Source organism: Aythya ferina, assembly GCF_964211825.1.
Source record: "Aythya ferina genome assembly, chromosome: 1".
Taxonomy (NCBI): Eukaryota; Metazoa; Chordata; class Aves; order Anseriformes; family Anatidae; genus Aythya; species Aythya ferina.
In genome coordinates, this window is record NC_140296.1 from 38767594 (window position 1) to 39921026 (window position 1153433).

Sequence of the window (1153433 nt, forward strand, 5' to 3'; positions counted from 1 at the left end):
ATAGTTTATATCATAGAATTATGCAATGGTTTGGATTGATAAGGACCTTAAAGTTCATCTAATTCCAACCGCCCTGCCATGGGCGGGGACACCTCCCACTAGACCAGGTTGCCCAAAGCCTCATCCAGTCTGGTCTTGAACACCTCCAGGGATGGGACATGCACAACTTCTCTGTGCAACCTGTTCCACTCCCTTACCACCATCATGGTAAAGAATTTATTCTAATATCTAAGCTAAATCTACTCTCTTTCAGTTTACACTCCCTGACAAATAGTCCCTCCCCAGCTTTTCCGTAGTCCCCATTTAGGTATTGGAAGTCTGCAAGAAGGTCTCCCCGGAGCCTCCTCTTCAGGTTGAACAACACCAGCTCTCTTATCCTGTCTTCACAGGACAGAAGTTCCAGCCCTTTGATCATCTTTGTAACCCTCTGGACTCATTCTAACAGGTCCATGTCCTTCTTGTGCTGGGGACCACCCGAGCTGAACACTGTACTCCAGGTGGGGTCTCAGGAGGGCAGAGTAGAATCACCTCTCTTGACCTGCTGGATACACTTCTTTTGATGCAGTTAACTTTCTGGGCTGAAAACAAACATTGCCAGCTCATGCTGTGCTTCTTATCAACCAACACCCCCAGGTCCTTCTCCTTAGGGCGGCTCTCAATTCATTCTCTGTCCAGCTTGTGTTTATGCTTAATATCACCCTGGCCCAGGCACAGGACCTTGCACTTGGCCTTGTTGAACTTCATGAGGTTCTCACAGGCCTATCTATTAGACCTGTCCCGGTCCCTCTATATGACATCCCTTCCCTCCAGAGTGTTAATTCACCACTCAGTTTGGTGTCATTGCCAGACTTGCTGAGGGTACACTTAACTACATAGTCTGTGTCACCGACAAAGATGTTAAACAGCACCGGTCCCAGTACTGACCCCTGAGCAACATCACTCCTTACTGATCTCCATGTGGACATTGAACCGTTGACCGCAACCCTGTGATCATCCATCCAGTTCCTTACTCACCAGCTGGTCCATCCATCAAATCCATGTCTCTCCAATTTAGAGACAAGGATATCATTGTGGACAGTGTCAAAAATTTTTCACAAGTCCAGGTAGATGATGTCAGTTGCTCTTCACCTCTCCACCTATGGTGCAACCCCGTCATTGAAGGATGTCAGATTTGTCAGGCATGATCTGCCCTGGAGATGAAGTCATGTTGACTGTCACCCATCACCTCCTTATTTTTCTACATGCTTTAACAGGAGTATCTTTTTCCAGGAGTATCTTCTCCATGATCTTGGCAGGCACAAAGGTGAGTGGCCTATAATTCTCCATGTCTTCCTTTTTTCCCTTTTTAAAATAGGGATTATGTTTCCCCCCTTCCAGTCAGCAGGAACTTCACCAGACTGCCACAGTTTCTCAAATATTATGCATAGTGGTTTAGCAACTATATCTGCTGGTTTCTTCAGGACCCATGGACATATCTCATCAGGTCCCATGCACCTTTATGTTCCTTAGCTGGTCTCAAACCTGATCTCCTACAGTGGGTGGTTCCTCATTCTCACAGTCTCTGCCTTTGCCTTCTATGGCCTGACTATGTGTCTAGAGGGATATGAATCCCTCTCTGACTCAACATCAAGGTTGCTTTCCAAGAAAGGTCACAGGAAGGAAGAAGATGCATACTTTATGTTGACATGAGTCAAGGTGCAGAATTCTGACAGTACAGGACACCTATCCTACAGATGCGTGTAACTAGACTGGCTGTAAAATTTTATGTTGTCTGAAAATAGTTCATATATTCAATTTTCTACCCATACATGACCTGATTTCATGTTGTTTGCCTATAAATCATTGAAAATAAATACATTTGGGGGAAATTCATATATAAAATGCAGTATGAATTCCAAATAGAAAAATCATACAGACCATTTTCATAAATATGTAAACATTTTAAATTGCTTCATTTATACAATGAAGTCATCTCAATCAGTAGAGTTTTGTTAAACTTCTCAGTGAAGAGAAAATTGCAGGAAGATTATTATTATTATTATTATTTATTTATTTCATGTAATTTGGATAAAAATTGCACTAACTCTTTTATCATTGCTATTTTATTTCAGTTTAGAAGGAAAATATTTTGACCTACAATGAAGATCTTCTTGGTATTTTGTCAAATTTATTTTATGCCAGCAGCAGTCACTGATTTTAATTGAATGGAAACAACAGTTCTCATCTTCTGTGTCACACTGCTGGATTTTGTATCATTGAATTTCAAGCTGGTTTCACTGGGACCTGTCGGCTGTAGCTTCAGCCAACCTCTGAGTCTCCTTGCTACGCTCCTTTCCAGAGCAGCATTATTTGCCTTTTGTCTGCTCTCTGATTAAATTGACATCATTTTACCTTTTGTGACTCCTGTGTCATTTTCTGTTGACAGCATCTAGTAATGGTAACAGACCAGTGTCCTTGTGGAAGGGGCATAAACCATTGATTGGCTGGGTGTATTAATACAGACTCTTTAAAAGTCATACAGACGTGTCTTTGTGCTAACTGGCAGCTGAATGCGAGCTAGAGAGATGTTATTAACCACAGATAAGAGTCAGCACCCTCCATTCACTAGCAATGTCACTTTGTACCATTTGAGGAACAGTCCATAGTGAAATTTGCTCACACAATTCTTCCCTTACCTTTATACATCCTGGACTGAAGCTATTTAAAGCAGAAAAGTGGAGACTGCTCTGATTAGACTGATGTTCGTTGGATACTTACGTAATTTCCAGAGAGCTAAATCACTTTTAATAAAACCCATCTGCACTTCACAGCTAAAATCACTTCAGAACAACAAGATAGGCACTGCTGGCATGAGAGGTTAAATGTTTTCCATGGACAGGGAATTTGTAATTGCCTTTTCAGAAATGAACGATTAAGAGTGGTTACAAGAAGTACTGTATAAGTCTTATCCATAACACAAAAGGGAGGTATAATAATTATGTCAAATCCTTTCATTCTGATCATTTTAAACAGTATAGAGAAATATGAATACCAAAGCCTTAAAATTATGAGCTTTACGAAAAAATGCATTTAAAAATAAAATGTCTGAGTAGTGCAGAATGGTCTTTGTGCAAGCTTATATGCTGAATGTGAAGTACCTATTCAATCCCACCTCTGTTCAGCAATACAGTGAAAGAAAGACTTACTAAATAATAAATTAAATAAATAAATAAATAAATAAATAAATAAGTTTTTTTTTTTTTTTTTCCAAAATTAACATGTACGTTTCAGTTGGTGTTTTTAGATTTTATTATTATTATTTGAAATTAAGAAATTTGGCAAGAATTAAAGTATAAACTGCAGTTGGAATTTACCCTTCTTTCTGCTAAGTTGACATTAACACAAATAGCATGAAATAACTAATATAATCTGAATTTTCATCAGCATTCTGAAAACATAATCATCCTTGTATTCTCCTCAGAAATGAAGTATTTTATCCTGATTCTAAGTTATGCTGTGATACTTTCCTTATAAGAACAAATTAAAATGGTGATAATAGGTCAGTATTTCAAATATAAAATATTCTGGATTATAGGGTATGCTAGCTCATACCCTATAATGGTATATAGGGTATGCTAGCTCATACCCTATAATGGTCTCACACTGGAGCTCTCTCACATCCAGCCACCTTCAAGCACTACTAGGATAAATTCAGTCTGCCTGCTGAATTTAAACATTTAACACCCATTTGAACATTTCTGAATTATTGGGTGATGCTGTAGAAGTTGAAGAGAAGTGCAAATCTTCATTGATTCATGTAATACCAGTAGAATCCACATATATATAAACATGACCCACAAATATGTACTGTCGTATGATTAAGCCAAAAAGATGGCATATTTAGAAGCATAGAAGCATAGAATATCCTGAGTTGGAAGGGACCCTTAAGGATCATCAAGTCCAACTCTTGACACCGCACAGGTCTACCCAAAAGTTCAGACCATGTGCCTAAGTGCACAGTCCAATCTCTTCTTAAATTCAGACAGGCTCGGTGCAGTGACCACTTCCCTGGGGAGCCTGTTCCAGTGTGCAACCACCCTCTCTGTGAAGAACCCCCTCCTGACGTCCAGCCTAAATTTCCCCTGCCTCAGCTTAACCCCGTTCCCGCGGGTCCTGTCACTGGTGTTAATGGAGAAAAGGTCTCCTGCCTCTTGACACCCCCTTACGAGGAAATTGTAGACTGTGATGAGGTCTCCCCTCAGCCTCCTCTTCTCAAGGCTGAACAGGCCCAGTGACCTCAGCCGTTCTTCGTACGTCTTCCCCTCAAGGCCTTTCACCATCTTCGTAGCCCTCTTCTGGACACTTTCCAACAGTTTCATGTCCTTTTTATACTGTGGTGCCCAGAACTGCACACAGTACTCGAGGTGAGGCTGCACCAGCGCAGAGTAGAGCGGGACAATCACCTCCCTTGACCTACTAGCGATGCCGTGCTTGATGCACCCCAAGACACGATTGGCCCTCCTGGCTGCCAGGGCACACTGCTGGCTCATATTCAACTTACTGTCTACCACGACCCCCAGATCCCTCTCTTCTAGGCTGCTCTCCAGCGTCTCATCGCCCAGTCTGTACATGCAGCCAGGGTTTCCCCGTCCCAGGTGCAGGACCCGGCACTTGCTCTTATTGAACTTCATGCGGTTGGTTATCGCCCAGCTCTCCAACCTGTCCAGATCCCTCTGTAAGGCCTTTACGCCCTCATTTGAGTCCACAACTCCTCCAAGTTTGGTGTCATCCATCTTTAATATTACTTTGAGGAAAATTAAAATGACACCTGTTATGACAATACACATGTACTATTCCATAAAATCAGTAGACTGATATTTACTTTATTGAGTGTTTTTCTTCACAATATTTATGATAAATATTTTCTTCACAATATTTATGATATTTATGATACACTGTGGAGCAGTGTTGCCTACTTATGCTAATATTCACTACTTATGTTTTTTTTGTTGTTGTTGTTTGTTTTTGTTTTTGTTTTCAAAAATAATTTCAATTATAAAGAGTGACATTACTTTCCATTTCATTATTAGATTTTTTTTATTATTATTACTATTATTTTTAGTAGCAGAGTTATCACAGGAGTAGGAAAAAAAAAAAAAAAAAAAACAGAAAGAATGTTATGTTATTTTTATTCATATTCACCATAATAAATTTATCCCAGTTCTTATAGAATTTTTTGCACTTTATCAGAAAAATATGTAGCAATGTACATAAATACTGTATAATGAATATAGACTATTATTAAACTTGATATAACACTATTGCAGAAGAGTTGTTCACTTGAGATGAAGCATCTCAACAGTATGCATCCATCTCAAAGGAGAATTTACTGGTGTGTATATTGCCTCTGTATATATGTCAAAAAGCAAGTTTTCAGAGCATTATTTTAAGTAAAGTAAATCATTAATTAATCTTTGCATATTCTCCTTATTTTGGTACTGTATTTGAAATACGCCATTAGATAAGTAAAAATGTCCCTACAATAAGGATATGGCAACATTTGTGGATTTTTGGGTAACAGTTGAAATAGCATCTGGCTGCAATCATAACTGATATAGATGTGTCTAACTAGTTCCTGATGGATATTTTTCTTTGTGTCTCCATCTTTGAGAGAACAGTGATGTCTATGACACTCAGAGGTTGCTTAATTAAACTGTGCATCTGTGCATAAGATTTAATATTTTCAAGAATATAATGTTTTCAGTGTTTGTATCTCTTTGGCTTGCTAAGAGGCACATTATCTTGTGTCTCAAGAGCAGTTTATAAGGAAATTTCCTTCAGAATATTTAATGGAAACAGAAGACAGCAGCTGTTCACAGTATTTAAAGGTTCTTTTTTTTTTTTTTTTTTCTTTATAAGAGGTAGTGAAAATTTATGAGAGGTAGTGAAAATTTTTGTTTGTTTCTTTCTTTCTTTTTGTTTTGCCTTTCTCTGCTGTTAAATATTCTATAGCTATGAAATGTGCACGCAGTGAAGCTACACTAGGGCCAGAGGGGAAAAACAAACAAACAAGCAAACAAACAAATAATACAAAAAGGCAGGGAGAAAAAGAAATTGACCAATTAAGTCCCATTTTGCTTTTGGCATGAGAATTCACATCAAGAAAGTTGTATTACTTTCAACAGTTGTAGCGAAAGGTGTTTGGCAGATATATATGAAACCCTCAGTTGATGGAAAATGCTGTTAAACCTCAAGTAGTACTGTACAAATTCAAAACAATTGTCAATGAGCCTATCAATGAAAAATTAAAACTCAAGACTTGGAAACTACTGGGAAAAAAAAAAAAAAGTTTTCTCTGACAGAAAACATAGTATCAATATTCAATGCTATCAATATAAGATGTTGTACTACAAAATATCTGCCTGAGCTTACTGTCTACATAACTGACTTCAACTCTCTTGGTATCTCATTCAGCTGTACTTTCATCATCCTAGGTCAATTGAGTCATGCAGAGTACAGATATAACACTACACAGCAAGCTGAACATGAGCCAGAATTGAGCCTTGGTATCCAGGAGGGCTAACCACATCTGGGGGTGCATCACAAATGCATTGAGTTGGGGTATCCTGGGGTGCATCACTAGCCAGTCAAGGGAAGTAATTGTCCTGCTCTGCTCTGATGTGACCTCACCTTGAGTACCGTGTGCAGTTTTGGGCACCACAGTATAACAAATATATAAAACTGTTAGAGCATATCTGAAGGAGGGCAACAAAGATTGTACAAAGTCTAGAGGGAAAGACTTATGAGGAGCATCTGAAGTCTGGATTGTTCAGCCTGGAGGAGACTGAGGGGAGGCCTCATTGTGGTCTATAACTTTCTCATGAGGAAAAGAGGGGCAGGAATTGATCTCTTCTCTCTGGTGACCAGCAATAGGACCCAAGGAAATGGTTTGAAACTGTGTGAGGAGAGGTTCAGGCTGGATGTCAGGAAACATTATTCACCAAGAGGGTGCTCAGGCACTGGAACAGGCTCCGCAAGGAATCGGTCACTCATGGAGTTCAAGAAGCATTTGGATAATGACTTTTTTTTTTTAATATATATATTTTTTTGGGGGGGGTGGTCCTTTGGGACCCAGGAGTTGGACTTGATGATCCTTGTAAGTCTCTTCCAACTCGGATATTCTATGATTCTATGAGTATGGTTTAGTGTCTTACAAATAAAAGTGAGAAGTTCTTGGTTTCTGTTGAAACCACTTGCCAAGTATTTCTGTTTCAAAATTATTTTTCACCAAGTATATTTTAAATACTTCCATTCATGAAGGAATAATCAAATGTGAGGTGGTCTGTTCTTGCTGAGGTGATCAGCTCCAGGGCAGATGTGTTCTGCAGAAGAGCGGGGGATTGAGACAGGCAGGGTGGTTTTTTTTGGCACCAAGGCCACTCGAAGCAGCCAAGGGAGCCACCAGGACCCTGCAGCCCTTGTGAGAGAGGCTGATGAGGCATAGGCAGAGCCAGCATCGGCAGCGGTGGGCCATTTAAATCAGGCGCTGCCACCATTTTGCAGCCACTTGCCGAGGCGATCAGCTCCAGGGCAGATGAGGTCTGCAGGGGAGCAGGGGATGGAGACAGGCAGGGCTTTTTTTTCGGCATCGAGGCCACTCGATGCAGCCAAGGGAGCCACCAGGACCCAGCAGCCCTCGCAAGGGAGGCTGATGAGGTGTAGGCGGAGCCAGCAGTGCCCCCTCCCCAGCCTTTCAAAAGCAGCCCCTAGGGAGCGCAAGCGAATAGGAGCACAGCGAACAGGGCAGGGTGCATCGGAAGGGCGTGGCATGGCAGTTCACACAGGCAGGGAGAGCAGGAAGGGCCCCTCACTGCTGTTTTGCAGCAGTTTTTCCCTTTGGTACTGGTACTGGTAGCCTGCTTGCACGAAACCTGTCCATGGTATCAGTCAGGAAGAAAACCGTGGCCTCAGCATCTCTTGTGGCCTCTCCAGCCACAGTCACTGATATGACTACTCAGACAGAGAGCTTGGGGAAACAAACCGCCATCCAGGTCTTGGGCCTCAGGTTGTGCCCGAGTCTTCTCTCCATATCCGACAGCAGCAGCAAAGGGTATGCCTGTGGGAGGTGTGCCCAGGTTGAAGAGCTGTTCAAACAGGTAGCGGAGCTTCAGGAGGAGGTGAGCAGGCTCAGGAGCATCAGGGAGTCAGAGAGGGAAATTGACTGGTGGAGGTGTACTCTACCCTCTCTGAGACAGACTCAGGAGCCTGCCTCAGCACAGGTGCCTCCTGCTGCACAGAAGACAAAAGTCCCCTCATCCCACCAGGCAGTAAGAGGGGACCTATGCCACAGGGGGGAATGGAGTCAGGTTCATGTTCAGGGTGGTAGGCGAGCCCTGTCCCTGTCCACCTCACCTTCCCATCTACCTTATTTAACAGGTACAAGGCTCTAGAACACCATAGTCAGAACAATGAAGTAGGCAAAAGCCCGTCCCAGTTGGAGAGGGTGCATAAGGCAAGGCAACCTAGCCCCCGCATTATTACATCATCTGTCAAGAAAGACAGAAGGGTTATTGTCATGGGAGACTCCCTTTTGAAAGAGACAGAGGGCCCGATATGCCGACCGGGCCCAACCGACAGGGAAGTCTGTTGTTTCCCCGGGACTCAGGTGAGAGACTTCGCTAAGAAAGTCAAGCACTTGGTACAGCCCACTGACTGCTACCCACTACTGGTCTTTCAGACTGGTAATGATGAGGTAGCAATGATAAGTCTGAGAGTGATCAAAAGGGACTTTAGGGCTTTGGGGCGACTACTTAAAGGATCAGGGGCACAGGTTGTGCTTGCCTCTGTCCTTCCAATAGGGGGGATCGATGCTGATAAGCGGGCTCACCACATTAACACGTGGCTTCGGGACTGGTGCAACTGACGGAACTTCGGGTTTTTTGATCATGGGAAGGTCTGCATGATGCCAGGCCTGCTGGCACCAGATGGGATGCGCCTCTCTCAGAGAGGGGTAAGGATTTTGACTCAGGAGTTGGCAGGGCTGATAGGGCTTTAAACTAGAGTTGAAGAGGAAAGGGGATAAAACTAGGCACGCCGCTGATGAGCTAAAGAATGGTGTGCTAGAATCAGAGGGACTGTGTGCCAGAGAGGTTGTTCGGTCAGCTCCATAAGGTGCTGTGTGTAGGGAAGTGCATTTGAAGTGCTTCTACACAAACAATTCTAAGTATTATCTCAGAAAGGCACTGCTTGCCTGAATATTCATGTTTGTAATTTGTTATTTGACAGTAATCACAACTGTGATTTTTTTGGAAGCCTATGAAGATTTCTTTCAGTTCACTAGCCTTTTCATCCTAATTTCTGTGTGCTCAGTGGCATTTCAAACTGTCTGTTTTTTAATATTGCAACTACTTTTGAGTTCCTCAGAAGCTGCAATTCTGTACAGCAGCTAGTATCATCATTTATCTGCCAACAGCTCTTGTAGTCTTGTGCAGTTGTCCACCTCCAACATAAGATTCAATAAAGGTAAGGAGGAAGTAATGGAAAAGAAAATTTTTATTGGAAGTCTGGGAGCTACAGCCATCAACTTTGACGTTCTCTATTTTCCTGTGAATAGAAAGCCACACAGCTAATGAGACACCAGAATTTACAAAGCAATATGTACAATAAATTAGGAACTGAAAATTACATCCCTAACATTTAAATATGATGATTAAAGATAAGTGGTTCTTGGAAAGAAAAAAAAAAAAAGTTAAATATTCATAAACAGCCCATAGGTTGAATAGTCTATGTCAATTCACAGCAACTAAATCAAACCTTTATCATGTTTTCTCCTCAGATTTTAGGAAAGCTTATTCTAGTGAAATCTCACTAGTTATTCTGCACTACATTTGACCAAGTTTTTAATACTCTCTGTAAAATCTTATAACATTTTTTTTTTCCAGGTATATTCTATTGAAGTAAATCAGTAGAATGTGTAGGAAATGAAAACACAAACAAACAAACAAAGGTTCAGTTTGGTCCTCAGAATATTTTGAATTAATTAAATGACTTCATGACATGACAAGAGGTAAGGCAGGTGAGTCAAAAAGCAGCAGAGATAACAAAGAAATTGAGAACCACAAAATCAGGCTTCCACTTCTTATGCGTACTCATAAACTGACACTTTATAAAAGTATTTCACTCTGTTTAGAAAGGACCTCAAAAGATAGACTATAGTCCAACAAGTAGATGTAGTCACTGCTGAAATATATTTGTCTGCCCTTCAGTTAAGGAGTTCTAAAGATTAAGATAATCGTGCTTGCTTTGGATTTTTGTTTGGACTAGTTTGGTCTAGTTTGGACTAGTTGATATTCAGAGGTCTATTCCAACCTCAACCATTCTGCTGTGATTCTGTGATTCCTAAATCCCTGAAATAATCCATTCCAGGTTTTATTATTTTATTGTTTTGTTTTGTTTTGTTTTGTTTTATTTTATTTTATTTTATTTTATTTTATTTTATTTTATTTTATTTTATTTTATTTTATTTTATTTTATTTTATTTTATTTTATTTTTACCCACTATCCAATTTTCCTCGATTCAATTAAACTTTATTACTTCTTGGTCTATGCTGCTTGGAATAAAGAATGGAAAAATACTGTGTTCTTTCTTACAGATGCTTTTTATGCATATGAATCTGGTTTCTATATTCAGTCTTCAGCTTTCCTTTTTATGTTTTTAAACTGCATATACTAATTTACTCATTTGATCCCATGTATCAAACAAAAGACATTTAATTATTCTCTTAAATATTTCTTGGCTATTCCCAGTTGCCTGAATATTTCTAGAAATATGATGCCCAAAACTGCAAGCAGTATTCCTACTGAAATTCTAGGAGCTCTGAGAAGAGTAGAAATTTTTTTTTCATTTACCTTGAAGTCTATACATTCTGGTTATGTGTCCTTCTATTATGCTAGCATTTTCATAACCTTACCAAATTGGTTAAGACTGCTAAAGTGGATATACTTGATACCTTTATTACTCCTCTGTTTACAATTCTACTATCATTTTATAAATAAAAACTATTTCTAAATAAATCTATATTGGCTGTAATTCATTTCCTTTTCTTCTTAGAAGTGCTTCCAATTATTTCTTTCAGTATTTGTTCTGGGTGTCAAAGTTCAAATGACAGAAATATAACTCCCCTTGTTTTTGACAAACTGCATTAACCACCTGATGATAGAAGACCTTCTGTTAAAACTTATTCATATTGGTTTTATTACTAATACTAACTTGAGAGTAAGCCTGTTTCACAGCAAAGTATAAACACCTTATCTTAATCTTCCACTTGCTACTGAGGTGCTTACAGCATTCTTTCTGCTTATCCTTGCCACTGCTTGACAGGTTTTTATTGATTTATTTATTTATATATATTTTTTATTTTCCCCACAACTTTCAAGCCATTTTTATGATTCTAAATTAAATAAAGCATGGGTCACCTATAGATGATATTGATATTTGTTTGCACATCATTTGACAATGTTTTGACTTACTACATCTCATACTGCATGAGGCAATATGGAGGCAAAATTCAGTAATTCAAACAAGTCTATAACAGATCTGTTTTCCTTGGGTTTCTACTGTCCTGCAAAACCACTGCAGTCAGCTATACGTTGTCCAACTCCACTACATGCCTTTATGTCATACCCTCTGGCCAACAGTGCATATCTTCAGGCTATGTCTATGCAAGTAAATTCAATTACGCTTAGGAAAAGTCTCAGGCACTGGAAGGCACTGCATTTGGGCAGGTTTTTGGCACATTCCAGCTAGCACTAGCCCCTGGCAATTCTTACCACAGTTTGGGAGTTATAACTATTCTGTAGCCATGCCCAATAGAGAATTTGCAAGCTATAAATTATGTGGTGCAAGTTAGCATCAGCACAAGAAAACTTTATGGGACATACTTACTTTGCCTCAGTTTCCCAGTAGAGTGAACTCTAACATGTGAATGTAAGTTTTATATACTGTTTATGTGGCCAACTCACTAATATAAACCAGACAATTCTTACTTCATATTAGTTAGCAGTATCTCTTATTTCATGTATTTTGTTTTTGTTCTGTGTCTCCATGATTATTCTTTAATCAACATGACTAATTCCATTTTCTAAATGTTTTGTTCTTTTGTTAGAGATCGATGAAAATCATGCAGCTCAGCCAGCTTTATTTCTCATAATACTTCCAACCTTTTTTTCACAAGGTGACACGGCTTCCAGGAAGTCTTTCATACAAAATCCTATTTCTCTTCAAGTCCATCTTCCAATTGCACTTCCTCTTCTAAGGAAGTTCCTCCTTTTCTAAGGACAATGACTGTCATTATCTCATGTTTAATCTACCTATGCCCCACCTCAATATTCCCAATCACGTCTTCTCTATTTATTATTAAAAAAATATATATGTATATATATATCTATTAATTACAATCACATCCTTTAGATATTACATTTTCTGTAAAACTAGATTGTTGTTAAAGCCTTGCAAGAATTTGTGGATCAGTATGGCCATGGGATTCGTCTCAACCAGCTGTTTAAATCAGCGATGCAGGCTGAGAAATCTGACTGTCATCAAAGATTTGATTATAGTCGGTAGAGAAAAAGAAGCACCTGTAGGGCTTTATCTACCTGCTGCATATCAAATGATAGCTACTGTCACTCAACAATCATGCCAACTAACTGATTGATCCACTTACTAATTGGATATTAAAAGAATTACAATTTTCGTCATCAAAGGATTTGTGGAACGATGTTCCACTATATAAGTAACTGCAGATTACTCATTGGAAAGCTATGAAACAATTTAGACTTTTCATCCTAACCTTTCATATAAAACTTTGATTTACCTGGTTTCTCTGTGTCAATGCATAGTGACACCGATCATAATCAACTTAGTTCAACTTTATATATTCACCTACAATTTTAAAACTGATGGAGACTGTTATTTTTATATTAGTTCTGACTTGCAGTACACCTGAAAGTTAAAAATATTCTATATGTAACATTTCTGGAAATAGATACTGTTACTACATTTGTAAATCACTGAATATTTCTGTTGTCCTAGAAATCTGTGTTTGAAGGGAGTACTTCATTTTCATTTGAGAAAATGCCAACTACAAAAGCAGACAATCTGAGCAATTAGCTAAAGGGATCCTGACTTTTATTTTTAACTGTCTGTCAGTGAATTTACCACCCACAGCTTTCTCTGTGAATATATGTACAGATTATCCTCCAGGGCTCCTCACATTCTGCTACTAAGATAGCAAGGAAATCATGTTTTCCATTTGATTATTCATTTATTCTCCTGATCTATCCAAGAAAAATTCTGTACAGAATTTAAAAAAAACCTATATCTGCTGAGATTAGGAATTCTAGAATGGCATGGGAGCAATGTGTTGTCTTTTTATTAAATGAAGATTTGTGCTCCTACAGTTGTGTGTACTTTATTTTAACAGGATAAGAAATTTTGTGAATTTAGTAGTTTTGACAGTTTTTCTTCAAATGGTGATAGTTCTGCACTCCTCATCCTTTCAAGATTTACTATATACATTTGGCTTATTATAAACTATATTATGCACAGTTACCATACTCTAATAGATAAAATACTACATATAATGAGTTTTAGTAGATGAATATCACTCTAGTATTTCAAGGTCCACAATACCGTAGTAAGCACTGGCATTTTCATAGTTACAGTTTTAATGCCAGACTAAATCAAGCACCAGTGTCTGATTGGTGGAAAAGACATACGAATAGACATTGCTCTTTTTTATTTGTCACATTGTCAAGGGACTACGAGAAAGAGTAATAGGACACTAGCAACATATAGGCAGACACCTCTGAGGCATCAGAAAACTAATCATGCAAGAATAATAAAAAGGAATTCTGATATGTGATGATTAAATGGTCAATTTCCAAAACCTTTAAATTTCACCAGCTGATATTTATTTCTAACTAAAACAAAAGTTACCCTACAAACACTAAAAAGCCAATTCTAGACCTAAATCAAAAGAAGCCAAGATAGGACTCTTTGACTAAAGGTTAATCACAGAAATCCGAGTGATAACCCATGTTATATTAGAGGTCTGATTAAATAACCATAATATTTTCTGAATTGACAAAGAATAGATGTTGTTGCCTTTTACAGAATACATCAGTAAAATATTTTCTTTTGCACAGTCTATCTTTGAGGTTACACTAAAAGCTCTTTCTCTTCAGAACATAGGAAAGAGATTGTACTTTTCCTTATACCTTCTATCTTTGGTTATGTCATCACTTTGAAGTAACAGAAGGGCAATGTGTGACTTCATGTACTAGACTATTGATTTGGCCACCCTAATTCAGCACTGTTGTAAGTAATGTTAGCTGTCTGCCAGCTGCTCACCCATCTGCTCTCTTACTCCTCTGCTTCACCAGGACGAGGGTAAAAACAGTAAAAATGCTCATAGATTGAGAGGACAAGGAGATAATTTACCAATTACTGTCACAGTCAAAACAGATACTGATTTGGGGAATATTCTTGTTAATTAAAAATAGAGTAAGATGGTGAAACACAAAGACAAGAACTAAGACACCTTCCCTCACACTTTTCTTCCCAGGCTCAACTTCAGTCTTTCATTCTTGACTCCTCTTCCGCTCCTTGATGAATAGTGCAGGGGAGATGGACAATGAATGGGATGTTGTGGCAACACAACAATAAAGTTGTTCTAGAATGACCTGATTCTAATGACAGATGAGACTTCAGATGCCTCTAGGACTCAGAAAAAACAAAACAAAACACCATTTCTTGTTCCTCGTTTATAGGGACATTTATAGCATTATCATTATAAATTTCTCTTTCAGTGCCATGGCTTTTCAGCCCCATTTTGTTCTTACGACCACTAACTGAAGGTGATACAGATTACTCAAACAGACCTCCTGAGGACCGAAAGAGCTCCCGTTCTATGATTAATAACATGCATTCTTGTACACTATCCTTGCATTTAAATAAATTGAAAATTAAATGGGAATAAAGAATTGTAGTGGACTGCCTAACATAATAAGATAGTGCTTCTGTTAATCCTGAACCATTAGGTCACTTCTTGAAACCAACATTAATATTAACTAGCAATGGTTTTATCTGAGAAATCTTTTGAACGTAGAAAAGTGCCAATAAGCAGGTTTTTTTTTTTTTTTTTTTTTTTTTGTTTTTTTGTTTTTTTGTTTTTGTTTTTTTTTTTTTCCCTTTATTTTTAAGATATCCATGTCTGGAAGGTTTGAAGTTTTGCAGTCTAAAGAAGGCTGGACTTGTAGCAAAATTAACTGAAAATAAGAATAAGAATAAGAATAAGAATAAGAATAAATAATAATAATAATAATAATAATAATAATAAATAAACATAAAAACTATAGAAAAATCTTATCCTCTGTATAAGGAAAAAAAAAAAAAGGATTTTTTTTTCTTATCAGATCAGTCAGAAACTTTTCACAGAGATCTAATTTTTCATTTTCTTTTTTTTTTTTTTTTTTTTTTATAATCTTATCACATATGTAAATTGAGTGGTGTAAACAGTATCACTATAGTTTTATGGCAATTTCCTTTGTTTAGGTACTGACATGAATGTCTCCCTGTAGAACAAAACTATGCATCAGCTTTACTTATAATTCATACAAACTGTTCTAAGTTTCTGTCTCACTATACCTGCAAGATAGAATACTTTTCTTCTTTTGCCTAAATACATAATTTGTTCTTACATGATTTTTTAAACTGCACATTTTCATTGTATACCAGGATTTGGAGCAAGTTAGACCACAGCATGTGCCAACAGGTTTAAAAACAATTCTGTCGGGGATACCATATTGTCAGCCAGTGCCAGAATAGTCAGACTCCAAGTTGCTGGTATGGCTAAAACTCTGTGGTAATATTGCAGAGAAAGAGAAGTTTTCATCAGACCATCAAAAAGGTACAAGCTGCGAGCTGTGCTCACTGTCCTAGAGTGTGCACTATATAGCAACACATTCTTATGCATCAAAGAATTTGAAAGAGAAAGATTATCTATCAGTTCTGCGATCATCATCATGAGGCCATTGTATTTTAACTACAATAATTTATAAAATTAATACTGTTTTGAACTGAATCAGAAATATATATATATATATATGTATATATATAAAAGTCTTTTTTAATTTTTTTCTTCCTGAAATTAATTCAAAATAAACCTTCAGGCTTAATTACCATCTGACTCCTGTCTTGTTAAACTGAACAGCCTAAATAATTACTTTAAAAATTGATGGTCAGAGATACAGGACAGTTGTTCACATCTGCAAATGGCTGCTTTGTTTCTATTGAATGCAGAACTAGTGTAAACTAGTTATAGATTTTAATTGTAGACTGTTAAAGTAGGATGAGAAAAATATCATTTACTATCTTAAAATGTACACAGTAGAAAAGGACAAGAAGGGAAAGATTTTTCATCACTGACTTAAAAACATGCCATACATTGGTGGAGTAATCACCTGCCAATTTTCTGAAATTCATAACTGTATTTTTGCAGATTCAAAGAAGAGATTTATGCCAAACAGTTCTACTTTCCAGGAAAGTATTTTAGCTAACAGCTCATGACTTCATGACTTGGCCTCTCCAATACCACTGCCATATAAAATACTTAGATCAATCTTTGTTTAAAAATATTATTATTTTTTTTTTCTATAGGAATGAAACAAACAAAAACAAAAGAAAAGAAAAATAAATAAATAAATAAATAAAAATAAAATAAAATAATAAAATAAAATAAAATAAAATAAAATAAAATAAAATAAAATAAAATAAAATAAAATAATAAAATCACACCACCACCACTACCACCACCACCACCACCCCCGCAATACAAAACAAAACAAACAAAAAACAACAACAAAAAGCAACCAACCAACCAAAGAAAAACAACTGGCTGTTACTGGAGGTTATCATGTGGGTTAGCTGTTGTTTTGTGTTTTTCTTTTTGTTTTCTTTTTTTTGTTTGTTTGTTTGTTTGTTTTTTTGCCAATATATCAATGGTTTTGCTACTATGCTATAATCTTAAACAACTCATCCCATCTGTTACTTCTTTGTCTTTCCTTTCCTTTTCTTTTCATGCCTGTGAAAGTCAGGTTGTAACTCCTAGCACTTTGAAGAATATTGTAGTTCTTTGATGTGGTTCTCAGCCACTGAATTTGCACTACATAGTGAACTGAAGCAAAGTGCAGCTTTACCTTTAAGTTAGTAAAATCACAAAAGTAAAAATGAACTCTATTCTCCCATTAGGCTGACGTTGTGGTCGAATGGAAAAAACAGTGTCTATTTTATAACTACTTTATAAGGCCTAATAAGGTGCTCACTATATAAGAAATAGTTCTAGGAGTAAGAACATATCTGAACTGAAAATACTTATCACAATCTGATTTCTATTTTCTGTGTGAAACTGGTATTTCTTTCAGTGAGTCTCGTGAGTCTCTATTATTTTCTCCCTATGGAATTTCTACTTTTCTTGGATCATAAATCCATATGATTGCACAGATCATCTGGATGCCTTGGCAAGTCTGATACTGAAAAAAATGGGTTAGCCTGCTTTACTTAGGCTGATATAAAAAGTATGTGAATCTTTTCAGAGATAGCGGTGAACAGTTCGAATATCATAAGCCTACAATCAGTTTCTCAGCTTAAAGTTATTTTTAAAGTAACTTTGGACTCCCTTGGATTCACTTTTTGCTATTAGACTTTTTCATATTTTTGATATTTTAGTTTGTCAGCAGCTCACACTAATATATGAAGGTTTGAAAATGCAGTCCCTGGACACAGATAACAGATTATTACTCTGAGTTTGAAAGCACAACATGACATTTTCCTAGATTACATAGGAATGATCCTATATTATTGGACAAATCTTTCACAGTCTCCTGTGCTAAACAGAAATTTAGAAACACATTATTATTGTTGCAGGACATCATCAGCATGTTGAAGGTATAGGTATTGAAACACCTATTTTTCAGTTACAGTCAGCAATTTTACCTTTTCTAAATATGAGGAGAATTATCCATTTAAATTAATCAGAAAATAATCACGACTCTTATACATATCTCTGTATGTTTCTGTTATGAATATAAAGGACCTACTTCTATAAATGAGAAGAATATGAAATCATTGCACTATTTCTCCAGCATAATTATCATCCCATTGAATTCAGGTAATATACGCTTTCATATATTCAGTACTCCTAAGTAATCCATTCTTCTTTCAGATAGGCTCCATAGGTGGGCAACATAAATGCATAGTATTAACATTTTGTGATGACAATAAATTATTTGGAAGATGCAGCGTTTACAGTAGATACCAAGGCTAAACAACTTATGAAAATCTCTGAAAAGCAGGTTTATAAAGTGTACAATGTTGTCTTCTAAACTACTTGTCCTTTTGCTAACCCTTGAAATATTAGGTGTTGATGCAATATACATGTACTTGGGAGACTGAGGTGTCCTTCTCTCAATTTCTGCTCAAGAGTTTCAGATGAATTTATGTAAAGGAATCTTATATAATCAGTAGATCATCAATATATATTGCTTTCTTTAAGCTGTAGGTATTTTTTTCCATGGATGTCTGTATTGTAATTTAGGCTGGAATTACATATGATATTGTCCTGGTTTCGGTTAGGATAGAGTTAATTTTCCTCCTAGAACCCGGTATGGTGCCATGTTTTGGATTTAAGATGAGAATAATATTGATAATGTGCTGATGTGTTTGTCTGTGTGGTTTTTTTTTTTTTTTTTTTTTTTTTAATTGTTTCAGAGTAATGCTTACACTAAGCCAAGGACTTTTCAGCTTCTCACACTGACTTGCCAGTGAGGAGGCTGGGGATGCACAAGGAGCTGGGAGGGGACAAAACCAGGACAGCTAACCCAAAGCCAAAGATATATTCCATACCAGCAAATGTGAGCAATTGTGTTGTGCATCACTTGTTTTGTACGTTATTATTATTATTATTATTATTATTATTATTATTATTATTATTATTATTATTATTATTATTATTATTATATTGTTATTATATTTCTCTTCCTTTTCAGTCCCGTTAAACTGTCTTTATCTCAACCCACAAGTTTTTACTTTGTTTTTTTTCTAATTCTCTCCCCCATCCCATTAGGTGGAGAGTGTTACTGAATGGCTGTGCAGTGCCAGCTGAGCTAAGCTGGGTGAAGAAATTATTCATTTCCTATAGATCTGATTTGTTATATGAAAAATAAACAAACAAAAAAACAAAACAAACAAAAAAAAACCAAGCAAGTAGTTGCTTGAATATTGCTATATCGTGGATTTTGAAAAGGTTGGTTGATGAGCATTATTTTTCCTCCTGATGTTTTGTTTGTTTGTTGTATTGCTAAACATGAAACAACTTATTCTGTATTGCATAAGGCTTAGAGTGCGTAATTACGTATTTATTAGTAAAAAAAAAAAAAAAACACATTAGCATTATGTCCTCTTGTATCATTCTCTTTCTCATTAGTCTTTTTCCTCTTCTCCTTTCTTTCCTATATGGTTTATAATCTTATGCAGGGGTGGAATTCAGACTGACACACATTCAGAAGGATTTAGTTCAGCTGCTTATACACCAGATACAAATGCTATTTTTGTGTTGGGTGCTTTTCTGTCTGTCTTTCAGTTTCTGTTTCAAGACTTTGTAGGTCTTCTGAAAGCCTTGTGGCCTAAGTACCATCCCTGTGAGATGGATTGTCTACTCTAGGGCAAGTCAAATTGCAGTAGGTGCCCACATATAAAGCAAGTAATTACAGAATCACAGAATCACAGAATCGTCTAGGTTGGAAGAGACCTCAAGATCATCAAGTCCAACCTCTGACCTAACACTAACAAGGCCTCCACTAAACCATATCACTAAGCTTTATATCTAAATGTCGTTTAAAGACCTCCAGGGATGGTGACTCCACCACTTCCCTGGGCAGCCCATTCCAATGACTAACAACCCTCTTGGTAAAGAAGTTCTTCCTAATACCCAACCTAAAACATCCCTGGCACAACCTCAGCCCATTCCCCCTCATCCTGTCACCAGGCACATGGGAGAATAGACCAACCCCCACCTCACTACAGCCTTCTTTAATGTACTTATAGAGTGTGATAAGGTCACCCCTGAGCCTCCTCTTCTCCAGGCTGAACAAGGCCAGCTCCCTCAGCTGCTCCTCATAAGACTTGTTCTCCAGATCCCTCACCAGCTCTTCTCTGGACTCACTTGAGCACCTCGATGTCTTTCCTGTAGTGACAGGCCCAAAATTGAACACAGTACTTGAGGTGCTGCCACACCAGAGCCAAGTACAGGGGAAGTACTACTTCCTTAGACCTGCTGGCCACACTGCTTCTTATACAAGCCAGGATGCTGTTGGCCTTCTTGGCCAACTGCACTGCTGGCTCATATTCAGCCGACTATCAACCAATACTCCCAGGTCCTTCTCCTCCAGGCAGCTTTCCAGCCACTCCTCTCCCAGCCTGTAGCTCTGATTGGGGTTATTGTGCCCCAGGTGCAGGACTCGTTACTTGGCCTTGTTGAACATCATGCAGTTGACCTCAGCCCATTGATCCAGCCTATCCAGATCCTTCTGCAGAGCTTTCCTACCCTTGAGCAGATCAACACACGCACCTAACTTGGTGTCGTGTGCAAACTTACTGAGGGTGCACTTGATCCCCTCATCCAGATCATCAATAAAGATACTGAAGAGGACTGGCCCCAGTACCGAGCCCTGGGGAACGCCACTAGTGACTGGCCTCCAACTGGATTTGACTCCATTCACCACAACTCTTTGGGCCCGGCTATTCAGACAGTTTTTAACCCAATGAAGCGTACGCCAGTCCAAGCCACGGACTTGGACATAATTGTATTTATGATCAATATAATCACTGAGACTCAAACAGTTCACTTAAATATATGCATCTCACACCATTTGTGACTCTAGCTGCTATTCCAAGAACATATAGGTCTGCTTTTTCATCCCTCTGACTTCTGTGTGAATGTCCTGGATGTCCTGGAAATTCTAGCGTATCTCAAATGGAGATTGAGACCAAGGAATTAGGCCTATACAGGCTAGGAAACTGTTCAGGGGACTATATTAAGTGTCTCCAAAACTTAACTGAGTAATTCCTTCAATCTCATCTGCTCCACTTCAATAGAGAATTGATTCATTTTTCCAAATTAGGTAAACAAATCATTTGGAATGCTGTGTGTCATATTGCTACACTCCAAATCCCAGTACAGGAAGATACAGGTATCCTGTGCAGGTCCGTTGTCATATCTGGTAAGCATCTATAGTGAAGTGGCAATAGATGGATGGCAATAGATGAAGTGGCAAGGAGATTCCTGAAGCACCTTGATGATAACTTCTTGGTACAGGTACTGAGAGAGCCAAGTAGGAAAAGTGACGTCCTGGGCCTGTTGCTTGTAAACAGGGTTTTGTGAAGTGGTGGTAGGTGACTGCCTTGGCTATAGTGAACACGAGGCAGTCAAATTCAAAGTCTTTGGTGACAGGATGAAAAATGCCACCAAAACTTCAACCCTGGATTTGGGGAGAACAGATTTATGACTGCTCAGGGAACTAGTTAGTAAGGTCACAGAATCACAGAATTACAGAATTACAGAATTGTAGGGATTGGAAGGGACCTCAAAAGATCATCGGGTCCAACCCCACTGCCAAAACAGGTTCCTTAGAGCAGGCTACCCAGGTAGGCATCCAGACAGACTTAAATATCTCCAGAGAAGGAGACTCCACAACCTCCCTAGGCAGCCTGTTCCAGTGCTCTGTCACCCTCACTGCGAAGAAGTTCTTTGGCATGTTGGTGTGGAACTTCCTGTAAGCCATTTTGTGGCCATTACCCCTTGTCCTGTCCCCTCAAAACACTGAAAAGAGGTTGGCCAAATCCCTCTGTCTCCCACACCTCAGGTATTTATATACACTGAGGAGATCCCCTCTCAGTCTTCTCTTCTCCAGGCTGAACAGACCCAGGTCCCTCAGTCTTTCCTCATAAGGAAGATGCTCCAGGCCCCGTATCATCTTTGTGGCCCTCTGCTGGACTCGTTCCAGGAGATCCCTGTCTTTTTTGTACTGGGGAGCCCAGAACTGGACACAGTACTCCAGGTGAGGCCTGACCAGGGCAGAGTAAAGGGGGAGGATCACCTCCCTTGACCTGCTGGCCACGCTCCTTTTAACGCACGCCAGGATCCTATTTGGATCCCACAAGGGCACACCACTGGTTCATGGTCAACATGTTATCCACCAGGACCCCCAGGTCATTCTCCTAAGAGCTTCTCCCCAGCAGGTCAACCCCCAGCCTGTACTGATACATGCAGATCTTCCTTCCCAGGTGCAGGACTCTATACTTGCTCTTGTTAAATCTCATTTGGGTTCTTCCTGCCCAGCTCTCCAGCCTGTCCAGGTCTCACTGCATGGCAGCAGAGCCTTCTGGCATGTCAGTCACTCCTCCCAGCTTTGTATCATCAGTGTACTTGCTGAGGGAGGACACTATTCCCTCATCAAGGTCATCACTGAAGATGTTGAGCAAGACCGGACCCAGTATCAACCCCTGGGGAACACCGCTAGTCACAGCCAGACTCTGCTCTGCTGATCACCACCCTCTGAGCTCAGCCAGTCAGCCAGTTCTTAACCCACTTTACTGTCCACTCGTCTAGCCCATACTTTCTCAGCTTTGCTAGCAGGAAGTATTGGGAGACAGTATCAAAAGTCTTGTGCAAATCAAGGTAGATGACATTCACTGCTCTCCCCCCATCAACGCAGCTACTGATGCCATAATAGAAGGCAAAAAATTTGGCGGAGCACGACTTTCCCAGGTACCCTGGGAAACTGCTTTTAAAGACATTGGGGCCCATCAGTGCTGGTCGGATTTTAAGCACCACTTCTGGAGAGCAGAAGAACAGAGGCAGAGCACGAATCTTCTTCAAGAACTCAGGCAGAAAAAGAAAGTGTTTGGCCACTGGAAGCAAGGTCAGGCAACATGGGAGGACTACAGGTATGCTGCTCACCTTTGTAGAGAGAGAATCTGGGAGGCCAAAGCCCAGTTATAATTGAAGCTGTCCAGCAGGGTGGGGAATAATTTTTTTTTTTTTTTTTTTTAAGTATGTTTACAGGAAAAAGGAGGACCAGAGCAAACATTGGTCTGATACTTGATGAGGATGGTCACCTCACAAACAGGGACATAGACAAAGTAGAGACATTCAATGCATTTTTTTGCCTCTTTATCCAATACCAGTGATGGTCTCTAGGAGCCCAGATGCCTTCAGTTGGAGATGCGTGACTGCAGGAATGATAAACTCCTAGTTTACCCTGAACTTGTGTGGGATTTTTTGCTCTACCTGCATGCATACAAGTCCATTGGCCTGATGGGATTCATCCCAAAGTAATCAGGGAGCTGTCTGATTTCATCGCAGGACACCTGACAATTATTTTTCAATGGTCTTGGAAATATAGAGAGGTCCCAGTTGACTGGAAGCTAGCAAATTTGGTGCCAGTTTTCAAGAAATGCAAGAGAGAAGATCCTGGCAGCTACAGATTTCTCAGTCTCACTTCAGTGACTGGTAAAATTATGGAGAAGATTACTCTGGGAGTTATTGAAATATACCTGAAGAACAACGCAAGCATTGGTCAGAGTAAACATGGGTTGACAGTGGAAGATATGTCTAACAAACTTAATTTCCTTCTACAACAAGATGCACAATGTGCTCTGGGTGATCATGTTAAGGAGGGGGGTTAGACTAGATGATCTTCAGAGGTCCCTTCCAACCTCAACCATTCTGTGAATCTGTGATCACCCAGTTACACATGGGTGTATACATGGGTGTATAAACAACGATATTGACACATGGAAACCAGTCAGTATAATCTTTCTGGATTTCAGTAAAGCTTTCTATACTGTTCCTCTTAGATTCTTTCTGGGAAAAAAAAAAAAAAAAAAAAAACAGTTAGATTAAAGAATAATAAGATGCGTGAACAACTGTCTGATGGGTTGAGCCCAGAGGGTTCTTGTAGATGGGGTTACATCAGGTTGGTGGCCTGTCACTACTGGGATTCCCCAGGGCTTGATTTTAGGAACAATCCTTTTCAATGTTTCCATACACAATTTGGATGAAGGATTTGAAGGCTTTTTGAGCAAGTTTGTGGATGGTACCAAATTGGGTGGAGCTGTTGACTCCAGCAAGGGTGGTGAGGCTTTGCAGAGAGATCTGGACAAGCTACAGAGCTGGGCAATCACAGAATCACAGAATTGTAGGGGTTGGAAGGGACCTCAAGAGATCATCGGATCCAACATCACCAACAATATGGAGTTTAACGAGAGCAAGTGTCAGATTCTGCACCTGGGAAGGGGCAACCCTGGTTATATGTACTGACCTGGGGACGAGATCCTGGAGATCAGCTCCACAGAAAGGGATCTGGGGGTTTTGTTTGTCAGCAAGATGAGCATGAGCCGTCAGTGTGCCTTGGCAACCAGGAGGGCCAGTCATATCCTGGGGTGCATCAAGAATGGCATTGCTAGCCAGTCAAGGGAAGTGATTTTCCCACTCCACTCTGTGCTTGTGTGGCCTCACCTCGAGTACTGTGTGCAGTTTTGGGCAGAATAGTATAAGAAAGATACAAAACTGTTAGACAGGGTCCAAAGGAGGGCAACAAAGATGGTAAAGGACCTAGAAAGAAAGACGTATGAGGCATGTCTGAAGTCATTTGGATTGTTCAGTCTGGAGAAGAGGAGGCTGAGGTGAGACCTTGTTGTGGTCTATAACTTCCTCACAAGGGCAAGCGGAGAAGCAAGCGCTGATCTCCTCTCTCTCTCTGGTGACTCCACGTAACAGCTTGAAGCTGTGACAGGAGAGATATCTGATGACTTCCTGGATATCAGGAAGTTTTTTCACGAAGAGGGTGCTCGGGCACAGGAACTGGTTCCCCAGGGAAATGTTCACAGCACAGAGCCTGCTGGAGTTCAAGACACATTTGGACAACACACAACACTCTCAGACACATGCTCTGATTTATTTTTTGGTGGTCCTTGGTCCTTTGGAGATCCAGGAGTTGGACTCAATGATCCTTGTGGATCCCTTCCCACTCAGACATTCTATGATTCTCTGATATGTAACTGTCTATACATATTTACATATATGCATGTGAGCAGTTACATAGCACTATGTAAGTGTTGAAATTATGTGCATTCCTAACATTTAAATTATTTTCCAAATATTTGCAGAAATATTTTTTTTTTGTCCTATCGTTGTTATTGTTAATTTCATTAATGGTTTTTATGGTTCTGTTCATATTGGAATTTTATTTTCTGTACTCTTTTGTCTTTCTTTTAGTATGTTTGTCAGCTGTTGAAGGTCATTTCTTTTAAAGTGTACACATGGAACTGTGAGTGGTATATTCCTATACCAAGAAAGACAATTTCATGATAAACTTATGAAAATTAATAAGAAAACTAATCATTTTAATAACTCCAAAGTTATCAGCGACAGAAAAGAGGTAACTGTGTCACAAATGTACTGATTACTTGATTAGATTGCACCATTCTGGGGTATAATTAATAAAGGATTTCTAAAAAAAAATAAAAGGAAATATTTGAAGGAACAGACACAGACACACACACACAAAAAAAAAAAAAAAAAAAAAAAGAGAAAGAGAGAGACTGATTTGGAGCAAAAGAATGAATCTAACATACTTAACTCTTAAAAGACAGGCTGTTTACACTCCATTAGTAACTAACACGAAAAAAAAAAAAATCTAAGATAGACATTTTTCAACAAAATAAGCAAAAGATAGAAGACCTAACAGGCAATTTTTTAATATCTGTTTATTAATCATTAAAACAATATGCTCTTGGATATGCAGAATTCCTTGACATTCAAAGTCTTTAACTAAAGCATGTTTTTTGCTGAAACCTTCTATGTCTCAGGACAAATCTATGAACTTGATGGAGCAATTTGTAGGTGAAATTCCAATGGGCTTGAATGTACAAGAAAGCAGAACAGATAACAACAGTCACAAAATCACAGTCACAAAATCTGTGAGTATGAACCCTACTAAATTCTATAACCATTCTCAGATTCACAGAATCACAGAATCACAGAATTTTCTAGGTTGGAAGAGACCTCAAGATCATCGAGTCCAACCTCTGACCTAACGCTAACAGTCCCCACTAAACCATTTCCCTAAGCTCTACATCTAAACGTCTTTTGAAGACTTCCAGGGATGGTGACTCCACCACTTCCCTGGGCAGCCTGTTCCAGTGCCTCACAACCCTTTCAGTGAAGAAGTTCTTCCTAACATCTAACCTAAAACTCCCCTGGCTCAACTTAAGCCCATTCCCCCTCGTCCTGTCACCAGGCACGTGGGAGAACAGGCCAACCCCCACCTCGCTACAGCCTCCCTTGAGGTACCCATAGAGAGCCTCCTCTTCTCCAGGCTGAACAAGCCCAGCTCCCTCAGCCGCTCCTCGTAGGACTTGTTCTCCAGGCCCCTCACCAGCTTCGTCGCCCTTCTCTGCACCCGCTCAAGCATCTCCATGTCCTTCTTGTAGCGAGGGGCCCAAAACTGAACACAGTACTCGAGGTGCGGCCTCACCAGAGCTAAGTACAGGGGGACGATCACCTCCCTAGCCCTGCTGGTCACACTGTTCCTGATACAAGCCAGGATGCCGTTGGCCTTCTTGGCCACCTGAGCACACTGCTGGCTCATATTCAGCCAACTATCCACCATCACTCCCAGGTCCTTCTCTGCCTGGCAACTCTCCAACCATTCCTCTCCCAGCCTGTAGCTCTGCTTGGGGTTATTGCGCCCCAGGTGCAGGACCCGGCACTTGGCCTTGTTGAACTTCATACAGTTGACCTCAGCCCATCGGTGCAGCCTATCCAGATCCTCCTGCAGAGCTTTTCTACCCTCAAGCAGATCAACACACGCACCTAACTTGGTGTCATCTGCGAACTTACTGAGGGTGCACTCGATGCCCTCGTCCAGATCATTGATGAAGATATTAAAGAGGACCGGCCCCAGCACCGAGCCCTGGGGAACGCCACTAGTGACTGGCCTCCAACTGGACTTGACTCCATTCACCACGACTCTTTGGGCCCGGCTATCCAGCCAGTTTCTAACCTAACGAAGCATGCGCCAGTCCAGGCCAAGAGCAGCCAGTTTCTTGAGGAGAATGCTGTGGGAGATGGTGTCAAAAGCCTTGCTGAAGTCAAGGTAGACCACATCCACAGCCTTTCCCTTGTCCACCCAGTGCGTCACTTTGTCATAGAAGGAGATCAGGTTCGTCAGGCATGATCTGCCTTTCATAAAGCCATGCTGACTGGGCCCGATCGCCTGCTTCCCCTGATTAAATCTCTCCTTGGAAAAGGAAAGTGGTATATTAAACTAGTGGATGCTACTTAGTGTCTTTAAAGAAAGAAGCCTTGGGTCCCTTACCAAGGTTAGTGTCTTGGTAAGAATGTGAGTCTGTCTTAAGAAACTGGCAGAAACTGGTCCTGCAGATCGACAAGAGCCAAAGAGCAACTGAGTCTGCACAAAGACAAGAGGTCAACTAGCAGTGATGAGGAAGAGTCATCAATCTTCATCCCCATGACCCCCAGCAACCACCACCAGTAGACATTGCGTAAGTGCAGATGGAGCTTATGGAAGTGACTTCTTGAACGAATTTTAATATGAAGTGGGGACAGGTTATGCACATGTATAGGTGCATTGTGAAATTTCATGCATACATGTATGTAACTCTTTACTGCATATAACCATGGCAAGTTTCCGTGTTGTGTGTGCATGATTTTGGTGGGACTACCCCTGTGCTGCTCAGCACTGAATAAACATACCTACCTTAAAATTGTGGAGTCTGTTTTCTGCAAGTCAGTGGAGTGAGAGAGCATCTGTGGTAGAGCTCAGCTGCCCACACGAGTAAAACCACCACAGTTTGTTTTGTAGCTTAACACAGTGTTGAATGTACATGATAACCTTCAAATAGCAAAATTTAATGGCAATATCTATCACAATTCTTTATGTTTAAACCTTTAAAATATAAATCCCCCCTTCTGCCTTCCATACCCAGCCATCTATTTCAGGCTTTACAAATTCCTATTTCCTTGATGCGTTGTTATATATTCCTTCACAAACTTCCATCTATTGGTGTGTGATGGAGACTTCTGAAAGGTTCTGATTTCTTATTGTAATCAGTTGCTGTATCAGACAGATGTTTCAATTAATGTGATTATATTTATATAGGTAGACGTGCCACGTCTAGGAATATAGCACAAAATTTCTCACACTGAATAAGATCGAATTACCAGCAGGTATGCCTCAAAGTAAAATGAATTTCTTTCAGTCTGTAATAGTTAAGGACTGCTTTATCAATGTTATTGGTAATATGCAAAGCTAAAGCTAGCAGAGTTAATTTGCTAATGCAACACTTCACGTGGAGAATATACAGATAGAAGAGCACAGAATCTGAAATAGCTTAAATGTTTTATTTCGGTGTAATCCAACTTGTCCTGATCACTTTCATTTTCAGCCAGATGCTTATTATATTATATTTTACATTTTATAAACCTGTTACTAAATTGGAGGACAAGGTTTGTGTAGTTTCAAAAATGTCCATATATTTTCCTGTTTTCCTGTTATAGAAAATTAATGGAGGCTATTTAAAAATACCTAAAAGGAATTTAGCATGAATGTTATTGCAAACTAAAATATTTATTACAAGGAAATTGTACTAGTGGTAAGCTAGATATTTTTTCAATAAGTTACTATCTATTATTTATAATTATTATTAATAAATCTAAATCTGTATTTAGATTATATATTTAGATGTTGTGTGTGTTTTCTATTAAACATCAAAGCCTTCATTTAACAAAGGAGGTAACAATTCTGAAAATTGGATTATGGAGTGTCTAACCTTATTCTGCAGTGGAATGCACATCTCTGGTTTAGGTGCTTAGAATCCTATGCAGAATACCAGGAGAGAAAGGCACTTGAAAATGGGAAAACAGGAACAGGATCTGGAAAACAGCATTCAGTGTTTTACTTAACTGAGGGAAAAAAAAAAAAAAAAAAAAAAAGATGGGGCAGAGGTACATCATTTCCTAAATTGCTGCAAACAGGACTGCCATTTAGAATGAATTAACAGCAATACTCTTAAATAATAATAACAATAAAATAATAATAACAACAACAATAATAATAATAATAAATACACACACATTAAAAAAAAAAACACTCTTCTATTAGGATGTTTTTAAAACTTGAAATTCTGATTGCTGTTCAAAGGTCTGTTGGTAAATTGTAACCATTTTAGTTATAGCCTTTCTAAGATTATCAAGGATCAGACTTGAGTATGAGATCTCATCTTAAATGGTAACTGTGACCATGAAATAGCAAGAGCTTTCTTCTCTGTCTCCATAGTGTATTTACTCTTTAAATATTTCATGTATTTCAACAAGAGAGATAACTCTTGTCATTTTTTCCCAGTGGGGTACATGTTTTTGGTGAAAAAAAAAAAAAAAAGACTAAGAGGCAATGTGTATTTTAAACCATCTGAGAGAAAATTTAACCTGTATTAAATCTGCTCACTGGGAAAATGCCCTAGCTTGTGGCTATAACAGTCATTGAAATTTTCTCCTTTTGGTCAATTGTTGCTATGTAATTTGTAAGTTCTGAGTAGTATTAACCTTTGACCTATTTGTACTTGCAAATCTGTTTGTGATATATACAGAGCGATAGCTCTAAGAGTGGGATGACCAACAATGCTAAAAAATAAAGTACAGATTGGGTGACTTTGCATTAAAGTGACAGATACTCAGGAACTAACAATTTAGCCTGTGATGTCTACATCCTGCCAAATTCCCACTCCAGGTACTGTGGTTGCTTGTAGCCTCTAACTTACACTGTACTTTCATCTGTTATGAATACTGTCACTTTGTTTCTAAGAATTGGAGATTAGTTTGTGTAACTTCAAAAAAGAAAACAAACTATTACTTTTCAATGTAAATAATAAATAAAGACATTAAAATGTATATTTTAAAGTACAGAATATATTAGAAACTAATTGCATTTCTTTGGGGTATCACTAGCCACAATTAATCATTACTGCAAAATGTAGATTGACATTTTTCTGCCTGTATAAGAGTTCAGACTTCTTGGATACCCTTTGTTCTCCATAACCAAGATTTCATATTTACAATATTTTTGGATAACATACTTTTTTTTTTTCATGGTATTTAATGTTTAAGGGGAAAAGCCTTAGGCATGAGTATTGTAATGCTGATACCATGGTTTCTAATGACAGTTTTTCAGTCTGACCTTTTTAGTCATTTCTTGTTCATTATCTTGTTTGTGACCTTCAAACATTCTGGAAGGAGATACTGAAATGATACCACTTTTACTCTTCTATTTTTAGTATCATAGAATCATATAATATCCTGAGTTACTCACAAGGGTCATTCAGTCCAACTCATGGGTCCACACAGGACCACCCAAAAATCAAACCATGGGTCTGAGAGCACTGTCAAAGTGTTTCCTGAACTCCAGCAGGTTTTGAGCTATGACCACTTCACTTGGAAGCCTGTAGCAGTGCCCTACCATCACAGTGATGAACCTTTTCCTAACCTACATCCTCTCCCTCCCCTGTCACAGCTCCATGCCATTTCTTTGGGTCCTGTTGGTGTCACCAAGGAGAAGAGATCAGCACATGCCCCTCCACTCCCCCTTATGAGGATGCTGTAGGTCACGACAAGGTCTTCCTTCAGGCTCCTGTTCTCTAGGCTGAACAAACCAAGTGAACACAGCTGCTCCAGTGTATGACTAAAGTATGCATGCTCATTTCTCTAAATGGAGGTGAAGAAAATAAGAAGGAATTAGTATTTGTTTATCTTATCAGGTATGATGATCCCCTCCCCCCTTCCATAACTCTGTTTTAAAATAATATTTTTCTATTTTCTCTTGATATCTCTTTTATCCTGTATCTAGGTATGATATGAGGAAAATCTTGTCAGAATAGGAGCTTAGAAAGGATGGATAAACTGAAATGAAAGGCAACAGTGACGTTTCAGTACGGCTCGCCACTGAGATGGATTTAACTAGACATTGACAAAACTGGGCTGCAGGAATTTTTGCAGGTTATTTCAGCTCACCATCACCAATAGCTGTTGTATTAGCTGTGAACACTAATTAGGTTAAACAAATGCTGAAAAGATCACTAGAAAAATGTGATTAGACTGACTTTGGATGACTTCCTGTAAAAAAGTCATACAAAAAACTTTCAAAGCAAATGATTATTAATCCTTAGCTAGGAAACTGGAAATGGAAGAAATATTATTCCAGAAATAGGATGATATTCCACACCACCGCCCTTTTGCCTAGGTATGAGCATGAACACATACACACTGTATTATGTCAGTATAGCATACACTCTTTGCCATTGACCTTACATGGATAACATGCCTAACCAGCTGATATTTAATAAATTCACTTTTTGTTTATTTTTTACTACCAGAGTAAAGCTCCTATCTTTCATGCTTGTAGAAAAATAAATAACAAAATTTATATATAAATCCATTTCAGTAATAAATGTAGGCTATGTATTTTGATAAAAATCACAGAACAGAATTACAGAATGGCAGAGGTTGGAAGGGATCTCTGAAGATCATCTAGTCCAACCCCCCTGCTGGATCACCTAGAGTATGTTGTGCAAGATGGCATACAAGCAGGTTTGGAATATCTCCAGAGAAGGAGACTCCACAACCTCTCTGAGCAACCTGTTCTAGTGCTCTGTCACCCTCACAGAGCCAGAACCTCCTTGAGCCAAAATCTCCTGTGGTTGTTTGTGCCCACTGCCTCTCTTGTGTTGCTGAGCACAACTGAAAAGAGACTAGCTCCATCCTCTCAACACCCTCCCCTCAGATATTGTTGTGGCTTAACCCAGCCTGCAGCTGAGTACCACACAGCCATTTGCTCACCCTCCCCTCTCCCTCTCTGGGATGGGGCAGAGAAACATGAAAGTGAAGCCTGTGGGTTGAGATAGAGACAGTTTATTAAGACAGAAATTAATAATAATAATGATAATAATGATAATAATGATAATGATGATGATGATGATGATGATGATGATAATAATAATAATAATAATAATAATAATAATAATAATAATGTGTACGAAACAAGTGATGCACAATGTAACTGCTCACCACCCACTGACCAATGTCCAGCCTGGCCCAAGCAGCCAGCCCCCGCACCCAAGCTAGCCACCCCTATATATTGTTTAGCATGACGTCAGATGGTATGGAATACCCCTTTGGCCAGTTTGGGTCACTGTCCTGGGTCTGTCCCCTCCCAGCTCCTGCTGCACCCTGAGCTTGCCCACTGGCAGGACAGAGCAAGAAGCTGAAAAGTCGTTGGCTTAGTGTAAACACTCCTTTGCAACAAGTAAAACATCAGCATGTTATCAACAGTCTTCTCATCTTAATACACATAGCACCCTACCAGCTACTAGAAGGAAAATTAACTCTATCCCAGCTGAAACCAGGACATATATTTATATACATTGGCAAGGTCTCCCCTCAGTCTTCTCTTTTCCAGGTTAATCAGGCCCAGTTCCTTCAGCCTGTTCTTGTACAACAGGTACTCCAGTCCTCTAGTCATCTTTATAGCCTTCCTGTGAATTCGTTCCAGTAGTTCTATGTCCCTCTTGTACTGGGGAGCCTAGAACTGGACACAATATTCCAGGTGAGGCCTCACCAGGGCTGAGCAGAGGGGGAGGATCACCTCCCTTGACCTGCTGGCAACACTCTCCCGAATGCAGCCCAGGATACCATTGGTCTTCTTGATCACAAGGGCACATTGCTGACTCCTGGTCAGCCTGCTGTCCACCAAGACTCCCAGGTCCTCTGCAGAGCTGCTCTCCATCAGGTCAGCCCTCAGCCTATACTGGTGCTTGGGGTTATTTATCCCTAGGTTCAGGACCTTGCACTTACCTTTTTTGAACTTCATGAGGTTGCTCTCAACCCAACCCTCCAGGCTGTCGAGGTCCCTCTGAATGGCAGTAGAGCCCTCTGGGGTATTAGTCACTCCTCTGAGCTTTGTGTCATCAGCAAACTTGCTGAGGGTGCACTCTGTTCCATCGTCCAGGTCATTCATGAATAAATTGAACTGCACTGGACCCAGTACTGACACCACTTGCTACAGACCTCCAACTAGATTGCACACCACTAAGCACAACCCTCTGAACTCTGTTGTTCAGCCAATTGCCAATGCATCTCAATGTTCACTCATCTAGGCCTTACTTCCTGAGCTGTTTTATGAGGATGTTTAGGAGACAGTGTCAAAACCCTTGCTGAAGTCAAGGTAGACCACATCCACCACTCTCCACTCATCTACCCAGCCAGTCATCTCATCATACGAGGATATCAGATTGGTCAGACATGACTTGTCCTTAGTGAATCCACGCTGTTCAGAAACACTGAATTCATCATGGCATTTGAAGAACAAGATAGCTATTCCTTCATGTATTATACCAACCAAAAGTCTGAAAGTATCAACTGTCTTATCCAAGGGAATAACACCCTTTTTCAGACAAATGTATACTTGTAACAAAGATCTATAAAGTATCCTGCTGTTTCAGTATTTGAAAATTATTATTTTTTGATGGTTTAACTCTGTGTTCAAGATGAGAAATACAAGCATTCTGATGAGATTAATTTTACTTGTCTGATCACAGAGTAAAAGTTATGCTTTAAAAAGTTACACCTTTGGTACAGGTACATGCTGGATATGTATCTATAGACTCCACTATCAAAAATGCCAGTAAGCAACCTTTCACAATGTAGATATGAATAACTAATGCTTATAATTGTAAAATGTGATCTGACCTCAGATATTGAGGAAATTAAAATAATTATTTCCTCATTTCCAGATATTTTAAATTTAATAATTACAATGAGTGGTAGCTGTAACATCTAGACCTGAGTGTTGTCCTGCTCCCAGTCAGACGTCTCAGAAAATCAATGTCTCGTCCAGAGAAGGGCGATGAAGCTGGTGAGGGGCCTGGAGAACAAGTCCTACGAGGAGCGGCTGAGGGAGCTGGGCTTGTTCAGCCTGGAGAAAAGGAGGCTCAGGGGCGACCTTATCGCTCTCTACAGATACCTTAAAGGAGGCTGTAGCGAGGTGGGGGTTGGTCTGTTCTCCCACGTGCCTGGTGACAGGATGAGGGGGAATGGGCTTAAGTTGCGCCAGGGGAGTTTTAGGCTTAAAGTTAGGAAGAACTTCTTTACCGAAAGGGTTGTTAGACATTGGAACAGGCTGCCCAGGGAAGTGGTAGAGTCACCATCCCTGGAAGTCTTTAAAAGATGTTTAGATGTAGAGCTTAGGGAAATGGTTTTGTGGGGACTGTTAGCATTAGGTCAGAGGTTGGACTCGATGATCTTGAGGTCTCTTTCAACCTAGAAAATTCTGTGATTCTGTGTCTTCAGTATCAGCAGTAAGGGAAGAAACTATTGTATTTATAGGCTGAAATTTATTCAAAAAATTCAATTATTTATGTAATTTGTGTTATATCAAAAGGATATAAATTTAATTATATAATAATCTTAATGATTAAATATTTGTTGTATTCTTGATAGAATACAGGAATTTCACTGTTGAAAGTCTAAAGATACATTATGTTAGATAGCAGGCAGCTTCTACAAGATGTTTGAGAAATATCTTTATCTTTCAAATTTGAAAATCTTCCATCTGGAGTTTTATTCTCACTTTTTGCTGAGTAACACTCTCTTGGCTGAGAAGCAAAGTCATATGTTCTTTTTGGGATAGTTCATTTATGTACTCTTGAGCTTCCCTTCACCAAGTAATTTTCAGTGCTAGTCAATCTTCCAAGAACAGGGATTTGAAGAGGCAAATCACCACAGAGATTGGAAGGCTTTTTATCTGGAATGGTCTGGGGATAATACCTCTTCATAGCCCGTTAATCTGCCATCTTTTCTTTTTCAAAGTTTTTTTTTTTTTTTTTTTTCCTTTCTGTATTTCATATATACTGATAGAAAGAATGAACTGAATGTGGCTGGAACCACAGTCCTGTGTGCAAACTAGCATCATATAGCAAGATTTTAGACTGATCACACATCCAATCACTGCTTTCTATTTGTATCATTGCTAAAATACATACTCTTGAAAAAAAGTATGGTTTCACAGATGCAACATACTAACATACTGGAAAACACCTATTTTTAGGCAAGTGGATATACTAATATAGGAATAGCAAATCTTAAAAGTACAACTTGATTAGCATTCACTAGTAGCACTCACTATTAGAGCACAGTCCAAGTTAAAGCACAAAAAATATTTTTTAACCTCAAAGGGCTTTGGAGATTTGTAAGGTGCACATAGTTTTCATCTTATTTTCTTTAAATCAAGAGATGCTCCATTTTTAGACTTATGAGTAAGTCCAGAAATAAGAAGAAAATCATTTCTGTAGTCCTGGCATTAGCAAAGTTGCATGCATCTGGCAGTACGGAATAGATATTTTGGAAGCAAAAAAATATTGTTTACTTTGTTTATGCCAGGAAAGATGTTTAGCCCACAGCTATTTCATGGCACTATTCATGTCCAAGATCTGAGAGCAATAGAATAGATCTTGCTTGCCTGCGGACCTTCGTTGTTATTTTTGAATTAAAAAATAACAACAAGAACAAAGTGTAAAAAGTCATCCTATTAGAACGTTCAGGTCATTTCAAGAATGACACTAAGTATAATGATTTACTATATATTACAGCAGATAAGCACCTTTAAAATTCCTCTTCACCTCCACAACATTTTCACTCGGCCTCTTTGTCTTTAAGTAACAGTGATGCAGTGGAATCCAGCAGAGCATAAGCTCAACTGATATCTATCTCAATTGATTAGCTGTCTAGCAGATTTGATTTTCAGAATAGATACTTGTGAGAGCTTCAATTTATTAATGGTTGTCCACATGTGATTAGAAACTGTAGGATGTCTAACCCCCTCTTTTAATTGATCCAATTTCATATTCCTTGTGGTCATTAAGTGTCTTAATGGTAACTTAGCACCTGCATTAAGAAAAAAACTTAACAACATCTTATAAATGACTTTAAGTCAGCAGGTGCCAAAGTTACAGGGGAAAGAAAAAAAAAAAAAAAGAAAAAGAAAAAAAGACATGATTGCTGCTGTAATGTTACTGCAGGATGGATACAGAGTAATAAAATGTTACAGTTGTTTAATCCATCACTATCAAGCAGTTATCATTTGATGATGACATGATTGCTACATTATTACTATCTTTTGTTACTGATTGCCCCTTCTTCACTCAAGGGTATCATTCCTGTTTTATGATAATAACTACACATTCATATATTCTACTTTGTAAGGAAGTAAAGCTTCCTACTTTCTTCACTGGAATGAGCTTGCAGATAGCCAGCTGTATTAGTAATAGGTTGTGCCAGGAAGGAATACTGATTTTTTATGCTTGTGCTGTGTTTATACAGACATTTTGCTTGAGAAATCTTTCTGTAAATCGTATGAAAACTCTCACTCTAAAAACCTATTTCTAATGTTTTCTGATTCCAGAAGGGTTGGCTGTACTATAAAAGTAAATTCTGAATACTACATAATCCATTTTTTTAATTAATATTGCAGAATTTCCCATCATCATTTTTAATGAGAAATGTGAGATTTAAAATTTTGATTTATAAAGGCTGTCTAAAGCTTTATCTATTCTTTCCCCCAAATATATGCACTCACCTGATACTTAAATTTTGGGATAACGCTAAGTTCCACATATACATGTTCCTATAATTTTACCCCTCCCCATGTCAAAGCCTACCCCATTCTGAGTAGCCAGATGCCTAAGCTCTGTTGTTTTTCATTAATTATCTGGAGAAATATCTGTGTTCCCTAAAGGATTTAATCTGTGAAGCATTTTAAGAATGGTGCATTTAGCATGCACCTATTAGATTAGGTTGTCATATAAAACGGAACTACTCTAGTCTCTGTTATTGCACAATAGAGTAACTGACAGTAATTTCCCATAATAACTGAGGAAACAAAGAGAGCTTTAAGAGAGAAAACAGAAAGATATCTATCTGAAGCCACTACACTAGTTATGCCATACAGTTAAAAAAAAAAAAAGAAAAGAAAATGCCCAAAAGAGAACTATTCCTGGAAATTTTTGATAGCATTTAAAATAATTTATACCCACAAGGGTCAGTACTGAAATCAGTGCTGTTTAACACCTTTGTCAGTGACAAGACAGCAGGATTGACCTCTGTCCCCTCCTTCCCCCAGCATGTTTGCTGATGACATCAAACTGAGTGGTGTGGGCAACACTCTGGAGGGTAGGGATGCCATCCAGAAGGACCAGGACAGGCTCAACGGATGGGCCTGTGTGAACATCATGAATTTCAACAAGACCAGTGCTGCATGTGGGCCAGGGCGATCATAAGGACAAATACAGGCTGGGCAGAGAATGGATTGAGAGAAACCCTGAGGAGAAGGAGATTGGCTCTTGCTGAGGTGGTCGGCCCCAGGGCAGACACGTTCTGCAGCACAGCGGGGGATTGGGACAGGCAGGGCTTTTTTTCTGGCATTGAGGCCACTCGAGGCAGCCGAGGGAGCCACCAGGACCCTGCAGCCCTTGCGAGGGAGGATGACGAGATGCAGGCGGAGCCAGCAGTGCCCCCTCTACCCTGACGTTCAAAAGCAGCCCCTACGGAGCGCATGCAACCAGGAGCACAGCGACCAGGACAGGCAAACAGGGCGGGGCACAGCTGTTCACGCAGGGAGGGTGCACTCAGGCAGGACAGAGCGTCCCTCCCTGCTCAGGAAAATAGCTCGTCTGTCAACTGTCTGCCTGTAGCTAAACCACCATGGTCTGCACTAGGCACAAGGCTCTTTCCAGAAAGTCTGTGATATCCCAGACTGAGCACCCGCTCAAAAATGAGGCAGTTCAGGTCTCTGGATGCAGGGAGTGTCTGAGCCTGTTGCTATCCTCAGAGGGCGGCAGAGACACCGTGTGTGTGAGGTGCAAGCAGGTGGATGACCTGGTCAGCCTGGTGGCAGAGCTCAAGGAGGAGGTGGAGAGGTTGAAGGCTATCAGGGAGTGTGAGCAGGAGATAGACTGGTGGAGCAACTCCCTGACAGGCCTGAAGGAGAGGTACCAGAGTGAGACACCCCAAATGGGGTTGGACCTCCTGCCCTGTCGCAGTCGGGCAAAAGGAGGGGACCTGGGAGTTGAGGAGGAATGGAGACAGGTCCCTGCTTGACCTCGTAGACATTGCCCCCCCCCCCCCCCACTGGCCCTACATTCCCAGGTGCCCTTACACAACACGTTTGAGGCCCTGGAGCCTCAAAGAAAAAGAGTTTTCTTCTTGCATCCCTCCAGGGGTAACTGTGCCTGCTGCTTCCCTAATGTGCTTGTATACCAATGTGCAGAGCATGGGAAATAAACAGGATGAGCTCGAGATGATCTGTGTTCGGTCACAGGGCCACGATCTCATTGCAATCACAGAGGTGCGGTGGGACAGCTTGCACCACTGGAACACCATCATGGAGGGCTATGTCCTTTTTAGGAAAGACAGGCTGGGGAAGCAAGGGCTTGGGGTTGCCCTTTATGTGAGGGAGCAATTAGAGTGTACCCAGCTCCACCTGGGGGAGGGGTGATGGACAAGTGGAGAGCTTGTGGGTGAGAATTAAGGGGTGGGCTGGTATGGGGGACACTGTTGTGGGGGTATACTAAAGGTCACCAGATCAGGAGGAGGAAGGTTGATGAGGCCTTCTACAAGCAGCTGGTAGTAGCCTCACAATCACAGGCATCACCGGCACTGATTCTCATGGGGGACTTCATTTTCTGGACATCCATTGGGTAAGCAACTCGGCCAGGCACACACAGTCCAAACAGTTCCTACAATGCATTGAAGAAAATTTTCTGACACAGGTGGTGGCGGAGCTGACAAGGAAGGGGGTGCTCCTGGACCTTGTCCTTACCAACAGGGATGGGCTTGTAAGGGATGTGAAGGTCAGGGGCAGCTTGGGATACAGCAACCATGAGATGGTGGAGTTCAGATGGAACTTGGTGGAACAAGTAAGGCTAAAAGCAGGATTGCAACTGTGGACTTTCAGAGAGCCACCTTCAACCTCTTCTGGGACCTGCTTGGGAGTATCTCATTGGCTAGGTTGCTAGAAGGCAAGGGTGCATGTGAGAGCTGGGTTACATTTAAACAGCACTTCTTTCAAGTTGAGGATTGGTGCATCCCTAAGAGTAGGAAATCAGGCAAGGGGGCAGGAAACCTGCATGGATGAGCAAGGAGTTCATCAATAAGCTCAAAAGGAAGAGGAAGGTCTATGAAATGTGGAAAAGGGGCCTGTCCTCTTGGGAGGAGTATAGAAGCGTTGTCAGGGCCTGCAGGGATGTGACAAGGAAGGCTAAAGCTCATCAAGAGATGAGGCTTGCAAAAGAGATAACAGATAATAAGAAGGTTTTTTTTAGGTATGTAAACAGTAAAAGGAAGACTAGGGATAATATGGGTCTCTTGCTGAATGAGGGGTTGTCCTGGTAACGGGAGACGCTGGGAAGGTGGAGATACTGAATGATTTATTTGCTTCAGTCTTTGCTTCAAGGACTTCCCCCCCGGGACTCCTCGACCCTGGAGGGAAAAGAGTCTGGGAGGAGAAAGAGTCTGGGAAGTGGAGATCTCCCTCCTTGGTGAGTGGTTTGGGAGCATCTGAGTGGGCTCAAAGCACACAAATCCATGTATCCCGCTGGGATGCATCCACATGTGCTAAAGGAGTTGGCAGAGGTGATTGCCAAACCACTATCACCTCTGAAAGGTCCTGGAGAACAGGAGAGGTGCCTGAAGATTGGAGGAGAGCCAATGTCACTCTGCTCTTCAAGAAGGGCAATAAGGAGGATCTGGGAAACTACAGGCCAGCTAGTCTCACCTCCAACACCAACAAGGTGTTGGAACGGCTTGTTCTGGATGCCATCTCCAAGCAATTGGAAGAGAAGAAGGTTATGAGGAGTAGTCAGCATGGATTCACCAAGGTGAAGTCGTGCTTGACCAACGTCGTTGCCTTCTATGATGGCATCAACAGCTGGGTAGATGAGGGGAGAGCAGTAGATATCACCTACCTTGACTTTAGCAAGGCTTTTGATACTGTCTCTCATGACATCCTGCTAGCAAAGCTGAGAAAGTGTGGGATAGACAAGTGGACGGCAAGGTGGGTTGAGAACTGGCTGACTGGCCGAGCTCAGAGGGTGGTGATCGGCAGAGCAGAGTCTGGCTGGAGGCCTGTGACTAGCAGTGTTCCCCTGGGGTCAGTGCTGGGCCCAGTCTTGTTCAACATCTTCATCGACGACCTTGATGAGGGAATAGTGTCCACCCTCAGCAAGTACGCCGATGACACAAAGCTGGGAGGAGTGGCTGACATGCCAGAAGGCTGTGCTGCCATTCATTGAGACCTGGACCGGCTGGAGAGATGGGCAGGAAGAATCCAAATGAGATTTAATAAGAGCAAGTGTAGAGTCCTGCACCAGGGAAGGAACAACCGCATGTATCAGTACAGGCTGGGGGATGACCTGCTGGAGAGGAGTTCTGAGGAGAAGGACCTGGGGGCCCTGGTGGATGACAAGTTGACCATGAGCCAGCAGTGTGCCCTTGTGGCCAAGAGAGCCCTGGTGGATCCTGGTGTGCATTAAAAGGAGCGTGGCCAGCAGGTCAAGGGAGGTGATCCTCCCCCTCTACTCTGCCCTGGTCAGGCCTCACCTGGAGTACTGTGTCCAGTTCTGGGCTCCCCAGTACAAAAAAGACAGGGATCTCCTGGAACGAGTCCAGCAGAGGGCCACAAAGATGATACGGGGCCTGGAGCATCTTCCTTATGAGGAAAGACTGAGGGACCTGGGTCTGTTCAGCCTGGAGAAGAGAAGACTGAGAGGGGATCTCCTCAGTGTATATAAATACCTGAGGTGTGGGAGACAGAGGGATTTGGCCAACCTCTTTTCAGTGTTTTGAGGGGACAGGACAAGGGGTAATGGCCACAAAATGGCTTACAGGAAGTTCCACACCAACATGCCAAAGAACTTCTTCGCAGTGAGGGTGACAGAGCACTGGAACAGGCTGCCTAGGGAGATTCTTGAGTCTCCTTCTCTGGAGATATTTAAGTCTGTCTGGACACCTACCTGGGCAGCCTGCTCTAAGGAACCTTCTTTGGCAGTGGGGTTGGACCCAATGATCCTTCAAGGTCCCTTCCAACCCCTTCAATTCTGTGATTCTGTGATTCTATGAAACCCCGAGGAAAAGGTGCTTGGGTTGTAGGTTGATGAGAATCTCAGTATGAGCTGGCAATGTGTGCTTGCAGCCTAGAAAGCTGACTGTATTCTGGGATGCATCAAAATAAACATGGACAGCAGGTCAAGGGAGGTGATTCTCCCCCTGTACTCTGCTCTCATGAGACCCCACCTGGAGTATTGTGTTCAGCATTGGGGTCCCCAACACAAGAATGACATGGACCTATTTCAAGGTCAGAGGAGGACCAAAGATGATCAGAGGGTTGGAGCACTTCTCCTGTGAAGACAGGCAGAGAGAGCTGGGCTTCTTCTCACTGAGGTGATTGGCTCCGGGGCAGACACTTTCTGCAGTGGCACGGGGGATCAAGGCGGGCAGGACTGTGTTGTTGTTGTTTTTCCAACATGAAGGCCACTTGAGGCAGCTGAGGGCTCCCAAGGTCCCCCAAGGCTCCATTTTAGGACCAGCTCCCTTGAATGTCTTTATAAATTATTTGGATGTAGGACTAGAAGGTGTTTCGAGCAAATTTGCCAACGACACTAAACTTGGAGTAGTTGTGGACTCTGTTGAGGGTGGAAAAGCCTTGCAGAGAGGTCTGGGCAGATTGGAAAGCTGGGCAATCACCAACCACATGAAGTTTAACAAGAGCAAGTGCCGGGTCCTGCACCTGGGATGGGCAACCCTGGCTATACACACAGACTGGGCAACAAGACACTCGAAAGCAGCCACAGAGAGTGATCTGGGGATTGTGGTTGATAGCAAGTTGAATATGAGCCAGAAGCGTGCCCTGGCAGCCAGGAGGGCCAACCAAATCCTAGAGTGCATCAAGCATGTCATTGCTAGCTGGTCAAGGGAAGTGATTGTCCCACTCTATTCTGCACTGGTGTGAGTTCACCTTGAGTACTGTGTGCAGTTCTGGGCATCACAGTATAAAAAGGACGTGAAACTCTTGGAGAGTGTCCAGAGAAGGGCTACAAAGATAGTGAATGGCTTAGAGGGGAAGATGTATGAGGGGCGGCTGAGGTCACTTGGTTTATTCAGCCTGGAGAAGAGGAGGCTGAGGGGAGACCTCATTTCAGTCTACAGCTTCCTTGTGAGGGGGAGTAGAGTGGCAGGTGCTGATCTGTTCTCTTTAGTGGCAAGTGATAGTGTCATGGCAATAGTGTCAAGCTGCGGCAGGGGAGGTTCAGGCTGGATATCAGAAAGAGTTTCTTCTCTGAGAGGGCTTTTGCACACTGGAACTGGCTCCCCAGGGATGTAGTCATGGCACCAAGCCTGTCGGAGTTCAAGGAGTGTTTGAACTGTGCACTTAGTCACATGGTCTGAATTTTTGGGTAGAACTGTGTGGAGCCAGGAGTTGCACTTGATGGTCCTTATGGGTCCCTTCCAATTTAGGATATTCTATCATTCTATTAATCTATGATTCTTCAGTCTGGAGAAGAGAAGACTCTGGAGATACCTTACAGCATCCTTCTGGTACTTAAAGGGCACCTGCAAGAAAGCTGGAGAGGGACGTTTTACAAAGAAATGTAGTGATAAAATACCTTTAGCGGAAGGAAAATATAAAATAAAATAAAAATAAAAATAAAATAAAATAAAATAAAATAAAATAAAATAAAATAAAATAAAATAAAATAAAAAATAAAAAGTGTAATGGCTTTAAACTGAAAGAATAGATTTAGATTAGATATAAGAAATAAATTCTTTACTATGAGTGTGGTGAGGCACTGGAACAGGTCGCCCAGAGAAGTTGTGGATGCCCCAGCCTTGGAGATGTTCAAGGCCAGGTTGGATGGGGCTTTATGCAACCCCATGGCAGGGGGGGTGGAATTAGATTATATTTAAGGTCCCTTATAACACATGCCATTCTATGATTTTATAATATAAAAGAATGGGGAAGATACAGGTGAAGGAGAAGAAAAGGAAAGAGAAAATGAGAAGGACGGAAAATGACAGAAAAGAACAGTTGCCTTTAGGAAAGGCAACTGTAGGAAATGCAACTGGCAGGATAACAGAGAAATGTCATCCTCTCAAAAATGTATGAAATTTCTAAAAGTTCAAATGCTGTGGAAAATCAGTGATGTTGGCTTCTGGGAGCAGTCATAACACGGAAGTAAAAGAAATATAAAATTTAAAACAGATGATCTTCAGAAAAGAAAAGAAGTACTAATTTGAAAAAAAGATGTACAGGTACAGAAAAGTATTTATCCTGTCTATTAACATTATTAATACATAATAATAAGAATAAAACCACAAGCAACCAGCCAAAATAAATCATATTTTGGTTTATTTTTGTAATAAACCAATGCACATGCATTGTGCCACTGACTATAAAATTGCTAGAACCTAAATATATCCCAGATGTTTCCTTGAAACTTTGGAACATGCAGTGTCAAAGAAGAACCATCAGAAAATACTAAGGTGTTTTATGGTAACAGAAACACCTCTGAGAAAATAACAGGGTTGCCTGATTGCTATCAACTGCTATTTCCTAGATGAACGTAGAGCTCTATTGCCAGAAGGTAACACCTCTTTCTTCTTTTCCTGGAAAGCACCAAGCACTTATCTGGGTTGTGACAGCTTTTTGCTGTTACCTTGGAGGAATGGAAGGGAATGGAAGGAAAGAGGTTTGTTTCGACAGCTGGACTCCACACTTGTTTGCAAAGTGGCAGCTGACACATAGTTCTGACACTTCTTGAGAGAGACTGAGGCTGCCTATTTCAGAGAGAATGAAGTGAGCTCTTTGGGTGTTTAGCACAAACCAGAAGCTTCTGGTCGTTTTACCATATGGGGATAGTGTTTCCTATGAAACACCTTTTGATTACTAATTTCTCTGGAGTCAGAAATCTTTGTGTGCTTAGCTTTAAAGGGAACAATTAATAAAAATGGTCTAATATAAACATTTACATATATGTTTGTATGTATATGTTTATATAATGACAATAAATTTATTTAATTAGTGCAACTGTGCTAACAGATTGTCATGGGTGACATAATGATATACAATCAGCAAGCTGCTGTGTCAAATCCGAGCATTCAAACCTAGTATTCAAGGAAAATGTAGTACTCTTCTTGTATATGCTTAATGTAACAACATTTTTCTCTTCGAAACAGAAAATATGAATATAGTTGTTTCAAGAAGGTGTAAAATATGACGGTATTAATATAACTTAACACAAGCTATGCAAGTTTGTATTATTCTTATATTCTCATGTATCATATCTTGATTCAGAACAAAAATGTTGTGAGATATTCTCCAGTTAGGTAGTTAAAGGAAAAAATAAAAATGGAACCATATATAAAACCCCACTGAAAAAAAAAAAAATGTTTTTATGCTTTTTAACAACAGTCCAAGAATACAACCATAACTCAAGAAAAATGTAGCAACAGGTAGCAATCTGAGGAGAATAATGTGATCATGAGTTCAGTGATAGTGATTGGGCCAGTAGGTGGGCATTTGGTTTCAAGCTAGTAATGACAATGTTGTGGTTTAATCCAGCAGGCAGTGAAGCACCACACAGCCATTCACATACTCTCCCACGCAGTGGAAAGGGAAAGAGAATAAAGTAAAAAAAAAAAAAAAAAAGTTTAAAAAGTAAAAAATAAAAAAAAAAAAATGGGTTGAGATAAAGACAGTTTAATAGGACAGAGAAAGAAGGGGAAAATAATAATAATTACGATAAAGGAACAAGTGACGCACAACGCAATTGTTCACCAACCCCCAGCCAAACCCTGAGTTTCTGAATAAACCTTTAGTCAGTATGGGTCAGCTGTCCTGGTTCTGTCTTCCCAGCTTCTTGTGCACCCCCAACCTTCTTGCTGGCAGGGCAGTATAAGAAGCTGGAAAGTCCTTGACTTACTGTAGCAATTTAGTCTCTGAAACAATTAAAACATCAGTGTATTATCTGCATTATTCTCATCCTAAATCCAGACCACAGCTCCATACTAGGAAGAAAATCCCCAGCCAAAACCAGGATACAGACAAAAGGAAATGATACAAGTCAAGGCCTAAAACCTTTCATAAAACCTTTCATAAGCTTATAAGAGAATGGCTAAGTAAAACTCTCCAAAATGTCTTTTTTTTTGCTTCATGGTTTCTTTGTGCTTTTTGATCTTCTTGCAAATTCACAGAGGCTAAAGTGGTAGAAATTATTAATAATTATCCTGTATAATAATTAGCCTTTAGGAAAATCTAAATCTATTGAAACTTTTCATTACTGTTTCCCTGCTTGTCTCTGTATTTCTTTATGAATTTCCCATGGGGGAAGAATCATTAACTGACTAATGAATACCTGGGTCATAAATATAAATTATGCAGATTATGTAGACAACTATTAGGCACAATTTGAACCATTTAATTCTTCATTAACTTCTTAGAGTGAATGCTCTGTTGTCAAGTGTTGTTTTTATTAGTATTTTTAATTTGATGCTTATATTTCTAATAGAATATCAAAGCAGTTATATATATATAAAATAAACAAACAAAAACAGTTACATAAATAGCCTGTGATAACAGTTTGCACAGAATTACAGACAAATTCTCAATTAGTTTAAATTGATTTTCCTCTAATAAAGTTAATTATAAGATGCCAGTTTATAGAAGTTGAGGTCTTGGCTCTTAATATCAAAGAAGCAGTATCTGTTTTGGGATCCTATCTGACATTACATTTTCAAGTTGCTACAAGCCCAATATGTTGTCATCCTGCTGTAGAAAACTCAGACTGGGAAATATTTTTATTTCAGTGCAAAATAAGAAATGTAGTCTATACTGAGAGATCACAGAACTGCACAATTATAATTAGAGCTATATAATGTATGAATGATTAGAGATGTACAATAACTTCAGCTGACATAGTTGAAATAAATAAATTTAAAAAAGTTTTTTTTTTTAAGTATTGAGAAATTCTTTATACATGAAAATTGATACACGACTATAACTGTACTGCATATTGTGGAAAACACTCATAGGTTACAGTTTAAATACCTATTTATCCAATATGTTACTAGAATAGTTATGATGATGAGCTGTGGATAAATTGGCAAACTGTCTACACCTTGTTACAGGACTTTGAGTCATCTGAAATGCTCTACAGGTGATGAAGTGTACCTTTGCATGTATTTGGGTTTGCTGAGCTCACTTAATATTGGAGAGTGCTCTGAATCTCAGGGAATCTAGTGAACAGGATATGTGACATAAGAATATGCACATTTGTCAGCACATACAGAGACAAGAAAGTTAATGTGTTTTAATCTTCTACTGTATCCTACCACTACAGTTCTTTGGCAAAATTTACCCTTAACACAGCAGTTTGCTTGCCTAGACAGGATTCTGAAATCATGTGGCTTCTAAATCCCCTGAAGAACTGTGGTGGTTTTACTGTGCTGGGCAGCTAAACCCCACAACCGCTCTCTCACTCCCCCTCTTTTAGATGAGGAGGGGGAGAAGTAAAGCAAAGAACAACTCACGGGTTGAGATAAGGATAATTTAATTAAAGGGAAATAATAATAATAATTAAATAAAGATTATTATGAACTAAATAATTTAACTAAGGGGAAATAAGGGAAAGGGGAAAAGGGAGGGGGAAAGGGAAAAATAAAAAAGAAGGGAGGAAAACAAACAAACAAAATAAATGAAGGCTATATGGAAGTGCAGAGGAAAGAAATTACTCTCTACTTCCCACAAATGAGCGATGATTGACCACGTCCTTGAAGCAAGGCCTCAACGCACACAGCCGGTGTTCGAGAGGAGGACTGACGTTTTCCCAACGAGAGCCCACCCCTCCCCTCTTCTTCCTGTTTCCACCTTTTATTGTTGAGTGTGACATCACATGGTATGGAATATCCCTTTGATTGGTTTAGGTCAGCTGCCCTAGTGATGTTTCTCTCCTCACTTTTTGCCCACCCCCTAGGAGGGTTAGAGAAAGGCCTAATGCTGTGCCACTGCTGCTCAGCAGTAGACACAACACTGGTGTGATAACACTGCTGTTCCAGCTACAAGTGCAAAGTATGGCACTGTATGGGCTGCTGCCGGGAAAGTTAACATTCCAGCCAGACCCAGTACAAGAACTTAGTCTAAAAGACATTTTAAGGACAAATCTACCAGAAAGACTGAGTCTTTCACAGCATACAGCTATAACTTTTCCTTTAAGTGTTTTGAAGAGTAGTTCACTTTTTTACGTACTTCATAGCTTGAGCCCTCATAACTCTTCTCAGAACAACCACATCTATGCTATTCTGCATAACCAGATTCTCTTTTCATACAATTTCATTTTTTTGGTTGAAGTCATTTGGAGCAGAATCAGGTGTTGTATGCACACTTCAGGAATGAGAGCATTTTATCCTGTTCGGAGAATGTGGTTATTCTTTAGGTGTAAATACAGTATGATATGGTTATTACTGTTCATCCAAATGCTTTATTGATAACAATACTTCAAATGATTACATGGTGTTGGGGGAATGTGATTTTAAATTATATAGTATTTGTCTTCTTTATGAATATTGCAATTAAAATTTGTAACTACAAATATCACTTTATGTATCTGCCAGACTCATACTTTTTGTCTTAATTTGGCAAATACTTAAGTAATTTTCAGACACAGTACTCATTTATCTGTAGTTTAGGGACATATGCTTCTATTTCAGAGTTCCTTTTTCCTTCTTTCTATTTCTTTAAATTAAAAGAAAAAAAAAAAGGAATTGGGTCATTGGATCCTTTGTCTGAATTTTGTTTGTGTTAACCTGCTTTATTGAAAGCTTCATACTTAGTAACTTGTAACTTGTACATACTTTTAAAAAATGACTGAAGGTGTAGAAATTCTTGCTGAAGCAGTTTGACCACAAGAAAAGATTTAAATGTTCAGTGTGGAACTGATTGGAACCCAAGCCTCCACTTGAGCATAGGAGTGTAGCGCTTTATATAAATAAATATAAATATATATATATAAAAACCATGCTTTCTTTCTGGTCCTATCTCATAGGATCATAAAATAATTCAGGTTGGGAAGGACCTCAGTAGATCTCTACACCAGCCTAGCAAAGCAGGGGCAGGAATGGGGCAGGTTGCTTAGGGCTTTTTGCAGTCTGGTCTTGGAAACCTCCACAATCTCTCCGGGAAAACTACTCCACTGCTTCCTTATCAAGAAAAAACAAAAAAACAAACAAACAAACAAAAACAAACAAACAAACAAGCAACAACAACAAAAAAAAACTTATAGCAAATCAGATCCTCTCTTTTTTTATTTTTTATTTTTATTTTATTTTTTCTATTGCATTACATATTGTGCTTGTATGACGTGTTGGTGTGCATGTGTTTAGGAGCAATTATTTTAGTGATTTCATACATTTCTCTTAGAGAACTGTCAGACAATCAGACTAGCAGACCTGAAAGGTAATATCAGTCTCCTGATCATGGCACAATAGAGTAGGAAATTTCTTATGCTGGCTCTGTCACAAACTAAGCCTCAGACGTTTTTATGAATACAGCCACACATACATATATCAACGTGCCTTTACACTGGTCATTCCTAATGGCACCTTTAGATATCATTTACCTTTTTACCTACCCCTAATTTTTCAACAAAATGCCAGACATTCTTTTTAAAAACAATAACAACAACACAACAACCTTATTTATTTATTTAAATAAACTTGTTTTATATCCTTAAGTTATATAGTTCCTCTTGTCCCATGCTCTTCCATCTGTTAGGATTTTAAACCTGAAGTACAGGAGAATCCTTTCTTTATACTTTTCCATTCACAAAGAAACACATCAAATAGAAAATATAAATTACATATAATCATCACTGCCCTGAAAGCTAAAATACAGTCCTAGTCTTCACAGTCACTCTAGTTATGCCAAAGATGAAGAGATTTTGCTAAGATTCTTGTTATACTAGGTGACATCCACTCCTGCAGAGTTGATTGTGCTCTATCTGGTAATGTTCTGTTTACTTAAGAGATGTTTTGTTGTTGTTATTGTTTGTTTGTTTATGGGTTTGTTTGTTTTTTCTTTTAATGTCTTACACCCTTTTATGTCTTATAAAATTACTTACAATTTACTGGGTCTTCTAATTGAAGCGAAGGGTACTTTTTTGCACTTAAAAATAACTTTCAGTGAATTTCTGGTATACTGGTAATAGAAGAACCATTTTTAGTTATCAGCACCCCAAGATAAACCTATGGTTAATATCTTATTCACAGAAACTAAAGACTTTTGTATCTGTGTTTGGTGACCTTGAAGCTGCATTGTGTTCAATGCCCTTTTTATATCCTTAATTACCAGGGAATACAGAGCTTTAAAGAAAGACTAACATTTCACTTTAACACCCACAATAATCTATTATAAAGCCAGCTAAGCTAGTCCCCAAATACAGAGAAATGTTATTACATACTCAGCTAGCTGTCAAGGGGCCATGAGTCAGTGGCTTACAGTTATCAAAAGTAACAAGGTTGTTCTGAATTTCCTCCAACAAAGCCAGCCAGCTTATGAAGGGATTAAGCTCTCTTTGATTAGAACAACTGGAACATATCCTTCCCATTCAATTAACATTCCCTCTCACTTGGTTTAGGCTGGTGATTTGACTCTCATACTAGCCAATGCATGAAAAGACTTGTGTTTTTGGCCTATCCTTGAGTATTATAGCAGTAGTATATAGCCATGAACTAGTTAAAAAGTGAACAATCTTACAGATCATGTTCAAAGGCCTAAGAAAATCCCAAGGGCACAATGTCAATAGATACAGTGGAATAATATGTGAATGCTGTGTGACAGGAGACTCTGTGAGCCTTTAGGCAAAGTTTATCACCCCAAGGCCATAATATTTTTACCTTCTATCCTAGACAACCCAAAAGGTATTATGTCAGCTTTATTGGTATTTTAGAAGTTTACATTTAATTTTTTGTCTTAAGTCAGTCATAGTAACCTCTGTTTGCACTGGTGAAGAAATGAATGAAAAATATGTTCAAAAAATGAAGTGTTGATATCAAGACAGATTACTGTGGAAACATCATCCTTGTCATGTTGAAAAGAAAGAGAAAAAGATATTTTGTTAGAACACAATCACTAGTATCTTGAATATGAATTGCCTGCCCTTCCCTTATACTCCCTCTTTCTGCCCCGAACTCTCATTGCTGATTAGCATCTGATAAAGAATAAAGAAAGAAACTACAGATCACAGAATCGTTTAAGTTGGAAGACACCCTTTAAGATCATCTAGTCCACCCCACGGTCATGGGCAGGAACATCTTTCATTATGTCATGTTGCTCAAAGCCCCATTCAACCTGGTCTTGAACACTTCCAGTGATAGGACATTCAAAATTTCTCTGGGAAACCTGTTCCAGTGTCTCACCACCCTCACCATGAAAAAATCTTTCAATTTGTTATATCCAATTTGAATCTATCCTCTTTCTGTAATGCCTGTAATAAGGTCTCCCCAGAGCTCTGCTCTTCTCTTCTCTTCTCTTCTCTTCTCTTCTCTTCTCTTCTCTTCTCTTCTCTTCTCTTCTCTTCTCTTCTCTTCTCTTCTCTTCTCTTCTCTTCTCTTCTCTTCTCTTCTCTTCTCTTCTCTTCTCTTCTCTTCTCTTCTCTTCTCTTCTCTTCTCTTCTCTTCTCTTCTCTTCTCTTCTCTTCTCTTCTCTTCTCTTCTCTTCTCTTCTCTTCTCTTCTCTTCTCTTCTCTCTCTCTCTCCTCTCCTCTCCTCTCCTCTCCTCTCCTCTCCTCTCCTCTCCTCTCCTCTCCTCTCCTCTCCTCTCCTCTCCTCTCCTCTCCTCTCCTCTCCTCTCCTCTCCTCTCCTCTCCTCTCCTCTCCTCTCCTCTCCTCTCCTCTCCTCTCCTCTCCTCTCCTCTCCTCTCCTCTCCTCTCCTCTCCTCTCCTCTCCTCTCCTCTCCTCTCCTCTCCTCTCCTCTCCTCTCCTCTCCTCTCCTCTCCTCTCCTCTCCTCTTCAGTTGTTTATTCAAATGTATAAGTGTTGTACTGAACAATTACCATGTTAGCTGTTTGTCATATTTTGCAAGTTACCTGCTTTCTCTGTGTCTTGGTTTCAGTTACAACAGAATTAATTTTCTTCCTAGTAGCTGGTGGAATGCTGTGTTTTGGCTTAGGATGAGAAGAGTGCTGATAACACCCCGATGTTTTAATTGTTGCAGAGCGGTGCTTATACCAAGCCAAGGACATCTCAGCCTTTCGCTCTGTCCTGCCAACAGGCAGGCTGGGGGTGCAGTAAGAGCTGGGAGGGGACAGACCCAGGACAGGTGACCCAAACTAGCCAAAGGAGTATTCCATACCATCTGACGTCATGCTAAACAATATATAGGGGTGGCTAGCCAGGGAGAGGGGGCCGAACTGCTCGGGGTTAGGCTGGGCATCAGTCAGCGGGTGGTGAGCAATTGCATTGTGCATCACTTGTTTGTACATATTATTATTACTTTCCTATTATCACCATTGTATTATTATTACTATTATTGTTATTATTATTTTTGTTATTATTATTTTTGTTATTATTATTTTCCTGTCTTATTAAACTGTCTTTATCTCAACTCACAGGCTTCACTTTCCATTTCTCTCCCCCATCCTGGAGAGGGAGGGGGGAGGGTGAGCGAACGGCTGCGTGGTGTTTAGCTGCCGGCTGGGTTAAACCACGACACTCTGGTACATTTAATTGAAGTGGATTTTAAATAAGTCTCACTGTATGCTTCTCCTCATTTTCTCAGATCTATGGTTTAAACATATATTTGAGAGTATCATCCTAATGTCCCTTGCTTCCTACATTTCCTTCCTTTCTCTTTTCCTTTCTGTATATCATATACAAATAAATAAATAAATAAATAATCAGTTTTGTTTAGCACAAAAGACAGTCTGATAAAGCTGTCTCATATGTTTCAAGAGCAGCTTTTCATCTACTCTTCATCTACCAAATATTACCCCACTTCATATCTTCCCTGCAATATGCTTATGTAATTACTCCTTAACTCAGTTCAACCAAAAGAGTCTGTGGTAGAGAAGTTCTAATTTTTAAAGGTTTTGAGCTAACCAAGTTCCTGAAATAAAATTAGGTGTATTTTATAAATTAATTTATTTAGAAAATGAGAAATTGAATTCAATAAAACATTCACATTTTACTTTCATTTTCTTTATTTTTTCTTCCTAAAAGTACAAAAATAACATAGGATTTCATTTATTATATAATCTCCTGCTAGAACACTAAGCAACTAATTTGACAAATGTAGAACTTTGGGTATGTGGTTTTGTTCTTTGTGTTTGTCTGTTTCATTTTTTCAAAAGTAAAATACCTGAAACATCTGTCTTTTACAGATCGGTTGGAATTAGAGCTTCTAAAGCTAATACTTTGTCTTCTGTCATCTATTCTCTGTCCTTAAGTGGAGAATTGAATTAGAAAATATGGTCTATATTTTTGTACATATTTAGACCTTCATTTTCAGTTCATGCTGGGATTTGGGGCTTGCTAGAAACATATAAGGAATCTTAGTTACCACTCCTCTCAAATTTTGCAATCTGGCACTTTTTTTTTCTAAGAGTCTATGGTTATTTGTCTCATAGCAGCATTAGATTTATGAAAGAATGCTGGGTATTACATAGAGTAGCCTACGTAATGGTATCCTACTAGTATCCTACATAGTAGGATTTATCCATGGGCCTTTTATTGTTTCAGCTCTTATTGGATTATTCAGCTGACTATGGGCAGGAAGCAGTAGAATTTACTGTAAAAAAGCAGTGGCTGAAACTGCTCCTGCCTCAGGGCAGCTCTTGCCCCTTGCCTCAGTCTGTACTTTTGTATGACTCAATCCATTCTACTTGACAGAAACATTCAAAGAACATTCTTGAAGTTGGGTTTTAAGGCCTCTACTATGACTTAAGCCATTTTATAATCTAAATTGTGCATGTTTAAAAAGTCTACATTCTATTTTTCAGAGAAAGCATTAAAAAAAAAAAAAAAAGGATTTTTTTTTTTCCCCTTGAGAATGAATAACCTTCAGAGAAGTGATCAGTGTAGTTTTTTGATTTAAGAAGAATGTCTCTTTTTTTTTTTTTTTTTTTCAGATTACCTGTCAAAAATAAGATCCGTTAGGATGATGTATGAAATACCACTACAATGACTTTTTTTCTCCTTGATTTATATTTTTAAAGATGATTAGCGTGTCTTGGTTTGGGCATAGTAATTTAAGTTACCTACATCACTGCAGTCTCTTTGTAATTTGATTTCCTTTTTCTTGTTTCTTAGACATTTGAGTTCTTTCATACATTGAGTCTGCACACAGAGAAATGCAGATAAAAATACTATTTGTTTGCTGCATTTTGTGTGCCATGAACACCTAATAAGGAATTAATTACACAGAAAGGAAGGGCAAATTTGTTGTTTGTTGGCATGACTAGGATAACACTGATTTCATTTCTAAATCTACAAATATCAGGTTTTAAAAAGACAGAGTACCTCACAGTAAACAAATTAGGTGGAAATAAATTAAATGCTAGAATACTTTCTTTGTGTTTTCCTCCCTTGCCAACACACACATCGATGCATAGTGCACAAGAAAACACACATGTATTTGTGCATGCATATATAAGAACACACACACACACACACATACTGGAGAGGAGAAAATAAGGAACATAAGAAGGAGAAAATAAAGAAAATAAAGTAGGAATGTTTGTGTACCTTGCCAGATACCTACTCACACACAGCTATCCATAACTGTTATTTGCCTCACTGATGGGAACAATGTGATTTCAAGATAAATCAATAAAAAAGTTGTTGTTGTTTGTTTATATTAGCAACTTATAGCTGAATTTCAACTACAAGAGAAGAGAAAATATCCTCTATCAGTCTGTGACCATATAGTTTGCCCTACCTCCTTGCCTTTATAAAGGCAAGGAGGTAGGGCAAACTATATGATCACAGACCACATATTCCCCTTTTCCTTGCCTCTGAAGGGGAAAAAATTGAAAACATATGTGATTTTGGTTGGTTGGATTTGTTTGTTTTTATTTTTCCTATAAACAGTTCTGAAACTCAAAGTCTACTTTTTCCAGATGTGAGTATATACTTTTCTGACAGTTATAGTCTATAGGAAGTCTGACTATGTTTTTGTCAATTAAGGTTATTAGAGATAAGCTTCTGCTATAATGTAAACATACACTACAAATCTCTGGGGTGTGTGAATATGATGGAAAAGAAAAGGGCTGTCTTTAATAATGACTGCTGAATTATGGAAAAGGCTTTGATCCAAAAACAAAACAATGCTGCTTAGTTCCAAATGTATAATACAAATTATTTAAATTATTTTCAATACAGTTCAGAATGTATTATTAGATGTTTGATGTACTCATTTACTGAGTGCATGCTTGTTGTTCTTAACATTTACAATAAGTAATGCCAATTAAATTATCCTTTTTTTTTTTTTTTTTTTTTCCTCCCTGATCAAATTAACTTGAGCTGAGAGAGAGGGAACTCGGACTTTCTTAAAGGACCACTATGAAATCTCTTCAGAGAAAGTTGGGTTTATTTGTTTGTTTTAATTCATTGGTAATAGAGGAGGACTTATATCAGGAAAAGTTCAAAAGAAAATTTATCACAAAAAATGGATCCTTCCACTTGTTTTAAAAGATATTGATATTACTAAAGGGTATAAAAATAAAAATTGAATGTGTAACAGATGTTGCTGAACATCTTCCATGGAAGGATGGATGCCTAAAAAGAGAGGAGATGGGAAGCATTTTTTGTGAGAGCCTTAATTTAGAAGTAGTGAGAAGGATAACTTCACATCTAATTTTAGACATATCGTTTAGTTTCAGGCACAGTTGGTAGTAGTATGTATAACTTCAAATTGAGCAGTTTGCTATCACATTTAATATGTATTGAATTCTTATTGAATATACATAGAATTCTTATTGAACATACATTTTGTCTGCAATTGACTACAGAGACACATTAAACAGAAGTAGAAAATTTGGTCCAGAAGACAGATATTTTGGATAAACCTTTCTTATTACACATCTCTACTTTTCATCACTTATCTAAACTGAAAATTCTCCATCCATTATTACTTGTTATATTATTCAAAAGCCATTTATTATTGTTATTATCACTTTTCTTAGAGAGACTTTTATTTGTAGAAGCAGTTGCAACCTTGTATTCATGATTGCAAGTCACAGTATATAGAAATATTGCATGCAATAATAAAATGTATGAAAAAAGGTAAAATTACAGCTCTTAAGTTTCTCTTTTCTAGATTCAGTTCTCCAACAGAATCATTTTTCTTCTGTCTATTGAAGGCACAACACATCCTACTGACATGCAAACAAGCATCTTTTCGCCAAAGATTATGCATTAGATTTGAAACAGACTGTAATCAAATTCAGTCTCATTGTTGTGGAGAGATGAGAACTACATCTACCTTAGCACAATACTACAATAGACAATAGGACAAAGGGTCTGGGAAATGGAGGGCTCCCCCCTGGTGGACGAGGGAGTGGTTCGTGAGTGTCTGAGTGGGCTTAATGCACACAAATCCATGGGTCCCGATGGGATGCATCCACATGTGCTACAGGAGCTGGCAGATGTGATCGTCGAACCGCTCTCTGTCATCTTTGAAAGGTCCTGGAGAACGGGTGAGGTGCCTGAAGATTGGAGGAGAGCCAGTATCATTCCAGTCTTCAAGGGCAGGAAGGAGGATCTGGGAAACTACAGGCCAGTCAGCCTCACCTCTGTCCCTGGAAAGGTATTGGAGCAGCTTGTTCTGGATGCCATCTCCAAGCAATTGGAAGAGAAGAAGGTTATGAGGAGTAGTCAGCATGGATTCACCAAGGTGAAGTCGTGCTCGACCAACGTCGTTGCCTTCTATGATGGCATCAACAGCTGGGTAGATGAGGGGAGAGCAGTAGATATCACCTACCTTGACTTTAGCAAGGTTTTTGATACTGTCTCTCATGACATCCTGCTAGCAAAGCTGAGAAAGTGTGGGATAGACAAGTGGACGGCAAGGTGGGTTGAGAACTGGCTGACTGGCCGAGCTCAGAGGGTGGTGATCGGCAGAGCAGAGTCTGGCTGGAGGCCTGTGACTAGCAGTGTTCCCCTGGGGTCGGTGCTGGGCCCAGTCTTGTTCAACATCTTCATCGACGACCTTGATGAGGGAATAGTGTCCACCCTCAGCAAGTACGCCGATGACACAAAGCTGGGAGGAGTGGCTGACATGCCAGAAGGCTGTGCTGCCATTCATTGAGACCTGGACCGGCTGGAGAGATGGGCAGGAAGAATCCAAATGAGATTTAATAAGAGCAAGTGTAGAGTCCTGCACCAGGGAAGGAACAACCGCATGTATCAGTACAGGCTGGGGGATGACCTGCTGGAGAGGAGTTCTGAGGAGAAGGACCTGGGGGCCCTGGTGGATGACAAGTTGACCATGAGCCAGCAGTGTGCCCTTGTGGCCAAGAGAGCCCTGGTGGATCCTGGTGTGCATTAAAAGGAGCGTGGCCAGCAGGTCAAGGGAGGTGATCCTCCCCCTCTACTCTGCCCTGGTCAGGCCTCACCTGGAGTACTGTGTCCAGTTCTGGGCTCCCCAGTACAAAAAAGACAGGGATCTCCTGGAACGAGTCCAGCAGAGGGCCACAAAGATGATACGGGGCCTGGAGCATCTTCCTTATGAGGAAAGGCTGAGGGACCTGGGTCTGTTCAGCCTGGAGAAGAGAAGACTGAGAGGGGATCTCCTCAGTGTATATAAATATCTGAGGGGTGGGGGACAGAAGGATGTAGCCAACCTCTTCTCAGTGTTTTCTAGGGATAGGACAAGGGGCAATGGCTGCAAGTTAGAGCACAGGAAGTTCCGCACTGACATGCAAAGGAACTTCACGGTGAGTGTGACGGAGCATTGGAACAGGTTGCCTAGGGAGATTGTTGAGTCTCCTTCTCTGGAGATATTCAAGGCCTGTGTGGACGCCCACCTGGGCAGCCTGCTCTGAGGTACCTGCTTTGGCAGGGGGGTTGGACCTGATGATCTTTCGAGGTCCCTTTCAACCCCTACAGTTCTGTGATTCTGTGAAATAAGAAAGGGGTGTTCATTGTTGAAGAGGCCAAATGGCATGGAAAAAAAATTTCACCCATACAGCTAAGCTTGCCTCCTTTGCAAAATAGAATTGAATTGAAATAAATAGGAATAAATATCTTAGCAATAGCGCTTGCTTGTGCTAGCTCTTAGAAATACCTGAGTTTTGTATGCAGAAGTACTGCTTAGCTTGGACTAAAACTGTGCTAACAATTGAATGTGTTGAATACATCAGCATTTTAAGTAATGGCAGGGATAACTGGTCTCCGGTCCATACAAACATATGCTACACAGTGAAAAAAGCAGGCAAGATTTCTTTAGAAACCTCACTACAATCCATTTATATGGCAATGTTTTTCATGGTTCTGAATGATTCTGCTCCTTGCTACTATAAAAAAAGTAAAATTTTTATATCTGCTTGGCGAGTGCTCTTTTGCTTTTCCTTAATAAGCCTGTCTGACCAGTAAAGACACCATATAAATGAGTCAGTTTAAGTTCATATATATTTCCTCAATTAAATAATATATATGTTCATGAAACATTTACATCCTAATCTTAACATTTCTGTTTTCTTTTCCTCTCTCTTAAAAGTCTTAGTTGATCTTTTGTGACTTTGGAAAGAAAACATTTTTTCTTTAGTGTTTCAGTCTTTTACGATGTTCTATGAAAATCCTAAACTTAAGCAAGAATTATATTGATTTGTTGATAGACTGTGCACCAGATGAAGTCCACACCGGTTCTCTTACTTGTTCCAAAAGAGTAGTGTTGGGAAACTGTGAAGCAGGATTGTTGGCTGTCAGTGAATGTCTTCTTTACTGTATCATGGACAATTAGTGTTACCTAAAATAGCTCTGGTATTTTCAAGAAGCATTTTCATTCTTCAGTTGTCAGAAGTATGATTAATAAACATGGGGCCTCCTTTATTCCTGGCAGCTTTTCAGCAACAGAAGGCTAATTTCTTCCTCAGCTAAGTGTCAAATGCATGTCTCCTTTAGTATTAGTTATTTAGGTTCATACATCAAAATGTGTTATAAAATGGGAGGAAAATAATTTATAAAGGGCTGTCCACAAAAGACTTCTAAAATCTGTAGCTGTTTCAAATTTTCAGTATTTCTTTAATATTTTTGAGGCAGATTAATACTATAAAAAATGAAAGAAAGTGCTATTTTAAATAAGTAAAATTAAAGTTACCAAAAATATCTTTTTTTTTTTTTTCCTGTTATTGTGAATTCCAAATTTCACATGAGCCTCTGAAAGAGCATTCTTTCACATGTTTAAGAAAATTGAGAAACATAATTATATGATGGTACTGGCCGTTACATTTTTAAATGTTCCTTTTCGTTCTTCAAATTGAATGTTATAAATTTAAAATGCTTGGGGATTACGCTGCTCTAAAGAACTTCTTCACTTTGCAAGTAACCTGATTGTACTAATCAATCATTAAAAGTCTGGGTAGGAGACAGTAGACATAAATGTTGATTGTAGGAAAAGAAAAATAAAAAAAAAAAATGAAAAGAAAAAAAAAAAAAGCTTTTTACTTCTGGATACAGCTAGGTACATTCCTTTTATTCTGCCATTGATATTCACTGTGACACTGATATTCATTGTGATATGTGGGAATTGTTTCAAAGGAAGAATTGCCAAAAAAGGGATTAAAGATGCAAGTTCATTACATGTGTAGAAAATAGGTTATCTGGTAATTGGATTTAGGGAAACTTTCAGATACGAGGTTCATTCCCTGAGTGAGGCTGCGCCAAAACATATTGTGTCAATGACTGATCTCATGACTTTGTGTCAGATTAACTAGGGACAGAGATTTTTTCTTTGTTTTTTATTTTTGTTTGTTTGTTTGTTTTTTGTCTCTCTCCTGTGCATCCCCAAAAGATTTGGGAAACCAAATCATTTACACAGAGTGATTATACTATTTACATGTATGTTTACATTTAAATGAAGGTTCTCTAGATCTCCGTGAAACAAAAGATGACTTTTGTTATGAATAGGGTAGGTATGTGGGCTCTGGTTAAAGCCCAAATCCATTCAAACAAAATAATAACTCTTTTTCAGGTATTAATGAAAAGGGTAAATTTAATGGAAGAACTGCTGTGACCGTTACATGTTGAATAACCATCATGTCTCAAAGGTTTTTTGTTGTGATAGAAGGTAGGTCACTAGTGACCATGAAGTTCAGAAAAAATGCACCAAATGCAAAAGAACAGGTGACAATACACGTAGGATGTTTTCTGCTTAAGGAAAATAAATAAAATTTGAACAAATACCCTCGGAAAAAAAAAAAAAAAAAGAGAGAGAGAAGGAGGGAAAGAGAAAGAGAAAGAGAAAGAGAAAGAGAAAGAGAAAGAGAAAGAGAAAGAGAAAGAGAAAGAGAAAGAGAAAGAGAAAGAGAAAGAGAAAGAGAAAGAGAAAGAGAAAGAGAAAGAGAAAGAGAAAGAGAAAGAGAAAGAGAAAGAGAGAGAGAGAGAGAGAGAAAGAAAGAAAGAAAGAAAGAAAGAAAGAAAGAAAGAAAGAAAGAAAGAAAGAAAGAAAGAAAGAAAGAAAAGAAAGAAAGAAAAAGAAAGAAAGAAAGAGAAGAAGAGAGGAAGGAAGGAAGGAAGGAAGGAAGGAAGGAAGGAAGGAAGGAAGGAAGGAAGGAAGGAAGGAAGGAAGGAAGGAAGGAAGGAAGGAAGGAAGGAAGGAAGGAAGGAAGGAAGGAAGGAAGGAAGGAAGGATAATAATAATAATAATAAAGTAAAATACATAGGAACCTAACGTGCTCCCTCCAACATAACTTAATATTTTAAATAGAATAAAATAAAATAATATAGAATTATCAATTCACAGAATCAAAGAATCACAGAATCACTGAATCATAGAATCAGAGAATATCTTGGGTTGGAAGACCTTAAAGATCATCTAATTCCAACTCTAGTTGAATGCCCCCCACTATATCAGGTTGGCCAAGGCCTCATCCAGCCTGGCCTTGAACACCTCCAGGGATGGGGCATCCACTGCTTCTCTGGGCAACATGTGCCAGTGCCTAACTAGCTTTACAGTGAAGAATTTCCTCCTAATGTCTAGTCTAAAGCTATCCTCTTTTACTTTAAGTCTATTCTTCCTTGTCCTATCATTATCTACCCAAGTAAACAGTCCTTCTTCATCTTTTTTATTGAAGTACATCTTTTTTAATTGAAGCATTTAAGTACTGAAAGGTTGCAATGAGGCCTCCTCCAGGCTGAACATCTCCAGCTCTCAGCCTTGAGAGGTGCTCCAGCCCCTTGATCATCTTTGTGACACTTCTCTGGATTAACATTAACAGTTCCATATCTTTTTTGTTCTGGGAGCCCCAGACCTGAATGCAGTACTCTAAGTGGGGCCTCACAAGGGCAGAGTAGAGGGGGAGAGTCACTTCCCTTGACCTGCTGGTCACACTTCTTTTGATGCAGCCCACAATGCAATTGGTCTTCTGTGCTGCAAGTGAGCACTACAAGCTCATGTCAAGCTTTTCATCCCCCAGAACCCCCAAGTCCTTCTCTGCAGGGCTGCTCTCAACGAATTCTTCTCCAATAGAAAAATCCATTCCAAAATTTGAAAATGCTGCCCTATCATTCCACCCTTACTATCATCTATTTCAGTTATGCCATTCCTACTTCTAGGGTCAGTGGCATCCTCCTGATACTGTTTCTGTCTTTGGTGTCCCTTACTCTCCCCGTTTTCCTTTTGCCACTGACCAAGTACCGCAAATGGATGGGATACATGATTGGCAACTACTAAAGAGAGTGGAAGTTCTGCTATATGTCTGCAAGCTGCACCAGCTGCAACCTTAGAAGCTATGTGTGAAAGGGCCTGCCATTGCTCATTCATCAGTGTAATCTCTTGCTCTGCACTCCTGCCCCGCAATAAAGGTGGTAATAGAGCCAAGTCATCATTAGTAATCCCCACAACATGCCTAACCCACTGGATATTACCCAGAAATGTTTGGACATCTGTTAAATTATGTAACGCAGTAGATATATCAATTTTCCATCCTAAGTATAGCCATGGCTGTTTCCATTGAACTTTCTCTGGAGCTATCTTCAGCCTTTTTGCTTCCAGCATATTCTGAATAAACTGGAGATCTGAATCCTCAAAACATTCTGGTATACAAAACAGAATGTCATCTATGTAATGGTAAATAATTACATCACACCATGTCGTTCGAACTGGTTCCAATGCCCAGGCTACATATAGTTGACATAACATAGGGAAATTTTTCATACCCCACGGAAGCACTAGCTATTCATAGCATTTTGCCAGGACCTGTTTTTTAATGGCGAATCTTTGGCAGTCCTTGTCTGCTAGGGGAATTGTAAAAAAGCAGTCTTTTAAATCTATGATCAATAGGGACCAGTGTTCAGGCAGCATGGTTGGGAATGGTAAACCAGGCTGTAAAGCTCCCATAGCTTGCATTTGGTCATTTACTTTCCTTAGATCTTGCAGGAGTCACCACTTTCCTGATTTTTTGCAAATTATGAAAATTGGCATATTCCAAGGACTTGTGGATGGCCATATGTGTCCTGCCTGGAGCTGTTCTTGAACTAATTTCTCTGCTTGTTGCAACCTGTCTGTTGTCAATGGCCACTGCTCCACCCAGATAGGTCGATCAGAATGCCATGTTAAGGCCAGGGTGGGCGGTTGCTCAGCAGTGGCCACTAGGGAAAATCCTTTTTGTCAGTAGTAATCACTGCTCTGATCTGAGAAAGAACATCCCTCCCGATTAGCATTGGAAGGTTTGCAGGCAGTGCCATCACATGCAGCCTAGTAGAGACCGTTTTTTCTCGTAATTTCAATGTCACAACTTGTGCACTGAGATATGTTGCTGAGCTGCCACCGACGCTGGTAATTCCAGTGGCTGGAGATGTTAGAAGCCAATGTTTCGGCCTTACTATGGAGCTACAGATAGTAACATCTGCACCAGAATCAATCATACAGATGACAGCAATTTGTTGTGATCCTATGGATAATACCACGTTCATCATAGGTCGGGAGGTCAATGATCTGGTAAAACAGACAACCTGGCCCGTGGAGCCAAAACCGCCCTCTTGTTTTACCTGTGCCCCTGCACATGGTTGATAATTTTGGAGTGCAATAAGTTGGGCTATTTTGGTACCTTGTGGGATAAACAATGGCGGGTTGATCGTGTATGCCATAACTCTGATTTCCCCTACGTGATCAATGTCAATAATCCCTGGTATAACAATTAATCCCTTAAATCCCACAGAGGATCTGCCTAATAACAATCTGCCTAATGGTGTGTTTGACAGTGGGCCTTGGGTTCCCATAGGAATTACTACCACAGACTTATCGGGGAGTGTTACGCTTACTGCTGTTGCCAAATCCACTTCGAGGCTTCCTCTGGTGGCTGGGGCATTGTTGTTGAGGAATCTGCCTTGTCTGTCCACACTGCAGCTACTGTTGTCCTTGCACGGCCGATCGTGCTCCTCTTGGAGTTTCCCTGCCACCTGCACATTACTGTAGCATGTGTGTTAGATTGGCAATTACCACACCAGAGAGTAGTCATGCAGTGGTTTTTCATATGACAAGGCCTCCCACATCTATAACATAGCATCTGATTCCAGGGGGTACGTCTTGGAGTGCTACTATTGGCTCACGTTGCTATAGCAGTTGAGGGATCACCAATGGCTGTCATGACAGCCTGTGCCATCACAGCTGCTTGCCTGGACTGATTGACTCATTTGACTCTCTCCAAAATCTCTCCTACAGGTGCGGTTCTTGGTAACGTGGCTAAGATGTTTTGGGTTTTTGCGTTCGCATTGTCGAAAGCAAGCATTCTAAACATGCTCTTTTTTGACTCTGATGTTAAATCCAAATGATCTATGATTGCTGCTCACAACTGATCGGTAAATTTTGCATAAGGTTCGCCATGGGCCTGCTGAACTGATGCAAAGGGAGGTGCTTTCTTTTCCCCTGGAAGACTAAGAAGAGCCCGCAGTGCAAGCTGTGCAGCTGTTTGGTGAATAATTGGAGGGAACTACAGCTGAACTTGGGTATTGAGGTATGGACCCATCCCCGTTAACATTTCTGCAGTAATGCCATACAGAGGTTCCCCGGTTGGCGCAGTCGACTTGCATCCCTCTGCGCTAACCGTAGCCATTCCCTTTCAAAGAGCAACAATTGGGAAGGAATTAACAATAAACGCACCAAGTTTTGACAGTCAAGTGGACACATTAAATCTGCCTGGAAAATCCATTGAACTATCTGTTGCGCCACCTGGGACTGTAAGCCATAGTCCGTAACTGTTTTTCGAGCTTGTAAAATCTTCCAATCATGCAGTTGCCACAACCTGGTGCCTTGCACAGGGTCGATAACAACTGGGCAGGCCAAAGATGCGGCATGGCAATCTCCCTCTATGATGGCATCACGTATGACCCCAGACCACCTATGCGGTATCGGTGCCGGTGGAGTTGGGGCAGTGGATAATGAGGGCGTCGGCTGTGGTGGGGTTGACAGGGGAGGGGGTTCTTCCGGATCCTTAATTCTCAAGTCTTCTAATTTGTCGAAGAGTTCTTGAAACAAGTCCTCTACTGAAAGTTGATTTTGAGAAGGTGCTGCTGCACCTCCCATTGGAGAAGCATCTTGGGTGGATTTATTGCTTCCCAGCAGCAGCACGGATGCTGGGGGCACAGCATCATCAAGATTTTCTGGCGTGGGAGGCAGGGAGGGCAATTCTCAGTCTGCATCAGCACTGTGCTCAGATAGGCCCTTAGTTATGGCTGCCGCTGATTCCTTTATTGAAGAGGTCATACCCCAAACTGGGGTGGGTGCAGGAACCGATGAAAACAATTTTGGCAGACGTGGTCCTGAGTTGTTGGATTTTGTAGTTGATGTTTTGTCAGCCCCAGACAGTGCTGACAAAGCTTGCGCTGCCGCCATCGCCACCTGCTGTTTGACCTTCATATTGCACAGCGCATTAAGCACTGCACACCAGGTCGTACATAGATCTTTATCCAACTTTCCACTTGTGATGGTTGTATCCCATAAGCGATCTCCTACAAGCCGCCACTCATCTAGGCTAAAAATTAGAGGGATTTCCTTTAGAAAACCCTCCTTCTGGGCCCAGTGTACCAAGGATTTGATCTTTTTTACATTGCAAGATACTCTTCTCTTAGAGAGAATGCTAGAGAGAAGCTGCACAGCTGCTTCCTCCTCCATGGTTACATCAGACAGGCTGCAGGGTCCTGATCTCTGCCCTTCTGCTATGTGCCAACTCGCCATACAGTGGTGGTCATCTGTTGTTGTCCACTGATGCCTCCGATCTCCTGTAGCAACTCGATCCCAGATGTCCCACATCTCACCATGATACGTCACTTTCCCGCGTCTCACCACGATTCTTCTGTGTCCGCATCTCACCGCGATATCTCTCCATGTCTCACCATGATTCTCTGTGTCCGGGTCGGTGCTTGGAGTTTCTCGGTGTCTCTCAGGTCTTTCGGCTTCTGTCAGGTCCCTCTGTGTCTCTCAGGTCTCTCCGTGTCTCTGAAGTCTCTCCGTGTCTCTCAGCGTCTCTCAGCGTCTCTCAGCGTCTGCAGGTCTCAGCCCGTTTGGGTGCTGTATGTTGCAGGAAGAACGGCCAAAAATAGGACAGACACTAGTATGGTCAGATCATGCTCTGCCTTTATTACCCGAATAGCCTGACTTTTATATCAAAATTAACAGGGGTGGATAGTGTCTCACTCAAGATTATTGGTCAAAAGCACTCAGACAAACAACTGCAAGAAAACAACCCCACCTGCAAGAAAACAACCCCCTTGTGATTAACAGTCATGTAGAACTTGTCCTTGAAGCCAGTTGCTGGCAACAATATTTTTAATTCCTCAATCGTGCGTGTGGGAACGTAGATCATGGGAACTTCTCATACTTGTCCTGGCAGCTTGGTTTGCTCAGAGGAAGCAAGTCATGGCCTCCTTGCTGTCTCAAGAATCCCTCAACAGTGAAGGATGCTATCAAACACTGTACTAAAATCCAGAAAGATTACACCCACTTCATCCACCAAGTGGGTGACTTTCTTCTAGAAAGATACAAAATTACTAAGACAGGATTTTCCCTCAATGAACCCTTATTGGCTATACCCTATAATTGTTTTGTTCTTCAAATGCCTTTCAATAGCGCTCAGAATAATATTCTCTATAACTTTTCCGGGTTAGACTAACAGGTCTGTAGTTCCTTCATGCCCTTCCTGTAGATTTGGGTAACATTGTCTAGCTTCCAGTTTGCAGAGATCTTACCAGACTCCCACAGTCTGGTAAATTGTTGAGAGGAGATCAACTACAACATTCGTTAACTCCTTCAGTACTCTGGCTTGAACCCTGTCAGGCCCCATGGATTTATGAACATTCAGCTGATATAACTGTTCCCTTTACTATTAAAAATTGATACAAAATTTAAGTTATTAAATGCCTCTGTTTTCCTTAGGCCCCCTCTTGCTGTTGACATACTTCAAAAAGAAAAAAAGAAAAAAAAGTTTTTTTGATGTCTGACACCACACTGGCCAGTGTTAATTCAGGTTGAGCATTGGCTTTTCTTGATTGCACCTACAGGTGCAAACTGCAGCTCTGCACTCTCCCTGAAAAGCCAGATCTTGTTTCCAAAGATATTTTATATTCTTCTGCTGCCTTAGCTCCAGGAGAAATTCCCAGTTCAGCTAAACTCTCTTTCTGCCCTGCTTGCTTGACTTGTGATACAATAGGATTACCTGCTTCTGGGTTTTTCAAGAGTGGTTCTTGAAAAGTGACCAACTCTCATAGACCCCTGAACCCGCTAGTAGAGCAGACTCCCAGGGAACACTGCTAATGAGCTCCCCGAGAAGCTTACAGTTTGCTCTTTTAAGAGTCCAGGGTAGAAAATCTTCTGACCTCTTTTCTCATTGTATCAAAAATTTTGAACTCAACTATTTTATGAGCTCTGTGGCCAAGATAGACACCTTCAATGAACTCTTCCCCATGGCCTTCTCTATTCTCAAACAGATCTAGAAGGGCACCTTTGCTAGTTGGCTTACTTGTCATGGAACTATGATAATCCTTGTTTATTTCTGGAAAGTTGAAATATCTCATAAGGATGAGGGCAACTGATCCAGAGATTTGCCTATAGAATTAGCCATGCTGTTGTCCTGAATGGGTGATTAATAGCAGACAATCACAATGACATCTGATTTTCTGTCCATCCCCTGAATCCTCATCCAGAGGCTCTCTACCACATCATCCCTAACTGTAAAATACATGTATACACAGTCTAATCCCTCCTTTATATACAGCACAACACCTCCACCTCACCTGTGCTGCTTATTCATCCTGAGCAGCCAATAGCTGCTCCAAGCTACACCAAGTTTTCAGTCTTGGGACTCATCCTACCAAGTCTCAATAATAACAGTGATATCATAATTCTGTGAAAGTACTGAAGCTTCTGGTTTGTTCTGTTTGTTCCTCATATTGTATGCATTTGTATACAAGCATTTCAGATGTGATCCTGAACCCTCAGTGCTCCCTGGAGCAATGTAGATCACAGAATCATATGATCATTAAGGTTGGAAAATACCTACAAGACAGCCATCACCCTACTATCAATGTCACCCACTAAACCATGTCGCTAAGTGCCAGGTCCATCCCATTAGCTTTGTCACTCTCAGATGATGTTGCACTATCCCTTGGATTGACCTCAGTGTTCCTACCAGTATTCCTTTCCCCCATTTATCCTAGTTTAAAACTCTGTCAGTCAGAATACAAGCCAAGAAATATTTCCCTGATTAAGACAGGTGGGTCCCATGAGGTCCAAGCAGACCCCTCATCTCAAAGACTCTTTCATGATTATAAAACCAAAATTCTGTCTTAGGCACCAGTCTTAGAGCCAGGCATTGATGACCTGGACTCACCTTCTCTCCATGTCTCTCCCCATTACTGGGAGGATTGAGCAAAATACTATCTGTACTCCTGAATCCTTTAGTCTTCCTATAATCCCTCTTTTGATAAACCTCAGGCTTCTTGTTGTGACATTGTTGGTACTCACATGAAAGAGCAGGAGTGGATATTAATCTGACAGCTGTACTGAGTTCAAAAGTTTACTGGTGATGTCCCTGATCCTAGCCCAAGGAAGGCAACAAACTTCTCTGTTGAGAGGGTCTAGTGTGCAGATGAGAGCCTCTGTTCCCTTCAGGAGGGTGTCTACTATGACTAAAATTTGCCACTGCTTCTTCATGGTGCTGGTCTTGATGCTACGCTTGCTACAAGGGGTTGGCGAATCTGACCTTAGTGAGAAAACTTGCACAGTACCTCTTCTTCCATCTTTTCACATTTTTCTTCATCTAGCATACACAAGGCCTCATGCCTATTCTGTAATGGAATCTGAGAGGACAGACAGGAACTCCTCTTATGTCTTCATGTAGTAACTTGCTTCCACTCCTCAGTGTGCCTCAGGTTTCTGCCTTTATCTTGCTGCAGATCAGACACTGGGCCTGTCTCAGTAGTGGTCATGCTAGGTTGGCACGGGGTATACTAGAGAGGGCAGAGCACAGCTGCATTGATCGATCACTTTCTTGGACTCCCAGATGCTTTTCAGTCTTCCCACCTGTGAGAAACGATCTGCAGTCAATAATATAGCCTTAGAAGAGTATCTCAGTGAAGTAGCATTTTTATTCATGATTGCAATAGCAGGCATCCTGCAAGCAGGAGCTCACGGCAAAGTTTATCATAACCTATTATATTTCCTATTACCTGACAGTGGATTCCTCCCCTGTCTCCTCACTGGCTGAGTACTACAGGTTCACAAACTACTTGACATTTATTACTATATAATATATATACAGTTTTATTTGGCCAACTATTAATTTCTCATTTTCCTTTTTTTTTTTTTTTTTATATATATTATTTCTTTCCTTCTTCTCTAATGACTACAGAGGTCATGAGTTTTTGATTTTATTGATTTTGCACCACTCATCTTATTTTTCTTAGCTATCCTTTTTATGTGGGACCTTCCCCTTATCTGCTTAATATACTCGTCATTGTTATGCCACTGCTGTGCCTGCACAATCACTTTTGAATATGCAAGATTAGTGGAATTTTCCACTGCACAAACAAAACTTTATTTCTCACAAACCTATTAATTTGATCGCATTGATTCCATTGATTGAGTAACAATCAATATGAAGTTTATTAATAATTAACATCTTGAACTTTGTGAAGATAATAACATTTTATAATAAACTGAGAGAGGAAAAAAAAAAGCTTATCTTCAGGAGATCATCGTAATCATGGGAGGATACCACTGCTGTGACTGGAATGTAAAAGAGGACTACCTACTCATTCAGACACAACTGAGTAAAATACAGGAATCTGCTCCCATCTGTCAATGCTGGAGGTGAAGTTAAATCTTATTTACAGAGACTTACAGATTTAATATAAAATTTGTAGAAAGCCAGTAACTCAATGATTTAATGGAGTCTCAAAAATAAGTCTTCCAGTGATCAGTGATATTCACCAAAAGTCAGAAGAATACATTTTTTTTTCTTTTTTCATTTTTTTTTTTGTTGGTATTGAAATATAGATGACAGTAATTATATGAGAGGGTGTTTTTTATAATACACCTAATCACAAGTATAAGGTTGCTAGGATAAGAAAGCAGGAATGATTTTTTTTGGGGGGGTGGGATTATTTTTTTTTACTTTTCATTGTGAAACAAAGAGGGAAAAGAAGACAGGGAGGCACAAAATCCAGTGCTCTGGTCTTTCCTTTGCATTTTCCCACCAACAATATAATGTTTTCAGGTCAAGACAGACTCAAGAGGGTGTTCTGTCTGTATATAAATATATATTAAAGAAAAATGTTGGTCTGAGTGCCTTACCTTTCTGTAAGTTGCCCATGAGAAGAACAGAAAGAAAAAATTCATCAGTTTTCTTCTGGCAGCATTGTGCATGGGAATGAAGGGTCACACTTCGAAAAGTCCTTTTCAGGACTGGGTTTACAATATAGGATTCAGGAATTGTAGGCCAATTGAATAATTTTACTCATAATGGACCTGTGAAGGTCACCTGATTTAGGTTCCTCCTTAGCTAGATTTGACTCTGTAGTTTCAGCATGTCTCTCAAGATCTTGTCCAGTTGAGTTCTGAGTATTTGGAAAAATGAATATTCGTCACACTTTTTCAGTAATGTGTTCCAGATTTTGACAGCTCTTACTGTAATTTTTTTTTTCCTAATATGTATCTTGCTGCAGCTTTGTCCACTGTTTCCTGTTTTTTTGCTGTACAGCTCTGAAGACTGATTCTATTTTCTCTGTAATTGCTTTTCAAGCAATCAAGGACACCAGTTGGATCCCCTATAAGTCTTCTCTTCTATCCTCATATGTCATATGCTTCAGGATACTAATTGTCGTGGTGTATCTGTATTGGGTTCACTGTTCTAGATATGTTTTCGCAGATGCCAAACAGAGAAAAACAATCACTTATTGGACTTACTGGTAACACTCTAATACATACCAGTGCGTCCTTGGCCTTCTTTGCTACATCAATACACTGTTTCCTCATGCCCAGCTTACTGCCTATCACAACCTGCAACACTGCTTTCTAGAAAGGTGGTGCCCAGCTTGTACTGTTTCATATCCATCCCAAAGGACACAGCACTCGCATTTGTTGAACTTCATGAGGTTTCTCTTCACAGTATCATCAGCCTGTTGAGATCCCTTTGAATAGCAGCTTAGCCTCCATGATATCAGCAAATCTCAGTTTTTCCTCATCTATATTATCAGATGAGATTGTTTTTTTTTCCTTAATACAGGTATCTACGAGTGATTGTCACATCCTGGAGTAGTCAAGATATCCCATTAGACTGATAGATATCACAGAATCACAGAATCATCTAGGTTGGAAGAGACCTCCAAGATCACTGAATCCAACCTCTGACCTAACATGAACAAGGCCTCCACTAACGCATATCCCTAAGCTTTACATCTAAACATCTTTTAAAGACCTCCAGTGATGGTGACTCCACCACTTCCTTGGTCAGCCCATTCCAATGCCTAACAACCCTTTCGGTAAATAAGTTCTTCCTAATATCCAACCTAAACCTCCCCTGGTACAACTTTAGACAATTCCCCCTCATCCTGTCACCAGGCACATGGGAGAATAGACCAACCCCCACCTCGCTACAGACTCCTTTAAGGTACCTGGAGAGTGCGATAAGGTGGCCCCTGAGCCTCCTCTTCTCCAGACTGAACAATCCCAGCTCCCTCAGACACTCCTCATAAGACTTGTTCTCCAGACTCCTCACCAGTTTTGTTGTCATTCTCTGGACTCGCTCGAGCACCTCGATGTCTTTCTTGCAGAGAGAGACCCAAAACTGAACACAGTACTCGAGGTGCGGCCTCACCAGAGCCAAGTACAAGGGGACAATCACTTCCCTAGCCCTGCTGGCCACACTGTTTTTTATGCAAGTCAGGATGCTGTTGGCCTTGGCCACCTGAGTATATGTCACAAGAACTTCTGAAACCTATGTACAATTCATCACCAGTAAACTGGGAACACAATGGAGTCCTTTTGCAATCCAGACACTTATATCTAAGCAACTGAAGTGAGCCACTAAACTAAAGCAGTCTACATGCATACATTGACATGTGAGCTTTCTGTTCTGTCATCATAGTCTGTGGGGATCTGGAACTTCCTTCACTTGCCACATACAGGTGTTTATTATGGGATGAGACCTTTACTGATGTCCAAGAAGTCTGTATAGAATCATAGAATCGTAGGATGTCTGAGTTGGAAAGGACCCACAAGAATAAACAAGCCCAACTCCTGGGTTCCCAAATGACCACAAAATAACAATAACAATAACAATAACAACAATAACACATAACAATATAATAATAATAATAATAATAATAATAATAATAATAATAATATATAATCAGATCATATGTCTGAGTTGGAAGGGATCCACAAGGATCATTGAGTCCAATTCCTGAGGCTCCAAAGGACCACCAAAAAATAAAAATAAAAAAAAAAACATTAACGAATAGTTCATCAGTGTCATCATCATGTCTGAGTGGTCTATAGTAGACTCCAACAACAAAATCCCCTTTATTTCCTTGTCCCTTGGTCCTTACCCAGAGGCTCTCAACTGCATGGTCAGCAAATGCAAGTTCGGTATAGTCCAGTGTCTCTGTTACATAGAACACCACCCCCCTGCTTCCCCTGTCCTGCCTGTCCCTTCTGAAGTAACTGCGGCCTGTAACTGACCATTGGAACACATCAGCCACAGACCTCTTCCCACCAAGTCTCACTTATGCCAGTGGTGTCATAACTCTGGACTGGACCAAGGCTCTTAACTCCTCTAGCTTGTTTCTCATGCTGCATGATTGTATAGAAGTATTTCAGATGTGCTTCACTGAACACAGCCCCTCATGGGGCAGATTAAAGGGTCTCGCTAGCACACAGTCCCTCAATTTTTGGTGTGCAGTCCCACAGCTTATCAGTGGTGGGCCTGTTTTTGTCTCTTTTCCCCTTCCAATCTAGTTTAAACCCCAAACAATCAGCCCTGCTAACTCCTGGGCAAAAATCCTTTCCCGTCTCTGAGAAAGGTGTTACCCATCAGGAGCCAGTAGTCTTGGTGTCATGTAGACCTTCCCATGATCAAGAAACTCAAAGCTACATTGGTGGCACCAGACTCGGAGCTATGTATTGATCTGCTGGGTCTGCCTGTTTCTTTCAGTATTGATCCCTGCTATTGGAAGGATGGAGGAAAACACTACCTGTGCATCTGATCCTTCAACCAATCACCCCAAAGTCCTAAATTTTCTTTTGATTGCTCTTGGACTTCTCTTTGTTATCTCATCATTGCCAACATGAAAAAATAATAAAGGGTAATAATCAGAGGGGCGCACCAGGCGAGTGACTTTCTGAGTGATGTCTCTTGCCCAAGCTCCAGGGAGACAGCACAGTTCCCTATGGGTCAGGTCTGGATGTCAAATTGGGCTCTCTTTTCCCTTCACAAGGGAGTCCCCTATGACAGTAACCCTACTTTTTTGTTGGTGGGAGTTGTTGCGCTGTGGGCCATAGGTTGACCTGCCCTGGGCAACTGCCTTGGGCAGTGTGGGTGGTGTTTTGTCCACATCATCATTTGCTTGCCCATCAAGTTCCAGAGCCTCATGTCTGTTGTGTAGGGGCACCTGGGAAGGTGAGTTAGGCAGTGGAGGGGTTCATCTGCTGCACTGAACAGGAACGTGCTTACACTGCCCCCTGTCTCTTAAGTCCCCTCCCTCTGCCTGATGGCGAGTAGATAGGGGAACTTCTGTTTCTTGTGTAGTGGCTGGCTGAGAAGCCTGTCTCAGGGATGGCAGAATACTACCCCACCAGTCAATTTCCTTCTCTGACTGTCTAATGCTCCTCAGCTGGCCCACCTCCTCCTGAAGCTCTCCCACCAGGCTAAGTAGTTCTTCAACCTAGGCACACTTCACACAACTGTGCTCTCTACTGCCATCCAGTACTGGCTTAAGAGTAGGGCACATCCATCAGGCTGATACCTGGGTTGCAGCATGTTCCCCCAGACCTCTGTCTGGGAGCCTGCAACAGCTGTTATGGGTGCTGAGCTCCGAGAGTCAGTGGCCTTCTGCTGGGTGGATACCACTGCTCCCTGGATGAGATGGCCAAGCTTCAGCAACCCCCTCCCCCCGCCCCACTCACCCTCCCTGTGTGCACAGCTGCATGAACTGCTTTATCATGCCCTGACTTACACACCACACCCTGACTTTCACGACATGCCCTGTTTGCTCCCTCTGCAGTGCTCCTGGTCACTCCCCAGGGGCTGTGTTTGTTATATATATATACATACATACATATATATGTATGTAGGTGTATATATATATATACATATATATATATATATATACACCATTTACTATATATATATATTTATATATATATATACTTACTATATATATATAAATATATAGTATATTTATATATATACTATATATAATAATATATATATACACTATATATAATATATATATATTATATATATAAAATATATATACAGTAATATATATATAATAATATATATATATAGTAATATATATATATATTTTATATATATATATAGTAAATGGTAAAGTTTTAGTGCTATGGAATCTTATACTATCATTTAACATGAGTTAATACATACTGAAACTTGCAGAGGCATATTCCAAAAGTTTTATGAATGATTCAGTTTCCAGATGTACTTCCTCCATGTGTCAGTAGATTCCTAGTGCTGTGCTGACAAAATCTAGAAGATTGCGTTAAACACTCCAACTGAAGCTTTAACACAAGATAGAAAGCTTATCTAACCTGACAGCACTCTAGAAATAATCATACTGACTTGTCAAAGATGGTACTTGCCAGGACCTTTAAATTATTTAGAAATGAAGGAAGCTGGGGGGGAAAGGGAGATGGAGAAAGGGAAGAAGGAGGGAAGGAGGGAAGGAGGGAAGGAGGGGAGGAGGGAAGGAAGGAAGGAGGGAAGGAGGGAAGGAGGGAAGGAGGGAAGGAGGGAAGGAGGGAAGGAAGGAAGGAAGGAAGGAAGGAAGGAAGGAAGGAAGGAAGGAAGGAAGGAAGGAAGGAAGGAAGGAAGGAAGGAAGGAAGGAAGGAAGGAAGGAAGGAAGGAAGGAAGGAAGGAAGGAAGGAAGGAAGGAAGGAAGGAAAAATTCAGCCAAAATCATGGGACTTTTATTGATAAAGTCTTTTTCCAAGGACAAATTAACTATTTCTTATTTCTGCAATGGATAAGGAAATGCATAAATTTAAAAGAACATATGGCATACACTTTTTGAAGGTCATCTGATGTAATAAACATATTGATTCATTCATTAATCTATTTCTTTAGAATATTTTTATTACTAGAAAGGAAAACTGAGAGTTTAATATTAGAGTATTTCAGTAGGCCCAGGATTTCCCTCAAAATCTCATTTTTAATAGGAAAAAAAAATGAATGCAGTGGTTAAGTAAAGGAATGATTGGGCTTTTTGAACAGTATGACAGTATAGGAAAGATTTTTGTAAGGTCAATTTTATACATGCAAGCTGGTACATCCAGTTCCTTGATTGATTCATGACTGTTCTGTAATGGTTTTGATTTTTTTCAGAGCAGCTCATCTTTCAAGAGATGATATGCAGCCTCCCTCATCAGCAATCTGCAAAGCCAATTTAATGAAGGTGAAAGTATGTACGTTGCAGTTGAGCAAGCTTTTTAATACTGATGGGAAAAAAAATGGAGAAAAAATTTAAAAAGTCTGTGCCTTTTTTTTTTCAAAACAATAGTCAGAGTAACAAGAAAATCAGCATCTGTTATGTGTTTTTCCTTTGTTACTTCTAATTGGTCCAGCAAATCTTGGCCAAATATTTGCACAGTGTACCATAGAAATGTCACTTGTCACTTGAGGGTGACAAGAGTGTCACTTCATAAGTAAATGTCATTTTTCAAGTAAATACCATTGAGTAGGGTGAAAAGAAAAAAAAAAAAAAAAAAAAAACACTAAGAAAAGGAGCTCAGTGGGTAAATGACTGATGATACAAACAAGAAACAGAACATGTCATGAAGATTCCAGTTTATTTGTACTCACTTTGTATATTGTCCTAACAACAGCAGATGGTAATGGAGGTGATAAGCATAAGTGTCCAAACTATCTCAACACTGAAACTTTGATTCAACAAACATCTCCAACAAGCAATTCTACCTTTACCAGTCATGACATCTGAAATCTGTTTCCTTTTCAATTCTATCTTTTTTCTTTCATTAAATCTTGGGTTTTGTAGAGATATTAAATAACCTGTGTCTCTTGTCCTATGCTCACCTCTCCTTTTGTTCACTTCACCTCTGGATCCTCTTTACAACTCACTTTAACTACCATAAATACTGAAGTACAGCAATTAATTCTATCCAGCTGCATTATCTTTGAATATTCCAACAGCTCTAATATGACATTATTTCTATTTCCATCTCAGAATCTTGATGATTTCTCCACTTGTTTTCTGTATTCACCTTCAAAGAGGCAAAGGTGGAAAGGTAAGGCTTGTCAGACAGAATTCTTATCCTATGCACTCAGTAGACACGGATATCCTTTATGCTTTGCAATTTATAGATTATTGTTTAACACTATGTATGTAAAAGCTATTTGGCAAAGTATGTGCAAAACTTATGTTCAATTAAACTATTGACAAGAAGAATGAGTGTTCATATTTGATTTAGTTTTAGGATAGAAATCAGATAAATAATAACACAACCTGAAATTGTTTGTGTATATTGCTAAAGAAGAATGTAAACTTCATTCTTTCAAACCTACACTAATTTTTGCAAGCTTTAAGAACATATTAGTTCTCAAAGTGGACTTGTAGTCAGTATTATTCTCAAAAATAACAAGTAAATAAATAAATACATCTGAAAAGGTGCTTGTAACACGAAGAAAGAAATGGTTAGTATAATATTTAAGGCAAATTTAATCTACAACTATACTTTGGGAAAAAATGTGTATCTCCACCACTTATAGTGACATGAAAATGTGGCATGTCTACCTTCACACCTTCTCTTCCTTAAGAATTTCATTACTCTACCTAGTAATTTCCACATAAACACCAAAATCAATGTCTTGTTATTTGTTTTCTGGTATCAAGCCTTCCAATCAGTTCTACACATTTATCTGTTCTTTTATCTCCCACTTAAACCTTTCTCTCTTAAAAATTCACCTCTGCTTTGCATTGCTTAAAATTCTGGAGCATAATTTTCCACACCCTGGGAGTGTAATCATTAGTCATCCAAATTCCTCTTACTTTCCCTCCACCTGGAATAATAAATAAATAAATAAATAAATAAATAAATAAATAAATAAATAAATAAAGAGAGAGAGTTGGAAAAGTTCTTGCAGTGTGGTGGTTTTACGTGGCAAGGTTTGGTTATCGGAGGGCTGTAGGGGTGGCTTCTGTGAGAAGAATCCAGAAGCTGCCCCATGTTAGAAAAGGAGTCCACTGCTGGCCAGAGCTGAGCCAATAAGCAATGTTGTTTGCACCTCTTCGAGAGCAGATTTAAAAAAGGGAAAAAATAAATAAATGTTGGAGAACAGCAGCTGTGAGACAGAGGGAGATGAGAAATAGCCTTACAGACACCAAGGTCAGTGAAGACGGAGGGGGAGGAGTTGCTCCAGGTGCTGGAACAGAAGTTCCCCTGTGGCCTGTTGAGAGGCCCATGGCAGAGCAGGCTGTCCCCCTACAGCCCAAGGTGTACCATGGAGGAGTGGAGGTGTACCATGCTGCAGCCCATGGAGGAGACAACAGTGGAGCATGTGGACCTGCACAGAAGAAGGCTGCAGCCTGTAGAGAACCTGTGCCAGAGCAGATTCTGAGACCATGGAGAGGAGACCACTCAGGAGCAGCTGACCTGGCATGAGCTACTGCCCATGGGGGACCCAGATTGGACCCCGTCGTCCATACTGGAGCAGTTCATAGTATCATAGAATATCCTGAGTTGGAAGGGACCCACAAGGATCATCTAGTTCAATTCCTGGCACCACACAGGTCTACCCAAAAATTCAGACCATATGATTAAGAGCATGGTCCATTTCTTGAACAGCTGCTGCCTGTGGGAAGCCCACAGTATCAGTTCAGGAAGGACTGCATACTATGGGAGGAATCCCATGTTGGAGCAGGGGAAGAGAATGACTGAGAAGAAGTGGTGGAGACAAAGTGCTACAGACTGACCTCAACCCCCGTTTCCTCATTCCCTTGCACCACTTCGGGGGGAGGAGGTGGAAGACAGTAGATGGGGGAAGGTGTTTTTAGTTTCTGTCCTTTGTTTCTCACTTCTCTAGCTAGTAATAGGCAATAAACCTCTCCAGCTAGTAATAGGCAATAAACCTTACTGTCTCTACTCCCTACTCTGATTCTGTTTTGCCTGTCATGATAATTGTTGAGCTGTCCTTATCTCAGACTTTGAGCCCTTTCCATCATATTTTCTCCCCCTTTCCATTTGAGGAGGGGGGTGAGAGAATGGTTATAGTTGAGCTTGGCTGTCCACCCAAATAAAACCACCGCACACTGACAGGAAAGATGGAAGGATTTTTTAAGGTCTTTTTGCTTCAAACATTTTTTTCTTTCTTTCTTTGATGAAATATACTAGCAAAAGTTAGAAGCAACGTTCCAAAAGCAGAAAGCTTAGAGGGCTTGGCTTTTTTTTTCTTTTTCTTTTTCTTTTTCTTTTTCTTTTTCTTTTTCTTTTTCTTTTTCTTTTTCTTTTTCTTTTTCTTTTTCTTTTTCTTTTTCTTTTTCTTTTTCTTTTTCTTTTTCTTTTTCTTTTTCTTCTTCTTCTTCTTCTTCTTCTTCTTCTTCTTTTTCTTTTTCTTTTTCTTTTTCTTTTTCTTTTTCTTTTTCTTTTTCTTTTTCTTTTTCTTTTTCTTTTTCTTTTTCTTTTTCTTTTTCTCCATGTCATCTTTGCAGTGTATTAATAATACATGTATACTTACATAGACAATTTTGCTTTCTATAAATTTTATTTCTATTTGGCTCACATTAACCAGCATTCAAGTGATAAAGTATCTGTTTGCTCGAAGGGTAAACCATATAATTGGCAAATGATTTTAGAAGCAGAGGCCAGGAAAACTGTAGGTTTCTACATAAACTGTGTGCCAAAACAAAACATACTCAGTATTTAGGTTTAGTGACATTCCCAAATTACACATTTGCTCTTTTGATTTACATTCAGGAGACCAGGCTGCAGATGGAAAAGAAAGTGAGAGATTCAAAAGAAGAACATTCTCCCTTCTAAAGCTACTAAAATCCTGACTACTGACACAGAATATCATTTTTTATGAGTAAACATTGAATGTAATACAGGGCTGCTTAGGCACGTAGTACTGCCAATATATCTCTGGGTAATTTGAAGTCCAAATCAGTACAGCTGTAAGTTATTTTTTGTTTGTTTGTTTGTTTGTTTGTTTGTTTTTTAATTCTGCTACAAGATATTTTTTATATTGTTCTGATAATTCTGTAAACTTGCACAGTAATCCATTTAAACATTTAGAGAGAGGGAGCTAAGATGGGCCACATGCCAGAAAACAAAACAAAACAAAACAAAAATGACAACAAAACAATAACAACAAAAAGAAGTGTGATATAGTAAACACATTTAAAAATGTTTTTTAAACAATTTACTGAGTGTTGAGTAGCTTTTTTTTTTTATTCAACCAGATCCTATTTTTGTCCTAAGTTTATGTTTTACCATTTTATGTTTCATCCATTAAACATAAGAATGTGATCCTCCACTACTGATGATGGTGAAAATCTTAGTTATTCATCTTCAATATAACTTGAAGATTTCAGCTAGGTCTGCAAGCAAATGACCTGGCCCTAGGGGATGACACATTTCATCTTTATTTCTGATAGAGACATCTCAAAAGCAATAATTTTATCCTGTTTCCAGGATTGAGTTCATCCTGGTTTCTTAATGAGGTCCAAAATGTTGATTATATTTTGAATATTTACTACTTTAATTAATACTTTTCAGATGTGGGCTTTTAACTTCACAGCCTTCTTCAATTTCAGGAATGTGAGCCATATGAACCTTAATTTCAGAAAAGGAACATTTTAAATATATAGCAAAGAATTCATTTTTTAAAGATTATTGTAATTTGCACTGGAAAAATGAAAATTAGAGTTTTAAATGTGCTAGAAATTTGGTATCATTTGTTGTAATGCTTCTTTTTACTGTCAACAAGTGGCATTTAACTTAAACAGATATCACAGAAATAGAATGGATTTTAAGAAAAGGAATAGTTAGCATGTATATTGAACATGTTCAGGCAAGAAATTTATTTGAAATAGATGTACTGGTTAATTTTAATCTTTCTGTAGATAACTATTAATACTTTTTATAGATAGAAAATAGTGAACATGTGGTATTTGTCATCAAGTTTTCTTTTCAGTGTGTTTCAGTGTAAAAACTGCATTTAGTAAATAATACTACCTCACTGCAATAAACTCTAGAACTCTTTTATTCAGACTTTGTGCCTCAGACACATGACACTTAAAAGCCCATTTGACACATTATCCTAGTGTGGAAGACCAGAGCAGTTTATATAGTTAATTTATTTGTCTTTTTAGTTAATGTGTTGAGTATCTGAGGCTCCATAGAAAATAATAATAATAACAACAACAATAATAATAATGCAGTGCAAAGATACCAATGAAAAGAAGCCAAGCCAGCACCTACAGTTCTAAAGTGAGGTAACTGGTCCAAATGGAGTGCTTGAGATGAGATTGATCAACCTGTGTCAAAGTCTTTTAATATTTTTCGGAATTCAAGCTTATCTTTGGAAATATCTTATGACAGAATGATAATCCATTTGTACATAATTGCAAGTGACTGAATAGTACATTTTTCCTTTGGTACCTGCTTTATGCTGTTAATGAAATTCATGCTTCAGTAATTGATATGTAAGTATCTGTAGAAACTTTCCTTGGTAAATATACAATAGTTCATTTCTTCTAACAAAACTTCCAATTTATTTCAAAATTATATTGTATACACCTGTGATATATATGTGTGTGTGTATCTGCTTGATAGCACATCTAGTGGCTAGAGTTTATAAATTCTATTAAAAAAAAAAAAAAACTATAAATATAAAAACTCTAATATAGTTTTCTAAAGAGGAATGCAAGGTTAAAGATGGAGTTTACTCAGGTTTTGTTGTTGCTTTTTTTTTTTTCTGACAAGGAATTCTACTACTAATTTAGTAATTCTCTAAAAAGAACTGAATAAACATGATAGAGTACTTAAGCCACTTTATCCCTACAATCCATGCAGATGATAATAGAGTTTGTTTGTAGGTAGGAAGGCCATGGAAATCATAGAATCATTCAGGCTGGAAAAGACCTCTAAGATCATCAAATCTAATCACTAATCTAACATTGCTAAATCATTGAAAATTAAACAATTTGTTAGATTTTAGGGGGTGTTGTGAGTAACTCCAGTAAGAAGCTAAGCAGTTTATTACCCCCTAGCTGGATGGAGGAGAGATTCAGAACAAAAGTGAGAAAACACAAGTTGAGATAAAGACAGGTTAATAAGTGAAGCAAAGCTGCCCATGCAAGCAGAGGAATTGATTCGCTACTTTCCATCTGAAGGCAGTTGTTTAGCTACACCTCATTTGGGAAGTACAATTACATGGGAGGACAAACACTGTAACTCTAAGCATTCTCTCCCTCTGTCTTTTCCCCAGCTGTTATTACTAAACACACTGTTGTATGGTATGGAATATTCATTTGGTCAGTTGGGGTTATCTGTCCTTGCTGTGTCCCCTCCTAATTTTTTCTGCACCCCCTGGACTACTTGTTGGTGCGACAGCATGAGAAACAAAGCAGGCCTTGATGTAAGAACTTGAGTTCTTACTTGAGTAAGAACTGTTCAGCAATAAGTAGAACATTGGTTTGTTACCAACTGTTTTAGACCCAAGTGCAAAACAGCACCATAGAGATTGCTGTGAAGAGAATTAACCCCATCCCAGCCAAAACCAGTATAGGGGTTAAGGATGGTTTTATGCATATATTTTATATTTTTTGTTGTTGCTTGTTTGTTTCTCACTGAATTTGTTAAGTATATACCTCAGTATAAGGAAACAGACTAGAAACTGAGTTGGGTGGATTCACCCTTTGTTCGTTTGTTTGTTTGTTTTTCTTTTTCCTGTAAAAAGACAATAGAGTAAAATAAAATCAATATGTCATCTAATAGAATAGTAGCAGAACTCAGTTGAAAACTAAGGACTTAATCCTTACCTTCTCTTGACTGGTCCTAATTAACTTTCATAATAGAGATATACAACATGTAGTTTTATCTTATTTTATCAATAAACTATACTTAATAATTTCTGTTTCCAAATGGAGGAGGTTTAACAAATGTAATTTTACTATAAGGACGATATTGATGTCATCTAATTTTAATCCTTAAATCTACGATCAAATGCATAATATAATCCATATGAAATAATTATCTAATTTCCTTCTTCTAGTAGACAGAGAAAAATATGGACTCAGGAGAGTGATTCATGCTATCATCAGAGAAATATCATAGGGGAGGATTTTTCTTGTCTGAGTTAAGCTCTCTTTAGAATTAATGTAAAGAAACCTCCACAAATAATTCATCATTGTACCTTAAGATAAGTACCTGAGATAGCTGGAGTATCTTATACTCTGACAGCTATTATATCTCTGTATTTTTTATAACTTGAGATGACGCAGTTACCTAAGATTTCAACATATCTCAATGTTGAAATATCTCAATGAGATATGTTGAAGCAAGGAAAACCACCATAATTGTTTTTATTACCAAGACTACCAATACTATGACCACACACATACAAAATTAACAGTTGAAATATAATTCTACATAACATCCATTTCTCTAAATACACAACATCTATGTTGTATTTCTCTAATATATAGCACCATAATCCAAATAAATCTTTGTTCTAATGGTATGTTTTGATTGTATATTCACCTAGATGAAGATCTGAGTTCTTGCACTGCCTCTCCTGATAAATGGTCTTTTTTAAGTGATATTTCTATCCTTACTATTCTTACTGTAGCTATTCTTACTGCAGCTTCTTTGAGACTACAGCCATATCCCTCCTACTTCTTTCTGTACTATAATGCTTCATTTCTTTTTCTACATTGCATCAACTTCTTTATAACATGTGTCTTCAGAGGCCTACTGGGAAAGCTTTTTCACAATTATCAGTCTTTTGAGAATTCATCAATAATCAGCTTGCAGCAGTGAGAATATTCTCACAAGGAACACCCTGCAACTGAAAAGCTCTCCTCACAATAAAAAATACAATATAATTCCCTTTTGCTTTGTTCCACCTAGTGATGTTGAAATGCTCAGTCAACATGGAGTCTACAATTATCATTCAATAACAAAACAAAACAAAACAAAACCTGCAACTGCTGAAATGCTTAACCTGCTTAATATCTTCCATAATATTGCAAATAAGGTTCCCATTCTAATTCTCCCATGTTACTTTATAACCCTGTAATCATTTTAATGTTCTCTTTAAAAGACTTCACTCATCTTTAGTTATAATATTATTTAATATTTTTATAAATGAAATCATCTACACCTCTGCTACTTATTTCATTAATACCAGATAAAAAATCTACTGCTCATGTGCTTGTACAGAGCTTGTTGTTTTATATTATGATATATTGCCTCTGTGGTACATATTGGTAATGTAAAGTAGAAGTACAGAATACTGGAACGTTTAACATTTTATTTAATCTTTCATCTACAAACAATATGATAAAACTACAAAAGATACATTTCTTCAATGTGCAGCATAGGGCTTACCTGTTTACAGTGTTTGCAGGATGATATTGTATTATCTTGTCATCTTGATCATCAAAAGCTAGGATGTTCTTACAAAAGAAACCAATTATAAAAATAGTTTTATGAATGTAATTATTCACCAAAAGCAACATACTTAACAGAGTATCTTTTGGATTAATATATTTGTAGAGAGAATACATTATCTTTATTCTAAACAAAAACATGCATAATCGTACAAAGAAGACTCTTTATCAAACCTAATTGAGGATAAACCTGTCACATTAAAGTGTGTTCTTGGCAATAAGGTTATGCACAAAACCTTTCTGTGATTAATCTAGAAGTTTAAGCTAAAGAAGTACTGTATAATTGCTTATTACTATGAGCTTCTTACAAAATCTTAAGGGAGAATATAATTTGCACAAGCATATGCTCCTTCTTACATTACTAAATATTTCTTAGGGGAAAATGGTTAGAACATTAATGAATAATAACAACAGATAAGTTCATTATATTTAACACAGACATAAACATTTGTTTCTGTATCAGAAATGTTAATTGCCACAATATATGAGAGACAGTAATTTAGAAATGTTTTTTTATCTCCTGTGCTTTAGCATTTATTTAATCTGGTAAAAATGTAGTACAAAACATCAGATTGATTTCTTTCTTTTTAAGATTTTTTTTTATTATTCACGTGTATACAGGCAAAATAAATGGCACTGTTATAAAAATAAATTATTGCATGACACATAGGTTTCATATTAAAATGTTACTAAAAAGTATGTAATTAATTTTAAAACTGCACAATTTAATAAAATGTAAATCTTCAGAGGGATAAGGAGAAAGAAAGATAAAGAAACATTCCTTGAAGTTAAAGGGATAGAAAGTGTATGTGCAATTTATATTTTTTATTTTATTTTTTCATTAGGAAAAATAACTTTTATTTCCCAGTCATATTTCCTACTTTTTCAGCTAGTAGAACTGAATAAATAAAAGCATTGGAAATTAATTACTTGAAGTAAATCATGTCACACTGCATCATCAATATTTATTTCTGTATTTATTTATTTTTGATAGTAAAAGGTAACCTATAAGTGATTTGATAACATGTATTTGTTGTTTTTTTCAATGAGTCAGCAATTTTCTAGTTAGCATATCATCCAGATTTAGCAATTGTCTACACACTAGGAGAAGTCAGCAATATCAGAAACAGTCTCTATGTCAATGACCAAGCTTTTTTTTTTTTTTTTTTAATATCATTTATTACTGAATAATAGCAGATTCTAAATTATATTTAAAAGAAGCCTTTCTCTTTTGTTTAAAATGCACTGCAAACACAAATGGATTACCAATCAGTTAGGCTGATTCAGTCTAATTTTAACATTCCTTTTAAAATGGAATATTTTATAATTTACTAATGTAATAATGGAACAGAATTGCAAAGGTATTATTAGGATTTCCCAGAAAATTAGTCTTCCACTTCCTTAAAAGTCTAGATACTTAGCGATGTTGCCTTACACCCTTCTGATTAGAATTCTTCCTTGGGATATGAGACAGATGAAAATCTTCACTGTGTCTAAATCTAGGCTCCTTCTGTTGGTCTTTCTAGAAAAATAAACTATCTTTGACCTTAAAAGTGTCTTAAGTGTATGTGTATTTGTCATTGTTATTATTAATGATGTTCTTGTTAAATTAACATGTTTTCCCTCTTTCTCTCTATTTTTGAGAATGTATTCTATCTTGTATTTATTACCATTTCCAGAATTTTCACTGAAAAAAAAAAAAAAAGAGGTTAAAATAATAATAAATCAATTTTATCTTTCTGAAATAAACATTAAAAAAATATAATCCTGAAAATCTTCTCTCTTAATATGCTCTAGTATTAAGACATGTACATCAGTGGGAGATAAATATTAATTTGGAATTACAAATTCTGCAGTCTATCAGAACTCCAGGCAATAAATAGTGCTGTATGAGCCCTTATTGTGCTTTATTCTGCCAAGTTGCCAAATACTCCTTGTTTCCTTATTTAAACTGGTTTCTTATTCATGAAATTCAACACAATTCTGTATTGTAGCTTTAAACTTCATGAAACTTGTAACTTTAAATTTGGTGATACTTTGGGACACCACCCTCATCAGTGAAGTCACTAGTTAATCCTGCACTTTGGTCACCCTCATGTACTAGTTTTGTCATCCTTTGAACAGCAGCCCCTCTCTTGTTGCTCATTAACAGTAAGTTCCAGTCCTTGTTCTAATGTCTAGTTCAGTGTATTATATTAGTTATTAGTTATTTAATTTATCAAAGTCAGTGTTTGGGATGATATACTAGATGAATTTTTAAAATAAATATTTTTTGTTATTTTTAGATAGTCGTGCAGAGTCATGTGCTCACCAAATTCAGGCTATGGACATGTTCTATCTCTAGATAAAATTATAAGATGGGACATATCTCAGCCAAAAGAGTTTAACTTTTATATAGATGAGGTAGGCAAAATACAGGGAAACAGCATTATCTCATTTTGCAGTCAGATAAATGAAGCACAGACCCCTTAATTTATTTATGTAGTGTATGCCATGATAGCAGACCCTGATGTCAAGGGTCTTAAAGATCAGAGTGCTTTGACTGTATGACTATTCTTCTTTGTGAAAGACATTTGTGTATATCAGATTTGTGTATATCAGATTTGTGTATATCAGGCCATATGTAAACATAATGAAAATACTTATTTTTTTCAATCTCATGAGTACACCAAACCTATGCATATTGTTACAGTCCAATTCCATAGCAAGCTTCAGTTATTGTACTAAAATCTCTTGGTAAATACTTGTCATTGTTCAAAGCTAATCCTTTTTTCTTTTAATTCTTACAAATATATTATCTCTTTTCCTTTTTATTTTATTTATTTATTTTTTTTAACATACAAAATTAAACATCAAGCAGTAGAAAGACTCCAGAGAACTCATGACTCTGAATGCCCTACTACACCACAAAAATTTTCATGTATAAAATTGCTACTCTGGCTCAGATAAAACATTGCTTTGGTCTTCAAAAAGAAAGTATCTCTTGAATGACAAAATATCTGTAGAATATCTGTGGCACTTACAGCAAATGTAAAGCAAAAATCTGTAAGCACTTCATTCCTAGGAGAGAACTGTCTGTATTTCAGTGCTCATTAGTTTGCTAATTTGCTCATTTACTTTCTTGAGTTTTGCTCATTTACTTTCTTGAGTCAACATAAATCAGTAAAGATTTTAAAGATTCTGTAGGCTTTGATATTACTACTTTTCAGCAAGATAAAAAAAGAGCTCTTAAACTTTATAGTAAGGAAATTAATTTATTCCCTCTCTTATTCTCTCTCTTTCTGTACAATACTCTGTGGCAGAGCTAATGTTCATGAATAATGTGCCTGGATTATGATAATTATGTTGCAAAATGGGGATTTGTATACTGATATAGATCTCTGTGAGGAACTCAGTTCTGTTCACTTGTTACTTGTAAATAACAATGGCCCAGTCTCACCTCTCTTCATATCCGTTTATGGATATGCATAACCTTGTGCAAGTGTTTTTGGTAGACCAAAAACAGTCTACCAAACTGTTAACCTTTTATGTACATCAAGTAAATTTTAGAACTGTATATATATCACAGCCCTTTTAAATCAATCAATAGTAGGTAGATTGTCATGATAATATTTTGTTTCAATATATTATCAAGCAATCTATATTAGACTGCAATTTACTTTGTCTTGGGTTATAGCACCTACTACTTCTTATTTAACTATGATTAGAAAAATGTAATAAAAAATATATGTAATGAACAATTTCTTTGTGTACTTGTTTCTTTACAAAAAGGCATTATTTCAAAAATGCAGGTAAAATAAGTGTACTGTGGACTGTGGATATTTTTTTTTATTGTCAACCAGTATTTCAATAATTTAACACTATTGCCTTAGACACTGGCTAAAATTCAATCCGGAGTAGTCCGAAACTACTCTTTGTTGTGCTGTTAACACAGTGGTTTAAGGAAGCAATCATTTACTAAATCCTAAACCTTTCAATTTTTTCTCCATTCTACAGCAGGCCACTGAGATTTCCCAATTAACACCAAGAGGTTGAAATAGGTTGGAATCAAATCATCCATAAATAGTCTTATTAACCTAGCTTTCCCCCTCCTTATCCCTTATCTTTTCATACAAGTTTTCATTTCTGTTTCTTTTTCCTGTTGTTGGGTGTTCATTGTACAGTATTCCTGTCTTATTATCACTCTAATACTCCTATGTATAAACTAGCTTATTTTCTGAAAATATCAATTCATTTCTTCATGTGCTTCTTTTTCTCTAAATAATACAAGAGATCCTGAGAAAAAGTCATCCTTCTTGTGAAACTTTCTGAAACTTTAGAGAACACTCTAATGACTGTTAGCTTTTGGCTAAAAACTATTGCTTCTAGAACTAATCTAAGAAATCATGCTTGTCTAAGTTTTCTGTGAAAGTGTTTAGCTTGCTTTTATTTCTTCTTAACACTGATATTTTGATGCCACTGTGCTGAATCTTCATTATATTGGTCCCCGTTCAGAATGAATATCTAATAATTAACCATGGCTTTTGTTTCAGGGAAGAAGAAATAATTTCTCATAAGAGTTTTATGACCCATGACCTTCTCCAACCCATGAACTGAGCAGAGCTCTAAACCTTCTGAAACTCACAGTTACAACTGCATTGAACATTCTCTAAACAAAAATGACTTCTATGTGTAATTCATTTATTTTGGAGAATAGTTTGTTGTTGTTGATGATTTTCTTTATTTCCTTGCAAACAGAAAGCGCAGTGCTACAAATATTTTTAAATAAAATACAGAATATATATATAAGCCGATAGCTAATTTTGACCTCCACTATGATATGACACAAGTACAAGAAATACTGATTTATTGTAAAAAAAATTTTGGACTGTTCCATCAAAAATCTGCAACTATTTTAATATCTTCTTTAGTGCCTAAGCACTAATTTCATGTTCTTTTTCAGCATTTGGAACAAAGTTCAGTGACCTTTCCAGATACAACAAAAGAAGCACAGTTCAAAATGGATTGAAGAAGGCATAGCAAGAGAGCATAGACATAGATTATGCCTATAATCCTCTATCTTCTTTTATTCTGACCTCTCTTTATTTTTATGAATTCTACAATGGTAAAGAAGGGTTAAATCCGCTCAATGTGCTAAATACAGTTCCCACTGTAGTTTATCTGAAGGAAGAAATCAGGCAAAAATTTCTTACAGTAGAATCTCTTCAAATTTATTATAGCACAACTTCGCAGGTCTTATTTGTTAAATTCAAACATATATATATACATACATATAATATACATATACATATATATTTAACATGTCTTATTTTATCTTTTCACATGAATGTCTTGACCCTGGCACTTTGTCCTTATCTAATTCTGTTATACTCATTGCCCCTTCATTTCCAATTTCTGTGTAATTGGTTTCTTTTAATCTGTGCCTTCACTTTCTAGACTGCTCTGCTTTTCCTTGTTTTCTTTCCAACTGTCCTGGAAGTCCCCAGTACATTTGTCAAAGCTTCCATTTGTGGAATAACAACAAGTGTCTAAATTTTTCTGCTATGTGAATTTTAATTAACAATGTTTCTGGTTGCTTTAGAACTGAAAATTAAACTTTGCTGTGCTTAGGAACTGAAAAATTTATGTTATATTACCATTTTGTTCTCCGTAATATGTAGTTAAAGTATTTTGAGAACTATAATAATAATAATATATGTTTAAAAATAGACTGAAATGAAACTTGTAAAAATATATATTTTTACTCCTAATAAACTCCTTTCACATAGTACTTCCTAAGCTCTTATGGTACCACTAATTAATTGCTGTATAATGGCAATAACAATGTTCCATAATTATTTATTGAGCATTAAAAATTTTATTTATTTGTTTGTTTTCTGCTGCAGTCTTTCTTTTTTTTTTTTTTTTTTTTTTTTTTTTTTTTTCTTTATGGCTTAGAGGTGACAGATAAAGAAGAGAGAGAAGATGGTTCAGAATTCTGGTATAGTAATTTCAAAGACGTATTTTTTTTTTTAGTAGACAACACTTGCTGTAATTGTTGCTTCATCCATTACAACAACTCAATTTCTCAGACAACAGATAATTAGCAAGACTCTACTTCCTGATGATTATTTCTATCTTCCAATAAATTTCATGCTATAATGGGCAAAATGTCGTGAATAATGAGGAATTATGACGGTGAAAATTACATCACTAAACCTAAAAGTGTATTGTACCATGTGTTCTGAGAGATAGGAAAGAGACATTTTTCCATTATTTGTTTCAGTTTTGGATCATCTCTTCCTTGAGAGATAATGCTAACACTACCTAGAAAACTAACACCTGAATCACAGAATCAGAGAATCACAGAATTTCTAGGTTGCAAGAGACCTCAAGATCATCGAGTCCAACCTCTGATCGAACACGAACAAGTCCTCCACTAAACCATATCACTAAGCTCTACATCTAAACGTCTTTTAAAGACCTCCAGGGATGGTGACTCCACCACTTCCCTGGGCACCCTGTTCCAATGACTAACAACCTTTTCAGTAAAGAAGTTCTTCCTAACATCCAACTTAAAACTCCCCTGGCGCAACTTTAGCCCATTCCCCCTCATCCTGTCACCAGGCACGTGGGAGAACAGACCAAGCAACACCTCGCTACAGCCTCCTTTAAGGTACCTGTAGAGAGCAATAAGGTCACCCCTGAGCCTGCTCTTCTCCAGGCTGAACAAGCCCAGCTCCCTCAGCCGCTCCTCATAGGACTTGTTCTCCAGACCCCTCACCAGCTTCGTCGCCCTTCTCTGGACTCGCTCAAGCACTTCCATGTCCTTCTTGTAGCGAGGGGCCCAAAACTGAACACAGTACTCAAGGTATGGCCTCACCAGAGTCAAGTACAAGGGGACGATCACTTCCTTAGCCCTGCTGGCCACACTGCTTCTTATACAAGCCAGGATGCCGTTGGCCTTCTTGGCCACCTGAGCACACTGCTGGCTCATATTCAGCCAACTACCAACCATCACTCCCAGGTCCTCTGCCTTGCAGCTTTCCAACCACTCATCTCTCAGCCTGTAGCTCTGCTTGGGGTTATTGCGCCCCAGGTGCAGGACCTGGCATTTGGCCTTGTTGAACTTCATACAGTTGACCTCAGCCCATCGATCCAGCCTATCCAGATCCTCCTGCAGAGCCTTCCTACCCTCGAGCAGATCGACACACGCACCTAACTTGGTGTCACCTGTGAACTTACTGAGTGTGTAGTCGATCCCCTCATCCAGATCATCGATAAAGATATTAAAGAGGTCCAGCCCCAGCATCGAGCCCTGGGGAGCGCCACTAGTGACTGGCCTCCAACTGGATTTGACTCCATTCACCATGACTCTTTGGGCCCGGCTATCCAGCCAGTTTCTAACCCAACGAAGCATACGCCAGTCCAAGCCAAGAGCAGCCAGTTTCTTGAGGAGAATGCTGTGGGAGATGGTGTCAAAAGCCTTGCTGAAGTCAAGGTAGACCACATCCACAGCCTTTCCCTCATACATCAAGCTCGTCACTTGGTCATAGAAGGAGATCAGGTTCGTCAAGCAGGACCTGCCTTTCATAAACCCATGCTGACTGGGCCTGATCACCTGCTTGCCCTGCAAGTACCTCATGATGACTCTCAAGATAATCTGCTCCATGAGCTTCCCTGGCACTGAGGTCAAACTGACAGGCCTGTAGTTCCCCGAGTCTGCCCTCCGGCCCTTCTTGTAGATGGGCGTCACGTTTGCTAGCCGCCAGTCAGCTGGGACCTCCCCCGGTAGCCAGGACTGCTCATAAATGATGGTATGTGGCTCGGCCAGCTCCTCCGCCAGTTCTCTCAGTACCCTCTGGTGGATCCCATCTAGCCCCATCGATTTGCGCACATCCAAGTGCTGTAGCAGGTCGCCAACCATTTCTTCACGAATAGTGAAGGCCACATTATGCTCCCCTTCCCATTCCGCCAGCTCCGGGTACTGGGTATCCAGAGAACAACTGGTTTTGCCGCCAAAGACTGAGACAAAGAAGGTATTAAGCACCTCAGCGTTTTCCTCATCTTTTTTAACAAGGTTTCCCCCCGCATCCAGTAGAGGATGGAGATTCTCCTTAGTTCTCCGTTTTGCGCTGATGTATTTGTAAAAAGATTTTTTGTTGTCTTTAACGGCAGTAGCCAGATTGAGCTCCAGATGAGCTTTGGCTGTTCTAATTTTGTCCCTGCACAGCCTCACAACATCCTTATAGTCCTCCTCAGTGGCCCGCCCTTTTTTCCAAAGATTATAAACCCTCTTTTTTCTCCTAAGCTCAAGTTGCAACTCTCTGTTGAGCCAGGATGGTCTTCTTCCCTGCCGGCTCATCTTTGGGCATGTGGGGACAGACCGCTCCTGTGCCATTAGGATTTCCTTCTTGAAGAGCACCCAGCCTTCTTGGACTCCTCTGCCCTTCAGAACTGCCTCCCAGGGGACTCTACCAATCCGTGCCCTGAGCAGCTCAAAGTCAGTCCTCCGGAAGTCCAATACAGCAGTTTTACTGGTCCCCTTCCTGGCCTCGTGAAGAACAGAGAACTCTACCATTTCGTGGTCACTCTGCCCAAGACAGCTTCCGACCACCACATCTCCCACCCGTCCTTCTCTGTTTGTCAAGAGAAGGTCTAGCGGGGCACCACCCCTCGTAGGCTCACTAACCAGCTGTGTCAGGAAGCTATCTTCCACGCTCTCCAGAAACTTCCTTGACTGCTTTCTCTGGGCTGTGTTGTGCTTCCAGGATATGTCAGGGAAGTTGAAGTCCCCCACAAGAACAAGCGCTGACGATTCTGCAACTTCTGTCAGCTGCCTGTAGAACTCCTCATCTGTCTCCTCATTCTGGTTTGGCGATCTATAACAGACCCCGACCAGGACGCTAGCCTTGTTGGCCTTCCCGCCGATCCTAACCCAAAGGGACTCAACCTTGTCATTCCCAGCCTTGAGTTCCACAACATCAAAACACTCTCTAATATAGAGAGCCACACCACCACCCCTTCTGTGCTGCCTGTCCCTTCTGAAGAGTCTATAGCCAGTCATTGCAGCACTCCAGTCATGAGAGTGGTCCCACCACATCTCTGATGGCAACCAAGTCATAGCCTGCCTGCCGCACGATGGCTTCCAGCTCCTCCTGTTTGTTACCCATGCTGCGTGCATTGGTGTAGATGCACTTCAGCTGGGCCATTGCCTTATCCCCCGGCCATGCCGTTGTTCCCCCTGGCACAGCTCCAACAAGCCTTGTTTCAGACCAATCCCCCATCTTACTTAGTTTAAATCCCTCTCAATGAGCCCCGCCAGCTCCTGGCCCAGGATCCATTTTCCCCTTAGAGATAGGGACCCATCTGCGGCCATCAGGCCGGGTGCCGAGTAAAGCGCCCCATGGTCAAAAACCTCAAGATTTCTGTGCTGGCACCAGCCTCTGAGCCATGTGTTTATCAGGTGGGCTTTTCGTGTCCTCTCTGTACCCCTCCCTGCCACCATAGGGATAGACGAAAACACCACCTTTTCTGCCAGTACAGTAAATATCTCAAATGAAGAAAAAGTACATGTATTCTAAAATGAATATTGCAGATGTGGATGACTTCAGTAAGTTAAATGTTATAGGCATTGTCATCATCCATATTAACAGTTCTTTTGGAGTAGTTTCTTTTGTAAAATATCAATTTAGATTAAAAATAATGTGTTTTGTACATGGAGCCTTCTTAAAGCAATGCTTCATTGCCAGAAGACTTTATTTATAATTAAATTAATTATGAAAAAGTTATGTAAATTCACAGCAGCTATTTTATTAATGTTTAAGTTAATCTGCATTAATTTTCTTCAAATTTTGTAACAGATTCTAAAATTAGGTCACAAAGCTTTTTAAATGCCTTCTTTAACTCTTTTGTTGATATTGACATCCTTAAACCTACTACTGAGCTATCATATCAGTAGCTAAACCTACTACTGGACTAGTCAGTATCTAAAATTCTTCATTAACCAAGTTGTTATTCTACTATATCTATATTGTTGACGGCCAAATGTCAGATATGTTCCTTGTCTTTCCACAAGCTAGAGGACTTTAATCAAATCATTGTCATCAGAAGTAATTTGTGATTTAAATCACACCAGATCCTAATCCACCTAGTTTAAATTGTGAATCAGTCTCACACCATTCAGGTACTCTCTTGAAAAATATATTGCAATACTAGGTGATGCATGCATAGTTCAGACTGATTCAAACTATGTTACCACATACAAAGATTTAGAGTGCTGGAGCATTATTCTGTTTTAAGATTAAAGGCATCCTTATTTCATGAGATGCATAAAGAAATTAAAATATTTATCACAGAATCCAAAACAGGGTACAGCCAAATTGCAAAGGTGATAGAAAGAAATTTAAAAATATGCATAGTTTTCTTAAAGTAAGATACAATCCCAAATCTTTTTCTTCCCTTCTCCACACACAACTGTTGAATTGTGGATGCTTACCCAAATCAGTTATGCAAATTCTCCTAGTTGCAATTACAGATTACTGGCAAATCACACTTCCTTCTGAACTGCATCCATTTTTTGAGGTTCTTCTAATATTTTCCCGTCTTCAAAATTTGTCTGTTGTCTTTGATATCATCTCAGGTTTTGTATTCTCCTAATCTCTAGAAATTCTAAAAACCCTCTGGCAGACTAACCACCATGTCTTAAATTTAACCAATAAGAAGTCATTATCCGTGGAAAAATAAACACTTTCCTCTCTGGAGAAGCAAAGATCTAATCTTATTATAAAGACTTTCTGTACACAAAATTCTGCAGGAACATGTGAGTTGACAAATATACTTGACTTAAACATGAAAATGGAGTTCATGCTTACTAATACTAAATCCTGATTGAGCTCAAAGAAAAAGACTATGTCTATATTGCATAATAAAAGAAGGTCAGTGACCAATTCCTTGCTCAGACCTCATGCAGCTATGCCTACTTTTCATCAACAATGTCTAGAGGACGTTTTCACTGAACTAAGACAAACCAGATGCATTAGCACTTGTAAGATTCAGCCTGGGTCTCTTCTGGATTCCATCCGAAGCCCACACATCCATAAGACATTATTATGTGCACGTTTTTTCTTGTAAAATGTTTATGATGATCTGAGAATACTGTTGCAATTCAAGAGAGTGTTATTTTTATGGTATAAAACTGAAATTAAATGCTACATTCAAAATCTAAAGAGAGTTTTAGAAGACTGTTCTCCACTAAGGAAGTCAAACACTATTCCAATCATATTTCCCCTTGAAATTTTTCCCTTGCAGTTAATAACCCCTGACTGGGGCTTTGGCAGTGCTTCTGAGAGTTCTTGTTGACAAGAGCAAAATTGTGCAAGGCAATTAAGTTAACATTAGCTGAGTACTGCGCTTGAACTTCCACCATGACTTTCTCAAAAGTATAGTTGCAGCCAGTAACAGTATATCATTTTTTACTTTTAATTTTTATAATGTGTTTGTGGAGATCAAGGAGATCAAGCTCTGAAGGACCTCTTCATTTCATCATATGTTGCTAATTAGTGATGTCCTGCCTACCTTAATAGATGAGCGATGAACATGACTCCTTAAATAGCAACATCTTCAGAACATATTTATGACAGATGCATTTTCCATACCACACAACTGAACAAGGTGTTTTTATTTATTTATTTATTATTTATTTATTTAGGTGTTGAATATCCTTAGGAATACATAAGTGTTTAAACATTTCACTGTCCAGAGCCATTTATTGAGATTTACGAAGTATTCAGACTCAGTTGGATGTGTTAGCCATTAAACACTCCAATGAGTGTTCTGTAGCAGATGTTTCTGATCAATTTCTCTTTGAAGTCTGACACATGAAAAACATAAATATCAACTGAGTAGATCTTCTTTGTTTCAGTGCTAATTTCTACTACTACCACCCATTTTAGGCTAGTCTGATAGCCACTGAACTGTAAAATGAAAGTGGGAATCCGTCCATATACTCCTATCTGCATTGGGATATATATGCCTAGCTCTGCCTAACCATCTGAAGGACATCCAAACTACAATAAGAGAGATTAGATATAGATATATGTCATCCTTTGGTAGTCAAGCCTAAATATATGTATAACGTAAAGAGGCAAGCAGCTAACTAAGATGTCCTGGATTTCTCTTTGAAGGTATACAGAATTCATATATATATCTTGATTAGCTTTACTAAAAATTTAGACACTTTAGTTGGCCTTGATTCTGCCAAATTAGGTGCACTAGATTTTAGTCTTGATATGTTGCTAATACTAAGGAGAAGAGAAGGCTAATGTTGCTTTCTCTCTGGAATCAAAATCTAAAAGTGGTCTGGCTCGCTTTTTGCAAACTTTTTTTTGCAAACTGACCCTTAATACTAAACTTAAATCTGATAACCTTATTCACAATCAGCTTTGATTAGTATGAAAAAGCAATAAGGAGATACCCACATTCTTAATTTAATGTTTTGTTTTGTTTTGTTTTAAAGTTTTGGTGCTGATATAGCATAGCCTACTGTTAAAAATGTTTCAGGAAAATGACAAAATGTGATGTCCAATCCCTACAATAGAATGTTTTATTAGTCACTATTGAAAACAGTTATTAATTCTCAACAAAGCCTCATCTTGCAGTCTTGCATGAAGAGAAAAAAAGAGAAAGAGAAGGAGAAGGAGAAGGAGAAGGAGAAGGAGAAGGAGAAGGAGAAGGAGAAGGAGAAGGAGAAGGAGAAGGAGAAGAAGAAGGAATACAAGAAAATACTAGTCCACTTGAAATCCACATCTTTAATATATTAAAATATATTTTACATTTTATTAACAAATTAAGTAGGATGCAACTGATGAAAGATAACTTCAGAAATACAGACCAAAGAAAACTGGAAGGAATAAGAGAAAAATACAAACAAAGAGATCTTTTAGGTCTGTTTCACGATATGAAATCAAATAGGCTGTTCAACAACCAGAGATAGATAAATGTTGTATATACTAATTAAGATCAGTGGCACCTTGAGTGTCCTATTTATGTACATTTACAATACACAGCACAATATAGATTTTCACAGCTGTTACCAAAAGTCAGTTTTAGTCCATTACTTTAACTAATCTATGCTCATTATCAGCACTACAGTCTTTCTGTGAACAGAAAGTCAAAGGAGATGTATCATTAGTGAAGTTTTTAGAGTAATTTTCAGGAAACTGAGACATTAAATATTTCCTACCCTTAGTGAAGTTCTTTGATCAGTAACAATAAAAATGACATCTTTAAAGACAACATTGAAATAAATCTTGAGGGCTTGCAAGTTTGGTGTATAACAGAAAATGTCATTCACACTAACCAGCTGCTTTTCATTTCTTTGTAAATTAAGGGGTGTTATGTTGAGCATATGGCTTTATGATGATCTAAATATTCTTTCAAGATTATGAAAAAATACCTGCTGGTAGAAAACAAACGTGTAATTACAGCAACTTGCTAGGGGAAGAACAAAAAATAAAGAAGAAAAGAGATTTATACAGATGTTGGTTGAAATCCGTGCATTCTGTTGAAGATAACGTGAACAGCCTACTTGATCTGCAATTCTCTCATTCTTTCTCTCCCTCTTACTCTCTCTTTGTATGTTTTATAGATATATAAGATATATAACATGAAAATATATTCTATATAAAAACCTGTTCTCTTATAGGAAAAAAGATTTTCTTACAAGGAAAATATTTTCTCTACTTTTATTCTACCAAAAAGTTAAGTACACAACTGAAAACTGTATTAAATCTGATTAAAAGTAAAAATGTAACATACAACCAAGATTAAATTTGTAACATTACATTTGTAACATTAAATATTTAGTAATCATAAACACTTAAACACATATATTACATGTCCAGAAAATTAGTTTTAGATGTTTCACTTACTACTACCACTGCTGCTACTACTTTTTAAACCTATTGGTATCCTCCTCTGAAGCAACAAAGGATGATTATAACCCTCCAATAACAAAATATTTCTGAGAAATACATTCTGAAATATTTAAATTATCTGCCAGTTAAGAAAGAAAAATGAAAAGCAAAGAAAACAGGAAAACACAAAAACTACAAAATTCAACAGAACCACATGATGTAATGGGAAGGTATTACCATATTTTTTGTTAATCATTAAAAAAAAAAAAAAAAGAAAAACAACAACAAAAAAAAAAAACACAACTTTCTTCAACTCATTTATTGCCTATTAACAGAACAATGAATACAAGCTTTGAGAGTTTTGTTTTTCTTACTTTTTTTTTTTTCCAAATACATCAATAGTATGCACCTGTCAAACCCTATGTCTTTTCCGTAGACAGTTGAAAAGAGTTAAAAAATGGAGAAGAAAACCATTAGAATTGGGTCTATGTAAAGTCTCAAATTGTTATGGGGAAAGATAATGCTTTTTTCAATGGGATTCATTCTAGGATTGGATTAACTGATCTGTTAAATGTCGTCACATATTTAATACATTTATTTGGACTTGGAAAGATAGATACTGAAATTGTAACAAAATCAGTCATTAATAATTTGGAGCTGGCAATGTATGCTACTGGTAATACTGTTAAAATGTTTTAGGGGATAAATAACCAGGGATAAATAAAAATAATAATGATGATAATTATTATTATTTTAAGATCAAGAGCTGTCAATCTAATCAACACGAACAATCTAATCGTTTTGAAATAATAGTAGCTATAGTCATTATGAAATTTGCATAAACCCATAGAGTAGAGAAGGGCCAAAACAATAGTAATTATAGAATCATAGAATATCCCGAGTTGGAAGGGACCCATAAGGATCACAGAATCACAAAGAATCACAGAATCACAGAACTGTAGGGGTTGGAAGGGACCTCGAAAAATCATCGGGTCCAACCCCCCTGCCAAAGCAGGTTCCTTAGAGCAGGCTGCCCAGGTAGGTGTCCAGACAGGCCTTGAATATCTCCAGAGAAGGAGACTCCGCAACCTCCCTAGGCAGCCTGTTCCAATGCTGCATCACCCCCGTGTGAAGTTCTTTTGCATGTTAGTGCAGAACTTCCTGTGTTCTAACTTGCAGCCATTGCCATTGCACTTGATGATAAGGATCATCATGTCCAACTCCTGGCACCGCACAGGTCTGCCCAAAGGTTTAGACCATGTAACTAAGCGCTTAAATTCAGACAGGCTTGGTGCAGTGACTACATCCCTGGGGAGCCTGTTCCGGTGTGCAACCACCCTCTCAGTGAAGAACCTCTTCAAGAACCTCTGATGTCCAGCCTAAACTTCCCCTGCCTCAGCTTAACACCATTCCCGCAGGTCCTATCACTAGTGTTTACAGAGAGTAGGTCACCTGCCTTTCCACTCCTCCTTGTGAGGAAGTTGTAGACTGCGATGAGGTCCCCACTCAGCCTCCTCTTTTCCAGGCTGAACAAGCCCAGTGACCTCAGCTGCTCCTTTTTTCCTCAGGTTAATGTCCTTCTTGTACTGTGGTGCCCAGAACTGCACACAGTACTCGAGGTGAGGCTGCACCAGCGCAGAGTAGAGCGGGACAATCACCTCCCTTGACCTACTAGCGATGCCGTGCTTGATGCACCCCAAGACACGATTGGCCCTCCTGGCTGCCAGGGCACACTGCTGGCTCATATTCAACTTGCTGTCAACCACAACCCCCAGATCCCTCTCTGTGGGGCTGCTCTCCAGCGTCTCATCGCCCAGTCTGTACATATAGCCAGGGTTGCCCCGTCCCAAGTTCAGGACCTGGCACTTGCTCTTGTTAAACTTCATGTGGTTAGTGATCGCCCAGCTCTCCAATCTGTCCAGATCCCTCTGCAAGGCCTTTCCACCCTCAGCAGAGTCCACAACTCCTCCAAGTTTGGTGTTGTTGGAAAATTTGCTCAAAACACCTTCTAGTCCTACATCCAAATCATTTATAGAGATATTGAAGAGGACTGGCCCTAAAATGGAGCCTTGAAGGACCCCACTAGTGACCGTCCACCAGATGTGGCCCCATTTACCACAACCCTTTGAGCCCTGCCCATCAGCCAATTGCTCACCCATCATATGATGTTTTTGTTAAGTTGTATACTGGGCTTTTTGTCCAGCAGGATACTGTGGGAAACCGTGTCAAAAGCCTTGCTAAAGTCCAGAAAAATCACATCAGCTGGTTTCCCTCGGTCAACTAGATGGGTGATCTTATCATAAAAGGAAATCAAATTTGTTAGGCAGGACCTACCCCTCATGAACCCATGTTGGCTGGGACCATGACTGCATTGTCCCCCAGGTGCACCTCAATAACTTCATGAATCATCTTCATAATTTTACCAGGCACTGACATGAGACTGACAGGCCTGTAATTGCTAGGGTCTTCTTTCTTACCCTTCTTGAAAATTGTCAATGAAATGAAAAATAATGTTGCTATTATGAATTATCCTGTAGACATGTGTCACATACAGGAAAACAAACAAACAAAAAACAAACAAACAAACAAACCAACATGAAAAGTAATTGGGTTATGGAAAGGTTTTTGGAAAGCTTTTATTTTTATTATTTTTTTTTTTTTTACAGAAAGGACCGTTGGCATTAAATTCTTATAGGAAACACATTAAATTGCATGCCCCATCATCAATTTGTTACAGTGACTAGTTTTTAAATTGCCACTGAACATTTGATTATTCCAGTATTCCTCATGTCTTTAAAATAACTTAACCTAATAGTGCATAGTTTAAAGAAAATAATGGATAAATCAAATGCTCCTGTTGACTTGGTCACTGCTCAGATCACAGATTAAATGTGTTTGGTGGTTGTTTTTGTTGTTGTTTGTTTATTTGTCTGTTTTTAGTTTAGGACGTAAATAGTGTTGCATTCCAGTAAATATGATTTTACTGTGACTAAGAGTAGGCTATTGACTTTGCAGTGATGTGACACTGCAGGTGTCTGACTTGTCTGGTTTTAGCTCACCAGTACAGCCAGCAGATTTCAGAGAACAATTAATCTCATTATAAAGTAGACATTTATATTTGACCTACCAATTCTCAATTGCTTTAATTATATTATTGCAGATTTCTCCCAAGCACTGTAGATGTGCCCTATTGCTTCCTTTCTTGATTTGGCATCCTGCCTCTGTCAACTGTCCTTGTGGCAATGTAACATAACCAGTGCTGGGAGACAGAATGAATCAAAATCCTTCCAAGGCAGACCTTGATGTTTCCTAATAGAAGGACAGAGATAAGTTACAGCATGAACATAATCTGAGCCCAAACTACCTAAAAAGACAATATAAAATAAGGTCAATATAAAATGAGGTCTGGCAAAATTTTCTTTACTTTTACGCTCTTAGGTTTTACCAATTACAATATGATCAAAAGGAATAGGAACACTTGCCTGAGCATGGTGCTTGTATACGTTGTAAAAAGTATCTTTGAGATATGCTGTCTTTTTGCTATTTAACATGTCACTTTCCACACAATTTTGTAATAAATGGCTAAGTCCCAAATAGGATTACAATCAAAGTTTTAGAATTTATTAAACGAATAATCACAGAATTTCTAGGTTGCAAGAGACCTCAAGATCATTGAGTCCAACCTCTGACCTAACGCTAACAGTCCCCACTAAACCATATCTCTAAGCTCTACATCTAAACGTCTTTTAAAGACTTCCAGGGATGGTGACTTAAACACTTCCCTGGGCACCCTGTTCCAATGCCTAACAACCTTTTCAGTAAAGAAGTTCTTCCTAACATCTAACCTAAAACTCCCCTGGCGCAACTTTAGCCCATTCCCCCTCATCCTGTCACCAGGCACGTGGGAGAACAGACCAAGCAACACCTCGCTACAGCCTCCTTTAAGGTACCTGTAGAGAGCAATAAGGTCACCCCTGAGCCTGCTCTTCTCCAGGCTGAACAAGCCCAGCTCCCTCAGCCGCTCCTCATAGGACTGGTTCTCCAGACCCCTCACCAGCTTCATCGCCCTTCTCTGGACTCGCTCAAGCATCTCCATGTCCTTCTTGTAGCGAGGGGCCCAAAACTGAACACAGTACTCGAGGTGCGGCCTCACCAGAGCTGAGTACAGGGGGACGATCAGCTCCCTAGCCCTGCTGGCCACACTGTTTCTGATACAAGCCAGGATGCCGTTGGCCTTCTTGGCCACCTGAGCACACTGCTGGCTCATATTCAGCTGACTATCCACCATCACTCCCAGGTCCTTGGATGTGCCGGGAGTCTCTGCTCCACCAAGATGCACACAAGTTACATCAGGCGGCTGTTTTTTATGCTCCTAGGCTCCTACATATTCATTATTACTTCTAGAAAAGGCAGGGTTATTATAATTAGTTCCTGGAATCCGAACCCTCCTATTGGCGCATGTGTATCAGTCTCCAGTGGTCCATCTGGGGGTATCTCATGCTGAAGGCTTGTAGTCTTCCTCCCAGGCCTTTTTTCTTGTCCTTCTACTTTGTCTATCTTGGCTGGATGTCAGAGACTTGTGCAGCATCCCCTGCAAGCTTTGTCTTTTAGTCATCCTTCAGCTTTCCCCTTCTCTTTAATTTCTTGGCCAGATATCATAGTGTCCCATGCAATAGTCATAATAGTTAGCAGTTATTCTGAAACCCCTTTGTTCTCTTATCCCCTGTTGACACAAATTGCTGGACCATTCCGTTGCAAGATACACGAACTATATACATTAACCACTCTGTTTTTCTTAGACTTGTGGTTATACAAGGGTATGTAAGACAGAAGGTCACATTCATCATACCATTGTTCCATATTGACACGAATCAGATAAACACATTTCACAATTCTATTCTCTACAATTGTTTACATTTTGAGAGAAATAAATAAATAAATAAATTATATATATATATATTTCAAGCCTTTAGATTCTTACCTAGAAAGGGAAATAAAAAGATAAAAGTGAAGTCATCTGCAATAACTCAAGGAGAAGCATAAAAAATATTAAGAACTGATAACAATTTTTGGGTTGGTACAGATTTTATATACATATATTTAGAAAGTTATAAACAGATTTTGTGTATACCAGTCACAACTCTGGATTCAGATATGTACTTGTTATGTTTGTTAACATTGTCTCTTTGATAAAACATAGCTCTGAGCTAACTAAAAATGAAAAACCAGCAAACAGCAAAAAAACACTTTTATACAAAAGTTAATTATTCAAAGGTGCCATATTAATTGTAGAGAGGAATAAGGTCTCCCCTTAGCCTCCACTTCTCCAGACTAAACATTCCCAGTTCCCTTAGCCACTCCTCATAGGATCTGTGTTCCAGGCTCTTCACCAGCTTCGTAGTCTTTCTCTGGATATGTTCCAGGGACAAAAACATCTTTCCTTTAGTGAGGGTCCCAGCCCAAAATTGAACACAGTACTCAAGGTGCAGCCTCACCATTGCTGAGTACAGGGGAATGATCACCTCCTGGTCCTGCTGGCTACATAATTCCTGATGCAAGCAAGGATGCAGTTGGCCTTCTTGGCCACCTGGGTATACTGCTAGCTCATGTTCAGGCTAGCATCAATCAGCACCCACAGATCCTTTTCCTTTGCACAGGTTTCAGGCCACTCTGCCCCAAGCCTGTGATGTTGTATGGGGTTGTTTTTGTCAAAGTGCAGGACCCAACACTTATGTTGAACCTCTGTCCATTGTCCACTGCCCATTGACCCACTCTGTCCAGGTCCTTCTGCAGGGCCTTCCTACTCTCTGGCAGATTGACACTTCTCCCGAACTTGGTGTCATCTGCAAATTTACTCAATTCCCTCATCCAAACCATCAGTAAAGATACTAAAGAGGATGGGTCACAACATGGATCCCTGGAGAATACCACTGGTGACCAGTTACCAGCTGTATTTCACTCCATTCACCAATATTCTCTGGGTCCGGCCATCCAGCTAGTTTTTAACCCATCAGAGTGTACCTGTCCAAGCCATGGGCTATCAGCTTCTCCAGGAGAATACTGTGGGACACCATGTCAAAAGCCTTGCTGGAGTCTAGGTAGACTACATTAACAGCCTTTCCCTCAACCACCAGGTGGTTCACCCTGTCATAGAAGGAGATGATGAGGTTGGTCAGGCAGGACTTGCCTTTTGTGAACCCATGTTGACCAGGCCTGAATCGACCGTTGTGCCACATATGCTGTGTGAAATCTCAGATACTCAACAAACTATAATTTTGGAGTAATCTCTATGGAATACTAGTGCTTCAGGGATCTATCTTGTGCATATCACATGCTTAGGTTCTTAGTTTGGTTTTAATTTTGGTATAGTATCGTAAACGTTGTTAGGAGGGGAGTAGACACATAAGGAGGAACTGTGAATAGACAGAAGGAAAAAGGCAAAAATGTGCAGTAGTCTGCAAGTTTTTAACGAGAAAGATATTGGAGTGAACTTTAGACAATATAATTTATTTACTTTGACACATCACCATGTATTTATTGTATTATTGATTTACATTCCTCTTATAGGTTGAAGTAATTAACTTTTGGCTACCTACCCATTTGTCACTTGTGAGCAATGCACTGTTTGGGGCATAAAAGAAGGATCATGCCAGTTGAGTTTCATTTTTTCTCCATCATCCCATGGACAGGAATCAAGTGGCCAACCATGAAGTGGCTAGTTCACTGATACCACCCTTATCCTGCTGGTTTGCATTTTTACCTAAGTAATTTTGTCACTTTTTTTTTTTTTTTTTCTCAATTTTGTTGGTTTACTTAACAATGTTGGAGAATCTGAACAGCATGCATTTTCATAATATTCAACTGCTAAGTTGAACATTACTCATTTTAACAAAATAGTCCTGGGTCTACGGTAGCGTCAGGACACTGATGGAACAATCATCCTCCTCATCTCTTCCCAGCCCCTGGGGCTCCCCCCCAATAACTGCCCAAGGCCTAGGACCCCATTTCAGCTCTGGTGACCGTCAGCTCTGCTCCAGAGATGCTGCAGCAGGACTGGTCTCCAGCTTCCCACAGTCCTGTCCAGCTACGGGCCATGTTGAGATGCACACTACATGCCCCACTCCTATCCCTGCCTTTAGCATACCCCAAAGAAAATTTAGCATATTCCAAAGCAAATTTAAGAGCTTGTATTGTACTAATCAACGTTTGGATGTACCTATAGTTCTGTATAATATCTAAGCTTTTAGCCAAGGTGAGTCAGTTAATAAGACATAGTGAGAAAATTATCTTTCTCATTTTCTCTGAAACCCTCATGGGCATGGAAACTGTCTTATATATACCTAAGTGCTGTATGATTCCATGGGGTCCTGTTATCTGTATTTCATACACAAACTCCTTTACAGAACACTGGTTTCTTATCAGGTGCTGAAATGCATCAACATGAATAAGAACATATCAGAGAATGAAGTGAAAGTCAAGAGGAGTTTCCAGCAGTAAATGTCTGTCTCACTGGCTTCCCCTTGAGTCTTCAAGATTGCAAGTAGTTCAATGTAAAAGCCATGAATCACATGGTGACAAGAACTTAACAGACTGAAATTCTGATTATTGCCACCAGCTTAGCTTCATCTTCTGCTTGCTCAGTGGTATCAATTTCTGTGGAAAGTTCTTCAAACATAAATATATTCCTAGTGTTTTCTAGTTCAGAAGACAAAGAGACAGTGTATGTGAATTCCACCTTCACTGTTCTGTGTCTAAAACACAGTGATTCAGGAAACATTGTACTGTACAGACACCGTGCAGCATGAAGGCACTTATATCTGTTTTTTAAGTATCTCACATAAAACTGATGATAAAAGAGCATTATATATATTGTGAGAATAAACACAATAGGCAGCACTTGATAAATTATATATTTTAGAAAACTGATGTAATATCCTAAGATAATTATATGAGTTTGAGTCACAACTTTATAATGTGTCATTTCAGAAGCAAGAAATCTTCATGCATAACTAAATAACAAACTTTGAGCATATTAAAGATTATTAAAATTATATCACTCCTTTTGTTTTCATTTCTTCACCAGATGTAAGATGAACTTTGTATAGCCTTACTTTAGCCTCAAGGCTATCAAACAGGACTTTAGGGGGCTGGGGCAATTAGTGGAGGGAGCGGGAGTACAGGTGGTGTTTTCATCTATCCCTATGGTGGCAGGGAGGGGTACAGAGAGGACACGAAAAGCCCACCTGATAAACACATGGCTCAGAGGCTGGTGCCAGCACAGAAATCTTGAGGTTTTTGACCATGGGGCGCTTTACTTGGCACCCGGCCTGATGGCCGCAGATGGGTCCCTATCTCTAAGGGGAAAATGGATCCTGGGCCAGGAGCTGGCGGGGCTCATTGAGAGGGATTTAAACTAAGTAAGATGGGGGATTGGTCTGAAACAAGGCTTGTTGGAGCTGTGCCAGGGGGAACAACGGCATGGCCGGGGGATAAGGCAATGGCCCAGCTGAAGTGCATCTACACCAATGCACGCAGCATGGGTAACAAACAGGAGGAGCTGGAAGCCATCGTGCGGCAGGCAGGCTATGACTTGGTTGCCATCAGAGATGTGGTGGGACCACTCTCATGACTGGAGTGCTGCAATGACTGGCTATAGACTCTTCAGAAGGGACAGGCAGCACAGAAGGGGTGGTGGTGTGACTCTCTATATTAGAGAGTGTTTTGATGTTGTGGAACTCAAGGCTGGGAATGACAAGGTTGAGTCCCTTTGGGTTAGGATCGGCGGGAAGGCCAACAAGGCTAGCGTCCTGGTCGGGGTCTGTTATAGATCGCCAAACCAGAATGAGGAGACAGATGAGGAGTTCTACAGGCAGCTGACAGAAGTTGCAGAATCGTCAGCGCTTGTTCTTGTGGGGGACTTCAACTTCCCTGACATATCCTGGAAGCACAACACAGCCCAGAGAAAGCAGTCAAGGAGGTTTCTGGAGAGCGTGGAAGATAGCTTCCTGACACAGCTGGTTAGTGAGCCTACGAGGGGTGGTGCCCCGCTAGACCTTCTCTTGACAAACAGAGAAGGACGGGTGGGAGATGTGGTGGTCGGAAGCTGTCTTGGGCAGAGTGACCACGAAATGGTAGAGTTCTCTGTTCTTCACGAGGCCAGGAAGGGGACCAGTAAAACTGCTGTATTGGACTTCCGGAGGACTGACTTTGAGCTGCTCAGGGCACGGATTGGTAGAGTCCCCTGGGAGGCAGTTCTGAAGGGCAGAGGAGTCCAAGAAGGCTGGGTGCTCTTCAAGAAGGAAATCCTAATGGCACAGGAGCGGTCTGTCCCCACATGCCCAAAGATGAGCCGGCAGGGAAGAAGACCATCCTGGCTCAACAGAGAGTTGCAACTTGAGCTTAGGAGAAAAAAGAGGGTTTATAATCTTTGGAAAAAAGGGCGGGCCACTGAGGAGGACTATAAGGATGTTGTGAGGCTGTGCAGGGACAAAATTAGAACAGCCAAAGCTCATCTGGAGCTCAATCTGGCTACTGCCGTTAAAGACAACAAAAAATCTTTTTACAAATACATCAGCGCAAAACGGAGAACTAAGGAGAATCTCCATCCTCTACTGGATGCGGGGGGAAACCTTGTTAAAAAAGATGAGGAAAACGCTGAGGTGCTTAATACCTTCTTTGTCTCAGTCTTTGGCGGCAAAACCAGTTGTTCTCTGGATACCCAGTACCCGGAGCTGGCGGAATGGGAAGGGGAGCATAATGTGGCCTTCACTATTCGTGAAGAAATGGTTGGCGACCTGCTACAGCACTTGGATGTGCGCAAATCGATGGGGCTAGATGGGATCCACCAGAGGGTACTGAGAGAACTGGCGGAGGAGCTGGCCGAGCCACATACCATCATTTATGAGCAGTCCTGGCTACCGGGGGAGGTCCCAGCTGACTGGCGGCTAGCAAACGTGACGCCCATCTACAAGAAGGGCCGGAGGGCAGACTCGGGGAACTACAGGCCTGTCAGTTTGACCTCAGTGCCAGGGAAGCTCATGGAGCAGATTATCTTGAGAGTCATCATGAGGTACTTGCAGGGCAAGCAGGTGATCAGGCCCAGTCAGCATGGGTTTATGAAAGGCAGGTCCTGCTTGACGAACCTGATCTCCTTCTATGACCAAGTGACGAGCTTGATGTATGAGGGAAAGGCTGTGGATGTGGTCTACCTTGACTTCAGCAAGGCTTTTGACACCATCTCCCACAGCATTCTCCTCAAGAAACTGGCTGCTCTTGGCTTGGACTGGCGTACGCTTCATTGGGTTAGAAACTGGCTGGATAGCCGGGCCCAAAGAGTCATGGTGAATGGAGTCAAATCCAGTTGGAGGCCAGTCACTAGTGGCGCTCCCCAGGGCTCGATGCTGGGGCTGGACCTCTTTAATATCTTTATCGATGATCTGGATGAGGGGATCGACTACACACTCAGTAAGTTCACAGGTGACACCAAGTTAGGTGCGTGTGTCGATCTGCTCGAGGGTAGGAAGGCTCTGCAGGAGGATCTGGATAGGCTGGATCGATGGGCTGAGGTCAACTGTATGAAGTTCAACAAGGCCAAATGCCAGGTCCTGCACCTGGGGCGCAATAACCCCAAGCAGAGCTACAGGCTGAGAGATGAGTGGTTGGAAAGCTGCAAGGCAGAGGACCTGGGAGTGATGGTTGGTAGTTGGCTGAATATGAGCCAGCAGTGTGCTCAGGTGGCCAAGAAGGCCAACGGCATCCTGGCTTGTATAAGAAGCAGTGTGGCCAGCAGGGCTAAGGAAGTGATCGTCCCCTTGTACTTGACTCTGGTGAGGCCATACCTTGAGTACTGTGTTCAGTTTTGGGCCCCTCGCTACAAGAAGGACATGGAAGTGCTTGAGCGAGTCCAGAGAAGGGCGACGAAGCTGGTGAGGGGTCTGGAGAACAAGTCCTATGAGGAGCGGCTGAGGGAGCTGGGCTTGTTCAGCCTGGAGAAGAGCAGGCTCAGGGGTGACCTTATTGCTCTTTACAGGTACCTTAAAGGAGGCTGTAGCGAGGTGTTGCTTGGTATGTTCTCCCACGTGCCTGGTGACAGGATGAGGGGGAATGGGCTAAAGTTGCGCCAGGGGAGTTTTAAGTTGGATGTTAGGAAGAACTTCTTTACTGAAAAGGTTGTTAGTCATTGGAACAGGGTGCCCAGGGAAGTGGTGGAGTCACCATCCCTGGAGGTCTTTAAAAGACTTTTAGATGTAGAGCTTAGTGATATGGTTTAGTGGAGGACTTGTTCGTGTTCGATCAGAGGTTGGACTCGATGATCTTGAGGTCTCTTCCAACCTAGAAATTCTGTGATTCTGTGGAAAAAAAAAAAGAAAAAAAAGAAAAAAAAAAAAAGAAAAAAAAAATCTGAGTACTTTGAATGTATGTACAAAACAGTGCTGGGAATATGCCAGAAGTTACGAAGACTGTTTTGATAGTAAAAATACACTTGAAGTGCAAAATGTTGAGAGAATGTTGGAAAGAGATTTGGAGTTCATAACAGAAATGGAGCTGTATATCATAAAATGTACATAAAACATATTATGTATCTTCTATGTACAAAATACTCTAGCAACACCAAACATTCTGAGATTATTTTTGCCTCCCAGAATCAATCTACTTTCATTTTTATTGCATTATAATGAGTTTGTTGCTTGTTTCCCCTTACAGGGAAAGACTGCATCTTCATTATTCTTCATTTTGTTAATTCCCAGTGACTGTTGATCAAGTTACTGGAGTACTGAGACACCTTTAGTGTGACTTGAAGACTATATATCCTCTTTGAACTCATCCATGTACAAAGGTTTACTTTGAAACATGTAGATTTGTCATGTACCTGTACTGCTGTATAAAAATGTAAATAAATTTGTGCTTCAAAAAAATGAATTAAAATTAATTTAGAGTACGAGGTCAAAGTTTTATAAACACAAAAGTCAAATAGCCAAATAAACATAAAATATGAATTTTTAAATTCATTTGATTTTAAAAAGTGATTTTCTAGCAAACCATTTTTCACAGTATGGATCAGAAAATTTTTGGAATGATGAGATAGATCACATCACTGATTTAAGTAGGTGTCATAATACCTAATTAGGATAAATAAAAATGCTGAAATCAGCTTCAGTAAGCTAATGGCACAATACATTAGCACATTCAGCTTTAACCAAAAGGTTGGTGCTTCAATCCCATCCAGGGACGTAGGTGTTTGTACAAGGTTGTGGTAGTCTTTTGAGGTCCCTTACGATCTGTGTTTTTCTATGATATCTGCTTAGATAATCTCTTTCTTCTGATTTATAGAAAAAAATTGCCATGTGCAATGTTTCAAGAAATATTGGGTGTTACATACTGTGTTTCTAAAATACAGAATGCAGTCTGTCAAGTATAAATATTATAGCAGATTCACCTTATAATTTAAATTTATGTTATTTCATCGTATTGCTTAAACAAGTTCATCCATGAACCCAGTGATTAACCAAAAGAAGTATCCTATGCATTTGAAGCACTGATCAAGCATTTCGCCAGACTGATACATTTATGGTACATTCAAGGTCTTGTTAAGAGCAAAAATTGAACTTATATATGGATTAATTATGAGCCTTATCAAAATCTTACTCATGCAACCAAAGTACAGCAAATGGTTACCAGGTGCACAAAATAATAACCTTAAATTTGTTATAGAAGAAAACTTTTATCTACTCCTTTTCTCTATTGTTATGCTCACCATTCCAGTGCCTGAGTCCTAAGGTTGACACTTCTGTTTGAGAGGTGATAGGTACCACAATCAGTAAAGGCATCCAGAGCTCTAGATGGGATATTAATGCTGCTGATGGATGGGGGTCACCGCTTTCTCAGTGATGCGTCTGCCTATTGCCATCCTTATATTTTTTCTGTTGCCAACTGCCTCCTACTCATGTTATCCCAGAAGATTGAAAGTTGCCCAGCAGCAATTGACCTTGGATAACACATTACTCTGTGCTGAATGCCTCAACGTGCCTCTATGTTGAATGTGTTGAGTACCCCCTCACAGCTAGGAAAAGCTCAGAGAAGCCCTGACACCCTGCAGGATCACTATAGCCTATGGCCTTCTCCTGGTAATGGAAAACATCACATTTACTGAGCTACATTCAGGTCTCCATCTCTTTCCCTTTTTCTCTCCTTCCCCCTCTTCCTCTCTTTTGCTTGCTGTCTCCTTCACTCTTCCTTCTTCCCTCTTTCCCTTCTCCTCCATCTCCTTCTCCTACTCCTTCTTTCTTTTTCTTTGACATCTTTCTTGTTGTGGTGGTGGTGGTGGTGGGTTTTGTTGTTCCTCTTCTTCCTCTTCCCTTTTACTCCTTCTTTCTCTTAATTGCATACTGATTCGAGAAACCCGGTCTAGTGGAAGGTATCACTGCCCATGGCAGGGAGGTTGGAATTACATGACCTTTAAGGTCCCTTCCAACCCAAACCATTCTATGGATGTATGTTTTTTTAATTCTCTGTTGTCAAATAGGAATTTATGTCAACATACAGCCTTTCTAGAAATTGTGGTTATAGAGAGCACTTCTAACACCTCCTTTCTGCTGGATAATCTATTTTCCTAATTATCTTTGAAAGTGCTACCATCCTAGTAAATATGGCTGATCATAGACTTTTAGGTTAAAAGCTCACTGGAGAGGGACAGACAGACAGGTGTATGTGTAAACACATCTGTACTTAAATTACACATGCTGCATTATGCTTTAGTAAGTCTCACTATCCTAGAGACCCATCTGAGGAAAAAAAAATCTGATACAGTGACCTTTAATAAATGCTAAGAGACAACTCATTTACTTACACCTTGTACAGCAGGTTTTATATTAAACATTTAAACAATTAAACTTTGTTAAAAATACTCTTGAAAGTTCAAATTTTGAAAGTTTACCTTAAAATTAAGGTGCCTGTTAAAGCACATACGTTTGGTGTGTGTGCGTTTATTATTATTATTATATGTACCATGTCTCACCATAAAGGATTATCTTTGGAAAGCCTTGTCTTAAAAATAGCATCATCCTAAATTTACCAGTCTTTATAATATCTTTAACAAGATTGATATATGAAATCATAATAAATAGCATTACTGAGCGCAACGTAACAACTTATTTAACCATACTGTTATATACATTATACTTGGCTATTTGTAGCCATTTTTAGTATGCTTACCAGTCATGCTTTGTATGACTAATTTAATCTCTCAACATTGAAATCTTAGGGTACTTTACTTTGAGGAAATGCGGTGGCTTTTCATCTGATATATTGTATAGTAGCTCCAGATGAAAAGGCAATGTTGCACTTACACTCCTTTATATCACCTGTAGAAAGTCTGGAACTGCTTCATGGAGATCTCTGCAGGATGATTTCAGTTTTCCCTTTGATGAATTTCAAGGATTTTTTTCTTCAAAAAGAATATTCCACTATTCTTGTGACACTTTCTCTATGAGAGCAATACAACACAGCAGAGGACACTTAGGACTTACACATGATGTACTATATTGCTACTATAGAGTTTATTCTTTCTGTATTTTCCAACACTTAAAAAAAAATGTCTAAGAACTCATTACTGGAACTTTCCACGTGGTGCTGTAAAAGTCTTGCTCCAATATAATTGAGGTTCAATAGCACTTTGATCTTAAACAGAGAAAAAGATATATGAAAGTTTAATTTCATAAGCTCTTATTGTACTCAGTGTAACCATGCTATATTTCAAAGATATTTTACCTTTATATTTTTTTCTGATTCTCTCACCCATCCTACTGTGTGCTTGGGCAGTGGAGGAGACAGGGAGGAGGAGAAATGTGTGTGCAAATGACTGTGTGATGCATAGCTGCCTGCCAGGTTAAAACACAAGTTATTTAGTGGAATATCATGCTTTGCAGGAAGATGAGAAATTTATCTTTACTGCTCAGTTTCTTCCATAACTAAAGGAAGAGAAAAAATAAATAAGTAAATAAATAAAATAACCACAGTAGGTTTCAGTTTTTATTTCTTTAGGTACTGTGGAGTTGACTTATTGGCTTTGCTGAGTATATTAAGAGAGAACTGTTATAGTAAACAATGACTTTCTGCTTGTCTTGGACTACTGGAGTTGTAGAAATAAGGTCCCAGTCAGCCAAATTTTCTTGCCCTAAGTACAGTTTTGACAATGTATTGAGCCAACAATCTATTCAGGATGGTCTGTAGTTTTGGCTCAGGACTTTAAATTGCTACAGAATTGACATGTTAACTCACATGTATTATGAAGAAACAGAATCTCATATAGGAAATCAATGGCCATTACATTTAAGTACGTACATAACAGAATTATCTACATACTGCATTTTTACAATCAGCTTGTTCTCTTCTCACTTTGCTGGGAAACTTGGATACAACAAAGTATAAAAAAACAGTGATCACAATGAACTACGTATCGGAAATGCCCACCAACTGCTTCAGAATAAGAGAATTTTATAAGCATTTGAAACTTTCCAGCTCCCAAATATAATTTCCAGGTTAGTGACCTTTTCTAACTGAATTTTGGGATCTGAATTCCATGTCTTAATTGTATGTCTATCTGTTACTATTATACAAGTGAAATCCCTATATATTTGTCCAGATTTGTCTTCTAAAGAATACAATATAATTGATCATATTCTACTATTCATTTTCCTTTTGTAGAGATCACATTTCAAATTCCAGAAGCATTAAAGAGGTGAGAGTCTTACACACTTACAGAAACTTTTTTGTGGGAATTGATAAAAGATGTTATTGGGAAGAAAAGACAAAAAAAAAAAAAAATCAAAATGTATTAAAATAACCTAGATCAAGAGTAATAAGAATAGATAGAGAGTAATAAGAATATTCTTAATTGTTTTTATAGTTTACTTTATTTAAAAAATATATATTTTTCTTAAGGAAAAAATATAAGTTCTAAAGACCTTCTGTCCTGGTTTAAGTTAGAACAGAATTAATTTTCTTCCTAGTAGCTGGTGGAATGCTGTGTTTTGGCTTAGGATGAGAAGAGTGCTGATAACACCCCGATGTTTTAATAGTTGCAGAGCAGTGCTTATACCAAGCCAAGGACGTCTCAGCTTCTTGCTCTGTCCTGCCAACAGGCAGGCTGGGGGTGCAGTAAGAGCTGGGAGGGGACAGACCCAGGACAGGTGACCCAAACTAGCCAAAGGGGTATTCCATACCATCTGACGTCATGCTAAACAATATATAGGAGTGGCTAGCCGGGGGGAGGGGGCCGGACTGCTCGGGGTTAGGCTGGGGATCGGTCAGCGGTTGGTGAGCAATTGCATTGTGCATCACTTGTTTGTACATATTATTAGTAGTAGTACTATTATCATCATTGTATTATTATTATTATTATTATTATTGTTATTGTTATTATTATTTTCCTGTCTTATTAAACTGTCTTTATCTCAACTCATGGGCTTCACTTTCCATTTCTCTCCCCCGTCCCAGAGAGGGAGGGGGGAGGGTGAGCGAACAGCTGTGTGGTGTTTAGCTTCCGGCCGGGTTAAACCATGATATGGATCAAGCACAAGACTTTACTTAAACTAAACTCATAAAATAGAGATTAATTTTCTGGAGTTGCTCTTTCTGAGGAAAATGCATTACAAAACAACATTCTGTAGGTCAGATATAAAAGCATTAATATTACTTAGTACTTGAACTACTGAGAGGCATAACAAGTATTGAAAACAATACTTGAAACGAATCATAAAAAATAAAATCCCTACTTGATTTCTTTAGAGGAAGGTCTTCCACAGTTTTATTATTTGGGATTAATCCAAAGCTGACTGGAATCTGTTTTCAGCTTCTGTATTTACAAAGGTAAAAAACAAAGTACCATAATAATATATATATAATAATAATATAATAATATAAATAAATATAAATATAAATATAGATATAAATAAAATAAATATAATAATAATAATCCATAATAATAACATTTTAATCCAGAATAGCTTCAGGATATTAGAAATTCTTTTTAAGATTCTAGACACTGTGGTTAAGCTGTTGTGACAGCTGTTTTGAAAACCTTGGCACATCTGAATTCTATCCTTGATCTGGCCTTGAATCCAAGCTCTAATTTAAACATAAACTGCATTCTAACATCATATTGACCCATCTTTTGACATGCCTGACTTCAGCTCAGTTTTGTTTTGTAACCACATTTGTTTAAAATTCACAGGGCTTTTAAATAAGAATTTAGTAATGACACTGGCTGTAGTAAAGGATGCACCATCTGGCTATGGTATTTTGACCATACCTATGAAAAATATTTCCATGCCTTCAGCAAAATCATAATAACACACTCTCCTTTTTAAAGCTTACACATTTTTTTTTACTGTATGCCACAGAAATATTGCAATATTCAAATATCCTGTGTATATGCAATATTCACCAACCTTTTGGTTAACAGCTGAATGCGCTAACCCATTGCACCACAGAGACCTTTCTGAAGGTAAAAAATCTATTTTTATAAATGCAACATTTCTGGGGATAAAATAATGTACATATATATATATACCCATACACATTAAAAAAAAATATATATATATATATAATTGTACAGGTAAAAATAACATTAGGAAAATACAAAATGTATATGGACACAAAACACAGAATTAATAACTCGTATACTTACATGCCATCACATACTGTAAACTATCAGGAAATATATTTAAAGGATATCTGACTTCTAAAACTAACTTCTAAAGCCATTTGTTCTGATTTTCATTTCCTTTGGGATAATTGAAAGGAAGAACCCCAAACTAATATATATAGATAGTCTCATATACTCTTATATATATCTTATAGCAGATAATCTTCTACAACCTCTCTAGATATGAAACCAAGAGAAGACAGACATAGACAGGCATGCCTATGTTGAATTTTCTGTCTAAATGACATGAGTAGGAATGTGTCAATTTGTATCACAACTGATGTGGAACAGTGAGACAAACCTTTACCTGCTAAAGTGCTGCAGAGAAAGAACCACTGCATTTTCTATACTCAGATAAGCTTGGCAGCTGATAAATACAACAAATACAGGGGAGTTTTTCTTCCTCTGAACCATTCTTAGTCATTCAAAGAGCAATATAGCCTTGAGTAAAGTTCTTATTAATATTTTCATTGATTGTTATTTTGCACTACAACTCACAAAGCAAAGAATAATACCGTAAGGTAATACCGTAAAATGGTAATAACATAAATTAATTATTTTTCCCCATCTCTCTCATATCTGTATATTCATTGTGAGGAATGTTTTAACAATTCGTGTCCATAAAGAACAATTCTGTTTGAATCCTGTCTGCCTCTGGGCCCTGCACTGGCAATTTAATTCTTGAACCACAGATGCAGTGTGTCCCAGTCTCCCCCTCATTCTAGTCAAGTTATCACTTCTTAAATTTATGAACCTGTTTGCTTTTGTTATTCCGGACTTCTATTTCTAACACTGCTATAGATGTGTCTGTGAATGGCTGGGGAAGAATGTTTTAATTACTCGTGTGTCTGGGAGTTTCAGAACAACTGATAACAACTAGTGACTGTTATGGGATACTATGTGGATCTTTGGTATCTGGTTAGGGGGGGCCAAGAGATAAAGAGGAAGGAGAAAGAAGCTGAAGGGCGGCTGGGAGACAAGACTTGAAGAAGATGTTCCGTAAACTTGGTATGGTGCCCAGTAAGTACAAAGGTGGAGAGGAAGACTATGAGCCTTCAGCATGAAAGACCCCTAGAGACCCCCAGAAGAGACCTCAGAGGAGACTGCGCATGCTCCAGTAGGAGGGACTGCACCCCGGAAGCTAATTTTAATAATCTATTTTTTTTAGAAGTAGTAATGAATATGTATTAGTCTAGGAGCATAAAAATCAGCTGCTTGATGTAACTGGTGTGCGTCCTGGTGGAGCGGAGACTCCCGGTGCACCCAGCGCTGTTTGCTTACCTCTATTCCTTTATATTCTTTCAATAAATCCTATTTTTTTATTTAATCCTAATTTGAATCCTGAGCCATTTATAACATTTATGATTCAGAGGTTTCAAAGGGCAGTAAATCCAAATCTGGAATGCCTTATCTCTTTGAGTAGGTCTATCAAAACAAAGAAATAAATAAGATGTCACTGTCAAGCTATAGCTGAATAGCTATAGCTATTCAGATCTCCCTAATTTCATTAGTTGTTTGTGAACACAATTTCACTGTTTCTTATATGAGGAAATTAAAGAGATATGGGACAAAAATAGAATAATATATTTTTTTTTTTAATAGTTTAGATTAGTTAAATTTACTTTCTTATCTACTTATTATTTTTATAATCTTTTTCTTGGTATATAATTCTTAATACTGCACTTTTACTGCAGATAATTTCATTGGAAATTTCAGTTACATAAAATGAAAGAAAAATAGCTTTTGATCCAATGCATTTCAGAGTATTATATTTCATGAGTTCCTTTTGTTTCATTATTTGCCTGGGATTTTACTTTATTTTTATTTATTTTATTTTATTTTATTTTATTTTATTTTATTTTATTTTATTTTATTTTATTATTTTATTTTATATTTTATTTTATTTTTTCAGGTTTCTTCATTATGCCTCAAGCATGTCCTTGTTTCCAATGTTTGCTATGTACCTTTAATATCCCTCACCACAGTAGGACAGGTCCAGGAGTCTGATGTTGTATTTACTGTATGAGCAACAACTTAATTAAGTGGTGCTTTAGAAATATCATCGGTGTTTTGTTGCTACTAGTACACTTGGGCATGTATCACATTGTTCTGACAAACATGTTGGGAGAATTGTTTTATAGTTTGTCTTGTTTCTGGAACTATACTGACACTGTAACAAATCGTTTCTATTACACAACTGGGGATAATACTCTTGGTTCCAAAAATGAGTCAGGATGAGGACCAAAATTCTTTCAAGACAGTACACAATCCAAATCAGAATTAGACCTCTTCAATTTTGTTGCTATCTCATAAGCCTGCAATAGGAGATTATATATATATATTTTTTTTTTTCTCCCTACTTTGATAACACAGAAAAGCTAGGACAAAATTCCTTCTTCCAATTCTCTTCATTTATATAGCTAGGAAAGGAAAGAAAACAGAGGAGAAAGTACTTCATTATGCATTCTGTTAAAGCTGGGCTGACATTTTCTGTTCTATTTAATTGTCTTGCATTCTGTGGTATATTCATTTAGAATCATAGAATCACAGAATATCCTGGATTGGAAGGGACTCACGAGGATCATCAAGTGTAACTCCTAGCTCCACACAGAATTATCCAAAAATCAAACCATATTTATGAGAGTGTTGTCCAAACACTTCTTGAACTCCAGAAGGCTCACTGCCCAGACTGCTTCACTAGAGATCCTATTACAGTGCCCAACTACGTTCTTCATGAAGAACCTTTTCCTGATACTCAATCTGAACCTTCCCTGACAGTGCTTCATGCCATTTCCTTGGATCCCACTGGTGGTCACCAGAACTTCTAGATCCCTTTCCACAGGGCTCTTGACCTCCATTCTGAACACATAGTCATGCGGCTGCACCTTTCCAGGTGCAGAATTTGACACTTGCACTTGTTAAACTTCTTATTGCTGGAGATTGGCATCCCTCTAATTTGTCAAGATGTCTCTGCAAGGCCTCTCTACCCTTGTTGATAGAACTTTTTGATGGAATCAACAGCTTCTCTCAATTTAGTATCATCTGCAAATGTACTCAAAACATCTTCTAGCTTTACATCCAATTCATTTATGAAAATGCTGAAGAGAAGTGGTCCTAAAATGGAGCCCTGGGGAACCCCATTAATGACTGGCTGCCAGCCTAGTGTAACCCCATTTACTATAACCCTTTGAGTCTATACTTGCATGCTTGCATTATCCATGTACATAAAAAAAAAAAATAAACATATAAATAAATAAATAAGTAAATTGGGCTTGATTCTCAATTACTTTTCAGCAAGTGTAATTATTTATATATATGTGAACCTCAGAGGAGGCTCAGACTGGATATCAGGAAAAGGTTTTTCACCGAGACGGTGCTTGGGCACTGGAACAGGCTCCCCAGGGAACTGGTCAAAGCACTGAGCCTGCCAGAATTCAAGAAGAGTTTTGAACACTCTAAGACACATGATCTGTTTTATTTATTTATTTGTTTGTTTGTTTGTTAGGGGGTGGTCATTTGGGGACCCAGGTGGTCATCTGGGGATCCCTGTGGGTTCCTTGCAACTCTGATATTCTATAATTCTGTGATTCTATAAGTAAGTACAAGGTATATGTTAACTAAGATAGAAAAGGGTTGAAGACATTTTCACAATTACTTAGCTTAGATGACGTGAACGGAGTGCAGTACTAGGAGGATCAAAGTTGTAGAGCCCCAGATAAGCAAGGCTAAAGCCATTGTTCAGAGATTATTTAATTCCAGAAAAAAATGAATGCTGTAATAACTATATGTGTAAATTTGTGGATATTGGAAACTAAAGGAACTGAACTCAAAACTACTAAGTTGCTAGTATTGTAAACCCACAACATTTAACAGCGCATTGAGCAATAAAGGGTTGCACAAGTTTAAACCAGATGTTGTCATCTTCAGAACAAATTTTGTGCAGTTCTTATTTCTTCATATGTAATGAAATAATGAATTATTTGAAAACTGAAAAGTTCTGGTCTAAAGTCTCTTAATGTGTTTGATGTCCCTTTACATGTTACTGTTCTGATTGGAATAATAGAATCATCTATATATTTTTTTCCCTTCTGCCCTTAAGTAGGTATCTCCTCAGTTTCTGACCACCAGACTTTATAAATGCAGACATAAAATTACCCTTATATCTAATCTTTTTTTTGTTCCTTGGAATAATGTATCTGCAATTATATGTGGAAGGAGTGTCTGTTCCTTTAACGATCAAAGACTTTTTCTACTAGCCAGAGCATTTATCCTCTGGGTACTCATCCTTCTGACCAAGAAGTCTAGGATCAGGAGCAGAACTCCCCCATAGTTCAGGTGGAAACAGAGACCTGCTGCTCCACGTGGACTGTCACAAGTCCATGGGGCTAGATGGGATCTACCCAAGGGTGATGAGGGTGTTGGTGAATGTATTACTGGGACGCTTTCCATCATCTATTAGAGGTCATGGTCATCTAAAGAGATCCTGGATGACCGGAGACTTGCTAATGTGACACCCATCTATAAGAAGTAAGGCGGACATGGAGAACTACAGGTCTATCAGCTTGACCTTGGTGCCAGGAAAGGTGACACAACAGGTCATCTTGAATGCAATCACACAATGTATGTGGGACAACCGGGGATGAGACCCAGTCAGCGTGGGTTCATGAAAGGCAAGACCTGCCTGACCAACCTCATCTCCTTCTACAACAGGGTCAACTGCATGGTGGATGAGGGAAAGGCTGTTGTTGTACCTAGACTTCAGCAAGACCTTTGACATGGTCTCCCATAGTATTCTCCTGGAGAAGCTGGCAGCCCATGGCTTGGACAGGTACACTCTTTGACGGGTTAAAAACTGTCTGGATGGTCAGGCCCAGAGAGTGGTGGTGAACAGAATAAAATCCATCTGGCAACTGGTCACCAGTGGTGTTCCCCAGGGGTTGATGTTGGGCCCATCTTTTTTAATATCATTATTGATCACTTGAGTGCACCTTCAGTAAGTTTGCAAATTACACCAATCTGGGGGGAATTGCCAATCTTCTGGAGGGTAGGAAGGCCCCGCAGAGGGATCTGGACAGGATGGATCGATGGGCAGAGGGTTTGATGGAATGAGGTTCAACATGGGTCCTGCACTTTGACCAAAACAACCCTATGTAGCCCTACAGGCCTGGAGGGAGAGTGGCTGGAAAGCTGTGCAGAGGAAAAGGATCTGGGGGTGTTGGTTGATGCTTGGCTGAACATGAGCTGGCATTGTGCCCAGGTGGCCAAGAAGGCCAATGGCATCCTGGCTCGTATCAGGAATAGTTTAACCAGCAGGACTAGAGAGGTGATCATTTCCCTATACTCAGCACTAGGGAGGCCGCACCTCGAGTACTGTGTTTAGTTTTGGGCCACTCACTACAAGAAAGACATTGAGGCCCTGGAACACATCCAGAGAAGGGCTATGAAGCTGGTGAAGAGCCTGGAACACAAGTCCTATGAGGAGCAGCTGAGAGAACTGGGGTTGTTTAGCCTAGAGGAGGCTCAGGGGAGATCTTATTCCTCTCTACAACTACCTGAAAGGAAGGTGTGGGGAGCTGGGAGTCAGCCTCTTCTTTCAGATAACTAGTGATAGGACTAGAAAGAATGGCCTCAAGTTGTAGCTGGGGAGGTTCAGGTTAGAAATTAGGAGACATTAATTCTCAGAAAGAGTAGTCAGACATTGTAACGAGTTGGCTAGGGAAGTGGTGGAGTCACCGTCCCTAGGGGTGTTTAAGGAAAGGTAGGACCTGGTGCTTAGGGGTTTAGAGGGCAACATTGTTAGTAGGGTGATGTTTGGGCCAGATGATCTTGAAGGTTTTTTCCAACCTTAATGATTCTATGATCTATGAAAACTGGCATAATAAGAAAATGACATGAAGATGTTCTGTGTGTCTGCACCAGAGACAGTCTGTCTTTGCCAGGCCAAAGGGAGAAGGGGACTGGGCTGTCTGTGCTGGTATGGTGTGAGCCCTGCATGTGGGTGCTGCTGAAGGCAGTCTGTGGACCAGCCCTGTCAGAATCCTCCATCTGTGTGTGTTCATCTGTTTGTGTGTGTCTCTGGGATAGGTGCTCAGCTTTATCCCTAGTCAAACCTGCGAAGGGGAAATTGGCTGCTGTATCTCCCAGCCTGAGCAGAGATCGTGAATACTGGGATAGACCCTAGCAGCTGAGCAGGAGCAGTCACAGGGTGGAGAAAGTGACAGTGCCTAACTTGTCTTAACCATCTGCATCAAATCTGGCTGAGTTCTGGCACTGGTACTTCTTTCCCTGGTGACACTATGACCAAACAAAAAAAATATTGTCCCTAGTTACATAATTCCCTGACTACCACCACCACTCCTCCCACTCCCCAATTGCTTTAAATTAAAACACAGTCTTTCTTTCTGTCAGAAGGCTGAGACTTGGGAGACACACTGGATTAAAAACAAAATAGTAATAATAAAAAAAAATCATTCCTAAATCAAAAGACACTCCAGTTTTCACAGTGACCAATGACTCATGTTTATACATCTGTGACACAGATGCCAAAAGTATAAACAAACCATGGTACAATGATCTGAGTCCAGGTTCTTTTCTTTCTATTAACATGCTTTCAGCAGCAAACCAAAGAGTTATATTGTTTTCGCCCATGTTGCTTCTATCCAGTACCTGAACTTCAACAGGAGAGGCAAATAAATATTTTCTTGAGATTGTCAGTTATCTTATATTTAGGACAAGTACCTGATGAACAAGACATGCAAACAACTTCAAGGTAAAGCTGTTGAAGAGGAACTCGAACATTTTCCAAACTGTGAGCAACTGCTAAAATCACTACATAGATTAGTAGTTTGTCAGAAGACTAACTGCAATAAAATGACTGTACTCTCCTTTGTAAAGGGTCCATCTTTCCTCATAGACTCTCTGTAATTATACTATTGTTTTTTCTCTTAACGTGGAGAAATATTACATTAGATTATTGTACACCTAATATTTAGATGGTGAAGAACTGGCAGCTAATGACAACAATCTAATCCAAATGTTTTGAATCTATAGTAGTTAAAGATAACTGCTCTGCAGTTTGGTACATAGAGTTTGTAGAGTTTGTAGAGTTTGTTGGTATGTAAGTGTGATCATAGAACCATAGAATGGTTTGAGTTGAAAAGGACCTTCAAGTTCCAAATCTCCTGCCAAAGGCAGGGACACCTTTCACCAGACCAGGTTGTTCAAAACCCCATTCAGCACCTTCAACCACCTTAAACACCTCCAAGGATGGGGCATCCACAACCTCTCTGGGTACCCTGTTCCATTTCCTCACTACCCTCAGAGTAAAGACTTTCTTCCTAATGTCAAATCTAAATCTAAATATTTCAGTTCAAAACCTTTGCCTTTTGTCCAATCTCTATGCTCCCTGATAAAGACTCTCTCCTTATCTTTCTTGTAAGACTCCTTTAAGTACTAGAAGGTGACTATAAGATCCCCCCAGAGCCTTCGCTTCTCTAGGCTGAACAACCCCAACTCTCTTCATAGGAGAGGTACCCCAACCTTCTGATCATCTTCATGGCCCTCATTCTTGGGATTGTCCCAACACAGATGCAGGACCTTGAACATGGTTTTGTTGAACTTAGTGAGGTTTACACAGGCCCATCCCTGTCTCCCTAGAATCTATGAAAAAGGCTAAAAATCTTGTATAATCACACCTCATTTGTCCAATGCCTCAATAGTCAGGTAAACGCACAAGGGTCTTGTTACTAGTGAATAATTTAAACTGTCTCAGATAGCATTTTTTGTTATACAGCATGTTACAAGACAAAGACTTATTCATTAAGGTCTACTTTTTTTTTTTTTCTTTTTTTAATGTCTTGAATATCACCTTGCCACATTCTGATGCTTCAATTTACAGCAAATGTTGCATCTGTTCTTATCTGTTCTTTTGTGGTACCTTTTATTTTTCAACACATAACATTTGTATTTATGGTTAATTAACAGTAGACCATCTTTCAAATTGACTCATAACAAGGTCATATTTTGGGAATGTGGGTCCCATGTAAATTAGATCTCCTTACTGATTTTTGATGAACATTCTGCAATCTATCACAACAGGTATAAAACCATAGCTATATCAGTTAAAATCCTGCAGAAACTGTATACCAAAGATGACATTTTCTCTGTTAGCATATTTACACAATTTTCCCATGCAAGATATACTTGACACTTCAGACATTTTGCTCCAACATGACTATACGAGCAAAATTATATAGTGTGCTCCAGGTCTCAGTTTATTATTTTGATTATAACAGCTGTTTTATATGAAAGGCATGATATAAAATATTAAAAGACATGTAAGTAACAACGTTACAGGATAATATTTCTTCCTTAATCTTACTAGGTCTTCTGGTTTTAGAAACTCTGGACATTTTTGATTTCTTAGCCATAAAGTAGTGTTAAAGGTACTGTTGGATATTTTGAAGAATTAGTTGTTATGAAATAAATTAGCAGTTATTAAAGTTGTGTGTTTTTCTGTTTTATGCTTTTTTTTTTTTTCTTTTTCTTTTAAGCTGTCTCGACAGATCTCATGGATGAGTTCAAATATACACCAGGGAATGTTTGTAGAGCTTTTATGGTATACTTAAAGCAGCTACATATTTTTGATTTTGAGATAGAGCTTTGCCCTGGAGGAGAAATCTGTCAGAGATAAGGAGAGAAGGAACACAAGGATCAGGGAAAAAAAAAAAAAAAAAAAAAAAGTTCTAAGGTTCTGAAAATGCAGATAGTGATTAGTACAAAGGAAGGTGGAGGAGACATCTGTTGATTAAATGATTTTTAGAGGTAATTAAGTGCATTCTTCCAGAAATAACAAATATTACACATTGTCTGCTGTTGCAGGAAGCACGGCCGAAAGCGCAACACCAGTAGAGTCAGATCATACTCCATTTTATTGCCCGAATAGCCTAACTTTTATAGTGAACTTAACAGGGGCGGATAGTGTCTCACACAAGATTATTGGTCAAAAGCACTCAGACAAAAAACTACAAGAAAACAACCCCACCTGCAAGAAAACAACCCCCTTGTGATTAGCAGTCACGTAGACCTTGTCCTTGAAGCCAGCTACTGGTAACAATATTTTTCTAAATTCCTCAATTGGGTGATGTGGGAACACTGTCATGGGAACTTCTCATAGTTGCCCTGGTAGCTTGGTTTGCTCAGCTACAGCAAGCCATGGGATTTTTGCTGTTTCAAAAATCCCTCAACAGTCTGCAGGCACACATGATTTTCTTGAAAGTAAGAGAGAATTAAACAGAACCTATAAACTAATCAGCAGCTTGGGGCCAGACAAAATTGTGTCATTGGGATGACCTTCCAGATTGTGTACAAGCAATTTTATGAAGCATTAGTGTCAACCAGGTGCTGAGTGCTAAATTAGAAGTGTCTAAATATAGACGTAGGAGGTAAATGCCAATCATTCTCAAAAGTATTCAACGTTTCATTTCTCAAATAATCAATTAATCGCAATTAAATAATTAAATAATTATAAGTTAATATTAAATAAAATTAATATAATATAAATAAATATAAAATATAAAATATAAAAAATATATAAAATTAAATAATATAAATAAATATAAAATATAAAATATAAAATATAAATATAAAATTAAATAATTATATAAGTTAAATAATTCCATTTATGTAAAATAAAATAAATAAATTCTGTTTATTTATTCCATTTATCTCACCTGTAGAAAGTCATTTCTGTTTTCAAAAATTGGTTAGGTATTTTTATAAAGAATTAATCCTGCTGAGAAATAAAAAATAAATCAAGGACATCATCTTAGAACATCTCAGAGCAGTGATGTTCTATGAACTGCAGTTAGGTCTACTATTTACCCTAAAGAGGAAAGAAAGAACAGTAAACCATGATAGTATGATTTGGTTATTTATTTATTTATTTATTTTGCCACCTTCATAGCTTCTTCATTTCTACTTGAAATATTTGTGATTAGTACTATATTTAATATCTATTTGTACTGGCATTTCACTTAAGTAGTCAAAAGTTGTTACTTCTGTCTTCGAGTGAAAGGACTTCTGGTAACAAATTCATGTTTAAGAGTTAGTACATGGAAAAGAATTGATCTGCTATTTGCAGGTATTCGAAAATTGTTAATGTCAGGTTGTTACAGAACACAAATTGTTTTGTAAGTTACTCAGGTTTTATATGCAATGCTAGTTTGGGACTGAGACACTATTGTGTTTTGACTGAAATACTGGCTGTGGAAATGTGTGACTAAGGCAGACATGGTGCACGTTTTCCTCTTTGACTCTTTTCCTGAGTGGCAATTTATGACATGAAAAAACACAGACTGGTGTAAGGAGATGAACTTACGATCCAGGCCAACCCTGGTTCTAGAGGTGACTATAACTTGAGGAATTAACAACCCCTACAGAAACTCTTTTTCAGGGGTACTGATCTTATTGATACACAGCAATAACCTACAAAGAAACTTTTCTTATAGGGTTCAATCGGTCAGAATTTAATCAGGTTTTCATCAGTTTATTTGCTTATTTAGTTTAAACTTGTCCATTTCAAAACAAGAAATAGAACTACTGATAGTGAGGAAGATTTCTACCTTATTGGTACAAATTACAGAAAATCCCTGAAGACAGCATCCAGTGCAGCCAAAGTACTTGAAGAATAAAAGATATAGAAGGAAAGTGCTGATATTCAAAAGATTACCAAATGATCCTACAAATTCCAGGCTTGCAGGGCTTGAACTTCAGGAAAGGATATAAATTGGACCAGATGTTAAATAGACTGAGATAATTCTTTGCACAAACCAGTTCTTACATGGACCAAAGGATTTTGTTTTCATCCACCTACGACTAATATGAATGCTCCTCTTCCCTAAGATTTGTCTCATCTGTGTGTGCATATGGATATTTTCAAATGACCATATTTTCTCCTGACACAGAAACACAGAAAGCCAATTCCTATGGGGCCTAAGAACATGCAGCCCAAGGTCCTGAGGGAATTGGCTGGTGTATCACCAAGCAATTCTCCTACATATTTGAAAAATCATGGCAGTCAGAAGAAGTCCCTGGTAAGTGGAAAAAGGGAAACATCACTCCCATTTTTAAAAGAGTAGAAAGGAAGATACGGAGTACTGCTGAGTCTTACCTCTGTGCTTAGCAAGATCATGGAACGAATCCTCCTGGGGGCAATGCTAAAGCACATGCAGGACAAGGACATCTGGGACAACCAGCATGGCTTCACCAAGGGTAAATAGTTCCTGACCAATCTAGTGGCCTTCTATGATGGAGTGACTGCACCAGTCAACAAGTGAAGACCAACTGATGTAATCTGCTTGGACTTCTGACACAGTACCACAAAACTTCCTGATCTCTAAATTGGAAAGATAAGGATTTGTAGGGTAGACCATCCAATGGACAAGTAATTGGCTCGATGGCTGCACACAGAGAATAGTGGTCAATTGTTCTATGTCTAGGTGGAGACCAGTGATAAGCGGTGTCCCTCAGGGGTCTGCCTTGGGACTGGTACTGTTCAATATCTTCATCAATGACGTAGATGATGGGATTGAGTATAACCTCAGCAAGTTTGCAGATGACACCAGACTGAGTGGTACAGTTAATACTAAAGAAGGAAGAGATGCCATTTCAAGGGACTTAGACAGGCTGGAGAAGTGGGCCCATGGGAATTGCATGAGGTTCAACACGTGCAAGGTGTTGTACCTGGGTCAGGAGAAACCCAGACAGGAGAACAGGCTGGGAGAACAACTTACTGAGAACAGCCCTGCAAAGAAGGATTTGGGGGTTCTGGTGGACAAAAGGCTCAACTTGAGCCAGCAGTGCACACTTGCAGCCCAAAAGGCCAACTGCCCTCTGGGCTGCTTCAAAAGAGGTATGACAAGAAGGTCAAGGGAGGTGATTGTCCCCCTCTACTCTGCCCTTGTGAGGCCCCACCCTTGAGTACTGAATCCAAGTTTGGGGACCCCAGCACAAGAAAGATGTGGAAAAGTTAGAGTCCAGAGGAGGACTGTAAAAATGATCAGAGGGCTGGAGCACCTCTTCTATACAGAACAGCTGAAAGAGCTGGAGATGTTCAACCTAGAGAAGAGAAGTCTCTGGGGAGACCTCATTGAGGCCTTTCAATACTTAAAGTGGATGGAGAAGGACTCTTTACTTGGGTGGATAATGATAAGATGAGGGGAATGGTCTTAAATGAAAAGAGGATAAGATTTAGACTACACATTAGGATGAAATTGTTCACTATCAGGGTAGTGAGGCACTGGAACAGGTTGCCAAGAGAAGTTGTGGGTGCCTGGAAGTGTTCAAGACCAGACTGGATGAAGCCCTGGGCAACCTGGCCTAGGGTTGGAACTAGACGATCTTTAAGGTCCCTTCCAACCCAAAACATTCTATGATTCTCTGATGAGAAGGAAAAATGAAATATAAACAGGATTTTTGAAAACAAACAATAACAACAAAACCACAATATTCTGTTAACAAATAAATAACAAAAAAAAAGATTAAAGGTTTTACACTTTTCATACAAATTTAATTCTTTGGTGACAGGTAAAAGTTGACATTTGCAAATGGAGAGGGTCCAAATACTATAATACACAGGCAGCCAGGATGGCAGATTCACCCCAAAAGGATGAACACTTGGACAGACTTTATGGCACACAAGAGCATATCTATCAGTTTGTACCCATCTTCAGCATGGCATGGAACTCGTCTACCTTCTCAACTGATGAAGCTACTGCCATGAAGAATGTTATCTCATCTAATCTTACTTCTTCAAAATTAGCATTTTTTTCCCAGCTATGCATTTAATTTTAACGGAATCATCTAACAGATAAAAATTCCACAGAGGATTCAAATGAAGCTTCTAAATTTGATTAGATTACTTAATGGGATTGAAGTACAGTCAGCATTCAAATATTTGGATTAATATTAATTTTTCGCATGATTTTTTTCGTTATATAGATCTTTATTTTGTTGCTTTTCATGTATATGTATATGTATATTCCCAAAGAATGGTGATGGATGGTGACAATAAAATATTTATAAAGTCTCCCATAGTCACAATCATTTTGTGTCAAAAGAAAAGGACAGAACTGAAACAGGTTGCCCAGAGAAGTTGTGGATGCCCCATCCCTCGAGGTGCTGAAGTCTGTGTTGGATAGAGCCTTGGCCAACCTGACCTAGTGAGTGGCATCCCTGCCTCTGGTAGAAGGGTCAGAGTTAAATGATCCTTAAGGTCTCTTCCAACCCAAGCCATTCTACAATTCTACAATTCTATGATTCTATGAAGATTCTAAGATTCTGTGAAATGTATGCTAAGTAGAAAGTGTCCTTTCTTTAAAAAAACAAATGCAATGTACTGCTGTTTTCCTTACATACTGAAGGCAATATCATAGAATCACAAAATCGTTTAGGTTGGAAAAGAAACTTAACATCATCAAGTCCAACCATCAACCTAACATTACCAAGCCCACCACTCAACAATGTCCCTAAGCATCCACACATCTCTTAAATACGTCCATGGATACCTTCTTTGGGCAACCTGTTCCAATGCCTAACCACCCTTTCTGCAAAGAAATTCCCCCTAATCTAAACCTCCCCTGGCACAACTTGATGCCATTTTATATGGTATGTTATCATAGCTGAGCAAACTGTTATCATAATCTTTGCTGATCAAGAAGGATCAGAATGAGATTAAAGAAAACTGAATAGATTGAAATAAAGGATTTAGGAAAAAAAAAAAAAAGTATAAAAAAAAAGTATAAAAACTGTCCTTTCACAGATTTCAGGAAAGAAAAAATCAGTAGGAAAAAAAATGCAAAAGACTGAGGCCAAATAGGAGAATTTCTTTTTATATTTTCTATTCTCTTTCTCTGCTACATTAGTTATCCCATATATTTTATTCTTTTCTTTTCAGTTGTATGTTACCTTTATTTTGTTTATTTTTAACACAGACTAAATTCTTCTTCCACGTTTTAGAAAGGTGAATTTATTTGCTCTTTTGCTGAATGTAAACAAAATTCATATGTAATGAAGCACAGATATTTTTAAGAAAAAATGAAATGAAGGGAAGGGAAGGGAAGGGAAGGGAAGGGAAGGGAAGGGAAGGGAAGGGAAGGGAAGGGAAGGGAAGGGAAGGGAAGGGAAGGGAAGGGAAGGGAAGGGAAGGGAAGGGAAGGGAAGGGAAGGGAAGGGAAGGGAAGGGAAGGGAAGGGAAGGGAAGGGAAGGGAAGGGAAGGGAAGGGAAGGGAAGGGAAGGGAAGGGAAGGGAAGGGAAGGGAAGGGAAGGGAAGGGAAGGGAAGGGAAGGGAAGGGAAGGGAAGGGAAGGGAAGGGAAGGGAAGGGAAGATTACCATGGTTTTTATAATCTCTCTACGTTTAGTCCTATCCCTACATGTGATCCCTAACTGCTATATGAGATTGGTTTGCATTCTTCCTAACTTTATTACACTTTCATCCATGACTGCATAGTGATCTAGCCTCAGAAATGCAGGATCTCCTGCTGAGGATACTCCACAGATTGGTTGTCACAGCAGTCTCCTAGGAGATGTAAGTTCAAAGTCTTCCAGTCTGACAGGGTCAAAAAATCAAGCTTACAAATTCTTACTTTATGCTTACGCTACATCACAGCTATCAAATGAGACATGACATTTATGCACAAACTTGACAGTGGCAAATCACATTTATGTTTTGGGGTTTCTCAGTGCTCTTAAATCATGGATATGAGTCACATCTAAGCTCTAACCTGAATTGAAGTACCTGTTCCTTCAAAACAGTCACTTCTGAGAAGGCATGAAAAATTAACTGTCATTAGCACTCACACTAAGAAGAAAAGAAACTAATGAATTTCAAGGTAAAGCAGTTCTGGAAAGAAAGCAAAGTGAGTCACTGTGTGGCACTATGGAGGGTTATATGTGACTAAATCCCAGCTGATGGAGATTTTTGCATATTGAATACCATGACACTAACAATTTTGTCCTCTTATTTATAAACTCAAGACAATCCAAGCACTATATATCTCTTACTTGATTCGGCCTTTGCAAACACTTTGACTTTATTCTTTCTTCATTTTGAGTATATATCATTAAATCAACAAATGGGAACATGGAATTTGTTTTTATTTATTTACTTATTTATTTATTTTTTCCTACCTATCTTACCTGGACATAGTTATTCCACACTTTTATGCTTTCTCCAACTTGATTTTAATAGTCCCACTGGCAGAGCTTTTTACCACCACAAATAAAGTACAATAGATTAGATCTCAGGTTAGAAAATTTCTAATCTTCACACTAATTTTGAGTGCTTTAATTGAATCATACTCTCTTCCAACTTCCAACATACATTTTTTTTTTTACTTTTTTTTTTTTTTGTAGTACTTTCCCTTTCTATCTTTAGTATGCAAATTTTCGAGGGATAGTCAGGGCATTATGATGGAGCATCTTTTGCTGTCTCTTAGAAAAGAAACATTCATTTACATTCTTTTAATCACTTCTTATCTTAAGTCAACCAATTTATTCCCTTGAACACTTCTGTTTCTTAATTCTTTTTAATAAATCAATATACTTCTTGTAAGGAGCTGGTCAAAAATGAATGCAGACGAATCTGAAGAAATTGAATTTGGCTACAAAAAGGGAAGGATAAATTTTAGACTTAGGAACAGATACTCCTCAACAGAAGCAGCTGAATCGAACTTGATGTCTTCCAACACCATTATCCTATACAAGTTGAGGGAGGACTTTAGCTGTAAACCCTAATCAGTTTCAGAAAACATGAAACTGTACATTCCATATATTTTGCAACTTAAACAAAAAACACACAAAAAGGAATAAAATCACTACAGGTGTCATGAGTACTTCTATAGTACCATTTTGCCATCTGAGATGCTCAGGAAGTTAATTTCTCACTGAAAATAAAGGTAATTGATCAGCTTATGAAAAAGACCTTATTAGATCACTGTCTTCCTTTTGCCACCCCTGCATATAATTCAAAAGATATGAATACCTTATCTATTATGCAAGAATTTAATTCCAAAAGAGGGTTTCTCACACCTCCAGATGTTCCTCTTCCTTTCAAAAAGAAAAAAAAAGAAAGAAAAAAAAGGTTTTAAGTTTATTTGTCTTCTGATGGAAAATATTTGCATGTATATATATATTCTTGCAGAAAACAAGTGGGCTTATCTGTTTCTACCAGGCTAAGTTTTCCGCTCATCCATCAATAATTCATAGATTTCAGAAGTATTCAAAATCAGTGATTTTTCTCAGGTATCACCCTCATACCTATACAGCAAGTGATATATTTACAAGCTAATATATTATTTTTCCAATCTTCATGCTAGAACCAGAAGCCTATCAGCCTGTTTTTTTTTACTGGAATTGCACATATACACATGCATGAATATACACATATATAAATATATATAAGCATATGCATATATATTTAATATATAATTTATATCTCATATAAATAAAATTATATTTTTATTAATATTTCAAAAAGAACATGAAAAATAAGTAATTTATTCCCTTTTTGTTAAAAGTTGAGACAGTCTGTGACAAGTATCGCAGAATCACAGAATCACAGAACCAAAGAATGGTTAAGGTTCGAAAGGACCTCTGGAGGTCATCTTGTCCAACACCCTGCTAAAGAGGGCACCTACAGAAGATTGCCTTGGACCATCTCCAGATGTTTTTTGAAGATCTTCGAGGAGGGAGACTCTTCTAACTCTCTGGGCAATCTATTCCAGAGTTCAGTCACCCACACAATAAAGTGCTTCCTGATGTTTAGATAGAACCACTTGTGTTCCAGTTTGTGCCCATTGCCTATTGTCTTGTCACTGGACATCATTGAAAAGAAACTGTACCCATCGTCTTTGCACTCTTCCTTCCAGTATTTATGTACATTGATAAGATCCCACCCTGATCCTCCCCTTCTCCAGGCTGAACAGTCCCAGCTCTCTCAGATTCTCCTCATAGGAGAGGTACTCTTCATAGGAGAGATTATTACTAAACATCTCTTTCCTGAACTGTCATTTTTTACATTTTAACAGGTTTGTCTTAGGTTCTCTCTGGGTAGATATGTAGGAACTTGTGCTGGTTTTACCCAGCTGGGCAGCTGAGCTCCACTACAACCACTCTTTCATTTCCCTTCTCAAAGGGAAAGGGGGAGAAAACACAATGAAAGGGTATGAAGGGTTGAGATAAAGACAGGGGGATCAGCCAGCAATTATCATCATGGACAAAACTGATTCAGGGAGATTAGAGAAATGTATTATGTATTACTAAATGAGAAATACCAACAACAACAAACTAAAAACACCTTCCCCCAACCACCCTCTTCTACCTTCTCCCCCCAGGTGGTGCAGGGGAATACATAGGGAATGGGGGCTGCGGTCAGTCCATATTACTGTGTCTCTGCTGCTCTTCCATGGTCACTCTCTGTCCCTGCTCCAGTGGGTGCCTCCCACAAGATGCAATCCTTCCCAACATGATCCTATACGGGCTTCCCACAGGCAGCAGCTCTTCAAGAACAGCTCCCATACGGTCTATACCACAGGGTCCATACATCAGGAGCAAACTGCTCCAAATTATGTCCCCTACAGGTGGCAGCTTCCTCCACATCTTCTGCTCCTGAGTGGTCTCCATGAGTCTGTTCTGGCAGGGGTTCTCCACAAGCCGCAGCCTCCTCCAGGCCACATCCACCTGCTCCACCAGGGGCTCCTCCACAGGCTGCAGCATGGAGATCTGCTCCATGTGGGACCCATGGGCTACAGGGGGATAACCTGCTCACCAAGGACCTCTCCACAGGCTGTAGGGTAACTTCAGCACCTGGAGTACCATCTCCCTCTCCTTCTTCACTGACCTTGGTGCCTGCAGGGCTCTTTCTCACTCCTCACTTTCCCAACTGCTGTTGTGCAGCATTTTTGTTTGTTTGTTTGTTTGTTTTCCTTTCTTAACTATTCTCTCATAGAGACACAAACAGCATTGCTTATTGTCTCAGCTTTGGACAGCAGCGGCTTCTTTTGGAGCTGAAACTGGCCCTTATCTAACATGGGGCAGCTTCTGTCTTCTGAATTTAATGGCTCTATGTGTTTGTAAAGAGCAGATATGGTGCTTTAGTGCTGAGCAAGAGATGAGTTTTCTCATCATACTCCTAGTCAGTAACCAGTAACCTGGGAAACTGATAATCCACTTCAGTTCATCAAAACCCTTTCTTACAACCCTAGAGAATGTCTTGGTGCTCACTTGCAGAACCAGGTATATGGGATATAACAGTTATGGTAGAGTCACCTCCAAATAAAGTAGACTCTAGAATCAGTCAAATGTATCTTCCTTCCATCTAAGAACTATTAAATTTGTATAAAAAAATGAAGGAGACAGAGAGAGCAGATAGACTTCCCTGTAATTTGCTGGCCAGATACAGCAAGAATGCTCTAACCCTGATTTTTTACATGGTGGGTACATGCTCTGTAAGATAATTTGAAAGAACATCTTTGTTGTTGTTGTTTTTATTGTTGTTGTTTTGGTTTGGTTTGGTTTCAGTTTACTCTTTTATTTATTTTATTGGTGAGAGCATGGACTAAAATGCTTTTCATCATTAGAGAGATTATAGCTGTGGGAATATGTGGGGAGGTAGAGAGCATTTATCTGGTCAGAGTTTACTTACACATCAGGAAGAAAGTATGTGACACTGACGCAATAATTTTGTTGTTAATAATATACAATTTAAATTTGCGTTATTTCCACAAGTGAAATAATTTAATTGCTTCACAAATAACAAAATAATTTATTAATAAATGTTATATTAAAAAATAAGGAACAAAATCAAGGGATTGGACAGTAATGTGAAATAAAATATCATAAGATCCAGAGCAGTAACAGCAATGTACAAGAGTGTCACCAAAAGAAAAGATGACAGATTGATAAAGACAGTTCTGGAATGGTTGTCAAAAACTGGGAATCCCAGCAGAAGAGACTAAACAGAACTGCAGAGAGACAGAACCTGGAAAATAATTGAGAACAGCAGGGGTAAGGACTAAGCAGATAATTCAGAAGACATAGGACACAGGGAGTCCTGTGTCCAGCAGTGGATTGATAGTAGCAGATATACTAAAAATATGTTATATTTGTATTACTAATGCAGTTTCATGATGCTCGCATATTTGATTAAGCTGCTTCTTACTGAGTCTGTCTCACATATTCAAATGTTATGTGCTTGTATATGATACACTATAAAGAGACATTTAAAAAAAAAAAAGTGTTGTTTTTCTTTTGTTTTTCTTTTTTTTTTTTTTTCCAGATGGACTTACTGACACTTTGGATAACAAGCATTTATTTCTAAGTGCCTTATGAAAGACTGTAAGCTAATGTAATTAATATGAAATACATTCAATTGCGCTAATAACTCTGGTCCAAGTCACTTTCTTTTTTATCTAGGTCTTGGTCATGTATATATTGAGCCTCCTGGGAATGAAAGCTGTAAAAGCAGGCTCCTATGGTGACTGAAGTCAGTGGGAAGTTTTCCAATGAACTTAATGGAATTTAGATCAGGCCTTCAAGAGAAAAGACCATTAGGTGCTTCAGCTGTTATGTATGCACATGTTACAAGAACCCTCAGTCTCAATAAGGTACTCAGATTCACTTCTTAGTTCATATAGTCATCTCTTGTCATATTATTGCAAATAAGTTGTGATGCAGAGCACTTAAATGAGCAATGAAATACCTATTTTTCATTGTTATGCAGGTCTAGAAAGCTTGATCACTGTTATCCTTCAACTTAGTTAAATATCTTTAACAAGTTATTGGAGCTTCAAGGTGTTTCAAGGGGTTCATTGGCTCCCAGTTGAACACACTACTGTAGTGTCAGTGAATGAGAAAACAGATATCTCATTCCTCCAAATATGTATATGTAGACATTGCTGCTAGCTGTAGTAATACTTTTTTTCACTTGAAGGAGGTACTTACCTCCCATGGACTTTGATGGGACTCAAATTAAGTAATCAATCTGAAGCACTTGCTTATAAGCCTCACCAAATAAAGTCATTAACTAAGTGCCATTTTAAGATCTGTTTTTTGTTTGTTTGTTTGTTTGTTCATTTTTCTTTTTTTCATTCTCGAAGATCAAATTACTCTTAACTTTCAACTTCACATAAAGAAATAAATTGCAACTTCTTAATAAACAAATGAACAAACAAACAAACATAAAACCAAAGAAATATCATGTCCAAAGAAATATCAGTGAAACATAATGTGTTTACCAAATTGGACTTCAAATTCAGACTTATAGTTCCAAAGTAAAAGCTTAAAATTTCACAAAATGTGGCTATGTAAGACATACAAGTTGTTGTTGTTGTTGTTGATGATGATGATGATGATGAAGATACTTAAAAGTATTCCAAGTCAGGACTCCTACAAAAACAAACAACCGTCATCAACACCACCAACAAAAACCCACAGAACTGTAAAATCAACTGACAGCAAATAATATTTTAGAGTTTATCACAAACAGTTTTAACTAGTCTCTTCAGTTTTAGAAAGTAAAGGTTAAAAATTACAACTAAGCTAGCACAAGGCACCTAATAAATTTCTCAGCCCATCTCCTTGCCTCTATAAAAGATTAGAGGAAAACACCCTGCTGATACAGAGATTTAATTTGAAGTAAGATGCATAAACTTTGATACTTCCTCATGGGTTTCTTAATACTGACACAGATCTGCTATACACTGCATACTGTATAAACACAGTTCTGAGGGTAATTCTCACAGTAAAATTAGAATAGAAAAAAAAAAAAAAAGCATAATAACATGCATATTTAATACCTCCCTGAAGTGTTTTACTTCAGCTATAAAGCACTGCAGCAAAGTAAGAAAAAACTTTCAGTTGCTTTCCCAAGCTCTGTGCCTGAAAGGTATCACATTTGGCATTTGTTTTATTATGTAGAAGTGTATTCATTAGAATAGAGATGATTTTTTTTCCATACACTTTTCTATTTATAAATGTGAAACAAACAAACAAATATGTCAGCAATTCTACAATTTTAAGTAGAGTATACATGTTTTATCAAGCCTTCCATTTGCAAAGCAAAAGTGAAAATTTGTAGGTGGTTATCTTACTAGTTAGTATAATATTTCAGCTAATGAATTTGATGTAAAGTTGAAGATGTCCGTACATCATACATCATTTATTAATTATAATTTTCTGGACCTTTTAATGAACTTTCAATTTGTAATGTTATAATAAGACCACAATGCAGTGATATACTCTTCCTTACTATCATATTTTCATCATGAAATTACACCTAGCCCTAGCACAAGGGTACTTACCCGTGTTATTTCTTACACCAGAAAAATAAAATAATATGAAGATTCAGTAATCTTGCAATTTTGCCCCTGAACTGGCTGTTGCAAGTGCCAACTTCCATTATTAAAAATATGTAATGACTATTCTATTCAGTGTCACAGAAAACATTTTATCTTATTCTATATAATGTCAGTAGCAAAGGTACATTGTATATTGGAAAAATATAACATGAGTAGCAACAAAAGGAAACTGAAAGAGAATTGCAAATACTGTGTTCTTACTAAATGTTAGTTCAGAATCTAAGTACAACTCTTTAATTTGTTTGCACTTTAGAAAAGTACATTCTGAAGTGTTATAGACAAGTAAAAATATAGTATATTGTTCTTCCTAGTTATTATCAACGACCTTGATGAAAGAATAGTGTCTGCCCTCAGCAAGTACGCTGATGATACAAAGCTGGGAAGACTGGCTGACATGCCAGAAGGCTCTTTTGCCATTCAGCAAGACCTGGACTGGCTGGAGAGATGGGCAGGAAGAAACCAAATGAGATTTAATAAGAGCAAGTGTAGAGTCCTGCACCTGGGAAGCAACAACCGCATGTATCAGTACAGGTTGGGGGATGACCTGCTGGAGAGGAGTTCTGAGGAGAAGGACCTGGGGGCCCTGGTGGATGACAGGTTGACCATGAGCTAGCACTGTGCCCTTGTGGCAAAGAGGGCTAATGGGACCCTGGTGTGCATTAAAAGGAACGTGGCCAGCAGGTCAAGGGAGGTGATCCTCCCCCTCTACTCTGCCCTGGTCAGGCCTCACCTGGAGTACTGTGTCCAGTTCTGGGCTCCCCAGTACAAAAAAGACAGGAATCTCCTGGATCCAGCAGAGGGCCACAAAGATGATACGGGGCCTGGAGCATCTTCCTTATGAGGAAAGGCTGAGAGACCTGGGTCTGTTCAGCCTGGAGAAGAGAAGACTGAGAGGGGATCTCCTCAGTGTATATAAATATCTGAGGGGTGGGGGACAGAAGGATGTAGCCAACCTCTTCTCAGTGGTTTGTGGGGATAGGACAAGGGGCAATGGCTGCAAGTTAGAGCACAGGAAGTTCCGCACTGACATGCAAAGAACTTCTTTACGGTGAGGGTGACGGAGCATTGGAACAGGCTGCCTAGGGAGGTTGTGGAGTCTCCTTCTCTGGAGATATTCAAGGCCTGTCTGGATGCCTACCTGGGCAGCCTTCTCTGAGGAACCTGCTTTGGCAGGGGGGTTGGACCTGATCATCTTTCGAGGTCCCTTCCAACCCCTACAGTTCTGTGATTCTGTGATTCTGTGATTCTGTGATTCTGTGATTCTGTGATTCTGTGATTATTTTTTGTCTTAGCTAGTCAAACTATAAAAGTTAGAATTATGCTAAATTAACAACAACAATAATATTAACAAAAATACTGCAGCATTTTATTCCAGTATGGAAAAGATTTTGACAAAACAAGAGAAGTAAATCAAGGGATGGACTTAAAATAACAGATTGTTTAAAATAGATAAATAAATAAATAGATGTGTAGGCATGTATAAGACCTGTTATTTTCATTCTATTGCCCTGGACAGTCAAGACATATCAAAGCAACATATGTTATTTTATAAATATGCCAGGTTCAGGCAGTGCCTTCTGATCTTCCAGCAAAACAAGAGATCCCTGCTGAAGGGACAGTAACCACAGTGCCAAGATACAACTGTGAAGAAAGTGACAGCATCACACAGCAGTACTTCTGCCCTTAGTAGAGGTCAACAAACACAATCAACATTGAGAAAGGAAGTTCAGCTTCATTTGCTTCTTGCAATTTAAACAAATGAATGTTCAAGAGGCATGCTACAGTAAGATCTGTAATTAGTTCACCCTTCACCATACAGATTATAAGATTTTCTCTTCTTTATAGGGAAAAAAAAATATATATATATATATATATATATGTATATAACAGTATTTGTACCCTTTTTGACATTTAACATGCTAACATTTATTCAGAGTAATTTGTCTTAAAGAATAATGATGAAGGAAAGAAGTGTGCAATTCTCAAATGGCAATTGTGCTTTCTGTATCCAACACTACAACAAAAATAAGCTACGCCTATGTAACTTTTTTAGGTGTATTTAATCATCTGGCTTTATCTGTGTAACTAAGCTCATATTTTGCCTTTTATAATCCAATAAATTTAGCAGAACACGACAGATATGTCCTGAACTACATTTGCAAAACAGTTAAATAACATCACTAAACTACAAATTTTATTTATTTATTTATTTATTTATTTATTTATTTGATGGTGATCAGGAGAAAGCAGAGACTGACTTAAGGTGTTTTTAGTTTAGTTTGTTTGTTTCTTTATTATTATTATTATTATTATTATAGATTTTTAAGTTACATATGTGATTTGTTCAACTTCATTTCAAATTAATTTTATTTTCCAGAAATCTTGCCCAACTACTCAAGCCAATGTGAAGAAAACTAGTATCTTATTATTGACTTTTTTTGCTACTATTGGAAACTGCTCTCTTTTCATTTAGCTTTCAGACAATGAGGTCTTTTCTTCTTTTGACCTACATCTTTTGACTATCAGTTGTCTAGACAAAATGACAACAACAACACAATATTTATGATTTTAAAAATAATATTCCAGTTAGGATAACATATTTTTAAAATTTAAGGTCAGTCTCAGTATAGGTTTCTAGGGATGATGAGTTTAAGGGTCAAATTCTCAGGAGTCTATTTATGTTAATCAAACCAGGATCTTCCAGTAATTTACCTAGACAGTGAGGGAGTTGGGAACAGAGTCCGATCCTTTCCTTTTTGAACCTCATGAGCTAGCACTAGCAAAGAGTTTTACCTTTCTCACTACTATCTATCAGCTAAACAGACTTTATAATTTTAAAACTTTAGGATCCAGATAAACTGAGGAATATACAAATAATACTTTTCCTGGAACCTGCCTTTCTAGACAATGTCAATTACATGTTTCTGTTGAGACACACTTTCCCTCTCTCTCTCTCTCTTTTTATTAAGTAATAATAATTATTCTTCACACTAGTCCAAAATGATAAAAGAGAAAACTTCTATCTGAAGTATACTTGCACTTTTCCCTTGCTTGATTGATACAGTCAGTATTTTTTCTTTAACAGAAGCCATACTAACATGCTGTTCTTCCTATTTTATTATTATTATTATTATTGTTGTTGTTGTTATTGTTATTGTTATTGTTATTGTTATTGTTATTGTTATTGTTATTGTTATTGTTATTGTTATTGTTATTGTTATTGTTATTGTTATTGTTATTATTTCTTTCTGATTTATTCAGTTAGGTGTTTATTTGACAATTATTCTGATTCTTACACATCTTTTTCAATCAATTCAATCATTCAATCACATCTAACATGATAAATATATATATCTGGGACTGCTCATGATGCTCATATCAATTAAACTCACAGTGCCACAAGTGTTTCAAGGATTTCTTCCTACATATTGAAAAGATAAAACAGAGATAGTTTTTAAGAGGTTTGTACAAATAAAAACTCTGCGGTACAAAGGATATCAAATGACAGCTTTGTCTGTAACCTCATGAGAGTAAGCAGAGCACAGTTGTCTGTTTACACAGTGAAGAAAAACAGTTCTAAAGCAATATTCATCTTATCTTAATGTAGATGTCTAAAAGAGGCTGTTTTACTGGCTCTGGGAAAGTGTTTATTTGTTTCAATTGACAACAAAGTATTGAAGTTACTAGCTCAGATTAGGCTGTTTATGCTACAGAAATATAAGGATACATTAAATTAATTCCTAAGCAAAGTACTCTACTTATTCCAAACATTCATTTATGCATGTATTTGCCTTCGCTTCCTCAAAATTTTGAAGGGTATATGTTATATAGTATAAATGGTATTGCACTTACATATCATTAACCAATCAACTTGTTGAAGTTTGTCTTTTGTATAGGCACATTTCTCCTGGACAACATTCTCATCTTCTGTACATTATTTGGTTTTAAATCTCTTTATAAAATATTTTAGAAAGATTCTAGGAAGTCAGTAGCTCATGGCTATTGCTACACACTGCCTTTTCTTTTCTGCTGGTTCTAGCATTGCTTGTCCAGAAACTCAGCCATCAATATTATTTATTTTTCTTCACAGCTCAAAAATTAAGGGCTCGATTCATGTGCTTAAACATAGAATAAAGACAGCCACTGTCTTTTGAAATCATAGAATCATAGAATGTTTTGAGTTGGAAGGTGTCTTAAAGATCATTAAATTCCCACCCTCATTCCACTGACAGGGACACCTTCCACTAGACCAGGTTACTCTAAGCCCCATCTAACCTGGACTAAAATAATTCCAGGGATGGGAATCCACAGAAGCTCTGGGCAACCTGTTCCAGTGCCTCACCACCCTCAGAGTAAAGAATTTCTTCCAAATCTATTCTCTTTTAGTTTAAAAACATTACTTCTTGACCTATTACTACACTATACTCTAGGTTATCTGAGATATCTCCACAGGAATAACAAGTATGGAATTCTATCACAAGAAAGTCATACCCTCTGTATGGCATTGGAAATCAGTAGGTTGTGTAGGGCAATTAAAATGTCATTATTTACTGATGTCTAGGTAAGTGAACTGAAATCTGTGTAACAGTTCATTGGTTTAATACCTAGATTAGATTTGATAAAATTATTATTTTTTTCTTCTGTCACTTGGTTTTCTCCATCAATATGGTTTCTTCAAACTCTTGTGAAATATCTGCTATAGGAGATGGAATTCTGCTTCTTATTAAGAAACCTTAATGCAGACTATGCCTACATATTGGAACTATAAATTCACATTAGACTTAATAAGATCAGTTGAAGTGTCTGTCCACATATTTCTATCTACTGTTATTAGAGTTTCTGTAAGAATACTTTGCCTAGCATCTATTGCCATTTCAGATGGATGCAAGGTCCTGTGTGATATGTGTAGATCCATTTGAAACTTCTTATGAAGTTAATAAGCATCTATGTTTATGTAATTAAGTTAAACCCCAAGCTGAACTGCTTTCTAGGCTCCACAGACAATAATGGAAGCTCCAGCACTTGTTCTGCATAACAGGCTCATAGAAACCTGAATGTGGGTGTTTGGAGCTTAGGGGCAGTCTTTATTTCATTATGATCTTCATTGCCACAGAGTTTATATCAGATGCTATTATGATACTTTTATACACCTAGAATAATGTGCTAGCACCTGCAGGTGATGATACAAATACACTGAGGACAAGAAAAAACACCAACAGCAAAAATAATCAGAAAGGTATAGTTTTCTTTCTCAGAAAAGTTATGTGCAGAGTCACTACAATGGAGCAATGACAATACTGCTCTTAGCATGACAATGAAAACTATCGTGCTGTTTCATATAAAGCTAAAAAAAAAAAAAAAAAAAAAAAAAAAAAAAAAAAGAGTGAATTGATTTCGGATTCTTCTAGTTTTCTTAGACATGATTAAATTTAAAACACACAGAAGACATATGCAATCCAGTGAAAGCTAGACAAATTTGTACACTTCAACACTTCTATTCTAGTTATAACTATTGTGTGGAGTCAGAACTACATACCTCATTCACCACTGCAAGGCCCTACAGCAGCTATGGAGGAGTGAAGAAGCCCTTTGTTACCAAGGGTCCAGTCTGAAATCAGGAAAGTGGCATTGTAAGTAGTTTCACTATAGTTATAGAACCTGCTTAACGGACACCAATAATGTTTTCAATTTACCTTATTTCAAATATGTTTTATGATTATTTCTCTGAACAGTAATTGTCTTGGTTAAGCACCACTCTCTGCTAAATCATCTCGAGCCATAGACCAGTGTTGACTACACAAATGCTGAGGTGAACAAGTCACTTCCCTTACTGTACCTCCATCTCTCACCAATAATAGTGCAAATTATGACTTCTACCTCCTCTTCACAGAGATCCAAGAATGATTAAGAAAAATTGTATGAAATAAATATCTACTATTACCATTATTAAAGAGCGTGAGAAGAATGTTCTCCCTTCTGGATATCAAATGATGATCTTTAAGCACCTCTGTGGTGGTGTTTTTCAGAATTACTTGAATAGTGAGATTTTCAAATCAGATCAGCTGATTTGAAATCATACTCAGCTCAGATCTAGGTATGATTTCATTGACATCAATGGGACAACTCCCACTAACTTGTTGTTCTTTAATAATTACTGCTGCAGTTTAAAAAATAAAAATGGAATAGCAGAGGACCAGTAAGACACCTGGCTTTGGTATCCAATAGATATCCAGAAAAGATTTTTTATTATTATTATTTTATTTTATTTTATTTTGTTTTGTTTTATTTTACTTTTTTATTTTATTTTATTTTATTTTATTTTATTTTAACTGTTAAATAAATTAATTTAGCACTTGAAAACCAAGTCAATTGTACGGTATTTTAAATAATCATCACCATAAATATTCAGAGGTCTGTACAAATATACTACATATGCAAATAAGGATGTAAAACTAGAGCTTAATGATTCAGTTACTGACCTCATTGAAGCAGATAGAGGGAATCTTTGGTCTTCCATGCAGTGATTTACCGTTTTATTTCAATGAACCTGAAACCTTTAAGACTCAGCCCATATTGTTCTAGCATTTCAGGTCCTATTTTAGGAACTTTCTGGAGAGAAGAATTCATTCAGGTTCATTGGAAAGAAGTATATCCGTTGTAGTGTTGTTTTATTGTTGCCTTTTATCCAATTAGTTTAAAGAGCTTGTGAATGTACCAACATTCACAATCACTTGTTTTTACAGAGCTAGATGAACCCAGATATTTTGAGACTTAGTGGAAAATGTAATCAAGCAAACAAAACCACCACCACCAAAATATAAAGTAGATAAGAGAATGAATAGTAATTATAATAAAATGATCATGATCTAATTTCCAGAACAGGCAAGACTACGGATAACTTGAAAAATAATAATAATAATAATGTGATAACAAAACAAAAAAAAGACAAAAGATGACAAATCAAAGGCCTCTGAGTACAGAAAATGCTCCTACATAATATCTTGGATAAAAAGTACAGAAGAAATATTATCAAAATATTATGCATAAGAAGAATATGACACTTTTCTGTTTTTACCTTATTCACTACTGGCCCCCAAAAAGATGGACGGTGTCCTCATTATCATTTGTAATATTCCTGTTAAGAGGCAGTATTAGACATTAATGTGTTTGGTTCTCCTTTAATTTATGATTCACTCCCCACTTTAATGAGATCTGCTCTACAGCCCATAAAATAATTGTTATGGTAAACTGACTTTTTAAAATTAGCTACACACCAGTTGGTCCAGAAACCTATTCCTCCAGACTATTCATGCACAAAATACCTTTGTGTGAAGCTCTTTCCAAATGTGCAATGACTGGAGTAAGTCCAGAAGTTTGCCTGCAGAGTCTCTCTGCATGATTGCTGCTGCAAGAAGTCTTACAGTTTCTTTTCCCAACAAAGTTACCGTCAGGGTTACTACAATGTAGAAATGCTGACACTGCTTTCAACCTAACAATGGAAATCATGGATCTATTTTGTATAAAGTTAAAACAGTTTCCGATTAAAAAAGATGTTCAAAGCTCCCTGTTCTGCACTGCTATGTTACAATTTTTTGTTCGAGAATTTTTACAACAAATCTCAGAAGGGAGAAAAATGAGATTTCTTGGTTCACCCTATAGTCTCATTAAGTTATTTCAGTTTAATACAGCATGGCTGTTTGCACCCAGACCATACATCCCTCTGAGATAGTTGGTCTATGCCAATGATTTCCTGCAGGGAGTGTCAGTTTAGGTCACAAACACTGTTTGCAAACAATACATTCTAATCAGCCTAGGGTTTTCTGTTTCTAGAAAATAGTGGGTGGGGTACGGAAGGGGGTAGGGGAGGGGGGGGGAGGCACACAACAACAACAACAAAACCTGGGGCAAATGAACTGTATCATATTTTAGGAGCTATACAAAACACAGATACTGAAGAACATTTAATGATAAAGGTATGCCAGTAGGTAAACATCATCCAATATGGATGCTACATAAAAGCATACTTTCGTCACTTGTCAAAATATGAACATTTGTCTTTGTGAGAAGCTTAACAAAAATAAAATGGAGAATTGGTTTTCTTACACTTTCCACTGTAGCTTGTACTTTTGTCTCTTCTTACCTTTCATAATAATTACTGTAGAAGACACTGGATGCAGACAAACAGGGAACAAACATGGTAGAGACCTTAAGAGTCTTCCTAAACGGCTGAGAATGTTGACTTAACTGCCTGACAGCTCCACTTTTCTCTGTCAGCAGAGGAATTTTTAGATATGAGTTCTGATTGGGACATCATGGTATTGGAAAAATCTGTTAATATTTCTAGAGCTTAGGTATTTGTAGGGTTCTCAGCTGAACAAGATTTAGGTCTTAGCATTATTTTTCTTGTTTTAGTGTTATAAAGGTAAGGAGTGTATGTTTGAATTAAGCAAGTCTTAATCTTCTGTAATAATCCACTTGGAAAAGAATCATATCTAATATCTATGTCTTTTGTCTGTACCCTGAACTGTAGGGCTCAGATACTGGCTCATAGGTTGCAAAATTTTGTGAAATGACTGCAGAATGTAAAATTCAAATTATAATACCTCAAATTCATTTTGACTGAGGTATTTCTACATCTGGAAGCGGACAGAGAAACTAAGGTCCCACTCCCACCAAGTGCATTAAATATTAGAATATCAGAATATCACAACACTAAATTGGGAGGAGCTGTTTACATGGGTACAAAGGTCTTTCAGAGAGATCTTGACAAATTAGAAGGATGGACAATCACCAAATATATGAAGTTTAACAAGAGCAAGTGTTGGATTCTACACCTGGGAATGATATGTACATACTGAAGGACAAGAGAAGGACAAGAGAAGAGAAGGACAAGAGAAGGACAAGAGCAGCCACAAAGTAAGGGATCTGGGGGGGGTTGGTCAATGACTAGTTGAGCATGAGCCAGCGCTGTGCCCTGGTAACCAAAAGGTCTTACTGTTTCTTGGAGTGCATCAAGCACAGCATTACTAGCTGGTCAAAGAAAGTGATTGTCCCTCACAACTCTGTTCTGATGTGGTCTCTCTACCACGTGTAGTTTTGGGAACTTTTGGTTTATTCAGGCTAGAGAGGAGAAGACTGAGAGGCATCACGGTTGCCTACAGGGAGTGAAGGGGCAGACACTTATCTCTTCTCACTGGTGACAGCAACAGTTCCTGAAGAAATGGCATGAAACATGTCGGGGAAGATTCAGGTTAGTTATCAGGAAAAGGTTCTTCATGAAGAACTTAGCTGGGCCCTGGGACAGGCTCCCCAGGGAAGGGATCACTGCACCGAGCCTGCCAGAGTTCAAGTATTTGGACAACACCCTCAGACATATGGTTGGATTTTGGGGTGGTCCTGTGTGGAAATATGAGTTGGACTGAATGATCCTTGTGGGTTCCTTCACACTTAGGATATTCTATGTTTCTATGATTCTATAATTCTATGAATTTAGAGCTGTAGTTCATTTCATACTGCACCTGGCATCTGGCATCTCAAATCAGTCTGTATATCTTTACAAGATGAACAGCAAGGAGAGATAAAAGCATCCAATCTGCCAAATATGGCACTATCCCTAGCTTCTCTGTCTTTCAGTAATATAAGTCTGAATGCATGCTTTAGTTTTAAGTCCATTCCTGCCAAAGAGGAAATGATAGAAGAGTGAAATGTGTTATTGAAACAGAGACATATAGGTCATGGTTCTCCTTTGTGCGCCCTCTTTTTTGGTGCACATAGCTCCTTGTTCCTACACTGCATTATGTGCAGGTGTCCAGGTCTTGACAGCAGAGGACTTGCAGGGCAGTCTTTCCAGGGAGAGGCCGGGGTTACCCTGTTGTGGAGTATTTGCCCAAAGTAACTAGGAAAATTAAACTAATATTCACATTTCAAAGAAAATGTACACTGAAGAAGCTTTCAGGGTAGGGCATAGCTGCATTACCTGAGCATTCCTTAGGCTTCCAACCTTAGATGTTATTGCTCTAAGGAAACCTGGTGTGCTGATTCTAAGGAACACTACAGGGTGTAGAGTGGAGTGGAGGCACCGCAGCTAGTCTCTGTGACAAGAGGGAGACTCAATTGATCTTGTGCACACTGAGACCGATAAGCTGCACTTTTGCTACCCTGAGCCAATGACCTGTCATATTTTTGACAAAATGCTGTACTCTAGTGAACTTTTGCTCATTATTATATCATTATAATACCAAAACACACCTCCATCAAAAAGCTACCCACATCCAAGATGTGACCACCCCTAACTGAGCATACACTCTGAATTTCTTGGAGCCTATACCTTTAAACAAAAGTCAGAAAACATTTTACTAATCATAACCAATCATCCTGATAACAAAAGCTGAGAAAGATAGAGGAGTGGACAGTAAGGTGGGTTGAGAACTGGCTGACTGGCTGAGCTCAGAGGGTGGTGCTTGGTGGCGAAGAGTCCGGCTGGAGACCTGTGACTAGTGGTGTTCCTCAGGGGTCTGTGCTGGGTCCAGTCTTGTTCAACATCTTCAGTGATGACCTTGATGAGGGAATAGTGGCCCTTTTAAAGGAGCGTGGCCAGCGGGTCAAAGGAGGTGATCCTCCCCCTCTACTCTGCCCTGGTCAGGCCTCACCTGGAATACTGTGTCCAGTTCTGGGCTCCCCAGTACAAAAAAGACAGGGATCTCCTGGAAAGAGTCCAGCAGAGGGCCACGAAGATGATACGGGGCCTGGAGCATCTTCCTTATAAGGAAAGGCTGAGAGACCTGGGTCTGTTCAGCCTGGAGAAGAGAAGACCAAGAGGGGATCTCATCAATGTGTATAAATACCTGAGGTGTGGGAGACAGAGGGATTTGGCCAACCACTTTTCAGTGGTTTGTGGGGATAGGACAAGGGGTAGTGGTCACAAGATGGCTCACAGGAAGTTCTACACCAACACTTGAAAGAACTTGTTCACAGTGAGGGTGACGGAGCACTGGAAGAGGCTGCCCAGGGAGGTTGTGGAGTCTCCTTCTCTGGAGATATTCAAGACCTGTCTGCTTGCCTACCTGGAGAATCTGTTCTAGGGAACCTGCAGGGGGGTTGGACCCAATGATCTTTCAAGGTCCCTTCCAACCCCTTCAATTCTGTGATCCTGTGATTCTGTGATGGCTTATTGGCTCAGTTCTAGCCAGTGACACTTCCTTTTTGGATCCAGCTGGTACTTGCTCTGATCTGACATGCGGCTGGTTTGGTATTTTTCTCACAGAGGCCATCCCTGTAGCCCTCCGTTACCAAAATTTTGCCATGTAAATTCAATACACTACTATAAGGTCTCCCCAGAACCTTCTTTTCTCTAGGTTGAACAACCACTGCATGTCTTCACAGCAGACCTGGTTCAGTCCTTATTGAAAGTACTCATACATCCATCATACAAAGTAAACTGCCCTGTGTCCATATACTGTTGGCACTGGGACAACACCTCCAGCAGTTTTACTCCCATTGGTCCTCATTGTTTTCTAGTGTAGACACAGCTAATGCTTATGCCTTCTTCGCTTTCTCCTTTTGTATCTGTCATGAGCCAACTTCAATCTCTAGGCCTAGTCATATCAATTTACACATCCACTCATCTTTCATGAACTGCCATCAAGTCCTAAAGCTGTTCTTTGGCAGACTAGTCTAACAGAGAAATAGAGTGTTCTTTACTATTTCCAAGCAGTTTAATTATCATTAAAAAAAAATAAAAATCTATACTTCCCCAAGTGTTTTAGTGTGACTGAATGGTGACTTTTATGTGTTTAAATCCTGAATCTGTAGCCCAAAGATCAGAGGAGATTTTGTAAGAAGATCCAGACCAGCTCTCTTTATATGGTGCATTGGCTCTGGACAGCAGCTAAACTACCACCCAGGTACTTTCTCACTGCCCATCCCTCTAAATGGGAAAAGGAGGAAATATGAAGAACAGAAGTGATAAAATATGTGGGTCAAGATAAAAATATGGAGATCACTTACTAGGTACTCTCCTGGACAAAACAGACTTGACTTGGGGAAATTTATTGTGATTAGTATATATATATATATACTAATATATATATATATATATATATGCAAAAGAAATGATTTGTGTATTAGGAAAAAAAAAAGGGGGGGGGGGGGGAAGAAGGGGGAAAGAAACAAAAATTAAAACACTTGTGGGAAACACACCTTTCTCAGGCTTGACTTTACTCCGGACTCCTCTCTTCCCCCTTATTATTGCCAGAAGTAACACGGTCCCATCTGTGAGGCAACAAATGTCACAAGGAGCTGCTGCAGTGAGTACATATCTGTTTCTCTCTGCCACTCCACCCTCCTCATATTCTTCCTCTGCTCTGTGCGCTCACTTTTTTCATAGAATCATAGAATCATTAAGGTTGGAAAAGACCCCGAAGTTCATCTGGCCCATCCCCCTATTACCAGTATCACCCACTAAATCATGTCCCTAAATATGACATCCAACATTTCCTTAAACACCCCCAGGGATGGTGACTCTACCACATCCCCTGGACAGGCTGTTCCAATGCTTAACCACTCTTTCTGAAGAGAAATATCTTCTAATTTGTAACCTGAACCTCCCCTGGTGCAACTTGAGGCCATTCCCTCTAGTCCTATCACTAGTTATCTATGACAACAGGTTAACCCCCAGTCTCCTCTGAGCCTCCTCTTCTCCAGACTAAACAACTCCAGCTCCCTCAGCTGCTCCTCATAGGACTTGTGTTCCAGGCTCTTCACCAGCATTGTAGACTTTCTCTGAACATACTCCAGGGCCTCAATGTCTTTCTTGCACTGAAAGCCCAGAACTGAACACAGTACTTGGGATGCAGCCTCACCAGAGCTGAGAAGAGGGGGAGGATCACCTCCCTGGTCATGCTGGCTACACTATTCCTGATAAAAGTCAGGATACCATTTTGTTTCCTTCTCCTCTGTCTGTGTGTCACTTTTTACCCTTCCTTAAATATATATTCTGCAAGGTGCCATCATCTTGGCTTCGGGCTCATCTGTGCACTACAGTGGAGCTGATTAACTGTTATGGGTCCTGTGGAATTCAGGGTACTAAACTATCATGGTCATAGATTCCCCAACAACTTAACACACCCTCACTCTTGTTGCATTCAATGAGAAATATCACAGTTAGGAACAATGTAATTAAGTGTAATTTATTACAGCAACAGGTACACAGGTTCTTTGGATTTCTGGTGATAAATTCACTGTTTGCAAAAGCAAGCTAGCATGTATTAAATGCACAGGTACACAGACTGGCTATTAACATGTTAAAATGCACAAAGACTATAGAGGTTTCTAAGTTTCCATGGAGACAGCGGGTATAACCAAGTGTTCAAGTCTTACCCCATGACATCCCAATGGTGGGAAGAGAGATTCAGACCATTGACTGACCCCAGAAGTTAGAAGGTATCCCTCATGAGTCTATCTTCCCTGACATTCCCTTTCTCTTAAGCCTATTTATATTATCCACCTTTTAGTTGGAGCTTGAGTGACTCTAGTCAAGCAAATCTTGGTTATCACAGAATCACAGAATTGAAGGGGTTGGAAGGGACTTTGAAAGATCATCGGGTCCAACCCCCCTGCCAAAGCAGGTTCCTCAGAGCAGGCTGCCCAGGTAGGCTTCCAGACGGGCCTTAAATATCTCCAGAGAAGGAGACTCCACAACCTCCCTAGGCAGCCTGTTCCAGTGCTCCGTCACCCTCACCATGAACTAGTTCTTTCACATGTTGGTGTGGAACTTCCTGTGAGCCATCTTGTGACCACTACCCCTTGTCCTATCCCCTCAAACCACTGAAAAGATGTTGGCCAACCAACACCTTTCCAGGGACAGAGGTGAGACTTACTGGTTTGTAGTTTCCCAGATTGTTCTTTTTGAAGACCAGAGTGACATTGGCTATCCTCCAATCTTAAGGCACCTCTCCTGCTCTCCAAGACCTTTCAAAGATGATAGAGAGCAGTTCGGTTATCACCTCCGCTAACTCCCTTAGCACACATGGATGCATCCCACCGGGACCCATGGATTTGTGTGTGTTGATCCCAGTCAGATGCTCCCGAACCACTCCCTTGTCAACCAGGAGGGGAGATCTCCATTTCCCATACTCTTTCTCCTCCCTCTGGGGTCCAGGAGTCCCAGGGGGGAGTCTCTGAAGCAAAGACCAAAGCAAAGAAGGCATTCAGTATCTCTGCCTGCTCAGTGTCCCCCATTACCAGGACACCCACCTCATTCAGCAGGGGACTCACATTATCTCTAGTCTTCCTTTTACTCTTTGCATATTTTAAAAAACAAACAAACAAACAACAATAACAAAATCTTCTTATTATCCTTTATCTCTTTTGCAAGCTTTATCTCCAGATGTTGTTTGCATGTCTGTTACAGCATATTTAAGGAAAGGAAAAAAAAAGCTGCACAACAGCAGCTAGAAGAGAGGAGTCAGAAACAGTCCTACAGACTCCAAGGTCAGTGAAGAAGGTGGGGGAGGATGTGTTGCATGAACCAGAGCAGAAGTTCACCTGTGGCCTGTGGAGAAGACCATGGTGGAGCAGATTTCCACATAGCAGCCCACAGAGGACTGCATGCAGGAGTAGACTCCAAGCCAGACCTGCAGCCTGTGGAGAGGAACCCACACAGAAGCAAGTGAACTGGTGGGAGCTGCTGCCCATGGAGGATTCATGTTGGAGCAGTTTGATCATGAAGGATGGATGCCATGGTACAAACCCATATTTGGAGCAGTTCTTGAGCTGCTGCCTGTGGGAAGACCATGTAGGATCAGTTCAGGAAGGATGGCATCCCATGGGAGGGACCCCATAGCAGAGCAGGGGAAGAGAGTGAAAAAGATGAAGCATTATGGGCAACCCCCATTTCCTGGTTCCCTACACCACTTGGGGTGAGGACAGAGAAGAGGTTAGGTGGGGGGAAGATGTTTTTAGTTTGCTTTAAGTTTCTTATAGTTCTACTCTGCTAGTGATAGTAATTAACTTATATTAATCTCCTTATGATGAGTCTGTTTTGCCTGTCATGATAATTGTTGAGTGATATCCTTGTCCTTATTTCAACCTTTGAGCCCTTTCCATTGTATTTTCTCCCCCTTTTCTTTTGATAAGGGGAAGTGAAAGAGTGGCTATGGTGGAGTTCAGCTGCCCAGCAGTGTATAACCACCACAAGCATTCTTTCAATACCTATAGGATTCCTACAGGAAAGAGAGGGAAGGACTCTTTATCAGGGAATGTAATGATAGGACAAGAGGTGATGGCTTTAAACAAAAATGAGGGCAGATTTAGATTAGACATTTATTAGGAGTAAATTCTTTACTCAGAGGGTGGTAATGCACTTGAACATTTTGCCCAGATAAACTATGGATGCCCCATCCCTGGAAGTGTTCAAGGCCGGTTTGAATGGGACTTTGGGCAACCTGGTCTACTGAAAGATATCCCTGTCCATGGAAGGCAGGTTGGAATTAGATGATATTTAAGTTTTTTTTCCAATCCAAATAATTCTATGATTCTATGAACTAAATCTGATTTTGAGACTGAATATCCATTAGATGCCAGAGTGCTTTAAGTATATTTCCTCTATAATAAATCTGGCAGTTATATTTCATTTGAAAGGCATCTATTCTGTGCAGCCCACCTGTTCCATGAGAACCAATGCAGAGCAAATGGGAACGATCAAGAAATTTGCTTCTAAATTGTGTTTTTAATTACAAAGCTAATGCATACTATTCCAACCTGAAATTGCAATTTTTAGAATATAGGATGCAGCAGGAGACATTACAGAAGGTAACAAAAGGGGAATTTGAACCTTCATAATTCAGGGATTGTTGTATCTATTTTGATGCTTTGGAGGAGTGTGTTTCAGACACATTAACTTGAAGAACAGGCCCAGGTAGATCCAGATATTTCTTGTTGAATCATTCAGTAGAGAGAGGGATAAGTATGAACTTTTTCACACCACTGTAGCAATGTGATCTATGGGAAACAAAAAGTTTCATGCATTTCTTGAACTATGAGCAGGCTATTACAGCAACTTCATTTTCTTCTTACCTCTATAGGCATTATGCATTTTCCACCAATCAGTGCAAGCAATAGTCACTCAAGTGAAAACTTGACTCTCACTAAGCAATGGAAGTTTCCTCTAATTTTTTTCTCTCAAAAAAATAAACAATCTGTTTACATCATAGTAGAAATGCACTCATGTTTAGCTTTTCAGTTATACTCTGTTTTTCTGTGAATCTGCTTCTCAGTCTGCTTCTCTGCAAAAGAGCAGACAGTTATAAACAAAGTAAAAGTATTTTCAGAAATTAAACAGTTTAAAAATAAATAAGTTATTCAATACTTAAAGGAGAAAAAAAAAAAAAAAAAAAAAAAAAAAGCTATCATGGCAAAACAAACAAGAAACTATTTGGAAATGCTTTCCCAGTAGGATGAAGATTAAAAAACTACATGCCAGAAGCCCTAGAGGAACCTCCAGTTACTGGTAAATATTCAGCAAACATACAAAAAAAAAAAAAAAAAAAAAAAAAGCATTATAAGATTACTTAATTTGTCAATAAGCATAAACATGTAGCACTCTCACTCAGCAAAACACAAACCACATCACTAAACCTCTAGAAACACCATGCATGACAGTTAATCTGTCATCAGAGTTTTAAAAACTGCTTTGAAAAAAGAAACTCAAGTGAGTCAGAATTTTTTGTCATCTACAGGCAATGAGAGAATCAGCAAACTGATGCAATGAGACAATTGAATTTATTTTTTAAGTGTACAGACAATCTGCCTTGTCTCTGAGAATATTAAAATCAAAACATTATGATGGGAAGAAAAGGGCGTCTTCAGTTCATTTATGGCTATTAAGATCTGTAAAATATATTAAGTATTAACTTATAAATAAGCTAATTTAAATTGGAAGTACTCCTCTCATCTCTGTTTGAGGCAAAAAACTTATCTTTTTAGCTTTATAAAGCTGGCTGATCTGTCAAGTCTTCAGCATAGTCAGTCAGCAGATTTTTTTTTTCCATATGTGCTGTCTCTTGTTCCATAGGTCTGTTATAGCAGATACATGAATTTTCAATGACTCCATTCCTCATGAAACAATTGTTTCATTTTCCAAAATTCAAGTTTTCTTGGTTTCTGGTGGGAAAATAAGCCTTTGATATCTGAAGTGTATATTATCTGAAAAGTACACAGAATGCATCTGTGTTAAGTTTGCTGCAGTATAAATAATATATATATATATAAATGTATGGTATAAGTAGAACTACAGTGACTGTGACTTTTGAAAAACTATATTGTTTTAACTCTCAAAACTTAATCTTTGCTCTAAAACAGAAACTTAGAAAATTTTGTTTTGGAAAGAAGAGTCAGTTAAAATGCCCCAAAGCAGCATCAGCTAGACCTTTGTTTATGTCTACATAGATATTCCATTAAATGATTAACCTCCAACTTTTTCTTGGCAAAGATCAAGCATCAAAAATGTATGTTACACCCATGCAGGATGGCCTGTGTTACTCTGTGTTAGCAGTACAGTTTCCCTGTAGCACATGCTATTTATGCTGTTTTTTTTTATATATATATATCAATTGAGCATATTTTTTTTAATTATAAATAAACAAATACATACTGCGAATTTTTAAATAATAAACCCTTAGAGAGAAAAACAGGTTTGTTGTATACTTAGAGGAAGGGTTTCAATTCATTTGAAATAGTTACATTTGGACATCCTTTCACTCACTGCTAGTTTTGATTTTATGAGGATAGAGGGGAAAAGAAAGGAAATGTTATTTACAAACATTTTTGCTCATTACTTATGAGCAACTGACTCACCACTGTATAATAGCAATATTTAATGGGAGTAGAATACAGAGGGTAGAATTTAGTTTTGTTTTTTGTAGCCACATTTTTCCAAAGGTGAAAAAGCCTGAAAGATGATGCAGACTCTGTTGGAGTAAGGAGTTAAAGTTTATTTTATGTTTCAGGAAGCTCTTTATTTGTTTCTTCTCTTAACTCACTTTAAATTTCGTGGAGAGTATAAAGTGAGTCAAATATTTCCATCCATGCCAACAAAATAATAAAGGCAAACTACTATATAAAGTTCCTTCAGGGTTTCAAGATATCATTTTTGTGAGGGAAATTTTATGAAGCCTTTAAGGACACTTATAATGAGGATGAGGATTAAAGACTACCATGAGTAAAGTGGAATTTAGGAGATAGCAGATATTTTACCCTCAGAGTAGGAAAAAAAATGGTCTATTGACAGGCTAGAAATAGTCTTACACTGGGCATTATTAGCACTAGCATTCTGGACAAAAAGATAAAAGATCTGATGATAAAATCTGAGGCACACATACAAACTGCTAAGGCAGTCATATTCAAGGAAAGAACTGGAAGCAATATATTAACTGACAAATAAACCAGACAAGTGTAATAAGCAACAGGAACCTACCTGACCCCATATACTATTTAAGCCAATTTAATAAACTGAATTGAGTTGTATGCTTGCTTCCTTAGAGAAGACTTAAAAAGACAAGGGCTTCAATGGGAGCTAATAAATGCAGCTGAGGAAGAGATTAAGACAGGTACATTATAGGCAACATTAATAGTAAGAAATAATTTGAGTTGGATTACTCATATATATTTTTGGGTTCTAAATGATCTGTAGTCAATGAGGTTAAACACAGGGGAACCTTGCTGAAAATAAGGTGGGTGGGTGATTTAGAAATTAATTAATTAAATAAATAAATAACAGAAAGAAAACTTAAAATGAAATATAAAATATTGCAAAAGAAAAAAATACAGTGTACGCAGCATGTGATTTAATATTGCCGTCACCTAAAACATGGGTCAGAGCTCTTCACTCACTGTTTTACAGATTTTAACCACAAACATAAACTTCAATCCCGAAGAAGACAACACAGCCACCCAGAAGAATTTTTCCATATTCAAATTTAAATGCCAAATGTCAAATGTTTAAATGCCAATGTCAAATTTAAATTATGTAATAGGCATGGAGGAAAAAAGTGCTGTCTTATACAATTAATGGTAATAATTTATACCATTAATGGTATAAATGGTATAAATTTATACCATTAATGGTATAAATTGTATTGCCTAATTTGAATTTGGGAGCCCTCTTTTACTCTCTTCTGTAAAACAGATAAAGAATTAATTTCATCAAAATTAAAACTAAGGAAGAATATTTTAGACAGATAGGACTTTCTGCCATTTTCTGTCCTAGAACACTGACAAGAAAGAAAAGAAAAATTAAAAAAAAAAAAAATAAAAAATAAAAATTAAAAAATTAACACTTCATTCCAACTGGCTATAAAAAGACTGAGACAGAACTTCCAGTCTTCCAGAGGTTTTTTTTTTTTGTTGTTGTGTGTTTGTTTTGTTTTGTGTTTTTTGTTTTGGTTTGCTTTATTTTTATTTTTTTTTTCAGGATGGTGCATCCACACACAAAAAATTACTGCAGAATTGAAGTTCATTGCAGAAGTAACTTCTTTTCATCCATCTAGCTAGCAGAGGAGTTACCACTTCTGCAACACTGAAACCAGAACAGTGATAATGAAATAAAAGTTTTAGACTCTAGCCCAAAAATGATCTCAGGCTTTTGCTGGTTACCCTTTCAAAGGCAAGGGAATGGATGGAAGGCAACCACTAAGATGGAGCTTTCCCGTTAAGGCATAAACGAAGATGGTAAATCTCCTGAGCTGGCTTTTTAATATATATATATATATATATATATCCTTTTTCTTTTTCATTGTGATATGAAAATAATCAATCATTTCATTGTGATATGAAAATGATATGAACATGTCAGATAAGTCCTATAACCTTAGTTATATTTAGCACTTGTTATTCATAAGCAAAGGTTTTCTGTCAGTGTCAGCCTACTTGTTTATCTATATGGTCAAATTCATATGACATTTAACTCCCTGCTGCCTGCTGTGATCAAAATCTAGCCCTTACATGAGGCATTTACCAGTTTATAGCAACAGATAAAACAAATGCCCCGTATATGCTAAATACCAATCCATAACAGATATGTGAAGTTGGCATTGGAACACTACCTATTTTAATAAAGGAAGCCAGACCAAAAAAAATAATAAATAAATAAAATAAATAACTAGAAGAAAGCAATACTATTCTCTTCATTACTATTCTCCTCATTTTATTATTAATGTTTTTTCTTCAAAAAAGCCCAGGAAAAAGAAGAAGAACAACAGCAACAACACTTCTTGTATCACACCATGAGGTTCAAGATGCAGGTTACTTTAAGGTCAAACAGCACAGCTCAGTGTTCAATGGTAGATCACACTAGGAGTCTACAAAACAGCACTTTTATCCAGTTTGCTGAATGATTTGAAGACATGGATTAGTGACAATATATATGACTCCTAGACAAATGTCATCTGCACCATCTGTGGACCATATTGTGAATCAAATGGCAGGATAAAATTTGCAATAGGAAAGTTTCAGAGCAGATCTATGTTCTGTAGCCATGATCATAGCTGCACTGGGCTGGTCACACATCTGGGGAAGACAACAGTATCCTGAAGCAGCCAGTGAGCTGTGTACTTGAAGAAGAACGCAACCATGATGGTCTTATGAACCACTTCAAGGACACACTGAAATACACTTCAAGAAATAAAAATCAGTGTCAATCACTAAGACAGTGTGACAGTTCAACGCAGTTCTGGTTGAAGAGATTCAGTTGAACTTACTAGCAGAATCATGAATAGTCTTGCTAACCAGTTGTCAAGGAGACGTTTTCCAGCTAATTGGACACTACTGTTCCACGCTAACCTATGAATTAGGTTCCATACAGGGTGGCTTAAAACCTCATTTGGAGGTTAATATGACTAGATATGTTTCCTGTATGGAGGCCAAAAGCAAACCTCAACCAGGCAACTCAGAGGTGCTCATGATACTAGTGATCCTACTCATATTGTATCTTTAGTAAGAAAGGAGAAATCAAAGAAAAAAATATCACCAGAAACCATTACTTCTACACATTAAACCAATGGAAAGAAGGACATCCCAGTAATGCAATGTTTTTCTTTTATATCATTTTGTGTTTCTTTTCCCACAACATTGCATTCATTCTGGACAAAAAAAAAAAAAAATAAAAAAGTATTTTTTAGAAATGGTTCCCTTTGTGAAAATCACCTAGTAGGTATTGTCTCTCGTTTAAGTAGATGAGAAACTAGGTCTTAAGTGCCCACACTAATTGCAGTTGAAGCAAGACAAACTAAATGTTTAGATAATAATTTCAAAGCCTAGCTTTAGTTAGTGAAACTAATTTCAAATGACATTTTAAAATATTCCAATTAACTAATAAAAAAATGTTTTTGATTTCAAAAGAATGATAGAAAAGGTTTAATTAGTCTTTTGACTAAAAATCAGAAGAATAAAGAACAAGCCCATATTATTTTCTAGTTTAATGCCTTCTTTGCCTCTGTCTTCAACACAGATGACGGGCTTTGGGACCCTGGGTGCCCTGAGCTGGAGAACCACAACGGTGGGAATGATAAACTCCCAACCGACCCTGAACATGTGTGGGATTTGCTGCTCCACCTGGACCCATACAAGTCCATGGTCCAGATGAAATCCATCCCAGGGTGCTTAGAGAGCTGGCTAATGTCATCGTGGGACCTCTCTCAATTATTTTTCACTAGTCTTGGGAATCTAGGAATCTAGGTCCCAGTTGACAGGAAGCTGGCAAAAATTGTGCCAATTTTAGAGAAGGGCAAGAAAGAAGAACCTGGTAACTACAGGCTTGTCAATCTCATGTCAGTGTCTGGTAAGATTATGGAGAAGATTATCTTCGTAGTTATTGAAATGCACCTGGGGGAAAATGCAGTCATTGGTCCCAGCCAACATGGGTTTATGAGGGTTAAGTCCTGTTTAACAAATTTGATTTCCTTTTATAATAAGATCACCCATCTAGTCGATCAAGGGAAGCCAGTCGATGTGATCTTTTTGGATTTCAGTAAAGCTTACGATACAGTTTCTCACGGGATCCTACTGGACAAAAAGTCCAGTATACAGCTAGGTAGAAACATCATAGAGCGGGTGAACAATTGGCTGATGGGTAGGGCTCAAATGATTATGGTAAATGGGGTTATATCAGGCTGGCAGTCAGTCATCAGTGGCGTCCCCCAGGGCTCGATTTTAGGTCCAGTTCTTTTCAATGTTTTCATAAATGCTTTGGATGTAGGACTAGAAGGTGTTTTGAGTAAATTTGCTGATGATACTAAGCTGGGAGGAGTTGTTGACTATGTTGAGGGTGGAAAGGCCTTGCAGAGAGATCTGGACAAATTGGACAACTGGGCAATCACCAACCGCATGAAGTTTAACAAGAGCAAGTGCCAGGTCCTGCACCTGGGACGGGCAACATACAGACTGGGTGATGAGACACTGGAGAGAAGCCCCAGAGAGTGTGATCTGGGAGTTTTGGCTGATAGCAAGTTGAATATGAGACAGCAGTGTGCTCTGTCAGCCAGAAGGGCCAACCGTATCCTGGGGTGCATCAAGAACGACATTGCTAGATGGTCAAGGGAAGTGATTGTCCCGCTCTACTCTGCACTGGTTTAGCCTCATCTTGAGTACCATGTTCCATTCTGGGCACCACAGTACAAAGAGGGCGTGAAACTATTGGAGAGTGTCCAGAGAAGGACTACTAAGATGATGAAGGGCTTAGAGGAGAAGACATACGAAGAGCGGCTGAGGTCACTTGCTCTGTTCAGCCTGGAAAAGAGGAGGCTGAGGGGAGACCTAATCGCAGTCTAGAGCTTCCTTGTGAGGGAGAGTGGAGGGGCAGATGCCAATCTCTTCTCTCTGGTGACCAAGGGAATGGAGTCTAGCTGTGACAGGCGAGGTTCAGGTTGAATAGGAAAAGGTTCTTCACCAAGAGGGCAGTCATGCACTGGAGCAGTCTCTCCAGGGATGTAGTCACAGCACCAAGCCTGTCAGAGTTTAAGAAGCATTTGGATTATGTTGTCAGTCATATGGTCTGAATTTTTGGGTAGACCTGTGTGGAACCAGGAGGTGGACTTAATGATTGTTGTGGGTCCCTTCCAACTCAGTATATTTTATGATTCTTTCTGAATAATAGTTACAATGGTCACAATAGGTGAGATTCATCTAAATAAAAGTAAATATTCTACAGTGTTGTAGATATTCTAGTACTTGTCAGAGATGTAACAACTGTTCCTTCCTAACATTCAAGTGCACACAGTCAAAAATATATCTATATGCAGAATGCATCTCCAGATAGAAATTCAGACTTAAAATATCAAAACTGTCTCTATCAAATCTGTAATTCAGCCATCTCACATATATTGATATTAACATCCCATTTCTAGGTGTATTCACAAAATATTTTCTTTGGCTACATGCCTGTTATTTAAGTTTTGTTAGGGCTGTGAGAGCAAATCAAGACTGTTCAAAATGAAGCCTCTGAGTAGACACTTGTTTTCTGCTTTTACCAAGTATGCATTCATGTATGCCTATACCAATATTTAAATTATATTGATATACATGCATCTTAACAAACAGAACACAGGTTTTGTGCGAACTGGAGTGATTGGTATAGAGAAGTACAGAGTAGTACACATCAGACCATATGCTGGATCCATGAAAGCCAAAAAGTGGACTGCACTGTCCTTCTTCTTTGGAAATATTTTCCTACATGTACCCATTATTTCTGGGAAATGTTAACAATGTCTGTACCAACATATGTAAAGTCTAGTACTACTAAATCTTCTTCATGCATAACAGTCTCAGACATTAGAGAGAGGTGTTCCTAGAGAAGACATCCATCTCCTGATCTTGGCTAAAAAAAGTGTAAAGCATAAGTTTTCTATTCTCTCTTTTATTTTTTCTTTCATTACAGTCACATCATTCATCCCATCCTGCCTTGGCTTCTTTCTCCTCCTTTCAAAAATCCTCAGAAAGCAACAGTTTTGCACAAGTATCTACAAGTATACACCCTGCGACACCTTTGTAAAGCATGTTATTCCTATCAAAATAGAAAAGTACTGCCTGCACTTGTGTCAGGCTGATCTCCAGCAAGTGTCAAAGCAGAGCAAAGCTTTGTTTTGCAGAACTTGAATTTTGTGTACAATCTGTGTTGCCTAAGCATCTAAAGGATGGAAAGGAACACTCTTGCCACTAAGACTGCAAAGACTTAGAGAGGGGTATGTCCTGTAGGATTAGGAGGGCTATGGTTTGCTGAAATGTGTCACTTATCCTAGATAAGTTAAGAGATTTTGCAGTAGAGAAGAAATAGCTGATTTTTTTTTTTTTTTAATTATTTTTTTCTCTTTTCTGACAGGGTTCATTCTGGTCCCTTTAGACTAATTCATTTAAAAAAAAAAAAATTATTCCGACGACCAGTATGAGCCATTCCATTTAGATTGCTCTTTACAGTACAATTTACAGTCAAAATTTCTCTGTTTATCTTCTCTTTGAGGAATGCTGTCCTTTGCTCTGAAGTTCCTCATTACCAGTTATTACAGCTAGTGCTACACAATCCTCCATCATGGTCTTTCTCTGTCACAAACTAAATAGAGAATCCCACCATCAAGTATGTACTTGTTTTAATTCTGTTCTCTGTTGTGTTGAACAGTAACTTTTGCTTTTCATCAGGCTCAAAGTCTTTTCCTGTAAGAAATGCCATAGTGAATGGCCTGATGCCAAGAAAAATAGCCTTTCAAAATGGGAGAGGATTAACACTGCTTATCAGACCCCACTATGTCTACATGAAAGAACCTGGTGTTTCTTGATCAGCAAAAGAAAGTTCATTACCAGTCAGCAGTTTCCTTTTGGATGTCTTACTGTCATGTTGCACTCACCTAATCCAAATTGCTGATAAAGTTTATATACTTCTTCCTTGTATTGTGCTAGTTCTACTTTCCATAATGTAGTAGTATCTGACACTGTGGGAACCCCAGGCAGTGCCAGTATCACCATCTGTAGTGCAAAGGGTTTGAGAAAGGATTGTTTGGATGGCACTTCTATAGGAAACCCCTAAATCTAAAGGCTTTGGGAGTGAATGAACTGAAGACTTATCGGATGATGCAGGGAAGGATAACAGCAGTTACCTAAGCTAATTTTAAAGAACTTCTGTAGTGTTAAATATTTATATTGTAAGCCAAGTTCTGTGAGAGCTCTAGGCTGGATATCTCGTGTCGTACTTCTCCACTCCACCTACTTCTTAGTTTAACTGTGTTGACTTGCATCTTTCCTGGAGATATCTATCTTTCATGACTGCATGAGACATATTAAAAAGAGATGAGGTAGACATATCACTCCAATTGAGTCCATGAACACTTGCTGGATGGGTGTGTTAAACCTCTGCATAGTGGCAGAATTGATATTAAAAACAGGTATCTGTTTCAGGATGGTATCTGTTTGGTTGAATTGGTTGCATACAGTAAAACACTGCAGAATTTATGTTGTAAATTTGTCAAGTTTTAACATCATGATGTATAAATTTAACACTTGTATCTAAATTGCACTGTTACTGCCTGGTTATTTAGAATATTTAGAATTAATAAGATGACTGGCAGAAAACTGGAGGTAAATGCAGTCTAGCTTTGGGTTTAAAACATAAAAACAAAGATTCTCTGGTCAGAAACAAAACAAAACAAAAAAAGAACAAACAGATCAGATAAATCAAGTGCTTGGAATTTACACAGCCAGTGAGCAACAATATAGAATGTATTTATCCTCTACAAGTGTGTTATATAAAGCTGGATAATATACAACAGCACTTGTAGGGTTGTGATTTAGCTCTCACAGTTCTCTGTCTCAGAAAGGAAAGATTCCACACTTGCAATTCAGGATTCAATGTTCTGTTTTGAGGATAAGAATATAACTGATTATAGCCAATGAACATCTCAATGAATCAGTATTTCTTTAAGTCCATGAGCAGCTTGTTGGATACAGCAAAACTTATGAACAAGTGCAGAACCTAATTCTGTAAATACTAAAAAAAAAATACATTAAAACTCGTGGAGGTCAACGGGAAGATGTAGTGATGATGTACAGTTCAGCACTGTCTGGGAGATCTGCAGCTACATGCTATAAATTAGATGATCTTTCTAAGACTATTATTCCCCTTTACTTCTGACAGGAAAACTGCTGCTTGAGCTAATCTGTCTCCCACTGAAATCAAAGGGAGTCTTTAATACGGGGACCTTTGCAGAATACAAAAATCTTAAGGAATAAAAAATACAGTTACACAAAGTATTACGAATTCCTTTGTAGACAGAACTGCCAACTATTTATTTTGGCAAAATACTAGCTTCACAACCTCAGGATCTGATCAGTTGCTGTCTATCAAAAAAAAAAATAAAAATAAAAAGAAGGGCAGTGAATTCAGAATAGCTTCTCTGCACCCATGACCTATTCTTCTCATGTTTATTCTAGCATAATCACAATGCCATAAATGACAGCTTTATATATTCAACAGATTCAACACCAACCAGTCCATAGTAAAGCCAGCCACACTATCAGAAACTAGCCAGAAAATAATATTTTGGTAGTCATGTATCCTGAAAAATGCAATGTTCTTGTTTGTTTTGTTTTCATTTTTTAATGTTTCTTTTGGTTTGCAGTGGGTTGATTTATTGGTTCAAAAACCCCAAATCATCAGTGGGAGTTAAACAGAATTTCTGCAATTTTGGAAATGTACAGACTGAGACCTCATTAAATCAGTAGTGTCCCTTTGAAATCATCCATGCCTACTCACAGTGCTAATGTAGTTCAATTAGTAATTATGCAATTGTTCGGACTAAAGAATTACAGAATCTGTGACTGCAAGCTTGTTATAAACAATAATCATGCATTTGATATTCTAAAAAATGCAGAGAAATTCAATTTAATACAAGAACCATATATTAACTGCATGTATATTTATATAGAATTATTGCCTATAAGTTTATTGAGTTTGGCCTTTAGCATGGTATTTGAACCATACATATTAGGGCATCCAAAGATAATGCAGTTTTAGCAATGTGTTTCCCTGCAACTACATTTCACACTTGAAAACATCTTTCCCTAGTCCTTCCACAAAATTTCTTTCTGTGGGTTATTTATTGATTTATTTATTTATCTTGACCATGGGGTGTGATGCACATATGAGTTCCAATCTCTTTCACAATTACTTTTCTCTTTTTTAAAAAAAAGCTTTTTTTTTTTTTTTCCACATTTTCAGTACTAGTGAAGTTTAATTTGACATGGTAAAGTATCCAGAGACAGCTGTTAGCTGCAAAGTTTGCAATAGGTTCTGCTCCCTGATTCTCCATAAAGCAGAGATCTAGTGTTTCTAAATTTTGGAATAACAGTTTTCTTTCTGGAGCTTTAAACATAGCAGTTTACAATTTAGGGAACTCGAGGTTATTTTAAAGATTGCTCCACAGTGCACTGTTCAAATAAGGGTGTGGAGACTCACCTAAGACTGTATTCCCTCCCCCCATTCCATATATCCATAGTCTCCTCATGTTTCCAATAGCTTTCAGAATTAGGTTTAGACCCACCATGAGGCATAACTGTTCATGATTTCATTCAACGTGGTTCCTAAAGAAGGAAACAAGCAGTGTATTGCAGAATAAGTGAACATCAGCATGTAGTTCTGGCTAAATGAATAAACCATTGTTCATTTTGCTTTCAAAACACAGTACAGGGTTTGTGTGTGAGAGTGTAAATAAAACAATTGTCTTTATGTGGCTGCTTCCTTTTTTTTTTTTTTCTCCTGGAAGTTTAACACCACATGGTGGACAGTAATTATGCATGATCTCTATCAATAATGTAGAAGTAACTTCATATCGAAGATAGCATAAACGTCCTAGGAGTATAAGATCATTCAATAAAAACACAGTAAGCACAGTCTTATGCCATTCCCTGTGGTAAATAATACTGAAAAAAGTTCTAAAAAAAAAAAAATAAATAAAAATCAGAAGTACATAAATTGTAAACAGAATTCAAACTTACTCACTCTCCCCCAAAGAAAACAAACTATAAAACTGTAATATAAAATATTCAAGGTAATATGTATAAACCTGAAGAATACTCTCTAAAAAATTTTGTAACCCAGGACTAACAAGGATATAGTGCTTGTTACACGGCAATTAAAGAGTGACTAGCAACTAAAACAAAACAAATAATTATTTTTCCTCTTAATATGATACTGGGTTTTTGTTTTCACATGACTAAAGTTCTTTAATTTCAGTTTGAATTAATTTAAATATCAGATGAAAGCACAGATATTTTCACAACCCAGAGCTTTCTGCATGTCGCATATGAAAATAAATCCATTGATCATTTTATGTCATTACAGTTATATATACTTATCAGCTATGCCCTTCTGAGGGGAAGAGGGCAGAAGTGTTCATTAGAAACACAATCATTTGTGTATTGTTTTTGTTTTGTTTTGTTTTGTTTTAATTCATCTGGGCCTATGGATCATTTGCAAGATACCTGCAAATAATGATTTTATAAGCATTTGATACTCACGGTTCATTAGTATCAGTTACTGAAATAACTTGTTTCTGTTTTTTGTATACATGTGGCAGGTTATTGCCACATTTTTTTTTTTAATGTACACATTTGAGAGCTGTGTATACATGTCACATAAAATCAGAATTTCTCTGAAAGCATATGAATACAAAACAAAAGAAATGCAGCAGAATCATGGCACAGTCTTGCCACAACTCGATACAACTTTTTTCCACAAGCAAATAGTGTTAAACAGGCTGCATGTACATAAACCTATTCAAAGCAGGGTTGTGTTTTACAATATTGCAGAGATATGAGGATGTAAGTCATATTACTAAGGTCCTTCATTCAAATTTCCTTCATCACATTCAAACTAACTCTTTTAATTACTGTCATAGTTTACTCCTTCCTTAGCATATACAATCTTCTTTCCCTTTCCTTCCCTTCCCTTTCTTTCAATTTCACTTTCTTTCCTCCTTTCCATTGTGAAAACAAGAGGGTCAACAGCTTGCTCTTCAATTAGCACCCATATTACAAGATGTCAAAAATATCTACATAGCTGCAGGACCTCACATATCCCATTTTAATTTTCTACCTGAAAGTAGAAAGAAAAAAAAAAAAAAAAACTGTAATATCCTAGGAAGAAAGTGGTACAGGTAAATATAACATAACAACAGATTTAGCTTAGTGATGAAATCTTTGAGGAGTACAGGTAGGCTCTCAAGCTATCTGAGAAAAAGAAAATTGTAGGAGGGACCCTTAGGAGATGGTTGGTGGAAATAATGTTCATACAGCGTTCCCTAAGAGGCTACCAAAGGACTTAAAAGAACCATTCAGTTTGGGTAGGCACAAGGAATCCACAACTGCCTCAAGTTCAGTCTACCATTTTATGGCACTGTAGCACTTACCTCTCCATATGTAACCAGGATATCCAAGGCAATGGGAAAGAAAGGGAAAGGCAGAAACTGTCTATGGAATATTGTATTGAATGTAAAGAAGACAGAAGATGAGTTTTCTTCAAGCAAACACGCATTTAAATATTAGTAAAATTTTAGCTTTCCAAAGTAAAATAAATAAATGAATAAATAAATAAATGTATAAATAATCACATCATTGTAACTAAGAGTCAACAAAAATGGTTTTCAGTTTCATCAGTAAAAAATGCTTGAGATCCTAAAAGAAGCAAACATTCTAGCTGATCCTCTCTAATATACAAAAATGAAATTAGACTGTGAAATGAAAAAAACACTCTTTAGTGCACCAGATTTCTCTCTTGTCTGTTAAATAAGACCTTCTATACATTACTCTCTGAGTACAGGTCCTACCCCTCCCCCATCTGAGGCTTAATTTATCTTATCTTAAAAAATGTGGAATGCTTGTTCACTTGTAATAAGAAAAACTCTAAGTTTTGTATTATGCATTTATTTTAGTGGACATTTGAAGCACACATTTCATCCTAATTTCACTTGTGAAGAAGGGCAAACACTTTCAAAAGCCATCAGGGTATTCACCATTACAGGAGGAAAAGTTATCTTAGTTTTCCTTTAAATTTGGACTATGTGGAAGGAGGTAGTAAACACATAAAAAGACACGTACTTAAAACTCAGATCACTAATAAATATTGTTATAAGTATATATTTAGACAAGAGAAGAAACAGTTATAACTCCCGTACAGTACTTACCCATTTTAACATTATCACATGGTTGTACAAACAGGATTATAAGCAAAAGAAAGCACTTTATTTAATGAATAAATAATCAAAAGCATTGGTGAGGGTAATCTTAAGAATATGCTGCTTCATACAGTTTAAAGTACATCAAACAACAAAATCCATAGTCCCAAAATTCCATTAAATAATACTGAGTAATTATGTGATTGATAATAGTTAAGTATATATATATAATATATATATATATATGTGTATATAATCATATCATTATGAGTAATTAAGGTATCTATTTACATGCCATGCAATATTAGAATGTGTTGCAATACCTAGGCACAACAGGTTGGTTAAAGAATGGCTGTGGTCAAAAAACAAAACAACAACAAAACAAACAAACAAACAAAAATTGTATTTAAGATGAGGGATATTACTTTCTTTCAGTTCTTTCTTTTTGTAATATACAATCAGAAATGGAGATTCTTTCTGAAAGTTAAAAACATACTTTTACAGACAATTAGGTAACAGTATAAACTTAAAGATGCAGGTAGAGCCATGAGGTGTTGCTGTTAGAGAAAGCATTCATGCTTCAAAACTTAACATACGGCATGCATGTGTGTAATATTCTTCTCACTGTGGACCCAGTCCTGTGAAAAGCTGAGCTTCTCCTACAAGATTATGGATGCTGCTGTGTTTTAGAGAAATTGAATGCACTCAGTGTCTGAAAAGAGTTGCACAGTATTTTTCAGGATAAGGATACATATCAAGCACATAAGTTCTATTAGTCCTGAATGAAGTCATGTGTCTATATAAAACAACAACAACAGCAATAACAACAACAAAATAACCATATATTTCTGCATTTGTTAGCATTAATTTCAGTTTCTGAATAAACTACATTGTGTTTTTTTTTAAACCTGGAGATTACAAATTTGCTTCTTCTCAAACATTTGCTAGTCCAATGCATGCTAAAATACTTGCTATTTTGGTTAGTAATTGTGGGCCAGGTCCTGACATTTTGGTTCACATAAGCCTGAAAAGTCAGGATCTGTTTCTTTATGTTATGATCTTACAGTGCTCAACTGGTTGAAAATAAAATATAAAATGGGACCTCACAAGAAATTTAGATGAACAGCTGTGTTATATAAGATATTATTTTTCAGAGAAGCCAAACTGACTAAGTAAATCAATCCACTCAGGCAATGTGTGTGGGGAAAAATAAAAATAAATTAATTAAAAGATGACTTTAATTTGAAAAGGAGGCATCTACAAATAACTGTTTTCTAGAATGAGAGGAAGAGTGATAGGAAGTTTTGGATTATGGGATGATTGCATTTGATGGATGTATCTAATAAGGTGATCATCAGTGAAAGTTTTTTTTTTTTAAATAAAATAAAACACCTAATGTTAGTTTACTTAGAGTTTGACTGTCCATGATGTATTGAACGGATTCACAGTTCTAGCTGATATTATATCATATTTTTACAGAGTAAAACAGACTGCACTGCTCCAGAATTCATTTCCACTTTGAAGATTTTCTTCACAGTAGAAAGCAAGCATATACATTAAATAAAATTGAGGTTTTTAAACACAATTATGCTTAGCATATTAAGCAGGAAAGAACTGAGGATTTAGAGATGATGTTGTGAGTACTTAGTTGCTTTCACTATCTGAATTGGCACACATGAGTACATATGCTGTAGAGAACTCTTACTGCTTATTTTATTTTAGGTCAATAGTACATGTCAACCTAATACATATAGAAAGATTAACATCTGAATCAGGTAAATATTTTGTGGTCACAGCAAATCAGACTCATTGCAGACTACTTGTTGTTCTGTCTGATCTAGATATGATACCACTGAATCACTCTCATGTCATTAGTTTGTAACCTGTTTTTGAGGTATCAGATACTACTGCCTAAGGCTGTTAGACACTACACATATATTTTTTATCATACCATGGGTCCCACATCTCACCTATTTCCATGTGCCATGATTCTCACTGCATCCTTCTATTTTGAAAAGCTACTAGTACACTCCCTTTTTCAAAACTTCCCAAGATAAAACTTATCTCCATTGTGCACCTCTATTCTGTATTTCTCTGTTTTCTCATGTCAGCTTTGACAGTCTTCATCAATGCAGTACTTTACTCTCAGACAGATATGCATTTCTTCTTTATGTCATTTATAGATTCAAAGCTTCCTAATTTTCTTCATTAGATTACTTTCAAGTCCAAATAATTCTTTCTGATCATGATTCATATTTATAACTTGCTAAAAAATAATCGTCACATTGGATGAGTAATGTAAATATCGTTGTCTTTTTATCTGTTAAAATTGACTTGTATTACTGCATCCTCCTTAATTCTGCTCCATGTGTCTTTCTGTCTGCCTTCAGACAGTTGCTTGGGAAATCATCCTGACTACTCTGCCTTTATAAAGAGTTTGGTACAGATTAAGTAACACTAAACAAATTTAATCTATACCTGTTTTCTATTTTCTATTTGGACAAAGAATTGGTGATAATAAAAATAAAGGACAATTAAAAAAAAGCAAACAAACAAACAAAAAAAACCTTTGGTTTAATTTTTATTAGTCTTTTCAAACTGAAAAATAATAATAAATAAATGGTACCCAATCTTCATAGTTGAACAAAAAAAAAAAATAGAACTGGAATGAGGAAGGTGTCCATATCATTCCATGTTACCAATAATTTTAAGTTATGTTTAGCTTCAGAGATACAGAGATAGTAAACTTAAATAACGTTCAGCTGCCTTCTCATTTTGTGCAGTGGTGTTGTTTTTATTTGTCAATATTTTTTATTATTTTTTGGGGGGTGCTTGTGTGAGTTTTACACAGAAGTTCACACTATTACAGATTGAACAAAATAGTTGTGAATTAAAAATGTGTATTTTTACTGAGTAGAGGTTTAAACCTGTAGAGGTTTAGGGCCAAATCCAGATTATATGGAAAAATATCCCTTTGGATTGAGGTATAATCCTCAGTGTTACAGGTATTTATTTCCTGGTGTTTTTTTTTTTTTTTTTTTTTTTTTTTCCTGTTTTTTTTTTGTTGTTGTTGTTGTTTTGTTTTGTTTTGTTTTTGTTCTTTTGTCTGTTTTTCATGGGTTTTGTTTGCTTGTTTGTTTCTTTGTTTTGTTATAATAAGTGTTTAAATGTTGGATAAGGCTTTAAGCATCTAGAACTATAGTTAAAAAAAAAAAAAAAAAGAGAGAGAAAAATTTCACCTGCCATGAATTTAAATCATATTTGCTTGTACTCCTGCACAGGTTGACATTCAAATGGCAGCACATTTGAATTGAGGAAACTGAATGAGGAAACAGAAACTGCCATTTCTGTAGTAATAGTCACATCATTGTGATTATTCTTATTTATAAGGAAGGAATTTTCTGTCTTTGATAGGATATTTTTTTTCAAACATAGTCTATTTAAAAAGGAACATATAATTTAAAATAGTTGGTTTTATTGGGTTTGTAAATAACTATTCTATTTCTGTTTTTAATATGGAACCCAGTGCTCTGAACTGTTGATACCTCTACTACCTCTACTTTGAAAATCAGCATGTTCAAAAATAGGTTATTTTTTGTTGTTACTTCTTTTTTCAGGGTTGCTGGTTTCCTTTCCTTTCCTTTCCTTTCCTTTCCTTTCCTTTCCTTTCCTTTCCTTTCCTTTCCTTTCCTTTCCTTTCCTTTCCTTTCCTTTCCTTTCCTTTCCTTTCCTTTCCTTTCCTTCCCTTCCCTTCCCTTCCCTTCCCTTCCCTTCCCTTCCCTTCCCTTCCCTTCCCTTCCCTTCCCTTCCCTTCCCTTCCCTTCCCTTCCCTTCCCTTCCCTTCCCTTCCCTTCCCTTCCCTTCCCTTCCCTTCCCTTCCCTTCCCTTCCCTTCCCTTCCCTTCCCTTCCCTTCCCTTCCCTTCCCTTCCCTTCCCTTCCCTTCCCTTCCCTTCCCTTCCCTTCCCTTCCCTTCCCTTCCCTTCCCCTCTCCTCTCCTCTCCTCTCCTCTCCTCTCCTCTCCTCTCCTCTCCTCTCCTCTCCTCTCCTCTCCTCTCCTCTCCTCTCCTCTCCTCTCCTCTCCTCTCCCCTTTTTTCTCCACTGTACCACAACAAAAACTGTTGTATATCCATATTTTTTATTTTCTTGTAAGAAAATATTTTCCATGCTTTGATAAGACTTTTTTTTCTATTCTCAAAAGAAGGACTGAGGTAAGTGCTAAACTTTCTATATGCTATAGCTGTAGTATTACAAAGACTCATGACAGTATGCTTATTATATATGTTGAAGTATGTCCAATGAATCTGAGCTAGATTCTTTCACATTTGTGGTAAGTAACACTTAATACTACTCAAAGAACTTCTTTTAAATAAGCTCCTCCATAGGAATGACAGAATATGGCCCTCAGCATTTATCATTTCTTGTATATTCCATTCTTATATATATCTATATGAACCAAATGGACCATGATATGCTTGTAAAAATAACTAGAAATTCAGAATGAAACAAAAAAAACAAATGAACCAACAACAAAAGAAAGGAGAAATTAACAGGAATAAAGTCCCTGTGGCATCTCCTGAAGAACTAACACAACACAACCATGAATTCAGAACATTTATTGCAGGAGCTGAATAACTAAATAATGCTGAAGTGGCAAAACAGTAACAAGGATAACTGGTTAGATATTTATTCTGTCAAAGTTATCAAACACCCCTCACAAACTGACATAAGTACTGCAATAAGCAATGTGTCCCTAGCCCATTTTATGCCTTTTATATCGTGGAAGGAAAAAAAAAAAAAAGTGAGCTGCTATATACAAAAGAATAAGGAAGAACAAAGAAAACATTTATGTTTTTGGTATGAATAAAATCACCTTCAGATCATCTAACTGTTTTTTTGTTTGTTTGTTTGTTTGTTTGTTGTGTTTAAGACTGATATTTCAGTGTGGCATAAGTAACTTTTGCTTTATTTCTGTAAGGACTTTTATTTATATTTTTTTTTCCGCATGCTATTTATTTGTGTAAATTATCTGTCATGCCTTAACAAAAACCATCTAGGAATGCTTGGATTTGGATTTGCTTTGCGTGCAACTTAGATCTTATTAACATTAGGAGTCACTCTGCTAGTTTGATGGAGGTGACATGATACTGGTACCTGCCAGGCATTGACCAACTATGATAACAAACAGTTAAACAGCAATAATTAGAGATTTAACCCTTTAGTTCCCCCAACTAGCCTACCAGGAGAATGCTCTGTTACATCATGAAGGCACAACACATTAAATATTCTGTGGTTATGGTCTAAAAACACTTGTGTTACTACAACATTAATTCAGATGAAGATCAACACAAATGCTGCTGTTTCAGTAATACAAACTGTCTTAGGTATAGACACACACTTGCCCAATTAGAAAAACATGATTATTGTATTTTGTTCATGTATAATTTCCTCCATATATTCCATCTGAGATCAATGGCAGCTACCACTCGTTAAATGCTAGACTGCAGCTAACTTGATCAAGGATTTCAAATTAACATCTTTCCCCCATACCTGTTCCACCAACAAAGATCTAAATATTCTCTCTTTTGCAGTCTCCCTGTTTTATGAAACAAAATGGAAGTTAAATAATAATAATAATAGTAATTTGCTAACATTTTAAGCCCTTTCAGGTACCCTTTCATTGCTTAATATTTCAGGAGGAAAAAAAAAAATTAAAAAAATAAGGCCGGCATCACTTGCTACTACATAGAAAGAAAAACTTTTTTTTCTTTTCTTTCCTTTTCTTTTTTTTTTTTTTTTCTTCATTTCCTTTCTACCAACAGCCTTCTCTCCCACCTCATCAATCCTTTTTTGCATTTTAACACAAGTTCTTTGAGCTCCTTGGAACGTAGTGTGTCAGAGAGAATACTAACACAGAAACACCATCACTGAAAATGAAAGCAAAACAACAGGAAGCAAATGAAAGAAAGTAAAAAGCAATTGTGAAACACCGAAATATGCTACCATATCTTTTCAAGTGAATGTTATAAGTACACGAAATTTGTAAGTAGTAATTGTTTCTATTTACAAGTATTTGAACACTGATTGACTTATAAGTGTCCACTAACATTGTTAATAGCACAATAGGTTTAATGTTTACAGTTTCAGTTGTTTTGTTTGCAATATGATCTCGAGTATAATGGTCCCAGCATAGTTCAATGACAACAAAAGCACAATTTTCTAACTGGATATTCTTTTTAATCATTGCAATACACTGAACTTTCTTGCACTCTCACTCTCCAAATGCATCTTCCGTTGTTCATAGCAGCAGTCCAGGGTCAAAACAAATAAACAAACAAAAAGAATATTTGTAAACTGGAGAGATCGCTGCAGATTTTAATCAGGTCTATTTAACAAAATCACACAACTAGTAGAAACACTCTTTCCTGTTTCAGGACATCATACCTTCTACGGTGCTAACATAAAGATATGCATATCTCTAGTAGGTGAAGCATAGTTCTAGAGTTCTACCTAGGACATAAAGCTCTGACACACACACACACAGTATTAGGAAGTCTAAGTAGGCTAAAGTCATTGGTCCAAAGTAATCCTTTCTTATAGCTGGTGCTCCTTTGGACTCTCAACAGCTCCCGAGGCCTGTTTATAAGACTTCAAATTGGCCAGAGGAATGTCAGTCATGTGATTACCAGTGTTGAAGTGGCCCTCACTGGAACCATACTGCTTTCGGTCACTGAACTGGTTTCTGTTGCTATCTTCTTTCCAGGTCCTGGTCAATGTGTGTCCATTAACTAGTTTGTCCTTCTTAACCCATTCTTTCTGAGGTGCAAAGGTAGAGAGAGGAGACTTTGGCTGTTGGTACGATCCCAAGCTGGGAGGCATCCAACAGTTATCTGAGTGACCCAAAACCAGGCATTCTTGCGTGCACATCTCCGTAGCTTCAGCTAATCCTCGTGGCCCTAGAGGCCCATCTGTAGAAGACAAAAAAAAAAAAAAAAAAAAAAAGGGGGGGGGGGGGGGAAGGGGGAGGAAGAGGGCGGAGGGAGAAGAGAGTAAGAGAGGAGAGGAGAAAGAAAGGGAAAAAAAGACATAATATTAGATTGTGATATTTTTTATTACATGTGTACATAAACGTCATAAGAAAATTAATGAGTTTGAAACAAAATACTGCTCTCTTTCAGAAAAATCTGTTAATGTTCATGGTAAATTTTAGATAAATTTTCATCGCATTGGGATGGCTGCTTTGTGGGGCATGTGTTCTCTATATATACAGTCCCTGAATGTAGGCATATACATAGTATATGTATGCATATACAGTTTTCAAAAGTGGAAATACAGTTCTATTAGCCCTAAGTTATCAGTCTCAAGTCCTACTTTGAATAAATATAACTCCTCTATTCATTCATACTTACTGAAAACATAGATCTAGGTGGGTGAATATGTCAGTGGAAGTAAGTATAGCCTTGCAGATTTTGAGTGAGAATTTATGTTCCTAATAAAATTCTATAGTCTTCTTTAATGTTCTGCTCTGCTTTCAGCTCATCTTATGCCTGTAATGCCTTGGCAAACTAACAGCCTACTTCAGTCTGAGAAACACTTTTGTTATCCAAAAATGGGCTGCCCAAAGGAATTCTCTGAAAAATTGTAGCTTCTACTATTTTACTAATTCAGATCAGGGTGCATAATTCTAGATAGCTACCCATAAAGCTCTGATGTACACTCCCCAAAAGTGGGAGCCAAATTAAACTGTGCTGGATTTGATATGAAACCATGAAACACTACAAAGATTGTAATAGAAAACAGAGTAAAAACTGTGATTCTTCTGGCTATTAACACACGTCTCAGCAAAAATAAAATTAAAGGGATAAGAAAAAAAAAAAAAAAAAGTATGTAAATCTTGTTCATGATAAAGAACTTTTCTCATAATTCTCTGTAAATGAGGAATAAGAGACCACAGGAGGCAGAAATGAAGACTGCTAATGCACTATGAATATTAAATATCCACATCATTTTTCACAACTACTGAGGACACAGTTGGCCAGTTGCAAACATCTTGCAATCTAGCAGGTCAACCATGTCTTCAGCAGCACTAAATTCTTCTAAGTCTTACTGCATTCCAAAATGACTGAACTTTCTCATCTGACTAGAATGGGTTTATAAGGAAGGACAAGCCAGTAAAAAGGTAGAGAAACCACTTTGTGTGTCTTTGTGAGATATTTCTCAATATCTGAGATAGATATGCTTTGTCATGATTTGGTAACTGTATTGTAATTTTGAGCAAGAATTTTGAGACCTCTTCCTGTCTTTAGAGTAAATCAACTGGCTAATGTTGTAGATATTTGAAGAGTTAAGGAGACATTTTTCCTTGATTAAACATCCCAGTGACAGGAAGGAAATTACAGATTGATTTTTGAGAAAGAATTTTAGCAGGTAGGAATGAATAGTGAAGTTATAAAGCATCTTTAAAAGCAGTACTAATCAAGAAAAATGTCAGTGGTGTATCAGCAAAAGTGTCTTTACAATAATATAATTGAGATGCAAAATGATAAGTGAGGACACTTTAACAAAGATTTCTGTTTTACAATGCTAAAGAATATTTCATTCTCTTGTACCCCACGCGTGTACATTAAATTACTCTTAGTAATATGCCTTTTTCTGATTAATCAAATTATCCCAATTAATTTAAAGGAAATTACTATTCTTTCACAGTTTTTGTTTGTTTTTTAAATTGTAACATAACAACACATGGTAGTCATTTCCATAGATTATCAATACACTGCTTTTACACACATATTGAGAATGTAATAAAATATATTTCTGCATGTTCAAATATAACTTGTTGTGTTATTTCTGAATAGCTCCTCTTTTTGAATATCTGAAGAATACAGTGTTGAAGTGACAAAACGCAATCAGCCGTAAAAAAAAAAAAAAAAAAAAAAAAAAAAAAAAAAGTTGCTTCTTCATTCCCTGTATAATACACTGTCCTACTGGTTTTGATTAAAACATAAAAAAATGTACAGAATTAATACCCGTTTTCATTTAGGTCAATGCAAGATGAAATAATTAAGAATGACCAGGAAAGAAGAGAGGAGAGGGGAGGGGTGGGGGGGGGACGGGAGGGAAGGCAGGAAAAAATAAAATAAAATAAAATAAAATAAAATAAAATAAAATAAAATAAAATAAAATAAAATAAAATAAAATAAAATAAAATAAAATAAAAATAAAATAGCAACTGTAAAGAAGAAAGTTATCAGAGATTTCAAGGAGAACCAAGAACTTTGATACTAAAATGAGGACTGTGATAATTCCCTGTGAGAATAACACTATTTTCTTCTATAAAAATTAAAAAAAAAAAAAAAAAAAGTAAATGAAATAAAACATATGTGTCCCTCTAAACTACATTAAACGCTTTTTTGGGGAAGATCTACTTCATGTATTTTGCTTTCTTCTTTAACAGTTTTAGGCTGTTGATGCCGTTAAGCTAAGAATGGGCTTAAATATACTTTGCCTTAGTCATATTTAAGCTGTTAAATTTTCTGGAGAGCTCTGAAATATTAAGATATCTATTACTGTGAACAACAGAGAATAGGAATGGGATGACAATGCTGAGATGATCACCTAACCAGGAGGAACAGTTCCTTTTTCCGTGGTCATTGTTTTTGTTTTTGTTTGTTTGTTTCCAAAGGTTTGGTTTGGCTTGGTTTAACAAAGAACTGCTGTCCCACTTGGACTGGTGCACACATCCTCAACCATTCAAAACTCCTTATGCAGAGATTTCAGCTAAAGCCAAGACCATCATAGCCCCTCTAGGGGATGAATTATAGTTTTTGTATGAGTGTAGATCACACCAAAAAACAGCTGTAAGCAGAGTGAGACCTCTGCTCTTAGAAGGGGACTAGGAAAACCAGAGTAATACTTGCACACTTGTTTTAGCAGTATAATCATTCAGATCGCTGTGAGGTATGGTGCAAGTTTGCACACACCTCTACTTATGCTTGTACATAGAAATCTGTGAATGAAATACATATTCAGACTTGGGAACAGGTTTACACTCCTACTCATGTCAGTGTGAATATTTTCAAATACTCTGACTCATGCTATCCAATCTGTAAAATACAAGGAAGATTTACTTGCTTTATTAAAATATTGTGAAGTTTAAGTTTCTAGAAGGCCTTGGAAGGGTTCATCTAATACATAATTAGAGCTAAATTACTTTAATTACTTTTGTTTTAAACCATCACAAGAGAAAAAGAATTCCACAAAGTTTTTTTGTTGTTGTTGTTTATAAACATAGATTTCTTTAAGCAATCTATTTTACTATTGAGCTGCTACAAGGAATGATCATTCTGTCTGGTTCAGGAGTAAGGCAGCTTCATTCATTATGTGTGTGATGCCTGTCATATCTGATTTCCAGTTAAGTCCCTTAGGTACAAGCACGATGTTTTTGTAAATGTTTTTGATAATAATGTGGATTATGAGAATTTAAGGAACTCTACAGGTATCCTACTGTGAGATTCTGGAAGAAGAAAATAAACAGATTTGGGTAAATTGTTTTTTTTTTTTTTTTTTTTTTTAAAGGACCACACACACACACACAAAAAATAATATTTTCTTCAAGGAATAATAATCATATATACAAAAAAAAAAAAAAAAAGATATCTGGGTTTTCTTTAGCTTCTGTTTTGTGTAATTATGTTCTCAAGTATAAACATATTCTTTTCTCAGACTCTCATTCAGATTGCTATTCAATAGCATGAAGTGAAACAATCATGAGCAGTATGATAGGAGAGAGATCTTCCATGGGTAGCTTGCACTGAAGAGTCAGCTGTTTTGTATAGAGAAAGCACAATGTTGACTTAATAGTAATTATCTTTCTCCACCAGCACAGCTGAACAATAGCTTTCACCCAATTTTCTAAAGTTGTTTCATTATCACATACAATGACACCGCTTAAAAACCTGTTCTTGCTGCTTTAATTTTATAATTGAATTAATTTGTTTTCTTTCTCTCCATAAAAATGTCACTGAATTTTCTGTATCAAGTCTTTCCACACTGAAGTACTTATTGATATGTTTTTTTCAAAGTATTTGTTCTTTGAACAATCCGTATTACATGAAGCTGGTTATCAGTCTTGGCTGCTTGAATATATAATGACACAAGTGCTGATAAAACTGTACAAGCCATCTGTCTCTGGAGTTAAATGTTTTGAAAACAACCACAAAAGTGCATAACAAACACTCCCTTAAATTGTCTTTGTAAATATTTATATCAGGTCTTACCCCAAAATGTTTGTTTATTCTTTTAATAGCTGTCAAGCAGATGTATGACTTGCTTCCTCAAAAGCAGACAGGTGTAAGAAGGAAAATAATGTATGCCACTAAGGAGCTAGTCATATCCTAATGGTGGAATTTCTGTGTGGTCTTTTATCTCTGTTTATTATACTCTGAAGCTAAATTGCTGTTTCATTGATTAACTTACTGCTGCAATTGACAACTAGCTTCTGGTGTGTTGACCAGCTGCTTTTCAACCTGTTTCTTTAAAACTCTCTTCCTTAAAGCTGGAAATTAGAAAATTGTCATCAATGCTGAAGGAGTCAAGACTGTGAGATAAGTTAAATTCATTGAGACAGTTTGACTTTTTTTTTTTTTTTTTTTTTTTTAGTGTTTTCTTTTTGGAGATGTTATCATTAAGTACATTTGAAAAATAGCTGTGTTTCAGGCAATCATACTTACTTAACTTTTTGTATTACTTTTTTTTTTTTAAAAAAAAAAAAAAGCAACAATGGTAGCAATGACATTTTTAGCTCTATTTAACCTCAAATACAGAAAATTGTGGCTTTTTTTTTTTTTTTTTTCCCTTTAAGCTTTCATGGACTACTTTATACTTTACTAAATGACCTTTTCTGAAACTGCATGTCTTTTACAGACTTTTCCACATATATTGGATTTGAAATGACATTTCTGCATTTCATGGAGATTTTACAACTGCTATATGTAATAAATACAAAAACTGGAAACCAGTTTATAATAAATACGTTATTTTCACACTTTTTTTCCTCTTAAGTATTAGTGAAATAAATGAGAACCTGTTCTTTATTTCTAGCCTGGTTAAATGTTAAAAAAAACTATTTTCTTAATAGACATGAAAAAAAAAAAAAATCTATACAATTATGTGAAATACTTAAGTGATCCAAATATTTTCCACTGAACTGTAGATGTCTATGATTCAAACTATAATTCCAAAAATTGTACATGATGACTTCTTTGACTCTATCAGATTAATTTTGCATTGGGAGATTATTCAAGTACATGAAATCCTGCTTCTGCACAGAATTGCCTCAGTCTTCTGATGACGGAAATGTTTCATGCATAAATCTAATCAGGGTTAAGAAAGTAAGTGTTCCCTTACTTTTATATACTGAATATCTCAATGTGGTTGGGATTTTAAAAGCACAACGAACGTAAAAACAGGTTGTAATTTTGAACAATAGAGCAATAAAAGCTAGTTTTTCTTCCTCTAGTTTATACTGATAGGCAGATTACAGAAAGGTCTTCTGCCTTTTTGATGGTTTGTTTTGTTTTTCAGAAATCACTTGTATTTAGAACACTTCTGGAAATGTGTGAGGCATAGCTCCAGTTCCCTTTTCTTTCTGATAGATTCAGATCCCTCTCTCCCACAGATGTACAAAATCAATGTCAATCTTGCTAACAAAAGCTTTTCTGTATTCCTTTCTGCAGAGATACTATGATACAAAGGGAATACTGAAATTAGTAATCTACTGTTGAAGAAGTGTTTTTTAACACCATGATTGCTATTAGAAATTATTATGAATTTTCTGTCTCGAGTTCCATTCACCTATAGTTACTCCACTTCAAAAGCTACAACGAAAGAAACCATCTCTAAGCTTATTATTTTTGTTTGTTTTACTTCCTGGATAATTAATTCTACTACTGTTTACAAGCTACATCTCCCTCAGTAATAGCTTTGTTGTCATTGTGTTATTTTTAACTTGCCTAACTTTCTGTGACCATCTCCGATTACTTTTTTTTTCTGAATACATACATGTATATACACATCTATGCATTTCCATTTGTGCATGTTCATGAAGTACTTATGTACCATAGAATCCACACTTTGAAACACAGGCAGGCTGGACTCATTTTCAGTTCCTTGCTTTTTCAAAGGCAAAACAACTTCCATCACTTGATCTTTAAAAGTTTAGCTTGTTATATGGTATTTTGGAGACTAAAGCATTTGGCTTCCTAGACCTGCTTACTTAGATGTTCCTTAGAAGGAATTCTGTGGCCTGTTTTGGCAGACTTGAACAAAAATGCTGCTTTATCCACTCCACTGTTCAACCAGATGCAGAGCAGGTGACAGAAGGCTGTTTGTGCACTGCTACATCTAAGCAAGTACACTTAGAGAAAGCATATAAGGAATTTCAGCAGTGTTTAGTAGTTTAGATTTATTTATAATACAACAAAGTGTTCTAAACCAACGTTTCTAAAAATAGTAAGTTCAGTTTATGAGTAAGTCTTTCCACCTCTGCCATCAAACACACTTTTGAAATTAGTTCAGTTGCATGTTATTACCTTACTGTTTTAGTTCTAGTTCTCTTACACCAGAAATTCTTTAATACTGAATTTATGTGGGACTCAATACTCTGAGATATCTCTGAGTAAGAACGTACTTCTTTATGGTATCTCAGTTTGGTAGCTTGAAAAGTCACAGTGATTTAACCAAACTCTAGGGCTCATTTGTCCATATAAGATAACATGCAGCCCATTTCCCAACTCAGTGGAATACATCTTATCTGATTGTAGAATTTGTGAATGGTTTTCCAATAAAAGGGGTGGAGTAACCATCCCTGGGGGTGTTTAAGGAAAGGTTGGACCTGGTGTTTAAGGATATGGTTTAGTGGGTGACATTGGTAGTAGGGGGATGGCTGTACCAGACGATCTTGAAGGTATTTTCAAACCTTTATGATTCTGTGATTTTTAATAGAGGTCAAGCTTGCTTAGGGTTGTCTTGATTTTATTAATAGATAGATGAACTGACAAAGGTGACATTTGGGACCATTCTGCAGGCAAGTCAAAACTCTCTAAAATCAAAGGGGCATGGTCCATGCAATCAAGGGTATAGGAATATGCCACAGGAGGTGCTCTAAAGCAGTCATGGTCTGGAATGGAGCTGAGCTGCGTAGTGATTAGCTCAAACCTGTATAATTCTATGCTCCTCACTGGTCATAATAATCTAGCTCTGTTATTTATCACAGACTGCACACTGCCTATGTTCAGATCTATATGCCATCTTATTTTTTATGATTTAACTGGATGAAAGCTTGTATTAAAAAAGGAAAAATACCTTTAATGGGTAATTTCCTAGTTCTTTCTGTTATTAAAATTCTATGTATCATCAAATATAAAAATAAAAATGTGTTCTGTATAAATTTTTACTGAAGAATGTAGCCAATTGTATCACACTTCAGAAATACAGAATATAAAATAATCTGCTTTATTACTCTGGTTTAATGCACACTGTCATTAAAAACAAACAAATAAACAAACAAAATTTGTTTTCCACACTGATATTAGGGGTGCAGATAGTAATGTTATAGAATGAGGATGCCAATACCATCTACTTGGACTTCTGTAAGGCTTTTGACACAGTCCCACATGACAACCTAATCTCTAAATTAGAAAGATATGGATTTGAACAGTGGACCATCCGGTGGATAAGGAATTTTCTCAGTGGTCGCATCCAAAGAGTAGTGGTCAATGGTTCTATGTTCAGGTGGAGGCCAGTGGTGAGTGAGACCAGTGCTTTTCAATGTTCTCATCAATGACATAGACAACGGGACTGAGTACACCCTCAGTCAGTTTGCTGGTGACATCAGGCTGAGTGATACACTTGATACCAAAGAAGGAAGAGATGACATTCAAAGAGACCTGGGCAGGCTGGAGAAGTGGGCCCATGTAAATCGCATGAGGTTCAACAAGTCCAAGGGTACTGCACCTGAGTCAGGGCAACCCCATACGTGAGTACAGACTGGGAGAACAATATATTGAGAGCAGCCCTGTGGAGAAGGAATTGGGGGTTTTGGTGGACAAAAGGCTTGACTTGACCCAGCAGTGCACTTGCAGTTCAGAAAACCAACTGCACCCAGAGATGCATCAAAAGAGGTGTGACCAGCAGATCGAGGGAAGCGATTGTCTTCCTCTTCTCTGCCCGTGTGAGGTCCCACCTAGAGTACTGCATCCAAGCTTGGGGGCCCCATCACAAGAAAGATACGGACCTGTTAGAGTCCAGAAGAGGGCCACAAAGATGATCAAAGGACTGGAGCACCTCTCCTCTGATGAACAGCTGAAAGAACTGGAGATGTTCAGCCTAGAGAAGAGAAAAGAACTGGAGATGTTCAGCCTAGAGAACAGAACGCTCTGGGGAGACCTCATTGAGGCCTTTGAATACTTAAAGTGGTCTTATAAAAAAGGATGGAGAAGGACTATTTACTTGGGTAGATAATGACTGGACGAAGGGGAATAGTTTTAAACTACAAGAGGTTAGATTTAGTCTAAAACATTAGGATGAAATTGTTCACTATCAGGGTAGTGAGGCACTGGCACAGGTTGTCAAGAGAAGTTGTGGTTGCCCCACCCCTGGAAGTGTTCAAGACCAAGTTGGATGAGGCCCTGGGCAGCCTGACCTAGGGATGGAACTAGATGATTCTTAGGGTCCCTTCCAACCCAAGACATTCTACAATTCTCTGATGAGAAGCAAAAAAGAAATATAAATAGGATTTTTGAAAACTAACAACAACAATAACACAATGGCTTTTTAACATTAACAATAATAATAATAAAAAGATTAAATGAAGCTACTGCCATGAAGAATGTTATCTCATCTAATCTTATTTCCTCAAAATTAACATTGTTTCCCGGATCTTTAATCTTAACAGGATCATCTCATCTAACAAATACAAATACCTAGGAGGATTCAAATGAAGCTTATAATTTTGATTAGATTACTTAATGGATTTGAAGTACAGTCAGCATTCAAAGATTTAGATTAATATTCATTTTTAGCATTTTTTTCCTTATGTGGCTGTTTATTTTGCTGCTTATATATATGTATATATTCCCAAAGAATGGTGATGGATGGTGACAATAAAGTGGTCACAAACATTTTGTGTCAAAAGAAAAGGCAACCATGTCCAAAGAGGGGCAAGAAAGATGGTGAAGGGTCTAGAGAACAAGTCTTGTGCGAAGCAGCTGAGGGAGCTGGATTTGTTTATCTTTGAGAAAAGAAGGCTCACAGAAAACCTTATTGTGCTTTACAGAGGAAATAGCCTTAAACTGCATTGGGGGGGGTTAGGTTGAATACTTGGAGAAATTTCTTTACTGAAAGGATTGCGTGGCATTGGGAAGTGGTTGAATCATCATCCCTGGAGGTCTTCAAGAAATGTGTAGATGTAGAACTTCATAGAACAATTTAGTGGTGGACTTGTCAGTCCTATGGTCAAGGTTGGAATAGATGACCTTAGAGGTCTTTTCCAACCTGAATGATTCTATGATTTATTATCTTTTGTCTCTCACACCTCTGTATTTGTGGCACTTGATCAAAATATTTTGTTGATTTGATTTACAGGTAACCTGCTGAGACAGCAACACTTTTCACATGGTCACATTTTCTGATCTATTAATAGAATATGCTGTCAGTCAAAACAAACCTTAAGTCTCCATTTGAGAGATTCTGTCAACTGTTTATTATAAAATCAAATTTGGGCAAGTAATTCATCCACGTTGTGTATGAAAAAAAAATATAGGATTCAATATTAATAAAGGTAGTATCCAATATGAGAACATCTGGCAGAATGCTGGAAAACTACTGCCACCAAGATAGCTGTGTAATATCTATTTCTCTACTATACAGTTTTTAAACTTTTTATGCAGCTACAATATGCCTTACCATTAGTTTATATACAGAAAAGGTTAAACCAGTCAACTTGCTTTTAATTTGAATTTTACGATTTTAAAAAGAAATCTAAATAAAATGGTTGCTTTTCTTGGTTGCTCTCTATCCCCTAATAGAAGCCTGATCTTCTTATGTGTAATAAATACATATCATGCCTTGAGGCCAGGAGTGGCCTCAGGTACCTGATGATTTTATCCTAGTAAGGATATTGGCTTTACTAATCCATAACTGAATAAAAACACAAGTCATTATCATCATATACATGTATATATATATCCATATGATGAAAGTGCTACATGTTCAGATATGTATATATTTATGTATTTAGTTTGTATGTACATTACATATATTTTATGTATTCTATTATATATGTATTATATATATATGTATATGTATTTTATTCAACTTAAAAAAAATATTTTAATAGCAGAAATTAATAAATAATATGCCATATATTCATAAAATCACAGAATGGTTCAAGCTGGAAGGGTTCTTTAAAGATCATCTAGTCCAATGCCCCTGCAAGTGAAGGAATCACTTAAGAAATGAGCAACTTAATTGGTACCAAGTCAGTTATGCAGTCATCCTAGCTTCCTATTGTCAAGATAGAGAGGAACATTTACACAGATTGATTCAGTGTTCTGAAGACCTAATTCACTTTCTGGAGCTGCAAATTTCTGTCCATTGATAAAAAGAAAATTCATTAATAAAAAGTGAATCCATAGACAGCAATTACCCATCTAGCTCTATATGTTTAAAACGGGTGTCATGAGTCTAGGATTTTGTTGCCATTCTAGAGAATGTAATAATAACTTCGAATCTGTCCTTTTCTAAATCCAATTAAATAAAGATTTTCTATTATAAACAACATGGTACAGCAGCCAGTAAATAAACCATCAGACAGCTACACAAAATACCCAATGGCAGTAACAATGATACTCAGGAAGAAGGATTCTATAAAGCCTGTAAAATACTTGTTGGAGGTGCTAGCCATAGTGAAATTATCTTTCAGAAAATAAATACTTCAAAATGATTTGAGTTCTTCACACTTTGAAATAGGTGGAGAACTCTGAAATGTTGCTATTTATGAGAGAAGACTGATATTTGAGGTTTCCTGAAGTCCTTATAGTAGGACAGGTCATACAGTTAAAAGCTTTGAGAATATAAAACTGTGAAAAAGTGAAGATGCTTATATTCCGTGGTTGAGATTTAAAATGGTATCTTTGTCAGCTATTTACTGCACCATAAACCCATGTGGGCTTTAAACTAGGAAAAACTTTATATTCATCCAGAGACACGTATAGTTTTATTTGCTGTAATCTCTCTAGGATATTCAAAGTGCATATAAAGAGTTAATGAAATCCAAGCCAAGTGTTAGGTTTCAGTAGTTTTGTTGGTTTATATACATCTTAGCTGATAAGTCATTCAGTAGTTGTCCCAAATATCTCCAGCTCCCCTGGAGATATTTGTAGTCCACCTTGTAATCCCCATGTATCTCCAGTTTCCCTGTAATCTTGAAATATTACTAGTAATAATATCTGGCCACTAGTCTAATACATACAGGATAACTTAAGAACAAAAGTTTATTTTTCTTATTTCAATAATTTTTTTTGATATGAGGTATTGTATTCTAATAAAATTTAACTTTCTCTTAAAAAGAACACAGCATGTTTTAAAGTGACATAAAACTTTGTTCTTTCAAGCAAGTTCTAGAAATAGCAGTAGGCCAAGTATCTAGCATAACTTGACGAAAAAAACAGAGAACTACAGAGTCTCCAAAACAGAAGTTAACTATAATACACCACAGATACCACAGAGGCATATAAACAGGACACCAGGATAGGAGCCAGCAATAATTATCTTATTAATCACAGATATTGATAGTTTCATTCGATCTAGCTTTTATGGAAAAGGATATTTTGCCTTTGTCATACAAAGTTTCCATACTTCCAGGAAAGTCCAAGTTTTCACTACATTTCTGCATTCTTATATCAAGCAAACTGCAGTTTTATGAGATACTCCTGGCTGCGGCTTTCAGTTTATTTCTCTCCAAAAGTAACAAGACTGGATTTTTAATCTTGGGACAAAGATGATCATAACATAACCCCCATTTTTAAAAACAGAGGTAAGGGAAGACCTATAGAACTACAGGTCAGTCAGTCTCACCTCTGTGTCTGGCAAGATCATGGAGCAGACCCTCCCGGAAACTATGCTAAAGTATATGGAAAATAAGAGGGTGATTGGTGACAGCCAACATGGCTTCACTAAGGGCAGATTGTACCTGACAAATCTTGTGGCCTTCTTGTGGATAGGGGAAGAACAACTGACATCATCTGCCTGAACCTGTTCAAAGCATTTGACACTGTCCCCATGATACCCTTGTCTCTAAATTGGAGAGACATGGATTTGAGGGATGGACCACTGGGTAAGGAACTGACTGGATGGTTACACTCAAAGACTTGTGGTCAATGGCTCAATGTCCAAGTAGAGATCAGTGACAAATGGTGTTCCTCAGGGGTCATTATTGAGACCAGTTCTGTTTAATATCTTTGACAGTGATATGGGTGGTGGGATTGAGTAAACCCTCAACAAGTTTTCTGATGACATCAAGCTGTGTGTTGTGTGGGAAGGGATGTCTCCCTCTGGAGGGAAGGGATGTCGTCCACAGGGACCTGAACAGGTTTGAGAGATGGACAAACCTCATGGAGTTCACCAAGACCAAGTTCAAGGTGCTGCACCTGGGACAGAGCAATCACAAGCACAAATACAGGACTGGCAGAGAATGGATTGAGAGCAGCCCTGAGGAGAAGGACCTGAGGGTGTTGGTTGATGAGAAGCTCAGCATGAGCTGGCAATGTGTGCTTGCAGCCCAGAAAGCCAGATGTAACCTGGGCTGCATCAAAAGAAGCATAGCCAGCAGGTCAAGGGCAGTGATTCTCCCTCTTTGCTCTGCTCTTGTGAAACCCTACCTGGAGTACTGCATTCAGCTCTGGGGTCCTCAGCATGAGAAGGGCACGAACCTATTAGAATTCCAGAGAAGGACCACAAAGGGCTGGAGCATCTCTCTTATGAAGACAGGTTGAGGAAGTCGGGATTAAGCCTGGAGAAGAGAAGCCTGGAGAAGAGAAGGCTCCAAGGAGACTTTATAGTGTCCTTCCTCTACCTAAAGGAGGACTACAGGAAAGATAGGGAGAGACTCTTTTTCAAGGAGCCTAGTGACAGGACAAGAAGTAAAGAAAGGACAAGGTGTAAAAAAGGGTAGACTTAGATTAGATGTTAGAAAAAATATATTTTCTATGAAGGTGGTGAGGGTTCCTTCACTGGAACACAATGCCCAAAGAAGCTGTGGATCCCTGGAGGTGTTCAAGGCCAGATTGGATTGACTTTGGGCAACCTGATTAGCTAGCTGGGAGGTATCCCCGCCCGTGGCAGGGGGGTTGGAATTAGCTGATCTTTAAGGTCCCTATCAATCCAAACCATTTTGTGATTCTATGAAAAGTGCCAAGTTAATAGTTTTGGGAACTTTAGCAAATTTTTAACATAAAGATGTTATTGGTGTAACAATCAGTTACAAGATCAGTGTAGTTTCAGCTTAAATTCTATTACTTAGCTGTATTTATAAACATTCAATACTATTTCCTAGGTATAATTTTTAATTTTTTAGCAGTAGATTAACCTGTGTATAGCAGCAAGTGCCAAAGTAAACATTTTTCTCATGATTGTATGAATTAAAAATAATAATTATTATTATTATAACTATTATTAAAAAATAAAAATCAGTTGCTTACTTGAAAGACTACATGAAAAATGGGAGCAGGAAAGACAACATCAAAAAGTTGCAGATCTTGTACTCCAGAGAGCAGATCATCTAGCAGCAAAATGAAAATACGTACATATACTACAGTGTTTAAAAATATAGTTCAGGCTATCTTTATTTTATTTTGCACACAGATATGAAATATGTAAATAAATCTAAGTTAAAATCCATCTTTTTTTTTTTTTAATGAAGCTTTGTAGACTTTTTGCCACTTGACTATTTTCCTGGTTATCTTCAGCACAATTCAGACTAAAATCAAACTTAGGTTAAACACAATTTGTTGCAAATCTGTGTCAGATGCCTTATGTGTAAATTCTATTCTGTAAATAAGTAGCTTAACTGAGTTGAAAGGATCTTTTGAAGTATACTTCTCTTTGTAGAATTAGGACCTAAAACTGCAAACTTAAGCTACATGAATCTGAATAACTGAAGTATCAGTAGAAAGTGCCTAAATTAGGTGCATAGAAAGCTTGATTATACTGTTATTTTTGTTTTCCATTCTACACAAGATATATGCTTGATAATTTTCACAGGACACAGATGTCAGAGATGCCATTAAACTAATCCAGAGATGAAAGAACCATTTCCTAATTCTGCTTGTATAACCATATCTCATTTAGTTTAATGTGTAAAATTCAGTTCAGTGCCAGTAGAATTGTTAGAATTGCAGGTATATTGCATGAATACTAGAAAAGGCTTTATTTCCTTACATTTGACTCCTGCCCATGCTACAGTTTCTTCAGTTTCTTTAAAAACTGTGTTCACTTGCAATGTGTTTTGTTGTTGGCAGTGGTGGTGGTTTGTTTGTTTTGTTTTGTTTTATTTTCAGGAGATATCTGTGTCTTTTAATGAGCTTATATAATCTACAATAAAGCTGCCATTAAACAAATAGTCCTGAGACAAAACATAATAATATGCTTCAAAATGAATTTGTATATCTTACATATAATATGCTGAATATTAATGTGGAAGCTATATCAGCATACTGTTTTCCAACTAAATGTGGTTAGTCACACAGTCCTGTTATAATTCTTAGCAAGAGCTATACTGAAGAAAAAAATCTTCATGATACTAAAGAGGAAATCAAATTATACTTCACGAGAATAGTGAATCCACATTTAATGGAGATTGAAAAGTTTCTTTCATCTTCTTCCTATTTAATGAAAAATCTCAACAAACTAAGCTTTCCAAAACTCTTAAACTTGCTTCTTTCCTTCTCCTTCTCCTTCTCCTTCTCCTTCTCCTTCTCCTTCTCCTTCTCCTTCTCCTTCTCCTTCTCCTTCTCCTTCTCCTTCTCCTTCTCCTTCTCCTTCTCCTTCTCCTTCTCCTTCTCCTTCTCCTTCTCCTTCTCCTTCTCCTTCTCCTTCTCCTTCTCCTTCTCCTTCTTCCTTCTCCTTCTCCTTTTGTTCTTCTCCTTTTCTTCTTCTTTTTTTTTTTATTGTATTACATTTATTCTTGCAAATAATTCTAAAAATACAGGCCACTTCAATTTGCATCCAAACCTAAGGACACACTGTAAAGATTGTCTGAAATCTGTGCATAAAGTGTACATATGGTATGTCCCTACCAACACATTTAGAGGAATATCCTGGCTGGTGTCTCCAGGTATCTGAACTTGTTTAAGACAACAAATATTTTTAGAGAGAGAGAGAAAGAGAAAAATGAACTAAGATGTATTTAGGAAAGAATCTGTGCATGTATGAACAGACCATGTATGTAAACATTTAAAATGTTCTTTATTTTCTCCTTTGTGTTTGTACATTGCTTGATTTCTAAGTAATTAAAAAAATCTCAAGTAATTAAAAAAATCATTTGGCAGTTTAGGAAACTTGGTTTATGTGTAAAAATAGTGTAATATTGTAGTGTAATAGTGTAATATTGTAAAAATATGTGTAAAAACAGTTTGGGGCAGGAGCATATCAAGACAAATTGTTGTTTTCCTTGAACCATTGTTTTTGTACAATATCAAAAGACATGATTTAAGACTTGCTTATCACCTTAGAATTCATTTCATGTGTTTAGAAACTTATCTTCCTTGCTGAGTCATATAAAAATCTGACTATTTATACAAATCTGACAAAATAAAGGTTATGAATATTTGGAAGTTCTGTCAAGGTTGTTTTTTTTTTTTCTTGTTTGTTTTTGTTCTTTTTTTGTTGTTGTTGTTCTTTGTGATTTTGTTGTTGTTGTTGTTGTTTTTCCAATTTGAGACATAAAGTTAATTTCAAATTTCTGAACTCATTGTTTTTATTTTCTGTTTTGTAGTACAACACAGAATATATTTTGGCAGTTTATTGGAGAATAAAAAACTGTACACCAACTCAGTTTAGGAACTTAAAATTGTATTTTTCTTCCTGTGTTAAAAAAATATATATATATATAAAGTAGCTGATTTACTAATACGTGAAAAGTAAATGAAAAATTGCAGTTGCCCAGTTTAGTTTGCTTAATGTTTCACTGCTTCCCCTCTCTTTCATGAACTGCAGTTCAGGTGTTAATTAACATTTATAAAAAGCTTTGTCAAACACCTAAGAATTATTGTTCAGTTAATGCCTTTGTCCTGTGCTTGGGTTCAATGACTGATTTGAACTGAAGAATGATGAAAAGGATCACTAGTTAATTTTTTTCCTGTAACCTTCAGCCAACAGTGTTGCTTTCGAAGGAGAACTGTTATAAAATTTTAGTTATGATGATATTAACAGTCATATTTGAGAAGATTATTACCCTTTCATCAAGTGAGTTAATTTATTAAATGCTAACTTCAGAGGTAGCGTGCAATTTAAAGGCAATAGCAAACACTTAAAAGCACAATAATATACCTGAGATGTGAGAATACTTTACTAGTATTCTAAAAAAAGAAGTATTCCAGAACCATTTATTCAGTGGGATAACAGAGACAGATATATGTGTCTCTACAGGTTCTGTGGATATGTATTTCTCCTTTGAAATAGGATGGAATTTTATGAATGCCTTCATTGGGTACAAAACTGTGTTTTTTGTCTCTGCAAAACGTCAAATGAATTCCACTGGAAAACTTGATTTAGGAAGTCACTCACTGAAGGAAACAGATCAATTCTCTAGTGAACTACAGGTCATTCCTTCAGTATTTAGTTTCTCTATATAACACACCAATTCTTAACAAGTTCTTCAGCTCATGACTCTACTTTTCCCAAGCTGTCTAAATATAGTTCTGTTTTCTCTCTTTTTGGCACATTTTCAACTCAGGTCTCATCAACATTCCTGTTTATTTTCCACAAAACTATTTACTCTCACCGTCTTCACAGCTGCCTGCATGATAAGCCCTTCACATTTATATCACTGAATTTAGTCACCAGATTTCCCTTATAAAAAGTGAAGGGCTTCTTTTTGTATTGAATTTAAGTATAAAACTTAAGATAATTTAAATGCAGACCCATTTAGGATTCACCTACCTTAGTGTTCTGCTCTAAAGTCATCTGAATGGATTATGAAGGTTTTCCTTTTTTATTTTCACAACTTAAAGACAAAAGTGATGAAGTGTTAAAGAGAAGCTGTAGGACTAAACTGTAGGACTAAGATTCAGCTTCAGCTTCAAAATTTAGATGGCTACAATGTATGTATCTACATGGGAACCATGGATTTTCTAAATTTTCACTTTAATTAACACAGATCCTGTCAATTCTATAGTCCCAGTCATAGAATCATAGAGTGGTTCAACACAATACAACACAACTGAAATGTACAGAAGTGAATCTCAATAGCTCTTTATATTACTCTACTGACAGTACTGATTACATCTCCATTAACTATAAAGACAAATCAAGTCATATAACTCCTAGGTACACACCTTCATTGTAGACAACTAAATATAGTGTTTGAATCTGGAGCTATATCCATAGCTTTGCCATAGTCAAGGGTAGGATAGTCATCACTTAGATCTCTTTAGATCTCACACACATTAGGAAACCTTCCCTTATAAAAATAATCAATTATTTAAAAACAATTGCTATATCAAACCATTTATATATACACCCTATATACATATATATTTCCTTACAGAATTAAACTCGTTGAAACTTTTTTTTTTTCCTGAGCTCTTTTAATTGTGATCTCTCCAATTACATCTGAGATCAGTGTCCCCACTCTAGAAAAACTTACAGATAGTCTGAAATCACATGCTGAAGTGTTTCGGAACAATTTTTCTAGAACAACCTTTCAGTTTTTCTTCACTGTGACATGAAAATAGAATTGAACTTCATAGAGGTATCAGGAATATAATTCACTTTCACAGTATACTGATTTTTCTCACCATGAAAACATGAATTTCTGTAGTATTAAAGGACCAAAGCTGTAGCTGTAGGACAGTGGGAAAGGTCAACTAGACTGAAGAATAATTATTTACTAGAGACAACTGAAAATTTCACTAATTTTAATGCCCTAGTGAAATATAAAGTGAGATGATGAATATTTCAAAAAGTTTGAAAATATGGATCGTACTGTATGTTTTATTTAGTCCCCCATTCAAGCATAAAGCACTAGTAGCATTTTTAATTAAAATGGAAAAATGTTCTCTGTTTGTGGGGAGAAAAACGGAACTGAAAGCAGAAAACACATGGCAGACACTTTGACTGTGAATTTTTTTATTAAGTACTCACAGTCACTTTGCAACTTCTTGGTAGTCTGACTTTAAAAGGAATTTTACACTCCATCAGTTTCTATATCTATGTAGTCAAAGAACATGGGAATGGCACACAAACATTTTGGTAATCTGTTCACTGCATATTCCTTCCGCAGTGCTCTTTTTCTTGAAGGTTTTATTATGAACACTCCTTGTCTTAATGCTTATACATCAACAGTGTATTCTCTGGGTCTATATTAGCTTACTAAGTAAACCTTCAGGGATCTATGTTTTCACAAGTAGAAGACAGAAGTAGTAAGATTTCCTTGTTGACAAGTCTGATTAAATAAGACCGAGAAGTTCTTGTCTGCAAAAATGCATAGCTCAGCATAGCCCGCAGTGTCACAGAATCTACTAGAAATACTTGTTTAAATTTCACGCTGTGTTACATTTCTCCTGAAGTTCTTGGTCCATACTTGGTATGCTTTGTTTCTGATGCCTACTGTTTACTGTGAAGGCATCTACTAGTGATGATACAAACAAGATGGCACAATCAGAGGAAAAATCCAAATTCAACATAAAGCAATTTTATAAATGTACAAAGTATGAGATAGTGCTACCTGATGGGGATGTCATAAGTGTACAGACAAATTTAAAGGAGAGATATGTGAACATATATAACCCCAAATCTATAAGAAATTATTTAAATGAATTAAAGAGAATCAAAAAGGAAAATAAAATACCATTACAAAAAAAAAAAAAAAAAAAAAAAAAAAAAAAAAAACAGAAGGACTGACAAATCATTTTTTTTTTAAATGATAGATAATGTTAGATTACCATGGTAAATTACTTTGCTTTTGTAAACAAATAAAAATGCATAAATCTTATCTCTCTGAACTTCAGTAAAGCATGTGAAGTGCCATACATGGAATTATTTTAGTTTAACCAAAATATAAGCTAATAAAACCTGAAGGTTGATTAAATAGTGTATATACATTGCTGGAAAGGGGCTGGAGAGAGGTTTCTCATAATTCAATATTAGAACTAAACTTGAATAATATTTTCAGTAACAACCTTTATATGAATAGATGAGAAAGGCTGATACAATCTGCTCCTGACCCACAAAAGTGAGAATTAACATCAGTAAAGATCAAACTACCTTATCAATAGAACTAGAAGACATTAAGTATCACTAATGATAAGAATCCTGAGCAAGAAGGTAAGCTTTTTTAGTAATAATTCTGTCAAGTATTCACATACTTCTGAAAATCTCAACAGTAAAAGAAGGTACTAGAAGTAAGATGATCCAAATAAACACTGGCATTTGTAATTGATGAATACCATTCAGCTAATCATCTAGATTCTTCAAACAGGTTCTTTTACAATTTCATTCATCTGAAATCCTTGAAATTTTACTTTAAGATGTGATGAATTGTACCCTTCTTCTCCATGCTAACCACTAAATTACCCAAAACACCTAGCTCACTTGTATGAGTGAGATCTTTAACTTCTACAACAGAAGGAACAAAAGACAGTTCTTTCAAAATATTTAATTAATCAAAAATAATATGAGTGACCTTAAATATGTCATTTAGTCCTGTGCCTTTACTGCTCATCTATAAACTTAAGATAATAGAATCTCCATATCTTACAAGGCAACATATTGGGTTGACGATTACACAGCTGTGAAATACTATGGCAATGGAAGCCTCTTTATGGACTGTTGCATGAGGAAACCAGGAAGAAAAGAGAATTAAATTCACAAACCAATTTATTTTCAAAGACGGCCATTTGACATCTCTCTGAAGCAAAGTGCCATTGAAAGACAGTGTTCCTGTAAAGCATGCTATGATTAATCATAACAATAACAGTGATGCTTCTGAAATAGGGAGTATCCCTCTCTTCTGAATAAGAGAATTCAGACAGGATATGTTTTTCACTTTTGTTACAAGCTGTTCCATTTGTCTCATGATTCAAGTAAACAATTGCTGCAGTAATGAAAGAATTGTCTGTGTTCATTGCCCACTGATATATGACACATCCTCTTATAATTTACTTTGACCTCTTTTTAAGACAACAGTCAGGGAAATGTTTACCAGTGTTTGAGTCTTTATTGAAAAATTAATCACAAGACAATTGTAGCATTATACTGTGACTATTCTAATAAAATATGTGCTTGTTTCATACATGCAAAGGCTGATTTTGATCTCATTTACACCGATACTAATTAACTTTATCTGAATTACTCCTGATTTCATCTAGAACCTCTGTCAGAATGATCCTTATATTTCAGCCAAAGCTTGAATATCTCCAGCAGGAAAGTGCCTTTTTATTGTAAGGCTAAATTGGCATTCATCCAGAATTCCCTGGGAGAAAGGATTTTAACTGCATTGATTTAGAGAAATATAGAAGACTAATATATTTAAAATAAATAAAAGTTATAAATATTTTAACAGCAGCAGCAGCCATAAAGAGAAAGCAACTATTCAAAGTCGCTACAGATAATAAATAAAAAAAATAAATAAATAGTATCATATTAAGCTGTTTAGAGCTAATAGCAGATGATAGAATTTGAAGAGTGCAAGGAAATAAGTACAAAGGTGGTCTTGTCAATAATAACACCAGTACTATATTTACGATTGGATGTTTAAAGCCAAAATAGAAATTATTTCCCGTTTGATCTTAGGAATTTATCTGTAGCTTACAGGCCCAAATTTGAGTTTCCTTACATCTCTCAAAAGAAGTACTGAGATAAGCGTGCTAGAGATGACAGAGTAGTAACACCCTCCAGCAAGTCAGACCTGTGAGGAGGTGTCACGTTTTCTTCACCTGTGCTGAAAGCACCCTATCTATTTAGAAATGTTCTCTTTTGTTCTCCTATAGTGACTGAAATTTATATTAAAAAAAATAATCATAGAATAAGAGAAAATAATACTTGCTCAAAAACCTTCAAGTCCTTCATCCAAATCATTTATGAAAACATTGAAGAGGACTGGTCCTAAAATGGAGTTGTGACTCCACTACTGACAGGTCGCCGTCCTGATGTAACCCCATTTATAAGAACACTCTGGGCATAGCTCATCACCCATCTTATCATGCTTTTATCTAACTGCATTCTGGTAATTTTGTCCAGAAGGATACTGTGAGAGACAATGTCAAAAGCTTTTCTGAAACCCAGAAAGATTACATTGACTGGCTTCCTTTGGTCAACTGGCTGGGTGATTTTGTCATAGAAGGAAATTAAGTTTGTTAGACATGACCATGGACTAGTCAGCCCATGTTGGCTCTGACCAATGACTGAGTTGTCCTTCAGGTGTTTTTCAGTAACTCCCAGAATAATCTTCTCCATAATTTTACCAGTCGCTAAAGTGAGACTGAGAGGCTAGTAGCTGCTAGGATCTTTGTTCTTGCCTTTCTTGAAAAATGGGACCAAATTTGCCAGCTTCCAGTCAACTGGGACCTCTCTGGATTCCAAGACCATTGAAAAATGATTGTGAGAGGTCCTGCAATGAAATCAGACAGCTCCCTGATTACTTTGGGATGAATCCCATCAGGCCCCATGGACTTGTATGCATCCAGGTAGAGCAAAAAATCCCACACAAGTTCAGGGTAAACTAGGAGTTTATCATTCCTGCAGTCACGGTCCTCCAACTCAGGGCAGCTGGACTACCAGAGCCTATCACTGGTGTTGAATACAGAGGCAAAAATGCATTGAATGTCTCTGCTTTGTCTATGTCCCAGTTTGTGAGGTGACCATCCCTATCAAGTATCAGCAATATTTCTTCTGGTCCTCCTTTTCCTGTAAACATACTTTAAAAAAGACTTTTTTTTATTGTTCCCCACACTGCTGGACAGCTTCAATTGTAATTGGGCTTTGGTCTTCCAGACTCTCTCTCTATAAAGGCGAGCAGCATACCTGTAGTCCTCCCTTGTTGCCTGACCTTGCTTCCAGCAGCCAAACACTTGAAGAGTTCTTGAAGATTCATGTTCAGCCAAGTCAGCATTCTGCCTCTGTTCCTCTGCTCTTCAGAGGTGGTGCTTAAAGTCTGACCAGCACTGATGGACCCCAATGTCTTTAAAAGCAGTTTCTCAGGGTACCTTACTAACTAGTTCCCTGAGCAGTCATAAGTCTGTTCTTCCCAAATCCAGGGTTAAAGTTTTGGTGACAGATTTCCTTCTGTCACCAATGATTTTGAATTTGACTACCTCAAGGTCACTGTGGCCAAGGAGGCCACCTATTGCAACTTCACCCACAAGACCCTCCCTGTTTACAAGCAACAGTCCCAGAAGGACACCTTTCCTACTTGGCTCTCTTAGTACCCGTACCAAGAAGTTATCAATAAGGTGCTTCAGTAATCTCCTGAACTTGCTTGTCTCAGCTCTATGATTTCCCATTTGACATCTGACAGGTTGAAGTCACCCATAAGGATAAGGGCAGCTGATCTTGAAGTAACCTTTGGTTCTTTAAAGAATAGTTCATCAGTGTCATCATCATGGTTTGGCGGTCTATAGTAGACTCCAACAACAAAATCCCCTTTATTTGCTTGTCCCTTGGTCCTTACTCAGAGGCTCTCAACTACATGGTCATCAACTGCAAGCTCTGTATAGTCCAGTGCCTCTGTTACATAGAACACCACCCCCCTGCCTCCCCTGCCCTTCCTGTCCCTTCTAAAGAGCCTGTAACTGACCATTGGAACACGTCAGCCACAGGCCTCTTCCCACCAAGTTTTGCTTATGCCAATGGTGTCATAATTCTGAGACTGAGCCAAGGCTTCTAGCTCTTCTTGCTTGCTTCCAATGCTGTGTGTGTTTGTATAGAAACATTTCAGATGTGCTTTATTGAACACAGCCCCTTATGGGACAGACTGAAGGGTCTCACTAGCACTCAGTCCCTCAATTTTTGGTGTGCAGTCCCACAGCTTATCAGTGGCAGGCCTATTTTTGTCCCTTTCCCCCTTCAAAACTAGTTTAAAGCCTATCAATAAGCCCCATGTGAATATATTAAAATAAGAAAAGTTGAAATTCATCTCATAGAAAAAAATGGTCTCTTCAATTTCCATAGAAAAAAAGAATCACAAAACGAATGTAAATCTTCTTTTTATTATTTATTTACTTGTGTATTTATTTGTGTGTGTGGTTTCGTCAAGACAAAAGAGTTCACTGAAAGGATAAAATAGATTCCTAGCTGTTATAGCGCTACTGAAGACAGAGAGGATACCCATTATACTATCTGTCTCTGTATGGGAGATACAAGAATACAATACTATTTAAATGTGAATACTTAAATAACAGTGATATTATGGTAGATCATTTTTAACTATAAATTTGCAACATAATTTATCAGTAACCTGACAACTGCCAGAACAAGAAACAATAACTGGTAACTTATTGAGCTTTTCATAGAAAGATTGTCTTTCTCTCTAAGTGAATGTACAGTGTTGTTTGTTTGTTTGTTTTTCTTGCCATAACAAAGTATTACCCTAAATAAAAGATAGCAAGTGGAGAAATATTAAAGGTTAAAGAGAGAGAAAATTTTGGGAGATAATGCTCATATATCTAGAGAAACCACATCTTGAAAGACTAAAAACAGATCTCTGAAACTTGAGATCCAATAAAGTAGCTAAGTGAAAAGAATCCAGAACTATTTCACTTTGGAAATTCTATTATCTAAAAGCAAAATTTCCATGAGACCATATTCCTAAAACTTGCATATATACATGTATATATATATATAATATATGCTTCCATCAAAGAATATTTTAAAACTATCAGTTTTAAAGTAAAAGTTTCCTAGTTTTAATCATCAATAATCAGTCTATGATTTCCTTACCAACGGTGTTCATTTACAACTGCAAAGATTATTCAATGTTTTATTGGCAAGATCTTAATAACATATAATTTCAATTTTTAAAATAATGCCTATACTTTTTGCTCATTTAACAGAGGACTAAGGAGCTTCTATGCTCCATTCAACCCATATGACTTCATTTCTTGCCCCCTCTCAGGAATTCATTTACCACAAAATTTTCAAAACCCATATGCTTGTGCTGAAGTTTTCATTCCGTTGACCTTCTCTACTGCCCACAAGCTAATAATACAAGCAAACTTTTCAAAACCAAGTCCACTCATAGATGAATGTTAGCCAGAACAGGCATTATGCATGCATAGCAGTGTACACACAGAACTTGTTTACACATGTAGGTGGGAAACCAGAAACCTGTGCAAGAGCTCCCTTCAGGGGATCCTCCGTCAGAGCTTGGTTTAGAAAAAGACAATTATAGTCTCTTGATGGCAGATTTTCATATGGCTTTGCTTGATTCTGATTTGGCTACGTGTAAGGTTTGGAATCTGAGAGGAAAAAGAACAGATGTCTTTAATACCTTTAAAGAAAACACTTTTAAAGCTAAAAGACTTTCAAACTGTTGTTGCAGAAGTAACAGTAAAGTAAGTACTTTACTACATGGGCAGTGATCAGGTGCTTTCTCAACTAGCAAGCGACAAACATTAATGACTTTGTTAATTATTTCCCTTCTCAAACATCCTATTCTTGGGTGACTGAAAAAGTAGCCAAGTGAAAATGGTTTCCGCCCAGTCTACACAACAGTGATTTTATTGATATTAGCAATGCTACAAGCTTTTAGTGTTGACTAATTATAGCAGAGCAAAATAAAAAGAATATGAGACAAAAGACATAAGAACCCTCACATACAATCCTTACAAGTACATGTAAAGATACTGCACATCAGATAAAAGCAGTAAGTGTCTTTCAACTCTGATAAAGCAAATGTTGTTTCTTAGGCATTGCTGCACTGTAAGCCTATCAGAGTTCCCTTTGTGTTCATAAATCATTCCCAAACCCTTGACATTCAGACCTTGTTAATTCTCTAAAGAACAAGTAATTCCTTTTTTCATCTTTATTATTATTATTATTATTATTATTATTATTATTATTATTATTACTATTCTTTTTCTTAAGCAACAGAGTATTTACACAACCTGGGGACACTTTTCTCTTTCTTAATAATTCCTTTGCATGTTTTTACAGAATGTTTACTTAGAATCTAATCCTGATTTACTGAAAATAATTGAACCCGTCACCTTTAAAACTCTGGACAAAATAATAAAAAACAACAGATGAACAACATCAACAAAAATGTGTCCTTAAAAGCTCTTCTACCAATATATTTATTTATTTTTTTAATTTAAAACATAGAAGTTCGCAGAGAAGGACCTGGGAGTGATGGTGGATAGTCGGCTGAATATGAGCCAGCAGTGTGCTCAGGTGGCCAAGAAGGCCAACGGCATCCTGGCTTGTATCAGGAACAGTGTGACCAGCAGGGCTAGGGAGGTAATCGTCCCCCTGTACTCAGCTCTGGTGAGGCCGTACCTCGAGTACTGTGTTCAGTTTTGGGCCCCTTGCTACAAGAAGGACATCGAGGTGCTTGAGCGGGTGCAGAGAAGGGCGACGAAGCTGGTGAGGGGCCTGGAGAACAAGTCCTATGAGGAGCGGCTGAGGGAGCTGGGCTTGTTCAGCCTGGAGAAGAGGAGACTCAGGGGCGACCTTATCGCTCTCTATAAGTACCTCAAGGGAGGCTGTAGCGAGGTGGGGGTTGGTCTGTTCTCCCACGTGCCTGGTGACAGGACGAGGGGGAATGGGCTTAAGTTGAGCCAGGGGAGTTTTAGGTTAGATGTCAGGAAGAACTTCTTCACTGAAAGGGTTGTTAGACACTGGAACAGGCTGCCCAGGGAAGTGGTGGAGTCACCATCCCTGGAAGTCTTCAAAAGACGTTTAGATGTAGAGCTTAGGGATATGGTTTAGTGGGGACTGCTAGCGTTAGGTCAGAGGTTGGACTCGATGATCTTGAGGTCTCTTCCAACCTAGAAATTCTGTGATTCTGTGATTCTGTGAAGTAACTGCAACCAAAGAAATAAATTAGGCATGGCTTTTTTAATTATCTTTCTTTTGTCTATATCAGGAAGTGTTTAACACACAAACATGTTGAACACCATTGTACTAAAATTGTACACCATTGTACTAGAAGAGTGTAATACTTGCTTTCTTGAAAGACTTTCTTTCTGGATAAGTAATACCTTAACTAGAAATACTGTATGACTTCATCCAGGAGAACGGGCATGAATAAAGGGATTCTCAGTACAATCCAAATGCAAGAAGAGAAACACTGACTGAAAGTATAAGGAATACAAAGACTTTTGTTACACTAGTTTCTAGACCATAGTCCTGGATAAGCTTTTGGGGCATAAGAAATACAACATATTATTTTCAAGTCAGCAGATACAAAGGATTCAAGACACTCCAGTGTACTCTTCAGAGTATACATTTTATGTGAGATTAACATAGTAAAGAAATCAGATCACAGATAAATGTGCAAAAATGTGCCAAATATGTCACTCGGATAATTCACTAACAGTAAGCTGATTAACACATTGTATTTTATTTCAGAATGAAATTCAAAGCCTGTTATGGCAAAACAATTTGTGCTTACAGGATTGTATTGAGCAATGCTATGCTGGAGCCATTTTTATTTCAGCAGCACTGGGGAAGAAAACATGAAATCATTAGTAATTATATAAATGTTAAGGCCACACAACTGGCTCTATTACTGTTTTCAAATGGTAGCATCTGCAAACTCAGCCTGTAATAAACACTAATGCATCTAGAGAGAGGAATGCTGACACATGAATGGGATGCTTTGTCAGACTTGCATAAAAATGTAGATGAACTGTAAGGAAAGCAAACCAAAGAATTCAAAGGTTTTCTTGATTGCCCTCTTTAAAATGCCAAGAACTTAAGCTGGCCTTTCTTATCTTTCTCTGTATACATGTGACACTTTAGGAGGTCTTTCTTATTGTACTATAATTCAGTAATTGTTCCAGCTCTGTGCACCATGCCTTCCTTCCAAAGGGTAGCATGAGATATATAATTCTGGTAGTGAACAGCTGCATAATTTAAGGGTCAAAAAAGCAGGACATTGTTTCTTATTTGTGTTTTCTTAGCAGTTGCCAAGATATTCCAAGCCTATTTAGGAATGCAATCTTTTGACTGTCTTATTTCTCATAGATTATATATGTTGAGACTTGGTCATGTTCCAGAAAGCAGATTTTATCAGCAGAAATGCCACAGCAAGCTTTTATTTCATTTTGCTTCAAAGGACAACAGTACAGAGTTATAATGAGTTTTTTTGTTTTGTTTTGTTTTGTTTTTCCCAAACATGAATGTTCTCTGTTCTGTCATGCAGACTTGTTCAAACCTGGTACCATCCCCCTTTCCACAGCATGGTAGACTTAATCAGAGAGCTATCAAAGGCATTTCTATACAACATTTCTCTCACCAAGGCTAATCTTCCAGATGTTAAAAAAGTCCAGTCAGTGAAGCCCTTCAAGATGAAACCTCCATGCTGATCGACTGTTTGTTTTTTTTTTTTTTATTCTATCCCAGCAAATGTTCCATATTTGCAAATACAAGGTTTGCCCTGTATTTTCTGTAAAATCAGTAGCATAAGGCTGCTTTGGACCAAGCTCATAAAGAAACAAAGCCTTCTGCTGCTGTCTCCACAGGGGCAGGTTGTTTGTTCTATCGTAAATATACTTTCAGGTGTCCTGGTGAGAATGAGCTAATCTAACACAAACATAATTCCAACTTGAGAAAATTATGTGGCAACCTCGGAGTTGCCTGCTTATTAATTACATTCTTTGGCTTCCAGCAGCACTTGTTGCTTGCTTGAGGAGACCTGTCTGGAGTTTGTGTCATTGCAGAAGTTCAGGTTGGTTTATGATGTGTGACAAAATGTAACACAAGTCCTCACAGAGACACTCTCATATTAAAGACAAATACATTCATTTATGTCTCAAAGTGCTGGCTCTCTATTCAGATGGTAAATAGGTAGTGTGAAAGAGATGTGACAGACCCAAGTAAACTAGAAATTGTCTGCAAACTGGCAGCCACTGTAGTTCACCGACAGCCTGAATAACTTTCAGGCAGTCTGGCACATCTCCATTTGTCACACTTAAAAGCTTGAGCCAAAGATGCCCAATTAATACGGAACACGGTATTTCTCCTTTCTTGAAGTGGGAACAAAAATGCAAATGTTTAAGATTCACAGTGTGTATCATGTCACCTTCACATTATTAAAGGACATAAAATAGTTATAAGTAAAGGATACATAACTTAAGTTGTGTAACACTCTCTTGGCCACTACTGATCTGTTTTATACTGTACTGTGCATACCACCACTATACTATATATTCCAGATAATGATATCTTAAGTAGACTGAATTCCTTCTGCTGGAAATCATGCAAACAACTAACACAAAGAGTTCGTGGGTATAAAAAGTATCAGGTAATGAGCTTCTGAAATATTTATATAGACCAAGAAAATGAAACTATTTTCTCCCTCTCCTCTTCCCCCCATCAAATTTTGAAGGTCAAGGTCAAGGTTGCTTATTTTGAAAGTTTGAGAACCTTCATGAATCAATATCAGTTTTTGTTATTATTATATAAAACCATCCATCACTGCACAGTAATAACAGTTTTATCTTTGGCTATGACCTAATACCAGTTTATATTTAATGTGATTTGAATTATTGGTAACATAGTCATGAGAGTCAGGTTTACATAGCACTTGCATAGACAGATTTTTTGTTGAGTTATGGGAAAATCTTATTGGAAAATTTTCACAGATCCTAAGTAAGTTTGCAAAAGTCCTCTTTTAGCTAGATGAGTTTCTGATGTTCAAAGAAGAGAAAAAAAAATACAACAAATCTGCATACTATAAACTTAAAACAAAAAGACTTGTGAGATGCTCCTTTAGATTCATTAGATTCCAATATTAGATACATAAAATTGACTCACAGAAGGCTACATTACCAGCAGTCTCTAATTACAAGTACTGATCTTAGTATTCTTTTCACCAGTGGTGGCCTTCCAAACATTTGGAACTGGAATAATAATAATAAGGGTCAATAATAATCAATAAAGAATAAGAATGCCACTTTAACTATTTTCTGTTGTATGAAGAAAGCTCCTGTTGGCCCCTTCTATTTGTTTACCCCTCTTGATGCATCTGTGAATAGTGTTTTAAAGAAAAAAGCTTTCAGATGTATTTTCTGAGTTACTAACTATTCACACCCAATACCTAATATTGAACTGAAACTGATAAGAACTCCACTAGTATTATTTCAAAATCAGTGGTGTAAATAATATCAGGATCCCTGATTTTAATCATCCACGAATGGCATCTTTTACCAATATTTTTCTAGCTTAATGTTAGGGGTTAGGGTGTTTTTGACTACAAAGTCCAATAATTAAAATAAATAAATAAATAATCAGTATAACAAAAGGAAAATGTATTAGGCAAGACATTTGTGAACAAATTAAAACACCAACTCTGACATATATTCAGTTTTCACATATTTACATGCTGAAATTTTCATGTATAATTTCCTCTGAAACATGTCACCTTTTAGCATATATGGTATTCAAAAAGAAAATCTGATGATAAATACTAAGTAAGAAGAAATGTTTACAGAGGATAACTTCTTAAAGTCATGAACCCATTATAAAGAAAAAAAAAAAAAAATTGATGCATATTTTTGCTTATGTAGTAAGCATAATAACTAGCCTTGTAAATACTCCAAAATTTATTTCACAACTTGATATCAGAAAGTGAAGTACAAAATATCATGTACAGGTTTAAAGGGTAAAAAACAAGAAATATTTTTTTTGTTGATTTGTGAGTTTTGACATAAGTGGGCTCAGTATACAGTATTTCTCCTCCTCTTTAGTGGAACAACATCTTTCAGGCATGTGTAGGGGTTGAGAACTGGCATGGATTGCTTCCAGCATCCAACCTTCTCTGGAGACTAGCAGTGCTTGCTCACACAGATATGGTCTATCTGGTTTGTCTCATTGCCTTGACACAGTCACAGGCATATTTATTGTATAGATAATCTCTGTAGTCAAAGCAATGAAATACTTCAAAATTCTTTGTTACAATTTTTGTAGGTTTGAGTGAATAAAAAAAGGAATAAAATTTTGGTTGGTTGTAACTATATACATGATGAAACCATTAAAAATGTTTAGTTAATCAAACCCTAAACAATGTGGGCTAAGGGCAAGGACAAGGATTTCTTGCAGAGCTTTTTGGTCTGCATTTAAAAACCCATATAAGCACAAATATTCTTGTTGCAAATAACACCCTGATCCATGTAATCCTTGACATTACTGCTTACATTTTTAAGATTTTTTCCAGAAATCCTTTTTTTTTTTTTTTTTTTTTTTTTAGGGAAAAAAGTATGCCTTTCAACTCAAAAAAAAAAAAAAAAAGTTTGAGGCAACTTCCAAAAGAAAACACTGTAATGAACTACCGTGTCACAGGTACCTAGAGGAACTGAAAAATGAAACCAGAAGATGATTCATTACACTTGTCTGCTTACAGATGATGGTTTGAAAGGTCACCTGGAAGAAACATGTCTTCCAAATGAAAAAATAGTTTATCTAGTAAAGAAAAAGACATTTGTAGGACAAAACATTGAAACTTTTATTACTTATGATAAGAAAATAAGTTTTTAACTTTTTAAATACTCAGATTTCACTATTAAAACATGCTGTTTTTCCAGTGAGAAAAAATCCAAGTAGAAATCTTTCAGTAACTTCCCAACAAAGAAAATAAGGCTCTCTGTTGTAAATCATTTTTGATTTAAGACAACATATTTTTCCATATAAATCTACACAATATCATTGTGAACACTGAGTATGGTGTGAATCTACAATCTCCCCCTAACAGCCTTGAGTAATCAGCTGTCTTTAAAGCTTTCTCTATTTGTCTCACATGCCTTGCAATGTTCCATTACGCCCATTCTTTGCTTTAAATGCCGTCTCCCTATGTTTCCAATGAAAAATAATTTCATTAAAAGATGCAGCATGCTCTCTTAGCTCAGAAGAACATTTTCTTCAGGTAAAACCTTGTTACATAGACTGAGAAGTAATAATATTAAGAGTATTTAATTGAAATTATCTGGAAAATCGAGACCAAGCTTCTGCTCTTCCAACTTAGAGAAACTGTTTGTGAAATATGAAGTACTTTAAGCTAATGTAATATCTATAAATAATAGAAAGAATTCCCTCAATTAGTTACTCCTGCATGAGAATGTGCTGTAGGGTATGCTCTAAATTCATAACTGAAAAAAAAAAAAAAAAAAAAAAAAAAAAAGAAAGAAAGAAACTGCAGAGGATTTATATGAACAAATTGTACAGTGTCTCAAAACCAGAAATATTCAGCATGCTATTTTTCTTTTAAATACTGTATGTATGCTTCTTCTGTCCTAAATATGTCATGTTAACAGTTATGTGTTTATTTTATGCACTGCAGCACTAAATTTCTCCTCAGCTGAAGTCATCATTGTTGCATACCAGCATATAAGAGCCAAAAGGCTGTTTAATGATAATAGAAATGTTTTACTGAATGATTTGTATGGTAATACAAGGACACACAATTTCTATAATTATTTTTTTTAGGATTTCTATACTTGATTATAACATTACTAAAATACTATTGAAGCTGGAGGTAGAGGAATTAGTAAGTAGATGAATTACTGTTGACGGCTATAAAAAGACATAATTTAAGAATTCTTTGGGGAAAGTATCTCTAACTACTAAATATCTGCTGTCGGTAGCTGACAATAAACAGTCCACCTGTAATAAAAGTCCAAAATTTTAGCAATGGTAAAATTAGAACTAGAAAAAGGAAGAGTATGAAATGGATTCAAATAGAAAAAGAAAGTAAAAAAAAAAAAAAAAGTAAAAAGAAAAAGAAGTATTGACAGCCCTCTCGTTGAACTCTATCAAATTTCACAGTTTGCAAGTCCTTCCTACTTCAACTTCAATCTTTCCAGTTTGATGGCACTGCTTTACAAATTATCTTATAATGCTACAGCTTCAGTATCTTTCGGTTCTGGAAAGAGCTGTAGTTTTGTACCACTCTTTGAACATGTGGCAATTTATTACAAGATAACAGTGTTCGAGTAAATTCTCCCAATTGAACTACTCATTACATCGTAATCATGATCAAGCACATAGCACATAGCATGATCAATAAAAAGGTACATAATTACGGTAAAACAGCTCTCTACTAACCCGGGTAAGTAATCCACCATTTTAAAGACTTGAATAACCAAACAATTAAATATTGGATAAGGTCAAATATTATTGACTGTAGATTCCTTTCGTTGCTTTTCCTTCTTTTGATTTTCCTTGTAATCCAAGTATGATTTCCATTAAAAAAAAAAAAAAAAAATCAGTATCTGCACTTACATATCAATAGGATATGAGTGGTCTCACAGAACAACAAAATAATGCATTGACTTGAAGATCAATATTGCTACAAAACCTTGGAGACAGAAAAAAAAAAAAAAGATTTTTTTTTCTGTTTTTCAAAATTCACTAATGGCCTAGCTTCTACAGCTTTTAAACAGCAGGGTTTGAAAATCCTGTGAACTTTTCTAAATGATACCACATAGATATATTTTGGTAACTGGGGCATATTAACAAAAGCTAATTTCAGGTTTCTTCCACAGACAGTGGAGAGAGAGTCTAAAACAGTATTTCAGTATTTGGAGCAAGAGCAAGGTACTCCTAATGAATACCTTTCTGTGTTTTGAACATATTAATGCTCAGTTAATCAGTTATTAACAGTCCAGTCCCATTCTTCCCATATACACAAAACTCCAAGGTATCAACTATAGGTTAAGTATGCTATGTGTTGTTTTTTTTGCTCTTTTTTGGCTATAAAACCTACAGTGAGAAAAAGTGGCTTTCATAGTTTAGAAACAGAAATAATAAATATTAAAAATATATATAGATGCAAAACTGTTTGCAATTAAAGCATCATTCACAGTTCATTATTTTTCTAAGCCTTTGATTCTTGGCCAAATTCACTTGGACAATTTTTTATGAATCATTTTTTCTTACACACTTTTCTGGCACATCTTGTCTTAAAAATATTTGAGATCTTTTGTCTTCCATTTCAAAACCTTTTAATATCAGCAGCATTTGACTCCCCTTTTAGAACTCTTGGAGGGGAAAAAAAAAAAAAAAAAAAAAAAGAGAATAGAAATAGTCCATCCTAGTTGGTAAGGAGATCACCTCCAAGTCATTTTCTCCTAAGACTCTTTTTGTCTGAGCACAAAGTCCTTTTGATGAAGTCTCACAGTGGCCAAATATGACCTACATCAAGTTCCTGAATTGGAGTCTCCAGCACACAAAAGGAAGCAGAAAACCTTGATTTATTTGCCTTCCTACAGTTCTGTGTGGGAGACCTACCTTTGAAGTTCCACACTGGTAGGGACTAAATGAATACTACAGCAAACTTCCTTGGTTCTCCAATTCAAAATCTTCAAGATTTTGTCAATCTGTCAATCTGATGATCATCTAGTGTCTTTTCTACTTCAAGAAGCTGATTGTAATGCAATAGTTATTTAAAGTTCATTATAGGCAAATATGAACACTGGTAATAAGGGAGTTTAAAATTATTTATTTTATGCTTTAACAACGCAGTGATTTATTTTATTTCATATAGATGAAACCTTCTATTTTTCACATTTTCCTTTTCCAAGCACATTTAACCTTTTATTTATTTTATTTTATTTTATTTTATTTTATTTTATTTTATTTTATTTTATTTTATTTTATTTTATTTTATTTTATTATTTTATTTTGTTTGCATTTGAATCTACCCATTTCATTTACCCTAATATCATTAATATCATTAAATTCTTGCTATCTATTGCATTTCTAGGCTATTAAATTAGTCTTGGTCTCATATGCATTCTTATCTCTCCACAGGTAGAATGATATGCTGATGTATTTTTATCTGTCTGTCTCCAGAAAGTTGTGAATAGAGACCTGGAAATATCACAAATTTGGAGAAATGCCATCTGGCACAAATCAGTTACTTGATGGCTGAAGATTGTGTGGAGAAACAACTGGCTAAACAGAAAATCCACACATTAGAATTCAGTAGTGCATCTAATTTTCACATTTAAGAGTGAAACAAAATATTGTCTTAGTTTATGGCTTTTATGTTGTTTAATATTTTGCCTGTCTCAGTAATGCAAACTTCTAGAACTTGTCTGATGATATTTTACTTCTTTGTTTTCTTACCAAACCTGGAGCAAAATAAGTTACATTATATTTTTATTAAACAGGGAACTTGTGATTTTTGTGGAACTGCACAAATAATCTCATATAATCCTTTTACACATAAAATACTTTTAAAATTTACTTTAAGCTTGGCATAAAAAAGACATCACAGCTTCTCAAATACACTGGTGTCCTTTAGTGTCAGCTGTTCCTGTGCCATACACATTCTAACTGTCTATGTACCTGTATCTGTATTTGCCAGACTTTCCTACAGGTCAGGAGGAAACAGAAGTAAGAAACCAATTACCTGAGTTACCATGAAGAAATCATAAATTTTGTAACAGATGTGCTCAGACTAATTGAAAAGTTCCCATTAAAAAATGTGGGAGTTTTTCCTATTGAAAGCAGAATTTTTCATGATGCAACTGTCCATTTCTAAAAGGGAAGAAAGGTTATTGCAGATGTGTATTCAGTTAGGAAGGTCAAACCACAAAAACAAAAGCATACAGAATCTGCATTGCAGATCTTCTGAGGTACTAGCATGTATATCTGAATTAAATTACCTGAACTTTGGCACCTTGGCTAGAAAATATTTGGTTTGGAATTTTTGGGAAAAAAAAAAAAAAAAAAAAAAAAAAAAAGAAAAAGAAAAAGAAAAAAAAAAGTTAGGGTTAGATTTAGATTTCCAGGCATCTCATTTCACATGTTTCTGAGATATAATTTGAACTGAGTGTAAAAGTCCAGTGACTTCCAATATGTACCATTCTCCTGCTTCTCTTACATGGAAGAATATAAAAGAGGAAAATGAGACTAGGACCAAGAGACTTTGCCTGCAACCAGAACAAGCATTATGTTAGAGGTTTTACAGCAGGTGACACTTGGCAACATCATATGTGAAAAATCCTGCTGAAATCCTATTCTCTCCATCACCCCCTCACCATGCTTAATTCAATGCTAAAACATGCAGCAGGCTAGTCCAGTTTGGCAACATTAATACAGGGTCTATGGTATTAGTTTAACTTGTTGCTTTTACTTTATAATAGTACTTTCTCCTGACACTCATCAAATCATTGCCTGATTGCAATGTAAATGTCAGTGAGTTCATATCTCAAACAAGCAAAAAAATGTCATAATTCTTTTCTGCAAATTTCCTCATATAAAAATCAACCTTATCATGTATTCTAACTACATTGTCACTTTTCAAAATGATTACAAAACTGACTCATTCTGTAGAGAATGACAGAGAAAAGGGGAAAAGTATAGGAAAAGTATATAAAAAGGCAAAGTATAACCTTGATATAGGTTGCTTGAAGTACCACAGTCATTAAAAGGAAATTATTTTTAAAAGTACCTTCTAACTTATAAAGATTTAATTAGATTGAATAATTTCCCCCCTCAAAAAAAAAAAAAAAATTAAGAATCTTTAGAATATTCTTATTAATGCAATTTCAGTACAATTGTACAATTTTTACATCATTACATCATTATCATTATTATTATGGCACCTACTGCAGACTGTTATTGTTTACAGGGATTAGGAACATCATAACTTACAAGATGTAATTATTCCTATTAGACACATAGTTTAATAACAGTTAATTCTTCAGAAAGACCACCTGTATCTTTCTGCCAATGACAACATAAACAGTTCCATAAGACACTTAATTTTATCCCAAAACAATTCCAGTTCTCACAGCTACTCTTAATTATTTATTTTAATTATTTATTTCCTTCAGAGCAATGCATGAATGCAAAAGAAAGTTTATTCCTTTGCTACACTGCACAGCCCTGTGTCCAGTTAAACAGTCCTCAGTGACCCAAAACTGGCTTTGTCAATGTAATCAAATATATCATTGGTAAGATAATTCCGAGAGAAACCTGGCTAGAATTATAGAAAATAAACACAGAAAAGCAAATTTAAGATTCACAAACTGTATAATAGTAATCCTTGAATAAAACTGTAATCTGCAGCGATTTATAGCAGCAGAGAATGTGGTTTGGTGATTCAACCCATGAGAAAAAAAAAAAAAATCTCTGCAGAAATGTTTCTCCTTGGCTTAGCTCACTGGGCACATTGCTTCATATATTGCTGTAAACAAAGAAAAACTGCCTGTGCTCTATGTACAATCCTGAAACTCCATTTGATTTCAGCAATTTCATGGTTCATGCACTAGTTGAAAGAAAATTTCTCCCAAGAAGACTATGTGCATGAAGCTCTACAAATATAAATCTTTTAGAATCCTGAGTAGAGGACCAAAATTCATCCTAGGTTAAATAAATAAATAAATAAAATAAAATAACAATTAAAAAAAAAAAGTGTTTTCTTGTTGTTTTGTTTTTGTTTTCTTTCTGTTGTCAAAATAACTTTTCACTTCCAAGGAATTCCAATTTATTCTTCAAGTCACAAGCACAAGGCATTTTATTTAGTTTTTATTTATTTTTGTAATAAAACCTCATTATGCATATATGTTAAGCGTATGACCATAAATCTGGACTTTAAAGAAAAAAATGCTCCAGTCACAAGAGCTGCAACTCTAAAGAAATTGAACTGCTCATCTCCTATAGAAAATTCCCAGAAATAGGTACTGGAAATTTTTCAATAATTTTAGATAAAAATAAATAAATATTTTTTCTGCATTATTCTACCATTTTATGTGCCTTGACCTGAATTCAGATCATCTAACTTTTCTTGATATTTTCTTAGTTCTTTCTTGCACAGGGAATAAAACAGAGAACTTCTGAGCAAAATGACAATGGAAGTGGCTTGCAATTCTTTCACACAATGCTGTGTAATTGTACACTCTCTTCCCCATGCTATTGTTGATTTATGCCTTTCTTGTACTTGGATATCGTGAAATATGGATATAGTGAAGTATGTCAGTGAAGTATAGTGAAGTATTGATATAGTGAAGTATGTCACTATTTTAATATTTCACTATTTAATATTTCTGTAGCACTGTATATATAAATATACATGTACTTGTAGTAAAATACTTTTACTTGTAGTAAAGTACTTAAATTGAAAAGGCTGGGAGTCTTCATTTAGTGTAATAATAACAAGGTGATGATGGACAGAAATCCATTGCTTCTAAACTCACTGAAAAATTATTAATCATCAGTATTGTCAGTGTTTTCATATTTAAAGTCTAATTAATCCTCTAATGCTATCCTATGTGTATATAATGCTATCCTATGTGTATAACATTATAATTTTTTTATAAAAATTATAGTTTTAATTTGAACATTAAGAAATGACAATGTAGCTTCTCAATTCTAAACTCTCCTTTAAAACGTTGAGTTGGGGTAATTACTGAAGAACTTTAATTTTGAAGAATTGATGATTAATGAAAACAAAGATATTTTTATTAATTTAGTTTGTAAATAGCCCCACAGATTTTAATTCAAAATCTTCAGCTTTTTTGTAGTTTATCCTAGTTTGCACTTAAAGGGTGCACATGCTAACATATCCTGTAGAACCAAAACAAATAAAATAATGTTCATAAGCAAACATTTGGAGATAAATAATACTGAATTACAAATCCACAATAAGTGATCTTAGTTCATAAGAATTATTTTCTACTTCACTAGTACAAATAAAAAGAGAAATAAATCAAATATATCTACTACTACATATCAATGATAACATTAAATTCATTACATTGATAAGACACCATCGAAGCCTGCACTTTTCCAGTAGGAGTATTAAATGAAGAGATGATTGAAAAAGCTTTAAGTATCAGAATGAAGGCTGGGTATAGAAATTGACTTACAGTTCAGAACACTTTATTAGTAAACTGAATTATCATAGTAAAAATAGAATCACTGTGGAATCAAATCTCTCAAGAGAAGAGAGCTAAGACAATGCTGAAGATAATAACATCAGATGCTTTAATAAGTATATGTATAAGATGATATAGTATTAAATGCATTATGTATGAAATGCTATTCATAGGCAAGATTTCAAGCGTAAAATCCATGAGCTCATGATCTTTTATGTGTGGGAATACAGCATCCTGACAACCTCTCAGTGGATGATCTTACACACCAAATGAATGGTTACAGAAGTCAATGTTTTTTTTAAAGAGACAAATTTCCCTGAACCGTCCTCCAAAATAGGATAGAAGAAACCTCCAGAGGTCACTCAGTCTATTCCTTTCGACGTGTAAAATCAGCTATATTTATCACATTCTTGACAGACATCTGCCTCACCTTCTCTTACAGTCCACTAGCAACAGACACTTTGTAACCTACACAGAAATTCTTTCAGCTTGCTTCCCTCTCTGTAGTGCTAGATTTTGTTATCCTATTGTCTAATATAAATCCTTGCTGTATTATTGTTTTCTTACTCACTGACTACATGGAGAACAGACTTTGCAGCAATCTGTTATGTATTTTAAAATGTTCATCTCCCACTCTTACCTCTCCTTCATGACAACTCTAATTTCTACAGTCTTTACAAGCAGATCATTGTTTTGAAATCTCTTCTTCATCTCTTCCGTACTCTTTCCAAATGGTTCACATCCTTCAAGTTAGGGTTCTGTTCAGAATCAACTGCAAGAGCTTATTTCTTTCCATGGACTATTAAGGGAGCCTAGGGTTATTAGCCTCCCAAGGATAAAGTTAATCTTTGTGAAGCACTGAAGTAAATAAATTGTATTTTGTAGTTTCTTGCTAGATGTCTGCAATGTAAGGACCATTGCTCCTAAAATAGCTCCCTGACTGTTATTGTATGGTAAATGATGTGAATGACTTGTTGCTATATTCACAATACAGATGGCCTCAGAATCCACAACTATGAGGCTTTATTATGTGACTAGGTTCTGAAGTGTGCTACTCAGCTATTTTATTAAACTTACCATGTGGAATACTTCAATTCAGCAGATGGAAATCTTTAAGTCATGTTATGAATCAGAAGGCACTCACTGGGTACAAACTATTCGGAGAGTATAAAATAAAAGCTTCACTGAGAAATAATCAGGCCCTGTATCTCAAAACATCTATCCATCTCATGCTGTGTTCTGTTGCTCATTGTTATATCACTGAGAGTGCTTCTAAAAATATTTTGTTGTTATTGTGCTTTTTATTGTTGTTTTTTGTTTTTTTTTGTTTGTTTGTTTGTTTTGTTTTGTTTTGTTTTGTTTTTTGACTACATCACGTTGTCTAAAGCAAGGTCATTTTTGGCCTTTCAGAATATTATTTTTATACCATCAGGATACAAATCCTAAAGCGTTCTCACCATTGGCTCCTGAGAAACATTTCTTATTATATCTCATATCTTATATATCTTATCTTAACATATCTTATTATATCCTATAATATCTCTCTCTAAAGCTATTTATTGCTTCGGGAAAAAAAAAAAAATAATAAAAAGAAAATTGAAATCCAAAGATAGAAGAAAATATGATGCCGCTCACAGCTCAAAATTTCCTCAGTGTTGCCTGTAGCTCAGCTACATGTAGGTCAGCTAATTTTGGAGGATCACAGATCTTCCAAAACTCCTCTAAAGATTTTATGACTGCCACCTAAGAAACACTGTACACATACAATGGATATCATTCCTGTCCTTCTCTAGGACAATTTGAAAGGCAATACGATACACAACACAATACTACAATAAATCAAAAGACTTAGGCAATCCATGAAAATATATGACAGTTACAATTTTTCCACTTGTACAGCGAAGTCATCATTCATAATAGTGAAAGCACACAGTATGTCCCTAAAAAATAAAAATAAATAAATAAATAAATAGAAATACCCTTAGGAGTCTTTTCTGAACAACAATAAAAATATCTCTGGCTACAAAATTGGTGAGTAGGTTCCAATGAAGATGAATTGCATTCAAAAGGAAATATCCAGAAAACTCAGTGTGCAGGCATATGAACTCAGAAACCCAACATGCACAATACTGAGAAGCTACTAGTCTACAGTCTGGAGATGTCTATTGCAATAGGTTACATGTGATGACAATCTGTGTAATGTTGGGTAAAGGTTAGGCATTCCATGAATTCAATATGAATATTTTGGCTGACATCAACTGCTATTATATTTGTCTCTAGAAAAAAAAAAAAAAAAAAGAGTTTGTATGAGTGCATCATTCAGATGGCTTACATTTTACTAGGTTAGTAGAAACAACACTGAGAGGTAAAAATCTATATACTTTTATAGAGAAAGAGAGGTAGAAACATATATATATGTTATATATAGAGAGAGGTAGAAACAACAAGTAAAGATGCTTTTTTGATATATAAAGTGGTAAAATTATACAGATAAAGTAAAAAAAAAAAAAAAAAAAAAAAAAAAAAAAAAAAAAAAAAAAAAAAGCTAGGTGTGTTATTTCCTTCTATCTGGCATTAATGGATTCAGAAACACACAGTTCTGTTTTGGCACCTCAATCAAGGTCATCTTATGCAAAATGGAGCTCTCACTCCAGATGCTGGAACCAGGAGAGTGTTTATTAATCTCAAGATGTGGTGCTCATAAGGGGTTATCACCTACATGACAGCCATACAGCGGATCCCTCAGATCTCTTTAACTTTATGATGAGCAAAAGTTCATTTCAGAAACAGATGTGTTGTCTTTGGATTTACTTTGATTTATTTTGTAAAGTTTTGTTTCCACATAGAGAACTCACAAATCTAAACCAGTAAGGAATAAGTGCAAAGTCAAACGCTAATTCATTTAAAATATATATTTCAAATTAACAGTCTTAGATAATCTGAAAATACACTGAAAACAGCCTTAACTCAAGTAGCTGAATAGTACTTGAATGTACATAGGAAGAATTCAAGGTAAAATTTATTAATATGAATTGTAGAATTTGTTATCACCTTACTCTCTAATTACTACCATAGAAATGTGTTGGGTTTTTTTTTTCAGGAACCTTGATCCTGACAACACTTCAACCAACTATCCCAGCTCTATCAGTTATTTCTTTTTTTCTTGCAATTTGAAAATCCTTATTTGTAACAATTCTAACTCAAAGACAAACCAATTCTTTGATACAACCTCAGTGCTCTGAGAGGGTCATTGAGAGCAAGCTGAAGACAATTATTTTAAATGGGACTTCCACTCTACTTTCTCAAATACTCATGTTAAGATCTTCTATATTCTTATATTGTCTAACTGATGAGATAATCTGCATAATAACGTACTCGTGTTGTGTGTTTCTACTGAATCAACAAAACTCTCAATCTACACTAAAGCACCACCAGGATACACTAAACAGATAGAAACTGCACTACCAGAATGAGTTTCTAAACTGATGTGAAGAGTTGTGCTCTAATCTCATAATTTCACAGTCCTCCATTTGTTCTAAATTTTGCATTTTACCAGTAAAAGTATGTAATTCAAAACTGTCTTTCTTCTGCATACATTGAAATGAATTACATTGGAATATAATGTCTTTAATATAATAGATGGATGACAATTGTGTAAATTATTTTTCCATTATAGAATATGTGCTTTTCATTTTACTTATTAAAAAATCACTTCATAATCCTAGATTTTAGAAGATATCTACTTAGAATTTAAAATTCCTACTCATACACACCCTTAGGCTGTGTTACTAAACATAGCTCTGTGCTCAGATATGATATTAGAACATTGGGATTGACTACTATAGTAGCCCCTTTCCCTGGAAAACTTGCATTTCTTCAAAAAAAAAAAAAAAATATATATATATATATAGTTAGTTACATATATGTATTTATATATATGTAAACTTGGACTAGATGCTTTAAAGTCTTTTAGGCTGAATTTTCACTAAAGTGAAAATAGAAGTTTCAATCCTTTCACAGCCAAGCTTATTTTGTCATAATGGATAGGATAACTTCTTTTCAGCTTCCAGAGTCCACTCTGTTACTGCTGGTTATGCCCACAATAGCAAGTAGCTTGGAGCAACAACTGTGGTGTAGTAAATCAAATTAATTGGTACTAAGATCCTTACATCACAAGCAAAAACTGCTGGGTCAGAGAGGACTGAGCTTCCAGACCAGTTCCCTCTGAAAAAAAGTCCACTTTGCAACAGGAATTTATGCACCAATACTGCTCTTTAAATTGAAACAATGCAAGAAAAAAAAAAAAAAAAAAAAAAAGAGGATTTGCTACGGTACCATTGATACAAACCAAAATACTAATGGAGGCACATTCATCGAAGACTCACTGTTATATTTCTTCTTCATCCATGTAAAAATAAATAATAAATAAATAAATAAATAGAAAACATTAACAATGACCTTGACAGAGAAGTGACTGTAGGCCATTTCTCAGCTGAAGTTCCTAATGTTTTTCCATGTGGGTGCTAATGACACCAAGTGTAAATTAAAAACTATCAAGCAGGACTTTAGAGCTCTGTGCATGGTGGTCAAGGGTCTGGGAGCTCAGGTCATTTTTTCATCGATACTTCCAGTGAGGGGGAAGGATGGGAGGAGGAGACGATAGATATTCCAAGTTAACAACTGGCTACTCTGCTGATGTTGGCAACAGGGATTTGGCTTCTACAACCCTGGAACATTGTTTGAAGATCAAGAACTGATGGGGAAAGATGGGATCCACCTCACTAGGAGGGGCACACATGTCCTTGCTAACAACTTGGCCAACCTGTAAAGAAGGGCTTTCAACCAGGAATGACAGAGGAAGGGGAGAATTACAGGGAAAGGGTATGCAGAAATAAGTGGCTCAAGTTGGGATGCCTCCAGAGTGCAAGAGTGCAAGACATGACAACAAGATGCCTCCAGAGTGCAACACAGAGTGTGACTGCAAGACATGGCTACAAAGGATCCTCTTTCACTCCTACTAGGAAACCTGTAGGCTTGATCACCTCCCTGAAATGCTTGTATAGCTTATCCTGAATCTGGTTTGCTCACAACAGTGATCAGTAAGTGATCTCCCTGTACATATCTTAACCCACAGTTTTTTTCATTATATTTTCTCCCCTGTCCTGAAGAGGGGGAGTATGAGTGCAGTGTGGTGGAGCTTAGCTGCCCACCCGAGTGACACCACCATACCATATGGTCAATTTCTGTTCTTTCCCACCCTAACACTTACTCAAACTCATGTTTTGGTTTTCCAAACTCCATGGTTGTGTTTTTGTTGTTGTTGTTGTTATGGTTTTGGTTTTGTTTTTAAATTAGATTAGTGCAATTAGATTAATGCATGTCTTATGCAAAGACATGATGTTGTAAGAATATTCTGAAGTCATATAAATGAGTATGGTTTAAACAGAACAGAATCAAACAACTTAAATGACAAAAATTAACAGGAGAAAAGTCCTTACTTTTCTTTTACTTAGATATTAGGACAAAAGTACTTACTTGAGGGTGATGAGGCACTGGAAAAGATTGCCCAGAGGAGTGGTGAATGCCCCATCCCTTGAAGTGTTCAAGACCTGATTGGATGGGTCTTAGAGCAATTTTGAGTATTAGTTGATATGAACATTATCTGGAATCTTAATACCTCTCTACTTGTAAGAAATTTAACACAGATGGTAAAGGGAATATCTTTAAGTCTTCTATGACAGTAATAATGGTTTTGTTCACAGAACAGACTGAAATAGAATCTTGTCTTCAGTAGGATTTATATATATATATATATATGTATATATATATATATATATATATATATATAATGTTCATAGCTGAAATAACATATTTGGGTTATATGGGAAATAATTAAGAATAGCTATTTTCTGCCCAGCACATTTAATTGCTAAATTTTCTGGCAGACAGAACTGAATTACTAGTGTACACAGAAGTGAACCATTTGGGAAGGAAAGCACTATTGCAAAATAAAGGATTAAAATGAAAAGGAAAAATAAAGCTCTGTCGGGGAAAAAAAAATGCATGAAAGAAGACTGAATGGCAATATGTTTTTATAGTCTTAGAATGTGCAATTTGCAGATTGATTTCCCTGCTCTCTTTAGATCATAGATGTAAAGATTATGCTGAAATCTAGGAAAAATTGATTGTACATGTGCCAAAGCATATTGAGAACTTGAGTCAAATGCCTGCCCTTGTTCTAACAAATTCAGAATGAGGAAATAGCTCTACAAGGCATTTCTTTGCAGATTTATCCAAGTAATTTTCCAGCTATGCATTTTAAAAAAGTATAGGCATCCAGGATGAATCTTCCTCACTAATTCAGTTTGTTCTTGTAAAAGGACTAAATTTGTTCAGCTTTAGCCTTCTGTGAAAAGCAAGAATCTACTAATATTTATTTTCTCTGTGCTACACCTTTTATTTTCTTTCTTTCATTTTTGTTTCTTTATTTTCCTTCCTTCCTTCCTTCCTTCCTTGCTTCCTTCCTTCCTTTCTTCCTTCCCTCTTTCCTTCCTTCCTTCCTTCCTTCCTTCCTTCCTTCCTTCCTTCCTTCCTTCCTTCCTTCCTTCCTTCCTTCCTTCCTTCCTTCCTTCCTTCCTTCCTTCCTTCCTTCCTTCCTTCCTTCCTTCCGTTTTCTTCCTTTCATTTTCTTCCTTTCATTTTCTTCCTTTTGTTTCTTTCGTTTTCTTCCTTTTGTTTTCTTCCTTTTGTTTTCTTCCTTCCTTCCTTTCTTCCTCCCTTCCTATCTCCCTCCCTCCCTCCCTCCCTCCCTCCCTCCCTCCCTTTCTTTCTTTTTCTTTCTTTCTTTCTTTCTTTCTCTTTCTTTCTTTCTTTCTTTCTTTCTTTCTTTCTTTCTTTCTTTCTTTCTTTCTTTCTTTCTTTCTCTCTTTCTTTCTCTCTTTCTTTCTTTCTCTCTTTCTTTCTCTCTTTCTTTCTCTCTTTCTTTCTTTCTCTCTTTCTTTCTCTCTTTCTTTCTCTCTCTCTTTCTTTCTTTCTTTCTTTCTTTCTTTCTTTCTTTCTTTCTTTCTTTCTTTCTTTCTTTCTTTCTTTCTTTCTATACTATATTGTTTCTATTTCTGGCTCATGTTTGGTAAGCCTGTGGCAGTTTCTGCAGCAGAAGGTAGAATTACTGAAAACCCTATCCCTCAACAAGAAACATTTCTCAAATACTACCAATAGTCTGCTTAACTGATGGAAGTACTACTTCTGGAGCAAAATTTGCTGCTGCTATTCTTTAGTCATCAATGTTTATTTGGTGCAGTTGGCTTTCTCTCTTAAAATACTTTTCAACATTTCCGGACGATGTTTTAACTGGCACCCTGTCAGCTGACCTATCTGAAGCAGGAAGGCTGACTAGTTGTGAAAGATGTGATTCCCAATCCCAGAAAGACTCCAAGTACTGGAAATTGAAACAAACCCTTTAAAAGCATATGTTACCCTACTTACAATGAATTTTTTTGTGACATCCTTTTAATTGCAACCATATGACACTTGCTTGTAAGCCAGAGGCACTGAATATGAGTGAAAAGTCTCATGTGAAGTACTGAGCTTTGAGTTTTCAAAGGTACGTTCTAAATAAATGAGCAGCTTCATTTACAACATGGAAACAAACAAAACACCAAAAGCTTTTTTATAAAATACTTTTGACTATGCAGTACTAGAGAAGGGTTATATATACAAGTCATTCCTGGAAGTAACTTAAAAAATACTGGCCAACAACCAGATTTTTAAAAAGACAGTATTGACAGAGTATATTTTTTTGTGAATGGCTTGGGTTGATGGGAGCAGAGTTGAGCATACTCTCAATTTGGACAGATTTGGACAGAAGGAGGCAATGTGTTCAATTACTTTAAATAGCTGTTCCAAGGATTTTAAAATGCTTTGACTACAATGATAACATTAGCTGTGTATATGTTAAAGTAGTATTCCTTGGATACGAATGACGTTAGTCCATATTTCATCTAGAATAAATGAAATTATAATTTCACAGACCAGAATGGTTGAGGTTGGAAGGAAGGCCATCTACCTCTGGAGGTCATCTGGTCAACCAGGGACACAGAGTAGGTATCTAGACTCAATAATTTTTTCATGTTTTCCTTTTCATTAAAATATCCAACAGAAATCTCAATGAAAGCATACTAGCAAAGAATGTTTTGTTTTCTTTTTTTTTGTTCTGTTTTGTTTTGTTTAGTTTTCCCCACCATCTCCATTCCTCTCTCCACTTATTTCTACATACAATCTGCTACTTCTACTACCGACCACCTAATTGTTCCTGCAGTCTGCAAGAATGCTTAATTTAGGTCCAGAGGAAAAACACACTTTAAAAGACACAGATAAAATTTATCTACCTGATTTATCTGATAGTAAGGAAATTTTTAATGAATCTTCAGAGTGGTTTCCATTAGCACATCCTGTTTAGATTGTGTGAGGTAGAAATGAAAGACAGCTTTACACGATAGTGTTATGAGAAATCAGAAAGTGAGATGACAAGCTGAGATATGTAGTTTCAGGAAAGTGTCGTTAAAAAGGGGAGGGGGGGGGATTTCAAACTGGTGCAGTCTTAATTTTAAATGAGCATAACTATAAAAGTTTTAAATGGAAAATGTTAAGGGAACAGCAGCTGAAATAAAAACAAAATAAAATTTGAAGCTGAGTGTGCTATTATCACTAATGTTACTTTTTAGTCCTGGATATAATTTGGTCACTTAGTCAGGAAAGCACTTAAGCATGTTTAAATCTACATCTATTTAGAGAAGTACTTTATCACAGGCTCATCTTCCAGCATGCACTTTAAGAGCTATTGACTTTTGTGAAACTTAAATACTAGCTTACAAATGTATTCATGTCATTAAAGCTTTATATTGAAAGAGATGCATCTCTGAAATGGGGCCTTTGTCATGTATCTGAGGGATGATAGTGAGAACTAGAAAAGAGAGAATACAATATAAATGGTATTGGATAGTAGATGCCTAAAAAACAAAATAAGGAAAGGAAAGGAAAGGAAAGGAAAGGAAAGGAAAGGAAAGGAAAGGAAAGGAAAGGAAAGGAAAGGAAAGGAAAGGAAAGGAAAGGAAAGGAAAGGAAAGGAAAGGAAAGGAAAGGAAAGGAAAGGAAAGGAAAGGAAAGGAAAGGAAAGGAAAGGAAAGGAAAGGAAAGGAAAGGAAAGGAAAGGAAAGGAAAGGAAAGGAAAGGAAAGGAAAGGAAAGGAAAGGAAAGGAAAGGAAAGGAAAGGAAAGGAAAGGAAAGGAAAGGAAAGGAAAGGAACTGTGGTTTCTGATCGCTCTCAGGAAAGAAAGAACCTGGCAAAACTATTTTCTTTGTCGTTTAGCAAACCCTGCAAAATATGTTTAGCCTCCTATCTCTCAGCGATCCCCTGAAATTTCCAGCCTAAGATAACAAAAAGAGGTGGAAAACTATGAAAGGAATATGCACTGGCTTTGAGAGTAGATAAGGTACTTAAGAAACATTAACAGTACATGAGCAGCATTAGCCAGTTCTGACCTGTATTTTTGTTTTGGGTCTGATACTGACAATAGCAGAAGACCCTAAGTCTATCACTATAATGGAGTTGTATATGAAATCTGAAGGAGGCAAATTTATCCTCTGCACAGTAGAAGGAAATGAACTGCCAAAATGAACCCAAATGATGTATCCAAAGTGGTACTGGAAAGCTGTGTGAAGAGGGAAAATAAATATACATCAACAAAATCCAAGGTTAGCTGCAAAGATTAAACTATTTTTCTGGGGAAGAAATCTGCCTTTTAAGCCTAAGATAAAGATAAACATAAATCCAAGTGTTATATATGGAGTGGTAATTCGTGTCGAGAAAATGGTTGATATTAATAAAGAAGGGGGAGATTTGGGAATGTGGCCATGGGGATTGGAAAGCCCCGTGGTTGAGATAACATTAGACTCTTAACGATGAGGTCATCAGGAATATAAAAGAGTTTAGAGGGAACAAAGAAGGGTGATTCAGGAGACTCCATGTAGTCTCCAGTTTCTTGTTTTCCAGGTGGTTTCTTGTTCTCCAACCATTAAGGCATGGATGTTTCTAGGTGTTTGCTGTTGTTGTTATATGCAAAGTTGTTTGACCAATTAAAAGTTGTTTTGAAAAGAACTGCTGTGGAGAGAAGGGTATAAGAGGGGAGCCTGCACTCAAGAAAAAAAAAAAAAAAAAAAAAAAAAAAAAAGAGGAAGGCAACATGATGTTATGAAGTTATGATCAATAAAGAAGCAGGAAAAAGGAGTGAAGAGGAACAGGCTAGCAGAATAGAGACCAGGACAGGAACAGGCACATTGATCGCCTCATGAAGATAGGTTCGGCCAAACTCAGGAAACTGCTCAAAGAAGCTTGTACAGAAAGTCACTGGAAATGAGAGCACCGGAGCTGGGAAGAAGCTCAAGCTGAGAGAAGCGGACCTGCACACACAACTGCCCATCGCTGGTAAGCAGCTGCACATTATGGGGAATCATGCGTCCTTAGAAACAAAGACTGTCCTGGTAAACTTACAGCTTATTCTCCTTATTAACATTCGGACAGTTTATGATCCTGAAACATGGGACCAAACTGAGGTCAAGGTGTGGGACTCTGCAACTAAAAACGACAAGGTTACAGTGGGATTGCTCGGCACGTGGCGAGCAATCTCTGAGGCCTTAAAGAGCCATGTGGGACCAGAGTCAGAAACGTGTGGTTTGCCAGATAGTGAGGGAGCTGTGGGCTCATTTACTGATCCGACTGCTATGCCATGGGCACCTCTGCTGCTACAGCCATCAAAGGCTTTTGCTGTTATGCCCCCTGTTGACCTAGACGTGCCTTTTGACCCAGGCCTATTGGCCTTGAAAACGAGATGGATATGCTTTACTTCGATCTGGGAAGAACAGGACGCATAAGGGCTGAAGACCAAGTTGCTTGACTACTTAAAGCGAGACATATTGTTCAAAAGGAATGGCAAATGGAGACTGTTAAGTCATGGAACTTAAAGGATTGTTTATTACCTTTCCTGACCGTACGTATGTATAGGCATACTCAGGTTATTATGTAAAGCAATGTTCTGTGTATTTAGAAAGTTTGATGTTCGTGTGTGCATGTTGGTGGAGCGTAGACTCCCTGCACACCCAGTGCTGTTTACTTGCCTTTTATACCTTTTAGAAATATTTGTTTTATAAATATTACAAAATTCAGATTGAGTTGAGACCTCATTTATAACAAAATCATACATTAAAGAAAAAATAGACATCAAACTTTTTACTATATAACTAAAATAAATTAATACTTCTGTATACACATGCAAATATTGGAAACCAAATGCAAAGGCAAAGTTAAACAAACAAACAAACAAAAAGAGAGAGAGACAGGGAAAGGGAAATAAAAAATAAACTTGGTTAAAAATAAGATTTTTACACAATAATGGGAAAAAAAAAAAAAAATCCCAAATATAGATGTCCACTCTGCTGAGTGATCTGAACAGTTTAGAAAATAAATTGTGTGCACACTTTCTGGAAATCTCTTTTGAAATACATTTAAAAAATGATAAGGCTGAATGTCAGAAAACATAATTACAACTTCGTATTTATAAAATAAAATAAATGCAGAAAATCAATCTTTGGGAAGAAATTATCAGGCAGCGTTAAACTGCCAAACATGAACATTCTACTCATGAGCTACTGTAGATGGATTAATACAAGTGGGTATGTCTAACAGCATAATAATTCAGCAAATCATATTTTTACATATCAATGGGACTCATCTCACCTAACCTTAGGTGTGTAACAATGACATCAGCTAGGGGGCAGCCACTGCAGGGCAACCTTCAAATGGCAATTCCTTTCTAAAATGATTTTCAAAGACAGGTAAGATCAGTTTCTCCTGGAGATGTTTATTTCTTTCTTTTGATAATAGAAGGAGCCTGACTAGGCTAAACTTAGATAATAAACATTTACATGACTAGAGTTAAGTGAACTAATAAATCTGACACTGGCCAATGACCTAACAAAACCTAACAGGTTTTGAAATTTTTTTCCACTGTAAACAGTCATTTAATTGAGTGATTTAGGCCAGATCATAGCTAATGACTAGGGCTCAACTAAGTACTTGGTATATTTGGTCAGGAAGGCAGAATAAAACATCTAGACAGCAATACCTCTCTGTCTAGACAAATGTTTTTTCAATATGAAAACAGCTAAGAAATCTGATTTAATTGCAGAAATTGATATTGTTACTGTTATTCCCTGTCCAGAATCTGGGGACTAGCACTTCAAACAATGGAGGGATCTAGGACCAAGAATAGTCAAAGGTGTGCATGTTCTCAGTTAGTTCTGCATAATTGAAATCTGAATCTCTGCTGGTACTATCTGCTGTAACAATACAGAAAGCAAGCAGGTAACAGACTTTCAGTGAGGGCAACTGACAATGTATCAAGTAACAGGATGAGTTTAAGCCTAATTACATAGACAACACTACCTGTAGACAACTCCTAATCCACTAAGAGGTACACTGAAAATAGACTAATCAGGAACTTAATTTTCCTTCACTAAAAATTATAGTTCTTCAGGACCTCATTCCTTGATTAAATGAGAATATACTTTTTCAGTGTTGTCTTGTATGAGCTGCTGCTTCAAAACTTGTTTTCCATAAACATTTGTGTAAGGAAGGAGAGATTTTTCATTAGAATCTCATAAAAAGCTCACTGTGCCCTCAAAATTGGATTCATTTAAAACTCAGATATATTTTTTTCCCCTTATGTTTCACCTGAATTCTAAATCTTATAGTTGCAAATGTTTTCTCACCTCAGGCTTTGTCTGCAAATTGAGTCAAATCTGAAAATCCATGGTGGAAATCAGAAACATAACAGCTTTACTGAATGAGAGCAGAATGCTGAACTGCATTATCTATTTCATACCCACTTGCTATGACTGTGGGGATGAATCATGTGCAAAGGCTTCAGATTGGACATTTTCCTATTTTAACAGCAGAATTTTGTTAAAGCAGAAATGGGGTAAGAAAACCAGTTACTTCAGAAGGTTTATCTGGAGTATTTAATCAAAAAGAACACTTTCTAACTTCAAAGATAGACAAATCTTACTACGAAATATGTGAGAGATGAAGATCATATTTAAAGAAAGGCTTGTGATATTTCTAATTTTCTCAAAGACATCATTTGGAACTATTGTAATTTACTGTCGGTATTCACAAATTACCTCCATTGCATTTTACTACTGTGCTCATCATCTTTTCATCATAACAAAAGGATCATAAGCACCCATTTGTTGTCTTCCACTGAAATCAACATTTTCACAATGGAAAACAAGGTTTTACAGTTTGTTTTTCTTTTTATTATTATTATTCCTGCACACAGTAGAGACATGGCCTAAAGCATCACGTAGATTAAAGTAGTCTTAATTAGCTTAGTTTTGAATTCAGTTAATTGTTAGCTTTCAGCTTAATAAGCTGTTTAAATAACAGACTCTTAGCTATCAAATTAGTTAAATATCTGTCTGCAATGTATTATTGGTAAATTCTGGTATGTGTACTCAGAAGTTTGAAGTATATATAGAATGTGCTTAGCTTTCTGGCAGAAAGCTGAACCTTGACTGTTATCCATGCCTACCTTGTGTGTACTCAAACACAAAAGTAAATGAAGAGCACAAATTGAGAATTTTCTGATAAACTGAACTCAGGATTGGAGAAGGAATCAATCTTTAATTACTAAAACCTTTAAACTAGACTTTATTACTAAAACAGAGGACAGAAAAGAATTAACCCCATCACCAAATACTTTTACTCCTAAAAATTCTTAGGAAAATACCAACTACATTATCTCTTTTCACTGTGTTTCTGAAGAACTCATCAAAAAAGTTAACACTGACACTAAGCAATCTATAATGCGTTCATTATCACACATATTCCTTACTGCGCTGCTTTCTAATCTGCATTTTTTAATTATTTTCACCCTTTTGCTCTCAAATTTCTCTCCTCCTAAAATCTCCTCTGGCTACAAATAGCATTTCACATAGAACACTAAAACTATGTGACTTAATGAAGAAGCTGTCCTTCAGTAGTTAATTAGCTTTAGCATTGGAATTTCACTTAAGGTTAAATATTTTACCTATGATGAAACACAAGTAAAAAAGAGTGGAAAGGAACTTCCACATTCCCCTGTTGGAGAATGTCATTGAAGACCTACAGAGCATTTACAATGTGTAGAGCATTTACAATTAGTTCTAGTTAGAACTAATCTATACTTTTGAGTCAAGCAGGCTTTGTTAACAAAACCTTGCATTCATGGACTTCTACTGCTTAGAAATTTTGATACAAAACATTTCTGTATTTGGTAATACATATGTCCATTCACAGAAAAATTGTAAAATTCCTCATCAACAATCTCTGATTCACAAGAATTTAAATTTCATAACACTTTTAAAGAAAAATAAAAGCTGTCAGAAAGAAAAATAAAAATTTGTCAGGTCTGTTTTATAACTAAAAAGCAAAATGGTGAAAATCTATCTGCAACACATTATTGGCAAAATTTTACAACTTATAACTATGTGTAACAATAGATAAACTGTAACATCAGTTAAGATTATGAGATCAGTGAGAGCATAGCAGATATTTTGAAGAATTCCCCATTGAATTTTTCTCCTAACATCTCTCTGAATTTGGTATTGTTGTTTTTGTTGTTGTTATTGTTATTTATGAGAAACTAATTTGTGGTTTTGCAGTAGAAAACTAACCTTCTGTACTCAAAGGTAATTGTGTAGTCACAACAAGGAGAAATGCTACGTAGATAAGTGAACAGTAGAAAGTCTCATTGTTCCAAAATAAGGTAGAAGCTTGAGAAAAACTGGATGAGCAGTGTGAGAACAGTAAAACAAAGATCACAAGTTCTTAAAACTTAAGAAAGGAGAAAAAAAAAGAAAAAGGAAAAAAAAAAGGAGAAAAAAAAAAGAGAAATTAAAAGGTTAATTAAAAAAAAAAAAAAGTGTATATATGGTATAGAGGAGCATCAAGTAGCTTGTGAACCTGTAGTACTCAGCCAATGAGGAAACAGGGGAGGTGATCAGGCGCCGGGTAATAGGGAATAAGAGGTTATGATATGTTTACTATAAAGCGCTCCTAATTGGCAGGACGCCCACCATTGCAATCGCAAATAAAATAGCTTCATGGAAAATCCTGTCGGAAGAAAATTATTGAGATTTTTCTCACATTGTTTGTTTGTTTGTTTGTTTTGGCAAATCTGAACACTTATAGCAACCTCCTATTCACTGCAGGTGACATCCATCATGTATTGTTTGCTTTGGCAACATGATTCTTCTGCACCATATGCCCTTGTTCGTAACATTAATTCTACTGTTTTGTCTGGTCATAGATTAGACAGTTAATGCTTTAGGGCAGAAATCGCATGTGTTTGAATGATTCTTATAATGAGACCTCTGAGCACTCCTTTTGCCAATTGAACAATCTTTTGAATGTTCATGGAAGCAACTTTTTAAAGTATCACATATAACTGCATTCTTCACTGCTTATTATGCATTTTTTCTAGTCCCCCCTATAAGGAAAAGAAAAAAACAAAAAAAAAAAAACAAACAAAAAAAAAAAAGTCTCTTAGAGTATACCTATTACTGCAGATGTCTGAAATAAACAGCAACCGTGACTAGGATTCTAAAGGTCTATATGTTAAAGTAGAAATTTATCTAAAAATATTCATGTTTTACATTATATCTACATTTACATTAAACATGTCAACAGTAACAGATTGATCAATATGGAAATCATTATAACAGACCATCAATTCAACAGTACTTCAGAAAAGCAAACACCTAGTGAAAAATTGGTAGATTCCTCAGAGATCTCAGAAGTAGTGACTGTTTTTGCAGTAAGGTGCAATGAGATGTCAGGGAAAATCTCCAACAAATCAGAATTCATAACAAATTAGATTTAAAAAACAGTGTATGAACACTGTTCTCAATATCATCCTAAAGCCAATGTATGAAATTATGATATTATTATGTATTTATTAATAATTATTTATAAAGAATCAGTTATTTATCTAAAAATTGGAGGGGGGTGGAGAGTGTGGAAAATAGTCTGCATTAATCCAATATTATATCACTCCAGTTTTACACAGGATTAATTCATGACAAACTTATAGAAAAAAAAAAAAAAAAAAGAAAGAAAAAAAAAAGATTAATTAATAGCAACTGGATCTTACAGTTTTTCAGAAGACTTACATCATATAAAACTCCTTCTTCCTCCAGATACTCTCAAGTGCTTCAGAAGTTGTTTCAAAGAATATTAATAGTTCTGTGAGTAATTGCTGCTTGAGGGAGACTGAAAATGGACCTTTCTGGGAACAAAACTATAAATGATGTTACATTCTTTCACTCTGTATAATCAAAAGGGGTTAGATATTAAAAATATACTTCCCAAGAAAAGCTGAATTACACAGAAATAGAAATACTCATTCAAAATGTATTTCTGGGCTACATTTCTAGCTCTTCTTTATAGGAATGATTATGGAAATAACTTTGTTGAAAAGCCCCAAGGAGAAAGTAGAGCACAAAGCTGTGTGTTTAAATGAAAATGAATTTAAACATGAAATATTGGAGCTGTTGTCATTCAACACTTTGGCAATAAAATAATATTTTATAAAAGCTTTTCAGATCTTCCAATAAAGGAATAATATGTCTCTGATTCACATAACGGTTGTTAGCTCATAAAGATCAGATGTAAGTGTACTAAGTTCTTTTCCTCTCTTACTTCCACCACAAAGAAACAATATAATTATATACAGCTTTAAGATCTGATCAGTGTGCAAACCCTGTTTATTCTTTGCCAAATAACTTTCCTACATCTCATGTATCCATCTTCTCCTGTAATTAATCTAAATATATTCAAATAAATAAGAAAGCAAAAGAAAATAGAACTTGCATATTAGGAATAAATCACATTGTCTGTCTTTTACCTACTTTATTTTGTGGTATTAAAACTCCTGCTGTGTATGTACTTTACTGCCATAGTTTTACCACATGGTGTTATACAGCCGTGGTACATCAGTATTTCACTCATTTGCCAGTATCTGCCTGCTACTTGATTAAGGACATAAATTATCAGAGTAATGACTGGAAGTTTTTGTTTGTTTGTTTGTTTGATTGGTTTTTTGTTCATGCAAAACACCTGGAGAGTAGTATTCCTAGAATAAAATAGCTCATAAAACTCAAAACGAAACACATTACAGCAAGGAAAAAATAAAAATAAAAATAAAAATAAAAATAAAAATAAAAATAAAAATAAAAATAAATAAAAATAAAAATAAAAATAAAAATAAAAATAAAAATAAAAATAAAAATAAAAATAAAAATAAAAATAAAAATAAAAATAAAAATAAAAATAAAAATAAATTGAATGGCTTATATCTAGAAAATACTTGATACAGAAGAGACTCAGGAAAAACAGAAAACAAGCATGTGCAAATAAATAAATAAATAAATAAATAAATAAATTAGTTTTGGGAAAGAACTTCCTGCAAAATACCTCATCGATAACATATCAATAATTCGATTTATTTGACATTACCCAGTAAAAGCATCTCAAAATGGTGAAAACAAATGATCAAAACCCCAAAAGACCTCTAATGTAATGAACAAATCAAATTACAAATAAACAAAAATGAAGGAATAAAAGTCTTCACCTGAAAGTTTTTGATACTGAAATGACAGCAAAACAGACCTCTAAGGCTAAGACTGAACTCCTAACTTAAATATCCTGGGACTGTTTTCTGACAAGCAGATCAACCAACATGGAACAGGTTGTGTTGTTGCTATTAATTCTTTGCTCTCCAAAATAATCAGGTCAGGCCAAGGCACATCTGAACTGCCTGCTGGGTCTTTGATTTGCAGTAACTGGACTGAACTACTTGGAAGAGTCTTATCTGACCTGGGCCAGAACCATGTGAGGGACAAATCTAACCTTTTAACAATATAGACACATCAGATCCAGTGGCTGGAAACATTCCCTGTTTTAGTTAGTATAAACATAGCCCATATTGTCACTAGAGATTTGCTATTGATAGCCAAGTTATGAGGAAGGAATTTCAGTGAAATGCTTATGAATAGAGCTTTAATATAAAAGATAGATCTCTTAGGAAAGCATTGAACAAATTTCAAGTCTTATGAACCAAAAACTCTTTACAGAATATGATAAGGAAATGACACCTGAAGTCTCTAGCAAAAGAAAATGCACAAAATAAACATTCTTAGGTTTATAAAATTTTACAGATAAAATATTTATTTATTTAAGTCATTAAGTAATTTCTTAATGAAGAATATAAATATAAAAAATGAAAGTATTGATCATATATTTACATTAAAATAATCAAATTTAATTTATTAAAAAAAAAAAAAAAAAAGCATTTACAAAAATTTCTGAAGCCAAGATACCCTAAGCTATATGCTGACCCTTTATGCTGACTTTAAATTTTTAAACAAACAAAAATATGCTCCAACTTCTGTGGCAGCTATTTAAGATATAAAGTGGCATGCTGACGGTAGTATTACCAAACATAGCAAGCATTACCAACATCACAAAGCATACCAACTTATCTGTGCTAATAGGCTTGTCTACAGACTTGTCAAATATATACAAAGTAAAATTCATTATACAAAGTTCAAATTTTATCTATAATTATATATTAAAATGTACTTCTATTTATAGGAGATTTTTGCATCAAATAACACTTTATATATTGGAATGTATTGGAATACAATACTGATATGATTTTTATTTTTTTTTAATAAATAAAATTCTAAGTTCATCAAAAATCAGAAGTAAAATGTGTTAAAAGTAACACACTCAACATTGTAAAAAATCTTCAGGAGGCCCTTTACAAATCAATAAGATCAATTTAAAAAGGTAAGTTGATTACTTATGGCATGTCATTATAGCCAGCAAATATCATTTAGAAAAAAAAATAATAATAATAATAAAATTAAATTAAATTAAAATTAAAATTAAAATTAAAATTAAAATTAAAATTAAAATTAAAATGTTTGCCTGTTTATGTCCAAAGAAATGGTTCCACAAACAATAACTTCAATTTTTCTTCTTCCCTTATAGTAAAATAAAACAATATAGACTACTTCTATGTAAGTATTTAGTTCTTCCCTTTGAATAAATAAATAAGTAAAAAAAAAATATTCCATCTATTTTATATTTAAAATGTGAAAGAAACCTTCCTTCATGTTTACACAATAAGGAAAAGTAACAAGTCCTTGGCCAAGTTATTTTCTTGCTGTAGGACATGCAGAAATTCCATTTTGACCTCTTTTAACTTCCAGAACAAAAATGGGACAGCACATGTTCAATCAAAGTGATTACATTACCTGAGGCTTCCCTCTCAAATCTGCAGCTGCTAGCTGAAAGCAGTGAAATGAGGTCATGAGGATAAATACAATGACTTCCAGAGCTACAGAAGCACTCCTGGATGTTCTCCCACTGACAAACTCTCAACTGGCAAATATTTCATTTTGATCAGATGTTTCAATACCAGCAGATAAAATTTGTTTTTCCTATAATAAGCTTCACCTGCTCTGGCCATTCAAGTTATAGTTTAAAGGAGGTTGAGTACAGCACATGTGCCACACAAAAGAATTGCACAATCAAAGTTCAGGTTGGTAGGGATCTCAGCAGGTCTCTACTACCCTTGCACTCAAAGCAGCATCCACTATGATTAGTCAAGGTTGCTCAGGTCTTGACCCAGTCACAACCTCCGGGGATGGGACTGCACTTCAAGAAACCTGTGCTTGACTATCTTCTTGGTGAAAAGATTTCTCCTTCTATACTATATACTATATGCAGATATGCCTACATTTTTCGCTTGGTAAATCTAGCTTCACATATGGAGACAAACTGTATATCATATGAACTTCATATGTGGTCTCACATTAGGTTGCTGTGCACTTGCAGCTGGACATTACTGTCCAGGCTCCATGCACTCATGTCTTAGATCTTAGCCATGAAAAAAATAATCCCTTGTTGAGGGCTAAGAGTATTTGAAAATGTATAACATATACTATGATTAAAATGCTAGACAACTTTTATCATCTATATCATTAGTTTCAGAATAACAGGAGGCATTTCACTTCATAATTTGTGAATACATAAGGGTGTTAAGGCATGATTACACAAGATAGATTCCTCTGGAATCTACATTTAAAAGCAACTTAACATTTTCCAGCTATTAAAAGTTATTCTTATAAAGACAACATGGTTGTTCAGTTGTAATTCTTAAGTTCTTTGCAGATGATGGAAAGACTCTGTTAGAAACTAAAATTTACTTTTGAGTATTTTAGAATGTATTATAACTTTATATAGCTCCTAAATTAGAGAAGTGTATGTGCTCAGATTTCTAGCATCAGTGAAAGACTACCTGATGGCAAAGAAACGCTGACAATTAATTTGGTTATAAAAATAACTTTTAGCTAAAAACAGCCCAAGGCAAGGCAGAGGAGAAATGAAAAAGGAATATAAAGACACAAATATATTCAATTAACTGACTTCAAAACTTGCTTTTGGGAAATAAAATTAATATGTCCTGATCCAGTTATATCCATGGATAAACAAACAAACAAACAAACAAAAACCACCACACCCTTAAAGATTTGTAAGCTCTTCAGGAATTGCAGTTTGGCAAAAATGAAAATGGTTTAATTGTCTGAGAAGTATCACCTAGATCAAAAGTATTGGATTGTGTGTTTGAATGTTTTAGAAATCTTTTTAGGAAAATGTCTACTGTTTTATCTTAAAATCCCAGCTTTTTGAATTTTTAAAAAACTTATTGAATTTACTTAGTCCATTTCCATCAAATGGAAAAAATTTCCATCAAATGGAAAAAATATTTTCCTTGTGCAAACAGACTTGGGCAGTTTATAGAAACCCATTAAATACCATTTCTGCTTAAGGCTGAGATTTAAATTAATTTCAGTTATATGCATAAAGATTTATGGACTGAAGTTCAGAGAGCAAAGATGTATTGAAATGTATTGAAACTGATAATATGCACCACTTCCAACACTAAGTCAAAGTTAAAAATAATTGAGAGCAATGAGAATTTTGAGAACAGTGGAAATTTCTATTTCAGAGAAAAATGGTATGGGAAATGGTGACATTTTGTTGTTGTTGTTGTTTTTTTTTTTTTTCCCGGTATTCCTTAGAACATTGTTCCATAGTCCCTGATGTTGGTGTTAAAAATTTGGTTATCAAGAGCTTCCGTAAAAAGAAAGACAAAATTAATATTGATTGATTATTATAAACCATTTTTAAAAGGAGAAAGCAGTACAGTAACATTCACCACAAGATTACATAACAAGTTATACACTCTTGTGTATACACTCTATCATTAAAAAGATTTGCAAAGCCTGTCTGAGCACTATCACCAGCCAAATATCAAGAGGTGATCACTGAAAGATTAAAAGCATACTTTTTTGTTTGTTTGTTTGTTTTCCAGGCAAGCATAGCAAGGGTGACAACTGAAGACTGAAAAAAAAGGAATTTTTTTTTTGTTCCCCACCTCCCCAGCTACACTGTCAGCACACAGTCATAACACAAATCTGTCTTTTCTCTGAACTTCTGTGGAAGGGTTCTGAACTCTGAGCCCTTCCACAGCTCCAGCCAGTATCGTTGTTCAAGACATTGGTATGCCAGTTACAGAATATTATAGAGAATGTATAATGCGATATAAAAACATGAAATGTGCTGGTCTGCCCTTCAGATTTTCTCTAGACTCACCACTTTTCTGAGGAAAAGCATAAAAAGGGGCCCATATTCCTCCACTGTATGAATGAATATATTCATTGCTATGCTGAGAGATATTGAAACACCCAGTTATATAAAATACATGGAAACAAACTAATTTGAAAACCTCCATAGTCTGTATTAACACATTTCCATGGTCTTTGGGATGTCATCTTACCTTCTTTCTTCTCTGACAGAAGCATTTAGCTTTGATGAAGTCTGGGAAACATTTCCATGCTTGACTTCTACCAGGGAAAACTGGAAATAAACTTTGTTTTGTTGCCAAAACTGCCAATACCATTCACTTTAGAAACCAACAATCCAATAAGAGGTCAACTGTGTGAAACACTCTTCTATATAAAAATAAATAAATGATTGAGAAAACAATGTGAAAGACCACTAAATGAAGCAACTTGCCAGCCATATGTTCTTAGCTAAAGATGTATTGGCGTGGCATATTCCAGCTCAAAATCAACTCTTCATTTCCAGACAGCAGGGATTTATTTTTATTTTTTTTTTGACTGTGCTGAATATTTTTAGAGTTGGAAATAATCCTGTTACAGGGACAATGTTCTTAAAACTGTGAAGTACGTTATTATTCACTGATTTTAAATGGAGGCACTCACCCAATAGCAGAGTACAGAATTCTGACTCTGTGTTAGGGTACAAGTATATTCTGTTATCCCATTCTTGGTTTGTAAAGAGAAATGGAGAACTTGTAATTCATTTAAGCCACAGAACAAGTAATCAAAATTCCTGGAGATATCTGACTTCCTGGGAAGATTTACATACAGGAGGAAAAAGATCTTTAACAATAAACACTGAAATTATCCCCTTCAATCTGGATATATAACTGGCATAGGTTAATAGAGTTTACAGTGTGACAAATTACAATATTTTCAAATTCACTTGTATTGAGAGACTGGAAAAGAGAGCCTTATTATTTTAAATAATAGTAGTAATATTTTAAATAGAAGGAAATGCTTTATATAAGTTGTCTTTATATAAGACAACTGGAATTGAATTAATTATGCTAAAATTAAATGTCTACATCTGAGCTAATTGTTTTAGGTACTTTTTATACTGAAAGAAAAATGTGTTTATATAGCACATAATTCATTTCAACCTTGGAAGCCATCTGGAATAGGTCAAATGAATTATGCCCTAAAATGGCATCTTTCTGTTAAATGTAAAGGGTGGCAATTTCTGATACTTGTGCATACAACATAAATATCTATAGGTATGCAAAATGAATTCTGTTCAAAATGACAAAACAAACAAGACCCCATTAGATCATATATAACAGTGTTATTTAACATATATAACCATAACTGTTGTAACAATATGATATACTGAAACAATTTGGTCTGATTACTGTTAGGTACATCCACTGGTGATTAAAATAAATGAATAAATAAAAAAAATGCCCTTATTCCCCTCTCCTTGCCTTCAGAATGAAATTGTGCTACACAAATCTTTGACTAGGTGTCTTATGTGCCAGTATTTTAAAACTACTGAAGCTCCCAACTATTGCTAGCTTCCACTTTAAAATTGCAGTAAATTAATTAAAATTGCAGTTCTTAAGCTGTCTTTAAGCAGCTATAATTAAATCTTCATTCCTAGTGGTGCTGTCCATTCCAGGGACAAATTCTATATGGTAAGAGGTGTTAGAAAGGAGAATTATAACAAAATCCTATGACTTGGCACACAGCCATATGTAAAGGGCATACATTAACACTTCAACAGTTTCAGCAGGAGTTTTTGGAAAAGAGTCAGACTGGAGAGGATATAGATGAGACACAGCAAAAGATATAACCATCTTTTTTTTTTCTTTTTTCTTTTTCCTTTTTTCTTTTTTCTCTTTTTTTTTTTTCTTTTTTATTTTTTCTTTTTTCTATGTTCCCACATCCCTCAAACTGTTTTTTATCTTGAAAATTAATTTTTGTTTTGTCAGAGGAAGATCAGCCAAATACTGCTTTTTCTAACACGTTCTCAGACAAACTTTAGCAAAACTGTAATCAGAGAATTACAAAGGTATTTTCAGGAAGAAAAAAAAAAAAAAAAAAAAAAAAGTTAGTTTGAACAGAATAAAAAGAATGACAATTTGTAACCGGGGAGACACCTTGGAATGTAAAAGAAGTAACAAAGCAGCACTCTGACCCCAACATAATACTGACAGAAGTCATTGTACCATCATCTCAACCTCCACTTGGGCCTGATGGAGTCCTCTCTCCATGTTAGGGTGTGAGCAGCTGCACTCCAGTGCAGCTGGAGTGCACTACACTACAGGGTGCCACACACCTAGGAGTACCTGTGTGAGCCCATGGAGTCTCTCTCACAGACGTACAGGTTGTAAGGAGCAGAATGGGTACAGGATACATAAAGCAGGAACACCTGCAGTCCCAATAGGAGTTTTGTACTAATGTGTGAACCCACACTCACAGAAGTGGGGGCACAGGCTTGTGCATATGCAGTTAGAGCTTCCTGGGATTACTGGAGGGATGTTAGAACTGTGTAGATGTGAGTTCACATTTAATAGATATCCAGTATTTTGCTTTATCAGGTATACTGCTGATATTGATCCTGAATGTATAGTTCTCCAATTGTCCCATGAATAACATATAATTCAAAAATTGATAAGCCACTCTGATCCAGACTTGGTTTCACAGAATCACAGAATGGTTGAGATTGGAAGGGATCTCTGAAGGTCATCTGGTCCAACCCTACTGCTCAAGCAGCGACACCTACAGCAGGTTGTCCAGGACAATGTCTTTTGAAGATCTCCAAGGAGGGAGACTCCACCACCTCTCTGGGCAATCTGTTCAAGTGCTCAATCAACCACACAGAAAGAATTGCTTCCTGATGTTTAGACAGAACCTCTTGCATTCTAGTTTGTGTCCATTGCCTCCCTTACTTGGCACCACTCAAAAGATCCTGGCTTTATCCACATTGCATCCTCCTTTCAGCTATTTATACATATTGATAGGATCCTACCTGAGCTAGAGAAACTTTTCTAGGCTAAACAGTCCCAGTTTATGGGTTTAACATACATGAATGGAGCAATTCTTTCCTGCCATGGTTGTCACATTTAAGATTAAAATTACAGCTCCGATAAAAACCTTTCATTAATTCCCACCCACCATCTAACTATTGCCCAGGAAGATCACACAAGACTGAAGACCTGTAAACTAGGTCATCTCTTAGGAAGATTAATGTGGAGCTTGATGAGCATTTAATCTAGTAAATAATTCAAAACTGTGCCAAGAAACCATGATGACATCTACAAGACAGCAGTACTGAATGAGTAATAAACTAAGTGCAGCATAAAAATATTTTTGTTTCAATCTTTTCTAGTAAACTTTAAGATAAATAATTTCACTTATGTTATAATGAATTATTGTTCTCACTCAAAATTTGCCTCGGCCATTTGCCGAGGCGATCGGCTCCGGGGCAGACGCGTTCTGCAGCGGAACGGGGGATCGGGCCAGGCAGGGCTAATTTTTTTCCGGCATCGAGCCTACTTGAGGGAGCCGCCAGGACCCGGCAGCCCTCGTGAGGGAGGCTGACGAGGCGAAGGCGGAGCCAGCAGCGCCCCCTCCCCAGCCGTTCAAAAGCAGCCCCTAGGGAGCGCGAGCGACCAGGAGCGCGGCGACCAGGGCGGGCAAACAGGGCATGGCGCGTCACAAGGGAGTGGCGCGGCAGTTTGCGCGGCAGTTCGCGCAGGCAGGGCGCGCAGGAAGGGCAGAGCGCTCCCCCTACACACAAACAACACCTCGTTAACAACAGCCGTAACTAGGCGATAATGGTCGCCACCAGGCACGGCGCGCTCTCCAGAAAGTCGGTACACACGCAGACCGACTACCCGTTAAAAAATGCCGCAGTTCAGGTCACCGGATGCAAGGAGTGTCTGAGCCTGTTGCTGCCATCGGCGGGAGGCAGAGAAACTGCGTGCGTGAGGTGCGAGCAGGTGGATGATCTGGTCCGCATGGTGGCAGAGCTCAAGGAGGAGGTGGAGAGGTTGAGGGCCATCAGGGAGTGTGAGCGGGAGATAGACTTCTGGAGTAACTCCCTGCAGGGCCTCAAGGGGAGGTGCCGAGGTGAGACTCCTCAAATGGGGGCGGACCCCCCGCCCTGTCCCTGTCGGGCAGAGGGAGGGGATCTGGGAGCTGAGGAGGAATGGAAACAGGTCCCTGCTCGACATTGCAGGCGATGCTCTCCCCTTCCGGCCCCACCTTCCCTGGTGCCCTTACGCAACAGGTTTGAGGCCCTAGAGATTGAGAGGCCGGTGTGTGAGGAAGAGGTAGCAAATGTTCCCAGGAGGATGCCTGGGGCGAGGAGGTCGACTCCGCGCCTCAGGACTGCCTCCACCAAGAAAGACAGGAGGGTTATTGTTGTTGGAGACTCGATTCTTAGGGGAACAGAGGGCCCTATTTGTCGGCCTGACCCTACCCGTAGGGAAGTCTGCTGTCTCCCTGGGGCCAGGGTCAGGGACGTTGCCAGGAAGCTTCCTAACCTGGTACGCCCCTCTGACTATTACCCCCTTTTGATAGTCCAGGCGGGCAGTGATAACATCGAAGAGAGAAGCCTCAAGGCTATCAAAAGGGACTTTAGGGGGCTGGGTCGGTTAGTGGATGGAGCGGGAGTGCAGGTGGTGTTTTCGTCCATCCCTACGGTGGCAGGGAGGGGTTCAGAGAGGACACGGAAAGCCCACCTGTTAAACACGTGGCTCCGGGGCTGGTGCCAACGCAGAAATCTTCGGTTTTTTGATCATGGGGCACTTTACTCAGCACCTGGCCTGATGGCCGCAGACAGGTCCCTATCTTTTAGGGGAAAAAGGATCCTGGGCCAGGAACTGGCAGGGCTCATTGAGAGGGCTTTAAACTAGGTAGGAAGGGGGATGGGGCTGAGGCTAGGATTGTTGGGGCTGTGCCAGGGGGAACAATGGCAAGGCCGGAGGATAAGGCAATGGCCCAGCTGAAGTGCATCTACACCAATGCACGCAGCATGGGTAACAAACAGGAGGAGCTGGAAGCCATCGTGCAGCAGGCAGGCTACGACTTGGTTGCCATCACGGAGACGTGGTGGGACCAGTCTTATGACTGGAGTGCTGCAATGCCTGGCTATAAGCTCTATAGAAGGGACAGGCAGCATAGAAGGGGTGGTGGTGTGGCTCTCTATATTAGAGAGTCTTTCGAGGTTGTAGAACTCGAGGTTGGGAATGACAAGGTCGAGTCCCTTTGGGTTAGGATCGGCAGGGACAACAAGGCAAGTGTCCTGGTCGGGGTCTGCTATAGACCGCCGAACCAGGATGAGGAGACGGATGAGGAATTCTACAGGCAGCTGACAGAGGTTGCAAAATCATCAGCTGTTGTACTCATGGGGGACTTCAACTTCCCTGACATATCCTGGAAGCACAACACAGCCCTGAGAAAGCAGTCTAGGAGGTTTCTGGAGAGCGTGGAAGATAGCTTCCTGACGCAGCTGGTTAGTGAACCTACCAGGGGTGGTGCCCCGCTAGACCTTCTCTTCACAAACAGAGAAGGACTGGTGGAGGACGTGATCGTCGGGAGCTGTCTTGGGCAGAGTGACCACGCAATGGTGGAGTTCACTATTCTTGGCGAGGCCAGGAAGAGGACCAGTAAAACCGCTGTATTGGACTTTCGGAGGGCTGACTTTGAGCTGCTCAGGACACTAGTTGGTGGAGTCCCTTGGGAGGTGGTTCTGAAGGGCAGAGGGGTCCAGGAAGGCTGGGCGCTCTTCAAGAGGGAAGTCTTAATGGCGCAGGAACGGTCTGTCCCCACGTGCCCAAAGACGAGCTGGCGGGGAAGAAGACCGGCCTGGCTCAACAGAGAATTGTGGCTTGATCTTAGGAGGAAAAAGAGGGTTTATAAGCTTTGGAAAAGTGGGCAGGCCACTAAGGAGGACTTTAAAGAAGTAGCAGGGCTGTGCAGGGACAAAATTAGGAAGGCCAAAGCTCATCTGGAGCTCAATCTGGCTACTGCCGTTAAAGATAACAAAAAACGTTTCTATAAATACATCAACACAAAAAGGAGGACTAAGGAGAATCTCCATCCTTTACTGGATGCGGGGGGAAACTTAGTTACAAGAGATGAGGAAAAGGTGGAGGTGCTCAATGCCTTCTTTGCCTCAGTCTTTAGCGGCAATACCGGATGTTCTCTGGATACTCAGTACACTGAGCTGGTGGAAGGGGATGGGGAACAGGATGTGGCCCTCATTATCCATGAAGAACTGGTTGGTGACCTGCTACGGCACTTAGATGTGCACAAGTCGATGGGGCCGGATGGGATCCACCCAAGGGTACTGAGGGAACTGGCAGAGGAGCTGGCCAAGCCACTGTCCATCATTTATCAACAGTCCTGGCTATCAGGGGAGGTCCCAATCGACTGGCGGCTAGCAAACGTGACGCCCATCTACAAGAAGGGCCGGAGGGCAGACCCGGGAAACTACAGGCCTGTCAGTTTGACCTCAGTGCCAGGGAAGCTCATGGAGCAGATCCTCCTGAGAGTCATCACGCAACACTTGCAGGGGAAGCAGGCGATCAGGCCCAGTCAGCATGGCTTTATGAAAGGCAGGTCATGCCTGACGAACCTGATCTCCTTCTATGACAGAGTGACGCGCTGGGTGGATGAGGGAAAGGCTGTGGATGTGGTCTACCTTGACTTCAGCAAGGCTTTTGACACCGTCTCCCACAGCATTCTCCTCAAGAAACTGGCTGCTCTTGGCTTGGACTGGCGCACGCTTCGTTGGGTTAGAAACTGGCTGGATAGCCGGGCCCAAAGAGTCGTGGTGAATGGAGCCAAGTCCAGTTGGAGGCCAGTCACTAGTGGCGTCCCCCAGGGCTCGGTGCTGGGGCCGGTCCTCTTTAATATCTTCATCGATGATCTGGACGAGGGCATCAAGTGCACCCTCAGTAAGTTCGCAGATGACACCAAGTTAGGTGCGTGTGTCGATCTGCTTGAGGGTAGGAAAGCTCTGCAGGAGGATCTGGATAGGCTGCACCGATGGGCTGAGGTCAACTGCATGAAGTTCAACAAGGCCAAGTGCCGGGTCCTGCACCTGGGGCGCAATAACCCCAAGCAGAGCTACAGGCTGGGAGAGGAATGGTTGGAAAGCTGCCAGGCAGAGAAGGACCTGGGAGTGATGGTGGATAGTCGGCTGAATATGAGCCAGCAGTGTGCTCAGGTGGCCAAGAAGGCCAATGGCATCCTGGCTTGTATCAGGAACAGCGTGACCAGCAGGGCTAGGGAGGTGATCGTCCCCCTGTACTCAGCTCTGGTGAGGCCGCACCTCGCGTACTGTGTTCAGTTTTGGGCCCCTCGCTACAAGAAGGACATCGAGGTGCTTGAGCGGGTGCAGAGAAGGGCGACGAAGCTGGTGAGGGGCCTGGAGAACAAGTCCTACGAGGAGCGGCTGAGGGAGCTGGGCTTGTTCAGCCTGGAGAAGAGGAGGCTCAGGGGTGACCTTATCGCTCTTTTTAGGTACCTCAAGGGAGGCTGTAGCGAGGTGGGGGTTGGCCTGTTCTCCCACATGCCTGGTGACAGGACGAGGGGGAATGGGCTTAAGTTGAGCCAGGGGAGTTTTAGGTTAGATGTTAGGAAGAACTTCTTCACTGAAAGGGTTGTTAGACACTGGAACAGGCTGCCCAGGGAAGTGGTGGAGTCACCATCCCTGGAAGTCTTCAAAAGACGCTTAGATGTAGAGCTTAGGGATATGGTTTAGTGGAGGGCTGTTAGTGTTAGGTTGGAGGTTGGACTCGATGACCTTGAGGTCTCTTCCAACCTACAAATTCTGTGATTCTGTGATTCTGTGAAAATTTGGCGATACCAGGAGCATACATCATAGCAAAAATCATTGCTGTGGAAGCCAATTCAAACATGTAACAGTGATGCTCCTCATCTTTAAATTCTACAAATGATTGAACTGATTAATTGATGAGACAACTTTTTTTTTTTTTTCCTTGTATGAACCTTATATTTATGCCAAAGTATTTATGAACTGCAATCGTGATGGTGATTTCTATAATGGCAATTTCTATGATGGCATTTCATCTAAACCCTCGGTCTGATGATATGGAGATACGATTATAAAGATAAAAAGTGACTTTTATCATTCAATTTATCAAATGTAAGTGATATCTCACATTTATTATTAATATAATTTTATATTAATTTTAATTAATATAAATAATTTTATTATTAAAGTAATATTAATTTATATTATATCATAATTCATAAACAGTAACAATATTGTCATCAATTAGACATGCAAAAACATTGTCTTTTTCTTCCATCAGACAAAAAAAAGTTTCCCTTCCAAAGTTTTTCTTGCTTAATATCTAATAAAAATGTAATGTTGCTTCATAGATCATTTTATTTCATATGTTGGCACAAATTAAATTAGATTGTATAGAAAAATAAAAACAACATAATTATTATACATGCTGTTTATACATATAATATCAAACATTATTATACATGTTTAAATATTTCAGACTTTTTTTTTTCCTTACAAAATAAACAAACAAAAATAATTGTTTGTTTTCTGATTTTTTTCCCCATAGAAGATTCTGTCAAAATCAGTCTGATGTTGATAAAAACTGTTTAGCTGAGATGTCAGATTTTGAATTTGGCTTCTTTTGTCTCTTGAGCAGAAGGTGTAGAAATATGATGTTATATTAAATGATTACTTCTCTTTTGCTCATGTATAGACATTTGCCTGTGATAAGATGCTTTGGGGAACCACTGCAATGTAAATTTGGACAATGTTTCTTCAAAACCTCTGCCAATTTATCCTTCAATATCTGACATTGAAGTCAGAGTTTATTCTGAATGCAGAAGTTACTCTACTGATTTGACCATCATATATTTCAGGTGAATTAATCACTACACATATCAGTACATGGAGCAGTAAATGATCCTTTCTATAACTTATGCCTTGCGATGTTTTGCAGTTTTAAAGTGTTTTATTTTTACTTGAGAAGTAAATGATTTTCCTTAGTGGAACTTGAATCTGCCTCGTGGGTGAAAGGAAGCCCTGTTAAGGTAGAAACTGAGTGAGTAAATAACACAACTGCAACTCTGGGAGTTATATTAATGCAGCACTGCTATTTATTTTAATTATTTTTAAATGTCTACACATACTTTTATAATTGTTTTAAGAGGTAGTTGACTGGATGGTTTAATCAAATATTTTAGAGAAGATTGAGTGGAGTTAATGAAATTAATATATATCTATAAACAGAGAAGTTGTTATTTCACTTGCTTTTCTTCTACTAGCTATTTTCAAATCTGCATTTGACTTTCTAACACAAATTGGAGTACTGACTGGCCATATAAATACTTGCCCTCATTATTCTACTCTCACAGATTAACTAGTGAGTGCTTCCAGTTATCTAAATAAGGAGTTGATTGATTGTATAGAAATAATTAATCAAGCTAGAGCTGATATGATCTCCAGCCATGTCAGAACTTTCTTTTCTCATTATGCTTACCTAGAGCAGGATTTAAATGTACAGCAAAAGGTAATGTATTTTGAGAGGTTTCTACAAGTCAAATTACAAGGAGGAAGTCAGATTTCATTGTAATAAGACTTTAAATGAGTCCAATTACATTTTAGTTCAAACAGTCTTGTTTCAAATATTGTTCTGCCTGTCTGGCAGTATTTAATAGAAGCCAACATTGAATTTAGAGCACTGGGAAATAATATGCCAACTTACCTGTCTTGAATCAGTAGAAATAGGCACTCTTAGTGGACAGGCACTTAAATGCATGTAATGCAGAAGCCAAAATGCTGTTACAACTGTATTTCTCTTTAACAACAAGTAGACATAGCAAGCAATATAATGCATTTTGCTGCAGCAACTCATTAATCATGAACAAGCTTACTGTCCTTCACTCTTCACAATCCCCAGGTACACACACACTTAAAACAAAACAAAAAAAAAAAAAAAAAAAAAAAAAAAGACCTTTTTAACTGCAAAAGCATGAGTTACAACACAGCGTTTCTTTGTTCTTTGTTCAACAAAATATATTATACTCACTGTAATTGTATAAAGTCCCCAGACTTTTGCACAGCACCTTAGTTAGGAAAAGTAAAACAGAAGGGATGTTCTAAACCATCAAATTCAGCCTACTTGCCTTTCTTGACACACATTCTTGGTCCTAGCTGGCACTTCAACACAGATGTTATTATAAAGAACTTGAATTATCTAGCTTCTCCTCTCGACATGCTAGAAATGAAACATGAAGAGAAAGCCTTTAACAGGGCCATCATAAACTTGTGACAACACAGAAACTGAGCTAACCCAGCTACTTCTGAAATGTAGATGAGTGCCTGCTTTCATCAATAATTATGTAAGAAGTCTATAAGCATGAGATCCTGACCTTAACACGTTAATTAGGTGCCTAACATTAGATGTTAACCCAAATGTTAAAGAATTTCCAATGCATCAAGAAATACACCACTACTGCTGAAAACAAAACATTAAAAAAAAAAAGTTTTTGATTAATAATTAAGAGTAGTTACTATATTTGCATGCTTCAGCAAAATTTCCATAGGTAAGTTTGATGCCTTGAGAATGTTACAGCGTGTAGGTGGCAGAAACAAAGGATTTTTTAATTGCATATCAATCAGCTTTAAGCTGATTCTTAATTTGTTAAAAGAATAAAAGTAACAGCTTTCCTCCAGCATACAACAGAGAACTTGTGCTTTTCCCCTTTGAAAACGCTAAGCATGTATTTGTAGTAAAGAGGAAAGATCTGGATTCTGTACTTCACATACAGGTGAATATATCTGCAAAGTGTTTAACAATAAAACATAATTGTAACAAGGAATGTCACAGAGGCTGTTTGAAAGCAATGCTCTTTGTGATGACATGTCTTTAAGAACTATTTAAGATTTACATCAAAAGGAATATCACACAAATCTGGAACATTGCCCAACTGGGAATATAAATGGTCATCTTGTTTCACCCATAGAAGATCACCGTTGGCAGTAGAGAAATGTATAACCTTATTTCCAGTGATACACCATTATCAAATATAACCAGATGCTCATTTGAATTGCCAATGTCATATTTGAAGACTCTAGTGATGATGGCTAGTTTCCTACTTAAAGAAAAAATAGGTTTTATTCACCACTAAGTTGCTTATTCTAGGGTGTACTCCAATTTTACATAGTGGTCCATTTCCACTCTAAGTGCAGAATTTCTTCAAACTAGAACACAACTTACTGGAGGACTTAGAATCATAGAATCATAGAATCATAAAATATCCTGAGTTGGAAGGCACCCATAAGGATCATCAAGTCCAACTCCTGGCACTGCACAGGTCTACCCAAAAGCTACCAGAGAAAATTGGTCTGGTAGTTCTCTATAGCTTAATTCCTAAGACAAAAGTAAATACAGGTGGTCAGTTCCAAAGCAGGCACGTTCTGCAGTGGACCAGGGGATGGCGGCAAACAGGCGCTTTTCTGCATTGAGGCCACTCTAGGCAGGCAAGGGAGCCGCCAGGACCTGGCAGCCCTCCAAGAGTGGCTGACAAGGTTTGGGTGGAGCCAACAGCACCCCCTCTGTACAAAGGCAGCCCCTAGGAAGCATGAGTGTTCAGGGCATGGAGCGGCAGTCTGCGCAGCAGTTTGTGCAGGGAGGGCGGAGGAACCCTCTCACCTACCGGCTACCTCCCAGACACCAAACCCAGCCTTGGTCACCACCAGGCAGCAAGCGCTTGCCAAAGCACTCACCAAAAAGACTGTGGCAACTCAGACTAAGTGCCTGCCCAAAGATAAGGCTGTTCAGGTCTCTGGCTGCAGTGAGTGCCTGAGCTTGTTGCTATGGTGGGTGACAGAGATACTACCTGTGTGAGGTGAGAGCAGGTGGAGGATCTCATCACCCTGGTGGCAGAGTTCAAGGAGGAGGTGGAGATATTAAGAACCATCAGGGAGTGTGAGCAGGAGTTACACTGGAGTCACTCCCTGCAATGCCTGAGAGAAAGGCACCAAGGAAATACACCCCAAATAGTGATGGACCCCCTCCCCTGTCACTGTCAGGCAGAGAGATGGGACCTGAGAGATAGAGAGGAATGGAAACAGGCCCCTGCTTGGTGTCACAGGTGAGCCCCCTCTCTACCCGCCTTGTCTTCCCAAGTGCCCTTACTCAATAGGTTTGAGACCTTGGAGCTCAAGGGACAGGGTGGTGAGGAAGTGGGGGAAAGTCCACACAGGATGTTGTCTAGGACAAGGAAGTCAACTCCATGCCTCAAGACTTCCTCAGCCAAGAAGGAAAGAAGGGTAATGGTCATAGGCAACTCTCTTCTGAAGAGAACAAAAGGCCCCATATGTCAGCCAAACCCTACACGTAGGAAAGTCTGCTGTCTACCAGGGCCCAGGTCAGGGACATTACCAGGAAACTTCCTGACCTTGTTTGCCCCTCCGATTATTATGCCTTAGTGATGATTCAGGCTGGCAGCAATGAAGTTGCTGAGAAATGCCTGAAGGCTATCAAAAGGAACTTCAGGGGAGTGGGGAGGTTACTGGGTGGGATGGGTGTGCAGGTGGTGTTTTCCTCTATCCCTTCAGTGGTAGGGAGGGATACTGAGTTGACCTGGAAGTCCCAGTTATCAATACACAGCTGAGAGGCTGCTGCCATCACAGGATTTTATTTATTTATTGATTGATTGATTGATTGATCATGGGGAGGTTTAGTTGGCACCTGGCCTGATGGCTGCCAATGAGTCCCCAGGAGCTGTCAGGGCTCATCAAGAGGACTTTAAACTAGGCATGAAGGAGGATGGGGGGGAAATGAGGCTCAATAGAGATGAGCCTGGAGGAGCAGTCCCAGGGTTGGGAATTAGGGCAATGGGGTGACTGAAGTGCATCTACACCAATACACGCATCATGGGCAACAAACAGGAGCTGGAAGCCATTGTGTGACAGGCAAACTATGTCACCATCACTGAAACATCGTGGGACCACTCCCACGACTGGAGTGCTGCAATGGATGGCTACGAACTCTTAAAAAGGGACAGGCAACAAAGGAGGGGCAGTGATGTGGCTGTCCATATTAGAGAGTGTTTCAATGCTGTTGAACTTGGGGTTAGGAAGGATAAGATAGAGTCCTTCTGGATAAGGATCAGGGGGTTGGCCAACAAGGTGGACATCCTGGTGAGGGCCTGTTATAGACTGCCAAACCAGGATGAAGAGACGGATGAGGCATTCTATAAACAGATGGTAGAGGTCACTCGATTGCCAGTGCTTGTTCTCATGGGGGACTTTAACTTCCTGGACATATGCGGGAAATATAATACAGCCCCGAGGAAGCAGTCTAGAATGTTCCTGGAATGCATGGAAGATAGCTTCCTGACTCAGCTGGTTAGTGAGCATTCCAGAAAGGGTTCCCCGCTAGACCTGTTGTTCACCAACAGAGAAGGACTGGTGGGATATGAGGTAGTAAGGAGTAGTCTTGTGCAGAGTGACCATGAGTAGATTTCTCTATCCTTGGTGAAGTCAGGAGTCGGGTCAGTAAAACTGCTACCTTGGACTTCCAGAGGGCTGACTTTGAATAATTCAGGATGCTGGTAGGGAGGTTCCCTTGGAATTCTGTCCTGAAGGGTGGAGGGGTCCAGGAAGGCTGAACAGTCCTCAGGAAGGAAGTTAAAGTTGCAGGAACAGGCTGTCCCCATGTACTGTAAAATGAGCCGGCAGAGAAGAAAATCAGCTTGTCTGAACAGGAAACTTTTGTTGAGTGTCTGGGTGAAAAATACAGTTTATGCCTAGTGGAATAAGAGACAGGTAATTCGGGGAAAGTACAAGGAAGTTGCCATCATACGCAGAGAGAAAATCAGGAAGGCCAAAGTCCAGTACAAGCTCAACCTGGCTATGGTTGAGGATAACAAAAAAAATGTTTTATAAGTATATTAATGGCAAGAGGAGGGCCAAGGACAATCTCAATTCTTTAATGGATACAGGGGGGAACATGACTCCTGAGGATAAGGAAAAAGCTGAGGTTCTTAATGCCTTCTTTGCATCTGTCTTTACTAGCCAGACCACTTATCCTTGGGGTACTCAGCCTCCCAACCTGGAAGTCTGGGGCGGGGAGTAGAAGAAATCCCCCACAGTTCGTTCAGGTGGAAAAAGTTGTTAATGTGACACCCATCTATAAGAAGGGCCACAAGGAGGACCCAGGAAACTACAGGCCTGTCAGCCGTGTCCTCGGAGCCAGGAAAGGGGATGGAACAGGTCATCTTGAATGCAATCACACAGCATATGCAGCACCACTGGGGATCAGGACCAGTCAGCATGGGTTCATGAAAGGCAAGTCCTGCCTGACCAACCTCATCTCCTTCTATGACCCACCTGGTGGATGAGGGAAAGCCCGCTGCAATAGTCTACCTAGACTTCAGCAAGGCCTTTGGTACTGTCTCCCACAGTATTCCCCTGGAGAAGCTGGGAGCCCATAGCTTGGAAAGATACACTCTTTGCTGGGTTAAAAACTGGCTGGATGGCCAGGCCCGGTGAGTACTGGTTGAATGGAGTGAAATCCATCTGGCAACTGATCATCTGTGGTGTTCCCCGGGGGTTGGTGTTGGGTCACTTCCCTTTGATATCTTTACTGATTATATGAATGAGGGAACTGAGTGTACCCTCAATAAGTTTGATGATGACACCAAGTTGGGGGGAAGTGTCAATCTGCCAGAGAGTAGGAAGGCCGTGTAGAGGGACCTGGACAGGGTGGGTCAATGGGCAGAGGCTAATGGGATGAGGTTCAATACGTCTAAGTGACGGGTCCTGCACTTTGACCAAAACAACCCCATGCAACATTACAGGCTTGGGGCAGAGTAGCTCAAAAGCTGTGCAGAGGAAAAGGATCTGGGGATGCTGACTGATGTTCACCTGAACTTGAGCCGGCAGTGTGCCCAGGTGGCCAAGAAGGCCAAAGGCATCCTGGCTTGTATCGGGAATAGTGTAACCAGCAGGACCATGGACGTGATCATCCCCCTGTACTCAGCTCTGGTGAGGCTGCACCTCAAATACTGTGTTCAGTTTTGGACCCCTCAGGTCTATGAAGCTGGTGAAGAGCCTGGAACACAAGTCCTACGCGGAATGTCTGAGGTTGTTTAGTCTAGAGGAGGCTCAGGGGAGACCTTATTGCTCTCTACAGTTACCTGAAAGGAAGGTGTGGGGAGGTGTGGGTCAGCTTCTTCTCTCAGATAACTAGTGATAGGACTAGAGGGAATGACCTCAAGTTGCACCAGGGGAGGTTCAGGTTAGAAATTAGGAGACATTTCTTCTCAGAAAGAGTAATCAGGCATTAGAACAGGTTGCCCAGGGAAGTGGTAGAGTCACCATCCCTGGAGGTGTTTAAGGAAAGGTTAGACGTAGTGTTTAGGGACATGGTTGAGTGGGTGAGATTTTTAGTAGGGGGATTGTACATAAAGTACAACCTTGTTATGCTAGAAGTATTGAGCTCAACAATAACTTATTCAATTACTTTTAACTACTAATTTCTAGTCTGCATAAATAACTGTGGAGAATAAGCAAGAATTTCTCTAATATGATTGTCAGCCACCTGAATACTAGATTTCTATGCAATTGGATATGAGTAGCACCTATACTTATGAGAATATATTTATTTTTGTCCCGCTTTGCATTTAGAACGTCACCCATAACCAACTTGAAAAACACATCTCAGTGGACAAAAATTTGTTGTTTTACTTCTTTCTTTTTTTTTTTTTTCTTTTAACTGAAATTGGTATCACAGAAGCATAATTTGCTACAGAAGGAGAAGAGTTTTTATAGTCTACCTGCTTGTTCTGATAGATATTTCAGATATTTATCTTATTGTTATTAAAAACTCCAGTGAATGTTATGTTTTAGTGTCCCTAAGTCTTTCTAAGGCTTAGAAACCTTAATAATTAAAGAGCAAATGTTCATATGCAAATAAATCTCATTGCTTCTTGTTTTACCATAGGTGGACATGATATAACAGTTAATTATGCTATTGCACAGCTACCAGATTAAAGTGGATTTTGCACCTGCACTGCAAAGGCATACATATATACAAATTAATAATAATAATATTTTCAACATTTTTTTACAGGCGCAAGAGTACAGGTAACTTTCCTGAATATACGGTTCTATCCTGTCTTTCTAAGAGCATATTCAAATTTGATATGTTACATATTCCCGGTTTATTTTAAATCAATAGCTTTGAACCCATTTTGAAACAGAAAATGGCTTTTTCAGTTGTAGGGACATATTTAGCTTGTCTAAGTTCAACCTAAATCTTTTACTCAGTTAATGGAAATAAATTCTTTGAAAAACTATATAAACCAATAAGAAGGCTTAAAAAACTGTTTAGTAGGAAGTTGCCTATGCCCTGTCAATGTTGTGTACACAGACCCAAAGAAAAATTAGGTTCTTTAAATAAGGCCCATGGTGTTTGAGACAGGGAGGCTAGTTGCATGCATCATTAAGAGACACTCATGGTTTCTATATGTGCACTATACATTAAGGCTTCTAGATATTGAAAGGCTTTAATATTGAAGATACAGGAAGTAAGCATACAGTTAACCTATATGACATATTAAATAGTTTACAATAAAATATTGTACTTTATGGTGAAAAAAGTGTGACAGATTATTTAGGATTCAATTACATTCTTTAGGAAAAAAAAAAATGCTAGAAGAAGAGAATATGTGTAATAAATATATGATAATTTCAGAAGGTTGTGCTCAGTAATGCAGAGTCTAGTTGGAGGCCTGTAGCCAGCAGTTTACCACAGGGCTCAGTACTGGGTCCAGTGCTGTGCAGCTAATCGCTGTGCAGCTAATCCATCAATGACATGGACAATGGAACAGGGTGCACCCTCAGAAAGTTTGCTGATGACATAAAGCTTGGAGGAGTGGTTCATACCCCAGAGGTCTGTGCTGCCATTCAGAGGGACCTTGACAGGCTGGAGGGATGGGCCAAGAGCAACCTCATGAAGCTCAACAAGGGTCATAAAACTAGGGAGGAACAACCCCAAACACCAGCACAGGCTGGGGGCTGACCTGCTGGAGTGCAGGTCTGCAGAGAGGGACGTGGGAGTCCTGGTGGACAGCAGGCTGACCAGGAGTCATCAATGTGCCCTTGTGGCCAAGAAGGCCAATGGTATCCTGGGCTGCATTCGGAAGAGTGTTGCCAGCAGTTGGAGGGAGGTGATCCTCCCCCTCTACTCAGCCCTTGTGAGGTCACACCTGGAGTATTGTGTCCAGTTTCAGGCTCCCAAGTGCAAGAGGGACATAGAACTAGTGGAGTGAGTCCAGAGGAGGGTCTCTAAGATGATCAAAGGACTGGAGTAACACCTGTTTTACAAGGAGAGGCTGAGAAAGCTGTGTGTGTTTAGCTTGGAAAAAAGAAGGCTGAGGAGAGACCTCATTAAATCACAGAATCACAGAACTGTAGGGTGTATACAAATATCTGAGGTGAGCGTGTCACGAGGATGGAACTAGACTCTTTTCAGTTTCCTTCCAACCTCAACCAGTCTGTGATTCTCTGATTCTGTGACGATATATTTTAGTCATGATAAAGAATTTTAATCAAGTACGCATGTTTATGGAGAATGAGTAAACAATAACAAAACTTTGAATCTGTAAACAATATTTATGTATTTATTTGGAACAAACTTACTCTGAGAGTATATCTATTTTTATATTCACTCATGTATATATATTTATATACATACAATAATGTAGGCATTCTTTATATGCTATAGTCTTAATTTATGGCTTTGATTTAAAAGCAGATAATCCATTTTAGCCTCTGTTTGCAATTTGCATGGCCTTTAAAACCAGGCTTGACTCCAATAAAAATGCCTAACATTTGAAAACTGCAGTGAATAGCTGTGCTTATCTAAGTGGATCAAGCCATGAGTCAGAATGTTGAAAGACCATTTGGTATCATAAATAATTAAAGGATTGCCATGGAATACTTTATTACAAATGCATTGTTAAAAGGGAGTCACTAAGTGCATATGAGTTTCTTGCTAGGAGATTGCTCTACTTCAATCACTGACTTCAAATACCATTATTGAGATCCTGCTGGAAGAGAAACATAGGTGCTTTTTGGATGGCCTGCTTGCTCACTTCTGTCTCTGTTTTTGCTATACAAGTATTCTTTGCTCTGTAGAAAAATGTGTGACTACTTGAAAAGTTGCTAAAATAACGGATCTGAAAAGGTTTGCTAAAGTCATATTCCAAATCAGAGAACAAAACACTTTATCTGTGTTGAATGTATTTATTATAGGATACACATTAAACATTCATTTATAATTAATATACATATGAAGCCTAAATCCAAGACTACTAATAGATATTTTGATAAATATGCCTCAAATAAAACTGACTTGCTGCACTTACATAGAGCATGGACTTTTTAAATTTTACAGATCCCTCTCCTTCCCATGCACAGTACAGCCCAGTGCCACCTCTCTTAGCAGATTTACAGGCAGATAAGAATGACTCCTACTTTGAGTATAAAAGCCATGTATTATATCTATGCTGCTCACCATATTTTAATCAAGGGTTTGCCAGCACTTCCATTCTTTTCATGACATTATTACTCATAAAAAGTCACACTGGGCTAGGCATAGCACTTAGTATTTCATCACTGACTAACATATATTTATAGCATTTAAAATAAAAATCTCTTCAAGAATTTGTAAGATCTAAGTTGACCAAAGAAAGGAAATATGGTTAGTTTAAAACTTCATTTTCTTCTGCAGTAACAGCTCACAAATTTGGCCATGTATGATTTCTTCAAACCACTATGCTTTATTTTAATAATTTTCCTGGATCTGGCTAAAGTGCATGAAGAAATCAGTGTCATCACTCATTTATTATGTGAACAAAGTAAATGTTTCAAGCACATCAATAACACCAAGAATTGACAGTTACAGTCATGTGTTTCAAGTTAGTGTTTTGTGGTCAGAAGTTTATGTGTATTCTTTTGTCAGAATTTGTGAGTGTTTTGCATTCGAATGACCATACTCATGACTTCGTGAGTTGCTTACAGCAACCTAAAAACAACAGAATTAATCTGCAGAATAATTCACCTTATACTGTGTAGAGATGTATTTAGGAGTCCAGTCTTGCCAATGAGATTCCAGCATGCATACAAATATTCTTGCTTCAAGTCCCATGATATTTGCAGAATTGTTTGTGAGAACACACAACTAGACTGGACATTCAGAAAACATATTTTTTTGTTTTAGCTGGGAAGTACAGAGCCTCTTTAAGCTATCTAGATACAAGCCATATTACATTCATCAGATCTTCTTTTAAATCACAGTATTTTATTTGTTTTCATAGCATTTCTATAAGCATTTTCTTGCTTACTATGTTGGGTTGTTTTGGCTTGGGACATACAGGGAAAAGAAGATCATTGGTTATGTGTCTGAAGATAGCCAACCACAGAACTATGCTATGGTGCCTGTATTTCTGTCAGATTCATTTGATTTAATTTTATTCATTTATTCATTCATTCATTTATTTATTTTTGCCAGAAACTCGTTGACCAGGATTATGTATGAATAATTAAAAAAAATGTGTTTAAGGACAGCCTGTGGAAGCCACTTGGACAGAGTTTCTGCTAAAATAAAAACATAGAAAATTCATATAAAAGGTTGTTCACTAATGCCCTAAAGATAATGCTACTGTGACATATGGGCAAATCAGAATAGGGATGGGAATGAAAGGAAAATGTCTTCTATTGGTCAATCCTATCAGTACATTCAAACATACAGAGTATAAAATAAAAATAAAAAATAGAACCATGTTTTGGATTTGAAATATTGTACAATATTATGTTTGCATTCAGAAGTAGGTAATACAGCAGCTCAGGGAAAACGCAATTCATTATTATGATATATGTATAATACAGGGTCTGTAGGAGAGGGATTAAAACTGAAAACGATGATACTAAATAAATAAGCTTTATTTGCTTTACCCTGGCTAAAGCATATGTGGTACATAAGTTAAAGTTAGGTAACTAGCAAATGTGGTGATAAGATGATGCAAGTATCTACACTGAAACACTAACAGTATTGTATTGCTCACTGAATATTTATATAAGGTCATTACATAACCAAACATATCAAAATATTGATTACCTAAATATTCATATAATTAATTATATATGTCTACATAAAACTAACTTTTTCCACTTGCCAGATCTGTTCTATATATGATTTGATTGAGTTAGTTTATATTTTTATTTTACCCTGTTTTAGAGAAAGTAGCAAAAAATCATTAACTCATAATTACATTGATTAAAAAAAAAATAATGAAAATGTTAATGAAACCTACACTAGCAAAAAAAAAAAAAAAAAAAAAAAAAATTGTAGAAGATAGAAGAAGAAGATAGAAGTTAGACAAAACCCATTCAGTTTAGAGAATACAACAGAAACATTTGACAAAATAATAACACATCTGTAATTTATTGCAGAGGAAATGATGACAAATTTATTAACAGATTGAGTACATGATGTGGATGCTAAAAGCTGTTTGAAAATAAGCTTCAAATATAAGCTTGAAATAAACTTCAAATAACTCTTTGGCAAAATATAACGAAACATTAGAGTATGTTAATACTATTTACTTTAAAGGATGCTATATAGTATTGTTTGGGAAAAAAAAAAAAAAAAAAGTTTTGTGTGAAATCCAAACTGGAAATGGTTTTGAAGCAACAAAGTTGAGACAAAATTATAACACGTTTTCAAAATAAGGTTAGAACTGAAACGGAACTGGAAAGATTATAAAAATAGACTAGTTGAAATAAGTATTGAACTGAATCACAGGAGTCATGCTAAAACTACAGCAGCACTGAAGCAAGAGAAGATACATGTCAAAAAGCAGCATGGACTTCAAACTAAAGTCTGGAGGAACTGGGTAATTTTTGTATTAATCTGAAGTTGTGCCAGGGACTTTCACTTCTAACCTAGTATTAGATCCATCTACACAAATCAAAATCTAGATATGGATAAATATCTAGGAGGATGTAAAATTACTTGTCACCAGATGAGACCTCTATTCTTTTATTAATAATTAAAAAATATTCTCCAGAAAGGTAGCACCTGAATTATTTTTTTCCTCCAAAGGTACAAAACCTTGTCTTGAAAATGTATCTCAACCTCACACAGCATCAATTTCATGTTGTTTGGATAAACTTAAGCCTGGTATTTTTTAATGTTTGAGTTAAAATTATTTTAATTTTCACATTTTGTAGCTTTATTTATTTTAATCATTGGATATGTAAAGAGTCATATGCATATTTTCTTTTGTGGTTCTGTGACATCATAATCCATTTGTGTAAATATATGTTTATTATTAACTTTTTTAAAAAGATGTTAAGTGTATCCACTCTAAATTGTGACCAAAGCACTTTGTATATTTCTTTTCTATGAACCACATAGATTCTTCATCTTGTTTCTATGTGAATACAAATATTTTTCAATTGGCTAGCCTCTCTTGCCAACTCATCAGCTAAATTCCTTGTTAGTCAAAGGTTCCAACTATCTTATACAAAAGACTACTAAATCCTAACATTTTACAGACCCTTTTCACACTTACACTACTCATTTAATGCCCATCCACAAACAGAATAACCAATAAAAAAATAGATTAGTAAATCTGTACATGAAAGGAGTAGTGACTTACATTCCTTCCAGAGGAGAAAAAGCTGCATGTGCTAAAGAAATAAAGCTGTTGGGGCAACAACAGATGTTCTTTAGAATAATAATTTGTCATCAGTTGGTCTCAAACATAGGTACTGTATATTTTATTTGCAATACCTTCAACGTTAATTAAATGTTTAAGGGTCCAACAGAAGAGTTTATATTAGAAAGTGAACATGCTATTTAATTTCTATTTTCAGACATACAATTCCAACCTATTGCTACAGAAAAGATAGCGTAAGATATAACTTTATTTCAAGGTCTTTCATTGTAGAGTAGCTTTGTGTCCTCTAACTGTTCAGATGGGTTCAAGTTTCTGTGCTACAGGAACTTATTTCTGTACTAGGGCTGCAGGAATATACAGTCTATCCCTGCAGCCAGTGCCAGCTGTCACCAGCTGTCTAAATAAAGGTCTGATTTAGGCAAAAGATCACTTTCCTCTTGTATGTGTAGTTGTTGCTTCGGATTTGCATCTCTGCCAAAAACCAAATCATCTCTTAAATCACTATGATCTCAATGGGCAACCCATACTGACCATCAGTGCCAGTCTGTATCTTACTGATTGATATGCATTTTCTATTCCAGGACAAGGGACATTTAAAATTTGAATACACTTTTTGAAGTTGAAGATATTTTTTTTTTTTTTTTCTGCTGAAGAGCAGAAAAGTAAGCTTATATATATAATTCGGGTACATGAAAACTGTCTATTTATTTCTCATTTAAAACATACTGAATTTAATTAATTTTAGTGAAGTCTTTCTATATAGAAAGTAAAGGAAAACATAAAAAGACATATACAATTAAATAATTTATTCTTGCTTGCTACATATGGGAAAACTACATCATCTGAGAAGCAATTTTCTGAATTGCTAATTTCTATATTTGCTAATTTTCTAAAAATTGCATTCCTAAAAAATTCTCTGAAGAACAAAATTGTGAAAGGTAAATAGGACAAAGAGAGCAATAGTATTTACTCACCATTCTAGCTTTCTTTTAATTAAAAAACAAATAATAATAAAAAATAAAAAATTCCAATACTATGAATCTTTAAAAATGCTTGCAGATTTTTTTTTCTGTTGTGTCTTGCATTAATGTACTACACATGTCAATGCAATTTGATTTAACTATTAGTATTCATTCCCCTAATTTATGTAACTGATAGTTAAAATTATTTGCAGTATTGTTGTTGATTGACCTGGAAGTTTGATTTATTAAATATTCTTAATGGATAGTGCACAAATGTCACTATTCATGCTGTTATAAACTAGAGCTCCTATTAACGTTGACATGGTGTGAAAAATGTTTATATGTTAAATTCACCTACGCAAAAATGCTTAATTCCTAACAATTTAAATTAGTTTCATTTGTATTTAACTATACAAAACACACTCTAAACATTAGAACACCAAAACTTAAAGAAAAAGCAATTTGACACTATTAATATCTTGTCAACAAAATAAATTATAAGAAACTAAGTAAAAAAAGTTTTTAACTACATTATTTTTATTTACTTTCCAAATCTTCATGATTTTGCATCATCAAAATCATGCCATTTTGATGTAACTAGGATAGAGAAGATGATTTATAGACAGACAATTTATAGGTATGCTTTACAAGTACTATTATAAAATGTACCTGTATCTATTCAAGACACTTGAATTGACAGCTAATAGATCAGAATAATAGGAAGAAATGATTTATCCTTTTCTATGCTTATTAGTTATTGGGTTTTATATGTATCTCGTGAATGAAAATTATCTTACAAGGTGCACCAGGAACATTAAATATGCAGTTGGAAGGTCAAACCAGTGTCAAGGGGAAATATGGATCTTATCGATTGCTATTTCTGTCTCTCACACTCATTTTTTCTTTAGAAAAGTGAGTTTGCCACTATGATTTTTCACACACAAGAAAATGAGCATGATTTCCTTTAAATAAAATCATCAACAAAGATTTTAAATAGGTTTCAAGCACAAAGTATATGCCATCAGAAAACACACTAGCTTGCTGCTCTGACTCTGGTCTAATTTTGCAGACCTGGTATTTGAGAGTGGGGAAAACAAGAACAAAAAGAAACTGAGACCATCTGACAAAAAGTGAAGAAAACAAATGCAAAACGCCATACTATCACTTTATTGTCACTTTATATCTCAGGTCTACTAATATGTTCTTTACTGTTCCAAAATTTCAACAATGCTCCTTTCATAAAGGCACTCATACTGAAAAGTGCTCAGACCCCTTATTCAAATAAATTCAAGCTAAGACTTCCAATGAAATTTTCTCACTGCAACTCATGCGACCTGCACATACTGATTAGAAATATATATATATATATATATATATATCCAACAAAAGAAAAACAAAACAAAACAATGTCCTTCAAAAGCACACCATCTATTCAAGTAAAAAGTTAAATGCACAGTACAGGTATAAATGAATAGACCACATTTAAAGAATACTAGAGGGTAAAACCTTTCCACTAAAACAATGCCATGCTACCAGGTAACCTTCATACTCTCACCTCTAGTGTAAGGTGTTATTATGCACATTACAGTGTGTGAAGCACTTACAGAACTAACAAAGAAGAGGAAAAGGAGCAATTAGTATGTTCAGACAGAGCATTGGAAAAGACAAGAAGATCAAAACAAACAAACAAAAAAACTTTATGAAGTTATGTAAGACTACTGTTACAGCTCACTCTACCTTCGTTCCCTCTCACAATGTTCTTTCAATATGCCCCTGCATATTAAAGACTGGGTTCAATAAGGGACACAGCTTTTTGGATTCTTTAATGGAGAAGCATCCTTTTTTCCATTTCAAGTACATTATATAACTGTATAAGTGATAGAAGCCAATTCCACTACCATGCCCTCAAGCACCTTTCATCTAAAGCAAACAGCCAAGAAGAAATCTACTGCTCCCTTACATGTGATTTCAATCACAGGGAAAATATAATTCAAGACATCACTGTTAACCGTTTTTTTATGATTTACTAATCTCATGGGGGGAAAAAAAAAAAAAGTTTATTTTAATTGTGCTTCATACCAAAGTAATCAAGTAAACTCTCTACAGTCATAGGTGATCTGTTGTATGTAGATGATTTCTTGTATGAAAGGTTTAGATCGACTTATTGCAGGTGATCAGATTTGCTTGAATCCCTAATAAGATTCACATTGACTTCTAAAAATAAAACAGAATTTTACATGGCTTTCATTTATCATTATCAGAAATGAAATTTGTTTATTGAAAACTGTTGACCACCTACTAGTCTATATATTAAATTTTCCATATATATATATAATATATATATTGCTGCAGGACAGTGAGCAATGTATTGCTAAATAAAATAAAATAAAATAAAATAAAATAAAATAAAATAAAATAAAATAAAATAAAATAAAATAAGAAAATAAGAAAAAGCAACAAGAACGTAAACACAAAAGAACAATAATAACAGCAACAAAAAAGCACCAACAAAACAAAACAAAAAAAAAGATTAAATATACTTTCAAGTATTGCATCAGAGAGCAAATACAAAGTTGCAAGGAGTAGATTTTTAAGTAGCAACTCTTCTTCATAGGGCATGTTTGTCCATGGACAAGCTTTTTAATGTTGGAAATCCTATCAACTCTGTTAGCCTTGAGAAAAAGGAAAGAAGGGAGGAAAGGAAAGAAGGAATAGAAAGAAGGAAAGAAGGAAAAGAAAGAGAAAAGAGGAAAGAGGAAAGAGGAAGGGGGAAGGGGGAAGGGGAAAGGGGGAAGGAGGAAGGGGCAAAGGGGAATGGGGAAAGGGGGAATGGGGAAAGAGGGAATGGGGAAAGGGGGAAGGGAAGGGAAGGGAAGGGAAGGGAAGGGAAGGGAAGGGAAGGGAAGGGAAGGGAAGGGAAGGGAAGGGAAGGGAAGGGAAGGGAAGGGAAGGGAAGGGAAGGGAAGGGAAGGGAAGGGAAGGGAAGGGAAGGGAAGGGAAGGGAAGGGAAGGGAAGGGAAGGGAAGGGAAGGGAAGGGAAGGGAAGGGAAGGGAAGGGAAGGGAAGGGAAGGGAAGGGAAGGGAAGGGAAGGGAAGGGGGAAGGGGAAAGAAAAAAAATAAAAACACAGAGCCTGGACTACTATTTAATTTTAGATTCTTATCTCTGGCAACTAAATTAGAAAGACCTGTTACCTAGGCACGCTTCCTATGCATTGAAAAACAAACTAGCATAGTGCCATACTTTAGTGACCAGATAAAGATTTGCTTAGTTAAATGCTTACACTTAGGTAAGATGCTTCTGTAACCTGGAGAACTGAGAGAATGTGAGAGCAAGTGTGGAGTTTTGAAAAGAAATGTAACGGAATAACAGAGGAAGAGAAAATTTGTTTGAAATGCGGAAAAATATAATGAGGTGTTGATAGTCTGCGGAAACAAAAACACCCTTAAGAACTTGATAAATGAACTACTGTGATATTTTTTTCTCAACAGGTGGCTATGAGGAAAAATACATGTTAAGATGGTAAATTGAAAGCAAGAACACCAGCTCAGAGTTCATGAAATGCTGAAGAAAAACATTAAATTACACTGTTCTTTAGGGTTTTCTAATAAACCTTCTCTTCTTTCTTTTGCTGGAAACCTGTGAGAAACAAGACCAGCAGTTTTTATACTCATTCCCAGATATTGCCACATGTTGTCTTCTCTCTGCAACCTAAAATAAAAGCAGTACCTCCACAATAAATAAACAAACAAATAAATAAATAAATAAATTTTATTATTTTTTTAGATAATGTTCAGATTGCTATGAATACAGTCCTTGGGATGGTTCTATGAGCAATGAAATTGAAATTCATCATTATGCACCACAACCTGGCCCACTTCCCTAGAAAGAGATAATAGTATTCCACTGTGAAGCATTTCAAAAGGATTATGTTTCTATTTATTTAAAAATTAAAATAATAAACAATTATTGGTGTAAAATGAGAGTGTAAGGATATACATAAAACACTTTGTTTCTACCTTCACATCACTGCACAAGAAATACCAAATCATAGTTTAGAAAAGAAGAAAAGAGAAGAATGAGAATATTACACAACTGATAAATTAATCTTCATACCTTAAAACCTGTATTGAATGAATGATTAAATAATAAAACATTATGTAATTGGTGTTTGTATTGTGTGTGATGAGGAGGTGTAAGTGAAGGACAAGTGCACTAAAACTTTTGGTGGAAAACAGAAGGAATTAAAATATATGTATCTCCATCCTTTGTCCCAATCACAATAATATGTTATCAAATAACAAAAATAAAAAGTAACTTCTTTGCTGCAAGATTCACTATGTGGTGCAGACATGTAATAAGACGTAATAATTTCAATATTGAAACCTCATTGAATGACCTTAACCTTAAATTTCATTGTGAATTTCAAGGAAGAGCCTTTAGGCTTGATCAGCCTTCAAATGTTTTCACACTTCACTCATAGTAACCTCAAGAGATTTGCTTAGGTATCTTTAACAGAAGACTTGGTTCCTCGAAACCATTTCCAGAAATGGATTAAAATAATCATATGCACTTTTAAAAAGCAACATATAAGGAATATAAACCTGAAATAACCAAAATATCTTAGTGAATATTCCACTGTTAATTACTGAAAACTTCTGCAAACATGTTTACATACATGATACAATACCATTGGAGGTATTCTAGGAAACGGCATCCTGTTTTGGCATTTTAGTCTTCATCACTTTAAAGTGATAAATGTATATCACCTTAAAATGTGTAATATATGCAAATATATTATATGCAAATGCAAATGATAAATGTATATCACTTTAAAGTAATAAAGTGATATACATTTTAAGATCATGGTCTTATAAAATATACTATATACAAACAGACTTAACGTTCTGTTTTTATAGCCTAACTATCTGTATTTTTTTTCCAAGCACAATTCAGTGACAATAAATTGATACAATTGTTAAATGTCTCAAATATAACCTGCAAGATTGTCTCTGAACTTTGTCTGTAAGTAACATTCTGTCAACCACATGGCACAGTGCAATGTGGTTCAACTATCCATAAAATAAGCAGAAGTCTAATGAAAACCAGTTCCTGGAAGATTTCCAGAGCTATTTTCTGATCAAGTTAGAAAGTTCAAGAAGAGTATATAATACATGACTTTTGGTAAATCTGATTCCCTTCACAGGTTATCTTTTGAAGTAAAGAAGCAGATCACAGTGTATAGTAAGTGGAAAATAATAATAATAATAAAATAAAAAAAAAAAACCTGGCCACTATTTAAATTGCAAAACAGTTAATTCCATGTGCCAGTAGAAGTGAAGCTTTGAGATCAGTCTGACTTCATTCAGAAAGGTGTTTTTTTGTTTGTATGTTTTTGTTTTTTTTCTCCTTAGTGTCACATAATTCAAATCAAATTCTATGTGACATAAAAAATAGTAGATGATATGACAGGAAATATTCAATTTCTATTCAAAATCAATATTAAGAAACAACTTAACAGCACAAAACAATACTAATCTGCAGTACCACCTGATCAGATACTCAGATACTACATATGATTTTAGAAGAATGGTCTTAGATTGCAAAATTCACAGGCAGCAGATTTGCTGTTCATTTACAAGTCTCAGATAGTTTTGTATTGACTTCATTGGGAATACATTTGTATTCTTGTCTATGTTTATTTTAATGAATAAATTAATTTTGAAATTACACGAAACCACTTAAAGAAAGTAAATTGTGAATATATGTGCATAGTGCATCTCCCTTTATCTTGTAAATACTTGAAACTGTTTAAAGAATTCCTCCCTCCACCTAGACAAGTTGAATGTGAAGAAGTTTAAGGCAAAGAATAAACTGTTGAAGTGGATATAGTTGTGTTGCCTTTAGTCAGCTTTTGTAATTAGGTCTCTCAATATATTAAAAACTAAGAAGGTAACCTTGACTTACTGTTTGTGACTAAAGTACTATGTATATTTACAGTTCTGTAATTATGATTTCCTTTGGTGTTTAAAACTTCTGATAAGGACAGATGTAACTCTCATGAGTTAATGGAATATTTATTTCAGAGATGACTTTCACATTGTTTTATTTATTTTACACTGCTGCCTTATCTCTTGGGTGTAGAACCTCTATAATTCCTTTGAAATAAAACCATAGATTTACTGGCTGAAAGTATAGATATATCAGCATAGATGTGGCAAGCTTCTTATGCTTACAGTTGTTCTTCTGTTGTTTTTGGTTGGTTGGTTGGTTGTTGTTGTTGTTGCTTTAAGAAAACAAAACAACAAAAAAAAAAAACACAAGCCATCTTGTTAAGCTGCTTAGAATGCACTGATGTGAAAAATCCTTCAGAATTCAAGCAAAAGAGAGAGAGACATTCACAAGTGTTAAAGCACTATTGAATCAGTATTTTCACTGCAGGCTTTTTATGGTTAAGGAAGCATAGAAGTTATAATCACAATTTCCCAAGTGGGACGTAGGAACGCATGGGTGACAAAAACAACCAACGAGGCAGACATGGCCTGTTTCCTGTAACTTGTTATCTTCATGCTTTGTTCAAACCTCACAAAGAAAGGGTGAATCTGGCTTTCACTGTCAATTTCTTCTGTCAATTGAAAATTTTGCCATTTTCTTAAAAGATTCAGAGTTACATATCTTATTTCTACTCTTTTTGATTGTAATAGAACATCTCCAGTTAAGAAGTAAAGCCTTTCTTCTTGCATCTGAAGATTGCATTAAGCAATAAGTCAAAGATAAGAGATCTATATGACTCATTAATGTATTGGATCTGTTGATATATCAGTCGATATATCAGCCAAGTTAAATCTTTAAAGTGGGCATTGTTTCTGACAATACATAAGAGCAATAAGTTGCTATATGGAGGAAGAAAGATGGCTTTCAGTGAGAAAGAAAGAAAGAAAGAAAGAAAGAAAGAAAGAAAGAAAGAAAGAAAGAAAGAAAGAAAGAAAGAAAGAAAGAAAGAAAGGAAGGAAGGAAGGAAGGAAGAAAGAAAAAGAAAAAAAAAAAAGGATAGAGTGAAAAAAATATAATAGAAGAAAAATTAAGCCCAATAATTTAGTTTCAAAGACAGTTTATTTTTAACTGGGTTATATTAAAGCTAACAATCTTTTTCTTTCCAATCTTCCCAATATTTTCCTAGAATTTAGTGGGACTGTTAAAATGTTCATTTTACAGTGATTTTCCAGAAGTGATCATATTCATTATGAATACTAAAAATAAGCAAATTTAATAAATCCAAGGACGCATTCTTTCTGTGAAGTGAAATCCAAGGACATACTCTTTCTGTGACGGAAGATACAAGTCTTCCACTGGTAACATTGACTGCTCCTTTTTTTTTTTTTTTTTTTTTTCTCCTGAGGGATATATCTCTGCATCATCCTAAATTTATGCACAATTCTCAGGCCATGATTGAACTGATATTGATGTGTATGTAGAATTGATATCTCTACTACTGGGCAATGAGATAATAAATGAACTTCGTAATAGCTACATGCAAAAAGCATCTAAAGCTAGGCTTTAGAGACATAAAAAATGTCTTCTGATCATTAGAAACAAATTTTCAGCACCTATTTTAAAATACAGCCATATAAAAATGTGCAGCACTTTTCTGTTGGAAGTCAGCCTGACTCTGCATTCATCCGCAAATCTTTTCTTCTGACAGATTGTACTGCAGTGATTCTTGAAAGAATAACTGCTGCAGAACCTTGTACCTTTGCCTCAGGTATGTTTCATGGTCCAGAAGAGCCCACAAAATTTGGAAAATTGTTTAGCATAACAATGTTTGAGGTCATCTTTTGTCTTTGTTATTTTCAACTTTTTATCATACCTGAAAATTTTAGAATAAGTTTTATTACAGGAAGTTTGTTTAGACACTGGATGAGTGTTCACTGTGCAAATAAGCACAGACAGAAATATTCTAAAAATATGAGATTCACTTTACTCTTGTTATGACTCTTACAGTGAAATAAAAGATATATATTTAAAATATCATTCTCTACAGACAATCTCAACAAGAACTTCAAAATCTCAATACATATTCCTTTCAGCACACAATAAAAAACAATAAATAATATTGTTCTCCTCACAGACGATGACGTAGGCAAAGCAGAGACGCTTAACGCCTTCTTTGCCTCTGTCTTCAATGCCGATGATGGGCTTCGGGACCCAGGGTGCCCTGAGCTGGAGGACCGGGATGGTGGGGATGACAAACTCCCAACTGACCCTGAACGTGTGCGGGATTTGCTACTCCACCTGGATCCCTACAAGTCCATGGGTCCGGATGGGATTCATCCCCGGGTGCTGAAAGAGCTGGCGGATGTCATCGCGGAACCTCTATCAATTATTTTTCAATGATCCTGGGAATTTGGAGAGGTCCCGGTAGACTGGAAGCTGGCAAATGTTGTGCCGATTTTCAAGAAGGGTCAGAAAGAAGACCCTAGCAATTACAGGCCTGTCAGTCTCACGTCAGTGCCTGGTAAAATCATGGAGAAGTTGGTTCTCGGACTTATTGAGGCGCACCTGGGGGACAAAGCAGTCCTTGGTCCCAGCCAGCATGGGTTTGTGAAGGGTAGGTCCTGCCTAACTAACCTGATTTCCTTTTATGATAAGATCACCCGTATGGTGGACCAAGGGAAACCAGCTGATGTGATTTTTTTGGACTTCAGCAAGGCTTTTGACACGGTTTCCCATAGGATCCTACTGGACAAAATGTCCACCATACAGCTAAATAAAAACATCATACGATGGGTGAGCAATTGGCTAACGGGCAGGGCCCAAAGGGTTATGGTAAATGGAGCTGCATCAGGCTGGCGGGCGGTCACCAGTGGGGTCCCTCAAGGCTCCATTTTAGGGCCGGTACTTTTCAATATTTTTATAAATGATCTGGATGTAGGAATAGAGGGTATTTTGAGCAAGTTTGCTGATGACAGCAAACTTGGAGGAGTTGTGGACTCAAATGAGGGCGTAAAGGCCTTGCAGAGGGATCTGGACAGGTTGGAGAGCTGGGCGATCACCAACCGCATGAAGTTCAATAAGAGCAAGTGCCGGGTCCTGCACCTGGGACGGGGAAACCCTGGCTGCACGTACAGACTGGGCGATGAGACGCTGGAGAGCAGCCTAGAAGAGAGGGATCTGGGGGTCGTGGTAGACAGCAAGTTGAATATGAGCCAGCAGTGTGCCCTGGCAGCCAGGAGGGCCAATCGTATCCTGGGGTGCATCAAGAATGGCATCGCTAGTAGGTCAAGGGAGGTGATTGTCCCGTTCTACTCTGCGCTGGTGCGGCCTCACCTCGAGTACTGTGTGCAGTTCTGGGCACCACAGTATAAAAAGGACATGAAGCTGTTGGAAAGTGTCCAGAGGAGGGCTACGAAGATGGTGAAAGGCCTGGAGGGGAAGACGTACGAGGAACGGCTGAGGTCACTGGGCCTGTTCAGCCTGGAGAAGAGGAGGCTGAGGGGAGACCTCATCGCAGTCTACAACTTCCTCGTAAGGGGTTGTCAAGAGGCAGGAGACCTTTTCTCCATTAACACTAGTGACAGGACCCGCGGGAACGGGGTTAAGCTGAGGCAGGGGAAATTTAGGCTGGACGTCAGGAGGGGGTTCTTCACAGAGAGGGTGGTTGCACACTGGAACAGGCTCCCCAGGGAAGTGGTCACTGCACCGAGCCTGTCTGAATTTAAGAAGAGATTGGACTGTGAACTTAGGCACATGGTCTGAACTTTTGGGTAGACCTGTGCGGTGTCGAGAGTTGGACTTGATGATCCTTAAGGGTCCCTTCCAACTCAGGATATTCTATGATTCTATGATTCTATATTTACAGGTCATTGTAACATTTGAACAGTTGCACTAGAACGCAGTTTTGTTACATATATTGCAAGTAGGAGGCAAAGGAATGATTCAAGATAAACCATACATAAGTAAACAGCTAAAGATTCATTAAGAGACATTGCGGCATCAACTTAATTAATTATTCCTAATACTGATCTCTAAAACTGACTTAAAATCTGCACACAAATAATTTGAATAATAAATACAAATGCAAGAACTGTGGTGGGATCAATGGTATATCTTGGGTTTTGTTTGTCTTTTTTTGTTTGTTCATTTGTTTTGTTTTGTTAATTTCTTTGTGGGTTTCTGTTTGTATGTTTTTGTTGTTGTTGTTTTGTTTTGTTTTGTTTTGTTGAGAATAGTCATTCTTTAGAAGAACCAAGATGACAAACTGGAGTAGGAAGAAGCATATCTGAAATTGCCTGAGTTGTCATAAAGGGTGATAGATGTTGAGTGAGGTACACTCACACATAGATAATTTTGCTGTTTAAAATATTGTTTTTTCTCTGGCATTTTGTATCTCTTGTTAAAGCAATTGATATTTTGTTTGATCAAGGCTGTTTGATCATTAAGTGTTGCTGCTCACAGATACCCAGGGGAAAATGCATTGTTTCCTTATATACAAAATAATATTCTGCAGTCCAAACAACAAATGAGAAAACTTTGGAATACATTTATGAGAAATAAAGAACTAGTTGTTTAAACCACCCTCAACAAATACTTTCCTGTAAGTCAAATAGCTGTTGCCCAGCTCTCTCCCAGTACCTTATTCCCTAATTTTCCATGCTACACAAATCTTAGTTTATTCTCAACTTTCTTGAATGAACCTACTAATTGCCTCCAAAACTAAATCTGGGTAGTATTCTGAGGATAGTTTGCACCAGGGATTGCTTCCAATAAATGGTGCAGAAGACCACATCAGACTTGCTTACTTTGCCCTACACAGCTTCTGTACCTGCAAGTGGTCCCATCTGCTACATCTAAGGACAAGTTGCCCTCACATCTCATTTTTTGCTTTAAAATTGACTGCAGCATACCCTTTGTTTTATTTCAGACACCCTGATCAAAGAAAGCACACAATAAATAAGTGATTTGTCTTGGGGTGAGATAGGCATTAGAGCCAGAACCATATGCTATGTTGTATGCATACAAAATCTGGTCTGAGGTGGGGTGGACCTGAGTCATGCTATGCACATGAGCACTTTTGTACCACTTGGAATGGGATCGGCCCCTTGGGGGTTGTACAAATGCAGCCAACTGCTAAAAAATGAACCTTAGGTGAAAGCAGTACTGGAAAGCATGACATCTTACATCAGATTTCTGCTACCTGCTCTCTTCATAATTCTACTATGAAAGTCTTAAATCTTCCTTGAAATTCTGGAGATTATTTTCCATTTAGATGTAAGTATTCACACTTGTACACAACAACATTGCAGGCAATTCCTCAGCTTCATGGACTTAGAGAAACAAAACAAAAAAAGCATACAAAAAGCAATGTCTACTTCATTGCACTACAGCTGAGATTTATATGACACACTGGAGGTAATTTCACCACTGTCTATATTCAGATGGTATGTGAGGAGAGTGTGTCACATACATACACAGACAAATACAGCATAAACTTAGCTATCTCATCCTCCAGACACCAATAAAGCTATCAGCTGAGGGGGGCATGAAGTATATCAGGCCCAGTTTCTCACATTCAGCCCATTCACTTTGAGAAGTGAGTGTCTCATCACTGAGGGAATGTTAAGATGTGACATGCTGCAAAAAGACCCAAATTCATACCCCTATAAACAGCCCAGGTAGAAATTATTATCCTGCCCTTCCATGAGGGTGTGTTTGATTAGGTTCATTGGTAGCTCTAATGGAAGAGTATTGTGACAGAATAAAAAAGAAGATGAAAACTTACAAAGTTTGTGTCTGACACTATTCCGGATCCATAAACAACAATTGATTTATGTTTTATAGTGAGAACATCTTGATAGAATCTTTTCCCCACCATTCCTCAGTTATCCTGTGCCATCCAAGGTTTCATCCCTTGGTGTAGACCATAGCAAAGCTCAGAAAACTATTCCCAAAGTTTAAATGGAGGCTTAAGTGTTACTTGGCATTGTGCCTTTCCTTTCCATAGGAATTATGTTACATAGTATACCCCACAGAATAGCCTCTTACAATACCAGCACCCTGAGGACAGTGACCAGTTTTAGCAGTAACAGAAGCATGTTTACTACTCTGCTTCAGGCTGGGACGCTTTATATCTTGACTGAGAGTCTGAATGCTGCCAGAATCTGCAATGCTGTTTCTCACAAATGAGTCACATAGAATAAACTGAAGGAATAAAAGGATCAATATCAAAACTGAAGCACAGTAAAGAGAAAATAAACCACATGGAGGCAGACTAAATGATCCAGTGTCATCTACCAAACTGGGAATTTTAGGGACATGATCAGTCTCTTTAAATATCTTCAGGGTAATCATGTATAAAAGAAAGGGATATTTTTTTTAGTCTAAAAAATGGTAAGGACAGGGGGCATTGCCTAGAAGCAAAGAACAAAAAAGTGGTGGCACCAAATAAGAAAAAGGTCTTAATATGAGGATCAGTTGGTTGCAGAAATAAGTTCCTTAAGGAAATTTGGTCAAGGCAATGTCATTGCAGATGATACAGCAAAGGCTAGATAAATCTTTAGCTGGAATGATGTGACGTGGTTCTGCAAGAGACTGAGTAGCTGCCCAGTCTGATGGTTTTGAGCATTATTATTGCACAAGCATCTTACATCCAGTTCATTTGCCCCTAGGTTTCACGTTTTCATTATAATGCTGGTCTAAAAAGATCAAAGATGGGAGACAGACTATTAATTTCATTGTCCAGTTGCCCATGTTTTGAACATCTTCAGCAGTAATCTTTATGTCTTTTAGCATGTGATTCACATACTGCTGAGAGTCTAATTTTACACCAGTTTCATATGCATGAAATTCAAAATAGTTGCCAGCACTAGCTGCTAAGTCACAAATCTCATTGTTTAAAAGCATTTTTGTGGAATGTATTTTTCTTAACATGCTACTATCTTTGCTAGAATTTTATTTTCATTTTTTTCAGGTACTTTTAAGAGATGTGTCAAAGAATGAATGTAGAAAGTATTATAACATGTTAAGAAGCAGTCATTAAGAAAGAATCTTTTTTCTTTATTATAGTGGGTTTACGTGGCAAGGTTTTGGTAGCAGGGGGCCATAGGGGTGGCTTCTGTGAGAAGGATCTAGAAGTTGCCCCATGTTTGGTAAGGGCCCCACTGCTGACCAGAGTCGAGCCAATAAGTGATGTTGTTTTGCGCCTCTGTGAGAGCATATTTAAGACAGGAAAAAAACACTGCACCACACAGCAGCTGGGAGAGTGAGAGGAGTGAGGAACAACCTTGCAGGCTCCAAGGTCAGTGCAGAAGGAGGGGGAGAGGTGCTCCAGGCGCCGGAGCAGAAATCCCCTGCGGCCTGTGGTAAGGATCATGGTGAAGCAGGCTGTCCCCCTGCAGCCCATGGAGTACCACGATGGAGCAGGGTTCCATGCTGCAGCCCATGGAGGAGACCACGGTGGAGCAGGTGGACCTGCACCGACGGAGGCTGCTGCCTGTGGAAGACCCCTGCTGGAGCAGATTCCGGGCCGGACCTGTAGCCCTTGGAGAGGAGACCATGCAGGAGCAGGTGACCTGGCAGGAGCTGCTGCCCATGGGGGACCCAGGTTGGAGCAGTTTTCTCCTGAGGGATGGACCCCGTGGTACGGACCCATATCTGGAGCAGTTCTGGAGGAGCTGCTGCCTGTGGGAAGCCCACACCAGATCAGTTCATCAAGGACTGCATCCCATGGGAGGGACCCCACAGCACAGGGGACAAGAGTGACCGAGAAGGAGCGGCAGAGAAGAAGCGCTGTAGACTGACCATAACCCCATTCCCCTGCGCTGCTCGGGGGGAGGAGGTGGAAGAGGGTGGATGGGGGGGAAGGTGCTTTTGGTTTCTTTCCTTTGTTTCTCACTTCTCTAGCTTGTTAGTAATAAGCAACAAATCTTACTATCTCCTTATGCCAAGTCTGTTTTGCCCATTACAATAATTACTGCATGATCTCCTTGTCCTTATCTCAACCTTTGAGCCCTTTTCATTGTATTTTCTCCCCATTCTTCTTTGAGGAGGGGGAGTGAGAGAGCAGTTGTGGTGGAGCTTGGCTGCCCACTCAATAGGAACCACCACATTTATTAATGAAGAAAAAAAAAAAAAAAAGGAGATGAATTTATTTAAGGAATAATTTCTTATGTGTAACAAAGTGAAGGAAAATCTGAATCCACAGAATTCCTGAATATCTTCTTCCAATTCCTTATTTAAACAAAGATAATAGCAAAATTCCTTTGACAAGACCAAGAATTCATTAAATTTTGCAGATATCAGGTCCCACAAGCACACAGATTAAAATGATATAATTAAATAAACAAAAACTAGATTGTGTAATACTGTGAATTTCTTCTCCTAGTAACAACTAAACCAATTATGTCTGATAAGCTATTAAATAGATCTAACCAACATTTAAGTACTATTCCTTTTAACAGAAAGAAAGTATACTTTCAAATTCACTTACTTGTTTACAGTGAAAGGAAATTACATGGAATAGAGATCAAATGAAAGCATCTATATACAAAGATATTATCACACAGCAATAAAGGTAACACAACTGCCTGCATTATAACTGTATTGTCTGAGAGCAAAGTTTATTTCCAGGCTCCAGAGAGACAAAGGCTGACACCAGAAGATAATAACTAAGTACGATATTGCGGTACAACTAGGCTAGCTAGGATCACTGAAAAGGACCATGTCTGGATTTTTTTGTGAAGATGATAGATGAGGTTTACTGTCTTTCTACTAGATGCAGAATTTCACTGTCTTCAAAGCAATATTTTCAATACTGCTGTTTGTACTAAGCAGTGTCCAGAATACAGCATGAACAATATTTATACCTCTCAAATATTAAATTAAGATCACTTTTTAATAGCAAGATCATTTAGGAAGACCTCAGCAATAATTTTCCCCAAACTTGATGTTCTAGTACTGATTATATTACATACAGCTTATTATAGGAAAAACATTTTTCTTCACCTTCTTTGTGCAGAGGTTGCAAACAAATAACCTACTCTTTAATCTTGCATCAGAATCAATTCGAATTTTTGTCTTTATATGATCCAGATACTTTGTTACAGGCATAAAACATTAAGCTCTTTCTCATGTGAGATTTGTTGCAATGTTTTCCTAAGTATATTTCAGAAACTGCATACCATCTAGATACTGAAAATAAGTAATATATGCTGGATGTGGTAAACTTTTTACTTTATACTGATAATTCTGTAAAATTAAAAATTATATTAAATAAGTAATTTTAACTGCTCTTGTTTCCATTCCTCAGGGAGCCAGGGAGGGGGGAAGGTGGATTAAATTAAAATTAATTGTACTTTAAAAATGAGTTACTATTGTTGATCCAAGTTAATGATTAATTGCGTTTGTTTATTTATTTATTTATTTATTTACTATTTATTTCTATACTCCTCCCAGTACAGCACCCGGGGGGGAAAAAAAAAAAAAACAAAACAAAAAAAACACTTGCATACACTAGAAGTACTGTAGCATGTTATGTGCTTTTTAATACTGGGGGCTATGATTGGCTTCTACCATCTCTTATCAACTTTCTGTTGCCTCCAACAAGTTCACAGCTCTCGCCACCACTGGGGAAATTCAGTACTGAAATTGTTATTCATACCATTGAGCAATTTGGACAGAAATACACCAAACACAATACTAGCCAAGAGAGTATGTAGCCCATTGGCTTTTACATTAACTAGTTCAAGGAACATGCTGTGTCTACTGTATCTACATTAAACATGTGAAAGTCTGAAATCTGAAGACAAAAGTTCATGGTGTCTTTAGAAGCAACAAGATTTTGAAATATTGACTACATGTTTGGTTTCTTTCACCAGCCTGGCAAGGAGCCTCAAGTATTTCATAGCTACTTCATTCAATTAAATGTCAAATACTAGTAAAATTCAACTAAACCTTCACCATCTCAAATGTCTGGGATTTGGAGTTTGGATTTCAGAATTCTCACAATGATTAGAGCAAATTTATATGATATAGGTTAGTTTATAATTCATTTTCCAAAACTGCTTTATTTTAGTTAAAGATTTTTTCTTTTAATTTTTTAAATTGATCTCAATATTTATTGGACACATTTTTAGTATTATTATTATTCTCTGTAACAACTAATGACGTATTAAATATTTTACTCTTTATCTCTTTAATCATGGTGATCCAACCAGACTTGAATATAGAGCCACAAGAAAATAAATAAAGGATGCAATACATAATATTAAAAGTTCATAACTGAATTAATTTAAAGAAGAGCATATTCCTTGCATCATAAGCACAGTTGCTCTTTTAAATAGGGATTTCAAGGCTCTATTTTGAAAATTTTCAGAGTTTAAAACTATTGAACTCAAGCTCAATCCTTTTTGTGAGGTGCTGGGAGGCAAAGAGAAACCTTTAGACACAGAAAAAACTGTGGAAAACGTAAGTTTTTAAGTGAAGTTTTTACAGATTAATAAATCACTGAAAGTATTGCAGTCTAATATTTCAGTCTGAGCAATCAGGCCCTTTATGACAGCTCCAAACTATGCACACAATGACGTACTTATTTAAAATGTTCTCTGACATTGTACTACATAAAATATCAACTTAAGTTGATAACTGTCATACACTTAAAGATAAAGCACCATATATTTCAATTAATGTATTTATTAAATGAAAAATAACAGACTATCAATGAAATTAAAATTCTAACCTGCAATTATCATAGTTTATTGCCATTAAATGGCAAGTTAAATGTCTAAGAATTGATTAAATGCTTAATTCCTTAATATAAGAGGAATTTCAGTTCTTTTTTTTATTATTTGTAGTTCCTTAATTACACAACAAGTAATTTTACTTTGCTTTTCAATAATGTTCACATGAAAATTAAATTAAATTAATATATAATAAAAGAAGGATTAAATGAACTTTTGTCATTGAAGAGCACATATATGGCTTCCAAGATGATGAATTATAAGAGTAATAGCCAAGGGCAGCGTAGAAACTGATTATTGCTAAACAGAACAGTGTTAAGCAATGAAAAAACTAACAAAATGCAATTTATTTGTTTTTGAGTGAAATTCATCTAGAATATTTCCATCAACACTGATCTGTGTCTTAGATAACAGACCCATGGAAATTTCTATCAGAAACTACACTTTACGTGATGCAGTATCATGCACTTTTGTGTGAGCGGTTAAATCAAACCCTAAGCCGAGGTCACAATTTACTGTGCCTAGGTCTCCACTGACTATAAATAGGGTTTTCACTACTGCTTTCTCAGATGCAGTCACCAAATTTAAAGTCCTGAATGTTTTGGGGTTTTTTGGTGGTGGTGGTTTGTTGTTTTTTTTGTTTGTTTGTTTGTTTGTTCGTTTGTTTATGTATGCATATATACCTTTAGAGGTTTCTATCTAGGAATTATAATTTTTGGTTTTGCCCCTCAAAATTGTTTCCCAAATTCATCTGACAGCAGCAACCTCATTCAGGTCCACTCAGAGATGGGAGTGAGAATTGTATGGAACATCACCATTCCTTGCTTGACTCTTGTTCTTGGTCATTATATAGTTAAGATAGACAAAATTAAGCTTATTCCCTTAGAAACACGAAATTCCTGATTCCTATCCTGAATGTTCTTTACTCTAACTTCGTACATGAGGACATGACACAGGAGCATTAACTACATGAAAAATAATAATTTTAACAATTACTACAAAAATAATAAATTTCCTAGGAATCACAAAAGTTGGTGATGGAAAACATTTGGAGAGATCGGTCACTAAGACATTATCATTTTTTTCTTATATTGTTCTCTTTTTATCAGCCTCAACTAGTGCCCTTATACGCATACGTTTACAAGTATATATATGTGTATGTATAAATAAATAAAATCCACTTGATACTTATAAATTAAGACTACTGGGAAATGCAGCAAGGTAAACAACTTAGAGGTCATCCTGGAATATGGAAATATTACAGCAATCAAAATTACATTGCTGAATAATACTAGATCACTAGTTTGTGAGCTAAATAAATGTGTACATTTATCAAGGAAATGCTTCTTTAAAGAAATAAGAATCCTAGAATCATTTAGATTAGAAAAGACCTCTAAGATCACCTAGTTCAACCATTAACCTAACACAGCCAAGTCTATCACTAGACCATGTCCCTAGGCGCTACATCTACATGTTTTTTGAATACTTCCCTAGATGGTGACTCAACCACTTCCCTGGGCATCCTGTTCCAATGTTGCACAACCCTTTCAGTGAAGAAATTTTTCCTGATACCTGACCTAAACTTCCCCTGACACAACTTGAGGCCATTTCCTCTTGTCCCACCATTTGTTGCTTGGGAGAAGAGGCAAATCTCCATTTCACTACAACCTCTTTGAGGTACCTGTAGAAAGCAATAAGGTCTCCTTGAGCTTCCTCTTCCCTAGGCTAAATAACCCCAGTTCCCTCAGCTGCTCCTCATAAGACTTGTTCTCTAGATCCTTCAGCAACTTCTTTGTGCTTCTTTGGACATATTCCAGTACCTTGCTGTCCTTCTTGTAGTGAGGGGCCCAAAACTGATTGCAATATTTGAGGTGCAGCCTCACCAGAGACAAGTACAGGGGAAAAATCACTTCCCTAGTCTTTCTGACCACACAATTTCTGACACAAGCCAAAATGTTGTTGGCCTTCTCATCCACCTGAGCACACTGATGGCTCATATTCAGATGGCTATCAGCCAATACCCCCAGGTCCCTTTCTTCTGGGCAGCTTTCCAGACACTCTTCCCCCATTCTGTAGCATTACATGGGGTTGGCCCCAAATGCAGAACCTACCACTTAGCCTTGTTGAACCTTATACGGTTTTCCTCAGTCTATTAATTTTGCCTATCCAGATCCCTATGTAGAGCATTCCTACCCTCAAACAGATCAACACTTATACCTAACTGGGCATCATCTGCAAATTTACTGCATTCGATCCCCTTCTCAAAGATAAAGAAATTAAAGGGTACAGTACTGAGCTCATTTCAACTGGACTCCAATGGATTTAACTCCATTCACCACAACACTTTGGGTCTGGCCACCCAGCCAGTTTATTACCCAGTGAATCTTATACACAGCCAAGCTATGAGCAGCCAGTTTCTCCAGGAGAAGGATGTGAGAAATGGTGTCAAAAGCTTTACTGAAGTGTAGGTAGACAACAGCCACAGCTTTTCCATCATCTATTAAGCAGGTGACCTTGTCATAGAAGGACATAAGGTTAGTCAAAAAGGACCTGCCTTTCATAAATGCATGCTGACCGGGCCTGATCACCCAGTTGTCCTGTACATGCCATGTGACAGCACTCAGGGTGATCTGCTCCATAACCTTCCCCAACAATGAAGTCAGACAGACAGGCCTCTAGTTTCCTGGGTCCTCCTTCCACCCAATCTGTTAGCTGCCAGTCAAATAGGACCACCTCAGATAGCCAGGACTGCTGATAAATGATGGAAGGTAGCCTAATGAGTACTTCAGCCGGCTCCCTCAGTACCCTTGTGTGCATCCCATCTGGCCCCATAAATGTGTGCGTCTAAGTGGTGTGGCATGTCACTAACAATTTCACCTTGGATTACAAGGGCTTCATTCTGCTGCCCATATCCAGCTTAGGGGTCTGGGTACCCATAGAACTAACTGGTTTTACTGCTAAGGACTGAGGCAAAGAAAGCATTAAGTACCTTTTCTTCATCTTTTGTGATTATGTTTCCCCCCACATCTAGTAAAGGATAGACATTCTCCTTAGCCCTCCTTTTGTTGCTAATATACTTTTAGAAGCATTTCTTTTATTGTCTTTAATGACAATAGCCAGATTATGCTCCAGTTATATTTTGGCCCTTCTAATTTTCTCCCTGTATGCCCTCACGACATCTCTGCAGTCCTCTTGAGTGGCTTGCTCCTTCTTCCAAAGGTCATAAACTGTCTTTTTCTTCCGGAGTTCTAGCCAAAGCTCTTTTTTCAGCCAGGTTGGTCTTCTTTCTCACCAGCTCATCTTTTGACATGTGAGGATAGCCTCCCCCTATGCCTTTAAGAGTTCCTTCTTGAAGAGTATCCAGCTTTCCTGGACTCCTTTGCCCTTCAGGACTGCCTCCCAAAAGTCTCTGTCAACCAGTCTCCTTAACACCCAAAGTCTGCCCTCCAGAAGTTCAAGGTGGCAGATTCTACTAACTCCTTGTTTTTTCAAAAATCAAAAGCTCTATTAATTCATAATAATTAGACCAATCCCCACTCACTACAGTACCTTAAAGGAGGCTGTAGCGAGGTGGGGATTGGTCTATTCTCCCACGTGCCAGGTCACAGGATGAGGGGGAATGAGCTAAAGTTGCACCAGGGGAGGTTTAAGTTGGATATTAGGGAAAACTTCTTTACTGAAAGGGTTGTTAGGCATCGGAATAGGCTGCCCAGGAAAGTGGTTGAGTTACCTTCCCTGGAGGTCTTTAAAGGATGTTTAGATGTAGAGCTTAGTGATATGGTTTAGTGGAGGACTTGTTAGTGTTAAGTCAGAGGTTGGACTAGGTCATCTGGGAGGTCTCTTCCAACCTACATGATTCTGTGATTCTGTGATTAATTCATGATTGCTATGCCCAAGACAGCCTCAAACTGTCACGTCACCCACAAGTTCTTCTCTGTTCACAAGCAAAATGTTCAGTGGGCTGCCTTCCCTATTTAGCCATCTCACCAGTAGTGTCAGGAAGATAAAAAAAAAAAAAAAAAAAAAAAAAAAAAAAGTGATTTTGAAGATCCAGAAGAAGATCATCTAGATGCATGTTTCACATTTTGCAATTTTGATATGAAAACAGCCAGATATTTTTGATTATTTGAGAGGTCCCTCTCATAGTATTTATAAAAATAATATAAATGAAAAGTACATAATACTGAATTAGTTTGTCATTTACAGAGAGAAAGAATGTCATCCTGTTTACTGTATTCTCCATTTTTTTCTTAAAGATTAAAAGAGATCAGTATCTCAGGATGAGCCTTCATGACCCTGGATAAATAAATAGAACAGCAAAAAGCTGTATTCACAACCTTTAGATTCCTGAATTTATGCATCATTGAAACACGCTTTGCCAGAGGATTTAAACTAGAAACTGCCTCTTAAGGAAGGGATGGAGAAAACCATCAAGTCTCGGCTGGATTTCTTGGTGTTTCAGGGAACGTCAACAAATTAGCTTTTATTATTTGTACTTAATACAATTACAAGCTAAGTCATGTTTAGAATAGAACCTAGTGAACTGAAAATGCAAATCACAAAAGAACAATTTAAAAGAAAATATTTAAGGTAGTGTAATTAAAATAGAATTTAAATACACATAGCAATGTCTTCACCTCAAGGCTCCTTGAGTGTAGCATCTGTTGCAGAAAGAGCAACTCCATCTCATTTGTGAGGAGGGGAGAAGTAAGAAAAGAAACATTGGTGGAGGTTTTAATTCTTAACTTTATAAAAGCAAATGAAGTTTTAAATACTTCCTTCTGGAAAGCAATTCACAAAATTGTTAACTAAAATTATGATTAGTTTTCTTTTATCATTGTCACCCAGTTTTTAAATCTTGCATTTGTCTTTCCCACCAGTTTTAAAATTGTCAGCTGTGTCTTCTGAATTGAAGCTGAGAACATATTTGAACATGTCTTAGAAGGCAGCATCTGCTAGTCATAATCCCTTCTGGCATAGAGTGCCAAACATATGATCACAAAAAAATTAAAGAAAATGCACATTGTATATCAAAAGAGTAATTTTATTTTTTTTATTTTTTTTTCCCATTAGTTCTAGACTTTCCATTTTTCATTTCTCTTTAATGTCTTGCCTACCTGTGGTACAAGATAGGAAGAATCAAGCTTACTTGGATTCACTTGTTCTGCACTGCTTGTTTCCTCTAATTTATTTTTATTGTATTCCTCTTTAACTATATCTTATTAAAATATTCCACTTTGTTTTTCAATGCAGCCATTAAAATATTTGCCTTAATGCAAAAAATTCTGAAAAGGAAATATACATATTGTAGTTTCATAGTGACAAAACATGACAAACTTCTGGAGATCCCAGATAAAATTATGGTCCAAAATTACAAATGTCTGTCAAAACAGTCTCAAACTTGCTTGAAAGTAGGATTTATTACATGCTTTAAAGGTAGCCAGGGGAGTTTTAGGTTAGATGTTAGGAAGAACTTCTTCACTGAAAGGGTTGTGAGGCATTGGAACAGGCTGCCCAGGAAAGTGGTGGAGTCACCATCCCTGGAAGTCTTTAAAAGACGTTTAGATGTAGAGCTTAGGGATATGGTTTAGTGGGGACTGCTAGCGTTAGGTCAGAGGTTGGACTCGATGATCTTGAGGTCTCTTCCAACCTAGAAATTCTGTGATTCTGTGATTCTGTACAGGGCTCCACTAGGACAACAATATATGCGGAATGCAATATCTGGAATAATATACAATGGATGAACAATTGGCTGCTGTGTTGGGCTCAAAGGACCGCAATAGAAGAGGTTATATCAGGCTGTCAGCCAGTCACCAGTATGGTTCCCCAGTGCCCGTTCTCATTAATGTTTTCATAAATGACTTGGATGTAGGACTAGAAGGTGTTATGAGTAAGTTTGCAGATTATACCAAATTGTGAAGAGCTGTTGATTCCCTCAGAGGTCTTGCAGAGAGATATTAAAAAATTAGGGGTCTGGGCACTTACCAATATGAAGTTTAACAAGAGCAAGCGTCAGATTCTGCACTTGGGTAGGGGCAACCTGAACTATACATACAGACTGGGGGTATGAGAGTCTGGAGAGCAGCCCTGCAGGAAGGGGCCTGGGTGTTCTGGTTGACAAGAAGTTAAATGTAAGTGAACAGTGAGATCAGGCAGCCAGAAGAGGTGCATCATATCCTATACATCAAGCACAACATTGCTAGCTGGTCTAGGGGAGTGATAGTCCTACTATACTCTGCTGATGTAGTCTCACATTGAGTACTCTGTGCAGTTTTGGGAACCACAGTATAAAAAAGACATAAAGCTAATTGAGAGTGTCCAAAGAAGGGCTACAAAGATGGTGAAGGGTCTAGAGGAAAAAATGTACAAGGAGTGGCTGAAGTCAATTGGATTGTTCAGCCTAGAGAAGAGGAGAGTGAGAGTAGACCTCGTGGGAACTTACAGCTTCCTCACAATGGGGAGTGGAGGGGTATGTGCTGATCTCCTCTCTGGTGAGCAATGATAGAACGCAAGGAATGTCATGAAGCTACAAAAAAAGAGGTTTAGAGTGGATGTTAGGAAAAGGTTGGGACCAAGTATGGTTGAGCATAGGAACAGTCTACCCAGGAGAGTGGTCACAGCACCGAGCAAGACAGAGTTCAAAAAGTGTTTGGACAATGCTGTCAGACTTATGGTCTGATTTTCGGGCAGTCTTGTGTGGATAGAGCAGTTGGACTCAGCGATCCGTGTATGTCTCTTCCAACTCAGGATATTTCATGATTCTATTCCATGATTCCATGAAAAGCATGGGATCAGTTACTTCTTTCAATACAGTTAATTTATTTTTTTTTCTCATATATGGGGGGTGACAATTATAATATTTAAGTAGTCACACAGAAAATAAAAGAAGGAATAAAATTTTAAAGTGAATACTTCAAATAAAATGAAAAAAAAATCTCAGTTATACACGAGTTTTAGTAGTTCACTGGAAATTGACATATTGTAAGAGAAAGAGAGAATCTAATGTTTTCCATGCTGTTACTTCATCCTTGATAATGATACAAGCTTTTATAGAGCAGTAAATAAATCCCCATGTTCTTCTATGTTGGATGTTAAATAAATAAATAAAAAATCACAATTGCAGTGAACAAGTTTTGAATTACTGTTCCTATGGCTTTATCAAAGGCAGCAATATTCGAAACAAAGGTCTTATCATATGCTTGCTTCTGTATCATATTAATTGGTTTCTTATCACATTAGCCAACTCCCCTTTCTGTAATAACATACAAAAAAAAAAAAAAAAAAAAAACAACACTAATATGTTAAAACATTGATAATACTTTAAGACTTATTAACAACTTTCATGAGATTATCTTCTTCATTTTCATTAACACAGTAAAGCTCTCAGATCATGTACTGTCACATACCTTTCATATCAAATTAGTTTAAATTAAATCATTAAGACAAAAGGAAAGCCAACATTACAATATAAAAGTCTCCCTGCTTAAGTAACTTCCTAAGTACACAGGCTTATATTTTATTGCACTAGATCACAGAAAGCATTTCTATTGGCAATATTGCCCTTGTATCTTGTGTATGATGATAGATGATTACACTCCATATGGCAGTCAGATAAAAGGTAGCCTTAGCTTCCTCTCATCACAGTGCAGGCACTACATTGACTCAGATTCGTAGGAAATGTTCATTGATATATGAGTCTTGTATTAAAGGGAGATCATGTCTTCAGTCCTTTCATTCAATATCTTCATTAAAGAGCTGTTTTGTTATCTTTTTAGAAAGGGTAGAAAGGAGGATCCAGGGAAATACAGACTGGTAAGCCTCACCTCTGTGCCTGTCAAGATCATGGAAAAGATCCTTCTGGAAGCAATGTCAAGGCACATGCAAGACAAAGAGGTGGTCCAAGGTAGCCAGCATGGCTTCACCAAGGGTAAACCGTGACTGACCAATCTGATGGCCTTCTATGATGGACTGACTGCATCAGTTGACAAGGGAAGACTGACCACTGTCACCCACCTGGTCTTCTGCAATGCTTTTGACATGATCTCACATGACATTCTGGTCTCCAGATTGGAGAGAGATAGATTTGATGGGTGGACCATTCAGTGGATAAGGAGTTAGCTAGAAGGTAACACACAGAGTGCTGGACACTGGCTCTATGTTCAAGTGGAGGCCAGTGACAAGTGGTGTCCCTCAGGAATCTGTCCTCTGACTGGTACTGTATAATATCTATCTTATCAATGACATAGATAGTGGGATCAAGTGCACCCTCAGTAAGTTTGCTGATGACACCAGGCTGAGTGGTACACTTGATACCAAAGAAGGAAAAGATGACGTTCAAAGGGACCTGGACAGGCTGGAGAAGCGGGCCCATGTAAATTGCATGAGGTTCAACAAGTACAAGTGCAAGGTACTGCACCTGGGCCGGGGCAACCCCAGACAAGATTACAGACTGGGATAACAACTTATTGAGAGCAGCCCTGTGGAGAAGGACTTGGGGGTTCTGGTGGATGAAAGGCTTAACATGAGCCGGCAGTGTGTGCTTGCAGTCCAGAAGGCCAACTGCATCCCGGAGGTGATTGTCAAGGGAGGTGATTGATCCCCTCTACTCTGCCCTTGTAAGGCCCCACCTGGGGGGGTCTGAGCACAAGAAGAATTTTGATCTCTTAGAGTAGGTCCAGAAAAGGGCCACAAAGATGACCAAGGAGCTGGAGCACCTCTCCTGTGAAGAAAGGCTAAGAGAGGTGGGGCTGTTCAGCCTAGAGAAGAGAAGACTCCAGGGGGAACTCATTGCAGATTTTCAGTACTTAAAGAAGACATACAAAAGATAGAAAGCAACTCTTTTTTTCAAGATAATGACAGAATAAAGGGGAATGGTTTTAAACTAAAAGAAGGGAGATCTCAGGGTACTGAGAGAACTGGCAGAGGAGCTGGCCAAACAGCTTTCCTTCATTTATCAACAGTCCTGGCTATAGGGGGAGGTCCCAGTTGACTGGCGTCTAGCAAACACGATGTCTATCTATGAGAAGGGCTGGAGGGTAGACCTGGGGAAGTATAGGCCTGTCCGTTTGACTTCAGTGCCAGGGAAGCTCATGGAGCAGATTATCTTGAGTGTCATCACACGGCACTTGCAGGGCAAGCAGGCAAACAGGCCCAGTCAGCATGGGTTTATGAAAGGCAGGTCCTGCTTGACGAACCTGATCTCCTTCTATGACCAAGTGACGTGCTTGGTGGATGAGGGAAAGGCTGTGGATGTGGTCTACCTTGACTTCAGCAACGCTTTTGACACCGTTTCCCACAACATTCTCCTCAAGAAACTGGCTGCTCATGGCTTGGACTGGCATATGCTTCGTTGGGTTAGAAACTGGCTGGATAGCCGGGCCCAGAGGCATGGTCAAATCCAGTTGGAGGCCAGTCACTAGTGGCGTCCCCCAGGGCTCGGTACTGGGGACAGTCCTCTTTAATATCTTCATCGATGATCTGGATGAGGGCATTGAGTGCACCCTCAGTAAGTTTGTAGATTTCACCAAATTAGGTGCATGTGTCGATCTGCTCGAGGGTAGGAAGGCTCTGCAGGAGGATCTGGATAGGCTGCACCGATGGGCTGAGGTCAACTGCATGAAGTTCAACAAGGCCAAGTGCCGGGTCCTGCACCTGGGGTGCAACAACCCTAGGCAGAGCTACAGGCTGGGAGATGAGTGGTTGGAAAGCTGCCTGGCGGAGATGTACCTGTGAGTGATGGTGGATAGTTGGCTGAATATGAGCCAGCAGTGTGCTCAGGTGGCCAAGAAGGCCAATGGCATCCTGGCTTGTATCAGGAAGAGTGTGGCCAGCAGGGCTAGGGAGGTGATTGTCCCCCTGTACTCAGCTCTGGTGAGGCCGCACCTCGAGTACTGTTTTTGGCCCTTTATTAGAAGAAGGACATGGAGGTGCTCGAGTGAGTCCAGAGAAGGGTGACCAAGCTGGTGAGGGGTCTGGAGGAGAGGTCTTATGAGGAGCAGCTGAGGAAGCTGGGCTTGTTCAGCCTGGAGAAGAGGAGGCTCAGGGGTGACCTTATTGCTCTCTACAGATACCTTAAAGGAGGCTGTAGCGAGGTGGGGGTTGGTCTGTTCTCCCACGTGCCTGGTGACAGGATGAGGGGGAATGGGCTAAAGTTGCACCAGGGGAGTTTTAGGTTGGATGTTAGGAAGAACTTCTTTACTGAAAGGGTTGTTAGGCATTGGAATGGGCTGCCCAGGGAAGTGGTGGAGTCACCATCCCTGGAAGTCTTTAAAAGACATTTAGATGTAGAGCTTAGCGATATGGTTTAGTGGAGGACTGATAGTGTTAGGTTAGAGGTTGGACTCGATGATCTTGAGGTCTCTTCCAACCTAGAAATTCTGTGATTCTGTGATTTAGAATAGAGGTTAGGAAGAAATTCTTCACTCAGGGTGTAGTGAGGCACTAGAACAGGTTGCTTAGAGAGGTTGTGGTTGCCCCATCCCTGGAGGTGTTCAAGACTAGGTTAAATGAGGCCCTGAGCAACCTGATGTTGTGGCATCAGGTGGGTGGCATCCCTGCCCATGGCAGGGGATTGGAACGAGATGATTTTTGAGGTCCCTTCCAACCCAAGCCATTCTATGATTCTCTGGCAAATTATAAAAACCTGGCTTTACAGTTGTGGCTTGCTCATTTGAATAAGATGAATATTCCAAGTCAAATTTTAAATTAAATTTAAAATGAAACAGCATTTTTAAGGGATGATAGCTGTTAAATATCTGTGCCCAAACACATCCATATTCATTAAGGAAGTTTAGACAAAATTTAAAAATAATAGTTCTTCTCATCGCTGAAGATGCAGACCTATTGCCATTATGTAATACAAATAGTTCCTAATGTAAATGGCAGCCCATTCTCCTTGAGAAAAAGTGGTGCCGTCAGCCTCAGGATCTAGCAGAGCATTGGAGGATGAACATAACATCAGGAAAAGCAGGTGGATCTAGGAAAGTTTGTATGCAACACTGCAAACATGGTCATTGTGTTATTACTGGGAATTAGCAGTATTTGCATAGAATTGTTTATAGGAGTAAAAAAAAAAAAAAAAAAAAAAAAAAAAAAACACATTGTAACTAGACTAAAAATAACTTTGTTTTTATTTTGATTAAAAAATCAGTAAATTCCTGGTTCCTCATAAGGTGCATTTCCTCAGTGAACATAAATTTCACAGGGGACAGCAAAAGAAGTTCCACAGGAAAATCATGTATAGAATATCTCTTACAATTAACATGTACACTGAATTTATTTAACTAAGCATAAACTCTTCTAAGCAAAGCTAAAATCATCTAATCTAAGCTAAGAAGTATAAACTCATCAGCTAAGTGTAAGATCTCCGTGGGCTGCAACATTTTGTGATGTAATCAGGGTATTTACTCAACTGACACCCTGGAATGGCTAATGTAGATTAGCTATCACAGGAAACGGAAAGGAAAGGAAAGGAAAGGAAAGGAAAGGAAAGGAAAGGAAAGGAAAGGAAAGGAAAGGAAAGGAAAGGAAAGGAAAGGAAAGGAAAGGAAAGGAAAGGAAAGGAAAGGAAAGGAAAGGAAAGGAAAGGAAAGGAAAGGAAAGGAAAGGAAAGGAAAAGAAAAGAAAAGAAAAGAAAAGAAAAGAAAAGAAAAGAAAAGAAAAGAAAAGAAAAGAAAAGAAAAGAAAAGAAAAGAAAAGAAAAGAAAAGAAAAGAAAAGAAAAGAAAAGAAAAGAAAAGAAAAGAAAAGAAAAGAAAAGAAAAGAAAAGAAAAGAAAAGAAAAGAAAAGAAAAGAAAAGAAAAGAAAAGAAAAGAAAAGAAAAGAAAAGAAAAGAAAAGAAAAGAAAAGAAAAAAGAAAAGAAAAGAAAAAAGAAAAGAAAAGAAAAGAAAAGAAAAGAAAAGAAAAGAAAAGAAAAGAAAAGAAAAGAAAAGAAAAGAAAAGAAAAGAAAAGAAAAAAGAGAGAGAGACATCAGATATCCACAACAAGCATAGCGTACTTTCCTTTAGGAAACAAAGGTAGAAATAATAACTTTTCAGAAGCATAATCTGGTCTCTTCTTTTCCTCCTAAACAGCAATAATTGCACCTTTTTTTTTTTTTTCTAGAGGAAAAATTTCACTGCATTATACAGTATGTCTTCACCAGAAGCTGTGTTAGATGTATAATGTTGCAGATAAAACTACAGTACTGAAAAATGTGGCAGTGACACATTATATAAAGTTTCACTCCTACATTTTTTTCTTTTTTTTAGTTAACTCTGTTAATAGTAGCATTCTTCTCTGTAGCATTCCACCCTCTGGACCATTGTTATAATAGGACAGATAAATCTTAAAAAGTAATAAACCACCTATGATTCTCTCCCTTACGAATATATAATATTTGCATATGCATGAAAGCAGAACTGTACCTCAATACACATTCTAGGCATGACTAACATTATAATGCCCCAGATTTCCTGTTTTTAAAAACTTTATAGTGTCGCTATTTTCTCCAGTTAGACAATGTTAATTTGGGGTTTAACAAGTATTCTCCTAAGAGAAATACCTTAAAATAGCAAATGGAACAGATACTATATTATATTATTCCCTATCAGTAACCTGGAAAGCAATGGATTAAAGAAACAGAACATAAAGAGACATAGGAAAAACAACAAGAAAAGAAAAAAAAATTCTAATATATATTGGTAGAGACATATTTATAAATTGAAATGAAGATTAAAATAATATAGTTATGAAAAATAAGCATGTAACTTGGAATTTTTCTTCTGAGATAACAGAACATATATCTTGACTGTTTCTATAAGCCTTGTTTCTAAGAAAGGAATATAACAGATATACAAATACATACCTATGCCTACGTTTGAATAGATATGCCTGTGTATTGTGTAGATGCATATATACACTGACAAATACTTTAATGCAAGCATTCTATTAATTTCAGCAGTTTATTCTGATAATGTCAAAGGACATTATCATTATCAGGGCATATATGACACCTCAAATACTATTTCTGTAATGTGATCACCTTAAAATTGAAAGGAATGAAGGTACATAAAGAACAAAAATTAACCAACTTTAACTTCTTTTTTTATTTATGCAAATTTGATAAGAAAATGGAAGGAATGGTTAAGAGAGCAAATGATTAAATAGCATAATTTTAGCCCTTGAAATATGTTCAAGAATTACTTGTATTTCACAAAGAGAAAAAGGCACAGTGTTTTCCTAAGGTGTAGTCTAAACATACTTTCAGTACTGCATCTTGCTCAAATTAGTTAACTTTACTACCTGAGCCATTTTCTACTTCTGACTTAACCTGCCTAAAAGTACCGACATCATTTTTTGGTCCTATTACAGTCTCAGAGGAGTATGGGTCTCCCCATCTGTTTCCAGATGGATAGTCAAAACATTAGACCATAGAGACATGGGTATAATTAATCTTACCTACTTTAGCAAAACTGCAGTGTAGGCAACAGAGCTTATCATTCTAGTTTCCTTTATAATCAATGGGCACAAATAGATGCTGTTAGCATGAAATTTAATTGATTTCCTAGATGTCTGCTTTGGGATAAGAAAAATTACACCTAGAACTACCTTTTTCTTCTAGACACTGTATTTGGAGAGTAGATAGGTAGTTCAGACATAGATACTCCCTGTAAGATAAAGACCATCCCTTTTTGCTCTCTAAGTGTACCTAATTCATTTTTTATTTTTATTTTTATTTTTATTTTTTATCATATCGATTTCCATAAAATGAAAGATTTAGAGTACTCACTCCTGATAAAGAATAGCTGCAATCAAGATTCTGTTATACTGTGTATTTAATAAAAAGTTCAAAGAGAGACAATCACAATGAGTCTGAGAGAAACCCAGCCCCAAAGACTCAATAAATGGATTTCTTTAACTCACTCTAAAGTACTAGCTCCAAACCTCTGCTTTGCCTGATTCACAATTTTGAAAAACTTCTATCACCAGGTATCACCCATTCTCTGAAGTATAACAACCAGCAGGAAAATGTCTGTTCCAAGGTAGATATTAGATAGAGGTATTATATAGATATAGGTATTGCTTTCTCCTTGAGGAGTTTCAAAAATCTTAGTGGTTTTGAAATAGAGATCATAAAATTTAAAAATCTTGGAAGACTTCATGATTAAAAAAAAAAAAGGTTTTAAGAAAACAAGAGCATTGCGCCAGTGGGTATATCTTTACCATTTAAGAGTGAATTTCTCTTCATTATGCTTAACTTCTTGAGCAGTACCTGTGATAGAAACATACCGAGGTCTTGGCTAGTCCCTTTGAGCAAGATGGAAGTCAAAGCATTGGAAGTAACTATATAAGGGAAAAAAGTTAATTATATTTAAGTTGACTTTGACTGCCAAGGAAAAAAAAAAAAAACATCTCACTCTGGCTCTGCCTTAGTGTCAAATGTGAACAGAGCCAACTCAGTCACAGGTGTTGAACTATAAATTTAATTTAAGCTTTCATTATACTCCTCACAACACTGTGGTTAAAAGAGTAGACCTCCCATATCTTCATCTGGAACCTAAAAGGCCCTTAATTGGCCACTAAGTGTGAAGACAATAAGAAATAAGTCCTTTTATTTCCCATTGGAAGATTATAAAATACAAGTTCCAGAGTTCCTCCAAGATTTTGGCTTCCAATATATCAGTACTTTTTCTCATCTTCCAAATCATTTAACTAGAAAAAAAAAATGTTTCCTTAATCTTTTTTATTATTATTATTTTTATAAAATCAATGAAAATAAATATAATTTAGAGCCAACAACAACAACAACAAAAGCAAGCAAGCAAACAACCCTCCTGTTAGAAATAATTTAGTATGTTACTATACCAGAAGTGTTCTTGACAGCTTTCTATCCTGGTCTAAAATTGATCTTGAAATCAGTTCTACAGAGAAAAATGATAAGCAGTAGAACACTTAAACGAGCATGGCCTGAGTTCTTCAAAAGTCGCTGTGGCAATATCAGGCAAGGAGAAACATTTAGTTACCAAGTCACTTCATCATTTGTGAAGATCTTCAAAGGAAAGACTTGTGAACCTAGCTTAGTCTTCTAGAAAAAAATCGTATAATCTGAACGTATGATCCATTCTGCCTTGGAGTCAAAGGAAATAAATAGACACTTTGAAATATAGGTTAACTACTACATTTTAAGATAGAGTTAAATTATTTTCTCAAGGTACCCATCGCCATTGTTAACACAGATAGCCTAGAAGAATAGCATGACTGAGACAAATAATTGCTAAATATCTATGTATTGAATAGTAACTGAGTTCACTGGGAACTACATGCCTAATTGGTGCTTGTGCCATTAAATGATGGCGAAAAGAATCTTACTTTTTGTCAATATACGAGATACAAAAGAGCAACATTGTTAAAATTATTTTACATATGAATTCCTCAGACATTCTGTTTCCTCACTCCAGCTTTGTGATGTTTGCTGCCTTCTTAGATCATCCATTTTAGCCTTTCTAGAATGTGAAGGATGGGAAATTTGGAATTGTGCATTTCTAATGTATTTCTGTAAAATATTTAGATTTCAGTGTTTATTACAAACTGCCTCTGTATATCAAACAGGTATACAAAACAAACAAAAAGAAAAAAAAATCCTTTCTAACTGGTTAAATATTGTATTTTGGAAAAATAGTAATGTACCTGTCTGAAAGCTAATTTATGTACAATATTCTTGTTGTTGGTTTTTTTGTTTGTTTGTTTTGTTTGTTTGTTTGTTTGTTGTTGTTGTTTTTGTTTTTGTTTTTCTGCATTAGGTTTTAAGTTAGCACTTGGCTGTCCTTAAAGTAAACAATAATTTTCTTATGTCAGGTTTTCTTGCAGTTCCTTACAATCCAGAAAACAACCTTTATGTTCAGTTCCTGGATGGTGCATGGTTGATCTTGTAATCTGTTACCATCTGATTTTTGAACAGTCAGTTGTACTTTCTTCTGACAATAAAATACTTTTGCTCTCTAACACATTTAAAATTAATATTTACCCTTCCTGAACCTTTCAGCTTGTACCTGAAACTTTAACATAAGCTGTCCAAATCTTCATCCGCCCTTGGCTGGGAAGATTAATAATAATTCTTTTTGATGAGAATTACTCTGTTGGCCAGTAATGGCTTCCATGGTAATCATGTGGTAGACAGAGCTGAAGCAGATTTCATCAGTTGTAAAACAGTATTAGAATTATCCTACACTTGTAATTATATCTTAGTAGAACTTTTATATGCTGTGGCTCAGAGGCATACAAAAATGACAGCTTTAAATACTGGAAAGCTTCCACAAGGAAAGAAATAACAGTGCCTGCTTCTAATAGCTTTTTTTTTTTTTTTTTTTTTTTTTTGGGGGGGGGGATAGAGGAAGGTACAATAGTATTAAGAATTAGATGATTTTTATAAAAGGAATGAAGTATGAGGAACTACAGTTAAGATACACCTGCTATATAAAATGAGACTATTAGTCAGTGTTTCATGTGCTAATGGGAGCAATTCAAACTGCTGCAGGTCTTGTGAATTTCATGCCAGAATAAATCACATATCTTCAAAAAGAGTAGGTTTAAAAGTGAGGATAGGTGTTTCCAGTAGCAAGGACAAACACATTTTCCAACCTCATGTTGTAAATATCTGTTTGTTTGTTTGTTTTCCTGATTATTTCTGTTTCTTTAAATATAAATCCCTGGGGGGGGAGGGGGGAGACACTGAGAGGGGGGAAGATTTTTTATTCCACAGTCCTGCTGGTTCTCTTGGCATAGCAAAATAGCCAATGTATGATAAGCAAGCCAAACAAATACTTATCTGTATTTTAGTGGCAAACTCAAGAGCTGTTTGTTGCATGTTTAGAATATGAATTAAACTTGAAAAGAAGGAAGATGAAAATTACTGTATATATCCATATTTTCCATGGCATGGCTTAATTCAAAGGGTAGTGGTACAGTTAAAATAATTATTCCTCTAAGCTCTAGATAAATTCAGGAGTGAGAGAAGGGGGGAAAGGAAGGGAATAGCCAAGAGCTCATTAAATATAATTTATTTTTCAGGTGAGAAGGACTGTAGGATATGACTGAATTGAAAGAAAATGCATATTCACTGAGATTCTAGGATCACAGATTTGGCAGCTCCATCCCAAATGTGAATTTTCAGACGATAGGCCTTGTGTATACATCTGATTGCTGGCATTTTTATCATATGAAAGCTATAGCTGTACATCTCCAAAATCAGAGACTCATTTCTGAAATTATGACCTTCTAAGTAAGGCATATAGTTAATAACAGGAAGTTACATGAAGAAATGATAATGCAAATTTTTCCTGACTGCAGAAGTTGCTATGAAAAGAAAGAAGAAAGACCTCAAAATACTGCAGTGTTTCAAGTTTAAGACTACTACGCTGCATGACAAAGGTAATGGAGCAGGCCAGAATGCAGTCATAGAATCATAGAATGGCCTGGGTTGAGATCATCTAGTTTCTACCCCCCTGCTCTGGGCAGGGTTGAGCAGGCTGCCCAGAGCCGCATCCAGCAGCTTGAATGCTTCCAGGGATGGGGCATCCACAACCTCTCTGGGCAACCTCTTCCAGTGCCTCACCACCCTCAGAGTGAAAAAAATTCCTCCTATCTAACCTAAATCTCCCATCTTAGTTTAAAACCATTCCCACTTGTCTTATCACTATCAAGACAGGTAAACAGGAGTTCCCCCTCCTGTTTATACACTCCCTTCAAGTACTGGAAGGCCTCAATGAGGTCTCCCTGGAGCCATCTCTTCTCCAAGCTAAACAAGACTAGTTCCCTCAACCTTTCTGCATAGGAGAGGTACTCCAGCCCTCTGATTATCTTAGTGGCCCTCAACAGGAACAGTTAGACTCTGGCAATCTCTACCTGTAAACACTGTAATTTTCTGTGAGCATTTTTCAACAGGATTCTCACAGAATAAGAGAATTGTCTAGGTTGGAAGAGACCTCCAAGATCACCGAGTCCAACCTCTGACCTAACACTAACAAGTCCTCCATAAACCATATCACTAAGCTCTACATCTAAACATCCTTTAAAGACCTCCAGGGATGGTGACTCCACCAGTTCCCTGGGCAGCCCATTCCAATGCCTAACAGAATCACAGAATCACAGAATTTCTAGGTTGGAAGAGACCTCAAGATCATCGAGTCCAACCTCTGACCTAATGCTAGCAGTCCCCACTAAACCATATCCCTAAGCTCTACATCTAAACGTCTTTTAAAGACTTCCAGGGATGGTGACTCCACCACTTCCCTGAGCAGCCTGTTCCAGTGTCTAACAACCCTTTCAGTGAAGAAGTTCTTCCTAACATCTAACTTAAAACTCCCCTGGCAAAACTTTAGCCCATTCCCCCTTGTCCTGTCACCAGGCATGTGGGAGAACAGACCAACCCCCACCTCGCTACAGCCTCCTTTAAGGTATCTGTAGAGAGCAATAAGGTCTCCCCTGAGCCTCCTTTTCTCCAGGCTGAACAAGCCCAGCTCCCTAAGCCGCTCCTTGTAGGACTTGTTCTCCAGGCCCCTCACCAGCTTCGTCGCCCTTCTCTGGACTCGCTCGAGCACCTCCATGTCCTTCTTGTAGCGAGGGGCCCAAAACTGAACACAGTACTCGAGGTGCGGCCTCACCAGAGCTGAGTACAGGGGGACAATCACCTCCCTAGCCCTGCTGGCCACACTCTTCCTGATACAAGCCAGGATGCCGTTGGCCTTCTTGGCCACCTGAGCACACTGCTGGCTCATATTCAGCCGACTATCCACCATCACTCCCAGGTCCTTCTCTGCCTGGCAGCTCTCCAACCATTCCTCTCCCAGACTGTAGCTCTGCCTAGGGTTATTGCGCCCCAGGTGCAGGACCCGGCACTTGGCCTTGTTGAACTTCATGCAGTTGACCTTAGCCCATCGGTGCAGCCTATCCAGATCCTCCTGCAGAGCTTTCCTACCCTCAAGCAGATCGACACACGCACCTAACTTGGTGTCATCTGCAAACTTACTGAGGGTGCACTCAATGCCCTCATCCAGATCATCGATGAAGATATTAAAAAGGACCGGCCCCAGCACCAAGCCCTGGGGGACGCCACTAGTGACTGGCCTCCAACTGGACTTGACTCCATTTACCACGACTCTTTGGGCCCGGCTATCCAGCCAGTTTCTAACCCAACGAAGCATATGCCAGTCCAAGCCATGAGCAGCCAGTTTCTTGAGGAGAATGCTGTGGGAAACGGTGTCAAAAGCGTTGCTGAAGTCAAGGTAGACCACATCCACAGCCTTTCCCTCATCCACCCAGCGCGTCACTTGGTCATAGAAGGAGATCAGGTTCGTCAAGCAGGACCTGCCTTTCATAAACCCATGCTGACTGGGCCTGATCGCCTGCTTGCCCTGCAAGTGCTGAGTGATGACTGTCAAGAGGATCTGCTCCATGAGCTTCCCTGGCACTGAGGTCAGACTGACAGGCCTGTAGTTTCCCAGGTCTGCCCTCTGGCCCTTCTTGTAGATGGGCGTCACATTTGCTAGCCACCAGTCAACTGGGACCTCCCCTGATAGCCAGGACTGTTGATAAATGATGGAAAGCGGCTTGGCCAGCTCCTCTGCCAGTTCTTTCAGTACCCTTGGGTGGATCCCATCCAGCCCCATCGACTTGTGCACATCCAAGTGCCGTAGCAGGTCACAAACCAGTTCTTCGTGGATGGTGAGGGCCACATCCTGCTCCCCATCCCCTTCCACCAGCTCAGGGTACTGGGTATGCAGAGAACATCCGGTATTGCCGCTAAAGACTGAGGCAAAGAAGGCATTGAGCACCTCCACCTTTTCCTCATCTCTTGTAACTAAGTTTCCCCCCGCATCCAGTAAAGGATGGAGATTCTCCTTAGTCCTCCTTTTTGTGTTGATGTATTTATAGAAACGTTTTTTGTTATCTTTAACAGCAGTAGCCAGATTGAGCTCCAGATGAGCTTTGGCCTTCCTAATTTTGTCCCTGCACAGCCTCACAACATCCTTATAGCCCTCCCTAGTGGCCTGCCCACTTTTCCAAAGATTATAAACCCTCTTTTTTCTCCTAAGATCAAGCCACAATTCTCTGTTGAGCCAGGCTGGTCTTCTTCCCCGCTAGCTCATCTTAGGGCACGTGGGGACAGACCGCTCCTTTGCCATTAAGATTTCCTTCTTGAAGAGTGCCCAGCCTTCCTGGACCCCTCTGCCCTTCAGAACCACCTCCCAAGGGACTCCACCAACCAGTGTCCTGCGCAGCTCAAAGTCAGCCCTCCGAAAGTCCAATACAGCGGTTTTACTGGTCCTCTTCCTGGCCTCGCCAAGAATAGTGAACTCTACCATTTCGTGGTCACTCTGCCCAAGACAGCTCCCGACAATCACATCCTCCACCAGTCCTTCTCTGTTTGTCAAGAGAAGGTCTAGCGGGGCACTACCCCTGGTAGGTTCACTAACCAGCTGCATCAGGAAGCTATCTTCCACGCTCTCCAGAAACCTCCTAGACTGCTTTCTCTGGGCTGTGTTGTGCTTCCAGGATATGTCAGGGAAGTTGAAGTCCCCCACAAGTACAAGCGCTGAAGATTTCGCAACTTCTGTCAGCTGCCTGTAGAACTCCTCATCCGTCTCCTCATCCTGGTTCGGCGGTCTATAGCAGACCCCGACCAGGACGCTGGCCTTGTTGTCCCTTCCAATCCTAACCCAAAGGGACTCGACCTTGTCATTCCCAGCCTTGAGTTCTACAACATCGAAAGACTCTCTAATATAGAGAGCCACACCACCACCCCTTCTGTGCTGCCTGTCCCTTCTGAAGGGCTTATAGCCAGGCATTGCAGCACTCCAGTCATGAGACTGGTCCCACCACGTCTCCGTGATGGCAACCAAGTCATAGCCTGCATGCTGCACGATGGCTTCCAGCTCCTCCTGTTTGTTACCCTCCTGTTTGTTAACAACCCTTTTAGTAAAGAAGTTCTTCCTAACATCCAAACTAAAACTCCCTTGGCACAACTTTAGCCCATTCCCCCTCATCCTGTCACCAGGCACGTGGGAGAACAGACCAACCCCCACCTCGCTACAGCCTTCTTTAATGTACTTATAGAAAGGTATAAGGTCACCCCCGAGCCTCCTCTTCTCCAGGCTGAACAAGCCCAGCTCCCTCAGCCGCTCCTCATAAGACTTCTCCTCCAGACCCCTCACCAATTTCGTTGCCCTTCTCTGGACTCACTCGAGCACCTCCATGTCCTTCTTGTAATAAAGGGCCCAAAACTGAACACAGTACTCGAGGTGCGGCCTCACCAGAGCCGAGTACAGGGGGACAATCACCTCCCTAGCCCTGCTGGCCACACTGCTTCTTATACAAGCCAGTATGCTGTTGGCCTTCTTGGCCACCTGAGCACACTGCTGCCTCATATTCAGCCAACTATCAACCAACACTCCTCTGGACTTGTTCCAAGAACTCCACATCCTTCTTGTGCATGGGGCCCCAGGCCTGCACAAGATATTCCACTTGGGGTTTCACAAGAGCAGAGTATCAATGACCTCTCTCGCCCTGCCACATTTTTAATGCAGCCCAGGATAAAGTTGGCCTTCCAGGCTGCAAACGTGCACTGCTGGCTCATGTCCAGCTTCTCATCCAGCAGGACCTTCAAGTCCTTCTCCGCAGGGCTGCTCTCAAGTTCTTCTTCTCCCATTATATATAAATTCCTTTGGATTGCCCTATCCCAACTGCAACACCTTGTACTTGGACTTCATTAGGTACTCATGGGCCTGTTTCTCCAGCCTGTCCAGGGTTCTCTGGATAGCATCCCTTCCCTCTATTGTATCAACTGCACTGTTCAGCTTGGTGTCATCTGCAAACTTGCTGAGGGTGCACTCGATTCCAACGTCTATGTCATTCATAAAGATGTTGAAGACCACCAGTCCCAAGACTGACACCTGAGGGACACCACTTGTGACTGGCTTCCACCCAGACATAGAACCATTGACCACAACCTTTTTGGCTGTGACCATCCAACCTTTATCCACCTAACAGTCCATCCTTCAAATCTATACTTCTCTAATTTAGAGAGAAGAATGTGGTGAGGAATCATATCAAAGACTTTGAAGTCAGGAGTGGATTTTCTAAAAAATATTACCAGAAACATAAACATGATTGTAGTTCATAGAGCATAAGTGATCAGAGGGTGCACACCATGAACATGCTGTGCTGCCTGAAGAGATGAGGTGATGGACAAAGATCTGAGCTGAGGAGCTGTAGGCAGATGCCGGCAGGTGGAAGACCCCACAGTAGGATTCCTCAAGTTCCTGAGTCATGGGTCCAGGGCTGTCAGGTCCTCATTCCAATGCTTGGAATATGGAGCCCAAAATCCTTGGCTTAAATCATGCTCCTCAACATTGTGGTTAGAGCTTCAGGGAACCTTGCTGCAGGGAAAGGACTCCAAACCTGAAAATCGTCCAAAAGCATTCTGAGACCTGAACCTCCAAAATGATGCATTAGGCTATGAACAGTTAATTATTCTGATGCTTTTGAAGAAGCAATCACTGTTACCTCCATTTTTCAGGTCTAACCTTGCATAGAGATGAAGTAGTTATATGCTATTACCTTTGGTTTGATGCCCAAGAGACCTGGTCAGATTTGAGGATCTAAATCATAGAATCATAGAATCATAGAATATCCTGAGTTGGAAGGGACCCTTAAGGATCATCAAGTCCAACTCCTGACACCGCACAGGTCTACCCAAAAGTTCAGACCATGTGACTAAGTGCATAGTCCAATCTCTTCTTAAATTCAGACAGGCTCGGTGCAGTGACCACTTCCCTGGGGAGCCTGTTCCAGTGTGCAACCACCCTCTCTGTGAAGAACCCCCTCCTGATGTCAAGCCTAAATTTCCCCTGCCTCAGCTTAACCCCGTTCCCGCGGGTCCTGTCACTAGTGTTAATGGAGAAAAGGTCTCCTGCCTCTCGACACCCCCTTACGAGGAAGTTGTAGACTGTGATGAGGTCTCCCCTCAGCCTCCTCTTCTCCAGGCTGAACAGGCCCAGTGACCTCAGCCGTTCTTCATACGTTTTCCCCTGTAGGCCTTTCACCATCTTCGTAGCCCTCCTCTGGACACTCTCCAACAGTTTCATGTCCTTTTTATACTGTGGTGCCCAGAACTGCACACAGTACTCGAGGTGAGGCCGCACCAGCGCAGAGTAGAGTGGGACAATCACCTCCCTTGACCTACTAGCGATGCCATGCTTGATGCACCCCAGGACACGGTTGGCCCTCCTGGCTGCCAGGGCACACTGCTGGCTCATATTCAACCTACTGTCTACCACGACCCCCAGATCCCTCTCTTCTAGGCTGCTCTCCAGCGTCTCATCGCCCAGTCTGTACGTGCAGCCAGGGTTTCCCCGTCCCAGGTGCAGGACCCGGCACTTGCTCTTATTGAACTTCATGCGGTTGGTGATCGCCCAGCTCTCCAACCTATCCAGATCCCTCTGCAAGGCCTTTCCACACTCAGCAGAGTCCACAACTCCTCCAAGTTTGCTGTCATCAGCAAACTTGCTCAAAATACCTTCTATTCCTACATCCAGATCGTTTATAAAAATATTGAAAAGTACCGGCCCTAAAATGGAGCCTTGAGGGACCCCACTGGTGACCGCCCACCAGCCTGATGCAGCCCCATTTACCATAACCCTTTGGGCCCTGCCCGTTAGCCAATTGCTCACCCATCGTATGATGTTTTTATTTAGCTGTATGGTGGACATTTTGTCCAGTAGGATCCTATGGGAAACTGTGTCAAAAGCCTTGCTGAAGTCCAAAAAAATCACATCAGCTGGTTTCCCTTGGTCCACCATACGGGTGATCTTATCATAAAAGGAAATCAGGTTAGTTAGGCAGGACCTACCCTTCACAAACCCATGCTGGCTGGGACCAAGGACTGCTTTGTCCCCCAGGTGCGCCTCAATAAGTTCGAGAACCATCTTCTCCATGATTTTACCAGGCACTGACGTGAGACTGACAGGCCTGTAATTGCTAGGGTCTTCTTTCTGACCCTTCTTGAAAATCGGCACAACATTTGCCAGCTTCCAGTCTACCGGGACCTCTCCAAATTCCCAGGATCGTTGAAAAATAATTGATAGAGGTTCCGCGATGACATCCGCCAGCTCTTTCAGCACCCGGGGATGAATCCCATCCGGACCCATGGACTTGTAGGGATCCAGGTGGAGTAGCAAATCCCGCACACGTTCAGGGTCGGTTGGGAGTTTGTCATCCCCACCGTCCCGGTCCTCCAGCTCAGGGCACCCTGGGTCCCGAAGCCCATCATCGGCATTGAAGACAGAGGCAAAGAAGGCGTTAAGCGTCTCTGCTTTGCCTATGTCATTGTCTGTGAGGAGACCTTCCCTATCAAGGAGCGGCCCTATGTATTCTTTAGTTCTCCTTTTTCCATTCACATATCTAAAAAAAACCTTTTTATTTTCTCTCACAGACACAGCCAGCTTCAACTCTAGCTGTGCTTTGGCCACACGAACTTTCTCCCTACAAACACGAACAGCATCCCTGTATTCTTTCCATGACACCTGGCCCTCCTTCCAGTAGCGAAACACTCTCTTTTTCCGCCTAATCTCCATTAGAATGTTCCTGGTCAGCCACGCCGGCCTCCTGCCCCGCCTGCCTGACTTGCGATATTTAGGAATTGCCTGATCTTGTGCTTCTAGGAGGCATCGCTTAAAGAATGACCAGCACTGGTGGACATCGAGGCCTTCAAGAGCAGTTTCCCAGGGGACCTTGCTGACTAGTTCCCTGAGCAGCCTGAGTCCACTTTCCCCATATCTAGGGATGAGGTTTTGGTGGCACTTTTCCTTCTGTCACCGTAAATTTTGAACTCAACCACTTCATGGTCGCTATGACCGAGGCGGCCACCAATCACCACATCTCCCACCAGACCCTCTCTGTTTTCTAGCAACAGGTCTAGGAGGGCACCTTTCCTAGTTGGCTCCGTTAGCACCTGCACCAAGAAGTTATCATCTAGATGCTTCATGAACCTCCTGGACTTGCTTGTGTCAGCCGTGTGGCACTCCCAGTTAACGTCTGGCAAGTTGAAGTCCCCCAAAAGGACAAGGGGAGTTAATCTCGAGGCCTCTCTTAGTTCTGTAAAGAATAATTTATCGGCGCTATCGTCCTGGCCAAGCGGTCTGTAATAGACTCCCACAACGACATCCCTTTTATTCGTTCGTCCCTTGATCCTTACCCAGAGGCTCTCAACTTTGCCATTGCCGACCTGAAGTTCCACACAGTCCAGCCCCTGCTTCACATACACCGCCACCCCACCACCTCGCCTACCCTGCCTGTCCCTCCTGAAGAGCCTGTAACCATCTATCGCAACACCCCAGTCACAGGACTCATCCCACCAGGTTTTGCTTATGCTGATGATGTCGTAGTTGCGGGACTGGGCCAGGACTTCTAGCTCATCCATTTTACTCCTCATACTGCGTGCGTTCGTGTAGAAGCACTTCAGGTGCATCTCCTTACACTCAGCACCTTGTGGATCTGACCGAAGGACCTCACTGGCACACAGCCCCTCTGATTCTAGCATACCATCCCTTAGGTCTTCAGCGGCATGCCTGGTTTTAGCCCCTTCCCCCTTAAATGTACCTGATACAGTACAACCATTGAATAAATAAACAATGTGAAAAACAGGGCTTTTGGACAAGATTTAGAACACAGTTAAAAATGAACATTATACAAAACAATGTCAAGAGAGGGAAAAAAAAAAAAAATCAAGGAAATTGAAATAAAACATCCCATGTTACTGAAGGATACAAAGACTGGTAAAAGAACTATGATCTTTAAACTTTTCTGACTGATCCAGTTCATTAGTATGTCCAAATTAAACATCATTACTAATTGATGTCTATTCAGTTGCTTATGAAAAATTCTATAGTCTCAGTTCACTTCCTCTTGGACAGAATTCACTTCCTCTTGCACTAAACAACTCAGTTTACTTCCTCTTGCACTAAAAAAGACATTCTTGTTCAAAGTATCAAGAAGAAGGCCATGATCAGACACTGCGAAAACCTGTAAAGAGATTTTGATTGTTTGCACAAAATAGTTTGGTTAGGTTTTTCAGCATAGGACTTTGAAAAAATTTTCAAAAGATATATTTAGTAGCTAATCCAGGATTGATGATAGTTCTTTCCTCAGTAGAAAGGTGGTGCTTAGTAATATTTCAGAAAGTACGCAGGATGGAATTCTGCATTTATACCACTTTCATTATTCAAACTTATGTTTTTAGATGTACCATTTTTGCAAGAGGTAAAGGGCTGTTTACCAGTATTCACAGTATTTGATAAATGTTCTTATATTTTTAATAGAATATTCTGAAAGTAGTCCCTACTACCAATGGTAGTTACAGACTAACCTAGCCTTCATCATGAGCAGTCTCATAAAATTAACTATTCCTAACAAAGTTGTAACCTTAAATGTCTATCTGAATCAGAACAAAAGTAAAGTAATTTGTTTAAGGTAAACTGACAAGACTATAACAGGGACCACTGTACACTATACTTTAATAAAGGACACAAAGTTTAGCAAAAAAATAGTCAGATGCTTATCACACCATGTGTTTAAGAGAGAGAACGTGGAGCAAGCAGGGAAGGAAATAAAATGAATTCCAGATTTGCCTCGTAATTTGCAAATGTTGGGTAATTAACAAATTAAGTTTAATGTTGCAAGAGAAAGCACAGAAGGACAAAAGTGCAACATAATTAGAATCACATTAAAGTAAAAAGGCTGAAGACCTGATTTTGCATTCACTGAAGGTAATAGAAAAGGCAACAGCAAAAATTCCATTCAAGATTTGATCCTTTAAAAAACTGACATATTTCTAAAATACCTATACAATGGTTAGCAGCAGCAAACAGAAACAGATTGTTCAGATGGTACCAATAGAACACAGAACTGGAAGGAAACTGAATCATGTATTAGTGCAGGGCACAATGTACAGAATCCTCAAGGACCTCTGGACTGGAATATCTTAAAGTGAAAAAAAAATTTAGATTTTTACTTTCTTTTATTTACTTTACAATAACTGAGTTGTAAAAGTAGTATTCTGGGGAAATTAAAGGGAATTTTTTCTATGTGGGATTCATCTCACTAAATCTAACACTTAGACAGTTCCTTAAGTTCCTTATACTCAGTAAAAGAACTAGTATTTAAAAATAATAATAATCTGATATCACTAGCAGATACCTGTTTGTTATAAATTACTTGAATTATATCCTAGAAAAGCCTACTTCACTGCAGTAACTGAAGAGGGAATCCAGATGACAAGGCAAAGATAGATCATATAAATATCATTAAGGACATGTAACCAGTGCAAAAAAAAAGCTGGGTACATCAGCAGGTTTACAGCATGAGGACTATTCTTTCATAGGGTTGGCTAATCCCTACTGAAGTTCCTTGAATGGCAACAAGAGACTTAAAGAAACTATAGCATCTATCATGATCTGTATCATACCTAATATCGACAGAGATTTGACAAGAAATTCTATTGCCAGTATGTTCATGGATAAAATGACCTATAACCAAAGGACTTTATTTCCTCTGCTCTTTGCACAGAAGAACAATCTTTTCCACAATTTCACCTACAACAAAGCTTCAGAGCAGCCATTTGCATCATGACAAGAAACATGCTAATCACTGATTTCACTTTTAGGGGATGCCTGACCTATTTGATCCCTTCCATGATATGGCATACTTTGATGTGGCAAGGCACTTGTCACAGTCTCCAACAGTATATCCAAATTGATGAGCTATGGACTGAATAAGTGGACAATCAGGTGGATGACAAATTGGCTGGACTGTTGACCTCAAAGACTCGCATTGCTCAGAGTCAACTAGCAATATTATTGATACAAATACTGTTTAATGACTTTATTAACAACCAGGATGAGGAGAGAAAGAACAGTCTCTGCACATTTACAGATGATAGAAAATTGGGAGGAACAGATGATATAAAACTGTGAGGAACAGATTATATGCTTGAAGGCAGGACTGCTGCTCAGAGGGACCTGGATGGGTGTGAGGAATGGGCTGACAACAACCTCATGAGTTTCAGTGAAGTGTAAAATCCCGCATCTCTAGGTAATAACCCCATGCAGGGTGTTAGTAAGATAGAAAGAAGGAAAAGAATCAGAAGATTCTGGTGGACCAATTAAATGTGTCAACAGTGCACACATGCAGCAAAAAGAGTCAACCACATCCTGGTCTAAGGTAGTGGAAGTATAATCAGCAGATCCGGGAAAGCAATCCTTCTTTATGATGCAGGTATTAAGCGAGACCACATCTAGAGTGTTATGTCCAGTTTTGGACTTCCCAGCACAAGACACTGACACACTGAGGGAGACTATGTTGTGGTTTAAGCCCAGTAGGCAGCTAAGCACTACACAGACATTTGCCCACTTCCCTCTGCTTAACTGGATGGGGGAAAGAGAATTGCAAAGGCAAAAGTTAGAAAACATGAGTTGATATAAAAGCCATTAAACAAGAATAAATATATAAATAAACACACCCAACGGGAAAAAAACAAGCGATGCAAAACACAGTTTCTCACTACCAGCTGACCAGTCCCTGAGTGATGGCAGCCTTCCCATCCCTCAGCCAACTCCCCTCAGTTTTATTGTTGAGTGTGACATCATACTCATCATATTATTCCAGTTACTGAGCATACTCAATACATAGTATTCCTTTAGCCAGATTGGGTCAGCTGTCTTGGCTGTGTCCTCTCCCAGCTTCTTGTGCACCTCCAGCCAACTCCCTAGCAGGCAGCTTGAGAAACAGAAAAGACCATCACTCACTGTAAACACTGCTCAAACATCAGTGTATTATCAGCACTATTCTCACTACAAATCTGAAACATAGCAGCATGCAAGCTACTATGAAGAAAATATATCCCAACCAAACCAGGACAGTATAGAAGAGGCCACCAAGCTGGTGTTGGGGATAGGACACGCAGTGTACAAGGAGAGGCTAGAAGAGACTACACAGTCTTTTCAACCTTTAGAGGGGAAAGCTTGGGGGGATCCTCATTGCTGTCTTCACATACATAGTGGCAAAGCACAAAGAAGATGGAAACAGTCTTCTTGAAGGTACATAGTGATTGCTGCTCTCGAGAGATTTTGCTGCAATGGACACAAGTTCAAAGAATTATAGAATATCCCAAGTAGAGCAGTGGTTCAGACAGAAGACCTCCAGAAGTCCTTGCCAGCCAAGAAGATTTTCTGACTCCGTGATTCCATTAAAAAGGTAGAAACTTTTCTTTGATACTTGCCACATGATTTTGTTTGGATTCTCAAGATATTTGATAATAACCATTAAATGAAGCGCAGGATACAGTTATTAACAAATAGCTTGAGAATAATAATGTGACCAGTAGGTCAAGGGAGGTAATTCTCCCCCTCTACTCTGCTCTTGTGAGACCCCACCTGGAGTACGGCATTCAGCTCTGGGGTTCCCAGCACAGGACAGGATAGAATCCAGAGGAGAGCCACAAGGATGACCAAGGGGCTGGAGCTCCTCTCCTACAAAGACAGGTTGAGAGAGCTGGTGCTGTTCAGACTGAAGAAGAGAAGGCCCCAGGGAGACTTTATAGTGGCATTCTAGTACCTAAAGGGGGCCTTACAGAAAAGCTGAGGAGGGATTCATTTGTCAGGGAGTGTAGTGATAGGACAAGGAGTATTGGCTTTAAACTAAAAGAGGTTAGATTTACATTTGATATTAGGAAAAAATTCTTTCCCCCTAGCATGGTGAGGCACCAGAACAGGTTGCTCAGAGAAGCTGTGTATGCCCCGTTCCTGGCAGTGTTCAAGGCCAGGTTTGATGGGGTTTTGAGAAACCTGATTTAGTGGGAGGTGTCCCTACCCATGACAGGGGTGATTGGAATTAGATAATTTTTAAGGTCCCTTCCAACTCAACACATTCTATGATTCTATGATCACTACCCTTGTTCTTTCCTCTGATTCACTTTGCCCTCAAAGAAAATATTTAGTTATTAAAATTTTAATACATTTTTCCTCCACCTATCTCAGTAGAGTGCATGTATGACAGGAAGAATGCAACCTAGATTTCAGGTTCACTAAAAAATAAGAAAAAAAAAAAACTTTGCTATGAATTCAAGAAAGTTAGCCTCTCCCATTGCAACTGAAAGATATTTTTTTCTTTAAAGGGTGTGTTATTTTAGCCTTTTTCTAGATTCTGAGTGTTTATTACCTTCTCTTTAAACTTCTCTCTACAAACCTTAAAGCCACAAATTTAAAATATATATATATATAATAATAATGAGATTCATCATGAGGGCTCTTGATGAGAAAACAATTAATGGTTTAAGAGAAAGTCTGTCACTACAAAGGTAGGATAAAATGTCTGCTAATCCAGATATCTCACAGAACTTTGACCAAAAAGCAGCTACAGTTTTATTTTAGTTGGACTAGGGTGTACACTCTTTAATAAAAATAAAATATACAAAAATCAATACATAAAAAACACACAGCTATATAGCATTTGCCATAGATATCTGTTTCCTGTGAGCACTGTGTGCTCTGATGATAATGTACTGTCCTTCTTCTGAAGGCAGAGAAAACAATGAAAGCTTTTGCTGTTTACAACATCTAGTAGAGGTAAAACCACAAGAAAAAATTCCAGTCAAGTCTGTCCCTGGATTAATAGCTGAGTTATACAGACAGTCTAAAATCCTTAAAGTTAAGAAATAAAAAAAGGAAATGTTATATATTCTGGCTTTCAGCAATGTAGGCAAATTTATATTCAGTGCAGATAAGAGCACTTATCTGAAAGGAGTTAAAGAGGCGTACAAGGGCATGAAGAAAAATAAACTTGACCCAGACTTAAGGAACCAATAGAGCATCATAACCAGAGGGAAATAAGCTTTTAGAAACAGGTCTATGACAAAATATTTATTCAGGAATGTATGAATCACAGAATCACAGAATCGTCTAGGTTGGAAGAGACCTCCAAGATCATGGAGTCCAACCTCTGACCTAACACTAACAAGTCCTCCACTAAACCTTATTACTAAGTTCAACATCTAAACATCTTTTAAAGACCTCCAGAGATGGTGACTCCACCACTTCCCTGGGCAGCCCATTCCAATGCCTAACAACCCTTTTAGTAAGGAAGTTCTTCCTAATATCCAAACTAAAACTCCCCTGGCACAACTTTAGCCCATTCCCCCTCATCCTGTCACCAGGCACGTGGGAGAACAGACCAACCCCCACCTCGCTACAGCCTTCTTTAATGTACTTATAGAAAGGTATAAGGTCACCCCTGAGCCTCCTCTTCTCCAGGCTGAACAAGCCCAGCTCCCTCAGCCGCTCCTCATAAGACTTCTCCTCCAGACCCCTCACCAGTTTCGTTGCCCTTCTCTGGACTCACTTGAGCACCTCCATGTCCTTCTTGTAATAAAGGGCCCAAAACTGAACACAGTACTCGAGGTGCGGCCTCACCAGAGCCGAGTACAGGGGGACAATCACCTCCCTAGCCCTGCTGGCCACACTGCTTCTTATACAAGCCAGGATGCTGTTGGCCTTCTTGGCCACCTGAGCACACTGCTGCCTCATATTCAGCCAACTACCAACCATCACTCCCAGGTCCTTCTCCGCCAGGCAGCTCTCCAACCACTCATTTCCCAGCCTGTAGCTCTGCTCGGGGTTGTTGCACCCCAGGTGCAGGACCCGGCACTTGGCCTTGTTGAACTTCATACAGTTGGCCTCAGCTCATCAGTCCAGCCTATCCAGATCCTCCTGCAGAGCCTTCCTAACCTCAAGCAGATCGACACATGCACCTAACTTGGTGTCATCTGCAAACTTACTGAGGGTGTACTCTATCCCCTCATCCAGATCATCAATAAAGATATTAAAGAGGACTGGCCCCAGTACCGAGCCCTGGGGGACGCCACTAGTGACTGGCCTCCAACTAGATTTGACTCCATTCGCCATGCCTCTGGGCCCGGCTATCCAGCCAGTTTCTAACCCAACGAAGCATATGCCAGTCCAAGCCATGAGCAGCCAGTTTCTTGAGGAGAATGTTGTGGGAAACGGTGTCAAAAGCGTTGCTGAAGTCAAGGTAGACCACATCCACAGCCTTTCCTTCATCCACCAAGCACATCACTTGGTCATAGAAGGAGATCAGGTTCGTCAAGCAGGACCTGCCTTTCATAAACCCATGCTGACTGGGCCTGTTTGCCTGCTTGCCCTGCAAGTGCTGAGTGATGACTGTCAAGAGGATCTGCTCCATGAGCTTCCCTGGCACTGAGGTCAAACGGACAGGCCTATACTTCCCCAGGTCTACCCTCCAGCCCTTCTCATAGATAGATATCGTGTTTGCTAGACGCCAGTCAACTGGGACCTCCCCCTATAGCCAGGACTGTTGATAAATGAAGGAAAGCTGTTTAGCCAGCTCCTCCGCCAGTTCTCTCAGTATCCTCGGGTGGATCCCATCTGGCCCCATCGACTTGCATACATCCATAGCAGGTCACCAACCATTTCCTCATGGATAATGAGGGCCACATTCTGTTCCCCATCTCCTTCCACCACCTCAGGGTACTGGATATCCAGAGAACTACTGGTTTTGGCGCTAAAGACTGAGGCAAAGAAGGCATTAAGCACCTCAGCTTTTTTCTCATCTCTTGTAACTAAGTTTCCCCCCGCATCCAGTAAAGGATGGAGATTCTCCTTAGTCCTCCATTTTGTGTTGATGTATATGTAAAAACATTTTTTTTTGTCTTTATTGGCAGTAGCCAGATTGAGCTCCAGATGAGGTTTGGCCTTTGGCCTCTGTAGCAGAAAGATACATGGAAAAGTATATTTGTAGAGCCAGCAATGTATTACAAAAGATGAATTCCTATGTGATCTTGTTTACATCGGTTGTCTATTGCAAATAAGCTAACAGATTTCATCTACAGTACAGTAGAGTAAGGTAGCACTGTTTAAACAAAAATACTTTTAAAATCTTGACTTGCAAACTGCCACAGAAACACTTTTGGTTGTTTAGTCTATCAAACCAGCCTTTGTGCCTAATACAAAGAAATTAGACAGTGAAGACAATCCCTTTACTGCACCTCAGAAATAATTCTGTGTTTCTATATTAGGGATAAACTGGAAGAGTATCTGTTCCTCTCAGTAAAGTCTCCTAAACGTGGTTTACATACGAAAAGGTATAGTAGGTATTTGAATAGGAATACAGTCTGCTTTTCTAAGAACAATCACAGGGATAGCTGCTGAACTAAATGATTTCAAAGAAGAAAACTGTTTTTTGGAGCTATTGAATAGTCAAAAGAACCTGAAAATAGTAAAGATTGTAACAGTTTTATAATTCAGTCCTTTAAACAATGGAAGTTACAGTTTCAAGATTTATATAGTTTTGTATAACTTAGAATAGATAACAAAGATATGCTTTCTCAAAACCAGATTTCTTTTCTTCCTTGAAATCATAATCTTGAAGTAGCTGCTAATAACCAGTGTAACTAACTGCCTCCTTAAAATTTATTTATTTTTTTTACATTCAATTTAATACGATACTGGTGCAACACCTGTATAATTTAGCATTAAGAGCATCAGAAATTATCATGTCTTTTCTTCTTATTTTTCTAGTTCTTTTCTTCCCCCATCCCTTCCCTTGTTTTTTCCTTGTCCTTTCTTTTATAAAAATAGTATCTGCAACATGCTGTGATTTGCACTCCTTTTTTTCTCAGTAATACAGCATTATGTATCATATTCCACTTCTCTTCTGCATGCTAATACTGAATAGAATGTCTCTTTTAGGTCTCCTGATTTTTTTTTTCATGAACACACATTCCTATAGGAATAATATAAGATCAGTTCAAAAGTACTTGTATACAGTTTATCACTCTAATCTTTCCTGAAGAGCTTGCAAATATGAACAAGAACATTTTTTGTTGTTGTTTTGTTGTTGTTGTTGTTGTTGTTTTGTTTGTTTGTTTTGTAAAATAACAACATAAACTGGAAAGTAGTTCACTGAGAACTGGCCTTTGGTCCTGCAAAGAAATTTGATAATATATGTATACGTATTTTAATTTTTGCAAAGGTACTGAATCAAAACAAAAAAATGTTGCATTCGTAATTGCTTCTGCAAAAAAATCAAGTCCTCAAATCAGCATCCTTCAGTTATGTCACTCAAAGAAAGTCATCACTTGGGAGTCACATGCATATTTTGCTATCCTTTTAATTCATCTGAAAAGAGAGATAAATCACAGCAAAACAGAAATGCTTCCTTTTAACCAAGTATGATAAGTTAACAAATAGCTGACCTCTGTCATTACAGATCCAGATTTCTTTACATTCTTTAATAATTTTGTCCTTTCAAAATATTTGTTATTAATATTTGCATTTTGATGATGGTAAATTTAAGCAAAGATAGACTGAACAGTGCACAAAGTCCATTGCAAACAGAATATAATTTCAAGATGGAAGACCATAAAAATCTGATTAATATCCAAGTACTGCAAGGTTTTGCCCAGAAAGCTTTATATCTGTCTCAAGTTCTGCTATTGCTCAGACCCAGGAACTGTTCAGGGAGGCTTCTTTAGTTAATCTGAGCATTTCAGTATCTTTTTTCACCCTTGAAGTCCATTTGAAAGTCAGAAATTGATCATCTGAAATCCCTAAGGGACTGATAGGCATGTCTGATACATAGACAACATTGAGTTTCTTGCAGAGGCAGCTTCTGGACAATGCTTTTTTATAAAAAAGTAAAGGAAAGTTCAGGCAAGGGTAAGAAGCCAGGCAACCTTTTCCAAGAAGAGAGAGAATCAACAGGAAGAAAAGAAAAAGGAAAAATCAAGATATAACTAAATAACCATGGTTTAATGAGTTACCACTAAGCAGCAGAGCATGGCAAATTGATGCATCTAAAAGATTCCTGTAACCAGTAATTAAACTAAGAAATGGTTATACTGAATTAAACAAATAAACAAACAAACAAACAAACAAAAAGGCTTAGAAATTATGAAATTTGAGGAATAATTAGAAGAAAAGAAACTGCAACCTTCTACCCCACCCTTCCTTGATGCTGAGCACATGCTGGTATGATGAATTTGCAACTTTCACATAACACTCAAACATATTTACAGCAAGTAATAATCATTCAATAAGATATACTAGATAAGTTAGCAGAGATAAGGAGTATATTTTCTGCAGCATATCTAAGCACAAATAATACTAAAGCTAGCTAGCATTAAAAGTAAATTAGGTAATTATTTCTTTAAAAGAAATGTTCTTTACTGAAAGCAAGTTTTCATTCTTTAAATGGTTTGTTGGCTTGTCTGAAGTTTCAGAGACCTATTTCAATGTTGATCCCATGAAATTTTAAGGCAAGGCATAAGAAAGCAAATCAAGAAAACAGCAGGGAATTATTTTTGCATTCCCCTGTCACTTTGTCAGCTCTGATAAGCACATAAACTTATGCTAAAAGCAGTTCAAAATCCATAAGGTGTGAGTTCACTGACAAGAAATCAGGAAATTCAAAAAATAATACACATAATTTTTTTGGTGTCTATCATCCTTCCTGGTAGTAATGGTCTTTCAGCTCTGAACAGTGCAAGAGTCTGAGCAATGACACTTCAGGACCAGCTTATGGCATCCTTATTCCAAGAGACATGGAGCAGATGTTTCCAGCTACTACCAGAAATATGTGTAGTAATGGTTCATTTAGCCCATAGTACACTTAACGTTTAGAAAGCAGCAGCTTTCTCTTTCACACATAAAAACTCCAAAATCCATGAGCTATAAACTATGAATTGTCTTTGTTGCTAAATTTGATCAACTCCAAACACCCTGTACATATTGCATTCATGCAATCATATCAAAAAGGAAGTCTATATCTAACCTCTTCACAATTGTAGTACAGAGCATATTTTCAATGGACAGGCATTTTTACAGTCCTGTTGGTCCGTGTTTACAGCGTGTAACACCATTACTTCAATTATAATAGCTCTGGCTCTTTGTGACCTGCCTCCCTGAGGCTTAGCAGTCACAGGAGGTTAATCTGGTTTTCTGAATTTTGATTTACTCCAAGTTCCAGTATCTTTACTTTTATGCAAGTTTCCTAGGGGCTGTGCACTGGAGTGGATACATGCACAACCTCTCATCCTCTATTAATTCATGCATAAACTCAGACCAAAATAAAACCTTAGCCTTTACAAAGCTCAGTTACTACAGGAAAATTATGATAAAATTCCAAAGTCATTAAAACTATACCAAATCTGGAAAACAAAAATCCCCTGTGATTTTCAAAGAGACATAATTTGGCAACTATGAGCCTCTGGGATTGAAACCCAGCCCACCAACTTCCCTCCAAATATTTGCTGAAAGGAGGAAACAAATTCAAAAATCAAAATTCAATCAAATTCAAAAATTTGTTTGGGAGGATGGAAAATGCGAGATATCTCACTCTCCATTAACATTACTATAATCTCAGTGAGGAAAGAAATAGTTCCTCTACCTTGAGAAAAAAGCTCTAGGTAAAAGCCTGAGCTATTTCACTCACAGCTCACAATAAAATAAAATAAAATAAAATAAAATAAAATAAAATAAAATAAAATAAAATAAAATAAAATAAAATAAAATAAAATAAAATAAAATAAAATAAAATAAAATTAGAATAGAATAGAATAGAATAATAATAATACTATATGCTATTATACATTCGAGTATTCCCAGCACCTCTATTACAACAAATGTATTGCTTTAATTGTTCAAAGACAATAAAAATAATGTAAAATCCTATTAATAGTTTGAGACTAAACTTGGGATACACTGTATGTGCATATGTATTTAAAAGAGGTGTATTATCTTAAGTGCCATTAGGATCATATTTTAAGTCTCACAGACCCACTTAAATGGATGGATATACATGTATATCCAATAGGAAGGCTGAAGTCATTCTTACTTTACATAAACTACAATCCAGTTGGATTGTCTGCAGGCATGATTTAGCTGGTGATAGAATCAGTTGCAAATAAAATGGTCCATCTAGTATCTCATTAGATGATCCCTTTAGTTATACCCAGGGATAATTTTTTTAATTCTTGACTAAGATAAATGAAAAAGAAAAAAATAAATATAACTAGTTACTTCTGTAAATTTGGCATTTTCATGATAGTGATTACAATGATGAAAGCTTCTTTTAAGTGAGTGTCACTTGTGCTAATGTGATTTTTTTTCCTTATGTAGTGATCATCCACTCATCTTCCTATAACCTCCACTTTTAAAGCCTTCTCATTACTCCTTTGATTCTTTATGTATCTCTTCTGTTCTATACAAAATGCAATTTTATGCACCATATACTTAGGTATTTTAATAACATTCTGCAAAGCCAAGAAAATTATTAGTGGCTCAGACAAATGCATGCATTATGCATTGTATTTGTTTCTCGTGCAAGTCCTCTAAAACAAATTTTAGACAATCCTCTTTCTTCAGTAACAGTAAACTAAGCTAGTCCAATTAGTGTCACTGGGTATCACTATGGTATTAATTTCCATTACCTACTCTTGCATGAGATGATATGGTGATGATACAAAAATAGTATTACAGAAAAATGTGTTGTCTAGCTGAAAATTCTGTTGAATGTAATACTATTGCCACTGGGGAAAAGTTTATTGAATACTGCTATGGTAATTATTTTAGTCAAAGGCAATATAATTGTTATTTAAATATATATATATGATGATTAATTTATTTTCCATATCTTCCTCTCCCACAGTTCATTTGCATGGGTTTTTCTTAAAGAAAAATAAGTATCTACTCCAAAATGAGACTCAGTAATAACAGAGACAGACAGAGCAAATACATTCTAATACATGTGAAAATGAACATACTCCATTACCCTTAAGAAAAGGCATCTTAAGTACCATGTACACAGAGATTCATCACAAAGTTAATATTAAGACCCTTTTCTCAAAAAAAAAAATATATATATATATAATATAATGATATATATATAATATAATATAATATAATATAATATAATATAATATAATATAATATAATATAATGATGATGATGATGATAATAATAATAATAATAGTAATAATAACAACATGAAAAGTTTAATACTATTTTAAAATAAATACAAACATTTAAAAGTTATAATTTCAAAGAATTTCAAAGAGTTTGATTTAACTTAAATTTCATATGTAATCAGTGGGCTGACAAGTACTAATTAAAGATACAGATAAGCAGCTCTAGGAAAAGAGAGTCAAAATGCATCAATACAAGCCTTTGTAAATAATCGTTTGTAAGAAAATAAAGGGAAGGGAAGGGAAGGGAAGGGAAGGGAAGGGAAGGGAAGGGAAGGGAAGGGAAGGGAAGGGAAGGGAAGGGAAGGGAAGGGAAGGGAAGGGAAGGGAAGGGAAGGGAAGGGAAGGGAAGGGAAGGGAAGGGAAGGGAAGGGAAGGGGAGGGGAGGGGAGGGGAGGGGAGGGGAGGGGAGGGGAGGGGAGGGGAGGGGAGGGGAGGGGAGGGGAGGGGAGGGGAGGGGAGGGGAGGGGAGGGGAGGGGAGGGGAGGGGAGGGGAGGGGAGGGGAGGGGAGGGGAGGGGAGGGGAGGGGAGGGGAGGGGAGGGGAGGGGAGGGGAGGGGAGGGGAGGGGAGGGGAGGGGAGGGGAGGGGAGGGGAGGGGAGGGGAGGGGAGGGGAGGGGAGGGGAGGGGAGGGGAGGGGAGGGGAGGGGAGGGGAGGGGAGGGGAGGGAAAAGAAAAGACATATTTAGAAAACAAATAACTGACAATGTATTTTGTTCCCCTTTCCTTTCCTTTCCTTTCCTTTCCTTTCCTTTCCTTTCCTTTCCTTTCCTTTCCTTTCCTTTCCTTTCCTTTCCTTTCCTTTCCTTTCCTTTCCTTTCCTTTCCTTTCCTTTCCTTTCCTTTCCTTTCCTTTCCTTTCCTTTCCTTTCCTTTCCTTTCCTTTCCTTTCCTTTCCTTTCCTTTTTCATGAATTTTCATATGTTTCTACAGCTGACTTAAAAATGAAGAACTTTTGTTGATGCATCTGGATTTATTCTTTTGGGATTCAGTGGCAGAGTGCTTCAATTTCCCTAGCTAATGAAGTAATTTCCTTCTCCTTGGTCAACAGCAGCCTGTGTATTATGTTTTAAGGAACAGAAAAAATTATTCTGTCTCTGATTATTGGTTATTTTGAATAACTTTAGCTGAAGGTCTTATCATTTTGCAATGCAAAAAGTCCTCAGCAAAACTAAGTATATTAGCAAGGACTATGTTAGTGAATCTTTTTAATGCAGGCACTCTACCTAAGTGTTCTCAAGGTAGCATGTACCTTACTTTAAATATTCAGTACAAATAATAGTAATGAAATGGATAACAGCATGCATTTCTTCCTTTATAATAATTCTGCTATTCTGCTGCCTCTTATACAAGGAATACTTTTATTTTAAAAAGTTGTGTTGCTTTTTTGTTTTTGTTTTTGTTTGTTTGTGTTGGTTTTTTTTTTGTGTGTGTGTGTGTGGTTGTGTTGTTGTTTTTTTTTTAAGTATTTCAGTATTTTAGAAAAGTTAAGGCCAAATTATAAATACAAGGTGTTCATTTTCCTCAAAATATATTCTGTACTAGATTAAGAAATCCTGTAAATGAACCTTCATACCATGACATCACTAGCAATGTAGTACTTTATTCTCCTAAAGAATTTGGATATTGAAAGAATTAATACTGCATCTGGTTTATGAGTCCTATGTTAAGTATTTCAAGATCATACATTCATGAAAAAGAATGCTATTCTTCCCCTTTGATTATTAACAGACATAGATATACTATAGCTTGTACATAATTAGATCAATAGTATCAATAGATACAGAAAACAAATCATAAGTGTTGCTTATTAGAGAGAAGTAACTACTATATGCAAAATGCCAATAAAAAACACAGGCATACCTCTGAAGAGGGGAAAAAAATAACTTTTAGATATTTTTTGTGTCTCTTTCAGAAAACACTCACTGAATTGTTAATCTCCCATCCTGGTAATCTGCTGACAGTGCCCTTGGAAGAATGTGTTGGAGAATTACTATTATTATTGTTAATATTAATATTAATAATAATATTAATTTTTTAACTTCTCTACTTAACCTTCACAGCATTTGCTTATGACATCGTACATGTATGTAAACACAGGTCTTAAATAAGATGTGTTGCTGCAAGGATAGTTAAGTGCAGTATTAAGAATTTTCCTCAATCTCTGATAAAGTGCAGGTGGGAGTGAGTGGACAAAGAGCTATATTTTTCAAGCACACACACACACAGACGCAAAAATAAATCTTGAGCAGAAATTACAGATAATTAGCTGTCAGGCAGAAAGAAGTCTCTTGTTTTGATGTTAATTTTTCCGAGCGTGTTCTAAATCTAATTTATTTGATGTCATAAAAAATAAACAATTGCCATCTATCAAGTTTTCTGTAGATTTGATTTATTATTTCTTTGTATGATGGTACAGAGTACTCTCCAGAGTTTCTAAGTAAGACCACGTATCCAAGATATTTTGCAAATTTATGAGGAGACATGCCAAGGAGATATTACGTACATACACAAAACAGAGAAGGAATATAAAATAGGTGGTAACAATTTAAACAAATTGTTTAAAGTCTTATAATGGGTCAGTGGCAGAATTATTAAGATAATTCAGGATTGCTTAGCCCTACCTCAAAGGTTTCCATCTTTTCACTGGATAAAATTGTGGGCAAAGACATGAGGGGTCTGTAGCCCTTGTTTTAGTGAGAATGGGAGTTTTAGTCTAGTAAGAACTGCAGGACCAAGAGAAAACCATAACTATTGAAGCTGCACTATGGTGCTCACAAACTCATTTATCCTGTTGATGAAGGAGTTGCAAACCCAATTTAAATTACCAGGCATTTGAAGAGAAATTGGTCATTCAAAAATTTTTGATTATTCTTTAGATTGTTGAAACAACTGATTTACTGAAAGATAAATAGTTTAGAGTCAGAAAATCAAATGCCTTTGCAACAACCCCTTACACAAGGGTTCACTCAAATGTGGAGACCAATAATATTTTTTACTTCAATTTACAAAATATTGACAAATTTTTATTTGCATTGGCTAACATTGCAGAAGAGTCCTGTTTAGTTGCACAGCCATGGAAGCATCAAAATACAGTTATATGCCTTTAGTGAAATTCAGTGAGGGATTCAGAAGCTTGCAGGCTTATAGGAAAAACTAATTTGGGCTCATCTACCAGAGAGACAGGAAGATGAAAATACACTTTTATGGCATTTACCTGTTTTAAAATGTTATTCTGTTGGGAGATAATAAAGTACTCAACACCTTTTTTTTTTTTTTTTTTTTTTTTTTTTCATTTAATCTTAATTAACTCAGCTGTAAGGGTATATATTTTCTGTTTTCCTAGCTATTTGTGATACTGACTACTAGGCCATATTTATTTATGGCACATAAGAAGATGCAGGAATTCCAAAATATCCACCATTCTCAATACAAAATGAGCGCTTCAGCTCTGACATCTTCCTACCATTCTAATGAGATTTTAGAAAAAAAATAATGCAGACATGTAATTGGATTTTAACTAGTTCCTGCAACATTACTTACTCTTTTCATACTGATTACCACACGTAATATACTATTAAGTATACATTACTAAGCAACAACAAGATAATTAAACAATCTGTAATATAGAGGAAAAAGAGCATCATTACTTGTTATCCTGCTTTCATGCCTCTGAAGGACAGATGTAAACATAAGTGTATTAATTTTAGACTGACTAGTTTCTTTATAATTTGCAATAGAAAATGCACTAAATTTATGTGCCTTGTCTACCATTTTCTCTTTTTTGTCTACCTTTGTTTCTTTCCACTGCACTTCTGAATACAGTCAGTTAGAGAGTAATTTTCATATATTTATTTCATTTTAATTTAAAAGACATTTGAACACAATAAAACCACATCAAGAGAAAAATATGGTAAAATTTTTATTTACTCTGAAATGCCATCTGAAGACTGCTCTACTGAAAAAAATCATGACTCGCCAGAGTCACAAAATTATCAAATTTCTGTAGCTAATTATTCAATTATTTAATTATTCAATTTCTGTAGCTAATGATTTAGGAGTAGCAGGAGAACATCCCGATCTTCACACTTTTTTTTTTTCTTTCTGGACAATATTATATGCTTAGTATTTATATTTAGTACAAATTTATGATCCTGCTGTATACTGGATAGAAGTGAATCAGTCTCCTTTAAGGGGCTGCCTGCATGAATGAACTGACCTACAGCAATATGTTCCATCCAGCTGATTAACACAATAATGCAAATGCTCAGAGGGTTCTACTCTAGGGAAGGCTGCTTGCCACACCACTAAGTACAACCGTCTGCAAGTACTTAAGTGCAGAGCAGAATAGGTAAAAAGGAAAATCAAATAATTATTGGTATTTTGTATGAATTGAAGACAAAATATATGGCTTTTTGGTGATACCTCCGTAACTATTCATACTGGTAGATTCTGACATTATCAAAAACCCTGTATTTTAAAATGGCAGGAAAAATCTAAGATGTCTTTATTCAGCTATTCTTGTAGTTTTTACAGCTACTCTCCTCAATATGAAAGTCTGGAATTAGCTCAATGAGACTATTAAATAGACTGCTATTTACAGTAATATTAGTATATGGATGCTTAAATGCTTAAAACATTTTAAATTAATTTACTGTCACTATCCAGCACATTCAGTACAAGTTCATGTTTCTCCTTTTCATCATAATATTATCATCAATATCATTCAGATATTCAGGTATCTAATATTGCAGCAATTACTAAGTATAATCCCACTGCACTTCAATTCAAAATTCAGTATTACACAGCAACAAATTATGATATCTGCAGATATTAAAAAATCACATAAATACAGGAAAGAATAAAAGGAATAAATAGGAATAAAAGGAATACATGTTCTTATCTGTGGTGGGTGTTTGTTCGTTTGTTATCTAATATATCTGCATTCTGAATCTGACTTTAAATTGTCCTGAAAGTCTCTTGGCTACAAATATGTTACAGTTTTGTCAGAAGCCAAACAGTAAATAAAAAAAAAAAAATGTTTAGATTAGATATTCAAGCATTTTTCAATTAAAATCACTTCCTTATGTTTTTTGTTTGTTGTTGTTGTTGTTGTTGCTGTAGTTGTTTTTTTGTTTGTTTATTGGATTCCCTATGCATAGAATTCTAAATTTCATGAGACCGTAAAGTATATATTGTATGCATTACCCTCAAATGCATATTTCTTTAATATTTATACTGGAGATCCATACCTCAAAATAAACAATGACAGAACTGTCACAGACTACGAACAAGAAAAGTTTAGGTTGCCTATGAGCCTGTATAAAGAAACTAGAGATAATATGGAGAAAGAGACAGAGAAAGATGGATTGCAACATAGAAAATTTACTGGCAGAAGCCAGTTACTGAGACATTTTTTCCTAATTGTTAGGAATACCTGAAAGATCGGTCCTCTTTAATATCTTCATCGATGATCTGGACGAGGGCATTGAGTGCACCCTCAGTAAGTTTGCAGATGACACCAAGTCAGGTGCGTGTGTCAATCTGCTTGAGGGTAGGAAAGCTCTGCAGGAGGATCTGGATAGGCTGCACTGATGAGCTGAGGTCAACTACATGAAGTTTAACAAGGCCAAGTGCCGGGTCCTGCACCTGGGGTGCAACAACCCCAAGCAGAGCTACAGGCTGGGAGATGAGTGGTTGGAAAGCTGCCAGGCAGAGAAGGACCTGGGAGTGATGGTGGATAGTCGGCTGAATATGAGCCAGCAGTGTGCTCAGGTGGCCAAGAAGGCCAACGGCATCCTGGCTTGTATCAGGAAGAGTGTGGCCAGCAGGGCTAGGGAGGTGATTGTCCCCCTGTACTCAGCTCTGGTGAGGCCGCACCTCGAGTACTGTGTTCAGTTTTGGGCCCCTCGCTACAAGAAGGACATCGAGGTGCTTGAGCAAGTCCAGAGAAGGGCGATGAAGCTGCTGAGGGGCCTGGAGAACAAGTCCTACAAGGTGCGGCTGAGGGAGCTGGGCTTGTTCAGCCTGGAGAAAAGGAGGCTCAGGGGCGACCTTATTGCTCTCTACAGGTACCCCAAAGGAGGCTGTAGCGAGGTGGGGGTTGGTCTGTTCTCCCACGTGCCTGGTGACAGGACGAGGGGGAATGGGCTAAAGTTGCGCCAGGGGAGTTTTAGGTTGGATGTTAGAAAGAACTTCTTTACTGAAAGGGTTATTGGACACTGGAACAGGCTGCCCAGGGAAGTGGTGGAGTCACCATCCCTGGAAGTCTTTAAAAGACGTTTAGACGTAGAGCTTAGGGATATGGTTTAGTGGGGATTGTTAGCGTTAGGTAGAGGTTGGACTCAATGATCTTGAGGTCTCTTCCAACCTAGAAATTCTGTGATTCTGTGATTCTGTGACCTGTCTGTAGCAATGCTAACTCAATGCAGTCATTGACCTATAGTTTTCAAATACAGACTGATTGACAATGTACCCTTCTAAAGTAGTGACTAAGAGAGAGGATAGTAGGCAGAGTAAGGAAAACAAGTTCAGGAAATATTAAATTTATACTCTGATAGCTAATCTGAGATTCCGAATGAGGAATTGTCATGTTACATTTATTATTTTTAGTGCTGTTGATTTAAAAAGGAAAGCTAGCATCACCTGCTTCTTCAACCCCATTTTTCTCTCTGCACTCCAACCACAACATACTCCTCCTGGAAGCTCTTATTACTCTCATGTCTTCATTTTCATCCCATTTAAAACTTTTTTTACTGTCAAGGTTACCAACCTTGATATTTTCTTTGCTTGACTGATAGCCCTCAAGGCATGCAGAAGCAACATGTAAATGCAGTGTTCTCATACTAGGATCTGCTTTACTAATCAGTTTCAACCTGAAATAACACAGTAGCTACAGAGACCTAGACTCCACTTTCACACAGTTACACTCATAGTAAGAATGATCATTACTGTCATTTAATAACAAGTGGTTAATGCAGGGGCTCATAATTTTCCATGAGCCAGTGTACTATGTCTATGAATACACAGTATGCTGAGGTGAACAGTTAATGTGAAAACATGCAATGGTCCAAATTAAGTACACAAGTGTATACTTATATATTCTATATATATATATATGTATTCTTAAAGCGAATCTTCAGCTGGTAATTCCAGGTAATTCCAGCAGAGTAATTCCATCAGCTAGAAAATAAATGCAAGCTTGATCAAGAAAATAATAAATAAATAAATAAATAAATGGTAGGTAAGAAATGCTAATCTAATGTAATGTTTATGACAGGACTGAAAATGTCGTCCTTTGTCAAATCCTGGAATAACCCACCTTACATCAACAGCTCCACTTTCAGTTCTGTAACTGCCTATACTTCTAAGCTAGTTCATGTGCTGAAGTAGGAGGCCCTACCATGGAACACTTGCTGTTGATTTAGGCCTTTCTTCCACACTGAGAAGTCCATATTTGCAGCCTAAGAATATTGACTACAGTAATTTTGTGTTGTGAAACGCCGCAAAGGGACAGAAGAAGCAGGCCATGGTCTTGCAGGGGAAGATGAAATTCTGCTTTCAAATATCTGCCATCACAGACAAGATAAATAGCTTGACAGAGTTTTTCGGGGATCTCCAGATTGTGTATTTTAACATTCTTGACACAGCTTCCAGGAGTGTTTACACAATTTATAGAAATAATAATAAATGATAATAATAATAATTTAAAAAAAAAAAAAAACACTGACTTCAGAAACTCAGTCCTGGTATCTGGAACTGGAATCACCTGTTTCTGTTTTGCCATCTTTGTAGTTCTTCTGCCTTTCTATCTCTGAAGTGATCCATTTTCCAGTGGAAAAGAAAAAAGATTTTAAGCCAAATACTCCATCTTCCTGGAGAACTCTTCAGCCTTTAATTATGAAATAAGAGCCTGTTTCATTTCTTTTCCATTCCAAAGAATATTTAAATAGTTCATAGAAGTTCAGCAGAGAAAGATACTCTATGAAATAAGAAAAGAGATTGACCCTAGTCAAAGTATATCTGTTGTCAAGTACTTGATACGTTCTTACAGGAAATGTGCATTCAAGTTTAGTCAAGCACTGAAAGGATCTAAAGTTTCTCATATGATTTTTTTTAATTATTATTTTTCATCAGTGAACAGTAATAAAAAATGTGCAGAACTTTTTTTGTTCTCTATTTTCCTAACATGAGGGGAGGGGAGGGGAGGGGAGGGGAGGGGAGGGGAGGGGAGGGGAGGGGAGGGGAGGGGAGGGGAGGGGAGGGGAGGGGAGGGGAGGGGAGGGGAGGGGAGGGGAGGGGAGGGGAGGACCACAGATTTGAGACACTGAGGTCAGCCTTCCAGTATTCATTACGATCAGTTTTATGCTAGTTTAGATGAAAAATAATAGAACTAATTGATTTTTGTGGTGTTTTGTTTTGATTTGGACAGTTCTGTTAGTAAGCAATGCTGTCAACCTTATGGGTTTATATTAGTGTTTTTCAATATACGTAAAAACTGTACAATCTCCTGAAATATTTTGTACTTACTGCATTATTCCCTTTGTAATCTACTGATTCTGATGATACTTGCTACAAAACAGACTACTTCAACACATTTTTCTATTATATATCCCCTTAAAAATATGTGAAAGAAATCATATGTGGGAAGGTGAATTTTCTCTGTTTTCCATGTTACCTAATATCAGTTAACTTCCAACACGGGGAAAAGTTGACAAAATATCTTTATGCAAAACATGTTAAGGAAGAAAAATAAACACAAGTATTGTTTATTCAAATATACGACTAGATGAATTAAAAAAAAAAAAAAAAAAGTAAAGATTTTGTGGAATTACAGCTCTGCTAATAATTAGGATGCAATCTACTCAGTAAACTGTAGTGGCCCAAGGTAAACTTTTAATCCTGCTTCATTTTCATACAGTGGAAATGCAGATCAGAGAAATTTTAAAGCACATGTGGTTTTTCATAATGTCTTAGGAAAATCTGAGTACAATATGAACACACAAATACGAACAGTCATTATGCAGTTTTGATATGTGATAGCGTATATATATGTATATATATGTATATATATGTGTATATATATATATATATATATGTGATAGCATATATAAATGCTAGTAGAAATTAGATAGCTGTGCTGCTGAGAAGCTGCAGTGGGATTGCTTTAGAAAGGGCTCTCTGTGCTTAATAGCAATGGCAGAATGGATCCCCTATGACAATTAGAAGCATACAAGCCTTCCAAGGTAAATTTTCTAATGGTTACAAAACTGAATAATTTTGAAATAAAATCTAACTCTACACAAAGACATGATTAACAGGAGGACCGATTATGAGGTTCACACAGCCATTCTCTAGGGTTTATTTTACTCATACACAAACTCCATGAAATTGGAAAGGGACAATGTTCCAGCTCTACCTCATTAATGAGGAATAAATAATCACCATGATATCTATTCTTTTTAGTTCGATATAAAGTACAGCTTTATTGACACTCAAAGTGTTGACTGTGCTCCAGGCTCTCTCTTTCATGTTTCTCTTCCATTCTGAAGGATGTACTTATTTTATTTTGAGCCTTTATTAACAAAACATATGATCTTTTCTTTGCTCTTGGGAAGAAAGACTCCTTGAAGTTAGAATCAACAATAAAGACAAACCAGTTTTAGGAATAACTTCTGATATTTTAAATAGAGTTTTACAAACAGTTAGGGTGTTAAATATAACCAGACTTTTGTCACAATGTTTCATTACCAAAATTTTTAAATAAAGTTATTATTATTATTATTTTTCCTAGAAGATGGCTTCGCTAGTTAATCTTGAAGGTCAAGGCAGCTCAAGATACTCCCACAAGCTTTGTTTTGAATAAACTCATATGATTTATTTTTTTCCTAGACTTAAAATCTTACTGAAGTTAAGCCTCAGTCTTAACTGCCAAAACCTATTTATCACTAATCTACTTTCAGAAAATTTTATCTGGCATTTTATAAAACCCCAGATAACCCTAAACAAGTTGATGTATGCATCCAAATTAAACAGTTCTGGTGCAGATGTTGGCATTTTTATTGGCTTGGTAAAATCCTACTATTCATTGAACTGAAGTTAATTCCTTGATGTTTCCTTTTTCTCTCAAAATGGAGTTGTCTTAGTTAACTTCCTTGTGGCTAAGTCTGTCCTTCTTATAAAATATCTAGAAGAACTGTGACATTTCTTGGCAGTCTGAGCAGTAGTGTCAAGCAATGAATGAGCAAGCATTCAGTGCTTAGCCACGCATAGCCATGGCCTCATGCACAGCCATGGCCTCAGGATTGTTGCACACAGGCTTGTTACTGTGAAGAAACTTACATTGCCATTTCCCTTTTAAAATTAAATCTCTAAATCTGCCCATCCGGTCACTTTGCTTGGGGATGAAGGCTTGGTTTATCCAGCTTTACTTCAAGTAATGACTGGAAACACAGTAGGTTCACATAGACTTCAACAAAGAGACACATACCCCTTCCAGAGGATAAATGATTCATCTTCTGGAAATGTCTATTTTTTTCATGAAGAAAAAGTAGGTAATCGTGGCCCTAATTTCAGTGCTCTTAATTGAAGTAACTGCTTTAAGCAGACGGATAAATCCTGGCATAATTTTACACTAGAAGTATAGTATTGGTGCTCCTGTTAGAGAGGCATAGCATTAGGACAAGAAGCAAAAAATGATGTTGGTACTGTATTGTTCAGACCATGTAAGATATAAACTACAGGAGAGGGAGACATAGTAGTAAATCATGTGGGAAAGTATTTTAAAGAAGTACTGTGAATATTTAAAGTGTTACAGCATTCACTGAACAATTTTTTTACCAAACGGCATATTTCCGTTTGCAAGTGGTTGCTCTGTTTTACTACACAAACTAAATAAGATTTCTGCCTTTATAAAATACCAAGGGAACACTGCCCACTCCTATATTACAGTGGGGAAAAAAAGCACGGAAGAAAGACACTCAGAAAATCTCAGTTGATGATGTAAGTTCTGAGTCTCAGAAATATTCCTAATGTTAACTGAGCCAATTGCAATATGTCAAACTCAATGTCATTTGAACAAAAGTGGAGATAATTTAGATTTTAAAATATTTAGTATCCATGAAAATATTTAGGAATGGATTTTTATTCTTCCTCTTTTTAATTTAAAAAGCCCAGCCATAATACGATAAGAAAGTAATTCTTGCACCCTCTGTTTATTCAGATTCATTGCTAAGGGTCATTTTTTTTCTTCTGATACACACCTAAAGGACAATTTACTTTCCAGAGACTTGCAAGAGAATAGTCTCTGACTCATCAATTTTCTTCTAACCCTAACCTACTTCCCAAAGGTACTGCTGTCTTCTGATAGATTTACAGAGAGATTTCTGTCTCCAGATGGTACGCAAAGTCACCATTAACCCTAAATATGTGACAATATCAAAGAAAAATACACCATGAAACACTTCAGTGTCTTTCATTACATATTACAAAGCAAGTCTGAAAATAGCATGTTTCTCAGCTTAACTTCTATCAAGAAAAAGTTTATGATCACATATGGCAAGAACCTTGTTATTTTCTACCTGACAGTTGTTCTTCAACACTGCTGTATGCATCTGTTTTCTCAGTCTATCCTCTCAGAGATCATGCAGGAGACCAAAATATATTCTTTTAACCTAGAAACACTGGTTAACTTATGATGGAACCTAACAAGTAGGAGCAAATAGCTCTGATTTCATTGCCAAATAGTCACAACATGACTCGAGCATGTAGCCTTGAAAGAGAAGTTTCTGGTAAATCTAGAAATCTCCCTGTGCAAACTTCATAGGTTCTCTTGCATTGCTCAGCAAATAAAGATAGGGACTCAAATCTTTCCATGACACAGGTGATATCTGCTGAAAAAGCAGTAAAACTCTCTGATGAAGATTTATTAAGTAAATTCATCAATCACAGAATTACAGAATGGGAGGGGTTGGAAGGGACCTCTGAAGATCATCTAGTTCAATCCCCCTGCCGAGCAGGATCACCAAGATCACATTTCATAGGTGTGGCTTTGAATATCTCCAGAAAAGGCTTTGAATGTCTCCAGAAAAGGAGACTCCATAACCTCTCTGGGCAACTTGACTCAGGGCTCTCTCACCCTCACAGTAAAGTGCTCCCTCATATTGGACCAGAATCTCCGGTGCCTCAGTTTGTGCTCATTGCCTCTCACTTGTCGCTGGGCACAACTGAAAAGAGACTGGCCCCATCCTCTCAACACCTCCTCAGATATTTATAAACATTAATAAGGTCTCCCCTCAGTCTTCTTTTATTTATTTATTTATTTATTTATTTATTGTTTTTTATTCCAGTCTAAACAAACACAGTTCTTTTAGCCTGTCCTTGTACAACAGATGCTCCAGTCCTCTAATCATCTTAGTAGCTCTCCTCTGAACTTGCTGTGTTCTATGTCCTAGAATTCTAGTTCTATGTTCTAGAAGTTCTATCAATGCTTCTGAGATTCTCAAGTAGGAGGATAGAGTGCCTCAAAAGCAGATATTTCAGACCAGAAGAACTCAAAATTAATTCTCCAGTTCATGGTGGTAGATAGAAAATATGTAAGTCTAGAAGAAAATGAAAAAGAAAGTGAGCAGCTATTAAACTTTGTGCATTCTTGCAACTACAGGTATGTTTATATATGAAAAATATTTAATGTATTAAAGTTAGCAAGGACATAAATAGATTTCCTGAATTCCTTGTAGACACACTAAATTTCTGATAAAGACACTGTTGAAATACTACATTGAGCTGTCACTCTCTGATTTTTAGGTAGTCTTGAAAGCACTTATTTATCAAGATTTGTTCTGCTACAACCTGAAAGGACTGAGCTCCCCATCCCTCAATTTTCTACATTTTATAGCATTGTTAGCATTATTCCAATCACATTTTCTTTGATCTTAATGCAAGAATTCTGAAAAGTATTAAAGATGTTTTATTTCATGTATGTCAATGAATAATTCACTATGAAGTCACTCACAGCTCACTTATAGATCACCTTTAGCTGGGTTGAAGTAAACTTTTAAAATCATAAAGAAATCATAAAGATTTTTTAAGTATTTTATTAAATATATATATTATTAATATGTATATGCTTTACTACATGAAAGAGAAAGATAATGAGAATTAATGTTGATTAGTATTAATGCTGAAATTATAGTGCCCTCAACATATCCATGAGCCAAGTATTCTCTGTAAGAAAAATCTGCAATATCATATTTTGTTCTCCCTCTTGCCTTCCATTTCATTTTAATATAATTCAGTGAGCATGAGCTCTGTTAGGATTCTCCCTGTGTGCCATAAATTGAGAACACTACAAGTGTTCAGATCAGAGAATGCAAGTACAACCCTCAAAATGGAATATGGATGTGAGTAGATTTATAAGAATCTCACCAAAAATTATTTTTGACTTTTTTACACCTAATCATTGACTGATACTTACAGTCTATGGCACAAGGACTCTAGAATGTATACTATGGCTATTAAATATGATGCTGAAGCAGATCCATAATTAGAAAACTGGTCTTCCATTTCTAATTCATTGCTTTCCAACTGTGATAGGTAAAAAATATTAGACATTCCTTGAGTCTATCATTTTATCAAACCCATCTATAGGTTTCCTTTTACATCCGGAAATCTGTAGACATCTAATGATGTTACAGCACAGAGTTACAATGGTTTCATAAATCTCTTTTCTCAGTTTACTTCACAGAAAATGTCATTTGGATGTGATCAGCACTGTCCAGAAAACTACGGAAATAAATGAAATTGTGATTTCAGTTTTGTTTTTGTTTTCTGTTTTTCAGCCTTCCTCCTGGTTAAATTAAAAAAAGAAACAAAACAAACAAACAAACAACAAAAACACCCACCATTTTCCTGTGGATCCATTAAGAGCTTACGCACATTTTACTGAAAAAGCCTGGAAGTGTAGTTGTGTCACTGAAGAATTGGTGGGGCAACAAAAGTAACAGTTCTATTTTATTATTATTATTGTCCACTTCTGAAATGCTAGATTTAATCCTCAGATTATTTTAGCATTATCTAGTAAAAGAGGAATGACTTGAACTCTCCATTACTTTTGGCTCTCAAACTGTTGAGCTACAGTTAAGCTATTCTAATAGCTTTTTCAGTCTTTTCAAACATGTACTTGAGTGCACTCAAGTTGATAAATTTAAATTACCCTGACTCTGAAAACATCAGTTCAAAATGAAACAAAATTGTTTTGAAAACTAGTAATTTAATAAAAAATGACCATATTACAAAGTAATAAATGCTTATATATTTGAGTATATAAGCCCCATCTAATGCCATTCATTATACACTCTGAGAACCTGTGAAAAATTAACATTCTATACATCTTTTCCTTAGGAAACGCTATTAAATATATTATCCCACAAAAGGAGAGAAAATGTGTTAAGTAAACCTACACAATCTGATGTTTTGTTTCCCACATTACTCCCACATGGCAACAGAAGCATATTATATATGTTTCAATAGGTACTGTCCCTTTCATCCTTTGTCACACAACTGTCACACAATCAAAATGTATAAGGACCCCAAAGGACCCCAAATCACTTTCAAATTCCAAATTATGCTGAATACATAAAGCACTCAGTTAATTTTAAAGGCATCCATTTAAGTTCCTCTGCCTTCCCTGTATAATCACTACAGAGCAAAAAATACACCTTAAAGGTATTTCAGAAGTGAAATTTGTACAGCCTCTTGGACAGTTTGTCTGTCATCACTGTCTGGTCATCGGCACTGATAAAATAATAATAATAATAATAAGAAGAAGAACAACAACAACAACAACAACAATAACAACAACAACAACAACAAGAATTTCAATTCCCTTAGGACTCACCGAGGCTGTTCTCAAAGATCAGCTTACATGTGATACTACGTACACAGCAACTCAGCAACTGACACACTGTCATCATCACCTGGTAAATTCACTATCCACTTCTGTCTGATTTTGCAACACTGTAACAGTCAGTCTGGCATAAAACCTGGCAGCACAGACAGTTTCTTTAATATTGCTGCATTTTCTTCCATTTTAAATAACACAAGCAACAGGTCTTCCACCTCCTTCCCTGCAAGGCTATTAAGTTTTCCTCATATGCTCCTTTGTATTGCTAATTCACATATTTTATTAGGATCATCAATAATATGCATTGCTGTAATAGTGGATGTGAAATGTGTTCATCTGATTCGTGTCAGTATGGAACAAGGCTAGGGCTACATGGTATGATGAATGCGACTTTCTGTCTTACATACCCTTGTATAACCACAAGTCTAAGAAAAACAGAGGGGTTAATGTAGATAGTTCTTGTATCTTGCAAAGGAATGTTTTAGCAATTCGTGTCAATAGAGAGCTTGAAGGGAAATGTATTTGTAGGCTTTTCCTTGAAGTCTCTGATATCTGGGGGTTTCAGAATAATTGACTATTATGACTATTGCATGGGACACTATGCAAGTCTCTGATATCTGGCCAGGAGATTAAGGAGAAGGGGAAAGCTGAAGAATGACTAAAAGACAAAGCTTGCAGGGGACGCTGCACAAGTCTCTGACATACAGCCAAGTTGGACAAAGGAGAAGGACAAGAGGGAGGAAGACTATGAGCTTTCAGCATGAGAGACCCCCAGAGAGACCACCAGAGACTGATACGTATGCTCCAGTAGGAGGGTTTGGATTCCGGAAACTAATTATAATAACCCTGTTTTTTTTAGAAGTAGTAATGAATATGTATTAGCCTAGGAGCATAAAAATCAGCTGCTTGATGTAACTGGTGTGCGTCCTGGTGGAGCAGAGACTCCTGGCGCACCCAGCACTGTTTGCTTACCTATATTCCTTTCATAAATTGTAAACTTTGATTATAGTCCTATTTTAAAGACTGAGCCATTTATTACAATGGATAATTATCCAATATTTCCTTAAAATTTTATTTTATTTTTTTTTTGTCATGAGCATTTAGTTATTAATGCTTTAGAGACTTTATTAGAAGCACAGTATCAAAAGTGGGTATTTCTTCACTGTAGCTTGACTATAGTTTTCTGGTATTAATTTAGTCCTTCCTATATACTTCTTCACAATAATTATTGTCTTGGTTTTGCTGGATTATTCTTCTTACTGACATTATAACTGCTATCATATGTAGCAATTTGTTTATAAATAAACATGTGGGTGAACAGCAGAAAACAAGCCACCAAAATAATGTAATGAAGAGCAATTTACATTTAATAGAATAGCACAAGATTGCACAAATTAACATTTTTTTTTTTTTCATATTTGATCCACAACTTCAAGCTTATTTTCTAAAGAGTTCAAGGCTTATTGATCAGTTAGTAAACTATGATCTGAGATAGGGACATACTATTAACTATTATGGTAAAACAGACTTGAACATGAAAAAATGCTGTCCATGGCATCATTTTCCCATAAATATTTACTTTACTTTTATAATTTTTCTCCTACCACAACTGAATAAGCAAAGGCCTTTCAAAGTTTCTCAACAGTACAGCTACATCCAGATTGAGAAACAATGGTGAGAATGGGCGAGGAGATGTGTATCCCAGGCTTATCTTCAAGTCCATTAAATCAATGAGGAAAAACAGGGCATGAACTTTTCTCAGCTTTTCACAGTGAATACCAGTTAATGCATGTTGGTCTTTCTTTTTCTTCCTTTTTTGAAAATGATCAATGTATGTGGGAAATATTCCTTAGGACAATTTTCATTGGAAATGGCAAAACAAACTTCAAGATTTTGATGAGTTGGTGTTTTCCAACAAATAACTCTTTCTGGAAAAAACAGATCTTACAATTATAACTACTAAGAACGAAGTGAGAACTGATGCAGGTGAAGTGTCCACCCTCAAGAGACTTTGCTATAACACAGAGAACAATTAAGCCAAGAAAATACTGTCTTTACACATATATGTCAATATTTCAATATTCAACATATTCAACGTCAAGATTTCAATATTCAACATATACTGACGTATATATTTGAATATTGAAATCCTGGAAAGCAGAATTTTACTCGGAGTTATATTTTCCATCACCATTTCTTCTATTATTTTCCATCACCATTCTTCTTGGAAAAAGCCAAAAAGAATTAAACAATTAGAAATATTTTTGACAATAAATTGACAATTTAATTTGTTTTAATAAGGGCAGAAATATACCTGTTTTCAGCACAAAGAAACATTATTCTTTGATAAAAGTTTATCATATTGTTTCAGAATGAAAGTGCTGCAGAAACAACTATTGAGAGTATAATCATAATTTCTAGACTCATTTTGTTCATGAATATTAAACACCAGAGGTTGTTGGGGCACAGTACTCTTTTACTTAAAGGTTCATTACAGAGAAGGATCATAAAAGTTTCAGACATATTCCTCCCCCTATTAATCTACTTTCAGCAACTGTGAAAGTGACAGTAATCTTTAATTCTTTTTTTTTTCTGTTTTTTTTTGTTTGTTTGTTTGTTTGTTTTATTTTTTTTTCTTTTTTCTTTCTTCACAATTTTAATAGTGGCAAAATGTTAGAGAATAAGAAAAATGGTATCTGCAATTGGCTCCCACTAGAGCCTGTTTTTTGTTGTTGTTTGTTGTTGTTGTTGTTGTTGGTTGGTTGTTTTTACCGGGCAAGGCCAGGCCAAATGCAGGGCTGGATCCTTCACATATAGACATCTTACACAAGTCCAAGAATTCATCAGGACTGCAATTAATATGTGTTGGAGAAACATATGACATGATATATAAAATAAACTCATCTGAAACCAGATTTACAATCTACTAAATTGCACTGGTAAATCTTAGATTACAGGTATCTCCATTTCTACTTCTATGGAAAGAACATGAATTAAGTGAGCTCCTGAATATGGGATACTCAAAAATTTTACTACTGTGCTTAAAAAACAGTTTTCTCGTGTAGTATATTTCCGAAATTGTGGTCTCAAACCCCATGTTCAATATTAAAACACTATATTTTTTCCTGATATTTCCCAAATGTTTATGATATAGTATATGGGATTTGAAACTGAAATCTAAGCAAATTTGCACTGTTGCTTTTAGCCAATTACAGAGAAGAGCTGGGAAGTGCTGAGAAGGCAGAGAAACACCTGCTTCTTCACTAGTCTCTGCAGCTGGAAAATGAATCTTCTGGACAAAACAGCATCTCAGTAGACCTTCACCTGGCCAGCAGCAACACGAGGATGAGAGCACCAGCTGGGCATCACCCCCTCTTTAAGAAGGGACCCTTGCTGACTTCAAAGCCATATAAAAGCCTTGTCTCTTCAAAGCCAGAGACAGGGGAGATCAGTGAGCAGCTGAATTAGCTATTTCAGCATTTTCATATGTCCCAAAGCAGATTAAACATCACATAGAGCATGATCTACATGTATGTGCTTACACTGCCTACTACTGCTACACTGTCATGAGATATCAGTAAACAGTGAAGCTTTGAAAAGATTTGTACAGTTTAAACAGTGAGAAAGCAAAAGGCATCGTAAATTGACAGAATATAAACAGTTCAATTTTGAGATTTTCCCAATTCTCAGTTTCCCAGTCCATACAGACAGAAATAGAATTTATAAACAAAATTAGGAGGAAATATGCTGACTCTGTCTTGCTGACAATTAAATTTCTAACAGTAATTTTTTGTTGGCCAGAGACTGGTATGCAGTCTAAAAGAAGAAATGACATCTTCCATGGCCATCTGAAAAAATATAATTTCAAAATACTCTTAAAAAGAAAAGAATATAAATATATAATATATATTATATATATTGTATATATATATTATATATATAATATTTGTATATAAAATATGTATATATTATATACACACACATATATATAATATATTATAGATAGATAGATAGATAGATAGATAGATAGATAGATAGATATAGATAGTTCCAGAAGGGTAAAAATGCATAGAAATTTCAAAATCATCAGCAATGAGTTAACTAAACAAGATTTAGTTAACAGTAAAGAGGACTTTGTAACTTCCAGTGGAGCCCAAGTGCAAGTACAATGGTACAAAGTCCTGCACTGTTAAGTAAAGAGATTATATGTAAAGATGGAAAGTAGAATTTAGTGCATCCCATTAAACCTCAGAAAAATGTCACACTTTCTGAGGATTTCCCATTTCAGAATCATAGTCATGGAATGATTGTCCGAAGATCTAACCATTGCTCACCAACCCATAGTCCTATATCACTGTAGAATATAAGATTATTTCTTCCCGTCCCTCACAATAAATTCTGGAACTTGATTTTTGTTTGCATAGCATAGAAAAGTCTTCTTAACCTAACTTTTATATAATCTTCAGAACACTGGTAATCTTATTACATAAATATATATATATTTATTTATTTATTCCAACACTAAGCTACACAGCTGCTTATTTCAACCAGTATAACTGTTTTGCTGGTTTTGTTCTGTCTTTCTTCACTCTGTCTCCCTTACAAAGTGACCTTAAGAAATATATTTTGCTTCTTAGTGTATGAATAATTCCCAAAGATACACAATAAAGCAAAACTTGAATTGCTTTAAAATTAAGTCCACCAATAACTCTTGAATAATGCATTTATTGGCCTTCATATAATATAACCTATAATTTAATGTACAGTATGTGATAAATGACAAAAGATGAACTCTTCAGAATATTTTGGAATTTCATTTGGTATTCACTTCACATGTTCTCTCATACAAAATACCTTATAATAGTTACCATCCTTCCGAAAGAAGTCCTAGCTCTTGTTATTAATATCTTTATTTAAATGCAGATCTTGATTTTACCTGGAGACTGGAATGCTACAGCACTAATCTATCAGGTGAAAAGTACAATTTGAGTCATGTTATCCACAAGGAGAGGACTTTTCCATATGTTTTTTTTTTTTTTTTTTTCCTTTTTCTGTGTGTGCTTGCAATCTATAATTGTATGTGTTTACTTTTAATACAATGACGTACTTTCAGCCACAGAATGCTACACAAAGCAATTGCCTTCATACCATGAATCAGTATGCAGATTACAATCTATGAGTTACAGTAACAGGGATGATAATAATGCCTGCCTCTCCTACACCGTTTTTTTACAACAAAAGTCAGTGTTCCAAATGGAAATATAATTATCATGGTTTTATGGATGGGAAAACTGAGGCTGATTACTGAAGTAACCTAAAGACTGGATTTCAAACTGTGCAAAACAGGTTATTAAATGTTCTTTCTTTATAACTTCTTTATTGCAGGGGAGTCTGACTGTTTAATTGAAATAAAAGCATTGCAAAGGCCCATAGTGATGTAGTGTGATTTCTGATCACTGTTCAGGTAGTTGACTTAAAACTGGTGCAGAACAGGAAAATATAAATTTTACAAACACATTTAAATATTTAGCTTTTTCATTTTCTCCCACAAATGATTTTTTTAACATAAATATATCTTTGTCAAGAGATTTGAAATGAAGTCTTGGGTACTTTTCCTTACTATGCTATTTGAGTAATAACTCAATAATAACCACTCTTTAAACACACCATAAGCTTTAATTTATTCACAGGGAAAAAAAATAAAAATAAAACTAAAACTAAAGATAAAACTAAAGATATAAAAATAAAAATAAAATAAAAATAATAAAAATAAAAATAAATAAAAATAAAAATAATGTTCTTCGCAACCCTGAAAAAATATTACAACAAAGTAGATAGACATTTATATTTTTTGTGTGTGTGATTTAAGTGTAAAATCAGAATAACCTTGGTGTGGTAACATGTGAATAACATGGGCTTGCAATTATATTTAAGATATGAAGCTGGTGACTGTTTAAAGAAAGGAGATAAAAGAAACATGATATACAGAACACTTTCTATTGGGAACAGAAAACAAAATTTCTGAAAGAGGAAGGTACATTTTCTAGGTATAGTTATTTTCTTCATACTGCACTAGTCAGCATTGAAACAGAGGATAAAAGAGGTTTTGATCCTCTATTTTTAATTCTTTTTTGAAGTCAGAGGAATATTTCTTTGTACAAAGAGTTGTCCATGTTTGAAAAAAATAAAATTAGTTGTCCGCAGCAATCAGGTTTAGTGGGTGTCTTCTATTAATAAAACAGAATTCCAAAGGCGGAAAATTTGATAATCTGATTTAACAATTATATTCACTTCACAATGAACAAAGAAAATGAATGAAAACCAGAGGAAGAGGGCGTCAACTTATCCCTACATGTTAGAAGGCATGGAAATAGATGAGAAGAGGGAGATGAGAATGAAGATGTTGTGAGAAACACACGTTTAGTGGTCTGGGAAAAATTCCATATGTGATGGAAGTCCTCCTATATGAAATAAATCTAGTTTTGTGGGAAGGAACAGAAAACAACTGAAAACAGCTGCCAGGCTAGTCTGGTGGGATAAAAATGGCTGCTCACAAATAGAAAGAACTTATAGAAAGACAGAAAAAGAACTTATAGAAAGACAGAAGAAAATATTTTTGAAGGACTCATTACTGAAGACAGAAAGAATATCATTCATTAACAGACAGATAACAGGATTGTATTTTATTTTCTTTGGGTGGGATTAAGTTGCCTTCATTGAGTCAGCAGTGTGCTGAAGTGTCTAAGGAATTAAAAAAATAATCATTTCCAGAAGACAACATTAACTATTCATTAAATGAGTCCTAACTTTGAACATAAGAGATGATATTCCAGTTAGCAAGGCTTTATCCATGTTGTTTTTTCCACCAGCAAAGACATCCACCAGTAAAGACACAGCAAAGACATATGACTATTTATTCAATTTTTAGAGCATCTCTAAATTTGGAGAACAGAGATACTTTTCTCTACTATAGAGCAAGCCTATAGAGCAGCTTAGACTAGATATCTGACTTACATTACTAAAATGAATATTATCCACAGTATAAATACAATATTATTTATGCATTTTGTCATTTTGCAAGAATTTAATGGTGATGTTCCATGTTAACACAAGTGTCCATCTGAACTCAGAGAACTTGTGGGGAATCAGCTGACTCAGCCAGTCAAGGACATTAAACTAAAAACTACCAAGGAGGGCATAAAGGAGAAACAAATAAACACTCATTTAGTATGAAATCAAGATGTCTAGAATAAAATTAATCAAGGCACCAAGAAGCTTTAACAGAAATGCTTTAGTTGCCTATATATGAATGCTAGAAGCCTGGGTAATAAAAAAGAGAAATTGGAATTGGAATTGCTCTTTTATGATCTAACCAGTGTTACTGAGACCTGGTAGGAAGATTTGCATGAGTAGAATGTTAAAATCACTGAAATGCTATATTTAGGCAGGATCTAGTGGGCAAAATTGAACAGAGGTACTGTATGTCACAAAAGGGTAGTGCCTCCTCCTGAGTTCATTGATAACTCAGAAGAAAATGATTTTGTATGTTCATAGATCCATGCTCTAACAAAACAAACAAACAAACAAGCAAAAAGCTTAAATGACACACTAGTTGGTTTCTGTAACAGACCATCAATTTACTTTAGAGAAAAGGATGGCTGATCTGTAAAGCACTGATTTCTGTTGTGTAAGTGGAAAAAATGCATCACAAAATATGACTTCACTTCGAATGACATACGCTGGATGTTTCATGGATGGTCTTTGAGATTTCAAAAAACTAACAAGAAAATATATATATATTTAATAAGATAAATATTTCATCTTAAAGGTTGTGTTTTTCATATTTACCTCAAACAACCAAGGAATTCTAAACACATATGCAAACTCAAACACACACAAATATGTATACTCTTCTACAGGTTTCTTTTTTTTTTCCGCAGATGATCAGGACTTAATTACATCTGCCATGGGTAAATGGCTCATACATGTAACGTATGTATTATGATCAAGTTTGTGGGTGACACCAAACTGGGTGGAGCAATCAGTATTTTGGAGTGTATAACTATCAGTCAAAAGGATTTCTACAGGCTGGAAGAATAAGCATCCAGGAATCACACAAAATTTAAAAATGACAAAGGCTAAGACCTACATCTAACTGTACCTACATCTAACTGTATCTACTAACTGTATGAAGTTCAGCAATGCCAAGTGCCGGGTCCTGCACCTGGGGTGCAACAACCCCAAGCAGAGCTACAGGCTGGGAGATGAGTGGTTGGAAAGCTGCCAGTCAGAGAAGGACATGGGAGTATTGGTTGATAGTTGGCTGAATATGAGCCAGCAGTGTGCTCAGGTGGCCAAGAAGGCCAACAGCATTCTGGCTTGTATAAGAAGCAGTGTGGCCAGCAGGGCTAGGGAGGTGATCGTCCCCCTGTACTCGGCTCTGGTGAGGCCACACCAGTACAGTGTTCAGTTTTGGGCTCCTCGCTACAAGAAGGACATGGAGGTGCTTGAGCGAGTCCAGAGAAGGGTGATGAAGCTGGTGAGGGGTCTGGAGGAGAAGTCTTACGAAGAGCAGCTGAGGGAGCTGGGACTGTTCAGCCTGGAAAAGAGGAGGCTATGGGGTGACCTTATACCTTTCTATAAGTACATTAAAGAAGGCTGTAGCGAGGTGGGGGTTGGTCTATTCTCCCATGTGCCTGGTGACAGGATGAGGGGGAATGGGCTAAAGTTGCACCAGGGGTGTTTTAGGTTGGATATTAGGGAAAACTACTGAAAGGGTTGTTAGGCATTGGAATGGGCTGCCCAGGGAAGTGGTGGAGTCACCATCCCTGGAGGTCTTTAAAAGATGTTTAGATGTTGAACTTAGTAATAAGGTTTAGTGGAGGACTTGTTAGTGTTAGGTTAGAGGTTGGACTTGATGATCTTGAGGTCTCTTCCAACTTGGACAATTCTGTGATTCTGTGATCTACATCAGCATAACTTCAATTTCTTTTGTGGAGGGTCTGGGCTGGTAGCAGCTCTGCTGAAAATGACCTGGAAATCTTGATTAACAGGAGACTAAGCTTCCTCTAGAAGATATTTATTATTCTTCCTGACTATTTCACTGCAGCACTCTGAACGACCCCAGTTAAGACCTGAATCCTACTTATTATTCTAATATGGCATTTTAACCACCAAAAACAAAGTTCAAACTGATTTTTAAAGCCATAAAAGTAGGAAATATACATGTATACATATTTATCACTTAGAAATTAAGCAAAATTCATGAGTTCACTAAAAATATATACATGGACCTTAGCATAGTACTTTTAAAGCCAGTCCTTAGAACATAAACATGCTTTATTACTATTTTTCTTTTCCATTCTGAAGTACATACTCAAAATGACATACTACTAAGATTTAGAAACTGTCCACCTTGAAGGAAGAAAAAATGCTGTCCTTAACTGGCAAACTAGTATGAAACAGGTTAAATAAAATGAGAGTGAAACATTTAAAGTAAACTGTGTTTCAAAGATTAGAAGAAAACTAAGCCAATGGCAAAGTTCAGTGTTATGATGCATAATACTCATTCATAGGTCATTATCACATAGAATTAACCTCTTTTTTTTTTAATTGCTGCATAAAGAATTCAGCAAAATATTTACTAGGCAGTACTGTGAACGTGCTATTAAAATATACCATTTGTGTTTTTTAATCAATGTCTATGTCAGGCTTATTTATTTATTAATTTGTTTGTTTATTGTTTTTCCTTAGGGACTGATGTTTAATATGCATACGTTATGTGTACTTTTACAAAACTGGGAGGCTGTGTGAGAGATTACACGTAAATGACTGAACTGTGAAAAACTGGAGGTAGAATGGAAAAAGAGGAATACTCTGGAAGATTTGAAAATTGATTTTTATGTAGGTGATATCATACATATGATATAATTTACTGTTTTGAATTAGAATGCTTTGTTTTTTGCAAGATGGAAAGAAATTCCAGCAGGTTCTTGTAATTATTTTTAACGTAATGTTTCTTCCAGTGGGCTTTTGAAACTTAATTTTAAATTCATGGATTTTTATGGAACCTAACTTAAGTTGCAATAGGAAAATAAATAGATTTTTTTTGGATTAATACATATTCTTGTGTTCTTTCTGTAGTTTCAGTCAATTTAAAGTTGTCTTAGGTATTCTCCAGCATGCATTTAGTAACTCTTCTAACTATACTGAGATTCCTCCAGTATTAAATCTTTATTCACTGACTATTTTATAAATTTGAAGTTTCAGTAATATTATTCCATGCTATTAAAAAAATAAAAAATCTTATCCTACATGGTCTGCATAGAAATGGTGAGTACATGAAAAAAAATTAAGATTACCTTCACAGCTTCAGTTTCTGAAATGCTTGGCTTTGTAGCCTCCTGTGTTCTGCTATGTGAGTTAAACAGTACCAGAGAGTAACAGTAATTGTCAGTTGACCTTTTGGTTAGACCTAGTCCTATTGAATGTTATGAGAGTAATGAATTGTTACTAAACAATGAGCAAAACAAGTAAACAGAATTATTTAATTAAATTATTTTTTACTTAGCTTACCCATAACAGAATTTTAAAGCAAAATAATTCCCCATAAAAGATGTCTAGTAAAGGCAAAATCACAATAGATCTAGCTACATTCCTAAAAAAAAGCTTCTGTATTTTCCTGTGTAACCCTTCCTCTTCCATCATCCTTTCCCCTCCTATCCCAGCAGGGCTCATCAAATACCAAGGCTTAGTAGAAAACAGGGAGCAAAAGAACTGCACATGGCTCACTGCATAAGTGTTTCTTGCATAAGGACACTTTTCATGATGGAACTAGTTGTACAGTGATGTAAATAGTGACTTCCTTTACAGACATGGTAGAGGGTTTGACTTGATAGCTTTAATTCTTGGAAAAGTGTCTAAAGTAAAGGCAAAAAATCCTTTCTTAATATTTATATATGACTGTGTACTACATTTAGTTATTTCATTAGTTATTTTTCTCACAGCACATTCAATTGTCAATTAATTTTTACAGACCTAAGGCTAGCTATTTTTATTGTAGAGTGCTCCATTCACTGTTCATCTGAGATAGAGAATGTTTTGTTTCACAGTTCCCTAGTTCTGAAGCAGCACTACTCACCTTTTAAAACAAAAGTGGTTCCCCTCCAGTTTCAATAACAAAATAAATTGATGGTACAGCATATACAAACCTATTTCAGCTTCAGAGGCTTGTTTACTGTCTTTCATATTCAGACAAATGATAATTCACTCTGATTTTATGAATTGTCTCCTGACTATCACAGGGGAGTGATAGTTAAGCAGTTCTGAATGAAAGCTTCTAAGGCAGGTTGAGAATGACTGCAGTATATATCTAAAGATTCTAAAGATAGATGAGTAGGCAGGTAATGTTATAAATTACCATCAGATGTCATTCACAGACAATAGGAGCTCCTGCATGACAGTCATTGATCTGATGCAGAACTAAGATGCAACCTTTGATGACACTCCTTGAGGATAAAAGGTTATGCTTCACATTTAGTTATGAATAATAAGGTCATGTTTTAATTAAAGTAGTGTCTCAGTGGAATCTTAGGGCAGCGAAAATGTACAAATTAGTATGACTTGTATAACAATTGTTGCTGGAAAACAGCCTAGTGCTGAAGATAATAATGCAGAATAGCAATGCAATTACATTAATGGGGCAAATAACCCACCTCATTAAAAGTACTTGAAGTACCCAGACCCCAAATTAAAAATAATAATAATTAAAAAAAAAAAAATCTGTTTTCTGAGTTTGCATTTCACACTAAAGAAAAAAAAAAAGTAATATTCAGGCTAAAACTAAGTTTGAGATTGATTGTTTACAGAGGTTTCTGAGTCTTTTCTAGGCAACTCAAGGGTCTATTCACAATTTTATTTCATTTGTATAGTTCCAACAACATGTCTGGCCAAGTTTTCAGAGAATAAAACTAGACATATAAAATATATATTGACAAACTGTAATTAAATGAAGGTTTGCAGCAAATAAAATTCACAAACATTTGTGACATTTATATTACATTATATTATATCAATAACTATTTGTGTTGCTAACCTGAAAAACATTTAAGCTTGTGTTTAAACTTAAATGTAAGTCATCTAACAGCAATTTTAGAAACTTAATTATAGGGTGGGATGTAGCTACTGCACAGTCTACCCAATAGTCAGTGAATAGTACACCTGATACTCCAGGAGGTGATTTAGGTCACTCAAGACTCATGAATTTACCTGTCACTTGCAAGTCCTATAAAAGATCAGGCATGAAGACTTAACATGAAAGTACCATTGCTACCTTATGCATTCTGTCATCATGGCAAACTTTATTTATTTATTTATTCTGACATGATGCAATGGATGTACTATCAAGCCTGTCTTTCTTCCCACCCACAGCTGTTCCAGCTTATGGTGTCTTCAATCCATTCTAAATGTTCATTTTGCAATTACTCTGCTGTCAAATGATAAGTGAAATATAGGATATATACACAGTAAGTACTTAATAGCTTTAAAAGTATACTTTCCATCATAACGTCACCAGTTGCTTTCCAGAATTCATACGTTTTAAAATGTTTAGTGTTCAAACTAGCAGAACATGTCCAGATCAGAAACGAGGGATAGTGACTCTCAGCAGGAAGCTGGCTATGCAAATGCTTCGGAAACATAAATTGCTCTGAAAAGGCAGAAAATAGAAGATCAGATTGGGAGGTCAAGAGATTATGGAAATGAGCTGTCCACCTCCCATGGTGCACAATAGATTTTCATTTCTTCTGGTTTTCCCAACATGACCGGCCAACTATAAAGTCAAACATAATTACAACAAATACAACCCTGCTTACTGTGGGACTGTTTTTAAGTCTGAATGTTTACAGAAGTGCAAAACCTCAAGGCAACTATAGGACCAGGCCTGATACTTTGCACTTCAGAACTGGTTTTAAATCAACCAGTCTGGGATAGAGGCTGTGATGAATTTGTTCACAGCTGTCCTACATACATAATGCACACATACACGATTTTTTCAGTTAGACAAGAAATCAGTGACATTCCGCACGAAAAAATGTAAAGCTACTGAATTTTGCATATATTGCATATGCTCTATACTGTTGTTGATGTCAGACTGCAGGTAAAACTGCTAAATTAACACATAAAAAGGTCTCAGAACCTTCTTCAGAAAGATAAATAAAATTCTCCAGAATCCTTATCTAAGATTTAAAATCATCATATTTTTCCCCTAATTTTTAATTCTAATCAGTTTCACGACACCAGATGCATATGAAATTAAGAACATTAAAAATTTAAATTTAAGAATATTAGCTCTTTACTAATGTGGTAAATGTGGTTTTAATGTGGTATTGATTTTTATTGCTTCCAGTTTTAGAGAGGAAATGCACATTCCTTGCTTGAACATAAATAAATAAACAAGTAAAAATGACTAGGGAAAAAAAAATATATATATATATTATTTTTATTTCACGGTCTTTTTTGAAAATGCTACTTAATCACAGTACCTTCCAGATTAGAGACTATTCAGGATAATTGCAGGTGTACTTGTGAATGTGGTGGAAACATAAAACAAAAACTAGTTACAGTTGATACTTTGATATGCATATATAGAGAGAGATATATGCATATTGCTATGCATATATATAGAGAGAGAATACAGACATGCAATATGTAGCTATCCCGTGTATTTCCTGGACAGAAAAAAAAAAATAAAATTAAAGACTACCTAAAGTACTAAAAAGTACTGCTTTCTAACAATGATCCCATCTGCATATGCTTTTTCTTTCTGCTTATTTCTTATGCAGATTTGCTGCTTTTATCCATTCCTTCTTTTTCAAAATTACAGATCAAAACAAGAATCATGGTCAGAATTCTTCAGCTGAATGTGGTGGGAATTACAGCAACAGTTGTAATGGGATGAGATTGGGATCAATATCTGGATGATATTTGCACTGCTAATTTGTTTATGAAATTTGTTCAGCAATTGCAGTTTCTGACCCAGATACAATGTACTGAACACTGGGGCACAACAGCGTTCTATCAGTAAAAGCTCAGGACAAACTATCATAAACACTAAGGTTAAAAAAAAAAAATCACATGCAGAAGTCCACCTTTTACCTACAAATCCACAGTCTCTGAAATGGTGAAAATTTATCTGACATGGACACAACTTGAATTTGATTCCCATATACTTCAAGGCAGAAATGGCTCAAAAGCCATTTTCAAGCAATCCAAGGCAAATATTGAGGAAATGAAAACATATTTTTATGTTTTTGAATACTCTAACATGCATGTAGAGAAGTCATAGACACCTGACTACAGAATGAAAAGAATAAGCTGGAAAAATAAAGAAAATTAAATAAATTAAAAATTAAAAGGCAGTAGTAAATACTTTGTAATCTGAAGGCCATGGAGACTTGAATGGTGAATTTCCAGTTGCAACAGCATGCTCCCAACAAATGCTTATATTTAAAAAAAAAATGCTGATAGCAAAAATGTCTGAAGGTACAAAATATTGTTTGAAACTCCTTTTAGTTATGCCTCAGTAGAAGAAAATGTGCAGAAACATATTAAAGATCAAAAATCTAAATAATTATCTGTACTGGGTCTGGCTGGAATGTTAACTTTCCCGGCAGCAGCCCATACAGTGCCGTATTCTGCACTTGTAGCTGGAACAGCAGTGTTATCACACTAGTGTTGCGTCTACTGCTGAGCAGCAGTGGCACAGCATCGGGCCTTTCTCTAACCCTCCTAGGGGGTGGGCAAAAAGTGAGGAGAGAAACATCACTAGGGCAGCTGACCTAAACCAATCAAAGGGATATTCTATACCATGTGATGTCACACTCAGCAATAAAAAGTGGAAACAGGAAGAAGAGGGGAGGGGTGGGCTCTCATTGGGAAAACGTCAGTCCTCCTTTTGAATACCGGCTACGTGCGTTGAGGCCCTGCTTCAAGGACGTGGTCAATCATCGCTCATTTGTGGGAAGCAGAGAGTAATTTCTTTCCTCTGGACTTCCATATAGCCTTCATTTATTTTATTTGTTTGTTTTCCTCCCTTCTTTTTATTTTTCCCTTTTCCCCTCCCTTTTCCCCTTTCCCTTTTTATTTCCCCTTAGTTAAATTGTTTAGTTCATGGTAGTCTTTATTTAATTATTATTATTATTTCCCTTTAATTAAATTATCCTTATCTCAACCCGTGAGTTGTTCTTTGCTTTACTTCTCCCTCTCCTCATCTAAAAGAGGGGGAGTGAGAGAGCGGTTGTGGGGTTTAGCTGCCCAGCACAGTAAAACCACCACATTATCTTTTTCACTGATTCATTCTAAAATTATATTTTACCAATGTACCTACAGTACTTATTTCAAGGATATTTTACCAATATTTTAATTTTACAAAAACTGTATACCTTTTATGAAATATGCCTTTTATGAAACCAGATGGAGTTAAGCAGGCACTCAGTGAGATTCTATCCTGAATCTATTTTAAAAATGAATTTCTAAATCAAATTTAAAAATAAAATTTATAAAGCTCATCAGAGAAGTGAATCAAATTTTCAACAATCTTATTTTTCAACAATTCACAGCTCATTAACTATGTGTTTATTAAACACATCACAATTATTTATGCTACTTCGTTTTGTGTTTTTTTTTTCAGGACATACTGAATCATTGATTGCTACTGAGTAACTAAGAGCTCATATAATTGTTTTTCCATAATTTGCCAGTGCCACATTTATGTCATGCATCATCTGGACATAGCTTTGTCTCTTATTTTTATCACAATAAAACATTGCAAACCGATGCAAAGTCTTAAAATTACAGTTACATTCTGACCTTGCTTCAATTCAATCTTATTTATTGTCATTTCTCTTTTTTGCCTGGAGTCACAAGCCCCTTTCCTTTACAGAACCCTTTTCTAGATCTTGGACACAGACACAGCTACTACAGAAGTTCAGCCTATTAGGACAGAAGCGAAGATCAGAGTATGGGCAACAGGTTCCACTATAGTAATTGCAACAATATTGTGGTCTATCATGTTCTGACTCTAGCCCTAAAAGAGGTAAAGACATACTCTGAAGAAAATTCATTTGGGGTTGAGATAAATGAGAGTAGTTCTGACCACAAATATGAAAGTCCTAAAAAGATATCACAGGGCCTTCAGGATCTGCGTCTGTATGGCAGCCTGAAATAGTACTGCTCTGAATCATTTATAGAGAAAAAGCCATAATCTGTAAACCCAGGAAAATGTAAGGAATGCATTTCTACATTATCCTCAGGCATTTACTCTTTGTATGATTTTTACATATGCCGCTTGTTATGATGATATTGATTAGTAAGTCAACAGAAGCTTTCATAGGGGACTAGAGGTCTCTTTACTACTGCTCTGTAATATTAAAATGTCATTACCGAGTCACCAACTTTTTGCCCTGCTGTAATGTTATTCCCTGATGATTGCCTGCCTGAGTCGAAATTTAAAACTGTCACCCACAGATTCATAGAAGTGATTCAACCTCACTCATAAGGAAAGTGAAATTAAATATTCATCTCTGGACTGCATTTCAGGTTCAAACTGACTGAAGTTCCTCAAGGCAAGATGTACTTAAGTTGCAGAAGACCTTCAGGTTTAAAAAATTCAGGATGTCTATTTATCAAGTCTGGACAGTCAAATAATCATTTATCTGGAATTTCAGTGTATAGATATATATATGTAATTTTCCAGTTTTGCAGCATGCATTTTATTGTTTTGGCTAGGTTAACTCCTAGGTAACTCCTTCTTCAACATGAATTACATTTAGTATACTGAACATCCAGACTACCACTGTCAACATGTAGCTATTCTGATAAAATAACACCAAATTGTGGCAGATTTTTGGACTGTCTAAACTTATTCACAGTGGTAAGCTTTTCTGCAGTTACCAGCCTCTGAAATTAGAGAGAATTAGTTTTGCAAATAAGTAATTACAGTAATGACTAAGGTCCAGTTAAGTCCTCAGACATATGTAATGACTTGAGACTTAACTTCCAATTTACAGATCGACTTCAGGGTTCATCCACACTGGAACCAAAAAAATAAAAATAAAAATAAAAATAAAAATAAAAATAAAAATAAAAATAAAAATAAAAAATCTGAGTAAATAAAGACCAAATTTTCTCAATACACAAGAACTAGGAAAAATCATTGATCCAGCACCTAAAAGCAGAGGATTTGTCCTCACAAGATTTGAAATTTGATTAATTTATGGTGCTTAAATGGAGGAAACACTTTTTTTTTTTCTTGTTTTATTCTCACTATTCTTGCTGTAACTCTGGAAATGTAATAAGGGATTTGGTTGTTTGTAATGCCATATTAACTAATTGTACTCAGAATATATTTTATTAGATAAAAATAGATTACATTTTTTGAGTATCCTAAATCCATTTGCAGTCACACAAAAAAACAGTGAGCAAGACACTGGCCCAACATGTCCCAAGCTGTCAAGCAACTTTATAAACCACTAAGTGTCAGAAAGTCTCAGACCAAACATATCCAGGCAGCTGAAAAGAGGGACAGCAAAGGGTTTCAGGGAAATGTTCCATTCATGGCTGTTCCCCCATAACCACTCTCAAATGGCATGGATAAATTAACAGAAATGCATGTATTTAATATCTGACCTTCCTTCATTACTATCATCATGAAGTAGTCTAAAAACTAGTAAAGAAATACAAGATTTATAAAATTGTGAAATTAAGTAAATTAAGTAAATTAAAAAAAAAAAAAAAAAGTGACACAAGCAAATAAAATTGTACATGCCATATGCATACATTCACATATTCTTATAAAAATTACAGTCATCACAGAAATCCAACTTTGAATCTGTGTAAGGGCTTTCTCCTTTAAAATTCATTAGCCTAGCATCTTTTATCTGACTCTGTAAGATAACAATATGTTTTACGCTAAAGATATGTATGGATATATTTTACTGTGTTCCTCCTTACTGTGTTCCTCCTTATCACAAATCAGGTGTAAAGGTTGAGGCAGGATGCAATATAATTGCCAGTAGAAAGACAGTAGAAGTGGAAACTTTTTCTTTTTTTTTTTTTTGAAAATCAGCAAAATATATGAGATATCCAAGGCTCTGGCTGCTACTGGATTTAAATAAGAGTTTTAACTATAACGAATTGTTGTTGCCCCTTGTGAGTATTGCTCCCTTTATTGCTAAAGTAAAATCCAAAGTTACAATTGCAAAAATACGTATCAAGAACACATCAGCTAATAGGCTGACCAAGAAGATTAAGAAAAGCACTGAAAACTAGTCTGAGTGTCTTTGGGTCAACTTGTCGTGTGTTAAGGGATTTTTCTTCACTTTTATGGAAGGACTCAGGACTATTACGTAGCATTCAATTTCCAGGTAAAATACCAAGCATAATCAAGATATTTCTTGTACGTTACACTCCTATTTTTAAGGGAATTTTCAACTTCTTTTAAATTAATTATCTGCTTTGTCTTTAATGCATACCATACACAAAAGCCCTACTTTTCTAAGATTTTAAAATGCCTTACAGCCTTATGTTTAAATCTATGATATTCATGTTTATCGTCTTTGTATGATGTAACACTATTTCTCTCCCTAGGCTTTTCTTCTATATGAAAGAATGTCTTGGCCTAATGCTTTTCCTCTACTGTGTAGAAAAATTATTTCTAGATTAAACTTGGCTTCTGTCTAAGCAGGTGTCAGAACCAAATTATGAAAGGACAAACTCAAACTACTAATTGCAGAAAACACAATTTTTATCTCTGGTTCTTTTTGATGAACAACACAGCTAGAAATATTTAATTATTGTTTAATTATGTTTACCAGAAGTACATACTAAAACTATAATCTTCCAGGGATGAATTCTGGGAAAGAAGTTTTAATCAGTGCTGTAGATGTGGAGAATGCAATACAAAAACTTATCTGTCATTAGAGATTTTTTTTCTACTAATTTATATTCAAAACAAGAACAAAGAAACTGTCTATGGTTCTTTATGGATCAAAATTCCTACTTAAAAGAAAGGGAAGCTACTTGAAGAGGACAAAAGTATCAGTACTATAATTGAATTCTTTATCCCCTGGCATCATGAATTGTCCCTGAGTAATGGCTAAGGACTTGGCCCTGAATAATTAGTGCATTCTCTTAGATTGCATATCCCAATAGACTATTCAATCCCAAGAGACTATTCAACTCCAAGGTGGGATGAGAAAAGCAACACTATCTAGCTATTAAATGCCCATTTCACATGCCAGGCATTAATCCTCTCATTCTGGCACTAAGCCTAAAGTACCTGATTACGGATACTTGGAGGAAAAATTGTTTATCATACCACTACTTATAATTTCCTTCCAAAATTCAGTACATGATCATACCTTACCAACAAATTTGACCATACGATGAAGGAGAAGGAGAAGGAGAAGGAGAAGGAGAAGGAGAAGGAGAAGGAGAAGGAGAAGGAGAAGGAGAAGGAGAAGGAGAAGGAGAAGGAGAAGGAGAAGGAGAAGGAGAAGGAGAAGGAGAAGGAGAAGGAGAAGGAGAAGGAGAAGGAGAAGGAGAAGGAGAAGGAGAAGGAGAAGGAAAGTATTAGAATTTCATAAAACATAAAATGATTCAGGGTTTCTGAATTTCATAAATGGTCTTTCATAACTGACAGGCTTTCCTGGTTTTGTTTTTCCATTTCCAAAATTTTACATGCCCTGTAAAAGATACTAAAAATACTCATTTTATCAGTTGTAATTAATCAGTATACCTTTCTCATATCTAGAGCAACACTAAAAGAAATTTTGAAGGCCCCAGCAAGTTCCTTCACACACACACACACACACACACATAATAAAAAACGGGGTGTAAGAAGAAATAAGTTTTTGTTGAGTTCTATATCAGGAAACTTTTTTTTGGTGGTGGTGGGTTTTTTGCTTTTGTTTTTATTATGTTGTGTTTTTGTTTGTTTGTTTTTTTCACACTGAAGTGATGTAAAAATTAAACATATACTTAGACATTTTTAGTAAACTTTCCACGAAGATGTAATAAAATTTAGGTTCTACTTCTAGTCCTCCAATAAAATTTCTATGACAATGGTAACTTTATTGAAGACCTGTATATATTTGTTTTCAAATGTATTTTCCACTTATCAATTCAGTTCTCTCTATGTACATTGTGTAATAGAACCTTCTGTGTCAAAGTTTGTGCTAATTCACATCATAAAACTCCAAAAAAAACCACCCTGCAGTCAAGAAGACTTTATTCTTTTCTGAAAACTGTGACATAGCCTCATTTCAGAAGATAATCTATGTGCAGTTTAATTTTTACTGAGGAGTATTGCAGAAGAAAATCAACCAATTACCATATTGGATTAAAAAAAAAAATCACACAGAAAAACAAACAGGCAAACAAAAACAACAACACACACACACACACAAATCAGTTACCATATTAAGCAACTTCTTTTACTACTTCTTTGTACTTTACCCTAAAATATACAATATATTGGATTGTTTTATTTTGGAAACACCTTTTCAGATACCTGTCCAGATTTTCCATTGAGCCAAAAAGAAATATAACGTATAGAGAGAGCCATACACAAGATGAATACTGAAAATGATTTCTCAATCTTCTTATTTAGTCAGCTGGAAAAAAAATAAATAAATAGATGCATACAAACATAAGAAATAAAAATAAAAATACAAATACAAAGCTAAATATGTCTATCTTTTCAGTTTGAAGAAATCTTCACAAACATGTGAATCTATCTATCTACTAAAATATTAGTTACTTTCATTACTCAAATGATCTAAAAGGTTCCTGACTTTAACTAAGGTGTCAAGAATATAATTTCAGTTTCCTGAAGTTTGCAAATTCCTCACTGATACAACTCCTGTAAAATGATTGTTTTTTACTATGCATAGCATTGTAATTATGGACACTATTTTTAATCTATGCTAAAAAGAGACAGTTACTTAAGCCATTTATGAAATAATCTATTATAATTGACATTACAAAGTAGTGACTTCCTCATACTCATTTGACAAAACATGAACCTCTCAAAATATAACAAGTTTGCAAATACTAAAAATACATTAGGACATTTTTATTCATAATGAAATTTATTATAATACAGTTGATGTTGTATGTATGTATCTAGTGTACAATGGGACTAATAGCTATAGTATTTTCCTTAAAATGCATAACTCAGATTATTTTTAGGTTTCTACTTACAACGTAAAGATATTGCTGCACAGCACAGATCAATGACAGATGAATTCATGGTTTAGTGCCTACATACCACTATGCACATACTATTAAGACATATATAAGGTCATAAGTAAAGTAGAGATTCAGAGTCCTCTTATCAGAATAATCTCTTCTCTGTTCATCATCTTTCCTTATCTCCTTCATCCTTTTCTTTTTCAGGTACCCACCTGGAACACAACTTATGAAACTTAATTCTCACTGGTGGAATAGGGTATACTTAGGGCTCAAACATATGATTGAACAAATGAGGCTTAACACCAGTGTATCAACCCATCTGTGTTGCAAGTAACCATCTGCATTTTCTCAGCCTACAGAAAATGCAGTTGAATCCATAAGTTTAAAGGTCATTGTCAGTTCCCACAGTGTAACTGATGCATTATGTGTTCTGGCTGTAATAGCTTCATTCTGCATCTAGCTTAATTGATCTCAGTTAATTTCCAATATGTTCCACAGGAAAATGTTTTTTGTTTTATTTTGTTTTGTCATGTTTTTCCACTTGAAGTAAATGAGGATGAAAACTCCAATGTGAAGTTCTTTGCCTCACCTGCTAAGATGATTAGCAATAGGTGCCATATATATCAGCACTTGTGAACATAATTGTCAGAGGAAAACTAAATATTAATTGTATATTTGGGGCTCTGATAGGTGAGTCAGAATACCATTTTTCTTTTAATGTTATCTCCCTCCATAATTTAGTTTAAACAAAAAGTGTTTATCAGCAAACAGAACCTTTTTGATAACTATAGTAAATATCACTGTAGCACGTTCCTATGCTGTTTTCTATAAATATATTTTATCCTCAAATAATAATTTCACTTAATAGAAATACATTAGCTATTTTGTTGTTTTAGTTCTCCAAACAAAATAACTTTCTCCCTTCCTATCAGGAATTTGGCACAAATCAAAAGTACAAGATTTTATTACTTTATTTTATTTTATTTTATTTTATTTTATTTTATTTTATTTTATTTTATTTTATTTTATTTTATTTATTTTATTTTATTTTATTTTATTTTATTTTATTTTATTTTATTTTATTTTACTTTCTACAAAAGAATATTATTCTCACAATTTAGACTTTTAAAAATGTGAGATAAATTACACTGTCATTTACCTGTACATTGACAATGGGATGGGTGAACTGTCTATGAAATTTAAATGACATCTTAATGTAGAACATATTTTGCTGTCAACTCAATTTAGACATCTTCAACAGTATCTTACACAGCAGTGATGTCATTTTGCAACCCCAATAATAGTGATATGCACAATATTGTTATTTTAGGCAACACACCTACCGATATGAGTAAATATGACTCTTTTATTGCAGTTTCTGTATTTGGGATTTTATGCTAGGTTTTTAAGGGGATTTTTTAATTATCTTTTTGCTAGTATTCACAGATATACTGCCACCGTAATCAAATTATCTAGAATATCTTATATTTGGTGATTGTGAATAAAAAAGAAATTTTTATATTTGGTGATTGAGTATAAAATATATATATATATTATATATATATTTTATATATATATATATTTTTTTCAAATTTGTTAGCCCCAAGCTTTGCTTAACATTTTAACTTTATATCCCTTACACAGTAATTTGCAAATCACTAATATATATGTGTATATATATATATATATACACACTGTTTTTCTCTGTAGACATTTTATATTCAGGGATACCTATTCCTGTACCTGGATGTCTTTTACATAAATCTATGTCTTTTACATAAATCTATTCTCCAGTAAAATTCCATTGCCCTTGTTCAAAAATAAATAAATAAATAAATAAATAAAGCCTATAAGATCCAGGCATATCAATCAAAAACAACAGAGTCAGCACTAAGTGTAATAATGAAAACCATGATTTCATAAATCATCTTCCACAGGTTGGGGTCATCTTTTAAAATTTTCTTATCAGGTGCAGCTCAAGATTTCTCAGACTCTCATTCTTCTTTCTTTAATGAAAACAATAAGATGTCAGCATACAAATGATGTGACCCTCTTTAGCTTAAAAATATCCTGAAAATGAAAAGATTATGCCTTGCTTTGTCCTTGAAACTGTGAAAGTCAGTATTTACACCACCCCTCTTTCAAAGTTCAATTAAAAAGTCTCTCTCACAGCTCTGTAATGAAACAAAAATTTCTAGTCATACATGGACTTAATTTAATAAACTTTCCAGCATATAACAACTTACAATTTAAAAAAAAATAAAAATAAAATTGAAAAAACAAAGTAAGCTTTTCAAATCTATTTCAGTACTTTTGGAAGCACACAGTCTGACATAGCAATGACTTGCAAATTTCTATTTTGAAATTTTTGCAAAGATTTAATCTGCTCTCTCATGAAATGATTCATTTTCTCCTAGTAGAATAACTGAGAAAAATTGAAGACAGATGAGCAGGAAAAACATAAATACATAAAATTTACCAGTTTCTATCTAGAACTGAATGAAAAATATTCCTCAAATGAGACAGTTTTAAAGAAGCCTTGCAAAAAACACTTTTCCCTTCCCTTCCCTTCCCTTCCCTTCCCTTCCCTTCCCTTCCCTTCCCTTCCCTTCCCTTCCCTTCCCTTCCCTTCCCTTCCCTTCCCTTCCCTTCCCTTCCCTTCCCTTCCCTTCCCTTCCCTTCCCTTCCCTTCCCTTCCCTTCCCTTCCCTTCCCTTCCCTTCCCTTCCCTTCCCTTCCCTTCCCTTCCCTCCCCTTCCCTTCCCTTCCCTCTCAACAAAAGATGCAATATAATTAGTATGAAACTTACAAAAGTTGAAGAGAAGGAATTTCTGGGAAATGTTAACAAGCAATAAGTGGCAATGACCCCTGAAAGGTCCCAACTACTGTATTTACAGATCTAGCTTACATCAGACCTTGCCTTGACCTGGCAATGTCAACTTCTAAAGCACTTCTGGTTTCTTTTGTTATTTTGCAAAAGAAATTGCTAGTTCCTATTGCTAGGGATTTAGTTCGCTCAGCAGCACAGCTTCACTGCTGGTATATGTGAAATTCAGAATTTGAACATCTCAATTGTTAAATGCTGGTAAACTCTCTTCTAAAGTTTCTGTAGAAGTCTTCTGAGTGTGTTGCTTCAGGCAGATGTTATTATCAATATTATAAAGGAAATTCTTTTTTCCTTAAGTGAGTTTGAGATGCTACACTGGAAAGTGAACAGTTCATATACAAGCAGACCATATGACTTACTAATGAAAATAATTTGACTTTCAGAATTTAGTCATTTATTGTGGTTAAAATCTTGAGAAAATATGTTTTAGTAAGATCTCATTTTTTTTTCCTATTTCATTTGTCAGAATTTCATAGTATATTTGTTTCTAAACTGCTTTGAACTCACTAGCAGTATTATCCTCACTGAACAGACTCTGGGGCCTGTCAACGCTCCCATATACTATCTGTAATGTAACATGAAATATCAAAGTAAACACTAAACTTATTTAAAATAAAGTGAATCTTACTTCACCAATTCAATGATTAATAACCTGTGGTGAGTAAAATAATACAAAATATTTCTAAAACCAAGGGAACAAATAGATTTTGAAGTTGTTCAATAAGCTTCTAATGACACAAAAACTCAGAAGTCTCTTTAGAAGGGCAAGAATTGTCTGTGAAGGTGATGGCGAAAGTGATCAGTGAGTTGCTGCTACAGAGATGTTGAGTAGCCTTGTAACTTCAATGTCAAGAATAGTGGAGCATATCTAAAATCTCAATAGTGCCTATAAGACAACTGAAATATCTTTCATAGTTACTACACTGAGTTTAAACAAATGCCTGAAACCTCTGAATCACAGTAAGATGGAAAATGATGAAAAGTACATACAGAGAAGGTCCATAACAAAGGCTGGCAATAAATATTTCAGCACTTTATGCTAAAAAAAAAAAAAAATGCAGTTAGGAACCAATATACTTGACTCCTTCCTAAAATGAAATATAGACATTTAAAATGCAAGTTCCAGGAAAAGATACCGTCCATCACCATCCAGTACTAACTAAATAGACAGACATCTAACCTCACAAGAAGACTTTTTTTTTTTTTTTGTCTTGAAAGCTTTTCTGTGCCAATATACTAGCATCAGTTCTAACTCAGAACACTGTGCATAGAAAAGTAGACACTTAAGTCCTCTCTTGAGGACATTTTTAAAGAGTTCTTGGTTAATCAGAGGTAAATTACATTATTTAGAATAATTTATTCCTGCACTTTGTGGAGCTAGTACTGCTAAGTTGAATGTAATATATGACAAACCAGGATAGTATTAACAGAAATTAACTGATCCTTGGTAAGGATGAGAAAATACCTTTTTAATATTTTGAGAATTTCTTACATGTTACGTTAATAAGATTTGAATCCTCCTGTTTTAAAAGGAATTATTGTACCAGCAAAGATTACTTTTCTTTTTTTCCTCATTTATTAATAACCAAAGAAGGTATGTAATAATTCAATTTAATTTATATTTCCCTGAAGTACACTTCAATAGGTAATACAGGTGGAGTTTCTATATTAATAACACCTAGCTGGTGGCAGTAGAACACATATAGTACATAGTGGTTAAAATTAAGTAGGATGACCAGAGACAAGCATTCATATTGGTAGCTTTGTACTGCTTAGGAAAGTAATGGACCCTGAGGCAAAGCTGAGGGACTTCTTTATCTGGTATGATTAAAACTATCGGTAATTTCCAAAGTGGTAGCTTCAGCCGCTGTTCTACATTTTATTACCTAAGATATTAACAGGAAAACAGAAACACTGCCTGTTCTATTTAGTTAATAACCAAAGGTCACTTTCCTTTTGCCATTTCATTACAATTAATCTATGTTATTATTGTTGATTTCAGCTTTTAAGAAAAGTTCCTTGGCATTGCCCATCTTCTGCATGGGTACAATAGTATTCCTGGTAGGCCAGGTTTTTTATGATAACTGAAGAATCACTTTATTGTGACTGGTTCTAAATTTTCACCTATTTCTACTCATCAATATTTTGATATTAATGAGAGTACTATCTACATCAGAATATAATTTGTGATTTAGATTAATATGTTGCTTCCTAAATAATGTATTTCAATATTTTGACAAATAATCAATGTTCAGTATGGCAGAGGAATAGCCACCAAAAAGAGTGATAAAATATTCTTCCCCATAATCATTAAACTGAAAGGACGCTTGACACTGATCTCCAGTCTACACAGACATTGTTAACACTAAGAATTTTCTTTTCAAGTGGGAGGAACAATGAAATATACTTTCTAAGCAGCAGCATATCAGAAAAACAGGGATTACGATGTAAGACAAAAGAAAAGGCACAGTCAGAAGCAAAGCAATGAGAGATTAAGCACTGATTATGGAAACAGAGGATGAGACAGAGTCTGTCAAGCTGTGGTGTCTGACAGTGAGAAACAGTCATGACAGTAACTGTAGTGTGTCTGTCTGGGACACAAGATACAACAGATAGGCAGAGAAGGAGACAGAACTGAGTGTGAATTTGGAATATGGAACTCAGAAATTCACTTCTGATAGGCAACAACACAGTACTTGTTTAAAAACTACATCTAACTGTTTGTCATTACTTTGTCTCCCTATGCTCATGAGGCTTTAAAAATGTAAATTGCTACATTGAAGCCTTTGACCCTCTAGCTTTCCCATGTTAATGCTTCTAATTTTATCTTCAGAAAGACTTTTGACTGATATCCTTTGTTTTTCTTCAATACTGTCTTGGATTCCCCTTTTAATATCTTTTTGTTGTTGTTGTTGTTGTTTGTTTGTTTGTGTGTGTGCCTGTTTTCTTGTTTTTGTCTTTTTTCTTTTCTTTTTATATATAAAAAAATAGAAGAACCTATGGGTTTATGTATATCTGAAAATATACATGATAATATTTGAAAATAACATGAAAAGTAATTCATGTTTTAATTTCAAATAAGTCTTTGAGCAAGAGTTCTCATATTTAATTAAGGCCATATGGATATACCAGCATAATGATATAATTCACTGGGTGAAGTTGTCACATGTAACTTCTACATGTTCATAGTATACGATCTTTGGAAAAAAACTTTTCAATGGGAACATAGCAAGTGATGCAGTCCTTTGGAGATTCTAGGTGAAAGAACAGGCACCCAAAGATGTGAACTCTTGGCCATCCTATTATTTCCATTATATCTCTGGGCTGGAAAAGTTATACTATTTAAAGGTCTTACAATTTTTTCATATGTATGTATAAGTATTACTGCATACATTTATTCTGACAGTCATGGGTAACAGCATATTTTTGCTGTGGGAGCAGTTGTGGAGAAGGATCTGGCAGGTCTGCTGGAAGATATTTAGAAAGCAAGACAGACCTCTCAAGATTTATTTTTCTGAATCAGGGAAAGTCATTCAGATTAGAAGAACTGAAAGATAAGAGGCTAAATATGGTAGGAACATAATAAGGCTAGAAGAAGACTATTGGGAATGAAACAGGATGAGATAGTAGTTTATCTGTTTCTAACAGCTACAAGAGTATCAGCAGCTAGCTTGTAAGCCATGCCACTTGAACAAATGCACCTACACTGTCAGATTTGCCTCTTATTCATACATTTCTCACCTTTCTTCAGAACCTGGACACAGTGAGGGAAATGACTGCAACATGATACCTCACTAGATTAAGCATGGATAAATATTTCCCACAGAAAATTCCAGTTACAATGGGAATACGTTTCCAGGAAGATTTTTTGTTGTTGTTTTCACTAAAATAACCCTTACAGAAATACAAATTTGTCAACGGAAAACAGATGTTCATAGCATATGAAAATATGCATTTTAAACTGTATACTACGACTATACAGACAGAAAAAGAAAAAGAAAAAAAAAAATCCATGACTGCAAAGTTTCACCTATACATACAATTTTGCTGTCTTCTATTTACAAAGAATATAGAATGACTCTTACTTATTTTCAAAAAGATTTTTTTTTATTGCATAATTGATAGAAATAAAATGATAAACACAAATTCATTTCTATATTTTTAATATATATCAAATGGTATAGATTGCCAATATTAAGCCTCATTGCAGAAGTCATAGATCTATTCATGATGTAATAGTAAATAAAATTCCATACATATCTTGAAAGTACCTGATACAATTATTCTGCTTTATGCCCTTGTTGAATATTCCTTCCTTTACAGTGTTTTGTGCTAGAACAATAGGGCTCAAAACAGCTAAAACTCTTTTAATGTTGACTTGATTTCGTGATAGAACATTTGCTTTAATTTGTCTGACCAATATTAGAAGTTTTGGTGATATGGCTTTAGGCAGCAGCGATAGCTCACATTTGTGTGTCTGCAAGACAGAAAGACTAACATGTTTAAGCCACACAATGTACGCTTTTTATTTGACAGATCAGTGGCAGTCCCATTAAAATAAGATACATGCTTTTACATTAGCCTGACAAGGGATTACACTAAATAAAATGTTTTTGACTGGCATGAGTTTCCTATTACTCAACTTGTCCTTTGCTGCCAGAATAGGGATATAAAAAGGAACATAACATGAAAAGCCCTTGTCCTCAGGCTCCCTGAAAGTATTTGGAAGCCAGCAGTCCTGAAAACACACATATTTTTATTTAGGCTTTAATAGTATGCTACTTTGCAATCATGATAATACTAACATTTAAATGCACATATTTCTCAAAAATAAATACCATTCTCATTGGTAATTCACTAAGAACAGCTTTATGTTGACATTTTTGCATCTCAGATACCCATCTAAAAGTAGTATTTTTGTCGTTCAACACATGGTATACTATTTTATACTATTTTTCCTGTTGAATTTTATTTCTCTGCCTAGTCAGAAAGTAAAAGCTGATGAACTTAGACTGTTGCATTACACTTTTAAACTAAAAAAGTGGTACTGAAGTAAGATCTCAAGTAGAACTGATCAGTTAGTGGCACTGATCTGAGATGGTCTGGTTTCTAATGTGATTGACATCATTCAACATTTTACGTGACCTTCCAAGAATTCAGTCTTTTTCACTCAAACTAAATAAGATTCTCAGTAAGCACTGAAGGAATTATATGGGTCACCAAATAGCCTATGTTTTTTTTTTTTTTTTTAAGTTAGCCAAAAGAAAGGTTCCCATCTGCTTGAGCAAATGTACAATGTGTGTCCTGATTAGAAATCACACTTCTCAGTCCTTTTCCTGCTTAGTGGAAAGGACATATCAGAGTTCATCATTTCACTGTATGATATAGCCACCAGGAAAGGCCAAAAGCCAAAATAGGTTTAACCACCTCACAGAATCTTTCAGTCTGTAGCTAGAAAGTATTATGTCTTTACCCTGCAGAAGAGAAAAATCAATTTTTTTTGGTTCAGAGAAGGCACAATACTTCATTATTAAATTTAGTCTTTGCACATCTTGTTTGGTTCTGAATCAGCAGCTCAAGCAGTTCCTCAGTGTTTCCATGGAGTCAGAGGTTTCTGACTCACCAAATGAAACCTGAGAAACAATTATGTTTTACATCTAACAACTCAAGTGGGATTACCACCCGCTTGCAGACACTGAATGTCTGAATTCTTTGGTCCAACTGTACTAGCTCATTAGACAATATTTTCTCGGTAATTTTGTGTATGTAAACACTGAACAAAAGGCTAAATATTGTACCAAATAAGAACTGAATACTGCACAGCAAGGTTTGATGCTGGCAGCCAACTGTCTCCCCTGCAGCTGGAAAACAGTTTAGGTAACTATATTAAAGATTAATGAGCAATTAGTTCTAAATTAAACCAAGACCTCACATCCTTTATAATTCTGAATATGAGCCAACAACGTAAAAAAAAAAGTGTCATTGGGTGCTTTACAGTGGCTAAGTAAACAATAAGTTATCTGTTTCTATGTAGCCTCTGTGGCCACATCTCTACCTCTGTATCAGTTCAGTTTCTGAGTAATCATACTCATCTATACACATATATAGAGTTAGGTGCACAAGCATACAAGCATGTAGCAGTGAAGTATCAGCACTGAAGTATTATTTATATTGGACTAGTAAAGGTCTTGAGGGGTAATACACTGTAAACATTACAACTTTTAGATATGCTTTTAGATAGATGAAAGAACTAACAGCAATTCATTTCTTACACATTTCTGTTTATTCTATATTCTTTATATTACATAAAAAGCAAAAACACTCATGAGATTTTTGTTGCAATTAAATCTCCTAATTCTCCTAATCTCCCTTTTAATTTAAATCTTTTAATCTCCTAACACTCTAAATATGTTGAGATTAAGGTACAATCTATTTAGTCCAGGTACTAATTTCATTGAGTAAAATACAGATTATGAAGTGAAGTGATACCGGCCACCTTGATACTGAATAATACTCATGTCATGTGCCACCCTGAAATACAGAACTGGATTTTTCCTTCTCACTTTCCAGTATATGTCAAGAAAAAGTGACGTACTATGTTTGCTATACTGTTTATATGACTAAGTGAATAAAAAGTCAGTCTTATTTCATTCTTAATATATTTGCACTTTCTTTCATAGAAAAGGTTAATTGTAAGATGTAGAAGATACTTTTAAAAAGGTACTACATCTAAAGAGACTTCCAAAAAAACTCATTCTATTCAATGAAAAAAAAGGTAGGGAAAAAAAAAAAAAAAAAAAAAAAAAAGTGAAAATTACCACAGACCACAGCTGTATTACAATAAAGCTTTTACAAGTCAACCTAGTTATATAGTTAGATAAAATAGAATATCTATTGCAGAGTTCAACCTCTATCTAAAAGTATACTCTCAAGGCTTGTGAAATAGATAAAAGGAAATACTTCTGTGTTAGTGGGAAATATACTAAATGATTTAATATATTTTGTACTGACAATGTGCTTGATATTACACAAAATACAGACATACCATATGAAATGCCTATTACTAGTACTTTACAAGATTTTACAAGATATTACAGAGTTTTCAGAGATGAACTCTGTTTCTCTCCTATTTTGTAATTAAAGGTTTGACACAATTGGTTAACACAAGTTGAACCTAAGTGTTCAACTACCTGTCTGTCCCCTTGTAGCTTCCATGCAGCAACAGGTGCTGTCCTGCTTTACCCAGATCTTTCTTAACACCGATTTATCTCATCTGTCTGTGAATGGCTCACTCTGAAGGGCAGATCAGCCAGAAGTTCCCAGAGAAGGCACAGAGGAAAGACACACACAAACACATAACAATAAAATAAAATAAAATAAAACAAAACAAAACAAAACAAAACAAAACAAAACAAAACAAAACAAAAAGATAGGGACACTGTTAAAGGAAAGGAGACAGAAAGACTGAGAAGAAGAGATTGGGAGAAAAATGTGTAAGAAAAGATTAATTAGAAGAGATGAGGTATACAAGTATAAGGCATAATAGCGTAATATTGGGAAATTTCATGTAAAAGCTAGAGACAGAGAGACAGAGAGAGAAAAAATGAAGAAAGGGACAGAAGAACAGGATGAGCAAAGCCTTTCAAAGTATATTAGAATTATCCTAGACTAAAAGTTTAAAATAAAATAAAATAAAATAAAATAAAATAAAATAAATAAAATAAAAAATAAAATAAAATAAAATAAAATAAAATAAAATAAAATAAAATAAAATAAAATAAAATAAAATAAATAAAATAAAATAAAATAAAATAAAATAAAATAAAATAAAATAAAATAAAATAAAATAAAATGATGGACATCATCAAAAAGGGAAGGGAAAAATAGGTGCAAAGCACAAGGAAGAGAGGAACTGGTAATGAAATGCTGAATGAGGAATTTATGCAAAAATGTAAATGGCCTGGTTAAATACATTGGCTGGAGTTTTATTATATACCAATAGAGTAGGATGCCACCTCCAAAATGCAATTCCAATGTCACTTGCAATAAGGACCAAATTACATCATTTTACCCAGAGAAGGTAAAGTCCAGTTTCCCTACATTACTGAGGAGCTTGATCAGAGCCTACATTCACATATTTTAATAAATATACTTAAAATCCATAGGTTTAATTATTTATATTTTACATATAGTTACATGTATGCTGAGTGTCAGTTTATTAGCATGGCCCAGGAACTAACTTCTTTTCTAAAGTTTAGGGTCTGATTGTTGAAACCCAGGTTACTTACCTGAAAATTAAACACTTTGTGAACATTAGCTGAAATTTAGACTTCAATTCTCATGAGAGCTTATAAGAAATTTGGAAATCTATAGTTAACAGAAAGGTTAATCAAAGGTTAATGGTTCTTATGACTGAGCAGAGTGGAGAGAACGTAGGGACACTTTAGTAAGTTTTTCACGTGTTAACTCATTTCTACTGTAAATTTCCGAGGGTTGTAAAGTGCTACCTCCTACCTCTGTTTCTCAGATGAAAAAAGTCTAGGGGCATACCAGGCCATTAGTGTCTAATCAATTTGACATCAGTTGAGGAAAAAGTGCAAAAAGCTATATTTAGGAAATCAAAAGCAATCTATGTAAAAAGTATTATAGTTTAATCTTCAAAACAGATGTTGAAATTGAGTAATCAACCCTGGAAATATCAGGCCAAATTCTTTCCCTGAGAAAGTAAACCAAACCACTGGATATTCTAGCAATTGTAGATACACTGATATTTTAAGCAGAATGATAGAAGTCAGAATAGAGTATGCAGAAAACAAAACAACAAAAAAAAAAATCTTAAAAAAAATGTGCATGCCTGTGTTAATGAAACATGCAATATGTTTTATACTCTGACATAAAATCCTAAAATGTTTGTAAAATTAAATGTTTGCATGGGAAACATTTACAAAAAGCAGAATAAATTAAGGAACAAATCACAGCATTTTCAAAAATGACAAAAGAGAGAGGACCAGGATTACAAATAGTCCAATCTTAAGAGAACACAGGCTTGACTTCTTTGCCTGAGGGCATATGACTCTATTCACAAAATGACGTCAAGAATATTTCTGGGAGGTCCTGTCAATCTGCCTCATATACATGTAAATAAATAAAAATTCACTAGACTAGAAACAGAAATCCATGTTTGTCTCCTGGGTGGTTGCTCTAATCATCAAGCAATAGCAACATTTTTCATTCTTGGGTCCTATAAGTATTGGAATACCTTTCTGTATTGAGCAGAGAATCTACAACATGATGTACTGAGTAAAATCCAAGTCTAAAATCCTTATGCTCTAATATCCAGGGACGAGTAGTGAAAAATAAAAAAATACTCATGTAAAGTCCCTCAGGTACAGAATGGATCTAGCTTTCTGTTCTTCTGGAAAAGTTTAGCCTCTGAAGCTTTGGATAAAAGGGAAGTCAGCATCCTTTTCAGCTTAAGATGATCATTAAATGCTATCTGAACTTCATAAATAACTCCATGAAAAAGGAAATACAAGATTTGAACATATCAAACATTGAGACACTGTTCTTCAGCTCTGGAAAAGACAATGTGAGACAATACAAAGGAACAGAAAAATCTTAGATTAAGCTCTTCAGTTATCCTAAAGCAAATGCTGCATTGGTAATGGAATAAAGGTGATTTAGAATGCATTTGTTTGTAGGAATAATGGAGTTGCACTATGTTCCTCATGAAGGAATACAGATCCATTAATATCAGGACTCTGACATGACAACACCCTCACAATCAGTATTGCTGGGTGTTCTTTGATGCTTCTTTAATGTGCACTAAGGACACTGGTAACCAATCACCCATCACAAAGCCAGTCAAGGATCACAAAGGACAGAAAACAAATGCACCTTATATCTTTCTTCCCACCACAGCTGCACACAACTCCACTGGAAGTAAAGGGGACATAAAAACGAACAACATAATTAAGAAAATAATAACTATGGAAGATAACTAGCCTCTTAAAGAAGACACAAGGTTTGTTGTTATTGTTGTTTGTTTGTTGTTTTCTGGACCTGATGGATTTTTTTTTTCCTAGAGGTGGAAGATATTTCTTTTGATTAGCTTCTGATTTCTGAAAAAATCACAGAATCACAGAATCACAGAATTTCTAGGTTGGAAGAGACCTCAAGATCATTGAGTCCAACCTCTGACCTAACGCTAGCAGTCCCCACTAAACCATATCCCTAAGCTCTACATCTAAACCTCTTTTGAAGACTTCCAGGGATGGTGACTCCACCACTTCCCTGGGCAGCCTGTTCCAATGCCTCACAACCCTTTCAGTAAAGAAGTTCTTCCTAACATCTAACCTAAAACTCCCCTGGCGCAACTTTAGCCCATTCCCCCTCGTCCTGTCACCAGGCACGTGGGAGAACAGACCAACCCCCACCTCGCTACAGCCTCCCTTGAGGTACCTATAGAGAGCGATAAGGTCGTCCCTGAGCCTCCTCTTCTCCAGGCTGAACAAGCCCTGCTCCCTCAGCCGCTCCTCGTAGGACTTGTTCTCCAGGCCCCTCACCAGCTTTGTCGCCCTTCTCTGCACCCGCTCAAGCACCTCGATGTCCTTCTTGTAGCGAGGGGCCCAAAACTGAACACAGTACTCGAGGTGCGGCCTCACCAGAGCTGAGTACAGGGGGACGATCACCTCCCTAGCCCTGCTGGTCACACTGTTCCTGATACAAGCCAGGATGCCGTTGGCCTTCTTGGCCACCTGAGCACACTGCTGGCTCATATTCAGCCGACTATCCACCATAAATGCTACTAAGTAGCTAAAGCTACTGAATCGATTATGATTAACAGGCTGCCCAGGGAAGTGGTGGAGTCACCATCCCTGGAAGTCTTTAAAAGACGTTTAGATGTAGAGCTTAGGGATATGGTTTAGTGGGGACTGTTAGCGTTAGGTCAGAGGTTGGACTCAATGATCTTGAGGTCTCTTCCAACCTAGAAATTCTGTGATTCTGTGAAATATTAGAAACACACAGTTCAAACCTGATCTAATAGAAAACCTATGTCCAGTTCTGTCTCTGATAAGCACATTTATTATGAGTATTTTATGTCATCTGCCAGAACACTAATCAGTCTTTCGTTATAAGTGTGGGCATCTAAATGATTCCTGTATCAGATCAAATTGGGTAAACTCAGAAGATCAGCCAAAAATTGGCATCATTTTTAAGACATCCTGACTAAAGTTAGGGGTGGATTTAAAGATAGAGCACCTCCAGCAAAGCTGACTTGGGCCTACATTAATCAGTATCATTTGAGTTCTAGGACTGCTTTTCTTTTCTCTCAGTGAATATGCAAAAAAAAAAAAAAAAAAAAAAAAAAAAAAAACAGTATTTACTAAACTGCTAGGATGATACTGCAGCTACTGTAACCACATGAGAAAACTGTGGCAACCATAACTGTTATCACACAACCACAACTACTGATCAATGTTGATTGTTAAAACGATTTGGAGAGACAACATTCTTTTTTTCTCTTATGGACATTTTTGAAACCTTTCAATGGCAGTATATAGGCAAAGTGTTCTACACACATGTCACAATTCAGTATCTGAAGACATTTTACTGTCTTTCACTACTAATCCCCAAAATTAGTTTTCTTCCTGTGTTCTCCTGTACAGGAAAAATTGAAAAGTTCTAAAATTAGAAGAAAAGGGTACATTTGCACTTTAATCACTTGTCTGGATTTGCTGAACATAAATCAGACATTCAAACCCCATCAGCATACCATAATTTTAGAGTCTTACTGACATCACCTAGCAATCTTATATGTTATGTGCTTTATGTCACAGCAATTTGTGTTGTGGTTTGTGTTTTTTTTTTTTCCTTTTTTTCTTTCTTTGTTTCTTTTTAAGTTTGGAGTTAGACTAAAAGAAAGAGGGAAAAAAATGAATTTTAACATTGTGATTTATTTGAAATATATATATATATACTCATCTAATTATAAAAACAAAACCCTTCAATGAAAAAAAAATACTGTACAATATTACTAAATATTACAACAAAAACCGATACAAGAAATAGAGCTATATACTTAAAATGACACATACACTCACTGGACTGTAGATATGCATAAGATTTATTCAGTCCAAGACAGGACTGCTTCATGTCTGCATGCCAGCACTGACACTTACTGATCTTCCACAAAGCTTTTCTGACAAAATTGCTTCACGTTATTGGCAAACCTTCAGGAAAAATATGATTACTCAAAACTTCTGTTGTGTAATTCTGTGAATCTGGTACAAGTTGTAATCACTCCCAGAGCACTGTAAGTCAGTGTTACTGAGAGATTCAGTTGGTCATCCTGTATAGGTAGCTATACAAATGGAAGAAAAACACTACAATTACTGGTTATTTCTCCATGATTTGGGGGTTTCATTTATTTATTTATTTTTAATTAATCTTAGTAAACTGAGTTGTCCTTTGTGTTTGGAATATAAGCCAGTTAAATACTAGAAATTGAGGCATTATCTGTTTCACTATCATATTTTCTTACCGTACCTTTAAAATTGGTACAAATATATTTCTCATTTCTTACAGACAACAATGAGCTTCTGTGGTATAATCAATTTATATGCAAACACTAAGCTTTTTGTGTATCACAAATACCATGTGATAGCAAAAATTCTTCTCAGTGCAGTGACATCTCTTTATACACTGACATTGATTAGAATTAGGAAGTTGATAGAATTAAAGTAAAAATATTAAGTATGTTCCAAAGTAGAGCAAAATAAAACCACACAGCAAATTATCTTCATTACCTTTGAAAAGCTAATAAGCATCCACCATCATAATCTAATACTTGTGACTAGTTGATCATAAAAGGAATATTGAGAGACAAACTAGACAGCATAATCTTAGCAGATAAGGATCATCCAAATACACTGATTTTAAAGCTACATAGTATTATTTTGGTCACTTATTTGATCTCATAAGCAAAAGCAGAAGAGATTCACTTAGCAATTGTTTTATCATAGTTAATGCTGTATGTAAAAGTACATATAACTTTTACTTAAGAAATAATAATCCGTTAACCCTTCATAGATTTTAAGAGTGCATAATGTGTCATGCATATTTTTAATGACATTAGCCATGCGCTTATGGTTGAATACCTTCCTCTTCAGAAGTGACATTTACCTTCTTATATTTGTCATTTTATTTCCAATGTTCGTATTTGAAACTCTCAGTCTTAAAGCAATTTAAACAAAATAAAACAACTAATAGAAAAAAAATAATCATCATTATCAACACTGGTAATTTTTAAATAAATGAAAAGTGTTCCTAAAAAGTGTTCCTAAAAAAGATATTCCTAAACAACTGATTTTTTCTTTTTTAGAGAATGAAATATCTGATTATATTGAAGTTAAGATTTATCAGAATTTAACCTTATATATATATATACATACATTGTATACATATATATATACATACATAAATATATATACATACATACATATAAATACATTATTGGCTCATGCTTCTTGCTAAAAGTCTCTCCATGCTTTTGGATTTTGAGGGGGAAAAAAAATAGTCTCATTATTCCCTGTCATTCTAGCATAACTATTTTGAAACCACTATTTAAAAAGCCATTAACCCAGAACACTGAGTGTAAATAATACCTGTCTGAAAAGATGACAGTCTACATTTTTTCCCCTAGTACACTGTAACTACGCTGGCAGATAGCTTCTGAAACTGCTTACAACTTTTATTGAAAAAGAAGTACTTTTTTTTTTTTTTTCCCCAAAAATCATATTCTTTACACATTTGCATTGTTTCCACAATATGCTGGCTCCTATATCTAGGTAGGGATTAAAATCTGCCTGGCAGTCACTCATATTAATGCCACAGAGGAATGGCAAAGTCAAATAGTCAAATGCCACTGCCAAGTCATGAATGGCACTGCTCCCACTCAGACAGCAACCCTGGGGACTGGACTGCTACCACAGCAGCGGAGAATCTCCCTGCTAATCTCCTCTAACCGTTGTTGACCTACCTCTACTATCCCCTCCCCAGTATACAATAAATCATGCACATTTTACATGAAAAATGAAGTAATTACTCGGTGAATCCAAAGGCTAATTGCACACAGAAGCCTCTGGGAGTCGTGGGACAAATCCATGTCAGATTTCAAAAGGCTGAGAAAAAGCAAACTAACTTAATAACTCCTCAAATGCTGACAGACCGAGAGGGACTGAAATGCACCATTTCTTCAGACAATATGATACCCTGCTGATGGGAATGGAAAATTCTAGTGATATAGTTTAGCTTTTAAGGGATTTTGAGAAAACACTGTACCAGAAGCAACCGGTTTCTGAAGACAAATGTCACAGGGTTGCAGTTTCTTGTTTCAGTAATCATTATTGCACACTATTTAAAGTAATCTTCTCTTCCTTTTTACTCTCTTTGCTTTCCACTTGCTCTGCCACTATGTACTACTGAGTCTCATTCTACTCCTTTTCCTCCCCTTTCTCCATGATTTCCAGTGTTTAATTCCTCCTTCAATTAAATTCAGTTCACTCACTGCCTCTTTTTGCAGCTTCTCTCTTTATTGTTCCTTATCCAGCCAAAACCTCCCCAAGCTCCTATTACCAGTGCATCGCTCTGGCTGCTCAGATGCCTTGTGCCTGAGGTAGCACAGCTGTGAAGGAGAGAAGAAAAGGGACTGGGACGGGATAAAAGAAAGTGAAAAAGAGACCAATTCTATTGCCCCCATTTTAGTGTGCAGACAGTCTTTGTTCCAAACAAATCACATCGGGTGTGTTCAGCTTCACCAGTGTAGCTCTGACCTGAATAAAGTTTTTTTGTCAAGTTTGAGCATAGTGTCTCATCATCTGGGTGGTACTAGGAACTGGAAGAGATCAAAACATGTTCAGTATTATTGTTAGAGGTAATAGCAGTGAAGTACTGGTACCTACTGAACATATGTGCTTTTTCAACTTGAATAAACTTGCTTGAATTACTACAGGATAGAAAAAGAAACATTCATGACACAAATGCCACTCTGCCAAAATTCAAGGTCACTTATTATTTAGCATTAAAAAAACCAACACATTTCTCTCCAACCTAGCTGTTGGAAGCAGATGAACCATTTTGGTGTTTTTTTCCAAGTCTTCTTCCTGAGGTGCCTAGCCAGCATGGAAAATTTTAGCCTGAATAGTTAAGAATCCACCAAGCCTCATATTATTAATGTAAGGCATACATTTTCACTCATTTCCTATGTGGCAAACATGGCAGTTACCTTGATCTCACATAGCTACAGGGCAGTGTTGAGGTCTTTCCCACAGTTCAAGAAACTGTCTTCAGGAAACAGATAATCAGTTGATGTTTCTTTTTTGTTGTTGTTTTGGTTTTGTTTTTAGAGAAAGAAAAAAAAAAAAAAGCACAAGATCAAAAGCTTTTTAGTCAGTTCTTTAAAAACATGAACATTAAAAATTTGCAGTGACTCATGGAAACTAAATTTGGACGCCTTTATTTCTCTTTATTGGCTAGACTTCTCTGTGGGACTACAAGCCCAGTTACATCAGGGAAGGTACCATGAGATTTGGGGGTGGAAATCTCTGACCTACAGTTTCATTAGCTACCAGATATAAAGCATATTTATACTCAAAGGTTTGGATTAAAAATTTTGTTCAGCCATGGAACTTCAACTTTTTTTTATTATTATTTTATTTTATTTTTTTAAGAGGACACATTTGACCAAGTGTCCTAATGTTTTAAAACAGAAAAATAAAAATGTTCTCAGGTATTGGAGTATCTGAGGTAACTGAATTTGATCAGATAGAGGAAGACAATTATTTAAATAACAAACAAACAAAATCCACAGAGAAAGTATAATCTTCCTTTTGTGATATCTTAGAGACAATTGGACATCAAAACTTTACTTTTATATAGACATGTTTAATTGTCTTCTTTGGTTTAATGGGGATGAGTTGGAGGTACTCAGAAATTAAAATTTCATTCTACAGTCTATGTTTGCTTAAGTCTTAGAAAAGTTTTACTTTGTTAGTCTAATATACTTGCTAATATAAAGTGAATACAATTTATTTTTTTCATTAGCAAAACTACAGTGTCATGATGTAACATGATGGATGATATAGGTAGTGTTACAGATATGAAAACAAAGATGTTTAACTGAAAGTTTGCACCAATCAAGACTACAAGGTGAACAGATACATTGTTACAGTCAGTACAGTAACACATTATAACATACATATAAGAGCCTTTATATTACTCTTCGCCCTTATAACAACTATTTTTTCAAAAATATCTGTGATTTTAGTTGTTTTGGCTTTGAAAAACTCTACTTCTGTCATCTTAGAGCACCTGAATGTCACTGTCTATGCTTCAGACTGGAAGAGGAAAGACAGGAGTAACCTAATTTCACAGGATCAGAAAATCACGGCATCATCTAGGTTGGAAGAGATCACTGAGTCCAACCTCTGACCTAACACTAACAAGTCCTCCACTAAACCATATCATCAAGCTCTACATCTAAATATCTTTTAAAGACCTCCAGGGATGGTGACTCCACCACTTCCCTGGGCAGCCCATTCCAATGCCTAACAACCCTTTCAGTAAAGAAATTCTTCCTCATATCCAACCTAAAACTCCCCTGGCACAACTTTAGCCCATTCCCCCTCATCCTGTCACCAGCCACATGGAAGAATAGATCAATCCCCACCTCATTACAGCCTCCTTTAAAGTTCCTGGAGAGTGTGGTAAGGTCGCCCCTGAGTCTTCTCTTCTCCAGGCTGAACAATCCCAGCTCCCTCAGCTGCTCCTCATAAGACTTGTTCTCCAGACTCCTCACCAGCTTCATTGCCCTTCTCTGGACTCTCTTGAGCACCTCCTTGTCCTTCTTGTAATAAAAAGCTCTGCCAGGCAGCTTTCTAACCACTCATCTCCTAGTCTGTAGCTCTGCTTGGGGTTGTTGTGCCCCAGATGCAGGACTTGGCACTTGACCTTGTTGAACTTCATACAGTTGGCCTCAGCCCATCGGTCCAGCCTTTCCAAATCCTTCTGCAGAGCCTTCTTACCCTCGAGCAGATTGACACACACACCTAACTTGGTGTTGTCTGCAAACTTACTGAGGGTGCACTCGATCCCCTCATCCAGATCATTGATAAAGATATTAAAGAGAACTGGCCCCAGTACTGAGCCCTGGGGGACTCCACTAGTGACCGGCCTCCAACTGGATATGTATTCATCCTCATGGGTTCTATGACAGAAAATGTATTACTGTGGTACTGACTGACAAAGGAAGGACACTCAAAGAAAAAAGGTAAACGATTTTTGCTCTGAGGTTTGTGCTGACATGACAAGCACTTAAATTAGCTTGATTATGTGTATACCAGCCTGAAATACAAAAACAACACAGGGAGTCGGTGGCAATATATTACTGATACTTAAAAACTACCTGTGGGGTAAAAGAAAGTAATTTCTAATTTCTGCTGAAAAAATGAAAGTCTTCAGAAAAATGAAAATCTTAACTATAGTCCATTTTTATCTCAAGTGCCCCAGTTTAAAACCTCTGAGAGCCATAATTTCTGCTTTATTGTATTAAAGATGGACAGCTACACAATTTATATGGTTGAAGTTCAGCACTGCCATATTAAATCATAGATACGTTTTCATATTTTTGTATTTAAACCATTTTTATGTCCAAATATCTTGCCAGGAAGTAAATGCAAATGAGTTCAGCAGGCATCTCAAATACCACCCTTTTGAGGAGAAAATGAACAACTGGGAATAAGAAAAGGAAAAAGAAAAAAAAAAGAAAGAAAGAAAAAAAAAGAAATTTGTCTGTTTCCAGAAATGTGTATGTATCCTGAATTTGACCATAAGTGTCATATCATACATAAAAAGTGTATGATTGCTGTTTGTTTGCTGCTTTGTTTGTTTGTTTGTTTAATTTGACATACATTTTTATTATTTTCTCAATGACATCCCAGAAAAGACTTTGCATTTCTATTAAGTGAAATAGCATGATCTTGGTACTGTTTTCTTGCACTATAATCCAAAGGAGCTTATACTGTGTAGAAAGTGTTAAATGTGTTTTCTAAGATAAACATGTTTTCTAAGATAAAAGTATAAAGTATACTTTTCTAAGTATAAAGATCTCTGATTTTTAGAAGTTTTTTTTGTTTTCTTCTCTCTCGCATCCAGTACTTCCATACTTCCTGTAAAAGAAGAACTGATTTTCTCTTTTTAACTTCACATTTGTTTTCTAAACACTTATTACTATGTTTTATTTAATCCCCACAGAGGGCAACCTTAAATCACTACAGAAAAAAAAATATATGCACTATATATGAACTAAATGTTCAACCTCTGAACCTCTGGCAAGTCAATTCTTAGTGTATTCTTGATATGAGACTAGGCAGTGATAAGGCAGTGAGTTTGATGATAAAGCACTGAATCTGACACACTAAAGATAAATGACAATTACTGATACTGATGCTCCACTTTTGCCTTCACTGTATGGGAAGGTGGGTTCATTTCCATATGCCTGTCAGGTACCTGAAAACAAGGGGACTTATCCCTCCTTAATCTCAATGGGTTACCCTCATAAGCTCTTTAAAAGTTATATATGGAAGCTGAAGTAAGCCGATTAGCAATGGTTGTTTGCAATCGGACATCAGCAATGTATATAATTATACTGGGACTTTTCTGAGAATACAGGATGAAGATAGTACCGGTGGGAAGATGTAACAATGGCATTTAAGACATGGTCACATAAAACTCAGGGGGTAGCTACGTACATTTAAAATACTCTCCCAACCTGAAACAGCCATTCATTAGGCATTTACTCTTTCTCAAATTTTGACTTTCTGAAGTTCTAAGACAGCAATTGGTAACACTCATTTATGTCTACTAGCTGTATTTTACTGAAATACTAGCTATATGCCTAATGTTCTCCAAAGTATTTTTGTGGTTTATTATTATCTTTATTATCTTTATTATTATTATTATTAATGCAGCTTTGGAAAGAAAAAAAAAAATCACACCAGCATTTTGTACTGGAATATTCCCTTGCTAATATTTGTGCTGTGACTATATTTCAGATATGATATATATCTTCTCTATCTAATGTGGCAGCAAAAACAATGCTGAGCAAACTGTGATGCCCCTTTTGAACAGATTTTAGCCTGCCTTGCATCCTTTAAAATGGTATCTGTGTCATGTTCTCCCATTTTTCAGTCCTGAATAACACTGAAAATTAAGGGAGCACAGAAAAAAAGAGGGAGTTGATTAAAAGTAAAAGTAAGACAGAACAGCATATACATTAGCTAAAGTTCTGTATGATTCTCCTCTGAGATTACACAACCTTTTGATTTAATTTTTCCTGACAGTTCAGTATAATATCATAATAGACAGATTGTCCTTGGTTATTAGTTTTGCTTCCTCTCTGTGTTTGTCCTTGTCTAGTGCAGATGCTTTGTCTGTACCACATTAGTTTTTAGACAAAGCAAATAAAGCATATTTTTATTTTTTTTTTAAACCTGCAGTTTTAGGTGCAAGTACTATCAATGGCATATCCAGGATTTTTGTTGCAAATCTAAGTATTGAATTGCTTCTCTTCATTTAATGTACAACATCATGAATGGGGAACTAAGACATCTGTGACCTGCCAATAGTGAAATGAGCATACATACCAACTTTCAAGACTAGACTTACCCTTTATTTACATTAGAAACTCCCAAGGATATATTCAGATATCTACATAGACCAAGCTCCTATATATTCTCAGCATGTTAGCATGTTCCTGTAATTTTTTCAATCAAGTATGACCACAGCCATGTTCATAACAGAATAGTTCAGGTTATACAATAATTCCTAAGTGTCATGGGGGTGCTTTGAGCCTTTGCTACAGCTGTGGTATAGAAAAATACATGGTCAGAAATACTGGGTGCATGGGTTGGTGAGGCCTCCTCTTCACCTTGTAACATAGATATAGCCGGAGATGTTATCATAGTCACTTGAAGGTATAGAGGTATCTAAACTTAGGTTGTGGTTAATGTCTCAAAATAAAAGGGAGGTTCATGACAATTAAATGCTAACACTCAGATCCTGAAACAGGTTCTAAAGACTAATTCAAAGTAACACATGAAGCTTGGAGTGGATTAGGTCCTACATCATATTCCTCTAATTGAAATTAATTCCTAATGCCTAAATTATTATAGCATTTGTTACACAATTTCTCTTGAGTCCTACCTCCAGAAGGAGAGAGTGTGCATATATTTTGGGCTGAAAACTAGCACATGATCTCCAAGTACAACAATGGTTAAAATAGGAATGTTAGTTTTGATTATGTTTAGCCCATACAATTTAGTCTATACAGAATGCTAAATATTTCCCCAGGAATGTCAGGAAATAATAAAAGTTATATTAAGTGCTACATATCACACTATCATTAAAACTGTAATATCCTTAAATTTCAACTTGTAACAAAGATACTATAAGAATTAGATATTTTTTTCATAAAATAAAACAGATTTTTTATCTTGTCATCCATAAATCCCTGGTGATGCATTACTGCAGTCACTGAATCACAGAATTGTAGGGGTTGGAAGGGACCTCAAAAGATCATCGGGTCTAACCCCCCTGCCAAAGCAGGCTCCCTAGAGCAGGCTGCCCAGGTAGGTGTCCATACGGGTCTTGAATATCTCCAGAGAAGGAGACTCCACAACCTCCCTGGGCAGCCTCTTCCAGTGCTCCGTCACCCTCACTATGAAGTTCTTTTGCATGCTGTTTTGGAACTTCCTGCGCTCTATCTTGCGGCCATTACCCTTTGTTCTGTCCTCACAAAACACTGAAACGTGGTTGGCCAAATCCCTCTGTCTCCCACACCTCAGGTATTTATACACATTGATGAGATCCCCTCTCAGTCTTCTTTTCTCCAGGCTGAACAGAACCAGGTCTCTCAGCCTTTCTTCATAGGGAAAATGTTCCAGGCCCCAGATCATCTTTGTGGCCCTCCACTGGACTCTTTCCAGGAGATCCCTGTCTTTTTTGTACCGGGGAGCCCAGAACTGGACACAGTACTCCAGGTGAGGCCTGACCAGGGCAGAGTAGAGGGGGAGGATCACCCACCAGGGCACACTGCTGGCTCATGGTCAACCTGTCATCCACCAGGACTCCCAGGTCCTTCTCTACAGAGCTCCTCTCCAGCAGGTCATCCCCAGCCTGTACCGATACATGTGGTTGTTTTACTGATACATGCAGTCATTTTACCCTTGGGAAAACAAGACAGTGACAGGTGACATCTCTTTTCCAAAAAAAATGCCAATAATAATAATAATAATAATAATAATAAAGACTTCAGTTTGTATGACCCTAGATCTAGTCACCTTCTTTCCTTTGCATTCTTTGCATATTCAAATTATAGATAGATGGCAATGCCGTATTGAAAATAGGGTTGATAAATCCATTCCACTTAAACAGAAAGTGACTATAGTTTTTATAAGAATATTCAACTGTTCTTTTGCAATTATTGTTCCACAACCTACAACAAATATTTCTAGGCCTCCAATCATAATCTGATTTTTCAGACTGGGAGTTGCACTTCTACCCAGAAAGGCTCAATATCCTGCTGTTGATAGTTCACATGCCTCATTACCTGTCATTTCTTCATTGTAATAACTGCAGAGGTTTTAAAAGGTCAAAGAAAGAAGAAAAAAAAATGATATAGTTAGAGTGGCATAATTTTTCTGAGGGCTATAAAAAGTAGAACAGGGACAACAGGGGCAATCTAGCTTTGAATAGAGATAGGAATGGGTGGAAAATACTTGCTCTTCCCTTTCATGTAAGATGTACAAGAAATGCTGTGAGAACGAAAAATTTGCTGCAGTTTAAGCCACCAGTAAAAATCTCTCAAGAATACACCTTTAAGATGTTTTAAACTAGGCTGACATCCAAATCCCTCTGAGGTGGCAGCTTTTTATATTTACTCCTTTACTGTTTCTGTCCCATTTGAAAACTAATCTTTCTACCAACTAGTTAGATGTACAGAAAATCTGAGAATAAATGGCAAAGCAAAGAATGTGTAAAACTCTCTGTAGGATGTAAAGAAAATCCTTTTGTTTAATTTAAATTCAGGATAAGTACTACAGCAGGCAGTGCAACTAAGACCTGCCTAAAATCTGATTGCACATTTGTTTCTGTAGCAATGAAAGTAAGTGGAAATCTTCGTGAATTTCCCAATATCCTTCTAAATCTATGGCTCCCTACTGAATCAATTTACATATCCAAAGAACAGGATAGTTACTTTCTCATTTCTACCCAATTCCACACATTCACATTAGCTCTTGTGAATGTAGATATATACAAAAATATATATATAAACAGTGGTAGCTCACTAGAAAAACAAATCCCCTCTTCCATTTTAATGCAAAGGGATGGCCAATTGTCTTTCACTTCAGTAAAAGAGATTCTTGTTTCTTTCAAATTATGGTAAGAATGGTTAATTAATTACATAGACGGTAACAGACCAATACAAGCAATGACTGACCTGCTGTCACTACCAACAAAATATTGCAGTCCAAGTATCAAGCTGCTGCCCTTAGCATTGAAAATCACTGTGGCGTTATACTTAATTTTTCTCACCATCTGCATTTATCTAAAATGTGATAAATAATGAAAACAGAAGTTTTTGAAGTTGCTAAAATGATGTGCTCTGACTGATCTTCATTAATAGCTGGTTCCCATGCATCCTGGACGGTTTTGTTCTTATTTTGATTTTTGGTTTTATTTTGATTTTTAAAGGCAAAACATGAACACATATATGGTTGATTTGCATTACAAAATGCAGATAAAATGTAACTGTGAGTCTACAGGAAGGGAGTCTAGAATGACAAGAAATTAAAAAACAAACAAACACACATACACACACACACAAAAAAAAAATCCAATCACACAACTGTTATCACACAACTGTTCACTAGTCCACTTTTATTGTACCCATATTTGGGGACAAAATCAAACAGGAATAAGATCAGACAGTTTTAACAAGATATTTAATGGAATGACCCAGTCCTCCACCCTCACCCTCTGTACAAACAATTATTCTCTCCAATCCTTTAAAACAAACAAACAAACAACAACAACAACAAACTACCAAGTTTTCAGGCAGTGATTTAGAACACCCCAGAAGATAAACTGTGTGAAATCCTCTGATATAAGGATGTAGTGTTCTTTATCTTTATATATATATTGGCCATGTGTGAAGCAGCATAATGTAGAGTAACCATAGCAACAATACAATTGAGTACATTGAGTAAATCAGCTTGAAAACTGTTGAGTGTATTAGATATGCGGGGCACAGAGGTTCTTATCCTGCAGTTGGATCAGGCCCATAGTAGTTCTTTATATTAATCAGCCCTGTTATAAATAAAAAGTCCCTAAACCTTCCCAAATTAAGCAAGAATGAATTCAGTCTCTAAAAATGATTGTACACTTGAATAAAGTTAGGAGAATGCTATATTTGTAGAATGCTTTAAAGATAAATCCTAAAGCCAATCTTTTGATCTACATAGGCAGTAAAATAAAGTGCAGGCCTGCAAAAACTTGTATCAGAGAAAATTTTGAGCAATATCTAGTGGGCAATTTTCAGGAAAACACTATTGAAAGTAGATGGTCAACACAGGGTTCAAAGAAATAAAAAAAAAGATAACAAAACCATATTCTTTTAAAATAAATTACAGAAATCAATAGAAATTCTGTGATCTAAAACTATAATTATTTTCTATTTGTCTTCCTTCAAATAATGACCTAGGTATCTTTTAACAGCTGAAATTCTGCACTGAACATTGAGAAATTTGAAAGGAAAACTACATTTGAAGTAATTTTGAAGCTAAAATGAATGTTATCTAATTCCCAGGACTTGATCATGTGGGATTAGGTTTTGAATGTGTTCATAAAAACAAAGGAATAGCTACATTCCCATGAGACTGTGTTCATTATTAATTGTATTAATTTCTGCAGTTCTTAATGTAATTTTTACGATAAAAGCATTATAAGAACAGAAGACCATATATCTTCTTAATTACAATTAAGTAAACAGGTACTTAATTCCCATTTATTTTTGCCATCTCTATTCTATCATTAAGATTTTCATTTTCATTCTGTTTACACAAAAAAAGTTGAAACATTTCTTAAATATGAATATGTGAGTGGAAGGTAAATGTTCAGTAAACTAAATAAACCAGGTGAGGCTACAGAGTTTTCCTATCAGATCCAAAATAAATCACTCTGAGCTCTTAGAGGCAGGAAAACCTGCAGTTAGTTTCAGATTTCAGTTGTCATATTTTAACTTCTTAAATGTAATTGATATGAAGTCCAATCCTGCTGTATTCATTCTTGGGGGGAACAACTGTTTTTATGTGCCTTTCCTTCATATCTACAACCCATTTAGTTGTAGGCAGTGTTATGGAACAGCAATAGCCACAGCACTTTACGGAGATGGCAGAACACATCAGCACTCACAGACTGTGGGGTGTTATTATAAATGCACAAAGGTAATCTGTTTTAAGAGTTATGGAAATGCATCACAAATTTAAACATGTTTTTTGTTAGGAGTGACAAAGGATATAGTCATTAACACCAAGCACTGTTTTTCTTTCTGTGGTGTTTGCAAAAGAGATGCTCAGAAATATATATATATATTTCTAAATTCTTTCCCATTATGACTTCTCTCCCTATGACGTACATAAACCAGCTGTTTAAAAACACAGTTTTTATACAAATATATATATACACACATATATTACTAAACCATGCCTATATATTTTTTTTTCAAATAACAGATGGACAAGGTATGTCAAAATCTTCTGACTAAATTTCGGTTGCCAGTTATTATGCCTCCATACCCCGTCAGCTGTTATATGGTATATGCGATGACTGAGAAAGCAACCTCTGACCCACTGGCTTTTTCATGCTCTAACTAGTAAGTAGGAAACAACAGGGGTTGAGGGGAGCTCTATGAAAGAGTGCTTGTCAGAGCGTGACAAATTGGAAGATGGGCTCTTCTGTATTCTGTAATGACAAGAATATTTAGTAGGCTACGTAGGGGGTACATTAAAAAAGATGTTAGCTAGCCTGAAAGTACACTCCTGGGGTGATGTCCTAGTCCCACTGAAATCAGTTGCAAAAAGTTCCATCAGATTGAATGGGGCCATAATTTCACTCCTAATGTACACTCAAGGGAAAATGTCTATTTAATTTTAAAATAGATACAAATTCTACTGCATTCTTTTAGATTCTACACAAAACACCAAAAATATGTGTTTTGGTAAAATGACATAGTCAAGCCTTACTGCTTATGATGCCTAAAATAAACCAATTTAATTTTGTCTTCCTACTTCACCATTCTCTAAACAAGGGTCTGCCTTTAAGTGTGCAGTGGTCAATTACGTCACATGTATTTTTTTATCTGACAATTCAGCAGGGTGCAGAACACCATAAAATAGGTTACTGAAAAATGTCTTGCAAGAGTACAAAATAAAATTTATCTAAGCAGGCTTTTTCACCCCTCTCAGCTCATAACTCCAATATTAGTAATTTTGTTCCTACTGACATTTATAAGAATTGTGACTGCCCAAAGACTGAAAAGAATACTGTAAATAAGTGATTCAAGGTTTGGGGCATAAGGCTAGGATATGGGTAAAAGTCCTTTCTCTTTCAGTAATATCTTGGCAATTCACTTTGGACTTCATTTTTGAAGGTGTTAGGGTTCAAGAAAGTTAAACAAGCACCAGATTAGATTTTCAAAAAGCATTTAAGGCAACTCTTTTTTTCTTCTATTATGACTTTACAGACTGGGGGGGAAGGTACAGATTTCTAAGATGGCCATAACAGAACCTCACAGATAAATATACTGAACGCTGTGAAATCTTTACATGCATATTACTCACAGACGTTTAATAAGTCATAAGGAGAGAAAAACAGAGACAGTAAGGTCCATAATTATGCTATCTTTCCTTAAAATGCCTAATAATTTATTGCTTAATCTTATTTATATAAACAGACATACTGGGTGGTAAGTTATAACATATGAATAAAGATAGAAGACAGCCTGAAAATGATTTTGTTTTCACATGCAACATTAATTACCATTAGGATTAGACTAATGTACCACTTATCACTTGGAAGTGGTATACAGGGAAAGGTGGAACAGAAGCAACCGTAGTGTAATTATTATTCTTTCTGAGTGAATCAGTATGCTTCACATGTCTGTTTTCTTTAATCTACTAGTGTAAGAATCCCTTTTTGCAAACTGCTGAAGAGTCCATTTCATTAATCCTTTAGGAAGAGTTTCTATCAGATGTTTTAACTAATGGCTCTTAGCCTCTGGATGAGTTTGAAAGGAAACTATTACTTGGATCAATAATTAAACACCTGAGTTTTGGATTTCTTAAAAAAAAAAAAAAAAAGAAAGGAACTATATTATTATTCTTGTCAACCTTGCTTGGCATTGAATAGTGGCCTTTGAAATCTTGTTATAAGACAAATCTTTTATTTGTCATTGACCATTCCCTTTAGGTTTAAATGTCCTAAACATTCTGCTTTGGAGAACAGACCTACAAAGTGCTCTTTAATCACTGGTATATTAACTGCTGTCAGTACCAGCTGCTTCCATGAATGTTTAATCCTGGGATGACTGATATTTTACTAAAGTTTGTATTAACCATCGGTAAGTAAACAATTACAATCCAGAAAATCTATGAATAAAAACCATAATGCAGACACTGCAACAGCTTTTTTTTTTTTTTTTTCTTTTTCAGTGTGAAAAAAAGTCATATATTAATTTTGGTCTGCAAATGAGTCCATCAATTATGGATCTTGAACACTGTTATTATGACTTTAAGATAGATTTTCATATTCTTACTCATACTGGCTAGCACTTCATTGCAAAGCAGTCTCATTATTGATTTTAATAGCACTATTTATTAAGTTAAGTAGTGTTCAATATGAGTCAAGTTTTAACTATTAAGTATCTATTTACATAGCCTAATTAGATATTTTAAGTAGACTGAATCTACATTAGCATTTTAGTTTTGATCAGGAGTGCACTTTTAAAGGAAATCTCTCAAGCTTCCCCCTTACTGTTCTCTGGCTCAGAGCGTACTGAATCCTTGGAGCACACAAACAGATTTTTTCTTTGGTGAAACTTAAGACACAAAAGGCACTCTGCATGCCATTATTACCACTAATGGGCACTCAGCTGACAGAATCAGACCAGATCTACTCTCTAGAGTCTACACACACACACTAAAACATGTACAGTGAGGACACAGAGTCCTCAACACCACCTGTTTCATTCCAATACATCTGCTCCTGCTGGGCCATACCACTTCCTGTAAACATATTTCTAATGCATTCCAATCACTAATAAGAACTTAATAAAAAAGGTCAAAATAAAACTAGTCCAAAATAAAACCTCTCAAATATACACTGTACAAACACTCTGCCCTTTACTAATTTATTGCTGTCAGTCAATGCTATGTGTTAGTTAGAAAATAAAATTAGGATCCTAAGTTCCCTATATGATTAATGGAGATAGGAGGCATCTCTAGAGTCATGATTCAGAATGACAAGCTAGTGATATAAGGAAGACCATGTTAGTACACCTCTGTGACTTCTTAATTCCTTTCTCTTTCATGTGTGGGTGGCCAATTTTACATTTTAAGATTAACAGTGCAAAATAATGTAGATAAACTGCTACAAGAAGGACCTCACGCAGAACAGTTCCAGGATGCTGTGGCATAAAATGTTTAAGCAGAGAAATGAACACCAAGCAGTCAATGGGAGCTGTAAAAACATAAGCATCTCCCTGTTGTATTTTCATGACTTATAAGCACTTTATCTCTCATTATCATTTTAAGAGATTGATACTCCATTTCTATCTACTTATGTTTGTGTGCCCAGCCACTGGGCTACTGCTCACTACTAGAGATTTAAATGCTGATTCAGCAGTTGGCCTACCTGATGGGGCAAAAACCTTAAGTGGGGAGGGAGGGAGAAAAGAAAGGGAAACAAGACGAAAAAGTCATGAAAAGGTAAGCTTGATTTGCTCCTGACAGAAAGATGTAATGCTTTTAGAATATTCCTGTCCTTCCTTTATATATGGTTCCTATACCCATTATTTATTCTAATCTGCTTATTATATCACAGTATATTATAGAAAAAAATAACATTGCTATATTCTTACTCTGGTTATTTTTAGGTTTTAAGACTTTTAGTGCATTTGTACATTTTTGTTGTTGTTGTTGTTGTTTCCTTGTTTGTTTGGTTGTTTGTTTTCTACCACCTACTGTGACAAAACTACAAGACAGAGTTAAACCACTGTAGCAGAGAAGCAAATATAAATACTATTTCACAGCTATGTTCTGTGTAGGAATAAGCACAGTGAGACAGAAAGTTTGTCACAAAGAAAAACTTCTTTGTTTCAATTAGCTGAAAAGAAACTCGGTTTATCTCTACCATAAAACTCTACTGAAGTAAATCCAAGCTATATGTACTTTGGCTGTGACTGAATTAACCTCAACGCAGTGTCAAAGTAACAGTGGCACTTCAGATATGTAATCTAAGCAGAAAATCATTACTTACACTTTTGCTCTTAAGAAGAAAATATTCACTTTCACTTAAAATGAGACTATAGAAATGTGGGGGTTGAAGAGGGTGAATGTATGGATCTATAAAAAAAAAAAAAAAAGGAAAAAAAAAATAAAAAAAAGGGGGGGGATTTCAGAAAACCAGGGGAAGTTTACTCCAGGTTAAGATTCTTGGATACATCTTTCTCCTACAAACCCCATTACTACATTACTACAAATAATGTTTGCTGCTTTGACCTTGATTTTATATAATATATATATATATATATATATATAGTTTAGTGTTTTAACAACCTTTTTTTTTTTTTTTTGTCAGGAAAGACACACACTACAAACAAAGTATTATGTCAAAGAGCATTTTCTTTCTGAAGAAAGGAGAAAAAATAGTCAATCTTTGTTAAAAAACAACAACAACAAACATTAACATAAGACAATAAAACAATACTGTCTTCAACTAAGTCACTATGGCATTTGCATTTTAGCAAACATTTATGACTTATGGCTGGTTCTTGGATTTAGAATTGGCTTAATACTTATCTCAAGTCTGTGTTCTAATTCAGTGAATGAACATACTTTTAAATCTCTAGTTCCAGACTATAGATTTCATCTCTTCATACTCACCAGATTTCCCAGGCATAAAGGAAAACCTTCTGAGTTCCAATATGTCAAATAGACAGAACAGCAAGTTACAGGCAGCAGCCATTGGAAATCTACTTGTAGCCATTTCACCTTGCAATTGCTGCTTCACAGCTGAGACCAGAGCCTGAGCATATGAGTGTTCCTGCTTCACTTCATACATCCAAGGTGACAGAAAAAAGTACCATTTCCCAGATGAGCCTGATGCCCAACTGCACGGCTTCCTGAGATGCATGCATGCACCTTGGTGGGATGCAGGTCTCAGATGCGAACCACTGCTGTTAACTGATCATGAATACTATGCTAATGCTGCTTTCCCTACAAGATGGAATCACATTGACTCTCAGAGGAGATTTGGTCTGCTGGTTCCTGTCAACTGAACAGAAGAAACCTTCCACAGTGGTGGTGGTAGTTTCAGTCACTACTTTCCCACCAAAAGAATCACCACCCTAAATTGTACTTTGCTCTGCACAGTAATAAGCTGTCATTTGGACACACCAGATAAATTGTTAGTCTTGCCTAATCAAAGCTAATAATTTAACACTAGGACACTTAACAGCACATTACTTTAAACATACAACCTAAGTTAGGTTCCTAAAGAAGCCAGGCAGTATCACTTATCATTCTCAAATCTAATTGCTAATCCTGAGGTTGGCTCTGAGATGAGAATGGTGTAAGAGTTGGTAGAAAATAGAAAAGAATATGCACAGTCATCAGTCCTTTATTATTAAGCAATAGGTTGAATATTTAGATGATGTTCAAACTGCTGAGCAAGCTGAGCAGCTCATCTCTCATTGTAAGGAAGACAGTTAATTATTCTGCAATTTTAAAAGGTCAGGTAATTTAAATTAAATACAAATAATTTGCAGGACATGACAAATAGCAAATAAAATAGACCAAGGATCAATATACCACAGACTTGTTTCTGATTGGAATAAATTAATTGGACTATCACGTAAAGCCTGCCTTTGCATGCTTCTCGGTAGGCGGGGGGAAGGGGGGCAGGGGGAAGGAAGGCGAGAAGCATGCAAAGCTCAAAGCAGGTATAAATCAGAGTGCTTAGTACCATTTCTCATTGTCATACTTTCAACTGCAGTACCATTGTGTTCAACTACCTGGCCAATTGCCAGAAACTCACCTCTCAGTAAATGACCAATGCTGTTATTACAAATGAAATGAGGCAAAAATTGGTTGCTTCTAAAAACTCTGGTCCTTATGCATCAAATCACAGTGCCCCTGGAGACTGATTCCACTATGCCTTTCTCTGTAACTTTATAAGTTTACCAATTATTCCTTTGTTAGATATACATACTGTAAGGATTAAACCTGTAACAGATAGGAGTAGGGTTTTTTTAATTAGAATAAATGAGTGTTTTAGCCTGGATAGCTTTGATCATTGTCATGTTAACAAACTGAGTAACAATGAAGACTTTGAACAGCAGGCTCTGTTGGGATTTTTGCAACATACAGTGTCCAACTACAGCTAAACCTAGTAAGCCAATGCTTTCATTTCTTTATGCAGTTTCATCTTAAAGGTAAATTTATCCAGTACAGTTATACATTAAACACCATCAATGGCTGTTATGTCTTTTACAGGGAATTGTCACTGTCAAAGGGCTAATCTGCTTTCCTTTTTATCATTTTTTTTCTGCCTGACAAAAGGCACAGACAGGGTTTATATGGATACAAAAAATGGATGCTTACACTCATTAGACTTATCCTACTTGTTTAAGTAAGAGACAAAGGTACACTTAAATAAAGCTTTCCATCCTAATGACACATAAGTAGACAATGCAAACATTCTAGTTGTGCTTTTTATTAATTTAGCTCACTTTTGTGTCCTTACTTTCCCATCTACCTTCAAAGACATAAAATAGAAAAAGACAGAAGAGAACAGTTATATAAGCTCGCATACATTTTAATGTTCCACCACTGGTAGCACTTTATTCTGTCTTGAAAATACTGATATTTTCATAGCAGACATTTCAGATTATAAGATGAACTGTTTGTTCTTTCAGTCCCCAAGTACTGCTCATCTCTGTGTGTTCTATTTGATTTAGAACAGGCAAAAACATGTGACAACAAGACTCCTTGTCAAATAAGACCAGTAATTTAAAGAAGCTTTAATAACTTTAAATAAATAAATAAATAAGAAACTATTGTCCTTCAAAACCCCTGTAGGTTTTACGAAGTGTTGGAAAAAAGAGTGACTTGCAGTGAGCAGGTGCTCACTACATCAGACAGAGGAGTTCACAAGATATAATAAAATTCCCTAGCTAATAATGAAAAGAATATTTATCCTTGATTGTGATATAGAATGGTTAAAACAAAGAACAATTTGATTTTGTAGGGTAACCCAGAACTGTAAATGTGCAGAGTGACGTTCTTGACACTGTTTCAACATCATCATCATCTTTTTGTCGTTCTCTCAAGTTCTCTGGTTAGACACTGTTTCAAAACATAGACATATTCTGCCACAACACTACACTAAAACTACTGAGCATCTTTCTTAGAGCCTCCACTTGACAAGATGGGCCACATGTTTTCAAATGCCCCCCAAATTAAAAGAGCTACAGAGGAATATGTGGCAAAATTACTCCTCCCACTGTTAATACAATCTTTACTGAAATATAAAAGGAAGGAGGATGGATTTCTCCCCTTTACTTACTTCCCATATTACCAGTTTTGTGCTCCCGACTCAAGTCCTGCAGTGGTCCTGCAGAGAGGGTTTGTAAGTCCAACACTATTTGTGTGTTTTTTATTAGTAGTTTGCTGGATGATTTTTACTAGTGAAATTTACAGATGACATGAAGATTGATGGAGTAATAAATACTAAGGACAAGTTACTCTTACAGAATGATGTGGATGACTAAGCTCAAAGGCCCTGCAGAACAAAATGTATTTTAATAGAACAAATAAAAGTGAACGCACATGAGAATTAACAATGCAAACTGTACTTACAACTTGGAAGCCTTAGAAAGTAGAAGCTTAGAAAAGGATTTTCAGGGCCCTATGGACCCTCACAGGTCTTACAGGGGCAGGCCTTACAGGACTTACATGCTCCTGGGACAAGGGAGAAAACAGAGACCGTGTCCTCAGGCTCAGCACTTCTTGGCACCTGCTGCCAAGAAGGTGCCTGATGTCTGGGGTGGCCTCTGTACCCCCGGCTGTTCTGTTGCTGGCTGGAGTGGTGAGATGGGCTAACAGAACAGCTCTCTACTCAGCATAATGAGCAGCAGAAAGGTTTTAAGATTTGCAGACTTGATATAGAATAGAAACACAGCCTGGTATGCGCACCTCAGGAACCACATATGGCTCTTGCTATGGAGGCTGAATCAGTTCTGAAGGTGGTGTAAATCACAGAGGTTTATGCTAACTTACACTAGCTGAACATCTAATATGTGAAGTCCACAAGATACAGAAGACTAAACACGTTTAAATGATTTACTGAATCAAGATTATAATGTAATTCACTTACTTTTTAAATGCCTTCTCATTGTCAGGTGGAAAAAAATAATACTAATAATCTTACCTAAAAAGTATGCATACCTGATTTTAAACACGGAGACAAGAAAAACTTGCAGATTCTTTAGTGAATGAGCTAAAGAGAAGCAGGTGAATGGCAAATCATAAAGTGTGAGGATACGGAACAGTTATTGGACACAGAAATACACATAAAGATCTCCCCTGATGAATGAGAACTAACATGTTGAGACATAAAGAACATACAAATAAATCTGTGTTTTTGTTTTTGTGTTTCGTTTTTTTTTTTTTTGATTGCTTGTTTTGTTTGTTTATTTTTAAGGCACAATCTCATATTTTGATATTTTGCTGATGTTTTCTGAGCTGTGTGATAGAGTTTTCTTCCCTTTCATGTTTCCTCTTTGGCTATTCCGTTAGTATACCAGATAATCCTGTTGCCATAGCTAACTAGGTGCTTATCAATGGTCCCTCAGAAGTCTTTTTTTTTTTTTTTTTTTTGGCACTTTACTCATAGAGACAGCAGCCCTTCAAAAGATCGAACTGATTGCAGGAAAGGACAACTTTATCAGTTTCTTTAAATGTCTGTTAGTCTAGAAAGCTGCAGTCTAGTCAAACTAAGTCCATGATATTAATCTTTCTCTGCAGCAGTGAAGGGGAGAAGTGTTCTTGTGAGCTTAAAAACTCTTCACTGGCACTGTGAGAGACTATGAAAAACTCACAGGACACATTCTCCCTCTCAGGAATTTAAAACTCTAAAAGAAAACCTTCTTCCCATTTAAAACTAAACAAAACTGAAGAACAAAATAAACATAAGAAAAAGAATTCAAAACTTGATGATCAATCTTCTCATGCTCATAGCAGGAGATAACAACAAGATTCAGAAACAAAATTTCTAAATCCCCTAATATTGAAAAACATCTGGTACATTATGATAACACTTTTGATACAGCTGTGCCAGTTTTGCTAACTTAGTCATTTCCTCAGTAAATTAATTTTGACCTGAACCATGTATCAAACTGTCACTTCCATTAACCCCAATGAAATACAACTTATGCCGTCTCAACAGTGTGAACAGCAAATTAGTTACTAAATATTTCTTATGCAGTATCTCAAGTTTAAAGTTCTCTGAGAAACTCTTGAGCTTGGTCTTACATGTGATGGCACTGAAGACACAACTAAAAGTGTATGTACACTTACACTGCTGACAGTCATCAAAAATAAATAAATAAATAAATAAATAAAAGGAAAAGCTCTGAAAACTTGAATTACTTTGTTGCTCTGTAAGAGCAAATAGTCCATATTCCCAAAGGAACTTCTGAAAGAAGGAAAGAAACTAAGGATTCCCTTTGGAGAGGATAGTAACTGTAGGAGGCATTAACTATTCAAGCAGCCATTAGGCATGATTAAAGATTAATTCTGTGTCATAGACAGGACCTGGGATCATTACAGGTCATGACTTTCACCTTAATTATTTGGTTTACTGTTTTCATTTAATTAGCTTGGCTTAATAAGTCTTTGCTTATAGATGTCTAGCACACTGGATTATGGTGTGCCATCTATTAAGTAAAACGCTCAGATATTTAACTTATTCTTAGCAGGTAACTTTCATTTTCTCAGCAATAAAATTCTGGATAAAACCAGAGTGGATTCTGAGTACAGACATTATGTTAAAATCTTATTTGCCTCTCCAAAATCAGTGTTAGAAGTTCTACTGAAATTGGTGGGATGTGTAAACTCATAATTTGATGGTAATATTTGAACTTTAATCTTTCAGACTTAACTTCTTCAGTGCTGCCCATTCTATTAATTATATGGGTAAAACTCTCTGCAAGGCAAGTCTGGTAATTCTCATAAGGCATCATAAACTGTACACACCATGTCAGAGAATTTCAAGTCTTCATGTTGTCTACAGTTGTTTAATAATATATTGAGTCAGAACATAAAAGGATTATGCTAAAATTAAACAAAATCATAGTTTTAATCTAAACTGCAATAGATATTTCCATAACGGAATATGACCAAGACATTCACATACTTTTCAAATAGAAAACATTTTCTTATGCAACTTTTGTTATTTAAGATTTTTATTCTTATTTAAAGGCTTATCTTTTCTCCCTTTTAAAACCATTAAAAACAGCTAATGTAACTCATATTTTTACATTGAACGTGAATTTCATGAAATCTACAGAATATTAGAATAAGTTTGCAGCATATCTGTTGTACAGATTAGCCAGATATACTACTATGGTAGTAGGTAGCCTGGTACAGACTATTGAGAAACTTTAAGGACACTAGGAATACCAATTCATTTAATATTTCCACTGAGGATTTGTTGACAGATGATGCTAAGGGATACAGGTAGACAACAGAAAGAAAATGATTGCCCTAAACTCATGTAACTTTTTTTTTTTTTTTTTTTTTTTTAAGTAGTGGCACAAGTTAAAGTTTTACTAACTTTTCTGGTGTTTTCAGGCCTCAAAAGTTTCTGTTAGAGACAGCAGGAATGTGGAGAAATGGTTAAGTGAAGTAGGTCATGTGAATGTTGAGCAATTAGGAGGTCGCGAGCTAACAAAGTATCGAACGCAGCTCATATGAGTCTGAGAAAGTACGTAACGTCTGGGAGCTAATCAGGCACAAGGACACGATATCCGTTGGAGGTTTAGGAAAGCACTAACTGTGTTATTTCGGTTGATGGGAGTGAGAAACTAGCTGATAAAATAGAGAAATGCACTAACCAATCATGAGCTTAGCTTTTGCAATATGTATGAGCTAATTATATTGAATTAGATAAAAGACGACTGAGCTATCCAATAAATCGAAGTTCACTGATCACTCATATTGAGCATCTGTGTCTTCCTTCCGTCGACAACAAATGTCCTCGCAACAAATGGCGCCCGAACAGGGACCATCTGAACGGGAACAGGGACTTCGCTGGAGTTGAACCTGCGAGCCACGGTTGGACGGAATACGGGGACCGGTCCTGCAACGCAGCTCAGGAGGTGAAAAGGATTATAAATTGCTGAATCCCCGCATCCGAGTTCTGAAAGGTGAATGGACGAAAACTTGGAACCCCTGCACCCGCAGCTCGGAAAGGAGTCCTCGCACCCGGGATGAGCCTATAGAGGGTCCAGCCGGAAAGCGCCGCCGAGGTCTTTGCAAAGGCTGCAACGGTACCGACATATATAAAGGTATGGAGAGACAAGCGGCATATGATTTGCTCAAAGGCTTTTTAGAAAAGCGGAGCACGCAGCTTATAGACTGCAAAAAGGATTTACCAGGATTATTAGCATATGGGGTAGCTAAGGGTTGTTTTATCAATCCTGATACAGTTTTTGAACAAACAGTGTGGCGTAAATTTGGGGACAAATTGTTTGATGAAAATAAGGCTGCTAAAAAATTATTGAAGCCTTGGAGAGCAGTCACTAACGCCTTAGTTATACATCAGGCTGAGCAGAGAGTTGCTGCTGCCGCTACAGAGCGACTGGGATTGCCGGGAAGTGCTGGAGCTGGGGATTGCCCACTGCTGCCTTCAGTGAGAACGATAACGCTGCCTCAGGGGGCTACAGGGCAATGGGAGCCTCCCCCCCCCTCAGTCACCGCCACGAGCAGCGCTGCGCTTGGAGCTCACCGTGAGGCGAGTCGGCACAGAGCAGAGGGACGGACATCAGGACCCTGCAGCCTGTCTGATGGAAGCAGCGGTAGCTGTGCTGCTTCTCTCTGGCATTCTTTTTATAAGAGGTTTACCTTGCAATGCAAAAGGGATACTAACTGGAGTGTTAATAATTGTATGTGTTATTCTTAAATGTCCAGGTATTTTGTGTTGAAAGTATTTGTGTAAGGGTAAAGTTTTAAAACAAAGTGTTGCAAGTCACTTCAGGAGGAACACAATGAGAGACAATACTTGTTTGTTTGGTTATGATTCTAAATTATATTGGCCGCACGTATTGTTTGCTTATCATTCTAAATTATATTCTTGTGGTATGATTGAGGTTGTGGTATGATTGAGAGTGAGATGTGCCAGAGGCCTCTGAGTGTACAATTGTGCTCTGAGTGTACAATTTTGCTCTGGGTGTACAAGTGTGCTCTGGATGTACAAGTGTGCTGTGTACTGTGTTAGTGAGAGCCCATTTATTGCCATAGTACAGGCTGAAATCATAGGAAATTAGTACTGGTCGAGCAAAATCATGTTTCACAAGTATGGAGTCATTGTGTGAAGTAGCCACTTGGAGAAACTTAAGGGAACGTACTGTTTAAAACTTTTTGATCATAATGAGTCAATTCACAAATCCATTGCTTTCTTGAAAGAGCACATGAGAAAGAGTCAATATGGTATCAATCCTTTCAATCAATGGTTCACTGATTTGTTTGAAACAATGCATAGATGGTTACTGGGATTAGTCAAAGGGGGATTAAAGATTCTGTTCGCTGTGGTGTCAATCATCATTGCATGTAGTACTGTGATAAATGTGGTTAAAGGGTTACTTGCAAAAATGCTATAAAATGTTATAGAGATTTTGAAATGGTGCCGGAAACAGGTACCCAGTGGATCACTGCGAAGTGGACTGAAGCAGCTTTAGAATCTGCACACGCCGAAGACGACCAGGAAGAGGTTCCTGATAATTATTCTGACAATGACGTGGGTTGTGACACCTCGACAACTGTCAAGAACAGCCTTCGATCACCATCAAGTGATTAGGTTTAAGTGTGTTACTATTAAGTTGTGTTACTTACTATTAATTGTGTTACCATTAAGTGCTTACAATAATTGTAGTGTTATTAGGGTTAAGTTGTATAGTTGTGTTATGTTATATATCCTTTCAGAACATGCTTATTTGGGGTCCCAATAGGGGATCCAAAGGCACTGAGTGAAATGTTAGCACCATATTCTGCCAGTATTACTCTACTCAGTAGATCCCTTTCTGCAAACGTTTCGGATGGAGTAGTTGCTGCCCTGCAAGCTCTTAATAACTCACTGCCATGGGACCCTCAAGAACTGGATCTCCTGGGGTCTGTGGTAGTAGGGAATAGCAGTAGTAACTGGACACAAACATGCTTTGTACTCAATGAAGGGAAACAAAATAAAACGCACTGGACCAACATAACATCGAGGACCCTTGGATTTGAGGCCAATGGACATTACTGTGGATGGAACAACACCGGTAACATTAGTGTACCATTTGGGGCATATGGAATAGGTGACACCAATTCGATCTGGTTTCAAAGTCAGGCCAAAGCTTTGCCACCTGGCATGTTTTTAATCTGTGGGGACCGTGCATGGCAAGGAATACCAGCCAGTGCTTTTGGAGGTCCGTGTTACCTAGGACGACTCACACTTTTCGCTCCAGATTTGCACTCGTGGCAGAACTCGACAGGGAGCAGAAGAATTAAACGAGAACTAAAAACTTTGGGTTCTGACTGTAATGATGGTGTACAATTGTGGGGTCCAGCAGGAAGATTCTTTGCTTCTTTGGTGCCTGGTGTGCGAACTGCACATGCTTTGACTAACATTAATAAGCTTGCTTGTTGGGCTGTTAAACAATCAAATGTAACAACACAAGTTCTTTCTGAAATGTCGCAAGATATGGAGAGCATAAGACATGCTGTATTACAAAATAGGGCCGCTATTGATTTCTTGTTATTAGCTCAAGGACATGGGTGTGAAGATGTAGAAGGAATGTGTTGCTTTAATCTCTCTGATCATGGGCAATCAATTCACAATCAATTGAAATGGTTAAGGGATCATACACAAAAAATTACGATACAGAATAATTGGTTTGATGATTGGCTTAAATCTGTCTTTGGAAATGTAGGGGGATGGGTTTTTTACTTAATCAAAGAGGGACTTCGCCTTTTGCTTATAATTGTATTGATTATAATTGCTGCACGGGTAGTCTTTAGCTGCTTATCTAGGAAACTAGAACAACTCACAGAGAAGGTGTTTGTAGCCCAAAATAAAAACGGGGGAATTGTGGAGGAATGGTTAAGTGAAGTAGGTCATGTGAATGTTGAGCAATTAGGAGGTCGCGAGCTAACAAAGTATCGAACGCAGCTCATATGAGTCTGAGAAAGTACGTAACGTCTGGGAGCTAATCAGGCACAAGGACACGATATCCGTTGGAGGTTTAGGAAAGCACTAACTGTGTTATTTCGGTTGATGGGAGTGAGAAACTAGCTGATAAAATAGAGAAATGCACTAACCAATCATGAGCTTAGCTTTTGCAATATGTATGAGCTAATTATATTGAATTAGATAAAAGACGACTGAGCTATCCAATAAATCGAAGCTCACTGATCACTCATATTGAGCGTCTGTGTCTTCCTTCCGTCAACAACAAATGTCCTCGCAACACAGGAATGTCACTATGAGCACAATGGAAAGGACAAATATTTTGCCTATGCAAAGAAAGCTTTCCTTATGTTGGACTATTTCAAGATGGATCAAAAGAAGGGAAAGCATTTCCTTGTATGAGGCCTGCTAAGACAATGGAAGACTAACAACTTTTGGTACGAATTTTGGTATTGGTACAGCAAAAATAGGATGGATGTTCTTGGCCACTGATCCCTGTAATCACGTTATTACAATACTTATATCCAGAAAGAAAGTTAATGATTTAATGTGTTCTTAATGGTTAATGATTTAATGGACTCTTTTATCCACTGAGCACCAAACAGGCAGCCAAGTCAGTTGCAAGTTCTTAACTGTGCATGAAAGCTGAAGCCATTCTCTTGTTATGAAGCTAGTGTCTCTTCAGCACACACTGATGGCTAAGCAACAGGCAGATTAGCTTCTAATTGTTTACCTTGACAGTGACCGAGAGGCTCACACCAGAATAAATCTAAAAATTAAAATTCAGAGGACACAGAATTCAATAGCATTGATTAGCACTGTGATTAGATTGGTTGATTAGAAATGTTTACGAAAGTTTTGCAGACTAAGAGTTTGTGGCAGATTCAAAATAAAAAATATTTTTTTCAAAAAGCGCCTGGAACAATCTGAACTATAAAGCTGCCAAGACAGTATCTTCTGCAAATGTGGCAATTACACAGAGGTCTACTTAAAACATCAGATAGTTAAACTACTTAGCAATGACAAATTCTACCAGCTGAACAGTGTGAACTTGGGGACTGACCTGGGCAAAACTACTTACACTATTTACAGGGTTCAAGCAAGCTAATTTTTGATACAATGGCAAATACTGGTAACATATTGGCAAAAAAAGTGACCTTGAATATGGGGCCAGGAATCAGCTTTGAACATAATGTTGCCACAGACTGAGTCCCTGACTTAATACTCTCTTTTCTTCATATGGAAGGAAACAGAAGATTCAAACCTGAAAGTGTCTTAACCTAGTTATTACATATTCAAATGAAGACCAGATCAACTTAAATTGAAGTTGAATTTACCATACTGTGCCTCTACCAGAGCTTGCTTATGCTGATAAATTCCATATAAATAACATCAACATCTTTTCCTCTATCACTTACATTCTGTTGTAAATAATTTCCCTGTTTTCATTTCCACCTCTTTTCACTTTTAAATTTCTGAAGTAAGGACCATGTCTCACTCCTCGCTACAGGGAATGTGCATTTACTTTTATATTAATTGAGCTTTACATTAAACAGATGGTGCACTGAGCACAAAGAGAGAAGTGATACTCTGGAATGGATCCAATATCTATTTAGTTCAATATCCCATCTCTGACAGAGGAAGAAAGAATCAGTCAGATCCAGGGTTTTAAATCTAAAAGACAGAGAACACTTTAAGTTTGAAATATTCATTTCAAAACAGTGGCCTACCATTTTTTAAAAGACAAGTTCTAATTTTATTTTCATTATGATTTCTTAAAAAGAAATAAAACAGTATTCTACCTAAACCATATCCTGTCCTAATGAGCTCCCCAATTTATATGCATGTGAAGACCAATACTAAATCTATAATCACAGAATCATAGAGTTGCTTGGGTTGGAATGAGGCTCCAGGGTCTCATCCAATATGGGCTTGAACGCCTCCAGGGATGGGGCATCCACAGCTCATAGACAACCTGTTCCAGTGCCTCACCACCCTTACAGTAAAAATTTCCTCCTAAAATCTTATCTAAATCTGTTTTATTTTAATATCATTCTCCCTTGTCCTGTCATTATCTGACTGAGCAAAACATTGTTCTCCATCTTTTTTATAAGCTTCCATTAAGTATTGAAAAGCTGCAAGTCAGCCTGGAGCCTTCTCTTCAGACTGATTAGCCCCAGCTCTTTCAGCCTTTCTTCATGGCAGAGGTGCTCCAACCCTCTGATATTTTTTTGTAGCCATCCTCTGTACATGCTTTAACAGGCCCACGTAATTCTTGTTCTAGGGGCCCCAGACATGGATGCAGCAAGGCATCACAAGGGCAGAGCAGAGGGTCACAATCACCTCCCTTGACCTGCTGGCCATTCTTTTATAGTCTATTTTTCCTACAATTTGAATGCATTGTATTAAGTTTCATTCACTACTTGTTTCAGCTCCTTTAGATATCTAAAATTCTCTTGATTTCTTTGAACAGACATTTCTTTGATGTTAAATATGTCATCTGCAAATATATCTACATCATTACTTTCTATATTTCCAGGCTGTTAATATGGATACTTAACAATGAGAATTAAAAGACCAAATACAAAACCTGAACTAAGCCTCGCAGCTTAAGTATTTCCATGAGAAAATAATAATAATAATAATAATAATAATAATAATAATTCTTAATCCTTTTCTTTTTAGTATCTTGTTTTATCCAATATTTGATCTGTGACTCACTCCACTCTGCATAATCACTTAGTTCTTTTACTGAACTGTAAGAACAATAAGAACTGCTATGTTATAAGGCAATATAATTTATAATTTAATTATAAATTTATAATTAAAAAATGAAAGGAAATTTATTGATATTGGAATATAGGTGGGTCATCAGAATATTCTCTCATTTACAATTCCATTTTCTCAAAGAGATTCAGCCTGGAGAAGAGGAGGCTCCAGGGAGACCTTATAGTGGCCTTACAGTACCTAAGGAGGACCTACAGCGAAGCTGTGGGGGAACTTTTTGTCGGGGAGTGTAGTGATAGGAGGAGGAGTAATGGATTTAAACTAAAAGAGGGTAGATTTAAGTTTAGAAGTGGGGAAGAAATTATTTACTGTGATGGCAGTGAGGCACTGGAACAGGTTGCCCAGAGAAGTTGTGGATGCCCCATCCCTGGAAGTGTTTAAGGCCAGGTTGGATTGATCTTTGAACAACCTGGTTTAGTGGGAGGTATCCCTTCCCATGGCAGGGGGGTTGGAATCAGATGATCTTTAAGGTCTTTTTGAACCCAAAGCATTTTATGATTCTATTCTGTTCTATTTTATTATGATTCTGTGATTCAGAACTAAATGTCTTTCAAATATTTCTTAATGTCATGTTATTTTATTAAAACAATAATGCTTTCTTTTTTAATTCATTCTGTTTGGGAAACATAGAAGAACATGTGAAAATAAAACCTTAAAAACTGCCATCACAACTCTCATTAGCAAAAAAGCATAGTCCAAGGATAATGAAACAACAGCATGATAATGGAAATGGTCTCTGTTTTAGTTGGCAAATAGATAGGGAAAAAAAAAAAAAAAAAAGTGGCTAAGTTGTGCATTTATTTATTGAATATTTGGTTTCTTGTATGTTGTATTGGTAGCTTATCTTGAATACATTCCTGAACATAGAATCGAATCATAGAATATCCTGAGTTGGAACGGATCCATGAGGATCATCAAGTCCAACTCCAACATAAACAATAGAAAAAGTTGATTTTCCATGTCAAAGAAGAGAGTATGTTGAAAGGTAATGGAAGCCTTTTATAGTCAGCAACTCGTTTAGTGAAGTGCTATAAACAATTCATATGACTGAGTTTTCAGGAGGGAAAAAAAAAATTCCCCCTTTCTATTTTCTCATTTTACATAATGCTTTTCCTAAGGGAATGGCACGAGGGAATGCAGAAATCAATGGTACATCAAATTATAGAAACACTGACACATTCTTCTAGATCACTAAAGTTATCAGGCAGTATGTGAAAAGTGTATATAATTTGTCCATCAGAATTTGTCAAAATAGCATATGACAAGTCATTAACCCATAAAAATTCTAATCACATCTGGCACTAAAATTTTGTATCTGTCTTGCTAACAAAACCTCACCAAGCCTAATTTCTAGAGAGATAAAAATAGTTCAACATAAGTAAAAAACTAGTTTTACTGAAAAAAAAAAAAGAAAAAGAAAAAGAAAAAGAAAAAAAAAAGTTTAGCACTGCAGTTATAAATTCACTGTACTTTTTTTTTTTTTTTTTCCTGAACTTCATGGTGGTTATTTAAGGTTAATGAAGGAAATGTAGTCCTGCAAAAGATGTAGTCTACATAGATTGAAAAAAGGATGATATGAAATAGAAAAAGTAATGAAGTGGTAATAACTGAACAAGGAATTGGTTCCTTGGAAGAAGATGTATCTCAGCATAACTACATAGTCTGTAAAATGATAAAAATACAGACTGTATACAGACAAATAAGTAAGCTGAAGAAAACAAGAAAAGTAAAGATGAATAAGCTGAATTCAGTGTACTGCTACCAACAAGGCTCAATTATATGTTTTTTATGTATAATGATGGTTTCAGTAGGAAGTCAAGTTCAGCCTGAACTGAAACAGAAAATTTCAATTTCAATTAGAAATAAGCCTCCTATTTACCATAATTTGGTTATTTTTTCCATAGAATTTTAATCATCATTTGTAATGCTTTATTTTCTATTTAAAACTCAGAATCTTCCTGTTTTGCTGGCAAAATACAGCATCTTACATACTTTATTTATTTTTTTATTGTCTGTCATTTTTCTATGCACCAAAAATCAAAAAGATCATTTTCAATAATACAGATCAATTTCAATAATCCTCCCCCTATTCATAGAAAACTATGTTTACATCTATCATTTTTCTGAAGAAATATTATTACTGCATAAGCAATTCTCATATTATGATTTAGAAAAATAAATAATGTGGTACTAATTTCCAGAGTAGTCAGTTTCTGTTCTTTCTATTTCCGGAATTCTTTACTAGGCAAAAACAATTAAATGAAAATGTTTTGTCATTGGATTTTGAACTGGGCAAGTCCATAGCACTCGTGCTTTGATCTGAAAGCAAAAAGCAATAAAATAATAATAATAAAAATAAAAATAAAAATAATAATAATAATAATAATAATAATAATAATAATAAAATACTTCTATACTTACTTCAGTCAGTTTTTGGATTTGCATTATCCATGAGCAATGAAACTTTCCTGATGTTTCATATATGAAACTAGTATTGCCTGGACCTGTTTTATTCATGAGTACCAGATGAGGATCAAAGCTTGAAATTAGAGTTTGTAGCTTGTGAGAGGAAGGTGGAAAGGAGAGGATATAGGGAAATCCTATTGCCTATTAATGAGAAGAGCAGCCAAATTCCTCATACTCAGAAACTTGCACTTGATGTTTACATTCTTCCTCAGATTTATTAAAAATAAATAAATAAAAAGTTTATCTTAGAGCTCATAGGTGTAGAACTAGTACGTGAGACTTGATGGGATTCACTTGAGTATATTGAAATATATCATTTTGGTCAACTCTCTGAAACATTTTCCTTTAGCCTTACCTAAGTCTTTAAAATCAGGTAAGTTCTAAGTTCTCTATACAACGGAATCTGAGGAACAAAAGTGAAACTGGTTCAGTTTGTGATTTGACCTACTGTCATTACTATGACAAAAATGCCCTTTTTTGTTTATTACATATAAAGCAACTTTTTTTTTGATGGCAAAGTGCATTGCTTTCATGTGTAATTATCTTAATTACTTTTTATACTCCACATTATTTGGAATGCTATTTGCTTAGGCATAACAAAATGAGTATATTGCACAAAACACAAATACAAGCCCCTAGGTTAGAAGAAAGCAAAGGCCCATCTATATAATGAAAACTTTGGATGCAGTTATGCAGTCTTTATGAAAGTCACCAATTGTGGTAGCACAATGCTTGTATATGAAAAGTTAAGGTCATTTTACCAGATCTAACTCTGAAATTAGGTGTTTTTTCATTTGTTTGTTTGAATGTGATTTTTTTGTTTGTTTTGTTTGGTGGGTTTTGTTTGTTTGTTTGTTTGTTTTGAAGAGGAAAGGCTAGATGACCTCTAGAGATTACCTCATACCCAAATTATTCTGTTAGTCTACTACTACATGAAAAAAAAAAAAAAAATCATGATGAAGGAAAATAAATGAGAAATATTTCTAAAACTCACAAATTTTGCCTCACGGTGAAAAATTATCCTGATCATAAGTCACATACAAGAGAAACCTAGGTAATACAGAAAAAAAAAAAGGGGGGGGGGTAGGGGGGAAGCATTTAAGACTTTTTTTTTCATAAGTAAAGTATCTTTAAATCACTCAAATGTCAACAGACAAGCCAGTGAAAGAATGAGTGATGTTACTGCCCTGTCACCATCAGGCAGAGGGAGGGGACCTGGGAGTTTAGGAGGAATGGATACAGGTCCCTGCTCCGCATGGCAGGCGACGCCCTCCCCTTCCAGCCCCGCCTTCCCAGGTGCCGTTATGCAACAGGTTTGAGGCCCTGAAGCTTGAGAGACCGGTGGGTGAGGATGAGGTAGAAAGTCTACCCAGGAAGATGCCTAGAGCGAGGAAGTCAACTCCACGCCTCAAGACTGCCTCCACCAAGAAAGAAAGAAGGGTGAATGTTGTGGGAGACTCTCTTCTCAGGGGAACAGAGGGCCCTATTTGTCGGCCTGACCCTACCCGTAGGGAAGTCTGCTGCCTCCCTGGGGCCAGGGTCAGGGACATTGCCAGGAGGCTTCCCAACCTGGTTCACCCCTCTGACTATTATCTATCCTCTTTTGATAGTCCAGGCGGGCAGTGACAACATTGAAGAGAGAAGCCTGAAGGCTATCAAACGGGACTTTAGGGGGCTGGGACGGTTAGTGGAGGGAGTGGGAGTACAGGTGGTGTTTTTGTCTATCCCTACGGTGGCAGGGAGGGGTACAGACAGGACACGGAAAGCCCACCTGATAAACACATGGCTCAGAGGCTGGTGCCAGCACAGAAATCTTGAGGTTTTTGACCATGGGGCGCTTTACTCGGCACCCGGCCTGACGGCCGCAGACGGGTCCCTATCTCTAAGGGGAAAACGGATCCTGGGCCAGGAGCTGGCGGGGCTCATTGAGAGGGCTTTAAACTAGGTAAGATGGGGCATGGGGCTGAAACAAGGCTTGTTGGAGCTGTGCCAGGGGGAACAATGGCATGGCCGGCGGATAAGGCAATGGCCCAGCTGAAGTGCATCTACACTAATGTACGAAGCATGGGTAACAAACAGGAGGAGCTGGAAGCCATCGTGCAGCAGGCAGGCTATGACTTGGTTGTCATCACGGAGACGTGGTGGGACCAGTCTCATGACTGGAGTGCTGCAATGCCTGGCTATAAGCTCTTCAGAAGGGACAGGCAGCACAGAAAGGGTGGTGGTGTGGCTCTCTGTATTAGAGAATCTTTTGATGTTGTGGAACTCGAGGCTGGGAAAGACAAGGTTGAGTCCCTGTGGGTTAGGATCAGTGGGAAGGCCAACAAGGCTATCATCCTGGTCAGGGTCCGCCGAACAAGGATGAGGAGATGGATGAGAAGTTCTACAGGCAGCTGACAGAAGTTGCGAAATCATCGGCACTTGTTCTCGTGGGGGATTTCAACTTCCCTGACATATCCTGGAAGCACAACACAGCCCAGAGAAAGCAGTCTAGGAGGTTTCTGGAGAGCGTGGAAGATAGCTTCCTGATGCAGCTGGTTAGTGAGCCTACCAGGGGTGGTGCCCTGCTAGACCTTCTCTTCACAAACAGAGAAGGACTGGTGGGAGATGTGGTGGTTGGAAGCTGTCTTGAGCAGAGTGACCATGAAATGGTGGAGTTCTCAATTCTTGGTGAGGACAGGAAGGGGACCAGTAAAATTGCTGTATTGGACTTCCGGAGGGCTGACTTTGAGCTGCGCAGGACATGGGTTGGTAGAGTTCCTTAGGAGGTGGTTCTGAAGGGCAGAGGGGTCCAGGAAGGCTGGGCACTCTTCAAGAAGGAAATCTTAATGGTGCAGGAGCGGTCTGTCCCCACGTGCCCAAAGACAAGCCGGCGTGGAAGACCAGCCTGGCTCAACAGAGAGTTGCAGCTTGAGCTTAGGAGAAAAAAGAGGGTTTATAATCTTTGGAAAAAAGGGCGGGCCACTGAGGAGGACTATAAGGATGTTGCGAGGCTGTGCAGAGACAAAATTAGAAAGGTCAAAGCTCATCTGGAGCTCAATCTGGCTACTGCCGTTAAAGACAAAAAAAAATCTTTTTACAAGTACATCAATGCAAAACAGAGGACTAAGGAGAATCTCCATCCTTTACTGGATGCGGGGGGAAACTTAGTTACAAAAGATTAGGAAAAGGCTGACGTGCTTAATGCCTTCTTTGCCTCAGTCTTTAGCGGCAATACCGGTTGGTCTCTGGATACTCAGTACCCTGAGCTGGTGGAAGGGGATGGGGAGCAGGATGTGGCCCTCACTATCCATGAAGAACTGGTTGGTGACCTGCTACGGCACTTGGATGTGCGCAAGTCGATGGGGCCGGATGGGATCCACCCGAGGGTACTGAGAGAACTGGCGGAGGAGCTGGCCAAGCCGCTTTCCATCATTTATCAGCAGTCCTGGCTATCGGTGGAGGTTCCAGTTGACTGGTGGCTAGCAAACGTGACGCCCATCTACAAGAAGGGCCGGAGGGCAGACCAGGGGAACTATAGGCCTGTCAGTTTGACCTCAGTGCCAGGGAAGCTCATGGAGCAGATTATCTTGAGTGTCATCACACAGCACTTGCAGGGCAAGCAGGCGATCAGGCCCAGTCAGCATGGGTTTATGAAAGGCAGGTCCTGCTTGACGAACCTGATCTCCTTCTATGACCAAGTGACGAGCTTGGTGGATGAGGGAAAGGCTGTGGATGTGGTCTACCTTGACTTCAGCAAGGCTTTTGACACCGTTTCCCACAGCATTCTCCTCAAGAAACTGTCTGCTCATGGCTTGGACTGGCGTATGCTTCATTGGGTTAAAAACTGGCTGGATGGCTGGGCCCAAAGAGTCATGGTGAATGGAGTCAAATCCAGTTGGAGGCCAGTCACTAGTGGCATTCCCCAGGGCTCCGTGCTGGGGCCAGTCCTCTTTATTATCTTCATGGATGATCTGGATGAGGGCATTGAGTGCACCCTCAGTAAGTTCGCAGATGACACCACGTTAGGTGCGTGTGTCAATCTGCTCGAGGGTAGGAAGGCTCTGCAGGAGGATCTGGATAGGCTGCACCGATGGGCTGAGGTCAACTGTATGAAGTTCAACAAGGCCAAGTGCCGGGTCCTGCACCTGGGGCACAACAACCCCAAGCAGAGCTACAGACTGAAAGAGGATTGGTTGGAAAGCGGCCTGGCGGAGAAGGACATGGGAGTATTGGTTGATAGTCGGCTGAATATGAGCCAGCAGTGTGCTCAGGTGGCCAAGAAGGCTAACGGCATCCTGGCTTGTATAAGAAGTAGTGTGGCCAGCAGGGCTAAGGAAGTGATCGTCCCCCTGTACTCGGCTCTGGTGAGGCCGCACCTCGAGCACTGTGTTCAGTTTTGGACACCTTGCTACAAGAAGATAACTTTGAGGTGCTTGAGCGAGTCCAGAGAAGGGTGATGAAGCTGGTGAGGGGTCTGGAGAACAAGTCCTACAAGGAGCGGCTGAGGGAGCTGGGCTTGTTCAGCCTGGAGAAGAGGAGGCTCGGGGATGACCTTATCACTCTCTACAGATACCTTAAAGGAGGCTGTAGCGAGGTGGGGGTTGGTCTGTTCTCCCACATGCCTGGTGACAGGATGAGGGGGAACAGGCTAAAGTTGCGCCAGGGGAGTTTTAGGTTGGATGTTAGGAAGAACTTCCTTACCGAAAGGGTTGTTAGGCATTGGAACAGGCTGCCCAGGGAAGTGGTGGAGTCACCACCCCTGGAGGTCTTTAAAGGATGTTTAGATGTAGAGCTTGATGATATGGTTTAGTGGAGGACTTGTTAGTGTTATGTCAGAGGTTGGACTCGATGATCTTGAGGTCTCTTCCAACCTAGAAATTCTGTGATTCTGTGATCCTGATTCTGTGATTCTGTGGTTCTTAATGGAGATGGAAATGTGTTGTAGTGTGGTAGGCTGAGCTAATGACACAGCTTTATTCTGAACCCAAAGTGTCTTTGGTATAGTGGGTTGAAGTCAAACCTTTAATGTGAGCAAAAAGGGGCTTTCATGCTTGAACCGTAAGTGAGGATTCACAAACACACAAATGCATCCTTGACATTTATGAAAATCTTTTCTTCCCTTCATATCTGATACTTGCCTTCACATACCATTATGTTAACTCAGGTGCTCTAGTGCTACATGATGGATATAATCTAATGTGACAGGTTACAATATAGTATATTATTAGGAAAATTGGGAAAAAGGCAGTTGTTATCAAATTGGCTGTTAAAGATGTCTCAGGTTTGCTTGTATATATATACACGTATATATATGTATATATATATATACACGTATATATATATATACAAAATTTATAACCCATGCAGAAGAGAACCCTAAACTAGCAGGTTATATTTTAAAAAGCATTATTTATCTCTAAAGTGAGAGCTGTGAATTTCTCCACATGAAGTAGATGTTTAAAAGGTGTAAACAATTAGAGATGGGATCACTAAGCACACATTTCTTCTAATGAACCAACAAAAGGAAAACTTGTTCATGTTGTAGTGATAGTGCTTTCTTCCCTCACACAGAAACTCCAGCTAGGCTAAAGTACATACCTGTATTACAGACACCTGTTAAATCTAAAGTGTAATCTCAGGTTTGAGCAACATCATCTCAAAAATAGCATCTCAAAAACAGAGCAAAGAATACTTGAAATTTCTGAAGGAAAACTTTAACTGCTGGAATGCAGAAGAAGTATTTTGTAAAGCAATGCAACTGAAAGGAATATAGATTTTCAAGTACTGTGAAAGAAACTTCTTTGACATAGCAGTTTTATACAATGTTATCCCACCATTTGGGGGAAAACTACTCACTTTATTAGATATTACTTCTATGATTATTCAAAAAAAATATATAAACAGCCAACTTAAGAATTTTATCATAATCTGTCCTAAATTTCTATCATGGTTTAATATGCATTCAAGCATCACAGTAGGGAAAGTGCATTATTACAGCCGTGAATCTTAGATGGCATTTTGCAATGGTTCATCCATTATTACTTTCGATTAACACCCAAATAACCCAGTACAATTAGCTCTGCATGTCCCTTCAAGAATTATTTAAAATTCAGTCTTCTGGTATTATCTAAAGCTCTAATAAGTTGGGTAAGAAACAAACAAACAAACAAAAAAAATCTGAAATTACGAAAAAAAAAAATGCTACCACGTTTTATTTTGGATTTAATTATTTTTAAATTTATTAATACTTATAGTTATCAGAGATTACATGTTCCTAAAGCTACATTTCTTCAAAGAGATACCCAAAACTCAGGAGTCTGTATTACTTTTGTATCTAATTGTATCAGGGCATTTTATATTTAGAGGAGAGGCTCATGCACATACACCTTTGGAAAAGCATAGCTGAATGCAATGCTTTCAACCTCGTACAAATTGAAAGCCTCTCAAATGGTGATGGTGGGGGAGGGGGGATATATTTTCAGAATTACCCAGTAGATTCTGGAAGTTTTCCCATAACAAAGCACCAGTTAAATAAATAATTCCAAACTTTTATATTTAAAAATCCTAATCCTTGTAGTAGATTCCTTAGGAGATATTGAAAAATCTTTTAGAAACAAATAAGGAAGGATTTATACCTGAGACATCAGACTGACATTTCATAGTAGAATAATCTTTCTTTATATTTTAGGTCATTCACGAGCTCACTGGAAAGATGTGGAATAATGTAGCAGCATGAATGTTTATATCTCTGTGAAAGACACTCACTACTGACTAACACCCCTGCATTTTCTATTACATGATGTCTAATTAAGCCCCATGATGCCACTCTCAAATCTGACAAAGCAGAGATAATTCTTGACATTTTGAAAAACTTGGCTTATGTTCCCCTTCTTTTTACAGTGACACAAGCTGGGGTTTCAAACTGATAATAACATTGCAGCAAGTTTTTTTTGTTTGTTTGTTTGTTTTGTTTTGTTTTGTTGGGTTTTTTTTTCAGTCTTTTTCACACAGTAGTTTACTCACAAGGAAGGGAATCACACAGACCTTTATTTGCCTTTGCAATCTTCAAGCACAAAATAACGGCAGCCAAAAGACCAAATTTTGCCCTTACTTGCCTGTGTTCAACTGCTACCAAAATCAATGAAAATTATGCGTTATGCTACCCAGAGAGCGATTGGGTCCATAGCACACAGAGAGAACTGCCACAGTACATACGAGGTGATAGGTCACATCACTTCAATTGTCCTTATCTTCTTTCTGCACTAGACAAACATCAGAAGAGACAAACATAAAACAGTAAAATAGCAATAGCTATACTCGGTATCCTGGTGCTGTCTCTGTCACTGCTGCTCTTCCAGTCCAGCCACAATGTAGAATTTTCTCTACCACACATGGTGCCTCACATCTACCTTTCTTGGGCATCAGCAGGAGACAATCCAGCAATATTTGGAGGCTGTCTTTAAGATTCATGTCTTTAACATGAAATTGTGGCTTTTCAGATAGAAGAATAAGGGTGAAAATGGTTCTGCATATGCTTTCTGAAATTTTAAAAATTAACAGACAGGAATATTCCCTCCTTTTGAATAAGTAGATAGATAGATAGGTAGATGATAGACAGATAGATAGATCATTCAATTGATTGATTGATCAGGTATTTACATTGCTTTCTTCACATTATTTAAAGGATACAAATTCCCCCTTCCTTGACCTGGTAATATCACACTTATTTATGTTATTGTGTTCACTGTAGCACTAGAAAGAGACTACACATTATTTTCTCCATTAAAGGAAACAATAAGAACTAGTAATGACTTACACAAATGATTAAGAGCTGGTTTACAGATCTTAGGGGACACAATAATAAAACTCATCTAAAACTACATAAACCTATACAAATCACATTAGTATATTGCTTCAGAAGGCACAATTTGTCTTTTTTTTTCTCAGTCAAAAGGACTAAATCTCCTAGAGTTGAGACTAATGCAAAAATTGCTAATACTTTTGACTGTAAACTCCTGAGATCTATGCACCAACAGCAAAATATCTTGCTTTTTCAGTTTCATCTAGAAATTGCTTTAATACAATTTTACAAGAAACGTCATTTGCTCAGGTTGTGTCCCAATTCACCCTGCAAACACAGGCAACAAAACTAATTATTTTCAACCTCAACCTTTACTCAACTATATCTTTTGAAGGCAGACACCAAATTGGTGGAAAATTACATCTTACATTGCATTTCATGCTTATCACAATTTTTATCTTTCTTTCTATCTATTTGATTAAATCATTTCACATCTTTCAGAAGTCACAAGATGGAAAAGAAAGAAAAAAAGAAAAAAAATCACTATAGAAAGACTTAATGTGTATAAAGAATATGCCCATTACAGTTGTGGACTTAGTCATCTTAGCTGTCAAGTTGCAGTGTGCAGAGTAATCCAACTCACACCTGAGTGACAGTAGGTTTTCATGGTCTGTGCTTTCCAGGCATAATCTTCTCTATTCCAAAATAAACTTAAAGACTAGAAGTTAAAGCTAGGAAATTATATTATTATTATTATTATACTATTAGAGTTGTAGCAAATGCAAGCACTGGGCAAATGCAAAGTAAGAAAAGTTCAAACTGATCAAATTGATATATATTTGAACTAGAAAAATCAGGCAGAAAGGTTAAGAAAAAAAATAGAGAGAGAGAGGAAAGATTACATGTCCAAGACCACGGAGTAGGTTAGTAGTAAATACACGTAACTGATTACAGGCATTCAAATTTTCATTTCACCTTCTTAGTAAGGAGGATACATTGTTCCAAATAACTAAGCTCAAATGTATTTCTCTTTTTACATTTAAGTGTCTAAGAACTCTCACAAAAATCAAAAGCAGTTGGGAAAATAAATGCAGAATCTAAAGTAATGTTGCTGATGGATAAATATGAGTGAAACAAAAAGGTAAAAATGCATTTTTTCATATTTTTACTTTTCTATTTTTAAATGAACTATTAAGTCTTGCAAAATTCTCTGTGCTATAATAAATACCATTCATTAAGATTTAATTTGATTATAGTATTTTTACTACTGTTAAGAATTTGCGCAGTTCACTTTATTAGAAGGAAAACATAAAGAAGCTCCAGAGGAGAACTTTTTTTTTTTTATATTTCATACAAATCAATAAGGTGCAGTAACCTGAGGGAGGGTTCTGAAGTCTGATGAGTTAGAAAAGATATTGTACTCACAGGATGGAGTAAAGAACAGTTTTTCTTTGAACCTTTTAACAGGTTTCTGCACCACCAGCTAGTCTCATGGCTGTCCTGACTATTCATTTGTTACATACAGCTCTTAAGTACATTCAGGTAACCTGCACATTTTGCAAGGAATTTCAAAATTTTAAGAAAAAAAAAAAATAAGAAAAAGACTTTAAGAAAAGAACTTACTCTGCAGCTTCTACCAAGGTACCCTCTAAGGGAAGTTTGAATTTCCTGGATCTAGCCCACAGCTGGGGAGTCTCCCTCTGGAGATTTTCAAAAGCTGTCTGGACATGGTCCTGGGCTACCTGCTGTAGGTGGCCCTGTTTGAGCAGGGGGATTGGACCAGATGACCTCCAGATGTCCTCCAACTTCAGTCATTCTGTGATTCTGTGCTTGTTAATGAAAAGATACACCCATCTTTGGTAGCATTTCATACTATGCTACCATACTATCATACTATCATACTATATTTTTCTGCTTGTAAGACAATTCTTGGTTCAAAAAAGATGAAAGACTTATTTTCACTGTTTTCTTCTGTCTTTACGTTGTGCACCCAACCCTCTCATATTCATCTGGCCAAAAACATTCCCCATAGGGCACTCACAAGCTGATGTGACAGTGATTTATACCCTCTTATAAGGACACTGTGTAAACCCTTGCTATCACTCATAAGTTTAAGGCAGTACAATATCCAACTCATATTAACCAGAACATGCATATCTATTTACGCGTATTTCTAGACTCTGTTTAATTCTATGCGGTAATGCAAAATACTGTCCTCCATATTACTTCAAACAGAACACAGGAACTACAGGCCTGAAAACTGTCATTCACTAAACTAAAGTCAAGAGGACACACGTGAGTAGTTTTATAAATACACTGATACATCTGATTCTGCTTTCACCAAAGATGCAAGCATTCTGTGCAAGCTGTCCAACATCAGGACTGAAGATATGGTTTTCTCAAGAAATTTTACAGGACTAGTTTCATGGCAATATGCGAATCCAGGTTTGATGCATGTCCGCATTGTTGCATATATATTTATGCTTGCTTTGTTGTGTTTTTTTTGTTTGTTTGTTTTGGTTGGTTGGTTTGATTTTTGTTGTTGTTGTTGTTTGTTTGTTTGTTTTCAGATTAAACAATTGGTAGAAAATGTACTATTGTATTCTGAACAGGCTACAATGAACTGCTTATTTGAGCCTTTCTTGAGTAACCCTAATAATGACTAGCTTGATTTGACAGTTCATTGGTTCTTAGGTAAAGCTGGATGAGTCACCTAGAAAAGCATTTCATTAGTTTTTCATTATCTGTGTCTTTGTTTATCAGATATTTTCCCAATTACTCTGCCTCAGTACTCAGTTTAGTTTGTCACCATATGATGTGAAGTGGGCAACATGTTCAAGTTACTGCTAAGTTCCTTCAACATTTTACAGCACTTTCTTTTATCACTTTAGTTTGATCATCTATAAAGTACAATATTTCTTCACTGAGGAAATTCTTCGCTGTAAGGGTAGTGAGGCACTGGAACAGGCTACCCAGAGAACTGTGGATGCCCCATCCCTGGAGGTGTTCTAGGCCAAGTTGGGCCTTGGCCAACCTGATCTCTAGTGGGTGGCATCCCTGCCTATGGCAGGGGGTTTGGAGTTAGATGATCTTTAAGGTCCCTTCCAACCCGAGCCGTTCTGTTTCTATGATTCTATGATTCTAATTTGGGCTTCCTTTCAAAATACTTTCAAAGTGCTTTCAAAAAGCTTTGCAAATTTCTAGAAAACTGAGTTGCATTAAATGAATAGGAAATATAAATGAATAGGTTGAAGAGAGGGGGCAGGAGGAAAAACGAAGTGATTAAAACAAATTTCAAAAGATCCCTAGGGGCATTTTTCATACTTAAGTCACAATGGACTGTGAATATCTGGCAATTATGGCATATGTTGTGGCACGTTCTACCTTAAAACTGAAAGGTAATGCCACTATAGTAATAAAGACATTGTAGTACACCACCAAGTAAAAATGTGTTTGCAAAAAGAATCATTAAATAGTCAAATAATATCTTCAGAAGACAGGATGAGGATGACCACGTTACCCATTAAGTCAGAAACAACACTAAGTATTATTTTGGAATAAGCTTTTGAAAATAAGTGTTACCTTAATAGTCACTTAAAACTCAAGTGCAATCCCAGAAAAGCACTAACGCACTTGGTGTTTGTGAAGCTGTTTTTTTCATCATGGCGTGTAGATACAGTCTGAGTTAGCACAGCTGATCAGCTCTTGAAACAAGTACATGTTCCTACTACAATCACTTGGAAAATGGTATATTATTTCACATAAAGCACATTTCCTACCCTCAGGTAGGAAAGGTTAATTTGGATGGACTTAATTCCAGGTAATGCAGCTTTTTAGTGTGGATTGGATTTTTTTTTTTTATTACTATTTTTTTTTGGCAAGTGAACCTGTTTATCTAGTTAATTTTATGTTCTATGGTTGGTCAAGTGCCTCCCAACATGTTTGGCAAGCAGGAATTAATTTACTTAGCTATTTTCTGATGCATTGCATTATGGAGTAATATTTATTTGTCTGGAAAAGTTAATCTTCTACCCTATATATCATAAATAGCACATTTACAAGTTTTATTCTGAATGAAAATTCATTTAGGTTAAGTAAAAAGATAAAAAAAAAAAAAATAGATCTTTCTTTCCTTACAACAAAATGAAGATATAAGAACTTTTTAATTAGCAATAATATACAGTACAATAATAATATGCACAGTTCTGATGAGAAAATGACATTATTTTTACAAATAGGAACAATGCATATATAAATATGTACATAAGAAATGTGGCTATTCTGTTACCATTTCTACATTTACTTGTAAAAATCTAGATGTTGAAGTATGCTTTTCTAATCCAAACTTCTTCATGCAGACTGTGTCACATAGTGCACTGAAGTTAAGAAATAGCAGAAATAAAATGCTATGCTTTGCCATAGCATTTCTTTGCTTGCTCAGCTAGAAGAGTACATTTTAGTGGCTGGTTGTGCAAAGTCTTGGAAACAATTTACTGAGACTGGATCAATTATACTACCAGGAGACTACAACTGCTTATTTCTAGAGAACTTGTATTAAAAACTACCACTATAACTTTCAGTGAAATTGCAGTTTATCTTTTTGCAACTCCTAATTTTCTAAACTAATGTAATCCAGAAGAAGCCACAGGAATTGGAAACCTCCTTTGGGACCTTTCCACAGACCAACCAATGCCACCCAGATTCCTGTCCCCCCACCTCCCACCCGGTTTCCTTATCCACTGCACTTCAGCCTCTGACAACCACCAGGCAATGCAGAAGTCTTGCTTGATTCAGATCCAGGCACAAGACTGGTCCAACCACACTGCTCTAAGTCACTACTAAAATGTGTCTAAATAAGACCCTAAAATTCTATTTTTGTTGAAACAGCCAGAAACTGTCATGACAGGTATATTCAGTTTGATATACAGAATAGAAGGGTTAGCATCAATCTTAGTGAAAAGAGATTTAAGCTCACAATATAGACCGCTCACAATATAGACCTTCTGCTCTAATTTTAATACAAGTTCCCTTGAGTCACTTCTTTATTTAGAATAACTCTTAAAGCATTTTATGACAATCAATTTTATTAGAATACAAGTGACAAATATGAGTAGATTATCTAGGATATCACTTATGCAAAAACGAGTGTATTCTTGGTTCAGTGCAAGGATACATTTTCTGAAAATATAAAATAGCCACACAAGGAAAGAAAGAAACATGTACTTTCCATCCCTTGCTGTCACTTGGTTATTATATAGTGAAGCTGCAGAAAAAAAAAAAATGGCTATAGAATCCAATTCTCTAATATTTTCTTGATGAAAAAGCTCTCAACTTTCATTTGAGGAGAAAGACAGCAGTCCCTACATCTGGATAATTCCCCTTCACCCTATCCCCCATTCAACTAATTAAATGTTCTTTAGAATTTGAAATCACTAAGTGTAACAAAGCTCCAGAGAATCATAAGCAAAGTCAGGAGGACATTTCAAACACAGGAATGCCTGGTATAGGACAGCCTAGGGAGTACATGATGCTTTCAGTATCATTTTGTACTGTACTTTAGGGCTTTAATAACCCCTCTAGCAATGCTGCACCAACTGCTAATCAATACCAATTATTTTTCTCACCAGAAAAACAATGCTTAGTTAACCCCTTGAGTGCCTTATTCTGAAATAAACAGACAACATATTTTTACACAGATAAAGAAAGCAGTCCATCCACCACAAGGAAATGTAACAAAAGTGGGTCTGCTTCCAAATGTTGGGCAAACATATAATCATTCACAAAATTTGTCAGGTCCATCAGTTTAAGGCCACAAATTTTAAATTATATATTTAAATAAACAAACCATACACTGTATGCTATCACACTATTCCTTACCATCAGAGAAGGAGGAAACAACTCCTACCATTGCGTCTTTTGTATCGGTTGTTTCAGTTATAGCCCTGCAGGCACAAGGGTTTTCCCACTGAAATTTCTGTAGAGCAAGTACACAACTAATGAAACCAATAAAAAAGTTTTCTGTTGTTTGTTTGTTTCTAATTCACTGCCTTTTTGGAATTACATTCAGCTCAGCATAAGTTAGAACAGAGGTAAGTTAAAATGTTTATTTTACTGCTAAATTATATCTTTTATTGCAGAAACTGGGTGGAGAGCAGAACACCTCAAAATAACTTTCTGTGTATCTCAGTAGGCAACATTCTCTTACATATATACATATATACATATGTATTTGTGATAAAAGCTTGGATAATCACTGACATAAATACTTTTTATTTATTTATTTGTTTGTTTGTTTTAAATCTGTGTACTAGACATAAGTTATCATACCAAAAATTAATGCAGGTTAGTCAAGATGGATTTTTGGTTGGTTGGTTGGTTGGTTGGTTCGTGGTTTTGTTGTTTTTTTCTATAATTAGGCAAAGAAACAGTAATTATTGAACTACCTAAATACATCAAAACTCTAATATTACTATTCAAGTCATGAATTTCAAGTAAATAATTTAAATGCAAAATATAAGTATGGGTATTGGAAACTAAAAGCAGCTTTACAGCTTTATTGTTTCCGTACATTATCACTGTCTTTGTGGTAATGGAAATCTAGTTTGTCCTGGAATGCAAATCTGCTAAGTTTCCATTAAATTCATGTGAATCTGTCTGTCTATCTAAGTATATATGGAATGTTCAATTCTTATAGACCATCATATCTTTTTATATATATGCATCCTTAACAATATGTCATCAAATGGGAATAAATTAGAACAGAAAATAGTTGAATTTAATAGAAGACAACGTAAAAGTCTTTAAGATCAAAATAGCGCAACTGCTTCGATAAGACTTCACAAAAATGACAACTCTAATAGGACTAAGAGATAGAGAAAAAAATAACCTGTACCATGGAAAACTCTTGTGATTTATCATACATATAAACAATTGGCTTTACAGTCTTTGTTTACGCTACTTAAGCTAAGTGGTCATTTTAGAAAGTTAACCTGTCCATGATCATATAAAACTACATAACTATGCAGAATATACTGCAATATTCCTTCTGTCTCAGTACACCAGATGGGATTATCTGAAATGTTTTTCTCAACCTAATTTAACTGAGAGTAAAGAAAACAAGGTGCTAACAAGCTATCGCCCTCTGGAGCTGCAACTGTTCTCTGCATAGGGTTGAAACACTATTTTCATCGTAAATCTTTTCTGGGTTTCATAACCATCACCCACATTACTACTATAGTTCATCATATCTCATTGGGGCCTATAAACTGTTCTAATGAAGTATGTTTTCAAGTGATATGAAACTTTGTTTCAGGTGTTCTAGAAAAGTTTTCCTAAGTAGAGTAAATTTCTGCTGGTGAAAGGAATATAACCTGAACTTGTGCAACTGGAATGCTTTGCAAAAAAAGTAAGCTAAGGACCACTGACAAAGAGAAGGTGAATCCCACTGAAATTTTTTAATAACAATTTCTGTGAAATTCTTTTTTCAACGTTTTCATCTTTCCACTGCAGTTTCTAAGTAGTACTAGAAGGATGACTCAGAATTTTATGGCTTTTTGAAACACCAAAAATAATAATGTTATAATACACAAGATGTAACTTCCTTTTATTACTTGTTCAATCCACAGCAACTGGAGGTAATAACATAAAACATGCCTCAAAATTAAAAAAAAAAAATAATAATAAATAAAAATAAATTTCATCATTATGGTTGTCCTTTGCTTTACTAAAATGCAGTCTTAATTTTGATGCCATACAAAAATAATGCTATATACTTAAGAATGGAGCATACTCCTGTACTTGAGAATACAAAAATACTCATACCTGGCAGCAAACGTGACCAACTTGTCTTTAATCCTTCTTTTGACACTAATAACAAGAAAGAACACTGAATTAAATTTCCTTTCCATACAGAAAGCTTTTCTTCCTTTATCCAAGTTGAAGTGATGACTAACCATCAAAACTTCCACAGAGGCATGTAGTTTAATTATTAGGTTGACATTGCTATCACATATCTAAGCAGCAATGCTTCCCCTTTTAAAGACTGATATCAAAATATTGGTAGATATTTAGAAATAGAATTGTGGGCCTACCTGCATCTTTTTTTTTATTATTTAAAAGATAAGTGTTGAGTAGAGAGGAGGGGAAAAAAACAAGGATGGATGGATGGGTGGATGGATTGGTTGATTAATTGATTTCACAAGGGAAAAGCTTTTAATCCAAAATTTGAGGCTGAGGGATCATTGGATACAAATTACAGGCAATTGGGAATAATTGCAGCCTTTGCTGGATCTAATACTTGCTCTATTCAGTTTTATCATTATCTATATCAGAAACTGAGAGGCTAAGAGGGAACAAAAGCCACAGCAAAACATATGAATCTGGTAAGATTTTACACTAGGAGAATGAGTGTTTAGAATCTACGTATAGCTTTTTAAAATACTTTACAGAAAGTATTTACAGAAAGTAAAGTATTCAGAAGCTCAACTTCTTTTCTGAACTAAGCATCAAACAAAATGTAAAATACTGGGAGACTTTTTCTGCTGGACTACATCAGCTTCATTTAGGCAGTTTATTGAATTAAACTCACTATATTACTCTAAACACCTTTTATAAATTGGAAGTGGTAGAATGGTTTGGTGACATACCAGACAGAATGGGAGAAAATCCCAGTGAGACAAAAAGCTTCCATCTGGATTTCATTAAGCAGTCATGTTCTTATAATTTAACATTTTAAATCATGAGAGTCATTAGATGTATTATTGGTGATTCTCAGAGATTATATTTTGTTTTACTCAAGCATTTATTTTATTGTTGCTGGGACTAATATTTCATAACTGAATTATCTGAACAAGAACAACAAAAAAGCCGTATTCCAATTTAAACAACAACAACAAAAGTTATTCAGTAATGGTGTTCTGCTCTGGATTTCTTAGAAGTTTCACCCGGACTGAATCAATCACTGATATAAAGGCTGATATTTGCTCAAATGTTAGTGGCCATAATTGTATATACTTGTCTGTACACAAATAGAATATGCCACAGCCAACAAACATACATGGTGTGTATTTAAAGAAAACCTTATTGCATGTAATGCATTATGAAAAATAAGTTAATATTTAAAAGTATGAGTCAGTTCTGAGAATATTTATTAGAGCTGCAAAAACACAGTTTTACCGTAAGCAAAAGGGCAGCAGGCAGGAAGGTTCTTTTTTGCTTGTTTGTTGTTTTACTTGTGAAAATAAATTTCTTTTACTTGTAAAAGAAACATTAAGAAACTGCATCTTGCATTTTTAGCAATGGTATTATCCTACTACTGCAAATATCTTAGAGAATGAAAAGAATTTTAAATAATCCGTACTTCTCTGTTTTGTCTTTTTGCTATATTGGCATCTCCAAATGACAAACTAGCTAGGACTGACTTGCTCGACCACCTTCAAATTCATGAAGCTTGGATGCCACAAAATGCTGTATTCTCTTGAGAGGCTGTTCCTTTGTACAGCAGAAATAACTGTTCCAGAAACATCTGTGTCGACCTTTCTGCAGCATAGGTCTGGCTGTTCACGTTTCAGAGCTTGCAAAGTGTCACATATTGAATCACTTTTTTTCTACCTTGGATGCATCCCCCATTCTTGACTTTTACATAGTACAAATATGGATATACAGAGGTTAATCAGAGAGCACAGAGTGCCTAACACTTACATAGGGTTAAAATCAGTAAAAACATTGCTGGAAAAATGTATTTAATGCGTTAAAACCAGTGAAGAAACAGTTTAATGCTGCTCTTAAAAATTAGAAATTTAAGACAGTTTTCTATGAGAAAAATACAAGGTACTTTGACGATGGGCTAACTAGTTCATGTGGATTTCTAAGAGAATTCAGACTGTGTTTAACAGAAGTTTTTGACTGGCAGCAGAGATGATATTGTGAAGTTCTTTCTGTATTGTTTCCTAGATAAAAGACTCTGATAATTAGAATTTACGAATTTTATATATTGTAGCTACTATAGTAGCAGAAGCCTCTTTCAGTGTTGTGAATCAAGAGGTTTTCCTCATTCTCTCCCATGTATTGGGCTTATGTGGCAAGGCTTTGTAAAGAGGGGTGTTGCAGGGGTGGCCTCTATGAGAAGAGCTCAGAAGCTGCCCCAAGTTAGACAAGAGCCAGCTTCAGCCGGCTCCAAAAGCTGGGACTTGCTGCTGGCTGGAGCTAAGCCTGTTAGCCACACTGGTTACACCTTTGTGAGAACATATTTTAAAATGGGCAAAAATGGTTGTGCAACAGCAGCTCAAAGAGAAGACAGAAAATGTAGAGAGAACCAGTCCTGCAGACACCAAGGTCAGTGCAGAAGGAGGGCAAAAGGTGCTTCAGTCACGCAGCAGAAGTTCCCCTGCAGCCTGTGGAGAGGCCCCTGGTGGAGCAGGCTGTCCCCCTGCAGCCCATGGGTCCCCCAGGGAGCAGATCTCCATGTCACAGCCCATGGAGGAGTCCCCTGTGGAGGACGGTGGATGTGGCCTGGAGGAGGCTGCAGCCCATAGAGAGCCCCCACAGGAGCAGGCCCCAGGCCAGAGCTGCAGCCCATGGAGAGGAGCCCACGCAGTAGCAGAGGGTCTGGGCAGAGCTGCTGCCCATGGGGGACCTGTGCTGGAGCAGTTTGCTCCTGACAGATGGACCCCATGTGGGAGCAGTTCTTGAAGAGCTGCTGCCTGCAGGCAGCCCCTGCAGGATCAATCTGGGAAGGACGGCGTGGGAGGGACCTCACATGGAACAGGGGCAGAGAGTGACTGAGCAGTAGCGGTGGAGACAAAAAGCATTAGGGACTGACTGCAGCCCCCATTCTCCATTTCCCCTGTGCTGCTTGGGGAGAGGAGGTAGAAGAGGGTAGAAGGAGAGGAAAGTGTTTTGGGTTTGCTTTTAGTTTCCCAGAGCTCTAACCTGTTAGTAATAGGTAATAAATTACATTAATCTCCCGTATGCTGAATCTTTTTTGTCTGTGTCAGTAACTAGTGAGTGATCTCCCTGTCCCTATCTCAGCTCTTGAGCCCTTTTTCCCCTCTTTGAGGGGGAGTGAGAAAGCAGCGTGGTTGAGTTTAGCTAGCTAGCTATCAGTGTGAAAACCACCACACCCAGAATTAATTAAATACTAGAAAGACATTAGCTAAGGAGTTACCACATTATAAATTAAAATTGCCTAGCTACCTTCTCAGTTTAATGTTGAAAAAGTTTCAACATTCACAAAAAAAAAAAAAAAAAAGTGTTGGTTGAAGTACTTAGGAATTTTTGTATTGTTATAAAGGAAGGGTGAATTGAGTGCTTAACACTTGTTTCAGTTTACAGGTCGATTTTAATTTTGTGTTAGGGATTACAGAGAAATCTGTCAATAAGACAGTGGTACAGAAAACACCTGAAGGCAGTGGAAAGGAGCTCTTACTATTTAATGTAAAAGTCCCCATGTAAATTATAATGTTGAAAGACAAACTTATACATAGTGCAAACAGTCCATCTGTTTTTTCCATGCTCTTAGAGGCATCAGGCCTCTGACTGAATCAAATACCTGATTTTCAGATGTCTTAAAGTAACAGAAAAGATAATTCAAGTAACCACTACATAAGATCAGACATCTGCAAAAGTCTTTCCTCAGCAAACAAACAAATTAACAAAAAATAGTGCCAACAGAAGTATTTAGACTTAATATAACTTGGTAATGCTTCTCATTTTACTCTAAAATCACCTTTTCTGAGGCAACTACCATGAGACATTTCTGGTACATACACATTGACAGGACCGGTTACTTAGCAGGTAGTTGTGTTCCTCTGCATCCTCTGGGTTTTAAGGGGAGCCACTTCTGAGTAGACTGAAACTTCTCACCACCTCTAAGCGCACTGTCACTCACAGCCCCTTTGTGTGCCCCCAGCAAAAGGACAGAGTAGTAGTATTAACTTCTAAATTCCTTTTAGTAATTGTTCCAAAGTAAATTAACTGCAGTGCACACTACTAGATTTCTTAAATAAATTAGGCATTTAATATTAGTTGGCATTCCAAGAAAGGAACTGTACAGAGAGTAAAAATAGAATTAAATCAGAGTTTATTATGGCTTATTTTACTAGTTGTGCATAGATCCTTTTCATTTTTGTTATACCTCAAGAACAGAAAGATATAATCTACTATTCAAGTACATTGGCATGTTAGTTATGGAATGCTTACAAGGGCAGTAACAATAAAAATGCAATTGTGTTGCAATTATGTTACCAATTACATTATTTTAGAGAGATAACGGTAGAAGGAACTGTCTGAAAATGCAAAGTGTGATACAAACTTCAGGTGTTTTTTGGGGGAAGGGTAATAGTAATGGAGATCCCTAGCAAGATAATGTAAAAATCTTGAGCAGGGTAACTGAGCACTCAGAGGAAGTATAAGCTGTAAATGGTTTATAAAGCAGTAGTTCTACAAGAAAAATCTTGATAGCTTTCTGGTCAAAAATTAAGAATTTTAGAGGAATCCAATCCATCCAATACAACATGATATTTTAAACCAGAAATGTGTATTTCTTAAGAAAAGGTTATAAAACCTTTTAATAAGTATCCATAATGTGATCACACAGTTATTTGAATACTGATAGTTGTTCTCTCTTTGAAAAGATTGAGCACTGCTGATGAAAACTGTATTGAAGTACATTTTCTTCCCAGATTTAAATTTCACTTGTATCATCTCATGAAGATAATATAAATTTCCTTCAAATATGGTTGTATTCTATGTGAGAAATAACATCCTTTAAAATCGATTATTATTAACATTGTATTTGAGGTCATTATCCTATTGGCCTAATTCCTATTGTCTATTTTTCTGCAAATAGCCTTAATGTAACTTTTTCTTCCTAATCAAATGAAATACCCCGTTCTTAAAACATTAGAATATGTCATTTCTTTCAAAAAGCAGGGAAAATGGAGTAGGGAACTTTAAGACAACATATGAAAGATATACATAAATATGGTATTTTAAAAGACCTGGGAAGGAGATATAGTACATTTTATTAAAGTGAACTTACAATTTATATCTGAATATTCACAGTGATACACTTCCTAGCGAGTAATATGGCTACCAAGTAACAGAACTACAGGCTTTGATATGCTACATGAATCAAGGCATTACCAAAGAAACAAACATAATACGATGTTTATTGTACTTTATTTAAAAAACCTAAGTGTTTGCTTTAAACAGAAAAACAAAAATCAAATTTGGCAACATATTATTAGATCTGTACTTTAAAAGGGTATTTTTCTCAATTTTCTTGACTCTCAAAATCATTCTGTCTTCAGTGTATATGAAATTATATTCATATAAATGAAGACTAGTGAGTTGCATGGACAAGGAAAATGTAACAAATTAAACACAATATGAGATTTCTAAAAGTGCTTATGGAATATTAAGAAACAGAAAACATTTTTATTCAAGCAAAGAGCACTGTAATATCCAGTAAAACTGAATTGTTAGCATGATTCTTTTAATTACTAGAAAGCCACTAGGGAAAAAAAAAAAAAAAAAAAAGACTGGTTCTAATATTTTTACTTATACATCAAAACAACCTATTCCATAAATAAAACTAATTATTTAACAGGAAATAATAACAGTACATTTTTTTAGCCTTCATAAAGATTCATTCCATTAAAATGTAGCACAGATGCTTTTCATCTCTGTTATTATTGTTATAACAGTATGTTATTACTGTTTGATATCAGTGGCAGCAGGCCTGAAATCATCCTCTACTCTTCTGAGTATCATAGGAAATTGTAGGGTATGAAGAACTGTAAAACTCTTATGAGGTATTATCAAATTAGTAAAATCTATGAAAGGTACAGTATTGTCTTCAAATGGTAATTTAAAACATGAAATTGAAAACCATAAACACTTGAGCATTTATTCATGTGAATTTATTGAGATAGAAGGTGACGGTTTGCTTGGTTTTAATGTAGGTTAGTCAAATGAGAGTTGGATATGCCTAGCAGAATTCCATTTGCAGTCTACCCCCCTCTGATGGACTTCCCTTGAGCATATTCTGCTAACCAGCTGTTTGCTATCTGAATCTGTTGCTTGTCAAGTTGCCTAAAGACAGCCTAAAGTTGGCCTCATTGAGTTTGTGAGTCAATCTCAATGAGGCCAAAACACAAATATAAACCAAACTCTTTGAAGGTCTTAATGACATATATTCTTGTTTTTTGAAGTGTGTGACTGATACTTGTCATTGGTATTCAATTTATGCAGTCAGTAATAGCAGAAATTTTCCTCCTATAAGAAGCTTTTGAATTCCTTATGTTAAAAGTGGCGGTTCAGTTGGAGGAGGTTAGGGGAGGAGATTAAGAGATTATATCTGAGCCACCTGCTGTATTAGGGTGAACCTATACTAATTACATTGATAGAAAAAGGAAAAAAAAAAAAAGAAAAAAAAAAAAAAAAGTGTGTATAATTGCCCCTCACTGTTATTTGTAAAATAAACTGGTTTGATAGAAAGCCCACAGACTCATATAAACTATCACAGAGCAATACTAGGAACCTTTAACAACTTCACTAACACTCAGTATAATCATTTTAACAGATAATTTGTCTGTGCTGGGATTAAAGAGATCCAGTCTGGCCCATGAAGCTGAACAGCTGATAGATCAGTAACAAATGAGAAAGCATGAACATTTTCCATGTTGTTTGAGGAGCTGTTAAAAATACATTAATAAAAGAGTTATTACCTTAACTCATCCCCTATGAGGGAATTTGCACTGGTACTCATAATCCATACTAATGTTAAGCCATCATAAAACTGTAAAAAAATCAATTACAATCTGTAACAGAAAATGCTTTGATGTGACAAAAATGTCATCTGCAGACAGTTATTTAGCCAGTCTGCCTGGGAAGATATTTCCACAACTATTAAAGAAAAACAAACAAAAAGTATGTAAAAAATACACCATTGCTTTGCAAATTTATTGAGAGCAATCAAAATTAAGATTCCAGTTCTTTTAGATTGCATTAGTTAGGGCATCTTTAAAGATCTTTAAAGGTTTCTTGTTTCAGATTGTTGAACTGATTTAAACAAGTATAGTCCCAGTCCCGAGGGATTTTTTTTTATTATTTTTTTTTTTTTAAGTACTAATGGGACAATCCCTTTTATCAGCCTTGGGTGCTTCTATCCCATTCTGCATGGTTGAAGCCACACTATTACTGTGGATTAATCTGTTGTGCTTTGGAATCATAATTACATATTGACAAGTAAAACTATGAGACCTAAATAAAGGGGATTTGAGCTATTATCTGAGCATTCTCATGGGACAAACCTAAAGGGACATCAATTATTTTGCCACAGGCTAACTTATTTTCAATTTTCCTTTCTTGAGTGGCATGAAGTACTTGGAGAAAAAGAACTATAGAAATAAAAAATAAAAATAAAAATGCAGGGCAAATGTAGCATGGTTATCAGAAAGACTTACTACATGTAAATAAAATAAAAATAGATAGTCTTTATTAGGAAAATATTCAACATAAAGCACTTTATTAATACAAAGTCTATTTTTGCTTCTTAATTATTTTTCTTTGTTCAGGCTTTCCTCATCTTAGATAGCTTTGATTACATTTCTAAATACTTACCCACAATGTCAGAGAAAGATCTAATTTACTGAATAGTACTACTGCTAAATTATTAGTCAGAGTGTTTTCAAATCATCCACTAGTTGATAAAAACTAGTTGATATGGTTAACAAAAACATATAGAGAATAAATGAATCATTCAAAGATGTATTTCTTATAAGCTTACATAAGATGGCAAAATTCTAATTTGAATTACATTTAAATATATAAAGCACATGTTCAGGAACAACTAAACCATTCCCACTTGACATACTGTAAAATCACTCTTTAGGAAACATTTTTTTATGTTTGAAAACGATGCACATCCTCCCTATTTTCATATTCCATTTAGTCTTTACCCATATTTTCAAGAACATGGCTATACGGAAGTAATAAATACCAACTATGTTACGTCTAGCATTTGCATCCTTCAAAAAATCTTTCTACCAATCTTTTGGCTTAAATTAATAACCAAAATTCAAAGCAAAATATCAAGTCAAAAAGATTCAACAAAATGAAATCAAGCAGAAAAAAATATACATCCACATAAGTACTTGCAAAATAAAAAAAATAAAAAAAATCTTTACATTTATGAAGAAAAGGAAAACTTCAATGGAAACTTGCTATAACATGAAGAATATGAAGAATGACTGGAAAATTTGCATCTAATCATATAAATAATATAAAAGCACATAATTATGCATGCTTGCATCATTTGTTCTTAAATATTTGATCTTCTGCAAATAAGTCTCACTATGAAACACTGTAAGCACTGTTTGGATTGGTTTCACTGAATTCGTATTAAATTTATTTTAAAATCATAAAAGTATATTGCCCATGGTAAGAAAATTCAATGCGACTACTTTTTTAAGGTTAACTTTCATTTTTGCTTGAAGGTTAGGGTTTGCAAATATTTATCATCCATATATACCACACATATCCATATATCACACATATACCATCCAGCAAATATATGTCATCCTTCTATACATGTTTCATTGAGTTGGGGTCCCTAGTCTCTCTCAACAATACATATGAAGTGCAGTATGTCATAGCTCAAGTCAGCATTGTGGTTACTTGTAAAGCTCCATAGCAACCAAAATAGAAGCAGCCTATTCTGGCAATAGGAGATTGCTTTCATATTTTACTAAGATTGGGTGTTCCACTTGAGTTGTAGAGTAGTGAGTGCCTTACTGTTAGAAAAAAAAAAAAAAAAAAAAAAATACAGAGTAAGAGTTTTGGCTCTTTAAAAACATTTATATAATTGTCAGTAACTTTTGCTGATGTTTAGTAAGGTATCAGTTTAGGGGCAATTCATCAAAAGATTATATGATTATATATCAAATGAATAAGCTTTACAAATTTTATTTAATTAAATGGAGAAGAACAAGTATGAATCTAAACCAGAGAAAAGTAACATAAAAATCAAAACAAATAAACAAACTAAGGAGGAGCAGAATGACACAACTATAACGTGATGGCTTAATAATTTTGACCATTCCCAAGGGAAGGTATGCAAAATCAAGTAAATGAATGAAAGCCTAAAGGTTTCCCATGTGAAATTTTTATCAAATTGTTCGTTAATGAGATTGTAGTTTGATGACTCTTTTCTTCTCTCTCCAACTATAAACAACCAAAAAAGGGTGTTGGATGATTCCAAATTCGACTCCTGACCTCTTTGGCAGGTTTCTATGCTGACCGCAAAGGTTTCTTTTTGTTTTTCCTATAAAATATGTTTACAAAGGGCATAATGAACATCCACAGTCTCTTGCATCCTCACTGGTGCTCTTCAATGTAGTGAAGCCCACAGAGGAGTATAATGTGGCTAGAACTGTTGAAGCAGCCAAGAAGGCAGTGCAATTCCGTATATCCAAACTGTTTTGCAGTTGGCCACCTAACAAGTGATTGTCTGCCTGCAGACACAAGAGTGGAAGGAACAATCATTCCCCAGGGAGATGGTACCCAAACGCCACACACATAGGATACTCGCTGTATGCCTTATGAACAGTTGTATGCATCCAAGTGACAGCTACATAAGCATGTTTTAAAGCTGTACACTGCTTTGTAATTTTCTGCCTACTGAGTGAGGTCTTGGTTCTCATTTTTGGTTCTGAACCCTGTCTCTTCAGTTTGCATCTTTGATTTGTGCAATTTTATACTTAATTCCTATCTCTAGCTAGTTCATACAGGTTCTAAGGTGTACTTTTCCATACTTAGTCCAGATTCTCCTGGTTATGTGAACTCTGAAATTATTTGATTTTTCTTTGTCCCTTTGGATTGGTGTATATGTATTCTCTTACACATACGTGGACTCTATGGCCTAGTGATCATGGTTTCTAGAAATCATGGTTTCTAGAAATCATGGTTTCAAAGTAATCACAGTATTCATTGTGTTTTGGGTTTCTTCTTTCTACTGACTAGTGCCATCATGTTTACTTTATCACTCTCCATCATGCACCAAACCTTTCTACAGGCTGAATTCAGCCCAAGGCTAATACTAAGCTTGATCAGCCATATGTCATAGACTGGAACTGCTGCCAATGGGTTGCCCCATTTATGATCCAAGCTGATACACTACATAAAGCCTTTTCTACAATTGCTGCATCTTCTGTGCACTCAGGGAAGGTTCTCCTCACTTATTACTTGGTTGAAAAGCATTTGTACTCTGCTACATATTGCTAGTTCCTTCTATTACTCTTCCTCTCTACTTTGCTTTCCAGATTTCTAGACATAGTGAAAACCATTAATACAGGAAAATACTCCAAGAGTAGGAAAAGGATAGGCTGATACTTTTCTTAAATCTTTTATTTTATGTAAAAGATATTATATTATATTATATTATATTATATTATATTATATTATATTATATATTATATTATATTATATTATATTATATTATATTATAATAATAATAACCTATTGTTATAATAATAATATATTGTTATTGTATATTATAATATTATATATAATATTATATTATTATATAAGGTTATACATAACTGTAGAGATATAATGTATCAAATGATACATTTAGATAGAGATATAATGTATCGAGTACTGTGTTCAGTTTTGGGCCCCTCGCTACAAGAACGACATCGAGGTGCTTGAGCGGGTGCAGAGAAGGGCGACGAAGCTGGTGAGGGGCCTGGAGAACAAGTCCTACGAGGAGCGGCTGAGGGAGCTGGGATTGTTCAGCCTGGAGAAGAGGAGGCTCAGGGGTGACCTTATTGCTCTTTACAGATACCTTAAAGGAGGCTGTAGAGAGGTGGGGGTTGGCCTGTTCTCCCACGTGCCTGGTGACAGGACGAGGGGGAATGGGCTTAAGTTGAGCCAGGGGAGTTTTAGGTTAGATGTTAGGAAGAACTTCTTTACAGAAAGGGTTGTGAGACATTGGAACAGGCTGCCCAGGGAAGTGGTGGAGTCACCATCCCTGGAAGTCTTCAAAAGACGCTTAGATGTACAGCTTAGGGATATGGTTTAGTGGAGGGCTGTTAGCGTTAGGTTGGAGGTTGGACTCGATGACCTTGAGGTCTCTTCCAACCTAATAAGGTTATACATAACTGTAGAGATATAATGTATCAAATGATCTTTCTAGCACAGAATGGAGTGACAGTTTCTTGTGGTAGGACAAGACTCCAGGATCCCACCTCTTTCAGGGAAATCTTTCAATGCTTATCTCTCTTGGGTGGTGATGCTCCATTAAATAGGCTATTAAGGAAAATAAAACATTCCTTATTTTCTTTTCCCAGAATTGTTAATGCCTCAGATACTTACTCAGGTCCACAGAAGCTATTTAAATTTATAAACATAAATTTATATTTATATTTGTATTTATATTTATATAAACATAAATTTATATTTATATTTATGTTTAAATATATTTACATTTATATTAGAACTGGATTTTTAATTGTGAATTGCAGCATCAATTTAGAAATTTAATCCGAATCACAAATGGACAGTTAAGTCTAGTGACATATCAAATCTTTTTTCTGACCATTTCTAATTCTTTATCTTAGGCATTCTTTTTCTCAGCATGCTGAATGCTTGAATACTGTTCTTTGGTAGTAGGAACTAATACTAAAGAAACTAATTTTCTAAATTTTAAGCTTCCAGCCATCAAGTGTATCCCTCAGCTGTTGCCTAACTCCTCAGCAGGGCATTTGCTGTATTAACTAATAGCTAGCCACATAAATGACTTTATAATATACAAGACAGGTGAAAGTGAACTGTGGAACAATCCAGCTGGTGTCTACATCAAAACCTGGGAAAACCATACTGTAAATGGCATGATCAGGTACCTTTTCAACAAATACAGCTGTCTAAATTCTTTGTTGTTGTTGTTGTTAATTTATTCCTAAAAATGTTTCTAAACATAACCATTCAAAAAGATGTGGTGTCTGATTCTTGTAAACTTCTTACAGCATGAGCTATGTCTTAAACTGTTCACAAGAGTAACAACTTTTATTCAGAATGTGAATCATGGAGTTTTAAAGTTTCATTAAGCCATTAATGAGCATGTCCAACTGCAGAGAACTTCAGTACATGCTGGACTACTGTAAATTAGGACAAAACATATTCCTTAAATAATTAATTGCAAGTCATATCCATAATAAATACTGTAATTTAAAGTTTCCTTTACAGCTATTAATTGTCAATATCATGCTTCCTTGGAAGAAAGAGATATTATGTTATTATTAATAACATATTGATATTGCTATTCTTTACGTTCAGTAATCACAGTTTAACAAAATCCATAAATGGCAATGGACTCAATTGGTCTTACCAGACATTTTTATTCAAACTCTGAAAATACAAAGTAAAAATCTCTCTTGCTGATACAGAGATGCTGTAATAGGGACAATTTACTCTAGGTTTAATGTAAACTTTAGACTGAAGCACAAAGCTTCCATAGTATTTTAGCATGCAAATCTATGGTTTCAAGTTAGGCAGAAATAATTTTGAGTGATGTCTCCTCTTAACATCAGGGGAGTGCTTACCTCCCTCACTTTACTTTGTACATGGCAGGCCTCCAAAACTCCTACTGTTAAATCTGAATTAAGTAGCCTTAATATGTATAATATTTAACATTTTCAGAAGCTATGCATTAAATCTGTAGCCTAAAACTTCTAGTTAAGGAATGAATCCAGCACTTCAGGGCTTTACATACATTTCTCTAATTCCCCTTGCCAAGTGGATGTTTAAGTGCAAACTGTAGTAAAGTTCACATCACCTGGATCTGTTCCTGAAAGATTAGTGGAATAACATCTTAGTCTGAAAATGGTCTTTTTCTTCCACAGCTTTTTAGTCTCTACTCTAAGGCTTGTATAAAATATGAAATAGGAATAATGAGTTTTAATTTTTAAAGACATTAAATACCTTGAACAAGCTGGTTAAGAATTGTAGAGTGACTTTGTCACCAAAAAGGAGCTTAGCAAATCTAGTAAAGTACTATATTAGTTTTCTGTATGCATGATTATATAAATTTGCTTTGTTATCAGTTTCTGAGAACATAAGCATTTCTTGAAACTGAATTTCTCCTGAACAATGTTGGATAATAAGTGAGTGAATTAAGTCCTGTCTATTATGCCCTGTCCCTGGAAGTGTTCAATGCCAGGTTGGATGGGTCTTTTGCCACCTTGGTCTAGTGGGAGGTGTCCCTGCCCATGGCAGGGCAGTTGGAATTAGATGATCTTTAAGGCCCCTTCTAATGCAAAACACTCTGGTTCTATTGGTTCTATTCTATAATTCTGTTGATATCTCCTTTTTTTTTTTTTTTTGTCGAATGGTGTTAACATTTTAGGGAGGGAGGGAGGGAGGAAGGAAAGAAGGGAGGGAGGGAGGAGAGAGGACAAAAAAAAAGGAAAAAACAAAAGGAAAGAGGGAGAGAGAGAGAACAAGAGAAGGGGGAGGGTGGAAGAAAGAAAGAGAAAGAAAGAGATAAAGAGAAAGAGAAAGAAAGAGAAAAAGAGAAAGAGAAAGAAAAGAGAAAGAGAGGAAAAAGAGAGAGAAAGAAAGAGAAGAAAGAGAGAGGAAGAGGAAGAGGAGGAGAAGGAGGAGGAGAAAGAAGAGGAAGAGGAGGAGGAAGAGAAGGAGGAGGAGGAGGAGGAGGAGGAGAAGGAGGAGGAGGAGGAGGGGAAAGACAGAGGGAGGGAGGGAGGGAGGGAGGGAGAGGAGAGAGAAGTGCGGGGAGAGAATGCTTAGTATATACTTATACAAGTATTCACAAGGTAAACAGCAATCTTAGAATCACACTCTAAAACTGTACACATAATCTGCTCTAAAGAAAATGTTTTTTGTTCAAGTAGGCCAAAGACAAAAAATAGGAAGAGCTTTTTACTCTGCTTTAAATCAAAACTGATGGAGAAGGGTAGACAAAAGCTAAGTGGACTGATGAAACATGCAATCCCATGGGTCATTTTAAAGGGATCATACTCATAAGAATACCATATAAGAAATCACAACTGCATTTTCATAGGGTCCAGAATAAGGATGATGAATAAAATAAAATAAAATAAAATAAAATAAAATAAAATAAAATAAAATAAAATAAAATAAAATAAAATAAAATAAAATAAATCCTAGTGCATGGTAACAGCAAGATAAGTAAGACCTTGTAATCTGTGGGCCGCATGGCTGTTAATGACAGTTCAAAGGAAACTGAAAGGTCACATGTCAACTCTCTTATAAATATCCAAGCTTTGACTGTAGTAGCTGCAAGGATATTTATGAGATAACAAATAATATACGAAGTGGTGAAGACCTAGAAGAGAGTTTCTGTATTAAACTGACGTTCACTGTATGAGCAAAATGTTAAGTTCCTCCCACTACAATTTATTGTGCCCCTGTACTATACGCTAAAAGATAAACTTAAAATGGCATTTCACTATTTATTCTCAAATAGGATTACAACATAGATCACACTACCTGCTATTCTCTGTAAGCAATACCTAAGGCAAACTGAAAGCAAAATACTTTTGATGCTGAAGACTATCTTAATACCCATTTTCCATGTAACTGCTGTCATCCCAACAACATATTTCCAACTGTGAGAACACAGATAGCTTCCTGCAGAGCTTCTAATCTCAGGGCCATTTTGCAGAGCAGCCAGGAGGATGTGCTAGTGTAATGAGAAAACTGGTAACTACTGCCTAGAGATGTAACACTTCATGTCTGCTCACTTCTCAAGCTCTGTTGGCTTGAAACAGGGATCCTAGTTTGTCTGCTTGGCTCGTAAATCTTTTCTTCCCTAGACTGCAGCATATTATTCTCACACCAGATAGCTTAACTTACTGGCTGCTTACAGAACTCATGAGATCTCTTTTAATTATATACAAAACTAACACACGAGTTTCATAAAATACTTTCAAGTCAGTCAAGACTGCTAAATATTTGGATTTGAAGTAAACGTGATTATTTTTGGATTAAAATGGTACATTTACACTGCAAGTAAACAAGAAGTATACCAAAAATCAAGGCTGACTAGTATGTACGAAGTTGCACAATGGACTTTAGAGTCCCAGATTTACTTAATTTAAAAGACAACATAGGGTTATTTTGGGGAAAAGACTCTGAAGTAGGCAAAGAAAAGACACAATTTCAGTCCTTTCCCCCCTGCCCTCCCAATAAGTTTAAAAAAATCTTTTACTTGACATAATTTCCCTGTGGCATTGTGCCACCTGCACATAACCATCCATAACTCTTCTCCTGCTTGAAACAATCTTCAACATGCCACTCTCGTTAATGACTGAGATACCCCCTGATGGTGCTTAACATTTAATAGTGCTAGAGCTCCACGTTTGCCCAAACAACCTTTTCCATTTACCTTACCTCAAAGGCGTTCTAATTTTTCTTCAGAGACAGAAATCCTTTAAGCCCATTGTATCCTTAGGCTACAAATTTACTGAGATTTAGGTTTCCAATAAGAGCACCGAGATGAATGCCACCTTCTCATTTATGAATCAATTTTTGCCCATCGGCTTTTCAGTGTTATTACTTTTTATTTTATTTTACACTCAAAGGGGAGAACCTCAGGAATACATACACAGAAACACACACACACACAATATTTGGGGAAAAAATAAAGAGGACATATTTGAAATCAGAACTGAATAAAACTTATAGCATATTCTCCTCAACATATCCTTAATATCTCACATAACGTAGTCACAGATGAAGTATCTTTTTCATCTTAAAGACTCTTATTTTGATCATCAACACATACCACAAAGGAAAGCATGCTGTTTCTTAGCATCATGAGGTATTATTTTTTTGTATAATTCTTGTGAGTGGTTAAAGAAACACTTTTTCATGCACCATAATTTGGCTGACACTCTCATCCATCTTCATGTTTCTGATCTCAATGCAGACAACATTGTACTTTTCAAAATTCTGTAAAGGAGCAGCACATGAAATATATATATATATATTTGCCTGAACTACAAATCCAGTGTTCATCTTTTTCAGCTAAATTTCAAACAGATCAAGAAATAAACTAAATGGTTTCGAAAGTTTAGGTAAAGAACCATAATTTTCAAATTACTGACTTCCAAATTCTGCTTTATTTCATTTTAATCATGTTTTGACAGAAATGAATAATGAACTTCATGTAAAGTCTAACAGACTAAATAGTTCTAATTAGAGAATTATGTGGTCATGGTCATGTAGGTCATAGTCTATATAAACTAAAATCCAGTTTTAACTACTTGCTGGGAGTCACATACTATCCTTGAAGCATGGCTCAGGATTCATCCCATTTGAGGGACAACATAAAGATCAAAAGCTTGTATTGATCTTCTGTCTAAAGTTAAACTGCCACAGCAGAACTCTCCTTCATTGCAGAAACACCCTGTGTAAAAACAGAACTGCCATACTACCAGGTGACCAGGTGATGTTTGCCAAATCCTGATGGCATAAGATTAGGATTTTAACTGCAATTACAACAGTTGTAACCTTGCTTTTAGTTACATAATTAGGTCATATGAATTTGTTATTATTTTTTTTAAAGGAATAGGTTCAGCAAATTATCTCAAGAGTTCATAATCTACCTGGAAAGCTCAAACAACTGAGCAGAATCTCTATGAAGTGTAGCATTTGGGAATTTACCTGTAAAGATTTTTCTGGACAGACAGAAAACTTTCAGGTTAGCTCAACCATAATAATAATAAAAACATTGCCACTGAGTTCAGTATTGTCTACATACATGCCTAAAGGGTACTCCTGATCAGTGGGTGACTAGGTCCCAAGAGACTATGTAAAAACAGAGACACTGACCCATAGGGTGTACTATAACATAATGAGTCAAGATTGTTTAACTCCACAAAGCAGACTGCTCCATTTATTTCACTCTTTTTTTTTTCTTTTTTTTTTTTTTTTTTTTTTCCATGTCCTTATTCTGCTAATGTATTTTACATCTGGATTTCCAGTTGTAAAGACAGAAGGTAGAAGTGGTGTAAGCAATTGTGGTTTTATTCTCCTAAATATGCCTTGTACTCAGATGAGGAGGAAAAAAAAAAGGAGTAAATACCAAACAAAACCAAAATAAAACAAACAAAAAAACCCTTTCAAGACTGCTGTTGCTTGCATTTGGAGAGTAGGTCTTGCATAACAAACATCAGGAAAAGCCATTTTCAAAGGTTATCTGAACTCATGTTAAATAGTTGCCTATTCAACCAAGCGAAAAATAGATCCAAAGGATGAAATAATAAAACACCAGGGACAAAAGATCTACACACTATTTAGCAGAGAATGAGGCTCTCTATAATGGAAACATAAGCAGAGTCTCTTACAGTACTTTCAAAAAAATGATTGCAAGCAAAGTCTTGTGAAACATTAACGTATTCTGTGACAGCTGTTTGCAGTTTTTCCTTTTAAGCTGTTCACAGTTGTATGTCAGGGCAGTAATTTTAAGAAAATATAAAGATCTGAATACTTTTCCAGATTCAGGCATGCAGTAAACATATACTCACCTGGAAATAAAATATAGCGGTACTGCTGGGTTAAAAAAAAAAAAAAAAAATGTTTTGTGTTGTGTGAATGATTCTAGCCCTTGAATTTTCTAAAATGCATTTTTCAGGTTTAGATATGCATTATTTAACATTCAGAATTAATTTTCATAGTTACTGGATAAGCCATTATGAATGGCAATGTATTATAGTTAAGAGGGGAAGGAAGAATGGAGAACATGGTACAAAGCATCTGAAGCATTTCATGCACTGCTTCAAAAAAAAAAAAAAAAAAAAGTAAATAAATGTTTCTTGTTTTGCTGAAGCAAGAAGGTGAGATTTTGTCCTGGTTTCAGTTAGAACAGAATTAATTTTCTTCCTAGTAGCTGGTGGAATGCTGTGTTTTGGCTTAGGATGAGAAGAGTGCTGATAAAACCCCGATGTTTTAATAGTTGCAGAGCAGTGCTTATACCAAGCCAAGGACATCTCAGCCTTTTGCTCTGTCCTGCCAACAGGCAGGCTGGGGGTGCAGTAAGAGCTGGGAGGGGACAGACCCAGGACAGGTGACCCAAACTAGCCAAAGGGGTATTCCATACCATCTGACGTCATGCTAAACAATATATAGGGGTGGCTAGCCGGGGGGAGGGGGCCGGACTGCTCGGGGTTAGGCTGGGCATCGGTCAGCGGGTGGTGAGCAATTGCATTGTGCATCACTTGTTTGTACATATTATTATTACTTTCCTATTATCACCATTGTAACATTATTATTATTATTGTTATTATTATTTTGTTATTATTATTTTCCTGTCTTATTAAACTGTCTTTATCTCAACTCATGGGCTTCACTTTCCATTTCTCTCCCCCGTCCCAGAGAGGGAGGGGGGAGGGTGAGCGAACGGCTGCGTGGTATTTAGCTGCCAGCCGGGTTAAACCACGACAGATTTTTACAAAAATGTGTTTCAGATAATGCAGACACCCATCCAAAAAGTTGCATTATTATATATTTTCAATATCTTTAGGAGCCCTCATCTTAATTTTGGTTTATGATGGTAATGAAGGACTTCTATTTTTATTTAAAGTATGTTTGTTTCTTTGTTTGTTTGTTTAACAACTAAAAGGAAAAATTTCCTTTAAAAAATTAACACAGATATTGCTAAGCACTGTTGTTATACTCTGACTGTATAACCTACTCTCCAAACAATCTCTGAGAGGCAGTATAAATGAGGTGAATGATACACATAGGTCACTTGGAAGCTGTAAGAGCTTCTATTGAGCAACCCAGATTGGCAAATGTGATGATTTTTCTTCCCAGTCTCCCTTTTACTCATATGGAAAGCAAAGCCCTGTACTATTGAAGTGGGTTGTTTGGTATGGTTACATCCTTTGTAAGAAGACATGCTGAAATGGCAGACTGACATAGCTTCTCTATAGCTTCTTCACATAAGAAAACAGGAAAATGAACTGTGTTTAATATATTCTAGTTTCTTGCAGCCACCTCTTCTCACTGACCCCAATACAGGTGAGACACAGATTATCTCTGGCTTTATGCCTCCAGTAATGTTCTCATATGTCACTAAGGAAGCTTACCTTCCTTGGTAGGAAACACTTATAGAATAATGCAGCTCTTTTAAGAGAAAGCTTGCTATTTTGCACAGAAAGATTTTGCTGAGGAAGCAACAGCTTGAACAAAATTTGGATGGCAGCAGGGGAAGAAAAGTAGTTCTTTCAGCATAGTTCCTATTCTGAAAATGTATACTCATGGGAATAACCTTAGTGACATGGCTGGATCCTTGTCTGAAACACAAATATATATACATTCCAAACATTATTTTCTCAGAAGTTCATTATGTAAAATTAAGATGAGTTTTGATATCCTTTGCCAAAACTTCTCAAATATGCCAATGACAATGCCACAGAGTCAGTACTTGACAAATTTCTCTTACATGCATCAGTAGGGACTGGATGGATAAAGCATCCTCAGGCAGTTATAATGGAAACCAAGACAGTAGAAAGCTAGAAATTATAAGAATATAGGATAGTTTGAAAACATTATGTTTTAACCTCACTGGTAACTTCACTGGTAAGGAGTAGGATTTATTGAATAATATTTTTCTCAAAACTCCGAGGCTGTTTTCTTAGGCAACAGTTTTTAAATAATATATATCAGTTGTGGTGGGTTGACCTTGGCAGGCTGACAGGCCCCACCATGCTGCTCTCCCACTACCTCTCCTCAATAGGACAGGGGAGACAGTAAGAAGGAAAAGCTCGTTGGCCATTGGCCAAAGACAGAGCGATCACTTACCATTTACCATCACACACTAAATAGACTAAACTTTGAGTAAAATAATATAATTTATTGACAGTTAGGAAAACACAGTAGAATGGTGAGAAAGAAAAAAAAAAAAAAAGAGAGAAAAAAATTCTAAAAATCTTTCCTCCCATGTCCCTTTCTTCCCAAGCTCAACTTGTCCTTCATTCCTGACTCTGTCTACTCCCACCTCAGCCCTGTGGCACAGCACAATGGGGAATGAGTGCCACAGTTGATCCATAACAGCTTCACTCTGCTTCTCCTTCCTCCTCACACTTTTTCCCAGTTCTGGCATCAGTCCCATGAAGAGGACCCATGACATCAACTGGAGCTCTCCAGGTTCCTTCAGAGTACATTCACCTGTTCTAGCATGGGATCCTCTGTGCGCTGCAGTGTGGATGGAAAATATCTGCTCCAGTGTGATCATCTCCACAGGCTACAGGGAAATTACCTACTCCACTCTGGTATCATCCACAGGCTGCAGGGGAATCTCTACCCTAACATGACTGGAGCACCTCCTGCCCTTCACTGACCTTGGTGTTCACACCCTTGTTTCTCACACTTACTTCCTTACTACTTACACTTCTGTGGAGCATTTTGCCCTTTTGTAAATATATCTTGGCTGCTGGGTATGGGCCAGAGGCCTAATTCTGCCATGCAGTGGAGCCGTTAGAGCTGGCTGGAACCAGCCATGTCCAGCATGGGGCAGCCCTTGACTCTCGTCACAGCGAAACCTGCAGAATCCCACTGCCAGCACCTGGGCACCTGTACCCAATACAGCAGTGTATAATTCTGGAAAACATATCCAACTTTTTTTTTTTTTTTTTTTTTTTTTTTAAGGAGAGAAAATATTAAGTGAAAGAGGCTGGAAAATAACAATATTTAGCAAACTGAAAATATATGCACATGTTTAATAGTATAGAGACAGATTGAGCGAAGAGATAGAGACTCTATGTAGTTGTAGAGAAGTTTTCATATATTGTTCTGATTTATAGTCAAGATTAAACATGAAAAATGAAACATTTATCTTTTTAAAATCTAGTTGAAGCACTTGAGCCAGAAAGGTTAAAAAAAGTTCAAGGAACAATCACACAAACAATTTAAGGCCATGATTTATGTAGCAGGTTCAGTGTGATAATGAGGAAAACTGCTAATCAGTGCCCACAAATATTAGATAATAAATTCAATAGGTTGAAATGGATATTTTTAGTGCAGCAAACATTAGTCTGATGACTGAATTAATCTTCACACAGAGAAATTCTTGCATGCCAAATTTTTTTTTAGGACATGACATGCTAATGAAGTGTTATTTGGGAAGCTGAAAGGGAATTAAGTGGCAAAGTTTTGAAAAGAAACTCATGAAAACATTTGAGCAAACTGGAAAAGGTAATAGGTAAGGGACTCATTCTTTATTACACTTCATATGGCTGAATATAAATGGTTCGATTAGTACAGTGTATCAGAGAACTTGCTATGCAAGACAGAACTAGAAATAATCAAAATGCTTTATAATTAGCAGATCTTGCTGGCACATTTGCTGGATAAGGAGGAAAAGCCATGTACGCCTGTGCCCACATGGCTGGAAGTTTAGATCTCTGTGCTAATTAACTTTTTATTCCTGATCATCAAACAAATGTGCTTACAGTGATAGCTAAGGATTTCTTTCCTCAAATATCTTGACTGAAGGCAGCAACCTTGAAAAATAAAACAAAACAAAAGAAGAACAAAAAAAAACACAACAGCAACAACAACAAAAACAATGAAAACCATTGCTTTTCTTCCCTTTAAAAATGTCTAGTTTCTATTATGGGGCACAACTAACTTACGGTAGAAAGAATTATTTTCAAGTTGCTTTCAGTTTTGCCCTTTAATACACAGATCAATGGCCTAGTCTGACAAACCTCTCAGAAGGCAGATTATCTGCAAAATTGATCCTTAACTACAGAAAGAAGTTCAAGATTATTTCCAATTATTTAATTTTATTTTCTTTTTCCATTTTTAACTAGTCATCTGCCAAGGGTTTTAAACTGGAACTTTGCTGAACTATCATCCAGAGACATACAACTAGCTAAACAATTTGACCTGTTTTGATTCTGAGTGGCTCATTCAAATGATCATAGCTGTGCAATAAATTCCATCAAAACTAAAAACACTGTTCATTACTTAGGTAGATACTAAGCCCAAGTATATAGATATTAATTATATCTTCCACTGGAAAAAGAGATTTGTTTTGTTTGGTTTGGTTTATGTGTTTGTTTGTTTTTATGGTGGTAGTATTAAAGCATTTAAAGGTCAAAGTATTTAATCTGGGTTAAGAAGTAATACATGCCAAATTTATTTGAGTAAACAGTATTCTGTCCATAATATCTTTGTCATATTTCCCTAAGAATGCAGATACCACTCTGTGTGCCTCTCACATTAAGCAGATTCATTTACATATGACTTACACTTTCACTTCAGATGCACTGAATAGAACGTATATAAATTACACTTATTTGTGGAAGTAATACTACATATGATACAAAAAGACAAATAAAGCCAAACCTGTTCATATAGTATTAGCATGAGTGGAGACGTGCCATATGCAAATACTTCCTCTATACATTTCAGAGGTCAGTGCTATCTGTTCTTAGGCATTACATCTGGCACCAAGACAATGTAACACCATTATACAGATTTTAATGGACAACCTAAGCAGAAAATTAGAGTACTGCTGTAAATGAACTGCCAGATTTATGAGATACTGTATACCTTAGACAAAGCAGAATACAACATGGAGTAGGCTGGCATCTTGTGATGGGCAGACATCTGACAAGACCATAAAGGAAAGAAGCTGAATTAAACAACATGATATTCATTTTTTCACCAAACTAAGCACCCTCTTTCTTGATTTGGGTTGTTTTCCAGTTTTCTCAGCAATTTTGCAGGCTTCTAAGAAAAAGTGTTCTTCCCTTCATGTTTGTTGAGTTGGCAGAATGATTCGTGGACATTTTTGTGACATAAATAAAACACTTTTCTGACTTCTGAGCAGCACAGAGCAGTTCTAAAATGTTTCAATGTACATGGAAGATTTACCTATACCCATGTCAGTTCCTCAGCACTCTATTTTTCATGTACCATGTCTACACTGTTGTGTATAATCAATCCACCTGGCAATTTTACTGACACCTTCCAAGCCCCAAAACATTCTTTTTTCTGCCTCTCCAGTCTAATCTTCTTTTCTTTCCCTGAACTTGTGCAACAGATTAAGCAATATCAACAGTCACTCCTAAATCTACCTCACTGAAAAATACACTCTATCTTTTCACCAGCCCAAGCATATTGATTTCTGAATTAAAGACATGAAATATAGACAGATATTAACATACACTGCTACCAGGATTTATTGTGTTAGTGTGTGAAGACACAGACCTACAGTGGTTGAATATGAGTATCAGCATACTTCTTTCTATTTTTCCTATTTTACATGGATTGATTGATTGATTGATTTTTTCTGGAGAGAAAATATTAGAAAAAATAGAATCTTAGAATAAATCAGGTTGGAAGAAGTCCTGAGATATCTATTCAGATCTCTTGCTTAAAGCAGGATACAAAATCAGTTTGGACTAAGTTGCAGAAGAATGATAGACCTGAAAAAAAAAAAAAAAAAAAAAAAAAAAAAAAAAAAAACACGTAGAAGAAACTAATTGAATGCTGTGTTACTGGCTACAGAAACAGGGAATAAGTAGTACATCAAAATACATGTATATTTTGGCTGATACTTTGTTAAAAGTTTGTTAAACAATTAAGATTTTGAAAACGGGGAATATTTTCATTAAAAACAAACCAATCATTTTTTCTGTCTGTTTCAATGAAAGCTCCACCAGCTTATACTAGTGGTCTAACAATTTTAGAGTTTCTGTTGTTAGCTAACCTGTAGCTGAAAATTGTGAAGGTTAGTGACAACCACATGGTTTTTGTACTTCTCAAGTTTATACTCTGCTTTAAGAAAAGTTTAAAAAATACATTCATGAACATCAGCCAATTAAAATACCAAATATATTTTCTTGTAATGATCATTAAAAGACAAAGTAAGTGATTACAGACATTTTAACACAGTTCTTTTGGTCCTATTTTCTATGCTGCTTTGGGCAGCATAGAAAAGCTGTTCTGAAACTAAAGTGATGTAACATATGAATCTCAGTTTGCATGCTAAATTAATATATTTGAAAATATTTTCTTAAATTCACTTTTATGCCTTAGCTTTCAACTAAAGTTTTCATTGAAAGTTCTCTAAATTAGAGGGAAGAGTAGAATATCCTTTTAGTCAAGCACTCAAGCAAGAGAGAGAGAGACATAAAAAGTCTCAGAAAATGTTCCTCTAAAACTGAAAGGCTGTGGCCCATGAGTCTCTTTTGTACTAAAATATCTTCCAAGGGACCAAAACGTTATTTCTTAAATGTTCTTTACTGTTCTTTTATAAAGATTCTTTTTACTTATTCATGCATGTTCTTGTGGAACCATCTGCTTACCCTTCAGCCCAAAAGTGAATAAACATGCAAAGCAACTTATTATTTGGCTATTCTAGCATTCTTCATTATTGATTAATCAGACTTATTTCAAAGTGAAACTCTTTCATAATATTGTTTTCTTTGTTTGCAAAATGACTTGGATAAACTCACAAGTGCCTCTAAAGTCACAATTTTCATCCCATTTGTCTTGTTTTGACATGAATTCTTCCTTAATTTATGCAGAAAGTAGCTCAAAAATGCTGGCTGACTTTGAAGATAGAAAGTGAATATCAATATGTATTTTTTTTAATACTAAAATATTTTGATTTGGGGGGAAGATTAATATGAGGAGGCTTTAATATAGGCTAGGAGGCTTAATTTTGCATAATGTATGATAGGGTTTGAAAAGACTATTTTTGTTAAGTTTCTCAACGATTATCTGAACAGGCACTCTATGCCCAACACAGCAGTCTGTATATTCAGAAGCAGAGTTTGTGAGCCTAGGCTTCTAGCTCAAATCTCTAGAAAATGTCACCCTACCACTCTGATTAGAAAAAAAAAAAAAGTATCAACCAGATTGTAACCACTGGTGCATCAGGTTCTTTTTAACTATGTCTACCTTATAGATCAGTCATGTTATCTATTTAAATGCTAAAGGAAAGTTAGATAGCCAAAGGTCAATATCATTAGTAAAAATCTAGATTTTCTGAATAGCTCTGTACCCTAGCTGAATGGGTTATACCAATGAACATCATTATGCTTAGATATGCATAGTTATCTTTTACAGTTGGCACGGTGACCTATATTCATCTATAACGTTAGATATTTTCACTCTTCTTAAAAATGTATCATGAATATTTCTCCAAACAATGTAGTTACTCATAAAAATAGACATATTTATATACAACCGTCTATTTACAATTGAAAATGCATGATGTGTATTCAAAATCAAGCAGTAGTGAAGAACATGCATGTATGATATTAAAAAACAAACAAAAAACACTCAAACACATTGAACCTGGAGTAATGGCACAAAGCAATTACCTCATACTATCCCCTCATTTTGCAGGAAGAGAAATATATAAACTGTGAAACAACAAATCCACAGTGGTGTGGATGATTATTTTTGAGTCATTTGGTTCCTCCAATGAATGATCTACGGAATCTTCAGTTAAATCAACTGAAGAAAAAATCAGTAGTGCAGGGAAACTTTTGATTACACTTTTAATTTCACAAGCTAACCTACAAATCACTTTAAAATTGCTGGTAATTCTACACTATTATTAACCATCTACACATTTTTACTGAAAGACTGTACATACAATCCATTAGTTAATGACAACACTGTGCTTGCCAGAACACATTCACACTCACAACAACTAATAAGTATCTGGGTTTCAAGACGGCAACAACCAAACAAAATACCACTCAATTTGTATTGGCATCTCTACAGAAAATAAAATCTATTCTGTATGCATTCTCTCTGTTACATTGAAGTCTTTCTTAATATTGAAACGTGCTTGCATATTTTAAGTACATTTTAAATTGCAACAACATATGAGTTTTAACTAATAAGTTGCTTTCCTTTAAATTCAGTAATTGACAACTCTTCTTTAAAATACGAAGTATTTTGCATTGATATTTAGTAAAAGGTAAGCATTAAAACTGGTCAAGCATTCTATCACAGTCTAATGTATAGTAATATAGTAATATATTTTTACGTAAGCATAAATGAAGGATATCTAATGTGGCAAACATGCACATCAGGAGATTTTTTTATATTTTTTATTAATAAATACATAATGATTATACAGTTAATATGGTTTTCATATTATTCAGTCACTTTAGATGAATGAATCATTTATAACTATAGTTTTTACTAAATATAAATGTAAGATTTCAATAGCTATCATGGAGAATAGTCAGACTTGTTAACATCACTAATAAGCACTGGATTTTGGCAAAGGGAAGTTGAGCAGCTTGTTCTTGTTACGCTCTTATACAAATTTTGTGGATGGAGGTATGAGAAGTTGCTGAAGGAGAAAATGTTGTGTTGGCAGGATGGCCATGTTTTGGTGGCAGAACAAAAAAATCTTCGAGGTGACGGTGCCTAAGTGAAACTATTTGCTTCATTATGTTTAAAATGAACATTATGGTTCACACACCTGAATATGATAATGAGCTTAATGAAGTACAAGGTAAATATATAATTATAATACTCAACTCTCCACATAAGTTATGGAAGGGAAAGGGAAAGGGAAAGGGAAAGGGAAAGGGAAAGGGAAAGGGAAAGGGAAAGGGAAAGGGAAAGGGAAAGGGAAAGGGAAAGGGAAAGGGAAAGGGAAAGGGAAAGGGAAAGGGAAATTAGAGGAGAAGAGAAAAGAAGGAAGAGGAAGAGGGAGAGAGGAAGGGAGAGGGGAAGGAGGAGGGGGATGGGGAAGGGGAGGAGGAGGAGGGGAGGGAGGGGAAAGAGGAGGAGGAGGAAGCAGGAGGAGGAAGGAGGAAGGACCAAAAATGACAAAACAAGAAAGAAGTTAGTGTTAGGATCAAAAGAGTGAAGTAAAAAGAGCTGGGGGGTGGGTGGAGGGGGGGGGGGGAGGAAGGAGAAGTAATTTGAAACCTACTAAAGTCTGTTGACAGTCTGTGCCCTTTCTCCTCCACCAAGACAGGGGTGCCTTCTTGGAAGCCTTCACAGTTTGGTAAGGAATGCCCAGCATAGCATTTTGCTATCACTATTATATTATTTATATAATATATTTATATCACTATTATATTATTATATAATAGTGATAGCAAAATAGTGATTATCATATAACTACTGCAGTGAGTTTATTTATCAGTGGCAATTCCAAATCTGCTATATCTGTTGCATTATTAAAAACATTCAACTTTGTGAAATTGTCTCTGTGAAAGGCTTTGGCAGGGCTTTGAAACAGGCAAATGTCGCACTCTGATAAGTCCACTTTAATTTGATGCTGTCCCCCTGACATTTTTACATAAATGTAGCTATGTATTGAATGTTGTCAGTACTATTCAGTAAAGATGAAGAAAAAAAAAAAAAAAAAAAAGGTTATTCAACCTGTCCCAATGCAAAACAATTTCTTTAGATCTTTAGATTTTGAAGACAATGCAGATCTAATCTAAATTAATTTTGTATATAAGCGAGATAGGATCCCTTTCCAAAATGGTAGGCACATTTGAAAATGACTTTTTGTGGGGTTTTTTTTGTGTTTTTTTTTTTTTTTTTCAGGGTGAACAATTCTAAAACTGCTATAGATATGGAGGGAATATTTAAGCATAATATTTAAGCATAATATTTAAGCATATCTTGGTGATAGTCCAGTAATGGAAATTTCTTTAAAATGAGTTGACCCATGGAAAAAGAAGTATTTGTTCTTAAACGGTATGTCTCCATTGACTTTCAGATGTCTGTTTCTGACGTGAATCCCCTAGTCATCTCCGTTTGACACAACAAGGAATGAATAGCTTTTTGTTTCTTTTTTTTATTATTTATTTATTCACTTTTTTTTTAGTGGTGATGTTGCATGTTTTTATATTTGAAAAAAAAAAAAAGTTTTTGTTTGTTTTGTTTTCTGTTTAATTTATGCAAATGTGAAGGAATAGGTTTCAGGTCAGGCTTGGTAAAGAAGATTTTGTACATATTTTTTTTTCTTGCCAAAGGTGAATATGCTCTAAGTTTGGAAGCTTGATATTGTTACATCTGGATGATTTCTATCTGGAAGGTATGACTTCTCCTTGGCACCAAAGAATAAACAAATATAGCATGCTGTACACGCTGAACACAGCAAACATTCTAGGATTATTTTCATTCTCCCTACTTATTTCTTTTAACAGGTATTTACCTGGATCAGTATGAAACACTATAAAGCTTTAGACTAGTAAAAGATTCAACTGTGATTCCTACCTCTAGAATGTTTATTTATTTATGGTTTGGACTGCAAATATAGTTCCTTATTTGTTTTCAATCTACTTCATACATATCTCCTCTACCTTCTCATTTTGTTTAAGACAAGCAGATCAAGTTTATGCACAGAAACATAAAACATTCTTTCAGAAATCAAATATTTGAAAGAAAAGAAAGTATTTGTTGTCTGTATAACAGGTAACACTCAAATCTAATTCTAGGAACCTCCCTTCATATGCATGGATTTCTCCTTAGAGTTAAAGAAGCAAACATAAAATCTGACAAAAGACAAAGACATAAAATAAGCACAGTAAACAAAATTAACTCCCAGTCTCTGGACCAGACTAGGTCAAATCTCTAGGCACTGATATATGAGGGAATTTCTTAAGATGAGACACTTTTTCCATGAAAGATTTCCTTCTTGGAAAGCAAAAGCTTATCAAACAATTTCCTTGAGGAAGGGATTCAATGTTCTGTGACTGGATTCCTTGAACTGGAGGAACCAGAACTGGTCAAAGAAAAATACTTTTTTCTTTTTACTTTTTTTTACTTTGTTTTTCTTTTCTTTAAAAATAAATCTTTTTTTCAGAACAATGCTATAAAATACAGGATATTTTAATGTCAGTTATACCCACCCCCCCCCCCAAAAAAGAAAAATACTTTTTTCTTTTTACTTTTTTTTACTTTGTTTTTCTTTTCTTTAAAAATAAATCTTTTTTTCAGAACAATGCTATAAAATACAGGATATTTTAATGTCAGTTATACCCACCCCCCCCCCCCCAAAAAAAAAAAAGGAAAGGTATGAAAAATGATATATGTATTCAATTAGTATAGTAAAAAATGAAGCAGGAAATCAGCAATTGCCCTTTTACTTTGAAAAATGTGCAGGTAAGAAAGACTGTTACATGTCCCAAAATATAAGATTATTCCCTTAGCAACAAGAACAGACAGATTCAACTCATGAAGGGTTGGAGTTTGGAATCAACTAAATTTCAGTATCTAAACTTCTCCTATACACAATAGCAATCTAGTCAGGATAGTCTTGAAAACTGTGCCTCTCACATTAAAGTAAATTAAACACTTCTGGTAATTGAATAGGTGTCTACACTCAATTACTACACTCACTAGGTCTCTGATGGAAGCTCACATTATCTAACTCATATCTGGATGTGTTATAGATATATGGAAAGGTTACATATATAACACCTATATTCCTGTAAGTAGTAACCTAAATGTAATAACTCCTTTTGGAATGAATCTTAACCTAAAGTTCACTTCTCCTGCTTTACCGTTAACATGCAATGCCAGTCCAGAAATATCCCAGGGTACTTAAGATATTTGCATGTGGATGTCAAACATGAAAGAAGGCAGTGCAGCTAAAAAAAGGTAGGGCACCTCAGGGTTTTTCAAGTACCACTGGATGCCTAGTATAACAAAAGATTTGGGCCATATACATCTACATTCTGGAACTAAATTCCATTCCAAATGTCTACACGTGATCTTGACATTTGAGCTCCTATTACACTCAGTAGAAATATGGTAAATGGACTCTAGAGAGAAATTTATCCAACCTGTACTTTAGGGTGAAATGAAAGCTGTAGCACTCAACAAATTAAAAAGGGAGCTTATATATTTAGCATAAAGTTTTAGATCTCCACATGTAAGCATCCATATTTAGGAGTCTATAATATGGAGCTGAGTTCCATTTTTAACGTTTCAAACTAACACACCACACATACCTCTTCTTTAGTTAGTGTAGTCATCTTTCTTAATCAATGGTGAGATATGGGTACTTGTCTATGAAATTTACTTGACCAATTTCAGACATCTATATTAGGAGCTGAAGTGCTTTCCATACATTGTTTCTTCTACTGCTCACACAAATTACTGGGCTAGACAGATTATTGGTCTTACTCATTTATTATATACTTAGAATTCATTTACCTTACAGAAAAAATATATATTTTTTTTCTTTATTTCCTTCTTCAGATCTGTATTTTACAGTTTATATAAGACAAATTCATAGAATTGCAAAATCACAGAATAGTTGAGGTTGGAAAGGACCTTTGTAGATTGTTTTGAATAGTCTCCCAGGAGCAACTGGAGACATGTTGAATAGGATTTTTAAAATGTCCAAATGTGGAGACTTTACAACCTCTCTGGGTAACTTGTAGAGTTCTATCAGCCTGGCCTTAAGAAAGTGGTGTTTGTTGCTTGTTTGTTTGGTTGGTTCTTATGTGTAAACAGAATTTCTTTGTATGTTAGTTTGTGACCGTTGCCCCTTCTTTCATTTGGCATACCACTGACAAGAGTCTGATCTCTACACCTCCCCTTCCCCACCAGGTATCTACACATATTTTATTTCTGTAGTGGGAAGTCTGTACTGAATTCAGCACCTAGATGTGTCTCACCTGTGCTGGTCATCTTCCCTCAGCATTGCCTAATGCGGTCCAGGAGGTTTTTGGCTTTCTTTTCTTCAAAGCCACACTGCTTTGAAAAAAACACAAAGCCATCAGGACCCCAAGCTGCAAAGCTACTGCAAAGCTGCTTTCTAGTTGGTCAGACCCTAGCCTGTACTGGTGCAATCAATGGGTTTATTCTTGCTGCTTGGGATTACTCCTCACTTCAGAGCCATCAATAATTCTAATTCCATTTATAATTTGTAACCACTTGAAATTAACAATTCCATGCTAAACTAAACACCTTTATTCTCACATCTATAATCTTTCTTTTAAACAAGTGTTTGCCATTGGGAATAGGAGTTGCACTGCTAAGACTCCATTAGAACCAGAATGTGAAATAACGGAAAATGAATCTCAGTATCAGTGTAACAAAAAGTAATAGCTGGTAGTGACAGCTTTCACTGAATTTCAGAAAAGAAACCTCAAAATTCTCAAACACTATTACTTCTTTTTTTGCTTTGTTGTGTTTTTTTAAAGTACAATGTCTTGAGTATAGTTATCCGATGGAACATCTAGAATGCTAATAAAGCTCTTCTATTTTTCTTAACCACGATTAAAGATATATCTATTCATTTTTGCTTTTTACTTTTATTTCCTGTGGAAAGTCTTTAAAAGATAGAAAAATTCATTGCTGTTCTACTGCTGAAAAGCGTTGTTCAATAGCATGCTCATGAGGTATGGAAGAATACCCAATCAGGTCAAAGCAAGGAATTACCTAGACACAAACTGATATAAAATAATAATAATAATAATAATTAATAATAATAATAATAATAATAATAATAATAAAAGTCTCTGTTTTAGAAGAGTTATGTGTTGTGTTTTGTTTGTTTGGTTGGTTTTTGGTGAATTGAACTTGAAACTCTTGATTATTTGTTTATCTGTAAATGTGTTAGAAAGGACTGAATGATTTACTATTATTTTATGTTCTGGACAGATACGGGACTGATACATTATTTTTCAATTGCTGGAGAACAAAAAATTGCAAACTTTTGCAAAATGCTAGAAAAAAAAATAACCAATTTATTACAGATCCAAGATGACATGGGCACCGTGTTGTTATCCATAGGTTCATGCCCAGTGCACCCCACCAATAAGCACACAGAATCGGTATCCACACAAGGGTCTTTTAATTAATTAATTAATTATATACTTCTGCAGAGTCAGGTGCTTGGTGATCTTCCACAAACCAAACACACCTCTGGCTTGAACCACCATTATTTATACACAGCAAACTTGTGAAACTCTCTCTCTCTACTGAGTTTGTGCATTACAGAGGCCTTGGGGGAGTGGAGAGGGGAGGACACCAAATCCTATATTAGCATACATTAACATTTTGATGGGTATGATTTTTAATTTGTTAATGACCCTTAATGAGCAAAAAGTTACCATAGGGCAGTATGGAATCTTCCTGCAGCTGTTTTTCTCTTTGTTTTTTACCTTTCATCCCTTACCTCCCATGCTTCTTCTAGATCAAAGCTACTGTTCTACCTATTTTCTTTAAGGTTTCCTTATTTTCTCAGCTTAAGACAGCACAAGGCTACCAGCCTCCCTATTTTATTCAAGGTTTCCTTGTTTTCCCCATCTTAAGACTACTGTGTCTTGACTATGGACACCAAGCATCTAGTTTATCAAATGAAAAGTTAAAAGGTGATTCAATCAAAGTCAGTAAACATCCAAATAGTTTATTATGTCAACAGAAATTATTAAATCAACAAATCATTCTGAAACATAAGCTATAGATATAACCTGAAGGTACGGAATTTTGTAGAAGTTACTGGGTAGGATTTTTGACCTGTATTATGCAGGAAGCTGTACTAGTCAAAGTAGTCCCCAGGGCCTTAGAAATCTATGCACTGGTGGAAGTGAAAGACTTCCACTGACAAAGGGCTCTACAGTCTCAAAGACAGGAGCTAGACAATGACGCTAAATGTATTCAGACATTATGTATACAGTATACAGTTTTATCAGCAAGGGAAACGAGCCACTGGACTATTTTAAAATACAGGCTTGATTTAAGAAATTTTGTGTGAAATCATATGCACTGTGCTATGTCAGAGGTTTGACTAGGTAATGATAATGCTTTAAAACTTCAAAAACCTATGAATCTCTGCAGCAAGCTGAGGTTTACTGTGATAGGAACAAAAGCCTTGTGAGAAGATAACTTACCGATCTGAAATAAGTAACTCTGCACAATTCCTTAAATCATCTTTTGCTTTAGCCTGTACCACTGGCAAAAGTATCTGTGGGTCTAAACAGGAGTGGGTGTCAGCAGCAATGACAGTCATAGGCACCAGCTTTCACCTAGTATGCAACCTTCCCATTCTTTTAATCCTCAAAGCTTTCAAACTTTTTATTGCAAGTCTGAACAGTCCCCATACCCCATCTAGCCTTTTGAACTCACTGCTGAAGACCTGGACTTTATTGTCTTCGATGGCAGCAGAAGCTAGCAAGTTCAGACACACTAGGTGTTCATCTCAGAGCACCAATAGGACCAGTTTCCCACTCACTGACCATGCAATGGCTCTACCATCTTGATTTACTCTCCAATTAGCTTTGGTGTATGGGGAAAAGAGAGGAGAACAGGTCAGATGTCAGATGTGGCTTTTCTAAACCAAGATAGTTTTAAAATCCTCAGTGTAAGGAGGTACCAAAGAGATGTAGAGATAGCAATCTCTTGTATACCACTCAGCTGTTATTTTATTTTTTTAAAGAAATAAATGCATGGGAGTAATACTGAATTTAGATTTCAGACTATTTTATAGCTCTTCAGAAGGCTAATTCACCAACTTGACTCCAGTTTTTCTTACTCCTACTTGCCTGTAGCTAAATTTGACAGTGTAAGATTCTGTGTGAGGTATGGACTTGTGTTTAATGAAATGGAGGAAATGACTCAAAGGCAAATGTTCCTATTTTAGTTCACACAGAGTCTCATATTATGAAAACACAAGGATAGTTATGGACAGTGATTTATCTAGAGTGAAAACATTAATAGAAACACTTCTTCCTACATTTAGGATGTTCAGCTACGGACTCCAATATTGCCAAGTATGACAAGCAACTTTTGAGACAGCAAAATGAAAGGCAGGATTAAGCAAAGGGTATGCCTGCAAGGTTAAACCATTATCACCTATTGGGTGTAATGATAGTGACACTATAAAACCAAAGCTCTTTGCTTGAATGGCTTAGCTTCTCCACATGGGATCTTATCATATGACCAAGTGTAATACGAGACCATCTTGCCATTACTCTGAACTTTAATCATAATTAAACCACTGCCACAGAGCTATTTCTACTTATTACTGGAATTATAGTATGATTTAATACCCCTGACACCATTTGGCTAAAGCACTCTAGTATTAGCTTTATTAAAATGTGAGAACGTGAGAACTCAGGTATTTACCATGCAGACTTACCCATATAATATTAATATACTGAAAGACAAACAACAACAATAAAAACTATTCTCAAACATTATTGTTTGTAGACAGCATTATGCCATTACTTCAAGAATATAGAGTTCCTTTGGAATTTTAAAGTAATATGATAGTGCATAATAGAATATTTTACTTAATTTGAAGGTCATTCTTTTTACTTCATGAAAAGTAAAAAGCTTAATTTACAGAAGTAAAAGGGATGACTTTCAAAACACAGTGACTGTATTATGTTTTTTTTTCTACATCTCATTGTGTTACATAACACAAATTGATACTGTTTATTAATGAGGTGTAAAAATTAGGCAAGCATTTACTTAGCTTCCTAAACATACATCAGATAACATAAATATTATATTTCTGTCTGATTTTAAACCATTGGAATTATTGCATAGATTCATCCACAGTGTATTGCAGACTTTCTCCCCAGAGCAGTTCTAACGTTCCACTAAATATATGCTATTCCTTTTTATCTTTCTGAGGAAAAATGAATCACATCCACAGCTTGCAGCTATCAAAATGTGATTTATCAAGCATTTTCATAAAAGTGCATATTTCCCTTTCTTTACACTAGGAGGCACATTTTTCCTTCATACAGTTCTAACTCAGAGCTCTGCTGCATGAAATCCTTAGATACATTAACAATTCCAATCTAAATTTGAGTCCTTAACAACCTTTACTAAACCACAGTGAAAAGGGAATTCTTCACTAACAAGGTTTTGTTTGATGCTGATGAAAACCACACTTATAGTAGTGAAAAATAACATTCTGTGCCTGACTGCTGACAAACAAAAACACAGCTTTCTTTAGACTGACTACCAAAGAAATCAATTCACATCAAAATACATGACACCTGTACATTTTTAACATAACTGATGATAAAAGATGTTTGTGTCAACAGTGCATTTCATGATATACACATTGAAAACCATTAAAAAAAAAAAAAGGTATTTTGTAATGAAAGATGCCATAAATTCATAGCATTAAGTACATTTTACAGCATTAAGTGATTTTATTTTGCTTTTTTTTTTTTTTTTTTTTTTTTTTTTTTGAGGTCCTAATGAAAGTTCACATTTTCTAAATTCTTGTCTGCTATGGTAAAGAACTTTCAGCAAATGATTGACCTTTGGAATATCTTCCTTCAATAGGATGTGTAATATATACACTCTCCAAGTGCAAAAGGTAGTGTTTATATGGAGAACATGTGAGATGTGTGGTCAGCATTTCACACACCAAGTACAGCTCTTCAAATATGCATGTGTCTATGTAAATATATACATATATATATATACACATGTGTATATATATATGTAAATATATATACATATATATATAATACATATATATATATGTATTTATTTACATATATATACACATATATATACACATATATTAATTCAGATTATTCAAAAATATTAGTTTCCAAGAAAATACAGATTCTCCTCTTTTGGCATGTGCTTTTGCTTTATTACAGACTGCAAGCAGTGTAATATGTACAGTCTTTCCCTTTTGTTTGTCATCATGGTGACAAAAAATGTTGGCAGGTAATACGCTGCTTTCCGTTTCTCTTGGCCCATACTTGAAAAGTCACAGTCGGCAAGGCAAGGTTAAGGTTCTTAATCACTGCATTGAAACAGTTCAGCATTATTACAGTTCAGTAAAACATTGTAACATACACAGTGCTTGCCTTACAAATCAATATTATATGCAAAATTAAATCATTGCAACCACGACTCTTGAATAATGGGACTTCCTGTAGTAAATCTGAATTACTTGCAAATTTTTGAATTACAAGTAAATTTGAATCACTTAATAATGCATAATGTACCACAGTGCTGGTGTCACTCTGTAGTGATATGTTGTTTTTAAACAAGATAAATTGTGCAAATGAAATAAAGGTGGAATTAAATAATTGCAACCAAGAGGTTATCATAGCTCTTTGACAATTGGTTAACGCTGATCAGGCAAATGCTGAAATGATAAAAAATACCTTAGTGAACTGAAAATGACTCATGACTCAGGGAAAAAAAAAAAAAAAAAGTTTCAGTTTTTACTTCATATTTCTCTCTATGTTGCTTCCTCATAACCACAGTGACAGTGTGTGGCTGACAGTGCTACCAGTGCTACTGTTTTCAGTCTCTTTTCATTTCAGTTTCTCCCAGTGAAAGAGATTGCTGTTTTAAGATTAGCCAGATGAATGTATTCTCACAATGTATGTGTTTTTTTTTTCTTTAAATTTCTAATTGTAGCTCTTGTGCCTCTGTACAAGTTAATGATAGCGAGAAAATATGACAATAATGTTTCTTATACTTTTGTGTAATAATTTATTAAGACTTTTAACTACCCTCCCTCGGCCCTCTCCCCTTTTCCCCCCCTCTGCCCCATTCCCTCATTCCCTTCAGATTTTGGTCACTGTTCAAAATATAATTAAAATAGCAACATACTAATATTGAGAAACAATGGCTGCATTTTTATTTACACAATTTCACAGTATACAATAACAAACCACATAACTCACTGAGTATTAAAGCCATTAACCAAAATTGCTCTCACCATGAGGCAACAACTTTACTATCAAGACTAACATCATATTCCCATAAATTGTGACAAACCTTTACTGAATAATCTTTCATAAAAGTACTGTGGGACAAGCCTGTATTTTTTTGTGCTGATTTTTTTCTTGAAGATATTAGAAAACACTCCCATAACTACTTCTTTTTCTTTTCAGTTGAAACAGATAGAATAAGATACCGTTTATCAACATTTATCACCTAAAGCAGGCAGCAATACATGTAGATAGGGATATTTCTACACTCTACTAAGATATTTTCCATCATTTTATCATGTCTTTTAACTCAGAATACCCCAAGATTTTTCATAAACAGTAATCTCTTAAATGGCCACCAAAATGTTTAATACAACTAGTTTAACATTTCACTGCAATAGGACTAGAAATTCAGATTAAAAGTGTCAAGGAATACAATGTCAAGATGATAATGCACCAGGAATTTCAACCATAAACATATTTAAATATCCACAAAGTAGTTTTGCCCAATTGCCAACTAACATTTCCCTCTTCTGAAAATGGCCAAAGGATTGTCAATAGCCATAAACTGCTTTAAACTCCGTATCTCATCCAAAAACTTGTGCCTCCAGTACCAAAAAAACTTCTGACACAATGCCGAGACAATAACTTTATACTGAATAAGTCAAATCCATATAATGGGCAGTCTCACTCCTTCCTTGCCTAGGGTTTTCCTAGGATGATTTCTGTCATATTAATGATTATATCATTCATTCCTTTGGTGGTCTGTGAGATTTGGTGAGATACAGAATGTACTGTTTCAATGTCCATTTCTACTGTGTTTAAATGGCAAACTTTTGGTAGCAGAGGGGTACAGGGTGGCCACTGTGAGAAGAGCCCAGAAGCTACCCCATGTTAGATAAAGGCCAGTTCTGGATGTCTCCAAAAGTGACCCACTGCTGGCCAGAGCTGAGCCAGTGACCAATATTGGTGGGGCCTCTGTGAGAGCAGACTTAAGAAAGAGAGAAAAAAAAAAAGAAAAAAAAAGGCTTTGTGCAACAGCAGCTGGGAGAGTGAGGAGTGAGAACCAGCCCTGAAGACACCAAGGTCAGTGTAGAATGAGGGCAGGAGGTTCTCCAGGCACTGGAGCAGTTCCTCTGTGGCCTGTGGAGAGGCCCTGGTGGAGCAGGCTGTCCCCCTGCAGCTCATGGTCCCACAGGGAGCAGATCTCCACACTGCAGCCCATGGAGGAGCCCCCGGTGGAGCAGGTGGATGTGGCCTGGAGGATGCTGCAGCCCATGGAGAGCCCCCACAGGAACAGGCCCCTGGCCAGAGCTGCAGCCCATGTAGAGGGCGCCTGCAGCAGCAGGGGGCCCGGAGAGGGGCTGCCGCCTGTGGGAGAGTTGTGCTGGAGCAGGTTGCTCCTGACAGATGGATTTTGCGGTACAGACCCATACTGGAGCAGTTCTTGAAGATCTGCTGCCTGTGGGAAGCCCACGCAGGATCAGTTCTGGAAGGACAGTACCCCATGGGAGGGACACCATGGTGGTGCAGGGGAAGAGAGTGACCATGAAGGAGTAGCAGGTGACAAAATCTTACGGACTGATCACAACCCCCAGTCCCCATTCCCATGTACTGCTCTGGGGGAGGAGAAGAGGGTGGATGAGGGGGAATGCGTTTTTGATTTGCTTTTAGTTTCTCACTGCTGTAGTCTGTTGATAATCAACAGTCAATTATATTAATCTTCCTTACGCTAAGTCTTTTTTTCCCATAACAGTAATTGGTGAGGGAATCTTCCTGGCCTTATCTGAACCCTTGAGCCCTTTTCCATCATATGTTCTCCTCCTCTTCCTTTTGAGGCAGGGAAGTGAGAGAGCTGGGTGGAATGTGGCTGTCCATCAGGGTGAAACCACGACACCGCTCTAATTCAGTTTGACAAAACGCAAAAGGCCTATACCTCAATACTTCACCAAACATCAGTACAGATTGATTGTTGGTTAGATTTTTGTAAATTTGACATAAATTTAACATCCCCAAGACTAAAACAGGGGTAACTACAGACTATATAAAAACTTTTCGTGTAGCATTTAAGAACACTCAGACACTCTGATTTTCTATTACTGTCTGTATTAGGAATGAATATATTGCTGATAATTAAAATACTACATTCGCACAACATTCTTGACAGAAAGATTTGTAAAATCATGCTTTTAGTAGCTTGATACAAAGTTTACTGAGCATGTTTTTCTGAACTCTTCTGGAGATTTTTATGTCACATTCTGAAGAGTTGTGCAATTCAGAGTCTGTGAAGCAATGCAACAATGCCAACATGCAATGATGCCTTAAAACTCCTCTCTGATCTTGTTAAATGTTTCACACATCTCATACATGGTCAGAGAATTAACAGGATAATTCTGCTTAAGAATTAACTTGCTTAAACAAATGTACATTCTTGTTTCAAAGTCATTCATAGTTGCTAGTCCAGTATAGTTATTTGCATTTCTACATATTGTATAATATTGTAGCTTCACGAACATTTTTTTTTGGGGGGGGGGGCAGGGGGGAAGGAAAAAGTAAATATCCAGGAAAAAAAAGGGGGGGGGGGAAGAGAGGGGGAAGGAAACTAGAACAAAGCTTTGAGAAAGGATTCTCTTTTTCTTTTTCTTTTTCTTTTTCTTTTTTTTTTTTTTTTTTTTTTCTTTTTCTTTTTCTTTTTCTTTTTCTTTTCCTTTTCCTTTTTCTTTTTCTTTTTCTTTTCCTTTTCCTTTTTTTCAGAGAGTTTTACCCAACATAACCTCTCTGACCTTCCATGAAAGGTATAAGAAAAATGCTACTAAAGCCAATATTCCACAGTTTACATTCTCATCAACCATGATTTAAATGTCATAATTCAGATCCAGCTCTGCCTAAATGAGAACGTGGACCTGAATATTGTGCAGCAGATCCCAGGGCCACCTTCTTTCCTGGTTGTACAGGTCCAGTGAAAATTTACTCATCTATACAAAAGGGAGAAATGTCAGAAAGAAACTAACTCTTTTTTTTGTACTCCTGAGATGCAGGAGAATGCAAGTTCAATTACCTTCCAAGAAGGTATTGTCTCCACATTCCAAACAGAAAACAGAAAGCTTAAGGACCCTCTCCCAGTTTTCAGTATGTATAAGTCTCCATCTTCCAATGCCAAAATACTAGACATAGCATTGGTTAAGACTGCACTTTTTTTTTTTTTTTTTTTGTACTGACTGTCACAAATACTTCAATCATGTACATTTATTATACAGAAGGAAAGGAAGAATTTCCAAAAGTAGGCACATACGTTAAAATACACATCCAGCAGTTCCAAAAAGCAAAACATCAATGCCATTCCAACCCAACAAAGAAACTCTATGTTTCTTTCTGTTAGAAGAGGAAATAATAGGTGTGTTATATAAATTTGGAATTGCATTTTTTAATGCTTCACTGATTTACTAGTCTAACAGATCACTCAACCACCATATCCTTGCTCTTTTAATGTGTATTTGGAATGGGTGTCCTAAAACAAAAGCCCAACGCTAAATGACAGCAGCACTGCAATTACCAAGGAAAGCTCACTACCTTGTAGTATTTTCAGCTATTCTCACTGTGCAACTGTTTGGAGATGTGTTTTTTTTTTCTTACTGGGCATGTTTTCGTTTCTATAAATTACAATATGAGGCACTTCAGGCAAACTACACTATTTCCTACCAACCGTTATGAGCTAAAATCATATCCCTCATGCACTTAAAAACATCTCTACCATTACAAAGCTCAAAGGGATAGAAAAGAATTACCAAAGCAACAGAGAGAAGCCAAAGCAATGAGGGTGACTCACCCGAGTTGGGGTCAGAGTTGCCATCAGCTTCAGTCCTCTTGTCCGGTGAGGCCTGGTCGTAGAATTCATCCTGCGGCTGAACCAGAGGGAGAGGGTGTGAGATCAGGGTTCCACCACCCACCGGTTCGTGGTCTCCCAAACCACTGTCACTGCAGCTTTCCTGGGAGCCATCGGGGAGGTGAAATGTAACACGGCGCTGGGACTACAAAGAAGAGCACAGGACACACTGATTAGTGCTCTTCTTTTTTGTTCTCCTGACATTTATTTATTTATTTATTTTAACTTTTGAAATACAAATACTGGCAATGCTTATAAGGCAATTATTACTTTCGGGTTTACTGGTTGTTTTTGTTTTTTTTGTTGTTTTTGTTTTGTTTGTTTTGTTTGTTTGTTTGTTTGTTTTTTCCTTTTTGCTTACTTTTGGAGCAACCCAGGGAAGATGGCAGGCAGGGGAGACAAATTTTAAAGGTCTGCACACGATCTGTGCAGTAATCTTTTCATAATAAAGTAATCAGTATACCTTTAGGTATGTTTCTCATCATTTTAAAGCTATTTCTGAGAAGCAGAAGCCTTTGTGAACTGCTTTATGAAAAGCAAACAGTATCAGAAAATGTAATAAGCATATTTCTGAGATAAAACCCTGTATTATCACTGTTCATACTGTAAGATTTGAAAAGGAGTGGAGAGGAGAGGAGAGGAGAGGAGAGGAGAGGAGAGGAGAGGAGAGGAGAGGAGAGGAGAGGAGAGGAGAGGAGAGGAGAGGAGAGGAGAGGAGAGGAGAGGAGAGGAGAGGAGAGGAGAGGAGAGGAGAGGAGAGGAGAGGAGAGGAGAGGAGAGGAGAGGAGAGGAGAGGAAAAGAAAAAAGAAAAGAAAAAAAGAAAAGAAAAAAGAAAAGAAAAAAGGAGAAGGAGAAGGAGAAGGGGAAGGGGAAGGGGAAGGGGAAGGGGAAGGGGAAGGGGAAGGGGAAGGGGAAGGGGAAGGGGAAGGGGAAGGGGAAGGGGAAGGGGAAGGGGAAGGGGAAGGGGAAGGGGAAGGGGAAGGGGAAGGGGAAGGGGAAGGGGAAGGGGAAGGGGAAGGGGAAGGGGAAGGAGAGGGAAGGGGAAGGAGAGGGAAGGGAAGGGAAGGGAAGGGAAGGGAAGGGAAGGGAAGGGAAGGGAAGGGAAGGGAAGGGAAGGGAAGGGAAGGGAAGGGAAGGGAAGGGAAGGGAAGGGAAGGGAAGGGAAGGGAAGGGAAGGGAAGGGAAGGGAAGGGAAGGGAAGGGAAGGGAAGGGAAGGGAAGGGAAGGGAAGGGAAGGGAAGGGAAGGGAAGGGAAGGGAAGGAAAGGAAAGGAAAGGAAAGGAAAGGAAAGGAAAGGAAAGGAAAGGAAAGGAAAGGAAAGGAATAAGCTCACCAAGAAAGCCAAGTTAAACAGAAAAATCACTGTTTTCTTTGTCATTTTTCAAGAACTGAAGGATGTACACTTAACTGATATCAACTATATAACTAAAATGGATATTTAGCATTGATAATGCAACTGTGAAACCACAGTGGTCAGCAAAGAATTGTAGAATGCAATGAAGGAATATGAAATTATCACTTCTGTACGGGAAATAATAAATAAATGACATTTTTGCTCAAAGCAACGCAGTGAAGGACAGCCAGAATTACAACTTTTCCTGAACTTCTTAGGAAAAAGAGAAAAAAAAAGTCATTTCAAAGGTAAAAAATAAAATCCACATTGTACGTTTGGTTTAGTTAGCCATTATTGATTCTGAACCTCTTTTATCTGGAGAAATAACCTGACTTTGTGAGTTTTAGCCACTGAATGATACAGTAATTCCCCAAGAGCTCTAGAGCCGATAGCACTGCTGTGAATTGTTTAGCAAGAGCAACTGTGGGATTCATGAAAAGAGTATTACAGGTCTTCATAGATCAGAATGCTGCATTTCTGAAGCATCAGAAACAACTAGTTCAAGATCATCTCAAGAGGGTGGTTAAATTCAGTTAAGCACATCTTCCCTCAAAAATTAGTTTCAACATCAGGGAGCCAAGAGTGATCTGGAAGTGATTCAAAAAACTTACATTAATCTTAACTGATTTATATATTTATTTACTAACTGAGAAAAACCTCAAGTTAATAGTATTAACTGTGTATTTGCTTATTAAAACTATTTGTTAATGGTAATTGCTGCCATTTTACATGATGATCAGTGTTTTCTAGCAGGCTTCTTTTTTTCATCTCCCTTGGGTGGGAGTTGATACATACATAGTTGATTAAGTCAATTTTGGATTACTGTGTAAATCAGTATAGAAATAAATGTAATACTATTTGCTCATGGCTGTGATTTTATAATTAGTGTTTTACTTTTAAGTTCCTTTCCTAGCTCTAGGATTAGAATGCAGCTGTAGGGAAAAAAAAAAAAAAAAGTGAACAGATCCTCTGAGACATTGAGCTGTATTAGTTTCAACAGAGGACCTAGTGATATTCTATCACTAAGTGATTTTTTACTTCACACTTTGTTATTTTATCTTATATTTCCACTCTGGAATTGTCGTGCTGAAGAATTTTTTGAATCATTAGCAGACTCTTTGCTTTGAATATGATCAAAATAGAAATATACTTAACCACACAGCTTAAAATCTTCTCTTCCCACAGTTATTTTCAGTAACACAAATTTAGAGATCTGTTTTTCTGAAGTTAGAAATTATGTCACTAGTAAAAACAGTAAGCAGCAGAAGAAAAGGAGATTACATTCTTTTTTAAAAATAAACTAAAAGATTGTATGGGAAAATATGAATGATGATGAAAATAAATCCTTAAAGTAAGGGGGAAGATGACCGTTTTAATTTAAGATTTTGCAAAATAATTAACATGCTGCAGTTAATTACTACCCAAATATAGGATTAAAAAAAAAAAAAAAAAAAAAAAAAAAAACAGAAGAGGGAAGGAAAAAAAAAAGCATGATTGTACAAATGGCCAGTTTCATTGTTATGTAGCAAAAAACATTGATCTAGTTTAACAAAAAGCTCCTTATACTAGCCAAAATCTGCTCCAACTCTAAATTGACAGTCATAAAATGGCAGAGGTCAAACACTAATTCTGGCAAACCCTTAGCTGATAGTTCTTTTAAGTCCATACTCTGAATTATAAGAAAAAAATATATAGTCTTGGCTGTATGGTTTTCTGAGACTCTCACTAAGGACCCTACAAACCATAAAGAATTACAAAAGATCTGAAGGTCATGTAAGCAGTGATCCAGTTCCAGAGGTGATGAAAGGACAGTATGTAGTCAATGAGGAAAGTTTAAGACTAAACCCTGCCACCACAACAATGAGGGGAAAAACCTTCCATAAAGAGAGATTCAAAGCCAATGCTTAAGCTTAGGCATATCATGTCACTTGCAGGGGAAGACTGTCACTCAATTTACTGGAAGCATATAATTATGCTAAGGGATGTAAGCCTGCTCCAGCAGCCCCAGCTTAGCATTGTTCTTGAAGTCCAGTCCCCTCCCCTCAGGCTGGCACAGACAGCAGCTCCCTCGTGCAGACACACACACACCCCTCTGGCCACACCAGCATACATGTACATGTATACACACTCACACTCACAGGTGCTCCAAGCACCAGCACAGCCCCTCTGCCCACCCAGCAATGTCCCTTTTTCACCTGCCCCATGGGTCACCTACTCACCGGCTGCTCCAGTGTGGGGTTTGCCAGTGCACACACACACCCCATGCACTCCCAGTTTGGGGCAGACACAGACGCTGCCCTCAGTAGCCAGCACTGGGCACATGGGCTGTGACCCGTGGCCCTGCTTCAGCTGCCAGCACAGAGCTCCTCTCTCGCCTCACTCATCCCTGTCCCCCAGAAGGAGGACTGGGGACACACACCACTCCCACCCTGCTGTCTGGAGGCTGAAGACCCTCACTTGCTCCAGGAGCCAATGCTGAGACCCCACTGGCTGCAGCAGCTGCCACCACAGGGCAGGGCACCCAGGCACCAGCCTGACACCAGGAGTTGGCACCAAATTTCACTGAGACACAGAGGTCTCACCAGGAGCTGGCACTGAGTCCTTGAAGTGCTGACACATAGGGGACAGAGGTGATATCAGGCAGAGAGAGAGAGTGAGGAGATGATTAAATGACAACACAGGCCAGACTGTAGTAATCAGGCACAGAGCTCAGCCAAAGCATGCTGACTAGCCCTATTTTATATCCCTTTCTGTCTGTTTCTCCTTTGTTCCTTCCTGATCTTCTTCCCCTAAAACCTCTTTTATAAACTTTGTACCGTTGTTACACTTTGCAATATAATCAAGTTATTCTAAGGAATGATAACAAGTAATTATGATTTTAATTATGCTACATATGCAGGAGTACATACAGCATGAGGTGGGGTTATTATTGAGGTCCACATCACATGTCCAAAATTCAAATCTAAAATCTGTGACATGGTTAATCATATACCATCATTTTTAGGGGAAAAATATAATATATGGGTTTTCTTTAGGTCCTGAATGTTTATCCACTCTTTATTTTTAAACAGGAAATACCACATCTTTGTTATGTGAAACTCAAACTAAAAGGAGTATTCAGTTCCAAATATAATTTATATCAGTTGAAAAAAATACTTTGTATCAAAGCAATTTCAATATATAATTTAGGACATTTTGACTCAATATGGTTTTGAACCTGAGCTGAGTTTACAAATCAGAAAAACAACTGGTAGTAGATACACTGAAACATTGTTCTATTAGTCACCTACTACGGCAGATTCCATAAAGCTTATCTAGGTGAAGCATAACTTCACACCCACAAGAGATACAGATAAAAATTAATTCTGTATCTTAGATGGTGACAAAGGATAGAAAACTGTGGTGTTGATAAAGGACAGTTCAAGCATGATAGGAACAGTTTTGTTTTGTTTTTTGTTTGTTTGTTTGTTTTTCCTGTTTTCAGACCAGGTAGTCAGCCAGTCGATACTTTCTTTTAATCACAGTACCGACCAAAAGTATATAAAATCAACCACACATGAAACTGGTCTAGCTGCTCCTTTCTTAAATAACCTTAAAATATGTCTAGTACTTTCTAAAAATTGTGATTTGCAAAATTACTGGATATATGTAATAGCTGTGGTACTTGAAAATGCAAATAAAAATATCAAGAAAATCTCTTGGAGGACAGGGAGGAATGGAAGGGAGATGATGGGGGTATTCCTGTTCTTGTTGGCACAGTCACAGAAAAGTAGAACCCGTGCTTGGCATAGTATACCATGTTTTACTTCATTAAAATATTTTATTTTAAGACACCGAAAACCTTTTAAAAATACTTCTTAGTTGCAGCTTTTTTTTTTTTTCTTATATTCTTCTGTCATATTTTTCTCACTTCTGTTGTCTTGATGTGAAGAATTCTAATTGAAAATAAAAAAATAAAAATAAAAAAACTAGAAATATCTGGAGCATTTTCATAGTTTTCCAGTGCTGCATACTAGTTTGAAAATATATGTTGTATCAAAGTACTTTATTTCTGACAATCCTAGCTTTATAAAATGCATTCTGATACCACAGTTTGTAATTTTACTCCATAAATAAATAAATAAATAGTTTTGGAAAGTACTATCATGCATTAAAGACACAGTCCTAAAATCATATATCATATAGACTCATATAGAACAGCTTGGGTTGGAAGACACCTTACAGATCATCTAATTCCAACCCCCCTGCCATGGGCAGGGACACCTCCCACCAGACCAAGTTGCTCAAAACCCCATCCAACCTGGCCTTGAACACCTCCAGGGATGGGGCATCCACAGCTTCTTTGAGCAACCCATTCCAGTGCCTCACTACCCTTGCAGTAAAGAATTTCCTCGTAAAATCTTATCTAAATATACCCTCTTTTAGTTTAAAACCATTCTCCCTTGTTCTATAATTGTCTGCCCATGTAAAAAGTTGCTCCTCATCTTTTTTATAAGGTCCCTTTAAGAACTGAAAGATTGCAATGAGGTCTCTGTGGAACCTTCTTTTCTTCAGACTGAACATCCTCATCTCTCTCAGCCTTTCTTCATGGTAGTGGTGCTCCAGCACCTTGATCATCTTTGTGGCCCTACTCTGGACCTGCTCTAACAGATCCACATCCTGCTGGGGCCCCAGACCTGGACACTGTACTCCAAGTGGGGCCTCACAAGAGCAGAGCAGAGGGGCACAATCATCTCCCTTGATCTGCTGGCCTCTCTGTTGATGCAGCCCAGGATGCAGATCCTTACTAAAGCAAAAGAATTAGTAGGTACTGTACTTCAGAATGGATATCTAGAATAGGTGAGCCAATATTTTGGCATTCCTTGTGAGACTAAGTTTTTCCCACTGTCTTATTTTCCCAGAAACTGTCAAACACTGGCAGAAAAATAGTTTTTTAGTTGACCTGAATGCTGAAAATCTGAAGTAAACACCATGCCATGTGATATTGACTGCTTGAAATGTCCTATAGGAGATGAGTTACAAGCTGTGTTGTAAACAGAACTTTAACATAAGAAATATAAGCACAAGTTTTAAAAATTTTTCAGTATTTCCCATTTTATTCTAAAATAAATTTTATTCTAAAATACATTGAAAATAGCTTCTGATATACATTTTTCTTCCAATTATGTACATGAATCAAACAGAAAGTTATAGAAATCAGCATTAAGAGCAGCTTTTCCATGGTAAGATTACTTTATTCTGAAAATCAGATTTTCTAGCTTTGTACAACTATTGTATTGTTTTTGCTAATCAGGGATCCTAGAAATAATTACACTATTGTTTCCATTGTTGAATGTCTCACAGTGACAGATTTGGCACAAGATACTATCCACTATTATAAAACAAGGTGCAATTTAAAAAAACATTTATACATTATATTGTTGCAAATAGAACCTGCTGAATTTAAACCAGCTAAACTGGCTTCTGAGTTTACAAAGCAGGTACTTAAAATGGCCATTTCTTCACTCTATATAGTTGTAAGTTAAGACTCTTGATATCTGGCTTTCCAGACAAGCAGAAATCATCAAAACATCTGATTCACAAATTCACACCAAGTCAAATTAAGCTGTACAGAATGGGCCATATGTTTGCATATCAGAATATTTTTTCAAGCATGACACATCTTCAATTGTATGTGAGATCTTTATTTCAGATGAGGAGAACATTTGCATCTACAAAAACTCATTCGCTTTCCTTTCCAAACTATTATGCCATACTTTGTGTTAAGAAAACAAAGAACATTATAAAAGAAAATCAATGAGGAAAAAAAAAAAAAACAATCTGGGAATATTTTCCTTAAGGTAAAAATATTTATACTATGGAGGCTCATAAGAGAAACTTGAAAAAGCAAGTTCTTTTCCTTTATGGAAAAGAAACAGAAGAATCTATACAATACATACTTTACTGAAACTTAAATTCCATTCTTGGATAAAGAAGTCAGAGAAGAAACATTTGAAAAGAAAATCAAAAGAAAACTGTTAAAATCCTAGAAAATTATAATGAAGGAAGTGAAATTGTTTGTGCACAACTTTAAGAAAATGCTGTGAGGATGCAAGAAATAACTATACTTATTTGGAAGTCCTCTGTGGAAAATGTGAGTTTGTTCCTCTCAGGATCAAAACAAAGAGTCCTGGTTTATGTACTAAAACATGGAAAAAAAAAAAAAAATATATATATATATATGTATATATGATATCAAGCCTGTAGAAATAAAGTTACCCAAACCAAGCTAATAACAAGTTCAGAGTGGAGGAAAAAAGATGTGCTTTATATCACCACATTTTAAAATACAGTGTTTTAAAAAGAAAAGAAAAAATAAAAAACTATAGTTTAAATCTTCTTTTCCTAAAATTTCTCTTCCCTTAAGTGCCTATATTGAAAGAAGATGCAGTGCACATTTTAATGTACAAAGAAAGTGATCTGGGATAAGCAGACGTCTTTTTTTTTTTTTTTTTTTTTTTTTTTACTAAGCTACAACAACAAACTTGCACACACATATCTATGTTTGTATTTGCTCCAGAAAGAATTGGCAAGGATTCTGAATTAACATATGGTTGCTGTTTGTTTTATAAACAAGCAGTGTTTTCCTTTGTTGGTTTGATATTTATTATTTTCAGTTCTGATTGACTTAATAAAAGCCTCCTAAAATCTATAGTCTACCTTCTAATTTCCAAACAGGAAAGATGAATCTCAAATATTTCTGATCTGTGGCCTTCTCTGAAAGTGTATAGTGTATCATGAAGGAAGGCCACAAAGTGATTCTGTGATTCTGTGAAAGGCCCTCAAATAAGGTTTCGTATAGTTCAGCCTTGTGATCACTTGAACATACCTTCTTCCTTCATGTTTCACTCAACTTTATGAAAGAATATGACTGTAAGGTAAAATCATTCTACTTTCTTACTAAAAAGCCACCCTTGCTTCACCCAAATAGTTTTGGCTTAATTTTGCATTATGTGCAAATTGTGCAGCATATACCTGCAATTTGCTAGGAGAGACAGCATTCTTTTTTTCTTGACTACATCTAAACTAAGCTTGCTAGTGAAGTCTCTACAGCAGTCATTATTGAGGGAACCAACTTGGATCATGGGATAGCCCATTCTTCATTCCCATCTTGATATCTCTTCCAGAGAACCAAGATGACAGAGGTTTCCATCAATATCTCAGGCTAAGAAAAGGACAAAAAATGGAATGACAATTTATTCTGCATCTTCATGCTACGTTTTCATACTGTGTTGCATATATAAGTAGCTTGAGTGGTATTCACTTGTTTTTTCTTCCTATGGTGACAATGTTGACATTGATTCCAGAAGGCACATTGTTTTTGTGTCAGATAGTCATTTGATTTCTCTTACTCAATATCACAGAAATCAATAAATTATGCTGTAATATATTAAAAAGAAGCATATAATCACCTGTTCTACCTTTGTTAAACTACTTAGGCTGCAGATAACTGTGAACCCTTTCTTCAGTGTGAAAAAGAGGAGTCAGACTGTCTCAATTGCAGTCTGCCCTCAGACTGGGGAGAAAACGAGTGCTTGATGGCACACATTTAATCATGGGGAACAAAGAGCCCCATTGTTTGGGCAGTTGTTTTATTTTTACAGTGACAGCAAATGAAGAAAGGTCTGCCATCAAATCCTGTGGTTTCAGTCATGTTTTGTGGTACTATCACTGTCCCTTTTTTAAGTTGTGACATTACTTCATTTTATTTCATGAAACTACAGTCTTTGTGCTATAAATTCTTCCTGATTTTTGGTTTGGTTTGGTGTTTTTGTTGTTTTTTGTTTGTTTCTGGATTTTGTAGTGGTTTTGTTTGTTTGTTTTACTGGACACCCAAGGCCACCATCTATTTTATTTTAAGTTTTACCTTCCTAATTAGAAGGCAAATGCTCCTTTTCCTAATAGACAGTTATCTATCTAAAATCATCTTGTCTGCAAGGTAAATTTGAACTAACATGAAAGCTGAGTAGTACGATTTAATCTAGGCTAAATCAGAGTATTACCTTGTTCAATTTGGGAGTCTGCTAAAATACTAATAAATCGTCAGCATTTTCTGTCTTAGTCCCTTTCCCTGAATTAATTGTCTGAGACTCAGGAAATCACTTCTAAGCCCACAATTATGCAAATTAATATCTCAGATGCACAGAAAGGCAAGAGGGGAGGGGGCAGGGGGAGGGAGGTGGGGGTGGAAAAGAAACTGCTGTATGCAATAAAACTTAAAAGAAAATAGCTAAGTGTGCTACTGGTAGACAACTAAGCTAAATCATTAAAAATGTTCAGAAATATATTTCACCCAAATGGCTACAGTAAATTACAGTTTGGTGTATTTTTAAATTATTTCTTACCAGAAACTCCCAGGAAAATAATCCTGAGAAAGGATTAATTAGAAAAGTAACTTTGCAGTAACTTTGTAGATACCTATTAAAAATTAGCTTTGTGACTTCGGTAATATTCTAAACATGTGTAGTTAGTTAAGGGAGAAAGAGAGAGGTAGCTTTAGTGACATTCACGGCATCCTAAAAAAAAAGAATTTTAAAATAACAGTAAAATGCCTTTTTGAGGTGTTTGTACTCAGTCATTGACTACAGATGACTGAGTACAAATATAGGACATTTAACTACTAGAAGACTTTAGACAGACTTATCCTTTTCTCAACTCTGTTGTTATACTCCATGACTGTAGAGCAACATGAAATCCAGAGTTTTCAAATTTAAATACCCAATGTTAAACTGCCAGTAAGTACAGGTAGATCTTGCACTATGTTCATACTGATTTAGGGACATGACTTTAGATATTCAAAACTTGAAATTTTAGCTGCCATTAATGAAGAAATGGATCTCATAGACAAAAGATACTGCACTGACTATGAATTGACTTATTTCTTTCTCTGGCACATTTTATAAGAACTTGTTTGTGTTACAGCATGCAAAGAAAATCACAGATAAACAATTTGGTTGTAATAGAATTATATTTCATGTGATCTTTAGTAATTTAAAGACTTCAGTGATCTTCAATTTATTTGTTTAGTTTGATTTTGCTGATGAGTTCCTCCTAGAAAAACAGATAAAGCACATTACAAGTGTACTCAATTGAAGAAGTATTGTAGAAGCACTGTAGCAATTATAACAATAGCCAGCATAACTTCTCTATGCTCTCAGAAGTTTTATGTTAATAAAAGCATGTATTGATCAATAATGTATATGAACTATTAAAATGTAAAAACAGTTGTTGCTGAAATTCTACAAGTTTAGTTATAATAATGAATTTGTCCTGATTTACATTTTGTAAAACTCATCTGGCTTCAGTAATGTTAACAGGGTAAAAATAAAAATAAAATAAAAATAATAAAAATAAAAATCTGAGGACTTTCTTTTAACTATAAATTACAGTTCCAAATTTGAGGGGAAAAAAAAAAAAAAAAAAAAAAAAAAGCATATATCCCATCTGAGGAATATATATTGTCAAGGCTTCTTATAAAAGAAAAACTATTATTGTCTTACCTGAATGACAAAGTAGTAAAAATATTGACTGCTATAAATTGTATTTATATCTATTTAACGGGTTACAGAAGTACTCCATCAATAATGGCTTATTTATTGTATTGACTAAATTGATTCACGTGGTATCACATCAACAATCATTTTTGATATTGCATCTTTTTGATAAAAGCTGATAATGACTGTTACAATAGTGATATGTATTTATACTTTTATCACTTTCAGTCACAACAACAGATTTATGCAGTATCAGGAAGCAGGAAACTTCCAATTGATCTTTAAGAAAAAGAATGATGTGATAAAAACTTGCTTAGTATTCTGTCCAATTAATAATCTTTAGTATAGCATGTAACTGTGGAAATGAAGTAGTCCATGGCTCTTATGTATAGGTAGCAATTGTTTTTCCTGAGATGATTCTATGTTATAATTAGCTTCCTCCAAATTCAACCACTTTGTTTTTAACTGTGTATAAACAAAGAAGAAAAACATGCTACAAAATCCACCAATTTAACAGCAAATAGCCAACTGTCCAATAGGAGGTTTTGTGCCATAGGACTTTAAAGGTAGTCATATTAACACCGTTTTAAATGAGACAGAGAGAAAGAATGCATGTTTGAAGGTCTTTAAACAACCAAACTCTAAAACAATTGGTGCAATAGGTGCAACAATCAGACAACCTCATGTTGATCTTATCTTCTCTTTCTATGAGCTTGAAAAAATGCAATTAAATAGTTCATTTTTCTCCTGGATGTGTGGAAAGAACTTGAATTCTCATAGATTCCTGTATTAGCATGAAGGCTGGAGGAGCAAAAGGAAGGATGTTCCCTCTCAATCCTCCATTCCTCTCAATTTAGGGATGTTGTAGGGGGAATAGTACGTTATAAGATTGCCTTATGAACTAGTACTAGTGTGTGTAACAGGTATCTGTCACTGACAGCTCACTGGGTTACAATTAATTCTGAGTCATCAGTCATGTCTTCTCCTGCAAGCACAGAAAGCAGAAATAGAAGCAGCATTGCCCTTTGAGGATAAGACCTTTTACATGCTATGATTCTAGAAAGCAGCTGTACATCTATTAACACAACGGACACTATAGCTGTCAAATTAGATAAGTGGACCACATCGGAAAAGCTGAAAGTGGAAGTGATTGTCAAGGATAATACAGTTACATTGTTGCATGCTGGGAAAGATTCAATTTGTACAATATTTTAATTTTGAAACTAATAATCCCAATTGATTGCACACACTATAAGTTAATTAAAACTCCACAAATAAAATATATCTACATCTCTACTAGAAAAGGAGACAGACTATAATGTATTTGCACCATGAAAACCTATGTTTTCTTTTTTTTACATATGACAGGATAACTATAAGAACTTTCTTAAGAACAGATTTTTATTTTATTTTATTTTATTTTATTTTATTTTATTTTATTTTATTTTATTTTATTTTATTTTATTTTATTTTATTTTATTCCAAACTTAAAACTCAGAGCTTCGGAGTTTTCATTTTACATATGTAAACACATGTTGCAGAAAAATTAAATTCTTCAGAAATTCTTCACAGAACAATACATGTCCATATTGCAACAAATACTTGCTACAAATTCTTTCTCCACCACATGTAACACATATGTACATTTGATTGCTAATATCTTGTGATGTCAAAGGTTGAAAATCTTAATCCACAGAGAAGATTAGGTCTTTCAGTGGTTGAATGGGCCTTTTTGGTTTGATAATGGATCTTTCATTCCTGTGCCATGCTGACTATTGAGTTTAAAAGGCACATCTTTGGTTGGTACATGAAATTATAGTGCCAAATGAAAGAGTAGCCACATTAAGGTGTTTTCACACAGTTTCTAGAAAATTCTAAAATACACTTCAGTAGTATAAGAAAGATAAAACTTTAGTAACAAAGACAATGAAAGAAGAAAGAGGGAAAAATAAGGTCTTTTTATGTGGAAATCATCTACACAAAAAATACAGCAGTACTACTGTGTTATCAAAAGAGCAGATACTCTCACTGGCATCTTATTGTATCAGTAAGACAGTACAAGAAATGTATTTTCTGCTGTCCCCAAGTAGAAAAAAAAAACGAGAGTTGACAAGAATCATTATTATTATTCACACTTCACCCAATTTTCAATATTTTCCACAAATTACCTATGGCATGATCATGACATATTAAAATTTATAGGGAAAACAAGAACTCTGACTATCTGAACAGTTTTAGAAATGCTGCTAACACCACAGATCCCCTTAGAATAGGTTGAAAGATGGCTTTGATAGTTTGTATTCATGTTCTGGTGTTGATGATCTCAACTAATTTGTGCCAGCTGAGCTTAGTAACTCACACTAGTCAATTTCTTTCTTCTAGTGACCTAATGGAATAACTTTGCAGTAATTTTTGAAATTTCATTAACTGATGTTTATAACTAATTCCTTCTGCTTAGCTTTTACTGGAAATATTTGCTAAGTCACTTATGCAAAAGTACAGACCTTCTTATGATCTTGGCCTAACAGTGAATTCTCCAATGTTACATGTCCACAAAATTGGAGAAAAGAGGACGTGGAACATTTAGTTTGGGTATAAAACATGTAGTGATTGGTGCATTTTTTTTTTTTTTCTAATTTACATACCAGCAAGTTTCTCATTTCGCAGAATTTGTTGGATGTCATCACCTTTAATCCCATCAAGTTTAAACTGATGGATTTATTTGTATACTCTCCACCTAGAGCACATGACCGTGTCTATTAATACAGATAGCCAAAGACTGCTGACTTTTGAGCCCAACATTTACTAACATTTCAAGGGTAATTTACATGTATTTTGAAAATGCTAGCTTTTCATCAGGCAAAATGACTGGCACAAACCTGTTTTACATTTAATTATATACAGCAATATTATTTTAAATAAAAGCATGAAAAACATGGAGGCAAATAGGAATAAAATTGCACTTCACATGAGTACTACAGAAGCACAAGTATACGTGTCTTTGTTTTCCAGAGAAAGAAATAATAGTAGTAATAATTTTTAAAAGTCCAAAGAGTTTGTATCTAAATCTAAGCCAATGGTTTAAGAATATTGCTGTTATGATATGTTCTATTACCAGATAGATCTGTAGAGAGAACACATTTCTGAGTGATAATTCATCATTAGAACAAATATTAAATAAAAATATATCTCACTATGGGCAAATTGAACTGAGTTGTGTTATTGTTTGCATATCAGTTTCTCGCGTAGTAGATCAGTATCCTTTCTGATATGTACTACTACAGTAGATGGAAGAAAATGCATGGTAGTACCTTGGGATTTTAGTTATCAGAGCGCAGAATACATCACAGAGCTCAGTACCTGTGGAAGCTACCTTATCTCAGTCAGGTTGACAAGATACATAAATATACCCAAACCCCATGATTTACCCTTTACTGTTGACAGATCACAGATATGAAAGTCTGAGAGATTTCACAGGAACTGCTGTTAGGATGATAACTGGTCAAAAATGTTGGATGGCCACACCTACTTGAGAGAAAATCTGAAACTGGAACCTTTTTATTTAGTAGGAGAATGGGCAGAGGAATAGGATGCTATTATTACTTCACTGCTACTAGAAAAATGAACATGCAGTGAAAAGAGCAGCCAAAACAAAATCAAGACTGAGAAAATTCTCTGCAATGGAGACAATATTTGCTGACATAATTTCAACTTTAAGTTTTTTAAAGTAATAAACACAAGCCTAACCTAGTAAAGCCACTGGAATATGTTCCTCTGACTTAAATGGGATTAGGGTTAGTATATCAACATTTTCACTTGCACTAAAGCCAATAAAATTTCAAGCTTTTATTGTCAGCTATCAGTAAACGTTTTGAATGTTTCTGATTTTACCTTTTTTTTTTGACTGGAATTCTGTTACTCACACATATCATCTTTTGTATTGAAGGCACTCAACAAACATACTCAGCTTTTTTGCCTTGCTGTATTGGATTTTTTTTTCCAGTGTGTGCTACTAAGTTGTTCTTTGGATATAAAAATTTAAATCTGATTATGGCTTCTTAAACAAGCTTTAACTATATAAATAATCACTCAAATTAGACGTTAAACATTTACCGTGTCTGTGTGCAGAATTCTGTGTTTGAACTTCTTAGCAACAGTTAAACATGTTTTCTTTTAATAGCCTACCACTCTATTTTCTAAGTGGTGATCCACTTAGTTATTAGAATTATTAGATTAAATTAGTTATGGCTAATTACTGAACTATGTAAAAAACATGCCCTCAAATTTTGAATTACACAATGGCCATAAAAAAAAAAAAAAAAAAAAAAAAAAAAAAATTTGCAGGTAGGGCAATTAGTGTTTTTTGTTTGTTTGTTTGTTTGAAGACTTCCTAATTGGAACTAGGGAAAAATGTAGCTAAAACTACATTTGTGTAAGTTCTTACCATAAATTTTCCTTTTCCATAGAAGTAGTCATAGATAATATTTACTGCAACTGGTTTTATTGAAAGGAATAAAATCTAAATGATTAAAAATTAATTCTGTATCTAATGTAATCATGAGCCTAAAATATGTACATACAACAGATTAAAGAAACGTGCACTTTGCAAAATACCAGTAGGTATGCGTTTTACTCTGAGATAGGCAAAGTTAGTTATTGTTATTTCTTAGGAATGTAAACAGTTAAAAATCTCTAGAATTGAAACTAGAAAGTCTGGACAATATATTTTGAATAGCAGTCTTAATAACAGAAGTAAAGTTGACAAAAATAACTCAACATCAAACTGTACATAGTTAAATTAATAATGAGGAAGCCAAATGCTTCCCACAATATGAAAAAAAAAAATGATATGGTACATGCCCTGGGTTGACAGATGGAAGGAAAAGAAAGACAGATGTGCTCTAATTTCTTGAGTCGTCTTTTTTTTTTTTTTTTTTTTTTTTTCATAAGAAACTGCTAATTCCATAACATTGGCTTCAGATATTCACCAGAGCAATAATTCCAAATATCCTTTAGGATATTGCCTACTGGTATCATCTTGAATGATATTCAGTAACAAGAAAAATCACTAACAGCTGGCACTTTTCTTCGAAATGGCTAAACATCAACCAGGTCCACTTTGTCAGCCCTTGTAAAGGGGACCATCTGGAATCTTAACAATTAAAATCAGGGGCCAGGTCATACAAGTAACATTTTAAAGAATTTATGATACTGAGTTTCTAAACTAAACAGAAAATGACAGATAAGCTAATGTGTGAGAGGATATAAGCAGCCATTCCAAACTAGGGGATGGAGGGCAATCATGTGGATGAAGTTAGAAGATGGGCTTTGTGACAGATTTCATGAGTTATTAGTTACTGTGTGAGTCTCTGTAATCAACAGAAAAATTCTTATTAGACTCAGAATCATATAGCCAAAATCAATTTCCAGGTACTGAGTACGAGGGGCCAACTGCCCTCAGATATCAGTGATGTTAAGCACTCAATATTTTTGCTTAATAATAAGTGGGAAATATTGTCTTTTTTCATCTGGGCACGATTCCTAAAAAAGCTAACATGATATTTACAAATTAATTTAAGAGGTCTGGTAGCAAATGCTATCCAAAGAATAAATATTTTATTACTGTATCATTTGAGGTAGAAGAAATATGTTTATAATTTCTATCTACTTAATTGTAAAAGGCTTTACACAGAGCAGGGGAAGGGTAGGGGAGAAAATAGAAGAGTGGCACTGCGAAAAATAATACTCAAGCAACACAGAAAAGTATGCTGTTCGCCCACAAAATTTACAATCTGATTGAAGACTGGGTGAAATAAAGACAACAAGAGAGCCATGGGGAAATAAAGGTAGCAGTAAACAGCTCCATATGACTACTGTGTGTAACAGCTCCATATGATTACTATGTGTACTGCTATGTGTACTGCTTGATGGATCTAAATCATTATGCTTTCTGGTTGCATCTGGGGACATTTTCCTTCTCAAAAAATAAACAAAACCAAACATAAACAACGTAAATAAAAACCACAACAGATCTTTCTCTGATTTTTTTTTTCACAACCTATGTTAATTTAATCTCCTAATTCCACTTATATGATGACAAATTTTACTTTAAGGTATTCCTCTTTGTACTTCAATTTTTAAAACAATAATAAAGAGTAATTACATAAATTCCTTCCCCTCTAGATATTTATACACACTCCATGATATATACATTATTTGATACTTATATTAATAGGCATTATCTATGATAATATTTATATAATAATAGAAATATTGCTTGCAGAAATAATATTGTTTATAATATATAATTTGTAATTTGTAATGTACATATTACTATTCTTTAACATTTTTTTAATATTAATAATGGTGTGGGCCTCCTTTGAATCAGCAACACAAAAATCTTCTTTATTCAATCCTGTTTGCTGTCTAATCTCAAACACGAAAAACATGTGTTGTGCCAGTCTACAGAATAAATGTTTCAAATGGTACCAATGCCAATTTAATTGGCATCTAGCACAAAGACCCTCTATGTTTACATGTGAATGTGTTTAATTTCATATTGAAATGATTAATCAGAGCAAATGTCTTTATTTTCTGCTGTTTTAACTTCAAGAAATGATCTCTTCTGTTTTTATCCTATTATAAGGATCGTTACAAAAATGGGAAACAATTAACACTGGGTTTAATGCGTGAATGCCATAGAGCTGAAGTAATTGCACTCAAGGTCTGCTAACTTTTTAATCAGGCATTTGGTTGCAAGCTGCTCACGATTGATTCTGAGAGAAGAATTAACACAATCTAGGCTGCAAAAACAGGTGTGCCAAAAAAGCAGACATATTGGCAAAACCAATGAAAGAGTCTAGAGGGTAAAAGAAGCAAAAACTAATAGAAAATTTTTCTTAAAAGAATTTTGCTTGGTGTCCAATCATAATTGAGTGAAATTAATTGCAACAAATGAGCACAGAGAGAGTTTTTTGACCAAAATAATTAAGAAATATGAACAGCAAAACCACAAATGCTGTTTAGAGAAGACTTGCCAGTCAGAATCTTAGTGAGCAGAATTAATTAGACTGGGGAGTTGAAATTTTCATATGTGTTTTGCTAAATAAATAAATAAATGAAAAATGCCATGAGAGGTTTCTGGAATTACAATAAGAACACTTGCTATTCTCAGCATTTATGCTTTATTTTTGAGGAAAAAAAATATATATATATATCATTTTATTTTCTATCCAGTAAAAATAAGTATTTTTTTCCTTTCCCTAATATCTATTGTATCTATTCTCCATGCTTAAAAGTGTCCTGAATTCAAAAGTGCTTGTTCAGCAAATCATTTGGTGCACATATAAATTCCATGTGTTGATGAACACATGGCTGCACACACATATATCTATAGGATCACAATTATGTCAAAGAAGAAACTATCCACTTGCAAGGATAAGTGAAAATTGCAAGCTCAGATCAAAGAGTGAACTATTCATGTGAGCACTCCCATCTGAAAAATACACTTTCTTGGTTCATACTATAGAATTAAAATATATTCCTTTCAGAATTGCCTTTAAATAAAATGTGATTTTTATATAAGACATATATGCTTGCCTAAGCTTTTACATCTATTTGTTTGTTTCTTTGTTTGCTTGATCCATTTTCTTTAATTGAATCATCTATGTACCTAATTCTAACAATTTTGTCATACAACTAAAATTCTATACAAAGGAATAGTTTATATAACCTTATATAACAGTTCTGTATCAGGATCTTGACCAAAGTCCCCAAAACATCTAGATTAGAAATAGAAAATATTATTACCAAACTACATTGATAATAAGCTTCTGACAATTATTAATGCAAGTCAGGAAAAATTTCACTTATGATAAATTTCACTTTAAACACCATCTAGGGGAAAAAAAAAAAAAAAAAGCACAAAACAAAACAACACAAGGGGTTGAAGATGGTTTACCTCATAGATATCTCTGAAAACACTGCACAAAGAACACTTTTTAAAAGAAATGGCAAAGAACTGACTGATATGCCACCTTCCATTCTTTGCTATTTCTGGGACAAAGCAGGAAAAGCTGCCTTAGAATCTGACTAATATGCTCTGTTGAAAATAAACATATCTAAACATTGTTCTAAACTTTTGCTATTCCTTTTTTTTTCTCTCTCTCTTTTCCCAAACAACTGAATTTACCAAGTACAAAATGTATTAATTAACTTAGATCAAGTATTGCAGTATACAGATGCCCACATCTAAACAAAGGTACCCAAAAGCATAATATCAAATCCTTTTAGAGCTGACTGAATACAGGAGGAGGTAGGGTATCAGAAGCTTTAATTGTTGCCCTGTTTGCTTTAATCAAGAGCATCATCTACTCTCCAGTTGCTTACAAATGCTTGAAAACAGAAAGTTGCAGCTGTTTGGGCACCAGCAGAGCTAAATAGAGAGGATGGATTCTAACAGATGACCTGAGATGCCCAAAAGTTTTCCTGTTTTCAAACAAGGTGTCTAAATGACAGAAATTATGTGAAACAATACCCAATTCAATGGCCACTATCTCACCTTGGATAAGTCTGGAAGAATAGTCACATATTTGTGAATCTGCCAATGCTCTGATTTTTTTTTTTATTTTTTTCCCTGTCTTTCACCTTCTTTCTAACAGCTATCACTCAGTCACTCTACTCTCTGTCATCTGCAGGTGAAGGGTTTTACAGAAATGAAAGGCAGTGGTCTGGCACAGGGCCACCCACACACTCTCACAGAGTCCCTTTCACACCTCTCTGATCTGGGAACAATTCAGCATAGATGCCAGAAGGAAAAAGAACAAAGAAAATGTCATTTGAAAATTCCCTTAGTGGCTTAATAATACTGCTGAGATGGCTTTTGCCAGATTAAACAGATATGCTCCTTTGGACTCTAAATATTGCTCTGAAACCAATTCCCCAGCCATTGTCCAGAGTTTAACAGGGGTTGGGATACCAACAACCAAACTTTGAAGTGATTCTTCGAATTCCAGTGGAGTTGGCTGTGGAGACAGCTAGAATACTCAGGTCTTTCCAGGCCAAGGAGAGAGAGGGCAGTTTGATTTCTTTGTAATTGTTGTCTCTAAAGGACTTGGACAAAGCAATTACCACAAAACAACTTATTTCAAAAATGCTTAAAAGTAAAGAATTTGGGGGGGGGGGGGGGGGGGGGGTAGTGAACTAGCTGATATTTTTGAATGGTGCCTACATTCAGCACTGCATTCTGACACTTTGGTAGAACACTACAGAAGCTGCAATATATTAGTGAAACTTGACAGGATAAGGATCTTCCTTCACTTGTCATTTTGTTTTGAAGTGACAAGAAAGCTACAGGCAATAGAGGATTTCAAGATGAGGATTCTATCTGATACTCACATGAAGCATCACTGAATGCAATCCTTTAAGTGATGTCAACAATACAACCCATAAGTATATATAGGCAGAAAAAGTCTTTTAAAAATCTTAAAGAATCATATTTTGAAAGTAAATCATACTTTAGTTTCCTACGTGCCAATACTCACCTACATAATTCCTCTGAGACACACTCAAATATTAAAAGAGACCACTACATTCATTCAGTTGAACACTCAGCAGGATCACTTTCTTGTGATGTTTCTAGTACTTGGGTTAATTTCATTACACTCTCTGAGATATTCATCATAAAGAAATATCAGGATATCAAAATGCAATGTAATACTTAATTCCAGTCCACTTATATGGATGAATCAAATTACTGTCAATCTGGAAATTTGCTCTGAGTTATTAGTGAATATATTCACTCCTTCCAGGTCCTTATCAGCTTCTACAGAATCTAAGCTTTTAGAAAACTTTGTAAAGAAGGTCTCAAAACTATAAACTGAATAAAACCAATGCAGTGCTTGATTTCTAAATCAGCAGACAGACAGCTGGAGTGCCACTGCTGTAACCCAAAGATTTGACAGGCTACAGCAGAGTTAAAACTGACGAGTCCTTTGTCATATTTTCCTGCTGCTATTCAAAACACTCTGAGCAATAGGAGACTGACGAGAAGGAGGGTAATGTTGTTCTGCAGCAGTTTAGACTGTGCAAGACTGAAGAAAGTAAACACTATAGGAATGTTTCATTTCTGTAAATTGCAACACGTGATTTGGTGGGGATATATTATCAAGCTAGCTACTCATTTCAGCCAGACTTCATAATGCCTTTAAAAGTTATTGTTGTGTTTTTTGTTGCTGTTGTTGTTTTGTTTGTTTGTTTCATTCCTTGATTACTCTCAATTTAACTATAAAAATCCAGGGGGGGAAAAAAAAAAAAAAAAAAAAAAAAAGCCTGAATGTCTGCTTTAGTGCATTACATCTTTCCAGAATACTGTCATCCATAGAGCAATATTACTTTCTTTTGCTGTTTGAAGTCAGATGGAAGAAGCAATAATTAGACTGCCATCAGAACATAATCCATAATCTAGATTTCTGCAGAGGATGCAAGGGACACTGTGACCAGGTAACTGGCAATGAAGTTGAATGTAGATATAAATTTAATAAATAAATAAATAGATAGATAAATAAATAAAGGAAAGAGGATTGAAACTGGACAGAAAGAAGATGACTGTGGCCAGGGAAACAGCCTGAAATTTGTAGGTAGGAAAGAATGAAATGAAAGGCAACACAAAGATAGTGAATAAGACCAAGACTCTATGACAAGCCAAGGACAAATAAAAAGAGATATTCATTCCTATTTACCAATGGAAGAAGAGGAAGGCGATGAAAGAAAGGAGATTTTAAAAGAAATTGAGAGAAAAGCCTCTAGCAGGCCTGCACAGATATAGGACTAATAACGGGTTAGAGAAGACAATTGAGAAAAAGAAAAGAAGATTTTCTCTTCATTTGAAGAGAAAATGACCACTGATTGTCCAATTTGTGATTGGACAAACCTCTTCTGGGAATGAACCAAGACTGACTAGTTAATGGTACTGTTGTAAGCAGAAATGGATCACTTGTTTCAAATGTAAGTATTAAGAGATATAGGGACAGACAAGGGATACAAAATAATCCACTGGCAAAGAGTGATGAATGAATCCTACTCTGAATTAGATTTTGTCTCTGCCTTCACCATACAAAATGTTTATATGGTACCAGAAAAGTTGTTACACTTTGTACAAATGACCAGTTAGCATGAAAATAACAGGTTACTTCTCAAGTCAGTGGAGAGAAATGGGCATTTGCCAAATATGTTCTTTGTAAGATATCATCTTTAAGATAGGTGGAATCACGTCCTGTCACTGCCATTTGCTTTCCATTGACTAAAAACAATGTCTACATGGCTTCCTCTAAAGTAACATGAAATAATACTGAAGTTAGGTAATTTCACCTTTAGTTTCTGTTCTTTACTTCCTGAATGGTTTATTTATGGCCCAAAAGTTGAGATTGAGTATGCAACAGTGGCTTATGCTCTATTTCTCCAAAGCTGCAGAGGATGCTAATATCCTTTTGATTCTGAACTGAAGAATAAATATATTAATATTTGTGAAGAATTCAGATACAGTAGTGATAAATTTCATAACAAATTCCATTAGAAAACTAATAGTTCTGTCTTCAGAACAGGATATGAACACTGTAACAAATAACATCAACTTATAGTGAACAAGGAGAACAAATATTGAGGTTAGCTCATTAACTTGGACTGCCTATTTTGTGCACTGAATACAATCATGATTCTCTGGAAACAATGATCAATATATGATTAGGTAATTAAAAACTTTACTGTAATTCCTACACATAGTGGGGTTGAACTGAGTTTCCAGTAATAGCATGAATACTGGCTTCTAGATGCTGGATTCTGCAACATTAAAATGATGATTAAACATTCTTTGTTCTTAGTGGATATACCACTGCAACTTGGAAATAGGTAGGGAAAGAGGATGTCTTGCTAAGGCATTCACACTAGAAGTATGAGATATAGTTCTGCCAAGGGAAGAATATCAAATTAATTGGAAACAAAATCTATGTTTTCCATACAACTTTTTATATATATATAAAAAAAACTTTTTCATCTTTGCCAAGTCTTTAAATCTTTCAGAAATGTGGTTCAGTTTTCTCCTGTTTGTTTTATTTATATCCTCTTTATCCTAGCCCAGGAGTTTTAATTGCTTTTCTTCCTTATGAATTAAAACAAACTGACATTACAAAATATATTCAAGTTTTTGTTTTTTATTCTGTCTGCTAAAGCCATCACTGGGTAACATTATTTTTGACAATACGTCCATTAAATGAAATGCATATTTGTTTGATATTCCCTCACATTTTTCAGCATTCACTGTTTAGTTTTTATTTATAAACCTCACGGATTTCAGACTGAAATGTTTCCACAAAGGCATACTTGGCTCAATTTGTATGCAAGTCTAACTGGCAAGAAACAACAAAAGTGTTCAGGACTGACTCTCTCCTTTCTTTGGAAAGAAAGATGCTGTGAAAAGTGAACCTATGCACACAGTCATTGAGAAATCTGAAAGTGCTGTGATTGGAAGTGACAATATGGCTTGCTTAGTGAGGATTTGTTTTGAATCTGCAGCTTCAGAATTATTTACTAATTAAAAATGTTTTACCATGGAGGAACCCGTTGAGATTTGCCTCTTGTTTCCTAGGGTGCAGGAGCATGAAATCATGGATGAATGAGCTATAGCACCATAATTTGCTTCTGTCAGTTTAAATGAAAAGGTCTGAAATGAACTGGTGAAATTAGTTCACAACATTTTACCCGCCAGTAAATGCAATTTAATTTAATGGTAAACTGTAAAAGTATACCCAGCTTTCATGAACTTCTAATTTTACACCAGACAGCAGAGTTCTTTCCTCTATACCCTACTCCATGCCCTCTTCAGATTGAGGAAATTAAGGTATAACCAATTGACATTGAATTACTGACATCCAGCGCTGAGAAGAGAATGTTTCTTGCACATGATTAAGGCTGAAAAATACACCTATGTACTCCAGATCTCCCCTCTGCTTCCTCCCCTATGTGTAGTTAACTTAGGCTGTTTTATTCTGGTATTTACTGTGCTGAAATAAACAGCTAGAAAGAAAGACTTTTAACTATTGGGGTGGAAGAAAGAAAGGATACTTCCTGGCAGTAACAGATATTGATGTGATTATAGGGACTAGTATCACTCTTAGTAGATTTACATTTAGTAGAATAAAGTCACTTATCTGTGAAATTACTCATAATTAGGATGACCTCATTCAAAACCCAGTTAAAGGTAAGCAAATCAAAATAATATTTTCTTCAAAGACCGATAGTATACAGTATCCATCTGTTAAGAATAACTACTTGTTTTATCAACTCACTACATTGCCTCAAGTATTAAGCAGGAAAGACCCCTGTGCAAGAGGACCTTCTTGGAGGGTGAGTAATTGCTCTCTGCTACTCCGTGTCTCATCCTAGCAAGGAAAGAACAGGACAACTCCAGAACTTCATTTATCCTGTCAGACTCAATGTCTACCTCTTGATTAACAATATAGGAGGCAGAAAACAAATATAACACAGTCTATAAAAAACATGGTTTGTCTCTTGTTATCAACACAGGGTCGTTAGTTTCTGTATCATGCCCAGAAGTAAATCTAATGAAGAATCACTGTGTTCCTCGAAGCTAAGGTTACATTTTACGTGCCCAAGCTCATCATCATTTCAAAGTGCCCAATTACCAGCATGTGTGAGTTCTGTCAAAAGCTAGTAATAGAATTACATCCATAGCAAGTGGATGGCAATATATGCATGCTTATACAAACTACAAGTTTCAGTGTATAAAAAGTTACACTCTATGATTCACACTCTACCCCTATAGCTGGAAACAAGTATCTTCATATTGGGTTAACTATTTATTTGTAGTCAGCAGTCATCAGAAGGAGCCCTAGTATCTAGGCAGACAATGGCAAAAGACTATTAGTAAAAGTATAATTATTTTTAGGGGGAACAAAAGGATAACTCTGATTTTTGATTTACACTTATAGAATGACTCAGTGATGTTTAAATCTTATAAATATAATGTGGGATTGGATATAAAAGTCACATACAACCCCAAATCTGTTCAGTGTAGAGGCAATTAAGTGACCTAAAGCTGATATAAGTGAATCCCAACCACATAGGTGAGAAGTGATTTTGTAGCCTGATGCCTGTTTAATACAAATAGTGAGAAAAACCTCTCATCATCAAAATCACTGACAGGAAAATCACTTTTCCTGGAATCTAAAAAGTAGTGTGCCAGGCTGGGTAAGTTCTGCAAATTCATGGTAAAACTGACTTACTGCATTGATGGTGTTAGGGAGGGACATAGCCATTGACATTGACATTGCCAGAGTAACCCTAAAACATACTAGGCATGCTTAATATTCAATAGAGCTAAAAAGCAAAAATGTGTCTTTCAACAATATTCATTCTCTTTAGCTGGAGAAAGATAAACTTCCTAGGTAAAAATGTTTTGTTTTGTTTTGTTTTGTTTTCCTATTCAATTTTTATGTGATTTTTTTTAAATAGTGACAAATATGAATGATGTTGTATTGCACAGAGAGGTGTAGGGAATCTTTCACAGCAATGTCATTTTTCTTTTAAATCAAACATTCGTAATAGTCCCACATGATTATACAGTGAGCATTTTTATACCATAGAAGCCAATTTCAATGTGCTGTTTCAATTATCCAATTCCAGTATAGCCAGAAGGTACATTAGCACCTCCAGCCAAATTTCAAGACTTGCAGAGTAACAAGGAGATCACAAATGATACAGATCTCCTGCACCACAGCTAGAAAGGAGGAGGCTGTAGGATATTGAATCAGGACTTAAAGAATTTCCTTTGTGTAACAAGGTATGTGTGTGTTCTCCAACTGTTGCCACTCACAGTCTAAATATAGGTGTTCAAGGACAGTTTTGCATTTTTGAAAGATATACACCTGTGTTTCATAACATAAATTTTTCTTGGATTTCCTTCTTTGACTTTATTTTGGCTACAACAACATTCTTTTTTAATCTTTAGTTCTTAAGAATATTATAATCTCCACTGGAAGAATTTTGTGGATGTAGAATTTGGGTTTACATGTATGAACTTACTTTTTGGGGAAGGAGGGAATGTTAAGAAATTAACTTGCCAGTTGCTTGTTTTGCATTTTTCTGTTGTTGTTGTTGTTTTCTTTATTTTAATTGTGTCAATTACAATAATGATATTTAAGTAATATTTTCTCTTTAGATTCCTTTATCTAGGTCTTTCTATCCAGATCCTGCCTAAACCTTCAGAACTCTTTCTTTATGACATTTGAAAAGACATTTGTCAGCTATGCTTGCATAAGCAAAATCCACATATTTTAATCTCATACTTTGATTATAGCAACACCTCTTCCTTACATTTTATATTTATATATAAAGAAGTCCTGTTTTATTTATTTCCATTCAGAATCATATCACAAAGATCAGCCAACTATTCCTACCTATGTTTTAATGATAGTATATAAAGATCTTATTTAAAAAGAGAAGGAGAAATTAATGCTTATCTACAAAATTCTTCTCCCTTAAATGCACGCTTGTTGATTTTCAAAAGGCATTAGTCACTTCTTACTGCATAAGGGCAGGAGAGCTAGCAATACAGCATCTTTAAGCAGGTAGCATAAGACATACCTGCTGAGCAAACCTTCAAAGCAATAGCAGAAGCAGTCATACTGCTCAGTGAAGTAGAAGGCATGGAGAAAAGTATGACAACAGTTGGAGTGAAGCGCAGCCTCTGTACGTATCTCAGGAGCTAGATCTGGTTTTCATTTATCTTCATCTTGCCACATCTGAGAGTGGCGTTTGGAATATGTATACAGAAAGCAGACCTATTTCCATGCAATCAAAATTATTCCCCCTCTGAAGCATTTTCTAATTAGCTTCTATTCCTCAGTAGTTTTCCAGAAAATTTCAATGGACCCTCCACTTCCAGACTACAGTGAATAAAACATACTGCTCAACTCATCAAGGAGATCAACCATTTTCTCAAGCAGCATTTTTTACTGGTACATATAGAGTGCAGGGTAATATGAAAAGAGGTTCAGATTATTTTTTAGAAACTCACTTATATTCTGGTTTACAGGATTTCCTCAACTCAGTGGCCATAAAGGATTTAGTCGTTTGAGACTTGAGACACAGTAATAACCGTTTTAAGAGAAAAAAGAACATATCCTGTTCACAGTGTTCATAGCTAAACCAAAAGACTCTGAAAGAGAAACAATGTACTCAACATATAACAAATCTAATTGCTGAGAAGAAAAAAATTGAGATTTTCATATAAGCCCACCACACCCTCAAATGTACTGTTTAGCATACTTCTTGGTATGAGATCACATTTACTTTTTAGCATACTTCTTTCAAGTATGAGTTTACATTTTGACTTTTTTTTTTTTCTTTCATAAAATGTGCTGTCCATTATATTAAGTGCAGCTATTTCAGGTTCCTTAGCTGGAGAAGGATAAACTTTCTGTATCTGCACTCTGGAGCACTTATACAGATAGAAATCAGTGGCAAGCTGAGCCCCTTCACAGCACTGGGATGCTCATAGTCTTGTTCTCAGACTGCAGCTAAGCAGAAGGTTTAGCTCAAAATTTATCACTGTGATCTGTGATAATGGTATTACCTTTATCATATTCCAGGAGCCTACATAGTTTCATAGGGTTTAAGGTGAGAGGGGGCTATCAGATCATCTGCTCTGACCTTCCATATATCATAAACCATTAAGCTTCACCCACAAGCTCCTAAATTAAGCCTAAATACTTTAGTTAGCAGTTCAGTTCTCACAAAACTATGCTTTTTGCCAAAGGCAGACAGAAAATGAGAAAAACAGATGCTACCAATCCAAACTCCTCTGCAATGGCAAGCAATTGATTAAATGAGATAAGTGATTTATATACATCTTGCCTTGTGTTAAGAAGGCATTTGCAGTGGTGGCTAAGAGTTGAGGAGCATGAATTTTATACCTTGCTTTGCCAGTAGCCTGTCTGTTAACTTCAAACAAGCCTCTTCCCATTTGTATGCCCCAGATTGTCATTTTCTAGAATAATTGTACTTAAAATTTCCTCCCTAAAACCTTATTATTATGTTGTTTGTGGGAGAGACTTAAGTACAGCCATGTACATTTTGTCGTTCCTAAAGTTATGCTTAGTTAGGAAAATTCTGAGTGTTGCAGTCCACAGTTTACTATCACATTTCTTAATTCAAACCCTAGTTATGCTAGTAAAGCTTTGCCTGGAACAAGGGGCAGTAAGTTCACAGCCTTCAGGTTCTGCACCCTGCATTTTTCTGTCTGCTAATGTCACAATTCACCAATAACTGCTACCATGAATAAGATGGTCCATTCATTCAATAAAAATTAAAACTCCATAGTAAGGGAAAGAAACACAGAGGCAGAGGATTGCTATAGGATTACTGAGATAAAATAAGAGCCATTCAACTTTAGCAGCAGTTTCACATTCTAGTAATTAATGCTGATGAAAAAAGCCCACACAAACTGGAAGTATTATTCTATACACACAATGCTTACAAAATGACAGTGTAATTACTTGTACAAGCTATTTTTTTTTTAAAGCTGTATTAAACATGTAGAGTATTTTGAAGAAAAGAAAATGTAGGAAGCATTTTCTACTGTAACAGTGAAACAGTTCACAGACTGTGGCAATTTTGCTGAAATTTTGTTTCAAGGAAGCAAAAAGCTGACGATGTGGACTGTCTTTAATCCTTTCTTCTGAAATTACTATTCATAGAATTGAAAGAGATCTACCAGGGTAGCAAATCCAAAACCATGCTGTCACAGGCAGCCATTACTTGTCATCCTGTTCTATTTTCTATTTATATTATTCTGTGTATTACATTGCAAAATAGAATTTAAATAAAATTAATCTGAAATTATTATTATTTTTAAAACTCTTCATATGAATTTTCAGATTTAGTTGCAATTCACTAGGAAGACATTTCAAAAGCTTGAAAAAATAAATAAATAAAAGGTCTTCAAAGAGCTCTAATAATAAACACTTCCTATAAATGGCAGCCTTCTTATAACATTATTTTTCCACTGCTCCAAAATTTCTTTCAAATAAATATGACAAGGCAGCAAACATGAGAAAAAATTGGTACCAAATAGTAAGTGCAGATCCCACTGTTCATCTGAGAAGAGAAACCAGCAGAGAAACACTATGTAAGTCTGGTATGAGCACTGCAATAAAAGCACAAAAGTCAACTCAGCAGGGTACGCTACCATCTCAATTCATGCCTAGGTTGGTTTCATGCAGAAATCCCTGCACACTGAAGTTAGAACATACTTCCTTCTCTGTAACCATACTGTGCATCTGACAGTTTCTGCTAGGCACACATTTTAGACTACAAGCTGTTCTTTTATGCTAAACTGCAACTCAATACAGACAAGTGTTAAAAAAAAAAAAAAAAATGAAAACACCTCACTGATTTTTTTTTATAAACCAAACTTCCTTCTAAGCCAGAGGGAATGCTTAATGGATGCCTAAGCTTCTAAGATGTGGAACTCACATCTGGAGGAAATATGCAGTATTGATCCTTATTTTGTTATTCTGTCCTAATTTTATACTTTTTTACATTCGCAGTTGAAAAAAAAAAAAATTATATTGCAAAAATAATGAGTCACATATGAAGAAGAAAGTTTGATCAGGTGTAAAATTTATTTTTTTTTTGTTGGTTCACAACAATGTTTTGCATGAATAAAATGCCTTTTTCCTTGAAAAAAAAAAAATCAGAATTCTAGCATTTAGAATTAAAATTCTTGGTAAAGAAAAAAAAAAAATGCAATTACAGAGTCTAAGTCACAATTTTACCAGTCTTAAATTCTGAAGTTGTTTGATATCAAAGGTATGAATTATACATCATGAGACATTTTCATGTCAGTGTTAAACTAACACACCCCAATCTGTTTTGTTTCCTAAAGTACTTTGCAATAAGTAACTTTGTCTTCAATTATATATTCAGATGGGAATCTCATTTTACATTTTATTCATAAACAAAAGAGATAGAAGCAGTTAGAAAATACTTGATAGCAGAGTTTTATTGCAGTAGTAAATCATACCTCTGCTATAAAAGTTGAGGGAAGCATTATGTGAGGTTGTGCTACACTCCACGATTTTATAGCTCTGAAAAAAAAAATCAGCAATAAATTTGAATAAGGCTAAAGAGGAGAGCAGCTGGAGATGCAAAAGAGAAGCGATACCTTTATACTGTACACCTACTCCCTGTTTATCTGTCATTTTTACTTCCACATCTTAAGATTAGAAATCTCTTTTTTTTTTTTTTTCAAAGATAAAATGTGACAACTTCTTATTTCAGCACCTTAGGCTGTTGATGACACTTTGTTTTAATAACTTTCAAATAATGTCTAAGTCTGATTCTTACTTGGAAGAGAAGGAAGATGAAAGCTAAAAGTATTTGTAGCTGAAATCCTCTATCCATGTTTTTTTTTTTTTCTTCCCTCAGATAATTAAAACGAGTGCAGATTAAAAGAATAACAAAAAGCTTGGAATTGTTTCTTACAAATAAATCAGATAAATATGGGTTAATAAAATAAAGTATTTATGTCTAAAAATAGAATCAATAGTTGTATATATACATATTTTAGTTAGAGCAAATTCCCCTAGAAATAAAGATACTAAAATCTGAGGATAATACCAAGTTTGATATTAAGTACTTGTTTTGTTTGTGGGGGGTTGCAAAACCCATAAGATAATGCTAGTAAATCACTTTAAAATCTAATTCCGAGCCAAACTTTGGTTATAATCCTCAATAGTTTCAGAGTCCCTAATGGAGGTCTCTTCCAGCCTAGATGATTCTGTGATTCTGTAATGCCGACAGTGAATTTAATAAAAGACTCTGTAGCTAAGGGTCAGTAAGTGTTTCTTTTCTAAATTCCTAATTTCACAGGTTTATAATTTACAAATCCTCTGAGCTAAAGATATCCTTACAGATGTATTTTTTTTTATTGTTATTATTTTATTTCTTTACAGTCCTAGAAAATTTGTGGTATGACAAAAAGCCTTTACACTGTCTTAAGTTACTTTTGAAAATAAATTCAACAAATTATTGCAACAAATTAAATTGATGTCTTTTTTTAAACACTTAAAGCAAATTGAACTTGAAGATCCATTGTGAATATTATTGGAGACAGATTTTTTTTAATCTGTTTTGGGGAAAATAAAATCCCATTTGTTATGCACAGAAAAATCCCAATCTCACAAATATTTCTACAGGCATCTTTATTGTATATCTGGGACTTCTACATACAATAATATTCTGTTACTGTTTTTCCTGTATGTGTATATGTATATGGTGATGTATTAAAAAAAAAACAAACAAAAAAACAAACAAACAAACAAAAAAAACCATTGTCTGTGGATTTTGTGTAATTTTTTTTTTTTATTTTGTGGAATTTGTGTAATTTTTCTGTCAGCTTAATGTTCAGAACGATTCATGGGCTATCATTAGACACAATTTTACCTCCAATTTTATAAATAACAAATAACAATAAGGTCATGTTTTAGGATGTTGGTTAAGAAAAGAAATTAGAGACAGTCCAAACTGCAAGTGGAGCAAAGAAAACTTTCTTTTGCTCCTTATGAATTTGAAAATATTGAATACTAGTTTGCATATGAGTTATGCCTGGCAATTTTAAACTTGCATAAATAGCAACTGCTGTGTACATGAAAGGAAAGCACTTTCTGTGTTCTACCAGTCCCCATTCTGCACCTGTGATCCTAAGAGGTTTCACAGGTGTAGCATTAATGTAACTGTGACAGTAACACATAATTCATGTAAGATGTTCATGGATAATATATGTTCCCCATAAGCAAGTGAACAAAAGCAAGAATATCATACAAATACTTTTAAACCATAAGTAGTATAACTAGACTTTATTTAAGGTTTATGTTTTGCTGTATTTCCAAAAAAAATAAAATATTTTTCAAATTAGTTAGCTTTCATTTATAACTTCAGACAAAAATCTGGCCTAAAATACACTTGACAAAATACTTCACAGTTTTAGTGAAAATATATCTGTGTCTGCACAACAGGTCTGTGTATTTATATATATCTCTCTGAAAGCATTTGGATAGGTAGGTGCACAGATAGATAGAACACATTCTACAAATGATCAAAAGATTTTATATTATACAAAATCCTGGAGATCTATAATTGCATCTGATTATCCAGAAAAAAACTACTGAAGCAACAGTTTTGGATTCTGCAAAAAGAGGGAAAAATGGTCAGTCAGTATTATTTTAATATACTTATAGCTAGCCAAATATTTTTTGTTGGATATTTTTTTTTAATAACTTTGGTTTTGATTAAGAAAATAAACACTGTTTATCTTGGCCCAGCATCTCACAAAACAAGGGATTCAGTAAACTTGAAATGACAAACACAAAAATCTATTTGTGATGGAAAGTAGCATAACATAGTATTCAATTAGAATAAAAATCTACTCTGTCTTTTCTTTCTGCACTGTATCATTTCCTACTATAAAAGTGAAATTTAATCAATTTTGGGAGTAATTAATGAACAAATATGGTGTAGCTGGATATTGAAATTACCTGTGATGAACTTTAGAGTTCATGAACTTTATCAGGTTATTAAAATGAAAGCAAATCTGTGTTTTGTTTTCTTCCAGCCATATAGTGGTGGTTTAAGTCTGGTCAGAGGAAATCTTTCAGAGTCGTCATCATCATCAGTAAGGAATCCATTGAGAATTTCAGATTTTATGTTGCATTTCAGTATAGAGATTGATGAATATTTTGTGGAACTAATGAAATGCTACAACTATGTTTATGATATATTTGTATTTAAATACAGATATGTCTCAAATGGGTGAGATTAAGTGGCTTGTGGTGGTGTCTCTCTTTCCGTTTCATCAGACAATTGTAAGGTGCACAATTTTTTAGACAGTTGAAAAGCTAACCCTCTGCCAACAGTGTTCTTAGTGCAAATAAGAATAAAATTACATAATGTAATTTTATTGATAACTTGATAGTTTTTCTAATGTTTTCTTAAAATCAAATTTACTAATACTTTTTCAATTTTGACATCACAGTGAATCACTGTTTCAAAAGACTGTGAAATCTCAAGAATAAGAAATTTTTTCAATCTTGAGAAAAAAAAGTTCACAAGTTGTCAATCTTCTGTTTGTTTATATTTTACAGCACATCATGGATTTTCTAAATGAATTTATTTCTCTGAACATGTGTCTACTGATTTTGTCAAAACTTGTATACAAGTTAATTCAGTCCTCAGAGATCTTTGCTCTGATACTGTAAAGGTTTAACTCTTTCAGAAAAGCAAGCTAGGAACACATGTACTTTCTCTAATGAGCTGACCTCTTAATAAAAAAAATGGGGAAAAAAAAAAAGCTGAAAGAAGGCAAGAAAAGGGAGGGTGACATGGTTCTCTAGCCTTCTTTCAGTGAACTCGGGGTGGGGGAGGGAGGGAGTAGGTCTGCTCTTCTTTCCAAACCACTGAAGATGTGAAGCAGTGGTGAGAGCAGTGAAAAACGTTTCTGCTTCTTTAGATTAAAAATTCACTTAACATATATGTATAGTTCTTTATTATGTTAAAATTAATTTGAGTTCAAATATGTTCTTAATGTCTGGTTTTGGATGTGCTGTTTATGAAAATGGAGATATAAAATTGCATGCAAAACTATGATATATATCAGTGAGCTAAGAGAATAACTTTTATGTTTTTTATTTAAAAATAGATAGTACGTATTTTTCTCAAGAAAATATTTAAGGATTGATGTTTTCAAACCTCCCAGAGAAGGCTCTGTTTATCCTATGAAAAAAAATCCTTTGCTGGTATTCAGCATTTATGAATTTATAGGACTTTAACTGACATCCATTATGATCAACACATCATGGAGATCAGGGAGAACACATCATGGTAGTTAGTTGACTATGGTAATTTCTGTTGTTCAGTTTCATTTGTTTTTTTAATACTGTCCTGTGTACAATGGGTCACGAGTTGAGGGCATGCCTCATTTTTCTTCTAACATTTGAGTATTAAAAGCCAATGGCAAAAAATAATAATAATAATAATAATAATAATAATAATAATAATAATAATAATAATAATAAAGTTATTTTAGTCAGCTTATCAGTTATTTTAGTCAGCTGATGTAAAGCAGACATTACTTATTGGTAAATCTTCAACAGTTCTGACATTCTGGGTGAAATCCAGTTCTAGTGAGTTTTTTACTATAGGTACTTTAATATTCTGATTAATTCTACCCTGCAACTTGGATCACACAAGTCAAATCTAATCTAGTAGTCTGTTTAATCTATACTATCGACTTGGATGCTTCAATTAACTGTCAGAAATAAAGGCACGGACCTTCAATTTGCGTTAACAACAATCCAGATTTATCTTATTGTATGACAGTATTAATGGAACATATTATCCCCATAAGATCAAGCATGCACGCACCTTGGATTTTGGTTCTTAGGGAATTCTCTGAGTCTCTTGTGAATAGTGTAGAATTATTATTCCAAAATTTACAACTTTGACTTTTGTTATCTTCTTTGAAAAGAAAAAAAAAAAATAAATAAAAATAAAAAAGACCAAAAAAAAATAAATAAAAGGGATGTGGTGTTGGATTCTTTGGATTATATACATTATCTATACAGCTATAATTTTTTTTCAGTAGCCTTAGAGAACCAGTTATAAATATCTTCAGTAAAAATTAGGCTCACTATGTACACCTACATACACCCTTTATATATGGATAATAAAATGATACCACACTATTAATTATAACTTCCTTTTCATTTTAATGGCATTTGAAAATCTTTTGTAGCTCACTAAATGAGCTGCTTGGACTCCTTTTCTGCCTGGTTAGTGACTACCAGGAAGAAACAGTGTACAGCAGGGATGGTCTAATTACTGCCAAAACCAAAGGTCACCTAATTCCAGGCAATGCAAATAGACTAATCATATCATTTCTTAAGGAGTCTTTCAGACATGTGTCAATCAGAAAAAATTGCAAATAGCAGAATAAGAAATCCTGTACTAGCATAAATTCCACATAGAATGTGGAATTTAGAATTATTCCATTTAGAATAATGCAATAAAATGACACCATATTAAATTGGTTAATATGAAATTTAATTAGTGTGCTTTATAAAAAGGAAACCATAGGATATTTAAAACTCTTTCAGTGACCGTTAAGTAATTAGCATTCCCTAATTATTTACACACACTATGTGGTTATTTAAAAATTGGGGGGGGGGGGGGGGAGAGATCACACATTAGTTATTTTCATTTTTATTCTAAATAAGGAAATAACTTTTTGTATCAATATTTTTCTTTGTTAATTTGGAAGGAAAGAAAACAGCAAAGCTCCCACATAAATTAAATTTTACAGAATTCTGACTTTTATGATTACTTGAATTCTACATGTAGATACTTTTTTTTTTTTTCAATTTGTACATGTATTTAATATCTCTTGACAAATAGCTCCAAGTGAGTATCAGAATGTTTCAGTGTTCATCACAACATTACAAATAGAACCTCCCACTAGAACAGTTGTAGTTTAAAGCCACCACCATTCCCAATTTGAAAATCATCTCCAAAAAATAGAAAGAATTCAGTGCCAGCAGACCATACTAATGCTGTAATATTCTTATAGGTAACATGGTCATTAACAGCTAGTATTTAAAATTATAATGCAGGACCATGTTGAACAAGCAGTCAAGCCTGTGAATGCTACACCTTATGTGAAATTCAGCTACTGTCTATCACACTAACTAAAAGTATTCTGCTTCCACATATATGCCTGAGTAACAAACCACCCGCTGGCTCCTGTGGATGATAATGAAAATTAGTCAGCTCTGTGCTACTTCCTAAATCCTCCAACATGAATTATATCTGAAAGAGTACTGAAATTTCCTAATATACTACATGTGTTTTAATTTTACCTTTCAAAGTTACTTAGCAATGCCATCTTTACTTAGGCATGAGGGTTACAAAGGCTTTGAAGCTGCTGATAGGTAGTATGCAAGGGTTCACAGTAGCAGCAAAACCTGTTTCAGAGTGTTGGAAAAGTTAAATCCTGAAACACTGAGACAGAATCACAGAGCATATAAGGTTGCAGTCATCCTGTCTCAAGGACTGACAAGTGGAAGCTTAAAAGAAAATAAAAATAAATTAATCTAAACTAAAACAGCCAGTTGACAACTCCTGGTCTTCTCTAGTCTGTTAGTGTGTAGACTGTTTAGAAACAATACGATAGAAAAACATGAGCAAAACCCATACAAAACCCATGTGAGAACTGTTAATTTAGTTCAATCTGCATTGGCAATTGTCATTTAAACTAGGTGTTAGGACATGTTAGGGTACAGGAGAGGGATATCTGCAAAGCCCACCATCAAGAAAGCTTCAATTTTAATGGCAAGCCTGTAAGACATTTGCACTTTTTTGGCCCAGTGGGCAGTCACAAGCTACTGGAGTAGCACCTGTTTAACAAGGACACACTGCCAATTTACACAGTTTAATCAGCAAATCTGGCTTCTCACCATTCATTGTTTAAAAAATTACAAAATACCCCATCTGATACAAGGACAGGTAGGGAAGAGAAAAAAAAAAAAAAAAAAAAATCTACAGCCACACATTCAGTATTGTCTTCCCTAATTCTCAAGGTAGATCAAAAAATACACACAGTATGATGTCACATCCTATAAACCGTCATCACAAAGTAATGTAATCACTGAGTCATTAGTTTGTATTACGTGAGTTCATTATTCATTGCTTATCATATTGTGCTGATTGTCAGATTCATGTATTCACATTCTAATAGTGATTTCATTGATACATATTTGTATGTGTGTAAGTTCAAAGTAGTGAAAAATGTATTTGTGTTTATACATGTTTTCCATTCCAATTAGCTAAAATTTCAGAAAGAACAGAAGCAAGCTTTCAAATGGTAAACTGTCTACTACAATGTTTAAATGAATTATTTACTATCCAAATTGACTGCAGCAATCATCTAAATTTAGAGAGATCAGACTTTCAGCAGATGGTACACTACAGACCAGTAACTTTTGGTCAAAAGTGCTTCTGGAATATGCAATTCACTATGGTAAACCAGTCCATCAAATCAATCTAGCATTCTGCCTCTGGGAAAGGGTAATACTTAATCTTCTATAGAAAGATGAACTTCTCCCATAATACACTTGGTCAATTGTGCAATGCCATGCATTCTTGAGAGGAAGAAAAAAAAAAATGGTATGCTTTCAGGTAGGTAGAATTTGTTATGGTATGAACTGGAAGATAGCCAATATCCAAATAAATTACATTATATATTAAGGGTATGACCCCATATCCACTAATCTTATTAACTTTAAAGGAAACTCTCTACACACAGTATTTTCAGGAGAAGACAACAAATTAACACATATTTTAACAGATAGGATACAGAAAGGAAATTAAAAGAAACAGAAAGCGTGCACAGTTTCTATTTTAGGTTAATGCACTTCTAAGGACAGGAAATACTGTTGTGGTTATTTGACTTCCTGTATGTTATAGATACTACACTTGAATTATTTTTGCTTCAAAGTCAATATTTAAGGTTGATTTAGACTGTATCTTTAAAAGAAGAAAATGAATAAAGGTCACATTTTTATTTCCAGTGACAGAAAATCCATCAATCGCATCAGAAAGTAGTTTCCAAGATTAGTTAAAATATCCATCTTATTTTTAGTTTGATTTGGTCTATATTTTGCTTTTAACAATTACACTTTTATATATTCTTGCCTACAGACTTACTAGACCTGTATCATCAATTTTTGTTATTCATGTAGGTATTTATAGCTTCTAATCAAATCTCAGCTCTTTTTTTTTTCTTTTTTTTTTTTTTTTAGACTAACTTCAGCTTTTCATTACACAGCATGTGTTTCAGTCCTTTCAATCATTTCTTTGTTTTCTTTGACATTCAGCGTTTTATTTATCTAACTGATGGCACCAGAATAAAACACAGTGTTCATAAAGTAGTCACGGTAATGCCAAGAGCGGGGTAAATATAATCTGTTGAGTCTTAGTATTTGCATAGTTACCTTTTTCACTTTAGTGCACTCACATTCCACTGATTATCTACTCTTTCTGTCTCTCTGCAAAGTTTTCTGGGTAACTCTTCTCCTGAATAGTTATATTTTACAGTGATCACAGTGGAATTCAAATCACTTTACCAAGTTTAATAACAATTAGCCATTTGTTTCTTTATTACTAACCCCTTACCAACTTATGTATCATATTTACAAATCGGCTCTCACTTTATTTGTGCAATCAAATATAAAACAGCTTGGTCATACTATTCACACTTGATGCTGAGAAACTTGCTATATATTCTGCTAAATTAATACAAGATAAAAAATAACTGGTACCATAAAATATCTTTTTACCTCCAGTTCTTCAAGGACAGATCAGCAATGCACTAATGTTACAAAGAGCTTAAGATCATACAGAATGGTTGGTTCACAGGATATTAAGCACTGCTTGATGCAAAGCAAAAATATTATAATGACATAAGCTCTGATGATCCTTAATCAGGTGATTAGTGGGGTTCCAAGTTCCCTATAAACATTACATATGCAACATTACATATGCATTCACCATTAAACCAGAACAAAATATTGTGCAACCCTGAACTACATTGTCTCCAAATTTCCTCTAGCTGCTATAATAGCACAATTTTGTTATACATTTTTAACTTATTTTCTGTACAGTTTAACAATTATGTATCCCACTTCGTTGAGATTTACAGAATTTTGCTAAGAAAATTAAAAAAAAAATAAATAAATAAATAAAAAGGATAGTGCTGCCTCTTATTTTATGCTTTCAACTCTTGAAGATTTTTTTTCCACTTGCCCAGATTATCTATTCTCCTCTTGCAACAATAACCCTATCAACACTGTATTTTGACAACTGAAAACACTAGCAAAAGCTTTGCTATTCTTCTCTAATTTGAAACAAAATCCATTCAATTATAATTCACATTAATATATATTTTTATGTGTCTATATATAGTTAATAAGATGCCTGAGTAAAAGACACCAAAAATATTGCAGTCTAGATGCTGCATTCTTTACTTCCTATTTCATAATGTCATGTAATGTCGATACACGTTGCTATCAACAACTGCCATGGTCTTCTCCATAGCTATTTGCATTTCATTATGATGTAAAATGTCTTCACAATACTATAAGCATGGGTTGACTGAGTTCATAAAACATACTAGGACCTCTTATGAAAGGTGCTATGAAAATGGTCCATGGTTCATATGTCCTGAGCTAACTAAGCAAATAATAATGTTGCAATTTCCAAAACTGCATGGATGCATAAAATTAAATGCAACAATAAAGTGATAGGAGTGGATTAAAAAATGCATCTAAAATGAAGGGTTGATGCAAACAGCAGAATCTGAAGATATGCACTTACACTGTTCATATATCATGTTATGAAAAAGTCTTAAAACCTGTTTGAAATTGAAGAGTTATTTTTTAGTTCTATATCTCTGAATGCGAGGGGGGTTGTTTCCAGGAAATAAAACAAAATAAAATAAACCAAAACAGCTCTGCTTATATTGCACACTTACAACTGACAACACTGTAAAGACTATAAAGTTGTTAAGATCAAAAAAAAAAAAAATGTAGAAATGATTCTTTTGCTTCTGACTTCCTCCAACATTATTCAAGATCTCCAGGGAATTGTATTACAATTTCTTCACCCTTCCCAAAAATGCAATAGCAAAGACAATGCCAAGTAAACGTGGTTTTGGATGTAAGTAACTTCTTTCTACGTGAAATTGAAGTGTACTGAGCAGTATTGCACCCCTCTGAGTGCAACCTTACTTGACCTTACAACACCCAAATTGGTGAGGATAGTTTTCTTCTTTTAATACATTTTCTTCTTATATTTAATAAAATTTTCTTCTTATATTTATGTTATGGATATGTCATCAAATTCTAGCATTTGCAAATATGTTTTTATCAAATAGCTGATCTGGCTACTGATACAAGTTCTGCATTAGGTTGCACCTTAAATCATCCTAGAAACAATCTGGTATAGGAAGGTGGCATTCTGCTTGATATGCTTTGTATCCCTTTATGAGTATTTGACATCTGCTCTCCAAATCTGCTCTAGCTGCCTATTGTTTTTCAAGTGGAGTCTGAAGTGCTGTTTTTGACCTATAAAGCCTAAAATGACTTGAAGCTTGCTTTTTTGAGAGACTGACTCACTCCCCATGTGTTAAGATTACTGACAGCACTGTCAGTACTTTACTTTAGAGTAAAAGATAGGGAACTAATGACAAGGTATATGAGTTCTCTTTCACTGAAGAATTTACTTCCACATCTATCTGAAGTGATCTAAATTTGTTAATCTTTAGAATATACCAAAACCCCATCCATCTCTACAGACAGGTAGGTAGGACTTCTGTCATGAACAGTGAGAATAGGAAGGGAAGGTTTTGTGTGTACTGTTTTTTGAGACATGGGAATGACTGTTGCCTACTGACTAATGTTCTTGTCCATTGTGAATGGCATTTGAACTTCTCCAGGGCACCAAGAGGTCAAAAAAATATATCTGATTGTGTTCTGAAGACAACAGAGTTTTAACACTATATACAGAGACTTTACCATTAGAACAGCCTAAATTCATGAAAGTGAACCAGTAAAAAAAAAAAAAAAAAAAAATGCTATTAATTAAAGTGTGAAATAAAGTAAAGAAGAGATTACTTATTCTGACTGATCCTATAAAATAATGGCAATTACTAGGTTATTAAAAGTTAGGGCATACAAAGATACAGATCATCGTAACTGCAGTCATAACTAAACTCATTGCATTCTGCTAATTTAAAGACATTTCAAACTAGTGTTTGAAGTTTGTTTAGGATGTGCATTTACACCTCCTGCCTTACACTAGCACTTCCACTTTTCCGCGGGTGGGAGGAGGGGGAGAGAGAGGAGGAAGGAGAAAACTCTGTCACTTGTAGGTGTTGAGAAAAGACTTATACAGCCCTCTAGTGTTGCCACAATACAGGCCCTTGCTAAAAATAGACCAAAGCCATGCTAACTTCTTCTCCACACCCTGAAGACAACCCTGCTGACTTTGCCACTGCTGGACAGACAAGTTATTCAAACAACTCAAATCACAGCACTGGCAGAATGAGTTACTCCGCTCTCATTCTCAGATCACAACAGAGATGGTACCAAGTCCCCAACAGCTTAGAATCAGCCTTTGTAAATAAATGCATACTCACAGAAATCATTTCTCTCGCAGAAAAAAAAAAAAAAAAAAAAAAAAAAAAAAAAAAAAAAAAGTTAAATTGCTGTGTATGTATTTAAACAGCTGACTGGAGAGTTTATTATGCCTGATTGCAGGCCTTCAGCAGCAATGATAGCTCCTTTCTCCTTTCTCTCCCTCCCTGCCTCTTTCACAGTGAGTTTGCGTTGACAGAGCCTACGGCTATACTCTCAGAAATCATATAAAACCTGACAGTGCCAAAATTCCAACCGCAAAAAGGTGTTTTAAGGTGTTGCCTTTCAAATCTAATTTTAACAGACAACTGTGTTCAGCAAGCACATCCCAGGATAGCAGTGTGCAGCTCTCGGCTGCCCATGGGCTGCAGATGGAGCTGTTGACAAAACAGTTCAACTCACTGGAGATGAGCTGGGCTGGCACTGACTGCTGCAGCAGCAGTGACCTTTTATTATTATTGCTATTATTATTAATATTGTCATTCTTCTTCTTACTGTTATCTTTAAGTGTCTCTGCACAACTTAAGAGCATCATGTGTTTCAAACCTCCTAACCGTAGAAAACCAGAGCAAGGCTCCCTGGCCAACCTTCACGATATCTTACAGGAAAAATATAAAAGCACACTGCCAAATCTAGACAGATGAATAAAAGTTCAAATCAGAAACCGTGTAAGGAAGACAGAGAAATACACAACTTCAGTGATTTTGTTACAAGCATTAATTCCTATTTGGAAAGAAGTTTACAAAGTGTTGGTTTCTACACTAGGAAAACATTTTATGCTACACATTCCCCCTAAAGCTATAAAAAGTAAAAGTTTGTGCATCAGAACTTTGGAAATGTGCAAGCATTATTGTTAGGAGAGGTGCAACAGGATCAAATTCACACTGTGTAACTATATATTGCCACTTACTACATCTGTACACATATCACGGTGCAAACTGACTGTTGTAGCACAACAGTTTATTTTGCACTTGAAATTTCTGATAAATATTGCCTGGAGATCTCTGCAGGGAACTAACAGAATCCCAGCTGTTATATTTACTAGGAAGGAGGTTAATTCAGCCTTCCCTTGGACAATTCAAATTAAAGCACTGGGTCATAATTATGCATCAAGCAAGAATGATAACATAGATGATACTCATGTTCTCACATGCTATTGAAAAAACTACCTTGCAATTAGTGTTGCAAACATGATAATGTGTTGCTACAGCTTTGAAGCTCCTCATACTTTAATTTAAGCAAAATAAATTATTGCTTAATCTGAATCAAAGTCTTGAATTCAAATTCACAGGTCTGGAGATTAAGTTTTTCTTATTTAATTAGTGAGATTGCTGTAGATATGCAGTCAAATTCTATTCTCACTTATGGTAAGTTTTCTTTAGTATACAAGAGAAAGTGTGGTTTGTTAAAATTCCTGACTACTACTTCATTGCTGCATGATGCAAATGCCAGAGTGCCAGTGCCTGTTTATGATCACTTTTTAAAATCACAGTCAAGTATATGATACCATTTTTCAAAAACACTGAGCACAAACATCATCTCCAAAAACTTAAGTTTTGTACATCGTATGTTACACATTGTAGTCAGACAGGGTTAAAAAAAAAAAAAAAAAAAAAAAAAAAAAAGTAGCAAAAGACTGTTTATATATGTCATTATACTAGAACAACTTAATGTCTGACAGTAAACATAATCTCTTATTCCCGTCTTTTTTCCATTTATTCTAATTTGTATTCCTGTAACTTCATAGACTGTGCATTTTTACCTGTTTGCTTGTTTGTCTTTTGTTAAGTACTTTGCAAAACTACATTAAGAGTCTCTAGTATGTTTGAGCAAGATTTAATTCATTTTTGCTCATAAAAAGTTTTGAATTCCTTTATGAAAGGCACATGACAAAATGCCATTTTATATTACTATGCTGTATTTTATAACTTCCATCCAGGACAAAAATAAATAAATAAATAAAAATTAAAAAAAAAAAAAAAAAAAAAAAAAAAAGTAGTTCTGAAACATAATAAAACAAAGCTTGAAGAGAACACTAATAATACAAAAAGTACCTTTAATTTTGCCCTTAGAGTTCCTTGCAGGATTTTACAAGGAAAATTCACAACAGGCACCATTTAGTATCTATTTATTTATTTATTTATTTTAATCATTTTGTCTCTTCAAGAGAAATCTGCTGTACAGAGGGGGATAGTTTTATAACATTCAGACAATTATTCTGAGTCATGATGATCATCTGGCCCTGTGGGTTTTTTTAGCAATAGAGTCTTAAATTCACCACTGGTCTGGAATTCCTGGACACTCTTTATAGTTTACGGTGCACATGCTCAGGGTGAGAGTTAAAGACATAGCATAGATGTTTACAGAACAGTACTGTATAAAGAAAAAAATAACCACGTTTATAATAAATAATAAATATAATAAAAAATAATTATTTCTATTTCTTAAGTCTTATAACAGCATTCAAACACCTTATAAATGACCCCAACTCAGTGGAATCTAATTAGCAGTGATGAAGGATTAAGGCTCACCAGTGTCCATTTAATTGTGCTAAGAGGTTGTGCTACATATCTGTGTATATAATATCATAATTTTTCAGTAGATTGACATGGAAGTCCACCAAAAATGCATGGAGTCAATATCACTTTAGGCAAACAAGATCTGATCAAGGTAGTCAAATTTTAAAATATAGGTGGGTAGGAAAATTTTGCAATGAATGTCTCTTCTCACTTCTAGGTTCTCATATTCCTATTCGTCTTCACTAATGCCTGGCTTCAATAAGTCTATACATGTGTACTGTGGCTAAAGTGGGCTCAAATGTGAAAATATAAACAAATTAATTTTAATTGGGAAAACATAATGTTTTTGTTTGGGTCCATCAAAAGCAACTACTCAACTGCCAACAATATACAATTCTTAATTGTGTTGGACATTGTAGTAAGACAACAGGTTATATTTTTTTAATTTCACTTCTAATATTTGTCTCTGTTTTCCATTTATTTTATTGAAAGTAGGAAAATTATATTAATACAATATGAATAGTATTTTTGTCAGATTCTTTCCACATAAAATCTTAATTAGAAAATTAAATTTAAAAATCAAAGAACAGATCAAATCAGAAATGATTATCAAGCATTATTTTTGTGTATTAGATATATTTGGTGTATAATTAATGACTGTTGTAATAATTACTGATATAGGTTGCTAATAATTACACTAAATACATACACATCAAAGAAGCAGACACAACCATCTTTGCACAGTCAGAATATGTTCTGACATAATTTGAAAGGAACATGTATCAAATTGAACACAGAAAAGTAATTTGAGGTGTATGAGACACCTATTAACGTGTAATGTTAACCAGTTGAATATGGGACAGGAATTTTAAAAGTTCATAATAAAGGGAATGTGGTAGCTGAGGAAGAAGCTGATGTTCTCTGAGCCACAAACTCAAACACACACAGAAACATCATATCTTCAGGGATCTCAAGAGCCATTCAACGTGCCATTTAGAATAGCAGCATTTCTCCACCAATCTCCCCATCCTACCTCCTTTCATTTTTTTTCTTTTTTTCCTTTTTTTTTTTCTTTTTTCCTTTTTTTCTTTTTTTCCTTTTTTTTTTTTTTAGTGCTAACTTGTATAAAATTATTTTGGAAAGAATCTTACACCAGCTTGTCTCTAGTATTTTTTTTTACGTCAGTGTACTGGAAGTGGAATAAAAAAAAAAAAAGAAAGAAAAAAGAAAAAGAGAAAGAAAAAGAGAAAGAAAAAAAAAAAAGCCATACACCAAAAAAAAAAAAAAAAAAAAAAAAAAAAAAAAAAAAAACTTATTTCTCAACCAGATGAGATAATGGACCAAAAAGTGAGAAACCTGTAATAGGAAGTTGATGGGAAGACAAATGTCTAATATGAATTCTGTTGAAGTTGGTATGAATGTTGATTCATAATTTTTAAAGGATTTAATGTGAACTATAAAATCTTTTGTTTCCATTTACTTAACCATGCCTGTGTTTACATAGCCATAGTCAACTGCTAACAAACCAAAAAGAACATCACTCTACTTTTGTTCAATAATAAAACAATTAAATAAGTCAAGTCACTAAGTACATGAGCAAAGAAATGAGCCATAAACGTTGAAATTGTGAGAAGAACTATTCAGCATTGTCTTAGGGGCTCAGGGGAAGGAAAAGTCATATCTGATTTTTAAATAAATTTCTACAATGACAAACTACCTATTTGTATAGTAATATTGTTTCCATTTCACGTCTACCTATCATGCCTGTGTTTACTAGAATAACAAAATAAAACATTAAACAAAAAGGGATGGCAGATTTCGTAGTTGTTCTAACCCTATCAATTTTATAAGCTATGGTAAAACCATGTATCAGCTCCTGCTGTGCAATGGCTGTTTTATACAATTTGACTATGTGATGAAAGAAACTAGTTGACATGCACTTACAGTATTAAGCCCTGGCACCTGCATTGCAGGCACTAATCAAAGTGCTCCTTCAGAGGGGTGAAAGAATCGCTATTTGTAACACAATAATTAGGCTGGGTAGAAGGGCCTGAAAAGTAAATCAATCTCTTCTGCTCTCTAAATCTGACACCATTCTCTAGGCAGATTGTTAACATAATGAGACAGAAGCCAACAAGAGGTCCCATAAAAGACCTATGTCTTCTTTTTTATTTTTTTTCCTCTTCTTTCTTTATACTTGCAATGTTACTAAGAGCATAATTACAGACAATCCTACCCTAAGTCACTGGCATAAAAGCAGCTATTCCTAAGAAATTCATCAAAAATAAGTTGGCAGAACAGACAGGCTATATAACACAGCAGCAGGCTGACTCTATTTGTCCAACTGGGTTAAGATTATTTTAACCTATTCCCCACTCAAATTACCATGATAATGTCTTCTAGGGAAAAATAATAAGTTCTTATAACATGGTAAGAAAATAATTTTGGTGAATTAATCTGATTCTCTGCTCTTTCTGGGCCAATGAATAACAATTTCACCAAAATCAATGTTATTATTAAATTATCAATCGTGTGAGAAAAGAATCATCCAAAGTGGTTATTGGGACTTCTAAAAAGGAAACTAGTAAGAGAATAGCAACTCTAACAATAAAGCTTTTAAACAGAAAACTTTTTCTTGAACAGCCTAATTTTGACAGCATAATCTTATTAGTGGCCAAAAACAGCAAATCCATTTTCCTTGGTAAGACTGTTGCATTCATAGATTATGCTTTTTTTTTTTGTAACATGAGAGGCTTAGAAGCCTTCATTATTGACAAATTATTGTATATACTTATGCCAAAAAATAGTAACATATGAGAAGATATAAAAATAAAAATAATCTATGCTGCACATGTGTGGTGGTTTTACCATGCTAGGCAGCTGAACTGCATCACAACCACTCTCTCACTCCCCCTCCTTAGAAGAGGTGGGGAAGAAATAAAGGAAAGAACAACTCACGGGTTGAGACAAGGATCATTTAATTAAAGGGAAAAATAATTATTAAGGAAAGATTATTATTAATTAAACAACTTAACTAAAGGGAAAAAAAGGGGGAAAGGGAGGAGACAAGGGGAGAAAAAAAAAAAGCACAACAAAACAAAACAAGCAAAGGCTGCGTGGAAGTGCAGAGGGAAGAAATTACTCTCTACTTCTCACAAATGAGTGATGCTTGACCACGTCTTTGAAGCAGGGCCTCAATGCACATAGATGGTATTAGGGAGGCCAGATGTTTTCACAACGAGAGCCCACCCCTTCCCTCTTCTTTCTTTTTCCACCTTTTATTGCTGAGTGTGACATCATATGGTACAGAATATCCCTTTGATTGGTTTAGGTCAGCTGCCCTGGTGATGTTACTTTTTCACTTTTTGTGCACACCCTAGGAGGGTTAGAGAGAGTCCTGATGCTGTGTTAGCACTGCTCAGCAGCATACACAACATTGTTGTGGTACCAGTGCTGTTCTAGCTACAAGTGCAGAGCACAGCACTGTATGGGCTGCTGCACGGAAAGTTAACATCCCAGCCAGACCCAGTACAATATGGTGGAATGTAGCATGTAGACACTTCCGTAATGCAAACAGATGAATGGGATGTCTGTTTTCTTTCACAGGCAGATATGCACCAGTCATTACTTTCCATTATTTACTACCATTTTTCTTAATCCCTTCCATGAACATGTTGTAACTATGTAACCCTGTAATGCAGTATTACCTTTGGAAATAACAGGCTATATGCTCTGTACTAAATTTTTAAGGTGTCTAGAGTGAGTCTTACCTCATCTATTCGGTCTGAGCTTTTGTGGATCTGCAGCTTTGTTTTACTTGGTTTAGTTGCAACAGCAGTTCCTTTAGTTGGCCAGGTAGCAATAGCAAATCTGTTACTAATTTATTTATTTTTTTTTTTAATCTTTGTGTGGTAGAAGCATACTTTCACATAGATAGCAGTAACAAGCAATTATTCTATGTGGAATGAGAGATTTATGACTAGCATAATGAAGTAGTGTAGAGAATTACTGTCTCAAACAATAGCAGAGGTCTTAAGAAGTAGGGACATGATATGTGGCACACAGGAGTGCAGGTATAGCACAGGGCAGAGGCTAGCACTGCATACTTCACAGCTGTGAACAGCTCACCCACAGACAGTTAGAAAAGCATAAGTTTGGAGTAGGACTGTATTAATTTATACCAACAAGAAATTCTTGGTTTACTGACTTATAAGCTGTCATTACTCTTTGCCCACAAATAATACCTTGAGTGTAAATATCTTGAGATATAAAGGATATGGATAGAATTTATCCAGTGATGAATTTAGAAAGGTGTGTCCTGAAATTTGATGGCATAACTTCTAAACTATACTACATGGTAAATGGCATGCTTCCTAGTGATTGTGGATTTTTAACTGTATATCATACTGGTTCTTCCAAATAGCCTTAAAATTCCAGATAATCAGTGTGATCAATAAAGAGCATCTAATAATTACTATTTTTTTAAACAAATTTCTCATATTTCATATATACCTACATTATCTGAAGACTTTGATATAACTCATCACACTTCACTTTAGATGTCCAGAACATGTCTCAGCTTGAGCTAGTTATCTTGTCTTTTTCTGCAGTTTGTTTGACCTATTTGACTGATCATAGAATTAGAATGATCTTAGAACTGTGGCTGGCAGGTACCAACTTCTTTGCATGGATATGGTCATTGGCTCTCAACTGGTTGTCTGACTGGTTGGTAAGGAAATTTAGTAAGAAAAGAACAAAAGAAAAGTGTAAAGGTGTCAAATTTTCAGCAATATTTTAATAAATTTACAACTTTTTTGGGAAGTTTACTTGTGTAGAGGACACATAAAACAAACATTTCAATCAAAATATCACAAAGACTATCTACAGTGTTTAAATTCCATTGTTCAAAGTTCATTTTCAATACAATTTCTTTTCTGTTTCTTTTACAGTATTAAATCTTCATATTCTACACTGTTTTTTATTCAGTAATTCTGATTGCCCTGCAAACTGAAAATACTAAACATAGAAAGAGAGGAAACCAACTACTGTTGAAATGGTTGCACAGCACATGACAGCTATTAACAGCACACAGAAGCAGTATACAATCAGTCACTATGACAGGAAAAATTGAATTGAAAACTGACTGCAATCTGAAACCTAAATAAATAGAGTTTGGCTAGAACAACACAGATCCAGTGCTGAAAGCCAACAGAATTGACTACATTAAATCAAGATTTTAGAACTACATGTATGCTTTGCGGAAGAGAAGAGTAAGTTTCTCTATTCCAATACCATTATGAATGTTTGGTAATGGTTTATCTAAACGACTAATACATACAGAATTGCTTTTATATTTGTAACATTTATCAAAACTCATTGTCTCAATTACATTAAGTAACAGCAGATTTGACAAAGTTAGGTATCCTACTATTTCTTTACAAGTCAAGATTTAGATAATGTAAGTTTTTTTGTTAGTTTTGTTAGTTTTGTTAGTTTGTTTGTTTTGATGGAGTCTTTTTTTAAACAGAGTTTTGCGATGAACAGCATTTAATATTCCACAGCATTAAAATTATGCTTTAAAATATTTATTATACATTTTTTAGTTTTTAATATTTTGTTCATAGCTTTCTTGTTGAAAAGAATGTTCATTTTTCCCTGACAGATTATTTATTTTTTTAAAGCCTCCTTATTGACAAAATAATTTATAAACATGACACCATTTTTATTTAAAAATATATAAAACAACTATCAGAATTTTGCTAGGTGGCTATAACCTTCATTGTAGCACACACCTGTACTTCAGTAAAAGAGAACCCAATTCTCAAAATGTCTATGATGAGTACGAGACATTTTCTAATGCTGCTTTTCTGTAACCTTCAAAATATTTACCTACAATTTTGTATATATATGCACACAGAACATTCATGGTTTACTGACTACTTCAAATGAATTTAAGTTTGCAACTTAGGCTGAGGTTGTGTTTTCATAATAATATACAAAACAATTTTTATGCATTTTGCAAGAACCTTAAGCTGAATTACCAAAGAAAAAAAAATCTGGTTTATTTCTTAAAGAAAAAAAATATATATTTCAATAGAACTAATATGAGCATAAAAAGTCTATAAGCAAAACAGCAACCAAAATTCATTGCATCCTAGAAGAGCACTTTTCTCCTTTATGGATGTCTGGCAGATAAAAATCTAAGCATGCCAAAAGGAGTCAATAGCTCTTTAGAAATCACAAAAAAATATATATATAATTAAGGTAAAAATCTCTTCCTTGATGCTGCTGCAAAGCTCTCATCTGCAGTGCAGATCTTTATCGTACTTTTCGTGTTCCTTTCTGCATGACTGAGAGCAGGTTATGCAATATATGCAAAACACAAGAAAAAAACACATTGCCATGCTTGCACATATTACCCAAGCTACACTGGCTGAACAGTAGCATCTAACTAGAGCAATCTCAGCAGTTCTCAGGATTTTAGTTGAAATTTGATTTTTCTTTCCCATGACAGACAAATATTTTACTCATTGTAACAAAAGGGGCATGGGCAAACCTGTAAGGAAAAGCCAGGAGGAAAACAGATCTGTCTTACTGCCACCACTGAGTGAGGGTAGTGAAAACGGCTAGTAGGAGAAGCCTGACATCCATCACACACCCCCTCTGATGTGCACAAAAGACCTCTTTCAGCAGCAGCTACAGCCAGTCTGGTTTCCAAATTCTTACAATGAGCAAAGTAGTACAGCTATGTTACCCTCTGTTCACACCTGCAGTTTCAGAGAGCAACAGAAGCAAGATCATTTTACAGTACTTTTTTTATTATTATTATTTGAACCTGATTTTTTCCTTAACTGCAATACAGATGAAGTTCTAGTATTTAAGAAAAGAGACCAACTGCTTATATTTTCATGATTTAAAAGAGAAAGTTGCAGATTTTTCTGACAATTCCAATTCAATATTTTCTTTTTTTCCCTGATGAATCGAAAGAGGACTGATGTTCCAAAGGTTTACTAAAAACATTAATGAGATATGCCCATTTTAATTGTTTTGGAGTAGCAATTTCTCTTGTAGCTTGAAGGGTGTTAAGAATACAAAAATAAATAAATAAGTAAATAAAGAATAACAACCATAACAAAATCCAGTTAGATGCTAAATTCCATCACTTTACTGAAAACTGTTAATATAGAATAATTCTTCTGATAGCAGCCTAGCTATTCATAATTTACATTTATGTAACTAACTGCAGATAGGATGTTGACAATTTCTTTCAAAAAACTTTGAAAAAAAATGCCCTAGCTAATGCTAAGCACAATCAAGAAAACAAGACTTGTTCTACACAGCAAAAGATCTGTACTACTTTTTTCCCCCCCCCCAGTTTTTCAATTGAAAACATGGCCCTGAAAAAATACAGCCTCTGAAAAACATGACCCTGAATACAGATGTGTCTTATTTTGTAGTCAGTATTTGAATAGCAGTTCTTGGTTATTCACAGGCCAAGCAGTTCTGTGGTTAGCTTAAGGAACTATAAATAGACTGTTTTCAATAGCATTTTTAGATTAAAAAGACTGATTAGAGTACATTGGAGCCTACTACATACTGAAAGACCTCTATAACAACTCAATGGCCTAAAAAGTATTAGATCTATTAGTCTGAAGACTCCACTTAACTATTACATGCGTGTATTAGACATAATCTTCCCAAAAATTTCAAGTGACAGCCTAAGCTCCTGGCTTTGACAAAAGGACTGAGCAAGGTATGTTAGACTCTCTTTTTCCTACTAAGTCTTATTGACATTATTAACTTCTCACTTGTGATTTCTGTGAAGAGACAGCCTAAATCAAAAAGGCGTGGCAATCTGAGAAACACCATAATCTGCTGGAAAGATTGTTAGCCAAAAGCTGGTAAATTGAGAGGAATCATCAGAGTCTATGAACTGCATTTACATTTTATAACTCAAAGCTCGGCTTCAAAGAATAAGAAAGAAAAAGAAGTGTATTACAACAAGAACTCTCTTCACAGTTCACAAGCACATTCTTAGCAAATAAAAAGCAGACCTTCAGATACCCACCAAATATGCCTGATAGCTGTCATAACAAAAGACTATAAGGGCTATGGGCCTGTACTACATCCCTGATACATTGCTTCTCTAACCAGCATGGACTTAGTTATCTTTGACTTTTGTTAAAACTATGAAATTTCATGGAATTTGTCACCTTGGAGATGAGTCCCTCACTTTTACATGCTAATATGCTCCTTGAAGTTTTCCCTGTTCTTTTTTCTGGGCTTCAGTAAATCTTCTATCAGTGCTGTTTTTAATTAATAAAACAAAGAGGCCATCAAGGCAAAAACTGACCATCAACAAAAATTTAATCAAAGGCAGCTAATAAATTTGATGACCTTCAAATTGTAAATTAACCCCTGACTCACCCACATGATAATCAGCTTAGCTTTGAAACTACTTAATTCTTTCCACAGCTGTAAAGAAGAAATGGCCATCACTCTTCTTAACTACAATTTGCTTCAATCTGAGAATACAATAGGAAGACTGTGGGTCCAGTAAAGTAAACAACAATAATAAACCCACCTTAATTGCTTCAATTAGATCATCTGCAGGGAATCATTTCACACAACCTCTTCAAGAAACACTACAATTACACAAGGATGAACAGCTACCAAGAAACAGAAGTCACTATCTCACACTTTTTCTTACTTTCTCTCAGGGCAGTTTTCTCAGTTACTCTCTGTGCTCATCTATGGGGGAAAAATAAAAAAAAATAAATAAAAAAATAATTCTTAAAGGCATCGAAATATAAATACCTAGCTAAGTCTGAGGCAGATTTCTCTAAAGGCTATATGCTGGACATCTCTGAGGATCACAAAAGAAAATATAGTCTCAGACTGATGAGCACAAGAGCAGGTGTTTAGTATTTTGACACTGGCTATACTCAGCTTATATGCCTTGCCCTTTTCAAATTGCATTCTCCTTGTCTTTTTTCAGAGGTGTTTATTTGAGAGTCAAACAAGAGTCAAACAGTGTAAGCACAGAAAACCAAAGAGATTCAATGTTCATGGAAAGCAAATACAGTGAAAGTATTTTTTAATGAACAAATATTTGAACTATTTGAAACTTTATTTGATCAGTAATATGAACATGATATCTTTAAGTACTTATATTGGCAATGAAACTTCAGGAAACAAGAAAGAGAGTAAAGAGTGCTTCTTGTGTGGGAATTTATACATGTGGGTATACACACATGAATGATTGTATGTATCAAAGAATATATGCATACACAGGAACGGAATAACAAAAAATGTAGTTAAAACGGCAGATACCCTAGGGATAGCAAACTAATTTAGCATTATGCTTTGGGCACCAAATCCGAGTGGAAAGGATGCAATCTCCTGAACACAGAAAACTCTGCCTTGCAGCTAAAACTCTGACATCTGCCTGCTGTAGTGAAACCATGCTTCAACTCCACATGCTTCAGTGAAACTAAGCTTGTAGACTGAAACTTGCCCCCAACTAAATTTATGGTGGTTGGGTTGAGGAGTCAATTATAATTCCACAAAGCAACAAAGTAGAAGTAGTCTCATCACAACTTAAGAGGTCACAGTACATTCTGGGATGTGATCAAAAGTGAGACAGAAGATTTTAGCCATAAGAAAATCCCCAGGGGGTTTTAATTTTGCCATAAGGCTGGATGAGTTGGTTGATTATAGAATTTGACAACTTCTATGCCTTTTCATGAAAAGAAAGCTTACTCCGAAGCAATAGATTGGTGACAAAAGCCTTCTAAGAAATTCTGGTTGCAAATGATACAACTGCTCTTTAACAGTACCTCAGTCACAAACTCTTAGCATGTAAAATAGCTTTGGGTCTTTTTCCTCCACTGTTTTTTTGCTACATGGGACCTTTACTACATGCCACTCACCTAGTAGTTTCCAGACAAGCTGAAGTTGCAAACAAACAAAATCCCCACACTGTTTCTTTCCTTTCCTAACCAATATTAAATGAAGTAGCAAAACTAGGAAAAATGTCTTTCTGATAATATGGCCTTTTTACCACTGGCTGGAGCAAAAGGGCATAAGATGTTAAATAACCCGAAATTTCTACAGGAATATAGAATACACATTTCACAAAATTGATGATGCATGCTATTCCATGGTGCAACTAAGACTACATTTAATGTCTATTTTCAACCCTTATTCTCTGGACATTGATATGAGGAAGTATGAAGTGTTTTGAACCTACTCCTTTCAATAGCAATGACTTTGTTGTGTGGCCTACATATTGTAAATTCATGGCTGATTGAATATGAACATGAAAACATATAAGAAACATATCATGTTTCTTCATTTCAGATTTTTGTTCCTTAAAGTTGTTTCTAATGACAAGAGCACTTGGAAAGGAACCTTTCAATACTTCAGAATAAATATACTACAATAAATAGAATACATATATCGGACCCCAAGCAAACCATATAAAAAGGCAAGTCTAAAACATAAGGAAATATTCCTTATTTAATGTATTTTATTAAAGGAATAAAAATTGTTTTCTTGTACATCAGCATACAGTTTTTCTCAGTACTTTTTCCCATTGTGCCTTTTTTTTTTTAATCATTATTATTAAACAATGGTTATGCTTTGATTTTATTTTGAGGGGGGGAGGGTTACATAAGGATATCAGATTCACTGCGTTAGCTTTACTCTGAAGATTGTCTGACCTTGTTTCTAAACAAACAAACAAACAAACAAAAAAAGACAACATGACAAGAATGCATTTTTTGCCATGTACAAAATTTCACTCTTGGTGTGAAATAGACACATCTCCATCTGCAAAGATGGGTGCCATGCCCTTCACCTTTAAAGGGCATAAAACTATATCCACTGCTTATTTATATCCTCTTCAACTACCTATGAGATTAAAGTCATTAAATTTGTATATTTAATGGGTTATATGTATTATCATGAAAGAGAAAATATTACTAAGGAAATGAAAAAAAAAAAATCCAAAAAAGCGTTGAACATATAGAAGAAATATTTAAGTAGGTTAGCTTACTTGGATGCTTGGAGCTAGAAGTATGACTGAATGAATTCATATTCAACAACTACAGGGGTGAGAGGAATTTTCATTCTCTTCAAAGAAAAAATCTCTAGTCTAACTTACAGAAAGCATACAAAATAAGTATTTAGATTTTCTGCTAAAGAGTCTTCAGCAACTGTTCAGATTTTGTTTGTTTGTTTGGTTGGTTGGTTGGTTTTGGTTTGGTTTATTTTTTTGGTGGCAGGGAAATCAATATTAGTTGTCAAAACTAACACTTCAGTGGTTATGTGCAGACCTACAACAGCATGTGGTACCTGCCACAAACTGCTTACAGCATACATACAGGATTGTGACATTTGCTGAGCATTTACACAGAGGAATAATGGAGCATAAGGTTAGGTTGCTGTCATGCTGAGACCACTGCCCATCATGCTGACCAATACTGTCTCATAGTTCCTTTGTGATCCCCCATGGCCTGGACATATTTATTATGTCTCATCTCAGACTGTGCAGAGACATTTTAAATGAGTCACAGTAGCAGGTGGCCCTCTTAGGATGTGAAAGCTGCTAGAATGCTTATAAAGAGAGAGGAAACCAGAAGGTGGGACAAGAAATGTCCTATGTGGGAATGCCTGAAAACAATTAAATTTGGAAGTGAAATATATTTTGGTATCACTTGAATAAAAAAAAAAGTACAGTCCAAGAAAAAGACAACTTTGGGTGATAATAGATAGATACACTCTCTGTCAGAAACAGGGCAGGGATTTATAACATTTTGTAGTGTACTTGTAAAAAGGGAACAAAAATCACAGATTACCTTATTGTAATTAAAAAAAAAAATACTACAAAGAAAGCTAAAAATATGGGAGATAACAGATCTGGTTGATAACTACAGCTGGATTAAAATAAATCTAAACACTGACCTTTAACAGAAATTAAAAAAAAAAAAAAAAAAAAAAAATAGCAGTGATGTTGAGAAATGCTTTCCAACAGAGGCAAACTGGCCATATGTTTTCCAAGGCAAGCTTACAGTCCAGTAGCAAAAGCACCATGGAATAAAAAGGAAATGCTCTCTTTTCTATTCTATTTTACTGTGACTATAGCTCAGTAATATCCTCAGTAATACCAGTTCACCATCCTTTTATTGAAAGGAAGTTCAGAGAACAGCAACAGATATGCCAGTAGGATAGAGATATATAAACTACATAGAATTTAAAACAACTAAAACCAAAGAGCTAGAGAAATTATTACAGAAATGCAACATGAAACATTTCTGTAAGTACAGGTAAAGATTATGAAAGAAAAATCATACTAAGAAATTAATCACTGGCATTAATTTGTTACTGGAACAACCTTGCAAGAATAGTGAAAGAACTTCATTGCCTGGCACAAAACATCAGAACATGTTCAGTAAATGGCAGCAGGAGGGGCGTGAGTGATACACTTCATCTTTTCCATTTGTAAATTCTTATTTCTTGTGTTGGCCATGCCACCATCCAGTATTAAACACATACAGAAATATAAAACCAAAACAAACAAACAAAAGACAAATAAACAAAACTCCACACCTTACTTGGGACTCTCAGGGCACTGAACTGTGGCACTCCCAGGGTTTGAGCGTTCTATAAAAATGTTCATAGAATCTCTACATTTTTTCCCACTGCCCTAAAAATTAGTTCATAAAGAGAACAGATATTTACAGATATGAATACACACATTCACACACATATACCCTTATATATCCATGTAAGTGTAATGTACTAAAAAACATCAGTGGAAAATATGTTTCAGATATTATTTTCAGTGGATAGAAATTCCACAAAATAGAAAAACACTTTAAGTGCTTCCAAATTCATGGAGTGCTTCCAGTAAGCTATTTCTTTTATTCCTCCAATTAAAAAGAACTCATTTTACTCACTGGGGTGTTACTTATACCATCCAGTTTTAATAACAATGTAAGTTTTAAGGACAGTTTTAGTGTACAGAAATAATAGTTGATTAACAATTATTGTTGCTGTGAGAGTATAAGTATATTGTACATACATTTGTATAAGTATACAAAAATTACTTTATATATTTACATATATGTGTGAATAATTATGTCATATATATTTATATAAATGTCTGCCTTAACACAGAGGAATTCAGTAACAGAAGACAGAGAGAAACAATAATATATAATGCATTTGGTTATACTTACTGAAAGGCCTTACTAAAAATACTTTTGGCATGTGTTTATTAATATTATTATTATTATTTATTTATTTATTTATTTACAAATACATCACCTTTATACATAAAAGGCAATGCTGCTGTATAGGAGAGGATGAAGTTCAGGGCTCACAGAACACAATTACAGTTCCACAACAGCAACGAGAAAATGAAGGACAATTGAAAGCACAGATAATTTTCATCTTTGAAGGAAGTCAACACCAAAATACTTGTCACACACTAGAATTTTAACTCTGCTCACTTCTCAAGCAAGCTAAGTCGCCAGACCTCCTCTGTACAATCTTCTATGCAGTTATTAGAATAAACCAAACTAGTAAACAAACAAACTGAAAAGTCACACTTACTCTTGAATTAAGGTTATATTGTGTACCAGTTCAGGTTATTACACATTAAAATAACAAAGCTATGTGGTATTTGAAGTGCTGTCATTTTCTAGAATGCCTACTAGGAAGCAGGCATTCACATACTTTCAGCACTATATATATATATATGTGTGTATATTAAAACAAGAAGTAAAAATGTAAGACTAATCTATCTGAAGTAAATAAATAAATAAAAATCCTCAGTACAGCATACCTGGCAAAAGAACTCAAAGGAGACGAATCATAAAAAGACAATAAGGACTTGCAGAATTTCCCTAAAAACTAAATACGATTGTGGGGAAATTTTCTGCTTCTTAGATTTCTCAAGTGAAAAAGCCTCAGTTATTAATACACATAGTACTGATATGTGTATACTGATAATGTTAACACATAGTACTGGTTTATCTAGAATTGTTATTTCAAATAAATGTGTTATTTCAAATAAATGTCTGAAATAAATGTCTATTCAAATGAAGTACACAAGTCCCTTTCACTCTCAATAATTATGGAAACCTGGACATACACACAAATCAAAACTATAATTAATTTTTATCAAAAGAACACTACTTTACTTGCAATGTCTTTAAGAATCTTTAGAGTCCTCTTATGTGTGCTTCTGGTTTGAAATGTCTGAAGTTATTACAGAAAGTTGACTGCAATATTTGTTGTTATTGATTATTTCACAAGTTGGAATAGGCTCTTAACCTCTGCTTGTGAACAGCTAGATATGTGTGAGATTTGATCCAAACTAACAAAGCAACAGCTTTATTTTATCTTTATACCTATTTCTTAGCTCCCAGTTTTCACGATTCCTTTCCAGCTCATGAAACAACTATTTTTTTCTTTATAATCTCCTTCACGGGTTACAGAACATGAGCAATGGTAAAAACCTTCAGTCATGAATTGGAATTTTATTGTTTAAACAATTATAGTTCTGAAGTATTAAGGCAGAAATAAAACTTCAGCTGTCCTAAATGGAAATCCAGAACTAATTTTAACTTCAGACTGGTCTGCTCCTGCTTAGTTCTCAGTCTTACTTTTCATTCCTATTCCATGTTCATCTTCCAAAAGTGATTGGATTGTTTTTAGATTATTAGTAAAGTAATTCAAGAAAATCTTATCATGCTGATTAGCTAGAGTAAATGCTGGATGGTTTCAGTCTAAAAGTTAGTTTTACAAATCCTACGAAGAGTGGCTGAGGGAGCTGGAATTGTTCAGCCTGGAGAAAAGGAGGCTCAGGTGTGACCCTATTGCTCTCTACAGGTACCTTAAAAGAGACTGTAGCGAGTTGTGGATTGGTCTATTCTCCCACATGCCTGGTGACAGGATGAGGGGGAACGGGCTAAAGTTGTGTCAGGGGAGGTTTAGGTTGGATATGAGGAAGAACTTCTTTACTGAAAGGGTTGTGAGGCATTGGAATGGGCTGCCCAGGGAAGTGGTGGAGTCACCATCCCTGGAGGTCTTTAAAAGACGTTTAGATGTAGAGTTTAGTGATATGGTTTAGTGGAGGACTGGTTAGTGTTAGGTCAGAGGTTGGACTTGATGATTTTGAGGTCTCTTCCAACCTAGATGATTCTGTGTGATTCTGTAATCTGGGGTTCCAATCCCAAGAAGAAGAAAAAAAAAAAAAAAAAAAAAAGGCTGGCATACAATTTAAAAAAAAAAAAATGTTGGCCTCAGCTCACCTTTAGTTTGAAATAATGTTTTCTCAATGTAGAGAGCATTTGCTTGGTTCTTTCTGGGGTTAATACCTTTCTTGCTTTAAATCATTGCCAGAGTAGATGTGCAACATAGTATTCACTTGGCAAGTGAGTCAGGTTTTCCTACAAAACTGGGAAAATGTATTGGGAAATGTACTGGGAAATGAAAAACTCCCCTCCAAACCTACTATCCTTTCATGGGCTGCTATGCATTATGTATTTCCTGACCTTTAGTAACTTGGGTCTCATATTCTGATCTTAAGCAATGAAATCCAGGATATATTTATTTTACAATCTAAAAATTAGTAATGTTGCATTACAAGCATAAATGGAAAAAAACTCCACTTATAATAATAAAAATTGAAGCATTATCCAGTTTTCCGAAGTCTGTTTTAGAGATACAAGTCTGTTTTAGAGATATAAGAAAGAAAGAGATTTTAGAGATATAGCTCAGGCTATTCTTGAGATAGCTCAAATATAGATACTGTTACTTTTGTTATTATGTTTACAGTATCAGACGGTTAGGGGAAAAAAAATAAAAAGAAAAAAAAACATAGTTCATTCAATTCCTGTTATTGGTAACAGAAGCAAAAACAAATAAACAAACAAACAAAAATGCTGGAATAGAAAACATATATCTGCGGCCTTAAAAGGAGCCAGGTTGGTCCTCCTAGGCTTCCTCGATGGTCTGTAATGACAGGTAAGTATTCTGATAAGTCAATTCAGTCCCCAGTCACACTGACCGCTGAAACCTGAAACACCTGTGCTTGTGTCTTAGCTGTCTCAGTGAAATACCTCATACAGGATATATCATACTAGGATTTGAGCCCCAGGTGTCCTCTTTCTGTTCTGTGAGTGGACAAGTTCATAGCTTCTAAAAACTCTATGCATGTGTGTGGATTACTTAACTGTTATAGTTACTCAGGAGATAACACGGTAGCTACTTGTAGGAAGAAATAAAAGCATCCCACAGAGAATTCTTCTATGCACAATGTTATATAAGTCAGTCACTACTGCTTGTATACTAAGGGAAATGTTTTCTCAATATTATTAGAAGAGAACACTTTTCATTTTGTTTCATAAGATCAGGCATGATTTTAGAAAGGTTAGCTAGGAAAGGTAAAATGCCTCGATTGTTTTCCATGTCTTCCTCTATTGTTTTTTCAATCCATCTGGCTGTCCATCTGAAATAACTTGCACAAACTATGAAGAAAAAAAATCACAAAACTAGGGGAATAATCTACATTTAAATACTACTTATCCTTTGCAAGGACTGTCTGGTCACTGCCTTAATTACATAGTCTTGCAACAGGGAGATATTTTAAGATTTAGACAAAGGTTTCTTATACCATCAATGATTAAACCCTTTCTAAGATGTGCCACCAATGATGTTAATACCAGCTCTAATCATGTTATTAACTGTATCATAATCTTGACCAAGTCAGTCTGGAAAAGACTTGTATTTTTAAGATGTACCATTATAAATGTTAACTGCGCACATGAGTCACCTCCCTTAAAAATATATAATTTTGCTAGGCTTGCTTCCAGAAGCATGGAAAAAGACAAGACAAGGAGATTTCTTTTCTCTTGTTTTTAAGATGCATGGCAGAGAATGGCTTCTTCTTTGACTATTAGATTCATAAATATCTGTTTAACAGCACAAAGTCTAAATAAGAAAAACTTCTTCCCCCCCCTCCCCGCCCCCTCCCCCCCCCGCAATACACTAACAAAACCCCATGCACTGTTCAAACCATTATTCTTCTGTAAAAGACAATAGTTAAGAGGGTTGCAATTAAGTGTTAAATCCCAGTCAGGTTAGCAAATGTAAATTATGTAATTTTCCTTATTTATACAGTCAGAACTACTGCTCCCTCTCCCTCTCTTTCTGTCTCTATCCCTCTCTTTCTCCCTCTATCTCTTAGCTGTTATTGGAGAGGGATGTTGGGGGCAGTTTTACTGTGTTTAAATGAGACTGAGGAATTCTATAACTTTCTAAATAAATGATCAGGCAGTATGAATGCCAGTCAATGTGCTGGTTAATATATGGCTCTACAGAGCAGACACAAAACTTGGCAATTAAAAATACTCATTGACTATTACAAAAACTGCAATTACTTCAACATTTCTTTTAGCAATGGAGTGAAAAATGACTTACAGGGATCAGAGGCTTTCATTCACTGCATACACAGAAAAAACTATCTAAAACAGAAAAAAAAGAAAATCTAAACTCACATCTTTCTGGTGAAAGGGTGATTTTTTAGCCTGACAATTCAACAGGACTGAATTCTAAATTCATGCTGTAAATACATTACAAAATGTACACTGGCTTTATTTCAACATCACTCTAAAGCCTTTGTTCATGCCAGGAAAGGTCCATTTGTTACTTCGAGGAAGTCTCACAGAAAGGTTCTTTCAAAACTTTCTGAATAATTAAGGTAGTTATGCACAGCAGGATTTTTATTGCAGACATATCTGGTACAGGTATCCAGATGCTGGCAGTGGGGTTCTGCAGGGCTCATCTGTGAGAAGAGGCCGGGGCTGCCCCATGCCAGACACAGCTGGTTTCAGCTGGCTCCAACGGCCCCACCACAGGGCTCACTTCAGGGAAAGCCTATTTAGGAAAGAGCAAAACACTGCGTGGCAGTTTGAGCATTGAGGGGAAAAAGTGCGAGAAACAGCCCTGTGTACAGCAAAGTCAGAGAAGGAGTGGAAGAGCTGCTCCATGCACTGGAGCAGAGATTCCTTTGCAGCTGGTGGAGGAGACTATGGTGGAGCAGATTTATCCTGAAGGCCTATAGGCCATGGGAAGGAGTTCATGCTGGAATAAAGGAGAAGTGAGAAGGGGAAGGAGTGGCAGAGAGGAACTGTTGCAGACTTACTGCATCATCCATTCCCCATCGCTTTTGAGAGTGAGGTTTGAGGAAACAGCAGCAAAGGAGTGAAGGTGAGCATGGGAAATGGGGGAGGTAGGGTGTTGTATTAAAATTTATCTTTGTTTCTTAATAACTGAATCTATTTTAATTGCCAATACTTTATTTATTTATTTATTTTCCTCAAGTCCCTGTGACAGATGCTGGTGAGCAATCTTCCAGTCTTTTTCCTGAACCAGAGCTTTATCAGCTTATTTTCTTATTCTGTTGCACAGAGGAAGAGGAGTGAGTGAGTGGCTGGGCAGGAGTTTGTCCCCTAGCGAGGGCTAATCCACCACAACAAGGAAATTAAATAAAGGTGTATGACTCATATTGTGCTATAGTAATTGTAAAATGAGACGTGGTTTACCCCTTTGGCAGTGTCTTTAATTTTCTTGTACATCCCACTTTTGCCAAATACTATCAGTATATTTTACAATCAGTAATTATTTTTTTTTTGCTTTGCTTTATTTTTAGCAATAAAATACACCTAAACCTGTGTGAAAGCAGATGACTGAACATGAAATTAATTCCAGAAGGCTTAAGTATCGTACTTCCATTGTTCACAAATCAGCTGTATGAGTACTGTACATAATAGAAACAAGGTGAGACCTGTGTACCCAAAAGCTGTTTCTTTTTACCAGCTACAGGAGGTAGCCTAATAAACACATAAAACAACATAAGCTTGTGTTGCTTTTAATTAATAATCAGTATGCAACAGGATATTACCTTTATGGAGTTTGTGTCTCAAGTATTTTCTTCATCATTAAACCTGTATTTTTTCAAATTTTCCTCAGTGAAAGCTATGAATGCTTTCTATAGTGTTAAATGTTTTTGTGACAGCAGTATGCAAGTTCTATATGACGAAGGTACTAGAATCCATTAGTTATGCTTTCTAATAGGCAAAACTGATATGAAAGATCTGAAGAGACTTCTGCGATCAAACAAATCAGAAAACAGATATTCCCAATGTAAGAATATGATTTCCAGAGGTCAGAGGTACAGATACAACAGCAACAGGGAAACACAAGGAAAGAGATACCAAAATTACCTCTGAACATGGTGGAGAACTTCTTAGAGATAGATTAGAAAGGAAAGAAAAATACTTAACGTTTTCTCCATTAGACATTCTTAAACACATTCTTAAATCCTGTAATCCATCTGCAAAATAATACTGAATTCCCATACCTATTTAACTCATGATAAATATCTTAAGTATGAGACACTATATAAGCAGCAAGAGATGTATAAATATATTGCCAAGGAAGTATTTCAGGCTTACTGATCTAATATTAGTCATCTAAGTCTGTTTAGAGGCTTCTTTTTTACAAAGACTTCCTCCAAAAATTCTCACTACTCTAAGACGCACCTATTTTTGCAGGATATTAATCACTTGATGTCAATTTCTTTCCACCAACCATAGGAGGAGCTACATTTCCAGTTTACAATTTGGCAACAATTAGACAACTGAGCAGATTGAGATAATTCCTTTTCAAGTTAATCAGAGGCAACCAATTTCTGGAAAAATAGCATCTTCTCTTTGCCAAAGGGAAGCTAATGCAGTCAGCTTTGTAATGTATATTGTAATGTATAAAATGTAAATTTCCTTGCTTTAACTATGTCTTCTTTATCTTTAATAACTTTGATTTAAACCCCATCACAAAACTAGTTCCACAGCCCTCCAAAAGAAAAAAAACACAGACTAAGCACCAACACAAAGTTTGGAAGGTTTACCAGGATTTTAAAAGCCAATCTTTGCAGAAAATTGTTAGGCTACAGGCATCACTACAAACACTAAAACAAGCTGTTTTTTCTTTCCTTTCCTTTCCTTTCCTTTCCTTTCCTTTCCTTTCCTTTCCTTTCCTTTCCTTTCCTTTCCTTTCCTTTCCTTTCCTTTCCTTTCCTTTCCTTTCCTTTCCTTTCCTTTCCTTTCCTTTCCTTTCCTTTCCTTTCCTTTCCTTTCCTTTCCTTTCCTTTCCTTTCCTTTCCTTTCCTTTCCTTTCCTTTCCTTTCCTTTCCTTTTCTCTTTTCTTTTCTTTTCTTTTCTTTTCTTTTCTTTTCTTTTCTTTTCTTTTCTTTTCTTTTCTTTTCTTTTCTTTTCTTTTCTTTTCTTTTCTTTTCTTTTCTTTTCTTTTCTTTTCTTTTCTTTTCTTTTCTTTTCTTTTCTTTTCTTTGAGGGGATATTCTGGTTAATGGGTAGATTTTGAGACTGCAGGTTAAATTCATTCATTACTTCAACCAGTTTAACTCTAGAGGGAATGCAAAGAGTGGCGTAAGTGGTGAATGGATGACATCTATTCATTAATTCTGTTGCAGAGTAGAAACAAAACTATTTTTAAATATAAACAGCATGAACACTGAACTTTTAAATCAGAACTCAGAAAACGATCTCCCATTGAACAGACTACAGCATATTATCTCATTTCATAGCAGTAAAGAATAATTTCACAGTCCACCAAAGCAATGAGGAACTGCAGTGAAAATGTGAAAATGAGCAATAAAACACCAGGGTGTTTAGATATAGTGTAAAACATCCTAACAAAATTTTCACCTTGCATCTTTGACCACCCAGGAAGTAGCTTTAATTAATACAAATTGAAGCCTCATGTAATGGAGGAAAAAACTGTATATTTTGGAAAAGATACTACACTGTGAAAATTTTCCTCCTATTTATTGCAGTTTTTAATCATATGTGACTATGAGAAAAATTGTTTATACAACAGTAGCCTGGAAAAAAAAATAATAATTGGAAAACATTTGCAATTAAAAGTTTTGTTTTGTTTTTTACTTATTAAATTCTGACACGTATGTTAAAAAAAAAAAAAAAAAGTCAATCTTGATTCTTGAAAGTAGTCTTCTTAAGAAGTGAATTGTATGAAAGACTTGATCCTCTGTGGTCTTTTACCTTGAGTAATCATTTAGACTCTTGCAAAGGCAATGTAAATCACTGCTAAGTCAGATTATCCACTCAAAGAAGACAGCAGTCAAGTAAGACAGCAACTATTATCATAGTTCCTGTGAAGTCAATAGGACTGTGACAATTCATATGAGTAGATCTGCTCCTGAGACTACTTCAGCCACTTTGCACAAGTGTAAACAACTTCATAGAGCAGAGAGGAATCTGATGGCAAACAGGCAGATTGTGACTGGCAGTAACAGAAATACACAGAAAGGCTGCTCAGTTAGAGCACTTCAACACATCTGACTATAGAATGATTTTGCAGAAGGGGAAATTCATATTTGTTCATTCTGTGTCAAGTGCTAATGTCAAAATCTGCCCATCATGATACACCCTATTTCTACAATCTACAGCTTTCTACTATCTTCATGAGAGTTACCACAAGGGTATATGGAAAAATGGAAAATGTTTAGTTCTGAATGATTTTTATTTTTTTTTTTATGCAAAACTGAATCTTTCCAAAGAAACAATGAATAACTTATTAGTTGTTTTCATTCATATGTCTCTGGATTGTGAATAAAATATATTAAACAATCGGGTTTAATACAAAACAGGCTGGAATCTACTTCATAAATGATACAGGGTTTTTGATAGCAGGAGATTATATTTGTCTTTTCAGAAGCAAGAAAAAAGCATGAGTCCCTTTATTTATTTGCTTTTCAAACTGATGTATAAATAATGTAATGGTCATAAGACTTTGTTCCACAACACATATGAACAATTTGAAGTTTTATAAACTGTTCCTAAGTAAACTTACTGTTAACTGTGCATTACATGCATTATACTAAGGCAGGTCTTTTACTTTTCTTTTCTTTTCTTTTCTTTTCTTTTCTTTTCTTTTCTTTTCTTTTCTTTTCTTTTCTTTTCTTTTCTTTTCTTTTCTTTTCTTTTCTTTTCTTTTCTTTTCTTTTCTTTTCTTTTCTCTTCTCTTCTCTTCTCTTCTCTTCTCTTCTCTTCTCTTCTCTTCTCTTCTCTTCTCTTTTCTTTTCTTTTCTTTTCTGGTCATATTTTATTTGTCATGTCATATGATCTGCTCTTTTTTCTCCTTTGAGTTTTCTCTTAAATTGACAAGTTTTTAACATTTAAAATGAGCCCTCTTCCTTTTTTTCTTTTTTTTTTTTTTATCTTTTTTTTCTTTTGCTTTTTTTTTTTTTTTCCTTTAATAACCAGAAAAATCCCTTTTTGGTCTTTGAGATTCCACCAAGTAATTTAGTCATAAATAAATGATGGCAAAATAAGCACATGTAATAAAGACAGCTATAGATAGTGTCTGGATCAATATGAACATTATAGCTTTCACAGCCTTTTTAACTCAAAGGAAACCCTTGCCAGTCATACAGAAAATCGTTGAGCTTCTACTCCACCAACATCTTCTCATTAAGAAATTGTCACACAATGTAATGAGAAGACTCTCCTCAGAACTTCAAAGGGAAATTGTATCATGCTGACACATCTTAAGACAAAGTCTTTCATTTTAGAAACATAATGAGGCTTTAAATATCATTATGAGGAAGATGCAAGGGGAAAAATACAATGGAAGAGAAGCTTTTATACACTTCTTAATCAGGAAATTTAATAATTACTTATTTGTATGGGTTGGATTTTTAGTTTATTTGTTTGTTGGTTTTGTTTTAAATCCCCCTTAAAACACTATTCACCATGCTATCTCAAATGACCTCCTCTTTTTTAAGCTATTTTGAGTCCAAAGTAGTGTGTTTTCCTAAAAACTGTTGTGAAAGAACTTCTCAAATACATAGCAGTAGAGGCATCAGCATTATCCAGTTTGTCCTTTGTCTCTGGAATAAACACATTTCTGTTTTTTTTGTTTTGTTTTTGTTTTTGTTTTATGACCTCAATAATAAATCTCCTAATAGCTTTTAAAAAGCTACATTTCTATTTTCCGTACTTCTTTGATCCTAAAATGATGTGGAAGCCAACTACTTCGGCAAAGGAAATCAGTACGTTTTAAATGGAGTACCTATTTAAATTACATAGAATACAAGGCTTACACAATTCACTTTCATCAAATACAAGAGCTGAAAACTTCCCAGTATTCTCTAGTCCCACAATAAATTATTGTGGGACACAACTAAACACTCAGTGAAACAAACAACAACAACAAAAAAAAGCAAACACAAAATAAAATCAAACTAGTTAGGTAGAGGTAGATAGCTTTTTTCGTATTAGGAAATTTTGTTCGCTGGTAAAAGACAATAATAAAACATATGAAATATGTAATAGAGATTTTATTTTCCATGCTTTTGAGACATCTATGTACCAAACTCAGAAATGTAATCTATCAGGAATATAACCTGAAAATTGAAAACAGGTGTGATGAGAAGAACAGATCTCTTTTAAAAGAAGTCAACCACCTAATCCTGCTCTGTCAACAGCTGGTAGGTTCATGCCAACTTCCATTCACTTCCAGGACTCAATTTTGTTTATTTTGCAATGATAAGCAGTCAAGCTATTTTAAGATATACTTTAGGATGGAAAAGCCTCAGATCTTATAGATGAACTGTCAGTTTGAGGCTGAGAAGGACAAATACTGTATGTGGGCTCATTCTACAAAAACAAAGAGATTAGAATTCTAAGTCTTGAGTAAGAGAACTGTGAGAAGACATCTCTGTTACTGTGTTTTCGTCTTGCTTCCAGATTTAAACTAAATATTGTAACTTATCTGGAGTGTTCATAAAGCTGTAAAGTAAAAGAAATTACAACAGCAGAGCATTGTTAAAATTAGGACAAAGGGCTGCTATGTCAATATTAAAAATAATAATAATAAAATAACTTCTTGTTTTCAATATAAAACTACATAATCCCTACCACAGAGCACCCTTGATGAAAGTACTTCATTGATTAAGAAGAATCAATTCCTCACTTACATCACCAAAACTATCATCTCAACAACTGAAAAGAATAAGATACTGTAATTGCACTAGATGGATTTGTGTCTTATAGAAGCAAAAGTTGTTTTTATTTCAGGAATTCTCTGTAGTCTGAATCATCAATGATTTTCATGTTTATATATATTCTTTTTTTTTTCTTTACATTATTTAGTAGACTTGTAATCCTGACAGTTTGTGTCCAAGATCACAACTGGTGTATAGGAAAAAATCTCTAATATTTTTGATGCAGACAAGAAACTGCACTTATAATTTTCAAGTGCACTGCTGTAAAGGACAGAAATGTCTCAGTAAGTATCCTTGGCCTCTAAAAAAAACAACAAAAAATATCTTCCAGAGTGATATAGCAAAGGCATTGAGTTGTCTCAAAATGTTCAGAAAATAGTTTAAATTTGGTATGTGGGGTGCAGAAGCTCACTGTCATTCTCACCTTCAGTTGATTTGGGATTAAGAAAAAGTTTTGGAGGGGCTTTAATACCTGTGAGTGTATTGCCAAATACTAATGATAAATGTATTACAAGTGACTGTTGATTTCTGTAATTATGAATGTATATTCTACTTCAATCATGGATAATATTTTATAATATTTTGATGGAGTAAAGTTACTTCTCACTTTCAGGAAGAAAGTAGTACAAGAGATTTTATTACAGAGACAATATCCATATAAATTACAAAAAGCACACCTTTGATTTTTTCTGTATTTTTAACTTTCCTGAGGCATAATTCTGAATCTCATACATAACAAAAAACACAATATGGTTCATAAAGATCAGTCAGTAGAAAGGTGAACACTGCTGTACAGTAAAGCTACTGCTAACTTTATACTGGTAAGCATGCCATAACAATACTGTATACTTTGATACAATACTGTACCAAAGGCCTGACTTTTATTTTGATTCACTCAGCTTTCACTAGCACACTACATTGATTAATTTTAGCTATTCTTAACTCTTATTAAACTCCTCAAAATGTATACAACAGAATAAGAATGTTCAAAGTTTACTCCAGTTACTCTTCCTGCCCTAGACAGTTCCTCCCTTGAGAGAACATTAAGAAACCTATATCCGGCAAATTGAACTATAAGAAATGGTACTGTGATATCACTCATTACAGTTTCAAACTTTTTTTTTTTTTTTCTTAATGGGTTTTATTTTCCCAGAAAAACTTTTAATGTTATATCACCCAGTACTCAAATTCTTTCAGCACTCGACTTCTATTTGGGCTCATGAATTTGTTTCTTTAAAAATAATGGAAGTTCCTAACATTCTTTTCTCCCATTGTTTCAAATACTTTAAGTCCTCTGCCTTAGTTCCTGATCATCTCCAGAAAAGATTTTGTATCCTATTTACAATTTTTCTTCATGTCTAGTCTCTTCTGATTCCCCATATACTACTAAATGAACTAATTTGTATTCACTCTTTATTCCATTGAACAGACACTACCATATATGTCTTAATTAGCTCAATATTAATTTCAGCATTTATGCATAATGAATATATCAACATTTGTTTCTGTAGGCTATCAGATTTTCTTTTTCCATCAGCATGCTTTTTTATATATTTTATATATATATTACATATATTATATACATATGTTGTATAAAACTTAAACAGAATTATTCAGGGATTAGACATAGTCATTTAACTCAATAATCGATTAGTCTGACTGTCAATACTAGCAAGGTAGGGATGACGTGAAATAGGACAAATGTCTTTGTGGAAGCATAATTTCCTTACTGTTTCAAAAATACTATTAGCTGAAAAGAGAGGCAGATTTTATGTTATTTTTATTTTATTTTATAAAAGAAAAAAAAAAAAGGCAAAGTAAATATAAAGATTATGGATTGCAAATTGTTTAGAGAGACTTCCCATCCTTCCTATGATAAAATCCAAAAGGATGAAGTGGAGTTCTGCAAAAAGACCAGTGTCCAAAAAAGGCTGCTTGTCTTTCCATCCCTTTAAAAAAGCCCTTCCCACACAACCCCCAGAAAAAATAAATAAATAAATAAAATAAAATAAAATAAAATAAAATAAAATAAAATAAAATAAAATAAAATAAAAGAGAGAGAAAATAAAAAGGATGCCTCTAAAAATCCAATTCTGTGGTATAAAAAATGAATATTCAGAGTCTGCTGAGTGTGAAAATAAAACACTCAATAAGGTTAAAGAACATTGAATTCTGGGAAACCTATAGAATATAAGCTACAGCACAGATAATCATTAGGCAATGAGAAAGATCTGGCAAGATTTCTGTAACAAAATTAATGCTGATAACTGCATCCTCAGTTTAGAAGTACAAGTGGGATTCAGGATAAAAAAAGAACTATGTCCTGCTTAAGTACTGACAGAATATAATACTGTATGTTGAAAAGGACACTATTAATAGGCCAATCTTTTCTGCAAGTTGGAGAAATTATTTTAATTTATATAAGATATATGACTATTCAATTCAAAGGATAAAACTTTGTACCCTATAAAAACATTAAAGGAATCATTCTGATTTGTAAAATTAAGCCTTAAGGCTAGGAATATGATTTCTTAAAACAACAAACTAAAACTCCATGACTTGGTCCAAATTATATCAGTCTGGATTTGTCAGCCTGGAGAAAAGGAGGCTTAGGAGTGACCTTATCGCTCTTTATAAGTACATTAAAGGAGGCTGTAGTGAGGTGGGGGTTGGTCTATTTTCCCACATGCCTGGTGACAGGACGAGGGGGAACGGGCTAAAGTTGTGTCAGGGGAGTTTTAGGTTGGATATTAGGAAGAACTTCTTTACTGAAAGGGTTGTGAGGCATTGGAATGGGCTGCCCAGGGAAGTGGTGGAGTCACCATCCCTGGAGGTCTTTAAAAGACGTTTAGATGTAGAGTTTAGTGATATGGTTTAGTGGAGGACTGGTTAGTGTTAGGTCAGAGGTTGGACTCGATGATCTTGAGGTCTCTTCCAACCTAGAAATTCTGTGATTCTGTGATATTTTCTGATAATCTTTTATCTTTCCACCTACTGAGGTGTCACTCCATGCTTTCACATAATCTCATTTTTGTAGCGGGTTTGTTTTCTGTGATCACTTGGCCACTTGGGACAGTTTTCCTCTGTGTCTTGAAAAGTCTCCTCTATCTGCTTTCTTGCTGTTCAGACTCTATACAAAAATAAATACCTACCACATTTAGAGTGCTTGAGTTTTTCCAGCTTCTGCAGTTGTGCAACTTTATACCTGTGTCAATTAACTGAATTAAATAGGTACTTACATTATTTACTAATCACTTATAAACTTGCATGCAATGATGATGCAATTTCACATCTTGATTTAAATCTCTAGAATAGCTGTCTTAAACCAAATAAAAACAGACATGCAACACTAATACAGAATATTATTTCACTAGGAAAAATGCTGACATCAGCAAAAGGAGTAAAAAACATTAAACAGTGCTAAAAATCACTAAGTTATCAGTTCCAAAACCTATCAGACCACTGTTAGTCCATTGTCAAAACAGTATTTACAGTCTTTCCTCTGTTTTGAGCCCTTTAGCCTTCCTGTATTCTTCTCAGTTTCTAAGAACTCTCTCCAAGGCTCCTTGTTTATGATAATTCTTCCTGATTCAGCAGTAGCCTGATTCTAATCCACACTACATATAAACCATAACCCTTCACACAACATTTTTTCTAGGAATCATTTTAGGAACAGGAAAGAGAAAAGCAACAATCCTTCTGCTGCTTCATGTTCCTCATCCTTAGTGTACCATATCTTTCAACTGTTTAGATCCAACTGAACTGTCCATACTTAAGTCTGTCTCTGTCCACAAGGAGTTTCCAGGGAATTCTGCTGCAAAGCATCATTACATTTGTTCTATTTTTCCAAAATATCAAGAAAACTTCAGTCACATCTGCATTTTCATACCTAATCAGCTCAAATGTCCATACATTATTTTCATGTATATTTCATTATCATGTACATTTTCATGCACCCAGAGGAAAAAATAAAAATACAGGAAATCAGCTTGTAACTTATTTCCTCTAATTATAAGAAAATGCTGCAAGGAAATCATAATAGTATAGCTAGTATAGCTATAGTAGCAGCAGTAGTAGAAGCATAGTATAGCTACCTGCTTCTGAAATTTATTTTAAAAATGAAAAATTCATTAGGGCAGAAAACAACAACTTAGTCTATTCACTTCCCCAAAATCATTTTAAAGAGTAACAATTCTGACCAGTCTTCCATTTGCAAATGGCATGAGGTGACAATAGACAAATATATTGATTTTTTTCTTTGTAAAAGCACTAAAGAAAACATTTTTCTCCCTCTTGCAAAAAAAATTTTTTGAAAAAAAAAATCCCTGTACTTAAGTCAGAAGACTGAAAGCAATCGTGAATAGACCCAGAGTCATGAAAGAAAAATCATGAAAGAAAAACTCATGAAAGAAAAAGGACATTAGAGTTCAAAAGATTGCATTTTCTATCCATTTTCCACAATACAGAAATAACTACACTTGTTTCTATCCTAGCTGATAATCAGTCTAATTTCAAAAACTTGCATCAGTGAACTTTTCAAAACTTTATTCAACACCTCTAACCCAGTGCTTAGGTATCCTTACTGTTTCAAGGTATTTTCTAATGTCTAATTTAAATCTTGCTTTCTGATTTAAGTTTTTATTTGTTATGACCTCAGAAGTTTTGTATTGTATAGATTATCAACCACAGTTCTTTATATCTTTCCCCACAAATTTCTTCATATATCTGGTCATTCTTACAGCACTCCTATAGGGAACTCTTCTCACTTGGTGCTCATCTTTCTATTTCGGATTCTCAACAGCTGAGCTATATCCTTGCAGTTACCTAATACCAGAAATCAAATAAAATGGTCAGCATTTCCCTTAAAGGTTAGACTTAAAAAAAGAAAATACATGTCTACCTGTAGCACAAACAATCCAGGTTATTATTGCAGACTGATGTATTGCAGCCTACGAGGACCCAGGTCTTGATCATGTTAATTATGGTACAACAGCAACACTGTTATTTACTGAAGTTACAACAATTAGTCGGAGGTTCCAGTGTATTCCCTTTCTTAAAAACACAAAAATATTTTGTGATTTTTGAAATTAACAGATAGAGAATCCTGGAACACAGAGGTGTGTGTGTGTGTGTGTGTGTATGCATATATATATATATATATATATCTTCACATATATACATACTTTGAATACTTACTGGGTAGGCTAATTTGAGATTACAAATCAATTTCACCTGAAGAAAAAGAAAGACAACAAAGAAGAAGGGAAAAAAAAATCTATGTAATTTTTTATGATGTGTGTTGGTGGGTTTTGGTTTTTGTTTTTGTTTTTGATGTATACATATTTACACATATGCATGTATGAACACATTTAAACATTTAAATGTATGAATTAGATTTTTAATAACTCCAGTTTTACAAATTAACATTTTGAGTTTCATTCATGTTAATACTGCCATCACTGGAAATTCTCTGGCAGTACAATCATAATTTGCAGCGTCATATGTTACATGCATACATAAATACGGGTTCTTTCTCAAGGAAAGATTTTTAATTATTCACTGATGGTCCTCATATTATGACACCTTTTGCATGGTTGACCCTGAGGCAATTCTGGGGAGACATGTATTCTTCAACGAAAGGCGTCATTGCAGTTTGCAGGAGCTATATACATGGGACTGCATGTGCACTGCAGCTTGCACAGCTGTGCTTTGCCAATTATACCTAGCTAGCTCACATACGGTGGTAACAGGGAATCTAGCATAAGCAAGTATTTTGCAAGGTTCTGCAGCTCTTCTCACATCCAGTGCTGAATGAATTGACAGTTTGGTTGAGTATGTCTACAGGAGTTGTCCCTTTGACCGCAGTTCTGACATACCCATGTGAATAACTCTGCGAACTACTTCTTAGCTCTGGAACATGCATCTTCACAGATGCAAAGGGCTCATGGAAATATATTAATAGAATCATAGAATGGCTTAGGTTGGAAGGGACCTTAAAGATCATCTTATTCCAACCCCACTGCCATAGGCAAGGATACCACCCACTAATTAAGGTTGGCCATGGCCCCACCCAGCCTGGCCTTGAACACCTCCAGGGATGGGGCATCCACAGTTTCTCTTGGTAACTTGTGCCAGTGCCTCACTACCCTTACAGTGAAGAATTTTCTCCTAATGTCTAGTCTAAATAAATCTTCTTTTAGTTTAAGACCATTTCCCCCTGTCCTTATCTACATGAGTAAAGAGCCCTTCTCCATCTTTTTTATAAGACCCCTTTAAGTACTAAAAGGCCACAATGAGGTATCCCCAGAGCCTTCTCTCCTCTAGGCTGAACATTGTGAGCTCTCTCAGCCTGTCTTCGTAGGAGAGGTGCTCCAGCCCTCTAATCATCTTTGTGGCCCTCCTCTAGACTCACTCTAACAGGTCCACATCTTTCTTGTGCTGGGGGCTCCAAACCTGGATGCTGTACTCCAGGTGGGGGCCTTACAAGGACAGAGTAGAGGGGGACAATAACCTCCCTCGACCTGCTGGTCACACCTGTGTTGATGCTGCCCAGGATGCAGTTGGCCTTCTGGGCTGCAAGTGTGCACTGCTGGCTCACATCAAGCCTTTCATCTACCAGAACCCCCAAGTCCTTCTCCACAGGGCTGCTCTCAATAAGTTCTTCTCCCAGACCATACTCTTGTCTGGTCTTGCCCTTGAGTCAGGGCAACCTGACCTTGCCCTGCGCCTTGCACATGGACTTGTTGAACCTCATTTGGTTCACATGGTCCCACTTCTCCAGCCTGTCCAGGTCCTTTTGAATAGCATCTCTTCCTTCTTTGGTATCAACCACCCCATATTAATTAACGATATTAATTACTTCTATCCAAGAATTAAATAGACAAATATAAATAAAATGTATTTCTCACTGTGTCAGTAAATACAGTAAATTATGAAGCACACACTTTGGAGATTCCATCATGTTCACAGTTTACTTCAGTCCAACTAGACAATGAAATGTCAACATTTCTGTTCATCACAAATATGTTGTTGTTTCTTATTTTAGAAGAAAACTTTGCAGTTTTCTCAGTCTCCAGAACTGCAGAAAATCATCAATATTTTTGCATTTCCCAATCTCCAAAGTCAGCCTACTGACTGGAAATATGCTTTATATGATACTTTATCTATATGATTTTCAGTTTCCTATGCTTCAGAATTTTTCTCTATTTTAAATATAATGTACAATTCTGTATATATCTGTTTTACAGCTCTGAAACTTCTATAATTTCAGAGGTTTCCATTTATGTAACAATAAAAGGTAAAGAAAGTACCTGATATATTTCCTGCACAATATATATAATTCCCTTGCCCGCAAGATCTTAAAGTACTTAACAAGTCTCCATATCATTAGTTTAAAAAAAAGTTAAGAATTTTCCCTATTTGTGTGTGAGCGCACAAGCATGTGTTTAATGTATGACTTCCTAAAGAAGATGGCCATCTTAATGAACTTAGGCAAGATACAGATAGATAGATAGTTATCGATATGTATGTATATATCCATATAAACCTATCTACATGTCTCTACATATGATTATATTATATATCCATAGATATAGATGTATATGTATATATATATAATATATATTTTTATATATACATATATATAAGTATATACATGCATATATATATCTGTATACAAAAATATATGCATATGTATCTTTACATACACATGCGCACAGGCACACATATCCCTTATTGAATAAAGACTCAACAGTTCAAAGCACCATACATTCAAAGCAGTCTCATGATACATTACAGCATAATATATTTAATATATTTCTTATTAAAGATTATGACAAGTTTACAATATTTCCAATGTAAATTAATTTTTTCCTCTTTTTTAACTACTTGACAATTGTGCTGTTTCATTTTACATGAATCAGAGTTAAAGGAATCACAGAATCACAGAATTGTCTAGGTTGGAAGAGACCTCCCAGATTACCTAGTCCAACCTCTGACCTAACACTAACCAGTCCTCCACTAAACCATATCACTAAACTCTACATCTAAACGTCTTTTAAAGACCTCCAGGGATGGTGACTCCACCACTTCCCTGGGCAGCCCATTCCAATGCCTCACAACCCTTTCAGTAAAGAAGTTCTTCCTCATATCCAACCTAAACCTCCCCTGACGCAACTTTAGCCCGTTCCCCCTCATCCTGTCACCAGGCATGTGGGAGAATAGACCAACACCCCACCTCACTACAGCCTCCTTTAAGGTATCTGTAGAGAGCAATAGGGTCACCCCTGAGCCTTCTCTTCTCCAGGCTGAACAATCCCAGCTCCCTCAGCCACTCCTCTAAGACTTGTTCTCCAGACCCCTCACCAGCTTCGTTGCCCTTCTCTGGATTCTCTCGAGCACCTCCATGTTCTTCTTGTAGTGAGGGGCCCAAAACTGAACACAGTCCTTGAGGTGCGGCCTCACCAGAGCTGAGTACAGGGGGACAATCACTTCCCTAATCCTGCTGGCCACGCTGCTTCTTATGCAAGCCAGGATGCTGTCGGCCTTCTTGGCCACCTGAGCACACTGCTGGCTCATATTCAGCCAACTACCAATACTCCCAGGTCCTTCTCCGCCAGGCAGCTTTCTAACCACTCAGCCTGTAGTGCTGCTTGGGGTTGTTGTGCCCCAGGTGTAGGACCCAATGTCTGGGGAGAAATAATAATGCCCATATAGAATGATATATGCATGAAAAAATACGTAATAAATACATACACACATGTGTATGTGTATGAATATTGAAGGAATGATTCCTCCATGAGATATTCCTTGGTACTCAATTATTTTTTTATATATTTTTTTTATTTTTTTTTTATTTTTATATATATATTTTTTTTCAGGACATTACAGTATTTAAGGGATCAAAACCTGTAAATGGATACAAACTTAGAATGGACTTAGTATGGACAGAGTCACATCAGGCGTTAAAAGGATGCTTGGCATTTTGTTCTTTTTTTTTTCTTTTTTCTTTTTTTTTTTTTTTTTCCTACCACCATGTCTGGAAGAAAACTGCAAAGCCATTGTCTTGCTTAAAATGCAGTGAACATAAATACCTATTTTATTTTCTTATTACTATTATCTATATGTAGCTATAGGTTATTTACAGCATATTTTTGGCATTCTCATTATCTTTAGTTGTGTACTATGACAGAAGGAATCCTGTTCACAGTCCCCATGTTGCCTTTCTGTTGTACCTATATATACCTCACTTGGCCTTTCAATTTAATCCTGTACTAATGTTTCCTTTCCAATTCTGATTTTAAATGAGCTTGGGAAAAGTTGTTTCTGAAACAGCGATTTAGCTCATTTTCTGGGCCTAGAGGAATATAACTAACCGATTTATTGCCCAATGGATATTGTAATTGTTGCAAAACATGATGTATTCCCAGAACAGTGATAACAGTATGGCATTTTGAAAATATGCCTCCCAGCATTCCATTGAAATTAATGAAGCATCATTAAATAGTTGCAGTTCTTAAGCATGTTGTATGTTCTAGCACACAAAGTATTATTGACAAACTTCTAGATGTCAGGAGGTAATATTTGTCAAGTCAATGCCAAATAAAGTAATAGCTTTAGAAGAGGTATTTTAATAATATTCCAAGCTTCATCTCTTTAACATGCACATTAAGAATATGTAATGGAGAATGAGAAATGGTTGAGTTGACTTCAAGCATGCAAATAATTTTTAAGTCACCATACAAAGATTAAAAATTATCAGGAAGAACACCCAAAGCAGTAGGAAAACATACCTAACTAAGACTACTGCTTTCAAAAGACTTCCTTGATAAGAAACAAACAAAACAGAAAAATAAATACTAGCCCTTCTCTAATAACTGTATATGAGATTATTTGGGAATATATATACTCAATTAGAAATAGGATGTCCCTGCTGTAATTTGAAATTCCCCAACAAAATTAGAAGATAGGACACTTTTCTAGATCAGGTAGCAAGCATTTTCAGTTTTCTTTAAAATTCAGATGTGACACACTGGAAGGAAGGGATGCCATTCTGAGGGACCTTGATAAACTTGAGAAGTGGACCTGTGCAAACCTTTTGAAGTCCAACAAGGCAAGGTGCCAGGTCCTGCATCTAGGTCAGGGCAATCCCAACCACAAATACAGGCTGTGCAGAGAACGGATTGAGAACAGCCTTGAGGAGAAGGAGCCGGGAGCTGGTTAATGAGAAGCTCAACATGAGCTGGCATTGTGTGCTTGCAGCCCAGAAAGCCAACCATGTCCTGGGCTGCATTAAAAGCAGCATAGCCAGCAGGTTGAGGGAGATGATTCTGCCCCTCCATCTGCTCTTGTGAGACCCCCACCTGGAGTATTGTGCTCACCTCTAGGATCCCCAGATGGACATAGAGCTATTAGAATGAATCCAGAGGAAGGCCACAACAACAATCAAAGGACTGGAGCATGTCTCATATGAAGACAAGCTGAGGGAGATGGGATTGTTCAGGTAGGTACAATAAAGAAGAGGAGCTCTTTATCAGGAATGTAGTGATACGACAAGGAGTAATGGCTTTAAACTAAAAGAGGTTAGAATTAGATTAGATATAAGGAAGAAATTCACTCAGAGGGTGGTGAGACACTGGAACACGTTGCCAGAGAAGCTGGGGATGCCCCATCCCTGGAAGTGTTCAAGGTCAGACTGGCTGGGGCTTTGAGCAACCTGGTCTAGTGGAAGGTGCCCATGGCAGGGGGTTTGTAATAAGATGATCTTTAAGGTTCCCTCCAACCCAAACCATTCTATGATTCTGTCATGTAGATTTTTACATTAAACAATGGGTGTTAGAGATACTGAATAGCTCCTATTGGAATATAATTTTGAAACTTAAGGCACAAGAAATACATCTTCAAAAGCTAGTAAAACTAAACCAGTTGAAAACTACACTCAGGTTTGGGATTCTAATTTTCTACCATATGTTAGATGATATTCTTGTAATGTAATGTTAGATGAGGACTCAATTCACACTTCAGCCAAAGCTCATCTGCTGTCCAAAATGCCATGTACTGTTCTATAATCTGGCTTGATTATTAAGTCTGCAGATTCTTCAAGGAAAATCAGAAACAGGGAGATTCATGTCATTTTGAACTCAGTCATACATTATGACAGAATTTAGGAAACCAAGGCTCAAGGTTTCCTTTAAAAGGAATATCTAGCTTCCTAATCATGAAAATGCTATCCTAGACACGTAATTTTGTTTTTGCCATCTAAATTAAGCACTTCTAAGCAGAGTTTAAAATATTCACATTACAGCACAGGTTTTATGAAAATACCTGTTTTATCTCATATGACACACACTTGCCCTTATAACATGAAAAGCTTTCTTTAAGTGGTCCTTTTTTGGTATTGGTTGCTGATGCTCTGGATTTTGCTAGTAATGCAAAAAATAATTACTATTTATGGTCTTCATTTTCTGAAACAGTTTATTTAAGCAGTGCATGGAAGGAGTATCCTCAAGTTTTCATGTTAATAGGCCAACATTCCATTATTGTCATGTTTTTGTTTATAAGGTACTTACTAGTCTCCATCTGGCTGGTGTTCTAAGCAATAGTGAAAGTCTATCTTTACTCATGCTAGACAAATGGCTTGGAATTTATTGATTAAGACTTTTTTTTTTTTTATTTCATATAATGGTCTGTCAATCAAAATTCAAGCAGATATTCTATTTTATTCACCAAATACTACATTAATGTTTCATTTTATGTACTGTTATTAAACTGCTAAATCGGTTAACAAAAAACCTTAAATGGCCATAAACAGAAATAGGACATGCAAGAAATACTAGCAATGAAAAATATTAGAGGTAATTATATATTGGAGGCAAAACATATATATATAAAATTTAGATACACATTGCTAAATATTTTCATTCACTTTTCTAATTGGGGATATTTATAATAGCAAGGTTTAACTTGCTCTTTTAAGCATGTCATTAAAGCAATATTTTAATTTCTATAATGCTTTCCCAATCCTACTTGTCTGCATAAACAGTTCACTGTCACTCTACTACATGTAACTGTTTAAGCAGGCATCATCCACCTGAAAGAGTCAAAATTTCATGGATTCTGTACTGATCATGTCACCAATAACATGTGATTGACTCCATGAGTTGAAATGTTAAATGAGAAGTATAAATATCTGTATGCCATTTGCTCCATGCTATCAAAAAAAAGAAAGGCAGAACAATGTGTTGCACCTAACCTGAGAATGCAAACAATTCCTGTGAGAATGCAAACAAAATCATCACCTTGGCAATATACCCTACTTAGATAAAAGCACAGATGTCAGCTATATGACAACTTAAATTGACAGCATCTTTTTTCTTTCTTTTTTTTTTTTAATAAGTAAAACAATAACAAACAAATAAATAAATAAACAAAGCCTTATTGCTTCTAATTATTTAGTAACCAAAGGGTTCCAAATCTTGCTGCTACACAAAATCATGTCAGAATAGTGATAAAATATAACAATTTAGAGACCCATCATTTTGAGATATATATTTTTATACATTTTCATAATAACTATTATTTTACTTTAACTCAGTGTTTCATGACAACAATAAAGCAAAATAAAACAAAACCACATAATGTCTTCATAGTTTCTTGTGCAAGGTACACTCATTATAATGTTACGTACGAGTCCAAAATGCCACTTGAGACAGGTTATGAGACAGGTTGTCAGAACTTGGAAATGTAAAGCTTGATGATCTTTATTTAATAAAATTCTACAAATAATACAAGATTAAGTTCTTCAGAAATATTGTCCTACGAATATACAAATGGAACGTAATACTGAAAACCTGTATCTTAAAAAATTAACCCGGGGCAGGGGGGAGGGTCTTTCCACAAGCAATATAAACCTTTTGTGAGCATGGAGCATGGTAAGCTTTCTAATTATCTCAAACAAGGAGAGTGCTATTTTTCAGCTAGAAGATGCTCATACACCAGCGTGGTAGACAGGAGTCTAGAGTAAATACATTAGCTTAGATTTAATGTTTGCCTTGTCAATTGAAAGTCTAAGTCTTTGTGAAAAGGAAAAGACTTGGTCCCATAATATTCATATCATCAAGTGGTTATTCAGCATCTGGCAGACATCAAAAGAAAGTAACAAGCGATCATCTTCACTGGGGACCAAAGCAAGAAAAATTAATAATAATATTCTGATAAAAACAGCAGGGAAAAGGTAGTGTAATTTTGAGATGCTAGAATAATATGAAAATCCTTGATTTTTATCATACATAATATCAGCTTAGAGAGCTGTTTACAAATGGTATAAAGGAGTTTGCACTGTTTAGTTTACTCTTGAGTCTCACTAGTTTGGAAACCTCCTGCCTCATTTGCAAAGTGAAAAAAATAGCACTGAACTTTGACCAGGACCAACCCATTTACCTAGTGAAATCTTAACTAACTGAAAGCATAAGGGTCTTCAAGTGTAATTTGACTTTAGAATTCAGACAAGCAAGAATGACATGTGTCCATCACCTCAGCAAAATGATAGCAATTTCCTATGTTGAATTAATAGCACTGAAACGTGCCTGATTTCAGCAGCTGTTGGAAGCAGCAGGGTTGCTTCAGTCGGAATAAAGAAAGACTTCCACCTCCCCAGATAAATGCATTCATATCAAACAGTGCATGCCAACAGTCGGCAGTACCCTGCTCTTATGTTAACAGTGATTAATCACGCTGCTGATTGGTTCTCAACTATATTCACTTCTGTGCTCACTGTCGACAAGATCACTGAGCTGCATGTGAAAAGCTCTGTATGAGCTGCAGAAGGAAAGGACAGCAATCCCTGAAGAATTATTAAAGTCAGTATGAGGACTTTTCAGCACTTTATATAAGCTTAACTGAGGTCAGGTGTCAGTGATTCACCACTGTCCCCCTGAGACCAATACTATTTTGCACCCCGCTACTGACAATACTGGCCAAGTAGCAAAATTCAGTTGTATTGGTGGAACATTGGTGGAATTACAGCATGGGGAAAGAAGAAGACAATCAACTTCATATACTTAATAAGTGATCTGCAAGTGCAGTAATAAATGAATATAGGAAAATTGATAGGAAATGGATACATAGTTATACAGTGGCACTAACTTGATAATTTGTCACAGGCATATTATTATTTAACCCTTCTTCCACTGCCTGTTATTTTAGCCTTACACAAGTTATACATCTAATCTAATCGTTCAATTCACCTCTAAAGATAAAAGAGAAAGATCCTCCAAAGAACAATTTCCACAACATAAATTAGATGCCCTGGACACTCTCTTGATTCACTCTCTTGAGACTGTTTTTTCCATACTGTCCATAGAAATGACCTGGGATTACGAGTTTTGACCTAGCACCTAACTTTAAGATTGCTAACTTTTGTGAGAGAAAACAAGTTTGTCCAAAAACAAATTCTGCTTTCACTCACTAGGTTCTTTCATCCTGTTGATGAATCTATTTCTATCTCTGATTCTTTGTCTACAGGCTTTGGTTAGATTGTTGAAAGTATTTGGAATATGATTGGGCATTACAGCAAACCGATCTTATCTCTCCAGTGTAGCACTGTCCTTAAAGAGTATCCTTAAAGAGTATTCTAGTATCATTGGTATCTCATCTCTGTTGGATTTGTATAGAGCCTGTATTGACTGAAATAAAAGGACCTGTATTGACTGAAATAATTTACTATTCAGTGTTCTTACAAATCACCTTCTTCCCCTCTGTTTCTGCTCTTTGATCTGGTGCTTGTATTGATAACTCTTAAATTTGGCTCTGTTTGAGCTCATCCACTGCTGCAAGAAAAATGGTTTTTGAAAAATGAAAACTCAGACTACGTACAAAGTGCTGTGGAGGTCACCTCATTAAAGTTTTGCTGTAGGTTACTGAACAGTAGCAAAACAGACAGTTTTAAAGGCATCTGTTACTTAGCCACACATCCTTGTGGATTTTGGTCTCTGTAACTCCTGACAGCTGCTTAAGTCATTACCATATCCTCATCAATGTAATCAGTACCCTAAGGCTGCCCTACCTCTCAAATTCACAATCTGCAATGCTGCTCACTTCAGTGCTTTGGGGCATATTAGCAACTCAAGCTTTTTCTGCTTTGATGTGCATGTTCTGTACTACTGACCCCAAAATATGCAGGTCTAATGAATTGGCTTTAATAGTTTTCTTACCCACTTAAATGTTTTTGTTTTAATTGGCTATACTACCATGTGTCCTGAACTACACTGAAAAGTTCAGAGCATAGATGCTAATGGAGCCTTTCTAATTACTGCATAATAAACAAAGGTCTATCAGAGCAATTTCAGAGGTTAGATTTCACAATTAGTAACCCCTTTAATAAAAATCAACTAAAAATTTCACACACAATGAAAGTAATCTACACCAAAAATATTTTCAAATATCTATTATTTTTTCTGAAGCATTTATATAAATTCTTTCAGCCACAATAAAATTATTATTTTCTGCATTCCCTTTTAATCTACCTGCAAACAGCTGCAACCTCAGCTTTATCACAATGTCCCTGAAGTGTACTTAACTTTCATGGATCACCACTCTGGGCCTGAACTTGATTTCTCTTTTCATTTACTTGAAGAAGCACTGATAAGTGAGGGACAGGGTCATGCCATCTACTGGCAAGTTTTATATTCTGGCTTGAATGGATCAGAATCTGATGATTTGTCTTAGTAAACTCCAACATGTTTTCAAACTAAGTCTTTCTTTTTTTTGTTGATATTATATTTTCTATTACATAGTTGTCAGTAAAAGTATTATTTCTAATGAAGACAGGAAGTGGAGCAGCTGGTCTTATTTTTAGCCCTGTGCCACCTGCCTTGTACATCAATAACACCAGCTAAACACACCTCCATCATTGCTAGCATGTTTACCTGTGATCACGATAACATGGTGAAAGTTAACAATTATGGTAGGTCACCCTGTGATGTCAATAAACTGCGGGTTAGGCTTGAGCAAGGTCATAGAACATATATATACATTATAACTTTAGTTGTCTGCTTCCTTTATTCTCTCCAGAATATTTATCTGTCTATGTTGCATACACTAACTATAATTAAAACAACACCTGATATTAAGATAGTGAGCATGGTTACACATTTAAATATTCAGTTGCTAGAAAATGTAAATAACTTCAAGTAAAAATATTGAGACATTTCACTGCCATTTCCACTTACACATTTAGATAACATTTCTCAGCAATGCAGTGTGATATCACACTTTTCTTCCTAAAAATATAGCTACAACAACATCCAATTTTCTCCACAGTTCCACCTGGCCTCAAACGTTGTATTTTTAAATTTCAAATGTTTATTGAAAAATATTCCCTTAGTAAATAAAAGTTCACATTAATTGCAGAGTCTGCAAAAAGACAAAAAGACCTTTTAATAAACAGGCACAAAGTAATCCAGTATTTTTATTTTCTTTTCCTAAAAGAAGAAAAAAAAAAAAAGAGAGAGAGATTACTTCAATGCTGCACTATACTGCTGCCACCGATTACTGTAGAAAATATATTAGAGCCTCTTCTCTCTAAAACAATTATTTCCATTCTAGCCTATATATAGGTTTTGTACTTTAGTTGTAATTCCCATTCCAGCTTATATAGCCTACGTAATTTACTCAAAATGCATGTTTTTGTAGACATAAATGTAATCTATGAAAAATAATAATGTTTTTATTTTGGTTATTATTTTCATTCTTGTCTTACCGAATGAAATTTGCTTGATTTATTTGTCTTACATCAATGAAATTTACTAATTACACATAAGGAACACTAAACCTGGTTTATACAATTCCCGATCTTGAATTGATTATGAGGTAATTCTTAATAGCGAATTCTTAATGGACAGTTATTTAACTATCTGTAAAACTAATGCAAAAATAAGCAATTACCAATATGGTAGAGGAAAAAAAGGAGAAAGAGAAGGGGCAGGGGCGGGGCGGGGCAGGGCAGGGCAGGGCAGGGCAGGGCAGGGCAGGGCAGGGCAGGGCAGGGAAGGGAAGGGCAGGGAAGGGAAGGGAAGGGAAGGGAAGGGAAGGGAAGGGAAGGGAAGGGAAGGGAAGGGAAGGGAAGGGAAGGGAAGGGAAGGGAAGGGAAGGGAAGGGAAGGGAAGGGAAGGGAAGGGAAGGGAAGGGAAGGGAAGGGAAGGGAAGGGAAGGGAAGGGAAGGGAAGGGAAGGGAAGGGAAGGGAAGGGAAGGGAAGGGAAGGGAAGGGAAGGGAAGGAAGAACTTACACAACATGGTGGGAACAAACCATTTAAGTCAGTGAAAATATAAGCATCAAATAGATTTTTATACCTTGTCTGGCTAAATTCAATAGTTAAGAATGCCACAGCTGATCACTTTTTTTTCTAGAAGTGCGTCACTGTTCCAGTGGGTAAACTGATTTTTGATGGAATACAGCAAGGGAATATCACTGAGACACAATAGACGAAACAGACATGCAGAGTTGAAGCACAAATTGAGGAATAATTGAAATTCCAACAATCTTTGGATAATATTTCACTTGCTGGGTGTTTTTGTGATTGATTAATAAAGCTTCTCTTCCTGACTGCAGATCTCTGTTATATGAAAAGAGGATTTTTTCACAGGTGAAAATGAGGAGGTAAATATGACTATACATCCAACTTTCTCATTTATGCATTCCTTTATGACATCTCTTAAATATATGCATTAATATTTTTTAATAAAATGTTAATGCAGAATGTGTACAGAATTACCTCGATTTCAATTTTTGTGAGATTAGGCCTTAACATTAAAAAAAAAGAAGAAAAAAATAGAACAAAAAACTTTGAATAATTGCTTTAGAATAAAGCAAGTATGCACTCTCTCATTCAGTACATATTTATATTTACATTTAATTTCCATGCTTAAAGGGCTTGTATTCCAATTTCCAAACTGAACTTTAATGCAAGCTGTGGGTAAAGAATATCATCTTCATTAAGCATCAACCAGCAATCAAACAAATAAGAACATTTCAAAGTAGTATTCCCACCCTGCAGGGTTCCAGTGAAGGAAATAATAAAGTGAAATATGAAAAATAAAACTGTTCTTCAAGAAGAACAGATCTAATTAAAAGGAAGACCTAACAACTTCATGGATTAATTGGGAACCAACTGAGATAATTAGACCTCTGGGAGTAAGATTACACCCATCATAAATGCTTTTTTCACAACTACAGGTTAAGTGCTTAAAGCTTTAATTGGGGGCAGCACTAAAAGGAAAGTGGAACTTGCACAGAAGAATTAATATTTGGTGAAGCAATATCCTGAAGTACTTTGGCATCGTTAAAAAACACATTATTTTTCCCCCAAGTGCGTGGGATTCTTGGAGCCAAATTGACAACAGTGGTTACAATTTGTACCAATCAAAAAATGCTCACACTATTATACTTTGACCTATAAACCACATGTAGCTACTCTGTACATTGGTAGTTCAAATACAGTTTCACCCTCTGTGATTACAGTTTAAATGAGCTGTTATTCTAACACATACATACATCATGATAGTTTCTACTGTCAAACCATGTCTTTCAAAAGAAATCTACCCTGAGAATACTATGATAAATTAAAAAAAAAAAAAAAAAAAAAAAAGAATCTGAGGACCTAGCAAGCCACTGCTTGTGAGAATAACTGCTTCTCAGAATTGCTCCAAGGGCTAACTTCAGCTAAGCCATTTGAAACAGAAACAATTTAATACTGTAATACAGGTGTCATGGAAACTTTGGTATCCAGCTGATTAATTTTGTGTCCATCAGTCAACTTGGAAATCACAGCAGGAAAGCTTTACTAATACAACACAAAAGATGGTAAAGGTTCTTGCTTTAATCACTCACTTTTGTGGTAGGAAAACATCTGCAGAAGAAATAAATTCTTATTATAACTTATTATATGTTCCATAGGAATCCAGAGAATTATGTCTGTAATTAATCACTGCTAAAAACTTAGAAAAGTTTGAAGCATGTTCTTGAGATATGTGTTTTAAATGTGTTACAGGTTTCTACTCTAAATATGCATGCTGTGTCCTGTGGCTATGTGTTCAATTTATTAAAATATTTGTAAGAGGTCTCAAGCCGTTCTTGGATTAAAATGGGGGGGGGGGGGGGGGGGGGAAATGTCCAAGATTCTCCATTCATTTCATCTTGTCACAGTCTTTGTCAAACTGTCAAGCTCCAGCTGCCAGGCTCTACCTGCATAATTAATCTGTAGTTATCCATTTAGACATGATGAGTTTTTTGAAGACTAGTAACTATCCTACAAGCCTGATATGGTTACCTCAGCTATCAAGTATCTTAGGGAATTCATCCACTGCTCTTTGTTTGAGATGCTGCTTAGATGTGCCTTGGTTGCTGCCTGTTTTCCCCCAGCTCCTCTCCATTTTCCTCTACTCTGCAGCCACAGCTCAGTATCCTCCCTTTACTGCATTTAGATTGGATCTAGCAAAATGAATTTAAGACAAAGATGAAGCACGAATGGAATAAATTGTTCAGACCAATGGCATCCCATCATTGTCTCCTACAGGCTGGCAGATTTCTTCATTCCTCCAGTTCTCTGATAATTATTCTGGACTTTAACCATGCTTATAGTTTGCTCTTTGTATTGGTATACTTTACAGCTTTTCTTGTTCATGATTTTTTCTAGCTCAAAAATTTTCTCTAGTCTCATCCTAGTAGAACCAAGAGATACATTAACTGACATGACTGTAGATGTCAGTTTCAGTCAATGAAATTGTGTGATAAATTTGGTATAACACCATGACTTAGTAAGATAACAATAAACATCTCATTAATAAGTGCCATTTAATTTGTAACTTGGTGTGAAAAATAAAAATACCATCATAAAGTAGACATATGAGAAATCTTAACAATATAATCTTCAATCATCTCTCAAAGCACTGGCAAATAAATATATATATATATATATATAATGTTAAACCATTTATCAGTGCATCACTTCTGAAGCGAAGATTGTCAGTTGATTCTATTTCTATATGCCTTCTGGATTCAGACACTAATAAACCAATAGCTCTCAGTATGACTTTTGCTGAAATACTGTTATGTTAATGACTTTGGATCAGATGCTTAAACAGTTTGGCTGAAAAAGATGTCTGCTTAGAAAATATGTTGGGGCAGGGGAGGTGAATATTAATGTTAAATTTTAGCCCCTTAAATTTATTTGATTACAAACATGATCTTTGGAACCTTTTTACTTTCATCTTGATTAGATACTGCACTGAATAAATTAGTATGTATATAAAACTACCATGGTTATTGTCAGGTAAAAACTCTGGGACAAACTCTTTATTATACAATTCATAAGCCAAATGATATCCTATGTTACATCCATGTAAACCACTGGTGAATTTGTCATTATCATATAGAAGTCAGCATTATTCAAACCTAAAAGTTATTCCCTCAGTTGTGCTACACTTCTATATTATCCCATCTTATACTGACACAAACTCCAGTGGGGTCACATATCCCTAGAATTAACATTCTGGTGTGAAAAGGCAATGGGGATTTGTGTATAATATTGCTTAAATTAATTCTTTCTGTTGTCTTCAGTACAGTACTTCCCTGGAGCACCTTTAGTCATTGGTCCACATGGAATGAGAAAACTCTCTGTATATTAGTCTATTAAAGAAACCAGAATATGAGTCACCAGTCAGGTATCTTGACTTTAAGGAAACCCTCTTCACATAATGATAATGACTGGATTACACCCAAAATATTCACTTTGTGCACCTTTTTTAGGTGCTGAAGATGATACACCTGAAGCAGATGGCTCAGCACTGTGTAGACTAGTGTATTTGAAACAGGGAGGGAGGAAGGACCAGGGAGGGGAAAAAAATCATCAATAATATTCTTTTCACTTGCACTTTGCTAAATATTAAAATGAATTGCTATGAAATACACTCAAGCCAGTGTAACTGGAAAACATGAGACCGAAATTCCAAACACAGTATTTAAAAAATATTTTAGTGACACATGTCCTATACAGGAAGCAGCTGTATTTATTGTGTTTAAGTCAGACACCAGCATTTGGGATTTGTTCAGCTTCAGGATCATAAATTTCTTAAGGGAATTCACAATCCACCAAATGACGTATTGTTATTATCACCAAAAGGGAGTCATATTTAACAAAACAATACTCAGTTGGCAGCAGTTCTGTAGTGTATAATTACAGTTGTCTTTTCCCATCCTCAGATTAAATGTTTTCACTTTTCAATAAAAATAAATAAATAAATAAATACATTGTACCTTTCTCCATCCTTAAACAGCTAAATGTAATTTAAATATAAATTTATAAATATAAATGTATATAAATTATGTAAATATATATATATAAATTTTATGTATTTATATATTATTTCTATATATATATTTATAATTATATATATTTATATAATTTATATAAATATGAATTTATTATTGTCCTGGTTTCAGTTAGAACAGAATTAATTTTCTTCCTAGTAGCTGGTGGAATGCTGTGTTTTGGCTTAGGATGAGAAGAGTGCTGATAACACCCCGATGTTTTAATTGTTGCAGAGCAGTGCTTATACCAAGCCAAGGACATCTCAGACTTTCGCTCTGTCCTGCCAACAGGCAGGCTGGGGGTGCAGTAAGAGCTGGGAGGGGACAGACCCAGGACAGGTGACCCGAACTAGCCAAAGGGGTATTCCATACCATCTGACGTCATGCTAAACAATATATAGGGGTGGCTAGCTGGGGGAGGGGGCCGGACTGCTCAGTTAGGCTGGGCATCGGTCAGCGGGTGGTGAGCAATTGCATTGTGCATCACTTGTTTGTACATATTATTAGTAGTAGTACTATTATCATCATTGTATTATTATTATTATTATTATTATTATTATTATTATTATTTTCCTGTCTTATTAAACTGTCTTTATCTCAACTCACGGGCTTCACTTTCCATTTCTCTCCCCTGTCCCAGAGAGGGAGGGGGGAGGGTGAGCGAACGGCTGCGTGGTGTTTAGCTGCCAGCCGGGTTAAACCACAACAATTATAAATTTAATACAAATATTAATTGTATATTTAAAGAATTCTTTATCTTGGTTCAATGAATAAATCCCTTCTATCCTATTCTTTCATTGGAAATCTGGATTTTCCTTCATTTCTAGCAATATTCCGGGATTTTTATTTTTACTTTTACTTTTAGTATATGACACTGCTATTGAATATAATTATCAGCAATGCCTACTTTATAATTAAGGTCTTGGTTTTCTGTTGATTACCGTAAATCACCTGACAAAAGCAAAAGAAAATCATATATACTTTTAGCAGTATAAAAGACAGTGCTGCTCCATTTTGTGAGTTATGGCAGTTTATGCAGTATTGTTGGTACCTTTAGGCATCTAAAACCTCCATATTTTGCATGTAAAAACCTAAGGTTATGTTCCATTTTAAGTTACAGTTCCGTAAATTCAGAAAAATTCTTTCAGTCTACAGACTTTGAAAGTCCTTCTGAAGGGCTTCCAAATAATTGAATGGATAGCAGTCCTGTATTTGTATTGAAATAAAGGGCAATAAACCTAACTCATAGCTCAGGAAGTTTCAGGTGTTGTTTCATGTAGAAGACCACATGATATTCTGTAATGGTGCTAATATTAATGGATTTTGAAGTACATTGAACTTCAAATAATGAATAATATTTTATTGCTAAATTGAACCTCCTGTTATTTACAAAGCCCCAGTAAGCATGTCCATACCATGCAAGTGACCATGTGACATATCCCTGAGCAAGCGATGTCTGAAATACCTTTGGAATAAAAGCAACATAGCCACATTCATGCAATGCTAAGGAACAATTGGGCATTGCACTAATAAAATGTGATCTAGTATGACCTAGTACATTTCCATGGTGATATGGCATCTCATGAAGATTTATTTGCTTGCATAAACATTAACTTGCAGACCCACATAACAGATCCTATGTTAATATGTTACTCATATCCTGTTTTAGTATGGTAATCAAAGATTCTCACCCTGTCTCTTATGCTCTTCCCATACCTTCTCTTCCTCTTCATTATTCTTTTCAATATACCCATGTGACTAATTATGAAAAGATAATATACTTGCTATCTACACATTTTCATCTTTACTTTTTAGTAACTTATATGGCTTGGTTAGTTTTTGCTGTTCTTTTTTGTTTTTCGAAAGATAAGATGTTGCCTGCGACCTTTTGAAGATGCAGCTTTGCATTCATAAAACCTCCAGCAGTGGCAGAGCAATTATGAATGGAAATATGAGAGATTGTATCTTTGAATACTAAATGCACTTGGAAATCAAGTAGTCAGAGGCAGTTACTCTACTGACCCAGTCTGTAGATAGAAGAATTATGCATCTGTTCTTCCATGTCTCCAAAAACATGCATGCTACTGAAGACTGCCTACCACACCAAGAAAAACCACATATGAAAGAAATTCACTCTAAAAATAAATTTAAGAATGTTTCTCTAAGAGTAAGAAGGGTATATGTGAAGTTGCTAGCTTCCTGGATTCACCTTGTTTAAAATGACAGCAGTTCTAGAGTTGCTTCATGCTTCTCAGATCTCAGGTTTCTGCAGACTTGAACTCTGCAGCCTTTCTGATTGGTCATGCTTGTCACACTTAATTTGTTCTGATTTTATTTTAAATAATTATTAAATACAAATGAAAACACCAAAAGCTATTTTGCTCCATTAGCCTTGTGCATTCCATTCTATACTCAGACCCTACATTAACAACTGCTGCAGCAATACTGTTTCTTTCAGGATCAAGACAAAACATGGACTACATCCAATTTTTAATCAGCTGTACAGATGGGTTTATTTCACAAATGCACTAGGCTGCACAGATGGAAGTTCCTGAATGCCTGACAAGGTGTTAAAATGGTTACCGAGATTACAAAGGAATAAAAAAGCAGCACTGGAAATTATAATTAGCAGGGACTCTCTCTCTTAAGGGCTTATTAGTTCAGAACTTAAATTTTGTCCTTGGTGTGTGGAAAACGGTTTGCAGAGGGCAAAAAGGTAAACACATATCACATTAGCTATGATAACTGCTTTCTGTCCTTTGGGAATACATGCAATCTTGCAAATATCTAACTCAACTGTTATACCTGATACAATACCCACTGAAACCAGCCAAAAGCATGACATAATATTTTTGACCAACCAAAGGCAGAATAAATAGAGCAGCAGCTTGTGCTCAGTGGCACACTAGGCAGCAGTTAAAAAATCTTACAGGTATCAGTGGAGAAAAATAGTTTTATATACACTAAATGATATTATGGTTTTGAGCAGTTTTATTTTAAATTCACAAATTTTATGCCTAAAACAGTAAACTAAATTATCATACTTGACTGAACAGGTTACAGAATTTATCACCTCGCAAAGTACTATGCCAATTTACTATTATGATGCCAAATGTTCTAAACTGTATTTTGGAAATAACACAGTAATAAAAGAGGTCATGAATAACCATGATCATTACATGATCGTTTTCTTGCTCCTGTTCACAAGAACTGAGGGCTGCAAAGACAATGCCATCTGTATGCTAAGAGCACTAACCTTTTCTCCATCTTTAATGGGGTAAGCTTGGGGCCATTCAGGGAAGAAATAAGGTGTCATAAGTGCCTCTGCCATCTCTTAATCTATATTGAGTTGGGACAATCATGTATGGGAGAATCAGGAAATATTTGTACTTGATGCTGCACCTTAATTTAATGCAGAGCTTTGTTCTGAATATTTTATTTAGACTATGCTCTTGTTAAGGTCTCTGATCTTTCAGTGCTATGAATAAGAGATGTTTATTGTCCAAAACTCTGGTTTGTCTTGTTAAAGACACAGGTCTGTGATGAACATAACACCTAACCAGATAAGCACATCAGTTTTTACTATTATTAAATTACCTATGACAATATGTAAAGAGGTGCTTATGTGACACCATATAGACAGTAAGTATCTTTGAAAGGATCAGATTCAGACAAGGAGAAAAAGTTTTACTAGATCCCAAAGGATACAATGATCAAGAAAGACAGTAGTACTCATCTTAAAATGTAGCTTAGAACCAAAGGGAAAATGTCTTTTAGAAGCAGACATTAAATTCAAAAGAATCATGGCGTGACTGGCATGATGTAATAATCAAAGATGACACAGATGAAACATAATCCATAAAAAGTGCTGGGTTTTTTTGTTGTGTGTTTCTTTGTTTGTTTGTTTGTTTGTGTTTTGATTGTTTTTCCGGAAGATGATGTAAAAGGTCATAGAAGTCAACTTCATTCTGATTCTGAGCAAAGTGATACATATCTGTAGGGACTTAGATACAAAAAAATAAGGCAAACACAAGTAGGAAATAAGACAATATAGGTTCATGAAAAAGAAATTCAATCAAACTAATACAATTCTATTTGACACAATTAATCACTGTATGACAAAAATGATAGTAATGTGACCTTGATTTCTATTTCAAAAATAAAAGTAAAAATCTGACTCTCCACAGCATTTTACTACTGAAACTAGACATTAATTCAATATTATAAGTAAATAAATAAATAAAACGTGGTTGATTATTAAGTGTCAAAATGTAAACAGAGAATCGTGTTCAAGTGGGTTTACTTCTAGTATCCTTCAGGGACCAAATCTTGGCACTGTAATTTAAGATTTTTATGAATGGATGGAACAAAGTAATTAGAGATGAAATCTGCAGATGTCATAAGGATTAGGAGAGTAGTGAATAAATAAAACAAGTTAATGATTAGGAAGAATTTTGGATCACACTGTAATCTGGACCAAGCAAACTATGTATTGTAATATGACCAGATGTAAAAAATATAAAGGGAGAATGGAGATGGTGGTGGACAATGAACAAAAAACCTTGCAGATCATGTTTACGCAGCTGGGGAAGTAATTACATTCACGAGGATTTAAGGACCATTATGAATAATCAGTTGAGCATGAACTCCAAATACAAGACAGCAAACGAGGCTGACATGGTTCTTATATGCATTATATTCTAAAGACTCATATAATTAATACAGAATGTCATATTAAAATATGGCCAATGCATTACTTTTGTAATATGAGGTGACCATTGCTAGATTATGGTGTTCATCTTTGCATCAGGGAAAAAAAAAAAAAAAAAAACAAACTGTGAGTGAGATCAGAAAACTAGAAGACTGTTTCAACGCTCAAGAAATGCACCTGGGAGATTCTCACCAAAGAATAACCTTCAACTATATCTAAATATTTTCTGAAATAAGACACTTTCAACTGGCAGAAAAAAGTACAGCAACATTAAACGGCTAAAAACTTAAAATAAACATACTTAGAATAAAACTCATTTACATTATTCTAACAATCAAAGTAAAAACCAAAAATATTTTTGTTTGTTTTTAAAGTTCCTGGACATTCACAGTCAATGAACATTGTTAAAGCAAAAATGTTTTCTTTCAAAAGAAAGATTCAAATAAAAGAATAAAAAGAATAAAAGGAAATCCTAGAGCATTTGTAATGCATAAATTCACATCAGACTATCACACATTCCCTCCTGTCTTTATAAACAAGAAATGACAAGAAAGAATATCATCCATACATACATTCACTTGGTGAAATATTGAACTAGATAAAGCCCACATAATCTATGTGCACATGGCAGGGTCTACATTCCATGACAGGTAATATTGACACACAAGTGTCATTCCTTTGTTTAAATAAATGGAAGTTAACATTTTAGTCAATATATGTAATAGCTTCATACTACTCTACAGAGTAATTCAATGTAATGCAATTAGAGTTTTTAGTTTCTGAGGTTTATTTCAGCATAAACTTATTTGTAAATCATTTATAATGGGTAATCAGTATGAAATTATTAAATAAATTTATAAAAATTCATGACTTCATTAAGGAGTACAAAAGGTAGAATAACAGTCTCATCAACACCAGATTCAACACACAACATTTAAAGAGAATATATTTTATCCACATAAATTAAATCAAATATCAAATTATACACCATGCAGATCAGCACATACTAGGATGCAAGACTGTCACCCATCCAGGAGAGTCTACCACTTTGTTTAAAAGAAATTTGCAGGGTGATGTTGTGCTGGTGACAGATACAGGAGTATAATGTTAATGTCCCAGCTCTCAAATAAGATAGAAAATCTAGGTTCACATCACTGGAGATTATTTAAAATCTCATTAAATACTTCATAATATAAAGATATTATCATTGTTAGAGATATTATATATTGTTAAAGATATCACTGTTAGATTACGTGTACTTCGCAAACTTCAATAATTTAAGCTTGGCCAACTCAAATAGGCATTTAACTTGTCAGATATAATATATAGTACAATCAATCTATTGCTTATTGCAATATTGCTTATTGCCATAGTAGCTGGTCATTAATTCACAAAATTAATACAAATAATAACTTATATAAACTTGCTTCTATTGCTGCTGCCTACAGAACCATTAGAAAATGTCCTTTAATGTCTAGAATGTAGAAGGACAGAAGTCAATCAAATGACATACATTAGTGACATCTAATTCCAATTTATGATTTATTTCACCTAATTTTAGATGTCATAACTTAAGCACCTATTGTAAACTACCTGGCTAATCTCCCTAACTAGATTTTGGAGAAAAACACACACTTCCAGAAGTATACAAGCACCTAACATGTTTGGCTATCCTCAGATTCAACTGTATCATTTCATTCAACTGTAGTTTCAGGTTTAACATATATGTTTTTTCCAGAAGTAAGAATCTTCTGTTATTTTATACACTCAAGATGGAGTTCTTGATGACTGGAAATAACCTACATGTATTTATCCATGGCAAAGTACTCCTGACCAATCTGATTGGCATCTGTGATGAGATGGCTGCCTTGGTGGAAAAGGTGTCCCTTGTCGCTAGCAAGGCTTTTGACACTGTCACCATTAGTATCCTTACACTGGTGAGATATGGTTTTGATTAGTAGCCTCTCAGGTGGATGGAAAATTGCTTGGCCTGACAGGTTCAAAGAGTTGTGACAAGAAGTATACAGGCCAACTAGTGGTCCTCCTCAGGGATGGATAATGTGGCAATGCTGCCTTTACATCAGATGTCTTTCTTAGTGACCTGGATCATGAGGCAGAATGCATCCTCTGCAAGTGCACAGATGACACGAAGCTGGAGGCATGTACTTTGCATTCTGGAAGGCAGGGTTCCTATTCAGAGGGAGCTAAGCAGGTGAGATAAATGGGCATCATAAACCTTTAGAAGTTCATCAAATGACAAACACAGGAGTCCTCCTCTTGGAGGACTGGAGGAATGAAACCATGCAACAGTGTACACTGGGGGCCATCTTCAACCAAAAGAGATCTAACAATGCTGACTGCATACTGCACTGTTTTAGCAAAACATAACCAGCCTGTAAAGGGCAATGACCATTTCCCTGTCCAGTTTTGAGCTGGGTATTGGACCTTCAGTGATCCCTTTCAGAATAAATTATTTCATGATTCAATGACTGCTACTTCTGCACATCACTGCCAGCTCTGTGAAGGACACAAGCCAGAAAGATTTTCATACTTTAAAGCCAACATATTCAGTTAAAGTCTTAGAAAACTGTAGTCCTATAGACAATGTGACTTTTCACATAAATGAAGGACTTGATTTTACCTGAAGCCTGTAGTCTCTCAGGTAACAAGCATGTTCCCTGAGAGCTGGGTATTCCAAGTCAAAGTGGGTGAAGTACAGAAGTCAGATCAAAAAGTATTCTATTGTTCTTTCAGGTCAAAGTAAAAACTCACATTTTGAAAAGCTGAAGTTCCCTATAGTTAGCCTTGGAATAACATGAATGATAATATGGGTAAAAATCTGCAACTAGTGAAAAAGAACTAGGATAACAGAATGCTTCAAGTTTGATACTAACCCAAAAGACATCCATATGCACATTTCAGCTTACAAGAGATGATGGATGAGAAACAAGTCTCTTTTTCCAAGCTGTTGTTAGCAAAAGTTATCAGACGTGAGATGGAAATGACTTTTTCATGAGTAATACTATAGTGGTTTTTTTGTTTGTTTGTTTGTGTTGTTTTGTTTGTTTGTTTTAACCTTACTGACTGGAGAGCTATTAGGAAATAAATCATCTGCTTGAGAGATAAAAGGAGGTGATCTATCAAATATATCAATGTATTATGCAGCCCTTGAAGAAGCAAGAAAAACAAACAAATCCTAATTAAAACATACATTCTGGGATGAATTTGGGTAATATATGGTGCTTCAAAACACAATAAAGAAATTATTCTGGGTAACAGAAGTGCAGAAATAGGAAAGAAAAGGGTGTGAAATCTAATCAGGAAGAGACTCATTGATATTAGTAATGGTAGCAAAAGCAGATTATTTTTGCCATATCTCAACTTCTGATTGTAAAAATAACAGTGTCTTAATGTAAGCATTCACTTGGATTTCAGTGGATGTGATGTAGTAAGTTACAGGCACCCCTAGAAAAATTCAACTTTTGCTGTTTAAATATGGCTACTGGAAAATGGAGGTGGTTATGGATAGCTTTAGCGCAGTAATTACATGCTTATAACAGTTACTCACGAAACAGTAAATCTGGTCCTCCCAATCTATACTGATGTCCCAATCACCAGGCTGGAATATATCTGGAATTCTCTGCTCTTCCTATAGAAACCAGTCTCATTTACAACTATGAATGCAGAATTTATGGTAATTAAAGAAAAAAAACTAACAGAACAAGCACAAACTCATGAGAGGGGAAGTACCTGAGTCCAGTCCATTCTCTCGAAGATTTTAACCATTATTTTTATGAAATAATCTTGAAAAAATTTCCTCCTTCTGAGTTTTAGTATTCCCAACAGATGACTGACTATGGAGTCATGCTTTCTCTTGTGCTGTCTGCTTTTGGACCTATATTTTTTCTTTAAATGGCATTTTTCTATCATATCTACATTGAATGGCCAATATGAGAAATACTGTAAAGAAATGTCTTCTGAATTATTTTGATGTGCAAATGGTCACCAATGTACCATCCGTGTGTTGTTTGGTACCTCCCAATTAAATAGCAGTACCCTCTAATCATACTTTTATTTAATTCTCATAGCATAATAAAACACATTGCTAAAGTGTCCTGGCTACCAATGACACATAGTGGCTGAGCACAAGTTTTTGACTGTGATAATAAATTATCCAGAACTCTAAATGTACAAGAAAACTATTTGCCAAGAAGAGAACTACTCTGACTAAAAGAAGCAAACAGATAAGGGTGAAGTATAAAACGATATTCTGAAACTGATTGTTTTAGAAGACCCTAGTGATCACTGTACTTGTTGAAAATAAGTAACAGACTACTGGATGCATAAAAGCCTTGCCATACAAATGCAAACAAAGTTTGCAACTAGTGGATGCAATTCAGTTGATTTCACAGCAAGAAAGAGAAGACTTTTCCACTTATTTTTTTATTGAATTCTCTCTTTCTCTCTCTCTTTTGCTCCCTCATAAGATGGTCTCCAGTGGATTTTATTTTGGTGAATATCTGAGACAGTTTTTATTGCTTAACAGATTCCTTGCTTCCTTTCATCCATAAATATATAAAGGTGTTTTAAATTTGAAAGCAGAAAAAAAAAATCTCAGAGAAATAATTGCATAGCAGATTTTACCATCTGGATTTACTCTATTACTGAAGCTTTATTTTCACTGGTTTCTGAAAAATACTACTACATTCAAGCAAGTAGATTAAACACTATTAGCTTTAGTACCTTTTCAACAAAGTAATCTGTTGAAGTGATAACAGATTTTAAAATAAGTATACTCATTAAATCAGTTCTCACCCCATTGTGGTTTCTCTATAGGCCACAAGAATCTCTAAACCTGACATTGCTTATTGCAATTATAATATGTGGTATGTAAGTACTTGATTAACTTCATACTATATTTAAGGCAGACATAAAGGTAATCGAAGAATTCTACCACCAAACTGGATGTAATAAAAGTAGCTCAAAAATTCTGCTTGCCATTTCATTCACTAGGAAATGAGCTGCAAAAAGATTTCCAGAGCAAAGCTATATATTCAAGCCTTAAAAATTGAAGTTTTATTTCAAAGGCAATCAGCTAATTCTACAGGTATGAGACAGGCACTAGAACTAGTCAAAAATTTATCGATGGGAAAGGTCTGAAGCTGTCGCGCTTCTACATGTATTCCCCAATTTAGATTTTTAGTTACTTTTACTTGAAAAATTGGCTCTGACTCTCCACATGGCTTGAGGCATAGTTTCAATACTACTTTTTTTGTGTGTCAAAAACACCTGTCTTTTTACTTTAGTGCCAGAAGGGTTTAGCATCTTGTCAGTGAAGTAACACAGCCTGCACATTTATAGGTGTCACTCACTTTACCATCTGTTTTTTAGGATAACAGTCACCGCTATCACCCAGCCTCTCCAGAGGCTCTAACAATCTTTATGGATTAAGGTTTAGATCTATGCTGAAGAACAGCTAGTGGTATCCTACCATTTCCATCTCATCCTAGGTGTCCGTAACCTTAAATCTGTGAATACCTGATTCTACATGAATTCAGTAACTCTCTCTGATACTAAATATTCTGTCAAAACCTTTCTACCACTTCTTTAAAGTGTTACAGAAAATAATTTTCTAAAAAATATCTGCTTGTTGTACACTGAGACAAAACTGCACGCTTATATACACCAGCCCTTGCACTGTTTCCAAACCTATACCACAGGACTTACTTCTAATCTCAAGAGATAGGAGTAACATCATTAGTAATCCTAAATTACTTTTCATTGATGAAGTTATTGATCACATAATTTTCCAAATGGTTTATTAATAAATCCATATTCTATGAAAATTCAGGCTTAATTTATCTATTAGTGAACAAATAGGGTTTTAATTTAAAGACAGTAGGCTTTTCCGTTTTGTTTTGTTGTTGTTGTTGTTGTTTGTTTTTGCAGAAAGTACAATTTATTAATCCTTCTCATTAAAATAAACAAATACCTAAATAAATATGGACCACATTACATCCCATCTACAAACCAGTGTTGCCAAGATTTTATTAGAGAGATACAGAACTAAAATTTGAAGAGAGATAGGTTTCTGATGTACAGGTGACATCTCAGTACTGCTGTGAGAAAATGTATAGTAACTAATGGAATTTAATTTAGAGTAGCAGACTTTAAGTTAGAGAGGCAGGGAGAAAAGGATTTTAATTAGAATTGCATTTAAAGCATGCTCAAATGTTTGCCTCAGCTGGGGACCTATATAATCCTAAAATATGAGACAGGTCCAAGTCTTGCAGCTGGACCAAATGGAAGAGAAAATACCAAGCAAGTACCGTTGTGTGATCTGACATCTATATTCTTTCAGAAACAAAAAGACCTCACCAATCCTTTGCCACATAAACATTATTTTATACATTCTTGGATGTTAAGGTACTAATTAAGAAACATTTATGTCACTATGATTTGTCCTTGGCCTGGAAGTAGCACTTTATCAATTCTATAACCAGGGAGGGCCAAATGAACTCTACAAACACATTTCCATGTTAAAATCCCAGATTCTAATGATCATGTTTTGGTTGTTAAAAGCTTAATGTCGTCAGGTCTAAAGAACACAATGAGAACAGATTACATAGGTAAATTTTCTGCTAGCTATCTTCCTGATAGGTATCTAAATGTAATACCCTGTCCAAATTACCTGGAATAACATAACCTCCTCTTTTTCTGATCTCATGCATCATAATATGCCACTCACACCTTCTTATCCTCTTCATTACTTTTCTTAGAACACAACATGTGTAAGGGTGGACAATGATCACTGAGACTGCCCAGATTGGCTATAACATTTCAGATGAAATCTCCTTTCCTTTTACAAAGCAGTCAGACAGATGCAGCTGCTGTCCCACATTTCTCCATAGCTGAACTGCCTGTCTGCCAAGTTAGAGAAATGAAAGCAACAGTAAACATGCTCATGTTGACAAAATGAATTTCTAAGCCACAGTATACTGTAGAATGCAGAAAAAAATATTTTATAATAAATCTGGGCATAGGTTCTCTCCCCCTGCTACCTTGCAGTGAGTTCCTTCAGCTTTCTGAAAGAAACATGTTCATTTCTCTGATGGGATATTGTGGCTACTGTCCAGTCTTTCACTTGTGGGTTGCATGTACAATAAACCCACTGGTGTGGTTTCTTCCTCTGTTCCCAGTGAATTTGACATGCTTGTTGTTTACTTGTGAAACAATGTCTCTGTCACCAATGTAGCATATTTTCTAAAGTAACTTATGCAATCACATTAATACGGCATCACTATCACTCTGTAATTATTGTGGTCTGCATGGGGACATTTTTCTAGTTTTCATTAGATGTTGGTTAAGCAGTGCTCCTGGCATTCAGCTGCAGCTGGCCAGTGTTTTTCCACTAGGCCCAATTTTCTCCCCATTTTGAATTGGAAAAGCAGCAGCCTGGAATTCCTCAGCCAAGCCAGCTTGTTCACTACATTATGACATTTAGGCTGTGTGGGTGGAGGGGGCTGAGAGTGGTACTGTCTTGTCATCCCTGTAAAACATTTTAGTCTCTCACAGAGCAACACAGCAGTGTCAAAGTGATGCTCTCATTACTGTGGAAATATTACATGTAGCCATTAGTCTTCTCCCTTCAATTAGCAACAGTCAGTTAAACCATGCCCTCAGCTTGCTTTAGCTGTTGGCAACCTTGCCAAATCAAACTCGTCTCCCACTTGGAAAGCAAACTGGGAAAACCTATTGCTCAACAGCAACACTGCTTGGCTGGGAAAAGGAGAAGAGGATGTGAAAGTAGTTTTGTTTAAAAACACTGTGTAATTAATTCACAGGTAAGGAAATAGCACTGGAAAAGATTAAGGAAGAGATCTTCATGATACATGGGAAACAGTGCTAATATGATGAAACTTCTGGAGTTCACAGAGACCCTTCTATTTTATCTTAATCCTTTATTTATTTATTTATCTCACACACACGCACACACACATACACACACTGGTTTGAAAGGTCAGCTGTAAAAAGACTTTTTTTTTCTTTTGCTGCAGTGGAAATCCAAATCCAATTGGCAGAAAACAGAATTCTCTAGCTTGAGTGATAAATGAAACAGAAAACTGAAATTCTTCTGATAGATCCTGTGAAGCAAAATGACTACCAATATCTTAGCTTAACCGATGTCTAATGCAATATCATTTATTGATAGAAACTAAGATTTGGGTGCTATATCTGTGCAAGAGATCTCTTAAACAGCTGGTGCTGCTATGATCAGAGAAGATCAGTTTGCCTATGTCTTAAATCAACATGAGATTCTAGACACAGAATATTCTAGAAACCTTAGAATGTTCAAAATAATGGCTCAGAGCAGCACTTCTGCCATCTTGAATTCATAATCAAAAAGGTTGAAGACAGATAACAGCGAAAACTTACTGTAGCCTTATTCTTCGGCTCTGAAAATATGTTTTTAATCTGTATTTATGTTGTAATTGTTTTTCTGATGTTTTTTGTTTCTTTGTGTGATTGATTGATAATTTTTTTTCCAAAGAAAACCAAAAGCTCATGTCTGTTAACCACCCCAGTGCACATAAATCCATCACTCTTCCATTGTTCTAAAAAAGCCTACCTTCTTTTGATCAGTTCTCTCTAAATGAGCTACTCCTATTAACCATAACTTGAGTGCTGAAACCTTCACAAGCTGCTAAGGAACTACATTTTGTAACAGTTCTGTGAATGAAATTTCCTTTGCTAGATATCTTTACATGAAAATAAACTTTGAACCTATCATTACATTTCTTTATGGCTTCAAAAACACTATTCTTAGTTTGCCAAGTCTGGCAGCCCAGTTAACTGCTCCAACATGAAACATCATTTTCAAACAAGACTTTTTTAGGTAATCCTTTCATGTAAAAATACTGTATGCAATTTTTTTTTACTACTAAAGGTCAGGTAACAGAGCACTTGGATTGAATAACAAGCAGGGATCAACATACTGCAAGTAGTCTGCTACCAAAAGCATTCTGCTAAATGACAGATGGCTGGCAAGCTGTAATGAACCAACATTAAGACACTTTAAAAGAAGAAAAGAAAAAAAATGAAAAGAAAAAAAAAAAAAAAAAGGAGGAGGAGGGGATAACAACCCTAACAAACAGAAGGAAAATATATTAGCAAGAGCCATGCATTAACATATCCATATTGGTCAGTCACCTGTGGGCATTTGACCTACTTCCATGATGTCCTCCTACAGTGATACAAGCTTTTCTTCTTCTCAGCAGGTAGTAATCTGCCAGGAAGAACTGCTGAGAACTGCAGGTATCCCTTCTTGCTGATCTCCCAAATTGTTTTTGGTGATATGGGCATTTCTGCAGTGCGTATATACCTTTTGCTCTCTCTTAATTTCCCATTCACAATCCAGAAACAACATTGGAGAATAAGATTATAAAGTCTGAGAAAAAGGTTGGTAACAGCTGCAGTGAAAATGTTCTGTGCACCTTTAATATACAGCATGTTCTCCATTATTTTTTCACATTTTATAGTCATACAATATAGGTCATTAATAGCTTGTTAGAAGAAGAAATATTTTGGGCATCATGTTTGATTTATGTTAGGTTACTGTTCCTTTACATCATGTATTTCCCACTGAACTGTCTATTAAAAGTCAAGAAATCCATATTGTCACACAACTGTGAGTTTCACTTGCTTACTGCCACTTATAAAGTGTGTTAGGTTAAATTTAACTCTGATATAAGTAGATGTTGCCAACTGCATATGTACAGTTCCATTCATTTTCATCTGTATAGGTGCATAACAAAAAGAATTAGCCTATCTGTTTAAAACCAAATAAATACATTTTACATTCATAGTCCAGTAAAGATGGAAAAAATGAACAAATGTTGCTCTGAAAATTTATCTCAAAATTATCTTACTTATGTCCTGTAGTTCTCTCCTGCTCCCTTTTTCCGTATTTCTAATAGAAATAGAAAGGAAAATCCTGCTGAATTCATTACCCAAGTAACAAATTATGAAGATAACAAAGTCTTCGTAAAATAGCCAAATTGCTTCTTAATGTATTTGTTAAGCAGGATGTTATGGATACTAGAAAACACATTCTCTGACACATTTACTGTTTCGTATTGGTCCACTGTAGGTCAAAAATAAAAGAATATATGTTTCAAACTCAAATACACTTTGGGACTGATTAATACAATTATACATAGTTATAATTGCATCGCAACAAATTTCCATCTAAAGGCAAAATGAAGTTTACAATTGCTCTAGGCTCTGCACAAATTAACACTTCATCGAATATTAATGAATTACTCTTTGTGACCAATTGCTATGCAAGAAATACTTGTGTCAGAACTTATAATTACATTTATTTCAAGATAAAATACGTGAACATTTCCATAAAAAAGGCTTCCACAGTAAAGTGTAAATCAATTAAGACTCATGCCACCGTTTTACTAAACTAATGGTTTTGTTGCTGATTTTGCAGAATGAGGTAACATTATTTTTTCATACTTCTTTCTAATGATTATGAAGACTTCATAGTATTCTTGAAATATAGCACTATAAACTTAATTTGAATTTTGTTTGGAATCAAACACAATTCTTATTACTTATTTCATACATCATTCCAATTTATCAGTTAAAACAAACACATACTGAAATTTTTGGTTACTTTCATTATACATTTATATCACCATCTTTTATAAACTTAATATCGTACAATAGTAGGGGGAAGCTACATCATTTCTTGCATCTTTTTTCCAGGAATGAGTTTGTTGTTGGTGGTGGTTGGTTGTTTGTTTATTAACTCTTTATGTGATACTTATAAAAGTAGCTTGCAGGATCAATGGCTGAATGTCTTAATTCTTCCAATACAGCACTGGAAGAAAAAAAAGAGCTATAAAAACATTACAACACTGAATAACCAGTGTCGGTTCTACAAAAGTATATTTTATTTTTTTCTTCTTGGATTGCAGGATTATTTGAACATGCTCCTAAAATACAAGTCTGTCAAATAACAGAGATTTTTTTCATAATATAGGCCTTATAAAAGGTGGCTGAAGTATGTCTTCGGTAATATAGGCCTTATAAAAGGTGGCTGAAGTATGTCTTAGGTTTTTCTGTTTCTCTGTGAGAAAACCTGGATTAAATATTTGTGTTTTCCAAGATCATGTGAAATGGAGAGAGAAATAATTTTATTCTAACTTTCCCTTTTTGCAAGAATAAACCATACAAGAGGCAAAGATAAGACAAAGCAAATTGCTAAGAGGTCAGAGATGAAACTAACATATTAGCAGCAATAATACAAATTCCATAGATCTTTTTTCTTCTTTTTTTTTTCACTTTTTTTTTTTTTCTGAATTCACCTCTGTACTGTGGAGACTGCACTAACAGAAAGCACTTTAATTTAACAAGATAGTCATAAAGTATAGATGCTTTTACTAATCTCATGGCATACTGCTGGTGTTCAGGTTATTAAAGTGAATTATATAGTTTTACAAATGGGATCAACTCAGAGTATACAGTAAAGTCAGGAGTGAATTTCACTGCGATGAAACAAATGGATATAATTAATTATGGTGTCAACCACTCTATGAGAGGGCATCATTCCAGCAGAAGACCAAACACGGATGTGTTGTTTTCTATCTTTTGGCGTAATGGCAATTGTTTCCTAGTGTTCTTTTTCTCCTTTCACTTTCAAACAGATGTGTGATTGCCAGGACAAGAAATAATTTTAAAAGCCATCAAATTCAGAAAATTTAATGTATATTGCTATTGTTTTGCATTCTTGCTGGTACAGTGGGGAGCTACTGTTAAACACCTACCACACAAAACTATATTCATGATCTTTATTGTCCAAATATTCTTGTCCAGAACAAATTTATGATAACTATCACTCTAATTTCACATCACTGCAATTTCAAAATATTCTGAGATAGGAAAGTTTCATCTCCCAGCTCTACAGAGTTAATGCTGAGCTATTAGCCATGCATTAGAGGAGAGACTGGAAGTCCCACCAGCAACTTAATGCAGCCACTGTAGCCAGAGCCATGCATTCAGTGAAGCAGTACTTTTCCTTTTGCTGTCAATCTTCTGTACCAGAGCAGCAGGGTTTTATTTTATCTTTCCTTTTTTCCCATTTCACAAGGGTATTTAAAATTTGATCACAACAATGGTTCAGTTCATATGCATATTACAAACTGCTTTGGGGACCGCTCAGTGCAAAATGGGTGGATAATGTTACAGATTAACTTGACTCTGGAGTGTGAACTGTCAGCTATATCCTTTAGCTGGGGAAAAGATTTTAAACACTACCTGGAAAATTGTGAGGCCTAATCTTTCTGCTGTGCTGGCTTGCAGTATAATCCGCATAATGTGAATGTGCTTTCCATCTGACTGAGACAGGCATGCTGTTAAGTGATTTGAGCGATTTGCCTGGTATAATAACCAGTTTTCTCTGTCTCACTGGATGCCAGGAACTTCCTGAAAATCTTTGCCTATGGCTTGACACAGACTGCTGAGTAGCCACAAAACTGTTTGATAAAAGCACCAGTTTTGTCCAGTATAAATCAATAGAATCCCGCTGCAATAGCTGTATTTGACTACAGCACTCAGCTGTTATCAAGTAGGGGACCTGCTCTGACTATTTTAACTTCAGAGTATGTATCTTTTTCCCAGCTTGTCTTCAACACAGCAGGGATGGCTGTGGTGTGTGCTCAGTATTTTCGCCAAAGAATGTTCAAAATTCACAGCAGTCCACTGGCCTCCAGACAAAGATTAACTGAAAATGCATTTCAATGCAGATATCAAATAGTTTTCTAGAAAGAAAAAAAAAAAAAAAAAAAAAGTACATAAAGTATGATTCCTCAAATGTGAGCTCATAAATCTGAACTGGAAAAAAATTTCCAGTAATTTCTCCTGGTTTTTTGTACCTGACAATAGGCTATTTTTCTAGGACACCTTCACAAGTAATTATAAAACTTGAAATTAGTTGAAAGAATTTATTGCTCATGGAAGGAAGCTGGAAAAACTCTCCTAACACCAATGTTCAAAACATTATTGTCTTTACCTACTCTGTAATGTACTTTTGCTCACTAAAACAGTTTTTAGGTAACAAGAAACAATATGGTTTCTGGATAGCATCATGGCATAGTACGAATAATTAGCTTAATTCTCCCTAAAATTGAAATTACTTGTGGAGAAAAAGCACTACACTAGTAAAGCTAATAATAATAAAATAAAAAAAATAAATGCCACAAGTTAATTATTTATAGTAGTTTTTCTTAATTCTTTCTTTTCTTTTCTTTTTTTCCTTTTCTTTTTCTCTCTCAAAACACAGAGATTTACCTAAAGCACGTGCAATCCCAATAAGCTGGTCTGACAAAAGGATAAATATTCTGGTGATATCAAATTGAAAATGGTGATTGAAATTTCACTTAAAACATAGAGCTGATAATGTTGTATAAACCCTGCTTATGCTGAAGTTTTTGAGCTTTACTCCAATGAAGCCAGTTCTCCAACACATAGCAGACTTCTATGATACAAGAATATTTATATTTTTCTCTGGTATAAATGTGTTATAACACTTATTGATGGTCAAGTAGGCATGTTCCCCAGGCCAGTATGCCACTTTTAATAAATATGATTCCAAGCACTCATTAACACATTTTTCAAGGTTTTCCAATACTTCCATGTGGGCATCTCAGTGTTCCACAGAAATTAATTATGAGTCTAAGTTTTTATTTTACATATCTGCAAACTGAGGTTGAAAGAGATTAAATTATTTGTAGCCTGCAACAGTGAAAAAGAACAGCAGGAAAATTCTCCAAGGGTTTCTGTCATTTCACTGGCTATTAAAAAAAAAAAAAAAAAAATTGTCTTGGACTGGGCTTCCCTTGATAAGCAATATTACCAGTATGGGATGTAGCAGTAGAGTATAACAAACCAGGAGATGGTTGGCAGTTCAAGCATTCATTGGATACTGAACAGACTCTGCTTTTGGATGCAAAATATTCAGAGAAATCTGGAAAAGTTTTCTAAAATACCTCTAGCTTCTTCTAACTTGATTTGCAGATGATGTGCAAATTTCAATTTCCATAATTTGGAACCAACAATATTTTTTTTTCTCTCAATTAGGATGTACGGCATTGTTGGCTGCTCACTTTGACCTGAGTTCCTGTGAAATCCCTTGTAAGTTATCTATCTCTATCCTATAAAAGTGAAAAGATAAAACTATACATATCTGCCATATTGGAGGAGGAAGAAGTGGTGGAGGAGGAGGAGGAGGGGAAGGAAGGGAGGGAAGGGATATGAGAAAGGAAGTCCGTGTATGCCCAATGGCAAATTGTAATATATATATATATGTGTATATATATATATTAGCTTGAACATCTGTGTGCAAATATGGTAATATAGCCAAACACAGTAACAGACAAGGGGATCTACCGCTTAGCTCCCTTGAATGATTTATAGTAAAATTGTCTCCTAAGCACACCCTAAGCACACACAGTTAACTTACACATACAGTTTCTCTAAAGTTTTTGAAAATGCAACACCACGTTCAGTACCACAAGGTGTTCATTGTTCCAATGACAATTCTTTTTCTGAGTCTCTCCCTTTTCAAGTATATTCTGTGGAAGACTGAAAAATATTTTGCATTTTTTCTCCTTTAGGTGAATGGATATTAAGAAGAAACATACAGGAAAAAAAAGTGTTACCAGTTTTCATATATGTTTTTGGAATAGCTTTGTGATTGTCCAAATTCCTCCTACTTTATATATGTGATTAAGGCAGACTGATAATTTTGCTCAGGCACAGCAGGTTCTGAAATCACTGATTGCCAGCTAGATCCCATGCTCTATCATGATGAAAAAGTTTGTATCTGCCTAACTTTTCAGAACATTAATATCTACTTATTCTCTTGTAAGAGTGATTCAGTCTGTGTCTGCTAAATACCCAGTCTAGGTTGCATTTAAATTTGGTTAGTTATAGTGAGATACTCTTTTATAAATTATAAATTGAATTTTCTCAGAATTTCACCAGAGATTTAAACTTCAGTTGACTCTTGTATTGGACTGATTTTTAACACGTTAAAATATCCTTGTCTCCAATCTACTATATGTTTTTATTGCATTAATTAGATGCACACTAAGCAACAAAATTAATATTTGCTTGCCCTGAACAGAGATTTAAACACATAAAAGCAGCACAACCAGGTACAGTATATAAGCATATTTTAACATTAAAAAATCATTAGTAGCATTTTATAATGCTGCTCAGCTTTAATATTAATAACAGACAACTGCAAAAGAACAGATGGATACTTCTTAGTTGCACAAACAAGGTGCATGAAAAATATGCTAGTATTAAAATCTGCAAGATAAGAATGGAGGATGCAGAGTAGGCAGGAGTGATGTCTGGTAAAACCAAAATAATCCTGCAGAGCAGGCAAGCAGGTAGGGTGTCTGATGGAACCAGAATAATCCTGCAGAATATGCAAAACCAGAACAAGCCATGATCCCAAAAATACATGTCAAGAGCAGCTGAGATCACCCGATTTTCTTCTGGGGAGGAAGCAGAGGAGCATAGAACACCAGGGGAATTTTATGGAAGATGAGGAAAAATGAAAGCAGCAGATGTCTGTTCTGACTTCCCTCCTCAAATTGTTCCGTGGACAATTTATAGCTATCAATACAAACTAAAATGGCTTCAGTTCAGTGGTATTGTACACTTCTAACTAATTTAAGACAAGTTTTTTATGGACTATTGATAGTGATTAAGAACTAAGCAATATATCAATCTACTCAAAAGTAATTTTGAAACTTGAAGCTGGATGGTTTTGGAGTCTTCTAAATATTCCCATCTATCTCTAAACTTTGCATAGATATTCAATTGCAACATTATGTCTACATTCTACATTTTCATGTGACTTTAAAGCTACGAGTGACATGAACCACATGCAACTTTTCCACGTTATTTTCTTACAAGACAATGTAGTCTTTAGGAAGTTCCATGATTTTGTATCGTTTTTTCTTCACCTTTCTGTACAAAGTGGTTAATGAACTAATCACCTTGGGAAAACACAAACAGCAAAGTTAAGACTGCCTATTGTTCTGGCCTATAAGAGGATGCTATATTTGTGTGCACATGAATAAATATATGCAGCAGATACAGGGAGACTTAGGATTAATCTCTTTATCAAGGCCTGAGATGACTTCTTAGTGTATGAACAATCACTTGTGGTATGTTAAATTTATTGTATGTGAATACACATACATATTATATATTGTGTAGATACATAGCTGCTGTGTAACAGGGAGAAAGAAAGAGAGAATATGGTACTCATCTCTCTCATATTCTCAAATCAAATCATTCTTAAGTGGCCATCTTACAGAATAGATTGGTTTCTATATAGATAGTTCGTCTCCCCCCATCATCTTTTCTTTTTGGACATTTCTGAGATCATATAGTAGCACTTCTATGAGACAGGCTTGCAGTTAACTCTAACTGCATACAAAGCAAAAACAGAACACTAAAAATCCCATATTTTATAATTTTGAAAATCTATACTCCATTTGCTTTAGCAGGAAACTTTACAGTGTATGAAAAGAAAAACAATATATAGAGAGAGATGACTACTATATTTTCTCCTTATTCAGTGACATAGTGTCTGATATTTAAATCTACGTCACTGGAATAGTTTATGGAAATAATGATGATAATAGTGAGGGTATTGGTGGGCTTGTTAATTTGTAGTGGCTATTTCTCCCGACCTAATTTCCTTTCCTGCTTGAAAACTGTTTGAAATTTCATCTGACTCCAATCAGGTTTATTGGAAATATTAATGTATGTGTTTCCCTATAAGCCACCAGCAGAGTAATTGACCTGAAAGATGAATTACAACATCTGCATTAACAGAATATAGAGTTGTAGTGTGGAGTCTGGCTCTTTGTCCTTTACTGCCCTCTATTCCGTCATTCTGAATGTGATTATGACAATTGAGAACTTTCATTTTTTCAAGAGAGGCAGCCCTGCGAGAGCATCATTAATAAAACACATTACACGCCGTGGTTTATAATAGAAGGTTGTTTATCCAAAGACTGGGGAATGATTCCGGAAATTTACTTAGTCTCTGAAACAAACTGGAATTGCTGTGAACTAAAAAGCCCTTCATAGCATTCGTGGGTGTGTGATACAAGCATAATTTACTAACCTGATTTATTAACCTTATTTTCTTGAAAACTAAAATCTAAAAGAAAAAAAAAAGAAAAAAGACGGGGGGGGGGGGGGGGGGGGCAGAACGTTCTCAAACTGCTCTGTGAGCATTCTTCTAGTGAGAAATGACTGAGGAAAAAAAAATGTGATTTTTGTATGTAAAACCGTTTTGAGGTCTGTCTCTGTCTTACTTACAACAGTGCTTAAGGATGCAAAAATCAAGCACACAATGAGACACTGAAGGCAACCTGGAAACAATATGGCAAGAATCTGTGGTTCCTCCAATGTAATACCCATGGTATCTTTAACCTTGACACTAACCTTTACCTTGATGCTGATGTATGTACAACTTCCTATGACAAGATGAAATTTTTTTAAAAAATTTCAGTATAAAAATACAATGCTGATGACATTTCAACATTTTCTGTAATTCCGTAAAGAGTTTAATATAAAAACTAAAAGGAAAGTCAAGAGAAAGACATTTTGGTTTTCATGATTTACATCTGTAAGTAATGTCGTTTCTTCCTCTAAAACCATTTTGTGATCACCTCTTACCAGTATTTCTGTACTTGCCTTCAGGATAACATATGGACAACAAGATTCAGGGGAAGGAGGCAGTAGAAAAAAGCAATTTATTATCTCTAACAGAACTGCTTCAGATAAATCTCTCACTATGTCCATCTTCATAGAAAAACAGAGGATGAAAATACAATAAGTGTTCATTGATAAATGGCTGAGATACCCAATGAAAATAAAATTATAAATAAATAATAATAAAAAGAAAGCAGCTACTTGTTTTGCACTTAGTGAAGTAACCAAGCAATTGATTAGCCAGATTAACGAACCAAATTAGTCTGAAAGTTTTCCAGACACAAAGCCTAGGCAACTGACTAGAAAACCAGTGCAGCACTCATGTCATCATCTATCCTAACAATAAAAGTGAAACAGTATTAGCAAGTTTCTGTGTTGACTTCTTCACTCCAGCTCCTTCTATGACCTCCAAAACATTCTCAACCCATATGCTGCTCTTAAACCTTTTGGATCATTTTCTGATACTTGTCTCATATTGGTGTGAAAAGATACCAAGTTTTCTTTCTTCAGAAATAGGAGATTTCTAATTTCTGAAGTATTTGTTTATTTATTGCTTGCAGTATATTTTCCTATTTCTCTCTCACACTTAAGTCATGCTTAAAATGATCAAATTTATAAGATCACCAAGTGGTAAGATGAGGGGAAACGGCCTCAAGTTGTGCCAGGGGAGGATTAGGTTGGATATTATGAGAAATTTCTTTACGGAAAGGGTTGTGCAGAATTGGAATAGGCTGCCCAAGGAAGTGGTTGAGTCACCATCCCTGGATGTCTTCAAGAAGCATGTAGATGTTCTTAGAGGTTTTTTCCAAACTGGATAATTCTTTGATTCTAACATTTAATAGCAACAAAAGCACTTCCTCTTGTTTCTCCCATGCCATAAAACTGAATTTTCAATCCATAATGCTTAGTTAATAAAATGCATTTGATATATAGTTTATACAAATCACAGACCTTTATACTATTTCTTTTAAGTAATTAAAAAATTCCTTCCTACATTCTTCCCACACCCCAAAAAAAATGGAAAATATTAGGAAATCATTATAACAAAAAAACAGTATTTCTCTTGGTGACAAGTAAAACCATTCAGAATATCTGTCCTTGGACTTTGACTTTTATGAAAACGTATTTATTGTACTTTTGTTGACCTTAATTTCACTTCAGTCAATATAACCTTTTGGGTTAATAATTCCTGATGCTCACCGCTACAAAAGTCAGTATCACAAAAAGCATACAAGAGAAACTCTACAAGTTTTCATCAGTTACTCCCATCAGTAAGATGAGATTCTTCTGAATACCATTTAGAATGCATATGTATCAATTCTTCAGAAGTAGAAAGTCCTCTAAAACTATAAAGTTCTAGGCTATAAACAGAGATTAAAACACATCTTCAAGAGAGTTTAAAACTTTCTTCACAATCTACACAATCCTCAGTTTTTCGGTGTTGTTTTGTCTAATAGAATATCAAATTCCCATTTCACAAAACATTTCTTAATACTCCAGATTAATGCTGAAGGAAGTGATTATTATTTCATCACTATCATATATGCTCAGGAGTGGAATTTCAGGAATCTCTGTTTTTTTGTGGTGTTTTGTTTGTTTGTTTCTCCTGGTGTCTGCATGATGGACCATCACAGCCAGATGCTTCCTTCAAGTTGAATAAAATGAAGATTTTTGCCACTTTAAAATACTTTTTAAAAACTTTGCTTTGTTCTTATGCAATTTTTTTTAGCAACAGAGATCTTGCAGGGTCTCTCAAGTTGGTGATTAAACTGTAAGCAGCAAGTGGTACTTATAATTATTTTTGTAAGAGAAATAGAAGAATTCTAAAGGAAAAGGGAATTACATGCAAGAGAGAGCCCATTTGAACTTTAAAGTGCAATTTAAATGGCACTTCTCATCCTTGAAGTCTGCCCCTCCCCTTATCAACTACAGTTAGTAATATTAAAAATAAATGGACAACTGTACTTCTCTGTTCAGCAAGATAGAAATGTAATGCTAGTGCTATTCAAAACAACAGAATAAAATCCATGCTATTACTGACTTCAACACAACTTTACATTTAAGTCTAAATCCCCCAAAACTTATTATGGGGAAAAAGGAAATTTTCTACTGGCAAAAACATACCCTACAGACACAGCATGCATTCATGGCAATGATAATTGATTTCAATTAGGATTTACTAGCTCTCTTGTGCCTCATTTTTACAAGGAAAATAAAATCGAGAAAGGCATCACTGTGATTAGCTCCTACAGCCACCTTTTCTGAGTAGTCTGAAGTGACAGCCACAGGGGTAAAAATGATTGTACTAAAATGTCTACTAATGAGGCCCCTGTAGTACTGCTCCAAGAAGGACCATTATATGCTACATTTGTCAATTTCATCTCTTTGGCTTTCTTTTTATCATCTGGAAAAATACTGATTAAGAAAGGTGTGGGGTTTTTTTAAGGCATTATTCTTGTTTAACCTTCATAATAATTCTCATTGCATTCCTGTGCAACTAAAATGTTCCAAACCAAAACATTGTAATATTCCACACTTCCTATTGACTTTTGCTTAGTTTCTTGAGACTAATATATAGTTTATGATAACAATGCACAAACTTCTGCTCCTAGTAGAAAGGGAAGCATGAAAAATGCCTCAAAATATCCTTATAAATGCAAAGCAGTAAGTTAAATGGAAAATAATAAAATATTCTGTTCTTGAGGAAGATGACACAAGTCCTAATATCCCTGAGATGATCAAGTAAAGAAAATAAAGGAATAAGATTTAAGAAAAAAAAAAAAAAAAAAGTTATAATTAAAATGTAATTAGAAAAGAAAAAAAATATCAGAATGGGAGAATAGCCAGCAGCTGTTTAAGCAAGTACAGAGGAAGAAGAAAGAAAATTGATTTCTAAACATGAACAATTAAAGAAATTGACAGTGGGACCTCTTACTGCCATCATTCTGAACTGTATATTTGGAAAATAGATATTAAAAAAAATTACTGCACATATGGCTCCTAAGAAGCATGACTAGTACGGAACTTGCACACAAAATACATGGCTATTGCATTCTAGGATAAAGGCAAAATTCTGCAGGAACAGGTAGTTTTTCTTTCTGTTCCTAACTGTAATATTAAGGAGCAACTGCTAGACAAAACTGGAACTCAGTAAGGGACCAGATATATAACACAAGCTTAGATTAAAAAAAAAAAAAAAAAAAAAAAAAAAAGTATACACTCAATATTGAATTTTGATTTGTTCCTGTCATATAACAATAAAGGACCACTTTTAGTAACCATAAAGAACTACAACAGATTCACATTTTTTTTCTTTAATATAACAAATAAAAGTATCATTAAGTCTCTAAAAAGTGGAATTTAAAATATAAAAAAAAGTTTGTGTGTGTGTGTACTTGTTCATATAAATATATATTTACACATATATACACATTTTTAAGAAACCTTGGGAGTTCAAGCATGTGGTCATTATTAATTGCAATATTTTAGAATGCCCTCTAGACTAATTCAATCTTTGCAGAAATATTTTTGATGGATTGCAAAGAGCTAGCTGAAATGAGTGCACATTGGTCTTGACTAATTCTGCTGTTCTGTCAACTTTTGAAGGATGTGTGTGTTTTAGAGACATGCAGATTGGAATGGGAAGTCTAGAGTCTTGATAAAAGCGAGTGCTTACTTTCATCTTCCAGTAGAGAAATACTTTAAATTATAGTTAGTGTTTTTTATTTCTACATTCAAGATATTAAAAATTTCATGGCATTTCAAACCAGTAATGCCAATTAGAGATTAACTGTCTTAGTTTTTCCTTTGGTTCTCACACTCGTTCTCTAGGCAACAGCTTACTTCTTTTCCTGACAAAATTACTTCATACACCTGATTAGTCAGTGGTTTGCAGACTTACCATGTAATGATTAGACTTTGCATTTTACTCAAGTACATTTTCAGTTACTTTTTGTTCTGGTTATAGTAATATGATCATTGTATATGCCAAATGTAATATTCTACAGAGAGGAAGACTAAGCTGTTAATACCACTTGGCTTTGTCTCACCACATGAATGTCTTAGATTTCTGTACATCATTTGTATTTGAAAGAACTTCAAACATTGAATATACCTCACCAAGGATTACTTTATACATTAAATATATATATTTGTAGACTATATTGAGGTCCACTGTCTTGACAATGGAAAGTAAATACCATTCCCTTATTATGCTTTATCAAAACCAGTTTAACACTGAATTATTCCATTTTTCCAGAATTTTAACAGCAAATGTATTCAAGGGTATGTGTTAGGCATCATGGGAATGAGCATAATACAGCCTCTAGTACTGATACTTCCCTACCAATTTAAATGAATGCAATGAGTTTAGATTTTAATGTCTGTTAACTCTTTTGGTCTCTAGGGATATGCTTAGGGTACTTTTTATTTTCTTTATTAGGTGAAGGCTGCAATGGTACTTTTAATCTGCCAGTTTCCAATTATTAAAATTGCAGTGATTTATTTCATCCCTAATATTAAGCCATTGCTTACGAAAATTTAGTTCTTCCACTAAAATGAAAGTCCCATTTGTTCTGGGTGAAATAAAGATCTAAATCCTTAAATCAGCTTCTTTCTCCTTCTGTCTTTTCCGTCTGTGAAAATGTAATCAGTTACTGAAGATATATGGTAATCCTTTAGATGTATTATCTGATTAGTTAAAACATTACTTCTTTTTTTATCATGCTTCGTCCAAACTCTTTCAAAATCTTACTTGTCTCTTTCCCATGTGAGACACAGACAAAATATTTTGTCCCTTTGTTTTAGTAGTCCTTCCATACAGCCCCCATTTTTATACTGGCTTATTGAAAGGCCAACAGTTCCCATATTAGCAACTGTAAATCCCAGAACTATCTGTTTCTAAAATAAATCAGGAACAAAGACAGGGCATATCTATAATCCTTTTTAAACAATTCAGCATGCCTTCTAATAAATGTATCCTACAGAAGAGTTCAAATGTTTCTGTTCTGCTGTTAAACAAGATTTTAACAGGTTTGGTTGATACTGGCATTACAGTAATATTTTGACTTCTCTGTATAACTTACAGCTCTGCATACCAACCAATTCAGCCCCGTCTTACCTATAATTAATTAGTGTGACTTTATATCTTATCATAGCATGTAATCCCAGGACTGCATACTAATTTCATTTTCATCTGCAGTACTGTATGTACCACCCTTCCTACAATTTCTTCCATCTTTCTCTCTCCCCCCCCCCAACAGTTTAATAAGCATTAAATAGTTAAGAACTTTCCTTTAGATCTTTTACATCCTTTTATAAATGATCTTCTGACCAGTAACTATACAATTGTCTCTTATTATACTAAATAGTAAATAAAATCCTATAAAATCCTATTTCTTCGAAACTTGCTAGATATTCTCTAACTTGCATAACTTTTCATATTGATGTCATAGTCCGGCTTTTCTGGTTAACGATAGTTATTTTCTTTGAATATAAACTGGTTGTTAGACTATTAAGCCAAGGGCTGGGAAAAAAAAAAGGGGGGGGGGGGAAGGGGGTTCTAACAGACATATTAATTGATCAAGGGGAGTGTGATTCAATACATTATAATTTGTTTTCTTTCTTTGCTTTCTTGCATGTCAAATACTAGTTGAACAGTTCCTTTTCACTGAAATGCTTTCCCTTTTTTTCTTCATTTAGTTCACAGCACAACTGTAGAATTTCTTCTAATTTATGTAAATCACATTCAAATATTTATGAGTTAGAATGTTTATAGTGATAAGCTGTTGTGAAAAATGTTTAGAACACTATTTGAGTAATTTTATTTTGAAGTATGACTGCAAAAAAAAGCAGGTCAGTACTGAACACTAAAAATACTGGTTGAAGAGTAGAAAAGTCAGGAGAATGACAACACTGAAAGCCAGATTATGATTTTATTTCTTTCATTTTAAAATCTTCCGATAATTTTTCTGTATCCAAGTTTGAACTTTTTACTGTTTTTAGCAAATTGCCCTGGCAATATTACATTCTCTCTGAATAGTTCTGTGTTTTTTATCGTTTCACACTGCTGAGTGGAAAGGATTTGCCAGCTTGGGAAAATGCCAGAATTTGCATTTTAATAAAGATATGTCAAACAATAAACTTGCTTAACATCCTGTGACGGATCTGGTGAAACTGTGTTTTGTAAGTGTGTATTACTGCACTCACTACACTTTTCTGCAGTCGTTGTTTTAAGAGAGACAGAGCTAAGAACAAATTCATGCATTAACTTCTTTTTCAGCGATAAACTGTAAAATCTGTTACTGGTTTATCATAACTCATCTGGAACTGCAGTGTTCCTGAGGAAATTTCTCCCATATTCAACACCTAGTGTAAAAAAAAAAAAAAAAACATTTTGGAGTCAAGATGAAGGCCTGAGTTTCACCTACATCATGAAGAAACAAAGCTGTTCAGGAAGGCAGCTGAATCTAGGAAGTGTTGAGAAAACCAAACACCTAGCAATGATGACATGATGACAAGGTATAGTGTGTAGGCAACAGCTTAGAACTTTTCCCCTTAGGTGTTACCTTTACCATTTTACTGACTGCTGATTTATCTGTTTTGTTGTAAATGCAGTATACAAATATTGTGGGCCAATGCCCTTTATTTTTTAATATGCTTAGTATAGCTATTCACTTTCATACAGACTGTAAGAAGAGATACATAAAGCTCGATAGGATCTACTTGCCCTGATGCTTTTGACATCCAAAAAGAGCAGTTATATCTATCTATCTGTGAAAATATAAATTTGAGTGTCCATGGTCACTCAAAAATAGAAACAGGATTAAAAATCAAAAATCAACAATTAAAATTAAACCCATAAATTACTTTAGAAAATATGACCCTATCAATGCTATACATTACTAAAAATGCAATGGCAACAGTGAACATTTTTAGAAAATGACTAAGAGTTATCATAATCATTTGGCATAACATAAACAGAGCAAAGCAGCTACTTTTGGCTTCAATACATTAAAACTGGAACTATTAAGTCAATAAATATATTACTGACTCATTCCTTTTTATTATCATTATTGTCACATGTGGTTAAAAAAAAAAAAAAAAAAAAAAAAAAAAAGAATCCTTGCATTTGGGGTATCTTACTCCAGATAAAATCTCTGGGACTTAACTATTGCCTATAGGAGTTGTTAATGCCATATGAAGCAAGTGCTCAGTTAAGGAAGTGCTGCAGAGGCCAAGCAAAGCAAAAGATATTTTATAGCTCATCAACTTTTCAAATCGAGCATAGAGGTGATGAAGAACATTTATTTGATCTCTGCCTCCATAGATGCAGAAAATGTAACAAGCTTACAAGATATTTTGTTTCACTGAAGTGCAAAAGAGTAAATCAGAAGCTCTTCCCTTCTGGGGGAAAAACAATAACAAAAACAACAAACAAACAAAAACCTGGCAAGGCAACCTGAACCCAGTAATTCACCAAAGCAGTGAACATTACATTTTTCATAAGATTTCTAGGTCTAGTCATAGAAAACTTCCAGGGAAAGAAATATAAGATTACTTCTTTGCTTTCATTCCTTTGTTTGCTGGACAATAATGAAGCCACTCAGGCATGGATAGACATACTGGAGCAAACTACTCCCTAGTAGTTGGCTCTGCCAACTTTCAGTCATAACTGCAGCTAATTTGTGCCAGCTTTAAAATACTATCTTTCCTCACAAAAAGTCCTGCTTTCCACCCTAAACAGCATTCTTTGCAAATAGCATGAAGAAAGCTACAATTAGTTAGGTACAGTGTGCTTTATGATAAGATAACACTTTAGAGAAAGTCTGTTATAACTCCTTATTCAAATGCAGTTATAATTCAGTGCTGAAATGTCACCATCTTTAAAAGGCAACATTTCTGGCAATGACAGATACTTAATTACCTTTATATAAAGATAGATGATGGATGAAATTTAAGTACACCATAAACAGAAATGTAAAAGCACCAAAACTATTCTGCTTAAAAAAAAAAAAAAAAAAAAAAAAAAAAAGTGTCATTACATTTGATAGAGATGTCTATAAGTTTATTTTAATAATGCGTAAATATACACAATTAAAAATAAAGACTAAATTTAAAATTATTTTATGGGTCTAAACTGAGAATAGCAAAACTTCCTGACACTCATTGTTCACTCACATTTTCTTGGTAAATAGTACCCTTTAGGGTATAGACAACCATTTCCTATGGGAAATGTTACCTTAGAAATATAGACTTTGCTATGTAAGTGTTATAAGTGTATTAATTAATAAGAAAAAATCTTTAATACCCACACAGCTGATTTATTTGTTTGTGTGTGTGATGTGTATTACTTTTATACTTTTATAACTTTTAAATTTGTCATTGATTTTCGGACACTGAAAGCCTTACTCTTACTTTCTATTAAACAGTCTTCATTTCCAGAGCCTTCAATCTAAGAAGAGTCTATTCCAAATTTGTTGTTTAGGACACAAGTTCTTAGAATAAATCATGCTAAGCAGGATGAGCAGGATGAGCAGGAGAGACAAGACAGAGTAGTATCCTTGTAGCTGTCTTTTTTATTATTATTATTAATATTTGTTTATTTTGTTTTGACTAAATATATTCTGTCACATTTCAAATCCTTTAAAGATTTCCCATCCCTCCCTCCCTCCCTTCCTTCCTTCCCTTCTTCTCTCCCTCTTAGTGCATAGAACAGGAACTTCAAGCTTCCCCTCAGAGCCTTCAACAAAAATCAGTAAGTAGTAGAATTGGAATATTTTTTGACAGATGCTCTTGCAAACTTCAGCATGCCAGCTAAGCCATAGTTGGCTACACTTTTAAAATTGCTTGGAACATGAAATTGTCCTTTTTCTAAATATACCACCTTCCAAGAGCTCTGGGGGGATGTAAGGGTACTGAAAAGATACAGGAGGTGCAAGGTGGGGGGAAGGAGGAAGGGAGTAGGTGGTAGCCTTATGAGCTGGCAAACTCTACTGGAAAAGGACCAGCATTACATTTGCCAATACATGAGGCAAGCACTGACTGCTAGATAGGGGACTACAATCTGCAGCTATAGTGAGGGAATCAGACAAATATATTTATATGTTCTGTTTAGCAACTAGTGTTTGAAGTAAGTTTTTCCTATAAGGTGCTGAAAACATTACTGCATACAAGTTAATCCACTTCTAACTTCAAAAATTAATTTCTCCATATAGTCAGGGAAATGAGTCACATTTCTGTTCTGTATAAGAGAATAGTCTGTGCTATGAGAGAAAATTTTGAAGGAAAAAAAAAATTACTAGTTTCTGGATTCAGTCTTTTTTACTTAGGGTAGATGTCTAGTGGCCTAAGTCTTCTCTACAGTTAATGGTCAGACATAACTACCTCTGGAAGGCCGAAATTCCTTCTGGATGTACCTGTCTCCTCCTGCTGGAGGAGACAGGTACATTAAATTTCATTTAATGGAGACAGGTACATTAAATTTCATTTATTACATGAAATTACATTTCATGTAATAAATGAAATTAAATGTATAGGTGCTGAGTACTATATCCTTCCCACAATATAGTAAATTCATACCTGATACAAAAAGGTCCAAAATAAAGAACTGGCAAATGGAAATTGCTAAAGCCTTAACCTATAGTTAATTTTGCTTTTGTAAACCAGAGTTCAATATAGCTGTTACTCAAGAATTTATATGTTGTAAAACAACGTATTTGTATGTCAGAAGGTAAACTACTTTTCTGAGTAAAAGCAATCTTTAACTATACTTCTGATCATTCCCATTGACATATTACCTCTTGGATCTCTTCTAGGCAGTTTCAACAAGCTTTCTACAAGCAAATCTGCCATGGAAGGCTTCAAGCGTAAGTGCTGTTGACATTCAATGTCAGAGCCAGACCCATGACTATCTTTCACATAACATAACAGGCATGGTCAGTGTGTCTAAAGGACAATTCTAAATTGAAATGAAAATAATAATCCATTATTTTATTTTATTTTATTTTATTTTATTTTATTTTATTTTATTTTATTTTATTTTTTTCTGAAATAATTTAAGTAAAAAATCAGTTAGACTATTGTCCAGCTGGACTCTATGTGATGGCTTCAGCCCCAGGCTACACCTAAGAACAGTCATAGTTTTCCTATTGTACAAAATGTGCAGCTCAGTTGTTAAGGGGAGGTGGTTACAAAGATTAAATTGTGCTGAGCACTAGACCAGCACAAAGAGTAATTGAGGCTGTTGATTTTAATCTCTGAGGACCTGAACAGCTTAGATCTTCTCATCCTTAGAAGGTATTTCTTTATTTGTGTCAGATGCAATAATAGGGATTTGAAGAAATCTTACTAATAGGGTCTTGATTCAGAGCTGGAAAAGACAGAACATTTAAATACTATGCATAGGTAACTCTTTAGAACTTCACAAAGTTTGTTTTATCACATAAAATGACACCATGACAACAGTTTCAAAAGTATAGCTACTACTTCTCTGAATCTCAGTCAAAACATTACTATAGAAATCACAGAGAAAAATTTGGACACACTGTAAGAAACAGATATGCCTTACAGACATTTAACTGTATGCCACATTTAGCCTAACAGACTTGAAAGGACATACATGACAATATTTACCAATGTGAAAGAAGACAGTAATTTCCCATTCAATAAATTATGGAAATTCTCTTCTTTTTTTTTTTTTTTTTCTATGCAAACACTTAGTGTCTGAAGAAACACAATACGTAGTGCTTTGGCAGCCAACATAACAAAAGGATGATCAGAGATGAACCGAGTAAAAACCCTAAATTGCTATATAAGGGACAGTTAATATGCTGAGCTGAAATTAAATACGGTGTTTTTTTTAGGACTTCTCACAGCAGTTTCACTTCTTGGCTGAGATTCACGTATAAAAGACAGATATTCACCACAGAATAATAAACAAATAAAGATAGCTAAATAGCTCTTCTTCCCAGAGTAAGCTATTTCCCACAAGACATTCTCAAGAACTTTGTGTAATCTAGTTTCAAATATCTGAAGAACTGATACTTTCATTATTTTTTTTCTGCAGTCATCTACATAACGCATTGTAAAAATATCAATAGTCACTGTGTTGATACTTTCAGTGAAATTCTTTTAAAAACCCTTCTATGTATAAATTACTACATAAATACCCCTCTGTGCAAAAGTCAAACAATTCCATCTTTCAAAAATATACCAAAAAGCTTTTCAGGGGCTATATTTTGCATATCCATTTAGCACAAGCTACTTACAGTTATTTATATTGATCTTTCCTTTAATGTCAGAACTTTTTTCCCCCTACTTTCCTCAGCATATCTGATATGTCAATATCTTTCAGGTATTGAAGAGCCTATACTGGGAGCAGATTTTACAAATTTTGCTGACAAATACATTTTCATGATTGACAAATTAGAAACCTGAATAAATAACGCCTATGACTTCAGAAATACTACAGTATAATCATGAGGACTACATCTTACCAAACCATATGTTTGTTTTCTTTTAAGACAGGCTTATAGGTGGGTATTTGATTCGGTTCAATTCTTTTGCTGCTTCCATAACTAGCTCTCATGTTGCCAACAAAACCAGCAACTCTGTTGCTGTTAAAATCATCTATGCTGCATTTACCATTTATGATTTAAAATTATTCTTTTCAGGCTAAGAGTCAGCTGATCTGACTTTAGACATTCAAAAGCTGGACTTCTTTATGCTGGTACACCTCTGGAGCACCTCACTTCAGTTATCTTTGAGAACTTCCTGAGTAGGAAAAAGAAACTTTCTCTGAAGATTTAGACCTACTATTGAGAAAGCCTGTAAGTAAGTTTGGTTCATGATTGGTCACATGATAGATCAAGTGAATTGGCCTCCTTTTCCAGATCCTATGCCGAGACCAGAATAAGTAGATCAAACATCCAGATCAACATTCTTGAAATGGGTTCTGAAGGACAAAGATATATCTGAGTCCCTGAATTTATCACTTAACCTAGCAGAGTTTGCCAATACAAAGGGCCAGTTAAGTAAGAACATCTTATTTTCTGGGACCTGAAATGAGATCAGCTCATTTAATATAAAATTTCAGAAGTATCAAATGGTGATTGCAATTCAGTGATCACAATTCTTTAAGAGGAAGAGGTTAAATATACTTTTTTTTTTCTTTGCAACTCATATCATATTTACAGATTTTGGCATTTATTTGGTATAATTGATGTACAAATATAAATTTTGTAAATGAAAATTTTCAGGAAAATTGGTCATGAATTCCTTTCCTTCAAAATTAGAGATGTTCACTGTTCTTCTCATATGTCATCTTCATTGATATAGCCTAAAAAGAGAGACTTCTAACAATGTTCTTTTACTGTATGGACGCTCATGCACTAACTTGAAAACATAATTTCATTATTTTATAATCTTCAGGTGGAGTTAAAATAAAAATCAATCTTACTGCTGTACTCCAAAACAAAATTTGACCTTGAAATTCGTCCGTTCGTACAGTGTTTATGAGTTACATCTGTCCATCTTTCTTCAGGCATAATTTGACATTGTAAGAAAATTACTGTAAAGCCTCCATGGATTTCATGCTAGCATTCAGGGTTCCAATAACTTCTTTCAGTGAGCCCAGGCAGCAGTACATCTTTTGAAATATCCTGTCAGTGTTGTAAAACTAAAATAGTTAAAGCTTTCAGTTCAGAAAGCATTTTATGAGGGGTGTTGAGCTGTATTTTATCTTCACAATAAACTAATTTATATTTTCCTCACAGAAACAAAGACAACAGAATCTTTGTGGATTACACAGCATGACCTGTATAAATAGACCAAGGAAGCACTTGGTTCCAAGGAAAAGGATCATGAAGCTTCACATGATAACAAAATAAAACAAAATATAAGTAGAAATGAAGTTGTGCACCCTGAGTATCTTTACATCAGATGTGAAAAATTGCTATGGACCTAATAGAAGTTGCGCACAATCTAGATGCTGTAGTATTACAATAAAGATTTGTAATTTTCAATCAATTGTATGTCTCAGTCTAGTCACTACAATAGAGCTGTAAAACAATCTTTAGAATGATTTCGTTTTTATTTCAACTTTTTATCAAAATAAGTATTACTTATTCCCTGAGAAGTAAATGCTGGGGAGGTGGAGGGGCGAGGGAGAGAGGGAAGCTTAAGTTCTTTGCAGGTTATCTTAGACTGCACAATACATGTGTCTCTCATTTTTTGTTTGATTTTGTGCAAAAGCTTTTTAATGCCATATTACCCCATCTTTCACTAACATTGCAAGATAAATCTGTAACCTGCCAAATGAGAAATTGTTTTCTAGATATGCCATGGATCTCTTTAAGAACCCTTTAAGGATGTTAGGTGCCCTGGTTCATACTCTTAAGGAGGATTTCATGAAGAAGCTGTACACCTAAAATCTGTAGTATCTTGAGCTCCTTCAAATGGAATTCATAACTGATTGCTGAAGCAGCAGAAAATTATAGTAATGGAGAAGAAACAGATCAACAGGAAACACCCAACATATGCATCATTCTCTCCTGGACTGGATAATAGCTGGATCATAGAATCATAGAATTACTAAGGTTGGAAAAGACCTTCAAGATCATCAGGTCCGACCATCCCCCTACTGCCAATGTCACCCACTAAACCATGTGCCTAAGCACCATGTCCAACCTTTCCTTAAACACTCCCAGGGATGGTGACTCCACCATCTCCCTGCACAACCCATTCCAATGCCTGACTATTCTTTCTGAGAAGAAATGTCTCCTAATTTTCAGTCTAAACCTCCTCCAGTGCAACTTGAGGCCATCCCCTCTAGTCATCTCTGAGAAGAGGCTGACCTCCAGATCCCCACAACTTCCATTCATGCAGTTATAAAGAACAATAAGGTCTCCCCTGAGCCTCTTCTTCTGCATAGTGAACAACCCCAGTTCCCTCAGCCGCTCCTCACAGGACCTGTGTTCCAGGCATCATAGCCAGCATCATAGCCCTTCTCTGGATATGCTCCAGGGCCTTGATGTCCTTCTTGTACTGAGGGGCCCAAAACTGAACATGGTACTCAAAGTGCAGCCTCACCAGAGCAGAGTACAAGAGATCCTTGACATAAATGTCTCAGTGAGACTACAATTCAAAACTTAATTTCCTCTTCTCCTTTAAATTCTGTTATTTGTATGCTCTGTTGTCACAGGGGAAAAAAAAAAAAAAAAATGTAGTACGTAATTTTAAATGACATGGTGATTTAAAAAATAAATAAATAAATAAAAGTACTCCCTCTAGCTGAAGGAAGACACCCCAAAGAATCAAATAAAATTTAAGGAAGAAATCCCCTAGGTCAGTTGGAGGTTTGTCTATAATGTCTATGAAAGGAAAAGAAATAAGGAAAAAGAAAAAAAAAAAAAGAAAAGAAAAGAAAAGAAAAAAAAAATCTTCTTACAGATACTGTACATAATTTCAACTGAAATACCTCATATGACAACAATATGGAAAAGAGACTACCAGCTATGTAATCACAGACAGGGATGGATAATCTCTATATTAATACAATTAACTTCACTTCTTAGGGTTTTCATAATTATCCTTTGCATTCTTCTTCAAAACAGTGAGTCACTAGCAGTTTGTTTGTCATGATTTGAAAACCAGAATTTGAACTTCAATTCTGAGATTAATGTTGAGGTAGTATTTAAAAAACTGTAAGAAAATTGGAAAGACGATCTAATTTACTGCCTCTGGCTTTTCATTTCATTAAATTCCAAACTTACAGTGAATAATAGCATGACAAAGCAATCTGTGGTTGCTTAACAAATGCCTGGCAAAAAGAAAGAATTGAACTTTCACGTTCTGAGTTCCCATTTCACACTGGAAATATTCTAAATGTGCTGGAAGGATTTACATTTTTCTCTCTATAGACTGAACTTGCACCGTTAAGCTCAAAACCAATTTTGCATTGACTTTAATCAAAGCAAGATCAAACACTTATTTTTCTTCAGACTTACTTCCATCAGGAAAGATTCAGCCAACTAGAATAAAATAAAATCGTGATATAAGATGTTCCCCAGAAGAACCTTCAATGTTAGTTGTACTTGTAATGGAACAGTGCTATCAAAAGATGCTTTCCTGTGACAGAAAGCTACAGTTCTTAAACAGAGGCTGCAATGACTATTGTGCAACATGTATGTCAGAGGCCTTCATGCAAGTAAAGTCTTTGGTACCAGCAGGTACCAGTCACTCTCATCTTCTCCCAACATCATGGATTCTAATTTTGTTTTGTTTTGTTTTGTTTTGCTTTTTGTCACTGTAATGCTACCAAAAGTCATTCTGCTATATAGTGTTTAGAGTGTCTTGTGTTATGTACCACAGCTGTTCCAAGGCTCAATTTACACAGTAAAATGGATATGGACATTGCAAGGCTCACAGAAATTATGTGTTCTGCTGTCAGGTGTGTGGGTGACTTGCCATGATACTTTTTTAATTTCCTATCTGACCTCTGCATATCAGCTTTTACATGAGTACTAATATGTATATAATAACAACATAGAAACAAGGCTATATGTAGATAAAAATATAGCTGAGAACTGTATTTATTTGCTTTGTTCCCTCCCTGCTCTCCTTGATATACACTTAAATCCATTAGTAAGATCAGAAAAGGAAATTTCCATTAACTGCATTTACTTAATCACTAACATTCAGTTTAACTGCCATATTTATTTATTTAGTCATCAAGAACATTTTTTGTTGTTTTAAATACCATATATATATTTATTGTTTGTGTGTGTGTGTGTGTGTGTGTGTGTGTAAAACATTTAGCAAGTAGTGAGCATGAACAATGTATCTTTTATATGCATGATTTTGTGTTGTATAAATACATCTTTGGTCTTTTTCCTTCCACCAATGATATGATTTAATCATTAGGCTGATTTAAATCAGTGAAAGGTGTCAGAGCAACAGGCATACCAGCTGATACCTTGTCAGAAATTATGTTAAATATCTGTTGCTGCTCTCTATATTGTTTCATTTGATATTTTTGACTTAAAATTACAATATAAGTTAAGAGGCAATGTTTCATTAAGCATACTAATCTCTCTTCCCACCATCAAAGTTTGATATAATAATATTATGGCAAAAGGCTGGAGAATGAAGAATACGTGAAAGAGAAAAACTGAACCTAGATGTCAGTTTGGCATGCAATCAAAGCTGTCAACTTCTAACCACTGCAGCTGCCTAGGCTTTGGTTAACCTCTCATTGATTTCCCCAAATAGGATTTAATCTAAAGCACAAAATTAAAAACTGAGGGCCAGTTCTGTAAATGGAAAAGTGTACAAATGAATTGCTAGCAAATATATTTGGCAGCATTCATCTTCGTAAAGCCTCAGATTCTGACTCTAACAAAACTTGGTAGAGGTCAGATTGTTTTTTGGGGAAGAAGAGAAACAGAAAGACTATGTAGCAAAATGTAATGATTCATGTTACCCTACTTTAAAGAAGTTTATAGTGAAGGGTAGTAATGGATTTGTTGTTTCTGACAAAGAACAGTATAACGAAAAAATCATAGTGGAGATCATATGGAAAAGAAAAGCAAACAAACAAACAAACAAAACCCTCTTGTAATAAGTCCCTGTGATCTGCAGTACATTGTCACACTGAAGAACATGCAGTATCAGCCATTTCACTTTGTGCTATTTCCTGATTGTTACATTCATCTACTCAAGATATATATGCAATCTTCTATGGATGCTAAAGGAAGGTTCAAGCTGTGCGGGTTTACTATATATTGTATTAAATCCAGATAATATATTCTAAAGAATCAGCACTGTCTAAACATTTCGTAATAAAATACCTTCCATTCCTTTCCTACAAAGAGCATAGATTGTCTATGCTCTTAGACTGTCCATGAAGCCCCATTAATCCCAAACCAGAAACAATTAGTCTTACATATGCATGCAAAAATTGAAACTTATTCATATTTTGGATCCCCGTAGACTACTAAATTCACTATGGATATTTGATCCTACTCTGCTTCAAACAGGTGAATCATCATAAATGAGGGGGAAAAAAATGAAACTATAAAGTAACATCTGTGTATCTCACCTTGAAGAGGGAATAGTAACAAGCTTTTACCCAGAACAGACTAAATTTCTGCATATGAGAGAAATCACCAACATATACTTGGCCAACTTCCATTTCAGTCAAATAGCATGGGTAAAACCTATGAACATTATGAAGGTCCACTGGCTTCAATCAGGATAAAGGTATCCTTATCTACACTTAAGTCATTGACAAAGATGGTGCTGAAGTATGTTTTATATATCAGTTCTGTTTATCCCCACAAGATTATCTTGTTAGCCTATACTTACTTTTCTTGTTCTTATTCAATTTCTGCATTTTCTAAAGCTTATCAAATTATACACTCAGTGACAACTCTGAGGGCTGGATTTTTATAGGTCTAGCTGAGTACAAAATCTAATGCCACATGATATAAAAAAAGAGGAACAAAAATGTTAAGCATCCATACGCCACTTTAATCTCTGCATGCACTGTTTATCCAAGGTTCTTCAACCAATTCACTGAGTATGACAAAAACAAACAAGCAAACAAACAAACAAAACACAATCAGCATAAACTTGAAGGCTGTTTCATCTCCAGACACCTAAAGTTAGGTATGCACAATACAGGTGTTTAAGCTCCATTTATGATCAGTAAAGTACTAAGATTTCAGTCCATTGTCTAAACACTGAGTCTACCACCACTTGAGATACTCTAAAGTGTGCTTTATACTCTCAAATACAATCAACTATCTTTTAGGAAGCATATGACAGGATATCCAGAAAACAACATCTCAGAATTAGGTAAAAATCAATAGGGAAAAAAAATTACCCTTTCTGCAACATTATAATCTTCCATCCAAGGAAATACACAGACACCAAAAATGGGGTAAAATTATATTCATAGAATCATAGAATCATTCAGGTTGGAAAAGAATTCTAAGAGCACCTTCCAACCTTTAACCTAAGGGTTCCAACCTTTAACCAAGTACTGACAAGTCCATCACTAAACCACGCTACTAAGTTCCACATCTACATGTTTCCTGAAGACCTCCAGGGATGGTGACTCAACCACTTCCCTGGGCAGCCTATTCCAATGCCACACAATCCTTTCAGTAAAGAAATTTCTACTAATATCCAGCATAAACCTCCCCATGGCACAACATGAGACCATTTCCCCTTGTCTTGTTAGTCAGTGCTTGCAAGAAGAGCCAGATCCCCATCTCACTACAACCTCCTTTAAGGTAATTGTAAAGTACAGTAAGGTCTTCCCTGAACTATTTTCCAAGCTATACAACCCCGGTTCCCTCAGCTTCTTCTCACAAGACTTGTTCTCTACACCCTTCACCAGTTTCATTTCCTTTCTTTGGACTCAAAATACTGTGAACGACACTTGTAAGCATTTTTCAGTCTTCCTCTGCCTTTACATTTAACACCAGATCATAAAACCTTTGAACTATGGAGCATAATGTTCTTTTTAATTCCTTCCCCCACCCCCAAATGCATCCAAAAGCATTTCCTTCACTATGGAAAGAAAATTTATTTTAGTAGGGACAGGGATAGGACAGATCAAGAAAACTTGAGAACAGTTCTCATGCATAGTTCCTCTTCTCTTCCACCTACAATGATAATTACTGGTTTAAGAAAATATAACATAAAATAATGGTATACAAACAGGAATGACCAAGAGACTTCTTATCGTATGAATATGTGATCAAAAGAAACGACTTACATAACCTCTGTCACACCCTCCCTCCAACTTAGTAGCACCCTCCCTGGCAACTTAGTAACATTATGTTATATATATTAATATATTTACCTTCTTTAAAATATTTAGATATGTGAAAACAATTTCTTCCCCCTAGAGGAAAACATAGCTTCTAAAAAAAATGAATAAATCCATGGGAGTATTATAAAATACCTTTTTGATAGCATAATTCAGTGCTATTGCTCAAATGCATTTACAGTACTGCATGTTGATAATTATTATTATTATTATTATTTCATGTATAATTATATCTCTGGAAGAAAAGAACATAGCAGTTGTATCTCTTTAACTCCTGTGTTTTGAATCCCTATACAGGACCAGCCTTTCCAAAACATCTCAACACCATCTCTACCAAAATAAATAAATAAATCAATAAATAAATAAACCAACACCATCAAATTGCCAGGCATATACATGACTGCTTTCTGGTTTTTGCTTCAGAGATGTTCACAAAGAAACAAAAACATCTTGTACCATTTGAAAAATCAGACTGGAAGATAACAGTACCAGAAAAGCACACAGAAGATGAAGAATTGACGACAATACTCCCAAAACAAAAAGAACTATGCCGTTCCTTTTTTACATTCTCCTCTTTCTCTTCCTGTGCACTAATGCATAATCATATACCCAGTGTTCTCTTCATAAGTCTGCATGCATTATATACTCATGGAGAGACACTAAATAAATGCAAAAAATATTTTGTATTTACATATTAAAAAAATATATACATGTATATATCAAAATATTTCTGTCATGGTATGTTTAATCAAGTGGGGCAAGACCCAGCCTTCCAAAGAGACTTGCTAATCTAGTGAAGGAGATTGTGACCAAAAATGAGAGAATTAAGGAAGAAAGCAAGGAAGTGCTCAGTGAACAGCACAGCAGCCAAGGAACATCCCCTATAAATACAGCATAGCTGGAGGTTTCACCTGAGATGCCTGTACACGAACACACGAATAGTGAAAAATTGCAGGAGAACAATACAGGTTCCTCTATAAAACCCAGGAGAGATTGTACTTCATGCAGCAGTTTGAATGCGTGGAGCTTTGCACTGGAGCAGGGCATGAGCCAATCAAGACCTGATAGGTAAAGATCTGGGTGGATGTGGTGGTGAGTGTCTGCTACAGTCTGATTGACCAAGAAGATGAAATGAAGACGACTTCAGAAAAGTGGAGAAAGCATCACAATCACAGGAGTGGTTCTCATGTACAAATGAAACATCTCAATGTCTTCTGAAAGGGCAAAATGGTGGACCACAAATATGTCAAGAATACTTCTGTCAAGCATAAAGAACTATTATTTTGATACAGGTGAATGACAAACTGACCAAAGGAGACACCCAGTTTGACTTATTATTTAAAATAAAGTACAATAAAGTACAATAAAATTAAATACATGAAATAAATAAATAAAATTACAAGTATAGACTTTAGAAAAGCAGTTTTAAACTTGTTTCCGGATCTGTTTTTCAGGGTCTAATATGAGACTGCCCTGGAGGGCAAAGGAGCCCAAAGCTGTCAGGACAACCTCCTTGAAACCCGAGAAAAGTCCAGAGTGATACCTTAGGTCAACCAATGCTTAAGGTCAGCATTGATAACAGTGAACTCCTGAATAAGTTCAGATGAATTTAAAACATCAATATTTTCTTAGAGTTGATACTAGTGATGACTGTGAAGCATAAAATGAAAGTTATATCATAAACAAATAGAAGACAAAGGAAAATGGGGGACTGCTACTTAAAGTCATAGGAAACCTACTGACAAAGGACATGAGAAAAGCTGAGTCACTACTGATAAGGACTGTCTCAAGCTTGCCAGCTTCCCTGAGCCTGTGTCAGGAAGTAGAGGATAGAAACCAATTCATTAATGGGGATGTAGGGCAAGATGGATTGCCTCTGATGGTGCTGAGGAGGTCAGATAACATAATTGCAATGCCATATCTTACAATTGTTTTGGTGATCAAGGTAGTTTCCTGAAGACTGAAAGAAGGCATACCATCTGACCATTTTCAAGGAGAAGGAGGAGAAGGATCTAGGAACTGAAGGCTGGTCAGCCTAACCTCATTACTCAGCAATTCATCCTGGATGCCATATCCAGGCACATCCAAGAGGAGAAGGAAACTGGAAATAGCCTACATGTATTTATCTGTGGAAAAGTGGGACTGCCCAGGTGAAAAAGTTATAATTTGATGCTAGTAAGGCTTTTTTTTTTCCTCCTTACTGACAAATTAGTTACATAAGGTTTTGATGGGTGGTCTCTCAGGTGGATGGAAAATTGTTTGGCCTGCCAGGTTCAAAGAGGGCACAGACCAGATCAGAGGTACACAGACCAACTGGCAGTTCTTTCCTAGAGGTACTCCTCAGGGATGGATAATGAGGCAATGCTGCCTTTGCATCTGATGTCTTTCTTAGTGACCTGGATCATGAGGCAGAGTGCTTCCTCTGCAAGTGCACAGGTGACACCAAGGTGGGGGCAAGTGCTTTGCATGCTGGAAGGTGGGGATCCTACTGAGAGAGAGCTTGGCAGGTGGGATAAATGGGCAACAGGAACCTCTTGAAGTTCATCAAATGACAAACACAGGAGTCCTGCCCCTGGGAAAGACTAACACCATGCCACAATGCAGGCTGGGGGCCAACTGGATAGAAACCAGTTTTGCAGCAAAAGACCTGTTGGTCCTCAAGGACAAGTTCAGCCTGAATCAGCAGTTTGTCCCTGAGCAAAGAGAACCAAGTGTATATCAAGCTTCATTAGTAAAAATGCATCCAACAGGCTCAGGGAGTGTGATTCTTCTGTTGTATTCAGCTATGAGACCACATGTCAAGTAATGTGTCTTGTTTGGGGTTCTCCAGTACCAGAAACACACTTACACTGGAGTGAGCAAGGAGCTTATTGATAAGGTCAAAAATAGGAGAAAGGTTTATGAAATGTGGAAAAAGGGCCTGTCCTCTTGGGAGGAGTATAGAAGTGTTGTCAGGGCCTGCAGGAACGTGACCACGAAGGCTAAAGCCCACCTAGAGATGAGGCTTGCAAAAGAGATAAAAGATAATAAGAAGGTTTTTTTTAAGTATGTAAACAGTAAAAGGAAGACTAGGGATAATGTGGGTCCCTTGCTGAATGACGGGGTTGTCCTGGTAACGGGAGACGCCGAGAAGGCAGAGATACTTAATGCTTTCTTTGCTTCAGTCTTTGCTTCAAGGACTCCCCCCGCCCCCGCCCTGGGACTCCTCGACCTTGGAGGGAGGAGAAAGAGTCTGGGAAGTGGAGATCTCCCCCCTTATTGACAAGGGAGTGGCTCGGGAGCATCTGAGTGGGCTCGACGCACACAAATCCATTGTCCCGATGGGACGCATCCACGTATGCTACAGTAGTTGGCAGAGGTGATAGCCGAACCACTCTCTATCATCTTTGAAAGGTCCTGGAGAACAGGAGAGGTGCCTGAAGATTGGAGGATAGCCAATGTCACTCTGGTCTTCAAGAAGGGCAAGAAGGAGGATCTGGGAAACTACAGGCCAGTCAGTCTCACCTTTGTCCCTGAAAAGGTGTTGTAACAGCTTATTCTGGATGCCATCTCCAAGCAATTGGAAGAGAAGGTTATGAGTAGTCAGCATGGATTCACCAAGGGGAAGTCATGCTCGACCAACCTCGTTGCCTTCTATGATGGCATCACCGGCTGGGTAGATGCAGGGAGAGCAAGGCTTTTGATACTGTCTCCCATGGCATCCTACTAGCAAAGCTGAGAAAGTGTGGGATAGAGGAGTTGACAGTAAGGTGGGTTGAGAACTGGCTGACTGTCTGAGCTCAGAGGGTGGTGATCGGAGACACAGAGTCTGGCTGGAGACCTGTGACTAGCGGTGATCCCCAGGGGTTGGTGCTGGGTCCAGTCTTGTTCAACATCTTCATCGACGACCTTGATGTGGGAATAGTGTCTGCCCTCAGCAAGTATGCTGATGACACAAAGCTGGGAGGAGTGGCTGACACGCCAGAAGACTGTGCTGCCATTCAGCGAGACCAGGACCGGCTGGAGAGATGGGCAGGAAGAAACCAAATGAGGTTTAATAAGAGCAAGTGTAGAGTCCTGCACCAGGGAAAGATCAACCGGGTGTGTAAGTACAGGCTGGGGGGGAGCTCTGAGGAGAAGGACCTGGGGGTCCTGGTGGACAACAGGTTGACCATGAGCCAGCACTGTGCCCTCATGGCCAAGAAGGCCAACGGGATCCTGGTGTGCATTAAAATGGGTGTGTGGTCAAGGGAGGTGATCCTCCCCCTCTACTCTGCCCTGGTCAGGCCTCACCTAGAGTACTGTGTCCAGTTCTGGGCTCCACTGTACAAAAAAGACAGGGATCTCCTGGAAAGAGTCCAGCAGAGGGCCACAAAGATGATACAGGCCCTGGAGCATCTTCCCTATGAAGAAAAGCTGAGAGATCTGGGTCTGTTCAGCCTGGAGAAAAGAAGACTGAGAGGGGATCTCATCAATGTGTATAAATACCTGAGGTGTGGGAGACAGAGGGATTTGGCCAACTTCTTTTCAGTGTTTTGCGGGGACAGGACAAGGGGCAATGGTCACAAGATAGAGCACAGGAAGTTCTGCACCAACATGTGAAAGAACTTCATAGTGAGGGTGACGGAGCACTGGAAGAGGCTGCCCAGGGAGGTTGTGGAGTCTCCTTCTCTGGAGATATTCAAGGCCCGTCTGGATGCCTACCTGGGCAGCCTGCTCTAGGGAACCTGCTTTGGCAGGGGGGTTGGACCCGATGATCTTTTGAGGTCCCTTCCAACCCCTACAATTCTGTGATTCTGTGATCCCAACAAAGTGTCACCAAACTGGTTTGGGCCTGAAGTGTACATGTATAAGGAGCTTTGGATGCTCTGGCGGCTTTATGTGTTTAACCTCAAGAAGGTCAGTGGAAGGCCTTACTGTAATTTTAGCTATTTTATTGGAGGACTTGGAAAATACAAAGCCAGACACTTCTTGCAGACGCATCTGAAAAGCAATGGAGACAAGCTGAAACATGGAAAATTCCAAGCTGATATGAAGGAAACTTTTTTCATAAGGGTGATCAAACTCTGGAATGGATTGAGGCCTTTTGAGGCTGTAGCAAGCCTTGGAGATTCTCAAAACTTACTTGGGCAAGACCCTGAACAACTTCAACTAAGTTAGAACTCTGACTTTGCATTGCATTGCAGCAAATAACCTCTGAAGTTTCCTTCCAACACGCCTAGACAATATATTTAGAACTTTCATCCTTAAATAAAATTTTGGTGGATAATAGATCTTTTTGTCTTTTTTTCTTGTGTAATATATCAAAGTTAGTCTGCTTAAACATTTTAATATTGGAATTATTTTTTAGCTGCCTAAAGTATTCTTCTGATACTATTAGAAATAGTTTCAGATAAATAACCTGAATGAGGCAGTATCAAATGAGATGATACTGTAATAACACTAACAACATGTGAAAAATGTGCTACTTTGTACAATATGAGATTCATCATTAAAAAAAAAAAAAAAAAAAGAAAAAAAAAAAACAACAAAAACAGCAAAATACAACAACTTTTCCCTCTTCTGTCACTTGTATTGGTTCAATTAAAGTCACTCAGAAAGTAGAGCTACTCTCTTCAGATCATTCTTTCGGGATAGAGGGATGATAGACTTGGAAGCTAATCGTTTGTGGGAATCAATTCACATCCCCAAATTAACCTGTGTGTCATATAACAGGATCACTGAGTTACAGAAAATTTATGGAATTTTCAGAAAGAGTAGAAAGGTTAGGAAACTTGATTCAAAACTATATTTTACTCTCCCTTCTTCCTGCAGAGTGAAAATACTTGAGTGAAAGATATTTTCAGAACACTTATTGGGAAACCCCAATAAAATTTGATTGCAAGGATGTTTCTTCTAATTGTAGTTATGACATTTAAATTTATGCCAACTGTTTAATTACTCATCTCTTTCCCTCCTCCATAATGGATAAATATTTAATGAGAATAATCTCCACTGTGATTGTGAACAGTGTAAAGAAGTTAATTTCACCTCTATTTTTCCTCAGGTCCCTGAGAAACCAGGTATAATCTGAGGAGTTACAGAATAACTACCTTTCCTACAAATCTCTTTATAAGTATTCACCAGAATGCTAATATTTATTTAGATATACCTAAAGGAACCTTGCCACCCCAGGAGAAATCCTGCTGAACTTTACACAGGGTAACTACAGTTAGAGTCAGGAACAGTACAGAATAAGTGCAGTATTTGACTTTAAGCTAGATGTTCAGTTTTAGTTACAGATGCAATTGCTCAAAGCCTTAGTCTGCCTGATTCAGATATACTGATGACCTCTTGTTACCAGCAGCACTTGAAGGAACACATGAGCCTCCTTTCAAAATCAGATATGAAGAAATCCACACAGGGGACTATTACATTATTTCTGTTAAGAAAACATGCCTTAAAATATCTCAAGAAATCCATCAGCCAATGAAGTTATTATTACCCTATAACGTCCCTTTAGATCTGTATTTAATTGTGGTATATTGGGTCATGAAAAGAAGCTAGAGGTAGAAGACTGCTATTAAAACTGCATAGCCTTTTTAGTGTAGGAACTACAGTAGATGCCCAACAGTTCAAAAACTACATATTTACAAATAATTAAATATTACTTATATTTGACAATTCACGACTGATGTTTTCTCTCTGTATATATGAAGAGACAGGGAGAGAGATAAGCTAAAAGAACTTCTTATTTTATTCACTAAGACTGGAAGCATTACAGTTTAAGAAAAACAGGAGTACATGTATATTGAAATACTGACAGACAACAGCATCCTGCTACCAATGGCAGATTCCTAGGAAATGTCTTCACCAAGAGAAAAAAGATGCACTCTTTATAAAGGATTATGATTTTCACTAGATGCCAAAACAAGGATGAGATAATGTCTACATTTACATTCCCATATGAGACATTAGAACTGTCATAGCAGTGCTCAAACAGACACTAGAATATTTTTCCTTAACATCACAAGAGAAAGAAGCAGGCAAAGAGAATAATATAGAATCATAGTATCATAGAATCATCTAGTTTGGAAAAGACCTTCAGGATCATCAACTTAACTGTCAACGTGACCTACTGAGACCCATCACCAAACTGCATCCCTTAGAGCCACAATGTAAAATATATAAGACCAGTCTGGAGGTACAGTTCTTCATGAGGTCAGATAGACTTGGCCTAACCATTTTCATTAATATATTGCATATATACATATTAATATATTTTATTTTTATATATATATATATATATATAATTATAATTTTCATTAATATATTGCATATATACACATACATTTTACAAAGTTAGGGGTGTGATATGAGTTATCAAGTATTGGAATATTGTATTGGAATATTGTAAAACAGAACAAGAACGAATCTGTCTTTACCCTAGTAGGGCACTTGGCTTTCCATATGGCACTTCATCTGGTACTGGTGTACATCTGTCTCACAGAAAACATTAGATGGTTAGATTCACTAACAATTACAGGCTGCAACAAGTTTGATTTCAATTACAGCAGAAGAGGAAAACAGCTGGGATCCCCAAGAGGAGGAGCAGGCACCATGGGGGTGAATCAAAAATCAGAATGGTACATTGTATGCTACTAATTAAGAAGAAATTAAACCAAGAGATACATGTAAACTTTTATTTATATAAATACTGAAGTTGGTCAGTTTCACTAACACCACATTTGAGACAGAAAAATAGTACCTAATTGACTAGCATGTATTTTAATTCATTCTAAACTAAAGCTAAATTCTAAACTAAAAAAGGAGCTTACCTTTGAAAACAGTCAAAATAAAATCCAAACACAAAGAATATCAGTGTTTGTCCAACATCTCAGAATTACACCCAAGTTAAGAGACTTATTTTAGTTGGTAGTCAATAGTCAATTAGTCATTAGTCAGTAAGAGGCACAAAGACTTATGAACAGAAACAAAATATAAAATAAAAACTTCTGCCATGTTTAATAACAATATCTACTCTTGCAGACTCCAAAATAAAATGAATACAATAAAATAAAATAGCATAAAATAGCATAAAATAATAAAATAAAAAAATAAAATATAAAATGTACAGAGCATTCAACTTCTCAGAATCCTGACTCATGCAATTACCATCTAACTTGAACAGCAGAGAAAAAGCTTCACCTTTTGTTACTTCTTCTGTGGGAAAAAAAAATGGTTCCTATATGACCTATTAATTGGAAACCAAGCCATTTATAGGTACCATACTCAAATGAGATGCCTTAATAGATTGTATCCTTTAACTTACACCATTATTTACAGCTCAGTGTCTCTTTGGTCTCTCAGAGAAAGATTATGTTATTTTAGGACAAGCTCAGTCGTAAGCTTTGTGCTCTTAATTTCTCCCTTGTATATATGCAAACTGTCTGATATGTGTGGAGCAGGGAGAGTTTTCTTCCCAAAATGAACAGATGTTATCAATGCCAAAGGACCATTATATTCCTAGAAGGGATCATTTCAATCATGTGTCATGTGTCTATTAAAAAGCATTGGTCAGATAAATGGCACCATGACTACATCTGCCACTTTACAAATAACTAACCTGTGGCTGGAAGACAAAGCTGAGATAGCTGAACTCCATCATATAATTGTTGCTGATTTTGCACATCTGTAACACAGATGGGTTGGAGACCAGAGAATGATAGAAACCACAGTGACAACTGCTAGCTGGCCTTACATATGGATGACATAAAGGAGACTGGCCTGAGGCTATGTGACTAGTAAGGCCGCATGGCTCACTAGCTTGGCTTGTGGCATGTGCCAACAACATGATTTAGAAAGCAATAAACAGTTAAGACAATAACCCCTCATGAGTGAGCACATCCATGAGCACCCAGCATCACATAGGAGTCTGAGCCTGAACTGCTGTATAGAGGGTACCAGCTGCCAAACATGACCCTGTTGCACAGTTGTAGTCAGTGTCCTGGTCCCCTCCCTCCATGCTGGTCCGTACTAGAATGAAAGAAATGCATCTGCCTTGATTGGTATAGGTATGGGTGTGCATGTATATTGTAGAACAGATTTCATAGAAGCAAAATTGCTATCCACTTGCTACCATCCATCTCACACCTTAAATACGTTTTTGATTATTTATCACTGAGTGCTTCTTTTCCATTCCTACATCTATCCCACCCCATGCTCGTTCCCCCATAAAATCATGCAATCTGAACTGCCACATAAACAGGTACACCAGACTCTCACCTAAAATCTTCTGCATCTAATCTTTGGGTCCAGGTACTAATTAACATTAAAATCAATTATTAAAATCTAACTTCAAGAAATAGAAAATCTAGTAGCAGATTTTCACATGTAGTGGATTTTCACAACAGTGTGCAACTTGTTTTAGAAGTGTTTTTGTTCTTTTTTTAAAAAAAAAAAATTTGTTTGTTTCAAATTGTATTATAAACAATGTTAATGAAGATTTATTTGCTTTGCCAAGAAGCCTTCAGAAAAAGACTGTGTAATTGCTATTTAAATGGACAAAATAATCACAGGTTATTCAACATTATTTTTTTAAAAGCGATACCATACTTTTTCTTTTCTTCATATTAATTAATACATTGCAAAATGATCAGTCCTCATTTACTGTACAAACCATCAACGTTATTTGCTAATTGGTCAGACTGTGAATATATATCAGTATGAAAATTAAATAATAATAATAATAATAAGTTTAAAACACTTAAAGGTACTTATAGTGGTTTCAATAAATTAAGAGTTGGAAGAATTTTTCAAAGTCATGCATTTGCACTGATGGGAATGAAGCTTTAGTTAAAGCCATTGCTTTACGACAGCCATAGCAGGTTGCTGTCAAACTAGAAAATAAAAAAAAATAAATAAAAATTAAAAATCCACACCAAATATCAGCTAACAGAGCAAAGAGAATATACATGTATCTTCACTTTTTTTTTTTTTAATCTAAAACAAGCAGAAGAAATTGTCTATTCATTTGTTTAACTCTCTTGACATATTAAACCTAGCTGAAAAGATTTATCTGACAAGGAGCATGAAATCAAAGGGAAAAGCTAAGAGAAATCTTCTGGAAATTAGCTTAAAAGTTTAGAACTTTCTTCCTACTTTAGTAGCTTTAGAACCTCGTTTCTACATATTAGCATCCAACTTCTATTGAAATGATTTTCTGGACAGCTCTAATTGAAAGATCAGTTTTTAAAAGATAATGTATAGATATATATATGATATATGTAGTATACATATATATATACATATGTATGTATAGATACATGTATAATATACTTTCTCTCAAAAAAAAAAAAAAATGGTCTTGACCATGAACCATTACATATATACTGCTGTTAGTATTTGGAATAAAACTACATTAGGACTCTTCATTCTGTAATTAATATCCACTGAAATAAAATATTGTAAGTGACAACTGCTAAAACAGTACAGTCTAGTACGTATACAAAAAGACATACAAAAACTGAGCTAGAAGCTTAGGTGCATGTTCTGTCATTACTCCACTGCTTCAGTACTTCAGTATGTTATAACTAGGTATCCATTCTCCATCACTTTAATAGGAATTTATATATATCTATCTATGCATAGGCACCTACAATTCTAGTATATGGAGCTCGATGCTGCTTATTAGTGTGTTCATTTTATATTGCTTGTCCCAACGATGTACGATTGCCTTTTTCCCTTCAAAGTTTCCTTCAGATTCCATGTTATTGAATCAATATATAACCACAGCATTCTTTATCAATAGAGAAGAGAAAGATAAGATAGATATCTAGATCTCTGTATTGGTTTTATAGTATATGAATAGAGATTCCACAAAGCTCATTCAGAATATTTTACAGTAGAAAATGAAAGCAATTAACTTACCTCTGAAATGCCTATATTGAGGATAAAATAGTCTACTATTGAGGATAAAAAGCTGAATAGCAGAAGTTAGAAAATAACTAATGTTTTAAGTTTAATGTTTGATACTGGAAGCTTGCCATTTCCTAGCCTTTTTTTTTTTTTTTCCTGATGTAGCTTAAAACAACTGCCACAGAGTGCTTAGTTTTGGTGGAAGAGGGCTAAATTACAAAAGAAAATAATCTTCTTACTGTATTCTTGTAGTTTTAATAAATGTAGTTGAACAAATGTAATTAAATGTATCAAAAGATGTGAACAAATTCAGACTGCAATTATTATTTTTAAACGTGATAGTTCTGAACTTCAACATGGAGCCTTGTAATATAAATTAATTTCGACAAATTCTCTTTTAAAAGCACAGTTAGTGGAGAGATATTGAAAATTCTATCTATCCAGATTCTACAGTACTTCATTTCACAAACAAATAAATAAATACCACCACCAACCCAAAAACAGACAAAACCAAAACCACCACCACCAACAACAAATAACAAAAATAAAACAAAACAAAAAATACACCAGCATGGAAACTGATGGACTAGATTGCAGTTCTGTACAGAGCAGAAACTGTGCATCTAGGTAAACCATAGGTGCTCTTGTTGTAGAGCTTTAGAAATCACAACTCTGAACCCTGGTTATTCTCTGATTACTGACTCTGAAAGTGGAAGACAGCCAGCATCTGCTGGACTCATTTTCTGAGAAGCCCACATGGTGTTTAAAAGGAGATCGTTATTTTCCTTGGCTTACTGGGTTGGTGTCCAGAGTGAGTGTTATACAGTACTAACAAGAGGATGTCTGGAGAAAGGTACTATTCAGGCCTACCTGTGAACCATTATTTGTTCTGATGGCAACAGCTAGTCTTCATAAAGATAACAGAAAATGTTGCTTATTAGTTTTACAACTTTCCGATGAGCAATTCACTCTTCCCCTTGTCAGATGGTAGTTCTACTTCACTACAGCCATTACTTCAACAGCATGAAAATATTGGAAAAAAAAAAAAAAAAAAAAAAGGAAATATCATTTTATAAAGTTGCAGTAATGCACCTTGAGTACTGCAGGAGGTTTGCCCATTGAATTCAGTGACAGCAGGGCTCAAAATACCTGACTTAAAATTAAATGCTTATTTTATTTATTTCAGTGGATCTGATATCTTACCACCCATGGTTTGTCAGGTACCCAAATCTCCCACAAGTACTTCGGCATATCTCCAAAATTCAGTGCCTAAAAAGCAATAATATTTAGATAAAAAAGATGTGTCATTCTTACTACAGATCTTACTACCGATAAGCCACCGCCCCAAAAGCCCAATATTGGCAATATATAAAGCAAAATGGGTGAAAATTTCTGTCGAAGGAAGATAAATAACCTTTAATGAGGGCTCACAAACTTCAGATGACGTAGCCTAGTGTAACCAAACATATGCATGGTAATATTTAAAGTGCTACATCAAACATCAGTTTGGGTTTTGAAGGCTTATTGTATAACACTCTGCTGCAACCAGACAACAGATTTTCAGACAGCAGGGCAGGTTTTTATTGTTCTGTTTAGTGAACTACCAACTGAAATTGCTGTCTCATAACGAGATTTTTTTTTTTAATTTAATGCACTATTAAGCTTTTTATTAAGATATTATTAATCAACCATGAGACTCTAAAAAGCAAAAACAGCAGATCTTTAAAGCTGCAATTAAAGCTGTGTTTAATGCGGGAGCATTAATGGATGTTCATGCTCTGTTACTAACTGCTGAATATAAATAGCACTACGTACATCAGGTTCCCTCCTGAGTATAATACTAAGACACCCCAAAATACCATGTCTTCAAGGTCTCAAATCATTATGACTCTATGTGACTATAAAATAACTGTGGAGGGAAAGTTCAGTAGGCTACCAAGTTTGAAGAACCTTCAAAACTACGTATTCCTATAGGAACTGAATTGGTTATCCAATGTGAAAAAAGAATACTACCACAATAATTCTGAACAATGTAAGCCAAAAAAAAAAAAAAAAAAAAAAAAAAAAAAAAAAAAAACACGTGCATTTGGAAGGATAGTCTGAAATGCAAGTATCAACCCAGCACCAGGCCTTTTTGCTGTTCTATTTTATTGGAGAAAAGAATGCTCCCCAGAGAGAGAATGTTACATTAAGAGTAATGTATCTGGAAAGTCAGACAATTTCAAATCCATTCTCTGTAGAGTAACATGACCAAATTGTAAACAAGTATTCTGTGCACCATATTCAGACAGAACATTAGCATTCTGTACAGAATTGTTTATCCACTCCTATAACATCATATAGTGAGCAAAATCCTCAAAAAACTTTACATCAAATAGTACTTTTATTCACAGTGGAAAACACATGTCTCTTCCAAAGTACTCCCAACAGATACCTCAGATATTTCACACAAGTTCTGTGTTCTTGGAGAATTATATCACAGTTCTAAAAGCTTTTTTCAAGAACTCCCCTTGAAAGCAAAAAGTCATTGTACATATTTGTATCAACAAAAAGTATTCTCCTCTGATATCTGAAGTTACATTTCCAACTGACTTCAGGAGGTCCCTTCTTTGTCGTATAAAATTTCATTTAAAATAAAAGAAGAAAATGCTTTACACAAGCAGAAATGTTATTTGGTCTTATACTCTGAATCAAAAGGTACTTATACAATCCAAGGAGATTAAATAAGCATATTTTAAAAGAAAGGTAAAAGCCACTGAGAATGCCTCATTCTAAAATCTGCCTGTACCTCCTCTGATATTTTGTTTTCCTCATTTACTTGAGTACAAATGACGTGCAATTCACCCAAAGGCAACAGAATTAAACCATTGAAAAAGCAGACAGGGAGTCCCTGTGGATCAAGTTCTCTTTTTAGAGTGTATATTGCACAGTTTTATCTACTTTGATAAAGTGATGAGTTTTTGAAGGCTGACTGTGTGACATTTTATCAAATACTTTCTTACTTGATAGAAAGTCACCTTTACATAAATAAATCACCTTTACAGAAATTATAAGTATTGTTTCCCAATAACAATTGGAAAGTAATCACAAGAGTAATTTCAGTAACAGCCAATAATGAGTTTTTTCACTATCCCCTAAGCTTTCAACTGGCTTAGTGAGACAATCAAAATAAAACAAGAATGGACAGGAATAAAATTCCATTCATATAGAAATTACCAACTAAAAAAAAACAAATGCATGGCATCATTGAGTACGAGAGCATTTTTCTACATAGCAACTTCCCCAAAAAGCAGACTGCTGCTGCATAAGAAATAAAATGTCTTCACTTTTATATTGCTTTTGGTAATAATTAAGATCATTACATGTGGCAGGGTCAGCAAAGAGAGCAGCTTGCCTTGATCCCCATCTTTCTGCAGCTTCTCTATTCCCACCAACAAGCAGACAGAAGAAAGAAGTGAAATGGCTCCTGCTCTGTCTTGCAAGCGACTATTCTAACTAGAATTAAACCTGGACCTTACTCTTCACCCAAATAAATTACAGCTGGAGACTGAAAGAAGGAAGGTTTTGACACAGACAAATATATATATTTGAATATATATATGGATATATATATACATGTACACATAAGGAAAGAGTAACATGAAACATATTTTTAAAGTATTACAACGAATGATTTAATGTTTCAATAGGAGATGAGTTCCTTGTCCCTGAGGTCAGTGCAGAATGTACTCCCATTATTTGTTGACCTAAATTCATGATTTCTGAAAGGGTTCATGACTACCTTACATTTCAATTTCAGGGTTGGATTCAAGAGGTCTTAAGAATATATAGCTTCTTCATCAAAAGGTGTTGAAAAGTCAACATAATTTAAGGTATCATAAAACATGCAAGATTTGTTTCTGTAAAAGTTAGTACAGTTTTATCTTTTTCTTTCCAACTGTTCTTCTATTTCATGAGCTGACATCAGCAAAAACCTTCAACCAAAATGCACACAGGCTTTTTATTTCATCTATCATCTACCACTTACAAACAAAAAGGTTGTGAGAATATCTTGAGCTAAACAGTTTGGATGGAAGAGGGAAATGACAAAGTCAGCATCACAGATTTGATTGTAATCCATAGCAAGGAAGAACACACAAGCACACACAACTTGGCAGTTGCTTTTTCCCAGTAAAATGAAAAAATAGAACCACAGACCTGCTAAGAGTCTGAAAACAACCTACTGTGTCATCATTTTATGGAAGAAAGAAAGAGAGAGAGATTAGCCTAAACTCCTACAATAATATGGATTTTTCAGCTGACAAAAGCAATACTACATAAAATCTTTTCTGTGCTTTATTTCTAATTACTTTCTATCCTTTAATGAACAAGAAAGTACTTGATCTTGAAAGTCCTTGTGCAGTCAAAACTCCCACTAAAATTAATGGGACATTTTTTCCAGTCTAAAAGCTCTGAGATCAGGCCTCAAACTTAGCTTTCTAAGCTCCCATTAATCAAACTTTTAGGTTTCGTTTGTTTTTGTTTTTGTTTTTCTTGTTTGTTTGTTTATTTGTTTTTGTTTTTCCTTTTCCACTAGGATCATATATTCAGAAATACAGATGTAATACAGAAATCATAGTCTTTTCTGAGGAAGGAAGAGTGCTGTACTTTGTTATCATCAAAATTTTAATTCAATTTCACAAGTGAAACACTGATTTTGAAGAACATATTACCTGGACACCAAATTCTTAATTTTTCTTCTTCAAATACTTTATAGAGATGTCACAGATCACCTGTAGAAGTTATGGCGTCTGATTTGTACAAGTGAAATGTGTACATAAACTTTCTTATTAAGCAAACTTCTCTGAAACTAATGGACAAAACCGAGAGATTCTGAACATCCTTGTCTCCCATTCCCAATAAAAGGACTTCTCTCTTTCCAGAAGTTGGAGGAAAGTTGGTTTGGAAACGGGTGTGGGGAAAATACAGAGTTAACATACTAAGTTAAATAAGTTAAACATGAAAAAAGTTCATTTTTCCTGTGGAGCCCCACACAACTCACAATGTATGTCTGAACATTACAGTGCATAAAAGAAAAAAATAAATCCTTATTTGGATGCCTACTAGCAAGAAAGTTCTGAATTCAAAAGAATGTACAGTATTTTTGGCTGTAAGACACTAGCATCATTACACCAGCATAGTTCTCTGTTTTCTCTGAATTACTACAGGAGGCTCTTGCACAGAAGTAAAATTAAAATACACTATAACTTATCAAATCAGGCAGTACTAACAGCAGTGTAGAAAAGAAAAGCCATGAGACTTGTTTATGTTTGATCATTAATAAGCCTTAGCAGGGATAATTTCTTTTGTTCATTTTTTACACTTAGGTGTCAAAGTAGCATGTATATAAGAGAGAACTGAAAGGAGAGCACTGCATTTAATTGCTCACTTAGAGGGCCTGTGTACTGGATGTATTACATCTGGATGTATACCATCTGGATATGATGGATATGGTTCCGCATGGATCCTTACATAGGACTTTTCTGTGAAGACACCTGTGGAAGTTCTGTAACATCTCCTCCATTTATTAAGAACTCAGCAATAACGAACTACTGCTCTTTTAATTTTATTTGAGAAATAAAAGACCCAGCAGATAACAGAAAGAAGGAGAAATAAGGATGATAAGCTCATTTGCATTTTGACACATTGACGCACACACATGCAAAATACTTCCACAATAAACATCAAATTGAAGAATAAGCACCAGATAAGTCCTTGCCAATTTACTGGGTTCTTGTGTTTGCCAGCTGGCATGTTTTAAATTGACTTCAGTATTCTTTTGCCTACAGCTTGCCTTTAAAGGCTGTAATTTAAAAGACTTGAAAAATCACATAAAAATATTAAATAAATAATACCTAATGGTGACGGCTGCTTCTCCTGAGAGAGGAAATAAATAAAAAGAGAAGCAGAAAGTAAAAGCAACAACTACAGCAGTTGTAGACATAAGTAATTTTGCATGTTTTCAGAAAAAGAAAAAAAAAGGAAAAAAAAAAAAAAGGAAAAAATAGGTAAAGTCACTTCTAAAGGATCTTTTTCTAAAGTAAAACCTTAAAAAGCAAATTACAATTTATTAAACAGAATTAAAGTAAAAATATAAAGTCAGTGTTAGAACTGAAAGGTTCACAAGACATGCAGTTATTTTCCTTTGTAAGCAATTAAATATGTTTTTAGAAAGACAAATTAAAATCTTCTTAGGTAAAGAAATTAAGCACATTTTTCACTGCTCATTCTTTTAAACCTATTCTAAAATCTATCTGTATTGATATTAGCAATGAACATAGAATGAAGAAAATCTAGTGAGAGAAATGTCTTCTATATCACACAGAAATTCTGCCCCACCAGAAGAAAACAAAAAGAAACTTCATACTGAAAGTTTGATTTTCAAACCATGTGTGTTCCCCTATACAACTTGAAACACAGTACTCTGTATACTATCAATATCACAGAATCACAGAATTTTCTAGGTTGGAAGAGACCTCAAGGTCATCGAGTCCAACCTCCAACCTAACGCTAACAGCCCTCCACTAAACCATATCCCTAAGCTCTACATCTAAACGTCTTTTGAAGACTTCCAAGGATGGTGACTCCACCACTTCCCTGGGCAGCCTGTTCCAGTGCCTCACAACCCTTTCAGTGAAGAAGTTCTTCCTAACATCTAGCCTAAAACTCCCCTGGCTCAACTTAAACCCATTCCCCCTCGTCCTGTCACCAGGCACGTGGGAGAACAGGCCAACCCCCACCTCGCTACAGCAATTTTTTTTTTTCTTTCTCTTCCCCTTCATAAATCCATTCTGACTACTCCTGATCAAATATTATCCTTCATGTGTTTTGAAATGCATTGCTGGAGGATTTCCACTTCTAACTTCCAAGGAACTGAAGTGATGCTGACTGGCCTGTAGTCCCCTGGATCCTCTTTCATGCCCTCTTTCAAGGCTGAAGTACTCAATGACGTAAACTGACTTTGGGGTATACCACTTATTGAAGTCTAACTAGAAAATTAAATTGACGTTTGTTACTATTAATTGTATATGTTACTCAAATGCATAAATCAAATCACCATAAAACTGCAATCACTATGCATATAAGCAATTCTCCTAGCTCTCACTGCATTCTTATGAAGTTTATATTTTCTTAATCACTTTCTTATTTCTGAACACCTATGCTGTAAAGAGTATTTTTTTAACAATAATTTCACATATCACTGTATAGTATTTTTTTTTTCCCTTGGAAGAAGACAGAAACAGAATTGGAAGACACTTAATCTCTTTTCACTGTTTTACAGAAAAACAAACAAATAGACAAAAACAACCTGCATGAGAATAGGTTCACAGGTCTAGCACTCCTTGAAACAATATTTTACTGTTAAAGTCACATCTTGTATTTACCATTGTTTCACGGATCTCTATCTCCTGCTTTTGTCCCAGACTCTTTTTTAAATAAATCTGTTAATCAACTAATAGCTGTTAAAATGAAAGGAAATAATGCTGCAAAGACATTGCAAACCAAACAGTAAGTTCACCTTTTTACTCTGCAGTGAATTAGTTCTCATCTATTTATTGTCTATGTAATGTCTAATTAAAACTGATATCTTGGTATTAGACCATTTGACAGGTATAAAATTTTATAACTTGTGAGATGGCGAATATGCAATTTCAGTAGAATAGTTTGCTTGTTTTGAACACAGACATCTAGATGTAACACACACATAAAGGGAACATAACACAATCATTAACCAAGGACAGAACTGTCTTGGCATTTCTAATTCAGTACAATTCTTTATGGCTGAAAGGGATCTGGACTGACTGTTAAAGATAACAGTTTAAAACTGGACTCTGCCATAGAAGATTATATCATCATCCTGCAAATAACAAATTATTGTTTGTTTGTTTTTTTCCTCTTATTGTTCCCTAATATTATGAACTGTGAAAACTTCCATCCTTATCTCAAGAGCAAAGACATGGTCATATACAACAAAGAATAACATGTGGTTCTTGAGAATAGATGACCATTACTTAGGTCCATGTGGGTTATCCCCACATGAAATAAATTGGTGGTTTCAATTTAGCTCAAAGTAGATGTGATTTATCTATGATATACCACAAACAGACTACTTATTGGAAATTCTAAGGTCAAAGAGTTCAAAGATTCAAACCACTACCTGACCAAGAGTGAATGGCTCTGTACTGCTGTTCACTGCAGTGCATCTCTTATATGGATAAACTATGAAAACAGTAAATGCTAAAGGTTTACAACCTTTCTTGGTTGTGAAACTCTCTTAAAGTAAAGCTGCAAAAGTCTCAATTATATGAAAAATAGCAACATCCATGGGATAGATCATTTCAGTAGCTGCACCATTAAGCTAGAAAACTACTTGCAATGGGAAAAAGAAAACAGTTTATTGCTGATAACATGTACTCTCCAGATATTTCTAAATATCTGCATATTAGTGGTGGCATGTTTTAAAAGGAAAAAAAAAAAGGGGGGGGGGGGGGGGGAGGAGAGATAGTATCTCTCTTTAAAAGCAGTAAAATGTCTCTCACGTTTTCTCTTTCTCTCAGAGGCAGCATATTGTGAAGGACAATCCTTTACAGCTCAGAAGAGGATTCTAGTCTGGTGGGAAGATTCTCAGGGATGCAAAGTTACATTTTACTGAAATCCCAAAGGTAATGGTTATTCAGCTTTGAAACTGGCACTATGATTCAATGTACTATTTTTTTCTCCCAGTTCTATGTGTTGATTCCAATCCTGTGAATTCTGTAAGCTAGAATTCATGCTGGGAATGAACACTGAGACTTTCTTGTAATCATTTACACAGGTGGCACAGCAATTCTGTTATGAAGTGAACAAATTATAAAGTGAGCAGCAGCCTTCTGGTTGAGGAGGAGGGGTAGTTAATTACTGTTACCATTGAAAGAAAAGAAATGTAAACTTCCAACAATAGTCTAAAGAAAATCATGTGGAATTTATTGTGATCAGTTTATTTTTCTCCCAATAAAGAATAGCAATAAAGCAATCCTAATGAAGACCATCAGAATATCAAAGAAACAAAGCAATGCTCACAAAGAAACTCCAGAAATCACCCTGATTACAATGACTAGAAAGTGATTGACTGAGCCCTTTGTTAGCAACTTTTCTCTTTCACAAACTGAAAAAGAAATATTTTGTCAAGATTTGCATAAAGAACCTACATTGTTACAGGCATTCCTATTCAATTACTCATATAGCTTGTTTCTAGTAAGTCTAATCTTATTTTCTTTTCTGTCTGAATGTCACAAATTTTATCTCAGTACTTACACTGAAGTTAGTATTAGAAGGAGCAGGAAGGGGCTGTGCTGAGGTTTAAAACATTTCATACTTAGTAATACAATTATCACAGCTGCCTGCCTAATTTGTCAAAGGTTGATGCATACATCAAGAAATCTTAACTGATCTGTGTTGATCCTATTGCCACACATTCTCTCTCTCTCTCTCTCTCTAAAATAATATAAAATAAAATAAATAAATAAGGCACATTTCATGCTTTCATGTTATGAATGAGGCTTCTTCATAAACATCACTACCTTCTTAAATAGTCTTCATTAGTGTTCTCTCTAAAAATGTTACAATTTTATGAAAGATAAGCCTGAAGTGGAAACAGAGGTCACTAAATACATGATAAACACATGCTGTCTTTACTGTATTTTGGATACCAAACATATTTCACTCATTTTAAAGAACAAGATAACAAACATTTTTCAATAAGATAATGTCAAAAGGTCTAAAAGCTTTGCTTGTTATACCATCCCACACTAATCCTGACATTGCCAGCAGTTGATTTGTATCAGTATTACAATATAATGTAATTAGTAATGGTAATATTACCACAAATCGTATAAACAGCACTACTCTACTGCCTTTGAATTAGTTTTGTAAGCATGTTAATAACATACCATCAAACATCAATATGAAACCTTGACAGCTTCTTGAAAAAAGGCTGTGCATGTCTAAGCAATTTTCTCATACACAGGTTTTCTTTAGAAAACATATTGTCACTATTTCATTAGCTCAGAAGGGAGTGTATGCATAAAAGAATCTCTGTTAAAAAAGTCTGATTGCTAGCCAAGAAAGCATATGTTCAATAGTCTGTATTAACTGCTGGCTAGGATAGGGTTGTAGGTACTACAGCATCAAGTGAATTTCTTCTTTAAAAGATGTCTAAAAAAAAAAAAGATGTTTAAAAGTGAAGTGAAGTGAATGTTTTCTATTTTCATTCTTTTTCAAAGGGGGAACCCTTTGAATGGCACAAAATGTCATTTTGACAGTATTTCAACAAGGACTGTTAGAATGAAAACAGTGCAAACATCTTAGGTCTACTCCAAAGTCTCTGAAGTCCAGCAGAGTTGTGGATTGTGTGACCTAACCTGGTCACTTTCCTTAAACTGTTTTTAAAAAATAATAATAATAAAAATAATAGAGAATGTCTCCAAAATGATATTTGTGTATTTCTGCTGCATATTTTACTGCAATCTGAGAATAATCAAATCCCAACGTTCAACATTACTGGCAAAGGCAGAAAGTCTGCAACTCAGTTTTCCAACTTGTGTTATGCTGTTACTGCAATCAGGTCTGTGACCTGCTCTCTGGACACGCCACTCCTTTTACTATAGATGGAGTCTAACATCAAGGTTTGCAATTCAATATTCATTTTGCTGTCAAAAGTTCAGCAAGAGGGATTTTATCATCACTATTTTCCATACTATCAGGCAGTTGCCTGATCTGATTAGCTTTCCATTTTATATAGAACTGCTAACTTAATAAGGCATTTAGAATGCCAATAGATACCCTTAACATTATAAGATGATGCATACAAGGGTATAGAAAAGTCTCTTTTATCAAGTTAAATTATATAGAGATGGAAAACAGAATTTTCTCTAATCTTGTGTGTTTGTTTTTTTTGTTTTGTTTTGTTTTTTAGAAACAGTAGAACCATTTTAATTCAGTATTCTTCAAAAGATTTTATATCTATAGTAGATATCCCTCACATAATATCTTAGTCCAAATCTTTACAGTTTGGTTACTGCAAGTAAAAATATAATGGAAGGGGTTTTTGATTGGTTGTTTGGTTGTCTTGTGCTTGTTTGCTTGTTTGAAAGCACCAACAATCTTAAACATGGCTATATTGATAGAAATTTACAAAATTTACAATCACAGGTAAACTTTCACAGTTTCTCTGAAGGAAATTTAATGTTATGTAACTGTATTTTTCTGTGTTTCCACTTGCCAACCTGAAAACCTCTGAGATTCCATATGTCTTTAATTATATAACACCAACTCTCTAATTTTTTTTTTTTTTTTAGTCTTGCAGAGGGGGAAAGGGAGAGTGAGGAACAGCATTTTTCTTCTTTCACCAGGGAAACATTGGGAAACATTTTTTACAATCTAGGAGATTCAGGTGTTTTAGAAGGTCTTTGACAAACTTGAGACATTAGATAAAATGGTCTAAACTTAATTTTCAGGAAAAAAAAAAATGTTAAGAATCTGAATCCATTTGAAAGTGTAGACAGCCTCTTTATTTTAAATTTTATCTCTTGCTTGGGAAACAAAAAAAAAAAAACGGAGATGGGTTAATCATCCTAAACAGAATCCTTCCCTTCCCCCCCACATCCCTGGTTTCCTTGCCCTTATTTAGATGGATCCGTTCTCCTCTCCATTTCAGCTTCCAGGGTTTATCTGAAATTTTACTACTGCTTGCTCTGTTTTGATTTCTTTTAATATTTTTAAAATTTAAGTGGATTTTGTTTAACCGTAATACTTTTTCTTTACCTATGCTTAGTTGTTGTGGTTTAACCCGGCCGGCAGCTAAACACCACACAGCCGTTCGCTCACCCTCCCCCCTCCCTCTCTGGGACGGGGGAGAGAAACGGGAAAGTGAAGCTCGTGAGTTGAGATAAACACAGCTTATTAAGACAGGAAAATAATAATAACAATAATGATGATAATAGTACTACTAATAATAATGTGTACAAACAAGTGATGCACAACGCAACTGCTCACCACCGACCGATGCCCAGCCTAACCCCGAGCAGTCCGGTCCCACTCCCTCGGCTAACCACCCCCATATATTGTTTAGCATGACATCAGATGGTATGGAATACCCCTTTGGCCAGTTTGGGTCACCTGTCCTGGGTCTGTCCCCTCCCAGCTCTTGCTGCACCCCCAGCCTGCCCTCTGGCAGGACTGAGTGTGAAGCTGAAACGTCCTTGGTGTAAGCTTGGTGTAAGCATTGCTCTGCAACAATTGTTATCAGCACTCTTCTCATCCTAAGCCAAAACATAGCATTCTACCATCTACTAGGAAGAAAATTAACTCTGCCCTAACTGAAACCAGGACATTAGGGTAGAGAACAAAGATGTGATTTGTTCAATTAAGCAAAAATAAGCAACTATTTTTAACATTTGAATGTAGGGTCATTATGAAGTCATCCTTCCTGTATTGAGGTATTCTAATTAGAGAAGAGGGGGAAAAATCTCTAAGATTCCCATCATCTAAGGATTGTTTAATCCATGAAAATTAGAGATCTATTATATTTTTAATTTCTATGGTAGCTGGCACAAAAATACAAAGAAGCAAAACACAACTCTTTCTTTCCCTCCTATTGCTTGACAATCACAAAGATCTAGGACTGATCAGAATAATACTGTTCCATGACTCAGATTCAGTTTATGTAGCCAAGAAGAGCCTCTTCATTACTCTTAAACTCCTGATAAAATATAAAAATCATTCCTTTGATTAGTCTTTTATATTAACAACTTTCACAAATATCAGTTGTGCAGGTTTTATATTACACTGACATTTAATGTCCCATTGAAAATCCAGTATTCCCTGATGTGATAATCTTCTAATATAATATAGCAGTTGATAATACAGCAACAAAATTTAAAGCTTTTATTAACTCTGAAATCCAACATAACTTTTCCATTATGTTCATAAAATTTAATATTACCTTAAGAAAATATTAGCACATCAATTAATTCAGAATCTGTTTTACCATGATAATTACTTATATCAGATTTTGGAAAGGTAAGTTGCATTTAGTGCTGTGATACAACTCCTATATTTATTTACAAAACTCCTATATTTAATTACAAAGACTCTTCTAAATTTTGAATTTAGAAAACAGAGCTTTACAAACAAATAAACAAAAACTCTCAAGCTAAAATACAAATGACCGGTTTTGTGCCAAAAGAAATAATTTTATAAAGTCTACAAGCAACTCTGAAAATTATGTTAAAAGTTAGACAAAGAAGGGAAATTTGTCTATTGTTAACTTTCTAAATTACATAAATTTTGCAGAGTATGTTTCACCAAATAGCATTTGCTTCAGTAGTATTGCACAAAGATCTTCAATTAATAATATTAACTGTTCCTTTAATATTTTTTTATTCTCAAAACAAACTCTAATCATCAATTTTATTACAAATCTTTTCTCCCCACACTAAATCCACAATCTTTTTTCCCCACAGCTTTAATTTAAAGTGTTACGTAAAGCAGGTCACCCTATGTTCCATGTCAAGGCTCACTATCCTGTAACCAACCATCTTGACTATATTTTGAAATTACCTCAGTACAAATTCAAGACAAACACTCAGTAATCTGCATCTACAGTGGACTTATCCCTTTACAGGAAGGAATTTATTGTAATTATTTTAGAATAAATATTTATTTAGAATATTTATTTCAGAATAAATGTGCAATTTCTTGTGAGCATACATTATGCAGAATTGGTCATTGTTCTAGAGAAACAGTTATTTATTTCAGAAAAATGACCCTAAATTAAAATTAACAATAAACAATTCACACTGTCCCAAAGAAAAGCCAGAAATGACCAAAAATAGATCAACTTTTCTCACAGCTTCAGATTATTTGAAAATCAACCTAACAGCTATTTAGAAACTCGCACCTTTTTTCAATATTTCATAACTATTTTCTTTGACAACTGATATAAGTCATCAGAAAAAGAAAGAAGGAAATTAGGTAAAGCTGAAATGGAGGCTTTAAGCTGTGGGGTTTTTTGCTTAGTTGTTTTTTGTCTAATTTTGTCTTTAGCGACAGCTACACAGACTTCAGATATTCCGGACTCCACCATTAATCTTTCAGCATTCAGTAACAGGAGGAAAGCAAAACAAAACAAAACAACAAAACATAATTATAAGAAGGCCAATTTATACAATATTAACAACATATTAATTTAGTATTCTGTTCATGCAGTGATAGTCTCACTACTCTCGCTATTACAGAATTCAACAGAAAGATGCTACAGTATGTCTTTAGCTCAAAAACCACCACATTTCTCATCATGTCTCCCTTGACAACCAGGCTCTTCTGAAAACAAACTGTTCCACCAGAAGGCATCAAGAGAAGTAGAAGGAATTTCCATGCTTCCTTCCATTTATCTCACCAGAAAAACTGAGCTTCAGCACTTTCAGAACTAAATGTGAAATCTTAATTATTTTTTTCTTGCAAATTCCTACATAAAAATGAATCAATAGTTGTAGCAGCATACACTGATAAATATAAATAAAACCAAATGTGACTACCTAATTCACTTCTTCTAACAGAAATCTTCAGATATCACCAAAGATATCACCAAAATTGAAAACACAAAAACAGACCAGACCAACAGAATTAAGCAGTTGACTAAACTGAATGTGTGCTAAACTCAAGAGTTGAGCACACATTCACAAACCCCAGACAAAGATTTTATTATTATTATTATTATTTTATGTTTTCCCCCACTTCATAAACTTTTAAATGATCTCACACTGTGCTGCCACCAGAAAGACAGCCCTCATTTGTGTCCCTCTTTCTCTGGGCACACCCTTTGCTATGTCGATACTTAAATCACGTAGCTCACCGGTTATGTCAGCTCCTTGAACTGAATAAAGAGTAGACCTGCCTCCCCAAGTTATTATTTTTCCTGAACTGCTGAACATTCACTGGTGCTGACACAACAGAGGTGGCAGGAACAGACAGCTGGAGGCAGGGAAAAGAGTACGACTTGCCTTTTTGTCAGTAGCGTGGTCAAAACCGATGCTGAGAGATCAAAGAGAAAGACAGAATATTATATGACAGGAGCTGTATCTCATTCTGTATTCTTCTCTTGAACTGGAAGAGCATGAGATGAACATGAATTCCCATTAGAAATAGTTTTATTATACAGCCAGCTACCACCAGTTCTTTTCCACTATCTGGAACAATGATCTGATGATTAATGGTATTGCAAGTTAGGCTATCATTCCACAAGGGACACATTGAGCAGTATCTTGACTTTTCAAAACTTAGGAAAACAAGTTCCTTAAAAGAACCAGCAGCGACAGAACCAGAGAATTTGGTCAGCAGCATATGCCAAAGTAGTTATTTTGCTGTTCCTTGGGAGCTATTAGAGAAAATGTTCATTAGACGTACACCACAATAGAGCCTATAAAAGGTAGAAAGGAATGAGAGACAAAACAAAATGTTCATAATAAACCAGAACTGCTTGCTCTTTGAACCTCTCAGATAACGTCAATATTCACAGTAATGGGAGAGAAATTACAAAAACTAAAATGAAAATAAAATTATATAAATTAAACAGGTAAGCCATTTAATACTAATGCTGATTCAGACAAAATGGCAAAAAAAATATCTTCAAGAAAAAAAGGTAATGATTTTTCCTATCAGTGGTCCACCCCTAATCAATATTGTGAGTACATGTATTTTAGAAAATTTGTCTAGCTGAAACATTGCAGACTTTAACTGTTCGCCTAGAATATTTTCTGAAATGTATCAGGAGATACTTTTTTGAGAAAGTGTCTGGACTTGGAGACACTATGCTCTTTCTTTACAGAAAGTGCAATTTGGAACAAAACAATCTTTCAACTATACTTTCAGGGTAAGTATATAATAAGTATTATAAAACTTAAGTCTAAATTTCAGATTGCACCTGAAAGCTGCAAGCAAAACTTGTGATTTAAACCTTTTTTTAAACCTTTTTTGTGAAATATTCATATTGTACTAGACTAAGGACTATTTAGGTGAAGACTGAAAAACTGATACTTTTCAAGATGTATTTCAATCTCATTGGTATTCATTCTCCCTAATTCAGTGTCAATCTTATTATATTCAACCTTTGAGGTCCCTTCCAACCCAAGCCATTCTATGATTCTGTGGTTCTATGATAGTCACTAAACTGTTTTCATAAATGCCATAATGACAAATATTTAATATACCCTAGAAAGACTAATGTATAGTGAAATAATGTAATATTTAACATAATGTATATCTGAAAAAGAAAGCATTTAAGGAATGGCTTCACATTTCTAGAAATCCACATAGATCTTTTCTCTCATTTAAAATAGTGCTGTTTTGTTGTTGTTGTTTTCCAAAAACAACTGTGAAAATAACTTGCCAAATAGAATGTACATGTAGGTCCTTAGAACAAGGGTTAAAAGAATGGGGGAGCCATGACATCATGAGCAGCCTGTGATGTTACATTAATAACCTACAAACTCCATACATCAGTAGCTGTTCCTAAACATTGTGTAAACTATGCATATGTTTATAAATGTAAATTTTCAGCCACTGAAAGAGCCATTATTTAAAACCAGTGAAAGAGGCAGTATGGATGTAAATAGAGTCCTTAGTTTAATTTTAAGCCCAACTAATTTTTTATCTTAAGACATTTTAAGGTGCCAGAGCCCTAAAAAAAATCATTTTTGCTGAGTTTGTTTTACTGTGTGAAATGAGAGCTAAATTAAACTCCTCCATTTGATGAGCTGTACCAATCTGATCTTAGAGCTTCTGCTGTACAAATGCCCAGTTCCCTTGTTCTGATCCTTTCTAATCTCTGCCATATGCTGAAACTAGCCTCAAAGGAGAAAGTATGCCTCTATGGCAGTTCTAGGATGAGTGACACCATTGCTAGTCATTAGTAAGCCCTCACATATTCAATCTCTTCCAAGTCAGTGAATTTAAAAAGAGGGTTCACTGTTTGATATTTTGCACTTGAATGTGTGCCAACTCACCTTGCAGCCCCATTGGTTACTAAGGTAAAAAGAGTTCCACCATATTTGTTCATTTTTCTGAAGAGGGAAGGTTATTTCTCAGACTCTAACAACCTTCCCACATTGATACCACTGGAAAGTCTAGCGTTCCTTTCAATTAAAATGCTGTGGTTTTCAAACTGAGTGAGAAATTTGATAATGTGGAGAGCACATGTAAAGCCTGTGGCTTGCAAATGACTGAGAACTTGCAATCCATCTTCTAAAACAAAACCCATAAGAACTGTCCTAACATGAAAAATATCTTTCACAGAACTATTATCCATTGGCATCCTGCACCATTTCACACTGCTACACTGAGAAAATATGAAAGAGCTGTTCGGAGAATACAAATGCATCTGGTTTTTGATTAATTGCATTAAAACCACAAATGTGAAACCTCCACACAGAGAAGTGGGTGAATAGGACACTTTTTTCCTCTTTTATTTTTGTCTTGCTATAAAAATATCACAATTTTCTCTTTTGGGAAAGATGCCAGCAAGGCTGAAACACAATGAAAATGTCCAAGTGTTGGCCAGAAGGAGAGTTTTGTCATGACTGACAAGGGTTCCTATAAAGGACACTAGAGGGAAGGGGGCAAAGAAAGGATGAACCTATGAGATTATCAGTGCAATTTTGTTTGATGTATAGTATTATATACTAAATTTCTTCTTGTTGTTTTAGGTTCTAACCTCTCCCATGCCCCCAGTATATCATTTTCCTACTTTTCCCATTGAAATTAACCTATTTTTCAATTTTTAATTTCTCCTCATATTACTTTTTGTCTCTTCAGACATCTTGGAAATCTGCTTATTGTACCTATGCCAGACACGAAATCTGACTGCCTTGCAAATCAATTATATTTTGCTAGCAGTAAGAAAAGCAACTGAGGGTGAGTAATGCCAAAGCCAAAATCAGCACCTTGATTTTCCTCTGTCCACATTGTATAATTGAATGATAATAAATGACTAAGAAAATTTAAAAAGATATTGAAAGATCTTATTGACATCTATGACCATTTAATTAACTTTGTATGGGTGGCACTCAGTAGTTTTCTGGTCTTGCATGTCTTGAAGGCCACTTACAATGGGAGGAATCATGTAGTTTGTCTGTATTATCCTAAGCGAGATAGTAAAAGTACAGCTGGCAAAAATGCATTTTTTTCTCTAACTATAAATTCAGGTATCTAGACAGACAGCTTACCATAAACTAGCTTCATTGTAAACTAAAACAAACTTTGCAAAGCCTTTGAAAAGAGACAACTTACCATAAACTATTAACTGTGTCAACTAAATTTTACTTATGATAATGAAATGCTTGCTAATTTACACTTTGGGCAAGACCTTCAAAAGGGCTCAAAGTTCAAATGTCCAAGTTTCTGAAATTTTTTATTTTTTTTTTTTTCTGAGCAATTATCAGAATTCGAAGCTGCTTTTTATATATATATATATATTTATTATTATTATTATTTAATGCACTGCCATATGTTTGTATATCTGTAAGGAAAAAGATGTACCTTGTAGCATATATGTGAAAGAGTGCTACAGAATAACCAAGTTTGCCATTTTACTGACAGAAAATAGAAGAAATAGGGGACTATGGAAATTGAGTTTTCAGGAAATATATATTGTTTTTGAACCATGACCTAATAGTCATTCTATCAACCAGCAGTGCTCTTCTGCCCAGCCTCAAGGTCTCAGCTTAGACTGAAGTTTCAGTGCTACCAACAGGGTGACAACAATAGTCTTGAGAGAAAACGGGGCAAGAAACAAAATAAAGAAGCAGTATAACAGACAGAGAACCTAGACAAGAAGAAATTCAAAACTAGGTTATAGAGACAGTTACCTAAACCCAGAACATTAGCCACAATATCATCAAAGACATGTTTTCTCTTGATTGCTAAAATCAAATTACTTTAAAAAAATTAGTTGTATCAATTTAAAGAAGGGGGAGACATTACGGTACTAATAGGTAAGAAACGATGCATTATTCACACACACACATCAGAGAAAAAAAAAAAAAAGTTTATGGACAATATTGACAAGTTGGATTTACCCAAACCCTGACAGGATTTTCCTAAGGGCACTGTAAAGGTTGACTGATGTGACTGTAGTCCACTGTATATAATTTATATGGCAATTAAATGGGGTTCCTGATGACTGTGAAGAGGCTATTGTTTCACTCATCCTTAAAAAGGTAAGATTCATTGAATTATGGTATGGTTAGCCTCATCTCAGTCCCCAGGAATAGAAATATCATGGAATATGTCTCCCCAGAATCCATTTTCAGGTACTTGAGAGTGAGAAAATAATCCAGAATATGAAATATGGATTTATCAATAGTAAATCATGCTCAGCCAGCCTCACACCTCTGATGAAATGACTGGCTACAAAGAGCAGAGAATGTAATCCATCTCCACATTTGTAAGCCTTTAGCTGCTACATCTTACAGTTTCCTTATTTGGAAACTAAAGAGGCATGGGATAGAAAAAAGAATTTTTAGGGTGGGATGAAAGTTGGCTGGATTAGCCATGAATCCAAAGTCTAGTCATCTGGCTAACAGCTGATAAAAAGCAGAGTACACCAATGACTGATACTGTTCTCATACTGTTTGGGATATATGATACTGTTCCCATACTGTTGGAATTTACAATCTGGACTATGACACAGATTGAACCCTCAAGAAGTTTGAAGATGGCATTAAATTTGGAGAAATGCTTGACAGAACAAATGGAAGAGACTTGATCCAGAAGAATCTAGATAAACTTGAGAACTGGACCAACAGAAAACTCATGAGACTCAGTAAGGAAAAATGCAAAATTAAACATCCCCATAAAGACTGGAAAGTGGTCTGTTAAAATATCTGCTGGGAAAAAAAAAAAAAAAAGGCATGAGGTTTATGGTTTATGTCAGGCTGAATATGCATCTTATTGCAAATAAAGCAAATTGCACACTAGGCTGTATTATGAGCAGTGTAGCTACACGTTACTATTCACCTTTATTAAGCATTGCTGAGTTTGCACCTCAAATACTGTATCTCATTGTTGTCTCTCAGTTCAGGAGAGATGTTGAAAAAGCAAGAGATTGCAGCAGGTAATGTCAACACCAATTTATTTGGATTACTATATACTATACCATACTATACATTTATATATAATATTATTGCTACACTTTTTTAAAAGGAGATTATTTCAAAAGGGCAAAAATTGGTAACTGAACTTCCATCATTGTAGTATGATATATAGATATCAATTATATTATTTCAAGTCACATTCCAGGCCCAAGGAAAAAGCCTGTTCTGTCTGTATGGTCACTCACCATCTAACACTACTACCAGTATTTTGCACCACTGTTTTAAAAACTCCAGGATATGGGTGCTATAAGGATGGTAACTGAAAACACTACATAACCATACTGACAATTTGTATGCCTACCATATTGTAGTTCATATACTAGAGTTTGTACCTCTGTGGGATCTTTTTTGGTCAGAGGAGACTGAAGGAAATGGAAGCAGGAGTAAGGGAGCATAAAATGCTTCCACTGCTAATGTCTGACAACTGTTTAGGGCTTATGCCTTTTTTTTTTTTTTTTTAGAGTTTGGGGAAGAAAGAGAAAGAAAGGCCAACATCTTCCAAGTTTTCAAATAAAATATGGGTGGCTGATACTCTGCAAAATTTGGTTTCCCACCATCCATTTTACTTTGTTTCCATAGCTTCATATTTCTTTGTCACAAATCAAAGAGCTTTCATTGGAAGTGAACAAGTACTGCATTTGGAGACTGGCAAGACAGCTTCATTTGGCTAATGGTGTACCATTCCAGGAAATAATACTTCCTGATAACTCATCAAACGACACTGATGAGAGTAGCAATGAGTAGAATGACAAATTAGCAAAGGCACTTGCCGGGTAGCTTTAAATATTTAAAAAGAGCAAATGCAAAATTATATCACTACAAGACAATGCAAAAAGGAGAAACAGAAATTGTTCTAAAAAAATGTAATTGCAGGTATTGCTTTTCTTTGTATACATACTTATTAGAATTATAACATCAATAAAATAAAAGATTACAGTAAGAAAACAGGAGGAACCATAAGATAATTGTGAGAAATGTAGATAACTGAGATACATTTAAGTGCTTTGGGTTGAACACCAGTCAGTGCAAATTAAAACAAAAAACTTCTGAGACCAAAGACACAGTGGAAGCATATAGAAATTGAAAAGATGCTTTGGGTTGCACAACATAAGGAGGTGTACAATCCATGATGGTCATGAGACAATTTCTCATATCCATTTGGCATATTGGACGTGAATATTTAGCATATTCTTCCATTGAGCTCACTTGAAGAACAAAGAATGGGACAACTAGCACAGATGCCTATAAAAAGCTTTGCACTCTGAAAGTCACGGAGAAGAGCATCACTTAGGATAGCAATAAACTTGGAATATTTGTAAGAATTATGAATCTGCTGAAGTGTCACCTTACTCTGTCATGCAACAGATTTAATTTGCCTTGGTGAAAATTATAAAAATAACAGAAGTGTGAAATTCTAGAAGCCAGATTCTCAGACAACTCCATAGCCTTCTTAATGGAAGCACAGCATTGTATAAGGTGAATGCAAGGCCTGAACTGGCTTTAAAACTAATGGTAACTCTGGGAAGCAATATATATGATTTTAATAAAAATAAAATAATTAATTAAAAAAAAAAAAAAAACACTTTTTACTTTTTATAATTAAAACTTTTAAGGGGAGAGCACAGTAAAACTGGAGCTTAACTTTTCAGACTAAACCTGTTCTTATCACTGTTTTTGAACTTTATGCACTTCTTTTTACATGGATAAACTTTGTTGTAGTAAGATTTAGTTCATAGGAACATTATGAATCATACTGATGCAATACTTAAACAATTGGGTTGTTTTAGTTTTGTGTTTTGTGGTTGTTTTTGTTGTTGTTGTTGTTGTTTGTTTTTCATATCACAAAAGAAACAGCCTTTAAGGTTTTGTTGCCTCTTCTTTTGAAGTGATTTGGCCAAGAAGCTGAAATCTGTTAACGAGCTAAGATGCAGAGGGAGAGTAGCAATTCCGATGGTTACTGCACTTGAATTTATTGGTTGAATAGCTTGCAAGAATTAAAAAAAAAAAAAAAAAAAAAAAAAAAAAAAAAAAAAACCACCTTTTAATTTGCATTACAGTTGGGAGGGAGTTTGAAGTCTGCTATTTTCCGAAGTATGCAAGCTCCTATAAATGAAATTCTGACTGCATACCTAAAGAAAGAAACACTGTTAGTGTTTGCTTTGAGTAATGAAATTAAAAGGCTTGAAATGAGCTGCAGGAAGTTGCTTCCTAGTTGTTCCTTTCTTGCTTCCTGCTCTAGGACAAAACAAACTCCATTTATGCTTCTTATAACAGATAGTTGTCAATTCTGTCTTTCCAGTGATAAGTCTTCCATCTCTCCAAGTAATCTATTTTCAGATGACAATTCTTTACTACTATTATAAGAAGAAAGTTTTAACCTAAGTTTTCAATGCTGAAGTTTAAGCCGATTACTTCTTGCTATGTCCATGATGGACACAGAGAACAGAGTACTCCTCCTCTATTCACAGTAGCCTTTTTCATATTAAACTTTCTGCGCAGAGATAGATATGATCCAGTCACATAGAGCCTGATCTAATGTCTGATAAACTCAATGCATAGATGCTGTTCTGATCATTTATTATATGATGTGTCTTTGAGCCACTGCTGCATTTTTCCTAGCAAGAAAACAGGGTGGAGAAAAATCCATATTGCTATTTTTACCTGTATAAAACAAGTTTCTGAAGTGATGAAAACCATCTTAGAACTTAGGTAGGTTCCTTACTTTCTTTCAACAATAATTAGGGCAACTTCCAAGACTTGCAATGAAAGCTGCTATTTCCTGGCACCTTCCCAAAGCAACCCATAAAAATGCCACCTCCATCAGGCTGTTCAATATGCATGAGATAAGCTATACCATTTAATCTAGAAAAAAAAAAAAAAAAAAAAAAAAAAAACAGTACCCTATATAACAAAAATTGAAGTAAAATTAACAATTAAAATATTATTTAAAGAAAATGATTAATGTTCTATACATATGTTGACACAGAAATGCCTTTCAGTTTGATTTTTCTTCTTTACTTTGGAGTGTAATCAATGATGATATTAAGACTTTGCAGATAACACAGAAAAGCCTAGTCATATTTTCAGGCCTTATGTAACAATTAGCTTACTTTCTCACACTGCAGGGTTGTTTTGTTTCAATACAAAATCCAGGTATACCTACTGATTTTCTAATCATCACTGCTTATCAATCCTCTCTCCTTCACAGGCAAAAACATTTTATTTTTAACATTAAAAATCAGAAAGTCCAGACAGAGGAACAGGATGCATTTCCTCATAATAGATGAGAAGGTGAAAAAGAAGCAACTGTATATGTTTTATATAATCTTTAGGATCTTGAAGCATTCTTGTTTCTTACTTACTCCCCATATGGTTACATGCCCAGGGAGTTTCTCGTATAATTATAATCACTACATTATTGCTCCCTAGATTCTTGCTTTACAAGCTTCAAAACTAACTTAGTGAAGGAGTTCACTAAGTTAGTTTTGTTGAACAAGTATCACTTGTTCAAGTTTTCCTAAATCACATCGTTTCTGTGATTATGGTCTTCCATAATCACATATGATTATCACACAAGAATCACATATGATTCTTCCCTGCTAGACCACTCTGTTAGGCAAAACTTAAATAGCTTACTAGTTTAAAACCACTTTCCCAACAATGAACCATATTGTAGCATTATATAAGAACAGAATTCATTATTAATACAATTAGGATTTCTTCAGCTACTCTAGAGTCTTCTCTTCTGAAACTAATTACCCTGTAACCAGCCCCGGGGTTGTCATACCTCAAGAGTTCTCAAAGAAGCACCTTTCTCCCTCTTACCATTGAAGATGTTACTACAGTTACCCTGAGCGCTGCTTAGAAAGAATAAGACAAAATTCCTTTCCATTCCTTTCCTATTCCTTTTCCAGAATAAGACAAAATTATAATCTGTTCCCTCTGTTTGTTAACCCTATCTTTCCTCTTGTCTGTTGCTGACTACTTAGATAGCACCTGATAATGCAAAGGATTTAGTTTTCTCTTGGTCCTGAACCCCAAGAACTTTTCATTAAAAATGTTATTGTATACTAAAGCTTACTTCTGCTTTTGATCCTTTACCCATTACTGTCATCTGAAACTGGTTAAATTTTGTTGATTATTTTATTATTTTAGCTGAAGGTTTCTTCCAACTGAATTATTCTATTCTATTGGAAATAACATCTACAATTATTTTTTTTTTATATAAAACTTTTTATTTCCCTGTCAGTACTCTATAAAGATCAAATGCTTGTGTAAAACTGTTGGAGAAACTGGGAATGAGGTCTTCAATTTAATAGTATTTCTCTGGCATATGTTATTAGTTTGGGGAGGAAATCTTTGGGAGACTGTCACAAATCCTGAAGAGGTTTGTCTATTGTTCCCCTTACTCATGCTGTAACTGTTTTCCCACTTTCAGTACGTACAGGAGATAGCCTGAAGGATAATTACCAGACTAGCTAAACTGTAGATTTATTTTTACTTATAGATTTCTAAAAAATTGTTTTCACAACTGTCAAGCACAAGTTATATTTGCAGAGCAAAAGAGAACAGGGAGGGGATCAAAGAAAGAAGGTAGAAAATGCTATCCTGCCATGTAGATGCTGTTGATAAAATTTATAGCTAAAAATTTAATATGTTTAGGGCCATGATGAAATGCTTATCATCACCTTGCATTGCCTGTATTTCTTGCTGATTCCAGCCTGCTCAGTGCATCTTGGTAATGAAATGAAATGGCACGGGCCCAGTGCCTGCAAAATAAAATTCATTTCATTACAGTTCAGGAGGTTTTCTTTTTCTTTTCTTTCTTAAAGACAAGACTGGACTCAGGAAGATAATAGGCCTTTATGGGATTATTTTTTTTTCTGTGTTTTTTCTCTGTTACTAAAACAATAAACAAAAGTTTAAATTTAAATTTACTGGCATTGACTCCAGTACACCTTCATTTAACCATAGCACATGGCTTCATGAAATTCCATTCAAAATAAATTTCACTGTTGGTTAGATAATTTATTGCCTCCTTTTTTTCAGTTCCTCGTTATGTACTCATTTGTCCTTACTCTTCTACTTACTCTTATTCATCCCATAGGAATTGGGAACAACTCCTCTAAAAAGGTAATGTGGCCCATAGCCCAGCTGAAGTGCCTCTACACCAATGTACACTGCATGGGGAGTACACTAGCAAGAAGAGTTGGAAGTCATGGTGCAATTAGAAAACTATGATCTAATTGCTATCACAGAGATGTGGTGGGACAAATCACACAAGTGGAACACTGGAATGGAGGGCTACAAGCTTTATAGGAGAAATAGGCAGGGAAGGAAGGGTGGGGGTGTTGCCCTCTATGTTAAGTGGATAGACTGTGAAGAGTTGCCACTGAGAAACAGCCACGAGCAGGTTGAGAGCTTATGGGTAAAAATTAAGCATCAGACCAATAAAGGGCAGGAGTCTACTCCTGCAGTAGGAGTCTACTATGTTGTTGGAGTCTACTACAGGCTGTCTGATCAAGGGGAGCCTTTTGATGAAGCCTTCTTGCTCCATCTACAAGAACCATCACACTCACAGCCTCTCATCCTGCTGTGGGATTTCACTCAGATGTCTGCTGGGAAAGCTAAATGGCAGGTAATAAGCAATCCAGGAGATTCCTGGAGTGCATTGAGGACAAATTCCTCATCTAGGCATTAGACAAACCAGCCAGAGGAGAAGCATTTCTGGACCTGGTGCTCACCAATGTGGATGACCTCATTAAAGAGGTTAAGATTGGAGGTAGTCTGGGTTACAGTGACCATGGTTGAGTTCGTGATCTTGAGGGATGTGTGCCTGGCAAAGAGCAAAGTCAGGACGCTCAACTTTAGAAGAGCAAACTTCCAGTTATTCAAAGAATTAGTGCATGAAGAAGAATTCAAAGATTACTGTCCCTTGGGACACTGTCCTTAGGGAAAAATTTTCTGATCAGAGCTGGTAACTCTTTAAGGATATCTTAGAGCACAAGAGCTGTCTACTCCCATGTGCAATAAACCAAGCAGGGAAGGCAGGAAACTGGTATGGCTGAGCAATGACCTTCTGGTCAAACTTGGGCAAAAGAACTGCACAGGCAGTGGAAACAGGGCCGTGTGCCCTGGGAAGAGTATAGAAACTCTGTCTGGATATGCAGGGATGGGATCAGGAAAGCCAAGGCACTGATAGAGCTAAACTTGGTGAGGAATGCAAAAAATAACAAGAAGGGATTCTACACGTACATTGGCCAGAAAAAAAAATAAAATAAATAAATAAATAAATAAATAAATAAATAAAGTGTACCGCCTCTGAAAAATGTAGATTGAGAACTGGTAACAACAGATATGGAGAAGGCTGAGGTACTTAACAACCTCTTTGCCTCAGCCTTCAATGGCAATCAGGCTTGTCCCCAGACCTCTAGGCAGGGGCTGGGGAAGCAGAGTCCCTCCCACTGTAAGCGAAGAGCAGTTTCAGGACCTCCTGATGCAGCTGAACAGCTACAAGTCTATTGGGCCTGATGACATGCATTTCAGGGTTCTGAGAGAATTGGCTAATGTAGCTGCCAAGCCAATCTCCATCATATTTGAAAAGTCCTGGCAGTCAGACAAAGTCCCCAGTGACAGGAAAATGGGAAACATCACTCCCATTTTTAAAAAGCGTATAAAGGAAGATCTGGAGAACTACAGACCGGTGAACCTCACCTCTGTGCCTGGCAAGATCATGGAACAGATCCTCCTGGAAGCAATGTTAAGGCACATACATGACAAAGAGGTGATCCAAAGCAGCCAGCATGGCTTCACCAAGGTCAAATCATGCCTGACCAATCTGGTGGCCTTCTATTATGGAGTAACTGCATCAGTTGACAAAGGAAGACCAACCAATGTCATCTACCTGGACTTCTGTAAGGCTTTTCACACAGTCCCACGTGACATCCTGATTTCTAAATTGGAGAGATACGGATTTGAAGGGTGGACCATTCAGTGGATAAGGAACTGGCTTGTTGGACACACCCAGAGAGTAGTGGTCAATGACTCTATGTCCAGCTGGAGGCCGGTGATAAGTGGTCTCCCTCAGGGGTCTGTCTTGGGACCAGTGTTTTCCAATATCTTCATCAATGACATAGATGGTGGGATCAAGAACACCCTCAGCAAGTTTGCAGATGACACCACGCTGAGTTGTGCATTTGATACAACAAGAGGAAGGGATGCCATCCAAAGGGACCTGAATAAGCTTGAGAAGTGGGCCCACACGAACCACATGAGGTTCAACAAGTTCAAGTGCAGGGTGCTGCAACTGGGCTGGGGCAATCCCAGGCATGAGTTCAGACTGGGAGAATTTATTGAGAGCAGCCCCGCGGAGGGGGATTTGGGGGTTCTGGTAGATGAGAAGCTTGACCATGAGCCAGCAGTGTGCACATGCTGCCCAGAAGGCCAACCATGTCCTGGGCTGCATCAAGAGAGGCATAGTCAGCAAGGTCAAGGGAGGTGATTGTCCCCCTCTACTCTGCCCTCATGAGGCCCCACCTGGAGTACTGCATCCAGGTTTGGAGCCCCCAACACAAGAAAGATGTGGAGCTGTTAGAACAAGTCCAGAGGAGGGCCACAAAGATGATCAGAGGGCTAGAGCTTCTCTCCTATGAATAAAGGCTGACAGAGCTGGGGATGTTCAGCCTGGAGAAGAGAAGGCTGTGGGGAGACCTCATTGTGGCCCTTCAACACTTAAAGGGTCATTATAAAAATGATGGAAAGGGACTCTTTACTCATGTAGATAATGAGGGAATGCACATAATGAGGGACAAGGGGAGATGGTTTTAAACTGATTTAGATTGGATGTTAGGAAGAAATTCTTTACTCAGAGGGTGGTGAGGCACTGGAAGAATGTTACCCAGAGAGGTTGTAGACGCCCCATCTGTGGAGGTGTTCAAGGCCAGGCTGGATGGGATACTTGAACTAGTGGGTGAAGTCCCTGCCTATGATAAGGGGGGTGGAACTACATGATCTTTAAGGTCCCTTCCAACCCAAGCCATTCTCTGATTCTCTGATTCTATGATCTATGGTAACTCCAGCTTAATAATTATTTAAAGGTTACAAAACACCAGTGAGGATCCATTGTCACTGGACTTTTTGCTAGGGGAAAAAAAATAAAAACACAAAATCTGAATTCTGATACAACACAACAAGCATGTTTTTGTTTGCTTTGGTCTCATTTTGCCACATATTGAAGGTTTTCCACAGTTATATAGCTATGGAGAAGCATGAATTACTCACAAAATTAAATTATAACTAAAACACCACATTCCAAACAAATGTTGCATCAGTACGACTCATAATGTTCCTATCAACTAAATCTTACTACTACGAAGTAGTAAGTTTTGGGGGATGACCTTCTGGAGAGGAGCTCTGAGGAGAAGGACCTGGGGGTCCTGGTGGACAACAGGTTGACCATGAGCCAGCAGTGTGCCCTCGTGGCCAAGAAGGCCAACGGGATCCTGGTGTGCATTAAAATGGGTGTGTGGTCAAGGGAGGTGATCCTCCCCCTCTACTCTGCCCTGGTCAGGCCTCACCTGGAGTACTGTGTCCAGTTCTGGGCTCCACTGTACAAAAAAGACAGGGATCTCCTGGAAAGAGTCCAGCAGAGGGCCACAAAGATGATACAGGGCCTGGAGCATCTTCCCTATGAAGAAAAGCTGAGAGATCTGGGTCTGTTCAGCCTGGAGAAAAGAAGACTGAGAGGGGATCTCATCAATGTGTATAAATACCTGAGGTGTGGGAGACAGAGGGATTTGGCCAACTTCTTTTCAGTGTTTTGCGGGGACAGGACAAGGGGTAATGGTCACAAGATAGAGCACAGGAAGTTCTGCACCAACATGCGAAAGAACTTCATAGTGAGGGTGACGGAGCACTGGAAGAGGCTGCCCAGGGAGGTTGTGGAGTCTCCTTCTCTGGAGATATTCAAGGCCCGTCTGGATGCCTACCTGGGCAGCCTGCTCTAGGGAACCTGCTTTGGCAGGGGGGTTGGACCCGATGATCTTTTGTGGTCCCTTCCGACCCCTACAATTCTGTGATTCTGGGATAAAGTTCAAAAGCAGTGATAAGAACAAGTTTAGTCTGCAAAGTTAAGCTCCAGTTTTACTGAGCTCTCCCCTTAAAACTTTTAATTATAAAGAAGTGTCTTGTTTTGTTTTGGTTTTGCTTTTATTTTTATTAAAATCGTATGTAATGCTTCCCAGAGTTACTGTTAGTTTTAAAGCCAGGTCAGGTCTTGCATTCACCCTATAAAATACTGTGTTTCCATTAAATAGGCTATACAGTTGTCCAAGAATCTGGCTTCTAGAATTTCTTGCCTTAAACGATAAATTGAATGAGCCAAATGGGTCTTTTTTTTTTTTTTTTTTTTTTTGGAATATGAAGATAATTTTAAGAAGAAATACATATTCTGTACTAAAAATGTGCTAACCTTTCTTTTGCAGGATAAACCAAGTAACTCTGAAAGCTTTTGGCATTGATAATACAAAGAACCTATTATTTAATTTGTATTAAACCCAGGAGCTGCAGAAACTATCCACTGAGGTGTATTGCTATTTTATGAGAAAAATGACTTTTAAAAGCAGAAGATGAAAATAGTTGCATTAATAATCTTCTTCCAAAGGATGGATAGGTACAGTGATTAAAGTGTTATCTGAGGGCTTTAATGACCTAGGTTCAAGTCTCTGTTCTATTTTCCTTATCTCTTTGAGACACAAAGCTACATGACTTGTGTTCCCAAACTAATAAAAATACCCAAATGCTCATGTTTCCCTGTCCTTGAAAATACTTTTAAAAGTATTTAACTAGTTTTGGTAGACACTGACTTGATCTACATCAAATAAATGAATTCCAAGTGGACAACATTGCACCATGATATCCAGTTTAAAAAACAGTCTCCTTGCAACTGCAGAAGCTCTTTAATGGCTTTCTGGTATTGTTGGGTAAAATATCTTAATTTGAAATATCTTCTGGATAGAAAGCTATAGTCTTGCTTTCTATACTTCTGAATAGTTACTCACATTTAATAGAGCATAGCACCTAGTAAATGCAATACATACATGTACTTAATGGCTTACCCTAAACTATTTCTACACTTTTGTTTTGTTTTGTTACTTCAGACTAATCTATAATCCCACTTGTCTGTCATTTTCTATAGGCAGACCCACTCTGAAGGCCCTCATTAGAGCAAATGAGGGGATGAGTGGGCAGCAAAGTAGCACAGTGCCAATTTGGCTTTATCTGAATGAAAAATGCAGCTAAATCAGCTGGGGGAGAGGAGCCTAACACTTTCAGAACAGAAGTACATTCAACAAGGTGCTGAAGGAATTAGTTGTACTACAGGACTGGGTTACTAACTTCATTAAAAGCCCTAGGAACAATCAACTTTCTGTTGTTTGTTTTTTTTGTTTGTTTGTTTGTTTGTTTGTTTGTTTTTTCCCTGATGTGTATTTGCTGTCCTCTGATAGAACATCTCTTGTTGGCAAATTCAACACAGATCTCTTGGAATGGTAACAGGCTGCTTTCTCCAGTTATTTTCTAGGACCTTATAGTGATTGTCATTCACTCCTCCTTAAACTGGATTATATTTCTCTAAATTATTTCAAGCTCTCCATAAGGTAATGTTTTATTTTTTTCTGATTTGCGATTATGGCACTCTAAAACATCAGACATATACTGGATTATGTCTGCTACAAGGGAGATCTGGGCATTTTACCAGTAAATCTGACCAGCTTCAACATCATTAGAAGATGATGACATTTTACTGCCTGCTTCCCCAAACACATGCCACCTCCTTTCATTTAGCCTTTCCTAGCACTGATACTGAGCTTAATGAACCAAAATACCTGCTCCAGCACTGGAAAGTGCAGTCTGTAGTGAGAAAAAGTGTAGTCTCCAAACTTATTTAGAATAGACATCTTTTGTCCAGAACAAGAAAGAAAGTTGGAAGTGAAATAGTTTTCTAATCTCTGGCAATGGGATTAGAAAACCAGGCTCATGGCCCGTATAGATTTGAATGCAATGACAATAATGGAGAACAAGCATTACTGACCTCTGATGTTTATTTGGCAGTCTGTATTTCAACAGTCACTACTTTCTTTATTGAGCTATGAAGAAGAGGAATCTGAGTACAGGAACAGGAGTATCAGTGGTTTTCCTGGCTGAAATATGTTACAGCAATTGCTATTGCTAGGGGCCTAACATGGAAGAAATACAGATATATTGATAAGGATCATGAATGGACTAGAAAAAAATGGAATGGGTAGGAATCAGTAATGAAAATACCAATCTGCATTCTGAAGGAAACACAGAATGAATAATGTGGCAAAATATATCTTTCTCTTGACAGACATTGTTTACTGCTAAGACTAGACACACATTGGTGGGTGCAAGAAAATGCATCCTTTCTCTTATAGTGCACTAGCTACATAGATACATAACAGATATTTAAAGACTGCTGACTCCAACTGCTTGTATATATAAAAAAAATACAATCTCTGAAGAAATAATAATAAAATAATATAAAAAATCTGCTGAAAATGTATCTACAGCCAGACTGTAAGTTGCTGCAGTTATTAATCTAGCACTTATGATTAATAATAATCTCAGGACTGAGTTAATGTGCTGCAGATTTCAGAATGAGTCGAGTCAATCCAGGTTAAGTGATTCACTCTACTGATTACTTTCCTTCAACAGGAATTTGATGAAATATGCTATCTCAGGAATCTGTTATCAATAACTGCTACAACCTCCAGACACAGTTGAGGACTCAGAGCCATAAAGTACTGCAGTACTGCACAAAAAAAGTACTGTAAACACTGAAGTGAGTTTTATTGAAGAAGTCTTGATTACCATGACAGTAAACTCCTCTAACCACATCCAGTACACTGAAAGGTACTTACAGAATTTATCGAATCTTGTTCAAACCAAATATATAACTACTCTCACTCTTCATTTTTATTTTTCTTCGTCATCCAGAAGAACATATTTTTTTGGTTTATCACAAACCTTCTGTCTGTTCTGTCCTCTAAGTCATTTGTCACACTCCTCAAGGTCACAGGGGAGCCTCAGTGGGAAAGCATGTGTGTTGATTGATTGGTGCTGTGATGCCTATGTGTACCAGGGCTGCTAAATGAGCTTCTTTCCCCTCTCCCCCTTCTCTCTTGCCTCCAAGCAATGATGTGATTGAAGGCAGGAAGGGGGTGGGGGTGTTGTTAAAGGGGGGTGGAGGTGGGGGGATGAGGGGATGACACCATAAGGGGAAAAAAAATCTCTCCTGAGAATCCAGTTAACAAGGTTCATAAAGCAGTATTAACCCTGGTGATTGAACTATCTTGTATCACTAATCCCTGGTCACTTTCTGAGTAACAAAAAGGACTTTTTTTTTCTTTTTTTTTTTTTTTCCTAGAAAAAATAAGGTAGCATAAATTTGAGATAAATGAGAGAGTTAGAGAGTGAGGGGTGTGGTTGGAAGGAGAGAGAGAGATGACAGAAAAGAAGATGAGGTGAGAAGGCAAAATAGCAAGAGGGCAAGAGAGGAGGAGGGAGAGAACAAAGGACAGCAACGAAGCAACCACAAGAAAGCAAGCAGGAGTGACAGTGAATGAGCAAATGGAAGTGTGTGAGAGTGCAAAAGGGAAAGAGTGAGCATGAGAGAGAGTGAGCATGATAGTAGGAGAGCAAGGGAGCAAGAGATAGAAAGAGCATGGATGAGAGCAAATGAACCTGTGAGTGACTGATAGCAAGTGAGCAAGAAAACAGGCATGCAAGGTGGTGGGAGCACACACAAGACCAGACAGAAGAGACAGAGCTTGAAAAAGAATGTGAGGAAGAGCACACATGTGACAGTGTGTGACAGTGCACAACAGTGTGTGATGGGAAGAGCACAGAGCACATGAAAGAACATATGAGAGTGAGGAAGAGCACATGAAAGACAAGGGAAAATAAACAAGGATAAACCAATCATGAAAATTCCCTGGAAAAATAATGCTGAAACTTCCCTCTATGGCTTATTACTACTTATAACATTACTTAGGAAAAACAAACAAACAAATAAAAACTTTAATCATACTGGTAACTGCATTCTTAATATAGTTCTATTAACTACATAGAAAATACATTATTTTGAAATGTACACTGACACTATCTGATACATTAGATGAAGATCTGTGCTTCTCTGAACAACACCTTCCCGTTCATCTCTTAGAAACTCATAAAAACATAGACATGCCATCAAACAGATTGTATCTGCAGCATCCAGAGGCATCATTTCAATTTCAGAGAGAGAAGAAATCTGATAGATTATGACTTCAGTAAGCATCAGTGCCTTGTGTATTATCATAATATCTCCAATAAAAGCATTCCAGATTAAAACAGAATTCACAACCATAGAAATGTAAAATAAATTAAAAAAAAAATCTGATATATTTGCTCTTGATAAGTATGTGTAATAGCTAGGATCTGTTGGGTGTTCTGCTGCTACTCTTCAGTCACATCAGCAGTGAAGGACCATCAGATATTAGTAGGGAGAACAGAAAGGAAAAAAAAAATGTCATCCTCCTTTCACCTCACTGATTTGGCATTTAGGCAGTATAACAAGGCTAAAAATTCCCACCATCCTTTTTGCCACCCAGCTCATATTCTCCTGCAGTAGCACTATTAAACACATTAACCCTTGAAGGGTTACCCTTTCTAAGTCATCTCTTCATGACTGGCAAATTGTGTATATCTGCGATTTTCATTAACACTTTTTTTTTTTTTAAGGGTATCTAACATTCCCAGCTTCTAAATCTCTTCAATACCAAAAACATTGACAGTTTACAAGGTATGTCAAGATACAATCTTAACGACATATCATTTCAGTCTTGACCTGTGCATAACCTAAGTAAAGATAAAAGATGTTATTATCTCATCTATAAGAATTACCTGTTAAGAAAATTAATTTTATTTTTTAATACAGCATAGTGTGCAAAGACTCAGCTGTGGCCATCTGTGCTTAAGAAACAAAAAACTGCACTATATTGCTAATTGAAAAATATATGAATATATAACAATTTTCCCACTGATGAAAATATAGCCATAGTGAAAATAATCAGAGCTAAAATTAGTCAACTTTTACTGAACTAAACATATAATAAAAAATTACAAAACTATTCATTACATGAAAGTAGCAATTTACATTGTAATGGCAAGCTCTCACATAATTCCAAGGACAGGAAAAATACTATCATAGTACATGAAACCTCAAAAACCTTCTTACTGCTGAAACTAGAAAATGTGTAAAAACATACATTTACTTGACTTGCACTGTGAACACTTCAATAAGTTGTGAATGGTTATTATACTATTGAAATGATTAAGCTAAGTGATTGATTAAATAGAAAAGATATCAAAACCTAAACACACAAAAACTACTAATCTTGTAAAATTTTGAGAAATACTTGAGAAACAGAAAAGAGACAGTCATTTGGTAGTCAATGGTAGGCTGAATTGATAGGAAGGAAGGAAGGAAGGAAGGAAGGAAGGAAGGAAGGAAGGAAGGAAGGAAGGAAGGAAGGAAGGAAGGAAGGAAGGAAGGAAAGGAAGGAAGGAAGGAAGGAAGGAAGGAAGGAAGGAAGGAAGGAAGGAAGGAAGGAAGGAAGGAAGGAAGGAAGGAAGGAAGGAAGGAAGGAAGGAAGGAAGGAAGGAAGGAAGGAAGGAAGGAAGGAAGGAAGGAAGGAAATCTGAATTATTTTGTAAACCATTTAGAGTGAAAACTTCAGCTAGTTCTTTCATTGAACACTTTCGCTAAAAATACATTTTGCAATTGTCATTAGATTTGTAGGAAATCTGAAAGATTTCTGCTGCTCAGAATATGTGACTTCAGTTCACATATTTATGAAAAATATCTAAAGTTTTCAGTAAGATTACCTCACAAGTCAGGAGTTAAAATAAAGTGTCGTCAGAAGGGATTACCTGTCTCTCTAAATGTAGTACAGGATACACTACAGACAGACAAATAAAAGCAATAAGATTAGTCCCACTAAAACGCAGAACAAGGAACTGTTTGTTGTTTGTTTTTTGATCGGAAAAGTCCCCGAAGTCCAAGTTCAACTTTTTTGAGTATTTTGGATTTTTTTAATATACTTATAAATAGGGAAAATCACCTCTGATACAGGCTTTAGTTCTATATAATATATATTGGGGAGGCAACTCAAGATGACTCAGGATAGAAGTTAACAGCAAATATGGTAGTAAATGTATAAACAAAGCATTGGTTGTGTGTATAAGCATGTGTGTGGTTTCTTTGCTATAACAATAGAAACATCTGCTTTGGGACATTTTTGGCTACTGATTGCAGCATACTGTTAGTTATTTTGTCTATATGTCAGCAGAGAAAGGAGAAGTTGGATGTAGTAAAACCCATAGGTAATCAGCAATAAAAAGCAAGAACCTTTAAAATAATTAGTTTGCAGCAACATCCCAAATCTCAATGCTATCACAAACTAATCCACTCAGTTGTAAAATTATACTGGATGCTTTTTGCAAGCAAGCTTTCCCAGACAATGTAACACTCTCTAACGCTAATCTTACCATTGCTTAGGACAGAAATATGGTAAGGAAAACATTTGTCTTAATATTTCTGCTTCTAGGAAACACGGAGGAAAACCAATTAATGTTGTAACAACTTTTTTTTCAGCATTTAAGTGTTCAGTCTGAGTCCTAGGGAAGGAAATATTAGTGTCATTCTTATTTCTCTTATTTCATCTAAACTCTTTATTACCTAAATGAGATCAACTTTTTGAAAATATATATAAACTCTTTTAAAGTATTCATGGAATTTTGTATTCTGTTTTCCTTAGGTTATGTTATAAAATGACAAGTGTTGATTTTCTGTAGATTGTATGTTAAAACCCTAAGTGAATCCCTCAGCCTGCATTAATCACAAGTGCATACTGCTCCAGTTGTAGAAAGCCCGCATGGGGCAGGCCTGTTTCCTTTCTCTCACTCCTCCTTGTTTCACGCCTAACCTACACTCCCATTTTATAAATTTAAAATCCCATCTTCTCTCTTCTCCATTCCAGTTGTTTACTATAGCTCGGGAGGGCTTCAATGCAAGATACCGGAGCTGTCACTTGTTCTAAATCCTCCTCCGCCTCCCTCCCTCCGCCTCCATGCTCAATTCACTCCACGAACAGCTGCATCACAGCTGTCAGGGTGAACGGCAAAGATGTCCTTTTCCGATAAGACTGTGCCTGTGGCACACAGAGTTCCTTCGAACAGCTAATTAGCAGGAGATAGGCCACGGTGAGGTTTGGTGCTGTCCATCAAGTCTGCTGCCAATGTCAACACCATCAGCTAAGCTGTCACGTTTGGTTCCTCATTTAGGGGGACTGGCAAAGCCTCTTTTCATGGCTAGGAAAAGATGGTGGAGTAGGGGCTTTACAGAGAAAGTGGAGAGTCAGTGTATGTCAGTTTTCAATAAGAAATGTCTCATACCTACTAGAGTTCTTTCTACACATATAATTTTATATTTTTTTCCACTTAGCTCTTCTACTAACAACTCAGAACTATGAGGGCAAACCAAAATGCAAAATGAAAAGGTGGGATAGATTAATTATTTTGTAAAAATAAAAGTTAACAAACACCATTGTGTCTGTGATTTGTAGTTTTGTTTTCTTTTTTAAAAGCTATCCTCTAATTTTTATCTTCTCCATAAAAATATTATTTTTAATAAATAACAACCAGGAGCATTCAATTTCTTTTTTCTTTTCTTTTTTTTTTTTTTCTCTTTCCATGACAAAACTTACTATGTACATACCAAGCACTACAAGCACTTGTAGCTGAATCCAAACTCCAGTCAAAATGACAACCTTTGGTCTGCAGAATGGTTTTTGATGAGAAGATGAAAATGTAGAAGGGTATGAGAAAGAAAAGTATATCTGTAATTATGTTACCATAGAGCAAAATGTTTGGGATCGTCTGTGAGGAGCTGCCATATTTAATTTCAGTTATTTTCAGACATCTGAACTGTCAAAGCTAAAGCATATTTATCCATGGCTGTGAGTGTGGGCATGGTGATGGGGCATCAGGAAAGCGTGATCTGAGTACAGACATTATACCTAATTTTAAAACAATGCAGCTTTGCACTGTAAAATAATTAAGTCAAAAGGGAACTCAGAAAACCATCTAGTTCAGCCTTCTCAGAGCAGAAGAAAACTTCAGGGCAAAACCAGATTGCTCAGGGTTTTGTCTGGTCAAGTTTTGGAAATTTCCAAGGATGAAGATTCCCCATTGTCAGTTTTAGCTTCAGCTGAGTACAAAATGGTTCTTTAATTCTCTCAAATCACACCTGGGAAAAGACCGTGCCTGTGGCATGCAGAGTTCTTTCAAAATCTCATTACCTCTAAAGGCTTTGTACTTCATAAAAGATAGGCACAGTTGTTGCACATGAGTACATAAGAAAGGCATACCTTTATCACAAACTTCTGAAGAAATCAGAAGGCTATATATTTTCAATGCAATACCTATTTAAAAAAATAAAGTAAAAGGACGAAAAAAAATAGAATATTAAAAGGACCAATCTCCTACTTGATTAGACCATAAAACGTGCTCCCAGAAAAGTTTTTTTATTGCAGTAGATTTTTTTTTTTTTTTAACTGATTTCCTTCATTTGTTTCTCAAGTGAAGTTTTATTTCAGAGTAAATAAGAGAAAGAGGCAAATACCAGGTTTAGCATTAGTAGCTATGGAACTCCACTGTTGTGATGAATAAGTTTCCCACTGATTCTTTTCTGTAATTTTATTTTCATTTGATACTGTTACATGAAAAAAAGAGCAACTACATTTATTTTCATTTTAATGATTTGGCCATCAAAATTAGAATCATAGAATCATAGAATATCCTGAGTTGGAAGGGACCCTTAAGGATCATCAAGTCCAACTCTTGACACCGCACAGGTCTACCCAAAAGTTCAGACCATGTGACTAAGTGCACAGTCCAATCTCTTCTTAAATTCAGACAGGCTCGGTGCAGTGACCACTTCCCTGGGGAGCCTGTTCCAGTGTGCAACCACCCTCTCTGTGAAGAACCCCCTCCTGATGTCAAGCCTAAACTTCTACTGCCTCAGCCTAACCCCGTTCCCGTGGGTCCTGTCACTGGTGTTAATGGAGAAAAGGTCTCCTGCCTCTCGACATCCCCTTACGAGGAAGTTGTAGACTGATTAGCTAATAGCTAATTAGCTATTTAAGTGCCAATATCGAATGTATGACACAAGCATACAATTTTTAGCAGAGAAAAAGAGGACTGGGTTAAACAGTAAAATATCATAATACAACTATTAGAAAAATATATATTTAAATAAAAATATGAAGGAAGCAGTGCTATCAATTAATATGTTTTCATTTCCATATAGCTGTAATTGATCACAGACAATATTTTGTGCTGTGCTGAAAAAAAAAATGGGCAACAACATTCCCCCATCTCCAATAAGTGTTTGGGCCTTGTTTGCGTTTTCTACCTTAATCTATCTTTCTACCTTAATCTTTTGGCTGGTGTCTTCAGTAACCCTGTTTCTGCCTTTTTTTTATTTTTTCCTTAAGTTTAAATTAGAAAAAAAAATGACTACTTGAATAGAAGCAATTAAGTTTTATGCTTCTTATTACAGAGAGGTAATTGGAATGTGGTTATCAACAAGCTTCACAAAGGTACAGGTATATACTTCATTTCTTCAAATTTTGAGTTACATTTCCAGTTGAAATATGGAAAAATATTTCTGTATCTCCATCAAAATGTTACTCATGATTTTCAATTAAACTTTTTCTAATATGTCTGTTTTAAAATACCTGTCAGACATCTGCACACAGGAATTTCACACTAGCCCCTTCTGACAAATTAATGATTGGAAAGGATTGAAATTCACACTCATTAAAATCTCTTTCCATCAGTCCTTCAAACTTTGAGAACTTTCATTTCCATCTGATTGATTTTTGGAATTCATCCCTGCAAGGAACAAGTCTTATGAGAAACACTTACCACTGCACACTGGATGCCTTGGTAAAACTACAGCTGAAGCATCAAAGACAGTGATGGGAAACCTCTGCTTGCATTGAAACACAGCCTAATGTAACTTCCAGTAGGACTTTAATTAAGATCACAGCATTTGGGAAAAAAAAAAAAAAAAAAAAAAAAAAAAAAAGAGTAATTTACTTAATTCTGATTTTGACACTTGAAGTTTAAAACATCTGCCTAAAATGGACAGCATCAAATTATTCTCTGCTTTGTCTTCTATTTCAAAACAGTTATAAAGTGGGCCTCATTTAAAATCTTTGCCAAAATGTTACTATATGACCAGTTAAATACATTTCTCGTTTTTTAATTCATTATAGTATCTAGTAAAACAAATGAAGCGAAGGTATTTCACCTCCCAGAGGAAAATTAACAATTCAAAACTATAGAAAGTAGCAATTTAAAACTATTCAAGTGTTGTGACCCAAGTCTTGCACTTGGGTCACAACAACCCCTAGCAGCGCTACAGGATGGGTGATGAGTAGTTAGAAAGCTGCCTAACAGAGAAGGACCTGGGAGTATTGGTTGATAGTTGGCTGAATATGAGCCAGCAGTGTGCTCAGGTGGCCAAGAAGGCCAACAGCATCCTGGCTTGCATAAGAAGTGGTGTGGCCAGTAGGTCTAGGGAAGTGATTGTCCCCCCCTGTACTCAGCTCTGGTGAGGCTGCACCTTGAGGACTGTGTTCAGTTTTGGGCCCCTCACTACAAGAAGGACATTGAGGTGCTCAAGAGAGTCCAGAGAAGGACAATGAAGCTGGTGAGGAGTCTGGAGAACAAGTCTTTAGACAGAACAAGGTTTAGGTTGGATGTTAGGAAGAACTTCTTTACTGAGAGCATTGGAATGGGCTGCCCAGGGAAATGGTTGAGTCATCATCCCTGGAGGTCTTTAAAAGATGTTTAGATGTAGAGCTTAGGGATATGGTTTAGTGGAGGACTTGTGTTAGGTCACAGGTTGGACTAGGTGATCTGGGAGGTCTCTTCCAACCTAGGTGATTCTGTGAGAAATAAGAAAGAGACTACTTTATCTCAGCTGTCAGTTTCTTTCAATGAAAGATAAAATAAAATTTGTTATGTCTAAATGTTCAGAAAAAAAAAAAAACTTTTTCACATATAGCTACATAATGGAAGTCCATCAAGGTGTATTGAATACGAACACAAAATCCAATACCTGATCTAGCAGGCCCTTAAAACAAATTTTCCAACAACATAAACAAACAAAAACCAAACACATCAAAAAGGTCATAGAGAAACAACATCTTTGCCCCATTCTTCTTTTTTTTTTTTTCTTAGTACTGATGGCCAAGCAATGGGGTAGGTCAACTCTTGGCTGGTGTGCAGTAGGACCATTCTTATGTATGCTAATTGATTAAACAAAAGAATACTGAGATTAATTAAAATCTTTTAGTTAACACAAACAAAATCACTCATTAATTCGTACCTTCAATGAAAAAATGTTGTGATGGAAAGAAGTAATTAATTTACCCAATGAATATCTAAGAAGAGGCTTTAGAAACCTCCATGAGAGAGAGAGAGAGAAAGAGAGAAAGAAAGAGAGAGAATTACTTGAAAGTGGTTAGAGGGACTGGAATAGTAATTTTTCCCCCATTTTCTAACCAGTTCTAAAGTACACTCAAATTCCATTTATTCTGAGACGTAAGGCAAACTACATTAATTTTCCACCTGCTTTCACACACCATTAAGCTTCCTGAAAATAAGCATTATTCTGTAAATCTGCAAGGATTTCTATTTTTGAACACTTGTGATTCACTCAGTTACTACAGTGATGTGACCCCTAATTAAAAGTTATCTATCTAATAGATAAAGAGCAGACCACCTGACATTACAAAGAGACTTAAAACACTTCTGAAGTTCACAGGATGAATTCTGAATCATTTTGATGCTGGATTTTTAATCTTATGATCTCTACATTTGGTTTGACTTGCCTGTCTATGTCCTATTATGACAAACGTTTACATATGTGCTTAACCTTAGATTCAGCTTCCCCTCTGATTATAATGATCTGGTTTCAGTTCCTCTGAATTGTGTCTCTTGTGCCTTTCGGTAATAAAGAATTGATTTGACAAAATTGACTATGACAAAGTGACGCGCTGGGTGGATGAGGGAAAGGCTGTGGACGTGGTCTACCTTGACTTCAGCAAGGCTTTTGACACCGTCTCCCAGAGCATTCTCCTCAAGAAACTGGCTGCCCTAGGCTTGGACTGGCGCATGCTTCATTGGGTTAGAAACTGGCTGGATAGCTGGGCCCAAAGAGTCGTGGTGAATGGAGCCAAGTCCAGTTGGAGGCCAGTCACTAGTGGCGTCCCCCAGGGCTCGGTGCTGGGGCCGGTCCTCTTTAATATCTTCATCGATGATCTGGACGAGGGCATTGAATGCACCCTCAGTAAGTTTGCAGATGACACCAAGCTATGCGCATGTGTCGATCTGCTTGAGGGTAGGAAAGCTCTGCAGGAGGATCTGGATAGGCTGCACCGATGGGCTGAGGTCAACTGCATAAAGTTTAACAAGGCCAAGTGCCGGGTCCTGCACCTGGGGCGCAATAACCCCAAGCAAAGCTATAGGCTGGGAGAGGAATGGTTGGAGAGCTGCCAGGCAGAGAAGGACCTGGGAGTGATGGTGGATAGTTGGCTGAATATGAGCCAGCAGTGTGCTCAGGTGGCCAAGAAGGCCAACGGCATCCTGGCTTATATCAGGAACAGTGTGACCAGCAGGGCTAGGGAGGTGATCGTCCCCCTGTACTCAGCTCTGGTGAGGCCACACCTCGAGTACTGTGTTCAGTTTTGGGCCCCTCGCTACAAGAAGGACATCGAGGTGCTTGAGCGGGTCCAGAGAAGGGCGACGAAGCTGGTGAGGGGTCTGGAGAACAAGTCCTACAAGGAGCGGCTGAGGGAGCTGGGCTTGTTCAGCCTGGAGAAGAGGAGGCTCAGGGGCGACCTTATCGCTCTCTATAGGTACCTCAAGGGAGGCTGTAGTGAGGTGGGGGTTGGCCTGTTCTCCCACGTGCCTGGTGACAGGACGAGGGGGAAGGGGCTAAAGTTGCCCCAGGGGAGTTTTAGGTTAGATGTTAGGAAGAACTTCTTTACCGAAAGGGTTGTTAGACATTGGAACAGGCTGACCAGGGAAGTGGTGGAGTCACCATCCCTGGAAGTCTTTAAAAGATGTTTAGATGTAGAGCTTAGGGATATGGTTTAGTGGGGACTGTTAGCGTTAGGTCAGAGGTTGGACTTGATGATCTTGAGGACTCTTCCAACCTAGAAATTCTGTGATTCTGTGATGCAACTGACACAGTTAAACTGTTATCTACTTGACCAGGCATGTGCATTTGCTGGAATCGCACCTTTGGACTGCATCATAAGATCAGAGATGGTTGGATAGTTGTTTTATTCTTCTTTCATTGGGGGGAGGGGGGGGAAGGGGGGGAAGGACAGGCTTCTCTACCTCCAGTTTGTGCCCTTACTCTTGTAACTGCAGCAGTAACAGACAAAACCAATCCCCAAATTCATCTGTAGTCTAGGAGCTTCTCCTGTAGTTTAGGAGCCCAAATTAGCCCAGGGGAATCAGAGGATATATTGCAAATTTCAGCCTTGTGCTGGAATTTTACAGCTTCAAGTTTCCAGCCTTTCATGGTCAAATGTCTTTTGTGCACCAAAATGGCCACATAAAAGAAACAAAAAAACAAAAATCTTCTGTGGAAATACATGGTTAAGAACAACAAATCCAAAAATGCTCAATGATAAACTAAGGCTAAACTACTCAATTAAATTAAAAGAAGTGCAAAACCAAGGAGGTAAATTGTTTCTGACAACAATTTTAAAGTTTGGGAAATTACAGGTAAGCGTGACCTGGTTTTAACCTTTTATCAGCTACATTGATCAAGTACCAGGGGAGGGGAGGGGCAGGGCAAGGGACAGGACCAGGACGAGATGAGGGGAGGGGAGAGAAGGGGAAGGGAGGGGAGGGGACGGGAGGTTCTGTCTTGTCTTAAATAAGTAAGTTCTGACTGAGAGTTGGAAGCACTTAAAATTCAAAGACCTAATCAAATGAGATGACAACACCAGAAAGAGATAATCACAATATTTTATGAAATGATCACTGAGTTTGATACTACTGGTATATCTGCTTATATTGGCAGGTCTTATGAAAGTCTTGCATTGCACGTGCTGATAAACTACATACACTAAGTAAACATTTCAAATTACTGTGTAAATGAAGAATATCTCACCCGTCCAATGACACATACTGTGAGCCAAATATGCCTGCAGTACATTGCTGATTTTGGAACATAGAGTTGATAGGGGAATGCTCAATGGTCATTTGTCAGAGTATTCTGGAAATCAGATTACTCAATAAAAACAAACAAACAAAAAAGCTACGGAAACTAATAAGTTTAGTCAGTTCTTTGAACTGCTTAACTGAAAAGCAGTATTTCTGCAGCCCTTTTTTAGGACCATTTTACCTCATTGCATTAAAATAAAAATACTTTTCACTTCTTTAGTTTTATATAACCAGTACTAACATATGAATAGTGTATGGAAAATATCATAAATAACAATTATAATAATTAAAAAAACACATGGTTTAAAGTGGCAACAAAGGAAACAGCAACATAAAAGAGAACCCTCCAAGTGATCAAGGAGAAAGTCAGTGACACAAACATAAAGACTCCCTAGAAACATACCTCATAATGTCTTTTTCCAGTCTTCTGCAAATGAGAAATTATCACTTGGGGATTGCACAGTTGTGAGAAGAATACTGTCAATTTTGCTAGGCTGAGTTGCACTGAATTTGACTGCCAAATGATGGTGAAAAACTAGTCAGTTACTTACAGCTCAAGATGATTACCAATAACAAGCTTCACTACAGAAAAAATAACATCAAGTGTTCTAAACAAAGCAAGCCACAAAAATCACTGAAAAAGTCTAAGTTATAGAGTCCTAAAAAGTTACATGGGAAAGCTGAATTTTTCATAAAAATTCATCTCCAAACTATGGATCTCCGTGTAGAGTCCTGCTTAGTCCTGATTTATTTATTTTTTTAAACACTTCAGCTAAATTAGTTATTTACCATTTATATTGCTATATGTCAAGATACTTAAGCTATACAAAATGTGACTGTACAATTCCTGACTCAATAATAAATGAATACATAAACCCAAGAATCTTATACATTTTGTTCCTTCCTATTTCTGTTTGGCTAGAAAGTCAAAGCCTTGATCTCAGTCCAAAGGCCCTTTTACATCAGTCATTGATCCCTATTCAGACAGTAGCAGTCTTTAAACCACAAATAAGACAAATTTCAGAAAGATGAAAGGTAATACGTTGTTGGGTCATGAGCTGTCATAACAGACAGGCCACAAGGCCCATCAGTTTTGATCCTACTTTGGTTCAAATTGTTGACAGACCAAAACTCAGCATGCATCAACAGAAGAGTAACTAACTCAGCATTTGAAGAGATCAGTTAGGACTGATCAATTACTGCCCATCATTTTGTGGCAATTTGTAAACAATTCCTGTTCACAGCTAATGACTACAATGTGAACTTTGGCGATGGAAAGAGAGGACACCTTCCTCATTCAGAATAAAAGAGCTCTTAACACAGGCCATACTTTTTATAGGACAGTATCATGATCCCCAGTCTGCCTACAAAATTTAAAATTTTTACAAGTTTTTCAGTATTGTCTTGGGCTGGGGAAATTAGACTACTGATAAATAGGCTAAAATATTTCATAATTATAAATATATATAATATAATGCTAGAAAAGGGTTTATCAACTTCATCAGGTATTGCTTTGCATTGAAGGACACTGAATAGGACCCTTAAGTTCTATTTTCTTACCAGTGAACAATACATTCTTACAGTAGTATTGTAAAATTTAAAATGTTTTCTTTTGAAATGCTGCTTCTTTTCCATCTTGTGAAAGAGACAGAATGAATTCAGAGGCCTCAACAGTATAAGCAAGTATGCTTGCCTGTTATAACTGCTGATTTTCCTGAAGAGAATGTAATTCCTCTGTAGGATCAGCTAAATTGTAACAAACTATTTCTGAAAAGTCACAGTAAAACATGGGGTTTTAAAATCCCATTAGACAGTGCTGGGAACTTGTCAGATCCCACACAATTCATTCCCTCATCCAGTGACGCGTGATATTTGGCACATAATGCATTTATGCTTTTTGCTTGCAAAACAAAGATATTTTTTCCTCCTATTCTCCTGACCTTTATTCTTATTATCAAATACTTTTTCCAATTTCATTGAGTTATGTAAAACTACCCCTGTGAGTAATGTCAGAATGATTTTGTCTGTCTCTTGGAATGAGATATTTGACACAGTTTCTGCAGTAAGACTGTGTTTCCAAACTCTACTTAAATCAAACATATTAGATTCAAAAATAATGCAAAGTCAGAAAAAAAATACAGAGCTTTGAGTTTTTTATCTCAGAATTAGTTGTTTTATCTAATCAGTAATCAGAAACAGCTTAATACAAAGAATAGTTTCTCTAAGCAAGTTCAGAGAGTTCCTTGCCAGTTCCAGAACTGAGTACTTGTGGGGAAAAAAAGTGCTCATAGAGACTCAAAGAAATGTAAAATAGTTTAAATTTGATTGTAGTTTATCATCCTTGTTACCACTTCTTTTTTTTTTTTTTTTTTTTTTTTTTGCAGTGGTGTATCTAACTTTGAAATATCATTGTTATTTTAAGTTCACTAATTAGTTTCCTTATAAAAAAGTCATTAAATCCAGGAAGGCACTTCTTTCATTTTAATTATGTAATGACTATTTTCAGTGATTGGCAAAAGTTCTTCTAAATGCTATATTCAATCTGTATTCAATCAGGGACAATCTGTACTGCCTACATAGCATTACCTCATCTCACTAGTTTTTACAGCAGCTACATGTTATCTATTGAGATTTTAGGATGTAATTTCCTGTGAATGACAGAAGCTGATAACAGTCCAAGTCATGAAATTGAGAACTATACTCACTCACTTTTTAGAATATTGAAAATACATGCTACATCAACTGCACAAATAACTGAATATTTCTGTTTAAGAAGCACTTCAGTATTACCACCCTGCTGGAAAGCCATAGAAGTGTTAGCTCTTATTTAGTTGCTCCACCTACCATTCCTACAAGATCAACATTTTTCACAAAAAATCAATAGAACCATTATAAAATACGTTCACTATAATTAAGGAGGCAGAAGTTTTACATTTATGCTGCAGGCTACATTGAAATACCAACAGACATCAGGACTGAGTTAGCACTCTCAGCTATACTAGCTATTCCTCACTAAACCATAGTGTGTATTTGTTTGTTTGTTTCTTTAATTTATTTGCTTCAAGTACCACCAATTTCTACTCGCTCATTAAGAACCCCATGCTCTAAATTTAAAATCCCTAAAGGGAATTTATTTCTTGATGTCTTTTGCTGCGGAAACAGAATTAAAAGAATGTGGAGTGGAGGAAATAGGTAAGGATTATACCCCAAGTTCCTTATAAAATGAAGTGGAAAATTTCTTCAAAATTAAGTACAGATGAAATATAGGGATTTCTTCTGGGGGTAGGAAGAGGATCATACAATAGTTTAGGTATGTGCATAGATGTGTAAATACATACATCTGATATGCATATGTAGTTTTACACCTATGGATGGTCTCACTACAAATAGCCATTTTATGCTCACAAAGCACATAATGGACTTCTTACATCTTTGTAGGACTGAAACCTTAAGATGGAAGACTGATCTCCATTTTGCTTATTCAACAACTTTTGTCAGTAACAGTCCTTTCAAAGTTCTCAAATTACGTGTTTATCAGAAGGATGTAGAAGCTTATTCACTATGCCTGATGCACACTCAGTCAAGTTTGGTTCATGTTAAATATTCTAGAAATACATCCCAACCAAGTTGATCAAGCACACTATTTCTCAGACAAAAATGGAAGTATACCACAAAAGGCTATTAGACCATAACAGCAAATAAAAAATAGAAATAAACATACACTGCAGATATCAAAGCATAGTAGTAGGCCAAGAGACAGAAGATTTACAAAGCTGTTTCTAGCATCATATACTAGCAGTATAAGTATCTGCACATATAACGTGTAGAATATTTCCATATTCAGAATTGGTATCAATGACTATTAAATCTGAGAAGCATTAGGTGTGCACATACACATTCATAAATCCTTAAGGCTCTGAGATTTTTATTAGGTGAAAGGCAAATATATATATAAATATATATATATTTGTTGCAACTATGTAAAACACGATGATGATTTGAGGAAATCATCAGAAGTTCTTCTACATAATGTTCATCTACATGTCTACACAAGACCAACAGAAATTGAAATTTCATTTTTTTTTTCAGGTCTGAAGAAACACACAGTGTTTGTTGGCAGTTTCTTTTTAGTAGTAGTAGTACAGTGTTTGTTAAGTCACAGTTTTGAAAGATATTAACACTGTGTTAAAAACAGTGTTCCAAGTTTTTCTTAAAGCTGGAAGGATGGACTATAAAAGCAGACATAGGATGAAGCATAGAAGAATACCACACATTTTCCTTACAATTAAGCCTGTCAAACTTGCATCTGTACCTGCTGCCAAAAGAACTTATTCCACTCTGCCAAATGACTGGTGTTTTTTAAACACAGTATCAGTGAGGGACATTTAAAACTAAGTAGCTAAGTAGTATATCTGTTAGGGAAAGGATCTGGAAGAATTTATCACCAAAGTGAAATGAAGTCAAACAGCCAAGTGTCAGTAAAGGTTTGCCTTTTCTTTTAAGTCTGAGACAATTCCACCAGCCGAATCACATCCCAAATAAAAACATTTACTATGTCATAAAATCATGCAATGAAATATTGCACAATTTTATACAGTTATGCAATATGGTATCGCTCCAATATAAAAAAGTCTGTTTTCCAGAGGTGGAAGCAAGTACAAGTTACAACAGGGGAAATCTAGAAACATGGGAATCTAGGGCATGAAGGGCTGGAGAGCAAAAGCTTAAAGTTGACACTTGCAATGAACATTGAGAGCAACAAAACAAAATACTACTACTACTTCTGTGACAGAAAAAGGGTGAAAAAGGAAAATGTGTAACTGTAATTGATTAGGGTGGATATTTTAGTGACAGAAAGTACAGGTAACACTGAGGTACTCAATGCTTTCTTTGCCTGAGTCTTCACCAACAAGGGCTTCCAGACCTCTGGGCTAAGGGACAGTATTTACAAAGGTCTACCAGCAGTGGACAAAGATTGAGTTAGGGATATATGTCATGACATAATTCAGTTCTTTTAACTCTGAAATTGTGATAGTAAAACTGAACTGAGACATGAAGATATAAAATATTGATAATAATTTTCCACTACACTTTGTATTCTAATTAGAGACATTTAAAACCCTGGCATATGTTCAGAATTAAACACACTTAAAAGTATCAAAGAAAATGACTGTTAAATTAGATCAATTTTCAAGCATCTTATTTTAAAGTGAACAAGATGAAAAAAAAAGGAGAAAAAAATAAACTAGTATTACTTTAATACTTAAATTAGAAGTGACTCAAGTTTGACAGTGTATTTGTTTCATGCTACAGCCATCATACTATGAAAATGCAAAATAAAACACTATTTCAGTTACACATTAAAAATAATTTAGCAAAGGTTTGCAAATAATATATTAAATGTACCATTACAATGGAATTGTTGATGATTTAATTAAGAACTGAAGAACAGCACCCTTTTTGCAAGTAACCCAGCAGGTTCCTAGTAAATGATCTGTAATATACAAGCTAGACTAGTTCAGCTAAAAGCCAACAAAGCATTAAGTGTTCCAAGGAAAAGGAAATGCAGGGGAAGGGATGACTGGAGAATGGTAAGCAAAACCTTGCACTTAGGAGAACAATGTTGCATGTCAAAATCCAACTGCAAAGACTATCCACATTCAATTACTATCCATCTCTCGATCTTATTATATCCAAACCAGATTCAATTTCAAGTCACTATTCACAAAGCAGAAGGAATGCAGAAACACTTTGGTATGGATCACACTTTTTGTAGATGTCATGTGCCTGTTACTAATCTCAAGTTTAAATGGTTCATGACCACTATCTTTGAATTTTATACTCACTCTGACCAAGTTACCATGGGTATACGTTTCAACAAAATTCTTATCAAAATATACTTCGAATAACGATGGGATCTGCCTTGTTCTTTCCCCACATATAGTTATTGTCTTGCCAAAAAATTATTTTACAGAAGGAAAATGTAATGAAGTTTTAAATTACAATAGGCTAACATGCTGGACTGGCTGTACAGATCTGCATTACAGGCCACTGCGATTTAACAGTGGCCTGTAATGTAACTGCACCTTAACAATATCCTTTAAATAAATTGAGACAAGAAATGTAGGCATTTGTAACTTTACAATCAGCTGAATACAAATGCCATTTTGGTGCAAAGACTGCCTTAGGAAGAATATGTCAGGCGTTTTCATTAATAGCTAAAGGAATTCATTCCATTTGCTGCCTAGTAGACTGACTCTATTGAAGAACTCAAGCGTTAGAAGCATAGTGAACATACAAATCATATTGTACAATTTTATGAGCTTTTCTTTACACTACAGAATTAACTCCTTTTACGTATTTAATATGGAATATGACCTTACAGCAGTGATAAAAAATAAAATAAAATTAATAATAATAATAATAATAATAATAATAATAATATGTTTTATTATTAATAATTAATAATATTTATTGTTGTTTTTGTTATTATTTTTAAAACATGCCTTCTGTGCAGTATATTTCAAGATAAATTTATTTCTGAAACAAGTGAAGTACAACACTGTAATACTGGTATCTGAGTGATTGCCAACCTAAATATGGAAACTAGTTGTATTCTAGTTCACAGTTCAAATTTACCTGTCATTATAAAAACTGTAATGCAATTCTAATGGAAGATGCCTTTTTAAGCACCTGTCATGACCCAACCAAAAGCAGATGCATTTCAGCAGCTGTTATAGATGTGGTTGGACATGAAAGCAAACAGTTCAAGCAACTGTATCACTTCAGATATGTTTAGAAATTTATTGGAATAGAAAGCTAACAGAAATATGATTTATTTTAATAGATTTTAATAAGGTATTGGTGTCTTAAAAGTAAGGAGATTTTGAACATGAAAAAAAAAAAAATCTGTGCAATTGACACTGTCTGCATCTGTACAGGACACAATTTCATTTTTCCTATTCTACGGAAGTAAAAATTCAAATCCACCAAGTCTGCTGACAGGTTTACAGATTTCACTTCAGTATCATTAATAATGATAATCACCCAAAGGAAATAAAATAATCAGTGACAAGATCCCAAATCAAAGGTACTACCTGAAAATACGAGTTATTCCATAGACAAAGCTAAACAGCTTCTGACTTTTACCAAGTGTGATGCCTCTGATCTCCTAAAATAAAAATATCAACTCACATCTAAGGAAAGACAAATTATAATTCTGTTTGGTGAAAATAAGCTTCCTAGTTAATTTTTCTGTTCTTCTTACGAATCCTATGACTGAAGAGAAATAAGGAAGTTACACACTGGATTCATCTTTCACTGTGAGCCAGAATCAAGAACTGAAGCAGTGTCACCTAACACAAAACTTCCCCTTACGCTCCCACTGAGCATAAGGGGGAGGTTTGGGTGAGGAATGAATGCAGAATCATGTCCTCGGGCTTTACTCACCTCTTATTTGGAGCTTTAGTGTGATTGTAACTGACATAAAAAAGGCCAAAAAACCTGCTCCTGAAGCAGTGCTTTGACTGCAGAGCTTCTTGTTCATGCTCTTCAAAATCATATTAATGCCAGTGTCTTTTCAAAGGGAGATTGAAATCTTCCTTCAATTCCACCATTCATAGGGTCCTCCCACATGACCCTCTTCAGTTCTCTTTTAAAAGGAGCAGTAATGGCTCAACTATGTCTTTGATCCTGCCACCATATTTTTTTTTTTTATTCTAGTAGTATAGAATTGATATAGTTTCAGGGGCTGCTTTGAGAGTCTTTTTGTAGTCAGGAGCTCAATAATTCCTGCATTTAGGCTTCAGGAGGATCAAACCACAGAAATCTTTCAGGCAAAATCCTTATCTTGATACAGGTATAGTCTAACTCTGTCCACGAACTCATAATAAAGTGTAATACTCAGTCTTTCATCTAATTCTCCTATAAAAGCTTGATATCCTAAATATATGGGAGCCACATTTCTTTGCACATTCACTGAAAACTGATCTCACAAGCCTAGGCAGAGGAACTTCTGAATGAGAGAGTTATTATATGAGGAAGAATCTATAAACTCAGCCACAGAGGAAAAAAATTCTCTTTGAAATCCTTTCTTTGTTTTAGGCACAAAACCTGTACAACCTCTGCACAGCAATTTTAGAGTTTATTCTTTAAATCCAAGGTCGTGCAGCCAGAGCAGTAAGTTCATGCTCAGAGGGGAGGTAATCATCCTCTGTTCTTCTCAGCAAGCACTCTTTGCTGAGGTCAAAGAAATGGGGCAGTGTAACACTGGAATCCATTACAAATTAGCATAATGTCATCACCTCTCTCTGTGACATTTAAAATGAGCACAGATGAAGGACAGCATGGAAAACAATGCAATTACAAGTATATGGATCCAACAGTAGTTCTGGGAACAAACAAAGAACCGGTACTGCACATAATGAATCCTTTAACAAGCTCAAATGTTCATTATTTTATCTTCTTTCTCTGTCATCGTTATTGAACAAATAATAAATAAATAAATAAATAAATAAATAGATAAATAAATAAATAAATAAATAAATAAGAAATCCCAATCAGACACTCACTTCTGAAAGCAGGAAACCTAAACAAAGCATCACAAGCTTTCATCTTGTACAAATACAGAAAGAGAACATACACCTAAAGGTGAGAAGAACATCATCTCAGCACCAAAATGCAGCACTGCTGTGAGGCAATCTGTGAAGATGAGATCTCTCTCTGTATCTACACTGAAGTCTCATCAGACTTTAACATTTCTGAAAATTAACAAACAAACAAACAAATAAAGTAAATAAAAAAGGCACAGAATATAAAGAAAAAATAAATAAATAAACATACAAAACCCAGAAACTAAAATGTGCTATCTTGTCCGGTAGTAATTTTACCATATTTTTAAATCAGCCATGCTCAAAAATACATGGAAGAAACAGAAGTACTGATCTTGATATAGCAGGACAGAGTGAGAAACAACTCAGCTCCTTTTCATTGAAAACAAACTTCTATTTCCTCCCACGTGATCTAAGTTTTCTGAATAATAATAATAATAATAATAATAATAAAGTAGCTAAAACTTCAGTCTCAAAATATTCTGAAAACATTTTTAACTTTATGTCTTTTGTGAGACATGATAGCTAATTAGTTATTTGATTATCATAATCAGAAACACTAATCATTGCAGTCTTGATGAAAATTCAGTGATTATCCCAAGAGGGTTGCGGTCCAGTAAGTGTGCTGACAGGCTATTTGTTATTGTAATGGCGATGCATCAAGATAACATATAACAGAAAACAAAAGACAAATACAGATTAATGCTATCCATGATACTTCAATACAAGAGAAAATCTATTGTGACCTCCAGGTCAAATTATGTGGTTCTACTTATGCAAAATTTCTTATAACATCAGTTTTATGTTCAGAAGACTGTAGGCTCCTACTGAATGAAGCTTTAAAAAGCATTAGCATAACCAGCAACCAGTGCCAAAACACATCAGAGAATCTGTTTAAAATTACCACACATTTAACTGAAAAGTTACAGAAAGTCATTTTATTGTTTAGGAGCACAGTCAAAGTATGGCAAATACAAATAAAATGTGAAGCAGTATCTTTCCCTTTCATAACATTACTTCTTTAAATCCTTCAAAAACCTAAAGTTTATTTATCTTATATAACCAGTATTACCTATTTTTTATCTTTATAAGAAAATAACATCCCCTTTGAGAAATACCAGTACCAGACCTTCTCCTATGAAAATTACAACACAAAGATGACATTAAGTAAACTAATTTTCCCCAAGAAGTTGCATTTTGCCAGCCCACTTGAGGATTTATTTTTAACCCTATTCCTTCAGCCTGTAATTTCTTATTTAAACTTTCAATTTAACAAGCTTAAAGTAGAACTGTTCAGTGATGAAATACTCAGGAAGTTGCTTTAAAATACTACATTACTATTATCTGCTCCATGAGTTGGAACCCTTTTCTCACCTTCTCATTCGTACCTTTTTAGTTTTATTATTTTCAGCAGGTAATATTAAATGTCACCCAAGCTCTACAAAAATACCAATGCCATTACTTTTTCTTTTTTTCCTCTTTCCCCTTCAAGACTAACAGCTGCCAGAATTGTGGATGTCAAAACTGGCAGCTGGGATCTTTTCCCATACTTGCCAAAAGTTTGATTGGAGATATGTAAATACACTTCTACAAAAATTGTCCAAGGGGTCCCAAGAGGCACAACTGAGGTTAGATACTTCCTTCATAACTCTGCGAAGCCACTGTATCTCCCGAACTCCCAGAAATAGAACGCAAGAATTCAAGACAAAGACATGTCATTTTCACAATGACTTCATAGAGTAGCTGTCTATCACTACAGTACAAACGTATATGGCTTCCGTTGTCACCGTATCCAAGCAGTCACAATTTTTCATGTACTCCCACCATGACTACCAAATGTAAAAAAATTATTATTGTATTTTGACACTAAGAAACTTAAGCACAAAAATACAAAATAAAACTGGTAAAACAAACATAAATTTAATGGAATCATATTAATGACTGTAAAATAAGATCTCAACAGAATATCTACTTCAGCTACATAAAAGGAAGAAAAGCAATTATACTTGACTCATTTGTCAAACATTTGGCAAATTTGTAGAAAACTCCAAGAAAGAAAATATCGATGGGTAATTTATCCCAGTATTTTACTGCCTGATAAACTTGCTTTTTTTTTTTTTTTCACCTAATCTAAATCCGCAGATTAACCCAACGTATTCCTCATTTTCAGTTGGTGATCAATAAAAACAGTTGATCGTTGTCCTATTTACAACAAATTCTTGCATAAAATAAACCTCATATTTTCTCTGAGTCTTCTCTTGTCTAGATTAAACAAAACAAATTCTATCACCATTTCTTTGTAGGTCAAGTCTTCTAAAGCCCTCATCATTCTTAATCTTCTCCTTCATGTTGCTTGCTCAACTCTTCTTTAAACCATGATGACCAAACCTAAACAATACACTAGATATGGTCTCAGAAGCACTATTTGACCTGAATAATTATTTTCTACATTTTCTTTCTGTTCTACTATCATCTGATTAGGCAGATATCTTCTGCTTGGTGCATTTGATTTCTCCTTCCCAAGTGTAACAAAATATATATCAACTTGTTGCTTTAAAGCTGCTGTCCAAAATTTTGAATGCTGATCTCCAAGAAGAATTTAAATAAGACCTAGATAATTTCTGCATGTTTTTGATCATACATTAGCATAACATTAAAATTATTTATGAAGACACTAAACAGAACACTCTATCTAGAACATGCAGGAGTCTGTTGACATGCCTTCTCCCTCATGAAGTGATGCTAACAGTAACTGATTGATTCTTAGACATCATGACACTGATTAAATGGAATCCAAGTTTGCTTACAGGAGTGTCATATGAGACAGGATGAAAAATCCTACTAAACTCAAGGTGCATTAAATCTGCAGATTTCTATATAGATCAAAAACATTCTAGAGTTAAATTCACTTCTTGTAGAACTTAACATTTTGCTCTAGACTCTTAAATGATTTAGTCAGAGTGCCTACAACATCCTGTCTCTTTTTATTATTTGGAAGCCCAATAATATTTTTACTTTCCTCTAACACTTCAGGCTCCCAAAACCTCCACAAGTTCTCAAAATATAGAAGATTTAGATAAAGCGCTTATTCATGAATTTTGTCTTTTATTATTATTTTATAAGGTTTTTCTTCTATGCAGGCACACTTCAGCATGTTACCTCAGCATGCACACTATGTACTCATTAAAACATTTCTGTTGTGTATCTGGTCAAATAATTCTGTATGATAGTGCACAAACACTGAAGCAAAGAACAGCACTGATTTTTTCTGCTTTCTTTTTCATATTTGATAATGGAAATATATTGTCTATTTTCTTCTTATTTTTATACATCTGTGAGAAGCACCACTGCCTAGATAACATATAGTTTTCACTTTGCACTACTTTATTTTATTTTTTTCAGGTTATTTCTCTATACTGGTACTGAAGCACGTATGTCTTTCTTCCACTTTTGGATGATTTCTTTCTGGTTCAAGTTATCAAAGAGCTTCTGATGCAACCATAATGGTATTTTGTGGTGCTTCCTGTCCCTTTTGCATCTCTCAAAAGGATTTGCAGTTGTACTTCTAGCAGAGACTCCAGTTCTGCTAACACAATATACCTCAGGTGATCTTCCTCGAGGAATCTATTTATCTGTTCTCTAAATTTGTCAGTTCATTAGCATAATTCTACTGTTCTTGCATCTTCCTCTCCCTGAGGAAGAAGAGTAAAATATAGGTTCCAAGCAAGATTCTCAAAATTACCCAGAAACTCTTTATCACAGCTGAACCAAAAAAAATGTTATTTATTCAAACATGTTCAATATCTGAGTTGTAGTGATCTCTATAGGGTCACAAACAATAGTTGTGGTGCTCAGAGAAATACATGTAGACTTAGTTCTTCAGAATGTCAAGGTGATACCCTGTGTACTGTCCCACGCTTTTTTCTGTTTTCTTTCAAAAAAAAAAAAAAAAAAAAAAAAAAAAAAAAGTATTTTTTCAGGAAATCTCACGTGTCTCTCAGAACAACCTTCTCTCCTGTAAGTACTACTGGAGACAATACTACACCATTCAAAAACCTGACTAGTATATATACTAGTACTATATTATCTAGAGGAAAAAGCATTTTACAAGTAAACATGGTTAGTATTCTATTCTGTGATCACCATCTTGAAGAAGCTTCACTTTCAACTTAAGCTCAGGGGTCTTAGAAACCACTGTTTTTAATATTTTCTATCAACTGGGAAAAAAATATTATTTTTTTTTTAACCTTAAAACTACAGAGAATAGATATATGAAACAAGATGAATATTAATACAATTATACAGAAGACTAACTTGGATACCAGATGAAGTATGAAATGTCTTAAAATGCAACTACGTAAAAAGCAAATATATTTAAAAGAAAACAACAACAACAAAAAGTATAAGCATAACATAAATCTTGCATTGTTAGAAAACATGTAATTTGTCTGATAAGCTGCAATTTCACTTTGCCACAATTTACATCTTGTTAGATACTTCACACTAACCACCTGCAAATATATTCTTCCTCCTTAGCAAGCAGGAGAAGGATAAACACATTCTGTGGGGTCACTGCACACTCAACTGCATGTCAGCATACTGTGGCTGACATTTGGCAAGCCTAAACCTTGCATCATGTCAGGGAAACCATTTTTGTCGACATCATCAAAACCAGTTCTCATCAGTCCCCAGCCTTACTGTTAGGATAGACTCAAAATATTTTGCTTAAAACATTAATTCCCTTAATTTTTTTTACAGTGATTTGTACATGCTTAAACAAGACTGGAGCAATTAATTTTCCTGTCCAGCAGAGGTGGTTTACCTCAGTGAATAATTTCTCACATTAATAACATTTCTTACAGGAGATGAGTGACCTTGAATAAATATATTTGCTCTTTCTATCAGAATTAAAGTATGTACCATGATTTGACAATTCATCAATTTCCTTGCTATAAAATAATGGAAAGAAGGTGCAAATCCCAACAGAAAGGTTTTCTGTTGCCTATCTACCACAAAATTCCAAGAATATATTTCCATAGGTTCCTATTGGCTTTTTAACAGATGAGGTATTTCCCACTGGGAAGCAGTTAAAAATAAAGACAAACAATGGTTCCTACCCAACCACAGCCTTAATTCAACAAGAAACACAAAATAAACCCACAAAGATGACATTGCTTTATAAAACAGAAGAACTTTTTAAAACTTTTCCTTGAAGTACTGGAATTGGGTCATGGAGGGTGTATGGTGCATTTAGTAAAGAGGGGCCTATAACATCAGGGGCCTGTAACTGTAGCAAAGACACTGTTATAATACAAAGTCATCTGATATGGCTGAAACTCCATACATTACAATGAAATGGGATGGCTTTGAGGCTTTAACATGTTCAAATACCAGATATCATATTTGATATATTTGAACATAACCCCAGATATTTGTTGGCAATACCTACTCTTAAATAAGAGAAAAAGAAGAAAGTATCAAATGAATTCCTGCAATCTAAAAACTACTGAATAATGTCAGCATTGCTTTGTAAAAGCCTGTACATGTCTGCTGAAAAACACTAAACTGACCCAAATGTTTAAAGCTAGTAAGATGAAAAATTGGGTTTCCAAAACCAGTTCTAGTATGTAAAATAAAGAATCACACACAGCATTAAGCAAGGTAGGTATCTTACTAATTTCAGTCAATAATAGCAGGATCAGCCTTTATTTTTTACTTTTTTTTTTTTTTGAGTGTACCTAAAATGAAAGCTGCTGTGAAAAAAGGAAAAAAAAAAAAATCCCCAAAGATTAATGAAGTTGAATTTAAAAGAAAATATTTATTTTCTTTAATTTATTTTCTTTATTTTCTTTTAAGAAAAATAAAATATTTAAAAGAAAAAAAATGTGATTTGAATAGTTTTTTATGCTATTGAGATTAAATCACTACTCTTGATCTTAACAAATATTCCTAACACAAACTTGCTTTTATATTTATAATAATACAATGGTAATAACTTTCACAGAATCACAGAATCACAGAATTTTCTAGGTTGGAAGAGACCTCAAGATCATCGAGTCCAACCTCTGACCTAAAATTTCAATTTCAAGTAATCAAAAACATCATTTGAAATCTAGTATTTTATTCATGGCATTATTGAAATATATGTTTGTAAACATAATCAAGTCCTTCTGGCTTAATTCATTCTCAGAATATCACTGACAGCTACTAATGTTGACATACTCCTTTGGAATAAGCATACAATAAAACTCAGTATGTGAAACGTGTGAAAGCAAATATAAAATTATCTAGGTCAATAGGACTTATTTATGGCTACCAGATAATGTAAGTCCAAAAAATTTCAGAACAAGCATACAGAAAATCTTTTTCATAGTACCTGAGCTGTCAAGAAGCATTACAACTAAACAAGCAAGCTAACACCACTGTTTTTTAATAGGGTGTGGATATAGAACATAATCCCCCACAAAACGGATTCCGTCCTAAGTTTAGTATTCATTATTTTAATACAGGGTTCAAGAGTGTTTCATAAAAACCCAAAAGAGACTGAGGAGACAGATAAATAAAAATATGATTTACAGTCAGAATTGTACAAAGGACTTAGTAAAACTGAAAATATATGAAAATATGCTAAATTTTAGCTAGCCAAAGAAATTCATGCTTCAGACCAGACCCAATTAAACATCTACTAAAACAAAAGCAGACAACTGCACAACTACATAATTGATATGGTAGGTAGGACACAGGACTATTAGGATACTCACTCCATGTCAGGGCATCCCAAACTGTCTGAGAAAACTATGTTCAGGCACATGAATTGCACACAAACTATACAAATTTTTATTCTTTCAGACATTAACTAAGAGTTATTTAGTATTTCTAGACATGTAAAATTGGACACATACTTGTGCAATATGCACAAGTCTTTCTGCTCTATCCATTCTACTAATTTATTAGCACTTTAAAATAATACCCGAGTAACAATTTATTTTCATGTTCATTGTGACCATAGCGTGAATAGTTTCATAACTATGGTACCTACATGGTTTTTGTCCTGCATTCTCAGTATGATTTAACCCACCTAAGATCTGAATTACCCTCTGCAGTTACCTCTGTCATCTTTTTAACTATCCAAGAAGTGTTGCATATCAGCTGGCAATTTAACGTTACAATGACCCACAGATCAATCCTGAATTTTGGCTAAAATTCGGAAGAGATGTGCGGTAACTGTAACAAGCTGGCTCTTCATTTTTATGCTCTTCTCATCCAAGATATGCCAAGGACTGGGTGGCTAATGACAAAAATTACTTGGAGGTTTAGGACTGGAATTGAGAATGAATTACAGGCATTATAATTGTAGTCAGCTGACTGGGATGTAATGGAGATAGTGGTTCCCAGAGCACAAAGGGGAGCTCTTGCAGGAGGAAGACCTCAGACCTTTTTTCTTTTTTCTCAGACCCCAGTCTTTTTTCTCATTAAAAATAAATTATTTACTCTGCAGAACAGCAACACAGCTGTCCACCTTAACTCTTTACCCAATTCAGTGTTAGAGGAATTCATTGCTTTGTTGCATGACAGTTTTCTCAAATCATTGCAAAAATATTAAGAATCCTAATACAGAGCCTCTGGAGGTTTATAGACTTTCTTCCCAATAAATGACCTCCCCCCACACACATACAGGTGTGTGGATATCAGAACAATTCTCACAGAGTGTGATGCAGTGTTACTGCTTGAGGGCTTCCTACACTTTTGGAAAAAGGAGATTATCATATGGAGCATTCTTCCTTCATCCACATTGTAGTAAAACTACAAACCTTCCTCTCAGGGTCTGCAGATTTTGCTCTCACTTTGCTCATGCTAGTGGCCTAGCCATAAGGTACAACCATTGTAAATTCCAGTGGAGAAAAAATTGCATTCAGTTCTGAGGGTTCAACACAATTCTCGGAGTTCGTACAATAAAATCACTGTTAAATGACTGTGCAAGACTTTCCTCTCAAGGTGTGTTTTTTTGTTGTTGTTTTGTTTTGTTTTGCTTTAAACAATCTTTTGATCTTTTTTAGTATTTATCTAATTAAAATCACATTAGCCATTACAGGAGTCACTGGATCTCCAAAATATAAAACTACTTACTCTGAATAACTCTTAATTACTGAAGGATACAAACTAAAACATACTTCAAAGTGAAACAAACAAACAAAAGAATGAGGGAAGGGGGGCAAATGCTGGGAACTCAGAGGGGAGCTAGAAGCCTTGTGAAAGCAGAAGTGGTAATGAAGCAGAGATGACTGGAAAGTTGACATTACTGGAGGGCTCTCACAGAAAACAAGCAAATGTGGGTTTAGTGCAGTGGAAGAAAGGCAGAATAGGTTTAAGGATATAACTTCATAACAAACCAAGCTTCTCCTCTCTACCCTTCATGGAATATGTTTTTGCTGAAATTCTTTTTTTTTTTTTTTTTTTTTTTTTAAATGCGAACCTTTCAAATGCCCAAGAAATAATTCTTATGCACCCACACTGTGTTTTCTGGCTTGAATAAGTTTGTTAGTAGATAAACACTGCTGCTGCCTCATGCTTGAAAAGTTTTGAATGTAATTGACTGTCAATGATATGATGATTTATAATGCAATCTGCTGCTACTTCTGCTGCTGCAAATAACTCTAATTTGCCTCTATTGTATTAGAGATGATGAACTTGACAATCATTTTCAATTTTCTTATTTGGCTTTCATTCAGGTTGATGTGGCCAGTAACAGTGAATTTTCATTGTTCTCCCCTGAATGCAATAAAGGAACAGGAGCTTGTTTTATATAAAGCAGTTGGCTGTTTCCAAAAGACTCGTTTATTGTGTAACGAAGCTTCTGCCAAGCAAAATATTTAGAGAAAATACGGACTGAACGTTTTATTTTAAATCTTTATGCTTTGTTCAATCAAATACTGGCCCCATTGTGCTACATGGGAAAGAAGATAGGTGATAGGATAACCCAAATTCCAACCTCTCAACTGTATTTTCTCTCCTTATAAATGAAAAATACTGACTTCTGCACTTGTTCTAACTTTCTTTGGTTTGCACAGGCAAAATGTCTGATGTAAAAAAGGCACATTTCCAGTCCATACAACAGTTTCTATTTATTGAGTTACACCAGTTTCTTCATCTAGCAGTTTTCATAATTAGTCATAATGCAGTTGTAATATCACCACAGCTATTGCATGGAAGAGGGAGGTGGATTTTATTCTGCCTCATCCACCACCAAAAAGAGCTGGCAGCTAAGTTTCAAAAAGTAAACTCTGTTGTGTGGGTAAGAACTAAGAGACAGATTTGAGATCTCAGTTTCATTTAGAACAGCTGGCAGTTTGATTTGTTTGTTGTTTTTTGTTTTTTGTTTTTTTACTTGTGAGCTTATGCAAAGGCATTTAATAAGAAATTGTTGAGAAAGAATAAATATGAAACTCCACAATGTCATTTGCACTGAGTTACCTTTCTGACTGTTAACTGCATTTCAAGAATGACATGATTTACACAGTCATGCTTCCAGTGTATGAGCATTAATCTCATTATCATTCATCGACAATAAACTAGGGTGCTGTAAAGATTGCTTGAGTTTCCAAATAATATGAGGGAATTTTTAAAAACAAACTTTTTAACGCTTAAGTCTAGGCCAAGTTTAGAGGAAAATCAACTGTTTCTCTCCTTTTCCCCAATTCAGATATGAGTAGCAATCATGCTTTACGTTTCTTCTTACAGTATAAAATAACACTTATCACAGCATAAAGAATGTAGTTATAGGATTCATATTTGTACATGGAAATTATAAAAATAAAGGTTGAAAATAACTGATATTGTTTGCTGATATTGTTATAACAAATTAGGAATTTGAAAAAAAAAAATGAGAATCTATAACTAGACCTTAGTTTAAACATGTTACATGTTGAGGAAAAAAAAATATATTAGTTGAATAATACACAATTCTTGTCTGAAAGGCATAGAAATTTGGGGGGCAATATTTTGTTCATAAAACATGTAGGATTAAAGAAAAAAAAAAAAAAAGTAGCTAGCCTTGATTGACTTTGGGATGAAGAAAAAAAAAAAAGAAAAAAAAAAAAAAAAAAGCAGCAAGCAATTCCATAAAGTTTATTCCACAATATGAATTTGTATTGTATAATTAATATATAATCACACATCATTGAAGCAAGCTACATCATTTCACGTTAATGGATTGAATTACCGAAGACAAGATTTCAACTGAAGACAAATGTGAAACTTTGATTACATATTATTAGAATATGAATGGGAATCAGCTAGAACAACAAAGGGAATGTTAGGATGTAGAAAAATATCTTCAGTTAAATACAAATAGGGCATGAGTCAAAAAATTAACAAGATTTTTTTTTTTACATGGGACCTATCTTTCAAACAGAATTTTACTGTTACTCTCCAAGTAGAATTTCAAAAATGGTCTATCACCTCTGCTTCATTGATATGGAGTGACATTTACGGATAGAAACTTAGCAGTGATGTGTGGCTATACACCATGACATACTATAAAGATTTAATTTCTCTACACCAGTTAAAAAATGTGCTGTGAGTACATATGCACAACATTTTCTCAGTCTTGAATCTCAGTCAGCAACTTAAACTGCAACTGGTGAAGTGAGCAACTGGAGAAAAGGAGGCTCAGGAGCGACCTTATTGCTCTTTATAAGTACATTGAAGGAGGCTGTAGCGAGGTGGGGGTTGGTCTATTCTCCCGTGTGCCTGGTGACACGATGAGGAGGAATGGGCTAAAGTTGCGCCAGGGGTGTTTTAGGTTGAATATTAGGAAGAACTTCTTTACTGAGAGGGTTGTGAGGCATTGGCATGGGCTGCCCAGGGAACTGGTGGAGTCACCATCCCTGGAGGTCTTTAAGAGACATTTAGATGTTGAACTTAGCGATATGGTTTAGTGGAGGACTTGTTAGTGTTAGGTCAGAGGTTGGACTTGATGTTCTTGAGGTCTCTTCCAACCTAGACAATTCTGTGATTCTGTGATTAAATGCAAAAACATCCACTGACTTCAACAGCACTTGGAGACAAAAGAGACAGAACTGCAATGGCAACTACAGAACTGTGACCAGGTGTAAAAGTACAAGCTTTTACAATTCATTTTTTTTCCAGTGATAGAAAGAAAAGCTCTGTCTCCTTCAGTAATCAAAATTTAAATGCCCTTCAGACCCAGAAAGCAGAGGAACATTTGATGAGAACTGAAATGTAAAATTGCAATGTACGGATGCAAGAATTTAGCAAAAGTTACATTTTTCTACAGCTTTGATATTATATATGTATTTGATATTTTCTTTACAAGTTTTCAGATGATACCCTATTTATAGGTTAGCAAAGCTGGAAAAAGTACTCCTGAGATACATATTGGTTATGGTTGACATACTGAATGGCAATTTATCTCCTTCTGTTTACCGTTTCATTTGTAGAGAGATGAAGAAAAAATAAAGGCAAGCTTTTTTTTTTGGTTGCTTGTTTAATCTGCTGAAACCTATTTGAGGTAATCCCTGCTCCACAGTAGCTCCCAGTGGGAGATGTAAGCTGGCAGCAATACAAGCATTCCCCCAAAAAACTGCAACTGAGACATCTCTTTTAAAATATGCTGTAAGAGAAGGAAGCTGGAAGGAAAAAAAAAAAAAAAAAAAGTACTTTTCTACATGAAGTTGCCTGTATGGCACCTCCAGTTAACACCAGATGAAAAATTGAACAATCCCCTGTGTCTTTAAGTGAAAACATTTTAAAATCACATTGAAATTAAAATATGTCTTGAAAAAAGAACCACCACATATACATATATATGAGCCGAGCACATGGTTCCTCTCTGGATTTGGCCACTGGGGTTTAAATATTGTAACAATTATAGCTATATATGCAAAATCTCAGCCTTCTATACTCTAAGCACTGGATTAAGTTTTCAGGAGGTCTGTGTATCTTCATAACAACAGCTACATGCAGTTACATATGCTTAATGTTTTACTTTCCACATCATGCCAGCTAGATTTATGAATATAAATTTCCAGACAAAAAAAAATATATATATTTAGTCTTTACTCTTCAAACCATAAACCCTTTGAAACTTGGTGCCTCTATTCACTGTTCTATCAAACAAAAACAAAAAGCACAAAGCACACACAAAAAAGTGCCTAAATGTGTCACAATATATACAGCTCCTGTGAACTATGGTGAGCACTGCCTGAATCCTGCCTTCAGTGTGTATAGAGCTCAAAAAATGAAGTTATTATTAGAGCTTTTAGGAACACATAAAAGCAACAGAGTGCTGAAGGAAGAACTTCCAAACATTTTACAAGGTGGCTTTGCTACTGAAGCAGCAGCATGTAAAGAATTCAGTTTTTTTTCTAAAGAGATGCTTACACATTTCCACATGCACACTTCGATGTGAACATCATAAATGTACTCTAAAAAAAAAAAAAAAAAAAAGTTCTTGCAATTTTTCCTTAGTGTAATCCTTTCCTTCTCCCCTTCATTGCTACAGAACATACAGACCACCATTTTCAAACCTGACACTTAAACGCTTAGCTCCTGAATCCATATATTTATATGGGGTATAATCCATATATACATATATGGGGTATATTTAACTGCAATTTTTATTCAATTCACTATGGGTGCAGACACTTAGCTTTACACACCAGATCTGAAAGCACTGAACTATTAGTTCAGACAAAATTGTATCACTGGATGAGAAACAGTAACATCAGAACTGGTGAAAGACTGCATTACTTTTACATTGTACTACACAGCAGAAATAGAAGAAATATTTTAAAGGATCTGAAAGAGAGGATTTCTTTTTCTTTTCTTTTTTGAAACTGAACTAAGAGTGAGAGAGAAAAGGAGTGAGAGATGCAAAGAGCTGGACTGCCAGCCTTGAAGACAGTTTTCACTAAGAACTGCAAGAAGCAAATAATACTAGAATGCTTATTGTCATTGAATATCATAATTTACCTTTAAAAGTACCTCTGGGAATGAAAAGAAAGTCAATATAGCTGTGACAACTGAACTGATCCCTCTTTAGATGAGAGAGGAAAACATGTATAGGGGACTCAGAATCTAAATCTTCAGTGTATGTTGCAGAGGTTTCTTGTCTAACTTAAGCATTTATAGTCATTTCGTTGCAGAACATTTTATTATGAATAATCACCAACAAATGCATTTCATGATCTAAACATTTGGAGGGTGTTCTTCATGTTTCAGTTCTCAGACTTCAAATACTTCAAATATCAGTGGCAGCAACAATCCCCCAAATATGTATTTTGGCAAAATGGCATTTAACCGAAAGTAAGTTTCCCATAATTCTAAATCTCGTGGTCTACAGAACTTCACTGTCCCTTTGGCAGCCCTGTTCTGAAAACCACTGGAGCTGGGGATCATCTCACTTATAGTTTTCTTGGCGTAGAGACAAAAAAAAAAAGGTCCAAATGCTTATAGAAATATTGTGCCTGTTAAGTACGCCTTAGGAACCAGATTTAACAAATTATCATACAAATTAACATCCAGTCAGGGTGTGCACCCACACTTCCTTTCTCTAGGAAGAAAGGGATTAAAAAGGGAGAAGTCCTGGAATATGAAGGTCTTGCATTAGTTTCAGAATCAGAATGCAAGTAAATCCGGTCCTACGGCTTCAGGTAGCTAAAGCTTCAGTCTCATTTCCAGGACGTGAACTTGGTCTGTGGTTTCTGAGGCCAGTTTTCTAATATGATGCAAGAATACCAACTTAAAATACAAAATGGATTTAAGAGCAAAATGTGTCCGGTATAAAGAGGCATTCTAAGAATTGTTTGGCTTTCATTTCATTTTTCCACCCATGCAAAATACTCAGTTTTCCTGCTCAGTAGCCTGAATTTCAAAATAGTAGCCTAAAAGGTAAGACTTTTGATCAAATCGTTCAAACTTGTCAATGGCTCTGAACTTTATAAATGGCATCATTAAAAAAAAAAAAAAGAGAGAGATCTTTTCACATCACATGCTATTCTGGTATATGAAATATTCAAGAATATTAAAGAATATTATTTATTAATACCAGTAAACATCACGATAAACAGAGATAACACTACAATGCTGCCACATATCTCATTACAGAAGTTAACACCTGATAGTAATGGGCTTGTGTCAATTTGTGGGGAATAATGGCAAAATGAACAAAAGTTTAGGTGCTTATTCATGAGGGACAGTAGAAAAAGACTGCACAGGTGCAGTTTCACCCTCCACCTAATTGCTGCCTGCCACTGAAAACGATAATCCTAGGTCCTAGTCCTCTTCATTTCTTAGCACTCCTGCAGCCAGGAGATAGTTGGTTCTTACCGATTAATGGAAAATAACTTCTTTTTTTTTTTTTTTCTCTTTTAAGGGACACAAGATAAGCAACAGGATACACAAGGGCACAAGAGCTGGGAGCATCCTTGTTGGCAGCAGCCTGTAATTACATCAGATTAGGTATAATGTGATACTGTGCCCAAGGCTGTCTGAAGTTTTAGTACTGTCCAATAAATTTTAGTAGGCAGGGATAAGAGGAAGGGAAAGCTCAGCTGTTTACAAGAATGTCTGAACTACATATCTAGATGGAATTGGAAATTATGGATTCCATTTGCTAAAGAAGAAAGTCAAAGTTCCACAAATTCCCCTGTCAACTCAGGTCATGCCTAATATTAGCAGTATCATAAGGAAAATTGACACTTAGCAAGCTAAAGTTTATTTAAACCCCACATTTTCTAGTGTGAAGGTACATGTACCCTGTGAATAAATTAGAATTACTCTCCAGTGTATCTCATCTAACAAGCAGACACTGCCACTCTTTGTGCTGCAGTAAAAGTGAGATTTCAGGACCATTACCATGAATTGTTTCTTTCCATTGATTATTCTGAGGCCAGGTCTACCATTCTGACCTTGAAAATACATAGCCCCCTGTTGCAGGTTACAGGTTGTACTTGACCACTGCTGGTTTAAATCAGAAGCTACAATATAACCACACCAGGCTTTGTCTTCACTATTCTACGTGATCCATTTTGTTTGTCCAAACACATCTGTTTATAGTTTTCCTTCTTCCAGTGAGGAGGTCACAGATGATACTGGAAAATTCTTCCAGGACACTGATAGTAACAGAGGGAGACAGGCAAAAAAAAAAAAAAAAAAAAAAAAAAAAACTTTTTTCTCTGTTTCCCCAACACCCAAAACTTTTGGGGTTATTTTTTGGTACCATAAGCTGTCATATCTACAGACTGACATTGGTACTGTTACACTAACTCCTACATTCATTCATCCATTCTCCTTTGGATTAAATGACAAAGTAAGCTCTGTCCATCTCTTTCAAAAAAAAAATAAAAATAAACAAAATAAAGGCAGAGGGAAATATTTGAATGCACAGATTTGCTAGGTCCCACTGAAGATTGTTGTGAGTTTTTTTTGGACTGCAGTAGACTGACAGATCTTTCAAGGATTTAGCATCTTGCAGACTAGTAAAGTGACAATAGTAAAAGTCTGGCAGGGAAAGAGGGTGAGAATGCGACTGGGTAAGGTAAAGAAAAAGGAAAAACAATGATTCTTCCACAATACCTAAAAACTTTTGTTTTTCCTTAGAACCAAATCTATTCAGTGCATCAGTTTCTATGTGGAGGCTATAAATCTAAGTTATGTAGCTACATACCAAATGCACCAAGGGAAAGCACTTCTCTTTTTCCTTGATAAGGTGTCCCCTTCTGCCACTACAAGATGAGTAAATTACTCCACCTGTCTAACTGATCCCCAGTATTCAGCCTGACACTGACAATGGCAGCGCACCTGTTAGTGTGATGGACAAGTGATTGGCAGTGTGGCATTTACAGCTTTCTATAATAAGTTGGTTATTATACAATGATGTTGACAATCTAGAGAGTCTGCAAACATTAAAGTGTAACTAGGTATGAGCTTGGGAAAAAAAGAAAAAAAAACAGGCTATGGGTGAAATGTGACCCTGCATAAATTTTATGCCAAAGGCTTCTTTCATTTTGAAAAGAAAAATATTAAATTTTAAGTATGTCACTTTTTCCTGGGAGCAAATTATTCTATTTATGTGTAGCCATAAAATGTCAGTTCTGAGCTCTCCCATAAACTAAGCACAAGATTGCAAGTCAGTGCCTTGATCAGCTTTTCAGGTACATAGCATCTACACATGCAAAAAGCGTAAGCAACTACAGCTACAGTCTATGTAATATGCCTTCTGCAGCCATAATAAAGTGCAACTTAGATGCAGCTATTCCACTTTCTTCCCCTTGGTCCTAGTATGTTTATCCCTTCTGTACAAGCACCAATCTGTATACGAGTGTCACAGCAGTCTGAGGGTGGACAAAAGCCTTATCAGCTATTAGCAGCTGGAAATGGCCCTTGTATTTAACAGTTACCTAGGATGTCAATCTGTATGCTAAGAAAATTTGGTGGTTCACCTGGGAAACCAGAATACAGTGCAATTTAGCAACTGATAAGAAAATCTCAGACAAATTAATGTTTTGTTTAAATACAGTGTCTCCAGCTGTTAGTGGTATCAGGCAGAATAAACTGATTGTACCAGTTTGGCACCTCTGAGTTCATCTCATGCCTATCGTATTTTCATCCACATTTTTAAATATTTCCAATTAATTAAAGCCTGGAAATGGTGATTTTTATCCCTGATAATATTCTTCTTAGCATTACTTGTTCAAAAGTTTGATAGCCTTGATCTTCACTTAAATGTCTACAAACTTGCTAGGTGTATGTGTTTTTTATTATGGCGGACTGTAAAACATGACAGTGCCAAATTGTTACTCTATTCCATGAGAGCATTTCACCCTGGAGCATGTTACTGTGATTAAACAAGGCAAGTCATGCAAATTGTAAAACCTGAAGATTATGATGTGACACCCCAAAAGCCTTAGTATTCTAATTATACTGTCTACACACACACACTACTTGACATTCTTTTTCCTTTAACTGTGATATAATAGATATATAATGATATAGGTTCTGTTCAGCAAATGACATAGTATATGAATTTTACATGCTGTTCTGATTAAATTGCTAATCTTGGTCCCAATGGCTATGTTTGTCGTAGTGATCTGGACAGCACCAGATCACAGCCTTGAACTCTGGCACATGTGTATCCACAGGGTCAAATTGTTCGCTAGCCTGTGAACTTCTTACAATTCCCTAACATGGTTAAAGTTGTCAGTCTGTCAGTATTGCTTGAGGCTGTTCTCCCAGAAGGCAATTTTTAATTTTTTTCCTGGGTGAAGGAGCAGAGGGAGCAGATAGACAAACAGGGATGGTGGACAATAAATGTTTAGATATATGCGTGGGATCACTGCTGTGACACCGGAAGAACATAATTTTTGAAATAATTTTGTTAACTTCTGATCAGACCCATCAAACTTTATCTTTAGGGAAATGGACAGCAAATGGAAATACACAAGTCAAATGTTTAAGCCTTAGTTGTCCTCATCATACCTAGATGGTTTAAAAAAAAAAAAAAAAAGAATAAATGCATCATGCAAGAATATTTATGAAGTTCCACATCTGATTTTGAAGTGAACAGATTGACTTTTTTTCTTCAAACAGAAGGCTAATCACAGATTCATCATTTTAGTATTAGAAAAAAAATCTTCCAGATTCTAACTATAAGATCTGAAATATACAGTAAAGCTTAGAAATGAAATCATCATATCATGTTCACGACACCATTAAAAATTCATTTATTTATTAAAGGCTGATAAATTAATAATGTCTTAATAAATTTGTAATCCGCAGAAATTGATTATCCACAAATCTTAGAACTCAGCAAGGCTGGTTCATAACCATTGGTTTTAGCCACACACTGCAACTGCTACAAATCTGCTTCCAGCCATATATAACACAGTATTCATAACTGCAACATGCTCAAAAATGCATTAAAACAAATTCTAACTCTTTTTAAATGTTAGGAGGTATTTCACATATCTATTTTTGATATAGTTGTTGCTAACACATGCATTCACACACACAGACACATAAATACATCCATACATACAGAAATACATTTCCGTTCTAAGTTTAGTGGAGTAAAAGTCATAAAATTAAAAGAATGCTAAAACAAGCAGCTTCATACTCTAAATGACGGCTGCAATGCTAAATCCAGTCTCACAAAACTTGTATAGTGACTTGAAATCTATCATTTTTTTCACAATCCAAATGCTATTTTTCAATTCAGTGGGCCTCTAGTTTTTCAACAAACTGGATCAATTTGAAGCTACTCATTCAAAAGGCTCCTTAAATGTCAGTTTGAGAATTCAACATGACAGAAGAGACAAAGAGTCATCTTCATTTCCAGTCACAATCAGTTGTGCGCACAGCTCCATTTCAGAGTAGCACCACTGGATTGTGCTATCAGTGCAAGCTTCCCTGGAAAGAGCAAACAAGCCTTCCAGCTTTTGTTTCATTTTGTTTTCCAAACTTGAACTGTGTAAAAAAAAAAAAAAAAAAAAAAAAAAAAAAAAAAAAAGTAACTTAAATAAATTAATAACTTTTTAGAATAAAAAGTGGTATTTTTAAAAATATCTTCCTTCAGGCGACTCAAACTATTTTACCAAGATAGAAATGGAAGAAGCAATAGAGCAAATTCATAGTGAACCCTTCCCATATTACTCACTTTCAGTGACTTTATTTGGTAAGTGCAAATATAAGTATTTTAACCAGCGTAAACTCTAATCATACTCAATTGCAATCATCCAGCATGAGCATATGCCAGAGGTCTTATACCAGAGATCTGGTTACTGTTAAGGAAAAAATGCAGTCTCTGATGGCTGTATGAAATTACTGCTATGACACCATGATTGTGAAGGGGGAGGTGATAAATGAAAGTTCAAAAGACTCTGGAGCAGCTGCTCTGTCTCCAATGTACACCTTTACCCATGTAACCTAACTCTTTGATCTCACATAGAAATTTGGCTGCCTTATGTTGTTTGCAAGCAGAAGGTACGTCATTGCAGACCAATTTATATGCAGCTGATTTGTTTCTATACAAATGTTTTAGAAAGAGAAAAAGAAGTTGTGCTGGTGGTACATAAAGAAAGAACCAAGTGTAGGAAGCACAGCTCATGTTTCAATAAAGGCCACAGAAACACAAACCTATATTAGAATATTAATAGGAATGCTAACAAAAAAAAAATCAAAAGAAAAAAATTGAATGAAATTCTAGGATATTTAGAGGACTGAAAAAATCCAAAATAGTACAGAAGAAAGTTGGTTTGTACATGTACACACAGAAAGTATAAGACCAGACTGAGCAGAACAATGGAAAAAATAAAGGTATATTTGAAAACTTTTCCCACCTCTAAAACCTGTCAATACAAAGATTTGAGGGATAAGTATGCACAATGGGAATACTTATGTGTTTTTTTTTTTGTTTGTTTGTTTTTTGTTTGTTTGTTTGTTTTCTGTTTTTAAACCAGACTCTGCTGGATACTTTAACTTTGCTTCCTAGCCTTATTTAGTTAGTTAGTTCCATCATTTTCTTATTTGATATAAAACAAGTAAGCAGCAGAAGCGGTACGTCAACCAGACAGAGTGCCCCACTTTCAATTCTTATCTCCTTTGAGTGCCAGCAGGATGCTCCCTCTCATGAAGTGTCACCCTTCCATCCAGGTTTTTGAAGTGCTAAGCTACCCCAGCCAAGCAGACAGCATCCTGGCACATCTCTTAGAGAAGGTTTTCAGCTCTCCTATGACACCACAGCATCTGAATCGTGGAAGGTTAACCATATGAAAATTTTATTAAATATTTTCATTTCTACAGAAAGGAAAGATACTTTAAGCTGGAGTCAAAATTAATTCTGTTCTCACATTTAGCTGCTGGTTTTTGAACTGTGTCACATGCTAAATTAACATTCCTGAAAACAGTGCGCCTGTCTTGCCCTTTTGAAGCTCAGTTGCATCCAAACAAATGAGGGCATTCTGATAGGTGTTCTTTTCACAATACATAAAAGGCCATAGGTTTTGTTCTCAGTCTCTGTTCTGCTGTTTTTTTGTGTGTGCTTTTTGTTCTTTTCCCTTTTTACAATGTTTCTGATTGATAGTTCTATCAAATCTGAGGTAGTAATCAACTGGCAAACAATGTTCCAGTGGAAAAATACAACAGAATTTAATACAGATAAAAACAGAGATCTACTGAAGTTTTTGCCCAAAATGCACAAAACATCCATGATTTGTGGTTATTGTTTAAATCTACCTACTTAATTTTTCTAGAAGGATTTTATAGCAAGTCAATACACTGGAAGTGTCTAAGTATGTTACTCAGCTCTAATTTCTACTAACAGGTGTTCAATTCAACAGAGCAAGTCACTGAAATTATTATTTGCATATTAGTTTGCATACAAGGCAAAAATTGCATCCTAACAACTCCTAATAAAAAATGATTTTTATTTTGGAAGGCGACCCCAAATGTCACAATACTGGGGAAGACTGAGGTTTCAACTAATTTCTTTATCCTCTGTTCATATTGAACATGTGATGGTTACCTGTGAAAGCTACCAGCTGTGTATGTCCCAGTATGTATTTTGTGAAACGGTATCATTATTTGCCAGAGAAGATAGGATATAGTAGAGTTATTTTCTTATAGACATCCTCATATCACATTCTTTTTCCCCTCACAGTTTGTATTACACACTCAGGTACAAACCAGGTTACATTGGTAATTTGATAGACCCAGTATCCATCAAGATTTCTGTCAAGAAATCTGTTAAATCTATTGAAAATGAATTTTTTAACAAGTTATACTGTACTACTAGTAATGGTTCTATTCCAATAATAGGTCTCTTAGCACCTACGATTGCAAAATCATTAAGATACAGTCCCTTTTCTTTAAAGAAAAAAAAAAAAAAAAGTCAGAAAAAACTTTCCTAGTAAGGTACAAAATACTATTGACTGAGTTCCAAACAAAAGCATGCTGTACCAAATTCATATTCCACAGTTGGGATAGGTCCTCCTACTGTCTAATGCGATAATGTACAGCAGAGAATTGGACTTAGCCTATCCTAAATCCACATACTCTTTTATTTGCCCTGTATCAAAAGAATAATCTTATTTTTTCCTCTTCAGTGAAAATCTCAAAGCCTGTACTAATTAACTGTAAGCTACAGTAGCTGCTAGAATCCTAGCAATCTCTTCTTGCATTAAAGGTTCTCTACATATTTTTGAAGTATGGATGTAGGGGCTTTAATTTCAATCCTAGAAGCAGCATTAAAATCTGAGCATATCAATTTAAAAAATCTCCTGAAACAAGAAGAAAGATTTTGTTGTTGTTTGTTTGTTTTAATTCCACTTGATTTTGAAACTGGACCTTGTTAAGTGGTACAAGATAATGTGACCAATGGAAGTAACATTGCATGAAGTTCTAAAAAATGTATTATTCAAAACCCTTATCTGTACAGGAGCTATTTTGAGCTTTTCCATGAAGCCCAGAAGAGGTTTGGGTAGAGAGCATAGTAAAATCAACTCTTAAATATTTTCTTTATACTTTAAGAGAAGTTAAAGAAATGTCCTACCTTGTTGTACAGGATCTTCAAGCAAACATGTAACAATCTCCCCAAACCTTAAAATCCTGAATTTAGGATTATTTAGTGAAGTGTACTATGATACCATATTGACATCAGTTTGTAGTAACTAATTGCTTGTGAAGCCTCATTCACACATCCCCACTCAAAACAAACTTTTAAGTGGATTAAATCTGCAATATTATGAACACTTTTTCTAATTATGAGCAAATATTAAACCTCAAAAAATCCTAAAAATAAATAAACACGAGAAAGAAAAAGGAAGAGACAAGATTTCTAAATGTTCCTTAGTGGTGTCAGTCCTGCTGTTTTTTCCCTTCAGCTGCACGTATCTACTGCCTAGGGGGAAAAAAAAAAAAAAAAGAAAAAAAAAAGTGAAGCAACGGATTTTGCATTCAGAAGCATAGATACACTGTGTTCTTTTACTTTACTCATAAATGCCTACAATGATGCAGAGAAAGAATGACAAGGGAAGGCTTATCATTAATTGCGGGCATTGTGCCAGTTGACTCCCTCAATACAATGCCTTCTCAGAATCTGAAGAAAATGAAATATGTAAAAGAGAGGATCTGAAAGCCTAGAGAATCTTTATGCAAGTATTAAAATGAGAGGCAAATCAGATGAGTGTGTGCATGCATGTGTTTTAGAAATTCTACCCACACAAAGAATAGGAAATTAATTAATTGCACAAGAAATACTGTATGCATACATTACTTTTTGCTTCCACTATCAAAAGAAATACAGACACAAACATTTTTATATTGCAAATATACTTCATAGGTCAAGTTAAGTCTTCATAAGAAACCCTGATCCTCAACACTGCTAAATAATAATAATAATAATTATAAGTCATATTCAGATATTTCCACTTAAAGCCACGCAGTTTGTTGTCTGTTGTACATATGAAAGTACTACATCAAAGTACCTGTTTTTTAGCACTGTTAACTTTTAACAGTGCTAAAAACACTTAGCTTTCAACACTGCTCAGAATGCTAGTAAAAATAGAAACTGACATTTCTAAAAATAATAACAACAAAAAAGGCCCACAAAAAAAAAAAAAAATAACACAAAGTCACACTGAATTGATTTTGTTTAAATATTTGAGGATATCATTATTTAGCTAAACAACATTTTTTATCCAGTAAGCTCTCCCTGCACAGTTTAAATGAGCAGCTCACTGTGACAGGAAACACAACATTCAGAATAAGTCATTCATATGTGACAATAGAAATGATTCCTCCCAATGCGTGGATAAAAAACACATTTCTATTTGCTGAGGTATCACACATCATAGTAGAGAATCCTTTAGACTGAGTCCATTCATCAAAACAGAAAGACTATGTTAGCAGACAAATTACTAGAACACTATACAGTTCTTTTTTTCAATACCAAAACTGACTATGTTCAGAGGTTAAAATGTAAATAGTAAAAATTGAACTTTTTGACATGAATTTGCAATATGACATGCATTGCAATATGAAAGCAAAAAGGCAATAAATGAATAATCATGCAGCTTTTCTTATAAATGTGCTCCTATTGAAAGTTCCCAAAAAAACTTCAGAGTAGCAAAACTTATCTCACATCTGTTTATATTGACTAGCTTCCCAGCTGAATCTGACAGATTTTTAAGAGAAAGTTAGAATTGAGGATTTTGGACAAAATCTGTCTTTCTTTCTTTTAAACTTTGACTTAATATTAGGCACAATTTAATCCTTACAATTTACAAGTCTTACAATTTAAATGTAAGACTTTCACAATCCCTTCAAAAAAAAAAAAATTGTAAAGAGAAATAAACTCCAAATGCTAACAGCTGTATGCACATTTAATTTTCAGTAAAGCATGTGTTCTGAGAATCATGCTTGTTTTTAAAACATCTGTAGGCATTTTATAGAAAATTACATTCCTCAAAACACAACATATTGCAATCATACTTCATACACATTTGTATTCTCATTTTATGCAAGCCATAACAATACTTCATCTAGTACCAATATAATGACAGCATACACCATCTACAAGTTATTAATGTAATTAGAACACTTTTTTTTTTCACTTGACAACACTTTTGTTTGTAAGAAATTATTTTTTTAACTAAATCCTTATATCACATATTATTTTTTAATTGTAATTGGTAACAGAAAATAAAAAAACATAATTCCCATTTAAAGCACATAATTCCCATTTAAAATGAAGGTGAGGATGATGTGTATTTACAAGAAAGTATCTGTTAAAGAGATTACTTCTTTCTTTTTCTGTCTTAACTTCAGTTTATCAGTTCTTAATGCATGTGGCATATACACCTATCAACTGATCAATGCCTATTGAATTACACAGCCAAGTCTGTGAAAAACATGTGATAATCAAATCTCTCTGTTTAAAGGTATGTTTGAAGCTTTCTACTATGATCTGAACCCTTATGTTCTTTGGCGTTCAGCTTAATTACACAGATGTTTTCACAGATGAATACTGACTCTACCAGCTTCCATGGAGAGCCAGGCTGCTGACAGGTGGCTGTGCCATACCTTCATTCTTACAGAGTAAAAACACAATGTATTTCATGTGCTGGAAAGTTAGCAATGCAAATCCCTCTCTTGCTCTCCTCTGTGACATTTTGCCAACTACAGTAACACTGCTTGCAAACCAGCCATTTTTACATGATTCCCACGGACTCACAACAGCAGGTGGCTCAACTCTTTTCACCTGGATATGTTGGAAGTGGGAGGGGCAGCAGGAATGGAGGTCTGCAATGGGAAGGGTCTGCAGTGGAGAGGAATTAACAGCATCACTTAAGGCAAGGTAGTTATTTTTGCTGTTTCAGTTCCCAAGGTGGTCAAATACCAAAACCCAGGCTCTTTCCTTACACGTAAAGTAGGTCACACAGATCTTGCCTAGTAGCAAGTGATCTAATACTTCTGTACCTCCCTCAGATAAACTGTCTCTTTACTATACTTCAGAACAAACCAGAGTTAAGATACGCCTACTTGTACTGCAGACCTGTAAACTGAGGCACAAAAAGATTAAAGCATAGATTTTAAGAATGTTTTGAGCATTCAGAAATCCAAATATTTTATCTTCAAATATATGCTCCTACAGGTGAACTCAGGCCCAAGAGAAGTACCCACATTTCTTAGGCCTTCTCAGGTGTAAAATAACTTATTTCCAGATTAGAGACATCTTTTAAATTGGGATAGGAGACAGTGCAAAAAGCCTTCAGTGCCAAAGTCAATTTCATCTCCACATAAAGTGTTAATTCAGTACCCTCCCTAAGATAAAAGAACTGGCTTTCTACTCCAAAAGTTGTCTACCAGATTTTCAAAAATTTCTGTTCAGATGGGTTAGTCTAAGAATTTTGCGTCCATGCTGGCTATCAGTCCTGACTATAAAGATGTTATTTTTTTTTTCCTGCAGTAGAAATTAAATACAACACACACTAAGCAACAAGGTCATGTTTTGTGAAAAGAAGAGAACAAACATACACAATATCTAGATTCCCAGCTGTTGTGAACAGACACAAGTGGTTCAGAGATAAGTCTGAAACAAGTCCCTTTTCTATTACTGTTGAAAAACAGATTTCCATTATTTCAGTAAAACAGAATAAATACCTGGATGGTATATAACAATTTTGCTCACTAAATCCTTCATCTTTACTGTCTAATCAGCAAAATGTATGCAACTCCTCAAGCAGCCATACTGTAAATATGTTGCTTGATGACTATACAGGCAAGTTATGAAATCAAATCAGAAATTTAATGTAAGATGGGTTACTTTTTTGTTTCAATACCTTCAACTGTCATTTAGTATGTACAGAGCAACCATGCTGGTCAAAATACAAGAGCTGAGTTTGAATTTCATACAAAATAAGAGGATGAATTTCTGCTTCATACCCAAAGTACAAACAACATCACTCACCAAAAGTTATAAATAATAATAAATATAATAACTGCCCAGTGGTATAGATTCATTGCCCAAAGTCACTACATCTGTTGTGTGACTGCCTTGAGCTTTGTTTTGCAGTTGCACAGCCAGATTGAGCATGCCCAGCAATATGTTCAGCAAGCGATGTATTTCAGCTGTTTCTTGTCTTTGTGTATATACCTGTTTTGACAATGCTCTAATATGAAGAACATTGCTGTCAGAAGCAATCTTTTTGCACCTATAATGCATAGCCTTTCATAAAACCATGCAAAAAGGCTAAGGAAATTACTGGATTTAGGAAACACTGTCTTAAGCTGTTTAATCAAATCCTTACCTGTGTTTACCACGCTAAGCAACAAATGCTTCCAAGCCAGCATTTCCCATTTACTGCTTAATGTGTAAAGGGAAAAAACAAGTTTATATAGCTGGTCATTTGCTTTATTAGAAACTACTGCTGACAGCCTCTCAGGAACATTAATACCTGGTGGTTATTTTCTGCTTTTTAATATTAAAATGAATACCTAAGTCTTTATAGGGCAACAATGTTGTTATTATTGCAAAAGCAGATTTTATTATTCAGACTTTACATTGTTTCCACAGTAGGTCTGCTTACATGACTTCTAATTGTCTTCAGCAGGAAAAAATAAAAATAAAAAATAAAATCTTAAGAATAATGAATTTCTAATGCACAGTGGTTTCTTCTTTGAAACTAATATACAAAGAAGATGTAGAAGATAATGTGCCCTCTTCCAAAAAGAAAAGAATTACTTTTCACAAAATTTATTACAATAAAAATTTTTTTATTCGTGTAAGAGGTCTTACTGGCTAACAAAATGAGGTCTCACAAGCTTTTCATCTGTTAAAACAGCAGATGAATTTCTTGGAAAGCAACTAACAGCTAAAGAGGCAAATGGATATTTTAGATAAAAATTAATCAGAACATTCAGTTCCTCTCCAGAAGCAGTCAGAACTAAGGCTATATCCCAGCAATACCTCATTCACTGACATTGTGTTCTGCAAGGAATCAAGGTGACTATCTGCAACTCCTCAACCAAAGCACACAACGTTGTTAAGGAACAGCTTAACAATCCTGTTGGGTTTTGTTTTGGTTGTTTTCTGCTGTCTGAAAAATTCTCTTTACTCCTCCACCTCTTACCTATACAAATTTGATTGAAGATTTGATTGATTAAAGATTTGGCTTAAGATTTAAGATTGAAGTTTGTATGTTCCTAAAACAATCTACATTGAAACATCTCAAGCTACCAAATGTAAATTTCTAGAAATAAATTGTTCTGACATCCAGCCCTAAATACTTTGGAGGGTAACAGATGAAGTAGCATGACAATATATATAATTTTCTCATTTTTCCTACCTTGAATTTATCGCTTTCCTACCCTCTGTTACTTGGGCTCCTTTTTTACAAGTATTTCCCTGATGGAACCATTTACATGCATATTTATTGTCACCTTTTTTTTGTCACTAGATTCTTGTGTCAGGAACAGGATTGTGGACAAGGAAAAAAAGGTGTTACCTTTTATTGTTTTTGTTTGTTTTGTTTTTGCTTTTAAAACATTATAAATGAAACAGTTACCAACTGTTGCTATAAAAGGAAGTTGGAGAGTGTAGGATGTATTTTGAGAATTTTAATCACAATACTGAATGAATCTTCCTCTCATCAAAGGCAACTGAGCAGTTTAGAACTTTTGCCATATTCCTGTTTCTTCATAAATCTTATGCTAAACTCATCATCTAATGATGACGCAAGTCAGTCTATAACAGTATATTTTAATTTTGTTGATGTGAGATTTACACAATAGAGTCTAAGTGGTACTTAAAGTAGGAGACAGGTGTAGTCTGCTGTTCAATGCTGTAGATCTCATTGCTCATTTATATCTATACACATACATATATACATATATGTATATAGTGGCAACTGTGGCTGTTTAACCACTTATGTTTAAACTCTACAAGGGAAAACAGAAGCTGACATGAGCTTGCAAGCAAGGCAGCTTTCTACTTTTATCAAATCAAATAAAAAATGAATCTTTAAAGATACTTTAAAGCTCCAGTTTCAAAATGAATTGTTGCTCTCTTTTGTACCACTGTTAGAATAAAAGAGAAACAGATTCTATACGATATTCATCCTGACTAGATTTAAAAGTTGAAATTCCAGATAGGCCTATCTTCATTTAACCTATAAATATAAATCTGTTTCATTTCATGTAAAATCTAACTGTGATCCAGAAGGGAGAATAAATATGTCAAATAGGAATTTAGTAAGCAGAGGAGCAGGAACAGTACCCTGTTTTTTAAAGAAAGTTTCTGTTTGTCAAGACAGAGGCAGCACACTTGTAAGGGCTGTAAACAACATATATCATATATTTTCTGCTGCACTTCCATAGTAGAGAATTTAATTTATCCTCTGAGAAATAAGTTGATGTATATTTAAAGAAAAAGCCTGCTTCAACTAGGCCCTATTTTACAATTTTTGAACTCCTTATCTTAAAAACATACAATTTTCCTTACAACCAGCACCTCAAATAACCTACTTATTAAAAATAAATCAATCAGAGCAAAAGGGGTCAATGCAGCACAGGGAGCAGACTATGGAGGATCAGAGGCAGGAGACTACTTGCAAAAAGCACATTCTGGGATAAGCTTCTTCTCATATCCTACGAAGATGTTTTTAACGCTTACCTTCCACAGATTCTGAGTTTTACTGCTGTGGATGTTTTATCTATGCACACCATGTGAAAATATCATAATTAGTTTTTTTTTCTTTGACAGGATGTTAATCATCATATGCTTTCAGAATCCAGATACTTAATTTAACTCCTTGGACTAAAATTCTGTCAACATGTTCGGATATTTGGCATGAGAGAATGACCAGGAATGTTCTTTGTGCAGTAAAACTCACATACTGCTTTACTAAGTGGCACTCACAATGAGTTCTGGGTAACGGATATCAGCTTCTATAATTTTGCAAATACAGTAACAACTGAGACTCCCATAACCAAAGAGAAAAAAAAAAAAAAAAATATATATATATATATAAGTGTATATATCAATTTCCAATTTAAGTTTAAACTTCCTAGACCTGTAGAGTAAGAGATAAATTCATTGTTTTTTCTTTATGTGCATTTTTTCCTATAAGTTAGCTGAAATGTTTAGATTATATCTCTTCCTCCAACCTCAATGAAAGTGTGAGATTTTCATATTAACTAATTAACAGATATTTGAGTACATCTTTCATGCAAGCAATCCAAAGAACAAATGAAATAGTTTTTGTTCTAATTCAAAAAATGTTTGAGATACTCATTAAATACAAACCAACGTGAATACGTTTGAGAGTCAAAATCTGATGAAAAATTATCTTTAAAGTGTGAAATTAAAAAGTTAAAAATATTATTCTGAAATATACTGAATATACTGAAACATGCTGAAATAGTGATATACTGAAATATACTTTTTAAGATTTAGGAATAGATTTTAATGGACATATTAATGAAAAATATTGTGCATTATACCTGTTTGTTCAAAAATAATTATGCATGTGAGAAAGAGAAAAAATAAAGAAGGTTGAGAGGTTAGAGAAAACTACTTTACAGCTCTGGAACATTTATCTATTTATTCTGTTTTTAATTCATTTGACTAACTTCTTTCTGTCTGGTCCATTTGGCATACAGTTTTTGTCTGACCTTACTGTCTGGAGATCATCTCAAAATGACAACTGAAAACACAGCATGATACGCAGCATGCATTTCCTAGCTTACTACCCTTAGAAGAAAACAAGAAAATAAATAAATAAATACTGAATAAATACCTGGAGGCAAGATCCATGTACAATCTCTTTTAAAGTATAAAAGAATAAAATTGTGGAATTCCATGTGTTTCGTTAGAGAAGCCCATATATAAAAAAAGATATTTACTTGTGTCACATACATAACTGACTACTTCACTTCTTGTTAAATGAACTGCATACCTAAGGATAGGACTCTCCACCAGCAACATACATAGACCATTACACCTCCACAAAGCCGAAGAAGCTTTCTGGAGAAAAATAAAAAAAATAACATATACACACTACAATTACACTAATACATATTTAGCTGTAGACATATTAATGATAGATTGAAATAGTTACACTGACATCAATTTATAATCCCCTTCCAACTGTCAGACAATATATATACATATACACACACACACACACACCTTCCATCATTAGTATTACAGAAAAGTTTATTTTTTTATCAGTAGAAAGTTGATACATCATTAGTGTTGGAAAAAAAAAATAGATATTTGTGCCTGTTTTACTGCTGTCTGTATTTGCCATTTGCTTTACTTAAGGCTGAAAAAAAAAAAAAAAAAAAAAAGATTTCTGTTGTACAGCAAGCAAGATGCTGTTCTTACCTAGGAACTGCAAACCATGTAGCACACTGCTTAGAAAAGAGCTGTGTATTTCAACAGCAAACCAGAAGAAAATTATATCTTGTTTAAAGATTGCTGAGGCTTGAGTAAGGGCAGGTTACTGTGTTTTGTTTAGCTTTGCAATTTTAATAGCAAGTCCTGTATCTATTTATAAATTATCTCACCTTTAAATAACTGACCCCATTTCTTCTTTTAAGTGGTTATTTTTTGAAACAGACATACTGGTTATATTAAATACATATGTTTTCATATTGTTAAAAAAATAAGTAAAATTAATCTGGGTCACATCTGTTAGACACTCTTAAAAAGAAAAAGGAATCAAAGAGAAATAATTTTCTTATGTATTAGTATAATATGACTTGGCCATACACCATTGGAATACAGATCCTATGTGTACACAGATACATCTTAATTGGTCTAGCAGATTCCCCAACTGTTCCTTTATGGCTGTAGAAGAAACAAAATAAGTCAAAAAGCTGTATCTGAACAACTAGAGTAGGTTTTCCCTGTCTGTTCTGCTTCCTATTTTGAGTTATTTTCTTCCTTAGGTCTGATATTTCCAGCCTGAGAGCTCAGAGATATTCATTAAACATGGCACAGGTGATTTCTAAAACATCCCTGTAGCTACTGACAACCATTTTCCATCCAATAACTTCTCATTCTCCAAAATTTCCTCAGGAGCACATTTTCATAATCAACCCTCACATCTCTATTTAAACTTGCCATCTCACTATCACTAAAAAAACTGTGCAATTCCAACCCAGGCAGTAATACTGGGGTACAGAGAAGTGAAAATAGGAAGCCAGTCTCCTCTCATACACAGACAGAAAGCTTCACTGATCACCTCAGGATCCAACTCTGACTTTAACTGGTTAATCTGCTATCCCTTACAGGTTGGCATTCCATGAAATATCTTTAAATATTGCATTGTACCCTCTGTAAGCACTGCATTGCAGAGATTTGTGCTCCATAAAAAGACTTTTTTTCTTCCGCTTTTTCTCTATGCTAATATTCACAACAGGTCATTTTGACATACGCAGCTTTTCAAAGACACTAAAAAACATGCCTGCAAGTGCAACCTTTTTCTTTCAACAATTTTCTCCAAAATATCCATACAGAGTATGGGCAACTGGGCACATGAAGACTCTTGAGGAAACAGTGTATGTCTTACTACAATAGCTAAGAGACCTTTATAAAAAACTACGCCTATCCATTTATACAAATAACTGATAAGGCTATATCACTGGATATCATACAAAAGCAAGATTTCAAAAAGCAGAAAACCACAACAGCTCTTTTGGAAACCACCCGAGCACAATTTGGCTAAGATTAAAGTTATTCTATAGCTAAGCCAGAGATCACAGACATGAAAGCACTTTTATTCTGATCAATACTGTTATGGTTCACTGAATCACAGCAAAAAGCAGTCAACCAGAGCCAACTATTGGCCAAAGAAACCTGACCTCCAGGGCTGGGATCCCATCATGTCTGAGATCCAGTCCCAACCGAATGAAATATTGTTCACACACAAATTAAACACTGTATTCTCAGAGCTGCCGTCTAAGGAAAGGGGTGAATGAATTAGCAAGCAAACTAACTTCAAAGGGTCCTTTACAGAGAAGACATGTAAATATCAGAGCTTTGATCAATGCTGTCCGTCAGCTGTCTTTCTCCCAACACAGTTCTAGTATTTGTCATAAAAAATATACACAATCAATTATAGAATAGACATCTGCTCTAAATATTGACTATTGAGTTGAAATACACCTGGCAAGCTTTTGAAATTTTGCATTCCCTAAAGAATGCAATGCTACTTTAGGTTGAGACACAGTTTGTCTTTTACAGCTACTTATGCTGAATGAGCTTTGTGGGAATTAACCCCCCTAAATTTTTAAAATCCCAGATGCTATTAATAATCTTACTAAAGAATTAAAGCTTCATGTCATTGGTTACTTTGTTCATATCTGAAGCCATCTCTTCATGGTTTAAAAAAAAAAATACATGTTGACAATGTTCTAATCAGAAAACAAAATGTACATTGAAAAACTGGTTTATTTTCTAAACTGCTAACTCTGTAGCCTTTCAACTCTCTGTGTTTCTTTCTAGCAATGCTACTGGGAGTCCAATCAGACTTAAGGATTCCAGCAGATATGAAAATACATTTAGTTTAATCCCACAACAACATGCAATGTGGCATGCAACAAAGGTGACACAGAGGCCTTGCCTCTTCTGTCAGGCTGTACTTTCAGAGACGTTTCACCCGAAGAAGAGGGCCTTGAGCTCTGCAGCAACGGAAAGCACAGGCTTACAGTTCAACATAAACAAGCACATAAACCCTCACCTAGCCCCTGTGTCCACCAGGTACAGCACACAGCTATGAGTAGGCACTAAATTAGATTCACAACCAGTGCTATGATACGGGCACCATTAGCTCAAAGGTTATGCAGTATTCTACTGCTCCACCTTCAAGATGAGGTCTCATACCATCACTGAAGCAGACTGTACAGAAAGAGTGAAGCTGCTGTCTGATTGCTTAGCAACTTCACAGGAGAAATGTCTTCCCACAGGAAGAAGGTTTCTCAGTGGAATTCCTCCTGCGGCACAGCAACCCATTAACAACCTGTCCAGCATGGGGATTCTATATCTGCCCTGAGAGCTTGATTTGCCACTGTTTAGATCATTGTGTAGTGATGTATACATGGATAAAATGAGCATAAAATGCTGTTATCTTTTAGCTCAGCCACATTTTTACACTCCCTTTACACCACAGTAAATGATTACACACATTACAAAGCAGTGAAAGTCAGGTTTGAAAGGCGTTACTTTTTACCTGTTCTTTGCCATTTCTCGGTAGCACACAAGTATAAAAATATTGCTAACAGCCTCCAGTAAGAGCGATTTTTTTTCCCCCCTGAGAGTTTCAAAGAATTTTACAAACAAGCAATCAATTTCCACCACACCCACATGAAACAACAACTTTAATATATATATATAAATACAGGCAAACAAATCAAGCTACAAAGAAAGTTACCTAAGATCAAGGACAAGTTAATTGAAAAAACTCATATGTCTCCCAGGAGACCAAATTCTCAATCCTCTGCCTTAACCCTTAAGTCACACCAAACCTTTGTAATAGCATTATCAGTATGGGCCCTCATTTCATTTTCTATGTATTGCAGTTCCTCCATCCCTTCTTTTTCTTTTCCCCAGGCACTAGAAGAGACATTAGTTCTCCTCTGATATCAATGTCTGTTTTTCTGACATATGTGGTTTTGCACCTCTTCTTCTTTTTCCCTCCCATTAGGTAAAGCCGAAGGTGTCTTTATGTTGAATAAAAGGATAAACAGAAAAGCAGAAAGAAGTAAGAAAGATGAAAAAGAGCATGATAAGCAACAGCAAACGGTTCCACAATTCTTCCACAACAGATGACGTTGTGCTGTGACAAATCAGGCTTGTATAGATTCTGTCATAAGCTAACAAAAAGACAGTAAAACTTTCAATGGCTATTGCTGTTTTCAAAACATTGCATTAAAACAAGATGTTGCCTTTAATTTTTTGGCCAAAAACTATGTACTTTTTCCCTTTTTTTGCATGCTGACAGGAGTCAAGAGCTTGTGAAATGCTGTTACCAGTTAAAGAATTTTAAGGGCACCTAAATTCCATAGAAAACACAAATACCAGCAAAATAGCAGCAGTACTTCTGTGCCATTTTATCTAACACAGGGGTCAATTGGACCATGTTTTTGTCAACGAAACCAGAAGAAATCCCCAATCCTTTTCAGTGAAAAGGTCAGCTTTCAGACATACTTATATTCAGTTCCATGTGAATTAAGAACTTACCGATATATAATTACCCTTCTCATAAGTGCCTTCCAAGCAGGTGCTTCTTTTTAAATCCCATTAGTTATTAGGGCAAACTGTGGCACTAGCTAATCATATCACATAGGTTATATAATTTTGCCATAAGAGTCCTCTCTAACATCATTATACATGCCCATAAGTAATTTTAAATGCAATTCCAATGTTCTAGCTGTAAATGCAGACTAGGACAGGTTTAAGTATTTTCTGTATGTTCCTCGTGAACTCATCTTAGAATTATCTGCTAAAGTCATTTAGAAGGGGAAATTCTTTCTCTTTCTTCAATGCCCCCCCCCCCCCCCCCCTTTTTTTTTCTTCAGTAAACTAGCACTTGTTTATCTGGACCATTACAAGTGCATAATGAAGACTTGTGATTATCAATGTCCTTTATGTCCCTCTGTTTCTTCTTCCACCAACCTGCCAGTATCAGGAAACTTCCAGCATAACAATTACAGCATTTAGCACCAAAAGCATGTTGTTATGATCCTACTATTTTCTTCAGATACAGTGAATATTTACAAGTCAACACTTTTCAAGACAGAAAGCTGAACTGGATCTCTACGTGGTATTAAAAACTGCCACGTTATGATGCATGTGCAATCAACCATTCAGGGACTTAAACTAAAAGTGGTCTTATTATGCAAACACTAGTCTCTGGTATGCAAATAAATACAAACAAAGCAAAACACAGAACTCTCAAATAATATCAGCTGCTACTGGCAGTCAAATCATTTCATATAATCACCTCAAAAACAAACAAAAACTATTTTAAGCATGATTGTCATTATATACAACTAATAGGATCACATGTATGGCAGGAATATATTTAAAATCCGGATGCCTACACCTATTTCTTGAACAAACAGTGGCTCTCCACAAGCAGACCTTCTAATTAATCTATCTTGCAACTGAGCCATTACCACCAGCAGAATTTAATTGGATAAGCCTATTTACAAAAGCACAGTAATCTAACGCACACAAGTAAAGTTTAAGCAGAAGACAAAGGCAAAGGACAGACAAAAGCTTCAGGTTTTGGAGCATTATTAACGTCCATCTAATTGTCCCACACGCATCCCATTCTAAAATAAAGAAGACAAGAAGAAAAGGAAAAATGTACATAGTTCTGAGAACAGCCAGGAGCTAGTACTGCAGTAGAGACTCCCCAAAGCCTTTTGTTTTAGAGTTCTAGCAGTAGCTATACTGAATCTGCATTACAATGCTTTGCCTCTGGGCAGCAGCAATACCATAGTATACTACATTAACTATAAATGTTTAATCACTGCCTATGATCTCAGCACAGTCCACCAGTTTCATTTTGTGAGCATGGGCCAAGCTGTGCAGAAATATCCTAAATCAAGGTTTAACAGCATCAGTTAGAAATTGCTCTGGCTGTGAATCCTCTTATCTCCTCTTATTCATACAACCCAGCTCTGAAGGCAGACTGCCTTTCCAGCGCAACTGTTAAACCTAAAGATGCACCCCACAATGCAGAGCACGTAGACAAGCAAATTAACTCCCAGTCACATTAATGTTATCTAGACCTTAGTGATATCCACACTCCTACAAGCTACAAAGCCAGCTGTCTGTTCTCTGTGAAGCTGAAAAGTCATAGTAGGACCCAGAAATAGTGAGAAAATGAGATTGATCAAGTTCATTTCAGTAATGCTGTTTTGCATAAAATTAGGCTTCTTGGTAGTTAACTCAAGAAAAGATTTCTTTCTTCAGTTGAAGAAAAAGAAATAGAGAAAGAAGTCAGGTTATAATAATAAGGTCCATAATATGATATATTAAACTGAATTTTCAGCACCCCCCCACCCATATAAATAGTCTAAAAACGTAACAAAATGGCATTCAACATTCTGTAGGCTAATTATGAGCAACAGCACTAGTAATCCTGAATTCTTCACCTTCATCATTGACAGAAATGCACTGGTGTAACCTGACTTTAATAGTGAACTGGTATCTCCAACATTGTTGTTTAATGAGTTCTGATTTGATATTAGTAACAGCTTGCCCCACGTTAGTGTACTGGTGATGGCCTCCTACAGTTCCCTTTGAAATGAAATTAAATTAGGATCACAGAACAACAGACATTGTAAACTCTAGTGAATAACCTAAAAGATATATAGCGATCTATAACAAGGATACAGGGTACTAACACAAAGATAATTTTGTGGCTCAAAAGTTAAATAATCAAGTATGTGCCTGTGAAATGTGTGCCAGGTATTAACATGTGTCTACATTTTAGAAACTTAATTACACGTGTAAATAAATAATTATCTCCGCATGTAGATACCTTCGCTTTGCAAAACTGCATAGTCCTTCAGTAGGTAATATTTGGTTTTTATTTCAGTGTATGATTCTACTATGCTTACGTGCATTTTGTGAACTCCTTTTAGTAGTCATTTAGTTGTTTTACCTGAGTTTGCAGGATATACCATTGTGCAATTACTGCACAATAACATATGGAACATTAATGCATCGTAAAACCCCACTGAGATTAAAATGTACTTTTCACAAGTCTCTACTTAAATGAAGGACCAGCATTGTTCCCTTAGATAAGTACCACAGACAGTCATGCTCAGCTGCTGCCAGGTGGATTGCTGTTTTCTAAAGATCGTTTTATGATCTTTTGGCTATATATTTTTTGCAATCTAAAAAAATGGAGTTGCAGGAAGTTGTCTTGGTAGAGAGCAGAAGGATCCTCTTTCTAAACCATGCAGAGTATCCACCCAGATACCCCATAAGTAGAATTACTATCTTTAAATAAAGATCTCTTCTGTACTCTGCAGGCCCTGTATTGGTCTACTTCACTCATTTTTATCTGGCATGCCACAAAACAGTTTGGAGATTTGTACATTTCCCTTTGCCTGTTGCTTTAGTAATATGCATTTTCCCTTCAAAATTATACAAAACTGTTTAGATACTGACCTTCTTACATCTCTTTCATTTTCAAAGAATAAATATATATACATATATATCTCTGGGGAGCCTGTAAGAAAACCCTACAGTGTTTGTCAGCTTTCAAACATTATCTGTCTTACATTACAGGTCAAGCTTTTAACTTACTTTTGCTCTCTGCTCACTGTAACACACCAAAAAGATAGGGGCTCAGAACCCAGCTGCAAAAACACAGGATGTGTTTTAGAAGCCTCCTCTTCTCAGCGGTTCCCTCCACTGAAAGCAAGGGGTATGCCTATTTTGATATTGTTCTCGTGAAGTGCTCATTAAATTATTGTTCATAGCAGGGGGCAAGGATACTTTTGACTAAATCTGTTAGCCAGACTCCTGCAGTGAATCTCCTCTGGATTCCCCAGCAGGCGTCTCTTTGAAGTGCTTATAATAAATGGAATACAACTGGGAGAAATCAGAAAGGGCAATGTTGACAACTGTCATAGTAGTTTACAGCTTGAATGGCAACTGAGCAGAAGGTCTCTCTCTCTCTCTGTCTCTCTCATACCTCAGATCTCCTTAGCATCATTTCTGGTAGGCATCCAACCTCCATTAGCAAGAATTTCTGGAAAACTGCATTTCTCCCTAAATTCTTTCTCTCTGTTGTAAAAGTAATGCACTGTTTCAGGCCACCAGGTCTTGTAAATTAAATGGTTTTGCAGCTGTAGCAATATATCCACTATGATAGGCAAAGTTCCAAGATATAATTGGTGATACATAATAGAAATTACAAGTTATATTAATGGTGGATATATTTCAAGGAAAAATCCATTTTCTTTCCGAAAGCATTTTTATGCCATTAGATAAAGGGCAGCAAAGTTAATTCCACTAAATATGGTATAATTCCTGATGAACTGTTTTTATCTGATGAATGCTATATATTTATGCTGTACCACAAGTTGCCTCATCAATTATCTCATATCATCAGCACCAGAAACTTCAAAACATACAACTTTAAAATACCTACTAATAGCTGATAGCTTTACATACTTCTTAATATATGGTGAAAGCACACATGTTTTTGAAATAAAACATTTTTATGTACTAAAATATACACACATAATACTTCAGTTGGTAATAATAACTGTAAGTTTCCCTGAAGTCTGGAAAATTATATCTCACCACTGTTCCAAGTGTTCCAATATCTAATAATGTTTTCAGCTCTTGTTAATACTAGCTTTGCAATACCAACCTCTAAGACAAGGGCTTAAAACCCCAAGAAAAAGTTAAGATACCTAACAAAAGCTGTTAGAAGGTTAAACATAACAATCAAGGAAAACAAAGAAACAAAGGTTTAAAAAAAAAAAAAATCACATACAAAAATACGTGGTCTAGTATGGCAACAGAAGCTGTATGATTTTGAGATTTCACTATTTTGAATCAATCTAGAACATTCCCATTATTGCAGAGGCAAATACTACACAATTTAATAGCCTTTTACAAATCTTAATTTCTCTGGTTCTACAAAATATGCCCACTGACCTGGTGAGAATTAAAGTACCTCTAACTGAAGGATGCTAAAATATAAGCTAACACTCAGCAACAGCAAGTCATTGTGTTCTTGCTCTGAATGATAATTTGGTGCATGTGTGAGACAAGCCTGAGGCCTAACCAGGACTTCCTACAGAGAGAGGAGGAACAGGCAGCACGGTATGAGCCCCAAAGCACCACTTTCAAGTGTTATATTTCAAAAACAAGTTTAAGACTATGCATGGTAGGGACAGAAGCATTAATTAACTGCCCAAACCACAACTCCGTGTTTTGACTTTTCAAAATTTTTCTGAAATCTGTCATTTATAAACTAACTGAAGAATAATAATAAAGTTGATTGGTAAACAAAAAAGAGTAGTGATGATAGCAGAGCACTGCTAAACTGTGTAAGAGACCATGCCAAGTTTGAAGAGAAATAGCTGTTCCATTAGTTTCCATGAGAATAAAGAACGAGAAACTAGTTTTCATAAGAATGAATAACAAGAAACTATCTGGGGACTCAAATTTTAGTCAACATATGCAAACACAAAGAAAATGATCTTGGACACTGAGGAAATTACTTGAAATAAGATGTCACATATTCCCTCAAGTCACTCCTCCTAATACTACACTGGGCTACTGTCACTGTCCTTAAAGCTAGCTTTCATATAATTGTTTAATTGCAAATTCCAGGTTAACCTATGTTTTCCTATCAGGCCCTCCCTGTCCATAAAACCAGCAAAACAGCTATTTTAAGGTTGGCCCTGTGTGGGAGATTACTGATGCTGAAAAAAATCACATCACTGAAATATTTGACTAATTAGTTCTGAAAACAGATTGAAACTTAACACAAAACAAAAAGTACAACTATACAGTTATAAAGTACTGTCACTTCTAATCTTGGCTAGGAACCAGGGATACTGTAACTTGTAAACTCAGTAAGCACAAACACCTCCTTCCTTTATGCCCACTACTTTATTCACCAGTTATCTATACTGGGGGCAGTTACTAACCTACACACTTGGGAGACCAGGACTTGGAAAAACATTCCAGAATTTCCCACTTGCTTTTGATGAAATGCAATGTTATCTCAAACATTGCCAAAGATAAAAGACTCAGTACTCAAATACATATAAGTTACTCTAAGAGAGAGAACTTGAAAGACAGAAGGACTCTGATTTTTTCTGTAGGTGATATTGGACTCATATAAAATCATCTTTCCCAAATCTGAGTCAACACAATTGCCTTCAGCAGCTTAGAGCAACCATTTCTCTACATACACAACAAAAAAATTCCATAAACATCACTATGAAAAATGGTTGAAAAAAGACTTAGATGATTTACACCAGCAAGATGCTAGTTAGGTTAGATGTTCACCATCAATACTTTCTCTGTATGTGGTCACGAAAAGTTCTACAAGCAAACAGTAGGATGTGAAATCTGTTGACTGCTATTTGTTTTATAAGCAGCTTCTTAATTATCTTGTTTCATTCCAAAATGTTTGCCCAAAGAAAACATGATATTCCTTCTACTTTTAGCCACTAAGATCATACTAAGACATAGCTGATCCCAACGCCTAAAAAGTTGGATGAATCCAGCTATTCATGTATTTTCTTGTTCCAGACCAAAAAAAGATATATATATATATATTAGTAACAGCTCTTCAAATATCATCAGAAGAAATGTATATGTTCCACTGAAGTACAACAGTGCAATGTGAAATGAGTTACCGAGAAAAACTTATCTGAATAATCATGTTATGTATTAGGATGTCTCTTTGAAATATGTATAAGGGAAATTAAAATCAGCTTTACAGAAAGAATAGCTTTAAAAAGACTCACATGATTACCTGTTTTCTTGTATTGAAAGCTTTTTGCATTGCAAAAGTACAGACACAACCCCTTTAGTAAGACCTTCAGTGGTTTAAGACATCAGCATCTCACAGAAGTGCTAGTATAAGGGATTGTGAAAGTATTTCTTAATCTATTAAGTGAAAACCCTTCCAATACATCTCACCTGATCACTGAAATTAAACGGGCTGGCTGTGTACTGAAGTGCTAAGAATAACAGAAATTCCTGTGGGTAGAAGGAACGACTTTCAGCATATACATGTTAAAAAAGACCAAAAAAGAAGGTAAGGAGAGAGAGAGGAAGGAGTAGAAAAGTATGGTTAATTTTACTGCAGCGATAATTTGGAAGGCTGTAACACACATGAAAATCAAAATATGTGCTTTAGTGAAAACAAACTTTAGTGAATCTTTATAACAGCATGCACCAAAAAATATTTTGGTGTCTTTAACTGAGTAACTAAACTCCTAACATGATCTGTGCAATATAAACAAACTCAGTTGTTGGATTCCCTTTTCCAATTAGCCTGAAACTGTTTGTGTAATCAGTTTAACAAGGGGAATTGCAAAGTCCTGCACCTGGGGAGGAAAAATGCCAAGCACCAGTACATGCTGGGGGCTACCCACATAGAAAGAAGTCTGACAGAAAAGGATACCAAGTAGAACATGAGCCAGCAATGTGCACTTGCCACAAAGAAGGCTAATGGTATCCTGGGCTGCATTAAGCAAAGTATTGCCAGTGGTGGCGGGAGGTGATTCTTCTGCTCTATTCAGCATAGGTGAGGCTACATCTGGTCCAGTTTTAGGCTCCCCTATGTGAGAGAGACATGGACATACTGCAAAGACTCCCACAGAGTGCCACAGAGATGAACAAGGGTCTGGAGCATCTCTCCCCTAAGGAAAGACTGAGATAGTTGGGAATGTCCAGCACAGAGGAAAGGTCACATCCTATCAATGTGTAAAAATACCTGAAGGAAGGTTTAAAAAAGGATGGAGGCAGTCTCTTTTCAGTGGTGACCAGTGCCAGGACAAGAGGCAATAGGCACAAACTGAAACACAGAAGGTCCCATCTCCTGTCATCAGAAAACACATCATTATTGTGAGGGTGACTGGCACAGATTTCCCAAAGAGAGGTGGTGAAGTTACTATCCACAGATATCTTCAAAAGCTGTCTGTACACAGTCTTGTGCAAGTGGTTCAAGGTGGCTCTTCTTGAGCAGGGATTTGGACTAGATAACTTCCAGAGGTACCATCCAACCCCAGCCACTCTGTGATTCTGCAATTTGATATGCCAACTGGTAGCTATTGGTGATGTTTTGAATTTTGATTTGGTACGAAATACATGGGTTGCAAACACTATATAGATGATCTCCATCATTTTCTGAATAGTTATCTCCTTAATAAAGATTTTACCTATTTTAAGTAGTTATCCAGTTGCTTCAGCAACATCCTGAATTATATCAGGGAGATAATGTTTATTTTAAAATAATAGTAGCATTAATAATCATTATTGCCATCACAGCAGTAATGATGTTGACCACTGAGTACACAGAATAGGTGCTTATCATAGAAGATTATCAAACTCCAATTCTGCATGCAGCAAGATTAAGAAATTGAAGCATATACATATGCTATTAACAAATAGGATAAAAATCCGAGAAATTTTAGCTCTAGCATTTTTATTTGGTTCTCAGACTAATATCCAGAAACTATATAATAATCTAAATTCTGATTTGGGATTCTTCCAGTATTTAAAGGAACTGAGAAAACATTTGTTCAGACACACTGAATATTCAGAGATAAAATGAAGTATACATCAGAAAGAAAATGTTTATTTGCAGGCTATGCTGGAAGCTGAATTGGTTTTTATACCTTAATAGCTACAGAAAATATATTTTTATGGTAAAAGTTGGGTGTTCTTGTACAAAACTGCAGTTTAAAAACATCTTTCCAGATGCTGTGAAACCCTGGAAGTGACCAATTTACATAACTGTGGCTGAGCCTTTCTTTTAGACATCTGTGATTACTCCCAGATCTTACCCCGCCATTTCATTATGGACTTACTTGCTAGGTTTAGGGACAACTTACTAAAATTTTGCTTTTCTCTTACTCTTTACTAAACTGACTGAATACTCATCTAAGTCAGAATACGTACCAAGACCAAAATACAATGCACTGTTTTATATCAAGTCCTGTCAAGACAAACAAATTTAAGGACAACCCTGCTGCTCTGAAAAGTACATCATTGTTCATTGTGTGTTTAGGTTTTTATTTTTTTTTTTCACCACGCTGCTTTTAGATATTTATTTTTTTTCACCACACTTAAGAGATTGAATCATACACTGGATGAAACAGCACATGAGTCTCATAGTAAGGAGAGCTACAAAAATAATATACACTAGAATTTGACTGCAAGACATTAAAAATGTATATGTTGTTCTATATAATGCAAATACACATTAATCTTAGCCATCATGATCCTTTTATATGTAAAACCAAACTGATCAGTGAGATACAAATGGAAAAATAATTTTTGACTTTGGAAAAGAAAAAATAAATAAGAAGGATTTGTCCTCATACTGATCAAAGAATAAATTTCTCTCTCTAAAAAATAATAATAATAATAATAATGCTTATAATGCTTCCTACTTGTATTATACTTTAAAAGACCATATTTCTCCTTTCAGATTTCACAACAGTAAAAAGGGACTAATTCTTATTTTTAATATTCTCATTTGACTAAATTAGAGGATTATCTGAAAAACCCAGATAAGATACAGCAAGTTCAATTCATTCAATAGAAACATGTTTAAAAAATCTTTCTCTCATAAATCTTAATAGTGAAATATATAAGGAAGGAAAAAAAAAAAGCAAGAACCCTTTTTACTTTATAGATGTGAAATTAATTAAAGAGATAAGTGAGTTACCAAGGGTTATTCAAAATCTTTAAAGAAGTTCTAGACTGAACATCACATCTCGGGCCAGTGCTTTTCATGACATATCTTTTTCATGACTTGCAGCACAACAGATCTATTATACTATTAAAAATACATACTTACAGACTTCTCTAAATATGCAACCTGTTCTGTTGAAAAACAAACCAAAACAAACAAAACAAAATAAATAACAGGAGAAAGAAGAATAATTTTCTTTATAAAACATGAACATAATCTTTCTTCTCTTCAGAGGATACTGAAGAGCACAATTTTGACCACAGAAGCAGACATGGATGTTCTTGCAGTTGAAGTACTATTTAAGAAATTCTTGCTTATTCAAAATACTCGATGTAAGATCTCACAGAGCTTATGGGATGTATTTTAGACAATGGGATTAAAAACAAAATTTAACTGGAACTGGTTATACAACAAGGAAGTACTACACCAGGCAACAGCATATATATTCATAAGACCTAATAGATCACAAGGCCTCCTTGGCACACAAGGGAGCTAGAAGCATATGTAATTCTCCATCACCTTAACAAGATGCAGATGCCTTACTGATCTCCATTACTGGACACAGATTTCCTTGGTTGTCTACGACAGGTCTTCTGCTTTCAGCGCTACTGTGCATTTCATCTCAATTCCATAATGAATAACAAAAGATCATGCTAAACTATGGAAACAATGTCAGTGATTACTTTTATTTGAGATTTTCTATGTGTGTACATTCTCTACACCCACCAGCTGCATAGCAACAGGATTTGCTTCCAGGCAGATCAAGGGCTAAAATATCAGTTGTGCTCCAAGATCCCTGTTGATTGGGATCAAATCCATAGGTCAAGGTAAAGCAATTTTGGATGTTCAGAGGCATTTTGGGTAAGTGTGCTGTTCCTGAGAGAACTATGTCTGGCATGCTTATAGAAAGCAAAGCCTAGTGAAGTATTATGGTTCAGCTACAGTTAAGTTCTCTTTCAAGCAAAAATATGATTAAAACAAACATACAAATCCAAACATAAACATTCCCCATAATGCTAAAACTGGACTTGCATTAAGCGGACAAAAATAGTTTTACCTAACTTGTGCAGGTTTTCCTTTGCCATGTGCAAACCTGCACAGGAGCCTGGTGCAGGCTTTTCTGGGTAGATTTCATCTTTTGAATAGAGTTTCTGCATTTTCAATTACAGGAATTCAGTATATGATAAAGGGAAAATCATTAATAAATTACAGAAGGAAAGATTCCACTTAATAACATCTACTCCAAAACACAAAGAACAAGTTGTAGTCTTGAACTTAAGTCTTCCATGTGGAATCATGCTACCCTATCATTGAATCACCAGCTTAGTTCCCTTGTAATGAATTAGATTCTGAGACTCTCAGAATAAAGCTACATACACTGTTATGTCTTTTATAAAAAAGAAAAAAAAAAAAGACCTTGCTTCCATTTTAATTATATTTTTCTCAAACAGCAGGAAGAAATAAGAAATAGCAAGAGCAAATCCAAGTATTCTTTAACCCCAAATTAAGAGTTCAAAATCCAGGGAAAACATTTTAGTCTTGCTTAGTGATCTACTGCAACAGCAACTGCAAATTGCCTTCACAAACACTTAGGGGAAAAAAAAAATAGACAGTATCTAAGATACACCTAAAGAATACTAAAGTAGAATAAAATAAAGTGCTAGGGAAAAACCTATTTGTTTATCCACTTCAGGTCTTTTTAAAACTAATTTGTCCATATTATCAAGAGGAATACCTTCTAACATAAATCCATGCAATGCTTTCATTAGTACTGTAGTACAGGTAATGGCTAAAGCATTAGAAATTAGTAGAAATCCAGTAGCAGAGAGCTTTGCATGTTAAGAATGGGTACATCTTTGTTGTGAGGGAGAATAATGCTGAAGGAAAAAAGAAAAATAACTGCACAGATCTCGGTGCACTTTAAGGTGAAAATCCCCAGGAGATATATTACAACTGTAGTGTAAACTGTACCACAGTTGCTAGCCATCACATTTTTACATAATAGTGTATCTATTACACCAGTCCATTACAGACTGCCCCATCTAGCAGGTGCTGAGTAAGCACTTCAGCAAGTAGCTCCCACTGTGCTGCCTTTGGCAGCATTGCTAGGAAAAGCAAAGCTAGCTCACTTCAAGCTAATTGGGGATTTCTACTTAAGCTGCAGTATCACCAAGGAAGTGGCCCACCACAGTACACATTTGCTAGACAAGCACGAAGTGGACAGACAGATCTGGGATCTGACCCAGTTACTAAAATAAAATAAAATTAAATCAAATTATTATATTATTTTTTTTTAAGGAGAGAGTAATACATTGGGTCTGGAAAGAACAGAGAGATAGTCACACTAGTACAAATGCCAGATACCTAACACTGCAGTCTGATTTCTCCAACAATCCCTTAAAGCTGCAAGTTTTATGATCAACTTATTCCACCAACTACCTGTGTGGAAGCCAACCACAAATGGAAAACATAATCTGGAAAATCTTACACTGAACAAGTATTTTGAAGCATTCCCTGCCTCCCCCCAGCTCTCACTTGCTTCCATGAATATAGCAGAAAGGTACAAGAGGGGAGGACTACAGTCCTGTCACTGAAAGGGTAAATGATAGATTCGTCAAATTGGGTAGCATGAACTTACCGGACCATGAGCAGTTGCTTTTATCATTTCATATATGAAGAGATTATTCTCTGCTTTTCAGAAGGAGCATGTGCTTTACAGACACTGTCAGCCTACCTAGCTCTGTAAAAATGAATAAAGTTTCATTGAAGCCAATGAACATCCCACTTAGCAGAAACTTCAGTTTCTACCACCTTCCTGGAACATTTTCATCTTGAGATGCCAAGTGTGGAGAACCCAGTCCCACCACTGACTCAGCCGGGGATGAGAGACAGTGTCAGGACATATCCTGTAACAGATGGCTTCTGACTGCTTTGGGGAAAAAAAAAAAAGAAAGAAAAAAAAAAAAAAAAGTGCTTCCATAGCTGTTTGTCTTCTTTTCTCTTTCAGGCTGCGTGGATGTAAAAGCTGCAGAAGGAAGTGGCAAGATGTCATCACTGTACCAATACCATGCAGAGGGAAAGCAGAAAATACAACTTTTTGGTATACTCGTCAGCTTGAATGAAATGCTGCACATTATTTATGAGACGTGTGAGAAACAATCCATTGTACAGAACAACGATAGTCAATCCTAGATATAAATTCTCTGCTGGTCGATAACCACTATACCCATTCCCTTAGCCATGAAAATGACCTGACAGAGCCATAAATTCACACATGGTCCATTTTTCAAAGACAAGCTCCCCCACAGACAGTCTGCAGTGCACCAGCCATGACATCGGTGTAAACATTTACTCATTTATTATTTTACGCTGACTGCTTTTCAGCTTCTCGACACAGACAAGCAAGTAGCCATGGTAATGTAACCTGGGCCAGGTTCAAGTCCCAAGTGCAGACTGAATACAGGTTTCAGAGATGGCACTATCACTTGTTCTCCCATTAGTACACTGGAACTCACGAAATATGGATTTTCCTGTAACACAAAAACTTCCATAAATCCATACGACTTCAGTCTATACATGCACAGGACTGGATCTCTACCTACTAGTTTGTGTTTTGTTTTTTTTTTTTCAGAGAACCAAACAAAAAAGTCAGTCTAAACTTACTGAAAATCTTCATAACACCTGGCAGTGACCCAAAATCTTTCCAAAGAGCCTGACTGATAATTAGTGTGTTTTCAATGTTTTGCCCCTTTTGGGGCCCATGTTCTAATGGGTTTTAGTGCTAGCAAATTGGTGTTAAGATTTGTTCTGTGCATTAACGTGCTCTGAGTGTTAAGTTACTTATTTGTAATGATACTGTTCCTGTAGGAAAGCCTGCCTTGATTGTTAATGATACTTGAGGCTCTTAATCTGAAAACGAAGGGGGAGAGAAACTGCAGGGTGTGGCATAGTCTGCTACACAGCTTGTCATTTACTGAAAATAAAAACCTCATTTAATTCCATTGATAGCACTCATGATATTATAATAGCCATTTAATTTCCTAAACAAATTGTGTTATAAGAAGCTGGAGCAAGTTCTAAAATTACAGTATTTTAATTGTTTATGCTTGTTTGTGGTTTTACTTTAAGCTAGGAACTGTTCAAAAGTTTCAAAATTGTTTATTTGAAAACAGTAATTTCAAGAAACTTACTGTTCCCTTACTCTCACATTAAATGCATTTTTAAATCAGCACTACAATAAAAAAAGTACAGTACTGTCTTAAAAAAAAAAAGTAAAAAAATAAGATCCCTAACATGCACAATGTCAGATTTCTGAGCATCAGAAACTATACTAAAAGTAAATTGGAAGGAAAAAGTCTGTAACAATTATTCATACGTTGTTATGGTCAAAACATGTTATGACATCCAGAAAAGAAAGCATGAAATCTAGGATGACTGGCAAAGAATCATAAAATAATGTTATGCCAGATTTTCCTGATGCTGTCAACCTTCTAAAAATTTTGTTTGTGTTTTCCAAAAATATTTTAAAAATATAAATTGCAGGGGAAACAAACAAACAAACAAAAACCCACACTTCCCTTTTGTGTTTTAACCCTGGCAGGCATCTAAACACCATATAGCCACTCATTCTCCCCAGATGGGATGAGGGAGGGAACTGGGAAGGTCAAAGTGCAAGAACTCATGGGCTGAGATTAAGACATTTTACTAGGTAAAGGAAAAGCTGTGCATGCAGTCAAAGCAAAACAAGGAACTTATTCGTTACTTTACATCGGCAGGCAGGTGTTCAGCCACTTCCAGGAAAGTAGTGTTCATTATGTGTTTCTTGGGAAGACAAACACCATCTCTCTAAATCATAGAATCATAAAATAATGCAACGATTTGGGTTGGAAGGGACCTTAAGGATCATTGGTGGTAGGGGGATGGTTGGACCAGATGATCTTGGAGGTCTCTTCCAACCTTAATGATTCTATGATTCTATGATTCTATCTAATTCCAACCTCTCTGCCACGGGCAGGGACACCTGCCACCAGACCAAGCTGCTCAAAACCCCATCCAGCCTGGCCTTGAACACGTCCAGGGATGGGATATCCACAGCACTTCTGGGCAACCTGTTCCAGTGCCTCACCACCCTCACATTAAAAAATTTCTTCCTTATGTCTAAGCTAAACCTACCATCTTTTAGTTTAAAACCATTCCCCCTTCTCCTGTCATTATCTGCCCATGTAAAAAGTTGTTCTCATCTTTTTTTTAAGCCCCCTTTAGTTCCTGAAAGGATGCAACAAAAGCCTTCTCTTTTCCAGGCTGAACATCCCCAGCTCTCTCTATCTGTCTTCATAGGAGAGGTGTTCCTGTCCTCTGATCATCTTTGTGACCCTCCTCTAACAGCTCCACATCTTTCTTGCACATAAATGTAAATCAGGTAAATAACTAAGGTAAACAACCCTGCTACTTCAAATAGCTCACAGAGTAGCCTGTCCTTAAGACGCTGCTGAGGTGCACAGGGGAGGTGGAAGGAGTTTTGAATTTTTTGTTCTCTTTAACCTTAAAAATGCCAGTTTCAGTGAGCAGATAATTTTGAGGAAACTTCCCTAAATCCAGCATTTATGAAATTATGAAAAGACAGACATCCACATGCATTCTGACTCTACAGTGCTATTCTTATAATATTCATCTGTCTATACAGTGGAATAAACTCAGATTTCTTCAGAAACAGTCCTGGACCCAGTAACTTACCTATAGTTGTCATTACGCTAAACATTTCCTTTCCTATTGAGTGGCTATACAGTCACTTTTCCCAAACTGCATTATATATACTATTAATGAAATTACTTCAAAACTGTTGCATGAATACTACATGCTGAAAAAAAAAAAAAAAATGAAGTTATTATGCTCGTTGTTGTTTTCTGTCTCGTTACCTCTGATTTCCTCATGCACTGTACATAGCACCAAACTACCTATCACAGGATTTGGATTTTTGAGGATAAGCACCAAAATAAATATAAAAAGAAGTGAGAAACAAAGGAAAGAAACGAAGAACACCTTCTCCAAATCCACCCTCTTCACCTCCTGCCCCAGAGCAGCGGAGGGGAACTGGGAATGGGGGCTGTGGTCAGTCCCTAATGCTTTGTCTCCACCACTCCTTTGTGGTCACTCTCTGCCCCTGTTCCACATGGGGTCCCTCCCACGGGATGCCATCCTTCCAGAACTGAGCCTCTGGGGGCTGCCCACAGGCAGCAGCTCTTCAAGAACTGCTCCCACATGGCTCCATACCATAGGGTCCATCCCCCAGGAGCAAACTGCAACATCACAGGCCCCCCACGGGTGGGCAGCAGCTCCCCATAGACCCCCTGCTCCTGCATGGGCTCCTCTCCACGGGCTGCAGCTCCGGCCCAGGGCCTGCTCCTGCAGGGGCTCTCCATGGGCCGCAGCCTCCTCCAGGCCACATCCACCTGCTCCATCGGGGGCTCCTCCACCGACTGCATTGTGGAGATCTGCTCCGTGTGGGACCCATGGGCTGCAGGGGGACAGCCTGCTCCACCAGGGACCTCTCCACAGGCTGCAGGGGAACTTCTGCTGCGTGCCTGGGGCACCTCCTGCCCTCCTTCTGCACTGACCTTGGTGGCTGCACGGCTGGTTCTCACTCCTTACTCTCCCAGCTGCTGTTCCCCAGCAGTTGTTTTATTTACCTCTGTTTCCTGCATTGCTCAGCAAACTCCAGGTCATATCCTTCATCTTCCTTTCCCTCTCCTCTGTCTCTTCCTACCACTCACAATTCACTCCAAGCAAAAGGGTAAACACCTTTTCCCTCCAGATATTCCAGCTGACTTCAAGCGCAGAGTCCAACCAAAGTAAGAGTCTTCTTCTCAACTGCCCAGTTGCCATATTTTTATAGGAATATACTGTGACAATTTGTATTAAACACTTTATCAAAAGGACTGTTTCGTTGAAACTTAGTCAGTTTAAGGACTCTTGCAGATTTTATTTATTTATTTATTTATTTATTGGTACTTTTTATGTCACTATTTCCTGTAGTGATGGCATCATATAAGTTGTTCTATATTCATGAACATGTTCTGGATTAGAATCCATGTTCTAGTACCATGTTATTGGTATTGAATTCACAGATCAACAAGATTGCAAGATTACATTCTATTAACTTGAAGAGTCAGTGATGATTTTATTTTTTTTTTAACCTAATTTTCTTCTTTAGGGTTTCTGACTTCTTATACTATTTTTATCAGATGTCCTTAGCTGCATTTGGAGCACATGTTTTGTACAAGCTAATTAAATCAAAGTAATCGGAAACAAATTGGACCAAGTGTCTAAGATTTTTCATATCTGATCCAAATAAATTGTTGGTATTTTTCACTATGGAAGACTTTACCATATAGAAATTACCGTGGATCAGTTGCAGCTCTATAAACTTCTATATAAATTGCACAGTATAATCTACAGATAGAATTACGTCCACAGACAGAAGGCTTTGTGCCAGGTGATTTTCACTTAGTAAAATACTGCAGCAAGTAAACAGATTCCAAAACTTAGATTTCACTTTCCAAATTATTATTTCTATATGTGTGTGCTCTTTCAGAAATTATGCAATTCATTCTCTATTTTTTCTAGTAGTGACCGCATCTTTCCAATAATAGAAATAGCACTTCATAAAATTAACCCATAGCCCTCCAAAGCCCCTTCACAATGCCACTTTCCTAAATACTTAGATGATCTTATCTTCACTGGTGCAGCTTTCTCAGGAATACTGAACCAGCGAACACGTACGCCATTACATATACCTAAAATTTGGTTAGAATTTACATTTTCCATACATGTGACATTGCCCTATATCAAACTCTTGATTTATAGAACTTCGTTCTGATCCTTGGCCTGCTATTAGATAGACAGATAGATAAAGCAGTTATACATTAAATATTTTAGCCTATTTACTGTATGGATACTGTATTTAGTGTTACTACTACTTCATCTCCAAACTTCAAACAGCTGAAAACTGTTCCCCTGTAGAAGATCCAGTATTTTCCTAGAAAGAATAATATTGTTTTCCAGCAAAACATCTCACATAAATTGTTGCTGTTGTTTCAAAATAATTCATTTTAATAAATAAAGCATCTCTCATTCACAATATGCTATATTGATCAAGAAAATAAGGACATGGTGTTTTGGAAAGAAAACAAGCTTGATAAGTTTTATTTTTCTGTCTTAACAGTCAATTCTGTATACATTGTCTTGCAAAGATTTGATGGTACCTGAACCAAATTTAGTAAACGTCCAAAAAAGAGACTACAGAGACTTTCAAAGCTAGGCAGGAAAAAAAAAAAAAAAAAAAAAAAAAAAAAAAAAAAAAAAAGGCTAGAAACATTTAAAAACATTTGTCAGAAAAATGTTAATTTTCATCCTTCTCTGGAGAAAGGGAAACTTTGATGAATCTATATAAATCAGATTGAGTTTAGGGAATGAACACCAAATACTTAAACATGCTATCTTCTCTATCAATTATCAGGAACCAGATTTCAGAAGATTAAAAAAAGCACTCCCTTCTTTTTTTTTCAGGTCTCAGATACAAACACACATGACATCATTATTATTATTTATATTATGTTTGCACTCCTCTAGTAACTGTTTGAAGCAAGTAAAAATCTCTAGGTAAAAACAGTAACACAGAATTTCAAGTACTTCTGGAGCTTAAGTTACACTTCACAGCTCATCAAAATTCAGAACTTTTGCAGGTAAAGCTGGTGTTCACCTACAGTATAATCCTGTTCTGTAAATGACACTCATAAACAGCACTTTTGCATTTTCAGTACGTTAAAGGATTCACAATCACATTTTCTGAATTTACAAGTCAATAGACAGCCTTTCAATCTATCTAGTCCTTGCAGACTCAGCATGCTATTTGTAAACCAGGATGTCCTTCTGGCTTTGTACATTGCTTCCTGCATTACAGGTTTGGCAGACAAAATTCCTCTCTCAGTAGACACAACACAGTGGACTGGGGTGGTGTGGACACTCCCAAATTATCAGAGACTTCAGGCAGCAATTTAGTGCAGCTCCATGCTGAAGCAAAATGCACCACCAAGTCAAATTACTAATGGTAGTAGACTGGTGTTGCGTTACTCAATGCTACTAATTCTTGCTTCATAGACAGTATATATGGGTCCCATGGCCTTTACAAAAATATTTTTGGAAATAGAACATCATTAACATCCTGGAAGATTAATGAACTGGAAGATAATCCACTTTATTCTTTCATAGCTACCCCAGATTTACAGGGTTAACAATGGCATTAAGGAAAAAAAGAGAGAAAAAAAGAAAAAAAAAGAACAAAAGCCTACCAAACAAAAAGACTTTTAATATACAATTCTTTTCTTTCAAATGACACATGTAAAAGCTATCATGAAAGAAACCAGAGGGCAGCATGTGATAAAAGTTCCATCAATCTGTTTTCAGAATAAAGCTGTTCTTAAAATATCACTCTCCCTCAACTAACTACTTTGTTTCTAAGAAAAAAAAATGAATGGGATGATATGATGTCATTGCCTGTAACAGTAAGGAACTGAACACAGCAACTCCAGAAGGTCTTCTCCAGAGTTAAGTTCCCCACATGCTGTAAATATGCCTGTTGTCTTTTCTCAATATTCTGTTCTAAACTTGCCCCACGAACCAACTGTCTTTCCCGATGCCTGTAGCTCTGTTACCAGGAGAAAACACCAACGTTATCACTAAGGATTTGCTACTGGATCAGTTCTGTAGGTGTTGTAAATCATCACAGCACAGCTAACGGATGATGATTTACCATGCCCTGAGGATCTGGCCCTGTGTCCTTATTACTTCATTAATCTGCATATTCTGCAATGTTCACCAATCTTTTTTTCTAAATTACTGTTACTTCTACCCACCTGTTATAAGTCTGATGTGGATTCGCACACAGTTCATACCATATTTTCTTACTTATTTTTGAAGAACATCTCCCTGACTCTCTCCATGGTCCATCAATGATCTATATGGCAGACTGAATCAAGCCTGAGCTGGTAGCTGTCAGCCCATATGAATTCAATTTTGCAAGACCAATCCATTAGTATCTAAACACTATTAATTTAGAGGAGAGGGAGAAACACATTTTTTTCTATCCCAGGGAATAAAAGGCTGGATGCTGTGGTAGGAAGGTGTTTGATCAGATCAGCTGGAGCCAGAGGACCGTGGCAAATACCTTCTCATAATAATGAGTAGCTCATTCCCAAGAAAAGAGAAGGTCAGCGTCATGAAACATGTTTTGTTATATTCCTTCAAGATATCACCAAAGCTAAGAGCTCAGCAGAATTCAAAGGAGGCTTAGATATTTATATGACTAACAAGACTATCAGCTGCTACACTGGACAGTATACTTTTTTTTTTTTTTTCAAGAAAATAAACTGTCATGTTTCAGTGCTTAACCCTTTCACTAGAAATGCTAGATAGAAAGAAACTCAGTGTAAATGTTGATAAGTTTCCCTTTTGGAGCTTCTGTAATTTCTTTAATTTCCTTTTTACACTGCCTACTGTTAAAAAAAGGACCCTGAGGGAATACTATTCTGATGTTCTGTGGCATGGCCTGAAAATCAAGGAACCCATTCAGTCAATGAAAAACTAACTTTACATTTTATTTGCAATTTTTATTTTTATTTTTTAAATAAAGTGTTGTGTTGATCCCACGTTTAAAGTGAGTCACCAATAACTCACGTCAAATTTATTATGTGGGCATTTAAACACCTCCAGAGTCCTCTAAGTAACATTAACATGGAAGAAATAACTTAGATAGAATTAGAAGAGGCATTTCTTCAGCCTAAAACCTGATGTTTTCCAGAAAGTAAATGTTCTCAGAGCATTCTCTGCAGAAATATGCAATGGTTATCTTTAACAAGTCAGCATTTTTCAAATGTTACAAAGCTGTAGGTCTGAAATGGTATTTTTCATAAACTTAAAATAGAATGAACTGAGACCTAAAATTCTGTACTTTATTAAAAAGCACAGGCTTTCACATAGCATGTCCAACCATAAGAGATATTTAAGGAGGGAAATAAGATTCCATACCCTAGATGAATATTAACATCAACTTGAAGGTTACAATTATGTCAGACTAAAAGCAACCAGGAAAAAAGGAAAAGTATTTTGGATAGGCTAAAGAAGGACTCTCACTCAGTAGTAGCAGAGGTTTGCTGCACAGAACTTTTATCTAAGTGTTCAGCAGAGTGACAGAAAAGGGATTTGTCACTCTCAGGTTCACTGAAATAACTACATCCAAGAGAAGGAGAGTTAAAGTTACATATCTAGGGAATGGGAATCAATTGAATGCACAATTTATATAAAATTCACACTTTACAAATTTGTTAAGAGTTATTTCATCACAGTTATAACAAGTAAGGAGACACAACTTCTTAGTCATCCCCTCTTCAAAATTTATTTTGGACAACAAAAGATTATCTTACTTATCAAGTAAAACTCTCTTCCGTAATAAGGAATCTCATAACAAATGCTTGTCTTCCTTCCCTAGGATCACGAGAAATGTTAAAAGGCCAGTAGTTCATGCAAACATATGCACGTATCATTCTGCATCAATGCTGTGCTATTGCTAACCACATATATTGGATTTAAAAAAAAAAAAAAAATCAAACATATTAATATGCTCTCCCATTTGCCTATCAGTATTTTATTATTTTTAATAAATATTCCTATTTTTATGATGAGAGAATAGTTGCTATATATTCATATTTTCAACTAAATGTCTTCAGCTTGATAGGTTTGCTGTTGCAGTTCTTTTTGTGTTTTTACTGTACATCAAGAAGTCTTGCTATCATGTCTATTCCAAATGCTTAACTTCAGACAAACCACCCACTATCTCTCCTTCAGAAAATAGCACCTCTTAGGGATTTTTTGACTGTTCTATATACACATATGTACTGAGTTTGAATCTCCCACTTTGTTTCAGGAATGACTTCATTGAAATATTATGTGGATTTCAGTTATAGGATTATAGACATTTGTTAGACTAAATGAGAGTACACAAGGCAAATGAATGGATGACCACTTAGAATTTCAGCATAATACTTCCACACTGAAATTCCTCTTACTTTATTCCCTCCTCTTATTTCAAAATCTTAAGTAGCTTATTTGTTACATCCTTAGTCTTATAAATATATACATACATGTATATTTATATATGTACTGATACCTGATTCCCTTCCAGCTGCCATAGTCCCATTTTTCCACTCAGCTACCTCCTCAGACCCAGGCTTCTTACCTGAAGTCAGTACATACTCCAGTAGTAAACTATCACTGTTCATCACCTGCTGTGAATCACAAAGTCACCACAGAACCGTCTTGCCCCAAGATAAACCTACAACGAATATGCCCCTCTAGTGAGCTGCTATGCAGGAAGTGCAATTTGCATTCACTGGTCAGTGCCACTTGTTTCTCAAAGGTGACAGGCCACCACTAGGAGAAAAAGGTCACTGCCTGCCACTGAGTGGCAGCTACTATTTGTGGAAATGGATCAGCAATGATCTCTTACCACAGGATAAGTAGTCATTGCGAGTCCAAATTTGAAAATGGCAAATACAACAATCAGTTCCCCTGAGCAGGCAGCACTGATGGTTTGCAGCATGACAAATCCAGTTTGCAGCACCTGATCTGCTTATAGTAAAGAAATACAAATTTTGTCAGTATAATCATTATTGTTCACAGTATTAATGAGCTACTGCCAACATCAGAAACAGGATAGTACCAGTTATTGATAAGTAGTACCTGTTCTAAATACACAGAGTCCCCATCTGCTGAGGCTACATAATTCAATCCTTCAGCAACAGGGGTTTGTGAGCCCTTCACCTCTTTTTATCATCTTATGAAACCCTGAGTTTTTTCTCTTACATTTTTCTACAATGTCCTCCCATCTTATTTCTACTCAGCAATGGTGCAACGTATTTTTTCATCTGCAAGTCTTTCTATCTTCTATAACCACAAGAGCTTAATTTCCCAAACCCTTAACTTCTTTTCTCCACCCACATGTGGGTACCCAGAATATAATATTTCTAGAAGTTGTTCAGCAGATAGACAGGAGCAGCAGCCACAGCTAACTGCTGCCTGGGCAATGATTACTTGCTACCACACTGTCTTTTCCTTACCTGCAAGCTTGAGAAGCAGTATCCTTGGTTTATGGCAGAAATGAGGAAGGCTAAAGAAATGCCTTGATGTGTAATGTGAAGTATAGATTGCCAGGGGCTGGTTTAGATACACAGCCTTTCCTAAGGTTGGTTTCTTTAGAATCTAGATAATAAGAGAAGTTACATTTTTCCCCTCTGCTTTTCAGGGTATATCACAGAGGTTTTTTTGCAAGGTCCTGTATCAGCAGACTTATATTAAAAAAAGAACCAGTACAGACTCAGATGCTGAAGTTCTAGAAAAATGAATGCCCCAATTTCCAACTGTTTTGCATCTCATATAATAAACTCTTATCCAGCATTTTTAATGCAGACATCTTACTGAGGTCATTAGCTTGATTTATATTTTACAGATGTAGTAAATGGATAAATAGTGGAGTGAATGGATGCTCAGTACAATAGTTGCAGAGCCAGGAATGAATCACTGTGCTTTGAATCCCTTTCCACCGTACTGTGTGTGCAGTAATAAAGAGCTGTGGAAATGGCTATGAAACCACAAAATCACCTTGTTTGCACCAGTTTGAGTGATTATACAGAGAAGTTTGAAAAGAAGTGGAAAATGAGGCCCTGAATGAGATACTAGGCAAGAAGACAAACCAAATGTACCTTCCTCTTTTATTAACTTTCTTAATGAGGTTATCCCTGACTATCAGGAACTCTAATGAGACTACAAACACCTATTTTAAATGCCAAGCAAATTCCTGGTAAGCAACAGACTCCCTCTTCGTAGAGCTGATTCTCTTGAATCCTAATAGTAACTGACAAGACTTCCCCATCTGGACTCTATTTTTTTTTTTTTTTTACTTTGCATTTTGAGTATGTGACAAAGCTCTGTACAAGGGATTGCCTTTACAAGGAGAACTGTATGTTTTTTAAAATGGGTGAGCAGCATTGTAATAACATATGTGGAAAGATCAAAATGCAATTTCTTTTTATTATTCCTATTACTGCATACCCCTACACAAATGGCAACCTCTTCAGAGACATCATCTGCAACATAATATTGATTCAATGCACAACTTTGTATGCCTGCCACGTCCTCAGATTAAAGATTTAAATTAATATGACAAGTGAAACATTAAGAAATTCAACAATTCACCAGATAGGCTTATACACACAGGGTACACTTTATAGTAAAAACAACACAAAACCAGCCACAGCTTAGGCCTAGGCCAACTTTAATTTGCTTGATTGATCTTAAGATCTTTGATCACAAATTCATTATTCTCTTATTAACTATTAGAATTATTGGCATTTATAAGGAACCTATAAACCTGTTAAACTAGTCTTAAATGTTGCAATCTATTTATTGAACATGCGAGCAATGAAAAATTAATTATTAAACAACCACCACAGGAAAACATCAGTGGCCTTGTCACCTCGGAGCTAGATTGATAGCATGTTACCTTCTGGAGTGTGGGGCCCTGCAACTCTCAAATATAAACCTTGGAACGGTAATGTTAAACATGTCACAGCATAAGTCACATTTCTAATTTAATGTTTTATTAAATGTTAGATAGAATAAATTTATCCAGGCCTCACAGACTCTGTCTTAATAAATGAATTGGCACTCTTTCAGATGTAAAAAATGGTCACAGCTTCTCAAGGGCATCAGAAACCCTGAAGCATATGACACCAGTAAATACAAAAAGCAAAGGCAGCATGGACAGTGATATATTTGCAAGCACTGCGGGTGAGCCAACACTTTCAAAGTGCTGAGGCTAACAAAACAAGGGCAGTGAACTCCCAAAATGGGAAAAGCACCTGCAGTAAGAATCTGTGCTTGAGTGCTGTTGCATGAATGTGTCCACTACTGAAAAAAAAAGGAAAGGGTGTGGGTTTATCACCCTCCTTCTACTATATTTCAGGATATGTTTGTATCTTTAAAATTTCATGAGCACTGTTAATAATTTATTTTTCTCCTGTCTTTTAATTTTTTAAGGCTAGACCTTGAAAACAAAAGGCAGGCAGGCAGACAATATATTGTCTCCTTCTACTGCAATATCTACTGCACCTTCACTTGTGTTTCCTTACAAAACTGCTGTCATTAGTAATATATAATTTCACTAGGAAAAATGGTAACAAGCCCCTTAGTCAAAACCAGTATAATCCTGCCCTGGTGCATCCCTCCAGAGACACTGTAAGGCTTCTGTAAGTAGCTCTATTTCAAAAACATTTGGCTTACATAAGGCTCAACGCTACCACTCAAGCAATGAAAGGCTTTCACAGCACAATTGAGCTCTTCTGTATATTTCCACCAACACTAAACTAAATGATTGTAAATGACAGTTAAAACTGCCAGAAAATTCCCCTTCCCCCATCAGTGATTAAAAAATTAAATACTTAGCACAATTTTGTTCCAGAACTCTAAAGTGTTCAATAGCTATTCATCTCACATTGCCACACGTTATACTGTTAGCCAGAATAAGAACAACAAGTTTCAATAAGCAATGCACAAAAACAGAGAGCAGAGAGATGCCCTAAAAACTTCTCATGCAGTCTGTGCATCTTGACTTCATGCATCTGGCATCCCACCAAATGCGCAAGAATGTTTAAATGAGAAGGTAAAAGGGAAGAGGTCTCTGAAACTTCCTTTGAAACTAACATTTTTCAAGGAAATCAGGAAGCAAATTCATAGCATATAAACAATCTAAAAGAAAGTAAAAAACAAAAAAAAAAAAAAAAAAACAAAAAAAAGAAAAAAAAAAAAGAAAAAAAAACACAGTTGTGCTGAGCTTCTATATACATGTATACAAAATTCGCAATCTAACTAAATGACACTTGCCACTCCACTTATTAGTCCTAAGGCAGATGTGAAAGGAAATTAGAAGGTCTTTATTAATCAAAAAAAAAAAAAAAAAAAAAAAAAAACAACCTTCATTTAGACATTGGTGCTGCATGAAAATATAAGTAGTGAAATGAACTTGCTACCAGTAAGAATGACAAAAAACATTGTTGACCTAAACTACATTTAATCCTGTCTTTAAATGACCTGAGGAAATATAATCTGAGATGGACAGTCACACATCATAATAGAAACTGCATATTTATATGGATTTTTTTCTGCATTCAAAAAGCAAGGAAAAGGTATAAAATACAAATATCTTTTTTTTTTTTTCTTTCTTTCTTTCTCTTTTATTCTGTATAAGTAATATATTTGATATTAATGGGCTCTCCTTAATGGTACAGCACTGTACCCCAGAACAGAAATTGGTCCAAACATTTTAAACTATTACACAGCTTTATGTGACAAATACATGAGCTTAACAAGTAAATAGGATAAATAAATAGGATTGATAGTATCTTTAGTTTAGTTTTTAATTACACTGGTAACAGAACAAGTGTTTTTTTGTTGTTGTTGTTTGTTTCTTTGCTTAACAATGACTGCTTTCAATTCATGTGTTTTTTTTTTTCTCATTTTTTTTCCTTTTTTTTTTTTTTTAAAGAGAAATTTTTTTAGCCCCAATTTTCTTTTAGCCCCAGTTTCAATTACAAAGAGAAACCAGCTGGTTTAGTATTTTCTAAGAAGCTACTGCAGAGTGTCTTCATTTTTGAGGTACAGTGGTTTGTTATTCAGGCATATAAAAATGCTAACACTTTTAAACTAGAGTAAGATTGTACATAGGCAAGTAAATAAACATGCTTATAATATGAGACATCAGAAAATGAAGAACAGCATAAGTAGCTCAAAATGCTCTGGCTGCATCTAAGCTTACACTTTTGGAACATGGCTGCATCTTCTGCCCAGTCTGTGTTCCCTATTTTTCTTTACAGGATTAGTAGGACACCAAGAAGAGGCTATGGCAGATGACCTCCTGTTGCCAAAATATGGAATTTGGATCCTGTTGGATCCCTGTTGTGCTCCCTGGCTCGGACATTTACAGTGCTATTATGTCCAGTAATACAGAAATATGAATAGCTCCTGTTCCAGAGCAAAGAGAAATCTAATAGTGATGAAATGAGATAAGCATAAGAATAGAGATAAGCATTTTCGCTTATCTCTACTCCAGAAGAAAGAAATAGTGACCCACTGCTGCAGTTGTTATCCAGGGATGCACTATCAATCCAATGTGCTCAATTGTACCTTAATACTCTATCCCTTAAAATGACAAAATACATACAGAAGTTAGGTCAGGGAAGACTGTAAAGTTGTTACAAAAAGTTACAATAATAAATAAATCTTTATTTTCTACTACTTAAGCATTTGCTTTTTTATTTTCCTTTATTTTAGGATAAAAATCCTAATATTTACTAGTTATCAAGTTCCAATTTGCTAAATATGTTACACTGAAACATGAGCTAGTTCACTTCCTCTCTATTAAGAGGCAACATTTATAAGTCTGTCTACAGAAAACTATAGTCATCAGATATCAAATATAACCTGTATATTTTTTTTTTCTGCAACCAATCAAAAGATCACTTATTCTTTCTGAGCAGAACAAATATACATATAAATTTATTTCAGTATTTTCAGGCAGAAGATAGTTTGCCTTTTTTTTTTTTTCTTGCCTGTTACAAAATAAAAGAATGCGAGCTGAAATTTGCCTTTCGATGGTAACAAATGGGAATCTATCTAAAGTCTTCTGTGCAGTAAAATCAAACAGATTTATAATGTCATAGGATGACCACCTTTATCCACAATATAATATAAATAGTACCATTATGCCTACAACAGCTGGCCCAGGCCAAACCTAAAAATAAATCTAAAATACGATTCAGTTTGGGAAACCCTATCAAGAATGCATTGCTTTACTTCAATATCACAGAATCACAGAATCATCTAGGTTGGAAGAGACCTCCAAGATCATTGAGTCCAACCTCTGACCTAACACTAACAAGTCCTCCACTAAACTATATCACTAAGCTCTACATCTTTTAAACATCTTTTAAAGACCTCCAGGGATGGTGACTCAACCACTTCCCCGGGCAGCCTATTCCAATGCCTAACAACCCTTCTGGTAAAGAAGTTCTTCCTAATATCCAACCTAAAACTCCCGAGGCTCAAGTTTAGCTCATTCCCCCTCATCCTATCACTGGACTTGTGGAAGAGTAGACCAAGCCCCACCTCACTACAGCCTCCTTTAAGGTAGTGCGATAAGGTCGCCTCTGAGCCTTGTCTTCTCCAGACTGAACAATCCAGCTCCCTCAGCCACTCCTCGTAAGACTTGTTCTCCAGACCCCTCACCAGCTTCATCGCCCTTCCCTGGACTCGCTCAAGCACCTCGATGTCCTTCTTGTAGCAAGGGGCCCAAAACTGAACATAGTACTCAAGGTGCGGCCTCACAAGAGCCGAGTACAGGGGGACAAGCACTTCCCTAGACCTGCTGGCCACACTGCTTCTTATACAAGCCAGGATGTTGTTGGCCTTCTTGGCCACCCGAGCACACAGCTGGCTCATATTCAGCCGACTATCAACCAATACTCTCAGGTCCTTCTCTGCCAGGCAGCTTTCTAGCCACTCATCTCCCAGCCTGTAGTGCTGCTTGGGGTTGTTGCGCCCCAGGTGCAGGACCCGGCACTTGGCCTTGTTGAACTTCATACAGTTGGCCTCAGCCCATCAGTCCAGCCCATCCAGATCCTCCTGCATAGCCTTCCTACCCGTGAGCATATCGACACACACCTAACTTGGTGTCGTCTCCAAACTTACTGAGGGTGCACTCAATGTGTTCAATATGATTTACTTCTGCAAAACTAGTCACTGGATGCAGGTTGATATCAGTCTATCCAGAAGTTGTGGCTGCCCCATCCCTAGAAGTGTTCAAGGCCAGGCTGGATAGGGCTTTGGGCAACCTTGTCTAGTGGAAGGTGTCCCTGCCCATGGCAGGGGGATTGGAACTAGATAATCTTTACGGTGCCTTCCAACCCAAACTATTCTATGATTCTATTCACAAAATGGAAATTCTGGGTTACAACCTATGACTCACAAACTAGCATTACAAAAAGCTAAAGATATTAATTTTCAAAACTTTCTCAACTGAGCTAAATTACAGTGAGTCAGCAAAGTGAAAGTCCATTAAAGAGAACTGCAAATGAAATAATGGCTCCACCAATTTTAACAGACAGATTTTCATTTGCTTCCTATTTCACTTTAGTGTTTGTTCCTCCAGACCACAATACGTTTTTTTTTTTTTTTTTTTTATAAGACACAATAATGTGTCTTATAAGACACTTGTCTTATATTTATAAGGCACTATAATTACACTGTCTAATGGAAAAATTCTCAGTGATAAAGGGATCACAATAGTTGGTTACATATTAATTAATTAATTTATTTTTTTATCCTACACAGTATACAATAACAGATGGTAAGTAGGTAAATGGATGGATAAAAAGCATTACTATGTGTGTTCTACTACAAGTCCATGCATGACAAGAAAGCTCCTTGACACTCCCATTAAATGCTGGAAAGACTTCTTAACAAATATTAAATATAAATTAAAAATCAAAGTCTGTGACATGTAGGATGTTTGTCTTTAGTAATCTTTGGTTTTAAGGATTAAAAATTGAGATTTGCCAGCCACTTTTACAGTGACTAATAAGCTAATAAATTTACAGACAGGTGAATGCAGAATTCTGGAATTCTCTTTAAAAAGATGCTTACAATCTAAATAAATTATTTTAATCAAAAACAGAACAGCCATTAATACTGTAAAGGGACCACCTTTTCCAGAGCTTTATGCAATCCGTGTGAGCATAAATAACTGTTCATTGTGGTACCATTACTTGTGGGTATAAATATTTGCTCTTTTACTAAAGACAAACATTTTTTAAACAAATTAATTCCCCAAAGTTGTGTGTATTAGAAATGTTTTCATACATGCAAATCATGGGGATTAGAGGTTACAGTTCCTGTTATACTACAGAAGAATTATTACCCTTGGTGCCTTTGGCCAGGACATTTCATTCTTTTTCCTGTTTGTGTTCCTACTCTTCTCTTATGAATTATGATTTGTTTGAAAGCTTTTTCAAACAGGAGTGATTTATATATGTATACCATTCTTCTAGTATTGACTGTGGACTCCAGGAACTACAGCTGTAGTTTGTGTTGTTTGTAGCTGTGTTTGTATAGATATTCATACTTGAAGGTGTCATACCTACACTATTGTTATTGTTATAAATGAACCCTCAACTCAATCTGAGTTTAGTAATATTTATAGAAGACAAGTAAACAGCGCTGGGTGCATGGGGAGTCTACGCTCCACCAACACGCACACATGAACATCAAACTTTCTAAATATACAGAACACTGCCTTTACATACTAAACCCAAGTACACCTATACATATGTACAATCAGAAAAGGTAACAAACAATCCTTTAAGTTCCATGACTTAACAGTCTCCATTTTCCGTTCCTTTTCTTGATTACAAGCAACTCTCCATTTTCCATTCCTTTTGAACAATATGTCTTGCTTTAAGTTGTCAAGCAACTCGGCCTTCGCGCCTTATGTATCCTGTTCTTCCCGTATCGAAGAAAAGCATATCCATCTCCTTTTCAAGGCCAATAGGGCCTGGGTCAAAAGGCACGTCCAGGTCACCAGGAGGCGTAACAGCAAAAGCCTTCGATGGCTGTAGCAGCAGAGGGGCCGATGGTGTAGCAGTGGCATCAGCAAAGGAGCCCGCAGTTCCCTCACTGTGTGGCAAAACCACACGTTTCTGACCCTGGTCCCACATGGCTCTTTAAGGCCTCAGAGATTGCTCGCCAGGTGCTGAGCAATCCCACTGCAACCGTGTCGTTTTTAGTTGCAGAGTCCCACGCCTTGACCTCAATTTGGTCCCGTGTTTCAGGATCATAAACCGTCTGATTGTTAAGAAGGAGAATAAGCTGTAAGGTTACCAGGACAGTCTTTGTTTCTAAGGACGTATGATTCCCCATAATGCGCAACTGCTTACCAGCGAGGGGCAGTTGTGTGCGCGGGTCCGCTTCTCTCAGCTTGAGCTTCTTCCCAACTCTGGTGCGCCTGTTTCCACCGACTTTCTCTATGAGCTTCTTTGAGCGGTTTGCTGAGTTTGGCCGAACCTTTCTTCATGAGGTGATCAATGTGCCTGTTCCCGTCCTGGTCTCCATTCTGCTAGCCTGTTCCTTTTCATTCCTTCTTTCTGCTTCTTTATTGATGACATAACTTCATCGTGTTGCCCTTTTTTTTAAAATCTTGAGAACAGGCTCCCCTCTTATACCCTTCGCCCCACAGCAGTCCTTTTCAAAAACAACTTTTCATTGGTCAAACAACTTTGCATATAACAGCAACGGCAACTTATATAACACCCAGCAACTTCCATGCCTTAATGGCTGAAGAACAAGCAACCTGAGATTGCATGGAGTCTCCTGAATCACCCTTCTTTGTTCCCTTTAAACTCTTTTACATTCCTGATGACCTCATTGTTTAGAGTGTGATGTTATCATCAACCACGGGGCTTACCGACCCCCATGGCCACCCTCCCAAATCTCCCCCTTCTTTATTAACATCAACCATCTTCTCGACATGAATTACCACTCCATATATAAATTATCACAGAATCACAGAATCACAGAATTTTCTAGGTTGGAAGAGACCTCAAGGTCATCGAGTCCAACCTCCAACCTAACGCTAACAGCCCTCCACTAAACCATATCACTAAGCTCTACATCTAAACGTCTTTGGAAGACTTCCAGGGATGGTGACTCCACCACTTCCCTGGGCAGCCTGTTCCAGTGCCTCACAACCCTTTCAGTGAAGAAGTTCTTCCTAACATCTAACCTAAAACTCCCCTGGCTCAACTTAAGCCCATTCCCCCTCGTCCTGTCACCAGGCACGTGGGAGAACAGGCCAACCCCCACCTCAATACAGCCTCCCTTGAGGTACCTAAAAAGAGCGATAAGGTCACCCCTGAGCCTCCTCTTCTCCAGGCTGAACAAGCCCAGCTCCCTCAGCCGCTCCTCGTAGGACTTGTTCTCCAGGCCCCTCACCAGCTTCGTCGCCCTTCTCTGCACCCGCTCAAGCACCTCGATGTCCTTCTTGTAGCGAGGGGCCCAAAACTGAACACAGTACTCGAGGTGCGGCCTCACCAGAGCTGAGTACAGGGGGACGATCACCTCCCTAGCCCTGCTGGTCACGCTGTTTCTGATACAAGCCAGGATGCCGTTGGCCTTCTTGGCCACCTGAGCACACTGCTGGCTCATATTCAGCCGACTATCCACCATCACTCCCAGGTCCTTCTCTGCCTGGCAGCTTTCCAACCATTCCTCTCCCAGCCTGTAGCTCTGCTTGGGGTTATTGCGCCCCAGGTGCAGGACCCGGCACTTGGGCTTGTTGAACTTCATGCAGTTGACCTCAGCCCATCGGTGCAGCCTATCCAGATCCTCCTGCAGAGCTTTCCTACCCTCAAGCAGATCGACACACGCACCTAACTTGGTGTCATCTGCGAACTTACTGAGGGTGCACTCGATGCCCTCGTCCAGATCATTGATGAAGATATTAAAGAGGACCGGCCCCAGCACCGAGCCCTGGGGGACGCCACTAGTGACTGGCCTCCAACTGGACTTGGCTCCATTCACCATTATAACCATAATGGTGAATGGAGCCATTCAACATTATGGTTACCTATCAAGATGCTACTTGGTTTGGAGCATGTGCTATACCAAACATACTGATCTCCCTTTTGAGAACAAATAAATAATAAATAAAAATAAAAGTAAAAGTAAAAAAGCCCTCCACCCATTTCAAGCAGATTCTAAAGTTCACTATAGCCTTACTTCATTTATAGTACTTATCACTCTGTGCTCATCTCTTTCTCCCTTCACTTGTCTCCTTTCTGTCCCTCTGCAACATATTGCTACTGTGGGAGGCATTCACACTGTCTAACTTTAGTCAACTAATTTAGGGCTCTGAATCATCCTCTAGGAGTGCCTGCCTCATAGAATTTGACTATATATGGAACAGACATTTTTTAAACTTAGGTGTTCTAATATGTACTTTCTTCAAATACCCAACGTATTTTGGCCTAGCTAGTTAATGGCCTAGCTAGCTAGCTAATGCTTCTTTGTATTCTTTCCTATACTTCTGTAAAAAAAAGTGAGCGAACTCGTGAAGTGTTTCAGATTTTTTTTCACTATTTTACCACCACTTTCACTTTCTCTCTACTATACTTAATGCAGTAAGCACACTATTTGTAGGAAAGCATTAAAAAAAAAAAAAATTACAAAAGGAAAAAAAAGATCAAATAGATATGGTATTTAGCCACTGAATTTTGCTAAAACGACAGTAGAATCTAAAAAGTACATCTGCTCAATAAATTGCAGCATTCAGCCAAGGAGGTTACAGATGTAAGCAAGACAGTCCATCAGTACATTGCCTAGCCATGCCTTGACCTTTCTTCTGAGACTGTCAACAAAGGTGCCAATTAGAGCCATGATTAAAGCAACACATTTTGTGTTGTGCTAAACACAACTGTTACAAAGATCATCCCTTTTGCTTAACACTGGATTCCTGATTGGTTCAACATAGATTTTCCACTGACGACTACTTTGGTATGTCTCCAGACAAAGAAAAATTAAGTGTACCATTCACATACTTTCCTTTTGATCTCTTGGGCCACAGAGAAGCTTAGGCTTATGCTGTTAACGTCTGAATGATTTTCTGGTACATCTTTGACTTTATTTAGTTTGTAATCTCTCTCAGAAATTAAGTGATCCAAGACTTTATTAAGTTCCTTTTATATCAGGATTTAATGTTAAATCTACCTGTTTCCACATACCACAACTAATTCTGTCAGCCATAAATTATGCATCCTAATTCAACATATTGAGATCTGCAACCCAGATATTCAAGAGCCGCTTCTGAAAGCCTTCCCTTCAACAAAGCCATAAGAAAAGACTTGATCAATATATGTATCAAATATCAATTTATTTAAAGAATGTGATAAGGTGATGAGAGGTGGGTAAGGAAGGCAATGATTTTTTTTCTATCTCAGTTACACAATGCACACATGTAATTTATAGAAAATTTATGCAGACAAGATGAAAAGAATATATAGTTGAATATGGACTGTATGCTGCATGAAAAAAAGACATGTTGTGTATTAATGGTAGGGAAAATATTATGGGATTATATTATAACATTAAGCATTATCTTGGAGTTTGATTAATAGGGCCTGTGTTGGTTATCTCACAAGCAATATAACATGTTATAAAGATTTTAAACAGAATAAGGCATTTCTCTCCAGGGTTATTTAAAGTTACAGAAATGTACATCTAGCAGTTACTATTAATTACTATTTATTTCATCAAAAGTTTATTTAAAATGACTGTTTCTATAATAGTAAAAAATAAAGAAATCATCAGTAAGAGCAGCAACAATACATTGCCCCAGTTCCTGATTAAATGTAGTGTAGCTGAGTGGGAAACTTGGAAACTTTTTTATACCTGTGAATTTCAGAAGAAAAAATATATCTAAAATTCAGAAGAGTTATCTTCTGTATCTCATAATTCTATTAGTTTGCTAAGACTAAATTAAAAAATAATCACTTTATTTGTTTTTATTTTTATTTTTTGAAATGAAGAGGTACTAAAAAACACCAGTGAAGCCTACTCCAAATTGTCATAAAAACTCCAATGAGATGACAGGTTTCTTCTCACAAATTTAAGGATATGAAACAGGATCTTCCAAACAAAGAGTTGTATTAGCAATATAATCCATCACAGTTTACTCCCACTGTATTCTTTCACTTACTATTTTGTACATTGAAATTATAAACATTGATACCACTCTCCAGGAAGAAGTTATTACTAGAGACTAACAGGATGGAGGGATGGAAGGTATTAAAACACTTCATTTGAAAACTGCAGCATCTCTCATGGGTTTCAATATCTTACAAAGATCTGGGGATCAAAGAGGAATATGCAACCTTCTCAGGAAAGGAGACAACAATGAAATGTGCCTGACAAGTACTGTTAAATCTTTTCTATGTTCACGTTAATTTTTACACAAGTTCTGGAGGAAAAGAAAAAAAAAAAAAAGTGAAAAACGTGTAGATTCTGCAATGGAATATTCTCAGGATATGGATTTATTTCAGACACTTTAATGTTTATTTATTGATGCATTTTATCCGTGTTTACATAAAAAATAGTGGAATAGGGGTTCCATTTAATAAGTGACAGCCTTCTAGAAATGTTGAAAAATATTTAGTGATATTGTCCCAAATGGCAGTGTACCATTAGAAAGGCATATATTAATCTCTTATACTACCTGAATACACATACATTTCAAGAGATACATTAATCCATAGCAAATGCAAAGTATGGATATTTTCAGTACAAAGCCAGCAGCAGTTACAATATTCACACTGTTTTCATATGCATTGTTTCTGCAAAACTCAGCCTTCAATCACTTAATGTTAAGTCATTTTCTTAGGTTTGGATGGAAAACTGTAAACACTTATATAACTTTTTCTTAGGTTAGCTTTGCAAATATATTGTGAAAAGCATTTAGTTTTTATTTATTCACTGAAGTGAGCTCATGTGTTTGGTACACATTTTTTTTTTCCCTATATTAACTAAATGGCACATAGTACAGCTTCTTTTCTTATATTTGATGCAAAGGCATCATTAATGTTATATTATGTTCATTAATAGATATGACTGTACAATGTATGTTCTATGTCTGTCAGTTTCTTATGCTGCACAAACACTGTGGTATTTCAAAAAAAAAAGTGAAGAGCACCAAATCTTCTTTCTCTTCCTCCTTCAAACAAGAAACTCTACTTATATTTTTGATTGTGCTATATTATACTGATTTGTTTGTGTATTGCTATGCAGAAAAATAAAGGTCAAAGTGGTTTTACTGTTATACTCTTTTAAGTCAGCATCCTGTATTTGACTATATCAAAATAACTTCCTCAGCAAAAATGAATATACACATACCTGCGCACACGTGTGCATGCATATATATATATGTATGCATAATTGGTCCCTAGATAGCCAAGACTGCATTCCATATTCAACCTTAAAATCTTATTAGACTCCAGTTCTAACTATAGAGATGTTGCTACCATTTTAATAAGCTTGTTCAGAAAAAAAAAGAAATTTGATACCTGTTGTCAACCTCCATTCCACCCAAAATTGTTTTAGGGTTGGATGGATTATTGTATGGAAAATACTGCATTTCCTTCAGACAAATCTTTGGAAATATCAGAAATTCTAGTTGTCCTTATTCCCTTTACCAAACAGGTAGGGTCTAAGTTGCAGGTGACTGATCACATTTCCAACAAAATGTTCAGGATTTCGTTAAGTGTCCCTTCTGAATTCAAGGCAGAAGCATGATTCTGTGCAAGGTGTCCCAAGCAGTTTGAGAAGCCTTCTGTGCAAGCAATATTCTTCGTGAAGAAAGGTGGTGGAGCTTGTTGCACACTGTAGGCAGTCAGGGTTGATGAAGCAGATATTGACTCTCTCAGGGAGAGGATGGGGAGCACTTGAGAGAAAGAGAAAGAGATACCAGGAAATAAGCAGGCCTAGGGGATGATATGACATATAAAGCATCAAAATAGCTTTGCCTTTCCCTTTTTCCAGGACAATTTGGAGGATTAGAAATCTTAAGATATCTAGGTTCATATCAGATTCTGGAAGAAAGTCTGGAAAAATAACAGTTGCCTAAAACTTTACCACTAGATTTCTATTTATTTATTTATTTGTTTTATTTTCACATGAGGTTTTCTTCACACAAAGGCATAAGAAATAGGCTCTATACTCTACAGGCTCCCTGCCTATTTAGACTGATAATATTTCTGCTAGCTAGGATTATCACCAAGACAGGGTTAAGAACTATTACTTGCAGCTTGTTCCGATCTTAATTTTGCATGCGTCTGCCTAACATACTGAACGAATTAACTACTTTTCCATCCTCTGTCTTTAATTTCCGTACTTGTGGTCACAAAGAGCATAGCTATCTCATGAACATTTAGATTTAATTGTGAAGGTAACCGGTCCTTAACCTTGTTAGATTCACTACATAAATGTGGCAAGAAAAGGTTCCTCTCAAGAGACTAACTCCCTCACCATCTCAGTCAGAGATTAAGTCATTCTGGGATAGGATGCAAAATGAAGCAAAACCTCTCTAAAAGATTTTTTGGGAAAAAAAAAAAAAAAAAAAAAAAAAAACATATATTGACATTTTACATTATAGCAAAAAGTTAACAGCAGGGTGCTTCAAGGTGCCATAAAAGAACCAGGTGCTCAAAATATATTAATTAACATGAAAAAAATGAATGAGCAGCAATGTAGCAAAACTTGCAGATTGCACAAAAAAAGACTGTTAACCAAGTATAAAGAAGACAGGAAACTTCAGAGGTAACTGACCAAGCTAGATGGATGGGCAGTCATAAAAGAGGTGAAAATCATTTATTTAAATGCAAAGTAAAGCATATTGGTGAGAAAAACTGTAAGGAATCATTCACTTTACCAGACATCTCAATTAATAGCACCAACTTAGGAAAAACACCTGTGCCCCACTACAGACAGCTCAATGAAAAGCCCTGTTCAATGTGCAGCTGCAGTCAAAAAAGCAAGTAAAATGTTAAGATGCATAAGAAATGAGCTGGGGAATAAGAAAGAAAATATAATGTCATTATATGAATCAATAATTTTCCCTCCTCTGGAATAGTGTAATGTACTGGTCACCCCATCACAAAAAGGATATTACTGAATTAGAAGGTATTCAGAGAAGAGTGATTGTGATAATTAGGCATATAGAGAAGCCTTCATATGAAAAGACTGGAAAAAAATGGAATTGTTAACCTTAGGAAAAAAAAAAAAAAAAGATGAATAAGAAGGGATACGATGAAAGTATAAAAACGGTAAGTGGCAAAGAGAAAATAGATCAGGAGCTTCTGCAGTCCTGCATCTCATAATTCAAGAACAAAAGGACACTAAGTGAAAGTGAAAAGCAGCAGCTTCAAATCTGATAAAAGGACATACTTTTTAATGCAGCACATAATTAGATTATGGAACTCAATGCCACAGGATGTCACTGATGTCAAGACCTTACCAAGATTCAAAGAAGGACTCGGCACTTACAACTCTTGATGTTATTGGGAATCTTACACAGACTAACCATTAAAAAGTTTTGAAAAAGAGGTTATGTGCCATGTTTCATGATTTAAAAAATACTTCTAAAAAGAATTTGGAGAAAGGATCCCTAGAAATGGATTTTTCCGTCTCCAGCTATTTGATTATTTTGTTCTTTGCTTTGTTTTGTTTGCATTTTGTCTTGAGACATATATTGAAGAGAGGCTGTAACAATGAATCACTACTCTGATCCACTTACTGAAATCCTACTAGTAGAACTTTGGTCCTCCCTTTCACAGAATATTTATCCTATTCTTTATTGTAATTCACTCTATGCCATTCCAGTTAGCTGACTGGATTAGTGCCTCATCTATTGTCAATTAGCATAATCGTTGCCATAAGCAATATACCACTGCGCATGTATTTGGAGCAGCTGTGAAATTTCTAGATGCAGAAACACATAAATTTTCACTGTGGCAGCTATGCAATTCATTCCATGTGTCCCAATTGTCTTAAAGCCCTACCTTAACCTCCAGCTATGCTCTTGACATCTTGTTTCACATCCTGCAGCTGGAAGACATATGCAATATCTCCAAACAAGAGACACTTTTCTTCATAAGCCTCCAATTCTCCACAGTTTCTTTACCACATTTTTTTCTCCTTTCTAACTCTCTCGGAGAGATTAAGGTATTATTCTCCCACCTTTTGTTCTTAAACCATTTATTTTCTCATTCATTGGCTTTCCTTTCCCTAGTTCTTTCCTATATGAAGATTTTCCGTGCAAGTAAATAATGGCAGACACAAGCATAATAGAGCTTTTCCCCAAATTAGATATGTTAACCGAAAAAGTGAATCAAAAAGAGAGTGTGAAATATACTTGGTGGAATCAAGATTGTTAATTTTGACCAGTATTCCCAAATAATTCTTCCTTCCACTGTTATTAATTTCATTACATTCTCAGAGGGAAAGGGAAGAAAAAGTCTTTAAGTATTATAAGTATAAAGGTTTTGGAGGGAAATGGTAGTAGTCTATTTATTATTAGTAGTAGTATACTAAAAGCCAATTTAATTATATAGCATTAAAACCACCTACAATTTTCTAAGATTCAGATTCAACTGAATCTTGTCACAAGCCTCATTCAACAGAAGCTATTAACTAGATAGCAGGGAGATAAACCATACAGGTACCTTTATACAGGTTCTATTTACTGGTCCTATTGCTTTCATTTGACACCTACCCAGCACAAAACCTGCTAAATTCTCGGGGGTGGGGTAGCTATAAAGTAAGTGAAAATATTGGGAGCAGGCGAATGTTAAGCAGCTGAGTTTGTAGGGCTAGCTGGGTAAAGAAAATGCTGTAACTGCCCTGGAGAAAATTTGGTTTTGGACAGTGCTCAGGAGATGGCCACTGCACAGAAACCCTGAGATAGCTGACCTTGGGATTATGTTTGAGAGAAGATGGCAGACACAAATAAACTACGGTGTAACTAGAAAGGAAAGATGTTGTGTACTTTGTCTCCTCTCCTGCCCCGGTGATTGTTTTTGCTTTTGTGCTATTTACTTTTCTGTGCTTCCAGGTGCATGTGTCACACATGTCAATCAGGCATGGTCCTAATTGTATTCTTCTTTAGGCTCTTCTTCTTTAGGAAAAATATTACAGTAGCATAAAGAGTTTATGTTCTACCCTTCCTGGCTTGAGCTGGTACATCCTACGAAATGCTGTAAAAAACAGGTGGATTAATGACTTGTGTCAGTGCTGTTTTCTGAAATATCCATGCTGCACTCATCATGTGGTTTAGATATGCCTGTAGATTTACAGGTAGTCTGCAAGACTGTTTTTAGGCTGAATTTAGTACATAGGACATGCATTTAAAACACTCTGGTGTAACTATGCTACTGTTGTGCAACAGTCAATTGCAGAAGAGAAAGACCTAATTAGCAACAACAAGGAATTTAATGTTAAAAAGCTAGAAAAAATGGATCCTATATTATGTGGGATAATAAAAAGTATGAATACTGCTGGTATTCTAAGAATACATGCCTTTGAATTCCAGCCTATGACTATTTACAAATATGAGCTCAAATAACAATTCCACAATCATGAAACAAACAAACAAACAAACAAACAAAAACCTTTCATTTGAAAGCCACCTACTGGGAAAAGAGTAAATTGCATTTTTACCTCATTAAATGCTGCACAAATGGAAACAATGGATTCTAATGCTGACTAAATACAGTATTAACAGCTGTAATTTTTAAGTTAGCTTCTATATCTTTGTATTTCATATAGTGGAAAGGTAGCAAGATATCAGGAGAGCAGATTTAGCTCATGAAAAAAAATGTTGCGAAATAGTGATCAACTATGTAAATACACCATCCTACCTCTTCAGGTTCTTCAGCCTATATTTCAAGTCAAGTCCTGTGTTGTAAATGTTGTCATCAGTTAAAAAGTATGGTATAAAGTCAAATATTATTTTCATATGAAAAATCTATACAATTAATAAAAACTATTTCAACTAATTTACTTTCCCTTTCTTAGCAAAGAAGCATAAATGTCAGCTAACTATTAAAATAAATGATAAAATATTTATGGTTGTGCAAAACTAGGTTTCCCAGAGTAATATTACCTCATCCATGTTACACATGTATGCTCTCATCTTGTTTTGCATATTAAATCTAAATAACATAGTATGGTGTTGTTTTTTTTGTTTTGTTTTGTTTTTTCCTATACTTTGCATTGGATAAGTATGTTCCCTTACCATGAAAATAATCTTTTCATGTTAGAAGTTTAGATCCAATTAGATTAAGTAAAAGTGTGCATGAAAAGATCTATGGATGGATAGACTTCAGCATAAGAAAAGGCATGCTTTTGTATGGTGTCACTGTATACTGAAAACTAGTTTTTGGAAGAAGTAACAATGAGAAGACATTTGTTCTCATTATGGAAAAATGTCTTCTGAAAACAGAAAAGTGAATTAATGTATATTTTAAATGATAAAAGAGTGAATGTGCAGGTAAGATAGCACCCAGCACTTCTTCAAAGTGAACCTTCCAAATCTAAAAACATTATTTACCCAATTACAAGTTGGGCTTTAGTGGCAAGGGTGAAACTGCGATGATCTTGAGTGTATTGAAACAAAGGCCTACTAAATTTTATGCTCTATTAGAACTTTATATAATATACAGAATCATATTAAATTCCATGCAGAACTTTTTCATTTGCTCATAGCTTTCCCTATACATTATTTGGGATTTGGTATATACTATGTTTTATCCTCAATCCAAAAACAATTTATTTTTTTTTTCCCATCAGTACAAGAAATTGAGCTATACTTAATGGTTCTGAATTGGTTTTCCTAAAGATGAAAAGCTCCTTTTTCTTTGGCATTTCATCAGGAATAGTGTGATTGGAAGACAAAAATGGTAAAGGAAAGCTTTTTTTGTTTTGCAGATCTCATCAAGACATAAGCCACATTTCCATGAAATTGGTTAAGCAATTGAAAAAGCTTGACCACATTTAATACAAGTATAAGCATAACTAACACTTAAATATAAATATAACATATTTAACAAAAAAATATATGCTTTATGCATATCAGCTTTTTTCTTTGCCTTTTTTTTTAAACACTAAAATAAACCATGACATTCTAGCAATAACAAAGATAATTTTTCTGCTTCTACTGCTGTCTCAGCATAAGCCTAATTCTGAATATTACTTCCTAAAATATATCTTTGTTCAGATATGCTGTCTGATATGGAATGAACTTTAAAATTGTCCAATACTAAAACACAGGTAATATCGGACAAGATTTGCAATGGCTTTAACAAAGCTACTCACATCTTAGAATCAGCCTCAGCCTCTACTCAAGACTCTGAATTGTCCAAGGGCCAAGATGTGCAGCTACTATAATTAATCCCATGATATTCACTACCTACATGTGTAAGGTATCTGTAGGATAAGACCTGAAATCATGATTTTGCTCTTAGCCAGTAGTTATTTCAACCAGGAAGGTCAATTTTCTAAGCCCTAAATTTATAAAGGGCATTAAAGAGATATTCAGCAAACAGTTAGCACATACAGTTCATTTTGTTTGTTTGATTTTGCTTTTAATTATCATTGATAGTAAGATAGATGATGAAAAAGCAAAGCAATCTGTGGAGTAATATGACTTTTTCTGTTGAACCACTGCTAAGATAGACATTTGAGATCAATCTTTCACTTAGTTTATGATACTGAGTTTTCAGTTCATGGTAAACAGCTCTCTCTTGAACTGTTCTTCATTTCTGTTCCCCTAATCTCCAAAACAGTCCACATTCAAACATAAGAACAGTATTTTTAGCTTACTCATTTCTTCCAAAAGGTCTTTAAGTAGAAAGCAGCCAGTTATCTCACAAGATGAGGGTGCTAGTGGACAACATTATCACAAGGACTTTCTGCCACTTTCCACTGCAATTCCTGAAACATGATAAAGGAGAATAGATGGGGAAAGTCCTAAGCACATTACAGTCTGAGTTTTTCAACATCTAGATGATGATGCCAGGCACCTAGGGGTTATGGACATTCTGTCCTATACCCAATCTCATAAAGGACTGGGACTAACTTTCTAATAGCCATAAACTCTTCAAGGGAATTAGACTGGTACATTAATAGTTATTTGTATGAAATTCTAACTAGTTATTTAATTCTGCAATGCCCAAGTGACAAGATTTGGGGCTAACACAGGCTACAGTTGCAATGTAGCATGTCAAAATCCAAAGGATAAACTAAACTGTAAAGGAGAGGATGATGCTGAAGAACTGAAAGTAGGCACTTGACCAAATCAAAAGATTTGTATAGAACAAATGGGATGAAGAAATAATGTTAATCAGCACTGGATAGATTTTGAAAAAGATAAAGATGTTGCTCTTTTCAACTTTAATATTATCTTTCATTTTTCTTAGTTTCTCTGGCCAAATTAGAAGCAATGTCTATTCCTGAACTGTCTATGCCAAGCATAATCCAACAAAGTTAACTCTGAATAATGAACCACTTACAAAGCAATGATTATGTCATGGCTTTGAATGTTTTAGTACATTTTTTTTCTACAAGAATAGTTACAACTATGATTCTTTGTGATTGTATAGATTGAAGTGAATTTGACTCCAATCAAGGAGTCAGGAAGTAAGATCCAGGGAATTACAGACCTGGCAGCCTGACATTGGTCCCAGAGGAGATTATGGAGCAGATCATCTTGAGTGCCATCACACAGCACATATGGGACAATTGAGTGACCAGAAACAGCCAACATGGGTTTATGAAGGACAGGTTCTGCCTGACTAACCTGATTTCCTTTTATGACAAGATGACCCACTTAGTAGATGTTATCTTCAAGAAACTAAGGTATCTGAAATAGTAGTTTGGTTTCAATATTCACAAAGAATTGCATGTTAGCATCCTCTCATAGCTCGTCCAAGCTACTTCTCACATGTCCTAATACGTAGTACTTTAGACTTTCCAACAGTGACTGTCCTGTTTAGACTATAATTAGTAATCATCTGAAAAAGGTAAGACTTTCCTAAGAACCATGTTCGTTCCCTGTGAAGCACCTATGTCCACTATTAGTTCAGGAGGACTAAATAAAACACTATAGCAGTTTTCCTTTAAGAAAACTTTGTAGTTGAGAATGTTTTTGTTTGTTTTGTGGGTGTTGTTTGTTTTTGTTTTTGTTTTTTTTTCCATTTGTTCTTTGTTCTTTGTTTTTCATGTTTTCACTAACACTTAATTTGGATGATTCTGTCATATTTTTATATTTGGAATTATAGCCTATTGGTAAGGAGAAATTAACCAGTACAATTTCTCAAGGATCTGAAGTAGACAGAACAAGTCTCTTAGTGAAAACACAGAAAGGTTAATGAAATACATACATCATAAAAGGCAGAGTGCAAGAAGGGAAACCTATTAGAAATTCATTCTGTTGTTTGAAAAAATATATTTTTTCTCTATTAACCTATAAACAAGGTATTACTGATACATAAAACCTCTGATACAACAAATTTTAAATACCAGAATATTTAACTATGAGGAGGGATTTATTACGCATCAGAAGTACAATTTGAAGATTGTTTGGGAAGGTCATTATTTGCCATTTTTAAGAACAGTTTTATTATATCCAAATATCTATGACATTATATTAAACATTCCCCAAGTGACATTGTATGCACTCAATCTGTCATTCTCAAGGTACTCTGCTGCCCTCAAAGGAAGTGTAATAGATAGCATTTTAATAAATGAGTGAGCTACAAAATCACATTTCACTTTGAGGAGACTTTTCTACTCAAAACATTTTCACTCTCAACATAGAAGTGGCAGATACCTTCACCTTAGGGCCATTTTCTATGTGCTTATAGACCAAAGGGTAGTATTTGAAAACTCAGCAAGAGTTCTCCTTCTGCCCCTTCTCATTTAACAGAAAGTTTGTACTATGTAACCTTCCACAGGGTAGAGTGAATCCTCTCAGCTCAAGCCTGTAAAACTCTTTGTTATAACCATGAGAGAAATCTCATTTTCCAAGCATACTCTGTTGCAGAATACACAAGGTTTAAATGCAGATGAAGTCAAAATCTCATTAATGACTCAGATCAACAGCTGCCATTGATCGTTAAAACATAAATGTGGTGACTTCTAAATCTTAAAATGACACAGCAGCTGTGCATTTTGGGAAATGAGAGAAACTGTGAATATAATGTAACAATTGATGAATATCATCTTCCTGCTACATAGATATTGCTGAGAATTTTCTGGTTAAAATGAAAAGAATAACATAGCCTTTATCTGACATTTTCAAACTATCTCATGAACTCACACACACACACAAAAAATATTCCAGGTTTTTCTTGATGCTTATTTGGTTTGCTTTCATTCTGCAAAGAGTTGCATGAAAAGCAACTGGGAAAGATTCTCTCTTTATTTTTAAAGCATCAAATGCTGTAAATCCCTACATTCTCAAACATGGCATATCTTACTGGCCTATACATTTTGAAATAGAATGTCATTGTTATACAAATGAAACTAATGATGATACCAGATGGGAATGCAAACTGGGCATGACTTGCAGGTAATTGCCACTAGTGGGACCCACTGCCCTCATTAGTTATGTATTGTTGCAAATAATGTTATCTGTCAATTAAAAACTTAGATTAAAATAAAAATACAAATTAAAATAACGTAACATAAAAAACACCTGGTGACCTCAGATTCCTAACATGCATAAACAAGTAGCTCATCTCCATTTCTCAATTTATATTAAAACCTATGTATTTAACAGGAATTAAGAAAGATCCTAACAAAGCAAATTAAAAAAAAAAAAAAAAAAATCCCATTAAAAAAAAAAGCAGTCACAGATAGCAAAGGTTAAAAATACGTTAGATCTAAATTTAACTCAATAAAAATGCAGTTTGTAACAGGTGTTTATGAAGTCTTTTCAGTTTGCAGCCACATGCAATACATGATCTGATTGAAACAAAATAATAACCAATCAAATCACTGTCAAGTACCTAAAATGACTGTGTCTTGCAAATGAGTTCTCAGTGAAGTCAAGGATAAGTACTGGATGACTCTACCCCAAAATGTCTGTGAAGAAGAACGTACAACTACAGTTTTGCACAGCAGTATGTTTAATTGGCCAGAATGTAAAGGAAGTCCAACAGCTGCAGCCAATCCTTGTCCCAAATTGAAAATAAATAAATAAATGATAAAATTAAAAAATGGGAGAAAGCAAGCAACACATCTCTCACACAGGTGGAAGTCATCCACACAGAAAGCTCACCAACTCATCTGTCCCACTTGTTACAATGTAACAATGTTACAATGCCCTCAACAGCTTTACTCCTGAAGAAAATGTCCTCAAGCACCACAAGTCTCTGTAAAAACTGATGCAGTTGTTATCATTTGACAGGGTTCGTGAGCAAACTCCTCACAAATTACTGCTTTTTATCTATTTTTATGCACTTCGGATATGTAACTACTACCATTTTGGTCTGTATCAATACAACTCTGTGATAACTAACGTGTACAGAAAGCCAATAGCAAATCTGGCCTCTTGAAAATTTCTTCCTTGAAAATTCCCTATGAAATACATGGCTTTACTTGGTTTAAAGTAAAAAACAACACATCTAGGGTAACACCCGGGAAACAAATTCAAACAAACAAAATCTTTGTGAAGAACAAGTAAATGCAAGTTCATGAAAAATCACTACAAATTAGAAAATTCTTCCTCTTCCATTCACCTCAGCCTGAATCACAGTCATTATTTCAATATACTTGCAAGAACAAGTAGTGTGGGTATGCTCCAGGGCTCTGTACTGGAAGACTTAAGAAAAACACTGACAACAACCTGCAGACTTACAAGGCATGAATGAAGCAAATAATCGTCACATGGCAGAAAAAGCAGCTTGCTTCTAACTGCTAGACTTGTTTTGCTGTTATTCATTATTTATCCTTTCCCTCACAAGCAAGAAAAACAGAAACAGCCTTGAACATCCTCTCAATTTCTTCTCAACTCGTAGGTCTTTACCTACCTATCAAGAAGCCACAGCCTCTGCAAGCTGTCTGTCTCTGTACACAGAGGAATATTTGCATGACTAGCATAGTAATTCTGTTTCGGGCATTTGGCTTTTATTGTTTAACTGTCTCCATCACAAACATTGAATAATGGCACTGGATAACATATACAGAGTTCTGTTAACTGATCAAGAAATAGCCGAGTAGGAATGACCTATGATCATGCTTATTGGCATTTAATTGAAAACCTCTTCTGAATCATCATTTACATCTTCTGTCTGAACTGCTTTGTTCTGTAAGCCAATGCTTCTTCTTTTCTTGTTTGAAAAACAAGAAGAAATCAAAACTCAGAACCTTATACCTCCACTGAAAAGCCTAACAGTCAATAAAGATGTGTAGAAAAAAATTCCTCACCTTCATTAACATGATTGAAAAGAATGAAGCTCCCCAAAAGTAGAGAAAGACAGGGATGGACTGTTGCCCATCCACCAAGAACACAGATACAGTAAAACAACAGAAGCTGGCAGCACACACTGGCACCAGGGAACCAAATGCCTTTTGGCTAAAGTGCCTTATACAGTGCTATAAATGAACATAGATTTGACATAAATGTAGGCAAACCTTTCTATGCATGGTATGGCAAGTGCTGCATACCTATGGCATTTTTGACAAAACGATGTATTAAAAATGGTGTAAGAAAAGATCGTATTTCTGAAGCATGATACAAGTACAGCAAACCATCTAGTTTTTAATATACTGCAATAATTAATGCAGTCGTACATATTTTACCTTGAATGTTTTGCAATTACTGGAGAACTTGATGCTTCTGTTAGTAGAAAATAAGGAGTCCTCAAATATTTCCTTTACACAATCCCATTTACTTACTGTAAATGTCAGGACACCTGACTTTGTCTGAAAAGTGGACACAAAATACAGATTTCATGCTCAGAAACAAACATTATCAGCAAAAAAAAAATCCCAGAACTCAGAAAAAAAAAGTGGGTTTTTTGTTTGTTTGTTTTGTTTGGTTGTTTTTGTTTTGAGGTTTGGGTCTTGGCATCCTTACAGCTGAATGGCCTTGACTACTCCTCTTACTTTTAGCCTCCCACCTTCAGTGCTGCAGCCAATAAATCCACTGGCCTCTGAACTCCCATTTCAAAAATCTCTTTTATTTCTTCAGGTAGGTAGGTACAAGTTCTGCCATTCAGCCAAGCACTTTATGGCACAGCTTCTGATGTTTCCAGCAGCGGCCGTATAAAAGAGTGTTTAATTGTTCCTTCTGTGTAGCCTGAAGGAAGTATGGTGAGCCAGCACACCCACCAATTTAACTAGTGAACAAAGTTAAAGATCTAGGTTAAAGAGCTTAATTTAACCCAGGTTAATGGACTGGTCAACGACCTGCTGTCAACGGTCTTCCAAAATAAAATCCTATTTTTGTACTGCCTTCTGGATTTCATCAAAGACATTCATCCACCACTGGAAACAAAGCTGTATTTTTTGTTTGTTTTTGATGGCTCGTTGGTGTTTGTTTAACAGATGCAAAGCTGTACTTTTTGTATTAAATTACAAATTTAAAATAATAATTTTCTCTAACATCTTGGGTATTATTGAGACTTTTGACTTATGATGTGAAGGTCTCACATTAGATGAAGGGCAAAACATGTTCTTTAAACAACAATGCTCAATTATATATAGTCCAAATTCATACTAGACTTCCAACCACAAACTGTCACTCCTATTTGTATAAGGAAGGAAGCCTTTCTGACAATCATCAAAAACTGAGCATCATGACACCAAATTTCCCTCCGGTATAAAAGAATTACATATTGAAGAAGGCTACAACAATTCAAAATAAAAGATTTTGAGCTCACATGGTGAAAATATTTGTTACCAAGAGTAAGCAGAATTGCACTTCCTTTAGATGGTATTTCAGTCTTGGAATTTGCCTGAAACCATTAACAATAATTAAGAAAGATGCTCATGTTCACTCTCTTTTAATATTGGCTTAAGTGTCCAGAGAAAAATGGCAATGTTTAATATTTAAATATCAAACATTTTGATTAAACATTCAAGTGTTAATTTAACTAATGTTAAGGAAGTCTGAAAATGAGTTTTTGGAACCTTCCGTAGGTCTTTTGGGTTGCAACTGCCAAAAATGCTTTTTGAAATTTGTCGCAACTGCATTTCTTCAAAAAGTAGCCTGACCCCAAGATCACAAATGTCAATTGTAGTTAATACGCAACATTTCAAAGTTTGTATTTAGTACTGGACTGAGAAAAAAAAGAAAAAAAAAAAAAAAAAAAAAAAAAAGACCTTAATTAAAAAAAAAAAAAGCCAAGATTTTGACTAAAATCAAGTGTAGCTACTAATAACTATAATCAAGTGTAGCTACTCAAATAACATCAGTTGCCTCTTGCAAATGTAAAAGACTCCACATTTATCCATTTTACATTATAGCTGCAAATTATCAAAATGCAATTTATACTGTATTAAGGAGACAGTACGCTACTCTCCTAGCTTCTGGTCACATTTTAAAAAGAGAAAATCTTCTGCTGAATGGACAGTACCTCTTGCCTATTTTTAAAGTAATCCATTCAAAATAGTAAAATATTACATATATTTATTAAAAGTGGTTTTGTTTTGGTTTTGTTTTTTAGAAAATATCCCCAGGAAACATTACTCTCTTTTTTTCTTGTATATGGAATAAAATTGCAAACACTGTAAGGTTAGTGTTTGGGCCTTTTTGGCTTTAATTATTGACAACAGTGAAGATTGTTTAAGACTAGCTGTGTCAGAGTTTTGGATACCAAGTGTGACAGGCTCTGCAGGTGTACACTGCTTTGCCTATTGATACAAATTGAATCTGAACATAGCAATTTATTCAGCAAATCAAACCAATCACTGCACTGCAGTTTTCTCTTTCAGCTCTCATTTCCCAACCAACTACTCTTAACCACTTTGCTACTTCTGCTTTACAGGAAGCTGCTATTAGGGGGTGTTTTATGAAGAAGGTATGTGGATTTACAAAATTTTAAAGACAGTTCCACTCTTCCACTGCTGCCATTAGGTGCTACGTCATTCACAGATGTTTTATACTAGCCATCTGTCTCCAAAAGACTTTATCATTATATATATTTGCCTACACCTTACCCTAGCAAAAAATAATCACTGTTACATCATGCAAAGCATTTAAACATATCAAAGATCAGAACAGCTTGCAAGTGAAATTTGCTCTGATTGACTATGAATATAGTTGTCCAAAGAACAAGATTACTTCAAATCCTTCTTTTTCACTACAAAACAGACAAACTGAGAAAGAGGTTCTTTAAATCAATTATGTTTTAACCTATTTAAGCTAGAAAGACATTTCAGCTAACCAGTCCTACAAAATAACCAACATGAAAAGATCAGAGTGAAAATTAACAACAGATTGCCCAGTAGATAAGCGTGGAAAGAAAAGTAACCAACTCAGGAAAATCTGATTGGCAGTCAGCTAAAGGGGGGAAAAATAGAGCAATCTTACAGTGTTGAGCCAATATATAACCCTGGATTAATAGCTAGCCTTGGCAAGACTCAAATGTGAAGATGCTCACATCGGGCATCCCAGGCTTGCTGCTTCCAAAGGTTGTTGCTATGGTAACTAGTGACAGTCAGCCAACAGTAAAATGAATTTAGAAAAGATACTTAGGAAGTATTGAAAGGAAGAAAGGAAAAGAAAGGGAGGGAAGAAGTTTGATGTCTGTAAGAATATGCATAGTTCCATTATCTGCCGTTTGTTCTACAACAGCAGAGAAATCAGGCACTGAAATGGAGCAGGATTTCCATTTTATCTCTGTGATATTTGAAAGATATTCCTGCCTGCATGAGCTTCTAATTGAAAGAAATTATTGTCTCTTTCACGCGACAGCTTGTCAGTGACTCAGCAATCCAGCAAATTCAGCCTCCTCTGAAAACTGCATGGAACTGTTAGCACATTGTTCTCATCTAAACTGTTTACAGGAAGCATGGAGTGGCCCATTTCTGTCTTTTGCCTTTAAATCATCCTGGGGAAGGTCCCACCCTGACACGTAAAAGGGCTCAATGGAAGAAGTATTTGTCGTTGTAACAAAAGGCTTTGGGACTTTACAAATCTGGTGGAAAACTCAGTTGATTTTTTCAAAGAAAGAACAAAACACCGACTGGTTTCTTTAAAAGAAAAAATTTGTTTCAAAGGAGGATAGCTGGAACTGTGGTCAGTGGACCATAAATCACAGTGCCCATGCCCAGCTGTGTAGCACAGCATGGAAGAAAAGGTTTCAGATGGCAGTGTCCCTCAGCGATAGCTGTGGATGTGTATGCCAGAAAGGTAGTTATTGTTGTTTACTTGCTGTGCTATCAACATGGTATGCTAGAAAGCACACTTTTTAGGAATCAGTGTGTGTGCACTATATTATCTTATCTGCAGCAAAACATTGTCCCAGTCCCCCAGAAAACTCCTGCTAGAGTACTGGCAGAAAGAGATAAAAATGAAGTACTACTTCTGGTAAAACTGAAGTGCTGAACTAGACTCCCTTACAAGCACCTTTTCCTAAGATTGACTGTATGCCACGATCAGGAGGATGAATAAGAAAACCTCATACTCAGCCCTAGAAATACTCAGCGGTTGATTCACGTGAATGCATCTTTCAAGTCTAGAAATGGCATAGAGAAGGGTAGAGGCAAAAAAACCTGAGATAGTGCAAGCATGGATGAAGTTGTTGTTTTCAGAGAATAAATGTTTAGAGAGGCTTTTACACAAAAAATGTGCTTTTACAGAAACGGCAGACATAGCCACATTTAAGAAAATGACCAAGTTTGTCTCCCCTTCCAGCTCTGGGACGAGGAGGGCCTTCACTTGCCCTTCTGAGGTCGTGACTCGGGAAAGTCACTTAATCGCATTCTGCTTCATTTCCTCCATAAGTAAAATGGAAAAATACAAACCCACTCAGCCTTTTAAAAGTGCATTCATGTTTAAAGAAATGAAAAGTGCTAAGCAAGTGATAAATATTGTTTGAATAGATTAATACATGGTTGATCAATATACATTATGAGACAGCTCTTACTCATCATGTTTCCCACAGCTAAGGGAATGCAAGAAATAATAATAATGATGATGATTATAGCTGGTACAAATGCCCCTAGTGAAGGCTGCCAAGTTTCCTAGAATGTAAAGCCATGTTCTCATTTACTTAACTTTAGTGAAACTTTTACTGTATGAAGCCAAAATTATACCTGCCATCTGCATCAGACTGACTCAAGATTTTTACTAATTGATGTTTGTGTTGATTTGATTTTACCAAATATTGCACTGAAATAGATTTTATTTGTTTTGAAAATGGAACAAATTAAAAACAGGTCATTAAGTTAATACTGATAATTTTTCTAGCTAATTATTTGCAAATCTTTATGAAGGCTTAAGACTAAAGTGATATTAAGCAAAGCAAGAGTACTGAGATCACATAGTTCCTTTTGCTAGATCCACGAAAACATGTCCAAATGGATTTCATGAATTTACAGATTTCAAAAAGTTATATGCATTCTAAAAAGGATAAGGATGCAGACTTTAGCTGCAAGTATGTAAAACATTCCTACAAGCACAAGCAAGAAAAACAATGTTCTAAATATCTGGAGAATGACAGTGCCAAAATATTTTCAAATTTTAGATATAAAGCACTCGATAGCAACCCTGTCAACAAATACTAATCAAAGATCAGAAGTGTCGTTATCTAGCTGATTTTTTATAGAAAATAGGCATATGGTAGAATTTTTGGTAGTTTCTTCATATTTAGAAATCGTAGCAGATTATTATTTTTTTTTAACAGATAAGAGAAATCTGTTATTTTTCAGTAGTTGACCCATATTATTCACCTAGATGATTATTATCCCTATAAAAAGCTAGATCATCCAGAGGATAATAAAAGACAAAAAGCAAACAGAAATCTCCTATGCACAATCTCTGGTTCATTTCTTTCTAATGTGTTTGAACCCATTGCAACAAACAATTGCAAGACTTGCAATGTGTCTCCAAGAATGGCATCTAAAGCTTTTCAAACTCACTGCTCCACTTGCCACCTTTCTTTCACAGGGGGACTGTGTTGTAGAAGACAAAGGTGGAAAAGATGAAGGTATGGGGATTGCCACACTGGAAGGGACAGTTCCTCCTCTCTACATAATCCTTTTGCCATTCTAGTGCAAGTTCTCTCTTGCACATGCAGAATAGCTCACTTCTAAAAAAGCAGAAATAATTATATATAAAAAAAAAAAAATGCAGCTGAAAATAGAAAGTTGTTCTGAAATGACACATAGTTTTCTGAACATCAGTGTATCTTTGTCTGTAGTTTCAGGAGATTTTCTCAGTATAGTGCCTGAGTAAAACTGTTGCTTAAGTTATTAAAAAAAAAAAGTGGGGCAAGCTAACATAACAAAATATTTTTATTTAGACAAAGCTAGCCTGACACGGAAAGGAACAAAGGTGCACTCATTTATAAAATAAAATAAAATAAAATAAAATAAAATAAAATAAAATAAAATAAAATAAAATAAAATAAAATAAAATAAAATAAAATAGCAGAAAAAAATGAAGCACTTTTAACTCCTAAATGAAATAAAATCACTGCGACAATATACACACATACAAAGATAAAAACCTTTTAGTTAACCATCTGATCTAAATCCATTGTTACATTAGAGAGTAAGAAGAAATCCTGAAGAAACATTCATGAGCAACACGCTGTTGTTAAATCCAGTGATAAACATTATTCCTCAATAAGAAAACACAATATTGTTTTGCTCTTTAATTTCATTAAATAATGAAAACACTTGTGCTTCTTTTAAGTACCTCTGAAGTGTTTGGCATTAGTCCTAATTCTTTACAGAAAAAGGTACCCTTTTTAGCTTTTAAAGCAAGAACAGTTACAAGAACAGCTAGATGCCAGTCTTCTACTTCTGCCCACAGGATAACTGGGGTTTGCCTTTCCTGAATTCATTAATCATTGAAGTCCACCTAAACTGAAATAGTTTGTGTATGAATGAAATATGAGAATAGAAATACCTTTTACTTGCAATAGATCTGCTTTTATCTTCATATTTATTCACTTAACAAAGAAGTATGTTTTATTTATCTGAGTACAGGTCAGAAACTTTTGTCTATGGACCTTAACACTTTTCACTAGTGTGAGCCTGAAGTTTGCAAATGGGCTACGGATTTAAGGTATTATAGTTTGAGTACTCATTTTTCGAGAACTAGACCCTGGTATAAGAGGTGATGAAAATCTTAAACTCCCTTTGTCTTCAGAGGCAGATAGGTATAATTTCTGTTTGTCATAGAATCATGGCATCATTAAGGTTGAAAAAGACCTCCAAGATTATCTGGTAGTTATCTTGAAATACACAGTCAGGTTGTGATGCACAGAGAATGGGTTATCACCATGGAAAATTCAGCTGAAATGCACCTTTTCAAGTATTTTCTAGTCATTCCAGAATAAGCATTTCCTAAACATTTCGTAGATATTTAACAAGTAATTAATTCTATAATGTTCTAATTTCTTTTTAATTGGAACTAGAAAGGAAAGCCTACATACACAACCAAGTTATTAAGAATAAAAAAGAATCTCAGTATAAACACAAGCAGGCCAAACTCCTTTCATTTGATCCTTTGCTAAAAACAAATTGAAAGAGTTTGGCCAATAATGGCTAGGGGTGTTTTTGTTGTTGTTGTCTTCCTAGTTGAAACTTCCTAATTGTCTTACCTGTGGAATACTCTGCTTAATTAGCTTTCTGCCAGTTTTTATCTGCATCTGTGCTAGGAAACATCACAAATGGCCTAGTCTCTAAACCTACTAATCTGACAGACTGACCCCTGATAAATCACTGTTATAATCCATAGCTTGCTGCCTTCCACTTCAGCTGTCTGTGGCATGCTTTGATTAATAGCTGCCTTGCAGGAGAAACATATGAAAATTATATCATGTGCAACTGGTTTGAACTATTGTGCAACCATGGGACACTGAGCCACTCTGGGGAAAAAGTTAAAATGAACTACAGTAGATAAATGTCAATTTCAGGGGTTTGATGTTATATTATATTTAAATTAAAGGGAATGTTATTCTGGTTCCTTCTTGCTCTGAACCTGCAGTTTTTTCTCTTTCAGAAGATTCTGATAAAATATGTGATCATCCTCTGCCAAAGCTCTCAATTCCTCTTCGGCCCAGACGGCAGGGTTTATATGATAAAATTTTAATGACCATGGACCCGCATAACGATGTGAGGCACCAACACATTTTCAATAACACTGTGCGTCTGTGAGGACTGGCATCAGGTGATATTCCTACTGCTGAATTCTGCATGTCCTAAGAGGCAGGCTTAGTGCCTCTTACAGGCAGCACCAGAGAAAGCTCCATTATCATGCAGCCGTTGTACAGATGAAATGGAGATTTATGAATCCCTGACAAAAAAAAAAAAAAAAAAAAAAAAAAACAACTATATTATGGACTGTAAATTAAAATTGGGGCTTAACACATACTGAACTACATGCTAGAAAGGCTGATTTCCAGCTTATCCTGTCTATTCAGGCCCAGGCACCTGTAGAGACCACCCCTTGTGAAGCAGTCCTGAGCTCTCCATGAAACCCAAACATGCTAGACTTTGCAAAGCAAGTGCCAAAGCTTTTATGGCCATGGAAATAAATAAATACATAAATAAATAAATAAATAAATAAATAAATAAATAAAAGATCCTCAGCTATTTCAGCAGGCATTTACTTGCAGCATGCTTTTGTAGTATGGTGCCTGGGACCCAGTGGGTTCGTTCTCAGAAGTAGTTCCATTGCCTTCATGGAGAGACTTCTATTTTATTCTTCTCTAAGCAATAGTGTGTTGCAAGCTCAAAGGACCAGAATTTGGTTTCTGAATTACTACCTGCTGTTCATGAATCACAGTCTTATCAGATCTGCCACTGCACACCTCCACCTGAATCGCTAAATCCAAATAATTCGAATTGTTTACTATTCAAGCATCTTCTAGAAAATCCCTTAGGGAAAAATAATTTTTTGAATGGAAAGAACTAGATGGTAAGATAGTGAAAAAGGTTTTTAAAAACTCTCAGGGACAACAAACCTGTAAGGCAAAGGGATTAATTCTGTATTGAACTGCCTCTCTACATATGCCAGTGTTTCAAATCCAGTGCAAGTGATACAAGCTGGAAGATTCATCTTGGAATATATTCAAATATGCATCCACTGGTATGTCCAATGATTAAGACTTTCCCCAGGAAAAAGAAATGAATAACACCTTTTCTGATATTCTTTTTCCACCCCAGACAATGAACATAATACAATCATTTCCTTTTCTCTTTCTACCCATCTGAACAAAAAGCACCACATAAACAAACACAAAATAAATTTACTCATTACACATTCCAACTCAACTGTGAGAAACTAAGGCTTACTTTCCCCCATTCTTTATAACATCTTATATTTCTTTGGAAATTGGGTTACATCTTTAAGAAAAGATAATTGGTCTTAGCCTTCCTCCACTTCCCCCAAAAAATAGAAAAAAAGGAGCAGAGAAAAAGTGCAAACTCCCCACACACACACTGCCCTGAAAACAGAAAAAGAATACAAATTAACTTTCTTTTCTGATTATTTGTACAATTAAAAAAAAAAAAAAAAGACTAAATTCACTTTACACTTCAGACCTCTACAAGGAGACTGCCTCAAGTGAAAGTAGTTCCACATGGACCATTTTGTGCTTGTCTAATGTGTAAATGTGCTGTTTTATGTTGAAGTAAGTATAAGCAACTATACAGTGCGTGTACAGTAACTTTAGCCCCACAAGTGCCATGCCCTAAGGCATGCTTACAGGCCATGTTTCATAAGGCAAGCAAAGTTTTTTCAGTGGACTATCTGAAGTTGCACAGCATATAATAGAATATATTCTAGACCCGGTGAAGCAATACGTTCCAGAAAATATGTTGGTTTTTTGTTTGTTTGTTTGTTTGTTTTCTGGAAGGCACAAGGGTAATATCACCTTATTATGTTTTAGACATGTTCACAAGCCCAACCTGGCCTCTAGAAAGCTGAAATAAGGCAGTATAAGGCAAATTTAAGACCTTTTCTAGTGCTGTTGGGTAGATCTGATCTTTGATTCATTTTCACTTTTCTGTGAACACATTTCTTTTAGCTTTCCTAGAACAGGAATACTAAAAACAGCAAGAATACCACCATCTTCCCACAACTGGTGAAATAATGCTGGCAAAGCACGTATGTATATAACTCTATGAATATGAGTCTTTGTAGTAAAGATCTTCCCAGCTCTGCAATGACTAGTACCAGGCAGCACATAGTAATATGCACATGTAATATGCAGTATGACAGACAATGATAGTCTGAACTTCATGTCCTCAAGCAAAAGCAACAGAATAACAACCGACTTCAGGAGGTACCACAATGTAAGACTGGTACCTGGAACCAGTTGTCCCAATATTTCTTTTAATCACCTATGATTGCAGCTTCAGATGGCTAACAGCAATATGAGCACGTCTGCACATGCAAGAAAGGATGTACGAGCTCAGCACATGTTGTTATCACACAAGAGCATGTTATCACTCATCACTTCCACTTGCATCAGCAGCCCTACCTGTGCCCAGGCCTCACCCTGCTGGTCCAGCCAGGAGCCTTACACTCTCTCTGACCTCAGTATGTCCCCTGGGAGGTGCCCAATGTCTGGGGCTGGGGCTGCCTCTGGCTATCCTGCTCCTAACCCTGCCCCACCACCCCTATGCAGACACCCCCTGTTCCCAGACCCAAGGGAGCTGCCAGCCCATATGGCACCTGGCTGGGCAGCAACCAATTGCAGAATCCTAGAGATGGGGTGACCACAAATACCTATTTAACAAGGAAAATAGATTGCCATGGTTTTGGCGATAAACCCCAAAGTTCTTTTTATTCTATGCCAAATTTCTTTTACCTAGTTTTTGCTAGCCAAATGCCCAGAGTAAAGCTAGGTAAATCCAAATGTGATTTTATTTTTTCTTTTCTTCCTGCTTTTTTTTTTTTTTTTTTAATTGCTCTGGATGACATACTTGGCATACCAAGGCTCCTCACTGAGTTAAAGGCTCCTTGTACACAAGCACTTACACCATGCATCTGTAATCATACCCTGTAAAATGGCATAAGCAAAAGAAAGAAGTGACATTTTTTCCTCTTGATCACAACAGAATAAACAACATTTTAAAGGTTAAATTATTCAAATTCTACAGTTACCTGTTAAAAAAAAACGACATCTCTGCTGTACCTTCAGATTTTTTACTTCCAATTATTTTGATTTTTTTTTTCCTATCCCACTTTTCCTGACTACTGCTACTTACGGGGAAAAAAAAAAAAAAAAAAAAAAAGTGTTGTAACTAGTGGCAACTCATTTACTTCCACTGATAGCTACAGCTCCAAAACATGGCTTTCAGCTCAACTCAGAGAAGTTAGATGAACAAGCTACAGCAAGTTAGTGAAATAGAAGCAGGCAACACCTAAAAGCATATCACAGTGTCTTGTGCACTAAGAAAATCTGGGTGTCAGCTTTAACTTTTTTAAGGTCAGACAAGTGTGACAAGAGGTCATGGGAAGAAAAACACAATATTATTCTCTGCACATATTAAGACAAAATAAAATAAATAAGACTAGGAAGTTCAGTCTGAAAAATCCAATTTTAATTGATGTAAATCTCTTCAGTCCCCTTGGTGCCAATTCTATCAGTCACTACATGAGGTTGATGGAACCATACTGAATTACACCAGCAGAAAATCTGTCACTTCAATGACAGAAGAGACTACATGGTATTCAAAAAACATCATCCTTTTTTCTAAGGGTTTACTGATTATTCATTTTATGATTCTGGGGTTATCTATAAAAAATAAAACAAAATGAAACAAGGGATTCTACTATGTTTCTATGTGTGATAGCGCAAGGAAATTTAATCCATAAACCCCCTTGCTTATTATCTTTCCTGTTAATCCTATACAACCTGCTTTGTCTCCCAGGAACACCCCTCATGCTCATGCCTCTGCCTCTATCTTTCATTATACACAGGTTATCCAAAATGCAGGTTTATGCATGAAGATCTACTGTTCTTTAACTTAAAAAATATAGCCATGTGAGAACTGAAAAGCAGTGGGGTAGGACAATCCCAATAATTTTTTCTATTCCTTATCAATCCATGAAATCAGTATCTTTGCACCCAGGCTCTTTGATCCAGACCAGACCCTTTACCCTATTTTCTGATTCTGTTCCACTTCTCAGGATGTAACACAATTAATTCTTCCACATGGTTACAAAAATAAATAAATAAATAACTACAAGGAATCAGGGAAAACAGCCATACAACACTGTATAAAATAGCATTATGAGTGAGCTCATAGAAAGAGATGCTGACTGAAGAATTTAAAGTTTTTTCAAAACTTTTGATCTTGTTTATACATGTGAAGGTTTGATGTGAAAGCCTGATGTCAACTGTAAAGAGAAACATCTCTCAAGACAAAAATAAAAAACAGACCTCCTGTTGAAACGTACCCAATGATAACCAACAAGTTTCTGATCTTGAAGAGAACATCACCTGAGTGTCTTGCATTTAATATTATTTTATGCCAAGCAGCCCTACTTTTTCTTCTCATTATATTTTCTTCATGGATAAGTGTTTGGTTTCACACTTCTGGTAAAATAGAAAGTTGCTGGAGTAGATGTTCAGTAAGCCTTATTAGAATAACTACCCTGTTGCCTGCTATAACATGCTATTTTATGAGGACCCATGTACAAAGTAAACATAACAATTATTCTTTTCATCTATAATAATAACAATTATTAGTAAGTAGAATAGTAATAACATCTTTGTATTTAACACTGAGCTCTAACCCTGCTGAGGAAAAACTGAGCCTTTCGTTTCAAATATTTCTAGATTGTATTTGCTTTCTGTATGTTTTACTGTTAACTTTGATTGCAAAATATCAGTAAAAAAAACAATTAAATATTTAAGCATTATATACACAAAAGGATCTTAGTGGAAATTGGTAGATTTTTTTCCATCTTGAGATCACAGAATCACAGAATCACAGAATTTCTAGGTTGGAAGAGACCTCAAGATCATCGAGTCCAACCTCTGACCTAACGCTAACAGCCCTCCACTAAACCATAACACTAAGCTATACATCTAAACGTCTTTTAAAGACCTCCAGGGATGGTGACTCCACCACTTCCCTGGGCAGCCCATTCCAATGCCTAACAACCCTCTCAGTAAAGAAGTTCTTCCTAACATCCAACCTAAAACTCCCCTGGCGCAACTTTAGCCCATTCCCCCTCATCCTGTCACCAGGCATGTGGGAGAACAGACCAACCCCCACCTCGCTACAGCCTCCTTTAAGGTACCTATAAAGAGCAATAAGGTTGCCCCTGAGCCTCGTCTTCTCCAGGCTGAACAAGCCCAGCTCCCTCAGCCGCTCCTCATAGGACTTGTTCTCCAGGCCCCTCACCAGCTTCGTCGCCCTTCTCTGCACCCGCTCAAGCACCTCGATGTCCTTCTTGTAGCGAGGGGCCCAAAACTGGACACAGTACTCGAGGTGCGGCCTCACCAGAGCTGAGTACAGGGGGACAAGCACTTCCCTAGACCTGCTGGCCACACTGCTTCTTATACAAGCCAGGATGCTGTTGGCCTTCTTGGCCACCCGAGCACACAGCTGGCTTATATTCAGCCGACTATCAACCAATACTCTCAGGTCCTTCTCTGCCAAGCAGCTTTCCAACCACTCATCTCCCAGCCTGTAGTGCTTCTTAGTGTTGTTGTGCCCCAGGTGCAGGACCCGGCACTTGGGCTTGTTGAACTTCATACAGTTGGCTTCAGCCCATCAGTCCAGCCCATCGAGATCCTCCTGCAGAGCCTTCCTACCCTTGAGCATATCGACACACGCACCTAACTTGGTGTCATCTGCGAACTTACTGAGGGTGCACTTGATCACAGAATCACAGAATCACAGAATTTTCTAGGTTGGAAGAGACCTCAAGGTCATCGAGTCCAACCTCCAACCTAACGCTAACAGCCCTCCACTAAACCATAACACTAAGCTCTACATCTAAACGTCTTTTGAAGACTTCCAAGGATGGTGACTCCACCACTTCCCTGGGCAGCCTGTTCCAATGCCTCACAACCCTTTCAGTGAAGAAGTTCTTCCTAACATCTAGCCTAAAACTCCCCTGGCTCAACTTAAACCCATTCCCCCTCGTCCTGTCACCAGGCACGTGGGAGAACAGGCCAACCCCCACCTCGCTACAGCCTCCCTTGAGGTACCTAAAAAGAGCGATAAGGTCGCCCCTGAGCCTCCTCTTCTCCAGGCTGAACAAGCCCAGCTCCCTCAGCCGCTCCTCGTAGGACTTGTTCTCCAGGCCCCTCACCAGCTTCGTCGCCCTTCTCTGCACCCGCTCAAGCACCTCGATGTCCTTCTTGTAGTGAGGGGCCCAAAACTGAACACAGTACTCGAGGTGCGGCCTCACCAGAGCTGAGTACAGGGGGACGATCACCTCCCTAGCCCTGCTGGTCACGCTGTTCCTAATACAAGCCAGGATGCCGTTGGCCTTCTTGGCCACCTGAGCACACTGCTGGCTCATATTCAGCCGACTATCCACCATCACTCCCAGGTCCTTCTCTGCCTGGCAGCTTTCCAACCATTCCTCTCCCAGCCTGTAGCTCTGCTTGGGGTTATTGCGCCCCAGGTGCAGGACCCGGCACTTGGCCTTGTTAAACTTCATGCAGTTGACCTCAGCCCATCGGTGCAGCCTATCCAGATCCTCCTGCAGAGCTTTCCTACCCTCAAGCAGATCGACACACGCACCTAACTTGGTGTCATCTGCGAACTTACTGAGGGTGCACTCGATGCCCTCATCCAGATCATCCATGAAGATACTAAAGAGGACTGGCACCAGCACGGAGCCCTGGTGAACGCCACTAGTGACCGGCCTCCAACTGGACTTGTCTCCATTCACCACAACTCTTTGGGCCCGGCTATCAAGCCAGTTTCTAAGCCAGCAAAGCGTACACCAGTCCAAGCCATGAGAAGCCAGTTTCTTGAGGAGAATGCTGTGGGAGACGGTGTCAAAAGCCTTGCTGAAGTCAGGGTAGACCACATGCACAGCCTTTCCCTCATCCACCAAGTGCATCACTTTGTAATAGAAGGAGATCAGGTTCATCAAGCAGGACCTGCCTTTCATAAACCCATGCTGACTGGGCCTGATCGCCTGCTTGCCCTGCAAGTGCTGTGTGATGACTCTTAAGATAATCTGCTCCATGAGCTTCCCTGGCACTGAGGTCAGACTGACAGGCCTATACTTCCCCAGGCCTGCCCTCTGGCCCTTCTTGTAGATGGGCGTCACATTTGCTAGCCACCAGTCGACTGGGACCTCCCCCGATAACCAGGACTGCTGATAAATGATGGAAAGCGGCTTGGCCAGCTCCTCCGCCAGTTCCCTCAGTACCCTCGGGTGGATCCCATCTGGTCCCATCGACTTGCGCACATCCAAGTGCCGTAGCAGGTCGCCAACCATTTCCTCATGGATAGTGAAGGCCACATTCTGCTCCCCATCCCCTTCCACCAGCTCAGGGTACTGGGTATCCAGAGAACAACCGGTATTGCCGCTAAAGACTGAGGCAAAGAAGGCATTAAGCACGTCAGCCTTTTCCTAATCTTTTGTAACTAAGTTTCCCCCCACATCCAGTAAAGGCAGGAGATTCTCCTTAGTCCTCCATTTTGCACTGATGTATTTGTAAAAAGATTTTTTGTTGTCTTTAATGGCAGTAGCCAGATTGAGCTCCAGATGAGCTTTGGCCTTTCTAATTTTGTCCCTGCACAGTCTCGCAACATCCTTATAGTCCTCCTCAGTGGCCTGCCCTTTTTTCCAAAGATTATAAACCCTCTTTTTTCTCCTAAGCCGAAGCTGCAACTCTCTGTTGAGCCAGGCCGGTCTTCTTCCACGCCGGCTCGTCATTGGGCACGTGGGGATGGACCGCTCCTGTGCCATTAAGATGGTATCACAAGCTATAAATCAACATTTAACATCCAATTGAATTTGTTAAAAAGTAAACCAATTTTTTGATGATATAATTCTGGTGATAACAAACAAATGATATCTGAAATATTTTATCATTAAAAGGATGCTGGTGGCATTTGATTCTAACAAAATAATCATTATTTTTATGTAACATTATTGAAAATATAATATTGACTCTATATGACACAAGAATGTCATGTCTATTTACTTTTAGTGGTTACCCAAACTGCTTTGGAAATTACATTATTATGAAAATGTTTGGGGTTTGTTTGTTTGGTTGTTGTTGTTTTGAAAGGGGAAGAAGAAGAGAGGTTGCTCTTGTTTTTAAAGAAAAATTCAGAAACAGCCTAAATACGCCACATGTGAACAAAAATTGCTGTTCAAATGTCACTTGTGACCTGACAGAGACAGGGAAACGTTGAAAGATACTTTAAAGCATGCAGAAAGGATAGAAAGAAATATTTTACTTCCAACTAGTTTATTTGTATTTTCTATATTCAGAGAGGTCTAAAATGCATTCCCATCCACCTGTCAGTGTTCTTCTAATGAACTTATTGGCAATATTCATAGAAGGTAATGAAAAAGGTTCATTATACTTGCATGGAGCACATAAAACAAATGTTCACAAATCAGAAAAGATTATAGGACAATTTATTAAAGCTTGCAATGTTAACGTATTTTACTGCTAGCCTTGGTCAGATGTTCAGGTAAATTTGTTCACACTAAAAATAAGATTGCTTGATAAAAACAAAGTATCACAGTACATCATCAGCAGGGTTATTTTTAAGCATAACATACAACGCATTTCTATATATTTCTATATATGCTGATATATTAACCCCATGTGTCAATGCAAGGAAAAAAGGTCAGGAACCTTGCATAAAAAGTTCAAATTGTTAGTGAAAACAAACCAAATGCAGAAGCTCAGTAACAACAATGAACAGAAAAACTGGGGAATGCAAAGAAAGTGGCATATGGGAAAAATGCAAGGGAAATAAGAACATACACAAATATTCTGGAAAAACACAGTTATCCAATGAAAGTGATTAACTATGTTGTATACTTGCCAAGTATATTATTTGCATTTCAAATTTTTGAAGTCAATGGGTTCTCCCCAAAGGCTCAATAAAAGGAATGAGTTTTAAAGAGTTATTTGAATGAAGACAAAAGATGGTGATTTAAGTCATGAATAGCAGTGTACAAAAGTTAGATACAGAAGAAAAGCCCAGAAAGAGAAAGGTACTGGGACAAAACAGAGAACAAGAGAGCAGTAAGAAATACTCAGTAGTAAAGAGAATTAGAGAAAAAGTAATCTCTAAAAATTAAATGGCTACAGGTCTGGGAAGAGCTTTGAGGTAGGTTTTCAGTATAATATAGTCTATTTGCATTAACAGAAGTCTTTTCACTGACTACAGAGGATTTCTAATCATACCATGTAAATTTCACCTTAATGATCTCAAGGCATCTTGAACAACAAAAAAAGGCATTTTTTCTTTAATGGCACAAGCTAAGGTAACAAGAATACAGTCTATGTAAAAATATCATCATAACTCTAATTAATGTAAAATGTGTCTGTTACTTTGTTATCCAACCTACAGTCCGTTGTATGACTTTCCATCAAAGGTTGTACAAAGTGAATGAATGCCCTAATAACTGTAAAACTAATGCCAACTAGCACTGCTCTGATCTTTTCCAAAGACAGACCAGCAAGCAGAGCTTGCTAAAAGTTACTGGGGATGTTGCTATTTCAGTTTTCCAATGTTGCCTTACTGAAATTCAGTGGATTACAATTTAATACAAAGAACAAGGACTCTGCATGTAATCCAGTCTGTATTTTCTGTGTTTATGTATAGTTAAATCCTACATAAATTGACATCATTTTTGGTTAAGGTGCACAGCATCTTACTGTCAAATAAAATGTCCATATACGTAAAAGCAAATGCAATTCTTCCTGAAATTGAGAGTTGTGTAGGCAGTATCCAATCCAAATTTAGGTTGGGTGTACTAGAATTCTAATAACAGGTAATCTGAAGTGCTCATTAGAGATATGCAAGTAATTCATTACTTAAGTGTGTCTAACTTAACCATATTTTCCCCTTCAATGAAGCCTGCCCTAGTGGAAATTAGTGATCCAGCCCACACACTTCCAATTCTGTCAGTACTTTCAGTTTACATTTGCCTTTTTTTTTTTTCAGATTTCTAAAAATGACTTTCTCTGTCTTCTTCTCTCTGATCTCCACTGGGTATTTATACACAGCAAGTATAATTATGCTTTTGGCAAGCTAGTGAAAATTAAACCCTTACAAGCAAGGGGAATGAGAAAGGAGAGTGAGGAAACAGAGAAGAGGAAGAAAATACTGTTTAAAGTGAAGTTATCACAGGCTTAAGCAGAAGGCAGCTACATATTGTAATTTTACAGCACACTTCTAGGAGATGGTGACATTTGGCTAATACTTAATGAAAGCTTAAGATGGGTGCTTTATTGATTTGAGGGAGTCTATCTACTGGAAGATACTAAAGTAATGAAACTGGCAAGTTGTTGTCTTTTAAATGTCAACAGATCTGCTCCCAAAAATCCAATCTCACTGACAAGCAGATGAATATCTTGTATGGTAGGTCTTGCAGCACTACATACAGTATACATGCTGAGCTCTGATGTTCATATTCATCAGTTTTGCTATTTTTTCCCCCAGTAACAAAATAACAACTCCTGCTAGTATACCACCCTGCTGTCTATTTTAATTGAAAACTTTCCCAGGCCTTGTTCTTTAAAAAGCTGTAAAAACTTAAAGTTAAGCAAATACTAGATGAGATATTTAGAGGAATTCAGCAGTGTAACACTTTTGTTCCTTCTTCATACAGCCTAGCATCTTCACAGTACCTGGCAGTCTAAGAGTTACCAAATCCTACCATACATTGTACAGAGGCATTACTTCCAGGAAGGAAAGGACCTTTTCCCTCAAACCTCAGAAAAGCATTGAAAAGAATCCTATTCCCTATAACAAGTAAACACAGCATATAGAGTAGATCTGGACAACCATCATGACTGTCTCTACAGGGCTGCCAAAGGTAGTCCTGACTGTTAAGCTTACAGGGCAAAAAAAGCTATAACACATAAAACTAGTTTTTGAAGAAAACTTCATGGAACTACCCTGCCTTTGCTGGCTGGGCAGATCTACACCAACAATCCATCCTGTGCCAGCATGTCTTTAGAAGCAATCACGAAATTGAACAGGATCTCAGAATGGTTGAGGTTGGAAGGGAGCTTTGAATGTCATCTCATTCAACCCCCCTGCTCAAGGAGGGATGCCTACAGCAGGTTTCCCAGGACCACCTCCAGGATGTTTTTTGAAGATCTCTAGGACAGGAGACTCCACAGCCTCTCTGGGAAACCTATTGCAGTGCTCAGTTACACACACAGAAAAGAAGGAGGTTTCTTCTGTTCAAATGGAATCTCCTGTGTTTCAGTTTGTGCTCATTGCCTCTTTCCCTGGTACTGGGCATCACTGAAAATAGTCCTCTTTTTTTTTTTTTTTTTTTTTTTTTTTTTTGCATTGGAAAAGGTTGCCCAGGGAGGTGGTAGAGTCACCATCCCTGGGGGGGTGTTTAAGGAAAGGTTGGACATGGTGGACATGGTTTAGCGTGTGATATTGGTGGTAGGGGGTGGTTGGACCAGATGATCTTGGAAGTCTTTTCCAACCTTAATAATTCTATGATTCTATGATTTTCTTCACATATTCCCTTCAAAGTATTTATAGACATTAATAAGATCTCCCCTCAACTTCCTCTTCTCCAGTGGAACAGTCCCAACTCTCTTAGCTTCTCCTCAGAGGAGAAGTGCTCCAGTCCTTTGATCATCTTTGCCCTGTTGGACACTCTCCAGTATGTCCATGTCTGACCTGCACCAAGGAGCCCAGAATTGGACATGGGCTCCAATACTCCGTGTGCAGCCTTACCAATCCTCACACTCTCAAACACAACCTCAACCATTCACATAGCAGCAAGTTTTTCTTTGATGTGCCTTTCACAGCTAATTCCTCTTGGAGAAGGAACTACCATAAATCTCATAGAAATTTCTCTCTGCAGAAAAAGCTGACAGTCTCAGCTGCCTAATTAGAGCAAAGAAAGGCCACTTTCAGTGGCTGAAATGTCAGCAGTATAATTCCACAACAGTTTTAGCAGACAAAAGTATTCTGTATGTGTGAAACCATCTGAATCTGGTTTGCAGTATGTGTGAGCTATGGATTTGTTCAGCACAATATATATTGAAATGTGTACACCATAGATTAGAAAAATAACAGTCACAAACAGTTAATGGATTGCTATGTATATTGATATTCTTTTGTCATTATAGTTTATTTCTGCCTACAATAGTGGTCAAAGGTAATTTGCATTCTCTTGTAAGAGAAACTACGAAGAGAATTAGCCATCATGGTACTTCTCTTCAAATCCACTTGCCCCTGAAACGAAACAAACAAAATCTGAATCACTGCAAATGTGTGTTTTGCACACAGAAGCCATAGAAAGTAGCATTACTACAAGCCTGCTGGGAAAGTACAATAAAAATAAATCAAAATGAAAGGAAGTGCTGTGGCTAATACATAAAGATGGAAAGCCAGAATGAATGGTTAAGAAGTGGGTGCTTAATGGTTATTGGCCTATTGTATTTTAGGAACCTGATCTTCATTTTGCTGAAGTAAATGTAGCGCCAAGTAAAAATATATTCATATTTCTAGCCTTACTGTTTACATTGGAATATGTTGGGTATTATTCAAATTGCAGAACAATCCTTAAAATAACAACAAATACTTCAAAAAATATTGTGTAAAGTAAAGGTTAAATTCAGTTATGTATTTAGAAAGTCCTCAGTTGTCAATGGGTCATGCAGTCATGCACCACAGACCTAAGTGGAGGGAGGGTGGAAAACTGTTACATAGATTTGATCATGTATTGTGATAAGAGAAACATGGGATTAGAAATTAGAAAATGATTGATTAAGAATGAATAATATCTTTATTATCTTAATAATATCTTTAATATCTTCATCGATGATCTGGACGAGGGCATCGAGTGCACCCTCAGTAAGTTCGCAGATGACACCAAGTTAGGTGCGTGTGTCGATCTGCTTGAGGGTAGGAAAGCTCTGCAGGAGGATCTGGATAGGCTGCACCGATGGGCTGAGGTCAACTGCATGAAGTTTAACAAGGCCAAGTGCCGGGTCCTGCACCTGGGGCGCAATAACCCCAAGCAGAGCTACAGGCTGGGAGAGGAATGGTTGGAAAGCTGCCAGGCAGAGAAGGACCTGGGAGTGATGGTGGACAGTCGGCTGAATATGAGCCAGCAGTGTGCTCAGGTGGCCAAGAAGGCCAACGGCATCCTGGCTTGTATTAGGAACAGCGTGACCAGCAGGGCTAGGGAGGTGATCGTCCCCCTGTACTCAGCTCTGGTGAGGCCGCACCTCGAGTACTGTGTTCAGTTTTGGGCCCCTCGCTACAAGAAGGACATCGAGGTGCTTGAGCGGGTGCAGAGAAGGGCGACGAAGCTGGTGAGGGGCCTGGAGAACAAGTCCTACGAGGAGCGGCTGAGGGAGCTGGGCTTGTTCAGCCTGGAGAAGAGGAGGCTCAGGGGCGACCTTATTGCTCTTTACAGATACCTTAAAGGAGGCTGTAGAGAGGTGGGGGTTGGCCTGTTCTCCCACGTGCCTGGTGACAGGACGAGGGGGAATGGGCTTAAGTTGAGCCAGGGGAGTTTTAGGTTAGATGTTAGGAAGAACTTCTTTACAGAAAGGGTTGTGAGGCATTGGAACAGGCTGCCCAGGGAAGTGGTGGAGTCACCATCCCTGGAAGTCTTCAAAAGACGCTTAGATGTAGAGCTTAGGGATATGGTTTAGTGGAGGGCTGTTAGCGTTAGGTTGGAGGTTGGACTCGATGACCTTGAGGTCTCTTCCAACCTAGAAAATTCTGTGATTCTGTGATTCTGTGAATATGTAGGCAACACTCATTGCTTGATATGTGCTACATTTGCGATGTGCCTATGCTGCGCTTAGGCCTCCAGATAACAGGAGCCCCTGGGACCCCGAGAACCAGATCAAACCAACCTTATGGTTCGGACTGTGACCAAGGGCTCAGAGATAAGGGGCACTGTTCTTAAAAAGGGACGTCAAACATGCAAGGACTTGAGATAACAGGGGCCCCTCAGATCCAGAGTATTGGACCAAACCAACCTTATGGCCCAGATAGTGACCAAGGGCTCAGAGAGCATGCACAAGGAGACGAGATGAAAAGTTCAACCCTGATGAAGACATCTTACTTCATCCTCACGACCCTCAGCGCCCACCACCAGAAGGCACAGAGGGGAGCACAGAGGGGAGGAGTTTATGGAAATCACAGAATCACAGAATTTCTAGGTTGGAAGAGACCTCAAGATCATCGAGTCCAACCTCTGACCTAACACTAACAAGTCCTCCAGTAAACCATAACACTAAGCTATACATCTAAACGTCTTTTAAAGACCTCCAGGGATGGTGACTCCACCACTTCCCTGGGCAGCCTGTTCCAATGCCTAACAACCCTCTCAGTAAAGAAGTTCTTCCTAACATCCAACCTAAAACTCCCCTGGCGCAACTTTAGCCCATTCCCCCTCATCCTGTCACCAGGCATGTGGGAGAACAGACCAACCCCCACCTCGCTACAGCCTCCTTTAAGGTACCTATAAAGAGCAATAAGGTTGCCCCTGAGCCTCGTCTTCTCCAGGCTGAACAAGCCCAGCTCCCTCAGCCGCTCCTCGTAAGACTTGTTCTCCAGACACCTCACCAGCTTCATCGCCCTTCCCTGGACTCGCTCAAGCACCTTGATGTCCTTCTTGTAGTGAGGGGCCCAAAACTGGACACAGTACTTGAGGTGCGGCCTCACCAGAGCTGAGTACAGGGGGACAAGCACTTCCCTAGACCTGCTGGCCACACTGCTTCTTATACAAGCCAGGATGTTGTTGGCCTTCTTGGCCACCCGAGCACACAGCTGGCTTATATTCAGCCAATCAGAGTATCAACCTAAGAGTATCAACCAATACTCTTAGGTCCTTCTCTGCCTGGCAGCTTTCCAGCCACTCATCTCCCCGTCTGTAGCTCTGCTTGGGGTTGTTGCGCCCCAGGTGCAGGACCCGGCACTTGGCCTTGTTGAACTTCATACAGTTGGCTTCCGCCCATCAGTCCAGCCTATCCAGATTCTTCTGCAGAGCCTTCCTACCCTCGAGCAGATTGACACACGCACCTAACTTGGTGTCATGTGTGAACTCACTGAGGGTGCACTTGATCTCCTCATCCAGATCATCGATAAAGATATTAAAGAGGACTGGCCCCAGTACCGAGCCCTGGGGGACGCCACTAGTGACCGGAAATGACTTCTTGGAGCTAATTTTAATACTAAGTGCAGAAGGGAGGAGTATATGGAAAATACTTATTGGAGCTAATTTTAATAGCAAGTGGGGACAGGTTATGAATATGTATAGGCATACTGAGAAACCTTATGAATATGTAAATCTTTACTGCATAAAAGCAGAGCAAGTTGCCATGTTAGGGGCGCACTACTTTGGTGGGACTACCCCCGTGCCGCCCAGCGCTGAATAAACATACCTACTTTACAATCTTACTGATTTTGGAGTCAGCTTTCCGTGAGTCATTTGGAATAGATAAATCACGTAACTGCTTATTGAGGGAGGAGAGTGTAACCTTTCAACAGTAAAAACAGTAAATTAGTATCTGAGTTGCAAGTCTTTTGAGAAGCATGGAAAGCATCTTGAGAAGCATGGAAATTTGCAGACAGAAAAGCTGTCTTGCCAAGAATATAAAACAAGAAACAACAAACAAACAAACAAAAAAGAGGAAGAAGACACAAAACATCATGGCCAGATATTTATTTTTTTTTTTTAAACTCAATAAACTCTGGATTTGGCAGTCAAAAATGTTTTATTATAAATTAAAGTTTGAATAGTCTTGGATTTCATGGTAAGCTTTGTCAAGGGAAGCTAAGAAGACAGTACTGTAAAACAAACAAAAAAAAAATGACAGGGACGTCACTGAAAAGTGACATTTTCCTTATTACTGCAAGTTCTATTCAGCTTCCCTGTTATATATGGAGTAGTAATTTGTGTCGAGACGATGGTTGATATTAATAAAGAAGGGGGAGATTTGGGAGTGTGGCCACGGGGGTCGGCAAGCCCCATGGTTAATTAGACTCTTAACGATGAGGCCATCAGGAATGTAAAAGAGTTTAGAGGGAACAAAGGATGATTCAGGAGACTACCCAGTCTTGGGTTTCTTGTTCTTCGGCCATTAAGGCATGGAAGTTTCTGTGTGTTTGCCGTTGCTGTTATATGCAAAGTTGTTTAACCAATGAAAAGTTGTTTTGAAAAGCACTGCTGTGGGGTGAAGGGTATAAGAGGGGAGCCTGTTCTCGAGATAAAAAAAAAAAAGGCAACACAATGAAGTTATGTCATCAATAAAGAAGCAGAAAGAAGGAATGAAAAGGAACAGGCTAGCAGAACGGAGACCAGGACGGGAACAGGCACATTGATCGCCTCATGAAGATAGGTTCGGCTAGACTCAGCAAACCACTCAAAGAAGCTCATAGAGAAAGTCGGTGGAAACAGGCGCACCAGAGCTGGGAAGAAGCTCAAGCTGAGAGAAGCGGACCCGCGCACACAACTGCCCCTCGCTGGTAAGCAGTTGCGGATTATGGGGAATCATACGTCCTTAGAAACAAAGACTGTCCTGGTAACCTTACAGCTTATTCTCCTTCTTAACAATCAGACGGTTTATGATCCTGAAACATGGGACCAAATTGAGGTCAAGGCGTGGGACTCTGCAACTAAAAACGACACGGTTGCAGTGGGATTGCTCAGCACCTGGCGAGCAATCTCTGAGGCCTTAAAGAGCCATGTGGGACCAGGGTCAGAAACGTGTGGTTTTGCCACACAGTGAGGGAACTGCGGGCTCCTTTGCTGATGCCACTGCTACGCCATCGGCCCCTCTGCTGCTACAGCCATCGAAGGCTTTTGCTGTTACGCCCCCTGGTGACCTGGACGTGCCTTTTGACCCAGGCCCTATTGGCCTTGAAAAGGAGATGGATATGCTTTTCTTCAATCCGGGAAGAACAGGATACATAAGGCCCGAAGGCCGAGTTGCTTGACAACTTAAAGCAAGACATGTTGTTCAAGAGGAACGGAAAATGGAGAGTTGCTTGTAATCAAGAAAAGGAACGGAAAATGGAGACTGTTAAGTCATGGAACTTAAAGGATTGTTTGTTACCTTTTCTGATTGTACAGGCATACTAGAGTTTAGCATGTAAAAGCAATGTTCTGTATATTTAGAAAGTTTGGTGTTCGTGTGTGCGTGTTGGTGGAGACTCCCCACGCACCCAGCGCTGTTTACTTACCTTTTATACCTTTTTTTAATATTCCTTTTATGAATATTTCTAAATTCAGATTGGGTTGAGACTTCATTTATAACATTTGCTGAGGAGTTCCTCTGACTGTATATTCATTGATCCCAAACAATTTGCGGGTCAAAATTTGGGTCCATGATTGTTGGAGTTGTTGAACTTCTGATGAATCCAAAAGAGAATTTTAAGGACTCCCATCAGGGCAATTAATCATGCAGGGTGTTCTGTGAAGGAGCCCGGAGGCCAAAACAGCTGGTATGTCCAATTCTCACTGCATTTATCTCCAATTCTGCAACTGGGACAACCTCATGAAACCCCATTCCTATGAGAACCATAGAACCTAAAACCGAAACTATCCGATCACTAAACTGAAGTTGCTGGTCTGTCAAGAATGTCAGCTTCACTGAGCAACTGCAGGGAGCCTATTTAAATCCAAAACAGTATGTGCCAACAGTCTTGTAATTTCTCCTTTCTTTAAAAAAAAAAAAAAAAAAAAAAAAAGATTCAGCAAGTTTTAAAAGAATTTATTTTTCACACAGTTTAGACAGCTTTTTTTTTTCTTTTTTTTCTTTTTTTTTATGATAGCGTTCTCAAATCTGGGGTCCATTCTCTAATAGTTCCCAGTGGTAAAGGCTATTTAAATCAAAGGATTAAGGTTTTAGCTTTACCTTTTGTAGTTTTGATGTTTTTCTTCAGATATTTAGCCATTCTTTGTTGTATGTCATTTGCATTATTAGCTCCTAGTTGTTTTTTTTGTTTTTGTTTTTTTTCTTCCCATTTGCCATAAAAAAACAAATCAGTTATGTCATTTGGAAGCAAAATTTAGAATAACAGTTGGTTGTTTGTTAGTTTTTATACAACACATGCAGCTCCGTGAGCAGCTTAACCTATGAAGCCCAGTTTAATATGGTTTTATGTCTGGTGTTTCAATTATCCTATGTGATCTCTGTTTTCCAAAGCTTAGGGAATTCAACAGCTCTCGCTTGTGAGGACTCTCTGATGTCTAAAAGTACAGTTGAAAATACATATAACCTCTGACAAATTTGTCATATTTATTAGAAGACGGACAAAACATGTTCAATGACTAGGAGATGAGTAGATTAGTAATTGCAAAAATTTACAAAGATCTTCTTTATAGAATGCTAAATACTTTTTTTTTTTTTTTTTTTTCCCTTTAATAAATCCTTACCATACAATTGCATTCCTGAAGCCTGAATCCTCTGCAAGTTCCCATATCTGTCTTTGTGCCTGTTTTCCTGTACAGTACCAAGTTTTAGCCTAAATTCTTGAAGCCACACTGGTTTCTGCTTTTTGTCTCAGTGAAGCTTTCACCTTTCTTTCACAGCTATAAATGATCACCTTTGATTGTATTAAAATGCATTTTATATATTTTTCAGGCAGGTTTATTGGTTATAATATTAATATGCACCTCTAGTTCCATAGGTCACTTTTTAAAAAAAGAAGCAGTTTTCTCTTTTAGTCATTTGAATTTATCAAGAATGATGTGAGGTAATATACCTAATGGGGAATAACCAGAGAAAAGAAAATCTGTGAGACTTTAGTTATCTGTTAACATAGCTTTAACTTTGCAAAAAATCTTTGTTTATTTTTCTGAATTTATGTTTTTATTAACTTTAGAAGTCGTGTAATGTTCAATGTGCAAGGCATTAAAAGACATATACCAATCCCAAACAATGTTTTGGAAACAAACAAACACGCACACACATACATAACTGCCTTCAGTTATGTGAGCTGTGATATCCATCCTGAGCAATTTAATCATCTATCAAAGGACATTGTGCATCTTTTATTTGTCAGAAAAATTATATGAAAGTCTATTTTGCACCATGTTGGAAGCAACAAATCCAACAAAGAAATAACAGCAGGTAAATATTTTTGTCTGACCATAAAATAAGAGAAGACAACAACAACAAAAGCATACAGACTTGTTATTTCTTCTGCAAGTTGGAAAAACGTGAATCTACTATACAGCACACATACAACAGATAGTGAAAATCTGCAGTGATGACTAGCAAACCGATGTGTTTCTTACACACTACGCATGAATGTTCCCTGTCTTACTGCAATGACCTTATGATCTCTGGTGCCAAGTGTTCAAGTCCCAGCTGTGGATTTAAACTCAATCTCATTTTGTGTTTCCATTCTGTTGGCAGCGGAGTCATTCTTCACTGTGCTGCTCAAGCCAGAAAAGGCTTCTTGACTCAGAGGCAGACACTGATAAGCAATAGCTATAAGAGAAGTTGTAATTGCACAAGCTCTTTCTTTCCCCCAACAGGTATTACTACAAATGAGCATCATTGAAAATTCTTCTGAGTTTTAACGGGGTAGATAACCTTGTAGACAATTCTGAATTTAACAATGTGTCCAGATTAACAAAGGAGACAAAAAAAAAAAAAAAAAAAAAAAAAAAAAAAAAAAAAGGGCTGCTGTGCTTCTGTTCTTTAACTCCTTCCCAGTATGTATGCTTTTTCATGGTTGCCTTTTTTTTCTTTCCCCCTCTAAGAAAATTTTCTGAAATAAGGAAGATGAGTAGGTAGTCTGAGCAATGGTAAGCTGCACTGCTGAAATAGTACAGCAGAACATTAACACCACAAAATCAGGTAATGAGAAATTTTGATATCCTGAGCAATTTAATCATCTATCATGGGACATTGTGTATACTTGTGCTTTTCCCTTCTCTGCACTGTCAGGTGACATTAGCCATTTCTTCTCATTGATTGAATAGATTAAGCATTCACAGCAAGAAATGATTTTATGTATTTTTCAGGCAGGTTGTAAAATAGCAGTTATTCTATACTTTATCCTCAGTATTCAGTGAATGCACCATGCACTCTTTCCAGCATGCTGTTCAAATCATGACTTGATACCAAAATATTAACTTCCTCAAGGGTTCTTGGTGCTCCCATTATAGCATTTTTGTTCTTTCTAAATATTCACAGATTTATCCACACAACATCACTGTGCAGTACAGTAGCACTGCTGGGCATATTTTATGAGGGAAAGTTGATGTGCATCTGATGAAACCGAAAATGCAGAAGTGTGAAATAAACTTCAGAGCTCCAGGGACCTGCTTTTTCCATGGCTGGCACTGTGCAGCCTTCCACATGCCCAGAACAGAATCCCCACTGGTCTCAGCTGCAATAATGAGTGCAGGAAATCCTGTAAGTCAGAATCTGTGCATCACAGCCTGTCACAGAGATCAGAAGATACACACAGTGAGCAAGCCTTCACATAAATGAGAACTTCATTTAAGTCTCATCACCAGGCTAACTTCAAGCATAAGAAAGTTCTCCTTTATAAATTCCCTTTCCAGACAATGAAAAGGGTGACTTTGCATATCTAGCACAGACAGCTGATCAGAGTTTCTCAACACTGGTATCAGAGCAAACCTACATAAGTAAGTTTCTAGGCTTCCAATTAGCCCTTGTGAATATTCTCCAACTCTTTCCAACTCTAAGCTTCTCACCAACTTGTCTACCTACACTTTCCTCAGACTATTCATCTCCAGTCTCTGCTACGGATCTCCCTGATTCATATCCCCTATTTTTCTTGCCAATATCATTCTTTCCTCTGTGCTCTTCCAGTTTGCACATTCATGCCTAGCTGAAACATCAGACATTGGAAACATCACCAATCTGCCTTGTGCCCCTCAGGTAGACCCTGCCATCTCTTACTCCTGCTAACCAAGGTATCTCCTTCTTCCAGCCCCCCCATACTCCATGCCTGTTTCTCACCTCACTGCAACGAAGCTGCACTTTAATTCTCAGTTCTGTTTGGTCATCAAGTAGACAAATACTGAAAACAAAGAAGAAAACATCACTGTGGAGACAAAGAACCCTCCGTGAGGAGCATTGTCAAAGAAAAGAGCTGCTCACCCAATATGCATAGATATAGCTATTTATGGTTGATTCATGTGCAGTCAGATCACACCAATGATTTCTGAGAGATATAGCAAGCTCAATTCAGACACAAATCACAGACTTTAGCTGCCAAATGCTAGTGCCGTTACTGAGCCAGGGCCAACTGAGGTATTTTCAGTGTTTATGAGTGGACTAAATGTGGGTGCTTTTCCCAGAGGAAGAGCAAAAAATACATTCTCACCAATTACAAGTTCATTTTCTAAAGAACAGAGGGACTAAATTTCCTCCAGTAAACAGAAGCTTTTAAAATTATTATTATTTTAATGCAGAGATAGGTTCAAAAATATTTTGCCTCTATCTCACTCTTCTCCAGACATTTTCCAAAATTTGAGCCTAGGCAGATCTTGATGAGGGAAAATGTTAGCTAACTTAATTTTGGCAAAATTTTAAGGAAATGAAGACAGTTTCCTAGCGGAAGGTTACTTATTCAAAAAATTGTTACCACTTCACCTATGAGAGATTGCTCATAGGGGTCAATTTTCTGGATTTGCTTAACAAAAATGAATACATATGCTAATGCATTGACAAGTTCTGAAATATTTCAAGCAATCTGTGCAGCCAAAAATAGTGAACTTGATGGGCCTCACTCAAGATTCACAATACATACACATTTCTGTTTCACTTCAGCATAGTTTAGCCAAGCAAACTGTAAACTCTTGTTCATTGTTCCAACAGAGGATTAGTTAAACCTCGCAGGCTAGCGGTCCATCTGCTTTGCCAGCTAATGCTATTGTCCCAGAGACTCCACCTCCTTCATTGTTCCATTGAACAATCCATGCCAGCTCTTTTCTCAGCTGACACTGACAAGTACATGTCAACCCTTCTGCGTTCTCCCGCACACATCTGTGACACTGAATATAGCCTTTCATGGTTTCAGGCAATTTAAAGCCTAGGAAGAATGAGGAAATATGATATTATAAAAATAAGAATATACTCAAGTTTTAATTGCAATACATTATCTACTCAATGCAGTGTCCAGATTTGAGTATTTTGGTTCCTTCTATGCTTCCCTTCTTAAGGAATTACTAGTTAGCGTTGCAATGTAAAATATGTTGCTTTAAAGCACTCAGCAAATGTAAAATACATTTCCACGTGAAGAAAATCTGATTCCCTACCATAAAACGTTTCAGTAATTTTTAAAGTAGATTTGTGTGGCATATCAGTGAAGACTGCTTTTTTGGTTGAATCCACAAAATGGAAGGACCAAAATAAGGAAATCAATTCGTGCCAGCAGGTTCCTGAAAAGCTCCAGCTAAATGAACTGATGCAATCTCAGTACAGGACTTATAGACAGCAATGACAACAAAATTCTCATTACTCCCAGCATCTCAAGGCAAAAGAAAGAGATGCAACAATCTATAGTTGTTGCAGGTGGAAAAATCTAAGATCATTGATAAGACATGGATGAAATTCAGTGCTCTGTCCCTTACCATGTATAGCACTGTTTCATTCAAACCTCATGTGAACTTTATATCATGCAAAACAATGCAGTCTTATTTGCCGGTGCCAATTAGTCAATAACAGAACAGAAAACAGTGTAGATGGGTAAAGTCATTATGCTTTAAAACAGCAAGCTTGCATTGCAGTTGTTGCCTACAGCACATATATATTTAAGGACAGAGGAAAAAAATATATATACTCATTGGCACAATACCTGTGTAAGGTAATAAAATATAAAAAACATCTACTTTTGCTGATTCATCAGGCTCTGAGGGAGTGTTATTTACTGAATATTCTGTAAAGGAGCCAAGCCTCCAAACCAGGGAAACAGTGTCTCTCAGTCATGCCAGACCACGTTGTCCTTCAAATGGCTCTTACAGTACCAGCCCGATACAGAACCACAATGACCACAGCTCCTGGACCACACAATAGCTGATAGATACTAGCTTTAAAACTGGGTAATAAGGGGGAAACCCAATAAATTCCCTACAGATAGCATGCAGTCCTTGAAAATCTTAATTTCATTTATGTCAATGTAAACCCATCTCTAGAGATTTCTCTCAAGTGATTTCTGCCTCCAAATAGAAGGCATCTGAAAATTATCCACCAGTCTTCCAGTTTAACTAAATTGGTTTTATATTGTAGCAACTTGTTATATGAAAGGAGGAGCTGGAGGGGGGTGTAGTTTTGCCTGAGACATGATTAGATTTAAGTATTGAAAGGGAAGGTCCCATCCTCTGGACACAGTCTGTCAGACCCATACAGCTGCTTTCTATTCCTCCCCTCCCCCACACCACCTTTTTTTTATGTCACCAAGCACAGCAAGGTGACATATAATCAAGTGTTCCCAAACTGATGCATTAAAATGCTGGTCTGCAAACTCCTGCCCTGCATCTATGATGTAAGAATTCTCCTTCATTATTCTTTTTTATTATTTTCCCATGCAGATCACAGTGACCCATACAGATCTTTGCAAACCTGTATGGTAATCAAAAGTCCCTTCCATAACAATCTTTTTCCCTTAACATATAAAAGGTTTTTTCATTAAACATCCAAACAGAAAACATTTCTCAGTGGGGATACTAGTTCTCTGATTCATCTTTAATAACCCAAAAAACAGTACTAAAAAAGGTGCTAGGAAGCCAGTGAATCAACAATATTACCTTCTTCCAACAAGAGCCTCTAGTAACTGGATGTCAGGGAAGAGGGAAAGAAGTAGGGAAATTTTCCCATGAATTATTCTATAAAATACACCATCTGAACTTTTCTTTGTCTGCATTCTCTGCATGGATGGCTAACAGAAACTCTGGTGTTAACCTAAGAAAACAGATCCATCTGGTCCTGTCTGTTGAAGTGCAGGAGACCTCTCTTCAACAGGAACCAACTTCTAAATTGCGAAGCATTCCAACTCCCCTAGATTAGAAAACAGTAGACTGGAAAATTGCAGGAGATTGGTTTCTACAGACTCTCTGTTTACAACTGCAGTCTGTAACAAGACAGCTATGACTCGTTCTGCAAAGGAGTTTGCCTGCAGCAGTGCCCAGGAGGCAAGCGAGGATCTTCTGTTTGTTTCAATAGCAGATCTCTAGCAAAAATCAGTGTGATAAATCTAGAATTTTGTCTTCCTCATTTTCCTTCTCCAATTTTTATTATTATTATTTTAGCTCCAGAAATCAGCCTAAATATCATTAAGGAGACTAGAATCTTGGATGGATTTAATCAAAATATTATGCAGAGAAAAATATATCCAAGAAGTAATGAAATAACAAGGAATTACTATTAAAAAAAAAAAAAAAAAAAAAAAAACAACAACACAAAAACTCATAATCAGATACTGCTTTTATCACATCATATGCATTAAACTTCTCTGAACTGATGTCCTTTTCATCCTAATGTACTAAATTAAATATCTGTTCCTTGTAGAATTTGATTCATCTAAACTAGATTAAAATCAAATCATGAACAAAATCAATTTCACTTAAAGTACAATAATCCCAGCCCACTGAGGCCCCCTTCTAGTAATCACAATAAATGCTGTCTCTACCACCATTGCCGTCCCTTATTTTTCCCTGTAGTCTTTCATTGGATGCATAATTTTCATATAATATTATAAATTAGAACCTTGTATATCTTTTTCATATCTTATTAGAGCATGTTGGCCAAGAAGCCAGAGGCAAGACAACCTCATTCAAACATTCCTCCAGGGTTTTCAGGTCAAGTCATTTTTTAAATTGGGATTGGTATAAACCTCAAGGGATTTCTTGATTTAAGAAAGAAGTACAAATATTTAAGCTGTCTTGGGGGGATTATGCTGACATTGGATCGTGGGATTACCTCCCACATAAGACTCAAGGGATTTGGACTGGTTTGGCATCTCGTCAGAAAACTGGACAAAAATGCGTCTTACGTGATGTTAATCAGATATTCAATCATTCCTTACTGTAAGCGCGTCAAAAGGTATCAAACAAAGGAGAGAGAAGCAATTTATTCTAGATGTATAGGAAACAAAAGCAATGCTCTGACGTGATGGTGTTTTGGCTTTTTTATAAGGCAGAAATCATCATAGTGAAAACAGGCTAAAATCCTTCAAAATTAGTTATATTGCAACCATTTCGGGGCTTGCCCCATGGATTTGCAGATGGATTCCCCCACTGCCAGCAAGGTGGTATCTAATTAAATATTTTTGCTAATAATCAGTAACAATTCAGACTTCCACAACAGACCTCCATTTGTCTCGGGGCATTTTAATCACCAAAATCAACAGCTATCTTCCAAAAGATACTATTTTATGTGAGAAAGTTTTAAGCAAAACCACCTCTGTCCTAGTCAAATTCAGGCTCTTACTCAGATCTGAGACCAGGCTTGAACTGCAATTGAATCTGTCCTGTCAAGAACAGCACTCTAATAAATTCTTTGACCATCAGAAGTGTGAAAAATGTCATTCTCCTTTTTTTTTTTTTTTCCCTCTTTCTCCTAGAGCAGAAGTTAGAGGGGGAAAATGACAGGAGTTAAAGTCATTCACCACTGGCACAATAAAAGGAACAATAGCAAGCAACAGCAAGAAATAAAATGGTTACTTGAAAACTGTATCTGCTTGGTTCCGTCGAATGTAAAGGGTCAATGCCAGACCATCATACTGAGAAAAATATTGCAAAGGAAAATGGATTTATTTTTTTTTTTACAGAAGGAATGTTGAAAGGAAATTAGAAGTCACTCTTAGAGAAGGGTAATAATGTGTTGTCAAACATGGATCCAATCCCCTCAACTACATATATATATGTATTTGTAAACATATTCAAAAATTTAAAAACAAACAAACAAAAACCACACAACCCTAAGCTCACATTCATTAATCATAAAGTAAATAAATGTCCAGTGTGGAAAGCATGTTTCCTTGTGCTGTTTCACTGGTGAATCATTCTTCTAAAAGCATATTTATTCTTTCATCCAGACACATCAGACACATCTCTACTCTGTCTTTCACATGCGTAGCCTCACATATCACCTGTACAACATATTGTGCAAAGACACAATCACAGTTTCAAACTGCAAAGGTAGAAGATAAGGAGACTAGACTGATGGGAAAGTCAATCATAAGTCTGCACTTTTTAAAGGTCCCTGACAGGACTCACTGTTGGATAAATCTATTCTCATGATGCATAGAAAGTTCTTATGTGACAACTCCATTGAACCAAAATTTAGCTGTAATAGTCTCTCTGTTGAAACACAGGCTTTCTTCTTTGTGTCTTTAAGGTAGCACAGGAATCACACTATATATAACAACACAGATTGCATATGCTGGAGAAAATAAAATAAAAATAAATAAAAAAAGAAGAAAGAAAAAAACAATCCTAACTAAACTTGACAGGAAACTACTTTCCACTCACTCGTGAAGAGATTCCAGCATCACTGACAACAAGCCCTGCTGATTGGGGTCAGTCACTTTTCAAGCCCAAGGGGACCATCTTTTCCAACTTCAATCACAGTCTCATAACTCCTGTATAAATAAACATACCAAGGAACAAAAAAAGTATGGAGAACCAGCACTCACAATCCACATACAACAGTGGCACCCATTAAATTGTAGTAATAATGTTTGTCTGCTAGGAAGTCTGGAGATGAAAGAATCAGTCTCCTTCACACAGATGAAACAAGTTTTATTTGAACTGTGTTAATAACTTTGAATGGTTTGGTAATTTTACAAGCACATCTGCCCAGACAAATGCATTATAAACAGTAAACACCATCTGAGAAGCTTCTAACTTTTTATGCTCACAAAAGAAAAACTGCTGTGGAATGTGTCAGATGTTTAACTAACACAAAAATGAAAGATAATTTTTAATGCTGATTTCAGATATGATTCCAAAGGCCTTTTTTTTTTCTTTGAATTTGTAAGGAGTTTTCAAGTGATGTTTCTGCAAAACAGAATTAATGATAGTGCTCACGTTTAACCAAAAAGTCTAATATATCTTATATTAGTGGTGTCCTGAAACACTAATAAATGTACAGGAGTGAGAAACACTTCTTAAATTCCTAGCATTTTGTATCCTGAAACCATCCTATGTGAAAGCCTGAGGGGAAGGTGGGGAGAGAAGGCAAACAGAAAAAGGGACAAGAAATTAACATTAAGGGATTTCAATTTATGGATCAGAAGCAGTTATATTAAGTATATAGGAAATCAAATGTTTATATAACTTTTGCTTGTAAATAATTTTTTTATTTTTTTTAAATGATCATTCCATCATTATAAGATTTTTTTTTTTGTGAATAGAAAATATTTCTTTGAGCAGTTTTAAGCTATTAAAGACAAATATACATATGTGTTTCTAAATTTACTTTTTGATATTTAAAAATTACTCTGCATCCATGGGTATAGATGAGTTTCTAGATAAACAACAAATCTCAGGATCAAAATTTCCAAAGGGATCTTTTGTTACATCAGTATTCCTGAGATCAAAAATTATTTTTTCTCTATTATAGAAGTCCATGTCAGTGAACACACATACCCCATCCACCACCCACCTCTCCCCCAAAAAGGAATTGCTTACTCAATACAATAGAGACTTGGAAATTATTTTCCACACATGCCATAACTTTCTGCAAAGAAGTATTCTAAAATTATAGTACTATTGAAAGCTGATGACATCTGCAGGATATCAACTTGGCCATCTCCCTAATGTGAGGCAGGATTAAGTATTCATAATAGATATCTTCCTAACCTATACCTAAAAATTTGCAGAAATTGAGTTTTCACAGCCTCTTAAGTAACCCATCTCAATGCCTGGATAGTCTTTTTCATTACAAATATGGTATGATACTATACTTTGTCTACCATCTGTGCAGGTGACTAGCTAATTAAGTTCTGTGTTCAGAACAGAACTTAGCTATTCCTTCAGTGTTAGCCTTGTGTGCAGGTTGTATGGCATTTGCAACGGGCTCTCATTGTGGTTATAATACTAAACACAGGGGCTCAAGCACTGGCACACAAATGTGTTCAGTGTTTGAAATACACTGGAACTCTTTAACTGCTAACTCTCTCCTATAGTTTTCAACCATGCCAAATAGCATCTGCCAGTTAGTGCCTGAGTACTGCATGAGAAACAGAAGGAACCAGTACTGGTTTCCAACTGGCAACACAAATCAGGCCATTCTGTTTTGGAGGAGGGTTAAAGAACAAGTGAGACTTTAGCCATATGGATGAAAACTGTGTTGCATAATCTGAGGGCCAGAGAGTGGTCATAGATGTTTTCTTTACTAATATGGTCCTAGCCAAAGGGAAAAACATGTTTCTGCTAGAAAATATTTCAAACTAATTAATGCTATTCTACTTTTCTGCCAACATATAAGCATAAAATTAGCATTCTGTAAATATTTAAGATGAGACTACATTTCCTCTGTGAAATTATGTTTCTATTCTTTTCCAAACAAAAGTACATGCCAAGTCCTTGAAAGAAGAAAAATCTTCACCCTGTTGAGCACCTGACTTATTAATGAAAAGAGAACCCCCAAATTAACGTTACTGCATATGAAACCTAAGCCTTTTCCTAGTGCTGTTTTTTTGTAAGACTCCCATGTGCCAAGCTTGAGAAGGTTTAACAATTTCCCTTATACCTGGAGAGCTATACAAGGCAGCTGCCGCAACAGATCCCATTCAGCGCTTTCTCAGCAGGTTCACTATCTGATCTAACATTGCCAGAACAACAGGCAATGCTGTTCCATGAAAAGGGACACTGCTTTTTTATCACATGCCAGTAAAAGCTGTCTTTTTCACAGGAGGCTTAATGGTAGAGGATATACTTTCTCTGGTTATATTGGTCTAACTCCATCACTGGTAAAAGCAGTGCAAGTCATGGCCTGCAGCCACTCTTCTAATCATAGTGCTAATTAGTTCAGGATTAAAGAAAGAGGGACTAAGCCTTTGCAATACTCAGTGGTGACATGTCTGTCTGGCACCCAGTTGCAAAGAAGGATTCAGTAGATCCCTGTTACGTTGTCAGGCTCTCCTTGCATTTTAAGTGCTTAAGAATAGCTTTGCAAAAGCTACCAGCCTGAACAAGGAGATGCAGAAAATAGTCAGAAGGGAGAAGAGATGGAGATGTGTAAAACCCACATCTGAGTATGTCACCTAAGTTCAGGTTGTAGTGCCACGATTATCTCTAGCACACTTCCTCCCACTTCTGGAGTCAAGTGCTCCAAAAAGAGTAGGAGTCATGTCATGCCATGTCACGTCTTCCATTCTCCAGCAAATTTAAAGAATGGTGAATGTCATCTCTACTTGCAACTTCTCCCTCTCCATACAGATATACCCAGCATGAGACTGTAATTACAGACTCTCTGGGCAGATGAGCTGAGGTTCAGGCCATCTTCTTAAAGTGAGAAAGCAAGTGGGAAGGTGGCCCAAGAGGAAGAGTATCTGCTTTGAAAATATGCAAAAGGCACAGTTTTTAACAACCCAAAAGCCTCATTACATGCACAGCTGTATGCATATATTGACGCAGGAGCGTTGCAGGTTTTATCAGCAGATATTTTGGCACACAAGGACTTCAGCACAATGGTAGCTAACAAGAGTTCTGAGGATTTCATCCCACCTAAGTGCTGAATATACCCACATAATCTATGATATGTGATTAAAGTCCTTCAGCCCAAAACGATGGATGTGTTTGTATTTAAACTCTGGCTCAGAGAACTGCCAAAGCCAGAGGAATTCAGTTGTTTGGAAAAGCTCATAAGAATATTCAGAAATTCACTTGTGTATGGTATGATTCAAACTACTCTGATGACATTTGGAAATACAGTAATCATTTCCCAGCACTGGCAAAGTAACAGATTAGTAGCTACTCTGAAATTCTGCTGGGTGTTTGAAAGGTGATATTTTCTATCATGTCAAAGCATCTGACATTTCATATTTTCTTACCAACTCATCCCAATTTATTAAAGTCACCAAAGCAAGTGTTCTGACTTGATTTTAATGAAAACATCTCTTTAAAAGAATTTTCAAATAAATTCTAATCATCTACAGTACAACCTTCAGTTAATTTTCCAAATATTTTTTTTTAACATTTTACAGTTGTAGGTTTCTTTGATGTCTCCTTTTTATGAGCTTACATCATACAAAACTGCAGGTTTCACACGTTATAGTCACTTTTAATGCACATAATCATGTTAACTGGTAGTTAATTTGTTTTTGATTGTTAGAATTACACTTTCAAAGACCTTTTAATCATTTTGGCAATGTTTTCTCCAGCCTGTTTACGAGGCAAACAGTTTGATCTCTGCAGTGAGAGATTTTTTAAATAAAACTGTTATCCCATTTAAAGGTGGTGACTTTTCCTGTCACAAGCTGTAATACAAAAACACAAATCAGGAATAAGTTTAACATCATGCATATGGAAAATCATAGCTGTATTAAAGATAAATTTGTAAACACAAATACAAATAGATTCTCTCACAGTAACAACGTTGTGGAATTAAAAGAACTTAATCCAATCATCTGCTTTCAGTTTCTTGCAAAAATCACTTACATTAACTGTGTTTTCAAGTAGAAAATTCAATTTTGAAGATCCAACTTCTTTTGAAGACTGGGGGCTAGCAAGCAAGAATACAGGCAGGTGCAACTTAAGACTCGTCCCATCTATTTGTGTTAGGTAAAGTCTGAGTCATTAGGTCAGTCATTACCAAACGATACACCTACTCTTCCTGCCTGTCATTTCACAGGAATCACAGAATTTCTAGGTTGGAAGAGACCTCAAGGTCATCGAGTCCAACCTCCAACCTAACGCTAACAGCTTTAGATAGAAGTTCTCCATCTCATCAAATAATATATGTTTGATTATTTTGTAACCAGCCTTATGGAAAGGCTATGATAATGTGTTTTTATTTGCACTGTTAGGGTATTATTCTAACTTGGCATTTTTAAGCACAGCAACAAATATCCAGTGCACCCTCTCTGGCTGCTATTACTGCCTGAGTCTTTCTCTGACCCTGCTGCCCTTCTCCAACCAGGCACAGCTGCTGCATGGATGACAGCAGCCACTTTAATAAGCAGGAAAAGTAGAAGCAACCAGGCAAAGAAACATCAGCTTGCAGTCTTGCCAGGCTTGCTCCTTTGCCTTATTCCCTTTTGCTTTTCTCATACTGGAGGAAACTCATAACTAATGGAGCCTGCAGGGAAATGAGGAGCGCTGGGAAGGAGGGGCACACTCAGGCCACCAGCTACTACTCCGTTTAAAAAAAAATAAAAATTAAAAAATCTGCACTGATGTTAAAATGGATCATAACTCATAAATGAAATCCCCAAATTAACTGCGTTTCTGCTATCTACTGGTACTGCATGAGACATCAAGTCTGAAGCAATTATGTGCTTAAAGAAAACAAGACATAAGCTGTAGCTTTAATAGTAACTCAGATTTGTTCCTACCTTAGGATTCTCAGATGTGAAGTTAAGACTCTCCTCAAATTCCCTGTAAAAACTAGAGAATAACTCCACATCTGACCTCAACAATGTCTCTGAAAAAAAAAAAAAAAAAAAAAAAAAGCTCTAAAGTAAAGGGCTGTCCATAGGCTGCCATTAAGTGTAAGGCAGTGTCTTCGTTTGCCTTCATGCATCAGCAGTTAACTCATTTTTCTTTACAGCTTTTGAGAAATTCCTCATATATAGAAAGAAATAAAAAAGTGAAAAGTGTAAATCTACCTCATTATGCAGCTGTGCTAGCAGTTCTCCATCACTTAAAAAGAAGCATCATTGACAGGCTTTTAGAGGCAGCTGCATCCTGTCCTCTCAGCCTTAGTTTGTTGCATGGGAAAAATGATTTTGGAGCACTGTGTTAAGTCTTAAAATTGGACTTCTCAGGGAAACTTGGTTTGCTACCTAATGAAGCATCTGGTTATTTCAAATGGTGAAAAAAATGCTTTGTTTTAAATTACAGTTTAGTTCATGGACCTTTTCTTTTAAAATCCATCTTTTTGTAGGAGTAAATAGAAATAAAAGCCTACCAATTAATATATTTAACCTCTACCTGTTGCTAAGTGTTTCTGTGCATGTAGTAACTTGTGAACATTTATGCTGAAAAAATGTCTCTATTTCAACCATCATCTAAGAGTTGTCATTAAGCTCTTGAAATTGGTAACCTTGCTACTGATATATTCATACAAGATGGCCTTTTATTTGTAGGTGAGTCTGGCATCAAATCATTGAATTATAGATAAAACTGTCTGATGTTTCTAACCTTTTTCCAACCCTTTTAGGCTAGATTTATTTCAGATACTATTATAATGTTACATTCTTTGTTTATAGTAATTGAACTGAGCAATCAACACAAAAACAATGTGTTAGAGAGCTTCTCCACTTGTGTTACAGTAGTCATCTATTGAATTACACACAGATGTCATTCAGCTCTTTAAAAGGACTGCCCTCAGGTTCAAGCCTGTATTTCACTTATACATTGAAATTCTATTATGAATCTTTCAGCCCTTTTTATTTCCTCTTACAAAACCAAAATGAATTTTCAGCTTTCCATGTTTCAGTAGAATGAATGTGTTCTTTTTTGGGGTGGGGACTGGAGTGGCAGAACTGAATCATGAATATAAAGAAAAAAAAAAAAAACAAAAAAAAAAACTTCTAGTTCAAAACCAGTTATGGAACTAGATATCATATTCTCTTGGGTTGTTGTTTGTTTGTTATTTTCTTCCTTCTACCACTTTAGTTATTATCACTGGCATAATTATAATACTAAATTTACTTTCTGACAGATACAAGTATTTTGTCCTTACAGTATCACCTACCCAAAACAAGAAACAAAACTGAACAGAGATACCCAGACCATAGCTACTTTGATGCAGAAGTAAATTAAGAAAATCAAACTCAAAGACTTTCCCTTTCTCACTTTTCAGCTACCAGCAATCTGTGTCAGTTAATTTTCATAAAATAAAAAGAAATTCCATGAGTATAAGAAAGAATTGCTTGGTCAAGAAGCTCCAGAACCATGAAGAAACTGTTTTAGTAAAGCCACAGCTTTGCAAAACCTTCTGGAAACCTCCTGCTGTGTTTTTGAAGTTCACTGGTGATCACACATACAGCCACAGGACTTCTGGACTTCTGTGATTTTGTGACTTCAGAGGTATTTCTTTTAATTCTGAGTTCTACTTGCCTTGTAGGATTCATTTTGTGACAAATAAAAATAGTTAATAACCAAACCTGTCATACCATAATCTTTTTAAATGGTCATTATGTAGAACAAGATAGTTCATGACAGTAGTAGAACCCCTACGAATAAACCAGACAGAAGTATCTTGAAATTGCTTGAAATTGGTAATGCTGTATAGGCAGTCTTTTTTTTTTTAAATTATTTTTAAATATGTTTTTTTTTTTTTTTTTTCCTTAAGTCTATCATGAAGTTCTGGTTAGACTCTGAATTACAGAGTTTGGACAACCTGATTCACACAGAGTAATAAGACTCTACTAATCCCGAATACTGTACTAGGTGCATACTGGAGCTTTGAAGGGATATTTCTTACCTTTGGATATTCCCTCTGCTAGCTGGAGGTAGTAAGAGGACAGACACAGTGTAGCAATATATAATGGGCCAACTGGACCATCAAACCAGCCAACAGTAGAGAAGACTCCTCTGAAAACAGTAATTATCAGCCTTCTGCTCCTTGTAAGAATTAGCAAAATAAATAAATAAAATAAAGCTACACCTGTGAGAGCTGAGAAAGGTTAGCACTTGTTGTATATGGAGTGGTAATTCGTGTCGAGAAGATGGTTGATATTAATAAAGAAGGGGGAGATTTGGGAGTGTGGCCACGGGGGTCGGCAAGCCCCATGGTTAATTAGACTCTTAACGATGAGGCCATCAGGAATGTAAAAGAGTTTAGAGGGAACAAAGAAGGGTGATTCGGGAGACTCTACGCAGTCTTGGGTTTCTTGTTCTTCGGCCATTAAGGCATGGAAGTTTCTGTGTGTTTGCCGTTGCTGTTATATGCAAAGTTGTTTAACCAATGAAAAGTTGTTTTTGAAAAGCACTGCTGTGGGGTGAAGGGTATAAGAGGGGAGCCTGAGATTAAAAAAAAAAAAAAAAAAAAAAAAAAAAAAAAAAGGCAACACGATTGTTACATATGGAGTGGTAATTCGTGTCAGAAAAATGGTTAATATTAATAAAGAAGGGGGAGATTTGGGAATGTGGCAATGGGGGTCGGAAAGCCTCGTGGTTGGTGATAACATCAAACTCTTTAACGATGAGGTCATCAGGAATGTAAAGAGTTTAGAGGAAATAAAGAAGGGTGATTGAGGCGACGCCCTGGCATCTAGGATTGCTTGTTTTCCCCTCTGTTAAGGCACGGAAGTTGTGGGGGCGGGGGGGTTGCTGGTTAGAACTGTTAACATTTATTGTTTAGTGTGGTTTCAAGTGTTAACGAAATGCGGGAAAAGCAATCACGTTTTGTTGCTTTCGGGAACCTTGTGGTGGGCAGAGCATGTGTAGAAGAAGAGGGAGAAAGTCGAAGCCGCTCCTGCAGTCTGGAACAAAAGGTTGCTAACGGTGATGGGGAAACCGTGAGGCCTTCACCCACAACGACCACCACAAAGAATTATAATATGAAGCGGGGATAGGATATCCATATGTATAGGCGTACTCGGGTTTCTTATAAATATGTAACAACAATGTCCTATATATATTTGGAAAGTTCGACGGTTGCGTGTGCGTGTTGGTAGAGCATAGACTCCCCGCGCACCCAGCGCTGTTTACTTGCCTTTTATAAATATTATTTTATGTTACTAAATTCAGAGTTGAGACTTCATTTATAAAACGATGAAGTTATGTCATCAATAAAGAAGCAGAAAGAAGGAATGAAAAGGAACAGGCTAGCAGAACGGAGACCAGGACGGGAACAGGCACATTGATCGCCTCATGAAGATAGGTTCGGCTAGACTCAGCAAACCACTCAAAGAAGCTCATAGAGAAAGTCGGTGGAAACAGGCGCACCAGAGCTGGGAAGAAGCTCAAGCTGAGAGAAGCGGACCCGCGCACACAACTGCCCCTCGCTGGTAAGCAGTTGCGCATTATGGGGAATCATACGTCCTTAGAAACAAAGACTGTCCTGGTAACCTTACAGCTTATTCTCCTTCTTAACAATCAGACGGTTTATGATCCTGAAACATGGGACCAAATTGAGGTCAAGGCGTGGGACTCTGCAACTAAAAACGACACGGTTGCAGTGGGATTGCTCAGCACCTGGCGAGCAATCTCTGAGGCCTTAAAGAGCCATGTGGGACCAGGGTCAGAAACGTGTGGTTTTGCCACACAGTGAGGGAACTGCGGGCTCCTTTGCTGATGCCACTGCTACGCCATCGGCCCCTCTGCTGCTACAGCCATCGAAGGCTTTTGCTGTTACGCCCCCTGGTGACCTGGACGTGCCTTTTGACCCAGGCCCTATTGGCCTTGAAAAGGAGATGGATATGCTTTTCTTCGATCCGGGAAGAACAGGATACATAAGGCCCGAAGGCCGAGTTGCTTGACAACTTAAAGCAAGACATGTTGTTCAAGAGGAACGGAAAATGGAGAGTTGCTTGTAATCAAGAAAAGGAACGGAAAATGGAGACTGTTAAGTCATGGAACTTAAAGGATTGTTTGTTACCTTTTCTGATTGTACATATGTATAGGTGTACTTGGGTTTAGTATGTAAAGGCAATGTTCTGTATATTTAGAAAGTTTGGTGTTCATGTGTGCGTGTTGGTGGAGCGTAGGCTCCCCGCACACCCAGTGCTGTTTACTTGCCTTTTATACTTTTTATAAATATTCCTTTTATGAATATTACTAAATTCAGATTGAGTTGAGACTTCATTTATAACACACTCAAACCCATTTCTATGGCTCAGATATCAGTGGTTTTCAGGCCTTTGAATTGCATGCTACCTGTGGATCAATGGTAGTCTTGAGAATTAAATCCCTGGTGACTTTTAATGGCTAAAAACATCAAATAACTGGATTTTATCCAGTTTTTATTAAAAATAAATAAATAAAAAAGTCTTCCACTATCCCCTTATGCTCTTGAGGAAAGATAGTTGAACTGGGTTACTGGGTAAACACAAAAGGAAGGCTCATTTTTCCCTAGGTATTGAGGGACCTGTGGAGCTTGTCTCTCCTTGGGTGTCAGCAGCACTGCAACATCCCTCTGGGGATTACTAAACAGCCTGAGTTACTGCGTGAGCATGCAAACACTTATCAGGAGAAGAGAAAGCACTGCCAGTGCATAAGGACCCCCCATCTTGGGATATTATGCCTATTCCAAGCTTAAGTAATCAAAAAACCTTCAGCAACATGTCCACCACTCTCCCTCCCATAAGGATTTAAAAGACATTAAATGAGTCTTTTTTTTTTGGTAAACTAAAGTGTATGAATAGCCTATGATTAGGCTGTATACTCAATAGTGGATAAAAGTCAAGATATGTTCTCTTTAGCTAGATTAAATTTAAATTTCATTCTTTTTCACTGTAGTAAGTTATGCAACTTTAGATATGTAACAATTGTTATGGATGCTGCACAAGGTATTCAGCCATTTAAAAATAATGCAACATTTCCAGTTTGCAGACACAACATACTTTGTCCTAACACTATGATTTAAAAGCCAGGCCTTAATTGTCTTCTAGCCGTTACTGTTAAATGAAGAAACCTTTCTTTCTCACACACATTAACAGTCTCTTTTTTTTTCACTTTCTTTAGTGATAGTATTCTAGTGCCTCAGGTAATAGTTTATTCAGAATGGAGCTGCTACTCTGGCAAACAAAAACAAAAGTTATAACACATTAAAAATGAGGCTTCAAAGAGGAGGAAAAAATGCATTCACTTATTATTCAATTTTTAATATCAACAGGCCTGCAAATTCCTAAGCTTAAATGCCTGCTCTGTGTCCCATACTAGGAGGTATACGCACTGCCAGTCTGACTAGCCAGAGCTGTCATGTACCTCAGTAGTACATGCCATAGCAAGCGATGCTTAGTGGAAATTCAGTTATCCTTCCGTCCCCTCTAGGAAATCTATACCTGCACACAATAACCACCTTGATCTTAGGAAAATCAGTTTTATGAAAGAGGTATTCCTAATTTACTTGGTTTGACTTGAGAGGAGGCAACAAGGCAGAACTATACAGGCCATTGTGACACACAGTCTCTTCAATGACAGCTGGAAAGACTGTGGTACCTCAGCAGGCCTTAGTACCTAACGTTTTTGCAAGGAATCAGCTTTCACTTCATTGCCACTTGCATTTCAGCTCTTCCAACTACCTGTCTTCCAGACAAGTACAGCTCCTTGTCTCAAACTGTAAGCGTAGTTGCACTATCAATACCATATTCCCCATGGTCTTTTTCAGTCCTTGTATTTCAGGCACACATTGAATCTGCCCCAGGGCATATGGAGAGGAAGAAAAGTAGATTTCTGGTATTTCCCGACTGGCATACTAGTGTAATGTTTAAACCACTCTATTCCTAAGTCTACCAATGCTGCACAGAGGGAACATAAAGCTTAATTAATTTATGTTTGTAGAGTGAGAGCTTCTCAAATGAAAGACATGGTGTAAGTAGAAATTAATCCTATTAAATCAAGTATTGGGGGAAATGATCATTGTGGACTGAAGCTTGCTTGTCTGTTCTTTAAATAGAGACAACGCAGGTAGCAACGTCAATGGAGACTGCATACCTCATCATACATTAGTTCATTCATAAAGTTCATGCCCAAACAAATTCTCCTGGCACCTGTTCTGGCACTTCATGTTGCAAACCTGAGCTGGGGACAGGATCCTCTCTTTGTAAGTGCAGACATTTTGTAGGTACTATCTGTGGTCTCTGTGGGGGATGAATCAGTTGTCATGGGTACTTTCAGTTTACAATCCCACAGACTGGAACTGGCGCCTGCTACAAAAAGACAGTGTCTTGTTGAAAGCAAAGTACTTAGGAGCAGATCCTGGTAAGGGGAATGAAAGAGCTTGGGAGGGGTTAGGGGTGGGAGTGGAGCACACACCAAAGAGAATGAAGAGAAGGAATCAGAAAAAGAAATCTCTATATTAGCAGAAGGAGAATTAAAACTTTTACATAGAGAAGTGAGTTGCTTATGTAAACAATTCTAAAATCAGTTATTAGAGCCTGGCAATTTTTACCAGTTGCCAAATATGCACAGTTATTTTTCGTGTTACAATGTTATTTCAAGTAAACTAACTAGAAAAGCCAAGTCTATGAATCATTGATCATAATCACTGATTTCTTGTTTGAGCTGAAGTAAGTTACTTAACCTTCCTTTCTCCACCAACACAATGAGAAATAATAAGATATGTCTATTCAGAATGATGTTATGAGAATTACCTGTTATTTTGCGGTGCTTTAGCAAAAGTCATTGCTCTTCAAATATGATACTTCCACAGAAAGCTTAAAGGTGAGATACTAAGTGCAAGTCTTATTAGTTACACTGTTAATGGTGTGAAAGTGCAGTGAGGATAAGCAGAGGGCAATGATCACTTTGTGCTTTGTCACAGTGCTACTTTATGTATCATCACTTTCTTTATCAGAACACATCTTATTCATGAAAGGGGGTTCCAAGCAAATATGGAAGATAACAAGGAAGAACTAAAAATGAAAGCAGAATGTTACTCCATTTTTTCCTTTCATAGCTGCTAGCACCTCTCAGAATAACATTCAGCTCACTTCAGCATTATATTGTCAGTGTTGTTTTTTTTTTTCCCCCTTCCTCTTTCATTCCAGACTTCGTATGTAACTTGGGCCTGAGTTGTAATGCCTTGGCATACTGTCAAAGTATTAGTATGAGGAAACCACAGAGCAGTAACTTCACTCATACAGCATTTTTATTTTCTCATTAGACAGACTCTTGTGTGTTTTTACATGTGATGATGATGCGCAGCCAAAAATACCTGTGCCCGAACCAGCCACATAAAGCGTGGAAGCCACAGATGTTACTGCAAAAGAAAGCTAGCTGGCTACAAAGTGGGGAGAGAATGCAAAAACCACCCCAAAGCCTCATTCCTTAATTTCATGTCCCATATATGACATCTTCTATCAAAGCTTTAACTCATAAAGTTTATGCTGCTGCTCCATATTGTTATATATGGAATGGTAATTTGTGTCGAGACGATGGTTGATATTAATAAAGAAGGGGGAGATTTGGGAGTGTGGCCACGGGGGTCGGCAAGCCCCATGGTTAATTAGACTCTTAACGATGAGGCCATCAGGAATGTAAAAGAGTTTAGAGGGAACAAAGGATGATTCAGGAGACTACCCAGTCTTGGGTTTCTTGTTCTTCGGCCATTAAGGCATGGAAGTTTCTGTGTGTTTGCCGTTGCTGTTATATGCAAAGTTGTTTAACCAATGAAAAGTTGTTTTGAAAAGCACTGCTGTGGGGTGAAGGGTATAAGAGGGGAGCCTGTTCTCGAGATAAAAAAAAAAAAGGCAACACAATGAAGTTATGTCATCAATAAAGAAGCAGAAAGAAGGAATGAAAAGGAACAGGCTAGCAGAACGGAGACCAGGACGGGAACAGGCACATTGATCGCCTCATGAAGATAGGTTCGGCTAGACTCAGCAAACCACTCAAAGAAGCTCATAGAGAAAGTCGGTGGAAACAGGCGCACCAGAGCTGGGAAGAAGCTCAAGCTGAGAGAAGCGGACCCGCGCACACAACTGCCCCTCGCTGGTAAGCAGTTGCGCATTATGGGGAATCATACGTCCTTAGAAACAAAGACTGTCCTGGTAACCTTACAGCTTATTCTCCTTCTTAACAATCAGACGGTTTATGATCCTGAAACATGGGACCAAATTGAGGTCAAGGCGTGGGACTCTGCAACTAAAAACGACACGGTTGCAGTGGGATTGCTCAGCACCTGGCGAGCAATCTCTGAGGCCTTAAAGAGCCATGTGGGACCAGGGTCAGAAACGTGTGGTTTTGCCACACAGTGAGGGAACTGCGGGCTCCTTTGCTGATGCCACTGCTACGCCATCGGCCCCTCTGCTGCTACAGCCATCGAAGGCTTTTGCTGTTACGCCCCCTGGTGACCTGGACGTGCCTTTTGACCCAGGCCCTATTGGCCTTGAAAAGGAGATGGATATGCTTTTCTTCGATCCGGGAAGAACAGGATACATAAGGCCCGAAGGCCGAGTTGCTTGACAACTTAAAGCAAGACATGTTGTTCAAGAGGAACGGAAAATGGAGAGTTGCTTGTAATCAAGAAAAGGAACGGAAAATGGAGACTGTTAAGTCATGGAACTTAAAGGATTGTTTGTTACCTTTTCTGATTGTACATATGTATAGGTGTACTTGGGTTTAGTATGTAAAGGCAGTGTTCTGTATATTTAGAAAGTTTGGTGTTCATGTGTGCGTGTTGGTGGAGCGTAGGCTCCCCGCACACCCAGTGCTGTTTACTTGCCTTTTATACTTTTTATAAATATTCCTTTTATGAATATTACTAAATTCAGATTGAGTTGAGACTTCATTTATAACATTATGAATCAAGTATCAGATCATTCAGACCAGTGCTAAATGTAGAAAGTCCATCAAACTTTGGTTCTTCTATCTTCAAAAAGAAATTTTAATTAGTCTCTTCAGCTCCTGTAGTTTTCTTTTGTTTTGTTTTTCAGCATAATTATTCAAACAAATCTTAAGGAGTTGCCACAGAACTTGCCTTGAAAGTGGATTTTCAAAAGATTTATCAACATTTTGCTGTCTTGAGATATAACTGGAACATTTTCTATTTGGAATTAGAAAGAGGTTTGCTTGAGACACATATTGTTTTCCACTGATGTACACATGCTGTACTGGTAACAGAAAACATGGAGAAGGCTGATGTACTCAACAAGATGACTGACTGATGTAATCTACTTGGACTTCTGTAAGGCTTTTGACATGGTCCCACACAACATCCAGATATCGAAATTGGAGAGATATGGTCTTGATGGGTGTACCATCCATTGGATAAGGAATAGACCTGGAGGTTGCACCCAGAGAGTTATGGTCAAGAGCTCTATGTCCAGGTAGAGACCTGGGACAAGTGGTGTGCCTCAGGGACCTGTCTTGGGGGCAGTATTAGGTGTCTTTATTAGGTATCTTTATCAACAACATAGACAGTGGGATCGAGTGCACCATGAGCAAGTTTGCAGATGACACTAAAATGAGTGGTGCTGTTGATGCAAAAGAAGGAAGGGGTGCCATCCAAAGGGACCTGGACAAACTGGAGAAATGGGCCCACATGAACCTAATGAGGTTTAACAAGTCTAAATGGTGCTGCACCTGGGTCAGGGCAGTCCCAGACATGATTATAGACTGGGAGAAGAACTAATTGAGAGCAGCCCTGCAGAGAAGGACCTGGGGATTCTGGTGGACAAAAAGCTTGATGTAAGCTGGCAAAGGGGAGATTTAGATTAAAGGTTAGGAGGAAATTCTTCACTCAGAGGGTGTTGAAACACTGTAACAGGTTGCCCAGGGATGGATGCCCCATCCCAGGAGGTACTGGATGGAGGTGAAAGAGGACCAGGTTGAATGAGGCCCTGGGCAACCTGATCTAGTGGATGGCATCCCTGCCAAGGCAGAGGGGGTTGGAACTAGATGATCTTTAAGGTTCCTTCCAGACAAAGTCATTCTTGAACAGTTCTTTGTAACAGTTACATAGAACTGGTATAATTGAAGGAAATTTACAGAATCCTGGAACCAAATGTCTGTTATAAAGCCCCAGTGAAATGGCTCCAATTTCTTCTCCCCAATGAATAAATCCCCTGAAAATGTCAGGGTTTTTTTCTTTACAGCTCATCAACCTTGATGGATGAATGCAGTGTAATCAATAACTTAAAGAAAAACTGTGAGGGGCTCTAATTACAAATATAAACCCTACCAAAGTAGGCACAAATAAAGAGATAGTTTAAACAAATAAAGCATCTATGTATCAGAGCAGGAATTATCTTTTGATATTGTTTGCCTTTTTGTGCTCTGTCAGCTACACCATCATTAACGTATTTGGAGAAGTTAAGAAAACCTTGTGCTTTAAACAGAAGGATTTGCATGAATTTATGAAAATAAAGCACTGCCAGAGCACCACTGTAAGCTAATTGAATGAATGCACTGTTGCTATATAAGGTTATATATATAAGGTTAACAAACAGCAGGACACGATTCTTAGAGAAATGTTGTGGTATCTTGTTTTTGGAGTATAATTATTTACTACTTTCCCTACCAAAAAGGAAAGGAAAAGAATAAAGGAAAAAAAATCCAAACAGCTAATGCAGAAACACTTCTACTGAACTGCCCTAAAGCAGCCAAAGCATTCAGCAGCCAGCCAGATCATTTCATTTCCTTTCACAGAAATCACTCCAGGGTTTTACAAAACAAAGCAAACAGTGAATATATAATTATGCAACATTGTTTTAAAATGAAAGAAATTCAACAGTACAACAGTTGAGTGGTTACAACATCAGCACATTTTTTTTTTTCAGCTTTTTTTTCTTTATTTTTTTTTTTTTTGTTCTCTCATTTGTGATCTGGTATTCACTTTTATTCATGTGTTTTCATCTCAGTTACTAGAAGAGGTCTACACTGCAACTAACAGAGTGTTTCTAGAAAGGAAGGTTACCACAGTTTCAAGGAAAAATGGTAGAGATGTTTACTGAGTCTTTTAATGAAAGTGGTGGAAAGGTTTGCAAATAGTAATGAAAGAAGGAACAGATTCACTTTTTGATATACTCAATAGTCAAGCTTTTCCATACTTAAGACCATTAACAATTTTCAAATATTTCAACAGTTGCTATAAAAGGGAAGGCAAAGGACTTGGAAAGAAGAGAGACAGATGTGCAGAAGGCAACATGGACTTGGAGCAAAGAAAATGCAGGTTAGACACTACAAAAACAATTTTCCAAGAGTATGGATAGTGATGAACTGAAATGATTATAGAAAAAGAGACTTAATTTCACCACTGGAATTGTTTTTAAAAATATGTGTATTTATCAGGAAGGGCTTATATACAGGTGAATCCCTCTTTTGGCAGACAGCTTGCTTTCTTAACTGAGTGATCTTCTCTGTCTTCTTTCAAAGAAAACTAAGAAGGTCTGAAAATGCAGGAAACAAGATACAGGAAGAGAGAAAGCCATTTTAGTCTAATATAAATCCATATATTGTTCTGACCCACTAACTTTAGGGTTGTCTTGTCCATGTTGCATGACTCCAACCATCACTGATTCAGAGCCTTCTTTGGACAGAAACTTAATTTAGGAAAAAATTAAACCTGTGTGCTCAACCACTAGTGAACAATGAACAGAGCTTTAATGTGGGATTCAAGACATCTACATTGTCACCCTGATTCTGATTAATGACCTAAAATGTGATTCTGTCCATTACACTGCACTCGACTCCGTTTCACTTCCACAGTCCATAAGATAATATTTACTTTCTTGTTTATGTGCTTTCAGATCTACTCGTGCAAATCCCAAGCCAGGGCTACATATTATTCTTCTTAATAATTATTATATTGTTGTTGCTGTATTATTGATATTACTAATATTAATTATTTCAATAATAATTTGTCCTGGCTGACACAACTTTTAGACCAAGCTAATCACACAACTTTTAAAACTGTACACCCATTCTGAAATTTTCTATTTGTCCTTATTCAATATTAAGTCAATGAGAAAATACAACCATATGTAGATGAAAGTTGGAGGATTTTACATGTTTTAAACAGATCTATCTGACTTCCTTTGCATACAAAATTAGAACATATCTAAAAACTCTCAGCCATAAGTTATAAATAAAGTTATAGATATGCCATTTAATGGTGGAACTAAAATCTGGAATGAAATTTATCTTTGTACAACTCTACCTTCTGGGCATTCACTTAACAAGACTACCACTACCAGTAAAACAACAAATACTAGGGAACATAGCAAGGGACTAAAGCTCGGTCACCTGTTAGACTGCACAAACACTCCCTGGTCATCTAGGCCTCTCCAAAACTATCTTCTAGACAAGCTTTAGGAGTTAACAGGATTCTACTCTGGCAATCTGCAACCACCTGCTGTTGTAGACTAGCAGATTTTAATAGTATGGATGTGTGTCACTCCATGACAGTTGACCTCACCGTTGGGAACATTCCCAGGCACATTTAATTTCCTACTGCAAATCTTGCCAAGTGGCTCTTATATTAAATAAATTTATTTTATCCTAGCTTGAGAAAAAAAAAAAAAAAAAAGTGAATGGTGTATTTTAAAAGTTTGCTGCAGCTAATTTGCTGTAATTGTACTTTATCTATTTGCTCTGTCCTTTAACTAAATGACACCTTTATGTGCAAGGCTTTCGGAACCTGTTGCATTATTACTAAATAGGTGTAACTTCCTCACATGTGTGTACTTTACAAGACCTAATGTTTTTAAATACCCATTTCTACAATATTTTTCATAAATTCATCAAAATATAGCTTCCCTTCAGTACAAAATCTGCCTTGCAGCAGTACAATGGAATACAGAATAAAAAGTCAGAGCTGCTCTTATTTTCTCCAGGAAGGTGTCTCTCTTCTAATGTCCATAAATTCAACCACTTATCTTGATGAAATGTTGGCTGCACATGGCCCAGCCTGGTGACCAATCTGTTTATTATGCTACTGCCATATCTCACTGTCAGTTAAAATTTTAGCTTCATAATACAGATGTGTTGGCAACTCAGAAGCACTCATCTCTACCGCAAGGTGACCTTTAAAAAAAGCTTGTCCTTCCACAGTAGTGAGATGTACGTGGACTTAAAAATTCCACTAATGGAATGGTCTTCATGAACTGAAGATGTAGTAGTTTGCATCTCATTCAAGCAACAAGTATAGAGATTAATAACTAATATATTATTAATATGTATTTATTTCCTCTGCTGTATCCAGTTTTATATCAGGATGCATAATTAATGCACTACTTTAATCATGCTATAATAATGAAAGTCTCACAAAGGCAACATGCAACTTGGTTTCATGTAGTCAGCGATGTCTAGTGGGAAGCATTTTCATGTCAACTATAAATAAATAATTAGATAAACAAAAAGCATGTCACTGGCATTATTAAGGCAAAAGGTCTTTCTATAGTTTTGTTAAATAGCAACAAGAGACACAATAAGGTTTTCTTTCTGTTGTTTGTTTTCAAACAAGCCACTTGAAAGAGAATGAATTGGAAAAACTCAGCCACTGAATTACTGATCTGGCCTTCTTATAAGGTTTGATGTGCCTTTGGTTTATTTCTCATAAGCTGCTCAACCAGCAATGGGGAACACAAACTGACAAGAAAAATAGTGGGCAGTGAGAAATAAAGGGTAGGAGGACAGGAAGCATTGATTTCTCTAAAAGGAGAATGCAAGTCTATGTGTGCTCTAACAACAAAATGCACAGGTGAAAAGGAAAAATCACTAGCCCCATAACTGGCAGTCTACTGTAACTTATGATAAAAGAAATGCATGGGATTTGGCATCTCTCTCTGAAGACTGTTATGCTTCTCCCATTGTAGCTGAACACTTTTGTGAAGATCAGCCCTGAAGTTTAGTTACATGATTCTAAACTAAAATGCTGCACAGCTTTCAAATATTACTCCCTTCTGTCTACAGTTAACATCTAAATGCTATAAAATAATAATGACTAAGTTACATACATAAATCTACTTAGTATCAACTATGTCAATACTGTATCATAAGAAACCCATCTACTATCTGCAGAAGATTTTAATTTTCTGATCTTAATTGTATAGGTTGTTATTACGAAAAGTTATTATCCTAATACACTAAAATGAAGACTCTTTGAAATCTAAAATCAGTAATAACAACGAGCAAAACATTTGTTCTTCATAGATCTGGTAACTCTTGCAATGAGAAAATATTCCATTTACTTTCTATGTGAGACATTGATGTTTCTGTTTCTTACTCTACTTTATCACCATGATGTCTGTACTTCCATTTACATAAGTGTTATAATCAGTATAACAATACATCATTGGAACCTACTACCCTGCAGGTTGAAATTGACCACCTTTCCATGAAATTTTATGGATAATGACAGGAGAAAAAGAAAAGGAAAAAGGAAAAAGGAAAAAGGAAAAAGGAAAAGGAAAAGGAAAAGGAAAAGGAAAAGGAAAAGGAAAAGGAAAAGGAAAAGGAAAAGGAAAAGGAAAAGGAAAAGGAAAAGGAAAAGGAAAAGGAAAAGGAAAAGGAAAAGGAAAAGGAAAAGGAAAAGGAAAAGGAAAAGGAAAAGGAAAAGGAAAAGAAAGAGAAAGAAAGAGAAAGAGAAAGAGAAAGAGAAAGAGAAAGAGAAAGAGAAAGAAAAAGAAAAAGAAAAAGAAAAAGAAAAAGAAAAAGAAAAAGAAAAAGAAAAAGAAAAAGAAAAAGAAAAAGAAAAAGAAAGTGAACGCAAGCCACTGCTTGGAAGCCACCGATATCAGTGTGTTATTAAAGAAAAAAAAAAAAAAAAAAAAAAGATCTAAATCTGATTATTAAAATTCTAATCCAAACTTTGTTAATTCCAGCAAACAGAAGTATCAGAACTCATGCCTATGATGCAGCTTTATCAATGCTGAAAAGATTGTAGAATTCTTATGTTAATGAGTGAGAATAAATTTCTATTAATTATAGAGTATAAGATATCAGATGGTTTATCTGGCAGTTTTATATAAATATAATTTATAATTACTCTTTATGTAGAGTCGATATTTATCAATGTGGGACAATAAAGGGACAACCAAGAAGCAAACCTGACCCCCACACACACACACACATTAGTAAAGCTTGAGGAAACACCACAGACATAGAGAGCTATTCTTTTGGGAACAAGCTGAACGGAGTAACAGGATGTACTACAGCTTTCAGGTATCACACCTTCCTTTACCAGAGGCTGTGTCAAACACACAACGATTGAATCACAGAATCACAGAATCATTTAGGTTGGAAGAGACCTCCCAGATCACCTAGTCCAACCTCTGACCTAACACTAACAAGTTCTCCACTAAACCATATCACTAAGCTCTACATCTAAACATCTTTCAAAGACCTTCAGGGATGGTGACTCAACCACTTCCCCAGGCAGCCCATTCCAATGCCTAACAACCCTTTTAGTAAAGAATTACTTCCTAATATCCAACCTAAACCTCCCCTGGCTCAAGTTTAGCCCATTCCCCCTCACTGGGCACCTGGGAGAATAGACCAATCCCCACCTCTCTACAGCCTCCTTTAAGGTACCTATAGACAGCCTCTGAGCCTCCCCTTCTCCAGGCTGAACAAGCCCAGCTCCCTCGGCCGCTCCTTGTAAGACTTGTTCTCCAGACCCCTCACCAGCTTCATCACCCTTCTCTGGACTCTCTCAAGCACCTCCATGTCCTTGTAGTGAGGGGCCCAAAACTGAACACAGTACTTGAGGTGCAACCACACCATAGCAGAGTACAGGGGGACAATCACTTCCCTAGGCCTGCTGGCCACACTGCTTCTTATACAAGCCAGAATGCCATTGGCCATCTTGGCCACCCGATCACACAGCTGGCTCATATTCAGCCGACTATCAACCAATACTTCCAGGTCCTTCTCTGCCAGGCAGCTTTCTAACCACTCCTCTCCCAGCCTGTAGTGCTGCTTGGGGTTGTTGCACCCCAGGTGCAGGACCCGGCACTTGGCCTTGTTGAACATTATGCAGTTGGCCTCAGCCCATTGGTGCAGCCTATCCAGATCCTCCTGCAGAGCCTTCCTACCCTCGAGCAGATCGACACCTGCATCTAACTTGGTGTCATCTGCAAACTTCTGAGGGTGCACTCAATCCCCTCATCATTGATAAAGATATTAAAGAGAACTGGCCCTAGTACTGAGCCCTGAGGGACTCCACTAGTGACCGGTCTCCAGCTGGATTTAACTCCATTCACCATGACTCTTTGGGCCCAGCTAACCAGCCAGTTTCAAACCCAAAGAAGCGTACGCCAGTCCAAGCCATGAGCAGACAGTTTCTTGAGGAGAATGCTGTGGGAAATGGTCTGCTTATAATCATCAGGTTTGATTTCAGACATCCAGTTTCTGTGGGCAGGTATGCTATGCTGTTTACTATCCCACTCTTTCTTTTGCTGTTCTCTGTGATTTTCCATTGCGTCCATCATTCATGACCTTAAGCTTAACAGTTCCCCTCAAGCTGTTAACCACCACACGTAAATACAAAGTTATTTTTAGTTTATATATTTAGTATGGTAAAATAGTTTCTCACTCAGATGGCCATGCCTGCTGCCTAAGCAGTTCACTGTAAAATGAAGGTAACTATGATTTTGTTTTGTTTTTAGTAATAATGTTATTGGGTTATAGAAAAATAGAAGGATATAAACATTTAAAGAGCAGGTCTGATTACAACTGAAGGCTTCCAGAGACATACTTTTGTGAAAAACTGATATCACTTAGGAGTGCCTGCTGTTGGGAAGGTTAAGATGAAAAAACTAAAGCTATGAAGTTAATGTAGAGAAATTAAATCACATTAAACTCTGTAGATACTCTCTGAATTAAAATGCCTTTTTTTTTTTTTTTTTTTTTTTTGAGTTTAATCCTCCCTTAAGCACTGTACTTCTCAATAAGAGTTTACATACAGAGGCTTAATGGTCCTTAATTTAGCTGCATTAACTTCAGACTTTTAGTTGTTCTCCCACATGGACTTGTCATAAGATACCTAACTACTGCATTTGCTTTGTGATTGCATAGTTAGGAACACACAAGGCCTGTCTAAGTGGTGCCATTTATAACAGCATTTATTTGAACCTCAAAACTATTAATGCAGAACTATTAATGTAAAACTATGGGTGCTTCAAAGCTTCTCTTAAAATGTGTACATCTTTTTAAACATCTCTCTTCAACAGATCTCAAATAACTCCGCAAAATATGCAAATATTATTGTTCCAAAGAAGTGAAGCAACAAAATTTAGGGTGAAACTCATAATGGAACTTAGCATCATTCAGGTTCTCCAAAATCTGTTGCTTCCTGGGCAAATGCTCTGACAGGAAGAAAGCACTACTTTATATTCTAAACATGTTTTGAATGAAAGTGGCTGTGGTCATGACTACTTGCTGCTAAACTCACTGCTGTCAGTGTGTGTTAAGTTCCTTCACAGACCAGCTATCTAGACCAGACCCCCGTGGGATTTAGGTACAGGGATGCCTATGTTTTAAGTATAAATAAGGTAAAGTGCAAGTTGGACTGCTCTTCCAAGATACCAATGCTTCTGGGAAAATTCTAAAAAAAAATAAATTTTGGCTGAAGAAATTTGAGAAATGAAAACCTAGACTGTCAAATGTCTAATTAAAATGAAAATCATGAAGTATGCTAACAACTGTGAGTAAAATGAGCTGGTGAGTACTGGATAAGTTGATAGTGGCATAGATATGCTTTCCAGGCTTATTGAAAACCCATCCAGGTTGGAAGAACAGTGCATTCTTGCATAATTAGAGATCTCTTAGGTTGTCTTTTGGGAAAAAGAAAAAAAAGACTTCAGTTCTACAACCCAATGGGACAATGTCTGCTTTATGACAAAAAATACATATGACTAACAGGTAGAACTATTAGTGTCATGTGGGATTTTAGCCCCATGGGCTAGCTGATAAGGGAATTATGAGACAGAGATGAGAAAGGAGAAAATTTAGTCTGAAAAAACAAACAAACAAACAAAAAGGGCTTCTGGCAGCAAAAACATTGAAGGAAATGAGGGAAATGTGGATTTATTATTTTTTTAGACGAAAAAATAAAAAGAAAAAGATACAGTTTGTCTTAGATATGCAGAGGGAAGCAAAAAGAACAAAGATTATACTAAGGTTATGGTCCCAGGAGGCAGGAGGGATAGTGAAGTTGTAAATGGAGACAGAAGGAAGGCAGAGAAGAGGAACTGAGGGGAGAGATAAGAAATGGTTTATGTTACAACAAGTCTAAATGTCATGCACTTCTCTTCCCCCCTTTCAGCTTAACAAGTGTTCTGAACCACAAGGAACATGGATGGTATCAGGAAAGTAGGGTATTCCCAGGGGACTACTGTCATGGTAGGATTATTTCTTTTTACCTCCCCAACACTGACAAGTGCACTTTTATAAACAATGTTCTGCTCTTAAAGAATCTAATTTATGCCTTAATAATTCAGAGGTTTCAGAAAATATTTAACAGAGCAGTATCTACTACAGATGCTAATCTATTTCTATTACTTCAAATGTTTTGCGTGGCTCTGTAAGAACAATATATATATTTGTACCTATACAGACAACAAACATTTTCATATTTCCACCTGAACTCTATGTTCAGGCTGAAAGTGTTCTAAACTGCCCTTTGCCCTTTCAAGGAGTATTTTCCCACTCCTTTCCAGCAGGATTATCTGACTCATCAGGAAGCATATTTTCAGAATGTGCTTTTTTTTCTTTAATCAGAAGAAAATAACTTTGTTTTAGTAGGGTTTGTTTTCTGTGGACACAGTGAGTTGCAACAGCTCACAGAGCAAAAGATGAAGACATGCACCTGTGGGTGAGGGAGGAGCTGCCTCAACAGGACTGATTTTGTTGGTTAAAACTGCTATAGAAACTTATTTTCTAAAGCAGTCAAGTTACACAGTTTAACTGTGTTTTTCCTTGTTAGAATTTCTTCACTTACCCTAGAGTGCATATGTGCAGAGAAGTATATTTATGCACAAGTGCTAGATTTCATTACTGTTGTGTGGTTTATTTCACATAAAATGTGAAAAATATTACCAGGTAGCTCTCAAAATCATTCTGTTGTTTCATTCCCTTAGTATTTTGGTTTTCCTTCATATTCCTTCAAAATCCAATAGTACAATCAGTATGTAAAGTTAGTACTGTTAGTACTGTTGCAACGTGTAGGTCTTCTCATTACACTGATTGGAAGTTTGTTGTCTGCTGATGCTTGTTACTAAGCAAGCAAAGAGAAACAAGAACAGCTTTTAAACCATTCCATGTAATTGAAGAGAACAATATTGCTGCTGCTGTTTTGAAAATTAAATCACCTTTATCAGTAATCATTGTTTCTTTACCGTATATGCAGAACTATCAGTCTTTCTGTTAAGTAACAGTAACTTGCTTTTGCACAATAGTTTCAGCTCACAGTGATTCTAATAACATTCTCAATATGGTTGACTTACAGAAGTATCATTCATTCTGTTGCTTTAAGTAAAGGGAGATAATTTATAGAATCATAGAATCATAGAATATCCTGAGTTGGAAGGGACCCTTAAGGATCATCAAGTCCAACTCTTGACACCGCACAGATCTATCAGACCATGTGACTAAGTGCACAGTCCAATCTCTTCTTAAATTCAGACAGGCTTGGTGCAGTGACCACTTCCCTGGGGAGCCTGTTCCAGTGTGCAACCACCCTCTCTGTGAAGAACCCCCTCCTGACGTCAAGCCTAAATTTCCCCTGCCTCAGCTTAACCCCGTTCCCGTGGGTCCTGTCACTAGTGTTAATGGAGAAAAGGTCTCCTGCCTCTCGATACCCCCTTACGAGGAAGTTGTAGACTGTGATGAGGTCTCCCCTCAGCCTCCTCTTCTCCAGGCTGAACAGGCCCAGTGACCTCAGCCGTTCTTCGTACGTCTTCCCCTCCAGGCCTTTCACAATCTTCGTAGCCCTCCTCTGGACACTCTCCAACAGTTTCATGTCCTTTTTATACTGTGGTGCCCAGAACTGCACACAGTACTTGAGATGAGGCCGCACCAGCGCAGAGTAGAGCGGGACAATCACCTCCCTTGACCTACTAGCGATGCCGTGCTTGATGCACCCCAGCACACGGTTGGCCCTCCTGGCTGCCAGGGCACACTGCTGGCTCATATTCAACTTGCTGTCTACCACGACCCCCAGATCCCTCTCTTCTAGGCTGCTCTCCAGCGTCTCATCGCCCAGTCTGTACATGCAGCCAGGGTTTCCCCGTCCCAGGTGCAGGACCCGGCACTTGCTCTTATTGAACTTCATGCGGTTGGTGATCGCCCAGCTCTCCAACCTGTCCAGATCCCTCTGCAAGGCCTTTACGCCCTCATTTGAGTCCACAACTCCTCCAAGTTTGGTGTCATCAGCAAACTTGCTCAAAATACCTTCTATTCCTACATCCAGTTCGTTTATAAAAATATTGAAAAGTACCGGCCCTAAAATGGAGCCTTGGACCGCCCGCCAGCCTGACGCAGCCCCATTTACCATAACCCTTTGGGCCCTGCCCGTTAGCCAATTGCTCACCCATCGTATGATGTTTTTATTTAGCTGTATGGTGGACATTTTGTCCAGTAGGATCCTATGGGAAACCGTGTCAAAAGCCTTGCTGAAGTCCAAAAAAATCACATCAGCTGGTTTCCCTTGGTCCACCATACGGGTGATCTTATCATAAAAGGAAATCAGGTTAGTTAGGTAGGACCTACCCTTCACAAACCCATGCTGGCTGGGACCAATGACTGCTTTGTCCCCCAGGTGTGCCTCAATAAGTTCGAGAACCAACTTCTCCATGATTTTACCAGGCACTGACGTGAGACTGACAGGCCTGTAATTGCTAGGGTCTTCTTTCTGACCCTTCTTGAAAATCGGCACAACATTTGCCAGCTTCCAGTCTACCGGGACCTCTCCAAATTCCCAGGATCGTTGAAAAATAATTGAAAGAGGTACCGCGATGACGTCCGCCAGCTCTTTCAGCACCCGGGGATGAATCCCATCCGGACCCATGGACTTGTAGGGATCCAGGTGGAGTAGCAAATCCCGCACACGTTCAGGGTCAGTTGGGAGTTTGTCATCCCCACCGTCCCGGTCCTCCAGCTCAGGGCACCCTGGGTCCCGAAGCCCATCATCGGCATTGAAGACAGAGGCAAAGAAGGCGTTAAGCGTCTCTGCTTTGCCTATGTCATTGTCTGTGAGGAGACCTTCCCTATCAAGGAGCGGCCCTATGTATTCTTTAGTTCTCCTTTTTCCATTCACATATCTAAAAAAAACCTTTTTATTTTCTCTCACAGACACAGCCAACTTCAACTCTAGCTGTGCTTTGGCCACACGAACTTTCTCCCTACAAACACGAACAGCATCCCTGTATTCTTTCCATGACACCTGGCCCTCCTTCCAGTAGCGAAACACCTCAGATTTACCTCTGATCAAAGCCTATTATTTCCAAATTATGCCAGTTCCTTAGTCCCTTATGAAAGAAAATATTCCACTACAACAGAAAGGATTGTATTATAATCATGCGACATCTTGCACAACTGGCAAAGTAAAGATCGGAAGAAATTACCTACAATGATCCAAAAGGGTCAACAAGATCACCATTACAAAAAACTGCTGTTATCATTTGCACTGTACATCTCTACTGCCCATGAGGGCCTTTAATTTTATTAATTAAGAAGCCAATTCCTGGAACAGGTCTTTTCAAAATTCATTTTGACCGTTCCTCTACATTCCTCCAAGCTTTCATATTAATTCAAGCACAAACCAGCTATGGCAAAAAGTGGGGTTATTTTTCTTCATGAATCTGTCTGTCCTTTCACCTGATCAAAATATTTATCATCCAGAAACTGTGGTATATGACTACATTCTAAAATTTTGGAAAAAATGCTTATCTTAAAAAAAAATAACACAGAAAGCGATATACTCTATTGGTAATTCAGGATTATTGCCACTGTGCATTCAAACAGGAATCTCGGCACAAAGAACCTATCATGTTCTAAACAGATGACAGATAATTATGATAATTATGAGCAGAGCTCCATCCTCCTACAGAAGATGACTCTATCCAATCTATTCCTTCTCTGAGGAAATCATGTTCACTCAACAAAATTTATCATGAGAGCTGAAGACCAAACTTTCCCTGCAGTTACTGGAAGTAGGCACCATCTGAAGATATTCCTTCCCTCATATCATAACTTTCTATCTGTTAGACAGCTTATTTGCTGCATTCTGTCATTTCATGAGAGATCATTTCAGAATTCAGAGTGATCTTTGAATCAGAATTCAGAGTGATCTTCACAGTGACCTTTTACAAGACTTTGGACTACCTTTGAAATTCAGTTAATGTCTACACCTATATTAACATCTGGGAAAGGGTCAGACAGACAGATTTTCTTCCATACCTTGTCTACACAGAGACATGCAAGAAAATCATTCTGCATTTAATTTTTAAAGTAGATTATTTAAACTACATTAAATCTCTGGTAATCGTAATTCATTTGGAAGGGAGTTAAGTTAAACCAAATCAAGGCAATTTTTATTCTGAATGAACATCTATGCAGGGACTTAATTAGGTTTAACTAATCCACTTTAAATTCATTTTTACAGATTAATTTTCCTGAAAGTCTCTATATAAATTAACTTTTAGTAAACTAAATTTTTATTCTGTTTCAAACACGGATTGTGTTTTGGCATGTATTTTCTTGTTAAAATTTGACTATGAGAATATATCACAGAGACAACTTGGCAGTAATCCATTTAAATGTCACCAGTAAACTGTTTTTTTTTTTTTTTTTTTTTTTTTTTTTAATGACATGGGAACATTTTTAATGACATGAACATTTTTAAGGGTAGTTATTAACAACAATGTTTTAGAGGTACTGCCACATCAAAAGAGGTGTGTATATTTTTGTAGACGATTTTAAAACAGCTATTTATTATATATATATATATAATGCTGTAAAATGGTGTCTAGACAATAATAATAATAAAAAAAGCTACATTGTCAGATAGTCCTGCTTGTCAAAGACTTTATTCCAATTCATCTTTACCCTGTTAAGTAGTAAAAAAATACCCCAGACGCAAACAAAATAACTGAAAAAAAAAATTATTTTCCAGTACAGATATTTTAAGCATAAACATTTAATTAGAATTTACTTAAATTATTTTAATTTAAACTGAGAGTGTTAATATTTAGAGAAATTCATAAAGGCATAATCATACAATTTTTCTTTGATAAAATAGCCTGCAGTTAATTTCCTTAGAAATAGACAAGGATACTGTATCCTACTGACAAATGAAATTAAGGAATGAGATGTGGTTTAAAATGTCTTCTCATACATTTAAAAAAGTGTTTCTTCTTTCTTTATCTGCATGGGAACATAATAACCTCAATTTTTTGGAAGCAGAAGAGGGTAATGAGTGCTAGGAGATGTGGCTTCTGTCCCCACTTCTTTTTTAGCTTTCATAGTTTAATTTGGGGCAAGTCATTTCCCTTCTTGCACCTCACTTTCCTGATATGTAAACTGGGGGTAATAATATCGAACTCCTTTGCAGAGTACTCTCAGATCTATGGTTGAAAACATTATGACAAGAAGAATACTGGGTTACTGTTACTACTATTACTACAACGTAATCAATAGATATTAATTAGATGTGTTCAAACTGTTTGCAGAAAATAGTGTACCATGACAGAAAGGACAAACAGATGCATTTACAATAGAAGCCTAAAATCCTAAAGCCACATATCTGTCTGAAAAGCAATGAGCCTAATACTTCCACTAGATTTCAACAAAATGCATTTGACCAGAGCTTAAAAGGAGTGGGGGTGGAGTGGGGAGTTACGTTCAGGTCACATGAATTGATGATAAATATATTAATACTACAGCATTCACCTCCAACTGACTGCTTGGAAACTGATGAAACATTATAAACGCAAAGGTCATTGCAGCCAAGAAATGAGCTGGATTCCCAAGATGGAGTCAATAAACACAGAAAACCCTCAGTAGTAAAATAACGAGCTGTAACATAAAAGTTCTCTCAGAATAATTGTCTTTGTTGCTGAGTTGGCTTTACTCATACAAAACTATGGGCAGAATTATGTGTATGGTGTATGGCTAGGACACTTAACAACATCAGCTTCTGTGAGGAGAGAGTTCAACACCTTCCATCCTTTACCAACCCAAAACAACTTTCAGACAAAGAAAATAAAATAAGTACTCTGAACAGTACAGTACAAATTCAAATGAAGAAGTTATCAGTAGTAAAATGTTAATTATCACATTACTTAGTGTTATCTAAAGCATTTTCGATGCTTTCTAATGTCAAACTCATACAAAAATCTTACTTATTTACTTTACTTTACTTTACTTTAATTTAATTTATTTTTTTTTTCCAGAAGACAGAAGAGGTCTCCTTCCCTTGAAATTAATGGATTTTTGCATCCATTTTTGGATCCGTTTTTGGATTTTTTCCTCAAAGCTGCTAAAAGATGTTTTCCTGCTATTTTTCCCCACATTATTTTCTCTGCCTTTTTTGTTTGTTTGTTTGTTTGTTTTGTTTGTAAGAGACACTAACATGCTTACATTAATACCTTACTGTGACACTAATATCTTACTGTGAACCACAGATTTCTCAGGAAAGAGAGGAAAGACTATTAACACTGTGAATCATTCTCCATCAACCTCTGTTATTACTTTTCACATTATTTGTTGACTGCAGAATGTGTGTAGCAAGGGATGCAGGGGGGTAGAGGAAGACAATACATAGTTCTTATTCTATTTCAAAGCTAATTTCCCTGTTCTCTTGGCTCACCGTCCAAGCAGCTTCTCTAGAGCAGCTTGATTTAGCCTGGTTTACTGTCCATCTGACCCCTGCAAAGAGTTTATATCTGAGCTGAGTTATGAAAAATCTTTAGCAACATTGCAAATGCTAACATACAGCCACAATAATGCCTTTGTTATAGAAGAATATTTTGTCATTTTCTTTACCCTGCAATATTTGACTTCGCTGTCTGTCTGATCTATGACCTACCTGTGCATGTTAAAAATAAAAATACAATCCAGTCTTGTCCATTTTTAGTGTCACTCAAAAGTGAAATTTTTAATTATTTTTTAAACATCTTTTCCCCTAAGCAGGAATTATGTTGAAGTTATCTGACACAACATATAGGACGTCATACAAAACACAGGGAAAAGCATGACAGGGAAAACAGGTCTCAGTGGAACACTGTGTAAGGGACTGACACTTCAAAGTGCATAACATTCCTTTTCACTAGTTGCAAACAGGGGGAATGAGATGGTTGCAAGATAATAACTTAAAATACACACACCCTTCATCTAGCTTATTCTAAGACCAAAGGTTAAAAGTAAGTATGACACCCTGCTCTGTTGCCTGTTCTTACCCTCAGGTAATAAAAGAGCAAATGAAATATAGTAATAGGTCCCTCTGCTCCACGACACTGTACCACATCTGTTACATACCTCAGGAATATCGGACATACTCTAACACATAGTTTAATAGTTATTAATATTTTACACTCATTTTGTATGAGAGTAAATGACTAAAGAACAAACAAACAAACAAAACCAAAAGAATCTCTGTAAGTAGTTCATACAGGATTTGATGTGAGCTAAGTTTGACTTGACTCTCTGATAATGATTTAAACAGAGCTATGGCTATCAGTTAGTACTGATAGCCTTCCCTTTAAAATTTTCAATACTATAATGCAATGAAAAATTAAGTGTTTATTTATTTGAAATAGATGCACATAACAATTCCTGTATGAATTAATGAGAGAGAGTAAGAAATCACAATTTTATATTTAGAGTTTTGCTTAGAGTGGTGTATAAATACCTTGAATAAAGCTGCAAAATCCATATGTAAGAAAATAGGCATTTTTATTCCCAGATTACAGTAGGAAAATGGGCACTGCAAGATTAGTTTGTGGAGTTTAACATGAAGGTTTCACTTCAGAAAGGTATTACTACAAGTAGTGGGATTAACCACATGCCAAAAATTTAACATATTGCCTAAACTTTTTCCTGATTCAGGCCTAGTTGCCTGTCAGTGACAGAGCTGTAACACAAAACTTTGGCTGCCAGTCTCATCCTCCTAGTCATTTGTGCAATAAGGTAAAGAGTTAGCTAAATGTCCACATATTCTAAGCAGACATATTGTTCAGCATGCAGTAAAAAGCAAGAAAGGATAAAGCATGGCTTATAAGGTAAGTACTGTAGCTTCTTCTTGGTTTTGAAAAATATTAATTCTTCCAAAATCATGTTCTGTCTCTGTTCTACATTCAACTCCCTATTCTTTCCTTTTTCTTTCAATCTCTTTAAAAGCTGCTAACATCAGCTGCTTCTTTGTGGATTTTCCTTTTTGCTTCGTTGCCTACAAATTGCTGTAAGCTCTTCATTCCCTATGAACCTGTTCAGCTGGAGCAGAACAGCTGTACAGCAGGCTGTTCCTAGAACACCTCTGGAAAATGTATAGGAAAATGATAACAAGCCATACAGACGAAAGATTTTTTTTTTGTCTTTTGAATATTTAAAAGGGAATATATATTTATATATTTTTAAACCTACATGCATATAAGCAAATGTAGAGTTGGAAAAGTTAGATAATCATTAAAATACTGTGTACATTTCTCCAGAGAGTAAAATGTCTGCAATTTTCAGTCCCTGATTTATATCCCTCAGGGTGTCAGAGGATGTTTAACCATGTCAACTGGAGTGGAAAAACACTGCATGTCAGCACAAGAAGGCCTGATTGCTATAAAACAAATGTTTTTTTAATCCTTAACCCCCTTCCCCATACAAAAAAAAAAAAACGTTCACTCAGCTGACTCTTGATCTTTAACTTCTTTCTTAGGTTCAAAATATTATGAACTCCACCACTAGTCATTTTACTTCAAATGATAAATATATTTTCAGAAAACAAAACAAAACAAAACACAAAATCAAACAACAACAACAAAAAAACACCATGGTTATTTTGTTTTCCTGGTTTCAGAACCTGTAATCAAAAACGGTAAGATGAGAAACTTGAATAAAAGTCTCGAATAAAAGACAGACTTCTGCCAGATAGGAGACAGAATGTGTGAAGAGGAATAGTTTTGAGTCTTGTTTGAAATTCTCCAAAAGGATGCTTCTAGCTGAAGAAAATCGACCCTGAGTTTCTGATCAAAAGCTTAAAGAAGAAGATGGAAGGATTGCTACTGACTTCTAAGTGTTATGTCTAAAGGACCTAGTTTAATCCAGGAGTAACTTCAGTTTCTTCTGGCACAGGCCTGCTAGTTCAAACACATTACACGGTCAAGACAAATCATCATTTTAATGATGATGTTCCTGCTGTGCTTTCTGGGTCTGAATGAGCAGATTGCATAAATCAAGCTATAGTAATGTTGTATCACCAGTGACTCTAGCGGTGTTCTTAGTTAGCCTTACAGGAAGAGGGGGTCACTTTTGCCAGATGTTTAAATATTTTGTCATGTACTTCTTTACTGGAAGATTTTGTTAGAGCACTAGTCTTATTCAGTAGAAAGGATACCTCCCCCTTTCCCTTTTTTTTTTTTTTTTTTTTTTTTTTAAGTATTTCTGGCTTTCTCAGAAGGAAAAACAAATAGGAAAGTAGTATCAATGACTGAATCCAAATGATACAAACATTGTTTGATTCTAATACTTCAGTTTTTTTGCTTTTCTGTTTTGTTTTGTTTTGTTTGTGCCCTTTACTTTCCCTTCTCCTTGTTATCCATTTGCTTCTCTGGATTTATTTGAAGCAGTGGTTTCTGGCTGGCCCCTCCAGTTTTGTCCCAAAGACAAGGGGAAGGGGAGGCAACTAGCTTTTCTTCCCATAGTGACTGGTTGCCCTTCATCCTGACAACAAAATAACCACAACAGCGCAGAACTGAGACAAGCAAGGGACAAAATGTGACCTTATGGGTCCTGAAGGGAAGGAAAGGGAAGATGAAGCAGTATTTATGTTATGGGTAGATAACGAAAATATTTAGATGTCCCAGTATATCTGGCAGAACCTAGTGCTACAGTACTACACCATGGCCAAAGTTTCCTTGAATCTCCAAACAGCTTCACAGATCCCTACTGACTCTTATCTGAAATGCTAAATGGTGTTGGGATACTTGGGGTATCACAAAAGTCTCAAATAACATTAAAAGATTTGAATGGTATAGCCCATCTGTACTGGAAAACAGCATTTCTAGACCTGGTGTCATTCAGCACACACACACAGGACATCACATTACAATCTGAAAATCAAATAAAAGCCCAGAGCAAACTCCTGATAAAACACAAAATAATAACTATGGGATGGCTCATTAACTTCCAGAGTTCCTAAGAGGTTGAAGATCTCTGAAATGTCTGTACCTCTGTAGTGCCTGCAAGCCTGATATGAGATTTAATGAGTCCTCTGTATCAACACAGAAAGAAAGAAATGTTCTATTGTTTCCAATTCAGTTAGCTGTCTTTTTACCTCCATAAAAATACAATCATGCCAGAAATTTAACTGCAATTTCTTTTTGAACACAGTGTCTGTTTAACTAATATGGATCAGAAGACCAGCTTTTTAACAGTTAAAAATGGATGCTTTTATGCAGCAGAGAAAAAAACACCTGTAAATTAAATTTATTCTAGAATCCATTTTTATTACTATTTTTCTCCAAGAAAAATAAAATCAATAATAGGAAAGATTTTTCAATAAGACTAGTAGGTCTTACTGCTTCACCATTCAAAGTGCTGAAGTTTACTTCACTAAATTCTAGCCCTTGACAGTAACATCTTCTTAAGATGATGACCTATGCACTGATAATTCCAAACATGCCACGTTCAATATCTACTGTAATTGTACATACAATCTTGTTTATTTTATTTCTTACTCAGAATTACCTTGGAAAGTTACAATATCGAACCAAGACTAAAGAAATGCAAAAGCTTCCCGAAGCAGTCAAGAGAACAAACTATGTTAAACAACAAAAAAAATATAATCCATTGTAAAACAACTACTGCGGGGATATACATTAAGTGAACAGCTCCTGGACTGTAGGTGGAGGAAGGCGCAATCTTTTCAGTCCTTTAAAAAATCCCAAATAAATATTGTGGACCAGGTACTATGGATTAAATGGATTCTTGTTAATTTCCAGACTCCTGGTAAACCACTAAGACACCTCTCCAAAAATGACCGAACAACCAGCGGGTCTTATCTCATCTTCTTTGTAATGATCTGGCCATGAAAATTGTGTTTTTCACTGCATTATCAAGAAAAAAATACTGCATAAAATCAAATGGGAGTTTGGGGAGAAGGGTTGGGGGTTTAGTCTTATCTTCAACCGCTTTCTTTTTAAAAGGGAAAAAATCAATATTTTATCTTGTTTGAGGTCACTCAATACATTTGTGCATACAATATTATCATTACTATTACAAATAATATTAATAATTACCTAATACCTAGTGCTTAACATTGATAAACTGAATAGATACAGTAGAACAGGAAAAAATATTATGGAAGAAAGCAGGTTATTAAAATTAATGTGTACCTGAATCAGAGAACAATGTTTACACACATGCTGTGCTACATACTGAATAGTTACTTAGCCCTAGAAAATCTTAGTTTTTATTTTGATTGCCAAGTAATTTATTTTGATTGCCAATGCATGCTGTCTTCTGCAGGTTTCATCATTAGCTAAACTTTACTTAACATTTGCACAAACCTACAATTTAATCAACATATGAATGCACAAGAGTTTTACTGGTAATGAAATTCAGTCTAATAAAGACAGAAGCAAGGTTTAAGAAACCTAGAAGATTTGTAAAAAGTCTTGTAATGCCACACTGCCTCCATATAAACAACAAAATCCGAGACCTTGCTTACATATGGTGGACTGTTTCCAGTCATCACAAGGCTGATGGGACTGTTACTTCCATTCATTTCTTAGATTTAGTAGAAAAGATAAAAAAAATCTGGAAGATGGTAAAGGAATGTTATAATAATGACTAGAATGGATAGATTAATGCAATGTGTTTTCTGAAATACAAAGCCATGAAGAGAAATTATTTTTTGTTGTTGTACCACTAAATTTGCTTTGTTTGCCTACAATGTTGTGCAAATACTGTAAAGTATTCAAAATGGCATTTGGTAAACAGAGTGATGAAAGCTACAACATATATATTCTAGCATACATTGTCTACTCTTTCAGTTTTAGCTGAGAGAGACTGATTGTATCCTTGTGATATGTATGGCTGTGATAAATTAGCATCATCCACACTCAGAATTACCTGTACAATGTTTACAAAGAGAATTGATGTTAGTTGCCCAAAGCATTTAACTCATTTAGGTCTCTGTGCTGCCTACAGCAAGTTAGCACCTGACATACCTAACCAAGCAACAATAAGCAGTTCATGGGATCCAAAAACAACAGAAAGCCCCACCCTTGTGACAACAACAAATAAACATAATGCTATCTAAATATGGCTGAATTAAAAATATTTCTCCCCTCTAAGGCTAGATTTACTGTCAGTGCAAAATGGAATCTTATTTTTTCAATTATTTAGAAAATATTGTAGCTGTGTTTTAGGCTGTTAAAATCTCACAAATAATTTAGACATCCTTGGCATGAAGTTTAGTTATCACAGCTTCAGTAAATTGCCTGTAAGTGCTTATGGTACATTATCAGCCCGGGCATCACTGACAACCTGTATTATAAAAAAGGGCAAGATTTTCTTCCAAGTTGTCTACTTACAAGAAAACATCCTGAAATCTCCAAAGATCCCATAGCAGAGCATTTCACATGGGTAACTGATGCAGTACATCCTATTACTTATATGTCCAATAAAAAGCTCTCAAGTTATTCATCCTGAAGAACATATATTGTAAGCAAAAAAATCAGCTTTTGAGCACATTCTTCCACAGAGGTTTTGTCATATACACAAAAAGACAAATCTCTTCTATAATTGTGGAGTCTTTCTCTAAGTTCCCAAGGCAGATTTCATGCATTTTCAGCACTGTAAATCCCAGTCTTCACTGGTCAGGGAGCACCCCTTCCAGTAACTAATAGTAAATATGAATAGCTACAAAGTCCATAACTTCAAATTCAATGCTCTTGTCCCATCTGAAAACAAAGGCAACCAGGAGTATATTGTCCTAGTTGTCAGCTTTCCCATTCTTCACTTTACAGGCCGTCTGCAAATTGCACTTCTAAATGCAATGCTAAAACCACATTTTGCTTCAGGCAGTAGAGAAATTTTTAAAGGACTTGCTTCATAAAAATGGCCTAAGTATCCTCATTTGACGGTTTTAAACTACCTTTAGCCATCTTGTAGTGGTGGCACCATGCCACACAGAACAGTTGTTTATAGAAAGTCAAACAGATACTACTGAAATGTTACAGAAATTATTGTCATAGGTATTACCAAAACCAATTTTTATTCTATTTCACTTAGTTTTTTAAATTTTATTTGTGAGATTTTCATGTAATCTTAAAAATGGTTGAGATGATTCTGCTTGAGTGACAGAGTGAGAAAGAGATGGAGTGAGAAAGAGGAACGTATTTGCAGTAATTTACGTGTAGAAAGCCTTGCATTAATTCAACTATAGAAAGTCTGTATACCATGGTCTGTATACCTGAGAAGAGGAGATCATTCCTGATGAATATATTTTTAAACAATATCAGGAGTATATTAACAAATATTAAAAAACTATATTAATAAATTTTGAAATTTAAACAAGAGGGCAAGGACAATTCGATTCAAGTTCATTCTGAGAGATAAAATGGTGATTTGTTGTTGTTGTTGTTCCTTTTTAACACTTTTGTGTTTCTAGTGATTGATATCTTCATCTATCCCAGTAGAACAGTTATAATTGAAGATACCTGGATCTGTTAAAAACAATTCCAGAATAGAAAGGTCCTCTGTAGTAAATTAGAGAATCAGGAATGTTGACAACATCAAATCCTCTGACTGACTGATCATGCCAAAGTAATTTCCAGTTGCTGTTCAGTTTTGTGTGAATAACAATGTGAATAACGTGCCACAAGACAAACAAAACTGTCAAGCTTCTGGACTTCAACCTTTCCTAGCTTTTTTTTTTTTTTTTTTTTTTTTTCTTTTTTTTTTTTTTTTATTTCTTTCTTATAATATGCATGATATGCATGATTAGTTGTATAAAACATTTCAGGAATACCAGAAATTTGAATTTGGAACATACATGAACACAGTAAGGTCAATAGAAAGTTCCCTTCAATGGAAATGTAAACTGACCTACTGGGAGAATAAAACATAATTACAAAAATCCCCATCCTGCACTGATCAAACTGAATCTATTCAAACTAAGTGAATGACAAAGGAAAGTGGTGTTCTGTTGTCCAACAGAGAAAAGTTACTGACAGCTGACACTATGAAGACCAAAGTGTTTTATGCCTTTTTTTCATTAGTTCTAATATAAAAATATAAAGGGTCAACAATGAGGGGTTGACTAACATAATTAACACACACACACACACACACACAAAAAAAAAAAAAAAAAAAAAAAAAAAAAAGGAATTATTTCAATTCAAAATACAGGCAGAAAAGGTTGAAGAGTACTCAAGTAAATTATTTTTCAGAACAGATGTGCCTGATGAACTTCCTCCTGAGTATTTCAACAACTGGTAAAGCCGTCTCAAAACTGTTACAATTAAAAAAGTAGTCTGTGAAGGATACATAAGGTATCAATAAAATGGAAAAATAAAAACATAATATCTTTAACAAAAAAGAAAGAAAAGAAAGCATGAGTTTAGGAGTAATAAAACTGACAGCTATTAAGTCTCTCAAAAATTCTGGAACAAATGAACAGTGTGCTTTATAAGTTATTGGAAATAATGAAATGGAGGTAAGAAAAATCAATTAGTTAACAATTAGTCAATCATATAAGTACAAATCATGTCAAATTTCTTTCCCCAAAATGGTAACAGACCTTATGGATAGATGAGTTGCAATCCATTTACATCCACTTACACGGCCTCAAGGTTCTTGCCTCACAGAAAATTCTCAAACATACAAAAAAGAGAAAAAGAAAAATTGCTTACGTAGCTAATGTAGTGTGCATACAAAATGGATTAGATAACTTTGTAGAGAGAGAGCAATCAAGATTAGTCTATTAATTATTATTAAAAATAAATAAATAAATAAATAAATAAATAAATAAATAAAACACAAACTTTTAATAATACTGCATATTGCATTAAAGAAGGCACATACATAGGCCTCCCAGTGCGTTGGAAGGCAGGTTAAAATGCAGATTCTAAAAGGAAAAAATCTGTGCAGTTAAGTAGAGGCTTTTCAAGGAAGGATCTGGAGATCTGAAAGGATCCAATCTGAAAATAAATCATCCTTGGATATTAAAAATTTTACCTTAAAACTAACTGCAGGATATACAAGATAAAATTTCTGCTTTGCTCTAGTTTTGGTAAAACATGAAATGAATTGCTTCTGTCCTATTTTGGGCAGCTCAAGAGATACAAACCAACAATGGACTGCAATAAAGTCCAAAGGAGAACTACCAGGAATCTGACCAACAAGGAAAGATCTGAGATCGAACAATCTGAGATTCCTAAATCTAAACAAGAGGAAGCTGAAGATAAAGATGATATTTTAATGTATAAAAGATAGCTTTAAAGAGGAATGTGTTGGCCATGATGAAGCAATGAAATTAAATTGTAGCAAGATGCTGAAAATCTTTCTAGCACTAAGGAAGGATACTGAAACACTGAAATAGACTGCTAAGTGACCTTTGGAGTTCCCATAGCTGGGTGACTTTAAGAAATAAATATCAGTGATGACTTAAGTAGAGTTTTTGTGTGTGTGTATGATTTGTTTTCATTTCTATTTAGAGGAGGAAAAAAAAAAAAACACACAACAAAAAACACTTTTTAAAGAAAATCTAAAAAACATATATGTATAAGAACCACTGTAAATAATTACTGCAGAGTCAAGCCCTCATGATTGTAATGCTAGCTATCTAGATCTGAAATTACAGGGAACTCTGTAATTCTTTGCTATTTTTCTCAACTATTACTTAATCAGATCATTTGTTTTTGGGTTGGAGAATAAATCAGGTTCAGACAGATTCAAATTTCACTGAAAAATTGAGAGTGATTTGAATATGGTATTTTAAAGCTCATACATATAGTTTGAATATAAAACTCAGAAATGAGTATAGGAAATTCAACTATGGAACTAGAAACAGCTACAAAAGTTGATGCGATAAAAATACTTGCACACACAGAATGATGTGATAATGAGCCGTACATCAGAAAAAAAACTATACCAGACAATATGTAGAGAAAGCATACTTAAATTCAAAAGGACACCTGTGCCAGCATTAAAAATGATTTATTGCATGAATTGCAGGTCAAAGCAGACAACATGTGCCTACAAGAATAAACCAAGAAAGGGCCTCCCTCCATTCAAAACTGGACTATTACATGCATTTCTAAATCAGTGTATCATCTGGTGTAGTAAAATTAACTCTAATTAGCATACTATAAACAGCGCAATTAAGAAATTTAAAGGCTTTGACTAAATGAAAAAAAATTCAGTTAAAGTCATCACACAAATCTTAATTAAGGCTGCTGCCTTTGCAGTACAAAACAGAAACACAGCCCTCTTGGACAAGTTGCTGCTATGTCATGTGGGTCAATCAAAAAATATAATGTAGTTCTGTTGGCAACTAGTAAGTCAGCACTTACACCACCCAGGTCAACTTTTTTGGTGTGTGTGTGTATCCTAACCTCTCTGGCTTCACTGTCATTGTAACTCCTGTATTATAATAACTGTGTAAGTAATAAGTAGATATATACATATATAACCATGCATTCTTAATATTTAAGAAGCACATAGTGTATATTTTCAATATATTTCAATCATTTAACATACAGTACACAATATTTTATCAATATGCTCCATAAAAATTATTAAATGTTCTCCTGGGAAAGAATGGCTCAAAAAAAGACCATTTTGTGTCTTGTAATCTTCCATCTTCTTATTTTTATATAAATGAAGCATTCACTGGAGAATATTGTGGAAACATTACTTCTAAGAAACATATTGTGGCAAGAAAATGAAATTAGACTAAAATAGCTTAGTCATGTCTATACACATTGCTAGTGTAGTCATGACCCCCAGATTAGAAGGGATTGTTCAGAAAAAAATAACCATAAATCCTATGAATGGAGACTGATGAAATAAATAAAGACATACACTGGATTCCATATTTCTCATTCTCCCCAGATTCCCTATCCAGTTCATCAAGCCATGAAGAAGAATCAACATATCAGGGAAGGCGGGGAAAATGCCAGGAATGCCATGTTCTCCTGAACATGGAGAAATGGATAGACTGCAACTCAGATAAAAGAGAATTTCATGTCACATTTAAGGAATTTTTCACTCAAGATTGGAGACCCTGTGGTGGCTAAGGATTTAACAAGGTCCCTAATGCTCATAGAGTTGCATATTTGGCAAAATTAAAGTACCTAATATGGACCATGGGGACTGCAGACTGCTAACCTATTCTCTCTGTTTGGCCAGTTACAGACTCTTCTGGGACTTTTGTTGAAACCATTTTCTTTACAGTTTTAAGAACTGAAGCTTCTCTGAAGAAGAAAACAAGTGAAGGAAGAATGTGTTTGTAAACTGGAGTTATGTTGTATAGAAGAACTGGTCTTGCTGAAGCTAGATCACAGAATATGAAAATACGCTCTAAAACATATTCACATTTTAATGTTCTGACATAGAAAAATGAAAAACTGAAATGAAAGCATAGAAAAACTCCTCTTGTAACCTTGACTCAGGTCAAATGAGAGGACAGGAAATCATGAGCAATTTCCTGTGTTACGGTGGTTTCATATAAACAAAATTTTCCTGTATTTATGTATAAATTATTAATTAATAATACCTTTATTTAGAAATTACCATTTCATAAGAAAGACAACTACAAAAAGATTGAATTCAACAGGTGGCAAACCCTATTAAGGAAAATGCCTGATATTTAAAATACAGAGATAATCAGTTCTGCTGTACAGGCAAGCCCATGAAATTCAGCACATTTCGTTCTGCACTGATTTATATCAATATAATGTTACACTGAGTTCCTCCTAGTCAAATATCTGATAAATGAATCAGTTACAAGAAGCAATTGAGTATAAAGCAAGTCTCTGAACAGGTTTCCATTGCATTTGTCACTGCAATAAGGGAATAAATCTTTCAAATCACTACTTCTAGTGCATTTCCACAAACCCTCATCATGAGACCTGAATTACAGCATTTTGAGATATAGAAGGTTGCTTCTTGACAAACAACAAGCATGTTAATTGTCTTGTTTTGCCTTTCATCCTTAGTAATTACTTTTGTTCCATATGGTAACAAGCTAAGTGCTTTTTATTTGCCTGTAAAAAGCAGACCGATTTGATACCAAAACTGCCCACATTTCATGTCATGCAAGAAGCTGGATTTACAAGTCAAGTACAGTTGTGTGGGCTTGGCAACATCATGACAACTTCTGCTAAAATTTCCCTCTGTCACTTTTACAGTTGAGCCCAGTAGAGATAAAAATAGTGGGAAGAACAGTTTTAAAGAAATGCTTCATATCACTTTACAGCATTACTGGGATTCTTAATTCTCTGTACCCAACTTAGAACAATGGGCACTAGTCATTTTTCAACCAATTTTGACTCTTATCTGTGGAGATGGAAGATGAAAAGGCAAGAGCAAAAAGAGCAGGAATGCCTGGTTGTTCATCTCATAAGCCAACATCTGACAGGCCCAAGTACAAGGTCCTGGACCTGGGTTGGGGCAATCCCAAGCACAAATACAGGCTGGGTGGAGGTTGGATGGAGATCAGCCCCAAGGAAAAGGACTTGGAGGTGCTGGTGGATGAAAACCTCAACAAAAGCCAGCAATGTGCATTTGCAGCCCAGAAAGCCAACCGTATCTTGGGCTGCATCAAATGAAGTGTGTCCAGCAGGAGGGAGGTGATTCTCCCTCTCTACTTTGCTCTCATGAGATCCCACCTGGAACACTGCATTCAGCTTTGGGGCCCCCAGCGCAAGGACCTATTAGAACCAGTCCAGAGGAGGGCCACAAAGATGATCAGGGGGTTGGAGCACCTCTCCTATGAAAAAAAACAACAACTGAGAGAGATGGGGATGTTCAGTCTAGAGGAGATCATGCTCTGGGAGACCTTATAACAGCCTTCCAGTACCTACAGGGGGCCTGCAAGAAAGCTGGAGAGGGACTCTTTCTCAGGGAGTGTACTGATAGGGCAAGGTGAAATGGCTTTAAACTGAAAGAGGGTAGATTTAGCTTACCTATTAGAAAGAAATTCTTCACCATGACAGTCATGAGGCACTGGAACAGGTTGCCAAGAGAAATTGTGAATGCCCCATCCCATCAAGGCCAGTTGAACGGGACTTTGAGTGAACTGGTCTAGTGGAAGGTGTCCCAGCTCATGGCAGGAGGTTTTGGAACTAGATGATCTTTAAGGTTCCTTCCAACCCAAACTATTATATTTCTATCATAATGTTAAGTCAGTTGACAGTAAAACAACATGCCCCCTACTCCTTCAGGCCTTCAAGCTTCACCCTGTGCTTTATGCACTTAAAGCCCGTGTTTCTTGCTGTTAGCAAACATGGAGCTAAAACAGTGAGAACAAGAAAATTTGAAAAATAAAAATCCTCCTTCATACGATAACCTATGAAAAGCCTTTTTTTTTTTTTTTTTAAATTTTTTTCTTTTTTTGATTGCTGTGGTGAATTATAATCAAAGGGAAGAAATTCCCACTTTTTGGTGTGTCTGTCAGGAAATTAAAACATTTAAAGCCTTAAACACTCTCATTTTAAGAGCTGAAGGATGGTCAGTATCTATTGAGCTAATTCCTAAAGCAAATAAATTCCACATAAATTATTTACTGCAAGTTTGAAATACAGACAGACTTTCCCTAGGGTTAATTTAACTTTCTCAAATTTAACTTGCTTTCTAAAACCTACACAACTTTGAACAAGAAACTCAGGAAACAAATTGCTAAAGTATGCAATAGCTTTATTCATTTTTGTAATCATGGCCAGCAGTTAGTTAGAAAGAGCATTCAGGAATATATCAATGAATTGCAGTTAAGATAAGGTAAAATTAGTAAACTTGAAAAAACAGTTCATATTATGTTTCTTTAAGATAAAACCAAAACCTTTAGTAATCATATTTTTCCAGTAATCATATTATTGATTATTGTTTTGAATTAAAAGCTTAGATATAAACATATGCTTGTGAGATGAACAACCAAAATAATATGAGATTGATCTGAAGTAGACACCTAGTGAGTTAAAATAACATATATGTTTCTTGATAAACGAACAGGTCTTAAAGAGTAAACATATGGTGAAATATTGAAGATAGCAAATGTAATGCTTTACATTCTTTGTAATGCAACAACCTAAGGAGTAGGAGTAGGAGTATGTAAGGAAGGTTACATACTTTGGCTAGTATGTCATTTTAAAATAACACAGATTTCAAGCTCACTCTATACGTCAGTTTACCAATACTAGTATTTTTATATCAGCTTTCCCTTAAGTTAACCCTGAGCACATTTTTCACCTTGCAATACAGATATAGCCTATAATTATTGTTTTCTGTTACCCACTATCCTCTCCCCCATTTGAATGTGTAGCTCACACACACAGAAATCTTCTTTGGATTTGGAAATAAGGCAAAGATCAGATTGTTCCTCTGATGTTTTGAGACCCTCATAGCAAATTTATAGTTAACTAAAAAAGCAAACAGAAGATTATTTGAAAACAACAGCAGGGAATGAAGAAAAAATATATTCCTTTTTTTTTTTTTTTTCCCTTCCCCCCCCCCTCCCCCTGCAATTTTTCTTGTAAAATTGCATTATTCAATTACAACTACAAGAAAAAGAGATATTTACCTAAAATGAGACCATTGACAGGGTTTAACAGGACTCTTGAAAATCATACAGGAGTCTCAAATTCATCACAGGCTTCTCCAAAACAAAGCGTGTAACTGAAGCTGCCATTTCTGAACTTAGTGCTAATGGTTTTCATCTTTTACACTTCAGGGCTGAACTGAATATTTTATAGTGAATCAGTGTAGGATGCTCTTGAGGGAAAGTAGCCTAAGAGATTCTTATGAGTCAACGTTTTCTTATGTATATTTATTTTTCCTCACAATGCACTCAAAAATGGCTTTTTTTTTTTTTTTTTTTTTTTTTTCCTTAAATTAAAGCTTCTCTTCTTTCCCTTACATAAAAGGCCAAGCAAGAACAGATTGTGAAGCCATTATATTCATGAAGAGAAAAAGAGAGGTTAATTCAAAATTCTATGGTCTATTGAACCCAATATCCACACGTTCCCCAAAGCAACAACAAATGCACCACGGAAACTCAATCAAGGCATCAAATCCACTCCAGCAAATGTGTTGTGCCAACCCATTATTAATGTTGCCTCTCAGGGAAATTCTATATCAGCATGAACTTGCTGAAAATATTGTTCACAAATTCACATTATACTATTTCCTTGACATTAGATGTCAAAGAAGGCAAATCAGGAGAGTCCAAGAGAGAGAGAAGAGATTCAAAGATTAGTTCTGTACACAGACCTGATCTGCCAAACAAGTTGTATGAATATGTTCAGGAACAGTTTAATATACTGATGTTAGCTGTTGGTGAATTTGACAGGTTATAGATAAGCAAGTTGTCCCTGTGAAGAGAGATTCTGTGATTTAACTTCCCTGTGTTCCATTCCATGCCAATCACAGCAACAGGAGTGAAATATTGGTGAACGAGCATAGCTGAATTAAGCCATTCAATGCAAGAGTATGGAGCTTAATTGTATTCCCTTGCATCTTTTCTTACTGCCAAATAAAAACACCATTGTCCTTGCTAAAGGATTCCCTTTCACATCTCAAGGATCTTTGCCAACTTAATTGTGAGAGTCACACTGTGTGGCCAAGTGAAAGTGAGGGGATCACAAGTCTTCAAATTTATCCCTTCACCCTCTTTTTGGCAATACAATTTGAATGTAGTAAGTACTGCTGTACACACCAAAGAATTTCATGTAGTAGGTGCTTGCACCAAAAAAAAAAAAAAAGTCATTTTATAATTTGGATGCAAGCTACATTAAAAGGTTTGTACGAATGTTGCTTAAATATACATGCTAAATACATGCTAACTGCATCACAGACTCACAGAAAAGAAATCTGATCAGAGATGATAATGCAAATGTCCACTTCCGTAGATGAATAGCTGCAGTAGGTGAGAGGGGGAGGAAGAAGGGAAATACTTTCTAATATGACCTAATTAAAATTGTAGGTAACAAAGTAAATTGATGGCAAAAAAAAAAAAAAAAAAAAAAAAAAAAAAAAAAAAAACAGATATTAAACACGTATTTTTAAACATTAAAAATCATATTGAGATGTGAGTACTTATTAGAAGGCTCTCTGAGACCAGGGTGCATTAGAAGAAATTGCACAGGAATTTTCTGTACTGCTAGTGAGTGAACCACTCCAGAATCCCACATTTTATTTATTTATTTTTAAATAATGACATTTGATAAAACAACAGCACAGCGGCAGCAATGAAACAGGTCACATCTTAAGTCATTATGGCTATTATCTGAGTAGCTCTAATGCAATAAGTCTATTAGACAGAAATATCTATTTGTTATCAAAGTTTACTTGATTTTGTTTAGAAAATCAAATTGAGCTTTACATTGGCTGTTATTTTGTTCCTTAACGGACTACTTATTAAAAGAAAAAGTGATGTGCAAAAGCATTTTCACTGAGGTGAAAGTGAAAAGTGTCTTTGCCAAAATATTAAATTGCACATAGAAATATGAAAAACACAATAAAGATAATTCATTCAGAAAGAGAACAAATATAACTTTGTATGCATTTGTTTAAATGTCTGCACTGAAAAATCAGCTCTTGGCATTTCATGCAGCTGGGACAAAACCAGTCTGTAATTTCATTCCGTGCTCCAGTTGGATTTGATTTCCTAACACCTACTTCAATAAGGACAAACTGTTGTTTTTGCAGAAGTCTGGGCAACTAACCCTACAGAAAACCTCTAAAAACACACTGGCTGTGAATGGAGAAAACTGTGAAATGCACAAGCCAACAGTTTTATTTGGTAATAAATTCAGTCTTTTGTTATAATTGCCATATGGCACATGAATTTTTTTATTTTTATTTTTTTTTTATGTTTAGCAGTTTTTCATTAGGAATTGATGGTTTTCTTCTGTTAAAAAAAAAATATATATATATCATTTTCTTGAGGCAAACATGCTTTTCTTGCTTCCTTAAATCTGAGGGTCTGTCAAAGGTATATTCAAAATACCATGCTAGCTGGATGTCCATTTTGTTCTAAATCTTTTTAAGAATAAAGCAATATCCAGATGAAGATGGACCAGAACCGGGACTGTAAATTAAATCAAACACATAAAAAATGAGATTTATAGCACATTTGCTCGTTCAATCTACAGCTCATTTATTCTAAATACCTTTTCCTAATTAGTAATTTTCTGGATGTCACCACAATTTACTAGGGTCAGCCTCCAAGTGTAGTACAAGCAACATATTTAAATTAGTTTATTTGGTCAGGAAAGAGCAATATAACCTGGCATATATCAATAAATTATTAATTTGTCTGTACTCAGGGACAAAAACATTGCTGCTGTAATAGAGGAGCAGCAAGCTGCAAGTAAATTATCCTTTTTGCTTGCATAAATTTGATTCCTGAAAAGGTGCTGAATAAATACGGATCTAGTTTAATATCTTCCAATGAGGATATTAGGGTTCCAGCTGCCAACTGTGAGAAACATGAACCAAGATCCAAGCTAATCTGCATACACAGGCCCTGAAGATAAAAATCCTGCTCCTCAATTCTTACTTCCTTTTTGCATCCAAGGTGCACAAGACCCTTTATCAATTGATTTCCATGTGGTTGTAAGAGGGAGAATAAAGACAGTAGTGAGAGGATGGTTTTATTTTCTGTTTCTCCCCTCCTACAGACCAAAATCAGAAAAAGTACCCCAGGCTTAATACTGTTCCTTTTGTTGTTGGTTTCTACATCATCTGTTATGAGAGTAATTTTTGTGGGGTCTAGGTTTTTCCTGCACTGGAGAGAAAGGGAGATTAAAAATCTTTTAAGAGCTATCTAGATCATGTTAAAAAGGATAAATTGTTATAGCCTACTGAATTGACAGAAAACATTACATGATTTCATAGGTCTGCATTTTCCTAATCATGGCATTGTGCAGTATATTAACAATAAGGAAGATTTTTCTTTAAAAGAAAGCATGAAATACTTTAGCTAAAATCATAACTATCTTAATTTCTCAATTCAGTGGGAGTTTTGGTATGTGCTAAACTTGCAGTAAAAATGAGTTATGAAAATAGCTGTCATACAGGCCATTTTCAAAACATGAATAATTCAAACAAATTCCTATTTTTTCCTCCAAAAATATTAAGCTCTGTAACTTGTACAATTAATGCAGCTTGAACAGTAAGACCTTAAAAGCAACTACTTATTCTATACTACAACATTTCATTAGATTTTTTATTGTGTTTATTTTCATGGACCTTAATAGACAATATATCCTGTGCAAGGAAAAAATGTAATCCATTTTACCAACAGTGCACAGTCAAAAGAGAGATGGAGAGTTTGCACTTTGCATGTTGTGAATGAAAATTGAGAATATACATAATAAGCATCTCTAAACTGTAATGAGTTATTGAGCTGTGTGTCTCCTAGTGTGTCAGCGATTCTTTTTAATTTATTTTCTAGTTTCTATAGAACTTTTCTGTAGGAAAATAAATCTCAAATGAAATTAAAGTGAAAATATACAGTGAAGTAAAATTAATAAAGAGCACATGCTGTTGAAATTAAGACTATTTGCCACACAGTACATTCATGTCTAGAATCATGCAAGGAGTGACTGTGGCAATGACACTCCACCCAGAACTGGGACTTCCACAAGGAAGTGGAAGTGAATAGCATCCTCACAGCTATTTTCTCCAGAGGCACATGTGTATAAAGATGCAGGAATGACAGCTACAGCTTATAATACAGAAAATATACTTTCTCCTACATTTTTTAAACATTGAAGGCAAATAATTTTATTAAGTTTGAAGATTTTATGAAGACATATCTTGTCTTCATTGTTCTTTGTGCAACCACAATTTTAGAAAATCTAGCCTAGCTCAGAATTTGCATAGGAAAAGTCTAATTAACAAATAGAACTCAGAAGGAACTATGTGTATATAGGATAGAAACATAAATATTGTCAGAGAGATTAACAAAAGAAAAGATCATAAACAAAAACTGTGGACTAAATATTCTGTTCAAATGAACAACAGGATTTGAGAAACCAAGACTAGGTACCCTCCTCAAATACAGACTGTTGATAAAACTGCTGCTAAATGGCTTAGGGCAAGCAAGTTTTTTTTTATTTTTATTTTTATTTTTTTTATTTTTATTTTTATTTTTATTTTTTAAATCCTAGCACTGGAAGTTGCCTCCACTCATAAGAAAGCAATTCTTCCTATCTGTAATACGCTCGTGTCTTCCAGATCTGCAGTGACAGCAGTATCACAAAACTGACGTTTAACTATCTTTGCCACTGAAAAGTTTTTCTAAACATCTAATGTAAATAGCCCATCCTTCTGTTACAAATCACTACTTTTTGCTTATCTAAGTTGTCTTAGACACATACTCAAATGACCGTGGTACAGAGACATACCGCACATGAACTGAGCTACATCAATGGATCATGTCTAATTACACTTTAATTACCACTGACTAGGAGTACTCATACAGTCAGCTACTGCAGTGCAGAGGATGTGAAGCAACCATAAAGCTTGTGAAACTCAGTCACATGTCTAATCTGAGCATTAAATCCATTCTTCTACTTTCTCAGAAATGCATGCCTCCTTCTCTACTCCATCTAAATCTATAAAGGGGGCTTGACAGGGTTTTGATAATCAGCACTTCTGGATCACACCTGATAAATCTGGCACTGCACTCAAATAGTTGTTGTTGCTCCATCTATCAGGGTAGTGCACATACCTGGGACAAATTGGGCTGAACCCATTTTGCTTGATGGGAATCAAAATTATGAGTGTTTCCCACCTTTTCAGGGAGACATTCATGTATGATGTTTATACCCTATACAGTGAAGCAAAGTGGAATTAAACTAAGAAAATCTAAACTTAATAGTAACACTAATATTTCACCACTGCAGCATGGCTATATTCAGAAGAGAAGGACAAACAGGAGGTCTTTAAGAACGTAGGTGAGTGTTCCAGAGCCACCAACTCAGAGATAATATCCAGTGGTCAAAGAGCACTTGAATACAGTCATGAATAGAATATAGAATAGCTAAAACAAAAATAAAATAATTATTTCTATCCACTCATTTCCAAAGTCCAAAGGAAGTGTTTGTTGTCATTATCCCAGAAAGACATACCACCTTGCCACTGCTTGCGTGTTGCACGGTTCAACAGTTCCATAGATAAAAGCTTCAGTAGAGCCCTGCTGGCAAAATATTAGGGAGGACTTCCTAATGACACTAAGTCTGTTAGATTATGAAGAAGATCTCCCAACAGGGATGGCTGAAACACAGTCATTTAGTATATATGGTAGATTCAGTCAGTCTGGTAGAAAGTAGAGAGCTACAAAGAACAAAAAGTACTGGCTGCCTGCTAACATCTTTCTTCTATTCATCTTGAAATTCACTAAATCTCCTGGTGAAATTGTGTAATTCTAAGAGGTTGGTGCCCTAGCAAATTTTGACTCATAAAAAGTGCAAATTTTTATTCCCACTCAAAGATGAATACAGAAATCTAGTCTTTCCTTTAGCTTTTTCCCTGCTTAGTATTCACTGCATATTTGTCTACACTAGGTAAACGTAATCCATATACCCTTAGCACTCAGCCTGTCTAACTTAATAACTTATTTATACCTATATCATGAGTATTTGGCAAAGCAAACTTTCTAAATTATGTTAAGTTGCTTTTATGAGCAACTTAGCTAAACAATGAAGAGAAGTTACACACCTTCACAGACTCAAGGAGAGATCCTGCCTGCTTAATTTTACCCACCTTAAACCTTGTCAGTAACTGGATAAAAATACAGGCAGTGAGATCAGGAGAAATAGTTCAGTAGACATCTAATATTAAAGCACACATTAGACTCATACATTAGAAAATTGATTCTGAACACCTCTTTTAGATAACTAAAAGACTTTCCACAGCCATTTATTGTGATAATATACAGAGCTCTGCAGTTAGACAATGACCCCCTGGTGTGATATCTCAAGTCATGTCACAGCTTTCTGTCTTTTTGCTCATGATTGTCCACTGGGAAATACGATTTTTTTTTTCTTTCGTCTCTGCTAGATTTCAAGACAGGTGAATGAAGAATGAAGTCAGTATCACATGGAGTTTCAGTACGTTTTAAAAAGTTCTCTTCTTGAGCATATTAGCTCCAATCACTAGGGTGGCCATTATGTTGCCATTGGCAGAATAATATTATACATATTATACTATATATATCGTACATATATATATGTACACATATACACTTCTTTTGCACTAGTGTTATATGCAATATATTATATACAAATAAATGAATAAAAAGAAACTACTAACAAGGTATTAGAAACCTCTACCTTTGAGGAAAACATGCTAACACTCTCAAAATTATTTGAAGAGGTATCAGAGTGTTAAAAATTATGTGCAACTACTAATTGAAATGAAATAAAAAAAAATCATAATAGTTAAAATTATTACTAGCATAAAAATTATTACTAGCAAAAGCAACTAGTTTTTTAGAAATGCATCCATCTGTTTTTCACAGCCAATGGACTAATGTATACATGTACTCATTAGATTTTCATAGATCAGCTTCCATTTTCTTTATGTTTGGGGCTCCAATGACCCCACCACAGGACACAACTAGGCCCAGCAGCCAGCACCTTGGTGAAAGCATGTTTAAGAATGTGCAAAACACCAGACAAGGCGGGGGGGGGGGGGGGGGGGGGGGGGAGAGAAAAGTGTGAGAAACAGACCTGCAAACCCTAAAGTCAGCAGAAGGAGAAGGAAAAAGGGGGGGGTGGGGGAGGGGAAAAGGAGGAGGAGGAGAAGGATGAGGACAAGGACGAGGATGAGGAGGAGGAGGAAGACTAGGAGGAGAAGGAGGAAGAGAAGGAGGAGGAGGAGGTACTCTATCCAACCCCAAGCCCCTGTTCCCCATCCCCATCCCCTCCTGCACTGTTTGGGCATGGGAGAAAGCTTGTGTTTTAATTTTTTTTTGCACCATCCAACTTTATTTTAATTGACAGTAAATTAATTTTCTCCAAGTCTTATTTGGCCTTGAAAATGATTGGTAAGTGATCTTGCTAGCTTTGCCTCCACACACAATATTTTTCATCTTATTTTCTCCCCTGACCTGTTGAGGAGGGGGAGTGAGAGAGCTGGATGGGCATCTGGCAATGACAAGGTCAGACACTCTGCACTTCGTACTAAAGATTTTCACACATCTAAGGTCCTGCCTCTGCACACATATCGAAAAGTCTAAGTCGCAACAGAGATGAAGAGTTTCATACCTAGAGCAGACTTAAGCCACATCAGGATCAGTAAGCTAGATGTTCTTCTGCCTCTTTTTCCTGAGGGCTTGATCTTATAGGCACTCTTGTGCACCTGTAGCAAATTGAGGTTTCTACAAAGTACCACTGTAAGTACCACTTTAAAAAAAAACTGTCTGCTGAAAGAACCACAGGTCCCACTCATCCAGTAGTTCAAGCACTCATGTAACTTTTGAGAGGATTAAGTTCAATTGCTTTTCAAGAGTATTCCAACTCCCATTGCCAAGTGCTGTAGCCATGAGACTATGAGCTATGATTTTTTTTTTATTTTGTTGTTTTTGTTTTTTATTCCTACTGATGTAAATGTATAAGATGATTGACAACATGTGCTGATTCCCTTTTCACTGCTATTACCTTACTTAAGTAGCTCTCTCCTCATCACAGTAGATTTTGTGGATTCCACCCCAGAGTATTTCCCCTTTGCAATAAATGGGTGGCTAAAGATCTAACCAAGTTTCATGATTCAGCCTCGCAGATAGACACACATGCAAAAGTTTGGCATGACAATGCTCAGGATACAGCCCTTGGTTCTTTATTCACATCTCAGCATGACTGCTTCCCCTATGGTTTACAGTAGAAAAATAAGTTCTGTTGTGAATTTAATGATGTCTTTGCTTTTCACTGACTACAGATTATGCCTATTAAAGAAGTTTCTGTTTGCTGTTGTTTTGTATCTGGTTTCCAGCAGTAACTGTTTTTTTGTATACTGCTTTCCATTCAGCTGAGCAAGAAAGCTATAGTAGTAGCTAAAACAAACAAACAAACAAACAAAAAGCACAAAACAAAACAAAACAAACCAACAACACTTATTAATTTTCCTCTACTGCCTGGGAACCAGATTTATGAAATGCCATGAAACAAATATGAACTATTTTATATTACAGTTTTCCTGTCCTCCGCCATGGACCCTGAATTTTCTGTTAGCACTGGAAGGGGGTAAGTCTGTTATGTGAACTAGGGCACTCCTAAAAACAAGATTATAAACCTCAAGTGGATACAGCAGAAAATATTTATTTTGTTTAAAATAAACGGAGCAACTCTTGCATTATAACTGGAGTCACATGTTATAAATCAGCTTATTGAATAACACAGCCTTGGAACAATCACTGTTCTGGGACACAGCATTCTACTACATAGTGAAACTTCCACAAAAGCAGCTACAGTCTATGTTGCTAATAATAAACACTAGAAAACTAGATTTATTTTTCCCCTTCTTTCTGGCCCTTTTTTAAGAGCTTTGAACCTAACCCTTACGAATTACACAAGACAGACATAAAATAAAACTATCTACCTTGAACCAATAGGAATTTCTTTTATGTCCTTTTCTGAACTTGTATTTTCTCTGTTATCATTAACGTATTATCTTCCATTAGTAAAGCTTACACTTTTCATGCTGTGTAAACCTGTGCTAAGTTGCTATATCTGCAGGACAGGATTCTTCTGTGTTTGTTAATACAAAAGACAAAAATAATAAAAAAGAAACTCAATAACAAATCTTATTATCTTCAGAAGGGCAAGAGTCTCAAGAATTAAAAAATAACAATAATTAAAAAAAAATGGAGGGTCCTCATTGACAAAACAGGGGCAGTTAGATACCCTGAATTTTTCCACCACTCCAGACATGTCAATCAAAGATAACACAATGCAAGAATATCTGAGTGACACTCCAAGCTGCATTCATAAGCAACCTGTCTCATTCAAAGTCAATGAAGAGACAGGACTTACAAGCCCACACTGAAAAGTTATTGAAATGTGACTGACATCTCAAAGGAAAAATGTCAACTGGATAGCATGACCCCGTGCTGAAACACTGCAAGGTTAATCAAAGTTATGGCAGTCGGGAGGTAGAAAGGCCCTACCTTAGATTGAATTTTTGTACTCATAGCACTGACTGGGCCACAGTCTCATATTCACTTCCTCTCCCACTGACATTTGCATCCTGAGTTTGTATCATTTGTCCACTCTTCTTTTGGTTTCATTTTAGAAAGATACTGATAGATGTTGCTGTGAGTAGATCTTCTGCATCTGAGTAACAATAGGTCTCCCTTCTCCTCCTTTGGGACTCATTGTGCCTTTAACCTATGAACTAAGATAGTAAATATACCATTGTGAGATTAAAAGAAAATGCTACAGGTTGTAGAGTTATTGCTCAAAAAAGCCTGAGTTAATGGATTAGAATTCCTTGTCTGTCCATAGAGGAATAAAGGGAGTCTCAAAATAGGTAAAAATATTCAGACTGTTTCTTAAAGTTTCCTATCTCCCCATGTTCAGAGAGTTCCTGACAATTCATTTGCCAATATCATATTAGGAAATATCATATTAGGAAATATCACACAGACATATCTCCTGCTCTCATTTCCCTCCCCCATTTTATAGGACTATAAAAGGTCTATAAAGACTATTTATTTCTTCCCATTATATTTTTAAAATATGTTAGTAACTATTATTTTTGCTTAGTGCTATTACATTTATAATGTTGACCCCAAATATCCATTTAGCCCCAACATATTCAACAAAGTAACAAAGCTAGAAATAAAAAGAATACATACTGCCAATGCAATAATTATGTTCATATCATTCATAGTTACAGAATGGAAACCTTAAGTAATTTAAGCAAGCATGACTTACTTTTTTATACATACATATATATATATATATATATATAAGTAGTTCTCTGGTATATATTTTCTTCCTTGATGGCATATTTTCACTTTGTTGAGTTTACTTCATATTTTTTCCTGTTTTCTTATTCTGTCAGCTGATAGTAATATCCCACAGATACAAATAGCACCTTCTTGATGTTGCATATAATCAGCTAAAAATGCTAGTGGCCCCATTCTGTTGGCTTCATTCCCCGCTCCTCCTACTTTTCTAGAAGGCAAACAGCCTAGAAAGTAAATATGCTTCTTCCCCAGAGCCTATGGGCCTAGAAACCCTTTTTTCTCCACAGACTCACGGTCTCATTTCTAAATCAGTGGCCGTACTGAATGTCATACATTTCCATTATGCAATCAGTCCTCCAGTCAATTATTTAATTAAAAGAAGATTTACCAAATAATACCCCTTCTGCTCCAGTAAAAAGATAGGACCGATATGATAACAAAATATTTATGTCTTTATTATTAATTATTTTTAAACCAATGATGGTGAAAATTCAGATAGGGGGAAGATCACCTTAGGAATAAATTATATTAAACATGACCATCAAGGACTTTTCTTTTAGGAAGATTAATGGTTTAATGTTTAATTAATCCTATCCATTTCTGCATTTATGGGGAGGCAGAGAAGTCTACTTTATAATGTGAAAAATTAAATATTAAAAACTTTGTGCCTATTTGACTTTACATTTTCTTGTTATGAATGGGTATTTTCACTTTATTTCACTTTCTTCAAGCTACAAGAGACAGAAGCAATTACTGCAGCTCTGTTGAACAAAGATATTCTCAATGTACCTCTGATACTGCCTTGCCAATCCCAAAACAAAACAAAAAATTAAAAACTATTTGAAGTATTAATGGAACCTTTAAAACTTACAGTCAAAATGACACAGGTTACTCAAGATTAGAGAAGGCCAGGGGGAACTTCAGAAAAGCTGAACAAAGTTATGTGTTTAAGAAGCTCAACAGATAAAATTCAGTGTAGACAAGAGGCAATGTACATTGTATGAAATAGGGTGAATTACCCCTATCTATAAACGGGTTCTAAATTAAGTACACCTATTCAAAGAAAAAGATGTGGGAAGTATTTTGGACAGTTCAACAAAACGACTTGTTCAGTGTACAACAGTAGTCAAAAAGCCCAACAATATTATTAAGGTCTGAAGAATTCAGAGTACTAAAAGAGAACAATAATGTAAATAGTGCTTTTAAATATAGTGACCTTAAATACTGTATATACTTGTCTTGTTTCAAAAAGCAGATTTAAAAAAATTTTTAAATGGTCCATCCAGAGGAAAGCAGCAAAGTAATGAAGATGGTTTGAACTATGACAGCAACTGAGCTGCAAGAAACAGCACAGCACAGGTATGGATGGACACCCTGAATGGCTCACATAGCAGCCAGTTTCTGTTTTCTTTCCACTTCTGGGTTGTACCTCTGAGAACTGCCCCAGCATCCCACTGCTACGAGAGCCCTGCCTCACTGCCACTCCCGCACAGAGCACACACTGAGCCCAAATCCCTGCATGGTTCATAGACCTGCCATGGCTGCAGCTCCCGGTGCCTGGCTTGCAGCATGGGGCAAACTAATGTCTCAGTCCCACAAAAAAGATTTCTTTAGGCAAAATATACTACCTTCTGTATCTTGCTACACTAGCATATGAAGGGCACATGAGGGGTACATGAGCAAGAGACAAGATGGGGAGAAGAAGGAACCTGGCTTAGATACTGCTGGGTGGAAAACTTTTGAAAGACAATTCCTTCCACGTCTGCCCTAGCACAAAATGGTCCTCTCTTTCCCTTGTGCTATCCTTCCTCTTCTTTATACTTTCTAATACCCTAGTCATTTTCTTTCATTTCCTATTTTGACCTAGTTATCCTTCCTTTCCCATCTATCTTTGTTCATTCCTTTCTGACTTTCTGTGCCTCTTGTCTTCATAAAGGTCCTGGAGGTTAAGCGGAGACTAAATTGAATACAGTTTTAAGACTTCCATAGCAAATTATATTTCTCTCCCTTTTGCTTCTGGGTACTTGATCTTCCTCTTGAGAGATGCAGCCCAGCAATTGGCTGTGTGCTGTGTTGTGCCTGATACTCTGAATGTGACTTGTTTCAAGAACCCAGTCTGACTACAAGATTAACATCTAATATTTTATCCCATCTGATAGCATTCACTTTTGTACTGCCCAGTTTGGGGGCAGGAGTGTCCTGATATGCTCTCTTCATTCTCAAAACAATGACTGAACTTAAATTGAACACTGATTTGGATGAAGTCTGCTGGAAAACAGTGAATGTGGAGACCTCCCTCTTTCATATTAGAATTAGTCAGGGGTGTCATATAGTCTCATTAGGAAAATATTAGTCACCACATTTTCTTCTATGCTGATTTTTAAGTCTTTAATGCTTAACAAAGTGAGAACAAGAGCCTGAATCTTCTACCCAAATGTCGTTGCCATAACCACTATTTCTACCTATTTCCCATGATTTAGTGTTACTGCTATTATAATATGCACCTAGAACAAATTGTGACACCTGAGTGTAAAAGTCAAAGGACACAAACCTCTGTAAATCTATGACCCTAATAATATCTCATCCAGAACAGGCATTGAGACAACTTTCATTTTATGTTATTGACTGTAAGTGGGATCTAGATAGTACTGACAGGAAGCCTGGAGGCCTGAATTTCTAAATGCAACTTTACTATTTACTTCTTCAGTGAAGTAAAGTTGCTTCCTTCCCCTCCCATCTGTAAAATACAGCTAGTCAAGTTTACAACCTTGAAAAAGTTTTTAAGTCTACTTGAACAAATGCCAAAGTAAGAACTAGGTATTTCTCATATTTTAATCACTGAGAGATTTTAAATAAGCCATTCTCACAGAGACAACCTCAAGGTTGACTTCTGCTGATTAATTGCTATTTTATAGGTATGTATAGAAGTTATTTTGTGTAAATATATTGTTTTTATTTATTTATTTATTTGTGTGTGTATGTGTGCCTGTGTGGTGTGTGTGTGTTTCTCACAGATGTTTTCGATAAGAAGATAGATGTTTGATTGGAATTCAAGACTCCTGAAGCAGATGAAAAGGATATTTTAGAGAGGCTAGCCCAGTATTAAATTTAGAAAATGGGCTTGTCTGGCAAGGAAATAATTATTACAGAAATCTGGAAAGAAAAAGGGCTTCAGATCCAGGCCTGATATTGTGGCCAATAAACTGAAGATCTGAAACAGGCAAGAAGTTGGCCTCCCTTCTAATGAAAGTCCATTAGGGATGCAGATAGACTGTGACTGCTTTTCTTACTGACTTTATTAATTAGGACCCTCAGGAAATTCAAAAGTAAAAAAAAAAAAAAAAAAAGATGTTGAGAGGGAACGTTTCCAGAATTGCTGCAGAATGTGTCAGACCTCCTCACTTTTAAGACATGTACACAAACCAGAAACATTCTATCCATTCCAGCACAACTGAACTCAGTGGGAAAATTCCACTCAGTTCAGTTCACATATCAATTTACACTTAAGGGTAAAGTGGTTAACTGTCTTCTCTAATTTAATTGTTTTTATTATGGGTTCTGGTTTGCCTAAACAACATGGCATTCAGTACATTAAAGATGCCATGCACCGGTTGGGTGGCTCAAACTTAATTTTGTTGGAAGTTATAAAAAGGAGAAAATAATTTAATGTTGTTTTTTCCTTTCTTCTTTCTTTCTTTCTTTCTTTCTTTCTTTCTTTCTTTCTTTCTTTCTTTCTTTCTTTCTTTCTTCCTTCCTTCCTTCCTTCCTTCCTTCCTTCCTTCCTTCCTTCCTTCCTTCCTTCCTTCCTTCCTTCCTTCCTTCCTTCCTTCCTTCCTTCCTTCCTTCTTTTACTGGTTATTTTTACAATTACAGAATCATATTAAAGTCTTCAAGATGCTATTGCTAACAGACAAAAAGTGCAACACCTTGCATGCTAACTAGTTTTTTTTTTGTTGTTGTTGTTGTATATATATATTTTATTTTATTTTATTTTATTTTATTTTATTTTATTTTATTTTATTTTATTTTATTTTTTCGAAAGTCTAAACAGGTAAAAGCAAAAGAGAGATGGAGGAAGAAAACAGAAGAGAAAAATTAAGGGCAAAGTCTGTGCCATTCTTTATTTATATTTGCCAACTCCTAGAGTTCAATGATTACAGAATCCTTTTTTTACTTTTTTTTTTTTTTTTAATCGTGTAATTCAGGGAGGCTGTTTAAGAAAATAAATATTCTTTTCTGCTCTGAAGAAATTCAATCTGTTGTGACAAGAGCCAAAGATTACCAGACCTTTGAAGTAAAGTACTCCCTCTACTTATAACGAAAAGGTACGCCCTTTCATTAGAGAGAGTACCCAAAAAACTCCAACAGGTTTTAAAATGGTAAAGCAAGCTTGTATTTGAACTAAAACTAGACCAAATATTTTTAATAGAAAAAACAGAATGTGTATTTCTCTGAAACAACAGAAATAAAGTGGAATTATAAAGTATGTTCCTTTCAGCTCTCATATATTTGAAAGCAACTCCTTCTTTCTGGGCTTGGTTTCAGATCAAGTGGATCTGTGTTGCAGCACACTCTGGGAAGTCCTCTCTAGATCCCTCAAAAGCTCTCTTTTCATCACATCTGCACTTCTGCCGCATGTCTGCTTCCTGCACTTTTCACTAGTTCCCTGCCCTCTGCCCATGCTTCAGGCTCCTGTGTAGATGGACCACACTGCGTACCCTCTGCTCAGGGATCTCTCCTCCAAACCAACAACAAAAACAGAACTACCTATCTGCTGCCCACTCACTCTATTCTTAGAGAAACAAAGAAATGAAAATAAATGTCATCCATCACAAATGTACATTCGGGAACCAGCACTGTTCTCTGTTCTTCTCACAAAACATCAATGCAGGCAGGAGAGCTTCACGACAATAATTGGGAGAACCATAGTCGAACATACATCACTGTCTGCATCTGGTGCTATTTCATACACTCTGCACAAGGATCTGAAAGGATGACATTCCAGTGGACAAACGGTGTTTCAAAATAATACTAATTTATTCTGCAGCCTTGCACAATCTGCACTGAGAGCTAATGGCAACAGATTGAGCAGTACTACAGATCTCTCCAGCACAGACTCTTCTCCTACAAATGCAGAATTAAGTATTCATGAAGAGATTTCAAAGGTCTAAAATGACTGTAGAGCTTTCAAGACGCAACACTCTGAACTAAGACACACTGTCAAATAACAAGTCATAACTGGAAAGGCAAAATTTATCTCCTGAATGTAAGAGCTATTATAATTATTTTTCCCTATCTTTGCTTTCACAAATTAATTGAACTAAATTTCCAAACACGAACAGAAATAACTGACAAAAAAGGAATTACCAGAAGGAAACATAAGTATAAATGATTGGCACTAAATGGAACAGTTTTCTCTCTCTCCAGGCTTTTTATTTTTCTCTAAGAGTATAACAAAATGGCTGCTAGTTACGCATTTCTGATCAAGAAAACACAGAATTGTCATAAAAAAAAAAAAAAAAGAAGAAAACAAAACAAAATAATAATCCCCTTGAAGCTTTTGAAGCTCAGATTGATCCTTTATAATATTTTTTGTTTTAATAGAGAATACAATTTGTATTTCATACTAATTTTCAGCACTGACAATGACTTCAAAAAACCAGAAATTTACAACAACAAAAAGCCTCTATGCGTTTTGCTCTACTTGCATGCACCAAATTCCACCAAAAGTTTCCTTAGAAAGAGCAATATGGAAATAATATGACTGAGCTAATGTAAAACACTTCCAGCACAGCTGTACATATGCCATTAAGAACACCTGAAGAGCCAGGTTGAACTCACAGTTAAGTATATTCATTAGGGTGGCACTAATGTGCTTTATTTTACAGGAATAAAGCAGATGGAAATTTGATTTGGCAATACAAAGTCACAAACCACCTCTGCTTAAATTCTTCCTTGCCAGGAATAATAAAGTCCAAGGGACAGATGTCCCAGGATGTTGTCAGAGTGCTGGACTCTGCAATAGTCTCCACTACAGAAATTTTGAAATTGAATTTTTGAAATTTTGAAATTTCTCCACATTGAAAGAAAAAGCTCCTTTTGCACCTCTGGTGAAATTCAAGAAATACTCTGCAGTGAGTAGTCAATGGGTATGCTGTTCACCAGTGGGTGACTGGACCCTGTTGTACAGATTGTGCACCAATGTCTGCACTGCACTGTCATTACCCACACACATAGGTCATGCACTGAATCCAGACACTGTGACTGATTTTTCATTACTTTGCATGTCAAAATCAAATAAATGTATCCACACAAAAACCCCCTCAAAGAATTATTTTCCATAAACTTAGATTTGACACACCTGAATAAAGATAAGGAGGGTTGTTGCTAACTGAATTAAGTTACAGGACACTGCTTTTAATTTTCAAGATTGCTGAAAGATGAAAAGTGAGTTTGACTTGATTTTTGCATATAATCTGGATAGGGAAGAAGGAGAGCAGCACTTAGTTTTTCTCTTTGCCTGGAAGGATATTTGATTACACATAAGGCAGTAAATGCATTGACGTATTTATTTCCCAAGGGAAGTGACAAATCAGTATATACCAGCAGAAACTTTCTCTATGCTCTGCCAACTTTTTTTTTTTTTTTTTTTTTTTTTTTAATTGGGGTGGGGAGGGAGAAAGGGGTAAAGTTTTATGATGTCTGCCACTGGGTAAACCAACCTCACAGATAACTAACACACATACTCACACACATACAGATAGATACACAGGAGGTTGAGAAGATTTGGGTATTTGAGCTCAACTTAGAGAAAAATCAAAGCTGCTTTATTTTTCCCTTCCTGGCTTCTTTAGTATCTCTTTTTAATTCACAGTAATATGATTTATAAAGCGTTTTTCAAGCACAGATATATAAATAAATATTGGAAACAAAGTAGTCTTACTGTATTAGGTTATCAAATATTTTTCATATGTACCTTCCCATATATCCCCCTGTTACTGTGCCATATATGACTAACACAGTGGCTACAGATTCACCACTTTGCTAATATAGGTTAAATAAAAAATAAATCAAAATGAGGAACTCAAAGGTGTTCCACAAAGCCAAAGCTTCCAAAACAAAATTTTGAAATATGGAAGATGATATCTGTGTGTGTATTTAGGCAATTACAATTATTTGCATTAAATTATCATTGCCTAATTCAATACCTGTAAATATCCTTTTGTTTCTTTTTCACTTGAGGTTTATTTAAAGCACCAAATGCCTCAACTGTATACAATGCTTTAAGTGCTACATTCAGAGCCACAGACTCTGCCTTGAGAAAATGTCCTTTCTGCTACTGAGGCAAGAGAGAATATATGTCAAGTCAGTCTCCTTAACTCCTTTTCTGTTTTCATTTTATGTGGTTTTTATGTAGGTACAACTCTGTATCATGTGGGGTTTGATTGACTTTTTATTTTTATTTTTATTTTTTTATGTTAAGTTTCCATATGTGTGTGCAGGCATCTCTATGGAAATGTTTTGCCTCAGAAAGCTGGTACATGAAGTGAATGATGAAATAGAATGCACCAAATTAGATCAACGGTCCAAATTCATATTGAAAGTAAAAGAGCACAATTCTATTGCTTTCAGTGAAATTCAATGAAGTTTAGACTACAGCTAAGCACCACAGCATAAAGAGATCTTATTTGATATTCCATATCTGGAAAGCATGGAGGTGACAGAATACATGACAAAATCTGCCTGCAGGAAGTATGCTTTCTTCAGTGAGCTGTGGGATTGATTATTAAAGCTTCTGGAACTTCTCGCTTGTTCCATGTAAACAACATACATGTAAAGTAGCTGATGTGTGAGTAATTTACTTGATCTGGGTCTCTCCACTGCTACACTTCAGCTAATGTTGAAAATGTTAATGTTGTTTGGCACAGCAGAATGCTCCCTTCGCTTTAAAAAAGCTGCTGCATCTCACTATTCACAGTATTTAATCTCTAAAACAGTACAGGACTTCACACCTTGAAATGTTTATATATTTCCATTCTACTATGATAGCTGGCTTTCCTAGATGGTGTTGGTTAAAGAGATTTGAAATTTATCTTCTCTGTAGTCTCCTTCTGGTCCCATTTTGCAAAGGCAGAAGTATCATTACTATAACCCTCTCAGAGTCAGTTGCACCTGCAATGGGACAACAAACAGTCTTTTTCTTGAAATTTTCATCTATTTAAAATAAACATTTTGCTATCCTTTATAACACTATCTCTACTTGCTCTGACTCTATGTATTTAATAGCTCAGTATTGAAGTCACACAATTCCCCGAAGAAAAGACTCATACAATGAGAATAAACAGCACCTGCACATGGGAATTTCACTTTATGTTTTGTATATGACACTGATTGAACTAAGTAAAGCTTCCTGTAGTAGTAACAGATTATTTGTTGTGATAAACTGTCCTTTATCTCACCTTTGCTGGAGAAGAAGTAAGAATAAAATGACTGAGTAAAAGACTGCAATTTCCCCCTCCTCAATGTAGATAAGGGAATGCCAAGGGATGTTGCACATTCCAAACTTGCTCTGGATCATCTTTCAGGGTTTATATATTTTGTGGACTTTTTTTTTTTTTTTTTTCTTTTGTCTCTTATTCACAAGAATGCATGAGAATTCTGAGGGAAGAAGACTGTGTTCCTTTTAAACAAAGTATGCATATAACCTCTTGTTTCAAGGCAGAGTCTGAAAATATGACCCAGATGGACTTAGAAAGTTCTAAAACCAAAAGGCCAATAAAATAAATATGAACTTGCTTATTTTTATACACTGAATGCTTTTTTTTTTTTTTTTTTTTTTTTTTTTTTTTTTTTTTTTTTTAGTGCTGTAGTGCTTGAGGTTGTCACTGTTTGTTTTTTCTTGCCAGCAGACTACTGAATTGTGATCTCTGCTTTGCCTGAGGAAGGTAAAGACAAATTAAAGTCGCTGAGTCTGCATGCAGTGGGTCACCTTGAAAGGGACAACCCTTAAAAGAACTAGCTCTCTATGGACTGTTTCTGAAAAGAAAAAATATATTTATCTTAAAACTCAGGTTGATGTCAATGAAAAGATATATGAGACGATAAGCATACACAAATAGTGAGTGTTTTCTGGGTAGTGGTATGTAAAGTCAGATAAATATGAGGAAAAGGCATGCAGTTACACAGCTATCTATCTGGGTGAAGAAAGGCTCCAGGAGTTTATTTTTATTTGTGCTGAAGTGAAGGAACTTGATTATGCATACACACTAAAACAGGCCCAAGAGCACAGTTTAAAGAGGAGAGAAGTGGGGAAAAAACAGATTTATAGCACTAAAATGTTGAGTAATCTTTGATGAAGAGGTGTAAATGAATACAAACACACAAACAAACAAAAAATCCCTATGAAGCTAAGGGCGCAACCAACTACTTCCAGTTCTGACATTATCTAAATGATATGTATTCACAATGTCATGTAATTTTAGTTTTCAAAATTATTAGAAACATTTGAAGAATCTCATAATCAAATCTAACATCAAAATTTAAAAAAAAATAATTTGAAAATATAGTATTTTCCATTTACCTTATCAGATATTTTCAATTGCAATGCAAATCCAACTCACAGCATCTTTTTATCTTTGAAACTGTCAGCAATGCAGAACCAAAAGTTATTCACTCACTATACTCATAATAGCACAAACACATTTAGTTTTCCCATAGTTCTTGACTGTAGGTAAACTAAAGTGGCTTCTCTACAACCATTCAAAAGCCGCATAGTCATATCAACAAGTATGCATTATGCTATATTTGCTCTTTGACAATGATTTAATTTATTTTACAGTGTCTTACTTCTTGATAACCTGATATTTTGTAGATTCTTACAAGATTCTGGTATTCAGAAATAAAGGATATAGTTAGTGTAATTTCTATGTATTTTAATTTCATAGGAGTTCATAAATACTTTAGAAAGTAAATGAGAAATTTCTCTCAATGTTACTGTCAGACAGCACTCATCTGCCTCTAATTTAAAAATAATAATAACAATTATAAAAAGTGATTTTAAGGATTTGGCTTTTGAAATGGGACTTAATTCAAACTACCAATAGTTTCTGAACCTTGCAGGCACATACAGTTAAATAATAAAATAATAAAAAGGCAGCTGGCAGATGTAAGTCTCCTTCATTTAAGAACCTCTCATCATGAGAGGTTCATCTGGTTACTCTGACCAATTCATGAACAATTGGCATAATAAGCTTAGTTTCTTTCTCACAGTGCATACATCTATCCTGTGGTGTCTTACCTGATGGGGAGATGAGACATTGGGAAGTGAAGTTATTAGGTTCTTATTAGCTAAAAACCTGTCTTATGTGGTTAAAAACATCACAAATTAAGAATAATTAACCTAAAATCCATCTACTGTATTTCTGACAGGCAAGACTGAGTTAATTTTATCCTCTGGGTTTAGACAATGCAGATGAGTTTTGATGTCAGCTATTTGTATTTCTTTTAGAAACTTTTAGAAACTCCCAATTTTATCCCTTTCAGCTATGGGAAACAGTAACCTTACCTGTTCCAAAGCTCATCTTTTGAACAAGGTTGTTTAATGCTGCATTAAATATCTGGGTTTTGAGAACTACATTATGCTCATCTTTTTTTTTTTTTTTTTTTTTTTTTTTTCATCAGACTTATAATATATTGTTTGCTTCTCCTCTTTTGTCTATGAATGTCAGTAGAAAACCCAGAGCAGAGTTTATAGTGAAAGAATTACAGTACTGAATATTCAAAATCTAATCCCACACCTTTTCATTCATAGGTATCCACAGAAGGAGCGAGTGGAGCAATTACATGTCCCTAAAAATACCTGAATCTTTTTTTTTTTTTTCATGTCTGTCCTCATTTTTGTCATCATTTTTATAAATGTAGGCTACGTGGGGCCTCCAGACAATCCCTCTTTCCTTTGCCAGCATGCATTCATCCTCAAACCATTTCTGCCCTGCACACAGGCACACACATAAAGTCACAAAAAGAGGAAGATGTACTGCTTCTAAAAAAAGATGCCTTCTAAAAAAAGAGACCTTTCATTCTTCCTTCATTCTAGTCATACAGAGGCTTGGCTGACCATAGTAAAATCTTAGGACAAACCTGAAAACAGAGCCATTCAAGTATTTTACGGGGGATGAAGTTTCTAGGATCACCGATTCTGTGGGTATCTGTGAATGGAAAAAGTGTAAACTCCTCTGAAGGAGTCCAAGCCTATCAAACATAATTCTAAAAAGTGTCATCCCTTTAGTAATATCCACCTAAGATATTTCAAATTATCATTTTTTTTTCAGTCATCAGTAATTTTCAAATAATTATTATATTATTAAAAGAGCAAAGACCTTAACCAAAACATACTTGTTCAAGAATCAGTTGTAAAAATGACCATTATACTGCCTGAAAGTGTGATGTACCAACAGTATTCAAAGCACCTTCAGAACTAGGAGTCATAGCAATCTTGCTATCATTTCTGCTAATTTACTTACATTCTGACAGAATTAAGGATTCTGGGGTTTAAATACTATTTAAAAAAAAATGGATTTGCCAAAACTGGATGAAAGCAATAAACAATGCAAATGGTAAATCACAGAGAGTTTCATTTTCTGATGTATAATGTAATGGGAAAACTGACAACTAATGGCTGACCTCTGTTTCTTTGCTTTCTGTACTGTGATCATTGAGGTGAAATGCTCAGACATATTCCTTTAATTTTTCAGAAGAAAGAAAATGAATAAAATACCCTTTCAGTGAGCCTGGTGTTTAAATAAATGACATTTATAATAGGAATGCACTTTTGCCTCCACTTCAGAACCTCTTTTTCTCTTTTCTGAACAGCAGTTGCCTATGACAAGGAATGACAGCCCATTTCCATTTCTATCTCTGATTCCTGTAGACAGGTCACACTGTCACATTCAGAGGAAGAGTGCGGGCTTATTCTGGCACCAAAGTTTTATCTGCACTGGCCAGTGACTGGCACCCCAGAACGAGCATCCAGGCCTGCCTTGCCCACATGTAAGCATCCTATACCAAGGCAATTCCATTAGTTGCTGAGTCTTTCATTTTTACATTTCCTCTTGGACAGAGCCCATGATTAACCTAGAGCCCTAGTCAACCATCAGAAAATTTAGCTGATCCTCAGGGAGAACGTAGGAAGGTACCAGAGAACCATCAAGCACTTGGCTGGCTTTGCTTATACACTTCCTGATGTGTAGGGAAGTTCTGACCCAGAAGATGGCAACCTTTAGCAGACTTCACTTTGCACCTTAAGTCTAGACCTACCAATCTAAAAGTGTTCGGGCAAACACTATCGTATCTAATACAACCTTAGATGAAGAAAAATTCTTTGGATTAGTTTATACTTAGAGGCTGCTGGCAGATTATAAATATATATATATATAATAAATATAATATATATATATTATAATAAATAATAAATATAATATATATATGTGCTCCCCCTGTACTCAGCTCTGGTGAGGCCGCACCTCGAGTACTGTGTTCAGTTTTGGGCCCCTCGCTACAAGAAGGACATCGAGGTGCTCGAGCGGGTCCAGAGAAGGGCGACAAAGCTGGTGAGGGGCCTGGAGAACAAGTCCTACGAGGAGCGGCTGAGGGAGCTGGGCTTGTTCAGCCTGGAGAAGAGGAGGCTCAGGGGTGACCTTATCGCTCTTTTTAGGTACCTCAAGGGAGGCTGTAGCAAGGTGGGGGTTGGCCTGTTCTCCCTGGTGACAGGACGAGGGGGAATGGGCTTAAGTTGAGCCAGGGGAGTTTTAGGTTAGATGTTAGGAAGAACTTCACTGAAAGGGTTGTGAGGCACTGGAACAGGCTGCCCAGGGAAGTGGTGGAGTCACCATCCCTGGAAGTCTTCAAAAGACGTTTAGATGTAGAGCTTAGGGATATGGTTTAGTGGAGGGCTGTTAGCGTTAGGTCAGAGGTTGGACTCGATGACCTTGAGGTCTCTTCCAACCTAGAAAATTCTGTATTTCTGTATTTCTGTATGTGTGTGTGTATGTGTGTGTGTATATATATATATATATATATATATAAAAGCCTTACAAGTAATCACGCAATTCTTCAGCATTATGATTCTATACATCTAGGAACAGGTATTGTGAGTGGCAATGACTGTCTAAGAATATCTGCATGTTTATTGTTCCCCCTGAGGCAACAAGCATTGTCTGAAAGGAAAGCTCTGTGTCTTGAGTATCCCTTGAGAACTACAATTACTGTTATAGAGGAATATACCATACCAACTCTCAAGTAATTGAAAAAGACTGACAGGCAAATGACTTCTATGCCCATTGCTCTGGGTTCAGATCCTCTGAACGTTAATATACGTAGGCAGTGGGCCAATTTAGCTTCAAAGCTAGAGCACTGAATATACCAACATCAATAGAATTGTAGCTTTTCATATTGTTCCTCATTTTGGCCTACTGCCTTCAAACACAACTAAAATAAGTACTGAAAAAAAACAGGCGCTGCATTTTGTTAATTCTAAACAATAACTGCAGCTTGTGGCATACAGCTGACTGCTTTTATTTACTTATTTATTTTTATTTTTCACTAAACAGACCACATCTCCTGTTCAGAGCTCTAACACAAACATCTAAGTCCATAGATTTGACAGACAGTATAGGCTGAGAACACGACTAACTGAAATGCACAGGCAAGGATAAATAGAAGAATTAAAGAAGTTAAATCATGCTTGGAATTTTACAGCAAGTTTATAACAAAACTCCCTGAGATGGTAGGAAAATATCTCAAGACAGAAAGATCCACTTCTAGAAACAAAGAGATTTAAAAGAAATGTAAATAAAATGTATATATGAAGAAAATAATATGGAGTACAAGTTTACTTCAGATTAGGTCTTCATCATAACGTAAATGGATTAGTAGCATTTACATTTATGGTTATCAGAATTTATTTTTGTGGACAAGTAGGAAGATTTTATGGTCCCTTCTGAAGCCAAAGAAGCCTTATCATTTATTTCAACAGATTAGGATTTTATCCTTGGTTCAGGTTTAGTTATTTTTATGACATATGTGAATTCCATGAGATAAAAAAAAAAAAAACAGACAAATCCAGTTTCAAATTCTGAATCAGCCTTCTCCAAGACAAATATAAATACAGAAAAATGTAATGTCCACTTTTCCCATTTTTATTTTTTAAAAGACAAGTCATGAATTGTTAGTTTATCATTTGTTGGTGTGCAACAACTCGATACAGAATTTTACAAATTAACAGTTAATGTGGTAATAGTTCAGAAATTTTAATTGTCAAAACATTTTAAGTGCTTTAATAGCCAGAACATTTTAAGTATTTTAATAGCTAGAAATAGACTGTTATTCTTAATAAGAACGGTCCATAGATTTTTATAATGAAAATTAATCTTATATATGAGTAGCATTGGGTATCTCATCAGCAATCTTATGAAAGATTTTGACATAAACCCAACAGATTTCTTCAAAATCCTAGTAAGAAAATCCTGTGTCACTGATGAGTATGAAACATTTTCTAATCAGAAGTAAATGAGATCATCACTTGAGATGATCTGTCCTATAACTTCTTAGCAATTGGACATGCAGCAACAGATCTGAAAATATGCATGGATATGGCAAAACAATCTTAGTAACTGTTTTGCATACTTTTGAAAATATCAAAATTGAGGGTAGAATGAAACAATGAAAAATTTAAATGCAGAAATGGTCTCAATGTGAAGTACTTAAAGATTTCAAAGGAACTAGAATTGCACTTTTTTTTTTTTTTTTTTAATTAGTTTTTGCAGAATAATCTAAAGACGTGGGTTTCCTGGTTTCCTTCCATCTCTGCTCTGCTAGTTTTGAAGCTCTTCACAGGAGGTCTTTATCTATTTTAAACAACTAACAAGTGTAGCCAGAAATAATGTAAAGAGTGTATCAGCCATATTACCAACATATTGACACACTCTTTAATCCATCATTTGATATTACTAAAATGAAGCAAAAAAGGGCTACCTTGCTTCAAAATGCTCCATTAGCTTTTGCTGCTAAATAAGTCCTAGCCAATTCTTCTGAGAGAAACAAATCTACAAAATTAAAACTGTGAGCATAAGAGTTAAATTACCAGCCAAATCTACATGAGAAACAGGTATTTGAGTTTAACCAGGCTAGAAAACTATTTGAGAATTAGGATTAAGAATAAGAGGCTGGCAACAGATATCAGCAGATATGAGCAACAAGGATTCAGAAACAGGATCAAAAAGGAAATTGTTCTTTTACTTGGAATCCCAAATTTCCACCAATCAATTTTCTCTGTACCATGAGGTGTCCAAACTCCTTTACCTCCCACAATCTTTATTTATTCTGTTCCCTGACTTAACACAGTGCTTAGGTTGCTAACAATGTCTTAGTGGTTAACAACCATACTTATGAGAAAGTCACAGAGAAGAAATTATCCTTTAAAAGGCAGCCTAATATACCCTTTTTGTTAAATCTCTGAACATTAAAGTTCATTTGTATTAAAAATTGTTTAGTATTGTGCTTGTGTATGACAATAAGCAGAAGGTTATATTTTGTAAACAATTAGACATTGTTAATTTAGAATTTTGTTAAAGATTTATTATTATTTATTGGGTTTCAGTGTTTTTAACTTTTATTGTCCTAATCACAGCTGCATTATATTTTGACAATGAGAAACCACAAACTATATTCTGACATATTTATAATGCTCTGTTGATATATAATAGATTGAAGAGTAGCATTACAGAATATAATAGGACTGAAAAGACAAAACACTAGAGCATCACTTTATCATGCAAACCTTCAACATTCTCTTGAAGAAAGGAAAAGTTTTCATCATACAATGAAAGCTTGAATGGCTTAATGACAGCACTTCTCAGCTCATCATCCAATATGACATTCTAAAAGCTGACTGACCAACCAGCTCTTTTAAGAAAAAACCTTTTGAGGGTCCTTTTGAGCAAAAATGTTTCATACTGTTCCAACATGAGTCAGGTCCAATTTTAGTTAAACTGTGTCTCGTATTCTATTTGTTAGTGACCTTATTTCAGTGGAACAGCTGCCCTTCCCTTCCATATTCACTCTCTTCAAGACATACCTGAAAAAACTGTGATGTCAGCCTCTCACACAAGGTCTTCTCCTTATTAGTTCTTTTTTTTTTTTTTTTTTTTTTTTTTTTTTAATTTTCCTTACCCTAATCTCTTGACACTTTGTCAGTTAAGGTACTTCATGTGTAGAAGTTATGGAAAATACATTTTCACACACATGACCAGTGTTTCCCAAGACACAATGTTTTTATATCTTTTTACCTCAAATATTTTTAGATATTTTTACCTACTGGAAATAGATCTCAATTAAAGAGAAGGAGCAAGCTTCAAATCAAAGCAAGGGCTAGCTGCAGTTTCAGTCCTGTTATTTTACATCTTTAAAAACATTGGCTTCCCTCAGTCTTGCAATACTTTTCATTCATGAGAAGCCTCTAATTTTAGTTTTAATTTTCAGTTGGTTTGTTTCTTCTATCATAGGAGGAATTAGCATGTTAGTTAGCATGGATGTATCCTTTACACTTTTATTTGCAGAAGTATAATTTCTACTGCATGTAAAGTGTTATAAGACTAATTCTCACATTACCATAAGGCAATCATTTTTTTTTCCTTGGGTGTTAAAAAGTATTCTAGTAGATAAACTCAGATGAATGCATAAAATAGGCCAGATAATAACATACTGCTGCAAGAGACCAGCGCTATGAAGAAAGACATGAACCTTCAAAAATTCACCAGGTGGCAGCCCTGTTTTATGGAATCACAGAATGGTTGAGATCAGAATGGACCACTGAAGGTCACATGGGCCAACCCTCCCACTCAAGTAATGACACCTACAACAGGTTGCTCAGGACTGTGTCCAGATGTTTTTGAAGATCTCCAAGGAGGGAGACTCCATAATCTCTCTGGGCATCCTGTTCCAGTGCTCACCTGCAAAGTAAATAAGTGTTTCCTGATGTTTAGACAGATCCTCTTGTGTTCCAGGTTGTACCCATTGCCTCTTGTTCTGGCATTGGTCACCACACAAAAGAATTCAGCTCCGTCCTCTTTGCACACCTCCCTTCAGGTATTTATAAACATTACATAATGAGCTTTCTCTTCACCCCCAAGCTTTTACTTCTCTAGGCTGAAGAGTCCCAGCTCTGAAGAGATGTTTCAGTCCCTTCATCATCTTTGTGGCACTTTGTTGGATTTTCTTCATCAGCAAAATGTTTCTCATGTACTAGGGAACTGGACACAGTACTCCAGTCTGCACTGTCTTAGTGCATTTTTCTATGCTTGGGTAATATCTAAGGCAATAGAACCAGACCCAGCGCTAAGGCTCCTAACTGCTGTGACAGACCAATAAAACAGTAAGGTTAGCATCCAAACACTGCAACGTCAGTGTATTCCAATTTACTTAGGCTAGAAATCAGTCCTAGAACTTCAGAAATAGAGTGCTTCTATGTATTTCATATATACTTATTCTAGAAAAATAGATACACTTCTATGTATTTGATAGAGCATTAACATGTATTTGATGATACATAATTTTATTGCATTTATTTTTCTTTGCAGTGCCATTTTAATATCATTAACAATAAGCAAGCTCTTCAAAGACAGGCATTGGTTTGACTCAAGCTACACTTACACCAAAGATTTCTTCACAACATATTGTTCTGGACAGCCTGAAAGCAGCTCACAGAAGTTATAAATGGATTTTTAAAATTAATCTTCCTTTTCTTTCATTGTAAAATTTCAACTAACTTACAAATTTGTTATGAAACATTTCAAAGTCTTTATTTTCTTATTTTAGGACTATATTTAACTAAATATAAATTGTGTTGCTTCCAAATATATCTCCTCTCTGTGCCCAATATAAATAAAAACATTTATTTGATTCTCTTTTCCTCATGTCCTCCATTAATATAAATATCTTAGCATAATGAAATGTATGTAATTAACATATGCATGTATGCTTTCTAAACCATTGTACATTGCAACCAGTAGTTTAATTTATGCCAATGTAATGATGATAACACAGAACTAAAATCTGGTCCCCTTTTCAAGACATGCTTTCTTTTCATTTAGTGCTGCTTTTGAATGTTCTAGGATTGAATTCCATGAAAGCAACCAAATTTAGAACAGGTACAACATGGGAGCAATGAGCAAGCTTTCTTGTTTGTCCTTGGTTGTTCTCTCCTTCACAATATCCTTGACCCAAAATAACCACTTTTAGGCATAAGAGTGTAAAATAATCTCAATGCTCATTCAGCCTTCCTCATATCATTGTCTATAAGCTAATTAGTTCAGATAATTTTTTACCTATACAGCAGAAATTAAATTAATATAATATTAAATTGTATGTATAGCAGAGACAGCTAAACAGGAATTTGGTTTAAGAATCTTTTCCAGACTGTTCTCTTTACTAATTTATGCTGAGGTACTTGGTTACACACTCTATTCATACTCAAACATGTTCACATTGAAATTCTAATTTGAGTTAAGATTCTATGGGTTGTCTTCCAGCCATCTGTAAAAATTTAAAGAAGGCATCTACAGGAAGACTGAAGTAGTTGGTTTCCATGTGATACTTTAAATTATTTTTGTGTATATTATCTATCAGCATGAGGAAGATGCGGAGCAACTATTGAAGGCTTCTTCTTTGATGGTGGTAGTAACGGGGAGATTCTTAAAAGAGAGAGCAAAAGCAACCGTATACAACTGAGTTACATGGTCCAAAGGAAATAAACAAATCATCACTTTTTCAAACTACTTAAAGGTGGTTGCTAATATGGTAGCAATCTGCTGTGAAGTCAAGCTGTAAATAGATTCTTTTGTGTTAGATTTGCATGCAGGAGATGTTAATCAGTTCAGAGGCTCAGACATTTATGTTCCTGAGTTATAACAAAAAAGCTCTCTGACACCTCTATAAATGGAAATACTCTGAAAGACACTTTGTCTCCTTTTTATGTACAGAATATTACCTATCACCTGTAAAAGATCAACTAAAAAAGGAAAATTTAAGTACCTGGCTAATTATATACGAGTGCACAAACTGTCCAGACATTGTTTTATTACATTCTGCCTATACACAGCTAAAATTCAGCAGCTCAGAAGATCTAACTTTGTACTTTGTATTAACAAGCAGTGCGCTTTCTTGTTGCAATGTTCCTGTTCAGCATTCATCAGGTATGTGACTACTTCATTGGACTCATAGTTATTGGGAAAAAAAGGGGAAGAGAATAAGGATTTGAAAGCTGGTTTCCTTGACCACCATTCATTTTTAAGAAAAGCTGCTTCTTATACTATTTAACATTGGATTATATGCAAATCTTCTAGTGAGAATAGTTACTATATCCCAGATGCTAAATTATATTCTCAGATACATGGCATGAATTACTGAGTATCTTAAACAGTCAACTTTTATGCTGCTATTTTTAATGCATGCAGATATTAAATAGCAACCGAACTAAAGTTCAGCTCTGATCCCCTCAATATATTGAATTCCTAGTCCTGTTTTGTGTGTGAACATATCAGATCTTTTATATGACCATTATGAGATAACTGATTTGTCTTTGAGGCTTTGAGGTCTGTGATTACCATGTCTATACAACTTTTTTTTTTTTTTTGGCACTCCCTTTAGTGTATAGTGTATCTGTCATTCTTTTTCACAGTTTGCACTTCAGAAGTACATTCATTCTTACTTCAGGAGAAGGGAGAAAGAAGCAGTTTTTACATGGAGTCATGGTGATTGCTGTGGTTATTGCCTACATTTTTTGAGTATTGGAAGGGTGAATTTGGTAAGCTATGCTCAGAAAATCCCTTTTTTAAAGATCTTAAATCCTAAGGAAAACAGTAGCATAACAAGATGCAGAAAGATACATAGAAAGGTGTCTTGGAATATGTTCTCTATTTCTTGAAGAATCATGAAAAAGTGAGAAAAGATTTGGGAATTACCTCTTTCTGTATGGCAGAAAGTTATGTGCAGCAAGTCAGGAATTTCATTAAAAGTGTATATTGGGAAAAATGTTACTCTAAATGGTGTTCACTTTCATAGCATAGATTTTCTGATTTTTTATTTTATTTCTATAAATCCTGTTTCACATTGGATTCCTAAAATTGTCTCCATCTTCCATAGGTTGCAGACTATAGGGACCCAGATCTGCAAATCATCTCAGTTACCTTAGTGCAGCTGGGAAATAAACCAGCTCACAAGTAAAAACCCAGAGGCTCTACAATTCTTCATCCAAATTTCTGCAGAATTACATTGGTATGGGACCCCTTTTTTTCTCCTGTGTGCTCATTGACTCTTCAGATTGTGCAAATAAAACATGCATTATTACATAGCATGGAAATATCTAAATAAACCTGTGTCTTTTATTTTTGCCTATAACTGAACATTGGGTGGGCAGACATTCCTTTTTCTCTGGAGTTGTGTACTCAGGTTTTTAATAGCAGGTCACTTTGTGCTGGTGTCTCACTCAGCTGCTGCAGGGAAATGAAACATCACACCTTGCTTTGAGGGCTGCACACATTTGTGTCTTGTGAGCCAGATGTACTGAATTTTACCCTTGTATTACCAAATTTCTGATGGAATTCAGAAAGACCTTGACAAGGTGGAAAAGCACTCCTCATTTCATGACAGTGTAAATATTACCTTCACTTTGATTGTAGTGAAGAAAGTAAAAATGGAAAAATCTGGTATATACCCTGAGGCCTTTACCCAGGTACATTCTCCTCTTTTTTCCCCCTCACCAGTGTAAAATCTGTGTTACATCCTAAGACAGGTTTGTTTTGATGAATTATGATGTAAAAGGTGAAGATGAAGACTTCCAGGTTTCCTAGTGTAGTCATTTGTTAACAATTAGATTGCATCAAAATGGCTCAGATGTTGGTTTGGAGGGAGGGAACAGGTATGTGCCTCTGCCCTGGCTCAGTGACCTTGCTGTGAGAACACTGGGGTTCTGCCACAGCAGAAGATTAAGCATTAGAGGCAGGATAAAAGTATCTTATCCTTAAACAAATGTCCTTTTCAAAAGCTTAATACAAAGCAGGTCTAGAAAGTCTGCAGCTATAATGATTTCATGTTTTGCTGATCCTGGCCTTTTCTACTGAAAGACTTTTTAGTGGTCCCTAGTGGAAAGTTGAGATCAGCATTTAAATGCAAGTCTATCTTTTTAACATAACTCCTTAGCAGCCCATAGCTCTCAGTGATACTGTGAATTTATAAATAGTTATGCATGGATACAGATTTATATATATATCATATATATATATCATATATGAAATGCATATCACTCTTTTATAGTTGATGACCATACATTCAGATTATTATTTGCAAAAGAATTTTAATATCTGGTGTGTTTTTTCCCCTCCTTTCTCAATTAATGAAGATGCAAAACCACTGCCTAATAAGTTATTTTTTTCTTGTTTGAAATACTTCTTTTTGCAGTCAGGGACCAATTATAGACATTTCCTATCTCCTTTGAATTTCTACACCTGAGGTATATGCCTTCCTCTCCTAGGTAACAGAGATGGTACACATGTGTCGTGGGGAATACAAGGCAAATGTACTGTGTCCTTTCTAGCTTTGTACAAGTAATACTTTACACCTGTTTTAAAGTGATAGGAAATTTTTAATGTTAAGTAAATTAGAACTCTCATGAAAAAAAAAGCAGTAATCTGAAACCTGGCTAATGTATCAGTTTAGCTTGTGCAGTTAGTTTCTCCTATAGCTGTTATTTTCTTCCTCTTTTCCATTCTGCAGAAACTCCAGACAGCAAAACTTTTCTAGGCAATAGGTCAACAAAATCCTCTTCTGTGTGCTATGCATCCTGCTAGTTACTTCAATTAATACTAAAGAGACTTTCTTTATCATTGGGAGGCCTTCTGGAAAAGCTGATCCATGCGAAAGGTTTCATGTTCTAAGGTTAAAAGTGCCACTAACATTCAGCTCTTTCTCTTACTTTGTCATTTAGAGAAATATGGCTAAATCAGTCTTAGCCTATCCAAACACAGAATACCAGATAGGTAGGCTCATTTGATGCTTCTGTATCTGCACACTGCAATTTTATTTCCCACTGCGACGGTGAAACAATGCATGTGCTCTTGTATGACCTTGTCAAACCTCATCAAGTAGCAAACATAAGGATCAGGATCCCCAACAAGGTCTCTCACACCCTTAAAATCCTAGCTTGGAGGGGCTTCTCCATGCCTTCATGAGGGATGGCACATACTACAGTGCATGAAGTGTTTCAGCTTTTTTTAACCCATGCTTCACTTAATTCACTATGAATGTCTGCGTATTTCCCTACCTCTTCAGTCAGTATGTGTCAGAGGGGAGTTTCTCATCTGCTCTCTGCTGTATCTGCCAAATTTCTGGAAGATTCAACTCAGAGCTGACCGTCAAGAGCCTCTTTGTTCTTTTACATTCTTTATCCATGGCTGAACACAAGGCATTTAACCTCTCAACTTTGATTTTTGTCACTTGTAAAATGGAGAAAACAATCTCTAGTAACTGCCATGAAAGAAGTCAATATTTATCATTGATAACCAGAATGTACAATCCAAGATATCATGCTTGGGCATCTTCCTTCCATCAAAATCAATGCAAAGTTCTCATTGACTAGAGGAAAGCAGCATGTGGCCTTTGCTTCTGTTGAGTATCTAGAAATTCTGTGATCACTAAGACATTAAAGCCCTGATAGTCATTGACTTTTAACCAGACTTTTAGTAACAGTCATGACTTTTCACTGTCACCACTGTCTCAGAGAAGAAATGAGAGAGGTAAGCATTTTTTTTTTTAATTTTTTTTTTTTAAAGCACAGTGGGAGTTTTAACTTATAGCACATGTAAAAGCTGATCCCATTCATGCTGCAGTCATTGAGAGTGTGAACTGGCTTCCATGCAATGAGGATAAGACTTTCATTAAATCTTGTTTTATCTCATATATCAAAAGATTGGAAAGGTTTCAGTCAAACTTAGTACCTGCCCAAATCTGGAATCACAGTTTTTTGTTGTTGTTGTTTTCTGTTTGCTTGTTTGTTCTTTTTATTTTTTTTTTAATGTTTTATTTTTTTTTTTTCCAAATCGGTGGATGTTATTCCTTATAATTGCTTTATCATTGCTCACTAGGCTTTTTTTTTTTTTTTTTTTTTTTTTTTTTTAAATGATTTTTCGTCACAGAGCACCCTCGGAGTTTCTAATCTGAAAACAACAGGTCCAGAATAAGAAGGCAATAATGTACAATAGAAGTGGGACAAACACTACTAAGTCACACAGATTCCTTTTTTAACTTAATTTTAAAAGTTTCATAACTATGAAACTTTATGGCAGTTAAGAAAAGTGTATCACTTCAGAAAGAGTTCAGAGAGGAAAGAACAAAAGCATATAGAAGTGAGTAAAAGAAATATTTCTAGGAACTAAGTATTAAGACTAAGTTAGGTGACTTATGTGACAGCCAGAGTATCATGTCACCCCTACAGACGCAGTTAGGCCATCTGTCTTTTCAACTAGGATATGAATATAACGTGTTTGGTGGATAAAATTAAGCATGCTTATGCAAATATGCTCTTAGATAAACTTAACAGCAACATCATGTCATAGAGCTTATAAAGACCCTTCCTTTTTACTTTATCACATTTAGAAGAAAAGTGAGCACAGCAACTACATAAGTGGAATAAACATGATAAACATGATGTGTTTCTTTCAGCTGAGAGTATCATCCCTCATCTACTTTCAAAGATGAAGATGCAGAGGTCATTACTGAAATGGAATAATCAGTTCCAGGCCTGAGCTCATTCTGTCTGAGACTGAGAAATTAACAACGTACTTCTCACATCAGTGTATCCTCAATATCTGAAGCAATGCTTCAGTCTGATTAAAAAGAAAAAACAAAAAGAAAAAAAGCATGTTGGTATAATTTTCATTCAACTTTGGTGATAAAAAAATGAAACCATATGGATGTCTTTTTCACAAACATACGTTTGTTTTTATTTTACAGTGGCAACCTAAGAGCAGTCAAATTCAGAGACTCCAAAGACAGGTAAAATAAGTTTTCAAATCTCTGATTAAATCAAGCTTCTTCTGATATGAAAAGACCGCAGCATTTTCCTTCAGCTTCAAAATGATTGATGTCCCTGCTGAATGGCAAGACAGGAGAGCAATCTGCAAGCAGTTATGTCTGAAGGAAGAAAGGAAGGCAGGCAGGCAGGCAGGCACGAAAGAGGCACGGAAATAGGAAGATGTATGGTATGTTTGTGTAGTGGGTTTACGTGGCAAGGTTTTGGTAGCATGGAGCCATAGGGGTGGTTTCTGTGAGAAAGATCTAGAAGCTGCCCCATGTTTGGGAAGGGCCCCATTGTTTTCCAGATCCGAGCCAATAAGCGATGTTGTTTTGCGCCTCTGTGAGAGCATATTTAAGACAGGGAAAAAACGCTGCGCCACACAGCAGCCGGGAGAGTCAAGGGAGTGGGAGAACAGCCTTGCACCAAGGTCAGTGTGGAAGGAGGGGGAGAGGTGCTCCAGGCGCCGGAGCAGAAGTCCCCTGCGGCCTGTGGTGAGGACCATGGTGAAGCAGGATGTCCCCCTGCAGCCCATGGAGTACCACGGTGGAGCAGGGTTCCACGCTGCAGCCCGTGGAGGAGACCACGGTGGAGCAGGTGGCCCTGCACCGATGGAGGCTGCCGCCTGTGGAAGACCCCTGCCGGAGCAGATTCCGGGCCGGACCTGTAGCCCGTGGAGAGGAGCCCACGCAGGAGCAGGTGATCTGGCAGGAGCTGCTGCCCGTAGGGGAGCCAGGTTGGAGCAGTTTTCTCCTGAGGGATGGACCCCGTGGTACGGACCCATATCTGGAGCAGTTCTGAAAGAGCTGCTGCCTGTGGGAAGCCCATGCCGGATCAGTTCATCAAGGACTGCATCCCGTGGGTGGGACCCCACAGCACAGGGGACGAGAGTGACCGAGAAGGAGCGGCAGAGAAGAAGTGCTGTAGACTGACCATAACCCCCATTCCCCGTTCCCCTGCGCCGCTCGGGGGGAGGAGGTGGAAGAGGGTGGATGGGGGGGGAAGGTGCTTTTGGTTTTTTTCCTTTGTTTTCTCACTTCTCTCGCTTGTTAGTTGTAGGCAATAAATCTTACTATCTCCTTATGCCGAGTCTGTTTTGCCCGTTACAATAATTATTGCGTGATTTTCTCATCCTTATCTCAATCCTTGAGCACTTTTCACATATTTTCTCCCCATTCCTCTTTGAGGAGGGGGAGTGAGAGAGCGGCTGTGGTGGAGCTCGGCTGCCCACTCGAGCGGAACCACGACAGTTTGTTACTATATCAACATGCATGTGTGCTAATGCAAAAAAATACTTTTTTTGTTGTTTTTTTTTTTAATGATTTTAATAGACACTAATTTTTTAGAAGCAGCCATAAAAATATTGTGCAATATATGCTGCTAATGTTGGTGTAAGTTATAATACAAGATAGGGAAACTGAGAAATAGAGGATTCCTCAGAAAATGAAATAGCATTCCACAGATGAACAAAATTAGGTAAGATAAAACAACTCAATATCTGAAACAGAATAATCTTTTCCCTCTTTCAAAACTAATATACCTATATAAAAGATAGATAACTATCTGATTGCTATTCACTATTTTTCACTCATAGAAGCCTCCTACCAAGTTACTGCACACAGGCTGCATACAAGAAAATCAGTTCTGTTTTTTTTTTTTTTTTTAACTGTGACTATTGTAATTAGACCTGTCTGTATGTGCAGAATGATCAGACAGGGCATATGAAGCACATCAGCTTTAGTTATTAAGGTATGACCATGTATTCTCCTAACAACCTTCAAACACATGTGGTGTCCTAGAGTAAGTCATGCTTGTTTTACCCAGTAACTAAGTGTTCCTTTGGGGCCTGGTTCTCCACTGAGTTGGCATCCATGTACATGGAGTTCTGGGTATTGGCGGTTAATCCCAGAGATATCACCAAAATATCAGCCACTATTGAAGTAGGGTAGTGATGAGAGTCAGTGTAATGGGCATAGGTATTGCAGAAAACTTATTTGTAGCTTATTTATCAGTAAGTAGTGTGCCCTCTCATTTCTGGTTGAACTATACAAAATAAAAGTTTAATCCAGCCTCATAAACTAAACAGGAGTAGGGCACAACCATTACATGTAACATCAAAATCCTTGTCAGTTTTAACATAACTGCTGCTGTCACAGACAACACGATGGCATAGTTCAGGAGTTACCTTGGAATAAAGACAGTTTCCACACTGCAGGGCAGTGATCATCTTGATTTGTGGAAAGAGAGTCTAGCCACATGGATGCAAGTTGTGTCATACTACTTATCATCAGAGCTAAAGAACAATCTTTAGACAGATTTATTTACAAGTCTTGAAATAGCCATTGAGTGGCTAAAAAAATAATAAAAAAATAAAAACAGCATTTTTTTTATCCTCTCTGGCTGTTTATATTTACAGATACATGTAAATCTATATATGCATCTACCCAAGTCATTGCTTAAATTCTCACTGTGACAATCAAGATGAAGTTGTCCTTAGTCTAAATCTACAAAATTCATAACTGTATGCTTTATGAAATCTTCTAAAACAGAGAATTATCCTCAAAAAAGCAACATTTATTCACAGTGAAAAATGAGAACTATACAAATTGCCAAAGGAAAAATGAGGAAAGAAACGGCATTACCTTATTTATTTTTGAGAGCAAGATTGCTGACATTGCTCCACCCCTAAGAGGAGGAAGAGGTGGAAGCATTTCAATTACACTTGAGAACTCTGGCAAAGGAATATTTGCTGAAATTTTCTACAGGATTACACACAATAAAATAGAAAAAAAAGCACCTGATAAATATAAATGGACAAAGATAGTGCTAAACGGAAGGGAAGGGAAGGGAAGGGAAGGGAAGGGAAGGGAAGGGAAGGGAAGGGAAGGGAAGGGAAGGGAAGGGAAGGGAAGGGAAGGGAAGGGAAGGGAAGGGAAGGGAAGGGAAGGGAAGGGAAGGGAAGGGAAGGGAAGGGAAGGGAAGGGAAGGGAAGGGAAGGGAAGGGAAGGGAAGGGAAGGGAAGGGAAGGGAAGGGAAGGGAAGGGAAGGGAAGGGAAGGGAAGGGAAGGGAAGGGAAGGGAAGGGAAGGGAAGGGAAGGGAAGGGAAGGGAAGGGACCTGTCATCCACCAGGACCCCCAGGTCCTTCTCCTCAGAGCTCCTCTCCAGCAGCTCGTCCCCCAGCCTGTACTGATACTTCGTGTTATTCCTTCCCAGGTGCAGGACTCTACACTTGCTCTTATTAAATCTCATTTGGTTTCTTCCTGCCCATCTCTCCAACCGGTCCAGGTCTCTCTGAACGGCAGCACAGCCTTCTGGCGTGTCAACCACTCCTCCCAGCTTTGTGTCATCAGTGTACTTGCTGAGGGCAGACACTATTCCCACATCAAGGTCGTCGATGAAGATGTTGAACAAGACTGGACCCAGCACCAACCCCTGGGGAACACCGCTAGTCACAGGCCTCCAGCCAGACTGCTCCTCTGATCACCACCCTCTGAGCTTGGCCAGTCAGCCAGTTCTCAACCCACTTTGCCGTCCACTCATATATCCCACACTTCCTTAGCTTTGCTAGTAGGATGTCATGGGAGACAGTATCGAAAGCCTTGCTAAAGTCAAGGTAGATGACATCCACTGCTCTCCCCCCATCTACCCAGCTGGTGATGCCATCATAGAAGGCAACGAGGTTGGTCGAGCATGACTTCCCCTTGGTGAATCCATGCTGACTACTCCTCATAACCTTCTTCTCTTCCAATTGCTTGGAGATGGCATCCAGAACAAGCTGCTCCAATACCTTTCCAGGGACAGAGGTGAGACTGACTAGCCTGTAGTTTCCCAGATCCTCCTTCCTGCCCTTCTTGAAGACCGGAGTGACATTGGCTATCCTCCAGTCTTCAGGCACCTCACCCATTCTCCAGGACCTTTCAAGGATGATAGAGAGCAGTTCGGCGATCACATCTGCCAGATCCCTTAGCACATGCAGATGCATCCCATCGGGACCCATGGATTTGTGTGCGTTGAGCCCACTCAGATGTTCCTGAACCACTCCCACGTCCACCAGGGGGGAGGCCTCCATTTCCCAGACCCTTTGTCCTGTTGTCAGGAGTGAGGAGTCCCATGGGAGTGTCCTTGGAGCAAAGATGGAAGCAAAGAAAGCATTCAGTATCTCTGCCTTCTCAGCGTCTCCCATGACCAGGACACCTCCCTCATTCAGCAAGGGACCCACATTATCCCTAGTCTTCCTCTTGCTGTTTACATACTTGAAAAGACCTTTCTTATTATCCTTTATCTCTTTTGCAAGCCTCATCTCTAGGTAGGCTTTAGACTTCCTCGTCGCGTCCCTGCAGGCCCTGACAACACATCTATACTCCTCCCAAGAGGACAGGCCCTTTTTCCACACTTCATAGACTTTCCTCTTCCTTTTGATCTTATTGATGAGCTCCTTGCTCATCCACATGGGTTTCCTGCCCCCCTTCCCCAATTTCCTATTCTTCGGGATGCACTGATCCTGAGCATGGAAGAAGTGCTGCTTAAATGTGGCCCAGCTCTCACAAGCCTTCTAGCAACCTATCCCATGACATACTCCCAAGCAGGTCCCGGAAGGGGTTGAAGTTGGCTCTTCGGAAGTCCAGGGTAACAATCCTGCTTTTAGCCATACTTCCTTTGCCTAGTTCCATCTGGAACTCCACCATCTCATGGTCGCTGCATCCCAAGCTGTCCCCAACCTTCACATCCCTAACAAGGCCATCCCTGTTGGTAAGAACGAGGTCCAGGAGCACCCTCTGCCTTGTTGGCTCCTCCACCACCTGCATCAGAAAATTGTCCTCAACACATTGTAGGAACTGTTTGGACTGCTCGTGCCTGGCCGAGTTGCTTACCCAGCAGATGTCTGGGTAATTGAAGTCCCCCATGAGGACCAGCACTCGTGATCGTGAGGCTACTAGCAGCTGTTTGCAGAAGGCCTCATCGACTTCCTCCTTGTCCTGGTTTCAGTTAGAACAGAAGTTTCAGATAGAACAGAATTAATTTTCTTCCTAGTATCTGGTGGAATGCTGTGTTTTGGCTTAGGATGAGAAGAGTGCTGATAACACCCTGATGTTTTAATTGTTGCAGAGCAGTGCTTATACCAAGCCAAGGACATCTCAGCCTTTCGCTCTGTCCTGCCAACAGGCAGGCTGGGGGTGCAGTAAGAGCTGGGAGGGGACCCAAACTAGCCAAAGGGGTATTCCATACCATCTATCGTCATGCTAAACAATATATAGGGGTGGCTAGCCGGGGGGAGGGGGCCGGACTGCTCGGTTAGGCTGGGCATCGGTCAGCGGGTGGTGAGCAATTGCATTGTGCATCACTTGTTTGTACATATTATTATTATTATTTTCCTATTATCACCATTGTATTATTATTATTATTATTATTATTGTTATTATTACTTTTGTTATTATTATTTTCCTGTCTTATTAAACTGTCTTTATCTCAACTCACGGGCTTCACTTTCCATTTCTCTCCCCCGTCCCAGAGAGGGAGGGGGAGGGTGAGCGAACGGCTGCGTGGTGTTTAGCTGCCGGCTGGGTTAAACCACGACAGTCTTTTTGGCGCCCAACGTGGGGCCCGAAAGGTTGAGATAACGGCAGATCTGACCAGAGTGTGTTAAACTAAAATTGGTGTAAGTATTAGACCTGCTTAATAGTCACTTGTCATAATGCTGATTGCTTTAATCTCAACTCTGCTGCGCCTGTTTTCCAAATTGAGTATTATAGTACATTATTTTCCGTATTTGCTCTCTGTCATGTTATTTATCCTCTCCGGGCCCTGGTTTCAGATCATTATGGTACTGAGTGTTGTAGCAACTTATGAGCAACTTAGGCTTATGAGACGATGAGATATCTGGTCATGACTCTAACTTGGTATTTGTACTCAGTAACATCGTCGACTCTGTATTTTGGAAACTGTATCTTGGAAACTATTAGCAATTATACCTATTGTTTTTTTTTCATTAGGGAGTCAATCTGTGGAGGGGAAAGGGGAAGATATTTTTTCTTACTTGATTACTCTCCCTTTCTCCTTCACCACCCCTATATCCTCCTGGATCACTCTGCCTTCCTCCTTCACCACCCTCTTACCCTCTGAGCTTGTTACAATAGCTCTCCAAGATATTGAATATTCTTGGGATACTCAGACCAGCATAGTCTTGTTGTTCTGCCTCCTGAATGCACTTCAGATTCTGCTTAAAGTTAAACAACTACTTAGGAAGCTCATCCGGAGATCTGCCCGGAGGCAGTATAGTTGTGTGTGGCAGGGAGTATGGGAGGATATGGGCAGGCATCTAGAGCAGTTGGCACCCCCAGTGTTTTGGAAATTCACTCCTGAACAACTGCAAAATCCTCAAAAACTGGCAGAATGCTTGAGAAAAAGGTGTCACGATTCTGGCAGTTCCAAAGTAACACAAATCATTGTAACATGCTGGGGCCTGGCTCATGCCTATCGAGCTGCCATTGATACTGCTATCAACTTAGTGACAGACCCTGCGGCCACTCCAAGCCCTGTGACAGATCCAACGGCCACTGTGACCCCTACGGTGGACTCTGCAGCTGCTCCAGTCCCAGCTCCTGCAGCTGTTCCAGTTCCAGCTCCTGCAATTGCTCCAGTTCCAGCTCCTGCAGCCACTTCAGTCCCAGCTCCTGCAGCCGCTCCAGTTCCAGCTCCTGCAGCCGCTCCAGTTCCAGCTCCTACAACTGCTCCAGCTCCGGTTCCTGAAGCCGCTCCAGTTCCAGCTCCTACAACTGCTCCAGCTCCGGTTCCTGCAGCCGCTCCAGTTCCAGCTCCTGCCGCTACTCCAGTCCCAGCTCCTGCAACTGCTCCAACTCCAGTTCCTGCAGCTGCTCCAGCTCCGGTTCCTGCAGCTGCTCCAGCTCCTGCAGCCGCTCCAGCTCCTATGGCTGGGTCAGAGAAAAGAGCTGTAGCAGTGCAAGTTGACCCTGCAGAGGGTATTCCAACCTCTGTGGCAGACCCTGTAACAAGGTCAGAGAAACGAGCTGTAGCAGTGCAAGCTGCCCCTGTAGAGAAGGTGAAAAAATGGTATAGAGATTCAGGTCGTTTAGAACGCAAAGAGTCTTCTGCCAAATCTAGGTATAGAGACAACGGAGACGACGATGACGCTGGGCCATCAAGGATTCAGGAGGAGGAAGATGAGGATGCCGAAAAATCAACAGTAACTATCCGAAGCCTAAACGAGCGTGAGTTACGAGATGTGCGGAAAGATTTTGGTCACTGTATAGGTGAGCAGCTTGTCACCTGGCTGCTCCGATGCTGGGACTCTGGAGCCAATTGTGTGGAATTAGACGGCAGGGAAGCCAAGCGACTGGGATCCCTTGCTAGAGACGCAGGCATTGACAAAGCAATTGCAGATGGAACACAATCTCACAGCCTCTGGAGGCGTCTCCTCTCAGCTGTGAGGAAAAGGTATCCCTTCAAGGAAGAACTTTTATGTCTACCAGGCAAGTGGACCACTATGGAGAAGGGAATCCAGTACCTGAGAGAATTAGCCGTACGGGAAGTGATTTATGAGGATCCAGACCTCAGACAAACATCCAAAGATCCAGATGAAGTCAGGTGTACACGACCCATGTGGCGGAAGTTTGTACGGAGTGCACCATCATCATATGCCAGCTCATTGGCAATAATGGCCTGGAAAGAGGATGAGGAACCCACAGTGGATGAAGCGGCTAAACAACTCCGGCAGTACGAAGAAAGTCTCTCTTCCTTACAGGCCTGCGTCTCAGCTGTGGAGAAACTTTCTGAAAAGGTTCACCAACTTGAAGAGAATCTATCATCCTCCCCACCTGAACCAACCAGTGTCCAACGACCGAAAGAGAACACTGTGGAGAAACTTTCTGAAAAGGTTCACCAACTTGAAGAGAGATTATTCTCCTCCGCACCTGTACAAAGCAGTGTCTCAGCTATCAGGGGTAGGCGTTTATCCACACAAGGAAGACGATATGGTGGGTACTCACCCCGTGCCACCCTGTGGTTTTACTTACGAGACCATGGAGAGGACATGAGAAAATGGGATGGAAAATCTACCGCCACACTAGAGGCAAGGGTACGTGAGTTGCAAAAGAAAACAATCAAGAAAAAGGGATTCTCTGAAAAGTTTGCTGCTCCAACTTCCGGCAGACAGTCCTTCAAACACAGAAACGAAGAAGATTCTGACCAGGATTAGGGGAGCCCTGCCTCCAGCCAGGGGGAGGAAAGGGATAATCGAGTTTATTGGACTGTGTGGATTCGATGGCCTGGCACGTCAGACGCACAGAAGTATAAGGCTTTAGTAGACACCGGTGCACAATGTACTATAATGCCATCGAGCTATAAAGGACCAGAGCCCATCTATATTTGTGGAGTGACCGGGGGATCTCAGCAGTTGACTGTATTGGAGGCTGAAGTGAGTCTGACTGGGAATGAGTGGGAAAAGCACCGCATTGTGACTGGCCCGGATGCTCCGTGTATCCTTGGCATAGACTATCTTAGAAGAGGATATTGCAAGGACCCAAAAGGGTTCCGGTGGGCTTTTGGTATAGCTGCCTTAGAGACAGAGGGCATTAAACAATTATCTACCTTGCCTGGTCTCTCAGAGGACCCCTCTGTTGTGGGGTTGCTGAGGGTCGAAGAACAGCAAGTGCCAATCGCTACCACAACTGTGCACTGGCAGCAATATCGCACTAACCAAGACTCCCTGATTCCCATCCATAACCTAATTCGTCAATTGGAGAGCCAAGGAGTGATCAGCAAGACTCATTCACCTTTCAATAGTCCCATATGGCCAGTGCGAAAGTCTAATGGCGAGTGGAGACTAACAGTGGACTATCGTGGCCTGAACGAAGTCACGCCACCACTGAGTGCTGCAGTGCCGGACATGCTGGAACTTCAGTACGAACTTGAATCGAAGGCAGCCAAGTGGTACGCCACAATTGATATCGCTAATGCATTTTTCTCCATCCCTCTAGCAGCAGAGTGCAGGCCACAATTTGCCTTCACTTGGAGGGGAGTCCAATATACTTGGAATCGGCTGCCCCAGGGGTGGAAACACAGCCCTACCATTTGCCATGGGCTGATCCAGTCTGCGCTAGAGCAGGGGGAAGCTCCTGAACACCTGCAGTACATCGATGACATTATTGTGTGGGGTGATACAGCAGAGGAAGTTTTCGAGAAAGGGAAGAAAATAGTCCAAATCCTTCTGAAAGCCGGTTTTGCCATAAAACAAAATAAAGTCAAAGGACCTGCACGAGAGATCCAGTTTTTAGGAATAAAATGGCAAGATGGACGTCGTCAAATCCCAATGGATGTGATCAACAAAATAACAGCTATGTCTCCACCAACTAACAAAAAAGAAACACAGACTTTCCTAGGTGTTGTGGGGTTTTGGAGAATGCACATCCCAAATTACAGTCTGATTGTAAACCCACTCTACCAAGTAACCCGTAAGAAGAATGAGTTTGAATGGGGCCCTGAACAACGACAAGCCTTTGAACAAATCAAGCAGGAAATAGTCCATGCAGTAGCCCTTGGGCCAGTTCGAACAGGACCAGATGTAAAGAATGTGCTCTACACTGCAGCCGGGGAGAACGGCCCCACCTGGAGCCTCTGGCAGAAAGAACCTGGGGAAACTCGAGGTCGGCCCCTGGGGTTTTGGAGCCGGGGATACAGAGGGTCTGAGGCCCGCTATACTCCAACTGAAAAGGAGATATTGGCAGCATATGAAGGAGTTCGATCTGCTTCGGAGGTGGTCGGTACTGAAGCGCAGCTCCTCCTAGCACCCTGATTGCCGGTACTAGGCTGGATGTTCAAGGGAAGGGTCTCTTCTACGCATCATGCAACTGATGCTACATGGAGCAAATGGGTTGCACTGATTACTCAGCGGGCTCGAATAGGAAACCCCAGTCGCCCAGGAATATTGGAAGTGATTATGGACTGGCCAGAAGGCAAATACTTTGGGATATCATCAGAGGAGGAGGTGGGTCGTGCTGAAGAAGCCCCACTGTACAACCAGTTACCAGAAAATGAAAAGAAATATGCCCTGTTCACTGATGGGTCCTGTCGTATTGTGGGGAAGCATCGGAGATGGAAGGCTGCTGTATGGAGTCCTACACGACGAGTTGCAGAAGCTGCTGAGGGAGAAGGTGAATCGAGTCAGTTTGCAGAAGTGAAGGCCATTCAGCTGGCTTTAGACATCACTGAACGAGAAAAATGGCCAGTTCTCTATCTCTACACCGATTCATGGATGGTAGCAAATGCCCTGTGGGGATGGTTACAGCAATGGAAGCAAAACAACTGGCAGCGTAGGGGCAAACCCATCTGGGCTGCTGCATTGTGGCAAGATATTGCTGCTTGGGTAGAGAACCTGGCTGTGAAAGTACGCCACGTAGATGCTCATGTGCCCAAGAATCGGGCTACTGAAGAACATCAAAACAACCAGCAGGTGGATCAGGCTGCTAAGATTGAAGTAGCTCAGGTGGACCTGGATTGGCAGCATAAAGGTGAATTATTTATAGCCCGATGGGCCCATGACACCTCAGGCCATCAAGGTAGAGATGCAACATACAGATGGGCTCGTGATCGAGGGGTGGACCTGACCATGGACGCTATAGCACAGGTTATTCATGACTGTGAAACATGTGCTGCAATCAAGCAAGCCAAATGGTCAAAGCCTCTTTGGTATGGAGGACGATGGCTGAAATATAAATATGGAGAGGCCTGGCAGATTGATTACATCACACTCCCTCAAACTCGCAATGGCAAGCGCCATGTACTTACAATGGTGGAAGCAACCACCGGATGGCTGGAAACATATCCTGTGCCTCATGCCACTGCCTGGAACACTATTCTGGGCCTTGAAAAGCAAGTCCTATGGCGACATGGTACCCCAGAAAGAATAGAGTCAGACAATGGAACTCATTTCCGAAACAACCTTATAGACACTTGGGCCAAAGAACATGGTATTGAGTGGGTGTATCACATCCCCTATCATGCACCAGCCTCCGGGAAAGTTGAACGATACAACGGACTGTTAAAGACTACATTGAAAGCAATGGGCGCTGGGACATTCAAAAATTGGGATACGCATTTGGCAAAGGCTACCTGGTTAGTCAATACTAGGGAATCTGCTAACCGAGCTGGACCTGCCCAATCAAACCTGTTACATACTGTAGATGGGGATAAAGTTCCTGTAGTGCATGTAAGAAATATGCTGGGTAAAACAGTCTGGGCTACTTCTGCCTCAGGAAAACGCAAACCTATTCGTGGAATTGTTTTTGCTCAGGGACCTGGATACACTTGGTGGGTGATGCAAAAGAACGGAGAGGTCCGGTGTGTACCTCAAGGAGATTTAATACTGGGTGAGAATAGCCCATGAACTGAATTGTACCATGTTAATTACTATATAATACTGTATGTTATCACTACCATGACTACTATAGGTAACTAATTAGAATGTATGGAAAAGAGTGTAACCTGAGCATGATATAAATGGTATGGAATAAGGGGTGGATAGATGTCCTGGTTTCAGTTAGAACAGAAGTTTCAGATAGAACAGAATTAATTTTCTTCCTAGTATCTGGTGGAATGCTGTGTTTTGGCTTAGGATGAGAAGAGTGCTGATAACACCCTGATGTTTTAATTGTTGCAGAGCAGTGCTTATACCAAGCCAAGGACATCTCAGCCTTTCGTTCTGTCCTGCCAACAGGCAGGCTGGGGGTGCAGTAAGAGCTGGGAGGGGACAGACCCAGGACAGGTGACCCAAACTAGCCAAAGGGGTATTCCATACCATCTATCGTCATGCTAAACAATATATAGGGGTGGCTAGCCGGGGGGAGGGGGCCGGACTGCTCGGTTAGGCTGGGCATCGGTCAGCGGGTGGTGAGCAATTGCATTGTGCATCACTTGTTTGTACATATTATTATTATTATTTTCCTATTATCACCATTGTATTATTATTATTATTATTATTATTATTGTTATTATTACTTTTGTTATTATTATTTTCCTGTCTTATTAAACTGTCTTTATCTCAACTCACGGGCTTCACTTTCCATTTCTCTCCCCCGTCCCAGAGAGGGAGGGGGAGGGTGAGCGAACGGCTGCGTGGTGTTTAGCTGCCGGCTGGGTTAAACCACGACACTCCTCCTGATCTGGAGACCTGTGGTAGACCCCTACCACCTTGTCTCCCATACCAGCCCACCCCTTAATTCTTACCCACAAGCTCTCCACTTGTCCTTGACCCTGCCCCATCTGGAGCTGGGTACACTCTAATTGCTCCCTCACATAAAGGACAACCCCACCCCCTCGCTTCCCCAGCCTGTCTTTCCTAAAGAGGACATAGTACTCCATGACTGCGTTCCAGTCATGCGAGCTGTCCCATCACATCTCAGTGATCGCAACGAGATCATGGCCCTGCAAACAAACACAGATCTCGAGCTCATCCTGTTTATTTCCCATGCTCCGTGCATTGGTATACAGGCACTTTAGGGAAGTAGCAGGTGCAGTTACCCCTGGGGGGATGCAAGAAGAAGATACTGGACAGGGGATCAGGAACACTACCTTCTCTGAGGAGTCCTCAGACAATCCTATGGGAGAGCTCAGAAGTTTTTCCCTGTCTTCAACAGTGACAGCAGTGACGACTTCCCCCAGCCCTTCTCTGTCACCTTTAGCTCCCCTCCCTTCCCCCATCAAACCTAGTTTAAAGCCCTGGTAATCAGCCCAGAGAGCTTGCTCCCTAACACACTTGCGCCCCACTTGCTCAGTTGGTGTCTGTTCATAGCTCACATACCCGGCCTCTCAAAGGACAGCCCAAGATCAAAATACCCAAATCCCTGGTCCAGACACCACCCCCTCAGCCAGTCATTTACCTGTCCTGTTCTGCTCCTTCTATCTGCATCCCAGTCCCCCAGCGGGAGGACAGAGGAGAACACTACCTGCACCCCTGATCCCCTCAGCAACCTCTCCAGGGATGCAAAGTCCTTTCTAATATTCTTCATTTTTTCTGATAGCGGCTTCCTGGGATCCAACCTGAATGACTACAAGAGGATAGTAGTCCTCCGGTTTAATGAGTCGTGGCAGAGCCTTCCTAACATCTCTGACACATGCCCCAGGAAGACAGCACACCTCTCTGGATAGGTTATCTGGGCGAAAAATCGGAGCCTCAGTGCCCCTCAGCAAGGAGTCCCCAGTCACCAGGACTCTCCACTCTTTTTTTTTTTTTTGTGGCAGCGGTTACAATGCAGTGCTCCATCCGGTCCTGATCCTTATGTTCTGCACTTCCCCCAATCTTGCCTCTCTTCTCAGGGTTGCTTCCCGAGTTCGGACTACTGTCCAGACCCTCAGCCTCATGTCTATATGTCTATGTCTATGTCTGCTTGTGTTGATGGGAAGTTAGTTAATGAGTCAATATCACTCCTGACAATACTTCCTCTTTACACCCATTATCCATCACTTTCAGAGCTGCAGTGACATTGTAAACTGCAGAGTGGTCACTCACACATAACTGTACCTCTTCTGTACATAGCCAGTGTAGGTAACATGCTTTAAAATATATGTAAAACAAAATATTTGGATAAAGGATGAAAAATTCCTAAGTTGATCAGTCTTATCTGTACTGTGAGTGCATGCTACACCGTCTCCTTGATGTTTGTTCAAAGCATACCTGCAACATCTACAAGAAGGGCTGGAGGGTAGACCAGGGGAACTATAGGCCCATTAGTTTGATCTCAGTGCCAGGGAAGCTCATGGAGCAGATTATCTTGAGTATCATCACGCGGCACTTGCAGGGCAAACAGGTGATCAGGCCCAGTCAGCATGGGTTTATGAAAGGCAAGTCCTGCTTGATGAACCTGATCTCCTTCTATGATAAAGTGACACGCTTGGTGGATGAGGGAAAGGCTGTGGATGTGGTCTACCTTGACTTCAGCAAGGCTTTTGACACCATTCCCCACAACATTCTCCTCAAGAAATTGGCTGCTCATGGCTTGGACTGGCATACGCTTCTTTGGGTTAAAAACTGGCTGGATGGCTGGGCCCAAAGAGTCATGGTGAATGGAGTCAAATCCAGTTGGAGGCCAGTCACTAGTGGTGTCCCCCAGGGCTCAGTACTGGGGCCAGTTCTCTTTAATATCTTTATCGATGATCTGGATGAGGAGATTGAGTGCAACCTCAGTGAGTTTGCAGATGACACCAAGTTAGGTTTGTGTGTCAATCTGCTCGAGGGTAGGAAGGCTCTGCAGGAGGATCTGGATAGGCTGGACCGATGGGCTGAAGCCAACTGTATGAAGTTCAACAAGGCCAAGTGCTGGGTCCTGCACCTGGGGCGCAACAACACCAAGCAGAGCTACAGGCTGGGAGATGACTGTTTGGAAAGCTGCCTGGCAGAGAAGGACCTGGAAGTATTGGTTGATAGTCGGCTGAATTTGAGCCAGCTGTGTGCTCGGGTGGCCAAGAAGGCCAACAGCATCCTGGCTTGTATAAGAAGCAGTGTGGCCAGCAGGCCTAGGGAAGTGATTGTCCCTCTGTACTTTGCTCTGGTGTGGCTGCACCTCAAGTACTGTGTTCAGTTTTGTGCCCCTCACTACAAGAAGGACATGGAAGTGCTCGAGCGATTCCAGAGAAGGGCGACGAAGCTGGTGAGGTGTCTGGAGAACAAGTCCTACGAGGAGTATCTGAGGGAGCTGGGCTTGTTCAGCCTGGAGAAAAGGAGGCTCAGGGGTGACCTTATTGCTCTCTATAGGTACCTTAAAGGAGGCTGTAGCAAGGTGGGGATTGGTCTATTCTCCCATGTGCCTGGCAACAGGATGAGGGGGAATGGGCTAAAGTTGAGCCAGGGAAGGATATTAGGGAAAACTTCTTTACCGAAAGGGTTGTTAGGCATTGGAATGGGCTGCCCAGGGAAGTGGTTGAGTCACCATCCCTGGAGGTCTTTAAAAGACGTTTAGATGTAGAGCTTAGTGATATGGTTTAGTGGAGGACTTGTTAGTATTAGGTCAGAGGTTGGACTAGGTGATCTTGGAGGTCTCTTCCAACCTAGACGATTCTGTGATTCTGTGATCTAAGTAGTCTTAGATGTCTACTTTTAATGGGAATAAACTCTACATTTATCCTTAAACTTTAACTTGAGAATATTTCAGTGTATAGAAGGGGGTGAGAATAATTTCCATTATTTTTATTTCCTTTGTCTTTGTTGAATAACTTTCTAATATAAAATGCCTGAATAATGCAACAAACAGATCTCTAAGACTCCTGTATCCCAGGGGAATTGCTCAGTTGGTATGATATACAGCCAAGCACCTTCATGTTTGCTGTCCTAAATCCATGAATCTTGAATCCCTGGATGCACTAGTGGCCCAGTTTCAGTAGAATAAGAACATTTTAGAAGTTTTTTTTTTTATTGTTGTTGGTTTTTTTTAGGTTAATTCTTTCCCTCTGATTCTTATTCAGCATAAAGATTGATATACCGTAGGCATTTTACCCTTCTTCACTTTTTGGTCTTTGATTACTAGAGAAGTGTCAGAGAGTAGCAACTGTCTGAGTGCTAAGGCACATGGCTTGGAAGATTGAAATTCCGGTCCTTGCTCTGAAATAGACTTCCACATATTACCCTGAACAAGCCATAGAAGTAGTACGTACCTCAGTTCTTAACTGTGAAATGGAAAGATGAAAAATCTTTAAAATCATGTTACATTATATAGAATAGCACATGGCATGGTATGTAACAAAATATGAAAGGTGATCATATCTTATGGCAACTGTAAATATAAATTAAGGCTAGTTAATCCCAGAAAAAGAGACATATTTTTCATAGAAGTGTCACAGATTCCAATCAATTCTAATACCAATTGACTGTAAGTCACTTGTGATCCTTCTGTTGGAATCAGTTCGCTTTAGGCTAGGCTCTTTCACAACCTTGTGATATTTGAGTTTCCAATACGGAATGTATTTCAATTAATTTTATAAGATCAGTGACATATTTTCAACAATAAATAATTCTGTCTGCTTCTGGAAAACCCTTTGTTTCCAACCCTTCATTTTTTGGCATAAAACACCTGACAATCTCTATTCTCTGTACTGAATAAAAAATAGAATGGAAATTAAAGCAGAATAAGAAAAAATAAAAGTGAGAGTTGCAAAAAATGCAGCATTGATAAAAAACTGCTGGTGTGAAAGATGTGGAGGTAAAAAAAAAAAAAAAAGCGACCGTTGCTACCTGGAGTGGAAGTTGGATAGTACCTGAGCAGCTGCTAATCAAATATTCACTGTAAAGCAAAAGAAGGAAACTCACTGTAAAGAGAAAACTGAAGGCACATGGGAGAGAGTGTGAGCATGTTTGAAAGAGGAAAAAGAACCAAAGCAGAAGAACACTGTACATGCTAAAAGTCTTGGGGATTTGCTACATGACACATGGACTCCTGGTGAGTGAGACATTAATGCTCAGCCCCAACAGTTTTCACTGACTTCAACAAACCTTCACATCATACCATTTCACAGCCTGTCATAAGATTACTAGTTGCATCTCCCATTATTTTTCACCCTCTTTCAAACAAACCCTTTTCAGCAAACCCTTCTGAAGTTTTCTATCTGCCTTGCCCCTTTGTCCATATTTGCTTCCTTATAGTCATGTCAGCTATAACTCACTGTAAAGCTTAGTTTGTCAGTGTATTACAGACTACAGTTTTGAGCTCCACTAAGGCCTCTAATCTTTTCTAAACCTTTTCTAAACCTGTGTGTCATAGGTAGAATAATATCTTGAGCTTCTCAAGCAACGTGGTTCAGCATATTTGAGAAGCATTAGTTTTTAGGGTACAGAAGGCATTATCGCGCCAGGAAGCAACATACACTATAGAAAAATGACACGTGCACTGTGTCACTAGTTCACAAGTGTTCCTACTGCTCACTACTATCACCTGAGAATGTCCTGAAAGGCCCCAGCACTGCCCTACAGCAGAAACTCTATCCTGTTTTGTCCACCTGCAATAAAAGTACCTGAAAATGTACAATACATTTGTAAATTTGTCATTTTCCCCTGGAGATGACAGGAGCTGGCAGGCTGCTCGGTGCTGCGGTGCCAGTCCAGCAGGGCACCTCAGTCCAGGCTCATCTCATCAGCCATTTGCCCATCTGCGGGAGGTGGCAGGCATACTCAACATGGAGAATACATCTCAAATATCTTGTCAGATTGGTCCACAATGCTCCCTACCTCATACAAGTCTTCTTTGTGGAAACAACAATGTGTTTCATAATCAGTACATTTTAATTGCTCTAACACTCAATGACCAAGAGACATAAACATTGCATACTTTGGCATTAAAATTAGACTAAAATGTCAGGAGATATATATATATATATTTAATTTGAATTTTATATGTGAATTTTATATGTGAATAATGCTATGGTTACTTGTACTGAAGATAAAAATCAATGCTAGCCACTTTGTTCTTTATCTGAATATTTTTTAAAGCCTTTACAACAGCACCATGAGAAGATTCTCCTCTTGCATGGCCTAATTTCTCTTACAGCTCTGAAAATTGCCATCTCAGGATCTAGAAGGTTGAGAGACATGTTTTTCTGCAGATGGCATGAGAGAAAAATTAAGGTATGACGTAGAGAACGATGTTAAGTAGCAGCAGACTAATGGAGAACATTTTGTCCTACTTTTGAGAAGCACATCAGGAACAGCTTGTTTTTATAGTGGATCCAAAGTATAATCACTGGCACTATATGATTGCTGCAAGCATCGTACTGCACTAATCACTACCACATTATTGTGAGTTTTGCTGAGCATTTTGTAAAAGACATATTACATTCCTCTTTTCCTGCACTTATCTTGAAAATGAATCAGACATACCAAAAACTCAAGACAATAAATAATGACTAAGGTGTACCTTTTAACATTCTTAATATGTTTCAGAGATTTACTGCTTTTCATTTTCACTAGTTACCAACAATCAAAATACTGACTAAATCTATGTATGGATTTCTTCTAGGTAAATCACAATAACTAAATCGTGGAAGTAAGATATGACTTTGATGCAAAAGCACAATTTGAAGTACCTCTTTCTTTATCTGCAGCGTTTATGCATTTTTGTCACAGTAAAGGCCAAGCATTTTGAAGAACAACTTTGTAAAATTTTATTTATAAATTTCTATTTAGATATTGATCCAACATCCATATAGAGTCACTGCAAATACAAACCATTAGAAATCCATTTAAAATCTTCTCTTCTAAGTCCATAACTTTTCTTCAATCTTGCCATCTCAGTGTTAATAAATAAAACCAAACAAAAAGTCTTCAACATCAAGCATTAACTGTCCATTTAATTGCCCTCCTGGCAAGAAAAGGAAAAACAACAATAGCAACAACAAAAGGCATGTAATACTTGCTAGTTGCATTACTGAATACTCTACTGAGCAGTGTTCATTTAGTATTTTGAGTGTTAAAAAAATCCAAGCTGTGCAAAATCAGTTTGTATATATCAAACAGAAATATACTGTGTATCTATGATTGATGGGTCAGGGGATCATGTAATCTGCTAAACCTCTGGACCTGCTAACTGGCTCTTCCAAAATCTGAAAAGAAGCAAATATTTATGAAACAAATGCTTATGAATGTAATCATTATTATCCACCTGAGAAAACTTGATGTTAGGAGTGAACTCTGACCCTTTTGAAATCATTGAGAGGGCAGTCATTTGCTTTAGCAGATCAATGTCTTACTATGATTTAATCCAGGTATAAAATTACTTGTATTTCCATCAAGTCAATTTTCAAAATGGGGAAATAAACCTGATTATTCTTTTAGCAAGTCATTCAGGGTCTCTTGTATTCTGCCTACATTGTGTGTGTGTGTGTGTGATTTATGGGTTTCAGCATTTAAGAAGGAGAGGTAGAGAAAGGGTTTCCTCCAGGATACAAACAATTTTTTCTCTTTCAACCTCCAGTGCTGTTGAGGATTTGGCACAGGATCCCCTACATGCTCAACGTTTGAGAGAAACGTTGCTACAGCCTCTTGGGATTTTCTCAATACTGTTTCTAGACAATCTATATTTTGTAACAATGCCTTTTTCATCTAAACTAGATTTTCCTTAAACAACAACAGGAGAGAAAATCAGAAAAATATTTCTGGTTTGTTTCTTCCCTTCCCCTATCCTTAACTGAGGAAAATATCCTTCACTGTTTCAGAAAAGAGTCTAAAAAATTATACTCCTCACAATGTGCCACTACTAATCTAAAAGATCTAAAATCATAAATAATGTCACATATCTGTATAAATATATATATATAACTGTATATATATATATACTTATATTCTATATCTATAAGTCTATATGTATATGTATATTTATAGATTTCTTTTAAAGCAGGGTTTCATTTTATTGTTAAAAAAACATGTATTGCCTGCAACAGCCATCAAGTTCTTCTGGCCTTTAGCCAACTACAGGCAAAGTTTATTTGTATCAGCAACTGCAGCAGCCTAAGTAAAGGGTACCCTTGGGGTTTGGCTTGTGTAAGTGGGGCTGTCTCTGATCACAGCCGCATCAGGGCCAGCTCTCCTGGCAGAGGATGTTTCTGTGCCCTTTCTTGCACATTCCCACAGTGCTGTGGGGTGGCATGGCTTTATAACGAGGGAGCCACTTTCCCTGCAGTCTTATGGTAAAGGCAAAGCTGCTTGTACTTCCCTAAGAAATGTTTTTCACTGCTTTGAAAATGCTATCTGTGGGAAGATTGTTCCTCTGTCACATGAAGCCAGCTCTCCCTCCCCAAATTGGGAGTGTTAAGGATAAATGCTGTTTGTGTGTGTGTGTGTGTGGATAACAGCCTCTTAAATTTTAATTGCGCTCATACATAAGTTTATCTGCTGATGGTGTAAGTGTCGGAAATACAAAGCATGCACACGCACCTCCCAGCAAATGAAACGTGTCAGCAAGTGCTGCAATCAATAACAATATAATATTCTTTCCTAAATAATGGTACAGCAGCAGAAGTGTGTAAGACAGTGATGAATTATTCAGCAGGTCTGCTTTGCTGCTACATTGCTCCTTCCATGCTTTAAGCTTTCCTACAACTGAAACACCTGGCACAGCACTCTCTGACTTCATCTTCTTCTGAATACCTAAATCTCTCTCTTTTTTTTTTTTTTTTTTTCCCTTGTACAAAAATTAAGTTTCCTAAGTGCCTAAAGCTTTAAACAGTCTTCAACTGCAAAATTGTGTGATGTCTTGAAGTTTTTAAGTGCCTTATTCCTACCTGATGGCTTTATATGGAGATGTGCTATATATGTTAGCAGGCAGCTGCATATTAAATGTTTCTAAAAGTAAATGCTTCATAAAGTTGGATGACATTCTGGACAGAGTTTTCATTAAGAGACACAGGTCAGATGCAGTCAACTGGTTAAAATGAAAGCCTAGGTTGTGAAATGTTTATTTAGATCGAACAGTACGTTACTCCCACATAGCTAGATACTGTTTGGCATTAGCTAGAACACACTACATAATAATTTAGTTTTGCAAAAGAAAATGATGCAAGATATTTTTGGTAACCTAGTTCTCTAAAATGCATATATGATTTAAGTATATGTCCTGCAGCATGTAATTAAATACAGATTTTGTGACCTTCATGCACTGAACAAGTTTTGTAAAAGTTAAGATATACATGCAAAACTATATGGTTCACAGACTGAAGGTAATTTATGCAAAATGAACAGAAAAAAAAAATTTAAACCTTTTTCTGACAATCTGAAAGAAAAATTATTGCATTTTCTTTCTCATATACTTACTTAAGCAATTCTGGAAATTATTTAAATCTTTTCTCTGGATATAACACACTTCTGTTATGCCATGTTCATCCAATCTTTTATTCTGCTAGATACCTCTTAACATATTTCTTGTGTTCTGCCCAACTCACCTTTAAATGCCACAAGCAATACAAATCTGTCATCTCTTTTAGGAAACTGCCTGATTCTGTAATGCAGCTTACCACTAAATACTTTCTCTGGTAGTCAAGCTATATTTCTGCTGTTTGATTCATTTTCTACTCCTATCACTTCAAGTTAACTCCCTCTACCCCTACTATCTAAATGAAGGAGGTCTGATTTCTGCTTGTGCCTTGATAACAGCTCTGAATGGAACAGCGAGAAATAAACATGCCTGTTCTTCAGAAGGTCACTTCAGAGATCTCTCTGCCATCATTCTGTTCCTTAGCCACTTGCTGCTGTCCACTGTCAGAAGCAGGACCACTGCTGTGACCCCAGACAGCTATTTTCCTTTTCTAGGAGACACCACTGGATTGCCATTGAAATGCCTCAGCACACTTGGAGGAATATGATTTTTCTTAACAGGCAGCACATAAACTCTTGAGCCATTGCGTAAGAAAGGCTTGTAATAACAGTTTAATGCAACACCAAAATGCCATGTGTCTCTCTCAGTGGCTGATCTACAAACCTGCATTGCAACCATCAAACATTGCTTCTGCCAAGGAGCAGAAAGAATGCACATGGAATAAGGTCACAAGGTTTTGACCTAGATTTCAGTCAGCAGGAGACTGCATCAGAAAATAAAAATTGGACATACTACAGTGCCCTTGATGAAAAGGCTACAGCCCTGAGTGAATGAAGAAAATAAGGTTCAACCTAGCCTTTGCAACACTCAATGTATAACAGGAGAATGAGAACTGATTGTGCATTTGTTGTCTGCAAAATTCTTTGTGATAATATATTCAGAAAGAAAAAAAAAATCTATGTCAAACAAACTGCTGCTTGGAGCAGAGAAAATAGCTATCTGACTCATGACCACTGAAACAGAAAATCTTTGCTAAACAAACCATTACATTTTATAAGCAAAGTTTGGAAAAGTTGACTGGGAAATCTATGCAAAAGCACTTATGCACAAACTATACTTTTCTACCAGAATCCTTTATTGTTTCCCTCTGAGTTTAGCAGCTAAGAAACATGACCTGTCTAGTCACTGTAATTATTAGAATAGGTTGACGAAGAAGCAATTTTCTTAAAAGCAGTTTCATTAACTTTGGCAAATGGAAATTAAATGCAAGTTTTCAGAAATGCAGTTACTCTAGCAACTCCAGAACATGAATGAAAAATAAAATGCATGAAATATGAATAAGTACAAGATGATCATACCCGCCCCTCTCTGTAACAAAGTGAAGGAGTAAATAGTATCAGTTCTTCTACCTAGAGAATAACTATTTTCCATAAATCTTACATGTCCTCAGGACAAAATAAAACTGTTGTTTCTGTTATACAGAGGAAAATAATTTGTTAAGGGAAAAAAATGACAAGACCACATATGAAAATATATTGTGAACTGTTACCTGCAATTGTTCAGTGAAACAATAAATCAGGTTTTATAATCTCAGATGACAATTCAGATCTATTCATATTATCACTTGTTTTTATCCAAATACTTGTAATCTTAAATTATCACAACTATTACTTCACTCCTTTATGTTCCAGTGAAGTTTACGTATTAAATAGGTCCCATAAAACAGAGTTACAACTCTCCAGCTGAATGTGATACAACTATAAAATAATTTAATCTCATTTTAAAGGGCTCTTGTCTATGGTCATACTAGCTAATTAGAATTGTTCTATTTTCACTACAGCATCTTCACAGAAAAGGGTTAATTTCTTTTAAATTTTTATATTGCTGAATTTATTAGGAGTACTGTGTTGAAAATTTCCCTATCTGAAATCTACCTGGAACAGTTCTTCCTGTGAAACTTCCACAGGAAATTTCATCAGTACAGATGTAAATAAAGTAACAGAGATTAATGTCCAAAATATTTCTTTGATAGTAATGGATGGCAAATACTACTGATGAACAGAAGCCAAACTTCAAATAATCTCCTTTAGATGGACATCCAGTGTCAAATTTCATTCACATCTGTGACACAGGCAGGTTCTGTTCACATCAACAAGAGTTTGCTTAAATAAATAGTGTTTGCAGGAAAAGAAGCCCTCATGTACATGGAGGAATTAATAATTTGCAATGTATTCTCCCACATGCAGGAGACCTTATAACAAAGGCCCATACAGTGAGCATGTTGAGATGGGAATAGTAAGAAAAAGCCAAACAGGATTTGAGACTGTGCTTTTCAGACGGGCATATAAAAACAGCCGAAAACATAAAATGGAATGAAACATGACAAACAGTTGAAGGGAATATTCCCTAAAATGAAGACAGCTCCATAAGTGCCCTAGATTCTAGATTATCTGTAAGGGTTTCCAGTACAAAGGTCCTGTACTTCATGTTCCTCTCTCCAGTTACTTGGTATTTAGACAAGACTTCCTTTGCACAGATTTGTACCAAGTTGAAACAGCCATCCTAATTTACTCATATCATAAAATTATAACTTTGCTACCAAGCTTTAAGAATTCTATCATATGTAACTCTAACTTCAGCACAGTTCAAAGCTATGTGCACTGCTGAGACACCTGTCCTAATAAAAAAGAATGAGATTTTTTTCTGTGTGTTTTAATGATCCTATGTGATAAGTAACTGAGTAGTTGTAAGTAGGCATATGTTCATTTTCTGCTATTGATACAAATTTCTTATGTCATCTTGGCAAAATCAATTAATCACTTAAGCATGTTTGCCAGTTCAAAGGAAAGGAAAAACTCCTATTTCACAGAAGTTTATGATAATAGCTAAATTCCAACTGTCTCTCTGAGACAGTACAGTGATAAGGGCAACAACACTTTCTAAACAGATTTCTAATGTCACTGAGATGGCTCATCCATTCTACACCACAATGTAGTAGCTCAGGCTCTGGTGAGTCCTTTCTTGAGATAGAGATTTAGATGGTACTATTTCTTTCTTACACCATAGTAAGTGAACCCAGCAGCCTAGTGCAGCATAGAAAACTATTTTGTCTGAAGGTTAATTTTAAAAACAATACAATAATTAACTAGAAAAAAAAAATCCCTTAGCAAATCTTTTCCCCGTGAGGCAGGAAAGACTAAAATCTGAATATCTGTGTAAAAACAGTGGTTTGTCCCTGTTTATAGTTTGAAATATATTCTTTCCACATTAATTAACGTATCTTCATCTTTAGTTAAAGCCACTTCCAGACTACTTATGGCACATTTTTAGAAAAGACCACTGTAGATAGTCTGTGTACACCAGTGCTAAAATAGCATTAAAAGAAGTTGAATCTGTTTTAAAAATAATTTTCTGTTTAACACATTTTCATGACAAACATATTTTCATGACAAACATGTAACTATAATTGTGTATTTTATCTGATATAGTGCACAAATATATTCAATTTTTCTATTTAATGTGATTTGTTTTGAAGCAGTTCACATAACTTATATTCCTAAACAGAAGCACAGTTACTGAAATTTAAACCATTAAATTAAGAAGAAACAAAGTCTATGAACATCTTTGGACACTATTCAGTCCACTTTGAAACATTTCAAAAACTCTTTCTGGTTCACCTCATAAAGCTGTCTCTTGTCCACAAGACTCCTTCTTCAGAAGTCTCCAAATAAGATACATGATACATGAAGAGAAAGGTATCTGACTCTTTGTATAAATGGCTTTATTTATACCTGAAAAATATTTTAACATAGTGTGAAGCCTTTTGGCAGTACTACAGTAAAAATCTTCTTTCACCATCCAACTATGGGTAAGATTCATCTAGTGTAATGTTATGACAAGATGTTTGTGTTATAAGTTGGGATAGTCACTAAACTTCCCTGTGGAGCAAAAACCAACAAAACAAACAAAAACCAGGAATCCCCCAAACTAATTCATCTCATATGTTTTGCCTGCCTAGTTTAAGATAGGTGATGCTTTGGAGGTGTTCCTGTCCACTGACTTAATTGGTAATTGGTGACCACTGTGCTATTACTATAGGCAATTCCATGTATTAGGATAGTTCCAGGCCAGTATCCATACATTGTAGCCCTTGAAGCACGTAGGAAAAAATGTGAATTAGCTTCTCACCAGCTTATGTCTTCATTATTGAAACAATCTCATCTATATTATTTACTTCTCATCTATATTATTTACTTTGCCACACAAGTTGTTGTTGTTATTATTATTATTATTATTATTTTAAATATTCAAGAACATTCCAACTATCCATTAATTTTTATTTTATATTGAAAGTATGGCGTCTGTCCTTGAGTCTACGAGCCCAACTTCTGTCATCTATCCACTTTCAAACAAATACCTCTCTGTAGGTGTATCAAGCCTGGTGGAATGTCTAATGTCTACCCACTTAGAAAGTTAGTCCATTCTTTTAAAATTTTCACTTGCAATTGTCTTTTACCATAAAATAGCTCCTTGCTTTCTTTGTCCTTCTGCTTTTACACAGATTTTAATCCTGTGTTATATGTAAGTGTTGGGGGCAGTGTTGTGATCTTTGTACACAACATCGTCAATGGATTCTTGGTTCTAAGTGTTAGAACGTGTTGGCAGAAAGGGGTGGTGATTGTGGTGGTAACAGTTTGAAAACTTAGCATTCTTTCCTAAGAGTCTCATGTCTTACTCTGCAAATGGAAAGCATACTGCTTCTTTTATAAAAGCCTTAAGTTTTTTACCACAATTTAACAGTGGAGAGCTCTATGAATTGTTTTTGATAGGTACATAAATTTACTAAATTACACATTGAAAAAAAAGGTGTCCAACATCATCAAATATAATTGAATAAAAGCATCCTAATTTTGGTACTACCACTGGTGTCTCAGCAGAATGTTCTTCTTGTTCCCTGTTAGAACAATAAATATAGAACAAGGAGTTTAATGGTCTTTTTTAGACCAAACTGTTGGGGTGAAGTAATTGGTTTTGGTGCTCACAGTATCTGTAGCTAGATGAATTTACAAGGAAAGCACTTTAGCCTTAAAGCAAAATTATGAATATGTATCAGACTCCCACATTGCATTTATCGTCTCCAATACACAAAAATCAAATTTGGCATAACATGAAGAGAAAATAACTAACAAACTTCCTGAAGCAGAAAACTATTATTTAAAGTGACAGTCTCACCCCTCTGCCTTTAAATAAAGGACAAAGGTCTAAAATGATCCTTCTTCACTCTTCCTTATAGTCTGTTCACAAGAAGACTGCCATTAGGCACAGCACTGCTGACACCATCATCTTTTATATGATACTTCTGATGACAGCTATTAATGCACCATCAGTAGGAAACTTACAACACTAAACATGCATTAAGCAGCTACTACTTTCTAGCTGTCTGGAGTTTCTCTAAAACAATCAAGGAAACTGGCAGAAGTCCTAGTTTGCCATCATGTACAAACTAAAACAATTTGCATTTATCTAAAGCAGCAAGGAATAATACTTTCATGATGCTAATCGGGGAGAAATACTCTTTAAAAGCAGATTAATTTTCAGATTAATAAATTACTTAAGATCATATGTGGAGAGAGACTATCACTCAAGCTTATATAAATGGATGAAACAGCAACAGATAGTACTCCATCCAATATAAAAATACAACCAAAAGGACTGCAAACCAATAAACTAAATATGGTGGACTCTCAGTGTGGATATCACTTACTCTTTGACAGTATTGGTCAAGTCTTTTGCACATTAGTTACAAGCCATGGCAGAATTTTTATTCCCCCAGATTTTTCTTAACATGAAATATATGATTTAGGAATCATTTCAATACACTATGTCCCTATTTAACTTCCAGATGACATCATTTTATGGCACTGCTTTAGTACAGTAACAGATTCAGAAGGCTGATAAAAATGCTTATAACCATAAGGAAGGAAACAAAGAACAGGAAGAAGCACCGACAGATGAAAAGACTTGCATGTGCATTTGGGGAAAACAAAAACAAACAAATAAATAAATAAAACAACCAAACAACCCAACACAATGGCAGCTAACACAGAATTAAGAAATATACAGAGAGCAACAGAACAGACATCCAAAGCCATATCAAAGCTATGTTTTCATGCAGTGTACTCAGAAGGAGTACTATATTCAAACTGCATGCCAAAAATACCAAGCATAATGAGGCAACTCTTGTCAAAGTCTACTCCTAAAAATTCCACATTGTGATATTCTAAAAAATATTATTTTCTGGATGAGTTTCTTTATTTTGCTTTAAAATTTTCAAAGTTTAGGGAAAGGTTATTTCCACATGTGAGACTCTTTGCTTGTGTTCACATCTGGATGTGGAACCTAATTAGGAAAATTAAAATACTAATATTTTCATGTGCATCAAAATGCCTCTTCTAAAATCCTGTCTGCATTTATTTTAATTTGAAAAGGAAAGAGCTTAGATTGTTGCTGGGAAATTAATCCTTGCTTTCATTTGTTGTTTTGGCCCCTCAAACAGAAACTTAACTTCTGAAAGGTTAATTTTTACCATAATTGCTATAAAGAGGCTGCCCTGTAAAAGAGGCTTGTTTCCTAGTCAGACAATGGCTTTATCAGAGAGCTTACTGTCCAGTCATTGAAATGTTCATGTCAATGTCAAGTTGAAATACCATCATACTCATGCCAAGTTAATGAGAAAGAGTGTTCACGCACTTACTGGAGCTAAGTGTCTTACTTTTCTCTTTTTTACAAGCTGTTTGTGAGCCAGCTTCACATTTGATACAAGCCAAAATTGTTGGGAGACAAAATGTGTGACAGCTTTGTGGCTGTATAAGGAAAAGCACTGCAAGTAACCATTTCTAATTCCTGCTGGAGAGCAGACAAATCTGCAGAGAAGGATCTTTTAGAGCTGTAACTTTCATAACCAGCACCAGTCACATCAGTGTGTATTCTCTTTCCTTTACCAACCAGTAAGGTTGACAGGTTGTTTTTGTCACTAAGTCAGCTTAGTTACTGTCACACTCTGTCCTTCATAAACCAGACGGGACAGAGAGAACTGGGTTGGTTAGCAGTGCAGTCTTCCATCACTGTGAGGTAAACCCCTGAGGTTCAGGGGTTTACCTCACAGTGATGGTCCAGAGCAGTAGATCTGATCTCTTATACATCGAGATGTAATGGCAGAATGCCACCGAGTCCATTTTGTAAACAAAGCAATTGTCTTAGTAGTAAGGTGCTGTTTTTTGTAGGCTTGGGTGTTTTAGGGGAGTACTGGGGCATGAGTGTCCTTTTGACAGTTCTGTAATGGAAAAAATCCTAATTCACTATGCATGAGCCCAGGTGCTAGTATTTGCAGATACTGCAGTAATTTTGACTTCACAAGAGCCAACCCGTGCCATCTTACAAAATCAGTCTTCAGAATGATAAATTACCTTACTCCATATTGAACTGGATCCAGGATGGAGCAGACTGCACAGGAAATTATCACTCTTTTTAAAAAATCTCTCTGAAGTACATTTTTAGGATGATGTCAACTAAGACATGCTACATTATCTTAAGAATATATCAGAGACACAGCAGGACTTGAATTTCTCCTGCTTTTCATCCAAGAGCTCTGGCCATAAAATTTTAAATGTTAAAGAGTTATGTGGGAGGTCAGATGGATACAGGTATGACAGCTTGAATGATGCAATAAGCTATTTCTTCTCTATGTTGTATAAGATTAACAGAAAGCCAAATGTTTTAAAATTCAAATTACATCAGCAAGTTTTAGAAATTTGGTGAGACTCCTCTGAAAAATATTGTATACACTTCATCTTCTGTCTTAAATGTCTTAAAATGTCTTTTAAACAATTTTAAGGTAAAAACTTAGCAGACAGAGGTTCCCTTTTTCATAAGGAATCAAGAATCTATTACACCAGAGGTCATCTAGGCTTAAAGAGAGAGAAGAATAAAAATATCTGTTGCTAGGAATCTCTATTCTAGGAATCTATTTATTACATAGAGAAGAAAAGGAATAGTTTTCAGTCATGTTCATCTTGAACTTTGCCAACATTTGTTTACAAGGACTATGATGCCCAGGAGCAAAGTACTCAGAGATGAAAGTCTAACTACTTGTGTTTCAGACAGTATGCTTAGCCCTGTCATCTTTCTCACTGAGAGACCCCTGGAGAGATCTGGAGAAAGCATTTGTGTAAGTCACTCACCCTGGACAAAGCATGGGACGTTGAACTCCTATCTTACTAACATATTCATTATTAAAACATAAGAAATTTCATCCACACTTGAAGGAAAGCAACCTTGCAATGCTTAGGTGAATGTGGAATGAGCTGTAAAACTATTTTTCACATTGTATGTTTTAAAAATTGAAATTGATTTCTTAAGTAAAGGGAGGTTTAGTTTTTCAACTATAACTAAAAGTTCAATTCAAGAGAAACTGCTCCGCTATGGTGGAAAATATTAAAATAAAGAATGATTTTTTTTTCTTTAAAAAGAAATATTTTCTGGTAAAAAAAAAAAATAAGATAAATCTTTGTGGAATAAAAATGGGCAGAACAAACAACTTGCATACAATTTGCACAATAAAGACTTGCTTTACTAAGCTGAATAAATAAGGCAATCAGCTTTAAGAAAGAAATCCTTCTTACCAATTAGACATAATTTTCAACCCCAGAGAATTAATTTGCCCCAAACTGTACTGCATGCATGTCATCAACCAACACCATTTTTCAGTAAATTCGGGAGTTTCATCATGTTTAAAATAGACATTCTCCTGTATTCTTCTGAAAATGTGGCAGGTACTTCTAAGTCTACAATTTTTATGAAGCAATGATTTTTTCATTACACATAGCTAATTCCTGTCTATTGTTAAAGCATAGCTAAACTGATTCATTTTATTGGGAATGTATGTATGCATCCAAATATACATTCAACTTACACATTGACAAAAATAGTACTTATTCATGCATTAGCATGTATTCTGAGTATCAGAAGAAGTAAGGGATATTCCAGTGTCAGAGGACACAACTGAAAGCACGCACTGTGCATTGTACTGTGGCTAAGATACAAACCCAGTTCAGACTTCTAGATCAAGCCTTCATACAAGTCTGTGTATGACTGATGGTGTGGAGTTGGTGGTCTGTTTGTTGGTAGAAGAATTCATTCTGATGTGATTTAAGATAAGAAAGGAATCCAATTCTCCAAGGGGCTCTGATTCACTTAGATTGCTGTCTACATTGTACAATGTACTGGAAGTAACAAAGAAAGAGGAGAGATGATGTTGTTCTGACACTCTCTGTACTAAATGTGACCTATATGCCCTTTAGTTTAAAGTTCATATTTCAAGTTCAGAGGTAAACTCTGAATGTTAGATTGCTGCATGCATTCACCTTTTGCTCCAGGGATCCTACTTCCCCTGAGGACCTCATAAAAATATTTGCCATCTCAACCTTTCATTTTGCTCAGCAAAGATCCATTGAAAAGGTATCCGTATCATAGCTGCACTCCAGTGTCAGCCAAAAACAAAACAAAACAAAAAAAAAACAAAACACACACACACACACAAAAGTTCTGCAGAGCTGCAACTCACTGCACTGAGCTGAACAAAAGCTTCCTTCCTCAAGAACTGCAAAGGCTCTGCTTCTGACAAAAGCTTGCTTTCTTTTCCAGCTCTTTAGGATTCAACATCATGACTTCAGGGATAGTTGTAGACATGCAGAGGTTACGTGGAGATTTCTGAGATCTGAGATTCAGTTTCTGTTATTTTTCATAAATCACTGTGCTACCTTTCTATGATACTTTTATTTTCAAGTGGAGTTGTCAGCCTGCTGAGATAAACCTTTCTGGAGACTGTGGCAACTAGCATGTTGCTGTGGGATTGTGTTAATCAAATTCACTATCACTTTCATTAGACAATTATAAATTAATTCCAGGTTTTATACAGATGAAAATTTAAATGTGTTTAACACTGACCATCATTTGATCTGACCTCTGCAAATGCTGTGGGTCTAGCCCGAACAAATTCTGCTGCTAGATTTCTAGCCAAAATCTAAGCAAGGTTTGAATGAAGTTAGCTGTAAATGTACACCAACCCTTTCCTGAAAGATGAATGGCAGTTTCTTACTCATCACCCTTTAAAAGATGCATTAATCTTTTACTTCTTAGTAATACCTTATAAGTTGCTTCTTTGATCTTTGTAGTAAACATAGTAGGATGAATCTCCTGTATTTTCAACACCAATAAGTGTTAGTTAGGGAGGATTTCTTTTACTTCAGTTTAAACATTTGGAATGTTCCTGACTGTAATGTTGATTCATGCAAAAGAATAAACCAAACGTATCTACTTGTTCTTTTTCAGCACCTTAAGTAATAGAGAGCAAAATAATTTGAGAAACATGTTCATTTTAAACTTGTGTCAAGAGGCTAACCTATACTAGCTGCAATTTTAATCACAGAGTATACTCATATTTGTCTGACTTTATGAGGTACATGAAGTATAGGGCCTATTTGAAAGAAAAAAAAAAAAAGGTCATAAAAATGGGTCATAAGAAACCAAATGTTGTCCAAATGTAGCAAGCTGTTCAGGTTTTCACAGAAATATTTGGAGGGAACAATATTGAGTGCTTATAGTAGAAAAGAAATACAAGGAAGGCAGAAACAAAGTTCTAGTGCAAATAAAAAATAATTAAGTTAAGCAAATGCATCTTAGCCTCCTCACATAAATAGCCCCACATTTGCTCTTAATATCTGATTTTCATTCCCGCTGTAACAATTTCAAAGTTAGAAAATACAGTTCAAAATTTGCAGCACAAATGACAGAGGACTTATTCTTGTGAAGAAACAGACTTCAGGAAGCTCACATTTAGCATGTATTGTATTTTTTTCCCACCTAATTCATAATATTAGATCAATTTATTTTCTTAAGTGCACATGATCTGTTGAAGTGTCCTGCAAGTACTTTCAACACATTACAAATGTCAAGGAAAGCATTTGTGTGTGCAGCTGAAGTCTCTCATATTTGACTTCTGTTTTGTATCCTAACAACTACCATAACCTTATTGTTATGTCAGCCTAACCTGTGAGAATGCCAGTGAAGTGCGATTACAGCAGGTGAATTGCCGGTAACAACCCAGACACAGAACCTTTGGGGGAAGAATGCACATGCAAATTTACCTCAAGTAATGAGATCAAGGGTAAAACAGCCTCATCTAATAGCATAACACTGTCCATAATTCATATTGTCCATGGGTAGCAAAAGGTACATCCAAGCTCTGTAGCTATAACTACTGTAGCAGTGCAAAGAAAGTTTTCTTTTTCCAGTGAAGAATAGCTTTTCTTAGTTCCCAGTGATAAGATAGCTTTGAATAAGCTGCAAGATATTTTCTGAGATGTTTAAAGTATTTAAATTATTGCTCACCAGGCTTTGTACTTTCAGTAGAAACACTGATACAATACCAGACACGTGAAACAATTTGTCATATTCATATAGAAGTTTGGATGTTATACTTACTGTTCCATTATTGAGTTTACAGCTGGAAAATTACAAGACTAATTTAAGCACAATCATACTGTTTTGATTAAGGAAATGATGTTCAAAGTATTCTAGGAAATATGAGGTAAAGAGGTGTTTTTTTTGTTTTGTTTTGTTTTGTTTTTGTTTGTTTTTTTTTAAAGAATTTTAAATAATACCAAATATGAAAGGAAACAAAATGTTAAAACTACACTGTCACTAGAAGACTGCTTTTTAAGTTCACTGTCTTCATTAAATTCCTCATGAATAGGTCCAAAGGCAGAACTAAGTATACATAATTCACAGTTGACAACACAGAACTTTGTTTTTAAGAAAGATTTATTTTTTGGTACAAAAAATCATATTTTATCCATGCCAAAGCTAACAAGTATGCGGTAGAGTTTGACAAAAACACATACAATGGTTTTCTCCATCTCCAAATTATTGAGTTATCTGTAATGTTCTGTGTTTAGGAAAATTGTTATAAGTGATTTATGGAAGGGCAATGTCTAATTAGTACCTGAAGTTGTACTATGCTGCTGATTCTAATTAATAACACTTCCTAAGTGTGTTCGAAGTCATTTAAGTAAAATAAAAGCCTTCAGAAATGCATTCGAGCATTTGATACCTAGATACTGTAGTGATAAGCAAGATATAAAAGCCAAAAGTAGGTTAGACAGATTAGACTGGCAGATAAAACAGAGAGAGAGAAACCATAGGCAAATAAAATACAGGCCGATATGAAAGACAGACAAATATGCTTGAAAAGAAATAAATACAGGGAGAAAAAAAGGTGGTTCAATTTGAGGAAAAGCTTGTGGTTGGTTATAAGACATATATAGACATGCTACATGTAGTATACTTTTAAATATGAACACTGTAAAGGGTAATGTATCCATATAGCATAGCTGCTCTAGATTAAAGATCTTTACCTCAGGATATTGTATGATATTCTGTGATTCTCTAGAGGAATATGCTGTGACATATATGTGTTATACTGAACCAAATTCTTCTGTGACCAAATGTATCAAACCCAAATAAACTGATCCTGCAAAAATATTAGTACGCTAGAGCATTAGTATCCTTAGTCAGTGGAACACAGTAATGAACTGTACATCATTTTGTGCTGCTAAGAACACCAAATGACTTGTGACACCCTATTCCCTACTTCTTTACAACCAGATATTTATATCTGAGCTCTGTATATAACTGTGGACAATTAGTGTCAGATTAGATGAACCCCTACCTGAACATCGTTCTTGTCTTTCAGATGGTACAATCGCCAAGTAGAATTTCACATGTAAATTACATAATAGACAGAAATACAAATATATTATACATGCCATACTTGGTAATCTAAACAAACTAAAGACCAAGCTGGAGCGACAGTATCCAGGAGTTCACATCTTTTTTTTCTTTCTTTTTCATTTTAATTTTTTTTCCCCCTCTGCCTTTGCACACTGCAATGAACAAGGTGTTGTAGGGGAGCAAGGAGATTGCTGTTTATTTACCCTGCTGGGCATCCGGAGGGGATGATAAGAGCCCACTGAAACTGCTGAGTGACTAAGGAGAAGTGAATTACACCTTTCTGAAGAGTGACACAGCATGTGTCACCCAGCCTCCTGGGATACTCAAACCATCCCACTATCAAGGAATGTTCTGGAAGTCCATACACCAGCAGTCACTGCAAAATCAGTAGTGATTTTCAGATACAAAGAAAGGGGAGCTCCAGAAGGGCTTGAGGATTACTATTTTATTTTATTTTATTTTATTTTATTTTATTTTATTTTATTTTATTTTATTTTATTTTATTTTATTTTATTTTATTTTATTTTATTTTATTTTATTTTATTTTTTTGCATTTGTGAAGGGCCTGAACACTGACAGAAAAACAGTTGTGAATGGGGTGGGTGATGGATATACACAATGAGCCCCAACTGTCCTAGCCTGTCACAGACCTAGCCTGCTTTAATCCTTAATGAGATACCCCTGGGGTCAGCTGCCTGATGAGCTTGGTTTAAGCTAACAAAAATTTGGTTGGATTTTGAGGCAGGTAGAGAATCTGCCAGGCAAAAAGGCATAAGTGAGGGAGAGATGAGGAAAGCTCTGCTTGATAACAAAGAGCCCTCACTCTTAACATTTTTGTGCATCTCTAATAGCCATTCCTCCTGCCAGAGTGGATCTGTGTAAACAACCTCCCCTCCCCTCTGCTGCATTGGACCTCTTGCTGATCCCCCACTGGCAGCTGTGGTTTGGGAGGCAAACAGTGGTCATGCTGTTCTGTGCACAATGACAGGCAAATAAAAGAACAAACAAGCTTGGGAGATTTAAAATCCAGAGCTCAGGGACTTCTCTGAGTTTCACTGCGCCACTGTGATCCTCCCACTAAATATAAGAGCTGTTTTCTTCAATAAATGAAGCAAATAATAAACATATCTCCTCGTGTTGCTCCAGAGTCCCTGGGGAACCCCATAATGGCAGAGAGTAGAAATTTGCAGAAAGGTGTCCTGAGATAGATTTTGAGACTTACAAGGCATCAACTGTCACAAACTGCCAAGAAACAGGAAATGGGATGTCTCATGACACCCATGGACTCTAGCCATTAAAACTCTTTGCATTAAATGCATATCTGAGCTTTATTTCAAAGAAATGCTTGATTCCATCAAACTATTTTTGAACCATAAAGGTTTATAAGGCCTTTTTGCCTTTCATACCTCTCTCTGTTGACACTGACACAGTATCCTCAATTTGAAGTTCCTCTCCCTCAGCGTGTGAAAATAAGCTTGTGCATTAATTAGCAAAACTAGATTTCAAAAAGCATTTTCTCATGGAATAATATAGTTGGAATACATTAAGTTGTAAATATAAAGTTGTTTCTATAGTTGAAAAGGGCAAGGCCAGGTGGTAACTGCACCTTACATGCACGGTCAGAATAAGTGCATCCAGTAAGATGGAGGACCAGTCCTGAGTGTCTGTTCTCAGCAGGGTATAACAATGGATGTTTTATACATACAGAACCATATGAACTGTCATAAATGTACTCACAAGAACTAATAAGTAAGTGATTTATAATCTGTGTGCAGCCCAACGTTCAAAACCAAACGATTTGACCAATTTTTGCTCTCCCTTTCAGAAGGGTCTATCTACCCTGTCAGACTAAAAATCATGCAAACCTTGTTTAACAATAAATAACGTTTATACTACTATTAGATTACACACAATTTAAAAATGAGCTGAATTTTTGTCATATCTTATATTTCATCAGTAAAATGATTTATCTAAATCTAAACTGCAGAATTCTTATTAGGAAGCTAAATGTGAAAGTCAAACAGGGAATTCCAGATTGTATTCAAAGAGAACTGGCAATTAGAAAATCACAGAATCACAGAATCACAGAATTTTCTAGGTTGGAAGAGACCTCAAGGTCATCGAGTCCAACCTCTGACCTAACGCTAACAGTCCCCACTAAACCATTTCCCTAAGCTTTACATCTAAACGTCTTTTAAAGACCTCCAGGGATGGTGACTCCACCACTTCCCTGGGCAGCCTGTTCCAGTGCCTCACAACCCTTTCAGTGAAGAAGTTCTTCCTAACATCTAACCTAAAACTCCCCTGGCTCAACTTAAGCCCATTCCCCCTCGTCCTGTTGCCAGGCACGTGGGAGAACAGGCCAACCCCCACCTCGCTACAGCCTCCCTTGAGGTACCTATAAAGAGTGATAAGGTCGCCCCTGAGCCTCCTCTTCTCCAGGCTGAACAAGCCCAGCTCCCTCAGCCGCTCCTCGTAGGACTTGTTCTCCAGGCCCCTCACCAGCTTCGTTGCCCTTCTCTGCACCCGCTCAAGCACCTCGATGTCCTTCTTGTAGCGAGGGGCCCAAAACTGAACACAGTACTCGAGGTGCGGCCTCACCAGAGCTGAGTACAGGGGGACGATCACCTCCCTAGCTCTGCTGGTCACACCGTTCCTGATACAAGCCAGGATGCCGTTGGCCTTCTTGGCCACCTGAGCACACTGCTGGCTCATATTCAGCCGACTATCCACCATCACTCCCAGGTCCTTCTCTGCCTGGTAGCTCTCCAACCATTCCTCTCCCAGCCTGTAGCTCTGAAATCATAGAATCGTAGAATATCCCGAGTTGGAAGGGACCCATAAGGATCATCAAGTCCAACTGCTGGCACCACACAGGTCTGCCCAAAAGTTTAGACCATATGACTAAGTGCACATATGACTAATTGCTTTTTAAACTCCAACAGGCTTGGTGCAGTGACTACTTCACTGGGGAGCCTGTTCTAGTGTGCAGCCACCCTCTTGGTGAAGAACCTCTTAATGCCCAGCCTAAACTTCCCCTGCCTCAGCTTAACACCATTCCCATGGGTCCTATCACTGGTGTTTACAGAGAATAGGTCACCTGCCTCTCCACTCCATCTCACAAGGAAGTTGCAAACAACGATGAGGTCCCCCCTCAGCCTCCTCGTCTCCAGGCTGAACAGGCCCAGTGCCTTCAGCCACTCCTCATACATCTTCCCCTCCAGGTCCTTCACCATCTTCGTCACCCTCCTCTGGACACTCTCCAACAGTTTAATGTCCCTCTTGTACTGTGGTGCCCAGAACTGCACACAGTAGTCAAGATGAGGCTGCACCAGCAGAGAGTAGAGTGGGACAACTGCTCTCGACTGACTAGCGATGCTGTGCTTGATGCATCCCAGAATACAGTTGGCCTTCCTGGCTGCCAGGGCACACTGCTGGCTCATATTCAACTTGCTGTCAACCAAAACCCCCAGATACCTCTCTACAGGGCTGCTCTTCAGTGTCTCATCACCCAGTCTGTACGTATAGCCAGGGTTGCCCTGTCCCAGGTGCAGGACCCAGCCTTTGTGGTTCATGTGGTTGGTGATCACCCAGCTCTCAAAGCCATCTTTGACTTCCTACCTACTAGGGTAGAAATGTCATTGAGAGCAGGTATAGAACTTTATAGGCATTTTGGAGTCATTTTTCTGATCAGATTTCCAGCAATCTTCTCTCTAAAATACTTGCAAGCAAGTTGGAGTGATGGAAATGGAATATCAATATCAAGAAGGATGTTAAATACCTCCAACACAGTAATTCTAACGCTTATTTTCAAAGATATGTTAGCTCTTTGTACACTTATCAGCACACTGCTCCACAAAGTTAGTGATTCTGGTGTAGTTAGTTATATCTGATTGCAAAGTGTAATTTGGATTGGATTTGCAACCAATAAACTCTGTGTGAGTGTTCCAGCTCCCATAATGATCATTCACAGAATCTCTATTATCAATGGGAACATGTTAGTTGGTTACTTCATTTTGCAAACAAACAAATAAAAACAAACAAATGTGTTTTTAAAATCTGCAGTATTTGTATGATACACACACAACTAAAACTACAATATCATTGAGATGAGCTGGAACCCTGTAGAAGGCATTCACACAAAATTGTGGAGTGACTTTCTGAAACAAACAGGTAGATAAATTACTTACCTGAAAAGGAAAAATGTAAGCCACACCAAATATATCATTTTACTTAAATCAAAAAATAAATGCACACAGAGAGACAGATTTTAAAAGTGTATTCTATACAAGATTATTAAATATAAGGATATGTAATATGAAAATAAGATAGGAATTATTGATTTTCTACATATTTAGACACTTTGCCAGTAATTTTGTAACCATGTATCCTATGTGTATGTACTGTGAAAGGATAATGAGATTTACCTTGTTACAGTTTCATTAACTGCAGCATTTTTTTTTCAGTGATGGAAAAAGTGGGCCTTATGTCTTTCATTATTATTAGAATCATATTGATTATATTATGGTGTTAAAGACAATATAACTAGCAGTGTGGTTAATGTTTTAGTAAAGGAAGAACTATATTTTCATAAAGAATGGTTTGACTGCCCATTAACACATTTGAAATGCTGGTAGATTTTTAGTTTGCACTCATGTTTATACCTGAATCTGGTTTTTATCTGGGAGGTGATGAGAAACAAGTTTCTGGCTCCTTCTCAACCTCAGCTCCCTGCCCAATCCTTACCAGGCATCTCAAATTCATATTACAGAAAGGGCTTTTCATGAGCCCAGAGCAAATGGATGCTGCTAGTGTTTGTTCTTCCCACTGCTGGTTGTCTCCTGCACCCAGTATATCCTAAAAAGACTGGTGTCACACTTTGAGTTGGAGGGAATTGCTTGAGAGTTTTCTGCTTTTTGTAGATAGCATAACATTTACCACACCCATCAATCTTTATCCCATGTATATTACTATAAAAACATTATTTTTGTTAGTAATTGATGTTACACTAAATAGGAATGAGTGAGGCTAGACTTCATTGCTGTTGGCAATGACTGTCGCTTTAGTTTTTTGTTTGTTTGTTTTCATTACACCTCTTAAATGTTTCAAGGCCAATCTTCTCTGATTTCCACTTCAATTATAGCATTTCTGACATTCATATGATACAATATAGACTGCAGATAGCTTTTAATTTACAATTTTCTGTCAGCTGCATCTTAGTTTTGTTTACCACCTGAGATACTCTTTTTTTTTTTTTTTTATTCTCATTATTTCCTGGGTTACTTCCCAACTGGGGACTTGATCTTGAAACATATACATAACTGTCTTTAATTTGTTAAAAGTGATTGTCTGTAGATTTGGTGCCATTGCAGAATAATGTTCTGCAAATGCAGACAGCAAGGGACAGGGGATCTGACTTGACAGGAAGCTTTTGAAGTTGTTGTATATATAAAAAGTGTCTGCAATAAAATAATAAATCAGACAATAACAATAATGGATTATGGTGTATTTAATCTATTTTGATGATAAATTAAATGATAACCAAAATGAATATTCTTTTGACATGTTAGCATATATTCTGAAAATTTGAAATGATGGATAATTTCTCTTCTGATGCTTTTTATAAAGCTTCTACACTCTTTGCATCTCTTTCTACAATCTTTATCATCCCTCTCTCCATAAATACTCAAAAATATCATCTCAAGATAACCTTTTGTTTGACCTTTCAGCAGATAAATGTCCTCTAAAGAAATCAAACTTATATTTTCCAATTTTCCTCTTCCAAATAATCAAGAGCCAGCGATATACAAAGAGATACTGTTCCAGTTTTGTTCTTGAACTCAAAACACCAAATTACCATTTGACCCATTTTAATAATTTAAAACAATTTTTCTTTTCATCTCAAAAATGTCAATTAAACACTATCAATTATAATGATGCCAAATGACATATCCTAGTTCCTTTGATGACAATTATTGTTTTATAAATGCATACCCATTTTTATGCATTTATTAATAATATCTTTTAAAAAATGAATAAGCATAGAAACAAGTCTACTACTTTCAAATACCCAGGATGAAGTTACATTCTGGTATCAATATATTGTCACTGAGAAAATCTGCAAAAAAACCTGTATTGGGCCTCTAAGGCTGGACCATACAGCTCTGGTCCTGTTTTATTCCTTATTTTAATGGCTGGAAAATATGTAATGTTACTTAAATTAGTACCTTTAGATCAGTGAAAGTGGTAAAAGTCTGGGGAGGCTCTTAGTCTTTTAAAGACCTAGCTAGAAGAAGGGGAAAAATAATTGAAAGTAGCCAAACTGATTTAGAAATGGTCTCAACTTAGGGTGACGAAGCTGGTGAGGGGCCTGGAGAACAAGTCCTACGAGGAGCGGCTGAGGGAGCTGGGCTTGTTCAGCATGGAGAAAAGGAGACTCACGGGCGACCTTATTGCTCTCTACAGGTACCTCAAAGGAGGCTGTAGCGAAGTGGGGGTTGGTCTGTTCTCCCATGTGCCTGGCAACAGGACAAGGGGGAATGGGCTTAATGGGAAAGTTGTGCCAGGGGAGTTTTAGGTTGGATGTTAGGAAGAACTTCTTTACTGAAAGGGTTGTTAGACATTGGAACAGGCTGCCCAGGGAAGTGGTGGAGTCACCATCCCTGGAAGTCTTTAAAAGACATTTAGATGTAGAGCTTAGTGATATGGTTTAGTGGGGACTGTCAGTGTTAGGTCAGAGGTTGGACTTGATGATCTTGAGGTCTCTTCCAACCTAGAAATTCTGTGATTCTGTGAAAATAAGAAAGCCATGTAATTGCTTAAAAGCTGACTTTCTGGAGAAGACAAAAGGCTATACTAAAGAGATATACTAAATCTTTCTTCCCATCTTCTCTATTCCTATTGACTTCAAAGCTATTCTTCATAAGCAACACCTCTGAACTGAAATTCTGTAACTTCAGTATTTTCCTTAGGATTAACTTTTTACATGTAATTGGAAAACCATATAAATGGCTATTCATTATATTTCTAGCTGTATAGAAATGAAACAAGTTTCTTCCAAAGCCCATTGAAAGTTCTTGAAGTCTTCTCTTGACTTTGCTCTGGATCTGGCCAAACATGAAGAAAACAAGTTAAATATCTAAGCTGCTTGGCTACAGTAGATGGTTAAATAAAACAAATATATAAAAAGTATAGATGTACTTTCTGTTGAATGTAGTTCAGTACTTTCCTGCCAAACAAAAATTATAACTGAACATAACTTCCCAGTGGAAAGATTGCAGAAATGAGACTTAGAACAAAAGGTATGGGGGGTGGGGGGGGAAACAAGCAATCAGATGACTGATTTTTATTTGCTATTGACCTAATTCTTAAAACGTTTTGATTTCCAGAAAATCCATAGAGTGGGAAACTTTCTGATAAACATCATATGATTGTAGTGACACCTCAAATAAAAGAGAAAGAGAAAGCGAAAGCGAAAGAGAAAGAAAAAGAAAAAGGAACTTCTGTTTCACACATGAAACTATGAGAAGAGAGTAAAGACTGGATATAAGTAGGACTTTTTGAAAGATCCCAACCTAAATGTCTGTCATCACAGAGATCATGGTGATCATGTCAGAAGAATCTTCTGCTAACAAGATTTGTGTCTTGGCTTAACAGACGGGATTAGCAACAGTGAGGGATAAGGAAACAACCAAATGCTCTTCCAATATTAATTACTTCCTTTGGTCAATCAAGGAGCAAAAGCGAACTTTCTGCTTTACAGCAACCACATCACTTCATCTGTCCAATGTGGGATTGCCAAAGAAAATGTAGTATTCTTTGAGAGTATCACTGAACTAAATTAATATTAACGAAATGGCACACTCCGAGAGAGTTCAGATGGAGGGTATGGAGAGAGTCACATATATGAATACAATGATCAAAAAAAAAAAAAAAAAAAAAAGAAAAGTGTTCTGCACTTTGGCTGAACTATAATTTGCAACAAATTGTATGATGACTCCAACCAAGGCTGTCCCCTTGGCATGACTAATAATGCTCTAAAACTCACAGTGTTTTCATTTCTCTCTTTCAGCTTATCTGTGCCTTGAAAGTCAGGATGTCAAATCAGGAAAACGCTATTCACAGTGAGACCATACATCAGACCAGTACATCACTTCTTCTTTCCTACTTTTAGATTGTAAAAACTTCTGATAAACAACTTAAATTGATTTTTCAGTTAATGCAGATGCTAGCAGATACTATTCTCAGCAAGAACTCTTTGTCCTAGACTCAGACTGAAATCAGGCCCAAATGCTTTTTCAAATTGACTACTGATAAACCTTCATTGAACTAGTGAAAACTTCAGAAATGCTGGTCCTAACACTTTTGATCCTTAAACTCCCTCAAATGTAGAATGATAAAAGGTTTAGTATTTGAAAAACATTTTAGAATCCTGTCAAGAAAGAAAGTATGGATGGTATCCAGGACCTTTTTTTTTTAAAAAAAAGTGCAGTTACAGCCCTATAACTACTGTGACTTCTAAGATAAGGGTGATTCAGACAGCCCTCCCAAGCTATAATACTTCCTGTGCAATCAAGGAACAGCATAGTCAGACTTGGAAAGACATTTAAGAGACTACACTCCAATGATTTTAATGGGGCATAGACTCCTAAATACTTCTGTGGGTAGGACCTATAGTGCAGAGTCTGCCTAACCTTAGATATTACTAACTCTTCCCATTGACTTTATAGGAAACCCTGGGGAGTAGGATGTCTGAAAGCTTACTGCTATTTTAAAAATAAAGCAGGTATGTAAAAGTGGATGCTCTTGCTTTTGCTTCGGTGATTCTGATAAGAGAAAAAGAAAGTCTTGCTCCAGCTTTCATTATGATTTTATGAAAATTATTTTAAGTAAGGATTCTTACCTTCTGAAGCTCAAGTATTCTAACTGAAATACTTGTTAAAGCTAGTTTATCATAGAATCATATAATGGTTTGGGTTGGAAGGGACCATAAAGATCATCTAGTTCCAACCCCCCTGCCGTGGGCAGAGATGCCACCTACTAGATCAGGTTGCCCAGGCTGTTATCCAACCTGGTCTTGAACACCTCCAGAGATCCACACTGATCCACCCACAACCTCTCTGGGCAGTTTAGCAAGTTTCTAAGCTTCCACATTGAAAGCAGGCCCATGTGTGTTCCAGTATCTGGAACCCACCTTTAATTACTTTATTGTGTTCTTCTTTTTCCATCTACCTATGCATGGATTCATTACAGAAACAATAAATTATCTTTCATTGTGAAAAACAAAAACAGATAAACAAAACCAACCAACCAAACAAACAAACAAAAACACAACATAGTGGAGAATCACTTATTTAGATAAGAATTCTACATCACCTGCAGGCTGGTTGTCTGTTTAGTTGTTCTGAAATGTTACTTAAAAGTCTCTAAAAAGGACTGCCTATACAACAAGAAAAATCTAAAGAGGGTGCCATGATGGATGATAAGGAACGAAGGCTTAGGGTAAATTAACTTGTACAGGATTTCACATTCATTTCTATTGAACCTTGCTTTTTGTATTGCATTTTATAGGAATTTTTCATGAAGGTACATCCTTGAAAATTATCTCATCATTGTGCCTGAATGAGTTCTCAAATTACAAATATATATATATATTTGTGTAAATGTATTTACACAAATATTTATATGTTTACATATATACTAGAAAGCATTCTTTTAAGGCTAAAGCTCTGACATCAGGTTTAGACAGTAAAGGAACCTACAGAAAACAGAAACCTCAGTCCTGAATCCTGAGATGCTACTGTCCTCTGTGAAAAAGCTCAGCTATTTACAACATGAGGAAAGGCACAAAAATATACCAAGCAGCTTTCCCATAAACAAAATGAACAACACATCTGGCTTTGGTATTTATGCCCTTTCCAGCAAATGGCTGCACTATGTTAGAATTTTCAAAATGTCTATCACTTTACATATATAGATTTAATTTAAAACAAGGCTTATGGTATAAATGCATTGTAGCTTCAAAGACAGGCTTTTTCAAAATTATGGTATGAGAGCTTCCCGTGGTTTCCATGGAAATGACCTTTCACTATTTCCATGGTAATGGATCTAGTTTTATATATTTCTCTTTTATGAGACTTTATTATACCAACAAAGCTAACATCCAGAATACAGTCCTTAACTTACAGATGCAAACTCACTGAGAGAAATAATCTGACTCCCAAGCCCCATGGGTGCACTAAGCTTTTGTATGTCTTTTTAATACTGTGTGAGTAACAGAGTTTTGATAAAGAGCACCTACTGCATATTATCAATAGAGAAATGCTGGTTTATTTTGCTCATTGCTATGTTCCTAAAGGAGTTTCTAGATTCATCTGTTGCAGTCTTTTCCACTGCTCCCAAAGGCAGAACAGCTAGAAAACAGAATGGATTGAGAGCTCAGCATCTTCCATAAATTCCAGGCTGTTGATCACATCTTGCTGTGAAATAAATATTTTGCTAGTGCATTTATTGAAAATCTATAGGTCTTTGCAATTACATATACATGGGCTCGCTGATCTCTCTTTCAGAATTTATGCTTGTTTTCTCTCTTCCTTTTTATACTGTGTTATCATTACTATTATTGCTGCTGTCACTGAAAGCTAAAATCCTCTTCTTCACCCTGAAGACAAAAAGAACGGAAGCAAAGTATTCAAAGCTGTAATACTGAGAGCAACAGAGTGACTGAGGTAGCTCTGTCCTCAGCATCCTTGACACCTAAAGAAACCCAGGTAGGCTTAAAGTGTTAAGTGCCTCAAGGTGAAATGGGCACGATGCTGGGACAGGACTGCACTGCTACTGAGGTTCACAGATAAAAATCCATACCCTTCAGAGTTACATTCAAATAAGATAAAATTTGGAAGAAAATTCCAGAAAAAAAAATATCAATAAACCTTGAAGCAGATATCTTTCATCCTCAGTCACATTAAATCCTCATTAGGGGTTAATGATGAAGCAAATCCCATCCATTCAGAAAAAGTAAACAAAAGAAATCTGTGAGGAAACCTTACAGAACTGCACATTCCTTACAGAAGAGAAAAATCAGTAAGATTCTCATCAAACTGATTGAGCATTTTAATCCAACTATAATTGGTGAATTGATGATGATGCACAAGAAAAAAAAAATAATAAAAAAAAAATATATATATATACCCAGCCTGACATTCAGATTTGAGTTTTCTAGACAACCAATTAGAAAAATAACAATTTATATAAAAAGCTAAGCCCAAGTTGGACACAGGTGGCTGCATGACAATGATTGCAGACAACAAAAGTAAAAAAAAGCAATTTTTCTGCACAAAAATTAAATTTAATGTTAATTTACTTAAAAGAAGAAAAAAACAAAACAAAACAAAACAAAAAAACAGCTAAAATATGGGTCAAAACATTTGTTGTCTTGCTTTTAGAAATGTCCTAAGAATTAAATCCTTCACCTCCTTCAATGGAGATAATGGCCAACATATAAATCACTTGTCATAAGTGGTCAGCTGGTATAAAAACACCACTTTACATTACTGTTAAAGAATAACTTAAATGATAGGATTATTAGCATTATTTATGCTTTTTCTTAAGGTATTCCAGTCACAATGACTATCAAGGCTTCAGCTTGCCAGCCCTGGAAACATCCAGCTCCATTTGATTTTATTCCTTATGTATTTCTAAATGAAGTGCGTGACAAGTAACGCTTTTTTTTTTTTTTCTGTAGATTTAATTTGCAGCTTTTTTTCAGCTAAATACTAAGGCTGGAAATACTTAGATAGATTACTCAAATAAATAGGAGGCTTGAAAAAAATGACTTCATCCAGCTTTAGACCTTTACAAGGGTACATGTCTACACATCCTTAATTCATTTTCCCTTTATAATCAACATTTAGGATTAAATTTGTAGGAATGACTTGGGACATCTCCTTCAGGATGGAATGAGATAAAATTGTTTATTTCTCTCCACTAACTTTAAAGGGTGTCTAGCTGACTAGATCATTCAGTCAGATGAATTTGATCCAAGATAACAGCAGAAGCTGGCAGCTGATTATTCTAGATGAAAGCATTTATTTCTCAGAATCTATTTCTCTTATATAGCAATTTCTGTCAATGTTTTTTTAGAAATATTTCTATTTTCTGTTATAAATATTTAAATTAGGAATATTTCTATTTTCTATTTAGAAATAGAAAAATATTTAAAAGGTTGTTTTATTTTTTTTTCTTGATGAAGTTCATATTTTTTCAATGATTTTTCAAATTTTTCAAATGATTTTTTCAAATGATTATTATTTTAAATCTTATTTTTTGGCTTACAATGCTTAACATAGGTCTCTTTAAAGAAGGTTTGAAGCCTTTACTTAAGTTAAATATTTGCTTTTGTCTGCCAGCTATTTTGGATATGAGTGAATTATTTTTTCTCTTAAATAATCTTGATTTCCCACTTATTTCTACAGTAGCTTGACATTCTTGTCACACTTAGAAAGACAGACTACCTCGTTTCTTGTCATGGTCTATAGCAAAGACATTTATGATGGTACTTTTATAGTGATTTGGATCAGAACAGTAATATACTATTGCCATATTTAAAAGTATAAATTGAAATTATGTCAACATTTGTCATCAATAGCATATGACACACTATTATTATTAATAATATTAATTAGAATTAATTAATAAATGATACTAATAAACACAAATGCAAATATTATTTTTGCATGCCTGGAAAGACCAGGCCAACATAAGAAAAAAGAAGAAGGCCATAAAAAGGCCATGTGGAAATAAAATATAAATATACAAAGCAACACACAGACTTGACCCTGTTGAAGTTTTCTTGTACCCCAGTGGTATGCAGGTCTGTCACCACAGAGCTGTAAGCCTCATTTCAGAGATCTCTATAAAGCATATAAATTGCAAAAATAATTATTTTACAACCATAGTTTAAAAATACACATGGAAATAAATACCAAATACTGGTTATAAAAAGGAAGTCTCCTAACTTTGTCATTGAACCATACAGAACTCCAGCTCCTTCTACCACTATCTCCCATAAAGGTTAGAGTAGTGACATTCTTGTTTGCAAAGAAAAAATATTCTAGGATATAGTAGTGACATTCTTGTTTACAAAGAGAAAACATCCTAGGGTAGGCTTCTGTGATCACACTCTCTTTTACTAAGGAATGTATCATTTTTTGGCATAAAATATGACATCTCTAATCTCTGTGTTTCAAGTTTTTAACATTAAAATAATGAATTAAAAGCTAAAGTAGGGATGACGTGATGCTTCTGGAACTGGATTCACTGGTGTAATCTTTCTCCACTACATTTTCTGGTCCATCTAAACAGCTTTGTAAGTTGTTAAAGTATGCCCCGTGTCTCCCAACTCTACAAACTGTTTTAGCCATTTGGGTTCAGAAAGGATTATGTTCTTCAGTGTTTTTAATTAACATATTTCTGGCCATAGTCAAAACACTACAGAGCAATTTTCATTTAACATTTCTCATGTATCTGAATTTTAATCCACCCACTCCTTCTGATAAGACACTGAGTAGCAACCTGAAAATCATGCTGCAAAGCAGTTTCAGAAGGAACTTGGGAAAAAAAAATGTATTGTTAAAATCTGTTAAACATTGGTAACCAATTTAAACTTCTAATGATGTAACAGACCCAGAACTAAGACTCACATTGATTAGCTAAGGTTTGCAAAACTCTCAAATATAACTTACTGTATAGTTATATTTACAAAAGGAACAAGCTGTAAAAAGAGGAAAGAACAACTTTGCCACATACTAGTGGCAAGGAATGCAATAGCTGTGAAACTTTATGATAGGATATGACATGCATTTCTCCATACATTTACATTTTAAAGTTTTAATGAAAGCATATTGTCAGGGAATGCCAAGACCACTACGTATTTTCCCTTTGCAGTGCTGTGACAAGATTCTGCTTCATGTTGCAAGGAAGAAAACATTTTGTATTAAATGCAAAGTGAATATGCAAGAATGAAATTGAACAAATTCCTTCAGTGTATCTGTTCCCTATTGGAAATCTAGTGGAAGCCAAGCCTTCTTCAAAGACAAAAAATGTTTGCCTTCATTTCTTGTGAAGCAGGCTCTTATCAGATTTTTCAGACACAGGTGACTAGAAAGTTTCCTCTTTCTTCAAGAAAGTTGCAAAGTAAAGACCCTCAAGCACTTCCTGAAACTTTATCAACGAAATAATTTTTGTTGATAAAAACAAACAAAAAAAAACAACAAACAACAAAATAAAAAAGTAAAACTGAAGTAAATCCATGCATATAGAAATGAATCTGAATGTTAAATGTTTTATCTAACTTCATGCATTGATTGTATCACTTGATATACAAAAACCTGCAACAACTACAAAAATGTAACATTCTCAAGATCAAAATAAAATTTAATTTAGAGCTCTTTCTGTAGGGTATTTTTATTGAGTTTATCTATGTTCAAAAACTAAATCAAATTGTTCCCTTGGGTTCATAGTAAACTATGCTTTTCTTTTTCCTTTTAATGATGGCTATCAGTGAAGAGATTTTAATTCATCTTATGTCACCTCTTGCTCCAGTTCTCTCTCTCTCTCGTCAGAATCTGGCTCTTAAGCTAGACAAGGTTAATGCTGGTGTATTCAGTACAATTAAATAGCATAGAAACAGCACTCATCAGTCTCACATGTTGCTCAAAAAAAAAAAAAAAAACAACAAACACACAACAAACAACAACAACAAAAAACAATTGCAGTACTTTAAAACTTTATAAAATAAAACTCAGGATGGGACTTCTGCTTCTGGACAATAGGAAACATTTTTCTGCCACTAAGAGCAAGTTATTTAAAAATGATTGTAAGGGTCCTCAAGCTTGGTTAAATTCAAGCTCTGCATAAGGCAATCAACATATTCAGCACTGAATTACACACTCCCTGGCATGACAGTTTGTACTTACAGGTGAACTGTACTATCTTGAAATTAACAGGGCCACACTGAAACTCACAGATTTATCTGCCAGCTAATGTGAACCCATATTACACAATCAGGGTCTAAATTAGGCCAATCAATTAACTTTGGTGGTAGTGTTCCAATGGAAAGATTCATAACTCTTAATAAAGAAGGTGAAGATGTGAATCTTAGGAAAAAGAAACAAAGTCATACATCAAGAGACAATTACGGGTCTTAAATACCAAAAAGCCTGAACCTAGGCAATAGACAATGCACTGGCTTTTGTTCCTAGTGACAATGAGCATTTTATTTATTCTGTTGCACAATAATGCTGGTGTATTATTTCTATTCTCTTGCTGTATTTGCCAGAAAAATACACGATTCTGCCTCCTTTTGGTCATCAGTGTTCCCTCCCAAGACTACTTCAACAACCATTCTGTTTCAGGGATTGAAAGTGAAAATGGTTCTCTAGTTTAGAGTATCAGTGCTTCAATGTAATTAAGTGTTGAGTTAGCCACTTAGCATGTCTTTAATGAGATAAATGTTATAAAAGACTGTTAAAAAAAAAAAATAAACAACAGCTGAGTATGGTGAAACTATCTATCTCTAAAGCGATCAGAGGGCATTTTAAGAGCCTGAATCTCAGATTCTTTTTTGATGCCAATTCAATACTGTTCCTCAATCTTTTTTTGAAAGAGTCACTTGAAAAGAAAGATCTGATTTTCTGCAGGAATAGCACCATTAAAGTTAAGGAATTTCTTAAGTAAAGTATATAGCTGAGTATTATCTGACATTAAGATAATTAGCTCTAATTTTGCTTTGGACCTTAGCTGAAGCTTTGTGGTTGGAAATAATTTCTGAAAAGGTTTTTATGTATTTACAAGTTAAATAAGTGGGTTTTGAAAGATATATAGATTTCTACCTCATTCTTAAATCAGTTTTACCTGACATCAGAATTACATTTTTAATATATAAAAATTGAGCTAAATGTAGTTAAGAAGCTATATTTGGATTTCTGAATGGGAACTATCAAGCTATACATGTCTTCAAATATGTAGACCTACGGAGCTAATGAAGCTTTCTGAAAAATTAAAATCTCATGATTATACAGGTATGTGATATAGCTTTGTAAAATGACCTAAAACTGCACCACTAGGAATTTTTATAGTGACATCAATTGGACAATATTAAACGTTTTTAAAAATTTTATTCAAACATATAAATGCTATTTCTCTCTTGTTATAGCAAACAGATAAATAGTACTATTTTTATAGGGACGGCCTACTTCATCCTCAAATTTAAAAATATATCATTCTCTTGCCTAATGTTTTCAGTCTCTGTGAAACTGCAGAGACTGAAATATAGCTGCAATAGAAAGTTGTATTTCTGAGCAAATAATTGTTCATCTTTTCTTTCCTTCTTTCCTTCTTTCTCTCTCTCTTTCTCGTGTTTTTTTTTTTTTTTTTTTTTTGTTTGTTTGTTTTTGTTTGTTTTTGTTTGTTTGGGTTTTTTGTTTGTTTGTTTGGTTGGTTGTTTTTGTTTTGTTTTTGTTTTGTTTTGTATTTTCCAGATGGGGATAGAACAGAAATGAAAAATAATGTTTTTCCAAACTCTACAGAGCCTAATCACCTCTTTGCTCAGGCAAATTCCCTGTTGGGGACACCAACATTTTTAGAACAATAACTACTGAATCAGCTAATAACAAAATAGCAGAAGGGGAGGGGAGGGGAGGGGAGAGAAAGGAAGGGGAAAGGAAGGGGAAAGAAAGTGGAAAGAAAGGGGAAAGAAAGGAAAAAAAAAAAGACATAAAGAATAAAAATGAAAGCTTGCAATGTATTTGACTACATATTGTACCATGTCATCTTTCTTCAATACTGTCATATTTACTTCCCCGGCTGCCACCCCCCCGCCTCCCCCTGGTCCCTCTCCCTGCAGCTTTAAACTAGATTTTTAGGTATTTTGAAATTAACATGTTTTTCTCCATGTTTATTCAACTATTTCACCCAACTCATTCTGTATTGTCTTCTGGATGAAGCTGTTACAAAAAACAGAGTATTCATTTTATCTCACCCTTAAAGTCTAATACAGAGAGTTGCTTGAATATGGTCTGAATTCAAGAAGAAATTACAGAAGTGCCAGTAGTTTCTGTGTTCAATAGAGCAGCAATACCTAATTAAATCAAGACAGCTCTTAAGTAAATATTCTGTATTTTGTAACATAGCACACATGATTTAAACTATGATGATGTTAAACACAGATTTACACATATTCAACGAATGCAAAACTCAGTAAAGGTACCAGTTTAAAAGATTTCAACAAGAAAATTCAACACAAAGTCTCAACATTGTACAAAACAACTTCTGAAACTTTATTGTGAATTTTAAAGTACATTTAGAAAGGATCTTATCCTTAATATCATTAATTAAAAATAAATTTGAAAGAAATCCACATACTAGTAGTTTAAGCAAAGATCAGTACAGACTTTTTTTGAAGTCACAATATATACATTTATGAGTGCAATAAGTTTCCAATTACATTAGGTATATATTTTTTAAATAAAGAGTTTTGATTTGACATGTGTGAGAGGCATACTGTTTACAATGGAAATGTTTTACAAAATATAGCAAAGCAAAAATGGAGTTTAACACATTTTGAATGTACAACTACTTTATATCCTTTTCATGTAGTTCTTTACTCAAAGTGTACAAAGGTCCATTTTTTAAAGGACACCTGTTTATTTCCACTGTCCAACACTGATTAGAAATGATATTTTTAAAGATTCATTACTATACATACCAGTGAATTCATATTTAACTCAATGGCCACTACAACGAAGAAAATATTACAGAATCATTGACAGCATCTTCTTCTCTCCTAAACTATGCATAGATAAATACATAGCAATCGTGCCTATTACTACAGTAAGTGAAACACTTCACCTGATTTTTGCAGCTATTTTTTGCATAAATATAATGCATTATATATATATTAGTTTATTCAACAATCAGTTGATTGCTTATTTAACACTCAGTAACATATAGAAGTACATACACTGCTTCCCTTAAATATTTTCCACTCTGTAGTGGCTTATAAGATTCAAAATATCAACACTGTAAATTCATAATTCTCAATGTGGGGGAAAAGTATCCCTCAGATGAAGTGATACTACTTGTACAATTAAACCATATTATGAATCCATAGCGTCCACCTCCAAAATACATAACAGGAGTAATATAGTATATTGTGGCTACTAACTACTGCATAATCATTATATAGAAAATAGTCACATCAAGTGTTTTACATTTATGATTACTCATTACATTATATCACACACACAGGGAAAATTTACCCAACAGATGGACCTCCACTGTCTTCCATGTTTTAGAGAAAAATCATCACACAGTGACAAAGTTATGTCTTGAGAAGTATGCAAAATGTGTTCCCTTTTTCAGTACCTAAAAGTGAGGACCATCCTACTAATAATTTTACAGTTGATATAAAATTAGATCTTAAAAGAGAAAGTTTTCTGCACCACAACTAAACAAACCATGCACTGGGGGTGTGGGACTGTCACTCAAACTGAGGAAAAAGCATATCAGAAAATTACCCAATAATGAATTAGAAGTTTCACTGTCCTTTCAAACACAGCATGGTAGGGTTATATGAGTTGCATTTAACCACTCTGTAATGTGCTATCTGAACAGCTCAAAAGCATTGCTTAGATAAAGACAGCTTTCCATTCCTTATTGCTGAAATAAAAGCAATATGCTGAAATTCAGAATAACCGATTATGGATTTTTAAACACCACCAAGGAATTTTGGGACATGAAGATCTCTAGAAGACAGCTTGCTATTTTTTAAAGTACATGGGAAGAATCAAATGCGTATGTACTTTTCCTGGACTTCACCAAATGAAGCTTCTTGAAACAAAGAGCCTCACTGTCTTTTCAATATAACTATCCCTTCTATCGAAAAAAGTTTACCCTCTCTGTGCAAAACTACTATTCAATACCAGTGATCACTTAGAGGGCAGACACTCCAATTCAGATGTAATCTACTTTTGGCTGGGCTCCTAATCCTGGAATGTCTCTTTGCTTTTTCATGCTGAACACAGTAAGACTAGGTTTTCAGCAACCTCTGTTAACAACAGGAAGAAATGCTAATTATTTTTTCCGGATTCACATGGTATTTTTCACTTTTTCTGTCCACTAGACCACCAGAGATTTCATGGTGAAAAGACATCAAAATATGAACCCTGACTGCACCTAATATGCACAAGAAGAACGCAGCAAGCCAATCAATTTGAGTCCTGCTATACATACTATGTGCCTACCACATGCAACAGCACACATTTTGCATAGGATGAGGCCTATGGATTGCCTTGGGAACCCAAAGGCAGGGAAACATGAAGCCTGTGGCATTACTTCTGGAGACAAGACAGATTTAGAGAAAACACTAATGGCATACTGACAGGTTGTACTTTTAGAACTTATAAGACTTACTAAAAAAAATAGATAACTAGAATCTTTACCAGTCATAAGATTTTAAAACTGACTTTACCAGTCAGATTAATACAAAAACTCAGTGTTTTTGTATTAGAATGTTATTTTGGGTTAAAAATAAATCTATCTGCTTAGATTCTGTGGCATATTTTTTCCCTATTTCCGTTTAAAGACACAACATAGCCCACCCCTTCCTAACTGATATTTTTGAAGAATATAACCAAAGCCTTCCATGACTCTTGACGGCTGTTCCACTAGTAACAAGTCTAAATGACAACAAAACTTCTTCAGTCAATGCTACTGAAGAAGTGCCTCCTTAAACAATTCACGATACATGAGGGATTACCTCAGACAGCAACTAAAAAATGTTTGTGATTTTTCTTTTTTAAATTTCTCTCACTAGCATTAATCTATATGGACAAAACTTTAACCCTCTCACAACTTGCTATTTTTCATAATCATTAAGTGTTTATACTAAACTGGAAAAAAAAAATAAATCTTACTTGAAGGGCTAAATTCAACTATCATGAACATAGCATAATCTAAAACTGTTCCACTTAAGTCCACAAAAAATATTCCAAATTTTACCTTTTTATTCTAGAGATAATAAACAATGTTAAATAGATAAGTTCCTTTCAAAAGAAAAGTTATTCTAAAAATAAAGCTGAATAGCTTTTTTCTTCCTTCTCCTTGTACATATTTGATGTAAATCCACTGCCATCAGTGGTGGCATTCTTAGTTTAAGCCAGTGTGAAAAGAAACCAAGGATCTGTTTACAAACTTCTGACATTTCATAGTGATAAAATTTATCACTACGAAATTTATTAAAAATACATCAATACCCCATAATAACTTGGGGCTAAGAGGCTAAGATTGTTATTGTTGTTATGAAATACATATTTATCAAAGGATAGAGAGGTTTTTATTTAACATCAGGTCAGAATATGAAGATTCCAAACCAATTTTTTACATATATATAGAGAGAGAATTTTCTAAAGCTGGAAACACTCTTCCTAAACAGTAACTGTATTCCTTAATTATCCTTGAAAAGAAGGGTTTGACTAACCCTACATTTTAATCTTTTAGGATTTAGTTTAGCAGGATAAAGGTTATAGCAGAGTAAAAAATGATTTAATACAGTGCCTACAATCTACTGATGCTTAATATAGTTGATCATGCAAATACTTAAAATGATAGTATTAAGTGATTTATGCAGTTGATGACATAAATGTTTATGACAGCCTTAACCACATAGCTGGATTCTGCCTGATTTTCACACACTTTCTTTGAAGACATGCATGTGTAAAGATCAGTAGCAATTGCCAATTTGCCTGATCTACCACATCACCATACAAAAACTGCTACAGATTTTCCCCCTCAGGTGCAATTTTGTCATATTCCATTAATCCTTTCAATCCTACCCTAGTGCTGTGGACTTGTTATTTAGTAATCCCTGATTGTTGTGGTGAAGGAACATTGGAAAGTCTCTGCAGTCCGCAAGGCAGGAAATTACAATGGTAGTCTATTAAATTTGGCTCTTACAGTGCCCACTTGGATCAAGCCTGCTTGTCACAATCACAACCAGTAGCCATAATATCAGGATAAATTATCACCAAAATGTCAATTTAAAACTAACTTTCTGTCTTACAAAGTGTTGCCTCTTCAGCACCCTGACAAAGGCAAAAGCCCAGCTGTATTTTTAAGGAGGGGGAAAAAATCTTAAATGAACAATCATGTAGCGTAGCTTCATTCAGTTATGCATGTCAGGTTTACAGTTTTCAACTCCCAACTGGGAACTCTCCCACATGATTGCAACCTATTGTGCAACCACACAACTTGGCTTTCTTCCACTTGAATCTGTTAAAGAGAGATTACTGGGAGCATTGCTTTCCAGGGCTGCTCTAGTTAAATACAAGATACTCTGTAAACACCACCGTTTCTCTTTTTAATTCAACATTTTTACACTGCAAAGTGATTTGTTTGTTTGGATATTCACTCTCACATGCATGCACATGCACACACACACACGCATATACATGAAGGCACGGGGTTTCTATCCCAAAGCAAGCATGTGTACCCCTATCTTTCTTTCCATAGTTTTTTTTTTCCATACTTTTTATTCATTCATTTATTTATTTATTTATTTTAGGAAAACAAGCAAAGAAACCAACCAAAAATCAACCTTTCATGAACTTAACTAATTTAAACCTGTAAAAGTTGGCATAATTCTTCTGACATGAAAAAGTAACACATACAAGCTCTTATCCAGGATTTGGGATTGATTATTTAGTGAACTCTTTACAGAAAAACTTGTTTGCATATTAATTGTACTAAGATTTGTGTTCAGTGATATATCCAAACACAATCTTTAACTAAGAAAAAAAAGTCTAAATATTGAAATATTTTAATTCTGAAATAAAACGAGAAGGGAAATAAATATGCAAATCAATCACAAAAATAATGAAACAACCAAAGCTTCAGAATCTTCCACAAAGTAGAGGAAATTTTAAAATAAACTTCTTCTTAGATATATCAGATTGTTAGAGTTGTAACATTTTATTTCTAAGACCTGACTTGTCTTTTGGAATTATTTTACTTCCACTGCTGCATTGCCATTTGAAACTCCAGCAAGATCTTATCCTTTTTTTCTAGAATAGAAAAAAGATCTTATCCTTTTTTTCTAAAATAGCAGTCATCAATGTGATAGCACGATCTACCTACCCTGTACACACCACTCAAGTTTCTTAGCATACTGTTGCACGAATCACTGCATGGGTGCAGTGCATACTATCACCAGATCACCGAGCTAGTTTTATTCATTTGCTTTGATGTACACAGAGCATAGCATGTGGAAAATTCAGTGCAGAAGAATCATGTTAGATGGGGCTGCTCAAGCCTAACCAAAACTTAACACATTCTTTACTGAAAGGAAAACAGGAATTGTTTTCTATGAGTAGTTGTAAAAATACTTGAGATTTCACTGTTGAATTTAAACCCTTATAATACAAAATTTAATGAAAAAAATGGTCCATGAGTAACACCAGCCAAGTGTCCCTGTATGCTTTCTAACACTTTAAAACAGAAGGATACACTTATAGTAAAACACTTTTGCAAAATTTAATTTCTAATATGAAAATAAAAGGGTCATATGCAAATAGTTTAAAAGATCTTAACGCATGTTGAACAACAGTACACAGTCAATATCTGAAAGAGAAATTTGACTGGAAAAGAAGGTTTAGGTGTCTATTTCTGACCTCAGGAATAGACACCTAAAAAGTAAAAAAAGTAAAAAGAGCCCTCTAAAAGTAATAGTAGCAGTAGTGGGTGCCAAGCACTTCAAAACAAGACACACCACTCTGCACTGCTGTTTGCATTAGCCCAAACTCATGGACTTTGCTTAAGATGTTCAGTACAGGACTTTTCATCAGCATAGACACTGCCTAACCATTACATGAACAAACACACATACCATGTTTTTTACAAGGATTCTATCTTCTAACACAAAGCAATAGTGCTACCTACCTGATGTGGAAACCACAGTATATGACAGCTCTGCCTCAGTCAGTACCATTGTTTCCAGTCTGTGTTTCCCAGGCTGAAAGTTCGAAAATACCTGCAAAGCTCCTACAAGAGCAAAGTTTCACACGATTCTAATCCTGAAGACTTTATCAAGAAACAAATACTAAAATGCAAATAAACCCAAATGGAATAAGAAATACACATGGATATACCTCATGATTTCTTATGGCTAGAAACTCTTTCACTTTGTACGCTAGCCAATGCCGTAATGGCATCCCTAGCTGTTTTAATTCTCATTCAGTCTGTGAACAGCAGGGATAGGGATATAGTCAGAGTACTGGCCACTAAGGAGCCTGGCAGTTACAAACTGTTCATCCCTTCTGTCTTCTGTGATGGCTTTGTCTAAAGGTATTCCTACAGCATATATTCACCTTGGATGCATATGCACAGTAGGTCTGTGTGGGATAAGTCTCCTGTTGATTTGGACTGCAATTGTACTACCTTTCCAAACAAATATCTCCCATCTATTTTTATCTTCTAAAATAAATCTTCAAATGTCATAGAATTAGATCATCATCTGTTTATTTAAACAAGGAGAACGTCCAGTACAATCTGAGGACTTGGTTCACTTCTTAACTTGAAAATGTAAAGCAATGTTGAATAAGTCAAAAGAGAAGTAGCATTTTCTGAAAGTGTTGAAGATGACTTTGAGTTTTCTATGACTCTTTAACTATTAACTATATACCAGTGCATGCTTTATAGGCAAATGAATAATGTACCTTTGGCCAGCATTTTCTTTAAGGTTTAGAACCTCAATGTATTTCAATAAGTGTATATAATCCTGTACATACATGCATCTGTACGTATCTGTAACACAAATCTGCATGCACAAGCATTATGATAATGCAACATGCTGAGCAACATCATACGCTCTTTTGCTGCCTAATATAAGTAAAATTACAAAAATAAAATTAATAGAACTGAAGTAAATGATTAAAAAATGTGAAGTACAGTGGCTACTACATGATAAAAGAAACACAATTTTGAGATGATGACATAGTGTGAAACTTGATCAAAGTAGTCAGTTCATGGAGTCATGGAGTTTCTCTTTGAACAGAATAGAACCTACCTGTTATGCTTTCAGACAGTGTTTTGTCTTGCCCTTTTTTTTTTTTTTTTTTTTTTTCCCCTCCTTTTCAGATCAACTATTGTCATTACTAAAATTTCCACTGAAAATATTTTAACCTCCAGATCAGCTTTCCAGCTTTCAGGTAAAGCAGCAGCCAACACCCACAGGATTTAGTTCTGTGATCCCCCTGAGCTTAACATGAGAAAACAAGGTAGCAAGTTTTTCAAAAGGACTTAATATCAATTTTAAAATTCCCACAGATTTTAATGGGAACTTTTGCTTTCTCTAAACTGTTTTGATAAAAAAAAAAATCCCCGTATGAACTTATAATTTAGTTATCTTGTGTGGAGTAGTCAGTGAAACTACTTGTATATCATATTTTATTCATAGTCGATTTTCCAAAAACAAGCCCAATCAGGTAATGCTATCATTGTTACCTTATCAAGTAAGAGAATCATATTGAAAAAAAAAACAAAAACAAAAACAAAAAAGCTAAATCAGGGAGTAGTTTAATTTTCACCTTTGTCAAGAGGAAGATCTTCATTTCCAGCTGTTTTCATTTTTAATTGATCTTTTTTTTTTTTTTTTTTTTTTTTTTAATGCAGTGAATGAAAGCCAGCCAATTTTCTTCAGAGAAGTGCTCCTATTCTCTTAACTCAGTAAGAACTACATAGTTCTTATTGGTCTATTGCACCATGGGGATTGGATAAAATATGAAAGCAAGTATTTCTTTATTCTAGCCTGGAAAATTAACTGTTAAGCTCAGTGGGGGCAGAAATGAAGGTGGCATTTAGATATAACTAATTTAGTATCAAACCAAATCAGAGAGCCTTCTCAGAGAAGAAAGAGACCAAAGGGAACACAAAATTGTACCTGAATTATTTCTGAGTCAATTCCTATAAAAGCTGAAGAACTTTCTTTTATGCTCAAATGGATTACACATTTCCTTTTATAATACACACACTGTTCACAGTTTTTAAGATAATGTAATGAACAACAAATGTTATAAAAGAAAGATTTTATTTTTTTTCAGTTCATTAAAGTGCAAGGGTCATTTGAAGATAAGACCTGGACTGCTTTTTAAAAAGTAGATTGTGGGTTAGTTCTTCATATAATTTGTAATAATAAAGCTCTGTTAAGTTTATCCTTCAATTAATGAAACCATGATTACAATTTGCTTAATTACTTTATGTTAATAAAATAACAAACACAACTTGTAAATTTTGTTCTTTGCTTTATTTTGCCTGCTTTTAATTGCTTAGATTTTCTTTAATTGTAAGGAGTGCATGTTTGAGGGGATAAATTCTCACTTGTGCTGTCAGATCCAGCTAATCATTCCCTACTTATCCACATTTCTAAAGATTGAGAATTTTACTTGAAAAGAGGCTTAGAAGCAATTGTCTTGTGTTCATTAATCCATAAACATTTGATTTCAAATCAGATTGCCAACAGACATAACCTCTTTGCATTGCTACAACAGAGACTTGATTTGATTAATCAAACAGCTCTGATTCACTGAATTGTCTCCAGAATAGTTGTCCCTGACAATACTATGTAAATAACTGCTGATGTTTGCTGGCATTCTCATCTTTCTAAAAGTTCAATTTTCCTTCATGAAAACATCAAATTTTATATTTAGTTCAATAATAATTTGACAAAAAGGGCCACTGTATATAATGTATATAATGTATATAATATTTAGTCCACATTCCATTCCTGGCTTTGAAAACAGGCGTCACTTTTAAGATGTTATTTCACTATACCTCAGTTTATCCTTTACTGAAACAGTATCCTTTACTGAAAGAGTAATAATATCTATTATAAAATACCTTAAAATTATATTATTTGTATAAACAACTGTTTTGTTTTGTTTTTTCATTTTCAGAAATTACAGAGCATTAGATCCCATATAAGTAATTGCCTGCTTTGTTCAAAGTAACTCTCATTTATACTGAATAAAATGGAGGACTTTTTAGTGTTAGGTCAGAGGCTGGACTCAATGATCTTGAGGTCTCTTCCAACCTAGACAATTCTGTGATTCTGTGAAAATGGACTGTTTTACGAAATAGCAAGGCTTTGTGAGATTACAGAGGAAAATACAACAATTAAATCAACATAGCTGATATTAAGTTTTGCTAAAGCTGCACAATCCAGAAACATGCAACAGTATGTCTCCATCATATTCAATGCATAACAAGTAAGGGTTAATCCGTGTATTTGCACATTCTCCTGTGAAATACAGCAAAGGTGTGTCTGCAGTATACTAGACTAGATTAGAGAGGGAAAAGGTAAGAATGTTCATGTTTTCTTTGGTTAGACAACAGGAAGAAAAGCAAAAGTACTGTAAACATTAGGAAAAGCTAAGTCTGCAGACTCAGAAAAAAAAAAAAAAAAAAAAAAAAAAAAAAAAAAGACACAAAACCACAAAACTTTCATTAACAGATTTCTAAAAAGAGACAGTTCCCAGAACCAAGAAAAAAAACTTCACGGAGTTCAAAAATCAACAAGAATCATGGACAGAAGGCTTCAGGGGAAGCAATAAAAGCTGTGAAGGAGGAAAATATCTATTTTTTCCGTGCTCTCTTAACTACTGCAATTCCCAGCAGAGTGTTGGTGCAAGTACTGATGCAACCAACTGTGATTCTTCTTGCTGGCTCACTCTGAGGAACGTTGTGTAAGTAACCCATTGATAAAGACCCCTATGAACCTACCAAGACTTTAACTTTTCAAGAAAACATATGCACAATTAAAATGTTCAATTCTTCAGTATTGTGTCAAATACCTACATGAACTGAGAACAGGAAAGAAATCTTGGCCAGCCTAAAATGACTTGGCCAAAGTGCAGACTGATTAGATTACATTATTTCTCACTTTCCATTTGACACAATCTGTTTCTTCTTATGATTCAGAGAACAACTGAAGGATGGAGCTTCCGGTATGATCTTAGTCTAAGTCCACAATATTGATTTGGTAACATTCTTAACAAATACTTCTGTATATTAAGATGAGCATCTTCAATACTCCTGAGAAATAAATTAGATTACAATTATTTAGTGTACATGTAGCCTCACATCTTTCACCTTCATGAAAATAAGATATTCTATATCACTCCCAGGATTACTGACAATGTATTTACATTTTAAAATTTATATGTATTAACATCAAGACAAGCATGTTCATATTTACATCAGTTACTTGTTTATGATTTGTGCTAGATTTTATTTTTTGAACGTTTATGTCTTTACCACATTTGGAACCGTACTATGTATTCAGTGACAATTGATTAAAGAGTTACAGAACATTTGGCGATTTCTTTTCATACTGTTGGCAGAGACTGAAGCCTCAACACAAATGGAAAAAATATCCATGTTTGTTTTAAAAATAAAAGGTCCAACTCTTTTGGTTATTACTCTAGTGTAAAATAAGAGTAATTTCCCTAGAGAAAGGGAAGGTGAGAGGAAAAAATTATGCCAGAATTTTAGGGGAGACATGAAAGGCCCTCAGCAGACTTCTAGTTGTGGCCACCCTTTCTGCATTAGCTGTCTTGGTTCAAAACTGGGATGTGATCAAAAGTGAAACTTCTTTTAGACTTCCAGCTATTCTCAAATGGGCTTTTGCCCAGCATGCAGATTAGCATAATTCGTTTTTTGTGTTGAAAGAAAGGTCTGCAACTCAAAACAGCAGGAGTGCTGCAAGTCAGAGCTGAGCTGCTTCAAAGACATGAATAAGGAAGTTTGAATGTTGCATTTATTTATCTATGTTTTTATTAACAGTAAAGCTGTGTCCCATCATATCCTTGTATTCAGTCCAAGTATCTATCACCTGACTTTGTAAATGATGTTATATTGGTTGGAGATGATTATCACAGCCTAAGCTTAAAATAATAAGTTTCAATTCAATTGAAATGCAAAGACAAAATACTGCATTCCTTTCCCAGCTGAGCTTTCATTTAACATGCCAGATTAAGAAGCTTGCACTACTTTACTGGATCAGAGTCAACACAGTTTGTCCAAGAAACTCAGAGATAAGGGGAAAACAGGTCTTAAGCAGACAAAATTCTCAATAAAACAAACAGGCATTTTGCCCAAGTATGTTCTACAGAATTTGTCATGACATTTGTGCCTCTGCTAAGTCTGCAACAGTGGACTGCTGCTCTCATATTTTGAGATAGCTACCCCCACTCCCTCACCCAGTTCACAGGAGTAAAACTAAACTTTTCTCTTTCTGCTTTTTTTTTTCTTTTTCTTTCTCTCTCTTTTTTTTTTTTTTTTTTTTTTTTTTTTTTTTTTAACTTTCCTCAAGCTTTAATGAACTAGAAATCTGCTAAAGAAAATTTACACAGCAATTTAAAGCAGTATAATCTGAAGCTCCAATGGTTTTGGATTTAGTATAATTCATCTCACCATTGTGTTAAACTACCTCAAAATAAACTACCTCAAAAGATCCATGGACTTATGTGATTCTTTTTTAGCCCATGGCTAGAAGATAAACACTTATTTTATAACTATATAAGTTTCTGCTAGGGCACAGACAATCTTAATATCTCTACACTTAAAAGTACTTTATTTCTTAAAATGGCCTGATTTGTATATACTATTGTTTTCATCAATGTACTCCTAAAAAAAAAATTCTATAAATTTCATGCTTTTCTGCTGTTCTTAAGACGTTTATGTGTCAGAAACATTAAAAACTGGAACTCAGCGAACTTAGTTTGGAAATTGCACTCCAAAAATTTGTATCTTTAGGTACTACCTAAAAAATGATGTCTCTATGCATAAGAAGCTCTAAAGTGGGACATGACAGAAAGTATCCATGTAATAGCAGAAAATATTATAACATGTTTAAAAACTCCCACTGCAGGTCATCCTGTAAATAAACTAAACAAAGAAATCATAACTATATTAAGTACAAAATTATAATAGAGCTATGCTTTCAAAAGCATCAGATAATCTTAATGGTTAAATTCATAATTGTGGAGAAGGACTGAGCCCCAGTTTCCCTAATTCCTTCTATTTAAAGTAAATTAATACTTCATATTAAAAAACAATTATTCAAGACACAAGGGAAGGATGGGTGCTGCGGGAAAGAAAAAAAAAGTCTTAAAGATCTTTCAGTTTTCTGCAGACTATTGCTTGTGGGAGGAAGAAAGAGGGATTAGCACGCAGACACGAGGAAACAGATTCAGTTCTTGATTACAAGCGAAAACATCAGTGGAATAGCTGTAATTTCAAAAACATAACATTAATAGATGTGAAATCATGATTGGGCTCAGTTAGCCTTTACAGAAAGATTATTACATGCAAGCTCTAACCTCAACAACAACAAACAAAAACCCTTGACTTTGGAGTAAATGGTATTAATATCTTTTTGGCCCTTTTCCATGACTATATACACTAATGGCATTAGTGTAAATGTGACTCAGACTTGGGATCCCTGGTCACTGTAGCAGCCAAGAGCCTAAGTATATGAAATCTCCTTGGCTCTCGTAAAACACTAGTGCCAAATTCTGGGAAATGAAAACACTGATTCATCTCAGAACAATCTATATATAACAGCAACACTAGGCACACATAAAATTATGCACTATCTTGCCTCAAGGTTAGCAACATATTCCTAGCAGAAGGAAAAAATGTTATTTTCATTCCCTGCAATCATATGATAAATAGCTGCAGGGCAGATTCGGCAAGATCTCGAAGGTTGTGATTTTACAATATAATGAATGTATGTCTAGCTTTTTGCCACCTGAAAAAGCAGCAAAACAAAGCAGGACTTGTCAGTATTTTGCTTATGGCAGAAATCAGACAATGTCCAGAACCCTTTATGAGACACTGCTAGCTTCTTAACTAGTTTGATTATAACATTGACTCCAATACTTCAACAACTTGGCTTTCCAGTATATGGTATAATTGGAAGCAGCAGTCAGCTGCTACTGAGTTACTACTGACTGTGAACCAGATATGATGTCTTGCAGGTACCTTTTTTTTTTTTTTTTTTTTTTTTATATATATTAAAAAAAGAAGATACTGAAAAGGAGAGGATCCTTAGATGGGCAGAGTATATGTAGAGGACATTAGGCAAGCAAACTACTTTGAAAGTTCAGAAGTAGAAAGACCAGAAAGAGTCACTGAGTTTAAATAAAAAGGTAAGAGAGGAGGCAATGGTAAAGGAATATTTTAAGAGATATAAGGGAGAACTTTTGAAACGTCAAATAAGAGGCACAAGGTGTAAAACAACTGTTTATCCAGATTGCTAACCAGGTTAGACAGTAAATCTTAAAGGCATTTTTAATGGAATGGTAACCCTTCAACTGACATTAATTCAAGCTTATGGGCAATTTCAGAAGACACAAACAAATGTGGGAGACATATACTGAGAAGTGAATTCTTAGGAGCAAGTAGACTCAAACTACATCACGAAAAAATTGAAGACGACTACTCATGCTCAGGACTGCTTACCTAGCTTGCTAAGGAAGTGCCATTTGTTCCCATTATACTCATTTATTGTCAAGATTGAGTAGACTGTGGATGAAATGTTTTATTCTGATCATGCTTCCTATAAAATACTGTTTTACTGAAGTAAAAATTGAATAAAGACACATCTATACCATCACCATCACAACTTAATGGCCTGTGTTAAGCTAATGTTTGATTTTGATGTTTCATACTACTCCATTTTTTGGGGAATGACTGAGTTATAACCACTGTATGAACCTGCAATCATTGATGCAATCATGCATAGTTTGCAAAATGGTAGCATCAACACTGAAGAAGGTATAAAAATGCATTGCAGCTATACCAGATGGAAGCCTGGCACAACTTTTAGGAATATTGTTGCTAATGTCACAATGAATAAATCTGAAAGTACAGGCAAGGACTTTACTGCAGCCACAGGACCAAATTTTATGCCAGACAGTAGGGCAAAGATTCACTTTACATCACTTCAGAAGTGTAAAAGGACCTAGAATAAGTACACCTGCAATTCATATCCTCAAAGGCACCTTAAAATCACAAGACAGTGTAACATGACCTTACACTGAAGAAGGTAATGCTGTATAAAATTGTGCTAATGATAAGGTATTGTAGTTTCACTTGTACATAGCCAGTTGAGATCAACTGCAAGTGTAGTGTTCAGGGCTGACCTTGATCAGCTACGTCAAGTTACAAAACACCCGCTTCATTTCTCCACATGGATTTTAGATTTAGACAGCTACCTCACAACAATCTTGATGTAGAACACACCTGTTCTGCAGTGAAGATAGAGCCTTAACAGAAATAAGAAAAAGGCACATCACATTTTAAGACCAATGAGTGTACAGCATAATCCAAATGTAAATGAGATCAATTTTATCTCAGTCAATTGAGTTGTGCAGACTGATGCAAAACCTAATTCCTCCCTTTGTATTTTAAAAGATTTCAGAGAGAAGAAAAATTTACTGGAGAAAATGTCAAACAAATTGGCTACATAGATATAAAAAAGTCACTTTTTTTTTTTTTTTTTACAAGATTGTATTTACAAGATTGCATCTTCTTCTGCAAGAGTTAATGCAGTTTGTGAAAGTTATTATGCCTTGGCTTATAAGCTTCAGCTGGATGTGGTGGCTGTTCAAATTTCATGACAGAATGCTAACTTATCTTTGCTATTGAAAAAACTAATGAGGTGGTAAATAGTTGCAGAGCAAGGTTACATGCAGTGATATGCAGGTTTTGCAGGTTTCTCATTATCTGTGCAACTGTATACATGTAAAAGTAACGAAAACCCAAGACAGGTAACCAAAGCTTAAGTCTAAAACTGGAGTAGAACTGCGTTGCTGTTTTCTAAAGCAAATATGACAAATTCAAGCAATCTTAAAACAAAAAAGCCCCTCAACATTTCAGCTGGGGTTTTCTGCTAGGTCTGAGGTCTCATGGTCTCTTAGGTGAAGATCACAATTAAGCTAACATAGTCAATTTATTCTCATGCTGGTTTTACTCTAGTTGAAGAAATTGCAAAATGTTAAGCAGTCTTAAGCTTTCCCTCTGTTATGCTTGTTGCCTATGACTTTTAATTGAAGGTGCTATCACAACATCCCCACCAGACTCCAAATGTCATGGATAATAGCAAACAACAGCACAAAGTGCAGAGCCCTCTGACTCCCAAGTATCTTTACTGAATATTGCAAGAAATAGGATATAATGTTCTTCAGTAGCTAGAGACTTGCTGAAATTAACTTAAATAATAGGCTTCAATTTCACAGGTTAGGCTTATATCTGGCATTGGACATGTAAGTGTTAAAAATACCAGTTGTGAGATGGTGAATGTAAAATGTTTTTCAGTGTGGTCTGCACTGATCTAGAGAAGGAAAGTTCTGAAATCAGGATTAATTTCTGTGACTAATGACAGATAAAAATCATAACTGGCAATAAGAAGTACTTTGTCTGCAGTTGATCTGAACTATCTATAAAGTGTCTTAGTATGCACTGTATGAAACTGCTCTGCTGAAAAGTGCTCAGCATGCTGCTTTAAACAAGCAGACTCAAGGATCAGTGGCATTCTTTATATCACACCAGCACTGCCAGCTTTCTTATTAAAAGGCTAAGTTTTCCTGCAAGTCCAGACATCCACACAGCTTTTAACCATTTTGAAGTGTAAAAATACATAAATGTTTTAATCTCTCACCCCAATCTCCCTTTCAAATTGCTGAATTCAAGAAACACTACCCACTTACTGAATTGCAATCTCCAGTGTTTTGCTTTGTGATTTACATTTTTGCTGTTGTTTTCAGAATCAATTTTCTATCATAAGCCTCAGTGAGATACCACACCTATTGCAAATTGTGAATGCATTATACCATCTGTGAGAAAAGTATGAAGAATTTTCTAAAAAAATGCAAGCAAGCAAAACATATTAAACAGTTATTTTGTCTGCTTGTTTTAACTATGACAGATACAGGATGTATACAAAAATAACTGGTGATACCCAGCAGGCTAACTGGTACTAAAATATTGCACATTACTCTAGCAGTTGTAGGTTAGATACAGAGGATTTTGTTTGTGTATTTTTGCTGACAATACAGACATTTACTGCTCTGTAGGAAAAAATGAATCCTACAATTCATTACACCATACAAAACACGTTTCACTCCTCCATGATGCATACGCCTACACAATATCAATTACAAGTGAATCAAATTTGGTCAGTACTATAAGACATGTGCATAACACTAAAAAGCTTGCAATCTCTGCTCATCCTGTACGTTCTTTTAGTTATACAAGTCCTCTAAATTAAAGCCATTTCATGTTTTGACATGCAACTTAAGGCTACATTTGTTTACTCTCTCTGTTCCGGTTACAACCAGGAGTTGTCACAGCTAACATCTCTGCAAATCCAGTTATGAAGTTAGGCCCTAGTTTCTACTCTGCCAATCTTTCAGCTCAGTTTTGAAATATAAATTTAGTACGAAACCAAGCAAGCCACAGAGAGAAAATTTATGTTACATATTTCAGGACTTAATTTTCTTTTCAGATTTGTATTAATAACTGTAATTCATTCTAATTGGATTCTCTTAAATATACTGGAACAAGTCAAAGCAAGTACCTAGCTTTGAAAGTGTTTACAAGTACCTAGTTTAGAAAGTGTTTTACTTCCCATATCATGCTTCTATCCAGATATAATTCCAGATAAGATCTTCATATACTAATGAAGTCAGTTAGTTCATTATTAGCCCTTACCTACTAGAACATGCGGTTACAAGGTGGATGCGGTTACAAGGTGTTTGAACAGATTGTATACAAAATGCGTTGATTCTCTGCTGATAGAAGGAAGGAAAGAATCAGATTTCTTTTATTTGCATATATATGTTTTACAAAAATAAGTATGCTCAGAGAATGAAAGAGGAGATTAAAAAGAGGAATAAGAAAGGACAGCAATGATATCTCATAGAAGAATGTGAGGTATTTAAGCATCAGCCAAATGACGCTATTTTTCATATTACTTGCAGTGGAAGCTTAAAGACTAAAATACTCCACAAGCCATTAGTTTCTTGGTACTCTGTGACAGATTAGAATACTTCTTAATCGCTAACGCACAGAAGAAGGCCAAAGCCTAGCTTTTAAGAAAGCAGAGGAATAGTGAAATTCAGCAATGCTCAGCAGGGATGCTATCAATAGATACATCACAGAATCTAAGCAATACATCAATTTTTTTTAACACTTTTGAAAAGTGCACACCATTTTCACAATTTATTAGGCCAGAGTTTGAAAAATTGCATTAAGAAACAAACATTCTGATTTGCAATCAGGGAAGCAAATTAAAAGCAAAACTGTCATGAGATTTAAATTACTTGCTCAAAGTCCTGGATTGCTGCTTTGCCTGGAGGCACTCTGAAAGCCTACAGAGCTCATCCAGAAGTTGTCTTGCTCTGTCAGTTAAATACTATGGACTGCATGAGGTTTGTGGTAATGTATTAATTCTATAGCAAAAACAAAGAAAAGCAAAAGTAAGTATTTAAATATCACTCATAAAGCATATTTAAATCTTATTCACAAGACGGTGTACCATTCACACAATTTATCACACTAGTCAACTACAGTTTCCTGTACTTGCCCACCTGTTCTGTACCAACGCTCAGAAGAATGGCTATCGGTAGTCAAAACAAACAGGAACAGGGCAAGCCAAGGATGGGTTCCCTTTGCTACATCCATGTTTCTCTTGTATTTTCACAGCATAGACATGCTTTGCCATTTTTAAGTCATCGCAGTTTGAGAAAGAAAAAAGGACTTGTAAAATAAAAATAAAATGCCAATCATGGTAGTGGATCATCTATCTTGTCTCATTTTGTATTTCTGCTGATTGACAACCAGGTGCTCTTGTAGCACACAAAGGAAAAAAAAATCAGACGTTCATTTCAAACTGAAATGTTTGACAGATATAACAGCTTTCTGAAATGAAACTGATGAAATCTCAAATAGGAAAGTCCATCTCCTGTACACAGTAGAGATTAAATTTCAACAGGCAAGGTTTACTGTCCTTATACAGATGCAGATTTCATTTATTTATTTTTTTTTTATTTATCTGGCAGTTGTTAAAAATATGGGAGCTTTACTCCCATAGTTTTACAGTTTTACTATTGGTGCATAGTCTACCTCCTGCTGCTCTGGATGCTGCAGGCTTCAGTATAATTTCAGTGTACTGTTGTCACAAACTGAAGGCAATTTCAAATTCTCTTACTGATAACACTAGTATATAACACTGGTATTTTGACCTGTATTTTTGAAATGGCGAAAGTGAAACAATGTGATAAGTGACTGAAAATTCATACTGCTATAGTCACATATCTAAAAGAAGTAGAAGAAGCATTTTTACAGTGTAATGTGAATGGCCAGTTATAACAGAGGGTAGATACAGCTTCTAGAGATAGCTTGCATCTTCCTTTTTCTTTGCTCACATTCACAGAATGAGGTATCAAGGAGCATGTAGCACTCAGCAAAAACAAAACAAAACAAAAAAAAAAAAAAAAAAAAAAAAAAAAACAGAAATACTCAGCACAGCACCAAAAACTGAACCTAAACAAAACAAACGACCACAAAAAAAAAATTAATGGTAACAACAAAACTCTTGAGTTTCACTGTATCATCTTCCCAAAATAGTCAGCTGTGCAAATGGCTTGATAACAATTTAATAAAAAGGATGTTTCTGTTGATTCTGGAACCTTTTGGATTTGATCCGTATTCTAAAGAAGACATTCCCAAAGGTAAGTAACTGTGCATACTATACATTTTTGTGGACATATACGCTATTCAGATTATATCTTTACCTATGGAAATACTTACCCTTAAAGCCCTTCTCTTGACTTCAGTGAGAAAACTGGAGTGGATCCTACTCGATACTGATAAAATGAAAAGTACAGATCATACTGGATCATACTTTTCACTGCACCACAGTCTTCACTGTTGTGTGATGCATCTCATCCAACTGTATCCATCAGTTTCAACAACCAGCTTAAACTAGCATATTTTCTTTAATGATGGAGTAAATTGTGAACCCAGATTTGACATGCAACTAGAAATTACACAAAATGAATTCCACCATAATGTCAACAGAAACAAAACCAGGTACTGTGTGCACAGGTGCTACCAGCTAAGTACAGTGTTGAAAATTATACAAAGGAAGATGCTCATTTTTTGTGAACATAATTTGCAGAAATTAGGCTAGATCCATAATCAGAACTTGGGCACCTGTTCAGATGTATTCATTACAGGCTGCAAGGAGAGGGATTGGCGTAACAATCATATTCACAAAAACTAGGACACTGAGTGAAAAGCTCCCCAAAACAGGGGCTCAATATCACTCTCCTTCAGGCTCTAGACCTTATTTTACACATCAAGGAGGTTTTCACTATAATTAAAACTCACGGATCTACACCCTTTTCTGTATCTCCCGGACCTATTCCTGTTAAAACAAGGTGTTAAAATTTTCTTCCAAAAATACTGGTAGGGGAAAACAAAGACTCACATAAACTTCAGTGGTTGAAGTATTCCACCATGAAGGTCAGTATCAAATCTTTTATTTCTCTTCAGGAATCTAAGTGAAAATTCCCTATAATAACCTCTTATATATGTCATACATAAAAGCGTATGTCCTAGAGATGTCTTCCCCTCAGAAACATAATTGCCACTGTACCTTATGTGTTTTGAAGGAGCACAGATTTTGAGACAGAAATTCGCATTAATCAGGTTTAGGTATTTAAAAGATGCTACATACCAATAAAAAAGAAGCTATAAGAGTGGGGAGTATCATTCCCAACTGAAACATGGACTTCATCTTAGATTTTTTGGTGTACTAAAAGCTATATGACATAGACTAAAGTAGCTCATTTTATAGAAAATATTGTACACAGATTTTTAACAATTTTTAACAATTAAGAAAACCAATCGCATTATTTGTAACACATGAAAACCTATGAGGTACTAAGAATATTCTGCTAAATTCAAACTCAGAGTAGGATCTCACACTTACTTTGGCTAGAAAGAATGAAGGAGAATGGACGAATATCAATTTGAGGCTACTAAGCATTTTACAGATCAACATTGATAATTATCGTCTTCCAGCAATCAGCCAGCAAGAATATCTAATTAATGTTTTTTGGGGGGGCAGTGGGAGCTGTTTTAAAGGGCTACCTAAATCTTATTCCTACAAATGTAGGGCAGGAAACAAAGAAAGGAAGAAAATCCGATAGCTGATCCTCCACGTTTAATCAAATTCAGCTCAAAATAAAATGATTTTTAATTCACCTGAGTCCCACTTCATTGCACATTTTTTTTTCAGATTTTGAAAACATTATCTTAGTGTCATCCTACTGCTTTTATAAAGTAGATAACATCAGAAAGAGATGCACATGGCATAAATCAGCAGATTTACTCCAGTCTGGACTTAGTTTCAAATGTTGAACTGTTACTCTAAAAAGTGTCTCTTTATAGCAAGAACTGAGCATATGCAAAAACAACTTTCAAGTAATAAAATCAAGATGCATACCCCCCAAAAAAAGTTGGTGTGGTATTTCATAAAAGAAATGGTAAAAGCTACATAAAAGAAAATGGTAAAACTACAACATTATCTTGTAGGAAACTACAGAAATTACACATCAGCTGCAGCCAGCTCTCAGTGTTTTCCTGGTAAATGTTAAATTACTCAATTTTCCCTCTTTATGCAATAGAAGATGCAAAAGAACCCATGCTAAAACTTTAAAACAAATCACCCACCCCCAACTCACTTGCTGCAAAAGAAACAATAATAATAAAAATAATAATAAAAAAAAGCACAGCTTTTGAGACTGATACAATTTAGACACCTCAATGTGACTACAAATTAAGATTTTGAACCAGCTTGCTTAGTATTATCACACATAATTCATGGTACTCATTAAGCTCAAAACTGAGAAAGTTTGAAAAAAAATGAGAAAGATTTGAAAGTCCAGATTTTTCTAGTAAGACCAGCATGAAATTGATATCAAAATTGGAGTAGGCCAAATGCTTCCTTGAATCCTTAGGTCCTAGAAATAATCAACATATGGTTTTGTGTGACTATAAACATGGTGCTATACAAAATAATTGAATTTGATTTATTTGATTATTTATTTTCATGATTGCACAACCAAAACAACAATGTAGTAATACCAGTTTAAGGTGTCTTATATCAGTAATGACTATTTTTGTTTCCACAGAGAGTTTATAGCTCACTAAAACACAATCCATCACAACAAAATTATTTCAGCTATACTAAAAGGAACTATTTTATATGATATTTTAATTATAAAGGACCTGTTAAGATAATATGCATTTTGTGTCAAGACAAGCACTTAAAATCTCAGTCAGGTAAGACACTAAAGCCCCTTATATTGCAAATGTTTTGCTAAAAGACAGCAAAAGAAACAAAGAGAAGATGCCCCCCAATTCAGTAAAATATGATAGCATCCATTCATTTCTTATCTACAGCCTGGGAAATCTTTTCTCAGTGAATGGAATGTTATCACAGGTAAATCAGAAATGAACAAATTAAATGCTTACATCAGTCTACTGGGATAAATCATTTCACATGCATTCCACCACAGGCTGTCAAGTCAAAGCAGTAATAAAACAAAAAGAAAGTGTTGTGTGATTTTGTGTTTCTCTCTTCCTTCAGCAAAGATATGGACATTACAGAGTGTGTGTCAGATGGTTCTTCTTTGGTAGCCATTGAGGAAACTTCTGAGTATACATTTTAAAAACCACCATAATATTTTGCCGGGGAAGTGACACCAAAAATTATGGTATCACCTGATCTTTCAGTACATGGTATGTCCACTTGGTCAGTCATATTCTGTATGTTAGGTGCAATTAAATCCTAGATTAAGAAGATACAGCACCTCCTGAAATAAATGAAACTTGAACTCAGCTGCTGTTGAACTGAATTTGCCTAGATGAGGATTGGTCCATTAGGTATTATTTATTTGCCCTTGTACAGAATACATACAGATGAAAAGTTGTATTGCCAAAGTAAGAATCCTAGAACTGATGAAGGAATCTTACTTAGGATTTGAAACTTGCACTTCAGACAGGTAGGCTGTGCCCATAAAAAGTTGCTGCATGTAAATGGGTCACAGTTTTCATATCTTTAACATCTGTTGTTTATACCCAAGAAAGCACATCAGGGGCAAGAAAATTAATTCCCCAATTGCCGTCAACTGAGTTAGGGAACAGCAATAAACAGCTTACTGTAAGCCTCAAGCTACAATAAAATTGCTGTCAATAAACTGCGGCTGATACGGTTTTGCTGTGCTAGAAGAATAGATTCTTTGGAAGTGAAAATCTGAAATGGAAACTATAAGGATTCTTCCTTGTTCCTATACACAAAAGAACATTATCACAGAATTCCAATAGTATTAAACTCTCAGGATCCAATTCACTGTTCCACATGTGCCATAAATTTATTAGCATTTATGAAACTTTGGTTTTGCACATTCAGGACAGATGAGACTCTAGCAGTTCTGATAAAATACTTTTGCATTGGAAACATTTAAAGAACAAGGAAGCTTGCTAAACTTTTGCTGTCTGTATCTGTATACACAAAATGTTCCCTACTCTAGTTTAGCATTTCTACTGTCACTATTGAAAATGGTATTATAGCTTAAGGTTATGTTCAGATTTCCATTATAACCCAGAGTTTTCACATGCTCTTAACTTTCTGAAAAATTCTTCTTTTCAGCTAAAATTTTCCATGCTTGGTCTCAGTTGAAAAATGAATTTCTTTAGACAGTTGAGCAAAATCTGTTAACCTATTTTTCAGTTATACAAGGATAGTAAAAATACACTGCACACTTTCAACATTTCTAATATTTTAGTATAGATATAGATATATAAATATATAGAACTCAAAGCAATAAAATTTTACATGCAGACATTTTTCCAGGTGACTAGTCCTCACACAAGACTAATCCATGCTAATACATACAGAAATTAAGCAGGGAAAGGAAAAGAAACAATGGAATTGTATTCTTTTTTTCTACTGAGTAGTAAAATAGGGCCAATAAAAATAATACCTTGTACAGAATTATGGAATGCTATGGTTACAGAATTTTAATATTTGCAAGTGATGTAAATTCTGCACTGCTGTTACAATGCAAATTTCCATCATCTTATGCACCTTGAAATTGTCACTCTCAGTATATGAAAATAGAATCGCTAATGTTTTAAGTTTTTTTTTTTTTTAAATATTATATAAACCCCAAAGTTACAGATTCAAATACTCCAGAGTAAGACAATATCAGCTGCATTTGCCACAGAAAGCTTGTGATCTGGACTGATCAGTGCGAGTCTGGCTTCCTTGATCAGGCAAAACGTCCATTGACTGAAAAAGGAGTAAAACAAGCTCCATAGACCTTATGTTATCGACTGTATGATTAAAAATATACCTTAGTATGGAATTCATTTTATGTGTCAGTGAAGCCCCAAATCCTAAATTTCTGCCATCAGATCACAGAAAAAAAAAACAAAAAAAAAACCACACACACAAAAAAACCAGCAGTTTTTCTTGAAAACAGCGTTTGAAGTAATTTGGACTTTAAGGATCTGCTTCAGTCCCACTACTTTAAATGAAAGTTAAGCACATGCCTAAAGGTTGTTTGCTTAAGAATGCACACTGAAGGTTTGGGTCAAAACCTGTGTTATTTGCCACTGCTGTACTTCAAATCTGATTAAATGAAGTTATTATAATTTAAAACTTGGATAACCATGGTAAATTGCCCATGATTTCTTTTGTTATTTAATCTGTTGTTAACCTAGTGACATTGAATAAGAGGTTTTTATCTGTTTATTTGCTTTTTATAAAAGGTCTTTCACAACGAAGAATACATGTTGTCTTCTTCTGTGTTTCCGTGTAGCTGTTTGGTGTAGTGACTTACTAATTTGAAGTGCATTTTAAAGTTCAATCAAATTCTGAAAAGAACACTGATTGAGAAGCCTGCATAGATTTAAGCATTCGTTATGAGTCATAACACTGATTTTGGAAGTTTAGCTATACGAGCTGGTGGTGTGTAACATCCTTTCCACACTCCTAATTATGTGAATTAGCATTTAGAACAATCCCAAGTTCAAGTATTCAAAAATGCTCTTTTCAGAGCATCCACCAGGTTTACTGCAATATAGGCACTTGAAGAAGGCTTTGGTTTTTATACTGGATATTTCTGAAACATCAACCTGTGCAATTCAAAGTGATATGTGAAGACAACCACAGAATTTCCTCTAAATTTATTGACAATTGCACAGAAATTGCCCAGCAAAAAATACTAAGAAGTTTGTATTGAACAATCTATTTCTGAATTCTAAAAGCTTTCTGACTTAGGTCCCAGTTCTAATGGACTTCTAGGGCCCAGCTCCCATTAAAAGTAATGGGATTTTGCTTGAAAAAAGTCCAAGTGTGGACTTGGGTCTCAGCTCTCTATGAGTTTTAATTTATTCATCTGCAAGATACACTGCATGTGTATTTTGCTTGGACTGAAAGAAAATTTAAATAAAAACTTAGGATACCAGTATTTCTTAGACATATACTAATCCCGTATGTCATCTTTCCCCATCTTAATGATTCCCATACCATTTCCAAACCACATAAATAAAATCAAAATATAGGTAACTTATTACAACTTGTAACATAAGACACCGAGAAAAGAATTATTTTAAACCTTAAGAAAACAGTACAGTGGCAGAGAACTAGGTATCTCTTCATGAAGGATTTTTTTTAAAAAAGTTTTTGGATATTGTGACATTAGTATTAACTACTATTTAGTGAGGTTTTTATCTTTAAGTCTGAATACTTTGTGTAAAGGCCATACTCTATAACACACCTAAAAAAAACAACCAACCAAAAAGACCTATGAAAGACTTATGAAAGCGTCAGTGCCAATGAATGCTAGCCAAAATGCAACCTAATCCCAGGAATTACAGAAAGAATAACGAATAATATCAAGACTGCTAATGATTACCACCATTGTTGGCTGTACTCCTCCAGCCAGAAGTGTTAAAAGGACACAAGAAGGTTACTTCCTGTAATATGCATGAAAAAACAAAACAAAACAAACAAACAAAAACACCATCTCCTCCTCCATGAACTAAAAATACATAAACTCAGTTTAGATAATAGTCTGTCTAAGAAACAGTAATATTTGCAGCTATACATAATATTACAGCTTTTACAGGGACTGATAAAAATCGTATGACATCAATATTTGCTGACCTCAGAAGGGTCAGCATATGAAGACTTTAATAAGTCTTCAATGGAATTTGAATCACATCCATACAAACAAATAAGACAAATATAGATATAATGGCTGATTATTAAATGAAACCAATATATTTAATGTAATGAATACAGGTAACTAAAAATATTGCCTGTAGTTTTTGTTTGTTTGTTTGTTTGTTTGTTTGTGTTTCCTTCTTTGTTTCCTCATACTCAGTTTCACAGTGCAGAGCTTACATATTCTGTCAGGTAAATCATATTTTGGATCTTAACTGCCTCAAGATACTGTGGGGGATTAAGTCTGAGTTTCTTAATAGAGTTTGGAAAGCTAATTCGAGCTAAATTAACAACATCTCTGAACAGAAAAGGAATGCGTGGGTTGGTTGTGTTATATTTTGTAACTAAAACTGGGGAAAAAAATCTGGAAACTTCAGCCAAGTAACCACTGATTATGCAGAGCTCTTCTATGCTTTTTTTTTCCTTTATTTTATTTTTAAAACATTTTTTTAAATTTATGCTGTCAGTTTGTTTATGGTGCTGTATAGCAAAGCAGCCTGCACACTATGTGAGTTCACCGCAATTTAAAGCCCTTTAGAAAGGTTAAGTTTTTGCACCAATCTTCTAAGATGTTTTCAGTGTCTCACTATAAGTATGAGTTGTCTAAGAGTAGTGAGTTTAGCAGAACTGCCTCAGAAGTGCTTGTTTTATTCTTAGTATCTTGTTAGTGTGACACCTTACAGACACCCAAAGTCAAGACACAGTTCTGGGTACATCACATTCATCTTAGATAAGGCTAATGCAACAGCAAGGGAATGACTTTAGCCTAAACTTGGCTACTGTCAAAATCTTTTTTCAATGACAAGCCTAAATGTGTCTCGCTTGATTCTGTAAGATCCACATCCCTAATAAACACAAAGAAATCACCATAACTTGTAGGGTACAATGCCAGCAGGTGTATGAACGTCATTTCTAACACCTAAAAAGTTGGTGCAGTGAAAGCTAAGCACTAGGAAAGCTGCTTTGCAAACACACGAACTTAACTACTGACCACTCCAGTGCAACTATCATTAAATAAAAGGTTCTTTGGCTGTAGTACCAGCTTGATCCTTCCCTCCCCCCTTTTCCTACCTACTGCAGGACTGGCATCAGGCCAGCCTAAACGACATAGTACCTTAGTGCCATCTACAGGCTACATTGACATTCTAATTTAGTGGCAAAAGATGAGCACCAATAAAATAAATTAGACAGCGTTGCATTTAAATCTTTATTAGCAAGGAATTATTAGACCTAAAAAAAAACTAATGCTGGATTTGGTTGAAATATGAGTTTCTCAGCCTCCTAATCCTGCTTCATATGGCGTATTTCACAGTTTAAAATGAGTTATGACAGATCACTTATGCATTACTAAGATGAGAAAATATTTACAGTGGGCTGACTTTTTTTTTCTGTATAATTCAAATGTATTCAGAGAACACATTCCTTTTTGAAAGTATGCTTTGGCCATTTTTTAAAATATGCAACAAACTGTCTATACGATACCAACTTTAATCTATTACAACACAATAATTTGAACTCAAAACAGAGGAAGACTTCTGTATGGCTTAAATATATCCTACCAACAAACCACATGCTTCACAGACGAAGTAGCTTAGAAATTCAGCTGTCTTTGTTACGGAAAAAAAATTAACCCTTTTAGTAACACTAACTTAACAAAGTTCCAGATAAGCTTGAACTGTAAAAGAAACTCAAGACAACTCAGATCAAAATTTGAAATTAAATGTACATATCCCTTCAATCTTGAAACAATCACATCTTTCTGTCTGAAATTTAGCATATAGGGAAAGAGGATTTTTTTCTTCATTAACTTTTACATTTGGACAGTCAAATAATGGGGAGAAAAAAAAAGTCTTTTTTTTTTTTCATCTTTTTTTATGCATATGTATGTGCATATGCAGGGACACAAGAGTTCTTTAACAATCAGTATTCTTCAAAACCCAAAGTTTTGGAGGTATTTAGCAAATGCGTGGTTAAACCCCAAGTAAAATTAAAGGGGTTGAGGTTTTTTGTTTGTTTGTTTTGTTTTGTTTCTTTTTTCCTTTTTTTTTTTTTCCCCCCATAATATAATTAAGCTAAATTAGACTGAAACAAAACCAAAAATAAATATACTTGCACTTTTAATACTGGTTGATCGGGCACTTGTATGCAGTACTTATAGACCAGTAAAAGTGCTCGTTTACCTGTCTGGTGTGTAAAGGGCCCTTTGTCTTGAAGCCTCCTTGGGAACTGCACTCTGAGGCACTGAAGTGATCTGAACTAGTGGAAGAGCGTTTGGAAAGGGTGTCACAACCACCAACAAAGGTGTTGTCCAACGGGAGTTCCTGAATCACGTGGTGCTTTTTCACTGAAACTGGAGTGTCAGGTTTGAGATGAAAAGCAGACTGTGGAGAGGCAGATTTGTAATGCTTGGCAAGATCAGGACTGTTAGGCTTAAAGGTTGTTGGTGGTGCAGTGCCCCAGTCAAATCTTCCTATACTTTGCTCCTCCAGCTCTGCTGGAAGGCTGATTGTCCCGTTGATAGGTTCATGAACTGCATCATCAGGTTTGGACTCCTCAATGGTCACGAAGTTCAAAAGAGAACTCTTTGGAGATTTCCTTTTCTTTCTTTTCTTTTTCTTGTTTTGCTTGTTCTCCTGATTGGGAGACATCCATTCAGCACCTTGCTTGCTCCTCTGTGCGGCTTTGAATCTGGATGCATGCCGGCAGCGAACGAGAACCGTGACAAAAATCACCACTATAACAACCATTGCACCTGCCACAATAGCAATCATGATCGTGAGATAGTCCTCATTTTGGTAGGGTTGGCTACTGTCCCCTATGTTCCGGTCCAAAGGTGTTTCCATAGTCCTGCGTATTAAGTCATAAATATAAGAGGCATTTCCAGCAGTATCATTCACATACAAAAATACAAGCACAAGAGTATGCAAGGATTTGGGATAACCCAAATCACTTATGTTGACAACTAAGCGATGCAGCCCCACATCACTAGGAGTTGGTTTTTCTTCCAGAGTGATATTACCTGTCACTGGATCGATCCGAAACAAACCCTTGTTATTTCCACTTACTATTGTGTACTTCAGTTCGGCATTCATTCCGGTGTCAATATCTACAGCAAACACTTCTGCTACCACTGATCCTGGAATTGCTGAGAGTGGCACTAACTTGAAAGAAGTATTAGAAGGCGGGTAAATGACAACAGGACTGTTATCATTAACATCCATTACATTTATGGTTACTTTTGCTGTAGAAGAGCGAGGAGGTTGTCCTCCATCAACTGCCTTCACATCAAAGGTGTAGGAGCTCTGCTGTTCTCGATCAAAAGAAACATTGGATTTTATAACTCCAGAGAATGGATCCAGCACAAAGTTTTCATTGTCATTCAGGATGGAAAGGGTCACCACTTTATTTTCCCCAGCATCTGCATCAGTCACCGTGATCACTCCCACAGTGCTATACTTTGGTAGGTTCTCTGATACAAAAAACTGAAAGTGATTATGAGTAAATTTGGGACTGTTGTCATTTTCATCCAATACAGTAACAATTACAGCTGCTTGACTCTGCAAAGGAGGGGTGCCATTGTCTCGGGCTGTAACAGTGAAAATGAATCGTTCCTGTTCTTCTCTGTCAAAAACTCTGGAGGCTGTTAAAACTCCCGTCTTTCGATCCAGATCAAAAAAGGAGGCATTAGGGCCAAGCTGATAAACAATGTCTGCATTTTTCCCACTGTCTTCATCTGTGGCACTAATAGTTGTTAAGTATAGACCACGACGGTTGTTTTCAGAAACTGACAGCTCAATTACAGGCTGGCTGAAAATCGGAGGGTTGTCATTTTCATCCTCCAGTTTAACTCTTACCAGGGCAGTCTGGTTCAAACTGGGCTTGCCAGAATCAGAAGCAACAATTTTAAAGCTGAATTCTTTGGTGCCCTCATAGTCCAACAAGGAAGAGGTCTCTAACAAATACTGGTTGTCATAAACTGCCTTCAAGTGGAAGGGGACCTCTCTCTCAATGAAACAGATCACTTTGCCATTCACATCAGTGTCCTTATCTGAAACTGTAATTAGGGCAATCTTTGTATTGACAGGATCTTTCTCAGATAAGTACACTGTGCCATTGATGGGACTTATAATGTACCTGAGGTCTATGTTAGGAGGGTTATCATTTACATCAGTGACATTGATGGTAACGGTTGCCCGAGCTGGTGTAGAGCTACCATCGCTAGCCAGCACGGTCACTTTGTGAATAGCAGTCTCTTCCCGATCTAAGGACCTCTGAACTGTGATCAGCCCTGTGGTATTGTTTAAAGCAAAAAATCTTTTGGTGGCAGGGGCAACTTGGGCACCAAAAATATATCTGATTTCTGCATTGCTTCCTATATCTGCATCTGTAGCATGAAGCTGAATTACGGAGGTGCCTACGGGGGCATTTTCTGGTATATGGACCTCTACTTGACTCTCTTTAAAAACTGGCCTGTTATCATTGACATCACTTACTGTGACTTGCAGGATAGCTGTGCTGGATTTCTGTGGGGTACCTCCATCCTCCACTTTGATTTTCATCACATAGGTGTCCTTTTGCTCTCTATCCAAGTTCTGCTGCACAATCAGTTGAGGCCATTTCTCTCCTTCTGGAGTTTCTACAATATCCAGTCCAAAGACACTCTGTCCATTCAACAACTCGTAGTGCTGTACACCGTTGAAACCTGTATCAGGATCTGTTGCTGATGGGATTGGAAAGCGACTGTTGATCAGAGTGTTTTCTGGTATGGAGATATTGATGACAGGGGATGGAAACATAGGTGCATTGTCATTAGTATCCTTTACAATTATTTTTATTTTGATCAACCTGAAAAAATCATTGGGGAGAATCACCACTTCAAGTTCAAAGAAGCACTCATTTTCTTCTGCATAGGAAGCGCCAGCACAAAGTTTTTCTCTGTCTATTCTGTTAGATGTTGTAAAGATTTCCCCGGTGGTACTGGACACTTTGACCAGAGGGGCATCCCCTGCTTTAGACACGAGTCTGTAGACAAGGCTGGCACTGGTCCCTGTGGCAGCATTGATATGAGAAATGTTCAGGTCCTTTGGTATGTTTCCTATGGGAACGTTTTCAGGCAGCTCCTCTCTAATAGTGTAAATAAGTTCTTGAGCTACAGCAGAATCCAGCCTTAAACAGGCAGTCAAAGCAGCCAACAGGTAAAAATCCCTCAGGTCCATGATAATGTTTTTATTCTCTTTGCCTGGATCTTAGGACTTAAAGGTTTCCACAGAGAAATGATGCGCGATTTGCAAGAGGAGGCATGCATGGACTGCAGGATGCATTACATCTCATTTCTTACTTGGAGACAGCACTGTCAACACAACCATACAGAACAGCATTATTGGCTTTTAAGGCATGACAAATCCACAATTTCCAGCTACTACCTGTTTTTGCAAAGACACACTCGCAATACTACATTTTCCTATTGCTCCCTTTTAAAGCAATCCCTCCAGACAAATGCACCAATATCCCATTGGCTGCATTTGCACAGAGCAAGAACAGAAATAACTACTTGCAGGATTAAGGGTAGCTACAGTTTCGACACGTACTTTCTGAATAATTTCTTGGCACACCGTGTAATCCGTAACGTGCATTCTCCCTCTACCCTCCTCCACCCAGTCATTTCGTGCAAGTAAAAATCATCCTGTACTTCTGCTGGATTGTAACTGCTATGGCAGCTGCCGAATGTCATTTGTTGTTTGCTTCCATATGCATTTTTTTTAGCTCTTGCTAACCAGATTTCTCTTTGCTTCTTGTGCCTTGCATCCCCCCACTATTGCTATCGCACTGGGAAATAACCACCCGGACATGCTGCTGCTGCAGCAGTCGTCACTGGCTACTTCACATCCCTATTGACTGACAAGACAATATCAGGACTTACAGTTTCTTACACTCTCAGCTCGACGTTTCCCCTCCAGATGTTGGATACTTCTCCTTCTGCTTAATAACCTTAAACTTTATTTGTTTGTTTCAAAACACTGTCTAAAACATGGGGCTGGAAATTCCAAATGCAACTTAGGAGCAGCCAGTATGTTTACAGATGGAGGGGGAGAACATCTCTTCTGAGTATGAGAGGAGAAAGAAAGGTACAGCCTTTCCCCATTGACACTGATCTCCCTTCAGGATGTTATTAGCAGCTGCCACACACAAATACTGCAGACTAATAATGCAGGTTAAAAAAAAAAAAAAAAAAAAAAAAAAAGCGACAGAAAGACTTATGTTTGCATGCTCTGCTAAACGCAAATTATCAGGGTGCAAGGCTCCCAGCACCTACAGTTTGGTGGAAGTGGGCAGCCCCGAAGCACTAATCTTATCTGCATTAAGCAGCACGGTAGCTGATGCCCGTGATTACTTCCAGCAGAGTGATGCAGGTAGGGATGCAGATACTGTGAGTAGGTGAGCCTTCGCCACCAACACCAACTGAATTCAAAATACTGATTCTTTCCCTAGGTAAATACACTGCATGTTGGCTTTCATTATTTCTTTTAATGAAATGCATCACAGTGTATGGGTAACTTTGCACTTACGTTGGTTGTCTACCTTTGACGATCTGCTGCAGCTAAGCAATGATCTGTTCCAGCAGATACAGCACAATGCATCTGGTAAACCACCAGTTTTGGAGAAATCAGCAGCAGCCAAACGCTTCCTCCTTGAGATATGTGTTGCTTCGGGGTGGCAAATTAGCAACTCCAGGGAACAAATTCACAGTTCTGTCGTTAGTCATCCTCTCCACGTTTCATTTCTATCAAGCGGCGATCCTTCGGGTGTTTAACATACACGCAACAGCACAAACAAACAGCAAGCAGAAATCCGGTGCACTCACTTCTTCAGATCGGGGGTATTTTCCGCTCTGCACTGCACACAATTTCCATCCCTCTCTCACCAGAGCAGAGCCAGCTACGTTAAGTCTGCAACTTCTTACTGGAAATGACAGAGTTGGTCTGGCGGTGCTTCTCTCCCCCCTCTTTATCTCTGGGGTGATAGTTACCCACAAAAAAAAAAAAAAAAAAAAAAAAAAAAAAAAAAAAAAAATCCTAGCAGATTATTGCTTCAGCGATGGGAGGAAGCGACAGCGCTTTTCCCTCCTCCCTCCCTGTCTCTCCCTTTCACGCACACTCTCTCCTTTCCTCTCTCTCGTTCTCTCTCTCTCTCTCTCTCTCTCTGAACTGAAATTCTTGATATAACTCTCAATAAGCCCAGAGGGAGGGTGTGAGCGGCGCTAAGCCCCCCCTCCCGCCGCACTGCATTGGCCCACAGCGGCGGGGGAGGCGGCTGCCGGAGCGCGGCCCTGGCATTGGCCGCCGGCCGCGTCGCTCCGCGGGGGTGGCCGGCGGGGGCAGCAGGGCAGCACAGCGCCTCCGCACCCCGCGGAGGGCTCGGGAGGGCCGAGCGCAGCCGAGCTGAGCCGCGGGGCGAAGCGAAAAAGCGGGGTGAAGCGGGGCGAGGAAGGAGCGGGGCGAAGAAAAGAGGAGCGCCCCCCCCGCTCGGGGGGGAAGGGGGCGGGAGCGCATCGGGGGGTCGGGGGCGCCGAGGCGGGCGTGGGGTGCCCCATCAGCGAGGCTCCATCGTGGGGAGAGGGTGGAAAAAATAATGATTTTTTTTATTATTATTATTTTTGTTTAGGGGGGGTTGCGCCCGGTCCGCTGTGCCCGGGGGGAGCGCTTGCGGCGCGGCGCGGGTCGCTGCTGGCCCCGCGCATCCTCCGCGGCCTGCAGCCCGCAGCAAGCACCCTGCCCCGGCCCTCCTCAGCGTGCTTCGGCTTTATATTTAATACATGCCTTTTCATCTATAATTCACGCTGCTGCTCAGACTCCAGCCCTGTCTCGGCTCCCATTTACGCCTGCACACCTTTCTCCTTCCCCTTCCCGAAGGGTCAGCCAAGATACTCGCTGAAGGGAGAGATGTTTTGCTGTTTTTTTTTTTGTTGTTTGTTTTGTTTTTTTTTTTTTTTTTTTTTTTTTTGTTTTTTGTTTTTTGTTTTTGTTTTTTTTTTTTTTTTTTTGGGCTGCTTAAACACTGAACTGGAAAACACTTCACTGTGGTTTGATAAATAATAAAAGTGAGCATTTCTCCTTCCCTGTAAATGACACAGGTAAATTATCCAGCTAGCCACAAAGAAGCATCACATGCCTGGAAGACAATGTAATAAAACGCCGATGTATTATGATATGAGTGACCTCAAAAGTGTGACAAGAAGATGATTATACTGCATTATATATAGTGCATTATATATAGTGCATTTTTCAACGTTTTCTAAAGCATGAATGAACCTTCATTTGACTGCTTTTATTGCTAGCTTTTCTCAGCTTGAACTTGCAAGCAGTATCGCACAGTACCTCTCCAATTTAGTATGCCCAGATACATGGCCATGCTTGCTGCTGTTTCTGGTTAAGCCTTTCAAATAGATGTGCATACAAAAAAACAAAGATAACATTGGTATTTGACTTCTTGTATATGCGATATTGCAACTAGAAAATGTACACATTTTCAATAGATAGCACAGGCCAGCTAGAGATCTGAGTTTCTACCTTGAAGATTTTACATTTTCAAATGCAGCCTCCTACCTTCAGATTCCCATATATACATATGGAACACATATGACACAGTGTTAAGTAATAGTGGAAGTTCCTTGTATCTGTTAGAGGTCAGTAATTTGAATGGCTTGGCATTGTGTGGTACATGCTGATACTACTGTGGCACATCCCCTTGGAAATGATACAGATACAGACTGTTAACACGCTGTGTATGTGAACATTGCAATCCTGTAATCACACGATGTGTAAAGAATAAACATTCTTAGTTTTGCAGTACTTTGTATTTGTGTCTGAAAGACTCCTATTACAGCCCTAGAGAAAAAATTGATTCTGGTTTTGATGACATCAAGTAATGGTAGCGAACGGAACTGAATCTAATAATAGTTTAAGAAAAATGTTCATTATGTAATACAGGAAGGATGGCTAGAGCCCCAGCATTGAAAGTCAAGCAAGTGACACAAAGGAGCAACCTTACTGCCAAACTGCTTAGAAGAAGAATTCTGTGAATGAATTAAGTATGCAATCCTTTCGTCTTCCAAAATACAAAGCAGAACAGCCATTAATAAAGAAGATAATTAGAACTACGAGCATTCTGTGTAATGCAGTCTGCTTCTGAAATATGGCATGTTTATGTATGCGTTAATAATGCACACATTTTTTCTGACACTAGTCATATCACAGCAGTATGGCATCACAGACGTTTTATAGCCTCATTCTAGTAACATCACAGACATACAACATTCTTATTCTAATCACACCATAGCCATTTCAATGTCACATTGTAGTCACATCACATAGCCTGGTAATAATTATTTAACTTTATTGCTAAGCTGAATAGTTTTCTGTTTGCTCAAGGATGACTTTAACTTGTAGTCAGAACTGATTACCACATGCTCATAAATGAGCTCTTCTCATGTATACAGGGTTAGCCTCATGAAAAGTTAAGGAGAGAAAAAAAGTAAAATTTCAGTGAACAAGTCATGGTTGGATTTAAACCCCAAATGGTCACAGGTCACAATAATAGAGTATTTTTGATGTTTTCTGAAGCTACATCGGAAAGCCAAAGATGTTTACTTGAAGTTCTGCCATGTTAATGTTAATGTGCTTGCTTTAAAATGCTGTAGTTCTTTAATCATGCAATGGGAAAGGCTGGGCTTCAGACTACAGTGTTTGCACAACAGATTGTAAATTGGTGTCTCAGAGCACCAAAGGGGCTAGAACTGTCATGACTACTTCTAATAATCTTGGAAGAAAATTAATAGAAGCCTGAGTCCTTGAGCAGGAATCAGAATCACTCAGTACAGCAGTACACGGCCTCTGAAATTCGAGGAACTGCCATAAAATGTTTCCAATGTTCACTTGAGTAGCCATGTTTTATCCTCCAGTAAACGTTTATTCAGTTAATCTTACATTTGGGAAAACTATGGCATTTGGTGTTTGGTCAAATGCAGCTATGTACTGTTATTTATACTGTTCCTTAATAGCCTCCTTTCTTTACCATGATGTATTAGACTTTTGTCTGCATTTAAGAACACTGGTCTCCTAATCACATCATAACCTATTAGAATGACTTTTGTATTGTAGCATATTAACTCTTCATCCACATCATTACATGTTATCTTCACTTCCATATTATTATGTATCAAATTATTTTCCATATCATATTTGACTCAAATTCTAGCATGCTAGAAACTGACTCCAATTATTCTGTACTAGCTATAGTCAAATTGCACTAAATGGAATTGCTTACATTGTATCATACTGACTACAGGCTTACACAATACATTATACATGAAACTGATTCACATTATGCTTAGCTAACTAAAGACTTTAATCTTGAAGTGTTGAGCATAAAATGCTATCATTCTTCATCGAACTGGCTCTGGTCACTTGATCATTTTGTACCTGGGATTGCCTCTTACAGTCTGTTATTAAAGCAAAATGGCTTTTCCTCTCCTGCAGTTCTAACACTTTCTGTGGAGAGCTGATTCATATTCTAATAAGTGAGCTCTCTGCATCATGCCATCTCTCTACAACACTCTGCACCTGACCTACAGCGCAACTATAGCATATCCCTTCATTCCAGTGTTCTGAAAAAATAAACTACAAACATTTGTTATGTGTGTTCCAATAGCAGGTTATGTGCTAGCTCTTTAGCAATCCTTATTATTATCCCAGGAAATTGTTGTTTTGTTTTGTTTTAAATGTTGCTTAAATCATTAGCAAGTGCAGCTTTGGTCCCGTCCTGAGTAGGAATTATTTAAAACCAAATTGCCAGTTCTGCCATGATTATTCAGGGTGTTCCTGATGTGGTTCCTTGAATTGTCTGCTGAAATGCAAGTGGTTTAGAGTTCAGTGTGGCAGGTAAAAAGTGAGGTCTCCCCATGTTATGGATAGTATTTAATCTGTGAAGTACTTCACCTTCATAGGGAAGGCATTTGCTTTGCTCTGCTCAAACTAGCACTAGCATTTCTCTCTCCTTGACTCAGGCTTCTGCCACAAGCCGGTCTCATGGTAACCTCAGGAAATCCAGTTCTTACAAGAAGCACCTGTGCCAAAAAGTGATGCTTATCTTCTTCTGTGCTCTTAACCCTGAAAACTTTAGGAATTTTTGAAGACAAGAGAGGAGAATGCCACAAAGTTCATAAGAGCATACAGAGAGGATTGTGGAGCCATTTTTCTGCGTATCATTGCAAGCATGTTTCTCCTTACAAGCATGATTCTTTTGTCCAGACTTTATACATCTGAGGCTTTGGATTTTAGGAGCCAGTTTAAGAGTTTCCTTCTCTTTCTAGGCATAGGGATTGAACCTGGAGTCTTTATTTACAGAAATAGTTCATATGAAGTCAAATAAAAATATTTTGTGTAATGTAAAGTGTATGTAATCAAAGTATTTCAAAAGGCCAGTTCATTGAATTATGCATGGTACTTATTTAATATGCTCATTTCTATCTATTATTTATTTATTTATTTATTTATTTATTCAGAATGTTTGTTAGAACTCTAGGAGTGCAAAAACACGTAAGCAAACAATTTAGGACTATATATTATATATGTACTCTTAAACCACAGTAGCAAAGTCAGTTAATGATGAATAACTGAAGCCAACTGAGCTTCTGAGATCTTGGAAATACATGCAGAATCAGGCCCTTTTAATGGGTCTTCTTTCTTGAAAATAAACTTAGTCCCTGGCTAATGAAATCACAAAGGGGGCAGGTGACAACCTTTATTCCATTTGAATGGCAGAACTAAATTTAACTGAATTTGCCTTTTTTTTTTTTTTGACTGACAAAGATTGCAAAAGATTGCAAATGTCAGTTCATGGCTCTGAAGGGTCTACAAATGCACAAGCTGAAAACTGGCATTTTGCAGTGCCAGTGTTTAATCCCTGTCACTGTACAATACAGCAAGGTGCCGAACTCCCATTAATTATTGCTGCTTATTTAAAGGTACAGATTAACATACAGACTTGAATTGCTTGCTTGGGAGTGTGATGATATTTTTTTCCTCTCACAGAGCTTTGGTAACTATTTAGTGAAACAATAAAAAACATTTTGAAAATGGCAAAAAGAGAATAATAAACAAGTGCCATTTAAAATGCAATTATTGGACCACTTAAACAAGATGTAATTGCATGTGGCACAAAAAGAAAAGATGTTTTATTCTTTGTTACCCTCATATTATTTTTTATGATGGAAGTAGCTGATGAATCAGAATACAGAAGCAGATTCAAACCAGTGTGCTTTGTGTAAGGTGAAAGTATTCCAAGACCTGAAAATAACCTGATGTCTTATTAATGTTTTGTTATTTGGAAATGGGAGAAGGAAAAAGACAGGAAAGAAAAGGGAGCCTAAAGGTGTTCAGACAAAACAATGACTGAATAAAGCTTTGCTAAAGTATTTTTATTTCCATCAAAAGAGTAAGTAAGTCTAATTGATGGAGTTATGCTAACGCAATGTTGACAGGATGAGAATGAGACCCAAAATATGAAAAAAACCTCCTTCAAGCACTTCATGTTTTTCGTTTGTTTTTCGTTTTTCTATTTTCAACTTCTTACCTGCTCTTTGCTTATATAGATCATCTGCAAATAGAATATGTCCAAATTAAATCAATATATATACTCTATTTGGTATTACTGAGATTGACATCTTTGCATCTGAATCTGCACCTAAACATCTTCTGTTTTGGGGACCTACTCTGATATCAGTCATGCCCCACCATTTAGAAAAGGTGACTAAGGTAGTGAAGCTTAATGAAGCTTCGTGTCCTCGGGGGTGGGGGGGTGGGTAGGGGGGAGGGAGGTGGAACACTTGTTTGACACAGACATAGCTTCATCATTTAAATTACAGATTGGAAGGCAGACAGATGACTAATTTCTGTTAAATGCATTGTGCTGTTATGATAGCTTCTTTTTGTTTCTAACACTTCTGTTTTTCTTAACATTCCAGTTAAAACAAGGAATCTACAGTGTTGGAGTTTTGCCTTTTGGGGGTGTTTTGTTTTGCGTTCCACTGGTGGAAAAACTGCAACAGCTACAGATTATGCCTATCTGTTTGCCATGTATGCACTGAAAGGAAGAGGGCAGATTCCTGAATCTCATCCCTTCTCTGTGCCCCAGTGGCATTGCTGTTATTATGAAAGAATCTTTGTTCTCTGGAGCTTGAGACCCATAACAAAGAAGGTGTGTTTCTTCCTCCCATTGGCACTGTTACTCTTACTGTGTATGTGCCACCATGTTCTAGGGAAGTACTTTGATGTAATTTTGGCTTTCTGTAGGCTAATTCCTCTCAGAGTTCCTCTTGATGTGGAAGCCAGAATTCAACAGAGTGCCCATGCAATGTTGAGCCTAAATTAAAGGATTCATCCCAATGAAATTGCTCTCATTAAAGCAGTGGGAGGAAATTACAGGTCTGTGTTTGGCATACTTTAAGGGAATAGGTTATATGTCACCAAATATCTTCACATTCATTTACATACTGTTCATTACTCTAAAAATATTTGGATTCTGGACAAGAGAAAACAAATCTAAAAGACCTGAAATCCACCCTAAATCCACAATTTGTCTTCTCCATAGATATTCACTCTTGCATTCAGTGATATTATTGGCCAGGTTTCTTAGTATGCAGAAGTTACTCAAAGTCTTCAAGTAAATAATGTTTAATTGGGAATGTGGTAAGTTATAATGGAAGTAAAGCAAAAATGTACAGGTAATAGGGTACTACTTTCTCTTCATAGGAACTTACTGGATATTCACAGTCAGAAAATAGTATAGGGAAAGAATAAGATGGTGAGTTTCATTGGTTTTCATTTGTTACTACTAATAAATCACTTCTGCCTCCCATGTTGACAAGCAGCAGATGTTTCAACACGAACTCCATCAAAGTTAGTCATTTTGTCTTCTTCCTTATCAATGTTTCTGTCTCTCTAAGGACGACATGCCTCAGGAAATAAGTAAGCACCTATCTATAGGGGCATCACTCAGTCATGCTTAGACAATTATCACAGCAAAACACACCTCAGACTGATCAATAATTGCTTTCCTTGTCAAATTTCTGGATGTCACAAGCAACACCAAAGAGTGGGATCAGACCAGAGCAAAGCCTTGTCTAGACAGTTAGATTAGATTGCTTTTACTCCTAGCAGAGGTAGGAGAGTGCTTTATCGGTCCAGAGCAAAGTCTAACAGGGCCTCCCTCTTCCCAGCTCTCGGCAAAACAAGGAAAATGCACCCTCCAGGGGAAGACATCTTAAAATAAAACAAATTTTTAAAAATAAAAAAGAAAAATTAGAAATTGCTTGTAATTGTCATAGGGCTTTCTTTGGTGTTCTTTTTATTTATTTATTTTTATTATTTTGGCAAAGTTTGTCCTGACATATGCCAGAAAGTTGTTGTTTTCAGACATATTTACAGGGATCAGTGCTTAGATTCCCTTTCAAATCTCTGTCTTTCCCTCTTATCTTTCTAAAGCTCAGATACACTGAAGGTCTTCTGCCTGATTAGTTTGTATCCATGCTTGCAAACCTCAGCCCTGGGATGAGGAGAGAATACATGTTTCCAAGATATGGCATTTTTGGAAATCAGTAACTCAAGTTTATTCAGAGTCCTATTTAAGCATTCATTTTCTGTATAGTATATATTTATGTGACTATTTGTCATCAAAAGCAGTACATTTATATAACAACAATAACAAAATCCTACAGATTTTCTTGGACTAAAAGCTCCGATGAAATATATGTGGTGCTAAAAGAAGGTATATGAAGGTATAATATAAAAATTATAAGTTTATCTCATATCTGTAATTGGGGAGGTCTTTTACTTTCAGGCATTACAAAGTATGTCAGTCACTGTAAAGATTAAATCCACACTACCTATGCTATTATCATGCCAGTGAGAAGTAATAATTACCAGGCCTTTTTTTCCACTGTGCAGTTCAGTAAATTTCATACACACCTAAATGAATACCAGTCATTTCAAATCTGAACTTCAGCTATTGCTTGGCTTACATTACTGCTCACCTGATTCTTGACTGAGAAATGTAGGAAATATATATTTTTTAATTATTATTATTTTATATGTATATATATAGGATGACTTCACTGAGGGTAACCAGTTGTAGTCATCACAATAACATTCTGTTCATTAATGACAGATTTTATTTATTTATTTATTTATTTAAATCTAGAAACTATGGAAATCTTATTAACATAATTACATTTAGGTGAATGGAGAAACTATCTTCACTAGCCCTAGAGAGAGATATTTTTTACAGATGATATAGCAGAACCTTTCACTGTACACCTACCTATGCTTCTATGAGGGAACAAAAGGACAAAAGGAGTTGCAAGTTTTCAGTTTTCTTTCCCCAGTAGAATTTGGCCTTAAATCTACATCTTTGATATGAGTGAAAATCTCCACTCCATTGATAAAAGCATTTGTTACTCAGTTTAGTCTGATATTGTGTATGTGTTTATGGGTCAGCGTCCTTCCTCTGTCAAAGAGTTACCCAGATATTCTTCAGTTACCCCATCAGGTACGTGAAAGTACTGTAACATCATAAAGTAAAAGCCAAAGCTTTTGGCAAAGCTTGGCATTGTTTGCCAGTGACAATCTTTAGCTGAAATGTAATCTCTCTCTCTTTTTTGTTGTTTTTGATTAAATGGGGTAAGCTTCCAATCAGGCTAGAGAAGTTGAACTTATTTGGTTCTCATTCAGCAGATAAGTGTCAGCTCAGTTTTCCTAAAAATAAAGGATGGAAAGCAAAAAAAAAGTGTATGTGTGTCTTGAATCAGAAATGAATGTGATCAGCCTGAATATGGGCCTCCAGACACCTGAAAATCATCTCAAGAGCAGGACCTGCATGTTTTAAAGTAGTATTGAAAACAGAGGTGCTCCCCACAAAATAAAGGCAAAAGGATTGTTTTCATAAGTCTTCTTTAATATAGTTAGCAATAAAAATGATTGTTAACAATCCTATGTAGCTTAAGTCAGCTCCCATATAAAATATTCTACCACAAATTCTGTCCTCATTAGCACTGGTATTACTTGTCCTGATATGAAGTAGATCTTACTTAATACTGTAAGACCACTGAGAAGTTATGTGGTCAAATAACAACCAAAGCTTCAAAAAACAGATCTAAAAAATTCTTAGTTTTCTGAAAATAAGATATAGGTATCTGTCTCAGAATGTAGTCCTGAAAGCCTGAGCTTAAATGCCATCAAACTCTGAAGTAAGTTTCTCTGCACCTTGCTTCAATTCATATTGGTAAGATATGAGAAAAGCTGACCTTCTACTTTTTCAACTGCTCAGAAGTCTCTTAGTCTTCTCTCTGACCAACATGTATCTTAAGCCCTATCAGAATCTACAAATAAGATGCTTTTCTCACTGGATTCTTTACTCCATGAACTGTTTATGTCTCAAACATGAAGCAGTCACTGAAGAAAACCCTGGGTACTGTTGGTAAACCTAAGCCTTCGTGATTATCTAATAACTTAGAGGTTAAGATACTCTGCTAACAGGAGTGACATGTGCTTGAATCAGGACAGAGAAGGAATAAAACCTCTCACATCCCCTGATTCCATGAGAACTGTCAGGGAATTCCAGCTTGTGATTCAAGTGCTCTTGGTGGTTCGTTTACCACTTCTAACAGATCTGTAACAAGTAATTAAAAAGCATGCCTGCTAACAATTGCTTTCAGTTCCTACACAAGGCGTTCTCATTCTTTAAAATAATCTTAAGGTGCAAATTGAAAAGTTGTTCAAACCATTGTTCCAACATGTATCACTACATGCTCCATATGTGCCTGCCAATAAATCACCATGGTTTTCCTCCTTCTATGACTGTTTTTTTTTTTTTTTTTTTTAAAAAAAAAGCATCATAGTCTTTCTTTATTTTCTTTATTTCTTTTTCTTTCTTTCTTTCTTTCTTTTTTTTTTTTTTCCATTTTATTTTATTTTTTTTATATATATATTTTAAGAGATTACTCTGAAATATATAACTCTTCCCTTAGGTTCTAGAGGCAACCAAGATGACCTTGTGAGGGAAAGGCATCTTGAGCATAGACATAGACATTTCAACCAACAAATTGTTTCCTGGAATGCAACTTAACTTAATTTACTAACTGAAGTCCCATAAAAATTGCTCAGGCACTTTCCAAGTTTACCTACTACTGTGTCGTACAGAAGACAAGGGGAGTTTCGTTTCTTTTCTTTTTTCTTTTTTTTTTTTTCTTTTCTGTTTTTTTCTTTTTTTCTTTTAATCAAAGAATGTCTTCATTATCTTGACTTAAAAAAAAAAAAATAAAAAAAATCAGAATTAGAGAGTAATTAATCCTCCTTGAAGACATTTACATCTAAATAGCAATAACTGATCTAATGAACTCAAATTTACTGTGCTACAATGAATGTAGATCATGGAACAAAGAATAGTTGGAAAAAAAAGATTAATATTTATACAGTGTCATTTTTAAACAAAGCTATCCGGACTAATTAAGAGTGTGTGTAAGAAGGGGTTTCAGCAATTAGAATCATTCCTATGGTACATTTTATATCTTAGAACATAATGAAAACTCAATTGTATTTTAAACTGCAGTTCTTTCTATGGAAAATACAAGATTTTTGTTTAGTTTTATAGATAATAATAGAATCTCTTCTTGTTTGCACTGAAACTGCTGAAATATTATCCACTGACGTCAAGAGAACAGGCTTAGGCTCAAACAATAGTTAAATGCATTTGGTTCAAACTGTAGCTATTTCTCATAAAGGTCTGCACATCTTCTAAAAGCAGTAAACAGTGTCACCTAGAGGATATTTGTAAGTACTGCATGTCATGTACAAAACGTCTCTTCTGCAAAGATTTTTTTTGATAAGCAAAGTAAAAGCTTGAAGCTAGACAATTGCCATAGTAATTATCTTAATAATAATAATAATAATAATAATAATAATAATAATAATAATAATAATAATAATAATAATAATAATAAGAAGAAGAAGAAGAAGAAGAAGAAGAAGAAGAAGAAGAAGAAGAAGAAGAAGAAGAAGAAGAAGAAGAAGAAGAAGAAGTATTATTTAATATGCTTTGTTTTGGGGACACCAGAAATCCTAATACACTCTCACAACAAAATACTTGGCTGCCCTAGGGCTGTTAATTCACAGGCATTTAAAGAAATTATGCTAACATCCATTACTGCTGTGAATCTTAAGTTTAGTTCAATTAAGGTGACAAAATATTATGTAAAATTTCCAAAAAGAAAATAAGGGAATAATTTGTTCTATCATGTTGTTTTGACCAGCGCATATTTAAATGACTACTTTTAGTTATTTGTGTTTAGTAAATGACACTAACAAATTTACTAAAAATAGTTTAAAAATCTAACTAAACTCAGTGAATAGTTGTTATTATTTCATCATTATAGTTTTATTGCCAAACATTGCAAACATGTACTATCATATAACATTTTCAAATATATTTGTATGTAGAACAAGCAATGATATTATTGGCTACTTATCATTCACTCCTTTCAGAAAGATGAACTTTACTTTGCTGTTGCAGATTTTCATTAGCTTACACTGGTCACTGTTTCCTTATCTTTGGAATAACTCATCAAACAACAATTGGGGACCTATGGTTCAAAACACTTTATTTGAAAGGACTTTAAGGAGACACATGTTACAACTGCCTTCCTATCCGGACAAACTGACATTACAAAAAGTTTTCTATTACTAAACTTAGATGCTGTGAGTGTACCTCAACAGATGATGAGTTGTAAAGTTCTCCATCCCCCACTTTTTATAATTCAGCTCTGCCATTTTATGGGCTAAAATCCTTATCTAGCCTTTATTATTTTATTTTATTTTATTTTATTTTATTTTATTTTATTTTATTTTATTTTATTTTATTTTATTTTATTTTATTTTATTTTATTTTACTTTACTTTACTTTACTTTACTTTATTTTATTTTATTTTATTTTATTTTATTTTATTTTATTTTATTTTATTTTATTTTATTTTATTTTAAAGAAACTTAAATGTAAATAACAAATTGCTAGGAGAAGTGTTATTATTTGCCTTAACTTAAACTGTTCTCTTTTTCTGTCTAGATCACAAACAGCTTCACATCCTACAACTTTCTACTATACCTGTTTTACCAAAGAAGAACTTAAAATTTCACTTGTAATCCCAAATCCAGTTTCTCATAGTTTCATGTTATTTTACATAAATTTGAATATCTAAGGCTGTGTCTAATTTCAGTCATGGTTCAGGCAAGAGTGCAATCTACACAGAACTTGAGTGCAATAGGTCCATTAGGATGTAACTTAATATCTGTTTTACAAATGAGCTGCATTAAAAACATACCATTGGTTAATGAGGCTATAATGTTAATTAAATGAATTAAAAACTGTAATATGAAATAAAATCAAACAAGACAGTTACATGATACAGAAATTTAATTATAACAAAGTTACAGTAGAGCTGTCAAGTTAACTAGTTGCAGATAAAATATTTCACAAGAGAATACTGGCTAAAAACAGTTTTCCTTTTATAATTCTGTTATAATTAAAGTGACCATCCATTATAAAGGCTGACATCACTTGCATTCAACAATAAGTTTATATTTATACAGGTGCATATTATGGGAATGAACGTAGTACTAGAATGGTAACTGAGGTAATTAAAAACACTACTGCATCCAACACATTACTGCCTGACAAGAAATGTTGCAAACTACAGGAATTAAGCTAAAGGAAAGAGGATGCCAGTCAAATAATGCTTTTCCTATTTCAGTGACTCATTTATCCCTATCAATGAAGGATTTAAATAATATTCCATTTTACCTTTTAGTTGTCTTATTAACTTAAATTGTAGGAAAAGGGTTGATGAGTACAAATCTCAGAGTAGTAACAGCAATGAAAATAATAATAATAAAAAAATAAAAAAATCTAGCGTTGCTACTTCAAACTCATTGATAAAATCAAGAGACCTTGCTTTCTAGGGTAAGAAAGAGACCACAGAGCCAATACTGCACACAGTTATGATGGGAAAATGTGGGGAGCACGGAGGAAAAACAAATCCTATAGAGTTTATTACAGAAGAGACAGAAACCACAGCCCCACAGGGACAGGTGCTTCATGAGGAAGAACTCTGCTGAATTTGTGTGTTTGCCTGAAAAACGTGTTTATAAAGAGAAAACGGCTGTGTTCCTGCAGTTGTACAGAACCTTTCTTAATTCATCCACTCTCTTTTATTTTCAGACTAAAGAGTACAGTGAGACTGACTGCTCTCTGTGCAGAACTCAAGAGGCAGCAAACGCAATACAGGGTAAGTTTCTGCACATTAGTACTTCTAACATGATCACTAATGTTTCTACATCTCCAGAGGGTTTTGGTGTAGGAAGACAGTTGCTCTAGCAGGGTGTCTGGGGGGAAAAGTGTGAACTCTAATGAAAGAAGTGAAAAAAGTAAACAGCTGGGCTTCCTATCATGTGAGAACTGGGGAAATGGAAATGGTCCATAGGAACATCAAAGAGGAAAATGCGATCCCTTGAAATAGGCTTTATATATATATATATATATATATGCATCTCAAAGTAATGCTTTGCTATATATAGCAAAGTAATGCAAAGTATACTAGGAAAAAAAAGGATGTAATCAAGAAGGCCTAGAATGAAGCAGAAAAAAAGGTAACAGCAAGAGAAGAGGATATAAATTAGGAAACAAAAAGAAAGAAAGTAGCATCTATATGAGTTTGGTATAATTAAAAACAAGATTTGTAATTAGTGGTTATGCAATCATACTTTCAAGCCTATTTACTAGTTCAATATGAATAAGGACATTTAATATGTGCAAATATTTGATAATATCACAGTGAAGTTGTCCAGTTGCCAATTTCTCAGTGGCCTAACTGCTGACTTCTGGTGCATTTAGAGCAGTCATAGTTCAGTGTTAAGCAGGATGTCTCAGACTGTCCCCATCAAATAGCTTTGGTTATTGCAAAAATGGTTTCTGTGTTCAGTGCAAAAGACCACACAAACACAATTGCCCCGTGAAACCTCAAAGTAAAAGACTTGATATAACTACTTCCCAAAATGTAACCTTTCCCCCATTTTTTTTATTTATTTTTTTTTATTTTTAATTTTTAAACTCATTACAAATGAATATTTGTATCAAAATGCATAGGGAATGTCCTTGAATTATCCATACGTTACATGCCTAAGTGTCCTGTAAGCATCTGCAGTGCTGCCTTGTTATATATAATGTAGATGGGTTGTTTCTGTATGAGTCGTCAGCCAGGCATTTGTGTTTCCATAAGTAGAGATCCCTGGTAAAAATGCAATAGTCTTTCATTAACTCATTTTTGGGAGAGACATGGTACAATTTAAAAACTGTAGGAAGGAAGAACCCTGACAAATCACACTTTTCTTTGCTACATTTCAACAACACTTTGAGCTCCTGCTTTTAGTTGCTCAGTAATAGTTAATTACATGCTTTATTGAAAATCCTCCATTGCACTGACAAACAGCTGAGAAACAGCAGGAGTTTATGAAGCAAATGCTTGTCATTACGTAACAGTTTATGTAACTGGAAAACTCTTGCAGACAGCAATAAAGATGAGGGTAAAGAAGATAGTGAGAACAAGCTTTAGTTGATTGTGTCAGAGGATTGCTGCTGGAACCATCTATTAAATGTGGATTCCTGGTATTGAACTAGATAATCATGCTGAATTGATAGGATAGCACAGCCAGCAATGGCAGGAATATGTTTGCTGAAAATTTATGTCAAGGTTGCCTTGGAGCTGCAGATTTCATACCAATATAAGATTTCCTTGTCTGTATAGATGCATTTTTGTCATAAACATCTGGAAAGTTATCATTTCTGACTGCTACTGGTCAGTTGTAAACCAATTTGAAACTGCTGCCGTGTCATATGTAACATCGGAACACTGGCATCAACAAAAATTCAGGTCTCAATAGAAGATCAAGGCAGGAAGATGCATTATGATTTTAGGAGTTGAAAAACTTCATATTCTGAAATGAAAACTTTAAAAACAGTTTGAAATATATATTTTTTTAATTAGTTTATTTGAAGAAAATGCCAAAAAGTTTGATTTGGTGTTTTTAGGTTCTGGCAGAGGATTATGTTTTGGGAATGCTTTGCAGAACCACAAGCTTATGAACATAAGTGTGCATGCATTTCTGCTGTTTGTGGTGACAATTTTAGTGCACCTGTCTAGTGTATGTGCTCAGATTTTTTTACAAAGAACTAAAAGTACAGAAGGAAAAAAAAAAAGGTGGAAAAAAATTATAATTTTTGATGTGTAGTTGAGCTGCAGCAGACCCATGCACACAAATAATGTGCTTGAGTCTGGTTTTACAGATGCAGCCCTCCTGTTTGTGATGAAAATAATAAAGTTTTATCATTATTGTTTGTTGCCATGAGTGCTTTCTTTCATGAATATAGGCAAGTGTAGCTCTTTGACTTTGCAAACTATCCCTGAGATTAGGAATCATGGGACTATAAATGGTAACCTGGTAGGGAAATACTCTGCATTTGTATTCCCAGATTACAGATGGGATTCTGCTTCTTAACATCAGATTCAAAGTTATTTAAGGAATGTCATGATAGCATGGGCTATCTGAAATTTGAAGTCTTTATGTAGTTGCAAGCATGTTATTTGAAGAAGGAGGCCCTAGTGGAACTTCCCTCTGTGTTCATACAGTAAGAAAACAAATGGTGAAAAGAACTCTGAGAGAGAACAAAAGGACAAAAACAAAGCAAACTCAGAAAATGTTGCTTAGCAATGCATCCTGTATCACTCCAGGGGGATGGTCTTTGCCACAGATACATGTTATGAGTAGAGTTTATTGAAAAACAGAGAAACATTTGCACAAAGCCAAAATGTAAATAAATGATATATTACAGTTTTTCTGTGCTACAGAAATCAAATGAGAAAAAAAAAAAAAAAAAAACAAGAAAAAAAAAAAAAAACTTTTTTTTTTTTTTTAAATAGTTGATTTGGAAAATGATTTATTATTACTATTACTATTATTATTACTATTACTATTATTATTATTTTCCCTTACTAATTATTCCTCTTTCTACTCTATTTCAGCTATTTGGTTCAATATATTAAGTGACAGTCCCAGTTTATTATTTTTTTTCTTTATATATTTTACTTTTGTCATTTGTAACTTTGCATATGAAACCTTCAGAATGGTGAAAGGAAGAATTCTGTAATTTTAAAAATTTGAATATTGGACGAGTAGTAGATGAGGAAGTTACATGGCTTAATATTTCTGTTTAAAAAATGAAGGATCTGGAAAAATGGAAAAGGTAAAAAAATCTTTGATCATACCGTATTTAATTGATAGGAGCTAGATAATAATAATAAAAAAGATAAAATGAGATTTCAAAATGTAAATTAATTTCTGTCTACAAAATTTTGAGGATTACAATTGAACAAAATGTGTAGTAAAAAAAAAAATTATCTCCAACAATTGTCTTCATTTTTTCTAGAAAGCCTTACCTAGTTGGACATCTCCCTTTCCCCCATTTAAGGGCCATTTCCTTTTCAGCAGACTGCCACAAACCTCATTCCAAATTGGTGACAGTATACCTTTTATCCTTTTGCTTCTGGTGCAGCACATTCAAATGATAAAAAGCTGTATAATGTGAATATGCTCACTGAGTACATGAAACCTAGGCATCATTCATACCAGTTTTCCGCATAGATTGATTGGTGCCATGCTTTAGGTTACAGGTTTCATAGTTTTCTATGAGGTGCTTTTCCTAGCACAGCATCAAGAACTGTCCAAGGTTTATTTCACAGCTTTTTATAATTCCATTTTATCTCAGCATTTTATCAGGTATAATGCATAGCATTTTTAACAGCAAACTCTTGCTGGGCACATTTTACAGCATAAACTTGCATATGTATGAAAATATATAGAGATGGCAGAGTACTTACAAGGCAAGAGGTAGAGAATATTTTTAACCTCTAACATCCTCAGCACTGGGTGCAAAACTATTTATTTTATAGTGGAATTTATACATGTTTTCAGAGGATAACAAAATGGAATTTAAGGTACAGGAAGTATATTTTGGCTCTAATATTGCAAGGCAGAGCCACCTTGCTGTTTGTTGCAATATAGATAACTACATTCTTTTATCACCTTAGAAGAAATCCTTCTGAGTAATAATCCTCCGTACCTTCCTGGTCTGTTCTTCTAAAAGAAGCAAGTTGTCTGCTTCCTGGTGACATAAGTGAATGACATTTTACAAAGTCAGAAATGTGGGAGAAATACACATATGACTAGTTGCTTGTCCTCCGATAATCTCTTACATTCCTTCAGCCTTTCCTACCGTTCACCACCCTGTCACTGTGACACGATAAACAGACTGAGTTATTTGTTCACAGCTTCTTTGCGCAGTGTGGCTTGGTGAAGGGCTATGCTGGACAGCAAGGTCAAAAGCTCTTTCTTTGTTTTGTCCTGAATTTTGCACCCTCTGAAGGGGAAGGGAGATTGTGTTTTCTGAGAGTGAGCTTAAAAGCTTTGCAGGAAAACCTTTGGCAAGTGCAGGGTGGAGCAGGCAGGGAGCCTGCAGCTGGAGTGTGAACCAGGCGAGAAAGCAGAGCATGCAGACACGGAGGTGACAGAAAGAGACTTTCTGAGAGCCAGAGAGAGTTTGCTGCAATCCACAGTGAAAGCTGCTGGACTGAGAGCAAGGTCAGAAAGAAGGAAGGACAGAGTGGATAGGGGAGAGATTTGTTTTCAGATGTTTAAAGCTGTTTCATCTACAAAATTTTACCTTTCTGTATTGTAATGGCTGCTTTATTCTACTCTGTGTTCTAATGAACAATTATTTTTAACACTCAAAGCCTTATTTTGTGGTGTGATGTAGGTGCATATGCCCCATGGCTCTGGCTGACTCAGTGTCGCATCACACTGACCAGCAATTTGCACAAGGAGCAGTCTCTCAGCTACAGGAAAAGAGGAAAAATTTACTGCATGGCCTGAATGGATACTGCATGTATCCAGAATAACTGAGGTGTAAAAAGACTTACTGTCAGTATGGTTTCCCAAAACAGAAAAGGGGATATGAAGGTAACATTTCTGAACTGGATGGAGGGTAGAGTATTTCTTCTCAAGTGCCAAGTCAGCTGCTGCTGGGAGCTTATTAACCTCTATGTATGACCATTGAGGAATGAATTCCTATCAGTTTACAAGGCATAGAAAATGTTATAAGACAGAAGATGGAAAAAGACACTATAGGACAAACTGAAAACAGTCTGAAGGGCACATCTTTTTATAAGCCTGTACAACATTGTCTCCTGTAATAGCAGGATGCTGAACTTTACAGGTTTTGTAAATAACTCAGCGTTCCCTCCACTGCTGTAAATATGCAGTAAACTTTTAAGAATAGGCCTTAGATTTTAAGAGACTTACTCCTATTCCCTGTTTTCCAATGGATGCATGCTTTCAAGTCAAAATAATCTTTACTAATTATATATTAATAGCCAGAGATTGACATAAATTTTGTCCAACCAAATTTTTGTTGGAAAGTAGAAATATAAATAAAAATGAAAATACCATTGTAAAAGCAGAAGGAAATCAGTTGCTGATGATAAAAATGAGGCTGTTAGGAGACAAAAATACTGCCTTTCAGTTATTCTGCCACATCCAAAGTTATTTAAGTGTCACTACACTTAATAATGATAATGACTACACTAGTATTATTCTAACTTGATTGCTTTTTTTTTTTTTTTTTTTTTTTTTTTTTTTTTTTTTCCAATGTTGGAGGAAACCACATGGGTAATAACTGCAAAAACTTAGACAAAAGAGAATTAGGACCATGGTGATACATCCTACTACCATGGTTGGATGGTATAATGTATTGCATTGCAATTATGGTCTTTTATAAAGGCATCAACTATTGCATCAATGTACTATGCAAATCCAATCATGGTGTCATCCCTTCTGACATCAATGGTTTTTATCTCCCTCTTTACTACACTTTTCTTGAAGACATGGGGGTTTGTAAGGGATTTCCTTCTTCAAGGAAACAAACATGAAATAATGTTCTTCTTGAGTTTGTTCTCAAAAGGATGTTTCTGCTATCTGACAGAGGTCTGAATAGACTTTTGCCATGATTGCAGAGGCTACAAAGAACAGGGAGATGGCAGGTTGTAGCTTCCTGAATTGTAAGCAAAGTCTTGTGGACAGCCTGAAGCTAGGACTGCTCAGCTGTCTTAATCAGCTTCCATGCTGCAACCCACAGAGTTTTTCCCTCCACTGAGTACAACAGAAATAATAGTTTCTTGTAGGCAAGATTTGGACCTTGAAATTCAAGAAGGAACATACTGCAAAGCTGTACAGCCCTAAGGTTTCCAGGAAACCTTAGGCAGAAAGACTGGACTGTAAACTGAATTCATACATGTGAATGTACTTTGTTAATTTATTTGTGTCTTATTTGTCATAATGCTAGTTCTTGTTTTGCACTGGCTTTAGCTTTTTTAATGTTAAAGTTGTCTCAGATGACTTTCATTTTTTCATTAAAAAACATAAACTGCTTTTTGTTCTTCAGAAAGACCACTTTTTTTTTTAATGTTTTTATGATACATTAAAATAAATATATAAATACATTTCAAAAAATAGTAAGTAAAACATAAAACAATGCAAGTTCTGTTTAAATTAAGGTAAAAATAAGAGAGAGAAGCTCTTTTTTCATGTATAAACAAACAAAATCCCCAAACATGATAGCTTATGTTTGTTTCTCAGTGTTTTGCAGAAGTCTCTCACCTCTGTCAACTGAGCCATGGTGATACTTTCACAGATAACAGGAAAACATATTATCACTGAGTAATTTCTGACCTTATTCAAAGTTATCTCTTTCTTTCCTTTAGTCATGAAAAAGCTCTGTGTGCTGTTGTGCACAACCCTTGGTGCTGACAATACTTTGTTGCTGGTGAGCTGAATCTCCAGCACAACAGTTGGTAGCTGCTGATCAATAGTATCTGAAGGTGACAAGTTTCCAGAAGACACCAGCTGTGAGCTTCTAAACTCTCTGGAGAATGTGGAGTTTGGCATGAGAGATACCCAGAATCTTAAACAGTCTTTTTTATCCTCTGATTCTGTAGTTATTACTGATCTTTCCAACTCTAAAGCACTTTTTTTTTTTTTTCCACCAAACAGTGCTTCTTTTCTGATCATCAAAATGGCACTTTAAAAGGTGAATACGATCCAAGCAACAGTCACATTCTCCTCCAGGTTCTCAGCTCTTGTTGCCAGAACTATTGTTTCTATCATTATCTTTATTAGCAGTCTAACTTAATTAGCTACATGACATTATTTAGTGGCAGATTCTCCACTACATCTGCACTAACCTTTGCATACATAACGTGGATTAAAATACACATTCATGTGATATGCTGGCATGTGGGCAAAAAATAAATGGAAAGAAGACAAAAAAAGGAAGTCCAATAGAGGGACTCTTCAGACTCCAAATGTTTAACCTATAAAGATGCAAAATGAAAGGAAAAGGACTATTTCCTATAGTGGATTTTTAATAAAATCCACTTTATTCTTTATTCTAGAGGAACAAGACTTAACTGGTGTCAAGAAAAAACATGCTAAGATAGGCATGTGGATTGAGTTAAATCCAATTTCCAGACTGTGGATTGAGTTAAATCCAATTTCCAGGTGTCCTTGCTTAGGCACAGAGTGTTTATATGTTAGCTACCTCTTTCTTTCCCTTGTTCCACAGATGAGCAACTCCTGGGCATTGTCCTGCTAGTTTGGGGAGTTGTTCCCATCTTGTTCTCCCCCTGGAAATCTTTTCCACAAGGGCAATCATAACAAGGCTCCAGAGAGTTAATTGCATTCTCCTACAGATACCACAGCACACACAATACCACTGTGAAATTGCCCAACATACAACAGTGCCTGACCACTACTGATTTTTTTATTGTATTTACTGCCACTGCCTTTTCACTGGTATCTAATGCTTGATAGCTATCAAAAACTGTTTATATACTTTGCTAATCTACTTTGATGGATATTGTGCCTTGGCTTTCATTTCCCTGCACTGCTTTTTAATATAACTTGTGATCCTGGGAGATCAATTTAGCTTTATGTAAAGGTGTCTTCAGGTTCCTTCAGTGTGTATTTAACTATATCTTCCTTATGTGGAAGGTAATTTTTCTAGATTTTTTTTTTTTTTTTTTAACCTGGATATGCCTCAAAAAGAGAGTAATGAACTTTTTATAGTTTCATCAGGAAGAAATCTAAACCTCTTGCAGCCAAAAGATACAGGAAAATTTTCAAAGGCGTGTTAAGCTAAGTGTACAGGTCATCTCTGGCATTTTTGCAGGACTGTGACCAGGTATATGTAACCCACTGCAAAGCTGGCTGTTTATCTACATGGTTATATAGTATAATACAGAGATTCACATCTGTAGAGGAAATAGAAGGAAAACATGGAATTTCAGAAAAGAAAATAGGAGGAAGTAGACCTGTATGGACTTCCAGGAACTGCTGCATTGCACAATGCCGACTTCCCATGTTCATGGTATCTGCAGAAAAGAAGGGATCAGAAGTCACAATTCAGATAATTGTTTTGGATGTCCGTGTTTTGTGGCCTTGTCATCCTGTGAATGGACTTGCTATTTCACTGAATCTAACCTTCTGCGGGCATATAAGAATTCAATTTACAATATCCTGTTGAGTTCTCTCACACACCAAACACCAGGTTAATGTGCTAAAACAATCAACTGTAGGACCAGAAGAAACTAAAACTATAATGTAACACAGCGATTAAGCAGAAAAGGCTGAGGATGCTCCTAAAGCCCCTTTGGTGTGGTTCTGCTGGACTCAGATGAGACTGTTTTAATGGCAAACCCTTAATGGTCAGATCTCCAGTGTTCTAATGCTCAGTCTCCATTCTTTGTCTTCTCACCTCATAAATAGTTGAAGAATTCTTCAATTTTGCAGCTGTTATTGTAATTAGCAAGCTAAATGAGTTCTGCTTTTAAAACCGTGAATCACAGTTAACTGCTTAATGCTGCTGCCATAAACATGTGTTTACTGACATCTTAAACCCTTTCATTGTGATTTCTCTCCTTGCATATACCTCTGTTAATGCCCTTACCTAAAATGAGTGGATCATCGAGCAGCTCTCAGTCTAGCTGAGACAGCTATTGAACAATGGTTTTGAAAGTCATTTTCCTTACAGATTTATTTATGTATTAAGGACCTAATTTAGCCTTCCTCTTTTAAAAAAAAAAAACTTGCTGTAGTTCACTTCAAAACTTTGCAAACTAGTTTGCTGGTGTTGAGGAATGTCAAAAACAAAGGCTATCAAAATCAGTTGCAGACAATTTTTCTCATCTCAGATATTCTTTTCCACTACAACTGCTGAACAGTTATGTATTTCAGTAGTATCTCTCTCATGCCTTTGTTAATAAAGGACTTTACATTCTTTGATATTAAAGAAACATAGATAAAAGTTGTTGTTGTTGTTACCATATCAAATACACTCCTGGTGAAAATTCACTGCTTTTATTACATTTCAACAGGGTAAATTTAATGTAACTCTTTGAAAACCATTGGTGTCTAAAGGACTGGAAATAAAATGATTTAATGCTTAAAAATACTTTTCATTGGTTCCAAAAAAAAGGAAGCATATTCTGGACAGCTATGACATTACACTTCTCCACATGGATGTGAGACAGTTAGAAATGGATACCGTGAATCTGCTTCTCTGTGTACCCAATGATAATTATAGTATAGTAATGATTGAAATTCATATGCTGTACTGGATACAAATGCAGCAAGATTCCTTTCTTTCTTGGGTCATCAAGGAGATTGATAGGGATGCATAGAAGAATTTAAGTATAGCAATACCTAGCTTCTGAAAGCTCTGCAGCAAAATCATATTTTGTCCTTTTTCAATGCATGCGAAGTGAGGTATCACAAAAACTTGCAAGCTGAACAGGAAGTCACATGAAATTCTCAAGCTCTTTGAAAATATTGAGAACAGAGGAGGCTCAATCACTCCCTCAAGAACACAATTATTTCTCTTGACACCAGAATTCTGTAATATTCTTGGCAGCCTGAGACATTTCTTTTACACACTGATATCCAAAACCTAACAAATAAAAACTAAACAACACAAAATCCTACAGAAAAGTCCCAGCCACTCTCAATATAGTAATAGAGTACTCATCACAAAGGAAGCTGAGGTTAAACATAAGGATTTACTTCTCAGAGCCTCTACCCTAGATGACTACTAAGACACAGGATAAAAGTGTTTAGTGTGATTCTATTCAAACATATAAGATAGTTGACCACACTGGAAGCCCCTAGTGAGATCAGCTATTTAGCAGCCTATTCAGGGCACTGACAGAGAGCAGTACAGTGATGGCATCAGAACCCCTTCAATGGAGATCATGTCTTTGGACAAGAGACAAGGTGCCTATAGATAGCAGTCCAGCTGGGCTTCTGAGCAACACAGTAAATCCACAATGTCAGTGCTCAGCGTGCAAGTATACATGTATATAACCTAGTATGACTGCAACACAGTAATAGTTATTTCCACCACCAATCACTAGATAGGCAGATCACTAGAACAAAGTCTAAATTTGTCCTGAATTCTTCAGCACTGCAGGATACATTTAAACTTAAAGTTTCCAGGTTCCATGAGCCTCCTGTGCTCCTGTCATTAATGCCACATATGAGAATATGGACAACTTTATTTTAAGACTTTTTACTTAAAAAGATGAAAAATTGCTTATCAGTACTCTAAGTAGCTGACAGTGATACATGCAGCATTGATAGTAACAATTTCTTATTTTTTCTTCCTTTATATCTGGGCTTAAGCAGGCTGAAGAAGGAATTTAAGGAGAGTGGAAAGTATTCCTGGCAAGAGGGTTGGAACTAGAAGATCTTTAATGTCCTTTCCAACCCAAACCATTCTATCATTCTACAATACTGTGATTGTGTATCAGACTCAGAAGTACATGTAGCTTGTTGAAAGATCATGAAGAAATATGTACCAATATTTAGGAAATGCCTCTGGAATAAACTTTTCCCTTTGAGTAAAAGCCATTTCTGTTTTCCTATTGGCTTCCATGAACTGTCAGAAGCATGAATTAAAAATACAGAAATATTATAGAATAGAAGGCATATTCTTAGTAATGCTCATGCTGTTCTTAGTCCCATCTCTTTTCTCAAAATGTTTTATTTTTTTCTTTCAACTGAAAAATACCATGATGAACAACAACAAAAAATAACAAGAAACAAATATGTAACAAAATATGAACAAGAAAGAATTGCAATAACTCTACAGAGACAAGACTTTCAATTACTTTTTGATGCATTTTGGAATCCCAGTAAAATACAGCATTTCAAGAAATCAAGATTTATCACTGATGTGAGTTATAATGTAATTGTTAAATGCCTAAAGAAAAAACAAACAAACAAACAAACAAAAAAAAACATTTAAAAATAGAACTGTTTAAATGTTCAATTGAAGGAGTTGTCTGAGCTCATACCTTTATTGATTAAACTGTGTGGAGGAAATGTCAGTGCAGAAGATGTCAAAAAATCTGTATCTATGAAGATTTTGAATTTATTACTACACAAGCATTCAAAAATTTAAATGGTAAAGAACTAAATAATGTACCAAATGTGTGTCATAAAGTAGTACTGTTGAGCTCAGAGAAACTGCTAAATGTAAATAACGTCTGAATTTCATTCCATACTTTTGTCTTTGGATGTCACCAACAGGGAAATTGATTTTTTTTTATTTTTTTTTTAATTCTTGAGGGACCCTTCCAGCCGTTAGACAGAACAGCTAGACAGATCAACAAGAAACTGCAAATGGGATTTTTCTGTACCTTTGGTGTTACTGAAAATAGGACGTAACTGCCAAAACTATTGCTTGTGTGGTAGAACAAATTCTCTGCTGATGTAAAAAGACACAATTGCATTGACTCCAATGACGTTACACCCAATTTATGCCAGGAGAAAATGTAGCTCTTTATCCATTTATCCATAAGCTGGTTGCTGTGACTTAATTTCAAATGAATTATGTTACTGTTCTTGGTCTGTGCCCTTGCAGCACTTTATTACTTAGAAGGCTAGTTCAGCAGAAATAAATAAATATGTGATTTGCAGTCTCAGCAAACGTCCTAGCCAGGAACAATGTCCTCTCTGCAGTGTTCCAGACTAATTGCCCCCAATTTTCTGCTCTAACCTTCATACCCAATTCACTCCCTTCTTGCACTAGTCTCCTTGTTCTTTTTTTCTACTCGATCCTCATATTCACATTTTCTCCAGTCTCAGCAAATCTTTAACCACCAGCTTTTACGTATTTAAATTCCTTTAAAGAATCGCTTCCTCTACAGTGATTGTGAGAAATGAGTATTATATTTAAGTACTTTAACTGGGAAAAGAATATACTTTAAATCTTTTCTTGTTAAGCTCTTGTGCTGAATTTTTGTGTTTGATAGTATATTCCAGTGTTTATGTTAACAAATACTGTAATTATTACTGTGATTCTGTGATTGTGTGTCCTATGCTTATTAGAGCATCATCATCCAATGTTTTTCTAATTTCGTAGTCAAAATCTGGCACCGAATATTTTAAGTATTTTATATAAGTAGTTTAAAGGACATTCATACAAGTAGGAAGATTTTTAAGCTTATTTTAAGGCTGATTGGTGGCAACTTTCTGTTCAAAAACTGAATGCAGTAGCAATAAGTTAATCATAAGCATTAATAACATCATGCTTGAGGTCATTGCTTAGATACTAAAGACCTTTTGATGATTAGAGAATGTGTCTGAAAATTGTTCTGGGCACCTACTCAACAGCTTGTGACTTTGGAAGGTAGTAATCCAGAACATTGGGTTCATTTTCTCATTAAGTCTTCTCCATTATAGACAGTTGTTTGTGAGACCTGTTTGAATCAGTGGTGCACAGGAAGGATAAAATTAAAGAAACTGGTCTGATTGAAGTAAGTGACTCCTAGCTACTTACTTTGGAGGACACCTGGTGAATTTAGCAGAATTGGTTTCCACAGTTCAGCTGCATTTCCTCTGAGTAGTTCAGTCAGGTGTGGAGTCTGATTCTGTGACCTTTGTGTGTTTGTGTCCACTATGAAAGACTATGGATCATTCTCTTGAGTATAGCATGCTGGTAAAAAGTAGAAGAAACATTCATGAAATCCATAATGTCTGTAATAAAAAAATGTTATATTGTTGAATTCTTTTATTGTCTGATATAAGAAAAAAATAAAAAACAAACACATTTTGCATACAACCACATGTTTTACAGTCAGATAAATGTTTGTATTCAGAGAAGAACAATGAAGCTGTTGGAAGAAAGCAGAAAAAAAATACTCATGAGGAGTAACTGAGGGAACCGAAGTTATTTTATGAAGAGAAGGGGAGGCTGAAGAGAGATCTTATCACTTGCTACAACTTTCTGAAAGGATATTGCAGTGAGGATGGCCTTTTGGACTCTTGTCTCAGGTGGCAAGTGACAATACATGAGGAAACAGTTTTAAGCTGCACCAGGAGAGATTTAAATTAGATATTAGGAAGAATTTCTTCATGGAGAGGGAATGGGTTTCACAGGGATGCAGTGGAGTTGCCATCCCTGGAGTTATTTCATAAATGTGTGGACATGGCACTAAGGGACATGGTTTAGTAATGGGACTCAGTAGGTCAGGCTCATGGTTGGACTCAGTGATCTTGAAGGTCTTTTCCAACCTAGATGATTCCATGATTCTGTGATTCTATGATTCTATGAAATATTCCTGACTGGACTCGCCTCTTCAAGTTATCTTCAAAGTTAATTCCAAGCTACCTAACACTGACATGTTTGCCAAATATGTTCTTTTTATTATTTCTCTACAGATTTCTCTGAAGAACTTAATCTGTTCATCTCCTGTACCAGTCTGGACTGGGGGAAATTCTATGCTCAGTTCCTACCTTTTAGTCATATTGCTAATGACTTTCTTATTGTATCATTAAAATGATTGTACTGTATCAGGCTTTCAGCTTATCTGGCTGGTATTTCCTTTCTAATGATCCCTATGGACACTTAAAAAGAACTGTTATAAAAAAAAAAAAAAAAAAATTATTGCTACAGAAAATCGTACTCCTGGACTCATTTAGTTAGCATTGATATAACTTCTGATAAACTCTAGAGTAAAACATTAGTCTTGCGTCACCCATTCCAAAATCTTCCTGTTTTCTCTTTCATGTCATAGACAGTTCCAGTGGTCCTCTGGTGTTCCCAAACACAGACTTACAGCATAATGCTGACTACACACGCAATAGTCTTGTTTTGATAGTTTTTTCCTTCTATCCTTTGTCATTGCATCAAGACTTCACTACTGGGTAAAGTTTTGCAACAGTTATAGGCATAGTTATGTGCATCGGAGTATGAAAACAAATCCTTAGATAGATTGATTTTGCTGGAAAAAAGAAAAAAAGGAAAAGTGTAGATGTTGTTCCTATCCAATACAGTTCTAAAAGATGATTTAATGAGATTTCCAAGAACTTAAGGGTATTAAGTTTCCACCAGATAAATGCATTTGAAAAGTCAGACAGACTAAAAAACCTTTTCAGTGCAGATTGTTGATACTGCATTTATATCATGAATGTATATCATATATGATTCTAAGTGGAGTCAAATGTACTTTAAAACCAAATCATATTGGATTTTTGAGATGTTGTAGATGACTATACTATTCTTGTACTTGTAGTTGGTATTACCTTACACATCCTGGTCTATCTTGGTCTTTACCCCAGTGTTTTCCCATGCACTAGTGTACATGCAATGCTATGCATATCTCCGTTTCCACACTAAGGACTTGCATGAAAGGCTCTGTCCCTTCCTTCCTTTCCTCCCTATGTCCAAACAATGTAAATGACATCTCTTTTCAGTAAAATATTGGATATGCTATTTGTGTTGTACAAATGAGAGTCATAGTACTGACTGTTATCTGAGACTCATAATGAACAGAATGAGTGTGGGAAGAGAGCACATATAGTGTAATGCCCTGGGTGGAAAACAGTCTCTGTGCACCCAGAACCATTTGAAAGCCTGAGCCTATGCTTTTTGCTTGCTACACTTGCTATTGAATTTGGGACAGCTATTCCATGTGGTTGGTCTACACAAAGTCTCACACATTTATGAAAATATAGACTTGTAAAGTATCTAGCTGATGGATTAAAGGAATCTTCTTATTTTTCTTTTACTCCATATGTTTTCTTTCATTAAAGAAGGATACATTATGTTATTGCATAAGGACGATTTTATTTTTTTTTTAATGGTAAAAAATGTCTTGGAATGTTTTTGTTTGTTTTGCTTTTTGTATGAAGGTCAGATGCTTATATTTTAGGTTAGTATTATTAAAAACAAATAAACAAACAAAAAACAACAACAGCTGGCAAATATACTTTAAATCATTTCATGCCCTATTTGGCAAGTTAGATCAAGGAAAATTCAAGGTAGGATAAAATTAATTTCCCTACTTTGCAAGTGTAGGGAAATAGAATATGTAGTTCCATATTCTAGGAACAACTTCAGTTACAGCTTTTAAATATATATTTAACTGATATCTTGTGATAGTTCTTATAAACTAATTGAGCAAGAAATCATTATTCCTCTTATATTCCTTTGGTTTCTTTCAAACCTACAGTTTGATCCAACCCTGACTGGTTTTTAAACATGTTTTCACTCTAAGTTAGTTTCTGCATTTGCCTTTGCCTCTTTATTGAAAGTCTCCTACAGTCAAGGAGATGGTTGACTTTCATTTATTGGTATTACACCAATATCAAAAGGGTTGATTTACTACTCTAAAACTGCATGTAAATCTTTGTGTGTGTGTGTGTTTGAACTCCTAGAATGACTCTTAGCATTAGATACAAAATATATAGCTGTTTTAGAACTGTTATTTTCTTTCTGTATTTGATCAGGGAGTTCCTTTTGATTACAGTTTTCTTGAATTTTCTTAAGTGGCCAATTATTCTAAGTATATATTCAGCATAGTACAATGTTAAAAAAAAACACCAAATTCTGTTCTGTTGCTTTGTTTTGAGTAGAGTTCTGTGTGACCCCTATTGTATTCTTACGGGTTTTCCGAACAAAGTAGCCTAACATTTTTCTTCCTAAGGTACGATTAATCTGCCCTAGTTTAGATATAAAAAAAAATAAATTTCTCTGTCTAAGTCACCCTATTCTTTCTTTATAGTCAATGAAAAGAAATGGGCACCTCAAGGGAAGGATTCGTCTCATCCTAAGATCAGTATCTAGAATAGGTCAGATGAATTGTCCTTTGGAGGTGCCAATTTCTTTCCAGTGACTATCAAGGGAACATAGGGTGACTAGCTCAGACTTATATCTCTAACTTTTAGGTGTCTAACGTTAAGTGACATAAGCTGCTCTTCCTTATCATAACATTTTTGAGGATATGAATAATTAATTCCCTTCAGAAAATATTACCTTGAAGACAATAATGTTCTGACCAAGACCCAAAATGTTAAAACAATTCAATTTAGAATATTATATGCTCCTCCGGCAGAATTATGGGAGATTTGATGGAGCAAGCAAAATGAGACGTATTGCTCACAGAAACATTATCTATTCTTTTGGACATGCTACTAGGATTTTATATAGAAAAATAAAGTTTCATAATTTATCAGTGGGATTCCTCACACTTAACTTTAGAGATTTATAGTGGAAACAACTGCATCTGATGCAGATTTGGTAGGCTCCGTTTATAATCAACGGACAAAAATAAGGCCTTTCAACATGTAATACTTCTAACCCATTTTATACGTTTACTTTAAGATGAGATGAATAATGCCCCCTAAGTTTATATTTTTTTCCACTGATTTTAAAGCAGGAGAAGGAAGTGTGATTAACTCTGGTGCAGGTGCCAAACGTATTTCTCTGTTATTCATGGTTGTATTGTGAGGAGAAAATAGTATCAAATGTTTTCAAGTGGCCAAAATGTTGTGCTATAAAGTCTCAAAACTGTTTGATGACCCTCAGCTATCCAGTGTTGCATAATGCTAATGTGTCGTTGTGAAATCATTTCACAGCTGTGACATCGTACTAGTATTTATGGCTCAAAAGTGACATTGATTGATGATAAAGTCAATTTCATCTGCGTACAGATAATTGTTCCACACGCTGTTACTTATGATATCATTTTTTTAAAAAAGAACAGAACCAATTTGCAATGATGGTAGAAAATTGACAAAGAGATGCTGAGAACACTTTCTTAACATCTTGGGATTTTGAATATAGCCACACTTCATCAAGAATAATTTTATTTATTCTTGATTCTTTATTTAACAGACTTTTATATTTTTTACTATCTGGTCTGTGATTTTGCAGACTGGAAACTGAGATACAAGAAAAGATTTTCAGTGATGCAAAAAAATGTGGAAAGGATTATATCAACCTCTGAGTGAGTTTTGGTTTTATGGTTTTTTTTTTTTTTTTTTTTTTTTTTCATGTTATTTATATCCCACCATTTGTCATGGATGTTTTCTGCTGTTATTGTTGAAACTACATCAATGTGCAAAAAGACATTCCTGATTCCTTGGACCAGATGGAGAGAATTTAGGAAACTGGACTGTTTGCAAACAAGTAGATGGGTGACACTGCAGATTAAAAAAAAAAAAAAAAAAAAAAAAAGACAAAAAGACGTGTATTTGAATCTTTGTGACATTTTTATTTATTTTTATTTTAAGATTTTATGTATTTTTACATTGCACAATAGGTGGATTAGAAAAGCAGATAGCAGACTGATGACCAGAACCCAATTTCCTCTACATCCAAACAGTGTGATCTCAAAATCTGACTACTGAGTCATCCTTCTCTCCTGTTTTCCATCTGCCACCAGAAGTCTTGCATTCTTGTTCATACAGAGATCCAGTTGCACCTGAAAGCCAAACACTGAACTGTGCTTTATTGTTCTCTAACATGTAGATGTGATTTTTTTCTGTGTGAGTTCCAAATTTAACACAGGTCTCCCTGTTTGGGTGAATGCAGTTAGACACTAGGTACTGTAGACAGCCAAAGAGCACTGCTGGCATCTAAAGAATATGAGTTTGCTTGCTCAGTTAAGCCTGCAGACTTGTGGGAATGGGTTTAGATTCTTATTCTAGATTAAAAGAGGCTTCTTATCACTGATGAGGGAGGTCTTCATCCAGGAATATGAATGGAGTGTATTGACTAGCTTTATATAACTCATTATCAAATGCACAAAGGCTTTGTAGATCATCTTTCCTAGGCTGTCTTTGCAAAACAGTTGTGAAGATGCTCAGGTTAGGATCTGTTAGGGCCAGGTGTCTATAGAAAAGATGAGGTGAGACCAGGAGAGTCAGGTCATCATGTTACACAGGCACTAACCAGCACTTCATTTGTAAGTGTTTTAGATTGATCCATGCAACTATATTCTTTTTCTCTTTGCATAGCAGAGAACTGAAGGGAAACAAGTACAATGGGGTCAATTCCCGTAAGGAGGGTAAACACAAATCATTGATGCTCATTATTATTATTTCATGAATATATAAATTGTATTTATATATATTTTTGTGTATATGTGTTTCCTAGAGTTGTAAATCCAGCAATTCCTGAATCTCCTGATTCTGATTGCAGTGCAGTTCTAATATTCAGTATAATCTGCTTGCACAGTCTACAAATAAGTTAGAGGAAAATAAGTCTTTTTTACTCTGTCAGCTTTGTAATAATACAGAATTTAATTGACCTCTCTGCAGCAGAATTTCTAATTCTGAAATAAAAAGTGAAAAGTCAGGGATCCTAAATTTTGTGTTAATAGACCTTAATGAATCACCCCAAAATAGCTGGCTCAAACAAGTTGGAACACTTGCAGCCAGTTTAGTTTGCCAAGAATCCATTTCTCATCTAAGAGATGGATGAAGTTACCAAATGTGGAGAATGCAGAGTGCTAGTGTTATGTCCTTCTATTTTATAGTTGATTTATTCTAGTTGTGATGAAAGGTCACAAATTTCAGTGTTCGTTTTCTGCTTCCTTCAGTTCTTACAAATGAAACTCTCATCAGAGTAGGGCTAATAAGACATCTGAAAGTACACTTTGTGTCAGTCAGTTCTCCTACCATTATCTTTGTGACTCAAATGACCATTATTAAGATATATTTTAATTCTGGCATTTGCAATGTCTATATTGTAAAGTCTGATCTAGTGTCTAGTGAGCTAATGTACAACTTTGGGATCACTATAGTAGATTTGGAATTAATCCCTGTATTACCTTCATGTTCTTTAACATTCGCCTTGTACATTGACCTTGAATTGCCAATGAATTCCTATGGAGAAAAAAATTACTAGCTCTACTAATTGTCTATCTGCCAGCTAAGAGATACTGGCTAATAAGTTACTGTATACTGCAAATGAAACTTCTTAATTTTGGAACAAAATTGTGGATTATTAAAGCATTCGTCGACTTAGGTTTGGATACCACAGGGAGAACTTTTCTGAAGGACTAAATCCAGGTGTATTCATTACCTTGAAAAATGGAATTGTGATGAAGTTGTTAGGAAGTAGGTTATAAAACCTACATTGCTACTTCGGAGCAATGAAAGTCCTACCCAAAGTAGATCAAAAGGATCACATAAAATCATTCTACATTATGTTCTTATTTAATGTTAGAATGATTTATTTAATGTCAGAGTGATTAGAAGAGGATGGGGTGGGGACTAGGGAGCGAGGAAGAAAACCCAGAAGATTCTTACTGTTTTGTTTGTTTGTTTGTTTGTTTGTTTTAGAAATTATCAGGGTTTCAAAAAGACTGACAATTATAATATAAATTTTTTGACTCGAGTTTAGCATGAGACCGCATATGTGAAAAATAATAGTCCTCAAAGTTATGGTGCAAAAGAAGATGCTGTAGGAAACAAGGTAAGGTTGAAGTTTTCCAGTTCTGTCTTTAAGAAATGTTTTTAGAAAAGTCTTATGCAAGGACCTAGGGAAAGGGTTATCTAAATTACATAATCCAATAGTATGGAATTGGCTTCCGTATACCTGCATTAATTATTGTCTGCAAATTTCTGGGTATTCTGGAGTGAATTATTTCCTGATATTTTGTTCTGAAGTCGTGGATAGGGCAAGGATAATGGAAATTGTAATTGCAATGTTTTTAAGCACTCTATCTATGGTCAAGAAATGAGAAAAAAACACTATAAAAAGCTAGCAGCCAGAGAGGTGAAGATTTGGATTTTGCTGTATAAACTGCCGGTCCAGTTAATGTTAGGAGAAATAATCAAATGGTGCAAATATTTTAAGAGCAGTGAATATTACTTCAAATAATAATTGGCTAAATTAATGTAAACAATATGTTCATAGACCACTGTGAACAATGTATTGGGTTTACATGGCAAAGTTTTGGCAGCTGGGGGCAAGGGGGTGGGGGTGGGATGGGCAGGAGGAAGGCTGGAGGAGTGGTCTCTGTGAGAAGAATCCAGAAGCTTCCCCGTAAGGGCCAGTTTCAGCAAGCTCCAATGGGATCTGTTGCTGGCCAGAGCCAAGACAATAAGCAATGTTTGTACCTCTGTGTGAGCAGATTTAAGAAAGAGAAAAAATAAAATAAAAAATGCTGCACAACAGCAGCTGAGAGAGCAAGGAGTGAGAACCAGCTCTGCAGATACTAAGGTCAGTGAAGAAGGAGGGGGAGGAGGTGCTCCAGGCACCAGAGCAGAAGTTCCTCTGTGGCTTATGAAGAGATCCATGGTGGAGTAGGCTGTCCACCTGCAGCCCATGGGTCCCATGGCAGAGCAGATCTCCATGCTGCTGCCCGTGGAAGAGCCCACAAAGGTGCAGGTGGTGGGAGCTGTTGCCCATGGAGGATCTGTGCAGGAGCAGTTTGCTTCTGACGGATGGACCCTGTGATATGGACCTATGTTGGAGCTGTTCTTGAAGAGCTGCTGCCTGCGGGAAGCCCCCACAGGATCAGTTTGGGAAGGACAGTATCCCATGGGAGGGCTTCACATGGTGCAGAGGCAGGGAGTGACCATGAAGGAGCGGCACAGACAAGGTGTTAGGGACTGACCACAGTCCCCATTCCCCTGCACAGCTCTGGGGGAAGATGTAGAGGAGGGTGAATGGGGGAAGGTGTTTTTTATTTTTTTGTTTGTTTGTTTCTCATTGCTCTAGCTTGTTAGCAATAGGCAATAAATTACATTAATCTCCCTATGCTGAATCTGTTTTGCCTATGATGATAACTGTTGAGTGATCTCCCTGTCCTTAACTCTATCCCTTTTCATTGTGTTTTCTCCCCCTTTCCCTTTGAGGAAGGGGAGTAAGAAAGTGGTTGTGGTGGAGCTCAGCTGCCCAGCTGGAGAAAAACACCAGAAATACTTCAAAAAATAATTGGCCAAATTAACGCAAACAATCTATTCATAGGCCACTGCTTAAATTTTTACTGTTTGAAATAATAGTCTAATTATGCAGCTCTGGAGAAGAAACTGTGAAAGAAACCCAGGGCTCGGACAGGCTCCACCAGTTTACTGAGCCATCTTGACACTTCAGAGTCAGCTAAGCCTGTGTAACTCCTGACAGCTGCTTAAGGGCCTCCAATGATGGAGTCTTTACAGTCTTCCTAGGAAAACCATTTCATGGGGTAGCTATATTTATCATTAGGTATATGATTTAATACCTCATCTCAATATTTCTTGCTACAGTTAAAGATGATTGTTTATGTTCAACTCACTAACAGTTCAAACCTTGTTCAATTCTACTCAACTTCTGATTTGAAGACTGTCATGCCCCCCCTCAGATTTTTCTTCTTCATGCAAAACAAAAACGTCCACCATAAGTTTTATCTTCTAGGTTTTTGATCTTTCTTATTTTCTTCTTTTGGACTATCACCAATTAATCCACCTTCTTGAAGTGTAGTGCTGAAATCTTATGCTCCTAACCAAAACCTTGATGCATGCGTTTATTCAATATAAAGACAGTCCTAGACACTACACCAAAGAAAGGAGAAGTGATAACACAATTTGGTGAGACTACCGCGGTGAAACTTCTGGGACTTTTTCTAAAAGCAGTTTTCTAATAACTCTGTAGAGTAAGCATACTTTATTCATTTCCTTCATATTTTATGGTACTTGTAGCTCTCTGAAATTCTCTGAAAAAGCTCTGAATTCTAAATCAATACATTTCCTATTAGAACAAGGAAAGACTTACAGTCACTTTTATGGACAGTATGCAGAATTCCAGAGTCTGTTTGGTGTAAGTGAAGTCAAAACCCAGGATTTTAAACTATCATTGTGGCTTTACTGTAATATTCATGGCTTTTTATTATTTTTAATAGAATTCATTTTGCTAGAATCTGGCTCAAAAAGGTAAGTTATTTAACAGATATAATTAGGTTGCTGAGCATTAACAGTTAATTATCATATTAATAAACAGTTATTACTCTCGTTTTATACTGAACCATGCCAAAGCAGCATTATTATGCATACATTGCTCTTAGGCAATGTAATTGTCCTTAAAGGAAATCATTACAATTTAAATGAAATTGGGAGCTACTGGTTAGGGAAGGCTGTAGGGCATGCACAATACATACTAAGCAAGGACGTGTAATTTACCCAAATCACATCTTTTTAGCAATTTTACGTCACTGGGCTATCTCTGTTTAGTTAAGATGAAAACAGTTTATTTTTTGCCTTGTAAATTTACAAGGTCATTATTTAACCCAGGACAAGCCAGTCTCTGCAATGGAAGACAATGTAAAGTAGCCGTATCATATTATTTAATATGGGTTAATAAACTATGACCAACATTCAAAATCTGTTTTATTTTAGACTATAATCTAGGGAAAGGATTTGCTGTGACACTAGCATATGCTGCCCAAGCAATGTGAATCATGGATTGAAAACTACAGTACTCCTAATGACATCCAGTATAAAATATATTTCCATATGGAAATAACATTCTTTTTTTTCTGATTAGGGTTTTGCCTTCTTTTTCGTACTCTTTCTCTTTGTTTAAGATATGCATGAAAGAATTATTCTGCTCAGTGACATTTTTTTGTCATATAGAGTTTAATTATTTGACTTAATTTATTTGTTATTCGTTAAAATACAAGGAGTTTGAACACATATTTCTGGAATCTTATTAGATTGATAATTAATTAATGTTTACATTATCATAAACAACTCCTTAGTTTCAAACAATGACTCACATTTACAAAAAGTAAAAAGACTCACATTTATCATCTGTGGGTGCTAAAGAATCTTCAGATGAATTATCCAGTAGCTCAAGATCAACTTCATTAATAAGCATGTAACACATGGCAAAAGTAACACATGGCAAATGATGTGGCTCATAGCTGCAACAGAGGTTGTAACAGAGAAAAATATATAACCTGTCTTCTTTTCAGCGGCAAAATATGTTAAAACTTTTTTTGTGTGAAAAAGAGTGCCAAAATAGCTAAGAAAATTCATCTGACCCATACAATCAATATAAATCTGCCTTACATTTGTTTTTTAGTCCATATGAATGTTTCTTCTCTCGTGCACATTAGGCTAAATCAAGAACAACTTATACGGTTGAATTGTATTAATACAAAAGCAGAACAGTAATGGAGATCAAGCCCAATAGAGAACAGATACATCTAAAATCTATCTGGGCATCTCTTCACATACTGAAAACAAACAAACGAAAACCACCATTAATTGCATTAATTTCATATGGTTTCTAATGTAGCTAAAGAAAGTCAGAAGAACAATATATTTATGTCTAACAGAATACAGGCTAAATTACACACAAAGCAACACCAAGTGTCTTTGACAAGAAACTCATTCTCCTGTCTTTAATATAAGCTTTTTGGGGTCAGATCCTTTTATTGTCTCCAGTGTTAACCTGTAACACTTTTTTTGTGTTCTTGACTAAAATAGAATCTGACCTCCTTAACTGCAGTGGCTGCTACTATCTGCATCACCAGAATATGCTTGTGTTACTTTTTAAATTCATACATTGTTTTTAAAAATATTAAAGATACCTTTTTCACATTGATAACTTCCATCAGTAGCATTTATTATTTGTAGCATTATAGTCATTTTAAGCCTGATTTACTGCTAGTATCTGAATTTGTGATGTTACATGATGTTCTTCTAATCCCTGTTTTTTACCTGGTACAATTAGACTGATTGAAAAGGAAAGTCATCAAGGCTGTTCATGAGGGGGCATCAAGTGCACCCTCAGTAAGTTCGCAGATGACACCAAGATAGGTGCGTGTGTCGATCTGCTTGAGGGTAGGAAAGCTCTGCAGGAGGATCTGGATAGGCTGCAGTGATGGGCTGAGGTCAACTGCATGAAGTTCAACAAGGCCAAGTGCCAGGTCCTGCACCTTGGGCGCAATAACCCCAAGCTGAGCTACAGGCTGGGAGATGAGTGGTTGGAGAGCTGCCAGGCAGAGAAGGACCTGGGAGTGATGGTGGATAGTCGGCTGAATATGAGCCAGCAGTGTGCTCAGGTGGCCAAGAAGGCCAACGGCATCCTGGCTTGTATCAGAAACAGTGTGGCCAGCAGGGCTAGGGAGGTGATTGTCCCCCTGTACTCAGCTCTGGTGAGGCTGCACCTCGAGTACTGTGTTCAGTTTTGGGCCCCTCGCTACAAGAAGGACATGGAGGTGCTTGAGCGGGTGCAGAGAAGGGCGACGAAGCTGGTGAGGGGCCTGGAGAACAAGTCCTATGAGGAGCGGCTGAGGGAGCTGGGCTTGTTCAGCCTGGAGAAGAGGAGGCTCAGGGGCGACCTTATCGCTCTCTATGGGTACCTCAAGGGAGGCTGTAGCGAGGTGGGGGTTGGTCTGTTCTCCCACGTGCCTGGTGACAGGATGAGGGGGAATGGGCTTAAGTTGCGCCAGGGGAGTTTTAGGTCAGATGTTAGGAAGAACTTCTTTACTGAAAGGGTTGTTAGGCATTGGAACAGGCTGCCCAGGGAAGTGGTGGAGTCACCATCCCTGGAAGTCTTCAAAAGATGTTTAGATGTAGAGCTTAGGGATATGGTTTAGTGGGGACTGTTAGCGTTAGGTCAGAGGTTGGACTCGATGATCTTGAGGTCTCTTCCAACCTAGAAATTCTGTGATTCTGTGATATGAGGAATTACGGCATTACCATAGTTGTCATGAGCTGGGGAACAAGAACTTCTGATTAAATGTGTGTCACTACCAGAAAGACCAACTGAACAGAGTTTGGATTACTACTCAGAACAGGTCCCTGGCTGTAAAGTTGCAATTACTGTGCTACTGTGCTCATTGTGCTACCAAAATGCTGTAGTGTTAGGGATTTATGGAGAACATGTGCTATTCACAACAAATGTTCTAAGGCATATCTGTTGCACAGAGTCAGGACACCACATTCACATTTAATTTCAAAAGTCAAGGCTTAGAGAGGAATTCCAGAATTGTTGTTTGCATCAAGCTGAAAGGTAAACAAAAGAGTGGGTCAATAGAATTTAGTCGTGTAGCTGTTAACCACTAGAGCTACTTGGTCCAAAGCACTGTTCTAGAATGAAAGAGAAATGCTTATCTCTGTAGTTAGAAGCATGCATGGTTCGTGTGTATCTATTTATAGTCTCCCGTTTGATAATATAATAATGCCCTTAGACCTAAGTAAGATGTCAGCTGAGAGAATCTAAGGCTATATTTAGATAAGCCGGGATTACTTCATTTGAAGCCAGAAAACTCTCCATAGGCATCCATCCCTAATAGACTGCAATAATAATTTTGCTTGATCCTGTGGAACCATATGTACCACAGGGACAACAGATGGTCTTGTCCAAAATGCAGATTATCAATACTGGACAATAAGCTGTGAGAGATAAAATGATGGATAGTCAATAGGTAATGGTTGAACCACAACAGCTCTTCACAGTCATGAGACAGTGTCTGTTACCAAAACGTCCTGAGGTGGGAACTTTCACAAATGTCGTTACGTTATATGCCAGTCTTCCCAAATTCTTTACAGAGCATCCTTCCAACTATGTTAACTGCTAGGTTCATTTTTACCTTTGCTATTTTCCATCCTTTCTAAAGCCAGAATTATTAGTAAAGAATCAGGAAATACTACTTATCAAATATCAACAGAAAATATATATTTTCCCCAGTTTCCCAGGTCAGGGCTTGACTTAATATTTCTATTTTACAGTAAACACAGCTAATGAAATTAACCTACCAGAGCTATTTTACAAGTGGCAACCCCTGACAAATAGTAATATCGGTAAAAGGGACGTATTTGTGTGGGACAGCATATTCTTGTTTTCTTTGGGGGAATATTGCAATGCTTCTCATTTCTTGTTACGGTGCAGCACAATAATAGTAACTAGGACAGGCTTACTAATCATGCACAGGAATAGCTGTATGGATACTGTACGCAATCAGTTATCCTTATTTTTGATATTATTTAAATGCTTTTTTCTTCTCTACAAAAATATGAGTTAAAGAATCACCTCAGTAGTCACAATAAAAGATATTTATTTTTTATTTATTTTTTATTTTTTATTTTTTTTTCTATATGAGCATAGTTTTCTTATGTCATTATAATGATACCAATAATTTTTCTTTAATTTTGCAAAGGAACACACTTTTTTTTTTTTTTTTTACGTTTAAGATTTTTTTTCCTGTAGGCCAATTCCATTTGTAGTTTATGTTGCAACAGAATTCCCATACAAAGCTTGATTTTTCCATCTCTCCATCATAATCAAGATATAATAATAATCAAAATCATAAATAGTATTCTTTTTGGTAGTTGTATTTCTGTGGATTTCTACTGTATTTTACATGAGCTCAATAGTGATTTTGTGTTTCAATCCTAAGCATCAAACTGCTTACTACTAAAATGTCCTTCAATAACTTTTTTTCCTTCTTTTTTTTTTTTTTTTTTATTATTTTCTTTTTAGAGGTGAGAATGCAGTAAAAGAAGAGAGAAAATAATGTTATATACCAACATAGTTGAGATCCATTCACAGGATCAAAGAATAGATGATTGAAATCCATTTTCAAACTCCACCACAGCTTAATTGTGAGAGACAGAATGATGCACCTGCTGAGGGAAGGGATGAATTTTTCGGGGCTTCCTCCTGTTACCTAGTAGAAATTATCCTCAGACGAAAAAAATCCTGCCAAAAAAGCTTTTCTGTGGAGAAATGATTGCACACAATACAGCAACACGTTAATTGTCATAATTAAAATATATCACCCCCTGGATGAAAACTGGAATATTTTGAATTTGAAAATTGAATGCACTAGTTTTGGTAACAGTTACAGATGTCTTTGTTTTGTTCATACCAGACTATATTGTTATCTAACGAATACTGTGTGGTTTGTAACTAGTAACTAGAACTACTTGTGTTTTACCAGTCTTGGAAGATGCGGGGTGATAGTCTGGTAAAAGACCAGGAAAGCAGTGGAGAAAAAGTAAGGAGAATGCTGCAAAGGGAAGGAGACACTAGCAACACAATAAATGGAACAATGGGAAAATAAGAAACAAGAAAGTGGAAGGATATTCCAACACGTCACTTGTATAAGAAATGCAAGACAAAACCTTCAAAGTGAAATTTTACATTTCAGAGGCTTTCTTCCTCTCCTTTCATTCTCTCTGGCCCCTCTCTCTGTCTTTCCCTCTCTCTTTCTTTTCTCTTTCCCTCTTTTTCCTTTTTTTTCTCTTTTTTTTTTTTCTCTTTTTTTTTCTCTTTTTTTTTTCCCTTTCTCTCTTTTTCTCTTTTTTTTTTTCTCCTTCCCTCCTTCCCTCCTTCCTTCCTTCCTTCCTTCTTAGGCTATAAACTTTTCAGAGCAGCTGGAGGAAATAAACCCTCTGTATGCTTGAATGACTCTCTGGGCAATACAAATGAGTCATCAATGAGTTTAGTGTGCAGCAGGAGAAAGATGATACTGGAATGAAATGTTCCAGTGCATATTTGTGTAGTGTCTAGCATAAAGGTCTTCTGCTCCTGACAGAGGCCTCTGGGCTTTCCAGTGATGTAAATATTAACTAATAATAATAAAAGGATAAGCACTTTATTTACATCCGTGTTGCCATCTGTTGTGTAGACTGAATCAAGTACATGTTTAGCTTCGTTTGCTTTTCTCTAAGCCGTACACTTCATTTGCTGCAAAGAACCAGACAGTTTTAAAAGCTTCCATTAAATTTTTAGAATTGAGAGGCATTGTCAATATATATATATATATATTAATTGTCTTGTTAATAAGCAGTGTTTGTAAACTGGAATTAGAAGTAACATATGGATACCCATGCAGATTTAACTGCAATTAAAAAAAATACATAATGTTAATCTTGACAAAAAGAAAGTGCCAGACTATCTACACAGTGAATAAAACTATTTTTCTTGGATGATGTACCATAACTAATGTAGATTTTGCTTTATTTTTCACAGTATATTAACAAAATATAGTCCCCAATAATTAGTAGTATGTTTGGAAGAAAGGAGACTACCAAATTATATGTGAATGTTGACTAAATGTATCTGTGGCATCATGCCCCTTCTGAAGCAATTGTGCAATATTTAATTCAGAAAGGTGCACTGACAATCTGCTCCCCACACCATCGCAGACAAAAGTGCCCAACAACACCCTTGAGTTGTTTTAAGATCTGAAGTATATAAAAACAAAAGCCATTATGTGTAATTAAAGAAAAGAAAAATAAATAAATAAAACCACCTGTGAGTGACTTAAGTTTCTGCAACTTTCAGGAAGTTCTTAACTCCAGTTTATTTTGTGAGTTGGACCATACATCTAGTTTCAGAGGAAAGCAAAGAAAACCCCAGAACTGACTGCTTGAGGAAAGAGAAATTTGTGTGAAAATCTGGTGACTGACTTGACATGATAATATGGCAAAGACGCCAGTAAAATTATGAATAGGTGCATCAATGCATTATTTATACTTTTTCTTTACATACAGACACACAAGTAAACAAGAGCTCTGCTAAGTGATAAATGAATAAATAAAGTGGAATTTTGCCTGAGGTAAACAAAGACAAAATAAAATGTTGGCAAAAATAAGACATCATATATAAACTGTGATTTTCTGTTTGACAGTTGTAGCTCAGTTTTAATTATTCATGTTAATACTTCAAAGAACACTAAACAGACATAGTGCCAATGTTTAAAAACTGTAATGACCTATAAAACAATAGGTCTGCTGGCCTGACATTTATCCTGAAAAATAATTGCTGAATTACTAATATGAAATGCAATCCATAGTGTATTGCTTGCATTCGGTGCTTTTGGAAGTTCAGTTGATAAGAGTGTTATATAATTTATTGAAGTTTTAGTGAAATATTTGTCTTGTTAGGACTTTTTTTTTTTTTTTTTTTAAATTTTGGTTAAGATATTAGAATTAGAATGGGTAATTTTACTGGTTTTGGTGGGGATGGAATTTTCTTCATGGACTGTTTTATGGTACTATGTTTTGGCTTTGTGATTAAAACAGTGTTGGTATTAGACTGATGGTTTAGTTGTTGGCTGAGCACTGGTTGCACAGAGTTATGACCTTTACAGCTTCTCTTACTGTCTTGACACTGAGGAGGCTGGGGGTGCAAAAGAAGCTGGGAGAGGACACAGGCAGGACAGCTGACCCAAACTGGCCAAAGGAATATTCCATACCATATGATGTCATGCTTGGCAATAAAAGCCAAGTAACCATTGTAACTGTTCCCAAGTAACTGTTACATGTGATGGAGACGTGCTTTCCTGGAAATGCCTGAACATCTGCCTGTCAACGGGAAGTAGAATTTGCTTTGTTTGCATCTTTGCTTTACCTAATCTACTGTCTTTGTCTCAACCCAAGAATATTCTATCTTCTGCTCTTCCAATTCACTTCCCCATCCCACTATGGGGGAGTGAGCAACTGTCTGTGGGGAGCTCAGCTGCCTACCAGGTTTAAATAACAAAAACATAAATTGACATGCATTAAATGTAGTAAAAAGTCTGTTGGACTCATAAATGATTTTAAGTACTAAATGAACTACCATCACCAAAACACAGTGTTACTAGTTCTCATTATCCACTGATTCTGGTTTAGACCACTCAAACTAGTTTTCTATAAGACAGTTTCAGGTGATGGTGGGGTGGATGTCTCTCTTAAAGAGTCCATTATGAAGAGGCTGTGTAAATGGGACTGAATCAGGTGTTGGTCCCGCTGTCCACATTCCTCCAATATCATCATCTGGATTTGCATTTTCAGGCTACAGTCAAGGGGTTCAGTACATACTGCAAAATATGTCATGGTATAACATCAGCAGGAATACCACTGACTGAGTGTAGCCAATCTACTGTACAAGGGGCTAGACTTAGACAGTCTTGTGTATTAGTCAGACCCTACTTGGTTAAGGGAATAGATATGTGCCCCTGACCCCTGTATGTCAGTATAGGTATGGTCTTGGATTCTTTTACCCATCCAATTTCACATTATTATCACAATGTGGAATAAAATATAACTAATAAAGACTGGTAATATTTAGTAATATTTATTAGTGAAATCATTGTTTCACTTGTTTGTTAGAAAATAAGACAGAAATCGGTGAAAATTGCTGAATTTTGTATGCAAACGCTCATGTGAATGGTATAGCAAAGTTAGACACATGAGAAGAGCTTCTGTTGCTATGTATATTATATTCAGGAATGGCCAACTACTTTTGAGTCATATGTCTAAATAATCTTTTAGATTTTTCCTTGCCTACAAGATCAGAATGTTTTCCAAAATCATTGCCCAAGTAAGTTTTTTCTAAGACAGCATGTCTTTGCTTTCTCATCTAAAATAGGCCCACATGAGACCAGGGCAGATGTATTGTACTGTAGGGGGTGGAATAAGTGAATTAATAGACATTCCACACCATTAATTTCTGTGGGAAAAGTCCAGAAATGATTCACAAGGTCATATAAGTTAGAGTCCTCTACATTAAACTCACCTGAAATCTTTTTTATTTACTTCCAGTCTGCTCACATATAAATGACTGTAAACTGGTGCAACCATAATTCCAGGAGCTAGAAGAATGTATAAGTTAAAGTTATTTGGGATCCTGTTTGACCTGTATTGTCTTCAGGGTCCTTGGTGTAGAAACTTATGCAAATCAGCTTTCATCTATCTGCTTTAAAGGGAATTCACAACTGTGTATGCATACATAAAAATGTCCATATGTAAAATAAGCTTAGCATGCAAGAACAGTGCATAAAATGCCATAGCTTTCCAGCATATTGAATATTGGTTCATACCTTCTAAGGCCAGAAAGGATCATCTTAATCATCTTGTCAGACTTAACACAGGCCATGGAATACTCTGAACTAATTTTTGATTCAATTGTGATAGATACAGCTGAAAGAATAAAGTGACATTCAGATTTTTCAGCCCCTTGCACACTTTCAGAATAAAAATGCAATGTCCAAAATTAAACTCTCTGTCAATGCAGCTTTCTTGCCTTTGGTAGCTTTTCTAAATTTGCAAGGGTCCATAAACTGCATGCTGAAAAATATATAACCAGAACATAGATTTTGAGAGAAAACTTCCATCAAGAAAAGAAAACATCCAATGTAAGGCCTGGGGAAAAAAAAAAAAAGAAAAAAGCACAATACCAGCAGGACCTAAGGAGAAGTCAGTATGACTAGACGTGAAAGAATTGGTGCATGGTTACGTATCTTTTTAAAACTTGACCTATAGTCACCAAATATAGCCTCTTGATTTTTCTGGTGGAAGACAGAAAAACAACTATTCTTATTCTCTCTCTTTTTTTTTTTTTTTTTTTGTTTTGTTTGTTTGTTTTTGTTTTGTTTTGTGTTATGGCCCAAGTACTTAAATGAATGGTGGGAGGAAAGCTACCTTAATAGTCAAAGCATATATTTTGCTTTTACTGTTCTTTTGCATTTATATGGGTATGATTCTTACCCACTGACTACATGTATGATTGTTTGCATTTATTTTGAGCATAATTCATTAAATTAATTCTTTTGCCACTAATAATCTAGGAACCCTTTAAACATAGAGAAAAGGTTGAGAGAAAGAGAAAGGGTTGGAATCATATTTACATCTCCAGCCAGAGCAGTTGGCATTGAAAAGCATTACCTATAGTCCAGACTTTGGAATGGGGAATTTTATGTTTATTTGTTGCCACAGCAGCCTATACTATATCTCAATAGAAATTGCTTAAGATGGGCTGAGGGTAGAGTGCTAGAGGGTTGTTTATTAAATATAGTAAATGCAAAAGAGAATGAATTTGGGGAATGCTGTGAGAAACAGAGTAATATCCCCTCACTATAGAGACAGTGGAAGATGGGACCTTGCTTCAGAAAGAGTATTCAGCGGGGTAATGCTGAAGATACTTAGGGAAAAGAGTACAGAATACAGCTATGAATCAGGCAAAACACAGACACAAAATAAATGAAACACCATGCTGCGAGTTAAGAAACAGACTTGCAATGCTTTCCTTATGAATAAGAATATGTTAAAAAAAAGATATGTTCCTGAAAATTTTCATGTTTTTCTTTCTCATTGTGGCTACCACAAGGTGTTGTGTTAAAGGGTAAGGAAGTTTGGCAGGACCTAAACCCCCTTGAGTTCCAGCATGTCCTCAGATATCAGAGAAGCTGGGGGGTGGCTGGGCCTGGATTTTAAGTGATGACTAATTTGGCAGTATAAATCCAGTCTCATTCAATATATTAAATTACCGTGATCACAGATGCATAAATAGCTCGATACACTTCCAGTCTAGTAAATGACTTGTAGCTTATTGAAGCAACAAAGTACAAGTTCTTTTGGATTGCCAGTGATAAATATATTGTCTGCAAAGCACGTGCAAACACGAAGAATATGACAAACACAATTAACTACACATTTGCTAATTTATGAAACAACTCTATAGAGTGTTAGGTTTTGCAGGGAAGCACTTGGTATAACCAAGAGTTTGAATTTCACCAAAATAGATATCCATATGGAGGGGGAAGAGAGGTTCAGCTTGTCGACTGATCCCAGTAGTCAGCGATGTCCTTCCAATTTGTCTGCAATGGTGACTTACCTGACATTTTCCTCCCTTGAGTCATTTTTATACTATTTTCTTACTTCTAGGTGGAGCTTGACACATCTAGTCATATGGGTCTTCACTGTGATTAGTGTAACTTTTTCTCACTTTTTCTGTAAAGGTCAGAGAAATTCATGCTTAGTGAGAGGTGGTTGCACATTGGACGCAGGTAGCCTTTGGGATGGAGGTGTGTTTTGGCATTCTAATGGCAGTATAATGAGCAAAGTTCACCCAGAGGAACTGACTTGGTTATCAATTAGAGGCAGGACTGGCCGTGCAGTCTATCAGTTCCACAATACCATCAGGTTCCCCATCCCTGCAGTGATAGCACTGAGTCTGGCTGCGGTATCTTGACTGCTCCACCCTCTGCGCTCTCTCTTAGAGTCAGCACACCAAGCTCCTCTGGTGTCACTAATACCTGAGGTTGCAGACTATGTTGCCAAGGGGACTATCATTGATTAAGGAGGTATTGGGGAGGCACTGGGGAGGCAAGGACAATCCCCAGACATGGACTGTATATCTCGAAACAAGACACTGAAACTCATGATAAGGAAGCAGCAGACGGACAGAGAAACAAACGTAAGGACTATAAATCTCAAAACTGGACATTGGAATTCATTATAAAGATACAACAAACGGAAGAATTAGCAACAACCAGCTCTTGCAATTAAGAAACCTGCCAATTCAGCAAATTCCTGACCAAAGGTGAAAAGTACACTGTGAGGAAGACTCGGGGTCTTCCTCCCAAAGACCCCTGCCCACGTCCCAAAGACCCCTGCCCACAATTCTTGGAAGGCTCTACGCAGGCGCAAGGTGCCAAAAGGCTAATTAGCATAAGAAGCGAGGGAAGGCGGGGATAGGTAATGCATATGTATAGGTGCTTGTAGAATATTGATAGATTGATTGTATAAATTCAAGACTGCTTTCCGCTTTAGGTATGCACGATAGGTGGAGAGATCCCCCGTGCATCCAGCGCTGCAATAAAGAATATACCACTTAAAGGAATTTCGGCTTCGATCTTTGAATCAATCTGGCACCCCAGATGGGACGACCTCTCTGCCGGACCGCAGGACCCGCTGGGGACAGGACTCCCTAGGGTACTCCCGGGATTTCCCGGAGGGACTCCTCGACTCACCGGATCACTGCGGAGGCAGACAAGGACCCCATCATTGTAAGTGAGTATATTCTTTATTCTGGTTTGGTTTTCTGGTAGGCCGGTCATCTGGGACTGTCCAGTAAGTCGGAAGGTGACTTCTGCAGGACAGTATTTGGTATATACTTTGTGGTTAGTACCACAAGTATATCTGGGGACCTTGGGGTCCATCTGTATCTGGAACTGTCTGTAAGTCAGAAGGTGATCTTCTGCGAGGCAGTGTTTGGTATATACTTTGTGGTAAGCACCATAAGTATATTTGGGGACCTTAAGGAAAGAGCTCGCTTTAAGGTCCATCTGGAATTGTGTTGTCTATTTCGGTTTTCTGACTCATGGAGTATGGTATTTAACTTTGGTTATTGTTACTGTGATTTTGGCTATTTTTCTGGTGGTAATAGTAGGTTCGTGGCATTGTTATAAGAAAGATATCGTTACAGTGTTACACAGTTCGGTTTTCTGACTTATCGCACGTGGAATTTGACTCTGACTATTGTTATTGTGATTTTGGCAATATTGCTGGTAATAGTAGTTTTGTGACATTGCTACTGAAAGATATTGCGTGCCCGTATTTTTGTGAGTGATACGTTTTGTGATATGCTTTTGTAAGTAACGTGTATTCTGAAAGTGTAAACTGGAAAATGGGGGGGCAAACAAGCAGTGAAATTTTAAAGAAAAGTGTGTTAGGATGTGTTTTAAGTCACTGGAAGGATATTGGAGGATCTGCCGGTCGAAGTGTGAACAGGAAAACATTGATAAAATATCGTAATCAGTGGTGGCCACTTTATAAGCTGGAATGTGGAGAAAAGTGGCCCCTAAATGGAACTTTAAACTATAATATTTTGCTACAGTTAGTGTTGTTTTTGGAGAAGCAGAACAGGATGAAATGTATACTGATGTTTCAGCATCTTGGTGGGAAAAGGTACGGAATTAAGTTGGCCCCTGACTGAGCCTTTGATGATGGCATTAGAGAAGTACAGGCTGGAGAAAGATAAAGGAAGTGTTAAAAGGGTTGTTGAAAGTGTTAAAGGTGTTTGAAGTTGAATGAGCAGGGAAAGAGGATGTAGGAATGATAATAGTTCTGCCTCTGCCCGAGGCAGAGATCTTAAAATCATGGGTGTTAGCCCTTTAGGGCAAAGGGACCATGATGGGTCCGAGAGAGTTGTCACAGAAACAGAAAACCAGTTAACTCTTAAAACAACCTGAGTTCATGTGCGAGCTCAGATTGCCGATGGGACCGCTCAGGGAACTGTGGACAATTGCATTCCCCTGACCGACCCCCACTAAGACCCGAATCATCCTGAAAATTATGAACGGTTAAGTAAATACTAAAATCTGGATGAAATGGGAATTGAGAATATGCTTCCAACAAGGTCTAAAAGAAACCCCTATGGAATTTTTGGACCAACTCTGAAATGTAATGAAAATAAATAAATAAATAAATAAATAAATAAATAAATAAATAAATAAAACAAAACGGTTTGGACCTGGCTTCGGAGGACAAATTGACTAGCCTTTTCCTAGGATAATAGACCCCTGATTTCAACAGGAATAACAGGGACCTGGGGAATCTACCCTAGTACCTCCGCTGGTTATAACGAAGCTAGGGGAGGAATGGAAGTGAAATTTCTTATTGATATGGGGCAACGTATTCAGTTCTAAATCAAGCATTAATGCCTTCACAGAATTATTATGTTAGGGTAAAAGATGTGTCGTGGTTTAACCCGGCCGGAAGCTAAACACCACGCAGCTGTTCGCTCACCCTCCCCCTCCCTCTCTGGGACGGGGGAGAGAAATGGAAAGTGAAGCCTGTGAGTTGAGATAAAGACAGTTTAATAAGACAAAATAATAATAATAATAATAATAATAATAATAATAATATGATGATGATGATGATGATGATGATAATAGTACTACTACTAATAATGTGTACAAACAAGTGATGCACAATGCAATTGCTCACCACCCGCTGACCGATGCCCAGCCTAACCCCGAGCAGTCCGGCCCCCGGCTAGCCACCCCTATATATTGTTTAGCATGACGTCAGATGGCATGGAATACCCCTTTGGCTAGTTTGGGTCACCTGTCCTGGGTCTGTCCCCTCTCAGCTCTTACTGCACCCCCAGCCTGCCCACTGGCAGGACAGAACAAGAAGCTGAGATGTCCTTGGCTTGGTATAAGCACTGCTCTGCAACAATTAAAACATCAGGGTGTTATCAGCACTCTTCTCATCCTAAGCCAAAACATAGCATTCTACCAGCTACTAGGAAGAAAATTAACTCTGTTCTAACTGAAACCAGGACAAGGTGTAACCGAAAAGGCTTATTTTTGTGAACCTTTGAAGTACAAGTTAGGGAAACAATGGGGCATACACAGATTTTTATATATGCCTAGCTCCTCATGGGCACTCTTAGGTAGAGATTTATTAGAGCAAGTAGGAGCAGAAATTGTCTTTGAAAAAGGGAAAATGGAATTAAGAACAGGAGAAGAACAACTAACAAATGTGTTAAGCTTGGCACTAATACAAACTGACCCTAAAAGTGAAATACCTTTAGAGACCACAGATCAAGTATGTCCAGGAGTTTGGGCTACCGAAGTCCCTGGAAGAGCTAAAAATGTGACCTTAATAATTATTAAATTAAAGCCAGGAGAGAAACCCGTTAAGGTTAAGTAATATCCTTTGAGGATAGAAGATAGGAAAGGAATTAAAGAGATAATTAATAAATTTTTACAGTATGGATTATTGATTGAATGCAAATCAGAATACAATGCACCCATATTGCCAATTAAAAAGGCAGATGAAAAAGCTATAGGCTAGTTCAGGATTTGAGGGCCATAAATAAAATCACTGAGGATCTACATCCAGTAGTGGCAAACCCTTATACTTTGTTGACTAAATTAAAGAATAGTCAAGTCTGGTTTACCGTACTGGATTTAAAAGATGCCTTCTTCTGCCTAGGCTTAGCCACAGAAAGCCAAAACCTATTCGCCTTTGAATGGGAAAATCCCGATTCAGGCAGAAAGACGCAGCTTACGTGGACATTACTACCTCAAGGATTCAAGAATAGCCCCACTATTTTTGGAAACCAATTAGCAAGGGAACTCAAAACATGGATGCCTCCGGACACTGAAGGTGCTTTGTTACAATGTGTAGATGATCTCTTAATAGCTACCGAGACTAAAGGGAGTTGTATTCAATGGACTATAAGTCGTCTCAATTTTCTGGGTTTAAATGGATATCAAGTCTCTTGACAGAAAGTCCAGCTGGCTCAACAAAGTGTGACCTATCTGGGATTTGAAATTTCGGAAGGACAACGAGAACTAGGAACTGAACATAAGGAAGTCATTTGCCAGACTCCAGAACCTCAAATGGTAAAGGAGCTACAAACCTTTTTAGGAATGACAGGTTGGTGTCGCCTTTGGATTTACGTGGCTTAGTGATGCTCCGGCACAACCTGTGATTCACGATTGTTTAGAAACTATAGAGACTGTGTATTCCAGCCGACCAGACCTTAAGGAGGAGCCCATGGAAGATGCGGAAGAAACTTGGTTCACGGATGGGAGCAGTTTTGTTATGCAAAGACAACGTAAAGCTGGATATGCTATAACAACTACTCAGCAGGTAATCGAGTCTAAGCCTTTACCCTCTGAAACATCAGCTCAAAAGGCGGAGATAGTTGCTCTCACGAGAGCATTGGAACTGGCAGCGGGAAAAAGGGTAAATATTTGGACAGATTCTAAATATACATTCGGCGTGGTACATGCTCATGGAGCAATTTGGAAAGAACATGGATTGCTGACCGCTCAGTGAAAACACAAAGTATGCTGAAGAAATTTTAAAATTGTTAGAGGCTGTAAAACAACCAGAAAAGGTAGCTATCATGCATTGTCAGGGACACCAAAACGGGAACACCGATTTTGAAATTGGAAATCGATTGGCAGAGGCTAAGCAGGCAGCTGAAATAACTGAGGTGAAGGCATTGTCTTTGATACCAGACGGTAAAATCCAAACTATATCCAAATTATACAAAAGAAGACTTAAAATTAATTGAAGATTTGAAAGGTAAAATGAAACCAGATGGATGAGTATATTTAAAAGATAACCACATAGTAATACCCTCTAGTTTGACATGGCCCATAGTTCTTACAGAACACAATAAAACGCATTGGGGAGCTGGCACACTGCATAAGAGCCTGAGTCAGACATTAGTGAGACGATATGATAAAACAAGTAACTCAACAATGTAGCATTTGCTTACACAATAACCCCAATACCAAGAATAGAATAAAATTTGGAATAATCGGTAAAGGAAATTATTCGGGGCAACAGTGGCAAATTGATTTTTCAGAACTCCCTAGAAAAGGGGGATATCATTATTACTGGTTCTGACTGACACGTTTTCAGGAAGGCCTGAAGCCTTTCCCTGTCGAACAAACAAAGCAAGAGAAGTGGTTAAAGTCTTGTTAAATGAAATAATACCATGCTTTGGGATTCTAGTAGCAATGTCTTCTGATAGAGGTTCACATTTTTGTGCACAAGTGGTAGAACAGATAAGTAAGATTCTAAAGATAGATTGGCAACTGCATACTCCTTATAGACCACAGGCAAGTGGACAGGTAGAAAAAATGAACCATTTAATTAAACAATAAATAGCTAAAATTGGATAAGAAGCTAATTTGTCATGGCCTCAATCCCTCCCTTTAGCATTACTTGGAATTAGAGTTAAACCTAGAATAAAAGGGAATTTGAGTCCCTTCAAAATCTTATATGGAAGGCCATAGCAATTTCTATTTAGTGGAGAGGACCTAATGCAGTTAGGATCAGAATATTTATATGCTTATATAACTGAACTTCAGAAACAATTAAATAAAGTACATAAATTTGTTTTAGGGACCAGGGCTAGAGGGTTGGATCAACCAATCCACCCCTTTAAGCTCGGGGATTATATATATATAAAGACTTTTTCAGGACAACCCCTACAGGAAAAATGGAAGGAAAGTGGACGGAACCATACCAAGTATTACTGACAACACACACCGCCATTAAGATTAAGAAGCAAGCAGCTTGGATCCACAATTCAAGGGTGAAGAAGGTCCCGGCGAGGATATAGACCACCACTCCAATTGGACCAACAAAATTACGGTTTTCCAGATCCTAATGATTGCAGGGGTGCGGTTCTCGGATTCGGGGTGGGCAACTTGGGATGAGAACTTACACCTGACCTTAATACAAACAATTTCTCAAGTAACTAATAAGACGAACTGTTGGGTATGCACCCATCTGCCACAGCATGGGAATAAGGGTGTATCGTTAATCGGGATTCCGTTGCCTGCAAACTTATCTTGGACTAATTTGTGGGAAAACACATCTTGGGGTCGAAAATATGAAGAAGTTTTGGAACTAGAAGTTAGTAGCTTCGTGCCGTTGGAATCTTACTATGTATGTGTACAAAGGTGTAACCCGCCTAAGGGTATGGGAAAACAGGATTGTATAAATACAGGTACTACTTATGTGGGGAATCAGACATCTTGTAATCGAAAAATTGATATTAGTACAACTAGCAGTTGGGCAAATTCAACCAGCTGGCCAGTACCAGAAGGAAAAGGGTGGTATTGGCTATGCAATGATACAGCCTGTAAGGTCTTGCCCGAGAATTGGAAGGGAACTTGCACTCTTGGAGCGGTAGTCCCCAATATGACAGTACACGATGTAGTGCCTCGAGCCTACTTGAGAAATCATATGCGGAGAATCAGACGAAAAATTAACAATCCATTGATAGAGAGACACACCGCTTTTCATAGTTTTGTTTGATGGTTTATCCCATGGTTAGGAGTGAGTGAATTGGAAAAGGCAATAGTTAATATTTCTGCAATTATAGAGAAGTTAGAAAACAAAACTCTGGATGCTATAAAGGCTCAACAAGAAGAGATATCTAGTTTATCACAGGTAGTATTACAAAATCGGATGGCCCTAGACTTGTTACTGGCCGCTCAAGGGGGAGTCTGTACAGTAATAAACACAAGTTGTTGTGTGTATGTAGATCAGAGTGGAAGGATCTCTACCGACCTGGAAGAAATATGGAAGCAGACAAGGGTCCTACATGATATCAGTAAAGATGATCTTTCGTGGAGTTTTAGTGAAATATGGAATAAGTTAACCTCCTGGTTGCCCAATTTTCAATGGTTGAAACAAGTGTTCATTGCTCTAATCGCATTAGTAGTGTTAGGAATATTTGTGTGCATGTTGTTTAGATGCCTGCTTTGTTGTGTTACTGTAAATAATGAAAGTATCTGATGCAAAAGAATTTGCATGGGAAAAGAAAAGGGGGGATTGATTAAGGAGGTATTGGGGAGGCACTGGGGAGGCAAGGACAATCCCCAGACATGGACTGTATATCTCGAAACAAGACACTGAAACTCATGATAAGGAAGCAGCAGACGGACAGAGAAACAAACGTAAGGACTATAAATCTCAAAACTGGACATTGGAATTCATTATAAAGATACAACAAACGGAAGAATTAGCAACAACCAGCTCTTGCAATTAAGAAACCTGCCAATTCAGCAAATTCCTGACCAAAGGTGAAAAGTACACTGTGAGGAAGACTCGGGGTCTTCCTCCCAAAGACCCCTGCCCACGTCCCAAAGACCCCTGCCCACAATTCTTGGAAGGCTCTACGCAGGCGCAAGGTGCCAAAAGGCTAATTAGCATAAGAAGCGAGGGAAGGCGGGGATAGGTAATGCATATGTATAGGTGCTTGTAGAATATTGATAGATTGATTGTATAAATTCAAGACTGCTTTCCGCTTTAGGTATGCACGATAGGTGGAGAGATCCCCCGTGCATCCAGCGCTGCAATAAAGAATATACCACTTAAAGGAATTTCGGCTTCGATCTTTGAATCATCATGGAACAGATTCCTTGCATATCTGTTGCATCTCACCCTAGAAATTTCCTTAACGCTGAACTTTACCTTAAGATGTGGGCTTATTTTTTATTTGTGGACTTATTTTTAGACTCAATAAGTCACTTCCAGGAATTATTCCACACAGAGTATAGTTGGATATATAATAAGAAAAAAATAAATAAATAAATAAAAAAGATTAGGTTCTGTTGATTGTAGTTGTAATAATAGAAGTGAAACAAAGGTGAGTATATCATATTGCAGACTTTCTGTTTTGATCTTAGACCTGCCTTATCACCATACACCTGCCCAGCAATTTCTGGGATATGTCTGACCCTGTTTACTGTCTCCAGACATGATACTGATGCTGGTTTGCTGACAACTTTCCAGCTTGACCTTGGATGTTCCGTGTCTGGAGATCTAGACTCTTAGCTGAACTTGTTTATCATCACCAGACCCGTTCTGCTGGTCTGACAGCCAGTATTTCCAATTTTGGAGAGTAAGGGGTTAATAACAGTAAAAAGAAGTTGTGAATTCTGATGCAGTGATAACCTGTCTTCAAATCTCTCAAGAAAAGATAGTGAAGCTATAAGGACAAAATAAAAGGCGTGGAATGAAAGGGGAACCAAGTCCCAGCAGCTAAAAGGATGTGAATATTAGCTAGAAAAATGAAACTGAGCAACAGTTAGAGCTGTTGTCGGTGTATCAGGTGGCAGCAGCAATAGCTGCCTTCTGTCTGTACAGTGGTTTTCAATGAATAACATGTCTCAGTCCCTTACCCTTTTACTCTGTCTCCAAATCCACATCTAGCTCCAAAATTTGTCATTTTGGGTAAAATAAACTTTGGGTTCCTGTTACCGATGATATTAAATAAAAGTAATGAGTCACGAGAATTAAAATCACAAAAAGGGGACTCATACATGGGCTGTTTCCCTTTTATGATCAAGCACAGTAGTAACAGCTGCAGGAATTCAACATTGTGTATGCTTGAATAAGTCTATGTGCAATACAAATGAGTGATCAATGGGTTTAGCATACTGCAAAAAAGAAACAGGACTGAAAAGCTGTGTATAGTAGTAAACACTGTAACAGCTCAATAATCTTCTACAGAAAGCCTTGTTGCCATCATAAAGTATTGTGAGGTGGAAGGAGAACTGATATGCTGTTTTAATATTTTCGATCATTCCGGTTGAACTAGCCTTTAGAGAAAGAATACGTGACATGTAATAAAGTACTTTGAAACAAGAGGGGGGAGAACATGAGAGTGCTGCCAAAGAGCTGTCACATTTGCTACTAAAAAGGGCCAGATTATACTTCTAAAACTACTGTTCCAAGGACTCTTGGCCAAAGGGTGAGACTGACCTCTATGGTGCTATAGATAGATTTTCAGATAAGGTTGCTCAGTGCATACCGGAGTGCTTTAGAGAAAGAGGGGGGGGGGGGGAAAAGAGAAATCAGAACTTAAAGAGCAACCAGAGGCAATTGGTTTAAGAGAGCAAATAATAACAGATCTCAATTGCTTCTAATTTTGACATAATTTTTGTTGTTGTTATTTATTTATTTATTTATTTTGAAGGGGAAAATTGGGTTTTCTTTTTGATTTTGTTTTCCATTCTAAGATACTACCTTAGCAAACAGAATATAGCTATCAAATATTTTGCTAGTGTACTCAGAATTTTTTCAGGCATTCTAGTAAAAACTTGCTACTAGAAATATATTTACTGTTCATATAGCAAATATTTGACAAATTATGAATTTTAATCCTGTTCCACGAGATACCTGACTTGCATTCACTGAGCAAAATTTATGTAAACAGAAATAATGTTGCATATTGAATAAACATTTCAAATGAGTAATATAAAATCTATGTTGAGAAAAGACACATGTTGAGTAGCTGTAGGCAACGAACATAGCTGAGAAAGTATTAAGCTACCTGACACACAGAAAAGAGGCTAAATGTTATTATTTACTCTGACGCATTTACTTTTCTCTATTCTGTCTTTTTCTACATTTTCCAAAGTTTTGATCTGATTATATGGTGCCAACAAAGGGTACAGTGGCAGAGGACCATGACATCCTTGAGAGGTATTTTATTATTATTGTTGTCATTATTATTATTATTTTATCTAATTTCAGTGATAAGCACTGAAGTAGTAGGGATGTCTACTCACAAACAGTACAAATACATTTGTAATGCTCAGAACACTATCAGTAATAAGAGGTTATCTCTATTATCTCTATTGAGCACTGATACATAGAGACAGTGTTTCCTAAAAAAAAAAAAAAAAAAGCAAAGGGTTTTTTAATTGTGAAGACCATCTTCTATCTAAATGCATAATGGGTGGATGGAGGGAGAAATTTTGGATATACAGTGGCAAGGCAGGCAGAGAAAATCTTTTTACTATGTTATGAAACTTGACATGGTAAACAAATATTAATAATCAAATAAGTTTTTCTACATAAAACCTTATATGTGATGATAATCACTATTTCCTAGCAATTCTATTCCTTTTTGAAGCTTGGTACCTGCTCTCATGGGGTAACATATTGTCATGGAAAATAAATCACTTAGTATCAAGTAGGACAGGATTAAAAAGTAAAGGATATGTGTTGAAAGGATGATTAGCTATTACCTGTTTTAGGTATGTTTCCCCCAGATATACAATGGGATATGTACTCTTAAACTTCTCCTAGCTTGAATGCTTCTGCATTGCCTGCTCTGAGTACATCTCTGCTGTTTCATCAGTTTCAGGCCCTCTGGCATGCAGGGCCTATGCTGCTCTAGATTGCAAGAATCATAATTTACACTGAAGCTCACAATACATCAAGAAGCTAACCTCCAAATATATTTTTACTGTGTTCTAGACACCTTCGTTAGAGGAAATGGTACACAAGAATGAAGCAAGTTCTTCTCTTCCATTCAGTTTTATCCTGACTTCACACATGCCCTAGCTACACACCCCTGGGAATGCAATACATGGCCTCACTTTCATGCTGTAAAAAGATTGTTTTGGTGAGCTGCGGTGGAGCCCTCACATTACTCACTTTGTCCCGGGGGAAAAAAAAAATAAAATGATAATTATACTTTGCTGACATGAATCTTAGAAAAGATCACACACTTTTTTATATATTGTGAATATGGCCCATCTGGTCTAGTGAACTAATGCTCAGCAGCATGCAGCAGTATGCTCTGCATCTTGGTCTGTGGGAAGAGATCACTATCTAGGGTAGACACATTTAGCAATACAGATATAAACTTTGGTGTCCTTTCAGGGCACAGGTCCTCTGGCTGTTACTGCTTCTCATAAATGAGATGCAACATTTCTCAGTGTCATTGCTCCTGCTCAGCCTCTACTGATATTCAAACACCTTTTTTTCTGCAAAATATAACATGGTACACTCTGGGTTTACAGTCAATTTTAGTACACATATAGATGTACACTAATACTAATCATACTCTGCTAATACGAGGAAGACTAGAAGTGTGCAAAACAACAAATACCAGCAAATATTTGTCTTGGTTTTATGATGGCTAGTAAAAATCCTTAGGCTTTGGGAAAAGCTTGTAAAGGAGTCCAAGACCCTTTGCTTTTCTTCTGGTATACAATTATTCTTCCAGGCCATGAAATATCCTCACATTTCTGCAGTCAACTTTCTCCTTACAGTCTCTCTCACTCTAGTTGTGCAGGACTAAATATGAATGGGCTATACTGGAAGTTTCTCATGTGCATAATGGAAAGAGAACTGGGTGCACACCTTTGCATTACTGATGTGTTGGTTGTTGTAGATGTCTAAGTTGATGTCTAGAGAAATCTGTCTTCACGAGAATCCCTCCTATGCATAAAACTGTTGGGGAAGGACTGTAAGCTTTATTATGGACTGCACCCATCCTGGAAAGAAGAAAGAGTCTTGGTAAAACTTTCTGTTACAATTGTCATCTGTCCTTTCCAGGTAATTCTTAGACAAGTTACCAAAGCCTTTACTGGGTAATTTGTTACCAAGTTATCCAGGCAATGATATTTTTCACATTAAAAAAAAAAATCTGAGTTGCATGCATCTCTTTGTTGGATATTATCCCATTTAAGTCATCAAAGTTTAATGACTGTTGTTGTCTGCTCTGTGATAAAAGCAAGAAATCTCATAATACCACTTGTGGGATTTAGCTCAATGCTGGGCTGAAAGTCAGCAGAAAATACATGCGAGGTCTGGGTTCAAAGAGATGTTTGCAATCTGATACTTGGTACTAGCACTCTGCACTAGCACTGAATTTGAAACATAGCTCCTAAACTCTAAATAGACTGACTTCTTCACATCCTTGTATTTTCACTGGTAAAACTGGTTAATATGCATGCAATGCTTTATGTTGTAGTATATATGCTTTTATTTGGAAAACCAGCTGTATAAAATTAACATTTAAGACTCAAGAGTGGGTCATTCCTGAATATATTCAGTTCTCTGTTTTTTTTGTTTGTTTGTTTGTTTGTTTTGTTGTTGTTTTTTCCCCTTGTTGTTGTTTTCCTTTTTTTTTTTTAATGATTCTTATTTAAAAATATGCAAATAGATATTATGTTCCAATATTTGAATGTTGGGGTTCAATCAGTCACCTGTTGAAGAAGGCAAGTATATTTAGGGTAAAAACAAGATTTTCATTAAGGAGATTGAATGAAAAATAAGAAATAACCTTTAAAGCAAGAAAGACAGGTTTAACATCTTTCTTTCCCTCTGCTCCCCATGGCTATAATTCACACTAATTCCCCTGAGGTACCAGTCACTATTTCATGAAAAGTGTCATGACAAGGAGAAAGGTGTCACGTATCAGGTATTTGCATTCTTGCTATAGCACTTCCTCTTCACCCACTCTCTAATATATATGGCTCAATTATCACTTATGAGACTAACTTGTATCATGAAAAGGGGAACTAGAAACAGCTTTCATTTGTAATTTCTATAAGATATTTTGTCTTTTGAAAACTGTAAGTGGATGTGTGTGCTGCTGAGTAGGTTTGCCCCATATTTAAGGAGAGTGACAAGAGTTCTTTCAGAGACTTAGTCTGACAATCACTGAAATAAAGGGGAATATTAGTTTTTATTTAACCAAGTAACTGTTCAGTCTTTAGCAATGAAATAGAGAGTAGCATGATTCTTTGTGTGATTGTAAAAAGGCTTAATCAGCACTGATAGTCAACTTTTTGGCCTTATTCACAGAATCAAAGAATCACAGAATCATCTAGGTTGGAAGAGACCTCCAAGATCACCAAGTCCAACCTCTGACCTAACACTAACAAGTCCTCCACTAAACCATATCCCTAAGCTCTACATCTAACCGTCTTTTAAAGACCTCTAGGGATGGTGACTCCAGCGCTTCCTTGGTCAGCCCATTCCAATGCCTAACAACCCTTTCGGTAAAGAAGTTCTTCCTAATGTCCAACCTAAACCTCCCCTGGCACAACTAGCCCATTCCCCCTCGTCCTGTCTCCAGGCATGTGGGAGAATAGACAAACCCCCACCTAGCTACAGCCTTCTTTAAGGTACCTGTAGAGAGCAATAAGGTTGCCCCTGAGCATTCTCTACATTACATCTCTACATTTGGTTGTAGAATTTCATATTCCTCAATATCTATGCCAGATTGTCTCCTCAAATTCAGCTCTAGTTCAAGCACTTTTCAAAAGGTTTGACCCTTTGAATTTACAGTTTTCTTCTGAAGCATGGTGCAGGTGCAATGATAGGACTGAAAACATGGACCAAGCTATTTTCTGGATATTAGAGATGAAATGTATAACCGTTAGAATTGGTCACACATGCTATCATCTTGAGGTCAAACAGTGGGATCATAGGAGTGGGAAAGACCTGGGAATAATTCAGTTCAAACCCTATGAATTGCAGATAACTGCCCGGCACAGGACATCTACTTTATATGACCTCATATATCACAGACAACATAACACTTTCTAGCATACTGTTACAAAATGAAGATTTACAGCAAAAGATCAAAGCTCACAGCTATACTGTAGAAAAGAAAGCAGAATCACTATCCATGTTCAAGACTCCTAGAGTCAGAAGAAATCTGAGAGGTAGAATTTTCACCATGGTGAGCTTTTATCCACATATAACTCTCATGTAGCACTTTGATTACACAAGCTCATCTGCTTATACTTATGTTAAAGTAGCTTGTTATTTACACCCTACACGCAGAAAGTGCTTCCTCTGGATAGAGAAAGAAATCCCCTTCATAGGAAACATAGCTTAATGCCTCCCACATGTGTAAGAAAAGTTAAAAATGATAGCTCATTTGATGCAGGGCTTATGACTTAGTGAGCTTATTAGTTGTCTGAATGAAGAGTTGTCTGCCTTGCATTTTTTCAGTTTCATTTAATGTACAGGCAAAAAAAATAATAAATAAACTGTATTATGCTGCTTGTTATGATTTAATATGGCAGGCAGCTAAACACTGGAAGGAAGGAAGGAAGGAAGGAAAGAAGGAAGGAAGGAAGGAAGGAAGGAAGGAAGGAAGGAAGGAAGGAAGGAAGGAAGGAAGGAAGGAAGGAAGGAAGGAAGGAAGGAAGGAAGGAAGGAAGGAAGGAAGGAAGGAAAGAGGGAAGGAAGGAAGGAAAGAGGGAAGGAAAGAGGGAAGGAAGGAAGGAAAGAGGGAAGGAAAGAGGGAAGGAAGGAAGGGAGGGACATCTTTGTGTCCCTCCTCTAGGCTCACTCTGATAGGTCCATGCCCTACTTAAGTTGGGGGCCCGAATCTACTCAATTCCATGTAGAGTACATAACTGTAAATTGGAGTTCAAATCTCTGCACATAAATCTTTCATGTTACAAGGAACATGTAGACTGAATCTTTAACTTTAGCTCCACCTACTCTTCCTCGGTAAAGTCATTGCTTTCCCCCATGTTCAGATTCTTTGTGTGAATGAATGTCAAGACAACCATTTAGAACATGCTCCTCACATACTCCATACCAAGTGTCTCAAGTCAATGTATGTATCATTCTTCTGACACAGTATCAACAAAACACAGATGACATTGTGCAATACTTCACCATACAAAACAGATGTAGCATTCAGTGGACTTTGAAGTGTACATGGATAGTTTCTGTATAAGACATATATACAGAAGGAACAACATTCAAATGTATTGATTGCACCAAGCTAACACAGTTTGAATTTGTTATAATACATGTATGCTTGCATTCCTTCTTTATTATATAAAATGTCACATAACATCTTCATATAATCTACTAATTGTATGTATTTAACACATTACACCAAAATCTGACTTTCTTTGAGTGCATATGTACTTTTGACTGACATACAAGAAGTCAGGAACTCAGATCTCAGCACTAATCACTCCAGAATTAATATTAACCAGACAGTTGATTGCTCCAGTTGTCCATTAAGTACATACACCTATAACAGTGTTCAAATATTGATATGGCATTATTTGCACAGGAAGAGTTGGTAGGTTAAAATTTACTTAAAGCACCTCAGATTTTCCAAAAATCTGCAATTACAGGACCCTTTCCAGACCTCAAGATTTGTATCATAACAAGAATAATATATTAAGTTCTTTTAAGGATTCCTTACATGTGATGCATAATATTGGTTCTTGTTAGAATGCAACTACAAATACTTGGAAGAACTGTGAAATTATTTGTGTAAAACTGGACTCATGCATTGGAGCTATTAGATTGTTCATGACTTTGACAAACATTAAAACCCTCATTAAAATATCCTTGACATAATTCCATATTAAAAAAAATAAAAATATTTTAAAAATGCAGTTATCACTGTAATGCTTTCTCATTTAATCATGTATAATTTATTCATTATACATTGCCACTGCTAAATCATATAAGAATAAATTTTCATTGTGAGAGAAGCATCACTATAGTTAGACCATGTGTTTCCAAGAAAATGTATTACTCTAGAGACAAAAATATTTTTAGCTTTCTTATCTTTATTTTTTTGTATAATCTCTTTTTATCTTGTGTCATCGTTCATCTTCTAAGCTCTCATTCAAAAAAGCTTGTAAATTGCTAAGTGTAAGCATATATTTAGAGTCAATAAGGTTATAAAACTATTTTAAGAACACAGTTTATTATTTTGCTAAATAGAGATATTTTCACAAGTGAAGGAATCAGAACCTCTCTCTGTGCTTACTCTCCTTCATATATAAGTCACTCATTATACCTCTGTTTTATCTCTGTAACAGTATAACTATACTGCAACTGTAATGCACATTGACACACCTGTACTAACTGTTCTGTAGGTAATGTAATAAACAATAAATACCAAGTCACATGACTCACAAAGCTATACTCTATGCCTATACTTATATCTGTGAGTGTTGATAGAAATGCTTTTGCCTAATTTCAGACAGTCTAAACTTGACAGCTGTTTTGAATTCTGTTCCCCAGACATTTAATTTAGTAACATTTTACTATCACAGAATCACAGAATGGCTGAGGTTGGAAGGGACCTCTGAAGATCATCTAGTCCAACCCCCCTGCCAAGCAGGATCACCTAGAACATGCTGCACAGGATGGCATCCATGTAGGTTTTGAATATCTCCACAGAAGGAGATGCCACAGCCTCTCTGAGCGACCTGTTCCAGTGCTTTGTCACCCTCACAGTAATGAAGTGCCCCCTCATATTCAGCCAGAACCTCCTGTGCTTCAGTTTAGTCATTCTACTAAAGTGTCTTGGTATGCATGTCATTTTCAGTCATAGCTTCGAAGCAGTCTGTGTAGTTTTTTTGCCATGTCTGCCAACACCATCCTGATGTTTCAGATATACTAGAACACTTGAAATCAAGCAGAATTCCTATTTTGAGGCAACTGAACTTCATCTTTAAATCTATCAATAATAAACAGAAAAAAGTATTTTATTGCCATAGGAAATTTATTCCATCTATCTTTGCTTTCAAATAGGATGAATTCCCTTCTGGGGGTTTTCTTACTTTTCATGAGATAAATAGAGTTTAAGTCAGGTGAAATAATTTCTGCTATGCCTTCTATACTAGCTGAATTAACCATCAATATCTGCTCTGTAACATGATTAAATGTTCTATGAAAAATAATGAAAAGTATATGAAATACAGTACATTAAACCTATACTAAGATATATAAAATATTAATATGAAGAACAGTGTGTATAATATTATAAACTTTGATCTGTATTACAAGTTGGAAGGTGATTTTGGACTTCAGCCTGCAATGTCTATGTTTAGTTACTTGGTTCATAGGCTTGTAATATGGCACTTACTTTAAATCTGTTCCTTAGCCTTCTCAAAATGTGAAAATAAAACTTTGAGAACTACTTTAGAAAGCGAAAATAAAGATAAACCTATGTAGCTCATACATGTGTTCTAAAGACTTTATAGAGAATGCTTCATAAGGTGGGGAAAGGAGAATAGAACAGCAGAATTGTATGATTACATTTTATGATTACAAAATTTTTATTTACTTTGTGATACCTATAATTTAACATTATGTTTTGCAATTGGGTTTCATTACTTAGTAGGTGACTATGGCCTACAAGTCTAGGTGAATACATGGTATTTGAACTGTATCTGAAAGACACATGATGGTGATCAAGAGCAGGGAAAAGAAATAAGTGAGGTGTTGGTACTTTACAACAGAATACTAAAGTTTCCAATTTTAAAATTTTATTAATATTCCTTTAGAACTCTACAGTTTCATGACTTTCAAATTGTTCATTTCTCACCAAATGTTCTAAAAAAGAAACACATCTGAAAATCTGTTGCAGGTAATATTTATTAAGATAAACTTAATCTAATATTTCTACACTGTAGTGCAGTTTTGGGTACCACGGTACAAAAAGGATGTGAAACTATTGGAGAGTGTCCAGAGAATGGCTACAAAAATGGTGAAGGGTCTAGAGGGGAAGACATACAAGGAGTGGCTGAGGTCACTTGATCTGTTCAGCCTGGAAAAGAGGAGGCTGAGGGGAGACCTCATCACAGTCTACAGCTTCCTCATGAGGGGGAGTGGAGGGGCAGGTGCCAATTTCTTCTCTCTGGTGACTAGCAATAGGACCTGAGGGAATGGAGTTAAGCTGAGAAAGGGGAGGTTCAGGTTGGATATCAGGAAAAGGTTCTTCACCAAGAAGGTGGTTACACACTGTAACAGGCTCCCCAGGGATGTAGTCATGGCAGTCACCAAGCCTGTCAGAGTTTAAGAAGCATTTGGAGTATGCTTTCAGTCATATGGTCTGAATTTTTGGGTAGATGTGTGTGGAGCCAGGAGTTGGATTCAATGATCGTTGTGGGTCCCTTCCAACTCGGCATATTCTATGATTTTATGACTTATTCCTAATTCTTTTTTAAAAAGTAGTTTCAGGCTGGAAGATTCTCCAAAGGTCTGCTTTAGCTGAATATGTGCTAAACAAAAATTCTGATAGTGGGCCAACTCCTGGGAACTTTTTAAGCTCTGCTTCTTTCCTAGCCCTGGTAGTTCTGTCTAAGTCCTGTAAAGCTCATGAACTCCTCACTCCACAGTGAAGATAAGAGAAAAAAGTGCATTTGCCATTTCTATGACATACTGTTTTGGGGATATGCTGTTCTGAAATACATTAGGATAATGTAGCAAATGCAAATTACCACTGATTTTACAGCCTCTCAAATCTCACAGATGCCTTGTCCAATTACCCTCAAACTTTCTAGGGGGAAAAAAATCATCATCTTTCAGAACACCACACAAGAGAAATTTCTAATAGAACAGTTTGATGTTAAAATTAGATGGAAGGATCTAATTGAGCTTATAATGGAAGGTACTTAGAACCTTAGCCATAGAAAGGAGCCACAGTTCCAAAATAGAGACCATTTCAGAAAATCAGAAAGCTTTAGACAGACTGCTTTTTTGCCTGACAGAGTATTGAGAAATGGGGGCAAGAATAGTAACCAAGACAGGTCTGTGTTTATTACTGTGTGGATATTGCCATTACTACTGTACGTAGGAAAACAAACAAAAAACACACTGTTTTGCTGACTAAATATAATCTGCATTTATGGTAAAAAACTACGAAAGCAAGTACTTTAAAGACTGCATTTAATTAAAGCCAGATGAGTTATTCTGTTTCTGAAAATACACAACACACAGTTAAAAAATAAAATAATAATAATAAATTAATTATATCAATCTGTCCTTAGCTTACCTATTAAAACCATTGCTTTTCAGCTTTCATCTAAGGCATCACAAGGGTTTGTCATCTCCATATTTATGCACACACATTTTTGTAACACATGTGAATATCTTGGACAAAAATTTTGCCCATAAATAGGCAAATAAATAGATTTCCTTCTACACTTTCATGCTTGAAGGGAGACCATCTTTGTGCAAGTAATCTGGCCCGCATTCATTTCACTTAAATTGAGGCAGCTAAACTAAGGGGCTAAAACAGGACCTGAGCTGCCATAGGTGTTTCAGATCCCCACTGATGTGGTGAAGAGATAAGGAGAACAATGCTCAGTCAGGTATCTAACACTAGCTGGGGTAGATGCAATGGAATTAGTTCTCCCAAATCAGGTAAGATGTGAATAAGAAGAAAGCACAGAGTTGACTCCACTCCTTAAAGCAGAGTCAAAGACATCACTGTCTTACAAAGGGATTGTTGTTTTGTGCTGGGTTCAGCCAACATAAATTTATTATCACATTGAATAAATTGTGGGGTACAGGTATGTGTCTCAAAGCATCTCTTTCTCACAAGATCTTTCAAAGTTCCTGACCAATATATACACTGCTCCTTTCTAAACCGAATCTTCAATATAATTTTCTGATTTTGTGTTTGTTTTGTTTTCTCCTCCATTTTTTTTTAGATAGATTCAGCTGAGGAAAGATGCATCCTATGGAAGTTTAGGAATTTTTGGAATGTATGTAGTGTGTTTTGCTGTTTAAATATCTGTGCAGGGGTGACTGTGATGGACTCTTGCAGCTGAGCAAATCCAGTGGGTTGTACAGATCTAGTAGATTGATCTAGTGCTGCTTGTGAACGAATGAGTAACATGAAGTTTTCAGTTAGCTATTGACTCAGTTTTATTTATGCACTATTCTGTTCCTGTAATATGTTTTATACTTGGCTTTTATTAATTTTGTGTTGTATGTATCAGTATTTTATTTTTTAAGCTAAAGCCAAGTCAAGATGGTGGTGCCTCTTGGAAAATGTATTTAAGAAAGGGCAGAAAATTATAGAATAATTAAGGTTGGAAAAGACCTTCAAGATCATCTGGTCCAATCATCCCCCTAACACCAATATCACCCACTAAACCATGTCCCTAAGCATCATGTCCAACCTGTCCTTAAACACCCCCAAGGACGGTGACTCCACCACTTCCCCGGGCAACCCATTCCAATGCCTGACCAGTCTTTCTGAGAATAAATGTCTCCTAATTTGCAACCTAAACCTCCCCTGGCACAATTTGAGGCCATTCCCTCTGGTCCTATCACTAGCTACCTGTGAAAAGAGGCTGACCCACAGCAGCCTACATCTTCCTTTCAGATAGCTGTAGAGAGCAATAACGTCTCCCCTTAGCCTCCTCTTCTCTAGACTAAACAATTCTAGATCCAGCTAGTGATTTTTTTTGGAGGAAGATTGAGACACTAATTCAAATCTAGAAAGCAACAATAATGCTTTGAAATAAAACTGTATTAACTAAATAACAGTACGCACATTGCTAGTGCCTTTTCCATGTAGAATTTAATATAAAAGAGTTAAAATTAAGGCAATTCTGTGCACTGTTCAATAGAACTTTATGTATTGTTTGCATAGTCATCTAGTAATATGTTCAGAGACATTTTATGGCTTCTTTATTTCTCCTTGGCACTCTCATATATTTTATTTCAGGTACATTCTACACTGTATAGACAGTGTATAGACCTTTGGCAAGCAGATACCTTAAAGGCAAGTGGTGCCTTTAAGAATGCCAGGCCTTGGTTGTGTGAAAACAATATTTTGTTCCTGAGGTTTATAATTTAGGACCACTAAATATTGGTATGAGTTGCAAAATCTAGAATTCTTGACCATTTCTATCATGACTGTGGTAATTTTAAAGAAAAATAATTATTACTGTATAATCTGTATGATATATAACTATATAATATGTTTACATTACTACATGTAGTATAGGAAGTATTCACATTCAGGAAGGCAGAGAACTGTGGATTAACTACAAGTATCCTGTATATGAAAGGACGTAAGTATGGACTTTGTCTACATAGACATGTAGCATACACCATCCACCTTTTCTTTCCCTCACCAATAAAGCTTACCTAGAATGATCCATACAATAGCTCAAAAGCCTATTCAGATAATGTACCTACAACCTGACACACTTTAGACTGTCAGCAATTTATCTGCCATGGTAATTAGTTTGCCATAGTAGCCATAAATATGGCTTCTAGTGTCTTCAGCGTAGCTCAATGGCTCTTCCAGAGTCAGCTATTTTTATGGTCTGACCCCTGAAGTTAACAAAATAGGTCTTAAAGACCTGTCTTAAAACAGGTGCCTATTTCTCTCTATCAACCAGACACCTGGTTATAATAACAATAATAATAGAATATTCAAGTTAGTCCCACTTTCACTGGCTCAAAATTTGAGACCTATATGATGATGCAGTGGTTCTTGATATGTTTAAAAACATACATAAGAAGACAAAATATTCTTAATAACAAATTAGATGTTATAATACTTTTTTCTTCTTCAGATGTTTTTTAACCATCTTGTAACTTACTTCTAAACTCCTGTATGATCATGCCTGGAAAGTTTCCACTCACTTCATCTAAAGGACTTTTATATATATATATATATATTTTAACCACTGCTAAAACATATGGTGTATATCTAGTTCCAGACAAAGATGGTAACTAAGCAGCACCTGTGAAACACCATTCTACAAACTGCAGACTTACCAGCAATACAAATGGAAGGAACTCATCCAAGAATTTGAACTCTGAATACATACTGTGTGTGTAGTCTGCCACCTGTTCTATGTGTGAGCATATATTTATACACACACACATATCAGACCAAGAACAAATGGACTTAGGGTGTAGGTAAATTATCTGAATAGGCTTTTGAGCTATTCTATGAGTTGAAGCACTAATAACATTTCTAATTTTAATGAGGACAAATTCAGTCTCAGAAATTTTAATTAAGCTAAAAAAAAAAAGTGTTTCTGATTCTTCCTTCTACTCAACTGATTTCACTGAGTAAGCTTTGCAATATCCTAAAGACGACAGTTCAGTTTCCAAAATTTAGAACTCTGTTAGCTCTGCAATTCTTTAATGATTTATACTAGATGCATTCAGTCCCAGACAGGAGAAAGAAAACAGCTTTTAGAAAGTGTTGGATATGTTACCACAGTAATTGTATCAGCAAGGACTTTGGAGCACAGACAAAATACATGAAACAGAGGAACATTCACTATTCACTCAAGAAACACAAAGGAAAAGATCAATGTTTGCTCAATGAGGAAGGTCAAAATAGGCAAAATGTAGAGGGAATTCACTGTCAGGACTAGGTTGCAGAAAATGAAAATTGGTTTTTAAATGTGCTAGTTGGTATCTCTGAAAAATCTAGATTATTTTTCAGATTCATTTTATAGAATGCTTGTAATAAGCAGATGGCTATAGTTAGAGAGTACCCATCAAGGGACGGAAGAGTGGAGATTTGACCTTGTGTTCTGAGGCAGGAATGGGAGGAAAAAAGAAGGAAGGAAAGGAAGGAAGGAAGGAAGGAAGGAAGGAAGGAAGGAAGGAAGGAAGGAAGGAAGGAAGGAAGGAAGGAAGGAAAGAAAGAAAGAAAGAAAGAAAGAAAGAAAGAAAGAAAGAAAGAAAGAAAGAAAGAAAGAAAGAAAAAGGAAGCAAGCAAGCATTCATGCTAAGTACCTAGATGTAAACCTGCAAAGTAATGTAAACCTTGATTTACTGGACTTTGGAGAAGCAGAAAGTAGTCCAAAGTAGTTACCTGGTAACTAAATGCAGAACTTAATATCAAACAAACAAATATCTAAGATTTAATGTAATTTTTACTGTTTTTTAGCATACAGTTCTTTGCTTTATCAGTACAGCAAGCTGGCTTGTTACATTTCACAGCTGTGCTGAGATTGACAATAATACTGCAGCAAAATGAATGTGGGTTTGTATTTGGGAAGGCAGATACTTAAATCTCTGTAATTAGGCTTCAATAAAGAAAGTAGTTAGTGGTAGCTGTTTTCAACAGTACTGTGCCAGGGGTCATGCCTTTCTGAACCAAAAGGGTCAGAAGCAATCACTTTTATTACTTTGAAAATGCTAATTAACAAGTCTATCAGCATTTTGCAATACTGTTTCAGTAATTCGGTCATATTATGAAGACTGTATTCACTAACAGAATATGAAAAATATATGAATATAAATAATAGCAAGAAAGACTGGCTGAAATCATCCTTATATAATAATAATGTATATTATAGTAGTAAAAAGTAATTTATTTTGTAATAGATCTTTCCTCTATACTCTAACACAGAGGAAGTTTTGTGGTCCACTCACTGTTTCAGAAAGCTTTGTGTTTCTGTCTGATGATGACATGGAAACATGGCAGTCTAAAAGGTAAAAATGGTAACACTTGGTCATATATAGAAAGGAACGGGATCTTTTTCTCTTAAACAGGAGTGGTTTTCCCACTTACCAAACCTTTTCCTGGGGAAATTCAGTGAAAATCAGATATGTACCACAACCTAGTAAAAATGTACAGAATTAAAGCTTCAGTGTTTGACATCTTTCTGAAGGCACACTAAAAAAAAAAAAAAAAAAAAAAAAAAAAAAAAAAAAAAGTAGTGCTGCTTTAGGTATTGATGAGGAAAAAAAAGAAAAAAGTTGATTTAGGCTATTAAACCAGGAGTTCTCACCATCTGGAAGAGCTACATACTATATAACATCTGTTGACTTAACTCTCCAGAACATCACTAAAATACTTACAATTAAGAAAAGCAATGACTATGTACAAACATAGTTGACCATTACTGGAAAAAACAGCCCATAACAGATTAATTTTGATATCATGTAGTTCAACAATGCTTCATGTAATATTAATTGTCCTTTGTAACATATTCTAATTTTAAAATTCATTACTGAATTATTCAGCAGTCTATAAAACAGATGCATGGCACTGCAGCACCCAAGTTGCTGTATCCATTATGAAATTATATTTTTATAATCTGGAGGTAATTTGTCCTTTAAATCTCATACAGAATCAACAGATGTTTCCAGGTGCTATGACTCACCCTCAGTTTTCTCACTCCCCTGAAAGGTTTCACTTGTGTTCCCTTATTATCTTTTTCAACATTAAATGTCAAGATTTTATGGTTAGTTTAATTGGTACTATTGCTCAGAGCTTGATAGGCATATACTTTAGGAAAACAAAACCCAGAAAAAATGTTTTATTTTTCTTGTAATCCCTGCTTGTGTTTACAAAGTTAGGAATAATTTATTTGTCCAAGCATACTTGGTGTCTCAGTCACAAAAGGTACAAAGTTTACACTTCTGGAAGACTAATTTGGTTTCCTCCTATAGATGACAATACAAACTTGAATGCTTTTTATACCTTCATCTTCCATGAATGTTACAGAAAATATTTCTGGAGGAAATTATATGACCTGGATTAAAAGTCTGTGTGACAGCTTTGGTAGTGTTATGGAAGGACAACTTTTTTATTTTATTTTATTTTATTTTATTTTATTTTATTTTATTTTATTTTATTTTATTTTATTTTATTTTATTTTATTTTATTTTATTTTATTTTATTTTATTTTATTTTTTCCCCTTGAGTTAAAACACTTTTATATACCCATGTAAAAAAAGTTCCCACTGATGTTTTCTAGAATAGAAGCAAGATATCTGCAGCATGGTAGCTATCTAGCTAGAGCAAAGTGTGACATACAGCATCTGTTTACTAAGTATGCCACAGCAAAGTTTTGACCCACTTGGCAGTCTGCCCCTAGAATAGATATATGCTTAATGCAGGATACATCCTGCATAATGTCAGAGAATCATCATTCTAAATCTGAATAAATCACCCTATCTCCCCTCAGAGTCATTAGAAAGAAATGGGAACCCCCAGGAGTATTTCCTTGTTTGTTTGTTTTGTTTTGTTTTGCTTATGTTTTGTTTTGTCTTTCTGATTTATTTTATATGACCGTCGTTGGGTAGGATGATTTCACTTCTGGAACTGTTTGCAAACAAATGGAGGATGACTGGCACAGACGTAGACTGAAGATGTCTAAGCAAGTTGGATCTTCAGGTTGGATTCTAGGTTGGATCTTAGGAAGAACTTCTTTACCGAAAGGGTAGTTAGACATTGGAACAGGCTGCCCAGGGAAGTGGTGGAGTCACCATCCCTGGAAGTCTTTAAAAGACGTTTAGATGTAGAGCTTAGGGATATGGTTTAGTGGGAACTGTTAGTGTTAGGTCAGAGGTTGGACTCGATGATCTTGAGGTCTCTTCCAACCTAGAAATTCTGTGATTCTGTGATTCTGTGAAGTATATTCTAATCCTGTTGCAACCTCCTCTCCACACTCCAAAATCAGAATTTTTCAAATATTTAAACTTTTTCCACTAAGTTTATATAGAGCTTGTCATGCTTCTGTAACTTAGTCTTTAACTTAGAAATGTTTTGAGAAATGTTGCCTTTCTTTTTTAAATCATTATTCTTATGGGATTCCTGTGAAATCTGTGCGTGGCATGGCATCAGTAATAACAATATCAAAGAAATTGAAAACATGAAATGGAATGAAATAGATTTGTATTTATTTATTTATTTATTTATTTATTTGTCTCTTAGTATATTAGGAGTGATAAAGATTCCTCTGGAAAAGCTAACTTCTCAAAAATGTTACAGGGTGAGAACAATATAAAATAATAGCTGCATAATCTGCCTCTCATTTCTTTTTCTTGAATAGGCAATGTAGATAGAAATGCTCATCTAGAGAGTTAACTAGGAGTAATCTCAAATAGCAGGAAGAAGGGCACTTCATAGTCACGTAATCAACTGAAACAGCATTTAGAAAGAACAGACAGCTGGCCCAGTCCATACATCAGCAGCCAAGTGGGAGAGTTTGTCATTCTGTAAATGGCAAAATAGCAAACACCTGACCTGGAGATAATAGGTTAATTGCTTTAATATTACATTTTGCAGTGGTGTTTGTTTTAATGTTGTGATGGATGAAAAGAGGTCATTTTTTTTCTAAATACATGCCTTCCAGAATTGCAAATATCTGCCCAGTGGCCAGATGAAAAACATCTTTTGGGTGATAAAATGAGTTGCATGCAAATGACAAGCAGGCTTGATGTGCCCTGAAAACATTCAGCTTGGAGTGACCTGTGATCATAAATTACTGGCATGCTGCATCAGATCCTAGACTTGTAATTTCATCAAGATCAACAAGATGCAATCTTGAAAACTGTTAGCATGATGTGAGGATGAATTGATGCCCTTGTCCTTCCAGACTGTTGGATCTGATGCTCAGGAGTCTGACTACTTTGTGTCTCTAAGTAGCAGCGTAGGGCCATTGTAAATAATTAAGTAGAAATTTGTTACCCTTTTGTCAAATGTATTTCTGATGTTTTTCTTCCTCAGCCTCCATTAAGAAATCCCTTGATTAAATTTTAAAGTCTTAAACAATTTGAAAGGCTGAGAGCACAGGACACAAACTACAGTCTGAATGTTTTGTGCAGGAAAGTCATATTCTCTTTGGGAGCAAAGAAAATAATGTCAAGTATTTAATACGCAATCCTATGATTCTCTTTCAAGACATGATGTTATAGATTTGATTACCACCTCAGTGGCTGGAACTTGTAGGTCATTTGTTTTCTCAACTATTTGCTTTTAGAGATTTAGAATTTCTCTTAAACGTACAAATGTATCTGTAAAATGTATAGCTGAAAATTTAATCCCATTCAGTTACATCAAGGGGGTACATATAGAATAGTTAATACAAATGTGGAATCTTCAAAATAAAACATTGTCATTCATAATTAAAAATCACAATTCCACCAATAAACATATTCTGAGTTTTCTGAAATGTATAAAATCTCATAAGAAAGAGACATGATATTTTACATATAAATGGAAGCTGAAAATGAATTATGCTTACCTTGATTTTTACATGTGGGCACATAATTTTTGACCATTCTTTTTTATTATATGCCTCTTTAAAAATATATACAGTTATAAAACTCATTATTATGTATGTCTTGAAGCAGACATACAATATTTATAGTGGCAAAAGTCATTTACTGTGCATTGAACAAAGAACAAAATCCACACACTAGGAAGGAAAAAAAAAACACAACATTGTTAGGGAGGAGCATATATTCCCCTAGTAGAGAGCTTAATTCTAGAGCAGAGGACATATCATTAATGATGACCTATTAATACTAGCAAAAGTATTGCTGTGCAGGCCTGACTGCTCTCACACAAATAGATATTAAGTGCTTTATTTTTTACTCTGATTTCCTTAACATTTGTACACTCAATTACAAATAGCCCCCATCCCTTAATGCTATATATCATTTTTCACCTTGCTGTAATGTAGCAGTAAAAAATAAAAATGTCCTAGTAGAGTACAACATTTAAAAAAACACCCCCATGCATGAGTGACAGCTCCTCACTCATCACACTACATTTACACTCCCTAACTAGAATACTGTGAAAAACAACAACTCCCTGTAACAGTTTTATTTCTCCCCCAGAAATATCTGACTACCTATTTAGAAGATTATAGTCATTAATGTACTCCTTAGACTTTATGTTTGAAATATAGATGCACTAATTATTTGCTTTGAAAATGATGACTTCTCCAGTTTACACATCAGACAAATCTAATTACATTTTACTAATTATATGCTCCCGCTTCAAAATTTTACAATGTCAGGTTCTCCCAGTCAAACTTTGTAAAACAACCTCTGGAAAACAAATCTTTCTGCCTTTCCTGTGACAACATTTCACTATCTCCCAAGCTTGTTCCATGCAGTCTCTCCAGCTGAGAAACAAGCACACACACACACACACATATATATATATATATACACATGTATATATCTATATCTATATCTATAGATATATGTATATATATGTATATATATACATGTGTATATATATATATACATGTGTATATATATATATATTATTTTTTTTTTTTCCCCCAAAACAAAGTTATGTAGGTTTCTAAGAAAATCTCAAGAAAACCTACATATGTACCACTAGGTATGTCTACATTTTCTGACTGAATGCACTGACTCCATAGACAGTATTTTCAATGTCTGGCAGGGAGCAAGTAAGACTCAAATACTGAACTTCAAAAAACATGTTTAGCAACTCTTAGTGGCTGCAGGCTGTATGAGTACCACAGAGAACTTTATAAACTTCAACCTGAAGAAACCTACAGGCACTACTGACTACATTACAGTGTCCAATGCATGCCCAATAGCACAGTAATAGAAAAACATCTTGTCAGAGTAGACATCCAATAGCAAATTCATTTTTTTTCTCATTTTTGTTCCTTCACTGCAAAATCTGCAAATCATCCGAGTTTCAAATGCTGAAATATATTAAAAAAAAAAATAATTTTAATCAATGTTATGGCATCTGAGGTCCACATTCTATGCTGGACTGCTGATCTTAATTTGCTAACCTTAGTTGAAGGCAGTGATTATTTTCAGCAGAGGAGAAGCGGGCCTGTATTACGTACTATTTCACTAGCTAGCAGCTACAGTTAAAAAACAAACAAACAAAAAACAATGGAGACATGTCTCTTGAACAGGTGATAAGAAAAAATATTTTTTTCTGAGCATTTGGTATGCTCTTTGTTTAGAACTTTTAACTCACAGTAATTTATATTTTAATGTTGAATGTACAAATAAACATTTCCCAGAATAAATTTTAAAATAATCTTCTTTGCTTCACCTTTGTACAATTTTAATGTACAAGTTAACTCTTCAAGTTGCTTTGCAATTTAAGCATCAGAATGGTCTATAAAGTATCCAGAAAAATTACAAGCAGATACTGTAACCCTAGTACAGCTCTGTAAATAAGACTAAGTTTGACTGTTTGTGGCCACAGATCTATACTACTGTCACATAACTGGGGTGTGGCTGAGCCAAGTTACAGATCAAGTAATTGCATTCTGTACTCTGAGTATCATCTGCTAATTTTCAGTGAATAAAGTACTAGTCTTCCTTTTCTTTCAAGACAGCTGTTTTGCTGAGTGCTTTGAAGTATGTTCCAGGATCCATTTCAGATGTGTCTGCAGCTTGCTTGTTTTGATTTGTTTGCATAAGTTCTATCATGGCTAATTGTTTCTTATTTAATATTGTTCCTTACTTTATTCAATCCATTTCAGTTATTTACCTACTTATAAAGGAAAGCCCTTAATATTTGCCAGTTATTAGCACACACATTAGTTTTATGAGTTCTATGCGAACTGTTCAAGGATGAGAATCACAGAAACACAGAACTGCTGAGCTTGGAAGGGACTTTAGTAGGTCATCTGTTCCAACCCACCTGCTCAAACAAGGACACCTAATATTGCTCAAGGCTGTGTACAGAAAGCTTCTGAAAATCTCAAAAGAGATTTTCAAACTCTACAGCCTCTCTGGGAAACCAGTGCTCAGTCACTCACACAGTAAAGAAGTATTTCCTTGTATTCAGATGGAACCTCCTGTGTTTCGTTTTGTGCCCATTGCCTCTTGTCCTTGCACTGGTTACCACTGAAAAGAGCCTGTTTTTGTCTACATTGCATCCCATCTTCATTGCAATCCTTCAAGTATTTATATACTTGAGATGTACTTTTTATACTTTATGATACTTTATGAGATCCCACCAGACCTTGTCTACTCTAGGCTGACAAGTCTCAGCCTCTCCTTATAGGAAAGATACTTCAATCCCTTAGTCATCTTTGTGGCCCTTCTTTGGACTATCTCCAGTATGTCCATGTCTCTCTTGTACTGGGGGCCCCAGAACTGGACACAATATTCCAGATGTGGCTTTACCAGTGATGATGAGTGGAAGCCACTCTTGACCTGCTGGCAACACAAATGCAGCCAAGAATACCATTAGCCTTCTTAGCAGCAAGGGCACATTGCTGGCTCATGTTCAACTCTGTGTTCAGGTCCTTTTCGGCCAAGATGCCTTCCAAATGGGTGGCTCCATAATATTTGTACACAGGGTTGTTCCTCCCCAGGTGTAGGATTTTGCAGTTACCCTTGTTGAACTTCATGGGGTTCCTGTCTACCCATTCCTCCAGCCTGTTCAGCTCCTTCTGGATACATGGCCTTCTGGCATATCAGCCACTCCTCTCAGCTTTGTGTCATCTATAGTCTTGCTGAGGGTGCACTCTGTCCATCTCCGTTAATGGAGATGTTAAACAGGACAGGACTCAATATTCACACCTATGGTACCCTGCTAATTACTGGCCTCCAACTAGATTTTGTACTACTGATTGCTACCCTCTAGCCCTTGTGATTCAGTAAGTTTTCAGTCCACTCCAGTTTAGTTTAATTGATAACTATTCAGCCTCTGTTGTCTAGTTACTCAAACTGAAGACTATTTGGGCAGAATGCTTTGTCCAGTACTCATTTAAGAAAAGAAAGGACAAAGCAATGGTGAGGAGAGTTGTTTGTTTGTTTGTTTGTTTGTTTGTTTCCTCAGCTTATATTGTTGTGGAATTTCCTGGATGGACTATATGATTCATCATCCTGAAGGGTGAACAAGAAATACAGCACATTTGCCTGTGAATGTACCAGCAGTTCCTTGTGATTACTGTTACCTTCATTGGTGGAACTATTCATTGAGAGTGGCAGTTTTTCAACGGGTTTCTCCCAGATGCACAACTTTAGCTGACACTGTGCTGTGAAAGCTTTTATGTTTGTATTTATTCCTTATATGAGGGTTATTTTCTCACACTGTGGTATAGAGATTCTCTGCTAATCAAGTGTTCATTCTGATGGCATTTCTTTGTATGAGAAAATACATTTACTTTACTCTTCCTGGCTGCCCACAACATTTGCAAGTGCATTATCATAAATCTCTTTATATATATGTAAATAATATTATAAATGAAGTCTTAACTCAATCTGAATTTAGTAATATTCATAAAAGGCATATTCATAAAAGGTATAAAAGGCAAGTAAACAGTGCTGGGTGTGTGGGGAGTCTACGCTCCACCAACACGCACACACCAACTCAGTCTTTGGGCCTTATGTATCCAGTTCTTCCCGAATCGAAGAAAAGCATTTCCATCTTGTTTTCAAGGCCAATAGGACCTGGGTCAAAAGGCACATCCAGGTCACCAGGGGGCGTAACAGCAAAAGCCTTCGATGGCAGTAACGGCAGAGGGGCCGATGGTGTAGCAGTCGTATCAGTAAATGAGCCTGCAGCTCCCTCACTGTATGGCAAACCACACGTTTCTGACTGTGGTCCCACATGGCTCTTTAAGGCCTCAGAGACTGCTCGCCAGGTGCCGAGCAACCTTGTCATTTTTAGTTGCAGAGTCCCACACCTTGACCTCAATTTGGTCCCATGTTACAGGCTCATAAACCGTCTGATTGTTAAGAAGGAGAATAAGCTGTATGGTTACCAGGACAGTCTTTGTTTCTAAGGACGTATGATTCCCCATAATGCGCAACTGCTTACCAGCGAGGGGCAGTTGTGTGCACGGGTCCGCTTCTCTCAGCTTGAGCTTCTTCCTAGCCCTGGTGCGCCTGTTTCCATCGCCTTTCTGTACGAGCTTCTTTGAGCAGTTTGCTGAGTCTGGCTGAACCTATCTACATGAGTCCTTTTCATCAGTCTTCATGTTCCTTTTCATTCCTTCTTTCTGCTTCTTTATTGATCACATAACTTCATCACATCGTGTTGCCCTTTTTTTTTTTTTTTTTTTTTTTTTTTTTTTTTTTTTTTTTTTTTTTTTTTATCTTCAGGGCAGGCTCTTATACCCTTCTCCCAAAGCAGTTCTTTTCAAAACAACTTTTCATTGGTCAAACAACTTTGCATATAACAACAACAGCAAACACCTAGAAACTTCCATGCCTTAACGTCTGGTGAACAAGCAACCCGATACTGCATGGAGTCTCCTGAATCACCCTTCTTTGTTCCCTCTAAACTCTTTTACATTCCTGATGGCCTCATCGTTAAGAGTCTGATCCCCCGAGATCACCAACCACGGGGCTTTCCGACCCCCATGGCCACACTCCCAAATCTCCCCCTTCTTTATTAATGTCAACCATCTTCTCGACACGAATTACCACTCCATATATAACAATAATATCTTATAAAAAAGGGGAAGAAAGTTCTATTGGGGAGACAACTGTCTGGTAGACTCTGAGGCAGGTTTCGTCTCAGTGCAATCTTAGACTATTTAGATCACTCCGTTGTATACATTTTTTTTTCTATTTATAATTATACCTTTGTTGTTGATCATAATAACCTTGCTGTTGATCATAATATTGTAAAAAAAAAAAAAAAAGTGTTTAGATTCTTGGCTTGGTTTAATCTCAGAATCACCCCATTGGTTTGTATAACCTACTTTGAAGTCCTGTTTCTTATCTCAATTGAAGAGCTTTTTTTTAATTATTATTATTATTTTTTTTCCTTTATAAAGCAAAACCAGAAAAGGATATTTTGAAAGGTAGAATGAAATAAGCTTGTAATATTATTTAGTAGGTGATTTAACATTTGAGCTTCTCTTATTTGCATATCAAAATGAGATATAAAAGCAGCTTGGAAGGAACTGCAAAGCAGTAACAAGAAGCTACATACCAAAACTCATGTATCAGACTAGGATAGACTGGTCTATTGTATATATCCATGTCAGTCTTGAACACACAGAGGAAAAGCCACGAAATATACAAACACCTGAGAATGAAGATCATTGTATCTGCAACTGCTTATTACTGAAATTCTTTCTACATGAAATTTTCTTCTCTGAGTTTTCAGTCCTTCTAGTTTCCTGTGCATTTTCATCTGTATTTTTTTTTTTTAACTTGCATTTCTAACTCAATTCTCAATTGAAAACTGTGTCTTCTCATCGGGAAATAACTGTCCCTTTCTACACATTGTTTGGAAATTTTGTTCTTTTGACAAATATACAGGCAACATTAGGCTGTAATGTTTTATTTCTAAACCAAAACAACATATGAAGCTGACTAATTTTCTATCATTAAAGAAGGAGCAAGTAAGTGGAACCAAAAACTCTGTACACAAATAACAAAATTTCACTTTCACCTAGGCATGTAGTCATATGAACCAGCTGGTATAAATTGACATTGTCTTTAATAGAGCTATACTACACCAGCTGAGCATCTGGCAACTATTTAGATGATAAAATATAAAAGATAAAATATATTTTGAAGATAAAATATATCCATTTGTTGTTTTGATATATGTATGTGCTTTCAGTGAAGCGAGGGTTATTTTAGTTGGAATGTCAGTCTGAAAATTATTAGTTAACGGATTAAAACTAATCTGAAAAGCAATGGTGATTACATACATATTTTGATTTTAGGAAGTCTATGCGTTTGCAGAACTGTGAGTAATTATACACTTGACTGGGTGAAATAGGATGAAATAAATCAATAATTTATTGTGACGATTTACTCATCGATTAAGTGTGCAAATCATCAGTACTCCTATGCACTGTGCCAAACAGTGAGATGAACTGAGATCATTAAAAAGTCTTATATACAACTCTTACTCTTACAATAGGTTGGCCACATGGCTGACTATAATTGAGATTCTTATAGCCCTTCATTTAGCTCAGCCTTAGTAACAGATTGTCCTTTTTGCTATGAAGTCAGAGAACTATTATCCATCCATTTGCTCAGAGATGCACTTCACTGTCCCATTCTCACACTTACTGTAGTCTTTCAAAGTCTGTTCTTTTTCTTTGTTAGATTTTAAAGTATTTTAATTGACAAAAAGAGTAACCTGCATTCTTTTAATTGCCAAGGAAAATGGTGAGGGTTTGGGGTTATGTCGCTGTCAGTGTATAATTCCTTTTTTTTTTTTTTTTTTTGAATACCCTGTTGTGTTTTACACTTCATTTTGAAGGTAACATTAAGTGCAGCTTAGAGCATTCGTTTTAAAGCAGGAGGTTGACACTTAGTGAAGAGACTATAGCTGGGAAACTTTGATAGAGCAATCAAGGGCCATCAACACTTAATGGCTCTACACCAGTGGATCAATGGGTTTGCTAGCAGCAGGGCCATTGACTTTGAACAACTCTCTGCCCAGAATCTGAAAGGGTGCATGTTCATGTCAGAGCTAGAAAATATGCAGCATATACTCAGAGAACTGAAAGGAGTTACAGGCTGTTTTAAAGGGGAAAGTTCTCTCTGCAAACGGGGAATTTTCCTCTCAGTAGCCAGGTAAGCAGTTTAATAAGGCCAGAGTGCTTTTTTTTTTTTTTCCCCTGAAAACACAACCTAAGTCTTGAATCCGCACTGCAGCTAAAGGAACAGGGATGCTTAGTTCTTGGATAGATTTGTGCTTTATTTTTAAAAAACTAATACTGTCAGTTTAAGAAATTGCATAGCTAAATCAGTGTTGTTTCCCTTTCTTGTGCATTGTCGCGAATCCTGCCATCATGAAATTGAACTACATTGAAATTAAGGCAAATTTTTGTAGGCAGCTGGGTCTCAAGGAGGCTGATACACTGATTTTACAGTGTTGGCAGCAGCACCATATGGCATTCCATTACAAAGAGAGGCTCTAACTTGATTTTATTCTAAAGAAGTTTGTCTTAGAAAGTTTCCTGGAACCTATGATCAGCCATTAAATGGTATTAGGAACTTGGAAATGTATTATATCCAGTGACTCAATACAAACCTGATGCAGTGCAAGTAAATAGCCTTGGACAAATCTGTCTATCAATACAGGAGTTCTGTTTTTATTTTTGTTTGTTTGCTTTTGTTTGTGTCTTATTTACCTGAAAAATACGATGTATAAAGGTTGTGCGGAGGTGCATGAATCTTCTTCTGGCTAGCAAAATGTAGTGATATGTCAGTTGCTTAGGTAACTGACTGTTTTATTTAAGAGCTGAAGAAATACGTATTAAATGGATTTGAGGATGAAATTCACTACTTTGTGCAAAATTGGATTTATGCAGGGAGGTAATGGGTAAAAGGAACACTAGATTCACATACAGAACAACGTGCTTAAGAAAAAAAGGTGGGTAATGGAATGTGGTTGTTAGAATGGGAATATTTCAGGGGGTAGATAAATTTTCAACAGTGATATTCCAAAGATATTTCACAGTGAAGTGCAGACATTGACATTAAAAAAAAAAAAAAAAAAAAAAAAAAAAAAGCTTGTATATAATAAAGGCAAACCCTACAGCCTGTTGGCACTGGTATCACATCAAAAAATCACAAGCTTTTTATTTAATCGTGTGTGATTTACGGAACAGCATTTGTAACACAGACTGCTCCATCACATCAAATCAATTGAAGTTAACTGACTAATGTTTCAGCTGTAAACTGTTGCTAACAAAGGAAAAGATGGTAGAAGTTACGAAGCACCTTTTATAAGCTTTAAATAACTTTTATTTCCATTTACTACAGTGAGAACAGAGGGACATGTTTCACATCATTCACAAAAACATGGGGTCCTTCTAGGATTTTTTCAGGTCACATGTAATTACTCCCACTGCTGAGTCCAGATTTGCCACAATTGTAAACAAATGTTTAGCAGTCTCTTAGGTGCCAATCTGAATAGATGATGTTAGACATATGAAATCAAGCATGTTCTCAAATGGATGGTGATTTTTTTTTTTTAATATGAGTATTTATGAAAAATTATTTAAAAGACAACTTTTTTTCGTTAAAATTGAGACAAAAATAGCTCAGAATAAGCAGTTAGTAATTAATTCATTTAAAAATATTTTATTCTCTAATGTTACCTGAATAATTAAACAATAACAAGAAGAAAATAGCCAAATGATGATTTAATTTAATGAGTTAATCTCTTTTTTGTCCTCTTTTTTTTTTTTTTTCCCCCTCCCTCCAGTGAAAATCCAGAGGGACAAGCAGTTTGTTGGGTCAGCTTTAACAAATGGATGTGCAGTTCCTGTTACCAGGGCTACAAATTATGGCCATCTTCTCTCAAAATCATAGAAACAAGACTACAACAAACATAAATTACCTATAATTTTCTTATTCCGATAATTCAAATTCATATTTCCATTGCTGGGGATGAGGAAAGGAAAGTATGATTCATATTGCATTGAAAACCTAATATGGCCTAAGATTACCTCTACTTTGAATGAAAGGTACCTGTTACTGTAAGTGTGGAAAGCTAAAATAAAATCTTCAGTTAGATTAGAAGATGTATCTTTGCACCTATTTGGCAGGAAATGTGTCACTCTTCAGAATTTTACAGTCTTTGCAAATTTCCTAGTTTGTTATTAGTGCATTAAAAACAATCTATTTTTCAATCAAGTGTAAGTATTGCAGGTCTCAAAATAAATAAATAAATAAATAAATAATGTGAGCAAAATCTAAATAATTCTTCTACAGCTCTTTGCTGACTTCCTGGCAGTGAGGTAAAAATTACTTTAAACATGAACCAAATTAGGTTCTCCTTTAAAGGCCTGTATTCATTCCATGGCGCTCCAAGAGCCATCTGTCCTTAGAATCACAGAATCATTTAAGTTGTAAAAGACCTTCAGGATCATCAAGGCCAACAACCAACTGGTCCAATCACATGTCCTGCAATGCCATGTCTACATGTCTCTTAAATACCTCCAGGGATGGGGACTCTACTACTTTGAAGAAGAGGTAAACAAGGTATAAAAGGTACTTTCTACAACAATTACACAACCCTGATGCAACTTAGTGCCAGTACTGAAAGAAACTGGGAATATATCCTCATTTTACTGTTCAAGAAAATAGAAATCTGCATTCTTCAGAGCTTCACTATAGCCACTAAAAGTTTTTCACTGCCATGCTGCATCCTTCTGTGTTTCAAGGCATGAGTCATTGGCTATTTCCCCTTACAAAGAGTTAATGAATGTCTATAGAATTTGCACAATATTTTTCTTCTTAAATAGCTTGAATAAAGAAGATGTACTGAGGCTAGGATTCATCTGATCCAATAGATGATCTTTAAAATCTAGACATCTTTAAAATCAGATCTTTAAAATCTAGACATCTACGTCTGGAAGTGTTGGTGGACTATAGGATGAATCCTTGGGCAGAAATCATATCACCTGTAGTCATATGAATCACAGCCAACATTTTTCTTTTTCTTTCTGTTGACTGTGAGGGGAGTCAGGAGTGACCAACTGAAAGCAAGTATTTAAGTTGTTAAGTGATGGATGGAATCAATTGGATGGAATCAAGACATCACAGTATGTAGCTGATACTCAACCAGTGGAAATATGCTGGTCTTTCATCAGGCCCAGAATTAAAACACTACCTTTCATTATCCTGTATAATAATTTTCAGAATCAGTCTGGCTCAAGTATTTTAAATGGTACAGGGTTAATTTTAAATGCAGTATGTGAATATAAAATATTTCATTAAGGTATATCACTAACAACAAAGGAGCAAAACCAGTAAGTTCAGAGTAGATTATACATAAAAGTAAATTTTTATGCATTAAGTAAAAGTATTTGCTGGTATATACATTAATAAATACTAAAAATAATAAATAATAAAATAATAAGATTGAAATCAAATTGTTTGAAACACAGAGTTTTGATGTCTCAGAGTGAATGTTTTTAAACTCTTATTTTTCACTGGTAATTTCAAAGGTTTATATTTCTATTTAAGTTTAGAATTGTCTCTTTAATCTTCAGTGAAATACTAGAATATGCCAAGAATCAATCAATCAAATAAATGAACCAACTTTTAAATGTCCTAAATAGTACTTTTCTATTAGTATTCTACTGTTTCTTTGTCAGACAGATCAAATTACTTATTTAAAATGAATTTGAATAAAATTATTTTTACTCTGTTAAAATAAATAACATTAATCAAATAATAAATGTGAAAAATTGTGATTTATTTTCAAGAATGAAACAGTGTTTAGGGCACTAAGCACTGAACGGTATTGAGTACACTAAACAAGAAGAGATGTATTTCAGTGGTCATTAATTTTTGTGTATGTGTGTGTTATGGTGCTTAATATGATATTACAAATAGTATATCCCTTCCACATGCTCACAGGAAGCAAGACTAAGGAAGTATTTGCAACTGCATGTCCTCAGCCTGTTTTGAAATTTATTAAATGTATATTAATACATGCAAAAATGTCCTAACTACTTTTCCAGTAAGACAGGGTGTTTAGGAATAGTAAATACAGCAATTTCATTCCACAAATAACTTCCCACAATTTTTTATTTGCCAAACCATGTCTTTTAATTAAAGAATTTTCCATCATAAGTAAATTAAAAATAAAAGGTGTTGTGAGATCAATCCTTTCAGCTCCTGAATGCTGATGAAAAGAAATGCAATAAGCTTAAGTGTAAGAACCCTGTTTTGCAAGGTTCACTATAATCAATGAAAAGCTTTCTCATTGATTTCCATACAGCCCAGATTTTTCCTGACACCATTTGCTAAGTACTTGTGCTAATAGGCTTTTACATAGCAGGGGGGATGTGTACTGTCATCAAGAGAATAAGGAAATCTACAATTGTGTCACCAAAGAGAGCATAGGTGAGTGGCAAGTAGCCTGGAGTACAGTTAAAGCTGCACAAGGCCCAGACACAGATGCTTTATGTGCGTCTATGAATGCAAAAAGATGCAATAAAGTAATGTTTAGATTTTCATTTTCTCTCACTGACGACCACCATTTAACAATGCTTGCTGTATATGTTTAATCCTTTGGGCAGGAGCAGTCATGAGGTATTGTTGCACTGTGACAGGTGTGTTCACAACCTATTATACAGCTTCTCAATGCTGCATACCTTGTATTGGTTACAGCTTTACAGGAGATACTCAGTACTGTTTGTGTACATTTTTTTTTTATCATGTACTATAAAGCATCATCTTGAATAGCCTTGCTCATGGCTTTGTTATTCCCCCATAACCCTGAGGTGTACAAGGTAGAACCTTTAAATTCTTTTGTTTTCCTAGCTTGCAGCACTCACTTGGAGAATAAATGTAAGCATAACTAGCTCTAGTTTCAACTGTGCTACATTTCAAATTACTACAACTATTATCTGTTTTGTTTAAAGCAGTTTATGTTCTCTTCTGTGGGAAATAAAAAATTTTCTATACTGGGATAAAGAAGAAGACTCTATTAATTACTCATATTCATTTTCCATAAGCTTTGGTTTGCCCAGTGGAAGGCCAACAAAAGAAATTGGTACTTATTTTTAACTTCTATTAGCCATAGCATGGACAACCTTTAGAAGTCCTGCTTAAGGTAGGAACAAATCTTTTAGACTGTCTTATGGAGAGATATGAAACTTGAGTTACAAATAAAACTTCATGTATTTCACCAAAGCCTTCAGAATCAAAGTCTGCTTACAGTTACACATGCATCTATACAAATATTTCACTTCTTGAAGTTCTGGCAGGTTTACATTCCTAATTTAATCTCTTTGATGATACAGAGATCACTGAGTTGTGACTCTTTCTCTGGATTCATCTTCACAGCTATATTATGCTAATTGAATTCTGGTGGAGGGTCTGATGCAATGTTGGGCATGCCTTGAAGTAGAAGTCTAGGTGGAGCTGATCAAGGCTATTTCAGTAAACTAGTAACTACCCTGCTGGTAGGGAGCTTTGGCAGAGAATGACAACTCTGTGCCACACAATAAAAATGTGAAAAAAAAAGTAATCTTTGTTTGAAATGTCATTTAAACATAATTTTTCTAATCAGCTACTAGACTATTCAAACTGAAATGATTAAGTAACAGAAATAACTGCTGTAACTCAATAAATTTATAAATCTACATCCAACTTGGATCTTTGGTGTAAGCATTATTATTTGATGGTTATCAAATTACACCATCAGTTGTATTGTTGTTTGTTTTCTAAAGGAGAAACAAACGGCTATGATAGCTTTTCTATTTATTCAAATTCAATGATGTATAATCTGTGTGTTGGTGATGGCAGGTCCTAAGATTAGCTAAGTAAAAGCAAATGTCTGAACAAAAAACTCACTTAGCATTTGTATAAGCACAAGAGCCTTCTTTAGTATGTTTGTGTCAGATTGTACGAGGCCCAGTTAAGTCCTGACCCTACAAGGAACAGTGTGATGTATACGAACCCTGACACATGACAAAAGTGTAAGAGTTCCATGCTCCATATGAAGGTATGTGGACTTTATTTGCTGCTGTCCTCTCTATGCAATTGTGGTTAAAGCTTGTACAGTCTATGGATATACACAAATCTTGAATATTCCTTTCTTTAAAACAATACCTACAACATGTCTTCATGTGTTTACTATCATGTAGTTCTTTATCATTTGTACTTATCATTATCCAGCAAAAAGTAGAACCAGAACAAAAATGATTGAATACCACAAAATATGTGTACTTATAGACAAAGATTTTCAGTGTAAAACAGGATAAAACAATGTAAAAACATTGTAAAATCCAATGATTCAAAATACTTAACATACAAGAACTGTTTTATTCAATCGAGTTTGTTACCTTTACAAGAATATTCTGAATTGTGATACACAGCTATTAGTATTTAAATATTTTTAAAGGTTAAGGAGAAGAATATCTAAGGCAACAGAGCTCCATGAACTGTGGTGTACATGAGATAGATTTTTTCTTTTGATTGGAGTAAGTATCTACAAGACATTCATTTTCTTAACTTCTTTAATAATAATTCTGATCTTATTTCATGGGATAAAAACCTTACAAATATATATATATAAATATAAAATAATTAAGAATACCTGCTAAATTTCACATACGAGTAGAAATAAAAGTATTATTTTCAAATGAATATTTAGTTTATTGAATATCTAGTAATCAGCTTTATAACACGCATACAGATTTTAAAAAACTGAAGAAATCAAAGAACATCAAAGTTATTTCAGAGTATCACTTTAGAGAATGACATTCTGAATCAGTAATTGCCAGATAATGCATGTTAATAAGAACCTTTGAAACCTGTACTTCCCCCCTACTCATTTACAGAGTGTCTGGAGAAAGAAAAAAAAAGAAAAAAAGGATAACTGGATGTTATGAGACTTTGACTTTTGTCAAGTAGGTGGTCATTTCTGTCTTTTTGGAGCTATCTAATGCTGAAGAAATATAAAAGAAAGACAGGTATCTGAAGCTGACATAGGCAAAATTTGAAAGTATTCATGAAAACACCATCCTAACCAAACTGCAAGTGTAATTATCAGGCAATTAACACTGAAAGTCTGTTTAATTAGGGTTAATCATATAAAAGGAAATATTGAATAGTTCTGTTTATGCAATCATTATATTTAACATTTTGGTACAGCTACAACTCAAAGTCTACATATAAGTACAGTTTCAGTGTTGCTTCATTTTCTATAAAGATTAAAAATTGTTCTGCTAGTTAATTCTTAGTGACAAGATGAGAAGGGTTTGTTATTAATAACATTCTAGATACAGGATTTATGGGAAGAAATTGCTACATGCAACAAGGATTATACTCAAAACTTAGTAAATGGCTGATACCTAAAGTGTCCTAATGAAAAATAAAAATAATAAAAAAAAGCTTTTTATCTCATAATCACACCCCTAGCATGTTATATAAAACTTTAGACACCATAGTCTATGCATATATCTGTTTCTTAGAAGATGAAAAATCCTTACGTTTTTTATCCAATATGTATTTAATACATATTTAAAAAAGTAAATGAACATAATACCAAATATGTGTTTGTTTTAGAAAATATACATAATATACCCATTCTTTATACAAACTCTCTCAAGGCTGTGATACTGCATGCTATTTCATTGTCAATGTGTGACTCTTTAGAACATCAACAACTGGTATGTAAAGGTCTGCTGGAGTCATGCACTTTTTAACCATTCTACTGTTTCTGACATAAAGGTGAGCAAATATTGAGTGACCATTTTCAAAGCCTGTGGTAGCCAGTTGTATACTTGTTACGTAAGGGGAATATTCATAAAATTTTCTACTTACAAAGGTAAAGTAGCAAAAGTATAGTTTTTGCTTTGGGTTGTATGCCTGTATTTTGAAATTCTATGAAAAACTGTACAAAGGCTTGAAAAAGAGCATGTGGAATGTAAGTAAGTAAATGCAGGGTTTCTCTATGCACACTAACTGCAGCTGTCACTTCAGGGCAAGTGGTGAAAAGGCTTGTGAAAGAACTGGACAGAGTTAGGACTTTGCAGATGGAGACAAGGACTTTTCCTCTGCTGAAGAGCTATATTATCCACTAGCATAAAGGAAAAGAGATGATGCTGTGAGATATTCTCATTAGCCTGCTCTACTCAGCAGGTGTGCTGCTGCCAGCTGTGCCAGCTGCAGCATAGCAGTGGCCCTCAGAGTCAAGACAAAGTACAGTCAAGGTGCAGCAAAGCATAATTACTTTTGTGTAATAGGAACACAATCTTTCAGATAATCATCAGTTTAAGTTTACAGTATATAAACATTTTGAATGTTTTTACTGCCATACAATACCCAAAAATAACTACAACAAAAAACAAACCAAAACAACATCAGTAGTAGCTGGAAACAAGGATTTGATAGGAGTAAGTAGTCTTAAAGTATCAGGAAAATTATTCTGGATAATTAGTAGCAAAAGACGGCATAGAGTGTCACTAGCTGTCAAAGACACAGAAATTGTAATTCAGAAGTTTTTGTAGTGCCAAAAACTTCAGCTGAAGAAATGGAAGTGCAAATGATCTAAAATCACATTTTCAAGAACTGGAAAGTGAATCTTCTTAGTGGCTTATTGCTATACATGTTGTTTCATCCATCACTTTACATTATTCCTCATTTCAAGGTGTTAGTGTCAAAAATTGCCTTTTACTCATGCATCCTTTCTGTAGGTAAGAAAGCTGATTAACTTACTTAGTAGGTAATTACCTAGACAAGAATTAAGAATTAGACTGTCCCTGGATTTTTTGCATATACTCAAAAGGAAAAAACAAAAACAAAACAAAACCAAAACAAAACAAAACCCCTACTCCAGATCTCTTGCTTAAAGTCAGTAGTTCAGTTCAAAGTTCATGATAAGACCCTTATGCCTTCATGAGTAAAAATGCTTTATTGAGTTATTATCAAGAAAGGTGGTTTCCCACACTTGATTTACTGTGAAACAAATGAATAAATTAAAACTGATAGTTCTGTTCCAATTGCTCTAATTTGTGTTGATAAATTGGAAATTATGAGAAATTTCTTCTCAGAAAGAGGAGTCAGGCATTGGAACAGATTACCCAGGGAGGTGGTGGAGTCACCGTCCCTGAGGGTGTTTAAGGAAAGGTTAGATGTGGTGCTTAGGGACATGGTTTAGTGGTAGGCAGGCAGTTGCATCAGATGATCTTGGAGGTCCTTTCCAACCTTAAGGATTCTATGATTCTGTGATAAGCTCTAAGCCATTTGATTCTTCAAAGGGATTTTTTCTTGATTCTCCTGTTAAAATCACAAGTATTTTCCATGGACTGTTGTGGTTTAACCTGGCCGGCAGCTAAACACCACACAGCTGTTCACTCACTCTCCCCCCTCCCTCTCTGACATGGGGGAGAGAAACAGGAAAGTGAAGCCTGTGAGTTGAGATAAAGACAGTTTATGAAGATAGAAAAATAATAATCACAATAATAATAATAATAATGATGATACTACTACTACTACTGATAATGTGTACGAAACAAGTGATGCACAATGCAATTGCTCACCACCCGCTGACTGATGCACAGCCTAACCCCGAGTAGTCCAGCCGTCCTCCCCTTGGCTAGCCACCCCTATATATTGTTTAGCATGACGTCAGATGGTATGGTATACCCCTTTGGCTAGTTTGGGTCAGCTGTTCTGGGTTTGTCCCCTCCCAGCTCTTGCTGCACCCCTAGCCTGCCCACTGGCAGGACAGAGTGAGAAGCTGAAATGTCCTTGGCTTGGTATAAGCATTGCTCTGCAACAATTAAAACATCAGCATGTTATCAGCACTCTTCTCATCCTAAGCCAAAACATAGCACCCTACCACCTACTAGGAGGAAAATTAACTCTGTCCTTACTGAAACCAGAACAATACAACCTGAACATTAACATGCTTCGCCCATTACCATGTTCTTAAAACAACAGATACAAGACTTTTGCAGATAGATATTGCTTCTGTTTCACATGCTTAAAGCATGTTGCAGCAGGGAATTCAGGATTCACTGGGCAAGAAAGAGATGGACAAAGTAAAAGATTAATCAGCTTATTATATTAAACAGCTGTTAACAGTTAAAGTACAGAAACAGCCTTGTGAACAGGAAACAGAACTCTTCTTTCTTAGATGAATCCCCAAATACCAGACTATAGAGTTTTCTCAGATACATTATGTATCAATGTATGATCGACATGGTTGATAACACATCAATATTGTAGTTGTTCCTGAGCAGTGCTTGCACAGCATCAAGGCCTCCTCTGTTTCTGACACTTAACCAGCTGCAAGTAGGTTAGGAACAGGCAAGGCAAGAGACTGTGAGGGGACACAGTCAGGACTGTTGAACCCAAGTGACCAAAGTGATATTCCACACCATATGAAGTCATGTTTAGCAATAAAACTGGGGCTTATTCTTTCCAAGGCAGCTGTTGCTTGGGGACTGACTGGGTATCACCCTGCTGGTAGAAGGTGGTGAATGATTGTTTTTGCACTCCTTCTCCCCTGCCACCTTTTCCTGCCTCCCTCCCCTCCTTCTTCCCTTCCCTCTCTCTGCCTTCCCCTCCCTCTTCCCCTTTTCTCGCTCTCCCTCACCCTTTTCCTCTCCCTCTTCCATCTCTCCCATTTTCTCTCTCACTCTCCATCCTTCTTTCTATCCTTCCCCTTAATTTCCTTGCTGTGTGTTGTACTTTCTCTTATCCATTTTTCATTCTCCTTTTCTCTCCAATTATTGAACTGTTTTGATTTCAACCCACGATTTTATTTGTTTTTTTGGTAATTTCTCTCCCCCATCCTGCTGAGAGAAGACTGAGCAAGTGACTGGGTGATGTCTTAGTTGCTGGCCAGGGCCAACCCACCACTTTATTTATAATTTTGATTTATAATATTTAGCTTTATTTACTGGTTAGATCAGTTACTTTATTTACTGGTTATATTTTCTTGCCATGCAGAGTATAAATGGGAATGCATGGTAATAAGTCTTAGTGAGCCACATTCCAAGAAATTAGGTGCTGACATATCTAAAGTTTGTGTCTCTGAATCACAAAATCTGAATTTTCTATGGGATAAGAAACTCAGGTACAGGTGTTACTAGAAGTTTGCAGGTTGTAAATAGTATTTCAGAGAACATACAGATTTTAAGGACTGGTGGTCTGATGAGTAGGTGAAATTAGCGGTCTCAATATCTAAATCTGGAGGGTATGAGGTATGAGGTACTTTGTGCACAATGATTACAATGAAAGACAATCAGATACAGAAGTTATATTGATTTTTGTAGGCAAGATTGTAGTTCCTATGGAACTTATTAGGATGTGTCTTGTTTACTTTGTTACTGCTGATTCTGTATCGAATAATCAGAGTAAAGAATCAGACTGACTTCGATGAGACTTGGATCAGGTCCTGAAAGACTGAACAGGAAAGTTCCTTTTACTGAAAATACACGATGAATCCTTCCTCCTAACTTCATTAGTTATTCTTTACACCATACCTACTTCTTTCACAAAGATTGTCCTTGAAACATGATTAAAACAAAGAGAAAACATTAAGCAAATAACACCTTCACTCTTGGCATTGAAAAATGCTACTTTGTAAAGGAAAAAATTACACGAAAGAGAATGGAACTGACTTTCATACTGTGTAAGTTTTTGTTTTCACAAATACATAAATAAAACGTTCAGTTTAATGGATTTTTTTTTTTTTAATGCAATGTGATCCACATTTTATATGTAAAGTAACAATTTTTATTCACACACAGTTACCTAATTTGTGGTAGGGAATAGAAACAAAACACTGTTGTTTTGTTTTGTTTTGTTTTACCCCTTAAATTTCATTGCCAGAATAGTGTGGGCATAGCTTTATGCTATCAGCTGTCTTTGCTAGCATCTTCAAGAGAGGAGTATAGTGAAGAAACAACCAATTAAAACAATGAGTGTTCAATCCTCATCTTGATCTGTTCTCTTCTATTGCACTGAGACAGTTACCTGTAATTCTGCCATGGTGGAAGGAAGGTTGCTATTGATGGGTTGTATTGCAATCTGTCTCAGATGATGGTCTCTCCAGCAGGAACTGTTGGAAATATAAATGATTCATTTAGTTTTGAAGGATATATATGTAATGGATTTTGAGGTCAGGCTCAATTATTAGGACACAAGTTTGGGACATCCATCTGCCACCACACATTTTTGTGTAATTTCTGGGTATGCTGGGTAGTCCAAATTCTAAGAAGTATTCAGGTACATAACTACCATAAAAATCAGTAGAAATCATATACCTGAGTGTTATGTTAGATGATCTAGGTCTCAGACCCTTCAGCTTAGATATTATTTATATTCCATAATTTAATTCTGCCTTTGGAAATCAAATGGATGAAAGAGCATTTCTTTACTCCACAAAGAAAGTTCTAAGTGCCTTGCACTCAGTAATAGGTTCCATTTAGCTTTCTGTTGATTGTAGAGTAGGTAAGTAACAGACACCATATTAAATGCACTACTTTACCATGAAATATATTAAATAATTAAGGTAATTCACATATTTAAAGTACTTTTTAACACAGCGTTAACAAGCATTTTTAGTAGAAGGAAAAGCAGTATGAAACATAATCAGTGATAAAGCACAAGAAATTTGTTTTTCATCATCTTGTCAAGATTGACAGTTAAACTTTTTAAGCTAAAATTCTAAACACTGTTGAGGAATTCTTTACTTTTGGGGCCTCTTGGGACTTAGTTAAACAGTTGTCAGTCAGTATGCTATATGGACCATTTATGTGTGAGAACAACCTAGGTCTTGTAAGAAAAGTTGATCTTCTCCCTGGCTTGTACTGTCTTCATGACTATCTGGAGATGCCTAGGACTTTTTTACCCTTGGAGATATCTAAATTAACTTCTCCAACTTAAAAGGTACAAAAGCTCATGAGAACACTGTGTCTTTCTGCCTTCACTATAAATACCACAGAGATGTCTTAAAACCTCTGCCAAAGATGTAAAGCATTATTTGTTTTATAAAAATCTTTTATATTTCGAGACAGTAAAACTACAACATACTGTTCATATACAATTTTATTGTGTAGTCAACCCAACGAATATCACACACTGTAAAAGGCTCAGAGTGGTTTCAAATCTAATGGGAGCCATAAGTTTTGATCCATATTTACTGAAGTCTCAGAGTTGTTAAAAAAGATTTTGCTGCCTGTATAACTGTCTAGGTCATTCTTAGTCCTTTTCTAGATGTAAATGTGACAGCAAAAAAGTCATTATCCATTATCCATTATTGGAATATACTGTCGCCTCCCTAGATCTTCCAGATAAACTTTTTTTTTTTTTTTTTTTAAATTAAATTAAGTGAATCAATAAAAGTTAGTAGGCACAGATACTAAACTTTTCTCAGTTGAATGCTCATATAACTGGTTATGATTTGTTTTTGCATTCTGAATTCTGCAATTACTTCTGAACAGTGGTCTATACCAGATTCTGGATTGAAAGCAGAAGCAGACTGGAATCTCTTTTTTAATCCTAAACTCAGTTGCCTAAGACCTAGAGAGGATTGAATGACCACGTATACGCTGATACTTACTATTATTCTCTGTCTCCACCAGACTCACAAAATGAGATCATTTGGTTTGCTTTTATAACTCTAATGCATCCTCAAATTCCTTCTGCAAGGCATATGATCCTATGATCCTAGAATTTATGCATCTAAAGCTTTACAGTACCAAATTTGAAAATACATCTTTTGTTTTATCCGTCTAGATGCATTTGTAGACCAAGAACATTCTTTCTTTTCTTGTTTATAAAAGCTTTTCTTATTTTTCTCTTCCTCATACATCTTTCTCGTATGCATATTTAGTGATAATAAGAACACCATAGGAATAGAACTTTACAGTTTATGTTTCATAACTTGTATTTTAGTGTTAATTCTGCTTCTGATGTATTGGTAATGCACCTTTGTCTCATTTTAAGTAACTAAATGTTATTTTGTTACTTTACTGAATGTTGCTTTAGTGTGATAGTCTACCTATATTCTAGTTTCCACTGCTTCACTAAATGATTCATCTATGCTAGAAGTGCCGCAGTTGTCCTGATTTCTTCATAGTACTCACTGCAGATGTTTGCAAACAGATCCAACTAATAGCTTTTTTCCCCCTCCCTTTACTGTGTTCATCATCTTCACCTCTACTCATTTTCATAAAACTGGTGTAGTATTGGTGTTCTTGAGCTCTGAACTGTGCATTCAGTTGATTCTGAGTACCTTTTCTTATATTAAATTAGAATTTTCGTTTTCGTTAGGGTATTTATATACTTTATACCTTTCATTATTGATGATAATTTAATTTACTTGATAATTTCCTACTTACTTTTTAAGTGTTAATTTACTACTCTCAGGCCTTTTTCCTGTACTTGGTCAGTTCTTCCTACTCAGAGATAAACTACTTCATATATTTCTTGAGTTATGACATTCATAATTTTTTGTCACACATTTTATTTGAAATTTCACTACTTGAAAGCCACTCTCCCACTTACTTAACTATATGCATAATACCATGTTCCTAAAATTTCTCTCCAGCTTTTTAAAGTAGCCCTTCTCTGATTTAATGGGAAAGAAAAAAAAAAAAAAGTAAAAAAAAAGTAAAAAAAAAAAAAAGTAAAAAAAAAGTCATCTAATGCAGTGGAACTGGTGATTGTAGGACAAAAGGTTGTTTTCTTTGTGTTCTGCACTTGTGATTGTTGCTGGCTGAACCACTGATTCACCACTGAGTGAATCACTGCACTGATTTACCTGTGTATCTTCTACCTTTTCAGGGATTTAACAGCAAAGATGCAGTTTTTAACCACTCATTTCTGTGCTTCACTCTACATGACAGTTGGAAATTTATTGACAGGTAAATAAATTTACCTTCTGTTTTTACTATATCTCCTCACCCCCCAAGAAAAATATTTAAAGGAACAGTTTCCAATGCTACACGTGACCAGTAGCTCTTAGAAAATTGATTTTTGAATTGATTGTAATCTAGATTTTTGCAGGATAGGAATAATTGGAGAGAAACTCCATGATTAACATATTCACTGAAACACAAAATTCTTTTCTTATTCAGGATAAAGGTAGTGACATGCATTGCTGAATGTATGTTTCACCAAAAGTAGCAATAATCTACATATTCCTTCTTAATTATGTGCAAAGTAAGAGCAGCAAAACTCCTCAGGTATTATGCTGTCCAGATAGTTTGTAGACCAAGCAGGAAAGATGAAATTTCAACTGAAACCAGATCAAAGTCTTCTGTGTTACTCAATTCACACTCGTACACATAGATAAGTGCACATATCTATGTTTGCAGTCATAGTGCCTAGCTCCTGAGGACCTATAATTATAATGTAAAAGTCAATGTAAGCTATTCTTAGATTGCTCTATATTTAAATGCTACCAATAGACTAGTTTTTCCTTTCCTGCTTCTTATGCTCATGTCATTTTCATAGTGAATCACTTTTCAGGCCAAGTTGTAAAGCAATTCTTGCCTCCAGCTGTCACAGGTAAGGCAAAGTCCATCCTTTGATGGATTCTTATTACTTATTAAATATTTAATAAGCTCTGAGACTAGTTCAAGGCTGTATTTCACTTTTTCAAAGTAATTTTGGTGCTGCTTGTCAAGGAAATAACACAAGCTGAACGAAGGGCACACAGCACTAGTTAGCAGTTTGCATACATGTCAGTAATGATAACTTACAGATGTATAATCAGGTTTATTTTCCATTTTAGCTTACACCAAATTGCATTTTAAAATATTAACCTGAGGGGGAAAAAAATAAAATTGCTGAAAACAGATGCAGGAAACAAAACCCCAACAATATCCAACTGCTGTGTAGAAAAATAGAATTTAAAAGGACTTTCTCTCTCTCTCTTTTTTTTTTTTTTTCCCCTCCCTCTATGATTGGCACATTTTTTAGCATACTAAGAGCAGCAAATAAGGACACTAAGCTCAATGAGCAACCTCCTGTTGTTTCCCTTATCTTTAGTTTCTTGCTTTTCCTCTCTCTTCTGTCATCTTTTTTGTCTCCAAAGCATTGACTTTCTTATTTCAGAGGCTTTATAATATTATAAACCAAGAATTGTAATCCTGAAGATTTTCTTTTATCACCATGGCAAAGTGAAAAAAAAGATCACTTAAAGTGCATCCATTTTTGAAAACATAATGTAGAGCTGTTGAAATAGTATTGCTGGTGATTTGGAAAATATGAAGGATTCACGTGTTTTATTTTGAAACATCATAAATTAGCTTCTATTTGTAAAACAGCAGTTACTGTTTTATAGTGTCACTCTGGAGCTCAATATCATTCTGTAACCTCAGCAAATAACACGACCAACTTCATTAATACAGTTGGAAAAATAATAGCCAACAACTACTTTTATCTCTTGAAGAGTAATCATGATCCATAAAAGAACATTAGCAAAATATATCAAACAAAAGTATTGATTAAAACAGGCAGGTAAACAACAAACACAGTATAATTTATTATTTTCTAAATAAAATTCACAATTATATAATAATTAGGAATTAAAGTGGCATTAATACTAATTAAGAACGAGGAAGCAAAGAAAATAGGTCTTTTAGAAACTTTAAGTAAATATGTTTATCACAGGATAATTACATTTGTGAGGAACTACACAAAATCACTAAAGCTGCTATCAGGAAATAAAATATAGCACTCAGTTTTGGAAGGTATATTTGAAAATTGTATGGGATATCGTTGACATAAGTCTTTTAAACTCTTTATTAAAATTGCTGGCTAAACAATATTGAGCTACCAGAGTCAGATAGATGAAAAAAAAAAAAGTTGAAATTGGAAGTGCTAATGTTATTTAATTACCCAATTTTAAAAGAATTCAATGTTTCTCTTTTAGACAAAGGACTCTACTATTTTTTGGTGGACAAGTACATTGTTAGAATCATAGACTGGTTTGAGTAGGACAAGACCTTACAGACCATTTACTTCCAACCCCCCTGACATAGGCAGGGATATCTTCCTCTACACCAGGTTGCTCAAAGCCCCACCCAACATGGCCTTGAACACTTCTAGAGAGGGGGCCTTCACAACTTCTCTGGGCAGGCTGTTTGAATGCCTCACAACCCTTTCAGTGAAGAAATTTTGGCAAAATGTTGGCTTGCTGGAATGACATAGAAATGAAATGACAAGAAGCAATTTTCTGGCTTACATTTTTCTTTCATTCATGTTCTGAACTCTTCATAGTCCTTTCTCAGAACTACTTTTATCAGATGTTTAGATTATTTCTTTCATACTCTTCCCTCCATTTTTGTCTCTTTTATTTTATTTTTTCTTTCTCCTCCTTCTGATTTCTTATTACCCTCTGCAATTCAAACATTATATCCTAGAGGTCTTTAGTCCAGAAAGCTCAAGGGGGTAAGTAACTACAATTATTTTGTTTCAATTTGGAGGCTTCACTAATAAGTTTAATAATTTCTGCTATTTTTGATAAAAGATGCAATTTATCCTACTGAGTTTGGAGAGATTTAATCAAACCTCTAACAGTGTTCTCCCTGTATCTTTTTAAAAGAAGATCTTTCTCCAATTACTGTATGTGTAATAATACTACACTCTACTGTGGCCTGTGCTATTAAATATTCTGCAGTTTCATTATTTTATTTTATTTTATTTTATTTTATTTTATTTTATTTTATTTTATTTTATTTTATTTTATTTTATTTTATTTTATTTTATTTTATTTTATTTTATTTTTAAAGCAGAGTGGCCAATGTCAGACATGGTATGAATGACTAAATGCCTTAGGCTTCCAGGAGATAACATACGCTTACACATAGAATCTGTGCCTATCTGAGCTAATTTCCATTTTACTGCTCTTCCTTTAGTTTTAAGAGAATTGAGGACATTGATCACATGGAAACTTTGATGTGAAAATATCTGCCTTGTGATTACAAGAAATTGAAAATAATATACTCTAAAAAAATCTAAGAAAACCTGTCTAAAGTAATTAACCTCAGTAGAACTGGGGATACTTTTCCAAAAGAAATTGTAATACACCCATTGCAAGTAGGGCAGAGAGATGTTTACATAGAGGCATTTGAGAAAAGCAGTAGGACAGTGCAGTTCTGGCTGATAATTAGTTAAAAGGAACACACACACACAATAAGAAAGAAAAACTAAACCAAACTCTTAAGTTATCTGTTTTCACATACAAGGATTTAGGAACAGCTGTCAGTATTGAAAATCAATAGACTGAAAAGCTATGAAAAGAAAAATTTTCACAATATACAGAGGCAATATTAGTTGGTGAATAAAACTCAATATGAGAGGATGTCATTTGGATTAAGGCAATGACTACATGAAGATTCATGCATAATACGTAGCATTAAAAATAAAATATATAAACTTGACACTTTAGAGAATGAATAAAATAGTAAGATCTTGGAGGTAAGGAGTAATTATTGTGATGTTCAAGAAGAGGAAATGAATAGGCTTTGACAAGAAAAACTCATTGGAAGTAAAAGGGAAGGCTTAGGTATGCCAAATTTGGGTTATTGATACATAAGTAAGAGCTCAGTTGCACTGATTTTTGAACAGAAAGAATGATTTTTTCACAATCTAGCTCTCTTTTCTATTCGAAATTCTTGTTCATGAGGTATCTGAGAATTTTAAATATTCAACAGTATCAGCTAAATCTATCACATTCTAATCAGCTTTGCTTCATGGGCTGTCATTATACAAAGGATCTGAGCACATAGTAAAGATAAAATCACAGAATCATAGAAACACAAGGTTGGAAAGGACCTACAAGATCATCTAGTCCAACTGTCCTCCCATCACCAGTACTACTGACTAAGTTACTAAATCATATCTTGTAGTACCTTTTCCAGGTGCTTCTTGAACACCAGTTCCTTGTGGTGTAGGGCCCCATTTGCAGATCAGACCTGAGGTCTAGGAAGTGTGCTGCCTACCTGGGGCCTGTGTCAGGCCCCAACTAGAAAATTTCTGGAGCTGGTTCACCCCATTGATTATTACTCATAATTCAAACGGACAGTGATGAAATCACTCAGAGAAGCCTGTGAACTATGAAAAAAGATTTCAGGGGTTTAGAGTAAATAGTTCAAGGAGTGGGAGCACAAGTAGTGTTTTATTCTATTCCTTCTGGGGAGGTGAAGGACACAGACTTCAGTTTACTCAAACCCTGGCCTATTGTTGGTGGATGGAACTCACCAGTCTCAAAGGAAGAAATGAATCCTAGCACAGGATCTATCAGGACTCATTGAGAGAGCTTTAAACTGGATCAGGGCAGACCTTATTGCACTCTACAACTTCCTGAAGGGAGATTGTGATGAGGAGGGGGTCAGCCTATTCTCCCAGATAGGACTCAAGGAAACGGCCACAAGTTGCACCTGGGGAGATTTAGATTAGATATCAGGATTTTTTTTTTTTTTTTTCTCTCAAAGAGTGTTCAGGTACATGCAGGTGGAATACCTGACGCCCTCCCCCGGCAGCACCACTCCCTGCAGCCAGAGACCTGTTCAGCCACAGTTCTGGACAGGCTCTCCATTTGGGCCACCACAGTCTTTTGGGGGCAAGCTCTCTGCTTGGTGGAGATCATAGAATCATAGAATCATAGAATATCCTGAGTTGGAAGGGACCCTTAAGGATCATCAAGTCCAACTCTTGACACCGCACAGGTCTACCCAAAAGTTCAGACCATGTGACTAAGTGCACAGTCCAATCTCTTCTTAAATTCAGACAGGCTCAGTGCAGTGACCACTTCCCTGGGGAGCCTGTTCCAGTGTGCAACCACCCTCTCTGTGAAGAACCCCCTCCTGACATCAAGCCTAAGTTTCCCCTGCCTCAGCTTAACCCCGTTCCCGCGGGTCCTGTCACTGGTGTTAATGGAGAAAAGGTCTCCTGCCAATCGACACCCCCTTACGAGGAAGTTGTAGACTGTGATGAGGTCTCCCCTCAGCCTCCTCTTCTCCAGGCTGAACAGGCCCAGTGACCTCAGCCGTTCTTCGTACGTCTTCCCCTCCAGGCCTTTCACCATCTTCGTAGCCCTCCTCTGGACACTCTCCAACAGTTTCATGTCCTTTTTATACTGTGGTGCCCAGAACTGCACACAGTACTCGAGGTGAGGCCGCACCAGCGCAGAGTAGAGCGGGACAATCACCTCCCTTGACCTACTAGCGATGCCGTGCTTAATGCACCCCAGGACACGGTTGGCCCTCCTGGCTGCCAGGGCACACTGCTGGCTCATATTCAACTTGCTGTCTACCACGACCCCCAGATTCCTCTCTTCTAGGCTGCTCTCCAGCGTCTCATCGCCCAGTCTGTACGTGCAGCCAGGGTTTCCCCGTCCCAGGTGCAGGACCTGGCACTTGCTTTTATTGAACTTCATGCGGTTGGTGATCGCCCAGCTCTCCAACCTATCCAGATCCCTCTGCAAGGCTTTTACACCCTCATTCGAGTCCACAACTCCTCCAAGTTCGGTGTCATCAGCAAACTTGCTCAAAATACCTTCTATTCCTACATCCAGATCGTTTATAAAAATATTGAAAAGTACCAGCCCTAAAATGGAGCCTTGAGGGACCCCACTGGTGATCACCCGCCAGCCTGACACAGCCCCATTTACCATAACCCTCTGGGCCCTGCCCGTTAGCCAATTGCTCACCCATCGTATGATGTTTTTATTTAGCTGTATGGTGGACATTTTGTCCAGTAGGATCCTATGGGAAACCATGTCAAAAGCCTTGCTGAAGTCCAAAAAAATCACATCAGCTGGTTTCCCTTGGTCCACCATACGGGTGATCTTATCATAAAAGGAAATCAGGTTAGTTAGGCAGGACCTACTCTTCACAAACCCATGCTGGCTGGGACCAAGGACTGCTTTGTCCCCCAGGTGCACCTCAATAAGTTCGAGAACCATCTTCTCCATGATTTTACCAGGCACTGACGTGAGACTGACAGGCCTGTAATTGCTAGGGTCTTCTTTCTGACCCTTCTTGAAAATCGGCACAACATTTGCCAGCTTCCAGTCTATCGGGACCTCTCCAAATTCCCAGGATCGTTGAAAAATAATTGAAAGAGGTTCCACGATGACGTCTGCCAGCTCTTTCAGCACCCGGAGATGAATCCCATCCGGACCCATGGACTTGTAGGGATCCAGGTGGAGTAGCAAATCCCGCACACGTTCAGGGTCGGTTGGGAGTTTGTCATCCCCACCGTCCCGGTCCTCCAGCTCAGGGCACCCTGGGTCCCGAAGCCCATCATCGGCATTGAAGACAGAGGCAAAGAAGGCGTTAAGCGTCTCTGCTTTGCCTATGTCATTGTCTGTGAGGAGACCTTCCCTATCAAGGAGCGGCCCTATGTATTCTTTAGTTCTCCTTTTTCCATTCACATATCTAAAAAAAAACTTTTTATTTTCTCTCACAGACACAGCCAGCTTCAACTCTAGGTGTGCTTTGGCCACACGAACTTTCTCCCTACAAACACGAACAGCATCCCTGTATTCTTTCCATGACATCTGGCCCTCCTTCCAGTAGCGAAACACTCTCTGTTTCTGCCTAATCTCCATTAGAATGTTCCTGGTCAGCCACGCCGGCCTCCTGCCCTGCCTGCCTGACTTGCGATATTTAGGAATTGCCTGATCTTGTGCTTCTAGGAGGCATCGCTTAAAGAATGACCAGCACTGGTGGACATCGAGGCCTTCAAGAGCAGTTTCCCAGGGGACCTTGCTGACTAGCTCCCTGAGCAGCCTGAAGTCCGCTTTCCCCATATCTAGGGATGAGGTTTTGGTGGCACTTTTCCTTCTGTCACCATAAATTTTGAACTCAACCACTTCATGGTCGCTATGACCGAGGCGGCCACCAATCACCACATCTCCCACCAGACCCTCTCTGTTTTCTAGCAACAGGTCTAGGAGGGCACCTTTCCTAGTTGGCTCCGTTAGCACCTGCACCAAGAAGTTATCATCTAGGTGCTTCATGAACCTCCTGGACTTGCTCATGTCAGCCGTGTGGCACTCCCAGTTAACATCTGGCAAGTTGAAATCCCTCATAAGGATGAGGGGAGTTGATCTAGAGGCATCTCTTAGTTCTGCAAAGAATAATTCATTGGCATTGTCATCCTGGCCAGGTGTTCTGTAATAGACTCCCAAAACGACATCCCCTTTATTCGTTCGTCCCTTGATCCTTACCCAGAGGCTCTCCACTTTGCCATTGCCGACCTGAAGTTCCACACAGTCCAGCCCCTGCTTCACATACATCGCCACCCCACCACCTCGCCTACCCTGCCTGTCCCTCCTGAAGAGCCTGTAACTATCTATCGCAACACCCCAGTCACAGGACTCATCCCACCAGGTTTCGCTTATGCCGATGATGTCGTAGTTGCGGGACTAGGCCAGGACTTCTAGCTCATCCATTTTATTCCTCATACTGCATGCGTTCGTGTAGAAGCACTTCAGGTGCGTCTCCTTACACTCAGCACCTTGTGGATCTGACCGAAGGACCTCACTGACACACAGCCCCTCTGATTCTAGCGTACCATCCCTTAGGTCTTCACCGGCGTGCCTGGTTTTAGCCCCTTCCCCCTTCGACTCTAGTTTAAAGCCCTATCTATCAGCCCTGCCAACTCCTGACCAAAGATCCTTACCCCTCTCCAAGAGAGGCGCATCCCATCTGGTGCCATCAGGCCCGGTGTAGCATAGACCTTCCCGTGATCAAAGAACCCAAAATTCTGCCGGTCACACCAGTCTCGAAGCCACGAGTTTATGTGAACAGCACGCCTTTCAGCTTCGATCCCCCCTATCGGAAGGACAGAGGCAAACACAACCTGCGCCCCTGATCCTCTAAGTAGTTGCCCCAAATCCCTAAAGTCTCTTTTGATCACCTTCGGACTTCTCTTTGCTACTTCATTGCTACCAGCCTGAAAGACCAGTAGCTGGTAGTAGTCAGTGGGCCGTACCAGGCGCTTGACTTTCTTGGCAAAGTCTCTCACCCGAGCCCCAGGGAGGCAACAGACTTCTCTGCGGGTTGGGTCCGGTCGGCATATCGGTCCCTCTGTCCCTTTCAGAAGGGAGCCCCCCATAACAATAGCCCTTCTTTCTTTTTTGAAGGATGATGTGGCAATGCGATGTGTAGGTCGCCTTGTCTTAGGCACCCCCTCCAACTGGGACGGGTTTTTATCTACTTTGTCATTTAGATTGTCTTGTTCTAGTCCTTCATATTGATTATTTAAGGGTAGATGAGAAGGTGAGGTGGGCAGAGAGAGGGCTCGCCTACCACCCCGAATAGGCACCTGCCTCCATTCCCCCCCTTGATCTAGGTCTCCTCCCGCTGCCTGGCAGGAGGAGGGAACCTCCGTCTTCTGCGTAACAGGAGACGCCTGTGCTGTGGCAGGCTCGTGAGCCTGCCTCAGAGAGGGTAGAGTGCACCTCCACCAGTCAATTTCTCTCTCTGATTCACTGATGCTCCTGAGCCTGTTCACCTCCTCCCGGAGCTCCGCTACCTGGCTGAGCAGTTCTTCAACCTGGGCACACCTCCCACAGGCATACCCACCACTGCTGTCAGAGACCGACAGAAGGCTGGGGCACACTCTGCAGCCCAGGACCTGGACAGCTGCGTGTTTCCCCGAGCCCTCCATCTGAGTAGCCACACTGGTGACCGTGGCTGGAGATGCCGCATGAGATGCGGAGGCCACGGTTTTCTGCCTGGTTGATACCATGGTCAGGTTCTACGCAAGCAGGTTACAAGCACCGAAGGGAGAGGCAGCTGCAACAGAGTGACGATGGGCCCCCCGCTCGCCCTGCCCGCGCAAACTGCCGTGCCACGCCCTTCAACGTGCCACATCCTGTTCACCGCACTCCTGGTCACTCATGCTCCCTAGGGGCAACTTTTAAACAGCCTGGGAGGGGGCGTTGCTGGCTCCGCCCGCGCCTCGTCATGGCAGATACTTTAAAAATGTGTTCCTACTTCAAATCAAGAATGCCATAACTCTCACTCTCCCTTCTCTCCCTAAATCTTTAATCTGGATAAAACTCAAAGGGCAGCATAAGGTCAATATATTGTGTAGTCCTAAAAGAGTAGTGAAGACATAAATGTAGAAATAGAAGTAACCTTCTCAGCTGCTCTGCCTAATCACTATTTGAGTTCTTACAGGGAATCATTGCTATCAGATTGGCTAGTTTTGATTCCATTTTCCACACAGAATGTAGCTTTGTCCTAAGTTTTGGGCATACTTTCATGCAAGGTCTTGAGGACCTACCACAAACCCAAACATCTTCAAATTATGCCTTATTTTTTTTTTAATTATTATTATTTTTATGTATTTATTTATATATTTATTTATTTTTTTCCAGAATAACTCAAATATATTCCAGTTCTGAAATGTGGAAATGTATGTGACATGAGTATTTTACTGTAGTACATATATGAGATATAGTGCATATTTTTAAGTTCAAATGTCCTTGTTAAGCTCTCTGATCAGTGTTTAAGTACTGAAATGTTAAACTAGATTTTTTTTTTTTTCATAAAAAGTAGGTATCCACAGATGAAATCAATGAAATACGAACAAGCCACTTTTATAAAAATTGGTCTACTTTTATTTACATTTTAAAATATAGATTTATCAACTTAATCTACACTTGAGAAATGCACACAAACGAATGTGAGAAACTCATTTATTTATTTACTTATGTATTTATTCTACAGAACAAATATAAACATTTTTAAAGGCCTGTAGACTTTGACATAATTTTACTGGTATATTTTATTTTATTTCAGTGCCTTAAACTAATAGAATTTGTACAGATCTCTGATGGATGTTTGCCCAAGAGAGGAAATTCAGTGATGTAATATATCCTTATCTCCCCCATTGGCCTGTGGCAGAGCTTATGGGACAGCACTGGTGACCATATGAATGATACAGGTCATGAGAAAGTGAGCAGGAAAATGAACAGATAAATCTTGTTGCGAAGGCAACAGCTTTTCATAGTGATAATCCAGGCACAAACTGGATACCTAATACACTTGCTAGCACCTCCAAGGACAGCAGTGATCCTGTGCTACCCAAATTACTGTTGATGAAATGTGTCCACACTTCTTGAAGAGAAGGTACCCCTGCTCCCCTCACACTACCTCCCCCTCCAGAAAGCTGCTGTCCATCAGCAGCTGTGTCATCCTTGCATTTATGAGCAGTTATCTAGGTGTTGTTACTTACTTCACACATTCTGCAGATGTTAACACTTTCAGACATGAACACTGACCCACATAAAACCACAGTAAGTTATTTTTTTCCAACACATAATCACTAGTCTATTTTTTAACCAGTTCTTTATCCTTTTTTTGTGTCTTAATCTGGATCTCTGAAGCTTGCAGTTTTTAAGCTGAGGCCTGTCATGTAAAACTTGATCAAAGGCTCTCTACAAATCCATATAAAATATATTATATGCACAGTCATTATCGACCTTGCCTGTAAAATGAAGATATAGGTACAAAAATCTTAGGCAGTAGCAATGTATTTGCAAGCATTACAATATGATCTGCTGCAGAGGGCTATTCTTTTGATGTTTCATTTGTAGCATATTGTTTCATGAGTAAGGTAAGCCTTAATAATTTTTACTTTACAAAGTACAAAAAAGAACACCATAGTAAGTAAGCCATATAAAAATCTGAAGTTTCTCTTAAAAGACAATTTTTTTTTTTAAACTTGTATATTTAAGATATACATATATATGTATATTGTTGCTGAGCATTTCAATTAGAACTCTTATGTAAAATTTCAAATATTTAAAATTTTCTTGTCACTGATGACAGTAAAAATTTTGGTTGGAGTACAATAACATACTGTTCTGTGAATCACAAGAGTCATGTTCTTACTGGAGGGTACTTGAGTACCCAGGTCGGCTGGAGTCCTTGCAAGAATTCTAAATTATCTTTTTTTTTTTTTTTTTTCTTAATGTGCCCAACTTGTCAGAGAGACATGAAAAGAGTTGCAGAACAGCACAAGGAGAAACTCAATTCCTCACTGTATTGCTGCTGACCTCCTTGGTCCATTGTTCTGCAAACTGGCTCAAAGCAGAGCTTTTTGTCAGTGACTGAAAAGGGGCATTGATTTTGGCAGTTGCTATTCAGCACAGCAGGGACAAGTGTACTGTTGGAGGTGGGACCAGCAAGAAAATTACTATTAGCATATCCAAATTACTGTACAGATGCAACTTTAGAGTCATTTAGTTCCTTTAAAGTTTGACATTTTAGGAAAGTTATTATTCGCCTTCATTTCTTTATTCTCCTGCATGCCTCTGTTCCCCTTCATTCCCCTCTGGATAGCTCAATACAATTCCAGAATTTGTAGGCTACTTCTCTGCATTGAGCCCCATATTTCCTGATGATAATATTAATTTGACAGACATAGCAGAGCTTGACATCTGTGAAATCTTTCACACTGATATTAGTAGTTGATGGTGAATGAAAAAGCTTTCCTTGGCAAAACAAATCTAATTTACTGATTCACTGGAGGTCCAGAGAATATAAAACCAAAAATAAAATATAAGCTTAATATCTATGATGCTATCTACAATTTAAATACCTTTCCTGAAATTTCTAAATTTTCCTCATCAACATTAACCCTTCAACTATCTAGAAACAAGAATGCTTTCTCTGTGTTTTTATGTCTCTTCTCCAATGTGCTATGAATTACTGACTTGCATCAGCAGCTTCAGGCCTCTGACTGCTTAGTTAATGATTGAGAACACCTTTGTCTACTTTGGGAGTTTGTTGTGGTTCCGCTCGAGTGGGCAGCCGAGCTCCACCACAGCTGCTCTCTCACTCCCCCTCCTCAAAGAGGAATGGGGAGAAAATATGTGAAAAGGGCTCAAGGATTGAGATAAGGACGAGAAAATCACGCAATAATTATTGTAACGGGCAAAACAGACTCAGCATAGGGAGACAGTAAGATTTATTGCCTACAACTAACAAGCGAGAGAAGTGAGAAAACAAAGGAAAAAAAAAACAAAAGCACCTTCCCCCCATCCACCCTCTTCCACCTCCTCCCCCCGAGCGGCGCAGGGGAACGGGGGAATGGGGGTTATGGTCAGTCTACAGCACTTCTCTGCCGCTCCTTCTCGGTCACTCTCGTCCCCTGTGCTGTGGGGTCCCACCCACAGGATGCAGTCCTTGACGAACTGATCCGGCGTGGGCTTCCCACAGGCAGCAGCTCTTTCAGAACTGCTCCAGATATGGGTCCGTACCACGAGGTCCATCCCTCAGGAGAAAACTGCTCCAACCTGGCTCCCCTACGGGCAGCAGCTCCTGCCAGGTCACCTGCTCCTGCGTGGTCTCCTCTCCACGGGCTACAGGTCCGGCCCGGAATCTGCTCCGGCAGGGGTCTTCCACAGGCGGCAGCCTCCGTCGGTGCAGGGCCACCTGCTCCACCGTGGTCTCCTCCACAGGCTGCAGCGTGGAACCCTGCTCCACCGTGCTACTCCATGGGCTGCAGGGGGACATCCTGCTTCACCATGGTCCTCACCACAGGCCACAGGGGACTTCTGCTCCGGCGCCTGGAGCACCTCTCCCCCTCCCTCTACACTGACCTTGGCACCTGCAGGCTGTTTCTCACTCCCGGCTGCTGTGTGGCGCAGCGTTTTTTCCCTGTCTTAAATATGCTCTCACAGAGGCGCAAAACAACATCGCTTATTGGCTCAGATCTGGAAAACAATGGGGCCCTTCCCAAACATGGGGCAGCTTCTAGATCTTTCTCACAGAAACCACCCCTATGGCTCCCTGCTACCAAAACCTTGCCACGTAAACCCACTACAGAGTTTTTTCCCCATCAAAAGTTATCCATTATTACTCCAGTAATAACTTTCTCTCCTGTATCTTGTTACTATTCTGTATGATATAGAACCTTATCACATCTTACTTCTTTTCAGTTTCTTTCTAATACAGTTTCTTTCTTACCTCAGAAAGCTGGATTGAGAACTGGCTGACTTGCTGAGCTCAAAAGGTGGTGATCAGCAGCAGAGTCCGGCTGGAGACCTGTGACTAGCGGTGTTCCCCACGGGTTGGTACTGGTTCCTGTCTTGTTCAACATCTTCATTGATGACCTTGATGAGGGAATAGTGTCTGCCCTCAGCAAGTACGCCGATGATACAAAGCTGGGAGGAGTGGCTGACATGCCAGAAGGCTGTGCTGCCATTCAGTGAGACCTGGACAGACTGGAAAGATGGACAGGAAGAAAACAAATGAGGTTTAATAAGAGCAGCATAGAGTCTTGCACCTGGGAAGGAAAAACCGGACGTATCAGAACAGGCTGGGGGATGACCTTCTGGAGAGGAGCTCTGAGGAGAAGGACCTGGGGGTCTGGTGGATGACAGGTTGACCATGAGCCAGCACTGTGCCCTGGTGGCCAAGACGGCCAATGAGATACTGGTGTGCATTAAAAGGGTCACGACCAGTAAGTCAAGGGAGGTGATCCTTCCCCTCTACTCTGCCCTGGTCAGGCCTCACCTGGAGTACTGTGTCCAATTCTGGGCTCCTAGGTACAAGAAAGACAGGGATCTCCTGGAAAGAGTCCAGTGGAGGGCCACAAAGATGATATGGGGCCTGGAGCATCTTCCCTATGAAGAAAGGCTATCTATTCAGCCTGAAGAAAAGAAGATTGAGACTCTCATCAGAGAAGAAGACTGAGAATCTCATCAACGTGTATAAATACCTGAGATGTGGGAGACAGAGGGATTTGGGCAACCTCTTCCCAGTGGTTTGTGGGAATAGGACAAGGGGCAATGGCTGCAAGTTAGAGCACAGGAAGTTCCGCACTGACATGCGAAAGAACTTCTTCACGGTGAGGGTGACGGAGCATTGGAACAGGCTGCCCAGGGAAGCTGTGGAGTCTCCTTCTCTGGAGATATTCAAGGCCCGTCTGGACACCTACCTGGGCAGCCTGCTCTAAAGAACCTGTTTTGTCAGGGGGTTGGACCCCATGATCTTTTAAAGTCCCTTCCAACCCCTTCAATTCTGTGATTCTGTGATTCTGTAATTCAATATGTACAGGCAGATACAATGAAGTTCTTGTTTTTAGCAGTATTAATGGAAACAAATTCCTGAGTTGTCATATTGTGTGAACTGATCCACCATGCTCCACCAGAATTTTATTGTCTCCAAAGGGTAAGACAGCATATGTTGTAAAAACTGTTGGAAAAAAAATGTAGGAAAATGTAGGAAAGAAATGTAGTAAATGTAGGAAAAGCTATTATAATTGGAAAGGAAGGTAAGGTGAAATACCTAACTTAGAAACATCACAGAAGCAGCATGGCCAGCTAGTGAAGGATAACATTGCTACTACCTTTCTCTTCTGAAAATTGAGCTAAAGCAAAACAACAACATTGCAAATACTAAAATTATTTTCTTGTATTAACAGTAAAATATTTCATTACTGTGCTGGAGCAGATAATTAGGAAACTATAGCTACTATGATTTGATGAAGTAACAGAATTCTGAAGCATACCTGCTTGACAACCCTTAACTTCAAAGTTCAGCAAGATTTTTGAAGCATTCCTTCTACTTTTTACCTTTTTGCAATTCCTTCTCTCTCCACTTCATATTTACCTCTTGATTAGGGATGCTTTGTCTTACTAAGGAGTTATGAATAAAATTTAGAGTTCATGAAAAAAGCATCTGGGGTAGTGTATTCAGAAGCCAGAGTGAGAAAAGTGAAAAACAATGCTAATAAATATAATGAGACTTATGAATGACAACTTTCATGGCTTTGCTTCCCCAAAGGACAAGAATACATTGAAGATACATGACTTAAAGAAACTGATAATATTCGAAAGTAAAGGTTGTTCTCCTTTGTATCATCCATTAACTCCATGAGAAACTTGTGGCGAGCATCCAGTCCTGGTCGTTGTCAACAATGGAGTTATGCTATGGGGTTGCTTTGAATGCATATGCTTGTGCTGACAAACTTTCTGATGGTTAGAACAAGATTCAGTTCCAATGATGATAAATATCTTATATTTTGGAACTGGAAAACAGTGTTCTGCCTTTAAATTATGTTTAGGTATCTATACAAAGTGTCAATGAATCTGGATTTTGGATTAATTACACAAATGTAATTCTATATCACCTTGTCTGTACTGGATTATGTCTTAAGAATGCACTGACACATAATATTGTGCTGTCACAGGGGAACTTAGGGCAGAATGGCTGCAAGAACAAATCACATCACTCAATAATATAGAATGTAGAATTTATTTTCTAAGTTGGATAGATATAGCGGATGTATAGTAATTTCTATTCTAAGATTTCTAGGACATACATACACTCTGTATAACTGCAATTATGCTAGCCAAAGCTCCTGCTTCTTTTGTCCATTTGTGCTTGGCACTAATTTTCAAATGTTAAGGCATATTATAAAAGATATGTTTAATCTTAGTGGTAACTTAACCTAAATGAGTTCAGAATTCCTTTGGGAATATAAAACAGTTCATTAGGTCTACAAAGAATTTTTTTTTTCAGGGAAGAATCTTGATGATTTATTTATAATATTCAAAACCAATTAAAAAGTTCTCTAATTATTAGAAATACTTAACCTTCACCAAGGCAACATAAAAGTGAAAATAATTAAAATAACAGCAGTGAAGTTGATTATGAACAATAACTATATTTATTGCAAGACATTCTGAGAAAAAAACTGGAAAATTTACCCAAGTTTTTGTTAATGTCCTCTGGTTGCTAAAATTGTCTGTATTTTCTATTTAAAAACATATAGAAAGAAAATTATAAACTTATAAGCTCTTCTCATGTAGTATAGATGAGAATTTGGGAGGTGAAAAAATGCATGCTTTCTCCTTTTTACTTATATAAACTCCATGAGAAATACCACCTACAGTAGCTACACTACAACATAGTTTAAAGCTATTGTGTAAGAACCTAATTATTTGAATGAAAAAACTTTACAACAGGTAAAACAGGTTACAAACTGTTTTGTAATTTTTGTAATCTCCACTATGTAATTATCCTGCATGTTTTATGGAAGTCTGGCAATGTTTTCCTGTGTTCCTTTGGAATCAATTTATTAATTAAAAAATTAGGTCAGCTCCACTGACCTAATTAACTCTAATAAAACCAACTAGATCACAATTAAGATTCTCCTTTCACAGAGGTATTTTGTGTCTCTTTAGTGTCATTTGTAATTTAAGTCTGGAGGGCTAGTACAATTCTTTTGTGTTCTTTGTGTTTTACTCTTTGCCACTTGATCTGCTTATTTAAAACAATACGAGTCCCACAGCTCACAAAAGCCGGGGACAAACTTTGAATGCCAAATTTAGTATATGTATTATTCATGTAATTTGTGGTCTCTATGAAAATATAAGTGAGAACAAAGTCTGTGCTAAAGAAGGAGGAAAGTTTTATAATCCTAATTGTATTGTCACTGCATCTTCCAAGGAACCAAAAAGGTTACTGGTTTATGTTGGCTGAGCTTCATGAATTATCAAATTAGGAAGCACTGACTAAACCTGTGTTACTGTTTGTTCCACTGAAGAACCGTATTGCTAAAAGACAACTTTTTGCACTGCAGAAAACAAATAGTAAGTTACTTTTAAATTAAATTAAAGCAATATCTCTATCCATCTATACTTTTTTTTTTTTTTTTTTTTTTTTTTTTTTTTTTGAAAAATACCAGGGTAATTTCTCATTTTAGGTTTATAATTACAAGAAGCTTTTTGGAACAGGATGCTGAGGTGTATAAACAAATCTCTGTAGAAACCTCCAAAGTCTAAGCTATTTGTCTCAGTTTCCACTGCAGTTGGTTAATGGCAAAAGATCGTCCACCTAGATGGTGTATTATCCAGCTTAGGCACCTATAGCAGAGATGCCCTACTTTCTTTACAATTATTTCTGTCTGCTTTCTAAAAAAGTTAAAAGATCTTAGATGAGAAGTCTAATGTTTCAGGTCGTAATAGTCAGTTAAAATTAATTATGCTTCTTACAGTATGACTGTATTAGACAATCCATAGGCTGGATTGTCTAATCATTCCTTACACAGAAGGAATAAACAGAGTGAATACAATAACAAAACTCCTAAGTGGCCCCTGAAGAGACAACTGCAGGGGAAAATGAGCAGTCCTAAAAGACTACATACACTAGAAAGTTTCCCAGCTGCGGGAAGAAATTTTAAGAGTGAGAAAATCCCGCAGCTGCCAGAGTTCATAAATGTGTCAAAAACCTGTCAAATAGTTAGATGACTCAATTAATCCAAAATAACAAAATAGTGATCATCCAGAGATAATATCTAGTGTGGAATTAAAAATAGCAGCTGAAAGATGACCTAATGTCCCCATAGGCACATTTTACATAGGCCCTAAATTCTTCTGTTCCCAAAAGTTTTACTAGAAGAAAGTGGAACATTATGGGAATTGATTCCACTCAAAAGCCATTGTTGGTAACAATTAATTTCAAAAAGCTCCTCACTTGGCCAAAGATGACTGTAACATTGCACCCGTCATGATCATCTTTTCATATAATGAATATTGCAAATTGCTTTAATCTTCTAAGATTCACAAGGAGGGCTGTGGTGTAAAAAGTACAATATTTCTACAATCTTTTTCTTTTGAGGGTACTCAGTGTAATTAAAACCTCTAGTATATGATTTGAATATGATTCAGTTAAACTCTGCTTCAATTTTTTCCAGTATTCTTATCTTCTTATTTGCATTTTAACGGACTTTACTTTTAGAAGGGATATTATTGGGTTAAAAAGTGGCTGGACGACCAGGTCCAGAGAGTAGTGGTGAATGGAGTGAAATCCCACTGCGACCAGTCACCAGTGGTATTCCCCAGGTGTCGGTGTTGGGGCCCATCCTCTTTAATATCCTTATGGATGGATGATTGGGATGAGGGAATTGAATGCACCCTCAGTAAGTTTGCAGGTGACATCAAGTAGGAAAGAAGTGTTGATCTGCCAGAGAGTAGGAAGGCCTTGGACAGGTTGGATCGATGGGCAGAGGCCAATGGGATGAGGTTCAACATGGCTAAGTGCCAGGTCATGTACCTTGATCACAACAACCCCATGCATACAAAATCTAATGACTTGGGGCAGCGTGACTAGAAAGCTGTGCAGAGGAAAAGGATCTGAGAGTGTTGGTTGATGCTCACCTGAACATGATCTGGCACTGTGCCCAGGTGGCCAAGAAGGCCAATGGCATCCTGGCTTGTATCGGGAATAATGTTGCCAGCAGGACCAGGGAGGTGATCATCCCCATGTACTCAGCTCTGCTGAGGCTGCACCTTGAGTACTGTATTCAGTTTTGGGCCACTCAGTACAAGAAGGACATTGATGCCCTGGAGCATGTCCAGAGGAGAGCTACAAAGCTGGTGAAGGGTCTAGAACACAAGTCTTATGAGGAGCATCTGAGGGATCTGGAGTTGTTTACTTGGGAGAGGCCTACAACTACCTGAAAGAAAGAACTGTGGTTTGGCCTCTTCTCACAGATAACTAGCGATAGGACTAGAGGGAATGGCCTAAATTTGTGCCAGGGGAGGTTCAGGTTGGAAATTAGGAGACATTTATTCTCAGGAAGAGTAGTCAGGCATTAGAGCTGTTTGCCCAGGGAGGTGGTGGAGTCACCATCCCTGGGGGTGTTTAAGAAAAGGCTGGATGGGGTGTTAATGACATGGTTTAGTGGGTGATGTTGGTGGTAGGGGGATGATTGGACCAGATGATCTTGGAAGACTTTTCCAACCTTAATGTTTCTGTGATTAGAATAATATATGACATAACAGTAGGTATTCACCAAATGGCAAGTAACTCTAAACAAAACTGTGGGGGAAAAACAAAAAAACAAACAAACAAACAACAACAAAAACAACACTTTTTTTTTTTTTTGAATTCCAATAAAACATCGATAATTCATAATTTCACGATGAATTGCAGTTATGTGAAGAGAACCTTAGACCATTCCTGTACCTTTTTGTTGCCTGTTAAAGGAGAGGTAGAGAATGGTCACTATCATTTATATGGAAATTTATATTCTGTACATGTAATGCCATCCTGTGACTATTTATCCTTCATCCTATTTACCTGTCAGTACATCAGTGTATTACAGTTCAGGTACAGAAAATTGTGAGTGATTGTGTATAAATCATAATAAAATATGTCACATAATATCAAGATTTTGGTGTAGTATCTGAGTTATCTGGTGAGAGTATATGGACATTTAAATTGTATGTGGTTTTCCATTATCCAAAAACCAGCCTGGCTCTCCAGACAGCAGCTTGATATAATTGTAAACACAAACACACACACCAAAACACCATGGAATAAATTTTTGTTTTACAAAATTCTTTAATTCCTTATGAGAAATTCAAGAATAGTATTTTCTGAGCATAAAATTTTCTAAAGGGCGGAAAAGTAGAAAAAATGGTGTAATGAACTTAAGTGAAACAACACAAGTTATATCAACTATAGTTATCTCTCTATATATATTTTTCTAAAAATGTTATTCTTGTTGCTGGGGAAATTAAATCAATATTCATTTTGTGGGAATAGAGATGTTGTTTTTGCAGAGTTACATTGTTTAGAGGGAAAGAATGTGGTACTGAGATATGCTTACAGTGATAAGAAAGCTTAAGCAGGCGACCTTGTAAAATGCAGACAACCAGACTTCTTAGGACAATTAGGTGAAAATCACGGTGTTAAGTCAGATAAGCGAAGAAACATTACCACTTCAAACAGTAAAAATGGCAAAAGGAAGTTGAAATTTAACAGGTCGGCTACTGAAGGCCATGCATTGTTTGTGAAGCATCAGATAGATTGTGAACCTGGATTACCCACTCAGGGGAGGGTCCTGTCATGAAAAAGTATATAAACTGTGTTTTGGAAGTAGTAGGCGCTCTCTCCTGCTTGTGGGACGTCCGCCATTGCAATAGCGAATAAATTACTACTTCACTGAGATCCTCGCCTGAGCCTAAGTTATTGGCTACAGAGTGTTTCTCACAATTTTAACACTTCTGTGTGTGCCCTTAACTCTATAAAATGAGAAGTTGCTGTGCTGAAGTGAGTTTAGCTTGAGTTTACTGGATGTACCTCATATAGCACATTTTTGGCCTTCATAAACATAATAAATCAAAACATCAAGAGAGCTTATGGAACTTACTCGAACTTTAGTCAGCAAACAAAACGTTTACTTTTCTTGTCCCCTTGGCTATATTTTTATTTGTTTTCTTTATCATGGAATAAACTGTTTCTATCTTATACAATATCATAAAAAATAAAAATTTTACGTGGAGAAAGGTAAAAAAATATATATAAAACCAGCCAGTACAGTTACAATGCTGATGGATTTAAGATTTTTTTTTTTTTTTAAACCAAACTGTTAGGAATCAGGTCAGCATTCATGAACAAACCACTTGTAAAAATCTGGAAAGAACTTATGTTATGAGAAAGCATCTTCTGGAGATGGAGAATGTAATAACCATCTTCTCATTTCAGGGAAAAAGCACAGCTTGGAAATATGATGGGTTTATAAATACTCTTGAAATTTTCCTTTTAATGAGATGGATGGATTTGTAAGCCTTTATATGCTAAACCTCAAATATTCTGGGTGGTTAACTCTTATAGAAAAACTGCAGAGATGAGTAATTGCATATCCAGATGACTAAGAACTATCTTAATTAAGACATAAGGAGCTGATATTTCCACAATTTGTCATCTGTGTCGATGAAAATTGAATTTGAAACATGCGCATTGTTATGCGTGGGAACACTAGCTGTAGAATAGAAATTATGACATCTTTGGCACCATGTTGACAATATCATATAGATGTAAAATGTAAGGGCATTTTCTGCTTAAAAAGCGTGTTTTACCTAGTATGAACAGGGATACATAAATTTATCCTTTACTTCAGGCAGCAAAATCTTGAATCCTTTCCTTGCCCTTGCCCTTGCCCTTGTCCTTGCCCTTGCCCCTTCTCCTAGTGTTTCATGAAGGGTGAATAAAGACTTTGAAAGAAAGGATAACGTGATAGTATTCTTGCTTGATTGTATTGATTTGGCACTTTATCAAGCAAGTGCTTGATCGAGCACTTTATCAAGCAAGTGCTTTATTCCTTTTTTTTTTTTTTTTTTTTTAAATCAAGGAATTATATATTATTATTGGAATTATATATTATTAATTAATATATATATTAACTATATATTATAATTGGAAGTATAATTCCAATAGATGTGTGAAACGTGAGCGGCAACAGTTCCGCATAGACAGGGTCACCAAACTTAAGCTTTTTAGCTTTTTTTTTTTTTTTCTTCCCTATTGCTACTTTTGCTACTCTACACATACAACTTATCATAGGAGGTGAGTTGACCCATTGCTATCTCTTTTGGAAAACAAACTAGAACCTCCCTTATTCTGTTACTAAGAGCCCTGGTTCTCAGGTTAAAATGCATAAGATAGCATGAAGTCAGTGCTGGGGTTTAAATCTGTTTCACTGTGATTTTCTTTTAGCATGCTTTTGACTTCATATATATATATTTCAAATGCCTAATATTAATTTCATTTTATATTTCCAGTGGGAATCTGGTTCTCAAAGGATTTTCTGCAGCACTGTCCAACACAACATCACTGGGGAATGGAGATAATTGAGCTTGTATTATGGTTGGGCTCATTTTTCTCTCTCTACATTTTTTTTTTTCTCCTCAGAATGACAGATGCGATCTCCAAGGAGAGAATTAGAGAAATCTTTTAAAAAACTGATAAGAAGTATCAGCTCTTTAGAATGATTCTAGTATATCAGGTCAACAGGATAATTAATTATTGAACTTAAAATATTTTGCTGATCTTTTTGTTTCTTCTGATGTGCTGGGCCTTACGCTAACAGTTTTTCTTTTCCTATAAGAATAGCAAACTGAGTAGCTAAATACTGCAATTAGATGACATGTCATAATGTGTCTAAAGAATTAAACTTTACTAGAACCTTTTAGCTGATGTTTTCTGTAGCCATAATCTTATCTGTGGTAAACAATACTCTGAGTTACTGATCTGAGTCTAAGTAAGAACATTTTGGATTGCTGAGTAACTGGGTTAATATCTATGTATATATGTACATATACATTTAAATTGATTTTGGACTTTCTATTTAAGAAAACATTGTGTAGCTTTCTGAAGAGCAGACTACATTGATTTCAGTCCTCCATTGATTCCAGTCCTTCAGTTTCCTCCAAGGAAACACTTGTGCTTCTTCATTCTGTATTACAGAGTTAATATTGTTCTGGTGGAAGCCATCATCTGACTGCCACAGTGAAGACTGAATAGTATATGCTACCTTTGCAGTCAGTGAAGAAGAATAGGCAATTGTAGGACATGAGTGTGGTATCTAGGTTTATATCACCAAGAGATTAGATTAACTGAAGGTTTTATTGACTATAAATAAGTGTAATTTCTTGTTTTGAAATAACCTGAGCACAACTGTAAATTTACTGTAGAGGTTCAAAGGAGAACAAAGTACAACAGAAATTAATTGTTCCTGGCAACAGAATGATTTTCCTCTTTAAGGTTTTGGGATCAATTTTCTTAAAGGGGTATGGCTGGTCCCAAATAAACTGCTAGTATGAAATAGTAATAGTAATCTATAGTTTAGCAGTATGTTTCTATGAATACAATGGTTCTAAAAGTTTTTGAAAAAGAAATCCACTTTTGCAGGGTCATGTGTCTTTATGTTCCACCTCCTGCATATAATCCAAACTAACTTTTTTTTTTTTCCAAAAAAAAACCACCACACTTTATTTTTTATTAAACTATCACTTAAATTTAAAATGTGCAGTTTTATATCTAGGAAAGATCTTTCATTCACTTTTTCTCTCATATTGAAATCTTAGTAGATTGGTTGCTGCAGGTTGGCATACTAATAGGACACTGCAGTTACACAAGAATGCAGATTAAGTACCAGACCAAAGGATCATACAGTTTCATACTTTGTTGATAGGAAACAGTAAATGTTTTAGAGAAGTGTTATAACACAATACTGTTGAGTAGGAAGCACAAAACAGTATTTCCACTAACACAGCTAAATTTTCAGAGAAATAGTTTACACGCTCCCCAAGCCACAATTTATATCTCTGCTTTTGATACATATTTGTATTTTTTGAACTTTTGCAATGATTTTTGTATTTCATAAAAGTTTTTTGCCATCTGTTACACTCTATAGCAATCAGTTCCATAGTGTGGTTGATAAGAATACACCTCCCTCCCCCCTTTTTTTTGCTGTTTTGAAAAACTGTCTGCAAGTGTTAATGTTGGAAGGCTGACTGCTAACTATCCTTAATTGGCAGTAGCATTCATTCCTGGGCAGAGGAGTGAATGCTGCACTGCTCTTCTGGAGTTGTTGGATGAAATAAAATGTAATAGTACCTCTACTACTATATATTTCTTGTTATACTTTCAGATGTTCCACTATTATTACAAAATATTACCATAAACATTAGAAAATAGGTGTATTTGAATAAAATTCCCATGAAAATATTTGTGATTTCATTTTTTAAAGGCAAGATATTAAAAAAAAATCAGAAAAAAAAAATTGGACAGATAATAGAACTGTTTATTGATGAAGGAAAATTGGAAAGAAAGATGGATGAAAGAAAATACAGTACTTTTTTTATATACAGTGAGAAATTACATCCAAAGAAATCTGAAAACCCCAGTATAAATGTGTAGAATTAAATAATACTGTTTGGGCTCATGTAGTTTTTTAAATGTATACAGTGTATAAACAATGCAGCTCACTCATGCCATCAGTTATATATATATATGTGTGTATATATATATATGTGTATATATATATCACACACACAAAATAAATACTTGTTGAAAGATTAACATAAAAAGATGTATAATTTAATAGTTTTGATCTTCAGTAGTGCAGAAAGAGAAAACATTTTGGGACGCTGCATTGTCACTTTGGTTGAAGTACAGGCTAAGAGCTTTGCTATAGCAAATGCTTTTAATAAATTAGTGGCTTTATTATAATGAAGTGAGAACAGTGTTCATGCTTTTACTCCTGTTCATCCACCTTACCATAGAGAAGCAGTAATTTTTTCTTCTTATGTTGGGGTAGTTTTCCCTAGAAAGGAACTCTAAATCTTTGCCGTTCCATAAATATGTGTACATAAACAGTGATTTATTGCAATTTAGCTCCTGTTTTGGTGGAGGAGGTTTATGGTGCTGAGAGAACTCATTAATCTAATTCACAGCTCATAGTATAAACATAACCTTTACAATATATAACAGCAGAAATTATGCATGGTTGTGATTTACTGTTTGTGTTTTGTAAGGAGGAAGAAGTGTGAACTTGTCTTGTGACTTCCAGTTTAAATGCTTATTGATTAAGTTGAAAAATTAATATGAAACTGCTATAAATAACAATCTATGTATATGTACATTTTTTTATTATTTAAATAAAATATTAAAATTAAGATGCTGTGAGAACAGCTTATATGAGTCAGACAAGTAACCTTAAAAGGCATATACCGGAGTTGCTATTAACCTGAGCAATTATTACAACAGAAAATCTGCTCAAAAGATAGATTTCTGACATTTTCTCTCTTTTTAATATTATATAACACAGAAAAGTAAGACATTACTGGGTTGTGAAAGTGTTAAATTTCTCTTTAGGTCTTACATGCTTAAGTATGCATATTTTATTAGGATTCATATTCTCACTGAAGTGGAAAACTCCAATTTTGAATTGAGAGGATGTTAATATAATAATTGTAATATATTCATAACTTGTAATGCTTTTATGAGTTCACCTATACTCAGACTGAATTTTAAGAGAAACTTAAGATGCTTAAAAAATAGGCTTTTTTTTTTTTTTTAATTTTAAATGAATGATCATTTAAAAGAATGATCATATTTTGGTGTTTCCATTTTTGATCACTGTGCAGAAAATTTTGAATTTCTGTCAAAATAGCACTTATAATTATGAATTCTCAATATTTTAAATATATTTCAAGAACATACTAGAATGTATATCTCATACTTTAATATTTTTCAGAGTATTTTGCCAACATCTGCAACATCTTAATTGGAAAATTGCATGGTTAAATACGTTTATCTGACACTTTTTTAAATATTTTAGAAGTTATACATGAGAGTTAAAAATATTTTATTGAGATACCTTACTAATTAAATCATAGTTCGTCTTACAGAGCCATATTCTACCTGTAATCACTACTTCAGTAGAGAATGTTCAATTCCAAAGAGTAATCCTTAAATAATATTTTTGTTTTAAAAATAGTATGGATACACTATTATCAAAAACAACAACAACAAAAAGCAATATTTAAAACAATGCAAACTTCTGTTCAGGAATCATGAGAAAGTTAGGAAACATTAGTGATAAACTGTATTGTAAAATTTGTCTTTTTGCTCTCATATTGCAAGCAAACCTGCAACTTAAATTCACTAAAATTATGTTTTAAAGTTCTATGAGAAGATTTTATTATTGAAAGTCTTTAAACACTGTAATTCCTTTAAAATGTAATAAAAATATCTAATTAGAGAATATTTTACAAAGAATGATGATTATTTTTAGTTTTTACAAATAATTTTATTTACTTGTTGTTCATTTTCAATTTGAGACATACAATCACTGGTGATCTCAAAAGCATTTGTTACCAGCATTTAGTCATAAGATGCATATCTTAATATATTTATATATTATAACATATAAAGATATATATCATATATCTATAAGATATATGGAGGAAAAATAGCTATATCCTTATACATTTCCTCACAGTTTTTCCCAATTCCTTTGTTTTGTAATGTGACAGTTTCTGTACAATACAAGAAACTCATTTGAAAGGTTCTACAGATATTACAGCAGTGTAGCTGTATGAATGCTATATAAATTTTAAACACATATTTATTCTCAAAGTTAGATGGTGTTAATTATTCATCTTTCCTTCCAAGCTTTGAAAGAAATAAATAAGATTCATATCTCTAAGAGTTATTAAGAAGCAAATACAATGATATCTATAGAGACATTGCAAGAACATAAGGACACACATCTTCCTTAAAATGAATGAATTAAAAACAAACAAACAAACAAACAAAAAACAAGAGGTAGAAATCTTTTAAAATGGTAGTGACTTAGAGAGTTAAAATACCATAGTACACACCATAGTACACACTGATGTTTTTACATGTATAGAGCAATATATTATTCCCAATAGAAGATGTTTGGATGACTCTGGTTAAAGTTTCTATGCAACAGGGGACACTGAGGACACATCGGTGTTTATAAAGAGTTTTAAACAATAGATCAATTTAACTCTCCAGTAGAATTTAGCAGATAATTTCCTTAGAATGTATTTTATATTTCAATCTTAAAGGGAAGCAGTAGAGTTCATAAACAGTTTTCCTTATATTTTGACAATGTACTTGTCTTTTAGAGATGATTAAATATTAAAGTAAACCTTTTATAATGTAGTCACAGATGTTTTCAGCTATAAAATATTCTCAAATATATTTATTAAGCTCATAATTATCTATTTCTTCAAGAAAAGGGAGCTTGATAATTGAACCCATTATCAATTCTGAAGAAAAATATATTGAGTTCTGGAGGATTCAGGTAATATAAAGCAGATGACCACATTGCAGAGGCCTAAATCATAACAGCAAAATATTTGGCAAAGTATTCTAAAGATTTGAAATGTAAGAGCCATATACTGACCCTAAATTGTGTGATCAATAACAATGTAGGAACAATAACGAATGAACAAAGTATTGAGAGTTCTGCTATTGTACTACAATATGGAATTACAATACTCTAAGTGAATCAGTTTAGCTGATAAGAAAACACTTGTTTGAATGTTATCTCTACTGAGTGGACAGTCAAAACTGACACTGTCACATTTCAGAGAAGGGCTTTATGTAAAGCAAGACAGCCTAAATCTAAAAAGCTAAGAACATATTTAAATATTGTAATAACCATAAATCCCTAAATAAATCTGTATAGTGTTATACAAATCTGCAGGTACATTTTACTGATACCTGAAAGCCAAATAAGGACAATTGGCTTATAGCTTTGGTAAATCAAGTTTAATCATTCAAACCAGAAGATAAGTGATTTTGATCAAATGGAAGACATTTGTATGGCAAGGTTGTTTCCTCTCTAGATTAAAATTAATCACACCTAGTAAGATTTCACATAATCCTACCCCAATCTATTCCCATCATGCACTAATTCCTTCTGAAAATAACCAAGATGAAGAAAATAAAGAACATATATTTCAATAATTCATTTCAACATTATATCCATCAATGTCACATGTACGCTTTCCTACTGACTACTGAAATAATCCGGTTGATAGAAAATGTTATTTTGAATTCTATTGATGAACATTTATAATTATGCTTTGTAATTAATTTAATAATAACATTTTATTTACAATTTAATAATAACGTAACATAATTATTGTTTGGAAAAAAAAATCTATTATCTAATTTTAATAAATATTTTTTTTTTTTCTTGTAATTGTCTTCCTAAATCAGATAAACTACCAAATTAATGTATGAAAAGCTTCAAAGAAGTGGTGAGAGAGTTTGTGAATGCAGATATTACATGATTTGGAAATATCTGAAACTAGCCTGCAAGTTTCTTTTTCTTTCTTTTTTTTTTTTTTTTTTTTTCTCATTAATACAAATGTCTCTAATGGAATAAGAATGTTTAATGAAGTGAACATCAAACTGGTAAAAAGTGAGAACAATTATACATGTATAATTGTATAATTATACATGTATAATTGTTCTTTAGTGTAAGAACACTTTGAAAACTTCTCTCTGCAAATAAACCACGTTACTTCTCCTTAGGAACTAACTTATTGTCCTATTCCATTTTCATCAAGTTGAGATACCTCTTTCTAAAGAACATTTGAAAAAAAGAAGCTTGTATCTTTATATGTTATTTTCCTAAAAGAAAAAAAGAGTCAAGTGAACAGTCATTCCATATGAAGGATTCTGATTTACTTGTTTTTAGTATTGCACTGATTGTCACATAGAATGTGTCCTTAGAAATATTTTCTATGTGAAACAACATTATGGATGTGTGACACATGATATTTCCAACCCCCTCAAAAAAAAAAAAAAATCAGCAGCAGCTTGCTTTTTTGAATCATTATCTTCATGTATCCTAAGAAAGGCATACTGTGGGTTTAATTGGACAGCAGCTAGGAGTAATTCAGAGGCATCACTAACTGTATCTTCACAACTCTAGCTCTAGGTGGGAACATCATGTAGGAGTACAGATTCATCTTTTAAAGGCACCGAAATTCAAAGTGCCTTCACTAAACAAAGACCCTAGCTATCTCTAGCTCTAAGCATACTTCTAGAAATGGGTACACCTGGAGAGTTATTATACTTATTTTAGGCCAGCATGAAATGGTAGTTGGTTGTCATCAGGACTTTCAAATTATTTAATTCAGATCTTTTACAAAGAGATAAGAATTAATATTAGAATCATAGAATATCCAGAGTTAAATGGAACCCACAAAGATCATCAAGTCCAACTCCTAGCTCCACACAGAACCACCACAAAAAAACAGACCATATGCCTGAGAGCATTGTTCAAATGCTTCTTGAACTCCAACAGGCTCAGCGCAGTGACCATTTCCCTGGACAGCCTGTCCCAGTGCCCAACCACCCTACCAGTGAAGAACCTTTTCCTAATACTGAACCTGACCCTCCCCTGTCACAGCTCCATGCTGTTCCCTTGGGTGCCGTCGCTGTCACCGGAGATGAGATCACCACCTGCCCCCCTGCATCCTCTCATAAAGAAGCTACAGGCCGCCATGAGATTTACCCTCAGTTTCCTCTTCTCTAGGCTAAACAAACCAAGTGACCTCAGCTGCTCCTCATACATCTTGCATATTGAGTCTGTATGGTTGCACTTCTGTCCTTTCAGTAACCGAAGGCCACATTTTATGCATTTTTCTCTCACTACAGATTAATTCTTATATTATCTTTAAACAACTTGCCTGGAGTGACATTCATTTCACATACTCCTAGACAGGTAAACAATAGTCTAAGCTAGTTATAAAAGCCTCCTCAAGGACAGTGATAAATACCTCCAAAAGAGCAGTCATCTTGACTGAAAACAGATGTGTAAACCAAAGCAGATGACTTTCTGTTTCTACATCTCTGGTACACAATCCGAGCCTCAGGATATACGTCTGATGCTGTTTCAATGATCCAGCCTCCATACATGTATATTTCAAATTAATTGCTTTACACCTCCTGAGCTCTCCCATTACTTTCTCTCCCAAGCCACAGACAATGGTTATATCCTTTTAAATTCCTGCTACACAATTTGGCAGGAGAAACACAAAGTTAGGAGAAAATAATTTCATATTATTTCTACCTTATTATTATTAAAGCAAACAAAAATTTACAGGCAAGCTGTCAGCTTCTTCTTCCTCTCACCAAAGTCCTTAACTGCAATGTAAGGTTCTGAAAATGATATGTTCCGAAATAGAGGAATCCTCCTTCCCATGCTATATACTCACAGAGAAGGTACAAATCAACCACACTACATTTACTAATGCCTTGGAAAATAAATATGGATGGGACATTTCCTTCCATTAGAAATAGATAATAGATAATAGCAGATAATAGATAATGCTCTAGCAACTCTCAGGCATTTTTCCACAAGATCTTCTTTGGATAGGACATTAGAATTCATTCCAAGAGGATATGCTTGTGCAGTGCTTGTGCATCATTTCCACAGATTTTCTGAAAGAGTTCACAGTGTGAATTTTAATATTTTTTTTTTTGTTTGTTTTGTTTTGTTTTAATACTGAGGACAAGAAAATCCTGTGTAAAGATTCTCCTTTTTGAAGTAAGATCCAAGTATTACCTTCTTGATCTTTCTAACATGAGTCCAAAAGCAGATGCAGCCTTGACCTAGATAGTGGCTGGTACAGCAATAAAGACTGCAACATCATCTTATGATGCAAAATTGTTCACCAGCTATAGTGCTGGTAATCTGTTGGGAATAGTAATGATGATGCACACAAATCTGCGTTGTCTCTGTTCCTGCAAATTCTGGGATGCAATGCACTCCTTTGCATGCTGGAGAAGTATTACTGGCTACTACTGTGGGAACATGAGTTTCCAGACAACACAGACACATCTCTGGAGTGTAAGAATAGTTTTGTAGCTTCTCTCCTGCCCCTGTTTCTTCATTAAGATAAGACTGCATCACTGTCTTTTTACTTAAAACCAAAAATCTGTAATGGACAAAAATAGTCTGTTTCCAAGATCCTGGATGTCACCCTTGAAGAGAAAGTTGAGGTTTAATAAACTCCCAGTTTATTCCCAAATTAATTTTCTACTTCAGAAGAAAAGTCGGTAGCACTACTGGGACATACATAACTAGTTGTTTACTCTTGACATTGTAGCCCTATATATTCATTGTTCATGGAAGCAAACTGTGCCTTGCATGTCAGCATATTTCTTCATCTGCCTACCTTGTTCCTTCTCTTGTCCATTATCTTTGTTTCTTCTCTTTTCACCCTTGGATAGCACATCTCCATGAAGAGAGAAGCCCATATATCTCATTATTTCACACTTTCCTCTTCACAGATGGTAACCCCACCTGCAGATCTGCCCTTTTCTTGCCATTACTACCTTCATGCCCTGTTTAAACTCTGTTATGTTTGCAACCAGGTCACCTGCTGAGGGAATGGCTAGTTCTGACAAGACCCAATCTCCTATTGAGCAAATGAGCTACAGACACAGATGCCCAATTATTATTAAGTGTTAGAATAATTGTAATTATAAGTAGAGTGTTTCATTATAATACAGCTGTTGAGGCTTTAATGCATCCCTGCAATGTGCTTTATTAATAAGCTGTATAGAATTGCTGACTTTACAATTTTCTGGATCACATTTACGATAACAAGAGGTTATGAAAATGAATTCAGTACAGGAGCCCTACTGTGTTAGTTACTATGATTCACAAGTTTATTATGGTAATAAAGCAACATGAGACAATAATGTTGGGAGCTGAAATACACTAATGATGCTTCATATTGTTCCAAAAACATTATGCAGAAGTGGTAAAAAGTGTTATGACTTGCAGATAGTCAAATGTAGCAGATGTCACACTACTGAATAAAGCAAGAGAGACACTACTGTTAGCCCATGCACTATTTGTTGCTTTCTCTCACGGTCATCCTAAGCTAACAGAATTTAAGTTGGTTAGTTCACACAAAAACAAAATATACAATTTTTATTAATTCTTATCAATCTATAAACTAATATTTGAGAGACGAACTGTGTGATCTTATCTTCACTAGATGTTTTCTACTTAAATTTATTGATACTTGGTAAACAGATTTCTGAAGCAAAAGAATAAGTGTTTGAAGGCAATGCTCCCACTATTCTTAAGTGTATGTTGAAGCTGTTGGCTAGTTAAAGCTGTTAAGTGTAAACCTATCTCCAGTGGCTTTGAGGAAATAAGAACACAACAGATCAGAACAACAAGGGAGATTTATGATGTTCCTTCCAATTTCTAAACAATGGCAGTCAACTGTCCCAGATAAACATTTTAATATAAAATTATCACAAACTGTGTTTAATTTACTATGAGCAGGGTTACAGAAAGATTCACTCCAGTTAGGATTATTCAAAAATAGGTGGCACTTTTTAAACATAAATTTTGATTAATCTGGGTATAATTGCATTGCAAATGAGAGTTCCAAGAAACCACTGTACCCTGATTGACTATGCTGTTTAATAGCTAACTGCATCTGTGACTTTTGCTTTCAGCCTTTTCAATTAGCTTATGTCAAGACAAATCTCCTCTAAAGGGTGTGATACACATCACAAAGACCTGGTTTTGGTCTCTGTTTTTCTTTTGTTGTACTGTATGGAACTCATTGCTATAGGAAATCTGCAAGGCTGAGAAAATAAAAGAAATTCAAATGGAGCATTTAGCATTTAGATAGAGCTAAACTGTAAAACAGAATCTAAAAGCCACTTAAATTAGTTCATGTATCTTAGTGGATTGCTTAATCTACTAAGTATTTTTATTCATTAGACATCTATTTGAATTTTCATTATTCTGAAAATGACTTGTGTCATTTTGTTTGTCAACACATGCCTCAAATGTGTTTTCTGCTGAGAAGGGTAATTTTTGTCCAATAGTAAAATTTAATTTTGAAGCGCAATTACATGGTTTTAAGCAAGCAAGCAAACAAACAAACAAACAAAAATAAATAGATAGTTTCTGAGAGAAATTTTGAAATCATCAATCTTTTTTTGTATCCCAGCTGTATGTACTATTTATCAGAATCTCTCTTCTCTGGTTTGGTTTTATTATGTTGGCATGCAGGGCTTCCCAGTGACCTGGACAGAAGAAGAGCAATACTTCATGTACTTATGATTGCAACCCACTTCTGTCTTAATGGAAATGAGTCCTCTCCTAAATCCTCTCAAAAGAACCTCTTTGAATGAATTCTAAAAAGACTACATTATTTACCACCTCCCTCCCACAAAGTTTTTCCACTCTTTTTTAAACACTCTTACTGAAGAGGTCTAGATATACTAATAAAAAAGATTCTCAAGGTGATGATTTCTTATGGTTTCCCTCTAGTAGGAAGAGATAGACACTTTATCTAAGTAATTACATTTATTTTTGAAACAACTCATTTGAAGGCTCCTTATACACTCAGTGAAAAATAGCAGGTAGCTTATTGGATGAACTATACATCTTTTTGCTTGCCTTTAGAATCCCTCCTTTGATTCAAACAGAAAACTTAGACCTTAGATAGACTGAATTGACTTCATGGGCCCAAACACCTGAAATTTTGGTAAGGTAGTTAGGTTAAAGTAGATGTCTAAACTAAGCTTCCATGCAAGAATATTCTGTCTTGAATTCATTGCCACTGAATGTTTTAAAATGCAATAGCTGGTGCTTCATAACACTGATCACTTAGAAATCTGGTATGGCTCAAGGTACCCCACTATTCTTTGACACTTCACTTTTCAGTGATTACTGGGAAATGAGAATTGCAAAAGCAAACTGGTGCCATGAAAAATTTAGCTAGACTTTAAAGTATTTGAAATGTGGAAGATTTAAACTTCACTTGAAATGTGTAAGAAATGGATGACAGCAGGAAAGAAGACATTTAGTGGTTGTCTTATTTCTAAAGCAGCTATTTCTGAAGCATTACCTGCTTTCAAAACTACTCAGTTAATTCAAGCAGAGGAGGCTAACTATATGACTATTATAGAAATGAGAAATACTTCATGTAAAATAGATGGAAAAATGCTTTTAATAGATTTTATTAAAATAAAAGCAGAGAGAAATTTGCAATTGATCATCTATGGATGAGATTTTATCTTACAATTTAGGGGAATAATTGGAATCCCCTACTATGAAATAATTATAATAATAAAACAGATTAAAAATGGATGAAAATAAATTGTAGTTAACAAAATAAACATTTTTTTTTCCAGCAAAATAAATTACTCAAACAAGACTGAATGTGAGGGAGAACAGATAGGATTCTTGCATTGTTGGAGAATGTACAGTAAAGAATGATATTGAAAGAAAAAGATACTGGAAATTCAAAGCTGGAGCCCATCCAAAACTCTGCATTGTAGAGGACCAAGACAACATTTAACATTTGTGAAAACACAGAGAAAATGATCATGACTATAAGAAACTTCAAGTATCAGAACAGAATGTGCATTATTAACAAAGTGGATAAAGTACCATTGGTTCAGAAGAATTATCTATAACATAATATAGCAATGAAGGAATAGCTAGAAAGTATATGGGAACTGTACTAATTTTAAATTGATACAAAAGGCAATATGGTGTTAGAAACAATGATATTAATAATGTTAAAGAAATCTCTAGGTAACAAAAATGAGTCAGGATAATCATTTGTGTAGTAATTAGATGGTAGTATTGTCCACAAACATAAATACGTCAGATAAATAGATGCATAAATATATAGGAGTATTTGTAATTTTGAATTTCAACCAGCTGCTATGCCTATAAATAATTAGGTTATACATGTTCTATCACCTAACTTCAACAAGAATGAAAACAACAACCACCACCACCACCAAAAACAAACAAACAAACAAACAAAAAACAAAAAACACACCAAATGATGCAGAATATGCAGATTATGCAGACCAAGATTCTGGGAATGTTCTCTGCACACTAGAGTAGAGATTAAAGTGAACTTTTTTACTTCATACACTTTGCTGTTATTGAACCATAGGTAAAATGCAAAATCAGGGAGAAACCAATAAGAAAGCAAAGTACTTATGCTTATAGATAGGGTCAAAGAAGCAAGCACTTAGAAAATCGAGTAATTTTTGCACAGATTATTTTGATATGACAAGCGATTGTACAAGAGCATGTCTGGAGACTCCAGATAGTTTTGTAGAAATCCATAGCGTAAATACAGATGGGAAGAAATTAAGGTGTAGAAGATAGTAAAAGTGTTTCAATACCTACTATGCTTACCACAACAGAGAATAAAGGATACTTCATGGTAAAAATAAACTCTGGAATTCTATGGATATATCAGTAACCCCAGAATACAACTGTGCAAAATTGTCCAATAAAGCTGAGATGCAAAAAGACTTGAAATGCTTTGATTTTTTAATGTTTTTAATATTGCCTGGTACTACACAATTGTTCAAAAAGTTTACTGAACCATAGCCCTTTAGAACTATTGTGATAAGCAAAAAAGCTAAGGATATATGTCTACTGTAACATAGAAAATATATCTCCATCATGGTGGGCTACCTGGAATTTAAAACAACAACAAACTGACTTTCCTGCTCTGACTGCAACTTAATTGTACTTTAACTTATTCATAGTAACTTAGGAATGTTAAGAAAACATTTTATTGTAGCTGTGTATGAATGTCATGGATTATCAAGACAACTATGTTATATTGTGTACAAATAAATAAAAGAAATCCTTTCTTAGTGTTTAAGTATGAAAAGCTTCACTTTATTTCTAGAGGGGAATTGGTAGTTGAAACCATCCATAAGCTGCTTACTACTACTTCTGGGATTCACTCCTGAATTTCAAACTGTCTTGGCAAGTCTCTTCTATTATAAATCTACAGATTCCACAGTAAATATACAGATTTGGTAGATTCTAGACTTCCAGATACAATATCAAGAGCAGTATTTAACTATTTTTGAAAAATGAGTGATCATATAACCCTTATGAAACATCTTCAAAATATCTTGTATAGTGCTTTTATTATTTTTCATGATTTTTGGTCACAGGTACACAAAAATCCACTTAGGCTTTTAAACATTCATTTTTTATTTATTTATTTATTTTTAATGTAAACGCAGTTTTCAGATAAATTGCTGAATATTTTTAATTATTTTCAGATCACCTTTATATATGTTATTAACTTAATTTTTTTTTAAATCCATTAATTAGGAACAAGTCAAGGCATCTTAGGTAGAAGTCTTCACCTGTACAAATAGAGCCTACACAAAATCTAAAATTTTCCACAAAAGATTAAGTTATTTATATAGCACTACAGTCTACAATGTCCTGCTAGACCAGACCTTGTGTGTAGCTAAGTAAACATAAGAATATTATGTTTGTCTTCCAACCTAATCCATTAGTCCTGTAGAACACCAGTAGGGCTTATATCAGGTATATCAGGGCTTATATCTCACTTTGGAAAGAGTTCAGGTGAAGATCACCCTGAAATTTGCAGAATGGAAGAATATAGTAAAAATGAGTTGTTTTTGTTTTTTATTATCATTTTTATTTCAGATTCAAAAACATGAAGTAAATATTCTGCAATGTAAAGTTCTGTAGTACAACAAAAGTAAATATTTTGCCTATATAAAGTCTCAGAAGGAAAAGGGTGTTTAAAGAAAGATAGGACTCAACTGGGGATTGTCCAGAGGAGAATCATTCCATCTCTATAAACCATCAGGAAAATCACAAGAACTGAAGATCTTTCACTCATTCTTCCTTTTTGACAAGAAAATCACTCTCAAGATCACTAATAGTGGAGCCACTAGCACAAACTTAATATATATTTATATATATATAAATACATTTTAAGAAAGTTGCTTAGACACAGTACTGAACCACTGATAAAATGATTTAACATTCCTAGCTAATTTTAAGTTACAGATTAACAAAATATTTTTTAAAGGAAAATATTTCTGAAATTTTAATTATGTGGATTACTAGTTTATATTGTGTGCCTAAAAAGGGTATTCTGACAGAATACAGCTGGTCTAATATATATCAGCTGGGCCATCATCCAGAGGCTCATGTTGAACAGTGACAATCAATTAGAGCTCAGACACTATGTGAAGAGGTATGCTGACAGACCTACTTTTAGTGATTTCTGACCAACATAATTCACCATTTTAAAGTAAGACTAAATACAAAGTTTACAGAGGTTTATTTTTAAAGTTATTTGGGATTCAGTCTTCAACTTTAACAGCAAAAGACTTAACTCTAAATCTTATTTTTGTGTGAAAACAGGAGATACAGGATGCATGAGAAAGCTTATCAAAGTCTCCATAGGTAAGTAATTAAACAGCTTTGTGAAAGTAAGAAATTGTACACAGGCTGTGAGTGACACTTGCCTTCTCTTGACTAGCAAAAAAAAAAAAAGTAGAAATAGAGATTTGTCTGAGATTTTCATTATAGCCAAATGTACAGTGGTAAGGAAAAGCTACATCATTTTGTAAAATCATGGATAAACTAGGTGCAGTCACATGTACTAGGCAAATAAAACAATCTAATAAAAATCCTTCTCATGTGGTGTGTGCTCCTCAAAGAAAGGCCCTAAGTCTTGTTTATATATCAGACCTGTGACTGACTTCTATGTCATGCAAGTGTCACTGTCTTATGGTATCCTACCAAGCCAAGCTTCTTACGTTGAACTATAACGATATGAATGATCGATCCCAGAGTTTACTTGAGATGACTAGTGAAAGCACATTATAGTGGCAGTATCTACCAACTTTTAAGTGCTGGATATGGAGAAAGCAGACTTCAGGCTGCTCAGGGAACTAGTCAGCAAGGTCCCCTGGGAAACTGCTTTTGAAGGCACTGGCATCCAGCAGTGCTGGTCAGTCTTTAAGCACAGCCTCCTAAAAGCACAAGATCAGGCAATTCCAAAATATTGGAAGTCAGGCAGGCAGGGCAGAAGGCCAGCCTGGCTGACCAGGGATCTTCTACTGGAGCTTAGGCAAAAAAAGAAAGTGTATGGCTGCTGGAATAGGATCAGGAGATGTGGAAGGAATACAGGGATGCTGTTTGTTTTTGTAGGGATAAAATTGATGTGGCCAAAGCCCGACTAGTGTTGAAGCTGGCCATGTCTGTGGAAGACCATAAAAAGGTTTTTTTTAGATATGTCAACAGAAAAAGGAGAACCAAAGAAAACATAGGCCCGCTACTTGATGGGGAAGGTCTCCTCACAGACAATGACATAGGCAAAGCAGAGACACTTAATGTCTTCTTCACCTCTGTCTTCAACACTGATGATGGGTGCCCTGAGCTGGGGGACGGTGGGAATGACAAACTCCCAGACGACCCTGAATGTGTGTGGGATTCGCTGCTCCACCTGGATCCATACAAGTTCATGGGTCTGGATGGGATTCATCCCAGGGTGCTTAAAGAGCTGGCTGATATCATTGTGGGACCTCTCTCAACTATTTTTCAACAATCTTGGGAATTTGGAGAGGTCCCGGTAGACTGGAAGCTGACAAATGTTGTGCCAATTTTCAAGCAGGGTCAGAAAGAAGACCCTAGCAATTACAGACCTGTCAGTCTCACATCAGTGCCTGGTAAAATTACGGAGAAGAAGGTCATTGAAGTTATTGAAGCGCACCTGGGGGACAATGTGGTCATTGGTCCCAGCCAATATGGGTTCATGAGGGGTAGGTCCTGCCTAACAAATTTGATTTCCTTTTATGATAAGATCACCCATATAGTTGATCAAGGGAAACCAGCTGATGTGATCATTTTGGACTTCAGCAAGGCTTTTGACATGGTTTCCCATAGGATCCTACTGGACAAAATGTCCAGCATGCAACTTAACAAAAACATCATGTGATGGGTGAGCAATTGGCTGATGGGCAGAGCTCAAAGGGTTGTGGTAAATGGGGCCACATCTGGCTGGCAGATGGTCACTAGTGGGGTCCCTCAAGGCTCCATTTTAGGGCCAGTCCTCTTCAATGTCTTTATAAATGATTTGGATGTAGGACTAGAAGGTGTTTTGAGCAAATTTGCCAACGACACCAAACTTGGAGTTGCAGACTGAGGGTGAAAAGGCCTTGCAGAGAGACCTGGACAGATTGGAGAGTTGGGTGACCACCAACCACATGAAGTTTAACAAAAGCAAGTGCCAGGTCCTGCACCTGGGATGGGGCAACCCTGTCTATATGTACAGACTGTGCGATGAGACGCTGGCAAGCAGCCCCGCAGAGAGGTATCTGGGGGTTGTGGTTGACAGCAAGTCGAATATGAGCCAGCAATGTGCCCTGGCAGCCAGGAGGGCCGACCATATCCTGGGATGCACCAAGCACAGCATCACTAGTCGGTCGAGGGAGGTGGTTGTCCCACTCTACTCTGTGCTGGTGCGGTCTCACCTCGAGTACTGTGTGCAGTTCTGGGCACCACAGTACAAGGACATTAAACTGTTGGAGAGTGTCCAGAGGAGGGCAACAAAGATGGTGAAGAGCCTAGAGGGGAAGACGTATGAGGAGCGGCTGAGGTCACTGGGCCTGTTCAGCCTGGAGAAGAGGAGGCTGAGGGGGGACCTCATCATGGTCTACAACTTCCTTGTGAGATGGAGTGGAGAGGCAGGTGACCTATTCTCTGTAAACACCAGTGATAGGACCCACAGGAATGGTGTTAAGCAGTGGAAGTTTAGGCTGGATGTCAGGAAGAGGTTCTTCACCGAGAGGGCGGTTGCACACTGGAACCGGCTCCCCAGTGAAGTAGTCACTGCACCAAGCCTGTCTGAATTTAAGAAGAGATTGGACTGTGCACTTAGTCACATGGTCTAAAGTTTTGGGCAGACCTGTGGGGTGCCAGGAGTTGGACTTGATAATCCTTATGGGTCCCTTCCAACTTGGGATATTCTATGATTCTATGATTTACAGTCTGTACAACAATAACAAAGTTAATTTTTCACATTTTTAGAGGAAATATATTTGAAGCACTGCGAAAAAAATACACAGATTGAGAAACTATTTGTATGTGTGGTTGTTGTTTTTGTAAAAGAATGGAAAATCACTTGAATGCAAAAGGGAAGAATTCAAATATTTCTATTTTTAAATGCTGTGATGTTGTGGTTTAACCTGGCAGGCAGCTAAATACTACACAGCTGTTCATTCACTTCCTGACCCCGTGGGATGGAGGAGAGAATTGAAAATTGAAAAACTCATGGGTTGAGATAAGGACAGTTTAATAAGAAAGAAAAAAAAAAAAAAAAAAAGAAAGAAATAAGAAAGAAAGAAAAAAAATAAAACAAATAACAACAAACAGAATAAATAAAGGAAGTGATACACAATGCAGTAACTCACCACCAGCTGACCAATGTCCAGCCAGTCCCCAGAGAACATCATTCTGCCTTCTTGTTCAACTCCCCCCAGTTTTATTGTTCATCATGACATCAAATGGTTATGGAATATCCCTTTGGCCAGTTTGGGTCAGCTGTCCTGGTTCTGTAGCCTTCCAGATTCTTGCACATCCCCAGCCTCCTCACAGGCTGGGATATGAGAACCAGAATAGTCTAGTCCTTGACTTAGCACTGCTTAGCAACAGATAAAAACCAGTGTGTGCTATCACCAGTATTTTCATCAAAAATCTGAAACAAAGCATCATTATGAACCTTTAACAAAGAAAATTAACCCAGCTGAAACCCGGACATATGGCTGATTTTTTTTATTTCCAGGATCTATCTATATATTTCAGATAACAGTCCTTACAGAAAATGTCTTCCTATTCTATATATAAAAAGTCAAAACAGCTGCTTTCAATACAGATAACTTGATAATTAAGATGAGTATTCTGGGTGTGTTGAATGTGAGGGTTAATATGTCTGAGTAAAACAGAACTGGATGTATGGTAAGGCCCTGCACAAGATACCATTTTATTCCTTGCTATTCAACATGTCACCATCACTATGGTGTAGCAATTGAAGTCCTACAATTTTGGTCTCTCAAGAATTACTGCAAAGATTTTAGTTTTCCTAAATTTGCTCAGCTATTTGCACATCACACTAACCTCTGAAAAAGTGCCATATAAAACAAAGAGACTTTATCTTTTTTTTCCTATTGTTGGGACATTCTGTGCAAACTGCCAGACCTCTTCTACTTATGCAAACACAACAGTGGAGAAGTGCCGTGGAGTGACCTTGTGATTCAGTTGATTTGAGGCATCTGTAAAACTCTGATCCACTCACATTTATTAAAATCACATTCATCGGCTTTGTTATGTTATGCAAACTTTTGGAGCACCAGTCGGATCCCTGAAGTGCTCTTTTAAGCCTTATAAGCATGTGATTTTATTTATTATCTTATTTAATGGTATTGAAATGTCACAGTGAAAAGATCCAGGTCAATAATTACTGCAGATCTTTGGGGTCTCTCTTAATTGTCACAATCAAAAACATAAACAGGTGGATTAAATGTTTGCTTAGTCATTCTCATTCAATGTAGTTTAAAAATGATAGCGATATGCAGCTTGAAGCTCTGATACTCAGGAGATAACCTTCTCGAGACTGGACCTTAAGAAAAAAATTAAGAAGTATATTACAAGCCTATTACAAGCCTTTAATTTAAGATTCATTTTCATTTGATTAAGGAGGTGTGAAGAGAGAAAAATATCATCCTCTCTCTGCCTTCATGTATTCTAGAGTAGTTCTTAATTATGTCTAAGTTTACATGTAAATAGACCTGTATTTTAAAATGTATTTGCACATAGATGGTAATAAGGATGTAAAATATTTTTTTGCAAGACTCAGAGAATCAGAGTTTGATCATTAATCAAAAATTATGAGAGACATAATTTTATTTCTGACATTAAACATCCACTGTATTGTAATAGTTTATTGTTATTACTTGGTCAAACTTGTTTAAATGGGTGGTCAAAAGGTCATTGTCTTCAAAACCTGTAATAGTCCTATTACCACTTAACTAAACTTTGGCTTATTTTGTGATAAGATGATTTAAAGCTCTAGAGGTGAAAAGGTCTGTATTAACCCTTTGTCATTGCTGAAGACCACAAGTCAGGAATATTCTGCATTACAATATTAGTGAATATGCTCCCTTGTGCCCTGTTTTTGTTTCATTTAGCATAAAATTTGTAAATTTATCTGTCTGCAAATAAAAATAATAATAAAATAATACTTTGTATCCTGATTTAACTTCTGTGATTCAATTGTAGCCTTCAAGTACAATGTAGGTTTGTGTTTTTTAAATGGTTCCTTCCTCTCTCCCTTTTTTTTTTTTTTTTTTTTTTTTTGTTGAGTGTTTATGCTTATAGAGTTGAGAAAACAGAGCTGCAAAAGCTGTCCTAACCTTGTGAGAATACAAAATCAGTAGAAAAAAAAGAAGAAAAAAAAAAAGTAGAAAAAAAAGTAGACAAAAAGAGCAGTGTGAATTTGTGAGTGACTTCTCTATGTACCCATAAGATATTCACTAACATTAATCAGGCCAAGTGTCATACAAAGAAGGATCAAGCTTTTCTGACATCTACCTGCCTTTACTCACCTCTGAGACTTACAGCTCACTTTGGAGGAGAGTGCTTGGTTGTCGGAAGTATGCTCATGAATCAGATGCTGTTCAAGACTTGGATGCTGAACATTCTGAGATCATCTCAAGCTGCCTCAACTGGTCTCAAGAGGGCTGTTACTGTTAGAGTTATCAGTGTTATAATGCCAGACTTGATCTAGGGAGGTACAGTGAGGTCAGAACACCAGAGCAATGGCATGAGTCATTACTGAAATGATGCCTGCATGACTGGTATGGCTTTAATATCTTTTTTTTTTTTTTTTTTTTTTTTTTTTTTTTTTTTTTTTTTTTTTTTTTTTAAGCAGTGTGCAGTGATTATCAACAGTGCAAAATCCCACCTGTGTAAAAATAACTATTTAATAAATAGTGCAGTTGATAATTTTAAAGAAAATACGTTTAGCAGTAATAATTTAGATTATGAAGACATTGTTAAAACACATGATAAGCTAACAGAGCTAAAACTGTAAGGTTGGGAAATATGGTTATATGCACATTATATTGAGGACCGGAAATGAGATACATGGTCAGGTTGTTCTAGCCTATATAGGTGTGCTTGTCATGGCTGTCTAATTTCTGAATTCTTCACTAACATATATTTTCTCTTTCACTCAGAAATATTTATGAATATTACATTATATAAACACATCTAGAAAAATGTTCATAGCTTTATATATTTCTATTAGAGAAACCAAGATATATATACCTACATCTTTTACTTCAAGGAAGCATGTAATCATCAGCTCCTGGAAGAGCTGATTCTTCAACCTTTCAGTCTTCAGAAGAGTCACTAATCATCCCTTATCATCATCAACACCAGTTAGCCAAATTAACTGAAGCGACTTGAGACTTAACAAGTTTCTATTCTAATTCAGTCATTAACTTGGTGTATCAATTACCCAATAATTTTTAGCAGGTATCTTAAATGTTCTCTTACATATCAAGATATAGCATGAAATCAAACAATTAAGGAATGAGTGCATCTACAAGGTCAGTTTATTTCCCAGTTTTGCTCCAGGGCATTGGTCCATTGACTGTGCAAATTACACTCGTGCTAGTTTGTTTCTATGCTCTCTTTGTTCTCAGAGAATCAACTAGCTGTCTCCAGAGTAAAATTTGGACTTCACTGAAATTATGGCTTCCAATTGTGTCAGCTCATCTTAGTCATCAGCTGTGTCTAGATAGATATCAGATATACTAAGAAGGTACAGAGTTTTTCACTTTGGCTTGCATGGTCCACAACTATTTCAGGAGGCCACATAAGTTCTGTAAACATATCTACTATCTTGCTAATTTTCGCCTGGTAACAAGGATGGTAACAAGATGGCTTACCCCATCTCTTTGCTTTAAGGTATACTAAAAAGAACAAATTAAACAGTATTATTATTAATTTTGTATTGCTATGGCTGAGATGAGATATGATGAGCTGGAAAGAACATTGAACTGAATACTGTTAAAACCAAGAAGACAGTTGCAGTATCAAGAGGAGAAAAAAAATCCAGGTATGGACAAGTGTTTTGACTGTGGGAGCAGGCATTTAAACACACTCTACTGTAGCAAGTGCTTCAAATACTACATTGAAACACTTTTCATATTATGGATTTACTTGAATGGTGAAGGCTAATCTATATAAAATAAGAACAGGTAAGAATAACATTGGTAATCCAAGACAATTGGAAGATGACAAACATTTGCATTTTCAAGCTTTTCTCCTACTTTTACAACGTATTTATTTGTAAGACAAAACAGCTGGAGAGAGAAATTTGTAATTGAAGATTTTTTTCAAGACCATTTAATCTGTATTAATGTGACCCCATGCTGTTATCATGACCAGTGAGACCTATGATGACTTGCTGAGTAAATGCTACTTGTTAAACTTGCAACTACCTAGGAGCAGCATTAATTATAGCAAGAAGTTTAAATCCAGAAAAAGATTCAATTGTTGAAGTCTGAATGAAAGCCACATGACTTCTTTTAAATTCATATTAGAAAAAACATATTTTGTCTTCCTGTTCCATACAGCTAACTGTATGCTCTTAAAAGACGCAACTCCTTTTCTGTTCCTAAACTATTGCTGGTATGTTCATGGACATACTGGAGAGTCCAGCAAAGGGCCACCAAGATGATCAAGGAACTGGAGCACTTCTATGAGGAAAGGCTGAGAGCGTTGGGACCGTTTAGCCTGAAGAAGAGGAGGCTCAGGGGGATCTTATCAATGTGTATAAATGCCTGAAGGGAAAGTAGAAGGAGACAGGCTCGTTTCAGTGGTGCTAAGTGACAGAAAAAGAGGCAATGGGCACAAACTGAAACAGAGGAGATTCCATCTAAACACCAGGAAGTACTTCTTTACTGTGCAGGTGACAGCACTGGCAGAGGTTGCCCTGAGAGGTTGTAGATTGTCCCTCCTTGGAGATCTTCAAAAGACACCAGGACATGGTCCCGGACAATTTGCTCTAGGTGACCCATCTTGAGCAGGGTGGTTGGACCTGATGACCTCCAGAGGTCCCTTCCAACCTCATCTCTTCTGTTATTCTGTGATCTTGTACTTAATGGTATAATTGTTAATTTTGGATGAAACTCTTGCTTCAGTTTTTGGACTCTACTGCAGTCAGGATCAGAGAGTTAGTTTAATTATCATGTACTTCTTTGTACAAAGATCACAAAAATATCAAGAGCGGAGACAAATAATACATTGGTTTATAATGTTTTTAATACATGGGTTTTAGTCTGTGCATTTATTTAGTGCTAGGAACCAGCCATTTCAAGCAGAGACATAGTCCTGCTAAAATGCCTTTATATTTCCTTAGTAAGAATTTCAGGTATTGAAATAGACCTGAAAGGTAACATTAATAAATAAATAGCCTCAGTTAACTGTATGAAAAGTGGAGCTGATAAAGGAATCTATCAATTGATTATGAAAAGATATTAAGTATGAACCCTGTTTTACCTTGTGATCATAAATATTAATCAAACTACTGGCTCTTGATGGGTTAAAGTCTAATTCCAATCTTTGAGTGAAAATAGACATTGGCACTTGAAAAGAAAGGTTTTGATATAGATGGAAAGAGAATTCTTCAAACTCTTCAAAACATTTTTACTTTTGAGTTTGAAGCACTTTTTATTATTCTGGTTTAGAAAGAGTTATATGCAATCTCTATGCTGGTGGTCTATGAATTTCATAGAAGCATAGGATGGTTTGGGTTCAAAAAGACCTCTAGTTCCACCCCCCCCACCGCCCTTGTTGATGTTTATACGTCACATGTAAATTGTATGTTATAATCTTTTATAGAATACTGTCATCATGATTACTAGATATTGATTAAAAAAAAAAAAAAAAAAAAAAAAAAGAAAAGAAAAGAAAAGAAATGAGAGCTCTGCAGAACTATTCACCATTCCCAAGAATGTGAAATGTATTTGTTTGATATTTTCCATTACAATATTTTTCATGGTCCTCCATTTGTTTCTTAGTCCTGCCATTGCACAGCTGTTGGTAAGAACTGACATTACAGATGTAATATCTTTCATTTACTTCCCCGTGTATGAATGTATTAAGCTTCATGAGGATAGCTTATATCACACCTAACTGAGTTTTCTAACATATTACTTCCTTTTTGTAGAGGTGTTACTGTGATTATTTCAAGCAAAATACAAAGGATTCTTTGTCTTTCATGTTGAAATTAAACAGTACTTCAGAAATATATATATGGGCTGTTTCCAACAGCACTGAAGTTTTCTTCAATTAGTCCAGATTGAATAGTCTCTGACAACTGTACTGTGAAATTACAGAAAGAACAGGCCAGATATTCAGGATTATTTTGAATCTCATCCTTTCTAGTTGCAAAGAAATGCCATTTATCATATCCTAAATTAAACAGCTGGAGAGCTGCTATAATTTTTCAGTGGACTGTATGTTGTCATTTGCAAGGTTATTTGAAAATCCTTTGGTAAATGAACCACATGTGTACATGCTGCAACTGTTTACTTACAACAACATGTATTATTCAAATGCTGTGTTTCCTAGTTGATCTACCATTTATATATTGTACAAGATGTGCAAAACTTATCACCCCCTGAAATAATTGTTCATTATTACTACTGTTGTCCTAATATGCAATCTTCTAAGTATATTTTAGGATCAAACCCATCACAGTATGTACTTATTTTTGCTTAGTTTTATGGAGTACTTCATGGCCGGCTTACCATTTAAAATCAGAGATGAGACTCTAAGACTGAGATGACATTTCTCTATTAATTTTATTGATTCAGCAAAATATTAAGAAATTGTTTAATTTTTCTTCTTCATCTGTTTTCAAAACCAGAAGCACTCAGCACTCTAGTGGCTGTGAAAATGGAAAATCCTGTGGGATTCCAAGTTTCCCCATGAATTTAGTGGAATGTGATGCGTCTATGCAACAGTAATATTAATTATCAAACATAGGAAAAACACTTTTATTGGCCTTCTCTTTTGTTTCATTAATAATTTCCTTAGATTAAATTGAGTTATTACATGAATTTATTTTCCACATATTGCCTAATATTTTTAAACCATACCTGGAGTAAGCTATTTTATGTCTTTTTTTTTTTTTGTCTTTTTTTTTTTTTTTTTTTTGTGTGTGTGTGTGTTTGTTTGTTTGTTTGTTTTTCATTTCCAAGTACCAATGAACATAATTTCTTTCTAGGTTCCTTATATTTGTGTCTTTGTTCTTCATTTGTCTTTATTCTTGGATTAGAATTCCAGCTTTATTTGTCATATTCATGTCTTTTCATCTTTACACACTGACCAGTGAAACCATCAACATTCACAGATAAAATCATTCATATCTATAATAGACTATGTTTTGAAATTTTTAAACTTGGAAAATATTATTTTATATTCCTTTTTTATTTTTTGTTCCCCCCCAAAAAAAAATCTTCATGGAAATTCTTAGATTTGCTTGTACTTGTTTCGATTATACCCTTAATAATTTTGATTTATATGCCCCCTTTGATCACAGATTCAAGTCCTGTCAGGGATGACTCATATAGCAGATGAACTGAGGATAACCATTTTTTGTAGGAGGTATTGGAAATCCTGTTCACCTTCTCTTGACATTGAGATTCTGTTCTAGTCAGCATGAAGGTTGCACTTTTGCATAACTCTAATACTGGAGCCTAGAAAATGGACTTAACTTTATGTGATAGTGACACTAATGAAATTTTCTCAATTGTTTTTAATTTCCTCTTTCTCAAAAGGTTGCTTCCAACTCATCTGTTCTGTATTTCTTTTGAGACAAAAACAAGCAATGCCTCAAATTTATCAATACCATCACATTATGATTTAGTTGCTTACAGTTGCTTACAGGATCACTGTAAGTACAGATACCTAGTTGTCCTGGAAGTGTTTGTAAGCTACCACTGTTTCTGAGATCATTCTCTTGTATGGAGCTGTACAAAGTAAGTTGTACAGCATCAAAGTATGGATGCTGTGCACAGTAAGGAGGAAAATTTCAACTTCAGCATGGAGTTTCATTCACTTAATGTCTACGTGTTCTGAGAAATCCTCTTATTGGTTGGGAATTAAGTCTTGTTCTTAGACTTTTATCTATTTATGGCAAAAGCATTGAACATGAAAAATCTTGTTATAGATGCATTACAGAAGTGACCTTTCATGGTTGCAACAGCAGAAAATTTGGAAAGCTAAACACCTTGTTTCAGAGGCTTGATTTCGTCTGAAAAATTAGAAAATGAATCTTTGTATAGATGCTTTAGATACAAGCCCTTTTCTGATCCTACAGAAGAAAGTTCTCTGAAGTCCTTCAGAATTTATTTCTCAGTTATATTCAGTTGCATACAGCTCCATTAGTTTAATTCTCCTCTCACAAAGAAGTTCAATTACAAATATTTATTCCAAATGCCTCCTTTATGAGTCTCAATAGTTGGTGTTATCAGTCAATTATAGTTTAATGATAAAGTCAGCAAGTCAGTCCTAGAAAAGACCAGGATCTGAAACTTTATGGGGCAGGGTCAAACAAACTCTTCTTAGAGAGTTTTTGAGTCTCACTGTTAGAAGTGGGAATTGCAGTAAAGAAATCATGCTTCCATCAATGTCTACTTGGTAAATGCAATTTTGTTGTTATCGTTGTTGAATTTTTTCAACAAAAAAAATTGTAGAGGCCTATTTGTAAATAGATAGAATAACTAGTTCTAGAATGCAAACTTTTTCTTCAGCCAGCTATCTCAATTCCAGATGCACATCAGACCTTTATAATGATCATACTGAACTGAAGAGCATAAGAGCATAAGAGCTTCTTTTCCCCAGCATGACAACTTATATTTTAACAAATGTTTGACAAAGAGTTCTCTTGTGATGACTAAACCTATCAAAAGAAATTAATGAAGAGGTTTATGAGCTTGCAGATAGTCTGTTCCAACTACATTGGATTTATATAAGATTTAATAAAACTTTGCTTGGAATGACAGCTCAACACCCGCTTCAAACTAAGTTCAATTAAATTAGCATTCCAACACAGGATATTAGTTTCATGGTGCATAGAGAAATTATAGGCTGATATTTGCATATATTGAAATCCACAAGGGGAATGAAGCATATAAAAAAAGGAATAAGTAGTAACAAATTAATTTATTAGAAGATCAGCCTAGAAAATATAATGCAAACTAAAATAATTTTTATAAATGTTTCCAGTGAAAAATATATCAACACATTACTGAAAAATAAAAAAATGACTTCCTGTATCATCCTCTATCTTTTAGTCTAGGTTTCCTAGGCCATTAATTTTCTGGTTTAAAAACAAATAAATAAATAAAATAAAATAATAATAAAAACAAACAAACAAACAAACAAGGAAACAAGGAGATACAACAAAATAAAGCTTTCAAGTAATCAAGATACTTCTTGCAATTACTTCCATTCCGTTTTTAGTGGAGTGAAGTTAGAAGGTGTATTGCATAATGTGTTCAAATTTTTATAGTGGGATTTGTCTCAGTAAGTATGTACCATAGATGTTTGTATCTGAGCTCTCTGAAGTCAATAAAATCTGATCATAGTCAGTGAGGTTTAGGGCACAATTCATCTCATTGTAAAGAAAAAAAAAAAAAATTATTCAGAATACCTGCTCCAGAAAAACTGTTCCATTCCTTTCATTCACTAATATTAACATGTTAATAAATTATTTGATAAACTGATTTGATGACTTCTGTAAGATTTATTTTCTAGGGTGGGACTTGGAGATCTGTGTTTATCTCAGCAACTACTGTTGCTTGTTTCCATTTTACGTGTGCTCACCTATTCTTATTTGTGAAAAGTGTTTCTTTGATTATTTCTTTGATTTATACAAAGTGCTACAGAATAATTAGGTAATGTTGAACTCTTGTTATCTATTGTATTTATATATATTTTTATTTTACAATTATCATTATGAAGAATATTGGCTGCACTGTACAAATTAAGCTATTTTGACTTGTGTCATAATTACTGAGGTAGAAAATCATCATTACTCATCTTTACATCATATAAGTTAAAGAATAAACAAACTTCTCTTAAAATGTGGTCCCTACCATATTTTTAAACATGATTAAAAGAAAAAGATCACTTATATAATTAAAATGTTACTACACCTGTTGATTTTTAACCACCTAATATTGACATTTAACATTTTTGTAGCTCTTCACATGTCCTTAGTGATTTTTTTAACCACATATAATAGAGTAATCAGTAGGTAAAAAATGGCTATGCACAACTCAAAACCATTATTCTTATATTTGTAATTCTGTCCTTCTACATTTACATTTAATTAGAAGTTCGGTTCATCTCCTTATGCAAAAACTTTTTCATTGTTCAGATGGATAAATCTGTAAATTGTCTTAAAAAAAAATCTTACTAAATATATACTGGTCAGTGCATTGCATACTGAAACAGAGATGTGTTGTAGTTCAGAGAGTTTTAAATGTGAACATGCATGCCTTATTACAACAAAATATTTTTTCTTTTTTATATGATACTTTTTGATAATAATTGATGAGTCTAGCCATAAACGGTGGTTGGTGGTGGTGGTGGTGAAATCATCTGATCTTTGACAGTTCTAGCTTTGAATTCCAATTCTTTTTTGGGACAAGTACGAGGAGGTTTGTGTCAAGAGGAGGCTTGAGTCATGAAGCAAAATGTTAATTTAAACTTTGAATTTCTCACTTTTTACTGTTGAAACTTTCACCTGGTTTTAAAAAAATACATAAGAGCTACGATTGTAAGATTTAATATTATAAGATTATAGAAAACTGAACTAATCAACACTTATTTCCCCATAGAGAACAAATAGAATTTTTAATTCCATTTCTTTAGTTTACTTCTGATATTCATTCTCCTCCTACCTTTTTTCATCCTCTCTGTCTGTGTCCATATAAACCAGGCTTAAACCAAGTCACACATGGCCTAAGCAAAGGCAATTTTATCTAATTGTGAAGAATATAACTTAATACAAGATTCCTTTAATATTGTATTTATTGGGTACAGGTGTCCAGGTGCTGGCAGTGGGGTTCTGCAGGTATCCTCTGTGCGGTGAGGCCTGGGCTGCCTCATGCTGGACATGGCCAGTTCTATCTGGCTCCAACGGCCTCACTGTAGGGCCCAGCTGGGCCCAGCAGCCATGGTGGTGGTGCCTCTGAACAACTTGGTTGAGTTTCTAGTGTTTCTGTGAAAACATATTTGATTCCTAAAATGAATGAAGAATATATGTAGCAATCTCTTCAGTGTATGTAATACATGCATTTTGTTATTTTATGCCATTAGTTGCTTATTTTTGCTCTTACAGCACCTTGTAAGGTAAAATTTCACAACAGGACAAATGTTCCTATGGACTTTAAGGTAGTATTGGTGAAGTGTTTTGATTGTCAGTATTTGCGATCAATATAGTTGCAGAGTTAAATTATTTGCTGTTTATTTTGGCTAAGCTTTTATTGTTTATACCAAGGTAAAATAAGTCCATTTATCATCTTTATAATGTAATAGCACTGTTTGTGGATCTACTGTTAATATTTCCCATTCCTCTGGGAATGAGCTGAAGCAACTCTCCTGTGAAGAAACACTGAGGGAGTTGGGGTTGTTCAGCCTGAAGAAGGGAAATCTCCTTAGCAGTTTTCTAGTAACTGAAGGGGGGCTACAAGAGGTCTGGAGAGGGACTGTTTTTCAGTGTAGCGACAGGATAAAGGGCAATGGCTTTAAACTAAAACCATAGATTTACATTAGATGTAAGGAATAAATTATTTTTTTCTGAGGGTTGTGAGGCAGTGGAACAGGTTGCCCAAAGAAGTTGTGGATGCCCTATTACTGAAGGTGTTCAAGGCCATATTAGATAGGTCTTTGAGCAACGTGGTGTAGTGGAAGGTGGCCCTGCCCATGGCACGTGGTTGGAATCATATGATCATTAGGTCTGATCAAGTAGGTCTTGTCCTACTCAGACTATTCTATGATTCTATGTTTCTGTATTTAAGGAAGGGAAGAAAATGCCAACAGCATTACATTGATACTCCATGGCAGAGCAGGTTCACCTCAAAAGTGATTGCAGCCCTTGGGTAAGCAATGCCAGAGCAGAAAAAATGAATAGGAAGGAAGGAGCAAGGGAAGGAAAAAGTAAGGAGCATAGAGTAGTAGGAGAAAATCTCTGTGCCTTGACCTCAGCCTCCTGATCTGCTTGCTGTCTCATGGAATGGACTGAGTGTAACCTGCAGAGGTAACTGGGGGGCAGGCACAAATGTCTAGAGTGAAGCTGAGCTAGTGAAAGCGGAAGGAAGGGTGTTTTCCCTAAGTATTTAAATGTTTGTATTTGTTTCTCAGTGTTTGAATTTGTAATTAAATGTCTAAAATTAAATTCCCCAAGTCAAATCCATTTTGCCTGAGACAGTAATCATGGAAGGATTTCCCTGTTCTTATTCTGACCTAGAATTTTTCTTGCTTTTAATCTTTGTATTTTCTTCCCTGGCCTGCTGGGCAGGGTGGGGACAACAAGGAAATGAGAAGTGGCTGTGATGGTACTCAACTGCTAGCAATGGCCACTCCACTATGAAATTGCACTTAAATGAATCTGAGCCTGAATAATCATTTACATCCTTTGGAAATGCATCTGTGAGGAGTACCCAGCCATGCAATTCAAAAATGCTTGGGCTGAAATAATGCTATAGATATTTCAGTCAAGAAATCAGGTTGAATCAGGGGTCCCTTCCAACTCAGGATATTCTATGATTCTATGATTCTACAAATCAGACTACATTACCAAGAGAGAATATAAAATTTATTTTTAATTTATTTACTTCACTTTCACAGAATAGGCCACAGAGCTTGCATTTTTTTATGGCAAATCATGTCCTTGGTCAATCAGATGCAATAAATTGACAGTTTCTGTTAACAGACTATTATAAAAACGTATCTTTTAATACTCTGAATAACTATTATTTTCTGTAAGTAAAGGATTTTATTTTGTACTGTCCTAACCACTCTAGCAACCACCTTGGTTTATTATCTTTTTCCTTCCTTCTTACCTTCTTCCTTCCTTCTTTCCTTCCTTCTTTCTTTTTCCCTATCTTTGTTACCAAAAGGACCGATTGGTTTATGAATAAAATCACAGTGGAGCTATTGGCATCCTGACCAGCAGTGAACTTCATCAATGTATATGCACCATAAGGAAGAAGATCAATTTGGCAGTAACAGGTAGTAGTTTTGCTGATAATCTTTAAGTATTCTGAGACTACTGAAAGAAATTATCAAATCCCTGTTCAACTTCTTAGTATTAGAGGTGAAGTTTTGAGTTTATAAATCTTGTGGAAGTGATACAGGTTAAAGTTTGTCTTCATCTGAGAACCATTAGAATGAAGGTTTTGAATTAATCTGTGATATTAGGACCATGGTCATCATTCCCAGAGAGGCTTCACAGTATATTCGAAGACATCTTCTCAAAGACAGTTTTGGTTTTAAAAATGTTGGAAACTGAATGGTCTACATTATGAACTAGACAAATTTCATACTTTTACAGGAAACTGAAATACATGTAGCAGCTACATGTATTTCAGTTTCCTGTAAAAGTATGAAATTTGTCTAGTGATCTAATTGCTTGTAACTAAATGCACAACTTAAGTGTATAAGCTCCTGAAGGAATTTTAGATTTTAAATCCCTGTCTGAGAGGCATAAAAAATGCATCTGTTGGTGAGCTGTGAAAGCTGGCATTGGGGGGATCTGATGTTTCTTTTTCTGGGCTCTTCCTGTTGTCTGCTGGACTATTTGGGGTTACCAGTCTGGCTGATGTGAATTCTGGTTCTCATTCAATATGAGAATGGAAAAGCAGTGTATAATTTAATACTGGGATTTTCATTACCAGCTGGACATGTAAAGTTTTAGGTATTATATTGCTAGTGGTTTAGTGCTTACATCCTCTTCTTAATGAGTCAAATGCCTGTGCAACAGTCTGAGAGGTTTCCAGAGATTATCATAATCATAGAATGACTCAGGTTTAAAGATAATTCAGTTTCCAACTCCATGCCATGGGCAGGAATGCCTGATGCCCATGTGGTCTGGGGCCTTGTCCAACCTGTTTTTGAACACTTCTAGGGATGGGGCATCCACAGTTTCTCTGAGCAACCTGTTCCTGTGCTTCACCACCCTCTGAGTGAAGAATTTCCTCCTAAAATCTAATCTAATTCTCCTCTCTTAGTTTAAAACCATTCCCCATCGTACTGTTATTATCTGATTGAGTGAAAAGTTGCTGAGATATCATGTTACATTTTTGGCCTTCAGCTGCAATGAAAAATAACAGTATTTGACTATTTAGAAACAAGAAAAAAATATTCTACTCTGAAGTAATGTGGCTTAGCCCATTACACTGCTATAGTCTAACAGTCTAGTTTTATGATTGGGTTTAAAAATAATAAATAATAAAAAAATAACTACATGTTTTGAAATGTTTCAACTGCCATCAGTAATAACATCACTTTACTTCAGTAGATGTATTGTTGTATAGCTTATAATTAAATAAAATGTTTTGAATGAATTTTGTGTTGCTAAACCAGAAAATAATACATTTCTGATTAAAATATCACAAAAGTTATTGGCATATGTAGCCAACCTGTTTTGATACCAATAAGGAAAATTTATTGGAGAATATCTTTGATATCACATTAGAAGAACTTTCATTGAAAATGCTACCAAAATTAATTTCCTCATCTGAGAATATGACAGTGAACCACTGTAATTACAGTGAACTACTGTAATAACCATGGAGAAAGTTCAGAAGGTACATTTCTTGGCTGTAATTTCTTGGCTGTAGTTTGTGATTGCTTTGAAATATATATATATATATATATATTTTGTACTCAAATAAGTGAAAAATTGGAGATTTTTTGCTTTTTGGTGGGCATTTCTTTTATTATTTATTTATTTATTTATTTATTTATTTATTTTCGTTTATCTAATTTTTTAAAATAGAGACTTAAAATACATTTTTTTTTCTGTTGTAACTTTCCAAATCCTGTAATGATGGAGAAGGAAAATATAGTAGCAGCCTTTGGAAAATGGGTAAAATGCACCAAGTTTTACTTTTTATTTTACCAATTGAGTTAAATGGTATAAAATGTGAAAAAAATAGAGAAATTTCAGTATTTTCATGAAAAACTACTAAACTATTTCTTTAAAGATTTTAATCAGATTTTTCATAAATGACTCTTTATATGCATTTTAATTTGAATTAGAATATTCATTAGTGCTAGTCTTAGCAACTTCTAGTCTACATGTAAACAAATGCTTTTCTAAAGAATAGCATTCTTTATAAAGAATAGTTGAGGCTGGTAATATTTGTGGACTGATATCAAGGAAATGACTTCTGCTGACTCAGACTCTTTGCAAACAACGTTGGATAGCTGTTTCCACTTTGGAATAAAGAAATCAAAAATTGCATTGAGGCCAAAGACATTACAGTCCTCTTCCCCAACTTTCATGACTTGAAATAGACATAGTCTTGGTGAACTGCAGAGAACTGCTATATTCTCTTTTGCAAAGAAAACTGGGAGCTCAGGAAAGATAAGATGGCTTGAATCAGAATTGCTGCCTGCGTTGCTGAGCAAATATACTCCGTTGTGCACCTGCTTTTCAAATTATCCAGACTGGAATACATTGCAGTTCTTCCTCTGTGTGTCCATTTTCTTCCAAAGGATACCTTATTGTAAAGAGACATAAACCCAGGTGTCTTTCTTGTGTGCACGTGGGATGTTTCCAAATCATACACTTTTGGATCTAAGGCTGCAGAGCACACCTGCCATGTGGTGTTGATGTGGTCACTATTTGTTCATTTAAAGAAGTTTGGATCAGGTTAGTTTTTAACCCTCATTTAATTTTTACTCTTGAACGGTTTTAAGAAATTCAGAAGCAGTAGTAAATAAAGGGCATTGCTTATTTCTTCAGTGGTGCTAAACAGCTTAATGATACGTTCATTCTCTCATTTTTCCTTTCAACTCAGGCACTAAGCAATATTTTGCATATTTGTGAAGCACCAAGGAAATACAAAAATCTCTAAAAAAGATGTAAAAAAAGGAGGAAGTCAAAATAGGAAGAACATTGAAAGTGCCTCATGGAAGAAGAAGCAAGCAAACAAAAGCCATCACATCAGAATTATCATACCTGGACATGTAGATGGAGCAACACTTCCCATGTATTCATATTTTGTGATTCATTAATAGAGATCTATCGTTAGTCACATACATCTCAGGTGTACTTAAGTGACATTATGATTATGCTTTAATCTTTAATTTTTTTGAAGACCGACTTCATTGAAAAAGAAAAATGAGGGGAATATTTATATTTGAATTGTTTATATTTGCTTGTAATGCTAGTTTGCATGTCATAAAATTGCTAGATAAGATTTATATGGGAGAAGTTTTAGATTTGTCTGTGTATTACACAGTAAACATGCCAGTGAAAATCAAGAAAGGATGAGATTAATCTAGTTAATGTGACAGAATCTAGACAAGATCCAAACTTTGGGAAAGCAAAGATGCAGCAAGAAGAAGAAACAAGAAGATCAAAATGGTAAATTTTGAGTGGATCCCAAATTGTTGCTACTCGTACATCTGGGATCTGACATTGTAACTTAAATGTCAGCATTGGTCTGTTTAGACCAACAGGCAGATTAAAGGCAGCTGGCAAGGGCATAATATGCCAGCTTTAATAGTGGCACAGAAATAGTGGCAATGAACTAGGGAAATGACTTTAGATGATCACCAATAATTTTAATTGATGAAGAAAACTCATCCATTGGAAAAACCTAATTGGCAAACTAGTGAGTAAAAGTGATTTAATGTGTTCTATGGATCAGAAAATAAGACCTGGCATAGAGTATTGGCTATTAGTGCAGCTGTTGTGAAGATGATCTGCATTGGAAAATTGAACTGAAAAAAGGCATCAGTGAGCAAAAGCTTTGGGAAAATAACTGGCATTTAGTAGTATTTTCTGCAAGAAGTTGAGAATTTTTATTCTCTTGAAGTTACTACTAATCCCATAGCAAATCATTATAAAGGCAGTGTAAGAGTCAATGACAACAGACAGGGATTTGTGAGGTTTCAAAATATTAAATCAGAAAAGAAAAGAAAAGAAAAGAAAAGAAAAGAAAAGAAAAGAAAAGAAAAGAAAAGAAAAGAAAAGAAAAGAAAAGAAAAGAAAAGAAAAGAAAAGAAAAGAAAAGAAAAGAAAAGAAAAGAAAAGAAAAAGTAGAAGCCATACTGCATGATACTCAGCAAAGACATATTCTATTGTTTTAAGGCAATAACCAGGCAAAATGATTGAAAAGGAGTATTCATACAGATAAATGAATATAGATGAGTAGAAAATGAATTTAATAATTTATATTATAGAAATCAATATCTAGCTGAAAAATAGAAAGGTACGTGTCACAAAGTGCTTGTGTATGTGATAGACCTATAAGACTGAGAATTTAAAGCAGCACTTTTCTGAATGTTTTGAATGGAAGTGTTTGTGAAGAGTTGGAAAAGTTATTGAATGGAGATGTGACCTAGTGAGCTGGAGGTAAATGCCTTCTAAATCCACTGAAATAAGTAGCAGATGAAAATGTTTGTCTTTTCAAAGCAGTCAGTGAACTTTGAGGGATAGAATCATAGAATATCTGAGTTGGGAGGGACCCACAAGGATCATTGAGTCCAACTCCTGGGTCCCCAAAGGACCACCCTCCCTAAAAAATAAAAGTCAGATCATGTATCTGAGAGTGTTGTTCACATGCTTCTTGAACTCCGTCAGGCTCAGTGCCATGACCACTTCCTTGGGGAGCCTGTTCCCATGCCCAACTGACCACCCTCACAGTGAAGAACCTTTTCCTGATATCCAGCCTGAACCTTCCCTGTCACAGCTCCATGCCATTCCCTCAGGTCCTCTTGCTTGTCACCAGAGAGCAGAGCTCAGAGCCTCTCCCTCTGCTTCCCCTCGTGAAGAAGCTGTAGACTGTGATGAGATCTCCCCTCATCTCTAGGCTGAACAATCCAAGTGACTTCAGTGACTCCTCATACATCTTCCCCTGAGACCCTTTGCCATCTTTGTTGCCCTCCTTTGCATAAGATTCTTCTTACGTGTGTTACAATAAGTGAAAATCAGGTGTTTAAATCTAAGTTCCCTTTCTTCATTGCCATGGAAGAATACCAAGCATACAGTGGATGATGAGCTCCATCTTACATGCCTAATGTTTATTCTACATGTATTAAAGATAGGTGAGTTGAATCTCACCTTCTGTGTTGCTATTATTATTATTATTATTATATTTTAACTAAAGGTGTCCAGATATTTTTTGTTGTTTTACATCATTTAGGAAGGCCTGTAAATTCACTTGTAACATTGTTGTAGCAAGAATATGTTACTGAAATGTGATCTTACCTCATCTTTTTTCTATTTTGAGGTAAACCGTGATCATGATCATTTAAAAAATTAAGCTACGTGAGTCTATATCTATGTGGTAGAACCATCATTAGAGAGCTGGAACTTAATATTTTGTTGCTGTGTTGCTAGTTATGTGCTAACAGTGTTGGAAGCAGCTTAAAAAGAAACTTATTGTCTTTCAGCTATGCTGATGATATTTTATCACTGAAATGTTTTCAGTGATATTATATCACTGAAAACATGTGCTAGTTTCTGTGCAAAAGTAGTCAGGCTTATCTGGCAACTAAAACAAAGACTGTGAGTGTATGCAGAATGTCAGCACGTTATCTTATGTGTCAAGCTCTACGCTGGGCAGAGCACTTGGATGAAAGGGAAATGGATGGCTAATGACTAGCTTGGCATTTTAGCTGAGATTTAGAGAGCCCAGAACAAGAATCAATTTATAAGTGCCAAAATCACTTACAACATAGGAACAAATGTACAAGTTCAAGTCAAATATTTGTCCTCCTACTGCTGACTCTGTGCTATAAACCTTTCCCCCCACTAGGACTGATGAATAGATATAGTGTTTAATGAGTCATACTATTTTATAGAATTATCTAGCACAAATTTTGTGAAAAAGAAAGTAGTTAAGGTCTACATATTTTGAGACAGCTTACTGTTTAGGTATTCTAATATTTAATTGGGATGTTAAGTATATTTATTGACTTTCTATGCTTGGCAGTTAATCAAGGGAATATACCTGACTGATGAGATCAGTCTTCCATCTTATATAAAATAGCATCTAATTTAAATCTAGTCCCACTGAAATCAGAAAGGCATCCTGTAGTAGCTGCTAATCTTGAATATCAGGTAGCTTAAGGTAACTCAATGTCTTTTTATTTGTTTATAACATCTGGCTGGAGAGGATACAACCATTTATTACTGGCTCTATATTCATCTGATTTGCCGTACCTATGGCAAACCTATCAAGTAAGCCCAGTCACTGTTCGGCTTTAAAATCCCCTGTTAAAGCTGGCTTGATTTGATTTAATCTTGATTTATTTGAAAGATCATCGATTTTTCTTTACTGTGGAACTTTTGTTTTGTTTTCAAACTCTGCAGTGTTTTGAAATGGGTTTGCTGTTAAAAAGTCCTTTTGTGAAATAAAGTTGTGGTAAAAAAAACATTGCGTGGAGGTTACCTGGAGACATCACAACATGACATTTTCTCTTTAAAAGTACTGTGTGAGAAGTAAACAGCAATACCAAGAAGAAAAATGTCCTTTTAAAAAGCACAAGCCTGCTGCACAAGATAAGCAGAGAGGATAATGAATGTTATAAACCCTGAAAATTACTGCTTATTTTAGAAAAGTTTATATGTCAGAGGGGAAAAAAAAAAAAAAAAAAGTAGATTAAAAGAACAAAGTAATTTGTGTACATGAAACTGTAGTTCTTCACCTAATTAAGGAAAACCAACTCAAATTTTGTCACGACTTTTGTTCATTTACAAAGAGGACCATTCTGGTATTGTTATTCAGGCTACCAATTGTCATGTATTGTCAGCTTTTGTGGCATGTAACTTTGTTGCTTTGGTACAATCTAGATTTACTGGAATTGTCAATTGATCTGTAACACTGAGTTAACTGGTTTTATTTAGATTATCAGAATTAATTTAGAAACAACAACAATGGCAACACAGGAACACAGGAATTACAATAGAACTGGAAAACAAAAATACGTCTGTGAATACCAAAAGGAGGTGGTTTAGAGAATAAGAACATTAGACCAGCTGCATTCAGTCTGTAACATTTCTCTTATCAGAGCCACTTTTTTTTTTTTTTTTTTTTTTGTAGTGGTGTGGCACTTGTCTGCTAAGGATTGGAGATCATTCCCTGACCCATTTCCAAGAGTTGTCAGAACCCAGTAAACTAAATTTTCCATTCCTTCATCAAACAAACTTCCTTAGGCTTCTTCCAAAATCTTTTTAGTCAAGAGCTAAGGAATGTGGCCTAATTGCCATTGGTCAAGTCAATCGGTATAGCTATATTATTCTTTAATTATTCATTAAAAAACCTCTATATTCATGGTATACTATTAACACTGAACTGTGATCCTACCACATTTATTCAGTGTCTGTACGCAAGTATATATAATTTAAAAGACAGAGAAATACATACACATACCCTGAAAAGCTCTGATTTTGTGGGCATAGAGCATGGAATTGTACAGCTGCTCTTTCAGCTCCACAAGCAGTCTGTTTGTATGTACAAATAGAAGAGGCATTATAAAAAACAAAGTCTTTTAAACCTTGAATCCTTTTTCTGTGACCTATTTTAAAAGCTTGTCCTGGAGTTCCAGTTCTCCCTGCCATCAGAGAGAAACACCACTGCTCTCTATCATCAGTCTCTCTATCAGAGAGACACTCCTCTCTTTATGGATGGCCATTCACTATATCTGGTTAGGTACTAACTGGAAGTGCCAGTTCTTTTCAGTTGACTGTTCAAACGATAAATGGTTAGATTACATGTTTAACCTTAAGGAAATTAAAACTAGGTCAGATGAATCCTACATGGGTCAAAGAATAAATATTGTGAAACTCTCCTTGTGTTTTATATTTCATCTAAAAGATAACTTTTTTTTTTTTTTTTTTTTTTTTTTTTTTTTTTTTTTCTCCTCCATTGCCTGGACATTTTCCTCAGACAGATGAACCCAGATTAAGATAAAATAAAATACACAGACCCATGATGGCTTCACCTATGGCAGAAGTGTCAGACCTGACTGAAAACTAAACTTCCTCCACAGAAAATAAGGATAAAATAAGCAGATGAACTCAACAATAGAGTTGATCAACAAGACATATGACAGGCAGCTGTGGGACTTAAAGGTTATCCTAGATATGAGGCACATTTACCCTTTTAGTTACAGTGGTACGGTGTTGTTCAAGCAACAAACCCTTGAGATTTACCTGTTACCCTTCTATGTTGAGTTATGTTAATAATTTGAATGCCTAATAATTATGCTGTGTTATGATATCATTTGAAAGGTCAATGAATTCAGGAAATTACTTTCTTATAGCTCATATGACAGTCTTTTTGTGATCTTCAACAAAAATTGGATAGTTGATTACTTTTTGTATTACATAAAATAACAATCATGGAATACAATAATAACACACAGAGATATGATGTACTTGCTGTGTGTTTTAAAAACATAAAATTAATGAATGAATAAAAACCAAGCAAAGCTCCCTAGTAGGAAACATTAGCTCTATTTCATATACTGAATAAGACAAATATGAAAAATATAATTTAAAATGTGGTTTAAAAACTGCATGTTTTACTTTCTATGCACTTAAAAAAGTATAAAAGGGAAAAATATGCACATAGATATGGAGAAACATATTATAGAAATATATTAAAACAATGTTTACAGATATTTCTTTAAATTCTGGATGTATGCTTGCTTTAACAGCATTCAAACTGCCTTTGTTCTCAAACTGAGTTTGTATTTTCAGGAACAAGTTCTTGCTTGTAGGGATGCTTGGGGGAATACCAATTTTAGTGTAGATACTTCCTCATGTGAAGAAAGGTATATATATATATTATTTGCTGCTTGTTATTCTCTGCTGTTCCCTTTTCAGTCAACTATACCAGGACCAGAAAGAGTACCATGAGTTGTCAATGGCTAATTATGTATAACAAATATTGAGTAGCTAAGGGAAGCAATCCACGGGCTGCTATTGTTCACATTTATTGTTCATTGAACAGGTAAAAATAACAAATTTATAGAAATTTAAATAATGAAAAATCCGTTAGTAATCAATAACAAATATGGGCTGTATTTTTTCAAGTGATTTATTACTTCTAAGGAGCTTGTTACAACTTTTTTCTTTCATACAGAGCTCTTCTGACTTGGTCTTCTTAGACCACTGGCTTTGGCAACACTATGAAAAAATGTGAAATTATGAGTTCAAATCATGTATTGGATGAAAGTGGTGTAAAAATATTTTTATTTTTTACTTTTAATTATTTTTATATAGAAGGTGAAAAATCTGTAATTTACTCTTCTAGTTCATTTTTGGACATAAAAATATACTTTCATGTGAACAGCTCCACTCTTATTTTACAGTTCTTTGCTCAGAATTCCCACATGAAGACATGAAATAATTTGTATCATGTAAGAACTTGAACTTAAAAGAAGCTAAACTTTTAAGATCAGATCTAACTACAACAGGTTTTAAAGTATGTGCTTCATTTAAATATGAACAGTCACTTATCATCATGGTGCTACATTGAACTGTGAAACCTTCGTCTTTCCTTTCCGATTTTTTTTTTTTTTCTCTTGGAACACAATTTTAAACTTGTGAGTTTTTGTATGTGATATTACTTAAGGCTGTGATTCTGCTTTTTGAGCACTGTTGTCAGTATAGCCATGCATAATAGTGTGTGTGTGTGTTGGTTTTGTTTTCCATACAATATCAATTTATCAGAAAGTGAAAAGAAGCATAAAAAATGAATGCCCCTTCTACAAGGCCCAAACAAACATACTCAGAAAATAAGGAATCATAAAAATAAAATATATGAATTTCTGACCTAATTTAAATCACTCTTTCTAACTTAAGTCACTCTTTATTTTGTTTTGGTTTGTCTCAGATGTGAGCCTCTTATTTTCTCTTTTGATGCATCCACTTATCTACTTATATATTAGTATATTACTAATATACTGTATTATATTACTACTGTATTATATTACTACATTATATTTACATTACTATATACTATATATTATCACTATATTATTTGAGTTGAAATCTATTTAAATTTGCAATGTTACACACTCCTTTTAAAACTGAAGGGATTTGATGAGGCTGATTGCATTATCCAATGAATTTCACTTTCTAGTTGTCAAAAATTGACAGCAAAGACATCAAGAAGTGGAGAGAGGGACAAACTCTCAAGAAAGTATTATTTTTTTAAATATTGTGTCAACAAACAGATCTTTAAAACTGCAATGTAAAACATACCTTCCAATAGCAAAAATGAGATGCGAATGAGGTATATATGTAGTGGAAGAAATGAACACTTGTGACCAGTACCCCTGCCCCTGGAAATATGTTCAGCATAAATAACTCTATCTTATAAGGCAAATAGCCATTCTCTGTGACCAAGGTGGTCACATATCCGTCCCCTTGTTCCTCCTCATTAGGCCTTGAAGGTTCTGCACACTAAGTAGACTTCTTCTCCCCCTTCCTACCAGTCTCAAGGTTCCTGGGCACCAGGCCAACTTCTTTCCTGGTCTTGGAGGTCCTAGGCACACAGCCATCAAGGTTCTTGTGATGACTCCATCACAGAACAGGGATGCATAACAGCACGTGGCTCTGTCTATAAAATCAAGCAGCTGCAAGTCCTAGCTGGGACTTATATCGGAAATGCTGATGGACGGCAAAACCTGTTATCCCCTGGTGGCCAGAGCTGCCCCAGCTGTTATCTGCTTCCTCCACAGACTGGCTGAGTGACTTGTATGTATTCTTTTACATGTCTTGAGTATAGATTATGATTTTTATATTGTTAACAATATGTGATATTGATCCAGGTATTAAGATTTGACCTGATCTGCAGAGGCCCTAAATTATTAAGAATCAAGCTAAACCGTGTTATAAAATTCTGTGCTACACTTCTTATGAAATCGTGCAACACTGATTGTGATGATAAAAATTCCATGCTACTCTGATCATAAAATTCTATGCTACACCAATCATAAAATGTTGTTAAAAAAATGAAAGCTTTGTACTACAGCTTACTGCCATCGTCATTCTGCCCCAGATCCCCAAAAGAACCTCTTTGTAGCATCGAATTACAACACTCCAACATAAAGATCTATTTTTAAGTCTTTCTGTCTGTCTTTCTTCAAGCTTTCAGTTTGGACTTTAATTTCTCCGTAGGCTGATAAAATGCTTTAAGGAGAAAAGAGGATTTTGCAAAGGAGGTGTAAACCTTCATGCCACCAGCATATGTATTAAAAAGCTAATATAAACCATACAATTCTAGATATGAATATAACACTAGAAGACTGAGCAATTCTGACTGACATGTATGAAACTTTTTTTTTTTTTTTTTTTTTTTTTCTGGCTTATGCTAGCAATAATCAATATTCATTAATAATTCACTGAAATGACCCATCATTTGAATGTGTGAAATATTCGTGGCATATGTTTACATCATCAAAATCGATTTGCTTTACAAAACTAATTCATTTCAGTTGAAATATACATCAGGTAAACTACCTGTTGAGGACTGACATTTGCAAACAAGAGCTGCACCAGCAGAAATTTTATAAATATTTTTCTATGAGAAGAGACAGTGCTAGTACACAAAATGCACTTTCCTCCTGTCATTTAATGTTATAGTATCTCTGCATTTTCAATGCCAAACATAACAGTCAATATAAAAATGAGTGTCACAGTTATGCCAAAGCATATCTATCATTTTTGAAGGGCCAGTCTGGATTTTTTCAAAGCTTTTGGAAGAAGTGCAGGAAGTTTCAAATACTAGTGTACCTGACAATTTTCATATATAGCTACTAGTGTACCTTGCGATTAAGCTGAGCATTCATATTTTTGATTCTTTTTCAAGGTGAAACAGAATGTCAGTGTTACAGAAGAAATATTTATTGTGTACTTCCCAAAAACATGATTAATGAAGCAACGCTGAATTCTGTGGTTATACAAGGTAGAGAATATAGAAGCAAAATGGTTTCCCTGAACTTTCCTAGGTTTGTCTAGATGGTTTGCAACTAAAATCACCTTATTTGTTACCAATACATGATGATCATGAGACAAAGACATAACTTTTTAATTTTTATTTATTTATTTATTTTTTAATCTGGGCAATACAAATTGTCCATCAGCTTTCTTCAGGAATATATATATTTAAAAAAGGAGAAAAAAATAATAAAGGAGAAAAAAAAAAGAGAGAGAGAGATGCCTGTCTGTATCAGAGAAATTATGATCGCCAAATACACACAAATTTATTTGACCTGCACTGAGCCTCATCAAACAAATTAATCATCCATCTGTCAGCCTTCTCTAACCCTTGTTTTGAGCATCACTTTTGTGGAGTAACTGTGTTTTCTGAGGGCAGAATTTTTTGCCCTCACAGAAATCATCTATATAATGATTTGTGTTTTTAGAGGTCTAGGCATCCAGAAATTTCAGGGTGCTAGAATGTGGTGAAATAAAAATACTATGAATTTCTTATGAGAGAAAATGATAATGACTTCTGTCTAGAATATGGAACAGTTAAGCTTTAGAGGCATTAGGTTCTTAATGCCTTCTTTACTTCTGTCTCTACTAGCCAGACCACTTATCCTCAAAGTACTCAGCCTCCTGACCTGGAAGTCTGGGCCAGGGAGCACAAGAAACCCCTCAAAGTTCACGTGGAAGCAGTTGGGGACCTGCTGCTCCACGTGGACTGTCACAAGTCCATGGGGCCAGATGGGATCCACATGAAGATGCTGAGGGATTTGCTGGATGTTATTGCTGGTTTGCTTTCCATCATCTATCAGTGGTCATGGTCATCCAGAGAGCTTCCGAATGACTCGAGACTTGCTAACATTATGCCCATCTATAATAAGGGTTGTAAGGAGGACTCAGGGAACTACAGGCCAATAGAGGCCAATAGAATGATGTGCAACATGGCTAAGTGCCAGGTCATGCAGATTAGTCACAACAACCCCATGCAGAGCTACAGGCTTGGGGCAGAGTGGCAGGAGAGCTGTTCAGAGGAAGAGGATCTGGGGGTGTTGGTTGATGCTCACCTGAACATGAGCCGGCAGTGTGCCCATGTGGCTAAGAAGGCCAATTGCATCCTGGCTTGTATTGGGAATAGTGTTGCCAGCAGGACCAGGGAGGTGATCATCCCCATGTACTCAGCTCTGCTGAGGCTGCACCTTGAGTACTCTGTTCAGTTTTGGGCTCCTCAGTACAAGAAGGACATTGATGCCCTGGAGCATGTTCAAAGAAGGTCTATGAAGGTGAAGGGCCTGGAACACAAGTCTTACAAGAAGTGTCTGAGGGATCTGGGGTTGTTTAGTCTGGAGAAGAGGAGGCTCAGGGGAGACCTTATTGCTCTCTACAACCACCTGAAAGGAAGTTGTGGGGAGCTGGGTGTCAGCCTCTCATGTCAGATAACTAGTGACAGGACAAGAGGGAATGGCCTCAAGTTGTGCCGGGGGAGGTTTAGGTTGGAAATGAGGAGAAATTCCTTCTCAGAAGGAGTAGTCATGCATTGGAACACTTTGCCCAGGGAGGTGGTAGTGTTCCCAAGGTGTGTTGTGTTTAAGGAAAGGTTGGACATGGTGCTTAGGGACATAGTTTAGTGGGTGGTATTGGTGGTAAGGTGATGGTTGGGCCAGATGATCTTGGAGGTTTTTCCAACCTTAATGATTCTATGATCCTGTGACATAGACATCTGTAAAATTAATCTGCTCCGTAATGCAAGAATCACAGAATCACAGAATCAGAATCACAAAGAAGTTGCAATGTCTTGTGAATTTGTCGTAATAGCATTTAATTTTAGAAATAGATTTTAATCTGACATATGTTTTACCACAGACCATTCCTATATAACCCCTGAATCTGAACACACAGGCTTGCTTATAGCTATAGTGTATAGAATAGTGTATAGAATATAATGTATATTGTATAGTATATAGAATCTTTCATGAATATTGTTAGTAGAGTATTCTGTATCACACTTCTGAAAAGGTTAAGCATTTCAGTATAAGATATACCCTGTCTCAACTCTCAACTTCCAGACATAAACATTTTATTGAAACTAATTTTTCATTAATTTTTCATCTTTTTTTTTTTTTTTTTTTTTTACTGATCCTTTGCTTAGTCAAGTTTTATTTGATAATTAAAGATTGAAATGAAATAATGGTTTTCACTTTGATAAATTATCTCATGGATATACATGGATATACGGCTGTATCATCTGCTGTAGGCAAAAAGTGATGATAAGCAATACAAGTATTCAAAAAGTATTTGTTTTTTGAATTCCAGATTTTAGAAAATGCCTATTCAGCCAAAGAATTTTAGAAACAAAACAAAAATGTAGGAGACTTATTTTGTTAACACAAACATAAACTTAGAAGTTAATATAAACTTCAGAATACTGAAATTTCTTTCACAGCTGTTCATACTGGATTTTGATATTATACTATGAAAACCCTAATATTTCTTGCATGATCCTGTCGTAAGTGAAAAAAAAAAACCAACAACACAACAAAACATTAAAATGTGAATGCTAACATGACTGATAATTGAGGCTGTGTCATAACTTTAATAAAACTTGGATTGAATAGAAGTGACATGCTCCAAATCCATCAGCTTACAAATAGATAAGACAGAACTACCAGTTAGGAGGCTGATTATGTATTGTGCTTCTGCATGTTGACTCCTTAGATTTTGGAAAGAAGAAGGTGAAGATCCTGGAGTAGAGGGTCTGAGGAGTGAGCGAAGATCCCAGAAATCAGAGAGCTGTGTGGAGGCAAATGATGGGGAATGCCCCAGGACTTTGTCTAGTAACACCTGAGACTGCTGATTGTGGGCAGCAGCATGTCAAGAACCAGTATGACCTTCTATCCAACCCTCCTGGACCAGCAGAGATGTCTCTGCAGGGATGTAATATTGAGACCTAGAAAACAATGCTGGAGAGGAGTGAGTGGGTGTGTCAATGAATAAAAGCGGAGTTCAAGCTCTAATCTGTTTGGTTCTTAAATAAACCCTGGGATCTATATCCTCTGTGGCTTGCCACTTACTCTGTCTTGACCCATGACATATCCTTGGAGTGTAACTCATCTTACCTAGCTGAATATCTACATCATAGTTATCATCAGCAGGTGAGACTGCTGTGCCCAAATTTCCCCCTATTTAGAATAAGAGGTTCAGATGTATCTGATTGAAGACAAGTTAGTTATATCCTTGGTGATATCTGCTAATTCAAATATATGGAATTGCTGAGCTTTCTAACATTGAAAATGAAAACAGGTTTGAAAGCTTGGTCTTCTGCACCCTTGGGTAAAATTTTCAGTTGTAGAGAAAATGAAGAACTTTTTAGATACTTAATGTAGAGAAGAGTTTTCTGAAAAATCAGTGCCTGCCAGAAATGTGAAATATGATGTTCACCATAATTTCAAAAATGGTGAGATATATAATACCTGGACCTTTGGGTTTTGGTGGACAACAAATTGTCCATGATCCAGCAATGTGCCCTTGCATCAAAGAAGCCCATAAATATCCTGTGCTGTAATTCATAAATGTGTAATCTGCAGGTCCATGGGAGTGATCCTTCCCTTCTGCTCAGCACTGGTAAGACCATTTTAGGGTGGTGTGTCCAGTTTAGGCTCCCTGGTACAAGAAATACATCAACTCCTTGATATATAATTCCAGAGAATTCAGAAAACCAAGCTTGTAAGTAGACAACACAAAAAACAAAAAGCATTCAAAAAGACTGTGAGAACTGAGCCTGTTCAGCTTCTAATTCCACTCTTTGACAGTGGAATAAGATGAAATTGTCTTGTATCATAAGACTTGTTTGTATTCAGTCTGCTGGACATTTAAGGTATGGTACTTATACATGTGTTATTACTTATTTCCAGTAATTCTTGTAGAGGAGACATCAGTGTTGAACACAGTATATTAAGAATACTCCTACAATACAAAAAGCAGAGATTTCTAACATAAATATTTTCCTTTTTATACCTTCAAGTACTTCATTAGTTCTTTCTGCTACAGCATTGTTCTGAGACCAAGTGCAGAGAAGTATTAATGTGAACATTATCGAATTCTTGTTCATCCATTACCTGACACCCCCCCCCAAAAAAAAGCACAAATAAAGGCATTGTTAGAACTGCACAGAAAAAAAAGTTATTTCAAAAGTGATTATTTTTGTTTAACTACGTTAACTGTTACAATGTCCACAAAGTCATTTTTAGACTTTCAAAAACATTGTTTTTGAACTTCTAACCTAAAAAAAAATTAGTGAGAAGAGATGGTAATCAGACTTGCAGTGATATATAGAAGTGATTTTTCTGAGAAATGATGCATATGAGTATCTAGCTGAGATTACATTCTGTCTTTGCTGTTTGCGTACTAGAAATGTCAATGAAATAATTGTTAGAAAATTATTGAGCACAGTGATGAGTCAAAATAATTCATTTTATGAAATCAAAATGATAAATGTCAATCATCATAATAATAACAACAGCAAAACAGTTTTTTTTTTCGGGAGCAAGGGTCTAATTCTGGGGCTTGTATTTATATAAAAATAATATTTTGCTGGTTCAGAGTTTTCACTGAAGCTTAGGAGCTAACTGCTGCATGAAGAAAAGGGGGAAAACTATGTTTCCCCCCTTGTTTGTAAAAGGGGTAAAACTATGCTTTTTGGATCTGATCCAAAAATTCAAAAATACTCCTGAAATTAATAGCATTTTTTTCTGTTCAGTTTGGCGGTTTAACATTAGACCCTCAAGCAGTGTGGATTTTAATTCAGTGTCCTTTTTGGTTCAGGAAATGTTTTTATATTGAAACAGGGATTCAGATTTGGTTTAGGGTTTCAAAGGTGTCATGAGCATGTCAAGGGTTTCGCCTAATTGAACATTTTTGACATTGAAAGGATCCTTTTTTTTTTTTTTTTTTTCTCTAAACTTTTGTTTTCTAGACAGTTGATGCACTTCCTGTAAACATACAATATTATCCTCTAGGTATAATGGAGCAATTTGCAAGGGAGCAGGGTGTTTGTTTCACTGGTCCTCTCACATGTATAGGAATGAAATAATTTAAATATAATATTCAAAAATTGGAGAATGTACTTACTTATTAAATAAAGTTAAATGGAGCGAAAAAAAGCAGAAATTTGTTGTTTATTATGCTGATGTAGCTCCACAGTTTATTCTTCTCAGCTGAGCTAAGATTTTTCTCTACTACCTTTAGATTACAGTTTTATAACTGTAATTTCTAATAGCTGACTTCTGGGGAACCACACAATACAGTGTGATTTTTTTTTCCTACTTTTCCTACTTTTATATTTTCATGAACTGTATATATTGATTATTATAGTATAATATATATTAACATATTTTATACATTACATATTATAATTATATAATTATATAATAATGTATCGATATAATGTATATATAATGATTATTATAGTATATATAATGCATATATACTATGCTTGATTCTTTTCTTCTTTGAAACATTTCTCCATTGTTACTTTGAAAAATACTACATACTGTATAATGGGAAGTATTAAATTTTATAGTGCTGTTGCTAATTTGCATTGCTAATCGTCTCCTGTAAATATTTTCATAAATAGATGTGAGATTCCACTGATTATGAAACTAAGAATGGAATCCCCAATATCTCTTTCACAACTGGCAAGTTGTGAGATTTATGCAGGATCCATGAGGGGAATATATGACAATGGTACATCACATTTAAATGATTTTTTTATTGATAATCAACCTATAGCCCTAGGTATGCAATCTGGTCAGACACAGTAATAGAATTTTAGTGCGTAAGTGGGCTGAAATTTTAAAAGGTCAATGGAGTATATATACTCCATTGGAATATAAATACAGTAATAGTGACAGTTGTTAATGTCAGCAATAAGATAAAGCTATTCAAACATACTAATTTACTTAATGTCAAATTTAATTTAAATCATCTTCCACACTAAGCAGTAATAAGTTGTACGGAGAAATACAAGGTTACTACTTCCTTATGAAAGGAGCTGTAATTTATAATTTGCCTTAATTTCCTAAATAAAAACACTGCTACTATTCTCCAATTGTAATTAATAAGCATGACAAACACTTAACTGCTTTGGTTTTGAAAAAAACATTTCATATACCTTGCTTTGCCCCAGGAAAAATTTTAACAGTTTCTGTTATGTATTGCTGCCAGAGATTAACCAAACTCTATATCCTTCCACTTTTAGGCCAGCATACATCTAATTATTTAGAAAAGAACTCTATTAAGTTGTGTAAATTCATGTAGGCGTAAGCAGGTCTAACAAAAGTGTTTTTGTCAAGAAGGCAGGTAAACAGGGTCATATGATAAGATTTTTACAGCCTTCAGCTATGTGTTGCAAAGTGTTTTTTTCTGGGGTAGGTTTGTTTCCAGACCTTCCAGACTGTAAGAACTTTATTAAAGAGGCTGATTACAGCTTGATGACTTCTTCTCGGAGCATAGGAGGTGATCTAGAAAAGTGCTGAGTAGGAAAATACTTAGATAAGGAGATATGTAGATATGTAGTCTTTCAGGATGGAACCCATAGCCAATCTGCTAACTTCTTCATATGGAGCCATTTTTTACATACTTTCCTGTCCTCTAACTGATGAAAAATCATTTTGTTGTGGAACTGGATTATTTGAAATAGCCAACTCTCTTTCCTATAATTCAAATGTGTGTTGAATTAACAGAACAATCAAGTTTATTTAAGTTATGTGAATTAAATAATTTCTATTAAGTTTGTAGATCTCAAAATAATAAATACATTGGTGTAATACTAGAAACAAAAGTTTGGAAATTAATAAAATACTTCTTTGTGAGAGACAAAAACTACTGATCAAATCAGAATGAACATCAAACGTTGTAAGACTGATCAAAGGGCCAGAAGCAGGTATAATATAAACTCTTTAAAAGATTGGACTCTTGTGCAAAGATAATTTAATGAGAAGGTTTCTGGTTTTGCTTTGCAAAATATCACTGCATAACTTGCAAATTTAAAAAATAGAAGTATGCTTTGGAAGCAAAATAGTGTAAAAATCCCTAAAAGTAAAAAAAAAAAAAAAAAAAAAAGCAATACTTCTGTAGGTTTTATCAAAGAAAATAAGAAGGAACAATGCCAGAAAGTTTGAAAGTCAGAGTTTGTGAATACTGTGAACAGTGGAATGGAAAAAAAAAACAGGAACCCGAAGCAGAATGCATGTCAGCTAACTTTAGACATTTGTGTTGTAGAATTCCCAACTGCATAAGTCATTGAGCTTCCCATCTTTCAACAGAAAGTTGGCATAGGTTTGCCCAAGTTGCCATTAATCTCAACTTAACACACCTGTTTGAGGAGTCAAAATAACTGTTTTATTACTGCTTGCTTATTTCTTTTATAATGGTGTGGTGGTTTTACCCATCTGTGCAGCTGAATTCCACCACAACCACCCTCCTCAAAGGGAAAAGGGGAGAAAATATGATGGAAAGGGCTCAAGGGTTGAGATAAGGACAGGGAGATCACTCAATTATTGTCATGGGCAAAACAGACTCACCATATGGAGATTAATATAATCTATTGCCTATTACTAACAAGCTAGAACAGCGAGAAACTAAAAGCAAACTAAAAACACCTTACCCCCTCCATCCATCCTCTTCTACGTCCCCCCAAGCAGCACAGGGGAACAGGGGAATGGAGGCCATGGTCAGTCTGCAACACTTAATTTCTCCAGCTTCTTCACAGTCACCCTCTGTCCCTCCTCCATGTGGAGTCCCTCCCATGGGATGCCGTCCTTCCCAAATGATCCTGTGGGGGCTGCCCACAGGCAGAAGCTTTTCAAGAACTGCTCCAACATGGCTCCATACCACGGGGTCCATCAGTCAGGAGCAAACTGCCCCAGCATGGGTCCTCCATGGGCGGCAGCTCCCCCCAGACCCCCTGCTCCTGTGTGGGCTCCTCTCCATGGGCTGCAGCTCTGGCCAGGGGCCTGCTCCTGCAGGGTCTCTCCATGGGCTGCAGCCTCCTCCAGGCCACATCCACCTGCTCCACTGGGGGCCCCCCCATGGGCTGCAGCATGGAGATCTGCTCCATATGGGACCCATGGGCTGCAGGGGGACAGCCTGCTCCACCGGGGGCCTCTCCACAGGCTTCTGCTCCAGTGCCTGGAGCACCTCCTGCCCTCCTTCTGCACTGACCTTGGTGTCTGCAGGGCTGTTTCTCACTCCTCTCTCTCAGCTGCTCTAAAAGAAAATCTTGACATTTTGGCATTTATTTTCCAAGTACTTGCTTGAACTGAGGTTATCACAGCTTGACAGTGAGGACTATGGTTAATGCCTCTGGTGTTCATGTACAACACAGCTTTCTCCCACGAGGGGTAATCTTACCTGTATGGAGACAACTTTATTTTTGTTTTAGATCTTACTATAAGTATTTATAAATATGTTTGAAAAACTGACAAAATTATAAAAATATAGAATGATTGGAAGGGTTGGAAGGGACCTTAAAGGGGTGGAAGGGACCTTAAAGACCATCAAGTTCCAACCCCCCTTCCATGGGCTGGCCACCTTCTACTAGACCAGGTTGCTCAAAACCCCATCCAACCTGGCCTTAAATGTTTTCAGGGGTGGTGCATCCATAACTTCTTTGGGCACCCTGTTCCTGTGCCTCAGCAACTTCACAATAAAGAATTTCTTCCTTATATTTCGTATCTTATGTCTGAAATGAATTAATGCAAGCTGCATGCAATTCCCTGCTTGAAGTTGTTAAAAGAGAAGGAATGAACTGTACCTGCTAGCTCCTAGACATACTAGAAAATACTAAGATCTAAATGAGAACTCTTTGTAGACACCACATTGATTTAGCAGCCTGCTACTCAGTGATGTTCACTCAGGTGAATGCCAGACCTGCAGGGACTCCTGTGAGCTGCAGTGTTTATTTATGAAATAAGGAGAAAATAATTACCAAGATGATACTCTCTCCCTGAAACTAAAAGAGGTTCTCTTCCTGTGATATCTGTTGCCTCTGATTATATGCAGACTATTTGAAGATTTATTTTGAAGGAGTTGTACTTACAACTCCTTCAAACATTCTTTGTACTTACAAACATTCATTGTACTTACAACTCCTTCAAACTTACAACAGAGGGTCCACATTAGCTAGGACAGTATACATTTAAAATGTAGTAATATGGTATACACCTGGCTCCTCAGTAAAATCATATAAGTTGGCTAGCTTTCTTTAGGAACCTATGATATAATCCACTCAAGTAAGGCAACCATTTACTTGCACTATTTACTGTGTAGAAAACCAATTATAAATGCCTAGCGTCTATATCCATGAGTGGAGACTCAATCTACGTAAATTAGGAATCCAGCTTTCTTTACTGATAGTAAGGACCCAAAATGAAGTGTCAGATACCTATACAACCTGAAATAAACTTTATTCTGAAGGCTGGTACTAAACAGAGCAAGCTGATTTTCCTTAAGGTGATGACAGGAATGTGTAATGCTCATACAGTTAGAAATAGATCTAGGTTTCTATGTTATGGACTCAGTTGCACAAAACATAACTCACAGCTAAGGGAATCTAAATCTACATGGAGCTGGCAGGAGATGTCCTGATGTAGCTTCAGTTGTTGTTGCCACAGTTGTGTATATAGTATATTTGTTATATGTAAGATGGTATTAGGCATCTTTATTTTGGCAGTCCTACCCTCTGTGTAAGTGTATAACACAGGTAACAAAACTGAAGGTTTTGGCTGCCTACTATAGACATCTAGTGTTATTTTAGGCACTGCTGAGCACCCTATTGAGACTGCAGATCCTGATACTAAAGAATTAAGATTATCTGTAGGTCCCTTGTGATATCTACCAGCACTAGATGAATGTGTTGCATTACATTAGATGCCCATGTTTGTCAACTGAATCCTACTACAGATGTTTAAGTTCCCATTGTCAGGACTGTAAATATAGGAGCCATTAGTCTATACATAGTTTTCTAGGACCTCTGCACATGTCCTTGGGTACCCTACCTTGCTTCTATCTACCACTATAGAGGGATCATGTATCATGTATCCACTGGAACCTTATGTGGCTGCCTTGGATGTCCTGAGGAATACTAAAGTGTCCAGAGCAGCTGAATGTGAGTAGCTGAACTGAGATCTGAAGAGTTGCATTAATGATAAGGAAAGCTTGGATTCAAATTCAGAAGTATGTTTACCTGGCATTTGATCCCGCTTCAGTACTGTGACTTAACTTATCACACAGGCATCTAGAGCTATTTGAGAGGAACCTGAATGCTTGAGACATCTGTATGGAGCCAACAGCTACAACAGAATACTAATGAGAGATTCATGATCTATTGGAGTAGCAGCTGGAAGCCTGAGAGGATATCTGAGGAAATCTCAGACAGAGTATGCTGCTGTAGGTAAGTAACTTCATTATGCCTGAAAGTTCTACCATGAAAGTATTTTTCCATATTTTCATCACACTTTATTTTCTAGTAACATATTAAAAGCTACCAAAATAACTAAAAATAGTTGTGAAACAAAAAGTTGAGTACAGACAATAACGTATAGCCCTGGTGCACTGGCAGTGGGACAAAGATTGTGGCAGGTCCTTTAGGCCACTTTTGTAAATGGAACTCATCTAGAAGAGACCATATATGCCTAACATTGACACATTTCCTGAAACCAAAGACAAATGTGGTCAGATTTTAATTTCATGGAGGATGTTTGGGATTTTGCTATTGGCATCAGCAGGGACAAGAATTAACCCAAAGAAATTAAAATATAATCTTCATTTTTCTAAGTGATAAGCCACTTCTGAGTGCAAGTTCTAAATGGAGAAAAAAAAAATGATACCTAAAGGAACTGGCAGGCAGTACTTCAGCATTTGGAGTTCAAATGTGTGGTTTCTATAAAACAATGTTTTTAAGGTTTTTGGTTGTATCCTCGAAACAAAATGAATTAACAACAAACCAAAACATGCATCAAGAAACATTTATTTTTTTAAGTGTTTTGATGTAGTCTCTCTCTTTAGTATGTCAAGAGAATCCTCAAGAGACAATTCTGAATACTAAGTGAGTGACTAGTATTAAAAGTGTTATTCTAGTGATCTGTACTTCCATTGTTGATGTTTATGGGCTGGTGTTTCTTTGCAACTGAATAGACACATATAATAAAAAAATAGGAAAAGAATGTTCTTATTACCTTGAACTGAGTGCCTATCTTTAATCTAGTGCATGACTCATATGGTCTGGTGGTTTAAGACCTTGCACAGCTTTTACAATGCAAAGAACCATTAATACTGTTTTTAGCTGTGTTTTTATTTTAGTGCTATATATAGTTGACCTGTTTCAAGGGTAAGCACTTTAACTCACAAAATCTCCAAAGATTTTATGTTCTAGATCTGGCATAATTTGATACATGGTGAAAGGTAAGAGATAATGAAGGGACAAAATGAATTTGGGACCACTGAGTTTTTGAAAATGAAAGAGGTATGATAACCATGATGTATGTTATAGGTATGTACATTTTTTTTATACTTTATTTTGCTTCTGGCTTTTTATTATTTAATGTCTGTGTAGATGGTGTCTAGATTCGAGTTTGAAGGGCAGGAGAAGCAAAGGAAAAACAAGTAATTTCTTAGCATACATTTGAAGAGAAGAACATTTTTTTTTAGTTTATTGCTGCACGGTGAAAGCTGGAGCTAGGGCAGTTGGAGAAAGAAGAAGGGGATACGTGAAAGTTTGCATATTCACTGAACACAACTTCAAAAGTAAAGGTGAGGAAGAGGAGATTGTGCTCAGTTCAGTTGCCTACAGAGTCTGCTGTTATTTGAGAGTTTGCAGAGACAAAGAGCAAGGAGTCTGGCTGCCAGCAGCTGCTGCAGAAGGGTGTAAGTCCTGTGACGCATCTACCAGGCCCATATGTGGGGCCCTTTATGTGAGGGAGCAATTAGAGTGTACCCAGCTCTCGCTGGGGGAGGGTGAAGGACAAGTGGAGAGCTTGTGGGTAAGAATTAAGGGGTGGGCTGGTATGGAAGACACGGTGGTGGGGGTCTACTACAGGTCTTCAGATCAGGAGAAGGAAGTCGATGAGGCCTTCTATGAGCAGCTGCTAGTAGCCTCACGATCACGAGTGCTGGTCCTCATGGGGGACTTCAATTACCCAGACATCTGCTGGGTAAGCCAGGCATGAGCAGTCCAAACGGTTCCTACAATGTGTTGAGGACAATTTTCTGATGCAGGTGGTGGAGGAGCCAACAAGGTGGAGGGTGCTCCTGGACCTTGTTCTTACCAACAGGGATGGCCTTGTTAGGGATGTGAAGGTTGGGGACAGCTTGGGATGCAGCGACAATGAGATGGTGGAGTTCCAGATGGAACTAGGCAAAGGAAGTAAGGCTAAAAGCAGGATTGCTACCCTGGACTTCCGAAGAGACAACTTCGACCTCTTCCGGGACCTGCTTGGGAGTATCTCATGGGATAGGTTGCTAGAAGGCAAGAGTGCTTGTGAGAGCTGGGCTACAGTTAAGCAGCACTTCCTCCATGCTCAGGGTCAGTGCATCCCGAAGAATAGGAAATTGGGGAAGGGGGGCAGGAAACCTGTGTGGATGAGCAAGGAGATCATCAAAAAGATCAAAAGGAAGAGGAAAATCTATGAAATGTGGAAAAAGGGCCTCTCCTCTTGGGAGGAGTATAGATGTGTTGTCAGGGCTTGCAGGAATGCGATGAGGAAGGCCCACCTTGAGAAGAGGCTTGCAAAAGAGATAAAGGATAATAAGAAAGGTCTTTTCAAGTATGTAAACAGCAAGAGGAAGACTAGGGATAATGTGGGTCCCTTGCTGAATGAGGGGTGTGTCCTGGTCATGGGAGACACTGAGAAGGCAGAGATACTGAATGCTTTCTTTGCTTCAGTCTTTGCTTCAAGGGCACTCCCCCGGGACTCCTCACCCCTGACAACAGGACAAAGGGTCTGGGAAATGGAGGGCTCCCCCCTGGTGGATGTGGGAGTGGTTCAGGAGCATTTGAGTAGGCTCAGTGCACACAAATCCATGGGTCCTGATGGGATGCATCTGCATGTGCTAAGGGATCTGGCAGATGTGATCGCTGAACCGCTCTCTATCATCTTTTAAAGCTCCTGGAGAATGGGTGAGGTGCCTGAAGACTGGAGGATAGCCAATGTCACTCTGGTCTTCAAGACGGGCAGGAAGGAGGATCTGGGAAACTACAGGCCAGTCAGTCTCATCTCTGTCCCTGGAAAGGTATTGGAGCAGCTTGTTCTGGATGACATCTCCAAGCAATTGGAAGAGAAGAAGGTTATGAGGAGTACTCAGCATGGATTCACCAAGGCGAAGTCGTGCTCGACCAACCTCGTTGCCTTCTATGATGGCATCACCAGCTGGGTAGGTGGGGGAGAGCGGTGGATGTCATCTACCTTGATTTTAGCAAGGCTTTCTATACTGTCTCCCATGACATCCTACTAGCAAAGCTGAGAAAATGTGGGATACATGAGTGGACGGCAAAGTGAGTTGAGAACTGGCTGACTGGCCGAGCTCAGAGGGTGGTGATCGGTGGAGCAGAGTCTGGCTGGAGGCCTGTGACTAGTGGCGTACCCCAGGGGTCGTTGCTGGGTCCGGTCTTGTTCAACATCTTCATTGATGACCTTGATAAGGGAATAGTGTCTGCCCCCAGCAAGTACGCTCATGACACAAAGCTGGGAGGAGTGGCTGACACGCCAGAAAGCTGTGCTGCCATTCAGCGAGACCTGGATAGGCAGGAGAGATGGGCAGGAAGAAACCAAATGAGATTTAATAAGAGCAAGTGTAGAGTCCTGCACCTGGGAAGGAAAAACCCGAAGTATCGGTACAGGCTGGGGGATGACCTTCTGGAGAGGAGCTCTGAGGAGAAGGACCTGGGGGTCCTGGTGGATGACAGGTTGACCATGAGCCAGAACTGTGCCCGTGTGGCCAAGAGGGCTAATGGGATCCTGGCGTGCATTAAAAGGAGCGTGGCCAGCAAGTCAAGGGAGGTGATCCTCCCCCTCTACTCTGCCCTGGTCAGGCCTCACCTGGAGTACTGTGTCCAGTTCTTGGCTCCCCGGTACGAGAAAGACAGGGATCTCCTGGAAAGAGTCCAGCGGAGGGCCACAAAGATGATATGGGGCCTGGAGTATCTTCCACAGAATCACACAGAATCATAGAATTTCTAGGTTGGAAGAGACCTCAAGGTCATCGAGTCCAACCTCTGACCTAACACTAACAGTCCTCCACTAAGCCATATCCCTAAGCTCTACATCTAAAGGTCTTTTAAAGACCTCCAGGGATGGTGACTCCACCACTTCCCTGGGCAGCCTGTTCCAATGTCTAACAACCCTTTCAGTAAAGAAGTTCTTCCTAACATTCAACCTAAAACTCCCCTGGTGCAACTTTAGCCCATTCCCCCTCGACCTGTCACCAGGCACGTGGGAGAATAGACCAACCCCCACCTCTCTACAGCCTCATTTAAGGTATGTGTAGAGAGTAATAAGGTTGCCCCTGAGCCTCCTTTTCTCCAGGCTGAACAAGCCCAGCTCCCTCAGCCACTCCTCATAGGACTTGTTCTCCAGAACCCTCACCAGCTTCGTTGCCCTTCTCTGGACCCGCTCAAGCACCTCGATGTCCTTCTTGTAGCGAGGGGCCCAAAACTGAACACAGTACTCGAGGTGCGGCCTCACCAGAGCCGAGTACAGGGGGACGATGACTTCCCTAGCCCTGCTGGCCACACTGCTTCTTATACAAGCCAGGATGCTGTTAGCCTTCTTGGCCACCTGAGCACACTGCTGGCTCATATTCAGCTGACTATCAACCAATACTCCCAGGTCCTTCTCCGCCAGGCAGCTTTCTAACCATTCATCTCCCAGTCTGTAGCTCTGCTTGGGGTTATTGCGCCCCAGGTGCAGGACCTGGCACTTGGCCTTGTTGAACTTCATGCAGTTGACCTCAGCCCATCAGTGCAGCCTACCCAGATCCTCCTGCAGAGCCTTCCTACCTTTGAGCAGATTGACACACACACCTAACTCAGTGTCATCTGCGAACTACTGGGGGAGCACTCAATGCCCTCGTCCAGATCATCGATGAAGATATTAAAGAGAACTGGCCCCAGCACTGAGCCCTGGGGAATGCCACTAGTGACTGGCCTCCAACTGGACTTGACTCTATTCACCACAACTCTTTGGGCCCGGCTATCCAGCCAGTTTCTAACCCAACAAAGTGTACGCCAGTCCAAGCCAAGAGCAGCCAGTTTCTTGAGGAGAATGCTGTGTGAGACGGTGTCAAAAGCCTTGCTGAAGTCAAGGTAGACCACATCCACAGCCTTTCCCTCATCCACCAAGTGCGTCACTTTGTCATAGAAGGAGATCAGGTTCATCAAGCAGGACCTGCCTTTCATAAACCCATGCTGACTGTGTCTGACCACCTGGTCGCCCTGCTAGTGCAGTGTGGTGACTCTCAAGATAATCTGCTCCATGAGCTTCCCTGGCACTGAGGTCAAACTGACAGGCCTGTAGTTTCCCGGGTCTGCCCTCCGGCCCTTCTTGTAGATGGGTGTCACGTTTACTAGCCGCCAGTCGACTGGGACCTCCCCTGATAGCCAGGACTGCTGATAAATGATGGATAGTGGCTTGGCCAGCTCCTCTGCCAGTTCTCTCAGTATCCTCGGGTGGATCCCATCCGGCCCCATTGACTTGTGCACATCCAAGTGCCGTAGCAGGTCGCCAACCATTTCTTTGTGGGTAGTAAGGGCCACATCCTGCTCCCCATCCCCTTCCGCCAGCTCAGGGTACTAGGTATCCAGAGAACAACTGCTCTTGCCGCTAAAGACTGAGGCAAAGAAGGCATTAAGCACGTCAGCCTTTTCCTCATCTTTTGTAACTAGGTTTCCCCCCGCATCCAGTAAAGGATGGAGATTCTCCTTAGTCCTCTGTTTTGCATTGATGTATTTGTAAAAAAATTTTTTGTTGTCTTTAACGGCAGTAGCCAGATTGAGCTCCAGATGAGCTTTGGCCTTCCTAATTTTGTCCCTGCACAGCCTCGTAACATCCTTGTAGTCCTCCTCAGTGGCCCGTCCTTTTTTCCAAAGATTATAAACCCTCTTTTTTCTCCTAAGCTCAAGATGCAACTCTCTGTTGAGCCAGGCCAGTCTTCTTCCACGCCGGCTCGTCTTTGGGCACGTGGGGACAGACCGTTCCTGCGCCATTAAGATTTCCCTCTTGAAGAGCGCCCAGCCTTCCTGGACTCCTCTGCCCTTCAGAACCGCCTCCCAAGGGACTCCACCAACCAGTGTCCTGAACAGCTCAAAGTCAGCCCTCCGGAAGTCCAATACAGCGGTTTTACTGATCCCCTTCCTGCCTCGCCAAGAATAGAGAACTCCACCGTTTCGTGGTCACTCTGCCCAAGACAGCTTCTGACCACCACATCTTCCACCAGTCCTTCTCTGTTTGTGAAGAGAAGGTCTAGCGGGGCACCACCCCTGGTAGGTTCACTAACCAGCTGCGTCAGGAAGCTATCTTCCACACTCTCCAGAAACCTCCTAGACTGCTTTCTCTGGGCTGTGTTGTGCTTCCAGGATAAGTCAGGGAAGTTGAAGTCCCCCACGAGAATAAGTTTCTTTCTTCCCTATGAAGAAAGGCTGAGAGACCTGGTTCTGTTCAGCCTGGAGAAGAGAAGACTGAGAGGGGATCTCTTCAATGTGTATCAATATCTGAGGGGTGGGGAACAGAAGGATGTAGCCAACCGCTTCTCAGTGGTTTGTGGGGATAGGACAAGGGTCAATGGCTGCAAGTTAGAGCACATGACGTTCTGCACAGACATGCAAAAGAACTTCTTCATGGTGAGGGTGACGGAGCATTGGAACAGGCTGCCTAGGGAGGATGTGGAGTCTCCTTCTCTGGAGATATTCAAGGCCCGTCTGGACGCCTACTGTCAGCCTGCTCTGAGCTACCTGCTTTGGCAGGGGGGTTGGATCCGATGATCTTTCGAGGTCCCTTCCAACCCCTACAGTTCTGTGATTCTGTGATATAGATTTCTGTATACCTACAGATGTTTCAAATGACAGTTAGTTACTGGGGTTAGGCATTTTACAGAGAAAAAGACAAGTTGAGAGTTGTCTTTTTTCTTTTCTTTTTTTTTTTTTTTTAAATTTTACTTCTTAAATATGAGAAAATAACTACATTGTAGGCACCTACATCTGTGCTAACCACCCTAGATTATCTTTAATTGATGGAGAGAGCAAGCACTTCTAGATATGAATAGATATGATTTTTTTTCCAGTAATGGAGCTCTGAAATGGTTCAGATGACTTGTTCTTATAACTATTTCTCTCGACTCTCTATAAAGCAAGTATAGGCTGAGATAGGCATCAACACTAAAGAAGTCAGGATTCATCTGAAACATCAGGTTCAGGATGGAGTATCACCTACTGCTAGGGCTATGAGGAAGGGGTTTACATGTCAGTTTATGGGTTTAAAGAGAAGAAATTGTCATGATAAATTAATTTTAACAGAAGAGCTAGAAAGGATAGATTTTGAGGAGACAATGAAGAATAAATTTTTGATAAGGAAAACAGAGGCAGACGTCTCAATACCCTGAAGAAAAGTTTATTCTCAGCCTCAGGACAACGTAGTTCTCATTCTGTCTATAACACTAATTTAGTGTTTGGCAATATGCCTGTTTTAGGTGCTGGTGCCTCAGTTTCCTGAGATCAAAGCAGAGGTGATAACGCTTTAAATAATTTTGTGAATATATAATACATATACATAAAATATTTATTTATTATTTATTTATATAAAATATAAATTAATGTGATTTTTAAAAACTAATTCTACAGATTTTTTTTTTTTTTTTGTAGAATATTTGTCAGATGAATTCAGGAGGAGGACAGTTTGAACAGTATACACAAAATACAGAAAATAGCCATTTGAATTACTAAGGAAAACAATCATGATAATAAAGCAGTTACAATAACAGACAATTTTTTTGTATAAATAGTTTAAAAATGACTTTCACGAAATAATCACACATACACAGCCTGCTATTGTGGCTTTTTAATCCAGTAGGTGTAAATTTGAAATCCTTACATTACTGTGGGAGAACTGTTTTAAATAATTAAGGCAAAGCCTATGTAAGATGTGCTAGACATAAAATATCCAGGATAAAGAACCTGTGACCAAAATAGGATATAATAAACTTTTCAAAGTATGAAATAATTTTAAGTGATGAACTACATTAGTTCTGAGCAATTTTACGTTATGATTTTTATGATTTTCTGTAACATGACTGCATTAGCATTTGTAACCTCCAGTTTCTCCCTTTTTCACTTCTCTGTTCCTTATCCATCACTATGAATGCCATCAGCAACAATCCTCTGCACCAACTGGGCAGGCAGTTTTGAATTTTGTTTTTCTCTTTTGACCCATCTAGGATCTCAACTTTGCTGCAGTTTATTGACAAGATTTGGAGTTGATATCTTCACCATGCTTAAATGTTACAAGGGTCGAATACCATTCTGAAACACCTTGGGGACAGGATTCAGCTCCCAAATAATAGACTGTAGATGGTTATTGCAGATAGTTGAACTTAGTTATCTCAGTGTGCAATTCTATGTAAGTGGTATTTATGTTACTATTATAGTCAATGTCACTATAAAATGGCTATTTTTTTTTTTCTAGGCTCAGTTAACTAAAAACCACCCCAATGCCTAAACTTCAGTGACCAAGTCTAGTTATGCAAGATTTTCTGTAAGTCCTCGGAACCAGATGTTTCTTTCATTTGTCTTGGCAGAAAAGTATTAGGTATTTTATGTGGGGAAAAAGAATAAATATATATGAAAGGTAGATGCCTAAACTAGGCAGTTTTCATTCCACCTGGGGATGGGGACTTGGATATATTCAAGGATAGATGTTTGTAGACATGAATGATCTTTTCTACTAGGAAAAAGTGGTAATTTTGAAGCAGCAGATTTTTTTTTTTTTTTGCTAATGTACTGTATGACAGTTGTCTGCAATACACTTGTATACAAAATTATGGTGGGAGTACTACAGATAGATGAAAATTTCTATCAACATGGCAAAAACTGTTTACGCATGTTACATGTAGTTCATAGAGTACCAGAATGGCTTAGGTTAGAAGGGAATCATCTAACTCCTACTAATTACATTTTACTTTTATTTTTATTTTTATTTTTTACATGTTAAGTAGTTACATTTTAACAGCTTTAAAGTGACTGTTCCCATATAGTTAAGGTGTCAGGAAGAGGAAAACTTTTTTTTTCCAACAACAGAGGAGACAGTCAAAAGTTAGCCCTAGTCTAAAATTGCTCATTCTTTGCTTTTGAGATCCTGGATTATATTAAGATTTCATGCAGACAGCACATTATGAAAAGGAGAGCTTGGGTAACTCACTCTAGAGGCAAAGTTCAAGAGGAAAAGTGTATTGGTACCATCTATAGTTAAATTAAGTTGTTGGATTGATTATGATTTTTTTGAGTAACACAGTAGCAAGCTGACCCCATCTTGATGAAGTGTTCTGAGAATATATCAAGAGAGCTCAGCAGTCATAAGGGTATGTGAGTCAAAAGATGCAATTTAAGGAGAACCAGAACAGAAACAGATCTAAAGGAGTTTAATGACAGTATAAAGGTCAGTAAACAGAGGACAATAGTTGCCTAGCACCAGAAAACAGTATCAAAGCCTCTCTGATACCATTGGATCAGGCATTCAGGCCCATCTTTTAGTATAAGAAGTTGTTTATATATTCAAGGATAGATGGTTGTAGACAAGACTGAGTATCTGATCTTTCCTATTAGGAAAAACTGGCAAATCTGAAGCGGCAGAAGTTTGGGTTTGGTAACGTAAAACTTCTCAGTATCAGTATTGAAGAGATATTTTTCATTTTGCATGAAGGAAATTACAGTCTGGTATCAGGAATATTTTCTACATAAGGATTTGGGAGGAATTCTTCCAAAACATAAACAGTATTAGCATAGTGTAGTCACTGACTACAACTATGATTGTGGTATATGTTTTGTTTAATAACTAATTTAATCTGTATGAAATACTCAGACTGAAACTTGTCCAGTCATATTTAAGAGTGAGAATGCTTACTGTTAACTTAAATTCTAGCACAGACAATCACTTTCGTAGTCAGTGTAGAACACCTTATCAGTAAAATTATGTAAAAATTATTAATTGGGTTTACATGGCAAAGGGGGGCTGCAGGGGTGGCATCTTTAAGAAGAGTCTAAAAGCTGTCCCGTGTCAGATAAGAGCCAGTTCCAGCTGCTCCAAAAGGGACCAGCCAATAAGCATCATTGGTTGTGCCTCTGTGAGAGTAGATTGAAGAAAGTCTGGGAGACAGAGGTATTTGGCCAACCTCTTTTCAGTGGTTTGTGGGGACAGGACAAAGGGTAATGGACACAAAATAGAGCACAGGAAGTTCAGCACTGACATGTGAAAGAACTTCATCACAGTGTGGGTGACGAAGCATTGGAACAGGATGCCTAGGGAGGTTGTGGAGTCTCCTTCTCTGGAGATATTCAAGGCCCGTCCGGACGCCTACCTGGGCAGCCTGCTCTGAGCTACCTGCTTTGGCAGGGGGGTTGGACCTGATGATCTTTTGAAGTCCCTTCCAACCCCTACAGTTCTGTGATTCTGTGAAATGGAAAAAAAACTTCTGTGCAACAGCAGCTGGGAGAGAGAGGAGTGAGAAACAGCCCTGCAGACATCAAGGTCAGTGCAGAAGGAGGGCAGGAGGTGCTCCAGATGCTGGAGCAGAAGTTCCCTTGTGGCCCATGGAGAGACCCATTGTGGAGCAGGTTGTGGCCCTGCAATGGTGTACCACAATGGAGAACATCCCTGTACTGCAGCTCATGGAGGAGGCCTCCATGAAGCAGGTGGGTGTGGAGCAGGATCTGGCAGGAGCCACCCGTTGGAGACCCACATTGGAGCAGTTTGCTCCTGACGGATGGACCCTGTGATACAGACCCAAAATGGGAGCAGTTCTTGAAGAGCTGCTGCCTGTGGGAAGCCCACTCAGGATCAGTTTGGGAAGGATGGCATCCTATGGGAGGGACTTCATGTTGGAGCAGGGGCAGAGAGTGAGGGTGAAGGAGCAGTGGAGATGGACTGTCATTATGGACTGACCACAGCCCCCATTCCCTGTTCCCCTGCGCTGCTCAGGGGAAGGTAGAAGAAGATGGATGGGTGTGGGGGTGGGTGTCGTTAGTTTGCTTTTAGTTTGTCACTGTAGTCTGCTAGCAATAGGCAATAAATTATATTAATCTCCCTACACTGAGCCTGTTTTGCCCGTGACGATAACTGTTCAATGACCTGAATGATCTCCTTTATCGCAACCTTTGAGCCCTTTTCATCATATTTTCTCCTCTTTTCTGTTTGAGGAAGGAGAATGAGAAAGAGCAGTTGTGGTGGACTTCAGCTGCCCAGTTGGGAAAAACCACCACAAATATACAAAACACTTTAAACACTTAAGACTAAAAAAATCAGAAAAATAAATCCTTTTCCCAAGCACTTTTTTTTTTTTTTTTTTTTTTTTTTTTTTTCCATACAATCTTTCTTTCTGGCTTATCACAAATAGTAATTCATTAACTATAAATATTCATTTTTTTTTCTTGACTCAGAGGAGTAGTGAGGAATTTCTTGTCATGAGATTGTCATTAACTATTGTAGCTCATGAACAGTTCAAACTTGTTTGATAATCTGTCCCAATTTTATGGATTATTGAATCTCTAGTTTATTGACTATTGAGGTAGACACAAATCAGTAGGAGCTACTAAATGAATACTAGCAAAATGACTGCATGAACACAAATAGTTTTGGGCTTTAGAGGAGTCATTCAGTTAAATGTGGAAAAAGTAAAATTGGAAAAGGAAAAAAATATCATTCGAAAATGAACATTTGACCTGTACAACTCATTGCCAAATTACTCAAAACAGTCTGATGAAGAACAATACATTTCAGTATTTCAGGTTAATTTGAGTGGCAGTTTGAACAGAATTTCTATGTCTAGTTTTATTTGCACTACATATGCTGGTCTTTCTTCAGAGAAGTTCAGAGAGCTTAAAAGCAATACTTTCAGAAATGCAGGAAAGCTGTTTTGCCTTGAAGTACCATTGTCAAAACACTGCAATATCTCACTCTTATAAAAAGGTTAAAGGAAAACACAAGCTTCCCCTCTCTTTGTATTATATGTAGCTACATTTCAAATTAATACCAGTAATAATGATCATAGAATCATAGAATCGTAGAATCATAGAATATCCCGAGTTGGAAGGGACCCATAAGGACCATCAAGTCCATCTCCTGGTACTGCACAGGTCTGCCCAAATGTTTAGACCATGTGACTAAGTGCACAGTCTAATCTCTTCTTAAATTCAGACAGGCTTGGTGCAGTGACTACTTCACTGGGGAGCCGGTTCCAGTGTGCAACCACCCTCTCAGTGAAGAACCTCTTCCTGACATCCGGCCTAAACTTCCCCTTCCTCTGCTTAACACCATTCCTGTGGGTCCTATCACTGGTGTTTACAGAGAATAGGTCACCCGCCTCTCTAATCCCCCCTCGCGAGGAAGTTGTAGACCATGATGAGGTCCCCCCTCAGCCTCCTCTTCTCCAGGCTGAACAGGTCCAGTAACCTCAGCCGCTCCTCATACGTCTTCCCCTCTAGGTCCTTCACCATCTTTGTTGCCCTCCTCTGGACACTCTCCAACAGTTTAATGTCCTAGTACTGTGCCCAGAACTGCACACAGTACTCGAGGTGAGACCGCACCAGCACAGAGTAGAGTGGGACAACCACCTCCCTCGACCGACTAGTGATGCTGTGCTTGCTGCATCCCAGGATATGGTTGGCCCTCCTGGCTGCCAGGGCACACTGCTGGTTCATATTCAAATTGCAGTCGACCACAGCCCCAAAATCCCTCTCTGCAGGGCTGCTCGCCAGCATCTCATCGCACAGTCTGTACATATAGACAGGGTTGCCCCATCCCAGGTGCAGGACCTGGCACTTGCTTTTGTTAAACTTCATGTGGTTGGTGGTCACCCAACTCTCCAATCTGTCCAGGTCTCTCTGCAAGGCCTTTTCACCCTCAGTCTGCAACTCCAAGTTTGGTGTCGTTGGCAAATTTGCTCAAAACACCTTCTAGTCCTACATCCAAATCATTTATAAAGACATTGAAGAGGACTGGCCCTAAAATGGAGCCTTGAGGGACCCCACTAGTGACCATCTGCCAGCCAGATGTGGCCCCATTTACCACAACCCTTTGAGCTCTGCCCATCAGCCAATTGCTCACCCATCACATGATGTTTTTGTTAAGTTGCATGCTGGACATTTTGTCCAGTAGGATCCTATGGGAAACCATGTCAAAAGCCTTGCTGAAGTCCAAAATGATCACATCAGCTGGTTTCCCTTGATCAACTATATGGGTGATCTTATCATAAAAGGAAATCAAATTTGTTAGGCAGGACCTACCCCTCATGAACCCATGTTGGCTGGGACCAATGACCACATTGTCCCCCAGGTGCGCTTCAATAACTTCAAGGACCATCTTCTCCGTAATTTTACCAGGCACTGACATGAGACTGACAGGCCTGTAATTGCTAGGGTCTTCTTTCTTACCCTTCTTGAAAATTGGCACAACATTTGTCAGCTTCCAGTCTACTGGGACCTCTTCAAATTCCCAAGATTGTTGAAAAATAGTTGTGAGAGGTCCCGCAATGACATCAGCCTGTCATCGCACCCTTTAAGCACCCTGGGATGAATCCCATCCAGACCCATGAACTTGTATGGATCCAGGTGGAGCAGCGAATCCCACACACATTCAGGGTCGTCTGGGAGTTTGTCATTCCCACTGTCCCCCAGCTCAGGGCACCCATCATCAGTGTTGAAGACAGAGGTGAAGAAGACATTAAGTGTCTCTGCTTTGCCTATGTCATTGTCTGTGAGGAGACCTTCCCCATCAAGTAGCGGGCCTATGTTTTCTTTGGTTCTCCTTTTTCTGTTGACATATCTAAAAAAAACCTTTTTATGGTCTTCCACAGACATGGCCAGCTTCAACACTAGTCGGGCTTTGGCCACATCAATTTTATCCCTACAAAAACAAACAGCATCCCTGTATTCCTTCCACATCTCCTGATCCTATTCCAGCAGCCATACACTTTCTTTTTTTGCCTAAGCTCCAGTAGAAGATCCCTGGTCAGCCAGGCTGGCCTTCTGCCCTGCCTGCCTGACTTCCAATATTTTGGAATTGCCTGATCTTGTGCTTTTAGGAGGCTGTGCTTAAAGACTGACCAGCACTGCTGGATGCCAGTGCCTTCAAAAGCAGTTTCCCAGGGGACCTTGCTGACTAGTTCCCTGAGCAGCCTGAAGTCTGCTTTCCCCATATCCAGGGCTGAAACTTTGGTGGCAGTTTTCCTTCTGTTACCATAAATTCTAAACTCAAGCACTTCATGGTCATTATGACCAAGATGGCCGCCAATTGCCACGTCTCCCACAAGATCCTCTCTGTTCTCCAGCAACAGATCTAGGAGGGCACCTTTCCTAGTTGTTTCCCTTAGCACCTGCACCAAGAAGTTATCATTTAGGAGCTTTACGAACCTTCTGTAGTTGCTTGTGTCAGCCATGTGGTGATTCCAGTTGATGTCTGGCAAGTTGAAATCCCTCATAAGGACGAGGGGAGTTGATCTAGAGGCATTTCTTAGTTTTGCAAAGAATAATTCATTGGCATTGTCATCCTGGCCAGGTGTTCTGTAATAGACTCCCAAAACGACATCCCCTTTATTTCTTCATCCCTTAATCCTTACCCAGAGGCTCTCAACTTTGCTATCGCCAACTTGAAATTCCACACAATCCAGCCCATGCTTCACATACTTCGCCACCCCACCACATTGCCTGCCCTGCCTGTCTCTCCTGAGGAGCCTGTAACCATCTATTGCAGTACACCAGCCACAGGACTTATCCCACCAGGTTTTGCTTATGCCAATGATGTCGTAACCATGGGACTGGGCCAAGACTTTTAGCTCATCCATTTTATTCCTCATATTGCATGTGTTTGTGTAGAAGCACTTCAAATGCACCTCCCTACACACAGCACCTTGTGGAGCTCACCAAAGGACCTCACTAGCACACAGTCCCTCTGATTCTAGTGCACCATCCCTTAACTCACCACCGGCATGCCTGGTTTTATCCCCTTCCCCCTGTGATTCTAGTTTAAAGCCCTATCTATCAGCCCTGACAACTCCTGAGCAAAAATCCTTATCCCTCTCTGAGAGATGCGCATCCCGTCTGGTGCCAGCAGGCCTAGTGTCGCATAGACCTTCTTGTGCTTGAAAAACCAGTAGTGGGTGGTAGTCAGCGGGCCGTACCAGGCCCTTGACTTTCTTAGTGAAGTTTCTCACCTGGACCCCAGGGAGGCAACAGACTTCCCTGTGGGTTGGGTCCGCGCGGCATATTGGGCCTTCTGTCCCTTTCAAAAGGGAGTCCCCCGTGACAATAACCCTTCTTTTTTTTTTGACAGATGATGTGACAATGCGGGGGGTAGGTTGCCTTGTCTTAGGCATCCTCTACAACAGGGATGGGCTTTTGTCTACTTTGTTGTTCTGACTGTCATGTTCTAGACCCTCATACCTGCTATATAAAGGTAGATGGGAAGGTGAGGTGGGTTCCCAAACAGGAACCTGCCTCCATTCTCCCCCTTGGCCTAGGTCTCCTCCTACTGCCTGGCGGGATGAAGGAACTTTTGTCTTCTGCATAGCAGGAGACACTTGTGCTGTGGCAGGCTTGTGAGTCTGTCTCAGAGAGGGTAGAGTAAACATCTACCAGTCAATTTCTCTCTCTGACTCCCTGATGCAAATGTATACATACACTGAGAGTAATATGTCAAATTGTAGCTGACTGCCTGTAAAAGAAACTATTTAATTAGGATAATTATATCACTGAGGCCAACAGTCTGGCAAGATTCAAGAAGTAATTTGTCACTAATGAGAACATCTATAGGATTACAAATAAAAACTAGTAATTCGAACAGAGTGCAAATTTGTATGCCTCGGGACTCTTGCAAGAAAGGTAAGAAAAGATCCACCTAGAAATGAAGAATTCCTCACTTCATTACTCAAGAATTTGCATAAAGAAGTAATGGCCATTGGAGGTGCACATACTAGAAGAGATGCCAACTAAATGTAAATTAAATCTGATATGTTATTCTGATATGCTTCTGGTTTCAGTTTCATATTCAAGTTCTATCTCAGGGATGTAAGTAAATCCTGGTACAAGACTTGCAGATCTGTTAATAGTCTGGGGTGCTGTACTCTATTGAGACCCAAGTAAACCGAAAGATGAACAAAATATGAATGACAGATTCTGTGCAGTACTTCCATTTGTTTGATATTGGAGAATGGAAGATTCCTTGAGAAAAGCTCAGACAGTCTCTGCCTGATAAGAAGGCTAAAATGGGAATAAATAATATAGGGTTTGAAACATAGTGCCATATTAGGAACCAAGAAGGCTCTTCTAATAGTTTGATTCATGCAAGCACAAATAGATGTCCAGATCATTATAAAGAATAAATAAATAAATAAAATAAAGCAGATCTAGAACACCTGTCTTTAAAGCCTCGGACACAAACCAAAATGAGAACTGGAATAGTAACTTCATACAACCAGAAGGTGACTTCGTGAGTTTGAATGTGATGCCTTATTGTCCTCCAGCATGAGTCACACAAACTGTTGATTGGTTTTTAACAACCATTTTCTGCAGTAATGTAAAATGTTATATATATATATATATGTATATATATAAAGACAGAGAGATGGAGTGAGCACAGTGACCACAGTTTCTTTACACTTCTTTAATAAAGAGGCAGCTCCTGTGGACCTTCAGGAGCTAACAGCTCATACATCAAGGACTGCTGAAAAGGCATGACACAATGTTAATCCTTAATCTTAAGACACCTTGATCAGTGACATCAAGGGAAACTCACTCTTAATACATAAATAGAAAAACAAACAAACAAAAAAGAAAGTAGGTATATAAATGTTTTAAAGTTTGCTGGAAAAGGGTAAAACTCACAAAATTCTGAAGTCTTCTGAAAAGATTGAAATGTGAAAGAATTAAAATTTGTAGATAATATTTAAAGCAAAGGCCAATACTGCCTTCTAGAAGGGCAGTAACAGTAACAGAATCTGGGTTTGTAAATTTGCAATAGCTTTGTTCTAGCTAGTTTTTTTTTCTGCTCTGGTAAACACATTTCTTTTAAAACTTTGGCTTACATTTATATAGCAAAAGATATTAATTCCAATTTTTATGATGGTTCAGTGTTTGCTTTTTATCAGGAAAATAGGGTTCTGAGTTGAGCACATGAAAAGACATAATGGTTCAAAATATTGGAAAGTGGGATATAAGAGTTTAAAACTTTCTGATATCTGTTTAATAGATAGAGAATTGCTATTGACTACACGTCTGTGTCATTGGATGGCTATTTTCTTCCTTTATGTGAAACTAAGTGGTGGCACTATTTCAGTGTCAGATTCTTCTTTATAGATTTTTACATCACAAAGAACTCACACACTTTGTTTTGGCAGTACTCTCAGACGGGGCATTCATTATGCACAGTTGTCTCATCTGTAAATGTGTTTCCTTTAGACAGTGATAAGACACATGATCAGTGTGGAAATTGCAATGCCACTGCTACTGTTTTGTTTTTAGGATCTAGTGCAGATACAGACTCAGTGGAGGTTTAGCTTGTACCTGAGGGCAGATACAGGCCTTGTGACGAGAGGTTCATTTTACATATCCATCAGTTCAACAACTGCTAAGAAAGGATATGATTCATTCAGTTCTTCCTTATTTTGAGAGACATATTCTGTATCTATTAGTGCTTGTTAGGGCCTTGGTATGCTGAAGTGCTCCTTGTGTTTAATGAAGTGTGAGGCATAGAATTATTTGGAGAAAAAAATCTGAAGGTACTTCAAATTCTATAAACTGGAGAAATGCTCAGTAATATTATGCATCCTGTCACATAGGAAATATTTACTAGCTGGCAGAAAATAGATGAAAACAAAACAAAACAAAACCTTAATGTTACTAGTTAAATATAAAGGTAAATGACAATTATTCCTAACTTGATCCTAAACTGTGATCCAGTAGAACTTCTCAGGATAATATATACTCTTTCTGTCTTGTTTGCTAATGTTATTTTTTGGAGGTCAAATTTTATTCTCAGCATTTTGTTTTCAAAGGCTCCTAATAGAAGGTGTTCCAGCTGCAATAGTAATTAAAACTCTGGGTATTTCTGGAGTCCAAATGGTATATAATTGCCTCTTAAAATTTGAACAATGATGTGCTCCTCATGTTCCTGCTTCCATCTCTTGTATTTTTCTTTTTTATATTTGAGTCAGGAGATTGTTGATTCATGCAAGATCCTGTGCCTTTCCTTGGTTTCATGCTCATTGAGATGGACCACTTGAAGGAGATAATCCTTGAAACTCAACCAATCTCTCTTATCCCTCTTGTGTGTAAGTCTGTATCTTCCGAGAAGATTCCTGAAGAAACCAAAGTCTGCACTCCTCAAGTTCAGATCTGTGATCCTGCTGTTTACTCCCTACTCACTATTATCCCTTCTCTACGGTCTACTGAGGACCAATGGCATCCATTGCCAAGCTGATGAAGAGATCTTTAAAATAAAGTTGCCTGGGGAAAGGACCTTTGACCCTCTCAACTCTTACTAGTTTGATGCCAGGACTCTATGATATGCTGGGTACACTGGATCACATTTGAAATGTTTTTACATTTTTGCATGCAGCATGAGGAATAAACAAGATCTAGAAGCTTTGGCTCAGTCCCAGAACTACAACATTGGCATAAACAAGACTTGTTTGGAAGAATCCTCTGGTTGTTGTGCTGTGATGGATGACTATAAAGTCTTCAGGAGGGGTAGGCAGGGCAGGTGAGGTGGGGGGCCTCTGATAAGGACTAAGGGAAAAGCAGATAAAGCGGATGTCATAGTGATAGCTTACTGTAGACCACCCAGCGAGGATGATGGCACTGATCATCATTCTATAATGAATTAAGGGATATTTATAGATCAGCTGTCCTTGTCCTTGTAGGTGACTTTAACTTCCCAGACATTAACTGAGAATATCATACAGCCAAGATAAACAGGTCCAATGAGGCACACGGACAATATCTTATTGGAACAGGTACTAAGGAAGTTGACTAGGAAAAGTGGCCTCCTAGATGTGTTGCTTATGAACAGAGGGCCTTGAGCATGAAGTGGTGATTGTTGGCTGTTTTGGCCACAGCATTCATGAAGTAGTCATGTTTAAAATTTTTGATGATAGGAGGAAATCTACCACCAAAACTTTAACAGTGGGTATGGGATATGGGGAGAGCAGATGTCAGGCTACTCAGAGAACTAGTCAGTAAGGTCTTCTGGGAATCTGCTCTTGAAGGTATTGGAGTCCATCAATGTTGGTCACCTTTTAAGTACCACCTGTTCAGCACAAAGTAGACAGCAATTCCAAAGTGTAAGAATCCAAGTAAGTTTTTATGAAGGGTAAGAAAGAAGACCCTGGTAATTATAGGCCAGTCAGTCTCACTTTAGTGACTGGTAAAATTATGAAGATTATTATGGAAGCTATGGAAAAACAATTGAAAGACAGCACAGTCATTGGTTACAACCAGTATGGGTTCACAAGGGGAAAGTCCTATGTAACTAATTTAATTTCCTTTTATGACAAGGTCACCCACTTACTTGACCAAAGGGAGCCAGCAGATTTTTTTTTTTTTTTTTTTTTTTGATTTTAACAAAGCTTTTAGTACTCTTTCTCACAGTATCCTTCTGGACAAAATGTCCAGCATACAGCTAGATAAACACATAATATAATGAGTCAATAATTGGCCAACGTGTCAGGCTGAAAAGGTTGTAGTAAATGGGATGACATAAGTCTCATGGCCAGTTACTAGTGGGGTTCCACAGGACTTCATTTTAGGTCCAGTTCTCTTAAATGTTTTTATAAGTGGTCTGGATGCAAGACTCAAATGCATGCAAAGTAAGGTTATGGATGACACTAAATTAGGAGGATCTGCTGACTCAGGCTGCCCAGGGAGGTTGTGGAATCTCCTTCTCTGGAGATATTTAAAGCCTGTCTGGACGCCTACCTGGTCAGCCTGCTCTAAGGAACCTGCTTTGGCAGGGGGGTTGCACACGATGATCTTTCAAGGTCCCTTCCAACCCCTTCAATTCTGTGATTCTGTGACTCCCTCAAGGGTAGAGAAGCCTTGCAGAGAGATCTTAACAGGCTAGAGGGCTGAGCAGGCACCAACCACATGAGATTTAACAAGAGAGGCTGCAGAGCAGCCCCACAGAAAGGGATTTGGGGGTTCTGATTGACAGCAAGTTGGATGCAGTCAACAATAAAACCTGGCAGCCAAAAGGGCCAAAGGTATCCTGGGGTGCATCAAGCACAGTATTGCTAGTCAGTTGAGGGGAGTGATCATCCCTCACTACTCTGCAGTGGTGCAGTATCACCTCAACTACCATGTGTGGTTTTGTGCACCAGAGTATTGTGAAGTATGTAAAAACTATTAGAGAATGTCCAAAGGAATGCAACAAAGATGGTAAAGGCTCTAGAGGCCAAGATGTATGATGAGTGGCTGAAGTCACTTGGTTTGTTCAGCATAGACAAGTCTGAGAGGAGACCTCATCATAGCCTACAGCTTCATTTTGAGAGGAAGCAGAGGGTGAGGTACTGATCTCTTCTCTCTAGTGACCATCAGATAGGACCTAATGCATGAAGCTGTGTAAGGGAAGGTTTTGGTTGGATATTAGGAGGAGGTTCTTCACCGAGAGTGGTCAGGCACTGGAATAGACTCCCCAGCAAAGTGGTCACATCACCAAGCCTGGAAGAACTTAAGAAGGGTTTGGACTACACTCTCAGACATGGTTTATTTTTTAGGTACTTCTGCGTGGAGCCAGGAGTTAAGACTTAATGATCCTTTTGAGTTCCTTCCAACCTGGGGCATTCAATTTTTCTGTGATTCTGTGATCTTGAATTCTACCATGCAGCATGGTGGCTGCAGACATAGCTGCCTGCAATGTTCAGATTCCTGCCAAATGCTTACTTGCTTGTATGAGCTCCATCAGACCTTGTCTTTCCTTATTTATTAAAATAAAGTTAAAATAAATGGTCTCCAGAAACCTTCTGGATTGTTTGTGCTCTCCTGTGCAGTCCCTATTGACTTACCTTCTCGATATTTCTTTAAGTCTCTCTCTGCTCAGTTGCATGTCAGAAGTCCTCTGACTTTTTTCCATGTCTTTTTTATTCCTAGTATTTGTAAATGTTTCTATTCTGTTTGAAATCAATGCTGCATATCTACTTGATGAAATTATGGCCTCTCCATAATCCTTCTCTTTTTATGACGCTCTGTGGATTTCTTTTCTGACTTCTACTCCTTGATTACAGAGTTATTTGGCTGGCATATAGCTGTTCTTACTTTTGTTCTCTCATTCTGGCTTTTTAATGGTTTCAGTCTCTGTTTTCTTATGAAAACAAGAAAGATAAAATGAAAGATAGGATGAAGTATAGGTTCCACTTGAGGGGGTTCTAGGTCAATGAAGATGGTGTTGAAAAGAAAAAAGTTTTTCTACCTTGAATATTCATCACAAATGCTTTTAAACTGTCATTTCTTCTAGCTTTCTGCATTAAGTTAGAGGAATATTGTAATAAATAAGTAACACAAGGTGTCTTCACATGCTTGTCTGATCATCAGGAAAAGCTGTATTTTGCAAGAACTACATAGCTTCTAAAAAATTAGGCAAGGGATCAGAAGAAGACAGGCAGTGCAAAATATAATGAACATATTTTTAAAGAATAAGTTCATAAAACATATTAAGGAGTTAACATACTTAGTTTGGCCTCAGCTCAATTATTATGATTTTTTTCAACAAAAAATCATCAGATTATATCTTCTCTTGTCAAAGAATTTAAAAATTGTTTTTGCATACCTAATGCACGTTAATCCGATCAAGTCTTTCATAATTTGTGGCATTTGTGGATGCCAATGAAGAACATGACAATGTGTAAGAAATTTATAATAAACATTCACAGGATGTTGAACCTTTTCAGTTTCAAAATAGTATATTGTCAACTGGCATTAAGGCTAACCTGGGGTAGGAACCTTCCGGCCTCTGGATCTTCCAGTTTTGCAGCTACAAATCTAACAGATCCACGGTGGGAATACACAAGCCAAAGTCTGATTCTGCAATATTTAGTTAGGCTACTTTGTTTGGAAAGGGTAGCTGTACGTTGTAGGTTGTACATGCATTTTATGATATACACTCACTGGACGAAAAACAAAACTAAATCTGATTCACAAGTCTACAATTCAGTTCTTAGTTTGCAAGGTATTTCTCAAATGAAAAATGATAAAACCATAAAAGTATTTTGTAAGAGGTAAATAACTTATTTCTGTAATGCATAATTTTTAACTATAAAGTTATTTTGGCACACACACACGCACACACACAGATATATATAAAGTGATTAATAAGTTATATTCTGCATAATTATTGTAACGTATTATAAAATAATTGTCCTGAAAGATGGGTCAAGAGCCCATAATTTTTGTACCCCAACATTCTGAAGAGAGATGTGTGCAAATTTGAAAGGGGGAAAAAGGATTTTTCTTACGACAAGAAATTGTTCTTAGGACTTAAAATCGGCTTTAGAACTGTCATTTGCAGAACATGACTGGAAGTGAGATTGCAGTGCCAGATATCACTAAGCATAAAAGCATATTATGTAATATCTATAGCTCTCTTTTGTGCAAAGGCTTTCTATGCTGATTAACCGAAAAATTCTACCATTGTCATTTTGTGGCCCAGAGAACAATGTGATGTTATTTAATAAGATGTATAACCTTCCAGACTGCTTATTCTTTTTGGCACTGTTAAATGGGGTATACATACATTGTCACGACTGTGCCAACGTTTTTTGGTTGGTCTAGTTATGCCTTCCAACATACTTCATTGCAGACATGTTGACACTATTTAAACAAACAAACAAACAAACAAAAAATCCAAAAGAGAGAGAAGAGAAATGCATTTAACATTAGTTTCAAAACATTACTTTCTATAACTTTTTTTTTTTTCTATAACATTTCCTGAGTCAGGCAAAGGAAGGATAGCTTTCTAAACTCCCTGGGAATTAAAATCAGAGAAGTCAGCCACCAGCTCTAGCATTTTGCAATTAAATTTCAGGAAAAAAGTCCTCATGTTATGTCTTCTACTCACTGCTCTATTGCTCATTTGTAAAAACAAACATTTGCAACGAAGACATAACTGCCAATTTACTCTAACTAAGACAAATGAGATAATGAGGCCAGTGGCAGCTCTGAGTTGACAAACTGAGCTGAATGCCCAGCTCCAACTAGAAAGCTTTCTTTCCCTGCCAGAAGGTCTATATGCTAATACTAACTAATTTGCCAACCTTGGCCCTACTGTGTTTGACAATAGGAGAACACTATTTTGTTACAGATGTGACATTAATTTGTATGTAGACTAAAGTTGGAACAAGTAATCTATGCAATATTCTAAGCCAGGAGGCAATCACCAAAAATGTAAAACCTGGTAAAAATAAATACAGAAATACATAAATATGAAACTCAGATTATTTAAATGCAATTGGTGATGAAGGAATGAAAACATCTATAGAAAACAGTGAAATAAATAATCTGAAGCTCCTCAGAACCCTTCACTTTAGTATCCTTAGCATTAAAAGAATTAAAGGATTTTCCCAAATTCCAGATTCAGCACAAAAGGGACACCTTAGACCCGTTACTTATTTGAAGAGTTATACGTAGATAAAACCTTTCAGAATATTTTGAAACACCTTTTCAAATTCATTTCTATCACTTTGTAAGGGAGTTTTTTTCCTAGAGGATTTTTTTCCTTATTTTCAAAACTTCATAAAGAAAATATGTGACAATGAGGGGATTTCCAGTAAGGAATATTGCTTTGTTTTTTATAAATGTCTAAATGGACAAAACAACATTTATAAGTACATTCCAGATATAAGGTTTCAATATGGATGAAAAATATATTTCATAGATATCTGGTACACTAAATTACAAAACTCCAAATCAAACCACCACCACCAGCAAAAACATGCCAGTTTATTAGTTTTTACCCTCTGGGGCTGCGAGAAGAATCTGTGATTATAGAGGAATATTATCAACATTTATTTTTTTTTTTCCTATAGAATACAACATCACTGACATCTAAAATTACTTATAATATTGTAAACAAAATTGTACATTGCTATTGACCAATATGAAGGTGCTGGTGATTGCAATGGCAGTTGCACACCTTGACCAAAGATGGTATGTGTTGTTACATGAAGACAACTCAGAAAAAAATATTGTCCACACTTTATCCAACAAATTATCCATACTCAGAGAAGTGAAATGAAAAAGAAAAAGAAAAAGAAAAAAAAAAAAGAAAAAGAAAAAGGAAAAGGAAAAGAAAAAGAAAAAGAAAAAGGAAAAGGAAAAGGAAAAGGAAAAGGAAAAGAAAAAGAAAAAGAAAAAGAAAAAGAAAAAGAAAAAGAAAAAGAAAAAGAAAAAGAAAAAGAAAAAGAAAAAGAAAAAGAAAAAGAAAAAGAAAAAGAAAAAGAAAAAGAAAAAGAAAAAGAAATCATTTTCCTCCTCTTTATGATGCAGCCATGCAGCCATTATGAAACTCTTCTAATACAAATCAGTAGAATTAATCATTATCTATAACTAATGCACTTGAAAAACATATATGTGGGTTTATGCTGATTTGTTAAATGATCCAACAATAAAATATAGGCTTTCATTTATGAAAAGCAAACAAACATTATACCAAGTAATTATATATCTGAACAGTTACTTAAAGAGAACTTTAATGTTTTAGAATTTCTAGTTTTGCCGAATCTTTTATAGTTTCACCCTATCTACTGTATTTTAAAAGCTGTGTAAACTAAATAATGAATATTGATGCATATCCCAAAGAACAAAGAGAAGAATGTATTCTAAATTTAAAATAAGCAAGTTCACTAATGTACTGTGGTTTCTGAGGTGTTTTCTATAACAACTTCTGATATGTTAGAATTGCCATTTCATAATATAGGGTGACAATCAGCATCACTTACTCAGGTTTTTAAGCTGGATGGGTGTACTATTTTCCATAAGCCTTTCAATACTCCTGCCTTTCTCCCTTGACAAACAGAGAACTCAGTGTTTTAATGTTGGGTAACTGGTATACTAGGTGACTGCAAGTTAAATGGAGATTTGGTTGAAATGCTTGTAATTAGGCGAATAATTGTGAACACTACTGATTTCTGTTGTGTTATTTTTCTTGTACGTTGACATTATAGCAAATGATTGATTTAATACAATGATTTTTAGATAAGTTAGTTTATATCCAAAATTTATTTTACACATGTGGGGGTTTTACTCAGCTGGGCAGCTGAAACTGCACCATAACTGCTCATTCTCTGTCCTCAAAGGGAAAGGGGGAGAAAAAATGATGGAAAGGGATCAAAGGTTGAGATAAGGATAGGGAGATCTCTCAACAGCTATTGTCATAGGCAAAACATACTTGACATAGGGAGATTAATGTATTTTGCCTATTACTAACAAGCTAGAACAGTGAGAAACTAAAAGCAAACTCAAAACACCTTAACCCCTCCATCCATCCTCTTCTACATTCTGCCCCAGAGCAACACAGGGGAATGGGAATGAAGGCTGTGGTCAATCTATAATGCTTCATCTCCATTGCTCCTTCAAAGTCACTCTTTGCCCCTGCTCCAGCAAGGGGTCACTCCCGTGGGATGCCATCCTTCCCAAACTGATCCTGAGGGGGCTACCGACAGGCAGCGTCTCTTCAAGAACTGCTCCAATATGGCTCCGTACCATGGGGTCTCTCTGTCAGGAGAAGACTGCTCCAACACGGGTCCCCCACAGGTGGCAGCTTGTCCCAGGCCCCTGGGTCCTCTCCACAAGCTGCAGCTCTGGCATGGGGCCTGCTCCTGCAGGGGCTCTCCATGGGCTGCAGCCTCCTCCAGGCCACATCCACCTGCTCCACTGGGGGCCCCCCCATGGGCTGCAGCATGGAGATCTGCTCCATATGGGACCCATGGGCTGCAGGGGGACAGCCTGCTCCACCAAAAGCTTCTCTACAGGCTGCAGGGGAACTTCTGCTCTGCTGTCTGGAGTACCTTGTCCCCTTCCTTCTTCACTGACTTCGGAATCTGCAAGGCTGTTTCTCACACCTCACTCTCCCAGAGGCTGTTGCACAGCATTTATTTTTTTTCTTCCCCTTTCTTAAATCTGTTCTCACAGAGGTGCAAATAACAATGCTTATTGGCTCTGCTCTGCCCAGTGGCTGGTCCCTTCTGGAGCCACATGGAACTGGCTCTTATCTAACATGAGACAGCTTCTGGGCTCTTCTCACAGAGGTCCCTTGGCTATCCCCCACTACCAAAACTTTGCTGTGTAAGCCCAATACAACACACAAAATTTGTCTACCTTGAGAATGTGGCAAACAATCAGAGTGGCAAAAGTGCAACAGCAAGGAAACTAAGAACACAAAATATTTTTCAGAGGAGATAAATGCTTGCAGAACTGTGTTGATATTTTTCGTTGGATTTGTAAATGATTCAGGCTCATTGTTGTGTATGGACAAGACAAATACCAAAGCTTTCTGCAAGAGGGAAATAGTCATTAAAGTGGAAGGTAATAGGAACAGCTTTTAAATGGAAAGGGCTCATTAAATTGCTTATCATGTTGCATAATGTTTTATCTGAGGAACTCATGAACAGAATCGATCTGGCAGGTTTGTTACCTGGTAATATACAAGAAATATATATATATATAATATAAAAATTTACTAAACTCAGCAGTCAGACCACTCAAGATGGTCATAATGAGTCTTTTCATCAGGTATGAAAATCTTTAAGAAAACAGTCACTTGAAGACTATGGCTAATGAAATGAAATGAAATTTATTAATAATTCTTGCAGTGACCAGAGAGGAATGCAGCAAAATTGAAACAATATGACTGGTTTCAAAGAGATGATTATTGATGCTCTGTTGTGTTCTTTGGCCTTGTAGAGCGCAGCAGATTATGTTAGTGACTGCAACAACATAACACAATGATATGGTCAGTCTAATTATTTGTAATAATGATCTGGAAGACATTATAATCTGAATTTGAAAAGTTTGATTGAAAGGTTTCAATCATATAGAAGTTTTATAGTCTTTGGTCTTCCAACTTGACGGATTTTTGTGTCACTTTTATATATCTCTTGTTGTTTTTTTTTTTTTTTTTTTTTTTTTTTTTTTGTGTGTGTGTGCATTTTCTCAGCTCAATTCATAAGAAGTGTGCTAACACTTGGAAAAAACACAGATTACTACTGGGTTCCAGTATAAACAGCTGATTTGTGGATAATTTTCTATTTAGTTATGCTTTAGTTATGTAGGAAAAATTAATCAATCTAAAATACAGTACTTGCATTGTGTGTGCATTTTTAATCACAATAGCATGATCACTTAAGTCAAGCATTACTGTAGTTTAAGTAAATTATGTATTGGATCTTATGTGTTGAGGGATTTTTGAAACTGCAAGGAGGCCATGACTTGCTTTAGCTGAGCAAACCAAGATACCAGGACAACTATGAGAAGTTCCCATGACAATGTTCCCACATTGCCCGATTGAGGAATCAAAAAATATTGTTGCCAGCAACTGGCTTCAAGGACAAGACCTACATGACTGCTAATCACAAGGGGGTTGTTTTCTTGCAGGTGGGGTTGTTTTCTTGCAGTTGTTTGTCTGAGTGCTTTTGACCAATAAACTTGTGTGAGACACTATCTGCTCCTGTTAAATTTGCTATACAATCAGGCCATTCGGGTAATATAGAGAGAGCATGATCTGACCATACTGGTGTCTGTCGTGTTTTTGGTCATCCTTCCTGCAACACTTATCTTACTCATAATCACATAAAAAAGAAATCAAGCTCATATAGGATCTCCAATTTTTCGAACACCCTGTTGACCCCCATTAATTACAGTAAACTTAATTAAGTCTTTAATGAACTAATCTGCTTTGTTTGTTTGATGTTCTACTTGTGAACAATGCTGTATTATTTTAAATATATATATTTTCATACAGGAAAAAGAAAACTAATAAAAAGTCTCAAAATGCTAATACACTTCTAACTTCATATACTTTTTAAAGTACCTAAAACTTTGGATTCCCCTAAATAAAAATTGACAAGTGTCTCATATTTTCAGTCGAATAATGCTTTATGACATTTGATATTTCTTTCCTCTGTTCTTGAAAGAAGTACAGAGGACAGAAGACAGAAAGCATCTTTTACCTTCCCTTTAGCAGTGCTGTTTTGTACAGGCAAGGAAAGGAAGAGATAATAGTCATGAAGTCCTAAGATACTTCTGTCTCCATGAAAGCAGAAATTAGCATTCAGTTTGGACTGTTTATAGACTGCTTTTTGTGGTAAAGAGTAGTAGATGTGTTTAAGGTTTAGAAACCAACTAAATTTAGATTGGTTTAATTGATAGATTAGTTGACAAATAGCTAGTTATGCTAAGTTTCTATGTTTGCATGAATAATCTTTTAACAGCAAAGTCATCTTCAACCCAGTATGAACTTGAAGAAACAAAATAAGTATTGGGTAGAAGTCATAATCAAAAGGAACAGAAGAGATTCCTTAGTGTGGAAAGTATCAAATAATGATATATGGACAATGAAAGGATAATGATATATGGACAATTCTCCATAGATAATGTCAGTAGTGCAAATGAACTATCATTTGTGAAGAAAAACAAAAATTTCCAGAGGTCAATTTAGAGCAGAGATTTTAGACGCCTATTTTAAAATTAAATATGATACTACATCTAGCCGTACCTTCCCTTTACTGACCATAAATGAATTCTAAACAATGAACTCAAATGTATGCATCAAATACAGATGTAATCTAAAGACTAGCTGGCTGGAGACAAGAGGTACCCTTTTCCCAGTTCATATTATTCATCTGAAGTATTACAAGTGATACAGGCTTGCTTGTGGGATCAGTAAAATTATTGGAAGGGAGGAATTGATTCTAATTACAAGCCTCATTTGTTTTGGGAAACATGCTTCGCTGTTTCTGCTGGAAATATGCATGTGGAGATCAGGACAAAAATGGCAGAATAAAAACACTAGAAAACAAACAAACAAACAGCAAAACCAACCAACCAACCAACCAAAACAAAACAAAAAAACTTTATTAGAAGAACAAAGCATACTTTTTTTTTTTTTTTTTTTTTTTTTTTGAAACAGAAGTTTGGATCTAACATACCTGTTGTGAACATTTGGGTCATATGCAAGGCTGGTTGTGCTGCCAATTTTTTTGGTCTGCTTGACTCCTCCTTTTGCAAGCCACTTGTCTCAGTTGCTTATATCTCTGGCAAATTCTTGCTGTTCAGAAGGACTTTTTCAAGCCAAGTGAAAGACTAGGTGATGTTAGCAGCCTCAGAAGAAAGGTACCTCTGATGATTTAACAGATGTTTATCTGTGGAAGAATCCACAGGGGTGATCACTATCTACACATTGCTGTTAGGGTTTGATTTAAGCTCCTGCTGCTCTCATGATTGCCTCTGTTATTGTTTGATGGCTTCTGACCAGGGGATGCCACCATGCCAGCCATGGACTTTTCTATTTACTCTGCCTTACCGGCATACCATGTCTACAAAAACTCTAGCTAGTTAGTGATGCATTGAAATGACGTGAAAGTAACCAAATGACCTGAAAGTAACCAAATGACCTGAAAATTCATGGCATTTTTCTTATTTTAATGTCATACCTCCGTACTGGTAACTTTATTTAAGTTAAGTAACGAAGAAGTGAAAAAAATGATTTTTTGTTTTTTAATTTTCATGAATAGAGGGGTGCCTTTGCTCTGTACTCTATTTCCTAAGCTCTTAACTCCAGCAATTTATACTCAGCTTGAATAGACTTGCAGAAATGGGTAAAAAGAAATTACCTGAGAATGATACCTACAGAATAGTTTCTTCAACACCTAAGACAGACATATTAAAACAAAACAAAACAAACAAACAAAAAACAAAAATCTTTTTTTTTTTTTTTCTGAAGTTGTTTTTGTCAGTAGTTATGCATTTAATCTCGAAAAATCATTCTTAAACAGATTTTTTATTTTAATTTCAAAATGAAATAAAGTATGTCATCTCACACAGCACTCTGAGGTTTCATGCTGGGGTGAAGGTGTAGCCTAGCTATTACTGTACCATTCATAATTTGACCAGGCTGCCTTTAGTAGAGTCATGCTTGTAATTTTATATTCACATCAGCTGAAAACTGATGCAGTTCAGAATATAAATGCACTAATTGATTGAGATTAATTGTGGTCTCTTACTTTTCAATAAATAACTGAAAATGTAGCCTTCTTAAATGGTTATATAAGATTTAAAAGTATTTTCTTTTTACAATGTATAAGATATTTGATAAAAAAGATTATGATTTTAGCATGGTTATTTCATTTGGCTAATAAGTTATTTTTACAATAGTGGATCAAGTGTAAAATAAGTGTAAAATAACACAATTTTATTACTGTGTCACTGCTGATCCTGCTGATGAAGACTGATCTCATTTTGTTCATGTTCATGAATATTTAGTTTTCTTTGGCCCATCCTAGTAAAATGGGAAGATCAACATTTCCTTTGTATTTTTTTTTTTTAATTATTATTGTTAATTTAGTCGAGAAGTTCAGATGTGTTTAGTACAATCTTGTCTCTTTCAAATTATGTTTTGTCATTGCTGCAGTGATGTAATGAATATAGTAGGTACACCAAATACTTCGTGTACTTTTCACAAAGCATCAGTGTTTCAATGTGGATGAATCACATGGACCTATTAGAGTGAGTCCAGAGAAAGGCCACAAGGATGATCAGAGGGCTGGAGCACCTCTACTATTAGTTAGTTATTCAACACGGAGAGGAGAAGGTTCTGGGGAGACTTTAACGTAGTCTTTCAGAAGCTAAAGCAAAAGACCTACGAAAAAGCAGGAGGGAGTCTGAGGGAATGTACTCATAGGACAAGAAGGAATGGTTTTAAAATAAAAGAGATTTAGATAGATATAAGGAAGAAATACTTTCCTGTGAGGATGGTGTTACACTGGAACAGGTTACCCAGAGAAGTTGTGGATGGTGTTGCAGTACTCTTGGAAGTGTTATAGGCCACATTAGATGGGGCTTTGAGCAACCTGGTCTAGTGGAAAATGTCCCTGTCTATGGAAGAGGGATTGGAACTAGAACTTCCAACCCAAACCATTTTATGATTCTATGATCTTCATTACAAAGTGAGGTCTCTGAACAATATCCCAATTCAACATGCACAAAACACAAGGACAAATAATTGTAATCTGTACCCATGGTACCCATGTCCTTTTTTTTTTTTTTTATTTCAAAATGTACTGATCAATTAATCAGCATTCGGTCACCAACCAAGATCTCTTCAAGTAAAATTATAAAACTGACTGGAAACAATGAGAATTGAAATCTGAAAAAAAAGAAAAAAAAAGAAAAAAAAGGAAAAAAAAAAAAAAAGAATGTATTTTCAATTATATTCAACAATACCAAGTGATCTTTTTCTGACTTACAGAAACAATACTGCATCATTAAGATAGCACAATGTTGACTACCATATTATGTATAGTATCTGTCTCTCTGTCTATATATTGACTTACTAAAAGCATCTGTATAGAGGCACTGGTTAACCAGTGGATCAGGTCTGACTGTTCTAAACTGTTTTTACACAGATCAGGGCAGTCATATGATTTTCAGATTTTGCTTTGGTAAAAGCTAATTTATATATGAATATATGTAACAGAACATAAAGGGTTCTTGTAATGTAATGTAAACATATTAGAGCTAAGGATAAAGACTTAAATTAGTTTAAAGTTCAATATATTCTCTATTGTTGCTAAAGAGAGCTAGGCATATGTGAACAATGACTTTCATTAAAAAGAAAAAAATCTACTGGTAAGTTGAATTACCCTCTGAAGCTGTCAGTCTGTTTCCACTGACCATAGAAGTAGCAGGAGGTCCAGCTTGGGTTAAGTAAATATATTTTTTGTAACAAGTAATCTGTCAGGGAAAGAAAGTAGAACTAGAGGTACATTGTGAGTTCTCTAGACAAATGGGAAATATGCACACTGAAAATCAAAATGCAATCTCACAATTATGCTAAGGAAGTGAAAGAGAGTGCCAGTATCTGTATGCAAGAATTTGGCTCCCAGAACAAAATTTTTAATTTCTCAGTAGTTTCCAAACTTCCATCTACAGTCTGTGGAAAGAATCCAACACTAAGAAACAAGATTTTCAGTAAGTCGCACACTAAGCAGTGGGGCACACAAATTGGCCAGTAGACAGCAAAGGCAACTCACATATTTCCTTCGCTGCCCAAAATTCACCAGTTATTTTCGATGGGCATTGACTGGGTGAAAAATTGTCCTTCAAGGCTAATAGTCTTTCTCTGTGTGCAGAAGTGAATCTTTTTCCTCCTCTGCCCTCTTTGAAACACATCTGGAAGTGCCAGTGTTGTCCACCTTTTATGTAATAGCCTAGAGCACACACACATTCAAGATGATCTTACTTCTGTGGCTTCCTCCGCCTGAGGCAGTTAAAACATGCATTCCTCAGGAGAGTGAGTTAAGCAATGGAAAGGGAGGGATTGCTCTCCAGTTTTTATGACAGAGCTTTGACACTGCAGAGAAGTATTTAAGATTTATGGGATGGGAGAGAGTAAGCACAAGAAGTTCCCTGCCTTAGGCCACTGATGGCACTATTCATCTAGGAAAGGACTTTTTTGTTTGCCTTTTTTATGTTTATGTTTATGTTTATGTTTATGTTTATGTTTATGTTTATGTTTATTTTTATTTTTATTTTTATTTTTATTTTTATTTTTATTTTTTATTAAATATATATATTATGAAATGGAAAGCAAATAAGCAGTTGTAGGAGAAGAAATCAAAATTAAGGACTTCCTTGCTTCCAAGCAATAACTTCCAAGTTATTATTCCAATTAGCAGGCTACCAAGTCTTGCTCCCTCTTCTGCTTTCCCTATGTCTTCCAGAGGAAGGATTCAGAGACTTAAGAAAACATAGAATCTAGTTGTTTTCCAGCCTGGACATAAACTCACACCGGTAATCTGTTACGTAAAAATGAGCACAAACATTACTACTTCCCAGTCACTAACCCTCTATATGGCAAGATGTCATTCCACTGAGGGTTTGAATAAATAAATAAACAAATAAATAAATAAATGTGATTGTGTTCTGAGCTTAATTAACTCTTATCGTGTGCATTGGCTGTGATCAAAACCTGTTTCAAATGCTTCTCAAAACATAGACACACAAAAACAACCATTCTGTGTGAAGTAGTGAAACCAGACTCTTGACATTTCTGCTCATAGGTGGGTGTTGAATTCTGAGTATGTATTACATTTATTAGTTAAGAAGTAAGCACCCTTTTTTCAAAATTTTACAAGTGTATCTGCAGAAGGCTCTGTTAGAGACAAAAACTGGAGCCAACAATGTGCTGATTAAAATCTATGCAAAAGAAAGTTAAAGAGGAAACCTTAGGGTGAAGGGAGAAAAAAGGTAAAGTAAGCTCCATCAGTACGTGAAGGGAGAAAAAAGGTAAAGTAAGCTCCATCAGTACTAGGAATCCAAATATGTGAAAGCAAAGTTCTAAGGGAGAAAGCAAGGAAGACTTAGGCAGTGTTTCCAGCACTGAGTCATGGAATCCCTCAGGCATGATAATCATCCAGATTAACGTGTATCTTCTGCACTCCTAATGACAGAGTGATTGCATTGTAAATGCTTCTGAGAAGTTTCCGTCTTTTGTTACAGCTATCAGATATGCCTGAAGGGGGAAAGTTACAAGTCAAACTTGTTGAAAAACAAGTACTTAAATTTTTTGGGGGTTGGGTTAACTGTAGAGTCTGCCTTTTAATAAATAATACTAGGTGGTGAAACTCTGCCCAAAATGTGGCTAAAAGAAAGGTAAAGGAAAAAGACTGTATCTTGGATAGGTGCTGGTGGAAAGCCACCTGAATTATTAAAATCAAATAGCTCTTATATTTGGATACATAGTTAGTTGTCCATCCCAGTAGAATAAACTGGTGCAGAACAAATGTTTTCTTTAACCTTCATGTTCCAAGTGATACAGTGGGAAATGTGAAATGCAGAAAATATAATTGAACTTCATATAAAAATTATGTTGTATAATTAAAAATGATATTATCAGCACAAATCTGAAAATAAGAGAATTTTCTCTAAATGAAAATAGTTGAGTCTACATTATCAATATCTTTTAATTATATTCTGTCATACAAGTACTTAAACTTCTCTAGCAGAACATAATGTCTGTTTTCTTGAAACCATTAATTATTTATGTCTTGTATAATGGCATATTTTTAATTCATAGACCTAGCAAAAAAAAAAAAAAAAAAAAATCCTATGGCAGTCTAATAGTTAAACTACCTATATGGTGAAAAAAAGCATAAGGACAAAAATACTGAAATAAAATATCAATATTGTCTTTTTAAATCATATGTCCTTATGGATTATGATAGAATAAGACTCCAAACTCCTCCTTACTTAAGGAAAAAGATAACATGAAAATTGGTACAAATTTTTCACAAACGTATAAATGAATATTTTAAGACAGCTTATATTGCGGATATTTTCTGATCAGCTGTTCATATTCTTAAAGCATAAACTAATTTCAGTAAATATCTTCCCTAAAGCACTCTAAACTGCCAGCTCATGGTGATCCAAGTTATTTCCTTTAAATAATTTATCTCCACATAAAGCTAACATAAAACTTGCTCTAGCAATTAGCATAAAGGGTTGTTGTAGTCAGATACTCCTACCTGATCGCTGAGCCTGATCTACTTGCTAAGGATATGTTGGACTGTGTAACAACAAGTCTATCTGCCACTGACAGAAGGCTGCATTGGTACTGTTTTGTGAATTATATAGGTCAATGACTTATGTAGATTGGTTAATACCTCAAAAAATGTCTTTATGCTTTATGTACTTGCTTATGGAAGTAGGCTTAAACTCAGTTTTCATTCCCTTTTGCAAGATGTCTGTAAATATTTTAGTGACTGCTTATTGGCAGGATATTCATGAAAGCAAATTTTAAGCCTGTGTTAAGAATACAAACATTGAATTGTAAAATATGAGCATTTGTCCTATACATTCATTTATCAGAATTATACATTTAATTAGGAAACAGATGCCATTTAACTAGAGTACATATAAAAATGAGTGAATTACTTCATTAGAAAAATCTCTTCTACTGTTTCCAAAATTTCTGTATTTAGGCATTTTTCAGCACTCTCCATCAAGTCAGAAACAGTAACAAATGTGAATAAGAGTAAAACCAAAATTACTAAAGTATTAGTGAACCTGTTTTAAAACATTATATTTCATTGAAAACAATCTCCTTGACTCCTGAGCCAAAAGAAAAGTTTGAGGTCATTCTTGCAAGGAAATATGTCACATTTCAAAAGTTAAAATACTACAGACTTTGAGTGTTGTTTATGCTATCAGAAGTGAAAACTTAAATATGAAGGTTTTTGTATGCAACTACCTGGGTCACTTGTAACTGCATATTGCTAATATTTTTTATATATGTTCTAAGTAGAAAATGTCAAAACACCAGATCATAAAATGCAATTATAACAAGCTATTAAGAAATCATATATGCCACTGAACTTTTGCAGACTTACAGACCTTCAAAAAATACATGAAAATTAAAGGATCCTTTAAGAAATAGCAGTTAACATCATCAGTCTCTCTCATAATATCCTTGTCTCTAAGTTGGAGAGACATGGATTTGGCAGATGGATCACTCAGTGGTTAAGGAATTGGCTGGATGGTCTCACTCAAAGAGTTGTGGTCAACGGCTCCGTGTCCAGATGGAGATCGATAATGAGTGGTGTTTCCAAGGGGTCACTATTGGGCCTGGCACTCTTCAACGTCTTTGTTGGTGACATAGACTGCGGGATCAGGTGCACCCTCAGCAAATTTGCCGATGACACCAAGCTGTGTGGTGCAGTTAACACACTGGATGGAAAAGATACCATCCAGAAGAACCTGGACAGGTTTCAGAGGTGGGCCTTTGCAAACCTCATGAAGTTCAACAAAGCCAAATTCAAGGTCCTGCACATGGGTCATGGCAATCCCAAGCACAGGCTGGGAGGAGAATGGGTTGAAAGCAGCTCTAAGGAGAAGGTGCTGGGGGTGCTGGTTGATAAAAGGGGCGGCTCTCGTGGGGGAGGGGGCTGTTCCTCCTGAACAACCACTACGCATTTTGAGGCCCTGCTTCCCAGGATGTGGCCGAACATCGCTTGTTGATGTGAAGTAGAGAATAATTTTTTTTCCCTCTCTCTGTGCTTCCGCGCGGACTGATTGTTTCTTTTGTTTCTTTTTTTCCTCCCCATTCCCTTTCCCTTTAATTAAACCTTTCTCATCTCAAACCTCGAGTTCTCTGTGTTGTATTTTCTCGCCCTTCCTCTTTGAGGATAGGGGGAGTGAGAGAGTGGTTGTGGTGGAGCTCGGCTGCCCACCTGAGTAAAACCACCACAGGTTGTAGCGACTAAAGTGCAAGATCTGGCACTTAGCCATATTGAACCTCATCTCATTGGCGTCTGCCCATTGACACATCCTGTCCAGGTCCCTCTGCATGGCCTTCCTACCCTCTAGGAGATCAACAGTTCCCCCCAGCTTGGTGTCACTGGTGAACAGTCACCTGCTGTATTTCACTCTGTTCATCACTACTCTCTGGGCCCGGCTGTCCACCCAGTTTTTAACCCAGGAAAGAGTGTACCTGTCCAAGCCATGTGCTGCCAGCTTCTCCAGGAGAATACTATGGGAGACTATGTCAAAGGCCTTGCTGAAGTCTAAGTAGACTATGTCAACAGCCTTTCCCTCATTTACTAGGAGGTTCACCCCATCATAGAAGATAAGGTTGGTTAGGCAGAACTTGCCTTTCATGAACCCATGCTGAGTGGGTCTGATCCTCCAGTGGTACTGTGTACTGAATGTACAGCATATGTGTACTGAATACTCTGAATGTCTATAAATGCAAGAGTTTTTGGGAAAAAAAAAAATATAAGAAAGTGCAATAAGTATTATTATTATTATTATTATGTTTTCTCCAATAAATGGATGTTGCTCTTGTTGTTTAGTAGTAAGACTTGTGGCCTCTGTATTCTTACATGGACTATGTTGCAGGCTGACATTTACAACCTGAGACAGGAAAATCTCTGGATTTATACAAAGTAAATCTAACTGAGAAGGAAAAGAAAAAAAACTGTCTTTTTGAAAAAGATTATCCTGTAACCTTCCAGAACTTGATTCTGGGTACTGTTTCTTCAATCTGGACTACAAATTGGCAAAAAGGGGTGCCAATATGTAAATATTTATATTTTATTATATTTTTAAGTATCAGAAACTCTGCTCATTGAAGTTTAAGTGTGGCTACTTGTATTTTGTAAATACGGATGTATGCATGTGAGAATTTCTCAGTCTATTAGAAGAATGTGATTAAGAGATGGCTATTCTCTGTCTTAACAGCTGGCTTTGCATATTTCTCCTGATTATAGCAAGGGATTTCTGTGAGGAAAGCTGTGCAGAATGGATTTGAAAATGTTAGTTTGAAGACAACACATTGCCACTATGACTCAGACTACTTTTATTACCATGTCTGGAACTTGTCATTAGAGCTTTGATTAAGTTCCCATTTCTCAGAGAATAAGAAGACTGCAGCATGACAGTAATTGAAGATTTCTAGAATCATTAGTTTTTTGTTTTTTTTTTTTTTCACTTCAGCTAGTGATGTTGCATACCAAGATATGAAGTATAAAATGCATTTGTTACTGATCTCTTTCTGGCAGTGAAATAAACAAGAACACCTCTTGTTATATAACTCCACTAACCAAAGAGACAGCATGAAGCCCATTTTTTAGATCTGTTGCCAAATTTTCATACTCCTATTTGTAAGCTTGAGTTCTTTCTGTGATCATCTTAAACAATAATAAATGGACTTTTTTCTTGATAGATTTTTCTTTCTTTTCAAAGAAGTACACTGAAAGGAGGAAGCCTGTTAAAAGCTTCAAAAAAGATGGTCTCTATTCTGATCTCTAGTATGTTAAATCCTTGAATGTAGTATAATTACTTGTGATTTGTTTTTCTGTAAAAGAGAGTTAAATCTGAACCCAAAACTTCAAACAGTTCCAGCCTGAGAAAACCTATTGATCATAAGATTACAGTTATTCCCTAAAAATGGTTTTCAGTCAGATCATGACATGTCATTAAACAATGTACAGAGAAATATTATCCTTTATACAAATTAGCATATTTCCTTTCAAAGAGATCACTGATGACATTTAACAGTTGCTAGTGGGTTTATTTTCTTTTACATAAATATATATAAAATATGCTAATATTTTCTGTATAAGTAAAAAAAAAGATGAAAAAGAGGAATAATACATCACAAGCTTAACACAACACAAACAAAGAGATGTCATCTTTTAAATGAGATATATTCAGATTTAAATATTTGCAATAGATTATATATATATATATATGTATCTTTTTTTTAAGATAATTTAGTTAGCAGAATTTCCTGGGGCCAGAAATTTAACTAACCTTGCATTTGTCTTTCCTGTGCATAATCATGCAATGATATAAACGTCTGGCTTTAGATGCTTTGTAGCAGTTGAAAATTCAATCTGTATTTTCAGTCTATTCTGTGTATTACATATTGCTATGATCACAATTACAATGCCACTATGAAGAAGTTCCTGTAAGCTTCTTCTGGAAAACAAGGGAACTTAAATTTGTCTCCATGCCAGGATTTTGGAAACTTTATACCTCAATATAGTGATTTATTATCTATAACTTTATTGCATGACTTATTTTGAAAGAATTACTATTTATTAACTTTTTGATATTCCAAATTAAAATATGCTATTAAAATGAAAAGTATCATTATTATCATTCTACATTTTAAGAACATGTAGTCCTTCAAGCTTCAGCTGACTCATATGTAAATTCCACATTCTTTGTCATTTAAAAATTATGCTATAAAAATTAAAGGTTTAAAAGATTATTTTTTCATTAGTATGAGTATTTTAATAACAATATTTTGTCAATAAAATTAAGTTTAGTACAAGAAATTAGAAATGAGAAATTAAAATATTTTGTCTATCCACCCTTTGTGGAGTTTGAAATAGAGTTTATCTGACATATTGGTTTCACATTACTATTTCCTGAGTCTAACGAAAGTCATGATTGCTTCTTTAAAATTATAGTTCTAGTTCTCAAAATTTTGGGGAGGTAGATAGGCATATATTTTAAGAAGTCATGTCCACAAAAAAGACAAAAATAGAAATTAAATTGAACGTAGACGCTAAATGTATTGACCAAATGTATTGAAAAAAAAATGGTAGAATTCTTTACATGCATCAAGTTGTCCGTTTCTGAATAGACTTGAAAAACATGAGTAGCTCAGTGCTGTAGTGGAGCCTAAATGCAAAGAGGATCTTGGAGTAGGTATTTCATTCATCTAGATCTTTGTCAAGTAGGCTTTGACCATTCTCAGCATACAACGACAGGTATATAAAACAAACAAACAAAACACAACACACAAGTTCAATGGGAAAAAAAAAAAAAAAGTAATTATAGACCAACTTATTACATATTTGTTATTTGGGAGAGAATTTGAGGTGTTTGTGTACCTCTTCTAAGTCTTAGGACATTTTTCTGGCCATCAGAATGAAGGACACATAATTATGCAGCTTAGTGTCTAGTGAGACATCATACTTTCATTTCCTTTTCAAGAGATGTGTTTGGCATTTTAGCCAGTGATAATCTAAATGAAAGATCTCTTTTCATGAATATCTCCTGACTCTTTCCATTGTTTTGGAAGCTGTTTGTAATTACAAAATTATTGTAAAAGAAATCTAGGCACCTTATGTCACCTGCAAAACTACCTGTTTGAGTATGATCCCGAGGAATATTATCCCAACAAAATGACTTTGAATCACAGACTATGGAATAGAGAAAAAATTTATACTACTCACATATCTTCTCTTACTCTTAGCCAAAGAAGATTCCATGACTGGAAGTTAAAATCAGGAAAATATAAACAACAGGGAGACTTACAGTAAGACTGGTTCTCAGTTAAAAATAAACTACAAAAGGAAACACTGATTAATAAAATTCTTTTAGTCTTCATTTTAGATAAATGACATGTTAAAAAGTATCCTTCACAAAACTTGTACAGCCTGTTAATTTAACAAATCATATTTATGATCAGCAGTTTCTGTTGTTTGTCTAAAATACTAAAATAAATGCATACATTAACATTAACAACTGTAAGAAATTAATAAGCGTTCCAGAAAGGAGTCTGTGTCTATGAATAGAATAGTATTGCATCCAGACTCACTATAACAGAATTCTCTAGTGATTACTGTACAGGAAACTACTCAAATGATTTTCCTTAGAGATTGGATACAGATTTTTTTTTTTGTTTGCTTGAAGAAATTTCTTATTCTCTGGAGAATGCACAAATCTCTTTCCTGTTTGGGTTAAAATAATCAGCACACTTCAGATATATCACCCTCTTATGGCCAACAATGCATGCTGTTGACTTGAAAGGAAGCAATCTGCACACACCACAGATTAAAATAGTGAAAAATACTTTAAACATACTCAGATCAGAGGTTGACATCATAATTTTGACATTTTTCTGGAGACAATAAGGTTCCACAGAGACCTTACCATGTTCTTTCAGTACTTAAAGGGGGGGAAGCGAATGTGTGTTATAAGGAAGATGGAGAAAGATGTTTTTACCAGGGACTGTAGTGACAGGAAAAGGGGCTTTATTCTGAGAGAAGACAGATTTAGATTGAATATAAGGAAGATTTTTTTTTTTTTCACAGTGAGGATGCTGAAACACTGAAAGAGGTTCCTTAGAGAAGATGTGGAAGTTAAAAATGTTTAAAGTTGTGTTGGATGGGTCTTTGAGAAACATGATCTAGGGAAATGTATCCTTGTCTATGTCAGGGGGATTGAGCTAGATGATTTTTAAGTGTCTATTCCAACCCAAACTATTTTACGATTCTATGATTTTTTTTTTTTCTTACGATAGCTCTACTTGAAATCCTGATTGTGTGTGTTCACTGATTCTAGCTTGTGCTTCTCTTAGATCTGCCTTGTCCTTTTCTGTTTTATAATATTAATTTAAGAACATGAATAGACTCATAAAACTTCTTTTGTTCTCACAGGGATCTCTACCAATAAATGTTCTTTCATATCAGTCCGTTTATTGTTTTAAAACATAACATGCCAAAGGTTCAATTCTTAACCTAGTGAAGAAAAAACACACTTTTTACTTCTGCTATATTTTAGAATTTTTACTCCAAGATAGAGATGAAAGCTAAACAAAGGTAAGGCCAGCAGTACCAGAGAAGGAAATTCAGTTAAGGCATCAATTAAATAAATAAAGACTAAATATCTAAATAAAAACAAAGTTCCTGTCTAAAGGGAATAAAATTTGTTAAAAAATTACTGGTCATTTGTGTCAAAAACAAGTCATATTCTTGCGTTAAGAGAGATTTTACTAATTTTAACTAAATTTAACTTAATCTAAATAGGTTTCTGTGATTGACATTTATATCAAAACACTGCTCTTAAGATGGTCAGATAAATTCGACCTTTAGAGACCCTACTTGTCTCTGTTAACTGCAAAAGTATACCAAACTGCCAATTCACATACAGGTGTCAATAGTATTATATGTCCAAAGTAAACCCTTCCCTGACTGGAGGGCAAAATTCAAGGAGGTCAAGAACATGCTTTACAGAAATTAGAGAATCTTATCTATCTTACAAAACAAACAAACAAACAAACAAACAAAAACAAAAAAACAAAACACAACAAAAACAGCAACAACAAACAAAAAAGTCAGGAAGTAACTTCATACACTTTTCCAAGTCTCCTAGAGGTAGGATTTATGATATTAAAAGGTATGTTAAAGGAGATCAATAATTCCTAGCTGGAGACTGAGTGCATACTTCGTGTGTCTTTTTATTTATTTTTTTTAACTATGAGTAGTTTTCAAGAAAAGAGATTACCTAAGATTGTGGTGAAGAGGAGAGGAGAGGAGAGGAGAGGAGAGGAGAGGAGAGGAGAGGAGAGGAGAGGAGAGGAGAGGAGGGGAGAGGAAAGGAGAGGAGAAGAGAGGAGAGGAGAGGAGAGGAGAGGAGAGGAGAGGAGAGGAGAGGAGAGGAGAGGAGAGGAGAGGAGAGGAGAGGAGAGGAGAGGAGAGGAGAGGAGAGGAGAGGAGAGGAGAGGAGAGGAGAGGAGAGGAAAGAAAAATTACAGAATGAGAATCTTTGTGGACTATATTGCATTCTAGGTACTGCTAGAAATCCAATTTGACTTTAAAAACTATGAATCTGTAATTAGCATTAGCCATTGGTCATAATACCATTCTTTGGATCCTTCAAGCCATCCACATACTTCCTGTGCTTTCTAACCTGACAGGATTTCAAGCTTTAAAAATATTTTTCTGTTTTTAAATTTTCTTTTAAACCATCATAAAAGCGTTTTGTAACATTGTGTTTTACTGCTATTAATAAAAATCAAAACATTTTAATGGTTTTGTATATGTTATTGACAAGGTAATTTTATCTGAAGAATTTGCTTGGCCTCTTTCTATTAGCCACTTATAACAGACAAGAAGACAGATGTTTCACAGATGTGAGGGAATAAGATCTCATTAATAATTAAGATATTTAGTTTCATAATTGCATAAACCATACAGGTAAGTACCACATAAGGAATTTGTTATACCTCATCAGGCTGTAGAAACACATGACATTAAAAAGTAATTTTTCCCTATGCAGTGTTCTGCATATGCAAATTCTAATTGCAGAGCTCTTTGAGTGTGTGCAATTTTTGTAGTTGTTTATTTTCTTTTAACAGAAGTCCCTGAAAACTCTGCCTACTTTGATAATGTGTTTTTGACAAGCAGCTTTTTTTTTTTTTGTTCCCCCTTCAGGCCCACATTCTTTGCTGTGATATGTCACTAGTGGTTGTGTCAATCATGCAGCTTCACAAGAATTGCCGTTAGAGAAGAGCAGAGAGTGATAGTTAAAATGTCTAATCAATTTTAAAACATGTTATTACACTGTAACACTAAAAAAAAATGCATAATTGTTATAGCAGTATGGATGTGTTTAAGATCAGTGTATTCATTACAATCAAATTACAGAGAATGGAGATCTATATGACTGCCAAATATTTTGAAGATTTTTAGAAAGGGTCTATCTATTAATTTTCTTAGTTAATTTTGAAATTGTAATGTGGCAAATTTTCTAAAGCTCAAAAGTTTTTAGTAATGTGGTTGAGGAATAGTAATATTCTGGGAAAGACAAATGGAGGAGGATGTAGGAGGTTGTGTTCACATATAAAGTAAAACCATGAATTATTGTATATCATATTGCAGTGAGAAAGTTATGTTAGGATTAAGAATAACATTACCCTCCATGAATTGAGAGAAACTGCTCGCCCATCATTTTTTGAAACTGGCAAACTTATATAGGTGCTCACAAACTCCTAATATTGGCACTAGAAACGTGTATTGCATTGATTTGCTGTAAAGCACCACAAGGTAGCACTAAATTTTGGAGTGGTCTCTGCTGTATATTTTCTTGTTTGGGGTGAATGGAAGGCATACAGCTGCTGTTGTAGTACATCATTAGAATTAGTTTCCTGGGATTAACATAATGCTATTCTATGAATCCTCCTTTCCATTTTACTCTTTCTGTGTTGCTGTTTGTTTATAGAAAATCCTATCAATCACTTGGATTCATTAAAAGTCTGCCTAAACAGCACAGTTCTGCATAATTTTCTTTACCATTATTTTTAAAACTGTGCATGGGAAATGATGGTCTATGCAATTTTTTATTCAGTATAACACTCTCCTTTGAGAGGTAGACTAGATTTACATCAAGGCTGATTATGCCAAGATATGATCAAGCTGCTATAAAAGTATGTAAAAAACATCTACACTTTTCATTAAAAAGGATCATTTTGATACAGAAAGTTGTTTGGTCTTAGACAGCAAAGAAAATGTTTTGCAAATGCTATTCCAGAATAATGATATTCAGGCACTGCCTAACAACCCATTTCAATATAAAGTTTTGGATACACTCTAGAGAAACCTCTTTCTGTGGATGAAGATTTAAAAACAGCTTTGAAGCTTTTTTTTTTTTTCCAGCAAAACCAGGTTTACTAGAAGGAAGTTTGCCTTTGTCTTACCTTCCTTTCTTTCCTTTGCCCTTCATCCAGGTGATATTAGAAATGTATTTAGCCAAATGTATTTAGCTTCTATCTGCAATGTTACATGTCTGTTAGTGACTTGCACTGAAAGTTACATGGTTGTAGGAATTCAGCTAATATAAAAGAACTTTTGAATATTCAATACATTTTTTTTTCCACATTTAAAGAAAAAGGTGTACTCCCTCTTAATCTGTTGGGACACATTCCAAGTTATTTTAATGGATGTAAGAGGGTAGAGATGTGATGTTACTGGATCTAGTGGAAAATTTGATTAAAGGGGTTCAAAATAATATATTGACTGTTTCATAAAATCACATGATGGCTCCTTGGAATAATCTTGCTGAAAGGTATTCATTTTTCATAGTTAGTTTTGAGTGTGCTATGTTTACCTTGATATTATATTTATCCAGTTTCCACATATATTCCTTTCTGTTATCTTTTCCACTTTGCTTTCATAGTTTTGACATCTGGGCACAACAATTAATAATGACTTCCCCAATATAATTAAAGTAAGGATATTAAAGATATACAGCATTTATTTCCTCTGTATTGTGCAATGTAAGTACCATATCATGATTTAATACCTTTGATGTATCTAAAGCTTCAATAAAATTTAAACTCCAGGGATGAAATTCAGAGGTTACCTCATAAAACAAAATAAAATAATAATAATAAAAAAATGCTAATAACAATGAGAACTAGAAGAGATTAATTAAAATGTGTGAACAGAAAACAAAAACACCTAAGGATGTGATATTCATACTTGTAAATCCTTTTTGTCTGAGTTACTGGAGTTAGTAAAGATATGTTAGTAATACAGTCTGAATGGAAAAGCAAAGCTTCTAATTTTGTTAGTTTTACTGAATTCAATATATTTTAGTTTGTTTATTGTTTTTATGTGTTGAAAAAACAAACAAACAAAAACAACAGCAACAAAACACCTTTGGTTTGTTTAAGATAGACGTAGAAGCTTGTAGCATAGTGGGGTATTTCCATTCATCTCCATTCAACCTGTAGATGGCATCACTACTACGTTTAGAAATGGAACTACCAAAACAGGGTAATAGATACTGAAATTGTGAAGTTTCTTAAAACACTTAAATAATGGATGAAATAAATTGGAAATTGTGATTTCCCTTAGTATTTTGTTAGATTTTAGGTCATTTTGTACACATTTTATGAGACATATGCTGAGATGTCTTCTGGAGAAATTTTGTTACAGGAAGGACATGATGTTAGATAAATCACATAATACTTAGTTTTCTTGACTACTGTGTATGATGCCCCAGTTTCTTTGCCTTTCTTATCATTCATTACTCATATTGAGAGAATATCTCTGAGGCATAGGTGCCCTTTTATGTGTTGTACAAGTATATGAAAGAGAACTTTCTTGCTGCCTTGCTTTTATTCTTTGGGAAATGGAGATACAGGAAGCAATTGATGAAGGGTTTTTATCCCTTCAGTATGTTTTTTCGGTGATTTTGTCTCAGACACATGCTGTCTTTGTTCCTCAGTTTCCACAAGTATTTCAAGCTGAAATTAGATGAAGCGGACCATGCTGTGCACCTGATACTTCCTCTCATGACTTCATAATCAAAACAACCTGATGAAATAATCACAGAATCACAGAATCACAGAATTTCTAGGTTGGAAGAGACCTCAAGATCATCGAGTCCAACCTCTGACCTAACACTAACAGTCCCCACTAAACCATATCACTAAGCTCTACATCTAAACGTCTTTGGAAGACTTCCAGGGATGGTGACTCCAGCACTTCCCTGGGCAGCCTGTTCCAATGCCTCACAACCCTTTCAGTAAAGAAGTTCTTCCTAACATCTAACCTAAAACTCCCCTGGCGCAACTTAAGCCCATTCCCCCTCGTCCTGTCACCAGGCACGTGGGAGAACAGACCAACCCCCACCTCACTACAGCCTCCTTTGAGGTACCTATAGAGAGCGATAAGGTCGCCCCTGAGCCTCCTCTTCTCCAGGCTGAACAAGCCCAGCTCCCTCAGCCGCTCCTCGTAGGACTTGTTCTCCAGGCCCCTCACCAGCTTCGTCGCCCTTCTCTGCACCCGCTCAATCACCTCAATGTTCTTCTTGTAGCGAGGGGCCCAAAACTGAACACAGTACTCGAGGTGCGGCCTCACCAGAGCTGAGTACAGGGGGACGATCACCTCCCTAGCCCTGCTGGTCACACTGTTCCTGATACAAGCCAGGATGCCGTTGGCCTTCTTGGCCACCTGAGCACACTGCTGGATCATATTCAGCTGACTATCCACCATCACTCCCAGGTCCTTCTCCGCCAGGCAGCTCTCCAACCATTCCTCTCCCAGCCTGTAGCTCTGCTTGGGGTTATTGCGCCCCAGGTGCAGGACCCGGCACTTGGCCTTGTTGAACTTCATGCAGTTGACCTCAGCCCATCGGTGCAGCCTACCCAGATCCTCCTGCAGAGCTTTCCTACCCTCAAGCAGATCGACACACGCACCTAACTTGGTGTCATCTGCGAACTTACTGAGGGTGCACTCGATGCCCTCGTCCAGATCATCGATGAAGATATTAAAGAGGACCGGCCCCAGCACCAAGCCCTGGGGGACGCCACTAGTGACTGGCCTCCAACTGGACTTGACTCCATTTACCATGACTCTTTGGGCCTGGCTATCCAGCCAGTTTCTAACCCAACGAAGCGTGCGCCAGTCCAAGCCAAGAGCAGCCAGTTTCTTGAGGAGAATGCTGTGTGAGACGGTGTCAAAAGCCTTGCTGAAGTCAAGGTAGACCACATCCACAGCCTTTCCCTCATCCACCCAGCGCGTCACTTTGTCATAGAAGGAGATCAGGTTCGTCAAGCAAGATCTGCCTTTCATAAACCCATGCTGACTGGGCCTGATCGCCTGCTTGCCCTGCAAGTGCTGCGTGATGACTCTCAGGAGGATCTGCTCTATGAGCTTCCCTGGTACTGAGGTCAAACTGACAGGCCTGTAGTTTCCCGGGTCTGCCCTCCGGCCCTTCTTGTAGATGGGCGTCACATTTGCTAGCCGCCAGTCAACTGGGACCTCCCCCGATAGCCAGGACTGCTGATAAATGATGGATAGTGGCTTGGCCAGCTCCTCTGCCAGTTCTCTCAGTATCCTCGGGTGGATCCCATCCGGCCCCATTAACTTGTGCACATCCAAGTGCCATAGCAGGTCACCAACCATTTCTTCATGGATAGTGAGGGCCACATCCTGCTCCCCATCCCCTTCCGCCAGCTCACGGTACTAGGTATCCAGAGAACAACCGGTATTGCCGCTAAAGACTGAGGCAAAGAAGGCATTAAGTACCTCCGCCTTTTCCTCATCTCTTGTAACTAAGTTTCCCCCCGCATCCAGTAAAGGATGGAGATTCTCCTTAGTCCTCCTTTTTGTGTTGATGTATTTATAGAAACGTTTTTTGTTATCTTTAACGGCAGTAGCCAGATTGAGCTCCAGATGAGCTTTGGCCTTCCTAATTTTGTCCCTGCACAGCCTCGCTACATCCTTAAAGTCCTCCCTAGTGGCCTGCCCACTTTTCCAAAGATTCTTTTTTCTCCTAAGATCAAGCCACAATCCTCTGTTGAGCCAGGCTGGTCTTCTTCCCCGCCAGCTCGTCTTTGGACACGTGGGGACAGACCGTTCCTGCGCCATTAAGATTTCCCTCTTGAAGAGCTCCCAGCCTTCCTGGACCCCTCTGCCCTTCAGAACCGCCTCCCAAGGGACTCCACCAACTAGTGTCCTGAGCAGCTCAAAGTCAGCCCTCCGGAAGTCCAATACAGCGGTTTTACTGATCCCCTTCCTGGCCTCGCCAAGAATAGAGAACTCCACCGTTTCGTGGTCACTCTGCCCAAGACAGCTCCCGACAATCACATCCTCCACCAGTCCTCCACTACTTTCTCAGGGCTGTGTTTTGCTTCCAGGATATGTCAGGGAAGTTCAAGTCCCCCACGAGAACAAGCGCTGAAGATTTCGCAACTTCTGTCAGCTGCCTGTAGAATTCCTCATCCATCTCCTCATCCTGGTTCGGCGGTCTATAGCAGACCCCGACCAGGACACTAGCCTTGTTGTCCCTGCCGATCATAACCCAAAGGGACTCGACCTTGTCATTCCCAGCCTCGAGTTCTACAACCTCGAAAGACTCTCTAATATAGAGAGACACAATGAGGAAATACATGCTGGATCTTAAGGTCTTAGGCCATAATTATGCTTAATGCCATGTTCCAGTGTCAGAAATGCTGTTAATAGTGCTGTATGGGACTAAGGTCAGCACAGAAAAACCTTTAAACATTCTACCAGAATCCTATCAAAATACATGGTTTCCATCAACCCTTCTAGTTCTGCCTCTCTAGGGTAGAACTTGAAACTGTTTCAAAAGTTTCCCATATTCACTGCAGTCATCTGTTTACCTTCCATGCAAGCACAGCAGCCAAAAAGTCTGGCAATAAAAATTACCTGAGATTTCATTAGTAATTCTTGCCACGATTTATTGTTTCTATCAATCAAATGTATATATATACGTATTGTGAAAAAATGTTAAAAAGTTAAACAGCTCAGTGATATTGTTTCCTGCTGTTGTGATTAATAACACTGTCTACATTGGGTCTAACATCTAGTCCACACACTGTCGTAGTGTATGCAGTACACTACACCACACTTCAGTATATAACTGAAAATCCTTTGTCACTTTGGAAACAGTTTTATTTGGCTTTGAAAATGATGGAAAACCAGAAGGAGTATTCTGGAATGCCAGTTATCCATGGAATGATGCAAAGAAACAAAATATATATGAATTATTACAAATTCTTTCCTCTCTTCTATTTTTTTATTCCTCTTTTTTATTTTTATTTTTATTTTTATTTTTATTTTTATGTTTATTTTTATTTTTATTTTTATTTTTATTTTTATTTTTATTTTTATTTTTATTTTTATTTTTATTTTTATTTTTATTTTTATTTTTATTTTTATTTTTTTTTCTTCCTCTACCCCTGCCTCTTTTATTTATTTATTTATTTATTTATTTTATTCTGCAAACTCATTAATTACTGCTTTGGAATTTTTAAAGCATGATTATTGTTGGAGAGCTGAAAGGACTAACTGTTGAATATGAGCTCCATTTCCTTTTTTATTGATTGTAAACGAAAATTCAAATGACTGTTCAGCTGCCAATATATATATACATATTCTTATTTGTAGAATATAATTTGCTAACATAATAAACAATAAGGTGAGCTTGAAAATCCTAAATAAGTATTAAATGCTACCGAAAGTGAAAGGAAATAATGTAAAGATACAAAGATACATTGCTTTTATAATGGTAGAAAATACCCATTTGAAATGAAGCTGTGAATGAGAGACCTTAAAATGAGATGACTGTAGCTTCCACTGGTTGATTATTCTGCAAGAGGACATGCACTTAAATTAGGACACCACTTTGTCTAACTATCTGGAAGCCATTTGGCAAAAAAAAAAAAAAAAAAAAAAAAAAAAAAAAAAAAGCAGATCATCATTTGCTATTTCATTCTTTCTACTTTTCTTTCTACTTGGTGAATGGCTGCTATTACCTTTTGTGACCTGTCACAGCATGTGTCTAGCTTAACCTATTGTCAGGGTTAAAAGTTCAGAGAAGGTAGTCACTGTGCTGTATTAAACATTAATACTAAATAGTCTGTTTCTCTGGTGAGAAAATAGTGTTGCTTTCACTCAGAAAGAGCGTATCATCTGCCACAAGTTGATAGTAGTGACTAGTGGTAGTTATATATATATATAGGGCCCTGGAACATGTCCAGAGAAGAGCTATATTGCTAGTAGTGACTAGTTGATAGTAGTGACTTGACTGGTTTACCTTGCATGCACTTTTATGTAAGTAATAATTACCCTCTTAACGTGAGTTTAAACATTCTATGAACTATCAAGTATTTGATGTATACAATTTAATAGTTTAAATGAGCAACTATCAATCTTTATTCTGTTATCACTCTTTGGGATTGCTGTTGCCTTCAACTGTGGTCAGATCTGCTTCAACATAATTTTAACTAGTTCACAATCATCTTCAGTGACCTAAAACCCATGAAAAGAATAAGAACTTTCTTATTAGAATTTTTTCTTTTATGAAACTCCAGGTAGCATTTTTTCCCCTTTCATGTCATGCTAATCTGCATTTAACCAAGCACCAGTTTTGACCTCTCATTGGGCCCTATACATGATTCTAATTCATGAAGACTTTTCAGCAAGAGACTTATCCACACCTTGCATAAGTTTGAAGGATGTTGACCAATGATTGCAAGCCCTCAGTTAAAATAGCTTTTTGACACTCAGTCTTTCCTATTCATTTAATTCAGAAACCCACAAATTTACTTATTCTGTTGGTTTGCCCAGCTGAAAGGGCTTTGTTTTCCTGAAGGCAATTCCACTTTACGTATCTTTCTCTATTCTTAAGAAGTACCTATATTAAAATACCTGTGAGCATCTTGGGATGAGCATGTAATGTTTGAACTGTTTCCTTCATGAGTTGAGTAACATTTTTCAGACTTGATTTTGATTTTACTGAGAGCGCATGTATTTAAAGTAAGGAAACAAATTTATTTTCCCCAAATAATAACCTGTTATTGTCTGTGTGTTTTGGAGAAATTAGAGTCTAAGAAATAAATGTTTTGTATAAGAAAAGGTGCTCTTGAAAATAACATCAGTATAATCTAAGTGAGTTATCTACATACCAGTTTAAATTGTAAAGGCTTTTAAGATTCTGAGCTGCAGGTTTTGTTTAACAGCAAGTTATTATACAGTAAATGCCCAAGAAACAACATGATATAATTTCAAAAACTAATCTTGGCAGATCTTTAGCATTCAAATTACTTGTCCTGAATGCAACAGAACAAGTATTCTGCTATATAATACTTTTGTTGATAAATTACCTTTCATTTTATTGCAAATATGCATACAGATAGACTCAAATAAAGTTTTGTAATTTAATACATACACACATGGACCGCTTCACTAATTGAATTATAAAATAAGCTGCTATATTGTTTGTATCAGGAATAGTGTAGCCAGCAGGACCAGGGAAGTGATCATCCTGATGTACTCCTCTTTGGTGAGGCTGTACCTCAAGTACTGTATTCAGTTTTGGGCCCCTTACTACAAGAAAGACATTGAGGCCCTGGAACATGTCCAGAGAAGGACAGTGCTGGTGAAAGGTCTGGAACACAAGTCCTATGAGAAGCATCTGAGGGATCTGGAGTTGTTTTAGTCTGGAGAAGAAGAGGCTCTGGGGAGACCTTATTGCTCTCTACAACTACCCAAAAGGAAGTTGAGGGGAGCTGGGGGTCGGCCTCTTCTTGCAGATAAGATAGGACTAGAAGGAATGGTCTCAAGTTGTGCCAGGGGAGGATTAGGTTAGAAATTAGGAGATATTTCTTCTCAGAAAGAGTAGACGGGCAATTGGAGTGGATTGTCCAGGGAGGTACCTGGGAGTTCTCTCCATTGTACCAGGGGTGTTTTAAGGAAAGGTTGGATGTGGTGCTTACAGACATGGTGTAGTGGGTGATGTTGGTGGTAGGAAAATGGTTGTACCAGATGATCTTTAAGGTCTTTTCCAACCTTAATGATTCTATGATTCTACAAAATAATTAAAGAAAAAAAAAGAAAAAAAAAAAAGTTCATTCAGATGAATGACAATAACAGCTTTACAAGATACCCCAGCTTTTATTTTGCATATAAATGAAATGTTTTTTTAAGCATTCAGTTAATTCTAAGTGTATGTCATTATATCGGAATACAGCAAACATACAAATGTTATACACACATAGATGAACTACAATGCAGATTTTATATTACAGTATAAAGCTTTGCACTTCTTTCTGCATGTTACAATGAATTAGGCATAAAAATATGGGTTATATTATTGGCTATTGTATTTAGGATGAAAAAATTGCTCTTTCCATTAAAATCTATGAAATATCACACCTTCAAAGACATATTATTGCAGATGTTTTAAAGTAAGTTATTTAAGGTGTTGCTTAATTATAACATATTTAAAATTATTTATGAAATAAACTAGCCATCAAAGCAGGAAACCTTTCAATTTTTACTTTTTTGTCTTATAGTAAAATACTTATTTCCAACAGTTCAGTATATTGGAGATTTAAAAAAAATAATAAGAAAAAAAAATCATTTAAAGACTGCAGACTACCTTTTGATAAAGTAAACATTGTTGAATATTTGCTAATATCTTTAGATTTTTCATATACATAAAATTTAAATATTTTTAAGTCAGGAAAGTTTATTTTAGGTAATGTAAAAGTTTTCAACGTTTTTATTAACCCCCACCAATTCTGTCAAAACAATATTACTTAGCCTGAAGAAGTTACAGTAAATTAAGCAACAGAACCAGTATACCTACAGTTCCATTATAGCCATATTTGATAAGGTAACCACTCAGATAGGATGAGTTACCATGAGGTAACTCAGATTTAATTCATTCTACAGAGTTTACATATCAAATGAATAATAATTTATCTAGACTTTCATCTGTTTCAGTTAGAATATTAATCTAGGTTAAATGTTATATTGCTGATTAAATGAATTAAATGTAGGAGGAACAGAATTCAAAACATTCAGAGCATTCAAGTACCATGTCAAGACAAAGTAGTTCAGACAAAGGAAAAAAAAATCCTTATTACAATTTAGAAGAATATTTTCCTTAGAATTCTTGTACACAGAGCATTTAGCTAAAATAAATAAATAAATGAAAATCGGATACTATGATTCAAAATTCCTCTTTAAAGGATTAAGACTTCAACTAGTAAACTGTGTCTCTTTAGCCACCTCACTAAAAATGAGAAGGTGATGGCCTAGTTAGATAGCTTTTAATTATTTGCAAAATTTTAGAACAACCTTGAAGACAATAAGCAATGTTTAAAAAGATTCTACAAATCTTCTGCTTCACAGCACATTCTACTCTCAAAATAGTTTAAGATGAGAAAGGGACGTTACAGTGTCCTTTGTACAGGTAAAATATTTTCTACCCAACAATTAGCTAAGTAATTTTAGAGGAATAATAAGTACCTTCTACACAATCCTCTCAGCTTTTGGCTTGTAGTGTGGAACCCATCAAATTATTTTAGAGTCTCCAATCACAATGCATTGCTGTACTATATTTCATATTTTAGTTATTTAAATCTGTCTTAATTTCATCTTGATTTTTAATTATAGCAGGCTACTTTTTTTCATCTGCTCTATAGCATTTTCTATTTTCTTTATCTGTAGAAAAAAAATATCCAATTTCAGTTTCATTGTTTAAATAAGCTGATATATAGTACTTAATGTAACTACTTCTTCATCTGTGGTAGAAGAGACCAGTAAAGAGTAGAATATAGTGAAGAAGATGGGATAAATGACCTGAGAAATCAAGACATATTTAAAGGATTTGGTACTTTTTTTTTTTTTCTTTATTTTTAAGAACATGATCAAAATAGGTCTGTGAAAAAAAATAAGGAAACTCATTTTTCAAAGACATTAATGTAATTTTAGAGGCAGAGCATGCAAGAGAAGCCAATATCTTGCATTAGAACTTTATTAAGTGAAAAAAATAAACAATCTTTAGGTTACAAATAACTTTATTAGTCAGTGCAATGTAATTCCTTTAGGAAAAATATAAATATATATAAAGAATAAATTTAAGCCAGCTTTGCTGCACAACTTATTAATAGGCTAACAAAGGCTGTGAAACTATTCTGGCAAATGCTACATGATCTCTGCCCCATATTGTCACCTCTAGATCAGAGAAACTAACTTCTTAAAGATCAGAGTTACATAAAAGAAAGAAACAAAATGTGTTTCATGAGTCAAATGAAAAATGAGTCAAACTTGAGCAATCTGCAGTGCCTAAAATATGTCTGAACTTCTTTCAGAGTGGGAAGAGACAAAGCAAATGGCGGGACAAGAAGAGTGGACTGAGCATTTTGAGGAGGAGGGATAAAAAGAAGAAGATGCAGATTCCATTTTATTTTATTTATTTATTTATTTATATTTTTAATAATCCTGAGGTGTTAGAGAAAAAATAAGAAAGGATGTGAAGGTGAAGTACATTTGAGGATTACTGGACTACTGATTAGACAGAAGAAATTGTACAACCAAAGCAACAATAGAAAATTTATTGCACCATAAGATTTAATGCTTCAGAAAGCTCAATAAAATGAACCAAACATTTCTCAAAGACAAGGCAGTATTCTAGATTCATGTAAATCACAAAGGGGCAACTTTGTCTTTTCTGAAAGTGGGTCAATGTCCTTCTGGTGATTGTGAGGTTCTGGGGAAAGCCCCAGAGTAAATTAAACAGCAGATAAAAAACGATAACAAAAAAACTTTCCCCAAAATTTTAAATTACAAACTTTTAATTCTCTGCAAGTTGTATATATTTCTCTAGAATATAAACATCTATAACTGCCATAATAATAAAAAATGAAAATGTAAATCAGATAAAAGGGAATATGTAACTACATGATATATCACAGTTCTTCCAAGCTCCCATTAAAAATGAAGGGAGTCAGGAAACTTCCAGAACTCCCTCTGCAGAAACCTGAGATAGGAGCATATTGAATAGCATCTCCTGAAAAAGTTACCGTGACATGAAAATAGTAATAGGATTTCATACATGGGTTTATCTCAAACATATTTTTTTGACTTTTCGTCTGAAAGCTAAATGTTATAAGAGACTCAAACCTTTTAGAAATTTTACCAATGGTCTCTTTGAAATGAGTGAGCACAGATTCCATTGGTATCTTTGTTTTTAAAAATGTCATCATGTTTCTCCAGGCTCTACTTATTTTGCCAACTGCTTGACTACAAATGCAAATATCTGAATGTGGACTGCAGGAACTGCAGGATTTGGCACATAACGAAGGCTTAATAATGCATTTAAACTGAGGAATATATCAAATACAATTGGACTTGAATTTCTTTCTAAAAAATAAAATTGTGAAATTTTCATTTATGTTTCATTTGGGTCACACTCTCTGCAAATCCATCTGACAGACTATAGATCAAGGGAAAAAGCAAGAAGGTAGGAAATGATTAACAAGCCTTTTACTTCTGATAGTGCTTGTGTTTGCTGTTATAGCTAACTTCAAATCTCAACCGTCTTCATAATTCAGTTTTTTCTTGCTCCAGTCATTTATCTAAAGTTGGCTACGTGCCCATTGCCTATCAAGTTCTTGTCCTGGGAATTTATTTTATTTTATTTTATTTTATTTTATTTTATTTTATTTTATTTTATTTTATTTTATTTTATTTTATTTATTTTCCAGAACTTTGAATTCTGAACTTTGAATTCGGAGAATTGAATATTTTTATTATGCTTATACTGTTCTGTAATATGTTCTCAGAATATGATTTTTCTTGAGTCCATGATATTGGCCATTTCTCTCACTTAGGAATAGGTTAGAATCATTGCTAAACTCTCTTGTTAAACTCCATCCCCTTTTTAAACAAAAGGGATATTAAGCTGTGAGTTCTCATCTCTATCTTTAGTTTAAAAGTTAATTGTCCAAGGCTCAATATTAGGTAATCCTAATACCTTTCAAGATAATAAGAAACCCCAGACTCTTCAAAAGTTTAAATTAGGTCATCAGTTCGCTTAGCCTCATGAACAAGTTCTGCTGTCCTTCTGCCCTACATTGAGGTATGTAAGACTTACAGGGCTAAAACTCAACTGTTTATCCTAAACTCTTTTTGAGGTAGATTGAAACAAGCTAAATACGATTCATTGGCTTTTTTTAAATGCCTAAGGGGAAATGATTTGGCTCCATAGATACTGATCATTCTCCACAGGCTATAAAAAGTCTGGAGTGATTAACTCAAACACACATGCCTAGTCAGATGACTAAAAACTGAGGCAGATTAATCCCACCCTTATTTGCTGGCAACTGCCAGGAGTCTTAATGTGTATATAGTTCAGTGAATAATTTAAGATAGGGAATGCATTTAATTAACTTCATCTCCCTTTCTAATCGTAAGCAGTCTTTTATGTTCTAGATTTTTTTGAAGAGTTTATTTAGAAAGTGTTCCTAAGTGTTTGTATATGCTATATAGATTTTCAGTATATAAACCTGATATGCATAGGTTAATTTTCACTAGATGTTAAAGTCACGCTGTAATTTATTCTTTCCTGATAAGAAAAACTTAACTATTAAAATCAATTTGTGATACTGTCCTAATAATACCCTCACGGATAATACTTTTATTTATTTATTTATTTATTTATTTATTTATCCTTATTCTTTATCTGGATGTGAAATTCTGCAGAATGTCCTTAGAAGACAAAGTAAAGTAAGCAAAGCTCAGCTGAAACATACTCAGATTCTTTGACTGTTTATGAACACATAGAATATTCTTTCACTTGCACTAGAAAAACAAAACAAAACAAAACAAAAAGAATAAGTTGACCCCAGTGATTGTTCTTAGATTTTTTAAAGTATTTAATAATTTGATATTGTCATTACCGAGCGCTGGTTCCTGAGGTAGGCTGTGTTGGTCAGTATAACCTTTTAGCTGGTTTGTTTGCTTTTTGTCTCTCTGACTCATAGGTATTATGTTAGTACATTGTCTGGATATGGTTTTCTTTCTTTCTTTCTTTCTTTCTTTCTTTCTTTCTTTCTTTCTTTCTTTCTTTCTTTCTTTCTTTCTTTCTTTCTTTCTTTCTTTCTTTTGGGTGGGGGTGGGGAGCTGGGGTGGAGTGGTGGGAATGGGTTTATTCACTGTTCTCTACATCTTTTTCATTTTTGCTACCTATCATAATATTAAAGAAAGAGTTACCATCTTTATTACAAGTTTTACCAATTCTAAGAACTCGCTGGTTTTATACATAAGATGTATAAATGTATACAACATGAGAATCCTTTGAAATACAGCAGCTAATGAATAAACCTCACAATATTTCCACGGGTTGATTGAGCTCATTTTATTGAAACAGAGGTCTTTCACAGAATTTGAGAATTTGGTCACTTGCCATGTAATTTAATAAAATGATTTTGATTCATGTCTGTTTTAGATATTAACCCAAATATTTTCTTGTACATTTTTCTTTTTTTGATGTCTAAATATTTTTTTTTTTTTTGAGTAATAAAATATATTAAGAAATACTAGTAAGTAAATGAACTAATGCTACACATCTTGAAGTTACATGAGTGATGCTGTTTAATCCGGCAAAAGATATACCAATCTCAAAATTAAATTAGTAATTAGGAATATTTTATGCACATATAACAGTTCATATGTCTTTGGCTTCATCCAATTTGAAGGAAAACATAAATTTAATTGATCAAAAATTATTTGCATAGAATTTATCTCAAGTATCTGTATAACTGCCTTTATTTGGTAATGACATATTAGTGTTGAAATCTAAATGGTTGCATAAACTATAGATTTGTATAGATATTATCTCTCCTTGTAGAAACTCTTATGTTTAAGTGACTTATGTTTTTGAGTTCTGTAAACTCAAAACACAAAACTCATAAACTTATGTTTATGATTTTTATGTTTAAGTGACTTATGTGGATGTTGTTGGCAGCATCATCTTTATTCCTGAGGACTGATGCTGTGATAGTGTTCCATATTTCTTCTGGTGTTTTGATAAAGGAGTATTGCAGAAAGTGCAATTACTGCTCAGGAAGAAAAAGTGACTATGTAGATGGTCAATATATTGACACGGTATTCTAAGTCAGCAGTATATGTAGATCAAAGATGAACTCAGTGACATAATTGTATAGAATCCCTTGAAAGCCCCTGCAATTACACTTTGCTTCATTTCAGGCTTATACTATTTGAAAGATTTGAAGACTATTCACATTAAACATTTTTTAAATTATTATTATTATTTGTCCTATTTCTACTGACACTTTCCTTGGATAGAGGTGGCTTTATCGAAAGAGTTCAATGAGAACTTCTAATCAACTCTAAATGTGTAAATTAGACAAATTTATGGCTTGAAAGGACATGAGAAACCACTGTTCAGTCTAGATTTGTATTGAAATGGGATCAAGTGCACTGATGTTTTCTCTGACAAGAGTCTAATTTGTTTTGAAAAACTTCCAATGACAGGGATTCAGCAGGGTCCCTAAGAACATTGTCCAGTGCTTTACAATACCTGTAAGGCAGTAAAAATTGCATTAGAAAAATATCATCACTGAAATGGATATAGAACATGAAAGCCCATCCAAGAGGCAAAGTAACTTTATCTAGAGGATAGTCAATAGTTTATGCCATAAAAAGAACAAAACCAAACAAAACTAAAACAAACACACAAACAAAACCATAACAAACAAACCAAAAGAAACATTTACCCTTATTGAAATGAGATATAAAGAGAAGTGCACAACAAAATGTTCACTGTAATAAAAGATTTGACAAGGAAGACAACATAAATACATGCAACAGTACTTTATTTGGGCAGAAATAGTCAAGTGTTTAGGAAATATCATCCTTAAAACTGCAGTATCCTTTAAAAGCAGAGGTACTAATTTGATGTTGAATCAGAGGGGAAAATACTGCCTGGTAAATCACTACTACTATTTTTTTGTGCCATCTAGCTTTTTTTTGGAAGCTTTCCATTTGAACTGACCTCAAGACTTCAAAGCAGCTAACAACAGTCAGGATCACAGTAAAAGTCAATGTAAGTATAGGCCTTGCAAATATAAATTTACAAAAAAAACTGCAGTAATTAACTTCAATTAACAATTTGTTAACAATTACTATTCCTGTTAACAACAAAAATGTTTGGAGATGATTGTGGTCAGTTATGCTGCTCACTTACTGATGGGATTTTGATGTAAAATTCAAAATAAATGTAAATCAACACCCTATTCGGATGGGTGTGACAAGTATGCAATTAAAGGTGACTTACTAGCAGGCCTGGAAATTATGAAACAGATCCAGAAAGACTTTGGTGGTATCTCAAATCAGTGAGGCTAAAATTTTGGTGTCTAAATTTAAGGATAACATCCAGATTATCCATGAGCTATAGTGTCTTCTGGAAATCTTAAGTGTTTGGAAAAAGTGCCTTGAAGATATAAGGTAGGTCTTCCCTCCTTTTATGACTCCAGCATTCAGGAGTGTAAGTGTTCCTGAATTCAGCAAGGCATTTCTTCACTAGTAGAGTTCCCTAGCAGACAGACCTACTCAGTTATTTGACTTAGCAGATATCTGAAGTCTGTGACTTTCCCATACATTACAGATATTAAGAGCATGATTGCAACTCCTTGATATTGTTCAGATGCATAATTTCTAGGAACTGTGAGGACAGAAATTGGAACTGCCTTTGAGTGACAAGTGGATTGAAAGGAATAGAAAGAATTCATAGTTCACAAATTGAAATGGGTTGATCTAGAATCCCCATCTACTGTTGCATACCCACAAAAAAAAAAAAAGTCTGTATCTTATTTTTAACAGTACCATAACAATACAAAAATAAGCTCTTTTCCCTACTTTTTATAATGTTCATGCAGCTACTTAAATTTGAAAATCATCTCTAAGAACTGAATAGTGATAAAAGTTGTTTCTGGGGCTTATATATAAGATAATGTAATATTTAAAAGATAATGTAATGTTTAAACCATTGAATCAAACTTAAAATACTTTACAGGATACTATATTGTTTTTGTATCAATCTCTTTAAACTTTTTCTTAACTTGGGGATACTTAAAGCTTCAAAAGGGAGGAAGAATATATATATATATATTTTGTAAATATTGTGTTACATCGTGTGCTCTGAAAGAACATAAATATCCAGAGCATTCTTCCCCTTCCTTGACATTGCACAGTTTGTATGTCTTTTCAACAGACACAGAAGTATATATAAACATATTGCAAATCTGAATGCACTTTGGCTTGAAATGTTATGTCCAAACACAAATTTCACATCTGTCACATTTTCAGTTTATATATTTTACATCCTTTGTCAATATGAAACTGATCTACTGATGTTATAATAAAACATGGGCAAAATTTAGTATAGGGTGGTAAAGGAGATTAAAATTTGCATTTGAATCAACATTAAGATAGTTTTCTGGTTCACGATATTTAGACAAGAATACCAATATTTTTTTGATTGCTGCTGTGTAACACAGAGCTAACACAGAGGCTGTAGAGGCTCAAATATACCCAAGGAAAAAAATAAGTCAGATTTTTTAGCTTAACATTAGCACCCACATTGAAGCTTTTCAGTAAAAGTCTTGTAACACTAGTAGAACAAGGACAAACAAGAATTAGGACATATAATTTGGGCCCCTCGCTACAAGAAGGACATCGAGGTGCTTGAGCGGGTGCAGAGGAGGGCGACGAAGCTGGTGAGGGGCCTGGAGAACAAGTCCTATGAGGAGCGGCTGAGGGAGCTGGGCTTGTTCAGCCTGGAGAAGAGGAGGCTCAGGGGTGACCTTATCGCTCTTTATAGGTACCTCAAGGGAGGCTGTAGCGAGGTGGGGGTTGGCCTGTTCTCCCACGTGCCTGGTGACAGGACGAGGGGGAATGGGCTAAAGTTGAGCCAGGGGAGTTTTAGGTTAGATGTTAGGAAGAACTTCTTCACTGAAAGGGTTGTGAGGCACTGGAACAGGCTGCCCAGGGAAGTGGTGGAGTCACCATCCCTGGAAGTCTTCAAAAGACGCTTAGATGTAGAGCTTAGGGATATGGTTTAGTGGAGGGCTGTTAGCGTTAGGTTGGAGGTTGGACTCGATGACCTTGAGGTCTCTTCCAACCTAGAAAATTCTGTGATTCTGTGATAAAAAGCTGTCTTAGATCTCAATTCTTTTTTTTTTTTTTTTTTTTCTTTTAAATTAATTATTTTTATTTTTAGCAGAGTAGGCCTCAATTCTGTCTGTCACTTAAATCTATCCTGTTGGATGAGATGCCTCATACTCCAAACATCAGTTACCATAGGTAACCCCATGGCTTAACTATACATGTATGTTGTCTTTCCGACAGTTTCCTTATTTAAATGCTCTGTTTTATGATATGTCTGTTCAGGATCTTTTAGTATACAACAGATTCTGCTCCACTAATCCTGCTGACCTAGTCACACATTGTTTAACAGGCACAGAATACTCCAGTATTATGAAAGTGTGTGTGGTGGTTTTACTGTGCTGGGCAGCTAAACCCCACAACCACTCTCTCACTCCCCCTCCTTTAGATGAGGAGAGGGAGAAGTAAAGCAAAGAACAACTCACGGGTTGAGATAAGGATAATTTAATTAAAGGGAAATAATTATAATAATTAAATAAAGACTACCATGAACTAAACAATTTAACTAAGGGGAAATAAAAGGGAAAGGGGAAAAAGGGAGGGGAAAAAGGGAAAAATAAAAAGAAGGGAGGAAAACAAACAAACAAAATAAATGAAAGCTATATGGAAGTGCAGAGGAAAGAAATTACTCTCTACTTCCCACAAATGAGCGATGATTGACCACGTCCTTGAAGCAAGGCCTCAATGCACGCAGCCGGTGTTCGAGAGGAGGACCGACGTCTTCTCAACGAGAGCCCACCCCTCCCCTCTTCTTCCTGTTTCCACCTTTTATTGCTGAGTGTGACACCACATGGTATGGAATATCCCTTTGATTGGTTTAGGTCAGCTGCCCTAGTGATGTTTCTCTCCTCACTTTTTGCCCACCCCCTAGGAGGGTTAGAGAGAGGCCCGATGCTGTGCCAGCACTGCTCAGCAGTAGACACAACACTGGTGTGATAACACTGCTGTTCCAGCTACAAGTACAGAGTACGGCACTGAATGGGCTGCTGCCGGGAAAGTTAACATTCCAGCCAGACCCAGTACAGTGTGCCATGTTGCACTTCCTGATTGCCTTAGCTTCTCAAATGTTCGTAATTTCCTGTGAGGAATTCTGGCATGCCTATTTTTGTGTTTAGTTGAGAGAGGTGGAAAAGGTATTCTATAAAAACAGACAGTTCAGAAGATCAAGGCAAGGTATATGATATGGACACATATTTTCCTAACATTTTTTTTTTCCGATTTACATCTATACTCCTACTGATACAATTATTCTGTTTACTGACATTGAATCCATTGAGAATGAACTTGCTGAAGTTGTGATGTTTATGGTTCCACATCTTTCATATATGGCAGCTCTGCTTGGAAAATGAGCTTTCATAAGATCAATGTATGACATTCGGTATTTTTTCCATTACTTGTGTATGAATATAATTTTGACATGCAAACCTAATGAAGTTCAACAAGGCCAAGATCCTGCATCTGGAACGAGGCAATCCCATGATTAAAGGCTGGGAAATGGGTGGATTGAGAGCAGCCATGGGCAGAAGTACTTGGGGGTATTGGTGGACTGAAAAAATGCATGTGAATTGGCAATGTGCACCAGAAAGACAACCAAATCATGGACTGCGTCAAAAATATAGCTAGCAGATTGAGTGAGGTGATTTGTTCCTTCTACTTTGCTCTTGTGAGACCCCGCATGGAGTACTGATTTCAGCTCTGGAGCCTTCAGCATAAGAAACATGGACGTTTTGGAGTGAGTCCACATGAAGGCCACAAAGGTGA

The 1153433-nt window shown here is 36.7% G+C and overlaps 1 protein-coding gene and 3 long non-coding RNA genes across 14 annotated transcripts; 3 read left to right on the top strand and 1 right to left on the bottom strand.

The window, feature by feature from the left end:
* Positions 1-172176: 172176 nt before the first annotated feature.
* Positions 172177-920390, bottom strand: PCDH9 (protocadherin 9). Of its 11 annotated transcripts, none has more exons than XM_084510733.1 (5): positions 919940-920390; positions 915554-918723; positions 523318-523353; positions 450181-450256; positions 172177-173036 (listed from the first exon to the last, which is right to left on the bottom strand). In XM_084510733.1, the coding sequence occupies exons 2-5, from the start codon at positions 918587-918589 to the stop codon at positions 172663-172665; spliced, it is 3522 nt and encodes a 1173-aa protein (XP_084366859.1). In that variant the 5' UTR covers positions 918590-918723; positions 919940-920390; the 3' UTR covers positions 172177-172662. The 11 variants fall into 11 exon arrangements, with proteins under 11 accessions (XP_084366859.1, XP_084366858.1, XP_084366854.1 ...); XM_084510732.1 differs by lacking the exon at positions 523318-523353 and adding an exon at positions 592928-592993; XM_084510728.1 differs by lacking the exon at positions 523318-523353 and adding an exon at positions 592928-592993 and having other exon boundaries at positions 450181-450382.
* Positions 501497-575037, top strand: LOC311432388. The gene is made up of 6 exons (XR_014690034.1): positions 501497-501756; positions 558343-558396; positions 571827-571877; positions 573365-573545; positions 573684-573839; positions 574785-575037. It is a non-coding gene; the product is annotated as an uncharacterized lncRNA (long non-coding RNA).
* LOC311432391 lies at positions 511896-512930 on the top strand. Its single transcript, XR_014690035.1, has 2 exons — positions 511896-512285; positions 512728-512930. It is a non-coding gene; the product is annotated as an uncharacterized lncRNA (long non-coding RNA).
* Positions 920391-953963: 33573 nt separating the features above from the next.
* On the top strand, positions 953964-961527 carry LOC311430060. The gene is made up of 2 exons (XR_014688528.1): positions 953964-954152; positions 960402-961527. It is a non-coding gene; the product is annotated as an uncharacterized lncRNA (long non-coding RNA).
* The last annotated feature ends 191906 nt before the right edge of the window (positions 961528-1153433 follow it).

Coding starts and splice junctions, on each gene's coding strand:
- PCDH9 (XM_084510728.1), bottom strand. CDS start 918,589: ATGGACCTGAGGGATTTTTACCTGTTGGCTGCTTTGACTGCCTGTTTA. Junction 592,994..915,553: donor GCCCTTTACACACCAGACAG/GTAAACGAGCAC, acceptor ATTGCTTTTTAG/GCACTGAATTTTGGAGATAT. Junction 450,383..592,927: donor TACCTGACAAACCATGGGTG/GTAAGATATCAG, acceptor TCTTCTTTGTAG/TCCCAGCGCCGTGTTACATT.